This window comes from Vidua chalybeata, chromosome 9, assembly GCF_026979565.1.
Source record: "Vidua chalybeata isolate OUT-0048 chromosome 9, bVidCha1 merged haplotype, whole genome shotgun sequence".
NCBI lineage: Eukaryota > Metazoa > Chordata > Aves > Passeriformes > Viduidae > Vidua > Vidua chalybeata.
In genome coordinates, this window is record NC_071538.1 from 11,097,689 (window position 1) to 12,227,347 (window position 1,129,659).

Here is a 1,129,659-nt window from a genome sequence, read left to right on the forward strand (position 1 = left end):
TCCAAATGCCCTCAGGTACTTGTCTGCCTCTCTAATTGCCACAGTTTCCCATCTAAGAAACATTTTCAAAGTAGTTGCAGTTGCTTTCTGGCCTTATGAGTGTCTCCAGTTTCCCAAGCTGGCATCTCAGAGCTGCTTGTAATGCCATCCTACCACTACCAAGCTGTTCCTGCTCCAACCAAAGCCCCAGAGCTCCTGAACTTGATCTCTGGAATGCAACATGGAAAGGCCTCTCTTGTGTGCCACTCCAGAAGTGTGCTTAGAGCACACTGTGCCTGCTGTTCCCTGCTCCAGAAAGAGTAAGGAGAAGTCATGAATAAATACAGAGGTGGGATAAGAGGGGGTTTTTGTGTGCTAAGTCATGGCCACCTGCAGCAGCTGACCCGGCCTGGTGTTGAGTTTGAGGGTGGGTGCTGAGTGCATGATCCCAAGGAAGGGGTAAGGGGAGCAGGACTGTTTAAAACCCCACAGTGTGAAATACCAAATCACATGCTGGAGCACTTCATCTCCTCTCCTCTCCTCTCCTCTCCTCTCCTCTCCTCTCCTCTCCTCTCCTCTCCTCTCCTCTCCTCTCCTCTCCTCTCCTCTCCTCTCCTCTCCTCTCCTCTCCTCTCCTCTCCTCTCTCTCCTCTCCTCTCCTCTCCTCTCCTCTCCTCTCCTCTCCTCTCCTCTCCTCTCCTCTCCTCTCCTCTCCTCTCCTCTCCTCTCCTCTCCTCTCCTCTCCTCTCCTCTCCTCTCCTCTCCTCTCCTCTCCTCTCCTCTCCTCCACCCCTTTCCCAAATCTTTGGCACCCCAGGCATTGCAGGAGAGCTGGAGCGCCCAGTGTGGCACTGGATTGCCTGAGCAGCAGCCCCAAGGTCCAGAAATACAGCCCTGGGTGGGAGCTGGGTCTCTTCTGAGAAGTGGGAGGATGAGGATGTTAATCCTGTGTTGCATCAGATTTGCAGAATTGCTTGTGGATTTTCAGCACAAAATGTGAGGGTTTTGTGTTTTACTGGGTGGAGCAGCCTCATACGACAGCCAAATGCTCCCTGTGGTTTTCAAGCTCAAAAAATTGTTGGTGCCTAGCAGATATAATTCTAGACATTCATGTCTGCTAGGAAGCATAGAGAGGAGATGAACTGCCAAATGGGAGAGAATGGGTTTATTTCTGCTTATTTCAAGAGAATTGCCTTTTCTGCCATCAACCGAGAAAGAAGTCAGAGCCATTAGATTTTATTTGAAAGGAAAAACTGTAATTTGAGTATTTTCTAATTTGAACCAGTAGATGTCAGCAATTCCTTTTGAAATGAACCTGGAAATGCAGCAGTAAATGAACTGACTTGTTCACATCCAAACTTCTGTGTGATATAAAAACATTTGCCAAAAAAATCAGGAGCTGTATAAAATACAGCCAACAGATGAGAATGGACAGTGTCCCCCAAGTTCTTGGCGAGAGTGGCATGAAGAAAAGCCAAACACCATGATTTTGGTATTAATAATAAAATATTACATTTGGTCTATTTTAAATGTGTAATCTTGTATTATTGGGCCACTCCATGACATGGCTTTCACATTTGTGGAAGCCTGCTACAACCTTGAAAATGTGAGGGATGTAAATAATGTGGTTTTTTTTCCTTTTTTGGCTTAGGTGGTACAGGAATACAGATATTACAGTTGTTCAAAGAGGTTTCTGGTGTCTGACTGTAGCTGGGCATATATTGCTTCAAGTGCTCATGTCTAAGGTGAAAGATAGCACGTGCTCTCCTACCAATTAGATTTTTAATCTGTTACTTGGTGCATGTTTTTTAGAGGCATAAAGATTGCATCAAATGGTTTTAATCTATTAGTCTGCCAATTCAGCAGTATCACTGCCCAATTGTAATCTGAATTGGTAGCCACTGCATAAGTCCCCAGTGGGATCAAAATAAAACACATAATGTCCTTATTGCTAGTTTTTGTTCTGTGATGCTAGTGAGGCTAAAATTCATGTCTTTATAGCAGTCCACTCCTTTGACCTTGAGCCAATATCAAAAGTGTTTGCAAAAGCATCTGAAGACGATTCATTTATTTGAGCTCGAGAGTCAGCAGGGGGAGCTCACAGCCGTGTGCTTCAACCCGGCAAATTCTGGCTATTAAAGACATTTTAAACTAGGCCATTTTATTTACACACATGCACACACTCAGCCTCTTAGAAATGTATATGAGATTCCTAGAGTTTATGATCTATACCTTATCAGGCTCTCTGAAAAGTCTCACTCTCATATCCTTGTGCTAGACACTCCATAAACAGAGGGGTGAAATGAAAAAATGTTTAGAAACAATCCCAAAATATGATTTTCTTTTGCTTCTCATCTCAAAGCAAGGGCAGGGGACTAATGTGCCCCTACATCCTGTGGTCAGGAACTGATGCTCACTTGAAGAGATGCAGTGTGTTAGCCTGGACCTCTAAGGAAGCTGGATGCTTTGGAAGTCTGGTCATTAAGAAAGACATTTAAATCAGGCTGTTGTCAATATTTTAGCATGAGATTAGTGAATTTAATTTCATTCTTAATTTGGTTGTGGAAAGGTACATTCTGATTCATCTGATTGCATGCATGCTAAGCTGCTTCCTTTTTGTTTCATGTGAATAAAAATTAGACTTTTACTGCAGGTCCACAATATTTTCTGGAAGGTCATTTGGGTGAGTTAAGTGCAAGTCAGACACAGAGTCTGTGTAAGATCCTTTCCTCTGCTACAGCCTTGTGTCAAATGGCTGTGTGTTATTATATTGTGCATATACATCTGATGTTTAGAGGATTGCTAGCAGAAATACAATTTCTTCACAGAGATTTGAGCCACTTTAGGTAAAGAAGCATTTTTACTTCATTCTGGCAGGGGACAGCTAAGTGACTTGCCCAAGGTCACAAAGCAGGCATTGCTGGGAATAGACACCCCATCTCCTCAAGTTTCTCTGTGGGGCTCATCCATAGTTCCATGTCATTGCCTTGGGCAAACGAAGAGGTTTTCTATTTTCTTATGGTCTTTAAGCTTTCAGATGTTTCTTAAAGTATCATGTACTGTTTCCTCAGATACAGTTTCATTGTAACTGAGAATGGTTTAACCTGTTGAGTGTATTGATTTTTGATGTGGAAATAGGAGGCCGCTCCATTTCAAACTAAATTTCAAGGGCACAAAGATTGTTAGAATGGAAAAGTCACTTAGCTCAACAGAGTTGTTTCTTTTATTTTTATCTTAGTCAGGTATAGAAAGAGTCAGAGAGGTCCTAGCCCTATTTTCTCTGTGCTGGGTGGAATCACAATTGCTTTAGATGCTGGAAGAATTGGGATGAGAAAGAGAAGCTCCTCTGCTGTACGGGGAGACGTGTGTGCTGTGCTTGTGCTGGGGATATCTCAGGACATGGCACGTGCCTGCAGTGTCCCTCCCTTTGTGCTGTCCTGCCTGGGTGCTGCTGCTGCTGTGAGAGGCTCCTCTCTGGGCCAGTGCCAGATGGGGTCTGTCCACCTGAGGGGCCAGCTGCTAGCTTGTAAAGCAGCAGCATCCTTACGTGATTTGTATTCTACTCTCTGAATGCATTTCTGTCTCCTGTCTCCCAACACACTTTTCTTTTCATTTTTTTTTTCTTATTTAATTGCATCCCCAAGCTAGGATTATGGCTTTTAGGAATTGTCCATAAGTCCTTTCCTTTGGCTGCATGCTGCATAATTTTTCCATTTAATATGGATTTCTCGCTTTGGTCAATTGCTCCTAGTCCCATTACTTCATAGCAATCTGCATTTGATGCACATTTCCTTTTACAGGCCCAGCCATCTCTCTCAGAAAGTCATTCCCTGTGCACGGTGGGCCTGAGCCAGCACACACTGGACTCTGTGGCAATATTCCCATTGTTCAGAGTGAATCTGGAAGCTGAAGCTAAGGGTGAAACCCCTAGTCAGCAGCACAGGTTACTGAAATGGATTCCTGCAGAACGTGGGGATGTGGGTGGAGGAAAGAACACTTTGTTTCTGGGCATTTCTGTATCAGAGTTTGTAATTTCTGAAAGAAGCTGCAACTCTTTTATTCCCTGCCCCCTCACCAGTCCCGAGGCTTTTGCAGTTGCCTGTCTATACATCCCTTTTTGGAACACATAGGGAGAGCCAATGAAACAGAGGTGTTTCCTGTATTCTCCCTGGTTATTGTGCATGGCAGAGCTGTGGCATTTTGCTGTGCCTCAGGAGTTCTCCACCTGTGGAGTGCAGCTCCAAGTTGGTGAGGACAGGAACCCTTGAGGCAGAGGGTTTCAAGTTGGTAACTGGCAGCAGGTCCTGTCCATCTCCAGCTGCTTCCAGTGACCTGTGAGAAGGGCAAAACCTTATTTTATGATTATAGAGTATTGAGAGTAAAGGAGAGATGGGAGAAGGAGCAACGTAGCTAGTGTAGGCATATCTCCCAATATTTGAAAACAAATTTTCTGTAATTTTAATGTTTACCCTGTGGCATTTTGAAATACAGACTAAGCCCCCCATGTTCTGTATGTACTGTCCCCCCTCTGCCTCCCCATCAGCAAGTTTTTAAACCCCTGAGTCATTGGCAGCTGCAGCCTGACAAAATGAGGCTGTTTAGGGTAGCTCCCTCTTTGGCACAGGCTGGAATGAAGTTGGGGAAGGCATCAAATTAAAAAAGGCTCGTTCAAAACCGAGTGCTGATTACCCACTTCCATAAATACACTGGAGCACAAGAAATTAACTGCACTTGGACATATATGCAAGCTGCTTTTTGGAAATGGATACAAATACACCCTGATTAATACACTTCTGTGCCTTGACTGGTGGACAATCTGTCCATAGCTCTCCTGAAAAGCAACTTATGATGGATTTTTCCTTAGGATGGATGTCCAAGCTTAGTTTGCATTCTTTCCATGGTGGTTAAGAAAATTCAGAAAGTACAAGAGAGCTTGACAGAGGGAATCTACTGTAAAATGCAGAATCATAGTGCTCTTCAACAAATGAAAAGTATAAAAGTCATTAGTCTGGGTGCTAAATCACAGAGCAAACTAAATTTTCATAAACAGTATGAGTCAAAAAAATATAGCAATGCAGAACTGAAATACTTGACATAAAAATTTCTTATTGACTGTAGTACTGTTATACCAAGGGAATAGGTATCTATTAAATAAAGACATTTCAAACCTGTTTATAGAAAACTGCTTCTAGTGCTAGGACTGATGACATGGGGGCAGCCCAGAGTTCTAAGCAAAGATACCAAGATCTTGGCAAGACAAAAACACAGTGGGAGAAGTCTGTGCACTTTGTGTGTGTGCAGTTTTTTAATTTTCCCCAAAAGTGACACTGCTTTTTATGAATGTACCAAACAGAATTTGACAACAGCAGGAAATTAAAGAAGTTATCTCTGAATAGTCCATATGAAATATTCTAAAAGAAAGGAAGCAAACAGAAGCAAAATTACAATGTGACATTGAACTTTCTAATATCACAGAGAAGACATTATTTAAAAAACCCACTAAAACCCAACAAAATCTTACATGAGTCTATGAAAGACCCCATTGTAGTCTGAAAATTTGTGATTTAATTGCCTCCAGAGCAGGACTAAAATCCCCAAACTTAGACTTACCCATACCATATTTTTATCTGGTTAGCTGATGGAAAGAACACTAAAATCTGTTTTCTAAGTAACACACTGCATTTCTTTTCATACTTAAAAATTTGTATGGAAAGTATCAAGATAGGAATTATAATTTATATTGTGTCTGAAAATTTTGTGTAATGTGTATGAGCTTGCTGGACATTGCTAACAAGGATCTGTGAATGAGGGCAAAAATGGCTGAATATTAAGGACAAAGTCACCAAGCCAGGACAGAACTGGGAACAGAACAAGGGGAATGGCCAAGTCCTTTCACACTTGGAACAAACTGTTCTGCTTGGAGGCAAGGGAAGAATAAGCCACTTAAGTGAATTACTGGGTGTGTTATAGGTTCTTTAGGGCAACTTGGTAACAGCAGAAAAAGTTGTTTTGCCTATTCCCTGTGTGAAGAGGTTTTACCTAGGTAGGATCCTCTTTGATTTAATCTCTCTTTCACTGGGAAGCAAGGGTGGGAATGATAAAATGATTTGTCTGATAGCTGCCGTAACCATGAAGTAAAATTCACTTATTCAGAGGAGCAGGTACATTTGGAAAGTTCTGTTGAAGTACAGAAGCAGAAAAAATACATTTCTACCTGATTCAAAGATATTAGCTGATATTTATTAATGGCTTACAAATTTCCTTCTTCCTCTGAGTGATTTAAAATATTTGCACAACTGAAGTTTTAAAATTTGTTCTCAATCTTCTGCAAATTATGACTCCATCAGCAAATTTGTTTTCATTTTGACCTGTAATGTCAAGTATCACTGCACTAATTCATGTTCTGCATCCAAGCAAGAAGACAAACTCTGGCTCCTTATTTTTCATTGACATTGTTTAAATATAATAATTTCCAGCAGTCTGATGCTGCTGTTTGAAATACTGAATGATATTTGAAAGATAATTCAGCTGAGTATCTCACATCCTGCTAGATCCCACGTGAATTAAACAGTTTCACACTGTAGCCTAAAGAAACGTAATATTGACATGATGTTCTATACAAAAAATCCAAGACAAAACAGCAGTTTCACCAGCTTCCTATGGAGGTAGATATCCATGTTATGCAGAATGAGAAACCATGGCAAATAGTGGTTATTTGTTGATGATCACATAAAACTAGTCCCAAGGGCCAGAAAAGAGCCCCAATCTCTTAATGCTTCCTCAAAAAATTAAGACATGTAGATTTTTTAAGTTTGGGTTGGCAAATGACCATTCCCAATCTCACCATGGATTAATCACCGATCTTGGAGACTGGAATTTAGTGTTTTATTCCTCATTATGCCTTTGGCAGCCTGTTTGGCATGTAACAGAGCACTTTAGTTCTCTAGCAGTCATTTTTTTCCTGTCTGTAACAAACTGCAGTTAATAATGGTTACTCAGTGTCTTGACGTGTTTGAATTACATGGAAAAAAAATCTGAAATACCAGTTGGTATTACTAATTGTTAAGCTTTTATTTTAATTATTGTTTGGATATTGATAGAAAGTACTTCAAGCTAGAGGAAAAAACCCTTCTGTTAGCAGAATGAAGCAAATGGAAAATGTGACAGATTAAAAGGTGCATTGCTAACGAGGTGTGGTAGCTTGAGGATAACACACTAGTACTGCTCAGAAGGGATTTAAAGGTATGTCTATATAGGAGACAACAGCACAGAAACATTTGATTTCATATGATCTACATACAATCTTCCATTCAACAATAATGAGAATAAAGTAGGAAAAAATACACATTTCCTGGATTTCCTTGTATCTACAAGGAAACCTGGGCAATGGTAAGAGCTACAAGCTACAAAAACTGTTGTGTAGTATCAGTTATATCATATAATATTCAAGAGATTAGAGAACAGAGAAAAATGATTCCTTGCTGAAGGGTAAATAGACTTTTGATCTGCCAGAGAGTGCTTGAGCAGCTTTCTAGCCTTAGGAAATGACCCCTGATAGGTGAAATAATTTTTTTTTTGAAACCCATTCCCACATGATGGACTGTGCCCTGTGTATGATCTATTGTATTAGTGATTAAACTCATCAGCATTCTGACACTTCTGGAAGAAGTAGGAGAATAGGACCTGGGAATTGAACAGGAATATTCAAGTCACTTCAACAGCATGCTAGGACCTACACAGTGAGGCTGCTATTTATGAGTACTTGTTTGTGTTGCTATTTATGGGTATTTCTTTTCTGACTTCTGGTACAGGTAGTGATTTCACTGCATGAAAGAAAAATAATGTGTAAAAATTTGTTAATCCAGGGAAATTTGCATGCCCAAATCTCATTTGAATGTAGATCATTGGTACATAGTCTTTTTTTAAGGCACTGCATAGATCAAGTGACACAGGACTTTGAAAAATTGAAAAATATATTCACTCATATGCAGGAACCAATGTGTTGCAATGATGTTGCAGCTTGTAGTGTCTTTTGCCAAAGTAGTCTCTGGGTGAAAAAGAAGGCTTTTCCCACCTTTATAGAGAAATTTGCCTTTTTCTTCCTTGCTTGATGGTGATGCCTGTACCACTGGAGAGGATGCTGAGGACACTGGGGAAGTTTTACCAGAGGAAGTTGTTCAGTCAGAGGGCAGATCACTAGTGGACATACTGATTTCTGCAGTGAGCATAAACAGAAATGAACCCCTGACAGTAATTTGAGAGTGATGTTTAATGTTTCTGGTGATGATGTGAGACTGGACTCTCCAATGTTTTAATTGTGTGACTCTGACTTGTTTCTGTATTATTTTCCAAATGTTCTTAAAGGATAACTGGGGTAACTTGCCACATCCCTGTTCTGCTGGAGCTTCTGTGAAATACTATCTTGGTGAAAATTTGAAGTTCCTTATCTATTCTGCCATTGTCTAGAGTGCTGACTGTATCTGGGACAGTGCACAGATCTAAAAGTAAAACCTCAGAAAAGAGGAAGATTCAAAGCTTCAGTGAGAGCAGCCTTTCTTAGCGAGGAGAGAGAGAGATAGCCAAAAAGAGAAGTAGAAAAGAGCAGGCAGGCAAAATAGTCAGATGGAACATTTGAGTAGAAAAGTCTCAGTCTGAACTTTGAAGATGGTCAAGGAAGGGGCATTGCTGAACGCATGGAATTTCATAGACAGGGCCCTCAGCTGAAAAGTCCCTGCTCTCAGCTTTGCCTTAACCAACCTGAATTTCCTTTTAGACAATTAGCAAGATAGAAACACATCTGAAGAGATGACAGCGGTGGCCTGTGTCTGGTATTTGATGCTTGGGTCCAGTGCTAGGATGAATGTCTGCCTGAGTTATCAGTCCCACAAGTTTGGAATTTCTGGAAGCAGCTTTAACTGGCCTTTTGGTCCTTTATCTACATATGTATGTGTGCATATATGTATTTAGGTATGGATGCATACTAGTTCACCAAAATATGCATCCATCCAATGTGGGCATTGTGCTTTCCTTGTGGTTGTGGATTTCCCTCTCCACCTCTTTGCACCATTTAATGTAGAAAGCTCCTTTGACACTGAATTTACCTTGCTCATGAAAGATTCCTCTTCTTGCCCTTTGTGCTCAGAGGGGAGTTCACTGGACAGGTTTTACTTGATCTACTTCCCATGACAATTAGTGTATGTTATAAATGACACATTGTAATGCTAGTTTAAGAAAATTTATATTAAATTATACCAGTGGGGGGAAAAATGGGGAAAATGATCCATGTGCTGTACAATCCAATGTGAACGCCCCTCTATTTGAAATGCCTTTGATGTGTTTGATGGTAGTGTTTCAAAGGCAATAGTTAGCAAATGGGAAGAAAAGCAACAGTGAATTAAAGATTTGAAGAGATAAAAATGGTAATTTATAGGTGAGAAAGACTGATTAGAGATGTTGTTACTTTTTAGTTAATGAAATGACCTATCTAGTCAAATTGGATAATTCCCGTAGTGAGATATTTTTTTCCTTATTGTCAGTTTAGCAGAATCTCTCTCTTTCCTTAGTGAAAACGAAATGGCAATTTTAGCATTCTTAATTGGTTTGGTTCTTTTCCATGGTAGCAAGTGAACTGAAAAAATACTGCTTATGAACAGGTTATGAACTTCAGTCTAAAGCCTGTGCAATGTCGACATCAAATAAAAAGGTGGCTAATGAAACAGTCTTCAGTTTCTAATTTCACAGAGGGCTGAGGTTGCTTTAAGCTGTAGCTCCTGCATGGAATTCATGCAGTGAATGAACATTAGTAATGAGAAGCAGAGATAATTTGTGGTTGAATGGTGTGTCTGTACTCAGAGTAGCACAATGTATAGCCAAAACTATATATTATACGAAATACCATTGAAAGCAATAGTAGAAGTGTAGAGAAATGTTAAAATTACTTCTTTTAAATAATCTTTTTGTTCCCAGATAAATCTGCAGGTGAATTAAAGCTAAAGTATAGCACACTTTCAGTGATTCATAAGAAAGGTATGCATTTGAGGGGAACAGAAAATATTAACAGCAAGTTTTTAATACAGCGACTTTACCTGTGATCAGAGAAGTGAATTAAGTAAATTTTGCTGTAGATGTCCAAGAGGATATAATTGAAGAACAGATAAGTCTGTCTAAAATAAAAGCTAAGACTTTTGCAGCCCAACTGTTCATCTTGGTAACAAGTACTGGTGTCTTTGGTCAGACTTCTGTGAGTTTTTTTGTGGCTGTTTTGGCACATAGCTCATTTCTCTCTGATGTATTAAAAAATTCATAGCAGAAATGATCTCCTCCATCATCTGGAATACTTTGCTCCTGATGGGCTTTTCCTCTCTGCATGTGGTACTGAAGTTTAAACCTTTTATTTTTCTTGTCACACCTGGTATCTCTGCCTCTGTGCATTATGCCATTCTTTTAAATTCATATAATGGTCTCATAGCTTTGTATTCCGATTTTCTTCTGTGTCCCCTCCCCACACTTCATTTATTACAACCCTTTCAGTGGATTTCTCATCTCAACCAGGTTGCTCCATAGACTTCCTTTTCTTAGGAGTTTTACAAAGGTAAACAAAGGATTAAACAATTGCATTAAAATACTGAATTTGGTTCTGGAAACTCAGAAGGGCAACAAATTTTTTTGGTGCACATATGTAACTGATTTTCTCTGGGTCATGATTTTTTTTTTTGGAAGATTTTTTTCGTAAGATTTTTTTCTTTCTCTGGAAAAAGCACATTTGAATTTGAGGTGCTTTTGTCACATAATGTCTTCTCCCAATGGTTTGTTCTCAAAACTGCTCAATTCACTGTAATTGAGAGTTCTCCACAGCTCATTTTGTAGGGAGCTATCTTGTGGATTCTGAAAAATGAATTGAGTTTCTGTCAACAGAAGGAATAAATGTGCATCTGTGCAGGTAGTCCTGCATTGCTGCATTGTCATAAGCCATTATGGCAATGCTGATCTGGTAAACTTGAGAGAAAGAGCTGTCACAGGAGCTGCAGAAAATCAGACAGAGAGCAAGTAGTCACCAGCCTACTGTCTGTAGTGCTGTGACAGGCTGGCACATTTAGATTGTGGAAGGAAACTACACTTTTCTAAACTTCACTTTTCTAACCTGCATTTATCTAACCTCCAAGTGCAGGTAGGCCAGCTAAAAAGGCAGATTGTTTCTTTCCCAGAAGGTGTCAGCTACAAATGCCTGGCTCTGCCAGTCTCTCACTATAAGGCTCAGCGATGCTGTTTCTTTATCCTTTTTGTTTTGATAAAAAAGGAATAGATTGATAATACTGTTTATTTTGAAATGTGTTCCTTACAGTATTAAAGAAGATTAATTCTACCTTCTTGTTACCTCAAATACTCATATAGCCACGGGAACTGAAAAGAAAATACCATTTGTATCAATCGGATTTTTTGTAAATGGATTTGCTTTTCATGTTATGATTTGGCAGAGAGGTGTTGTCAAGATATCTGATTTATGTGTTTTAGTAACCTAGGGAAGGCTCATCACTTCCCTAATTTAACCAGCTGAGAAAAAGTTAATCTGCTTGCTGAAGAGTAGGGGGTTATTTGCAGGTTTTTTTTTTTTTTTTTTTTTTTTTTTTTGGCATGAATATCCGAAAGCACTGCAGCTTTTATAGGGACTGGGTGATAAAGTGTTCTGTACAGTGTAGTATTAACAGAGAAGAAAGGAACTCACACATCCTTTAAAATACAATTGTTCTTGCTCTTCATTCTGAGTCTCTCTTGGCTGTACATATGAGTGAGGGCAGCTCAGGACCTTTCCTATAAAAGGGTTTTAACTGATGGATGTTAAAAATATCCTTTTTGAAGATACTGTGCTGAAATTCTTACAGATAATTATTTTATTTTTATTGTTTTTTTTTAAACATGAGAAATCAGGTTAAAATCTATTAAAATGTGTTCAAGGGTCTTTTTGTGTTGTCTGATACTACAGCAGCCCCTACCTCAGATACAGAATCAAGAGTTTTTTTTTGGTCTGCAAATCATACAAGGCAAGACAGACTTGGAGCACAAAAAAAAAAAAAAAAAAAAAAAAAATTCTCTTTTTGTCTGTTCAGTGTAACTCCTGACTTCAGGTTCCACTGTGGATCCTAGTAAATAATCCCAGTATTTTTTCATTGCTTAACTTGCCAGAAGAGTAAAAGTATTTGAAAAGAAATATTTGAAAATGTGTGTTTTTTCATGTCTGAGAACTTCAGTTTTTAAAAGCCTTGAGGAAATAATGCAAATCTGCATAATATGTGTAAAAATGTCTTCTATCTCAGGGCCAAACTGAGACCCACAAAATAAATGACTTTCAGAGTCATGTTGTGACTGGCAAATAAAGTTTGTGGAAAGCCTTGATTACTACTTAGTTGTTTGGTTGGGATTTTTTAATGAAAAAACCTAGTAAATGGAGTTCAGCATATTAAGAACTGAGCACCTTGGGCTGCTCTAATCAAAAAATATTTCCTCTGTCTCTTCAGTGTATAACTCTCTGGCATGTTTCTTCCTCCTTCTTTTACTTGTGTTCTTTTAGATTAGCTGTTCATTTGGGAAATGCTGCTTCTCCCTGTGTTTGAACAGCAGCTAAAACACAGAGCCAGGATCCTGCATGTGGCATTGACGGGTTGGTGGAACAGAAAATCTTACAAAGGTGATGACAACAGCTGAGGGATTTCTCCTGTGATATTCTTGCAGACTTCTATCTAATTGTGATTTACAGGGACAAACTATTGCCTGATTCCAGCTTGGTAGGTTTGGAGACTCAGTGCTGGGACCAGCAGGGGTTGTGGTGTCAGGGAAGGGGGCACCAGCGCTGTCCCTGGGCACCATTTGCCTGCACTAAATTTGCTGCAGAAAGAATGAACCCTTTATTGATCTGTGTGGATCTTCTCTGCATCCTACACATGAATGTCTCTTGCAGCCTCCTCACCGTGGTGATGATTGGTGGCGAGGGGCAAAGAGAGAACAGTGTGAAGGATGCCCGAGCCTCAGAAGAACCCAACTGCATCAACATTAGTTTTCCTCCTGTTGTCTTGCCTGACCTGCAGGCCCATTATGGAAGTGACTGATGTCTGTGAACTTGGATTTTTAGCTAAGTCATGGTGTCTGTTCAGTGTGAAGGATTAAGTCACGACCTTCACAGGTAGCAGGGTCTCTGGTTTACACTGCTTCTCTACCCTGGCTGTAATGTGCATTGTCAGGCACCCCAGCCAGGCAGGGCTCACTTCAAAACACAATAAATAATAGCTTTATGATATTTGTATTGAATAATATGATATAAAATGTTTTGTTTCTTATGATGTTTTTCAGGAAAAAACCCCACCAAATCCGAAACAAACCCCCAAATCTCAGCAACACACAGCAATTGGTCAAGAAAAATAATGATTAAAACTTCATGGGGAAAAAAGCAGTCAGGATGTGACCTTGTTGCCTTTGACATTTCTGTTGAGAACAGAAAGAATCTGTGAGCACTCTGTCATTTATACAGAGAGATGACAATTACCCTGACTTAAATAGGCATGGATGCTACTGTGAGGAGATTTGGTCAGTCATGTTCCAGACTATAGAAAATACTCTTTTTTTTTTTAAATTTACAACTTTCTTCTTGAATATATATATATTTTTTTTTTGGCTTGGATGAGAAGAGGATTGCTATGAATATTTATAACAAATCACTCCTATCAGAGGACACATTAAGTCTTGCAGCATAACAAAACTGAATTACCATGAAATAAACTTTCTTAATTAAACCAATTAAATTTCTTCCCAGCATGTAATTTAGAAACTCTGATAAACCCTGGTTGAAAAGGTTTGTTCTAGCCTTAAGCTGGCCTAAGAAAGAGTGAACATCTGGCCTGTATATGAAAGGCCTATTTAGGCCTTAGGCAGTGTGCAAAACATGAGCTGCTGTCCACGGCACTGAACACTTTGCGTGGCCCCAGGGCTTTGCTAAAGGACAGTGGTATCATTAGGGCACAATCACTTTTATGGAATATGCTGTAACTCAGATAAGTGAGCCCTCAGACTTCTACCACAGCTCTTGTAGCTGAAGGAGAAGTATTTCTGCTTCGTCACATTTTTGTTGTAATTCTACCAAAACAGATGTGCCTTTTTTTTTTTTTTAATTGAATTTACACTTTCTAAATGTTGATATGGGCAAGCAGCCTGAGTTATTATGAAGGAAGGAAAAGACAATCAGAGAAAGCAAAGCCCTTTAGAAAGGAAGTATCACCCCCTAGTTCACAATTTCTTGCTTGTTTGGGAGCAACTTTTTGTCAAGAGAGAGGAAACTTTGAGGTAAATGCAGGGACACTTGAAAAATATGCTGTCATCTAAGACTGAAACATAATGTGACAACCAGTATCCTGCTGCCTTAGGAAGAAGCTGAATGTCTTCAATGAGGAGATGCAGTGCCTCAAAAAAGGAATACTTGTGCATGGAAAACACAGTGTTCACAAATTATTCTCTGAAGAGTCACATACATGTGCACAAAACCTTGTGGTAAGAGAGAGAAGCAGCTCTTACAGCAGGCTGGAGCCTTGCTCATTAGGATGCAATAGTGCTGGGAAAAAAGTCTGTCAGCATGCCAGGAACATTTCAGAGGAGAACTGCTACAATGGTCGGTTCTTCCCTAATCACGAGATGGAAGGGGTGAAAATCCTTCTCCCGGTAAATCCGTGATACATTTGATGAGGAAATAGGCTGGTTTCTATAAACTTACCTTCTGCTGTTCTTAGAGCCATGGAAGTATTGAAATGCAAAATGCCTGGCACTGCCAAGGCTGATGAATGATTTACAAGTATCTTTCATTAATTTCCATCTCCCAGCTTACACTGAAAAATACTGTCTCTTTCACTGTTTCTCAGGATGGGAAAATCATCCTCTTGCTCAGAAACAAACACAGGCGTTTTGAAGAAAATAAGAAATAAACCTTAACAACCCTACTGTTGTCTATTTCAGCTTGTTAAGTTTAGCAAATGCCTGAGACAAAATACAGTTGCATAGTCCAAAACTATTCCTGATGTAACTTGACATGTCTTAATATAAAAAGATTTTAATACTCTGTCTTTTCCCCATGAAATGTTGTCAATGATTTTATTCAGCAAAACCAAGGTCAGTTTTTGTTGTGTTTTTTTTCCCCTTATTTAAGAAAGGCTAGTCCTGCTTTGAAGCAAGCTGAAGTAAATACATCACAAACCATTCTGTAGTTTATGGATTCCTGTGCAGCTGTATTTGAAAGCCTTGTATTTATTACTGGTTGAGTCATAATGCTGTTTAAACATTATGGAAGAGATGGTTTCTCATGGAAAGAAAAAATCTAACATGTACTTTGTTTCACTGACCAAATTATTGCAGGAAACCTCATGGATCATAAAATAATTCTATACTGTCTAATTAAGTAAGCTTTATTAGTTATGGTGGCTTTTGATTCCCACTTCTGATCTCTTGCTTTTTCCTTAAGGCTGTTGTGAAACACCTTTGATAGAGGAGCTAAGGTGCATGCAGACATCTTGAAATAGAGGCAGATACCTGAAATTATAGCAATTATAATTTCTATGAAAGATATCTTGAAGAGCACAGGCAATACATATAAAAAGGGAGGAATGGTGAAAGGGGGCTACATAAGTAAAACTAACATGGCCTAAGCCTCCAGTGATCCTTGTCCATATTGGATGCTCCTGACAATTCTCTCTAGCACTTCTGCCCACTGCCTTGGGTGTGTCTTTCCTTCCCCTCCCTTCTCATTTCTGGCTGCTGCTGACTTCTGTGCTGATCATCAAGAAATGTGTCCTTAACCATTCTCTTGAAAGTCTTTCACACATCTCAGACCTTTCTATGGCTCCAGTACTGTCTCCCCTCCTGATCTGTACAGAACTACCATGAAGGAAACAATTATTATTTCAGTCATGTGATAATGGGGGAGTTCAGACAGAGAGAGCAGGTGAATCCTCTGATATACCCAGTAACCTAAGTCCCACCAAGGTGTGTTTTGAGAAGGCCACAGCACGGTCAGGAACTGTTGTGAATTTTTCTCCCACAGTTACATTCTGGCTCAGGGTTGAGTTCTGGTGGGCTTTTACCAAGTCTCAAGCAATGGTTTATTGGCCAGATTGCCATATCCAGCCTTCTTGATCTTTCTGCTTAGTTCTTAAGTCTTCTCAACATTCCAGATTCCCTTGGTGCTTACTCCATGCTTTCCGCATCTGTACTTAGCAACCCTTTTCTTCCTTAGTTCCCTCTTTTCCCTGTTTTTCTGTTTTATTTATTTTACCATTTTAAATTTTTGCCTGCTTTCTCTCTGGATGATGTTGTCCAGTTGTATAATTTCACCTGCTATCCTTACCCAACTGAGACACAGCTCTGTTTCTCTGCTCCTGACTGCTCTGCATCCAGTTCCATCTCCTTGTTTCTCTCTCTGACAATTGCTTCTGGGTATCATGCCATCAGCTTAGACTTAATTGTGTGCCTTTCTTTCTCCATCTTCTCCTTGCACGTCATTGTTGACAATGACAATATTGGCACCATCACGGTGACTTACAACCTGAGGCAGGTTGTTTTTTTAGATTGTTTTCTTCCTTGCTGCAGTAGACAAGTCCTGTATAAAAACATTTACAATTAACAATTAAATAAATGAAACTATGTGAAAAGGGGAGTGAACTGACATGGTGTAGCAGACGATAGTGCTGTCATGCCACTTAAATTCAGGAGATTATGCCTATGGCAGCAGTGGTCAAAGAGAGAATTGAAAATGTGTTAAGTATGAGGACTTTAGACACTGATATTATTTAATATAAGACTTTGGGAGGATGAAGTTAAGTGGTTTGATGTTGCACACAGTGTTGCTCTAAATTAAGCAACATGTGAAAATAGAAGAACAGGTATGAATTTGATTCCAGTAGTTCTTGTCCTTGCTAATTAATTCCGAGCATTATGTTAGAAGGGTTAGGGTGTTGTTTTGTTTGTTTTTTCTAGACTTGATCCTCATTTTATGAACACAAGCTAAGTTCTAAGCTGTCCCTCTGAACACACTACTTCAGCCTCAACGAGCTGGGTGTGTGTTGATAACAAGAGCTGAATGTGTCTTGACATCTTGTTTGGAATATTTCTAATCAAATATTAACATTAGCACTGCTACATGTCTCTGTTATTTCCTTTATCTTTTCACTTAGTCCCACAAGCCTTCTCTAGATAAGAATAACACTAATGCATTGCTTAAGAGGGTTTTTTTCTTTTATTTTTTTCCTGGAAAGCTTAAATAATATAGAGCCCAGTCTGAACATAACTCCTGCAGAAGAAACATCCTTAAAATGCTCCCAAAAGAGATAGACCCCATGGAGGCTGACTTTGCTGGTTTACGTATTTGTGTGTCAGCAGTGATACAGGAAGGACTCAGCACTGACAAATAACTTTAACACACACAGCTAAATCACTGTTTTATTGGGATTATGTGACAAAATTGAAAGTAAAGCAGAATGTTTGATGTTGCCATAAATCTTTAATGACTGTTCCACGTTTTTCTGATGTGTCAGACAGTCAAATGCAGGCCTTCTTTCCTTATACTAATATAAGGAAGCAGAGATGAATCTTGCATTTTAACTGTGGACAAAAAAAGAGAAAAAAAAATCAGAGTTAAATTTGCTTTCCATGGATAGGGAGAGGGCTACAGTGCAGATGGAGGCTGTGAAGGTAACAAGGCTGCAGAGCTGCCTGGGAGCCTGTGGCTGTAGCCTGAGCCCAAGGTGTGTTTACTGAGCACACGGGGCTGCCTGCGAGGCTGCGCCTTCACCGCTGCCCGCGCCTCCATGGGAAGTTGGTGTGCGAGACAGGAGAGCAAAACATTTCTGTGTCCTCAGACTCTCCCTTCGTCCTCATTTGAATCGATGTAGTAGTTAATTATTTACTGTTTGCCTGCCTGCACTTGGAGTGTGCAGGCCTGTGTCTGTTTTCCGTCGGTGCCGTGCCCGATCCCATTTTCTGCCTCCTGCAGGAGCTCTGCTCAGAGCTCCGTGGCATCCTGGGGGCTCAGCTGATAAATCCGACCCGGTGCTGGTGGCTGTGCTGCAACACAACGTGGAACAGGAGCCTGCAGCCCGCAGCCTGGCGTGGTCTGTGTAATTTATGGCTGAAATGTCTCAGATATTTATGCTGACAAGGGAAATGCTCAATGTTTCCTGCTAATGTGCTGGCCCACTCCTCTGGTCTACTAATTCTAGATGTGCTTTTGGCCTGCTGGGAGTTGAACTCAATGATCTTTATGGGTCCCTTTCAATTTGAGGTGTTCTGTGATCTCTCTCCATTCCCATTTCTGCCATCCACCCTGTCACTCACAGCTGCCAAAGCTCTTTTACCTCTGCTGCCCCATTTATTTAACAGTGAGAGTAACTGGATGACTGCAAGAGTTTGCCCGGAAATAAAATAGAGTCTCTAATTAGAAGGACTGGTGCCCTTCTGAAAGTGATGAGATCATCCAACCTCACATGACCAGGTATGGCTCAGAAGCCACTAAGTGGAATCCTCTGGCCCACATTATGTAGGAAACTGGACTGAGGAGTGGATGTGGTCCTTGCATCCTCTAAAAATGTGTCAGTCTTCTCCTCAGATGCAACAATTTTTGTTCTCTGGATCTGTTTTTAGAAGCTGCATATTTCTCCTGCCTTGCATGTTTCCAATTATTTAATTAATGCATTAATCTCAAACACCCTTTGTAAAAATATTGATTTGAAACATCTTTCCAATATAGACTGTAATTATTTAAAAAAAAATTTTGGTCATACAAAAGATGTTTTCTTGCATTGTTCTAGCAACATATAAAAGGAGTGGGTTGAATTGACGAGGCAGTGGTTTTCACTAGATATTTTTTTATTCTTTCAAACAGTGCCTAGCAATATGTAACTTCAAAAAAATGAAAATATTACATGATTTTAACCTTTTAAAGATATTTCTCTAAGAATGAATATGCCACAATAGATGGAGCAAACCAGGCAAGCATTATACAAATATTTGATAGTCTTTTCTAAGTAAATTTTATTTGTCTTTTAAACTAAGATAAAGAATACTCTGTGTAAGGCTTGGCTGTGCAGACACCTTAATCTCCTTTTCTTTCAAATTGCATATTACTAATAAGTCCCAATTTTTTTACTGGTAGATTTTTTTTTTTAAATTTTGCTTGTACTTTCCAATGCTTTAATGGATTCATAAAATACAAATCCTTATTGCAGTTTAACCATCAGTCATGTGTACAAAAATCCTTTAATGTTACCCTGCCTAGATGCTAAAATAAGGAGGAAATTATATATTTAAAACCAAAACAAGCCAACAGGATTCAAAATTGCATCAGCCTCCATTTGTTTATATGAGCATGAAAGAGAAGATGGGGAGACTTATCCTTTGGGACTGTAAATGGCACCTCCTGCTGTGGTATTAAATTTACCATTTTCAACCTCCTGTGCTTCTCTGAGGGTAGAGGGTGGTGCCTGACTTCGTGGCGCCAGCGAGTCAGCAAAGGTGTCTGATAGCTGCAGACACGAGGTGGGGGTGCTTACCTAACCTTGCTCCAGCTCAGCCCCACCAGGGACAGCCAGCTGATCCCCCCAGCCCCACCCAGGAGCCTCCACAAGCAGTTTATGGCTTTAATAATTTACATATCCTCAGTTAATCTCCCTTACCAGCAGCCAATTCGTTGGGGAATATTCATACTCTTTTGAGATATATATATATATATATTTTATATACTGATCAATTAGCAGGGAAGTAAAGGGGTCATAGGATAGCAGGTGTGACTATTAGTCTTTCTTCTTGAGCTGGATACTTCTGTAAATATTTCTCAGGACAAAAAAAAAATACAAAACAAAAAGTGGGTTGTTTTTTTTTTTTTCTTCTGATGCTGTTTTGTATTTCCATAAGCTTTTAGCCAAACACCTGATATTTTGATCATCAAGACTCTGAGCCTACAAGCATGTGTTTAAGAGGGTTGAAACAGGATTGCTCATGTGAGTAAACTTATTCACAGACATAAATCTTTGCAGGATTGGGGTCCTTAATGATTTAGGACAAAGCACCAGTGAGAAAAAAATATTTATTCTGTTGCACCTGCATGATGCAGCAGATATTGTGAGAGCACCATTAGCTACTTAACGTACCAGCTAATGACTGACAGCCTCGAAGGAATGTCCCTGAGTTCTGGGCAGCCTGCTCCATGCGGGTTAATGATTCCAAATGGCTTAGACAGTCTATGGGAGCACTGGAGACAGCTTTGCAGCCAAGCAGAGCTTAAATAGCCCCATATCACAACACCAGAGACACTGGAATGACATGAGGAGAATTGTTGGCTTACCCTTGAATTGATATTAATGCAAGGAAAGGAAAAAAATCTTGTCGAGCACATGAAGGGCTTTCCCCCCCCCCCCCCCAAGCACATAACCACAGTGAATCTGCATGTGTTCTGGTGGGTTAATAGTGATATATTCCTACTGTCCATCTAACCCTCCTTTGCATAATTATATTCTTTCTCCCAAATGAGAAGAGAAAACCTATGAAATCTATCACCATGTCACCCACCAGTATGAAGCAGAAATCTAGATAAGAGTGTCTGTAAGAAACTGCCACTGTGCCAGATTTCTCTTTAGGGTGTAAGCCATGGAAAAATAGGGTGAGAGGAGAAAAACAAAGGAATAGAAAACAAAAATGATCCTGGAATACATCAAAAATACAGCAGAGAAACAAAGACTAGAAGGAAATACTTAAAAAAATTAAGATCAAATGCCAAGTCTAGTTTTTACCACAAAGCACCAAGCTGATTTTTCATAAAATAAAAGAAGTCCCTGAATTGAGAAATATGTGTCTCTCTTAGATTGGATTGTGCAGTGAACAGTATCAAGAACTAAGCAATAATAAATCATCAGGCTGTATGTCAGAGTGAGCACTACAAGATAAACCCCTGTTGGAATTGTCATGAAGGTGACCTTATGAGCAACTACAGAAATACTAAAAAAATAAAACAAAACAAATAAAAAAAAAAAACCCAAACAAACAATCTTTTTCTTTAAAACTCTGAAGCAAATCTCTTCATGCTTTGTCTTTCACTACATTTGCTATTTTAATTTGCTGTTTATTAAATGAAATATTGGTCTATCTAGGGAACACTGCATGATAAAATTATTGAAGATGCTGCTGGTGCAAAGCTATTTGTAGCAAATGAAACCCTGCTGTGTGCAATTCAGAAGATCATATTGAACAGTCCAGATAGGAGCGTCTGTGGATAGCTCTTAAGACTTTAGACTTGCCTTAGTTAGCTTGTTTGTTTTTATCCTGTGCTATTGATCTGGGCTTCATCATATGTGTGTGTGGGGAATGGCTTTTCTGATGCCAGGAACATATTTGGAGGCAGGTCAAGTGAATTGAACAGAGGCATAAAATCTGCTGATTCCTAGAAGATGTCAACACATGACAGAAAGAGCCTAGAGAGTGGGAGACCTCTTAAACAGGTATTGACATTGCCCAGAAATTTGCAGCATAAAAGGGGGAAGAGCAGTTCTGTCTGAGGAACAAAGCTTGCACTCTCAGCAATGCCTTTGTGAGCTTTGACAAATAACAGGCTACCCTTGCATGTGCTCTGAAAGGTGCAGTCACTGGGAGTTTTTGAACACGGCAGTTAAGGCTGGAGGATAAATAATGCTACAAGTACAGAATGTTTTACTCATTACACATGTCAAAACTATAGCAAAAAATAAATCCCCACTCTGCCAGATAACATGTCATTCAGACTGATTCAGTACCCTCTGGACTGTGCTGAAAAAGGGATGTAAAAAAAAAAGGAAAATAAAGAAAGAACCATTTTAGCTGTTGAGAAGAAACAGGAATCCTGAGCAATACCCTATTTCTCTGCTACAGGTCTCTTGTGTGACCTTGGGCAAATCATTTATCTCCCTGTACCTCAGTCACTCATCTATGATAAAACAGAAGTAGCAGTCACTTCTCCTCTAATAGGGATTTGGATCCCCAGGATAAATGGACAACCCTGGATAGTACAGTCATCATGGGACACTGTAAAGAGGATATTTCAGATGCCAAAGTGGCTCCCATCCACTCAGGAGAGCCTCATCTGGCTCTGTCTTTGGGTATTTCTGCATTTGTGCCATGCCTTATCTATAAAGTGGATAAACTGTGTATGGTTTAATTGATCATTGGCTGCAGTATTTTACCATCTCCTGGGCTGCTTAGAGGCTTGATTAATATTTAAAAAGCTCTTTAGGATCTTGAGATGGAAAGCTTTTATTGAAATAGAAAGAACTCATTGCTCCCACTCCTTGAAGGTATTGTTTTCAAGGTTTGTTTTAATATAGTCTGCAACTAAAATGTCTTATCAGGAGCCTTGCATCATTGCAGGATAGACTGCAGTCTAAAACCCTTGTACTGTGACATTTTTTTCATCCTTATATTCAATAATAAATGGTTACATGACAAAAATGTCCTAATCAGGACAAAACAAGCTTTGTAGTCTTAATAGAGACACTGTTAAGAGTGAGCTGCTCTTGCACAAATAGGAATTCAGTTTATACATGTGGGATCTGAAGGAAACCTGTGCTACTGCAGTGTGCTCTGTGCCACATCTGAGGTAACGTCGTGGTATTGTCAAGGACTGATTTAAGACCTCCCATGGATTCCTCTATTCACCTCTCCAAAAAGCCTTGTTAAATGGCTGTCACAGGGTAGGTTGCATGAATCCTACTGTAGCACTTATCTAGTGGCTTTAAACTGTAAGAGGGCAGGTTTAGATGGAATGCTGGGGAGAAATTCTTCCCTGTGAGTGTGGTGAGACGCTGGAATAGGATTCCCTGAGAAGCTGTGGCTGCCCCATCCGTGGAAGTGTTCAAAGCCAGGTTGGATGGGGCCCTGAGTAGTCTGGTCTTGTGGAAGGTGGCCCTGAGCATGACAGGGGGGTCGCAATGAGATGATCTTTAAGGTGCCTTCCAACCCAAACCATTCTATGATTTTTTTCAGTGGATCCACAAGATAAGTCTGCTGTTTGACAGGAACCAGGGAATTTTATGTATTTGTCAAATCCTGTGCATTTTAAAATAAAAATAAGTGCTCTCACAGTGTTTAAATAAATTACTTAGACAGTGCATTTGTTGGTATAAATCAATGCAACTGTGACTTTGCAGGCTTTACAAATATAGTTAATATATTATGAGATTTTTCTGCTCAAATAGTAAATGAGTGACGATTTTTGTAAGTGAAATGCCCTTTTCTTCAGTCCAACTGCAGAATAGACATATCTTCTGCTGGGTTTCTTCCCCACTTGCTACTGATCTAATTTCTAATAAATACTGTCAGGATAGGGGTTTTTGTTTTAGTTTAGCAAAATAGGTTCTCTTCAAGACCAACTCATTTAGCACTGGACCCACAGAAAATGAATAGAGCAGAACAACTGATTTAGATTTATTGTAGCTAAATGCTGAGACCTGGAGTGTGGAGAACCAATGCATCAAGGTAATGGCAACAAAAAGGTACATCAGAAAAACAATCCCAGAGTCTTCTGAAAAAACATCATAATCTGATCCTGGTGAGTGATCTGAGTTTGAAAAGCCAGGCACTGTTTGTTATATATTGGCTATCTACAGGATTAGCCTTGTGCAAAGATGGCAAGCCAATTTCTCCCTGGCTTGCTCACCTGTATTCCTTCCCCATGGAGACTAACAACCAGAAGGTGAGGGACAGCATTTGCCATCTGGTTTGTATTGAGTCAGGAGGTGAATGAAACATTGAATGGACTGAAGAACTTGGAAGGGCTCCCAGGTCCCAGAGTTTGTGCATAGCCATGTAGCTACAAGCATTGATCCTGTCCATTTTTGTCATGATCTCATTGATAATGTAGCTGGAATTGCTGACTCAGTCTGAAATTCCAATGGAAAAACACGTTTTCCAATTCAGGTAGGCAGAAGTTTGCAAGTGTCCATACAAGGCTGGGAGAGACCACTAATATTTCATAAAAATCTGCACAGTCATCTTTCCACTGCTGGGCAGAGATAACTCTTGCATGGGTGTGTGTGTGTTTATCCTGCCTGCAGAACATCTGGCTGAGATGCAGCTGTGCAGCTCAGAGCAACTGGGGTGTCTGAGATGGGCTCAGTGCACCCCTCAGCCCCTCCTATCACTGCTGGCAGTGTTCTGCAAGCCTCTTCTCAAGGGTCTCTAGTGAGGGGAGCCTCAGAGCCTGCCCTAAGGACCATACTCCAGTGATGCATTGTCCTTTTCTCCAGGCTGTGTTTTCCCTTGGTCTAACTTGACTCCTGCTTGCTGCATTGCCTGTGTACGTCTTGTTCCCAAGGACAGGGGGCATAAATCAGTCTTTTCCTGCATGCATGATTTATAAACTTATTTATTTACACAGGAATAGTGCTTGCACCCCCTTCTCAGGTATCTCTTCTATAGAAACAATTGGAATTCTTTCTGTCTTTTCTAACTCTGGTCCCATTTTTGAGTTTGCCCTCTGACACTGTGATGCAGTGGGCTCTGCTATGGGTTCCTGTCTGCATCTTTCTGAAGCAGATGGTGACAGTGTAGCAAAGAGAGCAGAATCATTGTGGAATAGTCTTTACAGGCCTGACTCTCCGTGTTCCTGTGCCATGACTGTCTTTCGTGAAGCAGCACGTTACTATTAATTAATATTCAGCTCAAATAATTTGAAATCCTATTTTTTTTTTCCAATTAGGGTTTAAGTTCTTAACTACTTAGTGATTTTACACTGTATGCATCTACAGCTGGTTATTCACAGCTACCATATCTCACATTGCTTACCCCATTTTTCTGAGCAGTTTTCCAGGTTGCCACAATCACTATGAAATCTGTTTCTGTTTTCTTGATAACCTGTCAGTCTTTCCAAGTTTCTTGTCATCTGAAGGTGACAGCTGCATACCCTGTGATGGTACCATTACAGAAAGTATTGAGCCTAAAAACATTTAGGACAAGTCCTTTGCAGAAGCCATGCAGTGATCTTGCCTAAGTATGGCAAAATGACAGAGGCAATTTCTCTTTGAGCATGACAATCCAAAGAGTTGTGTACCTAACCTGCAGCAGTTTAATTCATGCCATTGTTAGGCTATCATGTAAGATCACATGGCACATGTTATTAGATTCAAGGTACAATATTAACTGTTCCTCCCTTATCCACAGAGCCCATTATCTTGTTAACAAATAAATGATGGTTTCTTGGCAAGATGACTTCCTGACAGAATCTTTGTTGGGTGTAACCCATTTCCTTATTATCTTGCAGGCACTTATAATATGGTTGATTATTTAATTTGAGAACTTTTCCAGGAAATGAAGCTAATTAATAATATTCCAACTCATTTTAAAAGTATGGAAAATATAATAAAAATCTAATCCCTTCTTCTACTGCAAGTCTACCGTTAATTTCCAAGGCTAACCTTTAATCTGAGATCTCCTCTCTGGGAGATCTGAGCTCTGAGATCACTTCTAACACGGGTTTAAGCAGCCTAGGATAACAGGAGACCCAAATTTATAAACTCTTAACTTACCAGAAACCAAATCAGTGGTTGATATGATGTATGATTATATGGCTATCCCAAATTACTTTTAAATACTAATTAGCTCCTGAGTACAACTGGCAGTCAGGCCAGCTGGAAGAGCTTTGCCAGGCTGGTAAGCCTTTCTAATTCTCTTCAACTCCCTTTTTTATAGAAGTGATCAAAGTTTTTCCCTTGTTTATTCCAAACTAGTTGCTCATGGTGTACTAACTTGGTAGATCAAGGAAAAAAATATTATCTAGTAATACTTCAAAGCTACTACTACCCAGATCAAGAATTTACTAGGGAAAGGAAGGGAGCTGACCAAATAACAGATTTTCCAGGCTTCATGTATCAGCCTTTTCCCCATGACACACATGCTGGAAAGGCACTGTGCTGGGCACAGATTCTTCTGGGAAAATGTGGCAGTGCTGGAGCCAGACTCTGTGCTTTAGGAGCTGAATACAGTGGGTATCCTTACTCATGTCTGACTTGACTGCTATCAGAAACTTACTTTTTTCTGGTAACTTTTTTTTTTTCAGTGAATTTTATCTTCAGAAAAACAATGCAGGGACCTGTCGTGCATTGGATGCTGCTAACAGTATTTTCTCTGTATTTTAATAACTTTCTTCTGCTATCTCTCCTCCAATAACTGAGCATCTTCTGATCTATTTCTATTCACTTGGTATAAACATAGTAATGATGCCCATGTATCTTCTTAGTCAAGAGCATTATATACCTTTTACATACATAGAAAACAAATTTTCCAGAAAGGCAGTGATAAGGGTCGTTTTGTGCTGTATGCTATTTAATCTTCCCCGTGTCAGCTCTGACCCTTGCCGAGGAATTGAAAAGATGTAAAACAGCAAAAAGTAATTTACCTTCCATTGTTTAGTCCATTCAGCTTTCAGAATCAGATCTAAATGGTTTGCATTAATTACTGTGAAACCTCATGAGGTTTGGAGATCTATCTTTACAGGGTTGCAAAAGATAGAGGCTGCCTCAGCAGAATAAGGGTAGGTTTATTATTTGCCTTTTGGTTACAAACCTTTTCTATTCAAATATTATAAGTAAAACTTTTTTTTCCCCAATCAGCAAAAATTGTTTGAAGTTGCCATAGAGAGAGAGAAAAAAAGAAGTGTTTGTTTGAAGCTGTAGCCTAATTCTGGTGAACTTTGCAAGGGTTAGTGGTTAAAATATGAAATTTCTCTCTATGTATCTGCATAGAGTAATTTTATTGCAAGAGAAGTCATGGATTGAACACTGATTTCTGTTTCTAAGCTATACTCAATGTATTTACAGCTCCATATTTTGGGAAAGTTTTCTGAAGACTAATAAAACTGGCAAGCAGTTCAGCATTGGCAAAGTGATTACATTTTAAATGAAATGGACTTTCAGTGACGTACTGCTCAAAGTTAGTGGAGACAACTGGCAAATTGAGGGTGGGAGAAGATCAATACATAGAATCTACAGAACTTTGAATCTGTTATCCGAATTATTGATTGAGTGGGGAATTAAAGCAGAGATGCAGTGAGTTTAATTCTGCTGTGTGACAGGTGGAAAATGGGTACATTAATTAGGGAGCCCCAGCAGGAACGTTCTCAGCAGGACTTGTGGTTGCTCCAGGGAATCCTTTAGTAATTCTGCCTCATTTTGTGTTGTGTTTGATGATGTCATTCTTAAGTCTCATTTTTCTGTGCACTGCACTTTTTAATCTTTAAACATTCTGTCTTGCAGAGCTAGACAATAATCGTGTATAGTGGACATAAGCAGGGAATCTGGGCAGACCACTTCTGGGTGTTTTAGGATGGTTCTGTCAGATTTCATTCTTCAAAAATCACGTATTTTGATAAAAGCAAACTGTTACCATTTGCTGTGCTTAACAAGCAACAGACAATCTCTTCTGTAAGTCCTTTTTATTACAATTCAGAGTTGTTTGGCTTTCCCTCTTACATGGCAATTCACTTTGTGTTCACTTATAAAACCTTTGCCACTCTCTTGATTTATTGCTTTCTTAATCTGAAATAAATATAACAACTTAAAATAGCCTGTTGCTTTTTTTGGGTAAGGTAAAATATAGCACATTGCATGAATGACTACAGGACTCAGGAATGGGAAGTGACAGAACAAGTGCAGCCCATTACCCAAATGCATCTCAAAGATCCACGTGCTATATTGTGATTTCTCTCCTCCCTGGCACAGATTACCCAGAGGTTCTGGCGTGAAGCACACCCTCTGGGCCTGTGGCAAGAGCTGTGGCTCTTCATGGAGGACAGAAATACTCTGTCCAGCACCAATTCCCACTGGTTTCCAACAGATAAGAGTCAAGCTGCTAAGGCAGCTATGGCTTAGGGAGAATTTAGTCCTAACTGTGACAAGAAATGCAAACAAAAATAAAAATTTACACCTAATGCTGTCATGTAATACAAAACTGTCAGAACCAATCCTAAACCCATCAGAATTTACATTCATTTGGACTATTTTTGAGCATTTTGTGGACATTTTTCCCTTGACTACATTCTTGGTTTCAGTCAGTAAGATTGGTGTCCCAGTTAGGAGACAGGGAGAGGTAAACATAGAGGCCTTTGAAGTAAATTACTCCCCTGATTTATTTCTGTCTCACCTCTGCAGGAAGTAACGTTGCTTCAATTTTTCATCATGATGTTTGAAACATTAAAGCCTTAACGTAGGCATTTAGTTCCCTATTTTCAAAACATTTACTCACAGAGGACTGGGGATTCATGTTTGTTGCCTGAACAACGAGGTGCCTTTCATGAGCTGCAACAAGAGAGGGGCTGAAAATTCCCTGCCATTCTCAGTGCAGCCCTCAGGTGGGGTGTCCCAGTGTCCATGGCTAATGGAAATACTCTGTATTTGCTACAGGAAGAGTGGGCTGCCCACATCCAGAGGTGCTTTCACGACCTGCAGCTCCAGGCTGGCTGCTCTGAAGCTGTGAATGAAGTGGCAGCTGCTGCTCAAACCTTGTCTCTTAAAGTTCAAGGAGCCCTTTGTCCAGAACAAGTTTTCCAAGGCTACACACCTGTGCTTTAATTTTAAACTTGTCCTAGAGCCACACACTCTGGAAATACTATGTGGGGTTGAGCTGAGCAATCCACACTGGGGCTGATCCAGGCAGTCTCCAAACAATGGGGCTGCTGTAAAGTTGGGGTGCTCTCAGGGTTTCCAGCTCTAGCACAGCCTTCCAGAGCTTCCAGGGGCCCTCCTGCAGCATCATCTGAAACAGGGAGTATGAAAGCATCATCTGAAACAGGGAGTATGAAAACTTTGCTTAGGAAGGCAGACTGAGGTGAGGTGTGACCTGCAGCTTGGGGTCTGGAGTCCTTTGAGATGCTCCCAGTCTGCAGTTGCAGAGCAGCTTTTTCAGCTTTTTGATAATGATCAGTTCACCTTGAATTTCACTTTGGGGCCAAGTGAAGTCAGCCCAGGAAACCTTTCCCAAAGCAGAGGGCTGTGAACACCCTGAGTAAAATGAGACTGAACAGGACCAAGGCCCATTCTTTCCCCCTTCATGTTGTTGGTTCCTATGGTTGTTTCCCACTCAATCTGAGAAATGGCATGTTTCAGTCTTTTCAAGATGCAATTTTTTTGAAAGTCTCAAATCTTCATTTCAATTCAGTTTGGGGCAAAACCTTAAAAGATATTTTTTTCCCAAGTGCCCTTTCTTTATATTGGCTAGCTCTATTAATTGTAACAAATGATCCATAGCACTGCAGGATATCCAGGTAGGTGCCATATGCCGCCTAAAAGGAAACCACTCTGGTGTGTCTCTATTATTTCAAGTTCATAAACAACATGCTCCTACAGACTTGGAGTAGGTGCAGGAGATCTTTAACAAAAGCTTTGTGAAGTGTGGCTGAAAATATCAAATGCTAAGTAAAGAGAGTAACTGTTTTCAGATTTCAATGCAAACCTTTGAAAGACAGGCACAAACGAAATTTGTAACAGCAATGTCTCCAAATAGAAAAAAAAAATTGGAAGAAAAAGCCCGCAAGTAAGGAGAGGAGAATGATTAGTACTAAATCCTGTTATTAATATTAGTCTTGTTCATTCAGACTAATGCATTCCTAGAAATCCCTGCTGATTTGTACAACATAGGCTGGTATTTATTGCATTGAAATGGTGAAGAAGATACTTTAACTGATCACAAATTAGCATGAGTGATCACCTGAGTACACACAGGGCAATGACATTCCATCAGCAAGGTACAGCAAAAGTCAACAACAAACTCAGAGTTACTTCAGCTTCCAAGGCTTTTCTTATATGGCTATTGTAGTAGGCCAAGGACATGTTTTCACATGTATTTCAGTAAAAAGAATTAATTAATTTTGAAAAAAGGCTTATGCCTCCAGTATTGCCATCAGAGTGATGTGATTTTGTCATGCATGCTACAAGCTAGTTCTACAAAATGTCAATATTTCTGTGTCCAATTAGGTAACGTGGTATTGCGATAGGATTAGTGACCATACCCATTTTGTTTAAATATTCTGGTTGAAAAGCTGCTGTTTCTTTGGACAGAAATTTTTTTGTCTATGTTTTATATTTTTGTGTAGCAGTTCTGTATATGAATCACTTTAAGAAGAGAGTAAAACTGAATTACATTACATGTGACCCAAGTACAAAGGTTCAAATCAGATTTTCCTTAAACATTGCATTTATGACTATGTTCATGATTATAGAGTCTTTTAATAAAATGAAATGACAGGGATATGACATATTTGAAGCAAGGGTCAGATAATTAATTCACACATCAGACTGTTTTCTCTTGCACCTTTCTAAAATTCTTCTGAGTCTGGTATGTCTCTCTAATTCAGTGTAACCTGTACATTTGTGAAATGGCATTCATTATGTCTGAATTCTTGTATCCTGTCACAGAGATTATCTTCCTGACTATATGCACTATAGATTATGCATTTAGCCATGTCTGTCTCCATTCATAATCTGTGGATTGATTCTTCTTTGTGATATATGTGAATGAACCTCAGGACATGTGATAGACACTAAAATTTTGCTTATAAATTATCCACAGTATTTATTACAGTTTTTGTCATGTGGTCAGTTGAAGAAACTTCTCCTGAGGAAAGAGCAAGTAGAAAATTGACATGATTAAATTTAAAAGATCTGTGGCTGAAAAATTAAGAAAAGGTGTCAAGGAACAATGGATTCAACTTTCCTCTACATTTCAGAGCATCTACAGAGCCCCTTACTTAAAAAGGTGGGCAATTGAAACTTCAGGTAGCCAACAAAGGACAACAATAAATCCAATTCCAAACAGAGTTCTGCTTGTCACAGTGGATGACTAGGGCCATCATGAACAGGGCCCCAAGGCAATATTGTATGAGGCATGATATATAAATAATAAGGTGATATATTCTAGCCAGAGAGATAAGTTTTTATTAGGAGAAAAAATTGCTTCCTTCAAGTGATGTGACTATAAGAAGTAGAGAGATCATGTGGTCTTTGGTGATCAGTTCTGCTCTGAATATTGAAAATATTAAGAAATAATTTTATAAGAAATTGTGGGTCAATGCAGTTTTGAGATAATTTTAGAAGTGGTCTTCTGTGTAGTTTGGTGCTCAAAACAATTCAAAAAGGGAAAGCAAACCATACAAACATCTGAAGAACTAAAGTGTGCAAAGAATTCGCTGACTTTTGACCTTCTTTCTTCTGTAGATGAATACTTTCACTTGCATTTGAAAACCTGCCAGTGTAGCCTGCTCTATGATTAGCAATGCATTCTGCTGTCAGGGAACTGGCAGCTTTCACCCTCCAAACAAGGGCTTGTAACAACAGAGTAAGTGCACATGCTCATGTTGTTTTGATGGTACTTCTATTTTTTCTCTGGTGTGTATTATATCAGTCTCTTTCATCCTTGTCTTACTAATATCATCCTGGTAGTGTCTGTACATTTCTGCAATTGCCTATCCATGCTTACTCTTTTTATGGTGGTTAAAATCCTGGCAGAACCCTATTCATAATAACCCACTTGAGCTGTTCTTGATGGGTACATCAAGGTCTTCTGTTCTTCTACCACGTTTTTGATTTTTTGTTACCTTGGATGAGATTCATACAAAAATTTTTAAAGGCATTTCTTTGCCTGTGTTAAAACTCAATGAAATATTCCCTTCTGGTCCATTGACCATGTTGCTATGAGTGGACACAATGCCACCAATGAATACTGAATCCTTTATCTCTAATGCTTCAGCATTAAACTTTCTCTGTGTGGAAAGGTGCTGTCTTCCTTTCTGCTAATTGTTCACCAGCCATTAGTTTTTCTAATACATTAGGCACAGTTTGGGGGAGGTTTGGACTCCCTCCTTCTCTTGTTCTGTTGCTGCATATTCATTTCATAATGTTCTCTGCAGAAATCATGGCCTAAATGAACTTTACTTAAACCCCAGCTCTCTTGTAGCCCCCCTGTATATGAATAAATTTTTTTTCCAATACCATCACCAAGTCTTCTCCTTCCTTCTCTCCACCCATTTATTGGTTTGATTTTGCTCTCTTTCAGCTAAATGTAATTTTCAGAAGAGAATTACTTTAATTATAAGTGCAAAAATAACACTACCAATATGTTACAGGAGCTTAGGATGAAAAGAGACCTTCTCATAAGACATAAACTTTTTTTCTTAAATTTTTTTTAGTTGAGATGGTGCCTTTAAAATGATTTCAATTTTAATTCCTATGACTCTCTGCACTTCATTCTACCTGCAGATAATAACATGAATCAGAGTATTCTCTAGGGCAATTGATAATCACTATTTTCCATCTACCAAAGATGTGCTCATCAACTTTGTAAGGCCTAAATTAAAGCAAAAATCTTTTCTGATAGAGCTATCGGGCCAAGCACTCCTGGTAGACACCTGGCCCAAAATATAATTAGCAAAACTACAAGTGTACCAATATAAGATAAGATTATAGTAGAAGTTTACGTTAATAAAAATATAAAAAAAAAATTAAAATACCCATGGACTTTGCTGGAATTACAAATGGTACAGCACAGGTAAAAGTTTCTGTCTTGAGGGAGAATGGAGGCTTCACCACTGGCTGTGGGTAACTGCAGTAGAAACAGAAATTCCTCTTTGTATTTCTCAAAAAACTGACCAGGAGCTCCCTATGTCTCCTCCCTTAGTCCTGTCCTTATCAGATCAGTTCTTTCCTACCTCCCCTTCCAACGTTTTGCCTTCTTCATTTCACCCAAATGAATGAAGAATAAATTGTCCCATAATTGTCCATTCCATGGTTACACTTTCTTCCTTCACACCTGCAAATCCCCATTGTCTTTGATGGTGCTGAGGAGGGACTGAATCTGACCCTGCCTTTTCATACTTACCTTTTCCAGCATTTTCTTCCTTTTTGGTTATGTAGAGAACTCAGTTGGAAATCTCTGCACAATTTAGTCTTTCTTGAATTTGTAGTGATATCACAGTTAGCTTCTTCAATTTTTTTTGTCATGTACATCCTATCAAATCCTGTCAGGGAGTCTGAAATATCTATTCCCAACCTCCTTCCTCAGCCCTAGAAAGCCAACAGCAGTTAGGTTTTCAGGGATAAAAAAAGTAACTTAGAGACCTGTCCTCATTCAGGTCTGTTCTGCTGCAGGCCCCATGATCATGGGCAAATAAATTGGACACTTAGTGACATTTCTCATCTCCAAGGGGTACAGATCTGTTAAAGACGCTCTGAGTCTGTAGGATGGCAAAAGTATAAGGTGCAGTGAAGATATGAGTTTCAAGGAGTATTATGAAGAAAAAAAACCATTATCAGAGCTTTGCAGTACATCTGCAGTCAGCAAGAAACAGTTAATACATTTCCTGAATCCTGACATTATGAACTTTAAACTTTTATCTTTAGGCAACGAAATATCCAGCTTTTTCTTTTTTTTACCCCTATCACTTTAGGTTTATGACAGTGTGTGGGTGAAAATAAAAAAAACTTGCAGAGATTATGAGGAAAAGTAAACAATGTTTGGTAATTTCTTGGATTAATGTTCCTGTTACAGGCATGACTTGTGTACAGGATTTTTTAAAAAAGCAGAAGTCACAACATGTACTAAGCATCCATGCAATTAAAGAGTATTCTGTGCCATGAGATAGACTTTTCTTTGTGATATTTTTATATAGCTGGAGTTAATGCTGAATATAATCTACATCCAATCAATGGTATTGTGCATCATCAGATGAAAAACATATTCAACATAACTGCTGTTAGTTCCTGTTTAAAGCTCTAATCAGAGTCTATGCCAACATGTAATCATATTGCAGAATAAATTGTTATAATATAAAGTATGTGGAATAGATAGTAAGACATAGTAAAAGACTGCTTTCCATCTCCAGAAATAATTGCTGAGAGGTTTCCTTGGAAATGCCTCAAACCACATGACCAGATGACTACAGCAGCTGTTACAGCACAGAGTGCAGGGTAAGGACCTGTCCAGCTCAGGAGCCAAGAAATACAGGGAGGGAGAAGGTGCCCAGGAGGTTGGTCCCACCGAATTCCTCTCTGAGCAGAGTCCACCATAAAGTTCAGGTACCTCGATACATTTAAGGAAGACTAAAGGGTACAGAGATTCCCATCTGAGTTTTCTGCAGGTACCTAAACATCTGGACAAGAAAAACATTTTCAGTGATGTTAATTTGTGCTGTTTAGGCACCTCCTTGATCGTGAATGGTTTATCCCAGGAAATCTGTGTCATCAGAAAAGACCCTTTTGATGCACAATAATGCTCTCCTTGCTTCACTCTCATTCTGCACACAAATGTCCTGGTGATGAATCAGGCAGCCACCCTTGGCTCAGTGCAGTGTTTTTCCCCTCACCCCCAGCCATAGCTAGGCAGCACAGCAGCCTTTTTATGGCATTTGGTTCCTCCATTTGGTTCGTCCTCCAGTCCAGGTTCTGAGCTGTCCATCCAGGTGTACAAGAATCCCACTGCCCTCACATGTGTTGCACTACAACACAAAATAACTCACGCACTCACTCTAAGATGTAAAAGAACAAAAGGTGTAAAAGGAAGAAATTTTATTTCTGACCTTGCAATATATAGAATTCTAAAACTGACAGTGGATTGGAGGATGAAATTGTCACCTCTCCAATCACACTGGTCAAACCAATAGCCCATCAATTCTCTCCTCCCACAAAGAAGAATGCAAAACAATCATTATTTACATGAACAGTGCATGAGAAACTCCAGTAGAAATATGTAAACATTAGAAGGCATAGAAAACTTTTAAAAGAACTTTAAAACTTCTAAAAGAGCAGGGCACGACACACATGTGCTCTTCTCATTGAAGGTGTGCCAGTCTCAGAAGTTTCTCTTTGCCACACAGCCCAGCTTGTCTGCAGTGGGGTGATTAACACATCTCTGCTGGTCTGGCTCTCTTTTGGGCTGAAATATTAGCCAAGCTGACAATCTAGAGAAGGCAGTAATGTGTGGCAGGGGGTGTGGAGGGCCTGTGAACAAAGCCAGGTAGGTGTGCAGCCAGCTGGGGATGCACCTCGTGGTATGGAGCAGGAGATGGAATGCTGTGCAGCTCCTGTGGCACTAATGCGGGAAGAGAGGTTTCATTCTAGTGCACAGCTTTGTGAGCTCCAGTGACAGCTGCGGGACAAGGAGGTGATTTACAAAAAAGCTGAGTTAATTTTATGTGTTTCTAATCTGTTCCCTTTCTCTTGTGCCTCTCCTAAATCTCCACTGCTCCAAAAGCTCATTCTGGGTAGACCTTTGTAAGAACCCAGAAGGCATTAAGCCTGGGAGGCAGTCAAGACAATGGGTGTCACAAACTCTTTCTTAAGCCTGACTGTTCATACATGCAAACATCTGCGTCCTGCACTTAAAGGGTCTGTGAATGATACTGCTAAATAGAACTATTGCGTGGTAATTCTTTAAAAGAGATTAAAAGAGGCAATTTTCCTCTTTACTGTTGCTGTTACCTAATTGCCAGGGCCTTGCTGCTCAGTGGGTCACAGGGTGGCTCTCTGCTGGGCTGTCCTGCCTCGGGCCCGTGGTTCTGGAGCCACGTACCACGGTCAGGCAGGGATTTCTCCCCATTGCATCCAAGAGGCTGGGGATTTCTCCCCATTCCATCCTTAAGGCCAGCACTGCAGGTGACCTGATAAGGCACAATGTGTCCTAGGACTGTTGTCCCCTGCTGTGCAGAGGATCTTTTCCTCGCCATCTACTTGTCCTTTCCTATCATGCTCTGGTTGGCTCAGCTGTACGAAATTGGAGATGTATGGATCTGTCTTGCTTTTCCCAGAAAGTCTCTGCCCTGCTTTAGAGAGAGCTATCAAGCATGTCCAGTGACTGTCACTCTCCCTTGTCTGCCAGAGCCTCTGGACCCATCTAATTAAGATGCTGTGCTTTGCTCTTGGTGTGTGTGCACACAGAGCACTCAACACAAAAGAAATCTGTCTTCCCTTCACTGCCTCTCTCCTGTTTGGACAAAATGAAAATCAAACTCTGCAGTATAAAAATGAGGGTTACAAAAGTGTTTCTGGCTTCTTTGGGTGTTGCTACTATGGAACATATAGACCGATAACAGAATTATGATTTAAACACTCTCCCCACCATGAATCTGCTATTGCACAGTTTTTAATAAAATAATTTGCAGCTGCTCCCAATCAGTTGTGTCAGCAGATTTAGTTCATCTTTGAGGCCCAGCAGGGATGACAGTCTATTTGTTATTAGAGTAATAAATAAACAAGGAACTTGTCAGAGGCAAAACTGCTATGTGTGCCTTTGTAAAATAAATGCTGCCTTTGAATAGACAAATATTTACAGTTTTACAGACCAAAATTGTCATCCTAGCTGAAGGCCTTGTATTATGAAATTAAAGAAAAAAGGATTATGATTTCTAGATCTTTCCAGTGAAGGCAAAGATAGCTCTACCTAATGAAAATGGATCAATAGATTTCATGATAATGAGCAGGCCATTTTAGTAAAGCTGTAGCCCTGTATCTTTCTACAGAGAAATTTATGTTGGGTATTCATGTCAGCATGCTATTGATATAGCAAATATAAACATTTTTTAACATCACCTTCCATTTCATGTCCCTGAGACTGCACTACATATGTTTTCTGAGGCTTTTTGCAGGAGGTTTTCTGAAATGCTTTAGAGGAATTAGGAGAAAGGATTTACTGAAAATCAATGTGATTCCTGATTCGAGTGCTGTAGAGCCTTTGAAAATCTTCAGAGGAGAATGCAGGAGGCTGGTTTGTTTATTCCAGCCTAGCCTATATGAAGTTGAATGTTTGGGGAATTACTGTATTCTATACAGAACTGGAAAGAAATGTTAAGTTTGAAGTTTATTATACAGCAAGTGATCTTCTATATGACTATTCTTCCGTGGTGGTAAACCAGTCACTGCATCAACAGACAGAAAGAAATACAGAGTTGAGGGGTCAAAACAAGATTGGCAAGGCTCTTAAGAATGAAAAGATGTGAAGCGTGAAAGCAAAAGGATGCCAGCTGTTATCAACTTTTAGGAGTTAAAGTTCCTGCATTTCATTAAAAATCAGGGAGGAAATAAAAGATTCATCAAAGTGAAGTGAAAATTCTGCTTCTCCTAAAATAATTCCCAGGAGTTCTCAGAAACTCCCAAGATGAGTTAACACCTCTCAGACCAGGCATTATTGTACATTTAATTCAGTCTCAGACAGAACACATTATGTGCAGGCTGCTCCTTGTGGTGTTCAGATCCATCACTGTGTTTATTTGCTTCAGTAAAATATATCAACCGTGGGCAGAAACACTGAAATTTGGACAGTTCCAGTGTAAAGTGTAGCCACAGCTCCCAATTCCTTGATACAAATGCATGGTTTTGTTGAAAGCAGGAGTCTAAATGAAAAATGGCATTGCTAGTCATGATTGGTGCTGCTTTTTTGGGGTGATGTGTGTTAGACAGGAGATGCTGAGGAATGAAGTGGTACCAGTGTTACCTGTCCTTGTGCTTTGATATAAGAAATCTCTAACTCTAGCCAGCAAGTTCCTTTAGAAAATTATGATTCTCTTAACTTATGCTGCCTCTAATGATCTTCATGCTACAATTATATATTTAAAAAAGTGTTCAGAGGGAAGTCACAGCTGGGGGTTGACTTTAAGTCACTTCGTGAGCTGCATCAAATCTCATTTAGAAGCAGGTGAGGCTTACTAAGGGCTCCCTCAGAGTTTCTCTTCAGGCAAAATTTGATTCCTGTCCTGTGTTGTTGCAGTGTGAGGACAGCCTAAATCTAAGTCCAGGGCTGATCTCACTTGCCTTAATTTGTCAGTGTGACTATCACATTTACCTTGTTTATAAGCATGTAACTGAAATAAAAATTTTTCCTTCTGCATCTCACAGGAATTAAAATGCAGAACTTACTGCTATTACTTTAGTAGTATTTTTATAAGCTGGATCCATCTTCTGATGCTGTCATTATAACAGAGTTTATTATGATCTGCAAGCTAAATAGCCTAAGCAGCAATAAGAAGCAAATTAAAAACCCCAGAGCAGTATGATTTCATTCTTCTTCACTGTGATCTAACTGTAATGTAAAGCTTGCTGGTTTTTTTTTAAGGGGAAATAAAATTTGCTCTTCTGTCACCTCGTTTCTCTTTTAAGAGACTACCTCATTGCCCAATTCACCAAAAATAATTTCCCAAGCCCATTCTTTGTGCTGTATCCTGATGTATACACAATTTGCTGAGATCATTTTTTTCTCACTGTCATCCAGCAAGCCACACTACAACTGTGCTTGTGCCCCACATGGGACACAGAGAAGCAAGATTAACCACCATCTAATTTCTACTTTTGTCATAAATGTTGCCTATAACACATGGCAGACAAAGTGTGCTCTCTGAGGAGTTTGACACAGCCACTGTCTGGCAGTCTGGGTGGTAGAGAATATATTATTTATCATACTCAATGGGATGAGGCGGGCACTGAAGCTACTTATTGGAGCAGCTGTGAACCCCCAATCTCCTTAATTTTCAAAACAGGTAATTAACTGGAAAGTCATTTATAATAACTACTGACATCTCCAGAAACCACAGAATGGGTTGTTAACTTTGTAGCTTTGTTGTACTGATGTTTTTGTTGACAGTTCTGTACTGAAGTCTGTCAGGAAAGCACATATTCTTTATACTGAAGGAGAAATATATCTGAACATTTCTGACATGTCAATATTAGCCTTGGACTCACCAGAAGAAATGGTTGCAAGCTGGGTGATTTGGAGAACAGAGCAGAGGGATGTTCTCAGCTGTGCTTGTTTTTCAACCACTCTGTGGATAAATGACAAGAATTTGAGCAACTAGCATTTCATGTAGTCAGAATTTTTCCATGTGCTCTATTTGGATACTGAATTGAACCCTAAAATAAAAATATGCATTTGTGTTAAGGCTGACATGCTGGGAAGGGCAGAAGACCAGAAGGCATAAGGCTGCTGCAAATAAAAATCTGCTCTGCTTCGCTCCAGCTTAAGGAGAGGGCCAAGGTCCAGGACACTGGGAAGAATGAATTGGTTCTAACAGGGCTGTCATCCCAGATAAGCAATCAGATATTTAAAGTGGTAATGTGGAGAATCATCTTATGAGTCCGTGTATCAAAACTGACTGGTAAATGGAGTCAGTTGTGGCATCCAGGTGCAGAGATAAGGGTCTGGCAAATGCATTAGACAGATGAGAGGCATCAGATCTGTGTCCTTACTTTATACTCTGCTTGACTGTGATAAAAACTTCCATCTTCAGATGGCTATCAGGGAGACTTAGGCAGAATTTTCTGCTCTTCTCAGGAAGGTTGCTCAGGGTGAAAGACATCTGATTTAAGCAAATGGTTCTGTTGAACATTTCTGAACTGTGAGGTGTCTTTATTTTACTGTTTGATTCCTGTGAACAGAAAGCAGAATTCAGCAGAAACCTGTTCTCTGCTAACCGAGCATCATTTGTCAAAATACACTTGATATTAATAAATAAACCCCCAACATGTGGCAGTGAGCAGCAATGTGGGCTATCTATCAGGGGATGCTTTTCTTCTAAACTGGGTAGCATTGTTCTGGAGTTTGGGTTTATCTTAGAAAACTACTGTCTGTGGCTGTTAGAAAGCAGGGGAAGTTCTTTGTAACCTCACAAACCAGAGACTTACGACACCTCTAGTAATAGCAGCAGCTTGTTGGTAAGAGTGATAACAGAAACCAGGACTGTGCAGAAATTTAAAAACCACTCAGAATACATTATTCTGTGTCCATTTAAATGTGTCCTGGGAACAGGATTAGGCAAAGGGGGAGTAATTGGAAAAATCCATCCCATTGCAGAGGGCATACGTACGGAGCATGCATGTTGAGGTGGTTTGTGAGCAGTACTCTCCAAATGCTGGTTTTGTGCTCTTAATTCAAAGACATTCAAAGCTGAAATAGAGGAACTGAAATAATAAGTTGGGAAAAAGAAAATAAATAGTTTTAATGAAAAATCTGTCTGAGAAGTTGAATCTTTGAGGCAGATTCTCCTGCCAACTTCCCCCATTCTTAATATGCAATAAATGCTGTTCCCCAGAATCTCTGACTCATTCTGTGGGGGCTGTGAACATGGAGTGGACAACAGAATTCAACTCTGAGATTTTATTCACTAAGTGAAATTCTGTTTCTGTGTTTCTAAGTTTGCCTAATCTAATTGGGTTTTGTCTGTTGTAGAGGGAAGCACATCTTCCTTCTTTGCTGAACATAAAATTAACTTTCATTGGCGATTTGGGTTTGTTTGTATCTATATAAGCTTTTTCTCTAAATGAGTTTGTTCTTTCTAAAGCAAATATCACTCTCATATTTTGGAGGTGCAGAAAATTCATAAACTTGTTTCTTCATTTTCCTTATTATGTTGTGTTAATTTATGTATACATTAACATGTATTTGCATGATTTATTCATTTATAGTTGAACATGTTTATTTGAAAAGGAACTCAAAGAACTTTATCACAAAAATGCTAAATTCAGCACCATTGACAGAGCGTGTGTTTTTGGACTTTAGCCACGAGAGTAAAACATGGATCTATCATTTCATTTGATTAAGAAAACTTTCTGAAGAGGGATTTTCCATTATTTTAGTTACCGAGGGTGAAATTCTGCAAGAAAGATGAGGATTAAGGAGAAGGTGTTGAGTTTGCAGGCTCTGCTGCATAAGACATTGGAGCATTTTCCTCTGGTCCTCTGTAGGTCTGGCAGATTTAGGGGAGGCAACAGTAGATTAGGGAAGACCTAATGATTGTAAAGTGTAAGGAAGCACTAACTGCTGTGAAGCAGAATTCACAAAATCCATCTGCAGCAAACCAGGAAAATAGGTTTCTTCTCTAAAAAAGTTGATTAAAAAAAAAGAAAATATATTCATTAAGTTAAAAGCTAAGATTTGTTAATGTTCAAAACCCTGAAGTTCCTTCCCATTACTTGTAATAAAGGAATCAATTTCATAGGAAAAAGTAAACTTTCAGGAAATTGTCAGATGGTGCTGGTCCTTCTTCAACCTTGAGCATGTTAGACCAGAGCTAAGGCAAAGGAAAGCATTAACTCTTTCTGGGATCACTCCTCGGATCCAATCTCCACTGCTCATCAGAGCTCTGACCTTGGCCTGGCAATCAAGAAATCTTCAAGATGTAGCACTTGCTACCATCAAGAGAGAAAGCAGTGCTGGGCTCTCAAATTTGCCACCTTGTTACAGGAACAGAACCATGTAAAAAACTTTTATTTGTAACAAAAAAGGCACCCCATCCATTGCAGTACAACACATCACTGCCTTGGATTTTCTGTTGTGAATATCAACATTCCCTAAGTTAAAGTCAGCAAGAAATGGTGCATCTTTATTTTTCTTTTTTTTTTAATATAAGACTCCCATTGCTGCAATAGTTTGGCCTTTTCAATTTTTTTTTGCCAAAAAAGATTAAATCACCACTTCAGCCTCTTGTTTCAAATAGTTGAAAAATAAACTGAACTAAAATAATAAAAAATTATGTAGAGAAGCTGAGTGGAAAATTGAAAAATCTGTAGCAGTTCATGGTGCTGTGTAAAATAATTGGCATTAATTGCTGTTCGGAGCAGGAAATAAATGATTTTTAGTTGATATTACATAGAAAATAACTTAATGACAGTTGCTATTAAATGGGTAAAATTGTAAAAAGGTAGTCAATGAAAAATATTGAGCGTGGAAAATTTTTCTATTCGGAAAATTTTTCATTAAATGCCTTGGTATTCAGCATGTGGACCATTTATCCACAGCCATCTCCCATTTTCTGATGGGTCATCTCAACGTGGTTAGAGAGCACCGCTGGAGCACTCCTGCACTTCAGGACTGGATTAAGGTGCTCTGCTGAGACAGAGCCCCTGGGGCACTCAGCTGGCTGTGCTCAGGGTCCTCTCCCCAGCCTCACCCCCTGGCCACGCTGCCAGTCTTTGCCCTTCCCTGCAGATCCTGCCCCAGCCCCGCTCCAGGGAGGTGTGGGAGCAGCCTGGCCTCGTTGGTGGCTCTGTGGCACAGGGCTCACCCCTTGTCCCCAGAGTGGGGCCCTGGGACCCCTGAGCTTCGGGGCTCAGCTGATGCTGCTGTTTGCTGGCACAGTTCTGCAGCTCTGCCTCCACAGCAGCTTCTGCCTCGCCTCAGGATAGGAGATGCTCAGAGCTTTCCTCCTGTGCCCAGGGGGCTCTCCATGCTGTTCCACCTGACAGGGGGGGTGAAGCCTACTGAGGCTGGTCAGGACTTCTTATCCAAAAATGCCCTCTTATTTCAGTTTTGAGATTCTTGGCCTGTAATTGTTCTGAGATACCATAATAATTATTCACTGCGAAGCTAATACAGGCCTTGCTGGGAAGAAAGAGCATCTAACATCTTTATGTTTTTCTCTCCAAGCCACAGTGCTTCTCTGACCACACATTATTCTAGGCAAGCATTAGAAGGGAGGCTTTCAAATCCCTGGATTTGCAGAAGCCAGCAGAACCAGACAGGATCAGCTGCTGAGATATTTCTCTGTACAGTCCTTAGCACAACTTCTGAAATAGGGTGGGCAAGATGTGTAGGCAGTGGTGATCAGCCTGATTGCAGAGAGTGCAGATACAAAGGTTACCCCAACAGCTATAGGGCTGCAGAGCAGAATGATGTTTCTTGTGTCCTTTGCCTTGGGAGAGAACAACCTGCGTCTATAAATAGAATCTGCTCCTTTTTTCAAATAGTTGAAGATCCCATCCTTTTCAAATTCAGTTTTCTCTGCTTTACCTTGAGGTCAGGATTCAGTCCTGAACAATTTTGAACAGGAAAAGAGTGTTTTTTGCTCAAGCAATCCAATTTTAAGCTGCTCAGTCTGCAGTTCTTTTCACACATACCCACTCTTCACATGCTCTTGATGATCTGCAAATAAACAAACAAAAAAATCAACAGCCACCAGTTGTGAGTTGGCCAGCCCACTCTGTTGGATTGCACTGGAATTGTGTAGGCACAGGGATATTAAAAGAACTGTGTTGAAAAGGTTTTGTGTATAAGGCTGAACCTCGTACAGAAAACGTATGTGATTGTTATTGCACAGAACTGGATTACACAATTCGCTGGGACAGAAATAACAGAGCCTTTAAAAAATTCACTTCAGTCTCATTTACTTTATTCTATGAATCAGAGAGATCCAAGGCCAAATAATGAAATTAGGAAAGAAATATCTGAATCCTGTGATGAGCACTAGACAGCTCAAATTCCTGTCACCAGACAGAACTCCTCACTGGCTCAGAGGCAAAACAGACCTGTAACCTGAAGGTTTGAAATTCAAGGAACAAATTAGAGGCCACATCTCAGTTCCTGCTGTGATCTTGGCTTACCCTTATTGCTTTTCAAAATCTTTTGGGTTCTTCTTACAGCATTATGGCATGAAGCTCCAGCAAAAATTGCAGCACAGATGTTGATGTGTAGAGGTGAATTCAGATTAGCTTTGGACTGGGATGAGAACTCAAACTTTGTGGGGCTGAAATATGTAAGGCACCTGTGTTGTGGTTTTGGCCTTCTCTGCTCATTAAAGTCATATTTTTGAATTGTAGCTTTCCTGGATAGGCATCCAGATCAATGTGTACATGAATGATGTACAAAACATGAAAGGCAGCTTTTCTAAAGAGCTCCACAGCCACATTTTGAATGGTGTTGGTGTCAGTAGCTGCCTAAGCAGAATTACAGAAGTGTTTGGCCACTGTCTTCTGATTTCCACTGAGCTTTTGGAATTTCTTTAAGTGTTTGCTGTCTTGTTCAGGTTGCTAGAGGACTTCAAAAACAGGCCCTGACTTGAGCTGGGAGAGCAAGTCTCACCCATCTGTATTGGGCATAAATCTGTGAGTCAGATCTTTCTGCAAATCCTATGCGTGGGATTTCCTGGGGGAGATCTCTGCACAGTGTTTGTAGCAACTCTGGAGCTGCTTCACTGCAAGGGAGGGTGAAGCTGGAAACAGCAGAGTTTAGTGAATGAGTCTCTGCTGTGTGGGTCACACACAGGCTTGGGGCAAGGTTAACCTTGGAATTGGAATTGCTGGTGCAAATTCTGATGATGAGCAGTGTGCAGTGTATCTCTTTAGGAGAGTGATGGTATCAGTAATCTGATAGAAAAGCCCCCAAGAAGGCTGGTGCTTGCTGCACTTTGAGCAGGGCAGAGATTCTGAGAAATAAACCTTGTGATCTTCCTGCTTTCCAGCTGCTCCTTTCAAGTATATGGTGGAAGGCTGGGCAGTTTCTGTTTTACTGGGGGCCATTCACCTGTCCTTGGGAGCTGTTGCTGATTAATTTGAATGTGGCTAAGATAGCTAGCAGACTGCTTCCTTTTCTTTTCTGTTCTATTTAATTTTTTCTGCATTTTCATGGGGTGCAGTATCACTGTAATTCACATATGAATGTTAGTTTGAATGGTATTATTGTTGCAAAAAAAGTTTAAGAGGAGCCCGAGGGTGTAGAATGAAATGAAAGTTTTTTTGAAACTCATATTTCAGAGCTCATTAACTTACACAGTTCTGTGTGGGGTAGGGATCAGTAAATGAACAGTGATTATCTATAATCTCTTTGCTGGTGTCTGCCTTAGCTTCCTGTCTAGCTCTGTATCTAGATAGAAAACCATTTATATAATTGTACATATGGTACAGGGAGAGAATTAATCTTTGGAGCTCATTGTTTCACACTGGGCAAAAATGCAAGGTCAAAAGATGGCTGCACATGTAATCTTTGACTTGAACTCAAAGTCAAGTCAGAGTGGGAACCAAGAGAGTCAAAACTTATGAGTTGGGCTCCATGGGGAACCAGCAAAGTCAATTTTCAGTTCAGAATTCGTCTTTCTTTGGTGGTTAGTTTGGTTCCACATCTGTTTAAAGAACCCCTAAAGGCTGGATTTCTTTTTTCTTCTTGTAGATACATACGTTTCTTTCTGCCTTTTCTTAGAAGAACTTGGATAATTTTTCCTGAAGTTTTCCAACCTTAGAAAACAGCAACTCTAAAGAGTAAAGTTTGAGAAAATTGGTTAGATGAAAAATGGGAATTTTTCCTGCTCTTGTTCCAGGGGTAGCTGCTCAGTTTAGCTCTAACTTGTGGTGGACACAGTACAAGAACCTGTTCAATATTATACAAAGACACTGAAGGATACCTAGATAGAGTGTGACTCTCAACACCATGAGCAGTATCTCAAGTGATTTGTGGCTTTTCTTCTGCTCTGACATATGGAAAAGGCTGTCTTAGAAAGTGTTCCTGATTGTAAACTTCATTTTGTAATTTATTAGATATAACCTGCCCTCCAACTCACTGCATTTATATTATTCTCCTTTTCCTGCAATTTTGGTTCCAGTATTCCAAAAGCTATCTGCAGATTTGGCCCTGTGGCTCTGCCACTCTGTGCTCTCCTCTGCTATGCCTCACCTCTCTTGCTACTGTTTTCCCATAAGGCTTTTCCCTCCACTGCTGTTCTGCTTCCTTAACCCAGAATCTCTTCCTCTGATGTTTTGCTCTCCTTGCTCCCTTGGAATTCATCATCTTTTTGTCCTACAGGACCTCTGCTCCCGTTATTTTACCCTGAAGATTTCCTTGTCCCCACTCCAACTCCTGGCAGGATTAGGGAGCACTGTCTGCAAGAGTGACTTCCATCTGCAAGGTTCAGCACTGTATGCCCAGGGCAGAATGGAAGGGATTGGTTTTTATTTTAAAACACTATTTGGGAGTAATAAGAATTCCTGATTAAGTTTTTCAAATGAAAACTCAAGAGTTGTTACAGGGATAACCCTAGGCTTTCATTATTTCTCTTTTTTTAGCATACAGTATTACACAGTGAAGATATTAGGTCCATTTACACTTCACATTCCCACTTCATGATTCCCAGACTATGCAATTCCACCCAGTCCTGCAGGCATCTGCAGTGCCCAGCACAGATCACTCCCACTGCTGGAGAGCCACTGCCAGGACAAAGCAGGGCTGACTTCGGAGATGGGGCTGGAATCTTTTCTTTTATCTGACATCCCAATGGCAAGGCTGTTTCTGTGGATTTCTCGTGGAATTGGGACAATTCATTGAAGACATTGGAGGGTGCAAGGGCTGGCAGAATTTGAGTGCACTGATGTCAGCAGTACTGCTGTACATACAAGTGGCACTCAACGTGCTGGTAACTGTGTCTGTCCTCTAACAACAACAAACTGAACTGGTCCCTCTCTTTTTCTTCTTGACGCTTTGACCACTCCAGGCTTTCTGGGTTTTTTTCCTTCCCTTTTCTCATTTTCTTTCCACTGCTGCTGGAAATATAACAAGAAAATTTCCTTTCTCCAGATTCGTAGCCAACCCTAGCTCTTTCAATTGCTTTTACTCAGGGCTACCACAACTCTTCACTTTGAATTTTTATTAAAAATGCTTAAGCATTTTTAAGTGGGATGGGGAGTTTATACTCCCGATCTAACTTTTGAAAATAAACCAGTTACAGTTCAAAGCCAGGACAGCTGCTGGTAGCTGCCATTTAGAGCTCTGGCTGTCAGTCTGATTTTTAAAATGACTTCTTCCCTCTTCCCCTCCCACTGTAATAGCTTCACATTCCACATTGAACCTCAAAGCTGTGATGTCACCCGGGGGCTGTATGTATAGCAAGAGCCAACTTAAACATTACTAGGCTTTTAAAACAAAAAAACAAACAAAAAAACCCCACAAAAAAAACAAAAAAAAAATTTGAAAAATAAGTTCCTTCTTACTTCTCTGCCAGCAACACCAGAGCTAAAAAAGACCTGCCTGTTGTCAAATCAATGCCAAGGATGTGAAAATAGGGCTTCCTGGGTTTTTTTGTTTGTTTGTTTTGCTCTAGTTTCTGGTCTGCTTAAAACCAGGGGAATAAATTCAGATCCAGACTGAGTCAGGTGTTGGAGCTGGTGCCAGCTCACCAATTGCTGTAGAATGGGCACTCAGATCTGGGGCTGGGAAGGGAAAAACCTCTCCAGCCTTTGTGTATTATTTGCATGCTTCTGTACATACATATCAAGTGCCAAAAATTGCCAAAGGTTACAAACTCCAGGCTTGCTCTCTTACTGGTGAGCTTAGCAGTGCTGCAGTATTTTGAATAATCTCCTTGATATATAGTTTGCTTAATAGATTTGGTCAGGAATGCAAGCCTCAGATCAGGCTCAGATTTCCTCAGACGTGATGTTGGAGCTGACAGTGATTAAAAGTAATACTGGAAGTTTCCTTTGAAGTTTTGGTCTGTAGCAGCCTGCAATGCTCATGACCTTGGGCAGCCCTGAAACTTCCATCTTCACAGGGTCAGCCCTTGCCTAGAGGTAATGGCATTGCTGTCCTTGCACATGCAGTGATGAATGAACAGGACTTTGGTGATATTTAAAGCGAGTTTCTCACCCAAGTTCTTGAAGGGAAAAGGGAGTTGCCTTCCTCTGAGATAGTCATAGAATGGTTTGGGTTGGAAGGGACCTTAAAGATTGTCTGATGAAAGGGTAAATAATATTTTTTGTTTGTTTTGTGAGTCCCTGAACATAGCTGCTGCTGCAATTATAAAACCAAATAGTCTCCTTTTGGAGAACTATTAACATTGACAATGACATAAAGAACCAATTCATCAGGAGCTACAGTGTCAACTTGAGTTTGGTAGTGCAAAACAAACAGAAAACTGAGATGTTGTTTTGGGAAGAGGAAGAACTGCTGTGGGGAAGGCATTACATTATGGGCACCTTTTTCTTTTAACAATAACATTTAATAGCCTTTAAAAGAGCATTTTCCCCATTCCCCCAAGTAATTTCTTGGCAGGGAGTTAAGTGAAAGGAAGAAGGTTTTTTTTTTCCTAAGGGCTTTTATATGATACTAAATAAATCTAGCGGCCTTCTGAACAACAAACCCCTCCCCTGTGCTGCCCAGACTGTCTCTTACCACCAGCCCTGGAGTGGCCTGATGGTGTCTGACTGGTAAGTGCTGAAAGCATTTCCAAGCCACACTGAGGGCTGAGCTCTCTGGTGGATGCCAGATGGAACCGGCATCAAGTAATTATTATTATTATTTATTAATTATCCACCTCACTAATGTGCAGAGCAATTTAACGCTGTTAAAAGGCACATTATGAGTGGAAAACAGGAGGCCTTGTCTTGAAGACTGTGTGTATTCTCCAGGGGCAGACACTTTCTTCTAAAGAGAGGAGTTTTTCCTAAGTCAAGGCAGAAAGTGAAGGACTCCTGGTCACATCAAGAGTGCCTCTTCTGCTCCCCCTCTTTCTACACCGACCTTACAAGCCCTGCTGTCACTTGTCACATGGTGCAGGGATGGTCTGCTGAGTCTGCCCTGTTTTTTTTTTAATCATGTCCCACACGTACAAGGGTCCCTCACTTGCATTTCTCTCTGGATTCCCTTGGTGCCCTCGGTGGAGCAGGCATAATTTCTCCCTGAATATGGAATCTGGTTCTACAGCTGAAAGGAGGTGGTAAATGCTGGAGCTGCAGGTCAACATCGTGCATTTTTAGGAAAGAAGGAAAGAAGAAATATAAGCAGCTGTTCATAGAGTGACTGAAAGGTGACACAAAGAGAAAAGACCTTTTCTGGCAGCCAAAGGTAGCATAATCTCACAGGGGTCACGGCTAAGATGTGGGTCCTTCCTCTGTCATATTGTGGCTTGTGTAGTTGTATAATTTGGGATTTTTCAGAGTGTGAGGCTTAATATTGTTTGCCTCCAATGTCAGCTTTCCCTGCAAGCTGGAAGTGTTCTTGTGAGCATGGAATTAGTAATGGTTATAGGGAGAGCTGGGATGAGGAACAATCCATGCTGGGAATTGGAAGGAATCAGATCAGAGAAACAAGTGACAGCAAAAATGTGGAACCTCTTCTAACCCCTTCTCACACATTTTTTTTCCTGAACATTTCCACTCTGATGTTTATTCCCCCTGCCCCCACTCAGGCCCTTATGTGGGCAGGAGTGCAGGTGCTGAGGGATTTGTAGGATCTCCCAGTGTCTGGTTTGTAGCAGAAAAGCCAGTGCTGAGATTTGAGGAGCTGTTAGCTGCAGCTTTGGGAAACAGGAGGAAGGAGTCAGAAAGAAAGAAGTAAATCTACTTGTCTGCTCAACACCAGTCTTGGTGAGACAGAGGGCATTATACCAGAGCCAGGGCTCCCTGACCCACCTGACACTGACCCTGGTTTGGCTCCTGAGGTAGGGGGCATTTCTTACTATTTTGGCCTAAACTGTTAGCTTGTCTGAGGGACATTTTTGACTGAGTTTAAAAAATAAACAAGAGCACCTAATAGTATATTCAGCCTGTGAACTGGACTGAATATTGTGCTGACGATCCAGTTCTTGACATTTGCATGCCAAGGAGCTATGTAGTGCAATGTGATATATATTATTCATGCTCTCATGTACCTCATTTTCACTCTGTGTGACAGCACTTCTAGGATCAAGGTTCAGCACACTTCAGTGGACCTGGAGGCTTTATGGTTCTGATGCCTGGAAGCAAAACAGAGAAGAAACATTCGGGATGTGAGGTGTCTTTTGCCCAATGGGTTTTCTGTGGATCGTGCCAGTTAACCAGGTCTTTGGTCAGCATGCAAATAGGCACTATCTTGGGCTCAAGCATGCACCTTAATTAAAAGGATTCAATTAATGCAGACTAATTTAAGATTCAATTTAAAAAGACCTTAGTTAAAGCAATGTGGATAGCTGTGTAGACACTTTGATCTTTCTAAACTAGAGTTTTTTAGCTGAGTTTAAGACATTTAGGCCAATGTGAAACAAGATGCTCACCAATTAGTAACAGGGGCTTAGCTCATCCTGGATAAACTGCTTTAAGTAAATCAGAATAAGCTTGTGGGCAGATAAGGACTAAATAGGTCAGAGACAACTGGTGTTGACTTAATAGATTTGCATTTCCCTCTGAGTTAGTTTAGAGCTGATGCCCTCACACTGTAGGGTGTCTTTGCTGATAGTGCTCTTTTTCAGAGGAGCTATAAAGATGAGTTCCTGACCAGCTATAAACCCCCACAAAATAATCTTTCCTCTTTATATTGGTCTGCTTCTACTTTGAAGTAGAATACAAATATAATTTGTGTTTAGGATGTCTAAATTTTAACCAGTGAATCTCCCTTGTGCTTGTGGCTCTGATCCCAGGTGCTGATCAACAAGTGCACATGAACATCCTCATCCTCCTTAGGAGGAGAAATCTGCTTTAAGGGAGGAGCTGTTCCATTCTCCTTTACAATCCTCCTCTAGCAAATGATGTATCTTTATCCTGGCTGTGGGGCTGGCCCCACCCACTGTAATTGCAGAATATACCCAGGAAAGGCCTGGACTGACAGTCACTAGGAGAATTGCATGGTATTGAAACCCATGAGCTGGAGATATTTTTGTGGGGTAGGATCACAGTGGGCGACAGAGATTCAAATCACATATTTTTTATTTTCTTTTGATATCGAGTAGGCATTTTGGTGCTCTCTTTTAAGCAGACTCTGGAATGGCTGTTTCAGTGGTGAGATGGACCACATTGTCACACTGCTGCCCAAATATCAGCTAATCTCATAAGACTTCTCCAAAGCAATGGTATATCCTTATCCTTGTTATACACACAAGAAAATGGAGGCAGAGAGAATCTATATAATTTGTCTAAATCTGTACATTAAGAATTTGTCAGGGGTGTAAACTTAGATCTGCCAGAGCAGGAGACCATGACCTTCCTCAGATCATTTTATTTCTGTTGAAAAGGTTATTTGACATTTGCATTCAGCTTGCAAAATGCTTTGGTTTAGGCAGTATGTAAAACATTGGGCTGAGATGTAAGCAAGAGGAATTAAAACCACACACCCAGGGCCAAAATGGGCTAATCTGTGTGGGCAAAATTAGATGCTGCAAGCAATCAAAACAAACCCTTGGTTTTTGGAGATACTGACTTCTTACATAAGAGAAGAGCATCCAGGTCTGTAGAGTTTAGACAGATTTGGGCTTACTCCTTTCTGTCACTGTGATCCCTGTAGTGTGATTCTTTGTAGATGGCCATGAAGATGGAGAGCTACACCCAGAGATCATTTTTAATTAAGAATAGTTGCTGTTATTTAGCTTAGTGACATGGGCAGCCTATCAAGGGAATTTCTAACTTTGTAAGATAGACAGAATTGATGACAAAAGCCTTTCCTGAAAGCTAATTGTTTTGAGTGTATCCAAAGTTGTGCTTGCTTTGCCTGTGCTATTAATCAGAGGGTGGAAGCCAGGGAAGCAGGAAGCACTGGGTGCAGCATGCAGGGTTCCAGGGACACACTGCTCTGCCCACACTGGATTTGCTGGGGTTTTGGGCAGGAACTGAAGTACCACAAGATTTCACTCTGCTCAGAAGCATCAGTATCCAGGGTTAAGGGAGCAGTCCCAAGACATGGGCTCTGCCAGATCCCTTTCCTGTTTGTCCCAGAGTCGTTCCCTGAGGGTCCCTGACATCCCCCATGGGGTGCTTCAATAGTGGGGCACACTGCCTGGCATTTGTTAATGGGGTGCCTTTGTGCAGAAGGCAGCATTTCTGTAGGTCACTTTGTTTTGATGATGATTTACAGAGGAGACACTGTTGGGTGCAGGAGACACTGTCCTTGTTATGAATTTTCAGTCCTACCATGGCCAGAGGTGGGGCTATGGGTTGCTTGTGTCTGATCCCAGTGAACCTCTGGGATTTCACACTGAGATGTAACTCTTAATTGCAATGTAACTCTTAATTTTCTCCTGTTTATTATAATTTTTTGTATGTAAGTTTTAAGTTCTGTGAAAGTCCCTTGTCTTTATCACGCTTAGGAAGAAAGTCTAGATATTTATGAATAAGATTATAGAATGCAAAATAATAATAGTAAAAAACCACAACAGTAAAAAATTTTTTGTGAGACTCTGAGCCATGCTGATAGTCCTGTCACAGGATGCAGTTTTTTTTTTTTTTTTTGGCCTTTCATAAGGAGTATTGGAGCATTTCTAGGGATAAAGAAAAAAAACCCATGTCAATGAGGGGTTAAAAATATTGACTTTTGGTTCTTATAATAGGAAGACTTTCCTTAGTTCTGCAGGCAGGCTCGTATCAACTTTGAATTCAATTTAGGGATTGAATTTAACATGCGTAACCCACTGGGTTTGAAACTATAAAGGGACTTAAAAATGTACAACAGATAGGACCTTAGAAGTCTAAAGGATCCTTCACAAGATGAAAAGTATTTTATGTTGTTTGAGATACAGTAGTCTCTGAATTACACTTCAAAAAGCTTAACACATCCTTAAAATACATTCACAAGGGAAGATAATAATGTACAGTTTTAAATTTAGGCAGTGCATGTTCACCAATAAAGTTTCATCATCTTGAATAATTTAAGCTAGTGTGGATATTATCATTGAACTTACAGAGAAAACTGAAAAATGTGGAGACCCCTGCTTAGAGCTGATGACTGTGTAATGCTGTGAATGGCTGTAAATTCTTTGGGGAATCCACTGATGCATTCTTCTTGTATATTTATAACAAAACTCTGGTATTAAAGTTTCATTTTCTTCTGTTTTAAACCTAAGCTAAAACAGGAGTATAAAAGCCATTGAGGAATGCAGAAGGATTACTAATGTTTCAGAAAATGGAATTATTAACCATAACACAATAATGCTCAAGGCCTGCTAGATGTTGCCTACTGATCAGCCTGCCTTGAAATTATGTTTATTTGCTTAAGTGAGTTTTTGGTTTATATTCTGTGAAAACATTTTTTTTCCCCCCCTATGCATGAACCCAAAATTGCTTAGTCTGTGTCCTTTTCCCTTGGATGTGATACCATAGCAGCAGCAGCAGCAGCAGCAGACGCAGTTGCTAGCTAGGTAGCTTATTATTATGGTCACACTCCAGCACACAGCATACTTGTTGGAAGTTTCCAGAAATATTGCACTGCAGTCATTTTCCTTGCCGTTATGCTAATGGAATCAGGAAAATCAATTGTCCTTAAGGAACAGGGGAATGAGATGTGCTGTAAATGCCACAGGATGAGTGATTGGTTGATTGCAGGGATGGTGATTCAAACACGCCTCATCTCTACATTATCCTGATGAATTTTTATGGCCCTGCCTTTTTTTCTTCTATAGCTGTGGAGGAAGGTTTATGGCTTGCAGCTTTTTAGTTGATTGAATGCAGCTGGCATTGTTGCAGTGCAGAACAAATAGGTACTTTTTCTTTACAGCTTTAAAAGTAGATTGAAGAAATTGCACACCAACATTTTTGCAACAAAAGCATTCTTAAAAATGCAGATATTTTATGAAATTACTTTGCTCTCCTTCTCTACTGTCAGTAATCTTTCTATCAGAATAAAGGACAAAAATTGCTTCAGATTCTAGAGGAACATAGCTCCAATTTTTTATTCTTATCACAAAGAAAGCTAACTAAGGAGTTTCATTAGTATTCATTTTAGCCCAATGTAATTTTCTCCTTCCTAGTAACAAAAAAAGAAAAAAAATGTATGCCTGTAACACCACTGAACCAAAGAAGGTCATCCTAAGTATATCAGTATTTTCTGTAACTCTTTCAGATTGTATTCACAAGGTAGTAAAGATAACTGCTTCAGCTCAAATTATAATAGTTCTAGTTACAGAGTATAAAACACTGTAATATAAAGGGTCTTATTTGATTGAATAAAACAACACCCATGATCAGCTCTGAGTGCCGAGCTGCTGACAGCTAAAGCCAAACACATAACAGCATTCTATTTATGTCCAATTAATTTGCTGATAATTTATTCTCCCACTATACAATTTCCACATTACAGACAATGTTGATGTGACATAGGGAATCTTTTTTGGAGGGTATTTTTCAAAGATGGAAACTCAGCTTTTTTTTTCCCCTTTGAATTAGGAATCCTTAAGAGGCAGTAAAATTTGGGTTACAGTATTTCCTTATGGAGTTATGTTGTTATGTTATCATGACATTTTGACTATTTTGCCTTTACATTTTGCATGTATTCTATATTTTGAAACCCAAGAGGTCTGTATCAGCTATGCACTGTGACATCTTACTGACACAGCCATGCCTGTGCATTTTGAGCCAGATTCATAAAAATTCGTCCTTCTTGGGCTACTCCTGAGCGGTGCCTTTCAGCCACAGGAGTACCTGGTGATAGTTACAGGAATCCATGAGAATTTAAGATGAACTCAAAACATTATTTCCCCCCTGCCTAGATCTGGCGATGGTATCTATAGGTGAAAATATGGGCTGTTGTTTTAAATACAAAAGGCCTGATTCACCACTGTGTTTAATCTCATATAATAAATTGCATCTGTGCCAAGCGGGTGCAAAATACCACTGCTGATGTGATTGGGGAATTGTGATTTGATCGCCTTTTACACTCAGTTTGCACAGGTGTTAATATCAGCATGAGCGTAAGGAAATGAGGAACACTAAAATGAAAAGAAAAAAAAGTCCTTCTGTATGGAAAATTAAATCCAAACTCGTGGTATTGTAAGGTTTTGCTTTTACACATGCATCACTGAAAAGATAAAATGCCTCTGATATTTGGATCAAAATAATTTTAAACCAACTATCAATGATCAAAAAAAGCGTTTGGGTGTAACAGATTACAGTACACACCCTGAGTAAATGTAGGCTTAAGTAGGACATAAGTAACACACAGCCCTTGTCCTGTGAATTTCACCTACTGACAGCATTATAACGAGAAACAGAGGTGCCAGATCGCAGGGCTAACCTGAACAGAGGAAATGAAATATGATTTTTTTAGCATTGTGATGGCTCTGTTCACAGATGTCATGGATATTGATGACACTGTGCTTTAGTTTTTGCCGCCAGGTTACTGGAAGCAATTTTATTTTTATTCTTTTCATCCTGTTACCTCTGTTGTCAACACTTCCCATTTCAGATACATACACAGATAAAATTATTGTGAATTGCAAATGACCATTATTGGAAATATATACCTTCCATGCCTATTGTCTGTCAGATAGATTTGCTAGAAGTTAATTTTATATACACAATATTGTTCTTTCCAGTGTCCTGGTTTCACAATGAAGCAATTTCCTCAAAATAATTTATTGGTAATTGACTAATGTGAAATTATAATGACCTTCTCAAGTTATTTGTTAGCGTTGATTCTTTTTTAATCCGAAATACGTAAACATAGTCCTGTTAACGCGTTTATAGTTAAAATTGCAGAAGTTATTAATCTTCCCTTTGGTCATAATGGCTTTGATGTGATCTGTGTCAGCCATGGGGAAGCAGAAGAGCAGTAGCTGCGTCACGAGGGTTCACCAGGACAGATTCATGTTTTCCAAAGCGTATGTGGATTTTAAGACATTGATAACGCTTTAAGAATGCCTTATTATCATAGTTACACAGGCAGCGAGCCAGAGTCAGCCTTCCCTGCCTAATATGAATGGTCTTTCTTGTTTATGTTCTGGTCAGCCATCTAAGGGGCTGCAAGGAAGCAGAAAGAAACCATTTTGAATGTTAATGAATGAGAGAAAATCACGGCTCATCAGATTACAAAGCCTGTGCTCGTTCTGGTGGGCAGCAAGCAGGAGATGTTCCCACGTCTGCCTAGGCAGTGGATGGATATCTCTGGTGGAAGTAAGAGGGCTCTAACAGTCCTGCCTCCTGTGGATGTTTGCATTCTTGGTGCATTTATTTACATTAGGGTTGTTTGTGCTGTATTATGCCTGATTGAACCAAAGTCTCTTGGAGAGCAAAGTGCTTTTATTTTGACATTTTCACATGGAAGTCAGCCATCACCTCTATAAGGAGAGTAAGCAAGATTTATGATGGGAATATTGATTTCCTTTTATATGCTGGTATAAAATACATCTAAGCACAAAAGATAAGCTAGATCTCTTTGTTTGCTCCTTCTTGCCATCTGATGTCAGGACTTGTTGGAAGTGCCTTGAAATTTAAATCATAATGCATTGAGGAAGGCAATTTGGGATCGTCTGTACATCTTTATATGTGTAGTTAAAGCCCTTACAGGATGAGAGCTTCAGCAAGACTGGACAGCCCTGCCAGCCTGGGGGAAGGGGGAAATGCCTTCCAGCAGCCCAGTGGCACCTGTCCCTACACCAGCTCTTTAGTCTGCCCTTAATGTGCTGTGCAGGCCAGGACAGGCACCTCCAGAGAGGGAAAATTGTCTGTGCCCCTCTGCTCCGCTTCAGCAATGGCCAGATTGGGGTTTTGAGGACAGGTTTATGCCTCTCTCCTTCTGTGTCTGCCATGAGGAAGCTGGAGCAAGGATGGAGCTCCCAGCTGTTGTTACCCTGTGTCCTATCCCGGTGTCGCTGGTTCGAACACAACATTTGGGCCCGATTTTCCAAAAGCTTCCTGTACATGGTTTGTGTGCAGTTTTAGCCCTGGCCATGCTGAATCTGTGAGCTGTGGCTGGCTCCTGCTAATGTGCCTGACAAACAGCTCTTTGCAATGAGAGCACGATCAGCCCAACAGCAAAAAATGATTTCCAGGATTTGAGTCCTGGTAATTTGGTTTCTTTACCCTTTGCTTCATTTATTATGGGTCTGATTTTTTTGCAGGTAAGTTCACTGAGGTAGGAACAACACGGACACAATGTCAAATAATGATGTTAACAATACAGTAACTTTTTGCCATTTGCCAATTTGCAAAACCTTATTGAACATATTGGAGGTAGCTGGCATTAATAATTCACCAACTCCACATTTTCTCCTCCTCTCTTTGGATCTCTCCTTCTTACATGTATTGCTTGACCTTAAAAAGAGAATGAGTAATTTTTCCCTAGAATAGAAAGTCTTTCTACTCTGGATTTAAACTGAAAATAGAGCCCAGCTCACAAACCAGAAATTCGTGCTTATATCAAACGTTTATGTATTACAGGGTGCTATGTGCCTTACTATTCTTTATTGGAAACCACCAACAAAAGAGAAAAATATCAGTTAACCTTGAAGTAAATTAATTTGGGAACCTAAGTACATCCTTTTGTGACTGTCCTTAGTTAACGTGTACTATGAATAGAAAAATAACAAAACCGTGAGGATCTGATTACGCTAAACAATCCCACTAGGGGGTGCAACAGAGTAAATTATTTCTTTCATGCAAATGTGTTAAACTTGCTGAGAATCAGAATTATTCCTTGTAACTGAGCCAGCTCCAGGAGTGACTGAAGCTCGAAATGTGAAGTACTGTCTGCCTGCTACTCCTCGGTCATCTAGGCTAAGGCATCAAGGCAATTCTGTTGGTAACCAGGCACTACCTGAAGTAGGGAGCTTTATGCTGAATTGTTCACTTGAGAAGTCTCTGCTCTGTGTGACAAGGGGAGGACAGAATGATCCCTGCTTGCTCTGGAATTAGATATGTATATAGTTTTCATATGCAAATACCTGATATGTCTATTTTTCTCAAACAGACATGGCTCTTCAAGTATTTTTTTTTTTTTTTAATTTGGAGATGCTATGAATGGCAGAAATATCAAGTAAGAGCCATTTGATGTTTCAGTTTTCCTGCCGCTTTGTTTTTATCATGCTTAATTTCCATGCTATGCTTTGATGCTGTGCACCCATTTTTTGGCTGTAAATGCAGATTTCACATATTGTGAGTGTTCCAATAGGGAAAGAAAGATTTACTGGTATCCCATTAAAAAAAAAAAAAAATCCAGATACAATTATGCAGTGGCATTCTATTTTAATGAAAGTTACAGATGGATACAGCTTCTGCTATCCAATAACAGCTGATGTGCAGCCAAGGTGTACACTGTACCAACAGGCTAACAGTGCTGAACGATTTCTGTAAAAATTGTCATTTTTTCCTGCAGCATTTATCTGTAAAGGAAGTCTTTCTGTTTTTCCTTTTGTTGCCGAAAAAAAAAATCCCTCAAAGGCCTGTTTATAAGTGAAGTGACTTGCAATTTCTTGCTGCATTGATGAAATTATTGACTCATTTTAATGGTGCAGCATGAGTCAAATTCAGGCGCTTTGGCTGGATGTTTGCTTCCAGGATTCCTTGGTCAAGGGCTGCAGAGGGGTGGTGCATGAAAAAGAGCAGTTCTTGCAGGTCTTTCTGAAGACAAATATTTAATGAGAGATTGTGCAGATAATTTTGCAATGCAATAATTGCTTGGTGTGTGTGTGTGCCTGTTTGTGTGTGTGTGTGAGTGCCACTCTCTGAACCCCTGGCTTTGTATGCCATCAGAGAAAAGATAAGTTGAAATAATGTAAGGGTCTGGCGTAAATTGAAGAAATGTAGGAAATTCAGTTAAAGGCTGAAATGTCATCTCCAATTCACCCCTGCTGTATTTAGTTATTGCAGCACACTTGGTACAGAAGGTCACCCACTGCTCAGAGAAGGCACTATTAGCTCTGATGAGCAGGTAAGAGAAGATAAGTGAAAGATGATGTTTTGACTCAACTTTGGAGTTTTCCTGATTTTTTTCCCCTTCAAAACAGTCTTTTAATGAAACTTTGACAGGTTTGTCCTATAATTGAGTCTCTCCCTTCTGGACTTTTTTTTGTTTGTTTGTTTACATTAGTTTGCAAGCTTTTTATTTTGCATGTTTATTACTTCCATGTATTTACAAGTCTGGGTTATCAGGGCCATTCTGATGACTAACACTAAGTGCTACAGAGGTGCTGTTTTTTCCCTGAAGTACTTTAACAAAGATTTGGAATAACCATGGGCCAGTGTTAAACATGGAGCTGGGGTTCCACTGTCATTTGAATGTGTTTTTGCTACATTTTTAGAAGGATTCTTTTATTGTGCAGAGCTTCATTCAGGTAATATTTGCTTCTCTGGTGTTCACTTTGTGAAAATGCCTTGCAGCTCACTCTGTTCAGGGGCTCCAAAGCCAAGCAGTCTAAAGGGAGAACTTTCATCCACCACTGCAAAACATCTGGCTGGGCCAAAGCTCTCTGATCAGTTATGGTGCTTGGAGATCCTAATTTCATCCCAAATCCTCCCATATGCAAATTCCCTCCTAACTGTTTTAGAGAAGACTTTGAATAACCTTTGTCCTCTGATTCTGGAGGCTCTGAGTGATGGGCAGTTCTGCTTTAAAGGCCAGATTGGGGTGGCTGACCTTGCTTCCCTCAATCGATGAGAAAGGAAAGGCCAGGAGCTGGGATAAATGCCTTGCCCTTGCTCAGGGCAGAAATGAGAAGCCAGGAGCAGCAGTAGAAAGCCCAGCAGCAGCACTTCATACATGGATACAGAACATCTGTGCTCAACACTAGGACTGTTAAATGATGTCTGCTTTATCATTTATCAATTTCACACTTGGTAATTAGTTTATCTTTTCATTGCTGTTTTAAGAAAGCCTGGCCTCCCACGTTCCTGGCAGCCTTTGTTCACTCCTGTCCTTCCCTGCCCTCTCCCCATCACCTTCAGTCGGGGCAGGGTCAGGGAGGCAGGCTTGGTGTCTGAGTAGCTACAAGAGTGTAACATCAGGAGTGGAGTGGGAAGGTCCTAAAATAGATCTGCTGCCAGTTAAACACAACCTTTTTTCCTTTGTGACGTTCACTTTGGGGCTCTTACTCCCTCTTAAGCTTTGCTAGTTCAGCTGCATGTGGGCTGTACAAAACAGGGACAGAAGCAAAACAAACCCAAACAAAATAATATAATTGCCACTTTCCCAGGCTGGTCACAGGTTATGCTTACAACACGAAATTAATACCTCTGCTCTCTAGTATAAAAAGGGATCTCGTAGGCTTGTCATTTTTGCTTGTTGGGGTAGAGCCAAAGAGTCATTTTTCAGAGGAAGTCACAGAAATCTGTGATTTTGAACTACCTGATATTCTAAGTTTTCAAACATCTATTGCTTCAGATGGCATATTGCTGTGCAGCTATCGTGGTCAGGGCTAAAAAAAATAATCTTGAAAGCTCTTCCAGCTTTTGGCACCTAAATCCTTTGGCATGTGGATTTATTCAGAATAAATTGACAGTCAGATCAGCAGCCCCAATATGTGCTTCATTAAGTTTGACAAAGACACGTTAGGCACTAATCATTGCATGAGGCTGTTGATGTTTCCTTAGTAGTAAGCTGTGCAGTGTGGTACTGGGCACCCCAAAAGGTTGACATCTGCCATGAGAATGAGTGTGCAGAATAACCTGCTGGAGAAGTTGGAGAGGCAGCTGCACCATCTCAGCTGTGGCTGTGCAGTAACCAAGGGCATAAGCTTAATTTTCAGTAGAGACCTTTGGAACACAATGGTCTCTACAAGGCAAGGAGTCAGCGTGATTTTTGTGGAACTGTATTCCAGTTATAAGAATGGCACTCTGTCCTTATGTAGAAGATGGATACAAATGTCCTGGCACATATTTCAAATTGCTTTGCTTGTCCATAGGAGGATTTTTCTTTATGCAAATAGCCATGGAGGTGACTGGGAGCCTGCTTGCACGTGGTCTGGTTATGTACCCTGGGCATTTGACCTTTCCACATCAGTCTCACCTGGGAAGAGCTCACTTCCCAGTGGAAATGCAGGATCCAAAACATCTTTTAGTGGGTAAGCAAATCCCACCCTACCCAGGGACAGATAATGATTATACATCTTTGCCAGTAACTAAAACCACCCATATTTGAAGGCAATGCCTGGGCAAGTGTTTTCTCAATATCTTTTAATAAAATAAAAAAATGGGCAGAGACTGAATGCTGTCAATGTGTGAGCTGCACAGGCTGCATTGTAGATCTGCTGGGACATTCTCTGTGCAGGATGCTCACTTGCAGCTGTGACCTTGGCTGTAACTCCTAGGCAGTGTGTTCACCTCCTAAGGAAGGAAATCTGAACTAGATGTTGAGTGAAGTATTCTGTAAACACCAAATACATGTCAGCTAAGTGGGTGCATTGATAGGCCACTGTTTGGATAGTGTCCTCTGAGATCCATGTCTGTGCTGAAACTGCACATGGTATCACTGAAGGACAGGGGAGGGCTATTTATTAGATGTGTAGCATCTAAATAAGAAAACATTGACATTTTGAAGATCAGTGCCTTGTGCTGCTATGATTTGTAGGACAAAGCCAAGGCACAGATGGAAGATAGACTTGCAGAAAAATTTTCAGGGAGAAGCCAGCTTTGTCTTGAACAAGCTGCATGAAATTCTGTTTCCTTTGAGATTACGTCTGGGACCAAACCTGCTTTGCACATCTGAGAAAGCCTGGTTTACTTACATCACAAATTTCTGATACTATTTAGGATTATTATTAATAGATTTTTTAAAATAAAAAAAACTAGAAGATTTTTGTAGGTGAAGAACTCAGCTGTAGTAACTGGCAGTGGAAACTCTTCATTAATTAGTGGATTTTTTTTTTTTTTATTATTATGTTCCTAAGTATAGTATCAATTTTCAGGGAACACATGGCAATCACTTCTATGTTGACATTTCCTAGAAAAATCGGTTGGATACAGTGTAAAAGGAACATTGTTTAATATGCAGAAAATTATTTGTGATTCTCTAAAATTCTAGCTGATTCTCCTAATGCCCAATCTTTTGTCACACTTTTTCATTTTTCTTAAAAACACTGTTTAAAATAGTTGTATGGTACAGAGCTTATAGGGTCTGTGACAGTACAAAAGATACAAATCTTCCCATTGTGTCCATCTTTTGTAGTCCCTCCTGGGAAAGTGGCAGAATTGTTATCTCCACTGTGCAAATGTTCTGGATAAGATGTGTGGCTTAGGTTCCTGACATGTTTGCAACAAGTGATGGGAACCTCATGGCACACCTGTGTGCAAACAATTGTGTGAATTGGTGCTCAATAGTATCTAAATATCAGTTTGGTCTGCCAGAAGTGCAGCATGAATTGGCAGGTTGAGAGAAGCAGAGGATGATTAAATATCTGAATGGGAACACACTGATTGACTTAGAAAAGCTGGCTTGGTTCAGGGAAATAATTGGCAGGTGTTTTGCCCTGTTTGCTGACTTCAGAAATTTAAGAAATACTGAGAATTTGTGAGATACCTGTAAAAAAAATCTGTATGTCACAGACTACACCACGAGTGCTCAATTCAAAGGCCAATATGAAAATGGTTTAGGTAGAAGAGTCTGTACAAATTAACGGGCTTGTTAAGGAATAAAAGTAACTCATGGTGGGAGGAAAAAATGGAAAAAGAAAATGTGAGTGTGTGCTTGAATACAGAAAGATGAAATCAGATGAAACGCCATGTGAACATTTGCAGGGTGACTGAAGCCCCATTCAGTCAGGGGTGGCAAGGAGGCTTTGTTCAGTGCCAAGCTCACTTGTTGAAAACCGTGCTGTGGGGAAATGAAAATGAAGAAGAGATGAAGAGATGTTTTGGCCTTGTGATGACAATATGCACATTTTAATTGTTTGACAAATCGCATGTAAATCAAGAGCAGTGAAAGGGGTATAGGCTCAGTTTCAAAAATAATCTGCCTCTGAAAATTAGATCTTCACACCCAGAAATAGAAATCTAAGGCAGAGCCCATCGAAGCCAGTGCACAGGCTGTCAGCCCCGTCGTTCCATTTGGAACGTTCCATTTTGAAAACAGGAAAATTATGGTAGAGAAGCAATAAAGAGCTCAGTTATCTGCTGCCTTTCACTTTGTCTTGTTGCCTACACAGATGCAGAATGCCAAATTTCTGCTGTTTCTCTGGCAGTGGCTTGCGTGGGTGCTCCCAGAGCTTCCTTTTCCTTAGGAGACCGCGGGACAGAGGAGAATTAGGTCCATGGCCACTTCTGGGGTGTGCTGTGCACAGAGGATGCCATGTAGCAAACAGAGAGGTGAGTTCCTGACAGGCAGTGCCTGGGGGTCTGTAGAGCTGGGTGTTGTAGCAGAGAAGACCTCGTCAAATCAAGGATTTTGTTAAGCGGGAGTGTTAAGTGAGCCAAAAGCTACAAGAACGTTGCTGTGGGCCCCATCTGGGAAAATGCCACAGATGAGATATTGTGGGAGTATGTAAGAGGATAAGTGGTAGGAAAAATGATATCTCAACATATATAAATCCTCAAAAATACATGAGGGTATAAAGTCTTAATATTAATTTCAGTGATATTCAGGGGATTTTTTTAAAGTGGTACCTCTAGGGGCTGAAGTAAATAGTCCCCCTTAGTATAAACATTAGATTGAATTCCCAGTGTGTCAAAGTCATTGGGTATCACTAGTAGTCTGGAGTTACATGAACTGAAATAATGATTTCAGTGTAATCTAATCCAGCTCAGTGCTTCAAGGCAGAAACTGATAATTTGTGGAGATTGGGAAGGAAATTTCCATCCCTGTGCAGGGATGTGGACATTGGGAAGGAAATTTTCCATCCCTGTGCTTAGTGGGTGAGGGGCACCATGGAAAGTGCTTGTTTGGTTTAGTTTTAATTTCTTCCACAGATCACCCAGTGGTGATTACCAAGTCCTGGACTCATCTGTTGAGGGGAGTCATTACAAACAATACTCTGGAGATCTCACTAACAAAATATTAGTGAAACAAGGTGAGAAAATCTCACCTCTGTTAGTTTTCTAAAAACTAACAGCAATGCTGTGGGTCAGACTTTATCCCTGGTCAAACGAACAGGTATGAACCAGAACCTATCTCACACCTCTGCATGGAGTATGGGTACACCAAAATCTGGGAATGACACGGGCTGTTCACACACCTGGGAGGACTAGAGGGGACCGGGGTGGAAACTTCTTCCCAGCTGAGGCCCCTGGCCAGAGATCAGGAGCTCAGACTGCTACAGACCAACGATAGAGAAACATTCAGTGGAAATTGTGAAAGGGGAACTATACTTCTGAGGGACTGAAATTTTAAATTAATACTATAATTGCATTAATTTGTTCAGGGGAGCTAGACTGTAGTGCATCACTCACCGTGTAGTGAGTTTTCCTGTTGCTCAGGAAGGGCAGCTCCACTGGAGCCACTCAGTGCATTAAGAGCAGCCATAGAGGGAGATTGTGGCCAGCTAATGTATGATCACATCATGCCTTCCTTTTTACTGATTTTCTCAGAGGGCAAAACCTCGGAAGCTAGTCTTGGAAATGCTGTAGACAGCTCAAGATGCTGACCCAACATGAGAGGTATTTCCTCAGGGTATCATAAACAAAAAAATAAAACCCCACTCTGAAAGCCTTGGCAAAGAGAGGGAGAAAGATCTGAGAGAAATGTAGTTCGAATAGTCCCTAATTTTAACACTGGAGTGTCACATGCATAATCCAGAAGGACATCTCTTCTACCCAAAAGGGTTTCACATTCCTCCTTTTTTAAAGTGACATTCTTAGGTGGGTTATTTACAGCATTTGCTTCCGTGAGTGACAATATTCATAAATTCCATAGCCGCTGTATGTAAGGAATGTGCAAATTAAGAGGAACATTTTACACTGAGCAATGGAAAAAATATGAAACCTTTCCCCCCCTACACACTTCTTTTAAGCCAGAGGTACAGAATTCCTCAGGCACAGGCCTTCACTAGAAATTTTCCAGCCTGGGCCTCTTTATATGGACCATTACTGCATTACTGTAAAATCTCCCATTGATTTCAGCCATTGAGATCTGCTGGGAAAAATACCCTGCTCAAGGTTTTAAGCAGCTGTAACCTCCAAGAGCTGGTGAAGAAAACAAATAATTCACCTGAAATGATCCCATGAGTGCTCTGTTCCCATGTGGGGCTGCCTTTGGGCCAGGGCAGAAGGGGTTGGATGGTGTGTGTTCCCAAGCCAGCTGGAGATCCACGTTCCAGGAGAGCCACAGATTGCTAACACAAGAGGATTGCTGTCCTGGCTCTTCTGAAAGCAGTCTCAGGAAGTGGCTACATTTTAGAAAGCTACTTGTGCTCTTCCCTGAGCCTGTAATGAGAGCAATCAGAAAGCAAGATGACTCGTCAAAAAACATGTACTGCTGGATACTGAAGGAACAAATCTAAGCCTTGCATTTATTAATCTCAGTTACATGAGACAGACTAATGGATTAAATGTATTTGTAATGTAGTTGCCAGTTAAATTTTTCACTGACTCTGAAGATAACACGCAATTTTCCAAATCTCCCTTGTTTAAACGTATCTTTAAATCAAATATGTTGTTTCAGAGGGTGAGACACAATGAACTGGAGACAGATGTGTGTTTATATCATTGCCCAATATGCAGATGCTGAAGAGTTTTGCAGCAGTGAAACCTTTGAGATGGAGGGTAGCAAACAGTACCCTCACCACTGTAAAGTGTGGTGTGAAGGAGAGGGGTGCTACGTGTGATTAGCCTCAGCTCTCAGCAAGTGCTTTTCTCAAGGAGTTTTGGTGTGTGGTTCACAGATTGTAGCTGTCATGGAGCACACATCACAAAGCCATGCATTATGAATGTGTCTGTCTTCTGACTCGAGGTGCAGGAGAAGTACAAAGATAAATTAGGTCCTCCCTAAATGAAGGAATGGATGAGTTTCTGAAGTCATACCAGACAAACCTCAGGCATGCAAAGCACAGGAAAAACCTCTGGTGAAAGGCGTGTGGCCTTGGACTCTACATGGGCGCATCTGGAAATTCATGGAGTTTCACTGCAGACCTTTCTGCAGCCTTGATTGCTAAGTTTATATCGTGGGTAGAAGTTGGGCTCTTGCCCTTTTGATTAATGAAAGACACCCAGAACACACTAATGCTCTGGGATGAGTCCAGAACTCAAGATCCAGCTGCAAGTTGCCTTTGGCTAATGCAGCCTTAGTGTGAGCACACTGATGATTGAAACTACCAACAGGAGCAGATCTGGGAGCAAAGGTGTGAGGAGCACTAATATATCCACACAAAGCAGCAGTTAATTAGCTGACTGTGGTTTCTGCAACTTCTGCTGTACTTAACCTGTAGCAGTCTTATGAGCCTTTCTCTTGAGAGGTGACAAGGCCATCACCCCTGTAGGTATTTCAGTGCCTTGATTCCTGTGGGAGTCAGGTGGCTCAAAACTTTTGAGGCTCTGAGTCATAGTTCCTTCAGTTATTGGATTTCAGCTGCAGAACCTCTAGCCAGTTCTGAATCAGATGATTGTGTTGGTATTGGTTATGAACAAAATGCCTCGTATTGGTCAGAACCAAAGCTTTTCTTCATGTGTAATATCTCTAAAATCTACTTGTTCCTCATTTCAGTTCTCTTACAATAACAGAAGTTATTTCTTCTTTATTGCAGGTCCTGTCACATGGAGAAACATCCCCATTTCTATTAATGGTGATGAGAAGTAATTAGGTTTACAAGGTGACACCATTTTTGTGTAATTTTCTTGCAAGCCTAGGAAAATGGTGAAATATATTTTCCTCTCTAGGCTCAGAACAGGGCCTAGAAATCAGGTAAATGCTCAGATTTCAAAAGCGTTCACCTTTTCTTAAACTCCAGATACTACATCAGTTTCAATAAGGTGTACAGGCCTAAAATTAAAGTAATATTAGTGTGATTGCTGGCTTTTGTTTAAATCTTTGTGGAATCCCTCAGATGTAGAAAGATTCCCTTGTAGCAAAGGACATGTCAGACATCATGTTGGAAGTGGTACTGACTGGAGCCGAACCTCTCTAATGAGCTCTGTTTTGAAGCTAAAGGAAAAACAAAAAGAAGACAGATAATATGTTAGTATTTTATTTTTATGATCAAAATTTTATCCGTAATGATTTGATGTAAAAATAAATACATCGCTCTTAACTTGCTGCCTTTGTTTTTTATGGCTTTTCTACCATTTGTAGGATAGAGAGAATTTTTTTCCTGTGCATGTGTGGCAAAATCACAATGTGATGCTGTGATTAAAGCTGTTGTATGTGATGATAATTTAAATAATAACATTAATCTATTTCTCACAATGTACACAAGTGGATCACTACATGCTCTATCATGTTAGCAAAGTAAGGTGACAACTTTTCATTCCCAAATTTTAGTGAGGATGCCTTTAAAGTAGAAGTAAACAAAGATGTAATATTTCCTGTGTAGCTACAAGCTTTATTTTTACACCAGGAAACTTGTTGATGTTTAATATTTGCTCAAAAGCCTTCAGTCCTAATTTCTACCAGCTCAAGCCACACAACTAACAAGGAGTAAAACTGAGCTCAGCCAACAGGCAATTTCTGACTTTGTTCTGTGTTGCTTCTTTCTATGGGTAACAGCAAATGTCAGCTTGGATACACTCAGGAAACTCATCTCTTGACCTCAGAAAGAAGGCTGACCTGTCCCTTAAAGGAAACCCTCTCCTTGCTGCTGAGAAGTGATTCAAGAAGTCTCTGGACTTCATCTTGGCATTTCAAATGCATTTACCTTGGCTCAAATGGTCAGGCTGGGGGGAGGGAGGTGGCTGCCACGAGCCACCACACAGTGCTGCACCCAGCATGTTAGAAGGGGGTGGTGTGGGGGCTCTTTGGGTGAGGCAGAATAAAACTCCTCTGGCAGCAGAGGAGTTGAGGCTGGACAGTCTTATGAAAAACTTAAGAGGGCACAAGGTAGGATAAAAATAATGTGGCTTCACTGAAGTGAGACTGCTCCTGATAGCTCCTGCTGCCAGCTGATGCTGCCAGGCCCCAGGCAAGGAGTAAATTCATAAAATAATGTAAATTGGATCTCTCAGAATATTCAAGTATTTAACTCGCTGCCTGTGCTGGTCAAAGTCACAGGCTTAGGCAAGGACTGCTGAACTGCTGCTTGAAAACACTTTTATATAAAACCAGTGTAACAAGAGATTGCTCTTGTTGAGAACCTGAGTCTTGGCTGTGATTTTGGTATGCATGGATCTGTTCAGAATCAGGACTGGCTTTAAGCATCCTTCCAGGGGCAAGAGATAAAAGCTAGAGTTGAGTTTTAAGTGAGGTAGGCAGTGGTATTTATGAATAGAAGTTGTAAGCTGTTTTGAGGAGTTGCAGGGAGTTCAAGGGTGCAGCTGTTTGCATACACGTTGATAGAGACAGCATTATGTAGTTCTTGAGTGACTGGTTTGATCAGCAGTGCTTTCCTCTCATGTTCTTTTGCTTGTATTTTCAGGGAACAGAAAAAATTAGCCTAATATTTCTTACAACATTTTTTAACTTGGGCTTTTTTCAGTATTTGAACTTCAAAAGCAGTGCACTGAACTATCATTTGGTTATAAACTTCACTGTATCACTTCAGTACTATAAGAAATACTCCCAACACATGAATACCAATTAGTCCACAGCTGTTTATGAAGTGCATAATGGCTGGAACAGATCAATACATTTAACAAATAAATGAACCACAAGGCAACCTGGCAAATATGGGATAAAGAAAATATGACAGCTTAGATTCTTTATAGAGGCATAAACCCCAATTCCCACCAAGAGAATAATAAATAACAAACTTTTCATTTGAATACAAGTATGGGTTTGGAGAGATAAGAAAATATATGAATTTATGTTAATGCTGCTTGTACCAGATATCACTATGAATATTGAGAAAGTGCAGCTTATATTTTAATCACAGTTATAATTTACATTCACAAAGTATTTGGTTCCCTATGGTCAATTAGGAGAGTAAACATTTTACTTTATTTTTTCTAAATAGATATCTGTAATGAAATATGTTTGTAAATTGCTGTGCTGTTTGTAAATTACTGCAAGGCTACACCTCTCACTCAAATCCTGCTTTTGAAGAGAGCATTGCCCCTTCAGGAAGGGCAGGAGGGAGATGAAAACCTTATAAAACCTGATCTCTGAATCTTCACTGGATCTGCACTGAAATTTTCTTGACAGTCAGTTTGGCATTGACTGGCTGTCAGCAGGAGCAGCACATCTGAAAATGTGAGAGTCCAGCTCCTCACAAGGGGTGGAGGGAATTGTACTGAGGCATCTCTCATGAAACTTTATACAAAACGTTATGAATTCATTCTAAACCTGTTTTTAGCCAAAATCTGCTTTGCATTGTAGCAGGATGAACACAAAGATCCAGTTCAACAAAGTACAGGGCAGTACATGATGTCTGCTAAGTCCTTGCTGACCAAGTAATTGCTCATTCTTGCAAGGAAATCCTAGTGAAGTTGGTTGCTGGTCCAGAAGATGAAAGCCCATGCTCTCCTTCTCTTCATGCCTATGAATCTAGAATCTTAGTTTGATTTTTACTTGGGTGAGAAAAAAAAAGGTAACTGCCAAAAGATAACTGCCAATCTACTGTGCACTGCATCCTTTTAGGTTCTTTTCACCTCCTGTGTTTCTGACCCGCTAAAACAAACTATTGCCAAGTATTACAAAATATTCAACACTAGAAAAGAACGTGTGCATCACACTGATTGTATAGTCTGTGTGATTTAAACATACGCTTCAGCACTGCTGAATTTTGACTTAAACATTTACTCATGCACTAATTGAAATAATTTTTATAAATGGATGCTTTAATCACTATATTGCAGCACAATTCCCTGCCCATGCCAAACAATATGTCATTATTATGTTATGATGGATTAGGATTTTGCCTTGCCCTATTTAAATGTCCCCTCAATAGGCTCTTAGGAGGAAGGAGATAGGGTTACTTAATTACCGTTTTAAAGGAAAGATGTATTTTTTTTTTCCTGGCTTTTGTGAAAGAAAAATTCATAACACTAGTCTGCCAGTTTTTTTCTAGAGGTCAAGCTGTCCCCAGGTGAGCCTGGCAGGGACATGCTTCTTTGGGAGTAGAGGTATGTCTGGGGTAGGAAATAGATGGTTCTTATGCTGCAGATTCAGGAATCCAGGACAAAACCATGCCAGACTTATGGGATAGATTCCAAAAAGAGCCAGGGCTCTTGGTGCTTAGTGTTGGGCTAAAAACTGGGTTCTTAGTTGTGGGATTAGAGTTAAAAAGTAAAGGTCATGTGCTTGAGATTTCTGTACATGGGCTAAAGAGAGTTAAGCCAACAAACATAGCAATGGGAGGGAACTTAAACTAGGCAATAGGCAGTGCAAGTGGAAACATCCAAAACTCTGGCTCTTTTGTATTTAAGGAGTTCTTTGAGGTCTGTAGTCAGTGAACTCTCTGAACAAGGTACAAAGACAGTAATACTTCCTATGCTTAAAATGCACAAGGGGCAGGAGAAAGAACAGGACAAAGCGGCAAAAGCTTGTGATGAGAATGTTCTCAGAATGAAGAAATTTAGGTTAAATTTTGCTCCAGCTGAGGAGATTCAAACATCCACCTCCAACCTTCAATGAGAACATTCTTCCTACCCACAAATTGGCTATTTTACAGTGCCAGCAAGAGATACCTTCTACACCTCCGACTGAAAGTGGGCCAATGTAAAACCAATTATGCAAGAGTCATGGGGACAGAGAGGGAACAAGCAAGGGGAAGTCTGTGACCTAATGGATAGAACTGAAAAACAAGAGTGTGAGGAAAATACCAGAGTTTGAAAATGTGGCCACAGACATACAACTCATTTGCCACTTGGCAAGCAGAGGCCTAAAACTTTGCATTATTATAGTCAAATAAAATTCAGAAAGTATCAGGGTTTGAGGATACAGTAAATGAAGTCATCCAGGCATAGCAGAGTTATATTATTTTAATGATTATTTTCTGGACATCAAAAGAGACAACGGTGGAGCACAACCAAGGGGACTTTATTAACACAAATCTGCAAACATCTCCATAGGAGCACTATGCTCCAGAGTTCTCAACAACCCTAAATATGTATCAAGTAAGTCAAACCCATGCTTTCTCTGTGCCAGGGGAAGTCCAAAAGTTCCTGACCTCATTGCTGGAAGCAAGAACAAATAGGCACTGATTAGACCCAAGTTAAGTGTATTTCACCTGAGGGCTCATTAACTATAGGAGAAAGGGAATTCATATGTCTTTTGAATGTAATAAAACACTCTGCTTGTGCTGTGAAAAAATACTGCCTTGGTGGCAAAAAATGTATATAATGAGTTTTGTGCTAAAATTATAAAGATACAGTTTAAGAAACAAATTTCCAACAAATAACAAGTAACAACTACAAGACCTAACATTACGAAAGTTTGCCATTGCTAATATGGATACCAGAAGACATAGAACAAAGCAAAAATGTAGCATAGGGCTAACCTATAGTTTAAAGTTATGCTATAATTTGGTACAATGTTCAATATATTCAGAAGTCTGATTAGGAGACATGGAGATAGAAAGAAAAAAACCCCTATGAGCGTAATGAAGAGATACTACTAAGTAAAGATAAAGCTTAATATTGCTATTAAATATGGGAAAAGTAAAAAACAGAAAGCAGCACACCAGATTTTAAAAATGGAGCAAAAGCAAGCAATTAAAAATACCTCTTTTTAAAAAGAAAAAAATCCAAACAAAATCAAACCTCAGTAAAGCACAAATCAAAGACAGTAAAATGGGGAGATGTGGGTAGGAAGCTCACCTGAAGGAAAAAATTGATGGCACCAAAAGGCCATTGGGAGCTCGCTATAGAAATGTTTTGCTGCTGTTAAAAACTGTGGTTTTATTAATGTCTGTACAAATAGTGTTGGACTGTAAGATTTTTAAACCAGATGCAGAAGGAAGATGACTTTGTCACTGATGTTTACCCATATCAAATTTTAGTGTTTGATTAGTGCTTGCAGCAGCTCTGGATTCACAGATAATTGTTGCTGCATCAGCCCAGCCCAGGATACATAAACAAGTCTTCCAGCAGCTTCACTGAAGAAGCTTAAATGTTGGAATCAGTTCATAAACCCCAGAGCTGATGGACTTTGGAAGATTTCTATGACTTAACAGGATATATTTATTTCTCTGAATCTCTCAAAATACATACTCCAGGTGATTTAATTTTGATATCAAAATCTATTATGTGAGATTCTCAGTATTAGAATAAGAACAGCAGTATCTCTGACTGTGCATTGGTATTCATAAAAATAAAATCCATGTCAGAGGAAAAGAGGGAGATTAAGTAGCACTGAAAGTGTGAACAAACCAGAAAATCACACAATAATTATATGCTGGGCAATGTCTTACAGAATTTATCTTCAGAAGCCTAGGAAGGGGCCTTTAAAGCAATTATAATGGGATATATGTTTGCTTGCATAGTGGATTTAGGAAAAACATGAGATAGACACAAACATGTAGACTTAGGGCAATAAGTTTGTGCTTTGCAGGAGCCATAATTAGATAGACTTGCATGAGAGGAGAAAAGTGAAACATCCATTCTCAGACAGAACCACTACTGACATAAACAAGAGCCAAAACCCAGAAAAAACTTCTTTTTGCAAACTAGTGGCCTTTGGCATTTTTTCTTCTCCATAGGGAAGAAGTTAGACACATTAGCAGCCAGATTTAATTTTAATAGATGATCTAAGACAGCTACAAGGACAAGGAGTGCTCAGAAACAAGGTCAAGCAAAATGAAGAGATTTGTAAAATGCAGGTGTCATAACTCTGCACAAATGCATATTAATAAATATGGAAACATGGAGGGTTAGCTGATATATTGCAGGGTTTCAAAACATCTGAAAAAATGTGATATAGGTACATTAAAAATAGGGAAGAGTCATGATCTACTGGATGCCTCTGTGAAATATTTGGGGCATGAGTACCTTCCTTCTTACAGAAGACTCTTCTCAATGGAAATTGAATACTTAGCTGACAACTTTTCCCCCTTACAAATAGTTTAGAAACTCCTTCCAAACAGGATGAACCTGATCAGCCTCCCTCCTGAACCAAAGGTTTTCCACTAAGTATTGGTGGAGATAGAGACAAGAAAGCTTCTGCTGGTGCAAACCAATCTGTCTTTTAGGAAAAGAATTCCCTTAGATAAGTGCAAGAAATTCTTGTGCAACATTTAGCACATCACAGATTCTGAAAATGAGGTTTTTCACAATATATAGGTCCAGAGAAAGTGTTCTGTTTTTCTTGGTAGGATCTCTGTGTTTAATTGGGATATTGGAGAAACATGAAAAATGCTTTCAGAATTGAATTAGCATGTGAAACGACTTTCCTTGTGCATTGGGTTCAAGTGCTTCAAAAACAAGGAACAAGAGAAGACTGTTCATTATAATTTGTTTAATTATTGAACCATTAGTGCCAAAGATTAGGGACACTGAAGAAGTTTAGTAAATAAATGTACTGGGAATAGATATCATATGCTGATTACTTCATGCTGGCTATAGAAAATACCAATTTAATGTAATGGAAACCTTCACATGGGAACCAGTTTACAGGCAATGCCTAAGTTTCAAGTGCCCCTGAAAGCAATGACAAAAGGGATGGATATGGAAGTACAAATAGCAAAATGGAAGAGCTGTGTAAGTTATCATATAAGGTTAAAGTTCTCAAATTTATCTGTAATGATGTAAACAGATGAAATTGCCATAGATAGAATTAATATATTTTAACTTAAGACTAGCATCCTTTTTTAGTAAAAAAAAAAATTAAAAATTAAGATGTTAATAATTTTTTTCTATGCTCAACATGAAAAACAACAGGGACATTGGAATTGCATAGACCATTCATAGATCAATCTGGAGCTATAATGGATTTTTACTGAAAAGACTCTATTACAGATAAAAGCAGAATAAAGATGATCATATATTTCAGACTAGAACTATGTATCAGGCTTTATCCCAAAATTATGGTCCCAAGGAATTGCATTTAATAATTAGGCCATCATAAGGTATAATGAAAAAAGAATCCTTTGCTGAAAAAAAAGAACATTTAGACTACTAAAATAAATAGAAAAATCTCTTCAGGGATGAATGATGCTGAAAATAATGTATATCACATTAAAATGTGTACACAATAAGTTAATACAGATTACTTGCTTAATTGAAATGCTTCTGGAAGAAAATAGCAACAGTAACTGCATAAAAAGCACTTCAGACAGGGGATAGCATTTTTGTAATTAAGATTATGTCTAGATCATCTAGTTGCAACTGTTTTTTCAGAGGTAAACCACATTAAGATAGTTAGTTATGAAGTGCAGATTGTAAATATGAAACAACAGGGAAAGAATAAAATGCAAAAACTGAAATGAGCAGAAGTAGGTGATAAATATTGGCTTTGCTACTAATCAGGTAGTGTAAGTTCTGTGCTGCCTGGTTCACAGAATATTTTTCTCTCTGTATAATAAAGTACATTTTGTTGTGTTGAATGTCTGTCTAAAATGCCAAACAAACTGTCTTTCAGAAAAATTATATGGCACTGTTGCATTTCAATGTGTTCTGGAAATCTGACAGGAATAATAAAAAAACCCTGAGACAGGGAACTCAGCTAGGTCTTAAAAGTATGCAGTGGGAATTGGAGTGCTAACAAGATTTCATCTGCTCTTTGTAAATGACCTCTTTTAAGCCTGAACCTGTGTCTTTTATTAATATTTTTTACAATCCACTTAGAGAAAAAAATAAAGTACCTAATAAGAGGCACTTCCAATTGTTTGGGTATTAAAAAGAAGAATAAAAGGAATAATATATCTTGCCCAGGAAAACATGGCATCATCAGAGGAAGGAATTAAGAAGCTGCTAAGGGCTGGTACTTAGAAGAAAAATGGTAAGAAGAAATGCCTTTGTAAGGGAAGATCATTTACATGTCCATCTGTAGCTGTCTGTACTTCTGTTCTAAATGTCCTGCTCTCTGTCTTGCTGAAAATGTCCATCTTTTCCTTGAAATCTAAATTCTCATTATACTATGAAAAGATTAACTGTACAATTAAGCCGTATTCTTTTAATTTATAAAAACCTTAATGGATTTTCTCTGACCATAAAAGATCAATATATAACATTTTTCTGGAGAAGTCCCAGTCACAGGAGGCTCCATCATAGTTTCTGCCAAAGAGGCAGCACTAGAGACCATCTGAACTTGCCGACACAGGGAAAGGAAAGGGTAAACAAAAGTTCCATGGAATCAAGTGTTCATTCAGACCATGGATTTACTGATTCTGGGGAGGTCAAAATTTGACTTCTGCCTACATTGGCAGTATCTTTTTAATATCCAGCTGTAAGCGTCTTTCCAGCACTAAAATTATCTTTAATGTAATGTTTCCTACCCTGCATGAAAATAGTTTTTATAATCTAAAGTGGGACTTGAGCCCAGTATCCCAATATATAAAGCCATTACATTAACCAGCTGAGATGCTCCGTCATAAAAAGATAACTACCTTTACATAAATAACTCCTGACTATGCAAGCAGGGCTCGTCTTTGAAGGTGAGAGAGAACATTGTGGTTTATTATATTATACAAATGATAAAAATGGTATTTATAGACCAGACTACAATGACCCTCGTGATGAGCATTGAGAGATTTACACTTTAAGGGGAAAAAACTTTTTTAAGAACTGACATCATCATCAAACAGTTTGTGTTTCTCGGTGAATCCACAAGCTGAGAGTGGTGTTTTAATGACTAAAAATCATGAATATTAAACTGGAGAAAAGTTGACAGTATTTAAATGAGCATCATTAAGAGACACATAAATTAACAGGATTTTTAGTTCTTGTGGAACTGCCGTTTCAATGTTAATTAAACAACTGGAGTGCTCTTGTGCATTCCCAGCAAACTGTCCCTAATGTGTTCTGCTGAATATCATTATGGGTGGCTGCCTTGCTGTTTAATTATTTTCAAGCTGAATTTTTTTTCCCCGTTGCTGCAGTGGTTTTATGCTTGTCTTGCATTCAGAAGGCGATGGGGCTTAATCCCAAAGGAGTCTGTCAGTTTGATCTACATGTGGTGCTTATACTGAAATACCCATTTTTGTAACTAATAAAACATGCACATATAGTGTTGCTGCCTAACCCTGCTGAAAAAGCCTCACTATTGACTGCATTATCTTTGTACGTAACAACCATTTGATGACTTACTGGGATTTTAGCAGTAGTTCTCTATCACAGTGGTAATCATTATTTATTCCATTCTGCACACGCAGGTGGTAAAGAATATGAATTTAGCTATAGAGAAGGGAAGCAAAATAAGCATGAGATCTAGTTATTTTCTAAATGTGAGGAGGAACGTTACACAGAGCACTGTGTGCTGTATCTGTTCGGCAAATCCACTCCTTTCCTGCTACCTGCATTGTGTACGTGTACAGCAGGAATTAAAGCAGGGTTTCTTTTCTGCCTTGGACATTCACCTGCCCCTCTTGGTACCAGATCTGCAGGGAGAACAGGCTCTGTTTGATTGTCCTTCAGCAGACCTTGCCTTGTCAATCTCCTCGAAGTGGCTCTGCATCCTTCCCCTCCCAAGCAGCTGGACTCCACCTGGCTCGCAGGCGTCCCCGCTCCATGTGGGAAGGAGACACTCCCCAGATTTCCACATGGATCCAGGCTCCATGTTGGGCTGCCTGCTCACCCAGAGCCTGGCCACAAGGCTGGAGGGACTCTTGGGATCCATGACCACCTCTGCTGCTTAGGTGCTTGTCCATGTCGCCTCTGCTCTTGCCAGGTGATGCTCATCCTGTCTGCTCTCTCCAGACCCAGCAGGTTCCTGCACCCAGCACACACAGGCAAACATCCCAGGTAAGCTCAGTGGGGATTAAATTCCAGCTGTGCACTCCAGCTGTGGTATTAATGCCATGCTAGGTGTCTACATAGGCTCCACACAAAGGGCCCACTGAGGATTGCTCCAGCCTACACAGTGAACAGGATGTGGCTGTTTTCTGCCCTTTCTGGACTGCCCAGGCAGAACAGCACAAAATCTCCAAATATTCAATGAATGTGTACCAAGTCATCTGCTACTGCCCTGCTTCCCTCCCTGCTGCTCTGTGGCATCATTAGAAACAGAGTGCACTATCTTCAAGTTATGGCCATGCATTTCTGAAACCCACCCAATCTGAATCTTTCCTCGGAGGCTGTTGATGCATTCCTGCACCATTGAACCTCAGCTGACCAACAGCCCTCAGATGGCAGCATGGCCAATTGCTGGCTGGCCAGCCTGAGTACCACAAAAGGTCTGTGTAAATTTTTTAGTCAAGGGAAGAAAAAAAAAAAGATCTGAGCTTTCTGTCTGGGAGGAGCCAGACTCAGCAGTTGGTGGTACTTCCACTACTATTAATCTGTAACTATGTAAGGCCAAGGAGTGCAAGTGTTAAAAAAGTTCTACACATCATACACCCTTCTTCTTCATAAGTTTAACTAGTATTTTATAATTAAACAAAGATGTCCTTATTGCGGACCTTGAATAATTAATTGTTAAATTAAAAATAAAAATAATTTAAGTGTCATTTTTAATTAAATAGTTTAACCTTAAAAAATCTTATAACAAAAATAGTTAAACATTTTATACCTTATTTATAAAAAACTACAAAACTCAGTACTGTAAAACGATAACATAAATAAATAAAAAATATAAACATCTATACCTAAAGACAAACTATCATCTCAGATACCTTGAATCCCAACCTCAACCAAAAAAAACCCCAAAGAAACCCCAAAAACAACAACAACAACAGAACAAAAACAAAACCAAAAGCCAAACCAAACCAAACCAAACCAAACCAAAAAAAAACAACCAAAAAAAAGAACCAAACCCCAACAAAATCCCACATTAACTGGTGAATGCACAACTCTTGGTACTGGTGACAGTGGATTTCTCTGTGGAGCTTAGCAAGCCATAGAGATAATATACTTGGTGTTACTATGTTGAAGTTTGTGAGAAACAAAGTAGATGGAAATCAAAATTCTGACAGGTTCCTCAGATTTAGGATTATTTTTCACACCAATTTTCTAAGAAATGAGACTGAACATTTGTTGATGGGGGAAAAGTATTTTGCATCCAGACCTCAATTTAATTAACTAAAAGTTGGTTTTGAATGTTTTTCCATCCTACCTACTTACTCACAGTTGCCTGTATTAATAGAAACCGTTGATAGATGTCTTTAGGGGAACTTCCTATCTAATTAGTGGGTTTTTTTATGCTGCATCTTGCCAATAAAAACAAAATTAAAATAACTAAACAAAGCTAATTATGTGGCACTTTGAAATACCTGTCACATAGTTGAGTATACATTTCCTCCTTCCCCTACTGTACATTACATCAGCTAATAGGTATTTATATATCATGCATTTCACTTTTTGCTGGATTGCTGTTTTGACGTATTTGTTTAGAAGGTGATACCCAGGTCCTCTGTGAAATGGTCCTGACTGAAGCAACAAGAAATGAGGTAGTTGCAGTTCACAGAATAAGCAATTGTGTGATGCAAACAAGTTCTTGGCATTATTTGTTTAGACTTTTATATTTGGAGATCCTCCCCCTGCCCCAAATCTCCAAATAGTTGATGATGAGAGATGTGAGTATTGAATGTTGGTGTGAAACAGCACAGAGGTCTGGCTGTGAGATCTAACCTGGGCTACATTTGGTGCCTGATTTAGCCTTATTTTGGTTTGAGACACTGAGAAATGGTGCTTTTCACATGCCTTCTCTTCCACAAAAAACAGTCCTTGGTTTGGGACTTTGGTACAAATTTAATTAGATTTCCTATATTATCTCCATATTTGTTTCAGATGTAATTCTAAATTTAAGACAATGTGATACTGTTCCAATTTGGCTCAACTTAGTAGCAGCATTTATTTGGAGGTGGATCAGCTCTTCACTGAGTCACCTACTTAAAGAGCTTGTACCAACTGACCATTCTGTGAGGATTTCCAGACTGCAGGGAGGTGGTCAGAGGCCCAAGTGTGTGTGCACGGATCCTCCACTGCATTGGATATGACAAAACTCGTGGAATATGTACTGGGTATAGCTGCCAGAGCAGGTAACTTAATTTAAGCAGTCTGCATATTTTCAGATTATATACCACAGGAAGCTGGCAGAAATGCAAACAGTTTTGCATTTTACTCATTGGAAATACTTGGGTGTGTTGATTCCTAGGACTACTTGCACCAGTGGAAAGTTGTAAGTGCCAGCAGGCTGGTGCTGGTGCAAAGGCAAACACAACTGCACTGGATCAAAATCTTGGCTACAGATTTCACAGAGGAGAATGATAAACTTAACCAAAAACCAAAACTCCCATCAGGTCAGCCAGACAGCAAAACCCAAAATAATTTAGTATGTCAAAATAGGAGGCAGACTTTCCTTTACACAGAAATCTGTAGGAGGAAAAATAAAGTCCATAAATGGAAAATAATATCTCAAAGGTCATGACACAAGCACAGATTTGTACCACTGTTGAAGGCTGCACCTTGTGTTGAATGATCTGATTCATTTATGTGTTACAATGGTTACACTGATGACTCGGAGTAATTTATTCAGTTTTTTACCTTTGCCTCATTTTCTGAATTTCTTGGAAATACCTAATACAGTCTATAAGTTCCTGCCTTTTTTTTTTTTTTATGAATGAAGAAATACGGACTTTCAAGAAGCCATTCATAATGAAGGCAACTGTGTCATCTTATTCTTTTCTGTGTTTAACTTCCCTAGTAAACACCATGGAGCACAAACTGTTATTTCAACACAAGGCTGTATAAAAAGCAGCTATTTCATGTTGCTGGATCCATAGCATGGGATCAAGTACTGTTGTTTCGTTGCTAAGTATTTTGGAGTGTTTCTGTGTCATTTAAGTACTGCAAATTGCAACCATTTTCTTGTCAATAGGGCCTTATACAGGTGAGTGGCCTTGTATAAGTCACCACAGTGACAAAAACATTTACATGCCTATGTCTCCCTGTTTTGGATTTTCTTCTTTGCTGTCTTTGAATCTTCAATTTACCACCTGCACCCTAAGATGGTTCTGAAGATGTCTGAAGGTTTTCCAGTGCAATCCCATATCCTAATTCTTTCATTTGCAAACTAAGCCCACATACTTTTCTATAATTTTTTTTCATTCAGTCAATGATATCTTTGCTATCAGTAATCTCCAGACATTAAAAACTAATTTTAAAATATATTTTCTTTGTACACAGGAAGTCTACTGAGCTTTCTGGCTCTGTGAGTGAAATGGAGGTGTAATGGGTCCTGTGTTCAAAATCTAAGTGCTGTTAGATGTCATTCAATGGATGTGATCAGTAGATGAATCCCCTGAGCAGCATCTAAGACTGGCCTGCTTGCTTGCCCCAGCTGCTGATGCAAGTTTTTGGTTACTGAATAGGGGAAATTTGGGTTAGATTATCAGCCCAGTGCATGTGTTCATTTATAACAATATAAATTCTGTACTGGGTCCCATTTTAAACTCCCCATTGAGGTTTCAGGGTTGCAACAAGCAGGGAATACCCCAAAGAAAGAAGCCAGCTAACGATACAAGGGCTTGAAGACAGGCTGAGGAATAGGGAATGTTCTATGGACAGATAGGAAGGCAGAAGCTGAGCCCTTGCTTTAGTGCTTGGTTTTGCTGATCTTTACTTTTGGGCATGAAGATTCCGGGACTAGATGCAAGTCCAACTTAACTGAAATAAAATCAAACCAAACCTGTCTGAGAAAAAAGCTTCTGAGTAGGAGGGTATAGCCAGCTCCCTATCCATTGAAATTCAGGATTTCAACAGGCAGTAATCTGATACTTTCTGCTTCTGCAACTCTGAGCTGCTCCAGCACAAACATCAGATCTGTACACACAAAATCAGATATAAACCAACTTTTCAAAAATCTTTCTTTGTTCAGAGCTTTTTATGTTTCTTTTTCTTGTATACAATGACAATTTTAGTTAAAATAACACTGCATCATTTGGCTTAGGTTGCTAGATAATTGGGGAGTCTTTAAAGCAGATTTTCAAGTTGAGAGTAATGGAGACAATTTATAGTAGAACAGATGGTTGGCCTTCATTTGCCTGTTGACAGGTAGCGTGTTGTCAGCACTTCAGGTTGTTATCATACAGAGAACAGCAGTTCAGAATCTTAATTGGGACCCAAAAGGATATACTCTACAGTTTTTCTGGGCATTTACAGGCACAGAAAGATATACAAAAGAAAATGGGGGGGGAGGAAAAAAGCTGATGTCTACGTATGATTCAAAAACTTTGAGTTTGTGCACATTGATTTCAGCATACAAATCTTTTGATGAGAATACAAAAATGGAGAGGCTGCAAGAGGTCCGAATGAACTCCCATGCCAGGGAGTTCATATCCTCACACCAGTGCTTCCTGTTGTAGCAACAACAAACAGTTCATTAGAGCATGCAGAATACACTGTGTGAGCAGCTATGCAGAGCACCTGGAAGAAATTTATGAAAATTGAGAGATTTCTGATTAAAATTTTTTCCACTGTGATTCAGATATTCATTATATTAAGCAGGAAGCAGCTGAAATCACGTTCTCTGAGGCAGCAAAATTGTGATTACTTACAAAGTACCTGCCCTAGCTGGAAGAATGTACAACAAAATCTGTAGCACTTTTCAAATAGCAAGGTTTGTGTAGGTATTGCTAATCAGTCTCTGGCTTTGTTACCTTCATATTTTATTTTATTATATTTAATTCCTTTATTTTATTTGGTGAGCTAAACTCCTCCTGGGAGCATATGTTTTCAAAAGGTCTATGGCTCCAAAGGGTTTGAAGAAGAAATGCTGTTTTGATAATGGCTGGGAAACTAAAGTAGGTGCAAGCTGGCACTGTGGTCTGTGGGGGACAAATTCCTCTCAGACATGCTGCTTAGAGAGATTCCCTGAAATAATGCCATTATCCCTGAGAATATTGTCCACCTTTGCTCTTCAAATATTCTTTATCTCACACAACCAGTTATGAACTCCTTTCACAAGTCATTATTATTATTGAGGGCTAACACTGTGCTTGGCCTGAGCGAATAATGCGTAAATCCTGCTCTAAGGGCTAACAAACTGAGGTGGACTGCTTTCTTGCAGAAATGAAATCAAAGTCTAGAAGCAGGTCACATCCCAGCTGTGATATTTTCCCAAGGAAAGCAGCTCGGTTAAGCATGCAGCCAAACTGTGATCTCCATCTGAGAGGCACATGGTGCTGTATTATTTAGGAGTGGAGTATTTTAAAAACTGAAAATCGATCTCTAGCGGCTGCCTTTTAAAATCTTGAAACAAAAAGGAAAGAAAGCAAACACTTCTAACACAACATTTTCTTTAGGAGTAATGAGTAATGAGGAGTAATCTGAGGAGATGCTGTCATAAAGCTATTTGAAATTCCATACAGGAGTACAACAAACACCTATTGCCACAGAAATTTCAGGAACATGTGGGAGATGCACACAAGCTGGATTAGAAATAGAATGTCCTCTAATGCCACCTTCATCCTCAAAAAGAGAAGAGGGAGAGAACTTTGGCTGAGAAAATGTGAGAAATTCACCCCACTGTACCTTCCCTTGTGGATAACCAGCTGACCTCTGCCTTCAGCACCCACTGCTGCCTCAGCTGGGCATTCAGCTGCACTTCTGACATATTCATTCTGCAGCAAGGCTTGGAAAGTCACTCTTTCACCCTTGCTGTAGATTATTTTGGCCAAACCATGATTGAAAAGATATTTTTTAGCTGGCTTCTGCAGACTAAATGTCAGAGGATTTGTTTCTGAGTCAGAGAACTTTTGTTTAGAGAGTTTCTGGAGCACTCCCTGCAATATTACAGTGTGGAGTTGCTGAGTTTGCTGGTTTTGGCTGATGATTAGGTGGGTGTGAATACTGGATTGAGAGCCACAGCATCCATGCATGGGATCAGTGACACTCAGCTTTGGGCAGAGGAGATGCACCATGAAATTAGCAGGCTTGCTCCTGCTGGAAGCTGTGCTTGCTTGGAAAGATTGGAACCAAAGCTGGGTTTTGATGCCCTGTACAGGTGTAACACAGGTAACAACACTAACAACTGGTCTGCTTCTCTCCACTGCTGCATTTGTGTGTGCACCTGGAAGGTCATGAGTAGGATAAAAATACCATTTATTGGCTCTCTTTGCTCATTCAGATCTTGGAGACTTTGCTGACCCTGAACTACAGAAATTAGCTGAGCTCAGGTGATACGAACAGCTTCTCATGAGGAAGCAAACGAAAGCCTCCTGACCATGTCTGTGAAAAATTGGGTTGAAATGAATTGCAAAAGTGCTGTTGATTTTAGGGCTTTTATTGGCCTCTGTGCCATGACTGCTCTCATTGGGTGTGCCTGATATTATTAACCTCCTACACAGTCCTCCCCATCTGACAGAAAACTGCCTACCTTGCAATCTTTGCCAAAAACTAGTTTAATCTTCAGCAGCTCTAACAACTCTGTGCACAATGTGATGAGGTGAACAGCTGTAGAAGTGAGAGATATGGGAAATAGACTAATTTCTCTTTTATGGCCAAGAATAGGATGAAGGATCTGTGCTAATTCTAAACATAGTTATACTGAAGCTCTGTCTGCTTTGGCTGCTCTTAAGCAATTATTCTCTATCTGATGTTTTATCCTTTGAATTAATCTGCCTCAGCTGCAGAGGTGTGAGCAGGTGCTTGAAGAATACCTTGCTGAGAGGGTTGAAAACACAGAGATGGAGATATTTGACAGATATTTCACATTTAGCTTGCCAGGAGTGTAGCATACTCATTTGCAGCTGAACTTTAGGGAGATGGTGGAGCTCACAAGTCTTTCTGAGGGGTGGGATCACAATATCCCATCTGTGACCTGCCAACCCCTCCTGACCAGTGCACAAGCCCCCTGGCTCCCCACTTCCTTGGGGAGCAATGTATGGCATCTGCCAGGGATGAATGGGGTCAGAGAGCCAAAGGCAATGCTTCCTCTATGCCCTTGTTTCCCATTCTGCACTCCAGGAGAAGCAGGAACGCTCTGCCCCTAATTATCCCCAGATAATAATTAAATGTTTTGTTAGCTTCTTTTCATTTTTTTTTTTTTTTCCCTTTCTTTAAAGGTTTCTCTTTCGCTTCCATTTTCTTTCCTTACTGTAACATTTTCTTGTAGTACTGGAAAGCATTTCTTCATTGTTTGGATTAATTTCCAAACAGATTAAAAACTGTTGTAGCAGTCAAGCTTCAGTTCCTTCGTTTATTAGATTCAGAAGACAGCAAATTCCTTAAAACACAGATATAAACAATTATGGTAATGCATTCTGATTTTATAATTAGCTTTCATCACAGGAAACATATAAGTTTGGGCTTCAAATTTTTTAGGACACTCTTCTCCTCCCATCTTTGACTTTGAAGTTCATGCATTTCTGTTCCCAGCCTTGCTCCCAGCCCTTGGTGAGCCATATAGCAAGGGACAAGAAAAGAAACTTAACTCTCAGAGGCACCAGAATATGAGAGAAGGTCACAGAAGGACATGGACCTGCTGGAGTGAGTCCAGAGGAGGCCACAAAGATCACCAGAGGGCTGGAGCACCTCTCCTATGGAGACAGGCTGAGTTGGGATTGCTCAGTCTGGAGAAGAGAAAGCTCCAGGGAGATCTTAGAGCACCTTCCTGTGCCTAAAGTGGCTACAAGAGACCTGGAGAGGGGCTTTGGACAAAGCTCTGGAGAGACAAGTGGTAATGGTTTTAAATTGAAAACAGTAGGCTTACATTAGATATTGGGAAGAAATTCTTCCCTGTGAGGGTGGGGAGGCCCTGGCACAGGTTGTCCAGGGAAGCTGTGGATTTCCCATCCCTGGAAATGTTCACTGCCAGGTTGGATGGGGCTTTCAGCAACCTGGTCTAGTGGAATGTGTCCCTACCTGGGCCAGAGGGGTTGGAACCAAATGACCTTTAAGGTCCCTTCCAACCCAAACCATTCTGTGATTCTATGACATTTTTGGGGACAGAATCAAGCTGTTGGAGCTCTACTGAAAACTGAATTTGGACCCTTGTTGTTATTATATACAACAAGAGCTTCTTAATTTTTGTTTTAATTACTTTTGTCTTGCATATCCAGAAGGATAGCAAATGAGTTTTATTAATACATAGAGAGTGTAATGGTCATTAAAGAATAAAGAAAGGATTACAGTATTCTGGTACAGTCCTCCCACACGGAACCCTGAAACCTAATTGTAGCCCTTGAGGGTTTGAGCATTGCCCTGCTTAATGATAATTTGTGTCGCTGCTCCAAAAAAAGAAGTGGCTCTTAGGGTAGGAAAAAAGCTCTGATGAACAATGGGAGAGATTAAATTAACATGAATGGGCAGAAGCCCCATATGTGGTCAAAGGATCCATTAAGACAGGTATTTCCAGGAGAAAGAGGGAATTATTAGGACCATTGTACAAAACACTGATGAGTTCAGAACAATCTCACCCTTATAATTCTCATAATTTTCCTTCAAGGAAAACAAAGTCAAGCTGAAACAGGTGCTGGAAAGGACAGTGGGTGACAAGGGTGAACTGGAGAGCCTGCCTGCCAAGTGGGGATGTGTCTATTCTGTGTATTGAAGTACAGCAAAGAAAGCCTTGAGCTAGCACCTGCCCAAGCTCCTACACCCAGATGGTGCACTCAAATCTGGAAATAGCAGCCTCAGTGTAGCCCTGAAGCTCCACTGAAGCACCCTGTAATGCATAAATACTTTGCTCAGGTGGAATGATGTGCTGAAGCACCTTTACAGCTTTCTAGAACTGGAGTTGGCTTGCACAGCTCTTCTCCTTGGGCCATAACACCCAGCCTAAAATCTTGCTGAGCCTGCTCAAGTCAAGTCAGATGAGTATTATTTTTCACTTCATAAGGATAGACACTGAATTGTGTGCATGCTTACTGTGGGAAGGAAGAGTAAAGGAGGAAAAGAACTAGTTAAACCCAAGGCAAGAAAAGATGTACTTAAACTGGTTATGAAAACAGTAGGAGCTCCAACTGGCAGAGGAGCAGTTTTGCAGTGGCTTTTCTTTAGGAATATTGAACCTGGTTCATAGGAGGTGTTTGTTGCCTTGACTAGCAAGTTAAAGGACACCACAGTATTACCAGCTGAAGTTCAGCCCCTTGTGGATGAGAATTTAGGTGGCAACAGATTTACAGCACATGGCAACCTCAGCAAAGCCTGGACATGGGAAGTGAAGATTTGCCTGAACCTACAGAGTGTTTTGGACACCAAATTCTAGTCAGCAGGTTGGGGTTCCGTGGTACAGAGGTTGCTTCACAGTCAATGCCAATGGCAAAAAGTACAGTGTGAAGTTCTCTGTTGGACTACCCAGTGCATGATGCTGCCACTGGCTGATGTCTGCTGATGCCCTGAGATCTGTGCTGGAGCACTGGTTTGGTATGAACTAAATAACTCCTGCATGGATGTGAGCTGGCCTCCCACCTCCCAGGCTCTCATCGGTCCTGCATGTGATCCTGATTTGTTTGTGATGGGTCCAAATAAAACTCCTACAGCACAGAACATGATGGTTCCTTGCCTGTGGCAGGAGACAGCCCTGCACAGGAGGCTGCTAGCATTGCACAGAAGAGAAGCTCAGCGGGTAGGAAGAATTCTCTTGTGCTGGTGTGTGTGGGGCAGTGAGGGGCTGTGGGGCAGCACCCACCCGAGCACAGGTGCAGGTGTGCTGAATCTCTGCTCTGTGTGCTTAAGCACTGCACCAAAGGCAGCACAGATGCATTTATTTATTTGCCTCTTCAAGGCAATTTATACAGACCAGAAGAGACAGAGATGATGCAGGTCAAATATTCAGGGTGGGGATTTAGCTGTGTGGATCCTATCAAGGTTAATGGAAGTTGTACCACTAAGTCCCTTCACTCTGTGAATAGTCAGGAACCCTTGTACCATGAGCCTTAACAAGAGTTAGTCACAAGCAGGAGCAGCACTAGAAATAAAACTCATTTGATGAACTAAATGAGAGTATTAATTTAAGAACAGCAAGTATTATTGTAGTTGCTGCTGTGTTCAGAAGCTGAGGAAAACAAAGAGTTAAGGAAGAGATTAAGATTTTTGTAAGAGGTGATTTCTATTTTGCTATCTGACATCCTTTTCTGAGGCTTATGATGCAACAGTTTTCAGTATTATCCCCGTGAAGATGTCACCAAATTCTCTCTTTATCTACGTAAGCATGTTGAGCTGTTGGTGCAAACTGGGTGCAGTCAAAATGCAGCCAAGACACGATTTTAACCTTGGCTGTAGCATTCCCATATCTTCCACCTGAAATGCTGTTTCTGTATTTTCCGGGTGCACGATTCCTACATGCTGGAGCATTGCAGGCTGGATTGTTGGATTTCTTTGTGGTGCACCACAATAGAAACAGGAGGGCAGGGGAAAGCTCTTTTATGCAAAAAAATCATATCTCACTGGTACGTAATGAAGTTGCAGACACCTCAGTTGGGTAAATTTGGATCCCCCAAACCTGGAGGATCCTCCAGGAGTGCCTGTAATTGTCCTGAAAATGTTTTGCGTGATAAAACCTTTGACTCTTTGAGAGTGGCTTTTGAAGTCAACTTTTCCAACAACTCTCTTCTCCTGTGGTAAGATAAAGGTTAAAAAGCCTTTCTACCTCTAGGAGAAAACAGTAGTTATCAGCCTTATCCTCCTCAGAAACATCCAGATAGAGGTCAGCTGAACCCTTATGTGAGTCAGGACTCATTTTCTCTAATATAATCATATGTTTGGTGATGGATTCAAAGAAAATTGCCCAGTACTTGCAGGGTTAAATCGCTAATAATGATGTTAGTAGTGATCTGGCTGGCAAAGCATAATTCCCTTGAGATCACTTTCTCAAAAAATGGCAGCAGTGTGCTGTGGTGGTTTTTGAGCAGGCATTATACCCTGGGTTCTATGTGGATTAGGTGACCACTTTCTCATCTAACCCTTTTCTGACACTTAAAGTTCATGTGGCTTATCAGGGAGGTGATAAGAGGGTGACATTCACTGTAGTCTGACCATCTTTTGTCTTTATTTGTCTTCATTACCTGTTTTTGGTAACCTTGGAGAAAGAAGTTACAGGAACTATCAGCCCAGGTGACAAATTTGCCAGCAGGCCAGGGTGAGAGCTGAAGAATCTGATCCGAGGTGAGTCCCTGTTCCTCTTGAGTAATGCACCTTTGCAGGCGTCACTCTTCAGGATGATTCGGTGTAGCAAAAAGGTGCGAAACGGGGGAATCCAGACCCAGGTAATTCAGCTCACGTTTAAAAGGAGGTTTTGCTTGTTGATTAGGTAATCCTTCTCTAGGAAATGCACGGCACCAACTGCTTTTCATGCTAGATTAGTGCTCCTGTGGTCAATTTGCTTTTACTAATGTCAGGGCCCCACGGAGCAGGTTCATCTGTCGCATAGCAACTGCTTCAGCAGCAGTGGAGGTAGCCATGCATAAAAGATTACACATGATGGCAGGGCACAAGTGTGAAGATTTTCAAAATTAGATACAATCTCAGCATGAATATGAACTGCAGAATTGACATGGAAGGATTTTTTCAACTCATCATGTTTCCATATTTATCAGAAAAAGTGATTTAACAGGAGAGCATGTAAAATGAAGGAAATGCAGAGGGCAGTAATTTAGAAAAAAGCAGCAAACAAGCCAGTGTCTGTACACAAATAAATGTAAACAGAAAGCCCCGCACACTTTCTGCCAACTGTGAGGCCACCTTCAGTTTCATGCTACAGATGCCCTCAGGAGAGGAGACGATCTACAGTATTTTATGTACATTTCAAAAGGTCACACTCTGAAATGTCCCACAGTCACTGGTAGGGGCAGCTGAGATACTTTATGTGGCTTCATTTGCAGTGCACCTTGACAGCCCGTGGAGCTCCCACACCCTGCCCCAGGACTCTGCCTCTTTTCCTACGTTTTCCAGAGGAGCAGAGACATTTTCAGCTTTTCCTGTTTGCTTTAGGTCTGGCTTTTGCTTTGTCACACAGATGAGATTTCTTGGACATTTCTTTTCAAACTACATTCAATCTTCTCTCTTAAAAGAAGGACAGAGGAAGGGAGAGATTGATCGATTAGGTATTTTAAAAGCTGTGTGTCTCAAGGACTGTGTTTTGTTGCTAAATAAGGCTTTTCTCCTCTGTCTCTAAAATAGAGCAGAAGTGAGGATTTGAAGATCTTTGTATTTGAAATGCCCTGCTAATTTGACAGGTTACTTTTGCAGGGAAGGTTTGTTTTTGTTTTGTACTTTATTCCCTCTTACTGGGAGGACAAAAGGCTCAGCTCGTGCTGCAGAGTTCTGTGGCTGATCCTTTTGTATGCAAGACTAGCAGACTTGCCTGAAACAGGAACCTTGGAGGTAAATCAGGCTAATGAAGCAGCTCAGAGAGGCAATGTGCATTATTTTGTATCCCACAATGATTTTAAAGTCAACACACATACAGTATTTTGTAGCCTAAGACACCTGTAGGAGATCCAAGGGAAAGCTGTTCATCCAGCTTCCTCCATGCTTTCATTTAACTGATAGCAATTAACTCTCTTTTTTTTTTTTTTTTTTTTTTTTTTTTTTTTTTTTTTTTTTTCATAGCGAGGAATGTAGGAACCATTTTATTCTCTGGATAAATTTTATCTAGGCAAGAAATTGTATTATGACAGTTGCTATCCATGATACTCAAATGCTTTTATTAGGACAATTACAGCTCTTTTTACTCTAGGCTGAAAGAGAAAGTGAAGAGCTAGCTTTGCTAGAGAGAAAGCAGTTTGTTAGGAATGGTCTTTTGCTGCAAAGAGATCAGGGTCTTCCGGATTAATCTTTGGATTATATAGATTTTCCAGGGATAAGACAGCTAAGTCATCCTCTGTCTCTAAGGAAGACAGCATTGTAGCTGCTTTGGCTAATCCAAGACAACAGCTTTTCCCTTAGAGGGTGTCAGTAATCCAGAAGATTGGTAGATAAAATAATTGAAGTTCTCAGGGGTTAAGTTTTGAGACTGCAGCCATTTTTGCAAGAGCAGCAGCTTATTAAACTGACAAAGCCACACTTCAGTACCCACTGGCCCTTCCTTAGCTGCCATCACAGCGTTATGTCCTCGCCATGTGTTTGGGGCATTCTGAGTGGAGAGCAAAGTGGGAGAAAAAGGCTAAGGCCTTGCAACAGCCTAAGTTCTTCTTTGCCATTTTAAGACTGATAATGCTGTGGGATTCATCTGTGTTTAAATACTTGAGATATCAGAACATGCTGTAATTACAAGCTCTAATGGTGAGGGTTATCATACACTACACGACAGAAATTCTTTGCTGTCCTCATTTGTAAGTGGGAAACATAGGCACAGTGTTTAGCTGGCATCTTTCCCATCATGCTTTAGGTTAATGGCATAGGAGGGTGGAGAATCTCCAAAACTCTGCCCAAGGGCCTCCATCCCTCCCTGCACCACTGTCTGTGTGAATGAGCTGCAGAGCCTTGCAGGACACAGCAGCATTTCAGGCGATTTCATCCCCTCACACGCTCCTCCTGAAGGCACAGAGCAAATGGGCTGAGCAACAAAAAACTGTTGCTACACCAACACCTTGTTCACATTGTCCTGTGAAAGATGAAAGAGAGAGACTGTCCCCGGGGCCATGCAGCCATGAGTCTGTGTTTTTGAAGCACCCTGTTATTGGCCTCCACTCTTTGCAGACACCTAACATATTCAGAGTTCTGTTTTGATAAAATATATGAAATAATTTTCAGCCTCTCCTTACATGATATTGCCAAGGCTTCATTTCCTATATTGCACTTGGAGTGGCAGTTTTATCAGACCAACCCTAGTTTTACTCAGAGCACAGCTGGCAACCACTATTTTTTCAAGCAGTCAAGTCCTTCCCTGTCAGTGTGTGAGCAGAAACATGCTGCCATTTTTCTGGAGCTATTAAAAGGAGCCAGTTCATCATCCTTCTTCTCTGATAGGAAGGTAAAAGTAAGGATAGGAGTCATATATTTCTGTCTAGATGTTTTTAAGTTCATAATAATTATGTTTCCACAGCAAAACCCATGGGTTTCTTAAATGTGCATGCATTGTACAAACACACGCATATGTGCAATTTCAGTGTTCGAAATATGGATGGATTCTTTCACTCTTCTCTAAGATGTCCTTTACTCTGTTCTAAAATACACACAAAGAAGAAGATTTGACTGCCCAATTTGACTCACAAGGATTTGCATTGTCCTTTAACAACAACCTATGACAGTTCCTGCATGCAAAGGTGCAATTATGGGATAACTGTGGCCATCATCCTTTCCTACCAGTCCTGATAGGTGAAGAATGGTGCAGATTCTAAAGTGCTCAAAGCCATTTAAAAGAAGAAAAAAAGATAATTATCTTGTGCATACTGCCTATTTGCTGCAGTTTGCCTTCAGAGTCTTGGTGAGGTAGCAGTACCAGAGTTATCAAGTTAATGTTTTTGAATTTGCAACTGTTCAGTCTCATTGTGTTTTCCTTGTACTTCTGGAAGGACAAAACCAATCAAAAGGAGCTGAGCAGGGCTGTTAAACTGCTTTTTTGACTTTTATCATAACCTCTCAGTCTTTTTTTAGTGTAAATAGTCCCAATATCTGCAATTTCTCTTCACATTCAGTTTATGTTTCCACTCCGTAAAATAAAACCATTTTATGTTACCTTAAAAAAATCAATAGATTTGGTATGGTGCAGGCACTAATGTTAATGTTCTTTCCCAGTATTTGTGACTACTCCTGTTTATCTGTGATTTTATGCTTCAGCAAAACTGTATGCAGCTTCCAAACTCTTCAGCTGCAATCTGATGGGCTCTGATGGAATTAATTTTGATTTTATCATCTTTACCTATTCTTAAATATTTACCAGTACACTGTAATCTCTTTTCTGTCCAACACTTTGTTCAAGATATTTTAAAAATTTATTCTATGTTCTTTTAGAGTCTGACTGTAATAACAGCATTACATGATGTCACTGCCTGTTCCTTTCAAATATTTCAGGTCTAATGGTATGATCACTGAATTTTAATTCTGTGTTTTATTGCTCAGCTTTGTTCATTTTTGGAAACAAAGTCCAGGGCAATTATGATCCTCTTGCATCCCATGCAGGTGGGGTATAAACCCAACAGAGTCTGAAATAGAGAGAATTAGAAATCAGAAATTATGGTTTTGCTACTGTTTTTTTCCCTCCCAATTATTGCTAACATAGTTTTCAAATGGTGAAAATTGGTAATCCTGCTTGATATATTTTTTTGTTCTCTTTAAATCTATCTACACATTTATGTTCTGTTTTGAAGATATACATATAACTCACTTTCTAGCTCTTCCTTCTTATGCTCCCCTTCTCCTGCTTGTACCACTGCTGTGAAATCTACAGAAGTTTTTTTCTGTATTACTGGATTTCCATGATTTACTCAAGTCTATATTATTTTGGAAATTAATATTATCAATTTTTAGGCTTCTTAATGCAAAAAATATAATTCAAGCATTATACATACTGTATAAAATTTATTCCAATACAGAAAAAATAGGCTTCACTTAATTTTTTTATTGATAATAACATTTTCTTGCTGGAAGGAACAATCAGCCTTTCCATTTTCTCTTACTTTGTTTTTCTCATTATCCCTTTTCAGATTAATGGTATTTTCCTATCACCTACTTCCACCTGAGATTCAATGTTTCCATTCCACTGTATATCCAGTCCTACAATTAGCATTTGCTAATTAAAACCACCATATTTCACTGTTAATAGCCATGGTGTCCTCTTCATTTCTTTGTTCATGTGCAGTTTATTTTTCTTAGTCTGCATTGTTTAAGTACCATGTCAGGCCTGCCTCAATGCAGATCTAGAGCCTTCATCCATCAGTGACAAACTGAACCGTTTGTTCATCAAAAATTTTTGCTTAACTCCCAGATTCCTGAATGACTATAAGTGAGCTTGAACTCTTTACCTCTCCTCATCATCTCCCTCACTTCTCCCTGGGGACTTAAATCTTGTTTTCAATGGCATCTACCTGGTCTAAATTCTGGCTCCCATTTCTCAGTAGTCTCTGTTTTTTTCTGTGTGCTCATGGACTCTCCTCTTCATGTCAGCTCAGAGGCATCATGGCAATGGTTGCCAAAAAGGTACCTAGCACTGGGATTCCAGCCTGGTTCCATGAGAGGCTGACAGCAGAGACAATGGAAAGAGAAAAGAGACCTCCAGAGAGCAATTAATGTTACCTATTTTAGGCACCTGCCTTAGGACAGGCAGGAAGATCTGCATTGGCAGTTCACAGAATTCACAGAATCACAGAATCACAAGGTTGGAAGAGACCTTCAAGATCGAGTCCAACCCATCCCCAAGACGTCAACTAAACCCTGGCACCCAGTGCCACATCCAGTCTTCTCCTAAACACATCCAGGGATGGTGACTTCACCACCTCCCCGGGCAGACCATTCCAGTATTTTATCACTCTTTCAGTGAAAAACTTTTTCCTAATATCCAACCTATATTTCCCTTGGTACAGTTTAAGACTGTGTCTTCTTGTTCTGTCAGTTGCTACTTGAAGAAAGAAACCACCTGGCTACAACCACCTTTCAGGAGCTGTAGAGAGTGATGAGGTCACCCCTGAGTCCCCTTTTCTCCAGGTTAAACAGCTCCAGCTCCCTCAGTGGTTCCTCACAGGGCTTGTGTTCCAAGCCCCTCAGTTGCTCTTCCTCTCTCCGGTGCCTGCAGTGGGAACTCAGGTGACCAGCTCAAAGTCAGTGCCTTGCCTTACCTTGGGTGGCCAAAGGTAGCTGGGATGAATCCTCCCCTCAGGTTCAGAGCACGGCATTCAATGATGCAGAATGTGTTACCCCATAAACCAGTCCTGCTGGCAGGGAACTGGCTGCTCCATTTGGGATCCAGGCTTTTAGCCACTATGCAGGTGTGGAAAGGAGCAGGCAGCCCCATTCCACATGGACATGGCCTGGACTCAGCAGTCTCACTGCCCAGAAGGGATTTTGCTGCTGATGCTGTCACTGACTGAGCCTTCAGCTCCTACCAGTAATGCCAGGTTGTTCAAAGACCCCGTGTGCCACATGTCAGAGCACAAAGCCTGGACTGCAATTTCCACATGTTGGCATCTCATGCAGCCAATGTGTGTACCCCAGTGGCCTGTGAGGACATTAATTTAATGTATATTTAATCCTGCCTCCCTTATTTCTGGTCTGTCAAAAAATTTCAAATTCACCTTCAAGCTTAATTTTATAATAACCCATAGGTAGTTTAAATATTTCAGTCAGTTCACCTCCTAATCACCTTTCCTTGAGGCTAAATAATTCCCATTTCATCATTCTCTCAGCTACTCTGCCAGCATTCTCCAGTACATTAATCATGTTGGTTGCCCTCTGCTGTACTTTCTCCGTTTTATTTACATCTGTCTTCCACTCTCATGACCAAAATCGGACATTATATTCCAGATTTGGTCTACCACCACAGGGTCTTACATAGTAAAAATGTAATTTTACTGGCTTTGTTACAGATATACCTCTTTCTTAATGTGTGCTAGCATCTTACCAACCTTCACTGCTGCTGCTTGTTGAACTGAGAGCATGAGCTGGATCAGCCAAATACACCCAGGGCTTTTTCCTCTTCATGTTAACTACTTCATTACCGATTAATCCTTTTTTAAATTTAGTGCATCTCTGTTAATACCAACATTGTTTACTGTGTCTGCACTAGTTTTCTGTGAAGAGAAAAGAAGAGGACATTGTAATAGGAAGTGAGATATTGAAACTAATCGGTGAATTTTTTTTTAAAACCTGGATGATTTAATTGGAATTTGTCTTCTCTTCTGCTTTATATTTTGTGCTTCCTTTATGCCCTTTGCATTTACATTAGTGCTAGCAAAGCTATTCTATAAACATAAATATCTCAGAGTTTCAATGACCAGCCCTATTTTAGTATCATTTATATTATTCAATAAATACAGAGAAAATTATTGAAAGGGACAGTCTGAGGACTGCAGAGTAGGGATATAGGGAATGTTAAAAATCCTGACTAAATTGCTGGCCTGATTTTCTCAGAGGTACAAGCTCTTATTTTTCCTAAAATACCCAAAGAAAATACTACCATAACAAACCAACCAAGCAACAACCCACACAATTCATGTGTAATGTGGACAAAGTTTCTGTCCAGGTAAATATGGATGATCCTGTTTTCTGGACAAAGCCAAGCCTAATTTTCTTCCCTCAAACATTTTGTCATGTAATCTTCCTAGGATTTCATGGAACCTTGTATTTAGACAGAATCAGAATTATGAACCTTATCATAAATCGAGACACTTTGTTCTTAAAATTTTATAAGATACTGATCCAGAGTAAAGAAACAGAACCAAACACCATACCAGATAAGTAGAGAGGAGGATGGGTAGAGCATACCATTTTCTTCTAAATTTCTCATTATTTTAGTGACAGATATTTCCAGTAGTTGTCAGGTTGGGACTTAGGAAATTTGAGTTCAGTTTGAGTTCAATTGAGTTCAGTTTCAGGGCAAGTCATGTAATTTATCTTTGCCTCAGTTTCTCCCTGATGACAGGTTCCCTGTAAATGCTGAGTGCACTGGATACCATGGTCATAGAGACCATGTAACAAAATAAAGGGCTCAGATGACAAGCTCGTTGTAATCCCATTTTACTGGAAGCAAGGGCAATGCTTTTATGCAGCAATTAGACTTAAGTTGCTGATGACCAAATCCTGAGACATGGCCAGGAGACCTGCCTGGGTTTAAATAAGCTGGAGGGAAGGACAGAGGTGATTTCGAGAGCATTAAACCAGTTTGCCTCCTGCACTTACTGGTAAAAAATGTGACTTCCACATTTCTCATGAATCCTTGTAAACAAGTGCAGCCAGAAAGGTATGAAAAGGATTTATAAGGGCTAAAAACATGGCCCAGAATTCCCTGGAGATTTTCTATTGTAGCTAGACATTATATTCTGAAAAAATATTCTGTGTCCTCTGAGAACAAAACTACTATGAAGACTTTCAGGAGAAAGTATGCCTTTTGACTGGAAATATTCCAGATTGTTTGGATAACTTGGTCACTTAGAAAAATAGAGAAGATATACATATGAAGTTTTTCAGTAACCATCTAGAGTCTTCCTCTACTCCTGTCTGCTGATCAGACTTCACATTCTGTCTTTATTTAAACCTGGGTACCAACAGGGTGCCATTGAGAGCTATTTTTAATGTACATTTAATAGTTACAGATTTTTAAGTGTTATAGATATTTAATAGTTGAACAAATTGTTGAAATATGATGCTTAACTACATTCAGGTGGTAAAGAAAATATCTGAGGAGTCCTGAATTTCTCTCTGCCTACAATAGGACCCAATATTTCAATAGCTGTAAACAAATAAAGTAGATGTAGCTTGCTATACATCTGACAAAGCTCTGCTAATTTAGCTCACACAAGGACTTGACTCGAGTTTAGACTGAATACAGTCTAAATATGATGGTATTTATTTCTGCCCAGAAGGCAATCAGAGGTAGGATTTCGAAACACAAATTGTACTGGCATAATCCATTTAGCTGGGATTTAAGGATTAAAAAAGAGAGAAAGAGAATGACTTGGATGCTCATGATGTAAATAAGATTAGATAATGAATCATTTCCTCATGTGTTGAGAAAATAAGATTAGATTGTTGGTGGTCATGTGAACAGTTTTTCACTGATGACCAAATCCAAACCTCTGAAAATAATCCTTTGCTCGTCCTCATCTCTCACATTGTATCATATTCCTGTTGCTGATAATTGTAAACATCAGGAGTGAATACTGCAGTTGTGTGTGACTTTAGGATATGAGATAACAGAGAATTGGCAGTCCACAGTTTGCCACTATTTTTGTTGCTCCATTTTTGCCATTATAGTGAATTTATGAAGATTGGAAGCAAGCTGAGAACATGGGAAATAATGGAGCTCTGCCACCACTTCCATCACAGCCAGAGTTTATTTGGGGGTTTTTATGTAGTTTTTCTTTCCACCATATGAGGAGCTGAACTCAACCAATTTGTTATGGGATAAATCTAATAGTCCTGGAAAACAGCACTTGTTTAGCCATCAGCTAAACCTGGAAAGCAGAAGGAGCAAATGCTCTATTCATTGAACCTCCATCTTTTATACTTTTCAGTTTTCAGCTGTCATTAAACTTTTTTTAACAAAGTAGTTTTAAATTACTACATTAATTTCAAAATCAAGCTAAGTTCCTTGGTAAGTAAACCATCAGTATCTGAAAGAATTAATTATAAAGTTGATTCACTAAGAGCTCTCAACTTACTACATCAAAAGAACATCACAGTTTTCACTATTCATTATATTCTTACAGTAGAGATTCAAAACATTTATTGAGCTGCCTACATTAGGGATTCATGTAAAACATTATAAAAGTATTGCTGATTTTTTTTTCCTTTTCTTTTGTAGCTTTTTTCTTCCCATACACACATATGGGGCCACTATGCCATGGCACATGCATATTCAGCTGCTGTAAATCAGTACAACTCTATTGACCTCCTCCAAGCTACTCCAGTTCATAGAGATCTGACCTATTAAAAATCTTTATTTCTGCTTTTGCATTTTTATATCCTAGTCAATTTTCGGTGATGGGAAAGGTTGAAATGAAGGAGTAGATCAATGTGAGACCAATTGTTAAAATTTTAACTGTGTTCATTTGTAGAAATAATGTGTTACTGTGAGGTTTATATAACATAAAACAGTGGGGGCCATTTATGAGATGAGCTCTTATGTGCCACCACAACACAAATAAAACCCTTGCTTTTCTCATCTAGCAGTGGCAGGTAATAAAGGTGAAAGAATAACTGTACAGGAGAGAAGGCAAGCAAAAGGTTTGGAGAATTGTTTACCCAAATCCTCAGTACTGTGGTGATGTGCTTGCATCAGTCCTTTTTTGTTGATTACTTTGTGTTTGTAATGGAGTTTTGATGTAGTTGGAAGGAACTGTATTTGCCAAAATCAAAAGTATATTCTACTGAGTAAACAGCAGGAAAATCTTAGTATAGTCTTGTTTTGTAAATGAAATGAAACAATTCCCTTCAAAATGGTGTTTCCTATTGCGTTGAGCCTCCTGTTAAACTGAAAGTTAGAAAATTGTGCTCAGATCTAGTGAGCAGTTTTCAGAGAAATCTGATTTTATGTTTGACATGGCGAAGTGACTTCACCAAAATAACACAATCACTGTACTGCCTGTCACACCTCTACTCTAATAGAGCCTTCCTGTCAGAGAGCAGATGGGAGATACCAGTCCCAGAGATAGCCTAGAGGCTCCAGGCTGTGAAGATATTGGTTTAGAACTCTGTATATCCATTTTCATAGCATGTCATAGTGAGCAACTATGGCTTGTTCCAGTCTTTATTGGTAGCCTGTTCCATATGAATCATTCCTGTGCTTCTGAAAACCAGGGCTTATAGGGAGTTTGTCAGAGAATAGTTTTGGAGTTTATCATTCCTGAAGAAATTCTTCTCTTGGACATTTTCATGAAAAGAGATTTTTGGTTCCAGCATTTCCAAAAGCAGATCAATATCTACAAAAGCAATAAAACATCTCAGCAGAAGGACAGCAGAGCAATTCAAGAGCAATTTGTCCCTGCCAGAAGAGCTTTGGGCAGCAGGAAGCTTGGGGAGGAGCAGTGGATCACAACACCACAGCGTCCCACACCCAGCACTGACTGAGCAGGAACAGGACACAGGGAAGGGTAAGAGGCCTGATTGCAAGAGAAGACAGGTCCAGAGCAATTAATACCTTGCCAAAAGAGTTGTTAAACCAGGAGTTAATGAATGACACGAGCTGTATGTTTTCTGTAGGGTAATCATTGCTCGTGTTCTCCAGGGCAGCACCTCATGCTGGCAAAGGAAAGGCTTGGAAATCAAGGGCTCGTGGACACAGTGGACAGTCCTTCACCCAGCTGGCCCCTGGATCACCAGAATGACCTAGAGTGTATTCCACCTTCTAGAAGAACTTTCCTAATTGTCCCCAGCAGTGCTGTACAACAACTACTCCCAGGTGGTAACCAGTTCTTCCTAAAATCAGGGATGTACAGGAGTCCAGAATGTTGGGATCTTTTTACAGAAATGTGCCACTGCACTTTCAGATAGGATATCTATATGCAGGCAGTGTATCCATGTGTTAATATTCTCTGGAAGAGAAGGCTCTGGGGGATTTGTTTAACTACTTGATGCCTCTGGGTGCATCACGTACCATTTGTGTTCTGGCAGTGGGATATAAACTCAGAGAAACTTTCAGCTGTGACAGCAGCATTTGCTACTTTGCCCCCATGAATAACTGAAAGGAAATATGCCAAGGTTGTCAGAACCTGCTTTTAGAGAAATTATCAAAGAGCTTTTTGGGGTGTTCAGGCTATGGAGAGGAGTTGTTCTGTCACAGCACTTTCTGTGGGGAAGACACATTGTGCAGCAGGTGTGTTGCTATTGTTATATGATACTTTTCTGATTATCCAGAGTTAGATTAGCAGGGCTGATTTAGGAATCCATAGAAATGAGCTTGTACCTTCCATAAAGGTTAACTTTGACTTGTAAAAATGCATTAAAGATGAACAGTCTTCAGTACTATGCTCCTCAGAATTTTATAGTGAACGAGCTACATGTCATTGATTATTTACAGAGCACTCCACACCATAGTAATTGCAAAGTAATATCAAGATATATGTATCCTGAAGCTTGTTGGAATGGAAAAAACGTTACCAGTGGTATTTTGTAAAATAAGTGCAGTATAAAGGTCATTGTGGGAAGGTGTAAAATTACTGGATATCCTGACCATGAAATTCAGTTGAAATAAGTTCAGAAATTATTAATCTGTCCTTAGAGTGAAATGATGCATTGGCAAATCTGCAGTGAACTGAATTTCACTTAGGTTTTTGTTTTAAGTGGAAAACTGAAGGGAAGAGAAACCCCAGCTGCACAAAGATTTTCGATTTCACCATGTTCCCACAGAAGAGCTGCAGTTTTGACAGGGCTTCAGCTTCAACTGGCAGCACGTCCCACAAGAGATTTTTTCCTTTCCTTTCTTATACAAAGAAAGTGTTTAGTATTGTATCTCTGTGTGTTTGCCTGGAGCAATCTAAGGTACTATGGCTTTTCTAATAGCAATTCACATTTGATTTTCATACTGTGGCTGTTCAAGGTTTGCAGTAGTGTTTTAGTTTTAATTTGACAGAAATTAATAAGTTTAAGGAGAAAGATATCATACATCAGTGCTGTACAGCAATATTGTCACACTTCCTAATTCGTTAGACAATAAGAATAATCTACCACTTCCAATTTAGACTCAGTAAAATAAACACATGTATATTAATGATTTTAAAATATTTCTGTTCAGTCAAGCATGTCTTCTTTATTCAGAATAGCATCAGATCAATAATTAGTTGCCATGCATTTTAATAACAAGAGTTTTTGGTTAGGATTTTTTTTCATAATTTTGCATTTATGTTTGACAAGTTCAGGAACTTGTCTTATTTGAAAGAAAAATATTAATGCAAAAATTATTTCTCATTGTATTATTGCTTGCCAAATCTAATATGTAAATACCCAGTAGAACTCATGCTTATGTTAATGGAGAGAGGATCATAGAAATCTTGTAGACAGGGTCTATTTGTCCCACTTTGTTCCACACATCAGTATTCTCTATGGTACTTAATTATTCAGCGTTTTAATTTTAAATTAAAAATAAATACTGTACACGAATGATAATTTGAGTGAAATGATAGGAAAACATTGTCACAGTGAAATGCAAGATAAGTTTCCTTATGGTGTTCTTCTGGTCAAAAAAAGTGCCATGAAGAACCACTCCTTATATTTCCTGAATTTAACTCTTTGCCATCATTATGGATCTAAAGAACACCTATCAGTGACTGGTTATAATGTGGGAAAAAAAAAAGCAGTTATAAGTATTGTATAGCCAAAGTCATAGTGAAATTATTACTTAATGCTGGATTTATTACCTCTGTGCACATTTTTGTGAAGTATGAGGATTGCCACTTTTAGTTATATTTCACACCTCACATAAGATGATATGGATTCTAATTTTTCCTAATAAACTTTCTCAAAATAATTAATTACCAACAAGCTTATAGCTGGAAATTTTGCCAATATTTGACTGACCTAGAAGGTTTCTCTGGCTGTAGTTGTTAGGTGGGCTGCAATACCTGTCTGAAACAAGAGGAAACTTTTAATTCCTGCATGGACATGTCTACAGAAGTGACCTTCCTCTAGAAAATGGCTTTTCATTTACACTAAATGCAGAGATTGACATCAGACACAGTTTTCTAGGGAAATCAAAATGCTATGGATATGTGAAAGACCTAAAAACTGACTCCTTTAATTTGATACCAGGATGGATATGAAGCTTGATTGCAGGAATAAGGAGCCAGAAGCATCTGGCAGCCTTATTGGCTGAATTTGAATTCACTTTTGAATTTTTGGTGTGATCAGCAATGGCAGGTGATGGTGATCACTACCATGAGGCTGCCACAACAATACAGCCCTCCTAATCATCCTGCTACCACGTTGCAGTGGCTGAAATACAACGTGATCCCAGTGACAAACTTCCTTCTTTTCCATACCTATATAATAAGAGAAGCAGTGTCTTTTCCATGGATTTAGGTAGCTGTAGCCTTCTGTGTAACACTGAAAAAATATTGATTTGTGTCACCTTTCACTTAGAAATTATGTTTTTAAAAGTGTTGAAATTTATTATTTAAAATAATAAGTATGCTATAGGTGGGAATGTAGATTAATGCAACCAGGTGTTAAATTGTATGGAAATATATTTAGTCACTTGCCTCTAGGTTTCAGAACATGTCAAAAGAATCTTATCATAGAAATAAGGCTAGAACTAGAAGGATCTTAATGGGTCACTTTCAGGATTTCAAAATATTCAGCAGTAAATGCTGAAGGTAAATACAGGTGCTGACTCCTTATCAGCTTATTCTGCAAAGCCTCACTTGTGTTTACGTGACTGTGCTGCTACCCAAGATACAGAGCCACCAGCAATGATCTAGATATTAAAACTCTTGCTCCCATTCTCCCTCAGCCTTCAAACCTATACTAATTTGTAGAAGCAAACCTAATTTCAGAATTCCTTTACCTCCCTTTCTCCCTCTCAGGTACCTGATTTTAATTGTGGGCTTCACGTACAGATGAGTGTTTTGTGACCAGGGACTTCCCTCCTTCTCAGCCCAGTTCTGGGACAGTTCCTCTGCAGGGTTCTCTGTCTTCCTTCTTGATTATGTGTGAGGACAGTTTTCTTTGCTCTCTTTGCATCTCAGATTTTGCTTTGCTGTGGTTTGCCACCTTTGCTTTTCCAGACAAGTTTGGATCCAGACCTGGACCTGGACTAAGCTGTGATCCAGTCACTTTCCACCTCATTCCTTTTTAACACATTCCACTTCAACCACATTTTCAAACTCACCATCTCGTTAGCTGCTTTTGCACTCATTGCATTTCCTTTGGGGAGTTTGGAAGATGATCTGAGCTCCAGCAATACACAAACCATAAAATTACACATTGTTATCGATAATACAATTTCAAGCAAAAGTCTGATTGTTGCATTGTTAATTCACAATAGAAACAAGCAGGAAGTCAAGGCCCAGTTGTATTGGTGCTCAAATCACATAATCCTGTACATTTATATTGAGTTCCATCTTGCAGGTTGTTGGGCTTTCTTTTGTTGCACTACTCTTATGGAAGTCTCTTCTAGAACAACTTCACTCTTATGAAACTTAGGAACCTTCTTAAGTTATCCCATTTATACTTTTTGCTTTAGTGCCAACAACCATCTGTAGCAGAGATATTTTTTTTTCTTCTGTCTAAGGCTTTTTTCCATGTTAAACTGTTCATTCCTCTTTCTCTTCCTTTCACCCTTTCACCTGCAATCATGGGGGATTCTGGGCTGGTAAATCCAGCAGCTACTGTGAGCAAGCTGGGCAAATGCTGCTTGTGCATGAAGGATGTGAATATTTTCTTGCAATAAATCAACACTTAAATCTTCACTTTGAAAAAAGTATCTGTCAGTTCTAATTGGTAAATTTTAATAGTTTGTAGGCTATAATTTAATAATGAAGGGCTGGGAATTCTAAATGAAACAGAAGACAAGTATCAAAGCAAAATTCATGATAGAAAAAAGTTACTGCTAAAAGTCACATTATCCATTTATTATATATGGCCTTGTGGTTATCTGAATAAATATTCTTCTTTGTGTGCCAGTGAACAAAATGGAAAGGTTTACTTGAAATGTTGAAGCATGAAATAATATATTATTTTTTGCCATCTTGTTAATGGAAGCAAGATAATTTTCAGTATAGGGGAACCAGCTTTCTTCACTTAGAGGACAATTCAATAAAGAAAGGGATAGAAATAAGTCACTTACCTTAGCAACATATTCCTGTTAAGTGGGGCAGCAAATCAATACCACAGCATCAGAGGTATAGGACATGAATAATCTTTTTTAGATGTTAAGACAAGAATAGCCTTTTCAGTGGTACCAAGTCCAGGATATAGCTGTGTACTAATAGGAGATACTTAAAATTAAGATTGGAGCCGTGTTTAATAATTAATTCCTACTTCACAGAGAAACTATAATCTGATTTATGAAGCAGGGTAGGATTTCAGTTAGTTTTGAAATGAGTTACAGACATATCTCACATTAAAGTGAGCTGACCATGTGCATGAGGCTGAAATGTTGAATTCAGTTTTGACTTGGCAGCTATATCTCAGTCCTGTCATTAGATAAATCATTGATCTGTATGTTTCCATTCCTGAACATGAAACCTGCCAGAAGGTACTTACAGTTACAATCAAGCATTCCTGAGCATATCTGATATACCAAATACTAGGAATATTACAAAAAAAGGTATTTGAAATACATCTGCTTCTCTATGAAACAAGATCACTACTGTGGCAAAGAGCACTCGAAACTTTTTATTCTAGCTTTTGATTTGATAGAAATAAGCTATGGATTCATGGGATTGCTTTGGAGAATAAACTGTGTGGTGGGAACAGCAGCATGGTTCTTTGTGCATTGCAGAGACATTTCCACTCCCCAAACCTGCAAAGCTCCAGAGCTGTGCACCTTGCTAGGGGTGCTTATGCCCAGAGAAAGGGCTCTGCAAATGTGGAGCCTTGTGTTTAACCTGGAAGTCTGACAAGTGCATATTCTAGAGAGCCATTTTTCCCTCTGTCAACACAACCTCCATTAGATACCACAATACAGTTTTAAGCTCAAAGCCCTACAAGTCAAAATCACCATGGAGAAGTGGATGGATTGCCATATCCCTTGTGCTGTTCCAATTAAAGGGCCTGATCCTCAAACGAGCTCACACTCTGAGCTTTGCAGTGGGTCCTGAGCTGTCATTCCTTTGCTAATCATGCAGCCTGGTGCTGGTGATTAGGGAGGAGGAAATAAAGGCAGGGTTTGACTGCAGACCTGAAAGTGAGATTTCAAAGGTGACATTAGAGAAACCCTGTTTTGATTTGCAGACTTAACACAGAATCAGAGAAAGATGAAATCCAGGAGCTTTGTTCTGATGGGGGGACATTTCCAGCTGCAATGACACTTTGCATGGGTGGGTTTAGCTTAATGGATGGGCCATATATATAGAACCCTGGTCCAACTGCTCACAGCACCAGAAGCTTGCTTTCCAATCAGACATTCAGCTTCAGTGAATCTGCTCTTCTGAATGTGTGGAGCAATGCTTTCATATATGACATTATTGAAGTCAATAAATATAAAGAAATGGTGTTACACTGTAAAAAGGATAATAACAAATTTTGGCAATGCCTTAGAATATAAGGCATTATCTGATATTGTTCCATTGCAAGTATTTTTACTGAGAGGAAATGATGAAATTTCAAAGTGGTAAAGTCTCCCAGGAATGAAAAGAGTGATCAATAGGAAGTGTAAGATCCAGAATCACAGAGGTAAAATGAGAATTGAAGTAAACTCAAAAGTAGCGAAAGAAATTAAAAAAAAAAAAAGGGGTTTTCAGCCATCAAAATTAGATGACAGTAAGGAAAGTAACAGTGAGGTTGGCTCGAGGGAGGATGGGTTTAAGATTGGCATAATTGCTTTCCAGAACTGGAATGGTTTTGTGACTCTGTGTTCAATTTGGACAAAGGCTCTGAGCTTGGATGGGAGAAAACTGGCTTCATGGGATGAGTTTGGAAGCGTGAAAATGATGCCTTTGAGGTAGAAGTAAAATTCAAGGAGTGGTTTCCAAGCATCTGTGTCCCAGCTGTCTGAAGGAGCTGGCATTCAAAACTGCACTTCTGCTTGAAGGGTATTTAGAACTGTGTTAAAGTAGGAGTGGCAAAAGAAATTTCAAATATGATTCCTGTATTCCAAATGGGAAAAAAAACTGTGTTCTAGTTAAATGTAGGCGTATTAACATGACATCAGTAGTACACAAGGCATTAGAGTGCTTTTGGAAAGCAGAGGAATAGAGAGCATGGCAAATGGCAGAAGTAGGATAACACACAGAATAGGTTTACTGAAAGCAGATTTACGAGATTAACTTGATAATCTTTAGATTATCCTGATCTTTTTAGACAAAGAAAACGGCAATAGATGTGATGTGTATACACTGTGAGAGAAACATCTGACACAGAGCTACATGGAGAATTGTTTGATTGGGAATGATGAAGATTAGGCCCAGGATTGTAAAATAAATAGAAACTGGCTAAAGGAGATAATAACAGATGATGCTGAAAGAGGAAATACCAAGCTGGAGAGAGCTAAAAGTGGAGTTTCTGAAGGCACAGTCTGGGGACCAATATCACTTAATATTTTCATTAATCAACTAGGCACAAAAAGAACCTGCTAGAGAATTGTGCTGATGGCTGGAGGTGGGAGGGTTTGTCAATAGCAAAGAGGCTGACAGCATACAGAAAAACAGAATATCCTCAGGGACCAGGAAGATATAAATGGGATTACACTGAACGGTTCAAATGGCAAGGTCAGGTAGCTGGGAACTAATGACAATTTCTAATATAAGGTAAGGCTTGTTGGTTGGACAGATACAGAAGAACGGGGCATATATTTGACACTATATCAAAAGAAGCATTTCCAGTCAAGCTGGGAAAAATGAATACCCTTTAGAAGGCCATAGTGAGACGTTTTCAGGAATGTAGTGACCAGTTGTAACCACCTGTGTTCAAAAGAAAGAAATTCAACCTAGGGGAGGAACAGAGAATGGTGAATAGTTCAATGGGAGAAGAGGGATTGTGCCTTAGCAGATTAAAGCCTGCAGAGAATCATCTATAAACATGATAGGAATGAAGGGGATTGTTTTAAGATTAAAAAATATTGATACATAAATAACTCTAAGCTAGTCATCAGTAAGTCACCCTGTATTTTAGCAGAAGGTTTCTAATGAAAGATGGGAGTTTCTGGAAAAGCCTTCCACAGCAGCAGTGGGGAGAAGCCCTGTTGGTATTTCTGTGAGGGAAATGGGTGCGTGTCTGAGGGATGCAGCAGATGTCTGTCTGCTGCAGCAGCACACTGGGCTCTGTGACCACTGGACTCTGTCCCATTCTCCTGTTCTCACTCATGCTGGTCCCATAGTCACAGAAATCCAACTCAGCTTTTACCCCTGAATTCCCTCAGGTGAGTCCCAGCACTTCTGATACAGAGCAGGGTTACAACAGTTCTGCAGCTTTGGCACACAGGGGTAGCAAGGAGATTCTACAGCCTCAGGAAATTGGGAAAAGGTAAATGTTTTGCCTGTATCCACCTCTTTGGCAGAGAGAAATGTGGGAGTTGGGAGGGTGGGAAGCAGTCAACTTTACTGCATAAATGTCTGAAATAGAGCTCCTCATAAATAAGAGGTGGGTTTGTTTGGTTATTATTTTGCCTAGTCAGGCCATCACTATTTTAATCAAAAATATTCAGCTGGAAATATCAGCTTCTCATTGACAAAATACTGTCCCTTTTCCCAGCCATCAGGGTTTCTGGGTTTCTGCTAATATATTTTCCATTGTCCATATTTAATTTGTCTAGCAGAATGAAATAAAAACATGCTGACATTTTCAAGGAAATCAGATACTTCCCCTGAAAGTTTTGATGGAAAATTTTCAAAGAGCCCCGAGGCTCAGGAGCTGCTTGCATCGGGGTGTGGCCAGCTAAAATCTGCTGCCTGAATCAGTGGGGGCAACGCCTGAGCATCTCTCTCAGCCCCTGCGGACCTGCAGGTGATTAGGAGGAAATTTTTTAGGTGATTTTCTCGGAGGAAAAGCTCTTTTCTAGCACACCACGTGCTCTGGGTGGCTCCGGCTCTGCTCTCGCAGCAGTTCTGCCTGACCTTGATGCGAGTGGTGCAGAACGCGGAGCCTCCCCTCCCCTTCCTCCCCCTCGCACTGCGGAGGCACAGGAAAACTGACCACGGCCCAGCCCTAAATGTTTTATTTTTAACTTTTGCCAGACAACACGTGTATGTGAGGCCAAACAAAAAGAGCCCGAGAATGGGGTGTAAGTGCTTGTCAGTGTCAGCCGCAATCATTGTCAAAGAGGGGCTGGATCCTGCAGCTCGCTGCGCGCACAGCTCGGGATGCTCGGTGCTGCTCCGGAGCCACAGCCATGGATGCCTAGAGAGATGGATAAAGGCAGACAGACATAGATACAGCCTGACAGAATCAACCCCCAGATGGATGTTGCTTGAATTTACCCGAAATTAAGATGCTGAACTGCTTAAGAAAGAGTTCCATGATCTAATTAAGTCTCTTTAATGTCTCCCTTTCTGGCTTATCCTCCACCCTCTTACAAAAAAAGTACTTTTTGTTATTTGCAGATTGAATTAGAGGGAAATTGTCTATGCATTAAATAAAATGTTTGCATTCTTTTGTGCTAACATTGAAGGCTTGTGTTTTTTAAAGAAGAAGAAAAAGCAGTAGGACATAATAATGTCATACATTCTAACTTGCTCTTGCAAATCAGGACTTCATCATATTTTCCTTTTCAATAAAAATGCTATTTATCATTATCAAATGAAGTGTTAATGGAATCAACTCAAACACAAACTCATGCATATATATCTATATAAATAAATATAATATATACATTAAAAAGTCCTCGCTGCTGAGTATGATCAAGCACCTTGTCAGCAATCCGTATTATATTCGTTAATTTGATTCCTTCCAAAAAACCACTTAAGTGAGACCTTCTGATTTCTTTCTTTAACACTTGAAGCTCCTTTTGTCTAAGGAATGTTTATTAACCTATTTCTGAAAATCAGCGTAAGCACAAGCTATTTTTAATTTGTTCTTTTCTTGTGGTTTGGGTTTGATTGTCTTTTGTTTGTTTGTTTTTTTTTTCTCCCAACGTGTCTTTTTTTTTTTTATTCTGGTGTAAGAATTAGAAATTGAGCATTGGTCAGTGTTACAATAACCCACTGGTTCAGAGTGTAACAGCCGAGAGGACAAAAAGTAAGGCTTATCATATTTTATATTCTTTAGGGGAGACTGACTTTAGTTGAATTCCAGGACTAAGAGTAGTGACAGCAAGAAAAGTCACCTGAAGGATAACACTGTGACCTGATGACTGCAGTGTGGGGCACTGCTTCACACTCTCTGCTCTCTCCCTGTCTTGCCAGTGTCCCCCTTCTGCTATCCTGAACAGCAGCTCTGACTGGGTCCCCATCAGAAAGGTGGGTGCAAATTTGCTGAACTCCTCAGTTAATTTGAAAGATGCATATTAAAAGTGATATAAGGCTAGATAATCTTGTTCATACTTTCACACCAAAAAAATGACTTAAACACCCAGCAATCAATAAACTCTGCAGTGAATCCAGAACAAGTTTGGAGACAAACAGCCATCATAATTGTTACAGACCTGGCAGACCTTCCATCCCTGCATGGAAGAAGTCCTGGTCCCATTCCTATGGGGTTTTGCCACTGAGGTGAATGTGTCATGAATTCTGCAGCACCCAGGCTTCAACAAGACAGACTGGAACAAGGCAAACTTGCCCCTGTGTTCAGCAGGGCTTCTCCTTCTCCCAGCTCTGCAGCCAAGGGAAAAAAACTTGCCAAAATAAAACTATCTCTTGTAGAATTTACCTGAGGTGGCTACAGATTGATATAGGAAGGATCTGCCCTGTCTGGACACCCCCAATATTCCTGCCAGGAAGGTAAATATGTTTTCCAAGTTGCTGGAAGAAGATGATTGTGGTAGTGAGATAGTCCTTATAAAAATGATTGTGATCTGAGAGCTGGAGCAGAGAGATATCAAGTAGGAGCAGGTAAGAAAAAGTTTTTATATTTTTTGACCCTGTTTATTTAAAGAAGTGGATGGCCCTTAGTCAGGACATTGCACCCCTTAGAGGAAGTCCTTCACCTTCCTCATCAAGCAGGCATGGAAATCAAGGGGATAACTTGAAGAAATTCAGAGAGTGAATCAACCTCAAATTTTCTGAGAACACAAAATAAATAAGCTTTGTTCCAGCTACTTAGTTCAAACACATGCCCAAAAGATGTTATACCTCACAAGTATCACTTGCATTTGTATACATTGGGAAAGAGAGTGGGTAATAAATCATCTCACTATTTATTGCTCTGCCAATATGTATCTTGGCAATATTAAAATATATGCATGCATGCTTCTGAATTTTATTTCTCTTCAAAGGAACCAGCTCCTTGTACTAACAACCACAGCTCTGACTTGATAGACTCCTCTTTACCTGGCATGCCTATAGAAATCTCTAGAGAATAAGAATTCTCATTAAGTGCACTGGAAAGCAGAATTTAATCAAATGTACGCTGAAGCTCGCTGTTAAAAATATGCAACTATAAATTGCATTTCTGTAGAAGTTGTTGCAGTCCTACAGTGACCACTGAAGTATTTTTATTTATTGTACCATGAATACAGAATAGATAAAATTAAATTCCCTATAATCAATGGCTCCAATTTACATGTGTTGCTTGTCAAAGTGACATTCTCCAGTCCCCACAAAATGCTATATAATGTGACATCTCACAAGTCTTCAGGAATATCCTAAGATGAATCTGAAAGATAAATATTGCAGTTGTGAGTCTTTCTGTCATGACTGAAATAATTTTAAAATTGCAGAGATATATTCTTCTAACAATGTTAAAATTGTTCTAATGCAGGAGGATAAAATTGTAGTTTTAGTCTCTGTAATTTTTATAGCAGCTTGTAATTTCCATGCACTTGTTACAATTCTCAGATCGGGAAAAATTACAGAAGAAAATGTTTTCAACGTAAAATATGGTCTGCTGCTCATCTTCCCTGTGAAGAATGTACCCAATATTTAGAATCCAGGAAGTCTTTTATGAGTTGCTTGATGCTGTGTCAAAGACAGACCATTTGATTTGGATTAGCTTCATTCCTGGAGTTGGTTAAAGGGATAACTATGAGTCCACCTCCTGGTTTCTCCCCAAAACCTACTTGTCCAAGTACTGATGAACTCATTCAATCTCTTCTGTTTGGGCCGCTCGCCAGCAGGCTTTGAGAACCATAAAAACTCAAAAAAAATTTGTGTCCTTTGGTTCTGCTCTGAATTGGTTTTAAGTTCCCCAAATTAGATGACTATGCTATGATTACCCCAGAAGAGGATTTAGAATAAGCACTTGTGCAGTTAAACCCCTCGAAAGGCAGGTACCTGAGGTCTGCTGGAGAGCTGCTGATGTGTCACTATCCCTAAACAGACTGCACTGGGATGTGGGGCTGGTGTGGGGATTTGTACCTCAGTGACCCTTTCAGGTGCCCATGAAGGTTAATGCTGTCCCAGCTGCACAGACACGCTCAGATCCATGCTTTCCTTTGGACTGAACTGCTGGGGACACACTCTGGAGGGGTACAAGGCAGCCCAGGGGCTGCACGGCTGGTTTGGGACATATGGAGGGTGGTATTACCCCAGGTAGAATTTAGGGGAGGGTTTGTGCAGCTGAGGAAGGAAGATCCCCTTAGGAGATGTGACAACATACAAGGGGACATTCTGATTTTATGGGGGGACAAAAAAGAAAATCATCTGCTTGCTATGTGTCTAGGCCAGCATGCCTGTGCCTTTCTGTGTACATTTGGGAATAGTCTGAATTTCCTAGCTGGTGAAGGGTCAGTTATTCTTTATGCCAGTGGTTGGTAGAGAACTGCCTGCATCCCTGCCCCATCCCCACAGCAGCTGGGAAAATAACCCTGCACTTAGGACAAAGAAGTTGTCCACAAAGCAAAGAGAGCAGACTCCCCAGGGTAGGATAAGGGACCGAAATGGCACATCCTGTCCTAAATCCATCAGGCTGGAATTAAGGGGAGGTGCAATATCACTGGCAGTACCTGGCTGGAGGGAATTGGAACTGGGGAGTGAGATGTTTTAAGGGGATGAATAAATAACACTAATTGCTTGTGTTTGACATCGAGAAACATTTTGTAACTCTGAAGCAGATTTTGAGAGACCTTTTTTTGAGACCTGTTTTTTTCCTTTTACAGTTAGTGCACAGCCCGTGTGCTAAACCCTGTTCTGGTGCCTCGAGGCTGGTGGGAGACAGGGTCAAGACCAGACTCTCTGTGCAGTCTTTGGTCCTTTCTCATTCTCTGGCTGCCAGGACTGTCTCTGAGACATGGCCCTAAATCACAAACCTAGAGAGGAACAAACCTGGCCTAACACTGCCTATGCTTTTACATCCTCGACCTTATTTGAATCAGAACTCAAATAAACACCTTAATTTTTCAATGGGAAACTGCTGGAACAGCAGTGCTGTAGCACCTCAGAAGGCAGAGCCCTGAGTGCTCTGTGCTAAACCCAACCTTTCTGTATCAAGTATCATCTTTTATCTCATTCTCCTCATTCGTAATGTCTGAAATTCTATAATTACAAATTAAGACAAGTGCGCAATACTGACTTTCAGCTAGAATCTGATAAACCTCCTTCTTCTCTTAAAATATATTTTGTTCTCATAAAGAGCTGTTGGATACAGCATCACCTCAGTTATAATGAAACAGCAAAGAAATTCCACATTGGGAAAGGTTTTCTGAGGGTATATTCTGTTACTGCTGAAGATTAAAAATAGCCTTCTCAAGCAATAAATTGGTTGAGACAGTAATAGGACCAAAATCATAGTGAAATCTAGTAATGAAATATTAATGCTAGCATGTTAAGCCGGGAAAATAATAAAAATTCCTTTTGCAGAGCTGTGTGGATCATATTGTGGTGTTCTGAGCAAGCTTGATTTCAATGTGCAGGGCTTTCTACCTGTGTGCTCTTCCTATGTACAATTCCTCAATTCCTATTAGCAGGAAAGATGACCAAACTCTTAAGTCATGTAACTGCTTCAGGAAAGCAAAGAAACCCTGTTGGAGTACATGGCAGTAGCTCTCTGGAATTAGAAGGCATGGTGCGAGTGACACAAAAAGAGCTGTCAAGTGCCTGGTGCTTTGCTTTACTGCTCCACTAAATGGCCATTGTAGAGCTGTGCCAGACATAGGGGGAAATTTCATTTCTAGGGCAACATTATTTTGCGTGAAACTGAAATAAGATAAAAACTAAGCGTAAAGGTATGTTTGAATTTCAGATTGTGCTTGATCTTTGTATGCCAAGAGGACCTCCCTTGGATACTCAGCCTAGCTGCAGGCTTTCTTTCAGGTCCTGGAACCTGCAGCTTTCAGAAGTCAGGCCAATTTAAATTGTGTAGACTGTGCTGCTTTACATAACCCATTTGAATTTAAAAACCTGCAAGGTAAATAGGTACATTCTGCACACGCCTGTCCTACTGGCTCAGGGGCAGCTTTAATGTCACACAATTAAACAAAGTGGGGAGAGGAAGCCCAGCAAGGTCCAGCCATGTGCACAGTGCTCTCTGGAGCAGGAGTGGTGGCTGCTGCAGCGCCCAGCTGAGGTGTCATTTCATCAGTGTCCCTCATCACCCAGCTCCAGGGCCTCTGGACCCCACAGGACCCCTCAGGTGTTGTTAGCACTGGCTCTATCCCAGCTGCAGGTGGCTGAATTAAGCTCATGGGTGTAACAGGACTGCATTTGTTACTCTGTACAGAAGGATCTCCAGAAAGCCAATGCTGGGAGCAAGGTGCTGAGCCTGAGCTGGTCTTCAGAGGGGCAACGAAACCCACAGGGACAGACATAAAGGCCTTGTAACAAATCCACTCTCAGGGGAAGGGATGTAAATATGGATTGAGGCTTTTCACAAGGGGGAATGGCTTTAAACTGGTAGAGAGCAGGGATAGATTAGTTGTTAGGAAGGAATTGTTCCCTGTGAGGGTGGTGAGGGCCTGGCACAGGCTCCCCAGAGAAGTTGTGGCTGTGCCATCCCTGGAAGTGTCCAAGGCCAGGATGGATGTGGCTCTGAGTGGAACAGTGGAAGGTGTCCCTGCCCATGGCAGGGGGGTAGAACGAGGTGATTTCTAAGGCCCCTTCTGACCCAAACTGTTCTGTGAGTTTATCATTTTGTGAAATACCACAGGCTTGTTCCAAAGGCCTTCAGAAACCCTGCTCCTCCCTCCAGGCCGGGGTATCTCCTGATGCCAGGCAGCCACTGAGTTTCAAGGCTGAATTGGCTCCAGGACATCACTACTGTGCATTTTTTTTTTTGCCTCCCTAGGGCCTGAATACTGTAGGGGTTTGCTCCCTTTGAAGCTTCAGTCAAACCAAATTCAGAGCTGCTTTGCTGCCTGTGTGTCAAGGATAAGAAAGCTAAAAAACCATCGCAGCAGCCTCCTGGACAGCTTCCTGGCCCTGAGCATTCCTGGAGAGCCTGCCTGTTAACATCACCTGGCAGCCAGGTCCCTCGGGGACAGACCCCCGGCCTGCATTTGGCCTGTCCCTTTGAGATGAGCCTCGCAGCCCTTCGAAGGGACACTCCAGGGTGACTTTGCAGAGCGTGGGTGTGCCCTGGGGCTGAGCCCAGGCAGGGTGATCCCGGAGGATGAGGACAGAAATGGAGCACAGAGCATAATCTGTTTTAATGTATCCTTCTGCTGCTGCTGAATAACTCCCCAGTTTGGATTACTTTTACTGCAGGCACGATTAGTTAGCAATTGACAGGGCAGGGGGTATCAGTGGGGAGTCCGCAGCTAGCTAAGAATATGAGCCAAACAAACATTATTTTCCAGCTTATTGGGGGAAAAGCCTGCAGAGAGCAGAAAGTTTGTCCCTCACTGTTTTCCTGGGTAGGGGTGCAGTCTTGAAAGTGATGAGACAAACACTTGAGGATGGCTGATAGCACTGGAGTGCAGAAAAAACAAGGAAATTATACTGGATCCAAAGGTGTAGGAAAAAAAAAAAAAAACACCTGCAAAAGGCAGCTCAATATTAGAAGAAAAGCTTCCTGAAACCACATGAAGTCACTAAAACAAGTGTCTGAAATGCTTCAACACAAATGGTTCTCACCTCCTTCCACCTGAAAGAACCAGGCATGTTCACAACATGTTTCTTCAGTGTTTGCCTTTGAATAATGAAACAAAATATACTGGTCAGTGAAGTTAAGCCACTAAGAGTAAATCAGTTCTGTTTCCATCAGAACAGGCTGGAATAGCCTGTACCACTGAAGCCAGCTGTAGTTCCCACATCGATTTTCCTCTCTGCGGCACCGAACATACAAAATCAGCAGGTGCCTTTGAGTGCTCTCTCAGCCACATGGAGAAAATAGATAAAAGCCCTCTGGGCCTCCTGTATGTCTGTGTGCAACCTCACCTGTGTGACACCTGGCTGTGCCCTGCACGGAAATAAGCACAGGCAGGCTTGGCAGCCTGCTGAATCTGCATGTTTGTGCTGGAGGAGAAAGTGCTGCCAGGAAGCAGTGACCTGCCTCTCTGCAATGATGATGTGCAGTGTCCCAACAGGAGCAGCCTTGTCGTGTGCCAAGCACCTCTGAGACAGAGGAGGCTGTGCCCAGTTTGGTAGAAATAAAGCTCAACCTCCTCCTTCTGTTATTTGCTGTTCTTGTGGAAACTGCTTCCCCTGATCCACTGCAAAATGCTGTTTTGCTGGTTTCACTTTTCCAATTTCACAACGACAGTTGTGGCCTTTTCAAGAGAAAATGCCTTTTTAAATGTGTCTGAGGGCATGGCAGCTTCTTCACTGCCCCTAATGTTCCATTCACCTGCCCCTGCCTTGCCCAGGCAATGGCACAGTGCTGGTTCCATCTGAGGCAGTTCCTGGCATGTTCAGTGCCTGGAAAACCCACTGGCTCCATTTTGTCAGTGGCTGGGCACTGGCAGTTCCCATGTCTCTCCTTTAATTAGACACTCTAAAAACTGAGAACACCATCAAACAAGGTGAGGTCCCACTATTACTAACTAGCAAGTGACTGTATATTTAGATACTAAGAAAAATCCAAGTAAAAACCCGTGAGCTTAAGATCAGAGACAAAAAAACCCCTTTTATCTTTCTGAGCTCATTTGAGCTCTCAAGTCAGAGAATGAGCCCACATCCCAAGACCTCAGAGCCAGAGCTGTCTCTAACCTCTGCATTCAGCATTGCTGCCACTGGTCACAGCACAAGCAGCAGAGACACCCTGCAGTGCAAGGGTGTCCCCTAGAAATTTGCTTTTGCTGAGCACCCAGGACACGGCACCAAACCCTTGGGAAGCCAGGGTGCCTGCAAAGAGGAAGTAGAGGAGCAGGTGCCCCCTCTTTCCCAGGGTGTTTGCCGTGCTGGTTGGCATGGGGGGCAGGGCAGCACTGAGCCCTGTGTCCTGCAGAAAGCCACAAATGCCAGAGGAAGATGATGAAGTATGAATTCAAAGGTTAGGCTATTTTTTGCCCCTAAGCTCTAAAGGAGGGAATCACTACCTTCTGAGATAGATAGCATCATTAATCAGGCACTGAGAGTTCAGTCCCTTGTAGGATGCCAAATCACCTGGACTTTTATCTCCCTAGTCCTGCACAGAAGACAAATCCAGGCCTGCTAGTGATTGGGAAGGGGGTTGAGGAAGATGCTATTAGGAGAAGAATTTTTGAAGCATAAACAAAATTTCAGCGAAAGGTTGTTCCCGCCATGACATGATTATAAATGAGATGATCAGACACAGAGAGCACGTTATTTTGTGGCTTTAGCAAAATTCTATTTCTGTTCTAATGGTAGGAGTAAAATATTTAAAGGGAGAAGGAGAGGGATCCTTTAAAAATTCCAGATATTTTAATTAATGCCAATAGCATTAAAATATTATGGCTTGAGATTCTTATGAAAAGTCTCTTTTATTCATTAAATTTTCCAGACCAAACATAATTAGAATTCTTAACATTCATGATCTCTCAGCATTTGCTTCCAAAATTAATGGTCTGAGTAATTTCTTACAGCAGATGAACTGATTTTCAAAATAAATATATTGCAGTAGTAAACATCAGCTTTCTGTAAAGGGAGGATGTGCCAGTCAAAGACAACTCTTAAGAAAGAAAGCACCCTCCATTTTCTCTCTCCTGAATTTCCATATTCAAAGGGCATAATGAAGGATTGTATTCCTGGAGTAAAAATTTAGGGAATCCACAAACAGAAGCCGCCTGCACCACTTCTGTGTGGTTTTGGTGTCACATGTTCCCTCTGCCATCCTGGCTGCAGGAGATGCTGCTGCCCAGGATGGCTTTGGGAGCACAGGTGAGTCAGGGATGCTTTTCCCACAGGTGCCTGCTTTGTGTGCTGTGGAGGTTGGGAGGGCTGTGGGAATGCAGCTGAGCACGGGTGGTTGTCCTGCTTCAGCTGCCTGGATGGACCTGCCAAAAGCTCTGTGGGCCTGGGAAGGGTGTTTAACCCACACTTGGCATGGGGTTGCTAAATGTTTGCTGCTCATTTTGGCACCTGATTTCCAGAGTGTGGAGCACTTCCAGCTGCAGTTCCTGCTGGTGAGCTGTGAACCCAGGAAAAGCCACGCCGAGCTCAGAGCTGTAAAAGCTGCCGCTTCCGAGCGGGCACAGTGGGATCTCACAGCACCTCCTGGCAGCCTCCTGATGGTGAGACTCAGGATCCTGGATCCCATTCCCAGCCCTGGAAAGCCAGCAGCTCTGGTGGGTGCAAATCACTCTGCCTGCTCCCCTCCATCTCCTCCTTGTTCCAGTTCTGCCTTTTCTCTCCCCATCTCTTTGCCTTTGGGATGAGGCTACTCCCTTCTGCACAAGCTGGAGGGCAAGGTGAGTCCGGCAGAACAGGATCCTCAGAGCTTTTAGGATTCTCAATGAAAGAAAAGTGTTTGCTGAAGAAGTCAGGTTGGAATTTTTCCAAATGCTTTCACTTGGCCACACTTGCATAGATTTTCATGGCAGTACCAAAAAGGCACATCCTTAATACAAAGGTCACAGATGGACTAAATTTCTACTCCTCTATCCAAACTGTGAGGTGACGTGGTGCATCTTAAAGAAGAGGATGTCAGTTCTTTTTCTCTTTTACCATTACAAAACAGTGCATTGTTCCCTGGCCTTGCCCTTGGGAGTAGCTATATTGTTTTGGCTGAAGCTTTCCAAAAAAATTCAGCCTGCGGCAGATGCCCAGGATGGAAAAATGACAAGTTACTGGTCAAAATATGACAGTTATAAGCAGCTGAAAATAGAGTCTTGTAATTGGAAATGTCAGACGGTCTTGACAGTAGGCAGAGCTACCAGCCCTCCAACCTCGGGACGTTTGCTCAGGATTTCATGTGTAGGTAGAGGCAGCGTGTGCACCTCCCAGTAGTCTTGGTAATAATAGAAGTGGCACAAAAAGGAGTATAAAAGTTTTCTGGGTGTCAAAGCATGGCATGAACGGCATTCCTGATGCTGGCAGCTTTGTCATCTATTTGGACTGAAGCTGGAGAACTGCTGTGCCAGCTTAGCTCAACCCCACTGCTATCTCCTGCCTCTGGGGCCAGGGGTGGCACCCATCCATGCCTCAGCTTCCCTGAAGGTGTTGCTTTGAGAGCAGAGCTGGATTCCCTGGCATTTGAGTTGCTAAACCGAAGGCTTCTGGGGCAGTTTTGCAGGGAGTGAGGGCAGGCCTCTGTCCCCCAGCCCCTGTGAGCAGAGATCCTGCCCCCAGCAACCTTGTGTGGTGTGTGGGGAGTATTGGACCTGCTCTGTGTTTCCAGTCAATTCTTGGTCTGCTGTGTGTGCAGAGACTGGGTTTGATTCTCACAGCTTTCCAACTTTAGCCACTAATTAGGCTTCAGAAAGCCATTTGACTTCTGTGAAGTTTAGAGGGCTCCAGCCAGAGCTTGCACTTGAGCCAGACGGTCACTGCCTGCCTTTCAGACACCTTCCCAGGAGGGAAATTCACCTTTCCCTGGTGCAGGGGCAACCAGCCAGCCCTGTAGTCAGTCACAGCAGTTTCATTAAGTTTTATATTTAACTTCCCCTCAGCACCTGGGACCAGAAGGAGTGTGTTAGTGTCTTGGAGCTGGAACACTACATTGAATTACCTTGTTGGTTTATCTGGTCATAATAGAAAGAGAGATCCCAGTGCTCCAGTTGAGTCTGTCAGCATTTCCATTATAAACCTCTTAGTCTCAAGAGGTTTTAACTTAGCTTTAAAAATCTGTTCCATTGCACAAACTTAGTTTATAACATGGCAAAGAGCAGTGTTTTATCTCTTAATATTGAAAATACACACAGAGTCAGTTCATATTAAAATATATATGTGTGTAGCCAAAGATTCACTGGGTTTAGGCAGTGATCAACCTGACTGATGTCTTCTCTGCTTTTTAATCTAGCTGACATGATATTATTGCTCTGGCTATTTTAATAGATAAGGTACTGTGGTTTCACAATCTCTTCCATTACTGGCACACAACGCCTCTAATATATGTTAATATGATTATTCACAAGTGCGGCAGAGTCACACTGGAGGAAACATAAGAGGTTTGGCACAAAGGGTGCTTGCCCTCCTTTTCCTTTCATTCCAGACACTCATTCAAGGACACTTAACTTACCCTCTGAAAAAGCAAAGCAAAAGCCTCGACCAGCTGCCTGGCAGTAAAGATTTGGCAAATGCATTTCTTTAAACAAAAAGTTTCTTGATTTCCTAGCAGAGAGCAGCTGGGGCAGGGTCCTTCAGAGGCGCAGTAGCTGTTTGTCTCACCTGAAGATCCAACGAAAGGATAATGTCTTTGGATGGGAGTGTTTGAGCTCCAAGACAAAAAGCACTATTCCCATCTGAGGCACATGGCCAGACAGCAGGGCTGCTGCACATGGTCCCTGTGGGGCTTAGTGAATTGTTTCCAAGGTTTATTGGTTTTTTTTTTTCTTTTTCCCAGACAGAGGCTGGCACAGAAAGGAACTTCCTTCTCCCAAAGCCTCCAGCCATCCTGAGAGCAGGTGAAGCTTGCTAGACACTGGGCAGGGTATGCCTTGCAAGGAGCCTCCACAAGGAGTGTCAAATAAAACACATCCCCTAGACATTTATCTTTTTTACTTCTGGACAAATTGCTCTTTATGTGTTAAGGAAAAATTTCTTTTTCCCCAGCCTCTCTGACTTCTGAAAGCCCAAGGCAAGGTAGCTCATGCCCAGGAGACCCAGAAGTGCTCCCATTTTCCTGGTATAGTTGCACTGGTGCTACAGCCTGGCTGCCTTTGCTTTCCATCCCCACTCATATCACATGTCCCTCACTTTTACCTGCTCTTCCCTTGGTGGGGCTGCTGAATTTCAGACAGGGTTTGCTCGGGCTGGGATACACCTGCAGCTGCTGCCTCTGGCTGTGCTACCAGGTGGAGTCAGGTTTTTCTTGCTCACAGCTTTCCTCTCTCCTCTCCTGAGCTCCGCTTCCTTTTTGCCACTTGCGGTTGGCGTCTCTTCTCGTACACACACTCCCACCCCTTTGACACGGCTATTTTTCTGGCCTGAAATGTTTAGGATCCTATTTCTCATAAAAATGCTGGCAAAGGGCCACACAGGTCTGTGGACCAGCTGATAGGGATTAATCCCAGTCCCAGGCTGGCAGTTTCCCATCGATAGCCAGGGCTAGGCAGGCACGGCTGCAAGCCCATGATTCAGCAACTTCCCCTGATTAATCGAGTCACTTGATTTTTTATGCATGCGAGTGTGCCCAAGGCAGCTGCGATAAGTCGGCTTCCAGGCAGAGTGTTAGCAGTGCTGGGGATGTCAAAGGGTTGGTGATATTGATATAAATATATAGAGAGGCGTAGTATTCTGATTAGGCTGTGGTTTTAAATAGTCTTCGGCAGCATTCGTTCTGTTGATAGAATCCTTTCCGCAAATTTCCCCGCACGTTGTACCTCTGATGCCGCATTTCTTAATTACGGATACACTTTATCTGAGTTAAACATGTAGCAGGCCCCTCAGCATAAATTATACTCGGGTGTGTGTGTACTGAGAGCACTTCCCAGGTGTGTGAGAGGATAAGTGCGTGTTAAAGCAGCACATGCATCTCAGAAAAGGTTTAGGAAATCTTTTCATTTTCAAAAAAACCCACCCTGCTAACATCCCTGAGAACACCAACCCAGAGCAATTTTTTTTTCTGTGGCAGGGGAATGCTGTATCTTGTATTTCCTACCCCGTGGTTTGGGGATGTGCAGGTAGAACTCCAGATGCTGATGGGCTTGGTGGCATAAGCGTGTGCTTTGAGACAGCGTTGATAGCTCTTTTATTGGTACAATCAAGGAGTAACAGGGAAAATGCCAGTGCGTTTTCCTGGCATCCCATTAAAAAATAAAAAAGAAAGGCACCTGCATTTCAGAGATCACTGGCACAGCTTTGGTCATCCAAATGCTGCAAAAGACAACTTTTTTGAGGTGCACAGCTGGTGAGAGTGAGAGGAGCAGGTCCTAGGCTCATTTACAGCCCGTGGCTGCCAGCGAGTGCCCAGCAGACCTGGGGGTCAAAGCCAAACACGGAAAAGGCAGAGGTGCAAAGAGTTTGGCTTCCAGGCTGCTCCAGCCTCCTCCTCACACCCAGTCCTGTGTTTTAGTGGTGTGTCCAGGTCCAGAGGCTTCACTGCCTTTCTTGGCAAGCAAGGCTTCATAGCCACTTCCTCAGTGCAGATCAGGAAACGTGGCTTAGTCTCAGGTGGTTCTGCCAGGTGTAAAAAAAAATTAAGAGCAGTGTGTTAGAAGAACATGGGAGGCAAAATCAGAGAATGAAGGCTTAGCTCCAGGGGAGTCAAAAGGATGCAGATATTTGTACTTGTCAGAATTTTTTCATGGCAGCAGTAATTGTTGATATTTATTTTTCCTCACTTCAGTGGAGCAGTGTTTGTTAATAAATCTAATAATAAAACATCCACAACAATTGCCAGATTTGCCAATTTTTTTTTTTTCTTCAATAAACTGGGTATGAAAAAAAGGAATTTTGTTTTCTGGTTTGTTTTGTTTTTTTCTTCCCTGTAAGAATAGAAGACCTGGGGTAAAGTTCTGGAACCTGTAAGGAACACCTCCAAGAGTGATTCTTCCTGGCCAGGAGAGCTCAAATATAGTTTATACAACTTGCATTGTGAGCTGCAACATTTATTGCAAATGCACCAATATAAAAAACAAAACAAAACCCCAACCCTGCTAGAACTGACTCACAGACGGACAAATTTGTTATTGTTTTCATGATCTTTTGCAATGTGTTTGCAGGTTTCCACAGCCTTGTTTAAATTCAAGGCAAGGACCTTTTTGCACCAACTTTGCAGGATTTAATTTGTGAGTTGTACATTTAATTCTCCACAGCAGATGGTGATGTGTGGGTGTACTGCTGTATATTTGCAACAGATTCCTTATCTTACAAAATTAATTGTCTCATGTGCTGATTTAAAATCAGAATTGTATTGTTCGTAAAAAGCTAATTCTTGCATATCAATTTGCTGGGACCTGTGCAATTCCAACAAAATGCAAGGAAAAGTCTAAGTGCTGCTTTAAAACAAATGGATTGTGGCAACTCTAGTCAGTCTTGATGTTCAGACTGGGGAGGTAATGACTGTGTGCGTTCAAAAGTAACTAAATAAAATTTAGTATTTTGAGACTTCCAGGTTGCCTCGGTGTTGCTTGGGAAGGTTTCTGGGGCAGTTCAGCCACACTCAGTGACACACACAGTGATACCCCAGCACAGCCAAGGCTCCAAACTGAACCCCTTTTCCTTTGGCAGGGTTTTTTTCCTTAGCAGGGATTTATTTGTAAATGATTGCTCTTTCAATGGCATTGCTTATGTTCATTTTTAGAATTTAGGGGATTTTTGTTTCCTCTAATTTGATAAACTCTTGTGTCATTATGAAACACCTGTTCTCTGGCCATGCAGCATCTCAGGCTCCTGTCTGGGTCTTGGAGGAGAAAGAGAACTTGGGAGCATATCAGTGGAGGTCAGGCACTCACCAGCCCCATGGCACCACGTGCTCGGGCAACCTTGGGTGGCACCAAAAATGTGGCTTTGTCTAGGACAGGGTCACACTGGTGGCCTTGGAAAGGAGGGAACACAGGGCCTGAATGACTGTGGTGTTAAGCAGGTGTTCAGGATGGACAAAATAAGGCCAGAGGTGGTTGTTCACCTGTTCCTCCTCCTGAGTGATGGCTACTGGGCCACTGTGGCTGGCTTATCAGAAATGGAATTTAGGGAATTTGGTTAAGTGATGCAGTGGGTGCTGTGGGCCAGAAAAGAGAATGGCCTGCAGGGAGAGTCTCCAGTGCGGGGTACCCTGTGCCATGGGGTGGATTGACAGAGAAGTAAATCCTGTCCCCTTTGTCCTTCAGACTCCAGAGCAAGGCTGGGCTCACCCCAAGGATCACCCAGAGCAGGATGAGGATGTCACACCTGACAAGGGCCCGGGGGTCTCAGCAGCACGAGGCTGGTGGCTTGGCTGGAGGGCTTGGGGACAAGACACGTGGTTTTGGCGATGAAAATAAGCTTCTGGACTTCCTGGCAGAGCAATGCTCCACTCAGCACATGGGTTTGCTTGCTCTCAGGGACAGGGAAATGAGCCTGCTTCAGATTGTGTTTGACTGTAAGCAGCAGTAGCTGGATCTCGCTTGCTGACAGCTCCAAACCCCAATGATGTGAGACAGGAGATTTATTGTGGAATGAATAGAATAGAGGTTTTAGGATTTTATTTTTTGCTACTGCACAAGAAAAAATTTGCAGCTCTGCAATATTTAAAATCTCAAAGAAATTTTAGATGAAATATTTTAAAATATGCTGGACTGGCATTTAAAAATATCACTGATACCTTAGGAGTGTGGCAAGCAAAACTTCCAGCTGTGTCTGAAAAGCAGCTGTTGCGTGCGTGTGTGTGTGTATCCATCTTCCCAGTTATTTCTACTGTGAATAGAAAGAGTATTTCAGAAAATTGTTAATTTGGAAGAACCAGTCTGATTTCTTGTCTTTAACTGTGGGTGAGTTAAATCACCCTTTGTATGAGCCCTCCTTTTGGGCACTTTTATTTTTACTGCCCTTTCTAATGCTTAGCTCTGGAAGATTTACAGGAACAGGCTTTTTAAAACACAGGTTTTGTGTTTATGGGAGGTAGAAACAATTCAAGCTTGGTGACTCTTCAGAGTTTCTGTTCTCCTGATCACCCCGGTGCCGTACTGCACGTGATCCCACTGGAATTTCTCAAGCACACCAGTGGCACAGTGTTTCTTAGAGAGGCCTCAGAAGTGCCTCTTGTACCAGCACCACCACTCCCCTGGGCGCTGAAGGTACCCCCAAAGCAGCTGGGACGAAGGCACCGTGCTGAGCATGGAGCTGCACTGCAGCAATGCCCTGGTGCAGCATCCCACAGGATCTGTGCTCCTGGTGCCTCGTGTTTCCCTCCTGCAGCAGTCCCTGTTTGTGCCCAGGTGATGTGTCCCTTGTGAGCTACTGAGGCTCAGCTGGAGTGGCTCCATCCCATCTCCTGGGTTTAGGAAGTCAGGTATTTTTAGAAGAGAGATACTGTATTAGTCTGAGATGTCAGAGCTTTTGCAAAGTTATGCTGGATTTTATCTCCTTTCATTTTGCTCTGTATGCACAATGAATTACTTCTGTGCAGGGAGCTCAGTCTGCAAGATCTCCAGGGCAGGGAGCAAATCTTTGCTGTCACCACGCTCTGATCTCATCTCTCTCTAGCCATGCAAGTGAGACGTGCAAGGCAACAACCTTGCCTGGCTTCTGGTGATGGAGAAAGGCTTCCCTGGAACAGCCCTGGGTGTACCTCTCCCCTCAGTGATTCTGAAGCTGATCCAAGTACCCAGGCAGCTGCCTCTGCCTGATGCAGTGCATCCAGACCCCCCCTACCCACCCTTCCCACTGGAAAGGAGGAGCACCAGAGCACTTGTGTGTTTGGCTACTACAAGCTCAGGGGCTCCAAGAAAGCTGAATGGCCTCAGTATGAATTTAAGGGTAGCTCACTGCTCCCTTGGAGCTGTCAGCTGTTATTTCCCAACACAACTCCCCTCAGTGCATTCCAAGCCAAGCTCCGTGTCTAAGGTAAGCTGAAGTGGAACACAAAGTGAATGCACTTCCAACACCCTCCCCCAGGTGGTTTTCCATTTATGCAGCAGGCTCACTAATTGCAGAAAGAGTGATTACCCTTTCAAGAAGGAAATATAAACCTTGATTACTTTGAATGTGTGTTAGTGAAATGTGGTTCTGATCCCAGCTGGGCAGAAACTGTGTTTCAGTAAAAGTTTCTGAAAATGCTCCCATAGGAGCAGCATGGGGAACCTGTCTGAAACGGTTTTTATCCTGTTCCCATTTGTGATACCCTCAAAAGGGGACTGAACTTTGCATCCCAGGTCCCTAAAGCTAGCACAGTCCTTTCTCTCATGTTATTGGTGTGCTTCAGCTCACAGGAGCTCACCAAGCTGCTGAATGGAGAAACAGGATCTGTATGAGATGTAAAGACAAAGAGCCAACCCATAAGTGAAGTGTGGAGATAATAAAAACTGGCCCCAGTGCCATTTGTGTTCTGTCTTAAGAGCATCCAGACCATGCAGTGATTTTGGTCTCACTACTTTCTGAAGAAAGGATAGCAGAAAAATTAGGTGACAACCCTAACAAAAGCTATGAAGCAGCTAGAACCATAGCAAATAGTGCTGGTTATAAAATATCACTTTCTTAAATGGAAAGTGCAATTTTTTTTTTTTTTTAATGGGCTGATGTATGTTGTAAAGTGTATATATGTATATGATCAAAATATGTGTATATACATATATAGGTAGATGGAAGGATGATGTTTTTCAGAGGCAAGTCTTTAAAAAGACCAAATTAACCATTTCTGCTTTTTACTATGGCATGGTGTGGTGGATTTAAGGATGAATTAAGCAAGCTGTAAATTTAAGAACAAACTCATTCTGTGGCTTGAAATTAATTATTATAATCAACATGGTAACTTAATCTCACAAAAACACGAGTTTATTAATAGGTGAAGGAGCTGAAGAACCACACAGTCCATCCAGCCCTCTGATAGAGTTTCCTAATCTCAGTTACGAAATTCAATGCTGCAGTTTTACAAGGTACATATTCTCAATCAGTGAATGTTACAGAACATAAACATGAAGTGAATATTTGTATTAATGAGATTCAAACAAGTCAACTGAAAGAAGTATCAACTCTAGTTATAACACATGGTGAAAAGAATCAAATTTGGAATGTGATCATATATACTGTTGTACATCAGACAATATGTACACTGTTTCATATTGCATGACATTCATAGCATATTCATAGAAAAGTCAAACTAAATGATGGCTTAAAAACTGTTATCACTGAAATTTGCTCACTATAATTTAAAGTGTTGATATTGACTGAGTTAATATTTTCATTGTGTAAAAATACTGTATATAGTAGAAACCCTTCAGCATCTTCCACATTCAAATAAATGAAAGTTACAGTTTGGTATTTGGTGTTCAACATCTTAAATTAAATGGCCGATTCTTTCTGGCCTTCGGAAGGAAAAACAAATCATGAATATGCTCAATCTGGTTTGACTAGAACGTTTCTCTCTTGAAGACCTTGCTTCTGGAATCAGAGACTAAACCTCGACCTCGGCTGAGGTGCGGCTGGGAACACTAAAACATCTGAACACACTTAAAAAGGTGGAAAGTCCATAGCCATTCTACACACTTTCATTTATTGTCTGGACAATTAAAGTACAAATAATTCAAACACAACAAGGTTATGAAAAAAACATTTACAATACTTTCCCTCAGAAATGATCTAAACTAGCAAGGTTAACATGAAGTCATTCATTATAACTAAAGTATACAACTGCCTGGTCCTAAGAAAGATTTTTTAAATTATTATTATTATTCAGATAGTAAAACACATCGTAGAGAAAAGATTCTGACATGCCTTCCCCACTAATGCTTAGCAAATGCATCAAAACTTTCCCAGCAAACTGCGCTCATTCATAGCAGATGATGTATAAAGGTTTCCCTGAACATTGAATGAGTGTTCCTTTAAACTAAAATCTAACATTGTTAAAGTAAAAAACTGATAAAATTATGATGCAGCCTTTGCTTTTAGTTATTTGTCTACTACAAAAGTTTGCCTCTTCAGTGTGAAAAAACAATACTTAGTCTACATGCAGTTAGTGGGTATAGCATGGAAAAAATGCACAAAATAAGCACAAGTTATAAATAACCATAACGTTTTATTACCATTAAGACTAAACTTGTATTGAAAAGATTTTATATAACAAGACAAGAAAAGCAATAGCAAATTTAACTATCAACTAGATTATGCATAGCGAGTAACTGTTTCTAGTACTCAGGGAAGAGCATGACCCTTTTTTGTTTTAAATATATAACCGTACAAAGCACAAACATACTAAAATGATCAGTGCACTGGACATGGGAGAGCACCCCCTCAGTCATTTTGTTCCCTTAGCTCTGTTTTCCCCAATCTGAATTACATTAAAATAAAGACCCAGTTGTTTTCTTTTCTACTGTGCAGTAAGAAAAAATATTCACAACAAACATGACAATATATCAAACAATATTTCTACACAAGTTACCTTGATACCTCTGTCACTTAAGTATCATAAGAAAACATTTTAAGACATATACAAACAAAACTAGCAAAGTGTTACAACTTATAATAAATTAACCAAAAGAAAAAATAACTTTATATATATATATATTTATATTATATATACACATACACACACAACAAAATGACACAATAATATGCTTCTTCCCATAGTTTAAGTAAACAAATAAGTAGACTAGCCAAACTAGCTATATTTGATTTTGGCCATATGCATCACATCGGCAATTAAATAAATAAGTGTTTCAAGCAACATAAACAGTGTTCCAAATGTGCCAACACAGCCCAATTATATTAGCTTGGGCTATAAAGTGAATTTGAAAATTCTTAACAAATTTAAAGCAAATGTATTTTTTTCTAAACACATTACATTTAACTATGATACTAAGATATGTAAATAATTTTGTAGCACCTACTGCTCAAACCAAGGAAGTTTTTGATCAAAAAATTAATTTTTTTAACTTTTGTTCTGCTGATATCCCATACTGATGACTTAAAGAAAAACCGTCTTGCAACTCATCTCCTTGCTTTTGGGTTTTGACTGTGGGTAACTGCGTGCCTGGGAAGAACACTCTCCCGTACTGTATTTAATATTTTTATTACATGCTATGAAAAGATACGAAGATCATCTGTTTGTAGCCCATCCTTCAAAAAACAATCTACTAATCCAGTTTAAAACACACATCTTGATCTCTAAAAAGTTACCAGTGCAGTATGAACATGACAAAGTTGTCAATTTCCCCTAAATTAGCCAGTCAAAATATTTTTTCTCAAATCCAGATTCTCTTGTAAAAATTCTTTATATTTTATAAAAATAGATTTTTCTTGAAACCCATTTTCAGCAAAGAGACCACCTCTTTGGCAACATTGTTAATGTTATTTAAATTGTTATGTCATCAGGTATCCCCCGTTACCCCATTCCCTAACAGAAGACTGTTTAGTTCACATGATACAAAAGAAAAAAGGAAAAATAAAAAAAGTTGCAAAATTATGTTCTTCTTTTTGCAATTTTTATTGTTCCTCTTTAATTTGTGTGGGGGGTTTACCAATCTGATTCAATCAATGTTTTGAAAAAACAGAAAAGAAAACAAAAATCTTTTTTTTTTCTCGCTTTTAATCCCATTAGTTCGTAAAAATTGTTTTTTGTTTTATTATTTTTTCAAATGAGTGAATGGTCATCTTAAAAAGACCCACCTTCAAGGAAGGTAGTAAAACTAGCTGGCCGGGTAAAAATCCCTGCACATTGTTATCTATGTATATTATATTCAACAACGACAGCTATGAAAGAACATTCAATGCATCAAAGGTTTTTTTTTTTTTTTCTAAGCATTATAAAATCCTTTCCTGTTCCTCACAGGATATCCAATGTTTTAATACTTAGGCAACACTGGCTTATAAAGTCCATGGTTGAATATAAGCCTTGAAGAGTTTTTTTTTGTTTTGTTTTGTTCGTATATATATTTATATATATATATTTTAGTAAGTAAGGATATGAAATTCAGGATTTGTGGGTTTTATTGGTTTTAAAGGAAACTTGCAATACTCTGTCTCCTAAACGGTATCCATTAAGGCTGGCAATCGCCATGGCAGCTTCGTCGTAGTTGGTCATGGTGACAAAGCCAAATCCCTTGCACTTGTTGGTGTTGAAATCACGGATCACCTTGACATTATTGACCGCTCCGAAGGGACCAAACAACTGCCACAGCACGCTCTCATCCGAGTCGGGAGACAAGTTGTAGACGAAGATGCACCATCCAGTCCCGGTGTGACCAGGGATATTCATTCCCACAAGGCTCGTCATACCATCAATTGTGATCGGAGAAAACCTACCGAGCAAAAAGAGGGGTCTATTCTAAATATATCTCTTGGCACGAGCTACAGGGATCCAAGACTTTAAAGTAGATAAGCCAATGGTACTGAAGGTTCTGGATCCTGTCCCTGGAAGATGACCACAGGGCCACCCTTCCTCTCTAACTCCTGCTGAAGCGGAGGGGAGCTGTTCTAAATAAAATCGCCAAATCTGGGCATAAATGCATCTCCCTCCAAGGATGAGCCCTGCTTAGATGTGTACAAAGACCTCAGAAAAGAAATGCTTGAGGACAATCTGAGTCAGAGAGGGCCTGCACACACTGTGATAAACAACAGCTCATGTAAAAAGGGCCTGTAAAAATTTGCCACTTATTTCCAGCACTGGTAAGTTTCAGGACAACAGAGATCTAATGCTTCATCTCCTACTAGTCTGCAGTGAAAAAACCCAAGCAAACTTCAAGACCTATTTTAAAGATTAATAAGAAATGCCTTTGTCAGGATTCAGCTGTAACAGTAGCTTCTTCAGCTAAAAATACTATTAGAGAGATGTCTCTAAGAGGTAGATTTTATTTGTCCTCCTAACACAGTCCTTAATTGACATACACTGGGGAAAAATCCAGGTAATAAAGAGTCCTAAAGCCAGCCACATATAAAAGAAGGTTTATGCAGCAATTGTAGGGTAAGTAGAACATAAATACAATTAATGAGCACATCAACTGATACCTTCATACTGCGAGGCTTCATTTCCATGACAGGCTTTAGGTCCTTCAAAAAGTCAATGCAGGGACTAACTCCCAGAATTCAATAGAGCACCCTACTGTTTTCTCCCTCGCTGTCCTTTGGGACTTTACCTTGAATATCCAAAGAGAGCAGATAAAGCCAGGTGTTTACAGACACAGATCCACCATGAGATAACAAAAGCTGGGCAGGATCTATGGTGATCATCTGATTAGCCTCCTGCTCCCAGCAAGGCAAACTTCTCACATGAGATCTGCTGCTCATGGCCCTGCAGAGGGAAGCTTAGGAAATCTCCAAGGACAGGAACTCCACTCCTGCAGCCACTGCTACAGGGCTCCATCCTCACTGCGAATGAGTTCCCCTTATCCTCAAGTGAATTTCCCCTGCTGCAGCCTGTCACTGCTGATTCTTGTCCTCCTGCGTCTGACCTCTGCAAGAAACTTGGCTTCACCTTCTTTCTAAAGCCCCTTGTAGGCAGCTGAAGGCAGCAGTCAGGGGCTAAACTCTGCATTTGCCTTTCCCAAATCTCAGCGTGTTCCTGCAGCTTTCCAAGGGTCTCCCCAGTGGCAGCCATGGCCAGCAGCAGTGACAGCCCCTGCTCCTCACCAATTTAATGTCACCCGCTAATGTGAGGAGGGCGCATGACTCAGGTTATTAATGAAGATGTTAAGCAGTATCAGCCCTCAGGATCAACATAATTTTCCTTTCATCACTGTGGAAAAAAAAATTGACATGCTTTCTGAAACTACACTTTGGGATATGTTTTAAAATAACAACTGCACAGAGGAAACGTCTTAAAAATCCAGTTTCACGTGTACCTTCAATATGATGAGTTTCAATACCAGAATGGAATAATAATTCCTCATGATTTTCTGAGCGATGATTGAGGGAGCAGAGGGAGAGACTCTGTTGCTGAGCGAGTTCTTGTGCTCTCTAAAACTTTTTACACTTGTAATAGTTTCCACATTTTGCAATCTGCACAATATTATGCAGTGTATATTAAATAACCATAAAGGGAACTACACACTTGATGGTTGCTCACTGTTCTGTTGACGCCTGACGGCACTTTTTATGTATATTCAGGGAAAAAGAAGACGCTTGGAATATACATCTTAAGCTGAGGATCATCACTGGGGTGTAGCTGTGCTGTAAATGAGCAGTTCACAAATGCTCACAGCATCAGATCCTCAGGAAGGTTTGCAGACAGTTTATTAAAAATCCATGGCAATTTTCCAACTCAACTTCACTTTTGCAAATCCTTATCTGAACGCATTTTAGTTTCTCTCCTGCACAGTGAAACCAGTGACATTATCAAAACAGTTCAGCACAGAAAGGCTGGACAAGGCCAATTTCTACTGCTCCTTCCACTGCAGGTGGAAATAAGGATTGGAAATAAGGAACAGCCAGGGCTTGTACAAGCCAACAGCTTCAGCTCGTTTTGAAATCTGGAAGATGGGACTTCAAGCCCATCGCTGGCCAGTGCTGACTGTGCCAGTAACATACAGAAGCCAGCAGACACTGCTTTTCTGGAATGTTTAATGTGAAATACAACACTGAGGGATACACCATGCTCTAAGTAAGGATGATGTAAAACCTGTACAATGCAAAGCTGTGCATGTCACAATGCATTATAAGGCTTTGCATTTTAAAGAAATGCTGCACTGATGCAAAGGGTTAAAGTTTCCTACAGTTCACTGGAGAACAGCTTTTCCCTGGAAACCTTTAGGAGCTATGCAGCTTTCAACTATTTATGTGCCATGAGCACAGCAGCTGCTGTAAATCCAACAAAACATGCACGAAACTGGTGCAAGTGTATGACACAAATACAAGATCACCTATCACATAAGGAGCTTTGCTTCTAGCAAGTGATCTGAAATCAGCCTCAATAAAACCTTTTTTCCACATCAGCATGTCTCATTTTCCATCAGTACCACACAGTTAGAATGGAGAGAACCAATCTCCTGTTTCTGAAGCAGCTTCGGAAATTACCAGTGTGGTATTTTTTGTGACCCTGCACCTATAAATTCAGGTTTTGCTAGTGCAGGTACAATTGCCAAGGTTTGCTGAGAGGAGATAAGAACTAATTTAAGATGGCTGCAAAATGATTTGAACACTGCTGTGTTTTTAGAGTAACACTGCAGACAATGTTGAGAAAGCAGATGTATAACCTATAAAGGCAGGTAATTGCTCTTTTCCTCTGTTCAGGCTAAGCCTATCCTGCTGCACCACACACCAGCCCAATTCCAGCAAAGGAGAAGCAGCAGCAAAAACCCAGAGAAACCTCTCAGAACAAACCCATCCTTCTGACACTGACTTGCACCTGGACAGACACTCAACTGGGAGTGTTTCCATGTTTCTGACAAGATATCAAGGAACAAATAAGGTGGGAGAACACAGGAGAAGGGGTGTGTGATAAAATCAGGCAGGGGGGTCTGACTCACCGTATCCCCATCAGCACTAAGGACATCCCGACACAACCAACGTGCCCATGAGCACCGGCACTGGTGCTGCTGGGGAGAAGCTCTAGTTTGGACTTTCCTCTTGTGAGTACTCAAGAGTTCAGATCTGTACTGAGTTAGTGAGGGGTTAAACACCACCTTGCTGTCTGCTACTAGCTACTGTAAAGATATACTTACCATACCTTTTTAGAGGATGAGCTTCAAACAAAAGCTCAAGTAATTTTCGAGTGTGGTGAGTAGACCATTTCAGAAGATTAAGTAGTACTTTCTCATCTTAATCTGGACATCTTAGGGTAACATCAGGAATAAGACTACACCCTTGTTTTGCTGCAAGGATCACTTATGCTGATGTTGCCGTTAAAAGAAACACTAACAACACATCATCTCATTTTAGCTACCAAACAGACTCATGGAACAGCAGAAATGTTGACAGATCAGCTGAGCTTTCATACATGCGTGCACAAACAAACACACAGCTATTTTAAACAAACAAAAAAATAAATTTCAAGGACTGAAAAAAATTTCAAAGTATTAAACCTGTAACAAAAGAAACTTTGGGCTGATTGAGGTGCACACAGCTGTATTTTCAAGTCAAACTTATAATGTCAGATGTGGGAGAAAGGTCGTCGTAATTGTGACAGACAACAGTAGCCTAATTCTGAATTTTTGACTTAAATTTTCCTTTATCAGATCAGAGATTTGTTAAAAACTCAAGTTAATAGTTTTGATTCTGGAAAAAGCACCGCTTAGCAGAGCAACTGCAATTTCAACGCTTGTAGCTGTGGCACCTAAACCATTTGAGAAGCCCACCTGTAAATAAAAAAAGATTGGAAAAACCCCACAGAACTTGCGCGTGAGGCCTTTAAAGTAACAAAACCAACTGAAGTCCAAACTTAAAAAGAATTTGACATGCTGGTGGAAGAAAAGAAGGGATAAAAAAAATAAAGTTAGTGAATTAAAAAAAAATAAATTGTAGCACCAATCTGTGCCAACACGGACATCTGGCAATCTGTGGAATTCTAATTACCTCTTTACGCCATAGGCCATATTAAGCAAATTGTCCAGCCTGAAAAGAGAAGGAGGGTCTTTGGGTTAATGTCTCACAGATGGCAAGATCGCTCAATGGAACTATTATTAATAGTGTTCCATTTTCAAAGAAGAAACGTTCAACAAGTTTCCCACACATCTAAGGAGCCTAACAACTCCCGGCCTGCTTTGTTAAGTCTGAGGTTGTGCTTAAATTTCCACCAGAGCATTTAAAAGCCTTTTTTAAACTTGTCTACAGTCTAGAGAAAAGCTTAACCTACAGAGCTTGGTTTTAAAAAATGCACTTAGGATTTGTCTTTTTTTTTTTATTTATAATTTAACTTTTTTTTGGTAATTCAACTGCTCGCCTTATATTTGCAGTTAACTTTAAAATAAAATATTAAGTTCCAAACTGCTGGAATGGGAAAACTTCTTGATAATCTGCTATAATATAATACATTATCCCCATTTTATTACATATTATTTAGCATTAATCCTTCATGACATGTCAATCTAAGTTGACCATCAAATTTTGCAGAATATAATCATCTGCTTTCCATGGCAGCACAATAAAGTCCTTCTGTCCATGGATTGATTCAGTGATAACCTCAATGGACACAGCTGCATGCCAAAGACACAAAAACAAGTGTAAATTTAATGTATCCAATGACTGACTTTTTATGATCTTTAATTCATTAGCACTTTTCATCACTGACAAACTAAAATTACTTCTGAATAATTCTCTAAAGCCAGTGTGCAACTCAGTTATGCAAATATGTCCAAGCTTTCTTTCTTGAAGGCAGACTTTTTTTATTTGAAAGCTGGGTTGCCTGAGAACTATTAAGTATGAAAGTAATAAGAACATCACATATTGCTAACTCTGCCTGATGCATCAGATGGAAACAGTATATTCAGAATGCAAAGCATAAAACATCCCCAAAAGCATCTGAAGACTCACACCAAAGACTAATACAAGGGCTCTTTATACTAAGAGCAGATATCTCAGGCTAATAAATTTAATGATACTCCTGCTGACTGGGACAGACTCAGCTTTTTTCCTGCCACCAATCCACTGTCATTAACATCAAAGTCTAAGCTGCATCAAAACTGTAGCAATATAGCAGAAAATAAAAGCATTACCCAAAAAGAGAGAAAGAACAGGACAGTCACTGCTCATTTGATTACCAGAGTAACTCTATTCTGTCCTCCCTTTTTCTGTGAGCCTTCATGAGATCTGATTGTACAGAACTTCAGCTGTTTTAGTAAATACAACATGACTACTGCTGTCAGCAGATTTTCCTCCTCATTCTCCAGGAAAGAATATTTAATTTTACAAACAAAATCAGGTCAGCCTACGCAACTAAAGCATATTTTCCTGCACAGCACCTGCCCCACATTGTTGTCGCTGGTGGAACTCAGTTCTTTTCCAGGTAATTACCTGAATCTCTGAGCCTGGTGGTGAAGTGGTCCAGGGTAGCGTCTGTTGGGAGACTGATACAGCTGTGAAAGGAGTGCCTGGCTTGTTTTCTGGCTGGGGTTATTGGCAAACTTCACAGTAATTGGTTCTGTAGCACCACTAGGCTTCTGGCCATTTAGTCCCTTTATGGCTTCTTCTGCCTCTATTCTCTTATCAAAACGGATAAATCCCACACCTCGAGAAACCCCTGGGAAGTAAAAACATGTGAAGAGATGAATATTCGTAGGAACAGCCTCATTTATGCAACGAACAAACTGAATGTTGGGTTCGACTTCACACAATAGGTGGTTTGCAAATTAAGAAAAGTCCTGTAAAGAAAAATCATCTTCCCAATCCCAATGATTTTAAGTAAACAATGTTCTGCTATTTTGATAGTCCCTCATTAAAGAGGCAGCAGTGTAACTCTAGTTACACTTGTAAGGAAACAGGCACTGCATTTTACACTAAAAGTCAAAAAAACCCAGCTGCAGACATTTGCAATTTTGCCACTTCGAAAAAAGACCATGCACGTAACAAGAAAAGTTTTCTTTTAACCTGTGACTTGATCAACCAGAATCCGTGAGGTGATGATGCGCCCATATTGTGAGAATAACTGCTCTAATTCTTTCTGGGTCATGGTTTTGGGAAGGCCGCTGACATACAAGTTTGCATCCCGGATGGATGCTGAACTTGGACGGGCATATGACACCTACAGAGAGAAAAGGAGAGCAGTGTTAGTGAGCTACAGCCACCCTTGGCATTTTGGACAGATAATGTTCTGTTCTTTCACAAGACATAACCCTGCAGCTCAGACAGGACCTGTTCTGCGAAACCAGCAGAGCCAGGAAAGGCTGGAGGAACAAAGGAAGAGCTGCAGAGACCTTAAAACAGACACAAGGGTTCTGAAGCACAGTGATAAAATAACCATTGTTCAGAGGTGGATTAATGTGCACCTTCCCACGCACGGCTTTGTAAATTTGCCCCCACGGGTGTGGGTGTGTGGATGATTTGCCGTAGCCAGCCCTGCACGCTGAAGTTCCTGCACGTTTTTCTTTTTCCCCTCCAAGTGTCTGAAACAGATCAGGTTATTTGCAGAGTGATCTTTTGTGCTCTCTCTCTTTGTGTTTGCATCCTGAGCTGGCAAGATCTGTTCTGGATGAACAGTAAAGTACTGGTGAAATTAGACTAAATGAACATCTGCTCAGGGAGCTGTAGACTGACACTCATTGTCGGATCTGCAATTTATCATGAGAAGTTCCCTTGCATTATAAAGCCCAGAACCAGACCATAAAATATTATGACCAAGCAAACAAGAAAATCTAGCTGTGGCACTGCATGTGTGCTGTTGGAAAATTACTAATTCAAGCCCCTTAACTGCTCTTCTACCTATGAATCAGATTTATAATTATAATAGGGGCATAAAAAGCCTTCTGCACTTTTAAAATAATATATACATTTAGAATAAACACATTTAACATAATAAAAACACTTCCTGGATAAAGCCTAATGGCAAATATTCAGCACAGATCATGAATTACTTTGCAGTACATCTGAAAAAGCATTGGAACCCAAGCTGAACATTCTGCACTTCATTTTGATTTATTTCAATATAAACAGATCAGTACTCTCCTGCATTGTATCTTAAAATGTGTCTAGGAAGGAAGTGGGGGGGTTCCCATCTCAAATACAATACATTCAGCAATTGTCTTCCCCTCTTCCTGAGCCTCAGCCTTAACACAGATGATGTCAAATCTGTTTTATGTGTCAAAGAGTTGTCTTTATGCGCTCCACACCTAAAAATAGATGTTGACTCAACACAGAAAATTATGTTAATGACTAATATTTGCTTCCACAATCTTCTCTGCATAATAGCAGACAAACTATAAGGATTCTAGATTTTAAGGTTTTTGGCAATTTCTTTGTAACTTACATGTTTGTCCATAACCTTTTAAATCTAACATTTACAGAGAAGGCTGGGGAGAGGAGGTGGAAAATTCAGGGAAAGAAATATGAAACAGAGGTTAGATAAAACATTTGCATCAATAGAGGCAAGCTCAGGCACACAGCACAAAGGCTCAAGCAAGACATGAGGAGCAGAGAAACCTTCAGGCGCTGAAAGGAAGAAGGATATTGGGGTAGAAATTATTTTGTGCCATAGCCCACAAGCTTCTGATGGGGTGCAGCATTTCCATCACTTCCCTGCTGGTCCTGAATGCCCCTCTGATGGATCCAGGACCAGAACACACATGGATGGCACCACTTGGCTTTTATGTAACAAGGCTCAATCCAGACCCTAGGGGACACCAGGGATAATCATATGATGCTTTCACCTACAGCTTGGTTTGGTGCTGGGGCACTTGGAAAAGCAGACTCTCCCTCCCCACTCTGCAAATGCCTCATCTTGAGAGGGCACTGTAAGAATTCAGGCACCTACAGTTTAACCTACTTTAGGAATAACAGCTTAAAAAACATTTAAGAGCCTCTCTGGAGTGAGGGTAGGGATCTTACCTATTCCTCAAAACTGAGAGCAGCAAAATGAATAAAGTTCCCGGGCAAACAGCCAGGGGTTTCCTTTGGGTTTCTCACTCTGGCACATTCATTAGCCAAATGCCACGTTACAGGGAAGATGAAAAGTATTGGGATATGCAAAAAACACTGCTTCCCAGAGCAATGAGTGCCTGACATTTTATATATATACACTTCTACTTAGAGAAGGCTCTCTGCTCTCGTGGGTCTTGCAGGCAGGCAGAGGAAGGAGAGACTGCTCACACTCCCAACCCTCCACTCACAGCACATGTGAACACCTATTGCTGCTCAGGTCTAGTTTTTATTTCCTCCTGCAATCAAACATTCAGGCTGCAGGGGAGCCTGAGCCAAAGAAAGAAGCTGCCAAAAGCAACTCAGCTGTCTTTAATATCAAGGAGAAAAGGTTGTGGAGCTGAATGGACTCAAGGCTAGTAATGTCAATTATTTATCTGCTTTTGAATCTTTTTCATCTTCCCTCTGAGGTCAGCCAATGACAAATCGATCGGTTAGAGTGTGCCATCCTGCTTTCAAGCTATTATTCACTTAGTGCTGAGGACGGGATGTCTTCCTGTGTGTGAGCTATCAAAGGAAGAAATCGCCCACCCTGACCCTCCATCACACCAGAAGCTCCTTATGCTGTGTGAGTTAAAATGGGAGCAAAAACCAGCTCCCATTTTATCCCTGCAAACTGCAAAGCGCTGCGTGAGGATGCTGCATTAATTCTTTATATTCACATTCAAAAATTATTTTTTTTCCCCCCTTCCTTTGCTCACAGCAGTGTTAGCACCCTGTAATGAAACAGAGCGTTGAAATAGAAAAGAGTATGGAATCCTAGCCACCACAAGGAATTCAAATAATGAGCTAGAGAACACCAAGCTACTGTTTGACCCAGGCATTTCTCAGCATTAAAATGTTTGTCCGCTTGTACAACGGTTGAAGGTCGAACCATGGCGCTGGATTTCACTGCATAAGAGAAATAGTTGTGGAGTTCTGCAGTCAAATTTGCAAGGAAGATAATAAAATATTGTACAATTCATTTAATGGCTTGCTGGCCTCAGATGTTTGTTTCTATAAATACATATATAATAACTATGAAAAACATTTAATAGGACATTTCTCATCTGACATTGAGCATTAGCCTGTGTAAGGGCTTCTCTTCACAATAAACAGCCATCTCCAGAGGCTGCACCACTGTTTCCTAACACCACTGCAGCATCAGAAGGTCCAGCATTTCATATCTTCCATGGCAAAGCACATTTTTCTTCAGGTGCACAGAAAGTATCTTAAAGTAATTATCTTCCCTATTGATTTCCTACCTGCTTTCCCATATAGAAAACTTTTTGAAGAATTACTAACCTCGAGACTCTTCAGAACAAATTGAAGCGGTCTGGCCTTCCCAAGCCAGAGCCCACAGCAAAGGAACCCAGAGGCATGAACACATCCCATTTGTCTTATGGAACAAGCAACAGCAGCCATTTGAACTCTGACACTTAACCACTTTGCTGCTGCTCCCTGTGCAACTCCTGTGATAGTTCTGGACTTCTCAAACATATAAGTCCATTTCTAGAAGCCTCCTTGTAAAATTTAACTCTGGTCTGCTCTGAAGAGGAACTACATCATCCTTTCCTGGAATGATATATGCACTGCCAGCACAGCCACGCTGCCCTGGACACATCTGAGCAGCAATCAAGCAGCTAATTTTGCAGATACCAACCTTCTCCGAGATGGGTCTTGCTCTGCATCTACCATTCCTCACCTGGAGAACGGGAAGGCAAGCAGGAGCCTTGAATCAGGGTGCAGCAAAGGCACCCGAGGACCACCAAGTCACCCACCCAGGGCACCTGCAGTCCCTGGGACACCTCTCCAGCCACAAGCAGCTAAGGGACAGTGAGTGTTAAGTAACTCCCTGGGCAGCTTTCAGAAAGTTTGTGCAACATTAAAAGATACCAGACTTCTTGGTGACCTTAATACAGAGACTTTGCTTTGTCCTTTTGTGACTCTCTGATACAGGATTTCTTGTATAATTCTTGGAGTGAGTCACTTGGCTTTTTTATGCCTGAAGTCCAGTTTAAAATGGGGACAACCCTTCCCTCACTTGCTGCCCCTTACCCCACTGGTACAAACTGGAAGAGCCTTAACACAACCACTCAAAAGCCTCACACACATAAAGCACAGTCTCACTTGTTTGATGCACATCCAGAACTAGAAGTAAAATCTGCTTAGCACCAGTGAATGGGCTATGGCAGAAAGAGACATTTCCCCACAGCCACTTCCAAACCCTCAACTGTGTCCTAATTTTGTGCAAAACCAGATTTGAGACACCCTCCTGTGAAAGCTCTGTTCTTTGTCAGAACAAGCAAACACAAAAGCCCTCTGGTCCAGAGGCTGATGACCAGGATCTGGAATACTTTCACATCAGATGCTTGCTCTGCTCTGTCCTTTCTCTTCCCTAAGCCCTTGGCTGGAGGATGGAGGGGAGTGACGATGCACTTTACTGTTGAGCAATTCAATGCCATTTTACAGAGATTAATAGTAATTGCAGGTACAATGGTCTATCCCATCATTTCAGGAAAGACATCCATAGATAATAACCTAGGAATACTCTTGGCTGTATCAAGAGCAAGGCTAAGAGAAATAATTGCTTTGGCTCTGTGGAGTGAAAAGGACTCACTGGCAAAACCAGAGGCAGTAAAAAGAGAAATTGTAATTAAGAGAAGATACATGAAATTAAGAGGCAGAGATCCTCTGGTGCCTGCTGAAAGCAGCAGAACCAAAGCTGAACCTTCAAATGCAGCACTGAAAGGTCCTCTGAGCACCAGTATCATTGCAGGCACAAAGAGTAGAGGAGGGTTTGTTAACAAGCACTACAAAGTCCAAAGGGTTACAATGACAGAGGCTCCTGAAAAGCAAAACAGGAGTCAACTTAGTTGAGGCTTGCCAAGTCTGCAGCATCTTTCAAGTTTCTGGTCCAAGACTTCATCTTGGGGAGCAGCAGCCACAGCAGATGACCCCTCTTTGACAACTGTGAGCTACCATAAAAGAGAACAAGCAGTTAATTTTAGATTAGAGCTATAAAATAGCTACACCCCAAATCTACAGTTTGTGCCTGTAATGTGAATTTTCAGGAAAGGGGGAAAAAAGGGGGTCCAATGCAACTGCACACAAGACACTCAAAAATGCAAATCCCTCCTTGCTGCAGTCCAACATACTCAGCTACTCCCAGCACTTTCCCATCTCTTCCTCCTTGCAGAGCATCCAAGCTTCTCCTGTGCCTTGCTGTGATCTCTCTGTACACCCTCTCCTTACCACCCAGCCTTGCACAACATCCCACTTTTTCAGAGGGACAGGAGGCTGCAGGCAGTGCCCAGCAGGCTCCGTGGCTCTGGGGAGACTGTGGAAGAACACGGTTGGAAAACACTGGGGTTTGGCCAAGGGCACCCAACACCACAGCTCTGCTACCATCCCTGTCAGCAACCCTGCACTTTTTGGCTGCCACCCAAACTGTGTTGAGCTCCCCCCACACCTCCCAAGGAGTCTAGGATGGGGTGCAGGAGATGCAGTCTCTTCCCCAGCGCTCCCTGCTGCAATTCCTGCTCTGCCGAGCACGGCTGGAAGGCAATCTTTTTGACAAATGACTTTGTAGGACAGAGAAGTCTGAGGCTGCTGTTATTTGGTTACCCTACAGTGACAGGATGGTTTGTAGTTTTGTGGACAATTACAAGAATTAACAAGGACAGATTTAGAGCCCGAGTTCTGTGGAAATAGCTGGCATTTTGAAAAATGCCACAGAAACCAAGATAAATAGGAAGATCTTTCAGCAGTAATGTTACTACTTTATTTTCAGAAAAAGCAGCATTACCTTCTCCCGCAGCCTTATTTGCTGTATTTTAAACTAGGACCATCCAGACCTACTGATCAAAACAGGAGAGTAAAGCAGAAATACAAAATTCCATGCTATTCATTAAATTTAACTGAAAATTAAAATAACTAGAAAAAGCCTCTGAGCACAGAGGAATCATCTTATCTGTTTGGTATTTTACCATTGGATAGATATGATGGATTTAAAAACTGGAGGTTATCATGGGCTCAGAGAACCCAGATTCCCTCTCCCCTCTCTGGGGACATCTCCCTTTGCTCCAGCAGTGTCACAGCATGTACCTGCTCCTGTGAGGGAAGGAAGAAGCAAACCTATTTCTCAGGCAACAGAGAAAAAGGAAGAGAGGGGTGCAAAAGACTGCACTTTAGGGGGTCACTGGCTCTTTTTAGATTTCAAACTTCTTTTCAAAACTGTTCTGCCCTTGTTCCAATGAAGCCAGGTCACCTGAATCCCCAAGTAAATGGTAAAACACTTCCTTCGCATCCTTTCAGGCGTTGTCCTTTTTTCAGGGCAAAGCAGCAGTTTAAACAATCTGTACCCCATGCATCACACATCTTATTTTCCTTCTGATATTTGATGCAACTGAATTGCCAGGCAATCTTCAACAGCAGCAGTGACCTTTCATATGCTTTTATGGATGGGCAAATTTAATTTCTAAAAATAGATTCAATTTTTGGAATATATATTTATTTCAACACACACTGTCTCTTCCCTCACTCTAAACTGTTCTGCAGAATTATGTCAAGCTTTAGCTGTAAAAATAAAGTGAAGCTTTTCTCTCACAAGAAGATGATGCTGCTATGAAATGGCGTAAATAAAATATGCACTATGATCAGTTGAGGAGGAACAAAATGTGTATAACCTATTACCACCAAACACAACACTCCCTCCAATGCTTTTTCCCAACAGATATTCTGTAAATCGTCACCTCTCAACTTTGACTTGAAAGGGCATCATTGACTTAAATAAAATGCACATAAATATTTTAGCTGCTAGAGTGAAAAGGGATTATTTATCATAACAATGACAGAATAAAAAGAACATTTCTTCAGTTATTTTAGGCCACACATCAGAGCTGACTGTGCCTGGCTGTTCTGCTGATCCTGCTATTAAGCCAGTTCCTCCTGTGACTGCATGGCTGTTTTGCAAGGCATCAGGAGAGAGAGAACATTAAGCTGCCACAAAAATGTTACTGAAGTGAAAAGGACAGCGTCTCAGGCCACATACATAAAATACATATATTATTTTTAAACAGGAATTAAGCCTTGTGGGGTCAAAAATGAGTGCAAATACAACTCCCCAGAACCACCTCATGTTCAGTCTAGGTGCAAGGAACAGCAGAGCCCACGACACAGATGGGACAAAGCCAGCAGGACCACAGTGACCTTGGCAAGCAGAAGTAATTTGCCACTGCAAAAGGGCTTTCACAAGCCCTCATTTCAACTTTCTTTCCATCAAAACAGCTTCCAAAAGACAGCCAGAGAAATTCTACCTGGAGGACTGCAGCTACCTAACATACATGGACAGGGGCCAAGGTTCAGCCCATCCATCAATAAGGTATTTACAGATTATTCTGAAGCAAAAAACCCAGCCACATTCATGAAGAAAGCAAAACAAAGTAATGCTCAGTACTTTTCCAGCTCAGATTTGTTCTACTAAATAATTTTTAGTCTACAAAACTATATGCCACCAAATTCCTTTCTAGATGTTCTCTTGAGAGAGGTTTTTTAATGCACCAATGGTGCATTTTTAGTAACTGTAAAGGGCATCTTGTAGCTAAAGTAATTGGGTCTGATAATTAAATATAGTATTTCCAACAAGTTTAAATACTTCAGCCTTACAAAGAACGTCAGTGAGATGCTTTAAATCAGTATGTGGGGGCAATGGGTAAGGGAGAAGGTTCAGCAGTGCTGTGTACTGTTCCTCATCACCTTGAAACCCTTGGGAAAACAGATCTCTCCAGCAACACAAATGCCACTGGCAGCACTGAATACACCTGATTTATCCCTCAGCACGGACACTGGGAAAGCTCCATCCCCACTGCACAGTACTAGTGAAAGCAGACCTAATTGATCAGAATTTCCAGAAGTGCCACATAATTAAAAATATAAAAAAAACACAAGGGGGTAAAGGTAAGGTAATCACATGCAATTCTGCAATGAAAAATTGGGTTGGAAGCTGATGGAATGTCCCTGAGGCCAAAACTTTGGCTGTTGGGATCAAAGGCTCCCTTGGGTTGGTTTTAGGCAACTGCATAAACCCAACTTTATTTTAAAAAACCCCAAACCCTATGCTTCCGCCCAGTCATAGAAGAACTTATGCAGCTCCTGTGCATGTAGATTAGATCAATCTCTTTGCTTATTATTAAATTTTAACAGCTTTCAAGAACCCTCCCAAAATGTCCTTTTATTCTATGCTAGTCTATGAGCTATTAATAAACATGAAAACCCCAAAACAAACAAATCACTGAATTTCTAAAATTTATACTGAATTAAAGAAACATACCATGAGTAAGATTCTACATAGGAAGTTCCCAGATAACACAAGTCTTACTACAGATGATAAAAAAGGCATAATGGTTTAATTTTGCAGGTGAGAAATGTATAATAATCATTGGTGTGGGTTCCAGTTTCTGGAGGCCTTTTACCACACGAGTTTCCTGTAACCTTGACATATTATGAATGTAATAGCATTACTCTGGTTCACAAAAAAGAAAAACAGAGGCAAAGCAACAGAGGTGCTTAGAGACAAGAAATGCAGTTCTTTCCCACAGCTGAATAATGTTCAAAATATACATTTGCTGCATGAAAAACTGATCTAGATTCTTCAAGTTCTACTGAGTTTTTAAAAAGCATTTTCAAAATATTTTTCCCCAATAATGTGCCTTTAAAAGCAATTTGGAGAGCAACTTTTCACTGTAAGTGGAAACTGCTGAGTCCAAGCCTGCATTTCCACCTGCAGCAGTTGATAAGATGGTAGATTTTGCTGCCTTGCCTTACATATTCCTGTAAGTGTTTCCATTAGCTCTCCAAAACCATGCTGTGAGCATTTTGATGTATGGCCCACATGCCTATCTGTGGGATGGAATCTGGATGGTCTGAGGGAGGTTTGGAAGCAGCCTTTTCTATGAAATCCATGCAGCTGCTCCACCACTTTCATAACCCTCAGCTCAGCACTTCTGCTCTTCACTGATCAAACATCAGGGGAAAAACTTGCTTAACACTATCCTTAGAAATACACCAGAATCCAAGAAATATTTTTGCTTCAGGGAATACCACTTTGTCTAAACCATAATCTTCAGCCAGACTGCCAAAACCTACAGTATTGGCCACATCACATTGTACTTTTTGTAAGATACATCACTGACATTGCTTCTACCAATATTCAGTACAGTAAAAATTCTATTTTTATATTAACACTTTTAGCTTTGAAATACAAATTAACTACAGAAGAAAAATTAAGAAAATGGTGCAAATCAAAAGCCAGCATTCAAAAAAAAAAAAAAAAAATCAAAGCCGTTTCAGATAATTTGAATCTGATCTGTTTGCTCCTTTTCAATTTTTTGATTCACATCCCTTAAGCTGTATTATTTGTCAGAATTTGGGATGTGGAAATCTTCTGTAAGCTGTTCCAGAACAGCTTTATCAGCCATGCAGCAAAAAACTGTGACAGTGTAGAAGCTTGCTTTTCTTGTGAGACCACTTAAGAAGGTCACTGAATAACTAATGGTCTATTACAAACACTGAAATAAAGAGACTTCGGTGGGAAGCCACCAGCTTTTAAAAGAATAAATCAAATTAAGGATGTGGAAATCGAGATTTTTTTTTTTGAGAACAACATATTCTAACTTTTGAGAAACATGCTTTCAACACCTGATAATGACAGGAATGTCAATAAAGGTGAACTCTGTGACAAAGTATTTCCCATGAAAACATAAGGTAACATGTAACTTGTGACTACACCATCAGGTACTTCACCTGCTTATGGATAATGGTATCACTCTGACAGTTCTATTCTACATTTAAGCCTCACTGTCATGCTTTAAAGAGCTTCCTGTTACTCTCCCCTCTCTTTAACAATAGCAGCAATTTTGGAGAAGAGAGATTTCATCTTCTGCATGTCCGCTCATTGTTCCAAGGAGGAGCTCGTTAACCCCCTTACAATGGAGAGTAAAATAGTGATGAAATTGCCAGAAACAGTTCCAACTACTTTCTCCTGTTCCTGAATTGAGCAAAAGGCATTTTATATTGTCTTACCTTTATGGTTTTGGTCTGGAGTCTGAGTCCATTTAAAGTGTTAATGGCTTTCTCTGCATCCTTTGGATCAATGTAGTTAACGAATCCATACCCTAAACTCTGCCCTGTTGAAACACAAAAAATAAAGAAAAAAAAGACTCAGTATTTTTCAGCACAGGAAGGACTTCAAGGAGTGGAAGCACAATTTTCTTACACTGTTCATTTCATCCTTGCTTCCCCTTACAGTCCCTGTGCTGTTTTTCACCATTTCTTTATCTCCATAATACAGGGGGAGCCATCATAACTTTAAACTGCTGCTCTGAAGATCCTTCTGTAAGGAGAAGCAGCAACCCCTCACCCTGCCTTCCCCAGGAGTTTACTGCAAAGCATGTATGAGGCTTGACAGCAACAGAACTGTGTAATAGTTTTGTGCTGAGCTCCTAATAAATATAACTGCCTGACCTGCCAGTAACAAGGCCACCTCTTAAAATGAAATAAACACACACATATAATTTTGCTGCTGTTTATAAACAAGTCTTGAAGTATTTAAACCGCAAAATAAGGAAACCGCATTTTTACACTAACCTTGAAGGAGCTGAGGAACAGAAAACCACCTTTACATCTCTTTTTACTGCTCAGTGAGCAGCCAGTAAATAGGAAAAGGGGCAGCCCAAATTGCAGCCAGGCAAGGGACTGCGTTTGAGCTTGCCTCGGAGCATTTGAGATGACAGCAAACCCAAACAGTGCAACAACTGCTGCTGTGCACGGGATGGCAGGAGCCCACTGCAGCAGCCAAAAGCCTTTCAACAGCTTCTGCTTGCCCAGCCAGACCCGTGTGCGTGTCTGCAGCAGGAACAGAGCCGGTTAATAACCGGGGTAAGTGACACAGGGCTGGAGAGGCACTGCAGGGATCATGGACACGCACGGGGCTGTGGGGCTGCACAGGGCTGGGAGAACACGCTCCACAGGGATCTTCTCCCAGCTCCCAAGCAGCAGCTTTGCAGCAGCAATTCTATTAATGCAACGCAACAGACAGCCTCTTCCAGATCCCTTCCTTTGAGCATCCTACAGAACTTATTTTGCATGTTTGGAAAACACAGGTTTTTTTTTTTTTTTTTTTTTTTTTGTTGTTGTTGTTTTTTTTTTTTTTTAAGGCACATGAACTCAAGCACACAGATAATCACATTTCAAGAATCAGTAAGCCCAAGCAGGCAAGTGAACCATCCTGTCAGGCTCCCTCTCATACACCCTTCTGTGTATCTGGAGCACAGCAAGCCACAAAACCACCTGTCCCTCGGCACTGATGTGCAGGGGGGGATCAAAATGCTCCTGCTCACAGGCAGTGAGAATGGAAACATGTGAAAATCCCTCCCAAGGAGAGGAGCAGCATTTGTGGAGATTTCTAGCCACGGGAGCAGCAAGCAGCGACCCAGCTCCTGCTCACCAGGAGGAAGGGGAGGTTGGGAAGGCAGCTGCACACCAAGTGCCTTGATGTCCCCTGGAGGCACAGATCCTGCCTCCCAGCACAAAGCTTTGTTTCTTTGTCTCCTGGACTACAAAAAAGCATCTGTGTGTTTCTCAAAGTCAGACGCCACCAAAAATACAGCATTTGCTGTAACACAAATACAGGGAGTGCTTCTGTCTTACGAAATCAGATCAAAGCCCTAAAAGCTGCTAACTATGCAATGGAAGACTTTAAAAATCCATGGAAACACTGCCGTTCATGCCTGAAATGCCCACATGCAGGCGAAGGAGAAGAAATGGCTGTTTTAACATACAATACAGCCAGGGAGCAATTCCATCCCATCTATTTAACTTCAGAAAAAAAGTATTAAAACATACTCAGTCTTCCTGGAGAGCTGAACTAATCTCAACAAAAATATTCTTACCCAAGTTACATGACATTAACCAAAAATGACCTGAAGTCTGGCTGAGCACAAAGCCTGGAGCAAAAATAAAGATACTTTCCCTGCCATGCCTTCTTCTGCTTGCCTACCTGAGGTATTTTATACAGCCCCAATCCCTGTGCCTCTGAACACATCAAATCTTTGATACATTTAATCCTAAACAATCCTAGGGAGAGGAAAGCCATTCTCTAGGAAACAAACATCTTTTTAAGGGGGGGAAGGAGACACAAGGATCAAAGCTTGGATAACCTGTGTTTGTATCCTTTCCCTGTTAATCATCTCTGCACTTGAGAGGTACACGGAGAGCAGGAGTAGCTGATGTGAGATTGGGATTTATGTCCAATGTCTGATCCTGGGCTTCCATGTCCAGCCACTACTATTCTCAAGGCACATGGACTGACCAACCTCTACAACGTATACGCTACTTTTCAACAATCTCCCACAGAGACATGCTCACTTCTGTAAGTACTTACACAAGAGAGACCATGGACAGCAAACCCACTGCACTAGCAGTAGGAAAGGGAAATCAATGGCAATACAAGAAAATGATATCACAACTGCACATCCTTATTTTTGAGTCCCTCAGCAACATTTAAGTTATTTGGATATCATCATCTCATTCTCACTACCAAGTGGCAATGGAAAACTATATTTTCTCCAAGGTGAAGGATAACAAATACCAATATGAATAAAGTTGGTCTTGTCTGCATGCAGAACTGCAAAACCTGGCTTAATGAAAACTATTACACTGTCATACCAGTCTTCTTTCAAATAACAGGTCTGAAGAAACATGACTTCTTGTTAGTGTATATACTCCTGGACATCAAGAAATACATGAGATTTGTAACAGGATTGCAGGCCTGTTACAGAAGCATTTGGTTATGAATTCATATTCCATTGATTGCTATATTAGCTGTACTCTACTCTCACAAAACGGGTGAATGCTCAGAATTTTGAGCACTGAATTTCTGTTAATTCAATGAATACCCCTTTTATCTTAAAAACTCTCAAACTCCACACCCTTCACAGCCCATTGAAAGCTCGGTGCAGTTGTTTCCATCAGCAAATTCCTTCTGCTGCATCCTGGCATAGACCTCACTGTACCAGTGAAGCTGAAGGGAAAAAAAATAACTCCCCATTAAGAGCTTTTCACTTCAGGGGTGTATTTTGTTTGGTTACTTTGCATTTTCAACCATCTCGCCCAAATATAATCATGTGTTTGAAAATTGACACAAATGCCCCAGTCTCAAAAAATTGAAAATAAAAACTCAGATTAGTTTTTTGTCTGTGAAGAGCTTTATGATGACTGTGGAAAACATCATAAAGTTTTACTGTGTTAAACATTTACAGTTAAGAAGCCAAAAAAATTTATACATGCAGCTAAAAACTTGAGTTTCAAATTCCTCTCAAGAGCAATGTACCTTATGTCAGACAAAACAGACTCCAGATACGAAAGAACTAAAAACTGTTACAGGTGAAGAAAGGAAAGGATTTGTTCCAGAATACAGTAAGCAGTATGAACTTCCCTGTTTTCTTCATCATGTGCTCTTCCTGCATGTACTCCAAAAGGGTAACACTTCTTTGGACACAATCTGGCAGCACAAAGCAAGCAGCTGGACCTCTCAGTGGGATCCCACACAGACACTGTAGTTCATTCCCATGCTACACTTCCCAGGAACAGCACCGTAAATAGTAAATATTTGCTGTGATTTGGAATCCAATAGTTCATCACATGCTGTGATTCAGTAGGTCAGGCAAGAGATATTTCTAGATGATCCTAAAACAACACCTTGTTATCTTGCTATTCCCACTGCTCTTTCTGAATGCTTTCTCTAGCAGCAGAAAATGTAAAGTGGACCTCCCAGAATTTGGTAAGGAATAGGTCTAAAAATGAGCAGTAACAGGGTTAGAAGCTATCAAGGATTTGACAGTCTTAAAAAAAACCCAAACAAAACAGGCAAAGCCAAGCCCAAGCTGGAAATGTACATGATTCGCATTTGAGAAAGTTCCATTTCAGAGCTGAAAATTACACTTAAAACAAGTAATGAGAAAGAAGATAGGGGGAAAAAAAAAAAATCAATTCACCCTGTACCGTTTTTATCCATACATCCAAAAACCTCCAACTGTGAAAAAGGCAGTGTCAAAGACCTGCACCTTCCTTTACTTCCTCTGTAAGCCAGTCTGCATTGGCCAATTCCATATTTATATTACGAGGTAAAGGGAATACACATAGAAAAACCCCAGTAAGTTAGAACAGAAATGTCATAGAAAACCAATAAAAAAGGGCATAAAACCCCTGTGGCTAGTAAAGGTTGAAATAACAGAATAATTTTTTTTTAGGTTACAGAAAAAAGATCCCTTAACACTCATCCTGACTCACCAGGAGATACTATTAGTAACAGTACAGAGACAAGAGGCATTATGTACACCTGAAGAAGTACGTGAAGATATACCCAGGTGAATGCTAAACAGGAGCTCCTGAAGTTATATATGTTTAAATGAAATTATCTGGATTACTTACAGAGAACAGACTCAAAAAAAAAAAAAAAAAAAAAAAGGGGCTAATGTCTCTCTTTTGTGATCAACGAATTCCAGGAGCCTGGAGGAAAAATGTTTGCACTGGAATTCAAAGAGGGAGGACTGGACAGCCCAAATACAGGTCCAGCAGTCTAATGCTGAGCAAGGCAAATTTACAGAATATTCAATACTGGACTTTAATAATAAAGAATTAGTGAGGGGTAATAAAATCAATGTCAATCAAATTAAGTCTATGGAAAATAGATTGTCAAACTGAATTGACAACCTTCTTGATGAGATTACAAGTTGACCTATAAATTTTAAGAATGCCATTAAATCAACATTTATATACTTGGTCTTCTCTAAAGGACTTGATTTGGTACTGTATTAATTGACTAAAACAAAATTAACAGGGCACACATTAAATAGATAAAAAAAGCCAACAGATCTCTTACTGGGAATTGTGAACAGGAAGTCACGAGAAAGATGCTTTCCTAGAGGTCTATCTCAGGAAACAGATCTTGGCCCTAAATTGTTTATTTCCACCAGTAAGTGGAAAAAACCCAAACTCCTCGCTTGAGAAAACTGACTACAGAAAGACAGGAGGAGGAAAGGATGAGTACAAACAGGACAGAGGGAAAGCACCAAGCAATTTAAGTTCCTCAGTAAACCACAAATACACACATTTGCACAGCACAAAGATTATATCCTGACAAACCAAATTAACTGTGCCATGCTTTAGGCATGCTGAAAGACTGACATGGGCTACATCAAGCTTGCAACACTGACACAGGAGTTAAAACTATTCTTGCCACAAGACTCACAGAATCAGAAATGGAAAGAAAAAATGCTGCTTCTGATCTGCCCATGCTTTGCTGAGGAAGAGCCTTGTCCTTGTGCATGTGCTCCAAGCAAGACATTGATGCCTTGGTGATGGGGCCATGAGAATTGACTACAGCACAAGAACTCCTTCAGCTGAGATAAGGGGGTCACTCTGCCTACCTGATCAAAAAAGTAGCAATAGTAATTTGAATGAAGCTGAACCTGAACACTACTACATTCATATTCACCTGAAGTACAATTTTTTTTTTCTTACTAATGTCTGCCCATGGAGTTATGTATCTCAAGTCCCACTGCTTGGCAAGTGAAACAAGACTAGAAACAATACAGCAAATGCTGTTTTCCTGTGGAAGCCATTTGCTCTGTGTTTTTGACACTGAAGGTAACATGAATTTAAGTATCTACCAACAATTTTGTCAGTTCTGCCACTGGAAATTCTGAAGGCTTTTTTTTTTTCTGAAAGCTATGCCCTAGCTCAAGCAGAAATTAATCCAGGGAACATTTTGGCAGGATGTGTTAAGTGCTCTATAATCTCTTCTACTCTGAAGCTGTACAGATACGCTGTTCCTGCTGGTTCTATGAAGAACAATCATTGCCACAAGCAAAGCAGAAGCAAACTACTTTCTCCAAGTCTATTGCAGGAAACTATTCTAACAGCAACTTAGAGATGAGCACAACTTTTAATTGCCCACCTGTGACCAGGTAAGTTAAAAATGGTTAGAACCATCCTTTTTATTTGGAAATGAATTACTGTGGAATATAACACCACATTAAAGAACTACGGTCCCCACTATAAGCAGTCAGTCATGAGAACAAGCACAGAATGGGACAGCAGCGATCTGAACCGCCTCAAATTGTGGTTTTGTTGTCCCCTGCCCAAATGTAAAACCTAATTAAAGCTGCCCTCCTGACAGCCGTACCGCGAGCGCCGACACAATCCCTCCCTTCGGAAGTAGGGCACGTCTGACAGCTCATCGCGCATCAGCCAGGCAGGAGCCGTCAGACAGTAACAGCCTTCAGTCACTCTGCCTTTGGGACCAGAAGATAAATAATGCTCACCACGAATTCTCTGCGTGTCCCCAGATCCATTTTTGCCTGTTCAAACCTCGGTGAAATTTAGGGAAGGAACTCGTTACGGGGTGAGCTTCTGTTGCAAAAGCTCAGTGCAACTTGCTGTCCACCTGTGGCTCTTCCAAGCAAACCTGCACATACTCTTCCACTTTTCCCAGCATTCCTCAAGATTGAGATGTTTGCAATAAATAGAACCTATGGATGGATGGCAGGGAGATTGCTGTCTGTCTTTTAAGCAAGAGTAACCAAAGAGAATTCTGACATTCAAGGCAGTCCCTGCTCCAGCAGGTAGGCCTATTTCAGAACATCACCCTGTGAGCCTTCAGAAGTCTTTTAAAACACACTCCTGGGATGAAAAGGAATGACTGCAACTCATATGAAAAGCTGTATGAAGTAGAGGATTTTGGAGAAGGCTACATAAATATCGTTGAGATGATATATTCATAATGTACAAAGAGGGTCAAGTGAAATGACTTGCATTTTTTTTCTTGCTGTTGTTTCCACAACAGTTACCAACAAATAGAGCTGTTCACCATAAAAAGGAGGTAAGCTATAGAGAGAAAATTCAGATCAAGGGAAAATGAAATCTGATCATGAGACCAGTTTAAAAACTGCTCCTTGTCTGACACTTGGATACCAGTAATGTCAGTCTCATTCATCCTCTACCTCTTTACCAAGGAGAATCACCTGCTGTCACCCCAGCAATGCACACTGCAGTCTCAGGAGAACCAAACCAGAAGGGAAGCATCTTCTGCACACAGTGCTCCTAGGACCAAACAATTAAGCTAAGGCTGTCACTGTCACAATTCACTGCAACCCATCTATGAAGGGTAACTTGTTCTGTGCTTAGTGCAGCTCTATCACAGCACCCATTTAGTCTATAGCTTATTTACAATACAGACTCCTTATGTTTGTACAAACTAGGATTCATTTAATACATGTTGTCCATGAACAGCAAGAAGTCATTCTCCCCCTATTAATTCTCACTTTTGCAAGAATTTAGGGAAAAATACACAATCTTAGGGAAAAATACACAATCTTTCTCAAAGCAAAAACCAGACAAGCATAAGTGATAAATCGCTTGTTTTTGCAGGAAGGTGTCTGGGTACAAGCTTTGTTCTGGAACCTTCCATCGAATTACTATAGTTGGATTATCCTCAGTTTTTTTGAGAAGGTCCCACCCCTCTACATTAGGAAAGGTCAGATTTAAATGCAATCCAATCTAGAGCCCCAGATATGTTGTGATGCTACAGTGCACCTACAATTAAGAAGCCTGACTTATCCTCAGTTAAAAACAGCCACCAGCATTATCTGAGTTCAGTTGATCCTTCTTAAAATACTACTGGAGAGCAAAGCCATGTTGCCAACTAACAGTGAAACACGCTTTTAACAGATGCCCTCCCAAGAAACATGCCTATAGTTTCACAAAAAATGAAAAAGTCAAGCTAAGCCCAAACCTCTGGGGAAAATCCTCTATGTTCCACAGCTAGAGCACCTACAAAAGCTACACAATGACACAAAGATCCTCAGATGGGACAAGATCCTTCAAGCAAACTCCCCTCCTAAGGCATCAGAACCCTGATACCCAAACAGCTATGGCACTCCCCATCAGGTATCTGCACAGAGAAAATTCCTATCACTGCCTTAATGCTAGAGAGACTCAGCTAAAAGCTCATTCATGCAGGAGAGGCCATTTTTGGGGAGCTCGAGGGGAGACATGAGTTGCACAATGAGGTCCCACGGGAGCACTGTGCACACAGGATTTAATAAACTCCAGCCCAAGTGGAAGGGGCTTCTCTGCACCAGGCCTTCCCCAACAGAGACGCTGCTACATGATTAAAAAATCCCCCAAAGGAAGCCCTTCCAAACAGTGTGCTACATCCCACGTAAAACTCTCCCTCGGGGAGAGGATGAGAGGGAAAATGAACCAGACATACACCACTCACTCAATTTTAATATCTGAATGGGAAGTGCCAGATACCATGACAACAAGCCTAGAAAAATAAAAGGGGAATAGAAAGAGCATTGCCCCAAATGTGAAACAAATCCTATAAATGCAGCTAAAGCAAATTATTAGTGCTGGTGAGGTAACTGCAAGCCCTAGACCTTCACGTGTCACTGGAAGGGAGCCACAAGGACCTGGACACAGTGACCTCAAAATCAAAGCAAGACTCCCCAAACCCATCTGCAAGCTCCCCACAACAGAAAAATATCACTGATCCATCACCTTGAGTTAGAAAGCTTAACTTTGCCAAGCAGTGCCAGAGGAGATTACACAAGTTTTGTCTTCTTCTGTAGTTCTGACATCTCTTAATGCAAGATGGTGTAATTTAATGTCTTGATTTTCAGAGATGCTGAGGCAGTAGCAGTTCTTGTCTAAATTAAATACCAATTGACAGCAACTGCCATTTTGCAAAATTAGATACAGTAATTATTTTCACTTTTGAATGGCCCCACATATATCCAACTCCCAACACAGAACAAGATGGAGCACCCTTTGACAGCCTGCTGCTGCACAGCACCACCAGATCCTTCCAAAAATCCTACCCCCACAGAAACTTCAAGAGGGCTTCCAAAACCATGCAACTACTCCATTTTTTACGTGACCACACCAGCAAGGTAAGACAACCTGCTCTTGAAAATTGTGCCTTACAGTCTCCTAAAGGCTTCTATAATTTCAGATGTTCTACATCTCACCTGAAATAAGGTTTTGCTGTTACCAGCAGACTACGGAGTCCAACCAAGTCAGCTGTGCCACTGCTGTGCTTGAGGACATGGACTAATCTGCCTGAAAGGTTTAAGTGGCAGTTTGAGACAGATGCTGCTGACTTGGCTGGAGTCTTCTGTGGTTCCCATTACCATAGCATGGAAGCATTTTACCTCTGAAACACACCTTTCTTCACAACACCACTGAGGAAAGCACTTTTATTCCTGTTATGGAGAAGAAAAACTGAAAGGCACCACAATTTCCAGGGTGAACTTGGACAGAGTAACACAGCCACTAAAACAGGGAGCTAAAACTGCAGCTCCCCCCCTCTAAGACTGGAACCTTATCATTGGCCCATTGAGAGCTGTGCTGGGCTAGAGATATCTTGTAAACAACACACACATTTCATGTTCTGTAGAATATATTATCCTCCTTTTTCTTTTTTGTTTGCTTGCTTTTATCAAGTTTCTTTAAATGCAAAACTGGATTTTCAGCATGGGTGTGTTCATACTACTGCAAGCAACTGATTAAATAGGTTTTGAAAAGCTACTGCTCCTGACATACACAAGACAAGTGAGTTCCATTTCTGAACAAATATTTGGATTTTGCTCCCCTCAGTTGACATCTCTTGCTTCCCCTTCTTTTCATCTTCTCCTCCCCCTTCCTTCAAGGAGAACACAGCCTCTGAATTAGCAGCTGTTCTGAGAAGAGCAAGGCTGCACTCCTCCCTGCTTTGTCCCAGAACAGAACAGGGACTGTACTATAAAAATCCCGCATTCTGGGGACAGGCATGAATGGACAAGAAACAGCCATGACTTGTCTATCCTGAACTGTAAATTCAATGCTGAAGAGACGACTTAAACACAAGAATGCAGACATTAGAAACAAACAGGCTAAGTGAAAACAAGATTCAGTGAGAAAAAGTGAAAACAAATAGAACCAGAAAAAAAAAAACACAACCCTGGAAGATGCAGCAGCACATAAAAATGGTTATCAGCAGTGTGGAAAAAAAAAATCTGCAAAAGGAATTAAAGAAGTCACTACATTATACTAAGCATGCACTGCGCTGTGGGCAGCAGTTCTCATCCTAAATAGGGGATGTCACATCAGGGAGAAAGGACACAGCATCACTGGACAAGCAGTACAGGAAGAATGGTAAAGACCACACAACTCCAACAAGGAACGTATGTACCAGAGAAAAGAAAGGCAACAAACTGAAGGCAAATTTCTGCAGTCGTGACATTTTAAAAATAAGACCTAAGGCTCCAGAATGACTTAAGCTACAAGCTTAGTGGTGTTCAGTGTTAAAACACTAAAATATGGTATCCTCTGATGAAATTTGACCAAAGTGAGATACAAAAGCCTATCGATATTTCAAATGTGTAAAGACTATGAGTGGAGATGAAATATTAGAAGTGTGCTGCTTTTAATATTGTTACTCAAAAAAAGATGAAATTACAAGAGAGAGGGTAGAAAGAATCATTCATTGTCTGGAGCCAAAGAGAAAAGGCACTCCAAGAGCACGAGCCAGCAGGTCACAGAAGAGGCACATGCTTCATTACAGCAGATGTATCTTCCCTCCTGCATATCATCCCAAATGCTGGCACTTCTGAAATTTAGATGAAAGTAGAATGCAACTAAAAATTTAATACTGAACAATGGCCCAGAAGCCAAAGGCACACCAAAAGAAACAGTGATTATTCACTGGTCCAGCTCCAACCAAAGGCACAGTAAGTTCAGAGTACAGTGACCCCATACCATACCGCATACACAGTTTTGGTGCAAATCTGCCAAACTTGTACATTTTGGTGCAAAAGGTACCAAACTTGTATGAAAAAGGGCAATGGCAGACACCCAGAGTCAAAGCTTATGAGAAGCTCCACTAGAAAGTGATGGCAGTGAGTGGTAGAAGAAAGGCAAAAGGACAGAACCAGGACAGAGCCTGCACACAGACCAAGGCTCCTACTTTCACGTAGAAATGGTGGCAGTAATGCTTCCAGTCTAAAGGAAATGGCAGAGGAACATAAAACTGGAGAAAAACAAGAGTATGTTTTGCAAAACAAGCATATTAAGTAGGACATATTATACTGCAGCATCAATATCTGAAACCTGTTTGACTGCAAACTCAAAAAGCCCTGGTAATTTTGTCATTAAATGATTTAATTCAGCAACATTTAAGGTTTTGTACCTCAGCCTCTGTCAGACAGCAAAAAACAAAAGCCACAACAATACTAACAAATTTCACAGTAATTCAGAACAATGACTCTCAATACCTGTTCTGTCTCATCAACAGCCTACTAATTAAACTCTGAGCTCTACTAACCAGTTTTTCCAATGCATGGAGGAAAATAATTTATTACAGTCTGAAATACAGAATTTAATATTAACAACACAACTCGTGACTGCAGCATTTTTAATCTGATCAGCAGAAACATAAATAAAAGCTGCAACCTGACAGCTAAGAAGGTTAATCTGTAATAGTTAGATTTACGTAGATGACTTTACACAGCATCTGGAAAGATGCTGAGAAAGGTAAAGCTACTTCATCATATTCCAAAACATGCTACCTATAAAAATTTTGCTATGTACTGATATACAGACTGCAGGGAGCCTCACCATAAATTTGTTTCAGCTTTAAGACAGAACTTGCAGGAATTTTAACGCAAGAGCAGGAATTTAAGTTGAGTTTCAAATGTTTGTAACATTCCTTTTATGTACCTGCAGGTATCAAAAGTAATGAAAACTACTTCAAGGAGAAAATATTACGACTTTGTGTGCACACACTACTTAGTTCTATCACTTAAATTTGGTAATTTTTTTTGAGAATATTAGCATGAATATGCTGTGCAGTAAATTTTCTGCAGCATAAAAATTCTGTTCTTTTCAAGATGGCAGATTTCTGCCATTGTTGGCTGATCACCACTAAAAACAGTGCAATTTCTGTAATACACAAGTCTTAAAGGCTTTTCACAGTATTAAACAAGGAGATGGCAAATAAACTTGTTCCTTTTGTTTCCAGTTTGGCAAAATACCTAACCTGGAGCAAGTGAGTACCACAATACTACCAACAACCAAAAGGAAGGTACCAGAGCAGCTATTCCAACCCAGCAGAAAGCATAAGGGAAAAATATGTTACCAGTCAAGCTCCCAAGCTGTTCATGTTTGGGGCTGGGTATTTGGTTGTTTTTTTTTTTTTGGTTAACACAAAGTGGCTTCCAGAGCAGGAAAATGTTTAAAGAAACAGAACTGGGCAAAGATATGCACTGGTAAATAGAAATGACACAGATACAGCAAGTAGGAGAACAGAGGAGTCTAAAAAAGGAACTGCTGGAGAATACTTGTTGTTACATGTCCTATCTTCCCATGCCCTACCTACCATCCTCAGCCAGGAAAGTCAATACACCCCCTCCATCCAGCCAACAGCTTCCCAGGGAAGGAGGAGGCAGCCTCATTTTTTGGGTCCTAGGATTCTGCAGCAAGAGGAAGGAAGCCTGTTGATACCCAACTTAAGGTGCTTCCCAGTGTGTGTGAGCACAATTATCTGAATAGGGCAGCAGGGAGATTAGAGCTTGTACTGCAGGAACAGCAGCCCCTCTAGTACAGCAACAATTAATCACACTGGCAATGCTGCCATTTGTTTGCTTGCAGGTGAGTATGACGCAGCTTTTTGTCCATCTGCTTTTGCAACACCCCTTGAAAACCATCTAACTGGAAAAAAAAAAAGGCTGTTTAGGCTCTTGTGAATAAAAGTAATAAGTGTTCAATCTTTTCCCCCCTCATGCTGATATATTCCACTGATTAAACAGATGCTGAGAGCCATAAGAACAGCAGTCCTGTGTCAGAGCAGAGGTCTGCCTGGTCCAATATCCTGCCCCCAGCAGCACCTGCAAGTCAGTTACTTGCACTGAAATTCCTAGCAGGGACAAGCAGCAACATCTGCAAAGTCAGTGATGGATCCTGCTCAGAAATCCAACAACATGCAGCAGTGAGTCAGACAAAGCAGTGCCAGTGAGCAAAGCCAAATAAATGAACTGGCCATGATGCTTTCTTTCTCTCTTCTCTTTTCATAGAACGAGAATTTCACAGGAGAGTGGAGAGTGACCACAAGATTGCAGCATCACAGAAATGGGAAACATGAGCAAAACCTTTCTTAACAGATGTGGAGAGATTCGGAAGAGCCCAAACAAAACTCAGGCTGTATCACAAATGGTTTGAAAAGTCAGAGGCTGCAGTACCCTGTCAATGACTATTCCAGGAATGAAGCACAGGACATGAAGAGAATGCTGATGAAATCCAGAGATTTGCTGGCAAAGACTGTGCATCAATACTTCCAATAGCCCAGATTCCCGAGATGGTTATCTGTGCTGACTCTAAGCACAGGACTGCCAACGAGCTGCACACAAAGGCTGCTGGACTCCCAGTTCAGGCAGCAAGAGAAACCGTGCTTTAAGCAGGAGAAAAGAGGTGGTGAGCAGTGTTAAGGGTGTAGAAAACACCCTCTCCATATATCCTTGCGTGTGACAGCAAAATTAGAAGTTAAGAAGTTTTAACTGTAAGTGTAAATTTAAAGTGATTGCCTAAGTTTCCAAGCAGTGAGACAGAACTTTTGAAGTTTTCTGAAAGGAGAAAAAAAATTATTTAAGGCCAGGCACGACCTCCATGCAGTAAATATCCCAAAAGTAACTTTGCTCTTGACAAATTGCATCTCACTTGACAAACAGAGGTTGGCTTGATCATTTAAATGGATCTTTCCTCAAGTCACAGAGTAACTCCAAAAGCAAAAATCTGAAGGACATACTCTGAGGGGATGGAAACTGAATGATGACTTTGATCAGTTTAGGGACTGCACATGAATTGAGGCAGCAGAAAACAGAGGAGAGGCAGGAGTGCTGAGGACATTCACACTCCTAGGAGCAGCGGATCCCAAAACTGGTCCGAAGGTCTCACGTAGACTACTCCCAGAAGCCAAGGTGAAGATCACCTTGGCAGAACTCTTTTGGCTGAAGAGAAAGCAAACAACTTGCTAGGGGTAAGTCAACTGATGATGGATCAGCTCTGTAAGACAGAAGGGACAAGGACTCCCTGGCTCACTGATTCAGAGAATCAGCTACCGCAGACAGGTCAAGTAACCCCGGTCACGAGTTTACTGAACACCATCTGAAAGTCAAGAAGAAACTCCAAATTGGCAGTGTTGGTGAAAATTAGCCTTCTGACAAGGGAGAGCAGGAAGCAGATGACTTTCCAAAGCATTTGGACTGGTTTTACACAGGTCACTTCTGTTCCTAGACAAGTTGTACAGCAAAAGCACAGGGGAACCAGGCAGAGGTGACAGCCACAGAACTGCTCATAGGTGTGGCTGAAGGGCAGAGCTCCTTGAGCAGCAGGGAATGGAGAAATGCTGGGAAAGTCAGCCTTGGAGCCCTGACAGGTACCTGGATATGCTGTCTGCTGCTGCCCCACAGGACCCTGCCTCAGCTGGGAGTGCGTGCCTTGCCAGTGGCTGACAGTCTCCCAGAGCTTTCCAGGCACTCACATTCCTTTCCTCCCCTTTCTCCTTGGGCTAAAAGGAAAGGAAAGGTAAAGTTACGGAGAGAAGCAGCTGCGCACAAGTGCTGAAGCACAGGGTCTGGGCTTCTTGAGGAGAGAGCAGAATGATCCAAAAAGGAAAGAGAACACTAGAAGTGAAGGGCGGAGTGCCACCAACAGAGGGTTGCACCAGAGCCGTTTCACTGGCTGTTCCCTGGCAGACAGCTATCTTCAACACAGGTGATATGAGGGATGGAAAAAAAGGGCTCAGAGTAGAAGGTCAGCAGACACACCAGAAAGCCTCATAGGTAACCCTGTATCCAGAGGTCATGAGCTCAGAAGTGTAGGCGTGCTTGCGCTGTTGAGGAAAATTGCCCTGGTAGTCCTTCCACACTGGGCTTGATGGGAAGGTGATGGTATTTACTCAAACCAAGCAGCAAAAACTGAAGAATATGCATTAGAGGCATTTAATACACTTCAGAAGCAGCTCAGAATTGAAACCAGTGAAGTTAATTAGAAAGCTCTTTTGCAGCACAAGGGCCGTGCCTGCTTGCTTTCTGCCTATTTGCCCCAACACTCATTTCAATTGCTTCTTTCCAATAATCAAGAAATCAAAATTCTTTTGTTCGCCGGCACAGAGTCTGCACCAGGCGACTGCAGGGAAGAGATAAAGAAAATGATGGATGCTAATTTGACCATTTTCCTCAGCATTCAGCGTAGACATCAAACCACACCAAAAACATTTTAGAGATCCAGCACTGAGACACTCGCTACCATTTCTGCATCTCCTCCCCCACAGTGCTAAGTTCAGATACTTAATGCAAATGTTCACTAAAATAATCAATATTTGGGGATTGTCTCGATTCTGCAGCCCTTAAAATAGGATATGCAACATGGAAATTACGTTTATCTCTGCTCCAGAACAGAATATACTTCAGGAAATAAGCTATAAAAATAACTAGGCTATGAAATTAAGATCAATTTATCAAAGGTCTTTAATAACATTCAGAGCCATATATTTAGTCCTTTAAAAATAATTCTAGATTTCAAATTTATAAGACTCTGAAACATGTCTGGTTGTTCATATCTTTTAATATTTCATTCTCTTCATAAAATGAAAAAATAAAGCATACTCTGTATTCCATCTGATGAGAAGAATTTTTTCTTTTCAGTTCCAAACTACATTATCTTAGATGTCTGCTTCTCTGTGCACTTGACTTTCAGCTGCTCTGACCCCTCTTTCCTCACTGCATTTGTCTATGCATTCAACACAAAGAAGTAACTTCCATACCAATCTCCTTTACCTAACAAATACAGTGAGGCCGATGCACAGTCACTTCCTGAAAAACCTAAGGCAATTCACTTAATTTGGTATTATTTTTTCAGACAAAAGAACCCTAGCTGAGTACTTCGCTGTATAAATATTTTTCCTATTTCAGCAAATACCAAGTCTTTTGCTTTCAAGGAAGTCAAATGCAAGAACTCCATTGCTTCTTACAGAGATTCCCTATACAGTCAATTTGAGGAGCACTACTAAATATGGCCTTTAAATGCAATCAAGCCAAATGCCAGAAATATATATTCAATTTATGGTGAACACCACTGCATGAAAGCTTTTCTTTCTCCCGTTCTGAAGGACTCTATTAATTCTCCTCTTCTATCAGAGCAATAGAATTGCTGCTAACACTCAGTCCAGGGCAACAAGATCTGTGCCAAATAAACGATCAGAGATCAGTTGACTAGTTACCACTGCTTTACAGAGAATTACTAAAAACCCCCTTCCAAGTCAGCAAGGGAATAAACTACCTCTACAAGGTATTTTTCTCTTAAACCCTGTTATTAGGTGGGCTTATGCTATGAGGCATGAGTGTTTACATACTTTCTAAAGAGTTTATAAGTCTTATCTAACATAATCCTTGCATTCTATAATCCTATCTGTTTAATGTATTTTACGTGGGGAAAACCGCCAGAACCAGTAGTATCTCAAAATGGAAGGCACTTCCAAGGCACAATCAGTGAATTGGACATCAAATGCAGAAGTAGTTTATGTTTAGGTTAAACTTTCAGTCATCTCAGATCAGGTACCCTAATGCTGGGTTTCACTGTAAGCTATATTTATCTGCATATGGATCTTTTTTTTTCCACAGGACACTTCTGGCACACCACTTTACAAAATTCTTACAGAAAAGATGGATGAAACACTGCCGGCCTTTGTATGTGAATTTTTCAGCGAATACAGGTTCTATCTGCAGCTTCTAAGCATAAATAGCTGTGAACTATTTCCCTTAAATAAAAATAAATCTTTTCTGCCCTTGACAAAGCAGCCCAATTTTACTAATATCTCTGCAATTTCCAGCTTAAGCATTTCACCTGCAGCCTTAACCATGCAATAGTTACCTATTGTCATGAACTGCCTTACCAAAGGCTGTTCCCTATAACTAAATTTAGCCATTAGTCCCATTTTTGCTTTGTGCCTTTACATTATGATGAGATTCCAGAGTCCTCCTTTGACTCCAACCCAGATGGACCCACTGGGACCTCCTGGTTATCTACTCTATCATGCCTCAAAACCTCCAATTAAAATACATAAAACTTGGCTGCTGCCAACACTGGGCCAATACTAGGTGATGTCTGCTTACCAGGGAAACCTTCAGCAGTGTTTTCCTGCCACTGCACATCTGCCATTAGACCCCAGAAATCCCCTCCTGAAGGCATTCCTGCCTGCATTCTCTCCTGCCTCCCTGGGCATCACCAGTGTGCAATTAATAGCTTCTGCTCCTGAGGATACAGACCTTCTCCATTCCTTGCTTTTCAAATGCAGATGCTGAAATTAAGGCTGCTTAATTAAGCCCCAAATTTCAGCAAACTGCAAACATGCAGCTCTGAACAGCGTGTTCTAGATAGAAACACACTAGTTCCCCATCACTTGGTTAAATAAAATCTGGGTCTTTGCTTTTTACAGCAGCAGCTTTTCAGTAGGGGTTTCTCATTTTACAGGAAATTTGGAAAAAATATTTTTTCCTAGAGGGCACATGATACCAACTTAGTGTGGACAAACTTCTGGACTGAAGGAGCAGAACAGCCTTCCCAGGCCAACAATTTATTGGTTTCCACAGAGGAATGCACACTGCACACTTCTCAAGTGAAAAATACCCTCCTGCATTCTCTTAATACTGCATGATTTCTGATACTGCCATTTTGGCAGGTTTCGGTTCTTGGATCCTATCCTTGAACATCCAAGGAGTAAGGAGTGGACAATCCACACTTTCCAAAGAAGACTACAGGTAAAGCAGTCAGTATTTCCTTCTCTCCTTTTCATTCACTGATATTTAAATTATACTTAAAATGTCATGATTATTTCTGAACTGCAGTTTTAATCTAAACCTGCATCAGTACTATTATAAATACCTGAAACTAAAGTGAAAGGCTTCGGTCTTGGTACATAATCTTAAAGGAATTGCAAATTCAAAAAGGAACAATTAAAAAAACCCAAAACCAGAGTTACATTCTGGGCAGATGAACAACAAAGTTCCTGATTATACATGCAAAGAACATCAAATTGTACCACACAGTAGAATTATGCAAACCCTGCCATAACTTAAGGGATGCACAGAAATCTGGTATCAATAAATATTCTGCTTTACAGTGTTCCTGGATCATCTGAAGATGCGAAAGATTTGCAAGCCAAAGATTTTTGGATACCAGTCATCTGAAGATTCAAAGATGTGTCTAGTTAAGTTACAAAGAAACAAACAAAAAAAAATAGCTACCAAATGAATTAAAAAATTAGTAACAAACATCCCCTTCTCCCACACACAAACTATGTCAACAAGGACAACTCAGAGGGCCAGCAGCACTTACAGTGTCTGACGGATGCTACACTGACTGGATCTTTTGTTTGCAAACACAGGACAAAACAAGTTCAGCATTTCTTCTCTGAAAAGTCTCATGAATTCAAGCCCTCTCTCCTCAAACGATGAAGATATTTGCCACCGGTTTTCTTCAGTCAAAATAAGAAATAAACAGCATCTACAACACTCTCTAGCTTAGCATTTCTGGTTCGTGCTGAGCCTCACTCACATCCATCTGAAGCCATAGGTTTCCTCCCCGAAGTCACCTCCTCTCATCTAATGCTGTTCTAAAATGTTATGCCACTTAGCTGGGTTTTTTTTAACCCAAGTTCCTTCTCATTTTTTTGAGCACAGCTGATTAAACCTGAACAACTGGGTTGTTGGACGAAATATGCTGTAGCTATGAAATGGTACAGCAGGGACCAGTTTCACTGTTAATTTAAAATGCTAGAATTAATTAGGTAGTGTAAATGAAGAATTTAATAAGCACACTTTACAACCACAAGTTCTGCTTTTATTAAACACCCCTGCCAAATGAAGGCAACCATCTTCAGTCTGTTTTTCCTTGTCTCATTCCCTTAAAATCTCTGCAGTGAAAAAAACCCCAAACCATCTTTCCTATTGCATCCCCTCCCCCATAATTAAAATGTATGCCCGACTTCCATCTCCTCTCTCAAGTCATTATCTTTAAAAAATGCTACTGTATATCCTGCCTGTTCTGAGAAGCTACCAAACAAAACCCAAGTTTACGATTTTGGTTTTGAATACCAAATTAAAGGCTGTCTTAGAAGCTGTCATTCCTATTCAACTCAGTGCGGTGTACTACCAAATTAGCATAGTTTTTTAGTAAAGGAATATGCTTGTTTTAACATGTGCCTTTCCAAAGCGAGGGGGCAACTTCATAAACCAATTTTATTAAAAACTCCTACTACTGTTCTAAGACTGCAAAAAGACTTGGAGCAGATGAGTGTTCCTGTCACTGTTTAACCAAATTTAAAATTAATGAAAGAGTTCAGGTCATGAATTTTACTGGAGAGATCCAGTATGTTTAAAAAGGCTTTCTATACCTTTTAACTCCTTGAAAAAAACATTTCAGAAGACTCAACATTATTCAAAAAAAAAAAAAAAAAACCCAAAAAAAAAAAACCACACCCAACTTTGCAGCTCCTTGACAAGGGAAATAGAGTCTTTTACATGAGCCAATTCAATGCTACCTAGCTTCAGAAATATATTTGAGATTTTCTACTATGGTTTTGCCAGGGTAACTATTTAATCATGATTTGGTTTATGACCTTTTTATTTTTCTTGAAGCAAGCTCTCTCTACAGCTTTTTATTCTGACTTTTTTTTATTTGCCTGGTAATTCAGCCCAGCAAGAAGGAAGCAAACTTACAATATATGAAGACAAACTAGACTTTTAACAGAAAGAACAGCACATTCATTTAAAGGCATAACAAAACAGAGCATGCTTAGCTTAGATTTGTTAAAGCCATAAAATTTTCAACAGAAACAATGAAAAATCCAAAAGCAGGCAAAATCTGAACTGTTTCACATCTTCACTGCTTCAGCAATAGCTTAAGAATTCACTGGGTTTGTTTGCAATACAGCTTTCACTGTCAGAAAAACATTCCTATTGGTTTTTAATAAGGAAAAAGCAAAGAACCCCTGAAAAGCCAATCATTCCTCTTGCAGCCTACTGGCATACCTCCACCCCTCCCAAAAAACCAGTCCAGGGGCCTAATGAAGAACATGCTTACATGATGATCCAGAAAGATGAGTTGGGTATGACCGCAGTGCATTTCCATTTTGTTACTCTCCATGTTCTAAGAACCTCAAAAACATGAACTGCTTCTGGCAGAGGACTGTATTTGATTTACTAACTCTGAATTCAATGTGAGGAATGAATATGCATCCTCAAGTTTAGTAATGTTGCACAATGCCTTGATAACAGGCCTAAAAACCTTGGCAGATAAAATTCTGTTTTCAAAAACAGCACAGATAATTTGGAGAATAGTTTTTTCTGCAAATGTGGCTCTTTTGTACTTGTATCACCTCTTAAAACAACATGTAGGGGTGATGTCCTCAAGGCATCCGTGCCAGTTTTTTTAAAGAATGGTTCCTTTAAAGTATTTTAGTGATCAAAGATTTATGCACTTTGTATGGAAAGAAAAAGCATAGGCAAAAAAACTACCCAAGAATATGTCAGAAGATCATATAGCAAATTCCTCATATCTTCAAACAGAAAGACAAAAGCCTGGAGATGGAATGAAACAAAAAGAATACTGTTCCTTGCTGATGAAGTAACAGCTCTCTGTCCAAAGACAACCCACTCCCTCCGAAAACAACACTGAATATCTAAAGTCTTGAAAATATATTGTAAGAACATCATCATGACTTTGAGGGATAGAGTAAGTAGTAAAAGCTCATGAAACAATTCATCAAAATTCAAGCTAGGCACCCTAGACTCCTGTAGAAGAGGGTTTCACTTCTGCCTGAAATAACTGAACTAACCTGCAGTTAAATTTTTCAGATTATTTTCAGCCTAGAAGAAAAACAAAGGCCTGTAGAAAAAAAACAAAGTAAATAAAGTCAATTCCATTTTTCGATCTTCTTTTTAGGACACCCAAAGCTGTGGCCAAATCAGAAGATTTACTGCAATAGATACATCATGGTCAACATGCTAAAGAAAGCTCTGCTGGACTACACTTGGGAGGACTCAAGCTGCCCTGCAGCTACTGCCATTTGTTACGTGCCTTGTGTTCAATCAGAGCATTGCTGTGTGTCGGGAAGTAAACAAAAAAGAAGCATTGCATGCTGAAAAGCACTAAGCAGATCATGCTAACACAGCCAATACAATGGCTGCCAGGATGTTACAGAAGCAGGTATGAAGATTTGCATTTTAATTCCTCATCTTCCCATGGTGCCTCTTCCCACAGAGCACACACCCAAGTAGCCAGGAGAGCCGAGTCCTTTTTTGGAACCCTTTCCCTCCCAAGGCTGCTGCTCTCTGTGCTAAACATAACAGCACTGGTGATGCACTGAACAGCAGTGAAATTTCAGCTGCTCCCACCTACAGTGCGAGTAGACACACAACCTAGAAAACTAACCTATAAAACAACCTATAAAAGCTGATTGTTCATCCCATCTTGTGCACCAGCGGATTCCTGGCTGCAGCAGCAAGGATGTGGATTAGGCCAGGTGCATCTGCACCCATCCACACCTCCTCTAGTGACAGTGCAGACCTCTCCTTGTTGAGGCAAGCATCTGCCATGGGAGGCTCTTATCCTGAAGGCACCTACCAACGGGTGCTACCTCGTGTGAAAAAGGATCACTGCAAACTAAAATGTTTTTGGGGACCAGAGTTAATTAACTATTATCTACAGATGTCTGAATGAAGTCCAGAGCAGCGTGTCTCAACTACAGCCCACTGCTGTTCCAGAACGCCAGGGTCAATAAGCTGTGATGAACATACAGAACCACCTCACTTAATGGTGTTCTTAAACAGGCTGAAATTTAATGAGGGTTTGGTGAAGCTCTAATGGCAGAGTCAGAACTCGGAACCGTCAGTTGGCTCAAGCCATTCAGATAAGTCCATGTTCAATAAAAATGAGAATGAACAGAAAAGCAAGGCCTCTGTCTAAGCTCTCCTGCAAGAAGATGCACAGTGTGTAACACACATGCACACTGGCAATGTTCAGACTTCTCCCCCAGATCTGCAGAGGCTGAGGGACAAGGGGCATCTCAGCTGTTCTAGATCCAGTGTGCAGCACTAAAACTAAAGGCTTGCCCCTGAAGCTTAGCGCTGCATCTGCTGCATTCCCCGTGTTAGCACTTGAAATACAAAAGCACCAAGGTTCTGCTGACCCCGAACACAAGCTGACCCTTACGCAGGCAAAACCCACAACACGAAGCGCTTACCTGTGATTTTGTCTCTCACGAGCTTGCAGGATTCAATTTCACCAATGCTCCCAAAGAGACTCCTGAACTCCTCCTGGGTCATGTTCTGGGGTAAATAGTTGACTATGAGGTTGGTTTTGCTGTCATCTGTAGCAGCCCCTGTCTGCATGGGGGAAGGGCAGTTTCTACTGTTGCTGGAGGGTCCATTGGTTGTATTGGAAGTAGGGCCATTCGACACCTGAGGCTCCATGGTGCTAATTATCTATAGCAAAATAAGAGAAAGGGGAAAAAAACCACCCTTAAGTTTCATAGATACAATAGCTATTTTTAAAGATACTCACAAACGAATGAGTAGGTAGCATTCATGGCCAATTTAGATACTTCAACAAAAAAACCCGGCTTGATTCCTCTGTTATTGTTGCAAAGTAGGTCATGCTAGTCTTTAGCTGTGAGCATATACTAAGATGCAGTTAAAAAAACCTTTTTTTGTTAATGCAAAGCTGATTTCTGCTTTCATCACGCAGCCATTTTCACAAATGTAAATTTAAACCACATAAATTTAATTATAATTTAAGGTAATAATCATAATTAAAATTATAGTTCCATTAAATCAGATGAAGTAAGTGTATGGCTCTATATGAAAAGGTAAAATATTTTACCTATTTAATAACTGTATCACAGAGTGCAATGACAACAACATTAACCAGGCACAGTCAATCTGCACCGTGTCATCACTCAGCTTGCCTTCAATTAATAAATTTGGTGTCCCAAGACATGCCATTGACTGGTTCCAGTGATGACCTATATTCCCCACCTATATTTTCCACTAATGAACTGACACCTCTTTAAATAATAAAGCCCTGGATTTACAGTCTTCACAGATACAAAGGTCTTCAGATGTTTACTAGAATCAAAAAGGTTTAATCAAAGAAAGGCTTATCAGGCACAGGTGAAGGCTGCAATTATAACAAGCACACCTATCTTGAAACACAAATCTCCAGTTTTCATGGAAGAGACTTAAATAGACCTTTCCAAAAAATGACAAATAAAAATCCAGCTTAGCAAAGTGTGCTGCATGACAGTATGCCCATTGTCACCACTGCCACCCATCATGTGAGCAAAGCTGCCTGCATGTTTATCTGCAGAACACAAGTTTTCATCCCAAAACTGCACAGACAAAGGAAGCAGAAGAACCTGGGTACTTAGAGATTTTTCTATGTAATTTGCCTCTACTACAGCTTCTAGCCCATCTTCACTGCCACCACTGCTGCCAAAGGAAGGGCATCATCTTAGTCTTAATTCTGGATAAATTAAAGCAATACAAATGGTGGCTTTTGCTGCCTGCTATGAAGTTTGTGATGTGCAGCTTCACTGGAATCGAAGATCATCCCTCAGATGGGCTCAGCTTCCCTCCACCAGAGAGTCAGTGATGCAAACTGCTGCCCCAGGCAGGAGATTCCACTGCCCAGGGACAGTGACAAACACGGGACAAGAGAGGGCTAAGGCACCACACACTCTGAACCTGGTATTCTGCCGATCCTGTAATTACTATAATTACTCAAAACTTAATTTGCTTTCTTTTTTAAATCCAGGGAGGTACATGTTGCAACAAATTAGGCCTGTAATTCAGGAGGATGGGGACACACATCCCCCCAAAAAGGGTGTCTATTCTAAAATTAACTACATGAGGGTGGCTCAGAGTCTAAACAGGTTATATTCTGGTCATGTCTTTTTTTTTTTAATTGAAATGTTTCCATGTTAGTTTAATGCCTCATTTAGGAAATAACCCTCTTTTTTATCAATGGAAATAAGTTTTGAATTCCCATTATTTTTATTATCAAGCCCAGGAATAGCTACTTGGTTTAACAGCTTTTAAATAAAAAGAAGTCTTGCCACATTGTGCTTAACAGAAATGCCTTAAAACCACACAGCAGAATCATTTTGAAAATAAACTGCACAAAAATAGTCACTTCTCGAAAGACATGGGCACATCCAAACCAGAATCCCCCTGCCAATTTTACCAGCCACGTGGCACCAAGCACTGCTGGCATCCTTGGCCAAGCTGTGCCAGCCCCACACACTCTTCCTTCAAGATTCCCCCTTCCACCCGGCATCGGCCATACTTCCTTCCCTTCTCCAAGCTAATTCCATCCATGTATTTACTCACACGTACTACTTAAAACACTTCAGATGCTGCTAAATCTGTTTAGCTCGGGATTCCAGCTGGAAGATCATCCTTTGATCTCCGCACCTCCGCGACCCCACGGCTCTGAGCTCCGCCAGCAGCTGCTGCAGGGCCGGGGTTCGCACCCCAAGGCGGCCGCGCTCCAGCTCAGCACAGCCTGCTCCTACAGGCTGCACCCGCAGCCACTCGACTGAAATTTGGGGAGAAAAAAAATCCCAGTTCTGATGCTAAGGCACAGTCAGAGGATAAGCGAAGCAGCTGACATGGTTAACAGCAGCTTCCCGCACGCCTTTGCATCACTGGACCACATTCTTCCCAACACAAAACCCCACAAGATAAGCTGCAGTTTTAGGGACTGATCCTGCCCCTCTGGAGCCGGCAGGGATGCCACACCTCTGGGTTCAGTTTCAGCAGAAGCAGGACTTCAGCACAACACACCGAGGAAGGTACATCCTCTATTATTAGTAACAGACTCAAAAGCTATCTATAGTTTCCCACGGTAGACAATAACCCTGGATCTTTTAAAATCTGTGAAAGAAAACAAAATTCCAAACTGGTTGGTGTCCTACTTAGGCATTTTGCAAATGCTTTTTAGTTAAATTTTCAGCATTCATACCTTCCCCACCAAGCAAAGGAACAGAATTCAACCCAAGACATTTAACACATTCAGAACATTAAGAGTAAGCTGCTCAGTAAAAATCTGTTCCTGAACAAGTACATTTCCTCATATACTTCAAAGTATCTTGGCATTAACTAATTTTGCACCAGGTGCCAGGTTTTCTTCCTAGTTACTCGCAACTCCAATTAGGTTTTCCTGATTTTTTAATAGTAGAAAGGAAAACCAAGGCACTTACTTGCCCTTCAAATTATTGCCAAGTCATAGGTTACTGAAAATCCATTTGACTATACACATATTAAAAAAGAGATAATGGATATAGAGAAATGTTGAATAATTATTAAAAGCATTTCTGATAAAGGACTTCAGATTTTTTTTTTCCCCGCATAATTTTTAGCCTCCATTTACAGAGTGATTTCTGTGCAAAAGCAGGTCTGCAGCAGAGCTTGCATTCGAAGTTCTCACTGGCACAAAGGAATAACACTTCCCTTAGGTGTGCATACTGACTCCTGCCATGAGTAGAAACTTACATTATTTAATGGTAACCAAAAGGTAAGCCCTGGTTCTCCTTCCCAGACATTTGGTCCCATTCTTGACATGCCTGAAGCTCAAACCTCGGGCAGAGTTCAGTGTGCATGCACTGGGATGTTTGTTGTCAAGCATTGTTTTTAATATTAAGTAGCTGTTGATTCCACATCAGTCAGCACGTTACATAAGAGGAACATTATTTGTTCAAATAGATTTCAACATGACAGTTACTGTATGTTTTTTTCCCCCCCTCTATCCACAACACTAAGATTTAAATTTTTAATTCAATACCCATATCACAATATGAATATTTTTAAAATCAATACTTCAGTTTCCAGGGCACACAGTTAACTTACTGTGTTTTAATTACTGGTAATTACTTTTTTTAAATACAGAGAAGTATTGGGCTGCAATTAAATCCTACCAAAATATCAAAGAAAGCTCTAAGTCTGCCTAACTCATCAAGGGCTTATCTGGATATAGGCAAAACAAATGTTGAAAATTCAAGAGTGACTTAACACCTATGTTAATTTTTAAAAAACAAAATATACTGTTATCCCTGAAGGTGTTCTTAAACCTCCATAAGCACGTAAATTTAGCAATATCTGTGCTCTGAGCAAAATCTTTTTGCAGACCTTTTCTGACCCAATTTAGGCAGTTACTACTGGTCCTGAAATATTACAGTGCAAATGTCATGTGTGCTGACATTCACATGCTACTGGTATAAAGAGGCATTTTATTTTTTTGGGAGTAATAACTTGCCAAACTCCCAATACTGCAGTATGATATTCTGTATATAGGGTAATAGCATCTTTGAGGCATAAACTGCAGTTACTGCTAATAAGACATTTGATCATTTAGCCACCAATAATCTGAATATTTTAACCCTGGCAAATACTATCTGATAGAATTTCAACACTGATTTTGTAAGTTACATGTTTCAAATTGTGCATGTATTTGATCAGACTACTGCTTTTAAAAAAAATGACCATTTCCTGGTGTACTACTTTACTCACTATGGTAATGTATCAGCAAAGTACGAGGTATTTTAGTTTGACAGATTTCACAAATAAATGCTTTGAGGAAGACAACATAAGCTTTGCCAGTGTTTTGCAAAACACTGCTTACCAAAAGGCTTAGTATAAACCTCTCCTACAGAGTATCTGCCACAAATACCCATTAGAGCTACTCCTACATTAGTAATGTTTCAGAAATACTTCCATCACATCTTCATTGTTTTTTCAATTAATTCAACTAGTTTCAATTTATTCCTGCTAAAATATTAGCTCCAACAATAAAGCCAAAATACCTGTATGTATAAACAGAACTATTACAATTACCAACTATTACAAGCTGGAGTAACTGACACTAATCTTCACTTGTTACAGTAAATGTATGACATCCATCTACCATTACAAAGCACAGTTAATGAATCATTTGGAAAACTACCCACAGACTAAGACAGCCTTATCTCCCTATTGCATGCATAAGCAATAGCCAATGGCTCGATAAATGTAAATATACACTTTTTATATTTACAAAATCTGTTCTCAGCAGTCTAAAGGAAGGTCTGCATGTTGAACTGAGGCTGCCACATATGTACAGCGAAAGGAGCTTGCATTTAGCAAATAATCAGCACCCATTCCTGCTATCTGAATGATATATATTCCACTGACCATAGTCCACAATAAACAGAAACTAATTTGGTATGCATTAAAAAAAATCACAATTAAGAATCTTAAGAATAAGTGCTATTTATAGGCACAAAAGGGAAGTGTTTTTAAACATACTAGAAACAATCCTCTCCTAAAATCAAAATCTGAAAAAAATTCTAAACCCTAGAAAAATTCATGCAGTCATATCCATTTTGAGGACTCAGAAGTCAAAAAAGTTAGCTATGAATAATGAACTGTTCACAGCACCTAAATGCCAAGAAAAAAGATCATGGCAAATTACACCTCATGAAGAATTCATGAGGTCTAATTTTATATTATTTCTAAGTGTTCATTAATGAACAAACTCAGAACATTCTCCCATAAAAAAGAGTTTAGATAAATAATGCAAAGCTCTTACTTTATCTAAAAAAGCTCTTTAATTAGCATTGCAAGTTGTTTGCTTTTACCAGTGAAAACAAATGGTGCCATGGCAGAGGTCCCACAGCCATCTCGTGAAAAACGATGACAAAAGAAACAAACAAAACATCTCAATGAAAATAAATGTAGATTCACAAAGGTTTCCCTCATACAATGAGGAACAGGCTTTAACTCCCTGCATATCTGCTCTTTTGAGCGGAAGGCAGCACAGTACAAGTCTCTGTTCCCCTAGAACTTCTTTGCAGGTGAGAAAACCCCCGTTTACAGGGGCTGCCTGACCTGTCCATCCCCAGCCCTGCCATCTGCTGAGCCATCAGTAGCCATGGCAAAGCCAGGTTGGTCCATGGGCAGGGAGCAGAACATACAAGCACGTCCAGGTCCCTGAGCCCTGCTCCAGCCCAGGAACCCCAGCCCAGTTTAAAATGTACCCACTGCTACTCGCTCCATGGGATTTAGCACATTTTTGCAGATTGAGGCAACGGATCACAGAACGTTCAGGACACATCATGCCACCTTCCCCTTGGAGCGTTAAAGGAAGAGAACATAAAGTGATTTGAAGCCTTCCTTGGTTCAAAACCACAACTGTAGCCAGAGCAAGAAGCAGGTGTACCCGGACCACACATGGGCTTTTGTAAAGTGACCTCAGGAGCAGCAAATGATGCTCTGTGTGCAGCTCCAGTACAGATTCTCTGAACTGCAACAGCTGTCAAATTTCACTGTCAATTACGTTTTTATTAAAGCTTACGCACTGCACAACTAGACTTTGCTATTGTTTACCTAATAAATACATCATGAACATGAAATAAAGGAGGAAAATGAAGCTTTTTAGTCTATCTGCCTGGAGGCAAATCCAATACCCCAGAAACAAATCATTATCTAACCCTCCATATTTTGACATGTTCCCCACTTACACACACTTCTACGTGCCACATCTTTACCTCCCTTGGAATAAAATTCACATTTAATATTTTAAATATAGATATAGCTGAAAGTCTCAGCTCAGAAAACTGGCAATCTCTGGCTCTCATGGCACAGATACAGCTGTCTTAACTTGCTTTCAGAGTGTCCTGCACTCAGGTTGAAATGGCATTCAAACATTTCTAGCAAATTCACATTTATGGGTGCCACAATAATTGTGCAGAGCACACAAATGATCCAAATGGAGAAGACAACAAATGTGTTCATTTTAAGATGCAAGCCTCAGTTTAAATAAAGGAGAAAATTATTTTCTTTAATAGCTAAATTTATCCTGAACCAGTCCATTATATGCTTTTGCATGAATATGCTAAAGCAAAATATTCTGTCCCTGGTCTAGCAGTGAAATGGATGCAAAGTTTATTGGCAATATTACTTGTTATCACAGCAGTGCCTGAAAGACATAACCCATGGCAGCACCAACTTGTGCTGTACAAATGGGCAGTAAAGCAGGGACTGCTGCTCTACCAACACAGCAACAAAAAGCAGGCAAAACCTGCTACTTTTTATTCCAGATTTCACAGAAGTGAAATTAAAAAGTCAAACCAGATCAAAGTATCTAGGCAAACTGCTGAAGTTACAGAGGAAGCTGTGACAGCCCTGTAACACACCCCCCTACCCTCAAACCTGGCCCACTGAAAAGGTACAACTCCTAACCACTTTACCAAAAAGAAAACCAATATAATAATGATGCACCGAACTGCAGGTTTTTTGAGAGTTTCAGATAAATGTCTTCTGTTCCCACAAAGTATGGGCTCTACAGCTTTACATTTGATTTTAAGGACAAAAGGGAATAAGTGGGGGAAAGAAGCAGACACCAAAAGAAGTTGCAACTATTTCAACATCAATAGCTACTAGTCGAGCAGTAGGGGAAAACACTCTTGGAACTACACATCCAATAACTACACTAAAGATAGGAACAAAGGCACCATATCGCATGCTTTGCATAATCTCTTACTCTTCCTGCAGGTACTCTGGGGGTAAGAAATTGGAGGAGGAGAACTACAATTATCATTCATACAGCTCAGCACTCTGCAAAGCTCAGAGGAAGCACACAGGACTGGGGAGCAGGTGCACAGACAAGCACTCCATGCACAGCAGTTTCTGGAAGCGTGGCACATTTGTGAGGATAACAATGTTTGTCCAGAAGCAGAATATAGTTATAGTTCTGTGTTATGTATTACCTCAGCTCACAAAATGTGAGATGCTTTAGCAACTTCTACTGAGCTTTACTTTCAACCATTTCCAGCTTTTCCTTTGCCTCTTGCGAAGATTATCAAGTAACTATGCCTGTTGGAAACCTCAGAGGTGTTTGGCTCTATTCTTCAGTGTCCTCCTGGTATCTTAATGAAGTCTACAGCAACAGCACTTGAGAAATGGTAAGGAAGAAAGTGGTGTAATAGGTGATCAGGGTTGTCCTTTTCATTAAGACAAACTGACTTCTGGACTGCCAGCCAGTTATCCCCTACTTTATTTAGAGTGGTTTCAGCAGAATTTATGATAATTTCTACCATTAAATGCAATTCATCAAGAGATGGGAAAACACAGCTTTGATTTCACAGCATTCAAACACCACACTGGAACACAGCTTTGGAAAAACACCAAAAACACCAGGAAAGGAAAATGGATGTGTCCTGTCTATTAGATGGGGGACCCAACCAGCTTGGGTTAAAAACCCTTCCAACCACTTGGATCCCACAGACCACAGACTGCACCAGAGGCTGGTGGCAGGGACATGTCCTACTTTCTGTCCTGGGACACGGCCATCAATGGCTTCTGCCCACCTGCATCTCTGGGGGTCACCCGCCGCCTCTGCTCAAAGGTCTGCACTATTTTTGAACTGAAATAAAGACAACACGGTCAGACTTTCAGTTCTGAAGGAACATCTATTTCTTCTTCAATCACACTTCTACTTCTGCCAAATTCATACCAGGCAACCCTGTGCCTAAAATTTTACAAGGGCTTTATTTTAGTAATTTCATCATTCCAGACTGCTTCTTATTCCCGCCTGTCTTTTCACCGAGGCTACTACCTGCTTTCTCAAGACACATACGAAGGCTAAAAGAGCTCTTTGATTGACATTCCAAGCCAAAATTTGATGGAACCATCTTCTTTCTCCATGGGCTGCAGCTTATTAGATACCACAAAGGCAAGAGGTCTCCCAGTGACTGCATTGTCCCTCTTGGAAAAAGAGACTGACTAACAGAAACAGTATTTGAAATCTGTCTTAACAGGGTGATAAAAAAATCAGGTATATGACCAAAAACATTAAGTACATGACGAAAACTCTGAAAGACTGAAGAGGTTCTCTCAAAAGCCTACATATTAGACAGTAAGAACACGGTAGAGATCAACATTTAAGACAGATTCTCAGTCTAAAGGACATGCAGCCTAAAAATACACTGAAATGAAAGCAAAGGAAATTGAGAGCCTTTTTATATTTCTGGTTACTTTCTGAATTTTATTTTTAGCTCAGTTTTGTTTCCTAATCACTACTTACTTGTTTGGTTTACTGACTCTATTACTGAGTTATATATTGCTAATCTGTAACTGAATTCTATTACCGACTTGGGAATATGTATGTAGCACTGTGTACTGACGCACAGATTCCCACGGGGATGTACATGTTCATGAAAGAAGCAGACAGCTGCAAGTCTTCAGCTGCTGTAGACCTGTCACAATTCCACTTTATGGTTTTTTTTTTTTTCCCCCTTTAAGAAAATAATCTAGAATCATCTGCAACCCCAGAGTTTAGACAGTGAAACCTGTGTTACAAGCCATACTGAAACCTAAAAACATCTACTTGCCAGAAGGCAAGGCAAAGCAAAGCAAGGCCAGTGCAGGCTCTCTGTGAAGCCTAGGAACATCCAACCCCCCACTACTGTTATTTCTACTGAAGTTCTAGAAACAAAAAGCTACAATTTTTAGAAGCCCTTAAGCAATTTAATATTTATTAAAGTTCACTGCAATAGGATTTCAGCTCCCAAGCCATAAACTCTTCTGAAAACATCGCCCATGTATTTTTCATGCAAAGCCAGGCTTGTATTAGGCAGGAATGGATGGCTTAGTGAAACACACGACCCAACCAAGATGTTTTAAGGCTCTGTCCTCAACAGGATGTTAATGAAGACACACTGCTAAATGCAATTAGGAAACACTAATCAACATGTGTACATCTCAACTGCTGGCAGCAGCATCTCTATGGATACTGCAGCTTGCAGGTCTGAACGAGACAGACCCCAAAATAGAAACTATGATGTTCAGCTAAGTCCTATCTCCATCATTAGAAATGTTTGCCTGCTGCAAGCTATCAGTATTTCTCTTAAAACTTAACTAGATTAAAATTAAAAAGAAGTTTACATCTTTTCCACAATTCACCTGCTAGTTTATAACTCTGTACCACACTAACACTGCTTATGGAAATAACCTTCTCATAAAACATAAGCATTCTTACTTCTGTAGCATACCCATGGTAGACAAAGTTAAATTAATTACTGAAAATAATATGCCATTACCATCTTAAAGATAGCAAGCAGATAATAGAAATTGTAAACTTGAGAAGCTTCTGGGAGCAAAATAATCAGAAATCACCTTTGAGAGAACAGAGGTAGCTGTTTACTCTGATGATCTCACAAAACTACCTACAAAAAGGCTTAAATGAGGCTAAGTTTTAAAGTACTGCATGGGATAAATATCTCAGTAATGCTTACATTCAAACAATCTCATGCATGAAATCACCTATGCTAAACTCAAACACATATTGGAGATTAGGAATAAATTATCCATCAATAAAGGACAAAATATCAAGTACATATCAGTCATAGGTCAGGCTAACAGATCCTTATGTTTTATCCTAGACAAACTATTAATCTCTGTACTACAGAAGAGAAGCATGCCACGGGCCAACCCAAACACCTTCCTTAAAAATGTAAATTAACAAACATACCCTGAACAGCAAGAAATTAAGAATGTACCAAAACTCCTCTTAAAAAGGTGAACAGACCTCATGGATAACAATCCTCTGGTTAAAACAATTCTGCTCAATCACTCAATGGGAGCTCTGCCAAGCTCAGTCCCTGTTCAGGTGCTTGGGGACAGGGGGGAACACAGACCACCCCAGCTGTCCTGACTCCAAGCCCCACAAATGACATTTCACTTAGATGTCAAAAGGCAAATGGAAATAGAACAGCCACTACTAGACATCAGCAGGGAGAAATGTCCTAAGAGCCTAAACACAAACTAATGCTTTAAGTATTAAAAAAGTCAAACCAACCAAGTTACTGTCCTCCGTTGGCTACGCCTTCTTTAAAATGCACAGCAGCCACAGGCAGGTGCTTTAAACCTGGAGCTGGATCCACTTCCATCCATTTCACCTCAAACAGGTGGGTGACAGAAGTGACACTGTCTCTATTAAAACTACTACATCACCTAAGCACCCTGGCCATGGAGGCACTCAGCCCAAGTGTCCTGATCCAGCCTGGTGCTGGAATGCTGGAGGAGAACGTGGCTCCTCCAGCAGCCACATTGGCTACGTACAGCTGCAAAGCTCCTTGATCACCACAAAGAACATCACACAAGCAATATTCACTTTTGCACTTAGCAAATATTAACAATGGAAATTAAACTCCATTTCTATCCGAGCATTTACATTTGCGAGCACTTCTTTCAGTAGTTGGGTGATGACAAGCACAGACAATAAAAAAAGGATTCTAAAAATATACTACTCTTTTCCCCTGGATTAGTATGTCTACAGTTAAATATAAACTGTGCTCTATAAATTATCAAACACAATGTCAAATTCTGAAGTGCTCTCCGGAATCTCTCACAGAGCACACGAAATACAGAATGATAATTCTGTCCTGGCCCAGTTAGCCTAAAGAACAATATGCTACTGTGCTGGATCACAGAGTTAGTTCCTATCAACGGCCACACTAAAAATGGCCACAGCCACCACTGTAGCAGCACACTGAATTTTTCAGGACCCTCTGCATCAAGCAAAGAGTTTAATTCCCTGAACAGCTGCTCTCACAGGAAGGGAATCGACAGCAACATTGTCACAGTATAGCTGGCACAGGCATATTAGGAAGAATTTCCAGCATTCATGCTTTCTGCTAAAAATCAACTTCCCCCTACTCATCTACTGCCAGTAACTTCATTTGGAACAAAGATATATTAGAACTATTTTTATTTAAGAAGCATTTATTTACATACATTATTACTTCTACAGAGTCGTGACTGTGCCTTCTGCTTTACAGAAATAACGTCTTTGCCCACAAGATCTTCTGCACATAGTAAAGCAAAAAGTCACCGATCACCATTCAAAGATCAAGAAGGACCAACAGATGATTAATACAAGTACTGCAATTAACAGTCACATTTATAAACCCTTCAAGCAGGCAGAAAAGCCAAACACCCCAAATACCTCTGATCCCCAAAGCAGAATGCTTTAACACTCCACCACAGTGTAGTGACTGAAATATGGGTTATTTCATGCCGTTGAGTCATGAATTTCACATTATCTAACATTAAACTGCTGCTGACTACGGGCATCTACATATCAACTGAAGGGGACTGAAAAAAGGCCTGGCGTCCCCTCCAGATTAGCATTCAACTCTTTAAAAAGGTTTGTTAGTATTTTGCCCATGTAGTTTTTTATGACCCTCTCTAATCAGAACTACAAGAATCAGGTCGACTTTCACACACACCAAGCACTTAATCAACATCAAGAATCTTAATCCATGTATTAAACAAAAAAAAAAAATCCTCAATGTCAAACCTTCCAGTGACAATCAGTCTAGCAATAATAATTTTCAAACTCACAAATATCAGTTTTGCTGTTAAGAACAGTAGGGAAACAAGGACTTCTGGCACCTGTCGTGACCAGGAGTAGCAGAAATTCCATGTCCTTGCTAGGCAATTAAACATAACATTAAAAGAGAAGGCAGTTCTGCCTTCAGTTATAAATGGTGAGTAAATAGTTGTCTTTGCTAGTTTTCTAGAACGCAACCATGAGAGATTCTTCAAAGGAAGAAAAGCAAGAAGGACACGCGTCCTTCATCCCTCACATCTCTACAAAGGCTTTTCAACAGCACTCAGCCTGGGAGAAAATACTTGGAAGTGCTCAGGAAACCACTCAGCCTCTCCAAAGGGGAGTGCATGCAACTGCAGGCCAACAGGTGGGACCGGGGCACAGTTACCTGCTCCAGCAGCAACCTTTTGGGGCCTCTACATGGAGATCAGGTGGGACCTTCTCACCAAGCGTCCCTGAGGAAATGAAAACCCGGGGAAGCGGTTTGGGTTGCCTTCCGCGGCTCGGCGAGCGCCGCCAGGTGCGTGGCGGAGCGGCTGGATCTGAAGGACTGGCGCTACTGGAAAGGCTCCAGTGGCGTTGCTGCCCTCTGCCAACACCAACATCACTGACGTGGGCACAGACGTGTTACGTGTGGAACCTTCTCGAAGCACTGCAAGCGAGAGCCACCTCCCATAGTCACGGGCGTCTGCTTTGAAACAAACACACATTACTGCGCCGCCTTCACCTCCAAGGGCTCCCAATGCTTCAAAGTCACCAATGTCACCGCCCTGACACCGAAAAATGCTGGCACATGTCTCCAGACTGGGAAAACTACCAGCAGCAACGTATACAGAATTTTATAGCAATTAGAGAAGTTTAATTTTTAAATGAATAAAATAAATGAACGCTTATTTTTCCCCCAGAATTCAAGGACAAATAATTTCCCATCACAACAGCACTGCTGACGCAACTGCGCGTGCCTTAGCAACGAAGGCGTACTACAGCATTTTCTATACATCATGCCTCTAAATACTGTCAAAACCAGGTTTGTATCTTACACTGTGCAACTACATCTCATTTCCAGAGGACACACAAAGGTTTAGCTATGTTTCATTTTAATTATTTTCTTAATATTCTGTCTTTTCTCCCCATTTAATGAATGATTCCTAACTGGTTCCCAGCATTTCCTAACTTTACAGATTTTCTTAGCCATTGAGGTGAAAGTCTTCGTGTACAATACTATCAAGGGTAGAACAATAGCTAAGATGGGCTCTCTGCTTCCTCCCTACTTTTTGGGGCTCTAAAGAAGCAATAACGCAGCAGGAGCTCCATTAGGGAGCACAGATTTTCACTACAGAAAATAAAGCGCAACCTAACATTGCTGAGCTAATTCTTAATGAATTCATGCAAGCAATGTAAATGCTACAAATAAGACAATGTTAGGCAGTTCCAAGAATTAACTGCATTCTTATTATAATCTCATCTGAGAGTATTTAATTTCTAACACTGATGTTCCAATGCTATTACAAACTCTGAATATTTAAATGAGTAAACAACAAACAAAAGGTCTCATCTTCAGTGCCCCAAGCTATCATCCAAAACTAGTTATAATTAAAGGTGTGAACAACAGAGTAACAAACCTGCAAAGTCAAGGTTCTGAGAAATTAATGGGCATCACACCACTGCACCAGTTCAAATTTATCACTCATTATCTCCCCGACTAGCACAGTGCTGTTTCACATATTAGTGCCTCCTTTCCTCCAAGCCTTTCCTGCCTTTTCTAGATGGCTAATTTTATACAATTACTGCCTCTGACACATTGAGACCTTTTCTCTCCCCTTTATTCTTCTTGCTGTAAAGCTAGTGACCTACAAAAGCCCCTTGCGCCTAAAATATTCTAGTATTTAAAAAGTAAAGACTGATAATTTAAGGGAAAAAGCAAGCAAGCAGTCTCTAAGTATCTGTTTCTCTAACATCTTTCCTTTACATTATCTCAAATGGCTAAATGTACCCAAAGGCTAAGGCAAGGTACAGGTACCCTTTAAACATGTTTTATTAGGATTTATTCTATCATACTTGTTGAATTCCAACTGCCCTACTCTTCACAAAGTTCCTTAGAAAATTAAAAATGGCCCTTCTTTTAAAGTTGCTCCAAGTCCTACACAGCTGGTAACTGGACATTTACAGAAACAGTTGGGAACTGTTATATTACACAAACACCCTGTCCCTCCTCATCCAAATCCCAGCCTTTTCCTTAACATCCATTCAAATGGGAAGGGAAGATACACATGCACAAACACATGCATACCCATCTCTTCCTCCACTCCACACAGAAAGGAAAAGAGCAAGAGACAGAGAGGAGTGCAAGGGGGAGGGGTGACTTTTTATCACAGATTAGCAAATTTTGCAAAAATCTGGCCAATCCTTTACAGAGGTACCATGCTTTTTAACATCACCTCACTTGCAAGAAAACTGTTTGTGCCCACTTCTCCCCCAAAACCCCAATGACATTGAAAAAATACTGCATTGCAGTATTTGCCAGTGCATCGGAGTGTATCCACTTAGCTGTCCCACAGACAAACAAATGTACATTTTAACGTGTCCAGGCACGTAAATGAGGTGTCCAGAGAACACAGATTGCCAAAACGGACAAGTGGATTTGTCAAGTTATCTGCATCTCTCTCCCTCTCACCATAATATTCTCTGCCACTGTCCATTTCTTGCCTGGGCTGCTTGCTGAAATTATTTTCAAAGTCCAAGCTCCCAAAGAAGACAACAAATTCCCCTGTCAGAACATGGGACACAATCATACCTTATTTCTTTTGAAAAACCTCAGGGTGTTGAGTGGCTCTAGGTTATGTACCAACAGTATGACAATTACTCACAGAAAATAACCTGCATTTAATTAGTACACTCCCAGCATACCAAGTAGGAAGGCTGAGAAAAAAAAAAACATTCCCTGTAAGTTAGAAGATATTATTAAAAAAAAATTAATCCATTAAATATATGTAAGATTAATGCAACTAGATTTTCTTTCAATAGAGTCACAATATTTAACAGGACCAAATAAAGATGATGAAGACTATTTCGTACCCATTCAAATGGGATTTTTAAGTATACCCCTTCCAGCTCATTGTAACCATCCTTTGTCACAACAGCTCGGGCTCACTTTGAGAGAACTCAAAAAGGTAAAATTAATAAAGAGGAAGAAAGCAAAGGAGGCAACCAAGCCAGTCACCAGTGCAGAGGCATCCCTGTATCTAACATGGGAACTTGATTAGCAGAGTACATGGGGACGGGATTTTAAACTGATGGCTGGTATTCACATTGCATCAATATCCAGTTTTAAGATTGCCTCCTTTCTGACTAGTACACACCAGGAGAACAGTTTTTAAAAAAAGAAAAATGTCATGTCTAAGGACAACGACATTTTCTGTATCTTTTTGTCTCCACAGAAAGGTTTTACCTTTTCATCATTTAGTATCACTAGCAATCTTAATTCTATTTCACTAACTTAATAGCTATTTTTCTATAGGAAGATTTACAATGCAATCTTTTACACGCAGAAAGAAAATGTCACTATGTACATGCAGGCTGTATTCATTAATATAATCTTAAAACAAAGAAGAAGATCAGGGCAGGAACACGTGCACCGTAAAACAAGGATTTCATTATTTTTAAATCTTTGTAGAAACACGAAATTGAACAGAAAATGAAAATGTAACTACTAGCTGATGACTCTTAAAACAAACAATGCAGCTGTGTATAATAAAAGGCACCCTTATTTATTGTCATGACTAAGTTAACAGATTTAGAACACAGTATCTCTGTTTTGGACAGAAGAAAAATTATTTTACTCTCACGTACAACTACAATGCATGTCAGAATGCATCTCTGCACATGCACAGACTGTAAAATACGAATTTTACACACGCACACACCCCCTCAGGATTTTTTTTCTCCCCCTCTACATTGTAAAGCAGTGCAGTTTTCAGAGGGTCATTCAATCACTTTTTCACAGAAAGGACTGCAGCAGAAGCAATACTTAAAGCAAATTAAAAGGGTATTTAATTTTTTATTCCTATTTCAACCAAGCACTACTATCCCTGCTTGAATTCACATTCAAAGTAACCCTGCACCAGAGAAAGGAATAAAGTAAAAATATCTGCAAATCCAAAGACAGAAAGAAAGGCGTGTTCTATATTCTTGCTTTGCTTCTTATGCCTCCTGATGTGTGATAGATGAACATTTTCTGGGCAACCACATTTTTATATATTTTACGCTACCGTCTATCACTTACTAGTCTACTACGCTTTTTTAACACTTCTAGCACCACCATTTCCCATTATTGTTTGCCACTACAAATAAGATACCATCACAATTAACAAAATATTCAGCTGTGGTTTAAAAAGTAGAGTTGCCACAAAGAGCCCGAGACACTGGAAGTGGATATTGCTCCAGCAGATATAGAACAGACTGTGGCTAAAGGTGGGGCTGGAGATGAAGAGGAGAATAATTTCAGTATTTTTGTAAATTCCTCTCAGTGCCTAAACCCTAAAATATGGTGAACTCCCCTGAACTGATTATTCTGCCATATAACCATCTGATTTTGTAAAAATACCAATATCACTTAACACAAAATCACTGCTTAGGGTAAATTCATTCTACCTACTGTTCTCATAGGGACATTTGCTGGAAAATTCTAAGAAATGATTTGCAGAAGCTATCAGCTGTGGGAGTTCACTATTATACCTCTGTCAACTTCATTCAATATAATTTACATTTTTTTTATACTGCCTCACAGGATTCCTTGCAATTTTTTGCACGTACAATTTCACAGCAGGGAGGGGGAAGGAAAAAAAAAAGATAACCCTCTTTTGCAAAGGAAAAAGAACAGATGCTTAAAACCAGATTTCTAGAAATCACTGTAAGCCTGAGCCAGAAATGTAATTAACACCTATTTATAAAGAATAATTAAAGTTGTGACTGCCACAAAGAAGAGCAGAGATAATCGAGGTAGCCCCTGTTTCTTTTTTTTTTTTTAGTTTTTTTTTTTTTTACACTGTTTGCAGTATTCCCACATGATTGCCACCTGCTCCCCCACTCAGCTTCCCCTATGCTCGTTTCCCCGGCAACCTTTCATTGGCTTTTCCTCCCAGCTATCGCTTTCAGTTCGGCTGCTCAGTCTAATCTTATTTGTTTTACACCCATCAAAACAAGCAGCTAGACAAAGACAATCCTGTAAGAATGGGAAAAGACCGTCGCTTTGTTTCCCCGGTTATAATAAATATCTGCGGCAAAAGTCTGCAAAACGTTAAATTAGGGGGAAGGGGGGGTCCCCGGCGCCCCCCCATCCCGGGGCTGGCAGGAGGGCCGGGTATTGTGCGGGCGGCCCCAGCCCCCACCCGGGTCGCCCCGCTCGGCGCAGCCCCGGTGCCCGCAGTTGTGTGTCTGATCATGCCATTTTGCACAATCTGTAAGGAAAAGCACAAAAGAGGGGACGAGATGAGCACGTCCGGGCTCCTCCGCCAGGAGAATACGGGCTAAAAATAGAAATACTATTTTTCACATAAATGGCTTTGACTTCTCCCGGCATTTAAAAAAGCACAAAACAACGCGGCTCTCCCCCAACCCCCCCAACCCCAGCCCCCACCCCGACACAAAAAAAACACACCCTTGCTTCCATCCATCCATCCATCCACCCATCCATCCTCGACAGCACCGGCTCCATGGGAAACGCGATACCTGGATTTTTAGAGGCGATTATTAGGTTTGTATTTAAGGCTGGTGTAATAGGAACGGAGATTAAAAGGCATCATCGGCCGCCCGCTCCGCCAGGCACACGCGGTACCATGACACCGTGACTGTCAGCAGAGACCATCCGCGCTCAACTGAAACGCGACGTTCAATGGAAACGCTGTGGAGTGCCATCGCAGCTAGGCACGGTAAATGGATGTACGGATACATATGCACACACACAGGCAGACATATCCCACCGAAAAAAAAAGAAAATAAACAAGGCTCTCTAATTTTATTTTATGGCTCACGATCCGCCGCCCTGAACAAAAGAAATTCGCGAGGCACACGAGAAACGAGACAAAACCCCACGAGCAGGCTCTCCCCGTTCACTTACCATTTTCAAGCCATTCCACTCCATCTGTGATCACAAAGATGGACCCTTACAGCCCCTCACAGAGTCAAAAGCAAAAAGAGCGTTATGTAAAAGCTGACATTCCTTCTTACAGCGCTGCTGCCCAACGATGCAACAAAATCGACATATACTAGGCACTGCAACACATACAAGCCTCCTCCTCTTTTTATGAGGTCACGACAGGAAACTCTTTGAAATACAATATGCAGCATTTACTGAAGCTCATATAAATCACCCTCTTTTAAAATTACCATACCTATTGCGCAGTCCACCAAAAACAAAATTACCAATCTCGAGGCTTTTTTTTTTTTAAACATTTCACCCCCCCCCCCAAGGATTTTGCTCTGCATTTGTATTTCCAAAATGTCAATGTGGAAATTAACTCTCCCCCACCCTTAAAAAAAAAAAAAGCCTCTTCTTCCTTTTGCATTTCAGTTAGCCACATACCAGCCTTGCATTAGAAATGAGCTTTTCTCTTTATTCTGAGAGAAATCGCAATTACCTTAAAATGACAAAGTACATCCTTTATTAAAGGATACGCAGACATTAAATATGAAAGAGAGAGAGCGAGAGAGAGGGGGAAAGAGAAAGGGGGGGGGAAAGGGAGAAATCATGTACAAACAGATCAGTAGCAGAAAACTAAATTCATGGGAAAACACAGACTGAGAATGATGCAGATTCGGGGAAAACCTGTATGTTAGCTTCTATATCTACCTCTATATAAACCCGCTACGATCAGATTTTAAAACTACTAATACCTACCATAACCATTCTTAATGGCAAATATTGGGTGTCTTGAAAGGCTTCAACTCTTCTAACGGTTTTGCTAAGGTTTCAGGGAATTATTTTATTATTATTATTCTCTCTCTCTTTTTTTTTTTTGAAGAGCCACAAAGCACACTGCTAGACGTTTGTGCGGCGAGAAATTATTATCGATAATAATAATAATAATAGCGGCAGCGATAATAATAATAATAAATAATAATAATAATAGCTAAGTATATTATCTCGTTGTCTCAGTGTGGTGCTGCGGCGGGAGGGCGGCGGCGCCGGCGGCGGGCGGAGCGCGGAGCGGCGCGGGGCGGGACGCGCGGAGCGGAGCGCGCGGAGCGGCGCGGGCCCTGCTGCGACTGGCGGCCGCCGTCGCCCCTTTACCGCCATTTATGGGACCATCTGTCAGCGGCGCCGCGCGTTGATTGGCCGAGCGCGCCGCGCGCGCGGGGGGTGGGGGGGGGCGGGAGGGGGGGAGGGAGGGTGTGTGTGGTGTGTGGGGGGGGAGGCGTTGCGACATCAGGTGCTATTGAAATTAGCCGCTGCCAGATTGACAATGTTAATGATGCGGTGACCTCTACAACAACAGAGACCAGATTTCTGAACTGCTGCTTGTGTCTAGTAATTAAGGCCCGGTTGAAGAAACAACACGCAGCCCCGTATTTTTTTTTTAATTTTTTTTTTTTTTTTTTTTTTTTTTTTTTTTTTGGTTCCCCCTGTTCCCACCCCTGGGCCCGGCGGTGCCATACCTCGGCCATGCTCCAGTGCCTACATCTCCTTACCTCCTGCGCGCCCCGCTCCCAGGTCCGGCGTATTTTAACCACCTTATCTTTTTCGACAGTTGCTTTCCGGAGAAATGCATATTTAATGATCTGCCTCTAGGCTTAAAGGCACAACAAAAGCACTTTGACGTGCATTTAAAGCTGCATTTATTTTCAGGTACTATTGATTTTAATAATCAACCCATCTCTCCTTCCTTCCGCCCGGTGAGGTTTTTTAAAATATGTATTTTTAAAGGAGTGGATTTGATGTTGCTGCCACTTGACAATGTCTAAGGCACAGCAGACACCTCTTTATCGGGCGCTCCCCTGAACAACAGTACTATTTCAGAATTATTTTGCCACCTCGCTTCATTATTCTTCAGCTCGACAGGAAATAAAACAACAGCGAACTTTGGGCATTTAAAAGAATTTTCTTTTCCAGCCTTAGAGAAACGTGCTTAACTTAACAATGCACACTCATTAATCCTCTGCTTGCTGCCACTGACAAACTAACAAAACTTCACTTCCAAACAGCAATATTTTACCCCCTTCTGACCACAGCACGTTTTGTAAGAATTCTCACAAGTTACGAAGCATTCATTCATTTCTTCCTCTTTACTTGAGAGGTATTTTCCTAAAGCATGTTCTGTACTAAGTAACAAGGCACAGCACTCTATAATTACAACAAACCTTGAATTTACATTTATCTCAACTAAAGCAATGGAGTATTACTCTATTAATACACATAGAATCATTTAGTTTTACCATCCACAGATTCATTTCGACAACTAAATACTTTTTTTTTTTTTTTACAAGAAAAATCAGTATCGTTGCAAGCATTTTTAAATGTAAGAGCTGAAAACCGAGAAAGCTAGGATGGGCCACATTATAAGCTCACTTAGCTCTTTCCTAGAGAAAGAAAACCTGACTACAAACCACCAAAACCATTTTCAAAACATGTAAATCAAATACTCATTGTTCTACAAGTTTCATCTTTTAAAGAGTATAAATATTCCCTCCACACTGCTAAGCTGGGGACAGACATTCAGTACGTTTTAAATTTCTTTAGATCATAGACACGCTCAAACACACACAGAGACTAAACACACCAATAAAACGTAGGAAATGTAGTAAAGCTCATAAAATCCAGCTATACACAAACCAAGCAAGGAGAAAAATCACATTTAAAAAACATTATACAATCTATTTGTGGAATGAGCACTGAATTCAATTAAAATATGAACAATGTGAAAGGCTGCAGAGGATTTCTCTCACCATGCATCTTTCTGAGCACATTTGTAGCTTAGTAAAAACTAGCATAGATTAAAGTAGCCTGTAAGATACATTTCCTAACTCAAATTTAGGTGGCCCATTAGACTGAACACACAGCCATCAAAATGCTACAACAGCTAGTATATTACCACGGATTCTTGTGCAAGCATACATCTAATATTAAAGTTAGATCTGTAATGTATATTTTTTACTTAAGGTCTCTTCAGGGGTTAATAACACCAGATAAGGCATCCAGAAATTATTTCTAAGTCTTTTCAACTTCAGCCTACTTTGTTACTATAAATTCGTTATGCATATCAAGATTCAGCCATTTTTCTGAAACAATAATCGCAGGCTGCTCCTCTCAAAAATTATCTAATCTTATCCATCTATAAATCCAGGTACTCTGCACACTGACCGCTTTCCCAAAAAGCGCCCCACACACGCAGCCTTTCCGAGAAACACTAAAACAAATGCTCAAACATCCTCAGAGGCCTCTCTCTGGAAAGACAAAGGCAGAATCCTATTGTTGAAAAAGTCAACCTTATTCTCGTGTTTCCAATAGTACCATTTATCTTTCAGGGAAAGGGACTGACCACCGCATCACGGTGGTGACATTTGTAAAGCATCAGATTCTCTATAGTCTCTCCAGCATCAGCCAGCAAGCCCCTGAGCAAAGCATATTTTTAGTGCAATCTTCCATCCCCACAAAAAGAAACTTGTCTTAAACAGCTAATCCAATATCAAAATGAAATCACAGGGTTGTTTCCCAGCCCCCCCCCCTCCCTCTCCTTACCATAAATGAGCAGTTTCTTGACTCATTAATGACAGTTTCCCTTAAAAGAAGTGATCTCATATCACTGAGCCCCTCTCCACCACGCATACATCCCAAAGGTTGCGGGTATCTTAGCATCAGTAGCCGCTAGCAAGCTCTCTCATACAGAGCCCAGATGGACTATACCAGAAGCCAATTCAGCGTTAATAACTACCTACTCTGTGCAGTTTAGAAGCCTTACGTGGCATAATGTCCTAGGCAACAGCAGCCGATTGAAACCGCAAATAAAAGACAACCCAATTCTCCAAAAGCATCAAAAGGAAAAAAATAATAAATTGAAGAATGATTTTTTTTTTAAAAAAAATCTTACTTATATAAGATTAAACTGAATCCTTCACCAACATATGAAAAAAGAGAAAAAACAGATGCTGCCCAGAAAAAGTGACAAAATATTACCTCATTATTTAACAAAGCAGCATTAAGCGTCCTGCTGATTTCAAACATCTTGCCACAGATTTTGGTTAAGAGAAACAGAAAGAATCCTTTGCAAGCCCTCTGTCTGCAAAGGGTTCTTCAATTTTCTTGCGCACAACAGAATAGTCAATATGTTATTTCCCTAGAGTTCGCACATTAAAACATCTAGTCAGTGAGCTGAATTTTCCCCTTATCACACTGTAGACTCCTGTTATATGTACTGCTCTCTTTGCAAGATTAGCCTGCCCCAAACATGGCTGTTGTTTAAACTATTCTTTAAAGTAACAGTTCACTCCATAACCACCAGGTGGGCAGTGTACACAGATCCAAGTAACCATCTTAAAGATTTTTCTTGGAATAGCTGCTGGTTGTGATATACAACGTAAATCCCCCCTACACTTATCAAGAAGGAGGAAAAAAAAACTGTCACTGTTTTATGCCCTTTCCTCCTGAGCAGCAAGTCCATGAACAAAACCCTAAAATCCCTTAGCTTTTAACACAGATTTTTTTTTTTTTTTTAAGGGACCTTAAAATTTATACAGGAGCTTTCCATTCAGGAAAAGTGGTAAAATCCAATCAGTTTTGAGAAAAAAAGTATAATTAAAAGGGAAAGCACACCCAACTAAGTGGTTTGTGCTACAGAAGAACAAAAATCAGGATTATGTTCACAAGAGAGTTCTTTCATGGAAAGACAATTCAGCATGTAAGTAATTCTGCTAGAAATTATGAACTATACCTTCAAGCAAATTGAAGACAACTCGATAAGATACTGCTATGACTTACTGTGGCTTAAATTCATTTATGAAACCACTGTTGCACGCATCAGAGCACAAGATTGAAATACATGGAAAGGGTCCAGTGTTCAATAGCACCTAAGTCTCCCAAGGTACCAAACAGTCCCTATTCCATCACGTCTGCAAGCTATTTAAGTATTTTTTTCTCCACTTTATTTAAGGTCAAATACCTCAAGAAATACTTCTATTACTATAAAAAAATACCAATTCACTCAATGCTCTACAGCAACACCCAGAGGCATGAATGAGATTGGGATCTTTGTGTTAGGTGCTGTACAAACACATTTGAAAAGTCATTTCATACCGAAGGACTTACAAACAACATTTACAAGACTGAAAGCACAAAGCAGAGGTGTGAGAAAGAACAATAAAAGAGCTTCACAAAATGTCTTTACCAGGTGGGACAAATCGCTGGAGGAACCAGGGCATCTCTGCCAACTACCTGTGCTAAGGCAGAACCCAAAAGGTTTTTTATTGAGAATAAATGCATTAGATGGACAAGGGCTTCTTTAGATTTACCACCATCACCTATTTCCTTTCATTTATAGCAATCCATGCTGAGTAAGTTTATGCAGAGTAGTGATTTTCTTTGCTGGCCTTTAACTAATATTAAAGTGATGCAGTAATGACTTAACCTTCTTGAATATGTATTGAGTTTCAAGTCATCCCTTTTTATATGAGAAAGGTTATTTGCATCGATTTCTGTTTGCATGAAATAAGCTTATTTTCTCATTCACCATATGCCTTGAACACTAATTAAAAGTGTCACTTTCTTCTAATGTAAAAACGTAATCACTTAGTAAATAAGTATTCTTGGCTTTTTGGTCTTTGTGATAATCTATTTAAGGACTTTTTATTTCCACGTAACTCCAGTGCTTTGATTACCACACACTCTGCTCATGTAAAGAGAAGCGTTTTACAAATGTACATTTTCCTGGATTTTTTTTTTTCAAATAAACAGAAAAATCTATTTAGAATTACATCTTTAAGGACCCATACTCCTATTACCCCGAGGCAAATCCATCCAATCAATATGAAACCATTCACATGCCACCATCTGCCAAGCTGTAGAGCAATGTGGCTGGAACAGACCTCTTAAAAAGCAGCAGTGGTCTCATTTTCAGTCTATCAGGGAAGCATCAGAGCTCTCATGTGCAAGGACACAACACTCCAAGTCAGACCTCCTCACACCACTGTCTCCCTGCACTGCTGCAGAACTCCCGTAATTTTTGCTGCTTGAATTTTCACACTAATCATCAAAGCAAGAGGGAGGAGAAAATGATCAGTAACAGTCCTATTTGACTGCAGCACAAAATAAAGAACTCAATTTAATTCTATCCTAATATGATTATAGCAAACCATTTAAATGCTGCTGCCTGTGAACTACAACCTGGCATTTTCCATCACCTCATTTTCGACTCTTCTGGAGAACTAAGTATTTATCTCTGGAACAGTTTTACTCTTTTCCAAGACATTCCTCTCAAAATTAATATTTAATTCTCATCAAAGAGTTACTTTGTTGTTTGACAGATGAGAGGGTGCAGGTGGATGAGGAACCAAGGAGAGGCATGTGTGAGCAAGAGATGGATCTCATGTACAAAATGATTTAATAAAGATAACGGGCAGGGAAAGGACATCACACAATGCAAGCACCCGGTTTTGTCCTATGCAGTAATTCAAGAACCTCTGTGGAAACAGCCTCCAGTTCAAGATACCACATCAACACTGTCTTCAGCAACACTGAGCTCACACAGTGTTTTCATCAGATCTCATAATAATTTAAAATATCCTCCACCACCTATAACCCCATGCAAATGCACTGCATGACTAACTAAAAAAGAGCACTAGGAGAAAACAGGAACACAAAGGTGTGCAAACCCCTTATAAATATACAGAGAGAAGAAATTAACTAATTAAAAACTAATTTAAAACCATCCATGAAGTTACAAGAAACTGAAAAGCTAAATGTGTAATTCATGTGATGCCGACAGTCACAAACTCAGATGAGAACGCCAGAGCTGAATTGTTCATGGCATCTAACCCAAAGCCAGATTTCAGCAAAGAGAACAGGAAAGAAAAAAAGAAACCAGCCCAATTAAGCTGACTGCCCTTTGCTGTACATGTGTGCAGGAGGTGGCAGGGACTGGGGGGTAGAGGGAAAAACAATGGCTAAAGAGGTTATTTACTCACTCAACAAGGGTTTTTTTTTCCCCACTGTTACTTGAACAGCTTACAATTAAGTGTATATGTACATAAATTTGTTTACCTACTGAGTAATTTAAAAAAGAACCAGCAAAATAAAACACCTTACCAACTGCCCAGTGGAAATCAAGCAGGAGTGGTAACTGAGACTAACCTTGCATGACATTGAAAATGTTTTTCAGACTCTTAAAGGTTAGTGAATTAATGTATTTCATGAAACAGTCAAATTTCTAAGGTTTCACTGCAAAATATCTAAGTCATGATAAACTGAACACTACCCATATAAAAAAGAAACACCATACAATTTCTGAAAAAACACTAGTTGAAGAAGATGACTGACATGGTCCTGAGCTTTTATTAATTTCTTTTATTTGATGATCCACTCAGAAACACAGGAACCTGTCTCTGCCTCCTACCCTGCCCCTGCTGTGGAACCCACTGACAAGCTGTACAAGCTCTGCTGCCGATGCAATGTTCTGTGTGGTGCAATGATTCCTCCTGATGCCAAGGAGATGAAATATAACACACGGCTACCTGGAAAAACTATCACCTTTTGGATCTGAACCCAGAAAAGAGAGAAGGAAAAAAACCTCAAAACAACCCATAAGAAGAATCAAGAGCAGTCAGAACTCTAGCTTCTTAAAGAGCTAGACACTAGATACAAAACAAGACAGAAAGCCTTCCTAAATACTTACAACCCTAAATGAGGAATTTATATGCACAAAGCTTAGGCAAGTAGTCACAGTTCCCACAGAAATCACACTTCAGCCGGTTTTGCACAAATATGCTATTTAATGTTGCTTGCCCACTTTCTTTTTCATGCCTTATGAGATGTGTAATTTGGATGCTGCATAGCCGCTCTAAGTATCACATGCCAATTTTCCAAAGATGTGTGTATTTGCAAACCCCACTGTGGATACTTATGTTTGAACGCCAGGAGACTGGAACAGAACTCTCCAGGGCACAGCAGAGCACAGAGGTAACAAAATGAAGAGATGTAAATAGCTCTGATGGTGAGAGAAGCCTTAGTAGTGATAGGAACCACATCCTCAATGCCACAACTGGAAGCTGGGCAGCCACACAGATTTAGGCATGCATGGGTGCCACTGAGTAACCTCAGCAAAGGATTCCTTTGACTGTCAGGGCACAGGCCAGACAGGGAAGGGGGCCAGCAGCTCTGCTGCAGTGCAAGAAGGGTTTGGAGAAGATGATTCAGCACCTTTCGAGCAAGTCTGAAGGCCAGCAACGTCCTTGGCCCTACATTCCTCTCTCCCTACCTCTGACCTGCTGCTCTGCAACACAGAGCATCCACTTGGTCCCAGTGTGTCCTGCCTGGCCAATTTTCAACACATTTTAAAGAACCCACTGTCAGCACTGCAAGACTGGAAAACAAAAGGCAGCATACACTGCAGGTAAACATGTTAGCACAGCAATGAAGTACCAGTAATTCTTTCTCCCCTTTCCAGTTCTTTTACTTTTGGCTCAGGGATAGAGATTTTAATACCTTCAGTCCCCTGATTTTGTTTTCCTCCTTTAAATTCAGAGATACTAAAAGTTGCATATGACAGACATCTTAAATCCTACAGCTTGCTTTCCTATCACTACAAGCAGAACTCAATCCTACCTACAGGGAGAGTTAAAACATTTCTACATTGCTGTCAATTTTGTATAATACAGTTAGCAAAGTTTCAACTGAGCACAAATGAAGATGTTTTCAAAGATTTATGACTGCATTTTTAAAATGTATTTACTTGTAAATAATGAAAGGACCTAGACACTGAAGAAGTCCAGACTTACCAGGGAGATTTACATGAGTTCAGCCATTTTTAATGTGCCTATGTATAAGCACAAAAACCTTCATAAAAAATGTGAACAGGGTCTTTCAACCAGCATTGCCTAATTTTAGAACAGTTGATGGATTTGCTTTAAGCCCATCTGTAATACAGTGTGCTATACACCTTGCACTCAGGCCAAATAATATCAATAACAAGAACAAAGATAAAAACCTGAAAGAGGATTAATGTGCTGATGTTTCCAAGCTTTGAGACAGTGATCAGAAAGAGATCTGGGGATGAGTGTGAGGTGGCTGGATCAGAACAGAGGTACAGGAGGAATCAAAGGAGACCTGTGAGCAGCATGCAGAAGGGTTATGTCTCCTGCAACTTGCAATTACACAGGAAGGATGCAGAACCAGGGAAGATACAAAAGAGAATGAAGACAACAAAAGCATCAAGAGCTATTAATTGTCCAAATTACTTCTTGTTAGAGCAGCTGGCATTTACACACAGTATTTTAGCAGCAGAAGGCAGAAGGTAAATAAGTATTACAATTTGTACATTAAAAAAGAAAAAAACAATCCTCAGTAATTTCTGGGTAAACCCTTTCATGCAACTTATCCCCAAACCAAGGATGCTGGAAAGGAGAAGTTTAAAATGGCTTTACTACAGAAACCAAGCTTACCTCATGCTCCAAAGCTTACACCTGTATGTAAAAGTGCCAGGACTTTCAAGAAGCTTCCTGTGTACATCTGTTTTATTTTACCCTTTAAGAAATAAAGGTTAGGTAAGCTGCCTAAATAAGGTACCCAAATCTCAGGGATAAACAGCTCCCTTGTGAATATGGCTCACACAAGTCTTTAGTGTATAATTTAGACTACAGAAATGACGATTTTATTATAAGACAAGGTAAAATACAGAGAAGGTAATGGGTATAAAAACCAGAACTGATGCAGTATTTAAGAGAAGAGCAATGCCAACACTGAACTTTCCACACTGACACAAAAACAAGGAGAGGCTAAAGAAAGACAACTGAAAGAAATCTGAAGCTCCTCTTGCCTCTTGAGTTCCTGGAGCTCGTCTCTTGGGCTCGGGATGACTCTAGCTTATCTACCTGGTTCTCAGATTGTCATGCAGATTTATGGTTTTCTTTGAACTTCTCTTTGCAAAGTGCAACATACCTCAGCAGATGATTTTCAGCTTCCTTTAAAGTAGGGCAGATGAACAATGGGTATTTTTAATACTGTCCTTTTAAAAAAAATTTAAATATGCTAGTAGGTATAAGAGTTGCTCTGCAGCCTAGCCTTCCTAATAAATAACTTTATGTGACAATTACCTAGCAATACTGAGTGCTTGGGCTTCAAGGAATTTCTCCAGCCCAGCTGGAGAAGCTGGCAGGTTGGCACCCAAGAGCAAGTTCACTTCTGTGCTGAACTGCCTCTTCCACAGCCACAGTTGATTTGTTTTTTTCACTGAACGGGCAGGTAAAAGGTGAGACAGCAGCCAGGCTGCTTGTGGTTCCTCCAGTCTGTGGAGAAAAGCTGCATGTGAGAGGATGAGCTTTACCAGTCCTAGAGGCCAGTGTGGATGAGTTGACCTCACCTGAGGTTACCCATCTGCTGGGCAGCGACTCTCTCCAGCCCTTTGTACAGGAAGTTCTAGGAAATGGGCACTTCCAAGGCACAGTTCATCAGTCCTGCTCAACAAATCTCTGAGAGGAAGATAAATCATGCTCTTCTTCACTGGCTGCACACTAAGGAGGTCTCCAGTGATCACCGGGGAAGTCCAAGCAGAAAGACCACCTTTGGTCAGCCCAATCCCACCATGGGTTTACCAGGTGACCAAAGCAGATGGTCTCCAGCTGATCCTCACCTAAATGAACTTTGGCCACACTAGGGTCTCTTAACACCACAGTGCAATCCTTGATTTAACTCAGATAGCTGTTCATAAGGACAAATAAGTACTTCAGTGAGTAGCGATTCAAGCAAGGCAAGTTTATCACAGACACAGACCACAGACCCACACCCAAGGCCAACACTCAGTACACCCATAACAGCTACACAAAGCAGATCCTGCAAGACTACATTGGTCTGTACAGAGAAAAAGCCTAACATCTTTGGAAGCATGTAAACAACTGATCAAAAGGAAAAAAAACCCCAAAGTTTATTTTATGAACTCTAGGCTAGATAATCTCACTTTCATAACGGAAGCTTTGATTCTGGACCTCCAAACAGCAAAGCCTTAGGAAAAAAAAAAGGGTTCTAGTACATCCAATTTATGACTGTTCAGAAAAGCAACAATCTCATCAAAACAGCTGCTCTGAAAACCCATTCAGCTACAGGCCATCACCCTGCAGTTTAAGAATATTTAACTCCATTGCCTGAACACATTTATATTCTTCCAGGCAGTTTTCCTGATGTTTTATAAGGATTCCCCAATGCAATAACAAACGATCTTTCTTTTAATAGTATCACTGTATGTGTTGTAACCTGCACCTAGGGACACCCTGCTCTGCTCAGATAAAACTTAATTGTTCTTCTGACATCGTACAATGAAGGAACTTTAAACTCACATAATAAACGAAGCAGTCCTCTACTTTTTAACATTTTCCATAGCCCCAATGCCTACAAAAATTCACTTTAAAAAATGTTCCAAGCAAGCAGAGATAACCAACATAGACCTAGTGTGAAAAAAAAATACTTTTTTTTTAAAGGTGTCAAATAAAGGACAAGATTTTATTCTGCTGTGGTAGAGAGTCCTACTTCTGTGGGTAAAGGAAAGCAAGATATCAGTAATGCTGCGGAACATTTGACAAAGAATTTCAACTGCTGGCAACAAATGGCAAAATCCCTCCAGCATTGGTGCTGTGTCTTTCTCCAGACTACTTCCATCATTTTTTGTGCTTTCTGCCAAAGTAACAGGGCAGTATAGGTGCACACCATAAAATTCTGTGGTTTGGTAGTGGAAATTTCAGCTCATGACCTTTGAGGTTAATGGTGCTATTTAAATTTAAGACACAATGAAGCTATTAGCCAATTACTCCCACTGACCTCACTGTTAACTGGAAGACTGTCAACATAGAAAATGAGGCCAATTATTTAGGAGCGATCATCTGTTCAGGAAGCCACCCTCTTCAGCTGGTTGGGAGACTATCCCAGCCTGGTGGATGATGACATGGCTCTATCCATTTCTGCTGTTGTCACTTCTCAGCTGCCACATGGGCACAAAGACATGGATGCTTAGGAAACTCCTACTAGCACAGAACATTCCTCAGCAACCTGGATGACTTGACACACACAAAGGTTTTCTCTTTTCACTGACATCAGTCAGGTCTCAGTATGTTCAAGACTCCCCCATACACAGGGCTTGTGCCCACAGCACCAGGTATGAACACTGCCATGATAAGGACTGCAGCTCTGCACATGCTGCTGACAGATGCAGAATTCCCTCCAGTAATGAACTCCCTGAATTTCATCACTTGCTGTTCCATGTGGAAAGCAGAGCCAACCTCTCCTTCTGTATCATTAGGATCATAACAGTAATTTATTAAAAAAAATCTGTCAAAACTAGATGCTATTGCACATTTCATAAGCTTTTAAGTAATGAATGAAGGAAAAAAAAAAAAACCATCTCACAGATACAGTCACATCAACTATGCAAACCAAAATAAGACCAGATACTAAAAATGAATGTTGGGAAAAAAACAACATGTAAGTGTATACAGTAAAATCTTGCTCCAAATGCTTCCACAAGACCCAGATAGAAATAATTTTAAAAACACTGCAATCAAGCTTAATGGAGGCTTCACTTGATTCATCTATTTAAGAAACTAGAAAAAAAACCCTCACAATTTCTACACAAGAGACTGCTTGTAAGATTCAGATTAAGATGAACAGGCCAGATGCTCCAGTGTACCAAATTTGCTCCTCAGCATTTTCCTATCCTGCCCACCAACTCAGCCTCACCATTCTGTGAAAGGACTGCAACTGCTGAGCATCAGAGCTGACAGGTTAACAGGATGGAGGAAAAGAAAAAGCACATCAGCCAATGACATTCCCATACTGCAAGATCCCAAATGTGTTGTTCAACACTACAAAAAGCAACATAACCTGGCAAAATTTCAAACAGGTTTCCAGTAGAGTGACCTGCAGAGAGCAACATGAGATTCTGGGGGTCAGGCAAGGAAGAAGAGCTGGGAGCATGGCACTGCCATGTACTCCCAGGGTTGAGTACCCTGACGGGTTCCACCTGCAGCCTCCACCACCACCCCAGTCCAGGTGCTCCATTTAAGCTCAGGGCTGGGGCACAGAGGGCAAAACTCTGGCTTTTCAGTTTCTAAGTAGACCATTGTACCATTGAGAAAGTGGATGGAAAAACAGACAACAGGCAGTATAGCTCCAGCTCTTATCTCCAATACTGTATCTCGGGTTGGGATTTTCATCAGTCAGACATTTGCAGGGTAAGACTAGTAAGATGCATGGAGAGGCACACAAGAAATGAGTGTCTGTACCACACAGAGCATCCCAGTACTACAGATGATTTAACTCCATGGTTCCATGAAGTGTAGTTAGTTCTGGGTGTTAATAACCCTGATTCAGAACTGTTCAGCTATGTACTCTCATTAGCCAGACCATCTGTGTAAAGGGAACAACCTACGCTGTCACAGCACACAGAGCCTGGGGCTGACCTTAATATCTTCCCCCACATACCAGCAGAGGACAAGTGGAAAGGAATCTGGCATCAGTTTGTCTTTACTGCTGCCAGAGGAAGATATCTGGGCTGGAGAGGAAGTTTCTTACCTCTCCAGTCACTCTGCCAGCTGTGGCAAACGCAAAGTGGCAACTGCTCTTCCTCCTAAGCTCCCACTGGTGAAGTGGGAAGTTTGGTTGTCCTATTATGACAGGATAAGCCCAGTTTAGATATCACAGGACTCTGACTTATTGGGAAAGAGAGGCTTCACAGATCATGTGAAACAGTAAAACCTCCTGACATTATTCAGTCAGTGTAAATTATCTCATGGACTGAAAAGCACCCACCATTACATGGAATTGCACTCCAAATATAAAGTATTTGTTGCTTCTTGCTCCTTCCTCTGTATCACATATCTGCTAAGACAAGCTGCCTGGTGGACATTCCTAGAGGTTCTTCCTACCTGCACAAAAGTCTGAGATCCTTGAGCTGACCGCTACAGGAGCAACCTACACAGAAAATTGATGCAGACCAGAGGGAGTACAGGACAGTAAGGATACATCCCAGCCCTGAGTGAAACATGCAGCAGCCATCTTTAAGCATGCTGAGGTTTAATCCTCTCTTTCTAGGCACATTGTTCTTCCAGAATCTTCTTTTCTGGCCAACAAATATCATGCTTCCTCCTCAGAACAGAAAAAAAGCAAAACAAACCAACCAGACCCAATCTACTTATTGTGCTACTTACTTCCGGAAATGCCATTTTTTCCTTCTCTACCAATCTCTTTTCATCTTTGACTCCTTCCTTGCTTTCATCTGTTGTGTTTATTAACTTCCTCTGGCTGGTGCCACATCCAAGGAGAGCTGCAGAGAGCAATCCTGGTGCTATTGCATGCTCTCTGCTGCTGAGAGAGCCCAAGAAGAGCTTCAGAGAGCCCAGTAAGAGCTCCAGAGCAAACCACTGTGTGCAGCCCTGAGTGACAGGAATTTGAACAACTCTTCCAAGACATAATTAAAGCTGATTTCTTTAGAGCAGTGGAATTCAGCAATGAGTACATTAGCAGAAAGCTTGGTATTGTGAACACAAACAAGCATCTCAATTCAAGCAAAAGTAAATTGTCTGGATTATGAGATGTTACCTAGGATGCCAGGAAGGGTATACAAAGTGCTTTTATCTCTTATCATGGCATGGCAGAAATAATCTCACACATTAAGGCTGCGAGCAGGAACCTTGTCCTGTGGAAACAATGCTTTTCTAAGGCTTCAACATCCAGTTTTGCTGTGCAATTCCTTAAGACATGAGAGCATGTTTGACTTTGCAAAACCTGTGGTAGTTTAGCATCTTTGGAAATTCCACCTTTCTGCCATCTATTGAAGACTTGCCAGTGGGTTAGAAATCTATTAAGCAGGGAATACATGAACAACAGACAAGCAGGGTAGAGAAAGAATTTCTCTTGAAAAACTAGGAGCTTAACAAAACAGAAGTTATTCAAAACCAGAAATACTTGAATGAGGAAGAACAATTAAAACTGTTGGCAAGTGACAGACTTAGATACAGGAGCCTGTATCAGATCACCTTTGTATCACATCAACTTAATAGAAAAGCTTCTCTTTTGACATACAAGGCTCCTCCAATAAAAGTTATTTCTCTTAAACAATAGCCATTTTTCTATACCTTTGACAATTTGAAGTTCTGCATAAGCAATGAGCAACAGCTTGGCAAAAGGTGACTTTACATGGGCTACTGCAACTAAAGACCCTGGCAAGGATGTCAAAAATGCATTAATTGAGATATCACAACTCATTAAAAGACATTTAGAATTATGCATTTGTAAGAAGTAAATACAAAAGGATATATAGTAGACATGGTAGTTGAGAAGCTCAAAAAATCCACTGTTATATACTGGACATTAAGAAAACATTGCCATGTAGGTATTTTATGGCAAGTGACTGTGCCTAACTGAAAAAGGCCTAAAAAAAACAAAGGAAAACAAACTAAGAGCAAGATGCAATGACTTCAGCTATACATTGCATGAAAATATGGAGGACAATGGTTCAAATAAAGTCAACTGTCTTGGAAATAGTGCATGAAATCCCAGAAGTGATAGAACTACTAGTCAGTGAAGAAAATGAAAGGAACCAAGTGGAAGAAATCAATCAAGAAGAAAAAATAAGTTTTTTTCATAAAGGCAGGCAAGGGGCCAGGTAACATAGATGGACACACATGAAAAAAAAAAACCCACAGAAAAGTAGCTCTATCTCTAAGTACAGCAAGTGATAAATTTGATGATAAACTAGGAAGCTCCAAACTAAGGAATGACAGCAAGCAGTGAGGGGTGAAAACCATTTTTCTTGTGCTGGAAAAAAAACCCACCGTCTAATGCAAATGGATGAGCTGATTAACAAAGCTTGCAGAGCCTGTTGTGAAAGACGGGTGAATGGAGAGAACCCGAGGGAGACACTAAGAGCATGTAAACCAAATCAGGGAGCAGCTGACTGCATTCAGAGGGAAGAGGCTACAGGAGCACTCAGAAACAAGAAAACAAGAATATGACCTAGGCTGCATGAAGCACCAGTAAACACACTGAAGTGGAGGGCAACAGGAGGCATCTGTTCAATGTGTTCTTCAACTGCTGAAGTGTCAGCAGTTTTACAAATACCACCATTTATTAGTAGTAGTTTTTATAACCAGGGGGAAGCACCAGAATGCTTTTTTTTAATGAAGTCAGAAAAAACCCACAGAGAAACTACACTTGTTTTTCAGTCCTAAAAACCCAACTGTTGAAAGGTGAGAACTCCCCTTAATTTATGGAAATCCCAAACACAATCTTCCATGCATTAACTTTAAATCTTTATGGAAACAAAGGCTGCACATTTTGTTTGTTGTAAGGATACTGAAATACTTTTTTCCTAAAATAGTTTACTATGTCAATGAAATTGCAGATGCTTCTGTGCACTTCAGGGACTTCAAACATTGCATCAATTATCTGAATAAGTAATGAAAAGACATTGTGAATAAAATGGTTCACCAAGCCTGGTTCACAAGTCAATTGCTTTCTGAATCCAGTTATATACTGTAATATTTGACATGTTATTTCTTTTTGCAAGAGGTTAAGAGTTTTCTGTGCTTCTATGCTACACTTACTGCAGAGTTTGGAGAGGAAACAACCCAACAGAATACAAAAGACTGCAGGAAGGAAAGCACTTTTAGATTCTCCACTACAACCCTCTTTTGATACAAAACAGAACAAAGAAGGTCACTGAAACCAGAACTTTGAAGTCCAACCAAGGCAGAAACATGAAAATCCACTAGCAGATTGCTTATCATTATAGCCCAATCTAATACTTTAAAATTCCACCTTCAACAAACTGGACTAGGTGATGGTACAACACAAAATGCCTGTTTGTTGAGCTCCTGTTTCCAGAGAGTCTTTCTGGCACCTGGAAACAGAGCAAGCATAAGGCTGATTATCATTTCCATAACCCCCAAGGAAAACTATCGTGCAAGATGTTTGAGTAAGAGCAGTGCTGTTCGAAGGCAGCATTCATAAACAGAACAAAGACTAAACAAAAGGCTAAACAAGTACATCATAATTAACAACTACCACCAAACTTTTAATTAAGATATGTAAGAAAAATCAAGGAGAGCTAATTAAAAAAACACCAGCGTATATACTTTTTTAGAAAAATGTGAATTGGTACCACGAAGTAAACAGGCTAATTAGAAGTGACCACAATTATTTTGCCACTGTTACTGAGTTTAGTCATGATTTTTCAGTTTGCTCTTTAATCCTACACCTTGTTTGAACTCCGCTGTTGCTTGAATGCAGGATTCTTCCATCAATTTATTCAAAAACTAAGCAAAAGTGACAAAAATACCACAGAGTTTTAACTCTGTATGGCAGGCATGTTTTGTCATTAGTTTTAAGACACACACTTCTCTGCCTAGATAGTATCATTCTTGCAGGGCCAGAATTATAATTATTATACACTCCACCCATTAATCCTGAACAAATCCACAGTTACTACAAATGGATCCTGATAAAACTGCCACATCAATAATGCTACACTCCACATGTTTTCCTTTTATCCAGGCAGCCAGACCAGTATAAGAATATGATGCTGTTTCACACAGATTTTACTGTTAGAGGTATCTACTTCCCTTAGGGCCAGAAAGCAGTTACAGATAATAGGAATCTAACTGGCAATATTAAGGTTTTACTTCTCTCCTCTTATATACTACCCTTTCATGAAATATATCCATTCTCATTACTTTTGCCATTCTTCAAAATTGTTACTAGGCTGATTTGAACAGTAACAGTTAATGCTGATAGAAACAAGCAAAGAAAAATGCTGACAAAACCTGGAGTTATTTAAGAACTTATTTGCTACACATCTATTTCCAGAAAATTAATAAAAAGTTGCTGACTCCCAGCTGTAAAAACCCCAAGTATACGTAGGCAAAAAAAAAGCCCTGGGCAAAAAAGGAATTCCCACCCCCAGCCCAAATGCAAACAGTGAAGTGACTTGCAATTAACAACTCCTGCCTGTCCCCTACAGTGCTGGCACAAAACCCAGCACTCCATTGGGATACATGTTAACTCTTTGTGATTACCATCTCCCAGGTTATTTCTGCACCCACAGAGAAGTCAAATTTCACTTTTTTAAAAATATACCCTTACATTTAAGAGAAGTCTATAGCCTCCTAAAATACACTACTAAGGTAATCAAACTATCCAGGAAGAATTGGCTGCCCACAAGAGCACCTTTCTCATTCCACATGTAAAGTTCCAGACAATTGCTGTCCTGCCTGTAGCTTTCTGACTTATGGCTTCATAAGGGGCATCACCTTTTCCCCCTTTCAGAAAACCAGTAAACACATAATGCAGTCTTCTCTTAACTAATGACACAGTACACATCTTCCTTGAAAGTCATTCATTTTAAACTTGAAAATTTCAGGTGTTACCTCCATATTGAGACAAAAATAACAAGCCCTTACTGCATATGGAAAAAAAAAGTCAACTGTGTGTCAAAACCCCTTTAAAACTTAGATAAAAATACACATGCCTGTGCCAGGTAACTCACCAGCAGTGCTGAAATGGAATGCAATCTCCATTTCCTCAGACTATTTCCAGGTTTCTCTACTGCCAAAGCTAGACTAGCACTTTCTCCCTAGTCTACACTTTTCTGTTCAATAGGTGGAATAAAGTAAAAGGCTTATTTCTGTGCAAAGGCTTCTTCCTCTGCATAGCAATAAGCCTCACACTGTAATTGATTTTTTTAAAGTGTCATTTAAATTATTTTGGTATGATTTATCTTTCCTTACTTTTTCCTAAAACATCTCAGAATATTAACAAGGAAATAAATGTAGTAATACTCCAACATCTTCAAACATTATCTAATTTAAAAATCTAATTTACTTTCCATCATTTGGGCTTCCTTACTCTTTCAGATGTCACTCAGGGTGGATAGTAAAATTAGACTATCAATTTCATTTTTGCTTTGAATGTGTTGCAGGCTCCACTTCTCAACCACTAGAACTTTCTTGTTTAAGGTTTCCAAAACTGTTCTAGAATTTTTGAATTAAAAAACAGGGGGAACTACTGCTTTGTTTTTATTAAAATAATTCTCAACTGCTCTCCCTGGCCCTTCTTACAAGAAAAGGCTGAGTGCTGGCACAAAACCAAACCTCCAATATACCCGTTAAATAATATTCTGTGGTCCTCTATTAATACAAGAAGATAATAAAAATCTTAAATAGCACTGAGGGTGCCACTGGATACAACGACCTTCCAATGACGCCAGCGGGAGATCTACTTAAGAACCAATAAACAAATTGAGCAAGTGATGCAATATGAGCTGTCCTGCTCTTGCTTTGGTGAAATTTAAAGGATGATTTATCACCGTAGGCAGCCTTACTGCCAGCCAGCCTCCACAACCAGTGAGTCTTACTCAAAGCGTGCCATCACACTGAAAAAGAACTCAGAGAAAATATTTAGGGAAATCTATATTCTTTAACACAAATATTCATTGATAGAATTTCCTTTCGGATTTTTTTTTTTTTTTTTATACATGGCATAAGAAGTGAACAGAAGTCTAAACTCTATCCATGCCAACCTTTTAACACCTGGAAATACTTCATACACCATCAGCCTGCTGCAGGGGAAGAAAAAAAAAAAGCTATCAGCATAAAAACATCACTAACTTCCAGAATAACTATTAGGCAATTAAAACTACAGTCATGGGTAATGACTTTAATTAAAAACACCTTAATTGTACTCATCACAGTAAACGGGACTGAGCCTAGAACTCGCATATGCGTCACACAGTAACACAGGTAGAGAAACAAGGAGAAGCCACTGGAAGGTGAGCAGGCGCGGACACCGGGAGCAGCCAGCCCCAGGCGCGGACACCGGGAGCAGCCAGCCCCAGGCGCGGACACCGGGAGCAGCCAGCGGCAGCGCCCGGCCATGGCCACCGGCCCGGTGCCCCCGGTCCCGCTGCCCGGAAGCCGCACCCCGCAAGCCCCCGATGGATAAACTGTCATTCTAAAACCCCTAATTTAGGAAACACAGCGCAAAATTACTTTTTTGTTGTTTTTTACAAAAAACAAGCCTTTTGTTTAGGGCTGAATGAACGCAGGCAGCATCACCCAAACCGGCCCGAGCGAGGCCTCGCTCCCAGCGGCACTCAACGCCATGGGGGCGGATTCACCCCCATGAACTGAAGGGGGAAGAAAAGGAGAGGGTTTAACCTCCGCGCCCCGGGAGCGCTCGCCGACAGGAAAAGGGAGAAGGCGGCGAGGCCCCCGCGCCCCGTGCCCGCCGCCCGCCCCGGGCCCCGCTCACCGCGCTCCGGCCGCGCATCTTCCGCCGCCGCGGGACCGCCACGAGGGGGGCGCGCGGCCGCACGTGGCGCCGGTGCCGACGGGGTCTCCCGCGCAGGCGGGCGGGGCGCTACGCAGCGGCGTGAGGGGGCACCGCCGCCATGCTCCGCTGGCAGCGCTCGGGGGCCGCGGGGGGCGGCGCGGCGAGGGCTCTTATGGCGCACGGAACCCGCGGCAGCTGTGCGGGGTGCGGCCGCGGAGAGGGAACACCTGTGGGGGGCCGGGAGGGAAGAGCCGGAGTAACGCAGCCAGGAGGGGCCGCAGAGCTCCGCTCCCTCCCAGGTGGCTCCCGGTGTGGGAATGGAAATTAATGAAGTGCGGCGGGCAGGGTGAGGTTTGTGCTGATCTCCACCGTGCAGGTGCTTCCCCCTGTTTCTGACTGGGTCCGTGACCCTCGGCCGTAAAGATGTATGAGGAAGAATTTTCAGTAGGTTAAAAAGCCTCTTTTTCAATCAAGGAGAGGCTAAGATGATGTGACACAAATGTATGATCGTGTGCCACAAATAGAACATTGTGGGAAGCTTTTCCTTAGACATAAGCTTTGTCCTATATTTTTTCAAACAGTTTATTTTCTTGCTGTGTAGGTCATTCTTAACATTAGGCTAAATTTAGATGAAGATGCAGCAGCAGTGAAGACAGACTGTCTGAGGAAGCTGAGTTAGACCCACAGCCTCAGCTGTGGCCTGGTCAGGAACCTGGCTGTGAAATTATTTACCTTTTTACTGACTTCTTTTGTTTCAGGTAGCTTGGTTAAAAGTAACAGAATCTCAGATATTTAAATAAAATACCTGGAGTCTAAAAGAATTAGAAGCTTCTAGCTTCCAGCTTGCCTGGTTTACTTCAGTGCTGCAAGCCATGTATAACTAGCATTAATTTCAAGGGTATTTCTACCACAAAGTGAGGCAAGACTGAACATCTCGGGCCTTTTGAAGATCTGTACCTGAAACTTCAAAACAGGGTCCAATCTCAGCTTCCAGTAAGGACGGCAGAATTTGTATTTGTTTATGCACTCTGATTTTCAGTTCTTTGTGTATAAATTTAGCTGTGGGTGGAGTATCCTGAGCCAGATTCCTGCCTATATGCTATACGTAAAGGATTACAGAAAGGCAGACATGATTCTGTGTTAGATTGACAAGGAATTGCATTTCCCAGCAAATGCTGGATCAGAGCCATCTGTTTCAGAAATTAGCATAGCAGCAATTTGTTTGTTTGGCTTCATCTGTCTATTAGTTTGGTCCAAATTCTCTTGTTTTGGAGACATGCTATCACATAGGGAAAAGATCTGTGATACACTCTGTGCAGGCAACCCCTAAAATACATGAATTATTCTAAACAGAGGAGATATGAAATGTCGTTGTCAGAAATCCAGACAAAGCTAAAGTAAGATTATTTGTTTTCCTGTAAACAAGTTTGACTTTCTCACAGCACTCTTATATTAAATCATCTGCCCCCCTTCCCAGTGTCCTAGTCTCGGAGTGCTTCTTTCCTACCCAAAGCCCAAAGTAGTGTTGCTGTACTTTTAGGTGCACTGGATATTTTCCTGGTGTTTATTTTGACAGCATGATGGAAAATCCTTCCTGACTTACAGCCTCTACAACTTCTGAAGAGGTACTGATACTCTTAAAAACTGAGAAGTCCAGCTGCAAACAACAGTCAGGAAAAGAGCATCAATCCATTAAATGATAAGGTATCACCACATTAGACAACAGCTTTTCTATAAGCATTTCACTTTGAGCTCTGTATACCCAAGAAAATGACATCTCTTACACAGCTTTTTTATTTGTGGCATACCCAGACTGCACTATTCAGGATTTCAGTTATTTGCCTAGAATTTTTAGGTCTCAGGAAAAAAAATTCTTACTTAATACTCCAGAAACATGCACCTACCATTTTATAGTTCCTACTGGATCTGGTTACAGTGCAAATATTTCTCCACAGGTGTAGAGAAAGATCTGTTGTACAGCTAATGATCATTACGTGGCATTGGATTGATGATGCAAGTTTGGATTCAGAGGATATTCCTACCAACTCTTTAAAAATGTAACCAAAAATAGTCATAGGAAAGCCTTCTGTACCCTTGAGAAGTGTAAAGACCAATGTAGATATTATGAAAAGAGAAGTAATAGTGAATGTTTCTTATAACTGAAGACTGCTAATGCATGATTTAGAGACTACACAAAATAAAAGATGTAGTTCATTATCATGTTACTTCATTTCTTAGTTACATGGTAAAACCACCAACAAAAACACCTTCTAAAATAAGAACTTACTTTTCTCCTTTAGAAAAATGAGTCGTGTGTTGAAGGCAGTGAAAGTGAGGCGAAGTCTCAGCTCAGAGGACGTGAGTGCTCATTCTACACCTGCGCTAGAGATCACCTGTGTTCTCTGTGTCTCTACCTGAGCACCCTGCTCACCACTCTCCTCCCACCGCCCGCCCCGTTCCTTTGTCTCCTCGGAGCCACCAACAATGGGATCTGCTTGTTTGGATTCAGTTTGGAAACCTGGGCTGAATGGAGGGCGGGAGCTGCCAATGAGAAGCGCTTACCCAGGTCACTGCTAAAATCTCAACACCCAGGGCAGAGCTGTGCTCGCATCACCTGATGATGAAACGGCGGCAGCAGCCGAAGTCAGACAGTGACAACATCTGGTGGCTTCTCTGTGCTGTCAGAGCAGGACGAGGAAATTGCCCGCTCAGAGGATGCTTTGTGAATCGATACACGGGTAATGCACACCACGGTGTTTGGAACAAATAGCAAGTGTCAGAAGTAAATAGTTCTGTATTTTAAGCAATGGAAAGAGAGTGTAAGTGCTTTTCCAGGGTAAGTGTAGAAAGCCATTACAAAGCTTATCTTTGCAACTGACCTATAAAAGTTATAAACACATCAAAGGCTTTGAGGACATCAGATACAAACTTTAATTCTTCCCACAGTCAAAACTCCCATGAAGTCAATGTCCCAGGATCACTACTGAGGAGTATGTTCAGTAATGCTAATGGAACTCAGACTTCCATGGACACCTTCATTCACAACTGGAATTTAATTCAAGTTGCAATTTATTAAATAGTGATTTCTTGTGATGATTTTCTCTCTAAATCCTTGGATGTAAGGCAACACAATTTTTTAGAATATAATTTCTTGGAGGTTTTATTATTACGGAATAAAGAACTTAAAAATGTAGCTGAAGTACTTTTTATTCAAGACAACAGCTTTTTGTTTCCATTTAGTAGGTTAAGAGGTTATATTTGTGTCACAAGTAAAGGCAGGCAAAATTTCTTCCAGGTAAAGAGTCTAGATTGTCATAGCAATCTTGGATATTAGCAGCAAACAGCTTTTCTTATATTTTTGTCCATCTCTAACCATAATGCATTTAGTCATAGAACCATGACTTTCAGTAACTGTGGCTTTTTGATTTTCTAAAATGGTGTGCAAAGGTGTCCTTTACTGTAAATACTTAACGAGTTAACCTGATATCATAAGCTACCAAATACAGAGGGGATGAAAATGCCAGTGGATCCCTCTGAATGTTTTAGCCTTAAGGCTCCTGCAGGTTTTATTCGGATTCACAATAGCAGGAGTGGGAAGGAGGAGATAAATAAAACATTTGTTTCAGAAAGTAGGTGACTTTGACAGAACACTGATGTAAACCATGAAGCCTCACAGATCAGAGGAATACTGTTAAGAAGGGAGGCTGGTGAAGAACACTCAACACCAGCCCCCGAGTGGTGCTGATCAGAACAGTTCTGCTTTGCTTTTAAGTATTATTGCACCTTCTCTGCTATTCTGTAAAGAATTCAGTCGGTGACTCCCACTGATGTATCACAGTCACTCAAACATGTTTTTACACCACTCATTGGGTATTTTGGTAAAGGTCTAATCTCATTTGGATTTATTACGATTTATCTCGGATTAAGCATTTATCTGCTAAGGATTATGACCCATACTATGAGGTACTGATGAACCATCAGAGTTCAGGAATGTCTAAGCACATTAGAATGAATCAGCAATATTATTTTTTGACAGTCTTCACACATTATCTTTTTTCAATCAACTTTGCAACATTCATACAGGTAAGTATCTAATTTTCCTTTAATATGGGCAGTAACCTGGAAAGCTCTTAACATCCAGTAAGAGCAAAGCTGCATTTAATTAGGAGCAGCTTAAAAGATCAGGCCTCAGAGCCAGCCACATGACTTCGTATTCACTCTGCCTTCAACTGTCAGTATAACTATTGATTTTTTTTAATACCAATTTAAATATTTTTTCTTAGTTTTGAAATGTATTTTGGTGAGTCTTCCACTGCTATCACAACCTTCTACTTTTTTCTAATTTGCATAGCCAGGAGTGAAAAAAGGAACAAGAATAAAGAAGAAGACTATGTTGTTTATATCTTTCTGGACTTCTAAGATTTTTTTTTCCTGTTTGAAAACATTTAAACTGCTTCCACTATTGATATACATGGTACTGCACCTCAAGAAAAGTGTTGGATTTCTCATGGGTTTAAAAGAAGTTGTTTTGGTTTCAGTTTGTGGCAAAGCCACTGATGTATGCTATAGTTGCTCCAAAAAGGCTTCTGGCTATTTTCATGCTTAATCATTTTGTACATATCTCATATCTTAGAAATTCCATTTTATGTTGTTTTAAATGCACAAATTTGGAGAATTCCAGTTGTCACTTTAAATGTGTATGTTTGGAAGTTTTCCTTACAATTCAGATTTTTTCTTTATGATGATACACACAAAGAAGGTTTAAATACTTCTGGCAGTGTTTTATCATGCTGGAAATAAGACCTTGGATATGAAACTGCACAACTTAATGTGTTTAACCACTCTTAATAAATGAATTAGGGAGAAAATATATGGTTCATTTCCAGTATACGTTTCTACTATTTGCTAAATAGTGTCACATTTAGAATGTGCAGTTCTGTGACGAATGACTACACTGCAGTGTTATTGTTCATTTTGAAGATTGCCTGCAATGCCTGTTTTGCTAAGCAGGGAGTTTGCAGTATGAATGTAGCTGTGAAGAGATGAAGCCTCTGAAAGGTTGTAAGGGACACCAGATTCAGTGTGTTTGACTTCACTCATGGAGTAATGGAATTAAATTTTGGGTTTCACAAGAACAGTGCAAAACTCACATTTCTTTACAGTGTTTGTTGGGATACAAAATGCCCTTTTACCAATTTGTATCATAGTTTCTTATCCAATTAATGTTTAGAGCTATGGATACAGTGATGTGTGTGAAACCTTAGCTCTCATTTCAGTTAAACAAGGAAAAGACTCAGCTGATGAAAAATTAGATGAAACAAAAGAGAAATGGATGAGCATAGAAAAGAATTGATCTGCCATAACTAAAAACATTGATGAATAAGCTGTAAAGAGACATAATCAAAGGCAAAATTATTTTCCAGTACCTTTTCTGAAAAACATTGAATAGAAAATCATCTGGATTCAGAAAAGAAAGGTTCTTTACCCACTTTCATATGAACATGTGTGCAAGGAGAGAAAAATAGTGAGCGAGAAGGGTATTTTCTGCTAATGGGATACATTAACGTTGCCATGGAATTTGGGATCAGCATGCACAGGGTATTGATCTTAAACCTGCTTCTGAGCTACAAGGATGAGGAGGACATGTTAATTTACTTACTTTTGACATCAGCCTAGAACTACACATGTATGGGGAAAACCTAAGGGTAGGATGGATGGCAAAGGCGAACTTTGAAAAGCCTCTTTCTCAGAATCATAGAATCATTGAGTTGGAACAGACTATAGGAGGTTTTCTAGTGCAAACTGCTCAGATCAGGGTCAACACTGAAATCACATCAGTTTGTTGAGGATGTGATGCAACAAAGTTTTGAAAACCTGCAAGGATCGAGATTCTCTCTGGGCAACCTGTTTCAGTGCTTAAATATCCTAAAAAAAATAAAAAGGAATAAATAATCCGTGCTCTGTGTTCTTCTCCAGGACAGTGACAGATATTCCATGGCTTAGGTCTCAGGGTAGATGCCCAAGGAATGCCAAGGTAAGCAGCTGCCAGGAGGAGTAGGACTTGTTAGGCCTTGGGCCTGGCAGGAGACCTTCACCCCTGCTGCAGTGTGCCCATCCACACTGTAACATTCCAGCTTGGATACGAGTCTGCTGTGGAGACCATGCTGAAAGCCTTGCTGAAGGCAAGGTAGGCAACATCCATGGCTCTGCCTTTGTCTGCACATCTTCCATGGCATCACAGAGGTCAGGTTGGGCAAACCTTGGAAAAGCCATGCTGGATATGACTTCTAATCACTTTTTTTTCTTCAGGAATGGCTCCTGCAGACTTGCAGCATTATTGTCCCAATGGACAAGCAGTAGTTCCCTGGATCATCATTCTTGCCTTTCTTTAGCATGATGGGTTTTTGGATAGATTTAAGTGAAACCAGGCTTTAACTTCACAGTTAAAAGATTTGACATAGTCCACACTGATACCCTCCTTATAAACTGGGACTAAAAAGTCTGTAAACAATTATTGATCTCCACATGCTACTGGGGAAATTTTCCAAGATCAGTGACAGCTGGGAAATCACTGGCATTTTAAAATTATATATCAGTGATTCACTTTTTTGGCATTTACAGTATTGCATTATGGCAATGAACATACTAGATGTGAATTTAAAAAACCAAAGTGCCTTTACCATTTCAGTATTTTTTGTTTGAGCCGTATTACAGATGAAAATTTCTTGATACAATTCAAAATAATGGGTTTGTTTATTAAAGATATATACCCATTAAGATGAAGTTAGAATGAGGAAAATGCTTCTTTGTGTGAAAATAATCCTGCTTTCTTAACAACAGTATCTTCTGAGTTTCTTTGATTCATACCTGATTAATGACTAAACTAGATTTTAACTCCTGTAAACACTGTAGAATGCAGAGAGCTATAGAAAAGTAAAATGTATTTTGCCCTCCTAAGTCATTGTTTACACAGCCCTCAGTTACATTTTATTATGGAATTATTTGCAAGAGAGAGGTTTGGTTTCAAGTCATTATCCCATATAAGACTGCCAAAGCCTCTAGTCAGTCACTGAGCTGTCATAATTTGAGAGGAGGAGCTGGGTGCTTGCCCACGAAAGGGCACAGATACATGAAAGGAAAATGTTTATTAGGTAACACAATGCTAAAATCACCTTTTTGCTGGAGAATAAAAAAATGTGTGGTGATCCCAAGCTTGTTCTCTGCGGCTGGGCAGGAAGGACTTCATATTAACACAGTGATTCCTCTGGCTGATGAGGGATCTGCTCTGACGCATTCTGAAGGATGCTGCATATGCCTTGGCTGGGAAAATGATGTTTTCTTTGTACTGGTCGAGGGTAGAAAAGAAGGGGAAATGGTGGGAGTGGTGATTCGGGTGATCTTTAGAGAAAAAAATAATGCAAATAATTGAAGATGAGCTCTGCATACTTCCAGGTTTGAAAATAATTAGTCACAGAGTTCGTAGTCCACTGTCTCAGGTTTCTGCACTGCAAAAATACATTTTAATATAGATTTAAAAACTGGCTAATGAGATTAGCTGGCTAATGTTTTAATGTAAAAGGTATGTCATAGAAAATGACAATCTGAATTGGGAGAAAAAAACCCAAACATAACAAACAGTAAGCTGATTTGAGCTAGGAACTTTGAACACAGATTAAATTGTTCAAGATATAATTGATTTTATTTTAATTCCATGACAGCATCATTTCATCCACTGTCTGTCTTGACATGAGTCTTGTAAAGGTTTGTATTTTGCCTTCTCAGCATCTTTTAGAGAATTATTTGTGATTAGGAGTACAGAGACTATTTCAAATGTCTCTTAAAATATGTGGTATTGCAAACAACGGATATAAAATGAGATTCACACACATAGCTTTGCTGGTGGCCAAGAACTGCGTTGCAATATGCCGGAAATCCAAACATCCTCCTACTCCCAGAGCCTTGCTGACAGATCTACAACAACTTCTTTCTCTTGAAAAAGCTACTTACAGAATCAGAATAAGAAAGAGAGAAGCCTGCTTATTCTGAGAAACTAATGTAATGCATAAAATGGGAGGTTAAAGATTCCTCATCAATACGAAAATCACATTTCTTCTTGAAAATTTTACAGTTTCAAGTAACATCTAGACTATCTAAAATCCTCACAAAAAGCAGAAAGTGAAATATCATCTCTGAAAAAGCAACAACAGCAAACCTTTAGACTGGTATCATTGTTGTCTTGTCTAGCCTTTTAGAGCTAAAAATCATTGGGCTTCTGCCTTAGTACAGGGTTGTGTATCAATGGAACTTGGTACAAAAATAGAACCTCAGCTCAGCAGATCCTCCTTTCTTGAAAAACCATTTAAAAAGGTAAACACAAGGGAATAGAAAAACAAGTAACTTTTCCAGGAAAGGCTGTTGTTAGATGCTGCATATTTTAATTAGCTGTTTAGAAAATCAGGTTGACAATGTCCTTTAATTAGTAGACATTGACTTATTCCACGTGTATTATGGCACAGTGAATCTTATTAAGATAAATGTTTCTCTCTGAAGAGATGAAAAAAAAATCCACTATCATTTGTTTGCTTACCAGATTGCTCACCATCAATACGGCTGCTATTTAAAATGATGAATTTTAGTCACATATTTAATTAGCTAATAGCTGATCTCACTGTTGGGTCTTGATCCTCCTTACATGTGTTCTTTCATCCTTAAAAAGTCTTTGGTTATATCTTGTTTTTGAAGTTTTCGTTTGAAATTGTCCTTGCTACTTTCAAACCTAAAATGCAATAAATTAAATTATTAAAAGTAAAAATTATTGTGAAACCATTTAAGGTTTTGAGTATAGTTTTATACCTACTGCTCAGTTTAATATATTGCTAGAAGGTATGAACTTAAAAAAAATTACAAGCTTTTAACTTTAGATTTTCCACTTGCTGCAGGTGTTTAGTTTGTGAGAAAATTATGTGCACTTTAAAAGGCTATAAACTACCTTAAGATGTCAGTGCATTTGTCTGTCACTGCTCAGCCTGCAGCCTTCTCACAGAATTCATACTGTTTGAGGGCCACAGTTTGAAAGTGCAGCAAATGCTGTGTAGCCTATACTGTGTCATGGTAACTATTAAAAAGAAAGCCTTAATGGTGTTTGCATAAAAGACATAAAGCTCCTGTGGGTGTTACTGGTTTGGACAAGGGCTCTTCATGGCAGATGCTCTACTTCAGTTGTTCATCGTATGTGACAAGTGGTGCTTCTTAACCCCACAGATTATTTTAGTGCCTAGAATGCCATTCAAGGGCAAACATCCCTCCCTCTTCACGGAAGATGACATTCAGAGTCACATGGATTGGGAGTCATGCAAAGAGCAGGGAGCTGGCCTTGATGATGCTTATGGTACCTTCCAGCTTAAGATGTTCTATGGTTCTGGATGATTGCCCTCTAAACCTCTCATTTTCTTCCCATTTGCAGCATTAGGTCATTCCATCAGTACAAGGAAGATAAGCAAGAAGAACGTTAATAAATCAGAATTTTCTTTGTTATAGAGACTGTCTTTGAAGGGATTGCTATGGCAGGTATTGTGCTGCCAAGGAGAAAGGAAGCTGGAGATGCTGTAGAAGGTCCAGGCTTGCCTGTGAATAACCTGGAGGCAGGCTGGGAGGGGTGAGGTACCCATTGCAGAAGGTCTGAAGAAGTTCAGACCTTGCAGTCTGGGTTTGCAATATGAATTTGTAGCTACACGGACATGTACCTGCCATGGAATTTGCATTAGTTCAAACTTTATATATTAAACTATCACCAAAACTTGTGAGTGAACTTTCTTTGAAAGGACATTTTGAAATAATATGTTGTTAATGATATGAGTTCCTAGAGGAACAGTTATGGGCCACGCAGGTCAAAATCAAGAGAATTTGTTTGCTGAAACCAAAGGGCATGAGGGTGCCTAGATCTTGGTGGTGGTGGGTCACATAAGACACCACCAGATAGGCTGGGATATCCTTCAGGCTTGTTTTGCCACTGCCACTCTCCTCACAAACACTGAACAGCAATTAAGTGTCAATATCTATCAAAAACTGGTTATGTTACTTAAAGACAAAGTATTCTCTGACCTCTGGAGCCTGTCATTGCAAAAAGAAGAGCATAATTGACTTTTTGGATATGCATTTACTTGTTCTCGCAGTTGTCCCATAACAGCGTGGATTATAAACCTTACATCTTAGGCAGGCAGGCAAAACTCAGTTGCCTTAGCCCTGCTGTTTAATTAGTGTTTGCAACTGGACATTGTTTATATCCCAATAAATGTTGCCTGAGTGAAGTCTTCCCCTCAACCAATTATACCAGATGCTTTTCTGTGAAGGTCCTAATTAAACAGCATCTATTCTTACATTTCCTTTAGTCATGCCTCTTTTGTGGATCTCTGTCAGAGTGCCATGCCACACTGGGACATTGTACCCAAATTTCTGTCACTTTCAGGTTCATTGGCTGGCTGCAGCTGCTCCCCTTAAAATCTCTTGCTTTCTGTATGGTAGGAAGGTCCTGATGGGCAAGGCTGGTACTTAGGAATCCAAATCAGTTTCTTGTGCTGTAGCAGAATCCTTTAGTGATTGCCAAGTCACACATGACCCCATCAGGATGGTATAACTTCAGGTGGCTGATGGGGTCACTGCTGTAGTGTCCAATCCTGCAGACTCCAGCACAGAATTTTAAGCAAAGCTGGAATTTACGTAGAAGCCCTCCTCTACAGAAATTGTCAAGGTGCAGATACTGTGCCTGGCTTGTGAGCAGCTCTGCCCCTCATTACAATTGTGGCACAGTTTCAGAAATGGTCAAGATTAGCTGTCCTGGACAGTGCTGTGCCCTCTCCTTAATCAGACCCTTAGTATTGAGCTTCCCTTCTCCTGTATAATGGAACATTTTTTTTCTGGCAGGTAAGATTTTAAGAGCTTTTCTATTTTAGGTCCTTTTTCTAAGAGCTGATTCCTAAGTTGCTACCACTTTTATGTGTGCTCAAAATATGAAAAGGAAATCAGCTTCCTTTCTCTGGTACAGCAGCCGCCCTCCTAAGTGAGTCAATGAGTTCCCAAATGTAGTATTTCAATGCCACGTGAAAAAGTATGGAGTGAGAGATGTATTAATGGGAACACTGTCTCAGTGCCAATCCTTATGGGTCAGAGGATTACAAAATAATGTAGCCCATCTGTGCTTCACCAAAGATCTTCATTTAGAAGATAAACATGGTAATGTAACCACATTTTTTACTGTGTACTTCCTTCATCCAAACTTCAAGTGATTCTAATTTCATACTAATGCCTTAATTTTTAAATTGTCCTTGATTTCAAGATGGATTAGTTAGTAATTACATTAAATTGTTTCTGCAGATTCTGATCAGATACATATATACCCATTCATTTCCTTAAGATCTTAATTTGAGGAGTTTTTTATCATCTGTAGGGTCAGGTTGCAGTGAGGAGCAGAAAGTTTGCAGGCTGGAAGGGTCACTGAAGCTTTAGAATGCAGAAAATATTATGGATACAAACCTTAAAAAGTTCATGTGATTTTTTTCTACAGACTCTAGGTTCAAGGTTGGGGACAGATAATTGGTTGTGATTATGTCTTACTGGATATTCACTTCTCAGCACTGCTGTTATAACAAGGAAGACAATTTTGGTAATCATGGTGTTCAGGAATATCTAGAATTTTGTATTACTTGGACAAAATAAAGAGATTAAAGAAAAGATGCTGTGTGTTTCATGTCTCCAAACACATAAAGTAGTGATTTTAAAATGTTACGGTGAATGTGGCCTTGGCGTACTGATTCTCTAGCACCACTAAAGCCAGGTCTCTGCCTATCTCACCACAGTCAGGCTGGAGTTTGCGTGGGCAGCGCTAGTCCCTGATCATCTCGTGGACCATCATCAGAAATTACATTTTCCTTAGGGGCATAATGATCTTTTTCTCTTGAGTTCTCCTTGTTTTGCCATAGCAGGTAGTATTTAGGACTAGATTCACTGAACAACTCTTTGTTTTTGTATTCTTGAAGGAATGTTGTTGTCCTCAGTCGGTCCAATATTTTGCTTTACTCTGTACCCTGGATTCCACAGAGAATGGGTTTAACATGTCCTTATCCCTTTCCTAAGCTGATGGAGTGCTGCTATGGACTTGAGTTTTCCTTACTGTACTATTGTTAAAGGCAAATGCTGCAAGGACTTGTTTTGGTGGCATGGAAGGGCTTATGGAGTAACTGGGAGTGCAGCAATGTTCCAGTGAAGGTGAAAGGTGAACCAGGACCTCAAAGGCTGAAAGTCTTGAGCCCTCACAACAACTTAGCAACCAAAGGCAATCACCTGCAGCCCCTGAGTTCATTCCTTGGATTCCTAAAAGGAATAAACCCATCATTGTTCATTTGTGTGGCTGACATTGGCATAGATCTCCTCCACTCCGATCTGAGTACTTGTAGGACTTGTGTATGATAGGAGCAAAAGAGAGTTCCTTGCCACTTAGTGTGAGAAAAAAATGCTAGGGAAGACAAGTGCATACTAGGGTGAGCCAACTGTTTACCATGATCTGCTAACAAATGTGAAAACTAAAAATGGCCTTTCTGCACTGGGATTTTATCGTGTATTAGTTGCCATGTGTTAGCGAACATAAGCTTATTGCAGTCTCAAGTAAATTCCTGCCATTTCAGTTTACCTCCTCTCTCCCAGCTGCTACATGTAGTGATTGTCTCTCAGAGATTTGCTGCTCCTTTTTCTATGCCACTGGAACCTTGAGAAACCATGAATTTATTTTATAAGTATGGAATTTAACATGGTTCCTAAATTCATTATGAATTCTTCTTTTCTCTAAAGAATTAAATTTCAGTTGAGGGCCAAATAATCAGTTTCAAGACAACAAACAACTGTTAATCCAAAATTAAGTTCTCATTGTACCTCTCTCATTTTTCCAGATGTTCATTGGCTACATTAAAGGAATTTTATCAGAGTAGATACTGAAAAGGATTAAAAGACAGCAGAGAACTGTAAAGTTTATAGATGATTAAAATGCAATGCATAAAATGTGTCTGTAAATACAGACACAGGACTGAGTCTGGACAATGTCCATAATAATATTGAAATATTAATGAAAAACTAATACTTAGATATTAAATATTTCCAGTAAGTATATTAAAATATCACACAAGCATGTATTTTAATTTCTAAGTATAGGTGTAGTAATCTTTGCCACCAGGACTGGACCAGGATCCTATAGACCCTTTGGGAACACCTGTCAAGTTACAGACCGTGTTTAGCAGCTCCACAGTTAGAACCCCCTGGAAAGCACTTTCCCCACTGAGGGCTTCCAGGGAATTCCAGGGTTTCAGTGTAGAAGAATTCTTTGGGCTCCTCCTCTGCGTGGCACAGAATTCTAGCTTAGCACTATTCTTTGGGTTTGAAATTCTAAATCATCTTGATCCACATGCTCAAATCCCAGGAGAACTGACTTAGCCCTTCACCTTTCCCAGATAAAGTGTGCTTTTATCACGTATGTGTGTATAACTTTCTGATGGGAACTTAAAAATGAAGGTTATTTCCTGAAAAGAATTTCAAAGTCTCATTTTTGTAATAGCAAGGGTTTATTCGTGGCCTTGGGTAACATCTCTTTTTCCATTCTGCACCCAGGTGGCTGGCACTGACCTTCCTTCCCTTTCCTAGTCAAACGCAGGGCAGAAGTGCACGCTGGCAGCCAAACCCTTGTCAGCCTGGCTGGCTTATAGGGACACTGAAAGAGCAAGGATGTGCACCTGAGAGAGCTCTACACCTTGGTGATCCCTGGCTTTAACAAGCTCAGAAGTGCTTGTGGAAAAGCAAGGTACCATTCCATATCCTGGAGGCACAAGTTTTCACCTTCCCTACAGCACAGTTGTCATTTGCAGCCTGGGTTCCTTTGGGCTGACAGTGTCTGTGTGTAATTACACAATATTGATGCACATCTGTGAGAACAAACTGTTAGGAACAAACAGTTCAAAATATCTATAAAACATAGAATTAAAAAAAAAATTCAGGTGTGAAATGAGATGATGCTTTGCCTGCATGGGCACAAATTGATCCAAGTTTTGTGATGATAGCCTCACTGGTTTCATATCAGTTATCTCAGCATAACTTTCTGATTATTTCTGAAATCATGCACAGAATGAGGGGAGATTCAGTTTGACCTTTCCAGACTTGCTGCATTTTAGTTTTTCCTTTGCTTAGAAATAATACAGAAAAAAACCCAGCAGGTAATATTATTTTTGTATAAAGCTCTCTAATTATACTAGGCATGTGCAGAATACATTAAAGATACTGTCCCAATACAAAAAAACTTACAGTGTGCTTTTAGATATTACATAACTAATGAGAGCAATAAATGCTGGGAGAACGAATGGATCAAGGTTACAATAATAAGATTATAGGATTCCTCCACTATGTGTGCATAGTTTAAAATTCACTTCAATTTTGCTACCTCGGTCTGGGCTTTGGTTTTCATTCTGGCTTTTTCTTTCTTTATTAGATTTAATTTTATCTCTGAATCCACCAGACCATAACAACCTGGCTAAAAACTTTGACCAGACTTTTGATTTTCTTTCTTTTTTTTCCTTCTTTTTGAAATTGGGTTGTGGCTGCTCTGCTTGCACAGCCACCATTGATGGCTGTGTGTTTGCATCAGAACCATTTTTATGGCCTTTTCTCTGACAGTAGTCACAGTTGAAATATACTTGAATGCCTGCACTACTTTATTTTACATGGGGAAAGGGATATAAAAAGGGATTTTTCTACACAATTACACCAGGATTCTTAAATCGCCACCTTGAAGACCCACAACATGCGCCATGCATGTGGCATGTGAAAAGGATGCAAAACTTGTGCTAATGCTCCATCTTCTCCTCATCCAGCCTTAACAGTTACTTACAAACGATTTGTGAAAAATCAATAATGGACCTTACTGGCTTTTTTGTAATGTATAAGAAAGGGCATTTTTTTGCCAATTTTTTAAACAATGAAAATATCAGGATTGTAAAATTGGATTTTTACTGATTTTCTTTGGGGTTTCGACAGACATATATTGACAGCAGCCACTTCTAGCTGAATCAGAAGTATTGAATGTATAACACAAATCATTCGATCTTCAACGTATTTGAATTATCCTCATGTTAAAAAAGAAGTGATCAGGAATCTTTTTTCCTTTCAAGTCTTTGCTCTTCTGTTATTATTCTTTCTTATGTTCTCTAATCACCACAGCCTTGCAGGCTGCAAACGAAAGATAAACAAACAATGAAATATGTAATGTTTCAAATACAAGCACAGATAGAAAAAGTAAAGCATACTCCTCAAGTCCTTATAGATTAAAAATAAGTAGAGAAATGGCACAAATCTGTATTTAGAAAAATAATTTATTTCTCAATATTTGTAATGAAGGGAGTTGTCAGTCACATTAATTTTTATGTAAATTTACCTAAGCTGATGAATCATAACTGAAATATTGTCTAATCTTCCTGGTTTTGGCCAGCATTTCCATTTCTATTTCAATTACCTCCATTTATTTTTGTTTGCTTATATAAGGAGTTTTAAGGGCCCATCCCAGGACCCATAATGAGCAGAGTGAAAAGAGGGGCTGCTTCCAGGCACTGCCAGTCCCACACAAGCAGTGGCTGCCCAACACATCAGACCAGTCCCCATGACAGACACTCAGCTTGGCACACAGCTGACGATTCATCATCATTCCTTCGGTAGACATCACAGCAGAGGAGATTTTTAGGGAGGGATTTGAAGGAGGAAAATTAAGTGAGTGGGAGTGCGAAGCAGCAGCGAGGGAAAGCATGAAGGTGCTGGTTTGAAAATGTAACAAGTAGAGAGTTATTACTGAATGAAATGTGTGGGGGGAAGCCGTTGGTTTCTCCATAGGCTATTAAAAGATGGTGGGGTGGGAATAAGCTGCAAAGAGCCACAGAACTGAGGCAGCTTTTGCTTGCCAAGATGCAGAAGGGGGAGGGGAGATGCGCTGGAACAAGGAATAGGGCTGAAGCAGCAAATGTGAGGATAACCAGGGCACCAGTGTCTTGCAACAGTGTTCTGTTATTCTTTATTGTTTTGTAATGTCCAAACTCCAACTGTTAGGGCCAAAGGCCTCTTTGTACTAATGACAACCCCAACATGTTCTCAGGTGCTCTAAAAATGCACAAATAAAAATATGCAACTGCTTCTCCTGAAAACCATTTCCCTCATTCTTCAGCCCTGATTTGAATTACACCATTCAGTTATCTTTCTATTTCCAAAAGAACTTTCTATATGAACTTTCCAGTTCTCATTTGTCAAATTATCTTACTGTTTTTGGAAAGACTGCATATCATCTATATTTAACACCACTTCAGCTTGTTGAGGTGACTATAACATAGCATTAAACTCAGACTAAAAAAAATGAGTGTGGCATTTCTAGGTTTTTCAAGTGTGTTAACTCAGAAGAGATAATTTGAATGGAAAAAGTGCTTTCCCCCATATGTCTCTGATTTCAATAGAACTTCTTACAGGTATTTCAGTTGAGTTAATCGGCTGGCAATTAGATGCAAAAGGCCTTTGGATTAGTATTTGTGGTCACCATAGAAGCGAGTCTCAGAGAAATGTGAATAAAGAGGTCACCCGAAGAACAGATATGGAAAGTCTCTCCACAGGCACTTAATTCTTAGAAATTTACAGATGAAAAATGCTATAGGGATAATAATAGATAGAAATGAAATATGGATGAGAGGACACTAAAGCTGGAATAGCAAGTAGAACAAAGGGAATAAGGGGATGTGGGGACATGGTAAGAAACCAGACTAGACTAGAGCTACAAACTTGGACAGAACTGTTTAAGACTTAAAAAAGAAAAAAAAAAGAAATATCAAATAAAGGAATGAAGAAAAGATCACTACTATGAGAAATTATTTGAAGGAGAGTTGGGATGGGACATGGCTATCAGGGAACATAAAAGAAAGAAGAGAAAGATCAGAGTATATGTGGGATATTCTGAAGAGGGAAGTCCCAGGATCATTTACCCAGCAATAGATAAGGAAGAGCAGAAGGCCTGGGTGATTTGCTGGCCTGGAGCAAGGCTGTAAGGGAAAGAATGTGTCTGTGGGGATGTGTGCACTTAGTGTAGCTCACTGTCAGCAGCGAGACAGATCCACCTTTTTAGTATGCAAGTGACCATCTCTAGTTTATAAAGACTGCAGAGGGGAAAGTCTAGAAAATATTTTTGCAGAGCTTGGATCTATATGGCCTTCAACATTCTTCTGTGAAAGGATGTATCTTCTAAGCCCATCACAAAGCCGCCTTGGTACACCACTTCAGACAGGTATTTCATCATGGAACAGGAATGTGGCTGAAGTAACATTTGATTAGCTTATATAATACTAAAGTAAGATACTGAGAGGGAAGAGGAATAGATAAAGGAAAGAGGCCTAAGTGCTACTGAAAAAGAAAGGAAACAGTAAAGGAAGTGAAACCACAAAAATAAATGCTGCAAAAATAACCAGAGAACTATGAACTGAAAGAAGAATGAACAAGGCTGCAAAAAGGAGCAGGCTTTCTCTTTTCCAAGGAGAAAGAAAGCAGGTGACCCACAGGAAAATCTTAAGTATGTAGAACCTGTAGGTATTATCCACCTGAGTGTCGTTAAGAGGAGCTGAACTGGAGCAGAAAAGGCACATACTAGGTAGGAAGACAAAAAGGTAAAATGATGTTTAAATAACAGAACTTAGATGGAGAAAGATACAACTTTACATGCCTTAATTTTTAATCTTGGATTTTTTCCCTGACTAGTCACTGGTCACTAGGAATGGTTACATTAATTTACTAAGATCTAAGGAAGCAAACACCTGAGTGTGTGCATAACCATAACACAGTCCTGCCTCTTTCCATTGCTTAGCATTGCTTGTTTACTCCGTGTTTCAAAGTTTTAACAACCACCTGGTTCGGGGTGCATTCAGCCCCAGGTCTGCCTGTCGAGTCTTGATGCTTGTGCTTGTAACCCTGCCCTCGTCCTGCGGCCAGCCTCGCTCCGAGAGGCTGGAGCTGTCTGCGTAGAGGATGCACAATGGAGCTTGCGCCTCAGCATTAGTGAGACACGCATGATCACACCCAGCCTGCCGGGTCCCCCGGGGCTCACACACGTAATTAGCCCCTGTACACCAGAGCCTTGATCGCCGTGTTTGCCACATGGTGAGTGTCACCCAGCGGGCCCGCGAACACGCGCACACAGAAGCCCTCCCGTCCCCAGCACTGCATTTGCCATATGGTCAGGCTCACCTGCTGGGGCTGGGGCAAGGAGACAGACGGGCAACACTCACACACATAATGAAGCTCCCCACTGGGCTGCCTTAAGAAATTAAAAAAAGAAATAAAAGTTGACACAACTGCCACATGACCAGACTCACCTGCTGAGTCTTGGGGCAGGGTGGGGCGGTCACACACACACATGCATTGGCCATCTCTGCCCGTGCTGCACCTCAGTGCGTGAGGCCGGAATCCGAGCAGGAGGGATGTGCTCGCTTCCCCTGGGGAGACAGAGACCCTGAACCCACACAGGCCGCCGGCCCCTCTGCCCCCGCTGCCCTGAGCTGTGTGGAGTGGGACGTGTAACAACAGAACATCGGGCAATAGGAAGATTTCTTCACAAAAAGGGTGATTAGACGTGGGAGTGGACCGCACAGGGAGGCGATGGAGTCGCCGTCTCTGAACGTGTTAAAAGAAGGACTGGACGTGGCACTTGGAGCCATGGTCTAGTTGACATAGTGGTGTTCGGTCTTACATTGGACTCGATGACCTCAGAGGGCTTTTCCAACCTAACCGATATTCTGTGATAACAAGCCTCTCCTCCTCAGCGCCCTAGGCGCACCTCAGGCCCACACCGACTCCCACGGGCAGGCAGGAGCCCCGGGAGGAGCTCCGGTACCGGCACAGCTCCGTCCTCCGGGGCGCAGTGACGGCAGTTGCCGAGGTGGCGGGCAGCCACCAGGGAGCGGAAAACGCGCCCTCCTTTCCCGTCCGAGCAGCGCCGGTAAACAGCGGCCGCGGGAGGCGGGGCGGGGCGGGGCGGGCGCGGCCGTGCGGGAGGGAGCCGTGCTGCGTGAGGGGCGGGCGGCCGCCGGTGCTCCCCTCACGCCCCGCCCGCCACCACCGCGGCGGCCGCCGGGCTGGGCGAGGATGGAGGCGGACGCTGCTTCCCGCTCAGGCTATTCCCGGCCAGGCGCTCCCGGGAAAGGCTCTCTCCGGGCAGGATGAGCCCGGGCAGGCTGTCCCCGGGGAGGGCCGTCAGCCCCGCCGCCATGTCGGGGGGGCGCGGGGCTCCCCCATGGCGGTGACGCGCGTTGCCATGGCGACGGCCGGGCGGCGTTGGGGGGGTGGCGGGATGACAACAAATATGGCGGAGAGGAGCAGGACGGCAGAGACGGGTCAGTGCCAGCCGCAGTCGCCTGGGCGGGGGGAGAGGGGGAGCCCCCCCTTCTCCAGGGGCTTCTGGCGGTAGAGGGGGCCTGGCTCGCAGCGGAGTGCGGAGACGGAGCCCTTGTCCTGGGGGAGACGGGGGGGAGCACCTCTGGCCGCGGGCACTGAGGTGGTGAAGGGACCGCGGCAGGGGCTCCTGCCTGAGCAGCTGTAACGAAGGGCAAAGCCCCTTCCCTTGGGGGATGAGGAGAGTCTTCCCAGGGACAAGGTGGTCGTGGGGAAAGCTCCTTCAGGCAGGGAGAGAGGGAAGAGCCCCCCTCATTCCAGGCCTGCCTGAGCGGGACTGACCCGCTGTGGCGTGGAAGGTGTGAGGGCCAGAGGCCGGCTCACCCGGCCGGTGCTGCGGGGCCGAGCCCCGGTGGGGCAGAGGAGGAGGCTGATGGTGGGGCAGCCCGCACCCTGCTCCATCCTCCCGCACCCTGCTCCATCCTCCCGCACCCTGCTCCGTCCTCCCGCACCCTGCTCCATCTTCCCGCGCAGGGGCAAAGGTGGCGGTGGCGAAGAGCAGAGCAAACCGGCGGTGCAGAGGAGCTCCCCTTACACAAGAAACGACCGCCTGCGTGAATTAGCATGAAAAAATAATACATGAAGACACAGGTCTGGGACTGAAACTGCAGCACAAGGCTGGTAGCTTGCGGGTTGACCTGCAGGTGTTGCTTGACCTGTCTGGGAGGCGTAAAGTACCCGGAGGCTGCAGAGAGACAGCGACCAAGCAGCACATCTGACAGCTCCCATCCCTTACACTGAGGATTACTTTAAGGAAGGTGCCAGATGTTATTCTTCCTATTCAGGATGTATTAACAATGGCTTTAACTGTGTATGTAAGATAAGTTTGTCTGTGAAACTGAAGTTTTGTGTCTCCTCATAAATGGTGAGGACTCTCTAGGTACAGGGGTCTTTCCTGTTGTGACAAAATCCAGTTAAGGTCTTTTCCAATCTACATGAAAGCCCTCAAAATATATTACAAAAATTAGAGATACTAACATTTGGAAGATGGAACAAAGATGACATTATTCCTGAATATTTAATCTCCTGCAGTACCATACATAAATTATCTGTGTTCCTGCACCAGGAGTTCATTTTCCCAGCCTGCTGTGTTAGCTGCTGCACCTCCGCTTTTCAGCCTCAAAAGTGTCTCCAAATAAATATGCATTACCCATAGAACTGATCTTGGATTTTTAGCCCATTTAAGGTGAACAAAAGGGATAAGTATGTCAAGGGATAAATGTGTTCTAGGAAATGAGAGTACAGACTCTACATCTAAATGGATTGTCCATATGGTTCTTGAGCTCCCTGTGTTCAGCCATACTGTTTATGAACCCATGTGAAAAAAAAACTGTGAAGTTTATTGTATGTTGAACATGTCCACGAGGACATGTTATTTTCATCCTCTGCACTCTGCACCACTGGTAACACAGGTGATCAGCTCTGCCTGAGCTCTGAATTGGGGAACAGATCTCTGGTGGCCATTGGACTTTGTCAGCTTTCCTGCCTACCCCCTGTACCTGTGCCCTTGTCAGTAACTTCAACATGGACTGTAACTTTCATACTATTTCCACATTAACTTACATTGTGTTCTCTGCTGTATTGCTTAAACCTGCAGTGTCACAGGATTTGCCTTTTAATTTTAGCCTTGCCCAGAACTTTTCCCACTTCTGACCATTGCAGCTGACTAATCAATGATTTTCTCATAAATGTTGTGTTCCAGCTTGTACTGAAATCATGTTTAGGTGCATGTCCTGGTCCATGTCTGCTTGAGTTACACAATGCTTGTCTGGCCACTTGCAAGTTTAATTTGCAAGTCCTTCTGTTTTGGAGAAACCAGATAAGGAATTAAAAATGCAAAGAACCACAAAGATAGGGAAAAGACACAAAACCCTCTGAGAAAAGGAAGCAAGCTTGTGATCTTGGCCCACTTTTAAGAAAGGTCATGGAAACTAGGCTGTGATAAAAAAAGGTGGGGTGTTTTGGATTTTTTCTGACTGTCAGCTGACACTAAGTCGACAGGCAGGTTCTCTCCATGGCAAATCCCTCAAAGAATCTCTTTTTTCCTTCTGTTTACTGCTGGGTGACACTGACACTGTTGTTGAACACATAATTGAGGAATGTTCCTGCTGCATCCTCACTGCTTAGTGTGTCTTCATCATGTGTGAGATCTTGAGCAGTCTTTAGGAGATACAGGAATATAGCTCTGGAACCTGCATTTTGCACAAATGCAAGGAGAATAAAGCCATTACAGAAGGACTGAACATTGTTCAAACCGTATAAATCAATTTAGCCAGTATGAGAGTGTGAGTATGTTATACTTGCTGGATTTTTTTTTTTTTAACAGCAACATCATGTTTTTAGTCAAGGATCAGAAAACACAAGTAATAACTCTCATCATCTCATCTTCTTATCTTGAAATACTGATTGTTATTTGCAATTTTTGCATGAGGAAACTGTGTTACAGATAATTTGAAGGTAACTTATTCATGGTTTATAGCAGCACAGATTGTTGTGATGGACCATTCTTTACTGATTTAGTTCAGAATCCAGGTTTGACAAGAGTCAGAAAAAATATAGTGTGTACTTAGAGATAAGGGATTATAAAAATTAGGTTTCTTCCTAAAGGTTATCTGACAGTGAATTATGCACATCTAGGATGCTTATGACCCCTCTAAACTCTTAGATTTGAAAATACACTGTGTCAAGACATTTTGTAAATTAATTATACTTTATGGAAAATACATCTTTTTCTAAATCAAGAATTTTTTGTTTCAGTTTTATTAGTATCTCTCTCTGTTATAGGGAAGTAAATATCTTAATCTGTTTTATTCTTACTCTTTCCCGATATGCAAACATTTTCATATTCTATTCCTTTTCCCAATAGAAAATTTTTGTTTCTGTTTTTGTGGTTTTTTTTTTTTTTTTTTTTTGCAAATTTTTAACCTTTTTAATTTTTTTTTTTAATTGAGGATGGGGATTAGGACACACAGAATTGCACAAAGCATTTCAGAAGAGGCATTTCCATCAGTTTTTTGTCCACTGTTTGGCTCAGCATTGTTCTCTACATCATTGTTTCAGTGCAATTTCAAGTAAAATTGAGACTTAATATGGAAGGTAGATTATCTCACACCTGTCTAGTACAGAGTTCATATTCTGCTGCTGTCCTCACCGGACTAGGCAGACATCTGCTCTAATCCATTAAAATAGTTTCTGTGTTCTGATGTTTGGTTAGAGTGCTGCAAATCAGCTCACTTTACTCTGAATTAATAATTTTACCATCGTAGTTGGCTCCTCAGTCCTACCTGCATTCTTGAAATAGTTTAAATCAGCTTTTTGCAGTAAACTCTGAATCCAACTTAAAAGCAATGTAAATCTTCACAAATGAAGCCTGCAGGAGGATGAAAATGATTGTCTTGTTAGTTACTCTCTTGGTTTGACTTCCAGTTGCTCTGCTCAGCTGACCTTGCTGTCACAAACCTATGGAAGATACAAGATACAGGAAAACCACCAGTTTAGTTAAGTTTCATCAAAGCCAGATGAATGTTATTTTTCCAGTTCTGCAGCAAAGAGGACATTTTAGCTTCTCTAAGGAAGGTTTAGGAGTAGGTCATAGTGAGTACAGAGTGCCTGTATTTGCTAAAGTTTTTGACCCATGAACCAGATGAAAGTGTTTTCCAATTTAGAATTTCAGTGGTTATCTCATTCTCCCCAGGTTTCTGTTCAAGGCATCTGTATTACCTTCAGAGGACTTGCATCTGGAGACCTGAATGATCAAAGGGTGCAGGTTATCTCTGAGTTCTGTAATAGTTTTCTATCTGAGGCAACTGCATATTAGCCTGGATTGACAGTTCTAATATGTGTTATTCCACAATTGCTAGTCATTTTGTGGATATTAGTATTTCTGGTATTTCATTGTGTCATCATCACTGAAATCATACTGAAAGCAAGAAAAGGCATTTACTCACAGTATTGGACAGGATATAAATAAATGTCTTTAGACCAAAAATCCTGGTTATCAGAATGAGCAGGCTTCTCAGCTGAATGTGGAGTTTTTAATGTTTATTTACATGTCACAGTCGGTACCTTGCAGAGTGGTGTTGAGTCACATTTCATGTTAAGAATGGTTGGAATTTTCAAAGTGTTCACAGCAGTGCTGTGACCTGGCCTCAGGGAGGAAATCTGCAAACCTCTGTTGAATGTTCAAGTCCCACCCAAAGTTTGTGTAGTAATTAGTGTTCCTAAAACGCTTGGTGTTCAGCTCATTATTTCAGAGATCTGCACATGAACGGGCCAATAGAACAGCTGGTTAAATTCTGCAGTGTTTTCTAATTGATTTCAATAGGATTATGCTGAGCTGGATTGTTTTGAAGATAGCTTTTCATTATTCTTTCAATAAAGAATAGTTACTCTTGTAAAAAATATTTAATCACATATGGTATGACAACATTCTAGTATCAGGAATATAACTGCTTTCTTTTCAGTGGCCTTAATTATTAAATAAAAAGCCAAACTAAATAAGAAAATAATTTATTTGTCTTTAAATATAGGCTTTTTTGATAACTAATTCACTAGCTTTATCATAAGGAATTTTAAAATAGGAGAGATCAGCTAATTACTTTAACAATATTACTTAATCTTGGTCATTAAAATAACAGTGTACATCCGTGATACTTCTGATTCTCCAGGTAAACTGAATTTCTTCAACTGAACTAACTTTTCTTAAATTATTTCTGAATTTTAAAGTGCATAGAAACAACAGAGCTTATTTTGTAATATACACGACTAAGCAGAATGAAAGTGTTTGGGTAAAGACATTGCAGCTTTCGTGCTGAAAGGGATCTGCCCACCGTATCCTCCTATCAACACGAGGAGGCTTCAAACGTCAGTGGGAAACTGTGTGGGGACTGGGCCCAGCCTTGCAGATGTTCACACAGCAGAAAGAGCTGTTTGCAGTTGTTTATAAAATGCTGCAGGATTGATTTGTAAACAAATCTGAAATGGGTTTTGTTCAATAAAGACATTTGCCAGAACTTACTGATTGCATTGGTACATTTCAGCCAGAGCAATTGGAAGTCCAGGGGACATTAGAGAAAGGTTTCTTAGTAAATCTGAGGCTCTTTGTAAGACTATTAACTATTTCAGTTTTGGCTGCATAAGTTGAAATATTTGTTGAAGTTCAGTTCTGTACAGAAATTAACTCTAGTTGCTGCAGAAAGGTACTGTAGTGATCATTAGACTCTGTTGCCAGTAGGCTGCTATTCAAGTAATTTCCAATGGTTTTCAGTTATCCAGTGGAAAAAAAATCCCCACTAGAAAAATTCATTGAAGAAGAGCTGCTAATGTATATTTGGTACTTAAAGCTTTGATCGTATTTTTGTTACATAATTTGCCATATAAGGAGACTTGAGAAATACTAATGAAGGCTCTATACAGCCAGAAGATATAATTTCAGAAAAAGAAAGAAACAGGAATGTCTTGGGTGTTCCAGTTGCCATTTTTGAATGGTTTACCATTTCCTAGCCATATTTCATACATTTTTTTTTCTTTGACGAATAATCAAAGCTTTGAAAAGTTACTTACCTCAAGCCTCTCAACATTTTTTCTTTCAGTGAAGTTCAAAGCACCCTATTAATTACTAGCACTTGTGAGAGGAGGCTTTTGAATTTGTAAAAAGTAAAATGAGACATATTGAGAATTTTAATAGGTTTTATACTGAAATTTGTAAAACAAGTTTCTGCAAGTTTCTTTAGTGTGGCTCTTACTGCTTTTAGTAGGCAAAAGTCTCATGCAAAAGACCAGATCAACCTCAGAATGCATTTATGTGGCCTACATAGCTTTTCTGGTTTTGGAAGTGGAGCTGTATAGATTTAATGCTGAATAAAATAGGTTTTTAAAGTCATGTCCCTGTGTTACAATGGAACCAGCTTGATCTCCACATGGGGCCACTAACAGGACTGGGACACAGATCTGCAGCACCAGCCCAGCCTCCAGGTGGGACACCTGACACGATAGCTGTCAGCTGCCACAGGAGAGATGAACAACTTGTCTACGCTGGGAAATTTGCGTTCCTCCTCTTCCTCTTCCTCCACAACACCTGCTTAGGGACAGAAGGAAATGGCTGAATGGTCGTCATTACCTTTTTTAAATCTTTTTAATGAAGATGTCTGATAACTTGGTAACAGAAAGCAGCAGCCCCTGGAAAAGGAGGTGCTGGAGGGCATGGAGGGGAGTTTGTGCAGCTGTTTCCTGCTGATGTCATTGAGATGCAGCCATGCTCCTTTGCTCACAGCAGTGCTGCTGATGCAGAGCAGCTCCAGCACAGCCACCTGGGTGTGTGCATTGGGCTACATCATTCTTGTTTCTGGAGGATTGATCGTGTTGCCCTTTTCCAGAATGATGGGAATCTATAGAAGCCAGCTTAGATTTCTCAAGTGATCCCCCAAGGTAGTTGGCATGCAGAGCCTTGATGCAGAATTGCCATGTTTAGGCTGCACTGTACCTGAGATAATGAGTTCTTCTGAGCTCAAGGTGTGTCTGCCATTAATCTATAATAGAGGTAAACCAATTTACAATTACTTGAAGTTGGTTATGGGTACACATCAATGTATCCCATATCCCAGCTTCCTTGTCACATTGTCCCCAGAACTAATTTCCTTGACTTTGCCAGAGAGGCCCAGCCTGCCATTTAAAAAATGCTGTATTTATTTACTTTGGATTTTTAAATAAGTTTCTTGAAGTAACTTTACGATTTGTATGTTGAAATGGTTTGGAAAACTGCTCTACCAAAATAATAATGATTTCCATTTCATTTTGTCACCAACTCTCAAACTCGGAATGTGGACTTCAGTATTAAATCTAGGACTCTCGTCCTGCAAATGTTTGGCAATGAATTTGATGTATTTCTGTATAGTAAATGCTTTTTGTGATTGGTTCTATTTTAGGATAAGTAATGTATAAAGGTTAGAGACTAAAATTTACATGTTCTGATACATATATTTTCTACTATACATATCCCTATAGTATTCCCTATACTATACATATCCCTATACTATACGTATCCCTATTCTCTCAGTATGGTAAACTAGCTGATTTCATAGTTTCATTATGTCAAAATTTGAGCATAGAAAAGGGGATGGAGGAAAAAGTAGTTGTCTTAAATTATTATTAGATGAATAAGCTCTCTAATGATTCCATTTACCTACTAATTCACAGAGCTGTTTACTTAGCAGTGGATCTCACAATCATGAGTGAAAACTGGCAAGATTTACCTTTTACATTTTATTTCATAAGCACCTTGAAAAATGTGTTGAATTTCAATCTCCACTAAAGCAAGTGGAACATCAGTTCCCGTGAATCACCAGAGCAGAGCAGCAGGAATCCATCGCAAAGGGAGCCCGTTTGGATTCATTGCAGCTCTGCTGAGGTGTTTTCATTTGCAATAAGCAGCAGAGGCACTTTGCCATTACAGACAACTTCAGTGCTGGGAAGCCTGGCAAGTGACTATCAGGTTTTCATGCATATAAAATGCAGATGAGGTAGTATGGTGTGTTTGATTAATGAAAAATTCCTCAAATAACCTATACAAATCCAAAAGCAGCAGCATTATTTCATGGGAGCTGTCCATGTGAAATAGGATTGTGAGATAAACTTGGCTCTGTACTACTTACCTACACCCAAAGCCTGTGGTGCTCCAGAACAGCAGATGTTTTGTAGCTAGGCACAATACCACTATATCTGCTGGTTATTTTATTTCTGAATGGTACAAATAAACAGTAATTTGATCTCAGAGCTTTCTCTGTGTAAGCCTTCTTGAAGGTGGAATTTTTGGCTTGTGTTCTGAATATTTGAAATATTTTGTATGCATTTCATATTCCCATAAATATTGTATCAACTTAGTATTTGCTTAGTTAAAAAAACTGCTGAATATGCTGTATTAGTTAGTAGTGTTCTCTGTAGTTTTATTCCTGTTATGTTGCTGATGCAAGACAGTTAATAGATCGTTTGTTTTTGCTGACATTTTTCCATGTTAGAAAATGGGAATTTTGAAAGAATATTTAATTTTTTTTTGCTACACGGTGCTTTGTGAATAAAATAAAACTGCAATGATCTAATTGTTTGAAATTAAATACTAGATTGTGTTCTTAAATAAAGGGAATGTGAGTGGGCAATACTTGAATCAAAGAAATTCTCAATAGTTTAAAATATTACTTTTCAGAATGGACTTTTGGAAAGTAGGGAGAAATACTGTTCTAAACGAAGAAGTTAAAGGAGTTGTTTCAATGAGTAATTATAACTATGGAAGTAATTAATAGTGTAATTGATTTCAGCAACCTGGGGCAACAAATTATTTCAGAAGTAGTACTAAAATCCCCAAATTATTTTACATATGCAATAGTGAAGAAGAGTGTAACTCAAAAGTGAAGAAACTGTGGCTGAAACTACTGCTGGCTTAAGTTAACTGGTAGAAGACATCCCTAAATAACAGGTGAATAGGAAGCAAGAGCCGAGGAAAATAGCAATGTAACTCAAAGAAGAATACAAGGATGGTGTGTAATAACCAGGATGGAAATTGTCCATGCACTGAGATTGCCCAGGTTTCAGTTACCGCACTCAGGATGGAAGCCCAAGCAGCTGCAGTGACCACCTTTCTTCAGTCACTCGGGAAATACAAGGTCTTGAACAGAGAGATGGTGCTGTGCAAAGCTGCTGATGCGTTTCCCCAGAGGATTTTGTGTCTGCCCTGGAGCCCTCATGGAAGGCCCAGTTTCCCATGGATAAAGATTCATTACCACCATAATGATGTTAGTGGTTGAGTCAGAAATTGAATTGAAGTCTTCTGAACACTTGAATTAGTGATAATCAAATATTTTTTTAAAAAATTTGGGCAGGTACATCTGCAAGAAATTTACAGTAGTTGCACTTTTAGGTATGAAAAAATTTAAATAGCTGTTAATAGTGGGTTTGGTGTAGTGCCACAGCTGACCTATGTTGAGGCTCACCAGGCTGCTTGTGAAGAATAGCTGAGAATGAGATAAAAGCCCTATCCAAAAAATCACAGCTGTATTCCCTCAGTGCTAACCCTGGAATAATGTCCATGATCCAGCTTGCTAGCACAGCACCACAGCCATGCTATCTCCCTTTGGCCTTCCTGGGGTTCAGCAGGTAACCTCATGCTTCCACACTATGGCATAGACATCTCTTTAAATATAAATTTGGAAAGTTCCTGTTCAATCAGCAGACATAGTAAGGCATGAAAAGTGCTTGGAATGTGACATGAGCAGGCTAATTTTAATAAACAGAAAAAGTGCTGTTTTTATGTTCCATACTTGACCTTGCTGATATTCTTGAAAGACTTCCATAGTACTTCATATTTGGTACTTTTATGTGATGTCTTTGGTGGACAAACATTTTGGATGTGATAGTCAGGGCTGAGGAGTCTGAAAACTAGGACAAGAAATAAAGCCTTGGCCTTTTTCAAAAGCTGAAATCAACTTACTTCTCTGTTATATCAAGAATATTTATTACCTATTGAGTCTTTTTCAGTTTCCCAGCTGCAAATCAGTTGGTCCCCAAGAAAGGAGACACACAAAGTTGTTAACTTGGAGAAATTAAATTTTGTTAGCCTCTAAAGGCTATATAATCTTGGGTCAGGGTCACTGCATTGGTGGCTACATCTAAGATAGTTTATTTACATTTAGCTTGGCTCAATGTGAGTTATCTTTAGTTTAGAAATTTATTTTGCTATGACTTCTTCCAGTTATGCTGTCAAGTTTAAGCAAGATAACGTGCTTTTGTTAAATCAGTGCCTCACACCCAGGGCAGCTGAAACATGGGTACATACATATTGTCCAGGAGTATATATGGATTTATACACAATGTATATCCATTAATCTCTCCCTTTCCTCCCACTTCTTTTATGTTCCCTCCCTCACATATAACACAAACCCAGGTATATAAAAGTTGATTTGCTTCAGTATTAATAACATGGGAAATATTTACAGCATTTTAGGATGGCACCAGCAAATACTAGTGAGTTACTTCAACCACTACCATCTTTTTCCAGTTTTATGAGTAATACCAGGTTTTGCCCTTACCTGAAATTTCCTCCACTACAATTCCAAACCCTGCAATTGCCTGCCTGCTTGACTCAGTATTTTTTGCAGGTCACACTCCCTCCTTGTCTTTGGGAAATGAATTGCATACAAATTTCAGAAAGATATGGGATGCTATGGAGGAGTTTCACTTCTCGAAGTTCTGTGGTACCACAAAAGGGATTGGTTTTAGCTCTTCAGTTCTTTTTCTGCGTCAGAACCCCTAGACACAGATTTTCCCCTGGAATGGTAGGAACATCCCCACATTTTTTTTTTCTTGACCCCGAACTTGAATTCCTGTGTACTCTTTGACTAGTATTTCAGCATCTCCCCTCATTCACATGCTGACCTAATTCTCTGAGCCATCCCTTATTTCCCAGAAAAGGTGGACTTACTGATACTTTTTTGTGGATGCAACTCTGAGGACTAGTTCAAGTCAATAGCTATTTTCTTCTCTTTTCTCTGCTAGCTGAGGTTGCATATTATGTACTACAATTTTGTTTACTGTTTATATGTTTTATGCTATTGTTTGATGTGTTTTTTTTACTTAAGTATTGCTACTATAGCAACTGTTGGATCATGTGATACCTTTGATGTTATCAAGATACCAAATACTTGTTAAAAATAAATCTATATATCATGGAATTCACTGATCCTTACAGTGTTTTAAAATAAACATGTTTTTAGTTAATGTATTTAATACAACTGTATTTTCCATTCTTTTTATTATTCGTTTGTGGTAGAATTTTAGTTTAGAGCTTCTAAGTGCAGCAGAAAGAGTAATGGATTTTTTTTTTCTTGCTTGCTGAGTTCAAAGCATTAATTGCTTTTTAAAATTTTCATTAGAAAAATCTGCTTATACCTTCTTGCACACTTTGGATTTCACTAAAGTGATACAAAAAATTTCATTGCCATTTGTCTTTAACAGAAAGGTATATCCTTGGGGATAGCCCACACTGAGATAATAAATGAGTAGTCTTGAAGTGAAGCTTTTAGGCTGAAGATTGGAAACAAATAACACATATGAAATAAGTGCAACTCCACACAAGCTGACTTTTCTTCTTTTTCTATAAACTCATAAGACAATGCCAGCCCCTGGGAGTGAGGAGTCATTGTGCAGAGCAGTATTTGTCTGCCAAATATCTCCAGCTGAATGTTCCTCATAGGATTTTAGACAGGAGCTATAATTGACCTTGGATTGATACTTGTGTCTCTGCATGGGTCTGGTCTTTTTGAAAGAACCATGTAGTGGAGATTTCTCATCACCTTTTCACACTCAACCAGCCTGGTGCTCAATGCTTTGTTTTGGGCTAAGCACCTCATCTGCCCTTTTGTCCCTACTTGCCCTCCTCAGTATGTTGCAGGCAAAGTCCTCTTTGTGGTGCCACTGAGCCTTTCATAGGCACCCCACATGTCACCAGCTTTAGTGATAATTTTCTTTGCATATTTGCATATATGAACAAGGTTTTCCACCCTGAGCTTTGACTCAGACACCTATTCCACACCTTCTGCTAGAGTAAAGGAGTCTGGGTACATGCATCTAAAGAGGCATGAGGTATTTAGATCTACTTATGCTTCTAACCCAAAATAAAAATTAATGGTGGATTAGCTAAGGAGTCATGTTAGGAAATTTGAAAGGTAATATTGTCTGGTAGCCTCTGAAGAAAGAGTAACTTGTGCAATAAATGAAAGGCCCAAACCATAAATTTTGTTTTCTTCCTATTATGCAACCAACCACAAGCTTTTTCAAGTCCCTGGCAGTAAGATGGCAGTTTATTTCTCCTAACTACTTTCAGAACCTGTGAATCTGTACAAATCTCAGAATTTGCATGAAAATCTCCGCTAAACTACAGTTCATCTTTACTTTGCTTGCTTTCTTGAATATGAATATCATCTCACAGTTTGGAGACAGACTTGACAAGCAGTCTGTTGGTCAAACCGTAGGAGGAAAGTAATTGAAGAGACAATTGCTGCAAAGCTGCTTTATTTCAAATTTGGCTTTTAAATGACAACACAATGTTACTATTTTTTAGAACTAGTCCAAGCCATATGACAAATGCCTTCTTGTGGTAACCAATGTTTTCCTTGCTGGACTTTTGAAATAGGTAATGGTGACAGAATGGGCACAGTACTCCAATGTGAGGCAGCAGATGTGGTTGCTACCATGCCGAGTATTGTCTCAAACCCTGGGATTTGTAGTCTAAATACATTTTTTGCCCTTTCTTTTCAGATCACAGTGCCTGTGATTTAAGTACATTTCAGATTGACAGCACTCTGCAGTATGCTTAGATTCTCTGGGTCATGCCCAAGCCTTGCTTCGGGATATGTGGCTGTGAAGATCAAAATGACAGTTGTGTTTTCTTCTTTTTCTTAGCATTTTTAAGTCAATGGGGCTGGAATTCCAAGTTCCTGACTGCTGCTGCTGCCTGTAGGATTTTTAGAGTGGCTACAGAGCATTCAGAAGTCATAGCAGAAATAGCTTGTCTGCCTGAATGTCAGTGTTTCTGAAGCCCAGGAACAATGATATAAAAGCTTTTATTAAAAAAAAAAGTCAAAGAATAAGAGAACATAATAATCTATTGAGACTATAGACCTGTACTAAATGCTATCATTTAAAATAATTTTGCTAAAATGACATTGTTTTCAGGTTTGTGGAGCAGACTGTTATTGGCATAACTTCCATAAGTGGTGCTTAGCCAAAGTGTGAGTTGAGCGGTGTTCATCTGGAGACTTGGAATGTTTTGGAGCTAATAGGAATTGCTGTTGGTCATCTGAATTAATTTTTTTTTTGTTGCAAACTGTACTGAGAGTTCAGATTCAGTTCTTTGTGTGTGTTTCTATTAACAGTATGCTCAAGGCTGGTGGAGCTTTTCTGGGATACCTGGAAACTTTTCCTGACCCCTGGATGATAGGGATCTGGCTTTTAGATCTTTATACCATAGATGTTTCCAGCAGCAAAACGTATTCTAATTTTATTCTAAAATAAGGATCTCATAAGAGAATGCAGGGTATCTTGATGACATCTGTGATTACAGAAAGACTTCTACAAGGTTTCCTTGCAGTTGTTGTAGGTTTTTGTGTTGCCTCACCTTTCTAATTGGCTGTCATTGTTAGGCAGTGTGATTAGAAGGAAGATACAGGTTTTCCAGGCAAATTCCCGCTATATTTTTCCATGTCTGTTTTAATGTAGCTGTGCTCTCCTGCCTAATGTAGCATGAGGGTAGCTGCTGGCTGCTTACTCCATGGGTTTTCATGTTTGGCACTTCTGGAAGCTGGGCTCATTGTTTACCCAATTCAAGGAGTCACTGTTACTTTCTGAAGAGGTACCTTCCTCTAGAAACTACAGTGTTTAAAGAAAACGTAATTAAATTTGCATGATGTTTATTGTAGCAAATACTGATTTCATCTTTTCATAAATGAAAAAAAAAAAAAGTTGGCTTTACCCTTTGAATTTAAGAAGGGCAAAGAAACTCTGGAAATTTCCAAGCTCTCCCTCCCACGAATCCCAGTCTCCTGGAGCTGATTCTATTCATTTTCACTAGTTTGATGTGAAATATATCCACAATGACAATAGTGATGAATGCAGATACCAGAAGACTCTGCCCAGGTTTTATTTTAAAGCCTTATATGCTTACAGAGATTTCAGGCACCCACAGATTTTATACTTGATAGAAAATTACTATTAAAGTTTAATACTGCAGTAAAAGTAAATCCTAGGGATTTGCTGAAGCCTCCTGGAGTTTAAGCTATGAAGAATTAGAATAAAATAGCTATGTGTCTTACAACCCATAAGAAAAATAATTGACAAAATAAGAACTACATTCTGAGACAATTTCTTTGCTAGGTTTTGCCTTTGCTTGTCTTATCTAACCTTTTTTTCAAAGGAGAATCTGGTCTCTTTAAGTGGACTGTACAGGATGTACTTCAGTTAATTCTCTTCTTTCCCTTTCAGTTTGTTTCAGACTGAAGAGCTATTTCCCTTCCCCACAACGTTCCGTCATACATCTTTGCCTCCAGCCAGGAAAATCTGCTTAGGGCTCCCCAGTTGTGAGGACAGGATCTCTGTATTGGCCAGAGGACTGGAGCCCAGGGTAGCTGTTCTCTCCATCTGAGGGTGGTAATGTGTTCCCAGCACTGCTCTCTGCATCTGCTGAACACACAGGCGTGAAGCCATGGTTTATAATGGCCTCATACAGGCTCCTTTTTGGGCAGTGCTCTGGCCTTTTCTTTATCACCCAAGGACAACATGCCAGAAGGGACATGGTGCTGTTGTGCCATTTAATAATGTGAAGTTCAAAGATAGCAGTTTTGCATGTTTAGAGATTAAAGATAATATAACTCAAAATATAGCAACATTGCATTCTGAATATTCTAATTACTGTGGAATAAAGAACATGCTAGGAGAGTAATATTGTTAAATGACTATGAATTGCAGGCTATTTGATGATTTTATTCTCATTCCTGAAGGGCTACATTAGGTCAGGAGGAGCAGATGGAAACTTTTTGCTGGGACACAGTTACTTGACAGCTTCCTTCTGCATTGTGTAAAGACTCCATTGGCAGATTTTCTAAATTGCCAGGGAGATGTAAATCTCTCTTCTGCCTGCTTTTCTTCTACTGTCTTATGTTGGCAATGCTATGAATGTAATCCTTTCTAGTTTCTTCATCTTTAAGTGGTGTTTCCCATTTATATTTTACAATTCCTAAGAGGTCTGTTACTTTTAGCTGAGACTTAAAAGGGAACATTTACCAAGAGGAGTTCAGTCTTCACACAACTCTACTCAGGTGACTCCCTCACTTTGGTCCCTGGCAGCTCAAGCACTCATGGTGATTTGCAGGTTTTCCACTAATTTTTCCCTGTATCCTTAATTTCACAATGTTTGATTGCAAATGACCAATTTGACTAATCTTAACTGCAAGAGGTATGTATTAATCCAACTCAGGTGAAACTGAGGAAGTGGTTTTCCTCTGGCTGCTGCTCTACACTGCAGCTTGCACAATGCAGAGGGGTGAATTTTATCAAGGGACAGGATCACAGCCATGCAGATGCACAGATGCCCCATCCAGGCCTCAGTTTGCCTCTGGTGTCCCCAGGCTTTAAGCAAATTGTATCAGCATGCTGGTAAAACCCATCCAGTTAAAATATCCTAAGTATCAATTATACACTTAAAGAAAACAATTTAAATGCCACAGATTGCTGTCTGTGGGTAATTATTCAGTCTAAAACAAATAACCCGGAGGTTACAAATAATTTTGCTAAAAAATACTATCATGCATTATTAAATATCTACATTTTTAGATTATGATAAAATAAGAAAAGGTCTAAATTCTGTTTGTTCTGTTGTAGTATTTCCCAAAGACAGTAAGTTCCAAATTTCTTCCTGGGGAAGACTGGGGATTCATATGCCAAATATTGACCTGGATTTGCATATTTTTGAATGTGGGATTTATGTACCTGTGAAAATATGGGTATATGATAGAAAGCCTTACAGACCCTTTAACTATGGTGTCACTAATACATTGATATAATTTGTTACCTCAGCTAAGGTGTTTTGCCTCAAGAGGTGGAATACCTTTATGTATGGAAAGGTCACTTTTAATTAATAAGCTGTTTTCCTCATTCAGGGACAATATGAATTGCTTGTAACATTTGTGTGAAATAGTTTTCAATATAAAAATAAAACAAATTGAGCTTTATGTCACATTTATCATCCCCCATAACCCATTTAAATGTCAAAAAAATCAGTACAGACCAAAAGTCTATTTCTAGAAGCCTTAGTAGCCGTATTTATCAGAGTGAAATAAGATATTATCATCCCATTATCCCATCACACGCCTTCTGCACTTGAAGCCATAGCATTTCTTCATTTTCTCTAATACAGAAGATAGTTTTTCTATTGTTAAATATTTCTTGTTCAAGCTGTAAGTAGTGAAGAAAGTGCTGAGTGTTTCTCACACAATAATATAAACGTATGATATAATATACAATTATTTGATTGCTTTCTTGTACATATCTCAAATGGAAAAAAAAATTAGTGCTCTTCTATCCCTATTTGGAAACAAATATTTTGCAGACTGCAATTTGTAATTGTAATTTTACAGTAAGGATAAAGCTTTCAGTGTATTCATTACTGATGTATTTTGACAAAAATTATGCCATTGTGTGGAAACTTTATATCCTTATATATTTTACCATGAAATAATGCCGCATTAAAAAAATAATTATTCAAGTTCTTTTTCTGAGTTTTGTTTCCTAACAATGAGGGCTCAGGTAGTCACATGGCTCTATGGGTGTATGTCTCTTCCTTCTAATAATTCTAAAATTTCAAATATGAGTGGGACTGAAGTCTCAAAGGTTCTAAGTTCATTTAAGATGCATGAAAATAAGTAGCAGGATAGAGGAAGAAGATCCCATTAATGCTGATAGAGAGGAAGATGCTTCTGAGGGCTGTGATAAAGAACCTGATGAGGAGTTCAATTCCAGGGAATCCAGCAGGATCTAGAGCTAGAGAGTTCCTGTTGAAAGAAGTAGATCCAGCTGAATATCAGACTAATGCATATGAGAGGGCACAGCCACAGGTTATAAACATGCAAGAAAACAGGTTTGTTCCTTAGAGAGGCTTTAACAGATTATGCCATTATTATATCAAAATTCTTATATACACTTTGAAAAGAGAATTAATTTACTGGTGCAGATGATAAATGGTGCAAATTTTATTTTATGTGGAAATGTGTGGGGAAGTAGCCTTCTACTGTTTTTTATATATTAAATATATTTTGTTTTATGCTCATGGGTTTTTCACTTTTACTGCAACAGGCAGTGCCATGGGAAGTGATGATATCATAGCAGGGAACGTGAGCAAGTACATTGTTCTCCCAGCTGGTTACTGTGGACAGCCTAAAAAAGGACATCTGATATTTGATGCCTGTTTTGAAAGTGGTGAGTATTTTCAACATTATTTTACCTAGTTGTCAATATATTAACACTTTTAACTTTATCACTCATCTTTTTATGAAGTGTCTTAATTATAAAGAAGACTTACATTAAATACTACTTAACAAATTCAGCTGATTTTCTTCAGTCACAGTATGACTTCAAATCAAACTTCAAATGTCAAAAAGGTTGTGAAGTTTGCTGTTGCCTACAATAAAATTTTCATCAGGTCCATCTTTAACCACATGTGGATACATAACTGGATTTTATACTGTCATTATTTATGTGGTAGTGTTTATGTATTTATGGTGTAGTATTTAAAATATGCTATTTAAAAATTTAATTTAGAAGTTTACTGGGGCAGTTAACCCAGTAAAGACCCAAGCCCATCCTGGCATAATTAGAGAATTTTAAAAATGTGTATGTGCTGTCTTTAAATATATTACTTCGGGTTTCCTATGGCCTGATCCTATATTGCCGAGGTTAATGGAAGTTCTGCCTCTGATGTCAATAGGAGATGGAAGTTCTGCCTCTGATGTCAATAGGAGATGGAAGTTCTGCCTCTGATGTCAATAGGAGAACTTTAGGAAGCTACTGGAAACTGAAAGAGAAAGTATTTTTACTGGAGTTGTAGTTAGCACATTAATTTAAAGAGTAATTTTAATTGCTTATATGCATGTGGGCTATGTAGGTGAATATATCCATGAAAATGTAGCATTGTTTAAATTGTTGTGTTACATACATGTGTGCTACCAGAGTTTTAGCTTAAATCTATTATTACTGGATTTCAGACCTACAGAGCACTGTTAAACACCATATGAAGAAAAGGCATTTGGCAGGATAAACTATAGTTTTCAGCATGGTTTATGTGAGAGGTGCTGGTAATGCCAAAACTGCTCAAGTGTCTTGTAAAATGAGCTTTTTATAAAGACTTATGTCCCTTAGGGTACAATACTGGCTGCCAGTTCCTGGATAAATATTAAATTGAGTTATTTAAATCCTGTGATTACATTATGTAAAAAGTGCAAATAATGCAGTGAATAATAAAGAGTATCTTTTTTTTAAGGTGCATCTCTGAAGGTTCAGACAATAGTTCTTTATTTTTAAAAATACTTTGGGTGCTATTTCACAATAGTTATGTGGGTTTTTTGCATTTTTGTATCAGAAAATGGCTTAAGAAATTAATCATGGTCAAGCTGGGAAATTTACTTTATTGTGCTAAACTTCTCTGCAATGAAAAAGATCAGTAGCAGTCATCAAATTATTTGTGAAGTATTGTGAGTCATTGCGTGATGGTTTAATTCCAGTTTTTGAACAATGGAATTAATTATATTTTTAAATTAAAACATTCAGTTCAAAGGTAATGTTCATACTTTACATACTTTGGTAATAATAGAATATGATAGAAGCAGGTACTATTTGAAATACTGTATTTATTTACATTGTAGTATGATGAAGCTGTGATGTTGCTTTGCATATTCAGACACTTCCAAAACACAAATATGAATGAAATGAATACCTTCATTTACTTTCTCATGATGACAATGTATTAGCAAGAGTGAGAGTAATATTGTGTACACTTCATATGTAAATTCACTTCATCTTTTGTTCTATGTCAGCCAAGTAATTGCTTAGAGTACCTTTACTGGTCAAAGCAAATTAACTGATATTGGATAACTTATGAAATTGTTGTTCATAATGAAATCTATCCCACCCTATTGTCCAAACAGTAGGACTCAACATTTATAAGATTGTTTTGATGCTCTTTGAGTACCACCTTAAATATAATATCTTATTGAAATTGCCTTTTTCAAAGAACAGATGGTAAAACTGAGCCCACCTGCAGTACTGCCCCCAGCTCTGGGGCCCCCACAACAAGAAATACAAGAACCTGCTGGAGGGGCCCAGGGGAGGCCACGAAGATGCTCCAAGGACTGGGACACCTTTCCTATGGAAACAGGCTGGGAATACCAGGCTTGTCTGGCCTGGAGAAGAGAAGGGTCTGAGGAGACTTTTGTGGCCTCTCAGTAGGTAAAGAGGGCCTATAAAAAAGGTGGAGAAATAATTTTTCCCAAATTCCCTGTCTGTGGGGACAGGGCAGGGAGAAAGGGGTTTAAATTGAGAGAGGGTAGATTTAGGTTGGCTATGAGGAAGAAATTGTTTACAATGAGGCTGGTGAGGCACAGGTTGCCCAGAAAAGCTGTGGCTGCCCCATCCCTGGAAGTGTTCAAGGCCAGGTTGGATGGGGCTCTGAGCACCCTGGTCTAGTGGAAGGTGGCTCTGCCCCAGGCAGGAAGGGGTTGGAACAAAATGATATCTATGATCCCTTCCAACCCAAGCCATTCTATGATTGGCGATAAAATAGAAGTTGTGTTAAATGTAATTCTGTAAGTGGCTTTTCTTTCTTTGGCTGCATTCTCTGTTTTCTTGAAAGGTCTGGTTGATAGAAAGAAAATACCTATTTTTCAATGACTGTTTTATATTGTAGAAATGTAAGTAAACAGATTTCAGAATAGAGAAGGGGTATTAAACTTGTAGAAATCAGGAAAAATATTAATACATGCAGAAGAAATGCTATTTAATGTGGTTTCATTTTTGTAATTGCTATCATTATTGTATTAAATAGCATTGAAAAGTATGAATTTCTTTGAGACAGAGGTGTGTTTTTATGTAGTCTGAAAACTAATGTCCAGCTTGCTGTTTTGACGTGCTGTGCTTTCAAAAAATAGAATTGGGCACTGGGATTTCCTTTTAGTCCATTCTGTTGTTGAGAGGCAAAATAAACCATTTTTACCATTCCTGACAGATGTTTATCTTTTTCAGACACTTTCAGTGAGTTTCAATGAGAAAGCAGAAATCCATTCTAACACTGCAATTTGCTCAATATAAGAAACATTTTCTTTCTATGTAGAAATGTTCTTGCCAAAAATGTATTAATTCTTGTCCAGTCTTATAGGCACAAAAAGCAGATTATTACTTTCTTTTTTGACTTAATGGAAAGCTGCTATCATATCTTTCCTTGGCCTTTCCCTCCTCAGGTTAAATAACTGCTATTTTTTCAATGGTTCCTTAGTGCTCACATTTTCCAAATTTTCTCTCATTCTTTATTTCCTCTGGCCTATCTCCAGCTGTTTTTATTTCCTCTGGCCTATCTCCAGCTGTTTTCTGCCTTTCTTGATTGGCAGTGGTCCAAGGTGAGCATGATACTCAGATAAGCTGGTGCCAATCCTATGTAGAGTTTTTTACATGACATGCCTTGCAATCTATTTACTTCTGCAATGTGACAGTCCAATCTTTTTCACAATAGCATGGTACTGTTGACTTCTATAAAACTTGTGAACCCTTATACTGTCCAGGTCCTTTTCTGAAGGAGCTAAAGCAGCTGGTGCCTTGCACTTTACATACTCTTAATGAATCTATTACTAGGAAAAAAATCATTGCTGTAAAATAAATGCAATTACTGAAAATGAAGAAAGGTGCCTCAGCCCTTTATCTTATTAATAACTGACAGAGGAGTAGAGAAGATGGAGAATTATCAACTTGCAAGTATGTGAGGAATTTGTGTTTCCCATAGTTCAAGCTAGTGTTGTGCCTGGAACCTTCGTTCTTATCTTTATTAATATTTAAGAATATATACAGCCAAAATAAACTTTTTACATTGATTTATCATTAGCATGAAAGAAACTGATAAAAAATCAGATTCCTTGCATACCACACCATACTTTTTGGATAATTTTAGTTTTCACAAGAAACATGAGTTAGCTTCAGGGAAAAATGAAAGCATAGCTACCTATGCACAGTACAAATTTAAAGGGAATGCCACATCTTAAATGTGTACATTTGGTCAGTTGTAATTCTGTTTCCTAATGTTCATTAATGCATTAAATTATTAACACAGTTTCAGTTTAGCAGCAATGCACATCTGTACAAATGTTTACCTCTCATCACACCTACTGTTCTGTCAAAACGGGAATTTTGCACAATATAGTGGGTAAAAGGATGTATTCATTTCTGCTGTACAAAGAAGTCCTTCCTTATTGAGGCAGTCGCAGATTTTGATATGAACATGTTCTTCAGGGAATCTGGCATTTCATACTCAAGGTGCGTTGGTATTTCAGACATTTTATCTAAAGGACTTCAAAGTTTAGTTTAGCCAGCTGCCCCTACTGTCTTGTATTGCCTTAGTGCTTGTGATTTCTGATGGCATCCATTAAGCCAGCAGCCTATTCTGTATTGTGACTAAGAGCTGTTTTATCTGCTTAGTCATTTTAACTGTAAGAGATGTTTTTGGAGATGATACCTCCAGTGCTGGAAGCCAGTTGTTTTTCTGGGAGCTTACATATCTGCAGTATCTTTGCTTCTGCATGAGGTCACAAATTTTTAGTGAATTTAACATGATGCATGGGAAGCTTTTTATATGTATTTTGCAAAGTGAACAAAGAAAATATAAACCAAATTACTCAGCCCTTAAAAAACCCCACCTTTTTTCTCCTTGTACAAAGGCTGTTTGCTGGGTGTAGCCACCAGTTGCCTTTCTGGCTCCATCGCAGAGTGATTCTGAGGTGGGCTCCGGTTGTTCTCCAGCTTTTGCCTCCCTGGGCTCTCCATGGAGAGAACTGGCAGATGAAAAACTTGGGCTGACACTGCCAGGTGTGGCTTTGCTGCAGAAAAATGCTGAGGAGCTTTAAATGTTCCTTTTGCCTGGTGTCACTGGGTTGCCAGTCCCCAGGGTGGGTTGGTTGGTGGCTCTGGCTCGGGAATGCAGCCCAGTCCTGCCTGGCCTGGGATGGCACAGGGAATATGGGAGGGAGCCGGAGTCAGGCTGCAGACTGTGATGTGTTGTGAGCGTGGTTAAAAACCCCAAGCCCGACAGATTCTGCTGCTTGTGGCTCAAATTGCTTGTTTTATAATTACTTTTGAGAATTGAAGGAGCAGTGTTGGCTCACAGAGGTTCGTAAATCTCAGCATTCACACTGTTAAATACAGGGGCTTTTAATAAGGCTTTGAAAATATATATTTTAGCTTGTTAATCAAATATAATGCTGTTTAACTGTTAAAGAAAAACTGTGTTTCTTGAAATTAGAAATGAAGCTGCTGTCTGCTTTTATTTTCATTTCAACCAAAAAGTGGAACTCCGCCAAGAGTCATTAAATCTTCTATCCTTTGGATGAATTCTTATTTTTTTATGAAAAAATGTTATGATTGGGTAATTTCTGTATTGTGGTTTATGTTCAAAAGATTGTAATTAAAGTTTTGTAAAATTTTAGATCCAATCTCAATTACTGTAAGCCTCAAATTATGTAAACTGCTGTACCACCACCTTGCAATGAAAATGATTTACAAACATTAGTTTGTCTTTTCCTACAGCAGGTTTGTAAAATATTTTGCATTAGAAACCTGATAAAAAATTCAGTGCTGACGAATTTTAAATGATATTAATCAGTTGGAGAAAGTTAAAACTTACAATGTATTAAGAGATCTCATATGACTGAGAAGTACCCTCGTATCATTTTTGTTAAGGTTTTAAATATCCTTCTATATTTCAAAAATAGGATAATGTACTTATAAAGCACTTTGCACAACACTCAAAATTGCAATAAGTGATTGTAATTCCGCTGATCTCATTGCAACCACTTAGAGGCGTGAAATAGGCCATTGAGCTTTACCATGAAAGATATCTTCTGAACAAAAGCAGAGATAATATAGGATGGATTGCCCTTTGGGGTTGCTGCTGTCCCAGTTGTTAAGACTTGACATGTAACTTTAGACAGCTAAAATTAAGGGTGATTAATCTTAGTTGTGATTAGTAAAATATTGTAAAATTTGATTTGCAAAGCATTTTCTGAAATGGACATTTTTGTTCATAAAAATTTAAAAATGAAAACTAAGACAACACAGATGATGATACTGTTAGGTATCATACTCAAAGAAAAACTGAAATCCAACCTAGGAAATAGTTGTATTTTTTGCCATCTAACAGAATTGTAATGTGCTTCCAAAATTATTAAACAATCTGACCCTCTCTGTGTTTATGTTTAAATGAACAGAAAAACCCTTTTCCCCCCTGATTTCAGTAGCACTGCAATGATATCCTAGAGCAGGAATAAAGCAATACAGGCAAGTGTCATAATTGCACATCAGTAGAAATAGAAAGTGCAAAAGCTGTGTAAGGATACTTTCTTCCAGTGCAAACACTTTTAGTAGTAGGCTAAACTGTGTTTTGGAGCAAATACTAGTCGATATTCCAAATTTCCTGTATTATAATCTCTCATTTATATCTAGAATCACTAGGTCAGGTGGAATTGTTCTGGCTTTCACTTCTACAAGGATGCTCATCTGTAAAGTAGAAACAAAGAAATGAAAGTTTCTGTGTTATTTCAGTAATGATGTCTGTTTTCAGCCTGCTTTTGGGGCTTCAAGGTGTGTCTGATTAATGAAACATTTTAGTTATTTCCTTATTTTTTGACAGTAATTTATGCCACATTTCACAGGGAGGCATGAAGTGGTTATTACTGCCAGTAGGGATAATTTAGCAAATGTTACCCATTTCTGAACATGTCTGTTCCCAGTTCAGAGCAGTGTTACTCTATCAGAGTATCAATACCTTTGGACTACTGCAAGTTAAAAGTCAGAAAAAAAAAATAAGAGCAAAAGATTGATTTTAATTTTTTTGTGTGTTTTAATGATTACACTAGGCATAGATTAATGGATGTAGCATGCACAGAGTGCTATCAGTTAACATATATGACATTACTCAGATGTCTCAAACTCCGGAAAAAGCACGTGAATGATTTATGGAATTGATATTAATCTCTTTCCAGTAAATGCATTACTAAAGTTACATGGGAAATTGATGTTACTGCTGTAATGCCAAATTAATTTCTTTCTTGCTAGGTCAGCATTGCAAATGGAACTAAATATTAACCTTTTAAATATCTAAACAGATATAGTATAGAAGGCATTTTTACAAATGGGGAATACTTGATGTCAGTGTGATACCAGCCAACACATACGGCATTAGTCAGATAGTGTAACTTGTGGGAAATAGATATTAATTAATGAAAATGCAGGAAGCATTACTGTAACAATGAGAGTAAAGAATTAGGATGTTAATTGCAGTTGTTGTGACAATTATGATTTTCTCAGTCAGTTTACCATCTGATTCTCACACTACCTTCTTCAGGACCAATCCTTTCCTCCCTCTTCCCATGTGTTTGCATCTCCTCAGCTGGTATTAAAGCACAAGTGTGGATTTGCTCTTTGGCTGACCCAAAAGGACCAGAATAAGCAACTAGAAACAAAAGCAGAAATGTCTGTGACCAGATATTGTAAGCTCACAGAATATTTTCTCGGTATAAGAAACAACTAAATACAGTATGGATCCCTAGTCTGCAAAAAAAGGTAACTGAGCAATAAAGGTCTGTAAATTCATGATTTCTAGTTAAAATATCAGTGTTTTCATGTCTGTTCTCTTTGTACAAAAACTAAGGGCCATCAAATGAACCTAGCAGTTAATATGTTGAAAGCAAACAAAGGAGAATGATTCCTTACATGTTGTTTAATTAAGCTGTGGAACTTCTTCCTGCAGAACATTGTGGATGCTAAAACTTGACATGTGTCATGCTTTCAATAAAAAATACAACTGGCAAGCCCAGGAAAGAAAAATCAGTTGAGAGCTAAACACTGACACCATTTCTGGCTCAGGAGGTTCATAAACTGTGCCTTGTAAATTAGGGAATTATACTGGGAGGTGTCTTCCAATACTTGTTTTTTTCCTTATGTTCTCCTGTAGGGATCCATTTCTGGCAGTTACTGGGCTGGACCTTGATCTCACTTGATAGATACATCTGATTAAATGGTTAATCTCTGTTAAGACATTTAATAATGTTGTGTTGTTTTCTAAAAACAGATTACAGGTTATAGTTGCAAGCCAAAATTAACATCATGCAAAACTATACGTGATCAAATAACAGGAAGGAAAATCTTACAGTTCTTGTTTCCATTCAAACTATTTTCTTAGGAGGATGGTGGCAGAAGGTGGTGTTGTCCAGAAACAGACCTGATGCAGATCCATTCTTAATATTTTGCACATTCCTGATACTTACATTTCCATCAGATTTAAAAGTTTTCATGGGATTTTTGTAAGCTTCTTCTCTGACAGAGAAGGAATTAAAAAGGACCCTCAACAACAAAGATGTTTTATATAAAGATGGCTAAGTACTTTTTGAGAATAAGCAAAAGGATTTTCCTACGTATTCTGAGGTAAAGGTTCTGAGTTAAGTTAAGTTTCCAGTTTCCATTTTTCTGTCTCTGTTCAAAATTTTCCATCTGGAAAAATGATAGAGGGAAATACAAGAAAGAATAGCAATGTCCCTGCCAGTGAGAAGGAACATTACATTACACTGAACAAATATCCTTATCTGAATGTACAATCACTGAAATAAATGCAGCTGTGTTTATTTCAGCATAATCAGATATATTTGAATATAAAATCATTGACATAAATGCAGCTGTGTTTATTTCAAACTGCACATGTTAATATGAACATGAATGTGATATCAGGAATCAGGAATGTATAGAGGTATGTATATATAGTGACACAATAGAAGCCTGGGACAGTGAAAAGTATGAAGGAAAAATGTCTAGATGACATTTGTGCTGTACCTAAAGATTTTTTAACACCATTGGAAGTCACTAATGAGGAGATGCAAAATTCTTCTCATATGCAATCCCTGGATTTGAATAAATCTGTGGTTACTCTATAGAATAACAGGTGACCTCTGCCTCAGTTACTTACTAAGGAAATAATTACTTTGAATAATTGCTTCTTAAAATAGAGAATTGTGTTAGTTTTGAGTGATTGGTAGGTCCAGGTCAATCTCTTCTGATGGGTGCAGTGGAGACCTTAACTGTACCTCAGGTTTTTATCTGATTTTGAGCCTTTAAAAGAGCTGCCAACCACCCTTCCCAAATTTCATCTTGCCAGGTTCTCAAACCCAGGGAAAATACAGTGTAGAGCCACTGCACAATGAAAAAAAAATTGGAATTGTTTATTTTGCCAGGAATGCTGCTCCTTGCTATTTCCTGAAAGTACTACTCTGCCTTCACTGTCCTGTTTATATGCTTAACCTCTGTCTTTTGAAATCAGAGCCCTTCAGAACTAGAAGAAATTGAAGTATTCTTTACTCTGCTTATGCAGATGGTGCTATATAGACTATCACAAGGAGTGGCTTTACTCAGAATAAAAGAGAAAGTGGCATCAGAACAGTAAATATTTGGGAGCCAAGAGGTATTGTAAAGGCTTTATTTTCATCTTGGGAGAACTTTGAAATATTCTGCTTGACTAAATAGTGGTATTTTGTTCAGTTAGTTCAGTAACCTGTAATATTATCCCTGTTTTGCAGAAGACAGGAACACAAAAGCCCTGGTTCTTGACTGCCTAGTGCCTTTTGTAGTGAATTTCAGCTGTGTGAAATGAGTGCAAAATGGCTGGGAAACATTGAGAGTGCTTTGCATCAGATATATGTGAGCCAAATTCAGACTGAAATCTAGGAAATTTCATATCTTGTACTATGTCTACTAGATTTGATCAAACAGGTATGCTACAAAGAACGGGGAAACAGAAGGAAAGGGACTAAAGCAGAGAAGAACCATTTGAAATGTTCATGGCAGCCCCCACTGGCCGTGGACACAGCGATGCTGAGCTGCTGCTTCTCTGTCACTGTGTGACCACAACATGTGGTGCTGCTCTCGGCTCGGGACAGGGGTCAGGCAGCACCAGATGGGAGAACAATGTTCCTTGTACTTCCTTCCCAGTACAGGAATACCTTTCACAGAATCACAGGATGGTGAGAAGGGACCACAGTGGGTCACCTTGTCCTACCTTTCTGTTCAAGCACATGGCACAGGGTTGTGTGCACACAGTTCTGGAATATTTCCAGTGAAGGAGATTCCACACCCTGTCTGGGCATCCTGTTCCAGCGCTCAGTCACCACACAGGAAAATTCTTCCTGATGTCCAGGTGAAATTTCCTGTGTATCGGTTTCTGCCTGCTCCTCTTGTGCCATTGCTGGGCACCACTGAGCAGAGCCTGGTCCTTGCTCTGATCCCTCCCTGCAAGCACTGACAGACAGGGATGAGGGCCCCTCTCAGTCATGTCTTCTCAGGGGTGAACAGGCCCAGCTCCCTCACCCTTTCCTTGTAAATCCTATCCTGTGTGTGGTTATGTTTGATTTTGTTCCCAGTGGGCTGAAGATACTGGCACAGGCTGCCCAGAGGGGCTGTTGAGTCTCCATCTACAGAGGCGTTCAAAACCTGGGCAGATGCAGTTCAGAGCAGCCTCCTCATGCTGACCCTCTTCCAGGACTAGACAATCTCCAGAAATCCCTAAGAGATCACTTACAAGACGAACACTTTCTCTTTTTTTGCCCTGAAATCAGAATACACTTCAGATAGATTCTGTTCTTGTTGTTCTTTAAATCACTTAAAAATTCTCAACTGCCTGCTGTTCCAAAGTTAACAAGCCAAATTAAGATCTTTGCTTGTTTGAGCTGCCACTCTAATGCAAGAAGATACAAAACGCTGTGAAATAAACAGTGGTCTGTACTTTTGAAAGAATACTGGCTAGAAAACATACTTCAGAAGAGGTGTTTCATAAACAAAAAGTATTTTTATTCTTGGATGGATACTATCTGATTTCAGGAGAAAATATTTTGGAATTTTTTGCTCAGCCTAACAGGAATTTGGATACAAGTTATTAGGTGGGAAACACATTATTTTGCAAACATGCAGAGCTTCATTTTGCATTTATCAATGCTATTTAGTAACCTAATTGCCTTCTAGGTTCAGCCTTTAGCATGCTAATTTTGATTTAGTGTTTGTATTTCTGAAAACAATCTGGGAACGAACCATAAATTATTGCTGTGTGTTCTTTAGACAGCTACTGGAATTCCAGTATCTACTACAATAACATAATGTGAAGGTAAATTACCATAATATATTAAGGGTTATTATTATGTTCTAACAGTTTCTGGTGGAATCACATCTCTTTTTTCTCATCTGAAACTGTAGCTTTTTCATAAGAAGGATAATTTATTCTGTTTTAAAAAAAATTGGTTTGAATGTTTATTGTTACTACTGTACTATGTTATGAATAATTCATTTTTAGTAGCCTTTTTTAAGATTGTAAGTGAATGTCATATTTCTGATGTGAAAAACTTTTAAGCCTTTATGATGAATGCAATATAAAATATGGAGAGCTAAGGAATAATACATCTAGGGTTTTTTCCTTTTCCTTTTAGAATTTTGGTGGTCAGGTTAAGAAATTATGTTCACAGTGAGTTTTTTGAATGATTGACTAAGAATTCTTTTTGATACTTGTGTTCCATTTTGGTCTTTCTTCTTACTTGCAGTTTTTATTATATTAGGATCCAATTATATAAGGCTTTACATATATATTTCATATTACTGTTAAGTTGTATAATGGAACCCCTTCAATGCAACATAAAACTGCCCACATACTGCACTGGGCTGATGGCCTCTTGTGTAGGCACAGTTAAATTAGATTGTTTAGCAGTGTTAGCACAGCCCAAAATGTCTTGAAATTGGATGAATACTGAGAAGGTGAGTTCACTCTGGAGTTTTGTGCTGTTACAGATCCATTGCTGTCAAAATAGCAGAGCTTTGTGCCTGAGCTCGCTGGCGTGATGGATGGTAGCTGTGCTCCTTACTAAAAGTAAAGTTAAGACGAGGAATGGGGCAGCAATGTTATAATTAATTTATGCTTTTGTCTGGGAAATAAAAGCTGATAGCAAGTTGGAACTTGACTTCTGGTTATTACTGCGTGTATTTTCAGTGTCTCTTCTGTTTGAGTAGCTTCAGGGCGATTCTCACTCATCCCAGACACTTCTCATCCTCTTACTTGATTATCTCTATGCTGTCCTGCCTGTTATTTCTCTTTACTCTCTGCATTTGTGTAAATGTTATTGCTAAAGTATCTTCTTTTATATGTTGAGAGAATGTTGAGCCTCACTCCTCGAGCCTGTACATTAACTGCTGTATCAAATTAAATCTTGCTGTTATCACCTCTAGGACTCCATGTTATCAGTCTGCCATTAGCATTTGTTTTGTTTTTCCGTTCCATTCCCATCTGTGTGCTCTTCTTTATCCTTTGGGATTTAGTGATCAATTTATTTCCTTCCCTCATATTTGCATTTCATTTTCATCAGTAAACATTTTGTCTATTTTATTTTAGTCAAGGTTTCCCGTTTTCAGAATTTCCTCTACCAGTATCCCTCCTTGAAAGACTTTTGTAAATCTGCCTTTCCAAAAAGCTTCCTATTTTTTTTTTCTTCCTAAATGTCATAATTTATATTGATATATATTTAACATTCAAAGGAACTGGGATCCAGAGCTATTGTCCTGATATTTGTCCTTATTCAGTCTGTATGCTCTTTTGAACATGAAATGTTTCTTGCTCAAAACTCCAGCTTCAGCTGTGCACTCTAAATATTTTCTCTAGCATGGGGGATCTATGTTGACAGATGCCAAATCTTCAGTACCTGGTCCAGATCAGAAATCAGAGGAAAAATTTCTGCATAACTACAGTTTCAGTTGGTTTTGGGTCAGACCATAAGCTTGTGAAACTTTCTATGGATGAGTAGTTGTGTGGCAAGTGGGCAAATTCTCTGTGACTGAAGGTCAGTGAGAGTGCACGCCAGAGGAGTCAGAACTGATTAGATGGTAGGAAAAGGAGAACTGAGAATCACTGAGAGGAATCACTGAGAATTCTCAGTGACTACGAGGAGTTCAATTAAAAGTGTCTGTCCCATATATCTGCAGTGTCACAATGACATCTAGATGCTTCTTAGGATGTGAATACGTGGCTTCCAAGACCTCTGATTTTATTTTTTATTTAGAATGTTAGCCCAGTTAATAACAACTTATGCTTATAGTCCTTTGCAGCAGGACATCGCTGTGTGCTTTACAAGGTACTTTTGTTTTCATTTTATAGTTCCAGGAATTCGAGGCTCCCAGAAGTTCAGAGCTTCAGTGTTACAAGGCAGAATCACCATTTGAAGCATTTTGACATTATCTTCTTTGAAGCACACTAATTGGATTTAAGCCCACACCTTTGATTACTCTTTAAAACTGAACAAAGTATGTGTCATCTTGAATCACGGTGGATAAGACGGACTTTCCTTTGTAGGGATGCTATTTTATAGTCTGCCATGCTTCAACAGATATTAGGAATAATAGATACTATTTCAGATAGAATATAACAATAACTGATATTATTTCAGCAGCACGGGAAACTTAAATACTGTTGGAAAAATTGTGTTAGGTTATCTTCTCTGAGTCAGACTAATGAAGAATGAACCAGCTGAGTAAAGAAAGAGGAGGGAGAACAAGCATTATCTTCTGCAACCTATTCAGTTTTGGCTGATTTAACCTAGATGAGGAGAAAAGCAATATTGTGTTCTTTGACAGTACTGTAACAAGCTTTGCTAACTGATAATAATAACTGGAAGACATATGTTAAATTGTTGGTTCTTCTGAGAAAGGAAGAATGCTGAAATCAGAAAGTTGTATTATTGTAATTTGATAATTGTGATTTGGTCTTTTTTACCTACACAACTTCATAGTGAGAGCAAATACAGGCTACTATATTTTAACAACATAAAATTCCACAGGGTATGAACTAGAAAATGTGGAGAAAATTCCGTTTTGGCTAATTAATATGCAATCCAATGTCATTTTACTGTGGATGTTACATTGGAAAGATAATGTTTGTGAATTATTTCCAATCTTGCAGAAATATTTCAACACCAAGAAAATCTAACCAAAGAAAATAAACTTTTTTATTAGTAGTATTCTTAATTAACCTGTCTAGTCCTATAAAATTATCTTGCCCCCTAAAAATTGTTAGCCAAACATTCCTCCATGATTATTGTTTGTTGGATGATGTTGGAAGAATGTGCTGGTGTGGTTTGGTGTCAGATGCCTTGCAGAGGAAGGTGGACGCTCAGTTCAGCGTGACACTCATGGGTGGGGCCACCTTGGACCACACCCTTGCCATGCAGCGTGCTCGGGGTGAGGCCTGGGGGTGTGGGTTCCATTCCAGGCTGTTCTAGGCCTTGATGAGCAGCAAAATGCAGCAGCAAATGCAAAAATAATGAGAGAAAGGGGAAAAAAGACACAAATATCCATGTGACTCTGGAATACCTTGTTCTGTACACTGAGGCCAAATCCCTCAACGTTTCTAGAACTGATTTTTGCAGGTGAAGTTTTATGTGAACTTAAAAAAAATAACTTTGCTGACAACAAAAGCATAGTTTTTTTTTTTTTTTCTTTAAATGAAAATATATCTGCTAGCCCTTTAGGTTTCCTGATATTCCCTGTTTTTATACTTATTTGTAAAAAAGGTTTTTTATTGATATTTATAACACTTCTGCCATCCTAGTAATTGTAAGAAGTTGCATCCCTGTTCAGAATTGGAAGTTTTTAAAATTCTAGTTATAATTCCCAAAGTATCAACTATTTCCTTCTTTAGAGGGGACAGTGGGACTGCCGTGTTTCCTGTGAGCCTGGGATGTTCTAAAGCCAAAGGTCCCTCTGTTGCTGACTGCCTTCACATCAGCAGTGTGACAGAAAGTCATCTTTCAATCACAGAGATAATGTTTTCCCATCAGTGTGGTAAAAATATGAACATGAATAGACAGACTTTTCAAAGGTTCCTGGTTTTGAAGACTGGCTTTTGAAATAGCAGGTCTATTTGGTTAAAGCTAGTGACATTTGTTAACTTCTTAATTTGAAAGTTTTTCAGTATGGATAGAAACGTGTAAAAATTTTTTACTAACGTATTAAATAACTCATGCTGATTTTTTACTTCCAAGTAAATAAACTAAAGAAATACAGGTTATTGAGGTTAAACTACTAGAATATTATTAAAATCAGGAACCAGAAATAATTACTTGCTTCTTAAGGTGGTAATTGTTTTGTTATATAAGTCCTTGTCCAGTGTTTCATAATGTATTAAAACTTTCCAATGCATTTAATAAGACAAAGCTTTTTGTATATCATAAGGAATGAATGTGTTGTAAAGCACATACATATAGATTCAAATGGAAAATTGGAATTAACCGTGGATATATTTAAAGAAGTAATTTTAATTAAACCTTTTATCTCATAGTTAATTATGTTCTAAAGAGCTCATATTATATCAGCTTCCTATATTGTCAGGGTATACTATTAGAAGTGTAATATAATATGTAATAAAAGTAGCATGTTTTGTTGTTATTTTTAACTGAAAAGTTTTGATATTTCTTTAAATGCATATGTGGAGGTAAATTGGCACCTCTCTTAAGAATTCAGCCTAAATTTGAATAGAAATAGTACTGCAAAGTGTGTGTAAGTCCCTGCCTTTGAAGAGTCAAAAGCAACATTGGATCTGTATAATTGATCAAGGTCACTTCATGCCCATGAGACACAATAATACAGCTCTACAATCACTGTAAGGTTATTGAAATACTAATTACTTTAGAAATACTGTTTTGCTTTCTGAGTTCATAAAATAATTTATGAGAAAATTTTGTCTGTTTTAAAAATCTACATATTTCTTTTTTTTTTTAGATTTTTTTTCTTTTTGGAAAAATATGTTCCTACCAAACTCAAACCCAGTGAGAAAAAACTTGGAGATACAGTCAAATAAAAAAAAAATTCTCCACTTAATTGGAATCCTAAATCAAGCTTAAGTGGGCGTCTTGGTAGGCTAGAAACTTCTGGATATCAAAGAATTAACAGAAGAACAGAAAAAGTGAATATGTGATGTGATTGGCTTTAAAATCATAGTTTCCTCCATATTTTGTGAGATTCAGATAAAGGTGAAAAATAACAGCACAGTGGGCAAGGGAGTTCTGTGTTGATTTTTGTTCCTTCATACTTTTTCATTTTGAGTTTTCTGTATTTAAAAGCCAATTAATCTAGTTTATTATATGGCAAAAAAAGCCTGCTTTTTGTTTAAAAGCTTTATTGGCTTTTTGGAATACTCACTTATAAGAAAAAGATCTAGGCAGTTCAATTTCAATAATATGTCTGACTCACATTCTCATCCCATCCATCTTAAATCCATTTTCTTTCTCTAATCACCTGCATGCCCTCGTCACAGTTCCCAGGCTTGCTTTGCTTGTATGAGAGTTTGTAAATGGCACTTTTTAGATACCTGTATGTCTGAGAGACAAGGGAAATGACACTTCTTTTGTACCTCAAGCATGGGGGGACTGTGTCCTGGAGGAAACTTGGGTGCTCCCTGCCTGAGCCAATGTGAGAAGCTCAGTGTTAGCGAACTGAAATGTGAGATTGTAGGAGGATGGAGAAAGGCAGTGCTCTCTTTTTGTCACACTGATCTCTTAAGTCTGTTGCTTAGCAGACCAATCCCACATGTCGCCAAATATGTGGAACTGAATTATGTGTGATCATTATATAATTATTGTAACATGGAATTTCAGGAACATGTGACAGATGTGCAAGCAACCACGCCCTCCAGGCAAGCCATTCCTTTGAAAGTAGTTTGGTGTTTGCATGGTTAGAGACAAGACATTAATAGCTTGGTTCTGCAAAGAATTGCAGAAATAGCTTGGTTCTGCAGAGAAAATATTGTTAAAACCCAAAATCTCATAAAGGAGATTTGCACAATTTTAATGGACTTAGCAGTGTGTTTGAAGGTAGAGCTATACAAATACAAATGTCTTCACATATATGTATACTTTATAGATGTGAATGTGAATTTTCATGAAAGTTCCTGTTTGTATGAATGTAGCTACTTTAAAAGTACTCTCATCGGATTAAAATTTAAGATCAGCATTTAATGTTAGCATATTAAATGGAATTACAAGAGGTGTACCTATTGTTGAGTACAAGTTTTCATTGCTGGCTGCCACTCTATAGCAGTCTTCCCTTCAACTTCCTACCTTGCCCTCTCCTTGCCCTTCTCTCTCCCTATGTTTTAGGCATCATTTTCTGATGAAATCCTCATTTTGTGTTAACATGAGGAATAAAATAATATGTTGATGGCTTGGATATCTATTGGTGTTCTTATGATCCCTGAGTAGAGAGAGTGATGTGCTGTCACTCTCTCCATAACTCTCCAAGGTTGAGAATTCCATTACATCTTTCAAAATGTCTTTTTACTTTCATCTGAAAATGAAAATAAGTTGAATAAAATCCAGTTTACATTTGAGCTGGGCTGCATACTCACTGCTGTGTATAAAATCAAACTTCCTAAGGAGTTTTTTTCTGTTAATATAACTTTTTTCCTACTTTATGTCAATTATCATATATAGTGTTTTTTGTTGGTTTTTTCTTTTTTTTTTTTTTTTGCCACAGTTTGAAGTGAGAGCATTAAGTTAAATTAATTTGACTTTGCTTGGCAAATGGCAATAGTAGCACTTTAACAGCTGTTTGCTTTCCTGGATTGTCCTTGGTGCTGAAATTGCTTTTGTATCTAAACAGCAAAATGTGTTTATAGGGCTACAGAATATGGAGATAAATTTAGCCTGTCAAACAGATATTATTGGGGCTTTTTTTGTGCTGTGGTTTCTGGGAGTGGATCCTGACTGCAGTGCTTTAATTCCAAGCTGTGTGTGCCTTTGGACATCTTACAGGACTGTTGTGGAGCTTTTCTCTTTGATTTATGACCTTGCCTGTATGGACTTCTGATCAGATTTTATTCTCATTTAGTGCAAGAGGGGCTAATTATGAAAGTGACAAAGATTCTTTCGTTGTGCTAAAGCTTTTTGAATGACAAAAGGGGGCTTTAAATTAAAATGAACTTTAACAAGGCATTTTCACATTGAAGTGATACACACTCTACCACTGATAGAGTAATTCATTTTCAACCCTTTCTGATTCTATAAACACATTGTCTCACAAGATCAGTAATTTTTTACCTCTCAGGCTAATGAAGAGTGGATGGTAGACCAATGAATTCTCTTTTTGCAGAACTATTTTGACATTCTTAATTTTTTCTTAAATATCAAAGAAAGGACAAAGAGCTGTGATTTTATTGCATTAATATTAATAATCATTTATCTGCCAGAAAAACATTTAAATATCACTTGACATTTGCAGAGAAAGATTAATGTTTAATTTACTACAAACATAGAAATACTTTGAAATAAAAGGAAACGCTTCTGGATTCAGCAAAATATTAAAAAAATCCAACAAAACACCAAAACCCCAACAAAATTAAGACAGACATTCAGATATAAAAAACCATTGTAACCATAGCAGAAATCAAAAGCATGTTGGTGCCATCTAAAATGTCAATATTTAAATTATCACTTCTGATTGAAAAAATAACATCAACTAGATAGTTCTTTAAGGTCTAATTTAAGCTTTAGCTAAACAAAGATAAATGAGGGGAAGCAGTTTGCTGTTACATCCATGTGAGTACAGTTACAAAGACCTGTATAAATTCTAGCAGCATCATAAAAACAAACCAATATAATGTAGTTATGTTTTGAGCAGTATTGGCATTTAATAAATATTGGTAAATCTGAAAGTCTAGGGGGACTTCCAGAACAGGCTGGTGTCTGGAGGAAAGGAAAATAGCAAGACACAGGAGTCAGAAAATTGTAGAAGTGAAAATACAGGAGCAAGTTCCATTACCTACAGAAGGATCAAAATGCTGTATAATAAAGAGAAGAGTAGAGAAATCACCTCGTTCTACAGAAGAATGTTAGAGCAGGAGCTACAGAGGAGGAGGAGGAGATGAGCAGAAAAGTTGTGTATCAGTCTAATCTGATGAAATGGCTAAAAATGTACCCAGACTGCAGGAAAGTCTATCTGTAAATTTTATCATGGAGATTATATGGTAAGATACCACTTTTAGGCAATGAAATGATGGGATTAATGTATTGAATGAGAATAACATTTCTAGCCCCCAAACTGTTTTTGTGACTAGATTGATAATGGCATAGAGAATCAAATTCAGTTTTATAATAAACTAAAATAAGACTGTTTCTTCCACAAAAGCTGTATGTAGGGCAGATGCTATTCACATTCAGTATTAGTGTGGAAAGTCTATCCTTGCAGTACCTTTTTCCAAGGATTTTTAAAATAAGATAAAGTTTCAGCTATAAACCCAGTAATTTATTAGTTAAAGAAGGTTCTTATCCAGGATCCATCTCAAAAAGCAAGATTCTTTTATAAGGCAATACCTGGAACCTTTCCATTAATACTCTTTAATAAAAAAATCTGATTTTATTTACAGCTCTGGTGACTTTTGAGAGGTCCTTGAAAATATAATATAACTGTAGGTCTCTGATTAAGGTCTCCATGTATTAATTTTTATTCAAGTGTCAGTGTGTAGTTATACTTCGGAAGGATTCCCTTGGCAAAATGGTGATTCTGTGTATAAGGTACCAAAGTAGGCCAAATGCAGAATTACAGCATTACTGTGCAGTAAGAAATCAACAGGAATATCCTCTCTTGTAGGATGAAAGAACTTCCTTGTCTTTTGCATTACAAGAATTCTCAGGGTCTTTGCAAAATGATGAATATATTGAGTAGGAAGCATTACATAAGTAGCACTGCTGTGATATACGAAAGAATAATGAATATGCAGTTTTAAATTTTTTTAAACCATTTTTAGTACTTTTTTTTGCACACTTGTGCTGTTAGGCAGCAGGTACATATGAGAATGTTTTACACCAGAGGCTGTAGAGAGCAACAGATTTCAGTAGTGTGCACTGAGCATCAGGCCCTAAGGAGTCAGTATTTGGAACATGTTTCTGTCTGTGACACACCAGTGATGGTACATCCCACTGAGGTACTGCAGTTCCTACTCCCTCATCTGCCCTGGCTGGTGGTTGCTTCCGTGGTTAAGGCTGCAGACGTTGTTATAATTTATTTATTAACTCATTAATTATTTATTTAGGATAGCACCCATTATATGCTAAGTGACTTCCAAACAGAAATTTCCCCAAATGCTTTTCCTTTAAGAGCTGTGCTCTGAAAGATGTGGTACAAGCACAGCCGTGAGAGATTCATTTTGGGAGCGCACGCTTTGTTAAAGAAAGCTGAGTTTCGTGACTCTAATGCAAAACCTCTTTGTATTCTGATTTTCCTTTAACAAAGGTTCACTGCTGTGGATAAAGAACTGCCCATCTGTCATTGGAGGCCTTTGGGGAGTTGATAAAGAGGGAGCCGAGAAATCTGTTTTTCTGGGGATTTGGTGGATTTGGTGTAGTGGGTGTGTGATGGCCATCTTAGGGCACAGGCCTCTGATTTTTAAGCACTCTTGACACTCCCTACTAAGTTGCTGCTTTACCACTGCCAGTTGGTGTGTTTACATGATTTTGTGGCTTTTTGGAGCATTTTTCCTGCAGTCTTGGGCTCTGATGATATTTCTGTAATTTGTAAGACTCTCACAGATGTAGGAGAAGGAGTCAAGAGCCTGACTCCATTTTATTAATCCTTTACAATTTCCCTACTCGGTGAACATTGACATTTTATTCTTTGCAGCACCAGGTTTTTTAGGTCCTTTAACTGAAAGCATTAGTTTTTATTGAAAAGGGCAATTTTGAAATAAGGCTCCTTGGCTGCAAATGATTAAATATCAATCTCATTTGATCAAAACTATTGAGTTCTTTCAGCAAGATTGTATTGTATAATTTCTTAATACTTATGTGAGCCTGCTGTTTACACAATGGTCTTTGCAATATTTTGGGATATCTGTTACTTGTATATTATGCTATTTTGTTCATAGTAGTTGTTGAGCAATCATGATCACTAAATATTCAGGAATACTTGTTGCTGTTTTTACTGTGCTCTAAACTGGCATCACCAATAAGACTGCTCTACTTAATGAACATAAAAAGACAGAAAATATTCCAGTTCTAGCTGCTTGTGTTGTCTTTCTAAATTGCATTGTTTATTCTTCTGGACTATAAAAGAAAGTTGCAAGTGATGTCAGTAGGTGGCCTTTGGGATTAACACATGCTAGAACTTTACAGTTATTTATAATGTGAAATCTCTGTAACTGTATCCTCATTGCAGGAGGAACCTCAAGCCTACTTAATATATTTTAATCCCTCTAGTCCCCCTTCCCATTTGCCCAGACATCATTCAAACACCTGTGACCAAGAAAAGTATTTTTCTGAAAGGAAGAACTCATCCTAAATTGGCAGCACTGTCTGGACTCCTAGAATATGAGAATCTTTTTGTAACTGTTTTTAGTAAAATAAATCATGGCACTGGCCACCTCACCCTTCCTTCTTTTATATTCAATGAATATATTTAAGATTGATTTTGATTGTCTCCTTTTTCAACCAGTCCTTCTTTCTTAAAGGTTTTAAATTCCCTTAATTTTCTGTGTGGAAGACAATTCTGCCTCCTACTCTAATTCAGATAAAAGTTTTAATTTATAAAACTCCTGTGGGTGTTTTAGTCTAGGCCACACATCATTAATATTTCTGCAATTTAATTCAATACAAAGGAATTAAAGATTTATTCATTACACTTGTTTGGGACCACTGAGAAGCAGTAACTGCGTTACCAGGGCCTATGGGCCGAACGCCCCCAGGAAATGGATCCAGTGCACCTTACTTGTGTCACTTGGGAGGAGAAGTATTGGAGAGAGTGGAACTCTGACTGTGATCCTGAAAAGGTGTGGAAAATCAGCTCAGGCTCTCACTGTTATGAATTAAGATCAACACCAAGAGAAACAAATAAACCAGTAGAGATCCATAACTTATATACTCCCCCCAAACCAAATCAATACATTTTATTTTAATGCAGTTTACATAGATAAACAAGAAAAGTGTGAAGCTAGAATTTTCCTGTGCTCTCAGTCAGAATTAGATTTTATCACATGGTCTGCTTACAATAAAAGCTCAATCAGCGTTTCTCAGCCTCTGTGAGCTCTACATCCTGATCTACCCTTTGCAGAGATGGAACTTGGCCTTTTACCTTAGCTGCTGCTAAAACCTAAGTCATTGTTCCCATGCAATCTTTTTCACAAAAACTACTGATCTACCGCTATTTGGATGTCACTATTGATAAAAACTTAAAACATTACAGAAACAACAATTTCAACTTACTTAACTGAGGAGGGAAGATAGAAAAGCGACTTCAAGTTTGAAGCATCCAGCTTTTCAAGCCACGTACTTTTGAAATGCTTTGCATATCTGATATTCTTGACCATTTTTCAAAGGAAATCTGGATTTTGACCAAAAGTGGAGTCACGAGCATTGCTTTGGTTTCAACTGAAACATCAGGTTTTTAAAAGAATGCTATATTGGTGAAGAGTACCGAGAGATTTTCTGCAGAACATTGAATTAACTGTGGTAGTGAAGATAGTATTTTGTGTTGCAGAGCTTGATATGTGCAATTTTAATAATTTAAACTATAATTTACAGGTGTTGTATATGTGGTTTTTATGATATTGTCTTATTTTTTCAAATCATGCTTTGTGGTTTCAGGTATCTTGAGCTGACATATGCTCTGGGCACGAATCTAGGAGATGATGCAAAAACTGTCAGGGGTTTTCAGAGATCACCCCAATTTCATTAGATTTTTTTTTCCTATTTAGAAATCAAATACTATTTAGAAGTTCTTTAGGACTTATTGCCAAACTATTTTTTATGAACTCTTTTCACAGGCAAAGACCATAAAGCAAGTGGGAATTTCCATCTGATATTCTTAGATGCACTCCTTTCAGAAGATACCTAATCTTTCACTAGAGAGTTTTTACAGATCTCAGTCCCTGTAGTTCCTGTTCCATTTAGAACATATCAATAAAATTTCTTTGGATTATCATCTCAATGTGTTTTATGATCTGTAAGGATGAATTTCATACACTTATTCCATATTCAACATTTTACCTTATTTTGGGAAATATGGAGTTGCATGAAATATAGATTAATACTGTATGGCTATCTTGGACTTGATCCCAGGTTCAGCTGGTGAAAATGATGTATATTCCAATCTGTTCCTTGGTTGTTTTTGTTTAAAGAATTTGTATAGATTGAAATGCAGCTGCAAGTGTATTAGTGATTTTCTATTGCTTACTTGTCAAGATTTTTATTGTGTGCATGAAAAATAGCATTTCAAAACCTGGCAGCATATTGACAAAAGCAGAAGAGCACTTTGTGTAATTCTCTTTTGAAAAACTACCTCTTTTAGAGACAGAGATTGCCTCAGCTACTTCCATTCATATGTATCTTGATCAATAGATTTATTGATAGCTTTTAGCCAAGATTTAATTCTTTTTTTCTCCTCAGTTCACCATGGTGCTCACTTTTCTGAATTAAGAAACTAGAATTAGGCTCCTATAAGCAAGACATACAATATGCAAGTGCTCTAGGTGTAAAAGGAGGCATTTGACCTTTTGTTGCTAATCTGTGACAGGTGCAGGCTATTTTCTTCCAAATGGTGTTAATTTTCATGTGCAAATCCACCCCCTGAAACCTGCATTCTATATAACCACCACAGGGGAATTGGTGGTCATCATGAGTACTGTAATGGACAGCTGAGAGGGATAATCACTGATATTTCAGCACATTTATGCTCGCGACTCAGTCGGGTTTAGTGCGCTTCTGTTTTCACTGCTTATTAGGGAGGCTGAAGTTAGTTATTCATGGCTGGACAAAAAAAAAGTGTCTGAGAAAGTTCATGTGCCGGGAACAGCACATTGTTACAAATTAGTTTCCTTTACCATTTCTGGCAAACTCATTACAAAGTAATCGCGCCCTGCGCTGAAGTGCACTTCCTCTGGGACCAATAACTGTAAATAAGCAGGGCTGCAAGCTGGCTGATAAGTTGTTGTTCTGAAGATAACAGTCCTTTTTAGCAGAGTGTTTGACCTTTTTCTTTATATTGCCTCAGGCTTGTCTAAGACCCTCAAGGTCTATTTTTCATCTTAAAAATTCTCTGTAGGCAAGCACAATGTGCGGTTTAAGAAGATTTTAGGATTGCTTAACATATCTATATTTTCTTTTCTAGCATTTTTATGATAATTGTTAGAATGTTTAGTAACTTTAGCTAGCACTTTCTTCAGCAGGTTTTCTTTCTTTGTGTAAAGTACACTTTTTATTGATGTAGGAAGCAATAACATTAATATTTTATGAGGACTAAGTGTGTGTTGCATGATTAATAAAATAGTATCATTCGGCTTTTTTCTGACTTTTAAAGAAACTTGAAACATGCTATTGACCCCTTTCACTATTCACATTTTGAGAGCATTGCACTAAACATTACTCTGTGAAGTAATTTAAGCAAATATAATTAAGAATTTCAGCTTGAATGATTAAAGGAAAGTATGTCTCCTCTTTTCTCAGTATGCTAAGAGTATTGAACAGAACTGTGACTGAAAATTGAGCGTGTCTTAAAAACAAACCCCAAGGCTAAGTGAAAGTCAGTTTATAGGCATTTGGAAATTTGATTTGTTCACGTGTTCCCATCAGTTTAAAAAGATCTGTGCTAATATTTCTGTAAAGTAAAATAATAATAGAAAAAAATCCCCGCAACTAATTTCAGAATGCATATGAGAGAAAATCCCAAATGTTTTGCAAAATTCTGGCTACCCTAATAAATTACTTGTTTTCCTTTTAAGATATACTCAGAAAGTAATTTGACATACAGATGTGCACCCAAATTATTAAAAAAAAGTTAAACAAGAATTGTCTTAGAATGTCAAGCAGTTCAGATTTTATTGCTCATAATGTTGTTGGTTTTTTTTTTCCCTTGCAGGTCACATTACTCAAATCAGTTCATTAATCATACATGTACCTTAAATAATATTAGTATCTTGTGTTTTATAATGTTAGCCCCCAAATATAGTGCTAATCACAAGATATGGAGTGATGAGGCTTTGGAGAATGCTGTATACTCTCATATATACAACTTCTGTAGTTATGGAATGGAGTGGTGATGAGTTCACATGGGCATGAACTCAAAGTGAAGCAAAGCAAAGCTGGTGTTTCAGTAGTGTGAGACTTTTTCTCTGATTTTAGAAGAATATACTTAACCAATGAGGTTGTGAACAGACTCTTACTGATATCACAAGTGACCAAACTAGCAATGTACACAGAATAAGAACCATGCACATGAAGGGTCATACAGTAGTTGTATCATGACTGAAAACTGTTGGTAGGTATATTACACAAAATTGGTGCTATCTGGCTTTCTCTTACATTTGTCACAATTTCAGCACAGAAACTGTTGGCTGCAGGTACTGCAAAGTACATTGTATGCATTGTGGAATTGCACAGAAATTCCTGGGGCACAGGAGGAACTTACTGTCTACTCACTTATTAAATTGTTTTCTCTCTTGCTATATATTTAGCAAAAAGGCAAGGAAAAAAATATGGAATTAAAATTTATTTTAAAAAAATCAGTTTAGAGATGGTTTGCACTTAAGAAAAAAATTGTTTATTTTCAGCATTAAAATGTTAAAATGGCTTAATATCTAAATGGAATGCTGTAAACGATGTTTTAATTCCTGTTCCATAGTTTCTAATGCATGCCACTATGGGACCTGTTGTATCGGAATATAATTCTCATCCATTAGTATAAATGCATTTCCTATGATTGCAGCACTCTGAAGGCAGGACAAAAAACTGTGCAGTTTTTTTATGAGATTAACATTAGGAAGTTTAAATCCTTGCTTGGACACCAAGAAATGTTTTTCAGTGGCATTATCAGTTTTCCACAAAGCATCTCTTAAAGTGAGGAGGTGTTTTGTTCCTACAGTTCTTGGCTTCTTTGTACCAAAACTGCTGTCTTGTTTAATGACATTGCTATGTGGGCTGAAATTAGGCTGACAGATTGTGAGCAAAGGCTGTGATATTACAAACAATAGTCTATTGAGCACGAGGAACTTGTTGAATTAGTTACCGGAGGCATTAGTGCTCAGTCCAGCCTCTATAGCATCTGGAAGACAGAGAAGAAATAGTGGGCTAATGAAATGTCCAAATGACACCAAACTGCAGAGGGCTGCAGGTGACAATGGCAGCTGATGCGTGCCTGGCAAGAGGCAAAAACTAATAATAAAACAATAAACTCACAAAAGGAAAAAAATAGTGCATTGGGAGGGAAGGGAGTATTCAAATCAAGAGAGAAAACCATGTTGGGGTTCCTGAGGAATCAAACGCACAGATGATTACCTTTTAAGGGCTCTGCTGGATTTGAGATAGGTTTTCCAGAGCAGACTGGATGGCAGTAGCTTCAGCACACCAGCTCTTCACCATCCATGATTTCCCTGACATCAGTACAATTCTCCAGTGCTAGTTTAGGGATCCTGAGCACCCTGTAAAGCAGTTCTGAGTGGGTCATCTGTTCCCCATCCAGTTCAGGTTAGCTTGATGTTGAAAAAGAAATTGAAATGTGCAAAAGGTCAAAATCAAGGTCTCATTTTGCTCTGTTTTAATTATTCACTTAATAATCTTTTAGTTTCTTATGCCTTGCAGTACAAGTTTTTAATGGTCTTTGAACTTTAAGCATGGATTTAATTGCTTCTGTGTCCTTCTTTGGGAGTAATTCCATCAAAATTTGCACCTCTGCTCTGTGCTGCAGATAACTTAATCCATATCTGGAACTGCTGGGATTGCTGGGAGGCATGTATATTAGTTTATTAGTTGACAAGATGGACCTAGCCCACCATCTGTGTTCATGCAGCCTGCTGCCTTAACCCTAGAGAATCTGCCAAGATCACATGCACAGCTCAGGCTGAAGTGAATTCACAAACCAAACTTTGTACAGAAAGATCTAAATCTGTGGCCTGTGATGCAACTGGAATCTAAACTTTCGGGATGAATACCTTGGACTACCTAAATCCTGAAATATCCAAGGACTATTATCCCAGCTATGTCATTTATGCATGACATTTAATGAAAAATAAAGCAAAACAAAGTCACTTAATTAAAAGTATTACAATGGAATAGCTTGGCTTTACCATTCTTATTTATTTTGGATAATAATCTATAGGAAATTGTCATTTATGTTCAGATTTGAGTTCAGTTGTCAATAAGGGATGGGTCTGACCCCTGTGGCAGAATATGCACTTAGATGTGTCAGGGACTTCAGCTGAAGCCAAGAGCTGTGGTGGGTTGGCTTTGCTCACCCAGTGCTCTCTCACCCCCACTCCTTACCAGGACAGAGGTGAAAATGAGGTGAAAAAGCTCCTGGGTTGAGGTGCAGACAGGGAGGGCACTCACCAATGGCCTGCACAGGCAAAACGCTCTGCTCTGGGGAGACTCATTTATTGCCAGTTAAAATAGGTTTGCATAGTAAAGATCAAAGAGAAATTAAACCAATGCCTTCTCCCTGCCATTCCCTGTTTCCCAGGATCATCTTCCCCTCACAAAGAGCTGTGCTCACACAAAGGAGTGAGAGCCAAACCTTCCTTGCTCCCCTGCTCTACCCTGGGCCTTCTCCCTTCCCAGGGCTGCAGTCCTGTCAGGAGCACCTGCTCCAGCCTGGGTCCTTTGTGGGCCACTGCTCCTCCAGGAGACACCAGCCTGCTCCAGCCTGGGTCCTCTGTGGGCCATTGCTCCTCCAGGAGACACCAGCCTGCTCCAGCCTGGGTCCTTTGTGGGCCACTGCTCCTCCAGGAGACACCAGCCTGCTCCAGCCTGGGTCCTCTGTGGGCCATTGCTCCTCCAGGAGACACCAGCCTGCTCCAGCCTGGGTCCTCTGTGGGCCATTGCTCCTCCAGGAGACACCAGCCTGCTCCAGCCTGAGTCCTTTGTGGGCCACTGCTCCTCCAGGAGACACCAGCCTGCTCCAGCCTGAGTCCTTTGTGGGCCACTGCTCCTCCAGGAGACACCAGCCTGCTCCAGCCTGGGTCCTCTGTGGGTCAGTGCTCCTCCAGGAGACACCAGCCTGCTCCAGCCTGAGTCCTCTGTGGGTCAGTGCTCCTCCAGGAGACACCAGCCTGCTCCAGCCTGGGTCCTCTGTGGGTCAGTGCTCCTCCAGGAGACACCAGCCTGCTCCAGCCTCTCCCCACAGGACACAGGGCTCTCTGTCCTGGCCTACAGAGCACCCCCTTCCCTGCTCCTCCTCACTCCCCGCTTCTCCTCAGGCTCCCTCGCCCCTCTGCCTGTGCAGGATTTTGCCCTTCCCTGGACACATTTTCACTGCCTGGGCTGAGGGGCTGGGCTGTGCCATGGGTGAGGCCATTCTGGAGCCATCTGGGAGTGTCAGAACAGGCTGGAAGGGGCAGGGGCAGCGCAGCCTCTCCAAGAGCCAGGCCTGCAGCCCCACTGCCGGCACCTGGGCACAGACACCCACCATGGCAAGTGACATTATTTGTGTTTGGCAGAGGCATTCTGGCTTTGCAATAGAGCTGTTTTTTCAAATATTTCTAATGCCAAGTGTCTCCTTGAGGCGAGCCCTCAGGAACAGATTGAGAGCATGGAGCAGGTCTCTGCAGAGGGAAGCAGTGGAGAGAATTTTCTTCTGAAAAAAAGGATGTCGGTAGGAAAGTAGAGGATAACATTAAAAACAGAGAAGATTAAACATGTTCCATTAGTAAAGCCAGAAACAATTTAGGATAAGGTAGAAATCCTGGAACTGTATTGATAAACAGAATTAAAAATGTCTTTTCCCCTCTTCTTTTCCAGCCTAGGGTAGCAGATCATCTGAATTTTGCTGCTCATGCTGGTATTGAGCAATGTGTTGCCAGAGAACAGTCCTATTGACTGCAGTGGGACTTGCTGAAGAGGGAATAATTTAGCTCAAATAACCTTATAAATACACATTAGAACCCAACAGTATATTTCCAACCCAAAAAGATATATCTAACCCCTGAAATATATTTGAAACCATAAACCCAGGTTTTCAGTGCTCCTTTTTAACAAGGAATGTAATTTAGCATGTGAGCTAAAACATGGCCCTGTCTTAGAAGATGAGATGAGTTTTGGATTGGATCAGGAAAATGTAAAGTCTTATTTTTGTAGTATATAAATGAAATGGACAGTCTAAACCCTGTCTCTAAAAATCTTGGCACACTTCAAAGGAAAAATGCCATTTTAGCAATTTAAAAGCACTTAGTGGATTTTTCCAGTGCTGAACTTCATTTCTATAGCTGGTGTGGTTGCCTGCTGAATAATGCCATAGGGGACAATGTAGCTCTGACTATATTTAAAAATACTGTTCCATGAAATTCACTGGGAACAAGCTGAAGCAAAATCTCATTTGTGTCTTTGGAAGGAGGTGATAGTGGCTGTAAATGGTGAAGGAAAAGGATTGAGATGGTTTTTGAATCATGGAAGAGATGAAGGCTGGACCATCTGTGGGGAGAGAGGAATGCTTAGAGCAACAACCAGAGGGGCCAGGCAGAAATCTGGGGCCTCTTTAATGTTACAGGGACTTGAACATGAGCAACAGTTGGAAAGAAAAAAAAATCCTAACAGGTGGGGACTAAAAGACATGCAGAGACATCATTAGAAAAGTGAAACAATAAAAAAGGAAACAATTAAAAGGATGTTAGAACACATAATTAGAATATTCAGATAAGAGGAGACAAAAGGTCAATTTGATTGAATAATAAAAATCTGTGATGTCTTCTTTTTGGTGTATTCCTGTGCATATAGCTTACTGCTACATATTTTATTTTATGACCACAAGGAAGCCTTTAAAAATAATTCTGAACTGTTGTAAGGCCTATTTTACTTGTGAATTTTAACCAATGGAGGTAGAAGTTTTAAAAACTTTTCTCAGTGTTGTTCCTGGAGAGTTGATCAGGCATTCATTAAAACACATCCTGTTTCCTCTGTTCTTGTAGGGAACCTTGGCCGGGTGGACCACATCACAGAGTTTGAGTATGACCTCTTCATCAGGCCAGACACCTGCAACCCACGCTTCCGAGTCTGGTTCAACTTCACTGTGGAAAACGTGAAGGAATCCCAGGTAAGTGATAATAAATTACATGGCATGATAGCTTCAAAAATTGCTTACTCCAGTATATGTTTTCTTTAACAAAAAATATGACACCCCAGGTTTGCAACTAAAAGTTTTTTTAAAATGTCTCTTTGTTCTTTGACTTTTTTATAAACAAAAGCAGGTATCAGCAGGAGTGAGTATGACCACGTCTTTCAGCTATCCAAGACAGGAGGTAATTGCAAAGGCAGTATAATTTTTGCCAACTAGCAGAACTGGAATTAATAGTGGCTGTCATGTATTTGTGCTTTTGCATTCTAACTAAATGTGTGTGTTAGTATAGGAAAAAGAAACCCATCATAGCTGTTCAAATATTATCACTTAAGCCTTCATTTAATACCTGTAGAACAATGGGGTAGCTTTGCAAACAGGTATTTCCCTAGTGCCTTGTAGCAGAGGAGTTGCTTGCCAACATGTCCCTTGTGAAAGAGGAGGTTTAAATGTGAAGCAAATTGATAGGCAACAGTTTCACTTACTTTTAAATAATGTTTTTTTGCAGTAAAGATGCCCCTTGAGAAAGTTCTGTGCTCTATTTTTCACTTACTAAAGTTATATACTAATTTTCACATTGAAAAATAATAATAAAAAAATTCATTTCACTTTTCACATGCGCTGTGGATTTTGTTCTGGTGGCCTGCCTTAGTTTATCATAATCAGTCGTCATTTTTACTTAATGGAAATAAAGCATATTTAGTAAGAGCAAAAACTGCAGAAACTTGATAGTTGTATTCCTACGAGACTAATATCTTAATATCCAGCACTGTATCATTCCTGTTACAACTGGAAATCGTGAAATTGTTTATCTATCGTCCTGGAACCCGATACTTTATCAGCAGACCCTTTCCCCTGCTGTGCCATACTCAACTATGATCAAATTATATAGTCATGAGATGAATGGGAATGTGTCTCAAGGAGGCAAAGAGATCGGGTAGAAAGATACAATATATATATAGTGCTTACAGGATATTTGTTTTCATGGTTGTCTACATGAAAGAGAATGGTTCCACTATTAAGTTTGACTTGTGAGGTCTGTTTTTATAATGTGTGCTCCTATAATCTTTTTCTCATCTCTCCAATTTCCGTTAAAATGAGACCTGCCTGGACGTAATCTAGTCTGGAACCTTTTTTAGGTCTTTGTACTACAGGCCATGGGCAGCATTAGTCATTGCAGCTCAGCTATATTAAATGAAAGTTAGAAGTTGCTACATCAAACACACTGTGTAATGTAATTTGTTTTCTGCATTTTGACTATTTTATGTTTTACTAGAAAACAGTAACAAGGAAGCCCAAACTATTCAGGATTGCTTCAAAATGTTGCACTAATACAAATACAGAGGACCTTTGATCACATTATGTGTAAAAGTAGATATTTTAATAGCTCTCTATAAATCATTACCTGGATAATATTGTATTTATTTTTGATATATCATTTAAGTAATGTGTGAAGAAGGCACATCTATACATTTATATATATTAGGTCTGGTTTCAGCCTTTTGGATAAGGACTCACAAAGAGTAGCTACTTTTGTTTTTATATTACCTATTAGTGCAGTATTTTGTGTTATTAATCTACTGATAAATGAAAAGAAAGACCAATTATATATTCCAGCTAATCTTACCATCCATGCATTATTCTATAAGAAAACAGGTTCTTTGCATTCTTCTGGTTTTAATTTTCCTAAGTCATGGATCTTCCATTTCCTATGTCTCAAAACTGTTTTATAGACTCCTCTCACTTACAGTGTTGCTTGATTTTTAGCCTAAAGCTTTCCTTTATTTAATCCCACAATTCCCAGTAGCCATTCTGCTTAGTAATAACTCCTCTTGGTACAAATAAATCATCATCATCCCTGAATAACATTTATATTTCTGTGAATTATAACATTCCTCATCATTTGTGTGTCAACCTAGCTATCATGTTTGGGTCTTTCAGCTCTATATCCAATAGACCACTTTACCTTTTGAGTAATTTTCCGCTTTATGGCCTTTGGACTTTCATCATAAGTGAATCTTTCAGTCCTTTGATAATTAGCCCAGTTTCCCAAGGAAGTAAAGCTTATATGATCACACTGTCTACTTGCTAGCCTAGGTGTTTGTATGGCTGCTGATCCCTCTCCTCTCTTTTCTCCTTCAATAGCTTCTTAACTCTTGGCCAGTTTCAGCACCACTGGACAGGAATTCCTGTAAGTTTTGGGAAAACAGGCTGCCAGATGGGCAAGAGACCCATTAGTGTTCCCACTGGCAGACAGGCTATAGTATGAGATCATTTCTTATTAAACATCAGAGAATCCACAGAGGAGATGAATAGGAGAAAGTACTCATTGGAATTTGCATTTTTAAGATACCAGAGAATCCAACCATGAAATCCAAATCCATAGCATTTAGTAATTTTGCTTCTTACAGAACTTCTTTTTTTTTATTATTATTATTCCTTTTCCAGTTCCTTCAATGTTTTCTTTATAGTGCGGAACTAAAATTTAATGGATAATTCTGAATATGCTAATCCAAATTTACAGAGAAGGGGCTTGAGTCCCTTTGCTCTGTTGCTGCCTCACTGTAGACAGCTGGAAATTGCAGCAGCCTTTTGTTGCTGTATCACTATGGAAACTCAGGCCTAATTTGTTTTTCCGTATCATACAGAAGTCTTTTTTAGAGTGATTGCTTCCTTGCTTCTGTTACGTATGTTTGAGGTTACTGTTGTGCTTCATAGGTAATAGAGCTAAGCTCTGTGCCATGCCAGTGACAGCCCTAATATTTCCAGAATTATTTTTAGAATTTTATTTTAAACTTGGTTTATTTGATGTTCGCTTCCTGACGTTGAAGTAGAACCAACAGACTTTTTTTTAAAATTTGGAAGTTGGTAAATTAATTTCTTCCTCCTTTTGATTTGGACTTCTACATCAGACATTTTTTGTTGTCAGTTTTATTTATACCTTTTTAACAAGGAAAAAAGATTAAAAAAAAAACCAAAAAAACTAATGCCTTATATTTACAGGGGGAAATGAGCCATCATGTAAGATACCTGCAAGATGTAAAATTGGTCTTTTGGTCTCCTTACATGGTTTCTGACTTGCAGCTCAGTTGCTCTGAAAAGATGTGAGCTATGATTCTTTTTTGTTACCTATTTGGTGAATTCAATTAACACCAATATTGGAAAAGAAAAAAAGAAACTGATACGTTATATGTAAGGAAAACACACAGACTTTTATGATTTACACATATCCATGAAAGGGAGAGTGAAGGAAATAGGATTTGCTGGGGAACACATGGTCTCATGGGCAAAGCCTCCAATTTCTCTAATTATATACGTGTCACAGGCTGCTCTCTATTCCTGATAATGCTCTTTACTGGGCAGGGTTTGCTTCCTATTCACTTCAGCCATGGCCCTTCAAACACCATCTACGATTTTGCTAAATTTCTTCCCTGCGCAGTCGGAAATTGGATGAACAAATTTCATCTCCCAATTGCATTTCAAGTATTTTAAATACACAGTGCTTCAGGTGCACGATTACCTCTGAGCTAGAATGGTTTTAATGCTATTACTAGCAACAGTGATTCATTTGAGCTTTTTGGGAAAAAAAGGAATGTGTGTGCGTGTGTTAAATTATAAAAAATATGTGGCTATACTGATATTGGAGAATTTTACAGATAAAAAGAATGATTATTGTTTTTCAGGGCCATAGCCAGAAATTTTTCTCAAGTGCTTAACACTCACTGTTCCAGATACTGTAACCACGCTGGAATAAGATGATCTTTGTCCTAGAAAATTTACTTTTGAGCAATTTGAGAAGAGTTAAGAGTTAAATACAAGAAAGCGATAAAAGGATTAAAATTATTTGAGGATTTTTGATTTAACACACAGCAGCCATATTATACCACTAAGTAATGCACATGTAGGCCTCATGACAAATTCTCTGTGTGTGTGTACCCTGAGGAGCTCTGCTGTCTGATGAATCATGTTGAGAAATGGTATTTTCACTGAGATTAAAAAAAGAATTTCCAACAGAAGGGGTTCCCTAATAGTGCCAAATTTTGTTCTGTAAGTGTTGATAAACACATTTGGAGTTCTTCGTCACAAAGGTACTGACAAAATATACCAAGAAGGATAGAGGACAAGAATGGATATTTGGCAGCTAGGACTTGATCATTACTTACAGTTAATAAATCAATCCAGATTGAGGTTAAAATCAAAGATCCAAATGTTATTTACTTCAAAGGCATTCTTTCTGTTACTTCAGTTGCTGTTGGATTGAAACTAAAATTTTGACTCATGAATTTTTTTTGGGTTTTTTATGTGTGAGTATGGACCAGGAAAAAGGATAGCCTGTTCTTCAGAAATTTAAACAGGATGCCCAGGTAAGACAGAGATTATCATAACTGGACATTATTATGAATGCATGGAACTGTCATTGTAGAATTTTATGGTTTTTTGGTCCTACAGTGTTTTGTAAAATATAAAAGGCTGTAAGATCTCTGTTGTCTTTAATTGATTAGATGTTCAGGCCTCTTTTTACTGTCCTAAAAGAACTCAATGATCCTTAGCAGAAAACTGCTTCTTGATGATGTTGCAGCTGTGATTGTTTAAAGATATGAGTGATACATGTATAGGGAGATATAATGTCTCTCTTTGTACCAACTGACACGTTTTGGTGAAGCAGAGAGGAAAAAAAGAAAAGCAGGCATAATTTAAGGTACTCAACCTTTTTTTCTGACCTAAGAACTCATTCTGTGCAGTTAATTCCTGCAGAAGCTGCATCCAAAGTAAGATGGAGTGAATATGACATCAAAAGCAGGCTAAAGTTGGAAACAGTCTACCTTTTTACTTTCCTCTTCTTAAGCAGACATGCTCTACTGTCATTTGGGGATTTAAGTTACTGGTATCAAGATGCTTTATAACGTCTTATATTCTCTCCAGCTTCTCATTTGAGAAGACAGATATTTTCTTTACTGTGCATTAAAGGCTATATTGCATTTACCTAGCTTTGGAAAATGCATATGTAAAAGGGCATGTTTTTATGAAAGAGTAGAGATCTGAAATTTTGAAGTGAATACATTTGAAATGAATGAATAAAGCATTTTTTTGCAACAATTCCTAACCAACCTTAAATGCATAATTTCTTCAGTGTGTCTCATTGCCTATACCTTCTTAATAAATTAGGTATACATCACTCATTTATTAATAATTTACATTAATAATTTAATAATCTGGTCAGCTCCTGTATTCTCTCTAAATAGCTGTTTATAATAATTTGCAAGGACAATCACTAGATTATTTGAATTTTTTCCTGTTTAGGAAGCCCCCAGATATTGCCCATCTTTATGTACTCTTATGTGAATTTTTAGCACTCTAGAAAGAGATGGCCAGCTCTTCCTGTAATTTTGGTGTTTTAGTCACCATTTACAGGTAGGCAAAACCTGATCTTTTTCACATTCCAGTTTTGTTTTGTCATATGAATTAATTTTGTTTCATTGGTTCTGATACATTCCTTGAAAACCATCTATATTTAAGAGGTTAAATGGGTATCAGTAACCCAGCTAACACTACCAGCTCACATTCCCATTTTTACTTCAAGATGTAACTGTGAGTAGCATCACTGCTATAACTTTTCATTTCCTGCTTACTCTAGTGTTAGTATTGATTTAGTTAGAGCAGTATCAAATTTTTATTTGTTTCATATGTGAGTGAAGTTTTTCCTTTTCTCTTAGCTATCAAATAGTGGATTTCAGTTCTTGTGGCTGAACTTGGTCAAGATTTAAACTTTGACGTGCATCTAAGGCTGCTGGGTTTGTCAGTCATTATCATTCATCATTTTCATGTCATATCATATCATGATTTATTTTCCCTTGGAGAAGAGGAAGTACTGCATAAAGGTTGAAGTTACAATCATTTTTCTAAGAATAAAAAGGAGACAAGGATGTCTTGAAACATTTTCATCAGGAAAATTCAAGTAAAAAAATTAATCTGAATTAGAGAATGGTTTCAGTGAAAATTCTTTGGTTTTCACTAGCAAATATGACAACAGTTGAGCAAAATCAGTTATGTGTTTGTATCCTGTGTGATTCCTTTTGGAATTTAGAAGCAGCAAAAGTCTGGATTTTAAGTTGGTTTTGGTTTAATCTGATGGCATCCCTGTGTATGACAATGTTGCATTGCATATCCTGCACTAGCCAAGCTCCTTAAAGCTGTATTTGTGTGCATATGTATATTTTACATATAAACACGTGCATAAATCTGTGTCTGTCTGCCAAGAAAGCACGAGAGGCTGAGGTGTCTGCATTTGGATAATATCTTTTTAGTAACAGCTTTACTACAGGGTAAGCAGATTATTTCTTTGAGTAGCACATGCCCTTCAACTTGAAAGAAAATGGGAAAAGAAGGGTGGAGGCAGAATCATAATGCAAATTTTGTAAGACCTTGTGGTACCTTAGCACCTGGTAATATGAGTCTGTTACTTTTTGTTAGGGAAGGGCTTGAATGATCTTTAATTTGTATTAAAAATTTAAATGGATTATTTCAAAGGAGCCTTTGTATTTTTAAAAGCAGTTTTACTGATCCCTGTGTTGGCAAGTGGTACAATTTTATCATAAGTCAAAAGTGCATGGGGTTAGATGATACCTATAGCAGTTGAGGTAATAATTTACTTACTGAGGAAGCCATATGAAATTATAGTTAAAGAAGAAACAAAGTGATGACATTTAAAATAGATTGCATGATAGATTGCATGTGTGTCTCAACATTTAAAAAAATGTATTGAACATACTGCAGTTTTGAAGAAAAATAATGTTACTGTTTTGGAAACTTGTGCCTATATTGGTCATGTATAAAATTAGATTTATAAATGATGATTCTTCCAAGTTGGAATCCTTTCAAGTATGTATAATTTTATTTTGGATCAATAATTCAGTTGTGCTTGGAATAGATTGAGGGTGCATGTGAAACTTTGGTAAGTGCAATATAGTGGGCATGTCCATGAAATTATCCAAAGCTGTCATGACATGTATCGTCCTTTAAAAGTAATGAATGCAGGTAGGTTGATAAGCAGGGGAAATAATCAGCATTACCAGAACAACATCTGTCCTGGTGAAATATTCTCTTGGCAAGGCAGTGTTAAATTCATAAACTTTTTCTGTTCCAGGTGTCTGTAAGAACATTTCAGATTCCAGTGTTCAGTAATTATTGCACAGGTACTGTACTCTTCAGATTTAACACTGCATTTTGCCTACAGGAAACTGATGGCCAGGTGTGTTTAATTTCCTATGATGGTGGCATCTGTCACTCAAAATGTCAAAAATACATTATAGATGTCATCAACAAAATCAGCACTGTGATGATCTTGATGTCAGTGATGTGACATGATTACTTTTCTTTCAATTTAAAACCTTTTTGATTTCTGATTAAATACTCCCTTTTTTAGTTCCAGAGTGAATTGTCTTCCATGCAAATTTGGTTTCATTTTCCTTTTATTACTGAAAAGTCTTTATATCAGAATGTAGAAGCATACATTGAAGAAGTGAAGATGAAATGTTCTGAACTTTCCTGCATTTAGATTTTTTTATCTTTTAAATTCTGAATAATTTTTAATTTTTTAAAATTCAGAATAATCTATCTCCCATTGATTTCCTAGGGAGCAAAGTTCCTACAATGTTAAATGCCGCTGAAAAATTCCATCCTGATCTCAAGTAAATATTTTGTTCCTTTGCTATACTGCTTATAAGTATATGCTTAGTTTATGAAACTTTGGAGCTATCACACATTAAGATATGCACTTTCAGTTTCTTTAGGGAGCAAATAAAATTAAAATGCCATTATTTGTAGCTATTCTTCTTTTTGTTTGTTTGTTTGTTTTTAATGTTAATTGAGATTGGAAAAATGTCTAGGTTGCCTGACATATTACATTATATATAGTTAAATTATTATGTTTCTTCCAGCACAATGTATTTCAATTTGTCTATTGAAGAAGCTGTGAAATACTCTGTAAAATGACTGTGCAATTTTTTTTTTGCTTTTGAAAAATTAAGGAAAACGTATTTATAAACTGACTCAACATAGAGCTGCTGCAGAATAATCAGCTGACTGGTTCTGATGATTGAGTACAGTTCCCCCAGTTTAGGATCTGACCTGTACACCCGGGATAGGCAACATCTGCTGATACACCGCAGCTCAGGGTGGCTCTGCTAATTTTATTTGTGATTTGAGAAGCTCCATGGAAGCTTCTAATTTTCATAGTAGCACTACCATGATGAACTGTGGCTCATTACTGTAAACTGATGGCAGCTGTTAATGCTAATACAGGCAGAGACTTTTTATTTAAGGGAAACATTAGCCAGTAACTGGTAGATTTCTGACACAGTATTACATAAGGCTTCCTGTTAGGAAGGAGAGCAAAGAGAAATGGATTTGAACCCATTAGTATCAGAATTACGTGTCAAAAAGCTAGAGCAGAGTTCAATTTATTTCTGCAATAAAGTGTAAGCTAGAGATTGACTTGACAATTATTTTACCTTACATTGCTCTGGTTGTTCTGAGATGACTATTCCAACATCAAATCATCTTGTTTGGACATCTTTTACGGAATAACATGATAGTCTAAATATGCATTATGTTATGTAGAACTAAAACTCGGCAGGTTTTTTCAAGTAGAAATGAGTTTTTTATGACTCCTTTTACTAGAGGATGTATATACAGTGGAACACATTCAGCATAGATTTAAAACAACTGCATGTATTTTCTGCTAAATCTCGTGCATGTTGTTGAATGGCGTTTACATTGTAATAGAAAGGATAATCTTTCCGAAGCTTTTAGTGGCTTGGTATAAGGAATACAAATAATCTGCCCCAAAATATTTGTTTTCTCTAAGCCAGTTGCTGAGCAGGGTTCTGGCTCCTCTTTACCCGTCTTTTTTTTCCTTAATAATTTTTCAAGATAAGAGACAGAAAATTGGACAACCACTTCCTTACTACAATTTTCAACTTTGAGAAGAGCAATGTTTCCAAAATTTTTGCCCACTTAATTTATGTATTGTCCTACTAAACACCAAAGTCCATGAATTCAGATCCTTAACCTTGAACATTGTAACAAGCTTTTACTGGAATAGCAGTTTTTCCTGTCTTGAACTGGTGGTTCTGTACAGAACACCTATTTAATTTTCTAATTGTGTAGCATAATTTTTGGAATGTGTCGTGTTCATTGTCCCTCTGAAAATTCTCATGAAACTTCACAGAAGATGTTTATTAAAACTTTAATAGAAGTAACATATTACACCAATGTGCACACTCTCCTAGCAGGTTTTCCTTTCTCTTTACATGGTTTCATGCAGGACCATGTCATACTCAGGGGTGATGCAAGGAAGCAGAATTGCAGCTTTGTAGCTTGTTGTGTGTTCATGTTCTGATCTTCTGTGAACTCTGTGGGCAAAACTAATCCCACAACCAGAGCACTGCAGTCTTGTGGGGTCTATGGCAGGGCATTTCCTGGCCCTGCAAATTTGACAGTGATGCTGAGTACCGCCAGTGTTAGGTTTAGAATCACCTCAATAGCCAGATTAAACTGAATATCCTTCCTGGCAGGCATGTGGAATGGCAATTCCATGGCTTTGGAATATCCAGGATGAAACTACAATAGCTGTTCCTTATGGGTTGTCTCTTCCCTATGGCTGCAAAAGGATTTCTTTGAACCAGAGGTTAATATAGCTACCTACCTAGGTCAGTTGTTATTTCATATGGAGTTACATATATTTATTTTATTGATTTAAAGCCTGTTCATTATAAAAATCAGCCTATAAAAAGAGATGGCGTGTATGCAGGGAGGTATTTTTTTTTTTCCCAGGAATTTCTCATGCATAGATACAAATGAATTTTCTAAATGTAAATGTTTGGCTAGATTATTCTTCAGAGACACATATTGATTTCTGTTGTCACCCTTCAGTGAGATTTAGTGTAGGTTACTGGGAAATCCTTTCCAAGCACATACTGAAAAAAAAGTAAAATATGATTTCCTTGACAGTTAGTGAAAAGAGACAGAGTAGATGTTAACAAATTAAGTGTGTTTATTCCATCCTCACCAGTTTAAGAGTCTTTCAGCTTCTAAAAATTCAGCTCGTTTGGTGCTTGGAGAATACGGCTCCATATTGCACTGGGTGAGCTCGAAAACACGTTTTGAAATTCATAGCTTAGCAAAAGGGAAGCTTTGCATTTCCTGATTTTCCTTTGCAGATCTAAATGTGGAGTTGTGGCTCTCTCGCCAGAGTGGGAAGTACTGTATAATTTTGCAGTTTAGGCTAGTCTATAATGCAAGTAGTATGAGTCCCATGGAAAACTATGTGTGATGGCCAAGCTTAATCCTAAAATCTGTTTCATTTAGCTTTCTAATAAACCTGAAATTCATAAATTTCTGTGTCTTATAGTGAGTTTGATAATTATGGATTATAATAATTTTACACTTCAGTGCTTAAACCTATATATTGTTCTACAAATACTTTTTCTTTTCCTTTTTTCTTTGTTACTTAGAGAGTACAAAATGCCTTCATGAATACCAGAGTGCAAACTATGAAGAATTTGTTTTTTTTAACAACATAATTTTATGTCTATCTAAACAAGTTATTTTAAAACTTAGATAATATTTTTATGTCTTACAAGGACTGTTAGATATAAGTGTTGAACAGCTTGTTATGTTTTAGTCATGATAAACATCAAGTTTACCTAAAAATTAATAAAAAATTATTATTTCAACAGCTACAAAATCTGATCAATTTTTGCTTTCTTGGCATTGTGGTATTGTTAACCTCTAGTAATTTGCTTTGTAAATGGTTTAAAAATTATTAGTGTCATGCCAGGTATAAAGTATGGTCAATAAATGTTTGGTTTAAAAAAGACATTTTAATATATAGGAGATGAGACTACAGTGTTGCAGTAAATTACTCTATTTTAATAAGATTTAAATAATAATTTCTATGCACTCCTTTGCTTGTTTTGTAGATAATAATAAATGTACAGAGTTGGATGGAAAACTCAGCTTCTGTTGTTTCAAGGGAACAGTGATGCTTGGGTTTATATGTGATTAGTAGTGAAGCTACAAATATTAAAATTATATGATGATGTAGTTGTATTTTCTCAAAACGTTTGGGAGCATTTTGAATTCAGAGGTTTTTTTATGATCTCTCTCTCTGATGTACTTCAAGGAAGAAAAGCAGAAAGAATTTTGGAAAAAAATTAATCTTTGTGGTAAAACTGGTTTTATAAAAAGCCAAACAAGCAGAGGCATTTTAACATAATTTTCTCCTGACTTAAACAATCTTAATTTTATCACTTTGCCAAACTGTGTTCCTTTGCATGAAGTATGTGCAGGAGATACTTCTGAATTTGCATTTTCATTAGATTTAGCATTCAGCACCTAATGCCATAAATTTGTTTTTGAAACTCTTTAATTCCCCTGAGTGTTCCAACATATTGAATGCTATTTGCTTTGTATTATGTTGGCAGCAAATCTGCAGTGAAAATGCTGTCAATATATATTCATAGCTAACATTGTTAACTAAAAGCAATATTGTTTTTCTATTGTAAGCTGTCACAAATGTTTGGCACCCTGTTGTGTAAGCCAAAAAAATGTCAAAGAAAGAAAAGAATATTTATGAAGAAAAGTGCAGTGATAGTGTCAAGTTTTCTGTATTAAAATACATTCCTTGTTTGTACAGACCTTTACAATTTATGAAATTGTGTCTTGTAGTAATGTAAAGTTAGAATATTGTGAGAAGATGCAGGCTGTTACAGATATTAAATGAGAGGAGCACAGTAAATGATACAGCCATTTTACTTTGTGTGTAATGCAATGCTTATCAGGCTGTAAAATGTATTCTACTATACCCAGAGATTATTTTGTTAATAGATGTGCTATATATATCTGGAAACTGAATGAAAAATATTTTGCATTTTTTCCTGGTTTTGAAGATGAAGTGTATAATTAACAAGAATAGATGCAAAGTTTTAACATTTTCCTAGGGAGTATCCTTATCTTTGTGCAAGAAATAATGATTTTGTTTATTTAAATAGTGTTTTCCCAATCATTCATTCTTTTCTAATGAAAATTATATTTTTTGTATCTGCATGCTATTATAAGAATGTCTTAGAACAGAGTATTTTAGAGAACTTCTGTGGGGAGAAATGAAAAAGAAAAATTCTCTCTGCCATGCAAATATCCATGTTACTGCTAATACATAATGCACACCCATAAGCTAAAATAAGACAAGTAGCATCTTATGTGCTACTCTTGCAAGTGTTTTAACCCAGAGAACTTGAAACCTAAGCCATGTAAATGGAAACTTCTGGATAAGGCACTTAAGGCACAACCGAGTTCCCTGGCCACAGGCTGGGTTACTCTGGAATCAGGAGAGTTCAGCTGGTGGCAGTGGAGAGTGCTGAGAAGAATCAGTGTTTCAGCCCCACACGTGGCTCTCACTGAAGCACCAGAGCTTCTCAAAGATACACATTTCCAGTACTCTCATCTTGCCAAGGTAACATTTGCTGTATTCACCTAGGTGAAAATATTAACCCATGTATAGCGAAGTACTGGCAGCCCCAGAAATGTTTGCATTCATGACACTTTGTGTCATTCTCTAGAAAACTTGTTTTCTTACTGAATCATAATGTGTTGAATTTGGGAAACTTTATTGGTAAAATTTTAATAGATTTGGACGTTGGTCAATGTAGTTAAAAAAAAACCAAAAACAACCTTAAATATTCTGATCTACTATTCAAGAGCAATCATTGGTGAATTTGTTTGAACACTCTTTTTCATACAGCAGTGTATTGGTGACACATATTAGCATGTATCATCTTCTGTGGTACTGGCCCATGGTGTGAATACATACTGCCTGATCATGCTACATGATGCCAATAATAAGTCCTTTTTTCCCTTGCAGCTGATTTCACCCATCGACTTCAAAATAACCTCTGCTTTCTGTGCTGATACTTGCTCTGCTAGGGGAATACAGGTGCCACAAGTGATTTCAAATGGTCCCTGTTATGGACTTGCTATTTTCAAATATTTTCTAAGAATTGCAAAATAACCTGAGTTTCCGTTGACTTTAGTGACATTTCAGTACTATTAGCACCTTGGAAAATTGGCCTTTATATTCCTTGGCACCAATCTCTATAAATTCTCTTATGTGCTTTCAAGTAAACCCAAGCTAAGTCTCCCACTACTGTCCAAATGAATTTTTTTCCTGCCTTTGGGCTCCCAACATTCTTTCCTAATTTTCATAAAGAAAAAGAAACCAAACAATAAATGTGAAATGCATCTGATGTATGGAATTGCTCTCTGGGTCTTTGACTGGCATTATATAACAAGTTCAGAGATGTTTATTAATGTTCTAGGTGAATGTCCAGCGCATTGAAGTCTAAGAGAGAACGTGTCTTGCCCCTCTATTCATTCTTTTCTAGATTATTCCAAGAACTTGCACATGATTGAATCTAATGTGTATCTGAAGATGCAATATACTTGGACAATTACATTCACAGATGAATAATATTTTTTAAACACAATAAAAAACCTGAACAGTTTCTTAAATGGCTCACTAGATAGGGATTGCTGTTACAGAGCAGGAGACAGTACTGCATCCTGCAGACAATTGACAAAATGGACTAGCAGTTTTCATCCTTAATTTGATTCTTTTTCCTCAGTGGCAGAGAGATGCACGCTCCTTCTTACATTGTTTATCTTATTTTGGCATAACAGATTTAATCATGACTATATCCATTTTCCACAAACTGTCTTGTGTCTTGAATCATAGAATGTTTAAATCTTTTACAGGTGTGGGATAACTGTGCAGCTCATCCTACTGGAAAGCTTTGGATTTCTGTGCATTGTGGAAGAATGTACCTTTCCCTAGTTTTCAGAAATGTTTCTGAAGCTTTAGAAAGTGCTGTGTCTTCTATCTGGTAGTTAGATTTCTATCCGTTTGTGTTATTGTTAGGATTTCTTTTTATTACTTACTTTATTGTACAGGGGGACCTGCTTTGCCATTTTACTTTTTTTACTGTTTTGTTAGGCATAAATTTGATGCTGCAGGAGGAATGAAGATGTGCAAGCCCAGTTATTAATCATGCTCAAATCTTTTCCATATGTGTGTCTTGAAACACTTCTTTTCCTTCTATTACCCTTACATGAAATAAAATTGTATTTTTCTTTTTTATGCTTGAGAGTATTGACTTGATAAAAATGAAGGCTTTTGCTTGCTACCCTTTGCAGAAGTGATGTCATAAAAAGGAGCAAGACATTTCTAACTTTTTCTCTTAGCCCGAATTAAGCTCATCCCTGCTGAGGAATTTAGGTGGAGGACTCCTCCAAGATATGTTACTTGCCTTTTCTTCTAGCAGGAGTGACTCAGAATTCTCTTGAGGGTAGCTATTGCAACAACAGTGGAGCACAAAGACAGAGAAATTAATAAAGTAAATAGGAAAGACAGTAAATATAGACCAGACCATCCTCATTTACTGTTAGAAATAAGAGAGGAACAGTATTAAGGTACATAGATGAGACAAACCAGCACTTATCCATGGTGAAATCTATAAAATGTCTTCGATTGCTCAAGGGATCTTTAGATATAGCATTATTTTCTCTATCTTATGGATGACTTGACCACCTTCACTATGAATTTTTCATGATTTTCCTGACCCAGCAGCTCTTGCCTGTGGAGAGAGTAATACAGTATTGATTTGGGTGTTAGGTTTCTGCCTTTTTTGCCATAACAGGATTTTTGTAGCCTAGAAACCTCAATCCCTGATTACTCATTAGAGACTTGAACAACTTTTCTTAGATCTGGAATGTAAAAGAATAATCACTTGGTTACTTTTGTCATAGGTAGCCTTTGTAGTGGAATTTCAGCTCATCTTGGTAATGAGTGCTGTTATTAAGCACTCATTGAATGGGCTCTACTAGGCCTTCAGATTGCAAAAATACTGCTGCCTGTTAACAATTAGTGCGTTTGCAGCAGAATTACACTGGTGAATGTGTTTATTTAGCAGCATACTGCAAAGCAGTGGAATAAGTAGGGGTCTGTCCTCCTGCATTCATCCTGGCATTGATGTCTTGGTGACTTATTTTCTGTGCCTCTTGGGCATATTAGAAAATTGAAAAGAGGCCATGATGTTTCTATTTCTCATTTAAACTGTTGTGTTTTTTTTTTTTAATAAAAAAATCCATATCTTACATCCTCAGCATTGCCATGGAAACAAGATTTTTAAAAGGGACTTAACTGAAATTTAGCAGCAGTTTTTATTTCTTTGTGATTCATACTTCATAAAAATGCAAATGTCACACTAATACATGTTTTACCTTAATATTTTATACTACCACTTTGTCTTAATTGGTCTAATGTTTTTCGTAATTAAATTTTGAGCTTCTTTGAATGATTTTAAAACTGTACTATGGACCTATCAAGCTTTAAATTTTGACTATGTGACATACAATTTAAGACACTGTCATAGAGGAAAATCAATCATTTCAACCTGTAGTCACAGGCACAACAAAAGATTTAAAAGATTTAAAAAGCCTTTTGTCCTGACTGGAAATTTCTTGGCCTCTATAATCTTCATTTCTAGTGAAGTATCACAGCAAATAGCTTTTAATCATTTATATTCCTTTGTTTTTAACTTTATTCCCTCTAACTGTGTGAAGTTGTTTAGAGGATAAATTACTGCTGTGCTAAATAGAGCTTTTATTCATAGTTCCCTCAAGAGGAGTGTTTTGTTTATGCAAAGCTACAGTGTGCCCATTGGTTTACATACATACTTGCATCAACATGTGTAAATAAACTACTTTAATTGAACATTTTATTTGTGTGTAAACATGCAGCAGTTGATAATGTTAGTTCAAAAATGAAAGGATACCTGGCATTCTCTTCTGAGTGCCTGTTTCGTTAGGCCTCACAGAACATGCAACATTTCGTCTTTTAAAATTGAAAGTTAATATGATTAGATAGGGATCCTGGTGATCAAGACTGAAATCATAGAGCTATGGAATTGTTTGGGTTGGAAAAAACCTTTAAGGTCATCAGTTCCAGCCATTAACCCATCACTGCCAAGCCCACCACTAAACCATGTCCCTGAGCACCAATCTACACCCTTTTAAATATATCTAGGGATGGCAACTCTACCAGTTCCCTGGGCAGCCAGTTCCAGGGCTTGACAACCCTTTCAGCAGAGAATTTTCTTTCTAATATCCAATCTGAATCTCCCCTGGTGCAATCAGAGTGTTCTGTCACTTGTTTTGGGGAGAAGAGACCGACCCCCATCTGGCTACAACCTCTGTCCAGGAGTTGTGGACAGTGAGAAGTGATCAGTGACAGTGATCTCCCCAGCTCCCCCAGCTGCTCCTCACCAGACTTGTGCTCCAACCCTGCCCTTCCCTGGACTCGCTCCAGCCCCTCGATGTCACTCTTGTCATGAGGGGCCCAGCACTGGACACAGCACTCGAGGTGTGGCCTCACAGTGCCCAGTGCAGATGGACAGTCACTGCCCTGGTCCTGCTGCCACACCATTGCTGGCACAGGCCAGGTGCCACTGGGCACACTGCCCACCTGGGCACAGCTGGCTCATGTTCAGCCCCTGTTGGCCAGCACCCCAAGGGCATTTTCCCAGCTGTTCTGCCCTCAGCCTGTAGTCTACCGGGCATTGTTGTGATCCAAGTGCAGGATCTGGCACTTAGTGTCATTGAACTTCATACAGTTCCCTCATCCCAATGATCCAGCCATTTCAGATCCCTCTGCAGAGCCTTCCTGCCCTCAGGCAGAACACTCCTGCCTGACTTGGTGTCACCTGTGAACTGACTGCAGGTGCACCAAATTCCCTTGTCCAGATCACCAATGAAGAGATGAAACAGAACTAACCCCAACACTGACCCTTGGGGGAAACCACTTGTAAACTGGATGTAACCCCATTCACCACCACCCTCTGGGCTTTAAACGGGGACATACAGTTAAAGCCAGTGTGTTTTTCACAATTCTCTCTTCTATGAAGCTGCTGTACCTTGTGACATTAGAAAGAAAAGAAAATGGTGTGCACTGTATACACTACTGGCCTCACTTAGAAATTGTTATTACTCACAGCTCAAGCAGTATGGATCACAGATCCCTCAGTGCTGAACTGTAAATGAACTGTATTGCCTCCTTTTATTGCATTTTAATGAATGTTTTCAACAGGTAAGCAAGCAGAAGAAGAGTCATGTGAAGTTATACTTTACTGTAGGAAAAAAAAGTGTAGTCACAGAGAAAATACAGAAACATAGGAAGGCTTCTGCCTTGATGAATTTGGTTTTTTTTTGTTAAAAAACTATTGTCAAATAATTTTATACCCTGTACCCTAAGATTTGCTTTGTACATGTTGACGATTTATTGTTGTATATACTGTCCACACTTTACGAGTATCTTATTCTGAGTAAAGGCATCATGAATGCACAATGAATGATGAAGGGTCTGAAACTGTATTTGAAGCTCAATTGTATGCAAATTTTCATTGAGATTAAACAATACTAAGTATTTATAATTAAGTTTGGGTAAGAAGTAAGTTACCTCATCAGGCAGTGGTTTCATGTATTTGACCACACAGTACAATCAGTAGAAAATTATTTTAGATATATTTGTAGTGCTTAGAGCAAGTGAAAAATAAGTATTTTTATCATTGAACTTGCCAATTATTTAAATACATTAACCTATTAAATGAATGTGTCATCATTGCCTATGGTACAAATGCATCTAAAAGCCTAGAAACATGTTGGTCAGGTTCCCAAGGCTGCCCACTCAGATTTAGCTGAGTGTGTATAAAAGCTTTCTTTTGTAAACATACCGAGTCCTGCAGTTTGAGCAGTGTGTTTGCCCATTTTTGCATGCTCAACTTCCATGCAGCCTTCTGAAGAATAATGCTTGCCATTCTGGATAGGTTGTACTTAACAGGAGAGAAGACAAAATTCTTCAAAATATTATATATTGAGGGGCACGCAGAAAAAAAAACATGCTTACAGAAATAGTGTCAAATGAATGCATTTGAAAAGTAATTACATCTGACTTTTATACTGAAACAAACAAACACAATTGTTCAACAATGTCTTCCTCCACAGACTCAATTGCCAGTGTATTAATAATCCCACCTAATTGACACCATCTCTATTTATATTATGTGTACTGTACTATTTCCAATCTTCAGTTTTTCCTTTTTTTAAGTAACTGTTGTATCTGCCTCTCTCAGAACATGAGCAATATCTTTTTCAAGTTAATGAGATTCCTATTTTACTTAAATAAGATGCATATTCACTATCTTTCTGTTGTTTTAAAGTATAATTGCTATGAATGTGTTCAACAGTTTGACTTGGTTTCTTCAAATTGAGTGAATTAATTAAAAAATGGTGTTTGCCCATAAAAGAGTGAATGAGCACACTCAGTGCTTGATGTCAGAAATCAGACTGTAAATGAACATAATTATGTTTCACCTTCCCATTTAGTCATTTGTGTGGGCATAAGCATTTAGTTGTTTGCAATGTTATTTCTTAAACAGTTTCATTTACACTTTGGTTTTTTAAGAAGAGAGGGAGGGTAAAAGAAAAGTTAATGACTAGATAATGATTTCTTTCTGAAAGGCTGAGCATCACTTCTAATCCTCAATTTGCAGAACATCAGGGTAGAAAATACTTCTCTGATGGTTTTATGCTAACTGTAGGTTATTTAGAAAGAAATTCTCACCACAGAATGTGAGAGATTATTTTGGCTTCAGGTACCAGGGTGTTATTCCTACACACATTTATGGTATGGTGTAAGCAACATGATATGCAAAGGTGTTCTCTATCTGTATTGTACAATACCCTGCTTGAAAGCAACAGACACTGATGATGGCTGCCATTTTGTTCAAAATAATCCATATTATAGAGTCAAAACAGCATGGCTTTTTTCCTTAAATTTACATACCCAACACAATAGTCTTTTTTCTATTTTGACTGCTTACTGAATGGAAAGTGAAATGCAGTTCAACCAGCACATTGCTTGTTATAATTTTGCTTTTTGTGGGATTGTTTTTCTTGTCCCTAGAGAAACCTAGAGAAATTCATAATTTGGATAGGCTTATTTAACAGTAAGCAGTTGCTTTGTCTCCATGAAGGATTCCATGACCCAACAGCACAATCAGATAGGAGAGTAATTTGGCATTTCTATACAGGAATACTGTCTTGCTACTGAATTAAAAAAACCCCGTGATTATTGTGTGTTTTTTGATATACATTAAATAAAAAAGTTCTAAGTGTGGAGTAGGATGTTATATGAGTTTCTTCTAAACTGGAAAAAAAAAATAGGATGATGAACAAAAAAATCTGCAACTGAAGATTTCAATTTTAAAAGATTAATATTGGAGAAATGAGGGAATGTAGGACATAATGAGAACTTAGTGGTTAGTGGTTGAATATCCCTCTGCCATCCTGTCTGCTGTGTGAAATATACAGAAATAATACAATGCTGGACAGGAAGAGAGTTTCTATTGTAGACAGTTGAATTCCCTACTATTATAAATTCCTAAATTTGGCCAGCTATCCTTTAAAATGAAGTATTCCTTTAACAAACCTGTTTGAGATGTTAGTCCTCTGAAAGTTTGAGGCCCTCTAATTTCTTAACTAAATGCAGTTATAACCATGTAAGACTCATTTGGTTTTTCTGATGGTATTATTCTTAAGACTAACCACCAATTCTGCCTCCCAGTTGTTCATTCCTGTTAGAACTTACTGAGAGCTGTCTTCTCCATTTCCATCTGAAAGTGAGGGAAGTTTTTGTGAGAGTACCCAAATGGTCACAAGAGTTTTCCAGTTCAAGTTCATGTTCCTGCATTTACTGGCTCATGTAAAATACCAGGTGCAAATTTTCAGTTTCTTTTAGAGCACTGGAATTCTACCTCGAGGTTGAAATAACAGTGTCAGGACTGCACAGAGAATTCTCTGTGCCAAACATGCTCTTTGATCAATACATTAATTCTCATTAATTCCATTAATATCAACTGTAATCTCAAAATCATAAATAAGAAAGTAATGACCATAAACTGTGACCTCTTATTTTCCTTGGATAGCTCCTGAGCAGTAAAGCACTGGAAGAAATATATCTGTAAGGCTGGTTACCACAGAAGTGGTTTTTCAGGTTTCAAGTTATTCCTCAGCAGGAATTTTATCAAATATGGGAAATCAGTGGAATGTTTTTCTTTCTCATAATACTGTTTCAATTGACAACACAGATGCACTTTAAGCATTAACAACTATTCTTGATTGTCTGCTAAAATTCCTGAAAGTCTCCCTTTTACACTGTAGTGCAATGCAACTAGAACCATTTTGTTCCTGCAGAAAGGTGACCTCAGGAACTTATAAAAGTTTGAGTGTGATAATTTTATAACAACCCAGAATTTTCCATTTACTGGTTAACAGCTTGTCAGGGATTAATAAGTAGAATATTGATAGTTAAAGGTAAATATGAAAAAAGATGCATTAATAATAAATATAAATAGTGCAGTGCTCATGTAGCTGCCATGAAAATGAAAACGTATTTTTTTAATGACATGAGACACAAATCACAAAATGTAAGATATCACAGCTTGAAAACTGGTATTTCTGTCCACCTTGCAATCATGAAGGCTGTATGACTTCAAGACCTTTAGTTCAAAAGATAAAGAGTTTTAAAAATAGTTACCTTCTGAATATCTGTTCTGCTGCCCAAGGATGCAATTTAATGTTCAATTTGTATATATTGTGTGCATGGGAAAGGGTGAATCAAATAGGTGCTAAAGGAAAAAACTTGACTGCTCAAAATTGTTGGCTAAATTTTACCTGTGTTCTAGTAATAAAGAAAATTTAACTTTTTTGTATAAATGTAGCTGTTATTTACATGCCCTTCAAGGCTTTATAGAAATATAATAACCAAAGATGCAAAAGTCAGAGCCGAACACAGATATAACAAAATAGATTGAAAATTGGAGAGAAAACTCCAGTATGTGCAGCAGCAGATCTATAATAATAGAGCTTGATAATAGCATTTGATAATGTTAATCACTACTTGATAATAATGAGTATCTTACACCACACTGAAATGTTACATATTTCTGGTATCATTCATCCTTTTCCCTTCAAGACTGAAATTCAATTTCTTAATGACAGTGTTCAATGATAAAGTGATGCTTATTTTGCCATATTTTGCCAGTTTTTTTTTTTTTTTTTTTGTGGTAGAGGTGAGAAATCCCACAATTTGCACTGCAAAGTAAAATACTGTTTTAGCTAGAGCTTCAGTGGTGAAAAATAGGTGTTCTGCAATAATGAATTGTTCTGAGATGGTTTGAAATCTACATTGTTGCTTATTTTAAATAATTCCTTTGATGTAATACTTAGTGAATGATTTAAATTTGAAATAAATTTCTTTTGCAACATTAATGGTGGGAACTCCCTCAAATTCACAGGATCTTCAGAATTTTAGCCCATAGAAATCAGTCAGGTCTCATTTTGTCATGTGAAAAGTGTGAGAGGTACCCTTTAATGGTTTCCTTGTAGAAGAACAGAATTTTTCAGAATCATGATTAAATCCAAAAATTTATGCTAGTTGGATACAGCATTATTAATGGCAATTAATGAATATATATTTTATTTTTTAATTTTAGTTTCTTTTTTTTTCTAAAAAAAAACCTCCCCAACTCTCAGGAAAGTAACAGAAAATATGAAAAAGCAAACTCTGTAAGTAGAGTAATTAAGAAAGGATAAGAGAATTACCTTGGAATAATCCTGGAAAGCCTTATGGAATAATGGGACAAAGTCTAAGGAGACAGTGAGGAAACAGGGACCAGTAGGTTTATGCACTTCCTCATGAACATGTGTAACTACCTTTGAGTTCCTGTTAGAATAATTAGCAGCAAAAGCAGCAACACCAACAATAACTAAAGAGAAAGAAAATGCAATAAAACACTCTGCAATAAAATATTAGGCAGCTTCCTAATCATTTCTTCAGATTTTTATATAGGCATAAAGCAATGTATGTAATGTGGTACATAGAAATACCAAAGTAAAAAGGGAAAAAAAATTGTGATTTCCACTGGGTAAAATGTAAAAGTTGATATATTTTGGGGGAAGTAGAATGAAAAATCACTGAATACACACAAACAAAAAATAATTACAACCAAGATGAAACTGCTCATTAAAGGGCTGCCAGGTTTGGTGATAAGTCTAATTTTATTTGACAATTTCATAAATGATGTGGGGGAGGAATAGACCTTGAATTACATTCTTAGATTGTACTAAATTGGAAAGTGCTGTATATTAATGAGGACAATAATACTTCAAAGGTACTGGAAGGTTTTAGAAACGTGAATATAAGGTAATAGCATTATTTCAGTTTGGGTAGAAAATGAGAGTATAAAAAGGAGAAGCCCTGAAAAGAAAATTAAACCATAAAGAAAATGTTGACCATATTTTTAAAAACGGAGAAATAGAGGCTTTAGAAACAAACAGAAAGTGATGCTTTTACTGAACTGAAGCTATTGGTGATTTAAAAGAGAGGGTTTTATTACTTTTTAAGATTGCATTCCTTTTGAAAGTCTTCTTGCAGTGTAAAAATACTGACTTAGATAACTCTCAATGTCTTTCATGGTGCAAATTGCAAATATATATATGTGTGACATCACGGAGTGATTTTTTCTCCAAATTTGAGGGGTTGTTTATATCTGCAGAAATATATTCCCAGACATGATACTATCCTGACTTACATTCTGTAGAGATTTGTACCTTGATTAATTTTACAAAGAATAAGTCCAGGTAAATAATACAAAATTATGTAGTATGTATGCCTTTGTAGGATTGTCCGCAATCTGCTGTCTGCAAAATAGACTGATAATTTGTCTGCAAATATATTAATGCAGAATTTTAAGTACTAATGCCTTCATACATGAACTTTTCTGATCTTTCTTTTAGAAAGTTAAAAAAGAGTGGGTAGACTGTGGGATGACATTGTAGAATCCTATAACACCCTTGTAATAAGAAATAAAGCAATTTTTATTATGGTATGAGCTGATTTATGAAGCTTGCATTTCAGACCTATGTCACATAAGTAACAACTTAAGAAATCATTATAAATTAAAAAAATAGAAGAAACTTAGCTAAAGGATTAAATAATAACAAATTGCATACTATATTTCAATTTACTCAATTAAAATAGAATATCACATTCTGCTTTTATTAAAGGAATACATATATTATTGGTTTACTTCTTTTATTATTCTGAACATTTACTTCTCTAAAGACATTATCTTACTAAAAATTATTCTCTTATATCTGTTTCTCATTTTCTTGTTATACTTTGCTGCTGCTGAGTTCCTATTTGCCACCTCCCAACAATGTTACATATTTTAATCCAGCTCACGTATTGCAGTGATGTTCTGAAGTCACACGAATTTTGCTTAGTGATACTGGTCCTGCAAAAAATTAGGGACGTGTTTGGCTCAGGGATGAGAGATTTCTAGTTAGTGTAATAATTGGTGCACTAGGTAACCTCAGTCAAGCTATAAAGACACCAACTTTAACTCCCAGTCTTTACTGGCTATATCCTGGTAGACTCCCTGCTTTATTTTCCCACCTCATGCCCGTGGAGACTTTTCAGTCTGTTCTCCATCTGTCCATCCCTCTGCCTCATGTAAACACAGATGTGGATCCCTTGTTTTTTGAAGGGACACAGTGGAAAAGAGCCTTGTCAGTCTACAGTAATTATATTCAGCAAACCATTTCATAGAGTCATGGAATCATATAGAATTTTAAGGATTACAATGGACCTTAAAGATCATCCAGCCCCAGCCCCTCTGCCATGGGTAGGGACACCTCTCACTAGAACAGGGTGCTCCATCCAACCTGGCCTTGAACACTGCCAGGGATGGAGCATCCACAGCTTCTCTGGGCAGCCTGTGCCAGGGCCTCACCACCCTCACAATAAAGAATTTCTTCCTAGTATGTAATGTAAATTCCTCCTCTTTCAATTTGTACTCATTACTCCTTGTTCTATCACTACAGTTTCTGACCAAGAGCCCCTCTCTGGCTTCTCTTTAGTGCCCCTTCACTCACAGCAACCATTGGAGCAACGTGTGTCGTTCAGGTCCCAGATCTGCCGATCTGTGGGTATAAATATGATGTCTGTCCTGTTTTCTTTTGTTGATTCTAGGGTATTCTAGGTTTCCTTTTATTTGCATTAGAAAGAACGTTAGACCAACGATTCAGCAGTTTCCTCAGTGGAACACGGCTTTCATCTGCTTCTTGATATCATCAGAAGGAGTTTTCTCATAATTGGATCACACCCATGGAACAATATGACAATGGGAAGTGTGGCCATTAAAGGCAAGGATCAGGCTAGATTATATTTATCCCATAGGGAACTTCAGCAGCACAACTGAAGTAAGGTAGGACAGAGTGAACTGTAAGATTTAGTGGTTAATCACATGAAACTGTCACAAAGAGAAATCCAGTAATTGCAACGCACAAAGGGTGAGAAATGGTTGAGTGTGTGTGCTGATCAGCTGTGGCTGTGAGGCATCAATATTTGTGAAAATAATCTTGAATATGCATCAAGTGAATGTAATCACCAAAGGCATCAGTAAGACCTACAGTCTCCAGTTCATGGAGTGTATGAAGGAATTTGGAAAGGGACCAGTACAGATAAAGCTCGTTACAATTACTGATTAAGTGCAAAGCCTATTGTACAAGAAATGACTGATGCTTTCTTTACCTAACATCCATAAATTGTGAAAAAATTGTCCCAGTTGTTGTTTTAGTTGATAATCGTCTTCATTAGCAGGATATTCCTTATTTCTTGTGTGTATTTGTTGAGTTTCAGCTTCAAACCAGTGGGTATCATTATGCCTTTTTCTCTTAGAGAAAATAGCTGCTTATAACTGTCTGGCATTTTCTACTAAACTTCAGCAGCATCATGCATTTGGTTTAATAGAAATGAAATTGCTTAAGTCTCTTTTTAATTCCTTTATTCCTTGTTTGATTAGTGAAGGAAGATGGATAACTTGCTGCTCATATTGTGCTGTCAAAATTGCAGAAAAATTCCAATCTCCATGCAAGAATTGTGGCTGCATAGCTACACTTCTGACTTTTGAATATAGAAATGCATGTTTGCTTTCATGCATTTGGGCATGTTTACTGAGTCCTTAAATTCTGGGCAGAGAGCATACAGTACCTTTATAACTTTATAACAAAATACTATGGTCTCAAAGTTTTGGATCATATTTACATTACATGACCTAAACTTTAAGGGAAGATGTTAAAATATAATTATATTTTCATTTGCATATTAAGCATGTTTACAGATATTTAGAATGTTTTTCCCACCAAATGGCACTAAAGTTAGCATGGCTTAGTGTATTGGGATTTTAGAATTGCAGGACTATTCATTCCAAAGTGGTTTTGTGTGAATTCTCTTATATTCCAGCTCATGTCAGTAGATCAGTAGAATGTTCTTTAATTAGTGATGCCAGGACTGCTGATGGAGATGTTATTCTCTGAAGGTGCAGATAAACTCGAGATCCTGATCTCTGGTGAACATTAAAGCTTCTGGGACCCTTTTCAAAGATAAAACTATTGACTAAATATATAGACTAGATTTCATTTTGGTTTTTGTTTTTCATCTCATGGTTTCCTACTGTTAGATAATGTAGGTTGTGTTTCATGTGCTGAGCACATGCATTGGTAATGGCGCACTATTACAGTTGGAAAGTTAGGCTCAAAATACATGTCAGTCAAACAGACTTTTTAATAAAACAGCTTAATTTTGTGAGGCTTAATTAGATTCCTGTGTTTCACATTACAGAGTTATATCCTACAGCATTTTATCCAGGACAGTGGAAGATGAAATCCCCTTCTAACCATATGTTGAATACTTCCCTAGTTGTCTGTCTTGCTTGTCTGAGTATTTTTCTACAATACTACCATCCACATTAATTTCACAGGGAAAATACTTTCCCTTTAAAAGTCCCTCTGATTCTGCTCCAACATGTTATGGAAAGCTTACACATATGAAATGCAAAATTACAGAAGCTTTAGTTCTAAAAAAGATGGGGGAAAAAGAAAAGGAATTCTAATGATGCAATTCTACAGAAAAACAAGGTTTACTTTTTGTATTAAGTACTTTAACTCCAGGTATATTTGTGCCTGTAAATATGTAGGAGCAGAGAACTGCAACTTCACCTATAATCAGAGTGTGAAATAAATCAGGAAAGTGTAGAAAATTTACTCTTCACAAAAAGTTTTATGTCTTTAACTTTCTCAGCAACAATTTCTTTTAAAATGCTGGGACACTGTGGTGATTTCACAGAATATTTTCAGGTGGTAGCAAAATTGGTGGAAAATTTCCCATGGAAAAGAAGCCCACCCAAGTGCCAGGTCTTTGCCTGGTCTCCAAGGTTGCTCTACTTAGATTAGTGAAGAAGTGCACATTAAAAAATTGTGAATAAAAATACTCAATATAAAAATTACTGGCAAAGCAAGAGCTGTTTCTATTTGTTTGTGTATAACAGTCACAGAAATATGAACTGTACAAAGATAGCTTGGGATATGGGAGCAGTCTATGTTTCAGGCAGCTGCTGTGGTTTCTCTTCAGTATAAACAGGCTCACACAGGGAAGTGAAGGAAGTCCTTTATCACTCCACTAAGTGTGTCCAACACTGAAGCTGAAAACCTTTCCTTTATGTAGCAGAAATAGCAACTCACATGGTCTTTTTAGGCCAGCATCTGTTAGAAGAAATCAAATAATGCTGTCATGGTCACAAAGCCAGTGCTAGGGTATCTAGCATTCACAGGACAGGAAATTCCATAATTCAGGACTTCAGGAGGGTTTCACCCCCACCCCAACCCTAATTTTATCCTATTTCCATGGTCATCTGGTTCCAAAGATAACTTTAAGCAAACACCAAAGAAGAAGGTGAGCAATGTTTATATTTCATATCTATGTCTTTCCTGTGCTGGGCAGGAAGTCTTACAGATACATGGATTAACCTCCTCCCTAAATGCGTAGGTGACTGGGTTTATGCAGCTTTGGATGATAGAAAACTTGAAATTGTTGAAACTTCCATCCTTCTGCATAGGTCAAAATAAAGAGTGGTAGAAACATTTAAAAACCTCCTCATGTCCAGAAAGAAAATGGATCCTTTAGCTGAATATTAGAATTTATTTGGCTGCCTCTTTGAGGAGGGTGGCTCCAAGGGGCCATTCCATCATGACAAAGGACAGCTGAGGGTCACTGCTCAGGGAAGTTACCTCCCACACTGGACATAGAAAACTGAAGAACATAAGTGGTTACACCTTACTTGCTCTTATATGACATATGAAATTCATTTTTTTGCAACCATTGCAAGAAAAGCTTTTTAAACTTTGGGTCATGATTGGGAAGTGTGTACAGTTCAGTAAGATGGGACAACACAATAGGTTACTTCTAAGGATGCTGGCTTGCTTGTAACTTGAATAACTTCTTCTTTTTTTCCCCAGTGTGGCTGTTATAACTTGATCAGACAGAATAATGCAGAAGTTACTGAGCAGAAATTCTGAACTGAGGACAAGCAGACCCACACTCAAGTCTGACAGAAAAACATAAGATCAAAATAAGTGACCCTAACAGATACTTTTCTCACTTTGCTTGAAACATCAAAAAATACTTCTTAAATTTCTTTAAGTAGAATTTGGCTGACAATATGATCAGAAGAATGAAGATTGTATATACTTGCTATGGTTACTTTGTTAAAGGAACAGAGAAGGAAAAAATATTTCTCCCAATTAACTATTTATAAGATTCCCTGGAAATGACAAACTATTAGCTTTGAATATGGAGGATGTCCATAAGACTTGCCAGGCAGAACTAACATGCCTGTGGGGTTTCTTTTGAGGTCAGACTCTGGAAAGCTGTGCTCCTGGAGAGATTTGTGCACATAACATCACATACTTTGAGTATTCCCACTGAAGTCAATATAGAGATATCCTGGTGCCAGAGGACAACAGGATAATAGGAGTTTGCATAGCCTGTAGAGATAATTAAATATCTAAACCTCTGATTGACTTCTTATTTAAGAACTTAATAAATGTAAGAAAAGAAATGAGGGGGCTGGAACATAGCATAGTTGTATAGTTCATAGTTGCTTACTCATACTTTTACCTTTCTAAAAACCTTTTGTTCTTCTTTAACATTTCCTGTTTAAATAATCCTTTTTGTTTGCTCTTTTCTGTTTGCAGTGTAATCCATTTCATTTTCACTTTTCTTCCCTCAAGCATTTGTGAGCTCTCTTCTACCTTTTCCCTCTTTGACCTGGTCTAACAACTGTGTCCTAGCCTATTTCTCAGCTAAGTGAGGCTCAAGGGTATTTGGATTCAATTTGGAGCCATCTCTACTCTGACAACAATGTTGCTCAAGTAATACCATTAGGTCGCTAAGATACTGTATGAGGCAACAGAACATGGCTAATAATTTTTTTTTTTCTAGACAAGGTAACTGTGCATTGGTGTAACTGATGTTCAAGGAAAGTACTTTGTTATTTATACATTCCAAGCACTGTGAGACGTTCTCCAAAATGCTCATTTGACTGTTCTTTTTCAAAATTGATCCCCCATAAGAGAAGAAGCATTTTTTTCCTCCATGATTCATTTAAACTTGACACATCTCGTGAATGCTGAAGCACTAGGGAGGGTATTTTTTCCCCATCTCTCTTCTTACCAGACATCTTCTGCTTGTCTCTGAAGACGAAAGATTCCCCACAGTAAACTGTAAAAGCAGTGTGATTCTTTTTGTTTAACAGAAGAGAGTTAGTGTTAGAATGTTTTTAAAGTTTTGCTTATGGTTAGGAGGCAAATAGGTGGGTTAACTTTGCCCTTTTTTAAAAACAATTCTGAAGTGAAACAGTTCCGTGAAATCAAATAGATACTGAACTATAAATTCAACAACAAAGTCTGTACAGTTTTAAACCAGGAAGATTTTGTAAGTTTTATGGTTGGAGAAGAAATGGCAGGTGCAGAGTAATCTTGGTTTAGCAGGGCTTTTGTCCTTGTTACTAATAATATTGTCATTAACAAATGATATCATTAACAAATGAGACCATTAGCAAAATGTGTGTATAGAAGAGAGTCTGTTATAGCTGATACAATATTTCTTTGAAAGCTTATCCAGAGAATGGTTTAGTGGCTCACAGTCAAAGCTGTGAAAAAACCTGTTGGGTGAGACTCTGTGGAATTCTATTCCTCATTAGTCTTAGATGATGAAATTAAATTTCTATGTGTTGACAACATTCTAGGACAGATAATTTTAAGACAAAAAATCAGAATTCAAAATGATCCTTTACTTGGAGACAGGAAAAAGCATTTTGGACTGTATAAGCAGAAACATAGCCTGAAACATAGCCTAAAACATGTGTGGAGTAATTTTTTAGCTTTTCCCAGCATGAGCAAGGACAAACTGTATTCTATTTTGCATAATTCACTTCCAGGAAACTGTGGACTGGATGAAGGCAACTGAATGAAAAGCAGAAATGATGATCAGAAGTGTTGTAGGTGATCTGCAATGAAACATGGAAGAATTTCAGCTTATTAGGAAGGAATGTTGAGATAGAGCATAACAATTTTGACTATGTGTGGTCTCTTGTGATTTGGGCAGTAAGTAACAAACTTGAACTGTTGTAGCACATTGGAAGTGCTGAAGGAGAATTCAGAGTAGTTATTAGATAGAGGCATTTTGCTGTAAAGGCAGAGAATCTTTGAAATTATATTCCTAGGGAAGTTATGGTGTCTGTCATTAAATATCTACAAAATGGATTAGACAGGAAGCTGCCCAGAGTGCCAAATTATTTTCTATGGTAGTGAGATGAAGGAAATGACATCTGAGGCCATTTGCCTAAGAACTATGCCTGGTTTGTTGGTAAATCAAACTTTAATTCATGTTACATTTGTACTAGCTGGAAAAGAGCAGAATCTAGATTAATATCTTGATAACCTCCTTTACCTTCTCATTACCTGGGGGAAATTAAATAGTTTGCATTAGAATTGGCTTGCATATAGAACAAAGTAAAATATTGACAATGAAATATGTACAAACAGGATAGTGCAACCATACTTGCATTCAAATTAGCATCCTTTCACATGCTTCTCTTGATAAATGATAATAATAGGGATTAGTTTATAAACCTTAATTCACAGGTGGAAACCTGATTTACCCAAGCAGTTGAATTAAACAACTTGCTTTTGGGATAAGTAATAAGTTCCAGGATTGGGATAGCTCGGAAGGAGTGCTGCTGAACTCTGTAAATGATACCTAGCAATAAGTATCAGCTGATATTTAACTAGGTGTGCCCATCATCAGTGTAAGTCTTGTTGGAAGGGATGAGTGTGCTTTACTGGATAAAGGCCAGGATAGGCTTCATCCTGCTTGGACTCCATTTTATTTGGTCAAAAGCTTCATTTATTACTGTCTAGGTCTGAAAATCATGATCAGCTTTGAGACTATCAAAGCAAAATTATGTCTTGAAATTAATGGTGCTAGCCATCTGAGCCCGAAAGTTGGGAATAAGGAAATTGTATACTCAGATTCCTTCTTTACCCTCTTTCCAGGGCTACCTAAAACTTTAGTCTAGTTTCACTAATTAGTAAAAGACAGTGGTACATACTGTATTCTGTAAGTACTGTAGACATGCATGTAAAATATTACATGCATCATAGATATTGCTATTAATATTTGTTAAATTACTTTTTCTTAGTTATTATTTATTTTGCACAAGCCCCTCCAATTTGGAACTGTTTGTGCTGCTTATCTCTGATTAGATTTGAGATAAAAACTGTAAAATGCCTAAATGCTGGTAGGGTTTTTAGTAAAATTAACAACTTCATGGAAGTTGGCTGCCTATAACATAAAATAAACAGAATAGCCTATAAAATCCTTACGACTGTGGGCATCTAAATTAAGGTTGTTGGCAGAAAGATGAAGTTTGAGTACATACATGTATATCTATTGATTTAAATGGGTCTTACTGCCAAGGCATTACAAATGAGACTGTCAGTATTGCAGCAGAGTAAATCAGCAGTATCAGGCAGAGCAAGGAGACTGGGACAAAATTATTAATGGATAAATCTCCAAGAGCTAATTTAACTCAGTTTTCTTTCAGTGTTAAATAAGGAAAAAATGTAACCTATAATTGTGAGTAAGCATGAATATATTACTTTTGAACTGTCACTAAAAAGAAATCAAATTTGGGGAACACTTTTCTTAGGTAAATATGTTGCTATTACACAGATTTTTTTTTAAGTGTCTTCTGGGAGGTCTCTTTGCCAAAAGTATATATCATATGTAAAGTATTCTATAAGAAATGTGTTTGTCCAACTCAGAGTAACGTCTGTGTCTTTACTTTCAGTTTCTTATGCCTATTTCCTTTTCTTTCTCGCTGTTTTCAGGACTTGTCTTCTATCAGTCCTTCTAGATTCAAACTCCTCTTTTCCTTTCTCTCTTTCGCTTTGATTTTAGATCACTTTAATTCTCTTCTCCTTTTCTTTTTCCCCACTGCTCCAGGTTATATATATATTTTAAGTAGCAGTGGCATAAAATCTAATTGCTTTCTATTTAAGGGAAAAGGGGGAAAAAAAAGCAAAAAAAGAGATAAATTATAAAACAAATCTACTAGCCTTGAAATAGTTTTCAGAAAAATGCAGCTGTTATGTTTTTAACCACACAATAATACACACACTTTCATTATGGTAAATTCTCAGGGCTGTACTTGAACTATTTTTGTGAACTGGGTTTTTATCTTTAGATTTTTTTTTCCCTTTAAAAATGGGATTTTGCTCTCAGTTGATGAGATTGGAAGTATTAAACTACAGTTGTCCTTGATTCCTTTTGCTGCTTCTTCATAGTCCAAATTGCCCTTCATGCAGAGCTGAGCTTGTAATATGTACTCTAGATGCTGAGTAAATGCTTTCCCTGACTGTCCCTGGCTTACTCACTCAGCCACTCTGAGTCACCTTCAAAACATCAAGATTATGTGTGTATACACTGTAATAAATAACCACCTGCACTGAGGTAATGCAAATTGAATTTGTTGAAATATGGTCGATTATATTAAAATTTATGTTTCTATTATAATTTTTATTGTATGAAAAAAGTTGTCCTGTGTAAAATTACTGAGAAATAAGAACTGTATCCATATATAGGAATGCTTGTCTTTTCTTGGGAACTATTTAATAATAGATTCTTACTCTACACATATCTACTACATCCTCTTAAAAACACAGAGCTGGATTTTGTCATTCCTAAAACAGGTCAAGTAACTCAGTCATGATGTACTCTTTATATATATCTAAAAGAGATAATAAGCGAGCTGGTTTCTTTTTCTACTTTAGCCATATAATATTTCTTATATTTAACCATATAATATTCTTAATATTTAACCATAATAATATCTCTTAAATATTGTCAACAGATAGAAAATACACCTAAAACATACTAATTCAAGGGATTTAAAGATAAAATCCAGCTGTAGGCTCATTTTAGTTTGGAATCTGTACAAATGGTGACATGGTGGGAATGAGGGTGAGATGTGCTGAGGACAGAAGGACTTTTTAATACACAGTTCTGAAGCTGACACAACTCTGGTGCTTTTATTGGGCTGAAACAAGTTAATGACCTGTATAACAAATAGTTATTTTCCTGAATGAAAAAAACCTGAAAACATTAAAGAAGAAAATTTGAAATCAATTGATAAGTATGCAGGCACTAAATTAGCCTTATTTCATGCTAATTCAGTTTTATTGAATTCATATCACCATCCATAAAAGCTGCCTCTGCTGTTCAAAGTAATACCCAGTATATCTCAATTAGCAATGTATTAACCTTTTATCCAAGCTGGCTAGCAGAGTGAAACTAAATAGATTAACTATCAAAAAAAAAAAAGAAATAAGAATCTAAGAACAGAAAGAGAAGTTAAAAATATTTTTATTTTTGATTGTAACTTAAAAAATGCCAGTAGAATGGACAAAATGACATTAAATCATTAGTATTCCTAAGTCTGATAGAATATAAATTTCTTTTTTAAAGGTTGAAACTAATAATGAATATTTGAAGAATTTTAAATATGTTTGGAATAACAATGGGCCATACCTGTTGCTAACCACTGAAAGGAATTAGAACATATGACCTCAGCCTTCATTCCTATAGCTGTGTAAACATTTCTTAGCCTTAGTTAAAATTCAAATTAAAATCACATTTGATTAGTTTATAAAAGGCATCATTCAGATAACATAGTTTATAAAAGAGGGCTAAAGGTAATGGTCACTTGTATTTTTGTCTTTGAATTGCAGCATTTAATCTTTTGGGATGGGACACTAACTCTGTATTTTAACTCTCTTCTGTATTTTGTAAGTTAATCAGTTCAATACTGAGACATTCTTCTTAATTAATTGATCTTGGCTCGATTTAAATATAAGAGACTATGTGGCATTATTTCTTTAATCACATGTAAAAGCACAATAAGAAAGACAGTCCTTGAGGTTTGAACAACATATGTAACAGATGCTTATTGTAGTGTGTTTAAACCTGAATTTCTTTTTTAAACATAGCCTAATATCTACACCAAGTATTGTCGAAGCTTATGGACTAAAAATGCACTGTAAGTCCTCCAGGCTGGGTGATGTTTCAGAGTTATTGTCTCCATTGATAACCTTCCTTCTTGAATCCCAAGTTTTGTTTCAGGCTTTTTCTGCTGCAGTCTAATTATGGCATTAACATTTTTTTTCTCCTTTACTCACTAATAGAAATTGTGACTATCATGAATGAAGGGACCATATGCTGCTTTGAAAAGGCAGCAGGGACCATGGAGGCAGCTTATAAATGATCTGAGTAAGAAATGAACAGAGACCAATTAAGCTGGTTAGGAGGCCGAAGGTTTTGGAAAGCGAGGATACTAAATTTGGTTCCCTTCAAAAATGATAGAAGATAGAATTAAAAATTAGTGCAATTACTCTCTGTCTTTTTCTTTAATAATTCCTTTGTCACTTGCCACAACATGGCATGGTTTCTTTTCTCTTTTTAATGTGGGACACAGATTTTAACACTGGAAGTTGTTGTGTGAGTGAAATTACCAGGATGGGACTGGTGGCCACTCGCAATATGGCTTTTATCACTGAGGAAAGTTTGTGCACTAAATAATGCATGCACAATTACCACATTAATCAGGCTGATCAAAACAGGTGATCCAGTGAATATCTTTGTGCCCACTGCCATTTAATGCTATTCACCCATGTATCTATTATAACTTTTCATTTAACACCACAGGTGTGCTCAGTGCTTTGCAGATAACATGGAGAGGAAGGATCCTTTCTTACAGAATTTAAATTCAAGATATCCAGTATTGGATGGCAATAAAATGCAGGAAAATCTGAGTATGTTTTTTTTTTAAACCACACTTTAGTTAAGTTTTTGATCTTTATTTAGCTTTGGAGGGATATTTTGGGAATATATTTTAAGCTTTTTTTTTGAGTCTCTGGAAAGTATCCAATTAGTGAGAAAAGAGGATATAGCCAAGGAAGTGTTTTCAGATGTAAAGGGTGGAATGAAAAAGTGCCACAGAAGAGAGCAAAGGGACAATTTGAATACCAAAAGTCTGCAGGTAAAGTCACAAATGGCTTATTATAATTACATTTCTTTTGTAAATGACAAAAAAGAAATAGAAAATTCAGTGTTAATAATATATAGAGACAAGAATGGGAAAGATATATGCTGACTTAAATGCAAAGGGGAAAATCATATTTACAGTTGGAAAGATATCTATTTTGAAATAAGGGAAATTCCAGAAAAGAACCAAAAAAAAAAAAAAAAAGAAGAAGATTCTCCCTTCTCCCAGGGAATATCTAGAAAATCTCACAGGTTCACACATAGAAAATATGTTTAAAAAGAAAGAAAAGTTTTGATTCCACTGACAACTGCCTCAAACTTCACACTGCAGTGCATGAGGGGTGTGAATTGGGGTCATTATTTAGTTTACTGCTCTGTGGTTACAGTCATGAAAATAATCCATTATTCTCTTTTCCTCTCTTGTAAAACTGGTTTTTCCCCCTTGGCACATGTGACCAGACTTCTGTGCATGGCCACAGTGGCTGGGGCTGACCAACACTTTTGTTGTTTCCTTGTGCTTTCCCACGTGTCTGCCTTGATCTTAATGTTTAAAACTCCTTCAGCCAACACCATTTCTTCCCTGTGATTCTGGGCACAACCCTGAAAAAAAACCAACCAAAACTGGCCAAGGCCTGAAACTCCCAAACATGAGGATAATTCCAGCAATATCAACAGTAGCAAAATTATGTGAAGAATGGAGATTTCTGCTCTGCCTGGGTAAATGAGACAACATAACATGGTGTATCTGAAGTGTTCTGCATATCTGAGTATCTCAAAACACTCAATGGATTATAGTGATTCATTGTAATTGCATCATGATATTGCCATTATGTTGCAGTCATGTTATCATTTCCGTAATAAACATTTATCTTAGGAATGCTTGTGTGCACCACATAATTAGTTCTGGAATAAAGAGTGCTAAACATGAGGTGTGATTCATTAGGAGAATGATAGAATTTGATTTTTAAATTCTAACAATTTATTTTAACTGCTACTTGTTGAAAGTGAAAACAAACTGAAGTTCTGTTAATTGCAAAACTGATACAAAACAAGCTTAATTAATGATTGAAAGCTAATACGTATTTAAATATTAGCACAATTAGTTATTATTGAGTTTTTCATTTCATGTCACTGTAAAATTTAATTGTCTGCTCTATTTATGATTTCAAGTAGAACAATTTGATCTAGAATCTTAAATAAGAAAATAGTTTATTTATCATAATATAGCCAGGGATAACAATTTTACCAACACATTATTGCCTGAATCTGACTGTATCACTCCAAAAGAAGTCTTGCTATAAAATATTAATAAAAATAATTTTAGAAAATCTATTCTGCTATTGAGACGTCAGCCATACATGAGGAAGCAGAAAACCTTCATTAAAAAAAAAAATCACTTTAGCTTAAAAGCAAAATACACTCTGTTGCAAGCTAATCACTTAATTATTCTATTCTGCACAACTTTTGCCTTCTGAGGTTTGTCTGCATAAGGCACTGATCTAACTCTAACTTAATTAGCTTGGTTAGTAGAAGAACTATGGTCATATTAGCTCCAAATATGTTTATAGAGCACTGAGTTATGTGTGAGAACAATACCCAGAGCTTCTGAGACTTGGGGTGTTGTTCACTTGGAAGGATGATATATAAACCCAAACCAAACAAACCAAAAAATCCACAAATCCCTATGAGAAGTAAATGAAAACTATTTGGCTTTCTTTGCTCCCAGCCTCTGAGAACTTCTGAAAATATCATATAATGTGATCCTTGTGATGCACAAGCATGTGATGTACAAGCATGTAGCATAAAAACTTTTGTTTCCAGACTAGAGAATTAATAATTCTCAAACATTAATCCTATAGAAATAAGAACAGTAGGATGAAAATCCACTTTCAGAGCTAAATTTTCAGGTTTACCATGCCAACCTTCAAGGAGCCTATGGCTTCAGTGGTATCCTGATAGTGGATTGGGAGAGTTGCCTCTCTAAGAACAGGAATTCAGTGGGAAATAGGCTATAGGTGACCTGTATCTGCAGAACCATGGCCAGACTTCAAACGTGACAGAGGACAAGCCTACATCACTGAGAAAAAAGTAATAATTCTGGGAGGAGCTATTGGAATTCACAGCCTGAGAAACTCACCACCAGGAGGACAATGGTTCCTACTTTGTGTATCGTGGTCTGGTTTCTGATCCTACAGTACTTGGAATAGAGCTGGTAATCCAAATGTTTGGGAAAAGCAGTCCTGGGATTTTATACCTTGGGAATATTCAGGTGCCTACACAACTTCTCAGCCAAAGAGGAGAGTTTACCAAGTTTCAGCAGCTGGTATTTCCTCTGACTTGAATTTTGGATTTAAATGTGGGCTAAGTCACTAAAGTCTGCCTAAGTACTTTGTCTCTTATTTCTGGGAATATGAACCTAAGCCACTTCTGTTTTAAACTAGCTTAAAAGAGCAACTGTTTTTACAGAAGTGTGTTGGTGATTCCCCAAAAGGTCAAAAACTTTTCAAAATAGCACAGTGTATCTAGTTTATTTTTGAAGCTTAGGTCTATTTATTTAGACCCAATTTCTTTTCAGACATATACCCGGGACAAGGAGCACCCCCAATACTACTGATAGACTACTCTGTCTAAAACAAAAAAAGGGAGCAAAATCTGTAGAATTTCTAGTGTTTCAGACCAGCTACATAATTTCATATTAATCCAGTAAAACAACTTGGTCTTAACTCACACACCAATTTCTTCTTTGGGATCTGAAACTGTTAGATGTGTCATTTTTGTGATATCAGGTGTTTGAGATCAGTGCAATTGAGTGTAGCTTGAACAAACTAATTGAAATGCCTTTTCCCCCTGCAGCCTTTGGCAGTCTATTTTTGAATAGTGTGAAAGTTGAAGTATATTTACTCTTTGGTTACCTGTGTAATGTCCTATTTGGTATGTTTTTACTGAGCTGCCTGAATTTCATATCAGCTTGCAATTGCTCACTAATTGTAATTGCATAATGTTTTCCATCAATAAGAATATTTCAGAGCAAGGAGAGAAGCAAATATTAAAATATATATCTTGTATCATATTCTGCTATTTTTTGTGGAATTATCTAAGTTTTTAATTTTGTGGTTTTTTTCCCCTAGACTATTATTTTTTCAAGTTCTAATGGTATGCAAAACAATATTTTTTTAAAAGGTAATTTGATAAGGAAATAAATTTTAAGGTTAAACCCTTAGTTCAAGGTAAGGTTATTTTGAAGAAGATATACTCTTGTTATTAGTGGGGTTTGTGTGGTTGGATTGTGTACAAATGATGAAATCCCAGGAGAGTTAATTAGACAGAAGATAGGCATAGTATAAGCACAGTATCTAGCCTGATGGAGTCTAAGAAATGCTTCAATAATGGTGTAACATTTCTACATTAGAAAGATTCCCTCAGCTCTGAATTACTGTGTATGCACTAATATACACACACTAATATATAGTGTATATGTCCATAGAACTGCTAATTGCTGATATCTATAGTAAAGAAAAATATATATGTAGCATTTAGATTAGTTTGCACTCGGGAGAAGATTTCTGTAGATGGTGAATCACAACTGAGCTTCATTCCCTTCTGCCTGATCAAAATATAACTCCTGTAATGAGTACATTTCTCAGTATGCACAGGAAAAATGTTAGCTTGTGTTTATGAAGACTTTTAAGGACAGAAAGGATCTATGGGGAATGCAAGGAAATGACCTAGTTACTTTCAGTACCTACAAAAGGCATCAAATAATGGCCAGGTTTTTGCAAAGAATGTTCTCTTCAAAATTAACACCTATCAGCAATAATATTTTTATACAGTGCTTGTACTTATTGTAGTTTTTGTCTGTAGGTTTTAAAAGTAGTCAAAATTGAGTACTCTGTGCCTTTACAGGAAAAATAACTATCAGCTTCTTACCAGTGATTACAGGTTAGTCACATTAGAACTGAATAAACATTAGAAATCTGATCAGGAAGTGACCTATCCAAGTATTTTTTGTCTGAGTGTAAGTCTACCCTGTATTCAAGTTAAAACTGTGCCCACTTTTCTGAAAAGATTGGCTCATAAATTCTTCAAAGTGATAAATGGCTGTTTACTATAGGTAACAGCAGGCTTTATTTCTTAGAGTATTTTTTGGCATAGAATGACACATGGTCATAATGCCAACTATCTACTTTTTTCAAAGCTTTTCCATGTTATTTTCTCTAAATAAATCACTAAAGCATTTAAAATGAAATGACTAGACTCTACCAGTTTATTTTAATGGTTTTCAAAGGAGTCCTACACTTAAAGCTAAACTTTAATTACTATGTAGGTGCTTAAGTACCATAGGAAACTTGGGTTTAGTTAAAAATTATTTTACACTTGTTCTAGGCATAGCCATTTGCAATTAATCTTCTGATTTGAAGTCTTGGTCCTTGATATGATAATTCAGATTGTTTCAGCATATTTTACTATAGAATATAGCTACTACCATTCCCAACTCTATGCAATTAATTAAAAAATTATTTTGTTGTTAATGCAAATGAAACCTTAGTTCCAGTCCAATCCTTGACAGAGAAGAACATTCCCAAAAGCATCTGCACTTACTTCAGCTGTGCCTCATGCACTTTGAAAACAGCAGGACAGACTGTGTGCCTTGTCCAGATGAGTATTTACATTTCCTATGGTCCATGTAAATTACATTTTCTCTATCCTTGTCTTATTTCATAATATCTGCTTTTATGGATACAGGAGAAAATAAGGGACAAGGAGATGAGAACTCTCTGTTGTGTCAGTCAAAAAAACTAGATTTGATACAAAGGCATGAAAATGCCACAATTCCTATGGAACAATTTCCAATTTGAATTTATTTAAGTTTGTGAAAACTGTGATAATAGGTGTCTGAATCATCTAGTTGGCAGGGAATAAGATATAATCATCAATGGCCAATATGTGTTTATCAAAACCTGACTGGAGAGTCCAGGGTCAGAATTATATCTTAGACCCACCAAATTGCATTATAAAAGAGAATAAAACAATGACATTAATAGAAAGTAGTCTTGGATATTATGTCAGTCTAGAAAATCTTTGGCATCTTTGAAAGACAATATTAATATAATTTTTGTAAAGCAGCAGTTATTATTACTTATTGTACCACAGTAGTCACACAGGTGATGATCAAATAAAACTTGGTAGGTTAGAAATTTGAAATCAGGTGTTACTTCTCCTGTGCAGTTTCCTCCCTTTAAAATTTTTTATGGTAAGAAGAAAACACTCTCATCTTTGGAATTGGTGTCTGAATTGGAATATTTTTTTCACCAAGGAAATTTTTACTGAGATGTGAGTGACTCACTGGAAGTAGTACTCAAATCACTGAATATACGACTTACATAATATTTTTTTTTTATTTGTGTATGTCTGCATGACTTCAGCAAAGAACAACTTTCTTCAGTGGCAGGTAGTTTTTGAGCTTTTAGATTGACAGTGCTTGACATCATTACCATTATTTGAATGAAAACATAAAACACAGGAAGATCACAGTGATGAAGAGCTGAGCAAGTAATAAATAATAGAAGGGATAGATGTTCATGTCCATCTAGATGAAAGAACTTTCGCATAGGAAAAAGGACCTTGAAAAAACCAGAGATTGAATCAAGTTGCTTTATTAATTGAATGTATAAGGTAAAGAAAATATAAGGTCTGGCTAAATTAGAAATGCTCTAGAGAAGACCCACATGATTGAGAAAAGTTATTAGGAAACAAAACTTTGATAATGGGATTTTCAATCCAGTAAATAAAAGTATAAATAGAATGACTGGAAATTGAAGCCGAGATTATTTATAACAGTTAGGTTAATTAATGTTGGAATGATTTACCATAGCCTGGTTCATTCTCCATCAATGGCAACTGATGGATATTTTCACGCTAAAATATATACTTTAATTCAAAAGAGAATTAGTACATGCCTTTATTACAAAAAGGTTAGATTAGATCATCACCATGGTCCCCTCAGGCCTTTATTCTATAAATCTGTGAAATTCTCAAGCTGCTTTGGTTGCTCTGTTGCACTGAGACCCTAAAGAAATGTATTTCAGTATGGCCACACTAATGTGAGTCTATTGAAACATATATCTAGAGCTTATCTCTATTTTAAACTCTGGAGTGAATTGTTTTCCTTCCAGTAAAATACACAGAAATGCTTATTTCAGGAACACACCCCCCACCTCCCTCTCCCCACAGATACAAATACTCTCACACACTGAAGATGAAGTAAACATCCTGGGGAGTCTGAGAAGTCATTCACCCAACCCTATGTGCCTGCCTGACATGAAGTACCTGTATGAATAGAAAGTCTATCCTAGGCAAATGCCAAAAATAAAAATGTGTCACTGTATGAATAGAATTGAAATGAAACTTTCAGGACTATAATCTTTCAAATTTAGATAGTTTGAAACTTACGTAGTTTTTACTATAGAGAATATAGTAATATTTAATCAGGTGTAAAAAGGCTGTTTCCTTCTCTTCAGTGTTCCTCTCGAGCTGCTTACTTCCACAGGAATGTTTAATATATTTTGCCTAAAATTTTCCAGACATGTTAATTTTGTTGGAGTTATAGACAACTCTGAAGCTGGTTGAAGACCATTAGAACTCAGTGATTAACAGCACTACTACCTATCCCACCCATGTATCAATGTATTAGAAAAACTTCATTCTCATTCTTGACAAAATGCTGAAACTATTCAGGAAAAAAAAGTTTTCTTTGAATTCATTACTATTTATTAGTAGTATTTAATAGTATAATATTTATTAATTACTATTATTTATTCATTACTATTAATAGTAATAATTTCTTTAGCTAACAGCTGCTCCAGTGAGGTGCTGGGTATCTGATAATGGTGGTTTGTTGTTGTTCACACTTGCATTCAGCAATGCCATATTATGCTCTCTTAGATTTGCAGTTCTTTCAAGAGCAGTGCTGCTGCAGGAGATTCCTCAGTCTTTATTTGTTGCCAGTCAGCCAGGGAATAAATCCGCCTCCTTTGCTCAGAACTGGAACTCTCCTTCCTGAAGTCTGTTCAGCTCTTTTACCTGAATTATGCTTTGCAGTTTTATTCAGCAGAGACCGAAGTGTTGGAGAGAAGTTTTCCATGAAAGGAAACAAAAGATCTTACATGGATCTTTATTTAGATGTTCACTTATATACCTTCTTACACACAAACACTTTTATGGTGTTTCAAACCACTTAGAGGAATTCCTATTACAATAAATGTTATGGGTTATGCATATCACTATGCAGATGAAGACATTTAAACAGCTGATTTTAGATTCTTTTGTGCTCTGACTTGTGACTTAATTTGAGCCTGGGTGGGAAAGTTGACGTGAGAATGCACCAGTCTGGACATAAATTCACTCATCGGCATTTGACCATAATGATTGACAATAATAGACAAGACTAATGATAATTTACTTGCCCATCCCACCCCAGGCAGTGGGCAATTAAGACTTTGCAAGGCTGATTTAAGGTTAGTTATTGTGAATTCTTTCACTTCTTAATGTTCTGTTATATTCTTTGTCTTATTTTTAAACAACTAATGTTTACAACAATTGCTGTATTTGAAAATTGCTTTTCTCTGTAGTTGTTTTTATCTTTTGAATGGAAGCTATTGACTTCTGTATTAATGTCCTACTGAACATATTAAGAATATTTTTCAGGACTGTTCAAGTTGCTAGGAAAATATCCATGGAAAATGGATAATTTCTTGTTTTTTAACACTCCCCTGAACATAAAATTTTTAAAAACCTCTATTTTTGTTTTATTAGTCATTTGATACAACAGGGTCTGGTGAAGAGAAAACTTGTTGGCTGATATAGCTGATCTCTTGGTAATGGCTGCAATATCAAATTATTACTAGTGTATTAGCAGAAAGTCACATTCTGAAAATTTGGACTTGAGTTTATTGCCATGTGATGAAATTGTGATTCATCACAGGCTCACTGGCATGAAAATGATCAAAATGTTTTCATGCCTTCTTTCTGCAAAGATTTAATTTTCAAACAGTTTTATTTCATAACTAGTGTGAAATATCCATAGTAGTGGTTGGTGGTGGCTGGACTAAAAATACGAGTTCTGACTGGGGAAATGCACCAGACAAATTTGCTTGGATCTTTTGATGAAGTGTCCTTGTTAATCCTAAAACTCATTTCACTTAAATGTCACAATCCAAAGTTTAGATCTCCAGTCTAGATTAGGTGTCTAAACTCCCTGTGTGCTTCTCACCCCACTCAAGTCACTCTGAAAGGTTTTTCATCCCATTTTAAAATGGTTTGTGAGAGGGAGTGGGGTGATGGATGGCTCTGCAGAAGTGCCTGCCTCTTTCCATTCCTCCAATCCCAGGCTTTTGTTCAGCCCATGTCCAAGCCTTGCCAGTTCCTCCCATGCATCTGTCACAGACGTTCCCTCCTCTCTAGACATGCTCCTAGAACTCTCATTCCACACTCCTTCCAACATTTGGGTGTATGGGAGATGAAGGCTGGATTTAAGAACCCACACTGTTCTCTGCACAAACCCTACACGAGTTCATTTGACCAAGAGCCTCATTAAACCAAGCCCTAGTGGATGCACTGCTCTGTGGGGATTCCCATATCCTCTGCCCTAGGAGAGACCATGTCAGTGTTCTGCTCTTCTGTCACTGGTTTGTGTTTAATCCCAGTGAGGAGTTAAACTCCTCTTCCCTGAGCCACTTTTGCGATAGGCTGCTCACATCTTAGCCAATAAGAGAAAGCTTTTATTTATAAGCCTGGTGCCAGCATCTGAACAACTTGGAAGGACTAAAATATCTCCTCAAACCCTCAGATACAAATCGTACAACAATAAAAAATTCCCCAAAGTATGAAGTTAGTCATTTTGCGATTAAGTGCTATATATGTAAAGGACAGAAGACTGACTTTCTGGAAGGACTAACATCTTCTTGACAGATACAATTGGCTGAGTTTGTCTATTCCCTACCTTAATGGATGATACCTGTAAAAAAAGTAAATCTATTTTTAATGGGATAGTCCCTAAATGACCCAATTTCAGGAAGAGTGCACTTTCATGAATATTTATTTAATATGAAAACACTAAAGTAAACAAGAAACTACATGCTATAAATAAAAAGAGCCCAGAGGGTCAAACAGTGATAGACTGTATGATATGAAAGCTAATTTTGTATTGCTTTGTGCACTGTGTTAGCAAAACAGATCCCAGTGTGTGGCTGCTGCTCACGATGGCAGTCAGGAGGTCTTTGTTACCTTTGCACAGGCAGCTTCTGTGCACTGAGAAGGGCTTGAAGCAGATACCATGTTTTAAACATATATTCTTGTGCGTTTTCTGTAAAAAAAACCCTCCAATTTTCTTCTATCCTTTAAAATCCTTAACATTCATTGTCAGTATGGGTTGCCATTCCAATTTAGAATGTGTTTATATGAGGGGTGCTTTGGAGAGGGCATGCAGAGACAGGTCCCTGGTTATCCTCCAGATTCTTGTTAGATAATTTAATTCCATCTAGGTCTTCCTACTTAGTGCAGAGTGTTGTTTTCCTGTGGCACAACAGTAGCTGGTGTTCTATAGGGTGTCCTTAGGAGGTGAAACTAATAGCACTGGACAGCATTTGGGGATATGCAATTATTATATTCCAAACACTTATAAATGTATTGACAAAATAATTGGCAGAGTGTATCTAGTCTTATTCAACTCTCGCCCCCATCCGATGAGTTACGTAGGCCCACAGTGTCATGTTTATGTTTTTTTAGGCTGGACATTTTTGTGTACAGTTTATTTCTAAATATATTGTATCACTAGGGTCTGAAGGTGAAAAGGACCTCAAAGTAGGTCACTAAGTGCTGTCATCATATGCACTAGAACTGGATATTTACTCTGTGTGAACTATGTTTACCCTGGACAGGAAGTGATCTAGGTAATGAGAAGAGCAGAATGAAAAGTCCCACTTGGATATTCATGCCTTTTTCAAAGGCAAGTTCAGAATAATTTAAAATAACAATTATTTTATTAAGCTTTATCATAAAACTGTATTGTAGCCAGAAAGCCAACATATCTAACCTCTTTATCTTTGCTTGAATTATAAGCAATTATATTTGAGAGATTGTTTTAAAATGCCATAGGTTTTAATGTAAATTTAGCTACTTTTTCTATAGCTATGTGCCAATATACCTCATACATGACCAATGTTTAATATAAAGCTTTATTCATTCAATCACATGTAGTTAATATTTCTGTGTTTTCTTAATAAGAACAATATACCTTCATTTATTAAATACTCAGCGTTTGAGGCTGGGCAACATGTGATATCACTTTCTTTTTTTTTTTTTTAAGCAACAGCAAATCATCACCCTTGTGGATTTAAAAAATACCAGTTTGAATGACAACATTTATAGGAAGTGTGTGAGAACTGCTTTCCTACACAGAGACAAGCTATAGCCAAACCATCTGGTTCCAGTGAGACAGTAACTTGTGAACCCACTAAATTCTTGTAGGTTCTCTCTTGTAGCTGCCTGTCCTGTGAGACTTCCCTTGCAGTAAACAAGATATTGCCAATCAGGGTATCATTGGTAATCTACTGCATGCCACAGTAGATCTCCACAGTGTTTGTGGGAAGCCACTCTCCACAGGGTCTGGCTGGAGCCACTCATGGGAGATGGTTTTCTCTTTGTTGAGGACCAATTCCTACTCCAGGTTATTTCAGTAACCACAGAAAGCAGCAAATCTTGTAATTTTTTTCTTACCTTGAGGATAGCGAGTGTTTTACACACTGTTCTCTACATTTTTAAAATTGCAGGAGATGCAGGAAGAAGAGACATTTTAAGAGCTGGAGAAAATGCTTTATAGTGGGAGATTTAAATAGCTCAATCTGTTTATCTTATCAAAAGAAGATTGATAGGTAACATGATTACAGTGTGCAAGTAAATTCACAGGAAGAAAATATGGGGTATTAAAAAGCTTTTTTTATTCAAGCACAGAACCTTGGTAGAAACTAATGCTGGAATCTCAAACCAGATAAAACAAGTTGGAGTGAGGTGCAAATTCTTACTGATTAGAATCATCATCTGCTGGAGCAAACTCTGAAATTGAGGCTCCATGTCCTGTGGTACCTTTGAAAAGGGACTCTATGCCCTGGGTAAAACCATGTCATTGTACTAAATAAGAGGGTGAGTGGCACATTTAATGACCTATGAGCTGCAGGAAGCTGTTCTAAACATTTTATGAATACTTCTGCCCTTCCCCTTTATTAAAACTACAAAATGCCAAGATTATCTTCTGTTGGAGACATATTGAGCCCAAATGCTGAGTTTGTAAAAAACACTTATGCACATGCTGAACCTTAATGGATTCCAAGTTGCTTAAAAAAAAAAAAAAAAAAAAGGAATTAGGGAATTTATTATTTGCCAGGACTTTAAATCTAATTTTCACATGACATTTTACAGCTAGGATTCTCATGCTGAGGTTCACTCCTAGTCTGCTCACTTCTTGCAGCTGGGCATTTGCAGAGAGCCTTGTTTCTTTGTTTTCCCCTAGCAACATGCTTTAAAAGAAAAGACAAAATACTCTTTGACTTCACTGAAGTCAAAGGCAAAACTCCAACAAGCTGTGACAAGGCTAAGATTTCACCTTAATATTTAGTTAATACTTCTGTCTTGATATGCACAATGCTTGTACTTCTCACAAAGATTTTAAGATTTTCTAGCTTTGCAGATAGAAGGCCCTGGACTGCACAGTTGTGAATGAAAGGAAGGGTAGATTATGAGATTATCTCCATGAAAACAAGATGGATTGCTATGAAAAATATTATGTGATTTTGTTTTGCAGTATCAGAGATTATACTTATTGTCATTTTATTATTGTAAGGTCAAGGTAGTACATTAAAATGTAGGACCACAGAGGAATAAACTTTACATTGGAGCATTTGCTATGTCTCCATGCACATTATGAATATTTTCATTTTTAAAAAAATCAACGAAATAAGAGAATTATTTCTTATTTTACCAGTGTACAACTTTTTCCTAGACTGCTACCATTTTTTTCATTTTCAGGTCCCTTTTCCCCATCCTTTCTGTCATACATGCTAATCCCCCTTTTTATAACACCGTCTCTGAGTGATTCATTTGTGACAGTCACAGAAGCATGCACTCCAACACCCACACGCAGGTAAATCTGCTGCGGTGATATATTTTAATTACAGATTTAGTCAGAAGTAATTAAGGTTTTATGTCACAGTGATAGCGGAGAGTTTTAAAAATTCATGTGGTTTCAGTCTTTGTGAGCGCGCAGTTTGTGACACAATGGCTTGCAAAACAGGAACGATCCCTTAGTGCTGTTAGATTAATTAATAGAAAGAGAATAAACTTAATGGGGCTAGAAAAGTGCAAAAAATTGTGGTTTTTCCACTGTATATCACACAGATGGAATGGTCGTCCTGGGATTGCGGCGGGGGACAGTAATTGCATTTTAATTACAGTGCTGATGGCTTCTGCTTCCTACCAGATGGAAGGCCCTTTTAAAATAGAGGCACAATAGCAAGCCTCTGCTTATTTTCTCTTCTGATGCTGGCTAACATATAGTGACACAAGACAAAAGCTATTATGGTATGGTTTGATCAGAAAGACTTTATTCAGTGCTATAATACTTCATAGTAGGAAGAAAATCCATTCTCTGCCAATATTAAAAAGGCTTTTCTTCTGTCTAGAAACTAAAATGGAAATATGCAGGGAACTACCTACTACTTTTATTAGTAACAATCATAGTTAATCACGTTGTTGCTAGGTTGATAATATTTATAGAAGGAAAGAGAGATAACTGAGACTTCCTTTGTTTAGAATGCTTAGCTAAGATGGTTCTCAGGATGGCACTATGCAGAACAAGGCACAGGTTAGATTGAAGGTAAAAGATGCAAAGATTACTCTGTGATGTCCTTTATTTTACAGATATTATTGGGAGTTAGCAAACATAAAAGTGCTGATTATTGAGAAACTGATGTTGCAGAGAAGGGTCAGATCTGTAAATAGTGTGAAAATTACATTCAAAGCGATTAAATTACATTAAGAAGCATACCTTTGTAGATGCACATACAGTATTCATAAGTGAATAAATGAATTATATTTAATAATATTTCACCTTTTTGTCAGAGTTTAACTGCTTCATATATTAGTTTTACTTCAGCAAGATGCCCTTCCACTGTCATTGCATCTTTGAGAGAATAGCCTCTGGGGTTTTTTTATTATAAAGATATATATCAGAATCTTTTATCTGTGCTTTGAATCTTAAATAAATGCAGGTACCAATAAATAAATTTGCTTCACAGTTAATGTATAACTGATTTATTAAGCAACTTCTTTGTGCCAAGGGTCACTCTCTATACTTTTTATGGAAGAAATGAAGTGGTTTCCATGCTTTAATGATACTATTCTTTAATACTTGTAATAATGAATAAAAACTAGCGCATTGTAGCTCAGAAAGATGTGAATTCTAGTGCTATGCTGCCAGAACTCAGCTGCCTCTCGGGCAGTTTCCAATTAACCCACTGGAGCTGTCTCTGTGTTGTCAAGGATGTGCTCAAAAAAACCTCTGAGCTGGCAGCCCAAGGTTCATCCTTGGAGAATGGGAAGATGGAGAGGACTATGGAAGGACCTTGGAAGGGCCCAGACAAAGGATTTGTATTGTCCATTCTCTGACTCTCTGGAATCTGAATACTGTTAATAGCGGGGTGTCTCCAGTTGGATTATTCTTCATTAAAATAGATTTGCATAAGCATTTATGCAAATAGTATTTTTGCAGGCCATTAACACACCCATAAATTTCTTTCATAACAAATTTAAGTCTAATTTTTTACTGCTACAGTCCAAAAGGTCACTTTGATTATTACATTAAAGGTTAAAAAAAATGAAATAAAAAACCAAAGAAGTGAAAACCCAGGTGAAATATTTAGTGCTTTCTTTGCTTGAGTGTTCATGAGATTGTAATCAGTTAATATTTTGCAATCAGTTAAAGTAGGAGGGCCTGCAAACCCACTGAAAGAAGGCCTAAGTATTCTGAGTGATCTTGACAGATCCAGTAACTGCAGGAATGATCCAGTAACAAGGAGACCAAAGTGTTACTTTTAAAAAGTAGAAGTAAATTTTGAGTACAAAATATAAAGTCACTGATTAGGGAGTTGCACTATCTGACAGTCGGAGGGTGATAGAGAAGTAAAAACTGAATTTGAATTATTGCAATTGAATGGCAAAACAGGACATATTTTTCTGTGATATGTAATTAGGAGTGTTGTGTTTAAGGCATGAGATAATTATTACAATTTCCCTCAGGCTGGTGATGTTGAAATGGATAACATCTCTTGCTTTAGGATTTACTTCAAGAAAGATACAGGTAACTTGATGAAATTTTGGAGGAGGGAAATCTAAAGATACAGAAAACAGTGGTTCTTCATATCTTCATGTTATAGAATTTTACCCACAGCAAAATATTGAAATTAGATTTTAAAAAGCTTTTCTAATGACAGAGTTAATGAATGGAACAGAGTGTCTGGGTTGTGAAGCCTCTTTTATTAGAGATTTAGATAAAAATATTCTCATAGTAAGGGATGTGTGATCAAGATGGAATCACGGGGATGTGAATGGTAAATATCTGAGTAGTTTTGGTCTTTGTCAGTGTTTATCATAATTTTCTCTTAAGGTCCTGCAATTACTCCTCATGGTTCCTTTCAGCTCTTCTTTCCTATCATTCTTGGATGTTTGGTCTTGTGGACTTCCTCTAATTACCTCAGTATTTTTGAATTTCTGTAAAAATGTAGATTAACAATAGCAAAAGCAAGTTTCATATGGCACAAACCCCATTCTTAAAATCAGATATGAAGTTTTCAAGTACTGAAAATTAGGTTTTCATTGAGAGTTTGTGAAAGTGTTATAAAGTGTGAATTTCATATTGGAGCAGCTTAAAATGTGTATGCAAATTTTTTTGTACTTCACATTCAAATCAGAAAAGCACCCATTTGATGAAGTCAAGAGAAAAACTGCAAAAGTAATAAAGAGATGGCAAATAATTATGTAAGGCCATGGTGCAGCAAGAGAAAATGCCTGCTAAAGGTATAAATAGATGTGCTGACATCAAATTTAGCGAATTGTTTGGTTAAATGCTCCCTTGGGTAAGAATTGATTAAAAAATACCTAAGATTGGGAAAGGTACATGGTGATGCCCTGTAAATATTTAAAAGTAAGGGAGAGTATTTTGAGATAGTATGGGAAACTATTCAAAACTAATGGAGGGAAATAAAATACTGCTATGGTGCAATTTCAGGAAGTTAAAATATCCAAATACACTTGAGGGTGAAGATTTGATCATGAGATCAATACACTTTACAATAGCTTTCTAAGAGTAGTGGTGCATAAAAACATAAAAGTCATAGTATGAGGTCAGAAAAAATGTCTATCACAATATCTTGTGGGCATCAGCAGATGCTTAAATTAGAAAATAAAAGTAGGTGAGACTAAATAGCAGCTACACTAATTAACATTTAAAAAACAGAAACAAACATTAGTAGAATGTACCATTATAAAAACAATGCAGCTCTAATTATTGGAATAGGGAACATGAGCTGTTTTTTCCTTCTCCAATTTCAAAACATCTGTCTTAGGAAATGTGATTTCATCATGATGAAAAATCATCAAAATTATCTAGAGTGGCTAAGAGCTTACCAGCATCAAGTATTCCCTCCTTATTTAAAGAGGTTCTTACAGGTATATTTGTTCAGGCATTAAAATTAAAAAAATTCTTTCACTCTTATTCACAGTCTAGAGAGATGAAGAAGACAGCTTTAAATCTGCAAGAATTAATACACAATTCTTTGTGTGAAATTTGCTATTGGCCAGCACTTGTAAACACTTCATACAATTAATGTCTGATGTTTTCAGTACTTCTGGGCTGAAAAAAATTACCATAATTTGGCCTCTAATTGTCAAAATATAAAATTATATTTCCTGTTACTCTAAGGTAGGGTGCTCTAGCACAAGAAATATTTTGATCCCTAAGGACCATGGCAACATTAGCAGAGGTACTGGACATTTGTATAAAATATCTATCTTAATTGTTCTATTGTGTTTCAAATAATAAATAACAGAAGATTCATCTATCTAGCATGGTAATAGGTGCTATAGAAATTAGTAAAAAAACAAATATTTGACATGTGTATATCCATATTTAGGCAAATTGATGATTTCTGGCACTGTTATAAAATTCTACACTGTAGGGAAAGTTTGCCAGCAAGGAACAGAAGGAGTATTGACTTTTTACTATAATGACATTTCTGTCAAATTAATTATAAACTTGGGAAATATTAATCTAATTGAAATAATACTGCTAAAGGAAGAATCAGTTAGGTTTTCTTTTTTTCCTGACAGTTCAGTGGTTCACAAAGCTTGAAGGACATGAATACAAGAGTATTAGAGAACATAATTGCTAGTATTATAATAATTTGCATTAATACTATTGAAAAATATTAAAATGTCTATTAATGTCTTTTAAATATCTATTCATGCCTATTAAAACTCCAACTGACAGCAATGGAAGAAATTTATCTCTTAATAAAGAATAATAAATAAAGAATTAATTAAAATAATAAAGAAAGGGAGCAAAGCAGTAATAAAGAAATATTTATAGGATCCTTATTAATTTATTGTCAAATATATATTGATCAGCAGTCTACCATATTGTAAATTTTTCATGACACACAAAATGGCAATAACCAAATTAAAATGAGATTCACATGCCTACCATGTATGTTTTTGCCAAACCAAAGAAGGTGTTGTAAAATAAATGACATCATTTAAATTAAAGAAAATATGGAATACAGGAGGATCCTATATGGTATTGCAGTGCAGGAAGGATGGACACTTTGGCAAGTTACTGAAGGCTGGAGGTAGATGCATAAACCCAACTCATGCTCTGCTGGACTGGGCTAAATCCAGGCTGGAAGCCAAAACCTGAGGGAAAGCTGGGAGTGTGCTCAGCATTTATTGAGCACAGGATTTAAGTGTAGAATGGCATAAATGAGCACCTCTATTAAAGCACAATAGACACACAGAATTTGGAGGACTTTGACAAAAAGTCTGTGACAGCACCTTGTTTGTACCTTTGTGCCTTTAGTGAAGGCAATGAGCTAAAAACTCTGAACTGGGTTCTTGATGCTGTTTTCTTTGCAGGTGTAGGAATTAAATTTGGTGCATCTGAGAAGTGTAACAATGACAGCTCTTGAACCAAAAAGGTTCCCTTGAGTATTCATGGTTTACATGTGAGCACTGACTTAGCAGGCTCCTGGAAGTGGCTAAAACAGTCTTTGCCATCTTATTTTGTGTTGGTTGTCTAAGTACTGGCCTCATAGGCACTGGGAAAAGATGTTGTTTAGACTGAGTTTAGTAAGTGGTTGATTCTTAAATCAGATATTTTACTTATTCACCACGCTTGGATCTTTCAAAGAGCTGTTAACTGGATTATATGGCATGACTCAAACATATATAACTGAATTGTTATCTGAGGGACACGATCTCCTTCTTTTGCCCAATGCTATGCACAATTTACTGGTTTCTGGGGGATAGACTGAAATCTTTCTGTGCACCACGAGAAAACCACAGAGCTCCTCAGTGACTGTCACTGCATATTCATTTCCATCCAAGCCATGCATATGTTAGGTTACACTGCTGCTAGAGGACTGCCTCGTGTGCTGCAGTGCTCAGTGTCAGCCCAGCACTGCTCCTCTTGGTTTATCTTCCTTATTGGACACTCCCAAGGAAAAGAGAGGGGCAGAGGAAGGAAACCTCTGGGAAGCCACAGGGTCAGCACAGCAGGGCTTCCAGACCTGGATCCTTCTGCATCAGAGCACCTTTGGATCCGTGGAAAGGGACATGGATTTCATTTTAAACAGATGCTGGATGTGGTAAGCGTTAGCAATTCATACTTTTCTCGACAATGGTCTGAAAATGGTTTCAAGTGTAATGTCAATGTGTAAACAATCCTGACAGGTCCTGTTGTTGGCTCGAGGCTGCTTTGGGCCTAATAAACTGGTTGGCTGACTTAAATATTAGAATGGGCTTTCTGTGTGCTGCAACTCTATTAGATTCAGGGAGGGTTGAGGTATCTAGAACCTGACTCATTTCTCTGCGAGTTCTGTATCTCAGCATGTGAAAAAAAAAATGTACCACTACTGAAACCAGCATGAAGCTTGTTTTTTGTTAGATTTACAAGATGGAAAATAATTGGTGCTGCTTTAGTATTAACATCTTTCTCATGAGAGACAGTTAGTATTCACAGGAAAAAATTGCTTTTTCTGCTTTTGAGTAGGTGGGTGATACTAAAGCAATTTAGGTCTGGTTGTTAACTAGAGAATAAGATTAACCCCACTTTAAATTCTTTGCCATATTCCAGAGTTGGATGTTGGAAGCAGAGCTCTTTTGCAGCAGTGGCACACTGTAGCTGAGATTGGCACTCACCCTTTACCCCAAGTTTTGTTAATCTGGGCTTTCTAAAAATATAAATGTGCTTGATTATCTGTCCCTGTTCAGACTTAGCTTTCTGCAGTTTTTCCTAAATTGCAGCTCTTGCTCTGGAAGGGCTTTGTCTGTGTAAAGATACAAAGTGGTTTGGAACTGAATGGTTTTAAACATTAGTGATACCTCTGGATGACACATTACAGATAGCTGTATTCCAGTTGTGTGGCAGTCTTAACTCCACACTTAGATCAAACACTTGTTTGGCATAAAATTTGGTTAGCAACTTGGTTTTCTCATTGTCTGCATAAAATGTATGGCTGTATATGTTTGTTTTTATTGTCCTCATCACATAGTTAAGATAGTGTAAGAGTTGCTCAGAAATGTCTCTCTTTTCTAGAAATGTATTTATTTAGGTGTTAATTTGCAAGTTCTCTGTATGTTGATCCATCACTGAAGCAGGCAACCCTTGTGTAAATGCAGCTTACATAAATAATCCTGTAAATATATAAACCACATTTATCAGAGAGTAGCTAAATGAGCCCTGCATAATAAGAAAATGATAAACTACTTTGTATTAATTGCTAAAAGCTGTGATTCTATTTGACAGAGCACTGAACTGAAACTTAGGAGATCATATTCACTGGCCAGAGCAAATTTGCCTATCAACTTGCTTCATTTTCCACATGTATAGAATGGGAAAAATGTTACTGACTTCCTTTTTAAAGCAGTTTCAGGATTTAATACTGAATAATGCCATATATGAGATATGTATTGTTTATAATCTACTGAACAGAGAAGTACAAAACCAAAGTGACACTTTGTCTCTTGAAACTATTTGGAGTAAGGATTTGCAAGCCTTCAGGAGAGAGAATTCCAGATTTATGGCCTTTAAAAAGCACTGATAAAATGTGATGTGTCTAAATGGGGAAATCAACAACAACAGGGACTGCACAGGAATGATGTCCATGATAGAGGACTGGAGCTCTGTACCTGAGTTGCTTTTGATTTATTTTCCAGTCCACAAAAGAAGTGTTCCATTACATAAATCGCATTTAACTTCCATACAGCTTCTGGAAGTTTTAATTGTTGACTATATTCTGATTTACGTGTGGTAGATAATTCCAGTGTGCATGTTTGTATTGCAAACACAGGGGTTATATTGCTCTTTTTGGAAACAGAGTAGTCTATTCTGCACAGATTAAGTTCCAAACCCAGGTATTTCCTGGACTGTACATCAGTTCCCTACCACTCAGGGGTGCTTGTTTAGCCATCTTCCACAGCACATCTCAACGGGCCTGATGAACACAGACAAAGTGGAAATTATGCTTATGGAAGGCCATGTAAATTTTCTTTCCTGCCCAAAACAGCTTCTTTATGCTTTGACACTTCCTGTTTGAATTCTGCTCTTCTTTAGTTTCCCAAGGCCCTTTATCCACCAATCCATCATATCAACAGTTTTCTGGTGTGATTGAATGAAAATATATTCATATAGGTCAGCTTCTTGAAATACAAAATACAAGAAATAGAAATATAATGAAGCCTGATTACAGTTCCTCTTAAACCCAAATAATGTTCTCTTTACAGTTTCTCTAGAGTATGTGCCTCTTTCAGTTTTTGTTATGGCTGATTAATCAATATTTTCTTAGAAAATTCTTAAAGCAATTTGTTTTATTAAAAACCATTATTAAGGGAAATAGTTTAATGACTCTTTATAGAGAAGCCTATATTCAGTCACACTTTTTTTGGGGCATAGAACTGTTTTTATCTCAAAGACTGCAGATGCATTTACACTTCATGGCCAGAGTGTTTCTTTATGGACTGTTTCTGTTCTTCAATATCTCATCTTCCCATTAAATGATATTTGTTACCATGAATGCTTGTAGAGGAGCTTTTCAGCTGTGAGGAGTATCTAAGGAAAAAGAAGCAAAAAAAATGCTATTATTATTACAATACAAATGACAATTATTCAATGCACATCCATTATAAAATGTGTAAAGAAAGATGACTTTTTTGTGTGTGAGGAGCAGTCTACAAACTTAGCCTTCATTACGCCATCAGGTCTACAACAATGTTGCAGTAAGATGCTCATTTAATGTTTATGCAGAAAAAAAAATAAATTACCAATTAAGTTGTAGCCAGAGTCAGTAAGAGGAAAGAAAAATGTGAGAGAAATAGTATTAAACAGAAGTTTTAAGCACAAGTATACATTTTGTCATGGTTTAGCTTGTATTTAATTTCTTCCCCTCTTAGTTTTGGAATAGTATGGAATAATTTGATGCCAGATACCTTGGTTCATGTCCTATATCCAAATATATCAACACTTCTTTCTGTCATTTGACATAGTTCTGGAATCAAAGAGTGAACCTCAGTATTTCAGCATTTATTAGGGATTACTGTGTATGTGTGATGAATTTTGTCTTGCTGGATAGAGTGATGAATATTTGAGTCAATATGCATATGAGATAAGTTATTCATATGCACTGGTTCATATGCAGAACTGTAATTTCAAGCTCATTTCTTGACTTCACTGCATTAAAATTCTCAACCACAGTGCTTCATTAATGGGTTTATTGCCCTAATAAGTTTCAGTGAACCCTAGGAAAAGAATAGAAACTGTCATAAGTAGATTTTAAAAGTTTCGGTATAAAAATATGTAGTTAAAATATCTAATTACTGTAGTATTGTGTGCCTTGGAGACACTTCAAGGAGTGTAGAGAAGTGGATTTAAGGTAGTGCTGCAGAAAAGACTGATATTCCCTTCATAGAGGTTCCAAGTGATACATCCATTATTATTAGAAATTGGCTGGGTTCAAATTTCCAGAGAAGTCTAGCTCATCAAGGGCTGAGGGAAAAAAAAAAAAAAAAAATCTATATCTTATTTCTGAGTACAATTAACACATCCTTATTCATTATTGGCAAAGTGAAGTCTGGAAGAGAGAGGACAATATGATGCAGCCTCCTGAGAGGAAGCAGAAATCTAAAATGACCTCTTAGACTTCATAAGGGCAGACTTTTGTATGTTTAGAGACCTGCCTGGAAAAATCCCATGGGTTACAGCCCTGTAGGAAAGAGGGGTCCTGGACACATGGTTGGTTTTAAAGGAATCATCTATACTGATAAGTAGGAAATCAGATAAAGTCAACAGGAGTCCTGCATTTGTGGACAAATTGGTCCTAAAAAAGCTCAAATGTGAAAAGAAAATGTACAGGAGATGGAAGAAGGGCAGGTGACCTGGAAAAAGAAGAGAGACTCTGAACATTCAGGGATAGGGTCAAGAAGGCCAAAGCCCATCTGGATTTGGATTTGTCTATAAGTACTTCATCTGTGAAAGGAAGACAAGAGAAATGGTGGGTTCACAGCCAAGTGAGAGAGGCAGTGTGGTGATACAAGACACAAGGAAAGACTAGGAATTTTGACCAATTTCTCAGTGTTTGTTGGTCAGACTGCTTTTCAAGACCCTCAGTTCCCTGAGGCCAATGTAAAGTCTGGAGCATGGAAGGCTTAACCTTGATGGAGGAGGAGAAGGTGAAGGAAAATTTAAACAAAGTAGATTGTCAGGGAAGTGGATCTAATCAGTGTGCATCAATATCTTTTGGAGCTGCACAGAAGACAGAGTTGGTGTTGAGGAGCACACCTGGTGCAGCTCAGTTTGCAGACTGAGGTTCAGACTGAGCTCTGGGTGGGAGCCCCAGACAAGAGGCCATGAGCTGCCAGCCTTTGGTTAACAAAGGGCACAAGGTGACACCACCCAGGTGAGTGAACCCTGAGAGCCGTGGCAGGAGCAGGAGATTCAGGAGGAGTGTGGGACTGCGAGGGTATAATTTTTTAAAAAATTCTTTTACTGTAAATCTGATAGAACACTGAAATGACTTGCCCTGAGAGGGTATGGAGTGTCTGTCTCTGAAGATATTAAAAACTTGTCAGGACATGGTCCTTAACAGCCTGCTTTAGTTCACACTGCTCAAGCAAGAACGTTGGACAAGGCAACCTGCAGAGATCTCTTCCAAACTCGACTTTTCTGTGATTTTGTGAATATAAAAGAAAGTACTTTTTTTGCATCAGAAAGAGCAGTATTTAAGCATTTCCCAACTAACAAATCCCTTAATCAAAGAAAATGGACTATTATTCTTTTGTAAATGCTCACCCAGAATAAGAAAAAGGACTGTTCTTAAGAACATTAACTGATGACCTCTTCTTTCTTTATTGTAATTTGTGATAATATGGGATGGTGTTAATGCCTTGAAAATGACAGTGCATTGTAAGAATGCTTTGCAAGAATGCTTTGCATAATTTTATACTTTAAGCAGTAGTGGAGATTTTGTTTCAGTTCACTCACATACAAAATTTGCATGAATGTTGTGAAATAAATACTAGTAAATACTAAATATATTCTTCCCTGCTCTTCAAAGCATGGCTTCCCTTAAGCACATGCTCTACCTAGCATGTTATCTCTTCCTAGAAACGCTATTAACATGAACAAAAATTTGATATGATCAATAATCACAATCAATTATTTGATTAGTCTTTAATATAAACTACGTAAGAGTCATGTATGGTTGCATTTCCAGTAATAAACATTTATAGCAATTATTTATATGAAATATCCATACTGTGTTCCCATACTGCATTTTTCATTAGGTTCCCCACAGAGATGAGACAGTAAACATAAAATTCAAAAATTCATAACATTTTTTATTAGAAAGCATTCAAGGACCTTCAGCATTTTGACTGTGTTAAAACACTCTGTCAGTTCTCTGTGAGGTTACTAAGATTAATTGCCTTTTCTGTGATTCAAAGAGCTTCAAATGTACTCAGTCTGAATGTGAATTTTCTGTATGTTCATGCTCGTTGCACAGCAGTAAAATATAAGCTATTTTGTCCACTGTGCATAAATTTCAAAGTTTATAATAAATCCTAATGTTTTCATATCACCTTAAATAAAAGCTGGGGACAGGGAGTAAAAGAGGGAAGCCAGTGGATGGTGTGGGAGTGGATTTCCTCTTCCTCTTCCCTTTTTCCTGAGGCGGATATAGTAGTTTCTTTCTGTAACTATGGATCTGAGAAACTGGATGTGAATAATTCTCCTAAGAGGAGCCATCTCAGATTTTTTTTTTTAGGGTCTCCATGTTGGCCCTTATGCCAATTTCACCACACAATAACTGAAGACAGGATATTTGCTTTGCTTGTATTGGTTGCAGACATTATTGGTTGCAGACATCTAACTTGCTTGTTTTACAAGCTGAAGAAATATGTGCATGAATAATAGAATTCTAGAAGATATTATTTGTTTTTAATTCATCTCACTTAAAGTTCAATTCTTTATATTTTTACAAATATTTACACATTACAAATATTTTGGCACACTGTTTCTGGGACATTTTTGGTTCTTGACTCATTGAAATAAGTGGGAATTAGGAAGTCAGCAAGTCTTTACAAAGCTAACTTTAAATCCTCAATAACTCTTGTATGGTAGGATAAAAAAAAAAACAAACTGCAGAAAGTAAAACAGCCAGGTCCAAATGCTGCTTTTATTTATCTCCTGTGCAGTAAAACTGAAGAAATTGGATAGTGGTCAAGCCTTTAATTATTTTAAGTCATAAAAAATACATGAGCTGATGAAGACCTTGCAGAAAAATTCCACTGTGTAGTTGTATTAGAATTGACTGAATCCCAGGCCTTGTACTTGAACCATTGGTCATATTGCCTCCTTCAAATTATGGAAGTACTGTGATTAATTAAATCAATTACTTGGCATCTCAGTCTGGAGGCTGGGAACAAGGAAGCCACAGCTGGGTCTCTAGATGCCATTGCTGAATTGCCAAAAATGTTTTTGCCATTTCCTTTTTTTGAGGCCTGATAAGTTAATGCTTCTACTCTCTTGAAAACCTGTAATCAGTAACAGACCAATGTTTCAGTGTATAAACAGCATGAATTGGGCTGTGCGTGTTTGTGCCCGTGTACTGTTGTACATTGCACCAGTCCCGCAGTATTTGCTGCTAAGAGTCACCAATTACTCCTGGTTGTTCCACAGTGCAATATTTTCCCTCTAGTTCATAGTTTAGGCTCTGAGAGCAAGATTACATTTCTGTCAGAAGCTGGTGGGTGATTCACTAGAGATAGAGGCAAGGGAGAAACTCCTTTTTCAGAGGCCGTACCTGTGATCATGTTAGCATCTAGGCCTGGTTTAATCTCAGACCTGGTTAGCCAAGCAGTGCGGTCTCCACAAATATGTGAAAGTGAGCCTGGCTGTATTTCTGGAAGTGCATCTTGGAGGAAAGTATTAGAAAGTTCATCTTCAAACTGTTTTTTGCTCTTCCAGATGCAGGCAGGAAGAGCCCAGCTTGTCATTCAAACACAAGGCCGTGTTTACCTGGCTAGCAGTAAGACTAATTATCACTTTAATAATAATTTAAACAACTAGATATGGACATGTCAGAAAGAAAATAAACATGGAAATCTATAGTGATATAGTGATATTTGCCACCATTTTCTACTGTGTGGGCATATCTGAAAACCAGCAGAAGATGGCTTATGGTAGTCAAGGGTTACTCTTCACATTGTAAAACACTGGAGAAAAATTTAAAGCAAAGTTATTTCTTTGAAACATAGTGGGAGTGCAAAGGAGGAAACTTCCTGTTGTGCTGAGATGCTGTGAAATGCATCACATTTCTAAACATTACCATCTTTTCTATACTTTAAACCCACCATACTTACTAAAAAAAGAATGCAAAAGTTTCAGTATCTCACATGTATAAGTTAGGCTTCCTGCAGTTTTAATTTAACTGTATGATGGGATTCTGCTTTTTCTCACCAGGGAAGAAAAGGTTAAACAGTTGGTTTTGAGAGATGATTATTTGAAAGTCATAACAGGACTGGGAGAGTAGGGATTTACAACCAAATGATACAAATAAAGGGTGGGGAAGGCAGACGATTAGAAGTGTGGGGTGTTCTGCTTTTACAGTTTTTAGAGTGAAGGTTTAGTGATTTTTTTGAGAATGTGAGGGCTTGGGGATGGTGGGAACTCTTGCAGAGATAAGGCAATATTCTGTCTTGTTAATGGTGACTCACTTGAGGATTCTGATTAAAAGCCCATAACTGATAAAAAGAAAAGATATGCAAAGTGGAGGTAGGACAAGCACTGGATACAGACTGCACCAATGAAAAGTGTGAGGATTGGTTCTGGGCTGCTGTGGAGCTGGAGGGCTGCTGTGCTGTGGGCTGCCCAAGCAGCCTGCCTTGTGAGCATGCACTGCTCTACAATCTTTAAATGTGTAATCTCACATTGCTTTCACATAAGAGATAAGAATTTAATGAGCAGTGATCCAGTATTTTGTTTTATCGTGTTCAGTGTGTGGTCCCAGGCTGCAGTATAGGCTGTTTACTATACACTATTTAAATGCTGTGCTGAAGGCAGAATAATTAACTTCCTCATGGGCTTTTCTATAGCACTCATTGTGGTGAGATTGGAGTGTCTTACAATGTGAAATAAATTGCCACCTTAATGCATGTTTGTTGAGGAGAGACTGTTTCTGCTCTCAAGCACAGACAAATGTCAGGCATATTGTATGTGCCCAGTTTGAAACATCTGAGACTTGATTTTTGTGCCTACTCACCAGTATACAATACTTCATTTGATGTACAGTTCCTATTTTCTCCAGTTGCAGCTGAGACTATTCAACCATTCCACAACTCTCCAACCGAAAAGCTGAAATAAATAGGGAACACCTGTGAGAATCTCCCCTTTGAGTTGCTTTCAATGTGTTTGAAATTTCTGGTAGAGAAAAGCATTATGTGTAGCTGTGCTTCTATATAAGTGGGATCTTGTGTGGTCCCGCTGGCAAGTTTAGACTTAGATGCAGTGGTTTAAAATGCTCCGAGGAGCCAAATGTTTGGAATTATTTATCGTCTTTACTAAGCTGGGACAGGTGAGTAAAATAATAGAAAAACTTTCAAAATTGCTCAACAATGTAGACTCCCATTTTCAAAAGCACATAACTTGTTTATGAGCTTAGGTGCTTTCAGAAAATTGCTTTCTCTTTTATTCCATAATAAAGATGATGAAATAATAACTATATCACTGTTATAGGACAAAAATTCTAATTTGAAAGTGCTCTGCATGTAACTTTTAATAATACTCCAAAATTTAGTTGAAATCTGTTAAAGAAGCGTATCTGAATTAAATAAATGCAATATATCTGCCTTATGAACAATATATGATGATAACTTATCTATTATGTAACTAAACTGAATCTTTATGGAAAAGGAATGCTTCTTGAGAAAACATCATTAACTTTATTGCTGCTAGCAGTACCAGAAATTTTCAGTCTTATATTCTCACCTAGAACATTCAAGCAAATCAGCTTTTCTAAGAGAGGAGAATACTTGACTGAAAAAAATAAGTTTATGACTTGGAAGTGAATGTTTCACACCATTTTAAGCTCTGCATTGAATATATACTACAGAGTGAAGACCTAATAATACAGGCCACCAGGAGTATAGCAACACTGTAGTGTTTAAAACTGATTATTTCTTAAATTGCTGTGTGTAATCGAGTGTATTAACATTGATTACTGCTGACAGTCTAATAGAAAGAAGATATAAAAAAGTGCTTCAAAAAGATGCATAGCAAAGGATAAAATAGTACAGGCAATACCACTTGTGAAGCTGAAGAACATTTTCATAATTAGTGACTAATTTGTATGATGCATAATGTAAAAATGCGCTTGATTTTAATTCTCTTTATATAGTTTCTTTTTTTTTTATTCCTAATTTCATGTGCTTGTCATTGCCCTTAAATACTTCTATTTGCTGTAATACTTCTCTAAGGTATTTGAAGAATATGCTAATATAAATGGTAATGTTTTATCATGAAATAAATAAATTACATTAGCATAATGCTCAGTTTGAACCAGCTTTTGACTGTGAACTGACCTGAGATCTCCAAATTCACTTTTGCAGCATCCTTTAGAGGCTGTGGTACTGATTTGACTATCCTTTGTACTTTTAGTCTCCTAAACTTTTGAAACGCAATCAGTAACTTGGCTGTACAGTGGAGTTACAATTAAAGCTATTCAGAAAAATATAATTCATCTGCTTTATTACATGATATCAGTCTTGCATTTTATCTATTAATGATAAACTGTGTTCAATCAAAATACATCTCCTGAAATATCTGATCATCATTCAAAGATCTCAATCAATGGAGAAAAGAATTGCTAAATTCAGTAATATCTCCCACCCTTTGCTTTTTAATTAAAAACTTTTAAAATTTTTTTTTAATTTCTTTTTAAATTAAAAAATATGGGTTCTTAAGAACTGTTTGGCTGGTTATATGTTTAAAAAGCACTTAGAACAAAATATGTATTGACCTCTGGAAAGGTTTAACATACTGTATTTCAGTCACTCCTCTGCCCTTGCCTGCACTGGCAAAGTTGTGAAATTTCATCATGAAGCAGCACCAACTCCTTGAGAGCTGCGTGTGAGACAGGTCCTTGTCCTTGTGCTGGTTCTGTAGTGGAAGAAGCTCCCTTGGATAAAGGCCAGAGTATAATTTAAAACTGTTTGTATACAGAGCTAATGCATTGTAATTCATACTCTGTGAAATGACTTTAGCAGTGTGGTAACTTCTTGGACTATGCTTGTGTTTAGCCTTTTTTGTTTTTAATTAAAAGCACTGAGCTCCAGCAGTTTTGCTGTAAGGTACTTTTAAATCACTTTGGGAATGCATTTTTTAACAACAACTTTAAAACAGAAGCCTTGGAACTATGTACAGCCCAAATGTCAGGCTTTCCAGTGTCTTAAGTAGAATTGATGTTGTAGGTCTTATTTTATTCTTTATTTTCTTGTTTAGGTATTCAAGAGTCTAATTTGTCCCTTTGCAGCACTCTAGGGAGTCCCAATGCTTAATTACTGATCCAGTATGATCTTGGCATTTCCTACATCTCCTGTTTCTGATATTATACTTGGCAAAAAGTTTGTTCCTTATCAATTTTTTTTACAGGTTAAGAAAATAAGTTGTAATTTAATATATGCACATAAGACAAAATAGGTGTTTCAGTTCACTTCTCTAGCTGCCTGTCCTCTGCATTATTTGCTTGCAGGTTTTATTAGCAGCCTGAATTCTTCCATTCAGATGAACATGTTCCCTGTCCAGTTGCACATTAATCCCCCCAATGCTTTCTAAAACAGCTGATGAGTTTCACAGAGTAGTTTCCAGTGGGGAATCACTACCAAGTTAGCTGGCTCCTGGTACATCTAATATGTGCTTTACTGATACTCAGTAAAGCTAATCTGTAAATTACTTGCATGCAGTATGGATTGAAATAGTTTTAAAAACTATATTACATGTGAGATTGACACGATCAGCCTCACTTTAAAATAATAAAGTAATTTTTTTTCAAGTCCCATTTTCCATAAAATCATTTTGATTGACTTTTTTTAATGTTTTCTCCTCTAATTCTTTATCAATTGAATCCCCTGTCAGCTTTTTCCTCTAACCTCCTCAGGACTGATGGGATGAACTGGGGTAATCTGCCTTGCCCTTTATTAATGTATTCATGGCCTTCTAAGACTGTAAGAACTTCTAATTTTTTCCCCCCAGTACTTAGTCAAAAGCAGCAACCAGTGGCAGATCACTCCAGCATCTCTTTAGTCTACTGCCCATAAGATTTTAAGAAGAACTGTTTAAAAAGAAAATTATCCAAAGTTACTATAGTTGAACACTAAAGCACAAAAGGTCTGAATCATTCAGATAGATTTAAGCAAAACTATACAAATCCCAAACTGATCTCAGATTGCTTGGCCATCATGGGTTGTACTGTGTTTTTTCAGCAGTGTCCTCTGTGACATTCAGGACTGGTTCCAGCCCTGAATTTCCTTACGGTTTTCTCTGCTACCGGAAAATCGAGTGCTTTCCAGAAACTCCATCCAAGATAACAAATGCCTGTCATGTGTTCTGCTATCTCTAAATCTGCATTTACAAGATTTATAAGAGGCGCAATTGTTAATTTTGTTTGCTGCAACCAGCTTGCTGAAGAGAAATGGACAAGAAAGGAAATAAATTCAGTATTTGTTGCAGAGTAAAGAAAGTGCAGGAAAGTATGTTTTCACCAGTCTTTTATCATTGGTTCTGCTGTGCTCTGGCCTCAGCATCATTTATTCCTGTACTGGCAGTGATCAGTCTTCTTTTTGGACACCATTAAATTCATTGTGTCTTTTGCTCCTTGCAGACCATTAGGAAATTGCTATAGAATTGCAGTTGATAATATTACTTACCCATGCAATCCCTGCTAAAAAGTTATCTTCATACACAGAGTGAACATCTTGACTCTGCGTTAATGGCAAAATCATAATTCCATTTAGGTAGTGAAAGGATTTTTCTATGAATCTTAATTCATTGTCAGGCCCTTGAGTTTTCAAGGAAGAGGAGAAGATGGTCCCCTAATGAAATTGCATTGCCTTTTTTTTTCTGGTTCAGATGAAAATTGTAATTGCCACTGGCCGCTCTTGAAGGTATTTGTTTTTCTGAAATTTTCACAATTACAGTGGAAAAAGGATTGCTGCAGCAGCACTGTGTTTCCCAAAGGCTGGTTTAGGGAGTCAGCCTGCAGACAAAGCTGAACAGGAATTTTAGCCCTAACTCTTGACTTTTCCCCCTTGTGACTCTTCCTTTCTTTTGTGTTTTATACCTGTGTTGAGAGATTATTGACCCAGCCCGTGAGCCCAGGGCAGGGGGCAGATTTCAGTAAGGTGTGGAATTCATTGAGAGGGGCAGGGATGTGTAGGGAAATATCACAGCAGCAGAGTTGCATTCCTAGATTTTGCCATAGAAAATTTAAATATCAGTAGGTGGCAATTCATATTTTCGCTGGAAAAAAAGTTGAATTTATTAAATTATCTCAGGTATAATCACTGATTTCTCATTAGTGCTGGCATATTACTCTCAGGGCTTGAAACACTAGTCCTTTATCTCTGTTATCTGAAAAAAAAAATTAAAAGGAAAAAAAGATGTGTATCCCATATTAAGTTCTGGACATGTATTATAGTACACTTATAATAGAACAGAATTTTATTTTAAATGTGCCTTTCTTAAAAGCGATTTTCGACCTCCTGAATGAGTCAAATGCTGTAGTTCAGTGCTATACAAAGTCTCTGAGTCACTTTGTGTATTCTTGACAAGAACCCAAGCAGAATGCTGATTGTCAGAACTGCACTGGGAAGGGGATGCTTTCCAGTGCCCAGAGTTTCCTCTCCTGCTCCCAGTCAGAAGATGCTGAGCTGTCTTTGAGCCCACCTGAGGCTGAAATGAGCCCAGGCAGTTTTTACAACACAACGTGAGGGTGCTTTTCCTGGCAGTTCTTTCCCCCCCACTTTCCCCCTCTGCATGTTTCTGTTTTATTCTGGCACTGATCCTGCAGCTCTCTGCTCAGACACGCTCCTAGGAGCCCACACAATGTGAGGTAGGTGCAGCAAATTGCGCAATCAAGTCCATTAAATAGAATTGCACTTCCATAACAAAATATGACAGCTGTCATTTAAAGCTGAGAATTCCCTTCCCCAGCAAGCATATTTTATTCTGAGGCAACAGCAAAGAAGATAGTCTCCAATCAAACAAGACAGAAAGATAGAAACTATAATGGGGGTTATTTAAATCTAGCTTAATCATCTGAGCAAATAAATGGCTTGGAGAAGAACTGATTTGTGTGGTTGGTGCCACAAAGGAAGGGCAGCAAATTCCTAACAATTGATCCACACTTCTGTGGCATTGAATTTGTAAAGTTAAATGGGCTTTAGAATTTTATTTTAATTATTCCATCTGGTTCATACAGAAACTCTTCTATACTGAAAACTCTGTGCAGCATAGGCTTAAATTTCTACTTGACCATTTCTGCTGTGTTTGGATTACTGGGACATGTTCCAGTGTCTGTTCCTGTGCCTGATTATCTGCCAGAAAATCTAAGATAATCATAGGTAGAACATAGAAAGTGAACTTTCCTCTGGGTTTTGGAATTATCATAAACTCTGTAAATAAAGAAATTCTGGTGCTCTGAAACTCCTAAGCAGACTTCTAAGAATAGTTTTCATTCCTTCGTGTGTCCTTGAATAACCATTATGAAATGCAGATTATACAGATAATTCTGCATATATGTGTATGATTTTGGTGAAAGGCAGCAGGCCAAAATTTGGTTAGCAAGAAAAATTCTTAGTAGTTAGACAATGCAAAAAAAAATTAATATGTGTATAACTGTGGCAAGTTTAGTAAGTGTGATAATACAGTAGACCAAAAGGATATATGGCTGCAAATTGCTTAAAGTATAAAAGCCTCAAGTACAACTTTTTCAAATGGAAGCAGAAAACTTGTCAGGTGCTCTGTAGACTGAAAAATATTTGCCTGTGATTTCTTAGGTCTTCAGAGCTCTTACTGGATTATGTCTTGGCTTGTGTTCTATAAAAAATGAGATTTTTTTATTCCACTCTTCAAAATTTACCTCAAAATCATCAAGTAAAACTGTTCTAATTTAATTGTATAACTTCATGGGACCTTTGCCTGAGTGAGAACTGTGCTGCACAAAGACTGCTTCTGCTGATAGAAGGAAATTACTTATTCTTATGGAAACTTACAGCATCATAATGGGCTTCAATGTGTATTTGAATCTCTCTGAACAAAAGAAAAGGTGCCTGTGTTACTGGTGCACCATAATTCATCTGTTTAAGAGCTGTGTTTTACTCTGGTCCTCTGTGCTGGGGTAATTTTTGCCTGAGTAGAGAAAAAAAGTTTTTGACAGGTGATACAAAGAACTTACTCAAAATAGGAGCTTTCATATGCTTGGAGGCCACACTCTGATATGGAAATTGGAATATGAATTGATGAGTGTTAGGAGAGAAATACCCAAGTTATAGAACTTAAGGAACCTGGAGCTTTGTTAAAAAAGAATTTATTTAATAATATAACATTGACTGTCTGAGATTAGGAAGAACCATTTTGATGTAGTTTATTTTTTAAGATACTCACTTCATGCAGCTGCAAATTTGTTCCTGTCACTCTCTCCAATATTAAATTTCATGGCTCTAAATGGTATGAGTTTGTTTTATTTTCCTCAGTCAGAGACTTTAATGCTTATTTTATTGATTCATGCTGAAAAAAGGAAACAATGAGGAGCTTCTTCAGGATACTTGAAATCTGATCAATTTTTTTTCTTTTAAATTGTAAATATAATATACCTCTTACTCCAGGATATGTGTATCTAAGTGCAAGTGGTTGCAGCATACATATTAATTTCCTGTTGTATTTGAATGTACAGGCTCAGCATCCATATTTTATAAATGCTGACACCCTAAAGTTAAGTAGGCTAACATGACAGTTTTGAAGTAGTAATTTATGTTGCAAGTAAGGCATTATTGAAGTCAAATAGGTGTTTCACAATTTGTGTTATCATGCACATATTTCAGCTACTTGGTGCAATATTTGTAAGTACAGCACCAGGACATGACAGGAGTTTTTAGAGCAGGGGCTGAATTCCTGTCACTTTCTGTCCAATACTGATTTTAACCTTGTACATAAGATTAATATGCCCATAATTAATAGATGAGTGACAAAACAAGGTTGAGAAGGCAAACAGAAAGGGATTTCCTTAGACACTGTCTTAGGACTGTTGGAACATATTTCTACCTTTGTTTTGATTTAATTTTAGTCACTAGGAGAAAGAACATTTAAAAAAGAAAAGAGATATTATGTGTCATGGGTAATAAGCTAAGGAGGAATATTTAGTCAATACAGAAGGACTCAACTCTAAATTTTTGCTTCTTACACTCATTTCTGCAAGGTGAAATGAGATATGCTTGTCTTCTGTTGCAAAGTAATTTCTATTTTATACTGAAAACATTAAAAGAAATACATAAAGGTTTTGTGAGAGTAGAAGAAGATATTTAGATTTCAGTTAATTTTTGAATAACAGACTGAATGCACAAGTAGAACTAGGAGTTACAAATGAGTAAGGGGAGAATTGGGAAGTTCATAAGTGCCAAAATTCACAGTTGTTTCTGCCTGCCTGGATGTAGAAAGTAGATGGGATTTTCCTAAAATTTTCCTAAAATCCCATCCTATAAGCAACTAAGGACTGAAAGCTGTTGGTGACTTTTGAAGGGTCCTGGTTGCCCTCATTTGGCTGCAATTTCTGGCTGATGCTCCAGGAGGGGAGGGGTGTGTGCCTATGGGGAGCCACACCAGAGAGGGTGGTCAGGCTGAGCAGGGGAAACACTGAGGTCTTCCTAAATTTAGGTGGCCCAGAAGTAGGGGAGAGGGTGTCAAGGCTGTGTCATACAAAGGAGATATTCCAGAGAAAGAGTGCCTGAAAATTTCATGTAACTTCTTAAATTTCATACAGACTCCCAAGTATCTACCATTGGGACTTTTCTACTAGGGAAATGGGATTACATAATAGGATATAGATCTATAATCTTGACTTTTAAGGACTGTTGTGCAAAAGCTGTTGTTTGATGCTTTGTTTTTTTCTTCTTGTAGGTTGCATCTTAGTTCTGAGACTCCCACGTCTTACAGATTGCTACTAAGGCTGCATTCTAAAAGGAGCATAGTTTGAGAATGTTCAAAGTATCATGTAAATGAGAAAAATAATGTGTCTCTTTTATTGTATCACGAGGCCAGGTTGCTTTTTATTGCATATTCCTACTCATTCTATAAATTCCTGCAGAACTTTTTTTTAACAGCTTCCTTTATGTGTTTCCACACAGCTGCCCACCTTCTCTCATGCTGTTCCCTGTGCTTGTTTCATACTCCTCCTCTCCTCCATTAACTCCCTTCAGACAGGTGCTCTAGGTCCTCTAAAGAAATGACACCATCCCTGCTGGTGAAATTTGTACTTGTTCCTGAGAGCTGGACAGCCACAGTGCTTCCTTTGTTAATAGGGTTTTATAACCACTTTAGTAATAAAGAGTACTTTTAATTTTCTTTTAAAATACAACAGCCATAAATAATTAAGTAAAGAAATTATTTTTAGACAGGTTCTTCATAATGCAGGACCTTGAGTTCTTTATTCATATCAATTAATGACAGTATTAGTATGTAAAAAGGAGTGTAAAGACTCTAGTGTCCTATTCTGTTTTTGGTTCTAAAATACCATCCAACTACTGCAAGATGAGCACAGAGATGAATGACTAAGAGTCACACTCTTAGAGCACTTCTCTTATTAAACTTCTAATAAGAACATCAGTAATTTGCACTAATGACTTCTATTTGTATTAGAGAAGACCAAACTATAAATTAGGAAGTAAATGAATATATGGAATAAATTTCTCATAGATACTGCATTATGTTGTCTACTTTATTCGTTAATTGAAAATGGTATTTTAATTTAATTAATACTGATGATCATGCAACAGAACGTGTTTTGGAGTATGCCTTAGAAAATAAAAGAATTTCAAACAATGGGATAGTAACTGTCCTTCAGCACAAAGGGACAGCACAAGGACCATTTTTTGACCTTTGTGCCTTTCAGCACTTGATGTCATAAGTTTGTTTCTGTAAGTGAAGAGAATTATTTCCTAGAAACACAGTAGACTTTTTTTTTCCCCAGAATAAGTGTAATTCTGTCAAACTGTTGTAAAAAATTCTTTTTGCAATCTGCAGAACTACCCAAGGACGACTTTTTTAAAGCAAATAATTTGTTCTCTTGTATTTTCTATTTTCACACTCTTTTGCATGATATTTTTTATTCTACAACATTTTGTTAGAAGACAAAATATAGTAATAGAATTGCAACTGTCAGGAATGCATTTATTGGCAGGAATAGCAAACAGTTAATTTTTTTCCAACTTTTCCTTCTGAGGAATAACATTTCTAAGTCCCACAATATTGTTTCAGCTTCTTGCCATGTGGCTGATACAATGAGCCTTACTAAGATTAAGAAAAGCTCTAAAAAACACTGGAGGGTTTTCTTTGTTTTGTGTTTGTATTTTGAATAATAGGTGGCAAGACATGTTTGACATAAGACTGCAGAATGATTAAACTAAGGATTTGGAGTGCAGCTGCGCTGATGATATTTGGCAGCTTTATTGACACATTGTATTGCCTCAGGCTCGTGATTTTTGCAGTTTTTCAGTCATTTCTTGCAGTCTGTTTAGGGAGAAACCACTTAGGCCTGCTTATGAGCTGGGTTTGTCTCCAGCCTGTGTCTCTCCCAACCTGCAGTGATGAACCAAAGCAAATGGCTCTGTTGGAGGGGAGGAACACGAGAGTCCAAACGGGGCCTCTTTTCAATGCTTTACGTAAATATAGGTTCTTATTAGATCAAATATTTCTCTATGAAATGGCCAGATTTTAATTTCAGTTAATCTGATTATTTTCCTTCACAATTCTTCTCCAGGTTTCATTGAAACTCAATTTAAATGCATATTTGAGCCATAAAAAAGGTGTTGTTCTGCCAAGATATGGTTATTGGGATCATTGCCCTAAAATTCTTGTAACATTTGCAGACCAAATTCTGGTGCAGTCCATCAGAAGTGTGACAGGACAGTGTTCTCTGCACTGCTATTCCATGGCTTTCCTCAGGTGTGACCTAACACAGTCTGTGCTGCTGCTTCCTACTGTGCCCATGGTCAGGCCCCTCTTCCTGGTCACAGCAGAAATAATATTGAAGTAATAAGGGTATTTGCTATGAAAAAAAAATGGTTTGATGTGCTGTTAATTGTTTTTCTGGCTGCCTTGTCCACACGAAAATGTTTTTCATTGAAAGAGTGATAAAGTTCTGGAATGGCCTGCCCGGGGAGGTGGTGGAGTCACCATCCCTGGATGTGTTTAAAAAAGCCTGGATGTGCACTGGGTGCCAGGGTTTAGTTGAGGTGTTGGGGCTGGGTTGGACTCGATGATCTTTTAGGTCTCTTCCAACCTTGTGATTCTGTGAATCCTGTGATCCAGGCTGTCCTTGCTACTTGAGATCCTGATGGGGTGGGAAATAGCCCTGTGTTTGCATTTCTGACACCTGTGGCTCTGCTGATCACGAGGCCATTACTGAACCATGGAGGCCACTTTTAAAAATGGTTGTTTTATGCCACGAGGCATAGGCATGTGGCGTGTCCAACAGAAATCACAACAACTTGGAAAGCTGCCGTTGCTGCAAGATATGCACCTGATTCTGAGATGAGGTTGTGTCATTAGATATATAATTCATATTAAACATCTCATAATTGCTGCTCTAGAAAATGGTTTTTACTCAGTGGTTACAAATAAAAATGTCAGCCAGGCAGGAGTTTGAAGCTGTTTTCATTCCCTTAACTTTGCACCGCTTAAATGAAATGTTCATTCTGGCGTCCTGGCTTTATGAGTAATTTTGAGGCCATTTGCTCTAATCTGAATTTTAGAAAGGAAAGCAGCTATTCACTGCTGAGTGACAGTTCTCACTGAGCTTCCCAGTCTCCCTGAAAAGTTCAGATCTTTAATGTCTATAGCTGTGCAGTCACCTGCCGCTGAACCTTTACCTTTTCCTCTTCATTGGCATGTGGGTTATCCCTCAGATGGGGAATAATTACACTGGAGGTAACTCTGTGTTCCTGCATCTAAGTCTTGCTGTTTGAAAACTCTAGGGACTTTTTACAGGCTCAGACCATGGTGATAACTTCTTGAGGTGAATCTGAGCATACTTTGCTTAATCTCAAGACTTCTTTACGTGGTAATATCAAAGTATCAAACTAACTTTCAGAAACATTTCTAATCTGGATTTCAAGATGTGGATTTATGTGTAAAGTTTCCTTAAGGATTTTTTTTTTTTTTAGTGAAAGTTTTCATTGTTATGAGTATCTTCCAGAGAGGAATGAAAAGAATATAAATTATTTTTTTGCATCTAATTTTAGCATATTAAAAAATTCACAAAATATATTGAAACTGATCACAAATGGAAGTATGTTGTCAATACCAATCAAGGTTTAAAATGTTTTAAGTTCCCCAAAACACAGATTGCATTAGGTAGTTTAAACTTGCCTGACAACTTTTAAAAATGACATCCCAAAATGTTTATTCTTCAATCAGAAGCTTTCCATATTTTCTAGATTTATTTAAGATTTTTCTTTTTTTTATATCATTGCCTACATTTAAATACTAAAGACTTGGAAGTATTTGCTGCAGAGAATTTTGTCACTTTCATAGTAATATGGCTGTTTTTAACATGCAAAGAAAAGTTGGGTAACTTTTTGACATCATTTATCCCTCAAACTGCAAAGTTCATGCTCTTAACTGCCTTATAAAAAACCCAAATAAACAAAATACCCCAGCTCAACAAAAACAAATAATCCCCCCTCTCCCCTAACCCAGAAAAAAATGCTAAAAAGGAGTATAATAGATGTAAGCTTAAAATCCATTTCCAAATCAGAAATCAACATTTTTGGTCAAATGACATTTCTTACATTCCATTATATTAAAGCATGAAAGTTCTGTCTCAGTTTCTTCCTCATCTGAAATCTGAGTTTGTGGCAATGCCCTCACCATGAACTTTCTCTGCAGTCAGTCGGTTTGGAAGAACTAGAAGTAAGATTAATTAGATTTAAGGTTAAGAAACCACCTAGTGTAAGACATTCCCAGTGCAGAAGCCTGCCATGCTATAGAACATATCAACTTAAACAATTTTACTTTATTTGGTAGAACCCCTCCTCCCTAAAATATACCCCACCTCACAACCATTATTTGGAATAAATTTATTTCAGCACTTAAAGAAATGGGAATTATCATTTGAAGAAATAATTATTAGTCCATCTCAAATCTTGAGAAGGTATAACTCATATTTCTTATGTAACAGGATTACTAGGAACTGCAATGTAATCCCTGTAATTATTTTCCTTTTAATTTCTAATATCCCTTCTTGTATTATTTAACATGTACATTTGGGCTTTTTTTCAGAACTAAAATAAAACCTCAAAACCTTGATTCACTTTAACTATAGTATGTCTTTTAATGAGTTTGGGATATTTGAACTTTTAGAAATCATGAAAATGATAGCTTCAAATAAGCAGCTAAATATTAAATCCCACTGAACAGAATGAAATTAAGTCTTTTTAATGCAACACAAAATATTGGTTAACTTGAAAATAGAGATCTGATCCAATCACAAGCTGTTGACCAAACTGAAAAGAGATATTTTTTTCCTCTACCACAGGAAAGATGGTTGTGTTACAGCCACTGTAATTGTAAACAGTAACTAAAGCTGTTCTGAGATTTGAATTTGTTTTTTTAAGATTGAGTGTGAAGAACTGTGGAAATAGTTTATACAAACTGAAACATACTTTGACAACAGTGGAAGCTTTAAGAACCTTGTACTTTGCTGACAGGAGTGAAAACCTCACACATGTAAGTTCCACAACATCCTATATTGCTGATGTTTTGACCAGTTAATTGTATTTTTTTAAATTATTTCACATGTTTAGTTAAGATAAATACTCTTCGCTTAAAATCTTCAGTCAGTTCTGTGCTCTGATCCTTCAGAGCACTGTGAGTGTTGTACCTCACAAATACCTTCCTGTGCTTCCACAGTGAAATTATTGGTAATTTCTGGTTTCATATTTCTTTCATGGGACAAAATGAGCATTACAAACATGTTTTTTCAGAGATTAATGCTTTTGCTCAATAATGTCCGTATCCTCATGAGTTCTCAGCAACTGAGACAGAAGAAAGGGAAAGGCTGAGATTTGTTTGCTGTGTGGTTGCATAATTATTGTGTGACTAATGGGAAGAATTGTGCTCAGTAGGACTAATTTCACAAAAATTGGACTTTTATACAATTTGTTTACTCAGACTGAGTTAACTTGCCCTGACTTTAATGTTTGCCTGAAAAGCTATTATTTCTCCTCTTAGTACTGCCAGTTACTGTATTACAGTTATTACAATGTGTGCCTTATGTATTTTTGTGGTGTCAGTCAATGTTTTGGGAGGTTATCTGGAGAGATTTTAAACCTAGAGCATTCTGCCTGAGGGACTGCAGGAAGACTGATGGCCATGTCTTTGGAAGGTCATTAAGAGGATTTCAAGGATTAAACCCCTTCTTTTTGTCTGCCTGGAGATTAGTGGAGGAACCTGCACCAGTGGGCATTTGGTGTAATCAAACCTGACTGTGGAGCTCCCTTTGTGCTGTGGAGGCAGCTGGACAAAAGGGAGCTTAGTGCTGAGCCTGACCCAGCCAGAACAGGCTGTGTGCAGGCAGGACTGACAAGTTCTGAGAAAAACAGAGGGCAGGCCTCAGGGAGGAAAGTCTGTGGTCAAGCAAGAGACAAAAGAAGACATTGTTATGTGCAGATATGGAATCAGTGAGGATGGGCAGAGAACATACAGAGAGAGTAAAAACAGCAGTGGTTTAGTTCATTTTCAAGTGAGATGCTCATCTGTAGCCTTCCCACTTTGCAAATCTAGATAAAATGTAAACAGGACAGAGTGTGCTGCAATTACATGAACAGCACAGGAGAAATCACAGGAGAAAATGAGATACTCTGATTTTTCTGGTTATTGCCTCAGTAAGGACTGAAGTGCAAAGGGCATCTGTAGTGCTGGGGGGAGGGAGAAGGTTTGCCAGATCAGGAGTTTCACACAGGAAATTATGGAAAGAAATGCTAGAAGGTCATAGGAAGGTCTTTAAAATAGAATAATTTGGAAATAAAGAGGTCAGCTATGGTGCTGAACACAAATGGCTGAACAAGGCTGTAGAATCACCAAGTGGTTGAGGTTGGAAGGGACCTTTAAAGATGATCTAATTCCAGCCTCCTGCCATGTGCAGGACACCTTCCAGCAGATGATGTTGCTCCTCTGCAGTGGTGATCTCCAGTGATGGGGGTTAAGCAGAGAGAAGGTCAACCTGTTTAGGATGCTCTGCAGTGCCTGTGCTCCCAGAGGTGTTTGTGGAGTGCTCTTTTGGTTCTCCTTGTGATCTCTGCCTGTTGGTGAACATATGTACAAGAAAAAAAAGGAGAAGCACCTCTCCTTTCCGAGGTAGCTTCCCCAAACTGCAGCTGTGTACAGTTTCTGAAAAAAAGTCAATTTCAGAAAAAAGGTTGAGTATCTCAAGTTTTTCTCTGGAACAAGCTAGCTTGAAATATCTTCCTCTTCAGTCGCTCAACCTTCTACAAATTGACTTGAAACAGTTTGAAAAGCTTTTATTTAACATCCTAGTAATGTGTTTCTATTTGGAGTTACTGGGTGAAACCTCTGTCACCTTGTTTTGAGATTCTTAAAGTTTATGCTGTTCATTGTGAATTTAATGCTGAAGTTCCCTCAGACTTCTATATCTGGGGAATTCTGGAATATCTGGATTGCTGGGACGGTGATGTAACCCCCAGCATATGTTGACTCCTTTGTCAACATATTTTGCATGTCAGCTCCTGCTGCACCTTTACCTAAAGCTCAGACACAGCCTGAAAAAGACAATATTTTAGTTGGAGTGTGGCTTCATTTCCTGCTGAAGCTGGACCAGGGGATTTGTGGTGCTGGGCATTTGGCTGGAGGTCACAGTGGAGAGTCTGAGGAATGCGGTTTATAGGTTTGCCTTTCTAGGCTGTCCAGAGCAGATTAACCTGGGCTTTGTGTTCTGACATGGAATGAAAGCTTTAGAAAATTTGGTGTGGAATTCTACAGAATTCATGTATGTGAAGGAATTCTTAATTATCTTCTACCTATAAATTTTTTTTTTAATATGTTTTAAAAAACCCCAACCGCCCCTCACTTTGCGAGAACTATTTTATGATAATACTGGTAACCTAACTGATACTGGTAGTAGTGCTGCTAGTACTTAAGACCATTAAAAATAAATTCATCTGTCTTTAGAATAAATCTGGTTTTTCACTTGAGCATTGTCTCTAATAATATGTGCAGTTTCAGCTCATAATGTAACAATCAAGGTTCCAGTGAAAGGTTATCAAGGGTGACAGATCTATTCACATGATTTTCTAATTGAAATCAATATAATCTGTTTGTGTGCTCTCAGTAATGTTCAATGAAAAATATCCCCAGCTTTAGGTGGGACAAGTAAATGACTAAGATTCTCAAACATTTCTCGTTTTAGAGGATGCATTTTTCCTTATTTGCTTAAGACCAAAATCTATCAGCTAAATAATCATTCCAAACAGATACTGTTTATTTATTCTTTCTTTTTCTACTGTTTTCTTATATTTATGTATAAGAAGCTTTGCAACTATCTAAAAACTCATAATCTATGAAACCAATGAGAATGGAAAAATTCTCAAGGACTAGAAAAAGCTTCTGTAACAGAAATAACATTTATCTCATTTTGGAATTCAGCATCCAAATTCACTGCCATCATATTTCAATAAAGTGAATTTATATGAGATGTGAAATAATTTATATTTTCACAATCAGAAATCAGTGAACTATTAGCCATAACTCTGATTTAAAGCAGATGAAGATATAAGAGGGTGAAATTTCTTCTTCAGAATTTTTTATATTATATATAAAAAAAATATGTAATGACTGTTTACTGAAAAGGCTTTCAATGGAACATAGGAACATTGAAGAGGGAACAATTGTTTCATCTATGCCAGTCCTGCATTGCTGCAGGTGGCTGATAGGGCAGCAAGTTTTTAAACGTCATCTTAAAACTGGTTATTTTGCTTTTCCATCAATGCTTCTACTGGGACACTTTCCCAGAGCTTGACTTGTTTGAAAATTAGAACTTTTCAAAAGTTTATTATGAATGATTTAAATTAATATATTAAATATTCTTGATAACAACCCCTGTAGCTTATGGATGAGCAGAATTATGGAAAAGGTGGGGTTCCTCTGAGAACCAGCTTCCTGCCCAAAACAGGGCCAACTTAAAAGTTGGTTCAAAGTTGGTTCATGGCCTTGTCACAGATGTTAGATGAGGCTTTAGTTTGATAGCTCCTCTGTCACTGTAATTTGTTACACTTATTTCAGCTGGAGTAATACTTGTAGGTTGTGATATAAAACTCCCTGATTATGACACACAGACTGACTGGGTTTTCAAGAAATGTTTTCTCTCCATTATATCTCTCTTAATCTAGAATTTAGACTAGACTTTCTAGAATAGCAATTGGTTTGTGTGTGTGTTGTGCTATTAAAAATCTTGAAGTATGGGGTTTTTTTTTCTGTAATTATTAAAGGTGTGGGTTTTCTTCATGCATTTGAAAGAACGAAGTTTGACTTTGTACTAGCTCACCAAATAAAAATCTATGTATGTTGCACAACCTATATTGAGGTTTGTGACACTAAGTAATTGTCTGAAACATCCATAAATTTGGTGAGAGTTTCAGGCAGAATTGGTACAGGACTATTGTTTTAAAATAGCAATGATACTTAGACAAACAGCCTAGAAAACACAATGGAGTTTATAACAACCATCATCTCTTCCATTGTCTGATGTATTGATTTTATTTATTATTATTTTCTGAGGTTTCTTAATGTATATATTGAGTGGAAATAGTGTCAATGAAATTAGTATTAATTTAGCCAGAGTATTTTACTTTAAATACCAGAGAAACAAAGGTCCTTCATACATTTGGATTGCACCAAAGTGCTTGGTGGAAGAACGATAGACTTTAAGATGCAATTGAAAAATAAAATGAAAGATACTTTCCATAGAATAGATAGGAAATAATGTTCATGACTTTGGAGTATACAAAGCAATAAAAGACTTTCACGGGTGATTAAATGCTGAAACGAAGCTAAGATGTTTGATCACTGTGCAAGTAATTTATTTCAGCACTATGAAACATGATTCCTATTATAAGACAAGATAAAAGAAGATACAACAATATTTTTCTTCTCTTGTGAAGGTCGGGTAGAACAATTAATAATGGAGGGACCAGATGGCTCAAGGGACAGGCAGTGGGCTTAAGATTGTTCTTTTAAACGTGGAACATATCAATAGTAAATAACCTTTGGTATCTTCTGTTTTCCTACCATATGCAAAGTAAGGCAGTTTTATCAGTCCCTTTCTCTTGGAAAGTGTTTGCAGCCTCAAAAGTCACTCTCATGGTTGGCACACTTGATCCTCTTTCAGCAAAAAGACTAAAAAATACATTGACAGTGTCAAATGGGAGTGAAGGAAACGAATTTATGAACTCAGATTTGTGGAATTAGGTGTGCACAGTTGCCCACATATATTTGCAGACTAACAGACCATGTGTAAACACAGATGTATTCCAGGCTTCGGTTCATCTCACTTAAAATTTTTTTGGCTCATATCCTGTTTTCTTTTGGGGATTTAACTGTTTGAAAGTAGTCTTTTATACGATTGGGTATCCAAATACCTGAGTTGTGAAATACAATAACAATGTGAAACCACCATCATAAACCATGTGGGTTGGTTGACAGAAAGATAAATAGCTTTACAAGTACACATATTTTGGGAGGGTTTGTAAATCAAACCATAGAAAAGTTACAATTTCAAAGCCTCTTGTCATTATAAATGCTGGCAATAGTTGAAGAAATATTTTAATACTGTCTATTTTATACAATTTCTACTACTAAAGAACTCTCTTGTTGAACTTCCCCAGTCATAAGAATCTCTCCCATGTCAGTAATCAGGACTGTGTGTGGAATCTTAATGGGCAGTTTTGTACACAATCATATTACTACTGTACTGTTAATTATGCTGGTATATTTGCATACATAAATATCTCAGTAAAAATGTTCATTTACAAGAAAATTAATCAGAAGACCTAACAGATTTCCTCCACCTAATACTTTAACGGGGCAAAGAAACAGTTTTGCTTGGTTTTATGTATTTATCATATTTTAGTTTGTTTTCACTTTCATTGCAGACATCCTCAGGTTATAAATATTGTGTTTCTGTGACTTTTCTTATCAGTTGAAGAGCAAATTTTGTATGTTAAAACCAACCTCTTTTATTTTAAAAAGGAGGATTTTCTCCAAAGCAACAAGCCTTGACACTGACAGTAAGAAGCATTTAACCAAGAAAATGATTGCTTAGTCCAGAAGACTTTTATTGTGTAGATTATAATGTCTTACTATAATGGGGAAGACAAGTTTTGCTTAACCCAGAGTCTGGACCAGCTTCTACTTTGTTCATCTGCCTTATCCTGGTAATTATCAGAGCTCAAACTGTAGTAAATAATTCCATGTTTCTTGTCTATTCCAAACCTTGGAGATGCTTAAAATTGATGCTGCTGCAGCATTGGCTGTTCTAGGTGAGTCATGGAGTAAAAAACTTTGAGGTGGAATAAACCCAGCTTCTGTGCACAAGATGTCAAGATCTATTCCATCTACAAAATTCCAAAGGCAAGAAAGTTCATGGTTCAGTCTTAACCTTGACAGGACAAAGTGATTTATTTTGTGCCTTTTCAGGTCTACCTGGTGCTTTTAGTTGTGTTTGTATATTTCTTAATTTTCTGTCACCTCTGACTTTGGCAAATGATCTGTACATTGTGCAGCAGTGACAGGTTCTCTTGTTAGATGACTGATGTATTTTGCCTTATTGTATCTCAGTGATTTAAATTTTTTTTTCCATGTTACATTGCTTTGAAGGATGGCAGAGTGAAATGTTGGAGTAGTGAATGTAGGCTTACCTCTGGTATGCAGCAATATTGCTAAATTCTACTGCCATTTTCTAAGTATGCATCTCTGGCATTCAGTAAAAAGCACTACCTCTGTAATTCCTATGAAATATTGAACAAACTTAGCCGTATGAAAATATTCAAAATGCCTGCAACAACTTTACTGAAAGGTTAAACCCCATCTTTAATGCAGTTCTCACTTTTCCTGAAGGCTGAGATAAAAGTAGAAAGGGCAGTTTTCTTGATTCAGTTCACATGGTAACATGTTTATAAACGTTTCTGAACAGAAACAATTATATTTGAAAAAAAAAGCATTTTATTGTTGTGTACCCTTTGGCAAAAAAAAAAAAAATGTTGCTTAATAACCAGTACCATAATTAGGAAAATGTAGGAAGAATGCAGAGTGTCTAACAATAGATGGAGGTGAATAATAATACATGTGATATAATAATACCTCAAAGGGAATCTGGATGATGGGATCCATGTTTCCTAACTGCAAGTTTTGCATGAAGGTGTTACTTGGTCATCTACCTGAAGTATCTTTCAGTGCAGCAAATTGTGGTAGGGAGATTACCATGTAGGCAGCTGGTCCTTGACTGGGAAGGTGGATTTGCATCTCCTGCACAGAGGCTTTTGCACAAAAACCTTGGAAAGAGCAGCCACTCACTCTTAGCCACTTGCATGAAATCCCTCAAGTCCAAACTTTCCTGTGGTCCTGAAGTGTCAGAGCAGAGATTGTAGGAGAAGGAAATCCTCACTGGTAAAATATTAGTGGCAAGGGGAAAATCTGGAGGCAGTGTGTAGCATTTGATGGTTTGTGTTGGATTTGCAGTTGCCAGGTTCTGATTTCACCTGGGAATCTCAGCACTGCAAAGGGTCACCACACACAGCCTGTGGCTTTCAGGGAAACAGCAAGTCCTGGAATGTTCTTTTGCAACAATTCTGATTCAGCCAGTTTGAGGTCTAATGCCACATTCAGGTTCCTGTGGTAGATGAGGATTTCAGTTAATTTTAGTGCTCAAGGACATCTCTGCTTTCAGTTCTTCCTCCCAGCCTCTAAACAAAGATGACATTCATACTTGGGGAGTTCTGACATTCAGATTTATTACAAAATTCTAATTGGAAACGACTGTTTCTCAAGGAAAAGTAAAATCCACAAAAGAAATAAGTAAAGAGGATAATAGTGCAGCACTGTGATGGTTTAATTAATGTTAGGCTAACCTTAGGATGTCGCAAATGTCATTTTCTGTTGGCTGCATTGGGACTGAGCTGGTTTTAGCCCAGAGCAATGTGTGGGCTGTGGGTGGGCAGAGCACTCAGAGTGTTCTGCCTGAGGATCATGCTGCAGTTCTCCAGTGCCTCCTTCTTCTTTTCCCAACACCCTATGGCTCAACAGACATTTTATTTTCTTCCTTTTCTATTCTTGCTGTTTCTCAGTAGTTGCCCATGGCTAATCCAGAGGCTGACACTGGCATGGAAACAAGTTTGAGAACCTGATAGAAGTAGGTGTGTTTAATTAGAATATCTTGGTTAGCTGATGTTAGTTTTTTGGTGTGGTGTTTTTTTTTTTTTTTTTTTAATTTTTTTTATTTTACAGATTTCTTTGCATATATGTTATACCTAATAATAATTCTTAGCACTTTTACAACACTTGCAATTTCCACAACACTGTACAAACATTGTTTGATTTATCCTACCTGTCTCCTGCAATGCACATATTGAAGTGGCAGCTCACATGAAAGCCTGGATCCTCTGGGCCTTCCTTTATGCTTTGCCTCTTGCCCTCAGAGATCTATATTTACCACAATCCCCCCAAAATCTATTAATTCCTCTCTTTTAAAAAAATTGCTGAGAAAGAAAAAGGAAATAATGCACAAATATTTTCATTTTCCCACCTTTATCCTGCTGTTTCACATGCTTTACAATGTGCTTTTCCTCCCGTTTCTATTTCTGATGTATTTTCTTCCCACATGAAGCCCAAACCTAGTCTCTGATACTGCAAGTTGGTATTGCACCTCTTCAAACTTCAACTCTAAATTCTGACTTAATGCAAAAACCTGCTCAATATTTCTTCTGGTGCAGTGCTGCCTCTAAGACATGGCAAGGATGACAAGGCATTCTTTTCTTTTCTTTCTTTTTTTTTTTTTTTTTTTTTTTTCTGGGGGAAGGCAAGCTGCCACAAGAATCTCTGTGGATCAATAAAGCACAATTTATGTAAATCGCAGCAGCTGTCTCCCTTAAATTAAACAAATGGAGCTGGTCCAGCCCGCAGTACTTCAGTGGCCCTTTCCATTTTGGGCTTGCTGAAAGTTTCCCTGAGCAACTGAGAACTCTACTTTCGCTTCACCTTGGGACTCTGGCGAGTTAAGAAGTGCAATTGCCTGTTTTTTTCTCATTATCTGCAGTTTAGGTCGGAGAGTACCTTCTGCACTATCATTTAGATTAATTAATTCACATTTTCCTGTGCTGTTTTGCCATTCTATCCATAAAACCAGGTCTCCAAACTACTGTAAAGATAATACAATATACATGTCATTTCACTTCCATTACTCTTAGGGTCCCTACTAGGCACTGACATCACATTTGCAGCTCTTATTCATATGTTCAGTTGGAAATCTCATATTTGATTTTAAGATAATCATATTTTCATGAAAGTGCACACAACTTCAGTTCCATCTTAGCTCAGTAAAACTATTTATCATACTGTTATTGGAGGAGAAATTATTGGAACAGCACTGGAAACTTGCCAGCTAACACACACTGAAGCTTTGAGGTATTCAGCCATTTTGCATAATATGCTGAGGTAAATTTATGTAGACTTTTCTTGCAAATTGTAGTAGTTTTCCAATTATTTTCTCCCCAACTGAAGATGTTTGAGGAAAAGATTTAAATATTTTTATGAAATGCTGAAAAAGAATTTAATGTAGAAAGAGAATAAATTTAAAGGCTCACTTTACTATTCCTTAGATAAATGAGTGGAACACAAAGGAGAATATCTGTGATATGGCTGGAGAAAATAATTTTTCTGAGCATTTCCAGGCTCCAAGTGATTGTTTTGGCTTTTCTGGATCCCAATCCTCCCCTCTTTTTTGTTTTTTTTTCCCTTCCCCCCTGCTGATGCCTTTCTGTGCCAGATTGCTTCTAAGGATGCTCTTTATGGATAAACTGAACACTGCTTTCAGTATCTCATGCATGAGGTTGATCCTGGAGTCCCTTTGAAGAGTTAATTTTTGTGTTTGAGACACTAAAGAGACTTGGAATTTGTTAGCCTGACCTTACAATCTTGAGCTGGTGATCCTCAACTCCACTTGCAAATCTCTGCAGTCTCCTGGTAACAGCTTGTTCTGAGCCCAGACCTGCAGAATGCAGGATCTGAGATAAACCTTTCCACAAGCCCATCCTTTCCTGCCCTGAGTGGGCAAGATCCCATGGTTACAAATGCCTTGGGAAGCAGGAACAGGTTTGCTGGTCCTGCCTGAGGCAGATCATTCCTAGTAAGCAGTGGGGATGGTTTTTATCTGTAGATATCAATAAATGCATAGACAAGAAGGGATGGATGGCTCATGTCTAAGAGTGACCTTCAAAGTCAGCCTTAACTGACACTGTAGGCATTGATTAAAATAACTAAGGAATATGTTACAAAACATATGAAACTTAATATGTCTTGAAAACAACATTCATAAATGCAAGAACATAGGAAAAAAACAGGAAGATGGGATACATAAGTCTTAGAATCTAGGGCCCTACTTTGGCAGAAAATATCTTAAAGGTCCTTTTCGTTTAAATTCCATCTTAAAATAAACTTGGATTTTTCCAATAGTTGCTTAGAGTGATTACATATTTCTTTTCTTTCAAAACAGAATCATGAATAATGAAATAGAAATATGTGGAAATATTATTAAAACTAACAGTAAAATTGCATTTCTGTTTAATATAAATGTATGTAGCCAACAAAGGGAAAAACATTGATTATTCTTATGCAATCTTAAGTAGTTATTTAGGTGCTGAACCTTTTTATAAAGAACTAGATTATTTTTAGAGTGAACGGAAAGTAACAAAACCCCTTTAACAAATTATCCTTAGGAGATTGTTAGAGTTTTAATCGGTTTCTTGTACTTAAACTCATTTTCCCAGCATGATGTACACTATCTGTGGGAGCTTTTCATAAGAAATTCACACTATGATTAAGGCACCAGCTATTTCAAGTGAAAACATTGTGAAATGTTACTATTGTTTGGGCAGTTGGAACTGAAATGATTGAGTGAAGGATGATAGTTATGCTGCAGGCTAATTACATGGCTAATGTCTTTGCTTTACATATGAATAGATGCTTCTAGAGATGAGCAATAACTGAGACTCCATTATCAGTCCAATACAATGCACTTAAATTAGCCACCATTTATGAATACTATTAAAATAAGAGCTGGCTAGTGCTTAGTGATGTTGCACTTGACATGTTTTTTGTTATCAGTCTCTAGATGCTGGATATGGTATACAGGGGAGTTTTGACATCGTCAGAGAAGATGTTTTTACAACATTTTGCTGTTAACTACATATTGATTAAAATCACAGGATTTTTCAATGAGATAAGAGATCAAAAAAGGCCATCAGAACAAAGGAAATATGGCATTAGAGGTAATTGTTGCCTTTGCAAATGCAGTATAAATTAAGCATCATCGGTGAGAGGTTTCATAGCCAAACAATGAAGTTCAGTGGAGCAATGCTAATGGATGGTCTGTCTCAACTTTTGATACAAAATATTTCGAGCTGCCTGAATTTTCAGCTTTAAAGTCAAAATTAAAGACATCATCCCATGTCTGAAAGTGCTTGCTGTGGGTTTTCTTGGATACTTAAGGAGTTATTGTACTTTGTGAAAGACTTAACACAGATTTTGTGTTAAGCAAGATATTGTCTCCTTGGCATTGCCTCCGAGTTCAGTGTGTGTGGGAAAAACCACAGGAATGTCGTGCAGGCAGCACATGGATTAAAAAGAATTAGGTTTTGCTGACAATATGCCTCTTCTAAGTGGCAGCTTAACTGTTTAAAAGCAAAGATTAAAAATGTGGGATTAATTATTAAATCCTACTAATCACAGAGTTCTTATTAGGCTGTTGTCCCTTCTCTGCATTTGGGCAGCACAGTGCTCCTCATATGGGACACTGCCCATCTTTTGACAGTAGTGCTGGAGCCTGGTGATATCCAGAACTGATTGATGCCTGGTGACAGCAGGCTTTTGTCACCTACTTACACAGCATCTATTCTCCAATAATGTACAGTTTATAGGCCAAACTATCCATCTTCAATACAAAAATAATTTATGCAGTGCTGTATAGCTGTGTAAGCTGGAAAGGACATGAAGTGTACAGTCAAATTTCAAAATTCTTTTTAGAGCAAATGCTCAGAAAAATATTATCTAATTAAATGGAATAAATTTATAGCAAATGCTGAAATTCAGTAGACTTCAACTCCTTGCCTTAAAAGTTAAAAAAATCCAAAAAAATGGAAGCATCTCAGATGTGTTTGAGGCATGAGGCCTGATTTTCCTTGCTGCCCCTGACACTAGGCAGAAAAAGGGGCACATAAGAAAAAACAATCAAAATGATTGCTCTGTGAAATGGCACAAAGAAGGGATAAATACATTGGTGGCATACACAAATGATAGACAAGTACTGTGAACCTTTCCTTGAGAAAAGAGCTGCTGTGCATGTAGTTTATACATTATTATTTAACTGAAATCTTCATTTAAGACTGCTGGAACAGAATGATGATTAAATTATCTTTTTCATGTTTATTTGATTAATTGTAGCATTGTGTTTTTGCTTTTTACAGCAAGGCTTAGGAATGTTAAACACTCGCTGTTACAATAATCTTGTTTCACTTATGGGAGTTGATATTAATATCAACTGATTTCATTCTGTTTTTTTTCCCATCAGTTGTTTTGTTTTTAATCAGTTTTGTGTCATACTTATAGATAAATATGGCTTGTGAATGTAAGCTTGCTTGCTGTCTAGGATGCCTAGACCACAGCAACTCCTCTTGAATACAAAATTGCAAGCACAGGATGCATCCCTTACATCATGCCTGAGTCTCAGGGAGCAGGTAAATGTGAATAACCTGTGACATAAATGTCCATGGAGGAGTAAACACAGAAATATTCCTTAACCACCTGTGTTTTGTAGGCACACAACTGCATGCATGAGTTACTTTTCTGTTTTGCCTAGAAATCTATGCAAAGGGAAAGTTTACTATTTTTATTTGACATGTCAAGAAGAACAGAGCAAATTTGACCCCCTATGACTGCATTCCTAGGAAAGATTATACATACATTTTTTCCAACAGTTCATGTAGCAGACAAACATTCCAGTTTGTGTTCGAAGTCCTCCCTTAAGTGCAGATAAGTATTTTCTCCATTTCCATGTAGCATAGTTTAAACCAAATACTAAGACCTTATTTCAGTTTGCAGATAAGTCTCACCTCACCTGAGACAATACTGAAAGATATTCCTTCTTTAATGCACGCCAAACTTGCTTTTATTTTATTTCTTTCCTTTTCACAAATGGCAATACAGCCTGTACTGATCATCTCCAAAACCTGTTTCTCTTTGCTCACAAAATTAGAATATATAAGAGTAACTGGCCTCTACAATCTTCTGGATGCAGAGGTGCCTCACACTAGTTAAATGTGATTATTGCTTCTCTTTGTTTATCCAGTAAGGTCACCAACATCTGTTAAATCAGCATCAAAAATGTTTGTGGCCACTGTTTTGTTATGTGCTTTACAACCTTTACTATCTGCATTCACTTTCTTCTCTCAGTTTTCCTAGTGAAATTAATAACTGGATGTCCTCCAGGATCTTCTCTTGAAAGGTTTAATGTTTTTACTTCGTCATGGATGCAGCAGTGAACGTGACAGTGAAACACATAATAAAGTTTCAAATAGTTTTAAAGCTGGTAGCTTTGTGCACATAGTCAGGATAATTGAGCAGAAATATATCTATTTGTCTGTCTAATGCAACTCCACACATATAGGTTTTCTTTTCCTGTGCCCATTACATTTACAATTGTGTTCCTTTGTATCTTTTCCTGCACTTAAGGAAATTGTCCCCACCAACATGTTATGCAGCTGTGAGTAAATTCCTGGCATGGACAGGCATTTTGGATTATCTGAAATATTTTTGAAAAGTAATGAATTCAATATGAGGCTAAAATTTGTCTGAATTGATTTTCTGACAGCATTACCAATGATGTGCATTATATAAGTTTTTAGTTATCATTTTGTTATTGTCATTTCCACGTGACCCATATGTGGAGAGCATTATTGTTGGTTCTCTGGTAAGCAATTGTTGGTGCTCATTTTCCTTCAGTTCTCATCTCTTTCATAGGGGATACTTTAAATTCAAGAACACATCAAATTTTGCACAGACAAAAAATTCATGTGCTGTATTATATGATTCAGATATTCCCTTCCAATCTATGAAGAACAAACATAGAAAATGATGTCTATCCTCACTCTGTGTGTGTAGGTAAAAATTCTTCATATTCATGGAAGAAGCAGTCATGGTGTTCCAGCTCAGATGTGACTGTACGTAGGTCAGTTTACCTCTGCCTGTTTATTAATCAGATAATTTGCTGGTTTTGTTAAGAGCTGCCCAGATACCAGATTTCTACTTAGTCTACCATACCTTTGAGGGTCACTTGTATTTTTTACCTCTTTTTTTTTTTTTTTTTTTTTTTTTTTTAATATTGCCACTGGACAGCAGAAGATTCCCTTAGCCAGTAGCAGAATATCCATCCCAACATACCAACCCAAGGGATGTTCCCTGGATGGCTTCGTTTGAGAAGAGGTTCAGTCTTTGCAATGCAGAAAGCTCCTGGCCACTGCTGGTTAAAGCATCCATTTAATGACAGACACCAGCCCAGCAGTGCTTTGCATGAGCAAGCAAGGAAGTGTCACATCAGCTCCTTAATGCAAAGGGGTGATTTGTCTGGGGAACTGGTGTGTTTTCCCACAGAATCACAATATCCGTGATTCATGTCCTCTGCTTTAGAAATACGTTCACAAGTCCTGTTGGCAAACATTTCTCACAAAGTCTGGAGTGGACAGGAAAAGGTTTGATCTTTGTGCCTGCACTGGATCAATGGAATTGGCTATTCAAATGCCATAAGGTCTTCCTTGCATTTCTTACATTGTAATGCTCCTGAGCAAGACAAACTATGTAGGCTTTTATGGGAATACTTCTCAGCAGAATTAAGATCTGTCAAGGCATGGCTCTTGCCAGGGTTACCTGCAATTTTTGACTGCCAGTGTTTGTACTTGCTGTTCTCAGCCCTCTAAGCTGAACAAATCCAAGACTCTCAGCATTTCTTTATATTTTAACTTCTCCAACACCTTAATCATTGTGGTGGCCTCCTGTTGTATCACTGGCAGGTTTTCAGTGTCTGTCATGACCTGGGGAGGACCAAAACTAGACATCTTATTGCTGGTGTGTCTGAGCAAGTGCTGAGCAGAATGAAGTGTTTATTTCTCATTTAATTATGCATTTTTAAGAATCTTGTTTATTGCCTAAAGCTATGTACTGTTGTTGTTGCCCAAGTATTAACTGACATGTTCTAATGTGAACACTTATTGTGAGTAGATCTGGAAGATGCTTATATGTGTCATAAGAAATATTATTGCCACCTTACAGATGGGGAGCTGAGCCATTCTGTGGCAAAGTGATTTTTGAAAGGTCATCTCACACACTGAGTCTGGGAAGCATGCAGGTATTGGTTCTCCCTTTACTGTCACACAGAAAAGGGGCTAAATCACATGAGAAATCAATCAGTCTTCTGATTCTGTATAAAAAATAAATTTTTAAAACTATCTGACAGATACACATGGTAGAATAGCCTGAGATCACAAGTTGATCCTTTTGCTTCTGGTGCAGGCGACTACATGAGTTCCTATCACACCAGATTGACTTTATCTTGTTCCTGTTCTTATAAACCAAATATTTAAAAAATCATACTATCCGAGTATAATCCTTCTCAAAACACCTTATTCTAGTATCTAAGAAATCAGCTGTGACAATTGAACAGTTGCTGCTAGCCTTGCCTGAGTCTTAAGGGTATATACAGTGTATTCCAAAAACTGCATTGGTTCAAGATTAACTCCTACTTTTATAATATACAGAGATACACAAAACATACCAAAGAGAAAGAAAGAAAGAAAGAAAACTCTCCACACAGTACTTCCTGTGACTGACTGTAAAACTTTAGTTGGAATTATCAGTGTCAGTTTGGTGAATTACTCCACTTAAAATAGAAACAGGTCACATGGATTATAATAAGATTCTAAATGCTTTGGAGACAAGTGCTGAATGGAGCTTCATCCTGCAGAAATACACTTGTCTACCAAGAAATAATTAGTTTCGGATTGACCAGAACTCCTGGACTGCAGCACTGTGCAAGTGAGCGTGGAACATGCAACCACTTTGGGTGCAACTCTACAGCACATTTAACCTTTGTAGCCTGGTTCTGTGGGTTGTAGCCACATTCTATTGCTGCCTGAACTGATGAAATGTAAGCACCAAGCCCAGTGTTAGATCTGCCTTGCCCTTTTCTCCCCACTGTACAATTCCCAGTGCAGCATAAATGATTCACATTGGTAATTTGGGGGAGAGGCTGTAGTTCACAAGACTCTTTCAGAAGTCTTTCCCTAGGTCTACTCTCTGTATTTTTTGTCTCCCCTCCAAGCTCTGATGGGCAAAAGGCATAAAATGTCCACTCAGTTCCATTTTTAATCTGAGCCACATTTTCTGATGCACACATAATTTAGTCATCATCATCAAGAGGAGCTCTTCTTCTCACAAAAGAAATTGCCATTATAGTGGAAAAAGTCCTGTAAATGTGATGAGAGACCACAACCATCATGCACAGAAGGACAAATTACTACTTACTTAAGCAAGTTGAACAGAATTTAGATTAAGGAGAGGAGAATAACAACAGGAAATTACTATTGAGAGTGATCATATGAGGAAAAATACTTGGTGAAAATTATTTTTATTAAATTTAATGTGTTCAACTCAGAAAGATGTATATAACACTTCCCAAATAAAGCCAGCTTGCAATGATTGAACCTAATAAATATATATTAGTATAGCTTTCTGATTAATCTAATTTAAATACAAACTAAGTAGCCATAAAAGTGAATACTTTTTAGAAATCTCCACTCTGAAAAAAAGTTTTATCTGACCAGACTACAGACTTAAGACGTATGGTTTCAAAATATGATAATAATTTTTACATTTCAAGTTTATTGAAACTGCTTGTTGGAGGAAAAAGTATTTTTTGGCCATTTTTTGTAGCTTCTCTCCAAACCAATCAGTTTGTTTTCTGTGCATGAAAGTCAGAGGAAACACTGAGGGAAGAATTTGAGATGTTCCTTATTCCGTTGTGTTAGTCTTATTTGTCATGGAGAATCCATTTTCTAAGCAGGTTAGGGATTGTGAGCAGTAGTTTTTCTTCTTCTTCTTCTTTTTTTTTTTTTTTTTTTTTTTTTTTTTTTTTTTTTTAACAGATGCACTGATAAAATTAGTGTAGGAGGGAATAAACAAGATATTAAACATGGAAATGTTTTGGGGGTCAAAAACTTGCCAGTGTCCCACCCAGTACCCCACTTGGCTGAATAAGAGATGCCAACTTTTTCTTCAGAATCTCTCTTACACCAGCACCACCAGAGCAACCCTAGGGATGTGCTCTTTGTGCCTGCTCCCCTAGCTGGAATCATAGAATTGTTTCAAATCATTAAGTGGGTTAATTTAGTCATTTGGAATACAGAATTCCTGTGGTAAGCCCTGACTCCCCCACTGCTGGCCCAGGGCAAAGGCTGAAGCAGCCACCTCTTATTCAAATGTAACAATATCACTTCTGTTTTGACAGCATCACCTCAAATCTCCACATTCTCTTTAGACTTATCTACAAATGTTCTCAGCACAAGCACCACGTGAATGTCCAGTGGCAGCTATTATTAGGAATCTGTTATAATAACAATCATATCAATAAATAATGGCATTCTTTAGTCACAGTCATAACATCTGAGCATGACAGTTCTGCTTACTAGATCCTGGGAAGTGAGCTGCCCTCTCAGTATTTAAGGGGAGTCCCAACCCTCTGATTTATTATATTTTGGTTGCCAGAGGCAGCCCTGAGGGCAACATCACCTCCCCAGACAGATCATATTTACCTCTAATCTCAGGCTTTATCCCGAGATTAGGGGTGTTGGTACAGCTACAAGTGCAGTTGCTTCTTCTGAAGAAGTGATGCTAAATAGATGAAAGAAGGACTATGGAGACAGGTTTTCTGTGGGCAGGTTGCAAAATGACAGAATCATTGACAGAATGTGCCAAAGGTATTATTTTCTTCATTTAGAAAAAAAAAAAGAAGGCAAAAAATCAGACCAATGCTATCTTCAAAAAGAAGTACAGAGATTAAAGGAGAAAGAATCAGTGTTTCCATTTTGCCATTACAGAGATATATGCAACAAATTGTTTTGTCAGGAAGCAGGTATTATATTTTGTGTGTTGTTACAGGTGTCTGTGTGGCTCTTTCATACTCAAAGCAGGAACATAATCATGGGCTAACAGTCATATTTCTACACTCCGAAAACTTACTAAAAACCTCTACTTTATGAATATTTTTAGACTGGATGAAATCGTAATATAATTATTGAATTGTCTCTTTGCAGCTATTTATAATATTCTGTCTTTCAGCCTGAAAAATCCATGTGTTTGAAGGGATTTAGGTCTTCAGGGATGTCAGCTGTGACTGGAGCTTAGAGAGATACCTATCTGTGTTTAATTGCTCTACTCCTAGACTTGCATAGATGAGTGCTGTGGGACAGGACACTGAGGTATTTCTTTTCATAAGAAAGAAGTGCAAGACATTTAGATATTTTTGGTTTTGTTTTCCCCAATAATAGGCAAAAAGATAAACATTTCCACAAAACAGCACAGAAGAGAGGCAGGAGGAAGGATGTAGTACTAAACATAGTACTAAACATAGTAGCAGTATTTGTCATTAGTTCTTACTTGAGTGTGCTTTAACATCACTTTAATATCAAATATACTATTTTTGTTGTTGGGCTGATGAATTTTGTATTAAGAAATTGCTTTTTATCCAGGATTTCATAGTAGTTTACAAAGTTGGGAAATATACTTTCATTCCACTGATGATGTATTTAAAGCTGGGAGTTCTGTTCACTCAAAGTTGCACAGATAATGGATAGTAAATGAGGAAGAGTGCCACTTGATTGCTGCTTATCTACTCTTTTTAAAAGAGAGATACTTAAAAAAAATATTTTTGTGTACAGTAACATGCAATAACCTACTTTTAAGGCATACTGTAACTTCAAAGCCTGCACAAGCTGATGAGAGCGCTTAAAAAGCATTCATATCTTGCTTTTTTTGGGTGGCTTTTCTAAATCTTTCCGGGAAAGTCTTGTCTTTTTGTGCTCAGAGAGGGCTTTAGGGCATAATGTTATGAAAGTTTTTCCTGATTAAAGTAGTCCTGCCTACTGTTATAGTAAACTATGAAATAAAATGTGTTCCAATTGAATGTCTTCAACTATGGAGTGCATTCCTTAGTTGCTTTTTCTCAATTTTCATCTATATGTTCAGTGGTGTTTAAAAACAAAGAGGTTACATTTATGGCACTCTGTAAGGCATGAAAAGCTTTCCTAAGAGGGAAGACAGTTCTGTAATTAGCAGCATAACTCCCAAACACTTAAAATATTCCTGTGTTTAATGTCTGATCTGACGTGCGTGTATAAAATTAATAATTGCTTGAATTTTGAACAATGAAAATACAGGGGAAATTACAACATAACAAAGGCAAACTATGCAAGTGAACGTATCAGCTGGAAGAATAATAGCTTTATTTGACAGTGTTTTGACATCATTGATGTACTGTTGTCACTGGAGACTTTCCTTTCTGTGTTTGTGATATACTATTTCAATCCATATTATCCCAATAGAATCACAAACATTGAAAAGATCTGATGTGTGATAGTCTCTTACTAATATGTGAGTTGACATGTTGATTGTTCTTTCATATCTGGGACTTGAGAATTCTGTTTAAAAACAATTCACCAATACTAATAAAAGATGCACAGTTGACAAAGGGGATACAGGTGTTTTGAAAGTGATTAGCATGTAAAAAAGCAAAGTGGCTTCTCTACTCCATTTTGTGGAAAGTAAAAGTAAAAAGTAAAAGTAAAGCAAGTGCATGATTAATGGTATTTACAGCAGTTCCTGTGTTAAGTTAATGACAAGTTTATTATCCTCATTGGATGGACCAATAATGCAAATCTGGATGCAAGAGACCTCTTGAAATCTAAATCTTTAAGGTTTCTATTTTTGGGAAAGGCACATAATGATTATAATTATTCCTAATTTTTATACAGCTCTATCAGTGGGTGTTTTTTTCCTGATGGGCAGACACTCATCAGAACAAGCAGGTCTGAGGGAAAAGGGAAAAACAAAAGCAGCGGGAAAATATTCCTTAGAAAAAGGTTAAAAATTCACACTTGCTGCAACTGTCAGCCAAAGGGACTGACCTGTCAGGAAATGCCTGTGCAAGCCCACAGGTTCAGCCTGGCAGTGTTTGGTGTCTGCAGCTCAGACAAGTGAGGAAGGAATCCTCCTCTATTGTTTTGCTGTGCCAGTTCCATTTTGCTCTCCCCTGTTGCTTGTGTGAAGCACAATTTCCCCACCACAGCAGGCAGACTGGGGCACGGTGTAACAGCTCTATCAGGCTTGTTAAGATTTCTCTAATCATAGGCAGTAAATTTGTGTGTTCAGACCTGGGTACAGTGATGTGGAGGAGGTCCCTTGGAGAAACATGGGTTGAACACAACTTCCAAGACCACGTCTGCTTCCAGTCAGGTGCCACTTATGAAAGCAGTGAGAAGAAGGAGATACTGGTGGAAGAATTTGGTGGAAGAATAGAACAGCCAGCTGAAGACAGTCTCTTATTCTTTTGCTAATCTGTCCTGCTGTCACCTGTAATCTCATCTCAGGGGCACGAAAGTGCTGTGATGTGATAAAGCAGGAAGGAAAGATGAAGTGTTCTTTCTTTCCCAAAAAGCCTGGTGAGTAAGGACTCTTGAGGCTTTTTATACAACATTGGTTGAATGTGAGAAAACATGGGTTTGAGTTTGAGAAGAACACACTGATCGGAATTTCCATATGCAGTGATAAAATTTTCAGGATTTTCTTTCTTGCAACGAATGTGTATCTCTAAGTCATAAAGAAATAGTCTTCTTAAAGCTGCTGTGTCTTGGGCTTCACTTTTTGATACTTTTGTTCATCGCTGTCAAAAGCTGCTTCTTTATCTTCCAGTAGGGTTTAGAGGTCTCAGTGTATCTATCTGAAGATGAACAAGATGATTTGGTTTGCTCTCTACATATTGTCTCTGGAAAATGGGCTCCATTTCTTCATTTAGTTCACTAGTTACTATGTTTCTGGTAAATATTTCAATCCTAGGCATAAAGCAGCAGATGGGAATAAAAATTGTGGGTGCCAGGATGTGTGGGAGAGGAAAGGACTGTTAAATTGTGAAAGGAAATGCAGTATTCAAAGAGAATAGTCTTTGTGGGAAAAGAGAGGTGGACTGGACAAAGTCAAGGGCAGGGCTTAGAATACACAGTGAGAGTGAAGAAAGAGATAAGTGTGAAGAAAGAGGGAACAGATTCCAAAAGTCATTTATATAAAGTTCTCTGTGATGCTGTGGAGGAAAGAGGAAGCACAACGCAGACGAGAAAGCAAACAGTGGGTGGAGAACTGTGCTAATGCTCCTGATCTGCTTCTCGTGTCCTTGGCTGTTCTCAGAGAGTTTGGATCTCAGACACTCTTCCATGGAGCCGTGCAGACCATGTTTTCTTCAGAGACTGAGCCTCACGGATTAGGATGGGTTAGGTTATTAACCCAGCACTCATAGTAAGACAGGTTTCTACAACTCCACTTCTCAGATGGTCAGAAATAGTCAGCAAATTCTCAGTCTAAATTTAATCATGGCTGTTTTCTTATTCTTGTTTGGGGTTTTCTTTAGTATAAATGCTTTTTTTTCCTTCCTTAAATGACAGTTTCCCTAATATATTTTATATGTACAGGTTTTAATTCTGCCTTTTTCTCATCTAAGCCACCCCCAGTGTGCCCTGAGTGGAGCAGGTTGTGCTCAGCCCCACCCTGGGGGCTGTGGTGCCTCACAATCTTGTGGCTGCCCCACAAGAGCTCCCTGATGTCCAGCAGTGTGTTCACTGCAGCATCCACCCAGTCAATCCACTGCCTTTCCATGGCTTGTCCCTTGGTAAAACTCTTCCTCTTGACAGTTCCTGACATCCTCTATATAATGGAAATAAAACAGGAGCTGACAGTTTGCAGCATTATAAATAAATACCTCATACTGTGAGTGATACACAAATGTTGTATTCCTTTCAATTGTAGAAGATGAGGCTTTTAGAGTATGTTACCACTGGCATTTTTGCCTGTAACAAGGGGTTTAGACTGCAGGCTAGGGAATGTTAAATAAATTTCTCAGGCTCTAATGCCATCTATTTTTTTAAACAATGTTGAATTGGAACTGGTGACCTTGTCATTGCAGAAATAGAAAATTTTATTTTACAGTTTCCTCTAGCTGTATTAGCAAAAAGTATGTTGTGAAAATGGGCAAAAAAAAATGCACCCATGTTAAACACATGGTTTTATGCCCAGTCTAATGAAGATACCTCCAGCAATCAGGAGCCACTTAAGTGACAATAAACAAAACAATATCTGATGCCTTTCTGTTCATTCACATCAGCAAAGTTATATCATAGTAAAGAAGTAACAAGTAGAACTACCTATGCAGAATAATTCTAGTTTGCAATCCCAAAATTTTCCTCTGCCTTTTTTTTTAATGACAACCTCTTATTCTTCTGAGTATTATTGCAAGCTGCTTCAAGCACCCTATCATTAATCCTGAAATATGTATATATCTTCCTGCATTGTTAGTCAGATGAATGTGCTGTAGCTCTTATGATCACCTGAAGAAAATTACAACTCTGTGAGAAATATTTATATTGTAAATTTTCAAAATATTACATGATCTCAAGTCCAAATATATAATTGCCTTCTATTACAGATAGAAAGGATATGATTTAAAAAGAAATATACTTCCAGGAACTGGCAAGCAAATGGTGTCTAAATTTCACCTAATTTATGGGATCTTTTAAATCCTTCAAGCCATCAGATGTCTGAAGTCTGGTAGGTACCTGAGATTTTGCCATTAGAATTGTTTCTGTTTGTTCAATCCATTGCCTGCCAGAGCTGCCAAAGTCATTCCTGGCCACCCCAAGCACAACCCATGCTCTGGAGATAAGTGCTCAGCCCATGATTCTTTAATTGAATTGATACTGGAGGGTGTCTCTCCTCTGGCCTCTTGCCTGGAGTGATCCTAGAGGAAGGAGTGTCCTTTCCACACTGCTGGTGTTCGGGGTCTGCTCTTGTTCCTGAGCCCCCCTGGTTTCAGGGGCCTCCCCAAGGGTTGTCTCCTGCTGGGAATTGCTAAAGGCCTTTTCCAAGGCTATTTTAGGGAATTTTTTCCTGCACCTGAGGTTCATGTCCCTGCTTCTTAGCTGTGACAGGGCCAAAATCTCTTGGTGGTCCCACACATTGATTGCCATTTAAATTCCAGGGGAAAATGTGGTCCCAGTTTTTCTAGGTGTCTTCCAGCATCCAGATGTCACAACAGGCACTGCTGGACAGAGGTTGCATCTAGCAGTGCTTTATGTTTGTAGCTGCTAAACTGAACTAGAAAAGACCATTGCAATTGTACTCTGTACTCTCTAAAAATCCTTTTTGTACATGGGCAGATGGTAAAATTGTTCTATTGCTCTCTTGTAAACTGCCCTTAATCTTTTCTGTAAATGATAAATAAAATTTCTATCTGAAAATTTTCCTTGGTACATGAAAAAGTTCCCAAACTTGTAAATTAAATAAGTAAATGCTCTGATATTTGTCTACAGTATATTAGAAGATGTAGTGATGATATTTTTACTAATTTGATAAAAAGAACTTAATGGAAAAAAAAAAAGAAAATTACAGCTTTAGCTTTTCTCTGATGTAATAGATCTGTTCAACTCTAGCAGGTTTTTTATACCTTTTATTGAGACAAATCCTGAAATCCTTGTTCTTTCCTTCCTTAGGACAATCTCCTTTTAACTTCAGTGAGATAATAAGGCTTATGATGCTTTGTAAAGTACTTTGAGATCTATGGTGAACAAGATTTAAATATTATTGAAAGGGAAATTTGATTGAGTTAAAATTAAACAAGGAACTTCAGGATTCAGTTTATGGAGATTGCTCTTTTTTTTTTTTTTTTCTTTTCTTTTACCCCATGGTTCTTTCTGCATCCATAACTTCAGACTTTGGTTGCAGTAGTGAAGTGCTTTGCCTTGTAGGAGGGTATAGGAGGGACACTTGTGGCTGGCCTTGGAGCAGGGCTATCTTCCTGCTCTTGTACACAATCTGGCACTTCATGGATGCATTTGCCAGCAGAATTACTTGTTTAAATAATTTACTTTGACATGTGGCTGCAGTATTACAAGGAAAATACAGATTCTTTATTTCAGCTTAAGTAAAACCTGACTCACACCAGAGTTTTTTCTATTAGCTGGGGCCAGCAGGGTCAGAACTTTAATGTAGGAGGCCAATAAGGTAGATTACAAGTAATTTTAGTTTCTGAACTTGGTCAAATTCATGAAACATGAATAATGTTGCTTATATAAATGAAATTTCATGAAGATACAGGCATGTGTTTTCAGAGAAAATGATAAATGAAGCGGAAGTAAAAATGGAAAAAGTGTAATCATATCAGTTTCCTATTGACTTTTATTGAATTAGTCATATCTGCTACTTAAGTGTTTTGTAATCCACTAAAAATGCTTTTATAGTGTAGAAATTTCATTTTATGAGTTTCACATAATGCAATCAAAACATTTAGACTAACGTCTTCATGGTAAGAAATTCCATCCACATATTATTTTGCAATTCTTTTTGATGAAAGGTAATACCTCTACTGTTATATGGAAGTATTTTGACAGAAAGTGCAAGAGTTATGTAATAGCATAGAATTCATTGTTTGCCAGTGTTCTGGGATGAGAAAATAAACTTGTGAAAGAAATGTTAAGCTTAATCTAGCATTGGAATGTACCTTGACACCAAGAGGATCTATTGCCATGTCCTTTGAAGCTCATGGAAATCCTGTCATTGACTTAAAGTAAAATCTGCTCGACACCGAAACAAACTGTGAGTTTTTCATGCTTCTCAATGCAAAAAGGAAGAGGGAGCTGGAGGAGTGAGGCCAGCCAGATCTGGATCATGCACTACAGAAATGTTGATAGTGCCAGTTATTTGGGAGAGGATGAGGAAGAGGAGGAGGAGGAGTGTGGGTGTGAGGGTGTGTTGCAGTTCGAGTGCAGTAGCCAAAGAGCTCTGTTGTAACTTGGGAGGCAAAGTTAACCCACAGGCTACCCAGTGACGTGGGACTTCTGTCCAAACCCCATCTTCTCTCACACTGGTGAGGGATTTCCTCCTCTAGGCTAAGTCAATAGAATTTCTTTTATGTCTCCTGCCATACTGGTACTGCACTGTCAGCTAATTATTGTATTGCCATGTCAGACTGAATGAAGGAGACTCACTCAAAAGGGAAAAATTTGAATTCACTTGAAAATGGTTGTCTTCAGTGTTGCCCTAATGTAAAAATAGTTAATTTTAATAAGCAATGAGACTAGTTTTCATTGGGTTACACAGACCCAAGCTGGAGGGCACTTGAAAATCAATTTGCATCTGCCCACCTCTTGGTAGAAGCCTTCCATTTCTGCTCTCTAGCACAGCCCTTTTGGGGAGTGGTGGTCTCAAGACTTGGGCTTTGAGGTACAATAATTCTTGCAAATGAATATTTGAAAATTTCCAGGCACTTAATATGTCTGAACACTTCAAGCTGTTCCTTTGCAATGTTTGTGGAGGCTGCAGCCCAGACTATGCTGGATTCCTGTAGGCTCGTGTGCCAGAATTTGGTCGAGGATTGCTGCAAAGCCTGAATTGCAGGCGGGCAAATTATATAAGACACTTTATTTCTGACTGTCACTGTATCCATCACAAACAAGGTTGGCTGGGTCAGAATTCCTCCTCTAGGCACTGACAGAGGAGGCTGCTGGGTTTGGCTGCTACTGCAGATCTCTGTGCACTGACTTCCTAAGCCACCACATCGCAGTTGTGGCTTCCATGTAGGGAAAAACATCTGGTTTCTTTTAATGCTCTGGGCCCAGTAGCTGTGTAATGACTCTTTGGAGGTCAGGTACAAGTATCAGAGATCTTTCCTCTTGTTTTTGTGGTGTTGTGGTTTGTTTTGTTTGTTATATATATATATATATATATATATATATATATATATAAAGTTTGAATGAAGCAAAAGGTGAAAGGTGTCAATATTTAATGAAAAAAAAAAAAGAACTTGTTAGTATTGTCAAAAAAAAACATTTTGCAAAAGGGAAAAATATGGTTTCATGGGATAGTCACCTCTTTTAGGTTTGCAGGATGTGGTGACAGTGGGAGCTTTGCATGGTGGTACTCAATATTTCATGAGGGAAAGCTTGGTTTGTGAAGTGTCTGTGCATGACTTGAGCCACTTGAGAGCAAAATAGGAAACAGATCATCTGAAACAGAATTAGAATGATCCTCCATCATTTTGTGAGGAGGACCAGAAGCAAAGATATTGTTCCAGAACTAAGGCTAATATAACTTCTTGAGGCTGTTCTACATTTTATTCCAAAGTAATGCTTCCCCCTATCTTTAATTAATATCTGTTTAAACACTATATTTAAATATTTAAATACTGTATTTAAATGTAATAATTAAGATATTTGAATAAATTGAAATCCAAGTATTTAATGTACTTAAATAATACCTTTATTTGCTGAAAGCAGATTTAATCTCAAATTTTAGGGAATCTATTTAGCCCACAAGAATCTAATTTCTTATTTCTCAAAGTCTTCCCTCTGGAATGAATGCAAATAGGAAGACATCTTGAAATGAGAAAAGGTTTACCTTTGTGTACCCAAAGCAATGGGTATTTTATGCTCAAATGGAATTTTTTCATCAACAAAGCAGGGAGCTGAGTGTACCCATGAGCGCTTAAACTTTTGAATAGAGTTTAAGAAACCAGCTGCTGTGTTGAATTCCTGGAGTGCAAAATTTTAACACAAACCAACTAAGCACATCTTTAAAAGTTTGGTTTAGTTTTTCAACTGATGAGGTTTGGTACAGTTGTAGTGCTAATATACAGAAAGATTCCATATGTAAAACCACATAAACTTTATTCCAGGACTTGTTCAAACTAGTAAGAGTCTTTACATTGACTTGGATGGACCCTGGATTGAACACAGAATGGATATTTTTGTTTAAATAAACAAGAAACATATGGCAGACAGCTGATTCTCTTTCTGTTGTTTGTTCAGTTAACAGCTTCTTGAGAATCACTACATTTGTTATTAGTATATAGATTAGGGATGAGATTAAATGGTCTTCAAATTGCTCACCCAAGTTTGTTCAATTCTTGGAGGCAAACTGAGTAAATGAAACCCTGAGATTTGTAACCAAGATATCTTAATTCAGAATATTTGTCCTTCTGCATCTAAGCTGCTTTCCAGAGACCGGGGCTTTTTTCCCCCCCCCGCCATTAGTTAATTCAGCTACTGAATCATTAGAGGTGTTTGAAAAGAACGGCTGAAAACTCAAAAATAAAAGTGCATATTATGTATTATTTAACAAATATTTATTTAGCTCCTGCTAATACAATTCCTTTTATTCATGTTTGCTGCAGGTGCAATACATCTCTTTTTCTTGTATCTGCAAAACATTAAAGACTTCTCCCTGTGAAGAATACTTATTTCTTTTATTCTTTTCTTGCCTTTGGCTGCTGTTACAATATGGCATTGGTGGCTGATTGTCTTCTGCAGGAATACATTGTGGTTTGCTGCCATATTTTGATGTCTCCTGGAATCTGTGATCCCCCAGCTGAGCACTGGTGGTGGCTGTAGGCAAGCGCGCACTGCGCGGTGACCGAGTGCTGTTCTAGGTGGATGTTTCAGCAGAGCAGCAGCAGCTGTTATCTCCCTCCAACCTGGTGCAGCATATTAGCTATGCCAGCAGTAAACTGAGGCCTGCCTTTAACCATTTTTATTCACTGTTTGTCCCCATTTTGCATTTGTGCTGTCGGGAGATTTTTGTTTTGTTTCTAGAACCACTTCATATCTCAGTCAGCTTTGCTTTCTTTTTTCTTGTGTTCTCCTCCGTTGATGTTTTTCATGTTGTTTATTTTTTTCCCCCCTCAATCATTTCTTTTGACTCTCCATTTCATTCCTGCAGCTCAGTGCTCTTGGGGAAGAGGCAGTACCTTTTGTCTGGCTGTATGTGTCATGCCAGCTTAACCTACTGCATCTTCAGTTTCCTGTCACGCTCCGCTCTCCCTGCAAACTTCTGTCTTCCTTCTCCTCCCGAGCAGCCTCTCGGACATGCTGTATTTCTAGCTGAGTATTCCATGTGCAGAGAGCAGGCTCTGCCTGCCACAGCTCCCAGCACCACCTGCCTCATCTTTTGTGGTGCTTCAGAGGACCAAGCCTCTTTGATGTACCAGAGGGGAGGGGGGATGTTTTACGCAGGTTTTACACACAGGCCTCCTCTCTGCCTTCCATCACTGCTATTTATCATATTGCTGACACATGGATGGAAGCATTTCCTTTTTATGTTAAGCCTGGTCTATGCAAAGGCACTGGAAAGCAATTTATACACTGCTGCAGCTTGTGGAATCAACGAGGTATTTTTACAAGGCTGAGATATTACCACAGTTAAATAAACCAGGGTAGTGATGAGGAGGAATAAAGTGAACGTGGCTGCAGCAGCTGCACATTTCTGGTAGGGAAAGAGATAACATGGGAATTATGTCTTACAGCTTACTGTAAATGTGTAAAATGTGTATAGCTGCAATACCTGAGGCCACAGCTGGGCTTGGACACCATGGTGCATTTTTTTGAAATGTATGCATTTACTGACCTGGGGAGGGTCTGTGCTTTGCCTTTGCCTTGTCCAAGTCACCTGTGACACCTGACTGCATAAAGAAGTTTTAGATGGGAATAATGCACAGGAAATTGGGGAAAACTGTTCCAAATAGTCAAGTTAAACCTGCTTAAAGTTTGGTTCTACCCTTCAGTATGGCTTCAGTGATGATATTTATGTCAGCAAGATGATTTGTGCTGATATCACTTCAGTCTGAGGCAAGATGAGGAGCATGGTCTGAAAGGAGAAACGTGAATGTATATAATTTGGTTTGCACTTTTTAGTTGGTTTGTAAATATATAAATAATTCAGCAAATCCATTGTGACTAAAAATTAAGATTTGTACACATAGATTCCTCCCGGCAGCCACAGTTTATGTTTGCATCTGTGAAGTGTACACCCCTGGCTTGGACTTTTGATAATTGTTTTTTTTTTTTTTAATTGCTTCTCAGAGTGGAATGTAAGTGCTAATTGAAATACTTATTCTACTTTTTTTTTTTCATCCTAAAATTGCATCCACTTAGAGAGGAGTTAGACTTTAATTGTTTAAAATCTGCTACATCAGGCAGTGTAAATTTTTTAAGGAAGTATGTTTTGCTTTTCACTATGCAAGGCAAGTTATTAAATTTACCAGAATGTAGATAAGCTGAAAAGATGGGGGGAGTGTATTTCTCTCCCTCCTATCCATATCAATTTGTTGGAGCTATAATCACTCTTAATTTCTTTTGTAAAAATGATAAACTGCAATTTGTCTGTGTGTAGTGTCCCTGTTACTGCTATGCTCAGAATCTCCAGCAAGAGTTCTGTGCAGACTGAGGTGAAATTTAGCCTGATGTGTTTGCATATATTACAGTAGATTAAACCTTACTGCTTGTATCATGATCATCAATTTTATTTGGTCATTTCACCATTTTTTTTCCTCTGACAGAGTGGTTTAGGTCTGAATTTCAAGCCATGTCTTTGTTAACAACAGTAAAATGGGTATAAGTCTTGCATTCAAGCAAGTACATACTCTTGTATACATCATAAAATATGCTAACACATTTATAAAGCTCCAAGAGGGTGTTTAAATGACAGTATGTGAATTTATCAGCAAGTGGAGCTTCTTCAAGTGAAGGTAGTAGTTGTACTGGTTTTCATTTTTACTACACATTTTTATTCAGAGAGAACCTGAGAGCCTGGAGAGAAGAAAAAGATAGTTCAAATTAGAAAGCAAAAATAAATGGCAAATTGCTGATCTGTTCCCGTGGCTTACGAGTTTTGTATCTCCCTAAACCCCTTCTTTTCTGTGATGCCTGTTTAAAACTGGACAAGTGTTCTTCTGCTCTGACTCCTGCCTACAGCAGTGATCACAAGCATCTTGTCACCTTCCATCCCTCTCCATCTGTCCATATTCCCCTTGTCTTGCAGATGGTGAGCTGTCTAGGGCAGGAGCTGGGGTTTTGTTCTCTGCTAACGCAGCACTTAGTGAACAGCACTTGGCACAATGGAGTCCTGGTCAATGACAAAAACTCTGAAGTTTTATGATGATGAAGCAAGTAAAATTGTCAACTTCATATCCATTAGAAACTTTAGTTATGTAAATAACTAGTTTCCCCCAGAGTTTTTTTCAAATATTTTATGTTGCTAAATTATTTACGATAAACACATTGTCTTACTACTCAGCATAAATTTAAAAGATAATTTTAGCACGGAAAGAAAATATTCATGAAGAGATACCAGAGGAAGAAAAAAAAAGTGATAAATTAATGAAAATACGCTGATAATGGCAATGGTCCAGATGAGAAATATCTCTCATCTGAGAGTTCATTTGGTATTGTAAGGATGATTTTGCACCTGTATATATTATGTGCTGCATTTGCCCACCTTTGTGTTCCATGTACAGCTTGGGAATAGCGGAGGACAAGGGCCTACTGAAATGATTTTGGGAAAAGAATTACCTTGAAGTGCAGTAGGCAGTGAGGAGCAGGAATACAGTAGTGCTGCTGGGAGGTGTTAATACCATTGAAGTTTCACTGGAAGCTGTAAGAGCACGGGGGAAGAAACCAGGGGCATTTGGGGTGTAATAACAATGAATAACCTTTAAAGAATTGCTACCAGATAGAGGTAGCAGGAGCAGACAGGAGAACCCACAGCCCTGAAGCAAGAGGCCGTTCATAGCAAGGTGTGCCATTTTTGACTGCAGAAAACTATAGGCTTGCCTCGGGGAGAGGTCCCTCATGGAACAGGGAAAGGTTGTAACAAGATCTTTCTATACTGTAAATATCACATGTCACCTCCACACTGGGTCTTTCCTCTGCTAGTTTATGTAGGCTGAAATGTCAACAACATGCTTCTACTCAGTTCCATGTCACTTGTACAAAATCAACTATTGCTAAGAAAAACTGGATTATGAGTGTTTGCCTGAAGATAATCCAGGAGATGATGGCTTTGGCCATGGTCATGGAATCTATTATTTAATGCAGACATACTTTTATTTCAACATTTTAGAAAGACAAGAAACTTCAACATTTTGGAAAAAAAAAGTCAGAAATTGTATAGTCATTATCAATTCATTATATACTCATATACATATATAATACATAATGAATATATATTCATATATAGTCATTATATATTATATACTTATTTATAATGTAATAATTTGGGAAATTTGGGAATTAATATTTATTCCTACAGGAATGGAGACAAAGACATATTGGCCAAGTAGAAGACATGGATAATGTGCTTGTACAAATCATGAGGAGTTTCCAATAAGCAGAGTTACCTGAAAAATGCTGTCAGTGTGGACACACAACAACAGCTTTGCTGTTTTGTTCTATAGAGCACCAAAACCCAATATCCTCCTGGACTCTGACAAGTGTTCTTGCATTTATATCATTATCCTGGATTCATGCATGAGTATTCTGTTTACTCTGACAGTAATTAGAACAAAGTAAGAAGTGGCAGCACTGACTGGTCATGAAGGCTTTCTGTTCCAAAGGAGGCAGGATTATCCTCAGTCTCTGTAGGGATACAGCAGCTGTTTCAGTCTTGCTCCTGGGGCATGGAAGCCTTCAGAGAATTCCCACCCTCATGGCACCATTTCCCCATGCTCTGCAAATCTGGCTGGAGCTGAGCATGTTTATATTTGTGTATGTTTGTGATTCTGTCCTCTACCTCATTTCTAAGAGTTCAAATACCCAGAGAAAACATCTGCCTCTGGAAACAAATGAAAAAGATCATCTGTGCTGTGTTAGTCATAGAAATATCTCTTTCTTTAGTTGCTGGACAATATTCTTTACTGAGCAATGCCAAGCATTGAAGTTATTGAGTTTACTGAATTTCCAATGAAATTTGCTTTTGATCTTGGTGAGGTACAGCCCAGAATACTTTTATGCAATCAAATATTCCTTAAAATGAGTTCAATGAATGCATTTTAGTTTTATAAATTAGTTTCACGAGGTTTCTGCACAATTGCACTATCAAGGCAGATACATGAATGCTAGTTGTTTGTTTGCTTGTTTTTCTCTGTATTTCCCAGTGGACTGGTAGCAGAATTTTGGCCAAGATGGAATGTCAGGAATTTTGACTGTCCAAATGTCAAACACCACATCTTTTTATCATTCTCATGTAACACCCTCTGTGCTGTAAGTGTTGCATGATGCCTTTAGAGACTGCAGAGAGCAGTTTCACCTCTGCGCACTTGAAGGCCAGGAATTTTGCTGTCCTGCAGTCATTTCATCACTGGTGACTGCAAATCCTGGTTGTGCATGGATTGTCAGTGGCAGCCACGCTTGGGAAAAAGGAATATGTGACTGGTTGAGTTGTGGTGTCAAATTTCTTGGTCTGCCACCAGCACAGTGAGGCGGTACTTCTGTTCCAGCCTTGCTCTCCAGAAAAGCACGTGGAGTTAAAACAGAGAGCTGACAATGCAACACTGAAACCTCCCAGCAAATTCTGCTGCTCAGGCAATATGTTTTACATTGTACCTTCCCAGTCTTCTTACACATCCGGGATATTTTGGACATGCTTAGGACAAACCTGACAAAAGCCTTTGCATGTACAGAGAAAGAGCAGTGAACCTTGATAAAGGTGTGTAGAAGGGAAATTTTTGATTTGTAGAGTTGCTGTCCTCTCTGTTGGGAACTACAGCCAAGGATGATCTCTTCATGCGCCTAAATGTGAAAGTAGATGTGAGACTGCATTACAGAAATGGCAGATTAAAGCCACTTCCATGAGTACAGGGGGCACACGTGGGACATATGGAGCTATCAGTGTGCTGTGAACATTTCCCTGATTTCTCAGGGAGCCTTTTATGCTGTCCCTTCATGTGCAGAAACAAAGGAATCTCCATGAGGAGATTTAATCTACAAGGAATGACTGGACCTCAACAATTTACACTAATAGGAGAGCAGAGGGGATTTTTAATATTAGCCAATGGAGGTATTTCGGTTTTAGGCGTCACTGCAGACAGCTGTGGATTTTGTTGCTGGGTCATGGGAATCTCAGTTGTTACAAGGGGCTGCTGAAGAATTCATAGGCTATTGTGTTTTTTCTCATAGGGCTTGTATATTTGCCCTTTAAATTAAAAAAATGAGAGAAGGCATTACACTCGTGCTTTGCTTTTTCCTTCAGTGAACTGTGGAAGTTCCAAAATGGAAGTGTAACTATTTTGTGTCTGGGAAGATTTGTTTTAAAACTGTGCTATAATTAATAGAAATGATCTATACCATTCCTCTCTTGGTTACAAACTGTTCACAAAATTTCGGAATCTAAGAAACTGGAAACAATAGATCAGTTAGATTACTACCTTTATTTTTGGACTATACTTACCTATCACTATTTTTCAGAATCTTTCCCAAAGTATCTCTATGGCTGGAGACGGAGATCTGGAGAAGACAAAGTTCTTTGGAACTAAAAGAGTAGGTCCTGTCCAAGATGGCCCTTAATCTGGAGTTCTTGGGGTCCTCCTGCTTTTATCTACCCTCCAAAGTAAGGAGGTTAAATTTTGTTAGATTTATGAGAAGATCTCAGCTACATATGGAGATCTCTCTTTTCCTTTAATCCTCTGCCAAGCAATGCCAAAGGGATGCATCCATCATTAGTCACTAAGAAATGTTTTTGGATCATCATCAGGTAATAGACTTGGAGAAACCTGGGAATACACAAAAGGTCAGAGCTCAAATATTTGTGTAACTTTGCAGTTGACTTGAAGATAGATTAATCCAACAGTAACAAGCAGTGCTATATGCCAAATTTATAAAGGAAAGAAAGAATATGCAGAGTCACTCTCCCTGTTGTGAAGAAGCAGCTCAGCTATGAAAGCAGAAGATTTAGCAATGTATATCTCATATTTCAACTCTGGAAGATGCATTGCTATTTTGGGATTATACGAGGAAACAGTATTTTTATCAGTTCCCAAACTGATGGTGAAAGGAATTAAGTTCAAGTGAATATTCAAGTAGTTATATGAAGCACCCAAATGGACATTAGAGGAATGGAGTCATCCATTATTAAACCATTTGCATTAGAGAAATAGAAAAATTTTCATTGTTTGGGGCCTCTTTTGCACACTCATATATCCAGAATTCTGGGTCTTTTTCTACATAGGCTGATTAATTCACCAGCTCAATTCACAGGCAGTTGCTGGCTGTGAGCCACTAATAATGGATTGCCTATGCAGTAGCCTTCAAAGAGAAAAAGAAAATAAATTTTTATTACCACAGCAATTTTGGCTCTGCTATGAAAATGCATTTTATGATCTTTTGTTCCATGCTCGAGCAGAATGCTTTGTCATCAGGAGGTTGTAGTAATAAAGACGTGGTGGGCAAGTAGGACTGCTGTGGGGTTTTAACTGCCCTGGGGGTTTACCCCCCTGGATATGACATCATCTCTCTGGATGTTGAGGGCCAAAAGACTCTGAAGTAAAAATCTGAAGTACTTATTTTACTTTATGGAAGGGAGGTAATTTACCTCTGACAAAAATTGACTGAAATTGTCCCCAAAGAGGATGACACATGGATACCTTGAATAAATCTATTCACACCCTTTCCTCCTTCTTCTCTGCCACTGATGAATATTCAATATAAAATCTACCAAGAACAGCCTGTTCACATGACATCAAAGCAACAAATCAGGAAATCAGAAAATGTTATTTCGAAGTTACTAATCCTCAGTGGTTTCTTTTTTGTTCAAACTTTGCATACAAATCAAAATAATTTGGAGTTTTTAATGTGTAATTACCTATGAGTTATCCTGAAAGTGATGGTGTGATTAAATTTCCAAAATATTTTCTTTTTCTATTCCTGACAACTGTTAATAAGAAACAACTATTAATGGGAAATATGAGTCCAGACTGGGACCACAGGTGACTATTCTCCCTCACTTGTAACACTCTGCTCACTAAGGCAAAGCTATTTAATTGGTTCCTAAGCACCTAATTTTTATGAGTGGGGCTTAAGTGCTGAAATATAGGAAAGCACATTTCCTTGTGCTTGCTATCAGCACACAGGAATATAAATGTAGTTCAAAGAAAATCCTAGAGAGCTTCCTAAATTATTCTTTCTTTGGAAAATGGAAAGCATTATCCTGTAATCTTTATTTTTATCAGAGAACAAAGGGGTTTTTTGGGGGGAAAAGCACAGTACTCATTTCTGGTTAATTTTAGCAAGAGTTTCACAGTGGTGTAAAGGAAGATGATGTGACTTCTTTTTTTTATTATTTTTTGTTGGGTGGGGAGTTTTGACATTAATGCTAAAAATCTCAGAGGTATGAGTGCTATGGTGTAAAACACAGTGATACTTCTTACTGGTGTGACAAACTGAACTTGATATTGTGTCCCTGTCATCCCCATCTTGCTGATTGGAATCCTTTTAATCAGAGATTCTGATTGAGTTGTATGCAAAGCTGTGCAATATTTCTGTAAAGTAAAGCAAAGCAGTGTTTTCCAAACACCTGGCAACAAACAAGAATATTAAGCAATAACACTGTACTTTTGTCCCCCAGGCAAGATTTATGGTCTTTACAGGTTTATTTTGATGAGTCTTTTTTTCCTCTCTTTGAATTAACATTAAAATAAAATGAATGTTTTTCTAGTTAGTTCATTGTCTTTAGGAAGCAACATAATGTAAAGTTATGTCTCTGATTATTTTCTCTTGAAATGCAAGACTTCTATAAAGTCTTTATTCTGGTCTCTCTTGTTTGCATGATATTTTCATAACAACAATTATTTGCAGTATTCTGATGGTAGGTGTTTATAAAAGTCAAATTACATCAGACTGATATGAATAAAGTCTAAAAAATACCATAAAAGATGGAAGATATCAGTTTAATGAACAGTGTCATTACAGTTTTTATTTCTGAAAAGGAAAAAAAAGTAAATTGGAATGCCTAGATAAAAAAGTATTTTAGCTCTTATATTTATTTATTATCGCTATTATATTAAAAAAAATCTATCCATGAAGATTTTATTTAATGATTATAATGGTTTAGCATAATATCCTGGCCCATGCTTCAGCGTTGGTGGCATGACTGCAGCACAGACACTTGTAGTAAAAATAATCAAAGTTGTAGAAGGCATAATTTAAAAAAAAAAATCACACTTCATAAATGAGGTGGAAAAAGTGATAGAAATAAAGTATTTCACTTACATTTCTTTTTTGTTTCTGTGTATTGATGTTTTAGAGTTCTTTTTTTATTTTTTATATACACTTGACATGCTGGTTTGTCAGTGGTAGCCTTTAAAAGATGAGGTGAGGATGCTTGCGTTAAAGGTTCAAACATGTGCTTTGTATATTGAAATCAAATGGGAGATGTTTCCATGACCAATGATGGGAGATGGTGCCTTGATGTCCTCACCCCTGGCAGTTGAGATAAAGAGGAGTTTATGGCTTGTAATAAAAGCTTATGCTAATGAATGAACTTCAGTACTCGAAGGTGCTAAATCCACTTGCCAAAAAAGCTGTCATAAAACTCTTCTTTTTCCAGCCAAGGAGAAATGATAGAACAACTGAAAAATTAACTGTAGTTTTTAAAAAGCACTTTATCTGCACACACTACACATAAAAGTTCCAGCACAAATAATTTAAATGTTTTATCTATTAAATGGATATGTATCTATGGCACAGTTTCTTTCTGAAAAGCTTGAAAAGCCCAAAACCTTTGGCAAGGTGTTTTAGCTCTTGGTTCTCTCTCTTATGCGTACGCAGTTTAATCTGCCTCAAAGGTCTTGTTCACTTCAGTGTGTGCTATGAATTATTCTCTTCCTGTGTGCTGTGTACATGCCATGTCTGACCCTCCCAGTGGAAGGGAAAAAGCATCCAGCAGCACTATTGTCTTCAAAATGGTCATTTTCATGTTTTATGCACCAAAAAATGCTATAATACCTTATGAATAATGTGATTTTTTTTCCCCTGGTAATTTTAAAAGAGAAAGCAAAGTAAACTCTGGGTGCCATCTGGTAGGATATAGGAGCTGCAGGTAAGCACACTAATAATACTTAATGCTGCTGCAACATGCTGTGTTTTCAGCACTGTAGGCATCAAGTGATGAATTCTCAGAACATTTCCTGTGCTCAAGGTAAATGTTACTAATCTCTTTAAGGAATCTTCTTGGTCTTGCTTGCCAGCCCTGGAACCCCTAAAATCGGCTTAATATTGTGTTTGCTGAAGTTTGTTCTTTCTCTGCCTAGCCCTTCTTTTTCCTGCCCTTTTCACCAGCTCAGACTCTGCTTCTTCAGAGAACTCTCAGTGAAAACAAAACCCAGACAAAATTAGTTTGGTTTCTTTTTTTCTGAGAGATCTGAGAACACAGGGAAGTGTTGACCTCCTGTCATGGTATAAAGAAAGGCAGATTTCCTTTCTACTGTCCAGACATTGCCCCACAGAAACAATAAATAATGTCTTGTGCAGATTTTTATTACAGCAAATATGCAGACATATTTGCCAAGCTGGAATCCCTGCATGTTGCTAAGTTCATATTAGCTAAAAGAGACAGGCAGCAGTAAGTGTAATATATTGTCACAATTAATGTTCTAGCCTGTGACCATGTTTAATTAATTATTTTTATCACACTAGCAGTATGTTTAGTGTATAATTAATTAGCCCAGAAGCAGAAGAGTAAGGAAGAACGACTTGAAAACTGATGGTGGAAAGGTTCCTGGCATATCATAGTTAGGCTTGTTCCATTCTGTCTTTCTTCACTGTGGAAGCCCTTGCAGTATTTTTGCTTTAAAGTAAACAAAATGGATTCCTATGCATTTGCTAAAGAAATTAATGTATCATTTGCTCTGTGTAGGACATGGCATTAGTCTCAAGTTAGTGCAAGATGTGTAAGACAAGTGCATGAATTTTTTTGGTCTCTGTGTTACCTCTCAGGCAGGAAAAGCATCAGCTCCTATTCAGTAGCTGTCAATGCTCCAAGTGGATGTGTTACATTTTTCTCACTTCCCAACATGACAGACATTGGGACTGTGGCTGTGTCTTGGTCTTTCTAGTTCTGGCAGCTGAATTCTAATACTTGCTCGGGGCTCTCTGTGACAAGTACACTCTTTGGTAAGGATGTGAGGAGCTTACTCTGCCTTGGCACTTCAAAGCACTGCAGAGGCAGCTCTGCTGCAGCTCCCCGGGGCAGGTGGGCAGTGGAGCAGGCCATGCCCTCGCCTCTGTCTCTACCCCTTGACCTTTGTGTCAGTTTGCTGGAGCTGGTGGAACTAGGGGAGCAGGCTGCACCCTTTCCAGAGACATCAGCCAGGGCTCAGTTTTAGTGACCTGAGGGGGGATCAGCACAGCACGGCACTGACGCCTCCCCCAGGAGTGCTGAACACAGACCTGGCACCTGACACAGCCTGCTGAGCTTTAGCGCTGTAATGTGGGGAAGCAGACCCTTGTGGAGAGATGTGGAATGCAAAAATACAAGCTGAAAACATAAATGCAAAGACTTGAACGTCTGTGCACAGTCTAGCACACCAGGAACACTGGAATCGAGGAAAATCACCACTGTACAATGTGCTGTGAAAGTTTTTTGCTCTGTTAACAATTGGACCCAAGAAAATGAAATGCTGATTTCACTCTTTCCATTGTGTTTCACTGGGTTTAACTGGCTTTCAAATCGGAGTCACCGCTGGATGAGCGAGTCTGTGGTGGTGCCAAATAGCTGCACAGGCATGAAATGTGACATCAGAACAATGTAATGCCTAAGATTCCCACTGTAAATGCCACCTGGATTTGTAACTTCCTCCATGCTACTGAAATCGCAACAATAGCGTTAACAATTCAAGTCAGGCAGAAGTTTTTCTGTCTCTGAATAGAGATCACTACAGTGCTTACACTCTCTAAATACAGATAATTAGAGGCTGTTGCATAATTCTCTTCTTCTTCGACCTAAAAGCAGTCACAAGTAAAGTCACTGCAGCAATTTGTTACTGTCTCAGAGAGCTAACAGAATGCATTGTGTCTACAGTGAGATCCTTGGCTTACATTAATTTGGGTGGCATGATCTTTATATTACTTTTTTTTTTTTTTTTTTTACTTAAATTGCACAGTCTCATGGCAACTGTTATTTGGAGGTGAACATCAGCAGATGTAGGGAACAGTTGTGATAATGTCTAAACAGTAGGCAGGAGTGGAACAGGAATGCCAAATTTTAAGAATTTTCTTTTTTTTTTAGTGTTTGGGGAATAAAGAAATCTATGCTATCTACTTTGCTTATAATTCACTAAAATGGGTCAATGCTTGAGCTAGCAGTTGCTCTGAAATTACAATGACTGACTGTAATTAAGAACTAATTTGTAGTCATAAAAAAGCCAGATAAGGGGCTATCCACTTCATGAGAAATGAATATAATCAGGATAACTGGCACAGCTGGTGGCCATAGTCTGTCCTCAGTGAGCACACACAATTCCCATAATTCATAATAGGACTTATGTATCTGCCTCAGAAAGTGGATACTTCAGAAAATTTCTTTTAGATTTGAAACATAAAAACTTGTGGAGACAGGGCTTGGGGAACACCGTGCAGCCATTTATTAACTATACAACATTAGCATTTTGATAGGTGTCATGTGAATGAATTGGGTAGATTTCTTTTGGTTTGTTAGAAAATGTCAGGTTTGTTTCAGATTCAGAGGAGTTGTATTGAAGCTGAATGTGCCATTTTATAAATGTGAGCAGGAATTGACTTCCACTGAAGCCATTCCTTAGTTGTGTTTGAATTTGTGGACTTTTCCTTGATATCACAGGCAGAGCTAGCAGCGCTACCCTGTAACCTTTTCATTTGTGATATTCAACTAACTTCTGTATGAAAACAATGAGCTTTAGCTTTACTGGAGAAAATATATCTATAAAACCCTGTTAACTGTTTTCTATATGCAAAACAGCAATTATGACCTCTTTGACTTAGCACTTATTCTACAGAACTAAGCAATTGCCATTTGGCTCTATTCATTTTGTACTTTGTTTCACACTTTCTTAAGATGTATCAGCAGACTTTTAATTATCCTGCAAATGATTCTATTAAGCATTCTCCTTGCATATTAAATGCAGAAGACATTGTTTTGAGCTTCCTTTTCCTCCTGTGAATAGAATGTGGGCAGACATAGAAAAATCAAATTATTTTACTAAATGAAAACAACCTGAGCAGAAGAAATCATTTTGAATAATGACAGCTTGGGTGAGAGTGTCACCATTTTCTATCAGTTTGCTCTGCATCAAATAGGAGCTCACTTGATGGAATGTTAAAAAAAATGTGTCTAGTAAAAATAAGCTGTGACAGTCTCTAAGTAAATGTAATAAATCAGGAGGATTTTCAAAGGGAATAAAAAGTGTCATTTATGATGGTTACAGCTTATACGCCCACTATGATTCCTGTACTGGTACAGTTTATACTCTCCCATGGTAGATAAAATTATTACTTGATCTGTCAAAATGGAGTGACAAAATTTTTGTGGGTAGACAGCTTATTTAAGAATAGTAAAGTTCTATTGTGTGTTTGCTATCCTAACTCAAAGTACTGTAGAAAACAAGAAATGAGGGAAAGCAATCATTGTTCAGAAAGTTGAAATAAAATTGGGGGGAAGAAAGGTTAACGGCGAAAGTCTTAATGTTTTACCCATAGGAATCTGAAGAAATAGTAAACATAATGTCATCTGAGAAGTGATTATTTCAGTACCCTGTGAGACCTAAATTGGAGCAGATTTCCTGTGCTAGAGTGAATTGATAATTCTCAGAAAAAGTCTTTGCTCTGCTGGAAGTGGACTGGATTAATCACTCAGTTCCAGGTGTTCCCTGGAACAGGATTAATTCTGAGAACTGACTGTGGTTCCATAGTGCTGGCTCAGATTTGCCAGACACCCATATGTGACCAGGAAATTCAGAGACATGGAATATTTATGCAGCCTCAAGCACTGAATCATTGTCATTTACAGAAGTTCTGTTTCTCTACTTTTTGAGCACATAATCAAGAAGCTGCCAAGTCATGGTGTGTAACTGCTCATGTAGGTAAAGGCATCTAATGCTGGAAAGCTTTTAAAACTAGCTGAAAATGTCTTATGGCCAGAATTAAAGTCAGCAAGGTATCAAAAGTAAATAAAGTGCATATGTTTTGACAGTAAGAAGGAATAATTTGCCTTTGGGATGGGCTGTGAAGGAATGTATTGAATCTGTCATTACTTAAAGCCTTTAAATTTTGATTCAGAATACTTCCAACTCCCTAAACTCACCACAAGCTCCTGCTGAAACCTGAATAAAGGCCAGGCATACTCTTCTGTACCCTTTTTTCTCTGCTTGCACATTTTGAAAGAAATGTTGTGGAGTTACACTTGCAGTGCTAAATGTGGAGTTGGAGTTCTGTGCTCTGTTAGAAATGGCATTTAGAAGATGAATGCATTTGCATATTTTCTGAAGAAGTGATCACAGTTGAAGGCAAAGGATGATTCCAACATGAGGAATAAGCCCCATACTTCAAAATTGCTACTAATTCCCAGTAACCAGATCATACCAGTTCCCACTAGGCAGCTGAAACTCCAAGTGCTCTGGAAGGAGCAGGGCTCTAAAAATTTTAGACTGATCTATACGGACTTATACTCCCTTCACTGACAGAATAACTCCTTTCTCTCTGCTATGGCTATTCTTGAAGGTATTTTCTATTCACATATCTTCCTAGAGCATTCATTAACTCTGATAAAGGAAAAGGGGACTTATGGAAGAGGAAGCAATTTAAATTGGGAAAATATTCCCTCCTCTTCAGATGAAGGACAAGCTGTAAAGTGACTGTCTGGATTTTCCAAAATGCTTAGTGAGATGCTGCTTTGGGTCTAACCTTAGTGAAGATAAGCTGGTCTTCATGGACATCAGCTTGCTCCTACTGCTTGTATAGCTGAAAGAATGTTTGTGGCAAGTAGAGTCAAACTGGACTTTCCCCCCGCCAAAAATGGGAATTTTAGGAAAATTAAAACATTCCCTTGCACCAATGGAAAAGTCAGCATTGTTTAGTCTCACTGGGTGGACAGCAAAATTCATGGCAAAAATAAGCAGGGGACATCAAACACACCACAGATTTTTTTTTTCCAAGAGCAGAGCCTTCTAAATATAGATTATAGTAATTTACTTTCAAACAACTCATTTTCAGCATCTGACATGTTCATTAACCCCAGGTAGAAAAATTATTGTGGTGCATTAATTTTTCACCAATGAAGACATTAGTCATATTTGCAAGTATCATTAGTGTCTGCCACCGAGGTGGAAAAGTCTTACTGTCTCTCTCCAAATGGAGGATGCATTAGAATGTTAACTAGGGTCTGCTGAGTTCTGTGGGTTATCAGTCCTTGCACACTTTTATGCATTGAATTTTAATTAGACTTTTCTAAAAGTACATCATTAAAAGACATGTTTTATATGTGAATGGGAGAGGTACGTAATCCTTTGGTAAAATAAGGCAAAATGTACAAGGATTTAGTGTAAGTATTCTGATAGTTCTTCTGACAATATGAAAGGTACAAGTTCGTATATTAAACTGTGTGTGTGCTCAGCAATTATAAGGAGGAAATGAGATCAGAGGTATTAGAGGCCACTGAGGGGGAAGGGAAGGTTTCAAAGGTGCCAACAACAGCAGGTAGGTGAGGTCAGAGAGACTTGGGTGTTTTTCTTCCTACTGTGCCATGATAAATCCCTTACACAGTACATTCCTAAAATAAAGGCTATGGGAAGTAAATAAAGTATGGGAAAATGTCTCTGAACGATTGGCTCCTGTCTTAGATGCTTTTCAGTACATTATTTCTACTAGATGTTCACAAAGTCTTTTATTTTATCAAATCTTTATTTAAATGGTTTTGCTTTGCACTTATCTATGACCTATTTTTTTAATCCTTCAGGGAATAGTCCTTCCAGCTTTTGCTAAAGACATGATGAAAAGGAGACCAAGTTGAAACAATGTTGCTCTAGTTAAATTTTTTCATATTTAAACAATGTTCAAATTTTATTCCCTGAAGTATAAGGCTGTATATTTGTATAGTGGATAATATTTTAGAACATTGTTTTTGTAGGTAGAAGGATGAATGTGTGTCTTACTGATGAATATGACTAAATGTTGGTCAGGAGCCAAGGGGAACTGACATTCCCTTTAGTAGTTCTTGTAAAACTTGTAATCAATTATTGCCCATTTCCCCAGTTCCATCCCCTCTTACTTTCAATGTCCAATTTCCACTTAAATGAAAGAAGGTATGAATGAGCTCTATGCAGAACCTGCTGAGAACAGTCAGCAAGTTCACTGATGGGAATAACATAATGTGGTGGAAAACATACCTGATTTTCTTCTTCCCCCAGACCACTCCAGTTTGTGCATTTTTCCTGATACCTTTTGGTATAATAAAAGCAACAGTCTGGCAAAAAAAGAGACCATTTATAATTCAAAGTTATTTTCTGACTAATCTCTCCATTATTAGTACAGCTGGGATGGGTCTTGTCTTGCATTGCTTTAAAATTAGGTGTATTGTCTAAGTGTGTCTTTCCTCCATCAGTGGAGTCAGCGGAAAGGATCAGTCACTTCCAAAGACAGTGCTCATTTTTCAGAGTCACAGAAGGCAACCAGATTCCTGGGCATAGGATTCCATCAGAAGCAGGGCCAGGGTAGGGTGTGGTGCATCTCTGGAGCTGCCCATCTTCATGTTGACAGGAACAGGAGGGAGAGCCTGCTCAGCCTGGAGCAGTGATGGGTTTTAAATGTTTGGTTTACAGTTATTGTTAGACCAGCCCATCCAGTGGAGAGTCCTTTCACTGGATCCTTTCACACATCAAAACCACAGGCATCACCAAGTGATGTATCAACATAGCTCCTTAAGTAGGAAATAATTTATTTTTCCCTGATTGGAGGATTGCCCAGTTAGAGTGTGAGAGTGAGATAGTCCATAGTTGCCTCCACTGCAGGAAAAGAGTGGAATATTACTGTCCTGGTTTAGGGCACTCCTAATTGAATTCTTAGCTTGTGAATGTTTGAATTAGCATGAGGAATGCCTAAATGTTAAATGGTGTAGCATTTAGGAATCTGATGGTGTATGAATCTGACGGCAAACTGTGACACCAGATATAAACCTTGACTTCAAGAAGAGAATAAATTGTGGATTCATCCTCTCTTAGTGAAGACCTCCATTATTAGATTTGTAACTTATTAATTTTTTACCACTCCTGTAAAGTATGTTAGATCTTTCTGATTACAAAGAAGATTCTTTTTTTTTTCCTTTTCTTGGAAGTGTAGGTGGTAGCATACAATGTGAAATTCCATGAGATTCTCCAGGGAGACAAAATATTAGAATTGGTAATGCAGTTTGAAAATGAAGGCAGGAATGCCCTTTGAGCTTCATGTATCAAAATAAAATTATACTTAGAACTTTGTTGCATTACTCATGGACTTGCCTTGATTGTAAAAACTTGGTTTAACTGGTATTTAATTTAGTCTTTCTACCTAAATTTCTTTAAATAAAGGTAGTAAGTCTCATTACTGATTATATTAGTAATGGAAACTTTGGTTCATTCACCTATAAATTATTGAAGATTTGAGTGATTATTTGATCACATCACAATATGAGTAGTTGAATAGGTACAGATGTTGCTTGCTTAATTTCAGTGTTATAATTCAGAGTTTTTGAATATAATAATGTCCATATATGAAGCCTTTGTGTAACCATTCTTTTCAGTCGAGTTTTCCTATGGAAAAAGTTTCTAGGAACTAGAAAGCTCACCGAATATTTAACCATTGTACAGTTTAATGGCACCTAATGTTACGTTTCTGGCATTTACACAATACAAAAGCTATTTGTTACATTTTCATTTGTTTGCCTTCGAGCTCAGCCATAGAACGTTATTTTCATCTCGAGATAGTTGTATTATTTAAGTACTTTTTGTTTTGATGGAAATTACTTTTGTAGGCAGAAATTTACCGCTTTGACTGCGATCAGGGCCACAGCTCAGTCCGTAACATTCACTGCTGACATGCCTATTTCCTACCTGTCAGAATGAAATACTAATGGTATGTCCTATGAATTCTGACATTGCTTTCTTATTTTTTATAACCAAGGTCACTTTGCTTCAAGTTTACATTTGGCATGCAAATAGCAGTGAAACTGTAAAAAGGTTTATTTTCTTGCAGCAAATTTTTTCTTGCAGCAAATTTGTGCTGATTGTGTCCTATTTTAATATTTTTTCATTTCAAAGAGTAAAACATTGGAAAAATTTAGGTTGATAGATAAGGCATTTACTTGTTGGAAAGCAGAAAAAGGTGGTTTTTCATCTTTATTAAATACACATGCTAAATCACACTGACTAATCAGCTGGTTCTTTTCTCAGCGTCTATATTACTGCATTCAAGTTTAAATGAAGCATTTGAAAGGTGTTTAAGGACTATTGTCTAACCCTTACAACATTTCTGTTCACAAAGAGTCTAAAGGAAGCTTTAGTCTCTGTAGGAAAGGGAAGCGATGGTCTTTTAGGGTAAAAGACATTGCATTTCCCTTGAAGGCACCAAGGCAGGCTTGCATTCCAATTCCCAGGGCTTATTTTCCACCGAATCTTTGTTCTTTAATCATAATTTTCACTATTGTCTGCCTAGAATAATTTCTTTTTTTTTCAATGCTCACGAGCAAGAAGCCTTGTTTATGGCTCTGAAGTGTGGAAGAATGGCACCCCAGGAAAGCAGAGCTCTTGTGTTTTCTGCCTGCTTGGGTGCAGGGCAGGCAAAGCCTCTGCCGTGGTTGCCTTGCACCATGCCCTGATGGACCCTCTCTGGGTAGCTCGAGAGAAGTGACTCAGCTTAAAGTTGGCCTTTTTGGGGAGGATTTTCTGGCTGTGACATATTTTCAATTGCAATTCTCATGATCTTACAATGAGATCAATCTGTTACACCGAGATAATTTTGTGTCTGTTTGGTTTTGTTTTGTTCTGGGCTTTTTTTTTTTTTTTTGGTTTCTTTAGCCAACTGGAATAAGGTTTTTTTAGCACTGTGCTTACAAAAACATACTCATAAGTTGGGACAATAGGCAGGTTTTGTGTAACAATCTTTTTATTTATTCCAAAACTATGAAACACTGTATTTCCATTGTTCAGAAATGCCAATAAAAGGAGTAGTTTTCATGGTATAAAACGAGCTGCTCTTGTGATGGAAACTCAGCAGCATGGTGCTTGGAATTAGAGTCTCTGGAGCATCAAAATATACCTCAATAAACAGACCCCTAGGTAGTTTTTGAAAGGGAAGGGTGTGATCTCTAGACTTCCTTGCAGTGCACTCAATTTTAGCTCTATTCCATTTTGCAGCACTAAATTGATGGAATGATGCAGAACACCACTCTCTTTGGGATACCCAGAAAGAAACAGGAGGCTCTGTATGCTGATGTGGGACATAAATTTTGTAATTTTATCCTTATTGGAGAAATCCCCTTATTATATTTTGAATTGTTAGATTTTATTTTGGTCAGTATCAAAGGATATTTCATGAACTGGAGGAAGCAGAGCAAGAAGATCCTGTTACTGTCATCCCTTTCCTTTTGGCAGTCGCTGGGACTTTGTGCTGCTTTACTGAATCAGCTTTGCAATATTGTACAAGTTTGGTTACTGAGCCAGGCAGGGTTTTTCAGAAGACATTTTGGTCGAGGAAATAGCTTGATTGCTTCAAAATCAAAATTTGCTTTGTTAGATTGAGATTTCCCTGCTGTTAGCAATGAGGCTAAGTATTTGTGGTGAAAGAGCACAAAGGTGAAGGACACAGACGCTGAGATTTGCCCTCAAGTTTGCAGCTGGCATTTGAACACAGATCCTGAGTGTCCCCCCTCACAAAGTGTATTTTTTAGTTATTTTTTATAATATTGGAAGACACTGAAGTCCTGCAATAGGATGTACAAATTGGTATTTTGTTTCCAAGAAAAATTTTTAAAGCCCACAGTCTTTTCTATTTCTTTGTGCACAAGGAATTTTTTTTCATCATATCTGATTTCTGTTTCCCTGAATTCAGAGTCTTCATCCAGTAAAATCTAAAAATAAGTAAGAAGGTGAAAGTAAAGCAAAAGTAAGCCTTCTGGACTGTACTTGCTTCTGTTATCTAGCCAGAAGTGTAGTTATTAGATTTGTTTCCATGTCTGTGTATGATGTGGTTAAGTATATTGCACATCTATATTTTTAGAATGCCACGTCTCCTGAAGGAAAGCTATCTTTCTTTTCTTTTTTTTTTTTTTTTTTTTTTTCCTTTTTTTTTTTTTTTTTTTCTTTTTTGAGGTATGGACAAAGTCTGAGCTCAGTGTCATTCAATGGCAGTAGCCTTGCAGGGTGATAAAATCCATGGAAGGCACATAAAGAACCACTTTCCTGGTTGTTTTTTTTTTGTTGTTTTTGTTTTGTTTTGTTTTGTTTTGTTTTGTTTTGTTTTGTTTTCTTTTTTGGTTAAAGAAAAGGTCTCTACTTATTTGACTTTTGAATAATAATGCAAAAACTTCCATTGTAATCTGTGTGCCCGCCATTGTATCTTTTCCTTCTCAGACAGAAAGAAATGGATTTATTTTTCTAATCTGCCAATCTAACCTGTGCAATTCTGATGTAGACATTTACCAGAGGTCTGAGCACTTTTTGTGCTGCTCTGATTTATAGAGAGTTCTCACTGATACATGGCCTTGATGTTCATCTTCTGTATTTTAGTTGTTGGTGGCTGTCCTTTGATTGTTATATGTTAAGTCTTGTTACTGCACTGCTCTAATTATAGCTCCCATTATTTTTAGGGAAATGCTGAAATACAAGCTCAAAAGGGGCTTTAGAAGTGCTCAGATGAGAATTGGAAATGTGATAAGCACTTGTCAATAGGCTACTGGGGCTTTTCATTTACCATCATTCAAATAATAATTAGAATATTTAGATGCTAAGTACATATCTGAGGGAGAAAATCAAATGGAAAGGGTTGGGGCTTCTAAATGTATATATATAAATAGAATATAATGCAGATCTTCACTTGTGTGGATTGACACACAATGTAGAGTTATGTGTATTTTGCCTTTGTTTTGCAGAGCTGTACTTTACAGGAAGTACTGCAGGCTTTTTATAGTAAATGAAACTGCTAAATATGGATTATGTAGGAGCAGAATTGGTAAAAGACCTGCAGAATGGCTCTGTACTTAAATGCAAAAAGAGAAAGGCACAGTCTAAATTCTCTTAGTGTGGACAGTCTAAGTCATTGCTTCAACCTGGTTTTGATCATAGACAATAGTCAGAAGAACTTTTTGAAAGGAACAGCATGAAAATGGGGGGACTATAACACTAAATAAATGGTAAATAGAGTAAAATGAAACATACTAGAAATACCTGGAGAAGTCATCATTAAGTGTATGCCAGAATCCATGTGAAAGCATTCCCAGCTTGCCATGTTTCAGGATTGGGAAGGCTGCCTGGAAGCCATACAGTTCTCTGTGGTTGCAAAATATCTAACATTGCAAGGATGACTCCAATTCCTTTGCCATTTCTTCACAAGCATTGGAAGCAGCAGAGATGGCTCTTCTACACTGGTAGTAAGACCAACGATTTGCTATGTTTTAAATGCCTATCTTACAAAACATTTTGCTTTTGTAGCTGAAGCCTTGCTCTCCCGTGACTATTGACTCTCCATGAAGCTCATTCTGCAGTAAATATTTTTTCCTTTACCAATGTAAACGTTCCTGATTTCTTATGCATCTCACCCCCTTCTCTCTATGCCTGGTGATCTTCCCTATAGATCCCTTCTGTTTGGATAACTGTGTGCATCAGATGGCAAATAGTTGACTGCTGGTTTACATGTTGCAGGGATCAATCCTTCACTGATAGGGCAATGGACTGGATGACCTAAGATATGTCTTTCATCTCTATTTTATCACTGCAAAATGCAAGTGGGCGTGCAAATCCCAGCTCTTTGCCAAAGCCATCTGCTCAAAAATATTATACAAACAGACAAGGAGGGTTTAAACTAATTACAACTTTTGTCTGGTTATGAAAATTTTTCTTTGCTACTGCAATCATATATCTGGGCTTCCTCTAGTTGTTCATCTTTTAAAATCAGAAAATCTCCTCTGAGCACAAGCTGAAGGCTTTGGGTATTTTTCAGAGCTTTTTGGATGTCCCCAGTCCACTTTCTCTGGAAGCTAGCAGTTTGTCTGATTGCCAATCAGTTCAATGCACTAATTGTACAAAGACTGCACATATTTTTCCCTACAATATCACAGACAGCAATAGGAAAGGCGTAATCTAGTATTTTTATTAAACTGTTGCCTTTTTCTGGCTTTTTCACCTTGAAAGGCCTGTCTCTTGGGAAGAACTAGGATTCACATCAATATAAATTTTGTCTTTGGCATAGAAAGCTCTTTATTTGCACGAGATGGTGTATTTTGCCTGTATTGAGAGGAACTTCATTTCATGTGGGGTGGAGAAATTGGACTGATCATAACCTACTTCTAGGGCCTCCCAGCAAACCAGAGAATGGTCCTTCTGAACTTCCATGGTCTCCTCTTTCTCTCGGAGTTCACTGCGCCCATTTCCTGATTGTATCAAGAAATGCTTCCAGAGTGATGTGGGCAGTTTCCCCAGCTGGGATGAGTTGTCCCCTGTTTTGTGTGCCCAGCTGTCCTGGGCAGCCCTTCTCCATGCTGAGCTCTGCAGCAGCCAGATGAGGAGTGAATCCTCCCCCGTGCAGCAGGTCACCGAGCTCAGCTCCGAGGCTGTGCCGTGCTACTGCCGGCTTTTTGGGTGACAGATGGAAAGCCATAAGCTTTGTCACTAAGTGTTGCCTGAGCCAGTAACAGTTGTATGTGCAGTTCAGGGTGCTGGTGTATTCAAAGTTTTATTTGTGTGTTTTGGTTGTGTTTGTGTGATATTGTAAAAAAGAAAAAAAAAAAAGGGGTTAATCTCTTGGCTGGTTAAAGAGAGCTCCCCTTAAAAATAGTATGGAGGAAAAGGAAAGCTGTTTATTTCTTAATAGGATTTTTCAGCTTGTTTGGGTTTTTTTCCCCTTCTTTTTCTTTTGGCCAACCCTTTATGGCTTTTACCTTTCCAAGTGGTAACTGTAAAAATTTTTTTTCACCCTGTATTGTTTCAGAGACATCAGCTCCAGAGAAACTCTGTATCTGAATAAAAAGCTCACTGTTTGCTCAATCTATGTAAGCTGAATTTGATCACACTTGTAACACTCTCCAAAGTAATTACATTATTTTTCTGTTCCATGAGTCTGTATTTCAGCATGAAGAGATCTTTTGCTATCAAAAGTTCTTTTGGAGTTAAATTACCTGTGGTGTTTATGTATATCCATGCTGCCATTGACTCAGTTCTTAGAGAGGCTGAAAAGTGCTAAACTCTGACCTTAGAGCAGGATATGTGGATATTTGCTTGGAATGTGTGAGGCTGGTTCATCAGAGAAAACAAGCCGACGTGTTTAGCTAATTATTGGACAATTTTTAGCATTGTATTAGTACATAATTAACAGTTTTGCAACTAGCTTAATAAACAAACAACAATTAACTTCCACATATGGCTTACTTTGCAAAGTTACACCGTCATGAACTAATGGGTTTGCCACCACATGTTAGGAACAATTCTGTTATAGTTTAATGAATCTGGTGGTTTGTCTGTTACAGGAATAGCTTTACATTCTTATCAATATCAAATAAAGTAATGGCTGCGGGTTGCATTTTATTGCCTTTTACCAGACACCTTGCATTGGGATTTGCAGAGAATTTTAGGCTCAGTGAGAACTTTTGTCTTATGTTTTATTGAGGAAAATTAACTGAATTTGAAGAGGAGTCACTGCACTCTTTGGCATCTTAGTGATAATAATGAGATATGATCCTTATCTTCTGCAGTCTCCAGGTCAGTCAAGTATTACTCAACTTGGACATCCAAAAGATCAAGGAAGCAATCTAGGTTTTCATGGCTGGAAACTGTTTGAAGAGCAGCAGGGTAGTGTGGCTGGAAGGGCACGAGGGGCAGGGCTGTTGGTACCCAAAGGGTGAACGAGGCCAGCCTTGTTCCCAGGCTCAGGGAGTGTTTTCTGCTTGCACTGCTCATAAAGCAAATTAGAATGGCCAGGTAGATGGGGCTGAGGGAGGGGCAGACCTTTCCCTCCCTAAAGCCACTGCAGGTAAAAACTAAATATTGCACAGGTTTCTCATGAGCTGCTGCTACCCCAGGAGTCCTGTCCCCATGTGGGACACATTGTAAGGCTGGACACACTGCTCTGGGACCCAGCACAGGCAGGTTTTTTTTGCATTTAATGGGTTGTTTTCCAAAGTTGCAGCTCTGGTTGGAGTTTGCAGCTGCTGAGATTGCAGGCCAGGGCCATGCCCTGCGATGCTGCAGTGTCAGCCTTGTGAAACTGTATTTGTGTGCAATTCATACCAGTGGCATTAAGGGCTGCTGCACCAAAAACCCTGAAATTCAGGATTTTCTGTGTCTTTATTCTCTTTTTAGTCATAAATAAATAAAATCAGTAATTTGTGTAGTTACACAGACTTTAATGCATTTGAAATGCATTTTGATGGGTTTTTCCTTAATAAACCAATGACAATCACTTTCTTCTCCCTTTTGCTCTTCTTAAAAAAAGATGAATTATTTTGAAAATGGAAACTTGTCATGAAGGGTGATTTGGTTTGTATTGTTTCATGTGCAAACTTCAGCTTTACCTTTACAACTTCCCTTACTGTTTTATGCCTTATGACATTGGTGTCAGAGCTATTTTTGTTTCAAAATGCAGGCTATATTCTTGTACACTTCTGACTGTATGTCATCCCTCTACATGAAAGAGAGCTGGACAGAGGTTAGGATATTATCTTTTTGAGGCTAATTAAGTTCCAGCATAATCATTACACCTAGCCTATATTTTCTTGTTGAATATAAAACTTGCTTTGAGCAGGAGCTTGGCTGAGATAACCTCCCAAGGTTGCTTCTGACCTGAATTATTCTGATTCTATAAAAACAAGGTGTCGAAGGTGTGTGTTTATTGTAGAAAGAGACATTTCATTGCCTAAAATTCTGTTTTTGAGAAGTCAGAGTTCATTGTAGAACATTCTGACTTGTGGTAATAGAAAATGAGATTTCCCAGAAGAAAACTGTAACTGTAACATAGACACAACTAAACACATGCTTAAAATTCCCATCCTCCAGCCTCTGGGACATGCATCCTGCAGAAAATACCTGCTCTTCTCAAGGCCATGTAGCTCACAGAAGGCAAACATGTTTTTCTAAAACAGAGGCCTTGCCTTTTAAGAAAAAGGATTGAAATGAAGTGGAAGACTATAATTTAAAAACAAAAGTCTCCACAGCTGCAGGTTGTGGAGAACTCATGCTGTATAAATTTTTTAGAACACCAATATTTCAGTTGCTGAGTTGATGGATGAACTTGGCAGCCTGTCCTCAAATGATCTGGGATTTTTAGAAAAACAAAAAACAACACCCTTAATGCCAGGCTTTAAACTGTATTTAATAAAAAATAGAGCTATATGCAATGTGCTTATTTTGCTTTTTTAGCTACAAGGCCAGTTGCTGCATTCAGCCATTAACTTCTACCTCATTCTGTCAATATCCAGGATTGGAGATACAATAAGCCACCCTGGCTGCCTTCAGGAGGATGCATACTGAGGAGAGAAAAACAGCCACAACTTAGCCATGGCTCTCTTAACTGTTTCTTCTCTGCGTTTGGCTGATCATGTTTATTCTCTCATTTGATCCTGAGAAACTAAAAACTAATTTAAACATGATCCAGGCTCCCTCATGGGGTAAGAGCACGGTGAGCACAGTGTTCGCATTCACTAAGGAAGACATACGAGCTTACATCTGGGGTGGGTAAAAGGTCCCTGGGTTTTGTATGCTTAAACTTCTCTGTGTGAAGTCAAAATAGATAATCCCAGAGAAGCAGGCAGGAAGGGCAAGGGAATATGAGTAGGATATGAAAAGATCACGGCCTCTGTTCTCCACAGAATCATTTCCATTTCATTTTCTAAAGCCTCCAAAGAAGCAGGTCATCTGGCCTCTACATCGGACAGAATACACAGAGGAGGGTTCTGCCTCCAAATCCAAGCCCTTGCCCAGTATTTGTTGTTTTCTGTTCATGAGATTCTACAAACCTGCTTGTAGGCAAATAATTAAAGTTCTGTCTAAAAATGTATAATGCTAATTAGGATAAGATTATAATTATAGAACTTCATGGTATCTTTTGCAGTTTCTATTGCCTTTACAAGTGGGACATGCAAGAGGAAAGTGCATCAAGCAATGCTTTAGTAAATACGCAGGAAATTTAAAATCAGTAAACTGGTCCTTGATTGTGAATCCAGCTGTGCAATAGTTTCTTTCTTTCTTAAGTTCTGAGTCACAGGCAGTTTCAGTATAAAAATATACACATCAGGCTAAAAATCCACATGCTTTCTTCTCTGCACCAAGTTCTAATATGTCACATTTTGTGCAGTCAGTCAAGCTACATAACTTTATTTACTGGAGAATACTGAAAGCTAGCTCTCCATGTCAGTACTCAGAAATAATTAAACAAAAATAGTTTCACAGAGGGTTGGGGTAAGAAGAAAGCAATTTAATTTATTTCCAGTTTAGGTTTCACGCTCAGTTAATTACAGAATTGTGGAATCACAGAATAATTGAGGTTGGAAAGAACCTCAGGAGATCTCTAGTCCAGCCTCCTTCTCAAAGCAGAGCCAGCTGTGAAATCAGACCAAGCTGCTCAGGGCTTTATCCAGTCAGATCTTGAAAACCTCCAAGGATAGCAGTGGCACAACCTCTCTGTGGTGTCCTCATGGGAAACAAGTTTCTCCTTCTGTGCCATCAGATCTGCTCTAATTTCAATTTGTGTCAGTTGTTGCTCATCCTGCTGGGATGCACCACTGTGGAGAGCCTGGTCTTCTCTGGAACCCTTTGTAGGCTCTGGGGTCTGGTGTCTCTTCTCCAGACTGAGCAAGCCCTGCCCCTCCAGCCCCAGAGCAAGTGCTTCACCCCACAGCCATCCCAGTGCTGAACTTGCTCCAGATTATCAATGCCTCTCTTGTGTCTGAAGGGGCAAAACTGGACAAGGCTGAGCAGAGAGGAATGATTGCTTCTCTGCATCCCCAGCCATACTCCTCTTCAGATATCCAAGGGTGCTGCTGTCCTTCTTTGCTGCTAGGGCACATGGTTGGCTCGTGTGAAACTTGTTCTCTCCCCAGCCAGGCAGTTCCCAGCCCTCTGTCGTGGCAAGGGGTTGCAGAACTCTGCATTTCTCCTTGTTGAGTTTCATAAGGCTCCTGCCTGCCCTTTTCTCCAGCCTCAGTGGCAGCCCTGCCCTTGGACATGCTGACTGATCCCCCAGGTCTGGTCCTCTCCATTTACAAAATATTGCCATGCATTTCTAGTAGAGCCGTATCTGCTGTATTTATTATAGTAGAAATAAAACAACACAATTTAGACTCAGTGTTTTGACAGTATGAATTTTTGTTTATATCATAGTTGTAAAGATGTGGAACAGAAAGCTTTATAAAACTTAACTAAATCATATTGACAGTTAAAATACATAAAAATACATAAAAATGCCTTTGTGTGCCAAATACCTATTTTACTTGGGTTTGACTTTAATTCATATATCATGCTGTCCACATTCAATTACATTTGGACCCTCTGGGTTGGACTTGTTCTTGGAAAAAGGTAGATGCACTCCTGTCTGTTTCCTGAGTGTGTTAATGCGTCAGTACATTGGCTGTAAAATGCATGGTGATATCCATTTGTAACAGAGATATGGAAACTCTAAAAAACAGTGGCTTGGTGCAGTGTCCCGTGGGGCTGGAGAAAGAAGCCAAATCACAAGTCCCATTCCACTGCCCAGGCGTTAGATTAATACTATTTCTGGCAGCTATTTAATTCAGAATAGATTTAGATCAGAACTTTTGTTTGAACACAGTGGCCATTTAATCATGCCAAAATGTTTCCACTGTTCCCATTTTTTCTTTCATTACATTGTGTGCTAAAGAAATTATAATCAGCAAAGCACTAGAATTATCACCTGGCTATCCTGAATCATAATGAAGTACTGTGTGGCATTTTACTGTTCCAATTCCTGACTTGTGGTTTAAATTTGATATGCAGCATACTGAATTCACATTATTGTGTAAATATTCTCATTATAAGCTATAATTTGCTTTTGATCTGAAAAGGTCATAAACATGCCATCAGTTATTTCATAGTAGTATATAAGGATTCATTGGGATTTTTCTCTACTCAGAATGGGAGGTGTCTGCAGGAACTGTATGGTAATGCCTGGCAAATGTTGACTTTTATCAATGGCTTGTGTTTGCTTCACGCCTTCAACTCCTACATATTATAGCAGTGATTGCTGTTTCTGTTTTATTCTATGGTGGTTTAGTATTATGCTGGATATACTACTTTGCATAATGTTATCAAATTCCTACTATTAGGCTTTGGAAAATATTCAGTTCATATTCCAAACTGTTCTGAAATAATGGTAAGTTTAAATCTAATTTGTAGTCAATAATTCAAGGTCCATAAATGATTGTCAACCATCAATTTAATGTATCTTTAATTCTGTTTTGAAAAACAAACATTTGAATTTTATCTTTTTCCATTCCTATCTGAAGTCTTTTTTTTTTTTTTTTTTTACTTTTTCTTGCCTTGCTATTCCTTCTGGTCCTGTCACAATCTCTCCATGAAATCAGAGTAATGACTGTGGTGCAGAAGCTATTCTGAGAAAGCACCTTAGCATCTTATGGGACTTAGGGGAGGAATTTGTACTCATACTGAGCCAGAAAGGAAAAGATGTAACAGGTGACTTCTTTCTCACATAAAGTCTTGGTGTTAGGGGAGGTGGCAAGTCAGCAAGAACAGGAGACAGAATTTTTGTTATTTCAGTTCAGGTTATTGCAAATTAGAGGTGGCTGCTGCTTGGAATTTTCCCAAATCTGAATGGGTGCTTTATAATAAAGTAGAAATGCAGTACAGGAAGAGTTATTAAATGTAGAGGATCTTTGGGGCATGGCAGAGGCATAGATCCTTTGTTTGGAATGCACAGTTCACTTCAGTTTAATTAGCCACCAACATTGCATTTCTATGCATGGAGATTAAACTGTAAGATTAAACAAAAATTAGCCACTGCCAAGGGCTGCCAAAAGCTACCAATAATTCAGGATTTGGCAAAACTGAGAAGCAATCTGTATTCTATCCTTTGGGCTCATGGAAGGGAAGGACAGGGACTGTGGGTTCTTCCCTGTCCTGTCATGGGAACAGAAATGCCAGGTGGCACAGAGCTGAATCCCATCCAGGGAATTCCTGATGGGAAATTGTGAGGAGTTCAGTGCTGGACAGTTGTGAGGAGTTCAGTGATGCCATTCCCAAGCTGGGATGAGAACCTGAGCCCCAGTGTTTGCATTAAACAATACCCCTGAGTCAAACTTCTCAGGCAGGCTCTGCAACTTGTTTACTTTTGGCTTTTTGGGGCTGCATGTTAGCTGACAACCCTTTCACTTTGGTCTTGTTGCTTGTTCTTTGTCAGAGCAATCTGCTGGAAAACTCAGAATTATCAGTAATCCAGAACTGCGAAGTTTGGTGATGCAATTTTATTTTGTGACTTTGCTGTCTGTCTGGTCAGGAACATCTTCTGTATTTTAGGAGTTTTTCTGAAGACCATTGCATAATATGGCTTTAATTAATTTCCATATAGGAACATTAATAAACCCAAATCAGAGATGAGGAATGACCATTCTGGTGTCTGAAGTCAGTGTCCCAAACTCACTTGAATTGTCAGGTTAGCTGAATACACAGCTGCTGTTTTACAAATCTTCTACTCAGACATTTCACTGCATGCCCTTCAAAATGTTCAGGGAGGTGATGAGCAAGGATTTTAGTGTCACCTGAACCCTCTTCATACATGGCAGCAATTGACTGATGCACTTTTTTCCTACCATTATATACACAAAGGAGCAACACTTCCCTTTTTCAGAGTGTGTTGAAAAGCATTTTTGGTGGCTTAAGACAGCTACTTTTATGCAAGTTTTCCCTACAGCCTCAGAATTTTGATGGAATCCTGGGGGATTTGCTGTGGATTTAATCTTACCATCACTGATTTACTCCATCCAAAGGTGTTTTAAAATCAAAAGCAAATACATACCTAAGAAAAGTGCCTCACTAACAGTTTCTTCCTCAATTAAAAAAACATATTCAGGGTTTCCTTTACTGGGATTCTCAGCTTTTGATGGTGAGGGAGTAGATGTACTTACTACAGAAGTCATAGCTGAAATTCCAAGATTGTATTTGCTGTGTGTTGTCCAGGATTTTAGTGATAATGGAGATAATCAGAGAAAGCCCAATTTTTTCTGGCAGATTTCCTTGGCATAATTTTGTCTGGAAAAATCTTCATATGGCTCATAAAAATTCATTTATCTCCACTACTGCCTCATGTGATAGAAAAAACTGACATAAAATCCTTATCCTCAGATGTTTGCTATATATGTGGGTAAGAAAATCTTATAGTTCCCCTGGCTGTTGTTCATTATTTTAACCTCAACACAGAAATCAGTTAACAAAGAACAATAACTTTATTTTCATATTTTTATTCAGAAAATGAAACAAATTATCTCCCTCATTTACATTTATATTTAATCCATGAGACATCTTGTCTTTTTTTTTCTGAGGAGCAAGGAACAGATTTGTGTCCAGATAGATGGTTTACCAGGATCTGCCTTTGAAGGCCTATTAATTAAAATGTGGATATCTGCCTTCTTGAGTCTGTTTAAATATGCCTTAAATATGTCCTAGCCTGAAGATTTACACTTTTGCTTTTACAAAAATAACATAAAAAATAATAAAATTAATCATTTGTAAGACCATTTTTGTGATAAAGGAAATTATTTTTGTATAACTAACAATGTAGGAATCATCAATTTTTGTAACTTTTTCCTGTGAATGCTTTTTAGCAATTTCATAACACTGAAGAGAAGCATATTAGTAAAATGCATTGTAGTTGGTTTTTCTCTATGTATTTTCAGTTATGGATCTGGATGTCCTTTGTATGTCAAACTCTTTCTAAACCAGGTGCATGCTTTTGCTGAAAAGACTCATGATGTCAAGAATTGAGGAGCAGGATCATTTTAAAACATCCCAAAGCCAGCAGGAAATTCTTTTCTAGAGGGCCTGCACAAAGCTCAACATTTCAGTAGTGCCTCATTTAATTCAGGATGCAAATGAAGATTAAATACTGCCTAGGACTACACATGGAGCTTGCAAAGTCCAAGAGGGGGGAGAAACTGAAAAAAGAGGTTTTATATAGGCACAGAATTGAAGCTGGGAGTAAGTTCCCTAACATTTAGGATGAAAAAAGGTGGTGAAATTTGTTACAAGCGGCCCCCTTTCTTTCTGTTTGAACATGCTGGTTAATATTCCAGCCTGACTGAAGTCAGGAACAAGATTCCACTGACATCAGTGGAGCCAGGATTTCCCTCTCTGGCTGAGGGAAGCCGTAGATCTTCTTTATTTCTCCCTTTCTTCAGAACTCAGGCTCCAAGGAGCTATTTGCTTTGCATTTGACTTTGCCCATGGGACATCTGCTTTTCCCTTCAGCAGGTGGAGATCAGTCCCTTCCTGGCAAGAAGCTTGGAGCTTCCCCTGAGTGTATGTGTGTGTGGAGGTGTACACGAGAAATAACAATTTTCCCTTCTCTCCTTTGTGATTATGTCAAGGGAAGATGTTTATAAATGTGCTATTTTTATGTGGGATTTTGTTAAGGATGTGGTGTTCTGAATCAATATATTCCTTTTAACATCAGTCTTCAAACTGCAGGTTTTTCTGTCAAGTGGCAGAGCCCTGCAGAAACCACCCATGCAGGGAGCCTGTGGTGGTCACTCTGCACAAGTCACAGAGGAAAGTGGTATGGGAGCAAAACTTGTTAGGTTTTGGTTAGTTCATTATATTAGCAATTCTTAAAAAAAATAATTTGTGAGAGTTAATTCCCTCAAACTGTAAAAGAACTCTCAGTTCCTTTAAAGGCAATACTTACCCTGTTATATATAAAAAAAAACCTCTGAGCTTTTCAAACTTACTTTTTGTTAATTTTTTGGCTTTCTTGCTCTTTCCCTTTCCACCCCTTCTTGATCTTTCTTCGTCACAATGGCAATTTTTGTCTTTTTTCTTTCTTTTTTTTTTTAATTCCTCATTTAACATTTGGGTTGTGCATGATGTTGCCTTTCTGTTTGGGAAATATGAAGCAGTCAGTATTCCACAGCTGCAAAGTTACTGCTGTCTTGAGGCTGACACAGGAACAGACACAGAGCTTTCGTCTGTTTAAATGGAGATTAAAATTTTATGTAGCAATTAATGGTTAACTGGGGGTAAATGATCCAAAATTACCCAGCAGGGTCTTTGTTGAACAGAAACACTGCTTAATGTGCCTTGTTTACTAACAATCTGATGATGAGTGAGAAGACATTTCTACTTGTGTTCTGTCAGGTCTGTATAGAAGCCGGGATGTGCTCCTGTGGAACAGCTCAATAGAGACCTGACAAAGCTGTGCCAGTTGCAATGAGATGCAGCATTCAAAAAGGTCAGCTCCCTGACTTCTGGACATGACAGGGGATGTGGGGAGAACCAGATATTTGCTTGCCAGTTTGATCACTCAGGACTTTTTTGTTCACAAAAGCAGTTTTCATTCACGTTCTGGGCACCAAAAGCAATGTGGGTGCTGGTTTAAAGCTGGAAGGTTGGGAAGGAAACTCCCAGTTTGGGGAAAAAATTTCTTTTGACACTCCCTCCTTGGCTTTGGCTGAGTAGGGTAAGTCCAGAGGCTGCATCCTGGTGCTGCAGCTGTGGGAATGAAAGAAAATATGGGAAAAGGATGGGAAGGTGTGTCAGCAGGCTGCAACCTCCTGAATGTGGAGAGAAGGTGGATTTTGAGAAATGTTCTTCCAAGCAAACTGTTTTGTTTGGGAAAGTTTGTATTAATGGACATTCATGACGAGATTATTGTAGTTACCTGACTGTATTTCAGTTCAGACACCTTTCTAAGGGCATATTTTCCTATAAAACCTATGGATATAAATAATGGTACTGTAAATATTGGAAGAGGTGAGTTTTGCCAGAAAGTGGTCCAGATCCTCTAAGTCAAATGCATACATTTAGAGATGGTGATAAGCTGGTTTTCAATTACTAATTCCTCTAAATAGGAGATATTTTCTTCCTCTGTTAAGCTAAAATACAGTTCTGTGACTTAGTACAGCATATGAACTTGTGGAATTTCCCCCCCAACACGCACTTTCCACAGCAATCCTCCAAAGTTATCCACAATGAAAGACTCCAAGCAAAGAGTAGGAGTTAAGTCATCTGCTATGCTTTAAATGTACAAATACTGAAAATTAAAATCCTATTTGCAGCATGCATCCCAAAAGGTTTAAAGATTGTTCTGTAAGGAAGAGTGGGAAGGCAAATGTCTCTCAATGCATTTTATATATGCTACCTGTGACAAATGTTTCACAGACTTGAGGAATGGAAGGGAAAAGAATCCTGGGGAGGGAAGCAAATTGCTGCTTGGTTTCCAGTACTTGTAGATCTACTTAAAAATTAAAATGGGGAATATATGATAAGCACTTTAACTTATGTGGTAATAATTACCAGAAATTTTCTGTAAAAATTAAGTGCATAATGTGCACAAGTATTCTGAAAACCCTGGTAAAAAGTTGCAAATAGCCACTGGTACAGAACCCGAGCGTGGGCAGATTAAACTGCAAGGCGACGAGCCATTTTGCATTTGCTGGCAGGAGCTGGCATCTGTTTTTAGATGTAACATCCTCAGTGTAGCTGAAGAGCCTCTCAGAAAGAATGTTGCTGGGAAGAGCTCCAAGCGAAGACAAAGCCAGGTTTGCAAGATGTGGAAGTGAGCTGGTGTTAGACTTCCACCACTCAGCAAGACCTGCTCTGTGAGCAGTGAGCTCAGCGAGGTACAGAACTGGTTCAGACTTGGCAGAAACAAGAGTCACTTGAGTTTGAGGTTGTCATGAGCTTTTCCAAATAGCTCATTACTTTTGCGGCTTCCAGGTGGGCTGGATTATAATCTTTGGTCTTTATTATTGCTTCTTGCAAGACTGGGATTTTCCCCTGATGTTCCTCAGCTTGACTGTGCATGACAGTTCTGGCATTGTCTTGGGGAAATGGAGAACTGGCAGAGAAGTGCCTGAGCTAAGGAATCAGAGCTCATTCTACATGGTGCCTTCACTGACACCACACTGTTAAATGGCTCAGAAAGACAAGATAACACTTCCTTTTTTTGGCCTCGTTGCCTTGATCCAGTACTCACATGTTGAGGTGGGACTGTCAGAGCCCTGACAGCTGGCATGATGACACACATACACACATCTCTAGAGCTTATTTTTCAAACTAACTCCTCAAAGGGCTTGAGGATGTGAATGACAGTGTCTGCCAGGCTCCACTGTACCTGAGTCAGCACCAGCTGTCTCCAGCTAGAGAGCTATCCATGATTATTTATTCTTCTACAGGCTTTTCTACATGCACTATGTGGTTCACCTTGTGCCTGTGCCCTGGCAGAGCCAGCTCATGAAAAGGCAGTTTGGAATAAAATGGGTAGCATATTTATAGTTGCTGAGTATTCAACTGGTAATAAACCTGTCTTAATCCTTGAGAGATATTTCAGTAAAGATGACTCTTTGGAACGATCTTGTTTAAACAATGCATCATTCATACAGATGCAAAAGGTGTGTAGAAGCCACTTCTCTCATCCCACTGGAGTCAGCAGCCACTTCCAGCAAGAGCAGAACACTGACAGCCACAAACAATTCTCTCATTTGGCAAATGGTCATTATTATTTTAACATGTCCAGGAAGTCATGGCCAGCTGTGTGCCAGCTGCTGAAGGCCTGGCCATGCACAAGCCAGGCCTTGAAAAGTAGGTGAGTGAAAGACCACTTGTTGTGGTGTTAAAAGACCACACGCATGCTAGGAGTTATTTTCTGCTTTTAGCATGACTACTGTTCATGGGAAACTTTTTTGGGCACCATGGCATTTAAAATCAGATTCTTCTATGTGGGAATATTTTCTGTGGGAAGGGTGATACTGAAATTCTAGTAAGCACATCACTGACCTGGAGTTCAGACATTCCACTGGAGATATTTGTGACTTCTCAGCTGGTGCAGTTTTTCTTTGGGAGAGAAGGTTTCTGATGGTGCCTGTTGTATCTAACATCCAGGGTCTTCCAGCTTTTGCAGAGCTCTCAATATGGTTGATTTGAAAGCCTGTCTATGCTGTGACCTTAATCTTTGATACTTCTATAAGCTTCCACAGATGCAGTCTCAGCTTATTTATTTTTCTGGCTGAAACACACTAACAAAATACAACATTCCTTTCAGAAATGTTAGCTTTCTGGGGGGGTTTGCAGCCATTTCTTGTAATGTAAGTAAAGTAAGGAGTCCCCCTCCCTTTTTTTTTTTTCCTCTTGGATTTTGCCTGGCAAGGTCCAAAGGGAGACATATCTCATGGAAATAAGCGTTTTGCCATTTCAGTAATTAAGAAGAGACTGTAACTAAAAAGCATTGATCAGTTGGTTCATCTCAGTGATAGGGGATTGAGACTCCTACACACTCAGACTTCAGTATCCAAATAGTAAAAACCAGTTTAGAATGCAAGGCTTTACAGAAAAAAACTGTTGGTTTTTTTTTTTTTTGGGGTCAATTGTTTTTTATATCCTTGTAAAGCATTGTTATATTTTCTTATAAAAATGACATCTTGAATGTAATATCTCCTTTTATCCTATAGCATGTGATGTAGGCAGTTTGTAATTGCTGTGTGGTGGGACTTTATTGAAGTAAATCCACTGTATCTTGTATCCCACTTACTTTTATTCTAAATGCATTTCCAAAGAGTACTTTTTAAAAAAGTCACTTAAAAGCATGTGATCAATATTTCTTTGATTCTAACTGCCAGATACTGATTTAGGTAGTTATTTTTATCTAAAACTCTTCAATCTGCCCATGCAACCTAGAAAAATGGTGTTTGTGATCAGGGAGTTTCACCTTGGAAAATAAAAAGAAGTCTACAACAATACTGGAAACACATTTGCTGAGCTGCAAGAATTCTTTCCTGGCTATAGACTGTCCATAAAGAAAGTATCTAATTGTACTAGGCACACTTTGGAAACTTTCCCAGAGGAGTAATAGATAAGTTAACGGAGCACTTTTTAATTTTGCAAAGTGCACTCTTCCTTATAATTTACTTAATATAGAAATTTAATGTACTGCAGTTTACTGAACAAATTACATTTAAAGTATTTCAGAGTTAAGTTGAAAGCTCTGCTTTGGTAGCCAGTTGGACTTTATTATTTGATTATCCAGATAAGGACAAGCAGTAACAAAGTTCTCTGTCTTAAGTGGTTCCAGGGATTATCTCTCAACCATTACCACTGTTAAATGTAGATTTTAAATTCCCAGGGAAAAAACCCCACAAAACAACAAAAAAGATACAGCAGTCCTTTCCTGCCTCTGCACTAGCTAATGCTTAGTTTTTGTTTGACCTAAGTCTGAGAGGATTTTGTATCTGTTCCATAACAGCTTTCATAAATGGACTATAACTTCATTAAATAAAACCCTAAAGTTATAGGAAAATACAAGGATGCTAGGAATTAGTATGGGCAGAACCAAATACCCTCTTTGTGTGTTACTGCAGCCCAGCTAACTGAGGTTCTTTTCCATTTATTTGCCTGAAACATGACAAAAAGCACAATCCTGGATTAGAAGTAACAGCATATATTTTCATTAAGCCATTGCCACAGACCCATGATTCATCATGAGTGATACTTCTGTCCTGCCCTCCTGTAGGGCAATCATGTAATGTAACCCCCTCCTCCTCCATTTGTTCTTCAAATTATGTTAGGGTTTTGTTATCAGACAACAGGTCAAATGAGTGTTTGTACTTGGAATGACATAGAGTGTGGTATAAATTATCCCAGGCTCCAAAGCAGCTCATTAAAAATTTTCATCTGGTACATGGTGGAGCTGTACCCATCTTCTGTGTCAGAAGTAGAATTGTGATCATAAAATCCTTTTCATGGAGTTTTTTTTTCCCTGGGATGGGCACATAGATCACTTGGAGGAGAGAATTTTTTAAACTTTAGGAGAAGCTGATGCAGAGAGTAGAATTCAGAACTGTTCTTGAAAATCTTAAACTTCACTGTTTAAATTTTCCTATGAATAGTTTCTCTGTCAGGAGGAGTTGTAAGAAAACAGGGCACCAAAGAAAAGGAAGTATCCCTGAACCTTATGGTGTGTGCTGCTGGTGTGTTCTGCAGATGGGAGTTTGAAGAACTTGATGGCCTGTGGGAGAGGGTGGGATGAGGGAAATACATGGCAGCAGACTACAGCAGCAAACATCAATGAAACCAGGCCGTCACATTAAGCATGGAACAATTTCTAGTCAAATTGCCAGGCAGTTCACAGATTCTGCAATGAGGTGGAGTCTGAGAATCATCAGACTGAAGAATGGCTCAGACATTCCCAGCTGGGAACTTCCAAAAAACCCTGCACTGCAATGGCAATGCCTCAAAGTATCACCTGCTCTCAGAGGGTCTCAGCAGTACTGTTCCTCAGTGTAGTTTCAGCAGTTCACTGATGGTTAACCTGATGATCTTAGCTTAACACAGAGCCAATCTGAATGAGAAGAATGTTTCTGCAACTGAAATGTGGACAGGTTGTGTAGTGCTTCATATCTGCCCTGTGCACGTGTCCCTCCATGCAAGACCTGGGGTCTTTGAAGGAATTTTAGTAGACATCCCTTCCTGTGGTGTATCAGAAAATTCTAGAGATGAAATCTATTGCATACTGCTGTGGTCCGGGGGTAAAAAGGTAAACAAATGCCCTCCATCAACAAAAAACTGAATGATGTTGTTAGGGCAACCTCTATTCCTAATCCTTGCTGCAATCCACAGTGTGAATAAGGGAAGATGTTCAACTCAGTTGAGCTTTTAGGCAGCCTTTGATATATTTCTTTGTGACAACAAAGCTTGGAGTTGGATGGTAATTGACTTTGTTTTATCAAGGTAGGTAGGGAAGGTGAAAGAGAATTCACTATTAGACAGCCTATTGCATTCTTGAGGAAGAAAGAAAATGTCAAATTGTGCCAAGGGAGGATTTGTCACTCCTACATCTTTTTTACCAGCTGGGAAAAGAGAGATGAAATGGCTAAGAATTGGACAATCATTAATATTTTTTGGATGAAAACCTGTCGAATTATTGAAATGAAATCACCTAGTTTCCAGGCTGGTAGAGGGATATGGCTTGTGTGTTAATGAGGATTCCAAATGATCATGGAAGCAGGTAGGCAGGATTTTCTTGGCACTTGGATCTGGACAGCTGTCTCTGGATAGACTGATGATACATCTCAGAGTTTTAATAGCTCTTTGGTGTAAGACTTGATGGCTGGAGGTGAAGAATGAAGTTTGCTTCATCTGGCATATAACCTCAAGATAATATCAGAAAAATATTTTATGCTTCTGCTTCTTTGAAAAACATGTATGTGCCGTCGGCTTTTAGTGAAAACACACAAATGGATAAATGGGTAAATGGCTTCATGAGATTAATGTTCAATTAATGGATGATTTCTGCTATACAAAGATTTTTATTAGCATTGTGATTACTGAGAGTAATTAGTCATAGAAGTCTATACTATCATCAAGTTGAAGAACATGACTGGATCTAATTAAAGCTAATGTGAAGAATTGGGTGTTGCATTTTGACTAGGATGGCAATGCAAAATCCCATGCTTCTGTGAAGTATGAGCTTCAGTGACATCCTGTGGTCAGGACTCATTTTGTTGCATTGAAAGAAGGCGTTTTCAAAACCTAGGGATGAAGACATTCTGCTTCCTGAAAATCACATGTGAGGTGTGAGCGTGTGTGGCGGTGGCACCTTGTCCACAGTGACCTCCTGGGAACCTCAGGGTGACAAACTCAGTTTCCTCCTGGGTCACGAGGTGGTTCTTCAAGGAGAAACAAAAGCTCTTCTGCAAGACCAGGGAGTAGCCAGCTGGGGAAAAGCAGCAGTCAGTGTTCTAATAGCTCCCCAGAAATGTGATTTTATTATTGGAATACTGAAAGCAATTTCTGCCTACAGTTGTGGATGGAGATAGAAACATAGTTAGATACAGCAAGTTGTTATTATTCACAGACATGAAGAAGATATTTAAGGTAAAGATCATCATTAATTTCCCTTTATATTCCCAGAGGCCTACCCCTTCTTTGATGAAATACCTGCCAAGCTTTGGCTCACACAGGGTTTTCTGCCTTCTCAATGAAACTCTGCTTGTACATCTTTCAGGAAAAAAAGATCTGGTGATGTTGATACAATGCACATGAAGTTGCTATAACAGAAGTGAGATGAGCAGGGACACACATCATTCAGACAAAATCACTATCCACAAATGAAATGAAATTATTTTTTTAGGTTAGACACACTTAAGTTAGAATTTTATTGTAATTTTTCCTCTCTTTTTTACCTCTAGCAAAATGTTGTTAAAGACAGTCTCCTGCCTGTTGGGAAGAAGTAAGATTCTTAGGGAATTATCTCACAAATAAGCCAATATGTACATTAAGTAGTCAGATTGACTTCTTGTTTAACAACTCATATTCCAAGCCATTATCCCCAATGAATTTGACTGCAAGTGAAAGAAAATTCCTATATCTTAGTTACGTTAATAGAAAAATAATAATTCTTTAAAAATGTGTTTGTTGCTTAGTGTTTGTTGCTTCATTCAATTTTTTTTCATTTGCTGTGCACATAGTGATAAAAACAAACTATCAATTGTTTTGAAGGTGAATAGTGGAAATCATTTAATGAAACCAGTTTTAATAATCTTCCAAAGATAATCCAAAGACGGTTGACTTCTACCTTGAACATTTACATGAACATTTTTCTTTACATTTTGAGAATACAATGTTGGGACTGGCAATTTGAAAGAATTTTCTATCATTTTGTGTAGGTTGTTACTGCTGCTGGGTGTTAGCAAGTGCATCTCTAATATGCATTTAGAAGTTTTGAGAAAGAAAATTTCTAAACATTTTGTCTCTTTTCTAAACAATTGTTGCCATCAGCTATTTTTTCTCCCATGCTTTTCTCACAGATCTCCAAGAAAAAAAAATTCAACTTCTGTGTATGAAGACAGAAGGGTCTGAAAGACAGACTTGGATATCTAGAAATACCACTCATCTCATGACTATTTGGTATTAAAATCTACGTGAAAGTGGTGGAATGCAGGGTGAACAGATTTGAAAGCTCACAACCCAGCAAATACTAAAAATCTGCTTGCTCTTTGTTTAGATGGAAATTTCAGAGACTTGATAACACATCAACTACGAGATAGGCTGGAGGTGTGAAACAGCTCAGTCTCTCTACCTCCTTTTCTTTTTTTGTTACAACTCTTCCTTATTTTATTCAGGTGCATTTGCAGAAGACTCTTATCATATGTGTGCTTATAGTTGAAAATGACACACCTGCCCAGTATCTATGGTAACAAAGGCTCTCTTCAATCTCAGACTTCTTGGTTCTCTTTTCTGCCTTTTTATCCTCTGCAAGAATAGATAATAAAAAAATATTTGTGACAGTTTGTTTTAATTTCTATTACTGTTCATAAATTTTCTGTAATAATCCAAGCATCTTGTCACTATGAGCTTTTCTCCATGATTACAGAGGATTTGTCTTTTGTGGTAATGCATGGTTTTTGTTTTTCTCCTTGGGAATATGATTAAAAATGCAAGAAGTGGTAAAATGAACATTGTCTTTTTAGAAATGACGATGACAGAGTCATGTATAACAAGGAGAATACCTATAACTGCGTCAAAAAATTCTGTTTCTAACATAAGAAACTGCAGATCTACAGGGAAATTACTTTAATCAAAATGATAAATAAACTCTAGTCCATTTTTATTATGGAGAACTGATCCAATGTACTAAGCTCTTTTCTGCTGTTGATGAAAAGGCAACTCACAGTATCAGTTAGCTTGGATCACTCTGCAGTGAATCAATACTGCACAGAAAATAATTGGATTAATAACTTTCTCTTTATTTATAAGCCCTGACAATTAAAAAAGAAAACATAAGGTCTGTTTTCCTTCTTAAACCTCTCGCTCTTTCCAGACTTATAAGTACAGCCAGTATTAGCTAAAGGAAAGGGCTTCAGTGCCATCTGTTTTGCCTTGTTCTGAGATTCTTTCAGTGAAATCAGAAGACAGCCTGAGCATATTTTAAGTGGTATTGTTTGTACGTTCTTTTAAATCAAGGTGAAGAGACAAGTCCCCCTGTGGAGTTCAAGAATCACTTAGCAAACCAGATCCTTGTCAGGAAACATAACAATATTCTTTCTTTATAGTGCACTCTATTCAAGGCTGCCTTTCATAGACTACCCATGACATAAGGCTGCTATTCTTCAGTTCCTCCTGCTCTCCTATTTCTCATTTGACAAGCACCTTCCAACAAGTGCAAAACCCTTCACTTCTAAGAAAAGGCTTTCTATTAAAATGTGATGTAATCCTTGCTGTGCCCTACTTACAAAACCTCACAGACCTAATATACTTCCCAAAGGTCTGTGGGTCAGATTTTGTCCCCAGGAACATCCGTGTAAATCTCGGTGAGTTCACTGGAGTTACTATAGATTTACACTCGTGTAGCAGAGCAGTGCTCTGTTCTATTCAGTACATAATTCCTTAACCACTGCATCATTTTAATATGATGGTTAGGAACGTGATAATTTACTATTTTGTTTTCATTACAGCTCATCAAATTTGGATATACAGTATGCTGGGATTTGTGTGAAGGCTTAAGGAGAGAAACAAAATTACTGAAATGCATGTTTTGATCCGAGCCTGTAAAGAGTTTTGCAAATGAAGGTGAATAACTTGGATACAGCTGTGAAAACAAATGTGTACAGGGGTTTAAAGACTAATATGGTCAAAGCAACTGACTTGGGAGAATAAACTTTTTGCAGCAGTTTCTTGAACAGTTTTGATCAAAGCAAGGGCACAAACATTCAGAAATGACCTGATAAGGGATGTTGTGACATTATAAATGAAAAATCACGTTGAGAAGAATCAAATCTGCAGAAACCCTTTAACCTAGAAGCTGAAACACTCAGTTCAGTGGTGGAAGGAAAATTTGGAGTCCCTTGCCTGTTTGACAACAAGGCAGTGGCCATATCCAGTGGGCATCTTCTTGAGATTTCCAGGTTCTAGGACCAAGTTTCAATGGATTTCAGTTAGTTAGTTTCTTAAGGCTAAAGAAAACTACTTTGAAAACATGAGACCTGCTAACTTGGTTAAGCTGATAACATTTTTGTTCAGCTGTCTGGCTGGGAAATCAGTTATTTTCACATCTTTGTTGCACAAATTATGTCTTTTATTTCTCTCCCACCAGCTAAATAATCTTTCCCCACTGAAGTTTGTTTTCCAGGTGTGTGCAGTGACTCTGGGGGAAAGGGTTAGGGCTGCACTGTGCCTCTGTGGGGTTGGGTGTGCTTGGACACCTCTCAGTTTGAGCTGCTGGAGGGAATTCATTGCTGACAGGCAGAAGTGAGAGTTGACAATGTCAAGGCTGGAGCACTGTCTCAGGTGATGCTGCTCCTCTCTCCCTGGTGAGAAATTTACCTCACACAGAGGCTGTTGAAGGCAGAATGGGTGAGGCAGGGCAGCATGAAGTTTTGTTTGCCACCTAGGAGGAAATCACCACTTGATGCTCAATGTCTGGAATTCGCTGACCTTTAAATGGTCAGCCTTCACTTGGAGGTTGACCTTCAGGGCTGAAGAGCAGAGGTTTGTGCATTTATTTAGTTGTTTGTGAGTTGTGGGTATATATCTACATATATACAAATATAGAGAAAATAGAGAGTGCATATTATCACTCTCCTTTAATTTCTACTTTTGTACTACAGAGCCCATAGAGGGTGGTGATAGCAGGGAGCAGAGGTTGAAAATATTAATAGGATCATTTAATGTTCTAAAAGAATTCTGTTTTTCAAGGTTATTCTAATATCCTAGTCAATAGTAATATCATCACAGTGTCTTCACATAATCAAGTTATGCTTAATAAAATATAGTGCTGAATTCTCAAATTTAAAATGAAGATGGAATAGGAGGGGAAGATTGTGATAAAGAAAGTTGTCATCATCATTTTATCAAATAACTTCTACTGAACAATAGTAAGGCTCCACATAGGTTCAGTGGCCTTGTTGCACAGAGGTCACCCAGAGATAACATGTCCTTCCCTGTCACTATTTCAATTGTGCCAATTGTTTCCATTTTCTTACAGAGCTGGCGAGCATTTTAGAATCCATGGGACTTGCTGCTCAGAGGGAGAAAACTTCTCTTTATTCAAAATAAAATATATAAAATCATAGAATAGCCCAGTTTGGAAGGGAGCTTGGTGGGAACAATTTTGTGAGCAATGAGCTTAGATGAGATTATTTAGCACCCTGAACAATTGTATCTCAAAAACTTCCGGAGCGGGGGACTCTGCCATGTCCTGGGGAGGAAATGAAACATGAAGAGCTCTCCAGTTTTCCCCAGCTCTGAAATTTGGGTGTAAATACTCTCTCTTAGAAAAGCTGTTTGAGAGAAACTCCTCCTTTCTTACAAGGAAATTTGTATAGAAGAGGAAGAGGAGTGGGGAAGAACCCAAAGGCTGGGAGAACAAAGGAAATAATTATTTCTAAGGGGAAGAGAATGTGATTGCTCAGGAAATAATTACACTTGTTACTTAATAAATAGTGTTTCTTCTATTTATTATGTAGCTAGAACTTGTTTGGTGTCTATGAGGAAATAATTGATTTGACTTTTAACACACACTTAATGAGTTATAGAATAGCTCAGAAATCTTCACACTGTGAATGGAATTGTTTTCACAGCTGATTCATGAAGACAGGCCCAGAGTTCAAACCCAAAAGTGAACTCCTCCCACACTGAAGGTTTATTTGGATCATTCCTCATGCTCAGCCCACTTGTAGCAATTGGATTAAACCTCCAAGATGAAATTTTTCTTTCTAAGCATAGGGATGTTTGAGACTGATGTTCCTTTTGAAATTTCATTTTACAAGTGGTTTCATGGTGCTTGGCAATATCACATCCTATCACAAAGGAGGAAACGAGGGCACTCCAACTGCAGTTTGGTTCACACTAAATTTCTGATGGTTGCACTCAGAATCATGAATTTAAGCATCACTCTATGATTTTATCTTGGTTTATTAACATGCAAAAGCATATAGAGTGGGGTTTTTTTGTTGTTTTGTTTTGTTGTTTTTTTTTTGTGGGTTCTTTTTTTGGGGGGGTGGGGTTTGATTGCTTGGAAACCACAACATGCGCTGAGTACCTTTGCTGCATTTCTACTCCACTTTCAGCCTTGTCACCTTAAAAAGAAGGGGTAAAAAAAGTCTCTTTTGCAGTCTCAAGGGCTTTAAACTTACTGGAGAGAAATGTGACTGTGGTCAGTTACCAGATTGTGAGTAAATGCTGATTCATTTAAAAGCAAAAGAAAATAATCTTTTCTCCTTAACTTCAAATAGGAGGGAAAAACTGGATATGGAGACTTTAAAGTAAAAGGTGCTTTTTTTATTCTCCCCCCACCCCCTAGCTGATCAAGGCTGATTTGTAACTGATAGTCTGCAAATTTTGGGAAATATCTATAAAGACTGAGGTTGCTTTTGCAGCATTTGATAAGAGCCTCTGTGGGAAACAGATAAACAAGAAAATTATTCTTTCTATCTTGATCAAGTATTAATATGCTGCACAGTTTCAGAGATGTAACACATCTCTGTAAGTAAATACTTTCAGCCACAAGACCAGATTGTGCCAATAACAGGAAACCTCATTTTAATGGAACTAATAGATTGAGATGCTGGGGGTTTTGTTCCCTTCGTTTTAAATGAAGCCAAATATAATCCACGTGGGGGATACAGAGAGCTGAGGAGACTCACTGAAGGAACCAGTGTCTTCAGCATCTGGCTGCTATAAATACCATCAATGCCATTTTTACCTGCTTCCTGTGATTTTCCTTTATTGTTGGAGGACCTGGAGACCATTGAACCCACACTGCTCAGACACAGGGTAGGGACAGCTCATATTTCCTGCCCCCAAAGGTGTGGGATTTTCCAGTTAGTGGGAACAAATCCAGGCCATAGAAAGGCATCACACATTTGCAGCGGTGGGGGACATTCAACATTTTCAACCACCTTAGGAGATACTGGACTTGTCCATCATTTGAAATCTTTAATCAGCCTGATATCTTCTGTAAAAATATATTATTGCATCAAAAATTTTAGGTTTGATGAGAGTTATGGGGTGGTGATATATGCACTGTGGAGGCTAGGCAACAATTTAAAATGCAAAAGCAAAGTTACTACTTGTGTTCACAATCACAATATATTACCCTTCCGTAACTGTTTTTTTCTTCAGAACAACCAAAATATTCTTTTGGGTAGGATGAGGGCCAGAAAGGAATGCAGTAGTCCAGCTGGTGGGTAACAGATAACAAGATCATAAAAATTAAAGTTATACTTTGGGTAATTAGGAAGTTTGCTTATTCTATCATTAATTGTGCAGCTGTTTAATTTAAATATAATCTGATTCAAAGTGTTAAAGTTTACTCCAAGCTGAATGTTACTGTTTTCCCTGCAGTCTTCAGCATTTTGCCAGGGAAATATAAAATCTGTGAATAAAAGGAAAACAGTATTTTTGTTTGCAAAATTACATGTTATGCCTATCTATATATTTTTTTTTAATAAAAGGAACTTGAAGTAATGCAATTATTTCTACTGGGAAAAACTCTCAGGAGCAAGTTGTACACAGTAATTATGATTTTAGACTGAGCTGACATCTTTACTAAGTTCTGTGTTATCTTACCCTATATTAAGTATGTTCATTTTTTGAAGTGGGTGTTTCAAATGTCTACTCTTAATTATCACTGTAACTGAAGAAAAGTACAAACTCACAGCCCCATAAATGTGAAGACTGTTTTGATTTGGTTTGTTTTGATATTGTTTTTCACATATAAATCATATGGGCACATCTGCGACTGAAATGGAGATAAGCCTCCTGGTGTTATCTTATTTCTTAATTGTAGGCTCTCATTTTCCAGGGAGAGTGTTGACTTGGTCCTTCCCTTATCATGCCCTCCTCTACTGTTTACTTGCTTATTTGCTGGCAAAGCTGCTTATATTTTAAACCTATCTAGGCAGAGCAAGGTTTAAAAATACATGTCAGATTCGTTTTAATTCAGAGACCATTTTGTTTAGCAGCACATGTAGGCTTGCTCCAATTTTCTATTTCCTTTTTTCCTATTTCACACTAGAGTCATAGAAATGCCTCCTCCAGATAACAGAAGGAGGCAGGTGTTATTGAGAATAGTTTTTTTTTGTGGAAAAGTGGAACCATTATTAAAAATACTTTCAGATAAATGTCAGTCTTTATACTTCCTGATATTTAACACACATTTCAACTTTTCCTACTTGCGTATCTCTGGTGTGAGATACTCTTTGAAATGAGGCAGTCAGATACAAACCAAAGCTGCTTCTTCTGGGATGCTGCTAGTGAAGTCCCAGGCTGAGAAGGACTCGCAGGATTTTGGATCTAAGCTCATATTTTTCATCTGGCTGCAATATTATTAGGGATAAAATCCTGTTGCACTGTCTGTGGTCAGATGCTCTTTCACCTTGGCACTTCGTAGTTATTCGGAGCTTCCCACTTGATCATTGCACAGTGGCCTGGGCCACTTCATTTGCAAATATACTTCCAACCTTATGAAGTAGGTACAGCTTTTTTTCCACTGGTGGAAAAGCTGAAAATTGGAGTGTTTGAAGCAGGAAGGGCTGTTGAGATAGGATAGCAATAGGGGAAAGCTGCATTAGCAATCAAGGTTCTCTTTCCTCTCTTTTTCTATCTTTGTCCATTATCAGGCCTATGCAAGTAACTGTCCTTATAAATAGTGCTTCCTTTGGGGTTGCAGCTTTCAGATATTAATTAGTTAGGACTAATTAACTAAGGGAAGACAGGTTAGTGCTGCCATTTTAGTCCTGCTGATGGAAAAGTGGGGTCCACAGATGTCTTATGATTTACATTGAGGTTAAAAATGTGCCAGTGTCAGACTCAGGGCTGTGAGATGGGGTCGGGCAGCACTCCTGTGAAAGTTCTCAGTGCCCAACCAGCCACAAATTGTCTCAAATTTGAGAAAAAATTGTCTCAAATTTGAGAAAACATTTTCCTTGCCATAGTATTCACTGAGTCCTGCTTAGCATTACATGTGGGAGCAGTGTCCCAGAGTCCTGCACCCCTATTTCTGACCATTTTGAAGGTTGTCTTCTCCATTTTCCACAGCTGTTATATTCTGTCACAGTTATTTCATGTGTGAGTAGAAAGCATATTTTGCATCTCATTTAAATGTGCCAGATAAAATGAGGAAATGAGAAATACAGGTGGATTAAAAAGTAAAGGTTTAACCTTGCAGACAGTGCTGAAGAGAATCTTCCAGATATGATAAATCCGTGTCTTTAGATGATTTATGTTGCAGTTAGCTGTTCATCCAGGCAGAGAAAAATTAATAGAACAGAACCTGAAAGTTTTGGAAAACAAACAGGAGATAAAAGTATTTGGAAACATAGAAACTGTTTTTTACAACAGTAATTTTAAACAATTCAGTCCTGCTAATCAAAAGTGTTCTGAGAAGAAAAAGCAAATTCAGAAGACTCCAGACCTACAGAAGCAGCAGGAATTTTCAGAGGTTTAAAAGGACCACTTTCCTCAAATATTGCTGAATACATTTCCAGATAAATTTATAGTAAATTATGCATTTTGCTGAAATTTCTCTCAACTTATATATAGGACAAGTGGAAGAGTCAAATAAGAATAATCTCATCTGTGAGTTACTGAAGAACCTAAAAATATGTGCTTAGAGGATAAATAGAAATTTCAGAAATAGAAGTCAGAGTACAGTGCCTTCCATTTTTAAGGCAGATGTCTGTGACACAGACACTAAATTCAGAAATCCATTCTGTCTGATTTCAGAAACACTTAGGAGCATCTTGTGGCTGTGTATCTGCTAGACCAACTGCAGCAAATAAGTAACAAAGAATTCTGTGTTATGTTGGATACTGTGATTTTTTTTTCCATTTCTCCTTGCAACCGTAAAGTTATTTAGTGTTTGTTTTTATCCAATCTTCTGTTACATTTAGACACCCCAAATTATTTAAATTTACTCTGATCTGATTCTTTACAAGTTTTGATTTATCAAATGTTTAGGGAATTAAAAAAAAAAAGACTGGACAATGTGCAAAGAATTTTCTAGTTTACTGATGTTTTGTTCTCCCTAGTAACATTTTCTTCCTTCATTTATTTATATTTTATATTTGTCTTTCTAATTAAAGTAGATAAAAAAGTAAAGCAAACATTTCCCTAATGGATAGAAATAATAGACTGGCATAATTAATTTTAAGCATTTAGATACATTCTTTGCATACAGCAAAGAATATATGTAGTCAGTAGCTCTGGCCACTCCATATGGTTTGCATTGTGAAGACCACAGTTTAAAACTCATCTAATACAACCCCATTTCAATTGCAAGTTATTTTCATTGTCTGATATTTTTAATGTGCTCTCCAGTAGGCCAGTTTGCCTGAAATTTTAGTCCTGTTTTAAAGTTTGTATGAAAAAAGAGACACTGTCCCAGGGGAAACAGGATGTCTAAAGTAAGATTTAATAAGAATTAACAAAGAATTACCTGTCAGAGCTTTCTTGTGCAAGGCAGAAGCCTGCAGGCAGAAAACTCCATGCAGAGTGGGGTTACTCTTCCCCTCCTCTTGAACCCCAAATTCTGTGACTCAAACTGCCTCACTTCTCTTGTCTAGACAGAGTTTTACCTGGGTTTATTCAAGGAATTATTCCTCAAACCTCCTGGTGCTTACAGCAATGATGCTCTGGAGCCTGCAGCCATACAGAATTTGTAAAAAAGGAATGAGACAGTAGGTATGGCCCTGGGAATTTCCCACACTCTAAAGCACACAGGCAGCTAGGTGTAAACCCTGGAGAAAACTCTTGTGGAGGCTTCTGCAAATGAATCCTACAGGCTTTGTGCCACTGCACTTAAAATGCCTTTCCAGTGGGATTAACACTGCAACTGGTATTTTCACCCAGACTGGAAGCCACTGTTTAAAGTGTTATTGTGCATCCTTTTTCTTAGTAGTACCTTGAGCTATTTATATTTCATTGAATTTAATAGTTTGTTTTCATGCTGCAGCAGATTTGCCAAATAGTTCATTAAAAAAAGTATTTAAAAAAGTTGCTGGGGTTGAGGAAGCATTGTGGAAGATGGATTCTTCATGGTTTGAAGAAATGAAATGTTGTTTTTTGACTATAAGGTAGAATTGCTGTATGTTTGTGCTAAAATTATCCACAGTGAAACAGTTAATAGTAACATCAGAGAGATGAAAAGTGCAGTTCACACAGTTGAGAGTTATCACCTCTACCTGTTTGTAGGAGGATATAACACTGTGTTGGATTATATTCTCTTGTTGTTAAGTTGCTAAAAGTCACAAAGGAGGAATACCTTTATGTGATCATTTGAGTTTTTTAGTGAAGTGAAAGAATCACAACGTGCTTAAATGCCAAGATTAGGGAAAAACAACAGACTGAGATAACTGGATTAAACCAGTTAGAGACAGCTCTAACCTCTTCCTTTAACATTTCTCTTCTCCCTCCTTCTTTCTGGATGGCTTTAGAAGAATAATTTTAAGGTAACTTAGAAACGTGCCCAAGTCCTGCCTTTTTGGACTCAAAGTTTTGCAGCACCTCATGCAGTACTGGACCACCCACCATGGGACTCCCATTTATATCTTTGCATTGCTTTACACATAGGACTAAACCTGTTTTTTTCATTAATTAGCTTGTAAGCTTTTGTGGCAGGGACCAACTCATTGTTCTGTCTCTGTGCAGCGCTGAGTCCAGTGGGATCATTGCTTATTATTCATATCAGAGGCAGCTTAAGGCTTGTCAGCAGTGTAGGCAAAATTGAATTTTGCTGCCCCTGGGAGGGCTGGCATGGGCAGTAAGGTTTTTCCAGGGGATATGGCAGAGGGGACATGGAGGGCTTTCAGTGTTGGGACTATCACTATATTTGAAATGACTGTGAGATGTGTGGGGATACTGCAGAATGAACAATGCTAGCTCCTTTCTCCAGCTGGGGGAAAAATAATTGAAAGCTCGGTTGAAAAGGTATATTCTTCTCCATGGCTCCTGAGATTTCAAAACTACAATGTCAATTTTTAAAAATAGTTTTTCAGCCCCATATGTCTATTTGATTACTTTGAAGAAGGAAGTGAGTGTCTCAGAAATACCAGGTCATATGAAAGGTAGGGTGTGACCAAGCATTTTGAACTTTGAGAGGGTGTTATCTTTTGCAGCTGCTACTGTTCACTTACAGAGGCACTAGACTGGCTGCAGACTAAATATGAATAACTATGGAAAATATGAATAAATATTTTATTTTAGTTATTTCCCCTATTAGGCATAATATAAAAATATAATTTTTACTTGCAGGCATATAACAGGAGTCCTGATAATTTCTTCTTGAAATTTTACTGATACTTCAGTTGATCAGCCTTTCAAACATGAAAAGAGTGAGATGTGGCCATGAGATAAATATCTTTATATCCTGTAGGAGTAAAGGTCTTAAAAATGTTCTATCTACAAAATTTTTTAGTTGAATATCCAGTGAAGATTGCTCAATTTTTATATTATAATTCTGTGAGAATAAAAAGATGGTCATGACTCAGAGTTGGTTGAATGTTACTTAGGTTTCTCTCACAGTGCTTCAAAACTTTTTCCATCTCTGGTGCTGTCTGAAATCTGATCATTCCTCAGCTTTGAAATAATTCCTTGGTTAATGGATAGGTTATACCATTACATTTTCAGCAAGTTCTGTCAAAAATGCAACTCACCTGAAAACAAATCATGACAGAACTGAAAGGAAGGAAAAGGATTTATTCAGTAAAATGTATTTAATTTCTGAGAACTACCAAGGCCTGTAGATCTCCATGCATACTTCTGGAGTCTTCAGCTAGGAAATGGCCAATGTTCTTCTCCATTACCCAAATTTTGCAGAATTTTTATCTGTTTTCATTTTCAAATACATCAAGGGAAAAGACAGTTCACTGAGGAATGTACAAAAAGGGCTTTATGGCTTTATTAAAGAGAAGATGGATGTGAGAGTTTAAAAAAATCTTGTAAATCTGATCTAAGTAACAAATTCAAGCTTCAAGAAACTAAATTTGACACCTGATAACAGTAGAATTGCATGTCTTAGAGAAAAACATGATGTGCCAAGTAAAATGCTGTGTATCTGAATTATGTATTACATAATTCAGTTTTCTTCTTGTGTCTGCCCCAAGGTGCCACCCAAGAGGGTGGGGGTGACCTCTCCCTACATAGAAACCTCACCAGTTCTGTGCAGCCCAAACTGGGACCTCCCTTTGTGGCGTTGCTCTCCACAAACTGGGATTCCAGCTGGTCTCATTATTTCAGTTCTCACTCCTTGTTTGCTTTTATGAGCATGAGACAACCTGTCCCAAGCCACGCCCTTGTGCAAAATGGTGCCAGAGAGCCCCATGTGGAGTCGTGTAGGAGAGCAACTCAGCTTCCATGGTGCTATAGTTTATTTTGGGGTGCTAAAGGCTATTTAACATAGAAAGTGTTCTCTTTCTGATTAAAAAAAAAGAATTTGGAGAGGGGTGGAGAATGACAGAGAAAAATATGACCTTTTCCAAAGGCACCCACTCTCATCTTGCAAATTTGAGAATACATTAAAGTGTATTCAAATGATTTCTGGTTCATAAACTTGGGAGGGAGAAGCATTTTAATTTCTATTTAATACATGGGGTATGTATGTTACGCAGAATATAATCAAGGAAAATCAGTAGATGTCAGCCTCTTGCCTGCCTGGAGCATAATAATGGGTTAGAGGGAAAATGTGCTGTACTTGAAATTTTGGGGAAATGGATATTAATTTGGCTTTAGTTTCATATGGTTTCCTTGAAAGACTGTTCATACAGTGCTTTGTGCATAAATGTCTTGTAGGGTTGTAAGGGGTTTGCTTTTCTTTTTGGAAATTCCTTTCAAACTCATTCTTGCTGCAGATATTAATTATCAGTATTTAATAGATTACATGCATGAAGAAGAATATACTTCTTTTACTCTCTCATTCCCTCTTAGGTTTTTATATAATATGGGCAGGTATCCATACATAATTCTTTTTCACACCACTACCAATGAAAGTTCTGCATTCTTACAAGCTGGAAGATAGCAATATTAGAATCATGTTATAAAATTATATAAAGGGGTTCATGCCACATCTATTTATACACATATCTGGATACTCTTGGTGTAAGAAAAATAAATGAATGCACTGAAGGTAAAGTAATATTTAATTTAATATGGTTCCAACTTTTCTGTTGATAAGGTGATTCTCTTGATAGTGAGATTTAAACTCTTATCTCTGTTCTATGGCTTTGGACATTGCCTTCTATTTGGCAGCAAATGAGAAATTTCAGAGTAAACAGCTACAAGCAAGCAAATATTGTAGACAAACTCAGTTGCTACTGCAGTTCTGTGTAAAAGCTTCTGAGATATGATTAAAGTTGAAGTCTAAATGGAGATAAAACAAATAGGCCTAAACTAAGTCCAAAAGGTAAAGCAGAAGAGGTTTATTTATTTTTAGATAATGAGATTACAGTTTAAATTGCATTTCATCTCATTAAGGGACTGTTAATGTCTGTTACCTCTTTTTCTGACATTAAGTTACCATATACCACTGATTCCAGCTAATGACTTTTTGAGGGAGACATTTAGGACATTTCCTAGGAGAGGTTATATCCATTTTTCTACTCCAGGAAAAGATTGAAATTTTTTTTAAACATACCAGTGAGTTAATTTATCTGATTAAGGATTAATTGTGATAATACAGTCCCACTGATTAGGTACCTTCAATGTAAAATTTGACTTCATGTATTACAGATTTCTAGATTAAAGATCCTGATAGTCTTTGACCTGGTAGTGACCCCTGTTTGAAAGTAATTGTTTTGAGTAAGGTGGGGACAATTCTATTCATCAGGTTCTGAAACTTCAGTTTGGGCTAATTTGATTTTTGTTTCAATCTTTTTTTTTTTTTTTTTTCCATAAAATTAATATAACTTCTGGTTCACCGTAATAGTGATCAAATCCCTGTATGCAAGTGTTGTGCTGAAAAGCACATTCTGCTCACAGGTCAAAGCTGCTTGGTTTTTTAAAACCTAGGAGAAGTCAACTTTTATATATTGAAGTTCAGAAAAATTAAACTGACCTTCTGATATTTTTTGTGGGAGTGAACCATGCAGTTTAAACACTTATTAATGCCTTTGAAAGTGCTCTGACAGAATTCTGTCACAACAGGCCAAAGCATGAAGGTAATTTACTGTTAATACCAGCTGAAACTATCTCTGGTTTCCTGGTGAGTACTTCTGTACAGTGAACATAAAATAAAAATACATAACAAGTGATAGGACCTTCAATATAGTCTGGTGAATCCAGGGGTGGTAGCAGGATGTCATGCAAAGGCTCTGGGCTGAATTTTGCCATTATTCCTCAGATTTTGTTTTTTCTAGGTAGCAGAGTTTCTATTTTTCTGTAGTCTGTATATTTCCGTTTGGATTTGCTCATTGAGAATTATCCCATAATAAAATGGTTATCCATTAGTGAAGCTGAGGGAAAGGAGAGAATGCTGAGACAATAGCAAATTAGTTCATAACCCCACCAAACCTGTATTAAATATCTGTGAGTGCAACACTTGCTACTTAAAAGAAACAGAACACAACTACTCAACATAAAAAGTGAATTTGAAATAAAAAGAGGTAAAGGAGGAAATCTCTATGTGACTATTACCCCATTTGTATGCATCCACTTTCATATTTTGTAAATTCCAAACTACAAAAATGTTTACTGCCTCATAATAGGAACTTATGAGGGACAAACTTTTATTTCTACTTCCCATGTGTTTCATATGATGAAATAGATCAATAGAAGCCTTTGGCCTGGCTGCGGCATATTTAGGGAAAATCTTTCTGCATTTTTTAGGATTTTTGGAAAGTGTTCTGGTTTTGTTTGAATCTGATGTTAAAGGCAATGATGATGATATCTGATAACGGTTTCCTTGGGGGTGCTGAATCTGTTTTTCGGGATTGTCCATGCTCTGAGATGGAACAGGCTCTGTTTCACTGTGTGTGTGCAGCCCTGTGTGGTGAGCTGAGCAGATCTGATGTGTAATTGAAAGGAACAGCTTTGTGACTGAGAGTAATGGAGATTAATTAATGTATTGTTATTGCTAGAGAGCTGCTTGTGAGAAATTTTGCAGTTATTTTGAATACAATAGAAATATGGGAGACTGGATTATAATTGGCATGGATTTGAAGGATGTTCCAGTTTATTTTCTCTCACTGTTGCATTTTTCCTCCCAAAATTGTTCATTTTCTGAGCTGGATGTTTCTTTCTGTATTTAGTTTTAGCGCATGGTTTAAATTCTTGACATCAAATTCTGTCAGTAATTTTTCAGTAATTTTCCCCCTGTATATGCCAGGACTGCAATGGCTGGCAAACAGGATTTGTTCAAGCAAGGATTTCAACCTGGACAAGTAATGCAGCTTTAGCATATTCCCCAACAAAATCCCATTATCCTTAAATTATTCTCTTTAGTCAGCTTTGATTATGTTACAAACACTACACAGTTTGAAATACTACTATGGTAGTAATAATGCCCTAGATTAATATTAGTATTAGAATTTTTCAGTGATTAGTTCAATTTTTAATTGAAAATATTAAGAGAAAAAAACAGTGGAGGATTTTATTTTGAACAAATTGCATATAAAGGATGACTGCAGCAATAGTAGTAAAAGACAGGAAGCTATATCATTGCTAATCAATTTAGAGAGCACTGTCTCTTACACATGTCAATACAAAGTTAAGTGCTAAAATAATTGTAGTGTAGGCTTTCTCATAATTACTGTTGTTCATTTGGTGTGTTACGCAAAAAAAGAGAAAAGAGGAATTTGCTTTGCAGTCAGCAGCCTCAAATCTCTAAGGAGAAAGAAAAAGATAGCAGAAGGCTGATAGTCATCCATCATTCCTGACAATTTCACAGCCTAGAATAACTTGACAGAGACCCAGAACAAAATGTTGTTGAGAATTGAATGCTGCTAAGCTGAGTGAATTGACTTTCTGATGTCAAAGCAGGACCTGCTTGAAGTGGCTGATGATTTTCCTTTTCTGACTTCAGAAACACTGACACTTAAAATGCCTGGTGGTACAAATGGGCAGATTTGGAACCTGAGGAACTGTTTGAAAACTTTCTAGGTCCTTTTAAAGAATTTATGAGGTGATTCTGGTCAGCAAGTGTGTGAGTGAGTAGCACACCTACTGTTAAAGAGTATTTGATCATTACATTCCTCAGAAAGCAGGAATAAGGAGTCAGAATTTTTCCCAATTGTCTTGAAACACAAAATTTTTCAAAACCTGACTCATTTCGTCTAAATTTGTCTTTGGTGCAGTGACAGCATTTCTTTTACAAGCCTTGGGAAGGTAGGCTTAGTTTGTCTCTGTGCAGGACATGGGGTTAAATTTGCAAAATTTGAATCCACATATTTTTTTCTTATTTTTAAGTTTAAAAAATCTTGTATTTTGTGTAGAATAGGTGAAAAAATTCTTCATGATAACATTAAAATGATATAAGTTGTTACACAGTCTTTATTTAAATATTATTGTTATAGGAAGGAGATAATTTTTGCAGCTATTTATTTAGAAAAAAAACCATGATATTGGAAATGTTCCTAAATTATTATAATTAGGCATTTATTTACCAATAAATATTGCCAGTTTTATCTACTATTCAAAGACTAACCTTCTAAATTGCTTACAGCCATTAAATTATATGAAGAACACAAACTGCAGGGTTTAAATGGAAAGAGCTCTTGTGTTGTAAAAGACACATTATATCTTAGAAGTGGAAAAGAAATGGAATGTAAATAGGACACGTGGGCTAAGCATGCCATCCCTGATCAATAATGCAAAAGGTTTAGCAGGTTTATTTGCAAACCTTACAGCACAGATTTAGTCAGAATTGGGCCTTGTACAGTACACACAAGTATTTAAAGGTTAGGAACAAGGAATTTCATTAGTCTGGCAAATCCTCTGCTGTCATTCCCCAATCTCTTTGAATTATTTCCAAATGTATTCTCACCTTTTTTTTTTAATTTTTTTTTTACTAATGGCTGTGTTACTACTACAGAGCTTTATTGCTAATTTAACTCCACCACAAACTGGCACAAGGAGCAAAAATTTTCAGAGTGCCTTGATTCCCAGTAATGATATTATAGCAACTGTCTTTATGTTAATGTAGTTATAGCTGGTATAAAAAGGTTACAGTATCAAGCCTGCTAGTCTACAACATTTTATCCGTGTTTTCAGTTTGCTTAAGAAAAGGTAAAGCATAATGTCTAATAGACTGAGGCGTAGATCTGGTATTTTACAGCACCCACTGCAACCTGAAAGCAGCACTGAAGGACATAAACCTGAAAATTGGTTGAAAAAACTACATTTACTGTATCTTTGTGCTAAAATAAAAAACCAAACAAACATCCCCCACAGCTTTTGTAGCAGAGCATGGTGCCTTCCATCTCCTTCCTCTCTGCCTTCCCTTTTCCATCATCACAATGAAAAAAAGAAAACTTTAAGCTTTGTTAAGATTTAAAGAATAACATATTAATAGAGCAAAAAGCCAGATATTCCCATTTGAAATGTACAATTGTTTTCTGCATTTATCTAGAGGTCTTACCTAAAATATAGACTATCCAGGTAGAGGTTTCTAGGAATAAAATAGCTCTCATTGTCACATAGTCCTCAAAAGTTATTTCTTCAAATGATATAAAATATTTTGCCTCTCATTTATTCTGCTCCTTTTCAAAAATTCAGATATGAGAGCTTTGTAAGACAGTGTTCAGTGGAGCTCTTGTATCCTTTTTCTGACAGCTATGTTGTGACTGGGTAGTTATGTACATTTCTGTGGTGTAGAAACATGCAGGGATCTTTTTTTACATGGACTAAATGTTTAAAAGAATGGAGATATTTGAATTTCTATATGAATGTCAAAAGAAGAATATTTGTGGTTTTAAAAATTCATTGTTTTTGTGTACTTTTTAGTTTTAGGTTGTAAAACAGAAGTTTGTTTGCAGATTGCAGAGTTTCTACAAATACTTTTCAAGTGATCTGAGGTTGTCATCTGTCTGACAAAGACATTTTGTTTGAGATATTCATCATTTTGTGACGTTTGTGTTTTGTTTACATTGCTTCAGTAATTCACTTCTGGGACTAAAACTTGCTTTTGAGGTTTAGGCACACTGCAGGATGCCAAAAAAGCATCAGATTCTTCTGTATTTGAAAGCTTTTGGGCCATCAAGAGATCAAAAGCTGCCAGAATCAAACCTGAGATCTGCCATTATAAATAAGGCACTGACAATTCTTATTGTGAGAGGTCCTCCCAGGGGTGAAAGAAGCAAAGAGAAATGAATTGCCCTGACTTTTTCCTAAGAAAAATCTGGCTATGCAAAGATATCTTTCTTTGGGAAACTTATGCATATATTAGAAAATGGAGTCTGCCATAACATGTTCTGGTGCTGAAATAACGATTTTAGCTCAATTAAAAATCTATTAAGATTAAAATAAACCTTAAAATCCTTTTGTGGTCAGCAATACCAAATTCCGGGGACCAGAGCTGTCCTGGTTTCAAACTATAATTTACTCTGCTAACCTTGTATTTATATACAGAAATTTATAAGATGCAAAGAAAACATTTTTATAAACATCAAAACAGATATTTTCAATTTACCAGACCATTTCTCTGGTTTACATTTCATGCATATATAAAGGATCATAATTCTTTACCAATTCTATTCTAGAACACAGGTCTTAGCAGAAGTAACTAACTAGAGTAATTCAACATATTTACCAGGGGTTGTGTTTGTAATTAAACTCTTTCTTTTCCCAGCTGTGTTTTAGCAATTTTTTTTAATAATAACCAAGCTGTTAATGTGATTAAACCCTTGAAGCTATTTACAAGATATTTCATATATGTTTATATCTGAATGTCTTTCCATTCTTCTGCTTGTTTGCTGTTGGTAAGGACATAATGCAGAACTGCTATAGTTATCACGTTGAAACTCAGCAATAAGATCATCCAAGCAAATGTCTAGAACAACGTTATTTCAAAGCGATCTATAAGAATTGTTCAATAAAGAAAATGTTCCTTATATGTATAATTCAGCTTTATCTTTATTGATTTGTTAATATTTTTAATAGGTTTTAGATTTGTCAGTGTTCTAGTAAAATATCCTATAATCTGGTTTATTGTTAGAGTAATAGAGTTACAAACTTCGACAAAATTTTAATCTATCCTGCAAGGCAGTTGTTGTTTTTTTTTTTTTTCCTATTGGCACGCTTTTAAAAGTCAATTCCTTGAGGAGGAAAAGCCTCAAAGCATGTGCTGTGAGAAACAATATGAGAAGAGAAATTGTTCTTCCCAAAAGAGGGAATGTGACTCAATTTTTGACCAAACTCATTTTTGGAAGACGGGAATCTTTTAATACGGACAGTCTTCATGGTCATAGTTTTATGTCAGCATTCCGTAAGAGCTGGCATGGTACAGAAAAATAAACAGCACTGTTAGAACTGCCTTCAGACACAGGGAAAGCACAAGGGCTTGAAGGAAGTGAAGTAAAAAGCACAAGGGAGTAAAGTAAAAATTTCCCCTTTTTTATGTCTATGTTCTTCTTTCTTAACAGGGTTTTGGTTCATGATGAGCTGTAACCTTGTATATTTACAGAAATAAAACACTTGTATATTTAAAGAAATGAACTCCAGGAAAGGATTTAGTGGCTTTTCCCTTCCCAAACCACAGACTCTTACAACAACTCTGTTTGCTTTTCTCTGCTTTTCCTATTTTTTTTTTACCCCTCTTAGACTTGATAAGTGAGTCTTTCGACAGTCTGAGTTGCAGTGATTAATTCTGAAGCTTCTCTTTTTTCTCTTGTATAATTTGTTACTTGTGTATGACTTTCTCATGTACACTTTATTATTTTTTTAATTATTATTTTTTTTTAGCGGCGAGGTTTTTATATGGTGATGTGGGACCTCATTCTGCAAGTTTATTTGTACAGGAGTCACAGACATAAGGAGAGGATATTTGAAATGTTGATGTGAGAGGTCTGTTTATCTCCAGACTCTGCTGCGAGGCTGTGCTGTGACAGGTTACCAGTGCAGTGCTGCCATTGTCACCCGTGGAAGGGAAGGGAAGGGAAGGGAAGGGAAGGGAAGGAAGGGAAGGGAAGGGAAGGGAAGGGAAGGGAAGGGAAGGGAAGGGAAGGGAAGGGAAGGGAAGGGAAGGGAAGGGAAGGGAAGGGAAGGGAAGGGAAGGGAAGGGAAGGGAAGGGAAGGAAGGGAAGGAAGGAAGGAAGGAAGGAGGAAGGAAGGAAGGAAGGAAGGAAGGAAGGAAGGAAGGAAGGAAGGAAGGAAGGAAGGAAGGAAGGAAGGAAGGAGGAAGGAAGGAAGGAAGGAAGGAAGGAAGGAAGGAAGGAAGGAAGGAAGGAAGGAAGGAAGGAAGGAAGGAAGGAAGGAAGGAAGGAAGGAAGGAAGGAAGGAAGGAAGGAAGGAAGGAAGGAAGGAAGGAAGGAAGGTCCCACCTGGGGGAGCCTTGGGTGGCAGAGTTTGCAGTCACTGCTGCCGTGCAGCGTGGATGACTCAGCTCTCCCACCCCGGGGATCTCAGCAGCTGGGCTGAGGCTGGACTGTTTAGATTTCTTTGATTTATGCCGAGGAAATCCCTAATGATCCAGAACTAGGGCTGTGCTAAGCCATGGATTTCACCCTCTTGAGACACCCAGTGTGCTGCTCTTGCAGCTGACATCCCAAATCTGAATCACCATTTTATTTCTCACAGTCACGTTTGCAGCTTCAATCTTTATTCCTGGCATAACTAAAATTCCTGTTGAATCCAGTGTCAAGCACACAAGGACCACAGAAACGCATTCTCCCATGCAATGGGAATTTGTGCTTTGGTGACAGAACACTGTTTCAATTTTGCGGGAAACTCCTCATTATTTTTAAGGTCATATTAGCATTTTTTGTTTATTGAAAGTCTTCTGCTACATGCACTTTTTTTGTTTGTATTTTCCTGCCTCCCTAGTGATAAGTGGGCTCCTTCCCCTCCCCAGGCATGGCCACCAAGAGTGTTTGCAGAGTTTTGCCTCTGTGATACATGGTTATAGGCTGGCTGTCAGAGCAGTGTTCATGAGGTGATGTAACTATAGATATAAGTAAAATCAAGGGAAAACTTATCAAATGCATTGCAGTGAAAATAAATGTAAACTGCATTAGTGTTCTGGAAAGCTCAGGGCTTAAATGATACTCTGGGAAATGAGAGATGATCAACTGTGATTACTTTGTAAGGGAACTGAGGAATGTCTTGGATCTTTGATGACAATTTTTTTTTGCTAATAATTTGTATCTTCTGCTGTTACAATTTTAAAGTTCTAGGAAATCTGAAAGGAATTATATTTACATATGGTTTCCAAAAAAACTTGAGTCTTTTCCAAAATGAAAAAATTGAACAACATAAAGTGTGAAAGATCTTTTTGCAGCATTACAGTTAATATTGAGATGTTGTATTAAAACACTGAGTTATGAGAAGCAATGTTATCAATTTTCACATTTCCCCAGAAGGGTTTTCAGCAACTTTGAATATTCCATCAACCTGGCATATTAAAGAGTGCAGAATTTACCTGTTAAAATGCACAGAGCATTCATAGTAGCCTCATAGCAGCCTGCTGTTACTTGTTACTATTGCTTTGCAGAAGAATAAGCAACCATTTAACGATGATGTTTTCTCTACCAGGAGGGCACTTCACAGCAGGTTTCTACTCTACCTTTTGGAAGGGATCTGAAGGAAAATCAAATCTGTATCATATTGAAAGGGGCTTTGGCTGTACATTATACAATTTTTTTTTTAGAAAGATACCATATTTATATCTTTTTGGAGCCTTGCTTTTGATGGAAAATTACCAGAATTTGTGCTGAGACTTGCTTAGTATCTGAGCAATATTTCTTATAACTCAATATAATATGATAGTTTCAGCAAAGTACCAAATACTCAGTACTTCAAAGCCAATGAAGATGAGCGATCCATTTCCAAATTCCTTTTATTCATACAGCAGATTGATTTACATAAACTAACAAAACAATATTACACTTAAAGTTGATCTGTAACAGTAATAAAAATGTTGCTGCATCCCAAAGCTGCAGAAACGTCACTTCCAATCTACAGTGATCACTTACTAAGGACAAATGGTGCCTATGGGATTTTTGGCAAACCTAGCATCTTTCTCCCATAATTCTAGGCTGTCTTAAATCCTGAATCAGAAATCCACCCCTGTTCAGCAAGAAAGTTTGAATGTTTGCTTAACTTTAAGCCTCTAGGAACATTTAAAGTGGAGCTAAATATTTATGTGCTTTCTGAACACAGATTTTTTTTATCCATATTTTAAGCTCCAGCAGGGCAAAATGAAGTTTTACCTCTGGCATTTGAATGCAAAAGGACCTGACTGACTGGACTGCAGTTATACTGCTCACCCCAGTAAGGAGAATTTGCCATTGCTAGGCTTATTTTTCCCCTTTCCAGTGCCAGGGAAGAATGCCAGAGTGGAATGACACCTGTGTTACACAAATACAGCACAGGGCACCTTGCTTTAAGACACTTAACTTTCCTATTGAAATCCTCCCTGTTCCTTTGTTTAGCTGTTCTGTTCATGACACTGCCAAAACATGTTTATTCCACATGCTGTGAATCACCTTTGCAAACAGACAGAGATCAGCATTTGAATCTAACATTCAGCATTTCAGCTTCAGAATGGGATTTTTAAAGCTTTGAGTACAATTCATATATCCCCTTACTATTAGGGTTGGTTAAGGCAGTTCTGAGGTCTTATTCGACATGTCAAATAGGTACACAAAAATAGAAGGAATTACATCAGATTTCCTTCTACTTACCCTTGGGTTTTCCTTTGAAGCACAAAACTTTGAATAGTCTGTTAGTACATGAGTTAGACTCTTGGAGTAGAATTCTAAGCAGTGAAAACTGAAAATAAAAGAAATAATGCTGAAGAACTGTAGAAATCATGAGCATTTTTTTTCAAATCAATACTTCAAGCTCCTGGTTGTCAATGCTAAGATTCCAATGTACACTAACACATTGATTACATTTTCATATAGAAATCGGTGGATTATGTGAATGTTGCAGTATTGCAAAAGGATTCAGCTAGAAAGAGCAGAAAAAAATCCCAGTATTTTAAGTCTGCTATATAGAAATAGAATGGACTATTAATTTTGCAGAGGAAAACTAGAGAGTACATGCTATAACAATATCCCTTATTTTCATGAAATTGATAGCATATAGTTTATATTTTCCCTCAAAAATAGGTTTTTTTTCATCAGCGCTGCAGCTACTCCAGTAAGGATCCAATTCAAATTCTGTCTAAATATAGAGGAGCTGTACAATATGGGAAACCTTTATTCTATTACTATTCAGAGCTATGCATGGAAGAACATAGAAGGTTCAAAGGTTTCATTGTAATAGCTACTAAAATGCTTGAATTAAAGAAAATAAAGGGAAAACCAAGGACCTTCATGAATAACCTGGACACAAAGCCCATCTGTGCTTAGTTACTGGAGAAGTAAATAGAGAGGGTTTATGTTTGCAAGGCTATGATCATAGTAACATGACCAAGACCACTGGCAGTAATAACCAGGGGCTGTACACATCAAAATATCATTGTTTTCAAACTCATCAGAGAACACTGAGGCAAATACATTGGTGCTGGTTTTTGAACTCTCCCATATATACTGTCTTGCCTTCTATGTGTTATCATCTCCTTCTTTTCCCCCACAGAATTTTCCCACAAGCTCCAGACAAACATTAGCTTTTAACTGTGAAAAATGCCAGCTGCAAAAATACAAAGTAAACAATTGCTGGAAAAGCTTCATCCAAATATCTCCCTTAACAGAGCTTTCTTTATCTTCCTCACAAGGACCTACACTTGAAAAGGCTTTTTCATTCTCATCTTCCAGCCCGGGTATCAGATGGATTTCTGCCTTTCTGTTTGCATGCTATTTAAATTGTGATTGTTACCTTCTGTGTGTTTAGGGATTGAGCAAAGTCATGATCCATACAAATATCAGTGCCACTCTGTCACTGTTAGTGCCACTGTCACCTGCTGCCTTGCAGTATTTTGGATGAGAGTGTTCAGCACTCCACCTGCATGCTTTAAGCTCTGCATCACTTTGGTGTCCATCACCAGGGTCTAATTTATTTGGAATTACATCCCTTGTTGGTAAGGGAGGCTTTGACTCTGGATCATGGGCTGATTTGCATTTGATGAGGGGCCCAGAAAAGCAGTCTGTGCAGAGTGTGCAGAATGCTCCCATATGAACTGAGTGCCATTCCATGCTCTGCTTTTCAGGACACACTTTATGGCAGTGCTCATAAACATGGGCTTTTGGTTCTTACCATAGCTCCTATATGTGCTGACTTTTTCTGGCCCTTTCCCTTTTCCGGCCTGATCTCATTGTTTTGAAGCCTCCTGCGGACCTGCACCACGAAGGGGATTTGGACTAGAAAACATTTCATTGGTAGCCTTATCTTTTTGTACCACCAAGAAGATGTTACTATTATGACTATTTCAAATCCTACAAAACCTTGTAGCATTTCTTCTCACTGGCTAAATAATTTCTATTAGGAAAAGGAAAATGTAAGTCTTTTCAGCTGCTTCCTCTTGAGGGATGTAAGATATCCGCAAATTTTGCTAACACGTTCCAGAACAGCCAGCTGTTACTATCCACCTGCAGCCATAATATTGATTGAAAAGAATATAGAACCTAAACATGGATAGCTTCTGTAATTATGCAGAATGAGTTTAATACATGATGCTACTTCAAATGTCATCTGGCAGTGGCTGCAATGTGGCATGGAATCTATTAGGAAATAATTTAGCTGGTTGAGAAAGTCTCAGAGAAAGACTATGCACTGTTTTCTTGCATTACTGGTTCCTGAAAATATTGATGGATGTGGAAAAAGGCAATGAGAAGACCAACAGGGCTCAGACACCTGTCAGTTAGCAAATAAAAAGTTGCTCTCACATCCCTGTAACTCTGCAATGGAATTAGAAGTGTCTCTTTTGCCAAAGTCTGGATATATATTAAGAGATAGGAAATAATAAAAGCATTTGTTTTTTCCCCCCAAGCTGATTAAATAAAGATGCCTTTGTTATTTTTGCAAAAATTTTGACCTTTTGCTACAAAGAATGGAAAAAAATGGCAAGAAGGTTTCAGCTTCAAACCTGTTTTAAATAACTCTGTAGCCTGGTTATATGCCCTGTCAGGACTTGTGCTATTTTCTTTTTGATGAATCAACACAATTCAATATATGTCTTATGACACATTTGCAATTCTATTGGAGATTTTGGCCCAAGGGAGCAAGGAACAGGAGTCAGTCTAATTACACAACTGCTGGCTTTCCAAATGGACATTTCTGAGTTTTCAATTGAAAGTGTCAGATTATTGATGTTCAGATGAAAAGTTAGAACAGAAAGCTGACTTATGATTGCAAGAGAACAATACTGTTATTCTGTTCATTGAAAAAGTTTCTGTTTAAAAAAAAAAAAAGTTGAGTTGTGAAAACTCGGAGTGACTCTTGCTCTCATAATTTTCAAGTCCAACAGGTCACACAGAGAAGCCAGGTTAGTAGTCAGTCCACATCATGGGATTACACGGGGGGTAGCAATTCCTCTGTAAATCCTTTTGAAAGCTTTCTGCTGGAAGAGGGTCTTCTCCACGGTTTCCTCCTGCCATAGAACCTAGTGAGGTAAAAGTGAAATTCCAAATGGGGAAGGAACACTGGCTTGCACAGATCTTAAACCTCCTGTGGGTCTATGCCTCAGCATATTAGTTTGAGGGCAAAGAAAGAACTGCCAGAAAGGACAGATAACTGGGCAAATGCCTAAACTAGTAATTATTTGTAAAAGTATTTTTTACTATTGACACACAGTTAAACCCCATTACCTGAAATACACTCATACAGCTTAAGGGTGCTGGGCTGGCATCAAACCCAAGAATATCTCCCACACACAGACAAATGCCACAATAAAGGCTAAACTAATTTAATAGTTAGCAAAGCATTATATCAGAGGTGTTGCTGTATTAAGATCCTTTGGGTCTCTTTTTAATGTTGCTCTTTGCAACATCCCAGACTTCAGCATTCCTCTCTTTCAAGTAACTAAATGAAGATCTCTACCAAGGGAAAAACACTAATAATTCACAATCTGTAATACATTTGCTGCGTCACTTTCCTAAAATTTTGTTGTGTTGTAAAGACTCGACATTTTCCAGTTAACAAGCCACAGGTGCAGCTGATGACAGTGGTCCCCAGCATCCTCCTCCCTCTGAAAGTGAGAATTTATATTCCCCTCCTGAGCATCAGCAGGTTTTGAAAGCTCCTTAGCTGAAGAGAAAAAGGCTAAATGCTGTCAATATTAAAAACTTTTCCATTTGAAAGGACAAGTGTTCCTACAAAGGGAAAAGAAAAGCATGGCTTATTTTAAAATGTTAGCAGTAATGAATGATTTAAATTTGAAAAGGTCAGAAAAACGCTATTTGTAAGTTCTCATTGGGGATTTTGCACAGACCTGACTGTTATATTTCTTGTTTTCTTCAGCATTGATAACAGTTGCAGGTGACACTTTTTTCTTGCCATTTGGAAGTCCCTCCAGTGTAATTTATTTTTGTACAGCTTTGTATAAGGTGCTTTGTCAGAAAAGATCCTAAAGACCATCTGACTCAAATACCAAAATGCAGCACTTTTTTTTTGGTGAGCAGGCAGCAATCCCATGTTGCCACTTTCTCACATTCATAAATGGTGTCTCAAAATCTCACAAGTCATGAGTTTGGTTCATTTTTCTTTCTTTGTGGTATTTTTTTTCTCTTTCTCTCCTTCTGAAGTAGATCTGCCCTTTAAAGGGATTAAAACTTACATCTTTACCATTTTTTTAAAAAAAAAGAAGGAAAGGATAACCAAGAATCTTGCCAAGGCAAGAACCCAACTCAAAAAAAAAAAGGTGCAGGTTTCAGGAATTCACAAAACACTGTAATATCTACAGGAGAGGGAAGCAAGATCAATCAGCGTAAGTGAGGCAAACCCCCATGGTATCCACCACCTTTGGATCTTTAATGTTCATTCAAAGCACAAAAGCTCAGACTTAATTTCAGCTGAAAGGTCTTAATAGTAATACTTAGTGCCCAGTTGTCTTATTTTGGCTGGTTAAATGAAGAAATTGTTCATGACTGACTTCAAGCAATTAGTCCCCAGGTACTTTGATAGCTCATACTGGTAGCATTCAGCATTGTCCATTGAATTGAAATTGTTATGCTATTAATATTAAGTATATTATATAATTTAAAATGTTGAATATATGTATGTCACATCAATATTAAGAAGGCCTGACACTTCCTACTGCAAACCCTATTTTCAGTTAGTTAAAACTTCTTATACTTGTAATGATTTGACACAAAATTTTCTGTGCCAGGTGTCTGCCTCAGGCAGAATTTTGTGGTGTTCTATGGTGTGTTTGTTTTTTTTTCTTCCCTTTTAATGTCAGCCAGAGCTGCACATTTATTTCTGTGAGCAGCCAGCCAGGGAAAACCGTGCAAAATAAACCTGGGAGCCTTTTTGAAGGGACCTAATGTGTCCTTATCCTGGAGGAAGGCACTGAACCTTTGTCAAAGATGTGACTTTCTTTTGGAAACCTGCTTCAGTTGGAAAACCTACTGGGAGCTGGGTGAACCCTGTGCTCCCACCAGCTTGTTGGAATACGAAGCTCAATACAACCATCCACTCTCAGTGCCTTCAGCTCCAAACCAAAACCACCCTGCTGTGTGCTTGCCCCCCAAATAACCAGCAGCTCCTTCCAGCTCCAGTCAGGAAAACTGCTGGCAATAAGAAAAAATGTGACCTATTTCAGCCACCTTTCTTCCTTTTGTTCATGGTTCATCTTTATCTTGTTCGTGTTAAATACACTAAGCATCCCTTAATACCTGTTTGTGCTTTTGATTCCTGAAGTAAGTCTGCAAAGGACTATAAGGAAAACTAGACATAAATTCAATTTCTATGTAAATTTTAAGGCTAAAGGAGGTACCAAGCTTTTCCTTTGTTTTCTGTCCCAATGGTTTTATCAGCAAGATACCTTCAAATTCAAACTTACTGCCCATGTTATGGAAAGAGGTCCTCCTCCTCCTCTCAGTGGGCAGAACTTGCCTGCCTTGTCTCATGTTCTCCAACGTCTGTCTCAGCTTTGGCAGCCCAAGCACAGAGCCTGAGACTGCAGCAGTTGTCTGCCCTCATGCTGTGAAGCCACAACACATCCTGGTGCATCCCCAGGAGCGTGGTTTGACTTGGTGCTGTCCTGAGAGGCTTTTCTGCACCATGCCTCTTCCACCTACCCAGAAATTGGAGATCAGTTTGTCAAAACAATGCAATAGATTTAAGATTTTGTCCAAAATCTGAAGTGAAAGCACCAAATTATAATTTCTGGTACAGCATCAATTTGAATATTTCTTCTTTTAGTGGTATTCATACACTCCCAAATACCCAACAAGTATTTTCATTGTAAAAATTTCTTTGTAAAAAGAAACACACTCCCAAATATCCAAAAAGTATTTTCATTGTAAAAATTTTTCTCTGTATTGACTCTGTGGAGACCAGAACAATTTCTAGGGAATTTCAAGTACATTTAATCTAGTTTTATTTTCTTATCTTGACATTTCTTGAATTCTTGAATACTCGTTTTGGAGTATCTCAATTATATTGCTTATAAGATGACAATCTGGTACATCTCTACAAATCATAATAATTCAGAACGGTGATACTTTCAAAAAAATGTTTTAACGTGCTCTGTTTCTACTCCTTTTGCTCTTTACACTGCATAACTGGTGTGTTAAAGGATATAAGTATAGACAGAAATTAGACTAAAAATTAGATTTGTTCAGCAAAACTTTGGTTGCTGTATCACAGCCTTTTATGACAGCATTCAGCTCAAAGCTGTTTGCATACCTTATTGAGCAAGCTGCATATTTTTCCAGCGTGTGTTTCCAGTGTGTATCCTGTAGTCATTACATTTTTGCACACTCCACTGCCTGAGCTGCATGGACTATTTTAACCATCACCAGGAATACTTGACGGAGTTCAGCTGCTCATTTGAGTGCCTCGGTTTGTGTGCTTTATTACTTCAGTGGTGTGTGTTGATAAAGTTCTGCTCTGTGCTGTTAAATTTTTGGTTCTGCCAATCTAGCTCGGTGCCATGCTGGGGGAATTGCACGCATTGCTGAGCGCTCGAAACGCTATAATCGGCAGTGTTTTGTTAAATGAGCTGCATATTTTTGTTTTTATATACATTGCTTACCCAGTTGTGTACATTTGCCCAACTCATTATACAAAATAAGCTTGATTGGAATAAGAACATTCTCTACCAGCTGTCTGCTCTGAGTCAGTATGTAACAAAATTAGCAACTTTCCCTTTCCAACAGTGACATGATTGCATCCAAAGTTTAAGGCAATTGGTTTGGAGATCTTGTTTGTTTCATTCACTCCATGCAAACATCAAGATTAACAAACCAATTTGTTGCAACTTAATTTGTTTTCAAAAATGTGAACAGAGTTAAGTAACAGAGGAAAATCTGAGCATTCTAATAGAGGGAAATGTTTCCATGTAGAGCATAAAGTGTGTAGAGACCTGAATACCATTCTCTAACTTAAAGCCATCCATTATAAACATAAGATGGAAAATAACTAGAGACCTCCCAAAGTTGATATTTCATCAGATAAGCAATATCCTAAATACCTAAAATTACAAACATAACATTTTGTAAATTTAAGTGCATTCTTTTATCCAGAGTTATAAAAATAAGTTCATCTCATGGCCATTAGAATATCTCAAAATACATAAAAACTCTTGTACAGGGATATGTAGTTTCCCTACTGCCTTTGGTGCAAAATTGAATTGCCACCTTCAAAAAAGTGATTTTCTCAACTTGCTAGTTTTTCATGTCAGTTCTAGTCAAACCTAGAGGTTATTTTTAGATTTTGCTTTTACTGATTGGCAGAATTTGCAGCATAGAAGTATGTGCTCCCATTCACAAAATCTTCAGCACTACCTTACCTCAAAAAAACTTGCTTAATTTTTCTTGAGTACAGAGCCACTTAGGGCTATGCAGTTACCTGGCTTCCTACCTGCCCCATATGAAAGGATAAATGTGCCTGATTCCTTTTTGTGTTTCACTGCTGATTCCTTTCACTTTAATCTTCTCACTCCCTGTTGCCTGAGCAGACTGCCTGGAAGGTCCAGATTTGTTTTTGCAAAGTTTTACATCTGAAAGCTGATTGTTTTAGTCAAAAATTGTTTGATTTTTAAACAGTGATCAATCAGTTTTTAGGCTTCTCATGGATCATTATGAAGGGTGCCAACATTACAATAGTTTGTTCTTAAAGAAAAGAATGAATATAATTTTTAGTGGTTTGTCTTCACTTCTACCTTTAAAAAACAAATGTAAAGAGATTCACAGAAATTGAATTTATCACTATATTGTGGACTGTTTCATAAAAACTAATTTAGACTTCATATTTTGTTTTCTTTGAGTACATCAACACTGGGTATCAAAAGAGTACAACAAATGAGGGATACTGCATTTGCCATCTGAAAAGGCAATGTACTCCATGAGACGAGCTAGATCCAATTTAGACTTTCTTAACAGAGACAGAATAAGTAATTTTGTATGAAATGACTTGAAGCAGACAGATGGTAAAGAAAAAGGTTTTGTCTCTGTTTACTCTTGTCTTTCCCCTGCATTAATTTGCTTTTAGTATCAGTCCATTACCCTTAAAGATCTAAATTCTACTCTTCCCTTGACCTATTAAATATCATCTTCAGTTTTCCCAAACTTTTAGTTTAAACTAAGATCAGATTTAGAATATTTTCTTCTTATCTATCATATTCAAACAACTGATGGCTATGTGCAATTTCTGTGTAGGTATCCTGTACACTTTTTGCAAAGGAAAATTCTTCCTTTTGCCAGGGGAAAGGAAAAGAAATATTCCTATCTTTGGGGGGGAAAAAAGTCAGAAAACTTTTTTTTTTTTCTGCTGCTGCTGCTTCTATGTGAAGGCTAAGAAGGGTGAGGGATCAAGTGCACCCTTGGTGAGTTTGCAGATGACACTAACTTGGATTGGAAGTTGATCTGTTGGAAAGCAGGAAGGCTCTGCAGAGGCATCTGCACAGATGTTTTGATCAGCCAAGGCAAATTGTATGAAGTTCAACAAGGCCAAGTGCCAGGTCCAGCCTTTGGGCCACAGCAACTCCTGCAGTGCAGCGGGCTGGGGCAGAGTGGCTGGAAAACTGCCTGGGGAAAATGCCCTTGGGGTTCTGGCCAACAGGGGCTGAACATGAGCCAGCTGTGCCCAGGTGGGCAGTGTGCCCAGTGGCACCTGGCCTGTGCCAGCAATGGTGTGGCAGCAGGACCAGGGCAGTGACTGTCCATCTGCACTGGGCACTGGGAGGCCACACCTCAAGTGCTGTGTCCAGTGCTGGGCCCCTCATGACAAGAGTGACATCGAGGGGCTGGAGCGAGTCCAGGGAAGGGCAGCGGAGCTGGGGAAGGGTCTGGAGCACAAGTCTGGTGAGGAGCAGCTGGGGGAGCTGGGGGGGCTCAGCCTGGAGAACAGGGGGGTCAGGGGGAGACCTTACAACTACCTGGAAGGAGGTTGTAGCAGGGTGGAAGTCAGTCTCTTCTCCCTGATAACAAACAATATGACAAGAGGTTTTACCAGAGGTTTTAGTTTGCATATTATGAAAAAATTCTGCACTGAAAGGGTTGTTAAGGATTGGAACTGTCTACTAAGGGAAGTAATCGCCTTCTCCAGAGGGATGTGGATGTGGTGCTCAGGGACATGGTTTAGCCATAGACTTGGCAGTGCTGGATTAATGGCTGGACTTGATCTTGGAAGTCTTTTCCAGCTTCAGCAATTCTATGTTTCTATCCTATGGTTCTGTGAAGCAGTTAGAAGGTTTTGACAAGGAATGTTACCCCATCTCCCAGCTTTCCATCCACCTCTGTAATGTTAACTGCAGCACACTGGACTATATCTTTTTTCATCCGGCTTGGATTCCTACTGAAAAATCAGTGTGCTACATTTAAAAATATATTTCATATGTATCAATGCAGTGTTAAACAGCATGGACATTTTAAATACTTGGAACAGACAGGATATCCATTATCTGAGTCTATGGAGAATAACAATAATTTGTAAGGTACATATCTATTGCATATGTTATGTGTGTATATTTTTATGCATCTGGTATAGACATCACATGTAGAAAGTCTTTCAGAATTTATACCTGATGTCTTTTCTTTTCCTTTTTTTTCCCCTCCAGAGAGTAATTTTCAATGTTGTCAACTTCAGTAAAACAAAAAGCCTCTACAGAGATGGGATGGCTCCAATGGTGAAATCCACAAGCAGACCAAAATGGTGAGTTATTCTCTCAAAGCATTAATGAAGTCTTGTACCAAAGACTCCATGACTGAGGAGCACCTTTACCTCAGAGTATGAGAACCTTGATACAGCACTGTTGTGAGGACAGGTTCTCTTTGGAGCAGATGTGAATGTGAATTCTGGAGGCCCCTCGTAGTGCCTTGTTTCAAGTGTCATGACTGAAGGGATGTCCATTTGAGCAAACTGAGCAGTCAGGGCTTGGGGCAAATTTTGTTTTTCAGTGACTGTCCAGTTCTTAGGACAGTAATTGTACCATTTTTGGCCTACATTAATTAAAAAAAAAAGAAAAAACAAACAAAAAAACCCCTGCAAACATTATGAAATATTACGGGATATGGACTGGGGTTGGTCTGGTTTTTAAAAGCTGCTTGGTATTATTCTGCCTATTTTGGGGTGGCTGGAGTTTGGTGGAGGAATGTGAGCTCTGCCACGTGAGTTTGACCTCACGTGAATGATCAGTGCCTGGTCTAAGGCAGAGGGAGGCCAACCAACCTCATCATCAGCTACATAAGATGTACAAAATGGGAACTCATGTGCATATTAAACATGTGAATACCCATATAGATTGTACATTTTCTCAAAGCAAATGTAATGAAACATCTACTGTGAATAATAATATGTAAATCTAGTGAGTCTGAATGCATGCAAGACTCACAAGAATTATTTGATTTGCCTTTGCCAGGAGACTTGTTTGAATATGGATAGTGAGGTTAGGCCAGAGGTGTACAGTAAGTTATTCTCGTCAGCCTTCCCAGCTGCTACTTTTTATTGGTTAATTAGTAATACATTTGATCAAGCTGGACATTATCTGGGCCTTATGAATATATCTTTCTTAAATGCTTCAACTGTCACAAATTTTCCACTCACAAGATGGAAATGGTGGTCACGAGATTGTTCTCATTTGTCTGGCTTCCTCTTCATATGACCAACAGAATGGATATTTGGCTTTTTGTCTAGATGATAAGGTCATATGGACAAAAGGACTGTCTCACAGTACAGTTAGTGGATTGAGTCAATTCCAGCTCAATAGGAACATGTAATAACATTGAAAATTAATTTAAAAAATCCATTGCATTTAGTGTTTTTGTAGCAAAAGCCATGTTAATTGTGTTTACTATTTAACTTCAGAAAAATCTTTTGGGACATTTCAGGGCCACATTTATCAAGCATATTTTAATCATCTTTCAAAACCTTTTGCTTCTCTCACTGGGGTCTGGTATTTGCAGCTAAGTGAATTGTGTTTTAAGTTTATCTATAAATCAGATATTGCTTTCATACAAATTTTATGCCTTACGTTGGTTTCAAATTAAAGTGTAAATCTTACAAAACAATGCAAAATGGACTTATTTTTTTAAAACATATAGGCTACTTCACTATTTTTAAAACAAATTTCTCTTCAATTTCCCCAGAGATCTATTTATTTTTGTGTTTTATATTTTTAGAAGATGTATTTTGCTCCCATGAAAGTGAGGAATGAATAACATTGCCTGAAGCCAGGCACAGTGTAGGCAGCAGGTGCTGAGCAGCTTCCTTTTACAGGGCTACTACCACACTTTAATCCTGTTTCAAAAATTCAAGATGTAATTTTTTTCTTTAAAAAGATGATTATTCTATTAAGATATTTTTATTTTTTTCTAATAGTCTGCATATGAAAACATCTTGCTCTGCTTTGAAGGTGCACATTAATTCATACTGTTATCAGGGACCTTAGTGATATTGGGGTCTACTCAGTATAATTTTCTGTCTTGATGTTAATAGGATTTATGCATGTGTTTGCCAAGTGGGAAAACATATATATTATTTTTGGATATATGAGCTCTATCAGGGCTGTCTTCCATTTGGATTACGCCTTTTCACAGTTACCTCTGTATCTGTTTCCATGGCATTCTAGTGCAACCTGTAAACAAAATTTTCTCTTTCTCTGTTTGCTGAAATAGGATTTACCAGTACTTGCAGCTGCTATTGCAGCACACAGGTGGCTGTGGTCCTTGAACACGAGCAGGGCAATATCCAGCTGCATTGATTGGATCCTGTTTGATGTTTTGTATGTATTCGTCTTGTAAGCAATACTGGATCATTCAATGCTGCAAAAGTGCTGAGCTCTACACGAGGGGAGGAAGGTGTGTAAGGAAACTATTGGAACTCTCCACCTCATATTAGGGTTTATGTCAGCATAGCAGTTTAGTGGACAAAATGTAATTAAATTAGAAAATGATATATTAACTACAAAAAGCTGAAGAAACTCTAAAGGTTTTTAAATCCAGTTAAAAGGAAGATTACCAGTAGCCATGGGCTACAAATACTCTGTAGCTCAGACTTCATCTCTGAATTCCTCTAAATGAAATATTTGGGGAATTAATTTTATTGTGCCTGCCTGTGGAGGCATTTGTTCTGTACCAAAATTCACCCAACTTCCTCTGGCCACACTGATAGGCACAACTCTGTGTCACACATAACTATTCCACTCCCTTTTTTAGATAATCAGTTCTGACTTTTAGATGATAAAGTGCCTGTTTCCCTTTTTGCATTTGAGAGATATAGGTACATTATCCCTTTTAATAACAGATGTTCAAGCCCAAGTTATGGCTTTTTGATTTAAACGAAAACTCCTCCTGTATTCAGGCTAGAATTTTACTGTATTGCTCACAAACCCCTGCATATCAAAAGTAGATTGGCCTCCAGAGACTGTGAATTTTAATATTTGTTTTGAATGTGGTTATGCAAACATGGCTCCGAGCTTTGCAACACTTTGTGAGTTTGATTCTTGACTCTGGAACAAATTGCTGCCAAGTGCTCTTGAAGTAGAGAGTGTGTCAGACAGAGATCAACGTTTTTGACCTGTATTCTCTTGCCCTGTGGGGTAAGATCTTTAAATGCAGACAGCATCAAGGTTCAGCTCAGTGTTACTGATGTAAATGGAGTATATCACTGTCATCAAAGCACTCTATGTGGACACAGATGTTCTGGTGTTGACATATTCTTCTCTTTTGAAGCAAGGCCAAACATTTCCAGTAATGAGCTACTGGAAAAGAGGAAGCAGTAGGGATATCCTTGAGGGATAAGGAGAAATATAAGTTTCACTGTAAAGAAAAAGATTTCTTTAGAAAAAAAAAATAAAGCCTGGAAAAAAAATTCTGATTAAAATTATATAGATGTTTTCCCCACATGTGGTCATGGACATCAAATAGTAAGGGATTGTATCAGTTGTATGAAATTGCACTGCATTGAAGCTGAGCTCACATATAGAAATACAGCAATGTGTCACACCTTGTGACATCAGTTGCTTTCCATAGCAGAATGGACAAGATAAAACTCAAGATTTTTTTTACAAACCAAGGAAATGGGCCATGCCAATTTAACATTTTGCTTAAAATTAACTGTTTTTTTCAGCTATATTGCACCAAGACTTTAGAGAATCGGAGGGTATTTTTAAAATCAAAAATTACTATATATAAATTTTTAGTATAAAACCTCAGTATCATAGAGACCTGTCCTGATTTGCCTGTGTCTATTTTTCCTGTTTAGTGGATGTGAAGAATTTGAAGGGAGATAGATTTGAGGAAATTGAATTTTTGCTGTGTTTATGGACTTTATACTGTAATCCTATTTTTCTTTGCTGCTTGATTTAAGTACAACATTATTTTGTTGCAGTTTCTTAATCATGATTTCACACTAAGAGCTCTGTCTTTAGAAGTAAAGGTAGTAAAAAAGGCTGCCATGTGGACACAGCAGTGGAAGACCATCTAAGCACATATACTGTACTAATTTATTGATTGCACAAAGTTTTAGAAGTTTCTCAAAGTTAAATAGAAGAGTGAATTGTTCGAGAGGCAGCAGATTTTCCAAATGATGAAGTGAGCAAATATTCCCTTTGGGCAGAGAACAGCTATAACTCTTGATTATTCAGTGTGAGCATTGCCTCATTGGGGACATTAGTTTTTCAAATTGTGCTAATCTTTTAAAAGTAACAACTGGCCACTCATCACCTTAGGTATTTCAGCAAGATCATGTGCAAAACTCTAATTAGTATTTATAGAACAGCAACTCCTCCCAGTAGAATAGTAGCAGTAGCTGGCAAATATCTGGTTGACACCTGTTAAGTCTTTAGACATCCATTGTATTTTATTCTGCATTTCAAATGAGCAGAGAGCAGTAGGTGAAGTTCCCATAATTAAGGGATAAAGGATAATAAATAACATGGCTCTTGAGTGGATGAACACAAGGTTAAAGGCTGTTCTGCAGTTTTGATGCTGTATTTCAGGAACTGTTTGTAAGTAATAATGCTAGCTAAAATATTATTGAGCCTTCAGCATAAGGAGGATTTATGTCTAGATCTAAATGTGTTTTGTTTACAGTGTCAGATTCCAAACTGCTTCTTGGCAAAGCAGTTTCTTTCTTCCCTGTCTTTTATCTCACTCAGCAGTGATGGCTTTTAACCGGGTAGCTCCCTTCCCCAGCAAGCACTCTGCTACCTCTGCTGCTAAAACATCCACTGCTAAATGCTCACAACACATTGCTTCTGAAGTGTTTTTCTTTTCCAGCAAACCTGGAAGCACAGAAAAACTTCTGGGTAATTAATTCAAATTTGAATCTGTATGTATCTTGGTAAATATTGTCACGATGAGGAGTTTTGGTAGACATCAAGAAAAGCAATGTAAGTTTTATGAACAATACTCCCATATGTTCCATTCATCAGAAGAGGACAACTCTGAGAAAATCTGAATTTTGAGTAGCTAAAATGTGTTGCTTCTTGCCAAGTTTCTTTAACATTTGTGTCTACAATGCAGTGTTACAATCACTACCATGTCTACCAGGCTGCATTATACATTCTGAGACTTTCAGCAGCATTTTTAGTATGTATTTATATATCTTTAGCCATAAGATAAGCTGTTTGTGAAATGAGCTGTCATTTGTGGTGAAACAGTTTGAGAATAAAGCACTAAATATATATATAGCTTGCTAATCTGAAAGACTAAATTTGCTTACTATAAAATATGTAGCAGGCTGGGGTTAGTGATAAGATCACCTGAATTTAGGTGAAGAAGATGAACAAGCTGTTACCTGATTCCTTCCTTGGCCTATTTTACAACTTTGGCTGCTCTTGGAGGTTTGTTCTTTTGCCAGCTCTGTAATGTCATGTGTGCTTGCTCCTGCTTTCCTGAGAGATGTGGTGAGAATGCTTTTGAAGGTTCAGGAATGTGTCCCGTGGCACAGGGGGGTGTTGATGCAGTCCCTGCCAGGTGCAGCTCCAGCTCCTCAGAGCTGCCCCCTCCCTCATCCTGGTGCAGTTCTGCACAGGAGCACCAGGATGGGAATGGGCCCAGGGTAAAACCAAACTTTAAAGGAAGAGAAAGAGGACTTAATCTTGGTCTGGGTCATCGCAGAGATCCAAAATCAGCTGTACCGCTCCAAACACAGGAGCAGTAAGGGAACTGGGAATAAGTGACTGAAGCAGGGACAAGGGAATGGGGGTAGCAGCTCCCACAAAAACGCCTTGAGAATTGCCTGTGGAACCACAGCCTTCATTTCAATAACTTGTAGCATTTTATTTGGAGAAAATAGGGAGAAAGACATTTCAGTATCGACCTTTTGAAATCCCATATTGAGTGAAAAACAGTTTTGTTTGGTCTTAGTGCAGCTCTTTGGAAGAAAATAGGATCTTTTTAGACAGGTTTCAGGTTGGCATGTATATGAAAGTGAAATAACTGCCAATCCCTGGGTAAATTAATGTTTGTGCGCATCTTGCAAAATAACAAAATAAACACTTCTAAGCACTCTACAAACCTATAAAAAAACACACTCCCTTCCTCTTTCCCAGCTCAGCAAAGGTGGTTATTCCTGGAAGTGGAGAGGAGACTCCATATCACAGTTATTAACAACAGCTTTTGCGGAAATAGAAGAGAGATTATATTCTGCTGAAACAATGTACGAATCAGATCCCAAAATTAATGTGTTTATTGTGTAGATTAAATGGGATTTGTGTCAAGAAAGTAAGTTACACTTTATTGGAGGGATACTTCACTGCAAATTTAAGATGGAATTATATTGGAGAAAACTAATAACAAAGAAATTAATATAAAGAAAGGCAAATGAGTTTTAGGATTCAAAGAGAAAATGATGAAAAAGTTCCAAAGCTGCTATGCCATCATGAAAAACCCCAGCTGTTTTATATGTATGTGTGTGTTTCCTTATCATTTATCTAACTGATCTCCTATAAATCAATTTATTTAGATTACAGCAGAGTCAAAAGGCCCCAGCCAGGATCAAGACTTATTGTGCTTAGTGCTGTGGAAACATATAAACAGACAAAGTCCTTTTCTAAAGTTGTGAAAATTTTATGATTGATTTCAGTAAGAGCAAAGTTAGGCCAATACTGAGCACTTCTGAAAATTCCATCCTTAAAGATTTATTCCATGCAGTAACTGTTTAAAAAATGACATGCTGCTTACATAAGAGTCTAAATATTTGATGGTTATAGTATTTACATCTAAAACACCAGAGGCTATGTGCTTTAATACCGCAATCTGTTTCCCATATACTCTGTCAACATGAGTTCCCTGCATTGATTGAGGGCACTCTGTGATCCCTAAGGTTGTATTCATGAAAGGTTACCCTTGGTACTACTTTATTAATGAAAGGTTTGAAGCACATAGGAAACAAATGGGTTTGTTCCTGTTAGGGGCATTTTTGTCATCTATAAATACTTAATTACTGGGGTTCTGATGAGAAATTAAAAAAATCTTAAAAGCATACAGTTGTGTGAAAAGAGCTCCCCATCACTGGTGCAAGCCACAATGAAATTTGCAGTTGGGAGATTTTGTGGCAGTTTAAAACAACTGAATTGTAGGTTTTTCCCACTACAGTCCATGGTATTGAGTTTAATAGCTGCAAAATATGACCAGAGCTGTGCATTATATCCCATCCCGAAACAGGTCATTCTCTCTCCTCAGGTGATGGGCATTTGGTGGAACTGATTGCATGAAAAGTGTTCACAGAACTGGGTCCCTAACCTTGGCAGGTTTAACAAAAAGTACGTAAAATTGAAGCTTTTTTTTTTCCCTGAAATGAGTCTGCAAGTTAGATAAATATGGGCAGCACTGAGCTCAAAGTAGAGTCAAACTACCAAGAGGACATTGCAGCATTTCATTGCAATTTTATACTTTGGACTAATGGAGTGAAGCAGAATGAAAATCACCTCTGTTAAGAATGGCATTTATCAGCTGTAAGTACTTAGTAGTAAGAGCTCTACACAGACAAAGCTGAGTGTCACCAAGAAATGTACTTGAAAATCAGACTGTTAACACAAGACTACACAAATAAGAGCCAAAAACTGTAATCAGAAAATGTAACATCTCTTTAAGAATCTTTTAATGGTCTGAAGAGTACTAGACAAGTTGAATTTAACAAGATGTAATAACCTATGACATAATATAATTGAGAATGCACCAGGACGCAGCACAGTCAGGTTAAATTTTGGCTTTCCTTCACTTAGCCTTGCAACTTTAAAGATCTTTCAACACAGGGTTTTAAAAATACATAGTCCTGTTTAAATTTACATATGACATAAAAGCATAGAATGTGCAATACATCAGAAATACAATTCTAAGCAAAGTTAGGGCTGAAACATCCAGCCTAATATTTTTAAATGTTTGTTCGAATCATTAACAACAAAGTTTTTTATTCATTTGCTGTGAAGAAACAATGTTGAGTGCAGAGGAAAAGGTGTGAACTTCTGATAAAAGTGAGACCGTTATCAGGCGCTTGCCTTATATTCGAGGTGCCATGGTAAAAGTCAAAGCAATGAGTTCAATTTCTCTTTTAATAGAAAATAAAATAGAAGACAAAAACATTTTGCTGTACTGTGGAAATTGAGAACTGTAGAGAAAATAAGCAGTAAATAAGTATGGCAAGTGATAATGCAGGATCAGAACATTAAAATAATAGTTGCTGTATATTGAACTTGGACTCATGGGATTCAACAGTTGTGTACAAACCCAAAAGATAAAAACCTGGTTTTTATGCTGTGATTACTAGGGATAAGTTATGAATTAACTTCTGTATGATATGGCACAGGTTTCAGAGAATTAAAATTTAATGATAATACAATAGGGATAAGATCTTTCCTGTATCTCTAGATGCTGAGGCAGTGGTTAAAGTTTGTTTTTAAAACTGCTTCAAGTAGGATTATTGAATTCCAGCTTGAAAGTGAAACTTCGTCTTCCTGCTTCACTATACTAAGCATCTCTGAGATTGAAATCCTAGCAAGAGCTCTCCTAGAGTGATTAGAAAGTATCCAATATTTTTTGGCAGCAAATACTAATTCCAATCATTCTGTCTAGTACTGCTCAGGCAGCACGAGGATAACTGGCTGTCAGATGTTTTGGGTAATGGAAAGGTGAGGCTCCAGGCTCTCAGTGGAAAGCTGGCAGCCTTGCTGACGGTTCCCTGCCTCTGGAAAATCAGAGTGCTGCTGGGGAGGGCATGGGCTGCGCTGGGTGAGCGATCTGGGCAGCGCTGGTTCTCGGCTGGAACAGCATCCCTTTGGAAACCAGGGATCTTTGGTAGAGGTCTGAACACAGTGCCTTCATTACCACCCTCAGGTTTCCTTGCAGGTTTCCCTGCCTTCTGCCGAGCAGCTCTGGGTGGGATGCAGGGCCGGTTTATCTTTATGGGCTCCCATCTTTATTGGGCAGCTGGTCTGGGGCATTTCCCGGTACCTGTGGTGGCATTCCCAGGCTGGACATGCCCACAGCACGGCCGTGCAGGTGGGTGGGGGGAGAGCAGTGCAGGTGCCCACCCTCAGGGTGAACCCACCCTCAGGGTGAACCCATCCCCACCTGCAGCCCCTCGGGGCAGCCGGGGGCACTGAGGCAGGAGGGCAGCCTCGCACGTCCCGGCCAGGGAGGGATTCTGCAGCTCCTACACCGCAGCAGCATGTGAGTCCCTGCCTGATTTTGTCTTTTAACCATGATGGGTGTGTGGGAACAGTTAAAAATGTTGACAAAGAAGCCACAAAGTGTTTATTTTTGCTGGACTGATTTGTTGGAAAGAAAGTGCCCCGTGTGTGCCCGGGCTGTGCCCTGCCCTGGGAGCACCTCCCTTAGGGGCTGCATTGTGCCCTTTTCTAGGCTTATTCTCTGTTTTTTTCCCCATTCTGTGCTTTTGCACAGACGCTGCCAAGCCCCATGAGAGGTTGACATCCCTGGTGAGAGGATGTGGGACTTGCTGGCACACCCTGTCCTGTCAGAGGTACCTGTCAGTGTGTGAGCAAGGTGTGCGTGCTCACTCCGCTGTCCCCTCAGCAGCTCGAGGATTAGACTTTTATTAAGGTTTGGTTGTTAATTTATTAGGGACTTGTACCAGCTAACTGGACTTGTAGTAAAACGTCATGAAATGGTAAAATTAGTAACTTCCCTGACAGGGAATGTTAAGGCTAATGAGATTGAGAAACAAAATGGTGTTTTCTGTTTGCTTTTTGTTTGAAAGCATCACTGTTTTTAAGCCTTTCTGAGGTGCTGCTGTAAAAAATGCTGAATTCATTCTGTGGAGAATTATTGAAAATATGTGATACCACTTACAAAATTTATAGGCAGGGATATTTCAGCTCAAGATAAAGAGATTCAACTTAAAAGGATAGATTTACCATAGAAAGAAATTGAGAAATATCCAAGTTAAAATAACTTACTGTGCCTTTTAAGATGTGATAAAATCCTCTCCTGTTTTCCTAGTGGAGTTAAAAAACACCAGTACCTCATGACTTCATAATCAGAAGTGATATAATAATTTAGCTTTGATAAGAAAAAGAATTTTTTTTTCATCTCCTATGGTACTGGAATCTTTAATGTTCTTATGGTTGTTTTTTCAAATGTCATTCAGTCAATGAAGGGGAGGCATGTGTGTTTTTCTGTGTAGGTTTTATTAAATGGAATTCCCTGAGCTCTCCTGAGGGACTGTCTCTATCCTGGGGGTACTGGTGGAAAGGATTGTGATGCCAATCCTGCCCAGGAAGTGTTTGGCTTGTTTCAACTCTGTGAACTTGAGGAATGACTCAGCTAGGGGAAAAGTGCTGCTGCATGTGCAGTTGAAAGGGCTTTACCTTCAAGAGCAGCTTCTGTAGCTAAAAGCAAAGTAAGTCAAGATAAGTAGGGAAGGAAACGCATAACACATTCAGATTCACTGACTGTTAACCCCTGCAGGGAAAAAGCTGATTCTTACTTTGAAAGGAGGAAAAAAAAAGGACAAATACTATGTGTGTACCTGGTGAAATGAAGGGGAATTGATTTAGGTGGGAATGATGGATATAGAGTTTGCTGTATAAGTTAAAAAACAAACAAACAACAAACCCTGTGCTGTCACACTCTTCAAGATGACATGTTCATGTTAACTGCTACATTCCTGCCTGAAATTTGGGGTTTTTAAAACCAGATAATTATTTACAATTGGAGAATGTTCACCTGGAGGAAATTTCCACAAGAGTGGAAATCTCCCAGCTGATGTGAGGTACCTGTAAATCAGAAGTTAACATCTGTGATCTATGTGGCTGCAGTCTTTGACAAGAGTCTCAGAGTACAGGAAAGTGAACAGAGCATTCTGGAATTGTCATTTCTAATACTCATCAACTTGTTTCTGTCTGCTGTGAAAGTACAGAAGCCAATAACCTAGATGAATCATAAATGCCTGCAGTGGGTGTGTTGGTATTTTCGTATGGGGATGCTCCTTCAGTTTGTTTCCCTTTCCTTTTCTTTTGGCAAAGAATTCCAAGTTTGCACTAAGGACCTGTGCTTTACAAACATTTCCGAGTAGAGGAAATGAAGGAGTGGATACAAATGGCAAGAAAATAGTAGCCTGGAGTAAAATGAATGACTGTGTCTGGGGCCTCTGGATACTAAGATTAAAAAAGGAAATAAATTACATGTTGACTGCATGTTCTTCTATACAAAAAAGAAACAGCCAACTTAACCATAAGTAAGGATGGAAAACTGTATTTTAGTTCTTAGCAGCTGCTGCACAACAGAACAGTGTTTGTGTTCACAGTACTGCCACTGTGTGGTTTCCCCTGAAATTCTGCAGGTAAGGAAAGCTCTTCTCTAGCAAATTATCAAGACACTCAAAGCAGCACACAGGTGTGGGAAGGAGAGTGATGGCAGTGAAAATGGCACGGTGCATTTCCAAAGGTTTGCTTTTTTAGTTTTGGTTTTGGTTTTAGTTTGCCTTCCTTGAAGGAGGGATTTCATGCTTGAAAAGTTTCTGCCCTCCAAATATATGTTTTAAGCACAAGCTGACATTTCAATACACTAATATTTACAGTTGAAACTGAAGGCTTCCTTTTGTTCTTTGTTTCAAGGGTAGGTACGCAATTTTAGGTCCAAACCAAACTTGTTATTAGAGTTTCTCTTGAAGGTTTTAGTTATTGGAAAGTACACTGCAATGAAATAAAGATATCCACTGACAGAGTCTTGTGCTAACAGAAATAAAGGCTGTTTGTAGCTTTAATTTAACATGTAATTAATAAACGTGATCTCTCTTGAAGCCACCAAAAATGTGAATTAATGTTTAGAAAACCTTCTGGTAAGTGAAGCTGAGATACTTTCTAGCAGATGCACAACATTTACAAGTATCACTAATATGATCTGCCTGACAGCATAAGCCACATGCATGAGAGCTTAATGATCACTAATGCTTCAATAAAAGCTATTTATTGGAGTATATTTTTTAAGATATACCTTTAAGTACAGATACTTGATATTTTGAGTTCCAGTTTCAAAATATTCTTTTGTACTCATTTCTCATGTTGATATCCTACCATTTTTTCATTGGGAGGGGATTATGAACACTTTAAAATATCAAAAAACACTCTGTCCCTAAGTGATGTAATACAGGTTTTGTAGTCAAGCTTAAAAAAAATATAATTTAGGTCAATTTTATTGAAATGTAGATACATAAAGATGTTTTGTTACTATTCTAGTGGTAAATGAGAATCTTGAATCTGGACAGTTTTTGAACAGTACTAATTGTTTACCTTCACTTTATGCAAGATTCTGCTGGATTTCTTCCATCTTAGCTTCAAATGAAACAGTTGTAGTTTTAAAATGCTGGTCAACTACTCTTCTTTTCCTATCCATAGGACTGCAACATTGTAAATTGTCTCTTCATTTTTCCTGTAATATCTAAATGCGACTGCATATGCTAGAAACAGAAAATCTGGAAGCTAATAATGAACTGCAGTGTCTCTGAGATTGTTTGACCTCTCCTCCCCTCCTCCTGTTTAATACTGGATTTCCTTGAATGTCAGATGTGAACTTCAGAAAGCTGTGCCCTGGAAACAAGTGTGTTACAGCTGTGAAAATCCAGTAGGGTTCAGAAGCTGGTCATGGATTCAGTTACACCATAGTAACAATAAAATAATTGTGAAGCTTTTTTTTTGGTTTTGCAAAGGAGCAAAGTTTTTTATTGAGTAAGGATGACATCTGTAAGAAATAGGGAATGGAAAAAACCCATGGTTCTTTAAATGATGGCGCCAGACATGGACTGCACAACAGAGCTGAACCTGCTCCCCAGCCCAGTAGCTGAGCTGCCTTGGATGTGGGTAGAGATGAAAACAATTGACTTGGATGGATAAAATGAAAGTCAGCTGAGGTGGAAGGAGAACTTTAAATGTAACTCGTAGTGACTTGATAGGTTTGGAAGAGTTAGGCTGATTCTGGTTAAGTTTTTGGCGTTATAGAGTGTGAGGCTGACTTTGGAAACTCAGCCAGCAAAAGCAAAGTGGTTGTCATGTTTTGCTGTTTTCTGCTCAGAGTCCCATCCCAAGATAGAAGATCTAACTAATATTTATTATCACATTTTACAGGAGGAGAGGTAAAGGCAAAAGATAATAGATTTTTTTTTTCAAGGTCATTGTAAGGAGCAGCTTAGGTCCAACCTCAGATTTTTTTTATTTTATTTGTTTCTCAGTTCAGTGATCTGCAAGCAGTAAAAATCTAGTACCAAATTTACTACATTATACTATTACATTATTACCTTAAAATTTCATGCCATACATAGATGGCTGTAAGCAGGTCCAACTTGGGTCCTGGGGCTTATTTATTTTGATTTTTTTCTGGCAATTTGTTTGTTTAAAATCCTGGGGAAAGCTTGAAAGTTTCTAGGATTTCAGACTTCAGAAAGTGGTTTGCTCTTTTTTTCAGAAGCATGCTACTGATCCTAGCAGATTTATCACACTTTATTAGTTATAAAGGAATATTTATACTCATTTATTATAATCTGAGAGCTAGAATTTTCCTCTCACAATATTTACATACAAGTTATCTCTTGCTAGATTACTGAAAAAGAAATCGCCCTTCATCACCTCAGAAAGCTTGCAATTTTTTTTAATGTTTCAAAGCTGTCTAAAAATACATCCAGACACTACAAGCTAAGCAACAGAAAGGCTGCCCATAAGTTCCAGAACAATTAAACTTAGTGCTCCCTTCTAAATAAACCATGTGCAGGTCAGGAGAGGCAGCCTCTTTAGCCCCACTGTTTGCAAAATGTTCTGCTGAAGCCCTGCACAGGTTTGAAGTTTTTCTCAGGTCTAACTGCCAAAAAAAAAAAAAAAACAACAACCCTGCACATGGTTTTAAATTTAGCTTTCAGAAGTTTTTCCAACTAAGTTTGAACTGCTGAAATGAAGGTTCATAACACAAAGGTTGTCATACCCTTTGTGCAAATGGTGCCCTTATAATGTGGCATATTAAATATTTAACATAGTTTGCAGCAGATAAAAAGCAATTTTGTTTAATTTTTCCTAAATATTAATGCTATCAGGCATCTTAATCCTTTCATTATAACAAAAATTTGTTCAAGCTCATTCTTATTAAACATTTTCTAATTTATAATGATATGGATGTTTTTCTTCTGATCCTAATAATTAAGGCCAAAATGCCACTGTAAAGAAAAAAATGTGAGAGCAGGGAGGGGAAATCTTCACTGGTATATTGGGAAGATTTGCAGGCTAGAAAAATAGCTTTATTTTACCCAAGGATACCAAAGACAATGCCTATCTCTCAAGTAATCCAGCTCAAAGTTTTGGGTCAGTTGCCAAGGAATGAAATGGAATACCTGCAAAACACTCAGTGAAATGACCTGGAAAATAATGTATAAAGAGGTTGCCAGTCACTTCTGAGTGAGGACCATTCTTCCATCTCTATCTCTGAACTGCAGGAAAAGAAATAAAAATTTGTGAATTGGAATTAGTTTCAAATCAACTTTTCTCTGCATCCCAGAACAAAAATGTAGTCAGCAATTATTTATAATGCTAATTAAAGACCTGTTCTAACAGGGTTACTGGAGGCTGAAAGCCCTTGATATGACAACAAATGATTTCCATAACCACCCACTGGCATTCAAAGACAGTATAAATGTAGGGAAAGGGTAGGAACAATGAGAAAGAAACAACGTAATGAAATATTGTTTAGAAATGGAATATATTTAGGTGATTTTATACTTACTCTAAGCAGTGTGATGTGGCTTCACTAATTGCAGTAAAACTACAGCTGAAAAAAAGGGGGACTGTGGCCCATTTTTGTAGTGGGTACAATATCTCTGGGTTGTTTTAAAATGATGATATGTTTATACTTATTTTCATTCTTTCTCCTATCTAATTCTCATTTATGCACTCTCACAAAAGGACACTCACACATTTGCTTTATAACCTTTTTTTTTTTTTTTTTTGTTATGCAGCTCTTCTCTTCTCATGGAATGACTGTTTTTAATTTTCAATGTCCACAGCTTTTCAGTTGAACTGAAGAAATATTGCTAATTTGGTCGTATGCAAAGAACTTTATTGCTTTTTTTTGGTAGATGCACTTTTTTTTTAAAAAAATCTTTCTTTTAAATAGTAAGCTGCTTAAAACAGTCCTTGCATAATTCTTGGGTCTGCTGAATCCCATGTTAGTTGATTTTCTGAGCCAATATTACTCATGGATAGAATAATTATATAGATATTTCTGTTGCGAAAGTAAAGAATGAACTCACAAGATAAAGAACTGAGTGTGGTGGCTGTGGGGTATGTGAATACTTGGTCAGTATTTATTTTCATATCAGGGAAAATCTGGAGAAACCTCTGGATTTAGCTGGAGTAATTTTTAGATTTAAATCAGTGTAAGGTAGGCTTCTGTTCCTAAGGACTGTCCCAAACATCCTTTGCCTGGGTGGGATCTGTGTGACTAGCAGCTGGCTGAGATCAACCTAAAGGCAGATAGAGATGGGGTTGTAGCTAAAGTCAAACTCTCCAAGGATGGGAAAGCTCTTTTATTTTAGAAAATTTTTCTGGATCATGTGCTACCTGTGGGAAATTGTGGCAGCGTGTAAAAATCCCCCTCAATTCACTTCCCTCAGTGGACAGCTGGAACCCTATTCTCTTCCACACTTGCATTCCTGCCAAGATGTGTTGTGAATACACCTGCAGCTTCTCTTCAGCTGTACCAGCTACTGAGGATTCTGTTGCGCTGCCTTTCTGGTGTCCTCAGAAAACACTGGGAAGTTCCAGGTTTAGTCTCACATGTTGATATTTGTCTTAGAGGCTGCCATGTGTCTTGGCTTAGGATAACAAACAGAGACAGGCTTGGTCATGAGTACTGAAGTTCAAGGTGAAAGAAGACAGCTCCTCAGCAGGGTTTGCATTTCAATCTCTTTTACCAGAACACATTGGAGGAGTGAGGAGTTTTGTTGTCCTCCATAAAGCAATGGAAAACTTCTCTCATCAATTGTAATAAACAAGAGGAGAGAAAGAACAGAAAGTAAAAGGAAGAGATTTGTAATAGTAGGGGAAGCTCTAGGAGAAAGAAGGAAATATGTTAACAAATCACATGAAACATGATGCAAACCAGAACAACTGCCTCTGCAGAACTGCATCTGTATTGTACAGGATCCAGACCATGTTCTGTGTAGTCACGGTAGAGACACACAAGTGAACAGACATTCATATTTTCTTCAAGTGAAGATTTAAGTCTAAAGGTGAAATAAGGTTTTGTTTTTTTTTTAATGGCTTAACTAAATAATTATGGTACATTCTTTTTTTTTTTGGCACTAATAGACGGACCTCTATACAAGAGGTTGAATCTGGTAAATCTCAGTGGCTTCCAACTGTCAGAGTGTACCTGGCAAGTTTAGAGGAGAAAAATGATAGTAAAGGGGAAGGAATAAGTCGACATTAATGTTACATGCCCACATACTAACTTGGCTTAAAGTAGATATGGAAATTGGGGTCTAAAATATCTTTCAATATCGTTAGAGGAGACAGATTTTTTCATGTTTTTCCAATAAAAAAGGTTCTTTCAGTTCATGAAGATCTATAAAAGTGTAACCGTACTCTTCATGTAATTGAAACGTTAATTTCACCAACCTTTCCATGGAGTGCTTGAATGTCTCTTATATGCGTGTCTCTCTTCGCAAATACCAAGTTTAAAGGAATTTTTCTTCAACCTGTGAAGATTTCTTCAGTTGCAGAAAAATATGCAGGTTGTTACGAAACCCACAGCTCAGTACATGAAAAATATTGAAGTTCTATTTTAAGTATTACTTGGCATATCAAAAACTTTACACTGGTAATTGCATTGTCAATCATGTAGTGTCCCATTACTAAAGAAATAGGTATAAATCCAGCCATTCTTTATTTTCCAATGGCTAAAAAAAAATGAGCTTTATAATGAGAAAATAATACAAATTATTCCCTTCAAGAATTACCCGGTGTATATTGCACAACAAAATTATCATAAGCAACAGTTAGATCATGAATTATGCTTGAAATATCTGCATTTTCCAGCTTCCTACAGTCTTTTTTTAAAAACCCTTTGAGCTACTCTAATGCCCACTGCGTATCGCTCGAAACCTGCAGAAGGTTTGTAGCCAGTATGAGCTGATGTGCTGTTGATCTCTGTTTGCAAGCTGTTTAATGTTAAAAGTTCTGCTGAAACTGTCAGCAGAAAGACTATGAATAATTTCAAAGACCCTCCCAGGCTTATCTGTTCACTTGCTTCCAGCATGCTGCTTTTAGTAACGAAACTCTAGGTGCCGCCTGGCTGCTGGAAAAGTGACTTTGAAGCAGTTTCACCACAGCTGTGCAAGACTGAGATGGTGCCTGCACTTCTGGATCAATTACCACTCATTCCTTGTAGCAGTGATGGTTTTCACCACACAGTGGTGGAAAAAATATCTGTATGAATGAAAAATATGAATATTGTTGTATGTATGAACACTGATGTTGTCCAACTTTTCTTCCTGGAGCCTACAGGACTTGTAGGGTTGGTAGCTTCTGCAGGGTGTGTTTGCACGTGCTTCTATGTATGATGCCTATGGGCTCTGTTTCAAAAAGTCTGATTCTGTTTAGAGCATGTAAAAGCCATTATTTGATGGAAATTTTGAAATACTGGTTGATCTCGTAAGATATTTGCCATTATCTTGCAAAAACCCTTCTGCTTTTAATAATCTGGTATCTTCTAAGTTTGAAATAGAAGATAGATTTGTTCTGTTGTTGATGAGAGTCTAGCAAGAAACAGGAGTGTGGTGATTAGGAGTCTGTATTTCCCATAAGCACCCATTACATATCTGATATTCAAATCTGTGAGGGTTTTCTTGTCATTTTGGTTGGTGGTTTCTCTTTGTGTGTGGTTTTTTTTTTTTTTTTTTTTTTTTTTTTTTTTTTTTTTTGTGGGTGGGGTTTTTTTGTATTTTTGGAGGTTTTTATATTTTTTTTTCCTTTCTGAGATAACTTTGTTGGGAATTGTCTTACTCAGTGGAAGACTTCAAATAAGGAAAAAAAGTTTAAACTGTGAAGAGCAAATATTTTAGAAAGCTCTTGGGGGTTTTAAGTAATAGTTCAGTAAAAAAAAAGAAAAAAAAAGAAGTAGTACTGAAGTGGATTGCTTCCTTTTCAGTGAAAGGGTAATGCAGTAAAAGGTGATCTACTGTTGGAGAGTCTCTACTTCTCGTACTTATTATGGTACCATGGTAACATCTGAATAAGCCACGGAAAATGGGGTAAGCAGCCTGGTAGAAAGTAATCAAGAGCACACAAACAATGTGTTACAGGGAATCTATAGGAGAAATTATTGACAAATATTGTAGGGTTCTGGGAAGGAACATTGTAGAGCTCTTTGGGAAACAGCTCGAGTAGGGATTCTGTCTGTCTGTAGGAAATGTGGAATCTAATGAAAGAACACATTGTCTGGGCTGGTGAGAGGCGTGGGGAACATGACACTGCTGCTACAAAGGGGTGGTGGCATTCTAGGTTGGGAAGAAGTAGAGACCAGTTAGTTTTTGGAATCTGTGAAAGGTGTGATTTCTTCTAGACATAACGAAACAATAATTCACTACTGCTCTGCCTGTGTGCTCAACCAGCAGGGTCACAATTAGGTCCTTTCAATGATTTTTGTGTCTGTCTGAAAGCAGAGTGTAGGACTGTGTGTTGTAAGGGTTTTTTAGGGTAATCATCTGTCCAAACTGACTCTGCAGTTCCCGCAGAAGGCAGAGGCAGTCACAAGCATTGTTGGCAGTGCAGTAAGGCACAGGTAGTGTGGCTTTGAGTCTGTAATTGTGAGGGATGGGACTACAATACAGGGAATGTATAATCCCAAATCAAAAACATCTGACAGGTCAATATTCCTGCCTGAGAATTCAGCAGTCTCACATTATAAACCTGGGATCATGAGAAATGAAATTAATGCAAAATCATAGGCATGACTGCATGTGAGACATTAAATAGTGTAGATCACAGCAGACTGTTGTATTTTCATTTTTGACTGCTTTTGTTTCTCACAGGAGGTGTTTATGCACATTGTTTCAAAGGGTTTGTGTACACATTGTGAATTTACTACAACAATGTTGTTGATTTTTGTTCCCCAGCTGCTATGGGTAACATGGGTATCTTTGTACCACCTGTGCAGCAGGAGGTCCTTCCTTTCCTTCAGCTGATTGCAGATTACAGGTTTGGATGTTATCAAATTAACCTTATGAACTGCTTTGGTTATTCTCAAATCAACCTTTTGACCCACATGTCAAAATTGTTGCAGCTGAACGTGTATGAGCATGTGAGGATTAAGGTGTTGGCAATGTTATCCTACCATTTAGTATCCAAGCCAGCCTGGAAGGCATTGCTTATGAAATTGATTGATCTTTCTGTTGTGAGGAAATGATAAGGTTGTGAGACACAGGGAGGATAAAAAATGTTTTGTGCAGAGCAAATACGTTAAGTGCAGTGCCCACTCTTACACTGGTTACTGCATTGCTGGTGTGACAGATTGAGGGACAAGACTGCAGGAGCTCAGTCCCTCCAGGGCCATGGAGGAAGATCCAAGGTGCTGTGGGGGCTGGCTGATGTCCTCTACCACTGTCCATTGCCTTGGAATGGAAATGGAAACAGGGAGAGTTTCTTGTTGACTGGAGAAAGGCAAATGTTGTCCTCATCTTCAAAATGGCCAAGAGGTCTGCTTGGGGAGGCACAGGGCAGATGAACTCACTTTGGGCCCTGTATGGAGCAGGTTCTCTTGGAAAATATCTCTGGGCCTGTGAAGGGGAAGGCATTTGGATGCTTAATCAACTTGATTGCCTTCTATATTGCCTTTGTGGATGACGCATGGGAAAGTGGTTATTTACCTCAACTTTAACAAGGCTTTTTATAAGGCCCTTGAGGATATTTTTGTGAGTTGTGTTGGTCTGAGTGCATGGACAATTAAACAGTCCTCAGGTATCAACTCAGGTATCTAAATGTAAAAAGAAACTCCCAAAATATCTAAGGGAATTCAGTTAGTAGTCTTCAGAGAATGATTCAAAATTATTCAGAATGTTTTCAAGTGATAAAGTCAACTACTGTTTGCAAGGCTGCAAAGCATAAACAGTACTTGAATTTTATTTATTAGGAAGGCCATACAATTTCTTTTTTTACACATAGAACTCAAGCCAACACAAGATAATGAATATACATTAAAACTACAGTAATTCTGTTTGTTTAATAGCAAAATTGTAACATTAAACCTCTTACTTGTCATCTCTCTTTATTAATAAATAATTACTGCTTTTGTTGTTCATTGTTGGTAGTACCAGGCTGTGAACTGGGAGGGCTGGACAGGAAGGAACATGTGATGTCCTCCTCAAGGAAGTGGGCAGTGGCCACTGGGAAGGTGACAGGCACAGGTGATCTGGATGGGTTTCCTCCCTCCCTGTGCAATAGCTCATCAAAGATGCCAAGAATTCACTTTCTGCATGAGATTTCTGCCACGTCAGTCTGCTGCAACCAGATGTTTCAGATAAACTGTGTAGTTTGGGGATGAGGATAAGTCAAACACCAAAACAGCTTCTTTGTCACCTTTTCTTGGAGTTGTGGGTGCAGCTCATCATTAAACGGAGTTAACAGCACTCTAAAGCTGACATTCCAGCATGTTTACAGCAAGGATCTACAGCACATATAGGTTTGGCAAAAGCTTAGAAGCAGTTACGGGTTTGGAATGTGGGAATTTGTAATATTGTGTTTAGTTTTTCCTTCCATTTTTCCTCATACTTATGGGAGCACTGGTGATGAGAGAAACTTGGGATGGGTTTACAGTGTGAAACAGTGATGTACTTGTGCTTTGCAAGTCGTTGCACTTGTGTAATAGAAGATGTAATAGTAAGCAGAATGTGGCCTTTCTTAAGACAATACTTCCTGGAGAGCTGCACTGAAAACAGTTTCATTTAAATGCAGACATGGGTGGATCCAGTTAAAAAGTAACTGGTAACTGATTTAGCCTTATTAGATGAATAAAATAACACCTGGTTCTGTGGACTTGAGAAAAAAAAAAAAAAAGATTGGTGAATATTGGAATATCTTTTCTTAAAAAGCAAAAGCAGGGAGATGCAATGGTGAAAAGAGCAGGCAGTGATTAAAAGGATTTAAAGTCTACAGGAGATTACACTGAACCATTCTGGAATGTGTGTGTATGTGCTGAGTCACTGGCAGAGGAGCTGATGAACGCTCCTGCCCACCCCAGGGGCTACTCCTGCCACTGCCAGAGCTGTCCCCAGCCCTGGGGCTGTCAGTCACCCAAGGCACCAAACCCTGCCCTGCTCACTCTGTTGGTGGCTCACAGCTGCTCAGCGCAGCGTGGAACCGGCCCCTGACAAGTGCAAACATCCATGCTCGGATGGCAGGGCCTAGGGATGTGGTGGGAGATTGTATCCTCATTATGTAAACTGTGTTTTCTCTTGCACATACCCAGGGTTGCTTCTTAGCTTCCTGTCAGGTTTTCTGTGTTTTTTTTTTTTTTTTTTCCTTTTTTTTTTTTTTTTCTTAAAAGTTTAAGTTTGGATGTATTTTGAGATGTTTTGGCATGAAAGACCCAGCATAAACACAGAACTTAAATGAAAATCTGCATGATTATTATTATACTATTACAATACTATAAATGATTTATCTTGAATTAGACCCAGAAAAAAAGATGTGATAGAGCCAAAGCATACAATATCAATGAAAAGGCAATCCCTACCTCTGCATCTCTCTGAGCTGTTACAATTTGATTTTTCTCTTTTTTTCCTTTAAATTGCATTAGCAACTCTGGATAGACACTCAATCTCTAAAAGAAAGGCCCTTGACATTAAGTGTACTGAAAGGTCGTTGAACAGTCATAGCTTTTTTTTAATTTTAAATACATTTATCCAAGAAAACGCAGCTCTCATACAACATCTGCTTTTCAGAGGGACTCTGTCTTTTAGCTGAGCTGACTGAGGCTTACAGAGGTCAGTTGAAATGCCTAAGGTCACTCAGAGTGTCAGTAAGGGATGGGTATTTGGAAAACACACTGAAACAGCAACCTGCTTTTTTTTTTCCCCCCAGAAATTACAGGATTCTCCTTTAAACTTCTGGGTAAAAAGCAGTATGGTTCTGAAAAAAAAAAAAGATAGGAATGTTAAAGATGGTGACTCCTGCTGTGTTGATTACTATTGATACTGTGAGTTATTTGTAGAGGATTCTAAAAATTCCTGTCTTGAAAAATGATCAAGTTACATATTGCAGAAGCAACAAATACTCTGAAGGCAGAAGGCTGTGAGAGGGTTTACTGCATTGTTGCCACATACACGCTGCTCTTTCAAACTTGTTTTTTAATAATTTTTCTGTGATTGACTTCAATTAGATGGCACTGTCTAAACTGGCTGATGAGCACACTTATAAGATCAGAGCTATTTTGGGAATGAAAGATCCTTCCCCCCCGTCATTGAGCAGTGAAGTAGGATGCAGTGATGACTGTGATTAGCAGAATACATGCACTTGCACGAGGGAAAAACGCTACGCTTTGGATGAAGTACAATTTTAGCTTTGGAAATCTGCACAAAACTGTCTGCAATGTTGTAGTGATATCTTTCACTTTCGTGGCTTTTAACCTTCTGACTGTAGAAATTTTGTAAAGTTTCACCAATTTAGTAAATGCTGCTGTAACTAAAGGGAAGAAAATACAAGGATTTGGTTTAGATGGGTGTTTTGCAGAAGTAAATTCTGTTGAGGAAATGCATAGCCTGTCAACACATTTGTGTAAAGAATGCTGAAGATTTGCTATTAATTAAAAATAATTTATGGACAGTGATTGTAGTTCTGCCTTCTGTACATGCCTCAGTCTCCCATTGACTTACATTAGCAAGGATGTTTGAGATGTACAAGGAAAGCAAGTTTAAAACTCAGTGTCAAAAAGAAAGGCAGCTGTGGGATAAGTTATAGGAAGCAATCTTAATGATTAACAAATTTATTTAAAGATTGCTAGGGGCAAAAGCAAGGAACTATCTTCGAAATAGTACAGTTCAAAGATAGCATGACTATCTTTCACCTTCATTGCTGACAAAAAGAGCATTACTATACTGTGATGGCAAAATAGGGATTCATAGAGGCTGTCTTAGTAAGGTCGGCTGGGAAGGGAGAACACGAAGAGGAATACATGGGAAGTACAGCTATGCTTCTATTATTGCAGCATACTGAAGAATGATCAAAAGAAATGTGACCTTTTCTGAAGGTGACTGATGCATTCATTGCTGGCTTTAACTTCTTCTGCCAATATTCTGATGTTTCATTTGCCATTTGATCCCCAAAGGGTTTATTTTTCACAGGAAATAGAGTGGATGTTAAAAATCTTGTTTGGAGTTCATCACCCATCCCACCCTCCCAACCACTCAGGAAACAACCTGGGTACTGAGTAAGAAAAACTCAAATCATTATTTCTCAGAAGGATTCTAATGTTATTTGGTGGGACACTTTGTAATCTTGTTGAACATTGCAGTTCTCTGTATTGACTTTACATTGTCCAGCAAAAGCTCTGGCTGGAATATTTTTCTTCTGCTTCCAAACTGCATGTACTGTGTGTGAAAAATTATTTTGCTGAAGTAAAATACAAACTGATCAATCACACAAACAAGACAAAACTCCCACAGAGCACATGGGAAAAAGAACAAAGATTATTTTTGTCTGTCTAGTTAGAATTTTGCATATACTTGAATATATCTGACAGGTTGTTTGTGCCTTTTAGAAGATTAAAAAAAAAAAATATATAGAGAGAGTTCTGATAAGTACAATAGCAGTGTTGTTTTTCAGACATTTGGGGTGCTGAAACAAATCACAAGAGGTAAAGCAGACCAAGTTGTCTTATGTTGTTCCCTGCAAATGAAGATAAATGCTTTGTTCTTTAGCACTCTGGGCTAGATTCCTGAGAGAAGGATTTTCAAAATGGATTTTTAGCTTTCTATTCCTTTTTTCCTTAGTTATATATGTATTTAAATTATAAAGGAAGTATTTGAGGGGTGCTGTTAAAGCTGGGCTCCAGCTATGTTAGGCCCTGAAATATTGTGGCTATCCTGAAAAAGGCAAAAAAGAGAAAAAATTGTGCTAATCCTCCTAGAATACGTAGACCTATTGGGACTGTAAAATTTCAGAATGTGATTGTAACATGTTTATTGGAGCAAAAACCATAAAAAAGATTTATCCCTTTTTGCTGTAATTAAGAATTGTAAGAAAATAGAAAATAAGTTTCAGTACCTTATTCACCATATGGACCTGCAGTGCTGTTTTTCTCTTGTCTCCACTGAAATGATGCCTCTTTAACACAGCTTATGTAGTGAACTTCCTTGTGTTTGATTCCTGTGTTTTCTTATAAACATTTCAAGACATCTATGTCTTTGCTTGAAGGGGCATCCATTAAAAGCAGTGGCAACTCCAAATTCTAAGCAAGTCCAAAAAAATATTGAGTGGGGCTCTAGGGACAGCTAAAATACATGAATCTGCCTGAGGAGCTATGAAAATCCATCCTGAATGATTATGCAAAGTTCAAACCATCTCTATAAAAAAACCCAACCAACCTCAACAACTGTCTAGACAAGGATCTGCTTCTCTGCCCTTCCACCTCTGCCTGGACCTGTGAAACACTTCACACTGGATTTGAACCCTTGTAGTAAATATAGTTTAAAGAACAGAAGAACCCTAAAGAAGGAAAGTAGGAATGAATTGAGAGATGTGTCCTCTCCACTGAGAGGTGTCCACGGTGTGGACTCTGAGTGAGGCTTCACGACGGGAATAGATTCAGAGAGCTCCAAACCAGAGACCTGGCTGGGTGGTCTTTGGAGAAGGGAGAGCAGATCCACTCAGCTTACAGAGAGTGGGATGGAAGAGATGTCAGGCCCTGGTCTCAGATATGGAAGGATGGCGTGAAGAGAGCTGTGTGGAAGCACAAAAGTGTTTTGTAGTGGAGGGCATTTACTAGACAACTTGCATGTGTGTTTGAGCTCTTGTGGGTGTTAACTCCAAACCTCAAATGTGTTCAGGAGTGCCTAACAAAATGAATTTCAGATTTAAAAAATTGCTCAGACTTGTTAATATTTGATGGTAGAAATTCATCTGTGTCTCCATTCATGTGTGACCCACTTTGTATTCTTTTGGGAAATACATATGGAAAGGCCAAGAAATTGCACATGTTTCTTCTTATTGGTGTATGCACTGAAAATCTGCAGCTTGGGAAAATATGGTATTTTTCTTCCCTGTAGACCCCAGGGACATAGCCTTTAAAACTTTCAGTTTCTCTGAGATTTGTGTAGATCTAAACATCCAACAAGGTCAGTAAGTGTCACTAAGTGTCCCTGTGCCCTCGCTGTAACTGCACAAGTTCTGCCTCTCCCCGCCCCAGGGGAGACTTGCAGCACCAGGTGCTTCCAGCCAGTTTGTGTTTCCAGGGTGCTCTTCAGAGAATTTGCCAGTGAAGATAAAAAAACCAAATACTACTTGTGGAAGTGTTCATCCTCCTCTGGCTGGAGGAGGGAATGTTTGGCAGCCTACCTGTCCTGTGCCTGTGGCCAAACTCCTCCCAGCTGCAAATCTCCAGCCCTGCAGAGAACCTTCTGCAGAGCCCAGCTGGCTGAGCCACAGGGCAGCTCCCTTCTGTTCCCAAGCAGAGATGGAGAGGGCTGGTGCAGAGGCTTCTGCAGATCAGTGTGATTTACAACCAGCACAGCAAAGAAGTGACTCTCTATACAATAACCTTTGGTTTTGAAGAGCTGGCTAAAACACAGTCAATTGAATGTGAAAGAAGCTAATTAAGAAACAGTAGACCAAAGTGGTCATCACTGTAATTTCTTTGGCTTCGGTGAGCTTATTGCATGGATGAGTTTTATTGGAGATGTTATTGCTAATACAGAAAGTATGTGCAAAGTTAGGAGTTATGAAGTCAAAGCTGTAATTCACCTGGGAATACTGTTCTTGATTTTCAAAGAAGGCTGAAAATACTTAAACATAAGACTTCTACTTTATTTCTCTTGCATTTGGGCACTTAATCTTCTTGAACTTTTAAACATCTCCTACCTAGTGAGGCAGTTGCTTAGCTTCTGTCAAGAGGAGTTCCCAGAATGCTAGGTGACATGCCACGGAAGCTCTTGCATTAGTATTTCTCTGAATGTAAGTAGTCTGAATTTGTAGCATACTTGCTCAGTCAGAAAGGGATGGAAGAAGCTGCTTTGTGCAACTGTTTCAATTCCTGCACTTTCCATTTAAGTGGCACAGGAGATTTTGTACCCTTTTCACACTGAGAAGGCAGAGTTCCTCATTCCTGGTTTTGCCTTTCTTTTGGTTTTCTAACTAAATTCATTTATGGTATTCCAGAAATGTATTTTATGAGTGCCTCAAACAGAGCATTGAACTCTGCCCATGAGCTGCTGTTCTGTGCTGTGAGCCTGAAGGGCATGTTGGCTTCTCAGAGTTTTTGCTTAATTGAGAGGAGCCTCAAATGCACTGAGGTGATGCATCCCTGCAATAATCTTCACCAAAAGTAGTCTCCTATAATGACATATTCCGGGATAGAAAGAATAGTCTTGGTGTTCACAGCTTTGGCTCAGATCAGACCTGGAAATTCTAATTAGGGTTTAGATCTGTTTAGGTTTGGAAACTGAAACAACTTTTAAATCTTTGGAAATTTGGTGTCTAATTACCTCTTGGGGTTCTGGGACTGAGTGATTTACTTAAGGTCACAAATGGAGAAGAAACAGAAACTGAGCAGAGAATTCCCAAATCCCAGTGCTTTGCCATTTATCCTTGACTAGTCTGGTATCTTGTGATCTAGGTTTTGCTTCAGCCAGCTGCCTTCATCAAGTCGTTGGTGTCATCCTACCCTGGGACAGCTGGCCGGAGTTTAATGCAGGAAGAAGTGTCATCTGCAGGTTCTTGTTTATAGCCGTGGCATTATGGGATGCCCACTGGCAGCTCGGCACAGTCGTGGACTATAAAATGGGAAAGAACAATGTCTGTGGATCTCGAAGGAAAACAAAGTTTCTGATCAGAGATGTCAGAGTCTGAAACATAGAATCAAAACTGCCAGAGTTAAGTGCTGTTTATTTAGATAATAAATGTAGGAGCCAGGAAATGTAATCTCACAAAAAGCATCTGCATTTCAGTGGTCTATATGCAATGGAGATATCTAGGAGAATGAATTAGGAGTATGTCCACAGATTTTTGTGCCATTCCTCACCATTTTTTTTTTCCTGCATGGCTAGGGAAGACTTGGAATAATTTACAAGGAAATACTTTGCAAGAAATATTATAAGTAATGAAATGTAAAAAAAAAATCCAAAGTATTGAAAGAATGACTTTTAAGTATTTAAAATCCAACCCTGATATTTGAAAAGAAAATGCTAAGTAATAAAGGGGATGAATTTCCACACAGCATACTGCACAGGAAATTTGCACATGCAACCTTTTATTTGTTTAATGGATTTTCTGTGAACATCTCCCATTTAATGTTTGTAAAACTTCAGCCCAAGAATTTAGTTATGGAAGTGAAAGCATTTATATTCATTAAATGAGCGCAGACTTTTTGCTCATGATTTGGGTGGAATTTAAAATGATTAATGCAGCTTAAAGTAGTTAGGTGATAGGAATTTTCTAAAACATTTTATCTGTATCTAATAAGCCCTCTTGGGGACACAAGAGCTTATGATGCATATAAGGAAATTTAGAATCAGTTTATTAAAAACACATTTCCAGTTACTTTATTGGTGTTCTTCCATTGTACCTAAAGGCTTCCAGGTGTTTTACTATCTAGTGAAGCCAGTCCATAGAGAACAGAATCATATAAACACCTATATGTGAGAGACCCAGCCTTTTATTGTAGACATGGGAGTTGCAGCTCACAAAGGGTGAAAAGAATCCAGGAATATGTTATAGCTGAAGTTCAGAAGATCCTTCACAGAAACTGAAAATATCTTTAAGTGAATTTGTCTAGTGAGGAGCTCTTAAGCAGTATTCTGTAAAATCTTTAATGTAAATAAAAGCATCCGAGTCAGACTGTAGTCTCAAATTAATCCTTTTAAGTGGCTTTGTGATAAGGTAATACTAAAAATACTGAATACTGTTTATTCAAATATTCTAGAGGAGGGAAATTCAGATTTGCCTAAAATTCAATTAAGGACTTTTCCAAGTTTTTGACTGACTTTGTAGCGATAGAGAAATCAGTGTGGATGACAGTAATAAATCATTTGCTGCGTTCATGGTGCAAATTAAAAGTGGTACACTTGGTGCTTTAGATGCCTGGTATAAATCAGCCTCTGCAAAGTCTCCCCTGGCAGCATTCAAAGCCAAGCCCCTCTTGGATGGAAAATCAGTGCAGTGGTGTCTCAGTTATCCCAGGGCAGACTCTGCAGGTGATGGATGGGAACCAGGCTGCAGGTGCTGAGACGCTCAGTCCTGCCTGGGATGAGTCAGTCTGGCGCTGCTGTGAGCAGTGATGAGACCAGCTCTGCTGATGGCTGGGGAGCTCTGATTCAGCATTGTCACTGACCTCTCTGTGCACCATTTTTTCCTGCTGTGTCCTCCTGCAGACTGATTTACAGGGGAAGAAGTACTATAGGCAGTAAGGTGGCAAGTTAAGCATTTTTTAATCCAGTTTGTTGAATATCTCTCATGTTTGTTGTGCATTTCTGATCTGCCAGGTATCATTTCTCTGAACTTCTTTGAAGAATAGATTTTACTGAGTTAGAGAAGCCAAAATTTTAGAGTTGGAGGGTAAAAAGCATGAATGAAATGAATAGCTATTCCACAGAAGTTGAGACATGTATCAGTCTCTGGTTTCATGTATGAAGTCTATGCCTATGGTAGAAACTCTTTCCCAGGATAACATTATGATGGAGTTGCTGCACTTTATTCTGGTCACACTTATGAGTATTCCAGTGAACTCTTCCAATAACAGGGATTTAACTGCTACTTATCCACAGCCATTGCAGTGATGCTGGCAGAAATCTGTAGCCTTGACACAGCCTGAAACTCTGTTTACCTCAGTTCTTCCTGCCAGTCTCCTTCTCCTCACAAGGACTCACTTTAATGAGGCTATAAATTTTTTAAAGGAACATTCTGAACTGAATGCCACAGCAAATAAACCATTGTGATAGCACACAGTGATGCTTCATTTCTCAAGGAATGATGAAAAAATAGAATAATTTGTTCTTTGTTAATATGTGCTCTATGCTCAAAACAGGAAAAAACCAACTGATATGTTTAGCTCTCCAGTTTTACTGCCGGGTACATTAGGAGAGAACAGGACAGAATTGGCAAGGTGGCAGGATTATTGTTGTTGATCCTCCTTGTTTCAGGCCTTGCTGACTCAGGGAAGCAGCAAAGTGCTGCCCACCTGGCTGTTTGAGGTGGTGTTCAGCCTCTGCTGTGTTGGCTGCCCAGATGGCAGAGCAGGATGTTTGCAGAATCAGTCATGCAGGCCGATTTTGGGATGTGACAGTGAAGTCTCAAATTCTTCTGGACTTGTCATGACATGGATAAATGTTTATAGATAGGCTAAACAGAAAATTTAAACTCCTGGAGGCAGGGCAGGAGAGACAGGCTCTGAATACTTACTAGAGGAAGAACTCTTTTGATTATTCAGTCAAAACATAGAAATAACAAATTTCAGGTAATTCCTTCTTAGTTGCTATTTGTTTGGTATTCAGTGGCCTACTTTAGGCATAGCATATGTTTAACAGATAATCCTATGCAGAACAGAATGTTTCTACACTTAAATTCAAGGTCACGAATTTTTTTACACTTAAATTCAAGGTCATGGAGGTGTTTGTTTCTAAAGATTTATTGAAAGGCCATCCGCTCTTTGGGCAGAGAAATTTCTATCCCATTTTCTGCTGTCAAACTGTGTGATTCTAAATGTCTCCTTGAAATACACACTGCCTATTTCTTTGTAGGTACAGATACTTTTAAAAGATGTCTTAAAATAGGTGCAGGGTGAAGAAATTGTCTGCCATCAGATGAGTAAGACTTGGCGGGGCTTCTCTCTTCCTTTCATCTACATATGCACACCTCTACAATGATAAAAATATCCTCTTTAAAACCTGCAAGGATCTACTGCTACTCTCGAAAATGCCTGGCTGTTATGGGGCAGTTGTGACTCTTCATAGCAGTGTAAGGTATAATGTGTGTAGTTCTGCTTCTGGTGGGAATGTCTCTGCAGGCAGGCTAAAGAGTGAAGGCCGAACCAAAATTAATCCATGTTAATCTCCTGACATGCTGGACGCAAGGACATTGTTGAGGTTTGATTGATGAATTCTGATCCTTGCTTATGAAGTTACAGGAAGTAGAATATGCTGGCTTGAAGAAGAGTGATGAATCCATAGGAGTAGAAACAATATGCCCCGTACTAGACTCATATTCTTAACTCCAAATGCTCCTTTTCTTTGCATTCCAACATCCCAGATGGCAGATCTCCTTAGCACAGTTCAAAATTTTCAGCTTACTGAAACTGTTTTGTTTTTTTTTTTGTCTTCTTTTCACCGTCTTGTCACTTAAGACCCCTTCATTTAATGAGGATCTCCAGGGTCACGTTGGGAAATGAGCTGACAGGATGAATGACAGTGTACAAGGACAGGGTGAGAGATTCTATCAGTTTGCAACCTTGTTGGCACACAGTCCATAGCATCTCTAATAAAAAGGAGTCATAGCTCTCCAGATTTTTTCAATTATTGTTTTAATTTCTTTGCTCTCTTTGCTACTTCATCACAGCATGGGATGTAACTCTGATTATCTTTGTTGTAGCATTTTAATAACAAACAACGCCCTAAATTCTGTTCTGTAGAACAGTTAAGCAGCCAAAGGGAGAAAGTTTACCCATCATGGACTTTGACTTTTTCCTGGTCATCTGGATTCCAATAGAACAGGCAGCCAGTCATTTCAGGTGTTCTAATACCCACCAATCTATGACTATTTTCCTCAGATAAAAGGATTGTAATTTTTTTAGTCTAGAGACATTATTAATGATTTCATCAAATCTAATGAAAAGCAGGCATTTATTTTAACTGAGTAGTGATTTAGCTGAACCTTATAAACACAGGCATACCTGCTGCAATTTACTTTCAGGAAGACTTGAGGCTGAGGTCAATGGTATCCTGCATTATTTCTTGGAAAGTCAGCAATGTGTGCAACCTCTTTTACTAAAAAGCCTCCAAGGTTCTTTTCGCACAAGTAAGAATTATATAGTCTTAGTATTTTTTTATATCCTTCCAAAAATTTCCCTCAAAGTTCCAGTTATCATCTTCCCTTCCTCTTCTGAAGAGCTGTCACGTCATGGTGTTTCTGTGAAATGCCCGATAGCCACTTCAGATGTAGGACTCTGTGTTTTGCTTAGGGAGGAAGCCTTGCTGTGGGTAAAGGGTCAGATCCACACCAGCATGTGTCAGCGTGATGTGCTGATTATAGGGAAGGTACTTTAAATATAGCAATGATGAAACTGAGTCTAAATATTCATGCTTAGGGTATGAAATGAGGTGTGAGTTTTGCTTCCTTTCACTATATTATCTGTGGTATTCTGCACTCTGAAAGCTCTGTTCTTATACCTTAATCACTGTGCCCAGTGTCTTTCCTTACTAGCAGGAGGGAAAAGCAGGGAAAAACCTTCTATGGTAAGGTAATGATACCAGTATGTGTATTGCTCACAGAATTAAAAAAGGGGGTTGGATACACCACTAAAATGCATGTCTGCAATTGAGATGTACTGATGTTGCCAAGATTCCTGTTGTTGGCTGCTGTTGAAATGGAAACTTTAAAAAAAGTCAATAAGAAGAGTGCTTTCATTTTTCTTTAGAGAAATGGGTGAAACACTTCTGTTTAAAAAAAATAAATCAGAAGTTTGGTATTCTAGCTATTTAAAAATCCTTCAAAATGGGGCTTTGTAAAAGATATTAGATTCTTCCAAAGGATTACAAAATATGAGTGACGGAGATGATCAAAATACCTGGATGCGGGAAATTCTGTGTAGCTTTAGGAAATTACTTCACAGAATCAATATTGTATTGTGTTGATAATGTGCTGGAAAGTGAGTCACCATCTTGAATTTCAAAAGTAGGAAGAGTAAATTATAAAATCAAGCTATATTACAGATGTATCATTTTTTTCCACAAACCACAACTCGAGGTGGAGATCCTTTCAAGATGCTGATATATTAAATAGGTATCATTTCTTTTCATATTAGTGCTTTCCTGAGCAATGTTTTGTGACATGAGAATACATTTAGTTGAAGGAAAGAGTGGAGAAGAGAGGTTGTAGTGGGAGATACTCTCTTCTCTTTCACCTGCATATTGATAAGCTGGCTTTGAGGTATGTTTCCTGTTTGTTTGCAATTGCAAATTCTTACTAAATTGCAGTAGAACATCTTGTCTGCATTTTATAAATTCACAGCCACTCTACTTAAATACAGTTCTCACCCACACAGAGTTTCATTTGCACAAAAGTCATAGCAGCAGAATATCAGCAATTCCCACAGAAATGACAGCCTAAGCCTTTAGTTCATAATATTGAAAAATTTCCCTAACTTGCAACGTTTCCTGAGGGAATGTCAGAGTTGGCATACATTTCTGCTGCTTTTCTCTAATTTTTAACCTCTTATTACAAATGAAAGCTTGTAGGGCTTTTTAACAGGTGGTTTTTGCCTGGGAGTACATGACAGAAGTAGAAAGCCAGAGAAATGTGATAAAAATTAAACTCAGCAAATCTAACTAGTTCTAGTGAGAATGCAGTAGGGAGTTACAAATCCTCAGTGAAAAGAGCTAAAGATTTCTTAATTAAACAGGGTTGCAGAATTAGATTTAACTTTAAACTTGAAATTTAAATGAATTTCTTTGGTGAGGAAACAGTGACTTCTTGAATGTCTTCCTAGAATTTAAATCAGAGTAGTCACTTATTTCACATAGAAGATTTCAAAATCCTGGAGAATAGGCTTTTATCACTATATTTATAAATCATCTATAAAGAAATATTAAGTGATGATCAGAGACTATAACCCAGGATAAAAACCCAAATGAAAAGGAATTAACATCTTTGTGGGCTGTGAGTACTCAGTCACTGCACTGACTTGAACAGGAAATATTTAACATACATCAAGTTTTAAAAACCTCATGTAACAGGAGAGTTCACAGAAGGTCTTGAAGGCCCTTGGAATCTGTGCACAAGGATTTGTAAACACCAGTTAAAAGCAGTGGAAATACTGTTAGGAAAGCAGGTAGAGATAAATTACTCTTGATGAAAGGTTTTGGGCAAGTATCTGAAAATAAATTTGGTGTTGCCTGTCCAACGGGTTGCATTTATGATTTGTTGTTTCCTTTGCAATTCAGAAGCTATAGATTCCCCTACAAATGATATTTCTACCTGTTCTACCTTTTAGCTTATCTGGTAGACTTCTGAAATGGATCAAATGGCATTAATTGAATTTTGAGGAATAACCATTGACTTTATGGTTAATCCTCAGAAGCTGTGTTGTGGGTACAGGGTAAGCAGGACTGATTCAGCTTTGAGTATCTTGCCACTGTCACCTGAGCATCTTTGACAATTTTCACCTGTCCAGATTTTTATTAATGTAAATCTCTGCCTTGTTTCCATCAAAGACTGTGACAAAAAGTTTTAAGGCATTGGGCTTCATGGTTTCAGAGGTCCTTGGCATAGATCTTCCAGCAAAGGGCCCTGAGGCACTTTATCTGAAAATGCAAAAGTGATGCTGACTGGGGATGTGGCAAGGCCAAGGTGCCTTAGGGAAATGAAGGTTCAGTGCTTCTGCAGGACAGCTTCCCTTGGATGATGCCAATTAAGCTGTAGCTGTCATTTAAAGTTGCTGTCTTTGGGATCGCGCCTCCTGTGCACAAGCAGGAATCAATCAGTCTCTGGTGCTGTGTTATAAATAAAAATGAAGGTTCATGGTTTTGTAAATGCAAAAAATAGTCCCCAAAAACGACATGTGCCCAAATGTTGCTCATTTCCAGTAGTGGCAATTATTTCTTGGGCTCTTTCAGGAGGTACTGGAGTCTGTCATCTCAGAAGTTTCATATACCAGATGAATTAAACTAAAGCCACCACTTAAACACCTTTATAAGGCTGTGAATTATTTTTAAATTCAGGCAGTGTTATATCAATAAACAAGCATTTAAAAAGCTATAGTGTAATCAGGTTTATTGTTTCATAATAGGTTTATACAAATTATGAATACCAGAGTTTTATTAATTGGACTTTCAATTATCTACTATAGTGAAGAGTGATGTAAAATTACTAATAGCTCTGCTAATTAATATGGGGATTCAATGGTTGTTAATTAAGGGCAAATGGGACAGGGCTAACACAATCCCCTTTTGACTATGATGAATAAAAAGTCAAACCAATAGCTTATTTCCAAATTAACATGATTGATAAAAAGTCAACTCTGAGCACAAGTCATTCATCCTAAGGGAGCTGCAATTTTGATGTTTAGATGGTACAAAAAAGAGAACATGTCTACAGGCCTTGAAATAAAGGGAAGAGCTGCGAAAAGCTTCAAAGGGCTTTTGAACAGATTTTTAAACTTCCTTTTAAATATGTAACTTTGTGCACAGTGAGGCTTTTCAGATCACTTTCATTCCTCACAGATTTAAATAAAGCTGACACATGAATGATTAGCCATCTGTAATATATTCCAGGAAAATTATCATTATTTGACTTCCTTTTCTGTTTATCAGATATTCTGAACAGCACTTTACACACTTAAAAAAAGAAGGTGGTGGTGTGGAGGGAAGAGAAGCACCTTGCCAGCAGCTGGTTTATCATCCTGTCTCTGTGATCATTGCAGTCTGTCTCCTGATTGCTGCCTGCTCATTACTTGCTTTCCTGCGTGTGGCTAAACATTTGAAACTTGTGTGTAAAATATTCATGAAGTCAAATCTGGGTGTGTATGTCTAGAACAACCTCCAAGACAGAATCCAGAGCGTTTGGTGTTGTGCTTATGTGACACAGATACTGTGGGATGTATTGAGAGTTTTCATTTAGTATGTGAGGTCTCGAGTTTGGCTTCCCCTTTGCTGAAGGGGGGTAAAACTTGCATTTCCCATGATGAATGAGTACCAAGGTAAAGACTGCTTTGTTTTGGGATTGTTTCTGCTTGTTCTGCTACAGAAATGTTGTGTAACAGGAGCAGCAAGTATCTAGGACATGAAGTCAGATGTATAAATGTGGTTTCAGAGCAAATATTTAAGTTAAGTTTGAGCCTATTAGGAAAAACAAAAATTCAAAACATTGAAAGCTATAATTGAGACATGCTGAAACTAGAGGAAAAACAGGAAAACATTTTGATCTTTATGAGAGAGAGATGTATGTGTGCTGTTTGACACAGAGTGAGCATAATTTGCATAGTTGAATATGAATTTAAGAATTTAGGATTGGAAGGAATCTCCTGAAACCATATTGCTTGGTCTTCTTCTATCACAGGCAATTATTTCACATAAAATTTTCACAATCTATCACATTCTAAGTTAAAAGAAGCATCTTTTTCTACCTTTGGATGCTGAGTCTGTGCTTTGGTTCTCTGATGGGTAGAAGACTCCTAATCCCTAGGCTAAGTTTATTCATACCTGATTTTGTTCATGACCATTTGTTTCTGTTCCAGCTCTGTTTTTTAGCTTGATTTTCCCCCTTGAACAAATATTTCTATCTACAGGCTTTTTTGACTTCCCAAATGAGGCAATTCATATTGGACTCCTTTTATTTGATAGTTTGACCCTTCCTAATTCCTGTATTATACTTCCCTGCATCTTTTGCAACTCCCTCCTGTACACAGGAACCCAGGCAGGGCCTTGTCAGTGCTTTAAGCAGTTCTGGGAGGATTTTTTTAAGCTCTTTGGAAAATGAACTCATTGATGTATTCTATCTGTGATCATATTTGCCATTTTTTAAAACTCTATATGTATCATCCTATATATCTTTTTCTCCCTCCCCTTGTCAGTGTCCTAGTTGCAGCCCAGGTTCATAATTTTTAGTCTCCACTTACATACCCTTCACTGCACTGAATCTCATCCTACCTCTATTACTATACTCCTCAAGGTTTTTTTTTAATATGTGATATCCCAATCTTTTATGTTGACATTGTCTTCTTTTTTTTTTATTAGGAAATTTCATTTTATTCTTACATTTTTGATTAATATTATTATGAAAATATTGATCTACTAACTTTCATTTTGATAAGGATAGAGCTTCTTTTTTAATTTAAGAATTTGGTAAAAAATATCTGTGGGGAGTGGCCTTCCCCCTGCTTTGTATTTCAGTAATATCATAATAAGTTACATTTCTAGAGTCAATATGTGCCATGTTATTGTGAAAAGTTATTTTTCATGAAACAGGGCAGGAACTATGTCATGTGCAGTTTGGATTTTTGAATGTTTAGCTTTTATTACTGCCAATACATAACAGCACATATATGAAAAGCTATATTAGCAATAACATTTTCTTTAATTAATTTTTCCATGAATGAATTCCTATTAGAAATTCATTCTTACTACACTGTATTATGTTGTGATGCACTTTGGTGAAATTAACTCAAAGAGCTGCTCTTTGCAATTTTAATATTCCACTGGGTTTTCCATTCTAGAAAACTCATTATTATACATGTACAAAGCTGAAAAGAAACAAGAGAGAGGCATATTGTGTGAATAACAGTCAGGGAAAAGAGACAGCTGGCATGATAATTTTCTAATAAAGCTTAGAAAAGGCTGCTGTGTCTTGAAAAAATGAGAGTTTTAATTTGAGTATTCCTTTTGTTTGGATTTGCTTTGTACTAAAAAGTTCTGAATCCTATTCACACCTTTTATGAATATTAACTGAAAAACAAATATATCTTGTCAAGCCCTTCTACTTGGTAGGTGCAAAAGAATCAGTGGTGTGTATCCAGCGGGGGATGGTATTTCTTGTTCTTCTTATCCACTTATTCTCCCCCAACCAGACTGTGCAGTTTGGATCTTGGTAAATAGAGATTTTTCTGAATCATGGACAACTTATTAACACATGGAGCCTTTAACTATCTGTGTGCCAAACTGCAGCCTCTAAGAAATGTTTGTACCTTTCTTAATTCCTATCACATTTAAGATCCTGACCTTTGGAGGCTGTGCCTAAAAGCCCACTAGTGGGAGGCTAGGAAGATTCTAGACAACAGTCATAGAAATTAAACGTTTCACTTCTGACCTTTGAAGTCTTGTTATTTGTAAGTAAAGCTTTAGGTTTTTTTTCAGATATGACATTTTTAAAGACTACGTGCTACTTTCTTACAGAATTTAAACCACATTATTTTAAAAAAATGTACTAAGTATTTACATTTAATTAGAAAACTCAAACACACAGCTTAGAGAGGCAAATTAAGGTGAAATTTAAATTAGTATGAGGGAGAAAAGTTAATCCCTTAAAGCTGAAAATGGAAACATCAAATTCTGTGCTTGCTACTATTTTTCAGCAGAGGATAGCCAAGACATCAGGTAGTCTTCCCTAATCTGCATTTTTGACTGCTTCCTTGCATTTTGTAAGGCTTTTAGAAATGCAACAAATGCAGTTTTGAACACATTATCATAACAGTGTTTCAAAAATGTATTAGTCCTTTAAAATATTTTCTGTTATTACTTGGCTTGATGTATTGTTCTAATGTGTTGTCCTGATATTGGATTATCCTAACTCGTTTCTATTTTCATCCATTCATCCTTTTTATACAATATAATGTTATTTGCATTAATGAAGTTACTGCTAATTTATGTCACAGTGAGAAAGGAATCAGGCTTGTTATATCTGGTATCACAGTTCATGAGAGAATCAGTTAATTGCATTCCATTAGTAATTAACATAGAGGAATATGAAATACTAATGTTTTGTAAACTGCACATGTAATAGCCCTTATTTTCAGTAACCACAGGGCTGCAGGTGGCAGAGGAACAAAGGTCTCCACCTATAGGTGGGACCTCTGCTGCTCTTAAATGAAAACCACTGACAGTGGTTTTCTGAAACCACAGTATATAGTCATGGACCATGTGCCACTGCTACCAAACTGGAGGCATTTATCTGACATTTGGTTTAATTATTAAACAAATTATTAATTGGTCCCTTTTTTCTATGTAGGTTGAGGTTAGTTAATTTCATATTTTTAAATTGTTGTCAGCTTTTTTGGTACTTGAAACATTTTAACTAATTTACTTGTTCAACCTTGTCTCGTGAACTGTGTGTATCACAGTGGGCTGCTGTCACTGGGTTCAGGTTCTCAGAACCCTACCTGTACCCAGGGTTGTTTCAACAGGTGCAGTGCTGCAGGTGGGAGGTTACAGCAAAAGGGTCCATTTAAACCATGCTCCTGCTCCACTGGAGACAGAGATTGAGTGACCCAGAAGGAAGAAATCCTCATGATAAAGTCAGGGGAGTTCAGGTTAAGAAATCTTTCAATTTAAATTAAACAGTGTGGGCTCTGTTCTGTTAGGAGTGTTTGAAAGCTCCCTGCTAAGAGCCAAAGCCACAGGTACATGAGATAAACACTGAGGCCTCTTTCCCACTTCTTGGTCTGTAGAATCGATGCGTACAGCTTCCACATGTAGACAAAGATCTTTTCTTTAAATTTCTAAATGCCATTCACATGTATTTTGAATTTATTTAGCCTCATCTATTCCTTCATTTCATTCAGTCTACTAGAACAAAGATTTTAACTGGGCTCTGATGATGCCAGGTTTTATGGCATTGTGAAAGACTTGAGTTTTATGTGGAAGAGCACTGGGAGTTTGAACATGAGTCTGCTAATGGAGTGGCTTTGCTGTTTAGAAAGCCATGCCTAGATTTCTTCAAGAGATTTTTTTTTTTTTTTTTTGCATCCTCATTGTTTCAGTAGTGTTTATCTGTGAACCTACTTTGTGGCTGGTCTTGGATAGGTATTTCTTCCATTCACTGGGTGTTGAGATGTCTCTCTCAGCCCTAGGTCCATCCCCATATCCATCCTTTTTCTTGGTCTTTCATTCTCAGCTATTTCCTCATTGCTGCACAAAACAAATCCCCAGACATTTTGTGTGCATTGCAAACTGATTCACTTAATAGATGATACTGTTTTAAAATACAGTGTATACAGTCTAGCTGGGAAATGGGAAGTGTTTTTGCAAAAGCAGCGAGCAATTAAATTTCAGTTCATTCCTGGTAGGGACTATGTAGAAATCCTTTGAATGTCAGAACACATTAAAAAATATCAACAGCCTCTAGAATTACCCAGTCCACTCGATCAAGATGTAACAAATGAAATCAGTCTCAGTTTCATTTCCTGTTGTTGCAAGTGGCATTGTGTCATCTCCCATTGATAGGTCTGATGACCTCCATACACGGGAAGGCTGAGACCACAGTAGGTATCAAAGTTTGCTGCCAGAGCTGGTTCTGGAATCAGTTGAGTTTTTACTGCCATTTTCATGACCAGAGCAGTGAGGGACTCTGGCTGTTGCATGTTTGAAATATGGAGGACTCAGACCTTTCCTCTTCAGGATTTCTCATCTGGGAAGCTTCTTTATGTAAAAAAAAGTATAAGGTCTTCTCCTATATCCTCCTTCAGTGACAGTGGGTGAGGTTGGACCAAAAATGCAAAGTCCTGGTTGAATATTGAATTGTGCTTAACACTTCAGAGAAAGCACTACTGTAGCTGCAGTAATGGTGCACCCAGTGTATTTCCTCACCACTTCATGGCTTCACTGTTTGCTGCTACTGTAAAATCTGGGTGTGAAGTGTGTATTTAAACAGTGTTTCTTTATTTTCCCCAACTAATTTTAGTATTTGACTTTGAATGACAGTTTATTTGTAAATTAGGAATAAGTGTGAGCAGGAAGGAATGGATAGCCCAGGTGATAGGTAACAGATAGAGAGCCTTTCATTTGTAGCTTGCCAGTTCAAATTTGGCTCGGGTCTGTATTGACAGAAATTCATTATCATCTGATGGTTGTTTGGGAGTCTGTGTGAAAGGAACTGATGGTATTCACATTCAAAAAAACAACAACAAAAAACAAAACCTGTCACAATTACATTCTTTTTGGCAGCTTCTGTGAGCATGAGGATGAACTTCCCTCTGACATCTTAAAGCAGTCTTTCCAGATAAGGCTTCAGGCAAATTGGCAGGACGATGTGAAATTTGCAGACACTGTCCAAGTTTTATCTATCCTTTGTCTAATCAAGTGATCCTAAGCCTGTAAATGATGAGAAACAAAAGTGGCTTCTATGTGGCCTCTATCTTTTGCTCTTTCAGGTGCCCAATAAGAAATTGCTGCCCTCTGATTACCAGAGAATATCAAGCATCCCCAGCAGCTGAAAAGAGATAATTTGGATGAGCCACTCTAGCTTTAAAAATATTCATCTGAGAGATTTGCCCTTGGTCAAATGTAAATCTGCCAGACAGTCAGAAATATAATGGAGGCATTTTTGTCCTAGTCTTGTCTGCTGTTTGGCAAAATTAACTGCTAAATGCCAACACACTGCCAAAATCTTGTAGCAAAGGTAGAGACCAAATCTCTCAGCAGAGCATTTTCTGAGTGTGGTGATATTTAACTTAATTGGGAAAGTGCAGTATGTCAATATGAACTTTTCCCACCCCCCTATCTGTCTCGCTCTGAGGCAGTCATACAATTTCATTTTAGCAATACAGGAACCTTCAACCACCAAAGGATGTGCCAGCCAAAAAACATCACTGCCAACAATTATATGCTGGATGTGTGTGGGCAATAACATATGCACTTAAAAGGACTGAAAAAGAAGGTATGCATGGCTCTTAGCATTTTATCTTATCTTGAGTTTCAGTGTCTCCCTAAAATTAGAATTAATTTCAAACAGCAAAAAGTCTCTGGAAACAGAACATGTAGGAGCCCTGTGATGAGACAGGAGATTTTCAGACCACAGTTTTCTTACTTTCACAAGGGAAAGCATAAGCAGAACTGTCTTCATTACTCTTTTAAAGAATTAATGCTTTCAGTATATTTCAGCATTGATTATCTGACCAGTTAGAGTACCTTATGGTATTTTAATTTTTTTTTAAATTTCTGCTTGAAATCTCTAATAACCCAAGCATATGTTGATACCCACGTAGGTACAAGAAGTAGGATTTTAGTGGTGACTGGAGTGTGACATGACTCATCTCCAATATAAAAAAAAATAGGCAAGATGTATTATAAAAGCAGACTTAATGCAAAAAACAAAAAATAGCAAGTGTGCAGGATACTTCTATGCATGTGTAAGAAAGAAAACGAGGAGATTCAAAAGGTCCTTGTTCGACTGGGGCATTTTCTCTTGCATTTCTAAATATATTTCACTGTTGATCCAGCATTAACTGGATTCCCTTCTGTCTGTTGAAAGTCAAACTCGGGCCAATTTATATTTTTGGTCATTCAAGTTCTAGTTAAAATATATTTTTAATACCTCCCACTTCAGCCTTCTTAGACAATTAGACAGTCACCCTATAAATTAGTGCTGGGGCCAGGATAGGAGGAATGAAATAACATAGGCCCAGTTATTGCTTTATGCAAATACAAATACTTATCATCTACACCTGTGCACTTCTTAGTGTGGCTTTTGTGGATCAGATGACTGTCTCATTTTATGGAACTATTAATACTATACCCAGTGAAGAAGGTGGACTGATGGCTTGGAATTACTCATACAGAGAATGTAAATTTGTCCATTTATGCCTTGTCTTTCTCTTCTGAGTACTCAAAACTTTATTCTCTGGGCTGAGCTGGGATATACTACATATTTATTAAAGCCAAAGGATACTCTGTAGGGTACTGTGTATGTTTTTTACCATCTATTTTCATAAAAGGTGACTACCCTTGGCACAGGTGCAGACAAGATCAGGGAAGGAAAGAGCAATCAAACAGAACTTTTTTGTCTATTCCAGTAAAGTGAAGTCAGAGAAAGGGTAAAATATGCCCTAGTAATATAATTTAGGAGTGATATCTAAGAGGAAAATTTGCCATTAAACTAAAACCACATGGGTAACACTGTCAATGAATAAATTTAGACTGGAAATTAGAAGATTTCTGAATACTGGAGGAGAGAGGTTTTGAAACAGCTGTCCAATAACAGGAGAAATAATTCTACCTTATATTTTGAGACAGTTATGAAATGACATAAATAATGTGTCACCTTTAGTCATTAGAAAATTAATGAGTCAAAGCTATTTCTAGTCTAGGCCCAAGACAGGAGAAACAGAAGTTCTTATTCCTGAATTCTTACCCCTATCTTCTGGACGAACAGTTTAATCAACAGGTGGATATTTTTTTTTTTTTTCCTCTATAGGTCTTTCACAGTAGAATAAGAATTATCCAGGAAAAATGTTTGAGATCTTGTCACCAGAAAGGTTCCTGACAGCCTCAGTTGTTCTGTGGGCAGAGACAGCATTTGCTATCTTCTTCTGGCTGTGCCTGTGCTTGAATTCCCCAACTGCAGAGCCTGGGAGCAGCTTTCCTTCAGGAGCACCAGGGATTCTGGCACCTGAGCATCAGAAGCACTGGAGGAACTATTGGCCACCTTTTTGTTGTTGTGTAAGAGGTGTAGGCATGGCCATTCTGTCTGTATTTCCTTCTCCCTCTGGTATTGTAATCAAACATAGATGTTCTGTAAAAATAACACACTGTTTGCCTGGGTTTAGCTCTGGTTTTAATGCCAGAGTAATTTTTAGCTGCAAGCATAGTACAGAATCCAAATTAATAATCAGCGTTCAAATGCTATGCAATTATCTATCATGTTTAAAGGTTTAGCTTGTGCTGTCAATGATTTTACATTTTTAAATGTGGTGTTTTTTGTGCTCAGTTATTTCTGCTTCCCCAGTTTTTTTTTTTTTTTTGGATGCTGCTAGTATATACAAAATGGAGATTTTACATTTTAAATTTGCTTTTATTCTACAGTTGATTCATGCTTTCAAAAGAAAAGTTTACCTTTCTAACTTAAAGAACTATGGCAGAGATTAATAGACTTCATATAGTGCTTACTATCACAGTTATAATTAAAGCCAAATTATATTCAGGTTGTGTCTATGTATTGTGGTTTGAGAGAATCACTATGCCAAAGACTTTACAAATTATGCAATTTTTTATATTACTAGTAAATACTGCAGCTACAAATATATTCCTTCAGCATTTGACTTTTAATCCTAGTCTATTAAGAGGTTTGTTAGCCTCATGCCTGAGTAACACTGAACATCAGTCACATAACTGAGAGTTATTGATAAACGTCTAAAGCTGTAAATAAAATGTGCCTGCTGTTCTACTCTGCTGGCTTTGATTGCAGATGCAGCATTTCCCCAGATGTTTTGCACACTCACAAGCTCACCAGTATTCTTTTGTGGTGAGCAAATCATAAATGTTTGAAATTAGCTCTAGCAAAATGTCAGTGCTATCACAGTCACGGTATTCATCTGAAAACTAATGTTTACATGTGTGTCATTGTATGCAAAACTCATTTTAAATGATGGATCTAAATGATGGATGATCAGGGATCCTTTTATTACCTCAGTCTTCATCATCAGGGTTGCATATGGTGCTTAACTGGAAAACAGTGAGTTCTGGTTTGCTTCACCTGGTTCCTGATCAACACAAGCCCTGCTGCAAGTGCTGATGACATGGACATGTCTCAGCCCTCTTGTCCCTGGAAAACAGAGCTCTGCCAGCTGAGTAGGGCAGGGTTTGCCCAGTGCCCAGCCCTGTGAGAGGAGAGGGGCAGCGATGTCAGGCTGTGCTGCAGGTTTTTTTCCCTCCTGGGACCTTGCCCAGCTGACACATCCCCAGCTGCAAGAGGAGAGCCCTGGGCCTCCCTCTGGCTCTGTGGCTTTCTGTGCTGCCAAAGGTGAGCAGTTGTCTTGGTGCCAGTGCAGATGGCTGAAGAATCAGCTTGGCTGTCTGTGGTTTGAGCACTTGATTGTACATTCCAGCTTGATGAAGTTCTGTGATTCTTGTATTGGAATGTAGTTAGCCAAAAGTATTGAACTCAATTTGTTTAGTTTTATACTGATCACAAGGTCACGAACAGCAAGACAGACAAGTTAGCTAAGCTGATTCCTCCCAGTCATGGCCAAATATGTTAGAATTTTGTAGTTAAACAAATCTGAGTAGAGTGAAAGGGAAGATCATTCCTACACTTCCACTCCATGGGGACCCTTTAGTCCTTTGTCCTGCTGGTTTCTATTTTGAAAATAAATTGGAAAAATCTTTTAGAGGAAAGACTTTAGAATATAAAGCCTTTGGGACTTTCCAGTTTGAGAGAGAAGCATGGCTTTATTTGCCTTTAAATAATAAAGTTTATTTTTTTTGTGTTTAAGTATTTATAACAAGTGAGACTGGGGTTTACAGTATACAGTGAGGAATTCCATTTTCCAGAATGCCCTATTACATGTTAATTGCTTTATGTTTTTAAAAAGTCATAATATAAAGTGCTTAATCATTCAGACTAATGAAACAATCTATGTAGAACAGGTCACTACTTTCTATGAAGTTTGGTTTATATGTTATATATCTGAGTAGCAGCTGTACATCCCATGACCAGCCCTTTATTCTGAAAACTGAAGAGGAAAATAAAATTGTTTAATCTAAAGAAATGCCCTATACTTGCCCTGAATTTTTACAATGGTGCTTTCTTCCTTGTCTGTTAATGTTTCTGAATTCTTCAGTATCGAAAACACTCTTTCATTGACTGTATTTTTTTGTATTAATCTGGCAGTCCCAAAGCAATTCATTAACTTTAATTAAAATTTTATATTACTTAAAAAGTGACTTTTGGAAAATGGTATTGCGGGAATACAGGAACCAAGAGGTCATTTCACAAGATTATTACTACCCTGAAGTGCTGCTGAGATTTAGCTTTTGGTTCCTCTACCTTTGGTTTAAATTTAACAGATGAAAAGAACCAGTTTGAAATGTCAGAAATCAAAATATGTCACCAGAGCTAGCAGAGTTCAGAAATACAATAATATATTTGCAACCTCAAAGAGCATTGCAGTGATTTGATTTTTAAAGAAGTTTTATACTGAAATGCCCAAAACAATTAAGATTTTCCAGGATCAGTACCTGAAGTTGCTTTGCTTATAAATGGATATGTAAATCTGTTTGGCGAGTGGGCAATTGTTGATAAAAATAAGCCCCAAAATATTGGAAATAACATGGGTGAATAGTGGGTTCAAGTGATTTCCTCACATAATAGTGGTGTATAATCACTGGATAGGAAAAAAAAAATTGGAGAGAGGTTGCATAGAATGAACAGCATTCTGGATACAGAGTACTTCAGCTTTTTTTGTTAGTCTGGCTCAGATTCCTTTCCTCTGTTGTTTCTCTAGTAGTGAAACTGGAATTACAGCTCCAGTTTCTCTCTAAAGCCAGTGTCTGTGCAGTCTGGATAATCACAGAGTATTGCTCATGACTCATCAGTGTTTTAATGCAAAGGTGATTATTGATGAGATCTTGGTGCTCTTGGCTAGTAATTTCCTTACAGCTTACGTGTTATGCACATTACCATCTTCGTGACTAGACCCCAAAAATATTTTTACTGGCAGCTTAAGCCAGGCTGTGATTTAATATTGCACTGGTGCTATGTGTGTGGGGTTAAATTTAAAACCATATCTCTGATGGATGATACACAGGAAAACCAAATCAATGTCAGTATGAATGTTGATTTAACTCACCAAGTCACCTGATTTCCACCCTGGACTCCAGAGCAAATTGATGGGCATTGCCTTTCTGAGCTGATAAATAATTTTGTGACCATTTAAATGCAGATTTCCCATTTTTAAAGGGAGGTGATGCTTACCAGTGTTGCTTTTTTTTTTTTAATGCCATGAGAAAGTGAAGTGTGCCAGGAGGCACTAGGTGTGGGGTTGTCCCAAGTCCGATGATCGGCATCTGTTTAACTCCTTGCCCTTGCTGAACTCAGGTTTTGGTGGCAGTCATGAGGTGGGCACTGTTAACTCCCAGACATGCTACATGTCCCTGCTGCTGTTCAGTGTCTGACACAGCTGTGTGGGCCAGGGGCCGCTCACCCCTCATCTAAAACCCGCTGCGCTCATCATCAGTGCTTTTCAGGCAGAGCATCCTGAACGTTTCCAAACCTCAACCCGCAGGTCGCAAATGAAACGCCTCTCTCCAATCCTCATTTTGTTAATGTTTGTCCTTTATTAAAAAAAAAAAAAAAAAATAAAAACCACCTCCTTGATTAGCATTCAGTTCCAAAGGGACCCAGGCCCCGAGCAGAACGGGAACAGAGTGATTCAGCCGGCGCAGAGCGAGCGCGGCGTGGGGAGGCTTTCGCAGCGCCTGCCTGCAGTAGGGAGAGGAGCCTCGCTGCAGAGAGAACAGATGCATTTCACAGTCGCCCGCCAAAGGGAGTATATTATGCTCCCTTTTTAAACTTTCCCAAACACACACCATCTGTTTCACACTAGATACTTACAGGGTTTGATCAAATTAGAAGTCATACTGAAAGGAAAAACTAAGGTTAGCATGGACAGCTTTCTTAAAGCTACAGAAGTAGCAGCTCTGTTCCATTAAAACCTGAGTATTAAACTCTGTAAGCTGGATGAAACATTGCTGCTTAATGGCACTGCTGATTGCATTTGTTCACTTATCTAGTCTCAATCAGAGTAATATTTGTAAAAGCAAAATTGAGAAAATATCCTATAAAATGACAGCAGGAGAAAACGAGAATGGTGGACACAGAGTGGCTGATAAAATTGAGTTAAAAGTACTGAAACAGATGTTGGCTGTTTCAGAATAGCTACCATTAGCTATGCCTGACTGCAGAAGCAACCTCTGCAAACACTGGAGTTCAAAAACCTTCTGGCACAGGATGGAAGGATCTAGTCCCTAAATCTGGGCTGGGGATGTCACCAAGTATGTACAGTAATTGTATGACAGTGATACAAATGAAATTGAGACAAGCGGCGGAACCAACACATTGTGATAGGATGAGAATAGTTTTAGTGGTCAGAAAGGAAGGCTAAAAAAAAAAAAAAGGATGGAGGCTCATAGATCTCACAGATTTTTGTCCCTGTTTCAGTTCTGAGGTTGTGATTTGCAAAGGTATTTAGTTCTTATTTCAGCACGGCAAAAAGTGGCTTGTATAGCTAAGGCACTGAGGCTCCAGGAAAATCCATCACATCTGAACACAAAGTTTAGGCTATTTGTATTTTGTCTCTTTTTAAGAGCTGTGCTTGAGGTTTGGTTTAAGATCTTGTTGCTAAGTGGCTTGAGCCAAATCCAAAGGAATTTCCCCGCCTGTCCTTAACCCCTGCTCTGTGCTCCCTGGCAGGGCTGGGTGCCACTTTTACCTCTACTGCAATTTTTATACAAAAACTGCTGTGATGCCATAGACAGAGGATAAATCAGGTGGGCACTGCTAAGCTGGGGGAGCCCTGCCCAGACCCTGGGCCTCAGCTGCTGTTTGTGAAATGTTGTACAGGTCATCTCCTTGTCCAGAGACAAAACAGTGAGAAACCTGAGACATGAATGTGAAGAAATCCTTATAAAAAAAAACTTGGGTTTAGCTGTGTCAAAATTGTTGTAGTCAAATCTGAGACATAGTCACAAAGAACATATGTCACAAATTATCTTGTTTTGTTAAGTGTTGTTTGGCTTATTTGAGACAATTCTAAAATAGAACTATAGACATGTAAAACACTTCTAAAATAATGCCAGAATGCCATGGAAAAGGCTGTGTTGAAGACATTTCTAAGACATTTTGCAGCCTGAAGTAGAGGACGATTTTTTTTTTTTTTTTAACATCCAAGATCCAGTTATTTCAAAGGTGTTCCTCTTCAAAGTAAAATCTTTTGGTGGTGCTGTATTAACTGCCAGATGTGGATAATTATTTAAGCCAAACATCCAAACTCTGTAAAGTTCATTCATAACTTCTCATTGCAACCATTCATTTAATGTCTATCTTAGTAATAGGAGCCCTAGTTTAAGGCGTGCTTTTAAGTCATAAATATTTGTAAAGGCCCCTCGGGCATGAGTGGGACAGATTTGGTGGGCAAATTTGAAATAATGTCTTGATTTGTTACTCTGTAAGAATATTACCTATTTCTTTCTCTTTCCTCCAAAAATAGACAGGCACAAGACATCTTACTAGTTTGGGGTTTCCTTTTAATTACATATGCAGAACTTGACATAAAACTGACAGATACAAAGGAGATTGTTCTCTTCACTACCCTTCTGAAACCAGGAGGCATTGCAATTTCCCATGTGACATCTTGATTACATTCCTTTGGAAGATAGCATTTTTCTAAAAATTAATTTGCTTTTTAAAGATCATTTCACAAGCCTACACTGACATTCCACATGAGCGGAATGTGACACTGCCAAACCAGATAATCTATACCACGAAGTCTTGACAATATCTGCTCAGAGGACTTTGAAAGCACAGAGCTGTGGGGGTTACTCTTGGCCTGTGGGCTAAGGGAATTTGGACCAGCAATGTTGCCAGGATACTCTTTGCTGATTAGGAATTAATTTCAGATCCTCGCTCCCATGATAAATTTTGTACACTTCCACATAGGTATGATCTAGAATATATAAATACTACAGTGACACCGTGGAAAAAGGGATTGGCGAAAGAACCGCGCACATCTGTCAAATTTTTATCTTTACCTTGAATTATTTTTGAATTAACCTTTCTTTTAATCTACAAGCTTCTTGCTTGAGGCAAAACAGTCTTTACTTCACAAAACCATCTGCCTGGATTCAAGACTTTAATGTCAATGGACAGACCTAGAATAAGGCACCATGTAGTGGTAGGCAATTTGACAGGAGCTTTGACAAATTGGAGATAAATTACATGAACATAAAGAACATACCATTGAGTGCTGAGTGATATACTAATTATATTTTTGTGCTTTATGAGTGAGAGACAGCTAAAACTGAAGGCAAAGTCACCAGTCCCACTAGTTGGGAGGTGCATTGAGAGCATTTCATACTTCATCGGACAATCTGGAAGTTTGAGTTTAAGGCTTTCAGAAAATGGAACAGACATTTATCAAGGTAAAAATTTGTCTTCAATTTTTGCATATCACAAACCAAGGAAATGAATTGAGAGTAAAGCAGGTTCTCTATCCGGCAATGGTATCTACATAACAAGTAGTCTACTCCCATTGTTGATAGTACCACTTTTTAATGCCATTAAAACTAAAATCAGTTACCTTGTGCAGCAGTGAAACCCAACCTTAAATCTAGTGCAAAAAATGTCAATTATTCTAACATTTTTCATGGAATCATGGAATATCCTGAGTTGGAAAGAGCCCACAAGGATCACTGAAGTCCATCTCCCGGCCCTGCACACGTCAGCCCCGAGAACCCCACCATGTGTCTGAGAGTGTTGTTCAAACACTGAATGTCTTGGGAGAGTGTGCTCTAGAATTTCTGGAGGTTAGGAAAGAAAACACAATGTATGCAATGTTCATGGATTTTTATCAGAGCTAAATAGCAGACAACCCCTCCTACTCTTTTTCCAGAACAAATGTGGCATTGGTGAGATCAAACCCAGTGTGAGATGTCATGGTAGTGCTTGGGAATTCAGTGGGACATCAGAAACAACTGGTAATGGACAGGAGGTGTCTGAACTGAAAAATAAAGGTTGCAGTACAACTGTAAACAGAACATATCTGTATTATTCACATCATGCATCCTTTCCAGCTGGGCAAGTTTCTGTTATATTTGTACTGCGCCTTGCACAGTGAGGCCTTAGTCTGTAATAGGAGCTTCTAAGCACACATAAATATCAGTGTTTCTGTTGCTCACTGAGCAAATTTAACTAAGAATGCTTTCTTCAGAAATGCAATATGGGGTGAACAGACCATGAAAACTGTCACTGGGCTTTTTTTCTATAATCTATCAGGTTTTATGTGCTGTTCCTGTAGTACTGGGTTTAGCTGTAACGTCTCACAGGGGCACTTTTCAAAGATACACCCTGTTTTTATTTGCAATTAGAGCTGTTATCACTCTCCTTAAATAATGCATTTCATAATTTAAAGCAGACAGGGAAAGCTACACAAACATGAACTTAAGTGTATCTCTACAACACTCCTGCAAGGAAGTTCAAAATTATGATATTGTTGTTACTTTCATTGCTAAATCAATGTACCAAATACAGTAATCAAATTTTAGACAGGGGTTGCTAAAGGAGTTTTCACTGAAAATTGCTTGCAGTGTTTGGCATTATGAGTTTGTTTATTATCTAGAAAGCAGTTGGCAAACATTAAAGATACACCTATTTTTACGATGTCTTCCAAGTAGAACATTTCTACCAGATCTTTAAATTTCACAAGCCACTGCTATTAATTTATGGGAAAAGGTAACGATGGAGTAAAATGAAAAGAAAATGAAGACTCACTCCTAAGTATACCTGCAGTTAACATGGCATACAGGTCTTTTTCCAAAGGTTGCTAGGGACAAGGAGGATTCTTTCACTGTTTTCACAGATATTTGGATTTTATCTACTGAGAAAAGTTAGAAACTCTGTGTTTAGAAATGTTGCGAGGTCCTGCAAAGGATCAAAGGAGAAAATAATTAGTCAGGATGCTATCTTGTCTCCTGGACACAATGAGGACCTTTAAAAAAAATCATTATATTCAAGTGCCAAAAACTTCTGAGAAAGTGCAAATCTGGATGAAAATACTTTGAAGTGCTTCTTACCTATCTTGACGATAATTCCAGGTATAACCTTCACTTAGAGAGGAGAGAATACAAACATCAGAATTATTAAAACATTAATAAAATATCAAAGACTAGACTCCTCATCTGTTCACAAGTGTCTCATCTTTGTTTTAAAGAATTTACATTTATTTAAATATATATTTTATACTATATTGATTCAGGGTCAAATTTTGTAATTCTTACCTGAACCTCATTTTAACACTTAATGTTAAGCAGGTTATTTATTTATTTATTTACTTTAAAAATATTTGGTGTTTGGCTTGGAACTTTCTTCTTAGGGTTATATGAAATGCATTGAACTGGTCAGTGTTCCCTTAAGGCAATATTTCAAATACTATTTTAGAAAGTATCCATAGCAGCAGACAGACCACACACATTTCAGTTCACTTAATTTATTGGTTTCCTTCCTTAGTAATTGCCCTTTGGATCTTACAGCTTCAGTGTAAAATCCTAAGGCCCTCTAATAGAGGTCACTCAGTGATTTCCATAGACTTCAGCTGAGATAGCTTAAGCTATGTGTACCTATTTTGCAAACAAATTATATACTGCTCCATGCACATTTATCTGCACTCACAGAAATGGATCAATTAATAGAATACAACTTCCCAGAATTCCTGTTCTCAGGAAAATGCATCCTGACTTGAGATATTCCTGGATTCTCAGCAACCAAAGCAGTTTAATCAGACAAATGAGCAAAACTCCTTTCAAGAGCAGGACAAAAGGAGTTGAAACAGAATTTGGGCAAAATTCATACTGAAGTCAGTGAACTTTATTTTAGTAACTTCTAAATAACAAGGGTGTGGGCAAAGGAGCCTAGGAGTCAATTCCATATGTGACAGAAAAGTTTGTGTTTAATTATCCTATTCAAATATTGCATTGCTATCAAATCTAGATTGCAGTGTATGGGAGTGGTAAACACCTGTCTTTTTAAAATTGCTTCCCTTTCACCCTTTTAGTGATCACAGTGTTCTTTGCTGTGGCAGCAGCATTGCCATGCAGATCTGCATTTTGCTGCTGTGGGTTGTAGTAGGGAGTGAGTATCTTTCCACTGCCCTTCATCCTGTCACAGAGCTGGGAGCTGCCGTGGCCCCTCATTAGGCAAACCTGGCATCTGCCGGCCCCAGATGCCGATCACTGGGAGGATTTTTCTTCCTCGAGGTAACATATGGACTTTAGCATCCCTGTGTGCTTTACTTGCTCCTTTCTGTGTCTTGCTACTTCTCCACAAGGAGCTGAGACAGTACTAATGTTATTTTCTCAGTGGCTTCCTGTCCTGTTTTTGTCTTGTTTTATGTGTACCCATCCACGCTTTGTTTACATTGCTGTTTATGAATATATGGAGAGTTTTTTAGGAGTTGGAAAGGTTCTAGCAAAAATGTACAGGATCTTCATAGCAAACCACGCCTGGTAAAGCATGTTACTCCTCTCTTACAGCATCCTGGGATATTGAATATGGCGAAATAGAGCGGCCTCTTCTTTTTGGCATAGCGCTGCATCAGTTTATGCTGGGTATGAATGTGCCCTGGAGAGGGTAGATACAAGCAACAGCTGAGAATAGCTAGGTGGGCATGCAGGCAAGGCAAATCACAAAGAACTGATGTAAAGGCTGCCCTACTGATCTAAGAATAGTCCACCTAATATGCTGCTACATTTGTGGAGTCATAGTAGAAGGGTGTGGGACGTATGTGAAAAGGTATCATTGATTTATACTGAAATACATTAGAGGGAATTTTTTCTGGAATTATTTGTTTGTTGGAAAGTTTTGCTGAGTGCAGACTAATTCCTTTGGAACTGCCATCACTGCCACTACAGTGCTGTATTTTAACAATTCTCACTTTTGTTACAGCTGTGAACCTTTCATAGTTTCTTTGTCCTTAGGATGTCAGACATGAAAGGGAGGCAGTGTCATGCTGTTCATGAATTCTAGGTGCCTTGATCCTTGATCACTTTGTTAAATCATTAGAGAGAGGTCCCTCTGGGAATTATCAAAAGTCTCTGAAGAGTCACTTATGAAAATGAATGTACCTCTCACATAACACATATCACTTCCAATCCTGTCTTGAGCCTGGCTTCTCTCTGAAATGTTTCTGAATGTTAATCAGTAATCAGGGCACAGATTGGCACATGCTGCTGGGCTTTGAAGCTACTCCTATTGTATGATTTGTCACATCCTTAGTAGTACTTTGCATGATTTACATACATATCCTATTAGACTTTCTTGCTTTTAAGGACTGTAGATTTCAGCAAAATACTTGACAGCACCCAACTGTTGGACATTCTTGAGAGTCTCACATTAGCCAAGTACAAGGTGCCACTTGACAGCTCCAATTGACTAGAGGATTGAGAAGTGGGTTATATTGCTCATCTCTGTTGTAGCATCACTGCTGGATAGCTTTTCTGAATGTCAGGGCATATCTGTGCTTCCCAGACTGGATGCTGTGAGATTGCACCCCAGCTATCCTTCCCATTTGCTTGACAGGAGACATCCCAATATTATTTGCTGTGGAGAGTTCAGCACAGCTGCTCCCCCAGGGTGGGCAACTAGTTTTATTATAATGTAAATTTTCTTCTCTCAGAGAAAGGGTGCAAATCACAGGGATGGTTTATTGTTAGTTGATGTTTCTGTGTAAGCACTGCTTGGCAATAGCTAAAACATACCTGTGCTATCAAAACTGTTTTCAGCAAAATCCAAAATATAGCTCCATACTGGCTGCTATGAAAAAACCTACTCAAAACGAGCACAGTATATTTAAATCTCCTTAAGGGAATGTTTAAATACCTTTAAAATTAGAAAAATCCCTTTCTCTGGTCTAGTTATTGCCATTCATCCAGGGCAGAATCTCTGCAGGTGATTTTCCTTTCTTTGTTTTGGTTGGGGTTTGGTTTTTTTGGGGGGAGGGGGTTTGTTGCTTTTTTTGTTGTTGGGATTTGTTGGTTGGTTGGGGCTTTTTTTGTGTGTGTGTGGTTTTTTGTTTGTTTGTTTGTTTTGGTTTTTGGGGGGATTTGTTGTTTTTGTGATTTTTTTTTTGTTGTTTTGGTTTTTGTGTGTTTTTGTTGTTTTTTTTGTTTGTTTGAGTTTGTTGGTGGTTTTCTGGATTTTTTTTTATGACTTTAAACTGACAAATGGTAGATTTAGACTACATAGTAGGAAGAAATTCTTCAGAGGGCAGGCTCTGAGCAACCTGGTTTAGTGCAAGGAGTCACTGCCCATGGCAAGGTGTTTGGTGATGATCTTTAAGGTCTTTTCCAACATAAAACATTCTGTGATGTAAGAAATAAGCTGTAATTCAGACATATTTAAGGAAGGAAAAAAAAATTCTTGTCCTATTTTCAGCAGTGTATTTTTGAAATTTCAATTTTAATTTTCCCATTTGTTTTAGACTTTTATACCCATCTTTAATCACTATGAGTGAAGGAACAGTTGAGACTACCAGCTGTAGATTAGTGTTTGTGATGATTCTAACATAACTGAGAACTCAAATTAGTTTTTAGCAAAGTCCAAATTTTAGCAGTTTTTCATTATGTTTATAGCAACTATTTACTCTCACTTCCTGTGTGTATGTATGTATAGGGTTTCAAAATATTTCTAGAACAGAAACTGAACTTTTTGTTATTAATATGACTGCCTGAAGGGAATAAAAATATCTTTATGAAGCGATGGGGAAAATATTAAGTGTTGATTAGATAGTGTTTGATTCTTTATAAGATTGGGATGGTGGGGGGGAGAGTCAAAGTGTGAAAATTATTTTGAATTAATTACTGTATCTGTTCTAATATCAATCATGTCACTTGTTTATGCCTACTGTTAAAACATCTGGAGAATTTCTTAACATTTTAAATCAGTTTTTATTGTGGACTACATTTACTGACCACTAAACAGATCAGACCTAGCATATCCTACATAATTCTGCTCCTTTTGCTGGGAAAACCCTCTGGTAGGTGCCCCTCTAGCCATCCCCCGCAGGAATGTGAACAAATAATACAGAAAGAAGAAATACAGAAACGCTCGCAGTGGGGTTAGCTGAGCTCCTACTGAGGAGCACAGTTGCTTTATTTTGTGCTGGGCTAGCCAGAAACTGAAAAGGGAATGTGTGGTACCATTTCCTATCACAGTTGGATAAGGATAATGCCTTCCACAGTTGGGTAAGAGACATTTACTGAAGAAGTTATTCTGTAAGGAAATAACTAATGGGAAACAGACCTGCAGTGGACATAAGAAATATCTAAAGAGGCTCTTGGGAGGAACTTTCAGCTATGCAATGTTAGCAGATACAATTATAGAGGATTGTGAAACCACATCTGCCAACTGAAATAACTGGCAGTGAACAAAAGATGATGAGTGAAAGAAAATAACCATTGGCATGGTTGTGAAATGCATTTATCTAGGCATTTCAGCATCTGTAACAGAAAGCACATTCCTGTTTTATTTGTGGAAGCACAAGGAAGGTTCAAATCTGATGGTACAGCAGTGAATGAATTTGTAAAATTTGATATTATGACTACAATATTGTAAGGGATTTGAAAATCAGGTGTATTTGTGTAGTGTCTAGAGTTGTAAAGAAAGATTTGTACTCTGGAACAGGTTTTCATTTCTCTTTCATTCTCTGAAGTATATATTGAAGAATGATGACTGGTGCATAATTTTATGTCACTGGCTAAGTCTGACATGACCCTGTCAAACTGTCAGGGTCACTTTCTCCACTTGAAGAACCAGTTTCCTCACAAATAAATAAAACAGCACACAAACCTTCCAATAAGACCTTACCTTTGAGCACAGTAGTTTTCTTTCTGTCATAAATGACATACAGTAGTCTCAGATGAACAGGAGCACTGGTAATACAGGTCTTCAAGAAGTATTTATGGAGAGAGAGAGACCATCCAGAGGTGTGAATGATGGCAAGGCCAACTTAATTTGCTTGCAAATGCAGTGACCTCCCTGAGCAGCTATACTGAAGCAGCACATGTAGAACAATAAGAACTGAGGAAGGTCAAATTAGTTCATGAACCAGGCAGTATCTCCAAGAATGGGACAACTTCCCTGATTATGCTACCTGCAAATGAGCCACCTTCTGTGAACTACTTGCCACCAACAGGCTGGATAAGTCAGGATTTAAACATAATTTATGACATCAGAAGCAAATATGTGCTAGGAAAAACAGGTTCTCTGCCAGGCCAGAGCTTAATCTCATGAGCGTGTCTCTTTCACAGAGAAGTGAAACACATGAGCAAGCTTTCCTAAATTACACACTAATCTACTTTTCAGTGACTTTAAAATTTATTACTGAAAGTACAAATAGCTGTCAGCTTGGAACTAATTAAAATGTTAGGATTAACCTAAGGTGTACTGTTGCCCAGGCTTTCAGCAAATGAGAAAGGCATAGAAAAAAAATAAATGGATGTTTAACTGGTACTGTCATAGAATAGAGTTCTCAATGTAAGTGAAATATCTGATGACTTCAGTGAAGGAATGGATTTCTTAGCAACAACTAGAAGTTTGCAGAAGTTAGGTGAGTCATGTAATGTACCACATTACCGGAAGTAATGATGTTTGCAAGAGGACTGGGCTGGGAATCTGATTATTCTGATTTACAAAAGCAAATGTAATTTATCATGTACCATTTCTTATCAGCTGCAGTAGCCAAGGATCCCTTCACCCCTACCTGACAGACATGGAATAATTATTTAATCTAATGGACTATATGTAAAAATATAACTACACACCAGTCTATAAAACCAGAGGAATTATTAGGCCAGCCCAGTTACCTCCATGTAGACACAGAGGTGTGGATGTTGTACAGCCTTGATTTGCACACAGGCAAAACTCCAGAGTTTGTATTTGTGCATGGCTCATGGTAGAGGCACTTTGAGCTGGCTGCAGCACAGTGCTCCTGGGGCAGGGTTTGTGGGGTCTGGGAATACCCTCCTTGAGACAAGGGTGTGCAGGGGCTGAAATTGCAGAGCCATTCTGGTATCTGGCTGCAAACTCAGCTCTGGTATTTCCAGTGGAGTGGATAAGCCGCTAGGAACAAATCCCATCTTCAAAAAGTTTCTTGGACACTTGGTCTGGTTTTATTTTTCATTCTTTAATTTCTTTGGTCTAGATCTTCTGCTTTCAAAAGACTTCCTCCACAGAGCTTCATCATGGGTAAGACAGAAATGAGGAGTTTGGGAGGAAAACCTTAAGTCTGCTGCTTATTTTCCAGACCAGCAACTGAACCTAAGAGGAAAACATGGTGACTGCTACAAATCAGAAGATGAATCTTGGGGGGATTTAGTTGAGATTTTACAAACTTGTACAGAGTGGAGCAAATTGTGATGACAGCGTTCATACAACAGTCAAAGGAACATCTAAGTCCAAACATTCAGTGTGGGAAGCTTTGGCTTAAATCATGAGCTTCATCATAATTTTAACAACTGAAAACCATTCTTATTGAGTTATGATTCAGAAAGCTTGAAAAGAAGAAGCTGTCAATCATATTTTTAATTCAGCTAGTTTTGCATCTAGGGGAAAATTAGCACAGTACCTTTTAAATCAATTATTGCTTTCATTTGATGATTTGGCCCCATTGGCAGCTCATTGCTTTTACCTCTGCACATGTAGCTTTCACATTTTGCTTATGTTAAACCAATAATTTTATATTTTAATTTTGCAAACATTAAATGTTTATTTTCTGTTTCTGCCTTGAAGTCATTATGCTTCATTGGTGACATAATTTCTATGGACAAAAATGAGTAAAACATAATGGTTTCAGATGAACGCAAAAACAGAGGAACAAATGAAATTCCTAAAATCAAAGGACTTGCAGAAAATTTACCCAAGAAAATTTACCCAAGAAAATAGAAAAATCTGGGGTTTATATAGAGAAGCGTTCTAACTAAAATCCTTCTCAAAGTTTTCCATTAAGTGTGAGTCTTAAATTTCATGTACTAACTGCCCGGATGCATGTGGCAAAAAAGTAATTGGGTAATAACTTATGAGCATCTGCAATGCATTTGAGAAAACAAGTCAGTCCTTGTTGGTCTGAGGGCACTGTGAACAAAGTGAAAGTTCTACCATTTTGTCTAGAAAGACGGGCAGTTGAACTTCACTTTCTGCTATTGTATTATTGCCACAATGGAACTATCAGTCAGCCAGCCAGACATATTAACCAAGCAAGCCATAAATTCCACAAGATCTTGCAATTGTACTTTTCAGCTTTTTTACTTCTTTTAGCATGCCTAAAAGTTATTGCTCTTTCCCTGGCATCTTCCCACATATATAAAGGTTCTGGCAGCTTTGACCTTCACCGTGGACTTTTACCAGGTGCTTTCTATCACTTTCTGAAGTTGCTCTGCATATGAACTGTGCAGCCATCATCGATCAAATTGTGTCACCCTGCACTGTTCCCATCTACTGCCTGGTGTCATCCTGGCACTGAAGATTTCAAAAAATACATATTTGACTTCTACTGACCTGAGTTTTAAACCCACACTTAGAAAAGTGACCTCCTGGTATAAATTACCATTGTGATAGTTGGCACCTCTGTGACAGGACTTTGTCACTCCCAGCCACTCCCCCTTCTCTGCTTTTGGGAAGTGATGAGCCTCTTGACCAAATGGACCCTACAGCCTAGTGGGGAAACAGCCAGTACTTAGCGCTTCATTATGTTCCCACATCTGCTGCCTTGCCACTTCTGTGAACTCTGTCACATGGCTGGGGAAGGAGGGTTGTTGGGGGCCTTCAGTAAATGTGAAACAATTGATTCCCTTTACTGTGTTACATGACTATGTCTTCTAAGCAGTTTCCTAAAAGGGCAACGTAAGAGATATTAATATTAAAGCAGGCAAATGTGCTCTGCCCTTATTGCCAGTCCTGGTGTGCATGGGTCAGGAGTCAGTCCATCAAAAAAATCACAATATCAACTGAAAAGTAATGAGATTGAAACACTAATAATTCTATGAAGAAAAAGACTCGCTCTTAGGGGAAAGTGGGAATATGGAGAGCCTCGAAGGGAGATACAACTTCCAGAAAGACAGGGTGCCATCACCACCATGCCTTCCCACTGGATCCCAAACACTCAAGAAGTTGAGAACAACTCAAGTTCTGTGGGTCTCTTCTCAAAACCCCATCACCTCTCTTTTTTCTTCCTTACTCTTTGCAAATTTAAAATCAGCTTAACACACTTAGTACCTGCCTCAGTGCCCTGGGAGCATGTCCTTTCATTGTAACCTTGCAATGAGAAGCTGTGCTGAATTTGGGTTCTGAATACCTGTTTCCACCCCCAAAAACTACTGTTGTCCTTCCTTCTGCACAGCTCTTATGCAGTCATGTAGCGTTAGAGCCTTTCTCAAGTGTGGGAGACCTGGCTTCAGCTCCCATTTTTATGTGATCAAAATCAGTGTCTCATTCCTTAATTGGGTGTCCAATCTAGAGGTTGCTTGGAAGGGAAGGGAAGGGGGAATAATCTCACCTATCAGAGCTTCTCACACAGTGAGACTGAATGTCTGATGGTAACCTTGTTGCTTTGTGCTGTCACAGAGCACCAGAATAGCTTGGTTCCAAATGATTTTGTTCTAATTTAGTCATACTGCAGTATGACAAGTAAATAAGCTACTTTTTGGGAGCATATAGGGAGATGAAGACTCCTGCCACAGGTGAATGTTTTCTGAGGATTTGGGCTGACAAATTTTGGTTCTCTTTCCTTTCCTCCCTCTTGTAGCCAAATCAACAGAGAGAGCTGAAAGCCTCTTGTCTCTTTTCCCAGTTCTGTTACCCTTTAGCATAAGTGGCTAAAGTGCTTTGAGGGCTTTGCAGCTGAAGTGAACAACTTGTGCAGCTGTGTTCTGCTACCCAGACACTCATCGGAGCCCTTCTGGAGCAGAGTGTGAGTTTGGAACACATGCACAAGCAATAATGCATTAACTATTGCTTAATAACTTATTAGAGCCTGGCTTCTGTTGAGACACCAGGGAAAAGCTACAGCCAATTAGTTGTAAGTGGGCGGTGGAACAAAGTTAAACTTTAAATTACTGCTGGAAAGGTGAGTTGATAAAGTTGAGACTAAACTAGTGTATCAGCACTACAATGGAACTATCAGCTTTGTATAAAACATTAGTATAACAAATTAGTGCTTTGATCGTGCTAGATATAACCATATTCATTTATTTAATTAAACAATCTAGGCTTCTCTTGGTGTGGGTCATTTAAAAAAATGTTAAAAATAAAATTAAACACATAATTAAGCTGACAACAGATAAAGACCCTTGTGCAGCAAGCTGAAGGCAGTTAATTTATAAGGAGCCTGGTCCCTAAAGGCTGTGTAGTTTATTAAAGTTACTGAGGCAGAGATGTGATAAAATATTTTATGTAGTGCTTTAAAGGCTAAATTGCTCTGACACTTTTAAAGTCCATGGGATATAGTCAATTAGGATGTCTTGTTATCATGTTTTTTACTCATAAAATACTCTAAACAAAAGCCACGGTTATACTAATAATTTCTTAAAGTTCCTAGGTTGACCTTTTCTCAAGTACTTCACTGTGGTGTGTAATAGCCCTCACTGGTCACTCTGGTCATAATGAAACTCATCTGAAACATTGTGTCTCTCCCAAAATGCCAAGGTAGAGATTGCAAGAGATTTTGGTTGGAAACTTGGTCAAAATCTAAAAGAAAAACCACCTGGTCCTGCAGGTCTCCAGGAACAAGGTCTGTAAAGTTCCTGTATGAAGGGAAAATATTGGTATTGCCTTCGGTTTGAGCTGGAAGAATTCTGGTTAGGTATTTTCCAATACCTTCATCTGGATTTGAAAATAAAGCACACCAAAATGCCTATAACAAATGTGCATTAGATAATTAACTAAGCACTTGCATTTACAACCTGCTCTCTTGAAAGATTAGAAATATGTTTGAAAAGGTAGTTACAGTACTCAAACTGTTGTTTTCCATGTTTGGGAGTATGCAAATGCGTCAGCTTTATCTCTGATATTTCTGAGGACTGAAGGAGTTATTTCTCTTGTATTTTCTAATGGTATATTTCCTTTTTTTTTTTTTTTTTTTTTTTTTTTTGCTACTGCCTTTTAGCAGTGTTAAGTCAAGTCTATCCTTGATCTTTATCAAGGTCACAAGGGCAGCTACTAAATTTCTGTTGGACTTCAGAGAGTTTTTTATGTAACCCTCAGGCTTCTAAAACAAACAGGAAGAGGGGGGAAAAAACCAAAGGATAACAAGCCCTATTCAGGAGAAAGCTAAGGAAAGGCACAATAGGATGAAGAAAAAGGGACTTAAACCAAAACTTATAAAATCTCCTTGTTTTAAATGGACAAGGATTTTGAAAAGGATGTGTTACTTTGTAAAAGAGGCTGGGTGAGGTGAACCCCTAGCTTTCATACTGCTGGTCATCTCCCCTCAAAATATTCCTTTTCATCTAACAAACTTTCTCTAAGCCCTGTATTTGTCATGCAGTGCTGTGTGGTGGAGTTGGAATGTGGTCCCCACTTAAAATTTACTGAGGCATGGGACATGCTTACTTTTACCCATCTTCACAGATAGCCAACCCCCCCCGCCCAGTATGCTTTTAATCACCTTCATAGAAAATATCTGATCAAACAGGTATTTTTCTCTGGATTTTGCACTGTCATGCGTTTCAGAAGCATGATTTAAATTGAAGTTGTATATTTCTGGGGGTTTAAAGAGTTTTCTGTAGCACTGAGGTTTGCATCTGTCAAAGCCATGTTGAAGAACTGCAGCCAAATTCTCCCTTACAAGAGAGAAATAGTGACAGGGGTTGGCTGCTCAGGGACTGTTTGTTCTGCAAGCAACCTATAGCTTTACATATTTTTTCTTTCTTTTTCCTGAAACTTTTCATGCTTCATATTTTAAAATTAATATCAAGTCAACTGTGCCTAAAACTCCAGTACTACACAGAGTTTAAATATTTGCTTCTTACACATGTTTTAGGGCAGGCCTATCCCACACTGAAAAGAGAATGGGAGACACAAATTCTGTGCTGATCTTTTAAGGGAAACAAGATGACATGTGAATGCATTGACAATATTAATGTAGATCTCCTGCCAGGCCTTGTAGCCTGTCTCCTTCCAGATTTTGGAGATCTGCATTGCAGATCTAAGGGCCAGCCTCAGATCATAGAAAAATAGCTAGCAATAAGTGATTCCCAAATGAATTTTTGCTGTGTCTGCACATTATTCAGCTTTCTAAACTTCTATTACTTTTGACTGTAGGTCAGTTTTGATTTATCATTTAAACTATAGTTACTATATGAATATAAAAAGAATAAGAAATTTTCCTCTTTGTTATTTCAGTGTGATCAAGAAAAGCTCCTTTTAACTGAAACTTTTTCACAAGTTAATTATATTCAAATATTCTGTGAGGTTGTATCTACTAACCCATAAACACAGTATTTGAGAAAAAAGATTAATATATCATGATTTAAAATTTTGTATGCAGGACAAACAAATTATTATAAGCACATTTCCTTTTGTTTAGCACAGAGATTTTGGAAGCATTGGAAGTTCATGCTTGACTGCTTTTGTATTTTTTCACTAAAATTACTTTTGCAGATGAAAGTAAATATTCAGTGTCTGAAAGTAAAGGGAGAAATTTGGTTCACTGTGGGATAATGAAAACTGAAAAACAATTATGTTGCTGCAATCAAGATCTCAGCTACAAATAACTAATTTCAGTTCTCTTCCACTGCTCCAAAATATACTGCTTATTGTTCTTAAAATATTTATATGTCTTTGAATTATTTACTGAGCAAAGGACGCTTGCACTCTTTTAACATAGAAGGAGATGGAAGATTATTTCGTGTCAACATAACAGGGACAATAATAAATCCATAATGTGAATAATATGCCTGGGAAAAGAGATGTGTGTTATTAGTGTGTGTGTGACTAGATTGCACCTGGGCTTTACTTATGGAAATACTTTTTCTAGCAGTGTGGAAACACTTGGTTTGAGTGAACAAAGTAATCAGGAAAAACTCTTCTGCGGTTGGCTTCTTTTAGAAAGACACTTGAGTAGTCACCTTGTACTAGTTTGAGATTTGATTGCTCAGAAGATTCGAGGATATGGAAACCAGCAAACAATGAATTAATTTCAATTTGTTTCCCATTTCTGTAGAGGTGGATTTGCAATATTAATGTGAGCAGTGTGAATTCTGACCTTTTCTGTCGCTGTGTTTAGGAATGAGATATTAGGGAGAAATTCTTTACTGTGAGAGTGGAGAGATGTTGACACAGGTTTCCCAGAAAAGCTGTGGCTGCCCCATCCCTGGAAAAGTTCCAGGCCAGGTTGGATGGGGCTCTGAGCGATCTGGGATAGAGGGTGGTGTCCCTGCCCATGGCAGGGGGTTGGGAATAGATGGTGTTTAAGGTCTCTTCCAACCCAGCCCATTCCAGGAATAGTGTCTTAGCTTTTCCATTCCTGTCTGGCCATGGGCCCTTGTCTGCTTTATTTCAATTATACTGTAAAAAACCCCACCCAATCAACAATGAAAAGTATCCCTATAGGAAAAAAAAAATAGATGGAAGCAGGATATTTTTATGTTTTTCACTTGTACCTAAAACATTTTTGCCTTTTCCATATTTTTCCTACCCTTGTTTCATATTCATGAAAATATGACCCAGTTAATCTAACACTTTGCATCTTCAGGCTCATGTATAAAAAAATTAGCTATATTTTTAATGCAAAGCACAAGTATAATTCTGTACATCTTTCCAAAAAATGGACAATATCCAACATAGAATTTGACACTGTGGAACAGAGCAGGAGTCTTGCCAGTCAGCAATCTCTGAGAGGTGACAGTTTAAAAAAATTCAAAGGTGCCCAAGAAATACATTTCCCACATGGTAGTTTCTTTCTAGCCCCAGCAATTATGTCTGACTATTAAAATTTTGAAGTGTGTGGCAAAAGGAAAAGAAAGGATAAATGATAAAAGAGGGAGGGGATAATGGTCACAAATGTGCTCCTTGTGTTTCCTTCAGAAAGGCACATGAATGGAGCCTCAGAACGTTTCCTGCTGCCATTGAAACCAATTAGATTTTTTGCATTAACTTCAGTAAGAGCAAATGCAGGCCCCTGAAGATAAATATTTCTGTCAATATTGCAAAAAATCTGTTTCATTTCAGGTCATAATGTAGACAGAGATATGATTTTGTCTTCTAATCTGGTATAGGATTTATATAATTGAAGGAGAAAGGCACTTTAATCCTTGGGTTAAAATGATTATATTTTGTCTTCTAAAAAAAAAAAAAAATCGCACGGGAATTGTTCTGTTATAAAACTATTGAGATTCTTTCCTGTACTAAAAGAACAATCATTTGATCTTTGCAATTACTGATTTGTGTAGTCAAAGAGTCACTGAAGTGTATTCTGTTATTTCTATTTTAGGAGGAGCAGATACTTTCATGATGCTGCCAAAAATTTTTCGCTTTTTTTGGGGATCTAAAATTTGAAATGCAATAGACCTCTACTGCAATGCTCCATCATTCAAGTTGCCCTTTTAGATCAGTGAGAGTAAAGATCATCTCCATGAATTAGAGTACAAGACATAGATCTGTGAGAAAAGGTATCAATAAAAATTGAGAAGTTTAGTAGTTTGGGGTTTTCTGCTCTGAAAACAGATGTTTTGAATTTCCAATATAGCTGAAGCTTTTTCATCAATAAATGTACTTGGTTTTAAATGAAAATATGTTCTAGAAATCTTTACATTTGGGAATTTTTTTTGTTTGTTTCATTTTTCTGCCACCCCCCTGCATGGGAATTTAAACCATGCTTGATTTGTTGATTTATTTATTTTTAATGGTAAGCCATCAAACAGCTGATTATTGAAGTGTAAAAGTTTTCATATGGCAATGGAAGAATTCATTAGGGAATTGGAAGGTGTATATGGATAGCAATTATTTTCCTCTGGAGAAACAGTTGCCAGTATGAACATACAAATAAATAATTTCCCTGCTGAAATAAATCTGAAGTCTTAATTCTGTCTATTGATAATTTAATAGATTTGATTTTAGATATCCTCCTAATGATGTGATATATTAAATAAAGATATACATCTTTAACTTCTGTAAAATTAAACAAAAAAGTCATCGGAAGATGGCAGAAATCTAAACAAATGTATTGTTTTTTCACTTCCAATGAGCAAACTGTTCTTGGTTGATGTTTTGAAAAAATTATCTGTGAAAAAGTTCTTCTCAAATGGGTGCAAAATGAGAAAATATGAAAACAAGACCCAAACCACGGTATAATTATGCAAATATTTTCTTGTAAGAATCCTACATTGTTTTCCTTATCAAAGACAATCCAGATTTTTTCCAAGGGGAAATAGGTAATATGCAGCAAAACCTTGGAAATTCCTTGTAACTCTGGGCAGAAGGTAACACAATTCCCATTGGTTGTGTTTGCCCAATAATAAATAACACCAGGGCAAGTGATCAGCCTGTTAAAACAATTCCTTAAATTATAAAAATAGCTGGAAACATTTGGCAGCTTTTTTGTTCGGCTGCCAGAGTTTCCAAGACCCAAAGAGGCTGCCACAAGACCTTTATCTAGAAACTAGCTCCAGAGAGACTGGGAGCTGGGAAGTCTAGGGAATACCACAGTCCTGTTGACCTGGGAGCAACCAGGAGCTTAAAACCAGACTGGTCTTTGAGCTGGGAGGCACAGGCAAGAGTCCTCCAGGATTATGCCTGAGTTTTGCTGAACGTAGAAATAGAACTATTTCTACAAAGTGTCTTTATTTCAATATTCAGCTAAAAACATGTCTGAGATTTTCTGAGCAGCTTTGCATAGATGTATTCAGAGGTCTAAGAAGAGGGGATGTAGCACAGTGAACCCTCCATGAAGATATTATTTTTATGAAGTAAACTGGAATTAATCCATGCTGTGACCCCTTTGGACAGATGGGGCAAATACCTTAACAAATGCAGGAGCAATTTGTATCATTCAAAGCTGATGGGACAAATAGCCCACTCAAAAAATGTGTCTAGAGGATGGTGATGGACACACAGATAATCTGCCTTGTTTTGCTTGACAAATGAAAAACAGATAGTGTGAGTGTCTGCAGAATAAAATAGCAGATAAATTTAGTGTAGGTAAATGTCGGGTGATGCACATGAGAAAAAAAAAATTCCTTACTGTCTAGATCTATGATGATGTCTTGTGATGTTATCTTCTGTATTCTGGGGCAAGATATTCCACTGGCAGTAGGTAAGTCCCTGAGGGTGTCAGTTCAGTGCTCAGTAATGGTTAGATAACAAATCAAACGTTAGAAATCATTAGAAAATTAAAAAAAAAAAAAAAAGAAATGGAGAATATCATTATTGTGTTGTATGAAAATCCATGATCTGCCTCCAACTAGACACTGAGAAGTTTTTGCCACCCCTCCAGACCTCCCTCCTCCCCAGTCTCCAGAAGGCTGCAGTAGAACTGAGGAGGGCTCCATGAAAGGTCTAAAAGATAAGCAAAGAATGGAAGAGCTTCTGTATTAGGAATGATTAAGTAAATGAGGATCTTTCAGTCTGGAAAAGAGAGGGCTGATGGAGACTGTGATAGCAGTCTGCAAAATCATAAAGTGCTGATAAAGCTCAGTTCACATTCTCTTCACAGTATCTTGTCCAAGAGCCAGGGGAAATCAAATGAAGGTAGCAGGAGCCAGATTTAAAAGAAATAAAAAGACAGAGATCTCATGTGTTGGGTAGGTGATCTTGCCAAAAGATTGATGGGTGCTCAAATTCTCTATTGGTCTAAGGGGAGAATGGTCAAGTTCATGGAGGAGAAATTCACTGAGGTTTAGCTGAACACATGGTTATCGTGTCTGGTTCAGGGAGTCCCTAAGTTGAGAATAAGTGGAACCTGGGTGAATATTAGGGGAAATAATGATTTATACTTTTCCCTACTTATCCACTTATGGCCATTGCTGGAGACAGAATATAGTGCAAGAGGGGTTTCTGGGCTAAGTATGGCTATTTTAATGTTCTCAACTGCTTTTCAAATTTACCTGAATTTGAGGAATTGTGTACTCTGTGTGTGCTAAAAAAAAAACAGGTCAGACTTGGAATTTGAAGTTTGAGTCTAAAATGCAATTTCTGACCTTGATTTGAACTTTTAAATCTGGATGGGAACAGAAATTCCCCAGTGGTAAATATATCATTATAATTAAATAAACACTGTGCCTGAAGGTGCAAAATACAAGAATATAACCCCAAACAGCTCAACCCTGATTTCCCTTTGCAGTTCCTGCTTGTTTGCAATGCTTTTTCAAGAACTCTATATAGAATGAAGTAAAGGGACAAGCATTTAGTTCAAAATTATTGTGCAAAGAAGTAAGAAAAATGCACTGTAGATTAATGAGCATATATGCATCAATTTATGCCAATAATCTGCCAAGTCTCCATCAATAGGTACATGTAAGCAAACAAATTTCACCCTATCAGATGGGCCAGGTGCCCATAGGAAAATTTGATTGAAACTTTTGAATGGGGCACTGCTCCCTTTAACTTTACTGCTTCCTGCTCTGGCACATTTATTTTCATTTTTCTATTAAAAAGCTTCAGGAGAAATGCATTCAGAAATGCTTAAAAAAGTAAATCCAGAACTCAACCTTATGATTTAATACAGACAAAAAGTCTGTGGGAGCAGAAATATTGGTAATAATCTTTGTGGCGTGTTTTATGAACTGATTATGCTTATTTTGTAATTGCGTTGTATGAAGTTCAGAAATGATTCTTATAACTATTTGAGAACTTGAAAATTACAGTGAGGACCGTGTGAACGTTAAGCAACATATGTAACTGGGAACAGGAAAGTGAAAATTCCAAATAAATCTTCTTTCCGAAAGCTGCTTTACTACTGAAACAAAGGATGTGGAAGGCACAGCATTTCTCTTTCATTGTCACCATGTGCAGTGCGTTAGTGGTACACTGGCTGTAACCAGTGTGTGAGAGCAGAGCTGGTCGTGCAGCCACGGAACTCCTGCTGAGCTCTTCCAGGAGTGTGCCCAGCTGGAGATTCCTGGTGTGATTCTCAGCAGTAGCTGCAAGAGGTGTTTAGGGAGCTGGTCATGGCCCTTCTCTATCTGCCCATCTCTTCTGGCCACTAAATGCTCTTAAGCACAGTTTTAAAAACGAGCGCAGGGAGAGAGCTGTTTTTCTCTGAAAGCGACTGCAACATATTCTGCAAGAATAATATGGGCTACTAAGAGGAGAAAGGGAAAATATGTGTTCATGAATGGAACTGGCTGTGAAACAACCTCTCCTAGCAACATAACTTCCCTTTCTTAAGGCACCAGGCTTCAATTCATGGAACAACCACTGGCACTTGGCAGAACATCGGGGCAGATACCACACAGGCTGTCTGCTCCTGCTTGGCCACTCGGGTGAGACCAGGTTCTCTGATAAGACAGACCTGTGTGGGAGCCTTCATACTAAATCTGGGAGTGTTTTGTGGAGGAAAAGGTGGCACAGTCTAGAGTTCATGTTGCAGGTTTTTGTAGAAACCGCTATGCCAGGAAATACAACTATAAATATTTCCAGCGCCTTTAATCCATAGCCTGCTACTTATTTCTCTATTATCCTATGATGCTGGATGATCATAAGGTAAAGAATCACTATATAATCCTATTATATCCACACTCTCTTTCAACATGCACTGCTTTAGACAATTGTGTAATTACTTTTCATTCATTTCCACCACTTATTATGGAAACCTTTTCTTTCTACATCCTTGAAGCATTGCATCCCATAGGTATGATGGGATATCTTGTGCTAAGAATAATTTTCCCCTGTAAAGCTTTTGAAGCATTATAGAATCTCATTTTTTCTAATCAGCACTCTAGTTTCTTGTGGGCTAAAATTAGGCTTCCTGTCTCTGGCATGCGAGGCGTCAGCGTGTGTGACCTTCAAGCTGCCATCCGGCCTTGAAGTGCAATTTTTGCATCGGGAAATCTAGAGGCAGCAGCTTTACCCTTTTTTGCAGCAGCAGCAAGATCATCAGAAACAGTCAACTGAGCAGCAAGTGCAGGGATATCACTCCCGGGAAGCCATGTTATGGTGAGGCACAGAGAGCTCTCTCCAGAGCTGAGGCACTGCCGGGAAACGGGGCTGATCCTCCGCCGCTCTGTGCCTTCCTGCAAGGTGACCAGCCCGGAGGGTTTGCATGAATATTAATGGCTGAGCTATGGAATGATGAAGAATCAATACTTTAATCTGCATAAGGATAATGTGCGTTCCTTATGCATTGTAAAGCTGCTGCACTACAGTGTCTGAATTTCACTTGTACGCTGAACTCATCTGCAAGCTCTCTCTCCTTCTGAATTATGCATACATTCCATAGCCTGTTGCCTACAACAGATTTATGACAATCTCGTTGCACCTATGCAAATCTTTTTTGGTTTTAAGCATCAAGCACTTAATGTCTTTACCGAGGGAGAAAAAATCATTGTGCAGGAGTGGATGCAAAAAGGTTTTTATTGCCCACACTGTGTGCTGCTCTTCCTAACTTTTGTATTAGTTCCACATTGTATCTGGTCAGTTAAATGACCATTTTTGCCATGCTCTCAGCACTTTGTTCATTGCAGCTACAGCACAATATTCTTTGTCCTCTTTTTCTCTCACGTACTGAGCACAGCAGCTGATAATAATAGAACCAAAGTTACAGCTTGGAAATCACCATTTTAGGTGATTTTAATTATGATGGATGAAGGAGAAAAATGGCAAAAACATGCTTTCAGTAGTACTGAGCAAATATGACACGGAACTGATACACAGGGCTTATATTACAGATCTGTCAAATTACCCAAGGATAATTTGGGTGGCTGGCGGATTCCCAGCTCATCAGTTCAGTAACTCAGGCAACACATGCTGGTTAGTTTTGCTTGGGCTTGACATATAAATTTCTGACCATCACCAGAGCAGCTTTAATTGATAATGGACATCTAATTCAAAAATAGGTGTGTTCCCCTTTAAATGGTAGCTGTCACATCACATCACGTCACATCACATATGTCACGTCATGTCCCATTAAATCACATTATATGCTGGCATGATGCAAGATAGCATGATGAGGGGCTAATGGAACGTGACAGCTAATACCTGCTAACAATTTGAGTGGTGGGTATCAGGTCTGAGTGGGTGCCAGACTTCAGCTGGGTGTTTGTGAGACAGAGCGCAGTCTTTGCCCAAAGATCGAGCTTTTCCTCCAAGGGTAACTTTAGCAGCTGCCCAGCTCCAAATTTAAAACCAGTAGTAGTGTATTTTATTTTTTTATACAGTTGACTTATGACACCTTAAGGGACATGCTAAGGGAGAGATTAAGAAAACATGAAAAAATTTGACATACATAGCTTTCATTTCTCAGCTCCTGGCTGATTTTAGGTGCCAAAGTACTGTGGGGATTTGCTTAATATGAAAAATTAATTTATGAATTGGACGAAGCCCTACTTAACTCAAGAAAGTTCAGCTGAGTGATCTACTGGAAAATGCTCAATAATCTGCAAAATCTGTGATACTGTTTTAATGATGGGGTTAAGTTTCCACACGGTGTTTGTACAGCCCCCTCTGGGATCTCCACAGGTTAAATTACAGTATATGCAAGAGTGAGTTATGACTTGAGTAAAGGCAACAGGGAAAGCACAGTATGTGCAGCTTCCATTTTTCATTGCTTGCACTACATTTGCAGCAATGTCAGTAACACAGACCTTGGGGAATCGGAGTCATTGCCAAATCACAGGGGAAATTTCTCATGTAGCTCTTCCCAAATATTGATTGTTAGGCAATCTTTGAAACCTGCTATGTAAAGAATTTCTTTGCTTGTAGACTGCAGGGATGCAAAGGTTTCTAAGCTAAACATAAAGCAAGATAAAAAGTCTCCTAATTGGTGAGGTTTTGCCTCAGGATTTTTGTTGTTGCTTTCTGCACTAAGTCTCATTAAAACCCTGAATAATTCCTGTGTCCTGTGTTATCTATTTAAAGAACTGATTGAGCTGTGGGATGGCTTTCTCCCCAGTATATTCTCTTTGAATCTTAATTTAATGGGAAGAGAAGACCCGTCCTTTTCTGAAATTTCTATTGCATAATCATTTACACTATAATTTTAAAATCTGGAAAATCTGCATCAATCGCGCATGTGTAGTAGCAGCTGGGATAACTGTTTCAGGGTGCTTAATTATTATGAAACATTAGGATTGTGTGTCTGTTTGTAATCCTTCTGATAGTCTTTTATTCCCTGCACCATATCTGTCATATCCTCCACTTCATGGAGTGCATCAGTCTCTCAACAGGTAAGTCCTTCTGAATGCTCTTAAATCCTGGTATCCTCGGGACTTTGGGAGCAGTTAGAGTAGTCATTATACTGAGAATAACCATTTTTCAACTAATTAAATTGATTATGATAACTCTCAAAATGTCAAGACTTCAGCTTTCTGGAATCGCTCATGGGAGATGCTAAATTGACAGTGATCATTAATTATAGATTTTCACCTCTTGCTGGGGTTTACTGTAATGGGTTCTGTTTAAGATTACCTTTGGAGAGTTACTTGGATCTGCAGCATGTGCAGGGAGCAGCAGGACCAGCTTCCTGCTGTAGGGTAGATGTGTTTCAGTCTTGAGTAAACTCTCTGTGAAATTTCAGAGACACTATTTATGTGTTCTTTTCCTTGTAGGCTGTGTAGGATTGGGCTCACAATTTGCTGATTTTAGATTTACTGAACTCCAGGCTTTCTTATAGTCAATGTGACTTGAAGGGACAGTGGGAGGAGGGGTAATTCAGATGCTGTCTGGGCACAGGACGGGAATGGCATCGATGTTTTGGGACATTGGTGTGCCAGAAACCAAGGCTTCCTTCCTCTGTCTTTGAAAAGATGGACATCAGTGCAAGGGTTACCTTGGTGCTCTATTTAGATGGGTAAATTCCACTTCAGCCTCTGGATCTTGTGTTTCCATTTGACTTACCCTCCTTGGCAGCTGGAACCAGCCAAGATAAAATTCCAGGTGCAGTGGCTGGGATGGAGTTTGGCCTACCTGCAGAGAGCACCAGATGTAGGTGCCCGAGAAGGTTGAGTATTTTTGGTAAAACCTGTACACCTCTCACCTTTTGGTGACCTGCCAAGGTCTGTTCACTGTACAAAGGTACCTGGTTTGGATTGGGCACTTTATCATTGGTTCATCACTTCAGAGGTTTTTCTTCTATTGAGCATGACTTCTCTAATTTGTTAATTTAATCCAGTTATTTATTTATTTTCATTTTTAATTTGTTGTGTTCCTAGAGACTGTGGTTTGTGGATGCATCAGATAACTGAAAATATGTTATCACAGCTGTTGTGTTACAGCATAAACAAAGAATGAGAGAACAGTGACTTGTTATTTTTAATATATAATAATTTTTAATATATTTGAATTAAAATATTTGATTAACATAAATACTGATAAATTCTTTCCAGACTGTAATGCAGATGTGGAGGCTGTGTAATATTTGAGTTTACCAGTGGTAATACTGACATACTGTTCTGGTTTATATCACCAGCTATATTTTATCTGTCCAGTCCCTGGTACATATTTTTTCTTAGTCACCACAACTCTACGAAAGCTTGCCATCCCTCATCTCCACTCTTATCTGCTACTGTACAACTAAATCCTGCTCCTTGCTGTGAATCAGATTTGTCTGTCCCATCACCCTTCACTGCAGACACTGAAACAACTGGTTTAGGATTGCCACTTCAGTTCTGGCTTGTATGCTTTTCGTATTTGAACGGTCTTCTTCTCCCTGATCTGCACATTCTAATTCTGCTATTAAAATAGGGGGAGCCATCTGAATTTGTTATTTTCTTTCAATCCTTACCAGGCCCTCCACAATTCATTGCTAGTTTTTCTTATTCTACAAATGAGTTTACATTGAATATAGATAAAGGCACAAGATATACTTTAATATATGGAACTTAACCACTGAATGAGTAATTTTTAGGGAGCTATTTCTATTGTATGGTGATTTAAAGACTTGTAAGTGATTTACCAGGCAAATCCTCCTGCCCCTGGCACTCATGGAAAATAATAAGGCAAAATAATTATCTTAATTTCAGTGGCATTACTCTGTTGGTAAGGAGAGCTCAAGTTGGCCTGCTGAATAATTTTAATTGAATTGTTTTATAGATGGTTTTGTCTACCTCAAAGTCAGCAGTCTGTGAGAGGCCCTATTTCCCCTTTTACCTGGCTTCCCTGTGGCATCTGGTTTGTTATTTTGTCTTGTTTTGTGTCCCTTCAGCAGCTTGGGATCCAGTTCAAAAAGGAGGGTTTTTTTTTTGTTTGGTTTTTTTTTTTTTTTTTTTTTTTTTTTTTTTTGTCAGTTTCTATGCTGAGATAAGTACTTGGAAAGTGAGGATTTGGGGCCAAATGGCCTTTTTCTGTTCTGATGCAAATTCATGTTCTTCATCTAAATTATGGTGGGTCCTATGGCGATAACTGTGTGCAAAGGATCGCAGTAGCAGTGGGATGGTGATGAATGCCAAGGCTGCCAGTAGTAAAAGCCCTGGGTGATGGGGATTTGTGCAGCATGCAAGGGTTTTGTTTCTACATTTATGCCAGTGATCACCAGGAGCTCATGTGCTTTTGCTGTGGCTGGCTATAATGGCAAAATTATTAGCAAAAAAGTGGGATATGTAAGCTGCATTATCATTTTAACTACTTTTGTACTTCAGTTTTAAACCACAAAATATTGGTGTTTTCTTTAATAGTTTGCTACGCTGTAGTTTGTGATGTTTTTTTTCCCTACTTCAGATATATGAGGTCGTAAATGAGATACAAAACTGCTGTTCCAAAATTGAAGGGATTGATGCGTCTGTTTGGCAACTTAGGGGGTTCTGTTCCAGCAGCATCAGTGTGATTTCAGGTTTTATCATGAGGTGTATCATTTCATCATAAAGGACCTAATTCCTAAGTGTGAAACAGCTTCCAGTATTGGTTTCAATTTACTCTACAGAAGCATTTTCAGAGTTGGCTGAAGGCTCAGTAAGAGGGTGGAAATAACCCCGGAATGATGCATCAAATTACAATATAATTAACTGAAAAAGGAGTTGTGCAATGTGCTTTATATTTTATATATCTTCCAGCAGTGCCACTGGTTTTAACTATGGAAAACCTCAACATAAGTGCTATTATTTTTCCCTTAAAACAAGGCTTTTATTTGAACAGCATTGAAAAATATAAGTGACCTATGAGTGTCCTAGAACTTCAGATTTTTTGGTGTAAATTCCCCACAGAATGCATAGGATTTGTGTTTTGCCATTTTGACAGAAAGGGACAATTTACTTATTTATTTTACTTAAAAAAACTGGTGGTTCTGCATTTTCTACATGTCCCAGACAGTGCCACTGTCTTGTTTGCCTCCTACCCCTGGGGGAATGTTTGCCATCACTGCACTGAGATCAAGGAACGTCCTCCACCACTCTTGGTGGGTGTGGCAAAGGACCAACTGGGAACAGTGGTTCTTTTAAAGGACTAACTATGAGCTGTGGTTCCACCTGCTCTGGAGCTATGGATTCAGGGCACACTCAGCTTTGCCCTCCTAGCCCAAGGTAGGGAAGTTGCCCTTCTCCAGGCAGGAGGAACAGCTCTGTTTTACCTCTGCTTCTCCTCACAGAATGCAGTGAGGCTGCTCTGAATGTAATACTGGAAAGGCATGGGAACCCGGGAATACAACCCAAATGACTGCCTTTGATGAGCCCATGCACTGATTTGCTGGTTGCCCCTTCTGCAGAGTGCGCAGTAAGTCAGGAGGCCATGTATTGAGCACTAAAGAGAAAGCAAAGTACAGAGCTTTTTGTTGCCTCAATGTTGCTTGGATTCCATGGGAAATACAAGCAATGAAGATTTCACTGTGCAATGAAAAATTCATTATTTTGCATATGCAGAAAGGGTATAGGTCAAGATTTAAAAATTAATCTATTTAATTTGGCAGACTTGCTACTATTTTGACATGGCCTTTATTTTTCTACCCATTGTGCTTGCCCATGCTTTCCTATGTGCTATGTATGGTACAAGAGCTGACCAGAATGTTACTGGGCATCTGTGCAAAACTGCAGACACTTAAACACAGCTGCTGGAGTTTTTCCAACTTCTCTTATTGGTCACATGCAGAGAATGACAGTAGGAGGCAAAGCACCTCATGCAATCTTGTGTTGATTCACACATTTGTGCATTAAAAATTTGTCTTTAAATGCTGAGGTTTTGTTGACTGGAACAGAATTGTCCTCCTAGAATTATGTATCTGTAGTCACAAACAAGAACATCCTGAAAATTAGTGATTTATTCCTGTGTTCCTTTTTATGTTTCAGCTGTAACACTCCAGCTATGATGCTAATGCTTGTACACGTGTCATGGTGCAACATGAAATTGCTGTAAGATGTTCTGTCAGTTTAAGTTGTTTAAATTAGCTGGTAGTAGTGACTGCACAGTCAGCTGATCCCAGAAAAACTGAAAGTATAAACACAGTCAAGTTTAAGAATATTTCTTACGTTGCCTACTTGGCAATATAGTGCAGTATATATATGAACATGTGTTCTTACATGCATGAAACTTGTAAGAACAAGTGATTAAAAATCCAAGTTTATAATGAGACTTGAGAACTGTTCCTCTGTAGGGAATGTCAAGAAAATGGTCTGCTTCTAGAATGAAGTACACAAAAATTATGTCTAGAGAGGAATACTTGACAATTCTGCTGCCACCTCTTGATCACATCCTGTAGTTACAAGTAGTGGTTGAAAATTTCATCCAAAATATCAAAGCTGAAAAAGGTGTAGATATATATGCATCTACAGAGGAATAATTATTTAATGTATTGATGCTATAATTTTAGTTAAGCAGGTGGCCATCTTAGGCTCCACAGTTGATGTGCGGTTTTATTAAGCAGTTTTGTTCAAACTGTATAATAACTTATTCATTTAAAATGAGAGGAATGATAAAAATGATAAATAACTAATGAATTGAAGCTATGTTCTATTCATTTTCTCAGCTTATCAGGTCTTTACTGCAACGCATTTTTATTAAATGTAGCTTAAATCAGGGCTGCTGACCTTCTCTGTCATTAAACTGACCTGGCTGTCTTGTTCTCTGCTATTCCTTTCCAAGGGGTTGCTTGGAGATTCCTCAAGTGTCTGCAGGTCATCTCTAGGGACTGAAATGTCAGCATCTCCTCTGGATGTGAGCATCTTGTGAATGTCTCCTATATCAAGGTTGTATGTGTGTGTCAGGTTATGTGATGGGGCTCCTTTTTGGCTGAACACACCTCCTGGTAGGAGAGTAATGCCTCATTTTTAAGCAGATGTCGTGCACTTCCAAGCATATGATAGTGTGTGGTACTCATATGCTGTGCTAACGCTTTGGATAGCTCACCCACACCAGAAATTTGAGCAGTGGCCTGCTTGGCTTGTGAGAGCATCCTGTGAGGGTGGACATAGCGCCCACTGGAGTGTGGGTTGGTTTTTTGGGTTGTTTTGGCATCTAAATAGCAGATTCTGGACTTGAACTGGGGTGGAAAGTATGATTGCCAGGTCTTGTGCTCATTCCTTGTTTAATCTTCAGTATCTACCTAAATTTCCAATCCATAAAGCATAGCCTGCTGTGCCAAAACCATGTTTTAGAATTAGTTCTTCAGGGACCAAATAGTCTAATACTATGCTGTGGCAGCCACATAAATAGCTATAATAAAAAAACATTACTTAAAAAATGTTGATTCTAAGAATAACCTGAATATTTGGATCTGTTGCCAGTAGGGAGATATTAAATTATTATATTATGAAGATAACTTTGTAACAAATGAACAATCTTCTTCACAGTGAAATTTCTTATTATGAGAATAAGAATCTATGCTTTACTGAATCACAGGACAAACTTGCTGCTGTCATGGGAGAGTGTTATCCTGGCAATAAGATGTTTAAAGTTGCTAGAGAGCTACTATGTATTTTTCAAGTTTACATTGATGTAGGATTGAATCAGTGAAGGGGTTAACTTTGAGATTAATAATTTCCTCTGGTTTAATTGGTGTTTGGAGGGGAGGGTGGCTGGGAGCCACAGCTGGTTCAGAGCAGTGTGGTTACAGGAAAGGGGGACAATGTTTGAGTCAATGATGCACACTTGGGATGTTTGTTGGCATGTCAACAGGCAGAAATGTATATTTTCCAATTTTTGCTAAGAATGGGAAGTAAGAAGCTTAGAGTGCTGGAAGTTATTGGTCAGGAGTGATCAGCAAGAGCCATGACTTTATGGGAAAATCATTTGAGAGGGAAGACATGGTCCCTATGGAGGCAGGCCAATTCTGGAGCACTGCAGCAGCAGGGACACTGGAGTGGTTGTGCAGAGCCCAGAACTCCTCACTGTGGTCAGCATTATGGACAAGGAGCATTATTATTAACAAACATTAAACTCTTGTCAAAGCCAAGGGCTGAAAGCAGGGGTGAAATGCAGGGAAGGGAGTTCTAGAACAAGCTGGAGCAATCTGAGAACAAGAGCTGGAATCTGGTTTAGATGGCCTTTTGTTTTCAGAGCAAATTTTACCACAGTTCATGAGAAATCAGGTTTGTAATTTGCAATAATGGCTGATGCACCTAACTGGTAATAGTCCAAGCAAAAACATAATGCACAGAAGCGCTCAATTATTTCATAAGATTGCCTTGTGAACAGATTTTGCTCATTTGCAGCTGAGTTGTTTGTGCTTCTGTTTATCTCAGATAACCATTACACTTCCATTTATAGTGTGACAGTGTTTGGCTGTATCTGATTCTCACCAAGTCAAGGCAATTAAAACTGCTGGCCCAGTGTCACTTGTCTCAAAACATGCTCAAGTATAGTACTAGAGCTTTCCTCTAAGACTGAAATGTGTGCATTTAATAGCTTCAGCATCAGTGTGGAATAGACTGATTAATAAAAGCGTTGGGTAAGTGGGATTGTTGGAAAGAAGATGAAAAATTAACCATGGTTTTATCACCTTTGTGTGATGATACCTGCATGGGGTGAAACAACGGAGCTCATTATGGCAGAGAGTTGACCCAAGTGATGTATGTGCACCAGTTTCACCACAAATATTCCCCCCGGTAGTTGTCCCCTGTAACAGACCAAACACCTTAAAAGACAGAAAGGTAAACTGCTAAAATTCACAGCTACCAGCTACTAGTCTGTAAATGCACAGAGATTTGTTATTTATCACAGAGTTGGAATGTGAGTGATGAAGCTGAGACATAAATGTATAAAGCTTGGATTATTTTTTTTTTTATTGAAGAATAGTGTGTTTCTGCGTGAGAAATGAATTACACAGCCCAGAAATGTTGGCTGCTTCAAGGTGAAGTAGGTCAGCAGGGAGAAACCCTGATCATGAGCAAATCTGTCAACTCTGGGAAGGCACCTATTACCACATCCTTCTGTTCTTTTTTTTAATGTCTTATGTCCTTCTGACCATTTCCTGTTATTGACCCTTTTCTCACACACTAATTTAGCTGTGGCAGGTCTGAAGAGCTCAAACCAGTTGTGAGGGGGAGATGGAACAGGCTCCCCAAGGAAGTGATGGAGTCACTGAAGTGTTCAAAAAATGAGCAGATGTGGCACTTTGCAATATGGTTTAGTGGGCACAGTGGTATTTTATTGAAGGCTGGACTTGATGATCTTGGAGGTCTTTTGCATCTTTGGTGCCTCCATGATCCTGTCACAGTGTGCCTGGGCCCTGTGACAGAGCATAACTGTGAGACCTACCAGCAGGGTAATCCCCAAAAGTTTGTCTGCAGCAGTTGAATTGAGTAGTAATATGTATGTAATCTCCAGAAGAACGTGAAAAGCAAGGTTTGTCTTATCTACTTCAAAATGACAGCTGCCTGCACGCAAGAAACAAATAGTGTTATTCATTAAGTGTGGTGGTAGTGAACCTTGTTGGTATCTGGTGCCAAAAATATTTTGCTTTTTAACTGATTATCATTGGTGCTGGCCCAACTTGGCACCTACTCCAAATGCTTTCCTACTGCTTGGAAAGGTAAAAGTAAATAACTTAATAAAGCAAGAGTTAGAAGTGTGACATAAGTGTTGACATCTCCTAATTTTATAGCCACAACTACGAATAAATTATACGTTTCAGAATATTTCCTTGAAGCTCCTGTACAGCAAAACCTGTAGGAATATGGTTAACTTTATCAATTTCAATGTGCTTTAGGGGCTTGTGTGTTCTGTTGTTCAGAGTTGGATTGAATGGGGTTGTGTCTTTGGTTATGAAGGCTCAACGTAGCCAAACACCCACATGTGGCAAAGAGCAAGTGCCTGGCCTGTGCTTGCACTTTATAACAGCTGCCCAAAATTAATGATTTGGGACATTCCAGCCTCTAGCATTTGATACAAACTTCAGATACCAATGAGACCAGACTGGACTGATGACAAAACAGCCTGGCCTAAAATTTTCTAGCTTTAATGGAACAATCAGAACTCTTATTTATGGCAAAGATTCAGGTTTTGTCTAATGGGTAAATGCATCCAGTAAAATATCTCATTTTGGTAGTTCTCAGTTGCAATCTTTCATTCTTTCAATATATGAAGATGAACTAGACAGGGGGTAAATGCACTGCCTGAACAAATGTTTTACTCTCTTTGGAACTTTTTTCCCTCCAGATCTGTATTTAATACCAAAATCTTCTTTCTTGTTATTTAATATTATTACATACAATTTGAGTTTTTTCTGAAGCCAATTTTTTGCCCCACCTTTCTTTATGGACTAACATTAGGCATGTTTTTCCCACATGTTCATTAATGAAAGGTCTCAGAGCCTTCATATTCAAATAATTTAGCTCAGTAGATGATGACTCAGATGCATAAACAACTTGTTTCTTTTCTCGCAGTTACCCAGCTGCCAGGCCATAATAGGATTATTCTCTTGGATGTTTCATCTGAGCTTGCACCCCATTCTGGCAAAGCAGTCATATCATTTACATTATACTTAATTTCTGAGAATGCAGTTGCTACATGAGTCATTATAAACTGAAACTCTTGCTTTAGGACATCTATTACTGTTGCCATATCTTTTTTTGGGGATGTGAGTGTGTGTGTGTGATCCAGTGAGGCAATATGTCAGCTGCTTCAGATGATGAAACCACCTCAAGGTTAAGGCTGAGCTTTTGATTCCTTTTTTCAGCATGGAATTTCTTTTTATTATGAAGCATTAGAAAAGGCTCAGAGTAAAATTCTCCTCTGACAGCATTGTTGTTGAGAGGAGGGCAGTGCAGCCTGGGTCACATCTGATGTTCCCAATCACATCTGTCACACTTGTCATTAGTCACCTCCGCCAGCTCCTTCTTAGAAGTAATAATGAAGTCTGCAATTTTGGTAACAGAGACATCTTTCTCAACTTGGAGAAGAGTGGAAAGGAGCCTCTCTCTCCACTTTGTCGCCCTCTAAGAAACTTCTCCCAAATTCAGCCCTGCCCTGTCTGCCTGCTCCATTACCAAGCGAGCAGGAGGTCTCAGCTGTCTTCTGCAAATTGCATGCTTATTCCCAAGGGCCCAGTGTTCTCTTACAAAGCTTCATTTCGAAGTGCCAAAGACAAAAGTGGGTATTCTGAGACAACTGTGCCCCAAAGCCCACTGGCTAATTAGGCAGTGGCAGATGCTTTTAATGGAAGCTGCCTCTCCAATATCCCTGAGCAGAGTAATATGATTCTGCTGAAGCTTTGAGCTTTTTCAGGAGGAGATCAGATTTTCTTGCTGGATGAGATGTGATCAAAATATTTTGTTTCTCTTACTCTAGTAATCTAATTCTTGAAATGTAACGTGATCCCTTTTTGTGGAATATCACATCCAAATTGGCATAATCTGTCTGAATAGAAACTACCAGTTATTTCACAAAAAGCGCAAAGAACTTATGACTCCACTTTTATTGATTAGAGAGATAAATATCTAGTTTAACTTGAAAATTTTGTTTGAATTATATGCTTGGCAAGCCAGCATTGTGTTTTTACCATGTTAAACTACTCCTTAACCCATAGAGAAATGCAGAGGTATTTGGACATTCTCAAATGTCCCTGCAAATTTTCACATGTAATAAAGGCCAGAGATTTGTGATTTCCAAATCTATATGCCTTATCTGGTACTTGTATATGAAAAAAAATTAAGATAAATTAAGAATTTAATTATTCATTTTCTGTTGTAGATTACATGACGAATATATTTAAATAAGAACTATAAGGGGAAAAGATGAAATATTTTAATACCCTGTTATCCCCCTCCCAGGCTCAGGGAGCAGCAGTGAAGTGTCCCCTGGTTTAGGCAAAGCAGAATGCCAGTGCAGGGAACTACCCCCCAGGAGACTGGGCCTTACAAAAGCCTGACTCAATACAGTGAGATGGGTTTTACTGGGAATGGCTTGAGGTTTTTGTTGTGGTTCCAGAGTGCTGAACTGGAAAAGGAGCATACCCTCTGCTTAACACAAAGAATTAACAGTGGCTATGGGTGATGGAGAACATATCAGTCTCTAAAAGGAGGCAACTGGAACCTGATGTATCCCAGATTTATTGCCCATGATTTTGGTATTGTGGCATTAACAAGTGAATTGTCATTGCTGTGCTGATAGAAGTGTGTGAGCAGTCAGCATCACTGATGAGCTGCATTTTCAGGACACAAATTCATGCCTGAAATAAAAATTGGCACCCATAGAGTTGGATACTTGAAATTATATTGGGCTTCAGCATCATCATTTGTAGTTTGCTCACAGCAAGCAGTGGAGAAAACCAGGACTACCTATATCTTGGCAAAAGATGAACTCCTGACCAGCTGTATCTCCATTTGCAGGGGTGACTTTTGAATAAGGAGTGATTGGGAAAATCAGCAGCTACTAGGGCTGGACACGTGGCTGAAATGGCTGTGGGGATGCACGGGAGAAGTCAGTGTGGATGGGTCGCACAGGTGTGAGAACACATTCTCGAGTTGTTACCACACACTCAAGGTGCACCATATGCTGTCTGTAGGTGCTCAGCCAAGAGTGCTGGCACAGCTCTCAGAAGAACATGGGTACATGGGCAGGGGTTCACGTGTAGGTTGTAGAGGGAAGCACAGCCAGCAGCTCCTGTGGCATCCTGCAGCTCGTGTGCATGTCAGGCATGTGAGGAGTCACTGAAGTGGAGACATACCCCAGGAAGAAGATGTGGATGCCCCTGTGCAACAAATTAGTTTGACCTCACCCTTGCTGTTTGCTGACCAGCTCCAGTGCAGGGGTTTGAGCACTGGTTAGGCATCCTGGGTGGACTTCCTTTCCAATTTCGGGTCATTTTATGTTTTGTTAAAACAAAACCTTAAAGCACCAGCTTTAACCAGAAGGTTACTTCTGAAACAGTAAAAATATGCCCTGCAAGAATCTTTGTTGTAAAAGAAACTCAGTATTTCTTCCTCTTTAGTGTCATGGTTTAGCCCCAACAACTAAGAACCCTCCAGCTGCTTGTTCATATTCCCCAGTGGGATGGGGAAAGATGAAGTAAGAAAACTTGTGGGTTGAGGCAAGAACAGTTTAATAATTTAAATAATAATGATATCATTGATGTACCAAAAATAAAATACAAAAAGCAGAGAAGCTTAAAAGTCCTTGACAAATACTGCTCAGCAACAACTGAAACATCAGTGTTAGCAGTATTGTTCTCATCCTAAATCCAAACCACAGCACTATAGTAGCTACTAGGAATAAAATTAACTCCATCCCACCCAAACCCAGCACAAACACTAATGATTGTTGCTGTAATTAAGAAAGTGGTATAGACTGTTGTTATACAATAGCAATCTCCTGCTGCTGCATAAGTGTTGAAGAATTTATTTTCCAAGCAGGAGACATCGATCGTGTGGCAGTGTTCTGTTGCCTTAATATTGTTTACATAAAAAAGGAAAAATGATTGATGTAATAATTTAATTTATGGTGCTAAAAAGTGTCAGTTGCTCACTCCACCAGTATTGATTTAAGGCGTTCTGACTGGCTTATGCATCAGGCCTTTCAAAGTTTTGGATAATTGGAGACTGAAGTAAAAGTACAGTTTGATAAGCATGATGTTTCCCAATTACTGTTGTGCCATTGATTGCACTTTCCCATAAAATGGCATGAGCAGTGAGTGACTACTTGTTATGAAATTACAGTTTTTAAGAGGCATCACAAGGTGCAAGAGAGCAGTTTTTAATATATATATATAATGTAATACCAGGGTTTTTGAGTATGGTTCTTCCTGACAATTCTTTTAAATTGGTTGTGCTTGCTTTCACTTTAGTTGCAAATATCCACCTCGGAAGATTAATGTTCAGAAATAGGATCTTAGAGCAGCAAAGCCGGGGAAGGGTCTGGGGCACAAGCCCTGTGAGGAGCAGCTGAGGGAGCTGGGGATGTTTATCCTGGAGGAAAGGAGGCTCAGGAGGGACCTCATCACCCTCCACAGCTCCCCCAAAGGAGGTTGTAGTGAGGTGAGGGTTGGTCTCTTCTCCCAGTTAAGAAGTGACAGGACGAGAGGAAATGGCCTCAAGTTGCACCAGGGGAAGTGTGGATCAGACATTAGGAAAAAAAAAATCTCAGAAAGGGCTGCCAAGCATTAGAACAGGTTACCCAGAAAAATGGTGGAGTTGCAATCCCTGTAAGTGTTAAAAAAATGTGTGGATATGGAACTTGAGGACGTGGTTTAATGGTGAACATGGTGACTATTGGACCTGATGATCTTAAAGGCCTTCTCCAAACTTAACAATTCTATTACTCCGAGTCAGTTAATTTCCTTGTTTTTTTTTTTATCTTTTAGTTCATACATATGTTTTTGTAAATATAAAGAAGATCTTTTCTTGAGTCTATATGGATATCTATAAAATATCAAGAAGGAAAAATAATTAATATTAAGAGAAAATGCAATATTATAATAAGGGAGAGTTTTAAAACATAAAAAAGAAAGTGTAAACCTTTTTAAGGGTTTCAAAGTGGTCTTTAGTATTTGTAAATTTAAATTAGTGGGATCTAAAATTATTGAAAACACCATTCAGATAAAGTTTGTGCTTGAATACAGATGTGTGGGAGCATTAACCTTCACAAAGTTTTAAATATATTTGAAAAGAAAACCCACCAAAACTAATTATACACCATTTTACTTCCCACCAGTTTCACTGAAGAATGAAGAAATTGCCCTCTTTAGGTCCTTTTCTACAGTTTATACCATTAAAAATAGATCTTTCTTCTGCACAACAGGAAACACTGGAAGCCTGGTTTAAATTTTCAGGAAACTCCTTTTATTTTTGATCCTTTGAAATTGTAATGTTAATACATTTTCAATTAAATAGGAACAACTCTCCATGCATCTCAGCATGAAACACAAAGGGATTTTGGGACCCTTCCAATTACTAGGGCTTGAAGATTTTTCTTAATTATTTAACTTTTACAGTATTTCTTTTTATTTAAAATAGAAGTTGTGCTGTGGGCTCCTTCTAACATGGAAAGGAATATGACAGCATTCTGTTTGCCCTTTCAAGTAATTTGTTATATAAAGTCTGAATTTTAAGACAGATCTTTTTCTGTAATGTTCTTTTGCTTTTACCATCTGCATTGCTGTCCAAGATGAAAGCTTTTGTTTGTTCCTGCAGGAAAGACGAGGACTGAATCAAAACTACGATAAATCTATGTTCAGTTATTTCATCTGTGAATAAATATGTTCATTTGATTGCCACAAAATGGCTTTGACATCTCACCCACCAATTTGGGTAGTCAGGGTCCTTTGTGCAATATCCTCTCTCTGACACTGTAATACAAAGTGTTGATGAGTGAGAAGAAGGTGGTTTGCGTGTTGCCATGTCTAAATATGCCTTCAGGTGACAAAAGTTCAGAGATAACCTCGGGCTGACAGCCATGGGCTGAGTGCTCCCTGGCTGTGAACAGCAGAGCATGGGGAGAGCAGCGAACGCTCGAGTGCAGGTGACAGCGTCAGTAACAAATCGTTATATTTGACTGATACCATTTAGCAGCTCCTGCTTTCCATCACTCTCATGGAGGACACAATGCACTAATAACACCCACTATGGAGTTTTCACTTGCTGCTCTTAAAATGCTGTTTCATTAAATAGCTGCCACCTACTCAGCTGAGTAAAGCTGGAGGTTCAGGGTGCTGGACTCACCTGACTCCTCAGGTTGTGGCAGGAGTTGCAAAGTGGTGGATTGTGCATATTCCTTCCTCCCATTTTTTTGAATTATTTTCCCACAAATGGGAAAATGAAATGTTTTAACTCTCCTTGTTTTGTTCCCTCATCTTGAGCATATTCTGTTGTGTTACAGAGATAACGAGAATTCAGTTGTAGTCATCATGGTGACAAGTGTGTCCCTGTCTCTGAAAATGGTATCTGTTGCTGCAACCTCAAAGCAAGACAGCATGCAAATTAGTTTTATGTCTCATAAAAAATGTCTGAGAGATTTTATTTATCATCTTCTCATATGTTAATCTTACAAAAATCCCCAAAACTGAAGAAAACCAGATGCATAAAGCAGTGATATCTACTGTTGCTCACAATAACATTCGTCCCCACTTTGTTTTACATAGCAATGTGTCCCAGGGGCTCCTGGGTCTGTGTCATCTTCTTAACCACTTCTTAATTAAGAATATAGATAACTTGTCTCCAAACTTGGGTTTCTAAACTGTTACTTTTAATCTACATGTACAGCCAGTAGCAAGGAGTTTGATTTTCAATCACAGAGCTGCACTACCTGCAGCAAAATCAGTATTCAAAAACCTGTAGGTGCTCTATAATGGATTTATCCCTCTGGCCTTAGACAACTTGGAGTGAAAATCACGATAGTCGTTTGGAGCTTTGACATTTTTCAGGATGTGTAATTGATATCGGTGGTTTTAGGGATTCTCAATATGGAAGTTAATGTTTATCACATTTAGTAGTGAAGTTTATCATGGTGCATATCCCATTCTCCACTCAGAGTAAGGAAAATACCATAGATACACTTCACAAAAACAAATGTTCCTGATATTTTAAAACAGCCCTACTTTCTTTCATGGAATGAAAAATGCTGGCGAAATCTGGAATTCAGGGCTTTCTTTTTTCTATGTTTAGCAGCATGATTCACATATTCTTTCAAATAAATGAAAGTGGCAGCATCTGAATTATGGGGTGGCAGATTGTGGAGTGTGTGGATTTTGTGGTCAGATATTCTGTCTTGACCAGATCTGTATCCTGCTCCCATCATTGAGCATTTCAGGTTCCATCCAAGTATAAAAGCTTGTTAAGTGTGATAGGCAGCTCAAGTAAAATTTCTTTCACATCTGTTTTCTTCCTCTGTTTCAATTTATGGGAATAAAAATCAGTTTCTTCCCTTCCTTCATAACGGTGGTTTTGTGTTAAGGATTGGATGCCTTTATTCCTTACTCAAATGTAGCATTCATGCATCATTTGTGCAATGTGTTTTTATTGCCCTCATAGAAATATATGAAAACATATAAGTGTCTGGGCATTATAATATATGGAAATGCAATCTATGGTATTTTATATTTGTTTTTATGTTTAACTCAACAACAATAATAAGTTTATATTATTTTGTGGTTTGGGTTTGTTTTTGTTTTGTTTTTTTTTTTTGGCCAACGAAGCTAAACTTCAAATAAGAAAGATTGAGGTCATTTGGAATATGAGAATAGACAAAAGTAATTGTTAAATACGAATGTCCTGTGAAGACTTTGGTCTTTAATAAAAATTTCTACCCTAAACAGTTTTTTTAAAGATGCATTATTGTACCCTTATAGATCATATATACTGAATATCCTTGAGCTACTCCTGAGAGCTTTCACTGATGACAGTTTGGTTTAATTTAGCTACTACTACAAAGAGATTAGGTTGTCAAGAAGATTCTATTGGAGGTTTAGGGATTGCTGAAATCCTTCTGAAATGAAAAGTAATATACACTGTAACTTTCTTTGATAGTTCTTTCATGAAGAAACTGGATGAAAATCAACCACAAGGGAACTTTTTTATTTTCTGGACAAAAGAGAGAAAAAAATATTCTCATGTTTAGCAGTTAACAAAAATTAGAAAATAAAAAGACCCTCAGACCTTCCAACTTAAAAGAAAAAAGGGACTTTTATTTATTTCTTTCACTATAATAGGCCATCTAAACTGCTGACACTGATAGTTGAAGCTATCCTCCTATCTAAATATCATTTTGCTTTTTGTTCTGTCTACACATATGGGATCCCTCAGGTCTTTGCTCAGTTTATTTCAATACAGTCATAGATATAAAGTCAAGCCTGAACCACAGAAGCATATTTTTTAAGAAAAAAGTGTTTGTCAAATGTTAATGGAAAAGCTTGTTGGATTTAAAACTTTCTCTAACTTTAGATTATCAGTGCTATATAGTTCTATAGTTTAATGCTTTCACAGAATCACAAGGTTGGAAGAGACCTTCAAGATCATGGAGTCCAACCCAGCCGAAGACGTCAACTAAACCCTGGCACCCAGTGCCACATCCAGTCTTCTCCTAAACACATCCAGGGATGGTGACTCCACCACCTCCCCGGGCAGACCATTCCAGTATTTTATCACTCTTTCAGTGAAAAACTTTTTCCTAATATCCAACCTATATTTCCCTTGGTGCAGCTTGAGACTGTGTCCTCTGGTTCTTGTCAGTGCTGCCTGGAGAAAGAGCTCAACCCCACCTGAGCACAGCCACCTTTCAGGAGCTGTAGAGAGTGATGAGGTCACCCCTGAGTCCCCTTTTCTCCAGGTTAAACACCCCCAGCTCCCTCAGTGGTTCCTCACAGGGCTTGTGTTCCAAGCCCCTCACCAGCCTCGTTGCCCTCTTCTGGATGCACTCATTACTATAAAATCACTTAAAAAAACATTAATGTCATATTTCTGAGGCAAAATGCTTTATTTTTTTGCTATTTCTAGGCACAATAATAGTAAATAATGAGTATGGCTGAATTTTACCTTTCAGTTTTATTTTTGCTGCTTAAATTTGTGTGAAGAAATCTGAGTCATTGTCCCAGTGCTAAAATAAGCATAATCCATGATCTCCCATAAGGAGACTTTGATTCAGAGTAATCTATTATACTTTGTTCGCAATTAACTAATCCTCCACGAAATAGTTTATTCTGTTCTTTTACTTCAAATGACATTTTATTGTGCTGGATATGAATTTAGATTAGCTGCAATTTTCCAATATGCAAACCTTTACAAGAGACAGTTGTAATTAATTTGACCTCCCAGGTTGGCCTTGCACTCGAACTGTCTTTGGAAGTTGCAAATATGGAAACCAAGCTCATTGCCCATGTAAATAGAATTTATTTTCTTTTAATGCAATTGTAGAAAGACACTGCCAAGTTGGAGGGTTATTGAAAGCATGAACTTGCAATTTCTGGCAATTTTTTATAGCCACTAGTGTTTTATCTGGTTTGGGCAGTGTTTTGAAAGCTATTTCATAGAAAATTGTTTACAGCACTTTGTCTCTTTTCCCCTGAATAGCTGTGAATCTTTAGCTGTATGTGCTGTTAGCCATCTTGTGCACTGAGTTGCGTTACCTTGTAAACATTTTGCTTTATCCTGTGAATTTTGGCAGATTGGTCTCAAACAGCTATAATTCAGTTGGCACATTTTCAAGAAAACTGAATCGTAAATGGCTACAGAGAGTTTTCATTTTATGTAAGGATGAGTGGAATTTGTCCACATAATCCCCAATAACCTAATCTCCTTGTGCCATGGTTCTCCTGCTCCCTTGTCTCAAATGGAGCTCATATGCTGATATAAGGCAACAAAAAAGGACAGCAACTCTAGGCAATCATAGTAGAGGGGAAGTTCTCTGTGTCTTTTGGTGCATATTTCTTCCTCCACTTTTTAAAAATTATTTTCCCACAAACGGGAAAGCAAAATGTTTTAACTCTCCTTGTTTTGTTCCCTCATCTTGAGCATATTCTGTTGTGTTACAGAGATAACGAGAATTCAGTTGTAGTCATCATGGTGACAAGTGTGTCCCTGTCTCTGAAAATGGTATCTGTTGCTGCAACCTCAAAGCAAGACAGCATGCAAATTAGTTTTATGTCTCGTGTGCCATGGTTCTCCTTCTCCCTTGTCTCAAATGGAGCTCATATGCTGATATAAGGCAACAAAAAAAGACAGCAGCTCTAGGCAATCATGGTAGAGGGGAAGTTCTCTGTGTCTTTCAGTTTGACAATTATTTTCCTGTGATTAGTTCTGAGATTATTGTGTTTTGGTCATATTCAGAAACTAGTTTAGATTGGGGATTTATTTATGCTTTCCAGAGTAAGAACAGCCAAATGCTGGACTTCCAGTCTGTACCCAACATTCCTCCAGGTAAGAAACTGCACTTCATGTGTGTTTACAGATCAAAGACAAGCATCAGAATGTTGGTTAATTTTAAAGTAGCAGCAGCATCATCAAGCCTGAAAGAGTAAACTCAATCATAGAGCTAAATTTCTGCTTTTCTCACTGGCTATTTACTGTAAAGTGGAACAGTCTGTAAATTTCCTAACCTGTAAAATGGCATGGGGTACTTTAAGCCCATGTTTTCTGGCACAATATTTGACCTTGATCTGTTCAGTCTGAGCAGCAGCATTTAAAGCCTTTGTAGGTTGCAGTTTGGAGGACTGGAGGAAGCATTGTAGTATTCAGTAGCTGATGCAAGAGCTGTCTCTGATTTAAACCCCTAAATGACACAGGAGATGCTTGAGAAATTCTTTATTGTAACCGGAACATAAAATGAGCTTTCTTCCTACACAGGGCAAATCCCAAATCTCTCTGGAACTGTAATTGACTCAGAATGTGATTAATGTAACTTAATTGTCTTGACTGTACATACATCAAGCACATCACCACCATCTGAGTCCAGGGTGCATTGAATCGCTGTCTAATTTCCAAAGGCACTTTAAAGGATGTCATCCTCTTTGTCTAGACATTGACACCTTTTAAGATGAGGAATACCATGTTCTGAAGTCCGTGTTGCACCTTGTTTATACCAAAGATCTGATTGCTGCCTACAATACATTAGGCACATCAGAATGGCATTTTCATTCATCAGCTCCTATCTGAACTGTCACTTGCAGAAAAATTGAGGAGACTGACAAAACCTTCTTCCTCTTCAACATGAAATGAAAAAATATATTAAAAATATTGTCTGTTAATGGACAGCAGCACATGACAATAAATTGCAAAACTGCTCTCTGATACAATCTCAAAGAATAAGGCAGAAGTGCAGTCGATTCACTTAGTATGTCTGTGTGTAAGCTCAGTCAGAAAGTTTGAAACTAAAAAGCCATTTTTATATAACTGGTGATTTAGCTGCCTGTCCCTCCCTCTTTCAGGTCATTAAGTAGGTGGTGCTGTGTTTTTGTTTGGTTTTAATATGTCTGTGCAATAAAAATATAATAGATTTCAATTTTTTTATCCATTTGCTCCCAAAATGGAGTATAAATGAATGGCACCATGAGGTGCAGAACAGTATAGGGATTCAAAGAGGTGACAATATCAGCATATGAATTCAAATGTATACACATGTATACATTTAAAAGGACATCTCAATTTTGACAGAAAGCATTAAAGACATGAAATTCATGGCTACAGCTGAAATGTACCATATGTCCTCCAGCACTTAGACACAAAGAGCACATTAGCAGAGTAATTAAAGGGCACCCTGTTGTGGCTAGGTGGTGGAAGACATATGGTGTAGCATGAGTAACCATGAATTTTTAAGTTCTTATTGTTTTCAATCATAACCTTGTTCTTTGTATTTAATATATTGTATTTTCTATGCATTACTGTATGCTTCACTTGTGTTGGAAGTCTCCATTTCAGCACAGAGGTCTAAATCTGCCAACCTAACTAATGTTTTTTTGTGATTTTTTTTTTTGTGAATTTCATATTTTAACATAAAATGACTTAAAATGTTGAAGCCAACACTGACTTAATGATAAAGGGGGCAGCACATGTGTTCATAGCTTTCTTCTCTTTCACACTTGCACTTCCTTCTCACGAGTGCAAAGGACCCCATGAGACATGGAAAACACTTGAAAAACGTAGATTGTTGCAGCCAGATTCTGCAGATTCCACCTCCTCTTGAAAACAGAGCAATTCTTTTGCCTCTTCCTCTTTGTCACTCATAGCAAATGTGATGCTGCCAAAATTCAAGCTGAGAGTTTTTGCTGGTGATGTACAAAGTAAGATAGGATCCACTTTGCATGGCTTCAGGTGAAATATTTCCAACTAGAACAGAGCAAACTCATTGATTTATCTGTAAATGCACTATTCAGGGATCCAGAGCTGTGTAAGTCACTTTATTTACATTGATGAATTTCTAAACATAGTCATCCTCTGGAAATGCAAGTATCTGATAGGGATATAAAATCAGAGTATAAATAAGCTTTTTGTCTTTAGGCAAACAGAACATCTCTGAAAGTTTTGTTCTAAGACAGCGAAATTAAATAGCTGCCTCAGCACGAGCTGTTAGTTGAAACCAGGCTTTGGCCGTATTTTTTCACTGGGATGTAGCTGATCAATGTGAAACTTGAGGCTGACCTTGGGGAAACAGCAATGAGGTGATGAGTACCTGTCTGCATTTGGGTCTACCAAGATGCAAATCTAAGGACGGTCTTTGCGGCTGAGATTGTTGAAACTCCAAGGTATGGTGGGGGCACTAATCCAGTTCAACAGCGACATTCCCTGGCAGCCCAAGCTGTTGATGTACGTGCATGAACACTGAGCCAGATCTGTGCCACTTGCAGATCAAATTTGGCAGATATCCTCAAACCACTTCTAGCACTATTTTTCTCCCCCTTATTCTCAGGAATTAAAGCTTTCACTTGGAATGCAGGGTCCTTCATAGATCTTTGAAGTCCAAGACAGTAATATATTTTTAAAACTGTTCAACTTTTCATCAAATCCTTAAAGATTCATAGTATCATTTTCATCAGGTGACCCACAATATTTCTTTTTTATCCAGTGAAGATCTCTTGTAAAAATATATGTACATTGCAGGGAGTAGAGTGTGGAAACTCACTTAGCATCATCAAGCTGGAGGCAGGGATTTAGTCATTCTCCCAGGACATGGAAAATACAAATTTGGTTCCATCAGACTGTTCAGAGATTTAAATCTACTGCCTCCTACTCCCAGTGTGAGTAATCCAACCATCACGTTGCTACAAAAAAAGTGAGGCATCAGCACCAAAGAGTCCTGACCAAATTTGACTGTTCAAGTGCCTCTGGGAGGCCTTAGGGAGGTTGTTGTATGCTAAAATCAGATCGTGGGGGCTCAGCTCAGGAAATTAAGGCCTGACTCCAGAGCTTTTGAGTTCTTACACAGTTTTTTGTGTCTTCAAGGTTAGGTTGCCCAAGAAAATCAGTGGGTTGGTGGGCTTCAGATGCATCAAGGGACCAGGTTCAAGTTTCATGGGCCAATTTCTTCCTGCTCCATTTGGGCAGAGCTCTTAGCATTCATTGCAGCAGGGAATGAGAGCAGCTCACCCCAAAAAAAAAGATAGTCTGCATCTTGAAAAGTAGACAATTTTAGCTGAGATGCACTTGGGTAAAGGAGCTAATTGAACAAGTGTTTGGCACTCCACAGTAGTGCTCAGCCCTATGCTCCAGGGAAGGTGGGACTTGGTTCTTCACTTTAATTTCATTTCAGTCTTGACTATTCTTGTGTTAGGTGCCAATTCCAGACTGTGCCTAACCAGCGCTGCATTAATTGTTCAGAAACAAAAGAGGAGAGAGAGATTTCCTGTATTTCTCAGACAATAAACCAATTTTCTCTGTGCAACATCCTTCTGCATGTGGTAGTGCTGTGAGCTTCACACTGAGTATTGTAATGGAAGTGGAACTAGCAAAAGTTTTCTGTTATGTTGCTATTCATTCAGTTACCCTTTCTGACTTTTTTTTTTTCTTTTGAGTGGGTGTTTAGCTCACTATCTCAAATAGATAAATGTTTAATTTAACTGTGAGGTATTTTTTTTGTAGAAATTAAACACTCACATGGTCCTAGAACAATTACAGTCTGTAATGTCTGGGTAATGCAATGTAGCCAACTGTAACCTTTAATTAGGTTTGCCTTCAGAACATTGCCAAGTGAGAATGTGAATTCAAACAAATGTCCAGATCTCCTTCTTGGCATCTCCTTTTAATATCTGGGAGAGCTTATTTTTAGCTTGTTATGCTGCTAGTCCTACACGCTCCATTACTGTTAGAAGAAGTTGTACAGGAAGAGTTTCATTTCAAAAGGGTCGTTTTACAAACTGACTTTTCTGGAATCAGAATTCCGTCTTTTGTCAATTTCTATTCATTTAATCTTCAATGCTAATAAGAGAAATGTGCATATTAACAAAAGAAAAGTTATGATCATTTAGCCTTCTAAATGAGAAGAGACTTTTCTTGGGTTTTTTTGTCTCATTCTTCTTGGATTCTCAGATACAAAGATTTAAATGTAAGCTCTTCTGGGCTGGAGTTTTCTTTCTCTCTGTGCAGCACTTCACTGTGTTTGTCTCTGGTCAGAGTGTGTCTTGAAGAGAAAAGAACTATCATGAAGTGTTTTAACTAAATGAAGTGTGTGAAAAATGGAAGAGAAAAGAATGGATGTTTTTTCTTTAGTATTTTTTCAGGTTTCACTGGCTAAAAATTTCCTAGGTTCAGGGTAGAGTTTTGATGAGATTCATGAAATTATTGAAGATGTGTAAGACCCTGGCTCAAGTAGTTTTTTGGCTTTGCCACAGATAAAACCTTGATCCAGAGCCTGTTTTACACATGCAGGAGCACCCAGTGCCAGGTTCTTGGCTCCTATGAGAATGCCTTGTGCTCATTTTCTGGACTGGATTTAATTACATAAGTATTAATTTGGGGAAAGTGTCACTTTAGTCTCTGCATTTTCTAGCCATTGATCAATGATCTTCTTTTGTGGGTTTGTTGATTGCAACTTTATTTTCTGTAAAAAAGTAGTTTTGAAATACTTTGACCCATGCATAGATTTAATGGAAAGTGCAGCATTTCAAGTCAAAGAAACAGTTTTTCATAATTCATCATAGGAAACAACCTCTTAAGATGTTTGTCTTTATGTCAAACTCCCTGCCTTTTACTCCTTAGTGATTCATAGCTCTCCTCTGCAGTGAAATTTTTTTTTTCCTACTATTTTTATATTACATTGAGCTTGATTTGTGGACAGGAATATATTCTTGATAATCAATATTCTTCTGATCCAGGAATTGCCTGGGATATATCTCTGTTTTGTACCTTCCATCGTAAGCTGCTCTTGAACAGAAACCCTCTGGCTTCAGCTGTTGTCCTGTTCTCTTGCTCCTTTTGGTTGGTTGGTTGTTCCCCATCTCCTGCTTACTCAAGACTCTGTACTGAGTTTTTGGAAAGATCTTTTTGCTGATTTTCTTTTTTTTTTTTTTTTTTTTTTAATGATGAAAATTAGTCACTGCAAACCAGCAGTTTGTAAATAATTTGTGTCTAAACACATAAAATTAGAAAAACTAAAATAGATAACTCCAGGGATAATGCTATGTAAAACCCAGGTCCCTGTTGATTGTAAGGCAATGGTCAAGGTTATATTAGTTGCATATTTTGCTGATCCCGTGGTATAGCCAGGCAGAAATAAAGCACAAGGATATCTTCAGGATGTCCCTTTGGTTTAATGAAGAAATATGCTGATGCTCTGCAATGTTTCATCTTTAATATTTAATCAAGGACATGAAATCTGAAAAACAAGAAATGTTTTGTTCAGGGAAGTTTATTTTAGAAGCTACGTTTTTTCTTTAAAAAGTCAATTTTGTCTCTTACTTTTTTTTTTGTTGAAAATTATTGTGGGAGTGAGTCAGAATCTTATGGGAAAAATAATCATGCTGAAATGACAACAAAGCCTACTTTGTCTTGTAGTGGTGGCAAATTTCAGCACTGCTGAATTCCAATGCTGACTTTACTGTTTTCCCGATCTCCATTTAAAGAAGTATAAAAGCTTACTTTCATTTAGTAATGAGATGTGATTGCAAAATGTATCCTTGTTAGATTATCATCACTGGGAGATAAAAAAAAAATAGTGCAAGTATTCATATCTTTCATTTCTTTTGATGCAATTATTCAATTGCAGTGTAAAACCTACTTGCAAATGTGAGGAAATGTATGTCAGAAGATTCAAACCTTTCACACACAAGTTCATTTTCCTCCACTGCTGTTTGATTTAAATCAATGCCTGAAAGGTACTTTTAAGTCCTTTGTATCCTTTGGAGTAATGATGTAAGCTGTCAGGGACCCACCAACATTAAAGAAGCAAAGTAACTCTTGCTTTAAACAGAATCCTAGAAATCCAACAGAAACTTTACAATTGGCATTAAGGATTCAAATGCAATTGTTTAATGAAGATGTTAGCAGGTGATATTTTTTAAAGCAACATGTCGCTTTAGCGTTCTTCTTAGGGCAGCTGTTTTTACAAAAAAAGGGGGGAAAGGAGTATTGTAAATGAAAGTCTATTTGGTAATTTGTGGGTCACTGGGAATTGAGGACACACAGGTCAAAAGTTTGCAGCTCAGGTGCCTGAACTCTTTCTTAGGGCTGTATTCTTTAAAAAGGATGGATCTATTCCCAAAGATACAAAAGTTGCCTCAGGAGTGCTCTGGAAGGTGTCCAGTCTCATCTGCTGTCCAGTGCCCACCATATTTGCCTTCGTTTTTTGCAGTTCAGACAGTTCCCAGAGAGGAAGAATAGCTGAACACAGCTATAATTTTACTTTAGGCTTCTGATTTTTTTTTTCTGCCTTTCTGAAAGTGCAAGGGGGGAAGTGGTGATGAACGAATAGTTTTAATTATCCTGTAGAACAGAACTGCTGTATTTAATTTTTTAGACATCAAAATATGAAGCATTGTTGAGGAGACACCTGAGGCAATATGTTTAACACCAGAGGGGATATAGAATCATCTGCTAGGTTTACACTAATGCAGGGTGGTTTACCCAAATCTGTGTTTGTGTTTGCTCTTTGAAGGTGCAAATGGTGTATCCAGCTCCTCCCCCTCTCAGGGTTTTCCATGTAGGCACCAAACCACACCTTTGTGAAAGTGGGGCTGTGCGGCCAGACCCCTGCACATCACACTGGCATTGCCAGAGTGGGGCACAAGGAGTGACAGCAATGTCCTCTCATTTCTTCCTCTCCCATCCTGACACCCCTGGCTCAGCTTAAACCTTCATTTGTGTGCCCCCACCATCTATCTCAGATGCTTATCTCAGCAAATGAAACTCAAATTCAGGTTATGTTATCAATAGGATTCTGATAAGGTTTGCAGAGAAAGGACTTGGAAGTGGTTTTCATTGAGTATTGAAGACCTGGGCAGCATTTAAGAAAGCTCTGACTGAGCCCAGGCAGTGTTCAACTTTAATTTAAATATAAGATTGAAATTTTGCCCTCCAAGGCAGCTCTAAATATTAATTTCCTTACATGTATTTACAAAGCAAGTCAGATACTGTAAGTGAGCAGTAACGGTAAAATATTGGAACAACAGCAATGTACTGTGGTTTTTTTAAAACATCTATTTATAGAATGCTTTCTGCTCTAAGGATTAGGGGAATAGAAACTGGGATTTTTCTGCTCCTTGATGAGTGTTAGTGAAGCATATTTGCTAACACGGTTTGACATACAATATATTTCAGTGCTTATGGTACCTTATGGTATGGTACTCCTGGTACAGTACCTTATGGCATTTTATTTAGTGTTTGTGAGGTTTTCTGATTGCTTCCCAGATAATTTATTTTTATTGGCAGCTAGCTTTGTGCCCTTGTATGGAAATAAAGCTGAAGCAGGGTGGTTTTTAACATCTACAGGATTTCTGAAGCGTTTAAAAATAATAATACCTTGTTTAGCAGCTACGGCTAACAGATTGCCTCTAATCACTTGAAAAGTAGAGAAATTCTTACCTTGAATTCTTATGTGCTATGAAATTAAGATATAACCAATCATACCATAGAAATTTTCTTAGCTTGGAATTTAAAGAATCTAATGTTCCCACAGTCATTTTCAGTCTGTCTGCATGGATCCAAGAAACCATTTTTTTCTGTTTAAGCCATGAGGGATGGACTCATCTCTCAGCTCAAGATATGGATGTTCTTTCTTGCTGAGCATTGATAAAATGTTTCATAGTTATCTTCCTGCCTTTTGTTTATATGCTGTAGCATACACTTCTCCCCTATAGCTCCCATTTGTTTGCTGCCAAGTATAATTGCAAATCCCAGAGACTTCAGCAGCTCTGGCTTTATAGAACCCTATTTTAATCACGGTTAAAATCTAATATAAAAGAACATCCATACTGTATGTTCTTTATGTAGCATTATGTCTTACTTGATGATGAAAGAGAGATGACTTCTCAGATAAAGACAATATAGAAGGTCATTTCCCACATAAAAATACATCACAGTTATCCCTATTTTAGTCTTGCAGCATCACAAATAGTACTATTAAGATTTTCCTTTAACTGAAAACATATTATAAATTTGTAAAGCCAAATAAAGACCTTTTCTTCAGCAGATGTTTTGCTGTTTAATCACTGATTTTAATTAAAAAGCATGTGCCTACTATTGTGTTTTGTATGGTCCAGTCACGTATCCGGGTCACTTTTTAAACTCCTTCACGCCTGAGGAGCAGATGGTTTGAAAAGCAAGCAACAAAATCTAACATGTCCCTGCTTTCATTGTTCAGAGCCCTGCTCTTGTTTCTTGTGCTGTGCTCCCTAGTGCTCCTCCCAGACAACTTTTAATTTGCTCAAATGGGCTAATTTCTTTTGCTTGTCTTGGAGAAACTGTATGGGAAACCATATCAGAAACCATATCAAACCAGCTTAGCTCTGTTCTATAATATTGCTTCGTTTTTATTTCCCCCCCCCCTGTTTTTCTTTTGCTATGCACAAAGCAAAAAATTCTCTAGTAATTCTCAGTATTACTCACTGCATCCCAAATTACTGGCCTGATTCAAAATGAGTCTGAAGAGAGATGAAAGTAGGTAAATACAGGTGAACAGACAGGAAAAACAAAATTGTGAAACTTAAATTATTAATCCCCAAAGTAATAAAATGTGTATCTTGGAGACAATGGGTTAAATGTTGGAACAAAAAGAGGTATCTTATGTTTCCCTCATTCTAAATATACTTCAAATGCCAAAATAATCTTCTGTTCTGTCCTTACAAATTGATTCCAATTTGTTAGTCAAAGACTGTAATGAAATGACTCAAACTGTAGTCTTGTTCCACTAAGCAGTTTGCTACAGCTTTTTTTTATTAATTATATTCAGACTGCAAGAACCGTCAGAATGTTAAAATTCCTAAGGATAGTTTGCCAACATCTATCACTAGATTAGAAACAGCTCTGCAAAACCTTCAACAAAGCAAATAATATTCCATCATAAAATCAATACAGCTAAGCATTGTCAGCATAGTGCTGACAGTTCCAGCTAAAACAATTTATAATTTTTGAAGAAGATATGTTGTAAATAGAAGCTAAGAGGTCTGTGAAAGATGTGGCCAGTAAACAGAACCCAGATGTAAACATTTTACTGCTGATATGTCTGTGTCAGCTCTGCTCGGCCTCCCTTTACCCAAATTATCCCTACCACAAATTCTGAGTTGCATGAATTGAGTTTGTCTTTCATGAAAGTTCAGCACCCTGCACTCATCACTTTGCCAATTCCATTGGCTGTGCACTAGGAAGAGTCCAAGGGCCTCTTTCCTCTCCCTTGCTAGAATACCTGCTTCTAGGAACACTGAAACAGCCCAGGGGAATAAACCAATATCTGCACTCATAAGAAAGCAGAGAGCACTACTCTCCTGGCTGCTAAGAAGATCACGTACCACCATGGTGATCTGGTGCTGCTTCTCACAGAGAACAGATTTGAGAGTAATACTCATAAATTCTGCAGTGAGTTAAAAAATGTTATTCTGAGTTACAGTGTATCTCCCAGAAAGTCTTCTACTTTTGATTTATGGGTGTCAGTAATAGAGGGTGATTAACAGACTCTTTTAAGATTTTTATTTTTTTTTTTCTTTTTGGTGATCATGTTTGAAAATGCGCATGCTGTTCTTAGTTTGAATTACTTTAGCCTCAGCTTTCAGTCTCAGGCCTTCACTGGCCCTTATTCAGCTGAGGTTACAAATGTTTCTGCCTTCTAAATGTCACCCACAAACCTGGGCAGCTTTTTGGGCTGTTGCAGCTGCCCGAGCATGACTGTGCCATCTCCCAGCCTGCACTGCCCCTGTGAGTGTAACTACACTCTGCAGCATCAGCAGAGACTCTGCTGCAGACATGCCCTTTCAGTGAGCCACAGATGAAATATGATTCTCTTCCAAACTTTTCCATTATTAAAACTTTTTTTTTCTTACAGTGTTGCTGTCAAAACTTTATTCTGTCTGATGGTGCAGACCTGAACTCCTTGAATGTATGTGGTCTGTATTTGTTTTTGCTGTTCCGTGTTTGTCCATTGAATGTCTAATAACCACGGTGTTTCATCCTACCCAATGTCTCCTTATTCTAAAGTAAAATCGTTGCTGAGTGATTTGCTGTCTCTTTTTAGGTTGTGTCCTGCAGAACTTGTATTTGCCAAATGCAGAGACAGTTTTGAGTTAGATGGACCACTGACCTAACCCAAAATGACATTCCTTATATTAAAATATATCACCCCAATGATTTCTCTATGTCATTAGTCTCAAAGTGTATTCTGCATATGTCACCCACCATATCACCATGGTTTTTTTGTATTCATAAAGCTGCCAGAAAAGGGTAAATTTACAAGGGGCCCACACTAGAAATATTTCATGGAGTGATTCCTCATGTTCAGAAGCTTTTCTGGCTCCATCAATGTAGTCAATTTAATTAAAGAAAATGGAGGTCCATGACATTTGGATAGTGCTGTTTTCATTCCAAATATTATGAGAGAGGAAGCCAAATACTTTGTGAAGCCTGAAGCAGGGGATGTTGATAGAGTGCCTGTCATTGCCCTGCAAAGGAGAGATCCTCACCCCAGGGTGTACTCAGCTTGCCACAGAAGTGAGAACAGTACAGTTGCTTCCCTGTGATCCTCTCCCTCACCTCTAGCCTTCCTGAGAAGTGGGAAATATTCTGTTGGAGGTGTCAGTAGTGTGATAAGGCACATTTCCAGGACCCAAGTTAGGATCTCTGTAGCCTTATTATTTCCTTAGCAATCTCTTAGATGGGATAACTTTGTATTGTGTAGATGCCCTGTTATCTTTATGGAACTGTAATCTTATTTCTTTGAAATTACCTATGCTCTGCAAATCCTATTGTTTGCTAGTATTTATCATCTGGTGCTTTAATTCTTTTCATAATACCTACACTGGTGTTGTTATATTTATCCTCAGAACCTATTTGTGTTCTTTATTAGTCATTGGACATCAGTTTGGATGAATCTTTGATGTGTCCTAATGCAGCACTTTTTACACAAACACACCTACTCTGTGTGGCTTTTTTTCCCCCTGGTAATTCATGCCATTGGGCATGAATCCTCTTCTGGAAGACTAAATATTTGCAAAGGTGCTACAACTTGAAAGTTCATCCAGATTCTAGAAAGAAGTGTGATGAGTTCCTCAGTGAGAAATCCATGCTCCTGTTTGGATTTTGAGCGTAACTGTGTGCAGTTGTAATAATTTTCTTCTTAAACTTAAAGGCTTGTTTTTCAAAGTGTCTTTGAACAAACAGTTGGGAGCAATGATTTGCCAAACTGTAATTAAAAGGAAATAGACTAATTCTGAGAAGTGTAAACAATGTGCTGAAGATAACAAAAATAGGGTCCTTAAACTGATCCATCATGAGCCCAGAACAGGACTTGAGTTTGCGGAGGATTTAATTGCTGGGGTGAGACCCAGCATCTTGCAGGACTATGCATTTAGTGTCCTGCAGGAACATGTGCAGTTTCTATGGGTTTGCCAACAAATTCATGGAATTTTTTTTGTCCTCAGCTGCACCAGCTCCCTGTTGCTCGTTAACATACTTTGCCAGGAAATTCATGGCATTTTTAGGTCTTCAGCTGTGCATTAATCAACTCCCTGTTGCTAGCTATCATACCTTCTTTTTTCTCTCTCTGATAACAGTTTTTTGCTTTACAAATAAAATCTGAAAGTAAAAGCTTGACCTACCTAAAACTAATGTCAAAACATCCTTTTTCCTAGAAGCAAAGCATGTGGATTTCTTACAACACTGTTCTCAGAACTACTCTGCTTTATATAGAAGCTGTGACATAGAATCTGAGAACTTTGAGGCCATATTTCCATACTGAGGCCTCATCTCATTTTTTAAGCTGTTGTCTTAGATCTTAATATTTTTTGTTAACAGCTTCCTGTTAATGTGTTTTCATTAATCTGAGAACACTGATGAGATGCCAGAAGTGGAAGTGGGGAAGCTTTAGTGGAAGGATGAGGGACAGGATCCTCCTTTTCCCTTCAGCACTGGTGGGACACAACTGGAATGCTGTGCCCAGTTCTGGGCTCTCCAGTAGCAGACAGTCATGGAGAGCTCATTCTCACAAAGGGGGTTCAAGGACTGGAGCATCTCTCCCATGGGAAGATGCTGACACAGCTGACTCTTTAGCATGGAGGAGAGAAGGCTCAGGGGGAACGTTATCAATGTCTGTAAATATCTGATGTCCCAGAACAGACAAGGCAGAGCCAGTTCTATTCCCACTGGTGCCCAGTGACAGGATGAGGCAAAGGACTCAAATGGAAATGTAGGAAATTCCATTTAAGTGTAGAAAAAAAGCTTTTTTAATGATAAGGGTATTCAAACACTGAAACAGGTTGCTCAGGGAGGTTGTAGAGTCCATTCATGGAGTTATTTAAGTCCCACTGCGAACATTCCTGAAGAACCTGCAGGAGCTGACCCTGCTCCAAGGCATGGCTTGGACTAAACAATCTCCAGAGGTCCCTTCCAACCTCAAGGATTCTGTGTTTCTTTAAAATCTGTGAAGAAAAATGAATGAGAAGCATAAGATTTTCTTGGTTAGACTAACAGCTTGCTATTTAACTTAAAATATGTAGAGTCACTTTTGTCTGAATCACTTTTATAATTATTTTGATATATTTTGTCATGTATTATCATTTTGAAATATTGGCTCATTCAGAGACAATTTTTTTGTTTCAAAAATGTGTCTTTTTGTTATATTTCTACGATGTGTAATGAAAACATGAAAGAGAAAATTTGCCTGTGCCATTTCTAAATATCTTTTATATTTCTTTACACTATGAAAAAAATCTAATTATCTTATAAAGAAATACCTATCAATAAGTTATTTTTTTCTGAGTAAAACAGTCAGATACCTATAAAATGTTTCTCTCATAATTTATCTCAGGGTTTAATTTTCTTTTTATACATTTGTTAAATGTGAATGCTGGGCTTTACAGGATTTTTAAAAATTCAACTTAATTAATGTAGTAATATAAAAAATTGAGACTTTTTTTAGGCACACTTTTGGCATAAAGGTAGTAGGGATTTATAATAAGAATTTCTGCAGGTTATTCCAAAACCTGTATAATTTTGCCTGGAAATTTTTTTGTGGTCAATTGCTGGATAGGCACAGACATAGTTTGACACTGGATTTCTGTTTGTGAGGGGTTCTTTTAGCCATTTCCCATCTTCCTGTTTCCTTCTTGCATCTATTTCTATTTCTGCATCTGTTTTACAGCTCAAGTTATAAACTGACAAGTGAGGTGGTTTTAAGGCTGTGGGGTATTTTTAAGTCTTTTTTTTAAAGCCTTTAGATTTGACTGGTTAGTTTAGTATCCAATCCTACAAACCCATGGAGTAAAGGTGTCCTTGGAACACCTAATTTGATCATGTAGGCTGATAACTTAAGTCATGGATCACACTTCTGTGTAATTTTTTTCTATTTCCCTCTAAACTGTGTGGCTCTGTGTACATGTGAGCCTGTACAGATCTCTCAGTAATCTGATCTGAAGAAGAAAAAAATGTATTCCAATTATTCATTTTCTATTAATGTGCAGAAATCCATCATTCATGTTCAAGTCTGCAATTTGTTAGCCATGTTGAGTCCAAGTGACCATGGAAAGTGCTAGGACATGGTCAAGCCTCATTAAAGGGAAGAAGTTTAGCACCCTTTATTCAGTGAATGGCTTTTCCCATTTATTTCTATATTCTTGTTTCTGTCTGTCAGTGGTAGTAAAACTACTTGAAATTCCTTCTGTAGCACAGTTCTTTTTTGCTTCAGTAAAAATTGGATATTTTTTCTGCAGTCGAAATGAAAAATTTGCACACTTGCTGACTGGGAAACATGTAAAGCAAGGTATGCTCATAGTTTGGTATCCACTCAAGATAAAATTTTCTTTTCCTACATCATCATATTTTGAGGGAACATACTACTTGTTTTACTTCTGACATTTCTGATTTAGAATTTGTGTGGGCCTTTTTTTTTTTATATATCTTAATCTGAAATTTTGTTTCAACTTTCTAAAAAAGAAGAGGAATCCAAGTCAAGATATTAACCTTTTTAGTTAATAGTGATGTTCTCACAGAGTTATTACTGACTGTATAATCGAAACAGTGTCAAAACCTGACAAGAAAAATGATCTGACCAACAAAGAGTTCCCCTTGTAAAGCCTTTTGTCTCATGAAGAAGAAAGGCCAGGGCATTTTTTTTCCTCTTTTTGTATTCATCCATTTAGAAATTCTAAATGGCACTGCTTGCAGGCCAGCCTTCGGATTTGGTGGATTTGGTTTATTAACTTGCTGTATCAAGGTTTGCAGCACTTTGGTGGGGGGAAAAATGCATCTTTGGCAAGACTGATGATACCAATTTACCAATCACAGTGTTACAGAAATCACAGGGTTTAAGTTTCTTTTGCTTATAATGCAGTAATTGCTTATCTTGCTCTGAAGCACTGCGTGCCATATGTGTCTGCAGCACACAAAACTGTACCAGGGAAGAAATCCTTGGAGAGGGAGAGATCCAGCTAGAGGGAGGACTTGTTTTCTGCCTTAGTCCGTGTAGCATTTTGTTCTGTAACAGAATAGTGTTGGTGTGAAGATGGGATTTCTGAAAGTATTGGCTAGACTGTTTTATCATCTTATCTCAGGCTTTTGGAAATGCATAAAGTAACAAATATTACGTCTTTGATATAAGTATATCCTAACTCCTTGGAGCGACATTCTCCTCCAGCACAACCATGAGGTCCATAATCCCCATTTCCAGGGAAATTACTGACAAAAGAGAAATTATAATGTCTGCCATTATTTCTGATTATTGTTATTCACACCTGCAAGTCTTCTGGGGTTGTGAAGGTGACCTAAGGGGGAGTGTAGTAATTTTCGGAGCGTAATAATGGGGAGTATTGCTACCTCTATTCTTTTTCCAGGTCACTGTCTAAGCTATTCCAAATACCTTCAGAATGTCTGGATTTGCGTACTAATTAGTCTGAATCAAATATTCATCACATCCATGTTGATGGGATTGGTTGGAGATCTGATTAACCTTCAAGAGGCTCAGTGACTAAACACAGGTTCTTGTCTAGCTGGTGGGATAATTTCCCTGCTACATATATTTCTTGCTCCTCCAACATGAAATTATTGCAAAGAGATGCCCAACCTGAGCCTTCTTTGACCTTAGTTAGGCACAATACAAAAATCTAAAAGAGAGCAAAGCTATCATTTTATTAATAGAAGAAAGAATAAGCCCTATTATTAAATGAAAGGAAGACTTCTTTTGAGGGAAAAGATGAGGCTGTGAAAATGCTGGACGTGTTTTCATGTCTTATTCTTATAAACCCATTACTATGGTTCACCAAGATTCATCTTTGAAGGTTATGATCAGGTTATAATAGAAAGAAAGCTGTGTGGAAATAAAAGTGAGTTTGCACATGCTGTGTGGGGGGAGCAGGTTGCTCCCATTAACCCTTCTGAGACCATCCTGAGACAGCCACTGCACTGCAGTCAGGCCTTTCCCTAAAATCCATGACCCAGGTTGCTGCAGAGCTCTCTTCAAATATCCAGGATTGGAAAAACGCTCAGTGTAAAGTTGTGCATAAAATCTCTTGTATGTTACTGAGCAAATTCGAATTCTATAAAGCTTAGCAAAACCCAAGCAGCAATGCACAGTCTGTTCAATAAAATCATTACAAATACTGTAGTAGTGTAGCAGCAACATGCACTTACCAAAAAGATGTCCCTAAAACAATAAGTTGCTTTCAATAAACGAGTCTTTAATATGTCTAAGCATTAGAATATATAATTTCAATTTTGGTGTTGTGATGGGGAAGGTAAATTAACTTGTAAAATTAATCATTTTATTTTTAATGAAAAAATACAAATACAGAAGCAATTTTCTATCTATAATATGACTTGAGGGGATGAGGATTTATATTTAAAATAGTATTCTCCTGGAATTTCTGCTACTATTTGAGATAATTTAATTTGTGTCATTTGCATATGAAAATATGCATTGAACTAGCAGCAAAATAACCTTTACACAATTCTATAATAGCATAAAATACAGTACATTACACTTTCAGTTATTTAGAATAAAAATACTCCATCCAATTTTGTAAAGAAAATACTTCACATAGTTAAAAACCGACACAGAACTTGTATCAGATCTTTGCAATTTGTCTTGCTTTGTTATCAGCCAAAGATCTGAATTAGCTAAAGGTATTTCCACATATTTTATCTTGCTTTTTCTTTTTAATTAGCTTCCTGAGGCAGAGATGCATCCTGTATTTTGCATGCTTCCCAGTAAGGTCATCTTCACAATAGCTCACAGAGCCGGCCAGAGATGGGCAGGACAGAAGGGCTTGAACCTTTGTGAAATGCTCCTATTACCTGTTATTATTCTCCCACTGAATAGGCATTTTCTCCAACAACAGTTCTTCCCTGTCATAGGAATATCTTACTAATAAATCAACAGTAAGCATTCCTCATTAATGCTTGGTCTATTACTGACATTGAAGACTCATCAATAGCTGATTAGTGCCATTAGCTGCAGGAGGGCTGGGCTCTCTTTCCCATCTTTATTTTGTCTCTACTAGAGGTACATCCATTGTGGTAAATGGACTAAGAGCAGTAAGATTTCCCCTGGAATGGGCCAAGATGAGGAGATTATCCAAAATATATTGCTGAAAATACTGAGGAATATCCTTTCCTGCCTGACTCTTGTATGATTAGGGAATGTTGTGTAGATTTCTAAATACCATTAAGAATTGTTCCATAACTCCTCCCAAATTCATCCCTACTTTAATGTATTACATAAAGTGTGGGGGTTTTTAAATGTATTCCACTCTGCCCTTTCATCTCTGGTGGGTTAAGCCAACCGTCCCAGGTCCCCTGAAGTGCACTTTGGCATTCTGTCCAAAGTGCCATTTTTCCTCTTACTCCTTCCATTTATTACTATTTTAAATTATTTCTGCATTCTGATAGCCAGTTTCTCTAATCATTCCTTATCATACTCCTTGTTTTCTCTAGCTGCTGCCCTGATAACAAAAGCCAGGCCTGGCCTGTTGACTCTGATCCTACCATGGCTGGATCTTCCCCCTCCATCCCCAGAAAGCAGCTGCAGGTTTCTGACTCCCCTCAGCAGTCTGCCATGCAGCCCTTCTCCATCATTTTTATTAAAAACACCCACTTTCCAAAGAGCTGGCACACTCCACCTGTGTTTACAGAAATTTTCCCTGAGCATTTGGCCTACATTTTAATTGGCTTCTGGAAGGTTATTTTTTTTATACATCTTTCTGAGGTACTCTAGCAGCATCTCTTCCTTAGTGACAGCAGGGATATTTTGGTGAAGGCCAAGAAGCAGCAGTGTGAGACGAGGAATTACTTCCTGCTCCTCTGGCTCCGAGTGAGACAGGCTCCAGACACGCAGCCCAAAGCAGCAGAGGAGAACTTCCTCCTTATTGAACCCCACTGCCTGTGGGGGCTGGCACAGGGTGAGGTTTGGCTGCTGTTGATTTCCTGAGATGGCTCTGAGTTCCCATGGAATGCTGGAGCTACCCTCGATCACTGCCTGTGCTCCTTGCAGAAACTTCTTTATGCTATTTAAATATACCAAACAGAATGTTTTTCCTTTAAAGTTTGCTTTTCCCCCTCTACACACTTTATAAACCTGAACTGGCTTCATTCTTCCTTTTGAACCTTCCTCTGGAGGTGCTGAGGGTTCACATGCAATATTTGTGATCTCTCACAGTGCCAAGCTGTGTCTTCTCAGAGGGCCACTGGTCTTTAGTGTCCTCTAAGGCTGCCCAGAGCTGTGTTTGGAAATAGAGCTTTGTGCTTAACTTCATTCATGTTGCTTACTTTTAAAATTCTTATGTTTTCTTTTTATGTACTGATATCTTTTGCAAATTAAATCTCAGTGCATTTCAAAACGAGTTTGGGTTTTTTTTAGGAAATTTTATTCTGACTAAGTCAAGACAAGGTGTTTCTTCTGTGGTAATTTGTCTTTTTTTTTTTTTTCCTTCTGGATCAAATATGCTTTGAATAATTGCAGTCATTCTGAAGTTGCACTTTTACATATGCACTCTTGCAGTCCAACTGTAAATAAAAATTGTAAGATTCTAGTTGAGTGCCTCGTAACTGTTAATAAACACACCTGTTCTCTCTATTCTGTAAGTTCTTCTACACAGTAGAATGAAAAATAACATTCAAGAAGGAAGCAGCACAGACTCAAGAGTTTATTTAAAAGAGTAATCTTGAAAGACTGAGCAGACACATGCAGATCAGTATAATTACAATAAAAAGTACTACTTATTTTCCCCACTATCAATATAAAATGCAAAAGGATATGCTAACTCTATCCCGGTGTTGATTTTATCTCACTGAAGTGTTTAATTTTGTGGCACAGTTGAGCTCTGCAAAGAAAAATGGATCAAGCAACCTTCTTCTTTCCCAGCTTTGGACAAAAAAGCCCACCAAAACAGAAGGATCTATTAAAAGACTAATTAGCTTGATTTTCCTCTCTTTTATGGAAATTAAATTGCACATCTCAAGAAATGCATTATCTCTTTTAAAATTATTTTTCAAAGGGATGTTAGTTTTCAAGAATAAGAATTCAAGTATTGTCTTCTATACTTTATAGAAAGAGCTAGACTTTCCCTACACATGTAATGCAGGACTGTGTGGGATCTATGCTGTCACTGTAGATAGTAAAGGAAATCTTATGTTATGGAATAAAGATTTTCTACAGCAAAAAATGTCTTTAATGGATCAGCAATCCCATAGTAACTGAGATTCCCCCTCTCAGTGACTTGTATCAATTTTACAGGTTAATTGGGGGTGGAGGTCAGAAAATTCCCATTGAAAGGGCCTAGCTAAGACAAAAACCTCTTTCCATTTTTATGTGGTGTGCCTTTAGTGAAACCTGAACTAGCTTGAATAGTTTAGAAATCAGAAAATCCTGCCAAGAAAAATGAGTAGTTTTACAACCAGTCACAAATTTGCCACCACTTGAGAAAACTCTCAGAGCCAGCTGCCCCTTGTATCCCTGTCATCTCCTGGTTTTAGACAGGTTTTGGGTCAAAGACTTTTTTTCCATCTTGGGCAGGTGGCCTTTGCAGGGCCCATGATGTCCACAAGCCTCATCTCTAAAGAGATTAGAAATCAAAATGATTTGTTTTTCTCTGAGTTGTCCCACTTTGATGTTCATTGCCTCATAGGCCAGGACTGCAGTTTCATAGATTTATTGGTCAGAGTGTAGAAAACTGTATATGATTGCCAAATCCAGCATCTGAGAATTCTCTGTTTTTATCAAAAAGGCTTACCTGTTCTTTCTTCTTCGTGCCTCAGGTATAAAATTTCCTTCTCATCTAAGTCTTATGGATTGCTGTAAGATATGTGTTTTGTTTTAATACCTATTGTGAATCTCTTTTGTGCATTGATCTTTATATCTTTATGTGTATGGTTTGGAATTATTGTGACTAGCAAATTTCCTGAGGACAAAAACTGAAATCCAGGTTTATGTAGCAGCATCATAGTCTTGGCCTCCAGAGTGTAAGCACACTTTAATGTGAACTGCATCAGGGCCCAGGGATCTCACTGTAATGCAGCTTTAGAAAGACCCTACACAGTCAGATGAAGGAGAGTGGGCCCTTTTTGATAAATGTACAAAAAACCCGCCGGTAGCTTCTTGAGTGAGAATGTCAGCAAACCAAGGCATTTTATTTTCTCCCTTGTTTCCTTCAAGAATGGCATCAGGCAGAATGATTCAACAAAGTTGCCAATAGTTCTGGAATAATTTCCATCTGTGGCCCTTCTTTAGTGGCCAGATGTTGATGGCCGGAGCAGCGTGGTGGGGAATACAGAATGTTCTCTGTGTTTTTAGTGACAGTGAAGCTGTTTGAGAAGAGATGACAAAACAGAACTGGTGCATACTGAAAGACTTGCATCAGACAGATACTTTCAGTGTCACATATCTGGCATTTCCTGGAATACCTATTCTAATGGATGGCACTCACCAGCCAGTGCATGCTGGTGCATCACTGTGCATGACTCTTGATGCCAGTTCTGTTCCAAAAGCTGCTGCCTGCTGCTCTATTCTGGGTGATGATAGGAGAGAGAACATTTTAATGCTACTGAAAAGTACAATTATATTTTCCATGGGATGGTATTTATTGCTATAGAAATTCCAGGTAGATTAAATCCTTCAAAATCCTGATGGCTGGCCAAATCTGTTGCTTGTCTACTGTTCAGATACAGGTTATGTAGGAACTTTGTGCTCTCTGAGGCCACCAAGTTATCCTTTGTTTTCTCATGAACTCTGGTGGCATGAACAGGCCAGATGAAGGTATCATGGTGAGTCAGTTTACCAAACAGCTTGGACTCAAAGAGCAGAAACTGAGAGTGTGAGTATCCTTCCTCACAGACAGAGTATGCTATTGCTTGAATTTTCTGCATAAAAACATTACACGTGCTCCTCATCAGTGCAGGCAAGCACAGATCAGAAGATAAAAAGGAGTTTTTCCACTCCTGCATTTATTGTCTGAGGCTCTTGAGGAGAGTCACCAAAGCAGTAATTCCAGCCCTGCCCATGTCCCTGCTGGCAATGCCACCTTTGTGCAGCCTCAGTCCTTCCAGCCAAATAAATGAATCTGGCCATCTGTATTTACACTCATTGTCTCACCAGCTCCCAGAAAGCTCCTTTATTGCTTATGTATACAGTACTTTAATGATATGGAAATTCACTAGTCACAACTTTAATGAACAACTTTTCTTGTATTCAAATGAATAAGATGCTGATGGCTGTTTCTTTGTACACAGCAAATGGTACTTCTATAAAAGCCACAGTAAATCAACAGCATAAGCTGATTTAATTACTAATTTGTTGCAATGGCTATTCCCATACCTATCATAACACTGTGTATTCAATTATCTTTCACCCTAATGCAGGTATGCTTTTGGGTTACATCTCTAAATAGCAAAACAGTTTTTGAATTTTTCTGTTTGGTTTTTCTTTCGTTGGATTTTTTTTCTTGTTGTTTCTGTTGTTTGTGGGGGGACTGTAGTTCTTTTACTTTTCTTTTTTTTTTTTTTTTTTTTTTTCTTTGCAGCTGGTAAAACTAGCAGCAACTAGCATGTGTCTAGTGATTAAGACTTTTTCTCTTTGTAATTGTCAGATTGATTGGGACAATTGAATGATAATGAAAAACAGCTTGTTCCCTCATTTCCAGAGGTGACACTTTCTGCATAATACTGCAAAATATAACAAAAGGGTTTTCTTGGACGCTGCTTAAAGTTAATTGACAGCATCTGTTGTTTGGAACAACGGAGAGAAATAGCATTCCCCTGGCTCTTGGTCACGTTACTCAGGATTAGGCACTGTCACGCCAGCTGATATCTGAATACACTGTATCTATCCACGGGGTCTTAGCTGGGCTTTCTGGTACATCAAGGTTCCCCTTTGTACATAGCTGAGTAAAAAAAAAATAGTTATAGCTCATTAAATTAATGAGAAATTTCCTGAAAAATTTGTGGTCTTTATTAAAAAAAAAAGAGTCAAATTACAATAAACAGTGGGATATGGAACTAATGGAATAGTTATGAACTTCTAATGTTTTTTTTAAAGGATCTTTTACTTTAAAAATCTAACAACAGCTTTCCACTGCTATTTTTGATCTTCTAGGGGTCTATATATTTATAACAGCAGTAAACACTGCAGGCACAGGGATTGTTTATTTTGTCAAATAAAATTCTAAATAGTTTTGAGAGCATGTCAAAGAAATTTTTTTTCTACAACTCTCACAAAAAATTTAAAAAAGGATATAGCTTAATTTTGCTCTTAGAGTGGCTGTGTTCTGAGAGCCTGACTACCATTAAATATGCATATCCTTTTATCTTTTGGCAAACTTTTGCTTTCATTGCTGCTCTTTAGTCAGATGTGCATTTTTCTTTATGAGATTTAATATTTCTCTTTTAGAACATTGATCAGTGTCCAAAGTCACTTAAGACCAACAGAAAAATCAATACTGAGTGTGGATTGGCTGACTTGGAGCTGCTGCTGCAGCTGATCACCAAGAAAGCAGGGATTTGTTTTGATTTTGCATTTTCTAGTCATTCTCTTGCTCTGTGCTGTCTGTCAGTAAACTTCAAAATTGCTGATTTGAAAATAAATGAACACATGTTACTGTTTGAATCCATTTCTTTTACTTTGCTTTTTTTGGTCCTTAACACAAAATGGCAAACACAAATATTAGCATTATTGTTGCTTACATGGCTGCAGGTGTGTGGCGAGCTCCAAGCTGAACTCAAGGTCAGATACTTTATGATGTAAACTCTTGAAGTTAAGATTTGTATTTACATGGAGGGTTCATCAAGCAGCATATGTTAATGAGCCAGTTTTGTCATGTTATTCTGGCAAGTAATTTGACATTTTGCTGTAATACTCTTATATTGAGCTCAGTATCATTGACAGTCAGATATTGAACTGATTGTAATCAGGACCAAGAAAATATTTCGTATTCTGTGCTGTAATGTACAATATGTTATAATGTAAGATTTTGTCTATAGTGTAAAATGTAAAAAATTGCCTTATTTCTTATTCTGAACTCTTTAGATATTGGTACAATTACTGAATTGAAACAGAACTAGATTTTTTCTGGAGTTTATTCTTTTATTTAAGTTTGATAATGCTCTGTATTATATTGTTTGTGTTTATAAATAATGCTTTGGAGAGGAAAGGCACTAAAAATTCTCCATGTTATAATAAAATACAGAATAGTCATACTGTGTTAAATTAGCTGGTTTTCAATTATACTTATGCCTTTAAAATATTTCTGGGTTTATATATCTATATATGTATATATGTGGCTATTGCTGTGTGGTATTTTTAATTATTCTTATATTAATGCTTCTTTCATATTTATTACTGAGTAGATATACCTAACCTCTGTTTGAGAGCTGAGTAAAGGAACACATGTAAGGATTATGTTCTTTTTAATATCAACTGAGTTTTAACACTTGTCATAATATAGCTGATGCAATATCCACTTTTCTGTGCTCAGACCTCAGCAACAGATTTAAATTATGTTTTAAAGAGAAACTGTAAAGATTTTAAATAGTCATACTATGTTGGTGATGCTACTACAATACTGAGAAACCTAGATTCAGAATTATATAATTAGAAAGTCCTTAATGTAATTGAAAAATATCTCAATGCCATAAATACCGGTATGAAAGTTCAGGAAATGTGTTTCTCTCCTACTTTCTCTTCTCTTTTGGACTGGTTAGGGCTGATCTCAGCAGTGTCAGTAATTATTATTCTGATGACTTGCCCCTGAAAGGCACTCGCTTGTACCTGTGGGGACAGAGAATCCATTTGCCTGGCGCCGGGGAGTCGGAGGCGCAGGCTGGCGCCAGCCAAGAGAAGGGAAAGATGATTAATATGTCTTATAGATTCACTGTCTCTTCACTTGTCCTAGACCTGCCAGTAATTCCACTCCCCTGTGGTTCCACCTTGATCACAGATAATGGAGGCAGATTGAAAGTTTGAAGACACAAGCCTTTCTCTCCTCCTGATCTGACATTACTCACCCAGGCTAAATGAGCTGTACAACCACCGGCACCTGCCTATGGGAAGGCATCTCAGTGCACTTAGCAGTAATGCTGCAATAAGGCAGCAACTGTACTCTAATTAACCAGGTTCCTTTCTTCTCTTTTTTTCCTTTCTTCCTTTTTTTTTTCCTTTTTACCTGCGCAGCAGGCTGCCATTAGCAAAGCTATGATATTGCAATGGAAACAGTAACATAAGTATTTCTTCACCTCTGAAATATATTATAACTTACCTTTCCCTTTTTATTTCTTTGCAGAAATAGTATAATGCAAGGTTATTTTGTACCAGCAAGGTAGCTGTTGCATTCTAAGAAGTGGAATCATGAATGGAAAAATAACCCTGTGAAGAACATCTGTTAAAATTTTTCTTACATAGGTGTATCTTTTTAAAGTTAAACCTCTGTTATTTACCCATTTTTTTTCCAAGCTAAACTGGACTTTGTAGTACAAATGTCAAAATCTCACAAGACCATCTTTGAAAAACTTCTAGCAGAAGTATGTACATGTGTATTGGTCTGAAGATTTATTTCACAGACAATACAGCAAAAGCAGAAAACAGAGTAGTCACTTTCAAGGGATGTTTTAGGTGATGTCACAGCAAACAGTAAATTAAGGCATGCATCTGCATATGCCCAGTTTGCATCTTCCTTTTAGATAAATGCCTTGTTCTGAATCGGACTGTTAGAGACGAAATGTCCTTTTTTTCTTTCCAAAATCAGACAGAGCAGAACATATAAAAAGGTTTTACAGTGGGATAAGACAGTCTTATACAGCCTCCAGAGAGATAAGTCATAACAAGAGCCTCTGAACATGAGCTTTTTTCTGTGTGCCCATAAAGTATTTTGCCCTGTAGTTTTCTGTGAGGGATTGAGCATTTACAAAAAAAAAAAAAGTTATCTGGTATTTTTAAGTGTCTTTGATTTCTTGGGAGAAAGCCTGACAGTCCTTGGTGGACTCAGTAAGTTTTATATACCTTTGGCTTATTTTGATTTCGAAGGTTTCTAAAAGCAGATCTATATTTTTTGGGCAGTGCATAACTAACTCTTTAAATTAAGTTAAGCCCTGTGTTGTGTATAATTGCACTTCTAATGGAGATACTCCAAGAATCTGTACATAGTGAAATGTATTCTGGTTAAATAACAGATCTGTATCTTCTGAATATTAAAGAAGACTAGGTCTAGCTAGAGAGCTAAATTCCAGAAATTGGCAGACAGCCCATTTTCATATAAGATTTTTAGGTATCTAGGGTATTATTATGAGTAAGGAAGAGAAGAGGAATAAATAAAAAGAGTAGCCCAAAATATTTTCAAATGCAATATGACCAGGACTATAAATCTTAAGAGTCATGTTCCTTTAGCAGAAAAACTCTACGTACTGTATAAAATAGGAAATGTTTACATGCTACGAGGTCATAGGGAGTAATTTTGTCAGCAGCAAAGGGTGCTAGATCTATTAAAAAAAAAAAAGAAAAAAGAAATTCTCTGTGTCATTGCTCACCTCATGCTGCCACTGGGGAGATATTGGGGGTGACCTTTGAACTTCCAATTCCTGGTCCTGCTGGCTGGCTTCTTGAAGGGATTAGCTAATGCAGCACCAGGGGCAACCATGTTAACAAGGAGAGAGAATTGGGGTTATTGTGGGAAAAAAACATTACTCATTCAAATGGAAATTCTGGGCTCAGAAGTTGTAAAGGTCTCCAAGCTGGTTATGGGTAAAGGCTGATTTCTCATAACAAATAATGGGGGAAAGTTTTAATCATCTTTCAAGGAAAAAATCCTAATTTTAGGGTAAAGAAAAAAAAGCCATAGCATAGTAGAATTTCATAATTCAGTCCATGATCCATTAAAACCTTCATAGTCATGATATGTAAGGAACTGTCAGACAGGTTTACGACAACTTTCACTGGTCTCCTAGGATCAAGGATTTTTTGTCCTAAAGATTCACACTAGGTTTACAATAAATTACAGAACCTGTGAAAAAGGCTGTTATCTTTAAAAAAAAATAGAAAAAAGAAAAAAAAAAGGTACCTGAATGTTTCAAATTTTTTTTGGTGGGGTATTTGGTTTTGTTTTTTGAGGTTGGTTTTTTTTTTTTTGCTTGTTTTAGTTTTTTTGTTTTTTGTTTTTTTTTTTTTTTTTAATACAGTTACTTCTAAAATGTCATAAAGCAGCAGATGAGTAGATCTCACGGCAGAAAGCAGGTCTTCTACAGCCCATTCCATCATTCCATACTTGAGCTGTGGAAGTGCCCTGTGTTTCCAGCAGGATCAGCTGGTGACAGGTGTGTTCACAAGGGCAGACACTGATCTGCAAGAGCCCCCGTGCAAACCCTTGTGGGCTATTAAGAAACAACTTGTACTTTGCTTGTCCTGTTGGGTGTAGAGCCTTGTGTGAAGATGTTTTCTTTTTGACAAAGGATTGTAAGCCCTAGAAAGTATGTAGACGAGTAGGCTACATGTCTGCATGCTGCTTAAAAATCATTTACTAGTAGTCAAAAAAATCTGCAGGATGGAACAATAAACTGCAGTACAGATAATTTATTTCTTACAGCATTGGAGTAACAGACTTCCATTTCCTCTTTGAATCTGTATAGACCATGTGTAGAAAAAAGAAAAGCCAAATATGTTTTCAGCATCTACGTAATTTTTCACTGTATAGTTTGGCATCTTATTACTGCTACAGCTAGAAAAATCACAGAATGACATTTGTTGGGCTGGCAACTATAAACTCTTACTTGTGGGCATAATGCTTACTGCCATGAGTAGTCTCTCTGATTTACTATTTACCACTGATTTAGGGCAGTGCTGCTAATGATAGCAAGCATTACGCCTGCCGGTAAATGATTTCAGATTTGGCATTTTTAATACTGGGTGTTGGAAGACTAGATGTTGAGTTTAGATGTATAATTTTGTACACAGTGCCACCTGGAGAATTTGGGAATAAGGTTTTGAATATTGATTTTTTTTTCTTTAGTTTTGCATCATATTTATTTTAGCTCCGTGGGACTATTAATGGGCTTTCATGAGGTCTGCTGTGTTTTGGTACTGTTACTATTTGGTATTGTAACAGTCTGCCAGTTGCCTAGTCTAGAGGATGGATCTTCACAAGAACTTGGCTAGAATTGAGCCTGATTCCAGTTATTGAAACCCAAGTATAGATGTGAAGTTGTTAAAGCCCCTTCAGAGCAGCTGTCTAGCTTTGTAAGTTCACAAATATTTTTGGTCTCTGAGTTCCTATGTTTTGACTTCTGGATTTCTTGGATGCTTAAAGACCTATCTCTGGATGCATCCATACATTTGTCTGCTGTAATAATGTCAGGAGCCATGTCCTAATCTTTGGCTTCTGCCAAGACTTGTAAATTGGGACCTCTTCAACCTGTTTTGAGCTTGATCTGATGAGTGGGATCAAGACACAGAGAACTTTCCAGGTTTTGAATCAACAAGTATATATAAGGTAGGTGGAGAAAGTATCTTTGCTGGGCTGCTGAAAGTTTTCTTTCCAACAAATCTTCAAATTCCCTGCATCTAAAATGGACCATGTGTGTAAGAACAGATGTATTTCCTGTCCAAGCCAAGCCAGCAGCAGACTGGTTAGTCCCTGCCCTGAGGGGACAACTCTTAGGCAGAGGTGAGAGTCATGGCAGGTCTCCTTCAAGCTGGGTAGGTGTCCTGAGCACTGTTAACTGCTGATATAGTGTCTAGCAAATGGCACTGCCACTGTCACCAGGGTCTGCATGACCTGACTGGATAAACCTCTTGAAAAACCTGGTCTGATCTCATAGCTGACCCTGACTTGAGAAGAAAGTTGGATTTGACGATCTCTTGAGGTCCCTTCCAACCTGAATTATCCTGTGATCACAGAGCAGATGAAATTGTCCCGGTCCTGGGCATTTCCTGCTGCCTCACATTCAGAGGTGTCTGACTCTGCTGGTATTGGACAGGCAGCAGCTAGACTTTATTTAGAGTTGAGAACCTGTTGAAGATTTAGCTCTAAACTACCAGTCAGCGTTCTAAGGCAGAGTCTCCCCTCCAAAAACCCTTTGGTCTTTCAGCTGTACAAAGCACAGTGGAAGATGAAGTAATGGTTAGATTTCCTGCCTCGTTTCCACTCTTATGGAAGCTTTCAAGTAAATCTGTCCCTGCACTGAGCCAACATAGGCCTGGATTATAAGGAAGTCTTGTTCAGTTTATGATTTACATCAAGGTCATAAGAAATTTTTAGGCTATGCATATTTTCATAGTGAATCATCATGGTTTTGAACAAGTGTTGTTTTAAGAGCTTGACTTTATAGTTTTACAAATGCTTTGTAGTGGTGAGAGTCCCAGGATAAAATCTCTAATTTCAGAAGAATATTATGGCAAACATAAAACCGCAATAAACAAATACAAAGCAGTATGAAAAATTAATGGGTTTCGTATTTTTGATCATTTTCACCCCTAATTTAAAATACAATTTTCAAAGGTTCTGCAGGAGATTGACTCTCACTCTGTAAACAAGGTACTCAAATAGAGAATTTTCATATTCTTAGCATGTATCATCTTGATATTCAACTTTGTCCAAAGATCTTATCATTCCTCAAGAGCACTCTACAACTGAGCTAAGTTGGTGAAGCTTTTATAACACAGTACTATCATCAGATGATCCTATTTTTAAACACAATTGAAATCAAAGAGCTGGTAGATGACCTGGTGTTTAAAAAACATGAATCTTAGTCAGTATAATGCATACTTTCAAAGATGATCAAATGCACCAAAAGCTATTTTCATTCATCACTGGAGCAAGTTTGGGCATATTTTTTTTTGGGTCTCTAGAATCCCAGCACAATAGGATTCCATAATCATGGATCAGTAGGTTTCAAAATAATTATATGGGAGCTAAATTACCTTTTGTGAATTTTCATGTCTAGCAGAAATGTCGAGCTGGTATGAGGGTTTTAAAATTGCCTTTTTTTTTTTTTTTTAATGTTTTGTCTCCAAAGAAATAAAAGGTTTAATTCACTTACAGGTTTTCCAAGGTGTAGTAAGAGACAGAGATTTTTGTCCAGAGTTTCTCCAGCCCTACTATCCCTTCCTATCTGTGTCCTCACAGAGGAACTGGACTGATAAGCACTGCTCAGTTTAAGGCTCAGTTGTTACCTCAGAAATGATCTTCCTTCATCTTCCAGTGTTGCCAACTTCTATTATGCCGACATAATTTCTCTTGGAAGAACATTCTGCTTGTTGGATCCTCTCACAAAGAGATTTGTCCTCGTCATTTCTGTGATGTGTGGCAAGAAGAGGAAGAGTGGTCAGAAATTAGCATTTCCTCTTTCTCACCCTGCAGGTGATTATGGGACAAGGTAGAATTTACCTGAATTTATAGTCACTGTGTGGTTCTAGGACTCATTCATTTCTGTCCATTATTTTTTTATGCAGAAGGGGAACATATGGTCCTAACTCCCTCACTTGTTCTGAGGAGAATGGCAAAGCAGAAAATCTAAACTGCTTCAAGTCAAAGTCTTTCATAAATTAAGGCTTTTATATTCTACCTCTTCTCTGAATGGCTCAGAATTTGCCTTTCTGTGTGATGTTTTGGTATGTTCAGTGGCTACATGTGAGCACGATGACATTTATGTGAAGTGCATCTATTAAATTCTTTATAATAAATAGCATGTAACTGTAAAACATGTACAGTTTTCTCATTTTGCCCTCCTCTGGGAGACTATGACAACATTTTGGCAAGTAGGAGTAAACAGCTTTGTGTTGGCATGCAGTAAATTAAACTGAGTAATTAAAATCAATAGCAAAACACTAGCTAGGCAGAAAGGTCATATAACACAACAGAAAACTGTTGGGTAGCATATTGCAGGAAATCAAAATAAATTTCTGAACTTTTCATTATTCTTTACATGCCTAAAACTGGTCTTAAAAGGCTGGTGAGATACAGTGAGATATTGATAGAGACAGGATCATCCTCTGAGATGGAATAAAATGTTTTAATGCTAATATATGGGATTTTGCAGGGTAAAAGCCTGCAAGACACAGTGGAAAATAGAAGATGGGACTTACATTTAACTACTGTAATATAAACTTTTGTTTATTTAGATTGGCTTAATGTATTACATGGTAATGCCTGCAAGTGCTGAAGTCAGGTATGCCAGTCGCTCATCTCTGTCAGTGAAGGTGTCATTTGTAAGTTTAATGTTAATGTTTCCCTGGTCAGCTCGAATGTGGCCTAGATATTTAGAGGATAGTCCAGGTTTTAAGCTACACATAAAGTCTTTACTCCGATGATCAGGTTCGGCTGACAGATAACAATTCTGATTTTTGAATACTGCTATAAATCATTGTACTTCTCTTATGACCATGGCTTCCCAAAGGAAGTCTGTAGTGGGTTTTTGCATTTTTTTGCTGATGAAATGTGTTACAGTGGTGGAAGGAGGTGGGAGGAAATCATGAGACACGATTCCAGGAAAAGTGGAGATGTAGGATGAGTCACTTAGAGTGTTTGTTTGGGAGAGACCGAAAAGGAATCAAAGGCACAACTAACCTGTACCAAGTATGCTCAGTCATGAAGTGGATAGGAGCTAAAGGTAGAATATTTTATGAAATGAACTGGCTGAGTTGAGAAAAGGAGAAAGCTTTAAGGCCCATGAACTCTTCTGGCTGGATGTGTTTGCTTTTCCTGGTTCAATCTGTTGTTTTAATAGGTAATGCTGCTGTGCCTTTCTTATCTCTCTTGAATTTGCCAGCTCCATTAGCTCTCTCTCAGACAACTGTCAGAGAGATCTTGTGTCATCATTCAGGAGGTATGAAATGTTGCATTTACAATCCTTCCTTTAGGTCTTCATTTTTGGATTTGCAGCATTTCCCTTGCACAGTTTTGAAGAGCTTTTCCTGACTGTGCAAATCCTGGGGCACTGTGTGGCTGTTCAGGGGGTTTTGGGGGGTAAATGATGAGTTACAGCATGTTTATATGGCAGAGTAGAGGCTTCAGCCAGTCAGGCACTGGAGGGACAGTTGTGAAACAAAAACACTGAGTTATATAATAGTTGGTGTGTGCTGTTCCTATTTATTCTTGAGGTCATTTAATTTCCCTTCTGATATTTGTAATTTCAACTTAAGACAATACTTCTATTTTTTTTTTTATGTTTCCATTTATATTGTCTGTTTTGAATTTAATAGTAGCAATTTTAAAATAATAACAGTGATAGGAATTTTTTCTGCTGGTTATCTGCAGTTGCTGTGTCTTGTCACTTAAATCCACACTGCATTCTAACCATCGAGTGCTAGGAACTGGCTGAGAGCAGCAACAGTGCAAGCTGATCTGTCATGGAGAGTTGGGCTCAGATTTGGTTTGTTTGAGTTATGAAAATGCCTCGGCCTTTTAGCCTGTTCCCCTGGGAGTTTGATGTGTCACACGCTGCAGCAGCATGGGACAAACACAAGCCAGGCATCTCCCGAAGGGAGACCCCAGCGATCCGTGCAGCAGGAGCGCTGCAGGCCCACATGATCTGCATCAGCACTGCTGTGTGGGACATGGATTATGTCTGGGGTAAGTGCTTTAAGCAGCCAGGCCCTCACCGCTAATGGACATCAAGTTTAATGATTCTGAGACAGATTCATAAAGGAATATGAGCATGATCACATCCAGTTGAAAATGCTATAAGCCATGATATCTTTTTTTCTCCCAGTTCCAATCCAGGTAAATAAAGCTAAAGAACTTTTAGAGGTTTTATATTTTCATTTTTAGTGCTGTGGGACTTAAACTAATACATACCTATGTTTTTAAATATACAAAAGGTGAACAAAACTACACAGAAGTAGATTTTGTTCTTCTGTTTTCATGTTTTAATGTAGTATATGGGCTTCCTTTTTTAAAGTCAGCTGTTAACTTTTAAGACCTTTCAGCATATATTTTTCCCGTGCTTGAATTTTTATAGTCATTAATGGAATAGGAAATGGCATCTACCTTCCTGCCTCTTAATGCTAAACCCTAATTTATGAATCCTACTTAAAACGGTGGTTCATGTTCAGCAGGACTGTGCATCTGCTCAAAGCTAAGCTAATGTACAACTGTGAGAAAATGAGACTGATGCAAAGTCTTCTGCAAAGATTTCAAACCAGTGACCTACGGAATAGCTTGATGTATTTTTAAAAAAATTAATTGTATATGTATTGAATTTTCCCCACTATGTCAGTGAAAGCACCATACATTTTATCTTTAGTATTACTTGGCTAAATTTCCTAAGATGCTGGCCATAATAGTTAACACACACCTGTGTTTGGATAAACAACACCTCTGTGCCTTCTGGTCCCATTTAAAGACCAAAGGGACAATGTTTAATACATGGTATTGCCTGGAAAAGCAACAGATAAGAAAATTGTGACTCCTTCTTGAAAGCCTTTAAGTATTTAAGGTTATTACAAGCTAAATTTTCACCATTTGTGTGTTTAAACTGAGAGCTGTGTGTTATTTTTCAAGACCTCTTACAAAAATTTCCTACAAGTATTTTCACAAATGTCCTGTCATTCTCCTGGAAATACACAATATATATGGAGCATTTTGAAGATGTTTTGCTTATAAAAGTTTTTGTATCCCATATGTTGCTTTCTCTTGTTTTCTCTTATTTAAGCATAAATATTACAGCTTCTTGACACTGTTTGGGAGATTTTTAGATGCTTTGTTTCAATACCTCATCCATATTGCAGTAAAGACTGCTGTTTTTAAGAAAAGTGCCGGTCCTATAAAGCCTTACTTGTCCAAAATGGAAGTTAATACTTGGATCAAGCCTTTAGAAATGTGAAACAGATGCATTCCTGGGAGAAATGTAAAATAATCCCCAGAAAACCTTACACCAAATATAAATAAAATGCAGTGACAGTCCTACTGGCTTTTCTGTAGGTGCTAATGTTTTTATGCAGGGTGGTCTAACATGGTGAAGGTAAGGGTAACTCATCATGGTGATGCAGGGTAAAGACCTGAAAGACACTGAGGAGCATTACTGCTACTTGCTAATATTGTATTAGGAAAACAGAAAGACAAAGCGGATGAAATTGATTGTATTTCGCTTTACATAAAGTTTTCACATCCTTCCATGCATGACTTCATGTTTAAATTGTATTTTACAGTTGTTGCTGCTGATCAGCTCAGGAAATATTGAGAAACATAGAAGGCAACCCCATCATCTTTGGTTCTTTTCTGTTTTCCCTTTTTTAATTTTATCATTGGAGTCTGTGACCTAAGACCTTCTTTTAGGGTTTCCTCTGTCCACTTTTTCCTCATCTGGAATCTACAGGCACCACATATATTTCACTAGGAATATGTGGTGATTGGTCTGGACTAGCAACTAGTGCAACATCTGCTTCTATTATCTCACTGATTAGGCCCTGGAAGTACAAACATTTGAACAATGACTTTAAGAGAAACCTCTCTGGAGCCTCACAGTGTGTGCCTAGAAATCATGGGAGGCATAGTTTTTACAGGTACATATCTGTCATCTGGAACTCAAACTGTCTCTTATAAACCTCCATACCTCTTCCCAGAGCTTCCTAAAGATTTAGCTCAGAGAATCTTTGAGGGGTGAAGAGCGAGGAGGGTCTCCTCTCTTTTGATTGCATTTCCTGAAAGCACAGAAAAAAATGCTTTTGTTGACCAGATATCAAGTTCTGCACTGTGTTGGTGATCACTGGCTTGTAGACAACTACCTGATATACAACTCATCCCATCCTCTCACAGGGTATCAGCCTCCCTGCTGACCTGGGAGCAGAGTGTGTGTTCTCTGTCTTTAGACTGTTTTATAACAGTCTAAAGAGGAAGGAAAAGTGTCTAGAACTTTGTCAGCTGCAGGAGAATGTGAAGAGTCTTTCAAGGCTAAATAAAACTTGGTGTAATTTAACAAAATCTATCTTACATTTCCTTTCCCTTCGCCATCATGTCTAGTTATATTGCAGAAGAGGGTAAAGGAGGTAATGATCCTGTAGTCTAAACAAACTCAGCATGGTGAAATGGGGCAGTACTTTTAAATATGCATAGGGATTGCAGTTGCTCCATTTTGTGACACTGACTGTTCAGGTAGAGGCAAAAAAAAGCAAAGCAACAAACCACAGAGTTTTCCCAAAATTAATATTTTTTAAAGGGCTATCAAGAAAAATGATGCTGTAACTATTATTGTGAAAAATTGGAGTGGCCTGGGTGATATCACACATACAGTTTGGAAAAACAAGATTAGTGTAACACACCATTTTTCAATTTCTCCTGTCTTCAACAGCTCCAACCACTGCAGCATCTCATTTTTTTAACTTTGTGTCTGGGATGAGAAACCCCATGTGTGTACAATGGTTTCTGACTGCCCCCCGCTCCCAGCTTTTTCCCTCTGTTTCTGTGTGTACTGTAAATAAGGAGAGACCGAGAGAGCAGGATACTTACAGGACTCAATACTACTCTGGGGGTCAGCAGCTAGAAATGTTGGAAAAGAGGGAAGGAGGGAATTGTCTTTTATTTCCCCTGCAGGCTGAGGCCAGCACCCTTGCATTGGGTTCATCTCTGTTACCTGGGGAGGAAAGCCTGCTTAGGTTATTTCTGAACCAGCATCAGTGGGCAAAAAGACCAATGTGAATAAGATGGCAAAGGATTTGAGTTGCAAGAAAATATTAGAACTTTTTTCCCCTCAGTAAAATAAAGATTTTGTTCTCTAGATGGCCATCTAGATGGTGTTTTTTCTTAGAGCTGGGCTCAGTGGGGAGAGGGAACGAGGTCAGCATGTGTTGGAGTTGGGAGGCCCAGGGTGTTTGCAAAGCAGTAGCCCCTGGTCTGTGAGCCAGAGTATTGAATCCTGTTTCATTCACTTTCATCTTTCAAGGAAAAGGCTTGCCATGTTTGTTGCTCCCTTCTGACTGGGAAAACCAGTTTTTCCTTCCAGGCTTCTTTTTTCTTTCACTGCTGTGTGTTTAATGCGATAGCTCTGAGTGCTGTCTCCAGAAGGGATAACTATAGGACACAAAAGGCAGGGCTTCCCCTAAACAATGCACGTTTAGCCCTGAAAATGCAGTATTGCCATTGCTAACAGGCCACATGCTGGCACAGGGGATAAATGGGAGGCCTACAGCCTCTCCTTGTAGTAGAGAAATGCAAGCACTCTTGGAGATGGGTCCTCTGCAACACTCTCAAGAGTAGGAGGATGTTATAAAGTAGTTTTTCAATGGAGAGAGGTGAAAGGAGGCAATTTGAAGGAACTTGCAGAGGAGCATGGAGAATAAAATTTGTGTATGTGCAAGATGTGTAGCCTGGGGAAGAAATAAAATTTTTCGATACTGAATTTAAATTATTTTGCTCTCACATTGTCATGTCTTGTACATGTTTTAAAATTATGTGCTTTCACGCAAAGAAATCAGGAGGTTCCTACAGCATCAGTCAGTCTTTATAGCAAACAAGGAGGTACCTATCTTAGACCTGCTCTTTTCTGGGAATAAAGATGAGGCACTATCAGAGATTGAGAAGATGGAGCAAATTGATTAATTAAAAAGTAGTAAATCATCAGTCCCACATGATTTATGTATAAAAGAATTCTGAGGAAGATTAGGAATGAATTAGCTGAACTGCTAACAAAGATATGCACTCTCATTAAAACCAAGCTCTTTTCCAGAGGGTTGGCAAGTATCTGGGGTTTATCCTATATTTAGACCAGTAAGCATTGCATCTGCACATTGCAAATGGTCGAAACAGGAATTTAAAAGGGAATAATAAAACACCTGGAAGATCGTGATGTGAGAGACTTTAATGAGAACAGCTTCAGCAAAGGAAAACCATGTCTCACTACATTGCTTAGAACTCTGTGAATGCGCCCATAAAAAGGAATTAGAATGATCATCCTGGATCAGACCAAAATTCCCTCTAGCCCAGAATCCTGCCTCTGTCAGTGCCCCACAGAAAAGAGAAAGGAGTAAAAAGAGTTTGATAACCCTTTTTCCCCTGGACTTGATTGACAGCAACAAAGGCCATGTCTGAATTTAAGGGGGTCATCTGCTGATATGCTGACATTATCCCTTTCCCAGAAACCAGTCCTGAACTCATGGGTGCTCAGAGACAGAATTTCCCCCACTCACAAAAAGGAATTGGGTGGCAAAATAAACAATGTTAGACCACTTTCAGTTTTCCTGAAAAGGGACTCCAACAGGTTGGATGTTCAGATCAGCAATAACCAGCTCCTGAGGTATAACTGTACCAGTAGTGTTTTCATCTAGTGAGGCTACTGTGTTGTTTTGTTGGCTCTTCACTCCCCCAGCCAAACATTTCCTGGCAGACCACACCTAGAGCTTCTGCTGGCCACAGCTCTGGATACTCTACAGTCCACGGTGCTCTCACCCACTGTTCCTATTAGCTCCTATCCCTCTGCTGACTTTCGTTGTTTCAATTTCAACCCTTGGAAAAGTAAGCACAGTGCTGAGAACCAGGCACAGACTCCCAGTTCTTAAGAGAGGCTTAAACAGCTTCTCAGACTACCATGACTTGCAGAAGGCTTTAAGACAAGTCTCCTTTTTACCCATACCCCCCCCCCCACATTTTTTAAAGATTTTTTTTAAATGTAACCTTTGTATTTTGCTGCTTTATACTCTTCCTAGATTGACTCACTTGGACAATTGGTTGACAAGGTCTTTTTCACATTTTCTTCTTGTGATGAAGTAAGTCCCTTTGTAACAGAAAAATACAATTATACCTACATGTATAGTTGCAATATGTGCCAAAGAAAGGTGCTTCTGGCTTCCTCACCAACCTTTCCAATTTATCTCCCTTCAATTGCATTGGATACCAAGGTACACTTTTCCCCCTGGGAATTCTTGGGAATGTTTCCTCACCTTTGGGTTTCAGCTCCCAGGCTTAGTGAGATGAGCTGCCTGACATAATGTATTTTGACTTTTTAAAAGCATGTGACAAAGTCTGTCACAAGACACTGCTGCAAAGGCTAAGTAGTCACATATGGTGACAGGGCAAGTATCCCCATAGATCAAAACCCGACAAGGAAACAAAAAGGCAGAGGGCTAAGTGGTCAGTTTTCATCCCACTAAAAGGCCAGCAGCTGTGTTTCATAAAGTTAACTATCAAGTCACATGCTAAATATCTTTATTAATGATCCTGGGAGAGAGAGGTGAAGGATTAGGTGGTAACATTTACAAATGACGTGTAATTACTTAAGTAATTTAAGCCTGTAGCACACTGTTGCAAACTTCTGGCTGATCTAGCAAGAAGGTTCATTCCTGATAAATGAGATGTTAGTCTGTGGAGGAAACCACACAAAAATGTTATCCTCTGACTAAAGGGAAAAGCCCTGAACACTGCTGTTGGCAGTTCCACAGCAGAATCATTTGAGATGCTGTTATGGTGGAAAAAGTGAACAAGGTGCTGGAAGGCGTATGAAATGGGGCATTAAAAATGAATTACTGAACTCAGTCTTCATTGTGTGCAGACGGATGAGAGGATAAAGCAAAATATTATGGAGAAGTTTCCCCAGCTAACAAAGTCTGATCCATGATGACAATTTCCTGTTTTCTTTTGTCTTTATCCTGCTCATACATCATCTGCTATCAGAGATGCACTGATCTTTATCAGGAACAATATACTTTGGGAAGGCAAAGGCTTCCAGAACATTTGAGATCTTGCTAAGGACAGTTCAGGATCAACCAAGCTACAATTGGCAAAAACCTCTTTCCTATCTGTTCTTCCTTCCTTTGGTAGTTTCTTAAAATTCACATCTAAATGACATAAATTAAAAATCTCAACTTTGTATTTAGACTGTTGAGATAATCAACATTTTAAACATGGATTTCAGAATTCATATGTTACCGAAAAGCTTCTTGAAGTTGGGGCTCTTATGAGACTTATAAATTATTCTTGCATAGAGAAGTCACCTGAGACTAACCTAAATGAAGTTAACATAGATTTTAAAAATTATTCTTGCAGAAGAACAGGGAGTGGTGGGAATATATGAACAGATGGGAAAGGGAGAAGAGGAGACTGAAGAAAAGGCTAATTAGGTAATTGAGGCTAAGAGGCTATTAGAGCTGACCCAGTGGTCTACTGGTAATGCAGTTCAGGGACTTGAATTTGGGATTGAGGTTGGTCCCTCATTCCCAGGCCAACACATGCTCCAAACATCATAAGGACTCAGTTTCACAGCCCGTATCATCCTGTAAGAATGTGTTTTCCAGTCAACATAATCTGGAGGGATTATATATCAGATTATAGTGGAGACAGGAAAGAATTACTGAGTAAAATGCTGAATTTGGTCATAAAGATGTTAAATTATTATGCTAATGGATAAATGGTTTGGTGAAATTCTTTGGAATTCGTCTGAATTTTCTATTGAAAAAAAAATTGAAATAAGTGTGTTTTGAAGAGATTCTCAGTAAGAATTAACTATTTCTCACCAAGCAGCCTTTCCTAAAATTTATCCTCAAGCATGGCTTTTCTTTCCAGAGATCATAGACAAAGCAATGACCTAAAAAGGCATTTATTTTAAGTCATTCCATTATCTTGTTCCTGCCAGTTTGTAGCTGGTGTAGTCGTGGTGTGCCAGTCTTGTTCCCTTCTCTCTGTCTCCTGACCTACCTTATTTTCCAATGCAGTCAGTGATGCACATTCTTCTGGATTTTATTTGCTTATTTGCTCCCTGATGTCAGTATATGCAAACTGTCTTCTGAAGTTGTCAGGAGCTTTGCTCTTTTGTGGCCAGAGAATCTGGTACAGGTCAAAGACAGGACAAGAATTGTGCTGAGGTGGAACATTTCTTGTCCTCACCTTTTTCTGGTGCAACATTATTTATGCTGAGTTTATTCTTTTAAATTTTTCCACTTATTTACAGCATTTGTGGCTGCTCTTTCTCAGTTTCTCCAAAATCCTTTTGTTTTTCTTTTCTACACTGCAAACTTTGGAACTACAGTGGCGTGTCACTCCTTTATTTCCCTTGTTCCTTACCTTACTCAGTGATTCTTATCACAAATTCTCATGTGCCAATTTAAGCATTTCTAAATTTTATTTTTAATCTGTTTTGGTTGGGTTTTTTTTTTTTTTTTTTTTGGTTTTTTTTTTTTTTTTTTTTTTTTGGTTTTTTTTTTTTTTTTTTTTTTTTTTTGTTTGTTTCTTCTGCATTTCAGGACATAAATGCTGGCCCCCGAATCCTACTTTTGCACTCATGATATCTTCAGAGAATCACAACACATGCATGGCTAACTAGTGGAAAGTTGACTTTTCTCCTTCTCTTTCTTTTTTGTCATTTACAAACACTGCATAGAGATATTTCTATTGAAACAATCCATGGCTGGAATACCTGTGGTCAGTAGGCAAATAATATTTTGACTGAAGAAAAAACCAGCACCATTCATTATCCCTGCAGTTTAAAAGAGAGTTTCTGTAGAATAATTGCTGTGTTGGAACTGCTGCTTCAGAGAAAAGTCACTGCAGTTTGAGATTTAGCAACTGGACAGAATAAACAAAAGATGGAGGGGGGAGTATGGCTTTGGCTCTGGAGGTAGGCAGGGGGGAGGAAAAAGGGGAATTGGCTGCTTGTCCACTGGAAATCCCACTTGTACCTGCTGCTGGCAGAAGATTTTAGATTTTGCTATCAGCTGACAGCTGCTCTCAGACATACTGAAGTGTTTTGTCGAAAGAGTGATAAATTTTGACATTTGTGGACAAATTTCTTGTTTAGGAGACATAGACAAGTGAGAAGTAATAGAAGGCATTGAATGAAACCTCCTTCCACAAAACCAGATTGAGGTTTGGAGAAGCTGAAACACCACTTTTCTCCATTTGAGGGATGGAGTGTTGCCCTACCTCATATGAGGAACTAGGGCAACACTCAATCCTTCAAAGATCCCTCGAAGATCCCTCAGAGATTTTAATTGCTTAAAATTAATTCAGTCATTTCAAAAATTATTTCTTGCCAGTTTACACTTTATCAGCCCTCCCTTTCATTCTCCTAGTTCTGGCAAACTGAAGGAAACTTCATTTCTGCAAACCTGGGGAAAGGTTTTCAGCATTGCTTCATATCTCATAATCATGACCCTTCCCTGCTTCTCCCCGTGCTTCCCACATGGTACACTCTTTCCTCCCTATTTCTGGTCACTCTTAAGAGTAATGACTTCCACTGATTCCCTCTGGTTTTAGGCAGAAAAGGTTTCTTTATGTTTAATAGTTAAAAATGCCGTGTTTTCTCCTTGAAGTTGTAAAGAATGAAGAGACTTTACAAGCAATCTTTTTGCAGATCATTATTATTTGAATTCCCTAACAGTTTTGATAGATGTTGCTTAATTATTTCAATTAAAATGAAAGCGGCATGCTTAACGTGTAGAGTTTCTGATTTTTATTAAATTGAATTACACAATATTTTGATTTTTGTACTTAAGAAGAAGAAACCAGGTACTGTTAGAGGTGGAAAACCTTGAGGTCTTAAATTATGAAAATATTTGGGGAACATTGTAATACACAGTAGGAAGAAAAAAAGCAGGACTTGTTTTGCAGTGTCTGAAACTGAGTTAGCTGTGCCAAAACCCATTCAGTTGTCTGCAAAAAATATTTAACACCATCTGACATATCCACTGTCACTCCATGCTCTGTGAATCAAATCTAAAATTATGTGCAAGAAAAAAACCCTACAAACTTATTTTGTCACAAGTAAGCTAAGAATTTTGAAGATGGTCAGCTCCACTTGTCAACAAGAATAAGCAAGAAGAAAAATAATGGCTTATACTAACAGAGAAAGAAGTCAGGAAGAAAAGGGCTGCCTTCCAGAAGAGGAGTTTGCAGCACAAGATTTACATCCTTAGATTTTGTACAGAGTTTGTTGGATTTCTTGCAGTGAATAACTGGGGACATCCAGCTCTAGGACTAAAATTTAAACTCTCAGAAAGAGTAGCCAAATCTAGTATTTAGGACAATGTCTGTAAATACCTGGAGATCATTTTTCAAAATTGAATCAGAATCAAGTTTTGGGTCAGTAGGCTTAATTTTGTCTGAGATTGTGACTCAGGCCCACCCCTTTGAGTTCTATAGGCAGGCTTGGAAATTTGTGAATTTGTTGATTAGTGTCCCTCCCCATGCAAAATGATGGCAATTGAAAATGCTCACCACAGTGTGTCACCACAGCTAACACTGCACCACAACTTGAGCATTTCTCTACAAGTCAGATCCAGTAATTTTTCTTTTGGCCATTGATTTTTTACAGCACCTGCAGTTTTTTGTTTTTGCTCCAAAGATCATCATCTCACTTTGAAGTCTCCTGACTGGGTTATGTCTAACCTGATCCTGTGGAGGCAAGGGACTGAATAATCACTTTATGAGTGCCATATTAAAAGCTGTCCAAAGACTATTTATGCTGCTCATTAAAGTCATTGGGAATTTGGCTGGGCCAGAGCTCCCTGCTTTGGTCATGCGATAGGGAGAGGAAAGCGTTCCAAAAATCGTTATTTTGTAATTACTTGTGCTGTGGTGCCACAAGAGGATTTGATTATCACCCTTCTATGTTTAAAACTTAGATACCACAAAGCAGTACGATCAGTACCCCCAGTGTTTGTCCTCCAAAGCATTGATTAACTGCCAATTTTCAAATGGAAATAAGCAGAATGTAGCAGGAAAAAGAAAAGAAAAAAAAAAAGCAGGACAAGTTTGATTTAAAAGTCAAAATTCTTAGAGCTGAAGTTAAAACTGTGTTCAAATTAGAAGTATAATTAGGATGAAGTTTTTGAAGTTCTGAATTATACCACTTACTGCCTCTTGTAGTAGCAAGGAGTAAAATCATGGGGCCTCTAAAATCATCAGGTTTTTGATACTGGGTAAGGACAGCAATTTTAATTTTTATTTTTTGTACACTGACAAATTTGATCCTAATGCACATTACCAAAACAGAGCAAATGTTCTGACTGCAGATGACGCTGCTGCAAACACAGGGACAGGAAAGCTCGTGCACACTCACATTTGGAGCAACAAATCCACTGGGTTGGGTGTCAGACAGGAGAAGACACTCAAAGGCTCAAGCTTTTGGCACTGGATTGTTAGCATCAAAATAGAAAGAAACTCTCCACTTCTGTGCCTCTTTCTTCCTTGGACAGAAAGAGTTTTGTGTTTATCTTTAAGACTAGGCATTCTGAATTTGTGACAAACTGATGTGTGATCTCAAGCTTCATTTCTTTAAACACATCTAGAAAACAGACTAGGAAGGAGTTGTTTGCACGTTATTCTCTGTGACTGTGCTTGGAATGGAGGTGGTTCTCCTTTAAATAACCACTCAGGAGCTCAGAGATCCGGGCAGTTGTGTATCAATTAGCAGGATGCATTGCTGAGTGTGAACTGCCTGGAAATGCAAAGGGACAAATCAGAGCATTGAGGTTTCCATTGCCTTCCTGCCTCTAACTACAAATCAGCTTCATTGTGACTCACGGCATAAGAAGTTGGTGCATTTCTGCAGATCCATGATAAGATATTTTTCTTTAGTAAGAAATGCAGTTAGACTCTGCATTCTGAATCTGTTCCTGCCAGGCCTTAGATGCATTAGTATTCCACTGGCAGCTGCCTGTAGGTAGGAATATTGTTTTTGTCCATAACCAGAGGGAACAATCAGACTAAGCCGTTCCCCAGCTATAAACCAGCCAAAGTAATTGGGTTTAATTTTAATTTTTGTAATAGCTTTAAATTAATAGGAGCAGCTGCTGCCACAGTGTGTGGGTGTCCTTTTCCAGAAGGCATAGAACAAAAAAGGGAAAGAGTAAACAATAGTGTGTCTAGGACACAAAGGTTAATTCAAGAACTGAGCAATGTCTTTTCGTTATCAAAAACTCAGTTGGTGATATCTAGCACTTTGTCTCTTTTCTTTCCTTTTCTTTCCCTTTTTTTCTTTTCTTCTTTAATTCCCTGATAAGATCTCAATCTGATTAAGCTCCTGTGTGTAAAGATGTGTTGTTGGTATCTAAATGCTAACTCTCTTTCTCTGTATGACTCACAAATAGATTAGCAGTGACAAAGTGCTAGGAGAGATAAAAATAGATTAGCAGTGACAGGAGTACTATTATAATTATTTTTGGAAGATATGGTTTGAATTAAGAGTTCGGGCACTTTTTGCCCTGAGAGGGTGAATTTAAACCTAGGAACTGAGGATGGTTTCTGCTGTTGTGTCAGACACCAGATAGTGAAATGTCAATACCAGATGTCCTAGACATCAAGATTAGCCATAATAGCCAAATGCAGCCATAAAGTGATGTGTCAAAGTGGATAATAAAACAGATGCTTAGCTTTTATAATGAAGGGGAAAGGGAATGAAATATCAAAAGTGCCTTTAATACATTAACAAAGTTGTCTTCAACTTGCTTAAAAGTAGAAAGTTATTGAACCAAGGAGATCTATGTGTCATTTAAACATTAACTATCAGCAGATGAATTTCAATTAGCATTAGCCTTTCTAAAATCCTGAATTTCCTCCTATTGCTCTCATATTACATGAAATTTTTATAGCACAAAGTGAGTCTTGTCCTTTATTATTTTCCCCATGCTAATTTGGAAACAAATAAAGTTCAACAACTCAGCAACACACTGTTTAAACTTGCATTATGGTTTGAGGACTGGGAGCTGGAATGCATTTACCCACTGCCATATCATCTGCTTGATTTGAGATCAAATGAGGGATGTCCTATAGCACTCCAGAGTAAGGGCAAATGATAGAAATATGTTAAGATACTGAAGAAAACCATTAGGTAAGAGGGCTGCATGCAGATGGCTGGTGGCATTTTTTCCCTACTGATACTTTTTTAAAAAGAATAAAAGTTTTGGTTTTCTGTCTTTTATATTCATGTGTTAAATAGAATTTCCAGATCTTAGTGGTGAGAAAATGTCTTATTTAACAAAAAAAAAAATCTTTAAATCACAGATTTCATTAGGTTTGGAAAAGTCCTTTAATATCATTGAGTCCAACTTTTATCCTGGCACTGCCAATGCTGCCCCTAAAACACGTCCCCAGGTGCCACATCTACACATCCTTTAAACACCTCCAGGAATGGTGACTCCACCACGTGCCCAGACAGCCTCTTCCAATGTTTGACAATCCTGCCATTGAAGAAATATTTCCTAATATCCAATCTAAATTCGAGGTGTGGCCTCACAGTGCCCAGTACAGATGGACAGTCACTGCCCTGGCCCTGCTGGCCACACCATTGCTGGCACAGGCCAGGTGCCACTGGGCACACTGCCCACCTGGGCACAGCTGGCTCATGTTCACTCATGATGGTGAAGTAAGTTATTGAGGTCCTGAATGTTCAAGAAGGAGGGCATTAAAAAGGGCAGATAAATTCTTTTTCTGAGTGTAATTAACTGCGTCACTGGTTCTTTCTTTTGCTTTCTCAAGAAGGTCTCAATTCCTTTCTGTTTCACTTTGTAGGTCCTGAGTCTTGCTGGTCAGACTCGTTAACTGCTGGTAATTGACAAACACATACCTGTGTATAATGAGAGGGTTTTGTCCTCTAATTCATATTAGCAATGAGAGGCCAAAACTGAGGCTCTACAGCAGACCAGCTTCCCGGAATGATTACAAAGACACACATTACTGGTGCTATGTCTGTAAATCTTGTTATGCTTTCCCTCACCATGATCCCAGTTTAGCTGAGATCTGCTTCAATCATTAGATGAGACCTGTTTTTAAGGTTGTGTAATTGAATCAGGTAAAGTCTGCAGGACCACAGCATTTTGTTGCCAAACATGACTGGTAAGTTACTTACATCAAATTACAAGTGCATGGCATGATTGGACACTATTCCTGTCTGAATAAAGCTGGAAATTCCACCTAAGAAATGAACAAAGCACATGAACAGAAACAGTGAACATCTCTCATCCATAGAATGAGTTTTTGCCTCACCTCTCAAACATTACTTATTTCTCTTGAAAAGTAAAAGAATAATTGGAGTTGTGTGAGAGATTGCGGGCAGATATTTGTTATTCCTCAAAGAGATAGCACCTTGATAACAATGACATAAATATCTTTATTATAATTATTTACCATCATGTATATTCATTTCTATCCTGCCAGATAAACCAGAAAGGAGAGCAGCAGTCCAATTTGGAATGGGAACAAACACTCTTTTCTCCTGTACTTTCTGTTTTAAGGCCTGGCCATTTTCTATACCTGAAGTTTTCTTTGTATGATTTTTAGATTGTTTGTTTGTTTTTTAACCTCAAGAATTTATCTTTTGTTCCATTCATTGGCTAGATGTTGATATGTATCCTGACTATTAAGGAGATATACATATATGTAAAGATGTTCTGAATTTCAGTAATACTTTTGTCAGTGTTGCCTTATGCTGACATTCCTTCATTAGCTGTGCCTCCTCTCCGTGCTGGTGAATTGAACCTGTAAGAAAGGGTGTAGCTTTGGCTGAAGCCTGTCTATGAGTTGAGAGTGGTGTGAGGTTGCAGCAGCCTGGTAGTGAAGTAGAGGTCACTTGACAGCCTGTACATCCTTTTCACTTTGTGGGAATGGATTTCCCTGGTTGTATGATGCTCTCCCTGCTGTGGTGACTCTGCCAGCCTGGGCACCCGGGCAGAGCTGCAGTCCCTGTGGTGACAGTGGCACTGGAGCTGTCACAGCTCCCAAACACAAGCTCCCAAACACAAGCTCCCAAACACAAGCTCTGGGATCTCCTGGCCAACTCCTGAGCTGTTCAAGCTGCTCCACTTCCTTTACTTTGGAGGGAATCTGAATCTCACACAGATCAGATCTCTTACATCCATGTCGATACGCATCAATTAATGCATATTGAGATTCCTATGGTGGCATAAAACTTAAACAAAAAAGTTACCAAAGTTAACAAAAAATTAACTTACAGATGTGTTTTTGTTTGTTTTTTGTTTTTCAGGCAAAGAATCCCCTCCAAAAACGTGTATTACTATCGCTGCCCAGACCACAGGAAGAACTATGTCATGTCCTTTGCTTTTTGCTTCGACCGAGAGGACGACACTTACCAGTTTGCCTACTGCTACCCCTACACCTACACTCGCCTTCAGCACTACCTGGACAACCTCCAGAGGAGGAACATGGACTACTTCTGCAGGGAATTGCTGGGGCTCAGCGTGGTAAGTACCAGCAAACTTCATTATGGATGTCTATCTACCCTTAAATGCTTCCAGAGTATCATTCATCATCCTTGCTAAAGCACCCACATACACATATTTGTTTTCTTGTTATCAATGACACAGGAGGAAGTGTACCTGCATGGTGAAATATAGGCAAATGCTAATTTAATTTCACATAAAATATTTCCTTTGTGATAGTCAAGGCAATGCTAGATTCCTGTGTAGGATCAGTTCGCCTCTAAAGACATTAAAAGATGAAACTGAAACAGCTTTATTGAAGAAATGTGATTTTTAGAGTACTCTGACCATTTGTCTCTCTGGAAGTGCTTTTCTGTTCAGAAAGAAATATGGGGTTTTTGACCCAGAAGATAACTTTTCTTGATAAAATAATGCAAAACATGCACAAAACAGCTCTTTTCTTTTCTCTTAAAAATTCGTGCTTTGGTCATTTGCAATTAGAAGGGATTTAGTGGTCTCTGTGTAGATCCTAATGGCCACATAAAATGAAGTGTCATAGTTCTTCTGGAGCAGGAAGGAGAGTTAATGGTAAGGCTGAACTTCTGTTCACTTTGCTATAATCTTCCTCTGAAATGTTCCCTGTCCAGGGGATTTGGAAAGCATGACTCAGCCACTCCCATGTCAACTCAGAAATCATCAGATTAAAAAATAATAGCTCAAATCTCTTTTCTCTTTTTTTTTTTAAACTTTTGCTTTCTCAGACTTTATAATGCACTTGTACCACACTTAATCTTTTCTCTGAGATTTGATTTGGTCTAAACTTGTAGTGTGTGTTTCTGAATCAGAAAGCTGTGAAGGCTGCTGATCCCAGCAGCAGGGGCTTTGAAAAGAAACCCAGAATATATTGTGAACATCAAAATGAAATCATATGTATACCCTGCACTGAAACAAATGAAAGGCTTCCACCATTAAAGCAGGCCATTGAGATTCCTATGGTGGCATAAAGCTTGGAGGAAAAAATTAACTTACAGGCAAGAGTAAAAACAGAAATAACAAAAGAAGTAGTTTTGTAACCCTTTTTGTAGGTTAAGTACAGTTCTTGTTCTAAAGATGACTATTGCATATCCATGAACTGGCATTAATTATTAATCATTCCAATTAGGGGGACAAACAATTATAAGGGAAAGGGGTATTAAAAAATAGAAAAGTAAAATCTGCAAAGGCTGGGCGGAAAGAGCACTATCATCTTAATGTGTGTAGGGCTTTAATTATTAATCTTAGAGGACAGAGCTGTCATTAATTCTATAATGAAACAGAATTTGTTTCCTTTCACTCTGAAACTAGTGTATAAACAGTCTCATTTGCATATTCATCAAACCTCTGATCTGACTGATTAAAACACAGAGATTGAAGGATTTGTCTTTTATCTGCATTTTGACAGACAGAGCTATACTCTTAAATCTTGTTAACATTGTGTTACCAGTAGTTGCTAAATATTATTTTTCATATTTCAGCACACTAAACAAACAGATGCCACTCAAAATGTGGCAGGAAATGTGCTGTGTATAAGTCCTGCTTTTATATCTATATGTACACACACAGTATGTTTTGCAGAAATTGATATGGTAACATTTTTCAGCTCACCAAGCTGTATAAAAAAGCTTCTGAATCAGGCTCATGCTGTAATCTTTGTGAGCAACATTACAATCTCAGAGCATTTCTGGCTTTTCTCCACACACAACTGTCCTAGAACAGCTTGGTAATTTAATGTCTTTGCTGAGCTTGAATAGACAATTTCCATAAGTTCTCTGCAAGTTAAATATTTTAACATAGAGCTTTGTTGCTATCATACATCTTTAAATGGTGAAAAACAGGATCCTTCATTCTTCACTGCACAGTGCTCCATAAAAGCAGAAGCTGGCTGTACTTTGGAGAATTGCGTGCCATATAGGATAGATTTAGAGCTGAGAAAGAGAGCTCTGTCCCTGCCCTGGCCCCTTATGTAAGATAAGAGGAATCAGATTGGCATAAAGAGGCCCTCAGAAGCTCTATTCCTGGCCAAGGGACGATACCCCTGGCAGCACATGGTGAAAGGTATTTTAAAGATGCCGTCTGAGGACAAACTCTGGAGTCCTCATGCAGGGCACGGGGCTGAGGAGGGAGAGCATGGAAAGGAAAGGCTGCAGCACATCTGTCGAACTGCCACGCAGCTGCTGGTCCCCTCGGGTTCATTCCAGGGGAATTGCACAGCCCCCTGCTGCAGTCTGTGGTTAGGAGGCTGGGGAAGTGTTTGAAACAATTTCGCTTCTGTTGGATTATGTGATTTTAAGCTGTGTCTCTTGGAGATGGCAGAATCTCACCACAGATCTTTGGAACTGTTTTGGTTTGGGGTTTTTTTTTTCTTTGTTGTGGAAAAGTAAAACTCAAGTCACAAGAAGCCATGCCTAGAGGATTACTCCTGGAGGCTTTCTGAGTGCACATTTTGCTGCATATAATGGCTTCAAGGCAATCTAATTTCTAATCTAATTTCATATCTTCTCTAAAGAAAGTCCTCTGCCTCTGTTAACTCCTGAAATACTATCAGTAATTCTATGAAAATTGAAAGTGAAATATCAGTATGGGACATGTAATTGTCATTAGGATGGAGAATGACAAAATGGTTCAGAGCCAAATGGCAAAGTTTCCCATTCCTATTTAAATTGATAACTTAGCAGTACTATTTCTGACCTTTTAATGTTTATATTCTTTACTTCAGAGAGCTATCCCATTTGGCACATTCTAGATGTGCCAAATGTTCTTGAAAACAGTCTCTCCTGCAAGTGAGCTGAGATGGTCACCCAGGTACCATTTAAACTGCTATTTTCATTCTGCTGTTATTGGCCTTGGATAACTTCAGATTTTCTTTGGTTTGCCCCAACAGATCAGAAGTCCAAATCTGTGAGCACTTTTTCAAATTGTGGAATTATTTTTTTGTATATTATTGATGTGTTTCTCCTCTCAGCAAATACTATGCAATATTTCACAGCACAACATAATTTAAAACTATTTTTATATTTCTGTGAAAATATAATAAGCCCAGGCACATTTTACATTACAGTACCTATTTTATGATACTTATTCAGTATCACATGCACTAGCTATGTGTGTAGCATTACAGCCAATTCTTAAGAGTTGGCAAAATTTTGGAGTGTGTTGTCATTTGAAGCTGGTAATTCAAATTGCCTGTGTGTGATTGAACTTTGTGGACAATTGATGAGACCTGTACCTCCACCAGTATTCCACGGACATGCATAATAAATTAAATGAGTTTTGGACAGCCTGGCTCAACTCCTACAGCCCACTTTACAAATTGACACTGTCTGGGCATTATTTTCATTACTCACTCCAAAGAGAACCAGGATTAATCAGAGCCAGATACTTCCTTTCACTCCATTAGGCAATGGTGCTTCCAAATTACACTTGAGGAGAATTGTGACTGCACATACAAACCACGAGCCTCAAAGGGACTCGCAGAGTACACAGAGACTGGAATATGGAATTCTGTTAAATTAAATATTAAACACACGTATTTTAAAACAAGAAGGCAATATGTCTAATGTAGGGCTCTGTAAATGAGCCGATCTCTTAAGTCAGGTATGGAACACTGAAAGACACAGGCTGCAACACAGAGTGCTTCCTCCTGACTCCACACCACTTTGGGGTGTGCTTTTAATTTACATGAGTTACTCCTGATTCATGCTGGTACCAGAGAGAAGCAGAATGATGCCCTAAGACTGTGAAACTGCACACCAGATGTCACATTGCCGCTTCATTGCCCAAATTTCCTTTATTTACTGACTAAATGGCTTCGTACCCCAGTAAAAATACTTGATCGGTTCTACCATTTTCTACTGGTCCATTTTTAACTGCTCAGTTATGAATGTTTTAAAGCATGAAGCAAAGAAAATAGGCAGTTTTTCTAAGGTTGAAATACCCATTTCTGCATTCAACTCTGGGTTATGTAATAACAGCTCTGTAGAAGAAAAGTATACTCTTGGTCTGTGGAAAAAAATAGAAGTTGCAGGCTTCTGTGTAATGTAATGTACCTCTGAAATCCTGTTGGTGTCAGATACTGTATTTTCCAATGGATTTGAATGTAACTAGGTTGAAATGTCATGTAAATGTAATTTGTGGCAATTTACTTGGCCTGAAAAAGGCCACAGAAATAGTGCTTAGGAAAAGTAAATCCCCTTTCTCATTTCTCAGTAGTTTAAAAGTGCAGCTATGTACATGTTCAGGACACATTATCTTTATGCAGTCGTGTATTTTTTACTCCTATAGTGCTGCTGTTCCCAAAACATTCGTAATATGGATGTCATCCCAACACTGTATGTGAGATTTTAAATGTTCCTACAGCTATTTTCTTAGCTGGATTGGATATCAGCAGAAGTAGAGTTAGACCTAAAAATAACACCACCAGCAGTTCTTTCCAAAATAAAATATGATTTATGGCATATAATAGCACAGTGTGTTACCAGGGAAATTATATAAATAACATGAAAAATTACAGGGGACTATTCTATATCATCAGTTTAAAGGAAAATTTCTTTGTTACAATTTAAAGGGAGTTCTGGGAGATAACCTGGCCTGTGGGACCAGAGTAGGAAGGATAGGTGAAATGATGTTACTACTGAATGTTGCCATCTGTCTGTGGGATATATACAAGGGTTCATGGTAAAACCAAGAAATATTTTGGTGTAAGTTGGCAGCAATATATAGTTTTTGAAAAAAAAAACAAACCATAAAATCATCATTTGCAGTTAATATCATGCAAGGTTACTAAATGCATAAAGTGGTCATTTCTTAAATTACAGAAAGAACACTATTAGATAAAGTAAAATATTTTCTAGAAGGATTTGCATTAACTGCTCTTTATTTAATTATGAGTAAAAATGTTTAAATTGTGAAGAAGGATTCAAATCTTAAGTCCTTTTTGCAGCTCCCATTTTATAACTACCATTCTCCATTAAAAAAAACCCAAAAAAACTCTTGGAAAAAGCACTACACTAAAAAAAGAAGCTTTGAGCACAAAAGTCCCACTGAGGTAAGAAATCATCTGAAGGAAAAAAAAAGTTATGATCTATTTTATTAAGAAAAAACTTCCTGAAAGGAATGACAGTAAATGAATTATGTGGCAAAGTTAGTCTAAGCAAACTGTTTTCATGCACAGGTCCTACCCTTTCATCTTGTAGCCACTCAGGGAAACCTTTGGAAAGTCAGTGACTTTTCTGAAGTTTTCACTGGACTTTTTGTAGCTGTTCAGGTTGGCCTTTTGCTTCATGGCTCTTCCCATTTCCAAATCAGACTCTTCATCTCACCTTTACTCCACACTTGTCCTTCATCTGGCTTGCCCTTTCTCTGCCTCAAATCTAACCTTCCCTTTTCTTTCCATTTAGTTTATACTCTCCTAAGCTAGCTAAAAGAAAGAAGCTGTGATATTTGTTTTCTGCTCTTCTGTTACTTATCCTGCTTTGTTCTTTCCTATTCATTCCCCTCATCTCTTTGAGTTGTGAAGGGCAAATCCAAAATAGCTGTGAGGTCTTTTAAATACCAGGACTGCACAAGGTAGTCATGTTCTCCTCTATGCGCTCGATATCCCCACCTCAGTGCCATTTCACATGACTTAATATCCTGTTCTAGGACTTGTCTTCCTTGTCCTTCTGTCTTTTGTGTTCCCTATTTGCTCCATCCTTTAGTATGTACTCCTGCATTTCCAGAAATGCTGGAATAATATGTTGCTTGTCCAATGATCCAGTCAGATGCCTGAAATGGCTGAACTCACAGACAGGAGCAGGAAGGCATTTCAGGGTCTGGCTCCTTTTCTCGTGGCAATGGCAAATTTCAAGTAAAAGGCAGGTTTTACTCATTCCCATCCTCAGCACTTTCTCCTACTTGGTTGAACGCCACAGAGCTCCATGGGGTAACTTTAATCCCAGTGGGAAACCTACTGGTTTTGTCTACATAGAGAGTTCAACCTCAGATCTAGGCAGTTGCCTTTAGTTACTGCACCCTAAGCTTCTGGGGACATGAAGAACCTATTTTTACTTTCCATGTTCAGTGCTGACTAGAATCCCTGTTTTTTAGTTGGTGCTTGGGAAATAACATGGCACAAGCAATTAATATAATCCCATAAAAAACCCTCAGTCTGAGGTCCTGTGTGTACACCAACATAAAGCTTTTTCATGGTTTTAAAATCTATTTAGTTGCCCTGCAGGCCACGAGCGTATTTTGAGGGTATGTAGGGCCCTGAGAAAACCCTAGAATGCCTTCAGTCTTCTTGCACTTCCATTTCCAGAAATTTGTTTTCCCTGCTTTGTAGCAGAGCACTAAGCAATAATTACCATGTTGATAGTGATGCTGGATGTACTCACACGGAGGGGAAATCGTGCTATGTGGAGCTATTAACTACATTTGCCCCGTAGCACTTCACTGCACTGACTCTGCTGGGATTTTGGCTGTGTTTGAGCTGGTTTCTGTTTAGATCTCCTGAGTGGTGACTGTGTAATGCATCTGTGGGGTTGGAGTAATATTTTAATCTTTATTCTTTTACTGTAGACCCAGAAGATGATTAGCCTGGCTCACATTACCTGTAGGGCTGAAACCTTGGGATTGAAGGCTTATTTAACAATTTCAAAGTCTTCTCAGTCCTAATGATTTGGATTTATGCCTTTTAATTTAACCAAAAAAAGAACTATTTATTGATTAAACTTTACACCAGCTCTAGAATGTAAGTATAATATATTAAAATCTCTAAATACCTCAGGCAAAATCTTGTTCACATAATTTATGTGAACTGAGCATTGTGGCTCTGATCCAGCAAAACACTTAAGTGTAGATTTAAACTTAAGCATGTTAAATAGACATGTTGAAGTCACTGGCACAGTTCATGACATCAAGTTTAATGTGTGTAAAATGTCCTTAAGCTCCAAGATCAAAACAATCAGCACTTAGGCCAGGTGCCCTAATGTTTTGTCGTGAACTTGTACTACCACTATAACAACATGCCTACAGGCAAAAAATAATAATAAAATCCCCCTTTTTGCACTTCCCTATAAATATGCGAAATGTCTGTGTGTAAAGTGAATCCCACCATTGCTCAGCAATCTTTATTTTTTTTTAGCAGGAAGGTGTGCATTCGAGGCCTTCTGCATAAGAGATTTGTGCTAATCCTGGAGTTCTTTGTCCTTGCCAGACACATGTTCAGTAAGACTTTATCTCTTTTGTCTTAAGCCTTGAAAGCTAAAAGCTGGCTCTAAGAAGACTTCTGCCTGTATGTCAGAAGGGATTTGGGGAGGTATCATATAGAAATGAGAAAATAAAGACATAAGAACATATTTTGATGCAGATTATAAAATAGTAGAGACAAAGGCAGTGTAGCTCATGTGGCCCCAGCTGGCTGAGTGCATCCTTACTGTTGACCCAAGTATTTGAAGATACGTACTTGAAGAGAGGAAGTAAGGCTCATGAAAATATAATACATACAAGGAAACACAGCTGAGAGATATTATGTGTAGCCTGTGATCTGTGGTTGATTTCAGTGTGATTTTAATGACCCTCACTTTTCTGCACTGTTAGCAAAGTATTTTTGAATCAAAGAATAGTGCAATGATGAAGCACATCAAACTTACATGTAAGGGAGGCTAGTACCATCCTTATTTTAAGACATCATGTTGCATTCAACCATATTTTATTTTAGAAGACTATGATATTCCTGGAAAAGACAAAAAAAGAGTGTTTTCTAGAAAATGTTGCTGCTGTTGAAGTGCTGTTATTATCCACAAATACTGAAAGCAATATTTATCTTTTTTTGAAGACAAAATTACATACAAATAACATGGGGAGACAGAAGCTTTTTAATGTAAAGCAGTAGGTACTTAATTGAAAACTGTTATTTTCACTTCTTAGGAAATATAAGATACAGCTTAAAGCCTTTTTAATACTCTTTAAAAGAGATCTTACATGGCAACCAGTCATATTGGTACATGAAAAGAACTGCAGTCTCTGATAAAGATCCTCTTTTTCATGTTTTCAAACAGCAGCTGAGCACCATACTGTGGCAGCAGAGAACAATCTGAGAAAATGAACACGGATTGAAAAGGCCCCAGTTACATGACATTTCCAGTGGAAAAAAAAAAAAGAGCCAGTCTTAGGCCCACAGTCAAATATTTTCACTCAGAATTCCCTAGAATTGTGGACATACCTTTCCACAGAAAGTGTGTTTTTTCTGAACCACCTTTTTCTGATGTTCTAATAAATATGTGACATGGAGGAAGACAAAGGAGAGGTACCATCCATTTCAGGAGTTTTCATGAGTATACATGAAAGAAAAATCTGTTTTAGAAATAATTTTCCTCCCATTTATTTTTAATTTCTCATTAATTGCATCTAATTTCGCACTTAGTCTTAATTAGTTAAAATTTAAGATGACTATTACTTTCTCAAAATCTGACAACTTCAGGATTTTATAATACATACTTTTTTTCCTCCTGCATTATGGTGGTTTATAATAATGCATTAATATCCATAATTCTATTTTTAATCAGCCTCTTAATTCATTAGTAACAGCTGCATATTGTTAAATGTTGTTTGTTTTTCCTTCCCCCCCCCCCTTTTTAAAAACATCTATGTTGCTTAGAATTAAAATATTAACTAGTCTTTCCATATTTATGAATGCTGCGCTGTTCTCAGCATGGAATAAGGGAAAATCTCACGCCTGTCTTTAAAGAAAACCCACTTTTTTTTTAAACTTTTGCTCTGACAACCTCCAAAATATTGCATAAATATCAGTGAGTTAAGGTTCATAGCATTCCTCTGACTGCAGTGTCCTTTTATGGGAAAGGAGACTATTGCAGAAACCTGGACTGCTTGGGAGCAGCCTGTGGGAAAGCCTTTGGTGTTCATTTGGAGAGATCAGCCACAGCACCCAGATAATTTGGATGGAGCTCAGGGCAGGATCGAGTCCTCCAATCCTTGTCAGGACCCTGGACAGCGCAGCCCATCGGGCTTTCCGAGGCGCTCCCAGCGCCTTTTCACGTTCACTTCCGTAGAAGCTGAGCACACAAACTTCTCTTTTCAGAGCTCCTGATGCACAAAATTGAGCCCCACCTCCTGGCATTTACACCCCAAAAATAAGTTTAGCGGTTTGGAAACCAGGCCCTATTTTTGTAGCTGCTGAACTCCTCAAATTATGGCCGTGGTTTTCAGGAAAAGAGCTAGAAGTGCAGTCTGCTATTTTGCACAGTTTATGTGATTCAAAACCTCAAGTCTGTTTTTCTTATTTTCCTTCTGAGAATGAAAAATAGCCTGTAATGTGTTATGTCTGATGGGAAATTTATAGGAATGTCAGAGATGACTGATTAAGGGCACTTTGTAGATTAACAGATGATGACTAAAACAGAGGTTGATGGTACTCTGGTGAAAAAAAAGAGGAGATATTTTGGCAATACAGTGAGATCCATCAAGACTTGTCTGAGACCTAGACACAGATATTAATCCAAACAATGAATATTTCAAAATCTGAAAGATACTATGTAGAACAAGAATAGTGTTGCTGCACACAACAGGGTGCTCAGCAGCATTGAATCTTCTTTGTCTCCTGTGAGTGGATATAATATACTCTCCTTCTTGCCTTAGTCTGTCTTTCTCTTTAAAGCTTAAGGAAATGGTCCAAATCTTTGGCAAGGTCTAGGTAATCAAGTTATCACCATAAATTACTTTGCTATCTCCTGTGTGGGGACCATCTATCTCTTATGGGAATTATTGATATAGAGGTTCCTGCAGAATTTATAAAAGGTTTTGGGGTGGGTTGTTACTTGTTTTGGTTTTTCCTTTTAATTTTAGTGGCCTCTTAATGGAGAGTCCAGACAATTTATGTCCTTGCTCTCAAGGGAACAAACTGCTCAGAATGTGAACTCAGGACAACAGAATCTGTGTTCCAAAGGTGTACCTTACTGCTGTTGTAATCATCCTTACAAGATACTGTGGCAGCACCAGATTTGCCTTCAGCTCCAGCTGATTTTGAAATCCTTCAGAGCTTTAGGAATAAAACTGCACATATCCTCTAGATTTCTTTTATCGAAATAGATAAGGTTTTGTAACAGCAAATAACACTGTAGAGCTGAACAAAATTGTCCTCCTATAAGTGAGACTTGGATGCACTCAGACCAAATAAGATTGTAGACTCATACTACACAGACTCATAGGAAAACAGAGGAAAAGGTATTATATTCCCCATGGTCAAACAGAATTCTTGTCCATCGTGGCTGAAACTCCCATTAGCCATGGCAACCAAGGAGGGAAATACACAGCAACAGATAACATCTAATTTAATGCTGACAAAGAGGTGGGATGCATTGATCTGTTTGGAAGAAAACTTCATTCTTTTTCATTCCTATAATTCAGATTTTCTCATTACTGGACACAGATGGCAAAATATAATTTTATTAACTATGACCATTTGTTTTGTGGTTCATCAATTAAATTGGAGAGATTACAGAGGCTGGTTCATGCCAGCCATTAACAGAAACAAGTTAGTAGCTAGAGCTATACTGCAAATGGCTATAGATGTTGCATACAGTGCTTCAAGATCATTTGTTGCTATGACAATAATGGAGCAAAATGACTGTGGTCTCTGAAATCTCAGATTTTTCATCTTCCCAGAGAAATATAGGCAAATACAAACTCTTAGAAATCTGGACTTCCTATAGAACTACAATGAATTTATGTATATTACAGTACAATGAATTTATGTATGCCGTTCTCTCTCTGCTTATTAGAAAGTCAAATCAGAGAAAAAAAAAAGGAAAATCGATTTATTGCAAAGCTCCTGGACAACAACCATTTCCCCTTCTATGTACTGCAAAGTCAGTATGAACCATCAGGTAGTACCAAGGAAAGTAAACTGATGGTTCCTGTAGCAGCCATCTACAGAATCTCCTGTACTAGCCAAGCAAATTTTTGGTAGAAGTGAATGAGAACTGCATGCCAAAACCTTTCTTGTTCTCATCTGTCTTTACTTGTTTGATAAGAACTGCACCTGTGTTCATTTTTTTGACGAACTGGATTCTAGAAATTATTTCCACACCAGTTTCATGTGTTTACATGTAATAGCACAAATTTCCTGACATGCTCAATCTGAAAACTTGGAAAGAAAGAAGTTCTCTCCTGCAAATGGGAACCACAGAGTAATTGCTCCTTAATCCCTTTTTTTAAGATAACTGAGGGGTGTGACCCTTTTTTATGTCTATGTATTTTTTTGAAATGCAGATAAACTCTCTTTTCTTTCATAGAGTCACAAATTATTATCTTTACATGCAATAGTGCTTGATCACAACAAGAGGTTTAGAAAGACCTTGGACTGATGATGATTAGCATCCCTAAAATACTAATTCACAAAAGACACCTTCTTTGATTAGCTTCAGAAATTGCTCCATGTGGTAGAAAGTAGGATAGCCTGTACTCTGGCAGCAGCACACACTACATGATTTATTGAAAAACGTCAACAGGAGATGTGTCTTTAACTCAATAGGGAGCCCGTGTGCACAGACAGTTCAGAATATTGGGCTTTTCTGGGAATTGTATTGCACAGAAATTTATTAGAAATCACTAAGGTGTTTCAACATATTCTTTCTTTGATTCAAAAAACCCCAAAATGACGATAAGGCAAGGATAACAGCTCACTGCATAGCAGTAATGTGTCATGATAGTAAACCTCTGGAGCTGATCACACATGATCAGATCTCCCTGGCTGCACTTAGCACTGGTGGCAGATGTATTTCAGCAATGATCATGGATAGAATTCCTTACAGCAGCTTCATACCACATTCTGTGTGCTGGGAATACCCATCTGCACCCCTGGCTGCAGCCAACATGAGCACATTTTACAGTTTTTGTTCCAGGGATAGTCCACGTTTAATCTCTCTGGGAGACACCTTCACCCTATTGGAGTTGTGTAAACTGATTGTTGCTCAAATGATCCCAAATTCTGAAAGCCTGGAACAATTCTGTTAATAGCTAACATATAGCCAAGAATGGCTGTTTTCAGAAGTCCATTGCATCTCAAAGCATTATGGGTGGATATATCCTGATTTCAAAAGGTCATATTCATTACAAGTAAAAACATCATAACTAGCAATAAACTGGAATCTATCTGAATGGCATTAATTTCTATAAGGAAACATGATAATTCTCACATTTCCTGTCTTCTGATCAATACAATTTGAAATATTTAATGTTTTAATATTGCTAATTTTGGACAGCCTCTCCTTTCCAATTTTTCTTTTTTTTTTTCCTTTTTCATTTTTAATCAACAGAGCATCTGAAAGTGCCACAGTCAAGCTGAGTATTTCATAATGCTCCATTCAGTTTCTATATAATTGGGTAAAGGCCTTTTTTTTTTTTTTTTTTTTTTTTTTTTTACTATTATCAAAACCACTTCCATTGTTCCTCTCATTTTTCATGACACGTGCACTGGAGCATTGGTCACAACCTCCTTACCCTTCCCCTGTCCAAGCTGCCTTCCTTTGGAGAGCAATGTCAGTGACAGAGGCAGCAGGAGAAGATCTGAAATCTGACTTCTCCTGAGCTGTGCCTCATTACAGTAAAGGTTCTTCTAGATTACATCTAGATGGTTTGTTTGTTGTTTCAGAATTAACCAAATTATTATCTCTGCCTTTTCCCAAGTTTCCTGCTTTGAAGATGTAATTAATTTCTAAGATTCCAGGAGATCTTTAGAGATCTACTTTCACACAGCTAAATTATTCAGGAATCATCTTGATTCATTGGCTGTTTAGGTGGTTTTAACACAGGTCTCCACTCTCAACACAATCAAAGAAGCCACAAAAGAAACACAGACATGAAGTTACTCACTAGTACCTTGTAGATACATTCTGACTATTGGGTAAATCAGTGAGGGACCTATTGGAGTATTTAACATCCTTTATGTGATGAGGATTGTCTTGTGGTTTGAATTTCTTTGCATAGAACAGTTCTGACATAGTTTCTTCTTCAGCAGAGCAAGGATTAATTTGTTTAATTTACTGTTTGGGTGTTTCTCACAGTGGCATGCACACAGAGGTAACCATGCATAAGAAATACTCAAGTTGTGTACAAAGAAATGTCTTTTTCCTGTAAAATCACCTTGCACCTTCCTGCACCACGTGTTTATATAATTTAAGATGGCAGAGAAGACAGGATCTCCAGAGCCATGGCCAGCAGTGAAAGCAGGGAAAAATGAGACAATTCTTAGAGAAAAACAGATGAGATCATGCAGTTACCATGAGATCCATGTGGATGTTTTCAGTGGCTGTTTGTCTTTGTGTCACGGCTGAGCCCATGGTGACACACAGCCTTTGTGCTTGTTTAACGTTCAGAAGACACTTATGACAAATAGGGTCATGTAATGATGATGCCTTACCAGATTTGGGAATATGTATTGCTGTCATTACTTCAGGGGTCAATTTTAGCTTTTTTCTAATTAGGGTGCAGTCATGTTCAATCACACTGTAAATTTTGGGAAAATGTTTGTGATGAAATTTGGGAAATGTCTGTGAAAAATGTGCAGAACCATTTGCTGGGTTTTTTTTTCCATATATTGGTTTGAGGTAAGGTTGTTTCTTTTCTTTGTCTATTACAAATTAATGTGAAATGCAAGAGCCTTGGAGGGACTGCAAATCAAAGGACTTGGATGTGTCCATGTTTGTGTTAAACAGGATAGAAATGCACAATACTTTCCTTGATTCTGAGAATAGATGCTAATGTGGGTCATGGCAACAGTTACAAAGGCAATTTTTAATATTTTAGTGTCTATAATCCTCTGCAAGTGAGCCAAGAAATGCACTCAGGAGTGTGATCATTCTGCTGGAAGTCATCCTCAAGTTCTTACTACACCCAGCGAGCTTTCACAAGAAAGGTGGTGCTTCAGAATTCGTAAAATTTATATATAGTGTTGCATTTTCAGAAGGGATATCCAGCCCCTACTTATCTGCAGTTTATTAATTTAAGACATCTATTTTAATAAGTCTCTAAATAGGATTATTTCCCTTATCTGTTTTGGAGACCTCTGCGCATTTCTTGGAAGAAATGAAACGGTAAAGAGCAGCTGTTGGAATTCGGTGATGCTAGAAAGGGGATAAATCTTATAGTCACACAATCCAAATATCTAAAAAGAACTTGCTTAAATCTATCTGCCATTGTTAAAATTCTGTGTTCCTTCTAAGTGCCTACTTGTTCAGGAAAGAGAAGTGTGTGCATTTGGTTTTGTCCATCAGAGAGCTCAGAGACAGAATAATGTTCAATCATGATGTTAATCCCAGCACAACAGTTTCTACTGAAGTGACTCTATAGAGGATTTATTCTCCCATCTATGCAGGTGAACAAAGAATTCTTTTAATGGGTGGTGCATATACTGTTGTAGAAGAATAGACCCCTTTGTATTAAAAGTACATGCCTGGGATTTTAACATAAAAACTGAAAAATCCCACTGTGTAAAACTGACTTAAACTCAATTTCCCTCTCCTCCTTTTACAATGTCAAGATGCCTGAGTGCTCAAGTGACTGAATAAGTACTAAATATTTAATGCATGGAGGTTACATTAACTGAGTCTTTGATCTGAAACTTCTTAAAAACATCTTAAAAGCCCTTCAAAAACCGGTTAGTATTTCATTACAGTCACTTAAAATAGATTTATTTTATCAAAACATCCTGTCAGAAACCCCAGAGCTGTGATTAATAACCTGCAGCATTTTGACTAAAGCATCTCCTAATACTGGTTTCATAGTGTATCAACAGATTGCCTGTTGTGGGTAAGAAATCACCAGCCCGATTGCCTCTGTCAAGGCTCTTGCAGGTGTTCAGTGTGTCTGCTGAGAGTTTGAGCAGGTATGCACAATGGAATCCACGCTGGGATTCTGCATGCTTGCTGCTACTCAAACAGAATGTCTCTCATGTAATTCTGAGATTAAATTAACTTTGTTTTTTTTCTTTGTGGAATAAATTTATTAGGGCAGTTTTGTACAGATGTTTTTGTATAGTAACATTTACAGGCATTTGGGCAACATGAGGAATGGGATAGATCAATAATTTATATCATCCTGGGAAACTCCTGCACGTTTTTAATCTGTGCAGCATAATTTGAGAGCATCTCTGGCTGTGTGAAGGCTCTGCCCTTTACATTGTTTTTATTGTTGAAGGGTAACAGACTGCAGAGTGAGACTGTGTTAGTATCTGCTGGGTCTGTAGAAGATGGAAGCAAGCACAGCAGCAGATTTCTATATAATTCATTTCTACTGCATCCAGCAGACCTTCTGTGCAAGAGCTTGTCCCACCCAAATCCATCCTTACCCTTTGTTGTAGATTTCCTTCTCATTGGCTTTGTGCACCTCCAGATCCCACTCTGAAATTCCCACTGTTGTTTTCATAACACAAGATGTTGTGTCCTAACACAACATGAACATGAAACTTGGGATCTTAAATGATTAATCACAGACCACCTGGTCACTCTGGTGCTGAATTTTGAAATGTGCTTCTGGTTCAGGAGGTTTTACCTTGCGCCCATCATTTCTGCTTCTTAACTTTTACGTGCTTAACCAGTGGAAAGAAACTGAAACAAGCAATTTGGTAATTGTTCTGTTTCCTTCTCCTCAGTAATCAGTAGATTAAAGCAAACTATTGAATGTATCCTAAGATAATAAAGAAAACTAACCACTAGGTTCTGAGCTCACTGTATTTGCACATGGAGTCACTTGCCATTATTTTCTCAAAACAAGAGTTAAGGATTTCTTCTTGAGTATCCCATAATATTAGCAAAAGGCACATGGCTGAAGGCTCATGAACCACTTTGAAAACACATTCCTTGTTTCTTCAGGGAAATGTGCTTTTGTCAGTGTCTACCTTGTGAGGAAGATGTTTTGCATATAAAAACCACGTGGAGATTGAATCCTGTTATATAAAGCAAAGCTGGCTTTCTGTGGAGTTCTTTGTAGTACTAACATTAAAAGGGTTGTTATAAATAAGAGTGGAATATAATTATAAATGCCCTTCTGAGGAAAAAAAATCCTTGATTACCTTTGAATTCTTTTGCCCTTTAAAAAGGTTATATTTAACTGGTTCAGTTTCTTACTTGATGTTTCAGTTTCCCAAGGGAAATCAACCTCCAGAACGAACTGTTTCAATTGGGTTACATGACTTTACTTTGTGTCTTGCATTTGTTAACAGACAGGTTATATAACACTGCAGGCTAAATATACATTGCTCTGTTTTCAGCTACCTCTGGTACTCCTGTGTTCAGAGGGATGACCAGAGAAGTGGGAAGTGGCTTTCAAAAGTTCTGCTGGAATTATCCCCTCCTGCTAATAGCATAAACTGCTTGGGAGTAGAGGCTTCTCGAGCAGTGTGAAGCTATAAATTTTAAACTATAAAATCATATTAAATATTTTGATGTGCTACCTATCATCCTTGATGGCTTTTTGTGGCCAAAAAGAAGTGGGTCAAATTCTGCCCTTTTTCCCAATGGCATGTAATCTCTGGAAGCATTATGGACTGGAACAGAATTTCTTGAGTTACTGATGTTGTAACTGAGAAAGTAATTGGAGTGCATGTGTGCTGCTTCACTGGAAAGCAGGAGGCTCAATTCTAGGGGGATGTTTTCCATTTCTAGGTAGTTTGGTGTTGAACAGCTTTAGATTCATTATTCTTGTATTTCCATCAAGTAATGCTTTCCTGGTAGAGGAGGAGATGAAAGGACCTTTTAAAAAAATATCAATAACAAAAAAAGAAAGGAAGGAAAAAGGAGTTTCATCTTGCCTTTTCTTCTTCAGTCACTGATCAATAGCAGCACGAGAGAGCCGTATTTAGAGAAGAAAGGCAAGCAAGCAAGAATCTTAACTAACTAGCAGGAAGTTGATTGTAGCATGCTGGTGCTCAGGCAACTGATAAGAGGGGAGGAAACATTTATGCTGAGAATCAGCAAAAACAGGAACATGTTTTACCACATGCCTATTTCATTTCACAAGTCCAACATGCTGCACATAAGCTTTGGAGATAAATTTAGAGTAGTTTTGTTAATTGCATGGCATTAAATTTGGAATGAGATGAACAATGAGCTATGGCAAACGATGTTTTGATTCACAATACAAGAGTGTTTGTATTTGAGATTTATGGCAGAAGTAAGGATCAATTACTGTACAGATTGGCCCCAATCCTCTGTTCCTTGTGGTGTAGGATGGCACACTGGGGGTGTCCCCTGGTCCTTGTCCTGGCAGCCAATTCCTTGCAGTAGGAATGATGTATACAGTGCCATCATTACCTACAGAAATTCAGAGAGCTCAGTTCAAGCTTGCTGGGTTTCATTGTTGTGCTGTCCATATATGACTGAAAAAGGAGCTGGGCTAAGACAATGCTTGCATTTTAGAGATGGAAAAAACTTTATGACCTTTTTTCCCTGTGCTGAATTGATTTTTTTCCCATTTTTGTTGGTATTTATTAAAAATGCATATTCTACCCGGAATGATTCCTAGAGTTTTTTGGAGCACTGCTGAGTAAGCCAAACTAAATATATATTTCTTTAGAGGCATCAGTGCTCCTGGCAGACACCATTATTTTTGCAGTCACTCACTGATTGGATTTTTTAAATAAAGCTTTTGTGTTCCTTTTAGTGTTAGGTTAAAAAACAATTACTTTGAATTTCAATATGTAATAAAAGAACATAACTTAAAAAGAATTTTTATGGAACACTTTTTTTCTGTCCTCCCCTCTCCAACTTTATTCCTTTTATTCACTCTGAGCATGTCTTGCCTTGCCTTAAGTTTATTTAAAGTTGTTTAAGAGGCAGAAATAAATCCACCCCTACCTTCTCCATTCTGGTTTCTTCTGTGCCTGAATTTATTCTGTGTTCAGTGAAGTCAGACTTCTAAGAGAGTTGGGAATTTTGAATTATATTTGCAGTTCTGGAGTGGTTGTATGTATTTTTAGCAAAATGCTGGCATGCTTTATAGGATTTTTCTTTTCCTGTGGTTCTGTTAATATTTGCACAGGAAGTTTGAATTAGAATGATGAAATATTCACTCTGATGCATAATGATTTGATCCCCTTCACTGCCACATTCTTCACAGCTGGGTTTTTTTGCTCATGCTATTTTGCATATGAACATTTATCATGCAATAAATTGATTTTCCTGTCTACTATTCTCATCTCCTTAAACCTGCACATTCCTGCAGTGTTGATTCTGCTATTCCTTACTTGTCCTATGCATAATTTCTTTGTCACGACTAACTTCAGTTATGACACATTTTGTAATTCTTACAAAATTATTGTAACATTTTAAAATGTGCTTGCACAATGCCCCTTCTTAGATAAGCTGTTGATTGCTTTTTATCATTGGGAAGTTATTTTAGCTCTTTAGGTTCTGAGCAATTTTTTTTTTTTTTAATTCAACAAACTGTTGTAACAACTGTGGCTTTGCCCAAGAAACGTTTCAGTACTTACAAGACTGACCTGTAATCTTTTATACAGGAAAAAGATTTACTGAAGTATGGTAAGACTGTGACCACAAAACCTTATCTGGCAATTAATTCCTTGCATGTGCCATCTATGTGGGGCTGATGCTCTGGACTGCATTGGAAACTTGATCCCGTTTCCTTCTCAGCTGAGGAGGGGTGAGTGGGAACCTGCCTTGACAAAAATGTTCCCCTGCCTTGCTTTTTTGCATAGCTGTTATTTTAATCAATATCAGAGCAGTAAAAGTTCAGTGTGATTAAGGCTTTCTCTCTTTGCATCAAAGCCTCTAAAGACAATTACCTAAGTTCAGCAGGTGCCCTGAAGGTCTGCAGCAGCACTGTGTCTTTATTGCCTTCAGCTTCTCCCCCAGCCCTTCCTGCTGTGTCAGCCCAAGCATTTACAACTTCCCCTCTCTACTGTTCAGCATCACCCAAAATCAATCTTGGCTTCCCCTTTCCCTCTTTGATTTGCTGTCTTAGCACACCCTGTACCCTGGTATGCAAATTGCTTCTTCAGTTTTCATCAGGCTTTTTTGCTGTTTGGAAGCAAAATTCTCTAATTTATTTCAGACATAACTAGTATGATTTGCTTTTGTTTGACTTTGTCTAAAATTATTGGATGTCACAAATAATTCAGGGCAATAACTTGAGAGTAGGAGCTCTTAACCATTTTTATTCTTCATCATCATTAATATTGCTCTAACATTCAGCCTGCAGCCAGAGCAATAGCATGTATACTCTGTGGTTTTAGTGCACTTTGCACCAATGTTATCTCTGTGTGTGTGCAGAAAAGATCCCCTAAACCTCCTAATGCAAAATAATTCTATTTGTGGGCATATGGGAGTTAAACTTTCTTTTCCTTACAATTTTCATTAGGCAGAGGCTTACTGGTACCATGGCAGAATGCTCAAATAAGCATTTTAATGTTGAATAAAGGTCAACACACTGGAATTTGAAACCATTAATCCTTTTGCTCTTAAAGCAGACAGAAATTTTACAGACTAAATAAGGCATTAAATAGTAGATTCTTGAAGTTCTGAAAAGAAGAAACATATCTCAAATTACCCCTTCAGATTTCTAGAACTTTTTATTTTCTGTTTGAGCAAAACATGGTTTGAGGGTTTGAGGGAAGGTGGGGGATGTGTTTTTTAAATATAATTTTTTCATTTCCCAACTTTGTGTTGGGAAAGGATATTTCTGAGTTCATAGGGCTATGGAAAAGAAGCCCAGTCTATGAAAATATCATATGGCAGTGGGGACAATGCCATTTCAGGTTGTAATACCAGTCTCTGGGTTTAGGGACCCTCCTGATCAGATGAAAATAAGTTCAGGCTCACTTTAAATTAATGCCTGGACTTTGAACAATTGTGGGATCCCTCCAGGACATCACAGACTGTTAAATTAAACCTATATTGCCTTGGGTTGAACTTTTAACCTACGTATGACTGAAGTCTGTCTTTTGGGAAAGCATCCAGTCTTGATTTCAAGGCATCAGGAAGCAGAGTATCTACTGCTTCCTTTGGTAATTTGTTCCAGTGTCTGATTACTTTCACTGTTAAAAACATAAATCTAATTTTTGAGTTGAATTAATCTTAGATTATATATTTTTTTCCCTCTGGTAGCTAATTTTTTTGCTACAAGATTAAGAAATCATTTGCTTTGATGGGGGGATAGAGATGGGAAATTAATGGCAATGGTAATGCAACACATTGTAGTACTTGAGTCTCATGTCAAGATATATTCAGCCCTTAAGTATTTTCTGTGGCTTCTTGCTGTGTCTGTTTCAGTTTCTCAACATCTTTTTTTTTTAAATATAGATTCTAAATTTCCATAATTTCGTTCAGCTTTATAAAATACTTTATTTGGAAAAATGTAGATATTTAATTCTGCTCACTGCTCCCAAAAATCATGTGCAAGGATCTGATTTTCGACAGCTTTTTCCAGGAGTATTCCAGAACTTCCACAGGCAATCTGTCTTCTGTACTGCTTATTGCTTCTTATTGCCTGACAGTTTTTTTCCTAAAATCTAGCCTCAGTCTCCCTGACTGCTCTTTAAGTCATTTATGCCTTGCCCTATCTAACATCAGCTCAAAGAGCCATTTACCAGTTTTGTGGTTTGGGGCTTTTTTCCTTTTTTTTTCCTTTCTTTTTTTTTTTTCCTTTCTTTTTTTTTTCCCTTTTTTTTTTTTTTTTTTTTTTTTTGTTTGCTTTTTTTTTTTTTTAGATTTTTAGCAGCATTTTATTTATATCTGTACTTGTTTTTCTTTTTTTTTTAACAACTTCAATTCTTATGTTTTCTAAATCATAAATTTCTTCTGGGTTATCACAAGCTGGTCCTCACTTTTTGGAGGTGCAGTTCTTCAGACTGGATCAAATAAAATGCAGCTGCAGCTTTCCTGGTGCTGAGTAGAAAGATTCTTTGTTAAGCAAAGTAGAACTAATTTATCCATTGCAGTAGGACATTCATCTTTACCGGAGCAGCATGATATTGTTGATGGATTATCCAGCTTGTGATCCACAGTAAGTTTTAATTTTCTACAGAATGGCTACCAATGTCAGTGGTTCTCCATCCCAAGTAGTTAATTTTTCTTGGCTCGGTGAAGTACTTTGCATTTGTCCCTGCTAAACAAGCACCGTGGCTTCCAAATCAGACCTTTAAATTGGTCAAGTTTGCTCTGAATTCTGGCCATTTTAAATCCGTGTATCAACATCCTCTGAGAAGGATATTGCCACAGCAAGTATGTATGTGATACTATTTTCCAGGTCATTAATCAAAATCCAAAATGTTACCAAAATGTTACTTAGGAGGGCCTCATCCAGAGGCCCTGTCACTTAAGGTAACTTTTCATGTCAATAGCTAATCACATTGCTAATCACACCCCAAGAATGTTTTTTTCTGAATCAGTGTTGCAGCCACTTTGTACTATTTTCATCTGAATCATGCTCCCATGGTTTGCTTAGAAGATTGATACGTGGAAGGGGATCAAAAAGAGTCCAAAGTACAAATGACATCTGATGCTTTTCCTCTGTCCACAAGGCCTGTTACCTTATCAGGGAAGAAAATTAGATTGCTCTGACATGATTGTTCTTGACAAATCCATGTTGGATGTTATACATGTTCTCATTACCTTCCAGGCACTTACAGAGTTGGGCTGTTTGTTTCAGTATTTTTCCATGAATTGAAGATAAGCTGATTGGCTTACAATTGTCAGGCTTGCCTTTTTCTTTAAAATACTTTTTAAAGGTAGACATTACGCTGGTCCTTTTCTAGGACTTCCAGTTTATCCACTGTTCTTTTTAAGTTCTCAGAAATAAGACCTGATGACTTTGAGATTCCCATTTAGCTCTGTAAGTACTGGTGGATGAAGTTCATTAGACTCACCCTGTTTAAAAACATCCACCTTATCTAAGTACTCTGAATATTTTACCTTCCCTGTTTGAGGCTCAAGTCTGGCCCTTTGTCAGTGAAATTAACTGTGATAGATACATGATTGTGATTGACCTTATAGTAAAGACTAAGGTGAAAAAAATAGATATTCATTAGTCTTTTGGCATAATCCATCATGTTTCACTTCTTCCTTAAGGAGCAGAGTAGCCTTTTCCTTGATATCCCTCTTACCGGAGTATCTATAAACTGGTTTTTGTTACCCTTGATGTCTCTTCATGCATGTGTCTCATCTACACACTTGGATTTTTTACTTTTATCCCTACCAGAAGAGTAGTTCCTTTGTTCTGTAGGTATTTTTATTCATAAATGCATACTTCCATATTTCCTTGCATCTAGTTTGAAGTGGTCCAAATAACACAGCGACCATTTTTCTATTATTAACCTGCTCCTCATCATCTGTCACCTCTCCAGCTGTCTGTTGGCCACAGATGACAGCTGTAGTACATCCACCTTTTCTTTTAGATCCTCAATTCAGAGATTAGACAGTGTTAGGTAATACCTATTTTTTGGGGATTTCCATCAAAAACATCTGCATCACACGTTAATTCTTTAATTACTACTTCTAGGGAATTTTCTTCAATTAGCACTTCATGCACAGAAAATATACTTTATTGAATTCATGGAATTCTCCATTTTTAAATCCTAGTGACAATTGGAAGTAAGTCAAAAGCTTAATGAAATTATTGCTGCAGACATCAGTTACATTTCTTGTCTGTACTGAGATTTTTAATTTTATAGAAATGGAAGTCACCTTTCCAGAAGTGGAAGTTGGGAAAAGGAAAAGTAGGTTGGAAAGGGTGGATTAGGATGAGTAAATGGCTAATATTGAGATACAAAAAACCATGCATCTTATCCATAACAAACAGGTTACAGAACTTTGTGACATGGGGGAAACCCAAAGCAGGACAAGAAAATGCCCATCTCTGTGCAGCTTCCTTCCAGCAGTAGAAGTCCTCAATGTCTGCTCTGCTGGTTTTCCTGTGCCTCTAAGCTGCTCCGATACAGGGGTGCAAAGTTCCACCAAATTAATATTGCTGCACTTATACCCACAGTTTGCCACAGGGAGATCCCTGGGCTTGTTCCTAGCCTTGGATCTGCTCAGTGCTTTGGAAGGAAGCTCCATTGTTTTGGTGATCAAACTTTATAACACAGTGCTATTGCTTCTGACATTTATATTGACTGAGGGGCAGCTTCACCCAGGTCTGGGATTGCTCATAGATCAAAGACAGATTTGCCAGATGTCACCAGCCCTGCCCAGTGTAATGAGATGCATTGACAATTATGATACTAAATGCACTGTGATTGTTTATAGATCATTTTTTGATTTAACCAATTGAAGAAGCTATAGTATCACTGTGATACAGCAAATATAAAGAGGGAATAAAAGATTTGATTAATATTGCAAACTAATGAGATAGGCTATTTGCTCACAAGGAAACCTGAAGGTTAGTCATTCATACTCCAACAAAAATCAGACTTTGTGAGCTCATATTATAGTTAATTGAAGAAGGCAAATTCTAAGGATGATGCCATGTGTAGCCCTGTTTATTATATGAGTAGAGCTAATTTGACAGTTTGGATTTCCTTGTGTAGAAATGTATTTCTCCCTGTATTTGGAGGACGGCGGTGAATGTGGCTCTGTCACATTTCATTACTTTAGACTTTACTCTGTTTCATTTCAGTCTGCAGCAGAACTGCTTCTGAAATGGGATTATTGACCCCTGCCATTGATCACGCTGCCCCGGTGTGTGCGTGTGTGTGTGCACAGTTAGCACTACTATCAAAATATGTACATCTGAAGGTAAAAATAATACATGATCTGCAGGGTAAACAATATCTGTGGATCTTCCCATTCTCCTTCTTTTTTATGCCCCTCTTTTTTTCTGAGGCTAGCTTAGTCCATCAGTAGGATGAAAGGAAAAATTGCTACACTTGTGTTAAATTTCCCCTGGGAAAGTAAATTATGGACAAGCCTCCAAGGACAACCCAGAAAGAAAGGGATAAGATATTGATGCGCACTGTACCTCTCACTCTTTCTTCCTTGTCCCACAATTGAGCACTCCTTCAATGAAAAGTTACGAGTTCCTTGTTAAATTGAATTTCTCTTCTCCTTGTCTCACAATTTATTGTGACGCTGAAAATTTTATAACTTGGTGAAAACTGGCAGCAGCCCCATTTGTCCCCACAAAAGGCTATCCAGGTTTGAATAGGTTTTGAAACAGAGCTATGAATGCTCACACTTAAAGACAGATAGTCATGCCAGTTCCCAGCTTATTATAGGAACCATTTTTAGTTACTGTATTTTTTCATCCAGTTTAAGCGTTATATTTTTGGGGGTGTTCAGGGAAAGGAGGGAGGGGGATGGATGGAATATCAGCGTGGAAGAGGAAAATTTTGAATGGTGAGTGAGTATCCTTGTGCCAGCATCATTGCAAGCATCACCTGCTGGTTTCTTTAAAGAAGTACTGATAAACCCTGTCTCCTAAATTTCATGCTGTAACAATTTGGCGGTCACCAAAACCTCAGGGGTCAGTTTTAAAGTGAGACTTCAAAGACTCATTTCTAAGCCTGTTCATGGATGCTTTGGGTTTGATTCCCAGGTTGATAAGAATTCTGCTTGGTTTTACTCCACAAAGTAAAACTGTGTTTTTTTCTCAATATGTATTTTAATAGAGGACAGGAAATAGAATACTTTGGATTTATACTTTGTTGGATTTGATCGTGATGTCTCTTTTCCTGGTTACACAATGTATGGCACCTCTTGAATCAAACCTAAATGTTGAAAAGAAATTGCCTTTTCCCCCAGCAGCTTTCTCTGCAGTCATGCAGGGTGCTTAATTCTGGTGAAAGGGAAAGCAGGAAGACTGACATGCTACATGACATTCCAGTTATGGAAGAAAAAAAAAAAAGTTAGCAGATTGACAGGCCAATAAAAATACACAGAAGGTTTTTCTCCTTTCCAAGAATGCATGTGTGGGAATGTGAGAGAGGAAAAGGCTGGGGAGGGTGAAATGTAATTACATATAGGCACACACATATAAGCCTATATGTACAGGCAAACATTAATTCAACAGGTAACAATGTCAGTTCAAAATACCTTTGTCTTTATATTGGCCAAAATGGTGCAATTTTCAGTGCTCATTGTCATACCTTAAACTGAGCCTGCCATTGGTGTGACAAATTGGGAAGAGCTTCTTTTGTGTGAGCTGCTGCAAAGCAGTTAAATGATAGAATATTTACATGGTATTTCAGGTTTGACGTGTTGTTTTGAGCTTATCACATCAAAAAGGCAGGGGTGGTTTGGATGAGCTGGCCTTCCTGAGCATGACTGCTAGTCTGAAGGTGCAGAGATTTAAGAAAATTATTCCAGTCTCAAGTTAAGCTGTGGTTTCCTTTCATATGGGAGAAGATTAAGGATTGGGTTATTTTTTCCCCACAAATGTATTTCCTTCATTTGCAAAATCCTGAAGGCCCGTTTGATATTTTTCTAAGAACACCATGCTGTCTGGCCTATAACAAACTACTTCTGCACATACAAATCAGGCAGTTTAGGTATTTTCTGAGAGCACTTTTTAAATGACTTCTCTTAAGCTGTTGGTTTTCTAAGCAGAAGAAAAGAACAAGGAGGAATCCCATAAACTCTGACACCCTTTGGCATAAATAGCACGAGAAGGCAGCTCTGCCTTTGGTATGTAGCATGATTTACAGCTTTACCAGAAATCAGTCATTTGCACAGGGTGCCTTGTGAGGTCTAAGACATGGAATGGAGGCACCAAGGGAAATGTCACCCCACTGCTGTGTATCCCCTCCCTTCCATGCACTCTTTTACATCCTCTTCTCCTGAGGAAGGTGTTTCATTGCCTGTTTTCATGGTTTAACCCCAACCAGTAGGTAAGCACCACATGTTTACTCTCTCTCTCTCCCCCACAGTGGGATGAGGAAAGAGAACAGAGTGAGAAAATAAAGACATAAAGACAGTTTAACAGGTAAATCAAAAACCACACACACAAGCAAAGCAAAACAAGGAGTTACTCCTCACTGCCCGTCGGCAGTTCTGAACTGAATGGAAGTTCAGCCATGCACAGAGAAGCAGGGCTCCATCACATCTCATGGTTACTGGGCAAAAGAAACCCTATCACTCTGAAATTTCCCCTCTTCTTCCTTCTTTGCCCAACTTTATATGCTGAGCATGATGCCATATAATCTGGAATATCCTGGTGTCCCATCCTAACTCCTTGTGCACCCCCAGCCCGCTCACTGGTGATGGGGGGTGAGCAGTAGAAAAGGCCTTGGCTCTGTAAGCTCTGTCCAGCAATAGGTAAAACATCTCTGTATTATCAACAGTGTTTCCAGCACAAATCCTAAACATAGCCCCAAAACAGCTACTACGAAGAAAAATTAACTCTGCCCCAGCCCAAGCCAGCACACCAGTAATCCTGGGAGTAATGTGATATTTACCTGTAGACAAGGGACAGAAAATGAGGAGGGGTGAATAGCAGAGTGCTGCTGTTGGCATTTGGGGTGCCAGAGGCATTTTTGAAACTAGTAAACGTGGAGTGGGTGGTGGGATAAGGATTGGAATAACCAGGTTTCAGAGAGGTAAAATTGGGTACATGTGTGCGTTGTGAGAGAGACAAGGCACAACTGTTAGATAGGAGAATTTTGAGAACAGTGCCCTAAATTATTAGAAATAACACTTCTGCTTGGAGTCTGTAAATAATACCAGGACAATCTTTAAAATTGCTGAATACACTGCCCAAATATTTCTTCCAAACATGCTTGGAAATGTTGGACTGCCAATAACAAATAGTGAATAGCCCTAGTGATGCATTCCTTATGATTGCTTCTTCCTGTTAAAGAGTACATTCATCTTTACATGATGAAGATGAAAGTTTTAGCTATTACAGTATAACACTATATATTGCATATTAGGTACATTAGACAGTGACATTTGTAGCTTGTATGTCTGTATAAGTATTTTGCTGTGAATAAAGAGAAAATAAGTATTTGAATTCTACTGCCATATGTTAAGGTTTGTCTCTGGGGTTTTTGTTTGTTTGTTTTGTAGGGTTTTTTGTTTGTTTGTGGTTTTGTTCTGTTTTGTTTTATTGTTCAGTTTGCAATACTGTAGTTCATTCTTTTACTACAACTGTTTCATTGAAATGTTGGTAGTTTATCAAGGAACTCTTTGAAGATGGTGTATTTTATGTTCATATATACTTGTATGTATGAAACCAAAAACTTGGGAATGAACAATTCCCTGCTTAGAACCCGCAAAGTCCCCATGACCAGGTGGAGCAAGGATCACCTGAGTCTGCTGCCACCTCAGTTTCTTACCTGGGTGCGGAAGAACTTCTGTTTACTCCCTCTTCTTTGGAACTTTTGGGAGAGCAATTCCTCCTGGCTTTATTCAGCTTGTGTGGTTAGTCAAGGAATGACATTTAGTCTATAGTAGTGTTTAACATTCCCTGCTCTGTGAGGGATCTACATGCAAAAGCTTAAAGGAGAAAGAAATCTAACAGCTCTTGCACAAACTGTGATGCTCCTACCTGCCTTGTCAGCCCTTTTTCCTCATGCCTCTCCCTCAGAAGGCTTGGTGGATTTCCAGGGAGGTGGAGGTTGAGAGGAGGTGATGCTGTACCATGTGCAATTTTCCTTTATGGTGATAGGACTTGCTTATTTCGAGGTATTTCTGCACCTTGTCAAAGATCTCAGTGGCTGCTTTTCAGGTTTTGACTGTGTGCACACTTCCAGAATCGTGTCTATCTGAATGCTACAGCTCAGAGAGAAACAGTTAAAGAACCTTTTTGTGTGCGCTCTCCTGCACTGTTAAAGTGAATAAATTTTGTCATTGATTTCAAAAGCATTTCCAGGTGTCAGCTTCCAGACTTGCCTATGGGTGATGACTATGAGATTTATTTTTCTTTACAGATACTGCTCTGTGACAAAGTTCTAAGGAAATACCAAATGTTATTTTTTTACATATTATTCTGTTGGCATCAAGTATAAAATTGCTGTGAGTGTTTGTCAAATTATCAGGCATTCTCAGTTCTACTGAACTTTCCCAGGAACTGCAGGTATTTAGCACCACCAGACCTGGAGACAATTGTCACCAGTAAGCTCCTGAAAGATGAGAAAATAGTGATAAAGTTTGAGTACTTTGTGATTACAGTTTTGGTCTTGGTTTCTAAGTTCCTATATCTGAAAAAATCTATGTAGGCACAAAGTTAGATTTTGTGCATTGCACCAGTGTGTTCCAGGAAGTGACTGGAGATCCATCATAGTACAGATGGAATGTCATCCAGGGCTACTTTAGCAGAAGAGTTAATGTGCTGTACCATTGTGTGCATAGAAAAACCAAGGTCTTAAATGCAATGGTCAGGCCATTCTGTACTTCTGCTAATGATTAGAATTACTCTATTTCACCAAATTGAAAAAATGTATTTAATTCTCCAAAAACTATTTTCTTTGTCATCAGCAATGCCAAGTCTCCTTTTGCCTGACTGGGTTAAGAGCCAAACTGCTCAGCTCTGTCAAAACTCAGGCAATCCTGAGTGGGTGCCAAAGCAGAACTTGCTAGTCTCTAGTCAGCTTTACAGCCACAAAATGCTGAATGAATGGGATACAAGTGGCAGCTGAGGTTCACAACTCAGGATAGCAGCTCTGGGTTTCTCTACCAAAATTCCTCCTGATTTCAATTTTATGTCTTCAAGTCCTTTTTTTAGACAGAGTCCCCAGCGATGTAGCTGATATTCCTGTCAGAATATAAGCCCTATAGAGGCAAGATTGTTTCTTTCCTCACTTAAAATGGCATACACATATCTGACTGAAAAGTCTGAACAGATTATTTCTGTGAGGGCATTCTTGAGGGCCAATATGATCATTCATCTTTTAAACAATAACAGTGTGCATATTTATTCTCAAAGGATTTCTTCACTGTACAGCAATCACACAGTTCTGTTTTCTGATCAAATCTGAAGTAGATGTACAATAGACTTCCATAAAGTAATTTACATTCAGTATCCAACTGTGATCTTAGAGCCAGCTTCTGAGCATCTCTGTGCTTCATTGTCCCATGGCACACACTCTTTGTGACAAATACTTTGTTGGCTTGCAGTCTCTTAGGCTGCACAATTTGGCAGCCTGGGTATACACGGTAGGAGAGGAATATCTGGGTGAATTACCAGGCTTGTGTCTGCATTCCCTGCTGCACTAAATATTCTCAGTGCAGTGGCTTGAGAGTCTGCCAGGAGCTGGACCAGACCAAAGGTGAGTCCCAGGATTGTTCTAAGAGTAACAGAGAACCCAGAAGGTGCTGTCTTCTTCTCTCATTGCCAGGTGAATTGTACGTGCCACTATCAGCATCTTGAAAATATCCATTTACATCTTAGTTGCCAAATCAAGTGGATGTGGCTGTAATCAGCTCTGTGTTTACCCTAAACAATGTGTGTCCTTATTAGTGCCTTTCCAGTCCCCTCAGACATGTGATATTGATTGAATAAACACGGACAATAATCTCCATTAGCAATAAGCCATGATATGCACACATCCTGTATCCATGCTGCTACTGTCAAAAATGCTGCAAGATTCCATTTGCATTCATTGCTTGGGTAGAAACCTCACGGGGTGGTTCCCTCAATCTGTCTCTAAATCTCCTTGAGTGCCATGCATATTCTGATCTGGTTCCTTCAGGCTGGAGTCGAGAACCTGTCCTTTGTATTTCTGTTGTGCTTTTCACAGAAGTATCTCTAAGTGGTGTTATCATAAACATCAACCAAGACAGCAGCCATTTAGTCACACACAGCCTCAGCTCCCTGGTCAGGGCAGAACAGACTGAGTTCTGTATCCAAATGAAATTGCAGGAGCAAGTTGAGGCAGGGAGAAAGTACCAGACTGGGAATTTGGTGGGGACACATTCCATTACAACAGCCCTGGATTACTTCATTACAAGAATGTCAGGACAGTGATTCTTGCACTGCAGATGAAGGATCAAGTCTTGTAGTTCCTAACACCATTTCACAGGCTTAGTTCTGACTCACCTAGTGATTGGAAAATCGTGACCTGCTGAGTCATAAATGTCTTAAAAGAAAGGTTTGTTTACTTGTATTTTCAGTTCCATGATGTTCATATTACTCTATCAGTAGGCAGTGTGTGAACAAATAAGAAGATTTCAGGTTTGGCCAAAGATGATGTTGGAAATAGCTCAAATAAAGTGCCTCCATACAATTTTTCTTTTTTTTCTTTTTTTTTTCTTTTTTTTTCTTTTTTTTCTTTTTTTTTTTTTTTTTTTTTTCTGGAATAGCACACAAAATACTCACCCATTAAATTCTGAACTGAGCATGTGAGCTCTGTTAACTTCTTCCTCATGTGGGAGGCCCTCACATCCATAAATGACCACTTAGATGGTTAAGGAAGAATGACAGAGCAAACATGATCTGTTTTCTTTGACTTCACTGTTTGCTATCTGCCTGCCTTTCACAGTTTCTTCATGCAAGTAAAATATTTTGTGAAGCATAAAGCCCTGTGGCAAATCCTAATCTAACCAACAATCAAGAGAATAATTGTATTGCAGGGAATATTCTCATTCTGTATTAGAGAACAAAAGCCTGGCAATTAAGACAACGGTGTATTAATAACACACATTTATCATTCTATATGAGCTTATTATTTCCATTCCTTTGCAAATGGTTCTAATTTATATATATTCCTTACAAAGCTGTATGTTAATGTGATCTGCATTGCTGTGTTAGTATCTAGAAATATTTTTAGCATCTTGCACTATAAACCTCTCTGGATTCTTTGAAGGAGGGTGAACAACCTTGAAATTCATGAAACACACCCTTAACTTAGCCTTCCTAGCCTGATACCCTCTTCCTTCAAGTCCAAGAGCTGGATTATAGTTTCCTTCTAAACCAAACCAAATCCCTTAATTTTCACTCAATGTCTCTTCTTCCTCCTACCCAGCTCATTTTGCCCTTCATTCACAGACATTCCTTGCTCTCAGCTGGCTGTTTATGCTTAGCTGTTCTGGCACTCCCATGCTCCTATAGGAGAATCTGTGCCTTTTCCTACACCACCCCATATGTCTGGACTATTTTTCCTTTCTTGGTCAATCCAGATAAGGTTCCATGGTTGGTTCTCATGCATAATTCCAATGTTATGTTCTCCTTTGCTCCCTGAGACAGATGAATTTACTGGGAATGAAGCCATGGCTTCATGCTGGTGTCTGTTGGTTAAAGAACCACTGGCTGAATTCAGAGGGGAGAATAACTTGCATGTGTGAAAGGGCCATCACTGTTAGTCTGCAGATGTGAGCACTTTACACAGAATTCTTACCAAAAATGTGGCTTTGCTCCATTTTAGCCACAGTCCATATTTTTTCCATATGCACCATTTCCCAATATGTATTTTGTGTGTAGAAAGCTGAGTGGGAGTTGAATGGTTCAAATACTAGTGGAATTTACTCTTAATCTCTTTAGAAATGTATAGTTTTTGTTTTGTAAATACTGAGGACTTGAGAGTCAAAAGAGTATTTTAAAATATTATAAAATCATATATAAGAATGTGGCTTATTTATAAATAATTTTTTGTCTTTCTGTGGCTGTTGCAGTCTAATGCAATTCTCTGGCTAAGATTAAGGGAGTGAGCATGTGAATAAATTAGTGATATTTAAACAGAGGTGTTAATTTGCAATGCATAAGCTGCTCCATTGTAACTGCTTATATGTGTGTTCTGACCTGGTGATAAATGGAAGATGCTGTCAACTTACACAAGTTAAAGTTAGTCCAAAGAGAACAACTCTTTTTCAGAATGACTTGTCTTTTTCCCTCAGAGGGTATTTTCAGAGAGCTGATCATGAGAGAGTGCTGCTACTGACAATGTAGAAGATAATCAAAGATAGAAAATGGAGTTGGAAGCGTGAGAAAAATATTTCCTTATTGGATGTAGAATACCATTCATCATGAATTAAATGAGAGAATTTTCCCAGCATGGTTATCGGTTTTGGAGAGTAGAAAGTGTGTAACATCTTTGAGATCGAGCCCTTTTATTTGATCTTCCTTCCAGTGGTTTAATTCCAGTTTGCTGGCGTTGTTTGAGATAAGACTGAGTTGTTCAGAAATCTTTCTAGGACTGCTTTAGATACCCTTGAGTAGCTGAGGCATTCACACTGGTATAGCAAATAGGGCAGAGATCCCCAGGAGACAACACCATTCCAAAATGGCAGAGGGAGGCTCTTGAAGTGACACTAAGTAGTATACAAAATTTATGGACTTGTATCAGAAAGTTCTATTGGAAAATTTTCATTGCAAAGTTTGTTTTGTTCAGTTACTGGTGTATCAGAAGAATTCATTACTTTTCTTAAGCAACATTTGTCAGCCACTCTGGACTGAAGATACAGGCAACCTTCTATTAGAAGCAGTTATTAAAGTAAAAAGGACATTTTAGCAATCACTAATAATTATGTTTTAAATATTTATTGCTCTAACTTGGATCCCCAGACCAGCTTTATCTGACTTCAGCCCCTGTGTAAACCTCTCTGTCTTTACCAGGGTGCAGGGTGAATTACAGGTGGGTCATTAGATTTTCCTTCACAATTAGAATTATTTATGCAGCTGTCCTGTCCTGGTTTTCATCACTTATCACTAACTATGCAAATATTCATTATTTCCTACATTCCTACAGTAAAAGAATGTGGAGGTTAGATATGGGGCCACAACAGAAATGGCAAAGAATGAAGATGTGCAAGGAAAAGTCAAAGACTTCAGAATATGATATTAAATTTTTATCAATAAAACCACTTGGAGGAAAAAAATTAACTCAAAGAATAAAGGGTTATGCCTCTAGAGACATAAGTTCTGTATCAATATAGACAATGAAGGAGAAGGACAGAAGTAAGGGGTATATATGTTTTTGTTTCATTTCTTGGGAGTTTTTTGTACCTTGGAAGACTGAGTTCAAATTTGGGTTTGACTGAGATAAATATAGCAAATATATTTTTGACTTTTCCTTTCCCAAACCAAAACAAATGTTTTGCTCCAGGGTATTTTTGGAATGTACAATAAATCAGTAGAAAAAGGAAAAAAAAATTAAACACTATCAAAGTGTTCTTAAACATCCATTTCCAGAGAATAATGATATTCTAATGCTGCCACATAATGTAAAAGGAAAACAGGACACTTAGGGAAAGTAGCTTTTGAGATAAATTTGATGTATTTATTTTGGAGGGAAGAGAAGATCATATGAGATTGTTTTATTTTATTAATTTGAATTTATGACAGCTAATAATTTCTGCATCATTATAGGAATGTGACACGACAGTTATTTTTTGTGCCCCTCGGAAGTAGATGGTGAAACTTGGGTGGAGTCAGATCCTTCCTCCGCTGAACCAAGGGCAGGGGTTTGCAAGTGAGGCAATGAGATTTTGACCCCTTTTTTTGGTTGGTTGGGTTTTTGTTTAGAGCAGCTCCAAGAGCTGATTAGACAACTGTGTGTCCTTCCATTCAGCCCCATGCTAGTCTAAACAAAATGTGTGATAAATGTGTGTTTTTCCGTTCATCTTTTGTCTGAGGGGGTGACACATTTTTTTACATTGCAGGGACATTGCTGATTTAGTCTTTTGCTATAACCATCACATTTCTGGTTAAAGGAAACAGAACAGGCTTCAGTAGGAGCTCTCACACTGTTGGGATCTGGAATCATTGCAAATTAAATGGCATTATGTAAGTTTGCCCTTCAGAAATTTGCTTTGGGAATTTCTAAATCCAAATAAAAAAGTCCTTTGTTGCCAGTTAATGGAAAAGTTGCCACCAAATGATATAAAGTACATGCTGTTAGGTATTAGTGCACAGGCTCCACAATGTTACTAGGGGGCTAGAAAAGCTGGATTAGCTATCTTTTGGGAATTAATTTGTTTATATCACTAAGTACGTGGTCAGCCATACAGCAGTGTGATTAGCTGCCATGGATTTCTGTTGGCACAGGATCACTTTTACTCTATCGTGTAATTATTGTATTTTAGACAGGTTAGCAAAGGAGAATTCTTAGCCTGTAGTTACTTACTCTCCAGTATCTTTTAGGGGAAAGAAAAAAAAAAAAAGTAATACCTCTTTCCACTTTTATAATCTCCCATTACAGCAAGTGTTCTCTATCTCAGAAAATATATAAAGACCAGATTTTGCCCTCTGGACACCTGCAACTTAGTGGTCAATCTGTAAAGCTCCTCTTAAGTAACAGAGAGTTCTCAGTATTTTTTTGTCCTTCATCTCTGTTCCATTTTAAGGATAAGGATCTAAGTATCTGAGTAGAAGCAAAATGAACTATAAAATGAGCCATAGCTGATACTTTTGTTCTCTGAAGTCTGGATTAGTATAACTTTGTTTGGTTTCCTCACGTATTATGGGCAATTTGTCAAGTAGATAACATTAGTAGAATTGTAGTTTTAAAACACTTCTGATCACAATCTATTTGTCTGCAATAGGAATGTGAAAAAAGTTGTAAATTGGTTATTACCCTGGGTGCAATTTCAATATAAAAAATTTTCTCTTAAAGGGAGACAGAAAAACGAGAACTTAAATCAATGAGAAGGTGTGTGCTGACTGTTACAAACATAAGGTCTTGTTGGTTTCTATGTTATTTTCTGTGGAGGATAAGAAGGATCACAGCCCATTCTCTTGCTAAATAATAGGTCCTGAATTACTGAGCCTGCTCTGTCCAGTGTATGAACTGCCTGCAGTAGCCTGGGGCTTGTTTCCTGCAGCAGGAAGAGGAAAAGCGAGGACAAAATTGTTATTGATGGTTGGCCAAACTCTCATCCCTAACAACATAGTGTCAGGGACACCATGTTGGAGACTAAAGCTTTATATATGTCTAATTTGACCTTGCCATGTGTTGTGCACAGAACCAGGTCCTCTTGGGTGTGAATTGTAATCCTCTTTAAAAGGACAAGGATCACCTTGTCTGAAGAACAAAGATATGGATGTTAATGTGGGACCTACACATTGAATCATTTGTTTATTACTGAGCACAGCAGAGAATCCTGAATATATGGTGTCCAGGGCTGCCTGAATTCTATAGCATATTGTGTGTACAGTATTCTGCACAGCCTGGCAAATGTTAGTGAATTCAGTAGCACTTCTGTGGCAGTAATGACATGTAACCATCTGTGATTTCACACCTGCAGAAGCCAGTGTCAGCTGTTGAAGTTCAGCAGCCCTGGCTTTGCATGAATTTATTGCCAAAAAACTCGCTCATTTACTAGCCATGGAATTCAGATAACCCTTTCAGTGATCTTAAAGCTCTTGCACATTATGTGGCAAAACAACAGTTCAGAGAGAAAGTCTCTACCAGGGAGCCTTTCTCAGTGCATACTGTTTGCACACTGCAGTGCTTTTATGGAGTAAATAAGAAGTTTGCATAAAACTGGTAGCAATGCTGGTCCTGGGACACTGCTCAGTGCTCTCACTGGTACTGTGGCCTTTTCATGCAGGCACTGGATGAATGCACCCAGGGAGAAAAGCTCCCCTCAGAAATGTAGAAAGGGAAAAGGTAAACAGAGGCACAGAACGGTGAGCTGGCATCACAGGCTGTACTGCAGCACCATGGGGAATTCAAGATGAAAATCTCTCTCACCATTTTCCCACCAGTGCCTTAAACACTACTTTACACCATCTGTCATGAAAATGAACAGGATTGGCTGCTTTCTTCAGATTCTGCTAGCAGGCACTCATATGAAATGATTTTATATAACTAACTGCAGAATAAATAAAAACTTTGTTTATTCTACTAGCAAGAGTAGTTCTATTAAACGGGAACAGATATCAGCTGTTTCTTACCAGAATGTGTGCTGAGCTTGGTATTTTTCACATGACTACCCAGATTCATCACAGATGTCATTGTATTGCTTTCTATATCCTTTTACAAAAGATTTTTGTGGAGATGTGCAGACTTTATGGCTGGCAAAAACACCATCATCCTTTTTACTTGAGTCCTACTGCATAAGCAAAATATGCAATGAGGGGATGAAAAGGACTGTGGGATGATGAAACATGACACATGGCAAATAATTCAGTCTCTATGCCACACCTATGGGGCAAGTGCTTTAGATTTTAAGGTGAATTAAAAAAGAAAAAGTATTTTAATGTCTTGCTAACATTTTCCATCTTCAAAACCTGTTTGTTTTGTCTAGAAAAGTTTTTTGCTATGAAGAACATGAAGAGGTTGTTTTAAACCAAAATTTTCTTTTAAGTCACATCAGATACAGTCCAAAGTATTCTTCTTTCCAGTGGGACAATTTAAAAGGTTCAAAGACAATTATAATTTTTGAGTACTGAATGAATCAAAAAATATTAGTTGCAAAAATTTGCCTAATGTAATGGCAGTTTCCTACATGATGACAAATGTAATAGCTTTGCCCAACTTACTGACATCAGATAAATGATCATTTTTCCTAATTCTTGTTATTATGTGATTTAAAGAAGAAACATAGATTTCCAAGAACACACAAAATGAATGAATGATTTTCTTTATCATGAAGACTGGGGAGAAATCAATTTGTTTAATAACAGTTGGGTAAAAAATGATAATGGTTTAAATGATGTTAGTCACAGCCTTTGAAGCTGTGCTATTTCAGCTGCAGAACAGGAAATGATCTATGCCTTTGGAGGAGCAGACAATGTAGAAGAGAAGAGCCAAGAGAAAGCCACATCATGCTGGGAAAACACCAGGAGAACTCATGGAAAGTTAATTATAAAGAATCCACACTAACTTATTTAAATCTATATCTGTTCCTTTAGCCCTAATTAGGTTGTTTGCAGTGCAAGATCTTACATGTAGAACTATTAAAAATATGAGGAGTTTTGTAAACCTGTCAAAAGGGGAACAGCCCCTTAGCTTTTAGAATTAGGAAAATAAATCCCTTATCTTATGTGCTAGAGTATCAATGCATTTAGAGAGTATGCTAATAGAGCATGAGCTTGGAGGCTTAATTAGTAGCTAACTCTGTTGATGAAAAGACTCATTACTAACACCTAAGAATTGGATCCTATTGACAATTTGTTTCTAGTACTGTAAGTTATAACTAGAACTTTGTTCTGTACTTATTACAGAGCTTCCTCTTCACTTCTCAAGTAGAGATACTAATGGATGTAATGAGTATTTACAGCTTAAACAATAACAGTGCATAACCTCTAGAATCAATGTAATTAAGGGAAATCAATAAAATAGCAAAATCTCAATGTGTCAGCATTTAACCAGGAGTTGGTAGGGCCAGTACCATGCAACATATCTTCAAATTGGATTTTTTCTGTGCTTGTGGTGCGGTGGCCATTGTTTTGCAAGTGGCTGTAAGGTAAAATGAAAACCATGCTATGGTACTGTAAATGTATTTATTTGGTAGAAATAACATTATGACTTTCCATACTGCATTTATTGTATTAAAACTGTGCAAGAGCCAAAGATCTCTGCTGAGGGAAGTCAAAGGTCTATGTAGCTTGCATTCTGAACACAACTTTCTTATAATAATTTATCATTTTAAGGAAGGCTGGAACAATATGGTTTTAAATACTTCAGCAATCTTAATGTTTGCTGCTAGTTTTTCTTCTGTATGTAATAGTGAGCAATTTGTTGTGGATATAGTTCTTCTGTTATTGAATTTAGAAAATGTTCCTGTAGGGAATTTTCTGGACCTCCTTGCTGCATCTCACTTCGTGTCCTGGCCTTTTTGTTTCTTTTCATTCTCCAAAGTCTACTTCTTAACTTTTGTAATGCATTGTCTTCATGTTCTGTGCTGTTTCTTACTGTGTTTTAGGTCACTGAAGAGCTTGGGATTTCCCCAAGTTTGTCTCTCACTAACATGGGCACACTTCTTGCACACTGCCATAAATTGTTCTTGTGTCATTAACACTTGCTACCTGTGCTATCTAACCCTGCAGCTCACTGAGGTTATTGGTCTTGAAAGCAGGCCTTTATTTGTCTTTATTTTACTCTTCTCTGCCTTTCCCTTCTCAAAAGATGTCATCTGATCAATGCCTCCTTTCGCTGCCCTATTCCTTTCTGTAGAGTTTAATCAGAACCCAAACACTTTACATAATTTCTCCAAGTCTTGCTGCTTAAAAAATCTGTGGTGAGGTTTTTATTAGTTGTTTAACACTTCCTATTCCTCCTGCTTATTTCCTACAAGCCTTGCATTAGCAGACACATTCATCTCACACCTGCTGTTTTTTGACTTGGACATGAGAGTCCTGCAAAGAAAACCACCATCTGAGCGCTCCGCTCCTTTCTGGTAGTTCCTAGAATTTCATGTCAATCTACATGATTACACAATTGGAGAAGGCCAGGCAAAAAGGATAGACTTGGAAGTTATTATTTTTCATGACTAATATACACAATAATTGGAGTAATCTAATTGAGATGGATAAAAAACAAATTACATGGTGCTATTTTTTCTGGAGGCAGAAAAAAAAGGATCTTAGTTGCTGGTGCCTGTGTAGGAATTGACTTTTAGAAGTAACTAAGTAGTAATGTTATTCCTTCTTCCTCTTGTGTCTTGAACAATGGCTTTTGTGTAACAAGATCAAGGGTTAAGTTGAATCAATTATCACCCATTTTTTGTCCTTTCCTTGAATACTTCTTAGTCACTTGCTCTGAAAAGGAAGTCAAGAGGCAAACAGCTGAATTTATTCCTAGGTGCCATGAAACAATTGGAGGGTAAATCCTTTCCTCATATTTTAAGCTCTACCAGAAGAGAGCATTGTGCTTGTTCTCTAGTCATAGTTATTTGAGATGAATAGTGCTCAAACAGGATATAAAAATAACACTCTGCGAGAAAATGAGGTAATCGGAAAAAGTTAATGCAATGCAGTTGAAACAAGTGATCCAAGAAAATTGGACAAAATTGTTTCTTGATATGACTTGTGTAACTCATCAGACTGCTAAATATCCAGATTTTCTTTTAAGCATCTTCAGTATTTACAGAAATAAAATTAATATACTTTTAACTAACACATAAGCATCATTAATATCAAACAGATCTTGCACAATAAATTCAGTGGACCAATTGCAGGGCAGAATCACAATCACCTTGTATTTATTACCTACACAAGTATTTAACATATCTTCTAAGTAAGATTATCTCAAGTTTTCAACAAGGTACAATGAGAGATACAACCCAAAAAAAGACTTTCTTCATAACACTGTCAACATGCACTCCAAATGAACACCAAAATAAATAGTTTCACGAAACCTTTCAATATTTTAATAAGTCAAAATACATTTTTCTGACAGTATAATTGCTTTTCATACCGGGCCTTAAATCTCCACTACTATAAAAGAATAATGCTACAGTAGATCATTTGTGAAAACTTAATGAAAACTGAGTTAGTGAACCTCGGAGCCAGTAGACCTTGAAATTCACTTTCAAAAACTAATTTGCAGTAAATGTATGAGAAACATATTTAGACATGATAAACTTTCAGTCCTCTGTTAGCTAGGTGTAGAAGTTTATCTTGATTAACTATTTTTTCTTTTAATTAATCATTCGTGGAGGTAACCAAAATGCTGGTTACGTGTCCACTAGTGACACTCATCCAACAAGTGCAAATTTATTTATTTTTTCTTAGCTTGCATAAATAATGTAATACACCAAATTGTGGTGTTTCAGTAGCCTCTGATTTCTGCATCTCATTGATTACTGAAGATCCATAGGTTATCTTGATTATAGCTTCTACAAGTCAAAAAATATAAACTGTGTTGGAAAACAATAAGATTTTAGAAGCGCTAAGCACTAATTTTATGTGGACATTAATGCTTCACACTGCCATCAGTCTGTATAAGAAATTGTAACAAACAGAGTCAAGAGATCTTTAACAGTCTTGCTTCAACATTCTGTTTCCTCTGGAGGCATTGTCTTAGAGGGAAATGAGAAGGGAGTTTCCATGGGATCCATGGATAAAGTATAAGGATCCATATTCATGGATCCATGGATAAATGCACATGATTGCATTACACCAATCCATTCTCCATTAAACAAGAACAGGTTAGCTCAGAAATATGTGTGCTCATGAATTCTGCAGTAATGCACCCTCTTAAATGAGCTATCTACCTCTGAAAATGAACTGCACTTTATTTAAAAAAAAAATCATGAAATGTGCAATTTCAACCCTTATCTCAATTTTCTGGTGCTCAAGGTGAAATAACTCTAGCCTGGAGATATCTGACTCTCTGACTGGCAACTGGGCACAAGTTTTCTTTGTTTCCTTCTAACTGCTAATTCCTCAGGTCCTTCCAGGACTTGCCTCAGCTGCCCCTGCAAATTGCAAAGCACGGAGTGAAGGCTTTGCTGGTGTCAGAGGGATTAATCTCTGATTCACTGGGAATGGGTTGCAGATGGGTTATATGGGGTTTAACACAGTAAAATTCCTTTTCTTGGAATAAAAAATGATGCTTAGAAGATGCCACTGTGATTAACTACTTACGTCAGATTTCAAAATCTCTTTTGTAGTATATGAGAAAAAATTAAAGTCAAAAGACCCTGGAAGTCCAGGTTTACAGTCCAATAGGTTTCCATGGCAAACTTTCTGCACATTTGCTTTCTCAATAGCTTTTCTAAATGTAGGAGGATGCAATCATTGGATTACCAGAGGAAGAGAAGGAAAGCACAGATATGTTAGTTTTGTTACAAGAAAATCAAGTTCTGTTTAGCTCAGCTCACTGATAAACAGAAATTATTAGATTTTATTGTCTGATCCATTGCAAAGCTTTCAGTTCTGATAATAATAAATAATGGTGAACAGTTACACAGCCATTGCCATCAATAACTCAGCCCTGCCTAAAGATGAATAATATATATTTAGCCAGATTTTAAAGAGGGGGTAAACAATATGAATGCTTTTCCCATGGTCACAAAGGAAGATAATATAAAGAGTAAGTTGTTTCTCAGATCCATTCATCATCCACAAAGTTTTCATTAGTTTCTTGTTTAAAGCTGAAATATGCTCTAAGGTACTTTGGCATATCCAGGTGCAATAGGTGATTTCTTGTTTTCCTGTAACTCATTGCATCTGTATCAGTTAACTTGAAATCCACTGGTAACACCTAAACTTTTATAACCATCTACTTAGTATTGTGGCTTAAATTTCTACTGAGAAATTTCTTTTTGAATGACAGCTGGCAGCTCTTCTGATAGTCAGTGCAGGAGCACACTGAGAGTCTTGTGTCCCTGTTTCATCTCAGTGCTGGGGTGGGGTGGTTTATAGCCCAGTGATCCACTCCTGTTCCCACTGAAGTCAGTGAAAAAATTCCATTGTACTGAGAGGCAGCAAGACCTGACCCCTGGGTCCAGGCCAAAAATGTATGAATATATTTACCTTCATCATAAAGTTCCTCCTTCCTACCCCTGCACACCTTTAAGGAGGTGAATAGAAGCTGGTTTAGTGAAATGAAGCTGAACCATCTCTGAGTAAAGTGCTTAATATTTACAACAATAAAGCATTGTGGGTCCAAGTCATTACTTTGTAATAATAAAGAAAAAAAAAGTTCACACAAATGCATTACTTGCCAAAGCATCCAAGGCTGGAGTGTTCCTTTCTCTTTCTTAATTGGATAGATAATGCCCTAATCTGTTTGGCATTGTTTCACTTCTATCTATCAGTTGCTTAAAAATACTGAAACAAGGTTATCACAAAACTCCAGATTTGCCCAGCTTTGTAGTCCAAATGGAAATAATTTACAGAGGATGCTTTTCCAATCACTGTTCTTTAATTGGCTCAAGTGGAAATAAATGACACAGATCAGTTGCAGTTTTTGTAAAACTTTCCAGTGTGGGTTATGCCAGGGTGATAAAGTGGGTATGATTGAGTAGGATGTGTTTTAAATAAGGTATCAGCAGGATGCTATGGTGGCCTCCCTTCTCAGGCCACCATGGAACTCTCCTGTCAGCCTTTGCCCACTGCTGCTCACAATTACCAGTGTGAACCAAACTTATTTGTCCTGTGAACTTCTCTGGGTGAACATTAGAGTTTCCTTATATTTTTAGTGGTTTATAAAAGTATATGTAAAATAGGTTCGATAGAAAACTTTCCTTACTTTTGAAAAGTCTAAAACAGAAGAACTTCTTTCTCACAAATCAGAGTTAAGTACATGGAAAAATAAAAAGTGTAGCTAAGTTCCTTATAGAAGACTGATTTATCTAAAAATACTTAAAAAATGCTTCCCTATTATAAGCATTTCTCAAGTGAAAAAAAAAACAAAACAAAACAAAAGGAGGAGGTTGTCATTAATGTACTTTTATCTACTAATATTGAGATAGCACACAATAAATTTATGTATCAATCAATCAAGCATCTAGAACCATTTGAGTTTTACAAAGTTGAAGACATTCCAGTGGCTTTTTATTTCCCATCACTTGCACTGGGGTGGTTGCAGCTGCACTCAGCAGGAATCCTGGGTCTCAATCCAAGCAAAGAACCAGGCTTTGACCTCATTGTTCCTGGTTTCTGGAAGCATGTGGAAAAAAGACCTTCTCAGCATGCACAAAGTAAAGCAAATTAAAACCACAATGGGATTAAAGTAATGCCTCTTATTGATTTCACCTATTTAAGTACAGATCCAAAATAAAAAATAGAAATAGTTTAATTATTTGGTCAGCAATCCATCACAACAAAGAAATGGGATTATATGCTTAATCATAGAGATATTTGCTGTCAAGAGTAGGTGTAAACTGCAAAAGGTGAGGTGAAGAATGGGGGCTTTTCTATGACGAATATTGGTTGGCACATTCCTTGGTGGCACAGGAGAGGGATAATGCAATATATATTGCTTTTTAATCTTTTCATTTCTAAAAGAGCAACAATCCTGGCATTTGTACAGAGCCATTAAATTGCATTTTCAGAGCTTATCAAACAGTTGAATATGCAAAGCGTCATTTTATGGTTATCTGCTTCTCCTGCTCTCAGGTTTAGAGTTATTGACAAGCCTCCTGACATGCAGGGCATTTCTCCTCGGTTCTTTGACACGTATAATACTGACACATCCTGGAAATCCTTCCGGACAGCATCAGCCATGACATGCAAAGCTGGCCTTTAGCTGGTTTCTCTTGCTATTTGACCTGGGATTTAAAGCCTTGAGACGTGGCACATCTCAGATTTAGAATAAGAGACCAGGGTAGGACTCAGTGTGACTGGCAACAGGGAGGAAAGCAGTGCCTGCACTTGGATCCAAACTGTGTCAGTGTGGTTCTGGATACAAAAAAAACTTTCATTCCTTACTTAAGCTGTCTGAATCATCCTTCCAGATCCAGGAGCATAGTTTGCAGGTGTGGAAATTAGGCAGCTTGGTTCTTAAAATAAGATGTGTGAATATGGCCTAAGTGCCTTTAAGGCAACTCATTTTTGTTCATCACTGCTAATTGCTAAGTGAATTTCAAGGTTCTTCATTGTGCTAATTACAGGATAGCAAGAAATCCCAGAATGAATCTCTGTGAATTCAGAGAGCAGTGCTGTCACTGTACGCCTCAGTCTTTAATTATGGTAAAATTACAATGGAATTGCCTAATTTTGAAAGTTCTGATTTTAAGGGGGAAGAAATTAGACCCAGTTCCTGTCCCTTATGTAGCAGTAAGGAAAACTACTGTTGTGTGCCAGCCTTGTACCAGGCTGACTCATCCTTCAGATGATCAGCTTCATTACAGATGAGGACAGATGAATCCAATGTGGAGGTGGTGTTTGGCTCACATAAGAGTTCCACACCTCTGCAAATCTTCTCTCTGTGGCCTACATACACTGATGTACATAAATAGATGGGTAACTCTTATTCCAGGATTAGTTCTACTGAAGCTGGGAAACACAAAGCATTTTGTTTTCTCTGCTGTAAGAAGCACACACTGAAGAACAGTTTTGGAAAATAACCTGCTTTGCATTAGAATGGAGGAATAATAAATTTTGATTGCTGGAGAGGAGACATTTCCAAGAATTCAAAAAAATGGTCTGTGGCCATCAGTTCCTTTGGGCACATGTGCAAACGCAATTGAGTAAGGTAAATAAAATACTGACCACAAATATTACTGACATCACAAATTATTTTTTCCAATTTGTTCAGGGATCTTTTATTTATAAGAAGTCTCAGCTACATTTCTCAGTAAGTCAGTAGCCTGTGGGTCAATTAAAATTATGCCATTAGGTTAATGTGGCAAAGAGAAATAAACACTGCAAAAATAAAGTAGATTCTAACATATTCTGTGATAATAATGAGGCCTGATCTATATTCCCTGTTTTGAGCAGCTGAGTAATAAATCTTGTTGAGACTTTGCTTGATTGATAGATGGCTTCTATCCAGTGACTCCAGATAAGACAGTCGGGAAAAAGCAGCACAAAAACAAAAGGGAAAAAAATAAAACTGATCTCAGACTGTTATGGTCTGATGGCTCAACGCGCTACTGGTGTCTGCCAGCATATTGATTCTTCACATTTGATAGCACTATAAACTGGCACTTTTACCAGCTGAAAGGATGGGATCAGGAATGACAGAGCAGAGGGAGTCAGTGCCTAGTTTCTGTAGCTTCAGGGCAAACAAATTGCATGGCAACGATTTACTTTTGATAGGGATAAAGGAACCCAGTGAAGCTGACCATTAGTTACTAACCTCATGTTTTACAGGAAAACCTTTGAATGATTTTCTGCTTGCTGTTGTTACTCAGATTTACAGAGATATTATAATTCAGAATGAACTCACAGGGTTCTCTGTGTGAGTGTTATCAGCAAGTTTACCAGATGTGTGTGTTCATGTGGTATTGCTTGGGCAGAGGAAAGTGTTGTAAAGCAGTATTTTCATATATACATGAAGCACAATCAGCAGTATGTTCTACACAAAGTACTGGCTGTGTTTGAAAGAACTGTACGACAAAAATGGTTAATGGTTTACCAAGCAGGCCTCACAAATAATTTCCAGGATGAATTTTGTTCAAATTTCTACTAGATTAATTTGTATTCCATCTCCCTATACATATAAACTCCTCTTCATAGCATTGGGTGTCCTATGAATGGAGAGAGAACAAAATATTACTAAGAGTATTTGCTGGGTAAATGGCACATTGGTTTATGTTCAGGTGCTGTAGTAGATATGAATGAAACTCTTAAATCACATTCATTTCTGTTGGGGTTTTTTTGTGTGATATTAATTGGGTTGCTTGGAAAATGTGCTTAGATATCTTGTACTAGAAACTGTGCTGTGTTATTGACCAGGGGTCATCCTTGTTCCTGGATTTTAAAAGGAAATATCTTTGTCCTCCAATTATACATCATAATTAGCATTCACACTGAAGATCTTTGAATTCTTCCCAGCTTTCCCCATAGTTTGCTGCTTAGGAATGTATTATACTCTTGGGTGTGTAGTTGAGGAAGATGTAATCAGGTCAGAGATACATACACATAGGTGAAAAAAAAGCCATTTGGACAACATTCCTCAGATCTTGCAAAGAGTCAGATTTTACTATAAATGAGCAGTATCTAGCAGTGTGCAGGGAGTAATATGGAATGTTACAGAAGGCTGTATTTCCTGTGTGTGGGTTAAAGATTTAATCCTTTATGTAAGATGAAAGGCACGGTAGGTTTCTGAAAGGGTATATGCATTCACTGAGCCAGAGAATAATTATAGCAGAGTGAGTTATAAAATTGATGTTTCTATGTTCAGTTTCATTGTCTTGTTGTAGCCTGTGTCTTAATGGAATAATTATCCCTCCATTAGTGTGTTTACTCTGGGAGGTGGAGTAGTACCTGCTTTCATTTATCTGACTTGTTTTTTAACTCTTTTATGAAACTTGCTTTTTATGAAATCATTTGATTGTGAAATTTGCATTTCCTAGATGAATAAAAGGTGAGGGGAAGAAGGAATAGGTACTTCAGATTATATTTGCATCCAGTTTTTATTTGATCTGTTCAGGATTCAGATTTTTGGAGTGTTGCCAATGTGGGTACTTAAGGGTAAAATTTTAATTTATAATAGGGAAACTATATATTTAAATTGGCCTACATTTTGTTATAAACACTAGCTTGTTTGTCTTGCCACATGCATTCTTTCACTGATTCAGTCACCCAGTGTTCCTTGGCCAGGTGCTGGGTTGCATGGTGTCAATCTCAGCAACTGATATCTGATGTTTCAGTCTCCTTCTGCCTTGGAAACCTTTGAGGGCTGGGACCTTGTTGAGATGATTGCCCTCTCCCCTTTGTCCATCCTTCCAGGAGAAAAACCATAAGAGTGAGATTGTCAAAACAACTGCCTGAGTATTGATTCAAGGAACAGAGGCAAGGCTTTAAATGAGCTGTAAGAACAGCAGATCTAAAAGGAGTGGAGCATTGGTCTGCTTATCCAGCAGCACCAGCTCCACTCCTTTTTCCCTATAAGTATGCATGATGAAAAGATGCAAAGAATTCTAACCTCATTCCAGCTTCTCACAGATTTCTTCCATTTCTTTGTACCTGCTCTTTCTGTTCCTTATTTCTGCCTGGTTATATTTAGTGTTGGTGTCACAGGCAGTCTGTGAATCCTACAGGAATGAAAATTTCCTTTCCTACATGGAATGAAATAAAGACTCACAATAAGCTTATGCTGTACCAGTTGCTCTAAACCAATTCTAGGTTTTTTGTAGACAGTTCTAACACACTGCACTGACAACTTTATTAATATTTACATTATTTTTGCAGATTTCAGTTGCATGCTAAGATGAGGGGTTTGATGTGAGACTAGATCATGTAAGGGAAGGTTACACAAGGGGAAACACTGATTGCTTTTACAAGCATTCATTTCTGCCAGAAGTGAGTTTTTGGTACCTGGTATACATCAGAAGTAGCATTCCTTGCCCTGTTGATAGAAAATGTCCACAGCATGGTTTATTGTGGGACTGGAAGAGCATGGATGAGTGATGCCTCTCACTCTTTTCAAGGCACTCTTTGGAGGAGCACAGAGGTGAGCTGGGCTCCCTCCTGGGACTTTTCCCTTCTTTGCACATCCACCATTTTGCAGATACAACAGTGCACAGTGTGAAGGAGGCTTAAATACAGTATTTGATTTAATTATATATCATTATACTTCCTTTAAAATAGGCAGGGTGTTGATAAAGAAAGAAGCATACATTCCATTATTTCTTTAAATAACAAGAATGAACTCTTTAGCACAAGTGAAAGCAGACCATATGCCTTCCCTTTGGGTATCCCTTGGCACTGAGGTTCTGGCATCACAGTCCTTCGTGTAGAAGCCAGCAAAAGATGTTTAATGGTTTTCAGACTCTGAAATGAGTTCTGCGGCCATGTGTGTCCCTCTCCAGTTGTCTGAGGAGATGAGCTTGAATTACAGCTCAGCCACTGCTGCCAAGTACTTTCCATTATTCCAGCAGACCAGGTTGCCAAGCAGGATTTATGGTCCTTTTAACTCAATATCAGGCGATGGAGCAGCATTGTGTGATACAGGCTGTATACCAGATATTCTTATCAATGGAACAGGACTCTCTAGAATCAGGGAGATAATCAAGTCTGTAACTCTCACATTGGTAATTGGCACCACTCAGAACACAGTTAAATATAAAAATACAAACTAGGAGCGCAGAAGAAATGACTTTGTTTTTGCTGTTGATTAAGTTACTATGCAGATCATACTAATTGCTTTCACATTAATATTTTCTAACCTCCTTTTTGCCCTCTGTCCATGAAGTTCTGAATATGCCTGCAATACAGCAGCTCTTTTGATTGGGTATAATTTTGATAATTACAATTGAATATTATTTTTAATCAGTTGTGATCTGAGACAAAGCTAGGTTTTGTGTTGCTAATAGTGATGAAACTCTGAATATATTAAGCTTTATTTTTCATTCCTATGAACAAAGAAATAGTTATGATATAGAAGTAAACATTTACATTCAGATGTAAAAGAACATTTTTTTTTCTGTGGTATTCATAGCTTAAGACACAGTTTTAGCACAAACCAGAAACCTAACTTTCCAGTTATTTATAGCCAGGGAAAAAAAGAGGCAAATAATTTTAGAGTGGTCTACATATATTTGCAGAAAAGATAAGCTATATAACTGCCTGTGCTCTTGTATCTCTACTAATTTGAATATAATGAGCAAACTCTCACCTCACAAAAATTGGGTCCTGGGGGTTAACATATTAGCTTTTTATCTCCAGTGCTATAAAAAATGTCATTGCCTTGCAGCTAATTATATTAAATAGTTACAGATATAAAATACATTGGAATAGTAGTTTAATAAGTAGACAAAAATAAATGGCATTGCAGCTATAATTTCCTTGATTCTGTTTTTCCCAAATATTACTGATTTATAAGATGTTTTGAACGTCCTTGACAGGGATACAAGCAGCCCTGCTGACCTTTAGAGTAAGCTTGAAAACAACAGCTGTAAACCACAGGTAAATTAGAACATGGCTCATGTCAGTGTGATTTCAGTACCTTTGATTAGCCAAATAAAAATAAGAAACAATAAAACAAAGAGCAACATTTGCTCTTTACTGTTCACCATGAAGTATTCAAGTATTGGAGCAAATTATTGTGTGATAAATAACTGCCGGTGGATTTTACTGAGTGTTGGACTTGGCTTCCAAAAACAGTTTATGCAGTGAATCCCTTAAAAATCTATTTCTTTTCCTATGTCTGTGCTAGACAAAAGCTTCAATATCCTTTATGCTATATATAAACCTTCTCAGATTCCAAAAAATCCCTTTAATGGCATATCTGGTGCTCACTATCACGAATCCATGTATGTTTTTCTCCTCTATTTCATCCTATTGCTTGAGAAGAAAGGCATTGCATTTGTGTTACGAGGCAATCTAACTAATGGCTAAAGTAGTGGCATTCAGAGGATACCAACTAAAGCTAAATTTGTATTGATGTTTACAGTTTCCATTAGATTTCTTGATGACTAAAGAAACCAATTATTAAGCTGATATAATCAGACCTGATATCCTTATGTTATTCTACCGTCTAGGATTGTGCTGAGAGAAGCCATCTCAAGTTCTGAAAAAAAATATACACAGAAAATACACTCCCAACTGTACTAAACTCTTAGATAAATAAAACATGACTTGAGCAAACCTGTACTGGAAGCTCAACTGCTTTCTCACAGCGGTGTCAGTCTTAGTGTGTTCATGGTTTGCTAGTGACTCCATTTTCAAATCTGTTCCTTTGCTTAGCTTTAGCTGTGTTTGAACTTAAAGAAACCCTAAAACAACCCACAAAGAAAGAATATTTTTTCTTCACTTTATTAGGAAGGGCCCCAGAGCTGCTGCTTTCTCTCTGCCCCTTTCTCTGCGCCAGTGTTGAGCTGCATCTGTAAGGTTCCATTAGATGTTTGCCACCATGGCTGTGGGGAATGAATGCCTCAGACATTTTCTGTGGAGTGTCTTTGTCCTAAATTGCATCAATTTGACTTATTTGCTGGTATTTTTATTTGATGTAGTAGAAAAAACAAGGTTCTGGTAATGTCCACTGAAAAGGGCTGAGAAGGACAGTTTTCAGTGAGGATTTGTGCCTCTATGGCAGCTCTCCTCAGAAATGTAGGACTTCATTTCTCAGTTCCATGAAGCCATTTTGGTCTTTTATGTCAGCTTCAATTTCCCTTCTAGAGAAGTTTTAGTGGTTAAAGAATGTCCTATTAAAGGTGATCAGGTGGAGGTTATATGACCTGCCTGTAGATTTTGGAAAGTGTTATAAATTTCTCCCTGGTGGTTTTCTTCTTTTGCCTCCTCTGCCTTCCAGCACATGGGTTGCAACTTCCTGGAGCACCTGTGAATGCCTGGAGGACAGGCATTCATGCTGGGCACTGCAGGGATGGGATCGTTTCCATCCTGGTGCCCATTCACAGGCAGGTCTCCTTATGTGAATGGATTCCCATCCCCACCAAGGGCAGGTCTGTGGGAAGACTGAGCCTGTGGAGATCTGTGACTTTGTGCACCCTATTCATTTTGCTCCTTTGACACAAGGGCTGCTTTGGTTTGTGTAATTTTACAAGCTACTGAAGCAGGACCTATTGATATTTAAAAAATAATTAAAGCAGTCAGAGTATTGAGTATTAAAATGCTGCCTTTATGCAGTATCTACTTTTTATATTACAGCATAAGATTTTCACTATACTTTTGCTATTATGAATCCATTACATGTAAATGAATGAATACTATTGTTAATAACCATTTACAGCACACAGTGTTAAAGCTCCAAAGGAGCTATTAGAGTTTACTCTATGCTGTGAATATATATGAAGAACAATACACAGACCTCTGCTAAACCATAATGAGTGCATTGACATATCAGCTCTGAAAAGAATCTCAGACTCCATAGCATGTGAATGGCAAAACAAAGAAATTTAAGGTCCAGAGTCCTCTTCTTTAATCACCCAGCTCCAGTGTTGTGTGATGGGCATCATTAGTGGTAGCAGTTGTGCAGTGCTGCTAGTAATGGAGTGTGCCATGATCACCTCCTGTAGGGTTCAGTTCACTGTGTCACCTCCTGTGGTGCTGGGATGGCCCCCACATTTAAGTTTTGTGTACATGGGTGCATTTTTGTCACAAGACTGTGATGTGGCTCTGTAGCAGAGTTAGAGGTTTGGTAACACTTTCAGTACAGATGCAGATCTAAGTAAGTCCAAACACACAATAGGCTTTCTTCAAACCACTGCAATATGAATTCCTTCTGCTTCTAAGACAAATCTGGAGACAATTTCTTGAGAGGTGAGATACATTTTGACTCTTTGTTGGTTTGTTCTAACACTCCAGTGACAAACTTTGCCATACTGTCTCATTACCAGAGTGGTAGGGAACAGCTCAGAGGGAGGAACAAGAGCTCACAAATTGCTTCACTTCTTATATCTATTAGCCTTACCAAGGACTTCTAGTTCCATTTTTTCAATTATATTTTGTGTTTTAGTTTATTGCTTTTGATTGCAGCATTAATCTGTTCTGGAGGAAATGGACTGAAATTCTTCATGTTCTTTGACCACAATTAGGAATTACTGGAAATGGAAACTTAAATGGCAGTCCAAATTTGGTGCTAATTTCAATACCCGTGGCTTTTTACATTCATTTTTAAAACTCTTCTCCTTGGTGGTGTTTTACTGACTTCCCAAAATATGAACCAGATTATTGCTAGCTGGCACAGACTTTCATGATGAAGGTCACTAAGGTCATCCTTTAATTTTAGATTCCTCTGAGCCAGCTGAAGTTTCTGAAAGTTTCCCAAGAGCCAGGAGCACCATCTAACAAGCAATCCTTGTGAAGTTAGAATTCTTTTTTTTTTTTTTTTTTTTCAGAAATGCAGGTGGAAGGCAAGCAGAAAGCAAAGTTTTGATCTTTGCAATCCAGAGACAATTCTCAAAACACAAACAGCTCCAGAGGGTAATGTTGCCTAGAATTTTCTGACTGTCCACGGTTGTGTCCTGCAGAACTCAGTCCTGAGCTCCAGTGGTTTGGTAAAGGCAATGGTGACACTGTATTTGAAGTTTTAAGAACTGATATTCTGTCACTTGGAAAAAGTGAAATTCTTCCTCCCATGATGTCAGAACATGAATTAAACTGCTTAAGCCAAAGAAAGGATAATAAAATGCCCATATGAATAATAATAAAAAAAAAGGAATATCCCTCTGATGTCAGATATAAACTTCTTCAGGCCAGAACATAAATGAAATGAAGGGAACCTGCAGCAAAGCTACTTTCTGTTTGAGCATTAGTTGAAATCAAAAGGTAACAAATGTGCAGACAGAGACTTGCCATATTGGCCATTTATTTTTAATCAATAAAACATCTAAATAGTAAATTCAAGGTAAGTCTGTTCTGTGCATTTTTCCTCAGCTGTATTGAAGGCAATCAATTAAAACCTCTCCTCTCTGTAGTGCATATTTCTGGTGGAGCAGGGTCTGCTCAGTCCTCCATGAAGAGTTTGTAAAGAGAAACTTTCTGAAACACACAGAGCAATCGAGGGCACTGTCAGAGACCAGCAGCTATACCAGCCCTGGTACCCACAGAGTTCTAACAAGTAGCCTGCCTGATGACCTCAAAAAATAAACACCCTGAAATTCATACTCTGTCTTCATGGTTCATCTCTAGTCCAAAAGTAGTCGTCTGTCATTGTGGTATCTGTTTTCTAAGCACGTCTCCTTTAATTAGGTCCTGTGCTCTTCTCAGATTTGTTTCTTTGCCAATATTAACCAGTTTTCTGTATAGTGAGCAGATTCCAAGGCAGATGTCCAATCTTTTTGGATTTTGCTCACTGATTGTAATAAATTTATTGCTTCTTCCATGCAAACATAAAGCAAAATTCTTTTGTTGAACAACAGACCTACACTGAGTATGTGTAAAACCACATCAACGCAGCAGGAGCTCGGAAGCATTAGTTGTAATAACTTCTTCTGTGGCATTTCCATGTATTTCATTCCAGCTTTTTGGGTTTTTTCTCTCTTCCATTTCTTTGGCCAAGAATTTGGCTCAAGCTTAAACTTTGTGTTATATGCACTCCATTCAAAAATGTTCAAGGAAACTTGTTCAGGAGACTCCTCCAAAAACTCAACACCCAAGCTACTCACAGTTTAGAGTGTAAATAAAGTATATATCAATAAAAGGTTTGAACTAGCAAAGGGCAGACTTAGTTGGATTAAGTCTGGTTTATTGGGGAGTAGTTTTTCAACATATTCATTATTAGATAACAGACATTAGACACAGAACCAGATTTTGTTTGTTTCGGATACCAAAAACCTCAAACATGCTCAGGGAAAGACCATAATGAGGTTAGGCAGGAAGGAGCAGGCTCTTGACTGTTATTCTGCTCTCTTTAAGAACTTCAAAAAGGAATAAGCAGGGAATAAGGGCCTGATTCTATTTGAAGTTGGTGTCATCTGAAGAGGTGGGTTCCCAGAGGTGCAGGCTGCACATCTGTACCTTGAAGGAGTCTGTGCAGACCCATCAGCCAGTGCTGTACCTGTCAGCTCTCTGTATTATACCTGATTTTTACATATTCTAAGGTCACATTCTATGTTCTTTATAAAAGATGTGTGAGAAAAAAATCCTGAACTATTATTGGAGGAATCTATTTTTCTAAATAGATAGAACCATTGTGAAAATCAGCTTCAATTTATGCCTCATTTATACATCATAGGTCCTTTCTCATGCATCATGAAATTATACCGAGTCCATCAGACTACTGGCCATACATGGGGTCATTCCCAATGTATGTGCAGTGGTTTGACTGGCTTTGTTTCCAGGCTGAAGAGCCTTTGGAGCACCACCATTCCCAGGGCCGCCACTCTCCTTAGCACTGACCAGGCTCAAAGGCTCCATTGTGCAAACCCACAGATTCAATGAGCCTGCCTGAATGGACAAAGTTACACATGGGGTGAGCTTTCGGGACCCCACTGAGCCCAACCAGGCTGTGTTGCTGTCAGGCAATTAACTTCCCAAAAGAAAGTAAATGGAAATGTGTCATTTAGGCCATTCTGTGCATTGTTTGTCCATACTGGAAAGGAGAACAAAGTACATGCTCTTAACACCTAACAGGAAGAGTATTTGTTTGTTTTCTTTTTGTCCCTGTTAAGGCACTCTCAACATGCCAGAGCTGAGAACCTTTAATTTATCACCTTCCTGTGCTCGGGGCTTTATTGCACTCATTGCTTCAGCTAATGCAGGTGGCCGTGCCCTGCTTTGCAGCTGCTTTTGCTGTTCCTGGTGGTTGCAGTTCAGGTTTTTTTGCTCTGCTCCTGTTTCTTAGACAGAAATTGATGCTTCAGTTTATTCCATTTACATTAATCAGTCTTTTATCATTTTATTGCCACTTCTCTGCTGTGACTCTAAAGGAAGAACAATGTTTATTCCCTCTGCCCAGCAAGGTTTAACACTGATTCTCTGTGCTACAATTGTTCTTTGTTTCTTTATAATGAGGCTTCATCTATTGTTTACAGTGTATTTATGAGCAGCAGAGACTTGATGCCTTTTAGAACGATATGCCTTCATTCTTTCTAAAAGTCTCCTTGTGTTTCTGTAAAGCACTAAGTATCCTGCTGGTGTTCAAAAAATGGTTCCTCTTACTCAGCAAATCCCCTCTCTCTGGATTCTGAGCTGTTGGATGGTAGTAACACAGAACGCTTCAGGTAATCTTTATTGTCCCTGTTCACACTGCAAAGTCAATATAACTCTGAGGGCTTAGGCTGGATTGCACTTTGATCACACATGTTAGTATCTATAGCTCCAATCTGGAAAGGAACTGCTGCATGTAGAGTACAATATTAATTATCAGTTAAGTAATCTAGGGGCTCAGTTCTATTTTCAGACATTATTTAGGTACCTTGGGAATCAAAATCTCTTGGCAATTCCACAGCAGTGGGATTTTACAGAGATTTTTTTGAAGGTAGTGATTGCAGTCATGTGGCGAAAGCATTTTGTTTACAAATAACTCAGAGGGTTGGGGCTGGATACCCCCATAACAGAAACTGTGCAGTAGTCATTAACAGGAAGGACTATGATTATACTTGTGTTAAATTACACTGAAGAAAGTAATACCAAATTCCAGCCATTCCCATACAAATAGATGAAGGGTGAAATTAAAATTTTGCTGAAAATAATATGCTAATATGGAAATTAAGGTCATTAAATGAAAGGGAGTATGAAGAAACAAAACAATCAACTTGATAATAATTTTTTTTAATACTAAAAGTTACAGCTTGAACACTCAAAGCGCTTTTCAGACATGGAATGTGAGCTGCTTTCATTTTCATGAGGCCAACTTTAAAATAATGTCCTTCCTGATTAGCACAGTGAGCATCATTGCATTTAATTGGGTAATGACCTCTGCTTAGTGAATGTTATAAACTAGAGTGAAATTTGAAAAGAGGTACAATAGTAAGCTGCAATAATCATGTTTCTATTGGTATTGCCAATTGAAGATCATGAATGATAAACATTAAACCACAACATGTAAACAGTTTTTTCCCTGCAGAATTTAGGCTCAGACTGATCACTTGTCTCTCTTAATATGATTTGTCCTGGCTATTGAAAACAAGGACTCCTCCCTCCCCCGATATCTCTTCTAATGTAATTAGCATCTAGTCAATAATGTTCAGCATTTCATTTTACCGCTTTAATTAACAAATTCAATTTGTTCAAACCGCTGTGAAAACAAATTAAAAGCCCAGTGAATAAAAACCTTAGTGCCAGAGATGTGTCTAAGGTGTTCACCAACCCTTCCTCTGCTAAAAGATCACCTTCTGTGGTTTCTTTCACCCTATGAAGATGATGGGGATTTTCAAAACTTGGTCTGATTTTTTTTCCACTGGAGCAAGTTCAGATTCATTGTGACAGGGTTTATCTGGATTTTTAATTCTGACAGAGATGGTTTCACACCAAAATGCCAAGTCCAAGGAACACAGCAAGGCTGTCTGGTCATGGTGTAAATGTCAAACATTTAAGCATTTCCAAAGGTTCATCACCTTGGCTCTTGCTGAGCCTCTCCCAGTCTGCACCAAGTACAAGACAGATTTTTGGTGCAAATGCAGCAGATTCTGTACAGCCACTTACAGCTGCCTCCATAACAGCGGTGTGTGGCCAGGACAGAGCTGCTGCTTTCTGCTTCAGCTTTGAGGAAGTGGAGTCTCCTGAGTCTGCAGCACTGGCTACCCATGTTGGTCTCAGCCTCTCCTGTCACCACCTGGGAAGCCACCAAAGCTGTGACAGCCTCTCTGTCCCATATTATCATGCTTTCCTTTCAGTTTTTTTCCCCCAGTTTCTTTTGTAGATGACAGCATTTGTTGTACAAACAATGTCAGAGCTCTGGAAAGGTTGAAACAATACAGACTGAGTTTAATAACTACTGTAAATGTCCCACCAACTTGGTCAACAGACCAGTGTGTATTTATATGCACAATAAACACAAACACAGGCAACCCCCATACGGCTGTTTGGAGGTCGGCCTTCCCTTCCCAAAGAAGGTCACTGGCAACTGTGGGCTTTCTGCCAACATGTAGCATTTAGCTTTGCAATATTCATGCAATGGCTTTTTAATATTTACAGCTTTAGATTTGACACAGCTCTCCGTACGTATTTTGATTGCTTTGGCTTTTTCCAAGACCTTCCCGAGGTGGCTGTTTGAGAAACACATTTAAGAGAGTAAATGTTAGCCACTGAGCAGAGCTGGGGTTGAGAACTGAGGCTGCTGAGGTAAGTGTCACACCTCCACCAGCCAGAGGGGCTCAGGAAAATTTGTTGGTTTGGATTTATTTTGCAGATCAACATGGAAGCAGTGGACAGCGTGCACAGGCTCTGCTTTGTATGGCAGCTGCGCTCTGTAACACACCATGAAGTGAGTTTTTCCTCAGTTGTGGATCTAGTTTGAGTGTCTCGCCTTTATTTACCCTTGTATAACCTGTCTAACTGCAATATCATAGAATCAAAGTCACAGAGTGGTTTGGATTGGAAGGGATCTTAGAGATCAGCTCATCTCACACCCTTTCATGGGCAGGGGCACCTTCCACTAGAGCAGTTTCCTCAAAGCCCCATCCAGCCTGGTCTTGGACATTTCCAGGGATGCAGCATCCCCAGTTTCACTGGGCAACCCATTCCTGTGCCTAAACCACCCAATATCCATATATCAATCTGATGTCTTTGAGAGATTTAGTGAAAATTGGCTAGTGGGTGCAGTGATGGTAGAGAAGACTGAAAAATTAATAGAGATTTTTACATAAACTTAATTCTTCAGGAAGTCAGGCTGAAAAAGACCTTCAATTTGCTGTGCTTCCCTTTGCAGTGCCCTGTAGATGATTTGTTATTTCTCAGTATGGGAATGTGTAGCATTTACTACTCCATTGAGTTAATCTCCACTTTTATGTGCTCTGAAGTTCATTACACTGCAATTGACCATCATATTTGAATTTTTTTTAATATGATCACTCCTAAAATTGATCTAGTTTTAGCTAGAGCTTTACCTATTCGTTGCTGTACAAGAAAAATGGTGGTATTTGCTGCAAGATGAAGTCTGGAAGAAGTGAACCACTGAACCCAGATACCTTGTGATGAGTAAGAATATGAAGTGAAAAGCATGATCATGTATTAATGTAAACAAACAGATGCAAGAGCTTTCTGAGATCTTCAGATGGGGATGTTTAGAAAATAAATGTTCATATTGTCCACTCTAATTTCTCCTCGGTGGAGTCACCAATCCCTATCTTTCATTTAAAATTGCCATTATAATATTTAGCGACACATACTGGTGGTGTTGCCTGAGCAAATCTGTGTCTAGTGATTGCCTCTCTGCTCAGTTATGTATAGCTCATGCCTCTCTGTCTCTCTCGGTTTCCTTTATTTTCTCTTCCCTTTTTTTTCAAATGTAACCTCATGCCAAATGGTATAAATTATCCAACCATCTGTCCCCCTTCTTCAAAACCCTGAGGGAAAATAGATCTGAAGTGTAGCTCATTTTCGCCAAAAATGCCAGTTGTAATAGATCCTGACTTTTGTGTCCACTCGTCTTGTAACTGGTGGGAAATCCCATAGTTTTTGGTAGCTATGTCAGACCCTTTAATTAGCAGGTGGCCAGTATTGCCCCAGCTCAGCGATGGCAGCAGCTCCTGGACCTTCTGGTTTTAATCTCACCTGTGACCAGTAGAGGAGCTCCCCCTGCCTGTTACTTCTACAGAATTTTTAAGTGGATGAACTATTCACATTTTCCAGATATTTTCTTCGAGGTTTAAATAATTTCATGTAGTTATATATCTCCCCCCGCCCTTAATTTTCTGTCTTGTAAAATAATAATAAGGAAACTGATTTTGCTGCATGAGTCAATTTGCAAATCAAGCAGCCTTTACATTATTTCCCTGTCTGCTGAGTTTCTGTGCCGTGTTTCGCTGTCTCGCGTTCAGCTTTCCCCTACTCTGTCTTTCTGACTTGTCAGCTGAAGCTGAAATGCTAATTGAAATCGGATGGGCCTGTCAACTGCGCTGCTCTCCCCCGGTGTGCTGAGCTGGTCTGCTCACTAACTGGGAGGATCCAGAGCTCAGGGAAAATGCTCTTCCTCCCCACGGCATCACATCCTGCAGTGAGCCTAACTTGTGGTCATCTGTAAACTTCCTCTACTGGAGGCATCCTCCAAAGCCATGTCTATAAAACAATCTTCCCCTTCCGAAACGAGCGTGAGTGAAGGCAGCTGACCTTGGGACAGTTCTGAAGTCCTGGAAATGTCTTCTTTTTAAGCCTGAGTCGTTGTTAAATGGGGAACTCATCAGCTATGCTTCCACTTTGCTCTCTAATATATTGCCTCATCTTCTGATTGAAGAGATAAAGAAAATCAGATCTGAGATTAGGAGAGCTTCAAAAGTAGACATCCTTCAAAGATACCTAGCCCTGGTGGCACGATAATTTATATATTATCACTAGAGCTCTGCAGCTGAGGTGAACTGAACTACGTGGTCTTCCATACCTCATACATAAAAACCTTTTATCTTGAAAAGAGATCCATATGAGTCTTACACCAGTCTTCAAAATCTATACAAGGTGTAAAAGAGCCCATGTTACATTGGGGAACTTGAAGGAAGAGGTGAAGCACATAATTTATTTCTCCTCATTAATAATGGCCCTCGTATTAGGTGAGAGCTTTATTGCTGGGACTGTAGCCAATATTTCCTCACCGTTGTGTTAATTTTATGTAGTGCTACATGAATAATACACCATCAACAGTACACTCCCAAAATTTGCTGTGGTCAGTCAGATCTGTCCTGGCTGAACCCAAGGGTCTTAATAATAAACCATGTAATTCTGGCCCATCCTCAGGATATGCATCTCAAAACCAGTTTTCATCAGTTTGAACCTCACCTATTTGCATTGCTGTGCCAATGCATTTATGCCTTCTGTTGTCCAGTGAAGTATTATTACACTTGTGCATGGGAGCACATACTTAGATGTTTTTTGACTTTCACTTCTGTTAAGCTGACACTGTGAGAGGTGCCCAGTCATGATAAACACAAGTATACAACAAGCACAGAGAAATTCGTATGTGTATTGGTATGTGAACCTCTGGTATCCTTTGAAAATATTTCCTTTGACTCTGTAGAAAGTAGGAACTGTTTACCTTGCTACAGAAAGAATTTCCAGATAGGAATTTTTAGTAAAACAAATTTTTAGTCCTTGAGCTTATCTCAGTGTGACAGCTCTTCCATTTCAGGCAGATTAAGATCTTTTCCAAAGTACTCTGGATTGGTGGCTATCCAGGCATATGTCATTAGGCAAAAATGAAGGACAGATATTGAAAGATGTGTTTTATCACTCAGGTGTTTGATGGGTTTTTTTTCTAAAGGGACTGATTTCTGAAATAAATTTTATTTTTTAACTAAGCACACATAGGTATTCTTTTAGCAGAACTGTTTAAACCTGGTGTCCCACAGATCCGTTTGCCCTAGTCTCAACATAACCCCACCTCTTCCCCTTTTCACAAGATGAGCTCCAGGAGATCCTCTGGGTGGAAGGAAACAAACCATGGCTTGTCTTGAGTTTTATGTTCACGTTGGCTATCAGGTATTGTTGCCAAATAAAAGGTCTGGAAAATGTAGACCTTGATGCCAGAGGGACACTCTGTTGGATCATTGCCTTTGTTTGCCTCCAGACTTCAGGAGGAAATTACCAATTATTGAGACTTCAGTTCTTTCAAATGTCACTGACCATCAGGTTCAAAAGCAATTTCATATGATCTGGATTATACCACCAGATGAACTGATAATTCTGCCTTGCTTCCAGAGAAGGCCAGCATTTCCTGCAAAGACTGTATTTAATGCTTGCTCCAAGTGTTAATCTAGCAAGATGTGTAGAATCTGTTTGCCTTTAGTTTAATAGCTGTAAAACAAAGATAATGGTTCACCTCAAAGCTGAAGTGTCAAGATTAATCCATTAATTTTTATAAAGTTACTTTCAGCTTCTGAGATAGATGGCTCTAAAACAATGCAAAGTATTATTCATACTATTATCATTTTATGAGTCATAACAAGACGTCTTTTCCTCTTCATAAGAATTCCAATAAGATCACCTTTCTTTATCGAACTGAGACAATGTTTTAAGTTCTCCTATTTCCTCAGAAACAAACTACAGTTGCTGGAATTGTCAGTACATTTTGAAGAAAATGGCTCAATGTCCAATTCCTTCTTTGTTCTTAACTGTGTTGATTTATAACCCTAATCTGACAGACACCCAAAGATTGATACCTTCCAATTACCTGTGGTTTGTAATGTCAACTTAATAATGGAATTCCTACAAGCTCAGGTTGATAACCACCATGCTGAAGCTGGATAATTTGTTGATTTTTTTTGGTCTTCCAGCTTTGGAGAGATCCATAATAATGGAAAAAAAAGAAAAAAACAACAAAACAAAACAAAACAAAAAAAAAAGGGAAAAAAAAGGAGAGAGAATTGATTGCATCTAATTGATGTTTTATGAAGGTATCTGTTCTAATAACTTCAACCTGGGTAGGAAACTACACCAGTGTGTTAAATGCATTAAAAAGTACAGATGCGGAGCTCCACACGCAAGATGATCATTCCAAATCAAATGCATTAGCATACATGCAGAAATCTTAGCTTGCTGCTTGCCTAACCAGTGCCAGATTGGAGTGACTTATAGCTATCACTCAGAGGCAGAGGAAGGTGTTAAGAACATGTTTAAATGAGAAGATGATGGCAGCTCTACAAATTTTGACAGTCAGTTTATCTGAGGCACAAGTTCCTTGCTCTTTGTTCTTCATCAGTTCCCGAGGGGCTTGATTTTGAGTAGTGCTGAGCACTTGCAGCTTCTATTGACTTCAAGTGGAGTTTTAAGTGTTCTGCACTTGTGAAAATCATGCCCAACTGGATTAACACAAAGAGGTTTTTCTTTCAACATCGGCCAGAAATCTCTTTTCTTTCTAACTGACGTTTTCAGCAAAACACAGTTACCATTTCCTAGCAGGCAAAATTGTGTTATTTTGTTATGTATTTCAGTTCCTCGGTGCCTTAGTGAATATGTGTTAGACTCTATTATGCATTTGTACCATTTCTCACAGAGTCAAAGATGTAAGAGATGGAAAAGACCTGCTAGGTCAGCTGCTCCATGTCTGCAGTAGTACAGCATTGTTCCTTTCAATAAGTTTTCTTGTGTTTTGTCCCTTCTAAATACAGGACACATCTTTGGGGGTTTTTTACAGTGACAAAGGCTGCACAAGAGTTTCTTTTCCTTTCAAAAATAATACCTTTATTTGTAAAGAAAAGCAAGAAGAGTATTTTTAATCTTCCCTGCAAATTGAGAAAGGTATTTATTTTGATTTGACAGGCAGAGGCAGTTGCTGTCATTATAAATAGGGGTGTTAATTCAGGATGCCTTGCAGATTATATTTTGATTAAAAAAAACCCCAAACCCATGACTGCATAACAAGGGAGATCTTGTCTTTCTTAATTTCTGCTCTTTTGCTGTTTCATGGCCTCTGTCTGTCATGATTTCTGGATGTTTCTCCACTTTGGCTTGTGACCAGGGAGGCAAAATACCCCAAAGAATACATTCAACAATGTGTTTTAGTTCCACATTCAAATATATATCTTTGGTCACCCTTTTCCGGAGAAGTCATTGCAATAGACATAATGGGCCATAATTCTGCCATTAAATCCAGCCTGATGATAGGAAGAAGTGTAGTCATTCCAGTAATAAAACTGATTGCCCCGTACAATATGGGCTTTCTCCCTCCCCATCAGCATTAAATATAATTATTGGAAGAACAATCTCTGGATGCATTTCAATAAAATACTTTCTCATACTACTGTTTTCTAGGGCAAAATAATTTGTTGTCTCTGCTAAATGCCCTTATGAGAAAAACTGTCCTGTGAATTTTCTATTTAGAGGATGAATCTCTCTAAAATTTTCTGATATGAAGATGATATTCATGTTCTTTAAATTTTCATTGTTATATCTATTAAGATATACTACCTGAAGATTTCTGCTTTTATTATTGTTATTATTAAAATGACTGACTAAAAACTGAAGGAGTAAGATAACCTTTAATTTATACTCCTTCTCAAGAAGAGGTCTTTTTATAGTTACATTCAGGTCATTTTTTTTTCCTGTGGATCATCTATACTATTAAATGGGGTTTTATTCCAATTCAGAAGACACTTCATCTTTAAACCTGTACTTACATTAACTTTTGTACATGGTTGCCCAGGCAACAATGTAATTGCATGAAACAATGGCATTCTCCTATGTACCATTTATGGCAAGTTTGCATTTGAAAAAACTTCTTGTCTTACCATCTGAGCAGAATTTGTAGCCTTCTGACAGCTGAAGGAATGTTCAGGGGCCTTGATTCATATTCATTTTCCCTTGTAATTTTAATGGGTACCATCACCTTTTGTTTTCAGGGTGTTTCTTTCCCTCCCCCCCCCCTGCCCCATGATAGTCAGTGTTTAAAATGAAAATTCTAGAGCAAGCAAAAGAGACTGGTTAAAAAATAGCTCCCAGAAAAGGCTGGGTACCATTCTTCCAGCTTGTAGCCTATGAAATTGCCACTGTTTAATTGATCTTCTATAAGCTTATCTTTCCAGTGAGATGTACCATTATTGTGCATTAATCAGTGCCTCCAGACATTATCACTGAGGTAACCAAGACCTAATCAAGCAAGAATGGAGCTGGCAGACGCCAGGATGTCACAGGTGCCTTGCTGTGCACAAAGTCTGTCAGAGTTGCAGCTTCCAGAGGAACCTGTTTTCACAGAGCTGCAGACTTTGTGTAACCTTGCCATAGCAATGGAAGAAGGGGCAAAGCATCCTGAATATCAAATAGCTGGGCCATGCACGGAGCCAGAGCTCCTGGAATCCTCTGGATGGCAAAAAACAAAGTTACCCTCCACTAATAACAACAACAACAACAATGATGCTATTTAAGAACAAACAAAATGTTGACAAGTTGATTCATTTTTAAATAGTTTCCTAGGGAAGAGAATCAAGCTGAGCAGATTTATGGTGGAAAAATATTCAGAAGATATTAATCAGTCATTGCAAAGTGCCACTAGAAATTGCATTCCCGCTTTTTAATTGATTTTATTTTATACTTGCTCATCTAGAAAAAAGGACCCAAAACAAACACAAGCCACTGAATTTTCTTGATCATAATTCCTGGCAGCTAAATACCATATTATGAAAATAACAGAACAGAAAAACAATGTAGAAGTGTACCAGATTCATTTAATCAATTAACTAAAACTATGCTCATTCTTGCTGAAATATCTGTGTGATGCTTTTTTGTCAGTTGACAAAATCTGCAATTTGGGATAGGATGGAGCCTAAATTGCATAGGGAAGCAGCTGAGTCTTTGTGGCATAGGTTCTGTCGTGTGAGACAAGTTCCAACTGATGGCATGTCAGTGCTGCTTCCTTCTTGCTGGCACATGAATGCCTCCGTGGCATCCTTTAAAAATTTCCTCCTTCCTTCTTGCTGGGGGTAGTAGAGAAGCCACTCCAGAGCTGCATTGGCACTGGTGCAGGGCTGACAATAATTTCTGGGATTAACCCCAAAGATATCCAAGGGCTTGGGACCAACAAGTGCACCTTGATTGTATGTCTTCCCAGATTCACTAGAAACCAGAAAATAGAGTGAGAACAAGGCTTTTCCCTTAAACAGAGAGTGAAAGCCAGAGCCTGCAGTTTGTTACCTGGAACTTCCAAGCTTGGTGTTTCTGATGCCCTTTTCTGCAGCCTGCAGCAGCAGCCAGGTTTCCTCCCCACACTTTTGTAACTCACTGATTTTCATGCGACTTCCAGTTGCATTGGAAGAAGAGAACTATTTTTGGCAGACAAAGCAAAGTCACTGCCATACAGTTTGACTTCTGCAGCTTTTTTCCTTCAGATTTCGATAAGTCACTGTATTTTGCATGCTCTATTTTCTCCCCAGTTCCCAAGAAATTGCAAATTAAAGAAATACAGTGTGAAAGCATTAATAAACAGATTTTGCATAGTTTTCACTTTGTAATTCCACTGACTTTTGTTGATGTGTTCCAAATATAAACAGGTAACAGATCAAAACTTGCCCACTGAATACATATACAGTAAATGTAAAACACTGAACCAAATTGCCTGCTGGCATACATCCATTGACAAAAAGGAGTTTTGCCAGAAGGTAGTTTGGCTCATTATAGCTAGTAATTTGAGTATTAATAAGTGGAAAAATATTACTAATCGTTGCTAAGCTTTATTGATGACATTCTCAAAAGTCTATTACCTCCCTAAGGTGAACCTGTCAGTGCTGCCTTCCACCTCTCTTGGATTTCAGTTAGGATTGTACACTGCTGATGGTTTGCAAGGCCAAGGTCATTAATGAAGATATTTTCTGTTGTGTGGGAGGGAAGGATTGGTTTTGTTTAATTAAAAAACCCCATGAAATACAAATACTGCAGAGGGATAAATGTTTCCCTTCCTGAATATAAACATCTTGGCATCACCTCACTGTTTATTTTCAAAAACTGCCTAAGTTTTGCTTCCATATTTATCTAACAGCAGGGGATCATTATCCTGTGACAAAGTTCTATTCCACTGACATTATCTCTTAATTAGAATTCATCCTTTTCTAGTTCTACGTAGTCAGCCTGTAGTTCCCACAAGTCCCATAAAGCAACGTACATTTTTGGAGGCAGAGGGAAGAGGGAAGGTCTCACAGACCATTAAGAGCTGTTTAATAAGCAGCCTGGTGTGGAGAAGGCTGCTTTTATTCTACATGGGCATAACTATGCAGAATTGCTGATGAGGGCCAGTCTCTGCCCGCCCTTACATCACACCAAGTGACTTGGAGTGATGTGCCAGGCCAGGAAGGAGGGCACTGCTACAGAGGAGAAAATAAATTGCTTGTCTTCCTTAGCAGACAAGGAGAGGAATGGGCTCAGGGCTGTAATCTCGCCACTCTTGGAAGGTTGTGGTGCTGATGGAGGTAGAGAGCAGTGCTGTAAGGTGCTCTGCAGAGCATAGGGAATGTGCTCCAGGATCACAGTTGTGAATGGCATCATTCCTATTGCCAGGGAAGGTCACTCTGCTGTCCCACCACTCCTTTTAGAGAGATGAAGGCACTTGCAGTCCTAAGACATCTGTCCCTCCTCTTAGGAAGCGTGAGCAGCATTTTTCTATAAGTCCCTTCACAGCAGCAGATAAGCAACCTGACACCAGAACTATGTGTTTGGGTGTGTAAAACAAAAAAAACCAAAAAACCCAAAAAACAAAACAAACAAACAAACAAACAAAAACCCAAAAAAACCCCAGAAAAAAAAAAAAAAAAAAAAACCAAAAAACTGACAACAACAACAAAACCAAACCACAAAACAACCAAAAAAAACCCCCCAAAAAATACCATGAAAATATTAAGGTGGAGATGTTAAGGCCCCTGCTCCAGCATCGTGACCTCTGGTAATCTATTGCAGTTACTTACAGCATCACTGAGAACATTTTCATGTTTGAGCAGAAAGCACTGAGTGAGAATACTAAAGCAGAAATTGCAAATAGAAATTCACAGCTCTATTTCCATGTCCTCTGTTTTGGTGGCTAGAGATGTGAGTAGTCCTTCCTACTGCATCTCCTGAAGTAATTAGCCTCTCATATCCTGGGTGTGCCTGTATGAGTGAGAGCTGCAAAGCTTGGCAAAGGTGATGGAACACTCTGCAGCTGCTATATTGTGTCTTTACATAGTGTATTGCAACAAAAATCACAACAAACAGACAAAAATCTATGAAAAACAATGGTTATCCACAGGGTGGCAAGAATTGTGCCTGCTACTGGAGTAGTACCATGAAAAAATCCACTGTGAAACTGTCAGACACCAGGTGTAACAGAAACCAAAAATACAGAAACATTCCCCTAAGATCAGCTCCTTGAATGCTTATAAAGAAAAGCTGGAGCTCTAATTGCCTAACAAGTTTCCCATAATATTAAAGCATATGCTTCAGCATTAAATTATTTCATTTTAGCAATTGTGAAGAGACCAAAGGGAGTAACCTTACAGCTGCGTGCAGCAAGGCTGTGGGGCTTTTTCACATTTTCTTCCAAAATACAAGCTATTAGACATTGTTAAGGAAAGAACAATGGGGAAGACTGGTCCATGAGATTCATTAATTGTGGCAATTCCTAAGCTGGCATGATTTTTTGAAATGGTTTCCTGATAATGTTTTGCTATGAAGTAGCTCAGGAGGATAAAAGAAATTTCCCTTAAGAGTCCCTAGTCTGTAAATTAGCCCATGTACAATTTCACTTAATGTTTTAAAGTGATTTTCCCAGTTCTGCTTTTCACATTATTGTCATCTTCACTTAGACCCTGTAAACTTGCTCAGATGTTCAAATTCCCTCCCTGTCCAGAAGTGCAAAAAAGAAAAACCAGAAAAGATACAAAAGCAAACTCTCCACAAGTTTATTACATCCAGGACGTGGCATCTAATTGAAAAGTTTGCTAAATTTATTTAATGATGGGGTGCTACTCAGAGCTGTTATAACTTCACTGCATTGAATTTTGCAGTATGATACTCCATTGTCAAATATTTCCTTTATCCTTATTAAGGCTATGATTCATGATAACATTACATCATTTAGACAAGTTTCTGAAGCAGTGTTTTATTATTATTTGTTAATTTATGAAGCATAGTTTCACTGCATCATCATACTTTATAACAATGAGGAAGGATAGAATATTAAACAACAAAATGCATCAGATACTTAGGGATAAGTCAGTTTATAGGAGACAGCATGTGTAAGGAGACAAAGGAGATGGATTACATGCTGTTCAGGAACATCTGACAGTTCCTAAATGGAGCCTCTCCTTTTACACAGGCTCACATTCCTTTCAGCTCTTTGTCAGTGTGTTGCTAGGTATTCAATGTGAGGGTTTGCATTTCTTGCAGAATCCTTTGATTCTGCAAACTTCAAGAAGTCTTCAGCCATCCTGGGTCTTTTCTATGGTTTATAGAATCATAGAATAACGGAATGGTTTGGGTAGAAAAGCCCTTAAAGCTCAGCTGGCCCCAAACCCCCTGCCATGGGCAGGGGTGGCACTCACTGGATCAGGTTTTTAGGGTCTGATCCAGCCTGGCCCTGAAGCCTGAACTCAGCATCTGCTCCCTAGAGAATCTGTGCTGGACCATCCAAATTAACCAAGTGTGGATGTGGCCAGGGCATTTCTCTGTTCGCAGAATGGGGACACAGCAGTGCAGGGTGGGCCTGGACCCAGTTTGGAAGGGTGAAAATGCTGCGTGGGGAGAGAAAGAGCAGTGAGATTTGCGGCAGAGGAATGTGCTGCTCCTCCTCTGGTGGGACTGACCTGCCTGAGAAAGGCAAGGCCCTCCAAGCTCCTCCTGGAGTTACTCTTGGGGAGCCTAAATCTCCTCTGCCAATTCTTTATTCTGTGGATGAGGAAGCAATTTGGAGTGCAAAACTATTTAGTTAAAGTTTGGTGCCTTCCCTGTGATTCCTGAAGAAAGGTATGAATTTCCTGACTGCAAATAGAGAGGAAGTCACTTGCCCTCCTCTGCATATGTCTTTCTCTATTTTCTCACTGAATTTAAATCAAGATATATTTTTGAAGAAACACAATTACAGAACAATATGCAATTTGGTCTTTTTTTTTTTTTATGAAAATGAAAATCTTACGGATAGAAGGAACCAACTGATTTGAACCTGAACACCTCAGAGTCATAGAAATCTTCATACTAATTTCAGAAATTTAAAATGTTTATTAAAATAATATATAAAGTAGAACAAAAATAATTTTCACATATATAAACTTAATGGATCTTCCAAGGAAAGAGCTGTACTGCTTCGATCTTGTATAATGCATTTTGCTTTTAGTTAGGGGAGGGAAATCTAAGTTTCTCAGCAAGTATTGAGGTCTGTGACTGTGTATTTATCACACAATGCCAAACAGCAAAGTGCTTACAAAAAGTAAGCTGCACTGATATTTGTCTCCTTTCAAACACTGGCTGTTCCTAAATTTTTCCAATTCCATTTGTTATGAAAGAGAAGTATTAAAAGCCCAGATTTTGTTTTTTTCTGTTTTCAAGTTCCCCATTAATGGTCATTACTTTCCTGCTTTTGTCCTTTTTTTCCCCCTTGCAATTTTGCCGTGAGTGATTCTCTCTGTCATCTTGCCGTAAATTGATTAATACTGCCCACTGATGCAGTGCACCACATGGCTAATATATCAGTTAAATGGAAACAGCAAACACCACCTGCTCCTTCAGGCAAATGGCACTTTGGAAAATGGAATGTGTAATCAATAGAATTAAACCTTAAGCAAAGCACTGCAAACAAATCCAGGGGCAAGGTCTTTGTAACTCTGTGGTATGAAAGGTTTCTCCTTTTTTTTTTTTTTTTTTTTTTTTTTTTTAATTATCTCTTTGGCTTCCTTTCAGTTCATCAATTATTCTCCATGTGATATACAGTATTATCACTATAACTGTACAGTTTGATACTGCTTGGATCAAAGGTGATTTTTCTTATATGAGAAGTTTTAGATGGGTCTGCTTCCCATTGTATGTTGGAGATACACAGGACCTATTCTTGTCAATGGCAGTAATAAGTAATAGGATAAATCCTTCCCATTGATGGTGAGATAAATGCTGCTTGAATTTAACTTTCAAATCTGCTAGAGACTGCTTAGCATTAAGGCATTTTCCTCGTTGTGAGCACTTTAAAGATTAAGGATTTGAAGAGCAGTTACAAAAGACACACAGAAGCTTTCAGCTGATGTTAGAATGATCTTTCCCCTAATAAATATTTTTTAGAAACAGCAACGTTGCTCAGCTTTACTTCCCCAATGAAAGAGTGAAATTTTAAGATTTTTTACAGGGAAGGGCAATAAATACAGAGGACGAAATAAGAACTTGTGCAATTTGCACACAAGGAGAGAAAAGGATAATCTGTGCCTGAGATCATTTAAAAGTAACATTCAGCTCCTTTGGGAGGGCAATCATCACTTGGGAGACTTTAGGCTGCCTAACAGTGTCTAATAACTGTTTTAGTTCAGCGAAGAAATAAGGAAAACGAACTCTGCCCTTATGCGTAGCCTCCCACAGATCAGAGAAAGCTCCCAGCACACCTTCCACATCCAAGCAGTGCCCATGGCTGCAGACACTTCATAAATCCGTAGATGAAAGCTCAGGCAGAGCTCCTCTCATACCATATTCCACACCTGTAAATTGCTACCCTTGACGGAGCTGTGTTTGTTTAGAGATGCGTTTTGTCTCAGATAAAGCCTGTCAAAACCGCGACTCAGGCCAATCATTAGCGTGCACACCGCCTGGCAAACAAGGAGCCAGCTCCAGCCGCATGAAAATAGCCCAGGTCCATCTCACTCCTGCTTCTAACAACTCACAGCAGCCTCCACCCTCTGTTTGGGGTGCAGCAGTAATTACGTTCTCGCTGGCAGCGCGTCGGGTTCGGTTGCCAGGGCCCAAGCACCGCGTAGCAAGTGTTTTGGTAATGAATAAAGACGGCAATCAGCAGCAACCTGAGAGCTCGCTGAATGAGACAATCTGGCGGGCACTGAGGGGGTCCTGCTGGCTTGCTCAGATGGGCAGCAGGCAGGGATGAGATAATTGATAGGAAAGGGTAATGAAAGGAAAGGAAGTGGGAGGCGGGGGGAGAGGAGAGAACAGATTTAGAAAATAGACAAAGACTTTGACCTTAAAGCTAATAGGCTACTTAGGATATTATTTTATAAAGACCAGGATAAAATGAGCTGGCAGCTGAATGTCAGCATAAAATAATCTTTTGTGTGTGTGCTTGTGTGTGTGTGCACATGTGGTGGGCTGGGGAGGCAGGAATCCCCGTGTGCAGATCTCAGATGATTTCTAGGAAATAATAGAAGCGACAGGAATGGTGATCCATAGGATCCATAGGATTGCAATGTCCTCTTACCTACACAGCCCTGCTGGGGCATTTTGAAGCTAGGGAAAAATCCAAGGCAAAGGAGAGATACGACCTGGACAAATGCATGAATATGGAAGGGTTTCATATTTCAGAAAATCGAGTCCTCATTTGCGACATATCATGTTCAATAAAAGAGTTTCACAGATTTTTAAAGACTTTGAACTATCCTTACTTTGAAAAAACATGTGAATATTTGTTTTGCCATCGTCAAAATTATGGAAACCATATTTAAAAACCCAGTGCATTTTCAATTATATGATCTGGAAAAGGAGAGGTTTTGAGATTAACAAATGAAGCTGTATATACCTTTCTTTGCAAATAAATATTTTTCTTAGGCTGAATTGTTGCAATATAATTATTCATTTAGCCTTCACAGGCAAGTGGAAAAATAATAATACCCAGAAAAAATCCATAGTCACAGAAATCAAACTCCTCCCAAGACACAAGAGACAGATTTGTTTTTTTGAGAGCTCTTTCTCTGTAATTTTGCATCCTTATGACATCAGGCATGCTTCCTCCCAGCCTTGTGGGCATAGGAAAAAAAATCACATTTTTGCATTGTTTCACTGAAGGTAGGCAGATAGATAGATAGATAGATAGGTATTTTAAGAATGGACGCAGGGTTGAAGGAAGACAAGGTAAGAAGATGGCAATCTGAACCAAAAGAAAATATTTTATACTTGGTAATAGGCCTTTGTTTTCATCCTCTCCTTACTTTAGGCACATATTTTTGCTTAATATTGAGAAGCCTGTCAAATCCAGGCCCTTGAAGATTTCCTCTTCAGCAATCTATCTATTTGTTTATTTTTTTTAATTGTTGAAACATATGAGTTTTAACACAGGCCATCTTTCCTAGATACTCAGGTAAGATTCCAGGGAGGTTTTGGATATTTTACTGACTGTTAAATAGCACAGGAGTGTGGGATTTGCTGTGTCACATGGACTGGAATCTCTTAAATTATGATAATTCAGATTATCTTGATCTGAGGTAGTGCTTTGATAGGAAACCTTGGTATTGGACATGGATTTCGAAGGGCACATCCCTGGTGATTCAGTAACTAATGCTCCTCTTCTGAACTTACTCTAAAAAAGTTGTTACAAACTGCACAGGTGGTGCTGGATGTTGGCTTTGGACAGAAGGAAGCTGCACTTCAGGATGTTTGCTATTGAAAATGTACTGTGCTAGTGAGAACTTACCCCTAAATGCAGATTTCCCTGCCCAAATTTCAAACAGAAATGGTATTCTTCATTTTCTGGGATTATGAAAAATTTCATGCTGTGCTGCTGTGTAGAGTTCATCAGTGCACTGCTTTCTCAGAAATATGGGAATGTGTTAGTGATAAAAGAAATTAGTTCATGTGCTCTGGGATCCTTCTGATAAAAGATATTATATCAGACGTTATGATAGGTAGTACTTATTAATACCTGTCATATTGTGACTTTCTCAATCACTTTTATTCTGCTTGGAGTAGTCTCAGGAAACTGTCTTTTACCCAATTTACCATAATTGTGATGTGACCCATATTGTACCCTTCTCCTTCCCAAGACCTTTGGAAATATGTAATAGATGCTCTTCATGACCTTTCCTAAAAGCTTTTTAATTGAAATGTTGTCATGCAGCTTCCATATTTAAGGTAATTTCATATTTTGATGGCCTTCAAACACAAGCTGAAGGAATATTGCAAAGAGGGAGGAGGAGTAATGGAATTTGTTTTTATGTGGGTCCCATTTAGGGCTTTGCTGATCCTGCCAGAATGCTGCACAGTCTAAGACACAAGCCAGATTTATCTTTTAGTTTTACCAAATAAATACCAAAGTGCAGACTTCCTGCAAACCCAAATTGTGCACAGAGAGAAGATGACTTGTTGCAGTACAGTATCATAAAGTGTATTTGCTTTTACTGCTCCATCTTTTGCTCCCTGGAGTGCAGGAGAGGTTGTGACAGGACTTCTGTATTATTATTTTTGTAACTCTTACCTTGGCTGGCATTCGTGCAGTGCTTAGCTTAAAATAGTCCTGTTTTCTTGTTAGGACATTTATGGTACTATAAATTATTATTGTTAAAAAGGGTAATATTTTAGCTTGGTGAAGTGAGTTCTATGACTTGATTAAAATTATTGTCCAAATGTTTGTATCTGGTTGACTGAATGCATGTGTGGAGGCTTTTGATCTCTACAAACACTTATGTTGCAGACTTGTAACCTGTAAGGTAGTTCAAATATATTTTCTTAGGAATGTGGATCCAAAAATATTGGCCAGGGCTCTAGACTGGGTAAGTCATATTCAGACAAGAGGAGAGAAAACTACATATTTAGCAGAGGCTTCATTTTACAATAAACATTTGAGCCTATTTCCTTTTTTACATAACCCAGAGGTCTATAAAAATCAGCACAGTAAGCAGGCAAAAGAGAACTTCCCCCCTTTCCTGTAGGCAGGGATTTGTTGGATAGTAAATTATGCTATTGTTCTATCTCAAGAAAAGTCAGACCATCACAAAATTCAGAAAAGAATGTTATTTATTATAGTAGGGCAAAATGCTGTTTTACAGTCCAGAACTGAATTTATTCATGGTACAGCCTTTGTTGTATTGGGCTTTCCAGCAGTTTCATCTAATGACCTTCCACAGGTGAAGAACCACAGAATATGCAAAGAAGATCAGTCACTGCAGATAAAAAAATTCTGCAGTGTTGCTTGGACTAAAGAATTATTCATTGGGCCAGATTCTCTGTTGTGTAATTTTCCTTAGCTGTATTGAGTTCATTGACTGATTTTTATTGACCTTATTTCTTTGACTTCATTGTGGATATTCTGATTTACATCATCTCAGGATCTGGCTCTTGGTACTTAATGTGAACAGAAAATTTCAGAAAGTCTTTTGAAACGGAATTTGCAGTGTAGTTAATGAGAGCTGATGCTTAAGGCTGGATCCTTTCCCAATAGCCTTTTATGTGGCACTAAACATTATGGGCCAAGTACTGATTTCACATTTTTATGCCAAATTCCTATTGACCCCAACAGGAGTTTCATGTGAGAAATGATAGCAGGATATATCCTATTATTTCCTGAGAAGGTCAGTGTTCTGATAAAAGTGGATGAAGCTGTCTTTTTCATAGCTGTCAAGCAACTTGGCTTAATGCAGTGATGGAATCTCACCATGATAATAGAAAGCTGGCATGCCTGCCTTGGTGCACCACATTGTAGCTGACCGTGAGTCCTTGTCCTTGCTTTATGGGATGGCTGAAATTCAGCTCTTCTGAATGAGATATTAGTTACTGGAAGTGCGAGCAGCTCCAGTCAGAGGAAAATGTACGCCTCCACACCAATGTTTGTTAACCATTTATATTTATAGTTGTATTAATTCTTTGCTGAGTTTTTATTCCTGTGTTTCCTGTTCTGTGCATGATGAAGGATACCCTTGAGTAGATTTTTGGATCTCAGGTAACAGTAGCATAATAATTACAATTCAGACTCTGAACAGCATTACCTGACAGAGAAAAATCAATCCATTGCTGGCCACTCAACATTTGTTCTACCTCTGGCAAAGAATAAACAAAATATCCTCTGAATTTGCTGCAGCTGTTATTTATCATATTACAGTTCTGTGGCACCTCCAGTTTCAGTCTGTGAGTTTTGTCTCCCTCTTGATCTCCCAATTTGCTTGAAGTGTGTTTGGACAATTCTGCTTTGACTATTCTGTGTTACCATGCAAGGAGATTGCTTGTCCACATAAACCACCAGAGGAGGGTAGAAGAGTATAAAATCAGAGCCATTAAAGGTTTTCGTGCCACTTTCTCCCCTGCAGAGTGGCTCAGTGTGCTGCTCCAAGCTGGAAGAGCATTACCCCTGTGAACTCTTTGGATGTCTCTCTCCTTTCTTCTCTCCCAGGCTTCCCATTTTCCCTTCCAGCTGCCAGGCTCTCAGTCCCTGGGCCTGCTCTCATTGCTGCTTCCCTGCTGCTGTGCATCTGCAGCTTGGCCCCTTGCCTCAGTGGGTAAAGGCTCAGGCACGTTTGTCCCCATTTGGTGTCTTTTTGGCCCAGTCTTTATCATGTATAATAGCCTGCTTGTTTTTCCAAGTCACCTTTTCAAGGACTTTGATGCACTTCAGATTTTCCTTCTAAAGGGGTAGAAGATTCGGATGTTTTTGTCCGGATGGTTCTTCCTCTCCTTTAGTTTGTATTTCAGCTTCTAAAATTCTGTGTCAAGAGAACCCTTCACATGGGCTCTTAGAAGAATGACACACATGTGGGGAAAAGGCTGTGGAGTGCCTTCTGTTGCATTTAAAATTCTTTCCTTTCCTTAGCAAAACTCAAAAGGAGCTTGCTGGACTCTGTCTTGTTACCCAGAAAGCCAGGAAAGGTCAGTAATTATTATTTAACTTTTTTTTTTTTTTTTTTTTAAGTGTGTATTTTGGGATGCCACATATCACTTCTGGGTGAGTGAAAATTTCATTAATCTTGGTATCTCAGTTTGAGAACTGAAGAAGTGATGGCCACTTTTGTATTATTTTCTCCTGAAGAGAATTGACACTATTTGCTGTTATGTGTGTGAACAGCTGGCACATGTGAGGAGATCAACTTCCCTAACATAAGTGGTGGATGAGGAGCACCATCCTCATCATCATGGCCTTGGATCAGGCTCATCTTGTCCCCTTCACCAACACTACAGTGAGGCCAGAACACTGTATGATATATTTCCCTATTTACATATATGAATAGAAAATATACATGTGAAATATGTGAATATTTCACATAAAATGTGAAATATATATAAGTATATATATTAATAGAATATATATGAATAGAAATGGCTAAAGGGGACCCTTCCCCTTGTGCCATTGGGCAATGGAAGAAGGCAAGTGAGTTTAGGTCAGTTTTATCCCTCATTTTTACTGATGATCCAAAGTTCTTTGCATGCTTTGGCTTTCTTTACAGAACAAGCACTTTTCTTTAGAGAACGCTGGTGTAAAATGGGAGTAGATGTTTTTAGTGAGCTGTGATAGCTCCTGGCTGTCTGGTTTGGATTAAGGTATTTGCCTGCCTCTGCAGATGTCTACAGCCCTAACTGATCCTTTTTTTAGCATTTTGCTGAGATTTGCTCTAAGCTAGGAGCTTGATCTGGGGCTTTCTTGGTAATCAGTGAAGAAAAAGGCACTTCCATAGTGAATTTGATCTTAGGTTGGCTCAAGTGCTTTCTGGAGGTGTCTGTCTCTCTCCCTTAGCTGTTTAGGTTGCTTAGGGTGACTTAACTCCTAAATAAGGTGTATCAATTTGGTTACAAGGAGTGTGACCTCCTTAACCTAATCCAGGGATGAATGGATCTAAAGCAGTGTAAAAGAGAGGGTGCCGGGTTTTCTTTCCTGGAAAGGAACCCTGATTTTGGGAAATACTTCTGAAGTACTCTGGATTTTTTTTTTCCCCATTTTTGATGTGTGCTCTAAGGCTGTAGTGTGCCCCCAGGCTTTCTTAGGAAGAGGAGAATGGCAGGGGTGTTTGAGGAGTGGTCCTGTCTGGGTAAGACCCAATTTCTGACAAGCCTTGTATTGATTTATTATTTTAAAAGAAGGCTGGTGAAGTGAATAGCACAAAGGTTTCTGTATAAGCTTCCTTTCTGGAAACAATGATCCCATCAGATTGCCAGTATGACTCATGCTGGGTGTTTGAATCATTTTTATTGCACTGCTGATGATGGCTTGGAAAAGTCAAGTTTTGGTCATCAATTCATTCTACATCTTTTATATTGACTGACTCTTGTATATCAGAAACATGGTCAGTTAGACACTTTTATGAGTCCAAGGAAAGATGTTCTGTGTAAATAACACATAGTCAAGAGTAAAAAGCCAAATGTGCACATAGGACCTGATAATGGGAAAGTATGAAGGCTTTAAAGCTGTATTTTGTTTGTAGTATACTAAATCAGAGAACTAGATAAAGAGGTTACTCAGCTGACAGAAATAAACATTATGTTAAAGGATTGAAAAGTTTGAATATTACACAGAACCACCTAGGTTCTGAAACAGCTGAGGGCAGACCATTTCAGGAGAAAAAAGCATTAAAAAGCTCACAAAAAAACCCCAAACCCAAGTACTAAAGCTCTCTTTTCCCCTTCTTTGTTTCTTTTCTGTCCTGAATTGTTTTCCAAATATTTCTACCCCGGTTGTAGAGAAGGTTGGGGTGGAGAGGTTGGGAATCAATTATATTATTTTAAAGTAGGTTTTTAATAGCCTAACAATGGTTATACTGCTTAGGCAGCAGCATAGGTTTGCTGTAGTTTTTCCCAGGATTTATTTTTCACTTTATAGCTCTTTCTTTGCCCATAATGCAACTATTTAACACTTCTCTCTACAAGTCTCCCACCTGATTTCTTTTATAAGTCAGCTACCCTTTACAACTTACATTTTCTTTACCTTGAAGCCTCTTCTGAGAAGGTTTGAGAATATCACGTAAGAATGGCTTTGGGAGCTGAGAGAAAACAAAAGTGTGAGTGATTTCCCCCCCCCAATTCTGCAGATGCTGTGTGACCTGGCAGGGATGCAGGGCAAAGGGACCTGCATGTGGGATGAGCACGAGAAGAACTAATGGGGGAACTGAGGAAGTGTCCTTTTCCCCATCACCACTCTGATTTACAACTAATTCTGTTCAGAAGCAGAAAGAAGTTAAATTTGTGGGTTTAGACCTGAAAGATCACATGGCTTCTTTTGCAAAAGGATTCTAAAATATATTCTATTTAAACACCTCAAATGCCTATATATAAATACTATGTTTGAGGCTTTTTATCTCAACATTAGCTAAATATCAGAATGCTTCCACTTTGCAATGAAGAAGACTGTTTTTTCCACTTTGGTGGTACTTTAGCCACTACATTAGACTGTGTTTTAAAATCTCAGTAACAAGCCTTGAGAAATGCTCCAAGAAAAACCCTGCAGTCGAGTCTGAGTGTGTTTATCTCATTTCACATTAGTTAAGGGTAAAGGCTTGATGTAGTCCCATTATAATCAGTGGGACTACTCCCATTAGTATGGTAAGCAGGATTTGGCCCTTTGTTTGTGATTGCACATTCTCTGCCTGGTCTGTTAGACTGAAGGGTATAATAAAATTAAACTATTGGATTAGAATGGTAATTTCAAAACACAAATCAGCAAGGGAACATGATTACATTTGCTTTTGGAGGATAAAGGGAAACATTCCTATTTCTCTCTTGGTGTATCTAGGCTGCCTAATGGAAGTAATTGTGTGTATCCAGAACAAGAATGTGAAAAACTGCAAAAATATGGAGAAAGAAATGTGCTCCTAAAAAGAAGCAGAAAACCCCCCACAAATTCTTCTGGTTCTACTTGATGTGTAGATCAGCAAACATTTCTAAAAGCTACCAAAATCATTAAGGGCTGCTCCTGAACAGATTTTATTTGTACAGGACTAAGAATAGTTTTTCAGTTTAAATAGCTCTCTTTATCCTAAAAAGAAGTCACCTTTTTGTTTTCTTGATGGTCTAAGCTGGTAATACAACATGGTGTGCTCTGGAAGGGGAAATTACTTCTAGTTTCATTTGGTGTTAGAAACTTAAAAGTTCGTCCATCCCTGTTTTCCTCCAGAAGATGACGAGAGCATGGTTTGCAAAACAAATGCCCTCATTGAGAAGTTTGCTGCTAAACCTGGTGTGCAGTGCTAAGAGCTGGCTTCCACAGGGCATCTTGGAAATTATTGAAAATTGCCTTATTGAATTATGCACATTTTGGATCCATCTCCAGGCAATTTGCATTTGAGCTTCTACAAAATTCTTTGAAACATAACAAATTAAGCTTCTGTGTTTTCTGTCAGGATAAATAGCATAAACCTCATTTAACAGACAAGCAGAACTAAGGTCACAAATGATTCATGCTCTCCCATCTGCACTTGGGTATCCACCACCCTTTCAGCCCTAAGAAAACAATTTTTCCATTGCATTTCTGGTTTCCATTCCTCTCATCACTGGTCCCTGACACTTCAGATTCTTTTGCACTACAATAGACTCCAGTATCCTTCCTCTGTAACCCCCTAAAAACATGTCATATTACATTTTTTGCTCAACTTATCTCTTTTTATTTTCAAACCTACCATGTAAAGGTGCAATCTGCACATCTTTCAGAGAACATTCGCTTTTGCAGAGCAATATAGGAACATCAGAAAGGCCCTGCTGAGGCAGGCAGGGGTCTGTCTAACTCAGGGCACTGTTTCCCACAGCGGCAGCAAGAGATGCTCAATAAAGAGGGTGGATCAGGCTGGCCACTGCTTGCAGTGCCTTCCCTTCTCAACCTCTCAGCAGCCACCAGCATTGGATTAGGGATATTAAAAATACATCCTCACCTATTCACTTTAGGATCTGTTTGTGGACCTGATGTCCCCGGAGTTCTTTTTAAACTTGCCATGCTATCTGTCTCCGTGGCCTCCTATGGCTACAAATTCCAGAAGTTCAGTCCCTGCTATTTAAATGCTATAATTTTGTCTGGTTTAACCCTGTGTTTCACTAGTTTCAGTAAGAATAATGGCACCTGCTTGTAATTGGGAGATTTGATGAGTAACAACTCTGTTTTCTGATTTCATATTATCCACAAGCTCCAGGATTTTGTAACGCTCTATCTCATCTTACAGACTTCTCTACAAGCTGAAAAAACCCAGCATTTTCAAAATCTCCTCATTAGGCAGCTTCTTCATGATCTCACTCATTTGTAATCCTTCTCTGCACCCTCCCTCCTTCTGCTATGTCATAGATTCATAGAAATCTAGAATCACAGAATGATTTGGGTTGGAAGGGACCTTTAAAGGCCATCTAGTCCAAACCCCTGAAATGAACAGGGGGATCTTCAACTAGATCAGGCTGTTTAGAGCCCTGTCCAACCTCACCCTGATGATTCCAGGGATGGGGCATCCATCACCTCTGTGGGCAACTTGTGCCGGTGTTTTACCACCCTCACTGTAAAAAAAGCCATCCTTATATCTAGTTTGAATTGATTCTTTTTTAGTTACAATCTTTTCCCTTTTGGTTTCCCCCTTGTCCTACTGTTACAGGCCCTGCCAAACAGTCTGTCCCCATCTTCCTTACAGGCCCCCAGTAAGTAATGAAAGGACAAGAGCTTTCACTTCTCCAGGCTGACCAACATCAACTCTCTCAGCCTTTCTTCACAGGAGAGGCGAATCCACTCTCCTGATCATCTTTGTGTTCTTCTCAGACTGGTCCATGTCCTCCTCATGTCCCAGAGCTGGATGCAGTACTCCACATGTCCTTCCTAGAATGCAGGAGCCAAACACAAGGTTCAAAACATTCATGTTCACAAGGGTGAACAGCAGTAAAATCGTGCTGGCTTGTATGCAACAGCTTTCCTGGTGGTTCCCAACATCCTGTCGGGGATTTTTTGGCTGCCATTGTAGCAAATACAAGTGGGCAAAGAATATTTGACATGTTTTTTCTTAACACAGAGGGGAAGGAACGGAAAGAAGTAGTTTACTTAAGCTTTAAATTTTTCAGGATGGAGTCTTTAAATAATAATTTGAACACAAGCTACAAACTGAGCCATTTGACATTTTTCTAGTTTTTTTACAGGTCAGGGATTATCTCTGCTTGCAGTTTAGGAAAGCTACAGAAATGTAGTTCCAATGGTGATTTGGGATGGTTTATGGTTAATGCCAGAGGTTTACGGGTAGGAATGTCTAATACAGTAGGTTATCTTTAGTCTGCCTAAAGCAGCTTCTGTGTGGTTTATTCTTGTTGTTTTTCAAATTAACTGGTACTGAAATGGGACCAAGATTTAAGAAAGCGAACAGAGAACAGATAGAAAATGTCTACTCCATTAAAATGATACTCAAATATTTTAAAGGCTCTGTCATTCTAGTGGCCTATGGAAGGCATATCAAACTCTTTGCAGGCCAAATAAAAAGATAAATACCTTCCCTTTGCCTGATCTGCTTGAAGCTGTTGCAGCCTTTTGGTGTGGTTTACTTACAACACAAGGCATTTTGTTAGGGCAGAGAGACAGAGTAAGGATTGTAGGATTAACCAGAGATGTGGGTGGAGCAAAGGGGACCCTGCACCAGCCCCTCCCCAGACCCAAAGTGTCCAGGATGTGCCCCTGAGACTTGCCTGGAGAGGCAAGAAGAGATCTGAGCTCCTTTGCAGGGAGCTGGCCTTCCCACAGCAATTGAAAATCATGTTTTGCTTCACCCTACTGGGAGTCCTGAATAATTTGCTCATGGTTCTTGCCTGACCTAAGCAAGCAGGACTAAGTGCAGAACAAACACAGACCAAAAAGACTAAATGTTGTCTCTCAGTAGTTTACTGGGCATGTTAAATGGGATGAACATATTTTTCTGCCTCTCAGATGACCAAAATCAGAGTTGCCCAGAGAACCACATTCTACCCTAATGGAGCTGTACATATACTAAGGAGGACAGGGAGTTGGGTTGAAAAGAATACTCCAATCTCTGTTCAAAATTGAGTAAAATAAATTTTATGACAAATTTTTTTAATATAAAGAATGCTGAAAGTACGTTTTAATAATCTAATATGTTGCTGAGAAAATAAAAGAGGACTAGTCAAAAATATATTTATTCTCATGGCAACCCCTTTGAGACTGTCAAGTGTCCTCAAGTGAAGCTGTATAACAAAGACATACAATTGTTTCCCCTACTTGCTAACGACTCCCAGTGATATCCATCCTTCAATTTCTTTGTCACCAAGAGAACTAGGTAGTTGGTAATTAAACACATTGAAAAAAGAAAATTAACAGAAAATATTAATTAAGGATTAGGTACAGCTTGCTTAACTGAACAGTGCAAATACTGTAGGAAGGAAACATGGAGCTGCTATACAGAAAACGACCTACAGAGTTTGCTCTGCTAAAGATTCACAAGGAATCATCATGAAGGAAATGAACGCAGCCTTTTGAAACTGGTGGGGCTTGTTCCCATTAGGTCTCTGGAATTTGTAGTAGTATCTTTTTAAACACAGAATGGTGAAATTTACATTTCCATGCCCTGTGTCAGGTTGGAAAGATGTGTCATTATTTTCAGAAAATGGAAGAGAGAGCTTGAAAGTCTTTTAAAACCATATTGGGACAACATTTTTGTGTTGTATAAAACAGCAATTCAAGCAAAGGCAACTGATTCAAACGAGATACAAACCAATCTTACCTTGCTATTACCCACAGCATTCCTTAAGTCCTTCTGGAAAGAGAGCCAATAGTAAAGGAAATAATTTTCTTTTTATGATACCTGATATAGACAAATTTAGAAAGCTCACAGTAAAAGCCTATCTGCAAAATCCTCAAATTTCATGAAGTTTCAAGGAAGGCAATGCCCTCTGAGCCAGGAGTGGGTGGTTAGTGGCAGGATGAAGCACTACCCTATGCTCAGCTACAAAAAACAATAATTGCTCAGCTCTATCTGACAAACGGACCAGAATATGAAAATTGCCACAACACTTCAGTCCAGTGAGGCATCAGTGGAGTTAATGCATTTCAGCTGCATGAACTGCAAATATATATAACATGGCATGTATAGAAAGGCCACTGAATCTTTAAAGGGAAACAGGCAGAGCTAATAGGTTTCTTTGAATATAAACATCAGTATATATTTTCGTGACTCAACTCAGCATATTCTATATGGGTTGTAATTTTAAAATTAGTGGTTGAAGGGAGAGATAAGCACCATCAATAAATTAAACTGTAACCCAGCGGTTTAGTCATGAAAGGTTAAAATAAACTTGCTTGATTGATTATGAATTTTAAACAGTTTTTCTTCAATGTAATCAGTGCTCTACCAATGTCATTGCTCATTAAAGAAAAGATTTTCATTCCAACATTTGATTGAGGATGTTTTTTCTCATTTGCATTTTGCTTTCTACCGAGTAAGCATCTTGCCTTCAGAATTATTAGATTTTCCCCCCCTTGTCTGTCCATAAAAGCTGTAAAGTGGGATGGAGCAGTGATTTAGAGGGATACTACATAAAGATTGAATGAAGATATTGACTACAGGCCCTAATGCAAACAGGACTGTCTGATGGACTGCCTTTGACAGGATGATGGAAGGGAGCCTTGTGGCCTACTTAGCTGCCCTTCTAATTGGCCTTTATGAATATTTAATGAAATCAAGATGAAATTCAATCAGAGCTTTTACCTGCTGAATCTTAGGGAAAAAAGCAGGATATTATTAGATTTTCCTAGCCCTTATATACAATAAAACTGTACTGAAATGTCTGTGTGTTAGTCAGGTGGCTGAGATACGCTTTTTATCCAGAGACTTGGTTTCTTCCAAAGGAATTAACCTTTTTACCACAAAAAAGCAGCACGATTTTCCATTTGCATGCATCACTGGTATTTTATTACTGGCATAGTATAATGTTTAAGCCATGAACAAGCAACAGCTATTCCCTTTGAAAACACACCCTTAGCAAATTCTTAGTCTATGCCAATTTGAAGCCTTTTAGGGAACTTTGAGGTCATATAATAGTTTCAGAACTACATAATGCTGTAGCCTAATATTTTGTGCCACATCAGTTGATTTATGAGAGAGAATTTGCACGATCTCATTTCTCAAACATAATCTAGGTTGCATCAATAACATTAAATTATAGCAATGAGGTATAAAACAGTCTGACAGGCTCCTGCTGTAGTACACTCTTACACTCATTTAAATGTAGATTTTGTTTTTCTGAGTAGAATGCCAGAAAAGCTTTTCATAGAAACACAATGGACAGATTAATCTATAAATGGTAAATTGAACAGTGAAGGAGGTTTCCCCCATTTTTAGTTTTGTGAATTTTATCTTTCTCCCCCAAGATAAGCTGTTTATTCACAGTATGTTGCTTTTATGCATTTTCAGTATCATTTTTTTGGACAGAAAGGAGTTTGGTACTTAGAGATAAACACAGCATGTTAATACCAAGCAATGCGTGAGTAAAACCTTACAGATGCAACTAAATAGGAACATTTCAGTATGGTTATTTAAGGGCTTGCTTTCTCTAAATAAAATTAGTTTTGTGGGCATCAGGGATGCTCCCTTGGGTCACTAATGCTGATGTCACCACATATGGAACACATACTTGAAAAACAGACAGATGCAGGTGCATGAATGAATGGACACCTCAGTTTGTAGGTATTTTTAACTCTTCCCGAACACATATACAAATGGTGAAGTTTTTAGGATTATTTTTACAGGGCTGTGCATGAGGACAGCGTGGTCAGCTCACAGGTTCTGTGAGAAGCTTCTAGCATGGTGCTTTTCATCCATGTGACTGGGCAAATATCAGGAATAATAGTAAATAATGAAAGAACATTAATTCTGGGGATACCACAGGCCTGTGCAGTCCAGTTTCTTGCTCCAGCAGTGCCCAGTGGGCAATACTCAGAGGGAAGTTGCCAGAGGGGATCCCTGATCTGCCTGATCTTCCACCACTGACCACTGTTCCAGTGGGCCCCCACAGGGACTCTGTGGGCTGCTGTAGGAACTATAAATAGTCAGAACATTAAAAAACAAACAAACAAACAAACAAAAACAACAAAAAAAACCTCCCAAAAAACTAGGAAAAAAGAGAGTGATAAATGTTCCAAGGAAACTAAAGAGAGGGGCAGCACTGGTGTTTCTGTTGGCATCTCCCTGAGCTGCCCCTGGATGTGCAAACACCTGACTCTGGCTTTACTCTATGACCTGGGCTGACACCAGACACGCCTGGCCACGAGGAAGCAGCTACAAAAGCATGAGGTTAACAGAGATGTGCCAGCACTTCCCTGTTCAGCTCTCACACTGATACATACTTTATCTTCTAATTGCATTTTTTCTTCTCCCCTTCAGTGGTGTATGAGCTGGGAATTCATAAGTAGGATGTGAATTCACAGAGAAAAAGCAGTTCTTCCCAAAGCCCCATTCCTTCAGGTAGCTCTTTACCCAGGGGATAGTCATCTAGTGTAAACAGCAGCCTACACCCTGATGACTAAAACCATCTTAGAAGAAAACTAAATGAAGTTATACCAGCATATTTTGCTTTCTGAGTCTTCTCAGTGTATACAAGAAATGGAAGGATGGATAAGAGGGTGAATGCTTATGCAGGTATCTGCATGCATGAATGCTGAGCTAAGGAAAATAAACTTGACAGTCTTTCAGAGGCTAAAGACTTTGTATAAAGGCAAGTATGGAACTGGCAATCAGAGCATAAGGCTCTCCACATCAGCCTTAATTTGGATTTATGTCAACTGTACACATGGATGAGATATTTCAGCCCACTGGTAAGAGTAGTGGCGTGTTCTTTGCATTTTATTGTCCAAAGCCTTTTTAAAATCTCTCCATATAGAAGGTGTGGGCAGCAATTATCTTTTCAAACATCTGAGAAGAGAGAATTCACCAGACACAGTACCTTCTGCAGTGTTTCTCAGTCACCACTCAAATTATTTTGTGAAGCTTTGTTTAAATGGACTGTGAATATTCATGTCACAGATTTACTTTCAGTAGATTGAACACATCAGTTTGTCTTCAGATCAAACAGACATGCAGTGGATTACCACACAGAGATTGGATTGCTTATTTAAACACAAGTTTTAGTGGTGATAATTAAAGAGAAAACAGGGTTTTGCATAAAGATGGTCAAAACAAAGTAAATTTTGATGCATACACAGAGCAGTGCTTAGAAAGAGGACTCTACTTGCTTTCTCAGAAACAAGATACCAGTAACCTTTGGACCATGAAAGCCATGACAATGAATGGTAATTTTTTGAATGTTTTAGAACTCCCTCTGTTAAATTCAGAATGCACATCCCTTTGTAACATCTCACTAGTCTGCACTTGAAGTATTGGACTTTCATCCAACTTTCACTCTTTTTTGATCCCTGGCAGTGACCTCAGCAGGCCTAAGGCAGGATAGAGTTTACCAAGTGAATTATATGGTCTGAGGCTGATAATTAATTTTATGCTCAAGTCAAACTCAGCTCTTCACAGGGGATGCATTCCTTCCTGATGTTGATCAGAAATAAAACCAGATGCTTTATATTTGGGGAGGATTGCTGGCAGTAGTGGAAGTGACATGAAGGTACTGAAGTACATCAATACATCCCAAAAAGTCTGAGATGAGTGAAGTGTGTCCTGCTTTAGGCTTAACAGAGTTCACGTAGAAAATTAATTTGTGACATATCTCTATGTATTTCTTTTCTCGTTACTTCCTGGCAGAAACTTCAGTTACTTGAGAAACCACTGGTATCTAGAAATGATGGATTTGAACTGAATCTTTTCACCCAGGGCAGAACTTCAAGTTGCTAATTATTTTGTGGCTAGTTACCAGCGTATGAACAGGCAATAGAAATCATTATTTCTATAGGGGTATTAACTGGTGTTATAGAAAAATTATTATTTGCTAACACTTCTGAAATCCTACAGATTTACAAAGGCATTGGTATGACTTGCATCTTCAGCTATAGATTTAGAGACTGAGTGGCATTGGGGAGTTACTTTAGAGGCCTTGGCAAGCTGCTTGCAACTACAGCATCGTTTATGGTCCTTTCCAACCCAAAACATTCTGTGATTCTGTGGTTCCTCCTCCTCTCTGCCCATCATGGACTTGGGCAAGAGGTTTTAGGGGTCAGGCGAGGTGCAGATGGAGTCACCAGACAGCCAAGGGTGATGCATTTCCCAGGACAGGAGCAGCAGCAGCAGTGCAGAGGTTGCAGAAGTTAAATTTCAGTGTGCCTTAACACATTTCAGTGTGCACGTTTCAGTAGCCACTGCAGGAACCAGATGTGCACTGAATGAGCCTAAACCAATTCCAGCACTGCTCCATATGCAAAATGAATAGAATATTACTTTGTCTCAGGGTTTAAAATATGATAAATTTAGGTATGTGTATGCTGATAATCAATGCCTCATCCTTCCAAAGTTAATGTGCCTTTTTTCTCTGTTGAAGAGGTCTTTGTTCCTTTATTTACAAAATTGAGAAGTGAGCAGTGTCAACTTCATAGCTATTGGAGCTGAGGTACAGCCTCCTGGGATCTGCTCCCAGTTGTGTCACTGATTCTCTCTGTCACCTCAGGTAAATCACTCTTACCTCACCCCAAGCATTTGTAAAAGAGTAACCACACCAAATCAGATCAAAGAGCAACTTCATCCTGTAACCAGTAATGAGCTGTAACAAACACATCACTGAGAGTTCCTAAAGTGGGCAGCCATGGAATTACATATTATGGCCTGATTTCTTCTTAAGATACCAGAAAATGGTTAAAGTCTTACTCTAAGCAAATAACTAATTCCTTTACTTTCTACCCAAAAGTACCCATGAATATTCTCATTAGATGTACCGAAATCAAATAATTCTTAAATCATACTAAATCTTTCTTTACTGGTTTGTGCTAGAGTGATTCAGAGATTAGCTATGCATATTTTAAGAATTATTCATATAATGTTTCAGATGTTCAGCCCTTCTGTTTCATTAAACTGTCCTTGTCTCCTGCCACTTAATAGTGGCAAGTGTCAGTCAGATTAATTCTTTTGCACCATTACTTGCTGTCTGTGTCCTTTTTTCCCCCTAAATGATGAGGCCCCAGCCTTTGCTGTGTGCTCTGATCTGTATGCCCACAACACTTATTTCATCTGTTTCCAAGAGTTAACACTCTTTGAGATGCAGTGACCAGGATTTAATGCAGCAGGTAAAGAAATATTTTTAAGGTCTGTAGTACTAATGCTGTCTGATAATCAACTCCAATCTTTATGCTTTACTGAACTGCTGTGCAGTTCACTCCATGTAATACATTTTCAGATCATTTGAGGATAGATACTACCCAGGAGCAAAGGACTGCGAGAGTATTATCTGGTGCTTTGTATGTCCAAGAAGCGAATTCCATTTCCTGGATCAGACAGAAATGAAACCAATATCCAAGCCACTGTATTATCTATATACAAATTCAGAATGCTCTGATCTCTCACCCTAAGAACATGACACAAGATCTTTCCTTAACTGTTGTGGTATTAAGTTGATTAAAGATATTTTATCTAAGACTATCTCTGGACTCCAAAGCTCAGCAGTTAGAGCTTTTGCCCAATTTAATTTACTTTAATCCTGCTGTTCCAACAGAACTTCAGCAGAGGGTCTTCTCTTTCTCGCATTATGTAGAAAATAGAGCTGAGCTGTAAAACAGCATTTTATCCCAGGAATTCAAGCCCAGTCCAATTAGTTTGATTCCAGTCAGAATTGTATTGAACAGTGGTCAGCAAACATTTCTAAAAACCAAGCAGTAAGCAGCAAACACAGCATGAAGCCAATAAAGAGGATGTTTTCCCTGTGCATTGGGTCAGAGATTTTTACAGAATTTAACTTTGTGGCTAGGTTCTTCACCTACACCTTTCTTTACATACCCCTTTATTCAGCAAAGAAGGAGTGAAAAAAAGGGTATGACAACTGCACAAACAGAGCCGATCACATTGAAGAATTATCACAACAGTCTGAGAACTGAAGTGAAACACAGTTTGAAATGAGATATGAGACCTTCAGCTGGTATAAATCAGCTGAAGAGTATAAAACACCTGAAGAGTTGGCCAAACATCCTTGGACTAGGATAGGATAAAAATTTTTTGTGCAGAATTTCTAGCAAACTGGATTTCCTCACAGAGGCTATTATTATGGAAAGAAAAGGACAATGAAAGGGGAGGAGTGGCATGTTCATATTAATAATGTAATATAATACAATAAATATAAATTTATCCCAGAATATAGGCTATAAATGTTTCATTGCCATGAATCTAAGAAGTAGGATGCATTTCAACTAGAATGCATAGGAAAAACAATTACACAGATGCATGTACATTATTGCATTGCAAGGCAGTAAATGAAAACCTTAAATTGTTACTAAATAGCTACAATTCTTTCCCCCCTTTTTTTTTTTGTTTTGTCAGGAATAATGACTATGTTTATGTCCCATAGGAAGGCAAATATGTATTAGTCAGACTGGTGGTTCAGGACTGAAGCCTATGACAGTATTTTTAATAAAATACAGAGTATGTAATATCCGCTTTTTTGTGTCTGCACAACTTATAATTATTGCCAGCAGGCAAAAAAAAAAAAAAAAAAAAAAAAAAAAAAAAAAAAAAAGGAACAGTAGGGTAAAAGAAAACAGTGAAAAAATCTTTCCTGATCACTAAAAAATGGTATGAAAATATAGGCAGGACATATTAGAGACAGTGCTTGCATGCAAGGGACCTGAATGAATTGCACATGTACTGTGAGACAATTAAACCTCGAAAAAGCCTTACAAAACCAGCATTACCTCACAGGAGATGGAGCATTTGTAAACCAAAACCAGTTTCAGCCTGCAGGCCCCTTTGGAGCCTGGACTGTGCAATTACAGGTGCTGCAGATGGTGGAAAGCTGAAGGCACTATTTATTTTTTGGTGGCAGACCAAAAGTACTAACATGGATTAAAAAAAAAGCCTCTTACTTGCTTTGGTCTCTGTGTGCCCTCCACAGCACATTCTGTGGTTGCTTGGAAATGGACAGGTTTTCAGAAAACTGACTCCAAGCTCAAGGGCCAAATTCTCTGTTGGCACAACTCCACCAACACTAATGGTGTTAAGCCAGCAGAAAATCTGGCTCCAAATGCTGTCTGATGAACTGGTCTGTCCATAGACTCCAAGAAGCCCAGAAATTTTCAGCATGGTTTAACTCAGGTTAGCTAGAATTGAGTATGGGCTGTGGTTTTCATTGTATAATCAAGATTAGAGATGTTGCAGGGTATGGAGTAGAAACACATTTATCTGTGTTAGTAGCCATTCCCTGTTGGAGAACTTGGCCCAAATTTGTAGGAGCTATGGAGTCAGGAGTTTAGTAGCCAAATGATATTTCTATTCCCTTAAAATAGAACCCAGAAAATCCCAGTCCCAGGAGATCCTTATTGCACTGTGGAAGTCTCCTCACATGACATTCCCAGTTAGTCAAAACCAAGGCACACTGAGAACTGTGGCAGGGTGGGCAATATGTAGGAGTGCCTTTTCCATTTCAGGCTATATTGCCAGACTCATTTATTTCAGAAATACTGCTTCACTTTTTTCAGGGTTTTTAAGGAAAATGCTTGTTGGCTCTCAATACTGATAGATGAGTCAACAATTGGTATTTGTCACTTCAGTGTGCATTTTGTTTCCTTTCAGATAGGTTTAATGAGATGGGTTAGTGTCTATTTTAATTTGATGATCATAAAATGTACTTCTTACATAATTAAAATAAGAATTGACAAATATATTAAAAATGGCCATTTACAGATTTATAGACAGTAACTGAAACCAGTTTAATTGGCTGGCAGTGCCTGCTTTATTTTGCTGGATACAAATGGATGTGAACCTCCTTAATGTAGAGTAAACAAGTCCTCCAATATTACTGACATTAGGTATTTACTTGGAGAGACATTCTGATTTCAAATTATTCTCAACAAATACAGTTGTATCCAGATAATTGAGACTGCAACTTGCCACCCATATTGTTTATTTTATTCTACCTACAAGTTCCTCACTAAAGAATGTTGCCTATCTAGATTGATAACCTTGTCCCAGACCTTTCAGAGAAATCCTGATTCCTTTTCTGGCTTCAGTGCTGTCCAGCTTTTCAGTTCTATCTACCATTTCTATGAAATCTCTGAGCTCAGTTTTCATAGAAGCAAAAGATTTTTTTAGTGGTTTAGTTTTTTTTTTTTTTTTTTTAGAGTTTTTTTGAGTTTTTTGAGTATTTTTACTGCTACAGCCACAGGCTTAGAACAGAATTTATGGAAGCATTGGTACCCTCTCTCCAACTAAAAGCAGGCACTGCTTCCCTCACAGTGCTCATACTGATGTGGGCATAAACTCCAAAGGCCTCTTTACTAGAAGGACTGATGTGAGAAAAGAAAACTCAGTGGTTTTCACAAGCAAGCCAGAGCTGGCACGTTCCCAACAAATGCTTTCACTGGCACTGGTGCCCCATAAACACTGAATTCGTTTTCTCATACCAGGCTATTTATGATCCTCATGTGAGGCATGACAGCCATTCATCTTTCTCACAAGACAAGCAAACAGGGCAAGACCAGTCCTAACACTGAGCATGTTGTTACCATCACTCAGAAGTAGATTTATTGGCATTGTATCTTTCAAAGTAACAGGAGGTAGCTCAAAGCCTTCCTCTAGAGCAGCTGTTTAATAAAACTACTCTGCTCTAGTTGCTTTCATATTTTAATCCCAAATCAACTATAGTAGGGTGAAAGAGGAGAAGCAGCACTACAGGGAATCCAGAGTTGCATGGACAGCACTGAGATGGAGAGCTGATTTCATAGCTTTCAGCTACAGCCAATTTTGTTGACACTCTGTCTAGCTCTGTAGGGATCCAATTCTGCATTCCCTCTCTCAGCCAAGGCTGCTCTTTATTTCTGAAACATATCTGTGACTCCAGGAGAACATGCTAATGTCTTGTCTTACTGGGGAGAATTATTCTTGTCTGGCCTTATCAATTAGAGTTGGATTTCTTCATGGAAGAGATGAAGACAAAAAAAAACCTCACATCTACAGGGCACTGTACTCCATCCTGAGCTTGTTGTTTACAATAGGTAAGACTAACAGCCCTTTGGAGGGGCCTATTTCTCTTATTTTAAGAAAATCCCAGTTGACCTGTTCAGCTTTGATGCATATCCTGTAAAGATAAGTGAGATGGATCCCACACAGTGTGACTTGACAGACTGCCATTTTCAAAATATGTCTATACAGAGAAAGTTCTTCTGCAAACTTGATGTTTGAGAGAATATAGATGGTCCAGAAATACGAAAATCCTACTGACTTTAGGAGACCAAAATCGTCCATTTTTATGTTTTCCCTTCAGATGTTTATCTACCTTCACTTCCAGCTACACAAATTACAATTAGTTTTGTGCTAGCATTTGTGTTTTACTGATATCTAGTATCTCCAAGCTTATTTTCCTAAAATTTCTTCTTTTTGGTTTAATAACACAGCAGAAGTTAATATCAGTTTCTGCACTAGAACTCCATGATGGAAGTACAGAACTTTTGGGTGAAAATGAGCAAATGCTTTTGCCCAAAATTAGCTGAAGCTCCTGTTCAGTACAACAAAGTCACTTCATCCCTGGATTTCTTGCAGGGGCTTAATTTGCAAAGAAGCTTTCCCACCCCAGCCATTATATGGAAAAAAAAAATCAACATTGTGCCTGTCATTGCTCACGAGCTGCTTCCAAGCAGGTTGTTTTCTTCATATACAAGTGCAAGCATGACTGACATCAGGCACACCTGGTTCTACTGGCTGAGTCATGGTCTGGGTTTTATCAGTTGCTGGAAGTTGGATATATACCTGTGTATATGCATTTGTTTGGTTTCATGGTGTACCTCTCTCCTGGGTCAGTCCTGATTGTTCAGTGTGATGGAGTTTTCTTTTACCTCCTTTGTACTTGTTCTTGTGAAAGCAGAGCAACTTGTGAGGCTCGTGTTGAGCAGCATGGACCTGATGACTGGAAGGTTACAGCTCATCCTGTCAGAGTTTACTCCTGTCTCTTGTTCTCCACTGTGACTGAGTGTTTTTCCCTCAAAGCTGCAGAAGCACCATGACAGATCCACCTTCATACATCTTTGTCAAAAGTTTTGCTGGTTACTGAGCTCACAAACTTATGCTGTGTTTGTAGCGCACCGATATTCCAGAACAGTAGCTTGGGTTTTCCTTTCTTTTAGGGGGAAATTTTTCTTTTTTTTTTAAACACTAACAAATTGTTTGTGCAAGATCTGCTTATGCATCTCAACTCTTCTTCTTGCCTGTGCATCCAAGGAGCACAAATGAGCCCCTAACCCCAGTGCTGAGCAGGTGCCACACAGCAATTGTTAGATGCTGGTGCTAATGAATACAGGTATCTGGCACAGGCAGCAGTGCTGGATTTCAAGCTGCTGGAGGTGATGACTTTAGAGGCACAGACAGAAGATCAGAAATTACAAAAATACCTCCATTCCGGACTGTTGGGAAGAGCTCTTGTTTCTTTCATGCCTAATTCAAAGAATTTACCCTGTTGGATGTGTGGCAATGTTTGTATCAAGAGTTCTTCCTGTTCCTTCAGGAGTCTCAATCCCTTACATTTCTTCAGATGTCTTCTTCAAGCTTTGTCTTCTCAAATACCTGAAGTTAATTGGATTTCAGAGAATAAACAGAACAAAATGTTCAACCCTTAACCTCCTTTCGTTTTGTTATCTTGCACAGAAGTTACATCCATTAATGCTAACTGGCTTTCTGATTCAGAAATCAGCCTTCTAGAATGGTATTATTTACAAGGTTATATTTAGTACCATTTGAAATTCATCTGACTTGTTTGGCTTGTTAGTTCTGCTTATGTAATGTGGTTTAAGTATTTCAAAACTCCTTTCCCTATTTTTAGATTTTTCTTGTTCTATAGCATCTCTTGCTAAAGGGACTTAAACTAGAAATGGAAATTTCTGCCTCCTTTCTTTACAACTGTGTTGAGAATCTTCCTACAAAGATTAAGTTTAAAAAACCTAATCCAGAAAGAAGCATCAGCAGCTGGATGGCTCAGGGAAATAGCTGTCCTCATGTGCCTTCCAGGTTTTACAAACTTTAGGGTGAAATTAATTTCATCTGATGAGAAACCTTAGTTAAGACCTTGTTTGAGCTGCCAATTTGGGCTCTTTCTAAATCGCTGGTGTTTGCAAGGAAAGTCTAAAAGATGATTCACTCTCCCCTAAGACATTTATCCAAGAGAGGTAAAAAGATTCATCCTATAGAAGGGATTTTATCTATCCATTGATATTAAAGAGAGACAAGATAACTAACGTACATTCAATGATTGGCTTCTAAATATCCAAGGCTGTGAACTTCAGTCAGTTTATGACACATGGAACATCCCCATACAATATTACAAAAGTTGCTCACAATGCAAATGTGTGCACCATTATGCAAATCAGTGCACCAAATTGTTTCTGAGCAAGAAATACAGCTCAGCTTCACTTGGGCTGCCTCAATCACAGCGAGTTGCAGTGGCTTTGGCATGGCAGCAACTTTTGAGGGAGAAGTCCAAGATGTACCCTTATCCCAATCTCAGGAGCTTTGTCTCCAGTGGACGTTTATCATTTGCTGAGCATGTTTTTCCACTTGTGTAGAAATCACTGTAAAGATGAACACAAAAAAGAAATATTGATTCCTGAACAATGCTGAAAAATCTTGGCACTTAAACTTGCTTGTAGTTTACAATGTAGGGGTACAAATTTTGAGACTTTGTGGGTCTTGCTCCAAGATACTTTCTGAAGATGCAGGTCTAGAACCATTTATGTCAAGTGAGTATTTCTCCTGCAGTCTTTAAACTATAAGGACAATTTATAAAATGTTTATTAAAAGTAGGTGCTTTTTTTTTCCTTTTCATGCCCATGAAAATTCTTATTGTTCAATCTCTTTGAGTAAGTATTTTAAAAATAGCCTGGTTGTAATATATTCTATGTGTACTTGGGATCAAATGCAATTTCTTCTTGGAGATTTATATGTAATTATTTTATCCAGCCTACTTCCCCCTTTAGCAATCTTAACGGTGCCCAAGGTTACTTTAGACCAACATTGATAAAATTCATTCTCTGATTAAAAAATAGTCTGATATCAAAACTCTATATGCACTGTAGAGTTCCATTGTTATAGAGTCCTTATTGTCTTGGGTTCATAGGCTGCAGTCTTTGGAATATTGTATTACTGTACAGCTTTCTGTGTTCTCTTTCCCTCTCTGCATTTTAAAGAGCGTTCATAAACCATCAGTTTATTGATGCCATTTGAATACCAAAAAATGTGCAAATTCTTCTAACAGCAGCAGATACCAGGAATACAGCTATTGCTCAAAGACTTCCTTTAAGGTTCCTGGGTTGTTAGCAAAGAAAAAAGCATACAAACAAACAAATGAAAAAACCCAAAACAAACAAACAAACCCCTAGTATTTTAGAATCGTCTCTCCTTTAAAACATTTAAAAATATGCTCCTATCTTTTCTTGCTATTATATTTATTAAGGAAACCATATAATGTCTAGAACAGGTAGAGCACAGTGTGAAGTTAATTCCTTTAGATGGTAAACTAATAACTAGCTGAAGATTACACAAGAAGTTTATGGCAAACCCAATAAAAGATAACTGATATTTTAGACATGGTATCATCTACTACTGATATAATGAGCCCGAAGTGTCCTGTGAGAGAAGAAGGGTATTGTTCTACAGTGAGAAGAAAGAAAAAGCAAGGACTGTTTCTGTTATTTTCTGTCACTAAATCAGGATTCTATTCAAGCTGCATTGTTATTAAATTTGAATGAAACTAATTATTAAAAACTGCAAGATATTTTTTTCTTGGAATTTAATGAATCATCACTTAACCAACCCAACCCACAAAAGAACAACCACTGTTTTCATTGGGAAGGGGGCAGTCAAATGATATTTCAGATTTAAATTTAAAGGATTGAAAGTGCAGGTCTGGAATTGTAGCAGACTTCAGCATCACTAATACATTTACTGGGATTTAATGTGTGGGCACACTAGAGACAGAAGGTACAAAATAAGAATTCTGTCCCAGGGAAAATGACTAAACAGAAATTATCAAAAAGTTGTTGAATTTCTTAAAGGGCCAGTGTGTGCTGAGCTCCCGGTTGAATGGATGAAGGTCATAAAAAATTCCCTTCCTGCAATAGTGCTCATACCCAGGCATCTGAAAACTTGTGTTAAAGTGTTTTGTTGCCACTGAACAGATCCATGAAGGGGGAATTAAATGTTGAATGCATTGAGAAAGGGACTGGATGCTCCCAGAGCAGTGCAATGCTGCCAGCTGGGCCAGTCACAGCATCTCTGCTTGTGCAGTAGAGTCTTCCCAGGCCCTCGGGACCAAAGCTCTTTCTAGGAAATGAGGGGGGTGGCAGGAAGAAGGGGGTGCTGGAAAGTCACTGACAGCAATTTCTAGCAGGCAGAAGGGCTGAGGAAAGCAAGCAGCTATTGTTAGAGAAAGGAGCAGCGACAGCCAGCAGGAGACTGAGCAGCACTAATCACTGCTAAATCACTGGAAGATGTCCCCACTAAGCAGAATTGCCACCCCTGCTAACCAGCAGCCATTGACATTAAATATTGTGGAGCTGAGCTCGGCTCTCTCAGAGGCATGCTGATTAAAAATGCCCTGATGAAATGGTGTGTACAGTAAGAAGTGCTACTTAGTGTTTTGTCTTCATAATGCTTTAAATTGCTGTGTATCCCCACAAGGTATTTTGCCATTCTCCATTAAAAATGGGCAACTGAGTATCAGAAGCACAGAGCTACTGCAGGACTCCACCAACTTAATTTTAGATTTGAGGATGCTCAGATAGTTTTTGAAAGGGCCTGAGTTTACATAGTTTGATAGGCAATAGTGATTTTTTTTTGCTTTATCATACCTGTTTTCAAACTCTGACAGTATCTCTAAGTTAGTCTTAATACTTCTTGCTTTACATAGATTAGAAGTTATATAAAAGACCAGAAACTGTTCCTGCCACATCCATGCAAAATATTGTGGTTCATTGTTTTGCCCATGCTGATTTATGATTTCACAGCAGTAGCTCCATAAAGCTCTAGAATGGATTTTCACATCATAAAAGCACACTGTTTTGAAATTCTTTGTATTTTAGGAAAACTTAATGAAGTAGTTAAATTTTTTTCCAGACTGAAAATGTTTTCTGCAATCCACAAAAAAAAACCAAATAAAAAAACCAACAACAAAAAAAAATCTGGTACAATATAGGAAAGCAATTAAAAAAAAAAAAAAAAACAAAGAAAGAAATCAAAACAGCTCACTCCTGATCACAGAATGATGCTTCTGAAAAAGAGGAGCTCAGTGGGAGAGTTTTCCTTTTTCTTTCCTACTCTCCCAAATGCTTGTGATATGCCCTGCAGTAATGCCACTTCCTTTGTACATTGGGGAACTTTCAGGGGAAATTGAAAAATAAATAAATAATGCTCTTTTTATTACTGAAGAAGGTCACATTTTGATTTTGCCTGGCAAATATTTTGAAATCATGTGGGCCAGGGACAGTCCTTTATCCCAGATATTTCAGGGCTTTTATCTAACATTTCAGTATCCAGAAATCTTTCATGTGAAGTGAATGTCTGCAGCAATAGCCATAACTTATTTGATAGAAATGGAAATTTTCCCTTTTAAGCAACAAGAATTCTGCCTGGTCTAAGATTCCGGGGAATGGTCTTGTTTGTTTGTTCCTTTTATTTTTATTAATATCTTAGATTTGGAGAAGCTTGTGGAGTCCACATGGTGAAGGGGACATCCAGAGCCTGGTCCAAAACTTCTCCTTTGAATGGTCCAAGAAAAACCCCTCAGACCCAAAGCAGTATTGACAATCCTAAGAAGGAGCTGTCTCTCTTCAAAGCCACATGTGTTTTGTTTCTCTTGAATGTGTAGAGAACTCCCTGAGGCTTCAAAAGAGAGGCAGGGTAGGGGAAAACATCCCTCATCCTCCCCATCACTTGACTCCTCACAATGTTACAGAGAAGCTGCCTCGGGAAGAGCAGTGCTGGAAATCAATATTTGATCAGATCTGCTTGTGTTTATTGACATAAAAGAATATTTCATAGAATCATTGAGGTTGGAAGGGACCTTGGGAGATCATCTAATGGATGCTTAATGTCAATAAGTGTTTTCTAATCTGATTGGTCCTTCTCCATAGACAGGAAGGGTAACTGTGGCTGCAGGCAGTGCAGGGCTGCTGAGCAGCCTGTGACAGCTGCTCCCAGTGCTGCTGGGTGACAAGCACTGGTTGGCAAGCCCAGCACCCACACTGCCACTGGAACTGGGTTTAGAGCTCAGTTTCCTGGATTTTACATGATATTCATGTGAGGTGCACAGCAAAATTCTTCTGCTCCAATACTGGGGTTTGTCCTAATGATTGGCAATGCAGAGAACAATTCCATAATCAAGGTGAAACATGTCATTGCAGCCATGATGAGTTAAATCCTGGTAAAATGGGCACTCATCTTCAAGGTGGTTATTATCACATTACCTTAGTCAGGCCTCTCTCCAGCTCTGGAATTCTTGTGCAGCTGTTGTCAAATTTCACAGCTTACAAGCACCCAGTTCAGTACCTGGGCATTTGAAAAACATATTTTACTCTTGCATAAAACCCTCTTTTCATTATTTATTTATTATTACTAACTGGAGATCCTGCTCCAAGAAAGAGATGCATATGCCCACCCCCCACCACGATTTTGCTATTTTGAGAGCTTGCTGATAGGCAGTTTGCAGGTGGCTCAGAAGGTGACTCATGTAGAGTGTTTCTTCTATCTCTAGAAAAGGCCAGTGGCTTCTAACCAGGTATTGGCTGCATCCCTCACACAGCTGCTCAACCCCATTGCTGCTGCAATATGACCCAAATTCCAGAGTAACCTTTTTTTTTTTTTTTTTTTTTGGTCTTGCAAACCCAGTCATTATTACTGTGCTTCTACTTGGAGTAATGTTCTGTGTTTTGAGACAATACTTGAGACCATTTGTAAACAATGAAGATACATAATTAGATTTTTTGTTGTTGTTTTTAGGGATTCATAGTGTTTCTTTTGACTGTGTTTATATTTGCTTACAAGTAATTATTATAGTAGATTGTAACAGTGTTCCTGTAGTACTTAGTCATATTCTAGGTATATTTCTATAAGTACATTACACATTATTGTCTGAATATTTCTTCTCTGCAGCCAAAGCTGCATTGCCAACTTGAGTAGAAATATCCAGTCTGGCTTCAAACTTTCTTGAGTACATCGAGGGAGTAGCTGGAGCAGAATGGGCTGGAAAACTCTCTAATACCAGGATAGCATTTCCTCCAACAGGTTACAAATTATACTGTTCTGATGCTGTTGAGAATGGGGAATAATTCATCTCTCAGAGCTATCACTGCATATTTGTTATCATGTATTGCTATAGATAGGTGATTTCCATAACCCTATTCATACCCCATGGAGTGGAAACGAGTTTATCAAGGCATCTGTAATGAATATGTGAATGCTGTGGGGAGGGGTGAGACAGGACAGTGCTGAAAACAAAGGGGAAAAAAGACAAATACTCTAAGCTTTGGATGGTAAAATGCCAAATGATAACAGAATATTACATGTTTTGTTACCAGAGGTTTTCTATGAGTTGCTTAATATTGGGGAAGGGAATAGATAAGCACATGTGAGGGAGCTAGGATGACGAGCAATAAAGCAGAAAATAAAAAAGGTTTGAAAAAGCAGAAAGTTGCCTGAAACCTTAAGAGATCAAAATGGCTGTTGAAAGTGAAGCTGTAAACAGGAACCTTTCAGGGAGCTTTTCCTACATGCCCAGATTCTCGTGGCTGCTTTCTCATTGCTGTGCCATTGCTCAGGAAAAGGCTGCTGGGTGTCGGGACACTCAGACAGGGCTGCTGTGCCTGCACAGTAAATCCAAAATGTCTGACGTGCACTGCTCAGGCTGCAGGGAAATAACTGTACATTACAGCCTGCTTTGGAGGATGGGATTGCTTTTTTTCCAATTCATTGAACAAATGCGTTAAAAGAACTAAAATGTGATGCTTTTGTGTTTTACCAAAACTGCAGGGAAATCACTTTTTTTTTTTTTCCTTTCTTGTCATCAACATATTTTCTTTATTCATGTAACAGTAGGTGTCATTTTTTCTTTAATTATGCCCAGCTATCATATGTTGCTTTTATTTGTTGAGGATGTTCGTTTCAGGGAAAATAATTTAGACAGTTCCATTTTTTAGGCAACAATACACTAAATCCTGTGCTTACAAATTGCAATTAGATAAGAATTCTTCTTTCCACAATCAAATGTGGCAGTTTCTTACTGGAAAGTAATGATGAATCAAACTTAAAGTGTAAAATGGGAAGATCAAAGCATTCAACGAAAATGTAATGAAGAAAATACACTTTTATGGCTTGGCATTTTAAATGTCCTCTGTTATATATCACCGTGGCAGCACACAATGGTATAAGTCTTTCTTTAGGAATGAATACAGATTAACACAGCCCCATTTTCTCTGCCAGAATTTCCTTCCTCTGATGATGATATTTCTCTTCCCCACACCTCCCCCCACATACACACCCCTCTCTTCCCACCCTCAGACCTAAAAGTATTTTAAACATGTTTAGCCTGTCAACAAGCCTTTGCTAAAGGTTTTTGTAGCCTTTGGTAATGACTTCTAATTTATGTGACTAATTATCCCGGGATAAATAGAGATGAGGTGCTTTAGGATAAGGCTAATCTGCATGTCTGCTGGAAGCTTGAATGGTGCATCTTATAAAGATACAAAACTCAGCAACTCAGTGAAATTAAGGTTGTGACAAAAGGCAGGCAAATTCAAAATGAAGGCAAACACTTCTCTTCCTGAGCTGCTGCATTGGGTGCAAGAAAGGCACTGATGGCTTATAATGAAAAGCAGTATCACTCCAGATTCTGGAGGTTATTCAGGTAGCCTGGACAGATTTTGCCTATACTGTTTGCACAGATATATTTTCATACAGAATTGCATCAGCATTTAGTGGTCTTCACCATCCACCTCTTTGCATTTGTGTTGCCTTTATTCTGTAAATCCTTGTGGTTACCCATCTATGGCCACCTATGGTTCACACCACACCATAACCAGGCAGTGATGTATGTAATTGTGTGTATACATACAGCAAAGGACAATCTGCACAAAAAAACTGAGTCTAACACCTCAACACTGCATGATGTTCTCCCAGATAGGGCAAACTGATGCTGGTAAAAGAGGGAAAGAACAAAAGAAAGGAAATACAGCAGCCTTTTTGCTTAGCTGAGCAGTTCGGTTTCCCAAAGAGTTCTTGAATTTAGAGTTTGACCTCCACAACACCATGTAGAGTAATGCATAGGTACTTTAGGTGGTTTAGTCTCATTTTTAGAAGTGATTTGAGGGTCAGACTTCTTAGGATGCTTTTCAAAGCCAGTTTCAGGCAGGTCCAGTGCTGGGTTCTGCACATCTCAGAGCTCTCAGCAGCTCCTTCCCAGCCTCACATTTTACAGCCACGGTCAGTTCTCACCTGCCAGGTTAGAGATGGACAAGGCTTGATTGTCTTGGATCATGTGTCCATGCCTTCCATCCTTACTTGTTGAGCTCCTTGAACCTCTTAGTGCAGGATGTTAGAAAAGGCCACAATTCCAGGGTGTGCAAAATGTAAAACACAACTTTTATTTAGAAATGTACCCAAATGTTGCCTTGCTTGTTGAAATTGCTTTTGGAAACATGATGTCTAACTCTTTTAAGAGCCTACAATGCTGTGCTTAAGACATCCAGAGCTAAGTTGCCCAGAGCAGGGAGAATGACAGATTACTCAATTCCCTTTTCAATTACTTAACCACAGGATCATCATTCTACTTCACTCAAATTGTGGTATATTGATTTCTGTTGTGACTCAAAAGATTTTAATTTTTAATAAAAAGTTAGCATGATATTCTCTTTATGTGTATAAATCCAGAATAATCTGCCTTTTGCAGACAGGGTATTTAAACTGAAAGACCCCATAATATCTGTCATGTTTATAAGGAGCTCTCCCTGAGTTCACATAACCAGCACCCTGTTGCTCAATTCCCCACAGGACAGCAGTAACACAAAAGCCTTTGAGGCCTAGATGAGACAATTATAACATAATGAACTTTTAAATTTCAATAACCCTTACTAAAAGTTGCTAAAAAGCTCCCATTGTAAAAAATCGTAGTTTCAGAATATCAGGTGATGTAGATTATAGAGAAGCAAAAGGAAAAAGTTATCCAAAGCCTTTTCTATCTTTATATATATATATATATATATATATATATATATATATATATGTGCCTATAAGCCAAATTAATATGAACGGGTCTGGGTTTTTACTACAATACTAAAGAACTTGCCTTAAATTGCCTGTAGGTTGTGCATACTGACCCCAAACTCCATTTTACTGAGGAATGTGGTAACAACTCAGGTGAACAGATTTTCATTCCTGGGACATCCCAGCCCACAGGTAACTACAAATTCAGGTGTAGCACCTTGCCAGTGCAGCCCACACTCAGGGCAGGGCCCCTTCCCAAGCCATCAGCAACTCTTAGAAACCCTGTGTCCAGGTAAAACTCTTCTACACCAGAAATCCCAATAGTGATAAAAAATTTCTAGACATTTTTCCATTTGACAGCTTCTGTGGAAAAGCTTCACAGTGAAACTTAGCCTGAGGAAATTTCTTGGGGACCTTCTGTACTTTTTGGCACACTTCCCAGGAAAGGACTAATCAGAAAAAGTCATTTTTCACACTTGTTCTTTGGCCTGTCCTCTGTGACCTATTTTCTTGACTAATCCTGTGATTTTTATCCCAGCCGATGCCAAATTGCTTTTGTTTCTGCCTGGTCCTGGCCAGTCCTATAACTCTTAGCTCCCAGCAAGTTTTTGCTCCCAGCAAAATGTGGAATTTTGAGTGGTTCCTCTTGCTGCAAGTAATCTTCAGAATCAAGGGACAGTGTAAGTAACTCCAAAATTCAAGAACAGCAGCATTTTTTTGTATGGCTAAATGAAGACTTTTGGACAGCTGAGGTCTTCCCTGGAAGATAAAATACAGTCAGGCCAGGCCATGTATGATGTGAGGTTTGTACTCCTGGAAGCAAAGGACCCCTTGTGAAAAGCTTTTCATGATGATCTGTGAAGCTTTTTTTTTGTTGCCAAAAGAGGGAGCCCTGACAGAATTCTCTCTGCTCTAGCAATAGTTTTGCTTTTGGGATCTGCTCTTTAAAAACGCTCTGAATTTTGTTTTACTTACAAAGTTTGAGGCCTTTTAGGTTTAGAATAAGTTTATGGCACAGATAATGTGAGCTGTGAGTTTTGCCCTCTTAGGTTTCAATGACTTCAGGGTACAAAGAGAGAAAATAAGCTTTTAATTTTCAGAATTATTCAGCTGGCTATCATTAAGTACACAATGCAGCTTCATGAAATACCATATTTTAGTATTCCAATGTAAGAAACAGTAATCCTGCTAAACTGGACAATGCTTGCTAGGCACAGAACTTGTTTTAAATGGTACCTGATTTTGTGTGCTGCAATTTGGGTTCCATGTTGCCTTTTGTTTATGTGAGGTGGAATTGCCAAAACTGGTACCTGATTCACCTCTTGACCACCACAGAATGATATTTTTATTCTGAAATACTGAATTAATTCTGAAATTCTGAATACTTGAGGCGGGTGAATCGGATATCTCCGGTTGCCTGAAGATATAAAGGGTAAATTAGTGCTGGGTATTTTCTGTAATCACTTGTAGAACATAATCCAATAAATTTTGGAGGGGTTTTAAGAAATATGCAACTTGCTGCTGATTTTTACGCATAGATTAGGTTTGAAGCAGAAAGAGAAAATACAGGCACTTTTATTAGTGTTTATCTGCAGAGGGAAAGCCTTTGTCTTGAGTTCTGCAAGAGACTGCAACAACAAATAATAAGTTTACCAGAGAGACTCGGTGAGTGTTGATTCATGGTTCACCCTTACCTCTTTCTGAGCTTGAACTGGTTAAAGGAAACTCTGGCATGAGAAATTGCAAGTATTTTAGCTGATCTCTGCCATCTTTTCTGAACCTGTACTGTTCCCTAGACTCGTTCCCATTTGAAGAATTTATTTTCAATGCAATGGTTCCTCTGGCTCTGTGGCTCCAATGCCCCATTTGGTATTTTCTGTTTTGCACAGCAGCTCTCTCTTCCTTTGGGATGTGGTCTGAGTGGTTGTGACAGTCCAGCTTTTCTTATCTTCCCCTAGATCAAAGCCTAACTTGCAAAGCAAAGCGAATAATTGGCCAGTAGAATTTTAAAAAATACTTTTATTTGATGATTTGAGATGTTTTGCCTTGATATTTATTTCTTTTTTTAATGCAAAATCAGAGGCTCCAATCTGACCTGTTTTAGTGAGATTTTGATGCTTAGAATCATTCTCAAAAATACATTACTGCCTAAAAATTATTTGGGTGTCTAATTCACTCTGAGGTTAGTTGTTGAAAAATGTCACAATCTTTCTCTTGGCAAGACCTGAGTGCGATATAGCAGGATTGCTAAATCAGAGCAAAATCCCTTTTTAAATGCATATTTCTGATTTGTTGTTAATCAATACCGTGTTAGGGTTGCTGTGAGATTATTGTAGCCTAATGGTGGTGAGATTCGGAATAAGTGCAAGGAGTAGATTGGTTGAGATAGGAAGGATAACATTTAGATGATCACTTCTTTTTCTCTTTTCCGTTATGCTCTTGCTGATGTTTTGAACACTATTAACATTCCCAGTGTACAGAAACACAGGGGAGACTTAGGGGAGGAGATAAGTTGATTGCAATCAAATTACATGATAAAACATAAAAATAAACCCAGAAATAATTTAATGTGTTTTATTTAAAAAAAAAGAACATTCAGAGTTAAGATTGAGATAGCCAAAATGGGCGTTTCTGACATTTTATGGATGTTCTGCATAGGTAGTGTGCCTCCAAATATTGGATGCTCTGAAATACCATATGGGCTGCAATTCCTAAGCAATACAGCAGATGTTTTAGGTGATCAATTCAGAACTCACTGGCTTTGTTTAGCTCTCTTCATTCCCAATTTTATATGATGTGAATGTGCCTGTCATCATAAGTAGAGGAACAGATCCATATTTAAAAATCTGTGCATAATTCAAAGTTGACACAGTAGCAATACTAAAACACTCTCCAACCTAGAAAATCTCATGTTCCTCAGAGTCCAAAGCACCTAGTTAGGGAAAGCCATGGCAGCAAAAATTAGCTTTGTGTGGCTTGAATCAAAACTTAACCATTCTTTTGAGTTTAGGTTTATTGTGCAAGGCAGATGAAAGCTGACAGTTCTGATTTCTTTGCTGATCAGAGGGCTGGGGGAGCTGGTTTTCTTTGCTTATTTGTTTTTAAGAAAAATTTCATCTTATTTCTATGTAATTTGCTCCAAAGCCATCTTGCTAATGGCACCTTTTTATCTTCAGTTCTCTTAACACTTTCTTCTCTGCTGCCCCTTGCTTTGCCAGTTCCTTGTATGCAAAGTGCCTTTTCTGCCCTAAGATCAATTTCTCTTTCTTTTTCTTTTTTCCTTTTTCTTTTTTTTTTTTTTTTTTTTTTTCAAGGAGCTTTTTAACAGTAATCTCCAATGATTTTACTTAGTTTTCTGCTCATGTGGGCTGGAAATCTATTCAGGCTTCATTAAAAAGCTCATTTGAAAATACTGATTCTATTGTATTGTCTGAACAGTTTATTTTATTTGTTTGGGGATATAAAAGACGAGAACTCTCATATTTTTTTCCAGCTGTAAATTAGCACAGATATATTTCTAGTGGCTGAAATAGCAGAGAGACTTTCTTCTGGAGTGGTCTGTGGGGAATAAACTTTTCTCTGGGAGGCTGGCAGTGGAGAGGGCAAAGCTGAGCTGGGTTCCTGCATCTCCTCCATAATCCAAACCACAGGACCATGGCGAGGGGAGCCACATTTCAGAAGGAGAAATGTTCTCTGTCTTCAGTGCCCAAAAGAAAAATCTAAGCTCACTGAAAACAAGAATGAATCTGACACCTAATTTTGCCACTATAAATTAGAACATTTACATTTGTGTTGGTCTTTCAAAAAAATATTTTTTTAAAACCCCTGAAATATTGCTGTCTGACACAATGGTGTTCAGGCTAAGAACAAGGATAAATTTTCCTGGCATTTTCACCTGTGGAAACTCTGTTCACCTTTCCTGCAACTGTGAAATTGATTTGAAATGATGGACTGATGCTTCCTCCTGAGTTATTCTTGACATACCACAGCTTTTTTGCTAACTGAAAAATAGGTACTCTTTGGGGAAGCAAATTGCTTTTCCTAACACAGTATGTAAATGTTGTTGCAAACATCTAGATAATTAATTTTTAAGGTTAATGCTCAATGGATGTTTGGAAACCTCTTGGATTTCTTCTAAAAAATGAAGGATGTAAATAAGGGCAATAGTAGCAATTAAAATACAGAATTATCTATTTCTAAAAAAAAAAAATGGAAACTTCAGAGTGACTCACAAATCATAACTAACATCCACATTTCAAATTACCCAGAGAAACATATCTTTTGTGCAGCCCAAAGGACAACTGCTTTGTCTCATGACAGAATTACCATGTCCTTGGTTAAATGTTTGTTACATGTGAGCAAATCTCAGCTCCTTTCTTGTGGGCATCTGGTTCTGAGGGGCACAATCTGCCCCCAGTGACCTTCTCACCAGGGGGAGCTGGGGAAATTCAGCCTTTGGCTGGGCTGGACCCCGAAGCATCTGCACATTTGTGATGTAAAAAAAGAGCTGTTTCATGTTAAGATTGGTTAATAGGGCATTTGGTCCTCTCCTCTCTCCCAGTAGGTCCTCATGTTCAATGCAGTGCCCAGTTTGCCAGTCACCAGATTTTTCACAAGTGTGTGCTCTGCGTTTTTAAGCACCATTAGATGTACATCAGGTAGCAGGTCCCCAGTGAATTGCTTATAGAACAACTGTAAAAGAGAGATAATTTGAACCAGTTAGCAATGAGGCTAATGAAATGAGGGTTTCAGACCTCTTATCTCTCTTCAGCTGACAGGACAAATGTTGTCCCCTATTTTATTAGTCAGAATTACCTGACATGGACTGAGGAGAGGAGCAAACTTGTAATATCTGTCATTTTCCTACACAGGTCTCCATTCAAGGCTGCTCTCAGGGAAACTAACTCAGCTCAGTGATTTTGATGAACCAAACTTTTATTTTCTCCTTTAATATAGCATAACATATTATTTACAACACATATAACTCTCTTCAACTGCTGTGAATAAAAATTCCCCTGGAATGGCTTTCACAGTTTAAAGCACCTGGTTGAAGGATTTGGGTTTAAAACGCCAAATGTAAAAACTAAAATAAAATTGTCCCAATTGAGATGTATAGAGTGAAATGCTGCCTTGGCTCCAGTAGCCTCCATTTGGCTTTTTTATTAACAATTCTAGAGACACCACCCATTGATTAAGCATGAATTACAGTAGATAGTGTACAAAGGCAGAGTGACCCTGGGAGTGGCTGTAGGTAGTCCCAGAGCTGCCCTGGTAGTCCTTAGGAATTTTGATAGCAGTTGTGGCCTGACTGTACCTTGTTCCACAAGTTTGGTGTCTCAAGATACTCAGCTGCAGGAATTAGTGATGATTTTAGCACATTTCATGGGAAAGCACAACGACGTTACTTCAGAAACAAATGAGAACATGATGGGAAAGTCAGATTATTCCTTTTACCTTCAGAAAAGCCCACGCTCATTTGTGCCATTTGACTTCTCCAGACAGTGCTGTCATGGGCTGTAATTAAATAGGCAGGTTTTGGAAGAATAAAGATTGGGATGCTCTGAATCATTTGTTGAAGTGAATACGACAAGCAGCGGTCTGGTTTGGAAAAAAAAATAATTTTGAGCAATAGGAAAAAAAACTCACTGCCATGGATTGTGAAAAGAAACAGACTCAAACTGAAATTAGATGAAAAGCTTGAAATTAGATGAGACCAAAATAGTTGGGCATATTAATTTATATATTTATCCATACATAACATATTCTAATTTAACTTTTGGATGCAATTTTTATCATGTTGCCTTGACTTCTATACAGTTATTAAGAGACATTACACAATATGTGGGGGTTGGGGTGGGATTTTCAACAATCCTCCTAGTTTGAATGTGAAAACACAGAGTTATCCCCACTTCCTTCCTGCCTGTTCCTATTGCAGAAAAGTCTGTGGCTGTAGTGGTGCTGTGACAGCCTGAGCAGAGCTTGGAGGGCTGGAGTCAGTCACTCTTCCAGTGAAAAATTCTCATGTTTCAGAAATGTTCCCAACATCTTCAGAATCCTAGGCGGATTGTTTTGGTTTTTTTTTTTTCCTCTTCTCCTATAGTTCCCTTTTTTTTCAAACCAGTAATGCCTTTGAACCCAAGCCAGTCCCAACAGTATCCTGGCTATTGTTGCATGATGACAGCTTACTGAACTTAGTATTAGTTGACATGGAGAGAATAGAAAACTGCTACTAGCTGGTAGCTAAGCTGCTTAGGTCAGACATGAATTTTGGAACTTAAAGTCCCAGTTTGAATAAATATTTATTTAGGTATAGCAAAAGAATGTTTGGGAGAAACGATCTGTGGATTCAGAGCTCAATTTCTAGGTCCAGATGGGGACCAGAGCAGGGACAAGAACCCCTGAATTTGTGTCTCCCTTATGATGTAATCACAGGCTCCTACAATTGCATGTTTAGTTTAAAGATTGCCTATGTTGGGGATTAATCTGTCCCGTTATCTAAACCAGCCCATAAACACTGGCTGGTCAGTCAATATCCCATTACTGGTATAGGTAGATATGCTTTGTTTCTAATTAAACATTCATTGAACACTGTTGCTTCTCTCCCCCTGCCCCCCAACAAATGGTGAACTTTCAAAGTTCATAATTGCTTTCAGAAATGCTGCCACTTTCCTTGGTAAAACTTTAAGACAGGAATCACAGCTAAAGAATGGCAAGGCAGTGCCTAGAGGGATGTGTGTCATGGATAGATTTTGCTTGTTAATGGCACTGTGTGGGGTCTGTGCAGTTTTTCCTGCCCCTGTTTACTCTATTTTTCAAAATAAATACATCTTAAATAGAAGAGTTTATTAGCTCCTGCTGCTTACTATGTACTTTAAAACATAATCTGTTGTTTGTGGCATAACAATAATCTCTATAGGCATTAAGTAATTGATGTCACAAGCACAGGATTATAACCACAGCTCTGCAATTTACATAGTAATACAAGAAACTATAAAAAACCTGCATGGCAGTGTTTCACCAAAACAAACCCCTTAGAGTGCTGAGTTAAACTGTGGAATGAGTAGATCCTGAACCCTTGCTATGTAAGTACATTTAAAACATGCACAAGCCACCTTTTTTTTAGTGCAGCTAAAAAAATCTTGATGCCAATCTGGATGTGGGGCCAGACCATGGAGAATGGGTCTCTTCTCTTCTCTTCCTTTATTTCTTGCAGGCCCAGAGCTTTTGTAAAGAGCAGAACAAAGGTATTGGCTATATCATCCTTTCTTTTCCCTCAGTCAAGAGGCTTTCTGCTGTCATAGCTTTTATTGGCAAAGTTAAGGACCAGTTCATGCCAAAGCAGTTCCTTCCTCCTGCCTTACTTCCCAGAGATGAGATGGCCCGAACAACTTTTTGTTGTGATTGCTAATATTACAGTGAACAAAGCTGCCTTTTTTTGGATTCCTAGTGGCTCACTATGAATCTGGTTACTACTTTATGAGAGCTGCATATGTAAATAAGGCAACCTACAGATGAAGCACGAGTAGATGTCGCTCAAGAGTAAGTGGAAGAGACCCTGAATTTGTGGGGCCCATAAAGCTGAGAGTGGCTCCCATGGCTTGGGCGATGATCTACAGCTTTTGGTAGGAACCTGCTCACCAAGGGGCTGCAACCTTCTCCTACTGCCATAGGTTTTACTGACTGTGTGCTAAAAAATGGCTTTTCCACCTTTTCTTAACCTTTGTTGTATTAATGTTCATTCTGTACAGCTTTGGAGCACAACAGGGCTGTAAGAACATTATGTGTGGCTCTTCTGTTCAAGGGGGAAGAAGGAGAAGTCTCAGCTACTTGTTTGGCAGTGCTTTGGGAAAGTAGGAAGGCACCATGTATTACTTGTTTTGGGAAAGAAATAGGCAAGTGTCAGACATTAAGTAGGAGAGTATGTGCACTGGAAGAATGACTGAAGTAGCTCAAAGGTTTGGCACTGTCTTTCATTATTTGGGCTTGGTTTTGATTCTAAACCAGAATCGAGTTACCACATATTGCAGCGATCAAATACCTGCAGAGGTCACTGTCAAAATGGTTTAAAATGCTCATTATAGCTCTTAGCATGAGCAATAACATATCCCAAACCACTATATAAATGTTCTTCCACACCTATATTATCAATAATTGATTCCACAGGGTAGGCTACAGCAGATGCAATTTGCTAAAATCCCAGTCAAGTGTCAACAAGCTGACTGGTTCATTTTATCATTTTACCAGGAAACTTTAGCAGCTAGTCATAAACGAAGTACAAAATGTGAGATCTTGTTTCATTATGTGAACAAAAGTCTGTGATTTTTGGATGGAAAGAAAAGATTATCGCTCAGAATCATGTGGGGGAAAAAAAGACAGCTTTAAATCATTGAATTATCAATTTTTATAGGATCTGAATTAGTACTTTTTAGTATCATTACTTAAATAGAGAGTTTCTCTTTGGAGGTAACTCTTGCACTCTGAAGGGAAGGAGGTGCAAGTAGTGAAACTTGCATTTGAGGAACTAGGAACCAGGCAGATACGAATGCTCACTTTTTTCCCAACACCTTTGTTCATCTAAGCCTTCCTTAAAATATTTATCCAGATGTTGATCAACCCTGAATATTTCTTAACCTGCCCAACAGCAGGTGGCATCAAGGAAGGATGGGATACAGCCTTTAATCTCCCCCTCCTGCACATTTTCCCTCCAGTGCAACCCATGGTGGTGCCTGTGGGCAGTCACGTTGTGCCACCCAACTGTGCCAAGCTGCACATTTGGGATCTCTTTGATCCTTTTCTGAACTCCTGGGTTCCTTCATGCCATAATGTGAAAGGACAGATTTCCAAAGCATTGATGTTACAGAGTGTGGCAATCATAAAGACCACAGAAATGTGAAATGCACCCTTCAGTACATCCTCAGCTTTATTTGTGATAAGATACACTGGTTTCAATTACTCTTGTGTCAACACAGTTTACAGAAACGAAACACTAGTTTTGAAGTCAAAAAGAAAAGGTGCTATTAGTGACAACTTGTGGCAAAGTTTCCAGGAAAAAAAAATAACACTGTGCAATTCATTTCAATCTTAAATCCTCTGCACAGAAGGTGGTGAGGGACAGACACATGTTCAAAACACACTCAAACTAGGGGGAAGAAATCAATAGCATAGACCAGGCTGGGTAAAATACATTTTGGAAGACAAAGCCCTTTGTCCTTTGGAAGACAAAGTGATGTCCCAGAGAGTCAATTCCAGCTTCCTGTCAGGGGGTGGTGGCAGGAGCTGTTAGTGAATGGGCAGCCTGGTTTTGGGTTCACAGCTGCAGCAAAAACTGCCCACAGAGTGAAGGCAGAGAAAGGCACAAAGCCAACAGGAGCTTTCTAGAGCTGAAGTTGAAGTTTCTGGGCTGAAGCCCCAGCTCCGGGCTTAGGAATTTTATCGGGAGACTCAGAGCAAGGCAGGAATAGATGGCCTTGCTGTTTAGAAAAACCTCTGCTGGTTCCTGGGATGTGGGTGGCTGGGAAGCTGAAGGAGCTTCCACCATCATGTGTGGAATAGATCCCTGAGTAGCTGCTGCCAGCTCCATCCCCACTTACCTGCACTGCTGGGTGTAGGGGCCCTGGAGATGATGTGCTGGGACAGAAGGCAGGGATAAGGATATTTTTTGGATCATGGCTGGAGGAGGAGTAGGAAGATGACTTTATAATTGCTTTTTTATCACTCTTTCTGACTATATTGACTTGATACTTGACACAGCTTTGGCTGGCAAGTAAGGCCCAGATACATTCAGAATTAGATATGACGAGGCTCATTCTTACATGAGAAGAAAATCATCGGTTGCTACAGAAACAGCTCCATATCAGTCTCGTGGGGCATCTTTGCATCTGGCTTTTTTTCCCTTCTCTTTTGCTAATCTGTAGATAAGAGTCAAAGCAAGTGCAGCACATCCCACATCTATATAAAAGGTTGGAGGAACTCTGCAGAGAGCAAAGTGTGAAAGAACATCTTATAGATAAGCTAAACTTAAATGAATGAGTTAATTTACACTCCCCCTGCAATTTTTTTTCCTAGTTTTGCAACTCTTGCTAAGTTAATTGAGGTGAAAATTAAATTACACCAGTCAGCAAATATTTTAAAGACCTCTAAAACCAAGGAAGAGAAAGGAGGTTCTTGGAAAAGGAGTTACTAAGAAACAGGAAAAAATCTGAGGGGTGAGTTAGAATCTGTGTTGAGAAAATTGCATCTTGCAATGGAATAATAATCCAGACTCACTTTCAGGCAAGTTGTTTGACTTGATTAATTCAGGAATTAGTTAAAAGTAAGTGTATATTATGGGTGAACCGGGACCATTCTGCACACTGCAGACCAGCTCACCAACAACGCTCTTCAACTGGTTTCCTAAAACGTAATGAATACTTGATGCTTAGTAGATTAATATTTATTGAGTGAATCAATGCTTAATTTATTAAAAAATTGCCTTCCTTGTATTTTAATATGATTTATTACTCATCAGTGCTTATTGCATTAATTAAGGATTGTGTTAATTTTGTGGAAGTGAACATGATCTGCTGCAGGTTTGCTCTGGGCCCTGGTGCACTGTGCCTCTGGGTAGTGCCAGCGATGGAAACTGCTCCAGGTGGGAAGAGAATGAATCACCAGAGGCCTCTTCCTGCCCTTGGGATCCCAAACAGCCAGCAGAGTGGAAAAGAGGATGCTGCCCTTTAAGGGCAGGACAGGATTACAGCAGCAGTGATACAGCGATGATGCAGGGAATATTTCTGTTTGCCTCTTATAAATTATGGCTGATGCTGTGGGGATCGTTTTTGTGTCTCTTGTGGAATGCCCTTTTGTCAACGTGGGTGAAATCCAGCCTTAGAGCCATGGGAAGCTGTCACCACTTTCCCGACCAGGGACGACGCTCATCACATTTCAGTGCTCAGATTGTAAGAAATTCTTGGGACAGTGGGTTGCCTGAAGATTGGGATGGTCCCAGGCATCTCAGCAGGGGCAGGTGTTTGAGAAGTGGAAAATTCCTAAAGGCAGAACAAAAAAAGCCAGACATCTTGTGAGCTGAGTCTTTCAAGAAATCTGTCAAAACAGGGAGAGGGTGATCATGCTGGAGGGGGGCCACAGCTGCAATTTGCATCTTTCAACACTAAAGAAAGAAGCAAATACATAAAGCCCCACAGCCACAATTCTTCTGATGAAATTATTTTATTAATGGGTGTGACATTTGTAATGTCTCTCTCTTTAAATTCAAATACTGCTGTTTTTATAGCTGCTCATAAGTGAGTCTGTCTGGGTTTTTTCTTTTTTTTTTTTTTTTTAATCCATCTAGTTACTAGGCTGCTTGCATCCAGCTGAGCCCTGGAAACAGCAGAGCTAGCCCTGAGATCTGAGAGCAGGCAGGAATTTCTGGAAAGTGATTGTGTCCATAATTAGGGCATTTTTGCATGTTTGAATGCACAATTCTGGAATGCACTTTGCTGTTTGCTTCTCTCCAGGGCTGGGGTGAGTGTACACAAACTTCCCTTGACGAGCTAAATCAGAGAAACCTCTTCAAGGTCCAGTGAAGGTCAGAGCTGAGAATTTTTTCCTCCCTCTGTCACCAGGCAGGCAGGAACCACCGAGTTCCAGCCTGGAGCACTTGGGTGGAGCCAGTGCCAAGAACCTGGTGGCATTTCAAATCCCTTGCAGCAGTTAGGTGTTAGATGCAAAGATCAGTGCTGCTCCACTTGAAGTCAGAGAAATAACTTCAGCATAAAGTTCAACATATACTCAAAGATTTCCTCGATCTGGAGTTAATTTGTTTTTTTCCAAGATCAGCTTGAAGGCAGTATTCAAACTGGAAAAAAATACAAACTGAATATTTGACTTGTAATAATTTCATTTTATTTCCCATTTGTTTGACCTGTCCTATATGCTTTTGTTTTCCTGGCACATCAAGCTAAGCTATTTTGGTTTTTCATTTAATGTTTATTTTTACCCCATCTAACAGACTCAAGTCAGGACTGGGGGCCAGTTGGGCTGCATGCCTTTCTCTCTATTCCATATCTTTACATTTTCCAACTTTCTTTGATGCAGGATATTTATATTCCACCTTTTTTCCTGGTAGAGAGGGTTTCACGGACTATAGGCTTCAGATATATATTTTCTGCTCTAGCTGTTTGTTAGATATACAGCATTTAGAGTTCCAGTTGTGCTGAGAAATGTAAGCAAAGCTTTTGGCCCAGTGGGGGCTAAGCTCTGGCATTTCACAGCTTTGTACATATGAATCAGGATTAAGGTGCAGGATCTATATAAAATTTAGCTCATAAGGAGATGTTTTGTCTCACAGTTCCCATTGGGAAGGTGGGTCCTGTGCTCACACACAGAATTTCTTACTCTGCTTTACTGCTCCCAGAAAAGGAGGGGGTGAGCAGCTGACACAAGGAGGCAGCAGCAGGGTTTTCTGTTCCCTTTTACCCTGGCACACCTGGAAAAAGGTTTGGCATATGCTGGCCCCAGTATTTTAAATGAAAACAAATATGCTCAAGCAAACTGCTAAGGTCATGCTCGGAATGACTTAGCAGAGTTAAGAGAACAAGGAGTACCTCTGGAAAAAGACAGATAAGAGTTTTCTCTCAAATATATTTTGTGTTGTGCCAGAGGTAAGGAACTGAAGGCCAAGAAGGTTTCAGAAAATATGTTTTTTTCCAGCCTGACACCCCACTTGGCTTTCCAGAAGGCCAAATTTGCTGTTGTGCCCAACACAGCTCAAGTGTATTCAGTGGATGACCAACTGTGTCCATGCACTTCAGCCAGTGAAGCTTTACCACAGAGAAATGATGGGTTTGGAAAGGAGTTTCATCAGTCGTGATTTCCAAGGAAGAGCACTCAGGGTAGGGAATACCAAGTCAATGTTTCCTCCTCAAGGACTTTCAGCTGTCACATAGGGAATACAGTGAGTGCAGTGATGAGAATTAGATTGGAAGATCAATAGGGCTGACAATAAATGAAAGTAACACAGACATTATTGAGCAAATTAGGAGAGAGAAATTAAAGTGGACAGTATAATCTTCAATACCTGCTAGACACACTGATGTTGGGCAAAGTTAGGAAGAAGACAGTAAGTTGGAAAGTGCTATGATGAAGGGGCAGTAACAGTCTGTCCGTGAGATGGGGAAAGCCCTGCTTGTGACAGAAAGCTCTCAGCCCACAGAAAAGTGGAAAAAGATTATAATGGTCTAGGAGCACCTGGATTTAAGTGGCAAGCTACAGAGAGACAGTGGTGGAGAGATCACCTAAGACTGGGAACATGGAGTAGGCAACAGCGCTGGCTACATGTTTTGGGAAAAGGGAACCTCAGATGCACCCCACCATCACAAAGGCTTTGGTGGGATTTTTGGCTTGTTCCAGGCCAAATATTTTCCTAACTTCCTCATAGTATGGGTTTGTTCACCCTGTGAAGGTTTGCACCCATTCCAGAAACCAGTCCTCTGTGTAAACTTGATTATTTGCCATAATAATTGCCTGCATTTTGCTGTCTGTACACACATGCAGTGATGATCAAATCTGGCAAGCTTTTGGGATGAGGGATATCCGGTGGCAACAAGATCCATGGGCTGACTGTGCTCAGCATGTAAAGGAGCTTTCCTTTTATCAGTCCCGAGTTTGTCTAGATCCTCTTGCATGTCTTTGAAAGGTTCACCCCAAGGCAATATAATTGTGTTTGATCACATACAGGCATTGAGTCAATGATTGATATGAATAAAGAATTTACAGTTGCTTGTCCTGGTTCCATGTCTTCTTCCCTGTGGAATCAGAAATCACTTTTATAAATATATCGGTCCATCTGTGCTTCCAGCTATTCATTTCAAGTATATGTTCCAAAAAAGAAATAGTGACACTTTATAAGTGCAAATAAAAACACATTAAAAGGACTGAGGAAGGGTTTTTTTCTCCCTCATAAAGTACATGTGGATCCCTTCCAAAAGAGTTACCGTGAGCCATGTAACTTGTAATTAATCCTGCTGTAAATGTCAGAACACTTACTTTGCAGGTCTAAGCTGACCCACTAAAATTAGTCCCCTTTTAACAATTCCTTTATAATTTGTTTTTCAGCAGAAACGGCGGCTTGACCTCCTGACAATAACCAGCCCGGGTAAGTGAGCTCTGCCGTGCCGCTCTCTTCTCTTTTCTTAAAGAGATGGTTGTCTAAATGTGTTTTTTCCCCCGTCTCTGACATGCAAAATGAAAAACACTGTTCCCCAGAAAATCTTTCACCTAATAACAAGTGACAGCTATATTGTGCTTGGCAAAGCCCCGGGCAGTTATCCGTTCACAGAGCTGCCTCTTCAGACCTTTACTCTATGAATTGGAGTGCTGATATTTCTTTTAGCCTCCTGGGGTTACAGTTAGTGGTATATCTGCAGGGCAGATGCCCTCAAATTCACAAAGTGTGTTCAAGTATCGCAGAAATGCAAGCTTGACTTTCCTTGGTGGCAAATGGGAGCAATCTGGGGAGTCAGGAGATGGTGGCACTCTGCGTGTGTGGAAGGAGACACAAGGTCCAGGCTCAGGGCTGAGAACCCCAAAGTGGGTCAGGAAATATTCAGGTGGAATCAAAATGCCTGGAACTATCTGCTTCATGATGGCTTTTGTCGTTTGCCTGTCAAGGAGATACACCAAAATTTGTACTTATTGGGAAAGTGTGGAGCTCTGGCAAGAGTGAGTTTTGAAGGTCTCAGCACCGTGGTGGAAATGCAGGTTGGCTCAGTTGTGTTCCTCTGTGAGCTCAGCCCTTAAGGATGGGTGGCTTTTAATTTATTCCTATTTGCCAGGCTCACTTTCTTTCCATTAGCTGCTACAGAAGTTTGCTGCCCACCAGCTTCAGATGAAGCCCTGCTCAAATAGTGCCACATTTTGGTTAACTTTGTTCATTTTTCAGATGTGTGTATGAATTATGCTTTCAGGTGGGCTTTAGCTGGGACTAATGAATTCTGGCCTTAACTGGTAATAATGTGCTAACAGAGTGAACAGGTGTTATGGGAAGTGAACAAAATGTGACACACATTTGCTTGGATAACAATTTTGCATCAATAATTGTTCTGACACTCTAAATGTAGATATAATCTGTGACATGGTTTCTCCTTCACTAACCTTGTTAAAATAATAAGAATTAAAATAAGGAGGAGGAACACTTTGTTGGGACAGATGTTTGAGGCTATTGGCAATTGCATCACATTTTTGCATGTTCACTTTTCACGCAGTGTGCAATTATGTTAATGTATGCTCAGGGCACTTGCTGATAAAAGCAACAATACAGTGTGATACAGCTATTGTCACTATTCTAACTGTAACTTCAAGGACAAACATGGCACATTTTTCATTTTCCATATCTTCAGCATTCCCTGTTTCTAGAGGAAAAAGAAAAAAACAAAAAAAGATCTCTGAAGGTCTTAATCATAGCACACACTCAGATCTTGGATAAGGGCACCGAAATCCACGGGTGCTTTTTCAATAAGAGAAAAGAGGGTTGGGGACCAGAATGACTTAATGTGAGACTTTTCTGTAAAACTAACTTATGATACCTTTCTCATAATTTCTGATATAGTATTCACTGTAAAAGGGTTGATTGAGTTGAGTTTGTGCATAGATGTGATCAGTAAGTAGTTGATCAGAGCTCTGTTTAATAAAGCAATCTACTAAATGAACACAGCAATTACTTAGAAGGATGTTCAATAACTGTGTAGGTAGGCATACCGCACTAAAAGTGGGGGGGAAGCTTCCTATAACACATACCTTTTCTGAAATGCAAGTTTTACTCTTTGATATTTAACCAGAAATCTACCATAACTGGATACACAGGGGAAAAAAATAATACTTGTTCATGATTACATAATAAAGTGCCTCTAGTTTTGCCTTCAGTAGAGGCATTTTCAAAAGAAGCTTGGTGCTGGATCAGGCCAAACTTACCAAAGAGCCTAAAGCTGAGATTTTTCAAAGGGGTTGAAACAGTTAGGCACTCAATTCCTAGTAGGATTGGAAAATGTCAGCCTGTGGATTAAAGGGCCTAGTTTCAGCCCTACAAATACAAAAGTAAAATAAAATAAATCATAGCCTTGGGGCTTTTATCTGTCTTTGGAGACTGCTACTTTAAAATATTTAATTCTTTGAGTCCTAGTTCTAAGATCTGACATTGACAGTCTGCTTTTACAAAGTCGTGATATCAGTTATGATGGCTGAGATCAACCATAATCACTGTCAACCCTTAATTTATTGATTCAAATGAGAGGCTGAGCTGTTTAGTTGCACCTGCCAATCCTCTGGGACTTGTTTCTGTTCTCCACCTTGCCGCAGGCAGGCAGCCTTTGCTTTTGGCAGAGGTCACACAGCTTTAGTTCGAGTTGTGAAAGTCCTCTGTGTCCCACAAGGGGTGTCGGCCACCAAAACCCTATTGCTTAATTGTAAGAATAGACAAAGGGCTTCAAAAGAAAAGGTGACCTCTGAGATTTGCACTTCTGTCACAATGAATATCATCTCTCTTTCTTGTGTGTGTGTGTGAAGCTCTTGTACCAGCTTTTCTACCTTTAGTCAAGAACTGATGGTGATCACTTGCAGATAGTACAGCAGCTCTTCTCCATGTGCTGCTAAAACAATTTCAAAAAACTGATCATCCAATTAATGAGATTAATTGCAAGGTTAAAAATGCCATTAATGGAAGTTAAGTGTTATTGAGACTCAGGCACCAAAACATTTAAAGAGAGTTTGTGGGATCACAGAAACCTTAATGTTATCTCATGGCAGTCACACTGCTCCCCATGGACACAGATGTTGCATGATGCCCCAGAAATCACCCCCAAAAGGGTCAGAATCTGTGCCTGCTTCTTGTTCACTGAACCTCACCCCTGCCCGTGCTGGGTTGAACCCACACTGAGAGTGACCCCGCGCTGCCTCTTGCCCTGCTCCACAGGGCTTCCAACCCCCAAGCAATGTGAGCTTGCCTTCCTGAAACCTGCCTGAACAGGTTCTGTCTGGGCTTAAAAGCACATCATCTGTATGTTAAACTGAACAGGTATAGACCATTAATCTATACCCTGGACTGAGAGAAGTCTGGGCAAAAGTGAAAAAAAAATTAAAGAAACAGGAATACAGATGGCTGGAGCTGCAGCTCCAACTACACCGTTTGTATGCAACATGCAGGGCTCACCTCTTCCAGCACCCTAATAAAGCAGGTATGGAAAGCTTCACACTGTGCCCCAAACTGGAGGAAGTCTTTGCTTTGCTGTGGATCTCCAGAAACAGCCAGACACAAATGATGCATAAGCTGGAAGCAAGCCAGACTCCCTCGTGCTCAAATATATTCCTTTGAAGTAACTGGCACCCCTGTAAAATGTGGAGGGGAGTTCACTGCTCTGCCTTGCTGCTGAGTAGCTGGAGGAATGTTAAGTTAAATTTATCAATGCTCTCACCACACTCCTTTCTTCTTGCCCCTTGACATGTGAGGTACAATTAGAGTGCTGCTGTACAGTTCAGGGTGCCCGAGTCAGAGCTGGTGTGCGCAGTGGGGTGGGGGAAGGATGTTAAAAATTCATTAGGAGCTGGCAGGGACATGCTGGCAGGGAGTGGGACATAATGAGATTTAAGTTTTGGTAATTTAAATTTTCTTTAAATCCAGCTTTACCTCTGAATTGGATCCAAAATATTTTCTTAACGCTATTCTAGTTGTCTTTGAGGTTTAGGACCAAAGCTTGAGGTAGTTTAATTTGGCCTTGTTACACAAAGGAGATGAGGATCTGCCCTTTATTTCTCTGTGATCATGTTCTAGTAGCACTTTGAACATGCACATGCAATCACATCACATTTTGTGGTAACCACTCAATAGCTGCAAATAAGATACCCCTGTTTCCATAGCTTTTCCATGGAGACACAGCTTTTTGCATCTCCTGTGTTTATGATAATAACACAGTTTTCCAATTTCTCTTCTCAGTAAGGTAAGTTCCTCTCACACTGAAGTATTTTTTAATTATTGATACCATAAATGGAAGTGTGTTGGAAACTATTGGCTTTGAAAATAGCTAACATGTGATATTATCCAAGAACCATCAGGAAAATTCTTTTGAAATTCTCTTTGATTCAGTCATCCTCAGGGCTTTATCCTTCTCTACCAGTCTCTCTACTGCCAATTTAAAATAACATTCTCTTGAAATCAGTGCAATGTCAGGAGAAATTCATCAGCACCGTAGGTGCATGTTTCCCAGATGTATATAAACCTACTACATTTGGCAGCAGTAAATTGATTGCATTTAAAAAACCTGGGGTAGTTGAATATTCTGTAGTGTCCAGCTTGGCTACAGCACGGAATATAAAGTAATTTTTTTAAGTTTCTTTCAGCTCTCTTTTAGATGAAAAAATGTAAGTGCTGACTCCGTAATTCCTGGCTTTTGATTTACTCAGATTTTCCTCATGTGTAAATGACATCAGAGCTTTACAGGCAGGGACAGAGTAAGATAATCCTAATCTCTATTGAGATTTGATCGGAAATGTTAATGGTTTGTACATGCTTCCTCCTAACATTCAAGATCTTACACTTTTAAACAGGGAAAAAAAGCTTGATTTTAAAAGTATTTATCAGTCTGATCTATGTGGTGAAATATTCTCCCCCCTTTAATATCATCAATGCTGCATGCTCTAAAAATGTCTCCATTTCATTAATTTGTGATATACTGCTACCCTGAATTCTTTTAAGGTGGCTTTAGCTTCTGCCATACATATTTTACAGCTTTAAATTATAGATATAGGACTGTTGCCTAGTTAATTTCCTCTGGTTAGGAAAATATATTTCTGCTCTCCTGGCATTGCATAAAGTGATATGTGGGATTTGCTATATTTTTTAGCTGATTAAGTTTTGCATTTCTACATATTACTGTTTATGAGACCTCAAGTAAAAGTGCGTAAAGGAAGGAGAAGTTTTATAGTATATTTCAAAGTTTCATTTAACTATAAATTCCACCACTAAGCCCTGCTACAAGACTTTTCCATTACCTTCCTGGATAGTCTGGCTATCAACTTCTTTCTAATTGAAGCATGAAAATAATATGAACTCAAAGTCATGAAGCTATAAGACAGGTATTAGTAAAAATGATACCAACTAATAAAATGTGACAGAAAGTTGTTTGCTGCTAAAACTCAGGGACATTTCTTTTTTGCAAGTCCTTATTAATTAATAGCACATTGATTTTGGTCTAAGTATGTGTCAAACGATGGCATTGAAGATTTTAAACAGCCTAACATAACCACTGCTTATGTTTGTTAGTGAAGCTTCACACGCCCTTTTACTTGCAAAGCTGGTGGAGAAAAGAAATTAGAATTCCAGTAATAATTGAGTCTTTTAATGCTCAGTGAATTATTTCCCATATCACTGGGTATTAATCCACCCATTTGCCCACAATAATATGAGATAACTGAGGGAGTCAGAATCTCACTGCTCAGCAAGACAATAGACCCCAAATGGTTTCTCTGAACCCACAGTACAAGAATTTCCCTACCATAAAAATAAAATGTAAATGCTAAAATCTCTGCTCAAAGTGAAAGTCTCATGTTGTCTGTCTTAGCTGAACCATAAAGCTACAGGAAGAAGTTTGTTCCAGACTTGATGAAACTTTAGCAAGATAATGGTACTAACAGAGAGCAGAAGGAAGACGTGGACTCTTTTTCCTTTTTTTTTTTTTTGTGGCATTAGGTTGGCTTCAGCTGTCCTGAGGCTAATTAGGAAATTCTACTATATCCAATTTCTCATCTTTACAGTATCTGAAGAGCTGTAAGAATTTCCATTTGCTGTGATAAGGAGAAGTAATATTGTTGCTTGTAATTACTCATTCATGCAGATCAGTACCTTCCTAATTCTCAGTTATACCTCTGCATTTGCCAGAATAATAATTGCAGAGATGCCTCCTACTCCACTGTCTCTTCCCTTCCCTCACACCATGTCCCAAGAGAACAAGTCCTCCCTGATCTTTCTGCCTGTCCCCCAACCTATTTCCACCTGTGTCCCCAAACTTCACGCACATCCATCTCAAATATCCCAATTTTGAGTTCTACTGAAATGACACTTTTTTGATTCAATAATGAAACCAGAACTTTATCCCCATTTGGTTGTAGCATGTTTACTTTTAGTAAGGCTGTTTCATCCCCACCTTTGCATTTAAAAAAGTGACCTTTTTTTGGATACATGTAGAAGAAGTGATATTTGCAAAGTCAAAATAAGACTGCAGAGAAGATAGTCTAAAGGCTAATCCATTACTTTTGAAGAAAAATATCAAGCTTTACCACAATTCCTTATTATTCTGGGTCACCATGGTGTTTCCATGCACCTTGGCATGTCCCTTTAATTGGTTCCTTACATGGGAAGGTCCGGCACAGTTGCATTGAAAGCTGACATTTCTAACTAACTGACCTTTTCAGGCCCAGTGACACTCCTATAATGATTATCCTCTAGCATTGTTTGGACACAATACCACATACTTCACAGCACATAAAGAATATGTTCTTTGAGAACTATTCAAAATGCCCAATCTCAAGTTAGCAAAATGAGAAAATTGGGTGCAAACATTCATCAGAGTGTTATTGTGCAGGTATCGATTTGAATGCCCTTTCATTTCTCTGGGAAAAAGTGTTGTATTATAGAGCTCCAAATTAACTTCTGTTCTGTTTTTTTCCCCCAGTAAGTATAAAAAGGTCAAATTCATTCATAAGGCTGAATAGATTTGCAGGATATAAGCAATAAGATAGCAATCAACCTTCAAATAACCTTTAAAGAGACAGTACCTTTTCTTATGAACAGTAATTGATCTGCTCATTAAGTCACTGGGTACTCTTTGGGGCTCACCTGGGCAAAAATGTGTAAGACCTGTGACGAAAGGATGTCGGCTACAGTAAAACAGGAACAAATGCTCACATGGAAATATAAATATTTTACAGGTTTTGAGGGGTGTAAAGCTGATGAGAGGATTGATATTGCAACATGAGTTCCTTGATTTTACTGTTATAAGGGTGAGCGGAAAAGACGTAGAAAAGACCTCAAAGTGTGAATTTGGTATTTGTGAGGACAACAACTGGAGCATGTTCATACCTGCCTGAAACCTGGACACATCTTCAACTTGCCTTTTGGTTTTAGTGGCCAATGTGGGAGGGTGACCACTGCCTCTGGTCAGTCCACGTATAGGGGGTGCACATATGGGGGCCCTGTGCTACACATGGGATGTGGCCAGGCATTGTTCCTCTGTTAAATTCAGTCAGATAGTCAAATGAAGGCTTTCCATGCACCATGAGGGCTTTGGGGATGTGTGTGGGGGTTCATCATCTCTGCCTGCACGGACATAAAGCCCATGTCCAGGTTGCTGCAGCGCTGACTCCCTGGGTGCTGCCTCCTGTCTCCTCCAGTCCTGGGCTGTGGAGCTGCAGCTCCTCTTGTGTAAGCAGGAGCTGCTGAAGGACTGCTGGAATTCAAGGGAACAGTATCTAGCCAAAGACTAGTTCAAAGTGCCAGGATTGCCAGTTTAAGATAGCAATCAGAAGATTAGTGTTCTGACCATGTTCATATTTCATTTCTGCATGTAAATCCACATTATGTTTTTAGTATTATTTTTATGAATTGCACATAGGCTGAGGACTATCTTTGCATAATTGATTACAGTAAGTTGTCTTGGTTCTTATCTTTGATCAGAATTTCAGAAGCAGCAAGTATCCCAGGTGATGAGGCTTTTTATGCTGTAAATGTTTGCACATAATGCTTTCTGTTTTACTTCACAATGTGCAGAATGAGCATCTCACTCATTTAGAGGGACTGAAAATCATCAAGTCTGTGCACAGGTGTATTGTGATCCTCTTGTGTAAGCTCGGGGAAAACTTAAAATAGAAACTTTTTTTTCTCAAAAACCCCTTATTTCTTCAGTATCAGATGGAAAGGGTGAAAAACATTCTTCCTTTTTAATGAAATTTTAATTCTCAAGGTCACCTGTCACTCTTCACTTAGGCACATTTCTCCTCGCTGAGTGACCTGAACAAGACTAAGTGGAAATCATTGTATTAAACATCTAGAAGGCAGCAGAGGATTATATTGACACTACAAAATAGAACACAGTGCAGAAATGCATGAGCCAGCAGAGCCCTGAAGAGCAGAGCTGTGCTGCAGCCTCACCAGTGTGGGGACAGCTGTCTCCAAGCCCTGTTATATGGGTGCTGTGCCAGAGACAGATAAGCCCTAAGTCCTTTTTTCACTGGTATAGGGGGCTGTTATTCCAGTGCTGCTGAATTGCACCTGGGCCTGAATCTTAGCTTGTGTCTTTTTTTTTTTTTTTTTTTTTTTTTAACCTAGCCAGGCACATGCAGTAACCTGTTTCATTTCTAGTTTAGCAGCATCCATGTACCCCAGTCCACAGGGGTGTCATCCTGCTGGATGCAGTGACACCAGCGTGCTCCTGAATAATTGGAACTTAAGTAGACAAAGCTCAGGGCAGTGGATGGGAAACATGGAAAGAGAATGTCAAAAATAAAACGTTCTTTTCACAGAACTGTGTCTCTTTGCTCCCCCTTTCCTCCCCCTTTCCTCCAATCTCTGATGTAACAGAGAAGAAAATGGCAAAAACAGTGATGATTATACAGCAACAAGGAGTGGGACTGAGGAAGAGGGGAGCATGAACTGCACAAAGCACTTTTCCTAAGCTCATTTGTTTCTCAGGATTGCCAGTGGGCTCATTTCTTTTGTATGCAGAACACTTCTGTTAAAGCAGTCAGCCAAGGTCACAGGGAAACCCACAAGAAAGGATAACCCAGAGCCCTTATTATTATTTTGAGCTTGTAACAAAGGAATTTTTAGTGGAGATTTGAATGGGGAAGGTGTGCTGGTTCTGTGAATTCAGACTGTAGGTGCAGCATAAGCCATGGTAGAAAAGAGACTTGTTCATCACACAGCTCAGTGCAGTTTTGGAGGGAGTCATTTCAGCTGCTGCTAAATGAAATAACGTGAGGACTGTTAGGCAGTAGCAGCACTGCAGTGTCCTTAGGAAGCAGTTAAAGGAAGGTGAAATACTGTTTGAACACCATGCTCTGCTCCTGACATTGCACAAGACCCTGCTGTGTGTGCCAGGACAGAGAGTGCTGCCAGAGGAGCCAGGCAGAGGAGAAGGGGCACAAGGCAGAGGGGATAAGCAGGGAGGCAACATAAAAACCAGAGTCACATTTCTGGGCCATATGAATCAAAATGAAAATAACTGTTCTCAAAATACCTAGGAGATAGCAGGAGATTGTGTTATTCATGATGCTTTATTTTATTACCTGCCCTGTTGCACAGCTGCATCCCTTGTCCTTATCCTCTGGGGACTACTGGAGGGAAGGAGGGAAGGAAAGGGGGAGGAAGGAAGGAGAGAGGGAAGGAAGGAAGGAAGGAAGGAAGGAAGGAAGGAAGGAAGGGAAGGAAGGAAGGAAGGAAGGAAGGAAGGAAGGAAGGAAGGAAGGAAGGAAGGAAGGAAGGAAGGAAGGAAGGAAGGAAGGAAGGAAGGAAGGAAGGAAGGAAGGAAGGAAGGAAGGAAGGAAGGAAGGAAGGAAGGAAGGAAGGAAGGAAGGAAGGAAGGAAGGAAGGAAGGAAGGAAGGAAGGAAGGAAGGAAGGAAGGAAGGAAGGAAGGAAGGAAGGAAGGAAGGAAGGAAGGAAGGAAGGAAGGAAGGAAGGAAGGAAGGAAGGAAGGAAGGAAGGAAGGAAGGAAGGAAGGAAGGAAGGAAGGAAGGAAGGAAGGAAGGAAGGAAGGAAGGAAGGAAGAAGGAAGGAAGGAAGGAAGGAAGGAAGGAAGGAAGGAAGGAAGGAAGGAAGGAAGGAAGGAAGGAAGGAAGGAAGGAAGGAAGGAAGGAAGGAAGGAAGGAAGGAAGGAAGGAAGGAAGGAAGGAAGGAAGGAAGGAAGGAAGGAAGGAAGGAAGGAAGGAAGGAAGGAAGGAAGGAAGGAAGGAAGGAAGGAAGGAAGGAAGGAAGGAAGGAGCAAAATTCTGTTGTGCTGCTGCCTATCCCCTCTGCTGAACCCACCTTCCTTCCAGGGTGTGAGGGTGTAGGGCTGGATGCAAAAGGAACCCTCATTTAGACCTGCTGCACATTTGCTCTGGGATCTGATCCAGAGCACTTAAATTGCAGCTGACTTGGACCAAACCCCTAATTCTTGTCAAAGGTTGGACAAACTCAGCAGCGAGAGCGACTTCACGCTGATCCCGAGCTGAGCCCCCTCACTCCGGGAGATGGGCTCGAGTTTTGTTATCCAAGCACTCAAATCTCTTTCCATGTAATGGGAAATTTTCCTAAATGGCCTCGTTTGGGCTCTGGGCTGGATCACCAGCAGCAGCACAGCCAAGCAAGGCGTTCCCAGCCCTGGGGGACACCTCTGCCAGGGCACTGGTTTTCACACTGGCTGCGTGGCCACTTGTGGCATCCCAAAAATGCCTCTGGAAGCACCCAGCATGAGCAGAGCTGGCAGGCAGCAGTGCTGCTGCTCATAAATAAAAAAAAAACCCTGGGATGTCAGGCTGGCCTGGGAGTGAGCTCTCCCTGCAGCCCGGGCAGCTCGGCCGTGGAGCTCAGGAGCTGACTGCGGGGTATTACTCTCTTAAGGCTTCGCGTTATAGTTCTGTTTTCTTCACCTTCAACCCCACAATGGATTATGGCCATACTTTCTCCTATAACTAAATGCTCTTCTGTCCTTTGACAAAACAGATTTGTGTCTTTTCATAGCTTTCTGTAGAGGGCTAATAATACATGGGAAAGCTTTACTGCCCACAGGAGACTTTGCCTGGCCGTAATAATAAGAAATGCTGTTGAAAAGTCATGATCAATGTTAATTCAGTTATTTTTCATTTTCTCTTTTTTTATAATGAAATCTTCTACTTTATGCATTTTATCCAGTGCTACCCTATGAATTGCTTGTTCGAGAGAGGGGTCATTGGTTATAAAAATGACTTCTTGCTGTTCGTCCTCATACGAAAATAACAGCAATATTTTGAAATGATGAATTTAAGAGAGAAAAAAAACCCCGGTGGAATCTTGGATGTACAAAAGATGTAAATATTGTTTTCCAGGCTTTATGGTTCCCCGATGCCTCCTCTAATTGCATAGCTAACCCTGAGTTTATTAAGTTATTTTCCAGAGTCAAACTCATTTGTAAACATGTCAGAATAAAAACCAAATTTAAAAAACAAAACCTTTGGATTGGAATTCTGGAGTGATAAACAAACTAATTTAGAATGTATTTGCATGTAATTTACATGTGCCAAAATAGGATTGCATGTGGTTTGTAAATACAGTTCTTGAATTTATTTAACATTACAGAATAGCACAGAGGAAATTAATAGTAACTCCAAAAAAAAAAAAAAAAGGTTAAAATAATAAAAAGATGGCTTCAAATGGCCCATGTTTGAATGTGATTCAATGAGCAGAAACTGGTGAGGAGAGATAAGCACGCAGGGAAAACTGTAAATTCTAGCAGCAACATCTGTAGTAGTTAGAATACCATGTTTTATAGCAATTCCTTACCTCCCCCCACAGACATTACTATGGCACACAGCATATTTATTATTCACTTTCTGCAAGAGATGTTTGCCTAGCACAGCCTTAAAGATAAAACCTGTTTCCTTTCTTTTAATGTTCACTCACTCAAAGATGATGCGAGCTTCCATTTGAAGCCTCTGGGCCAGTTTGACCTGTAGGCTTTGGCTCAAGATAACAATTTGTAATTATCTGGGTTATTGCAGTGGTGCCAAAGGATCCATCAGCAGGTAAATCCTTTGCTGGGCGCAGTCTCCATCTGGAAATCCTGAATCCTTCATGTTTTTTCCACCTGAAATACATCATAGACTCATAGAATGGCTTGCACTGGAAGGGACAGTAAAAATCATCATGTTCCACCCCTTGCCATGTGCAGGGAGGATTCCCCTCCCCTAAATCAGGTTCCTCGGGGCCCCATATGTGTCAAAAGGCAGGGTGGAGCACATGGTACCACCCCACCTCTGCCTGCTGTTTCCAAAATATGCAGGCTGGAGGGAAATATCACCTGTGGAGACCTGGGGCAGAGGGAGTGACAGCAGCCTTGAGACTAAGCAGGTCTGGCTTTGGCTCCTTGGCCTCTGCTCCTGCTGCCAGTGCTGAAATGTGTCTGTACTCTGGGCCTTGGGATTAAAGCAGCTGTGTTTGGAGGGAAGAGGAAATGTTCTCTGGGTAGAAAGGGATTGAGTAAATGCAAATGTAAGCACTGAGTTTAATAGTACTGGATTGCATTGCTGGAGGTATGGGTTATGCTTTATTTACTACAACAAATACATGTTGTATATACAAATATATGTAATGCATGTTTTCAGGCTTGTCTTCAAATGCCATGGAATATCCCTTCCTATATTCACAGCACAGCAGCCTGGAGCTTAAAAGTGGCAGCAAAGTGCTCCTGCAATGTTTGCTGTAAGAGGGTCTGTAAAGCTGGTCAGTGTTCAATCTCACTTTTTTCCAGACTTTGCTAAGAATAAGTAGAAATGTAAGGATTTTCCTCTGAATCCTGGGATATTTTTTCTTCACTAGATTAATTTCATATATTTTATTTAATTTTTAGACAAAGGGGAGGAAAAAAAAGAGTAAGGAAAAACAGACTTTATGGAATAGGAGGCAGAGCTTTGTGGTGTATTTGTTATTCAGCATTTTGTTTGAGCACCATGGAAGAATATTATCAAGGAGGACCAGATGTCAGGAACCTTTCCATACATTTTTCAGGTCATAATACTTCTATTTCAATGTGCAGATAAATGTTGCTAAATATTTTCTTATAATATTACTTATAATTTCATCTCTGGAAGAAATTAATTGTAGCTTGAAGAAAAGGGTCTGTTTCCCACTTGGCTGTGAGCCATTTTGTATATCTGCTTTAAATGTTAATTATTAATTAGGATATAATCTATTTAAATCTATTTAGCTGTCCATTTCTTCCAAAGAAGGCAGCTGGATGAAACAAGAAACATGCATCATTATGGAGATGATAAATTAGGCTCTTATCCCAGGAGAAGACAGTTCCTCAACACCAAGGTTGAGAAGTACCAGGGAGGGGAGGAGCCTCCCAGCCGTGTCCACTTGGTGCTGGATGCAGAAAGTGAGGGTACCAAGATGGATTTTATAATTCAGTTATTGGTAGTGAGGGACCATCATTCCTATAACATTCATTCTAACAGAGTTACTGTTGCTGGGGAATGGACTTAGTGGGAGGTTGAGTGTTTTTAAATTGTATTGGGAAGTGAGGAGCTGGAAAAACAATAGCAGGTGATAAAAAAAAAAGAAAAAAAAATTCCAACAAGTAATATAATAACTCTTTTGCATGTATCCCAAGTGAGGCACATCCCTTCCATGAGCATCAGTGAAGCTGCAGCATTTGTATGTCTTACAAAATCTGAATGATTTTGCTATTTTAGGAGAGAGAAGTTGGGACATATATCTTTATAGACATGAATGGTTTCTTGACAGAAAATATGTCATGGCTACCTTAATCAACTGAGTCCTGAAGATGAAATGTGAGGCTGGCAATTGGCACCAATGACCAGCTGTGAAAACAGGAGTTTCTCTCATTTCTTTTAGTTATATTCTTGTTCAAATATTTACATATTTTATCTCTTATTTATTGCAAACTTTATATCAACAGAAAAGGAAACGCTTTGGATTAAATTTTGTATATTTGTGTGTTTAGGTCTTTATTTGCCAAGTTAAATGCAAAACAGAGCCCTTGTTTATATGACCAGTATCTATATGGACTTATCTATAGGAACAGTTGAAAAGCTGGGCCCTAGATTGCACAGCTCATCAGTGTAGCTTCAAAGCTTTCCCAGCAAACAGCTGAGGGACTTTGGAAACGTGCAGCGTGTTCCTGAAACTTTAAACGACACCATTGTGTTACCTGAGGCAGCTCTGTGGGTCACAGATCAGTGCCTGGGAAAGCCAGAACATTTTCTCCCATGTTTTATCTGTATCCATTGTTGATAGACGATCAGCTCCAGAAATAAACACCCTGTCCATGCTGGTATTACCTTCAAAAAATTGCCCCACTGGAGCACAGACACACAGCTCAGCTCAGATGCACATGCAGATGCTGTGGAGTTACAAATATGTTTGTGGCACTGACAATAATATGGCTTTTACCTTTTTTTTATTTTATTGTAACTGAAGCTGTCGTGTGCTTTTGTGACATGAAGAGACAGACACAAGTGAACTTTTGTTCTGTCCAGAACTTGGGCAGGCAGCTCAAGCAGATGGTCCATTTAGGATCCAGAGCCAGAATACTGGCATATTCCTGATTTCCTTCAAATGTGGCTGCCAAGAGTAACATTCAGCTGTGATGGACTTACCTTGGACAAGGAAATCCAGAAAGGCACTCCCTGCTCACGGGATTGCATTTCATGACACAGAAGCTGAAAGCTCCTTAAGATAAAATGGATGCTGTGCCCCAAATTTCTGTGCAGTTGTCTTGACCTGAGGAGTTTTTGATATCAGCAAAACTAAAGAATAAATTGGATGTAACAATGCACGGCTCACAAAATAGGTGGCAGAGCCAGCAGAGGTACTCTGAAAGACAATGAAGATGATCAGCAAAATGACTTCATCTGGAAAGAAATCAAGTAGAACTGTGATTTTTTTTTTCCTGTAGGATCTGCCACTATGGAATGGAGCTTGAACTGAGCTTCTAAAGTTTATGTTTTTTTTTTTTAATAGTTAAAGATGCGGCATCCTGTATTTTGAGCCACATGATTGTGGATAAATACCACAATAAATACAAGTTACTACTGGCCCAATCATCACAGCAAGTTTATATCCATTAAGGGAGAAGGCTGTACTATGGTGTATTTGAGAAGGACTAAATTCCCAGAGCTGTAGAAATTTCTTAGCAAATATTTGAACAGAAAATACTTTTCTGTTCCTTTTCTGCGTGGGTTTTTGTTGTTTTCTTTTTTTTTTTTTTTTTTTTTTTTTTTTGTAGGAAAATACACTAATTATATATCTCCAAAGCCACATCCCTTGACATGAAAGAAAACAAATTTAGCTAAAAAATCTGTTATGGTTCAGTGATACAATGAAGAAAGCATTTAAAATTAATAGCGAATGTTTAGCCTTAGTGGGAATAGGGGATATAAATAGCTTTCAAGTACAAATAGGAGAAGGGGAAGAAAAGAAGGGGGAAAAAAAGAAAATAAAAGTCATGAAGGAAAAATCCATGTGGGCAAAACAAAAAATTCTAGTTTAGTTTATTTTCTGGGATTTCTTTAATTCTAAATAAACTGAAACTTTTATTTCAAAATTATTATTTTCAAAAGGCCGATGTGCCTGGTAAGAGTTTCCTTTAGTTTCTGTCACCTTGGGGTAAAAATGCTTTCAAGTCCAGCAATAACAGAGAGGGATTTTGTTGGGGATAAACACACTTAAATGAGGAGTACAGGAGTCCTAGAGGAGCTGGGATCACCTCAGACCCAATGCTCTGCTGAATGAGCATGTCTTGGAGATGAGGGGTTGCCATTTTATTGTGCAAATACTCAGAAAGGCAGCTCGTGTGACTCAGGTTAGCACAGACTGGTATTTTGACAACAACCCCCAGGAAACTAATTAAAAGGCTGATGAAGGTTTAGTTAGCAAAAGTTAAATACTAATGAAAGGCAGTCAGTGATTCGAGAGAAAAAGGATTTGTCGAACAATTCTTTTTGGCCTTTGAGTATATCACATATATGGTTGATGAAGCTGCATAAACTTATTAAGGTGTTTGATTTAGTGCCTTACAACCTTTTTAAAATATAGAATGCATCAAACAGGTTAAAGTTCAGTCAACTGACACATCTCACACATCACTCATCATGGGGGAGCCTCACTTGAATGGGGCTCTCTTTAATGGGTTCCTTTCACGGTAGTGGGCCCAATGAGACCTCTAATGATGATTTGTCAGTGATTAAAACATCACTGTTGAGTGGTAAAGAAAGATGTAGAAAGGTTTGTCACACAGTGCAGCCTTGATCTCCTAACTGGCTGGATCCTTCACACAATATAATGCATTTCAGCATAGAAAAAAAAAAAAACCCTAGATTTCTGCTTCTTAAAGCCAGAGATGCAGCCAAAGCCTCTTTGATGGAGCAGTATTGACCAAAAGAATTTGGGATTGTGTTTGTCTAATAATTAAGTTGGATGAAGCCTGAAAAAAATATATATATTCAAACAATCTTTTTTCTTTTTTTACATTATATACACAGGTACACAGAATGGATCAGAATGTCAAAACTGTTTCTTGAAATATTTTATACCTCATCACATGTTATTCTGGTTTCCACTTACAAAGAAAAGGCACTGAATTATCAGTTTAAATTATAATACTTTAAACTCAGTTTAGGTCATAAAAGTGAGACGGGGAGATGCTGTAATACACATTTGAAGGTAGGCTCTGAGCCTACTTGCTTTTAAAAAAAAAAAAATTCCAAATCACAACTGTAATTTGCCTTTTGTAGAGCAGTCTTTTGTGCACGTGCCTGTTTGTGCTACACAAATGGGAGAGCTATAATCCAAAGTTTAAATGGGAATTACATCCCTGGGCACACACAAAATAAGAGGTCAATTTACAATAAGAACATATTTACAGCAAAGAACTGTCAAAAGGTATTTTGTCTATCTCTTACAATCAGGACCAGAATCCCATGGCAACAGGCAAAGAAAGGTCTTTTGTACAGCCTGGTATGAAATTTAAAGCAGAATATTTACAGTAATATTAACTGAACTGGGTGGGGCATGAGCTGGACTGGTGTTCTCCAAGGCTGCCTGAATTTATATGGACTTGCTGTGGAGGGATGAAATCATTGCTTGCCTGGGTTTAGAATCAAGTAGGTAAATAATTTACAGCTTTGTTTTGCTCAGAATCTCTCTGTGCTGCTCAGACAGTGTCGAAATGGGCAGAGCATCAGAGATGGATTTCTGGGAAGATCTGCCCTTTAGTCAGAGGAAATAAACATATCCAAGTGCTACCAGGGTGTGATCACAGCCAAGAGTTATGCCAGTGGAAAGCACTAGAGTTAGAAAAGCTACCAAGGAGAAGTGGTAACAGTCAGAGTTTAATAGAAAATGTAAAGTTTTAGAATAGAGTCTACGTAGTTCCAACACAAGAGCAGAGCTCACAGATCAGCTCTCAAACACTTGGTGCATTTTCTCCTGACTTCAAGGTGACCAATTATACCATGCAAACCAGTTAAAATATTTCATGCTGTGCTAAGCAAGAAACAGAGACAAGAGAACAAGGGAGTAAAGCACAATAATTCATCTGCTGAAGTACTCTGAAATTAATAGAGCTACATGGACAAATGAGACAATGCTTAAACCCCCCCCCAAAATGGCTGGATCAGACACAGCATTGAGCAGTCTACCAAAAGTGACATTTCTGCTGTACTTCCCTCCTCTTCCACTTTGAGTGTCCAGTGTGATGAACTACCCCTGGAAATCTTTGGGCTAATTTGCGATGTCTCAGAAAAGCAAAAGCTGTTGGAAGCATGGAGAACAAGGAGTGAACAGAGGAGTTCTGCTTCAAAAAAAACCCCCATATTACTCTTATTTCGTATGTGAAACTCTGACAGTCTCACAAAAGTTAAAGATCAAACTGGAAGTGGGGAGCTCACATTGCTAAAATAATAATATGGAAGAGAACCACTTGCATGGGGTTGAACATTACTTTTCCACTTACCTTTCTATTTGGGTGGTTGGAAGTTTGTGTTTCCCCTTAACAAGGCAAAAGAATTTAATGGCTTTATATTGTTTGGAGTGGACTGAGTGCCTGCAGGCTTGCTTGATGAGCAAAGTGACATCCTGAGGAAACGTACAGCAAATTGCAAACAAAATCCTTATTAGTAGTGGCAGTTACCTCCTGGAGTAGGATTGATTTAAAATCCCTGTAAGGATAGTGCTCTCCTCGCTCAGCCAACTTGACAAATAAGAGCATTTCTTCAGAGTTCATATTCAAGTTGTGGTGGAGATAATAGAATTTAACTTTCAGATTCTAAACAATTAAAGCAATGTACTGAACATCACTGTGCCTGAGAGATTTATTTTTAAAGTTACACATACAGCCCTTTTCAATTCCAAATGCAATTAAAATCTGCTTTTTTTCCTGCACATCTTTACGTTCATAACGTTGTTATGAAGAGCAACTGGAATTCAAAAATTGGGGATGCTCCCAAAGAACAAGAGCATTCATTGTGGGAATCTACATTTTTTCTCAGCTCAGAAACCCAGAAAATAATTTTGATCATTCCTCTGCCATACTCTGGAACATGACAGGAAGAATGTTGAGATAGTCTGGACTATTTGACAACAGCAATGTGAAGCAGCAGACATGTTATTTTGCAAAGTGGTTTAAAAAAAAAAAAAAAGTCATATGTGAACAGTGTAATAACAGCCTTGACAGGAATCAAAACAATCTGCAGTATTTGTTTTATTTCCTATCAGCCACTACTTATGTCACCACAACAAGAAGTGAAAAGCACCAAAATGTTCATTCCTCTTTGTCCCATGCAACTGAAATAGCTGAAAACATTTACATTGAACATTACAAAATGCAAAGAAACTCTGGAGTGGAGACAATTGACATAAATACTCAGAGTTAATCCCAACTCTTGTTGCTCAGGCTGTGTTTAGATTAACCAATTGCACGGACTGACAGAACTGGATTTTTGGAGCAGAACATTTGGCACTGTGCACATGACCATACCTAGTGTGCATCCCTGAGGTTTTCCCATTGGATCAGCTCTAGTCTGCTCCTGTGGCTAGAATGCCTGTTGGTGATTGAAGCACATCTTCTAATTAAATTTCATCCAAAGGGAATCCATTTTGTGTGCTTCAGGATTGCTCTGTGATGTGAACCAAAGCATGAGACGCACAGATATGCAGGCTTCAAAACTTAAAATGCTTAGGACATCATATGGAGGAAATAAATGTTTCATTAACTTACTAGTTGTCAAACATGTTTATCCCAAATTATTTTTAACTCAGGGTACCACCAAAATGCACTCAAATTGGTTTGGGTATTGTTTAATTTAGTGAGAGAAAAATCGCTGTTAACAAAGTAAAATAGCAGCTGTTATTGTAATGCATCATGTGGAAAGGCAGGGCAAACATCTAAGTATTTGCTGGTTTATGTTTTGAACAATATTTAGTAGTTGTTATCTTTACTGCTGGAAGATTGGACTTCTGCATTCGATAAGCAAAATGATGTTGCCATTGAATGTGAAACCATTCAGAAATGCTAATTAATACTCCTCTGAATTAAATGTGTGCTCATTTCCTGAGTTCTTTTGCCTGGAAGTATATTTTACTGTTTTACCATTTTAAAAAGACCAATAATAATCAGAATGGACAAATGAGAATAACAGGCTCACTAGTCTTCTAAGAATTTACATATTGCTACCCTGCAATTTGGCTTCAAACCTTGAAAGTTGCATGCAATATTTAAGGCTTCAGCCTGCTGTGAGAAAAAAAAAGCCTGTGGTGGGTGGATCCTTGAGCAGGTAAAAGCCTGTTGTGGGTGGATCCTTGATCATCCAGAAGCAGTCTCTCCTCTTAAAACTGGCAAAACAAGATTCTAAGTTGTTGGGGTTTTTTCAGTTTTCTGTTTTGAATTAATATCACACTTTTATATGCTGTATTTGCTATAGCCTGGTATGAAAACCTTGAAGAATTGTCATATTTCATCCACCAGGGCTTGATACACAGTGGCTCAAGACATTACAACTCTCCTTTGCCAAATGCGTTTTTTCTCTTGGGAAAGGATTGACATGGTTTGGTGCTGGAAAGGAGTCAGGAGGTGGAGTCTGTTCTCAAATATTAATGCTTTGTTTTTGTGGAACTCACAGTAATCAACTGATCTCACTTCAAGAACGATTTTATAAGTATCATTGATACTATCTTGGCTTCTTCTCTGTGAATTACTTTTAGAGGTTTCCCTTTTATGAAGCTCTTTCTTCTCTTCTCCCCTTAAACTTGCAGGAATTCTTACTAAACAGTGGGAAGGTATTTTTTGTTTTGCCTGCAATGGGGGAAATGGTCAAAAATTTGACCAGGGAGTGGATTGCATATAATGAAAAGTGGGGGGTTTTACTCTGTGATATTCATTTGTCTGTTTAGTTTTGATTCCCTAAATGGTCTGTAAGGAGAGCATCTAGTTGACAGAAGCCTGAAGTGAAGCCAAATTTGAGATGGATTTACCCCAGAAATACTGCTCTGTTTAGCAGATTTGTTTGTATGACTTTTCACTTGGTAGCAGTCTTTTGCTAGTTGATATAAACAAGGTCCAACTTCCAGGGTTACTCTGTGTTTGTATAAGGGCTCTAGACTTTTACACACTGGATATCAGCTTTTAGAGTGTGAAGACTTCATTCAATGACACACCAAAGTCACTGTCTTCTGGAAAAGCTGGTACATTAAAAATCTCTGAGAACATTTCTTCAGTTTTATCACAGCATTGGTCTCTTCTTCTCAGTGGCAGACTTGAAAAATTTGACAGGGTAACCTAACACTTCCAGCACGGTGTTAGAAGAAAGATGCTCCTGTGCATATGAAATAGAAATAACATTACATAAAACATACTTCTTATCACTAATTCTTGTGGGGTCTGGGTTATTCTTAGAATTTTAATGGAGACTATACTGAATGCTGACAAACAATTAAATTATGGCTACCTTCGTAATGTCTCTTCTAAGCTCTGTTTGTAAAATATGCCCCCTGGTTCTTCTCTTATTATTGAATGGATTTGCAGAAAGCCAGGCAGTCCAGAAATTTCCAGCAGTGGAGTTTGGTGTGTTCATGCCCAGAGCAGACACTACGAGGTCCTGGCAGGCCAAGCATGTCCCAGTGTGCCTCCACTCCTCCCCTCAAGGAGACAAGCTGGAGGAGGAAGAGGCCAATCCAGCCTTTGTGCCCATTCAGCCCCTGGCCTTTTCCCCCAAGGCTGTCAGCAAGGGTGTTAATTAGTGTCAATTGTGACAGCCAGGAATAGGACCTGTGCCACAAAAACATTTGCTAAACTACTCTGCCAGCAAACAGCCCACAGATGGACATGACTTTCATTCACCACCAGCCTGGGCTCTGAAGTCATGGCAGACCTGAAAAAGTTGTTTAATTTATGGCTATTCCCCATGGAATGTGCACCCCTCCTATATTCCTTTGTTTTAGAAGAAATACAGGAAGGCTGAAGTTCAAATGTTTAATTTTCTGGTCTCAGTCCTTTCTCTCCCTGTGGCAGATTGCTCTGTAAGTGCTTCAGTATTGATGAGGATATTTTCTCAAAGGCATCTGAGGCTTCTCTTTTCAGGGATCAAAGGAAGCAATAATCTGGATTTTTGCAAATGGATACATGACAACATTGATGTCATATCATCAGTGAATTGCGGAGTTAATATGCTTCATCTGCTTCAGAAGCTATTCTAATACTAATGTGCTTTTACACCTTAAAAAAGTCCATGACCTAAATACAAATAGAAAATACAGTATGATTTTGCTATTTTGTTATTGAGAGAAGCAAGATTTTCTGGTCTATCCTGGATTTTCATGTCCTAGTTTAGCTTCACTCTTGTCCATTTTTTTCTCTGTACTGTTTTCTGCAATCTCGGGCACTATCATTTCAATCCATTGATTCTTTGGGATCACCAGATACTGAGGTCTCATTTGTACTCCTCTCCACCTGTTTGAATGGCAATCAGAGACCCCAGCTGCCAAGCTCTGCAATATTCTGCTCAGTTGAGGATTGTGGTTGGCATCAATGCAGATTTCATTTAGTTATGCTGGCAGCTTTCACACTACCACTGGGCTTGCTATAGGTGCAGACACAAGTGTTTTGGTCATTTATTCCTTTTACATAGTCTAAAAACATGTAAAAAATGTACCCAGGCAAGTTGTTCCTCCATCCAAATTTCCTTTATTAAAAAGGCATGCCATTTCAAGGTGGAGGCATGCAATCCTGCTCCTCACTTGGCATCATGTCCCCATGCTGGCGGGGAGGTTTGTGCTGCCCTTGGCATTCCTCAGCTCTGTTTTTCTCTATCACTCTTGGGGTGGCTTTGGCAGCTGCACGGGCCAGATGCAAAGCTCTCGCCTCTTTTCCAGCAGAGGCATGTGAGGTCTGTGTAAAAAGCTTTCTGGCAGAGGCTCTGCATTTTGCCTGGCTCTGCTTTGCTTCCCCAAGATTTGCTCCTCACCCTCTCTTCGTGTACCATCTTCTGATCCACAAACAAGTGTGAGGAATTCAACTGCATGGGCTGGGGCTTGGAGAGAAAGCAGCTCACCTAAGGCACACAAAGAGCCCTGTTAGTGCCCGTGTCTGCTCAATTTCTGATGTATAAACAGTTACTTTGACATTTAATGAATTTGTCATCTTATATCTTGGAAGCACAGCAGCACCATGCACTTCCTTAGAATAAGCAGTTCTCTTAGCAGAAAGATTAATAATGCCTGCTTGCAAGTATGGGTTTCCTGGTCTTTAATAAGCAGTGAGTTCATACTACAAATTTTCCCCTGATGAAGACACTTTAATAGTCTCTTTCTCCTTGAATGGTCTGCCTGTTTTCATTAAAAGTGAAGGAGCCTCTGATTTTGCAGGCTACTACCCTTTGTCTAAGAGCTTGAAATTGTTCAACAGGTACAAGAGTTACTGTAAGCATGCATACTCTGAGCACAAAAAACCCTCAAAAATCTATTAAGAAATACAGTTTTCTTTAATCTGTCAAAATAGTCAGGAAAGATTCAAACAGGAATGCTATTTCTGACCTCTGCCAAGCTGACACTGTCCTGGAGCATTTGTGCTAGCAAAGAGCAATACCCTTCATGATTTCTCTCCAATGCTAGTTATTGCTAAATGTAACTCTTGTTAACAAACAGTAAAGATCCACCTTCAGAAGATTTTGACAAAGTTATTGAATTTGGCAGCCTAACGCTTTATTTTAGGATATTTTACTTAAATAACCATGAAAAGTGCTGTCTTCCCTTACTGTACCTGTGAAACTTCATGTTCCCACTGGAATTCAGGACTCAAAAGTTCAGTTATAAAGCCATACAGTAGTGGCAAAGGAGATGTAGCTGGCCAGCAGGTCCCCTATCCTTGCATGGGGAGAGCATTTGGAAAAGTGGGGAATTTTCGGCGACCTGATGGTTGTTTCTCTCTTGAGCATAAGAAAGATTTTATGGTTGTTCTTTTCTGTCTGTAAAATGACTTCTTGTTTTGACACTTGGGATTTGGGTTGTTGGAAATATTTTCATGTTTAAGTTGGTTATTCACAAATGCTAATGGTGGTGATATTAGCAGTATAGTTTGTAGCTTGTCACTTCATTATCTCAGTCTTTATGTAAGAATTGGGGATTTTTCCTCTCTTATGATTACCTGGCAGAGATGCACAGATCCCATGATGTCACTCAGTGTCACATTCAGGAGTCATGGCTCTGTCCCAGACCTCTACCCAGCAAACTGTGTCACAGGAGTACATTTCTGCTCTTTCCACTTCCATTTTTGTAAAGATTTTTGCTTCACCTTACCTGCTTTGTTTTTGGAGTTGGAGACATTTATAAGCCCATCACAGAAGCATTCAAGTGTCACAGCATTAAATGAAAGGCAAAACCTTAACTCTAAATAAATAGTGCATACTCATCACCATCTGCTTTACAGTTAGAATTGTTGTGCATGCGGAAGTTTTTATGAAAAACTGTTTGGTTTTTATCAAGAAGATTCCTGATGGGATCAAAACTGCTGTCACAAAAAGGTCAGATCCAGGATGCCTCACCCGAGGATGCTGGCCATAAAGATGATCTGGGGGACCATTAGGTACAACAGTGCTTCCAGAGTGTCCAGACACCTTTTCCAGTTGCATCAGCAGATTGCCACAGGGAATGCCGGGCAGTTGGATTGGAGGGTGATCAAGAACCATTTCACTTAGGACAGTACTTTTACTACTCATAAAGATCACAGGAAAATCGAGCCATGGTGTTTGACGTTCTAGGGTCGCTGAGTTGCTACATCACCAAGGACTTCATAGTTAATAACCAGCACTTCAGCTTGCACCTGGAATGAGACTGGCAGCCAGCAGGAGCCCAAGAGCAGGTGCAACATTCTCTTGTCCATTTATTCATCCTCTGTGGCAGGCAGCCACCTCCTGCAGCAGCTGAAGCTGCCAGATGTCCTTGGGGTCAGTCCCACATCACACACATTGCAGCAGTCAAGAGTTTTACTTGCTGCTTGCTTTTGTTGACTGTTCCTGCCAGGGTCACTACCTGAGCCTGTCAGTAAAAAACTCCCTGTATAATTCCTTGTGCCTCCTAGGGAATGCCCTCAGGATAAAGGGGACTTGTTTTGAGGTTGAAGTCTCCTATTGCATGTTAAATTTTTCTTTTTCTCCATCTGATGAGATAGTACATTAACTATCATCAGTGTCTTTTTAGATTATTCTCTTTAGTGAATCATTTGCTCATCCTGCATTTTATCCATAGGAACAGTAAACTTCTCTTTATCAAGAAGGGAATTTCCCTTAAGTCCCTTCAAAATTATATGTTACATTCTGTAATTATTAACTTCTTCTGTTTGTCTTAACCACCAAGCCCAGCAGTGCTCCCTTCCCAGCTGAATTGGCAGAACTTGCAGTGTGACACTCTGTTGTCATTCAGCTCAGGTGTTTTCCCTAATGGCAGCAGTAAGCTCAGGTAACATTCCAGCCCCAGCTGCCTGTACTCACAGGTTATAACTTCCTGAGATGACCTCAGATGTTTGCCTGCTTCAGGAAATGGTGAAGAACATCAAACATGTCTTCATAGACATCATAAATGTTTATTTACAATTCTAAATGAGGTACATGTTTAAATGTTTTGTAGGCAGGAAGCAGTATTGATCACTGGTTGACCTTTTAAGAAAAACTATTACTGCAAGTTGAAATTGGCCACTCTTCTTACACCAAGCAAATTGGAATAATGTCTGTTTATAAGAAACAAAGGAAAGAATGGAGATTCTTGAGTGACCAATTTTGTATTAATATTTTATGGTGTTTGCAGTATTTTTCGCAGTAATCCCAAATATCCTGATTTCTAACAATTTTCCTCTTTTATTTTGACTCTATTTCAAATTGTTGCTGAAAGGGTAGAGTTAAGGTTGCCTTGTATGCTGTGTAATTCTCTACTAGCTCCCTGCCTTAATTTGTGTTTTTCTAGCCTTTTAGTGCATGATTTTTGCAGTGAAGTTTGGTTTTGTTTGGTTTTTGTTTGTTTCCTTTAATTGTTTGGAGGTTTGTTTTGTTTTTTCTTTTAATAGATGTGCAAATTGTTGCAGGGTTTATTTGCCCTCAAACTCTCAAACTCTACTTTTTTTTTTTCTCTGTGATAATATGAAGTGTTTTCTCTGATGGCAACAATGCCCCTTTTCGTGTAGTCTCAGGTTTAAAGTGTATCAGGCTTGAGTGTATTTGTTTGTACTTTAATAATATGCACATCCCCTCTGTGGCAGTGCTGCTGTTTCCCTGATGGCAACCAAGAGTGCCGTGAATCCTCATTCACCAATCCTTCTCTCCTCTTAAATGTCACAGCTGTCAGCAAAGGAGTGATGTAAAAAAATATTAGAACAACATTTTCTAGATTCTTCTGTGATCTGCTGCTACTTTCTCTCACGCAGCAAGTGATGGGAATCATTCAGCAGGGACAGCTTAGAAAATGAAAGCAGCTGAGTAAATCTGACTCGTAGAACTAAATATCATGGATCAAATGGGCTTGTGCCAAACTTTCCCACTGGATTTACTGTAAGACTCTGACCCCTGTAGTATTACAAAAGTGGGTCAAATTTTCTGTGCTTGTACAGTAGGTCTTTTGACATATTACCAATGCCAGTATGCACTATCAAAGGTTTTATCATCAGTTGCCAAAGAGATAACTACAAGTTTTGAATTCCAATAAAGAGTGTAATTGGATGCCCTGCACCTCAAGAAAATAACAGGGGAATGGATCACAGTGCATGTTACACCTTTCTGCTGCCACGAGGAAGTTTGGCGCTGAGACTCGGCTGGAATCCAGATGGAAAAAGTGAAAACATCCAAGACAAGAATTTTATCCTTGTGGATTAGGAGACATTTCAGTGCCCTCTCAGACCTCTGTACCACTAGTCTGAGGCCATGCTGTTTTGTCCAGGAGGTGCAGGTGGGCTGCACTGGAAACATGGGATGTGACTCAAAATGGAGCTTTTCTTCTCTCTTTTCTCCTCTCAAGAATTAGTAGCCTGGTCCTGATCTTGGCCATTCACCTCTCACCCTTACTCCCCTAATTTTAATTACAGAGATTTTGCGATCCTTCTGTTTCTTTCCTTTTTGTTGGTTGGTTGCAGTCCCCAGCCCTAAAGATCCAATGCCCATTTTTCTCAAAGGAATAATGGTTCTCTTCTCCTCAGCCCCTCTAGTGAGGCACAGCTGATGAAATCTGTATTGCTGCAGACTATGAGCCTGACCATGAGCCTGCATCTTTCCATCTTCCCCATCTTGTCTGCTTTGTCTCAGAGGTTCCACAAGTTTGAGAACCTGGAGTTCTCAGCACAGTCACTTTTCCCCCCTTCCCACATTAGTGGCATGACAGCTTGTCATCAGAGAAGTATTTATAGGGTTGTGAACTGCTTCACAGCCTCAGATAAGGGACAGGAAAACCAAGTGCTAAGGACAGACCACTGCTGGGTGTCCATCACCCACTGCAGGTCTCAGTTCATCCAAGGCAATGGTCAAGTGATGCCAGAGCTACAGGGCAGCTCAATGGTGTGGCAGCCAATGTTGCAATTGTAGAAGCTTGACTTTTTTCCAAAATGAAACAAAATCGAGTCTTCTAAAATGGCGATAATCCTCCTTACATTACCAGGGTGATACTGGAGGGATCATTTGTCTGCAGGTGTGCAGTGTAACCTCAGACTGGTTGCACGCCAGACCCAGCCTCTCTTCCAGTTCTTATAACTCTTAATTCTGGCAGCACAGAAGTTAATAGTTTAGGAAAATTTTGCTTTTTTAATAATTAAGTCTGTAGAAGGTAGAAATCAACAGTACAGTGCATTTTCCCAGCAGAGACCGTAAATTAATTAGGAGCAATTTGCTGTCAGAAACAATTTCCATAATTTTAAGTAAAAAAGCAGAAAACCCGTTTTTATCCTGAAGTGATTTAACTCCTGTGATGATGAATTATGTGAAATTGCAATTTACCTGCTCCTGGCTCCTGGTACCCAGAATGAAGTGGGTGAGAATCAGGTAGTGGTTTCTACTGCTGGGGCAGAATTTCTGAGAGTGATGTTCCCTCTCCCCACCGTTCAGATCTTGACCTTTTCATAACAGAATTGTCTTTGACACTTGCAAATTCCTGTCAGGAGATAATGAACAAATTGCAGTGCTAATCGAACACAGGCCTTTTGTAGGCTTTTGCCTGATAGTCACGCACCAAAGGTCACAGTCTAACTAATGAGGGCTTTGGGTGATACCTATACAATATGTGGGCCTTTCTGAAAGGCCAAAATTTATGGGTGCCACTTGGGGACAATTCAGCTATCACAAGCATCTTAGAAGTACAGGAAAGGATGATCCATTCATCACTAAAACCCCATTATTGGACTTAAACACTCAGCCTAATATGCATAATTGCCAGACCTTGGGCTCCTCAAAAAGGCCCCAGTGTCATTATGATAGATCCTCCTCCCTGTTTACCAGGAAGAATGAACAGGAGATGGTCCATGGTGGCATTTAGAATTTCAGGCCATCAGGATTTTAGGGTGATTTGCAGATATAAAGTCACTGGGATGCTGATTTAAATGAAGGGAACATTTGCAGAATCATAAATTTGTCCTGTGAAGTCTATTATGTGGATACATTTCTGCAGCTGATAAGCATTAAAAAATTTACTGCTTCACACTTGCATTTTCTCATCCCCCCCCCTTTTTTTTTTTTTTTTGTGGCCTTTTCAGGTGTGAATGCATTTACTAGTCCTTCCATTCTTTGCTGTTGTACAATTAAAGCAGTCTGACCTCTAGCTGCCAAAGGTTTCACCAAAATACATAATGGAAACTGTGCCTTACAGAGCAATGAAATCTGCTTTATCATTAGTCCTTGCTTTAAAGTGACATGTGCACTTGATTACAACTGCTCCAAAATATATAGGAATTGAAAAGGCACTGGAAGATAAATTAGGGTACTATCCTCAAAATCTGCAAGTTACCTGCAGAATTTTAAGCCAGCCTGGAGCATGTTAACACAGCAATGCTGCTCAGCCCTTTCCCTGGGGTGCTGGCACCAGATCTCAGCCCCAGCAATGGCATTTGGGCTGGTCTCCCTGCATTCCCATTGCACACAGCTTGCATGGTGCCATTCCCTGTCACACAAAGGTCTGGGGCATTGCCATCTGCAGCTCCACAGCTGCTGCATTTCAGCGCTGGGTGAAGCCATCCCCGCATGGAGTTGATCTCTGTTTGGCTCGCACTCCGGGATTCTGTGGGATGGAAGGTGCTACAGAAATGGATGCTATATAAATATTTTTGAGTTCTAGAAATACAGGCTACAGAAAAAGCTCAGCTCAGAACTGACAGCGTAATCAGAATCTGCATTTCACACCCCAGCGACGGCGCCTGTGTGACACAGTCTGCTTAGCACTCCCCAGCACCACTGTACCCTTCCAGATCTTCAAAGGAACCATGAGATGTGAGGTTTGTTAGTCTGCGTGTTCCTGTTCTTTCATATGTGCTAAAAAATAGCTTTTCTTTTTTTTTTTTTTCCCATTGAATGATTACCTTGAAATTGTTTACCTACTGATTCAAACTCCCACCAGATGAGAATTTCTGTTTCCGCACTGCAATTCTTGCTAGATGTCTGGGTAGCTCATAGAACTGCTGAAAGGCATTGAAGACACCCTCTCCTGGTCATCCACTGAATGCACTAATTTATTTTTAAATGAGCTTGCAAGTCCTATTTGTGTTATGTGTGTGCTTATTTAAGGATACATTTGGAAATTAGTGCTCATTTGAAGTTAGAGTCCGAGACAGTGATCTGAGACATCTCTTTCAAATTATCTCAGCATGTGCATCAGATGCCAGGTCCAGGTAAGTTGTGCTGGGTATGATAAGTTTGGACACATTGGTCCATGCAGTGAGAAACATCTTGTATAACAGGCTTTGCACATTGCCACCAAGATCAAAAGCTGAATGACTCCAGGGTCTGTCTGTACTTAAAGCTTTGTTTTGGGTTGGGATTTTTTGTCAGCCAGTCTATCAGTGAGTTTTTGTTCTGAATCACTTTGCAATCTCCCCTTCAAGTAAATCCTGCAGCCACTGCTTGTCCTACTCACAGTGACAGCACCTGAAAGACCAGATGTGAGATGTGTTGAACGACAGGCATGACTCAGTTCCAGCAGGAGGCATGAGAAAAAATCAGAGATATCTTTACACTTTGCTTCACATCTTCTACTTTGTGAAACCTTGCACTTTTGAGGGAAATTGCCTGCTATGAACTATACAGCCCATTTCAAAACATACAGTCAGCTCCTTCACATATAATATCCAGCATAAACCCTCAGAATTCCCCTTGTGTGTATAACTTGAGTCAAAGAGAATCAACTGCTATTTTGGCAAGGTATGCACTGGCCAGGGTGTGGTCTTATTTCAAAATAAATATATAAAATCAACATGAAATCAGGAAGAATCTGTGCATCTGTCACACAGAGCATAGGTTCATTAGGTATTACAAAACCTCTCAGAGAATATATACATTATTTAAAAATAAATGTACAAAGTGTTGGGCATTGATGATTATAGTTTGGACCACTTGGGTTTAGATATAATCTCTCTATGTCTTGAAAGCATTGAGCTGGTCTGACTCCTTATGGTATTCTTTGCTATTGAAAGTCATGAAAAAAAAAAAGTTTAACAGGAAAATCTGTCTCTTCTGCATCCATCCTCCCCTTCCACGTCTTCCTTTCAGTCTTCCAGTGTATGTGCTACACCAGAGCCATTGTTAGATTAACAGCTTCTGGGTTTAATCTAACTTTCCAGTTAGAGGTTTCTTTAGGGAGAATGGGTTGAGCTTCTAGATCAGTAGGTGACTTGGGATGAAAAGTTTGATTGCTTTTTGCCAGAATTAGGCCAGGATTTGGAGAGTTCCTTGTGGCTCAGACCTGCCCTCTGCAAATTGCTGTTTCCTCCTCCTTGTCATACTCCTGGTCCTGGACATAAGGATGGCTGCACCACTGGGCTTCTCTGGGCTGCTCTTCCTTGGGTTGAGTGCAACACATCAGAGCTACACCTCATCTGCTCTCCCCAAATGATTCTCTTACCTGTAAGCATGGATTCCTATATTTACTCCATGTGAGCAATGACTTCTTTGTGGGGGATGTTTTGATTTGATGCATCATAATCTGGATATAGTCTTGACTTAATGTTCCTGCAGCCTTTTAGTACAAACTGATAAAGAATTTCAGAAGAAACCTTTAGGAAGTTTGTCAAGGCACAGTCCTGAGACTGCTGATGAACAGCTTGGGTAAATCAGTCCTAAAACTCCTCATTGACAAGCCAAGATAATAATAAAAACATTGTCTTCACAGTTGTTAATTCTCTTCCTGGAAGGTGGGGGTTTTGTTGGGATTTTTCTTTTGTTTGTTGCCTTCTTCTACAGAAGTCTTACTAGCTATTAAACATCTGAAAATATTGTTGCCATGGGATAGGAGACAGCTTCACACCTGAGGCCACCAGGAACACACTGATCTCTGATGCAGAGGTACAGGAGGAAATGTGTGAACTCCTGTCACGTGAAGTGTTATCAAATGGACTCTCCTGTAACCTCTTGGAGACAGAAATAATCATTACAGAAAATATTTTCCATCTGAATTTTCAAGTGGTTGCTGCAGTGGGATTTAAGCAGTAGGGCCCTGTGATGGTTCCACCTGAATTTGCCTGGAAACATCAGGTGGGTATTGGTTTCCTATGTGGACTGTGCATTTATGCATAATAATGTTAAATATAATGTGTTCTTTGCCTTGTCATATAACCAAGAATGGAATTCAGTTAAAATAATTCCCAGACTGGGACGATCATTTGACTTAGCACTTCTGTGGCCAGGAGAGAGACTCAGAGAAGGCAAATCATGGACTTAGCAGTGTCCTATATATTAAATGTTTTGTAAAAGATTGGAGCTAGGGGAACAAATAATCCAACTAAATGAGTAAAATTCCTTGTGCTGCTTGGTGGGGGGGGGGGGGGGGAAGAGGAGAGGAGATATTGTTTGGCTTGGATCCAAGAAAGTGTTTAAAAGCATGTTAAACTTTAATGAGGTAAATAGTCTCATCTCTGTGGTGCAGAACGTTTAGGCTTAATTCTAGGCACATGCTTAAATTCTTTGCCAAATTGGGGTCTAAAAAAGAGTTATGCTTTTGCATCTGAGAAGCAGGGATGATATCACATGACTTCTATATTTAATCACAACTACTGAAGGCAGCTGGGATTTTGAATACAGAATACTTAAAGCAAACTGTTCTTGATCAATCCATAGAGAAATACTCAGAGGGAGAAAAAATATATACAGTAAATTTGAATAATGAACAGTTTTGAGGAAATTGCAATCTGCTTGCAGACATTTGGAGAGCAGAAAAGAAGCTAAATTTGTTGAGTAAGTTACTTGCTGTGATCTATTCTCTTGGCTCTAATTAGAGAGAAGTGAGCAGTAAGGGAACTCAGAAAATGAGACTGCTGTGGACTGAAGTGCCCAAAGAGAAGAGTTTAAGTTGGAAGGGTTTATTAAGTGGATTATTTTCCCCCAAGTATTCTTTAAATAGGAGGGGAGAACGTATAAAAAATCAGCTTTGATGCTTGACAAATATGACAGAAAACATTTGTGTTTTCTTTGGAATTCAAACCTTTAAGTTTACTATAGGAGTTAACTATGTCAGTTAACAGCTGACAACTTTGTAATTTTTTTTAGTCTTACTGTCCATTATGATATCACCAAAGTCTCTTCACTGACTGCTTCAGATCAGACTTGCTCATTAGCAGCATTTAGGTCACAATGCAGCAAATCATTCTATCTTTGAAGACCTTCCATGACTGATGGCTGCCCTGTGAAAGACTAAAATATAATAACTGTCACTATTGTTTCTTCCAAACAAAGCTTCCAGACATCAGATGGAAGGTCATATCCGGAAACTTTGAATTTAAACACTTCCCTGATCAGGCTGCCCCTTACTTTGTAACAGGTCCTCAGTGACAGTCACTCCACACAATGAAACTCACTCTTTGTAGTAATAGGAAAACTCATTTGTGGAGGACAGAACTTTCTCAGGCTGGTGGTGAAGCAAATCCACAGGAATGCAAGATGATCACTTCTTAGGTCGCATTTCTTTAGCCCTAATTTCTGTAGTACATAATATAGAGTGGCAGAGATTTTGATTAAAAACAAAAACAAAACAAATAACAAAAATCTAAAACCCCCAAACCAATCACTTTGAAAAAAGGGGAGTAAATGGAACTTCTTCTTTCTTATCACTAATATTGTGGGAGTTAGAACTAGATGTTCAGTTAGGTCCCTTCCACTCTAAGATTCTATGATTAGCAACCTATTGAACCCATGGAAAATCAGCTTTTGTATCATTTTGCATTGTCTCTTGTACTAGGGAGGAGAGTTAGGAGCTCCTACTTTGAAAATGGGATGTGCTTGTTACATTTCACTTCTTAAAAAGCAAAAATATTTTTACCATGTATTTTACCAATCTTTCCTGTGCACTTGAAGCATGCATGGCGGGCTGAGGGCTGTTTGTTTCTATATCTGCTTTTAAACATAGCTTCCATTCCAAGTTTCCATAGTTTGTAGTCTTTTTGTGATTACTGCATCACCATTTGGAATTCTCACACAGAAATTCTTATAAACAATTCTTTTGGACATGATTGCAGTACATGTGTCTTTGTACTGCAGCTGGGTAAAAATGCAGCTGAAACAGTTTCTCCCCCATGCATTTATAACACAAAAATCCTCTGCCTGGAATTCCTAGAGTTCCTTCAGATTTGTCACAAGCAGAACAGATAGACTTTAGTTCAATAGTTTGCTGTTAGTCAGCTTCTAGCAGAGGCAGTGGTGACCACTCTAGATTGAACAGTCTTAGGCAGTGAATGGCAGAACCTCATTCCTTCCTATTTTCTCTCTCTACCAATGACATCCTTGCTCGTGCCACTCAGATCCATGTTTTTTCTCCTTGATTTCATTCATTCTATTGTAGCCTTGCAGGATTGTTCTCAGGGTACAACAGCTTGTTGAAAGGTGTTTATAATAACAATTACACCTACTCCAATCACTAAAGTGTAATCTTTATCTTAATCAAAAAAAAAAAAAAAAAGGAAAAAAAAAGGAAAAAGAAAAGGACAGGGGAGGGCAGAATAAAAAATATACATCACAAACTACTCCAAAGTTCTGCTTGACTTATTTTTCAATTACAGCAGGTGAAGCAGAATGAAATTGTTACAGCCATTTATTGATTGTGTTACTATCCATTAAGGTACAACAGAAGAAGTCCATCATATTGTGTAACAACTTAACTATTTAAAATAACAAAGGCTTCCTATTGTTTCCCTTTTTGGCCATTATCCTGACAAATACATTCCACTTCCATGCTGGAAATCAAATTCAGGAATCATAATGAAGAAATTCTGTATTCAAGGTGACATTATTTCTTCTCCTAGCTATTGAAATTCTTCAGCTTTTCTGCTGAAAAATAACTGAAGCAGAACAAAGGTAATGAAATATATTAATTATATTAATGGTGTTTTACTGAAACTGGCTTCTTCCTAAAGCAGGGCATATATAACTGTAAGGAGAGATTCTATCAGTGGGTAGACGATTAACAGGTAATGCTGTCACAGGAGCAATTTTAGCTGCTATGAACTATTCAGTCACCTGAATGCCAAACCCTTTTGAAGTTTTGTGGTGAAGAGCAAAGTTTACCATCTCTTCTAAGGTGGGTGGCTGCTCTGTGCTGGGGAGGGAGCCAGTGGAGTGGTACAATGAAGGGCTGATTTTTTAGTGAGTGATGTTGTAGATGTTGGTGAGAGCAGGCTGGACGTGGGCTCTCTGTTGGTGTCACTGCAGCTAAAAAGCAGTAGCTGATGTCCAGTGTCTGATGAAGAACCATATGGTCTTGAGCTGCTAAAATTTCCCTCGAAAGAGTTTCTGTGTGTGTTTAATAATCTCTGCCTCTTACTGGCTGCCCAGTGGGAAAGGTTTTCTGGACTTCTTTGGGATTGTGGTAAAAATGGAGCTGCACCAAGAAGGGAAGTTATTCCTGTGCCAAGGAGAAATCCTGCCCCTGGCAATGCTGAGTGGCACTGCTCAGGGAGAGGCATGGGAGAGCAGGGCTGAGCAGTGTCACTTCTCCTTGTGGGCTCTAGCAGCGTGTGCTGCACAGGATCAAACCACAGACATGTGGGGTGTTCAGTTTGTTTCATGTTTATTTTCATGAGTTCTTGCTTTCACCCACGTACCAGCTTAAATTTCCTATTCATAAGAGAAACAAAATCTTAGGAAAATGAAGATGACAGAAAAGATCCCTATTCTACTTCCACCAATGCTAGCAAAGAAATAACTGATACAGGAGCCAGAGCCCTTTTCTCCATAGTATTGTCCATGCCTTAACCTTGCTGCACTTCTCTTCCTATTTTCAGTTGTCAGATCACTCTTCCCCAGCACTGATAATTTTGTGGCGTTGCAGCAACTGCTAACATGAAATATCCACTGTCTGTTGCTGTAACCATAACTTCTCTCTTTGAACCTATTCACTACACATAAGCTTCAAGTTTCTTGCAGCTTCCTTCAAGTAAATTAGACTTTATATTTTGAATACCTATTTAAAGACAAAGCAAGGCTGGCATTCATGGCTTCCTTGCACAGTTATTTCTATCCTAAAATCCTTAATGACCATTTCTGGGGTTTCAAATAGTTGTAAAGTTTTGTTGCCAATTCCTGTGTCCTGCCCCACTGTCACTGCAGGTTTTGGGCTCTTGCATCTCTCAGATCTCTTTTATTTGACTTGTACAGTAAATACCTGTCAAACCCCTGAAGTTGTTTCATCAAACAAACCCCTTGATCTCCATAATTGATGCTGAAATGCTCAATATGAATAGCAGTTGTGTGTGTCAGTGTGTTTTAGGATCATCTGGAGCAGTGTTTTTGTAGGGTAGTGCTCCCGCCCTTGTGCAGTCTGGTCAAGGGTGCACTGGCCAAAAAAGGAGCTGCACATCACGACTGGGTTAACATTCACTGCCCTTTGTACTTTCAGATGTCTGGGGTATTTCCTTTATGAGCATATAAAGAGGTTGAAAATAAATATGAAACACCTTAAAACATTACCGTGCACATATGTTATTTCTTACTATACCTCTAGAGGTATAGTATGGGCACCTGAGGCAAAAAGGGCACCTGTCCAGCCCTCTTTGGGTCTCCCATAAGTGCAGTGCAGGTATTTCTGAGTCACCTGGTGATGAAGAGTGTGCATGGATTTCCTTGTTTCACTGAACAAGCAGCTACCGCACGCCTGTGCTGTGTGCTTGCACGTCAGGGGTTAATCTTGTTCTCCAAGCACATTTGGGAGTGTGTTCAGGCAGCACACAAAGTGAAGGCTGGGAATCAAAGCAAGCAGGCTATCTCCTCCCACAGATCTCGCAGCAGAATTTAGGAGCTGAACGATGCAACATGTGCATAAAAGCTTGATAATGTTTTTAAAACATATCACTTGAAATATGTTAACGCATATGTTCCGTCATTTAGAACTCTTTCATAATACATAATTTGGCCCTTTAGTTTTACACCCAGCTCATTATGGCTCATGTGCAAAGAGAAACATTCTCAAAAATTTCTCCTGGTCTTTCCCCAACACTAGCATGACCTTTCTTTCCCACCTTGTGCAGTCCCTTTTTTCTCTTGGCATCTCACTTTCCAGCTCCTTCTGAGCCACTTCCAGTCTGGTGGCAGTTTATCCCATCAGTGTTTTAAGTGTGGTTGAAAGCTGCAGCCTGCCTAAAGGAGGATTCAGCTTGCTCTCATTTCAAAAGTTTAAAGGTTTCCCACAGTTCACATTTGCCTGATTGTCTGTCTGTGAATAATTGGCTCTTTTGAAGCATCAGGGTTTTCTTTTTGTTTTTTTTTTTTTTTAATTCTTTGCATCAAGATTAGATAAACAGGATAACAGAACTCTATTGTTACAGGAGTTGTTGTGAAACAGGCAAATTTCATGTTAGTTTTACAAAAAGGTTTAAATTCAGGTAAGAGTTTACAGGCACATGCACAAGACCTATGTGTCATTTTAATTTCTCAGTCCTGGTAAGATAATAAGCCAATAGGCAGAATGGCATTTTCATTTAAAAACTACAGGAGAATCAGACAAATCATTGCACAGAAGTTCCTTGGATAAGGCAAGGTAATGCTTTTAGTGCCATATTTTCAGTTAAATCAAATATGTCCCTTACACAGGGCTGTAAACTGGCCTTGAGCACAGCTCCAGGTGGAATTTTCCCCTCTTCCCAAGGTTCACACACTGCAGGTTGCCACCCAGCCCTTCGTGTGGGCACACATATTACAATGCTGATTTTGTAAAGTTGCCAGTTACTCAGATGTATGGATTCCTCAAATCAGGCTCTTTCCTGACTTCTGAATTTCATACAATTTTGCTCTCAATAGTTCCCTTTCAAGGTCAAAAGCAATTTCTACACTTCTAGGAATGTTCTACTTGCAGGGATTTTTGATGTTCCTACAGTTCATGATTTTTACTAGAAATTCATTTGTCTCAGCAGATAGGGGGTGATCAGATGATGCTGAGCAATACCCACAGGGAGCTGCCTTCCTGATCTGTCTCATTTTGTGTAAAGCAGGGTAGAAACTTCTGCTTTAATTATGACTGACTTCCCTCTGCACAAGGGTCCTGAAGTCTGAGTCAGGAGATTTTAAAATATCAGCTGCTGATCACGGGCAGAAGGACTGAGGTGCTCAGTTACTCTCTTGAACATCTGAGAGTTGCCTGTTGTTGTTACCTGGTACAGAAATATGAGAATCTAGGGAAGAGAGAACAGTGGTACCCCATGGAATTAACTGGTAGCATTGAAAAGCTGAAAACTGGATTGAAATGGGAAAGAAGCTTCCACATGCAACCTTTATTTTCTTGTGGTTAGCAGTCAGTTTTCAGAGTCTGGGCCTTTCTGGGTTTGCCTTTCATTTTGTTTCCAGATCAACAATATCGATGTGTTGGATTTTTAAACATTTATTTACATTTCCCTTTCCCCACTTTCCATTCTTGCTCCCCACCTTTAGTTGCTGCATATTGTAAGGGTATGTGAACAGCCAGAAAATGCAAATGGAACTCAGAATGGTGGACCTAAAATTTTTTAGAAGATTTATGTTTAAATAGCTCAAAAAATCTGCCTCACAGTACCTTCTCTGTTCTGTTTAAGGTAAAATAAAGAAAACATCTCAATTCTTGAAGTAAATTAAGTCTGTATTTTGGTAAGCCAGTAAGTACCTCAGCTTATTCTTTTTTTCTTTTTTCCCCACAACATATGGGTCTTTCTGTTTATTATCTTTCCCTAATTTTCAGTATTTTTCTTTGAGCTTTTGTCAGCAAAGGCACACGCTCCCCTCTGCGGTTTGTACTCCTTCAGAAAAACAGTAGGTGAATTTGAGTAATTTCCCCTTGCGAGAATGTATTCGGTTTGAGAGTTTAGGTGAATTATATTCTGCTGATTAGCGAGGCAAGCGCTGTGCTCCATCTGCTAGAGAATGGGAATGGGATATTTATAACGTGATGGATGTTCCTGTTGGGTGGGTTTGCAGGGCTCCGGTGTGACTGAGCGATTGGCCCGGGCTCTGGGCTGCTCCCTCTGGTTTCTGTCAAACAGGGGACAGGGAGTGCTGCTGCAGGGCTTTGTGCAAGGACCACAGTTCATGTACAACAGCAGCAAAGTCAAGGGACACCACCCTTTTCCACCAGAAATTCAGGAAAAGAAATGATTCCTCAGTTATAACGTAACTATTCAGTGTTAGGTTATTATTCTTCTCCCCTCTCAGAACAATTAGAGAATGTGCATATGAAATTTCTTCTGAGTTCATTGTGCACTGCCTAACAGGATGTTTCTATTGTCCTAGTTTGCTCTGAATTGCACATCTATATTTGTATAAATCCTCTAGATTTTACACCTTTCCCCATCCCAGGAATGGGTGGGTGTTTCAGTGCTGCAGAAATGCTGGGTGCCGCTGTTATGCATTCCTTTATTTCAGCGTGTGGAATGAACACTTGAAAACACTGCTGTTCACTGCTTAACACACTTCCCAATATGACCAGAGCAGCTACTTCTTAGCTCCCAGAGATGACATAGTTAAAATAAAATAAGAAGCCTCAAAAAGCCCCCAAAACTCAGAATTAATTACAGTGGAATTGTAGTCTTAGTGCTGAACCATGTTGAAATCTGCTGCTCTTTACAAGTCAAAGGGACGTATCCTGCTCTGAAGTAAGGCACTTGTTTTTCTTAAGGTCATACAAAACAAAGCATATTATTTGAACAAATGTCAGAATAATGTGTGTAATGAAATATACTATTTACTCGCTTTCAGCATTTGAACTGTGACAAATCTGGAAAGGAAATCAACACTTACTGCTCTTGTTAAATAGTCCTTTTAATATTACAAGTAAGTTTACATTGCTGGGCTCATGTGTACTTTAATGATTCCTGGAAGTACAATGACTTGGCCCAGAGGAAAGCACAAACCTAATACTTTATTTTGTGTGAATTAAATGCAGCTAATTAAAGCGTAGGAAAATTAAAAAGAATTAGGCAAAAGAAAAGCACTACTGTAAAGCTTTTATTAAACACTTATACAGTGCATGAAGAATGTGCAGGAAAAAATGAGCCACTGATTCATTTCTGAGAGCTGCTGACTGCAGCCTCCTGGCTGGGGAGTAAGGTACCATCTTTCATGTCTTTCCTATCCCTGAGTCAGAACTCACACAGGTTTGGCCCCCTGGGCATTCACAAAGGTGTTGTGTATGAAATGATCCAATCTGAAAGTGGGATTCCACTTGTCACAAAACAGAATGACCCCCTGCACAGGTAGAACAAGTTACCTACTGACAGTGTTATGGATGACACACGTGCTCTGCCACTTTGGCTGATGTAAATGAACATTTGCTTTCTTCTCAGTGCAAGTTAAGATCTCATAACCCACCCAAATGCCACTGAGATGAGGGGAAACAGGAATAGATCCTACATGGAAATAATAAATAAAGATACACAATGCCAGAGAATTTCATGGTGATTAAATTTCCTAGCAGAGGAGGTTACACTTCACTCACTCTGAATTTTCAAAACATGTTTGCCTCCGTCATTTATGTCTCTGGACTTACACTGATGTGCTTTCTTGGAAAAGTATTTCTATGAAGTTATTTGCATGAAGGATGTGTGGGTGGAGTTATGCTCAGATTAAGGCCTGGCAAGGATCTGAGGGACAGATGTGCCTGGGAAGACCAAGAAGAGAGTGACCTCCTGGATTAGAGCAGCACATTGGGTGCTGCTGCTGCTGCTGGGAGTCAAACATCCCTGTTCGATTTGGATGTCAAAGAACTTCATTCAGAAGTCAGGTGTTACCTAAAATCCAGGAAAGGCTTTTTATTTTCATGGAGGTGTGAGACTACAAGCTCAGAGAAGGCAATACCTGGGTAACCTCAAGGCAAAGAACATTGACGTTGAAGGCTTTCTGGCATTTCAGATGGACAGTTGATTTCAGAGTAGTTACTAGGAAAGACAGAGAGAAAAATGTATTAAAACTTTCTACCATCTGTTCCTCTGAGAAATGGGAAAAGTGAGAGAGGACACAGCAGGATCTCAGGAAACTGTAAAAATAAGCAAATAAATAGGGGAAGAGGAGTTAAAGCACATGAAGCTGAAGTTGACTGGATGAAGTTGAGAGAAAATATGGAATGATGCTGAGTTTGATTTTTTTTTATGATATAAGACCTAAATATTTCAGTTTTTCAAAACAAAATCTGGTATTATTGTCTTCAGGACACCTCACTTTTATCTTTTTATTTTTTTTCCTTCCTTTGTTTGTTGCAACTCAGAAATAAAATTTCTGCAATGCCAATGTTTCAAATGCTATGGGAATCCTGGATGGCATCCAGCTTTTGCTGCTTTTATTATACCATGGGTCCCACAGAAGGGCTATATTGCTCTTCCAACACAGTATGGGTTTTATGAACAAAAATTCCATCTCCTGGCTTTGTTAGTGAGTCAGGAGTTTCCCCTAAGTGTTTGGCTGTTGTGTACACACCCAGCAGAGCTCTGGGTTGCCTGTGATGAGGATGACCACTCCAAAGAGGGCTAATGCCAGGGATAACAATGTCCAAGAGTGGGCTTGGTATTCACAGTGAAATACACACCAAGAAATATCACACAATGCACTAGTTTTATATATTTAGGTTCATTTTCTGTTCTTGCTTATTCCTTCATATCTCTTATTTTCAGGTCATTTAAATAAGAGACATGTGGTGGGACTCTATCATTTAAGAAAAATTGGTATTCTGCCATCCATGAAATTGCATGGACACCTTCAACTTATCCCAAAATGCAAATTATGTGTATTTCTCTCCCTTAAAAAGTCAATGTGAATAAATGCTTAAAAATATGGGTCACAAAAAAAACCCAACACATTAAAAGGGTTATTTTTTCTTCCCCCTTCAGATTTCATTTTGGTTTTGCTAGCTTTTCTCTCCCTCCTTCAGAGCAAATATGCTGAGTTGGATAGTTGTTGACTAAATAAAAGGAATAGTTGACATATGTGACAGCAATTCATTGTTTCAGTCCACATGGTTAAATTCCTCCTGTTTGTCCCTGCTGAAGTAGCCTCTCTTTCATGAGGTGCACCTGCACTTCCCAGGGGAGCAAGCCTGGGATGCATTTCCAGGCTGTGACTGGTGTGACCACATTGCTGAGTAGTCTTTAACTGCACTGCCTGCAGTCCAGAGGAGCCTGTTTAACCCCTCTGCCTGATGGTTGTGTGACAATTCCCTCCCCTGCTGCAGGATGTGCAGGGCCACGTGGCACTGCCATGTATTTGGGTTTGCTGCAGGCAGAAGGCAGGAGCAAACATCTCTCTGTCATGCTTTTGGTCTTCCCTGAAATGCCAGGTGTCTGGGCTCAGGAATACACAGTGTAATTCTGGAATTTTGCAAGAGTGGAGCTGGAAGTTGTTTCCTTTGGGTTAGCACCTAACCAGAGATCGTGCCACAAAGTCTTGGGCTGTTGTCCCAGGAGATTCCTGGGGTGTAATCTGGCCCAACCCAAGCCAAGGAAACACAGACCATGCCTGGGGGATGTTTCTGTCACCTCGAGGGACAGAGACTCCCCATCCCCAACCCGCAGTCTCAGGTCAGAACACTCTGCTGATGTCTGAACTAAATGGACCCTGCTGAACTAAAAAGTCCATTGCTTCTACCCCTTCCACAGTACAGACTAAATCATTCCTTTCCTTTTCCACAACAGACTTTCAAATACCTCAAATTTGTTTTTTTTTAAGACCAAACAACCTCACTCCTTCCAGCCATTTCCCGTGTGTCGTTTCTGTTCAAGTCCTTGCTCTGCCCAGGACTCCCTGCACAACAATTGCTCCACTGCTCCAGCTCAGGCTGTATAAAAGCTGAACAGAGCAGGCAGATCAAATCCTATATTTCATATATGCCTCATTTGTAAAGTCTGATGCTGTTGACTTGGGTTGAGTTTCTGATTTAAGATATGTCACAGTTTCTTGCAAAATCTCTCTCTCAGGTCGTCTTCTAGCTTGTATTTGTTCAGTTATGTATTCCTTATGTATAACCTTGTCCTTATTGATCTGTCACCATTTTTTCATCAGGTTCTTTCTTCAATTTGTCATGCTCATTCTGAATTTTAATCCTGTCCTATAATATTTTTTGTGGTAATTTCAAATCAATACCAGTGAAAGAATCCCTGAAAATGATGAAGGGGGAGGAACAGGACACTCAGTCTGGATAACTTATTTCCTAATTCTGTAATTTATTATGAATTGTTTGGTCTCTATGAAAGGCTGTTAGCAAGCTGATGCCTATACTATCAGTAAGATGTATGTATACCTATTATTTCCTAAGGAACATTGTTTATGAAGTATTGAACTGTTATGAAAAATTACAAAACATTGAGGCTGAAGATGGCAAAAGTTGGCAAAATACCAGTATGGATAGACATTCAGGGTTCAGCAGTGTGAGCAATCAGAATAACACTGTCTGTTTGCAAGGCTGGAGAGAAGAGAGAGCAGTTGAAGCTTACAGCAAGGCCAGTCCCCAACTTCAAATTCACATTACTGATTGAAAGATGGTGAACATTTGCATTTTAATCTGGAGTAACAGCAGCTTGGCTCCCCAAGATAAGAAGATAGTGATTCAATTAGTTAATGTGTGTGCCTCCACTTAGAAATACTAGCCTGGCTTTTAATGATGTAACACCTTCCTTCATTTCTTCATGTAAGGTGACTTGCAGACTTGTTTCTGCCTGCAGGGTTAAGATGTAAAATGGGATCTTTTAATAATCCCAAAAGGCAGGACCTGCCTGCTCTATGTCATCGAGGAAAGCTTGATTTGCTCTTCTGGGCCTGCTCCAGGTCTTGAAGATGGTGCAAGTTGGATTAGATTTTAACAAGGTAGAATAAGATGAATACATAACCAGACCTGATCCCGTCCTTATGTCGATTGAATGTGCTGTAGTTGTTCCAAACCTCCTTGCTTCACCAGCTTTTCAAACTGCTGTTCACATACTGTTGGCTAAAAATGAATGAGGAAAAATACATTTCCTTACTGCTTGTGCCTGAATTTATGACTGTTGAGCCTCCAACTTCCAGTTATGATCTGTCTCATATATGTAATAACACATTTTCTGCAGGTGATGAGGTTGCTGTAACTTGTGATGAAGTGCAGGCAGCAGTTTGGTTTATTTTGTAATGCTTCTTTGTGTGTACCTGAAAATGGGTCATTTTTCTCCTGCAAGAATCACAACAGGTATCTCTGCAGGGGGACAGGCAGCAGCTGAACCACACAGGGAAGGAGGGATGCTGCCGTTAGCTTCACTCCGATTAAACTATTGCTGCAGCTGGAACAAAACTACCCAGATGCAGGCTCCAGGCTCACCAGGTGGAAATTGTTCCCAAGAATAAATAAAAATGGTGATGATGAAGATTGCCTCTTTAACACACACAGAGGGGGAATGGAAATTTGTCACTTATGGGTTCTGCTTTGGGGACGGCAGAGATTGTTTCCTTGCGTGACCTTTATAACAAGAAGTGTCAGACTTCATCCTGTATGTATCAGACTAGCGTGACATTGGATATTAATCCTGATGGAAAAGGATTATGTGATTTTCACAGGCACTCAGATAGATTATCCTTTCTGGCCTGGCTGGAAGGTAACAAGCAGATGCTGGCTGGGAGCAGTGTTCCCCAGAGAGCGGTACCAGAATGACCAAGCATGGGCAGCAGCTCTGGCTACTGAACTTTCTTTTCACTTTCCATTTCTTTCTGTTGTTCAAACGTGTTGCTTTGAGGACTTGCCCCTTTGAGCAGGGGCAGTGGCATGGATGGAAATGGTGTAGACTTTGAGAAGTCTTTCTGTTGACAAGCTCTTTGAAACACTGAGTAAAAATACCTGAAGGAACTTTTGGAGTAACATCACATTTTAAAAGATGTCATTTTGTTTCTGGATGCCCATTCTTACATTGAAGTTCTGGTCAATATTTTGACAAATAATATTTTGTCGTTAGGTCTGGGCACAACTGATAATTTTGATGTTTCACAGTATCATGTTAAGTCCTGAAATCTCTGCTTGGTTTCACACTGCATGTTTTGTCTGGTTTGGTACTCACTTCCCACTGCATCTCTCCCAGGGACCACGTCCCTGCCTTTCACCCCTCCAAGCCACTTCGCTGAACTTCCCTGTGTTGTCCCACAGAAAATATTCCTTCCAGGAAGGTGGTGGAATGTCTGCTCTTGCTTGCAAGAAAAAAATCAGGTTGCTGCTGCTATAAGGTTTTATGGCACTATTGCTTCTGGGGCTTAGGGGTCCTGCCCACCTGTGTGAAAGATGTGTGCTGAAGGAGAGCTGTTCCCCAGCTTCTCCAGGGAAAAAGCAGGGGTTTGTGTAAGGGATTCAAGGGCTGGGCCCAGCTCGCCAGCTGCACCAGGCTGTACTGGAACAGTGATGTGGGACACAACTGCATGGGTGTCACTTCAGGTCCTTCCTGGGGTGTCAATTTACAGCACCTGAATCATCTGAAATACAAATATATTGGGGTTGTTTTCTTGTTTTGTTTTAAATTACAATGAAAGCTGCAGTTGTACAAAAAGCCTTTTGGGGAAGTGGCTAAATCCATAGGCTTACACTGGGACACTGCAGCCTGCAACCACTTGCTGAAGCCTTTATAATTTACATCACTTTTTTTTTCTTCTTTGGTGTTTATAGACTCAAGCATTAAAAAAATACATGAGCAAATTTATATTTTAAGCTCTTCTATATTTGCATCCTGACTGCTGAGAAATTTCATACAGAGAGTATTTTCCCAGAATCATACTCTTACTCTTTCCTGAAGTAGGTAAGGTCAGCTCCTGCTCAGAAACACACATTTTTCCCTGGTGTCTTGGCAGGAACCTCACAGACTGGACACCTGGCTTTCAGACAAGCCAAGGAAAGAAAAATGAGAAAAAAATCCCTCTCCTGTGATGTGAAAGCAGAACCATTTGCACACTGTGTCAGTAGCTTCTGCTCGTTAGACCTGCAAACTTTCCAGTGAAAAATGATCTGAAAATAAATGTGCAGTGAGTCATTTTTTTTCCTTCCCTGAGTTATACCTTTAATTAATCTCAATCAGTTTACAAAATCCATTTTTACTCAGATTTAAAAAGCATGCACTCTGACAAATAAATCTTGTACCGAGTGCACAGTGTTTGTGATTGTTCCTGCTCAAGACCTGTCAGCAAATGTATCATTACTAATTGCCCGAGTTCCAACAAATCAAAACACTCTAGTTTTATGTTAAGAAAGGAGTTGAGCCCTTAAATTTCTGTATCAGATTTAAACTGCTTTAGTGCATCACATGGGGGCATGTCAACTTCAATTCAGAAGTAATAATCCAAAGAGTTGTCAATAATTGAGGACAGGATATATAGGCTTATTTCTTTTAATCCAGTTAGGCTTGTTCTTTTGATTTGGTTTGGTTTTATATTTTCCTTTATCCTCAAATCCCTTTTGGACCTATGAGACCAGTATATAAGCAGCAGGTGAAGGTCATTAAAAAAAAATAGTCTATTTACTTCAGTGAAATCCAGACTCAACTCAGGATATTTAATGCAAATTACAAATGAAACCAAAAAACAACCTGATGATAGAAATGTGAATCAGATGATGTGTTTTATTACAAAACGTGCAGCTATTCCAACTGCCTTGTCTCTGCAGGAGAGCTCTCTATTTCATGATCCAGTCTTGCTTTGAGCACTCCCCATTGTAGCCTTGTTGTGTTCTGACCTATTGCCAGTCCTGGGTTTGTACCTGTCATCCCATGTTTATGGAAGTCCATGTTGCTGCAAAGTGAAGAGTAATAACCCTTTAGCTGCAGTGTTACCATTATTCTGAACTACCTTGAGATCTCAATCCCTTTCTCATTTGGTTTATTCTTTAAAAAGCAAAATAGAAGACAAGTGTTCATTCCTTCTCTTAAAAGGGACATGTTTGTGGCTTCAAGTTGTATTTTGAAGTAATTTTAAAATCTTCTCTTTGTTTTTTTTGCATCTTTGTCAGACATACTTCTCTTTGGCATGTCATCCCAGAGTTGCTGTACATAGATAATGTAATCCCAAAGACCCTCAACTTTCAAGTACTAATAACCTTTAAAAATCACTTTGGGAAGTATAAGATTTTCAGAATAATGTCATCAATATTTGCATAGTCTGTGATTGAAGTTATATCTTTAATATTCAACAGGAAGGAATTTATCATGGAAAACTAAGGTAAAGCCAGCCCTGTGTGGTGTCACGCTGTTGGGAAAGCTCTCATCCCCACTGGGCATACCAAGAGCCTTAACACAAACCTGAGAATAGTCAGCAGCCCCTTTCTCAGTTACACTGCGCTGTAAAAATAGACCAGCAACCAGAAATTTGACCTTATAATGCTCTACACTAAAGCTAATCATTGTTACACTAATCTTGCTTTCTTGCTTTATTCTGTCCCTGGATCATTGCATGCTAATGGTGATTTTTTAGGGGCATTTTTGGGAGAATATGAGTTGCCCAAGACGAGGCACTGTAGCAAGAACTCTCCCTAAACTCAGGCTTTACTAATACAGGGGCATAGGAGGAGAGAGAATTGCTTTGTTTTGGGTGGGGATGAAAAGAGATTGATTTTAACATTGTGGATGTTTATCAGTGAAAATGATTTTTAACGTGTCTTAGAATTCTTACCTGTCCATGATATAGAATACACATAAAGTAAATAAAAGGTAATAAATATTCAGGCCATGCTATTGCTGAGTGACAGTTGATGCCTTCAGTGGATTTTATGTATCCATCAGTGATAACCTGCAAATAATTCATTACAGTGTGCCTTCTGAAATGATGAGGCTTTGTTAAGTAACACTCAGCTAATGAAATAGCACACCTTAGGCAAAACACCTCCAACATGTGCCACTCTCGCTGCCAAAGACTAAAATCACTCTCTACAAATGAGACAAGTGAAAGGCAGTTACATGTTGTGCCAAGGAACAACATATTCCTTTCAATTCAAGGGCATTCCATCTCAGGGTGCTCTCTAGATGAGCTACTTTCACATGGTATTTGTAAGGTTGCTCCATTGCATGACTCACCCCACAGACTCGCCTGCCAGACCGGCACAGGATCAGGAACCCGACTCTGTGCTGTAATCGGGGATTTTATGAGACTTTTGTGTGGACGTCACCTTCTGTATGCTGCCTTTGAGCAACAGCTACTACCAAAGTGCAATGGATTGGCTAAGAATCACTTCTCCTGCTGCTCACAACTAAGCCTCTTACTCTTTGAATCCTTTTATTGCTTCCCATCTTCTTGATATTAGTGCTGAGCCTTCTGTCCCTGCTTGCTAAATCCCACCTAATCCAAATCTTGTCTTTAGTACATCTCTGCTATTATCTCCTGTATCCCTTCCACGTTGTGTACCCCTCCCATCTCAACTTCATCATCATTACAACATAAATACCTGATGCCTTCCTGACACAGCTTCTCAAATTTTGTCTTCCTTCTCTAAGCTTATTTCTGGGGGCACCCACTACCTCTTCTTGCACCTCTTACCTGCGTCATCTCACAGACAGCCTGCTGTCCTAGACTGATTCTCAAGTCTGAAAGCATCAGCCCCCTAAATCTCAGTCTGCAAAAGCATAGTCAGATAGAAAATGTTGTGGTCTAAACACCTCTGTTAGTCATATGTGTGAATCAGAGCTTTTTGTCTGGCCATGTGAGTTTCTGGTAGCTTCAGTGGGCTTACTCATGATAGCAAATGCTCCATTCAATAGTAGGCATTTGCAGGATCATCCTCTGTGATTGTAATCCCTTTTAGATGGGGAATGTGTCAGCATTTTATAAAGGGATGTAAAGATGCATGTGGCCTGTACAAAGTCTCCATAATTAATGTTGCTCCATCAGTTGATTACAGGAATTTACAGGCTGCACTATTATAATACAATAGCCTGTTGGAGTTTGATGTTTATAAAGAAAGGATAGAAGGAAAAAAGGGGGAAATTTGTGCAAATGTTCCTTGATGTGGTAGCTGTTTCTGTGGATATAATATCTATCTGTTCAGGGGTGCTGTTAGCAATAGACAGGTATCTCTGTGGAGTTTTTTTTTCCCTAAATTCCAGCTTGTGAAGCCTTAGACAGGCTTGCATTTTCCCCAGTCTGTGTGTATGATATTTGGGATTTATAAGCTGTTTCTCTGTGAACTTTGTGTGAGCATCACATTGTTGAACTGTTTGACGTATTGAAAGAAACTGAGAACGAAGCTCAAAGGACAACAATTCTCCCTTACGCAATCTAGAAAACAATTCTCTAAAATATTACATCAGCTGCTGGCAGCTGTAGGTTTGCCTGCCTGCTAATTTACTATCACAAGTGTTCCAGAATCCTTTGTAATCCAGCCATTGCTATTTATAATCGTAATGATTTATTTAAGGTCTCTGTACATGTCAGCATAAAGTCATCAAAAAAAGCAAAATGAAGATTAGTTGGCTGGAAGCACACAGAATGGAGAAGAATAACCCAACAATGGAATTGAGATAAAGCTTAGACACAGTAAATAACTAAAAAAAAAAAATAAAGGGCAATCGCTTTATTTTCAACTCATCATACAGGAGCCAGAGCCTGTGATTTTGGCACCAGGCAGTTCCCATCACAGGCTATTAAGAGCAGGGAAACAGGTGTCTGGTGGCCAGGGAAGGAAATGAGAAGCCGTGACACCTGAATTGAGATCATAGACCTGCTCCTGCCTTTGTGTCTAGGGAAAAGGCATTAACTGCTTGATGGCTCAGCTCCTCAGCAGGCTGTAGTGGCACCCAGTTCTCAGCCGTTAAAAACTTTTTACTTATTTATGAGATTTTTTTTTTTTTCTGTAGAGAACTGTAATGATGCAAGGCAACTTTATTATGTTCAGTGGAAAATGCAAAGTTGAGAAAAAACGCTGAAGGATTGTGTAGTGGAGCGCAACACTTTTTAGAGCTGAGTCTCTAGGTCATTCTGAGGCAGGGATTTGAGTGGTGTCCCTTAGGATTTGCTGTTATATATGCTGAAATGATCAATCAAGGATAAAAAATGGACTGTTCTCATCTCATAGATCATTTCACAGTGAAACAGTTAAACTCCTGGCTGCTTTCTGAAAAACAGAGATCTGCATTAATAAGGTGACCTTATCAGAGCCACCCCTGGGGGGAAGGGGGGGAGAAAAAAAGGTTGTAGAAAGAAAGCGAATCCTATTGTTAATCTTTTTTTCAGGGAGACTTGGATACCTGAATGCAAATTACTTTATATTTAAATTGTGTGAAAGCACAAAAGGTTTGTGTCTACAATTGACAGTTATTTCATTAGCTGACTTGTGCAGCCTTGCAAATGGTTTCTAATGTTAACTTTCCTTGGATTTGTTTTCTTTGTTCTTTGCAGATCTTGCAACAGTGATCATTTTGATTAATGTATTCAGCCCTCTGTTTTACTCCTGATTCATGTTTTTTGCAGCAGTCAGTGTTCTGGCCTGGGTAAGGTGAGACTGTGAGGTGGCTTTAGTTTTCCTCCAGCAGTGCTGATCTGATGGGCTATTCTCCAGCTGGAGAGGAGCATGGAGGCTGCTGTGATGCATTTTGCATGGTAGTGACCCCAAACACACGTTAAAACAGGTTTTAATCATCAGATATAGGATTTTTGCAGCCACATCCTGCTGTGACAGCAGATGGGTGCTGTGCATGGGCTCTGTGGGGCTGGAATATCATCCTTGTATCTCTGTGAACTTCTCAGGATTAGATATGCTGAGGCTTTGGGCCTCTGTTCACACAGGTTTGTGGTTCAGAGTGTGGTTCGCTACATCCCAAAATCAGGCGTTTCTGTTCTTGTCTGTTTAAAAAATCTACCACACAAACTGAAGTATTAATCTGTGGGGAAAGGAGAAGGTGTAGTTTATAACTTACCCTATATTGCTTCAGCCACACCAACACCATGTGTCCAGTCTGTTTTCCATATCTGAGGAACCAATAATCACTTCAGGAGAGAATGGTCCTTCCTACCCTAAATTGATGGGCGATCTCTCATCTGGAGGTTCTGGCCTTCCATTGATCCAAAAGATGAGCTTCATCAAGCCACTCAAATTTTAGTAAAGTTGATTTTCAGGGTAGATCCTGTCAATCCAACCTGCTGATCTGGACTGAACAGCATCATCAAAGTTTACACACCAATGTAAAAAGCCAGTCATAAGAATTGCTTGATTAATTGTCCCCGATGCACATCGATCTGCAGGCAAGTTGCCGGAGGCGTGCAAGCTCTTACTATCCTTTCCCTCCTTTCTTCTTTATTTCTTTTACTCAGACTACATTTTTCTTCTTTCCAGAACTTTTTGGCATTAGATGTTGCAATCAATCTGCCATTCCCCGCTGACGCCTCTTATTGCATTGGTTTTTCAAACTTTCAGCGGTGCCTGAAGCATTACATCACTCTTCAATCTGCACCAGGCTCCGAGTCCTAAAATACAAACACCTCGGGGACCTGGGCCTGAGTTTCCTCACAAGCCACTTGTCTCCATTACCCTCTCTGAGAGTCACAGCTTCAGGAATTATGGTGAGAACCCAGGACAAAACACTTGAGATACAAAGGCAAGGCTTGAACAGTAAAATCAGAAAACATTCAGGCCCAGCCACCTCCATAAAACATCACTTTGAAACTGCTCTTCAGACACAGGGGAAGTGAACTCATCAGAACAATTTTTACTTCCTCATTAATATTTTCAAGCTATTTCCCATTTTTACAAGAAATCCAACATACAAAGGATTTTCTGAGAACTCTTTGTGAAAATAGGAAACTTGGGTTTTTTTGGGTTCAGAGCCTTGAATTTTTTTATCTTGATTTTACATGGTCTTCTACAGTAAAAAGAAAGAAAAGGATTTTATGGGTCTATAAGGGAAGCTCTGAGAGAAACCAGTGGAAAGGTAGATTATTTTTTGCTTCACAAGTCTAAGTATTTTCCCTGCATTCTCTTCTGCTTCACAGCAATAAATATAATAGGATTTTTTCAGGCTTTATTCTTGGACTTACTTCTTAGTAGATGTTTAATTTTAAAAAGTGAAAGACAAAAGCAGGGATAGATGGGAATGAGTATCAGGGAAGAACAGGGACACTTGACACTCAAGGGAAAGTGAAAAACAGAATAACTCAAGTTAGGTCAAGACGTGTTCATTTTCTTTTAAACTGTACTTGGAAGAAAAAATCTTTAGACAAATATTTGTAGATAAAATTCCATCTAAATGCTTCTCCACACAAGATTCTCACAAATCATTTGTCTGGTCCATAACTGGACAGCTCTTCCAGCTGTTCAGGCAAAAAATAGTCTGATCTCTTTGTCCATGATAACACTGAAATCAAATAGGTGCTCAACATGCAAAATATTAGAGAAATAAATATCTTCTTCTGCCTAATTTTGCTTTTCATAGTTTTTATGCTAAATAGTAGACTTTCTGAACACTGTGACAGAGAGCTGTTCCTTGTGAACACCAATTTTAATGTTTTGGGTTGAAACTTAGCTTAATGTATGAAACCCACGTCCTTGCTGTCACGAAATCTCCATTTTCCCACTTTTACAATATTGTTGGCATATGTCTCCAGCTGTCTGTTGCTGACACGGAATTGCTTGTGATTATCTGATGCTGAGCTGTTCCGCTCTGTTTTTGTGGTTTTAATCTCTCCAACAATACCTGAACACGCTGTGCAGATCGTGATTATTGGGGCTGAATACAGTCGTCTTTGAAATTTATTGTCCCACACAGAAAATTGGAAATCCTTAGGATCTTTATATCTGGATTGAATGCCAACTGCACTTCTTTCTGATTTCATAATTTAACATTGCAGACTGTTGACTTATTGACTACAGCGTTAGCATTTTCCAGATTGGCAGACAAATTGCCTTGTAGGAGTGTCTATGCATATTTATACATCATCCAAAGGTTAAATGATAGAATATATTTTAATTGCCTAGAGATAACTTTGTAAATTATATCGCTGGTACCAAAACTTCTAAACTTAAAAGATGAAAGTTAAGCACTGCAACCCATATTTTTTTCCAAGTAAATAAACCACTCAGCAGTACTGATTACTGACAGTCTTCCTCTGATGTTAATTAAATAGCATCTCAAAGACATAGCTGCCATTTTAGGCAAAATTTTAAGACAGAGAGAATTCTAGTTTTCTTCTTAATCTTCCTAAGCATGGCATTTATATTGGTCTTGCTATTTGAGAAAGGACCACAATCAAATGTAAAACAATTAAAGCAAGACATTCATATGTAAACTTTTTTTTCCCACTTCCATTTGCCTTAAAATCTGAAGGTACAAAAAACTAAATCCTAAATCCCCAAAGAAGCTGAAACATGCCATGTGCTGCAAGAGCACCAAATACACTCACTGAGAATATTTTTCAGAGAAAACAAAACCTTGGAGCTATTTGAGTATTTAAGAGAAAATCTAATTGCTACTTACATTTTTTACTTCCCACTTCAGCAATACTTTTCTCTCTAGAATACAGACCCCTAAAGAAATTACTGGGAATAATAAGTGTTCTGCAAATTTGCTGATTTACAGTGACTGTTCTTATATATGAGCTCTTAAAATAAGGTTCTGCACATGGATTGGGGCAATACAAGGCACAAATACAGGCTGGGCAGAGAATGGATTAAGAGCAGCCCTGAGGAGAAGGACTTGAGGATGCTGGTTAAGGAGAAGCTCAACATGACCTAGCCATGTGTGCCTGCAGCCCAGAAAGCCAAACCTACCAAAAGCAGTGCAGTTAGCAGGTCAAGGGAGGTGATTTTAGATAATCTTTAAGGTCCCTTCAAACCCAAACCATTTTATGATTCTATGAATGTGAGTAAATTCAAAGCAGTTTGCTCTCAGTGGAAGAAACACATGACCCTGCAGTAGCTTAGTCACTTGCTGTGCTTTTACCTTTACAAGTGATCAGTAAGAACTCATCTGGAGTGTAATGCATTGAGCAGGAGACAGGGAGACAGATGCATCCCTCTCCTGGGGGTTTTGACTAGAGGAAATTATGTGTGTCTAGGTGACGAAAAGGATTTTACAAGTGGAGGTGCGGAGCGGGAGGGCTGAACCCCTTCAGTCAGATGGGGGCACCAAAGCCAGGCACCTCACTTGCCAGGCAAGGGTCCCAGCAAGGAGCTTATCAATTAAAAATGGGAGACATCTCCTGGTCTTGTTGGTAGATTTTGAAACAAATCTCCCTTAGCCTAGTTTTGAAAAGAACTTTGTATCTGCACCTGCCAGGGGTAAGAATTTCAGGCTGTTTAAGTAAGAGGATGGAGGTGTCTTTTTTCAATCTTTGCTCCAGAGCAAGATGAGAGTTACAACACTGTGTGCTCCATGGTTTCTGTGGATGGGGTTTTGGCAGCTTCCACACTGAGCACAGATGGTATTTGAGATCTTGTACTCAGACAGCCCTGCAGGGTAAGCAATAACTCTGTCAGTTTTCCTGGATTATAAAGCTGCATATAGATATCTGAGGTCCACCGGAGTCCTTGCTACATCCAACCTCTGAGTTCATTTTGCTACGTGGTGTGAGGGCAAGAACAGCTACTATCCTTGTTCTTATGGTTAACAGAGTCAAAAAAAACCCCGAAACAAATGAAACCTGTGAGAGCTGTCAGGAGTGATTTTAGTGAGTTTTGGAGGCACTGCGAAAATGCCCTTGGGGTGCTGGCCAACAGGGGCTGAACATGAGCCAGCTGTGCCCAGGTGGGCAGTGTGCCCAGTGGCACCTGGCCTGTGCCAGCAATGGTGTGGCAGCAGGACCAGGGCAGTGACTGTCCATCTGCACTGGGCACTGGGAGGCCACACCTCGAGTGCTGTGTCCAGTGCTGGGCCCCTCAGGACAAGAGTGACATCGAGGGGCTGGAGCGAGTCCAGGGAAGGGCAGCGGAGCTGGGGCAGGGTCTGGAGCACAAGTCTGGTGAGGAGCAGCTGGGGGAGCTGGGGGGGCTCAGCCTGGAGAGAAAGAGGCTCAGGGGTCACCTTGACAATCTCTAAAACTACCATAAGGGAGCTTGTAGCCGGGGTGGTCACTCCTCCCAAGTAACAAGCAATAGGACAAGACAAAACAGTCTCAAGCTGCACCAGGGAAGGCTTGGATTGGATACTAGGAAAAATTTCTGCCCTGAAAGGGTTGTCAAGCCCTGGAACTGGCTGCCAAGGGAAGTGGTAGAGTTGCCATCCCTAGATATATTTAAAAGGGTGTAGATTGGTGCTCAGGGACATGGTTTAGTGGTGGGCTTGGCAGTGATGGGTTAATGGCTGGAACTGATGACCTTAAAGGCCTTTTCCAACCTAAATGATTCCATGATTCTGTGATTCTAGATAGTGCCTCCATGTCAGAGGCAGGACAGATAAGGTGTCTACTGAACTGTCATTACTTCTTAAGAAATGTGTCAGTTCATCACTTCTCATCACTGAAAATTTATCTAAAGCATTATTAGCTTACTTCCCAATCAGTTAACTATTGAAGCAGAATCCTGAGCTACTGCACTGGGCTGATTCCTTTTAGCCCTAAAACAAAATTCAGACTTCCTTTGCTTTGTGGTCTTTTCTCTTGCATTTTTGTATAAAACCTGAAGGTATGCCTTATATTTATGTTTCCTAAATACTGTGATATATTCCCAGTAGTGCCTCCTTTTGCTTCTAATTAAATCCCCACCTATCTTATCTTTTCTATATTATTACCTCTTACATGTACTGGTAAATAATAAGACAGGGAATTTGGAAAATATAGGCCATTTGGAAGAAATTCTGTGTGTATCATATCAGAGAATTTGAAAGATTAGAGAAATATTTACAGCTCCCAAAGAGTCAGTCCAAGATTTAATAAAGGGATGGACACGAGCCCTGTTTGCTCTTGTTGTTCTGGAAGAACTGGGATTGCAATATTTTCTGTCTTCAGAACAGTAAAACTACTTCTGATGAATTTAGCAAAGTTTGTATGCAGGAGTGCCCCAGACACTTTCTTATTTTCCTTGACATTATTTTTTCATCATTTTGGATGGTGTAGTATCTGCAGACAGTGCATGTTCCAAATATTGGATTGCTGTGTTTTTGCACACAAACCTGGTACAGGAAAAGAAATACCACACTATGTGTACAAGCATCAAAATCTGATTATATGCAGGATTCTAATCTTAATATCACACCATCCTCACTGAAAAGCATTGCAAGAATATTCCAATTCATATTCTGAATGGTGTGTTTCTCTGCAGTCATCTTGCAGAATTCTTATTCCTATCAGGAGAAAATCAGTATACTGAACTGAATAAAAATATATACATTAAATTGCTATTCAAATGTCCACCTTTGATGTTTGCAGAGAATTCAAGCAGGAAGCAGTATAACATGAGCTTTGTTCTATTGATACAAGAGGCTAATGTGAGTTACAAAACAGGAAAGAATGAGAAGTTGCTTAATACACTGGAAATGTGGAAAAAATGCAGATTTCAGTTATTAGCTTTCACAGCTGTATTTGCATAGAAATATACTAACGGCTGGGTGACATTTCATGCATGAACTTGATAGAGCATCCTTAAAAATATTCATGTTAGAAGAGTACTTAAAGGGAACCGCGAATCCGAACATTCCCGTCTTTGTTTAAAAAAAACCCCAAATCCTGGTTTCCCTAGGGTATTTCAGTGCAAGGTATTTCTTTATGAAACAAAGCTTTCTTTGTTATGAGGAATTCTGGGACAGCCTAGGAAGGGCCCTTTTTTCTGATCCCACTTTAAAAAATATCCAGATTCCCCTGAATGTTAAATATTATTGAACAATAGATGTTGCTCAGGCTTTTGTGGAAAATACCAGCAAAGGAAGAAGACCCTTGAGGTTTCAAACACCTCTTGGATTATCAGTTTCCTATGCCATTTTCTATTTTGAGGGAACACCTTCCTTGTAAGTGGGACAAAGATGAATGCCAATCATCTACATCATGTGAGATAAAAGGAGTTACTCTGCTTTGAAAAACTGCAACAATTCTTGGAGGGGTCTATCACAGTTACCCCCTTGTATGAATTTTTGGGAGCTGGGTCACAGCAATTCCTTCCAAATCACATTGGCTTGTTGTGTGTTGTTGTTTTTTATTTTTTAATTCACCTACTTGAGCAGACCAGGTGCAGCTTCACTTGTAACTCATAAATGATAAAGATGTCTGGTTTTATTTAAAGTGGAGAGGTTCAGAGAGCATAGTGAAGGATTTTAGATCAGGGAGTACTTTCATTTGCCAGAAGTTTCAGCTTTCATTTTCTGCTCTTTTAATTTAAACATGATTATTAACAATGCACAGCTGAGGAAGGCACTTTTCTGAAATATTCCAAGGATTATTCTTGCTCTGTTATCTCCCTTTCGCCTTCCACAACAGGATTTTATGTGCTCACATTAGTTGATGTTCTTCAGAAGAGCAGCTGGTCCATCTCTGATTGTGACTTTCATTAGAAGTAGAAAACTCTACCTTCTGAAGTAGTGAGATGTGAGCACTAAGTCCTGGGAACATTTTCTAAAAACTCACTTTATAATGAAATATAAAACCAGTCTTGAAAGGGATTAGAAGGAATATGACAGGAGTATAAATTAAAAAGCACTGCGTTGTGAAAACATCTATTTAAGCAGTTTTGACTCTGCCTTCACTCAATCCAATTCCTGCAGCTGCTGATTGTCCAGAACCTTCCAAAACAGCAAGAACCATCTCTGGAGCCTGTCCACACTTTTGCTAAAATTAGATTTCTAAAGGAAAGTGGGAGCATGTGGAGGTACCTTTTTGGAAAAAAAATGAGATTCTGCATTTTTAGTAGCTGACCTCCTTTCCTTCTGTGTCTATCCTACACTACTTGTATGAACCTCTGAAGCAGAACAGGTCTCTGCAGAAAAGGGCTGTAGGAACATTTTCCCTGTCAGAATGAGACATAAATGTTTGTTCAAGACAGAGCAGTGCTGTAGAGACATGAAAATAGAAAACCAAAATGAAAATATTATGAAAATGGGTCATTAATATCATCTTAGAGGATCTGTCTAAACCATAACATAATCACAGGCAGTGTCTAGTAATGATATTTTACACTGAAGCCCAAAGGTTACAAAAAGAGTTTAGTCTTTGCCAAAAGAAAGTCACTTTTTCATCAGAAGTACAGAAGGAATCAAATTCTTGCGGTGGTGCAAAATCTATGTATGTAAAGCTATTTTTAGAGTCATATTAGTAAAATGCCTGTCAAAAGTCAGGGAAAAGTCTGGTTGATAATAGGAAAGGGCAAATCTCAAATAAAATCTCCAGTTAGAGTGAAAATATATAGGCTGAAGCCATCAGTGGATGGTAGTAGCAATAAAGATCATTTGGGCTGCAAGAGCAGTATCGTCTCCAGAGCAGTTTCTGCAGACGGTGGCAATGGCACCTGAAGGACGCGTTTTACAGGTGAGTCCACGCACGAGTCAGCTCACACAGAGCCCTCCCTGCCTTCCTCACAGGAAAGGACTTTATCACGTGGAAAACAGCATTTTACCTGAGTGCAAAAGATGGCAATTTAGCAAGATTTGGAATGGTGAACATGAGGGTAGGAGCTGAAAGCCACGAAGTTTGAGAGTCATTTGTAGCTCCCAGGCAGGGCTGGGTGAGGGTGGGGGAATTGCTGCTCTCACCAAGGAGAGATGGTGCCGACTGGCAGCGTCTCCTGGTTCCTGTTGTCTTTCTGTGGGCACATTTAACCTGTAATTTGGAAGAGGAAAATACAGTCTGGCACACATTCCTGAAGGGTTGCCAGTCCCAGATCTATCCATTGCATAGCCTGCCAGAATGGGAAAGATAAGTACCTTACAGACCAGTATCCACAGCAACAGACACCGGAATTTTATTTTTTTAATACATATAAAAACCCAAAGAAAATAATTACTTTTTCATTTTCCAATTTTATAATAGTAATAATGACCTTTAGGTCAGGAATTTTCAGCAGTTAATGACTGTCTGGCTTTTTCTTTGGTCCTTGGTTTTTCCAGCCAGTCATTAACAGTGAGAAAAGTGCCTTCTCCTGTGGACACTTTGGCTTAATTGTTACCTTTTCATGCTACAGAATGCACCAGCTGGGAAATAAGTGTCTCCTATGTGAATGGATCCATGAAATGTGCCTTGGGTTTCATTTCTTTGAAAGAATATTCTGTGAGGGTGTGAGAATTTACTGTAAAAGATGATTGACTAGTATCCACAGCCCTGAGAAAAGTTAGATCACTCTGAGGAATTGGGACTGAGGATGGTTTAAGGCCATAGATCTGAAAAGATTAAATCTTCAGAATTTATCTGTGTAATCTAGGTTCCTTTACTCTTGGTAATGGAGTGCTTTGGAATTATATATGGACACAAATGTTTTCTTATCCATCTTCTAGTATCACGGCAGAATAGGACCTGTTTTTTTTTTATATTTGTTTGTATTTTTATATGTAATCACTGTGATGCTGAAAGCACAGAGCAGCAACAGTGTCTCATGAGTTACAATTTATTTAAAATATAAAGGGGAACAACCCTCTGGAATGCTTACCCTGCTCCATCTGGATAGTAGATTCCTTCCTTCCAACCACCCTCTCTCTCAAAACACCTAGAAACTGTACGTGAGACTTTGTATGGAAGAAAATTCATTTATACATGGAAATGACTTTGTCTTGCACTTCATTGTATGATAGAAAATGCAAACCATGGAATGGAGGTATCTTCTGACCACTCTACCGATCATATTCTTCATAAAAATTAGCCAGATTGTGAGTATATTGTGTGTCTGAACATATATAAACCTTTGAACAGTCTTCAGTTCTTGTCCCTGTTAGCTGAGTCCTTCTTTAACCTGTATGACTTCTAATGCCATTGTTCCAATACAGTGTTACCCAAAAAATTGTGAATATATCTTTCCTTCAAGGTGTATTTGAGCTAGAAAACAATTGTGTAAGAAATGCACTACTTGTAGAACAAATAAATCCATAAGAAAACAATAGTTTTCTAAACCACATATTCAATGTGTAGGGATTCCTAGTAGTAGTCCAATGTATGGTTACTGCTGAAGAGTCAGGTAGCAGTGAAGCACCTCCACTGGAACAGTAAAAGAAAATGGGAATTTCTTCTTTAGCAGATTTAAAGTCAATATGTCCTTTGAGAATTTGGTACTAAATATGGAATAATGTGAATGATGAGCCTAATTTAAATGTTTTGCTGTGAAAAGAGATTTGGCACCTGCATAACTTTTACTGGAACTATTAGCTTTTCATTTTGTATCTTTAAGTGAAAACACAGAGTGCACACGAAAGCTGTGGACATCCGCTTTTGCTTGAACGCTTATTTTATTTTTCAAGAAAAATAACACCAGCAAAATATAAGTAGTGTTCCAAGAAAGAGCCACTCAGGAGTCCCACAAGGGCTGGGACTGTGCTTTGTGGTTTCTCCACTCTTGGAGTGACAGTATTACCTTCTAAGCTAAGGCTTCATTTGCATTTTGAAAGTACAACAATTTACTTCTCAGCAGGGCTGTGCTGTTTCTAAAAGGCTGGACTGGTTCGAGGATTTAAATTGAGTAAGGTTCCAGTAATTCCCTTTACAATGAGTTTTAAAAACTACACCTTTAAAATAGCTCTGCACCTTTAAACTTCAAGCTCAACTCCGTGTTAAAGCAGCTGGCTAGCCATTAGGAGAAATGGGAAAGGTCCAAAAGACAGGCGTGACAAGTGACTTGTGTTTCATTCACTGCTTTAATGGATATTTCCTCAGCTTCACAGTGCAGATTATTTATAGATTTTAAAGCCAGAAATTAACACGGTTCCTTGTAGGCAGAAGAAAAAATGTATGCGATCATTATTAATTCTTTAGCATCATAATGCCTTCTGGCTCAATATGTGTGCAAGGGACCAAGAGTAAACATGCATTTATCATCCCGACCCTTATCTGTTCCCAAAAACGTCCTTCAGTGGAGAACTGTGAAACAGCCTGCCTAAAGGATTTGAGACCTTTTTTCTTTTGCTGCTGATGCAAAGATCTTTACAGTCTTTGCTGTAAAGATTTGAATTGAACATTCAAATGTAAAATATTGCAAACACCAGTTTAGAGTGTTCCTTTTCCCCAAAAGCCCCACCCAACCAACCAACAAATCCACTATGGTGCTAGCTGCCTTCACATGAAGCCTTTTGGTTTCCTTTCATTGGGATGAATTACCCAGGTGTCCTTGGTACCCAAAGAGATCTCTCCCCTTCCAACTCAAACTAATTTTTGAATCCTGACCGTCTTCTTGTTTCCTTTTATTTCCAATTTTACCATTGCTCTGAGTTCCTTTCCCTGGACAGCAGCCTTACACACCCCTAATAGAATTCAGCTGTGGAGGGAATACAATCCTGGCAGGAGACACTCTACCCAATCCCTCACTGGCCACTGAACTTAGTAGAACAAAATTGTCCTTCACATAGTTTTAGCAGTGTTCATGGAGTAATTCCAGCAATCAGCCTGTCCTGTCATCTCTCTGCAGCTCCCTGTACCCTACTGTAACACGAGGTAGAGGAGACAGCAGTGATGCAGCAGCTGGTATTGTTTGATCAGCAACACAACCCTTGCTGGAACTTCACTTCCCTTGCAGACTCGCTACTAGAATACATTTGTCATCCATACTTTGTAGCAGAGTTATATTTGCCTCTAATTACACACGAGTCTGGCAAAACTTTATTGTTAAAGTGCTGCCATTTAAATCCCCAATCTTAAACTGGAGTATTTGCAAAACTCTGTAATTGCTAAAATAATAAAGCTGCCATTACTGTATGGGAAGTTTACAGCTTGGTGAAATACTTACATTGGCTTAACTACACCTGTATAGATTCCTTATGTTTTCATGTGCTGTTTAAGACAGACAGATTTCTGCTGGGCACAACCAAAAGTTCCTGGCACTGCCACAGAATGGCTGAGGTTGGAAGAGGCCTCAGGAGCTCACCTAATCCAGCCCCTGCTCAAAGGGTTGCCCAGATGCTTTTGAGTTACCTCCAGTGATGGAAACTCCACCAGCTCTCTGGGAACCTGTGCCAGTGCTCAGTCAAAGCTGAACTCCATGTTTTCCAGCTTGTGGTCTGACCCCATGTAGGAGGAAGTCTATAAAAGATAACCAGGAAAAAACAAGTTCAGTGTGGTTTACTCAGTGCAATGGGCACAGATAGTACTGCAAATGCCCAGGGATATGAAAACCCACAAAGACAAAATATTTTGGTTTCATTTTGTGTAAGTGTTTTGCAAACAAAAGAACTAGTGATGCCCCTCTCTCGTACTCATTCTGTGATTTCTTTTTTTTTTTTTTTTTTTATATTTTTACATTACATAGTTCTCCCCATGTGATTGTTCTGTTCCTAAGTCTGGTTGGGTAAAACAGACCTCAGGGCTAGAAACAGCAGTATGAGTTTGCTCTGAACCATAAGCAATTTTGCCACATAACCCTCTTCATACGTGAACCTCAAGACATCCACTTGTATCCAAGAGTCTCCAAAAGTTTGGGAATTCATGATAAAACCTGTGCCGTCTCTAACCCTTGCTCTGGCACACCTGCACAGCATTTCTCAGCTCTCTGTGCTCTTTTGGGAGAGGACAGGGGAGCATTGTGCTCCTCCAGCAACCCCCAGGGCACGGAATGATGGAGCACAGGCAGCTCTGCATTACCATGAGGACCTTCATGTAAAAGCTGATGCTCCAGTGCTGTTGCCAAGTGGCAGATGAGTGTGGGGTTCCGTGTCGTGTTCTCTGGCCAGGAAAGATCCACTCTCCTTGCACAGGTCCCTCCTGTCCCTTTTCCCCGCACTCGCTGGCTCTGCCCCGGCCCTCAAAACAAATCCCGCTGTGTCACCCCTCTGTTTCCCCTCCAAAGGTGATCAGAGCCATGGAACACCTCTCCAAGGAGGAAAGACTGAGAGAATCGGGATTGTTCAGCCTGGAGAAGGCTTCATAGTGACCTTGCTATGGCCTGAAAGGGACTTAAGAGGAAAGAGGAGGAGAGACTCATTACAAGAGCGTGCAGTGACAGGCCAAGGGGGAACAGCTTCAAACTGGAAGAGTGCAGGTTTACATTGGCTATCAGGAAAAAATTCTTCAGGGTGGTCAGGGTGGTGAGGCCCTGGTACAGGCTGTCCAGGGAAGTCACGGATGCCCAGTCCCTGGAAGTGTTAAGGCCAGGTTGGATGGGGCTTGGAGCAACCCGGTCCAGTGGAAGCTGTCCCTGCCCGGGGCAGCAGGGCTGGAAGGAGATGATCTTTAAGGTCTCTTCCAGCACAAACCACTCCATGATTCTCTGGAACAAAGCCCGTTTCTGCGGCACACGTGCACGGAGTTCTCAACCTGGGGGCAAACAGACCTTCCCGAGGCCCCTCCTGGGGCCGAGCCCGAGCGCGGGCGCCCGCCGGGTTCGGGTTCGGGCCGCGGCCGACCGTCGGGACGTGGGAGGCGGGGTCCGTGCCCTCGGCGCAGGTGCCGGGGCAGCGCGGGCCGTGTGCCCGGCAGGGTAGCGGCAGGCAGGACGGGGGGCCGAGCGGAGCCGTGCGGGGCCGCGGGCGGGGCGCTGCGTGCGGCGGGCACCGAGCGGGGCCGGGGCCGCTCCCGCTGCCCCCGCCCGGGCCCGCCCCGCTCGCGTCGCTCCGCGCTGGATTGCTCGCGCCTGGCCGGCGCCGTCTGGGGCCCGGCGGGCGGCGCGGCCAGGCCCGCTCAGCCGAGCGCAGAGGCGGCCGCAGGAACAATACGGCGGCGGGCGCGGAGCCGCGCGGCCGCCCCGCACCATGTACGCGTTCGTGCGGTTCCTGGAGGACAACGTGTGCTACGCGCTGCCCGTGTCCCGCGTGCGGGACTTCAGCCCCACCTCCCAGCAGGACTTCGACAACCAGAAGGTCTACACCGTGTACCGCAACCCCGAGGAGGCGGCGGACGAGGACGACGAGAGCCCCGGCGAGTGGGGCGACCGCCTGCTGCTGCACAAGGCCCAGATCCTGGCGCTGGCAGGTGAGGGCGGGCCGGGCCGCGGGCGGGGGGGGCGATGCCGCCCCCTCCCCGCTGAGGGAGGGCGGGGGGCGCGGGCCGGGGCTGGGGAGGGGCAGCTCCGAGCGGCCCCGGGCCCGGGGAGGGGGCCCAAGGGTCGGTTTCCAGAATAGCCGCGACCCCCGCGGTACCCCGGGAGGGGGGCGGTGGAAACTTACAAAAAAAAAAGGGGGAAAAAAAAAGGAAAAAAAAAAAGTTTAGGTTTTTGTCTACGGCTTATTTATAGTGCATTGAGTCATTTGTGTACGTTTGCAGTTGTTGCCAGTTTTGAGGGGTGCTGTTTTATGTCCGCTTTGTTAGTTTAAGTGACTTCACCAATTGGAAGGCAATAGTGGAGCCAGACCTCCAGGTACTGCTCTTGTTAAGCGTGGGCTTGCTGCGTTTGGTTTGTTTCATGTTTGAAGATAACAAATGTCTCCAAGCTAAGAGGTCCAATTAAAGCGCATACCAGGAAATAACCCCGTGTTTTGGCTATTTGAAGGTGTTCAGCCCTGGTGAGATAGTGCTGTTAGTACATTGATAGTGACCCCAGATAGTGACTCTGGCAGTATTTCCTTGAAGACTTTGTGTAAGTTTCCTCGCTGCCATAGTCATAGTTGACATGGAAAGGAAGTTTGGTGGTTGTAGCAAATTGCTGGTTAGTGTGGGCTTGCCCAATAGGCTTTTCAAAGACTTCAATGACCATTTGAAATGCCAGTCTGGGCAGCAAAGAGGACACTGGGTTCTTATCCTGACTTTTTCAGTTTGGGCAAAGTATTGGTTATGTCTATTTCCCCAAATATGGAATGGACTTAAAAAACTCTTTTGTTTAGTCTTGAGCTCTTAGAAGGCAATGCTGAGCTCTGATGTCTAAACAGAGAGACTTGGTGTTAAAGCCACCTAAAACTGGTAATTTTCTAATTTTATTTTTGAAAGTTAACAGTTCCTGAGCCAGTTTAGACTGGTGGTGACCCAGTTTGTCCCTGGCTCAACCAGTGACTTTTGCCATTATCCTGGCATTTGTTTACTATTTACTATTCTAGTATTGGCCATAAACAAATACCTCAAAAGAACCAGGAACAGCCAAACATGAGTTTCCTGCAAAGCTTTTCCAGTTTCTGAGTATTTGCAGCTCCAGAAGTTCAGGAGAACTAGTTAGGCCATCTAGCAGAGGAGTGGATTCTCCTGGTAAGTTTTTGTTGTCCTGTGCCAGCCCATGCTTTGGCTGCCCTGTCTGTGGCTGAGGAGTGTGTGTGAAGTGTTTCTTGCAGGTTCCTTGTCAGATCCATGGAAAACAGCAATCTCAGTGTCCAGGGTTTGCATGGCCTCTTCCCACAGGCAGCATCCCACTGCACTTCACCTTCCTCTGTCCTGCTGGGGACCTGCAGCAGCAGTGCCCTTTCAGTTCCTCCTCTCTGTCTCAGCACAGAGAGAAATACTTAGAAATGATATTTAGATGTATTAGACCTTTGCTCACATGTTGAGCCCACCAGGTTGCCTCAGTTTTCCAGCAGCAAGTGATTATTTTTTGCCAGTACCCTTGTTGCAGGCAGAACCTGGTGTCAGCCCAAGATGCGCTCTCCTGAATTTTTCTGTACAGTTTCTCTTTGTTTCATGTATCTTGAACCAGAACAAACCAATATATGCTGTTTCCTCCAGAGAATAGGACTTGTTACCTGTATTAGTGATTTGCACTAATTGCTTTCCAGAGATTCTTATTTCTACAGGAAATTCTCCTGTTGAGCCAGGTACACTAGGAAACACACAGGTATCTTTATTACAGCTCTCACATCTCAATATATTCTGACTAGATCTGTGTTCTGCATTCTTGGAAAACTTTCACCTGAACACCAAACGAGTCTTCTTTCCACCATGTACCATGAAAAATACCTTAGGTGAATTCAAGAGTAGTCCTATACCAAGGGTCACTTCTAAAGTTGTCATTTCTCCCCAGAATGTTTTCATGTTTGTTTTTATTGTAGTTAAAAAACTTGTAGAGAAAACTTGGTCTTCCATGAAGACATCATAGCACATTGTTGATTTATAGTGACCAGCTCAGATTATGGCACATTTTTATGGATGGCAAACATTACAAGTGTAATGTTATACAAACTGTTTATTTAGTTAAAAATAATTTTGCAAGTCTACAGTAATCTTCCACATACCATTACAGAACTTTTAATTCCAAAGGTTTCCAGCTTATCTTAATAATAAGGTAAATAATGTGTATGAAGTTGCTTTTATATTTAAAATACACATATTTGATTTTGAAATTTTTGGAAGGAACCCTTAACTGCTCAAACCATACATCAATGACTTTAAGGGTTTACTTCTTTGGCCCAAGAATTCCCCATTAGGAAGAGGTTTCAGGATCAAAGTTATGCTTCAGATATTAAATTAAACAGACAACAAAAAAGAATAAGAGGGGAAAATGGGTTTTTTTTTGAGTCTGCAAAGTGTTCTTTTACAATTTGAATGGTGACCAATTTTCTTGCATGTAAAGCTGCTCAAATAAGCAAAGTTCTATCTTTTTATATGTTTTCCTGATCAAACACTGTCCATGCAGTGGAAATTAGTCATAGTTTGATAAACAGATCAATTTGTTTTTCCTTTCTAGCAACTTGAAGAAAAGAAGGAAAGAAAGAACACAGATACAAAACATATATTAATGTTTGTTTTCTTTTGAAAAGAGTTTTCCTTTCCTATTATGTCTAAAGAAATTTAGATACCTTTCAAACTTCTACCCTTGTAATGTAGGAGTTCACACAGGCCTAAATACAGGTTTATGCCCATAATACAAAACTTTATTGAAGCACTGCTTGTGTGAAGAGTTTATAAAACAATTGTCCTCTTTTGAGAGAGTCTAGAAGCAATTCTTTGATCCTTTGTGCTGAGATTGGATGGTTGGAAGCCAATGCAGCTGTGAGGGATATTGTTTCTGCAGAGCAGAGAGCGCTGCTGTAAAGGCATCATAAGTTTAAAAATGAAAAATAAAAGCGGTCATCAGGTAATTGTGAGAGACTTGGTATGTTGTGGAGATAAATGCTGTTGTCTTTTATTCCGTGGTGAGTAGTGTGATAGTGTTGGAGAAGAGCTGTAGAAGAGCTCTGAGCAGCTGTGCCTTCCCTTGTGTCCCTGTCTGCATGGCTGGGAGCTGCTGGGCTGTGTTGGCCTGGGAACCTTCCACTTTATCAAAAATTAGCCAAAGACTGGGGCTCAAACTGGAAAGGTTGACCTGACTCAGATAGTTCTAGGCTTTCCAGCCATAAAAGGCATATTAAAGTCCATGTCCCTTGCCTTAACAAGTTCACCATTTGGCTACCAGCAGCTGATACTATGTACTAATAAAGGAATAATTTTCCTTGCCTCTTGAATGGAAAATGGAGTTCAGCAGAATGGAGTTTGACTACAGAGCAGTCTTGAGGTGACGTTAGCTGGTCTGTCTTGTTGAGAAAAGAAAAATAGCAGACAGCTTTTCAGGAAGAGCTTGAGTCTGTCTTCCTGATCATCCACACCCTTCCTTTTTCTTCTTTACTGTCCTCTCCTCAAAATGCTCCAAAGCTGTTTTTTTCTGGTCCCTCTCCTTGACACACATACGCCACTTGCAGCTTTTCCACACTTGTCTAATAGCTCACTAGCAGAATGTTATTTATGAGCATGTGCATCTTATAGCAGCGTGATCTTTAGATGACTCAATTGGAGCTTTTTCTTTCTTTTCTAGGTGATGAATATTAGGTGAAATGAATTGAGTTTCAGGGACTTCTAGAAGTTCCCTACTTCAGGCTGTGTTTGTTAACAAGTTAATAATGACTGTCTTCTCCTAGGAGGTGTTCTTTCCTGACTACAGTAAATAATTGTGCTCTCTAGCTGCTGCCCTCAACATTTCCCACCCACATTTTCATAGCAAACATATCTCCATCAGATTCTCACAGCAATTCCTTAGCTGCCCCAGCAAGTGTGTTAATACCTGGTGCATCCCTATGCTTTCTTGCCCCTTTATAAAATGTTGTGCTCCACTTTTTATTGGAGTAGGTTATGTGGGTTTTTTTTTTTTTTTTTTTTGTTTGAGCCTGTGCAGCTCATGGTGAGATCTTACTATGTATTTTAGAGGGATGTAAAATCTCTGTTCATAGAAAGATTTTACATTAAATGATTCTACAACTGAGTTTTGAGTAAGGTTGAGAGTGTTTCAATTTCTTAGTGTGTATCCAAGCTTCTTTGCTGTGGAAAGTTCATGGATGAAAGACCCTGTGTCAAATTCTGGAACATGTGAAAAATTTGCAATAAGAGATTTTAGATTATATTAAGAATATACAAAATTTAGGTCAGGAAGTTGTCTTGGTGTGTAGTATTTACATCCAAGCTTTATTGGTATGTCTGTAGTCTTGGACTTCTCCGTGGATTTTCCCCCTTGCATCATTCCGACAGCTTAGGGAGTACCTAAAGCAGGTGCTGGCTGTGGCCACTGTCCCCATGCTCCATCCCATGTTCCTGGGTGAATGAACCATTGTGGTAGGGACAGCTGACTCTTTGTTCCCAGGAATCTCTGGGCCTGTCCCCTGCTGGGATGCATTGCTTGGATGGTGTGTGACAGAGACCTGGGGAGAAAGGGCACCAGGAAAAACATCAAAGCACCTGCAGGTGCTTCTCGGATGATCCCAAAGGTTGTCCCGAGTAAAGAAGTGTCAGGAAGAGGTTGTAAGAAACCTCCCAGTACTGGTAGTGGTGCCTCACAGGCTCTTTCTAATTTGTTTGATTTTTCCTGGGCTGGTTTGGGAGTACTTGGGATGAGCTTTTGTGTCACTGCCCTTGAGCAGCGAGTCCAGCTGTCCGTAACGGTGGTGTCACCTCCTGTGCCTCTGCAGGTCTTGCCATGCCAAGGGCCCATTCCAGTCATTGAGGGAAACTGAGCCCAGCAGTTCAGGCAGTGCTAAAGTAACAGCATTTGTTCAGAAGAGCATTTTTGTTTTTAATTTTTTTAATTTTTTCTGTGATATTTGACGTGCATAGCCTACATTGTCACCCTTAGCTGACGTGCTACTGCTGTGGTTTTGCCTTTTGAGCAGGTAAAAGCTGGCTGTACACAGAGGTTCAGCAAATCATTTTCTATAACAGAGTAACCAACTACTTCACACTCCTAAATATAGTCCTGAACGCAAGTGTGGCAGTATCCATGAAAAATATTTAAAGCTAAATTTCACACTCATTTTGTATTTGATCCATTTCTGGCTTATTTTTAACTCATGTAAGATGAAGAGTGGAGGATTTTTTTCCCTTCTTCTAAATTCTAGTGAAGGACCATATCTGAGATATGAAGGACTTCCACAAAGGCACAATTTTGTGAGGTCTTTTTGGTGTCACTTCTGTTTGTTCAGTGTTGAAGCCTTATTATGGCACATTGACACAAAACTAAATGGCAGCAGCAAAAAAATCTTGGAACTTTTAAAATTGTAATTGCTAAGTAGTGGTTTGGAGTAACCCTAATGACAGTGGTGATGTCATCAGCAGGATAAATTGCCAGTAAAGATTAATTAAAAATCTGGGATTTATCTGTGCAACCAGATTTTGCACTTATATTTAATTTCCTCATTTCCTGTGTTACCCTGCTTATTCTGAATATACATTTTTTGTTTGTTTGTCTATAACCCTTCTCAACTGACCAGCTTGTTCCTCAGTCACATTTTCTTTTTGCTTTACCTGAACAGTCAGAAATAATCTAATTTATTTTTGTAACATAAAGACATACAGGTGACCTACACTATTGTTGTTTTTCGTGGTCTTAGTACTTACGTTGCACCACTTAACATCAGTTATGCTTGTAAATGTTTTATAAGCTCAGCTAGCATACAGTAAAAACATGAAATTCAGGATTTTAATAAAATTGACTTCAAAGATAGTATGCTTATGGTAGCTATGGTAACTAAAACTAATTAAAATATGCTAAAATTTGCAGGGGAGCGAAAAGGGAGAAAATGTAACTTAATGTTTTTGTTTTCATAATTTAACAGTAAAACATTTTTTCCAGTGTATTGCCTAAGTGCTAGTCAGTCAATTATTTGTGTTTTTTAAATAATTTCTTTAAAAATAGTAGAGGCTTAACCACATTGTCATTTTTGTATGCCAACTGAACAAATGCATGAATCCACCCTCTATTTCCATAGTGAGCTTATTCCTTGGGCAGGGATGTTGTGGAGGCTTCCTGGAGTGTTCTCTGTAGGCTGCTGCTTTACCTGCTGGACAGCTCGTGGGCAGCATCTCCATGGTTTTGTGTGATCATCAAACCATCACAGGGTTTGGTCCCAATGTAGTTGTACAGTCTAATACAGATGGACTGGTGTGGGCAGCCAGATTGACAAATTATAGCTGTCATTGGGATTGATGATCTCTTTAAATGAGGTTCTGAACTTCTAAAGAAATACATAGCCTTTGTTATAAATATTTTTTGTAAAATATTTATCATGTTCCAATTTTTGAAAAGTAATACTCATAGTTGAGTTTCATGTGTAGGTGCAGAGGAAAGATTTAAAGGATGAAATTTTCACATCCTGCTTCTTTTCAGGGTTTCTTTTAAATGTAGTGGTAATGCTGTATTTGTGTAGTTGTTTCAGAAAGGATTAAGAGAGTTGTTCCATAATAGCTGTAATCCTTTGTGTTTGACATGTGCAGAGTATTGTACAAATATTAACAAATCTGTACAACACTTCAGTGGGCTAGATGGGGACAGTAAGATGAAAAGTTTGAATTATTCAAGTCAGTATTTAAGTAAATATTGGATCCAGGATTAAAACCATCCTCAGTGTTGTAGAGAGCATGATTTCCTGTTTCCCAGCATAGTCTTTTCATAACTTAATTGTCCAGCTCCATGTGTTTGTGCTGCAGCCAAGTTCTAGTATCACTGAAAGTTAAATGAAAGGGAGAGTTCTTCTGACAAAGAATAATGACTGTTTTTAGTTGTATTAGTTTGAGCCGTGTTGCCTTTGGTTAATTATTTTTGATGATACTTTGTAGTCACCTGAACTGAAAAATAGATTTTATATTTATAATGGAAATTGAGGAAGAAAATACACGTAGGTTTTTCTTACAGCAAAGTATCTGGGCTGATACTCAAGACTGTAGATCAGAACAATCTGCTGATAAGTGAGCACTTGCAAAAGGAGAATGTTACAAAATACTTGAGTGTCCTCATGTGCATTAGAAATTTGACTACAGATAGGTGGCCATATCAATAACTGTCACTCCTACCAGAATTAGACTGGGTATCTCAGTTGTTCCACTGGAAGAAAAATTGCATTGAGACCTCAACATTATTTGCTTCAGTAGCTGGCATGGTAGGTTGTTTTTTTAGTTTTAGTTTGTTTTGGGTTTTGTGAGAGCAGCAGCAGGTCCATGCTCTGTGCATTTACTTGTGTTACTGTATTAAATATTAATGAGCAAGAGCCAGTCTTGATGTAGGACTTCAGAGAGGACTTAAGAGGTTTATATAATCTGTGCTCTGCTTCTGTAGAATTTTGGCTTCTTAATCTTTCTCTCCCTTCTTTGGTGCCTTTGTACAAAGCAGGTGTGGCTTTCTCTCCGTCATCAGTGAGCAGTCCTGGTTCAGGCTCCTGGCACATCATCCTTCTTACCCATCATCTCTAAACCTGTCAAGCAGTGGTTTAAGACCTTTCTATCTTGCCTTCCCCCAGTTTGATTAAGAATTATTTTCACCCTGTTTCCTATTCTTCAGACTTTATTGAAATTCACTTCACAAGATTTAGCAGCCTTTTGGGCCAGTTCCTCAAGTGCATGTCTTCACCTTACTGTGCTTATCAGCCCTGCCTGTCACAGTGCTGCTTGATGTGTTGTTCTTCCCTGACTTCTTTGCTCACTCTTCTTTGTGCTCTGAAGACAACCTTCCAGTCACTCATTTGTGTGTTGCTGTCATTTTCTCTTTCTGATGAAGTGCTGCAGAACTACTCAGTTCTTAAAATTTTGGGAGTGATACAAGCCCAGATGATGGCATCTCTCAGCTCTGCCTTTTTATTGCTAACTTTTCTCACATTTTCTGTCAGCTTCCCTTTCTGACACCCTTAGCAGAAATCTTTTTCAGCTTATGCTTAGGATGTCCCAATGTATTTTCCTACAAGTTTTGTCCATTTGTCTTGAATTTGGAGTCAAGAGGAGGAATAACCTTGTTTGTCATTCCCTACCCAAAACTTTGCTGTCTCTTACATACTCCTCATCTGCTTTGTTGCTTACACTTAGCTCTACCTTTATGTCCAACTAAATATACTTCTGAAGTGCTTTCACTGTGCCCAGTGTTTATGTCTGAAATCTTTTTCTCTGTCCATCCAACAAAACTCGCCTCTAGTCTGCAAAAAAAAGGAGGAAAATGGTACAGTAAATTTTACTATCCAAATCCTGAATTGACTGTGCCAGCACCTGACCCCACTTTTGCACACTCCTCCCTTTTTTAGCTGCATTCATTTTGATGGCACCTGTCCTCTTCAAATAACTTCTGCATTTCTGCTGCTGTCTGTTGGCCTGTGTTTGTTACTGTCATTCTCAGTGTCTTCTTTGGTAGTGCTTGTAATCTCTGTGTACTCCTAGCTCAGAGATGTTTTATATGAGGCACATTTCTTTTTGCTTTGTATCCTGAATATCTTCTGAGCCTGCAGGACCATTACATTTCCTGAAATCTCATCTCTTCTTCCTCTTCAAGTCCTCCTTTAATGTTTGTATTAAATTAGCTAAGAAAGTAATTTATAGTTCTTTTTTTTTTTCCAGCTTTAAATAAGCTAGGTGGCTTTTTTATAATTATTATTATTATCATGCTGTTTTCCTTCTCAGTCACAGCAGTAGTGAATATTGTTTATTTGTGTGTAAGTGGCACTTAGGAATCCATGATCTGTAACCAGTGCACAGGCTGCCCAGGCAGGTGATCTTACCTTCTCTGTAGAAGTGACCTGGCTGAGTCAGTACCAAAGCAGTTCAGTGCAGCAGCGTGTGGAGAATCTTACGCAGGTGTTGTCCATATGTGCTGGGTACATGCCTGGAAGTGGGAAGGCTGATGGTAAGTTTTTTCATCTGTCAGCATATCGTTTTTCACAAGGAGTGGAATTTTTTGAAGGCTTAGGGGAAGGATGAATTCTCTTCAAGGTTCTTTCATTTTATTACTGTAAGATTTATGGCATTGCCAAGCCCCTTCTTTGGACTGATACCAGACCTGCCATCCCTCATCCATTTGGAGTGCAGAACTCTCTTCCTTTATTTTTTCAGCTTTCATTCCAAAGATGGAAAAAAATCAGCATTTGAACTCTTTTTTGAAGGGATTAGTTTGTTCAGTCCTTATTTCTAAATTGGAAAGTAAAGAACCCTTTAAGGGGACTTTGAGATTTTCATAGTTTTATTTTACATCCCACAGCAGGATTTTCAGTTTTAGAGCACTAGCATATTTCTCCTTGGATTTAACCAACTCCCTGCCCTGTTAAAACTTTTCTCTGCCTCAGTTCCCTTCCCCTCTAGACTTGAAGCTGTTACCTTTAGACCTGGATCCACCCATCCTGACACTGAAATGAGGGCCTCATTGAAGAAAGCATTCCAGGAACAATTTATCCTTTGCTAGTTGATTTTTCTAGATTTGCTAGAGATTTTTCTAATGCAGGGTTGCTTTTTTGGCTTTGCTTTCTTTGAGCACTGCTGAGGCCAAATGTGTTACCAGGCACTCTGGAATTTCTCAGCAGGTGACTTTTTCCTGACTGCCCGTTCGGCTTTGGGAGAAACCTGGATGGGGAGAGACACTGTCATGTGCCCTGGCTCTTGAGCCCTGTGCCTCAGTACCACGAGGAGTTGACTGCCAAGATCTCTCCAAGTCTGACCTTTTCTTGGAGTATGGTTATTTCAGCATACTTTACTCTTTATCTTGAATCACAGAGTACCAGGTTCTCTGTGAACAAAAGCAATTTTTCCTAATTTACATGTGTCTTTCAGAATGTCCCTTCCTAAAGAACAGAGGGAATCCATTCTTACAGCGTGCATTCCACCCTGCATATTTTGTTATGAGTTCCTAATTAAGTATGTTAAGTGCTAGTTCTCAGTAATTGATATCACTGAACCACTCAATGCATATCTAGGGAAAACAATAGACACAACTTTATAACAAGCTGATCATAGCCACCTAGGGGAAGGTGTAATTTTTAACTTCTAGCTAGGTTTAAATGACTGGGAACAAAGTCCAGACAAATGATTTAGGTCGTTACAAAATGAGGCTCTGAGCTACAATGCTTTTAGTCTGCCCTTCTCTCTCTTCTGTAGCCTCAGGCACTGAATTGCAGCTTGTACATATATTTGGTTCCTATCCTGGTTTTCTTCTGGCTCAAAATCACAGGTGTGTTGGTTTTTGCTGGATTCTGCTTTTGTACCTGTCTTTTGTTTGCTGCCACAACAACAGACAGAGCTAAGGAGAGCTGCTATAAATGCATGTTCGTGTTTCTCCTACCCTTCCCCCAGTCTCCACTCTCTCCCTCCCACCCCTTCCCAAATTCCATTAATATTTACAGAACAAGAGACAGAACTCCAACATTAATCTCAAATTCAGAATGAGATTTTTCTGGCTCTATCTGCAGCTAATGCAGAAGACAACAGAGGTTAGAAATGCACTTAAAAAAAAAAGAAAAAGAACAAAAGGCCTTTTCATATTCAACACACTGGATGGATTGTGTTAGGTTTAAATAAGCTTTCAAAGACCAGAGCATATGTAAAAAAATATTATATGTATTGTTGTTGGAAGGCAGAGGAACATTTATTTGCTTACTGAATGCATTGAAAGTTCCTGAGCTTTAACTTATATAAACTCATTGTTTCTTCAAATTTTGTGTGTGGACAAAACAGTTCCTTTTTTCATCTTACTGGTTCATGTACAGATAAGCAGTAAAACCAAAAAGTCAAATGAACAGAAAGAGAACTGTGTTGACAGTTACATGACAGTAATGTACAAACTAAGCATTCGTAAGGAGATGTATAAACAAACTTCAAAACCAGTGAAGTTTTGCAAACATAAATTTCATAGGCAAACTGAAATTGAGTGGAGAGTGAAGAGAATGAAAAATTCTGATAATTTGCGTTTGTTCTCTTTGACCCTAAACTAAGTATTTTCTTTCATTTTCATTGTTAAGTGCATAGAATGTGTTATTAACCATTATGAATTGACTTAAAAAGCCAAAATCAAAGAGAAATATTACTGTTCTTATTACTTTTCTTCCAAATTGTTTTTGTTTTAATGTTGGTTTATTCACTGGAGAGAATTTGCCGACTTCTGTAGTCTGCACAGGCGCTCACTCCTCTGTGACCCCTGTCCTTGATTGTTTCAAGAGTCACTTTTCCCTGCCATGGGGAGGATGGCTTGTGTCCCTGTCCAGTTGGTGTGTGGTTCTGGCTTCTGGTGACCTCAGTGAGTTGTCAGCAGACAAATTTGTTAACTGTGTCAAGTAAGGGATTGTGTCCATTTGGTTGTGAGGCCAAGGGTTATTTCAGAGGACAGAAACTGATCTGAATTCTTTAAATGGAGAAGGAGGTCATCTGCATGTCCTATGGAAGATGGTTTGGCAAAGCAGTCTGGAGAAGCTGGCTCTGCAGTATCCATGTGCTGTTCTTCCTCCAAGGAATTGAGAGAACATATTTTAGTAAAGGATTCCTCAATCTATCCAATACCCCAAAATACATAAACATAGAAAATGTTGGTGGTTTTCTTTTTTTGCCCTTTTCAATATGGATTAATTTATTCTTAAATTCCAAGAAAATACCAATACCCATCAGTCCACCCTTTAGTCTAGAAGTTTGTATTATTTGTTTTTTTGGGAAGGGCTCCCATATTTTCTTCTCATCTCTCTGGCATTTGAATTGGCTTATCTCACTTTTCTGATGAACCTACATTTTCCAGATAAATGAAAACATAGGGGTTTATTTTTCAAAACTGAAACAGTTGGATTGCCTTTTTGTTTTACTGGGATAAGCATCCACGATGCTCTGGGGAATGGAGAATGATCTAAAATAAGCCTAGCTGTTTTTTGTTGTTTATCTGTTTCTTTTTGCATCTGTCTTAGTATTTATTGCTACCATCTGCGTTTCATTTCAGGTTGTCTAATGTCTCATTCTGCATGTTCTTTGCCTATTCTTTTTACATAGCCTTGGGCTGTAATATCACCATTTGCCTACAAGAGATCCATTTCTATCTGTAACAAAATGAATTGCATTCATCTGTGTAATTCATTTCTAATGAATGCCTTGCTCCTCATTAAACAGTGATTTACCTTTGTTTCCCTTTCCTACACTGTCAACATGAACCATTTTGAGGTCCTGTGGAGAGATGCTAATTTGAGAAAGCAAAAGTCAGTGCAACTAAGCACTCATGGGGGCCATCCTCCTTGGCACTTTCAAAAATATTCACGGGACATGTTGCAGAATAAAATTTGCAGGTGGATAAGAAGACTCAAAATATTTTCCTGTTCATAAGCTCTCAGTGTACGAAGGCAATGCTTGACAGTTTAAATGCAATTCTCCTTGACACTGCCAGGAGCAAATGAATCTTTTCAGACCTGGTCTGTTCTGCAAGAATTTTACCTATCACAGGCACATTTGGGAGACTGTACTCTTGGTTCACTGTGCCCTCTCTACCTTTTCGGCATTATTAAAATATTTTGAATGTATTTCCAGATTAATGTTTTTAAATACCTAATTTTGAGATATGTCAAAATGTTACAGACTTGAAATTATTTTATTTCAAATTTTTAATGAGATGCAAAGATTCATATAAATATTTATTGCCTTTGCCAATAGTATCTAAAGGAAAAGGATGGATACCATTAATTACTGAAATAGGGTTGTGGAGTAATTTTGTTACAGATTTGGTTCTTATGCAACGTTTGTATAATGCACTTTGAAGCTCTCCAGCAACATTCCCTTTTCCAGCCCTGCACTTTGCAGAACAGCAGAATCTGCCATGTGTGCAAATAGATCTGTGCTGCTGATAGATAATGGTTAGAGTATGGGATGAATTACCAAGTTTATTTTCACTTGAACCCTAAGCATAGTTTGAACTGCAGCAATGGATTATGAATATGAAAATACCATTGGTAAACATAATTTAGAACAGGAAGTTTTATTTACAGCCTCTTCAACTCTTACTTTGCTGATAGCACAAGTCACTCATCAACACTTTTGATCGCTTGAATTTAGCTTGGCATTTTTCTGTATTTATTTGTGTGTTGGGCCAGACTGATCCCCAGTTGAAACTCTAGAATTGCCAGTGGGCATCCGTGGATTTACACCATGGACTAATTTGATCATGGTATTATGAGGGGATTGGAGGATGGGAGGTTGGGTTTTTGTAACTGGTCTTGCCTAAGTCATGTAGTATTTGGAAGTAAGAACACTGATTAATGTAACAAAACCTTATTTTTAATATACATTTTAGAGGACAAAACTGACCTTGAGAACAGTGTGATGCAGAAGAAAATTAAAATCCCCAAACTCTCTCTCAATCACATAGAAGAAGCTGGGGAAGTTACAGATTACGGGGAAGAAGATGTGGAGCTTAGACACAGTAAGGTACTGAAGTCTTTCTGGTATATTTTCCCTCCTCTCCTTTTTTTATCTTTTTTGTAAGTGCTTGGGGCATGTATGAACGTCCTAGCTTAAGAATTCCAGGCTTGCTTTTGATCCCCTTAAAACAGTGTCTTTGGTGAAATTGGGTCACATTGTGTGTGGGGGTGGGGTATGGGTTTTCAAAACCTGATTTAAGTGCAATCAAACGTTTTCCTGGGTATACTGTCTGCATAGTGTAACTGCCACCTGAGACTGATGCAACAATGCTCTTCCACTTTGGCTCAGAATGCCTTAAAAGTCACCAGTACCCGACTGTACCAGCTGTTCTTGGTGGCACTTGTGACATATTGCTCACTGCTTGTTTGGAATTAGGAGGGGAGCTCTGAGACTGCCCAACTACAGCTGTGACTGAGAAGAAGAATTGACAGGACTGTACCCCTCCATTATAACTCCCAGTTGCCTTTTTAGGTTCAAATGCCAGAAACTCACTATGGAAATATATTTATTTTTTGATATCAAATTATTTCTTTAAAAGTCTGCCAACCTTCAGAATAAGATACTGCTCTATGGCTTCATGTGTTTTGCAGCTGCAGGAGTGATATTAGTTCATTTTGTTGTGGTGGGTGGGCCAGCTTTTTTTTTTAATTGTTAATTTTGGTTTTTTTAAGAGCACAAATGCAACAGATGTAACATCAAATAATTTTGTTTTCTGTCACATTACTCATGGATATTGTGGTATGGGAATTTGATAGTGTCAGCTTCTCACCTCTACTCTATGAGCTGCATTTGCTTTCCTTGCAGTTGCTTGGAAATTCAAATGCCTTTTCCTATTTGACCAGTAAAACTTAGTGACTTTACCTGTACATATTAATCCCATTATCCAGGCCCCAGGAAAGTGGTGTGATTTAATTTGTAGGGTTTGTGCAGATGACTGAAGGTAAAATTCCACTGAGAGTTCCCAGGTCCTGAAGCCTCTGCAATGCAGTACTAATATAGAAGGAATCAGTTGATAAGGAAGATGAGACTGGATGATATATTCTGTCTCCAGCTTCAGTGTTTTCAAATCCCTTTCAGTGTTTGCTGATAGTGTTAACTCAGTCACTTGCATCAGGCAGTTGGGTGAACGTGCTGTAAGGGATGGATAGTGAAGGTTTTGTCTCCCAAAGTGTGGGAAGGACAAGCCCTCAGTTCACAGAACAGCTTTGTGCCTGTGCTGCTTTCACCTCTGATGTCGTCACAGGTGACAAATGGAGCACACAGTTTGTTCTTTCTCTTGCTTATCAGAAAATCAATTGCTGTCAGAAATCTGAATGTTAAGGGTAAACTTTAAAGAAAAAGAGATCTAAATCAACTTTTTCAAAAAGAAATTAATGATACGGAATCAAGTGACCTATATACACTGCCTTTGTAAGTGTTGCACAAATGCAGGAAGGCCTTTAACTGCCTCAGAAGTTTGTATGTGCATTTAGCCGAGTTACAACTGCATGTTAAGTTATGCTGCATATTATATCCATAAGAACCTGTTAGGCAAAATATTTTTGCAGACTGGCTTTGTCTTAGTCTTTTGGAAGACAAGAATATTAACAGTTCCCAAGACTCTCCTAATTTATTTGTTTTTTATTGTAATGTGCAGAGACAAGATGGGAGGAAACAAAGTGAAGGTACACACAAAAGCATTGAAGCAGTTGTTGCTCGCCTTGAAAAACAGAACGGGATGAGTCTCAGTAATACTTCCAGCCCTGAGGAGGCTTTTATGGAGGCTACAGAAGGCATGAACAATATGGACGATGCTGTAGTTCCTCGGATTCTCTATGAGGAATTGCTGAGGAGTTACCAGCAGCAACAGGAAGAAATGAGACACATTCAACAGGAGCTTGAGAGAACGCGGAGACAGCTTGTGCAACAGGCAAAGAAGCTAAAGGAGTATGGGGCACTCGTGTCAGAAATGAAAGAGCTCAGAGACTTGAACAGGAGGCTCCAGGATGTACTGCTCCTAAGACTAGGTAGTGGTAAGTGCCGGACTTAAGTGGGACTAGTTTGAATGAATTTTGCAGGTGTGATCAATAGTAATGGAAATGTATTTGAAGAATAGCAGTGGTTGTTAAACCGGACATTGAATGTTAAAAGGGTTTTCTGCTGTGGCTGTACAATATGTGTCGAATCTGTATGCTATGTACGTCTGGGTTTTCTTTAAGAACTAGAGGTCTTTGTGCTGGTATGGCTGAATCAGAGTTCCATTTTAAGCAGCTGTATTATAAAGAGTCTCTGACCTTCCAATATATGCTGAAAAAGTTAATAAAGCATCATCTGCAAAATATACCAATATGTTCCAGTTAAAAAAAAAAGAAAAGAAAAGGTGCTGGAATGAATAGTTGGGCTTAAACTAATTTATCCTTTGCAGTTAGGGGTTTTGTTTGTTGTTATGTGACTATGTTACCTTCCATTTTCTGACCCCTTTTCCCATTAGTAGCTTATTAGAATGTGATATATTCCTGAAGTTTTAGCAGTGGCTTTAAAAAGCCATGCTATTTGAAAAGCAATGGATTGTTAAAAGCATAATTAAAAAGACTTTATATTAGTGTCCCATTTATCAACACTTGTTGCAAAATGCAGGTTTTTGTAATTTGGATTTCAGTTTTAAATATCTTGGGTCAATTGCTCCTTTGTCTGGGTTCATAACAATTATTTAAGCATTATGTTGGAATAAATGGGAAAAAAGACAAAATAAAAAGTTCATCCTTTTCATTGAAGATGGTACCCTTGGAATACCTTCAAAAATTTGGCGAATTACATTTATTTGCGATTAGAATGTGGTACTGTGCTGATGATTTGCTCGGTGACTGAAACTTGGTTGAAATCTATGCATCCAAACTTAGCATGCCATTCTTACGTCTGCCTTTGTGTATCTGGAAACTTAATTTTTGCATGTCAGTTGGATATTGGCTCTTCTCCTGGACTGGAACGAGTGCATGCAGTTTGCATGTGGGTCTGAGTTACCCTCACATACAGAGGTGGACCTGGGAGAGCATGTGCCTGTGCTGTAGCATGTGTTCAGGTGTGCCCACACCCTTGGAGCCAGGTTCTTGGAGTGTCCCACAGCCTAAACCGGGTGTCTGATTGTGAATGCTCATCATTGTTACATTGTGCACAATTAAAACGTCGTTACTTACCATAAACATTCTAGTTAACTTTCTAAATAAAACCAAATAGGCAAGGTTGCCGCAGCCTGAAAAAGACGATGTGGTTGGCAGGAAATTCCACTGAGCTTTCTAAAATTTTCCTTGGATGGAAAGATGTTTCTTCATCTGCAAGTAGTTAGCTGGAATTTATGGGAATGGAGCACGAGCCAGATGTTGGTAGGCAATGGGGCTGAACAGCGTAAAGTACCAATTTAGTTGGTAGAGTTGACAGCAGTTGGAGTGGTGAGACCAGCAGTGAAATGAAGACAGCTACTGAATTCTGCCTCTTTCACTTTAAGAAAAAGAAGATGCACTTTTTTGCTTCAGCCAAATAAAGAAACCTTAGGAGAAAAAGGGAAAAAAAGAGGAAAAAAGGAAATAGGAAGAGAAACCCTGGGGAAAAAAAATACTGAATCTTCTCTAAATATTGGGCATGAATTTCTATTGTGTGTATCAGAGTGACAACTGAAAACAAATCCCAATTACATTGAAGGCAATTTCTTTAAATTTAATCACATATATGGAAAAATATCAGCTATACAACACTTCCAAAAAAAAATCGTTGTTACTATTACTTGTAAGGAACATTGGATGGTAAAGGTGGAATTTGGCCATGCCGGCTTTGTCCTCCACGGGGTTTGTATTTCCTAAGACTCAGTGTATTAACTGTTTCTTACTCTGTTGTTTTTCCTTTTAGCCTCATTCACAGCAGAGAAACAACCATGTTCTAGAAAGATCAATACAAAACTTATGAATAATTAGCAAGGGAGACATCTTCAGCATGTTCTAAATTAGAGAGTCTGATGACAGTATGGAAAAGTACTACTTTTAATCAAGAATAGATATGTAAAGACTCTTTTAGTCTTCCTTACTTTTCCAGCTTATAAATGAGGTATGTTTGGGTATGTGAATAATCTCTGAAAATTGTTCTGAAAATAAATTACATCCTGAATTCATCTGCAGTTGCAGTGATCTCTTAAACCTAGAGTTTCAAATTACATGTAATTTATGTTACACTGCACTTCTAGCAGGCTGGACTTAATGCAAACTAATTGCATTTCTGTTTCACCTTAGAGACTTGTGATTTCTTTGCATGAGATGACAGCTGGTTTGTGCTGATGAATTGCAGCTGTGGGAAATGCTTGCCTGTTGCCATTTTAAACTTGCAGATCAAATATAGAACAGCCTCTTGAGCTAACATGCAGTCAAGTAGTCAGTCTCCTAATTTCCCATCAACGTGTTGAATTCAGTGAGGAGCTGGAAGTCAATGTATTGTGCTTGAGACTTAGGCCTTCAGCTCTGCTACTGAACTGGAGCCACTTTTGTGGCAGGAGTGAGGAGGTTCATCTTCCTCATGGTGACACCGAATTGCTCTTTGTCACAAAAGAGCCTTGGAGGCAGCTGTGGCAGATGACAGTAGTGAAATCAGTACTGATCCATGGAGAAATGCTTAACATTATCTTTATGATTTTAGTCTGTTATTTCCTGGCACATCCCTTCACGGAGGAGGCGGGCATTTCACCAGGGTTCTAGGGACCAGAGCAGTGGAAAAATGGGGTGACTTGTGGAAAAGGTTATGGTGTCCCTCTTGAGCTCCTGGAATAATGTGTGCAGCCTCTTGCCTTGCCCACGGGGGAACTGGAAGCCCTGCAGCTGTAGGCCTTTGCAGTTTGTTTTGTTGTACCTGAAAACACACCTAATTTGCCCTCTTTTTATCAATAGAGAGTAAGATAATTTAAAGAATCAAATAACTGACTCTCCCCTGTAGGGACTTTAAATAGCCCTTGGATTGCAAAAGAAGAATTTCAATAACTTCTTTAAAAAAAATAGCTGTCTCCTGGGCAAGATCTGTGCCATTTCCTGTGGCTGGAAATATGGTCAGAAGTACTGAAGTTCTATAGGGATAATGCTTGGATGTTTTTAGCTCCCTGATAATTTCTTCATTTTCATTTTATATTGTTGAGAATTAGTGTTGCTCCAAAGTCAGGAAGTATATTCAAAATCATTCAGAAACATTGATGCATCAGCATGTGCACACAGACCCCCAAGGTTTTATTTTTAATCCCAGTTTAATTTCAGTGATCCAGTTTACAGTGTCTTGGGACTGACACCAGAGTAGGGAGAATGAAATGGGATTTTTGTCTTACCACATTTCAGGAATTACTGGTTTTCAGCTTTTCTGCATTTGTTTGGCTTTTTGATGTTAAAAAAAAAAAGAAAAAAAAAGTCCCAAGGTTTCTATCAAGTACAGAAAGTAACAATATTACCACTTCTCTGACTTGTGTTGTTTTGTTTCAAATTCTGGTAGACCATGTGCGAAAACTTACTGCTTACAACTGTATGCTGACACTTTATCACTCAATTTGTTTTTACTTTCTTACTAATTTTAGGATTAGCATGTAGCATAAGATGAATTTTTGAGGAAAAGGGATGGTAAAGGGAAGCCTTCTACCTCTTCATCCTGATCTGAATTTGCTGGCCTCTCGGATATGATAAAAAACTGCAGTCAGAAGGAGAAAGATTTTGCAATAAAACATTTGTTTACTTCTTACATTCTGAAAATTGTCTTTTTTTTTTTTTTTTTTCCTGATCTGTATTACATAAGTGCTGTCATTGTTAAGCCTTTAGATGGAGGTATAGATTTTTATATGTTCCATTCATCATCTTTAAAATAAGATGCAGAGAGGGGGAATTTGGAGTGTGGTGAATGGGACACACCGCTCTGTTGGCAGGCAGGAGTGCAGGTTGCATGTGCAATTCACAGCATGCAGGGTTGAAAATGCAGAGTTTAGTGGTTGTGGAAGTGGCTGTGGAGACCACCTGGTTAGAGGCAGGTTTCTGTTTGGGAATCAAAAATCAGGATATAAAGAAGAGATTTTAAAGGCTTTCTTTTGGTGACTTCTAAGCAAGTAGTTAAAGCATGAATTGGAGCAGAGGTATTCTGGCCTGTGAGAGCTGTGGTTGTTGTGGACTTTAATCAGCTTTTTCCTTGGGGAAGCTCTGGAAACCACATTCCAGCTGTGTCAATATATGACTAAAAACAGTAAAAGACTTCTAAATAGGGAGTAGTAAAAGTGTTTAAAGGGAAATAAATGTTTCCTGCTAGGAAGAAGGTGGTTATACTTAGGTGTCTCCCTCAAAGTGACTTTCAAAGTATAAGAAAATAGCCCTTTGTTGAAAAATGTAAGTAACAGCTTCAGAGATGACTTCTTAAGGTCACACTGGCAATTACATCCCTGCATCTGCTTGTTCAGCTGTGCCCTTGCTGTGGGCAAGCTTTGAGTGCTTTAACCAGTCCAGGTCTTCCCCCAGTCTGAATCAGCTTTACAGTCTCAAGTTTAGGAAGTTCAGTTTGTCTTGGCTGTACTGTTGTATATTTGTGGTACTAGAGGTGCTTACTAAGATCACTACGAAATTATAATGCAAATGGGATGTTTTGTGATTTCTCTGTTTGTGCCATGCTTGCACTGGGCCTGGCTCTTAAGACCCTCTTGTTGGTGGCACTGCAGTGTAGGATTATCTGAGTTGCCAAGACAACTTTTAGTCATTGGTGAGCATGGAGTGGCAGCCAGCTGAGAACATTTAGCTGGCTATGTAGGTGTAGGATAAGCTATAGGATAAATGTCAAACGCTGACAACGGAGGAAGCACTGCTATTGCTGTATAATAATCTCTAAATGAAACTGCACAAAGTAGGAGGGATGAATGCTGTGCTTGTTCCAGGCACAGGAACTATTTAAGATGAAGTGACTAAGACCTGAGTTGTGGTGCCAGCGTGACTTGCAGAGTTGGATCAGTTCAGGGCTGGGTCTGTGTGCACAAACACTGAGCAGGCAGCTGAGGGGTGACCTGACTGATGATTGGGTTGTCACGGGCTGAAGATGTCAGGGTTGGGCTGCAGGGTGGTGCAGTGCTCTCAGCACCAGCCTGGGACAATCTAGCACTGACAAGTGGTTTAGACAAGAGTTAATCCTTAGAGTTCTGGACATGGGGTATTTCCATGGTGTCCAGAGTTGTCCAAGCTGGCAGCCTTGCTGTGCTGTGGAGCCACCGGCCCTGCATGGAACTTCAGTGCCTGCTGGAGCTTCTTGGGATCCTAGAGCCACACATCAAGGGACACTGATAGGCTCGGGGCCATAGCCTTGACTTCTGGTGGAACCCCTACAATGAATGGAGTCATGAAATCCAGTTCACAAATTATTTTTAGTTTGTTTTTCTGTCATTTTAGGAACATTTTATAACTTTGATCTGGAAAAGTTGATGACTAACAAAATAATTATCCCCCTTTTAAGTCTCAAACATATGCTTAGTAGTATTCCATTGTTTACTTTGTGCATAATTTTTGTTGATTAAAAACAAAAATCAATGTTGAATGAATTGGACAATCAAAATTCTAATTTATGTGGAGTTTTTTAACCTTTGATATTCTTTCTTTGCATGGTACTTCAGCATAAAGAGCCTAAGTCTGTTTCCTTCATAGCATTTCTGCAGACCCTCCCTATTTTTATACACTTCTATCTAAAGAGATTTTGGATTTCTATAATATTTGTAATTCTGTGTGGATAATTTATGTAATTATCACAGTAAATTATGCAGGTTCCTATGCAACTATATAGCAATTCTTATTTGAAGAATTACTATTGTTGCTTTTGGTTTATAATTTCAGTGTCATTTTAACATAATTTTCTTAGTGTGCATTGAGGAAATCTTACCCATATCTGTAATTGTCCTTATGCTTTAGGAATAAAATTAAACACTTAAATTAAAATTAAGCATTTTAATGTTTATAAAGCAGGAATACTTATCCTGCTTTTAGTTACTGATGTTCAGAAATAGGATTTTGGTTTCAATTACTTCTAACATTAAAATGAACATGACTAATATGTTATTTTATGCTAATCATGGGTGATGAAGGGATTGATTTCATGTTCTCTGGGATAGCAGACAGCTCTCTTTTCTTAACTGTCTAGGACCTGCCATTGAGGTTGAAAAAGTAAAACCTGAATCAATTGAGCCTGAACCTGAGGTACAGAAGACCTTCAGTGAGGAAGCAAATACATCAACGTACTTCCCTGCCCCTGTTCCAGTAATGGACAAGTATATTCTCGAGAATGGAAAGGTATTTTATACTAAATATAGCATGAGTCATTTTTAAATGTCCATCTGGTGATGTTCTTGTGGAGTTTTCATTGATTGTGGGGGTTTTGCATGGTAGCAGCTTGTAGAAGCTTCCTCAGTTTTCATGAAGGTGTGCTGTTGTGCTGAGAATTGTGAAGTTACACAGATATGAAGAGCATAGAAAAATATCCTCAGTGCTGAGAGCATTGAGTGCTGTGCAACATGAGGAATATAGTTATTAAATACATATTCATGCACAGGCAAATTGACATAGTCTTCAGTTGGTGGCATCCATAAATAGACCGAATATTGACCAAAGTCAGTAACCCGCATTATGAAGTTACATGAGTCTACTTAACCAAAATACTTCTTCCTAAAAGGTTTTTAATGTTTATAATGTGCTGTAGTCCTATTGCAGAGAAGCCCTCATGTTTGGCTAGGAGTGCAGGAGGTAGTTATGAACCCTGGAAGGAAAATGGGCTCCCTTGCTGCTGGTAGGAGCATTGCCATCGAATTGAGCTGATGTAGTGCTACTTTCCAGAGACTTTGTGAAGTTGCTGAAATATCATCTAGCTCTAGTTTGCCAGAACCTGACTGAGAGCTTTTTAGATTTCAGTGTGTTTAACACATTAACTGCTCATCTACCTAGGCCTGCTTTTTCAGCTGTTTTCATTATCATTAAATAAATGTGATGTTTCTTATAGAAAACTGTAATTCCTTCAGAATTGACTGTGCAGATCCTGTTTCTTGTATATAGGTGCATTTGGTACCCTAATCTGAGAATCTTAAGGGAGGAAACATCCATTCCAGCTTTGCTGTGCAGTGGAATTACTGATAGAATATAGCATGAAACTGCTTTTTCAGATTTGTGTTAAAAGATTGACTGCACCATGTCTGTGCCTCTTGAAGAAGAATTCAACATAATCATTGAGGACAGAATGTAGTGAAAAATAGTAGAATCTTAACAGTTTGACAGGTATTTGGTTCAGATAGCTGTTCTTGCCTAATATATTTATATATGTCATTTGCTTGATTATTTTGTGTAAATCTGTGCAATGAGTACTTAGAGTGTATTACTGTGTGAGTTTCCTTTATCTCCTTCTCTTCCACTTAAGGTCTATGGGATAGGGCAGATCCTTTAGTATTTCTATGCAGCTTTTCCTGCACCCTGTTTTCATCTGTCAGCTTCTTGGCACTTCTTTTGCTGAAGTTTTCTGTCTTAACACATATTAGTATCTCTGTAATTTTCTTTCTGTAATTTTGGTTCTTGGTTTGCCTGTTTACTGGGTCTACAGCCAGCTCAGATGCCAAAAATGTGAACTAATAATGTATTTGGAGTGTTGGAGGGTAGTTTTCTTCAGTTTTCCTTATTTATGGCTTTATTTCAGTATTCCTTTATTGATATGCACCACTAGAGTAGTTGAAATACTTTTTTTACAAATCTTACCCTTTGTGGCACCAGATTTGATCTTAGTAGGATTCTTTCAGAGCAGATAAATCTCTTCCCTCCAGAGGGAAAACCAAGTCACTGAAAAAGAGCCTATGGCATTCATTTAGAGAAAAGAAAGAAGAAGAAAGAAAGAAAAAAAAAGAGTTCATCTTCTGAGACACGTTTTAGATCTGTTGCAGATGTTAGCACAGCCACGCTGGTGAGCGTTGCTTTGGATTCGCTGCCGTCTCTGTTGCCTTGTGCTTGAAGGTTGATCCCGCAGTTGCTGAAATTGGGAGTAAATTTCCCATTATTTCATCAAGACAAGAGTCTGGCTCATGGGGCAGCTCTTCCAGCAAGAAGGGAATGTCTTGTGAGTGTGAAGTACAGTAAACTTCCCGGAGCTTTGGGACTGATAGGAAGCAGTACCGGGCCTGTTGTAGAGAGGTAAACTGAGACACAGGCAGATTGAATTCCTCACCGTAACAGTGCTAGAAATAGAAAAAGGGAGATGTAAGATTGCTGTGGCTGTGGCTGTCTGTCACATAGTTGCTGTTGCCATAGGTGTTTCATACCAGCAATTGTTTTTTTAGTAAATGAAGCATGTTAAAAGAAGAGATGATCTGTCTGAAGCATAAATATTAAAAATACTTCCTGTATCTTTTTCTTTTATTTTGAGTAACTTCAAGCTAATGAATAATGTAGTAGCTTTAGAGACTAAATAATCTTTGGCAAAGAGGAATTGGATTTTTGATGAAATACAACAATCTCTACAGCTAATGTAATACAGACACCCAAAATTTGCTATGTCACAACATTTCTAATCTTACTTATTTTCTAGGTAACTTTCAGATATTTTCCCAGAGAATTTTTCCAAGATCTAACCAGAAATAACTGAATTAAAAAAATGTACTGAGATTATTTTCTGAGCACAGACTGCTCACTCCTCATTGAAGTTGCCTTACAAAACATGTAGAGAGCACCAAAAAGAGTGTACCTTTAAAAAATCATTTATGAAGAGGCTCAACAACAGAGAAAAAGGAAAAAAAAAAAAGAGTATTTGTGTTGTGGTTATTACTAGTTTAATTTTTGTCCATGCAGACTTATGAAAAGCTTCTTAGAATCCCTTTAGTGTAAAAGATTCTGCAGGCGAGGCAGCTTGCTGCATGGTTTTATGCTTTAAGGAAGATAGAGTTTTCTTCTTTTAATATAACATAGCTTGTAGTCAAACCAGTCATATTGCTCTATTTAAGTTTTTAAACATCTAGTTGCTTTTGAAGGATGCTGTTGTAATAAAAAATTTCTTGAGGTTATAGTCCTCATTAATAATTAAAGCAGGTTTCCATTTAAAGGAAAAATGGCATTCAGTTGAATACAAGCAGTAAAATGTTGGGTATATAAAATTTTACAGTAGCTTTGTCCAATTTTCATTGCATTTAATGGGACTTCCATGAGCAGGCACAGTTTATTTAAAGCCAGATGAAATGCGTAAAACCGCAGAAAACTAACAGCAGAGCAGTTAAGGCAAGCAGTCTTCTGATGGAGTTTTGCTGTGGGATTTTGTTGATGGTATTTTTTTAATCATAAGAAGGTCGAAAGTTAGTTCTAAGTGTTAATGTTACAGAAAGAACCCCCATTGGACCACATCTCATCAAAGCTAGATTTTGGCTATGTAGCAGTCCAGTTGCTTGGTATGTTGCACTCGTCCAGATTGTCTGAATGTAAGAGCAGTGAGCTCTGATCAGCAGCTGGGAGGTGTAGGTCACACCTTAGCTTGTTATGATGAGAGCAAGTGTGTGTCCCAGCGAGTGAAGTCCATCACCATGTGAACAAAGCTTGCTGCCTGCAGAGGTAGTTCAGGAGTCTGCACTGTTCTCCAGGAACTGCAGCATGGACATACAGGGTACAAAGTATTTGTGGTTCCATGCAGGCCCAACGTGTGTGTCCTCATTGCACTTGTGTCAGACTTGTGCTGCTTACTCGTAGAATTACCTCTGTGCTGGTGCTGGAAGGTGTCCTGAGCGTCAGGGCTGTCAGCTCAAACACGTAGTGGCAGCCTAAGGATGGTGCTCAGATTCTTGTCTGGTATTTGTCTTAAGACTGGAGCACTGGGAATCTTGGGGTAGAGACACAGGGTTGCCCTGTGGGAGACAATCAAGCACAGTCAGTGCTGAGCAAGACTAATAAGCAACACCAAACTTGAGCATCTTCCTTTTGGACACTCTCCGGTGGCTTCACACTGCATTTCCCAGTACCCATAATATCCTGCTTTAGCACTTCAGTGAAATACCTCGACTTCCCATTGTTTCGATAATACAAAGTTTATGATGTTGCTGCAATGGGTCATTGCCTAACCACAAAACAGTATTCATGTGGTGCATTCACATTGATCGTACATGATAGACACACTTTGTGTTAGAACTGGAAGCTTTACAAAGCTTCCAAACTCTTGTGGCTTATATTGAAATTGGAGTTCTTAAAATCCTTTCTCCCCTTCCAGTTACTTCAAACAATCAGGCTGGGTCTTGCCAACAGGTACAGAATACAACTTAGGAAGTAATTCTGTCTCTACTGCCTCTGGAATGTGCTTTGGGTAAAGTCTGTTTTAGCCGAAGGGAAGTGTTTCATCTTGCTCCTGAATTAGGCTGGTGCAACTGCTTGGTTTATATGCTGTGCATAATTATATAATACTGGATGTGTTCACTGTTTCCTTCTTTGATCTCTGTTCCTGACCACAGTCTTTCAGGAGAGAGGTTATATGGGGGGGAAAAGTAGGGATTACTAAAAGGAGCTATATTATATATTGAAGTTGACTTGAACTCCCTGACCCACAAAGCTGGAAAAGTTTCAGAGTTAGGCAAAATGGATTTGTTCAGCCCTAATTACTGTTATTTTAGTTCCTAATATTAATGTTCCTACAGCACTTGGATACTGTTGTGTGCAACATACCATAGATAAGTTGTTATTATTACTACCTTCTAGGTCCATCTTGGCAGTGGAATTTGGGTAGATGAGGAGAAATGGCACCAGCTGCAAGTAACACAAGGAGATTCAAAGTATACAAAAAATCTAGCGGTTATGATTTGGGGAACAGATGTTCTCAAGAACAGAAGTGTCACAGGAGTTGCAACCAAAAAAAAGAAAGATGCCGTTCCCAAGCCACCTCTCTCACCTCACAAATTAAGCATTGTCAGAGGTAGGTTATTTGAAAACTTTTGCTTCCTGCTTTGGAGTTTAACCATTAATCACCGAGTTGAAAGATGCTTCTTTTCAGCTCATTTAAAATTAACTGATTAAAAACTGTAATTCAGATTGCTATTGCATTGTGAAGTGCATACGTACCCAGGAACAATAAAACACATTGCAATAGCTGTGCACAGTGCAGGCCTCCACAGCTGAAGAGTTGTACATTGACTTCAGTAAGGTTTGAAAAGATCATCACTTTAGACCACTTGCAGGGCAGGACTCTGAGCCTGGAGAACAACATGTTGTTCTAGAATTCATCTGTATCATGCTGATTTTTTGAAGTGCATATATTCCTTTAAACAAGACTGAGAGTAGCTTTACAACATTCTTTTATCCAGAACATAACCAGCTCTGGCATGAGGCACAGAAACCATTATAGCTGTGACTATAAAAATACACATACCTTCAAAGGCAAGAAAGACTAGTTCTACCCTTTTAAGTGAAGAAAATGGAAATAGTAAAAATTAATTGTTGCACTTGAATTGGAATTTGGACAGGAAGTGTAAATCGCTGACCACATCTGGTAGGGAAAATTGCAATGACACTTTCAGTAACTGCAAGCCTGAGTCCATGTGTGTAGTACTTTGAGAGGGAGGAATTTATTTATTTAATCTTCTTTATTTAAACTGAATGGTGAATTTCAGTCCCTTTGTATCATCATGCCTGTGTTGCATCATTTCTGTCTCTCTTGGTATTTCAGGCTTCTTTTTAAGTCAGAACTGAGTTGTTTCCTCATGGAGTACATACTGAAATTGGATTTTTAGGTTTTGTGTCTGTACTAAATTGCAGTAGGGCTGAAAGAAACCTCCCCATTTGGTAGAGCTTCATTATTCCGCATTTCCTGTTATTAGTTGCTATGTGCTCTTAACTGTGAACTCATTAAGAGGTGGTGTAATTGGCCATGAAAGTACCATGTTTTGGAGTAAGAAATACGGTTCCTCTCTGAGTGTGTGCGTGTGTCTGCGTCTGTGTTGTGTGGGGAGAAGTTGGAAACTTATCTCCGTGCTGTCATCTTTCTTAGTTTGTAAGAACAGAGTAAAGGACGTGGGTTTTTTTTGTCACTAATCTGCTTCAAGATTATATGTGGAAGTGGAAGCTGTTCCATGCTGATTTTCTAGTTCTGTCTGGGGTCTTTAGGTACAATCCGTACACCTGTAGCTGAGCAGTGACCTACTGGCCACATAAGGAATCCACTCTGTGGCGGTGGCTCCCCTTGGCAGCTCCAGATGGGAAGCAGAATTGGTTGCCCTGGTGTGCGTTTACAAGCACGCAGCACAAGGGGGTTATTTTCCACTGGCCCATTGCAATGTGGTTTCCAGTTTCCCTGCTGGAGGCTTTTGCTCCTCAGTGCTGCTGGCAAGGTTGTTTCTTCGAGAATTTCCTCTTCTACTTTTGTCAGGGCTACTCGATATTGCTTGAGCCATTTAAATGACAGCTTTCTTCTAACTCCCCTTGTTTTGGCTACAGTGAATTTGGGAGTCTGCTCCAACAGGTACATGATGAGAGGCAGATGGGGCCCTTCCCTTTCTTCTCTTCCATACCTTTACACTCACCAGCAGTTCAGCTCTTCCCTATTTCCTCGTTTTTCTGTGTTTTCTGTCATACTTCTGCTTCAAGCCTCAACCCTCATTTGAATTCTACTGTTACATGCCCTGGTTTTCCATGTTCCTCTTTTTAGTGTTTCTTTCACCTTGTCTCTGATTTCCCTTTTGTTAGACTCCAGCCTGTACAGTCTCCTCTTGAACCAGTTAAACTGCATGGCCAGTGTTGTAGGTGTCAGGCTGCCTGTATCAGTGGGACTGGGTAGCTCATAACCATGATTTTCCATGTTGTCGTGTCCTTTGCGTCAGTGTTAGCAGGTCTTGCCCCACCATGGAGAAGAAAGCAAAACAAAACAAAGAAATGACCAGCAAGGGGACAAATAGTTGAGATTTGAGGGAGTTCTCCATAGCCATTGATTTGGATCAGGCATCACAAAAAGTAGTGAAGTTCCTGGTTAGCCTTTGAGGTCTATTTGAATTTTTGGTATTCAGCAGTACAAAGGGGTGTCTCTGTGCTCCTGTAAAGCCAAAAGACAAGGGAGCAAAACCTCCAAATTACTCTTTGAAGCCCTAAGCCAGTATCCTTATGCAAGTACTAAACTACTATTTCTGCACCCCCTCACAAAAATGGAAGAGATAGAGAGGAAAAACTGTGATCGATGATCTGTCTGGTTCACACCAACTTTTAAAATTACAGCTTTTGAATGAGTTCTGTCAAGTGATTCTGTGCTTGGCTTTGTGGCTAAATGAACAACACAGCCTGACTTTCACTGGGAGTTCACCTTACTGGGTGTATCTGCCTGGGAGTGTTCCTGACACTCCTGTAGGGCCAGCTTATGCCCTGCAAACAGACTGCCTTTCTTCAGGCTCCCAGTGATGTGCCTCTTCTTAGGTGTCATATTTCCAATCATAGTTTACGGATGATCAGCATTTCAGCTATCAGGCTGCATGCTGGTTAATTTCATTTATTTTATATTCAGTACATCTTACAACATAAAATTCACATTGCTTTAGATGTTCTCATCATTCTGTGGACACAGACAAACTTATTTAAAATAGATTTTTGAATGACAACATTAGCTCTTAATGTGTCTGATATCTCTATAGCTTCTTAAAAATCCCCACTGTGTAGTATGTAATAAAGAAATGATAAAAAGTATGATGGATGTGCACTGTTATAAACCTTGTTAATGCAAAATAACCTTTTATAAAACTTCTCAGAGGTTTCCAAATGAACTACAAAGCATGCATAGTACTTAATTTTCATAACTTTTTAATATGGTGCATTAGAAATGTTGTAAAGCACATTAATTAAGCAATAATCTCTATGGCTTTCTGTATATGAAGCAATAAACAGTTAATGGAATAGATCACTAGGCAAAGCAGAACAGTTTGTTTAACCAGTCTGGGAAGCCTACACAACAAAATAAATTGGTCTGCTTATGAAAACCAAAAAACCCCAAACCTGCCTGTCACTAAGGACTTGTGTGTGTTGCACCACTTCAGATTTCAGTAACTTCTGCAGGCTTCTGGCACCAAACTTCCAAATCCGGGAAGAAAAATTGTCTCAACTTTCACTGCCCACATTGCTTTTGCAGTTATTGCTATTGCTTGCTTTTTGTATTGCAGATAATGTGTATTTCAGAAAGTGCATTGATCAAACATGTAAGGAGATGGCACTTGTCCTGGATAATCCACCAGTAGATGTGAAATAAGCCCAGGGACAGGGCAGCTGATAAAGACATGGGCATCAATGTATGTGGAAGAGATACAAAAAATGAAATAAATGAGTTAGTGTTCTCCTGCTGGTTACTGCTTCTCTTCCTAAGCGTTGTCATTTCCATATCCCCCTGAAGGGGTGAAGGAGTGACTCCCTGGATACAGCTCTGGTGGGACACTTCACCTGGGAAGAGTCTAAATCTGTTGTGGAGATTCAGGCAAATGCAGGAGTCAGGCAGGCAAGGCTGGCACTGTAAAAGGTTGGGTTTAGCCTTGTTTCTGTATGGAAAGCCTGTTAATGTAGTCACAGCATAACTGGAAGTTGGTCATGCCACTGATTCAAGCTTGGTGACAAATCTTGACTTTAACAAGATAGTGAATCAAGGAAAGCTTCTCTTGTCTTGCAACAAATATACACAATGTTTACTCACTGCTGTCTCTTGAGCAGTCAGCCCAACTCAGGGCTATTGTGTTTTCTAAAAATATCCTAATGACTCTTTCCTTTTTTTTTTTCTCCCCAGAATGTTTGTATGATAGAATAGCACAAGAAACTGTGGATGAAACTGAAATTGCACAGAGACTCTCCAAAGTCAACAAGTACATCTGTGAAAAAATCATGGATATCAATAAATCATGTAAAAATGAAGAAAGGAGGGAAATTGCAAAGTACAATTTGCAATAAATTTTGGATTTTTAATAAAGTCTTAGTGTTTTACTTAAGTGTTGGTTTTTGATTTGTGTGGCATTTTTGCTGATGGGAGAAGCTGAATTGAAGCGTTGCTCTCTTCCTATAACTGATTCATTTTTTGAGCGGTTCTGTCATGGTGTAAACTGCTTTTAACTAATGTAAGATATATTGTAAGTTCACTCACAATGAAAACTGAAGTTTCCAAGGTTTCTCCAGCGAGTTGCAGTTTGTTACCTGCGGTTGTACGTTGGTTGTGGTTCTGCGGACACCGACCCATTTGCCCTGCGTTGAGTTTTACTGGAGTTAGTGGATCTCAGCTGCAGTAAAACATCTGCTTAGAAGGAAGAACTGTACAAAATTCACTTTGCTATTGAAAAGGATTTTACTGTATTTTACAAAGTGTTTTTTTTCTGAAATGAAGTTTCAATCGTTTGTTTTTATAAATCTTTGTTTTGATCTCTAACAATATATTTGATCAAAAATACACAAAGAACGTTTCTTTTTCAATTATCTTGTAGGTAGATCACTATTACCATCACAGTTTAAAAAACCGAAAACTAAACAATAAACAACAAGGAACAGAAAGCTGTAAGTTGTAAAATCATGATAATTCATTTTAATAAATAAATCTAAAACCAGTTCTTTTTCAGGGACCAAGACACTTCAGATTTCTGGTTGTGGTATAAAGTTCCTCAGTGTGTCCATACTATTGTTCTTGAAATATTACCTTTTTCGTGTATTTGTACTTTCAAACAATTTAAAAATTGCCACACTATGGCAAGAGTATGTACAGTAGAAAATTTAGTACAATTTTGTTTGGGTCCATAATTTAACAATGGACACTTTTAGCACAAATTTTAATTACAAATAAAAATAATTTTCTACATTGAAGTTAGACTTGCGATGCAAAGTTTTTAGAAATAATTTGTCATCTGAACTATATGTTATTGTCTGTAAGTGAAACAAAATATTCTCTTTTCATGAAGGGCTTAGAGATAACTTGAGGTCTGGATTGATGAATTTTGAGGGTTTGTGATCTCGATTAACCTTCCATTTATTCTGTGTTCACAGATGTGATTATCTGCCTTTCAGCCTGCCTGTTCCTGAGTGTCAGGATTTGTTTATTTTTTACTACCACTACAGTTCTGTTTCCTGTAGTTTTAAAAAAATTCCCATATCTTATCACCTTCCTGTAGCACTGGTTCACCCTGAGGTGAAGCCTTTTTCAGTGTCCTGTAAAAGTAGATAATTTGGAAAGGAGCAGGCTGCTGGGTTGGATTTGCCTTGCCTGGAAGTATTTAAATGGTGAAAGGTGTAGATGTGGCACTTGGGGACATGGTTTAGTGGTAGGATTGGCAGCGCTGGGTGAATGTCTGGACTTGATGATCTTAAAGGTATTGTCCAACCTAAATGATTCCATAATTCTTTAAAGGGCTGGGTGGGTGGAAGAAAAAGAGGAGGGGAGAGGAGGAGTGCTAGAATTGTCCTGCCTCTCTTGGAAGAGACAAACAACAGGCTGTTTCTTCCTGTACTTCACCTGTATGTAATTAATGTCTTAACTCGTAACTAAGTGTTTGCTTTTTGCTTTCTAAAGTCCACTTTCAGGGTTGCCTTGCACCAACCTCAAGCTGTGCTGCCAAACAGGAGCACCAAATTTTCAGAGTGGTGCACCTGCATTCCTGCCCCTTCCCTTAGGGGTGGTTGAACAGGTGTGTCAGATCCCACTGATTTCCAGGGTTCATTTCTCAGGAGCCGGAGCTTTTGTGGTGAGGAGTGGAAAGAGCAGGAGTGTGTTTTTCCAGTGTCTTATGTGTGCCCTGAAGTTTCTTTGAACAGCCTCCCTTGTCTCCTGCTAATATCAAAAGTGTTCTTAGGTAGTGTTTAATGAAGTGCATAAATGTTTATGTTTCCTAATTTGGGATGCTAAATAGCAAATTAGTGTTTAAAATGTCAGTGCATGTATCCTTTTATTAATTAAAAAGAACAAATAGAGCACTGAAAAAAACATTTAAACAGCAATTTTCCCCTTTTCAAGCAGGGTTGTGAATATACAGGGGAGGGTTTTGACTGATATTAAGGCAACCCAGTATTTTGGAGAAAATGTCCATAATTTCCTCAGTCTTTTATGGCTTTAGTACTAATGTGTTTCCATTGTAACACATTCTTTAATGAGAAGATCAAGCTGTACTTCTTAGAAGATAAGCCTATTTGAGACAGCATTTTATGAAACCTGGAAAAAGCAGCTTAGAATTTAATTAGAGTTAGGACTCCAGCCTGGCCTCAAAAATCAGAGGTGTTAATTCCTTCTGGAAAACCAGCATCACCTTTCTAAGGCTTCTCCTTGACATGCTCATCCCATCAGATGTTAATACTGCGTTTTGCTGAAGAATTTAAATGTTCTCCTTGGGCACAGTATCGTGGAAGGCTTCATTAAGATTTTCCTGGGGATTTCATCAGCCCAGGTTAATTTACATTTTAGTTCAACAGGGGTATTTGGGTGGCACAAAAAAGTTCAGTTCCCTTTGAAACATAGTGTCAATGGGGGCTAAGAAATGTGTCCATTGGACTGGGCAAGTGGTGGTTAATGTGTCACTGGAAGCTTTGTGAGTCTTGTCAAAGGAATCGGACATATTAAAGGTAGAACACCTCTTCATTATATTACAACTTGAACTAAATTTTTGGATACTGGAAATAAGTTTTTTGCTAATAATAAGCCATTTTTGCACGCTGCAGTTGTATGGCAGCATGCTGGGGGCTCTGCAGGAGGTAATGGGTGTGTGAATAACATTTTATACTTGCTTTTGGTCATTACTCTTGTCTTTCCCTCCCCATGAGCCAGCATCAAGGTTGTACAATTGTTTCCCAGTGTGTCGGTTTGAAGTAGGGAAATAGGCTGCAGTTCCGTGTTCCAGAAATAGCCAAGAAAAATAGGAACTTTAATGGTGTGTGCTTTTCTGCATTGCAAAACTGATGTATAAATTAACTGTGAGTTTCATTTCATTTTCCTACACTGCGTTTATGGCCAGGGCTGTTCTTGTTGGTACATTAATTTTTCCATAATTGTGCCTGCCTGTACATAGTTTGCTTTGTTCATATTGCGTCTGCTGTGAATCTACCATAGGAAACTTTATGGAAAATAGTCCCTACTAACTTTTTCCTGCTCTAGGGTAACTTCATACCTGTACATCACAAGAAACAGGAGAGAGTTTTGACAGAAAATGAAGTAGGTTTTATTACACCCTGTAATACCCCTCATTCATCATTCTAAGGTTTGTGCTGTGCCATTACCTCATACTGTAAACTTGGATTTGTAAGGATCAGAAAGACATGGCTTTAAGAGGAAGTGACAGTTTACTCTTTTTTTTAATCAAAGCAGGAAGGAGGTATGGTTGTTATATGAATAATCTGATCTTCTGTTGCCACACATTGCTGCAGTAATTTGTGATATTCATGATCTGATCCATATTAAAGTGCCTCTGGCACACTTGCAAGGAAGCAAGATTAGAATTAACAAAAAGGGCTTTATTTTCTATTAGTGATTTTATAAGGGATATGAGCTATTGTGTTAAAGGAGAGAATCCTACCAGGGACTTTAATACCTGAGTCAGGAAATCTAGCCACTCAATTAAAAAAAGAAAGCTAGTATTTATTAGAGAGGGAAAAAAAAATGTTAGTTTCTGCTGTTCCAGAACAGGTTTGGATTTACTGGTGCTTTATAGAGATGGGAGGGTTTTTTAAAAAACAGTAAAATACTTACATCAAAGTTGAACTCTAAGTAGGAATTCAAGGTTGCATTAGTTAGCTGTTGTTGCCTGTCAAAAGCAGGTGCATTCTCCCTGTGTGAGGCCACTTCTTTGCACCTTACCTTTGATGTTGTATCTGAGAGATTACTGTGATGGCTGCTTTGTTGTCTTAAGCAGAGATTATTATCCTCTTGGAAGATTTAAGTAGCAATAAATTGAACTTTTTGGGATTTAGTGAAATTGTAAAGATAATTCTACTTCATACTTCTAAAATCTATAGACTTTTAAAAATTAAAGCTAAGTGCAGTTCATTGTTAAAATGATACAATCTTGAAGCAGTGTGAATTGGGAACGTTGTGTATTAGCTGTAGCTTCACTGTGTATTAGCTGTGTTCGTAGCTCTTGAGAACACCAAATCTGGCTGGTTTCAGAAAGGGAAAGCAAGGTTGTGTCACATGGAGCTGTTCTGAGGATTATTTCAATATTCCATCTTTCTGACATGAGAATTCTCTTCTGAAGGAGACAAAGACACAACTTGTGCCTGCTCAGAATGAGGTGGTAGCTTTCTCCATACTCTTGAAAATATTTGTCATTCTGTGCGTGCCTTTAGTCTCGGATTGATGAAGTCATAACATCAATTGCTCAGACTTTATTGGTGTCATTTTTTTCATCATAACAGTGTGGAACTCTGAAGTGATTCATACGACACCGAGGCAATAAAAGCGTTATGAAGTGCAATCATTGCACGTTTCATGCTCAATAGCTAATTTTTAATTTCACCATCTTGGATATTTTTTCATCCCCTCAGGGTTCCTAAATAGGAAAAGAGAATCATTTGGACTTGGACAACAAGAGCAGTGATTCAAGAAGGAATTAATTTATGTGGTTGTTCATCTGTTTTACTTTTGCAATTATTTCTCCTGTTTATGTTTGAATGAAAACTTTCATTCCGTGCGTCAGATACCCTCTTGTTGTGCAGTGAAATCATGGTCCTGTGGTTATGAGATCATTTGTTTACCATGAAGAGGAAAATACCTCACTTACAGCATCAGATGAAGTTGCATTATGGCTGGATCAGAACAAAGGTGAAAGTGAGTCTGGGAGGGGAAGAAGAAGCTGAGCCTAAAGGATTTTTTTTCTGTGTTGCCTTCTGACTAGAAAACTTCTTCCTACAAAAGAAATTGTTTCCTCCACATTTAGCAGAATATCAACTTTATGTTCCTTGTTTATTGATAGTAAAGCCTTAATGGAACTGAAGTCTTTATGAATATATATGTTTATTGCATCAGGCTACCTACTGTCATGCTGAATTTTGGTCTTTGGTGGTTTGAAATTAAAGAGTCACAGAAAATTTCCTGAACAACCCAAGAGAGGCATAGGCTGGGGGTGATATAGCTTTTATTGTAATATAACAATTGCTAAAAGTTCTGCGAAATAGAAGATAAGAAATGATGTGTGTTGGTGCTTGTGTATCCTTCATAGCTGGCCTGAGCTTTCATGCTTTTGGAGTGGAGATGGGTGCAGGTTTCATGGGATAGGCTGGTCATCAGAGGAATGGGCTGTGAACACCCTTCGGTGTTCACCCTGCTGAATGTGAGTGATGTCCTGGGACAGCAGCAGAGGGAAAGTCCTTGATAGTGCCATATCACACTGGTACCAGCCCCTTCTGCAGGAGACTCAGATGAAAAAACTTTTATGGGAGCTTCATATCCTTTATACTCAAATATATCTTTAATGTCAGCCCAAATGTTTAATTAAATCTTACAGAATTGTAGTTTAGTTTTTAAAAAAAATGTACTTTTATGTGTTTCTCATTTTTTTTCTTGTAATTAACTGAGTGTTGGTGTTCTGGGAGATGTCTTTCTCCATGTTTAATTTGGGGTGTTAAGTCACTGATACTTGAAAATAGTCCATTTGGACATTCTGGTTTTGTGAGCCAGATGAACTATGATTTTACCTTTCCTTACGGAGTCCTCTGCAGGATTTCTGGAAGTACCTTTAGAGAATAATTCTCAAAATGTGTAGGATGGAAGGTGGATGGGTCAAAGCATTGCCTCCAAGTTAATGTTCTGTGTTTTCATTTCTTTAAGAGTCTTAGCTTATGAAAAACTAAAACTCTGTAAAGTAGGATTTTGCTTTATTTTCCTGCACTGTGTATTAAAATTCTTTGACACTCATTGGTTTCTTTGCGTTTGCAAGGACACTTTCATCTTTCAGGACCAACTTCTTTTTGCTGTAGATCCTTACAGGAACAAACAATCAAGTGTGTGCCTTTTGGGGTTAAACAAGGCTGAAGGTGCTGTTGTAGGATCTTCTCTCCTTTGTAGGACCATGCACGGAGCCACCCTCCTTGCTGGGATTGGGAAGAACACCCTTGAGGGTTGGCTTCTCTTTAGCTATTGTCCTCTAATGCAGCTCATCCAAGAAAGGTTGTTTATTGCCACACTGGTGGATATGGGCATCTTCCACTCTGTGGCTTTCCTGAACTTACAGATTCACTCACCCAGCCTGATGTGGAGGAGTATCCTTGGTCTGGTGGTGCAGGAAGGCAAAGAAGAGCTGGTAAAAGGGTCACACAGGCCTTTGCCCCTTTCCCACAGAGTTAGTATGTGCAATTGAGGTGAAGTCAGTAGCCAAACAGCAGAATCCCAGGCAGTTCAACTGGCATTTAAGGTTTCAATCAGTGAAAAGTTTTATTAATTAAAAAAAATCCAATCACTCTTAAAGCTCCCAGAATTTAACCTTTAAGAAGCGGCAAAATCAGTGTTTTCTTCTGCAGCCAGGGGCCTCTATGTATTGCACATACACAGCTGTAAGTGTACAGGTGTGATGTGCCATTATTCTGTAAATCTGTCTGTGCCATGTAAATGCACACCTTGATAATGTTCCTGATGGTGCCCAGCCCCCTGCCTGTTTTCCTGGTGTTCCTTTTTCCGTGCTGTTCCTTCTGCAAATGGGAGTCTGTCCTCTGTGCTTGCCTCAGAGGGACAAGACGAGAGCGTTTCATGATTCCTGCCTTGCAAATTGTCAGCAGGGCTCTGAAGTGAAATACCTGCTTGTTATTCCTGGGGGTGACTGACACAGAACTAGAGCATTTCCCTGGGAGATCTGGTAGTGCTGCTGTCGCTGTAAGGCAGACTGCCATTCAGGGACTTCACACAGCAGCATTTTCTTGTGTTTTTTGTTTGTTTGTTTGTTTGTTTTTGTTTTGTTTTGTTTTTGGTTTTGTTTTTGTTTTTTGCCCTGCCCTGCCAATAGATTGTAGCAAAGAAAATTCCATTCTCACATGAAGGTCTTTAAGTGATAACATGGAATAAGTAAATCTTTCAGCAGTATCTCTTAAAAACATTCATTTCTCAGAGGTTCCCCTGCTTTTGCAGAGGGTCAGTGGCCTGGAAGTTTCACACCAAATGGCAGTGCCCAGGTGAGTGCTGGAAAATATTGGGCACCTTGACAGATTTATTCTGATCTATGGCTTTAATCTGCCCTCTGTTACTTCCTTTCCCAGCTGCTGTGTGAAAACAGCCACCTGGTGAACTGGGGAAGAAAGAGAATTTCCAATTCTATGATCTAAATGTGGTTCTTGATAAGGATGTTTTTAGCTGTGCCTAAAGGTGTGCAGGCTGTGGTGGCTGCTGGGCCATTCCATGAGCTGGTGTGGCTCCCTGCAGAACACATCATAAAACTTCACTCAGCTGCTCCCTTGAAAAGAAACCTTGGCTGGACCACAGCAATGCTGTTGAGAAAATCAAGCATTCTTGAGAATCCATCAGTGTGAAATCCATCTTTTCCTTGAGTGGTTTATTCCGGTGCTTAGTGCCACCCTTGCTGCTCAAGCTGTGCCTTATTTCTCTGTGAGTCTTTCTGGCTTAACATCTTATTCCTAGTTCTTGATTTGCCTGTCTTAATATCTTCCCCCAGTATTTCTGCAGCTCATGAACACCTCAGTAGACTGAGTGCCTTCACTTTCCTTCCACCACAGATTTTCTAGGTCATGACTGACTCATTTTTGAAATGCTTTTCCTTTATGCCTACCCAAACTCATTTTATGTATTTTATGGAAATACTTTCTGTAGGAGTGTTTGGTTTAGTTAGTGTGATACAATCTGGTGGTTTAGGACATGTTGCTTTGTATTAGAATGTGATATACAATACTAATTTCATTTTGTGGGTCAACCTTAATTTAATTTCTTATAAAAAAACCTGAATAATTTGATACTTAACCAATTGATGTCCCAGTATATTTTCCTTTTTACTCTAAGTATAGCTCTGTCCTGGAAATGTTGTTCTTCAAATGAGTTTTTATCTCTGTTCCACTTTCCTCTTTGATTCTGTGCCACTCACGTGCCAGTGAGGAGACAGAGCACATTCTTCCTGCTTTCCAGCTGCTTGTTCCTGTACTCACAGCTGGGCCAGGCAGGTGGGTGACAGGGCCCAACAGGGCTGTGAAGGGCAGCAGGTGAACAGTTTCACAGAAAATAGGACACTGAAGAAGTAAAACTTAGAAGAAAGGGAAGCCAGAGCCATTTTACTCCTGTGGAAGGTGTCTTCAGGATAGGTGCAGGGTTTCCTTGGTTGAAGATGCCTTTGAATTGCCAAAGGATGGGGAAGAGTTATCACCATTATGTTGTGACACGTTCTCAGAACTGGGTAGGGTATCCTTAGGGAGAAACTTCAACTTTGTGGAATAACTTCACTCTGGAGCCTCCAGCCAAGTCCCAAGAAGGAATGAGACCTGACAGAAGAGCTTGCTGTGCATCAGCCCTTGCTGTGTCTGCTATGATAAATTAAAGACTGCTTTGGGTAGGACTTAGACACATTTTGTTTGACCATTCCTGCTAAATGCTCAATATCCCCTCCTAACCTCAGAGGTGAGATGAGGAACTGCCAAGTTCCTCCAGTGAGATGGTTTAATGAAAATTGTTCTTTGCCAGAATTTTGAAGGTCAAAACCAGCTTAAATATGTAAACATATTCTATCAAGGTAAAGTAAAAAAAAACTTACAATTAATCTCTTCTAAGAAGTTCCTTCCTTTGAGAATTTTGAATAGTGCTAGACAAGGTTCTTCTAAGTTTCCTTCATCGTCTCTCTGAAGATTCCCTATTAATTAACGTAGTCATTTATAAATGTTATGAAATCATGTTATTGACTTACTTCTATTTGTAAAGACACCAGGAAATTTGTGTACTGCACCCTTTGGAAAGTAATTAATGGTTCACTCCTAAATGCCTATTGATATTTTTGTGGTTCCTATTGATTTAAAATTAATATCTCTGCTAATTTAAAGCTCACATGCTGGTTTGTCCAGCTTCCAAAGAATGGACAGGACATCATCGCTGAGCTGATCTAGTTAAAATGATGACCCTCATCTGGTGACCTCAAGAAAAAAAGTACTGGCAAAGTTCTGCCTACTCTGTGCTTCCTCCTTCTCTGGGGCTGGTGGAAGGTGGCCCTTTCCCACGTGATTTGGGAGGGGTTGGGTCGGTTTCAACTAACTAGTGGCTTAATGCTGGGAGGAGTTAGATCAGAGCACTTTAAGTGCGTGTTGTAATACCAAGGGCAGAAACCAGTTGATGCCCTTACCCCAGTGCTGCAGGATTATTAAACACTCTGGGCAAGGCCTTGGTGATGTTTTGCAGGGTTATGGGTGGTGCAGAAGTTGCTCTCGAGGTCTCCTTGCTTACCTGACTAACCCGATTTCCTGTTCGGGAGCTCAGGTAGAACCTGTACCTGAGAGGTTTCACCTTTGTGGTGCAAGATGTTGCTGTATTTTCATCCTCTGTGTGTGATAGATTTGCTTCTCATCAATACCTGTCCTGTTGTGAGATCCAGAGAGTCCCACTGGCTCCACTCCCGAGGGCAGCTCAGCTGCAGCAGCTGCTCGGGCTGCAGAGTTTGCTGAATGCATTCAGGGTGGGTGGCACTTTGTGTGCAGCCCCTCTGGCCCACTGCTCAGGGAACCTGTATGGCATTCTCTTCCTTGAGCAAGAACTATACAGATAACAAACTCTTTTCTGGTCTGGGAAACCAACTTTAGTGGAGCTTTTTTTTAGCAGAGGGATGGTTTGTTGGCCAGTGTTGCCTCTGCTCTGCATGTGAGAATCTGCCATTTGTACTGTCATGTACCCCAAATGGAATTACTGGAAGAATCAGATATGGTATGATTAAAGGAATTCATATTTGTTATTCAAGGGTTTTCTCTGTATTAAATATTTCAGCAAAATTTCAGTAACCAGTGACCTCTTTTGAGAAGTGACTCATGGCAAAATTTCAGTGACCTCTTTTGAGAAGTGACTCATTGCATTTTAAAGGCTTTATAACCAAGTCATCCCTTCTTGTCAGGGACATGGAAGATGAATAGATCGTTCCTGCCTGCGATTTCCAGTCTCAGGGGAAGTCCCTTTTCACTGCCTGTGGTGATGCTCAGCTGCATCACAGCTTTTAATTGCCTGCAGGCTCCTGCAGGACTGCCTGTGTCCCCTCTGGCATGACCTACATCCTTGCAGAGCCACGAATCCCTTGGCACTGGTTAGTGGGGCCTGAGCACAGGACAGAAAGTCCTGTTGTTGCTAATCCCTCGCTGACTCCCAGGGCTGGAATGTGACACTCTCTTTGCCTAAATTCATCTGGCATTATCTTGCCTGTAGAAGGATGCAAATGAATTTTCTCTGTTAAAGATGATGGTAGAAAATGTGGGTGATGTCTTGAGCATTCTGGATACTGGGTGTATCCACAGTGAAACCCAGGAAGGATGTATCAAAAAGAGCACAGCACCTTATCAAGCCAGGAATTCATACATCATGATATATATGTGGTTTTTCTTGAAAGAGGGAATAAATAGTGAAATAATCATTCCAGATGTAGCCTGAACTGCCTTGCTGCTGGTCACATCAAACTGTATGAATGTGTCAGATCAGTTTAATTTGAAGGCTTGGGCTACTGGAGGAATAAGATGATATTTCGGGTGAATTAAAGGAAACATTACAGTCTGCTGTGGAAGGGAAGAATTTAGAAGATGTAAGGGTCTTCTTGCTCATTTTGGAAAGTTCTCCAAGAATATCTGTTCCACTATTCTGTAGCCCTGGAAGTGTCTGAATCTGCTGGTGGACTTGTAACACAGGATTGAAGTTACTGGTCCTGTGCTGTTGAAGTTCCAGTGTTCCACAGGTTCATCTGTTCCAGTTTTGCTTTTTCTATGCTAATGGCAGATAAGTTGAGAACATTGTTCTCCAGGACTTGATTATTTTGTTTCTCCCTACCCAGCTTCCAGCTTGAATTTACTCATGAGCAGCAGTCTATTTATTTGTTCTTGAGTTGCTGCCAAGTTTGAGCAGCTTTTTTTCCCCTGTCTCTGAAGAGTTTATGAGAGATCATATCCACTTTACCTTTGCTAGGCTGACCTGTCTCTCAAATTTGTCTTGGAGATAGACTCACCAATTCATCTGCTGTAATCCTACTCAGTGTCTCCTGCACTTGCCTGATCTTTCTCCATCAGTGATGCTTTTGTGCTGGGTTTTATCTTGGGTGGTAACAGTACATTTTACAGAGACATTATCTTTCCAGAATTGCCTTTCTCTAGAAATATCTTCATGGCTTTGTCATGCTGAAGGCTCATAATTCAGCTGCAATCAATGCCTCTGCTGAGGTTGTTATCCTTCCTTTGAGTTAATGTATAGCAGACTTCCTATCACTGTAGGAACTTGCTGTCAAACTTAATCTCACCTCCATTATTCCACTTCTGAAAGTCATCTGGAGGGATCTCCACTTCCCATCTGATATTTCTCTGTTGCTGCATCATACTGATATTACCTCTCAGTATGGTGCCATTAGTTTGTCTCTCTAGAGTCTGTCCTTAACCAGTGCACAAATGAGAACTGGCTTTGCTTTTCTGTAGATTTTTACCCATTCTAAAACTGTTTGTAAACATTTAATGAAGCCTCAAATTGTCCCAGTAGAGCAAGTATTTTCCTTCCACTAAATGACTGATAGTTCTCAGAAATAGGGAGCTGGTGACTTGTTCAGCATCACACCTTGAGTCAGAAATGAGCACTGAGGACACAATCCCAAGTCCTCTGTTCTAAAAGTCATAAAATAACACTGTATGCTCTTTATCAGAAAACCATCCAAAGGCTTTTATAAAATAGGGAATGTCAGTGCAAACTTGAGGCTGGGATCTGGAAAGCCATCTGGAAGATAAATTTAATGGGAACTGCGTTTTCAAGGTTCTTGAGTAGCTTCAAATAGTGATGCTTGGATATTTTAGCCATTTTTTTGATATTTTGATGGATCTGATTTCTGGGGTACTGTACATGCACTTCCCCTGGTCCTGTTGCAATATCAGGCTGAGCTTCACCATTGTTTTTCTTTACATATTTATTATACATGAATAGCTCAGGTGAGCTGATGGTATGTAATGCCACACTCATCTGTATTTGCTTGCCTTGAGGACTTGTGGCAAGATTAATTTTGAACTTTCCAACTCTTGAGCTGCATGCGTAATATCTCTGAAAAAAACCACCCCGAATGTTCACGTTGCTCCCTGATGCCCCCAATTCTAGTTGCTGCTGTTGTGTTTATTGTGCAGATTAATCTCGAAGCACGGAGTGATTGTGAGCTTAAGCAATAATGTGGAGTGAAATCTCCTCAGTAACCGAGTTACGAGGGAGTGCATTCCTGAGAAAGCGAACGCTAAGCTTCGCATCCGCCTGTGTAACCTGGCACCTCCCTTGGAGCTGGGATTAGTCTAATTCCCTCTGCTGCCTCAGCACCGCCTGGCCTTGCTTCACTTCCCCGGCATCCCAAACACCATACGTGTTCCCACAGAAGTTGCCACTTTGGGATTTGCATGGTTTTACCTGCCCATCCTCTGCAGCCGCCCTCCTGCCTCTGAGCCAGGGAGGAAACTCCAGCTGAAAGCTTCTTAAGGTAAAAAAAACAAACAAACAAAAGAGAAAAAAGAAAAAAAACCCCGCAAAACCAAACCAACCAAAAAATCCCTCAAAAAAAAAAAAAAAAACCACCAAAAAACCCAGCAAAAAAAAAAACCCATCAAATAACCTGAGCAAATTACCTTTTGTTGTTTGTTTTGGGTACAGGGTAAGAGTATACCAGCTGTGTACAAAGGTTGAGAAGAGCATGTAGCCCCATGCTAGGAGAGGATAATCTTTTGATGACAAAGGTTCAAATTTGCAATTAAGTTGCTGCAGTTTAGCAAACCATAGCTTTGTGTTTGTGTGTGACAGCAGTTGCTCTACAGTGGCTGCAAACCTAAACCCTCTCTCTGTGAGCCAAAAGAAGTCAAACTGCTTCAGTGTTTTGCTGTGGAAGTGCACAAAAGGGGAGTCACTGTGGTTCTCACATGGCCAGAACAGGAGTCTGAGTGCTGCTGTGGCTGAGCTGGATGCCAAGGTTTAGAGTGAATCGTTTTGCAGGTTTTCTGCTGTCAAAAGTGGCTTTTTTCCCCTAATTTCCCATTGTTTCACTTGCAACCAGAAAAACCCCAAATTAGCTTTGTTTGTGGGAATACACAGGATCACATACCTGTGCTGGTTCACAGGTCTGAGGGCAACAAAAGTCTAGGCATCAAGAGGGTGCATCTTTTGGTTTTTTTTAACTCTGTGGATCACTTATTCCAAAGGCATAATTGAATCCTGAGGTCCCAGTCTGAGATCTTGTTGCAGGCACTGATCTGTGCGTGCTCTCTGTGGCCCTGGCCAGCCCTGGCCAGCCCTCGGCGTGGGACGTGCTGCAGAGCGGCTCTGAGCTGCTATTAGAGGCAACGGGAACCTTTCCAATGGGTCACAAACCAAGCCCACGGGGAAGGAATCTGCCCTCTGCACAGTAGCAGCCCTATTGCTCAAGCTCAGGGCGGATACAGCCAGCGCGGGGTGGCCTTGAGAGGAAGTTTCTTTGGTGAGATGTCCTAGTATGGGCTGTTTGCATAGCTGGGCATTGTGAAGAGGATTTCTTAGGAGCAGCCGACGTGGAGTTGTGCAAACACCGTTCTGACATCAGTCATGCTGATGGCACGTGTACACAGAGTAGCAGTCACTCCTTATATATGGGAATCACAAATACGTGTTGACAGAAAAATATATTTAAGCAGTTTCCAGTGCGTGCTGTAATGAGGAAACCAGCCATTGTGTTCCACAGAGCTGCATGCTTTAAATGCCTAACAGCAGAGAACAACCCAAAGTGAATCACAGTAATAGAAAAGGAAGTGTTTACATCTCTCAAGACATTCTGTACAACAATCATTCCTCCTTTATAAACTCGATTTTGGCAAATTCGAATCCGAATGAGACGAAGTTTGAAACACAGGCTTGCACGGCGAGGTACAGCTCGGTGTGTAGTCTTTTGCAGGTGGCTGTTATTCCTTTATTGTTTGTATTTCCATATTGCTTAGCAACCCCTGTCCTGGACCAGGACCTCGCTGCTGCGAGTGCTCAGCTAACACTGATGGAATGGGTGGCTGCTGCCTGGGAGAACGCACTGTTTTGTAGGGAAGCCAAAAGTAAACGAATGGTTTCTCTTCTGTCCTCTGTGAATGAGAAGTGATGAGGGCCAGCTGATATTTAGCCATGGGATTATAACTCTTGAGTCAACACAAATATCTGGGGGCCCTGTCAAGCATGTGGGCTCAAGTGGGTGTAGTTTTCCCAGGTTTTGTGTCCTGATGGCCAAAGCAGGGAGCTCAGGCTGTGAGTGTGGGGCAGGCTGGATTTCTGCTCCCTGGATCACCATTTGCTGACCGAGCAAATAACCACTCACGCTTTGTGCGTCCCTGCAATTAAAGAGGAGCAGCCTACCCCGCATTGCTGAGCACTTACTGATCCCTCCCCTGCCAGTGGCACAGCACCTGGATCCCTCAGACAGCCACTGCACACCACGCTCCGTGCTCTCGCACGGGAAGTTATGTAAGTCAACATTTGCGGAGCTGTGCCCAAGTCCTCGTCTCACCTCTGAAGCAGAGATGTCCTGATGTTTCAAGGGTTTGTAGAAAGCAGTAATATCTCTGTTTAAGAGCTGGAAAGTTGGAAAAAGTAGACTAACTTTTAGTCTCAAAGTCCTTTCATCAGCAAATTCCACACGGCTCCAGCACAGATGTGCCTGAGCACTTTGGAGTAGGGATTTGCTGCTGCAGAGCAGAACAGCCACTGATCACTGGCAGCTTGTGTTTGATAATCATGGCCAAGCTCTTAAATAGTGACGTTCATGCCTGTGCTCCAAACCCTCTCCTTGCCCTGCAGCAGCCCTGCCTGCCTTGGACAGTGGACAGGATGCAGTGCAGTCCCCCTTTAGACAGGAAACCTGATTGTCTGGCAGTGGAAGGGAGTTTGGGTGCTAAACACTAACACTTGAATGGTATTTAAATACTCGCAGATCCTTTGGAGCTGTTTCTGGTGCTGTACTAGGGTGTGTTTGGCTCAGAAGTGGTGAGAATAATATTCTGCTCCGTGACAGTGCCCAGATGCCACCCAGGGCCAGGCCATAGCCAAGGCTCTGCACAGCTGTCTCAGGGCGTTGGTGGTTTGCACGTGGTGGTGTGTTTTAATAGCAAATCCTTGTGCCCAGAGGTCACACAGGGGAACCATGTGAAAGGCCTCTGCATCGAGAGGTTAAAAACAACTTATGTTAATTCTGGACACCAGCCAAAGCTACCCAGCTGTTTAGCTGAGACTGGGAGCTGACAGACCAAAAAAATGGCACACACAATTAAAATGTCACTCTCTGGAGAGACAGAGAGAGAGAGGAAGGGTTAGCTGTCAATGAAACCAAAGTGATGCAGGCCTGACTGCAGGAAATGGTTTGGGAGGAGTGGCCCAAGTGTGAACACTGTGGGTATGTGCTCAGTTTCCCACCAGGTGCCCTGGGAGATGAGACAAACCTTCCTGTGATGTACTGGTGGGTGGTGGGATGCTTGTGGTAGCAAAGGACAGCCTAAGCTTTAGTTGCTGGAGTTGTGTGGCTGCAGTGTCACAAACTGAACTTTACATTGGTGACTAAGCATGACAAATACCTCATGTAGAATTCACCTTTGTTGCAGGGAAGCAGTGGCAAGCAAAACATTTTTTTTTAATGTTCCCTTTATGTTGGTTTCCAAAGCCATGAACTTCTCACAATATGGTACTGGCTGACTCCTCTGTGACTGACATTTTGTACACAGCACTTCTGAATTTCTAAATAGAGTCCTATTCACAGGTCAATTATTGCTCTGTACATGCCAAATATTTGGACTCTGAATGCAATGGCCCACGCTTCTACTTTGAATCTTCTCCAACGTTATCCTCCTTTCCTCTTTTCTGCCCACAAAACTCACATTGCTGCATGGGAGCATGTTCTGTTGTGCACTTCCCCTCTCAGTGCTTTAACAAGTTCAGCAAACTTGCTGAGCAAACTCTCTAGCCAAATACAAAGAAATTCATCTTTAAACTTTCCCAGCAGAAAGATGGAAACTGGTGAAACATCCTTTTGGATCAGCCTCCTCTGTCAATAGATGGTTCTGCTGAGAGGATCCCAATGCTCGGCTCCTTCAGCAGTTTTGTTCACGGTAGCTGTGACACAAGTGCTGTCCTATAAAAATGACATCTTCTTAACCTTGACGTCATTGCCAGTGGTTGAAAATCCAAACCACCTATTTTTTGAGTTTGTCTGACTTTGTTCTACCTGACATGACACTGACAGTGTTATGTTTGGCTGGAATGCAAGTGAAATGGTGTCATGTGCAAGCCAGTCCAAAAGGTGAAAGGAAGGAAAGTTTAACATCAGTTTAGGGAAAAAAAAACCAACAAACATAATTTCATTTTCTATGTTTATAGGCCTCCAAATCATCTATGATAGTGATGTAAACCAGCAGACATCAATCTTTTCCCTAATAAAAAGAAGCATAGGTTGTCAAAAGTAATTTACCTTTTAAGGGATCCTGAAGTGTGAAAACATAAGTACTTTACACAGGAATAGAGACGAACAAAAGGTAGGAAATACTTTTCAGAGATGCCTGGTGAAGTCTGATTATTTGTGGCCTCATCAGATTTTTTTAATAAGGAAAGAAGGGTAATTTCAATTTCAAATCCAGCTTAGCTGTGAAATGAAGGGAAAAAAAAAGTTATATCTATCTTTCTGAATGAAGGGGGAAATTATCTTTCTGTAAAATAATCTAAAAGTCATGCTTATTCTGTGCTTGTGTGCTTACAGCTCACAAAATTCTTTCCCAGAAGAACTTGTCTTCCTTTCACCAGTGACCTGGAAACCGAGAAGTTGTGTGGCAAAGGTTTCTTAAACTCGTTGCCTTGGTTGCCTCCAGAGCTATGAATCCTATTCCTCATTCCTCCCGATGTAGTTTTCTGTCCTTTGGAAAAATCTGTTTTGTTATATACATCACTCTTCTACCCTACCTGAAATGCTAAGTTAAAGCAAGTTTGTTGCCAGTTTGGTTTTTGGTTTGTTTTTTTTTTTTTTTTTTTTCAGGAGTATTATTTTTATTATTATAAATGAAAGCATTAGCCCCAGGTTTAAAGTTTTTTTCCCCAACAAACTTCCATTCTGCCGAAAGCTTTCCCCTTTTGTAAGACTAAAAAAAATCACCATGAACCTTCAGTTCAATTTGTGGAGATCTCTGTTTTTCTGCACGTTTGGAATTGTCAGGGACAGACATTTGTGCCTTTGTATGTATAAGAGCAAATGACAGGAGTAGGAAGCTGATCTGTCTAATGCCATCTGACAATGGGTGTGTGGGTTTTACAGCACCGAAATCAGTGAACTATTCAAAGTTGCTGCACCACGTTAGAGCTTACAAAGCCAAAAGAGATTTCTGTCTCCCAAAGAGGGGAGATCTGCCCAGCTTTCCCTCCCTGGGTTTGGCACCTCTCTGCTGCAGCCAGGTTGGGAGTGGAGGAGGAAGGGAACTGTGGCTCTGGCTGCTCTGTGGCTGCCAGCTTTGCCCTGCTGCTGGTCACATCTTCCAGGGTGGGACTTTACACTCTGGTGCTGTCAGTTGGGGTAGATTTGCCTGATGTGGGGAGCAGGGGCTCCCCTGGTTTTCAGCTGGGATTGAACATGACTTTCCTCAGCACGGTGCTGGCTCTGGTGTCACTTTTCCCAGACATCAGCTGAGGTAACACCTCTGTCCTGCACAGCTCTGTAGGAATAGCTGTGCCCTCATGTGCTGCTTGGAAACACAGTAACGTGGTTTACACATGTACACAAAAACTTTTTTGCCTTTCATTCTCTGTGTGGCCTTTTGATATTAATAGCTGTCAGATTTTCACTTCTTCACATTTTTTATCTGCTTTGTATATGCCATTCGGTATCTCTTTTGTATATGACAACAGCGTAAGGCTTTTGTTGTACAAATTTTTAATAAAAAAATCCAAAATATCTGAAAGCTAAAGCGGATATTACTTTTCCCATGGAGTATGCAACCTTTGATAGCCCAGACCTTTGATAAAGTGCATTGTAAGCCAGGCACTGTATTCAGAAAGTATTTAAATGTTTGGTGGTGGGTCTGTTTTTTTGTAACAGATGAGCATTTTACTCTCAGAAGAGTAAACAGTTAGTAAATGTAGTGAGAAACAGTTATAACTACAGACAGTGCTGGCACATGACCTTCAGCCTTTGAATCAGTCCTGAGCTCTTTCAGAACCCCACTGCCTGGGTCTGGTGTCTGGCTTCCTTCTGTCAGAAGGGTTGGGGGGCAGATGAGGCATGGGAGGGGTGAAGCTGTGGCTGTGGGGTGGAGCACTGTGACAGAAGGGAACCCCATCCTTTATCCCAGATCCCGATGGGCTAGGGGCTGAGAAAACACCTCCTGCCAGAGGTTCTGCATCTGCTTGTGAGGTAGGGCCTGAGAGGCAGAGGAAGGAAGCTCCTCCACCAGGAAGGGACAGGGTTATCTGGGATCAAAGCCCTCAGTGGCAGCCAAAGCCCTGGCACCGTTCTCAGAGGTCTCCTGACACTTTGGAGAGGCTTTGAAGGTGAAGGCACGACCCTGGTGTTGGATGCTGTGGGGAAGGGCAGGCCCCACCGCGCTGGCTGAGCCCTGAACTCTGGTGAACTCATCGTTCTCACTCTGATGTTTGTCTTAGAGGCCCTGGGCTAGAACATTGCTGTGGCATTTCACCTCCTGGCCCGCAGCCCATCGCGATGCCGCTGCCTTCCCTTGCATCACTGAGCCTTGTTATGAGTGACTGGAGAAAGTGCCATTGCAGATCTGCTGCTGGGGGCACTCCCCAAAACAGCTCACAACAACACCCCGTGTCTAAAAAAAACCAGGCACTGCATGAATTCACAGAGCCCTTGGTGTGCTGATGTTACAGCAAGATTTGGTGCTGCACATGACCCACTTACAGCCTGGGAATGTTTTCAACCTTGCTTTTTTTCACCTAGAGATCCTTGCTTTCCGCTGTGCTGTCCATTTTTAAAAAAAGAAAGAAAATAAAAAGACATAAAAAGAAGGTTTCTCTATAGCTGTGGCTTACATCCTTGCGTAAATCCCTCTGTCACTGTGATTTTCACATTGGCCTGCTCTTGCATGTTTTTGTTACTTTGCCTTTCTGTGGGGTATTCCCAGTTCTCACACTCCCTGCCGTTAGCAGCTGAGGTGAATCTAATGCACACCCATCTTTGTGCACCCCTTTCCCTGTGTCCTTACTGATGATCTTCAGGAAAGTGCCTTTATTTTATAGACAGAAAATAACGAACAGGAAGGAAATCATGAGCTTGAGAGGAGAAGTGTTGAAACTGCTCGCAGAGAAAGTTTCTCCAGCGGCATGGCTCAGGTTGAGCCACGGCGACAGGAAGGACCTGCCAGTGGGAGAGCTAGAAAGTGATCTTGCTTTGTAAACAAACTGCTGAAACTCCTCGCTGCAGTGTGTTTATGCCCTCTGTGACAGACAGGCATCTGCCCACACAGCCCTTGGCACTGATCAGAAGATCTGGATCTGCTGATCAGCTGTGCTGTGGAAGGCTGGGAGGGAGCAGAGCTGGGTGCGCTGAGAGGCACTCGCTGAGCACATCCAGAGCTTCACCAGGGTGTGCTGAGCTTCACCTGGGTGTGCTGAACACATCCAGAGCTTCACCAGGGTGTGCTGAGCTTCACTTGGATGTGCTGAGCACATCCAGAGCTTCACCAGGGTGTGCTGAGCACATCCAGAGCTTCACCAGGGTGTGCTGAGTGCATCCAGAGCTTCACCAGGGTGTGCTGAGCACATCCAGAGCTTCACTTGGGTATGCTGAGCTTCACCTGGGTGTGCTGCCCGAGCCCCGTGCTCAGGCCCTTCCCAGACGAGGTGTGGCAGCCGGGTGTGGACAGCTCCAAGGAGCTGACAGCAGCGCCGTGCAGATGCTGGATCCAGTGTAAGAGCTGCATTTAGGCCCCACTTAGTGGCAGTCTGTCTTATCTCATGGCACTGCTCCTGAGCAAAATGATGCACTGCTGAAACGCTCCCCCCAATGCACATTTTTTTTCTACAGGATGCCCATTTTTTGCATTTTTAAGCTTCAAGTAGTGCAGCCTTACCAAGATTTAGCACACACACCACCTGTGCTGAATGACTTAGAGCAAGGGCTGTAATCTAATACTGCACCTCAAGTTACAAATTTGCTAATCAGCACCTCTCCTTGGCATAGGCTTCTGGTTAGTGAGGAAATCCCATAACCTCTCTGCCTGGAATTGCTCTTTAAACAGGGATGCTAATCTTTATGGACCCTGATGGTTGTGCTGTGCTGATTCACTAGTTAATATTTTCAAAGCACTTTGAAGATGAAAAATGCTGAGTATTATTGGCCTTTTATCTAAAAAAGACATTTTAAAACATGGAGCTAGGGAAAGATCTGCATAAATTAGCACGTGTTGATTATGCTCTATCTATCCTTTTCATCTGAATGTATTAAGTAGCAAGAGAACTGTGAGAATTTGTATCTTTCCTTTTCATCTGAATTTATTAAACAGTAAAAGGACTCTGTGAATTAGTAATCTAATTTGAACATCAAACCAAAAGCAAAATTCTTCCTAATCCATCTTGCAGATCTCTCACCAGCAGCAGAGTTTTCTTCCATATCTCAGGTTAAGAATGAAGTTTCAGGCTCAGGTCTCGATACTTTCTGGACTGACAAGACTGCAATACAGAATTATTTTTCCAGTTCAGCCTGGAGGGTCAGTAACAATTCCACTTTGCAGTGAAAAAAATGATGAGCATCAGTCAAGCCCAACTTGCTCACCCAAATCAGTAATGTTGAACTAGGCAGTTTTCACTGATTTTGGGAGCGAGCTCTGCTTTAGAAACTGCTGTGATTTCCTTGGCATTTAACAGAGTAACATTAGTTCAGTCATTTGAATGTTTTTCTTCAGTAAATGTACACGATAATTATAACTTCTTGTACTTCATGAAATTTTATTCACTCTTGTAAGATCTTTTCAATTGTGAAGTGTAAGATAGTATTACATTGTGATCTGTTAATTTTTTTGCTTCCAAAATCAGGTATTGCTAATTATAATAGAGGGTATGTAGCACAAAAGCTAGTGAAGGATCCTGTCTAGGCTTCATTATTTGGGACAAGTTGCAGCTGAAAATTTTATTTTTTCCCTCTCCAATTTCCAATCGCAGGGTGAAGGGAGTTACAGATATTTGGTGAAAATCTTTGAGGAATTTTAAACCTCCTCAGTGATAAACTACAGCAAGATGTGGGGAAAGGAGACAGGACCCTGATGAGCTGGGAGAGGAAAGGCAAAATCCCAGCTACTTAGGGAGAAGTTTCAGAAGTCAGGATCTCTCTAGCTTGATGCTGATTTCAGCTGCAGATAGATATTTAATTTTATGCAGCCACCAGATAAAATGAGAAAAAAATCAAAATGTTGTAGTTTGCTGCTTTTGTTTTGAAGTGTTGCAGATCTTTAAAAAAGAAACAAAAACAGGGGGAAAAACCCAACCCACCAACACAGAATAAAAATTTAACCTTTGAAATGGTAGAACCTTCATTTAGCACTAACATTTTACCCAGACTTCATTGCCACTGGTATCCCCAGAGCCAGGAACAGTGGCTGCAGACGTGGTGCCCATGATGGTCCCTTAGGATGAGTGGCTGGAACAAGCAGCCAGAACATCATTCCAGAGTCCCCATCCCAGTTTCCTGCATCTGAGACCTTGAGGTGGCAACACAACCCCTAATCTCCTGTTAGCAATGAGACATTTCTCTGGCAGTGACACTTAGAAGGGTATATTGTGTATATGTGTACATTTGCTGTGCTGTGAAGTTCTATTTTTTTTTTTTTCAGTTTTAAAATAATTTCCTCTTTGTGCTGTGGTGAATTGTTCTGGATGAAGGTACCGCTGTACTGTGGAATAAAAATTAAACCTCCTCTTTTTAACAGAAATGAAAGTCCTTGGTAGTCACTGGAGTAGCTCTGAAGCTCATCTGCCAGTCAGCTTGGTGTTGAAGTAATTAAAGAGGTCAGGCACAAAAATATCGTGTACCTGGAGCTTTGCCAGCCTCTTTCTCCCATCTCTTATCATGCCCGTCCATTTGGGATTCTTCCACAAGCTTTGTTATATTCATCGTGTAGATTAGTGGTCTGCAACTATTAACAACAAACTTTAATGCTACAGAGTGGGAATTGCTTGAATAAACAATTTCACAAGTAAATGGAGTCACAGCTCTGAACCAAGAGAGCTCCAAACTTGTTTTAATTTACAGAGGTCAAAAAGTAAATGGGATTGTTGCTTGGGGAGGTAACTTGAGGAGAACACATAGTGTTCCCTCACAACAAAGGGATGAAGGGCAAAAAATTTGATTGACTTCTGGAGTTTGGCTTTAATTGGCTTTATTTCTACCATCGCCAGCACAGCAAGCAACCTGTGTGAGCAGAGCGATGCTGGTTGTAAAGATGCAATTTTTTTTTTTGCTTTTTTTGGCATTTTTTTACCTTTTCAGAGCGGTTCAGTATAAATTTTCCACAAGGGATAAGCAGGAGAGTTTGCTCCAGAAAACAGGAGACAGTGGGGCAGGAACTGCCAAAGGAGCAAGTCTGGGTCACTGTTTCTGCTTGGGTTTCCTGAACATCTTTTTTCCAGATGCCCCGCAGCTGCTTCTGAGAAAGCAATTTTATTTTGTTTATTTGCTTGTAGTCTGGATTATTTGTGCAGAGGAGTGGAGAGCCATTCCCAGGCACTTTTAATTGCAGAAGACTGTCACTTCCAGTGTGCAGGCAGTAGGGTTTACTGAGCATTTCCTGAGAGATTTAGCAGGATATTGGGAGATCAGCTAAGTGTCTGTGAAACATCTGACTGTTCACTCTGGATTTACCCACAGCCGTCCTCGGCTGCCAGTGGTGACTGCCAAGGTATTTCTGCCTGTTTGCCAGCCCCTTCCCTGCTGCTCCAGCTGCCCCAGGGTGGTGGGATGGGGTGGGCAGACACTGCTGCTCCTCTGCCAGGTGGAGGGACTGGGCAATAATGTGGAAGTTTGACGGAAGTGTCACAGAGCAGTTGGGATTGCTGGAGAGACACAGGGAGGTACAGCAAGCACAGACCAAGCTTTCTTAGAGCTCAGCTGCTGGTGGAATCATTTAATCCCAGGATTATTTTTGCTCAGAGCTGTTGGGAATGACGGAGAAGTCAGTCACTAACTTTCCTCCTAACCCAGCCAGCTTCCCACTAGTTCATCCAACCTCAACGTGAGTCAGCGCTCAGAAACTTTTCTCCAGTAGAATTCCTGACAGTATTGCAGAAAGCTGCTCCTGATCTGCATCCTCCCCTCTTTATCCTCTCATAGCTCTGCCTTCAGCAGCTGAGCAGGAGCCAACTCCTGACCCAGGGTGTTAATAGGAGCCACCCTCAGCAGCCAGCAGCTCCTGGGGCAGGTGCAGAGGTCAGGCACGGAGCCTCAGCCGCCCCTGCCCAAGGAGAGGCCGTGCCTGTCCCTGCCGTGCAGCCCGACCCCTCCTGCTGTGCTTCCTGGGGACCTGGCCCTGACCCCGGGCACATGGCCTGCCCTGGTGGCACCTCCTGAAGGAGCTGTGGGATATGGTGTGTGCAGCTCCCACGGATAATTAAAGGCGACACAGATGGCGGCGCCCGCGACGTTCCCCGTAAGTCACAGCACGTAACAGAAAATGAAGTGATAGTTTGAGGTGGTGGCACATGTAGCTTCAGGTGTTTGTTTAATATTCAGCGTTTATGCTCGGTGAGAGCTGGGATGTGAGCTTTCAAATGTTACTCCATGGCTGTGCATCACTGCACTTTTTTTTTTTTTTTTTTTTTTTCTTGTTTTTCCTTTTCAGGGCCTGACAGATGGTGATGTTTAGATTAAAAGTAATTTCTTTATTAAGCAAACACCCGTGTTGTCAGTGATTTTTAACAGGAGCTTCATTTGTTGAAACAAGGCTGTTGTGCAGCTAAAGTGTCTGAAAAGGATGGAGGGCTTTAGAAAGACACCAAAAGAGAAATTCGGTGTCTGAAGAGCAAGCAGTGATAGTCGCACCTGGGGCTGGCAGATCCAGATTCTGTGTCTTTGCTGTTGTGAGGGAGACCTCAAGGGCACCATGAAGCCTTCCCTTCCAAAGTGCTCTGATTTTTGCATTCCTAAACGAGGGAAATGATCCAGAAATTAGCAATGGGAATTCTGGACAGGCTAAAAGTGGGTTGTTTTTCCTATATTGCTTTCCAGCCAGGTGTTCCACTGTACTGACCATGGATGTGAGATAGGTGCTAGGGGCAGCCTGTGCGAGGAGAAAAGACCAGACCACTCAAGTACCCAAATTCCATCGAAGAGTTGGACCAGCTTCTGACCTGTGGGTCTCCCGAGGAAGGACTTTGCCTTAAATCATGCCCCCAGCAAACAGGGGATCCTGGTGAGGTGGGCAGGAGGTAGAGAATCAGAGGCAGGAATAGGGGTTTGCTCCTGGTTAGAGTGCAATCCAAAGCCTGTGGAGGAAGTGCCAGCCTGCATGGAGCTGTGGATGCGGTCCTGTGGGTCACTTCTGCCACTGGTTGGTTTCCTGCATTCCCATGTTCCTGTCTAGTAGTTCTCAGGTAGTTTCTGGAGGAAATCAAAATTCCCTGCAGGTCCCACGGCAGTGGCCAGTGTGGGTCCCTGTCACAGGCAGTCTCTGCCACAGCCTGGTCTGATGGCACAGGCTGTGGCTCAGGGCTGCCTTTGGGTTTCTGTACAAGGGAGATGGATACTGGGACCATTTGTAACATCAGACCGATGTTCAGACCCATTTTATGGGCTAAAAACATAGTAACTAGTTAGTTAGCTTGAAGTTTCCCAACTCAGCACTGTGCTGTAACGTGGTCTTCTTGGGAATAAAAAATGTCAATCAAAGGAAACCAAATTTTAATTCTGCCATTGAAAGCCATATTTTTTTTTTATTCTAAGTTCCTATGGGAAGGTAGATAAACCTTCAAAAAATGAAAATGCACTCTCACTAAAATTATTCAGCTTTTGGGGTCACATTTTAATCAAAAACATACCTGCCTTCAGGAAAAAAAAAGTAAAACTGATTGAATTTAATAACTAAAGGAACATAAACTGTCTGCTTTGAAATGTATAATCTCACATGACATTTATTTCATAATGTGATCAAATCATATATGTTGTTATGGGGACAGTCTTTATTAAAAATGCCATTTATTTTAACAAGTGCAATAAAAAGAAACCCATATTTTTTATTGTGGTAGAGGAAAAAATTGCTATTAGTCTTCTTTCAGCTAAATGAAAACATCTTTCAAGATTTGTTCAAAAATATTTAAATAAAGTGCTGTGGAATTTATTCATTTGCTGCCTTCCAGCATGAATTAAATTATCTTAAATACAATAAATGATATAGAATAATTTGTTTTGGTTAGGGATATCCTCTGCTGATGAAGAATGAGATCATTTAAATATAACATTTTAATATAGGGCTGTAATTATGTCATTGAAAGCCCAGTTTGCTCCTAGTGAAGCACAGACTGAGCTCTGCAGCTGCAGCCAGAGCTTCCAAAAGGCACCAGAGGGGAGCTGCTGGGACATGTCCTCATTAAACAGGGAGGGACTGGGACACCACAGAGCACATCTGGTTCCAGTGAGGTCAAATTCATGGCCTGACCCCGTGCAGGGCGTCAGGGCAGGGCTGGGTTCCTCACCCCGTGGGATGGAGGGGGAGGAGGAGGATGAGCACAGCTCCTGCTCTTCACAGGAGCTCATGGAGCAGGAGCCTGTTGTGCAGTGGCAGCCAGATGTGCCCAAAGCATGGGGATGCTCTGCTTGCTCCCCTCCACACTGCCCTGCAGCAGAGCCTTTCCACCATGGCTCCAGCCTGCTGGCTCTGTGCCACGGCCTCCCTGCAGCCTCAATCCCCTCATTTCCCACTCCCTTGCTCCAAAACCCACATCACAGTGTCTGGAACATCTGCTCTGGAATGTGAGGAAGGATGGCACTGGGTTAGCCCTCAGCTGTGGCAGCACTGGGGCTGAGCTGCCTCCCCCTTGTCCTGTCCAGCTGGCAGCCCTCGGTCTCTGCCCTACAGACTGGCTCTTCTCTCCTCTCACCCAGCCTGAATAACACCAGAACCAGGGGAAATGTACAGTACTGCTTTATTACAGCCGTCAGATTTGCAGATAAAAGTTAGGTGAAGATGGTATTCTATTAATTAAAATTCTGGAAGCCAGGCTAAAAGATAATAAATGCAACTTGGTTCAGTGTGGGAGCAATGCTCATCTGAAAACATTGAAGATACTCCTGTTCCCAACCTTGCTGGACTTTATTAGGAAGTAGGGCAGGACCATAAAGGAGTTAGACTTCATTCACCACCTCACAAGTAAGACTTGGGGCCCTAACGAGTGGATAATTAGCCTAATGCCATGAGAAGCACTGAGAAGCTAAAATGTCTGTAGCCACTTAAAGGGAAGAAGGGCCTTTGTTACAAGCTGGACAATGCAATCTAATGGCTCCTTCTGCTTTTCAAATTCTGTGGGGAAAAAAGCCCACCTCTATTAGTCATTATTTCTGCAGCTTTTTTGTGCTTTTCCCTTAAAAAGCCATGGAAAAGACCTGGGAAAAGACAGTCAGTTTAGTTTCAAACATAATTCCATTTATGGTATATGGAAAGTGGAAGATAATCTGTGGATGTGCTTTGTCTGTGATGTTTCCTTGCAGTGGTTTTTGAAGTTTCTAGCCGTGTAACTTGTAGCTATACAGCTTGTAGCCATATAGCTGTTAAAGAAAGGATCTCTCTACCCTTCCTGCTAATCCCTTCTAGGTCATGTTATTTGACCATTATTAACTTAAAGTACCCACAACAGCAGGCTGTTTCCCTCCCCCGAGGTTTCCCTGGAAGTATATGTTCATGTTTTGTTTGCTTGTGTGGTTTTTTTTTCTTGTGTTTTTTTTTTTTTTTTTTTTTTTTTTTTTTTTTTAAGTTGTTTTGTGGCTGTTTTATCCTGTGGTGTTTATACTGTCCCAAAAGCAATAGAGCTCAGCTTGGCTTTCCACTGACTTCCTGGGGTTTCTCCAGCAGTGTCCTGTGAGGTTTGCTCTGACAGTCCCTGCAATCTGCTGGAGCACAGAGGGACATGGACTGACTTGATTCTTGGCAAAGAAATAAATGGTGGGTGGCATTAGAGACTTCAGGATGAAATGCTACAACCCAGCTTCTTTCTGAAGTACCTAAGAAAATGCTGAACTGTTGTTTGGGTCTGAAAGTCAATGAATACTTAATGCAGTTCCATGACAGCAAATGATGTTTAGGTCAACAGTGTTCAACCAAACAAAAATGTGACTCTCATCTGAAAATCCAGAGGTTTAAGGATAAGTCTTAGTTAAGTATAGCTCCCGGTGTTGTTTACCCCATACCTAACTAGCATAGATCTCTTATAGGTGGAGAGCTAGGTCTAGATATGATAAACAAGTTGGTGGTTACATCCATACCAGAAGTTTTCCTGTTTCCCATAAGGAAATAAGATTATTAGTCATCAAAGGGGCTGCATTTGCCACATTTTATCTTGAAAAAGTCTGTTTCAAGAAATAAAAAGCATAGTAGAAATACTCTTTGAAAGTATAGAAGTACCAGCAACGCAGAGTGATGCCCTGGAGTGGAAGTGTTTTAAAGTGAATCATGCTTGTGGAGCTGGTTTACCTAAACTCATTTGAAATCAGCAGAGTGACAGGCCCAGCACATTAAGTGATGAAGGATTGCTCCGTGACGCCGTTCGAGGCACCGGGTTGGACTCTGTGCAATCATTTCCTTCTAAATTGGTTGTAGTCCCTTTTCAAATTGTCAGAGTAGTTTTCTTCTGCTTGGTTGCACTTGAGAAGCAGGTGGACAGCAAGGTGCTCGGGCTTGTTTGATCCACACGCTGCTGTTCATTGGAGAGAGGAAATCAAGCTGGAAGAGATTTCTGGTGTGGCTGGATTAACAACGGGGAGCTGCTGCAACCTGGGCAGGAGGACATCTCTAATTCTGTCTTTCCTAGGGCATATTAAAGAACACAGTGATAAATTTAGCTCCTCAGTGTCAAGAATGGCAAGTGTCAGTGTGACACTTAAATGTATAAAGTCAGCCATCTCTGCATGAAACATCAATTTGTTGGTTTTGGAGCACAGAGTGGTCTAATTCTTGAAGTACAAGAGATTTAATTTGATCTAGCTCCCAAATCACTTGGGAGTGATAGCCTTCTTTCCCATCAGCCATCCCTCAGGTTCCCCCATCTGAGAAAGGGAGGGAAAGAACAACTTGGCAAGGCTGTGTGGCACAATTCACAGAAATCTGCAAAGCAGTTTTGGTTTCTTGCGTGCAGAATGAGGGGCACACATCACTTTTGTCAAGGTGTTCCTGTGCTCTCTTGCTGCACTGGGCAATAACACAAAAGATGCCAACTTTGTGCTCTCTGTGTTTGTTTCCTTCAGGGCTTCCTTTGCAAGGACGAACTCTGGCTTATTTGAAAATTCACCTGAGGTTTAGGCCATAGGTTGTGAAACAAAATGAGAGTGGAAAGAGAACATTTCTCGTCAAATGGATTTGTGTTCTCTCATAATGAGAAATCAGCATCCTGCAAAATGAATTTGCAGAGAAATTCCTTGGAGCTACTCCCTACAGCTGTTTTCCTAGTGAAAGCTTAGCCTGATTTAAGGACAGGGCACCCAGGCAGTAATTTGAGTAGCACCTCTGCAAAGCTTCTTTCATCACTGACTCTTACAGGGCACCTCAAAGTTATGGCATGAGCTGTACAAAGCATCCAGGCACAAAAAGAGTGGTCACACAGAGTGAGTGCTGATATCTTTGAGGCTTTTCACTTGTCTCAGTGACAGTAAACTCCCCTGCCTTTGAAGGAACCTCACAGAAGCCATGGCTCCTGATGCAGGCAGATTCTAGAAAAGATGTGCACATCACTGATGGACCACTTTATCTCCCCTATCTGTGTAGCAACTTGGCACAAACTGTTTCTTGAGCATCTTTGTCCTTCCTGAGACCAGAAAACTGGGTTAACTTAAATGCATATACATAATATTTGTATTTTTTTTTTTTTTTGTAAATTGCATGGCAGTGCCAGGTTAGGAAGCCTTCCACTGCTCTGCAGCACCAGGATTTTCTTATGGTGTTCCCTGCTAGTAGACTTCCCTGGTGAGGCTTCCTTTCTATCACACTTTATACAAATATAAAATGTGGGAAAGAAACAAAATGACACATAATTCTTGACAAAGAATGAAATAGGGTTGGATTTTCCTTTAAAATCCCTCTACCCACAGATCTTGTGAATTGCAATGGCGCAAAATTGTTAAATTGCTTTACATTTGGGAAAACTCAGTTCATAAAAAATTGCTAACAATTTATTTTTTTACTACATGGTTGACATCCTTCTCTCTCTCTTTCTCTCTTTCTCTCTCTTTTTTTCTCTTCTCCTCTCACTCTCTCTGCTGGCAATATGTTTTTTTCTCTGCATGTCTGCTGAGATTCCAAGAAAAACCCAAGTGTGTCATACAACATTGCTTTCTGATTTGCAAGTTAAATAGTTTACATAGGCAAAAATGTGGAGCAATTGGAATATTCCCTACCCAAACACTTAGGGACTCAAACTGCACATTTTAGCCTGGCAGGCCTCCACTGATATTTTTAGCTAGGAAAAAAAAAAAAAAACAACATTCTGAAGTAACAAGGAAAGACAGATCAGATCTAAGGAAAGGAAAAAAAAAAGTAAAAGCACTATTGGACATGTTTTGTGAATGTTGCAGTTTTGGTGTTAGTTTACACCTTGCCCTGTGTGTTCAGGAGTGCAGCACATGTAGTCTCTGAAAGTTGAGGCCCTTCTGAAATGCCTGTTCCCAAGATGGGGTTAGCCTTCTTGCTGATTGATTTGGTCTTTTGGAAACAGGCAAACCATCAGGAGCTTTCTGCTCAGAGAGATTAGCATTCATAGCCTGCTGTTTTTTAATTAAAAAAGCCATTTAAATACAAGGGTTGGGGCTTCTGCCAGCAACCATTAAAAATACTTGTTTTGTAATTATCCCCCAACCCCTTTTTCTATTTCATTCTTTTTTTTTTTTTTTTTTTTTTTTTTTCCTCTAAAGTCCTTGACAGATTTTTCCTGTTCCATCTACCTGCTCCTGTGGCACTGCACCTCCCACCAAGGTTAGCAGCAAGTCTCATGCCAGCCCTGCTGCAAGCAGCTGGCAGGAGGTGTGGGAAGGATGTGTGCAACATCCGTTTTCTAGTGACTGAGTTCATCCTCTGCCTCCTGCTTGGAGGATTAGAGGCACAAAGCCCAGCTTTGTCACCACGGCAGGACCTCGGGGGCAATGTCCCACCGGGGATTCCCGGTGAACCTGGCTCTGCTTGCACACACAGGGGACCTGCTGGGGCTGGGACAGGCCCTGGCTGGAAACTCCAGTAGGTCTTAGCTGGTCTGCCAGGTGGTAAACATGGTGTAGCTGTGCTGTGTGTACCTCTGCTTATCTCTGCTGTGGAGATTGGCGTGTGGGAGCTGGCCAGACAACCCTAGCAGTGCTCTCTTCATGGGGGTTCTCAGTCAAAGGTTGGAGTTGATGATCTTGGAGGTCTTTTCCAAACTTAATGATTTTCCGTAGGGCTTGGCTGAATGTTCTATATCACTGGGTTCTGCAGCCTCTCTGGGTTTCTCCAGGTGTTATGCCTGTGCTAGATTTGTAGCTGTAGATGTATAATATATATGTATTCAGGCACGTGTATGCTCAGTAAAAATGTGGTAACCAACCTGAGCCATGGCTACCTTTTTATTGCTTCGGAGGATTTTTGTTTTCCCAAGTCTTCTTGGACTATGGCCTTGGGCTAGTGCAGAAAACCTGACCCAAAACATGAGCATCATAATTCAGCAGCACTGTTTGCATACTAAACCTCTAATATTTTTACTGCTTTGGGGCCATATAATTTTATGGGGGAAAGAGATAATTCCTGTTTTGGCATCTGACAGTGATGCCAAGTTTTCAGTTCATTTTCATTTAATGTAAGAGTCTCACTTGTGAAGTTTCAGCCTGTCTCGATCCTGTTTTGTCCCTTCTGCTCCCTCAGCCCATTGCCATCTTCAGCTCCATCTCCTCCCCCTGCACCTGCAACCTCCTTAGAGGGTGTTTCATTGCTGACACCCCCATGCAAATCCTTCAAGCTGCTCAAACCATGGAAGCAAGAGTGTGTGTGGCTGGCTTGCCTTGGTGCTGCAAAATGGAGAGGGAAAGTTCAGGTTTGGGGTTTGGTCACCCCTGATATAAACAAAAGCTGCTCTCTTGGCTGCTGCCTTGGTCTCCTGGCTGGTGCAAGCTCCCTTTTCCTTCTGTTTTTTTGCTGCCCTTTCACTGCCTTTTCCTTTTCTTCAGCTGCAGTCCTCTGGTTTAGTGTTACTGGTTTGAAAATAGCATGTGATGATAGTGCTTTTGACAAAATATTCTGCAGTTAGGAATAATTCCTTGGGGCAGCCTGCTGGTATTAGGTTGAAGGCCTAACCTCCTCCAGCAAATATTTAACACCAGAATGGTCTCGATTTCATCTGGCTGAAAACATCCCACTGTGGTCCTCGAATCTCAAGAAATTTTTCCCCCAACAAATTCAGACAGTTGTATTCCACACAAATTGAGGACCAGACCCTCATCTGCTTCTATATGCACATTTCTAGATTTTCCCTTAATTTCTGATGGCAGTTTTCAGTTATATTCTCCAGATAAAAATGATCCACGTGCTATTTTACCAATATGCAAATACCACTCTCATCTGACTTACAGACTGCACAAAATCTTAGTGGAAAGTGTTGGAGAAAAATTGAGGCTTGTAAATGTCTCTATTCAAATCAGTGCTTAAAATTACCTTCAGTTTGGGGTGGAAATGCAATAAGACTAGACAGAATACTTTTGAAATCCCACTTGAGGTGATTATGTAAGTTATGACATATCTACTGTCCAGTGTAAATCCCATGGAGATGTTTTCATTCTGGGGACTTTTTTTGAACCAGTATTTCCCCTGCCGTGGTAGGCCAGTGATAACAAACACCATCTTGCACTTGCAGTATAAATGCCAGTAAAATAACTTGTTAAAAAAAAAACCAAACATTGATTTTCTTGTTTGCATTTTCATTTTCTTTGACAGACACCAAGTGAATGAGTGCAAACTCTTAGCCTGAGGGCTACAGAGGCCTTTGAGCAGTGGCAGGGAGGACCAAGCAAGGCAGGTGGCATTTACTTGGTCCCTGTGTGGTGCCAGGCTGGCAGGGAGCACTGGGGGGGAGCAGTGTGAGCACCAGCTCTGCCTCCAGTGACTTCTTACAGGAGAAGCTGCAGGGGAAGGGGTTCACCTCATCCTGGGAGTGACTGGACACATACTGGGAGTGTCTGAGAGAGACTGGGAAGACACTCTGTACATCGTCCCCCATACTGGGGGTAACTGGGAGCATGCTGGGAGCAAATGGCATCATACTGGGATGGACTGGGTTGATCTAGGAAACAACTGGAACCATTCTGGAGGCAGCTGGGACCATAGTGGGAGATATCGAAAGCAACTGGGATTATACTGGGAACATACTGGGAGTGCTGGCATGTGACTAGGATCAAACTGGAGCTTACTGGGATCATATTGGGATTGAAAGGGAGTGAGTGGGCTCATACTTTGGGCTACTTGGAGCAACTGAGAGAAACTGGGATCATGCTGCAAGCCAATTGCAGGATCTGGGAATGACTGGATGCATGCTGGAGACAACTGAGATATTCTGGGCATGACTGGGGGATCATACTGGGATAACTAACACCTTACTGGGGCCACTGGTAGTGCCTGGATATGATTACAGACATGCTGGGGGCAACTGGGGTCTACTGGGAGTGTGTGTAACCATACTGGGGTGACTGGAGCCACATTGGGAATGACAGAATTGGGCTTGGCTGGTGGGATCCAAACCGCCTAACTATGACACACGGGGAACTCCAGCAGTGGCCTGCTCCCATTCACAGGGAGTGGCCATTCCCACACTCACCCAAAAGGCCACGTGCTGCTCGTGGACCTGCAGAATGCCATGCAAACATGTACAGCACTTGCTTCTTCGATACCCAGCGAGCAGATTTTCCAAGTGACTCGCTCCCTGTGCCAGGCCAAGCTTTCTGATGCCAAAGAGAGAGCAAAAGTTTACTCCTGTCCTAGTAGAGGCCAGTGCTGCTCTTGGTGTTATTGCAACAAGGAATAAGATCTGCATTCGGACAACAAAGGCTAGAAGCAACCAGACCGTGAAGGGGAGATTTTGCCTCACGATTCAGAGTTTACAGAAGTAGCTGTGTCTGCCAGATCACACCTGTTTAAAGCAGCTGGATTGGTCTTAAGGTTCTTTATTCTTAGTACTATTTTGCTGTCAGGAAACAGCCATGAAAGCCAATAGCAAAGCATGTGTCTGATCTCATCTCCTTTCAGAGCTGATTCTCAGATAGGATGAAGGCTTTTTGCTGCTTTTGGTTACTAGATAAGCTCACATGCTGAGAGCTCTAGGTGGATCTGAAGGATCAAACCCTGTTTATAATTCATCTGTGCTCAAGGTGAAGCTATGTGATAGAATTTCCATTTTTATAAGTTTTCTTTCTTAAAAAAAAAAAAAAAGAAAGAAAGAAAAGAAGAAATGGAAATACACCAAAGAGATTTGTTCAAAGAGCCCCACCTTAGGAAATGGCAGAATGAAGTTGGTTTTGGTCTCTTTTCTGAACTCTGGCAGGATGGTGTTAATAACCTTCTTTTAATGTAGATTTTGAGCGTGCAATACATGCAGAGAGGGGAGTGTACTGTGTTTAACATGCCTGTAAATGCCTGATCTTACAAAGCACAAAAGTCAGACTTATGTGGGCTGACAATGGCTAAAATCCTCTTTCTTTGTGTCAATTGTATTTTGAGTTCAGGGGGTTTGTACAGAATTTCAGATGTTGGTTGAAGATGCTCATTGGAGGGGGCTGGACCAGATGACCTTCAAAGGTCCCTTCCAACCCAAACTAGTCTGTGATCCTGTGAATCCATGTTTACAGAAGTGCTTTATTAATTTTGTCATGCTAAAGGCAAAGTTGATCATTATATGAAAAGTGCCATTTGAAGGGGACTTCTAGCTGGACCAAGAGAAGGAGAAGTTTGTGAGGGGTTGCCAATGTTCTCTCTTAGTCTGGGATACCCCAGACCCCAAAACATTGTGGGATTTCCATTTAGGCCTGGAGAAACACCCCCTGGCCTATAAAAGGAGTGAGAGGTAGTGCAGCCTCATGTTTTACTACGAAGAACAGAAGATGCTCATGAAAAATAATGCACTGGTGCCAGATCTTAGCACCTTGTGGAAGATGCTGTCACCACCCAAGTGATTTTCCTGTACAACAAAAGTCTGGGGAAAGTTGCCAGTGCCTGTTACATTGAGCAATGTGATATATGCAGGTTTTTTTTCTCACTGCAAACATTTTTGTGGAACGCGAGATGCCGATCTGTCTGAAAGCCATTGATGGTTTCTGTGCCATCTCATGGGAAGAGTGAAGCAGTATTTTAAGTGATATAGTCATATAATATCTTTGTTTAAAAACATAAGAATCTAACTGCCTTAACACTCCACCACATAATTCCGCAGGACATGTGAAACACGGCACGCTGCAGCACTTAGTCTGTGAAGGATTCCCTTGTCACTGTCAAAATTGTTTTAGAAGTCTAAATTAATGCATAGCACTGCATTTATTAAAATGTGAAATAATCATAAATTTTTCATTCTTTGTACACTTAAGCTAATTTTCACATAAATGAAGCACTTGGCAGTTGAAATTCCACATATGGTTGACAGTGATGTTTGATGTCAGAACAATGCCCTGAGCTCCATGCAAATTAAACATATTTTAATTATTTGGGATATCCATTCTTCTTTTACAGTGTGTCTAAGCAGAATATTAAAAGGAATTTTAAGTGTAATGTATTGTCAGCAGCTGACTCCATCTGCCAGGGTGAATCCTATTGCCTCTTCTGCTGCTGAAAGGGAAGTGACCCAAAGTGAAAATCAGAAAAAGCACAAGAGAAAGTAAAACTTTTCTTAAGCTTCAGACCCTGTCTGGCTAAAGGGGAACAGACTGGGACTCCCCCTTCAGCAGTGACCTCTGTGGCCACAGGACAGAGCGGAGGAGGATCTCCAGGGCAGGGAGCTGAGCCAGAGGCACATGTTGCTTTTGGAATGGGAACTCTGGAATGGGAACTTGAGCTCTCACTGTTTCTTCCCGGGGAGGGGAGGAGAGGGAGAGGAGAGGAGAGATCCAGCCTGGAATCTCTTGGGCACAGTTTGAAGGGTACCCCAGCCCTTCTGTTCCCTTGAAACAGAAGGTTTCAAGGGTGTTGGCTTGAGCTCCCAGTAAAATATCAGATTTCGAAGCAACAGAGGCACTTTTAACAGACAAAAATAAACAAAGCCCACTAGGTTCCAGTTTAGGCAAGTGAGAAGTTTTTCTTAACTTTGGCTAAGTGCTACCACACAACCTGGAGTGGAGAGAATTTCTGAAAAGTGGGATCATGCATACCCCAGGGTCTTGTGCAGAGGATTTGGGTCAACTCTCTGAAGTGATCTGAAGGTCTCAGTCAGTACAAGCAATAGTTAATTCTTTATCACATCTGTTGTCGTGGGATTGCTTATAAACACTGACTATTGTTTAGGAGCATTGCTTTGCTAGGCTGCTTAGAATTTATTTGCACTTTTAGTAGCACTTGTGATTATTTTTAGACGTAAGTACATTGGTCTAAAGAAGCTGAAAGCAAGTAAACATGTAGTAAGTGAGGAATTATGGTCTTTGATTATCAATTCTTCAAAAGAATAAAAAATTTAGTTTGAAAGAGAAAAAAATCACCCCCAGTGGAAATTAAAAGGGAAGTTCCAAAATGCCAAGGATGTTTTGCTGAATTTCAGCAGAAGCCATTGATTCTGTCCTGTATTTATTTAATAAAGTGGATGACTTGAAGAATTAATCAGGCTTCTACTTTCCTTAGGATTACTTTCCCTTTTGCATAAAAGAAAGACCATTTTGCTAACTATCACCTGTGTAAAACATTACCATTGTGTTCAGATGCTTTGTTTTTCTGAAGGTGGGAGAATCCCGTGGTCACGATCACGGGCATTTGACTCAGTTCTTGTTCTTGAAACAAAGACAAAGCCTTGAATCTCACTTGTTGTTTCTGGGTGGTTGGTTTTTTTTTTTTTTTGGTTTTTTTTTTTTTTTAATCCTGTCCTCTGGGTAAATTTAAATCTCTGACCCCCTCTAGCTGCTGTATCAAAGAGCTTCTTGACTCCTTGCCTTCCTCCCCTCCACTGCAGAGGTGAAGGGTGAAGTTCTGAAAAGGCTGGGGCAGGAAAACTAAGGAAGATTTTTTGGCCCAGAGGAAGAGGAGATGAGAATGAAGGCATGGAGCCAGCAAACCTTAATGGCTCAAGAGTCAAAAAGTAGCTAATAAGCTGCTACATTTTATGGGACAGACACCTCATGCAGTTTTCAATCATCTTTTCAGTGGAAAGGCTTTGGGTTTTGAAATGGGGATGTAAGCACTCCAGTAAGTTCTGGCTCCCTCACCTTGCTCCCGAGGGTTTCATGTGGAGGATCAGCTATTAAAAATGTACAGAAGCACCATTAAAGATGAGAAGTAAAAAATTCTGACACTTTAAAAGTATTTTTTCCCCCTCCTAACTTTTTCTGTTTCAGCTTGAGGAATGAAAGCTTCAGTGCACTTATTAGCTTCCCAGTTAATGAGATCTTGAAACAGGAGTGTTTTTGCCTTCCCCTGGCTCATCACACTGCCTTCTCTTTGGAGAGTGGCCACAGAGTGAAGATGAGGAAAGAAGAGTGCAAGACTCATTTATGTGCTTGTTGGTTGTTGTGAGCAGATAGATACTGAACTGGCTTTTTTTCAACTCAGTCCTTCCCCTGTGTGTGTTCCAAGTTTTGCTTTTTTGGCACCTTCAGACGTGGTGGGTAGTGTGCTGTTCACAGGCAAAATGTGCTTGCAAACTTTTGTCAGGCACCTCAAAATGCAGATATAAACCTCTCAGAGATTGTCACTGTTCCCTTTCTTGTTCTAAGAACCTCTACCACCTTCTCTATTCGTGCTCCTACAATAAGGCAGAGCTAGGAAATAATGTGGGCCATCAGGTCAGGTTCCAGCAAGAAGTTTGCAGTTAAATAATGTTGACAAGTACCATATATAGGCCATGAAAACTATGGCTAAAGGAGAAGACTTATTTCTTGTTTCTCCCTGTGGCGTTTGCAATAGGTGATGAGACTGGACTAGAAGGCTTGGGAAAAACAGGCCTCTGTTTTGGGAGGAAGGTGAGAGTTAAAGGTATTCAGAGAAACTGGTCTTGCTTAAACTGTCAAAAGATAAAAATACTTCAGAATACCTGAGCATTGCACAAAGCTGCAGAAATACTGAGTAGCCCTCTCTTCTCAGTAGGGTATTTCATATATTCTCATTTATAAAGAGCCATTCCTCAAGTAGCCATTAGCTCCTTAGAATTAGATGTGGATTAGGTTAGTTTGTGTGTGTGTGCATGTGTATTCTTCTTTTTAAGCTGCTGAGTATGAATATGGTTTCAGAGACAAGTTGATCCAAGGTAGTGTGGGAAAACAGAGACAGCTTCATAAAAGAGGTGTCAGAAATTGCAATCAAAGGATTGTGAATTTGTCTAAGTTTTAGGAGAAATTAAAGACATGGGCTGGATTTGGCCACAGTGTTAACCCTGGGTGCACATAAATACAGAACTCTGAAGGAGAGGGAGGTGAGTTGGCTTATTTGTAGGTAAAAGGGCAAAGTGAAGCCAAACAGAACATCTGCACAGAGCAGCAGGACCCATGAAAATAGAACTCCTCCAACCATCTCCTCTGAAAAAAGCCCAGCTAGACCTGGCACTTGCTCAGGTGATGAGACAGAGCCCCCTTGGGCTGTTCTCCCAGGGCTGATGGAGCTGAGCCCTGCCAGCAGCCTGGCACAGGCCAGGCCAGCACTGCTGAGGGACTCCCTCCCTCTTCCACACGTTCCCACCACACTCCTCATCGCTTCAATCCAAAGCAGATGTTCCAGCAAATGAGCAGCCCTTTTGCTGTGCCTAGAGGTTAATAAGGTTAGTGCTGGGAAACAATGAGGGCTGAGCAAATTGGTTCTGCACTGACTTGTGAGGCTTTAACAAGCTGCTCAGGGGGGACAGGCTGGGGCTGTTATTGAAGAGATTGCACCAGTCTAATGAATTGGTGCTCACAGCAGATATTGGTGGGGATGTGGCATCTAAAGATGGATGGGATTGCATCCCTAGGCTTTCCTGGCTTGATTTGTGTTCCTCCTCTTGCTGCTGCTGCTACACATCACTAATCATTCCATTAAAGCTCAAGAACAGTGTTCTGAAATTAAAGACCTGTAAGTGTGGCAGGATAACTCATAGTTCCTCACTTACAGTAACAACTAGTCAAGCAGTTTGGAGAAGGCTAGGGGATAGATTTCAAGTGTTGATGGGGGAATGCCTCTTTTTCTGCTGCTTTTCTTACATCTAGAAGGGGTGAGAAGGAATAAGAGGGAGGTCAGGTTATGTAGGAATAGCACACACAAGTTTTCATAGCATATTTTCATCAGCTGAAATGTGACCTCCTGTACTAACTGGTTGAAAAGCTGTGTGAAAAAGAACCTTTAACTGTTCCCTTGTGAACATTGCACAGGAAGGGAGGGATTTTTTTTCTTACCTAGGAGAAAAAAAGAAAAGGGAATAGAAAAAAAAGAAAAAAGGAACCATCAGGAGCCAAAAGGACCATTTATCATCTTTAGAAATAAATTTTCTTTTTTACACAAAACTTAGCAAAGCACATTTGTTGCCTTAATAGGAAAACAAGCAAGGCCCTGGATGTTGCATTCTTGGGAGAAGGCTGTGGCAGCAACAGGAACTGCTGCAGAGACAGTTACCTGCCAAAAAACAGGCAAAAGGCCTTCAAAAAAGGCAAAAGGCATGTCTTTTGGTTTTGTCAAACCCACCACTGTTTGGCCGTTTTGCTAAAATGAGTGGAATTCCTCCCTTGGTGGGCTTCTGACTGCTGCTCAATAGGATTAAATTAGAACTGGGATTCTTCTAAGAAAAGGCCTGGAATCAATTGCGGTATTGATGCTATTCTAGAAAAGAGAGAGAGCCAGCATGAATTCAATAAGCTTTAAATAATGCCCAGTGCCTTTCACTGCTAAATGGTTTCTGAAAAAAAAAGGGTTTTTTTCCTTGTCTAGGTCTTTAATTAATCTTTCTTTTCATAGTCTTCTATCATCTCCAGAACAGTTAAATGTATTGCATAACTGACTCATCCTGTCCTGTGTACCTGGATTAAGAGTTTGGCATATGCTGACAATGCTTGAAAATATGGGGGCTGGAGGACTGAGCCAGGTAAAGCAATTCAACTGTCTAAAAATGCTTGTGAGGGCTTTGTCAAACTTTCAAAAGCTCTAACATGGCTGAGTTAATTAATAGGAATTAGATGACTTAAAAAAATCTCCCTTGGTCCCTTGTCTGTACCCTTAGGTCTGTGAGAAGTAATAAATGTTTCAAGATCTGGACCAAAAGGTCTGTGGAAGTCTAAAGAAAATACCCATTGACTTCTGTGTCTTGGACCAGACTTAGGTAACTGGAGGAGGAGCTGGGAAGCACATGTGTGCTGGAAAGGATGTGCTGCAGGCCCTGTACATCCATCATCTGGGTGAGTGAATATTGCACCAGAATATAGGTCAAAACCAGAACTTGATTCCAGCACATGGAAGAAAAAAAATCATGTTTGGTCTACAAGGTTAGGATGAGTTGGCTGAGAGAGGGGATTCCAAGACCTTGTTGTTTCCCCCCTGTATTCCTGAAATTCCTTGCACCACTCTGGTTTTCTTACCATCACTAATGTTGATGTAGGATAATTTACAGTGCCTTTCAGGATGGCAATTAAAGAAGCCAACAACCACACAGTCAATTAGTGGGGAAACAACAATCAATAGAACATACAATGAGCCCTAACTAGCAGGAAGACAATTAAGACACTGGAGATAAAACAGTGACCAGTGACAAGTGCTAAATCTCTTGCCAGGCGTGTAGGTGAGAGGAATAAACTTGGTCCCTGGGGACAGCTAGGTTCTTCCCTCAGCCTTGCTACTGACACACCCCATCGCCTTTGCCATATCTATTAAGTCCTCAATTATTTGTGCCATAGTACAAGTCTTCATTTCCATCAGGAACCGAAGTAGCAGTGGGAATTTGAGCCTTCACATTTCTGCGAGCTCTGTTTTGATGTTTGTAGGTGCTGCCTGGTCAGCCATAACCTCCTGGTGCCAGTGGTTGTTCTCACCTGCCCTCAGGGCCACTCAGAACCTTGGAGGTAAACTTCAAAAACCATGGAGCTGATTTTTCAGGGCGTGAAGCTCTTTGGATTCTTTGCTTTGGCCCAGTTTATCAGCATCAGTTTGCTGTGGGTTGTAGTGTGGAACTTTTAAGGAAGGCCATTGCTCCGAATTCCATTGGGTTTGCAAAGAGCAAGAGAAATGGCTGGCACATGGCCATGGAGAGAGGTGCTGCCTGTTGAATCTGACAAGGCTCGTAAGGGTTTGCTGAGACAAGAATCATACGGCAAATTACGCAAGTATTGCCAAGACAAAAAGATTTAATGCGTTGTGCATCTGCCAAAGGCATCCCAGACCCAGCGGGGGTGGGGATGCTCTGAGGGCTGATCTTTTAACAGCAGTATCCATGTCTGCTTGACTGATCTGCTGTGGTCTCGAAGAGCAATAGATGGGTTTAATGTGCAACAGCAGCAGAACTGTGTTTCCTTTCTCTTTGGTGCATTAGTAGTGTCATTCATAAGTGTTCCTGAGTTAGCCTGCCATACTGTACGAGTGAAAAGTGCACAAGTTCATGAATAAGTTATAACCTGAACCCTATTAATAGTCCCACTGATTATATGTTATGGCAATCCTCTGGCTTCTCCCCCACCCTCCAGCTTAACTCTTACCCTGCCTGTCAGGAACAGGGCTGTGAAAATCCTTCCCAGCAGTGCTGTGAGACCTGATTGCCCTTCTGTGGATGTCAGTGAGCTGCAGATCCTGCATGAGACTGCTTTGTTCCCCTTCAAAGGAAAGTATCCCTAGATGTTGTCAGAGCCACTGGTCTTCATTCAGAGTCGCCGAAGGTGGGTTTTCCAGGGCAGAACCTCCATGTTTCATTCCTGTTACTGCTGAAAGGCAGCTGGTGCCAGGTTTGCTTCCTCTCAGCCAGGGTGGCAGTGGAGTTTGCTAAGGTTAGTGCTTAAAACCATTCGGATAAATGGGAGGTGACAGGGGGTGTTGGTGGAGCATGGCTGAGTCAACTTCATTCAAGAGACAGTAGAATATGTCACTTCCACAAAACCATTAATCTTCAGGCTTCAAAATATTTGTTATTAAGGACAAGATAAGTTGGAAAAATGCTACCTGGACTCATAGAAGTGCTTTCCTTAAGATTACAGGGGGGCTTTCATTCTATGATGCCAGTGACATGTACAAGCTATTCTTTGCTGCTGACTTGAGCTCCTGAGCTGAGCTGAGCAAGTCTCTGCCTTTCCCCAGACCATAACAAATACATCCCCACTCCTATTCCAGCAAAAAGTCTTTCCTCGTTCCCTCTGCAGGCACAGGCTTTACTCCTCCATCCCTGTTCCATCTGCACCATTTATTTCTTCCATTCCATCTCCAAGAGCAAACTCTTGACACGAGCCAAGAATAAGGCTTTTTAAATTATTGCAAATTGGATCTTTATATTCACTCACATCAGGGTAATTCCATGGAGCTGGAGTGTAAATTTGTCAGGTGCTATTTCATCTTTGCCAACCTCAGCCTAAATGCATGACCAGGCCAGCAGGACTATGCTTAAATTGGTTACAACCATGATGTAACTCAGCAAAATAAGTACATATTGGTATTACTGGTTTTGAGCTTGAAGAGCTTTGCAAACTTTTAGAAAATATATTTTTGAAGACTACTCTCAGAGGTGGGGACTAAAAATTTCCATATGCCACGTGCACCTGTGCAACTCAGAAATCTTCAGCAGCTGAAAAATGATCCTTTATGCCACTACTGAAGAGAACACCTGCACTGAGGTGAGCCCGTGCCATGCTGGAACCTGCTGAGAAGAACAGATAGATTTGCAAACAGGCAACCAGTGAACTGATATATAATAAGAAATTGTTCATGGAAGAGTTTATGAAAGTCTGATGATCCCAAACTATAAACACCCTCTAAAAAACCAGGTTAGAATAACTTTCTAAGTACTTTCTATATGTAACCTCAGACTTCCTAACTGTACGTGTTGTGTGAACAAAATTGAACTTTGTTCCTTCCTTATTAACCTAAAAAAGGATTAATTCTAATTTTATGGGAGAACAAGAGATTGTTCATTACTGATAAAGGGTGCATTAAAGCTCTATCTAGACTTACAGAAGGGAAAGTGGGGAATTTATCCAATATTTTAAAACACATGCCCCACAGATTTTCCAGTACCATGGAGAAAAGCTTTATAAACCAGCTCAGATAGATGGAAGGCTGTGATAGGTCTTCAGCTGAAGGCATTGCTGAGATATTGCAGTGATAGTCATGTTAGAAAAGATGATAGATTAGATGCAGCCCCACTGGAGGGGGCATGTGTGCACTGACTGCTGAATGCTCTGTGCACATAGAGATACAGCTCTGGAGCCATCACTTAGCAGCTCTGAAATGTCTGTACAATTTTTTATGCTGTAATTTTGTATTGTTCATAAATATTCATAGGTACTGCTGCTTTTCTTGATCTCATTTTAGTGAAGCAGCACAGTCTGTTGGTTAGGGAAGGAAGCTTGGAGGCAGTCAGAGCTCCAGACTTCTGCCCAAATGCCACTGGATTCCTGGGTGGCTGTAAACCAGGCACTTAACCTCATCATGCTCCAGTCTTCCTATCTGTAGATTAGCTATCACACAAATAAGTGTCCTCCTTGCAGGGGAGTGGGAGGCATTAATTAATGCCTGCAGAATGACTGGAGCCCCTCCACTGAAACGTGCTCCAGAAGTGCAAATGGATTATGGCTATTACAATGCTTATCCATACTGAGCCATACTGAGGGGAAATGTTCTACTTTTATTACCTATCCTGGGGCTGGATCAGCATCAGTGGAGACACATGTCTGCATTTGGGAAGAGTTGCTCCCATTCACTGCATTTTGGGCAGGTCCCACCTTGTTAAGCCCAGCAAAGGTGGGGATCAGAGCATCAACTGGTTAAAGTGATGGGGGGAAGGGCAGGAAGAGTGAAAGTCTCATGCTTTTGAGGAAAATCGGCATTGAAGTCCTGGGGACATTATGTTAATGGCATTACTCAATTTCTGGAAGCAATGCTGATTAAATATTCATTGACTTTGATTATACTGAAATTAGGACTAAAGCGTGAACTCAAATTGAGTGGAATAATGGCAGTGTAAATAATGCATACTTTCTAAATTGAAAACACCAGCTTGTGCTCTGCTCCCCCTCTCCCCGCCCCCTCGGTTTGTCATTGTGCCATTTGTTTAGGAGACGATTATACTGATGTGTGCATATCCAGCTATCATTTTTACCAGCTGGGAAAAAATGTGAAATTAAAGGTTTTCTACATTGTTTGCTTTTCCCTACTCTTGGAAAACAGAAGTAAATACAGTGCAACAAAGACTAAGCTTGTTTCAGGAGAAGGGGTTAGAGGATGCTGCTCAGCCTTAGTCCTCTGCATCTCTCCTAAAGGATGAGAAATGCTGATGGCAATTGGGCCTTGGAGAAAGAGACCAGGAAGAAATCACTGTGGGAGATGCAGGGCACAAGGGGAATAGGGTTGGTCTGGCTGCCGAGGTGACAGATGGTGACTTGGATCAGTACTCTGGTCCACTGGAGACTCCACGTGTGACCTGGGGGACAGCATCTGTCCTGTCCTAGGTGTGTGCTGGAGCCCAAATCATGACTGCTCATGGAGAGCAGGCTCTGAGGGGGCTTTGGGCAGGGGTGGCAGGCAGTGAGAAGTCTCCTCCCTGCACATCCCACCCAGCTGCTGCCCTTTTCTTTGGCTGAAGCTGGGTCTTGCAGAGCCCCCCAGTTCCTGGTGCAGTGTGTGCATTGCACTGGAGAACATTCAGCACTGCCTTGCTAGCAGCTGTGCAAGGTCTCCCTCAGGAACTCCCATCCCTCCCGTCCTCTCTCTAGAGAGGGGTAAGAACAAAGCCAGGCCTGATCCTCCACTCTCACTGGCTCTGAAGGATCCTTTACTCCCACCCTGAATCCCTCTGGCTCCTGAGGATCCTGTCTGACTCTGGGTCTGCAGTGCTTATCTGGGCCAAACTGCCCTGTTCCAGACTTTGGTCTTTTCTCACATTTCTGCTACTAAAGATGCATCTTTTTCAGCTTTTAGCAAGGTGATGTTCCAGTGGCATACTTTTGAAAACTCTTTTTAAAATCAGAAGCATATTATTTTTAATACAATACATGCTGCAGAAATTGCAGGGAGGCTCTTTTGGCAGGGTTGCCAATCAGGCGGCTCGAGCGCAGGGGAGCAGCGAGCTGCGTGGGTTCCGTGGGCTCAGGACTGCACACTCTGGAAACCAAACCAGTAGTTTTTCAAAGTTCACATGCTGATTGCAAAGAAAAAGCCCATTAAAGAGCAAATCGTTTAAGGCACAGCCTTCCTTCAAGCCCCAGGGAACTTGCTTTCTGTGACAGCGTGATGGAAGGGTTTCTCAGTCACACTCAGCTTTTCCCTGCGCAGCAGGGCTCATTGCTACCTGAGATTTACTCTATTGTGAAGTCCTCACCAGAAAATAGCGGGGGCAGGAGTTCTGTCTAGATCTGCCTTTGCTCCTTGCAGGCAGAGAGGTGCCTGCTCCCAGCCCAACCTGCTCCAGGAGAGCAGGCTGAGGGAGCAGGGCTGCCCAGCACAAGGAAGATGCTGCTGCGGTGCTCACGGGGCTGCAGCACGACTGCAAACACCACGGGCACTTGGGCCCATTCAAGAGTGGTTCTGCTTTCCATCCATGAGTATTTCTGCTTTCCCTCTGGTGTGTGTCACCTTCCCCAGCACCCAAGGCTGTGGAGGTACCGAGACTGTTGCAGTTCCCAGATACACGAATCTGCCCCATTCTTGCTGCTTTCCCAGAGTGTCTGATTTCCTTTTAGGTCTTGGAGAAGATGAGGTTTATCCATGTTTCTTCCACCTTTGATCTAGGCTCTTTCAGTGCCTATGGAATAACTCCACTGCTAAGCCGTGACCTTTATGAGCTGTGTGATACATGTACATTTCTGTTCCCAAATCTCCTCCTCTTCTGGAGCTGTCCATGCAGACATGGGCTGTCACCCCTGGTTCCTGTCTGGGAGCTGCAAGGATGGCACATCTGTATTCCAGCAGCAGGGATTAGGAGGGGTCTCTTGTATCTCTCCATCCTCCAGCGCACTTCCCTGCGCTGCCACTGCACAGCCCATGGTCCAGCAGGCTGCTGGATTAGTTCAGCTGCCTGGTCCTGCTGGGGGAAGGAGAAATGCCCTCCATCTTTTATGGTAAATTTATGCCTGAAGTGATTTACTTAATCCACCTGCGATACCATGAAACCTGATGTGAGAAGGAACTGCGTGTCCCGCTAAGGCTCATGGACTCCAGCTTTTGTTCCCTCCTATGAGGGGCAGTGGGATTTCAGAGTCACTCTAATTAGATTTTATCTTTTCCAGCCCTTTTTTTCCAAGGACTCACTTTTTTTCCCTTCTCCTCTGACTTCTCACTCACATTTTCATAGCTGCAGATGAGGTAAGTAGTGATAGCTCTGCTTTGGCTTTTGTTAATGACCAGAAATTCCCAGTCAGAAGAGGAGACTGTGGGGCATTTTGCACTAGAGATTCTTCTGTTCTGTGAAATATCTTTTATTAAAACTGTTATTCACAAATCAAAGGAAAGTCACCACCTGATTAAAACTTGATAGGATTAATTTCTTTCCAGGCTGAATTAATTTAATGACATAAGCATAAAGATTTGTCTTTTTCCTCCTAAGGAGATTCCTCTCATTAATTTTACCACCGCACCACAACACCATTTCATAGAAATATCTGGATTTGCAGAAAGTTAGCAAAGTGCTTTTTGGTAGGCAGAATGATAAACAAATGGGGAGGAATTTGCACAGGTGTTAAACAGAGATTTGTGTTTCAAGCAGAATGGTTGTGCAGTGGCTGTGGTTTTCATTTTTCTGTAAAGGGCAGAATTTTATCTGTAGCCTTAAGAGTGTCTTAAGCTAATTTGAACTTTTTTTTCCATGAAATATTTAAAATGAGATCATCCCACCTGAATAGCTGGCCAGGCTCAATGTTGCCATTTAGCAATAATTATCTGACATGTCTGTTAAAGTATATTGGGGCAAATCTCCAAGAATTACTTGATCTTAGGAAAATACGATACATTTTAGACAGGAGGATTTTTAACTAAAAAGAGGGGAAATGTGTGCTTCCACCAGAGTACAGTCTACTTGAGGAACTCATGGCCATGCTTTGAAATGGGTTGGGTAGATGGTAGATGTCTGTCTCTGAAGTCTTGGTTGTTCCTAAATTTTCTCCTGATTCCAGTTAGCACTTTTGGGACACGTTACATGGGGAACAGGTGAACAGCCACTGCAAAACAACCAAAATTTCATGGTGTTTCCCAGTGCCATGCATTCCTCTGAGGTATTTGGTAAGGCTTATGGATGAACACAGCTTTCCTGGATGGATGTGTTGATATCAGTGTTTTGTCTCCCCACTGCAGCTTGCTACCAAACTGGGAAGTCACAACATTACCTGTAGTGTCCTGGATCAAATCTGTGCTCTGAACCAATGTCCCAGGAGCCTAAATGCAAATTGCTGGATCACAGGATATCAAAGCACTTGGATGATTGTTTCCAAAAAAGTTTAGAGTCTCTTTCTTCCCTTTTCTTTTTAAAAAATCTCTTTGCAGCCTGGCACAGCGTACACGTACTTAATAATCTATGCTTGTCTCTATGTAAATAATTAATCAGAAAAGGAAAATAATATAAATCCTAGCTATCATATTGCTATTAAAATTGCAGAAGCATTAGTGCATCCAATAAGTATTGTTTCTGTAATTAGATAACCTTTCTGGGCTGTATCAGCACTCAGAATAGGGAACATAGGAACATCTGCTTGGAGGCACCATGGAAGGAAGGAGGAAGCTGTGTTTTATTTGGAGATGTGGATTTCCTTGCAGAGGGAAGAAATTAGCCCAGCACAGGAGATAATTTATGCCTCTTTCATTTCCCTGAGAGCTGCCTGAGCACAGTGGTTGAAGTCTGCCTTTGCTAATCCAAGGTCAGGATCACCAGGATCCATGTCAGCCCTGGTCACACACTCTGGGTGTGACATCCCCCAGGCTTGTGCTTGGTCTGGAACAGCCATTTCCACAGCCTGATGAGGTGGGACAGAGGGGATGAACAGCTGAGCTGAACAGCTGGGGACCTGCCAAATCTCTTCCCTGTATTTCTGGGGGTTTTTGCCTTGCTGGCAGGGCTTTCAGTCTGCGAGGAGATGGGCAGGAGGACTGGACTCGTGCCTGTGACTTAAACCCAAGTTCTGTTGGGCAAAGGTGGGCAAATATTTACTCTGTCCCCACTGTGCCACCTGCATCACTGCTGTCAGACCAAAGGTGCCTATTAGCAGCATCTTAACATTGGAAGGACACAAATTCAAAACCGTGAAGTGTTTTTTTTCACCTAAATAATACATTCCTTTTTTTCTGAGATGCTGATGAAACCCCATCAAGACACTGCTGAATTTCTGTAAGAGTGGCATTCTCAGTAATACCAAATAATCAGGGTTTTGCTTGCAGTTTGAAGTCTTAGTGCTCATGGCAGGCAACCAAGTTTTTGTATTTGGGTACAACTATAAAATAATTATGCAGATAATTCATCCTTTTGAAGACTCTGTGAGAGTTTTTTCGGTGTGTTTGCTAGGCAACTTGGGCTCTCTCTGCAGGACATACACGGGCTGTACCTGGTTTTTTCTCCTCTGGAGAGACTGTCATACTCTAGATTACATATGGGAAAAAATCTGGCTCTGTCACCACTCTCATCACTGCGTATTCTTTCCCATATGGCAAAGCTGACATATGGTTAGTGGAAATTAGGGGATTTCTATTGCCCAAGTCCAGAACTGGATTAGAATGGATGGTGTTGTCCAGGGCAGAGACATATGGACAGATGCTTTAGGAGCATCTTATTTAGCACTCATCAGATTTATGCAGTGCAAGAGTAAATTCTACTAGCTCAAAAGTACAAAGCTTCTCCACCGGTTAATTTAAACTGGATTTTTCCAAGGAGCCTGAATAGATTAGGTATCAATCCCATTACATTTTAATGGGAACTGGACACTTTTCATTAATAGGTCCTTTTGAAAATCTATCACTTAGAGATCAATCAGTGGAATAATTGAAATTGGACCATACCTTAGTTAACAATTAGTTGAGGTTTGGGGCTTTTTTCCCAGTATCTAAATCACCCTTAAGTGATTTGGGAAACCCCTCTGTGTGTGCTGGCACAGTGGGCGAGTTACACAGCCTCTGTTCTCATTACACATTACTGCTGGACACAATTAAAATCCCAGATTAAACTAAACCCCAGCAGGACAATGATTGCAAAATTCTGCAATGCTCTGAAGGATATTTCTAAACCAGCCAAACCCCCAATGCTGGTGGAGAGGATCCATATCTCCCCTCTTCCTTCACTGCTGTGTCAAAGTCTGGGACCTGTGGTTCTGTAGGGCTGCTGGGCAGATGTCTTGTGTCCATGCCCAGCCCTTTGCAAGGTCTCATCCATGTGCATTCACTGTTTCAAATGAAGACTGAAAAATATTTTTCCTTTCCTGAAGGCAAAAAAAAACCAAAAAACAAACAAACAAACAAACAAACAACAACAAAAAAACCCCAAAAAACAAAGGGGAAGAAAATCTGCCTATAGTGATGTTTCCAGAGTGGCTTCATTTTCCTTTGAAACATCTGATGGACGAAGCTGGTCAATCATCAAGAAGCTAGTTAATGTTATTATACAGGATGAGGACTCCAAATCAAAAATAAATTATCCTGCAGCTGCTCCTGAGTTCTCCAGCATGTCCTATCACAAGGATGCTCCTCGTATAAATGTTTCTATGGGTACATGTGCTGTTCTCATAGCACTCATTAGCTCTCTGCACTGCAAACTCAGAGCTTCTGCTGTCAGGTTAATGATGAATTATGGAGAATTTCCTTTCTTGCAGTGCTACCCAGGCACTGCACTGGGTAGCCTGGCCCATGGAGATGCAGATTTCCCACTTGTACATCCCTTCATCTCTGCCACATTAGGAGCAGTTACATGTGCATTTTGTAGGAATATGTGCTGGATTTGAACCATTGGAATTATTTACTCATCCGTTCATATTAGCTGATGAGCTGATTTGCAGCACAGAAATCCATGTATGTGTGGGATTTTATTTGCTGTTGGTAAATGTTTCCTCTATACTGATGTTTAAAATAAAATTAATACTAATATTGGATGGAGGTGATAATGATTTAATTGCTCCTTGATTGAATTGTTACAAGAGGAAATGAACTGTGGTGTGTAATGTGTTGAAGTTAAAATAGAGTAGTATGAGTTAATTTTATATTGCTATCAGTTTTGTAACTGTAATGCACCTTTCCAAATTGCTCTTTCCAATGACTCTTGATCCCTAACCTGAAAAATGTCATTTCTTCATTTCTTGATCTTGTGTCTATTGTCTTCTTGCCTTCTGAGTTCCACACTTTTCCTTATTTTCCCCAGTCCTAATCCAGAAGTGAATGTTTTTTATCTGATTAGAAGAAGCTAATTATAAAATACACATTTAAAATATTCTTAAGATTTATAATTCATATATCTCAGGAGTAAAGGGAGCAGTGAGCAAAAACTATTCTGCAAAGAAGGTGCTGCTTTGCCACACCTGTGACTCAGCAGCACGCGTTGCCAATTTCCATTCTGCGGCTTTGCCCATTCACTATTGAGTGAACCTCAACCTGTAGCTGGAGGTTCAAGAGGGGTAGGAAGAGGGTAAAGGGCTCGGTTAGGGTGCGTGGGATGTGTTTGCAGTAGGGATACAATGTTATCTATACGCTCCTTCCCAGTGTGAAGCTGTAGTTAAGAGGAACACTCGAGGCTTGGCTGCTGAGGAGTTGTGACGTTGGGACCGTGCCCTGTAACCTGAGACATTCTCAAAGCCCCGCTGCCAGCGACGAGTTCTGGCTCTGATCCTGCCCCTGGAAAGTCTTCTGGTGGCAGAAAAGCTCCCCTGTTCAGGGCTGGTGTATTTGTGCCATCCTGGTTTAAGCAGAGAGAGCAGTGCATCCTCCAGGTAGGTGCGGACTCAGCGCCGCACAGAGCTGTCGCACCGTGAGCCGGGCTGTTGCTGATGAGCAAATCTGCATTTTCCTAACTCCAATTCCCTGATAAGTCTATTAGCCTCGAACCTCTCTCTCCCTCATCTCTCCCCTTTCCTGCTGTACAATGCAGGCAGTCCTTCCTCGTGGCACTGAGAATTATTTTCTTGTTTTAAATCTCAGTTTGAAAATGTCAAAGTTCAAGTTTTGGAGAGAGGAGTCTGGGTGCTAAAAGCAAGAATGTTCTTTTTAATTAGAGTTATGCCCTCGAGCAGTGAGAAACCATTATGTTTTTATTCTTCCTCTGTACTTGTTCCAAAACCTCTTACATGATCAGACTAAAAGGTAAGTGCAAATGAGTAAGCAGCTAAAGGAGTAAAGCAGATTCATAAAAAAACCCCAGCCAGCACTGCAGGTCTTGCTGGTTTGTATTTATGAAATAGCTCACACTTTAGATTATGCTGTTTCTGGAGACAAGATATTGGAAAAGACCATTTCCCTACCAAAACATTGTACTTTGGGTGTGTGTGGAGCTAAGCTCTGTTTGTAGGACATTTTAAAGCATTATCAGGTACTTGGCAAGAGAGGTGACCTGATGCTTCAGCCAGGGAGGCTGAGGAAGATGCAGCTGTGCTTTTCCAGGGTTGGTACAAACGTGTGTGCATCTGTGGGTATCCAGGGCTACTCCCCTCCCCCTTGCAGCATGACCAGAGAGAGGAATCATTTACTCCTTGTCTCGGTTTACTGCTGAGTGGGCTTAAAACCTTAATGATCGTAATGAATTTTGGGAATGAGGACATTATATTATTGGTTAAGTTACTGGAATTCAAAAGAAAAATGAGGTGTTTGGGAGGGGGAGAAATGGATATTGAAAATAATAAATAATAAACAAACCAACCCCAAACTTTGAGGCTTTTCTCTCTTTTTTTTTTTTTTTTTTTTTTTTTTTTTTTTTTTGGGTTTTTTGTTTGGTTTTTTTTTTTTTTTCCCTTTCTTCTTTTTTCCTTTTTCCTTCTGGTGAGTGGATAAAAAGAATGTATTTGTGTTTATGGTTTTTGCCACGGGTCTGTGTCCCCTTTGGCACATGCCTGACCTGGAGGTGCCAGGATTATCTCACGCTTGGAGCTCCTGAGCTGCAGCTGAGGGTGGCAGTCACCACTTGTGAGCTCCTGCCCCAAAGCCCAGCTCATGTCACAGAGTCCTGTGGTTCCTTCCCAAACTGCCTGTGCTCTGCCTGAGGACCAAGAGCTTGGCTCTGCAGAAGTGTCAGTCTGGAAAACTAACTGAGCTTTTCCCCATAATCACCTAACCCAGCTATTCACACAGGCTCTGTGTAAGCTGTTCACTCACAGAGGTGCCCCTATGCACAAACTAGAGAGATTCCCCTAACACATGCACTTGCAGATACATTCCTGCATAAATTATATCCATGTATTACATGAAAGACACATCAGCCAACGTGTGAAACCCTGACAGGCAGGAAACTTTGAGATAAGAGAGGGGAAAAAGAAATCTCACCTTTTCTGTCTTATGTTTTTCCTGTTAAATTTTCTTGCTGCGAGTGTTATAAAGGAGGATGTTATTTAATACAAGATGCAAAAATAGGAAGGTGTTATCGTGGAGAGGAAGGCACTTTGTTTACCCTGTTCTGCCTTTGCCACAAGGTTGTTCTCTGTCTGGAAGAGTGTGGGGGAAAAGGCCTGATTTTCAGAGGTATCTGGGGCTTTATTTTCCTTCTAAGGTATGTGTTTTAACATGGAACAGTGCAAGGCTCTAAATGGAGCTGCCTTGTGGGGCTGTAACCCTGAGGCTGGGAGTGGTGCCCACCGTTAAATTATTCTGCAAATCCCGAAATAGAGGAGGAGGTGGAAGCTGCAGCTGTGTGTTTATCTCTCAGTGCACTGGGTGGTGAGAATCCAAGTCCAGGGCTGATATCCTTGAACATGGTTTAAATGCATGGCAGAGCCTGTTGACCCAAGAGCCAAGCAGGCAGCACAAATGCTGGGACACCCGAGGGCAGCAGGAGTGTGTGCCTGGCCCTGGCACCTGAAGGCAACTGGGACAGGTGCCTGTGGACACACTGTGGGTGCAGTGTGATGGGAACAGGGGGAACTCTTGCTGGAATACCTGTTTGCAGAGCCAAACTGACCAGAGGCTGCCAGCATAGTCCAGCCATAAAGCAAAATACTGCTTTAGGGGATTCCCCCTGACATTAAGGGCACCTGCAGGCGGTCCCTGCTGAACAGAAGCTGCATTTCCAGTGACCCTTAGGCTCCCTCTGTGCCCGTGGGGGGGTGGTGGTGGTGCTGGAGGGGATGGACCCAGCCCTGGCAGTACCTCTGGCTCCCTGGCTTGGGCAGCCAACAGCTGAGATGAGGCTTCTGGGTTATAGTAGCTGCTTTTCCAGCATCCACTCAACTAAATCATCTCATTAGAGGGATGCCTGGAAAAGAAGCATCATGGCTGTAGTTCTGCTTTGGGCCTGAGGTCTGAACAACAGATGTGCCTTGTATCCAGAAACCTGCATGTGTCCAAGAGCAGATTTTCTCTTATGGGTGAGAACTCAGGAGGATGAAAGGGACCAGGAGGAGAGTGATTTAATGGAGCACTGATAAAGTCTGACTAAAGAAAACAGACTTCTGTTTAGTTTTGTTTTTCCTCTTGCTTTTGCTGGTTCATTAAAAAGTGTTTTATTTACTTTAAAGGTTTTATATTTATTCCCACCACAGAGGATGGAACGAGGGAGGGCAGAGAAACCAAAAAGAAACATTTTGATAGCAGTTGCTGTCTGTCTAGATGCCAGCTTTCTTCAGGGAAAATCTTAACTGGCATGCTAGCTTGTTGAGTATTGAATAATAAATAATGAGGTGCAAGGTGGACAGATGGGTGATGGATGAGTTGTGCAAGGCTTAAAGAGAGGATAGTTTCCTTTTACTTTTTTTTTAAGCCTGATTAAAACAAAACAGAAATAGATTATCAGCTGAGAAAAAAATCTACGCTCTCCCATTTTAATGCAGTTTCATTTCAAATATGTTGAGGAAAACAGAGTTTGTTTTATTTAATATGATTATGGCTCTTCATGCACAGGATGCCAGGGATCCTTGAGCTACTCTAGTGGGCCAGGTTTGTGTTATTCTCCCAGGTGTTCAAACACGAAGCAGAGGATGTTCACTCAAGGTGCTCTCCCTTAGTGACTCTGTCTTCATTTCCTTTTTTTATTCTCCTCAATAATGAAGCATTTGATTCTGGAAATAAGTCCTGGGCTGTGTATGGCAGTGCAATAATAAGTGGGAATGTGTATCTGTTTATTTTGACAGGGACCATTTCTCTTGAAGGTGTTTATTGCAGGTTCCTGTTTCCCAGGGTGCTGCCAGATGCCTCTGGTATCCGTGATGCATGTAGACACCAGGATTTTATGGCCTGGATTTTTGCATACCCCATCTTGGAAGTGATTGAAAATTGACTCCAAATCGGTCTATGAAGGGCTGTTGGTGTTTTCTATGACATAGAAGACTGGGAAGATGTGTTGTACCTGTGTTGGGCTGGGTGGGTGTCCCTGCATCCCACTCCCAGGTGTTTCCCTGTTGTTCCCAGCCAGCTGTGGTGTGCCAGGAGCAGCTGGACTGACAGGGGGATGCAGCAGCTCCTCTGCCTTTCTTGTTCTGCTGGGAGATGTCTCCTGGCTCTTTTCCACTGGGCAGCAGTGCTGGAGTGTTTGCTGTTTCCCTGGGGGGGTTACAGGAGTCAGAGATAAGTTAAATGAATGAAATGTGATGGCCTAAATAGGAGCTCAAGGTGCATGATCAAAATGCCCCGGATGATGCTACCAAGCTGTCCTCTCCACTGTCTCCCAGGGGAAGTCTCTCCCCTCCCTGGGCAGGAGCTGCAGCTCTCAGCAGGAGATGCAGCTGCTGCCTCCCTGGAGAGCCTCCCTGGAGGCATCAGGTCTGGGCTCAGTCCCAGGCTGGGCTGCTTTAATCTGTGCTCTCTGCACACATTTGTGAGCTGGTCCCACTGCACTGACCCCGGGGAGCCCGAGGTGCTGGGGGATGAAAGGGAAGAACTCTGTTTTGGGGTGTTTTGTGCAGCCCAACAACCCCTGAGCCTGAGGGGCACTGAATTGAGATGGGGGTGCTTGATCAAACTCCTTACTGGGGGAGTTGGCCTGCTGGGGACAGCCCTGAGCTTGTCCTCTGCCCTTGCTGCTGGCACCTGCCAGTTCCACCCCTGGAGTTATCAGGACACGGACCTTGGGTGACCCCTCTGAAATGCTGTGTTTCGTGCAAACTGCATAAGAGAACTTCTAATCTTTCAATTAAAAATCCAACTATAGAAGAGGCTGTCTCAGCTGCTCTGCCTTGATAAGAAGGGAAAGCTTTACAACTTGCTGTCAAGTCATAACTCCTTCGTGCACACACAGGTCTGCTCTGCCAAAAGCAGGCAGAAATGCAGAAAGAAAACCTCCCATCAGTTTCATCTCTTTATTGAAAACTATCGTGTCTGACAGTGAGTCTTTTGAAGATAGATGTTTTCCACCTGTAGAACTCATCTAGGACTGTCAGCATCCCATCCCTGTTGCCTGAGGACTTTCCTGCATTCCCTCATTGAGTCTTGCAGCCTGAGATTCCCTCTCTGCTTCTGTCTATCGAAGTATGAAAAATAAAATAAAAGCCAGGCCTTAAGAGCACAGGTCTGGCTGTTAATCACAAACTTATTGGTGCTTAGGCATCAACACCTTAATCAGCCACTATTTAGCCATTGCTGGGAGAATACAGTGTTTAAGTTGGTGGCAACAGAAGAATTCCTACAAGTGTTTCTCCACTTGGTGAGGAGAAGTAACTGCCTTAGGCTACAATAAAAAACTTGCCTTGGACTTGTGATTGGGTTACTGATCAGGAATTTCTATTATTTGAACAATTCTAATCAGCTGAAATAGCAAGTGCTGTGTCAGAGGATTATTCTAGGAAATGAGTATTATGTTTGATTATAACATTGATTTCACACTTATTAAATCCTAGCCAAAGAAGGTGTTAAAGAATATTATTTCTGCCCAAAAGTGTTTTGTTGCAGGCAGCATTTGTGCCTGCTAAGCCTTCTCTTAAGCTGGTGGTTATGCATTAAGAACAGTGCTCATTGCCTGAAGGGGGGACACTGGTGTGTTTTGCTGAAAAAAAAGGGAAGCCCAGACATTTAAAACAGCTTTTCTGTGCTTCCTCGAGGTGCCTGTGTAGAGGTACACAGAATCATAGGATCAGTTAGGTTGGGAAAGATCTTTAAGTCCAACTGCTAACTCAGCACTGCCATGTCTACCACTAAACCATCACCCTTGACTAAACCATAAACCTAGCACCACATCTACATGTCTCTTAAATCTCCCCAGTGATGGTGACTCCACCACTTTCCTGAGAAGCCTATTCCAGTGCTTGGCAACCCTTTCACTGAAGATATTTTCCTGTTCTCCAGCCTAAACCTTCCCTGGCACAACTTGCGGCCATCTCCTCTTGTCCTGTTACTTGTCACTTGAGAGAGGACATTGAGCCCCACCTTTCAGGGAGCTGTAGAGAGTGATAAGGTCCTCCCTGAGCCTCTCCTTTTCCAAGCTGAGCACCCCCAGCTCCCTCAGCTGCTCCTCACAGGATGTGTGCTCTGCACCTCACTGGCTTTGTTGCTCTTCGTGTGCAAATCTGCCTGTGATGGGGATGGTGCTCCTGCCTGCCCAGTGCCAAGGGACACTTTTTTTTTCAGTGGTTTGGAGCTTTGGAGCTTTTCTGTAATTATTTACTGGGGGAGTTTGGCCTTTTGATGTGTTTGGGCCTGGGGGTCTGAGCCAGGCTCAGGGGATGGGAGCGGAATCGTGCTCCCAAAGGAACAGGGAAAAGAAATTAGTAATCCTAGGTCAAATAAGCACCTAGACACAGTTTCTTTGATATTGTTTGTAGAAATGCAGTATAATACTGAGGTTATTTAAGTTGTGAGTCTCCTTTTATCACTCCTGTGAATGTCACTTGGTACCTTCTAATTCCCTGTATCACCAAACCTGTGAAATCCCAGACACTAAGAGGTTAACTAGCTCCTTCCTATCCACCAGCTAAAGGCTATGTACTGCAAAAAAAGGGACACCAGGAACCTGGAGTGTGGTGGTCTCCTTCTGAGTCAGCTAATCAATAAGCATTAATCTATTATGCCAATTAAATGCTTAGAGAAGGTGAAGCACTATGTAAGTGCCAGGTGTTGTGGGGAGCCTGGGGTCACTGCAATGCCAAAGGTGCTGTCTGATGGATGGGAGATTAAACAGAAGTCTCCACTACAACTGCTCATTAATGATTCTGTAGCATTTTTCATGACAGAAATCTTCCCTGGGAATTAAAGGTGAACTGATCAAAATCTGAACTTTTTTTTTTTTTTAGCTTCTGGTCAGTTAAAATTGGATGCAATGCTGAAAATCAGTATGAGCTATGAGAAACACTAACCTGAAGGTAACAGATGGTAAAAGAATAATGATGGATCCAGTCAACAATAATTTCCTGTCCTATAATTTTTTCTGGCTGGGGCACCACACTGCATGCTGAAAGGCTGAGCTAATTTCCGGACTGCACCAAGGGGCTTTCTGTATGATGAGATCAGATTGTGAAGGCCCACACTCCTCATTTGGGATGCCTGGATTGACTCCCCTGGGAAGATTTTGAGCTGCTTGTTCTTCCAGCACGTGCACTGACTGTGCTTGGGGCTGGACCTGGTTCCCAGGCCTCGCAGAGACCTCGCAGCTCCGTGTGCCAGCAGCCTGCTGAGCAGTGCTGAGCAGCCCCCAAGTGCTCTGGAGGTTGGATCCTGTGTGGTTTGGCCATCACAGAGAGGGGAGCCTGAGCCAAATCCTCCTCTAGGTCTAATCTAGTCCTTAGCCAGAGAGGAATACTTCCAACCAAACCAGTGCTGAGCCCCTGAAAGTGAAGTCATCCAGAGTTAATGCTCTTTGTAAGGGGGAGAAGGAATGAAAACTCCACCTCCTTTGCAGCTGCAGAATATGGCCAAGTTCATTAGCATTTATTAGGTAATGATGAGCTGTGCTACTGAAAGGCCTGCAAATAAGCAAACCATCTACAGATGGCCACTTAATAGGCTCTGCTTCCAGGTTGTCTACCTGACCCCACGCACAGATGTTGCTCTCCTCGAGCAGCTGTGCCGTGCAGTTCTGCCTCCTGCCAAGGAAACCTTCCCTGCCTGCTCCAGTTCCATTTCAGGCTCTCCAAACCTGCGTGCTCCCTCCTCCCCACCTCAGCCCTGTTCCCAAGGCATTCTCACTTGCCCGGTTTGCTGTTTGGAGGAGCAGGCTGTGGTGCCTGTCATCCTTTGTGTGTGCTTTGTCTGTGTGCCAGCTCGCATCCCGAGGAGCTGCAAAGTGGCACCCGAGCTCCCTGTCTCACAGCAGGCATGTTTTGCATTTCCTGACACATGGGGAGTGACTGACTAATACTAACATGAAAACAATTCTGACAGAACAAGGGCTTGCTGCAGGGGGGGGAAAGAAAAGTATATCCAGAAAAACAGAGCGTGTTCAGCATATGCTATTGCCTTCACCAGTGCAATAAATATTTATTGTATTTCTTATAATTGAGTTTCTCCACTGAAAACCTAAATGGGAGAAAGTGTAAGAAGTTTAGGCAGATGGCCTTTATAAAAAAAAAAAAAAAAAAAGGAAAAAAATGAACCAAGATTCCCTACCCAAGCACAGCAGCAGAGGTTTCTTACAATATAAATGAGAAAATATTCCAAAAGAAATTTCTCCCAGGAGTGAAGAGAAGGTGAGGGAGAAAAACAACAATAGAAAAAGCAGAGGAAATGCAATCCCCCAGCCTTTTCTCTGCCTTGGCTTGGGACTTGGGATGTGCATGTACATGGGAGCCTTCATCCCTTCATCCAGCAAATCTTGATAGCAGATGAAGCCTTTCATCAGCAGAGCTTTTAAACACTTACGAAAAAATAAATCTGTGGTTAGGAAAAGGCAGCAACCAGGGTCATAGTAATAGATGGTCTGAATCCATTAAAGATGAGATGGTAGAAAAACTACTTGATCTGGTGGGAATAAATCTGAAAATCCATAGGTCTCATGTTGGCTCATTGTTCTGCTGGATAGCTTTTCCCTGGTCACCTCTCCTTCATTTCCACAGCTGACTGTTGGATGTGAATTTTTTTTTTTTCTTTTTGTCTACCCACTCTGCTTGCCTTGGTTGAGCTGTTAAAGCCTTGGATTTAACAAGAATGTTCAGGCTGTTTGGAATTTGTCATTTTTAATGCTACTTTTTGGCAGAAGCATCCATGTTCTGTGACATTTCCCTTTAATTTAGAGCCACTTTGGAGCATCTGTAAATGGTCATGAGATAGGAATTTTAATTGTTTTAATTATATTTCTATCTTCCCCAGCCCCCTCTTTCCAGTGGACCTTTTTTACATTGCATCAGGGAGAATTTTCTTTCCCCCCCAATACATTTTTCAGATACTGACATCTGGCAACATTCATCAAAGAATAACTTCTACTAGAAACCAAAAATCCATTAATGAAGCTGGAACTATTTGCATAGTAGAAATTATACTTAATAACCTTTAAGGGGAGAACTCCTGTGATTGATGTAGAATACAATTATAGTTAATGGTCAGGGTGCAGGGGTGTTCAAGGCTGTTGTTTTTCATATCTGCTCTCCATCTGTGGCACGCTGGGGCCAGTGCCCCTTTGCAGGGCAGGGGGACTGGAGGAGAGGGCTGTTCCCAGTGACCCCACTGAAGGGCATCCTCTGGGGTGCACATTCCACCTCAAAGCTCTCCTGACGAGAAGGAGAGGCACTGAATGTGCAGCAGAGGGGAAAAGCCATCAGTAAGGACTGCTGTGCTAGGAAAGGACAAAAGTAAAGTTTGTCTCAGGTGTGAGGGTCTAAAACCAGCTGCTTTTCCTTCCTTCTATGCGCAGGATGCAGGGAAACTCCAGGAGGAAAATGTTGCCTTAGTGGCCACAGATATGAGAGGCTTCTTGGAAAGGTCAGGTATTTTGTGTGTTCTGCAAAGATGGGTTAATAGAGCTGGCAGACAAAGAGCCCAGGAGGTCCCTGGAGGGAACAGGGATGCACAAAGGTGACACAGATGCTGAGGGGGCCCAGAGCAGCTCATGGCAGCTCTGTGGAAAGATTTTGCACCAGTGCAGAGGAGGTAGCTGGGAATGGGACCTGTGTGCCCTCCTCCTACCCTGTGCCTCAGAAAGGAGCTTGGCTTGCTCCCCTTCAGCCAGGCTGCTGCCCCATCCCACCCGGAGGAGGTGAGCTCAGCTCCCTGCTGGGGAAGGGCAGTGTCCAGCACGGAGCTGAGTGATGAGGGGATGACTTGGAAAGTCTCCAGTGGCATTGGTGTGCCTGAGCGATCAAGTGAACACTTTGCACCCTGGATTTGTGGCAGATTTGTGATGAAGTCGGTGATATTTCTGCAATTTGGAGTTTATTGCATCCAGTGCAAAGCGTTACTGCTGGGGCTGTTGTTCCCATATCCAAGCAGGGTTAGTGCTGAGGTCTTTCAGCCCTTTAAAGAACTATCTCAGGACATCTCATTATGCTGCTACTGAGCTGCCCCTTTGAATCTCTGCTCTTTCTGCTCTTCAGTACTGCTCATTGTGTTTTCATTCTCCAGCACTTGGGTCTTGGCCTTTGGCCAGAGAAACAAAAAAAAATTAATTCTAATTCAACATAAAGGTAAAGATATACTGTTATCTCCTGTGTTCGAGGTGAAGGCAAAGGGCTGAGCTCTGGGGAAGCAGATGGATATTTCAGAGTCTGTGTCTACTAAGAGCAAAACAGAGCGTGCAGAAAAACAAGCCTGTACAGAGGAATCTGAGCTATTTAGGGGACCTCCTGTTTGGTACAGCTGGCCACTCAACCATCTCCATTTCTGCCTGAGAAATATCAGTCCTAAATTCTGCTTTTGTTAAAATGCGCAAAATGGCGAGCAAGCCATGACGGTGGGTGTGCTCTGTGAGCAGCTCTGGAGAACAAATTCTGATGTGCTCCCTGGCACATCAGGCCCAGAAGGGAGCAGAGACATCTGGGCTGGACCCTGGGCTGCCTGGGCCAAGGCACAGTCCTGCCCAGGCAGGTGTGGAGGCCAGACCCCTTCTCCCCACACTTGCAGCAAATGTGCTGCGTAGGGGCATGCTACAGTTCCATATTCCTCTAAGGATTTCCGGATTACAGAGTTTGTTTTTCTGTTTTTAAAGGGATCAAAGTTTCTAAGCTGATTTTTCATTCAGATGTCTAACTGATAGCAGTGACAGTAGAGGAAATCAAAGGAGGGAATTATTGTCTGTGCATCTCAGTTAGTCATTCTCGTGGCTGCCTTTATCTGCCAGAACATTTCTGTTCCTTAAAGCCACACTTAACATAAACATAAAACCTTTTTGGCAGGTGGGCTCTGTGCTGGTACTTGGATTTTTGGATTTCTCTGTGACAGATGGAGTCTTTGTCCCTTTCAGATCTGGGGCTTTGCACTTACATTCTGTTTTCAACTGCTTCTTTATTTATTACTCATCAAAGGGAAACAGCATAGTGGAAGCAGGGAAAAAAAGAATGTTTAGTGTTTTTTGAGGGGAAAAAATACATTAAGACCTTCCATCAATACTTCATGAGCTTGGAGCAGTATTAGTATGTTTTTTAAGCTGATTTCCTTGAACCAAAACATGATTCACTACCACAGGTAGGCTTGCAGTTTAGAGCTGCAGGATTCTGTATACTGAAGAATTTGCCCTGAGAAACTACTGGTGATGATAGAGGAAAATGGCTCTGCATCCTCGTAGGTGATGACCACCATATTTAAAATTTTAGCTCTGCCAATCCTTATCTATCCATAATATAACCTGGTAAGATGTCCTGGTACAGACTTGCCCAAGCTGAAGACTGTTTCAAAGAGGAAGGGCTTCTTGCTGTACAGTTTGTTTGCCAGTGCCTGCTCATGCCCATAACTGAACTGTGAGCACTCTCTGTGCTGGTCTTGCCAACCTGAGATGAATGTGAGGCCTGGAGGGGCCACTTGACATCCAGACTCTTCATAACTATGGAAATTCAGGCTTGACATTTAGGGCATGGCCTGGGCTTCTGTGGGAGGCAGCTGCAAAGAGCCAGGCGATGCCTGTAGCTCTGGCTGAATCAAAAGGTGTGAAAAAGGCAGGGCACAGATCTTCCTTCTGCTCTCCCTCCTACCCTCTCTGCTTCAGATCTGATTCCATATTCCAGACATCCCTGCACCTGGTGCCTCCACAGTGTGGGTGGGAGTTCAGTGGGGAGGTTTTCCAGGAGGCAGAGCGAGCCCAGCGAGCCCAGCTTGGACAGGAGAGCAGCCCCTCCCTCCCCAGGCACCTGCTGTGCTGTTTTCATTAGCCACCCCCACAGAAAATAAGCACAGCTTAGGTTGCTGGCCAGTGCAGCCAGATCTCCCCATCAGCTCACCTGCTGAAAGCTGATGGAAGATAGGAAACAAGATGCCAAAATCAAATCCTATTCAAAGCTGAGGCTGTGCATGATTATTCTTTGTCTTACTGCTCCTGGAGGATGTTTAGAGGACGTTAATGACTTGTCTTTCACTCAGAGAGATCCCAGAGCAAATTGTACATTGCACACAGTGTGATAAACCTATTCTGCAGTCAAAGGCATGCCTGGGCCAGTCTGAGGCGTGTTTCATTTGTACTACAGTGACATTAGGTGGCATGAAAAATAATAATTTGCCAAGCTCCCACTTTAGCACTGTGCCTGAGCTAACCCATGAGCCCAGGACAGCTGCTGGCCTTCTCCTTTTCAGCTGAGGCTGGGAGCTTGTGTAGAGCCCCCATATCCAATTGTGGGTCTGTGCCAGTGAGAATGAAGTCTGGATTTGTGATGCTGGGGTGCAGTTGTTCCACCCAATGCTGAAAGGCAGCCTATCTCCAGGGAAAATGTGTTTGCTTTTAACCAAACTGCTCAGGATTAATATTTGCTTAGGAAAATAAATTGAGATTTGGTAGACATTAGCAAAGATAAATTAGAATTTCTCAGCAGTTATTCTCCAGAGTTAGATTCTTCCTGGAAATAACTGATTAAGGCTGTGGTCTTGAATTTTCTCTAAAATCTTATTATTTCTTCTCTCCCTTTCCACTTCCAATCTGACCAGAGGAGTGGGCTGTGAAGTGGTGCTGGTGAAGAGAACCAGCAGAACTCTTTTACCTGAGTCCAAGTCTGAATTTCATTGACTGTCTCCAGTCGTAAGACTGACCCAGCCAGTGGGCCCAGCCTGGGAGCTCTGGTGGGATCACAGGCAGCGACTATGAGAGGAGCCAGTGGATTGAGTATTAAGGATTTCCTCAAAACAAACCTCACTACTACAGATAATTGAATAGGTCTTCTCAGTGCACATTGCAGTTTTGTGAACTCAAGAGATACACTTTAAGGTGCTTTATTTTGCCACCAATTAGCTTTAATGCATCTTTTCTTGAGCTCTCGAGAATGGAACCCATGCCAGATTGGTTGTCTTATTTTCTTAAAAAAGAAAAAAAAGAGGGAGAAAATGTGAGGTTCACACTGATTGCACCAAATTTTTTTAAAATAAGAGCATTCAAGTGAACTATTAAATGTTCACCTCTATGGAAATAAGGCTCTATGTGTGAAGTGGAGAGCCTGACAAGTGATTATTACTTTCTGTGCAATGTAATTGCTTTGCAGTAATTTAGGAAAAGAAAATCCAAAACTCTTTCAGTTTAAGTCATTCATTTGGAAGGGTCTAATGAGTAATATTAGATGATCCTACCAGAAAAACACATTTTGGGGTTAAGCCACTGCCATTCCATTTTACACTGAGACTAGGATGCATTAGATATGACTGCAGTTGTTTTTGTCCACAGAAGCATAAACTCGCTTTGGAGTGAGAAGAGTGGAAGGAAATAGTGATTTCTGTGGGTCTGAAGTTGGCTTGAGTGATGACATTTTGCACGGACACTCCATTTCATAGAAGGGGGTAGTTTGCATTACAGCAATTTTTTTTCCTTGCTCCCCCCACTTTTCAAGACACAGGGATGCCCATTTGCTCTGAGCTTTGAGTGCTGCACGGAGCTTCGGTGGGCAGGGGAGGCTGAGACATAAGATAAAGGAATAATGCTGAATAAAAACAAGAAACAAGGTGCTGCAGGTAGAGAGCTTCTCAGGGATGCAGTTAAAATAGACAGAAAAACCTGTTGGACTTGGATTCTTCCAACATGAGAACATTGAAGTGTAATCAGCTGAGCAGTTTTGCAGTCTGGGAGTGCAAGTGTGGCAAAAGTGAGCAAAAGCAAGGTGGAAACTGGAGAACCAGTAGCAGAAGTCTCCCTTGTCTTTGGCTGAAGTTGTTTTGCCAGCAAAAAGTTATTCTTATTGCTTTGTAACTCTTTAACCTGGCAATAAAGTCTCCCATCTAACAAGAACACTTATTATTACTGCCTGATCACCTAAAATTGCTGTGCAACAGGAGAACACCTAATAGCCAGTGTTATCCCCATGGAAGGAAATGATCCATTAGCAAAATGCTATAAACTGGCAGGCAGGAGGGCAGCTAAGCATTTTGACCCTATTAGCCTGGAGATAGCAAACCTAGTAATCCTAAATGTGATTGCCTCAGAGATAAGTTTAATTACTGAAAATGCTAGAACTGCAGAAAGCCTGCAAAAATCTGTCTTTCTTTGGGAGCAAAAGGAAGCAATGATTTAGTCTAGCAGCTAGAAAAGGGGACAAAGAGCCCAATAGTTAGTCCATTTCATCCTCATGTAATGCTAACACATAAAATACGCCAACTCTCTCCCAGGGGTCATGGGATGCCCTCTTGAATAAGTTATTTCTGCTGCATTTTTTTTTTTCCTCCATCATCTGGGTGAGGCCCTGAGCTCTGAATCTGTGAGATACGTTGTGTCCCATCCTACCAGTTAGAGGGTGCAGAGAAAGTGTGGTCACAGAGCCATGGGCCAGGAAAGTGAATTCCATGAGCAAAAGTCCACAGTGCTATTAATTGTGGCTGTGACAGGAGATCATGGCAGGTACATTGTGTGACGTAGGAAACTTCTCAGAAACCAAAGTATTGTTGTCGCACTACGACACGAAATAACTCAGGCATTCACTCAAGGCGTAAAAGAAGGAAAAGAGGAAGTTTTATTTCTGACCTTGCAATATATAGAATTCCAAAAGTGACAGTGGATTGGAGGGTGAAATTGCCACCTCTCCAACCACACTGGTCAAACCAATAGTCCATCAATTCTCTTCTCCCACAAAGAATACAAAACAATCATTATTTACATTAACAGTGCGTGAGAACTCCAGTAGAAATATGTAAACATCAGAAGGTATAGAAAACTTTTAAAAGAACTTTAAAAGTTTTAAAAGAACAGTGTGATATATTTGTACTTCAGAAAGTCTTAGTACCAAGCATAATAATTATTAATTTAATCAAGCATCCAAGTGGGGATGTAAAATATGATATGGGTGGTTTGTGACATTCCTCTGACAGCTGATCCTTCTGGGAATGAAGGCCAAAGAAGGCAATTCATGCTGCAGCTGAGGTCTGCAGGCAGCAGTTTTGAGGGACGGGCAGTTTGCTGTCCAAGTCTTGTGTCCTCAGATCTGGTTCAATGCTTCAGGGGCAGTGAAGAGTAGTTCATGCATTTGACTACACAAACCATAAATAACTATACCTATAGCCAGTTGTAGACTTACAGAATTTTTTTTTTCACAGCACTGTCTCTCTTTCTGTGAAAGCAGAAATAATAGTATTCCAGGTTATCATCCATTTAGATTGTTGCAGACTGGTAGCTGATGGCTACTTTAAATAAAAAGGCTATTTACATTGCATGAACTTGTTATAGAAAATTACGTTATCAACAGCTCAGAGAAATGCCAGGAAAGCCAAAAGCTTTGCTCGGTGGCAGTCCAAGCAGTGACACGTCTTGTATTTATGGTGACAATACACCTTTGCATGACTGCCTGCTTTTAGCGTGTGGCTGAAGAAGTGACTCTGCTGTAGAACAGTCAGAGTTATCTCAGTGAAGTCTTAATAATCTCCACCAAGTCTCCAAAGTCTCATTCTAGTCTCATAGCCATGGACAGAGGTAGAAAGAAACTGCTGGCATCAAGCAGAGCTGAAGTTTAAGGTAGTGATTACTGCCTTTATTTCTCATCTTTCTCAGGTATAAAATTAAGACATAAAATTCAGAAGTCAGGTGCATCAAATACTGTCCTGTTCAGTGCCAGCTGCACTGTGTTGTGCTCTGGGAAATAATAATCTCTTTCCTGGAAGGGTTTGGCACATTCTGTGTGGGCCCCATGTGTTCACCTGCTGGTATGAAGAGAGCTGGATATCAGCTTTCTGAGAGTACCTGTTGTGTGAGATGGTGAGAGCCCTGAGTGCAGATGTTTGTAACTATTATGGGATGTCAGAGTGTCGATCCAGGGAAGCAGCTCAGCAGAAGTTCCACAGGTGGGTCCTTGGAGCCTTGTTAGCTTAATGCTTAAAACCTTTCCAGCCAATCTAGGGGAAACAAAGCACAACTGAATCTACAGGTGAGGACTCAGGTAGCCCAAGCCAGGAAAAGACAATGTTCCCTTCCTGGGGGAAGATGTAGGGAGATCTTCAAAGCCACCTCTCCGATCTCAGGGTCTGGAAACAAACCCAGGTCTCCTGCTTAGCCGAGCGCCACTGAGGACCTTGCAGCTCTTACTTCAAACGTGATCAGACAGGCAGGAAAAGTTAAACTTCAGGCCACTGTTGAGCATGATATCTGACCCGAGTGGTTTGCAAAACACTCTCGATGACTGAGGAGAAATAATTGTGCTCTTTAGCAGCTCAATAGCAGAGTATATCAATCATGTGGAAAAGCCCCCTACCCTACCCACTAATTGAAGCAGGAGTTGATTAGCAGCGGGCGCAGCACCCGCTGTCGTGGCAGGGAAACGAAAGGGCTGTTAAGGAATCACTTGGAAAGGACTGGCATTGCTGATGAGCTGAAGGAAGAGCCATGCCCTGATGTCACTGCAGGAGATGGGCTGATGAACTGAGACTAAAAGGGGTGACCCCCACTGCTGGTGGAGAGGCAGCAGCCTCCACCAGCGGTTTGCTTTCCCCTTCCCAGGCTTTGGAGTGCTCTTGCATGGGGCTGCTTGGGAAAAGCCTCCAGCAAGTCTGAGATTTCAAAAGACCAGATGTGAGAATTTTGTTTTTAATGCACTGACACTAAGCTCAGGGTCATTGGTAATATCTTGAAGAAATAACAAGTGATTGTGTAAATATGTGTCCCCCAGCCGTCTGCTTCTGTTAGACAGTGCTGGGTATTTTATCACAGATTAATCATGCATTCTGACAGTAGCTGGAGTGGCATTTTCTGCTAAACTTATCCCTTTAATTAAATGTAGATGCTCCATCTTCAGGCTGACTGTCTCAGGACACCTGTTTAATTTTTTTAATTGGGGCCAGTGCTTTGCCTTTTCGTTGCTTTTTCCTTTTTGCATCTCCTCATCCCAACATGCTCACAAAAGGTACCAGGCAGAGCTACAGATATTGAACAGGACAGGCTGGGCTGACAGCTAAGGTCACTCCAGCAAAGAACCAGAGTGCTTGTGTGCTTGAACTGAGAGGGCTGCTGTGTCTCTTAAATGCAGATTGACAGAAGTGTCCAAGGGACAACCTTTCTTTTCCATAGGAAGCATTTAATTACTCCTTTGCATTCTGTGGAAATGCTCACAGGTTTCTGCACTCAGATCTCCCTGAATCATGATGTGTCTGATCACAGTTTTCTTTCTTTTCCATCCAACCTGCCCGAAATGTGTTTGAGAGAGATTTTTGTGAGGGATTTGGAGAATTAAAATGACCTTTTTGATCCTCTTAGAATCCCAAGACCACAAGTGGGTGAGCTGCTCTTTTCTTGTGAGAATCTAGATACGTGTGCCTTTGCTCTGTGCCGTTTCAAAAGGCTGCTTTGGAAATATTGTCTTGTTTAGTGATTATGGCCTGAAGTGCTTTATGCCTCATTCCTCCAAATGGAGGATTTGGCATTTTCTTTACTTTTCTTTGGATTCATAGAGCTTTTCTGAAGTCTAGAAAGATATAGATATTATTATTGTTTTAAAGAATACACTTTGCATTTTTAGCACCTTTGCAGCTATGGATCTCTGAAGACTTCACAAAAGAGCAATTTGGTAGTGGGTGACCATGATGGGGTGAGAGTTTGGAACAAGATGATCTTTAGGACCCCTTTCCAACCCAAACCATTCTATTAATCCATGATTGTAATTAAACTATACATCACTTCAGGTCTGGTTTGCTACAGGGCTGCCTTGCTTTGTAGAAGAAACTGAAGGGTCTTCCAACCTTTCCTGCCCTCTGAAAACATCATTCTTAGTAAACATCTTTTCTGGGTGCTCCAGTTCAGTAAGGAAGGGAAGCGTAGCTCTTTCTGCTCATTTTGCACCTGTTTTTACAGAGCAATTTGCGAGGTAGCAGCTGTCAGATGGCTTCTTGTGGAAATGAGGCCTGGAATAATACACCACTTATTCAATTGACTTGGGTCAGGGTACACCAGGGCTGCTTGTACAGCTAATTCCCATTGCAGTACCTTGCACCCCTCTTGTGTCGCTGATGTTTGAGGCTTTGGCAGGAAATCCTTTCTGGAACAAAGGAGCTTCACAGTGCTGGTGTTCTGTATGATAGAAGAGGTGCTCAGAATCCTTCCCCATTACCTCATTTGTGGCAGTCTGCCAGCCTGCACTCCCATCCTGTCTGGTTCCCCTGCTCTTGTGCTCCTGGGCTGCCCCACAGGCACCTTCCTGATGACACTTTTCTGTCCTGGGGCTGGCAGTAAGATAGAGGTGTCACTGTACTTCTTGTTTGTGACAAATAGCTGTGAACTGCAGGAACACCTGTATTTTACAAGTCTCTGATGTAGGCTTACTCTCTTGAAGCACTTTGACTTACCTGGGCTGGGCTCACTGGTACAGCAGGATTTCTCCGAAGTCAGAAATCTGTTCCTAAAATTGTGCACAAAAGGTGCATTCCAGGCACATACAGCCCTAACTCAGGCTGGAGGGATGGGAAATCTCTCAGTGCCTGTCAGAGGAGAGGACTGGGGAGGGCTGTTGCAGAGGAGATCTATCAAGCTGCAGGGAGGGAGAGACTTCCAGGCACTTTATGGTTAGATGGAGGTTGGGAGGTGGGGGGTGCTAAGGGCATGCTTGGGGTTATTTTCAATTTTGGGAAACATTCTGCTTCCTAAATACAGCAATAGGTGAAGGGTTGACAGTGAGCTTTCCCTCACTGCTCCTCTCGTGTCCCCATGGTCTTTTAACTGGCACACCCAGGAGCAAACGGTTGCTATTGGCACAGCAGCACAGTGCCTGGAGACAGTTTTCCCAGATTCACTTAAGCTCTGTTTGCTTCCTGGGGGGAGCAGACTTTGTGATCAGTGCCCTATCATGTTCAGGAACCCATTTATTTACAGCAAGATTATTATTACTATTACTATTATTATTTTGCTGGTTTAGATAGTTTTGAAACAGCTATACTCAAAGACATTTGAGCTTTTTCTCTTCGTATTAATGTCCTCCCTTCCAGAAGAAGGCTTGACAAGAAAGAGAAATTTGGCTTCTTTCACAGAAACATACCTTAACAAATAGCAGTGGGACACTAATCCTGTCTTTGGTTCCTTTCTGGAGTGTTTTTGTAGCTTTATTTTTTCCTGGAACATGCAGCACACAGAGCAAACTCGGTGGGGACTTAGAGAGGGGACCAAGAGAGGCAGTAGGTGCTGCATACTGACTGAGCAAGGCTCAGAGCATGCACTGAGGATCTGAATGTGAAGAGTTAGAAACCAGAATGAAGTCCTGAAGGTGAAATACAAAACCTGACAAATGGTGATTCTTGTTTAAAGCACTGACAGCCTCCTCCAGGTGCTGTGCTGACAGGGCTCCAAAGCAAAGCAAACTCGTTAGGTATGGTTGTCTGGGTCTTGCTCATGCACCTTCCTCTCCAGGGCTGGACTCTTTGCTGGTGTAGACACATCACAGCAATTAAAAGGAGTCTTGCTCTGGCTCTTTCTACCCTGATTCAGACCACTGAACCAGTGCAGAGCACTGGTGAACATGGCACGGGGCTGCTCCCCAGTAGGGTGCTCGTGGCAGGATTTGCTGCGGAAGTTCATACTAAAACCCTGCTGTTTAAGAAATACTTTACCTTTTACCCCTCTCCTCTGGGATTTGCCCAGAAATAGCTGGTGTCTGATAGCCTGATAGCATGTGTGAATGAGTTGGTCACAGTCCAATCCTTAATAGCCATCTGTATTTCCCTGCATCAGACCACGATCCAGCTTGGTTGGTCTGATTAGCAAAGCCCCAGAGAGGCCCCTGGCTAAATATCACAGTGAGCAAACCTCAGCCTGCAGCTCTGGGCTGGGTCTGTCACACCAAGGGGCAAAGGCATGCTTTTTTTTTTTTAATCCACTGATGATGCTGCTTTGTCAGAGTCTCTGTTTCTCATCCAAACTGTTTTGGGCCAGTTTCCGATTCTCTTAAGTCTGGCTTCAGTGTGGCTTAGTTTGCCTGTAGCCATACTAGTGAAAATAATTAAAGAGTAAAGGGTTACTTGGTGTGAAGAAAGGTGGAAGAATTGGGCCCTTGATTAAAGCACTAAAAATAGCAAAATAGAGTTTCAAAGAAGATGTAATTACTTCTTTTATCTGCCCAGCTCTTATCATTTGTGACAGCTACTGGATGTTTCTTGGTGTGTTTTCAGACCTGTGACTTGATTGCATATTGCAGAGTCTTTTATGCAGCTCCTGAACATTGCAGCAATCTCTGCTTAAACAAATGTAACAATGGCAGTCAGGTACCCATTGCATTTGCTATTTTTGCCCTGTCAACTCATCCTTTCAAAAGACACAATCTGAAATCAGTTTCTTCCATATTTATTCTCCATCAGTGAACTCCCAGATCAGATTTGCTCAGGTTTAAAGCCAAAACAAGGTTTCTGTGCTGAATGCTCAGCCTGGCATCTAAAACTCAAGCTGTGTTCTTCCTGCCGTGCATGTCACCGTGTCAGCAGTCACGGAGCTGGAACCAGCCCTTCACTGGCAAATTTGCTGGAGGTGCAGGACGTGGGGAAAGAAAAAATTGCTTTCTGGTCTACGCAAATTTTGTTATCAGAAAACTGAATATGTATGAAGCCAAACTTCTTTTTCCTTTGCAATGGGCGAACTCCGATGTTTTCGGAGATGCTTCAGGATTGTGCAGGTGCTGTAGAGGGGAGCAGGGGACCATGGACATGGGAAAGGCTTTGAAGGCAGCAGTGGATGGTACCACAGCATCCTTTAACTGAAGTTGCCCTTCTGTTTAAGAGCAAACATAGAAACACCTCCTTCAGTGTTTAGTCTGTATTGTTACCTGGTGCAGCCTATTACAGAGACAAATGGGTGTACAGTAGCCCCCAGTACTGTCCCCTGTGCTGTGACTGAGAGACAAATGGCAGCTTGACAATTTCCTGTGTGTTTTCTCAGCAAGGCTCTTTTTAATTGTTAGAAGGTTTTCTCTTCTTCCATTAGTGTGATGTCATTAGACTGCAGCTCATGGGATTTATGGGATTTTACACTAAATTTTTCATGCCGGGAAGCAGAAGTGGTTCTGGGTTTTTTTTTTTTTTGGTTGATTTTTTTTTTCCCCCTGCTTGTCATGGTTTTGATTAGGAATTCAACTGATCTCTGTCCAGAAGAGCCTTTATCAAAATGCAGCTAGGGAATTAATAAGTAAAAAGTACATGAAAACTTTTTGTCAGAGTTAGAACAATAAGCATTCCTAAAGCTTCTTAGTCTTCTGTCTGTCTCTCAGCCCTCTTAGCTTGAACAGGGAGATAAATTAATATTCTATTAAGAAAGTTTTGCTTTCTTCTTGTTGAGTTGATTTTGGCTTGAATGACCTGCTGTGTGCATGGGAAGTTGTCAGGCATCTTGTGAGGAATAAACTGTGCTTTCGTACTCGGGAATGTTCTCTGTTCATTACAGTACCTTTGTTTCTCTCCAAGTTTCAGTATTTTGGATCTAGTTGGAAGACCTTTGGCAGAGGCAGGATGACAGTTAGTTAGAAAGTCAGTTTGATTTTCTGAAAATATAAAAAGTCCAAATGTCAGCGTAGTTTCTGTGTCTTCTTACAATTGAGCCAGTTGAGTAATATGATTTCCCCCCCCCTAAGGTTAAATCAAACTGTGCTTATTTATTTCGAAGGACAAACATTCCCCCCAGTTCCTTTCTCTGGGGCTAGACTTGAAGTGTGCAATCTATGGGAGGCCATCTGCCAGTGCAAGGAACGTGAGCAGCAATCTCTTTCCCTTAATGAAGGAGTTTCCTTGCCATTAATATTGTTGATTGGTTTCCTGACAAAATATTGCCGTGCTCAACAGAGAGCTGCCTTGTCTTCCATCCAGGAGCTGCTTATCAGCACTGACAAAACAAGCTACTTCTTTGTAAGTTTTCAGAGGATTGTGAAATTTCTTAAAGCAAGTGGCAAAAGGTGATTTCCTTTTTTTTTTTCCTTTGTTTCTTCAAGTCTGTGCATGCCAAAGTCTTGACAAGGTGAAGCCCTGTGCAGTGTATTTGTTGGCATATTTCCTTGCCCTTCTGAAAGTCTGTTTTGATTGTGTTGGTTTTCTGCTTTGTACCTTCGAGCAACAACTCAACTTTAACAATGCATGTGAGAAACTCCACAAAGAGTTACTTTTACGTGATGGCTGGCTTGGAAACAAGTCTTTTCTGTGACTTACATCCCTATTCCAGCTGCCAGCTGAGATATATAGTGCTTACTCCACTGGATAGCAGCTATACAGGTTGTACTTGTGTGGGCAGCACCTGTCAAATCCTAAACCTAAGTGCTTGACTTGGAGCCTTTAAGACTTTATTCCCATGATTTGTTTTTATTCCTCCTTTCTATAGTGTGTCATCATAACTTCTGGAGCCACTGATTGCTATCAGGTAACCAAATCTGACAGGAAAATGGTAGCCTCAAAGGTGAACCTCTAAAATCTTTGTGTAAGATGGCTGATGGGGCACTTCTATTACAGTGTCCTCTGCCCAGATTAAAAATATCAGGGTGGACTTAGCTGCTCTTAGATAAAGAACAGCTTTCTCTTAGAGAAAAGACCTGCATGGGAGAGCTTTGGGGCAGGCTAGGCTGCAGGAGGGATTTTGGAGAAAGGTTATGCCATCTTGGCTGGCTGCTTCAGGCAGTGATGAGGTGGGAGTCTGCTGGGAAGGAGCCTTCATCCTGTGCCTGCAGAGGTCCTTTCATGGGACATTGACTTGGCTCTTCTCTCTTCAAGTGCCTCAGGCAAAGTTTCCCATGCAGGAATTTTTGGGAGCAGCAGGCAAAGTCTGACAGCCTTGGAAGGTCCATTCAGCTGGCACTCAGTCCTAATTCAATCCACACTCAACTCTTCCATGAGCGGAATTGGGCTGGGAGCTGTCAGGTTGACAGGCTCTTTGGTGTGTGTTTCCCAGCCCCTAAAGCTGTACCCTAAACCAGGGAGCAAGGACTGCTGAGCCAAGGACTTGAGAAGGGCAAGAGGAGAGCGGAGATTTTCCCAAATCCCTAAAGTTTCCTTTCAGGGTTGGTTCTTAACTGTTTGCCTGTCTTTCTTCTTGCATTTAAGATTTAAAATGTTGGGAAATGGTGTTGTTTTGCTTTTGGAATGGCAGTTTAACTCTCCTGTAATCCTCAGCTGTTATGTCTCAGTGACAGTAACAGGAATCTGGAAGAAGCTGTGGTTTGATGACAGGGTGAGAGGTGTTTGTCTTGCCTTCCCAAGGAATTTAGGAATTGCTGTACTACATCATCCCTCCTGATTACAAAAGCTATTACTGTCCTTCAAAATAAGCCTTGTTCTCTTCTCCCTGTCACCCCAATCTGCGTCTTCTCTGTGCTGGACTATACCCAGATCAATATTCTCCAAACCCTTTGATTCTCACATGTGCTACAAAATCTGTAGCCTCTGCCCTGTTTGGGTGTAATTAGAGAGACCTCATGTGATGGCTCACCTGCTTGTGGCTATTACAGAGCACATTTCCTTGCTATCTGTTTTGGCATGCCCCCATACTTTGTTGGATACTCAGAGATGAAATCCGGTTTTCACTTCATTAAGTGACTCTGAAACATGGACACAAACCAAAGCCCAGGCAGATGACAGGCTTGATTGTGCTATGCATATTTTTTCACTTCTTTGAGTGGATGAGTTTGTAGCTTTCATAATGATGTTTGGCTGGTGTCTGAATGGAGCTGAGATGGCAGATTGCCCAAAGCGTTGTGACTGATCTAGAATGAGCTGGGAGCCTCCACATCCTGGGGAAAGAGGGACTTGGCAGGCACCATGTCCCATCTCCTAATGTCCTTGGCTTCAGGAATTTCTCATTTCTTTAGCAGAGAAGCCCAGTCAGACCCAGCATGTCGTGAAACAAATCTGCTGCAGATGAAAATGACATTCTTGTTTCTTAGCAGATCCCATTTAAATGGCAGCATGAGCCTAGAGATCATCTGCTGTGTGCACTCTTTGTTCTGAGCTCATATAGACGGGTCATTTGTGTGGCCATCATTTCCAAAAGTGTCATCTGCCTCAGACCAGATGTTCACCCTTCCTCCACTGAGACTCTGCACTTTTCTTCTTGTTCCTTACTCTTGAAATAAAACTCTTGTAGACATTATCATCCAGACTGAAACTAGACGTTCTCCCTTTGAGTGACACGCATCCAGCTAATACCAGGGTAGTTAATCTTGCTGAACCCTCCCCAAACCAACTTCTGCTGTTCTGGCCTCCAGTCCCTCCCAACATCCATTTTTCAGGCCTTTGCACACCCAGGTATAAGGGCCACCACAACCTTTTGACCCCCAGCTTCAGGAGCATTTAAAGGCTCAATGTGGAGGTTGGTATCCTGCAGGAATTATTCTTTCCCATTGTCAAATCATCATGGATGCTTGCAAAGGTCAGCTGCAGATTGACTAGGGGGGCTGGGGACAGCAGCAGCCCCCACAAAGGGTATGGGTGTGGTGTTATGGGATCATGTAAACACTTGTACGACATCCTCCATGAGGCTGAGACTAGGATATGGTCTGTTTTATATCATAACATGCAAAAAAAAGTTCCTGGCTATATAATAGCTTTTTACCTGGTACCATGAAAGCATCTCCAGTTTGTTTTGTTGCTTATGTTTCTTTCCTTGCATTTAAGTCTGACTCTAAAGTTCCTAATTCTTCCTGAAAAAAAGTGAAACCAGCAATCACACACTGGGAAAAGACTCTGAGATCTTGAGTTGCTAAAAATGTACAACGTGTTGCACAGTAAAAGGAAAACTTCCTGTCCTTTCCGTTCCCCTCTCTTTCCTCCCCCTATGCCCAGCAAACATTTCTATAATGTAAAGATAATGTGGACAGAAATTTCTATTCTAAATTCCCTTTTTCTGAGTGAATAGGGCACGTAATCCCTACAGTAGGATTACTTTCACTTATGATACTGTCTTTGAAGATTTATTGTTCTTTAAATTTTTTAAATGTTACATTTGAATTTGATCCATTTTTTTTTTCCCAAATAGCATGAATCCTGTGCATTGTTTTTGTGCCTTTCTTTCTGTAACATGAGTCAAATGATGCAACTAATTATAAGGAAATGAAAGGTTACCTGGTGTTTATTAGGCCCTGACAGTGTGGTCTGTACCTTGTAGAACAGGAAATCACAGTCCCTGCTTCAGTGCTCTCATGAGCTGAGCAGGGCAGTGAGTATTACATCCATGACAAGCAAGGTCTGGTGAATCAGACCACAAAAGCTTGGTCTTCAAGCTGTTTGTTACACTTTGTTGGTGAGTTTGTTTGAAAGGTCTCACCAAAGCGATGTTTCTGCAGGGACGCAAATGGAAAGAGTGTGGTCAGGCACGTAAGAAATAGCAGATTTTATGCATGGATGAAAGGTGAGACTTCCACAAGAGTGAGCAAAAGAGAGAAGCTGGTTAAGAGACTGGAAGGGAGCACAGGGAGTAAAGGGGGAGGATGAGTTGTTGGGGAGATGTGAGTGGGAGGCAGAAAGCTTGGATTTAGAGTGGTAGGTGAAATTAAGCCAGTGGTGTGATTGAAAAATGGGATTGGGCACAAGTGAATGCAGGAAAAAGCAGAATTGCAGGGGAAGTGCATTGGGCAGACAGAAAGCAAGTGAAAAGCAAAAAGCACCAAGGCTGGACTGTGGATGGACATGAGTTAGATCAGTCCTGGATTCCTGAAAACAAAGCTTGAGGTTTCACTGAGCAAATAAGAAGTGAGCAAAAGCAGATGGCAGAGTGGTTTGAGTCCCTGAAGATAAACAGGAGAGTTCAGTGCTTAGCAACTTCAGTATTCCTGACAAAACATGAAATAAGTCCTTCAAACTGTTTTGTTGGGGTTTTTTTTGTTTGTTTGTTTGGTTTTTTTTTTTCCCTCTTTATTTTCGTTATTTTGGAGTGCAAAGCATAGTTGAGTTTAGCAGCTAAGGTGGACTTGGACCTGACCTGGGAGGTGGAGCTGGGCCAGGATGGTTGGCCCAATTTAAGGTGCTGGGCAGGGTGTGCTCTTCCAAAGCATGGATTTGGATTCTCCCTTAGATCCCCTTCCCTCAGTCCTCAGGGACCTGCCCTTAATGCAGAGTAAATGAAACAGCAGTAGAGGCACAGGGAGAGCCAGTGCAAAGCCTGCAGCCTGCTTTGAGGCACTTGGATGTAACTCCTGCATGGAGCTGGCAGCTGGGGCTGCACTTGTCAGAGCAGGGCCTGCCAACATTACAGTTTCTTCTTTCCTAGCTGTATTTTTCTCAGAGGTTGATTTGCATAATGTAATGCAGCAATGGGGTGCTGACATGTGGCATGGTTGTGTTCAACTCTGGGATGGCTTATTTGCATTAATGTCCATCAGCTGGTGCTGGCAACTGCCTTTTTTATTTAAAAAGGGACTCTCCCATGTCTCCTTGCTATACCTGCCAGCCAATCAGCAGGAGATGGGACATCAGATCCCTGACTCTCCTCATAGTGTCTCTGGATTAAGACTTGGAGATGACAATGCTCAGGAGAGACAGACGCTGCAACCCAGCTGGATAATGTCCCTGATCTGCTGGTTGATGTTTTTTCCAAATGGCTGCAGTGTCAATGAAGTGAGCTGATGCATGTGCCAAATTCCTATTGAACTTGTCCTGCTCTTGCTTCCTAGCACAAATTCCCACCCCTCATCCTGTGTGTAATGAGTCCCTTTGCTAACACAGTTCCCTGCAGTGCTTACACACTGCTGCTGGCTGAGATGGTTTCATGGGTTTCCCAAACCCCTCACAGCTGAAGAAGTTGGTGGCCTGGCCCTTCTGGTCCCTGCAGGGAGGGTGTCCAGAGGCTGAGCGCACGGTGGCATTCCCTGGATGAACAATGGTGAGTGGCACGTTCAGCTGCAGCTCTGAAATCGGGGAGCAGTGCTGACTGCCAAGCCTGGAGAGGTTTTATTTGAAAAACTGGAGTGTAGAGCTTAGACTTGCAGAGCTGGGAGTGCCAGGTGAACTATGAATTAATGTGTAAAAAGCCCTGGGAAAGTTCACAATTGTGTACGTTGTTACAAAGTCGATACCCAAGTTATGTTGGGTCTGTTGAGCTGGATACATTTTGTGATCTTTGGTTGCCCTTCAAGCTTTCCTTCCCCTCTAGCATGACTTTCTGGTTTTTCTCCACCCCCTCATCCTCCAGCACAGTAACAACACCTTGGTGTATTTCTTTACTCACTGCAAGCTAAACAGGGAGAAGTTTTACAGATGCTGAGATTAAATGGGGTCTTCTGGAGCATTTCAAGAGGTACCAGGCCCCTTGAGCAGCCTGGAAAGGGTCCAGGATTGCATATGGGCAGCAGACTCGATGCGAGGGGTGAGCAGTTCCCCCACGTGTTAGCTGCCTGCAAGTGGTTGTAAAACAATCCACCACAGAATGGGAAAAGGTTGCAAACATATGGAACAATTTATTTGGCTTCCTTTGAGCTAGAAAAGAAAACACAGCTGTGTAATTTACCCAAAGTATGTGCAGGATACAGTGTCATTTTCTGGAGAGGTCTTTTAGTGTTTGGTGCTAAGGAAGGATGTGTTTGCTAAGGGCCTTTTCAGAGCAGGCAGGAGGCACTGCCCGGTGAAGCTCCAGCTAGTTTCTGTACCCCCAAGGTGACTGGGATGAGGTAAATAATCTGCTGCTTGGGACTCAAATATTGTGGGTTGTTTGGCTTTGCTCTGAGAAGGAAGGACAGCAAAAAAAATTAGAAGCTGCAGTAGGTTATTATAGGCAAACAGTCACACTTCGATCATGTGCTGGCCGAGTACTGTCTTAAATCCTGGCTGCATCAGGTTGGGATTGTCCACGGTGAATCTGCTGGGCTTTATTGCCTAAAAGTGGCAGTCTGTGTCTCTGAGGGTGGTGCTGAGGGTGGTCTCCTTCCTGCTGGGCTGCATTGCCCAGAGTCAAGACCATGGGTGAGGGCTTTCTCTTTCTGTTCTGGAGCTGGAAGATGAAGCATCCTTTGGGAAGGTCAAAAGAAGGGCTAGAGAGGAAAGTGGGAAAGCAGACATCATTAAGTGCCTCTTTGATCCTGGCTTTTCTTACATGACTGTCTGGAGTGGGGAGGGAGCTGATCCAAGCAATCCTTTCCAGCCCTTGACCACTGCTTGCTAACTTGGAATTGCTTTTTACAATCGCCACTTTAAAATGAATATTTGCATAAACAGGCATGAGCTGGACCAAAACAGTCACAAAAGAAAAGCTGGTTGGAAGCTGTTTCCAGTAGCACTGTCTGCAAACAAAGCAAGATGTGCAGCACAAAACCTATTAACTCGATTTGCTATATTTATGCTTTGTGTGTTCAGGAACAGCATGTTGCTATGGGCCATCGTGTAATCCAAATTGCCTTGCAGGGGCTCAGAGGTTTAAACCATTCCAGAAGTTTCACAGCACTTTCTTCCCTCCAGAGGCCACCTGGCAGCACTGCAGATTTTCACATGTGATTTTCATCTAAGGTCTTCCCTAGCTATATATAAATCATGGCAGGGAAATCATCTGAGGATGCTAGGAACTCTGAGAAAAGCCCTTTGGGGCTGGGATGTAAACAGACCTTTCCTGATGGGATTTCATTTATGTTTCATTGATGCTAAATTCTTCCCTTGGCTACACTAGGCTGTTCTTAAAATAAATGGCTTAAAACTGGGTTTGGGTCTGGTTTATTTTTGTATAAATGCTCTTTCATGTCAGAGCTACACTGGGTCAGCTCTGCCTGAAAGGTTGAGGCTCTATTTCAGCTATTACTCAGAAAGTATCTATTAGTGTTTTGTCCATGACAGGAGTGCCTGGGAAGCCTTCATGTGGTTACTCTGAGAAGGGGGAAATGGTGGCTTGTCTGGCTAAACACACAAAAGGGGGAGCTTTTTCTTCATAACAGGACTTTGGAGTCACCCAGCACACTGGTAAGTGTCCAGCAGTACATTTGGATTAGCAGAAAATATAATGGAGTGTGGTGTTGCTTTTATTTATTTTTTTTTTAGCTGGAAGTTACAGTCAGCAATTTCTGCTGCCATGGCAAACCATGTGTTGCTACCCCAGCTGACAGAATAGGTGCATGTGCAATTAGTCCTGAGCTAAAACATGAGAGAAGTGTTTTGTTAGCATTGGCTCAGCTGTTGTAGACCAGAAACTCACACACATTCAGCAGAATTTGGCATAACTGCATGGGTTTGGCCCAAACCTTGACATCCATTACCTCAGGGCTCTGGAGAAATCTCTCAGTAGTCACCTATTCCTAATACCCAGTACCAAAGACTGGTTGCTGATCAAAGGTGTGGGGTGTTTTGTTTTTCCTTCAAATACTAAAAACGAGTTTTATTTTTGGTGCCTGATATCAGTGGTGGGGAGAAGGAATTAATTCCTTCTGAACTAAGTGGGCTTTAAAAAAAAAAATGCAGCAGGTGGATGATGTAGTGCTGCTGCAGCTCTCCTTTAATGTAGGAGAGTGGAATGTAATTGCATCAAGTAGTGGTTTTGAAATATCAGATGTCCATTAGTGCATAATTAGGGAGTTAATGATGTGTTGCCAAACATGTGGTGACCTCTTTTTCTCCGCCAGACTTGGAGACACTGTTGCTTATTGCATTAGTTTCTTGGAAAATGTGCCCCACTGGCTGTATCTGCTGGGCCTGTCTCTGAGAGCTCCTGGAAGTGGACTGAAGGTCTTTGCAATGCTGAATGTGCCTGAAAATGTTATCCCGGGTACATCTGGGCCCAGCAAGTCTGGGCTATCTTGAAACACAAAGAGTAGAAAAGCAAAAGATCAAAATGGAAGAGCAAAAGGGAAATTTGGAGCACTCCATGGAATAGAAGTGAGTCAAATTTGTACAAAACAGTCTCCAGTGGGATGTAAGGACCTAGCACCCAGTCCCTCTAGTGCTTTTCTGGGGTACACACAGAGGACACAATTGCCTCAGGGAATAGTTACAGACCTGCCTTGATCTTTTATTCACCCAACACTGACCTGCTTAGGAAAGCCAGATTATTCACCAAAGTAAGCCTCTTGCAATAATCTTGAATCCAAATGTGGACATTATAATTGAAAATGGTTGTTGATAAGAAAAGAATGGTCCTTTGTTCATTTCTGACATAGTATATTACGTTAGGTCAAGTTCCTTTTTGGTTCGTATTAATGAGATATCTGCACTGATGATTAAAAATAATAATTAAAAGATTGTTCCCTTTAGCTACGAAATCTCTATCTGTTTGGACAGCAAGTGTTGTCCAGGGTGAGCAATTACACGTTCTGCCAGAACCAATTTGGGTGTTTGGTTATGGGCTGACAAATAGCTTTGTGCACATTGTAATGTTATTCTGGGAATGATACTGGCCTTGGAAATACTTCATGCTAAGTGGTAGATGCAGTACAGATCTCAGTGGGTAAAGTAAAACTTACCTACAAATTTTTTTTATGATTTGGCAGCTACAGTTTAGGGTGGTTTTAAGGATAGCCAGGTGAACTTTTGGATGAAAGGATTTTTGTCTCAAATCAGTCTTGGATAACCTTGACCTGTAAGTGTGTGGCATATCTTTGTGCTGCTGAGTTCCTTTTCTTTGTCATGTTCAAGTATTCTGCTTGTAACTTCTCCCTTTGTTTTCATCACAAGCTCTCATTGTCCTGTTTTCTTCCATGGCAGCTTTCACACAGATCTGCCTCCGTCTGCTGGAAGATTAAGTGGTCTATGTCTCCCTTTTCTTGTTCTTTTTGGATATAGTATGTTTTCCCCATGAAAAATGATGCTTGCTTCCTAATAAAGATGAGTTGTGTTGTGTCCTGCTCTGGATGGTCTTACAGTGTTTTAAAAAAGTTGCCTTTGCTGGAGCCGAGTTAAGGTTTACAGCTATACAAGAAATATGTCTTGCTTTGCTCAGTCTGAAAGGTCCTGAGTTATAGTGTGCTGCAAAGGCTACTGCTCATGTTAAATATCTACTGGGCACAAATCTTGGCTTGCATAATTCTGCAAATTCTGTATGTTGATGCTTGCTTGGACCATGTTCTTATTTGCTTCAGCTTATTACTCACAGCATCAAACTGTAAGTCAAGTTTTAGAGTGACTCAAAATTCTTCAGTTTGCAGAGGAAGTCAGGATTATAGCTAATTTCACCACCTCTGAAATTCACTCTTGGTGCTGAGAACAATAATAATCATAGAAAAATAGAAGATAAGCTTTGCCAGTCCTCCTTCACTTGAGGTATTAGGGGCAGGGGAAGATCTATAAAAAATGAGAGGTTATAAAACAAAATGGTGCCCCATTCCAGAGGAGCACAGAAGTACTTGGGAATTAGAAAGTGGTATCTTCTTTGCTACGGCAACAATAAATGTTTGATAAACATAAGGGGAAAGAGAAAAAAACCTTCTTGTCCCTAGAAGTTTAAGAAAATCTTGCTGGATGTTTATCTGCCAAAGAATTTATTTTAGAATTTATTTTAGAAAATTGTCATTGGTTTGTGTGGAAAAATTGGCTGCTGTGAGGTTGTCAAGGCTCTCATGACCTGTGGGGCCTTGCAGGGGGAAGTGCAAGTCCCACAGTTTAGCTCTGCCTGGGGATCAGCTGTGCTGTGCATGGGAATGGAACACCTTGACTCAACTACATTCAGTTTTGAGTTTAGTCCTTCTAGAGTGTTGGAGTAGAAAATCCAGAAGATGTTTTTCTATCTGAATTTTTTCTGTGATTCCTCTACCAGTCTGAGAAGGAAATATAAGTTTTTTTCCAAAGATGCTGGCCTGTGTGAGTTCTGTTTCGTTCTGAAGAAATGTCTTTGCTGGGAGAGCGGATTTTTTATATGTCCTCCTTTTGTTTATTTGAGGTGGTAGAGAGGACAGACGGAATGTCAGGAATTGATGAATTTAAAGGAAGCTAAAAGAATAATCATTTGAAGTAGGCAGAAAGTGGTGTCACCATTTGACAATTTAAGACCTTAAAACTCTTTCCCATTTTGCAATCATAAACAATCAAGCTTGTTTTGGTTGAGCTGGGCGAGGGAGGATTTTCTGTACCTTTGTTTGAGAACAAGTCAACTAAAACATGCCTGTTTTTATTTCTAACTCTATCTTCCTTTCCCCTCTTTAACTGTAAACCAGTGAAATAGAAAATGCAGATAAGGTAGGCATGAACAACAGGTAGGAGACTTGGGAAGATTGCCTTAACTTTGAAATTCAAATTGTGTTAAAATTAATCCTTTCCAGCAAAACACTCATTTGAATTAATTGGTGTGTTACTTTATTTTATATTCCCACATAATACAATTTATTTTAAGCTTCCTATTTGTTTAAAGATCTTATCTTTGTGATTGATGGCTGGGATATTCCATAAGTAAGCAGGGTTTTTTTCTGAGATGAAAATGTAGTAAAGGAAGTCAAGGAATTGTACGATCATACCTTTGCTGCTCTTTAAAAGACTATTTTTAATCTTGACATCCTAAATAACTGTTTAAATCATCTGCAAGAAGAAATATATCAATACCATGATCTTATATTAAAAAAACCCACCAGATGTGACTGGCAGAGTATGTGTATTTATAGCTTCTCTATTGCTGCTGTAATCTACATTCATTTCTCTGTGACTCCAGAGTTGTACAAGCAAGACTGCATCTCTTAAAAGCATTTGAATGATTACTTGTTCATGTCAGTGTGTGTAGTGATGCAAAGGAAAATTCTTTTCCTTTCCTCCATTAATATACCCTGTAAATAAATGCTTGTTTATTCTTCATCGTGCATATTAATTCTGTAGAAAATCTACGATCTCTTATGGCCTTGGATGAACTGCCTTTTTTTAATTTTTGTTTTTCCTAGATGCCTTTTTAGAAATGGAAAAAAGCACTTTAAGTTTTTCTGTAGCAAAAGATGCTGCTAAGTGTTACGAGCCGTTCAATTAGAATATGCTTATTTTAGAAGGCTGCTTAAAAGAGGCTTAACAGTAGGAAAAATTGGTGCAAACTCTGCTTTTTAGAAGTGGTGCACCTGGGTTCTGATACATTATGCTCATGTGAAGAGGACAGGACTGGGTCTTTTTGGAGCACCCATTTAGCTGTCGGCAAGTGATTAAGTGGCACTTGAATAGGTTCTGCAATATGTGGAAAAGTCTGATCTTTGGCTTCTTAAACTAGAAACTGCAAAGTAATAATGAAGGAAAGAAATATGTGGAATGCAGTTAATAATATTTTGGGTTTGCAATTTTCCCACTCGTTTTATTTTAGACTGAAAACAAACTGCGTCCGTAGTGAATTGGAATCATCAGCTACCTAGAGATATTTCCATTAAAGGTTTCTACTGCAGTATCTTTTTAGAAACTCTTTTTTAGTTTTCTTTAGAATGAAAATGTGCTGACAGTCACGGAGTTAAAAAAATAAAAATCCTTTCCCCACTATATTTTTCCCAGAGGATTATTTTTATTACTGATGTGCATGAATTACAGTAGGATGCAGTAGCTAGATCAGGCATTAATACAACCCTTCAGTGTAACATTTCAGCCCTAAGATTAATCTAAATCTACCCAGGCATCTAAAAGCAAATGAGAGGAAGTAGGAAATGAAGGCAGGGAAAAAAAGAAAAGGAAGAGGAGATCTATCTTGGGACCATGATTTATACAGTTTTCCGGGATTATTCTGCAATCTGTGAGCACTGAAATAGTCTCTGGATTCTGTAGAAATACAACCCAAAACTTTAAGTGCCAAAAAAGCCTTTCAAGCCAGCCCAGTGGGGCCTGTGTTCCACAAAGCAGGACAGTGACTTGTTTGTTCTTCATCCCCTTTTCCACAGCATGTAGATGATGTGCTAGGCAAGGCTGGGCATTGCAATTTTTCTTGGGGCAGGAAGATTTGGGGACCTCTGTTGAAATCTGCAGAGACAATGGAAAAAGACAAGATGTCAAGGTCACTAAAACTTGACTTTTCTTCTTGTCTTATTAATTGTCAGAGCCCAAATCCTTGTCTCTCAGTTTTCCCCTTCTCCTTCATCCCTGAGCCTTTTAAAACATGTGGAAAACCAGAACTAATTTTGGGGGGTTTTGGTGGTTTAGAGGACTATTATAGTCTGGGCCCTGGGAACCCTGAGGCACACTCCTCCTGCTCTGAGCTCTTTCTTTCCCCTGGAGTGCTGAGATGGCAGGGAATGCTGTCACTGCCTGTTCCCACACAACCATGCAGGGCTTAATCTGACGGTGTCCCACCCACACTGGGGGCCTCCAGACAAAAATTAATAAAGAATGAAGGTGATAACAATTTTTTTTTTTGAACAGTCACAGCTGATGAAATAAACTCCTACCATGCTTAAAAATTAACAACAACAACAAAAAATCCATCTGAAAGGCAAAATTGGGCACTCAGCACCTGGCCTGATTTTTTTTTTTCATTTTCTAAAGTAGCACATCTCTTTGCTGACGCTTGACTGCAGTGACTCATCATAGGAGGCTAAATCAGCCATGTAGAGTAATGCAGCGTGACTGATTTAGCCAGCTCCGATGCAGCATGATGAGAGTAACTTTAACCAGGAATTTCAGCTCTTTTCCCCTCCTCTCCCAGCCTAAGAACAAAGGGAAAGTTAAACATCTTTCCAGCAGTCAAGTATCTTGCTTCAGGGCAAAGCTTTTTGTTTGTTTTCTGTCAACTAAGAGTCTTGTGTGCAAGAAATAAACATTAAGATCTTGAACCAGAACTGTGTAGGGATGTGCAAGCAGAGTTTGTTAAAAAACATCTGAGTATAACAAGTCTTCAGTGCCTCCTTCACCTAGGACACTTACCCAAATGTGTGGTGAGGATTTTTGAGGGCGATTCCTTAAAATATTGCCTTGTGTAGTGTAATACACATAGAATATAGCCAGGTTTTATAAGCTCACACACTAGGAGTGCTGGCAAAATGTGCCTGACCTTATGAGACCTGACCAAATTCCATCTGCCCATCCAGTAATCCAGCACCAGCTGAGCCCTGCTGGCTGCCTCTGGCCACTTCTTGTGCCCTTCTGACCAGAAGCAGTCACATCATCCTGCCCAAGCACCTTTTGCTGAAATTTAAGCACAGGGAATTTGTTTCCCAAAGTGAGCACCTTGAACCACAGGAACTGTCCCATGTGACAGGATTCTCAGGACTGAGAAATTTGATCATGGGTCTGAGCTTTTATTCTTGGATGCTCTGCACATTTTTGCTGAGGCAAATGAAGTTGGCTTTGTAGCCCAGCCACTGAAATTCAGACCAGACCACAGTGCAGAATGTCAACCAAATGGTGCATTTTGAGATGAAATGGAGGAGGAGTAGGCTTAAAGGGGGAATGAGGGCATGTGTTCTCATTTTTAGAAAAATCAAGTGGATTCAAGTTCTGCTGAACAGGAGTGGCCATATTTTGCATATTTTGCAGAGGGGAAATAATCCTGTTCAAGAATATAATTGGCCTGTTCGAAATAACCAGCATCACTTGAAAGTGGATCCTAAAATGGAAGAACAGAAAATAGAAAGGTAGGAAGAAGGAGCTTTTCTAAACACTTGTTTCTCCAGATGTTTGGCTGAATCATGTCAGTGAAGCAAGTGTGAGTGGTTTTTACTGTTCTTTCCAAATTTAGATATTAGGGTAATGATGAGGAACTCTGCTTAGACGGTTTTTTCTCCCTTGAATATGATCCCTTGCATCTCTTCTTATTGATTATCAGTGATTCGGGAGTTTTGCAACAAAGACTTTTTGTGCAGCTAATCTTTCAATCGGCCTGAAGTGCTGGCCTGTGTATACATACACACACACACACACACACACACACATATATATATATATATATATATACTGGTATAAAAATATCTATTCTTTTACTTTTAAGACAAAAGGTGCACTGAAGAAAATGGGTTTAACTTCACAATTGTCTTAAATCCTACCTGGGATCGGCTTCTGAGCCCAGAAAAATCAGTTGTCAACCCTTAGTCCAATGGAACATCTTGAGAAACGACATCTGATTTTATGGTTTTTTTTTACTATTTCCAAGAGTTTTGATATGAAAGAAAATATTTTAGCCTTTGAATTCCATAAATAACCTCCTCCATCTGCATGTGCAATGGAAAAATTCATTGTAGCATATAGAGATACTTTTTTCTCCCTTTTTGGTGTTCTATGGGATGTAGATGAGTGGTGACACCTGTTTCTGCACAACAAATGCTGGCTCAAATCCCTCTCCTGTGCTGGTTCCCATGTGTTGGTTTTCAAATACCTACTGACTGCATCTTTTCTCAGGGTTTGCTTCACAATACCACCTCAAGATTTTTAGCTATTAATGAAATAATGATTGTGAGCTACACATTGCTCTGCAGGATGAAGAATGTCAATACAGAACCTGAAACTCTTCAATTGAACTGCATCTTGTTAGACACAGTGGTTTTCAGCACAGCTCATTGCAGAGTCTTTTGTAGGGGCCAAAATGTGTCATTTTGGTGATAATTTTTTATAAGATGTATGATTTTAGTTCCTTAAGTAACTTTGAAAAAAAAATTGAAACAGCATCAGAAATTCTGATTTTTTTTCTCTTATATGATCAAAGTAAGTGGGAAGCAGAATTGTGTAGTGAACAGTGAGGAACACAGGCATATTATCCCTTCACTTGGAGTCAGTCTTTTTTAGGCTTATTGACTAACTACCATAGAAATCTGCATTGAATCCAGAAGAAATACCTGAAACTGCCCCTTTGTGCTGAAGGGTAAAGTCCAATTACTGTGTTTAATAGCAAGGCATGAACTCCAGGCAGGAAAACAGGATGCCATAACCAGTGCAGGGGCAGGGAGGGCAGGAGAGGTGAGGGATTCGTGTGTGGGTTGGGGTTCTGCAGATGGGAGAGGGAGGCTTGTGGACACAGGATGACAAAAATGTTACATATAGCAGGGCAGAGGTTCAGGAACTGCATAAGGAGAAATTTCAAGACTTCAGCAATTTCCCTATTAAACATAATATTCGAATAAGCTGCACTGATTTTTTTTTCATTCAATTAATATTTTCTATATTTTCTTCAGTTTGTACTTTTGTGCATGCTTAAAATGTTACTCCCCTGTATAGCTGGTTTAAAATCTGGTTTCTCTCAGATTTTAAGTGTTTTACTCCTGTTTTGTTTTAAAGTTTAAACAGCACTTCATTAAGCAATTCACTTTTTATCATCACCTACAAACATTTGAAATATTTTGACATATTTATATTGTATTTCTCCCCATACCTGCTGGCCACTTTACAAGCATACTTAGTTAATGAGAAATAAGTGAAATATTGAACACAGATTTAAGAAATGGTTGCTCTGTGCAAGTTTAGTGATGGCTCTGTGCTGTTTTTTTCTAGCATTAAGCTCAGTTGTTTTGCCTCAATCAAAGACTGCAGCCCACAAATAGTGAGTTCACATTTCCACTGCAGTCCTTCCACTGCTGAGAGGTTAGTGGTGAGTGGTGCTCTTCATTGTGCTCCTCCTCAGTGGAAATCCCATTATTTATTCTTGTTCCCCGGGGCTTGGCCTTAGATCTGGGGTTTAACTCTATTGGGAGGTGATAGATGATCTGTTGTTGTCTTCAGCAAGAACCAATTTAAGCCTGCAACTCTTGTCAGGCCCACTTTTTTCAGCCTCCTCCGACACAATGTCTTTCCAGCCCGAGGCTATTTTCCTGCCCACTGCTGCTCCTGTAGGACGTATGAATTGTATTTTGAAGCCCATGATGATTTTCTTTAATAACTGAAGGTGTTTATAAAGCTATTTTGAGTGCGGGGTGATGTGCTTGTGCAGCATTGCACGGAGTATGGTGGGTTGGAGGTGTGCTCTGGAGATCACATCCCCTGCCAAGGCTGGCTGTGGTTTCCAGCTCCACAGCCCATGAACTCCGTGTCCTTGGATAAGCTGTTGAACACTCTGCGTCCTCCTGTGTCTGTGAGAACGCTTATCTCGCAGGTAGGGATTAATCAGTGTTTGAAAAGTAATTTGAGATCCTTGATGAAAAGCACTGTGCAAGAAGAAAATATGTGACCACACAGGAGCATCTTGGAGATTGTGATCACCCCCATTTCCTTTCATGAGCTTAAGGGAAAAAGTGGCGAGAGGGTTTTTACAGCAGGGGGAAACATGCTTCTGTTTGTGTGTTTCTTTGCAGCACAAAGCACCAGCTACCCCTAAACCCTGGGTGTGTTTATCTTGCTTGTGTTGCTCTGTGGTTTCAGTTATCTTTGCAGGAAAATGACTGCTCTGGCTCCCGAGACCTCTTTAAGCAATTATGACCTAAGTTAGTTCACAACCACCATCCTTTACAGGGCTTAATCAATAAGCCCTGAAAGCAAACTAATCTTCATTTACTTTTGGAGGCCACTGCAGGAAAGGAAGAATTGTCAGATAAAGCTGGGGATCAGCATTCCTACCTCAAGGCCAAGGGTCAGATATTAGTACACAGGGAGATTGTAAATACAGTTTGGTCCAACAGATGCTAAAATGAGTGTGCTGGAAAATTATACCTCCAGGGGACATCACTTTAATGCATGCAATCACTGATAAGAAGCTTCTTTATTACCAAAAGAATGAATTTAAAAACCATATATAATTTGTCTCCATGCTTAAGGGAGTGAGGGAAGAGAGTGGACTATTAGGTGGTTCACTGGAATCCTGTATTCATATTGGGCTATTTACTGAAGGAGGGGGAGGCAGGGTGTACCAGGTAAAATACAAATCTGATGGAGTTTTAGCATGGTTTTCTTCCTATTAAGGAAAGTTTTCTCTGTACAAACTTGGTTCCCAGTATGGAGCTGTTAGCTGTGGAAGGGGGAGTGGATACTTCAGAGATTCTGCATCATGGATTACTACACTGTGTGATATAAATGAACAAAACTCTGTAGGTGCCTTCCCAACTTCATTGCAGAATATGTCTCCTAGCTTTAGGAATGTGATTTTTGAAGTATACCCATCATCTCCACATGAAAAAAAAACAGGCTTGGCATGCTGGAGGGTCTGCCTTTGAAAAATAAACCTTGTACATGTTCACTATAAACAGAGGGCTAGTGGTATTGGCAGGATTTTATGTGGTAATCAGTCTTAACCCCACTGTGTTTGATGAGTCCTCTTAGACCTCAACTTTTCTTAATTTTGTTGTTCTTCTCACTTTTAAATTGTGAAGCACTTGAATGAGGATAGAACATTGTAACTGTGTCTGTTCTCATATGCCTGGCCTCTAGGATAATAAATACAAGGTTTACTATTGAAAGAAAGAAGTCCATTTAGTAGTTTCTCCCCTATTTTTATTACTTTTGGTTTTAAATCAATGAAGGTGATGGTGGATATGCATTACCTTTAGTGTTGGCAGAGAAAGGATGCTGCTCATTTGGCCAGAAATCAGGTGAATGCTGAAATGGACATTTGCTACCTATGTTTCTAAAAGTAGAATCAGAATTTCTTTGCTGTACTCAGCATGTGTGTTCTGTGTGTTTATGTTGAAGAAAGTGTCAAAATTTTCAATTATTGTGCTTGAATGTTACAATTTCTTGGCAATCTTAAGAGGCAGAACCTTCTGATTTTGTCTGAGTCAGCTGTGTACGGCCTTGCATTGTACATATTACTTTTGAAAATTGAGAATAGCCTCCTCATTAATTATGAGAAAACTTGACATAGTGAAATTGATGATTCAATAGTAATTAAATTTTGTCCGTGTATTATTTTGAATGTGCTGCCTGCAAATGTCCCATTTTGTCCACCATCTTGTTTGACTGGAGCATCACTTCATTAGGAATGCCTGCCAGGAAAAATCATTATGTGGAGGGCCTTCATGGGGCTTTTCATTGGGTGCATAATTGAGGTCCTAGAGGACCTATCTGATTTGAAGGCCAAAACTTTCTTGTAATGCAGACTGCGTAAAAGTAGTATAAATCACAGTGAGAGATTAAATGAAGCATTTAAATGTACTTCTAAGAAAGAAAGAAGCTGCAGTGTAGTCAAGTCTTTTGATTATTCACCAGACAATTACCCATGTTATTTAGGAATCATCTTGATATTAATCTTTTGAAAACCCTTTTGCACACTGATGATCTCACCTGACTTCTTAAATTCACCTTTCAAAAATATACATCTTAAAAACAGTGACTGATTTATTGGCTTTAAATGTGCTTCACCTTATCAATTTTCTTTTGCTCAGCCAACTTTATTTCCTCTTCTCATCCCAACGCTGTGGATAATTGACAATTGATGATAAGCTTTACAGAGGAGATTAGGATAACATTATGTTTCATTAGTTTGGAGTAATTCAGAAGTGCCTTACCATGGATAAAAGACAACGGTACAGCTCTTGGCCTGCAGAATGTGCCATGTGTGAGGCGAAAAAAAGGTTACACATTAAAGCAGAATCACAGCTATATTTATGTAGGATTAAAGAAATATAAATTACTTGCAACTTTTTCTCCATCAGTTTTCCCAACCTGATAAAATTTGTCTTTTGCTGATGTACAGAAACTGATCCTTGTACCCACCTTATTTTCCTTTCTTATTCCTTCCTTTCCTATCTCTTCTGCCATTAACATGTTATTCTAACAGCAGACTAGAGAATCTTGGTGTTTTATGTGCACTTATTTCAGGAAAAATTGTCTTGGAAACAAGAAGACTTTTTAAGAAATAGTGGGATGAAAAGTTGAGCAGCAAAAAATCTTCCTCAGACAGAGATTTGTTAGTAATTCTTAGAAGTCTTTGTTTCTGGATGTTTACTGTCTCTATAGGCTACCTGAACTGAATCAGATTTTAGGTTTAGATTATTAAGGGCCAGTTTTAGTCCTTGCATCCTCTAATCTCTTAAAGGCTGTTAATATAGGCCATTCTGTTTCACTAAAAACAATGCAAAGGAGAAAACAGTTAAGATGTTCACATTTAACTCTTGATTTTCTGGGGGCTGAGGCCTTGACTGCTGTTGCAAGTTCTGTAAATATTTGTTGTGACTTTTTTATGTTGCTCTTAACAGTTCACAATTGGTAATTACGTATTCTGTCATTCTGAGCCATTCAAGCAATTAATCCTTAAAAACAAACAAAGCACATCAAAAACCTCACCCAAACCCCTAAAAGCAAATCCCAACAACCTGAAAAGAAATATGAAACATAAGAGATTAAATAAGGAAAGGCTTTTTGAGTATAGCAGTTGGGGCAGTGAAAGACTGAAAACATGTCATGAACAGGCAGATGTATCTAAATACCCTCTAGTCATTGTCATGGGAACTTCAGCGGGTTTTGGCCTTAAAAGCTAAAGATGGTTTGCATTTATCTCATTTCTCTGGATGCAAATTGAGTTTCTGACAGTTTGAAATCTCTGCAAAAAGCCTTGAAGGGCTAAAGTGGTTTTATCACAGTAAAAGTTAATGTGAGAACCCTTTGGATATCTGCTGGTGCAGATCCTGAAATGGGTGTGAGTTCTCGAGTCAAGAGCCCTTTGCCTACAGGTTTTGGGTTGCAGCTGTTCATTTGGATTTTCGTAATTACTGTTTTATTTTTGAGCTGGTACCAAGGCTACAACGGGTGGTTGATCTCTTGGAGCCAATTGCTTTGGAACTCCTGCGTAACTGGAAGAATTTCTCCCTCCTGAATCTGTCCTGAAAATAAGGCTTTTTCCCTGTGACCAGCTTCAGAAGGTTGATTATCCAGGTTCTGCCACTGTGGAATCAACCTTGGGAAGAGCTTATGAAGTTATAATTAGGTTTCTGTCTGCTAAGCTTCAAAATGTACAACTTCCATGAATATTTTTGCAGTACTTTTTGCCTGGCTTCAGACTCCTGCCAAGTTCTTGCCTTGAATTTAAGACATCTGTAGGTAGAAAGAGACAGCAGAGCACTTTAGCTTAGATGGACAGAAATGTATTATGGGAGACATATTTCTGCTGTCAAAAGCTCAGCCACCAGTCATCTGTAAACAGATTCCCCTTGGTCACCACTGAGCAAGGGCAGCACACCTTACTAATGGAGATAGGCAGGGAAGGGTGGTTTTTCATTGTTGTTAGTCTTATTCTTAATGTTTTTTCCTCGTAATTTAAGTTTCTTAGAAAGACAAAATGACCCAAGAAAGCATTCACGGGAGCTCAGTGCATTGATGAACTGCATTTTCACCCGTTGAGACCTATCTTCAAATACTGGTGTGACTTTGGGATGAAAATGAGCTCTTACCTGTCTGCTCTGGTACTGGATTTTGCACCTTTGTTTAAAAAGCTGCAAGTTCTGCCTTGGCTGGCTGCTGGCAGGTTTACAAAAGGAGACTTACTGCTCCTCAGGTGTTTGCAGTGATGGATGCTGTGCCAGTTCTGCAGGAGCCAGTGGTCAGGAGAAAGGTGAAATGTCAGAATCAATCTGCTTTAAAAAAAGACACTTTCTGAGGGAGGCTGGCTTGCACTGAATTTTTAACAACACATTCTTCTTTCCTTTCCTTATATGTGTCTAAACACAACTTTATTCAGCTAGGAGAGATCCTTGTCTCCCTCCCCATTAATGCAGAGTTGGATTTCAACAGCAGGCAAACTGGTGTTTACCATGGCAGTCCTTGCCATGTTGACAGTGCTGAGTGATTCTTAAGTGTTCAGTAAATCAGTGAAATTTTCTGAACAGTGGGAAGTTTTGATGTCATTAACAAAAGATGCATGTTAACTAGCAGCTGCAAATTAATTAGAAAAATAAATTAGAAGTTGCTTCTTTTTTTTTTTTTCCTCTCCTTTCTGCTTCATGCTGTGTGAACCAGCCAGTCTAAAGCAAGGATATCCAATGAACCCAAATGTCTAGAACTTTTAGGATCTGAACATTCCAGTTTTCCAAACATTCAGTTTTACGTCCTGCACTCTCTGCTTCTAGAATATTATGGGTCAGGACACTGCCTGTCTTACAGTGGTTTTCATTGTCAGTTTTCCTAATGTGCTCATCTGGGGAATGTCTGAACTCCTGTCAGTTCTGTGCCAGCCAGGACCAGCTCATGTCCATCTGAGCAGGGTCCAGCCTTGCCAAATGGGCTTCACTGTGCTGGGGATCCCATCCAAAACCAGGCAAATGGCATCGGGGAGGGCAAGGCAAGAGCACTAAATGTGTAATGATACCAATTAATGAGTGCTTGCCTCGTGTTTTGGAATACAGGGATTCATTTCATAAAACTGTTAGTGTTGTGTTTAGAGCAATAACCTCCTACTTTCTTTTAAAGGGAAACAATCTTACTTTTTTTTCCATTTGCTGCTTCTAGCAGTGTCAGCTTCTTTAATTATTGCTATTTAATTATGTCTTAGCATTTGAACTCTCCTCATTAACCTTCATCAGACTGGGACACCTAGGATAATGCAACGGCAAAGCCAACATCTTGTGTAATTTTTTTTTCTTCCCTCCACCCCCTTCCCAAATCTCTGGAATTCATTAACTGAATGTTAGAGCATCTGGGCCACTTGAGTATTCGAATCATGCAGGAACATGGGTAGTGTTAGCCTGCTATGGCTCAATAAACCTCTCATTCTCTTGTTCACGGTTCATTTGAATTTTGCAGAAAACTCTGGGAAAAAAAAAAAAAGATGAGGCATTCAAATAAAAATGGTGCAGATAATGGTAGGAGGAGATGAGGAACTCAGACAAATGTTTACCCCAAGTACTGTGTGTATGTGGCACTGTCATCCCTTTAATTGAAAAAGAGAATGGGCTTTAGAGCAGAAACCCACAAGCCAGGCTCTATCCCTGTGTGACCTTCAGCTGTCAGTGGAGCTGTCCTCTCTATCTGAAAGCAGAGTTTTTATTTTATGCTGCTAAAGTAGCAGAGCCTAATTTCTCATTTGACAAGTGCTCTAAGATCCTGTGAGGAAAGGTATAATAAAAGTGCAAAATAAAACTATATGTGGCAATATTACTCCTGATTCTAATGGATCTTTAATCCCTTTATCTACCATGAATAGATGCATTGTCTATAAAAGAAGCTTTAAGCTCTTTCACTTCACTTTGGTAACACCTTGGCAATGCAAATATGCCTTTGGAGTGTGCCTCGTGATACTGGAAAATGAAAAGTGCAGGAATAAAGTGTAGTGGCTGTGATGGGGTTCTTTAATGTGGCTGCTGGACCTAAGCAAGACATCTGTATTCTCCCCGCCATTTCTTTGCTCTCCACACCACAAAGACAAGGCTCTTGCTGCCTTTTCTCCCAGCACAGAGTATTCCCAGGTCCTGGCTTGGATTAGGCAGTCACAGAATAGAATACAGGTGGTGTTGCACCTGACAGAGCTATATCTCAGACCTGAGGTTTTCCTCAGATCCCTCAGCTGTAGGACTCCTGTGTGAAGCAGGAGCAGGATGAAACTTTCACACTGAGAATTGCCTGTGGTAGGTATGGATGTGCTTGTGACAGGAGAGGGCTGACCTTTATTTCACAGAGGGAGAAGCGGGGAGAGACTAAATTCCAGATTTGTCCTAACTAAGTATGGGCATTTATCTGAGCTGCCCAGGCTGGAGACCCCACACTCCCCTGGCAGTCAGTGCAAGAGGACTGGAGGCTCCAAAGGGTGCCTGGTCCCACTAAGGCTTGCTTTGCTCTCTGGAGGTGCTTGGCTCATTACTTAAATACTGAAAGCCAGGTGGGATGAATCCTGGTTGAAAGCCAAGGTACAGGAAGGCAGCTAGGTGCCTGATTCGTCCTTATCATCTAAATCCCATGGATTCAAAAAGGACAGAGCTTTTTTGAATATCCTCCTGGATGTGTTCCTGCCTAATCTCTTCCCTGCAGCTTCAGTACTTCCTTTGTCAGGCTTTGCTCTCCTGTGCTTTTCCAGGGAGCCAGAGGAACTCTCCATCCCTCTGCCCGAGGCTACGAGTGACCTTTTTTCACCTTTTTTTCCACGTAACATTTGTTGCTACTGCTGGCAAAGGAGCTCTCCCACCGGCTCAGCTCTGTGCAGCCTGACTGAGGTACAAACCCTGCTACTGTCAGCACAGCAAAGGGATTCAAGGTTTCTACCTCGAGCGGGAGAGGAGAGCTCTCCTTTGAGTTCAGGACCTGAGTCACTGTGCCTGACCCAGGTATGGCTGGGGTTTGCTCAGCCAGGCAGTGAAACTTCAGGGAAAGGCTTGTGTTGTGCCTTGCAGTGGTCACATTGGGCTGTCACCACTCAAGTTGAGTGCTGCTGGCACTCCAGCAGTTCATATCTGCTGCAGAAGTAGCATCCCCACCATGGCTGTCACTGCTTCATTAGGTGGCTAGCTATTTCTTGCTGAATTAAGTAACACTTTGGATTTTCTAAGGGCTGGTTCTTCCTCTCCCAGTCCTTCATAGCTGGGAGTCTGGAATAGATACTTTTTTCCATTTCTCTTCTCTCCTCTCTCCTCTATTCTGTATTTGTTGAGCTTCAGTTACAGTCTGTCTCCATCTACAGAAAATCGAGTGAAACCACCTCCGTAAAAACCTTTGACCTTGTCTCTTTATAGAGATCTTGATTTCCCTAAACAAAGTGTCCAAAGCCAGGCTATTTTACTGCTTTCCTTTTGTTAAGAGCTTGGTAATTTTTTTGCCCTTCATGCAGAAGTAGTTTTCTTTACTTATCTTGTCCTTTTTTACCTTTTTCCTTGTCTGAAACTGAAGTGGAAAAGAGGAGTGGAAGAGCCATAAACAGTGCAGAGAAAATGACAGACTGCTCTGTGTCACTGACTCTGCAGAACAGGTCACCAGGCAGAGACATCAGCCTCCTATTGCCTGTGCTCAGTGTTTCATATTTTTTATTTGTCTTTACTGCTATGTATCTGATGTAGAGACATGCATTTTTTTGACAATGACCAGCCAATAAGTCCACATTTGTCAAAGAGAAAATGAGATAATCATCATGTGGCCTGGTATTACTGGGAGGGCAGATTAGATTTGCTCAAAAAGGGTGGCATTTTATGGTTACTTTTATGCTGTGTAAATTCGGGACGAGACAGATTGAAGAGATTACTTTACAAAACATTCCATTTCAAGTCACTGGGGAAGCAGGTAACCTTCAGATCTGAGCTTTGCATAAGAATGCAGTGGAAGAGGGGTGATTTCTATTAACAGTGCCAGCTTCATAAAAATAACCACAACACTGTCTGCTGCTCTACATCAACCTTTTCTCCCTGCTTGTTTTCTCCTTTCCACCCACCTTGTCCCCTGGCAGTGCCATTAGAGATGAGCCAGTGACTCAGGGCCATTCCTTAGCTGAGGCAAGTAGTCACAGTTCCAGGCTCCAGTGGAGCAGGAACAATTTATGCTGGCTGAAGGATGGTCCCTGGTGGCTTGAGCCTTACCCAGAAGGGTTTTTTATCAACAGTACTGGGATTTTTGTTCAGTTTCTTGAGGTGACAGAGGTCACTTGTAAAGTTTGCATCTGTATCCAAAGTTTGAGGCTGTTCATGACAGGTGTATTAACAACAACTTTCAGAATTGCTTTGAATCAAAAGTTGGGTAAGCTGGTTTAGGGAGACAGGTTGGCTTCTGATTGAAAAAAATCTGCTGATTTTTAAAATAAAGAAACAAACTAGATGGACCTTTGTGTTATCCAGATCATGTGCCATCAAATCAGGTTTTTATTCTTCTGTTTGTGCTTAGATTGTGGAAGAATGGAACTGATCTGCCAGTTTTGTGCTAGCCTTTGAAGCAGGACTGTAGTTTTATGTAGGGCACAACCCAGTGCATCTCCTGTTTCTTTAGTAAGGAAACAACACAGCCACTGTAAAAATGTTTTAATAATGTTGATTGCTTTCATGCAAAACCAAAAAGCAGTCTATTGCATAATAACTATTTGTGAATTTTTGGGTGACACTTGAGTGGAAATGGGAACTTCTGGATGCTTGTTAATCCAAGCATCAACACTGTGTCTATCTTTGCTATCTTTGCACTTGAGCTGTGCACCCACATGGGACTATTTGAGGAGCAATAAATGAAATCAGAATGTGGTCCATCATGCTACCCACAATAAAAAAACTAAAGGGAGCCAATTAGAGTAAAATAGTTGAGTGTCTAGCTCAGAGGTGTAGCTATCCAAATACGCACCAAACAATTTGTTTATTTAATAAAGATTCAAGGATGATCTCTGACCACTGTTTTAATTAGGTTTAAATGAAAATTAATTTTATGTTCCATCTGTGACTGGTGCATTTACTTTTCCAGCTACTTCAGGTGATTGCCCATATTCCCAGATTTGTCATATTTGACTTTTTAACCTTGTGAAATGAAGCATGAGGTCTTTTGGCACAAATCACAAACCTGATGCAGGAAGCTATGTGAAATCCCAACTTTGGCTTTCCCTTGGCAGTCACAGAAACCCCAAGTAGTGAAATATTCGTGGCTGTACTGGCTGAGCACACAGGGGAATCATGGACCTATTGAGGTCAGTGTCACAATTATATTTTTGTCCACAATTTCATGCTTGGAATACTACTTACCTGAAAGGGTTGAGGGTGTTGAATAGATAGCATGGGCAGCTAAACCTGGGAAAGGGAACTGAGGTTTAGCAGGCTCTTGTCTGGGCTCCAGGTCTGGTGAAACCTACAGCAACTCTGGCCACGGGTTATGAGGAATCAGTTTCATCGCAGACCTTCAGACTCTCTTTCCATTGAGGTTGTCTCACTTCAGAAGCAGGAGATGACCCTTTTTCTTGTTTGTGGCAGTGTCTGGGTACTCTGTTATCTGCACCTCCTTGCAGAAATAACCTCTCTGCAGAGCTGGCTGTCCAAATATGAGATAAGCAGGAGATCTCATGAGAAGTCAGGTATTTATATCTGCTCTACCCTCTCCTGCTGTCACAGTACTTTTTCATTTAACTCCTGGGCTCAGCTGTTGTAGTAGATGACTTGAAAGGTTTGGATTGCTGTAACTCTGTGATTGGCTTGCTTCCTAAGTAAAAAAAAAAAAAAAAAAAAAAAAAGCAGCTTTTTTTTTTTTTTTTAATGGAGGAAATTCAACTTGGTGCAGGCTATGCACACAAACAGAACAACTGCTGTTAAGCTTGTCAGCCCTGGCAGTGTCCTGTTGAGAGCCCTCCTGGTGTCAAGTGCACTTGCCTTCTCAATATGAAAAGGAATTTATACTTGTAATGAATATTCATACAAGAAAGACATGGGTGATCTGCAGATAAAACAAAGGTTTTTAGCCTCACAAAAGCAGTACTGTGAGAATTAGTATGGAGGAAATCTTAAATGACACAATTCAGCCCATCCCATCACAGGAGCCAATGGGTGCAATTCTGCCCAAATTGATGGAGTGGCTTTAATTTACCCCAACAATGAATTTGTTACCTACCCAGGCAGACCTAACACTTCTTGACTTGAACAGATGAGAGGATCAGTCTATTAATGCAGAAGACTTAGCACTATTTGGTGAGGTTTTCCCATCTTTGACATTTCAAAATGGAGCTTAATGATGCAGCAGTTTAGCACAGACAACCTGACTGCATAGGGACATTTCTTTTCCTCTCTTTCTGCTGCCTTTTCCAGGCTTGGCATTCTCAGTGTGGATGACTTGGGACAGTAGGGTCCCTTTTCAAGTGCACCTAAAGGCTTTGCCACAGCTGTTAAGCTTCCTTTGTGAAGCAGGAGTTCTACAAGGGCACAGGTTAGTCAGTTTTTCAGAGCTTAAAATAATCCTGTTTCCCTGGTTTCTCAGAAGATGTTGTGTTTAAAAAAAAATAAAATAAAAAAAATTACACACTTTAATAGAAATACTTTTCCTTCATTAAATTAAATCTCTAAAGCCCAATAGCATTTTCAGTGCTTATATGAAAATGCCAGTGGGGATTTGAGATTAAAAGCGGTATTTTTGTACAAGTCAATGAAGATCTCAATAGGAAAGACACTCTTCAAATATAAATTCCTCCAGTATCGAGAAAGACAGATTTTCTACTTGGGTCCTTGATAATACTTTTCCCAACCTTGTTATGAAACTCTGTTTTCACATATCTGATATAAGGCTGTTACATATTAGCTCCCCATTTAATGAAATCTTATTAATAGTTCCTTTTTTATTATAGAGATATGCCAAGCAACTCAGATTTAATTCATGTTTAACAGTAAACATGAGGTACTGTGACCCATTTATATGCAGCTCAGGTTCTCTTTTTTTCTATCAAAAAAAAAAAAAAAAGATTGAATGGCATATTAAAAATGGAACTAAAATATATCTACTATTGATTTATATTGGTATAATCTTGGATGTTGCCATAAAGGCCACTTACATATGTGACCCACAGCTAGAAAATAGGAAAGAAATACAACAAAAAAAATTCCAGGAAAGATTTGTTGGTTGTTTGTTTTGGAATTTTTTTCCTTCCTCTTCTGATGTCTTCTATCCATTCAAGCAAAAAAAAAAAAAAAAAAAAAAAAAAAAAACCAAACCAAAAAACACCCTAAAAACCTGAGATCTGCATTTTTGTAGATAAAATACTGCATGATCAAGGTGCAGATTTTTGGGAAAGTGCTTTCCAGCTTGTTTTACAGGGAAGAGAAGAAACAGGCATAATTTGGCTTTAGTAATAAATGCAAGGAGATGTGAAGGTTTTATTTGATTCAAGGATCTCAAAGCAATGTGTGAAACCAGATAATCATTACTAGTGCTTTCAAAATGGAGAAAAATAAAGCAAAAGTTGTGAAAACAGACATCAAAAAAAAATAGGGCAGGTATATACAGTCCCTGTACCAATTTTCTTCATAGAATGGTCTGGGTTGGAAATACCTTAAAGATCATCTCATTCCAGCCCCCTGCCATGGGCAGAGACACCTTCCACTGGGCCAGGGTGCTCAGAGCTCTGTCCAGCCTGGCCTTGAACAATTCCAGGGATGGGCCATCCACAGCTTCTCTGGGCAACTTGTGCCTCACCACTCTCAGTTTGGAAGGTACCTGATCTGCTGCTTAAAATAACCATCAGTTTTTCAGTAGTCATCTGTGCTCCCAGAAAAAGCCCAAAATAAGGTAACTCAAGGCAGTCAAGTAGAGTGTACTCAAGGACAGTCCTTGGATTCTGTCCCTGTTTTCAGTTCACATCTTCTGTCAGCACTGGGAAGGTCCTCTCACTCTGGCGTCCCTCCTGAAGTTACACAGACAAGTCAGGGGAGAGCTGGGATAGGGAAACAATATTTTAACACAATCCTGTAATTTAGGTTTTCCAAACTGTGTTATAAATTTGAACTTTCAGAGAATCCCTGTCTTCAGGCTTTGGGGATGGGAAGAGTTGCTTATGTCTTCATGCTGAAGCTACTTTTCTTTGTCACCTAAGTCAATATTCACTGGATTAGCTGTTGAGCAAGAGCAATCAGGATCCTGTAATCTTCCATTCAGGGTGTCAGTGTGGAAGGAGGGAAAACAGGTTTCTGGTTCATGTGCTATTTAATGCTATGTACTTTAAAAAATGAAAAAGTTCTCCGGTCAAATGTGTTTAGGATACTTCTGGAAGCTCAAATGTGGTTTCAGGTGTCTTCAGCCTAAAGAAGGGGTTTTGTCTGGAGACTTTCCAAATGCTGAGCAAGTCTTCTTAGCCTATGAGTGTTGAAAATTCGGAGATTGTTGCCACTATTTTTTTACCTCTGTAATTTTTGTGGTGCTCTTCTCTTAGGTACAATTTGGAAATATCTATTAAAACTAGCAGGAGAGGCAGAGGCATATGGATTTCTGGGAGACTTGGCCAAAGCAAGAGCTCGAGTTGCCTGTGGATACTGACATCTCCTGAACTAGGTGACAGCTGAATGCTGTTTTTGAAGATCTAAACTATGGACTTAAATGGGATTTAGGCTACTTTAGTGGCTAAATCTGTTTGCGGATTTATTCCTGAATGTCTTTTGAAAGGTTACTCATCAGTTTGGTGGAAGAGCAACAGAAAGAACACAGGATTTTTGACTTCTCTCCTCATATTCAGACAGTCCTATGTTATGTGTTTGATAGAGGACAATGACCTTCAGAAAGTTTTCCATCATTTTAGAAGCTGTCTCAAAACTAGGACAGTGGTCTGGGCTCAGCCCTGACAACTTCTGAAAAGCCTCTCCAGGGTTCAGTCCTAAATATCATCATTGTGGACAGGTCTGGTTTGAAAGTTTAAATTCTGCAATGATGAGAAAAATCTGCTTGAATTTAATGGCATGGAAGCTCTCTTTTTTCTTTCTGTGCCTAGGAAATGTGCAGGGCTACATTAAACCAACACTGGAAACAAAACCATTTAAATCCACTCTGGCTGTTACATGTGCTCTGTATGGTAATAACTGTGGCTAATGGGAAGATAGTTTCCACAATTATTATAATCAATAGATTGGGAATGCAAAGATAAAGCAAATTAGGACTAATCTGTTCTCTGTTTCTTTTAAATCAGTTCATAAACTGAGAAGATGGTGCAAGCACTGACTTAGCTTTTCATTCAAATCGAGCTTTTGTGTCACATACTCCTAAGGACAGCAGGGTGACATCTTGTTTTTCCACTTGTCTGGAGTATCCCTATTAGTTTTTCTTTCATCTGAAAAAGCTCCAAATCTCTCAAATATTTGCGACTGGAGAACAGTGTGGTTGAGTAACACACTGCTTTTGTCAGAGGTCTGGATAAGAGCAGGGAGCGTTCTCCCAGCCTGGTGGGGCCAGGGTGGTGTGAGGAGTTGGGGTACAGATGTTTTGTTGGTGGTTGTGCCAACCACTCAGTAGTCTGTGCTGGATGAGCTGGTTAAGCCATATTGCTTCAAGGATCCATCACTTGAATGGGCTTGAAATTGCTTTTCTCTTACTGACAAAGTGCTGCCTGAAAAATACCTCTTCTACAGCATGAGGGATATTTGGGAAGAATTTCCAACTCCTGTACAAGTGGGGGACACTTAGCACAAACTGGGATGTGCGTGGTCATGTTGTATTCACTGATTCTCAGCTCCATGAGGAGCCCCAAGGTTGACTGCTGGCTCTGAAGCCTACCTTTGATAAAGGGAAGTACAGCTGGATTCCAGCTCAGCTGAAGGTCATTAGCATTCTCCTGCTGTATTACATGCAGATTTTCTTGGCTCACAAGAATAGCATTACATGGAGTATGCATCCTATATCAGCAAAAGAAATGCATGCATGCAGAGATATAGCCAGGGTTTATAGGCTTATTAGAAGACTTATAAACAGTCCTCTCCTCCACCTCCTCTGTCCTTATTTCCCACTGACATTCCCCCTGGCTGTGTTTTCCCTTCTTCACCCTTAGACACTTTCAACAGATTGGGGTGAGAAGGTTTGTTTTTACTTTAAATAACTTAAAATCAGCCGTAGAGTCTTTGATCTATCACCACCCTGTATTGGCTGACCCTTGGGTGCACAGAGAGTGTTTGGGAGTAAATAAAAATTCAGTTATGTATCCTTGGCTCAGGAATTCAAATGCCAGGTGGCAGAATTCCTTATAGTGAGGGGATGTGGATGCAGTCCTCCCTCAAATGGGAAGGGCTGAGCAGCCAAAATTGTATTAAATGGCGTAGGCATGCGTGATGAAATTCTCCCTATACTTCAGGAATTTTTGTGCCCTACAGAATATGTAAATGGAGCCCTGTTAGCAGCAGGGTGATATGGGATAACACACAGGATGGGGGCGTTGGGAAACTTGGAAAAATGGATTAGTCTTTTCCACTCCCCCTTTAATTAGCCTGTTTTTTCTATTTAAATCAGGATGGATGTGGGGGTGGGGAAACAGCACTGATGCTGCAGATGTGGCAAGATGCCTGCAGAGGAAAGGCCTTTGGAAAAGACGAGAGAAGTTCATTTCAGCTGTAGGCCTTGGAAAGGGGTGATGGAAAAGCAGGCTCAGTGGTGGCAGCAATTGGCTGGTTGGTTGCCAGCAGCCTGCACTAAAGGGGACTGTGCTGTGTCCTGCTAAAGCTGGCTGCCTGGCAAGGCAGCCTCTGTGGTTCTGGAGACTTTTTCACTGCAGTCATTGCTCCTTTACGTGGAAAAGCTGCTGCAGGCTCAAACCAACTTGGGTGCTGCCCTTCTGTTGTTCCAAAACGCATCAAGTGAACAGAAATCAAGAGTAAGACGCTTAGAGATGCCTTGCTGAATACCAGGATGTTCTGAGGACAATGATAAGGCAACTGAAAGCAGTACTGTAAGGTCCAGGGCCATCTTCTTCCGTGGCTCATTTTCTTTGGAGTAGTGTTCAAACTCCACGTGAAAGGTAGGGAGATGCACAGGTGCTGTGATGGTTGACATGGAGTGCCAGTGGACTCAATGAGGCAGGAAGATGCTGGTAGCCAGGGAAGTTATTTATATCCATGAAGTGATTTTCTTGCTTGTTTTGCCATTTTCGTAGGTGTTGTAGGGCCTGTGTAGCATTTGCAGCTGGCACCTTTGATGTACTGGATGGAGAAACAAACCCCAACTGAATTGCAAGTGGCAAAGTCCTGGGCTTTCCTCTGGCACTGAGCAGCTCTTCAAGTTCAAGTTACTTAATTAAACTCAACTTACTTATTTAAAGTTAATTACTTAATTAAAGTCAACAACGTGTCAATGCTGATGGAAGCGATGACACCATCTCAGGCATCCCTCTGTTATGTCAACTGCTGTCTGAAAATTTTATTTGCTTGTTAATTTTTTTTTTTTTTTTTTTTGGTAAATATGCCCATTGTGCACACTGACTCACACTTTTTATTAATGAGAAATGTAAGGCTTTAAAAAAACAATTGCACTGTAGCCTCATTACTATGAAAAATCCATTACGTGGAAGCCATTTGTCAAAGACAACTGTTTAGTTGCTGTAATTTACATATTTATCAAGTTTGATTGGAATGTAATGACTTTGACTTTCTTCATTTTTTTAACCTTTCTAACCTTCTTTCCATGAAAAGGGTGTTTTGGTTTGTTTTATGAGAAAGGGCAAAACATAATTCAATTTACATTGACTATCAAATATACTTATTAATGTTTTGAATAATTGAATTTTTTTTTCTACGTTGGACATGAATTGTATTTCCAGGCTTTTACATGGAAACTAATGTGGGGCCTTATTAATCCATGAAGTTTTTGTTTCTACCAAGGGATATAGCTGGAAAATTGACAGCACAAGACACTCTAAATAAGATAATGACTGTCAAGATAGGCAGTCCATATTGGATCTCCATAATTCTTGTAGTTGAAGGCTGAGAGTGGATGGGTTTCCAGTGCAATCACATGATTTATTATGGGTGATTAATTTGCATCTGATGCTGGGGGTGTTTTGACACAGCCCCAACTACAAGTATTATATTCCCTTGGCCACAGGCTGGTAGCCAGGAGGCTGCTGAGGTCACTGATCCACACAAGCATCTTACACTCCACTGAGCTGTTATAAGAGGTGATGAGAAGTTGCTCCAGCAGCTGATACTGGGAGTTGTTAAAGTTAAGAAATGTGGCACCGCTTGTTTGCAACTGGCCCTGAGTGAAGAAATCTCTTGCCTGTGCTATGGAAAAGGCTGCAAGATATGATTTGGTGTCTGCAAAAATGACAGCTGAAGAGCAGGATGCCAGCTCTCCTCTGAGCTCTGGAACATGAGAATTGACCAGATCTGTGGTTTGCCTGCGTGTAGAAGATCCTCCAGAGGGGTCAGTCAGCTCCTGTGGAGTAGTCTATGGCCCAAGCAAAAGCTAGAATGATGCATAAAAAAATAAGTAATTTTAAAAAGATATAAACAACAAGGGAAGAAGCAAGTGACAAATATAATGAAATTCAGCAAAAGAACCTGTTGGCTAAATACCAAGAAAAATACCCTCAGGCTGAGAGAAAGGAATAATTTTCTACAGAAATTGGGTGCTGACCATATAAGGATGGTCTAGATGAGCTAAAAGGTCCTTCCCAAATCAACTGTGAAAGGGAATACAGATATTTCAGTCCCTAACTTTGAGAGCTAGTGAATATCAAGCAGCAGGTGGCCAGCCACAAGTATAACCTACGTGACAAAAAATGATCTGCTACAGAACTTGTGGCATGCAGTTCGTCAGCCCCTCTTCTGTCCTCTGCTGCTTCACAGCATCTCCCACTTGACATTCCTATCTTTGACGTGTCCCATCCTTTAAATAAATGATGACTGAGAGTGATCCCCTTGAGCTTCAACTTGGAGCGTGTTTTTATTAATTTATTTCTCGCTGTGCTAGATTTCTCCCCCTCCACTTTTAAAGGCTCCTTTGACTTTAATTAAAATTCTCCATAGGCTTATTGCCTTGAGAGAGAGAATGTGAGTGTGTATAAATTGGTTTTAACAGTTTGCTGACTAGATAGGTTTTACAAAACTCTCACAGCCTTGCAGTGTGTGTCTAGTGCAGGCAACAAAATGTGTTTTCCCTTACGCCCCGAGCGGTATTGATTGACTGTGCCTCTGGAATTTATTGCTAACTAATGATGGGACAAAAAGGACAATTAGGATCGGTGGACACTTGCATGCACGTGAAGTTAATGTGGTGCTTACAGGGAGCTCTGAGAGGGATCACGTCTGTGACAGGAGCTGTTCTCAGTTTGTTGCGAGGCAGGGAACTGAGGCAGCAGGTTGGCTGGGGAAGGAGAAGGTTTTATGTGTCCAGGTGGAATTTAAACATCTTTGCGATAATTGTTTTTGCAACGGAGGGGAAAATGTCATAAGCAGCATCTGAATAAGAATGGCAGCTTGCTTAATTGTTGGCCCTTAATGAGAATGGAAAGTGTCCTGCCTCCAGGCATGCACCTCACTGCTTTCTTTTGAAGGAAAGGATGAGGGTGTGATAGGACTTTGTCCTGCCAGACTCTGAGATTTATGATGGTCCAATATATAGGTCCAATATTCCTAGTGCACTTCTGTCTGAGGTCATGTCTGTGACACTTGCTGGTGCTGGAGTCAATTGCCAGTGAATGGAGTGCACACACCTAAGCAGAGCTGATTTAGGGCTGTTGACTCCTCCCAAGCCACAGACTCTCTGACATCATGTCCCCGTGATTAAAATCTGCGAAGACTGAATGAACAAAAGCAGGGGCCTGTGAAAAGGGGGCCTTTTCCACCCCATCTTTACCATCCTGCTTACATGAAGAACAGGTTTCTCATCCTGATTTGAAGCCAATGTCTAACATTACAGTAAAGAAGGATTTGCTCCTGGCTGCCTTAGGGGTGTGTGTACTTCAGCCTGAGGGTAGTCTGCATCCCCCACCTTGCTGAAGTATTTCAAAATTTGAATTTGGTGTGTAAGACCCTCTACTGAGCATGTTAATTTTTGGTGGTGTGTGTTCTAGGCCGAATTCTGATTTCAGGCAAGTGGGGAATATGAAAAGAGAAACATTTCACTGGTGTCTCTTTCTTGCCTGTGGGCTCAAGCCTCTCTCCAAACAGAGTGCTGGTGCTTCCCAGAGAGGTCAGTGTCACATTCTGAGGAGCATGGCTCTTCATGAATCTCATTTCAGCAGGTTGCTTTTTACTGACTGCTAGCTCAGCTACTGAAGAGCTCACAGTCATAGTTCAGTAAAGGCCAAAACCCCTTGCACATCTTGCTTGGGATCACTGCTTTCAAGGTTTTGTACACTGCAGGTTTTATTCTTCCTAACCCTGTCAGTCTTTGTCCTTCTGCCCAGGGAGGGTCTGATACAACACATAAATCAAAAAAATAATCATCTCCTGTGTCCTGTAATTGATCATGTCCCCACTTCTTTTCAATGGGTGTTTAGGAAGAAAAAGAAGGGTTCATGTTGTTCAGGTCAGTGTCAAACAGGTGGAACACAGGAGATTAATCAGTGACAGTGTTGGTTGTGTTGCTTCACTGCTCCCCTAGGTTTGAGACTTTAGCCCAGCAGGCTGAAACTTTGGTTGCTTTTCAGTTTTTTTCCTCACATAGAGAGACCTGGCTGGGTCTCCAGCTTTGTCCATTATTTCATGCTGCTCCAACTTTTTCTTTTTTCCTAATTCTCCTCCTGTCATACTTTTTGCCTGTTTCTTAAGTGAATAATATGAGACCTAGCCCCAGTGAATGGAGGTTTTCTAGTTACAGCCTCCCAGATATATCTTTCCTAATTTTTGGGTGTTGTGTTGCAGCTTGTTCATTCCCTATTTTTTTATCCATTGGCCTTGAGAGGTTAGAGTTGCTGGACTCACAGATTCTGGAGTGGTACCTCATCGCAGCTATAAATGTCATTTTCAGCGCTGCCTTTCTTGGAAAAATCCATGATGAGCACAAGGATGTGGCTGTGCATCTCCAAGAACTAGAAGAGTTTTGAGAATAGCTGTACTGGGACTCTCAATTCTGTTCTGAAGTGCACATGGTTTTGCTCAGGTTTTATATGGCAACGTCTGAGCACTAAAGTTAATCACAGACAAAGCCACAGCAAAACTGGAAAAAAAACCCAAACACATCAAAGGTGTCCTGGCTGCTCCTGTAACTGCTGGACTACTTTGTGAGGGGGTGGTAATTCCCTCTTTTCTACCTTGGCTGAAATTCTGACATAAATTATTCTCTTATCTTTAAGTCCATGCATACTTATAGCAAACAAATACAGCCGTAGCCCTCTCCACTGGGGAGAGTTGATAGAGAATTGCTTTTTAACAGGTCCTAGCATCATCTTTTGAATCCCTGGATTTTAAAGACAAACTGAAAAAGTACCCATGTAATGTAGTATTTCAGGTGGAAATGTCTTGCATCTGAATATTTTAGTTATATCCCTTTGTAAAAAGTGAAAGCTACTGCGATGGTGAGAATTGTAGAGGGATGATAGCTCTGAACAGGGAGAGCAAGAAAGATTCCAGTTAGTATTGATTCCTTCCCAAAGGATGAGGTCTGCTTGCTCTGGGGCAGCAGGCAGCTCCTGAGTGTTTCCATCTCCTCCTCACTGATGAGGGGCTGTGGAGCTCAGTCAAGAGGACCCTGTGGAGTGGCTGAAGATCATTAATGCTGTCACTGGTGGTGACTGGAGAAATGCTGCTGCACATGTAAGATACTGCATTTCTATCTGATGTAAGATTTTTGGAGAGAGATAAATAGGATGTTTGGTTTATTCAGTTTGTGATTTGTCAACTATTGCAAGGAAAAATAGAGTACTATAGATCAGAGTTCATGTATTCAAGTACAGATGGGTGAGCTCTGAGTCAATGGCATTTAAGGAAATGGCACTGAAAGACACTCAAGTAAAATGAAGACTTTAGCAAATCGTGTCTAGAATGTTTTTGTCTTGGTGGCTTTTTTTTTTCTTTCCCCTGCAGGTAAACTTTACTTTCTTGTTCTATATCATCTGAAGGACACATGCATTTTCTGGGATTTTGGGAATGATTTCTGGGGTTCTGGGATTAGACATCAAATTTAACAAGATGATGTATAGCTTTGAGGAGACACATTTGATGTACCACTTAGCCTTCCCATAATTTACTGCGTGCCGCCGGTCTCTGGAGGGCAAGGGGTTGATCTACACTCCAACCTGACTTTATAAATAGCAAAGCAGAAAAGGGAAAAAGAAAGCAGGCTGGGGACCTGCCTGCTAAACTGTTATGATATGACAGTGATGCAGGTAGGTGACATTAAATGCTACTGTCTGCATCCTTAATTGTGAGTTGTCATCACCTTGGCTGTCTGAGGACGAATAATGTGCTGTTCATATTCCAGATTTCTATTCTTATTCATAGGACTGTGTGTTCCAATGTTCAAATGCTTATGTATCATTTAAAAACAAAACCTCAGGTTTTTAGGAGTGTTTTTTTGGAGTTTATTTTTAGATGAGGAGGAAGGAAAGACATGAGTGTATCTTGACTGGTTTTGCGTGCATTTTATTTTCCTGCCTCAAAAGCGTAGTGAGCTGCCAGTATCAGAAAGCCCAAATGGAAAAATGGTTGCTTACAAGATGTAATGAAGATTAAAAACAAGCAAATGTGGCTGGGAGGTAAGGGGGCTCTTGCTCTGTAGGCATTTTCCATTTCTGATTTTGCAAATAGCTCTGCAGTGTCGTTCGATCTGTGCTTCAGCATAATTTTACCAGGAGATATTTCTGGCCTTTTGCTTCACAGTCAGATCCCTTTGCTGGGCTATTAAGTTGAAAATGCAGTCAAGTATTAACATCAAAACTGTATATGTAACCTCCCACCACATGGAACCCCTCCAAAACACCATGCAACTGAGGAAGGGAAGGGGAAGGAAGGGATGAAAACCAAGAGCTGGGTAGAAATAGTGCCTGCTCTGAGATGTAAATAGGCCAGTTCCTTTCAATAAAACGAAGTTAGGCTGTTGATATACACCTGTCTGCTTGAACTGTCATGGAAGTTCACTCAGCTGCATTCCAGCAGGGCTCCAGGCTGTGAGGGATGCACAAGGCATTGTTACAGAGGACTGAGAGGGAAGAGCGGGGAGGAACAAAACCATATGCAGGAAGAACATCACACAGCTATTGTGCTTTCAGATTCCTGGTGGCACTGACAAGTGTTGATAACTCTGTCAGCATCTGCCTTCAGAAAACTGAGTCCGACTTTCCTACCTGCCCCTGTTTGTCCCAATAGGATGTTCACACATGGCAAAAGTCTAAAGGTTCCTTTTTCCCATTTTCTGCTGAAATATATTTAATTTGCTTTGAACAAGAGAAAACCCAAATCCCAGGGCCTCTGAATAAGGGGGAGTTATGGAAGGGGAATACAATTAATGTCTTAATCCTGTGTCACCCTTTCTTTGAGACACTGTGTTACATTAAATTGATTTTGCAAATGAAAGCTAAAAGCTAAGCAAAAGCCACCAATCTATTTTGCCTAAAGATGATTTTAGTGCTCTTTATGTTCCCCTAAATGACAAACCAATTTGTTACCTGCCTACATAAACATTTGCCTATATTAGCCCCAGAAATGTTTTATTTTTATTAGCCCAAACTTTATCTTTTTATGAAGACACAGGGGCCCAATAAAATTAGTGTGCAAATATAATACTCAATTTGCATTTTTCCATGGTCAGCAGAAAAGCTGAGTAAAATCAATTTGATATTAGGTCAGCATATACATCAATAAAGCATACGCTCACACAGGACCATTGTAATGGTTCCTGTAATTTCTATGCTGCCAGAGTAAAGAGATTAAATAATATTAAATGCTCCAAAATAGCTTCCCTTTTAAGAGGAATGTAAAAAGAAAGGGAGACTTTGGCATAAAATGAGCAATAAAGGATAATAGTTGCACAATCTCCAACTTTAAAACATTGTGACAATGATCTCAGAGGCAGGCTTCCTGCGAAATGGCCCCAGTTCAGCACAGCTCTCATGCCAAAATTATGGTTAAGCACATTTTTGAGCACAATGCAAGTCCATCAAACAAATCATGTACTTAAGCACCTGACAGAGTCAAGGACAGAGCCTGAATGAAAACCCAAAACTTGGAAGGTTTTGGATGCAGTTTTGAGCATTACATGCAGGACCATTGCTGGGTCCTTGCACAAAGGAGGCTTTGCTGAAAAAACCCCAGGCAGGGCAGACTGAAGGTGTTGGGAGGTGAGGGCAGTCCATGAGCCGTGAGGGTTCCCTGTAGCAGTGCTACCCCATCACAGACCTGACAGTCCATGGCTTTTGGATGAGAGACAAAGTACTGCTGCCTCCCATTTCAGGTGAAACTACATAGGAATGGGTGTCTGACTTCCAGAACCTGTAGTCCAGTCTTTGCTCATCACTCTGTGGTACAAATGGCATCATTTTGACCTTCTGTCCCACTTAGTTTCTTTGTACTGCTCAAGCCGACTATAAGAAGGTGAGAAAGAAAATCTGACCTCACCAAGTCCAGTGGGATTCAATAGTGACCAAAAATGCTGTTCCTCTGCACCCTTGCATTGCTGAGATGCACACTCTTACCTGAAATGACATTTGTGGCCAGAAGGAGCAAAAATAAATGGGATTAGGTGCTGATCTGGTCTCTTAGGAAAAAACAGGGTACAGTAAATGCTGCTTGGATTTGATTTGCTGAGGCAGGTTAATGTGGAGGAGATGAGGCACTCGGGGCAGCACCGACACCGGCACTTGCTTTCGACACAGATGTTCCAGCTCTGTTGGACACAGAGGAGCTGGGGTGGCACGCAGGAGTGTGATGCAATAGAGCTGGTTTGATTTCCTCTGTGGAGTCTTTAACTCTCAGGGCTTTGAATAAAAAGATGCTGGCAGCAGCCCACCTCGTACTGCAAAGTACCTGAGACGGGATGGCAACATGGAATTCATTTGCAGGGGATAACTTTCCATTAAAATATATGTGGGTATTTAAATCATATCGTCATTTGGCCATGTGTTTGTAGGATGATGGATTCCCATGGATTGGAGCCTTCTGGTCTTCCAGAGATCACAAGACTTTTCTAGTACCTTTCTCAACTTTGAAGTCCTCTGCAAAGGAGTGAAATTCACTCCCAAGTTCTGATGGGCACCAGCCTCAAGGCTTTCTGAACCAGACTTCCAGGGTCAGACCTCTCATCCTTAGTGCTAATTTGTGAACTTGAATCATTAGCTACATCATGACTGCAAGACCTAAAGAAACCACAAATCTGAGTCTGATTCTGGTCTGACAAGGTAGCAGAAAACATCCTGGAGGTTGAGGAGTGATGTTCTACCTCAGTTCTGTTGTAGTACTTCATCTTGGTGCTGCAAATGGAATTCCATAAATGTAATATTTCTGCTTGAATGTTCTAGATACCTACCATTAAGCTGCTATATACAAATACTATCATTTTCATGTTTTTATTGTAGCATAGAAATGAAAATTGAATGAAAATGGCTAAGTGAATTTCTTGCCTTCCTGTGAAGGTTTAGAATTCCATCTGACTCTTTCTTTGTGAGTAGAAAATGTTTTCTTTGCGACCCTGCTTTAGTTGCAGTACCATAATAAGCAACCAGGAGAGGAAATTGCTGTTTCCTGGGTGAGAGCTTGAGGGAGTGTTGCTAGTGGGGTTAAGTGACTGGCTTGAAATGCCAAAGCTTTAGAGGGGAAGGAGCATGGGTTGAGGGCCAAACAGCACGAGTGGTATTCAGAATGAGAGATCTGAGCTGCTTGCTTGCAGCTCATTGAGCTTCTTTTCAGTATGAAATTTGCTTGGTCTTTATCACTACTGTGGTTGCTGGGGAACCAGAATAGATATTGAGGTTAGTGTTGATTGTTCTGAGTAGCATCTCAGATCTTCATAGATTTGCTCTGGGGAATTCTCCTCTGAGCAGGGGCAGGATGGCAGTGGGTGAGTAGCAGGACACCAGGGTGTAACACGCAGTGACAGATTGTTTAGTCATAAGTCAAGGCAAATATTATCCATGATGATAGTGGTAGCCTTCACATGGAAGAGAAAAATGTTCATTTAAATCTTCAAGATACTTTCCAGAACAGAAAATGAGAAAGGATCCATTCCAGACATGTCTACTTTTTTTTCCTTTCCTTCCAAAAAAAAACCTGTTTTGTCAAAGAGTTTTGTTTCTAAGATTCACTGCTATGGTGTTCAGAAGGGTAAAAGTGGTACCACAACAGATTTCTCTTCATTTCCACAAGTCTCAAAGCTGTGGCTAAATGGAGTGTGCCTTTCTGTCATTTTGCTTAAGTGCTTTTGGCATCTACTAAGCAAAGCTATACACTTCTAATCTTCTTAATTTTGATTGATCTTTTCAATCCTGAATTAGAAAATAGGATGTATTCCTAATGTAACATTTAAATTAAAAAAATGAAATGGTGTTTTGTAGTTGTTTAGTGGGTTAACCTTGGTTAGCAGCCAGATGCCCACACAGCTGCTCCCTCTTACCCAGGACAGGGGGAGAAAATAAAAAGGAAAGGCTCATGGGTCAAGAGAAAGACAAGGATATCATTTACTAATTGCCAATGGGGGCAAAGCAGACTTGACTTGTGGGGATTTTAATTTATTGCCAATTAAAATAGTCTTGCATAGTGAAAATTATTGATCATAACAATGAATCTAATAAGCATTATGAAGCATAAATAACAACAATTTCGTAATTGAAAACAAACAAAGCCAAAGCCACAAAACACCCCAAACCAATCCTCTGTCCAAAAGACTCCTGACCAGTGCTGCTCCAGATCCCAAGAGTGGCAGTCATGGTGCTGAGCATCACATCTGTGCTGAGCCACAGTCCCTCTAATGCAATGCTGGTTTTCCAAGAGGGGAGGAAAACTCATCTCCTCTTGCTAAAGTGATCCCAGCCTTCTCCTTTTGTTCCTTAAAGTTGGTTTGCTGATTTATCTCCTTCCTCCCACTCTACTTAATGTTAATGCAAATGATGTAGGATGGTCATTGACTCCTGTCTGATGGGGTTGTGCTCCTTTTTGCTGCCTCCCACTTTTCTTCTGGCAAGAGAACTGACCCCACCAGCTGCTGGGTTTGGCAGAGACTTTCTTTCTTATATTTCTTTGCCTCTGGGATTCAAAAACATCAGAGAATGGTGAAGCTGGTGTAAGAAAGAACAAATGAATGTCTGAGTTATGGGGAGAGCAGCTGCAGGATTTTGAGATGCTAAGGAAATAAAAGAAGAAACCTGCTGCAATTGTCTCCTGAGAACTGCAAAAAAATATATTGATTATTCCTATGGTTCTGTAAGGTGTGATTTGCCATGGGGAAAATGGAGCATTTCTAAGAATTGGGAAATTAAAAACAAATTAACTAAGGTATGGTCTTGAGGACTCTCACACATCTTTGAAAATAAAAGTCTGCCTTTGGATATGTGTACAATACATCTACCTAATTAAAACAGATTAAACTAAGTTAAAAAAAAAAAAAAAAAAAAAAAAAAAGCTTGGATTTAGTTTCCAGTCTATAAACTTTTTACTTCAAAACAAAGATTTAAACTGTCTCTAGCAATTGGAGCCTGCTGTGTTTAGCATTACCCCTGCTGTGTGTGTTCAGGTTGAGATAAGACATCTAACTGAGGTCCTGACCTCTTATAGTCTTTAAAATTCCCAGAACCCATTTTGCAAGAGCATAATTTTCATGTGCTGTTTATTAAATGCAGTCACAGCACAAACAAAGGAAGGATCCTGGTTGACCTGGCTGAAGCAGGTGGCCAAAGTGGTGTGGATTCAAAACTAAGGGATTAACCCATGTTAAATTCAACATAGTTGGGATCTAAATCTGCCTTCCACCTATCTGTAATTTGAAGGGGAAATGTCACATTTTCATGCCCTCTCTGGAGAAAGTTCCTGGATTTAATCTCTTGGTCTCTTTTCTATACTTTTTTTTTTTTTTTTTTTAGCTTTTCTTTCAGTTAGAGCAGATGCAGTCCCAAACACTTAACAGATTTTTTTTAAAAAAATCACCTCTAAATCCTCCAGAGCAAAGCCTAATAAATATAATTTGTAGCACTTTGCCATTGCCAGGCACTGTTCAGGTTTGGACCAAGTGTAATGCAGGGTGCAATTGGCTTTACCTTGACTGGAGCCCCAGTGCTATTCCTGTGGCCCAGGGGGACATTTATCACGAGTGAGAGCACAATTACAGTGCAGTTAAACTCGCTGCAGTAAATCTTGGGGTTTAAAAAGAGAGCTAAATTTGTTGTTGCAGGTTTGGCTGCATGTCATTAGTCTTGCAGCTCTTGTGCAGTCTGGGAAAGAGACCTGGTGACGCTGCCCCTTTGCTTAGGGATTGTTCTTGTTTATAATGTGTGACCAATTCTAATGAAAGGATGTGCTTTAAAAATTAACAGTTGTTTGCTTCTACATCTGGGGCACAGTTTAAGGATCTTAATTTCTCTTTTTTTTTCCCCCCTCTGTCCCTTGCCCCTTTCTGCTGCAGCAAACCTGAGTCCAGGGGCTGAACAGAAAGTGGTGTTCATCACGGCACGGGTCCATCCTGGGGAAACACCCTCTTCCTTCGTCTGCCAAGGTGAGTGTCTGCTCCAGAGGGGCAGATCTGGTGGGATCTGATCTCCTTCAGATGCATGTGCTTGGTGTGGATAGCTTTGGCTCTGAAATGGGATGTGACAGATTTTTCCACAATGGAAATCAGCATATCAGGATATCAGCAGAACGTCTCATCTAATACCCAGCTGTTCGTCTTCCTTGAGGCTGTAGGAATAGACTGGTTCCAAGTCTTGTGAAGGTTTGCTGAACTTGGTCAGAATTGGGCTCTGAAGCTATTTGGGAGGAATGAGACAGTCACACTCATATGCAATATATTTGTGTAAAGGTCCTTTTCTTAGAGCTTTTCCAGCCCATTTTTCTGGGGTTTAGTCTATTAACTGCTTATTTTTTTCTTGCTGTGTACCATCTCCAGCTTCTTTTCCATCACAAAGCAGTGACCCTAGCTCTCCAGCTGAATTCTAAGAGGCCTCTCTTTGTCTGAAGCTGCTGCTCTGAAGAACACAGCTCCCAGTGGCTGACAGCTGTTTCCTACACAAAGCATTCCTGCTAAAAATAGAAAGCAAATTGCCCAGCTTGTATTTATAAAGAGTTGTAAATCACAGGCTTGTGGGTACAAATAAATAAATAACCCTGGCACGCCTTCATATAACTTCATTGTATAGGTCTGAAATATTGTACTTATGCATGTGACTGTCTGCAGCAGTGAAGTGTTGATGGTGTAAATCAAAGTAGCTCCCCTGGAGCCAGGGCAATTTGGTAGTTCACTGCAGCAGCTTGGACCTGGCCCTGCTGAGCCGATGAGTTGCATCAATCCAGCATATGCAGAGTTTATTACGATGCCTGCTCATGGTGCCACAGACTCCGCTGCCATTGGCCCTGCTGGTACCCAAAGACCTCGCTGGGGAGGGTCTGGCACACGTTCATGGTCCTCCTCTCTGTGTGCTCCTCATCCTGGCAAGGCACTGTGTCTGGCATCATTGAGGCCAAAGCTCAGCAGCTGCCCCCTCTGCTGCCCCAGCCACGAGGGCTTGCAGGACGCTCTCCTTGCTGGCCTGGAGTAGCAAAGGTAAAACCCTTCCTCTCATAAAACAATGAGACTGAGAGCAGGAAAACTCAGCGAGTTTCCCATCTCCTGCCGTGCCACAGTCAATGCAGGGCATTATAGCACACATGATGTTTGTTAATGAATATGGATTTTTAATTGGCTGCTTTGATTCTGTTTGTGGCTGCTGGCATAGCCCTGTGAAATGAAAGCTGAGGCATGCTGCTGAGGTGGTGCTTTGTAAATGATGTTGTTTTATTTTGATAATGGCGAGTTTATTCAAAAGGGAAATAATAAAAAAAAAAAAAAAAGGATGTGTAAAAGCATGTGGCATGCTTAGCCTGATGAAACAGCTAGATAGAAGTCAAGCTCTGATTGTCTCATGGGAACTTTGTGCTTTGTAAGAAAAAAAGCAAAAAAAAAAAAAAAAAAGCCAAAGAAAATCCAAACAAACAGAAAGAGAAAGAAATACAAGAAAAATAACAATGAGCTATCAAGGTATCAGTTTTGGAGAAGCACATGAGAAACTTGTGGCTGCAGTTATAGCTCGTGCTTGACTCCTTTGGGAGTGCCTGGACCCACAGGCTCTGGGCTCTGCACTGAGCCCCTGCCCCGTGCAGGCAGAGCTCCTCCCGTGCAGAATTAGCATCCAGACAAGTGGAAATGTCAGACATTTCAAGGCCATTGCAGCGTTGTTTCTAGCACTGCCAAATGTGAAATTGGGGGCTTGCTCCATCTTTGGAAACTTTTGTGTGGGAGGATCAAAAGAAGGGATAAAAAAGATTCCTCTGGCAGTCAAGTTGAGGGTACACTTAGGAATTTTATTTCTGGAAGCTTTTTGGCATAGTTAGGTGTTACAGATTTTATATCCAGATGCCAGCTCAGTGCATATGGAACATGTCAGAATTATTTTTTTTCTTGGTGGAGAGATTTCTTCTTGAATGTTTGATGATGCTCACCACCTGAAATATTAAGATCTGGAAACTGATCCCAAAGATTCCCCAGGAGCAGGCAGCATCTCGTGGATGGAAGACCAGAACTGTGACTGCCCAAGCTTGGAGAATCAGTCCACAGGGGAACAGAGAATGAGCAAAAAGCTTTATATTTTTTTTTTTGTTTTCATTTTTTCCCATTGATCTTTGGTTTTATTCAGTTCAGTCACTATCTTCCTTAAAGCCTGAGGATAATATCTGACTCCTTACTCCTTTTTCTACCTGTCTTTGAGCTGGCCAGTTCCCTTCCTGCCCTTTTCGACCTGCTCTCTGCTGAGGGATATACTCCAAACAGGAGCTTCCTGGGGCCTGACAGAAGCTACCTATTACAGCCCCTGGGTTTTTTGGCTTATTTTTTTTTTTTTTTTTTTTTTTTGACTAGTCAAGGCCCCTGAGAAGCAAGTTTTCTAGCTTTAATACATCAGGAGATGCTTGTGCCTGTCTTTTGATCTTTTGTCCTCCATTTTACCCACATATTATGTATCTAAGCAAGGATTTTGTATTCCTGTGGGAAAAAAAAGCTTGTCATCTCTCTGTTCAAAATTGTTTCTCTGTCATTCTTCTTCATATTCTACTATGAAGAATCGACAGAAAACTGAGTTTTAGATACAAATGCCCTTCATTCCTGCAAATGTGCAAGTGTTTTAAACTTGGATACACATTTCTGTCACCTTCCAGCTGTGGAGTGCTTGCAGCAGTAGCCAGACCTCCTCAGAATCATCAGGCACCTCATCCAGCAGCTACAAACAAATGCTGTAATATTTCACACATGGTGCAGCTGCCACAAAACCCTGGAGGGCCTCTTCATAAAAAGATGGATTAAGAACCTTTTGTTTCTGTTGTGGTCTTTTAAGAGTTAGGACAATGTTAAGCCTTTTTAGGAAGTTTTCCTGGTTGTTCTTAACTGCTTGTAGTGGAGCTCAGGGCTGGAAATGGAAACCAAATCTTCAGAGAGTATATTCAGAATATTCACATGAGTGCCTTTCAAATCCAAAGGTAGGGTGGTATTCTCCTCCTCAGATGGTGATGGTCACCATGAGCATTGATGTTTGTACCACTTCTAGGGATGAATAAGCAGGAGTAGGGTCCAGGATTAAGAGGATTTATTTTCACTTTGCTCTTATAGACCATTTTTTAACCAACTGGAATCACTGCTGCTCCTGGAGGGCTTTTGTAGTGAGCACAAAGAAGTGCAAATCCATCTTACAGCCTGAACTCATCTCTCTTGGGCCGTTCAGATTTCTGAGAGATTTTTCTGAAGTTGTGGGTTTAGATTACTTTCCTTTCTTAGATATTTTTCCTAATTTTTCTCCCCCACAGTATTTTTCTTTAAGAAAATGTGGGCTGTTTTCTCTTCCATAATTTGCTCTAAAGGTAAATAAACTAACTCTTACAGATGTTGGGTAACAGTGTGCACTAAAGTGTAAAATCTGTGCAAGCCCCTGCCCTCTAAACACTGGCCATAAGGCAGCTTTAAAAGGCTTGGATTTTATCCAAGACCTGGCAATAAGGGTATTTTTAGCCCCCAATATTCTCAGAGTCTTATTTTCTTTCCTATGTTTGCTAGATTTTATTTTGTTTGTGGGAGAAAAGCAACTGTCCCTCACTATTCACATAGACAGAAAATTGTGGGAGACACTCCTACGTTTAAGTTTTTCCTGTATGCTCTGACTTTTGCCAGCAGTCAGTAATTCCAAGGCTAAGCATGTCTAGATGCACCAAGACATGTATTTTACTCACTGATTTAGCATGTTCTATTAGTAGGATGTCATTTGTTGATTTGCCAGTGTGGCATCCACCATGCCATCTAAATGCAGAAATGAAAATTTGTACCCTAAGCCTCTAATAGGGTTTTCCAGGCTGGGATGCCAGAATGGAAGCCCAGTGCAATACAGGAGGGAGAGGAATCCCACAGCTAGGTTTGAAGTTGCTGAGCATCTCAGGCTCAGTGTAATTTGACCTGAAGCTGACCTTGAATCTTATGGGCTGAAAAGGGAACAGCCATTAAAAAGAAAATATAGGAAAAACAGACATCTGTGACTCTTTTCCATAAGAAACTGAGAAAAAATTATTTTTAAATCAATCTTTTTTTTTCTTTATAGCTGCTTAAATGAATGCTCCCTCTTGCTTCACCTTAAATCAGATGATGTGAAATGAAGGAACAGATTACACCGGGCAAGGTCTCTTGATTTCCTGTTTGCATTCTTTGTCTGTGTTTTTAACCCTCACCCTCTCACCAGCAGAGGGCAGGGGGAAAAAAATCTGAAAACCTGTACAAATTTTGATTCTAAATTTAAAGCATGGAATAGCAGGCAACAGACTGCCTGAAAACAAGTCTCCCAGCAGCTGTCTCTCAAGTTCTGATGTTGCACTATAACTCACTGGGCTAGTGGGTAATTGAACTTGCTCTCAATGTCACCAGGATGCTCCAGGTGCTATGAAGGATTTAACTCCTGGACAGATTCCAAAGTGGCTTCTTAAAACTGTTTTCTAGTTTGTTTTGTGGAGGCAGTGCCTTCAAATTCTTTGAATTTGATCCTGCAGGAAACCTGAGAGAGTTAGTAGGAGAGTGAAGTTGCTAAAATGGAATAAATGTGACATAGGTGGGTTTTCTTCATTGTGTTACGGGGTTTGTTTTGTAATGTGTTTGGGATTTGTGGTTTTTATTTCTTGTGGGAAACACAGTCATAAGTGTGAGAAGGGTCCTTGTGAAGCCTGTTTTTTCTACTTAGAATTTTACTCAAACTCTGTCTTTTCTTATGAAAGAAAGAAAGAGGAGGAATATACTGTCAGGGTTAAAAGCTGCTTTTCTGTTTCTTTTATTAAGCATATATCTTTTTGAGCATTAGGACATAAGTGATAGTAACTGAAGGCCAGGACATGTTTTACATGCAAGCGTAAATTCAGCCTTTACCTGTGAAAAGAACCTTTCTGAAGGAGCAGAGGTGATGACCTTGCTTGGCTGCCTCCAGGGTATAAATTTCTCCTAAGGGAAAGAAACTGAGTTCTGTAGCCATTGGTATAAGATGCTTTTGGGAACAGCAGCTGTACTGGAGAAGAAAGCAGTGCACCTAGAAATTCCTGTGGTGGTAATGACTGGGTCCTCAGAAGCTTGGGGACATCATCTGTCAGATTTCCTATCAGACTGAATGTGCATCTGAATGAATGCATGGCTTGCATTTCATTTGCTCTGTTTTATTCTTCTGTCTAGCAAGCCAATTCATCTTCGTTTCCAAGCTATGTTTCCTACCAGAGGAGGAAATAAAATAGGATTCCATGGGGAATAGGAATCCTGTAATTGCATGTTTGTTGTATTACTGTCAAGTCTCACTTCTGTCTTCTCTGCCAAATGAAAGAGAATGGAGGCAAACACTTATGCTGTCCTGGCTACTTCTAGACTCCAACTGAATGCCTGCATATGTATAAAGGCTTAGTCTGCAATTCCTCTTTGGGTGTGTTTGTAAGGCATCTCTGGGTGCACGAGGGGGCTCTGCCATGGCCAAGCAACCAAGGAATGAGTGCTCTCTGGTTCAGGAATGCCTTTTTTTGGGAGCCTTTTCCAGTGTTTCTCTTTGTGGGCTGCATTGCTAAGACTGGAGAGAACTGAGCAACATGGAAGCTCCACTTTAAGGGTATTTTTTTATACTCTCTTGCCACCTCACCCTTAAAGGTATAAAGACACAAAGCTTCCATTCCCTTTCAATACTTATGGTATCCTATGAAAATCTTTTCTGTCCATAGGAAAGTGCATCCCCTAGTGCAGAGTTCCACCCTAGAGGTGACTGCTCTTGGTCAAAAGAAGACCAGAATCTTTCCATGAAGTGAGTGGTGTTCCACGTCCAGAAAATGATATGCACAAGTTGTGTCAGGAGAGGATGGGAATGGGAACACTCCTGGGCTTTCAGGAGGATGGGAACACTCCTTTGCTTTCAGGAGCAGGTCAGCCCTTAGGAGCAGTGAGGGAACGTGGTGAGCAGGAGCTGCAGTTCATGGTCTCTTTTACAGGAGTACAGGAAACCAACTGATGAGAAGCAAACAAAGGCAACAGAATTCAACAGCCCAACCATAAAATGAGCTGCAGGGCTCTCTTAAAGTTGTTAAATTGCATTCATCCTTCCCACCAAGATTTTTTTTTCTGTAGGTGCATAAGAACTTAAAGCTTTAATACAAAGGGAAACACACTCTCCCTGGCTTCTAAAGCAACATGAAAACCACTATTGTCTGTCCCTTGTAAATCTCCTGGATGAGATTTTAGTGTGAAGTATCCCAGGAGAGAGAGGTTGTTCTGAGAATAATAAAGCATCCACACTGGAATAATGGAAATAAAAGCTCCTTTTAAAGTCATGTTGATGCAAATAGACTTAGAGGAATTCCTGCTACCCAGTGTGACATTGGCTGTCACAAGGAACCGCAGGCTTTGAATCAATTCACTGTGGTGTCAGGCAGGTACGAGAGGTTATACACCTGGGTTCCTGAGCTGGAGGAGATTTACGATGAGTTTAAATTTCTCTGGCTATAGAGTCATGTGATTATGTGTGTTTTCTGGAACTCCTGCACAGAAGAGAAGGTGTGATGGTGGCAGGGTGTGGAGGTGGACAATGCATGAGTTGAGTGTTGCTGTTTGCAACTGCAACCCCAGAATTCTGGAAACCTGAGGTGCCCCCAAGGGAGGAGCTGTGTCATCTGTGGCTGTTCCGTGCCTGAGACATCTCTCCCCATCAACAGCAGAGGTTGCCGTCCCACCTCTTCTGTTCAATCTGAAGTAGCAGGGACAGAAAGTTGGTCTGGCCAGGCAGTCTCAGCCCTCTCCAACCCACCCCCATGTGCTCATCTTTCTGCTTCCAGTAACTCCTCATCCCTGGGACAGCAAGGTCAGCTTTGCCTGTGCAGCTAAGAAATGTCAAGTGGTTTTGTTTGATTCAGTTTGCCCTTTGCCCAGAGCAGGCCTTTGACTAGCTCTGCTTAACTAATCCTCTTTAGAGTAATCATAGAGCTAAAGGAGCCCTTGGTCTTCAAGGGGGAGAACTGAGAAAGACTTTCACTGTAGAACAGCAGGCAAATTTGTTTTGTCTCCATGCGAGATTGCCCAATTAATTTCTTGAACATCCTGGTTTTGCAATGCTTCTTGACTGCTCATACTTTTGGATAACATGGGCTTAAAGATCATTTCCTCCCAGCCCTACCAACCGCCCTCTAGGGCAAAGCACATCATATTTGTACACACTGGGGCACTTTGCTGATGTCTGAGGATAGGAAAAAGAGAAAATATTGATTACCTGGGCTTCATGATCATTTGGCTTTCCTTAATATGGCCTGGTTTTCCCACTAAAAATTGCAGCCTGAGTGGATTCTGAAGGTATTTATCCATGTCTGCCCAGTTATCAGGGTCCTCTTCTGTGCTTATTGCTCTGTATGGCCATGGGCAGCAAGTCCTACACTTTTAGGGAGCAGTATTACCTCCAGGTACCACATTTTCTCTGGGTCAAGCCAGGAAATAAATATGCAAAACTCAGGACAAAGATGTAAAAACCACAGGAAGTTTGGGCTTGTCTTTAGCCCTCGTTTGCATGGCTCTGTTTTTAATGACAAAGAAAGGGTTCTGATGAGTGACCATCACTGCCATCAAGGAATCAAGGCTGAGATAAGCCCTTTCAGTCAGTGCAGCAATGTGTGAGAGCTGTGCTGATCAAGCTGCAGGTCAGGATTCACAATTAGGAATCTCTTCTAGTTTTTATAATTTAAGCCCTTTCCATTCTCCTTCAGCAGTGCCCCAGCTCTTCCTCGCAACTGATACTAATCTTGCTGGTCTATTGTTCCCAGCTTTGTCTTCTGACCCTTTGTTCTTTGCCTGCCCTGGCTGGGTTCAGCTGAATTGATTTTTTTGTTTTGTTTTGTTTTCATTTTGTTTTCAGTCCTTTTTTCTCCGAAGTGCCCTGCACTTACCTTCCTGCTCCTTCTGCTTTGCTCTGAGGAGCCAGCATTCATGAGTGACTGGGACTTGGCCGCTGCAAACTTTTCTTTGACCCAAGGGCACTGGGATTAAATTTTCCCTCTGCCCCTGCACAGATTGCTCACAAGCTCCTCGGGTGCCTGTTGCATTGTGTACGTGTTTATGAGAGCCGTGTCACCCTGACTTCTCCAGCTTATAGAGAAGAGGGTGCAAAGCTTGTTTGGAGGGCAAGAAGAAGGGATTTGAGATGAAAGCAGGCTTCTGTCCCAGCCAGCAGCCCTGTAGAGCTTGGCTTAGCTCTTTCAGTGCAGTCTGGCTTCTCTGCACTCTGAGGATGGAAGGAAAGGGTAACGGGGCGCATTCATTACCAGTTCTGCTTAATTTTACCTAAGAAGAAATGTAGACACAAATTGCTTTGCTGGGACCCTAATGCAGGGGCAAACTTCTGTTAAACATTTTGTAGGCAGGAAGGGTAAATTTAGGGCAGTTTTGAACAATGGCAAAGAGCTCTCTAAAAAATCACTCTGGCCAGGAAGGTTGGTTCCTTAGTGACTGATGTCACCCCTAAGTGGCAATTTCTAGATGTGCCCCATAGTGTTAGTTCAAGGGTCAAATTATTTATTACATGTTCCACAAATGGTGGAACACACTCCTGGTATCTGTGCTCTCACTTGGAGGTTTTGGTTTTAGTCTTTGCTGCTGCTAAATGTAAAAGATAATTGGAGGCAGATGAAAAATAATTAATTTGTATATTTTTTTTCTAATCCCACAGGTTTTCAAAGAGTGCTTTATTATAAATTTCATACAAGCTTACTTATTTTTCTCCTATTTTCCCTTTCTCTCCTTTTTTTTTGTTTCTCTATTTTTTGTCACTTTATCACTGGTGGAGAAAAAATATGGTGGGGAAGAGAAAGAACAAAGAAAGGCAAAGATCTGTGGTCATTTAAAAGATGAGGAAAGGTGAAGTCTGTAGGTCTCCTCAAGTAAAACTTTGTTCGAAATTATCAAAGTTTATTTCAAAATTTTCAGGCAATGCTACAGTGTGTAGGCAAAACGTTAAAAGATGGATAAGCTTTTTATTATTGGCAAGCATCAGCCAAATCTTTGGGTGACTACAGAACGGGTGTGACACAGTGACAACAGGGCAAGTTCTGGGTCACCACAGCCTCCACCTACCCAAAAGGAGCATCACTGAGAGTCTTCAATTTTTGTAGTGATTAAGGTTTGACTGCTGTGATGATTTTAGTACAACACTGATCATTTTCATGTCCTGTTCCCTTAGAAACACTTGTGCTTGGTGTCATAACAGCAAAGAGAGAACAGGAGGGTGCCTGATTCCCAGGTACAGGAGAAGCCATTCAGCCTCACTGAGCTTCACCTGCCTTCCATCAAATGGGACATGATCTGTCAGAGTCAAGAGTAGAACTGAAAAATGCTGTGACCCAGCCTTGGCCCAGGTGCCATCTGTGAAAAGCTGGGTGTGTCTCTCATTCCTTGGGAGAATCAGGGAACAGAGCTGGAAACCTGTTGGAACTGCACCCCTAATTCCCTGCAGGAGGGTTGCCTGCCCTGGGGGCAGCAGATCACTGGGATCTCACCCAGTGAGGTGGGAGGCACCTCTCCTTTCTGAAGTCTGCCTCCTTCATGCAGCAAAAGGGGCTGTTTATTAAAGTTAAGTTTACCTTTAAGATCTTAAAATTCAATCTGACTGATTGAGGTAGAAAGTTAGACAGTCCTCAACTCTGGTTACACATGAACTCTGATTTTTCTTCCTGGCAATGTTCCTAATGGCCAAGGATATGAGAGAAACAGCACCTTGACATCAGCTGGTGTGGTCACAGTGCTGCCAGAGTTTAAACCCATCATTGCAAAGTGCTTGGGGAGAGCTTCTGTCTGGAGCTTGCTGGCACTTGAGATTTCATTTGCATCTGAGGCAGACTGTGAATGTAGAGTGCATTAGAACATTTCCACAGCAATTCTTATTCTGGAATGAGAGCATCTTATGCCTTCTTAGTTTAATATGCTTCAAAGTTGATTTTGCAGTAAGACTGTCTCCAAACAGAATTCTTTAGGAAATAGTGGGGTTTTTTTAGCTGCTTCTTCCTAAAACTGCAACAACAAACTCTCTTAATCCTTGGAGGCCTCCTGAAATTTATATTCTTCTGAATTGTCTCCCTCACGCTCCTCAGATGGAAACATGTACTTTTATAACCTCTGGGAGAATTTCACTTCTTCACAAGGAGAGGTGCTTGTGGTGGTCCTACTCATGTGAGGAAATGTTGCTGATTATTCCCTTTCCAGTGGTAATTACCATCACCTTTAAGATCTGCAATGCATCTTCATTTTCACAGCAAAATTTTCTCTGGAGTGGAGGTAGGGGCTTATGCCATATTCTGTTGCTTAACAGCCAGGAGCACATCTGCACTGACAGACAGTGACCCTAATTTATTTCTGTGGAGCTTTTTCTTGCCTGGATGTCATGCAGTGTAAATAAAAGAACAGATCCATCTCCAGTGACGAGGGCCAGAGCAGAGCTTTTGCAATTTCTTTCTTCATGTAGAGACATGGCTGGGTTTTTTTTATTCTTCTATAAGACAAAAAAATAAACCACAGGGAAAAAAGCTTTTTCCTGCTGGAGCCTAGTGCAAGCAGCTATCCAACAAGTCCCCTCCAGTACCACTGAAAGCAACTTGCAGATACACAACTTTCATCTGAGTCAAGGGGAGGAAGTTCAGATGCAGCCAGCATTTTCTTGGCCATTATATTTTCCCTGAGGATTAGGTTTTTGTTTAATAAATCACTCCTTTTTTTTTTTCTTTTTTTCTTTTCCCCAGAAATAGTTCAGGTGTTACATACAGTCCCTGCTTTATTTGCCTGTCAAAACTGAAGCTACAGACTTTGCTGTGCGAGTGGACTTCCATGTTTCATTTCAGTTTTAACTGTCCTTTGACACTGATTAGAGCAGCTCAGCCTCTACTACCTTGATGCAATCTGGTAGGGAGGAGATGGACACAGATCTACTTTAGTCTGGTTTTGCTTATGTGGTACTTTTGGATGTCTTTGAGGGGCAAACCCAGAGCAGGCAGGAAGCTCCCACCGGCTTCAGGGGGACAGGTAGCCACCTCTGAGGAAGCTGATGCCACTCTTGCCTTTCTCATGCCCAGAAGGTAACCACAGGAGAGTGCAAAACAGCTCTTCATTAACAGGATTCTCTCTCTCTGATTCTGAAATCTGATGGTTAGATTTCTACAATCTGTTTTAGAGCTGCTGCCTTACTGGTGGCACCCGCCTTGCTCGGTGCCTGCAGACTGTGCCCTGTTTGCCACTGGAGCCTCGCAGGTGCCTTTGCCTCACTGGGAAGAGAAGAAGCTGCCTTGTGCCTTTGCAGTCGATCTGAGCGGAAGGACAGGAAAATCCTATAAAATGAAGCAGTATAACCTGCAAACCCAGTAAAGTGGAAATCAATGAAGCAGCCAAAAGGTGCCATTGCGGCTGGCTTAGTGTAAGTTCTCGTGTATGAGGAGCTACAAAGCGATCTCGGCGTTCGTCCCCGCAGGGGAAATGAGGGAAATGGCTGTGCAGGTCCTGCCAGGCCAAGCTGCCAGCTGCCATTGTTTGGATCTGGGGAGTGTGTGGATGTGCCACATATGAATGGCAAAGCCACATCTCCAGCAGAAGTGAACAGCTGGGGCTCAGTCCTGAGCGGGGCACACCCCAGCTCTTCTCTTTAGCTGAGCAGATTAAAGCTCTGAGCTGAAGCACAAGAAAGAGTTCCTTTCCCACATTTCAATTTTCTTCTGAGTCCTGTACCTGTGTCCTCTTGTGATCCAGAGCATTAGGGCACCACATCACGCATGGGGGTACCCAGTGTGCTCTTGCTCCTTCCCAGCAATGTGTTCCACTTCGATCCCGCCAGTGGTGGCACCAGGAGTCTGTCTAGCTGAGGAGCCCACTTGTGATGTGGCCAGTAGCAAATGTCTATAGGTTGTTGAAGATAAAGGCAAATTAAAAAGAGATGCCCTCAATACACTCTCCCAACACCCAACAGGTGAAGGGAACTGGAAAGGATAGGTGTGAATGAGTGATGTTCTGCAGGGGCCCTCTGGTCTGTGTGTGTGCCTGCCTGACTCAAGCCTGTTGCCTCTGGGTCTTTGCTTGGCTGAGCAACATGTTTGCAGATGCTGGAAACCGTTTTTAGAATGTGTTTAAAAATACATATTTTTCATTTCTTCCCTCTCATTATTTATGTAATGCCCTTTCCCTTTTTCACTGTGTATTAGATTTTCATATGTAAATGTATTCTCCGTCTGCCTCCAGAGAAATCCACCTTTTGCCTTCTCAGCTTACAGCACATTCTTTGCTTGGGCTAATCTATCCATCTTCAGGTTTCTGCAGTTCTTGTGACCACAGTTAATTCTGTAAGAGCTCAGTGTGGCTGCTGCTTTGTTCCCTGGGCCTGCAGAGCAGCACTTTGTGACAGGCCCAGGGGAAAAACTGGGTAAAGCTAGTCCAGCCCCTGCTCCCAGTGCCCACCTTTGTTCAACCAAACAACACTGAAATCCCAAAGGTTCCTGATTCCCAAAGAAAAGCACCCGCTGACAGGTTATGAAAAGGTAACTCTGGCCATATAGAAAGTGCTCTGACTCTGGGGACACAATTCAACAAAAGGCTTGAAAGGAGAATGTTCATCCTCTTTGTCTATTCCTTGCAACTTCTGGTGGTTTCCCAAGTAGAACTAAGTCTGCTTAGTCCTCCTTGTGTCCATCAAATTTTATTTTTATCACTTTTATAGCTCTACTGGGAATCTTTTCCCTAGTGCAGGTAACTTTGGGAAATTTACACTTGTGGTGCAGTCTTCTTGCCGGCCCTGGAAAGGTTTCTGACCTCCACGTCTGCAGTTGTCATGACGGGGAAGAAAGCAGCCATCTTCCAGGCTCTGGGGAGCTCAGCCTGCTCCTGGGTAAAGCAGCAACACTGTAATAATGATGCAGTTTCTCTATTTCCCCTGCACGACCCTTACAGCTCTAAATAGCAAACTGGAGAATGAAGTGAGTGATTTTCTGTTTCTGTTGTTTTTTACCTCCTTGCTGGTGCTGTGTGAGCTGTTGGTGGACGGCTGAAACTCCCGTTCAGGGCCATGGTGGAAAGTCTGGTGTTTTGTGAGTTGATAAGGATAGCAGGAAACAGTGCAGTGCTGCCTGAGTTAATTCTGCCAGGGTACATGCCTGCTTGACTCTGCTTCATGCATTCTGGATTTTACTCTCCTTATGTTTATTTTTCCCCTCTTTGCAATCAAGCCTCTATTCTGGTTTGTCCCTTGTTTTGCACATCAGGGAAGGTGGAATCTTCTGCACATTTCTGTTCAACTCTAGCTGTATTTAACATTGGTTAATTCTGTAAAAATTGAGGGCCATAATGCAGTGAATATTTTTTGAGCTGACTGGGGAACTCACACTCATGGGAAGGACATACTTTGAATAATAATGACCAAGCACATCATATTCTGAGGTAACATCTTGAGAACTATTCTGATAAATCCCAAGTAACTCATTAATGAAACAAGATCATCTGATCCTTGCAGTGTTTCTCCAGGAACCCTTTTGTTTTTCCCCAGGAGGAAAAGAGGCATTATCCAGGGGGTATTGGTAGGCTCATTTTGATGCAAAGAGAACTCCAAGCTCCTTACAGCACATTAAGAAAATTAAAGAAAGGAAAGCCAGCCAACGAAGCCACCCACTCAGTCTGTGCTGTGCACTGAATTTAGGAACCCTTCAGGCAATCTTGAAGCAGGAGCTGTGTGCTCCTGCCAATACCTCCTCTCTTTGTCAGCCTGACAGGTTCTTTCAAGTCAATTCCACAGGTCTTTGCTGTTGCATCAGTTCTACTGGAGAACTGCACAACTGGCCCTGGGCCTGGGGAGATTAGTTTGTGGTTAAGCAAGCAACATCAGCCATCAGGGTAATTAAGGGGCTGAGATATGGGCTCATCACTGTGGAGGGCACACAGTCTGCTTCCCTCTGTGCAGGTTTGCACTTCTTACCAGACAAATCCAGCCCTGGCCTCATTCTGCTCTTCTAAATTAGTCTATTCCTTTGAAGCTTGTGGGTATCCCATTGCTGCAAGGAAGAGAAAAGGGAGATACCATGAAATAGTGGGAGGGATTAACCCAGTGTTCCACTTGGGCTCCTGGTGCTGCTGCAGAGACCACGAGTCTCCTGCACTGAGAGCTGCAGTGGAATGAAGGAAATTGTGCCACCAACACCCTACTGCTGCTCTGATCAAGTGTTCAAGCACCCAAGCTTCAATCTAGTGGGTTTTTTCCTTGTTTTATGTCTTTTCTTAAAGTCTGAAAAGACACACAATCCAATTCAATGGCATCAAAATAAGTCCTGAGGCCATAAATTGCTGCGTCCAGCAAATAAGAGAAAGGGTCAAACTGTTTAGTCCTTGGGGTTTCCAGCTGCCAAACCATCAGAGCAAGTCTTAAGGCATGTCAGAAGACAATTTTATCAGAACAAGATTATATGAATGTGCATCCTTTGTAACAAGATTATTTGTGAGGTCTCATCATCTACTCAAGTCTGTTTGGTAATGGTTGTCCTCACAAAATGCTTGTCTTTTCTTTTTTTTGGCTCACAATTTTAACAGACAAAATTAAATGCCACATTTTACCCTCTCCAGGTAATCCTGTGAGGTTCTGAGAACCAGTTTTAGTTTGTGGAACACTTTGTGTGCTCCTTTCTGTGCTTACTTGTTGGGAAGAAAAGAGCAGAATTGAGAGTACTCAGGGCTGCAATTTTGAACTGACCAGCAACACTGGTTGTCTCTGTGACCAAAAGTCTTTCCATCTTGACCTCTACAGGACTGATTTTCAGAAAGTGCTTATCTTTAGGGAAGACTGGGCTTGGAATGGACTGTCAGTGGCTCAGATCTCACTAGTGGCAGCTGAGTAAGAGCGGAAAAATTTCAGAATTTTGCTCAACACCTAGCCTTTTGTGGCCACCTGCCATGTTTCCAACTACAGTCGGCTCCAATGAGCTTTCATGAGTTTGTTTGGAAAATCCATCTGCTGGTTTTGGCCCCAGAGATGCCAGTTTTGCTGCCCTGCAAATCTGGCCATTGCTACCAAGTTGAACACGCTAAGATAGCAGACTCTGGTAGCAACTTGCCAAAAATCAGCAGTGCTAGAGACTAAGATCTGGCATTCTGGCTCCTGATCCCACATCCCAGTCACTGGGAATGCCAACTTTAATTATGTTTTACTGGCAATGTATATCTATATCCTTTCAGCTCTGAATTGGGATGTTGTGCTCCAGCCAAGCACCAGCAGCCGCATATCCTTCAAAGCAGATGTGAATCTTTTTATGAGGAAAGAGCAACAGCTCATAAAAATACATAGGAAATCCCAAACACTCATCACTTAGCAACTTTCTACACTGAACTGATTGTACTTCTAGACTGCTGATTCGTGACTGACTATTCCAGTCACATCCATTTCACTGTGTATTCTCCCTGTTTGAAATGCATCTGGAGTGTCAGGGTCTGGAGCTCTTTGGTGTTCTGAGGCCTTGTTTGCATGGTCTAAATGTAGAAGTCGCTCAAAAATAGTAGCATAGTGCACATGAAAGGCAGTGGTGTAAATGTGCCACCTCTATGTGGAATATCCATAATAAATTTAAAGATTTCCATCCCAGTCAGTCCTGTCCAATCAGCAGACACATTAAAATGGGAAACAAAGTCTACCTCATGGTATTGTATGGTCCATTTCCTTACCCAGGAGTCCCAGAATGTTTTCCCAAATCTTCATTGAAGTTGCAATCCTAATAGATGCCAAATGTCATTTGAGGCTGTGATGGCAGAAATGTCTCCTGTATCCTTACAATGATGTGAACAGGATTTTTATGACTGTATAATTCTGGAAAACAGTTGAAATGTTTGGGTACCAGAATGGTCAGAATAATTTCATCATAGAGCTAGGATGCAGTAGCACAACGGGCACTCACTGTCCCCAAACACTGATGTGTTTGGAGAGGGCTGTCACACACTTGTGGTCTTCCACCAGAGACTTCAGTCCCCTCAGTTAGATCATTACATGCATAAGAAAATATCTGGGAAACCTGGAAGGATGGAGGTGTTGGGATGCCCTGACTTGGGTCAACAACTGACAGAGCAGTTTCTCTCTCATACTGACAGAACCCAGCTGGGAGGTTCCAGACTGCTGTTCCCATTGTTTCCCATGGATTTGTGTTCCAGCCACTCCAGATTCCAGATTAATTATTTGTGAAACCCTGGGCTAACTGGAGAAGGGAGGGAGGGAGGGAATGGTCAGGAATGATGGGTTTTTAAAATCTTCTTTAAATCAATTACTGTCTGTGCTTACCATGCACATTAAAATTGGAGAAAATCCACAGTGCCTTGCTCTACAATTTGAAGTATTTGTTACCAGTCATTCTCAATTCCTTTGCAGGCAGCCCCTCCAGCAGAAGCATGGTTTTCTCTGGAGCTGACATTAGCTCTGTTCCACTAGGTTGGCAAAATGCAGTGAGGATTGTGTTCCCTGGGAGACTGGCTGTTTTCCATTTATTTCACTGCTCTGGAAACAGGCCTAGCTGTAATGGCCTAACATATCTTAGAACAGGAAAATTACTAATTCAAGTCAGTGAGCATATTTTCATTTTAAAAGAGTAACAAATTAAATAAACTCCCTGCATTTTGCATTTCAGACCTCAGTGTTTCATCTGCTGTAATCTAATTCACCCATTCATTTCCTGCACATTCATTTTATCCTATTATTTGAGATTTCCTTTGCTTTTAATCCTGTGTTTTGAAGAGACCAAGAGTTACAGCAGAGAATAGATGAGAGACTAAACGGTAAATAAAAGAACAAACATGCTGTAATATAGCTTGATGTGTTTCTAATCAATCTGCTTATTGCAGCTGGATTCTTAGTTAGGTGTGCAACTTTTCTGTCTCAGGTTGATTAAAATTTCTTTAAAAATAGGTGAAGTGGGGCTCTGTGCACAGTTCACCAGGTACTAACTGTTGGTTTGGTTTTTAGGGTTTTTTTTACAATAGCAATTATAGTTGCAGGTTTAAAAAAAACCCAAAATGACCATGGGAACCTACAAACTTTTTTCTGGGGTGCTTTTAACCAACCAAACTCATGCAACAAGATCTTAGCACTGAAATGTTTACCTGTCTAGCTGGGGAAAAATTGCTGTGTGATCAAAAGGTTTTATACTGCAAGAGAATCAATGAGCCTTTTTCTTTCTGTACCCTTCAGAAATAATGTAACCAGGGATGTTCTTCCTAGAGCTGTCTCATCTGCCTTGGTTGGCTCTGATGTGTTTGCCATGGGCAATTGTTGTTTAGTTGCTGTCTCCCTTGAGACCTTCCTGTCCACAGGAACCACTGGGGAAAACTGTTCACTTCTCTGCATTTTCAAAACCCTTGACTGTTTTTCGTCATGTGCCACCCACAGGCCTGTGCAGGTCCCCTCTGAGCCTTTCCTGAGGGAAGTCTAAATGAAGTCTGAACATCAGCAGAGAAAGCAGGAGAAGAGTCTGACCTGAAAAGTGGGGTCTGAGGGATGCTCACTCAGGTTTTGTGCAAGGTGCTGCATCCCTCTTTCCCTCACCTGCCTTGCTGGGTGTGCTGAGGATGGCCAGAGAGGGGGCTCAGGGAAAACAGACACTGTTCTGGATCTTCCCAGTCTCAACTGCAGAAACTACTGAGAGAGAGGCATATGCATGCAGATGTACACCAGTTTGGGCATGTGGAAACTGGTGACATAATTCAGACATCAAATTTCCCTTCATCTAACACCATAAACAGGTGCCTGTTTTAGTTCTGCAGTGCTTCTTTACCAGCAGTATTAGCTTTTATAATTTTGATGAAATAAACCTTGATTTTGCCATGGATTCCAAAGGGACCTTTGGAAAGATAAAGCAACCTATTAATAACACATTCAAAATCTATGGATTCTTTCTCAATTGATGTTAGCATCACCTTTCTTCTCTCCTTCCCCTGCCCAAGAAACATGTTTCTAAAAAAGTGTGAAATACTACAAACAAAACACGTTGGAATTTGTCAATCTGTTTTTCCACATTAGGAGGAGGAGCAGAACTGTAAGAAGGGGCAGAGTCAGCATCTGTGATGATCTTGTGCATATGGACCCCTCTCTGATGATCTTTTGTAGGCATAATTTTGGTGACAGCATGATGTTAGATTATGTCAGTAACCTCACTATGAGTCAGCTCTGCTCATTTATCACCCTTCACATGCTTTTATTTTTGTTCTTGTGTTGTGCTGAATATTGAGGCACTTCAGAATAAGGCATTTTTGGACCATTTCTGCCTGTTGGGCTCTGCTGGGGGCTGCACTGAAGGAGCAGGTTTGTGTTCTCTGGAGCCCACTCTGGCACAGCATTGCTGTGGCCTGTGCTGGGCAGGGTTCAGTGAGAGTGTAACACCTTTCCCACCATGCTGGGGTGGAGAAGAGGGTCCATCTGTCTTTTCCATGTTTTGTTGTTTTGTTTTGGTTGATGGTTTTTTTTTCCTGCAGTGCCATGAAACAGGGCAAAGGCTGAACAGATGAGGGCCCTGTTGCTGAAGAAGAAACACTTCTCAGGCAAATGGTGGCACAGTGGTGGCTTGCTGTCATTTATTCTGTGTATTGTACTTGGAGACAGGATATTATAACTGCTTGGCCATTATCACCTGTTTTTTTTTCATTATCAGATTAAAAAAAACACTCTGAAAAACCTAACCCCGTATTTTTCCTTTCTTACTCTCCACTGAAACATAACTATAGTGTCATTCACATTGGCTGCAGTCTCCTTTAACAGTCCATTTCAATAGTTTCAAATGAGCAAAAGCATTTGGGACTCCTTTACTGTTAGAGCCCAATTGTCACATTCTCTTCAGCCTGCAGGCTGTGGTGAGCAGACTGAAGGATACCAGCAGCTACTCAGCATTAGGAAATGGGTTTGAAAACATAAATTACTTCTTTCTTGGCATATACTAGATACAGTGCAGGGTACGTTTGCATTAGCAGTTGCCATATTGCATTAGGATCTGTGCTGATTAGATTTTCACTAATAGGAGCAGGGCAAATGTATTATATAGTTGCACAATTAAATATATTGTCAGACTGAGGGTGAAAGGATGGAGTAATGAAAGAAGCAGGGGATAAGGCTGGCTTTTCTTTGGAAGGAGCAAATGTGGAGAGGTCATGGTAGAGCCAGCAGGAAGTTTAAACAGAGTTTAAGGAGGTTGGTTGAGGAAATGTCTTGACAGAACAGTGGAAATGACATGGAGGAGTGAATGATTAACTTGCTTGAGAAGAACGAGCAGATAATTTGGGCTGGGCAGAAAGATGCCATAGGACCTAACATTGGAGCAGATGAGAGGTGCTGAGGTGCAGAAGGCAGGAGAAATTTGAAAAAGTGCATTCAGCCTTGAGAAAGAATAATGATAAGGAAGTGACTCAGAGTAGAAGGGGTTTGGTCCAGATTTAGTACAGTTTCAATGAAACTGGGTTTATCAAGAAATCAGTTTTTTAACAGTCTGACATTTTTAAGTGTCAATGTGGCTGTGTCTCTAATACTTGCATTGTGAGTAGTGTTTTCCCTTTCCTTTGTTTTCAATTCTTTCTTCCCTTTTGCTTGCAACTAGGAAAAGCTCATTGAAGTTAATGCAAAGACTTTGGTGGATTTTTAGTGGAGTATGAATAAGCCTCTTCTTGTGTCATGGCTGAATGCTGATTTCTGAGCTGTTCTGGTTCCAGGCAGCATCTATAATTGCACATTATTATTTGAAATATAAAGATTTTAACTGCTTTCCAGAAAGCTTGAGAGGAAAATAATCCATATTGTTTTGCTTCTTCTAATTGGAGAACTTTTCCACACTGTAATGTGTCTCGGTAGGCCCATTCCATCACATTCTCTATTTCATTTTGAAGTCCCTTGAAGAGTTAATACTTTGTTATTTGGCTATTTTCCTTGATCTCCAGACACAGAGGTTTTTGTTTTTAAATACTGCTTGTCTTATTTTCCATAGCTGATGTGACTGGTTCAGATTGGATTATTTCCTTTGACCCAAACTGGGGCTACAGTTCGGAGATCCAACCAATCTGTGGGCAGCCCTTTTTTTTTCTTTAATAGCAGACTAATTGGCAGACCAATTAATCTGCTCATCTGTGAAAAGAAAATTTATGGCAATAAGTAGTTCTATTTCCAGAAGTCATTCTCTAAAGTAACATTACAGTGGCCTTGTTTACTTCATGCCCTGCAACACGATCCAGTGCTTCAACAGTACCACAGGTCAATTAGTGGACAATTTAAGCAATTATTAGCCACTAACAAGGGTGACTGGCATCATTACCCTTCCTGTTTACCAGCAAACTGTTATTTTAATACAAAGATCAACAAATAAATTAGGGCATCTGTTGTATTGCCATGTCTGCCTTGAAGTAAATGATATTAAATGGGCTTTGGTTGCTGCCAAATTCTTAACCCTGGCCTAATGAGATACACTGATATGTCTCTTGCTGATTACAGGAGCTGTAAAATTTAGTTTGTATTGATTTATTAACAGGAGGATCAAGTTCTCGGCAATGGTATTTTTTGTTTAATACTCTGATATCTATCTTTTTATTTTAAATATTATTGATCTGGACTACTTCAGACAGTCCAGAACTCTTGGGTTCCTCTGAAAGACAAAGCTATTTCTTAGTTGTATTGATTATTTGGATACTTACAATCATTTTAGGGTGAGGTTTGTATATGTAAATGAATGCTTTTGTCTCATGCTTTTCTCATGCTCCTTAGAACTGCCTCTACTTCCAGGTTAGAATTCTGAGAATTATTTTTAACCCTTCCTTGGTATATGTACAATGGGATAAGGCTTCTTCAGGCTGAACTGACTGTCTGCTAAGTATGAAAATCAAGTAAATCTCCTTTTGGTGGGTAATTTGGCTGCAGCAGCCCAAGCAGATTGGGGTGCCTGGGGAGATGCTGGGTCATGTTTGACACCAAGATCAGGCTCCTTTAGTTGGGTGCAGCAGTGAATCAGGCACAGCAGACCCTCACCCACTGCATGTTTATGTGCAGCCTTCCACATCATTGCATGTTCTTTCTCAGGGAATAGTAATTGCCTGCTGAAGCTGAGAACTGCAGCTTCCAGTTGCCAAGATGCTCCTGCCAAGCTCTGTGAGTGAGGCTGCATCAGTACCAGGGGGAAATGAGCAGGAGGTGGACAAGCCTCTCCACTGGCACCGTGACAGCCGCAGCAAAGCCCTGAGAGCTTGGGCTCTTGTGTCACCTCCTGAAAGAAAAGCAGTCCTGTTACCCCTGAGGTGTTCCCAGTCCTCCCAGCTGCCTGAGGAGCTGTGGCATGTGCCTGCCTGGTGTGCTGCCAAGGCCTTTGCTGAAGCAATGATCCACAATGCACACGATGCAGTATTTGTGCTGGTTTTGTTTCCACGTGAAGGGTCTTATATAACCTGTGAAAAAAAACTTGTTCTGGACACACTGATTTCTGAATAGCTAACTCCTCCAAGTGTTTTAGAAAACAGGAACTGATGTGATGTTTGAGTCTAGTTGAGTCAAGTTGCAAGCTCTTTAAAACTAAAACCAGCACAGGGTCTTGAGAAACCAAGGACTGAGTGAGGGGTTGTTTCCCTTTAAATGATTTTGAGCCCTCCAGGTGTGAGTACTGTGGATTATGTTTCAGACACTGCCAGGAAACAGTCAGAGCAGCAGTTTAACATAGCTAAGCTTTTTGTGTTTGCATACAGTTAGGAAATCTGGTTATTCAGGATCCAACTGTGTCCCCGTCGTTCCTTCGTGTTCTTGCTGTTGGATAATGAACAAAAGTCACAACACCAGCCAAAAAGCAGATCGATGTTCGGTTTCCTCCATCGAGAGGAGGTAATTGCAGGAACATTTCCTGAGCAATGTAATTATGTATATGCTAATTTGACTCAGAAGTTCAGGTTTAGTTTCTTCTCGAGTGGAAGATCTGGTTACAGAAAGTTCCTCTCTCCTCTTCAGGATTAGTCACTGAGACATGAAAAAATTGCTGATGTTTAGAGTCAACTATACCTTGATCATCTCAGACATTTCAGAAGCCTCATTTTTCTCCATGTGCCTCAGAAAATTAGAATTCATTCCAACAGCAGCCTAGGTTCAGACTTTCTGGTATTTCAAATACAAAGCGGGCCTTAAGAAATTAGCTAAATGAAGGAGTCATGCAGAATGTGAGATTTTGGTCTCATCTTTAATGCATGTTTCAGCCAAGCTGTAAACAACTGCGTTTAACCTGGCATGAATGGGGTTTAGGGGCTCTTTTAAATACTTTGAATCACAAAAAATCAGGTCTGAAGTCAGCTAGATAACCCAGGCCATCCCTTCTATGCTGAATTATTGCTTGTTATAGCTATTCCCTGAGGCTTTACCCTGTCCAGTGTTAAATGTTTCTGATGATGGGATTCTACTCTTACCCTGGAGAGACAATTCCACACTCTAATAGAGCTTACCATTACTGAAATTTTACTGATGAGCAGCCTTAATTTTTCTCTGCTTAATTTTATCCTGTTACTAGACCGTAGTGATTGATTTATTCTGGGGAAATTCAGTAAATGGTTCCTGCTTCACAGGATGGACCTTACAATAAATAGCAAATTGTCATGACCTATCTGTGGGTGTCCTGAGATTACACAGGAACTCAATTTATCTCAACATTAATTCCCTGGAAGCTATTTCTGTCAGTACCAACTCAGTGGAGGGATGAGCAGTGAATTTAACTGCCAGATTCCTGCCTCCTGCCCCAGCACCAGCCCTGGGCTGAGGCAATGTTCAGTGGCTCCCCGAGCACGAGGCCAAGAGGAAGGAGCTCCTGCAGGCTCTGGTGCTGTGATGAGCCCAAAGGAAGGGCATTTAGGATCTGCTTCCCCATCACTTGCCTGGGTTCCTAAAGGAGCTGATCAGGTGGAGTTACTCCTGGTTTTTATGAGTGTAAAAGAAGTGAGGAATATGACCTCATAAATTCCAGTCCACCAGTGGCACGATATTCCTATGCCAAGTGCACATATTATGCAACTCTCCCATTTTTTGGGAGGCATTTTGCACCTCTTCATACATGCAGACGATATGAAATCCCTGTTCATATGTCTTGGCTAGGTCTGGGTGTATGATGAAATGAATTTGAGATGGCTCATCTCAACAAATTTCCACTCACAAGGTGAGCTGCAGTGTGAGCCCTGTGCAGGCTGGGTGTGAGGGGTATCTTCATTTCTCCTTTAGGAGCAGAAAGGTTTTGTTATGGTGGCTTAGCTGGTGAGTAACTTCTCCCTCTGTGCAAACTCGACAGTGTCTGGTAATGCAGCCGTGGTGTGCTTGAATTATGAGGACAGATTCAGGTTTTTCTCTTTAAAGTTCTTGGAGTTTAAAGCAGGTGGCAGGTACTACGTGATTGCAAGTGGTTTTTTCTGTTGAAAGTAGGAGCAGTGCCAGGAACTAGGAGGAATCATCATTCTAATCTTTTGTATATGAAATTTCAAGTAGATATCTGGAAATCATTGATGTCACAGACATCCCTCTTCAAACTCCTTTTTAATTTTTTTTTCTCAGGTATAATTGATTTCCTCGTGAGCCACCATCCAATTGCAAAAGTACTGAGAGACCACTTGGTCTTCAAGATTGCTCCCATGCTCAATCCTGATGGAGTTTACCTAGGAAATTACAGGTATGGTGTGGGGAATGAACCCATGTATTGTTATATTTGCCTTTTACACCTTGCACTGTTTTGGCATTGAATTTTATATGGCTTGTTTCAATTCATTCCTCTTAAACTGGAGATTCTCACGTGGTCATGTGCTTCCTGAAATTTCCACCTAGGAAAGGGGCAAATAGGGATTTTTTTTTTTTTTTTTTTTTTTTTTTTTTTTTTTTTTTTGCTTCAGGAGGTAGAGAGCAAGTCTCCAAGACAGCAGGGTATCTGCTCTACAGGCCTCCTCTAGATGTGGGAGTTAATGTCAGCTTAGAGTTAGACCTTAGCAGTGTTTTATAAATGCACTCATTATGCTGCTCATCAGCCTCTATGTAAATGTGTCAGTCAATCACAGCTCCCTTAAACTACCCAGATCATCCATTAAAGTCACAGATTTCACTCTGTTATTGTACTGTAATAGATAGGGATACATGGAATGGAATAATCATTCCAGCCTATGCTAATTTTGCTCCATTTTAGTATTTGAATTACTACTTTACCACCTCCTCTGTTGAGATCGTATTCAGATAATCTTTTGTTTTCCCTAAAATTGTTTGCTCTTAATGCATTTATTTACAAAATAAATGTGCTGCTGGAGGTGATAATGAAAAGCAGTTGATTAGCTGATGATTTGTTTGTGGGGGCAATTACATGTACCACACAGTTCTCTGGAGAAGCCCCTGAGAAATGAAATATACTGCATGTACTTTTGCTTACAGTGCAAGACTAAATAACACAATTCACTTTGTAGCCAGGCTACCTTGAGCTTTGATCTAATTAAGTATTGCATTGCTAAGCAGAATAAGGCTGGGTTATTGTGTGGGTGAGGAGACCACTGAGGAGGAAGATAGACTGTACAGAAAATGGGGCTGCTGGCCGTTCTTTGTTGAAGAAACAGCCTCAAGTTGTGCCAGGGGAGTTTTAGATTAAGTATTAGGAAAAAAAAAAATCTTTACTGAAAGGGTGATCAGGCACTGGAATAGGCTGCCCAAGGCAGTGGTGGAATCACTGTCCCTGGAAGTGATAAAAAAATGTGTGGATGTGGTGCCTAGGGACATGGCTTAGCAGTGCTGGGCTAATGGCTGGCTGGACTCAGTGGTTTTAGAGGTTGTTTCCAGCATTTATGATCCTGTGATCTGTGCTCCTTATCCCTCCTTTTCTTTGCTCGTTGTTGAGCTGAAACAGCAGGGAGTTGTGGGGGTGATTTCAACAGTGGGGTGCTCTGAGTGTTTCTGGGTGTTGTGAGTGAATCTTCCGAGAACAGGTGCTGTCCTTCCAGCTGCAGCGATACTCACTCAGCTCTTGGCAAATCCCAAATCAGCCAGTGATACTGCAGGGGTGGCGTCAGACAGTGCCAGGAATTTTTCAGAATGTGTCACCATACAGGAATAAAGCCCCAAAATGGCTCTAGAATCTCATACTACATCACTTTCCTTTCTTCCAGGTGCCGTGTATATAAGCAAACTCCAGCTGCAATTAAGCAGCTTTTGTTTTCCCCCTAAGTTCACTTACCCTGTAGGATTTTTCCCCTGCTCTGTTATTTATAGTTTTTGAGAGACATGCAGCTTTTTATAGGCATTCATATGGCTCAGAACTTGAAAAGCCTTTTGGGAACCCAGGTAGTGGGAAAGGGCATGTGAATTAATTTGGAATTGCTGAGCTTGATGGTGTACTCTTGGTTTAACTTTCCATAATATGCAGGATTTTCAACCCTCCTGAAATAAAGAGAATTTTAATGAGCTAGTTGAAAAAAAAAACCATTTGATTTTCTTGCAATTCTTCGCTGTATTTACAAATGGCCTAATGTAACTAATAACTTAAAAATGAGGATAATAAGCAAAATGCTACCTGTTATCTTGAGAAGAATATTAAAAAGTCTAGTAATGTGCCAGCATTGCAGTTAACTAGTGCTGAGTGAATAATTTGCAGCCAACACTTTATTTCCTGCTCATACAAAATCCACAAGCACATCACAATTTATTTACTTGAATTTACTGGATGAATGTCTAAAAAATCTCTAAGGATCACTTGCTTGTATTTGAAAATTTAACTCTGAGGCTTCTCAGCGATTGGCTAGATAACTCTGCTTCATCTCTTTTGGTCTTTGTTCAGATTAGCACATAAATAGGACTTTCAGAAGTCTTCCATGTACTGAGGTCTAACACAGATCTATTGGCTGGGGATACCCCCCTGCTTTTGCAAACAGGGGTGCCACATGCACCAAGAGCAGTTTCAGGCATTTGAACTTCTTCCTGTTATCTCCCTCTTTCTCAAAGCAGCAGCTGGTGACTATTTCTTTGGTTCATTGAAGGTTCACATGCAGACTATGCAAGCTAAGATAATGAAATGGGTAATTAAACCTCATGCTTGAGTTTGTAAATTGATCTCCTGCCAGTGTGAGAGGGGATTTTTTTTTTACCCCACCAGTGCACAGCCCTGCACAACTGGCAAAGTGCACTGTTGGATGCACTTGGCTGTCCTCTGGAATCCCAGGCACAGTGGGCACCATGAGGAGCCTGAGAGTGTCAGCAACTCTGGGAGAAGGAATGGGATGGACTCGTTCTCCTGGCATCAGGATAGGAACCACTCACTAAGCCAGGGTGATATGGTAACAGAAGGCTGGGGAGATTTTCTTCATTGTCTTTTTTTTGGGGGATGCAGGACTGACCGAGGGCCTGAGTCCTGTGCTCTCATCCAAAATCCCCCTTCCTTTGTTGTTGTGAACTGAGGTTTAGGAGTATGAGCCAAATCTGCAAGGATGCCACCAAGATTTCCTGTTTTCCACAAACTGTTGCACATTCTCAAGAGAACAGACAAAATGGGTTGTGACTATGACTTGGATGTGGTGAAATTTTCATCACCAGCAAAAGTGAGTTTGGGACTGCAACTATAAAGCACAGACTCACCTGTGAGGAAAGTTGTTTATATGTTCCACGTATATTCAGATGGCTCTAAAAGAAATGGTCATGGAAATGAATGTCAGAGCTCAGTGCTCAGTGCTCATCAGGATGCATGGAAATGGGATGCTAGACTTGACTGATTTATTCAAGTTTATGCAAGAGTTTAAGAATTTTTATTCCTATACAATTAGGAATGAAAAGACAAGGTGCCTTGTGGGATGTACGGGGGACATTAAGCAGCTCCTATAATTCAGAATGTTTAGAAAGTCTATACTCAATTTGAACAAAAGTTTTTGGAAGACAGGCTTCTCCCTTTTCTTGAAGTCTTTAAAGCCTGGTATCATCACACTTCTAAGTGTAACTGCCTTTGCAGTTACAGTGTATAGGTGATGTTATGCTGCATGGGCTTGCTAATTAAATTGCCCAGGAAGAGGCCATTGTTTGACCCAGCTAAAAGAGAGAGTCTTCAGCATAATTTTCCTTCATTTCTAGCTGGCAACTTGTCCTCAGCTCTCACCTGAATAGAAACACCCCTTTTGCTGGAGGTAGTGCACAACTTGATATTTAGCTTTAGTTTAAAAGAACGTGGCACAAAAATAAAAAAAATTTGTGAGTTTCTCCATAACACTAATCTCACCCTCTCTGATGGATTAAACTGTGAAACAGCTTTAGGAAATAAAGGAAAACTAGTGCAGTGAAGAGAGATTTCTCAACTTTTCTCCCTCTGTTTGCAGTACAGCATTATCATATTGCCATCCCCAGGGAGGAGGGGGTAGACTAAGAGGAGAAAAAAAAAAAAAAATGTTCTTGATTTAAAAGTCGTGCATCCCCAGGCTTGGCCTGAACTTTCCTTTATCAAGAGCTTGTTCTTAAGCTGGCATTCTGCAGCTGAATGCTGAAATGTGTCCCTGCAGGCGAGATGACTGTACCACACCGTCTTAGATTAGTTCCAATTTGTCAGCCTCACCTTTCAGAGACAAAATCCTACATTGGCACCAAAAGGGATGTGTTGCTTAGTGTGGGAAGCTCTTCACTGAGGTACCCCAGAAATGCCATGACAAAGCAGATGAAGTATCCTGACCGTTCTCTAAAGGCTCTGTCGCATGCCCCAGTGAGTGTTCCCATTCCTTGGCTTTTCTGTGTTCCTTCTCTGGGGGAGCTGTGACAGTATCAGCCTTCAGTAAATTAAAGCCATGAATTAGCTGGAATGTTCTGAAATCCCACCACTGCTGTATCCTTCCAGCCTGATTGTAGGGACTGCAAGAATTTGTGTGAATGGGGAGGAGAGGGCACACACCGATTCCAATCCTTTCTCATTTCATTGTCGGCGACAATATTTTTGAACTCAACACAGTCCTTACCTCTTGTCTGTGTAATAGGTTAACAGATTAATTTGTTGGACAGAAAGGAGGCCAGCCCTAGCCAGACTGGAAAACCAAATTCACCGTAAGCAGTGTTGGTGTCCATATGAAAGCTGTGTTGGGATTTCTTGTTTTGAGCAAATGGTATATTTTTGTCTCAGAAATGTAGTTTTGTAAAGACTTAAATAGTTTGTAGAAGGGAGTCAAATCTAGCAAACTGTTTCAAATAAAATAAAAGGGAAGGCTTGAGAAATATTTTAAATCATTCATACCAGCATTTTATAATGGACAATCTTATTTCTTTTTTGTTTGTTAATGGCAAGATTTGTTTAAAAACTGACCTGTTCTAAACATTGCTTTTGAAAGATCTGAAACACATCAGAACTGATCTGAAGCAGATCAGAAAACTAGGATTTGGATCAGGTGAAATATTTCAGATTTATCCCGAACATGTTTTTCTGGACTTTATTTCTGTAACTCAAAAATTGATCAAAAAGTCACGTTCACTTGTAATTCATAAGGGTTTTTTAATAGTAAAGGCACATGTAGACTTTATCCAAATTATCTTATTATTTATGTCCCTTTTGGGGGGACTGGATATGTCAGGTGGTTCTTACTATCACTTATTCAGTTGTAAGACACAGCTCCACACATGCAGACCATTATTTGTTTGCCTCTTCATTATTTTTCACCTATTTTTCTGGCAGAGAAGGTTTTCTCCCCCTCCCCCCGCCCTTAACTTCATTTAATACATGTGAAATTCATGCATTTCCTTAAATTGAAAAACAGAGTATCCATCTAAGATGACAAGATGAAGCTCTCAATGGAGTTTATTTTTCCTAATTAGGTGTTTGTCATTGTGTATTCTATATAGCAATGTATAAGTAAACAATCGTGGACCTTTTGAATAAATTTATTGGTTTTATTTATGTTACTGGGCATAAAAAATCTATAATTACCAGGTACAGCAGCAATATAACTGGTATTTAATGACAATTACTTTTTGTTACCATAGAAATGAGTCCAAAGTAGTTACCTATAATTTCTCATTTCCAAACCTCACACATGTTGTATTGCAGTATTACCATAGTAATTGCCTATTAGTCATCATAAAATAAGCAGTTACCCAGAAGATATCAGGATAGTGTGAAATTTCTCATCTTACTCAAAACTTGCAGCACATGCCACTTCTCGTCTTCCTTTAGTGGGATTTCTGCCTGAATGACAAGAATGTCCCTTGCACTTTAACCCAAGGGAAGGAGGGATGTGCTGGGAGAGGATTGGACTCTACAGACACACTGAGTCAGGAAAGGTGTGCTCCCTCCTTGGCAAACACAGAACTGTTTCTCATTATTGAAAACCAGGGATTTCTCAAGCCCATGAAATGGAGGTTCATTCCTTGCCATGCATTTCCTATTTATATTTTTTTTTTTCCAATTCAGTCATGACCAAAGCAGAGGCTGCATGCCTTGGGGAGGTCTGGGAGCCCAGCTATGTGTGCCAGACCCCACAAACCCAGGATGCACTAATGCAGCCACAGTGCAGGATGTTTCCTGCACTTCTCCTCACCTTGCTTGACTTTGTAATTTAGATTGCATGTTACTGAGGCCGGTGAGTCTCTCTCTGAGCCCGCCTAGATCTGATATCAGCTGGGAATGGCCATTGCCATGATTCACTTTCTCCCAGGAGCCTGGAGGAGAGGCAGGGCAGAAGCTTTCTCCTCCCCCAGTTCTTGCTTGGCATTGAGGATGGGTAAGGAATCTTCTGTCCCTCTCACATCCAGCATGCCCCAGCTCGTGTGTTGTGCCAGGCTGGGGTTCTGGGAAGCAAATTCAGGGCTGGATGCACAGCTGTGACCCAGGTGTGCTCTGGGCAGCAGCAATGGAAAAGCCCAGGGAGCAGCAAAGTTATCTCTGGCCCTTACATCCACCTGGCTTGTGGCATTGCCATTCCTTTCTGCCTGTAGTGTTCTGTCCATCGTGGCTTTTATTGCCCAGAGAGTGCTGTCACCACAGGACAGCCTACAGGGCTTGCTGCTTTGCTCACCATTATTTAAAAAAATCTCCCTTGTTAAAAAAAAAAAAAAAAAAAAGTTGTCAACCTTTATCTTAAAACAAATGCTAGGTTTGCAAAAGGGTTCCTATCTATTGCTGTTGAAATGCTCTTTATATTGATGTGGTAACTGCTCATTTAAACCATATTACAGCTCCTGAGTATTTTTCAGTTGCTATTGATGTGACAAATTCTCTTGCACAGAGGACTGCACCAATCAATAGAGTCAGTGTATATGCTTTAACAACAAAGCCACATGCCTTGGGGTTCCAGTTGAATCTGAACGTTTTAGTAGCATTAAATAAAGCTATATTTATTTTGCTTTTGGTGCAATGGAAAAAAATCCCAACCCAACCTAATTTAATACAACTTGTTGGAAAGGTTTGAAGGCAGCATTATGGGCCATTTCCACATGTGATGAATACCTAACTAGTGTCAGAGCTGCTATTTTGTTTTTGTAAGCGAATTCTTCTCTTTTAGTTAGATTGATCTGGAGCTACAGAGTAGCCTTTTTATTTTTAGACGAGCAGAGAGAGAAGTCATAACAAGAAATACTGAAATCATAGCTTTTTTTTTATAGCTGCCACTATTCCACTGAGAATGAGACATGATGTCCTTAAAGAGACAGGGCTATTTATTTTCCATTTAAATAGCACCATTTGCGATTATTACCTTTGAGCCATTATGCAGAGAATAAGCACCCAGCTCATGAATCCCAGCCAAGTGAATCAAAGTTTTGTACCTAAGTGCCATTTATGTCTGTAAGCTGCTGTAGGAGCCTATTCTTGACCTTCACTGACTTTATTTCTTTTGCATACCTTTATCTTACAGGATGAATTTGTAATTAACAGGGATGTTAAAGTCAGTTTGGTTGGAATATTTGTTTTTCTTTTTTTCTCTCCTGAATAGCTGATCTTAGGCCTGAATAATCCCATCTGGGTTTCTTAGATTTACTTTCAGTTAAGTAACTAAACATATTTGGCTTTCTTCTCTTTTTTTAATTTCCTCTATAAATCTGGCTTGTATCTCTGGTGGTTGGAGTTCTTAGTTCTGTTCATAGCAGCAAACAAAGGACTGAATTCTCCAGTGATTTTTTTCTTTGGGTTGACTGCCTTGCTTTTGTGTTTTATTTGGGGTTATATTATTATTTTTTTAATTTTGTGAACGGCTTAGTAAACTTCTGCCAACATGCTGTGAATCTTTGCTTTGGTTTACCCTTGAGAGAGGGGAGTGTCAGTGCAGGGGCAAAGGGCAGAAGAGATGTCCTTTGGGTGCTTCTCCCAAGAGGAGATGGTCTGTGATAGGGTCTAGGTGCCACCGGTGGGGACAATCCCCATTCCAATTCCTGTTTGTCTCCTCCCTTCCCCCAAACAAGGTTTGTGCTGCTCTTGCTTTGCTGAAGGTTCCCTGGTTCAGGGAGGTGCCCAGAGGTGGCACTTGCACTGAGCACTGTGACTCAGGAGCATGTGTTGGTTCTCTCTGGGTTTTCTCCCGCTCCTGCCCTTGCCCTTGTTTGGTTTCCCCTCTCTAACACAGTTATTGGCCCAAAACAAAGGCGTGGCTCCTTGCAGACAGGGAGAGCAGCTGGGGAGCTCAGTGGGAGCCCTGCTGGCTTTGAGCTGTATTTGCCTTGCCAGTGGCATCAGGAGTTCTCAACACGCCTGGGAGCAAATGCCAGGCCCTGAAGTGTTGATGAGGTTGAGCTCCATTCCAGCCCTGTGTTCTCCTGTCCTGGTAAGAAGGAGCTGCATCCATCCCTGAGGACAGGTGAGGCTCTTATCAGGGACTCAAGATGTCCTTGTGCTCCAGTTATTGAGTTGGGCTCTTCCCTAGGTAGACTCCTCCCTTCTACCCCATCTTCAGGAGTTACTTTGGAAGAGATCTCTCTGTCCTGACTCCTGGTGAGGAGTACAGGGTCTCTGTAGTACTTGGCAGTACTTCCTGAATTCCTGGAGAAGGCTCCGGGGAGACCTTTTTGCTGCCTTTCAATAGTTCAAGGGGGCTTATAAAAAGATGGGGACAGGCTTTTTAGCAGGGCCTGTAGCAACAAAGCAAGACAACTGCTAATGGTTTTAAAATAAAGTAGATTCAGACTAGATATAATGAAAAAAAAAATAGGATGAGGGTAGTGAAACACAGGCACAGGTTGCCCAAAGAGGTGGTGAAAGCCTTGTCTCTGAAAACTTTCAAAGCGAAGTTGGATGGGGGTCAGAGCATGATCTAGTTAAAGCTCTTCCTGCTCTTTGCAGGGCAGTTGGACTAGGTAGCCTTTAAAGGTCCCTTCCAACCTGAACTATTCTATGATTCTGTGACTCTCAAAGAACTGAGACCCCTCTCTCAGCTGGTGCACGGAGCAGAACCAGGCTACTTCTTTATTTTAGCTTTACAGGTTACACTCCAGTGCTTGTTTGTGCCAGCAGAGATTGTCTTGGCAACAATTAAGTGAAGAATGGAAACTGCAAGTCAAGAGGGGAAATTTTTTTCCTTAACTCTAGAAATTACCAATTAGAGGTCAAATTCTGCCTTCATGAGAGCACCTACTGTTCCTTTTGGGCGAACAGCCTAAGGAGGAAGAATGAGGAAGGTGTTTTGCCTGTTGTCTGTGAACACAGGAAGGCCCAGCTTGTGATTAGTGTGTATCCTGGTTTCAGACTCTTCCACCCAAGCAGCATCTCAGAATCTTTTTCAAACTTTTCTCACTTCCACTCTCCCATTTCAGCCACATCTGTTCACCTACACAGATTCACCAGCTGCCAGGGCAGGCAGTAGAGGGATTATCTTTTCCTGAAGACATTCTGGACAGATATCCTGGAATTTTTTTAAGTTGTAGCCATTCACACGAGATCACCAGCAACTACTGATCACTCCCATGATCTCTGCTAGAGCCTCTTTCCTTGTGGTCATAGTTATATATATTGCAATTATAATGCTATACAAGGGAGGGGTTCAGTACTCTAAATTGGGAAAGAATTTATCAACTGGCAATAGAAAAGTCCAGTCTTCCTATTCCAACTGCTGCTGTGTGGGTGGGGAGGGGGAAATATCATCCAAGCTATTAGGAAAACAATAGCAGCCTAAGGGAATGTTTATTTAGGTTCCACTTTTGTTGTTTTCTTTTCCTGGGTGACAGCTGTTCTTTTATTTTTTTATTTTTAAAATTGCAGCACTTAAAATGATGGCAGCTTGCTGTTTAATTTATAATATCGGTCCTAAGGGCAGTGTCATGTAATGTCAAAACAATCCTGAGACAAAGCTAAATAATAAGCATTTGTTATCTAAACCAATATTGTATTAATAAAACAAGATTAAAGAATTTGAAGATGTGCATCACTTCTGAGGAGTGTAAAGGCAGACACCTGTCCAAAGCTCCCACTCACATGTCTTGGTCAGCCCATTAACTCCCAGACACTGTAATCTCTTTGTGATTTGAAAGTGCCTTGTGAAGCATCTCTAAGTGGTTCAAAGTTGTGATGCTTCATTTTCTGTTTGAAGGAAAAACCAGTTTGCTTGGCTTAATTCTCAGAGGGGAAGTGTCCAAAAGAAACATATAAATATTGAGTTTAAGGAGCTTGCAAGGCGTTGAGCTGATGAAAACAAGTCCTGGTGCTCATTTGAAAATTTAGGTTGTGGTTGTAAAGGAAACTTTATTTAGCTACTAGTACACATCCCTTTTCTGCTGAAGCACAGAGAGATGGGAGACTGCTGTTCCACAGCTGCTTTAAGCTCAGGAAAATGTGTTCTGGGTACCCAGAGGGGATGTTCAGCTCTGTTTTCCCTCCTGGCTGTGCATCTCTGCCTTCTCCTCTTTGCTAGGATGGGTGCTTTTGTGGCAGTGCTGTGAGCTAGAAAAATACTGATCCCACAGAAAACCAACCTTGCAAAACACTTCTCACTTGTCTTCCAGTGCAGCCAGAATAGTGGGACCCAGACAGAAGAGAGGAATGAGCAGAGAGGGATTCCTTTTTCATGGCAGCTTGGGTGGCTTGGACATAAAGCAACTCTGAATCCAGAGCATAAATTGTAGGTGGCTGTTCTGCAATGATTCTGGGGGTCTTAGAAATGAAATACAGGGGCAGCCAGTGATTTCTTGGATGGGTTTTGGTGTGTTCAAAAGCAGCCATGCCTATGATCTCTTTTTTAGGATTATTATTTCCTAACAGCAACAAACTATTATTTATACTATTTGGTAATAAATTGGGTGACTTGGCATGTCCACTTAAGAAAACAGGGGCTTTTTGGTGTCAGAAGCTGGAAACGAGCTGTTTCCACACAACTGTTATACCCCATTATGTAAACATGGCAAAAAAACTGCCCACAAACACAAACCCCTTTTCTCTCTGCTCCCTATAAATACAGAAGCCATCATAGCTGTGCTGACATGGCAGAGGGATGAATCTTATAGCAGATTACTTCTCTGCCACCCCTGGTGCCAGGCAGAGGGGGGATGTCAGGGTAGGCTGGGAGGAGGGAGATGTGACAGCTGATGGCTTTGCCTGGCTGGTGCCCAGGAGCTGGGGGAAGAGCTCTCTGCCAGCATGGACGAGTTGGGATCAGAAAGGGGATGTGGAATTTCTGGACATGCAGTTTCTGGCCACAAAAGCGTTGTGTGTCTCTGCCTGTGTGAGTGGGGCAGGGATTGTGGCTCCTTGCCCCCTCCCAGGCTGGGAAGGATGGACGTTCCCGAGGGTGTAGGTGACTTCACGTGCAGCTCCTCGGTGTTACCCAGCTGCTGATCTCGGGCTGCACAGATCACAAACCTGCTGCCTCGTGTGCTGCCTGTGCCTGGAATGCTAATGCTGCCTCTCCTCACTGCCACAGCCACAGAGCTGACGTGCTGGAGAGATTAGACAATGATAATGGATGGGGAAGGGGAGTTTTGTCTGTCTCTTTAACCAAAATAGGAGCAGTAAATCCTGTCAGTTTGCAGAGAACAGCTGGATGTCTAACAACACGGGAATGCTGCTGTGGTGGGTGGGGGTGAGGGTGGGTTTAGCTGCCCCCTCCCTTTATCACTGCCATTTAGACATCCAAATGCTGGGAAAACGACTGGAGCTGCCCAACACCCAATGCAGCATTTATCCTGGGACTCTGCCAGCTGTGTTGGAGCTTGGAAAAGCATGACCCCTCTAAGGTGCCTCTACATCATGGCCAGGAAAGAAAAGGATGCAGGGGTCTTGCCTTTGGTTCTCCAAGTAACAGCTGAGTGAAAGAACATGTTTTTCTTGTTTACAAGACCAATCTCTGCTCATAGAGTAGGCTGAGCTGTGATTTGATTCTCTGCAAAGCTGTGAGTGAGGTGCATCTTGGAAGGGCTTACAGTAAGGTTTTATCTTTGGAACTCCAAAGAACTGAAAGAAGGATGTCACAGAAGTGGCCAAAGCCTCTCAGGCTGGTTGCATTTTGTATTATTAATAACAAATTTTGTACATTAGTTTGAATAGAAGTAGGTCAGCAAGGGAGCCTGAATGTTGAGATGGTCCATAATGCCTTGACACTGCCGTGCTGACCAGAAGCCACGATCTTGTCCTGCTAGGTGCTATGCAAGTACATCATAAATGATCCTCACTTTCCCAAAGTGCTTTCAGAGCTAAAAGAGTATGGCACAGCAGGGGGACAAGGCAATCAAGCAAGCTGTTATAGCAGGGGAAGACAGAGCACTAAATATAATAGGATGAAGAGTGGTAGGTTTTTTCCTCTTTCATGTTCCCTTTTCCCCCCTTCGGTTGGTGGAAGGGAACACAATAGCAAACTGTACAATCAGGCTGAATAACCTTCATATATCAACTGAGAGTAGGACTGCTCTAAATTTGGTGAACACAGGGAAGGAGCTTTCAGTGACAAAATATATTTAAAAAGGATGGTTGACCCAAAAGGTGTGTTTCTTCAGAATAAGATTACTTTTAGACGTTCTTCTCTTCTTTACTCCTTGGGCAAAACCGTGGAGCTCTACTGAGCTCCCAGTTCAATCATCAAGTACATTTTGGCACCAGGATTGCTGTTATTCTGCTGCAGCTGAGCAGTGTAATGGTTCCACCCATTGTTTTACATCTGGGTTAAATTGTCATTTTGTGCATCTGGAGATAGGTTTGTTCAGTAAGTTTTGAAAATCCACAGATGTTCAAGGCCCAGTCAGTCTTTTGGCAGTGCCTGCTAGTGAGGAAGCTGAACAGTGAGAATATATAACCCAGGCAAGCACTCCCAGCAAGTTTTATACCCCAGCAGTTGTCCTTGGGTCTTTTGCCTGCTCTTCCAACTCTGAAAAAAATCAATTAACAAACTGCCTGTCACCCTCCTTTACTTTCTGCTGTGCCTTTGCTAATCTTCTGTCCATTTTCAGCTAGGAAAAACCTTTGGTTTTAATTCTTCCAGCAGGATTTACTTTTGCTCCTGCTCTTGATGTGCAGGGAGAGCTGGTGCTGGCATGGGTTTGTTCCTGACATCTCCATCGTGCTGCTGCTGTGCTAACTTGTGTAGGAGAGCGACAGGCCACAAGCAGGAGATAAGGCTGTTATCAATGTGGGGGCGAGGCAAGTGCAATCCTGGCAGACAGTTCTTTCTCCTTACATTGGTCACCTTTTCAATTACAGATCTGATCTGCTAAAGTTTTGTCATTCTCATTCTAGTTTCTGTTAATGAAATGCATTTAACTGTCAGCTCTTGTTAACAGTAACAACACAGCTGAGGATTCATAAATTCCCATGGAAGTCAAATGACTGCTACCTTAGAAGAACTGAGTCAAGAACTGAGGTGTTTTTTTTTTAATCTTGAAGCTGGAGAAGGAGACAACCACAGCTTGCTTGATCAGACAAGCAAAATATTTTGAACAATGAATCTACCTCAGACTTTTATTTCTGATTCATGCATGAAAAAATACCCTGTTTCTTAGAATCCTGGGGGTTTGAGTCCATTTCATCATTCAGTTTTCCTCTGTGTTTCCTGGATCCATCTCAAATAGTTACTTACCACTCAGAATGCTCAGAAATTCAGCTTTCCAAAAGCCAGTTAGACAAGTGCATTGATGTGTAAACAGTTGTGTTTGGCACAGGTTTGACCTGTTCTAAAGACCAGCAAGAATAGTTTTGGAAAAACTGTTCTATGACAAGGCAGTCCTGGAGTTTTGTTTGTTTAGCAGAGAGCAGGCAAGGGAATGAATGATCTGGGGCCAGTCTGTGGGGACCCATTGGTCTGTGCTCTGAGTATGTACATGAGGAACATAAACATGGAGTAACAGGAAGGGTGCTTTTCACTTATAATAGGGGATGGCACGACAGAGCTGAGTGTCTTGACACAACTTCTGATAAAGGAAGATTCAAGTCTTTAAGGGGACACGGTATATTTTCCTTGATGGACTATTTTTGTTTGAAGTAAAAATATTTTCTTAAATTATCTGTTTGGGGTTTTGTTTGTTTTCTTGTTGTTTTTTATTGGTTTTGGGTTTTTTTGGTGGGGTGGTTCATTTTTTTGTGAATGAGAATGGCTTCAAAAAAGGTCTTTGTGTGTGAATGGTAGATCAGCAAAGATGATCACAGTAACCTCTTTCTGGATTGGAAATGTATGATTTTCAAACTATTGTGGAGGCTTATTGCTTTCTTTTGCAATAAGCCCATATACCAAATGATTTTTTGGTCTTTCTTAAAGGACTGCTTGTCTGGAAAAAATTGACAGTGCCTACAAACTAAGTCATTCCATCTAATTGAAGTATTCTATGAGTTCTGGAGAGAATTTCTTCCTTTCAAATGACAAATTCCATTAGAATCAATGGAAGCTAGAGGCTTTTTCTTTCAACTTTGCAATGCAGAGGGGGTTTGTGGTTTGGTATCATGTAAGCTTAATAGGGTAAGGAAGAAAAATCACAAAATAAAATGTTGTACTTCCTCAGAAAATCCATTTGACTTTGCTGATGACTCCCTGAACACTTGCCTTAAGCAGAAGCTGTCGTGCTGAAGCTGTGTAAGCCCTATAGATGTTCCAGGTCTGCAGAAGCAGGAGGAAAGTCAGCTTTGACCATTTGACCATTGCTGGCATGAGCAGAAATAGTTTGTACCTGCCTATTCCTTGGTGACAAGTTCATTACAGACATGGTGCTTTATTTAAGGTCAAACATGAATAATAGGTGGTTTTTTTTTTTCATTATTATTATAAAGATACAATCTCCAAATTGTAGAATAAAAGGCTGATACATGGAATTTGGAACAATTATTTAAGTTGGATACAGGCCATGACTGAGTGCTGTCGTGAACAAAGAACAGAATGTGGCCATATCCTTAATAATGGGTCTCTCAGATAGTCCACATCTTTTTTCTCTAGTCTTGGAAACAATTAAGTATTTTCCTATATCTGAGGGAATAAAATGTATTAAACTCTGAGATCTTAAATGGTCTCAATATGACTTTGACCAGTAGTGAAGGTGAAAGTTAGTACTAGTTAGTACTGTCAAGAACAGAATATTTTGCTTTTGGTCATCTTAACTAAAGCAACCACCAAAATTTCTCTCTATATATGTGTTTAGCTGAAGAAATTACTTTGCAAAGTAGAATTAGTGCCAATGACAAAACACAGTAAAAATTTTGATATTTGACCACCATGTGGTCATTTACATGGTTGGAACAACTTTAATATAACTGGTTGGTAGTAAGAGCTTTGTTTTATCCCAGTCCATGTCTCTTAAATCAGTACTTTCAGAACACCTCAGGGAAGATGGAGTCTGGACATCAGTTCTGTGCTCTTCCCAAGCTCCTGTGCCTTTCACACTCCATCCTGCTGGAGCTGGATGTGGCTCAGGTATCTGGCTGTACCTCCTGCTCTACTCCTGAGGAAGGCCTTAGGTCTGCCCTGGATTCGGGGGCTTGTGGTTTTCATTAGCAATTTGTAATCCTCAGGTGCTGAAGTTTAGGTTGCTGAGCCTGAGACTTGTTACAGGCTTCTGGAGTCCAGATGAAGAGTGTTTAGTAGCTTTTAATATTCCAGGTCCTTTATAGCACCTCTCAAATCAGAGAGTGAAATAGTCTTGAAATGTTTGGCTTTGGAATTTAGAGTGTGGCACCTCACTGGTGCCATGGAAAGGCTCTCTATGTCTTGCAAATGCAATTGAGGGGCAAGTGGATTTCTCGATGGATGATGTTTCCTCTTCTGATTGCAGTTTTACAGCTTGTTTCCATTCAGATGCACTTGTATTGGTGGCCTGTTTGGCATTTCTCATCTCCCACAGCCCCTGTCACTGGATTTTGTTCCTTTCATGAGTGAGCCTAAGAGGATGAGTGGGCGTAAACCAGCTGCAAATAGAATTTCCCAAGGGGTTGTCTGCAGGCATAAATGCACCAGTGTTGGGACCACAGCAGCTGCCTCTGTCCTGTTAGCTGAGGATCTGGTTTGGGGCAGGATGGGGCATCTCAGGACACACAGAATATAGGGAATGGAATTTCAAGAAGTGTGTTCAGCTGCAGGACACAATTATGCCTTACTGGACTCTCTCTTTTTTTTTTTTCTATTTTCTCTTGAGGCTGTTACAATTCTCCCAAGAATATCATGGAAACATGGGTTTCTAGAGCTGTTTGTTAAAAAAAAAAAAGAAAAAGAAAAAGATATAAATATTTGGCATATATAGTTTAAGATGGTTCCCTTAGTTTAAAACATTGTTTGCAAAATAGGACTTTTATGCAGGTTATCAATTAAAAGAATCCAAAAATTCAGCTTTCTGGTAAGGTCAGGTTTCTATAACTAGCTCTGTAATTCTTCTTCAGCACGTGGACGTAGTTCTACATGAGGTTGTATTTCTAGACACAGTTGATGCTACAGCAAGTGAGATCCAGGGTGTCTCTGCAAGAAATTCTTAGATCTGTCAGTAACAAGAACGTAACAGCTGCATGTTTTAAGGCTGCACTGGAGACTCTTTCTAGTTGTCCTAAAAGATCAGCAATCTGCGTTGTTTTTAGAACTTGCTTTACTCTGAATTAAAATAAGAAAGAAAAAGAAATACTTCAGAGGTGGTTTAATGAAATGGGCATTTGCCTGTATAACAGCCTCTATAACTACGGTGTGTGGGAGTCACAGTCTTCTAATCTCCTAAAAAAGCTGAAGAACAGGCCTTTAGAATAGAGACCTGAACAGGAGGAAGAAAGTGCTGTCATTTGCTTTTTTTTTTAATCTCTAAATACTGAATCCTCTGCCCAGAGATTAGGAATGAAGGTCTGGCTTTAGTGCTGTAATACCTAATTGAATCACGAGCCTTGGTGTAGTCCTGAGAGAGGACTTAGCACAAATTCTCATACTGATTTTGGCATTTCAATTACCTTTCAAGCAATGACACTTGCTTTAATTTGAGTACCTGGACTGCAGCTACTCTGGGACATATTTTTAAAGGTAACTTGTCCCTAATTCCCCTTTATTCCAGCAATTTTTCGTGGGACAGAATCTGCTAACAAGAAATTAAGAGTTCGGTACCCTATGACTGGGGGACAGGACGTGGTGTCTGTCACCCACACAACAAGATTGCCATTAGAGAGAACTTCTGTGGCAATCCTTGACTTGAGAGGGGACAGAGTTCAAGAGAGTTTTGGGAATGACTGTGAGGAGCAGAACCATAATGACATTTGATACTCTGGCCATAAGCAGAGCCAGAGTGTAGGAGCTGAAATCTTCTCTGAGTGTGGCTAAGGAGGAGAGGAGCCTTCTCTCTCTCTCCTTGCTCATTAGTCTGTGTTGGGGTGATTTGTGTACTGGTTTCTTGTCCCTGGCTGATGTGTCACTGCCACTGCTGTGTTTGCCACTGTTTGATGTGGAAATGCAGAGTGGAATGAACATTAGATACCTTTTATTTATGTGACACCCTCCTGAGCATTGAGGACCACACTCAGATACTGAAACAGCTTGCTTGGGCCACTGGGCTCCCACCTAGACAATAATCCTTGCTACACTGGCTCTGCTGTGGGAGGTTTAAAATTGGGATGTGAGAAAGAGATGCAAAGATCTGCCTGAGGTCTGGAAAACATACCTTGTAGAACAAGATAAAGGAGATCATTTTGTTTAATGCAGGAAGCTGACACCACCATCATGTCCACATTCAGTCAGCTAAGGCAGGGGATGACAACTTTAGCAGAGGAGGATATGGCAAAAATGTTTGACTTTCAAATAGGAAAGTAAATGTTTCAAATGGGGAAACAAGATTCCAGTGCAAATAGCAGAGTGAGGACTGCAGGTGGAGACCAAACTTTTTCCTCCCTTATCGGGGTGACTGTAGAAGTTTCTTGGTATCAAATGGTCCATTGTTTTAAAAAGTCAGTTTAGATAAAGAGAGGGTCTCTCCTGATTTTTCATAGTATTTGGATATTCTGAAGTTCATCACGATTTTCTGGGCCCCTTGAAGTCTGGTTTTCTGGTCCAGTTCTGCATAACTGTCTAAAAATCTCCTCCAGGAGTGTGCTCTACTCCCCAAAAGGTAATTTTATTGTGCAGTACTTGGCACTCTGCTGACCAGGGCTTCCTTCAGTACAAACCCACATTAAGTAGCAATAGAAAACTTCTGGGAAGAATGATACAAAGCTTCAGGTGCAATAATTATACTCACTTTTGTCAGAGAACTGTTATAACAAGAAATAAAAATGGAACAACATTTGCTTTATCCCTTTTCAGAGGCCAATAATGTGGCCATATTAAAAAATAATCTTTGATTTAATGTTCCATATTACCTTCATTAGCTTTCTTTACATTTCTTATTTTATAAACCTTTAAATTGAAGGTAGGGCAGGGGAAAAGGAAAAGAATGAAACATTTTGGAGGAAAAAGAGGAAAGGAAAGTTTTTTCCTAAGGATTATGCATTTCTCTACAACATTAAGAATGCTGCTGCCACTCCATATTGTGGCTCCTTGGATTGCATGTAAATCTTTGGTCGAAGAGCTTTTCACACAAAGCTTTTCTCTGGGAGCCTCATTTCATCCAATTAACTTTTCTGTATCTTTGAAGTTCAGCCAAGATCAGTAAGACAGTGGCTGCTTCTTCTTAGGAAGTGACATAAGTAGCACAGAAGTCATATAGGGTAACAAAGCTAATTTATTTTTTATTTAACTCTAAAAGAGGGAGGGAAGATTTGAGAACCCTCAGGTTCTGACACCTTTTGCTATTTCAGTTATTTGGGTGCTATAGGAAGGCACAAACTACTTGATTTCATTTTCAGTGGTCTTTTGCTGTGTGCATGAACTGCACCTATTAATGTGCTCTTTTAGATTTATTCACTCTGCAGCGGTGCTTTGCACGCTTGCATTTTTAAAAGAGATGAAAGGATCCTTGGATACAAATTTCTCAGATATAGAGCAGTAGGCAATGGAGAAAAGAACTGATACAAGAAAAGATGGGTCAGTGAGCCAAAGCTTCTATTGTCTTCCCCAAAGGGTAGACTCCCAAAAGTTAACCTAATTATGGAGGGCACTGAGGCCGTGGGGCTAACAGCTGTTCAGGAAGCAGCAGAGAGCTCCTCTAGGAGCTGAGGTTAGATGTTGGAAATAGTTCCTCGTGGGAGTATACAGGGAAATCGCTGTGCACATGTGCATGTGTGTGTGCAGAATTCAGAATGAAGGGTTTAGACACAGCAGCTCCAAGGATGGAAATAGGTCAGTGGTTTAGTGCTCTCTACGTGTTCCTCCTCTGTGACAGCTCCGAGTAGCAGTTGGAAGGCAGCCTGGGATTTCATTTAGAAGCGTGAACCAAAAGAAAGGGAAAAAGAGAAAGGAGGGGGTCATTTTGCTTGTTTTGATGCCCATGTGTCCCATTTTCAATTATCCCTCTCATCCACTCTCACTGGGATACAGTGAGATGCTTACAAATGAGCCATGAGAGAATTTCAAAGGTTTGCATGCTCCATTCGTAAAAACTCAGCGGAAAAAACTATGCACCTCATTGGGTTGTAAAACTTGACTTGAAATTGGTTGAGGACAAAATTTCCCTTGGGGTTTTAGTGTTTTGAAAAGCCTGAAATATTCTGTGTACCTGATTAGGGGACTGTTGTCGTCTTGTTGTCAGATCTTGCCCTATAGATTCTGGATTTTGCTTAGTAGGTATAACACCACCTACACTTTAAATACATTTTTGAATGATGCAAGTTGGATTAGTTTTGTTTAGTCTTGGCCATCTAAAAGTTAGTCATCTGTTCTGGACTGGTAACTAAGAGCTGGCTGTGGTCAGCGGGGTGTTCCCAGAAAGAGATTTGTGTCATCCACAGTCAGTGGGATAAGCTGCCATTTGAACAGATTTCTGTAACCCTGTTAACTTGGGGTTGGGGTTAGAGGGACATTTATCCTGCCTCTCTTAAGCTGTTTAACAAGAGTCAGGAGATCTGCTCTCCAGCTGCCATATATTTACTGATATCCACACGTACAATTGTCAGTACTTGTACAAATTTATACTGATTGTGGATCAGCCCTATGGATTTTTTTTTTTATTTTATAACTTATTCTTCTAAGAAAGTATAATCATACCAGATGTAGGTAGCTAGGATCTAATTCTGGCTCAGTATCCCTACATGAGTGGTCAGTCTGATTAGCAGTGAAGTGTTCAAGAACATGGGAACTGCTACAGACCAACATTCTTACATTGATTACTGATCTACTGCTCTTTTATGTCTTCCCCCTTGCCCCCTGTCCCCCTGTGATGTGAATCCAACTCTTCTGCTGTCATTTGTGGCTACAAGTGTCATTGCAAGTGTAGACACTTGCATTTTGCCCAGGGCTGTCTATTGCTCTACGTAGAACTCCTTCTAACCGCTGATGTTTTAAAAGTTTCTCAGCTTTTTGTCATCCCCTCAAACATGAGATCAGGCAGCATGGCACAGTGGAGAAAGCAGCAAACAGGGCTAAAGAGGTTTTTGTGATGTCAGATTTTGTCCCAAAGGTTAATGATCCTCCTTTGCTGAGCACTGTGGCCACAGCAAGGACTGCAGGGACTGTTTAGTGCCAATGCAGAAAGGGCCTGTGTTGGCAAAATAAAGTCCTGACTTATAATTCAGGGGTTGGGGGAAGTCAGAAGAGCTATGAACACAAATTTGGAGAGAGAGGATTTTTTTTTGTTGTTGTTGTTTGAGAATTGTCCCAGTTATTTTGCTGATCATCTCAGGTAAGCCACCTTTCAGTTTTCAGTGATATGCTTGTGTATTGTTCATTGCTGGAAAGCAGCTTCAAATTTTTCTGAAGGAGAAAAAAGTTGTTAATTGTCCTTTTTTCCTTCTTTACATCTTCTCTGGACCTCTGTCTGATAGTCATCTTGTCAAAACCGTCAGGAGAAATAAAAAGCAAACAGACTTTTTAGTCCAAATAATGTATTTCTAAGTTTTCCAGTTAAGCTTGGATGTTGCATTCTGTGGAGTGGGGAGCTGTCTGTTGTGCTTTGGACAAGCAGGGCTCTCTGGGTTTACTTATTCACCTCCACACACAGACCAGTTAAGGTCTTCTCCTACACTGGAGAGAGTATCAACACTATTTTTTTTTCCTTAGGTTGGCTAAACTTGCCTGTCCCAGCCTAGGGCAAGTTGTTTTTTTCATATATAAGGAAATTTTGCTAACCTGGCAATCTGCTTGGCCAGTGTCATTTACTGTTTAGTTCCTCCTCCATGAAGAACTTCCTCCTCTTCCTCTGAGGAAACGGGTAAATTTGGACTTGGGTTCTTTTCTGATAAGATATTTGAAATCCTTATACCAGTATCCTGGATCTTAAATATTCATATTTATTTCCTGTGAGGAAATATGGGGTTTGCACACACAGTTTATGGCTAGAGGTCTGCCTGGACTTGCTGTGGGAGTGACCTTGCTCAGAACAGTGATGTTTCCTTTCCTGGCTGTAACCCAGCAAGGATGCATGCAGTCAAAATTAACCCAATATTTTGCTGTGTATTCCAGGGAGGGAGGTTTTATTTACTTTCTGTGGAATCCTGTTTTCTATTTCTGACTCTATCAGACAAATGCAGAATGATCTTGGCTGATTCACTCAATCCCCCTCTGCTCCTTGGTCTTAGTTGCAAAGTGAAACTAATTCTGTGCACCTGCCTCACTGAACCATTGGAGGACATTCCATTAATGCCTGTGAAATGCTCCAGGAAACTCCCTGAAAAGCAAACCAGAGATGTCTGAATTTTGGGGGATTTGATTCAGCTCTTGAGGTACAAAGTCTCTGGTTCTGGAAACGAAGAAAACTGTGTAGAATTGCAATGTCTGGATGCGAAATCTCCATCCCTAGTCACAGGTTATGTGGATTTGTTCACAGTTTGACCTCTATTAACGTTGGATATCTAGAAAAAACCCAAATATCCCTGTCACAGTGTGAAACAGTCTGTCTGTTTGATCAGGTATTGCATCCTTGGGGCCTGAGGGGAGCATAACACATCAGTACATCTGCTAACTGCAGTGTGATCTCTGCAAGGGTGGGGAAAATGGGCAGCCCAAGCTGCTGGACATGATTACAGTGGCCAGGGTAGTGGGGATGGCAGGCATTTGTGCTTTCTACCTGGCTGGGATTTAGTACACAGTTAATTCCCCTAAAAGTAATTTTGACTTTTTTAGATGTATTTAATCTCTTTTTTCTTTCCCACCCCTTTCCTGCAGACAAATGTTTCTTCAGGGTTTGGGGTTTTTTGTGCTGTTTGCTTGAACATGTTCTTCTTGCCTCTGGCACTGGCATATGGAATTTCTATTTGTGTGACAAACAAGATAGCAGTTTACTTAGGAATTCTTGTTCCACCTGTTGCTCGAGATCCCCAGCTTTAAATCTCACTCCTTAGTTGGAAATGTTTTCAGGCATCCACTGTGACACTTGATGATGTTACAAGAAATGTAAGAATTCAACCCTGTGAGCTGCATAATTTCAAGTGGCTGTCCAGATAGCAGATCTTTCTTTTCTGTGGATTTTCCCATCACCTTGCATTGTGCTAAACAATAATGCTAATCCATTCAATCACCTTGAATATTTTGCTAATCTGTACTTATCCTGAGAAACTATCTTCAGTAGTTAGATAGGAAATGCAAGCTGAAACCAGGCAAATACAAAGTGATTGTGATGTTCTTTTTCTTTTGAAGGAAGCATTTGATGCCACCTCTCTTAATGCACATGCTTTCTGATTTGATCTCATGTTATTGATAATCACGGGCTATTTTTGTGCCATGCTTTTGTTTAGGAGCCATCACAAATCAATCTCATGAATCTTGCTTCCTGTCCTGTGGCATTGGCATTAGCACATTTCTCTGCTCTGTGGCAATGACATTTGCATGTTATTCTTGTATTTAATCTGCTTTGTTGGATATTTTGCTCAGAATGTTTTGTGGTGTTTTAACCTGTGGGGTTTATAGGATTTTACGGTGTTATTTATCTCGGTTCATGTATCTTTCATTCCATCATTAGCATATGTTTAGGAAGAAGGTACAATAAATGGAAGAAGGCAACTGTGTCCTTCATTTGAATAAAACATAAGTTTGCATAAGAAGTTAATAAGAAATCATGTAGGGACATGGCCTAATTTTTGAAAGGATGTTTTGGAAAAAAAGTTGTGCTATCTTCCTCCGTCTGGATTTTCATCTGCCTTCTCATAATTTCTAATCCTGTTGCCAAAGCTGCTTTCTCAACTTTAAAATCTTTCTGGAATTAAGTGGCTTCTGGATCTTGACAATGCAACATTTTGATGCATGTGTTTGTCACATCCTGATTAGATTGGTATAACTCCTGCTCTCCCAGGTCCCTCTCAAAACTCAATTCATAAACCAGAGTTTCATACAAGATGCTTCCACTAGGGTGATGAAACAGAGAAATTCAATCATACCACGCATAGGTTATCCATTTTCCGGAGACTGATGGGAGAGATTGGATTTTCAGAGCTCTTCTGGGCTGTTTTGTTTTGTTTTCTTTTGTTTTCTTTGCTTCTGTTCTTGTCTTCAAGGCTTCAATAAATTATCTTTTAAAGTGGAGAAAGTAATTTCCATCTCTTCCTGGCCATGAAACTACTCTTTCCATGAGCTTTGACTGCAGGTGAACCATTTAAATTTTGTCATCCTCAGATTTGTTTATCTCCACATTCTTTTTCAAGCCCATGCATGGACATGGACAGTGACCCATTTGTGGTTTATTAGTTCTGCCTTGTAAGTTTTGGATAGAGATACCACAACTTTCTTGGCAGGTATTTAGGTCAAGCCAGTGTAGAGGAATCATTTAATTCTGAAGGAAGGGAATTGCTTTTTTCCATACATGCTCCCACATTTTGAGAGCCTTACAAACACGGGGCCTTGCATTTTTCTGTCAGAAGGCAGCAAGAACCAATTCCTCAACAACTCCAAGGTGGGAGCACTGGCTACCAAAATCAAAGAACTAAATGTGTGCAGTGGAAGCCACAGCACTCAGATCTTACTCCCACCCTGAACATACCAGGTAACAGTTCTGCTGAACAGTTTCCTTTCTTGCCTGCCAAACACCGAAGTACTTTTGAGGGTGGAATATGACTGGAGGGGTTGATTTCTGAGCCCTGTCAGGAGGATGACATTGTGCAAGTGCTAAAACAGCCAGAACCCGCACAGTTAATCATTGTTTTATGATGTTTGTATGGTGTGGGATGCAACAAGCTAATGATAGATCTGCTGGGAAGTTGAACTTTCTTCCTTTGTCCATTTACAGCTCAAATGAATGTTTACAAGAACCTGCAACAGAAGCAAACCATCTCCCTAATCACTTCATATGCACTACCAGATCACTGCACTCCCTGTGGCTAAAAGGTAGAAATGGGGCACTATCTCAGACGAGGGTTCTGAGTTTTAGTCCCATATCAGCTTGAATGCAGGCAGAGGATGAATTTATGAAAAATAAAAGAGGGGAAAATATAAAATTTAAATAGACTTTGCAGGCTCATAAAGAGAATTAGCTCAGTGTGAGTTCTTTAGAAGCTATTTCTGCATCTTTCTCTAGAAAGTTATTAGACTTCTTATTTTTTTCAAAATCTGTTCACCCATTCCAAATTTTGATGGAGATTTTAAAAGCTCATTTTTGTTAAGAAGAAAACAACATTTGACAGATCTGGCTTATTTTTGACAATCTGGGGGCTGGCAGTGGATGAAGAGAATTGTTTTTGCAGACCCAGTGAATGAATCAGGAAAGTTTCATCTTTGCTTCAAACTTTTCCAAGGATTTAAACAGTTTTTGAAATGTTCTCTTCGCTCCAGGCTCCCTCATTCTCAGTCTCCCTGTGTGTCTTGAGGACACTGTCAGTATCCCCCTCCCATCCCTATATTTTGAGGATGAATTGTTTCATGTTTGTTTATGCTAAGCTATGAAAGCTTGAAATTGAAATTTGTTTGCTCCTCTGCTTCCCATTCATATATGTTCCCATTCATTGTACATTTTTGCTGTAGGATTTTATCCTAAGGGTGCTGAACTGCGTGAGGCTGCAAATATGCAGGGAAAAAAAAAAAAAAAAAAAGTAATTCTGTGAGCTTGTGAAGTTGCCTGTCCCACAGCAGGGTTCTCTGGTGTCCACCGAGGTATGAGCAGCAAGTGAAACTTTCCCTGTGCCTGAGACTTTCATAGAATTATAAAAAAAAATTGTTTTGTGTAGCCCTCTGGAGGTCTTCAGCCCATTCTCAAAGCAGAGCTAACTTCAGTGTTGTGTTGGTTACTTAGGGCTTTTTACAGGCAAGACTGGAAAACATCCATGGGTAAAAAGTAATAATGTGGGAGGGTTTTCCCCTCACTTGAGTTCTCTCTTGCCTTATTAAAATTGACTTTATTATATAATTTTTTCAAGGGATCTTGAAAGTGCTCAACGCTGGGCTGGATGGAGCTTTGAGGAGGAACCTGGTCCAGTGAAAGATCTCCCTGCCCCTGGCAGGGGATTGGAACTAAATGGTCTTTAAGGTCTCTTCCAACGCAAATCCCTCCATGATCAGCTTCTACCTGAACTCTTTCCTGGTCTTTCTGTACAACAATTGCCAGAAGATTTAGTTTTCCCTGGTGTTTCATCCTCACCTCTTTTCTTGAACAGTTACATGCCTTTTAGTAATTGTTGCATTCTTTTACACATCTCAGAAAAGGGTATAATAATAAATTTTTCTGACAAATTTACATCCATTTGCACCTATTTTTGAAGCATAACCAAAAAAAAAAAAAAAACAAAAACCAACAAAACCAAAAAAACTCCAAATTCCTGAAGATTTAAAATTTTCAGCTTTAACATTCTCATCAGGATTCTCAAACTAATCTATCATTGCACCATTATTCATTGCAATAAGATGTTTCAGTGCTCTGGAACCAAAATGTGTAGTTTCAGCTTGGCTTGGTATCAAATCACATTCTGCTGGTGTGTTGCAGTGATTGATGGAAGCCACACTTTGAGTGCTTTACATTCCTATTCTTCTGCATCCAGCAAGCATCCAAATCAGACAAGTGACCCATGTCCCATGGGATGGCACAAAATCCCCTCACACGTGGCTTTGAGTTAGGAAGAAGAGGTGCCATGGAGTTTGATGAGAAATGTCTCTTTGCCAGGTAGCTTCCCTTCTGGCGTGTACAGTGTGCCCAACTGCTGGGACTGTGGAAAATTTAAAGCCCAAGTGATTTGAGGTAGGAATTGGAAATGGACAGGAGACCACCATGCTGTCAAATAGTTCCTCATTCTCTGTGTTGTTTGGGATGAGGCAGCACCACACAGAGAAGCTCAGCTGGTAAAACTCTGCCCTTTAAATTAACAAGTGATTGGGAAAGATCTGAGCCTGATTTAACTCCCTTCTAAAACATCTGGGCTTTTTTATTGATTGCAATCAGAGACAGAGCAGGACTTTGCAGCTTCTTTGCCATCTTCTGAAATGTTATGTGACAAACAAAACACTGGTATTATTTCTGCTATGAAATGTTTGTTAGTATATCATAATAGGGATTCTGGGAAGAACATTTGCAACATTTTCAGTTTTTAGTGGACTTTCCAAAAATGAAATAATCTGGAGGTTTTGATGTGGTTTTGTTTTTGTTTTTGTTTTTTTGAGTTTAGATGTTTGGTTGTCAGTTTGGAGTTTTGTTAACTGATTTAGCCACATTGTGCCTTTGCTAAAGCAGAGTAGTGACCTGGCAGGTGTTAAAATAATCTAATAGAATAAGGTTAATTTTCTCTCTTTAATTAGACAGCCATATGTAACACACCCAGTGGGCCAGACAACCTTGAAATTTAAAGTGAGAATAAAGACAAAAGTATCTTTAGTTACAGGTGGTAAGGGGTAGAAGAAACAAGAGGAAATGTTCATTGATATAAAAGCACAACCCTACACAATCCCTTTTCTCCATCCAAACCCTTAGAGAATGTTTCTCAAAAACTGGAATGGGATATCTTATGCTTATCTTATATGGTCTTATAGGCATTGCAGGATCGTTTGTTAAGTACAAACTTGTGCAATCTTGTTGAAAATGAACCTCAAAAAAATTCAGGGTCTGTCAGAAAACCTTTCTTAGATTCCATAGATCACTAAATCCCCATCTGTAGAACCTAATATATCTCTGTTGCATATAGGTAAAGCCTTACAAAGGAAGGCTTTGTAAAACCCTGGCTCAGGCCTGGTACTTCAGCTAAGCAGAAAGGGACTCAGCTGAATTAGGGGTAGAAAAACAAGTTATGTAACCATTGTGTGTTCACAACATGGTGTGTGGTGCTTGGTTGAATTTTGTTTGTTATGATTTTAAACTATGTAGCTGATAACAAGGCTTTAAGAGGCTTGTTTTTGGAATAAAGGGCTCTCCTTTGCACCTGCCTGGGGACCCTGCATCACCACAGACCCTCACCTCACATATCCCCATCACTGTAGCACCAAAACACTTTCTAATCCTTCATCTGTTTCCTCTCAAAACACCAGGGAGGGTTTATAATTATTTTTACAAGTGAAGAACTGAGGCATTGCAGTTTTGACCTAGGTTAGATAAGAGGCAATGACAGGACAGTCTCATGGTGTCACCCTGAGTGAACCACTGTGTCACCTCCCCTGTATTGTGACAACTGGGATTTTGCTCAGGGCTTTGCATACAACTGTAAAACTTTCATTTAGTTGTGGTAAAGGGAGTGTTTGGCTAATGGACATGTCCCTGTCTCTAACATCTGATGACATTTATACCTGCTAGCCAATGCAGCAGAAGAAAGCTGCTTGTAGACCATGTGTATGGGAGTGCAGGGAAAGTAAAAAGGGCCGTTCCTCCCATCATCCCAAAATAAATGCGTCCTTATAAATGCAAAAAGTCACTTTCAAGCTGAACAATTTGTAGATGCAGCAAGACTGTGCAGGAATACAATTAATATTCTGGTTATGTATGGGAGTGAGAAATACCTAAGTGTGTCAGAGCCTGTTAGCAAACATTATAAAAGGGAGCCAGCAGCCGTGCTCTGGTGCTGGGGAGTTAAACTTTGCTTGTTAGGGTTCAGGCAGCAGTTTGCCAGTCCTGTGCTGCTTCCCTGTGGGCCAGCACACACCTTCTTGGCAGTCTGGGATCAGGTCAAACCCTTCCTCCGGGATATCCAAGAGGAAAAGGCCTTTCTGATGATGGGGATGGATGATTTCTGGCTGGTTTTGGCATAGCTATGAGGATATCTTGGGTGGAAGTAATTGGGTACCCTGTAATGTAGCAAAGGAATAATTTAATTCTATTCAGGAGAGTAAAAGAAATATCAGGTACAGTGCTAACCACCACATATTAGAGCAGGTTCTCACAGGCACAGCTGAATGCAGCAGTATCAGGATATAAAGCCAAGAAAAATGGCTGAATTAAGGTATAACTGAAACCCACCCAAAACCCATTTGTGATCTAGTAATACCTTAAAATTTTCTAGTAATCTCTGACAAAGTCAGATGTTTCTAATATTTTGTCCACTCATAGTGCCATTTTTTGTCAAATTTGGAGAAGCATTGAGAACAGTCAGCTTCAGCTCAAATCAGAGTTAGGTGTAAAATGCTATGTAAACGCAAGTTGTCCCAAAAAATTCCTGTCCTTGGCCTCTCAGATAGAATGGTTCAATTTAGTGGATGTCTCTTATGTAAGCCAATTTTTGTCCCAGTTGCTCTTTTATGAACTGGGGACAATGTGGTCCCCTCTTGTACCAGTGCTGTTGGGAAAATTAGTCCATCAGTGCTTATAAAGCAGTTGTCTCCTGCAGTGCTGAGCACTTTAGAAAAGCCACGAAGAACTGAATAGCTCTGTCCTTGGAGCAGACTTTGAGTAGCATGCAGTAAGCAGCAGCCTAGGGTTGCACATTGAACAGTAAGGAAAAGCCAAAATATTGAATAGTCCACTCATTAATGAACAGTGAGGATCCTGTGCGCAGAATAATGTAAGAGCCTGTGGGAAAGCACCCTGTGCTCCTGCAGTTAAAGGCTGTGTCACAACAATGACAAGCACAGGGCTGGAGGAAGGCTGTGTGGACCTGTGCAATGTCCTAACTTGTAAGAGCTCGGTGTTGTGGCATTAAGGTTGGCTCCTTTGACTGCAATTCTCTGTGTGTAATGGGTCTGGTAGTGAGAGCTGAACCATCTTCTGGGGGTGTTCCTATCATGCTGGTCTACAGGGAAGAGGATCTGTCTTTCCTCTTTCCTAGAAGCAAGCAGAATTCCAGATTTGTGTGCCAGGCAGGATAGGAGATGTGTTGTAATACGGAGGAATACCATCCTACAGCAGCTGGAGTATTCCCTAATAATTGTGAGATGTGTTGTGTGTCTGACTATTTGCACAGTCTGAGGAAGGCCAGAAGTGGCAACAAAAGCACAGTTCAAGAGCAGCCATGTCTCCAGGAATGCTTATGTGTGTATCAGCTGTTTTTTGTGAACCACTGTGATAATGAAACACTTATTTCCACCCAACCTGCCCCTCCAGGAATGTAGACAGACCAAAAAAATACAATGGTTTAAAGAATGGTTGCTTATCTGAAGGGAAAGATTTGTTAGGAAGCAGAATTAGGACATTGTGGGGAAGTGTCAAGTAGATAGGGCAGGAGGGCCTAGAGGAGTTTGGCTTGTTGACAGGATGGGAATCCAGTAAATTAAGCACACGTTAAAATTCTCTTCCTCAGTGGTTTGCAGTTTGTGATCCATGAGCAGGTGGCTTTTGAACAACATCAGAAAAGAAAGTTTATATAATATTGCATTATGGGCTACATATGTGAGAGTTCTGAAGGCCATCGTGTGCCTACAGTGGAAATATTTTGGGATCCAAAAGCTGGAAAAAAAACCCTCTGTCTCCTGTGTCATTAGTCAGTGATGTGTTTGGTTTTGAAAAGGCCAAACAATGAATCAGGCTTTAAAATGGAAGCACTGTAGGTGTTGCCAGCACCTTGTTTAAAACACCTGAGTGCCCAAGATTGGCATGGCAGTGACTCAGATCCAGCTGGGAGCAGGAGTCTGAGAAAGCCTTCCCGGGGCAGGACAGATGGCACTGGCTCCTGCAGGATCATTTGGAGAGATCCACACATGGGGACAGGCTCTTCCTAGGGGAGAGCATTGCTAAACTGGGCTTGCATCCCAGGGGAAGTGCTGGAAACCCTGTCCCACTGAAAATCGGGCTGGGCACAATGCAGGTGTGAAAATACAGAGTCCTGTGACAGCTGTAGGGGTGAGCTGCACTAGGGAGGGGATCTTACCCTCTGACACACCAGGCACACTCACAGGGTGGAGTTTTCCTTTCTGTAGGATGGGATTTTATTTCCAGCATGCTGGTTTGTGCCCAGGAATCCTTCTGGCATTACTGAGGACCTGGGCTGTGTAAGAAGAGTTAATACAAGAATTGAGACATATCCTGAAGATCACAGCGTGCCCATGTCAGGAGGGGATGTGTGTCTTCCTTGGTGCGTGTGCCTGTGACACCTATTACCAGCCCTGAGAAATGCATGTATTCATCAGAAGGAGAAAATATCCCTTTGTGTTTATTCTTATTTAACGTTGTTTACACAGAAAATGGAGAAACGCATCTTTAACCGTCATGTACGATATAAAATTATGTCAGTAGAGCCGGCAGTGCTCATTCTGCAAACATCTACTCCACCGTGTGGTCTCTGGGAGCTAATGCTGCTCTGCCCGCTCTGCCTGGAGCACACTGCAGTGGTTCTGTTAAATAGCCTTTGTGAAGGTTTCCAGAACTCTAAATTAAAAATGCAGAATGCTGGGGAGGAGGAGAGAGTTTTCAGAGCAGAGGTTCTCTGTAGCTGGAGCGTTAGGATGTCTTGCTACCTAATTGCTTTAGAATATGTGGGCTTGAATGAGTCCTTTTTAATGAATAGTAGGCAAATACATAAATCACAAACCCCAAGCACCCAGACGGTGAAACACACACTAATGAAGACCTGACTTGGCTGGCAGGCGCGGAGTTGATCTGTAAAACACCGTGAATGTATCAGTTTTGAAGCGATATTTGTGAAAAGAAGCAAGTCTTCTGCGTGCTGCCCTTGTCTTTGATCCCTGCTGCTGCACACCTGCTCCTGCTCCGTACCATCCCTGCTGCAGCCCCATGGCAGTGCCTGCTGCCACTGCCTTCGAGGGAGAGCAGCCAGAGGGACCAGCTACCCTCTGTCTGCCCTCTCACCGCAGTGGGAGTGGGGAAAACAGTGCTCCCCCTTCCCCACTGCCTTCCCAATCTCAAATCCTCACCCTGTTGGTGGTGCCATTTGTGGGTTGGAGCTCCCCGGCTTTGTGCGTGGAGATTATCTGGAGATTCACCCGGTGCTGATCCAATGAACCAATGCAGCCTTACAAAGCTGAAGGGAAGGGTGCAGAGTTCTCTTTGTAATAAATCGCATGGCGTGAAAAAGGATTTCTTTACCTCCTTTCCTCCATTATTCTCCATATCTCACCTTGTGGAAATGGGTCTGTTAGGAAGAGATTTAGACTCACATGGCAGGAAAAACAAGCAGGGTGGGGAGAACTGAAGGTAAAGTAAGGCAGAATTCCTGGAGGTTTCTATAATTTGGAGATTCCAGGAAGAAGAGACACAACCTGAAAGAACAGGAAGAAGCCCTGAAAAATAAACCCAGCATGGGCCTTGGTACTAAATCCTTCCTCAGGATGTTGTCACTAAAGCAGCTGCATAAGGAATCCTTAAAAGCAGTGATGAGTTCAGTCCCAGAGGCAAAGGGTTTCTGTCCAGAGAGCTGCCCAGCAAGCTCGGTGCTGGTCTGAACATCTTTGGTTTTACTGAGTTGAGCTGGTAACCTCTTCAGATCTGGCTGCCTCCCAAGTAGGGAGGGATGAATACTGCAAAATGTTTCAGTTTCCAGTGCAATTTTGAAACTCATTTGCTTTGACTGAATTTGCACTGTGTTTATGTAAATTTATAAACACTGTAATAAATTTATCTACTTACAGAAAACAGAAATTTTAGAAAAAGGCTGGAAAACATTGGTGAAACACAAATTCTAATTCAACAAGAATATTCACAGAACCTGATTTAAATGAACATTCAGTCACGAAGCAGAAGCACAGCATGTGGTCTGTATATCTAGCACACTATAGCAAGCATAATCCAAAATTCAAACAATAGTAATCAGCTTAAATGCTTTAAATTACATACATGTCATTTTTGTGGCTGCAGTGACTATGTGACCAAAACCTAGGTTTTTACAGTAGGAATGAAGACCAAAATCAGGTAATAGCTGCAGGATGCTACTTTGCTTGTAGCTATCTATTCTGACTGTGTGTTTTTTGCTAATCTGGGAGAGTCTGTGCCAGCACATCATTCTCATCAGGCTCTCTGGCATTGTGACCTGCCATGTTCATAAGAGCATTCACGGGCATGATCATTAATGCTCTTGGAATGGGATACCCTCCAGTGCCCTTGTTCCAACCCTCACTAACTCTGAAGCTGTTTTTGTCTTCCCTTGTACCTCTTGGAGTCTGTAATGTTTCCTGATTTTTTTGTCTTCTGTGTCCCCCTTCTAAGATCATCCTTAAAGAGTCCTTTGATATAATTTAGGTTTCCCTCCACTTGTTAATTTTATACTGAACACATTGGTTTATTTACAGGACAAAATAAATGTAATCTGTATAGGGCAGATTTGGAGGCACTTTCTAAATTAGGGGAATGCTTACAGCCATGTGAGGAACTGCAGTGAAGCAAATGACAACACTTGCACTCTGAGTAAAAAAGCTGGTCTCAAATATTGAGAGATTTTGTACTCTTTTAGGACACACTTGTTTCCCACCATGGAGCTGCTGTTCCCAGAGCATATCTGTATTTCTACTTTGCCTACCCAGTGTTTGAAGCAGCAGGCAAACAGTTAAGCAGCGGAACCAGCTTAGTGTTCCAGAAATTAGCTGGTTTAAGACTGGGAGGATGAATTAAAAAGCAGCTCAAGATGCAATTTTTAAGTTACCCTGTTCAGGCTCTTGCATTGGAGGCATTAGCCATGGGGGAGATCCCATCAGCTGGGAGCAAGATAATAAAATGAATGCAGGATCTGTAATGGGCATGTGGGAGACTCTTGCCGTATGTTTTGGTCATGTCCTGATATACGTGAGCTTTGGGAGACAGTTCTACATCTAATAGAGTCAATAATCAAATCTGAAGTACCAAGGAACACAACTTGATGTTTCCTTAGAGAGGCCACAAGTTTGCAGCAGATGAATAAAGAGAGAATGTGGTAGATACAAATTTGTCTTTAGGCAAAAAGGAAAGAAAAAAGACTTAAAAACTGGCGGTGGGGAGAAAATATTACACTGTTTCCAGTCTGGAAAGAAATAGTAATGCCTACATCAGAAAGTTAATTAATTGTTGTTACATTGATAAATATGTGATATACTACATCAAAGACTAGCTTAATGATATTTGGAAATTAATTTGGATTCCTATTAAACAGAGCTCAAAGGAGCTTCCCAAATGAATAACTTGTTTGCTAAGCATTGCTTCCTTCTGTTTATAAAGTCTTTTCAAGTAAAGACAACTATTTTCAACTGTTCTTGTTGTTTTAAATGAACTATGAGATTCATCACCAGACATTCCTGACACATCCAAATACTGCAAATTGCAATGCCTTATTTAGGGTCTTATAAAAATTAGGTATTGCTTACCTCTTTTCTCTATGGGGATGACTTCGATAAAGTTATCTAAAAAACCCCAAATTTAATATTGACAGTATGCTCATTTTCTCTAGTGTTAAATATTATTAAAAGAAAATGTAAATGTGACACATTAACTATATATATACAGGTTCAGATTCTGAGCTCTTAAGAAAGTTTTTTTACAGTAAGAGTGTTGTTTTCTTGGGAACTGTGCCAAAATACAGTAAAACTCACGGCAGTTTCTGCTTTTATTAACTGAACCACTCATTCCTCTCATTCTGCTCTTCTGCCAGTTTTATCCTGGTGTAATTCCACCTACGTCTCTGGAAATACTTCTGGTTTTTATTAATGTCTATGAGTTCAAAAGAAGATAGGATTTTTTTTTTTAGAGCTGAGTGCAGAGAGTTTACATGCAGACAAAAAGAAGAGACAGAAATCTGACACAATATGCTGTAGAGTGGGATGGCAGCAGCTTTCTGAGTTGTCTATGGTTTTGTAGTTGTTTAGAATGTCCAGGGAAAAAACCCATCTGGTTTCTATACAAGCACAGAAGTGGCCACCACGACAAAGAGGTGGCTTCTGCACCCCAGCAAGCCACCCATGGCAGCAGTGATGGAGCTGCAGAGCTGCAGTTGGGTGTTTGAGCTCCCAGAGAGCTGATGGGTGGGTTGTGTCAGCCCAAGGAGCAAAGCAGCTCCTGCTTGCTTAGATACCCAGAAGAATTTTTACAAAAGAATGTCACATTAACTTTGTATCCTCTGGTTCATAGGAAAATATTTATTCATCAGGTTTGGAAATTAATTTCATCCTCTGGTTTCATCCTCTCACTTTTTTAAGCATTTCACCTCTCTTAGTTTTATTTTCCTTTCTCTTTGCCAATTAAAACTATGGTTTGGGTCTTCAGATTCTTAGAATTTTTTTTTTTTTTTTTTTTTTTTTTTTTGTCAAAGGATAGCACTGCTGGAGTGAATCTCTTGTTTGCATAGGTGTGTTTAAAAGATTAAGGCTGAACAGACATTCTTGTAATAGACATGGGATCAATGAAAGCTCTTCTTTTCTCAAGAAGCTTTAAGGCTTAGCAGCGAGGTTGATTTTTTTGTTTGTTTGTTTTAACTATAGAAGAAGTAGCATCTCTACCTGGGCTTCTATTATTTGTATGGTCTTCTACAGAAGTCCTGAGCAAGAATTTACCCAACTCATCCCAAGCTTAGCTTGAGATGACAAAGTTCTCTTCCTGCATGTATCAGTAGCCAAAGATTTTTCTAGGTGATCTCTGCAGCAGGCAAGGGACATGATTTCCCCCTTCTCCTACTTGTGCCACTTCCAGCTTTCAAATTTCTTTTTCAAATTTCAAATTTTAGATTTTGGTGCTCACTCTATCAACAGCCTGCTGAGTTTCAGTGCGGCCTCACAAAGAATTTGGATGCTACTCTGTGGGGCTGTGAGCAGCAGAATCCAAGTCAGGACAGTGTCCTGGGAGGGATCTGAGTCAGGGCAGGAAGGAGAAGCCAAGGTGGCATCCATGCTCCAACGCCTACAGGATCTGATGGCCAATAAGCATTTTAACTTGTTGATTTGGTTGGCTAACTTTTGTGTAGGCAGTTGCAGGAGGGGAGGAGACAGAGGACTGGGGTTAGTGGAACAGTGACATTCATGCTTTAAATCCCTTAAGCACAAACCTAATGGCCATTGATTACAATGCTCTGAACAGCCTTGCTGAGTCAGAGCCTGACTGAGGACAAGCTGAAGGTCCAGTTTGGTGGTGCAGTGTGTGAATCACCCTGATAGCTGCAGACCCTCAGCCAGAGCTCCAAGAGAAGGGAACCTCCAAGGTCAGGCAAGGCTGTTCCAGGGCCAGCCTGCCAAGCTGGGGAGAGGCAATGGATAAAGTGAGCCCAGGCTGTGGAAGGGAAGAAGGCTGGATGGCCAGAGCTGTTCCAGTTGATATTCTGCTGGTCACGTTATTTCTGAAAGGTGCCGTTGCTGCAGGCTTTCCTCAGGGGAGCGTTTGCTTTGTTTCCCTCATGAGAACAACATTTAACTACGTCAGCCACAGAATATAACCCTAATTCTGCAGCTGATCCGAGGAGAGGCCACTGCCCTGCTAAGCCTTTGTGTCTGTTTTTCGTGTGTGTGTGTGTGCAGGTGCTCCCTGATGGGGTTTGATCTGAACCGGCACTGGGCAAATCCCTCTCCGTGGGCTCATCCCACCCTGCACGGAGTGAAGGAGCTCATCATCGACATGTACAACAACCCGGTGAGTGGGGACAGCAGCTGCTGAGCCCCCCTTGTGCTGCAGGACCGACCCCCCCGCTGCAGGAGATCAGGGGACAGTTGTGCTTTCGCCACAGGAAGCATCAGAAGTGGAGAAGGCGCGTGAAATGAAGTTCAGCTCAGCTTAACTATGAAATAATTCTGAAAGCAGGGCCTAAATTCTGTTGAGCTGCTCTCATGCTCTGAGCTGGATTCAAAACAGCAGGCCCCCCAAACTGAATTAGGGAATGGCAGCAATGCTTAATCTGGGGCTCTGGCAGTGGTGGCTGTGTGGCGTGCAGTGCAGGAGGGGGAGAATATTTGCAAATATTATATAAACACACACACATACTCATGCTCACTCAGAGAAGCAGAGGTGTTCTTGAAGGTGAATTCTGAGCTAATCAGAGGAGATGGATTGAGGAGAATATGGAGAAGAGGAGTGGGAGGGAGGCAGACAGCTATTGAATGTTTGACATCAAAGTGCAGAAGGATTATTGAACGTGGCACCTAAGAAAAACTGCTGGGAAAAAAATGGAGATAGGGAGGAAAAAATCACTACCAAAAATAAGAGGAGATTTTATAGATTATTATTTTTTTCATTATAGGATTCCTGGTATTTGTCTTTTGTTTTTGCTTCTCACAATGGAGAGGGAATTTGAATCTTTAAGTCCCTGAAGTTTTGCTAATTTTTCCTTTTGTTTTTTTTCTTTCTTTCCTTTTTGTTTCTGTGAAAAAGGACCTAGCTTGCTTTGCTAATAAATAAAGAGGATTCTTACCCCTGGCTACATCATATATAGGATAAGACCTCCTTTAATTTAACTCCTGGTTTTCCCAATACATCTTAATTGGACTTTTTATCTTCCAGTAATACCTGTACAGAGGAGTTTTTAGGTAAAGGAACATAGGTTAATAGATAAGAACATTACATATGGACTGCAATCCAATTGCATAAGAAATATTTTCTTAGACCACTAATTGTTTGGCACAGAATTTGCCTTTCTGTTCTGTTTCTGCAGCACCTTGCGCTGTGCATTGTGCCTCTGACCAAGGCTCCTAAGCTCTATTAAAGTGATGATGATAATGGTGGAAAGGCACAGAAAGGAGCTTTGGAGCAAGTCTGGTCTTTCCTCTGTCTTCTACCCCAAAAAGCAAGAAAATTTTCCTTCTAGACAAGGGAGTGAGCATACAGATTGCTTTAAGAAGAGGTTTCTTTCCAAGAATGAAGAGGTCTTTAGACATCACAAGAAAGTTGGGCGTAGGGAAGTGCTTGTAGTCAGTAAGGCAACAAATCCTGGCACTATTAAAAGTCACTGTCAGTAAAGTACAGCTATTCTTGGAGGTAGGGGGAAGTGCTTTTCAGCTTCATCCCATTCTAAGGAATCTTTGAAAATTCTGGTAGCTTCCAGCTGTCCTGTGTGTGAAGAATGAATTAATTTGCTTTGGTGGCTAAAATGAAAAATAAAAAAAACTGTTTGGTGAGAGCTGATCTGAAATGGAAATATTTTTTTTCCTTAATTTTTCTGTCTTCCACTCTCCCCAGTGATCAACCTGAGATGAACCAGTTCCAGTTCATTTCTTTCTGAGGGAAAGAAAAGGGAGCCTTTTAAACACAAGTGCAATATTTAATTTTCAAGGTTATTTCATTTTTTAAAAAAATACTTTATAGATTTTTTTTTGATTAAGGTACCAGCAAAGTTCAGGTTTGCTCTTCAGAATTCCATTTCTTAGTGAATTAGCTACCCACCAAAAAACCTTCTTGTCTGGCCTTGTCAACACCAGCCTTTCTGGCAGTTTCAGGGATGCTCAGCAATGCAATGCATTGTATGGAATTACTGTTATTTTCAGGAAATACCAGATTATTAGTCCCTCTGATCCCAGTAATATTGGTATGAAAAGATGATATCCAAAGTGCTGGGACAAAATGGGGAAACATGCCAGCTGCCATGGGACTGTCCATGCACCATCCTGCTTTAGCAGTGACTGCTCCTTACTAAGTTATGACAGAGTGCCAGAATAAAACCTGCTTTGAATGCCTTCAGGCAGCTAAAAATTTTAGGTGCTTTTCTGGGGTAGAGTGTTACTTTCAGATGACTAATACATGATAGATGGCTGGCTGCATGCACAGGTGACCTGCTGCAGGAGAGCTGGTGTCAAACTGTGTCACATCAGGCATTTTGCATTTGAACACATCTGTCCTGCCACCCTCTCCTCATCTAAAGTCTCCCCACACTGGGGAAAATGAAATGAAATGCAAAACCCAATTCCCTGAGAAATTATATAATAAAAAAAAATAACCTTCATCCCTCCCAACGCAGACAGGATCTGCTGCGACAGGCTGCCCACAGGAGACTGGGTTGTTTAAAGCAAGAAGTTTGGCTTCCAGTTGCCATTGCAGAACAGCTCAGTGCAGGACTTTTAGATGTATTCATTCCCTTAAATCACTTAAGGAAAATTAGCTGCCATAAGACCATAAAACCATGTTTTAAATATTGCTGCATAGGAGGATTTTTCTTCTGCTCTGCAGTATGGGAGATAAGCTCTTTTCTTTGAAAAAAAGTTTATTCTGGAGCAGGGAGGATGAGTGACACAGAAATAAGTGAAGTGGGTATGAGGCACGCGCACAATGCCACAGCTACAGTGATTCCAGCACTGAGTGTTCCAAGGCTGAGTGTTTGCTGTAGTTACTGTATAAAAATAATCCAAAGCACTTGTGGTTCACTGTTCTTCTGGGTTTTACAAAGTGTGCTTATTTTATTTTATTTTTAAAGTGTTTCATAGTCTGTAGGACTCTTTAGGAGGGAATGGATGGGTCAAGAAATGAGAGAACAATAGGAAGCTTTTGATCTCCTTGCCACTGATTTTGACACGGTAACGCCGATGATCAATGCTATTATGTTGACCTACATGGAGTGAGGGGATATTCTCAGCCGTTTCTAATGGTATCAGTGTTGCAGATGAGACTGAAGTGATAGTCTCCTCTAGATCATGTGCTGCTGGCTGGGGATATTTCTGTTCTCAAGCACCTTTGCCTGCCCATACACGAGCGGGCAATGTCTTCCCACCACTCCACCTGATGATACCTGTTGATGGTTTCCCTGTCTGTGCTGGAGCAGGTAGCAGAATTATCTCAGAACATGAATGTGTTGTTTAAACCATCTCACCTGGCTCTTGTTTGCAGTTTGTTAAAGCATGTTCATGTGAGCCATTCCAGCACCCTTTAAAAACGGATTTAGTGAGTGCACTCCGGCTGTGTGTTCGGTGTCAGCGGAGTTCCCCCAATATGAGCACTGTGATATGGCCTTTACTCACAGGTGCTGGTGTTATTCTCCCATCTAGACCTCTCCCTCACCGAGTTCTCCAAATGGAAAACTCCCACATAATAAGCAGCTACTCAGTGTTTTACCTTCAGTGTTCATTGTGCAGCCTTGTCCTGTGTTTACTGTGCCCTACGCAGATCCTGCTCTGAAGACAGGACTGTTAATCTCCTCGTAGGCTCTGTTGTTCTGCTCATTGCTATACCCTGGGAGCATTGCAGAGTGTGGAGTTTGGGGGGGTGGGGAGGGGACCCCTGTGAGAGACAAATATTTCATCCTTGTGTGGATAGGAAACAGTTATGATCACACCTACTCATTTGTGATAGATGGTTTAGGATGCCTGGAATCAGATTTGTTTCATGTCATTCAGCAAAGACTGATACCTGCACTTTGTACCTAAGCCTTGCTTCTACAAGGAAGATTGGGATAGACTATTTCTGTCATTTGGTTCTCCTAGGACCTAGGAGACAAGGAATAGGCTGTGATTGACCATTTGGGATGAATCTGTTTCAAGTAATTTGTTCCTCCCAAGTGAAATGCAGACATGAGATTCATGGCTCTCAGGCACTCTCACTGCAACGCTGAACTTTGTGTTCTTTCTTCCATGTTTCTTCTGTTCTTCCTGTTTTCCACCTCATGTTGAATTGAGGCTGGAGTCCTACAAGCAGATGATTCCTTTGCTAGATGCTGTTCACCTTGTGCCCTGAGTGAGCCAGAGACCCGTCCAAAACTAAAACAACCCACTTACCTGGGATGTGCTTCTTAACTAGAATCTCCTTTGTCATGCACACATACACTAAAATTTAAATTATTTCTGCAAAACTGACTTTTCTGTATCCATTCCTGACTTTGGAGTGCTTGATGTTGCAGTCCTTGCATACTTTTAATACTATTCTGGGTGAAAGTTTTCAATGCAAAATGAAAGCCCCAGCATGCTAAACTCTGAGTCATTTGCTGGGCTGGAACTTTTAGATCCACCACACAGACATCTGCCACAGGGGCTGATGAATTAGCTGATAGAGGATGGCAATCTGCTATTGCTGTGGACAGGAAAGAGGGAGGGAAGGAGCCTGTGGGGTTTGGGGGGTATCTGCTGACAAGAGCATTAGTAATAAGATAGGATGAGTAAACATAATACTGTAGGCATGGGGAGGGTTGCTATTTAAGGGTGAATGACACCTTTTATGTTTTTGAGGAGGTTTTTCTAAGATCCCGTGTGCAGGCTCAGATTTGAACAAAATCATTATTTTCCAATCTTCCTGTCTCTGAGGAGGCCTAGCTTTTGATCCAGGTAGGTTTGAGTGGGCAAGCAGTAAGAGTATAGGGGAATTAGCCTGGTAAGTCAATGTAACTGGATTCTTCAGCAGATGACTGCGTTCCTCTTCAGAAAGAGAATATATTTGCTTTCTTCCAAAGTTTTTGAACATACAGTTCTCTGGGTCTGTGTTATCATCTCTCCCCAGGCCCTTCTTTAGAGGCTGATGGGTGTCCTCCTAGGGCTGGCTCCCCTCAGAACATCCTGCACCTCACTACTGCAGGAAGACGGCAGAGAGAGCTTGTTTTGGGGAAAAAGGCCTGATCTCTGAGTTCCAGCTTGTGGCTTATAAGCCCTGGTAACAGAAAACAGGTGAGGGTGAAGGTTGAGTGCTGTGTGTAACAGGTGAGCTCCCAGATGAAGCTCCCTCCTCTGTAACTCATCAGAGCTGCCTGTCCTGTCCAGCCAGGTGGTTTCTCTAGGTTTCCCCATTGCCAAGGAGTACAACCCCTTTCCCCTGGCTGTGCTCACAGACTTCCTTTCCATTTCCTGTTTCTGCCATTCTGGTTCTGTGTTTTCATTGCTGTCAGAAGGTTCAGCAGGTGTTCTTACCATCCAGACCACTCCCTAGCTCTTTCCAAGATGCAATTGGGTGTTGATGCTTGATGAAGTCCTTCCATCAGTGCCCATCTTGGTGCTGCTCTGTTTCAGACACATTTAAGCCACCCACTGCCAATGCTGTTGTTCAGCCTACATCTTTTCTAGGCCTCCAGCAGCACCATTTAGAGTGTACTGTCAAGGAGAGTTGTGACTGTGCAGGAGCTGTGGTGTTGTGGGACTGCTCCACATGCAGCTCATCCACTTTCCCCATTATCCTCAACTTTTGCAGTGAAACAAATCAGGATTTTTGTTTTTTTTTCTCTTATCCCTGCCATACTTTGAGAGAGGCATTCTGTTTTTATGGAAAACTAAGTCACAAAACATAGAATCCTGGAACTGATACTTTGCAGGTTGCAACTATCCCCAGTGGCAGCATTGCTTTAGTGACCTCACATCCTCTCTGCCTTGTGCAGTGCCACATTCTTCACCAGACAACTCCACATTTAGAAAAATGCAGCTGGTCTCCAAGATGTGTGTGCTTTGCTGGAGAGTGACATAAATTTTATTTTTGTCAGTCCTGTAAAGTGTGTCAATCTTAGAGGCTCTGCTTCCACTCATCTCCTGAAATGATGTTGTTAGTATTACCATCAATGTGATACTGGATATTTGACAAGTAAAGTATAACAACAGATTTTGCAAGGTTTTCACATCAAAAGTGTACATTTAGGCTTCTTATGCTATAAGCCCTCAAGTAGCATTTTCTAATCTAACATTTGAATGACTGCAAGCAATTGTTTTCTCTTCAAAAATTCTTCTTTTCTCTCATCATGTCCCCTGTTCCTGTTATAAATTGGAGCAGCAAACTGGAAAATATTTTACTGGAAAATCATAAACTCATTCTCATTCTAGCTGAAGCCAGTTTGGATGTTAATAGATGTTTGGAAAGGCTGTGGGTTGGGGTTTGGTGTTGTTCAGAACTCACTTGGAGCCAAACAGATCAGCTGAGATCTGCATCATCTGGTGTGGGGAGTCATAGCAGATTAACACAGGGTAATGAGCTCTGTAACATCACACACTACCTGGCTCCATTTTGCTGTTAGCAGAGCTCCTACCCTTCTTTCCCCTGCTAAACAACTCAGTGAATAATCATTTTTAACTCAATATTGAATTTTAAAAACACACTAGGAAGAGATACTCAGACAGTCCTTCAGACACCCTGGGCTGTCATTTGTGCCTCATGGTTTTCACTCCAATATCAAAACAACCATTGCCAGGCACCATCTTTTGCCAACAATTCTCAGGATAATACAGTATAAATTATTCTGAGTTCTTAGGCAGAATGGCCAACATGCTGCCTCCTATTTCTCTCCTCCTGAAGCTCATGCAGTGTGTGTTCAGCTGTGGTAGCCCTGTGGCCACTTGCTATGGCAATGCTCGTGTTCGTGCCACTTTGTTGATGTTGCAGAAGTGCCCTGTACCACTTCTCTCATGCAACTCCCTGTTGAATGAAGTGTAAATTTTCAGTATTTTGAAAATATCTCTCTTATTTCAGTTCTTTGTTGAACAGTAGCAAGGACAACCTTTCTCTCAGTGCTGTAATTTAGCAATCTGATTACTCATCATTGTCTGATTCCACAGATTGTGGATTTTGACTATTTCACACCTTCCTCTTGGACCAGCATAATCAGAGTTACTAATGTTCTAGCTAACATCCTACTTCATATAGGCTGTTTAAAAGTATTCCCATTAAACTTTGGTATCTGCTGACAGAAGCAAAGGTGGTATGCATGATCAGTTCGGTAGCTACGGCATTTTCTGATTAGCAATCTTATCTGTGAGAGTTCAGAACTCCTCGGTTCCTTTCATACAATTTTAACAATTCTACTTCCTGGAGTAAACATTCTCTCTTGATCTAGTAATATGTTCTATGTTTATACCTGGTGAAGCAGCTTCTGATCTTAGCAACTTTCTTCCCACAGTCCTTTAAACACATACAGTATTCAAAGAAACTTGCAAATAGCAGAGCTGGTTTTACACTAGAACAGATTATTTGCAGGATATGCTGAATCTTTGCCACTGGTGGGTTTTATGACAGGTATTTATTGGAAAAAGGTTTAGATAGAGTTAATTCCCTTTTGAGGCAGTTGAATACACTCAATAAACTCTACAGATTTCCTTCTCATCTCCAATTAATCTATGATTTTTGTCCCTTCCCTTTGATTTGTTTTCAACAAAAACAAATGTTTTTGTTTTCTTCATAAATATAAATGTATATATAGAAGTGAATATATAATTTCTCTGGTAACTTTTAGGAATCATTAACACTGTTAGGTGAAGTTCCACCTGCAACTGTGAACTCCTTGTTAAAGTGAAAGTCATGGAAGGGATTGCTATTCAGGCCAACCAGTGCTAATAGTCTTATTTTTTGCTAAGTAACATTTATATTTTGAAATTATAAATCACATTTCATCTAAACTAGACAGGCTTTTTGGCTGGTTTTGTTTTGTTTTGATCACACTTGCGTGTTCACAGTCTAGCTCTGGATGATGCTCCACTGTATTTTTGTCAAATACTCCAGACTCTCCAGGAAACAAGTCTGAAATGTGTCTGCAGCTACCAAATTTCTCTCTGTTTGTACTCAGTCACTGTGCTAATCATTTCATAGTGGTAATCTCTGACACAGGTTGTGGTTTCTTTGGTTGTCTGAGGATTTTTTTGCTATCCCTTTTGGTAATGTTTTTATCTAGAATAGGAACAGTTTCAGGTAAAACAAATAACACAAAGAAGAATAAAATTGTGTAATCACAGTGACTAAAATTTTCTTTTTTTCAACACGATAAGGGCCAGTTTTCATTTGTACCTGACAGTTCTAAGCTGTTGTTCTCCATGATACTCAGACACCTGCATGGAGCACTGCAGGCAGATCAGTGTGTGGTTCACTATCATATCTCTAGATAAGTGTCCCTTTACTCAACTCTGATATTCTCAGAGGTTGTGTTAATTCTTGCATTCTGTGACATGGAGTGTCTGTGTGTAGTACCATCAATTACTGCTCCGAACTTCTGAACCAGTTTTGGGTTTTTTTCCAGGAGTTTGCCATTCTGAGGAATCTCTGTGCTGCTGCTTTTTGTTTGGGGCAGACATGTTAGTTATGACCTCCACTTTGCAGTGATCTACTGTACACCTTATCTTCTCTTCCAGGTGTTTTATTGCTATTACATGGAACTTATGGTGTTGCTTTCTTAGTTTTAGCTCAGCATCTCAGTCTCTTTCCATGACTCTTTAGAGCCTTTAGTCAAACTCCTCTCTTTTACCTTGGATCAAAATATTATCCATCAAAGCTTTAGTATCCTCTCTACCATCAAAACATGGTTGTATTTTCCTGGGATGTGCCTAGGGGGCTGAACACAACTCAAATATCCCTCTGAGGAAATAGTGTCTCCTAAAATAGTTTTTTGAAGATGTACAGCCATGTTCTCTATTTTTCTGGGGGCATCTGCCAGCACCCTGCTGATGAATCAGAGCTGTCTTTTCAAAGAATTTACCCCTTGCCAATGGAGGAAAACATTCCCTTTATATAATACATGTATTTTTTTTTCTTGGGCTGGGTGTACAAGAGGGGTTCAGCATGGATTCTTTTCTGCCTCTGTTGCACCTTGTTCCTGCTTATACATTCTGTAATTCTTATGGATGTGATGTTATTGAATTCCTCTTATCATCTGCACTGGGGAGAGAGGGTTTTGGATTTTTTAATTTTAAGTAACATTAATCAGGGAGTGGCTGACATGTTCAGTGCTGCATTGAGAGTTTCCTAGAGTCTGGGAGATATCATTAAGCTCCTCCTCAGTAATTCTGGTTTCATGTTTCTCCTCCCCTTCTCAGTTTCTCAGTGAGACACGGGAGTTTGAGATATTTTTTTTAGCCACTTATGAAAAACTCCCCCTTCGCATCTGCTCCTTCCCCAAGTGCTTCTATAAAGTGATTCAGAGTCAAGGTCACTGACAAGTCTGCTTCAGTGCTTGCATTTGAACTGCTGAGCACCGAGGAGAATGAGCTCCTGCACAATACAGCACTCAATTCCAGCTGCCTCTTGCCAGAGCTTCTTAGAGTCAGGGCTTCTCACAGGATGCAAGTGGAAATGCCTGGAATGAGCTGATCCATTTTATTTTTCCCACTTCAGAAGGTGTTGGGACCATGCCCTTTGTTCAGTTTTCCTGGGATTGCATTTGCCTTTTAAGACACAGGGGCAAAGTCACTGCCAGTGCTTTTTTATTTGATACAAAAGAGCTCTTAGTATTCAAAAATTATTTAGAGACAGCTGGCCAAGTGTTTGACCTAACTAAGTCTGTTCATGCTATTCTACTGGTGTGAGATAGCAGTAATAGAGCCAGTGGACAATTAGCCCAGTGTATGCAATGAAGATGGGTAAAGTGAAATGCTGATTTAAAATGAGAATATTGACATAATAGCATCTCAATCAGGCAGCACTGGAATAGCAGTGTAAAATTATACACTAATAACAGAGGAAACAAAGCCAGCAGAGGAGTGACATTACAGTTCAAAGAAAGATCAGAAGCAAAAAAGAGAATAGAAGAAGAAGAAAAAAAAAGGCAGGGAGTGGAATTGTATCAACAAGTACTGAAAAATCCCACAATCTCTGTGCATTAAAATTCCATGTGAAAATGGGATGGTAGCTCTAAGCACCTTTATTGTCATGCTCAGAATTGCCACAGAAGCAATGAGGACTCCAAGAATGTAATGGCAGAGCCTGATTAAGGGTCATGATTAAAGTTGATATAGAAATCACATTTATAGACTTTAAAAATGGCATCTTCTGGAAGCAAGAAATCAAAGAGCCTGAAAGAGAAGAGCAAATTTTTTTTTAAATTTATCACTTAGTAAGGATTAAGTGTTGATTGAAGATGCACCTGTCATAGAAACATTCCGTAATAATAAATATAAACATGCTCAAATTCATCATTCTTGGTGGAATATAAAAACCAAAAAGACCTTAGAATGGCGCATACTTCTGTAAGGGTGCCAACATAAAATGGAAAAGAAGTCTAAAAGCAGTAGCTAAAAGGGCAAACCAGAACAAAATAACACTTTGAGGTGACATGGCAGCTATATAAAATCACCATTTTAGGATGCATTTTTGCAGCTTTACCTTTAGAGAGTGTGTTATCCCTATTTGAAAAACTCCGTAACTTTATCAAAAGTTACATGAGAAGTTAGCAAAGGGGATTATTAGACTGAAGAAGGTCATTAGCATTAAAGGACACCCTTTGAAGTCTTGCCCAAATGAACTAAGGTAAAAAAATTCACAGTACACTCTGGCAAGTTAAATGCAAACCCATAATAACAGCGGACAAAAACAATTTTGAAGAATAACTTGCTAAAGGCATAAAAACTAATAATAAAAACTTTTTCAAACACATCAGAGGCAAGAAGCCTGCCTGAAGGTCTATAAGGTTGATAGATGATCAAGATGTAAAAGAAGTGCTCAAGGAAAAGAAGGTCTTTCCAGAAAAGCTAAATGAGTTATTTGCTTTGGTGTTCACAGTGAGGAGCCTAAAGGGAATTCCCAAATTAGAGCTGCTCTTTATGGGAGACAAGTCAGATAACATGGATAACAGTGGTTTAATGGGAGCTTTCATTTTTGAAAGTGGAATTTATACATCTGCTAGGCTTTTTTCGGGGGTTTGATGAGCATGAAGATAAATGCAGTCAACCTGTTGCCTATTTTGAATTTCTGAAAAGCATTGGTAAATTTCTAACCAAATTATTTTAAAGAGGTGAAGAATCCAAGTTGTCTTGGATGATCCGAGCTTTTTTAGTTGCATTGTTTCCTTAAACATCCTGTGCTGACCACATCCAGGGATCTGTGTGGCTGTTCTTTCATGAGCATGTGCATGGCAAAGAAAACACAGCTCCTGCTACTGCTCTCTGACACAGCCTCTTGTACTGTTCCCTGATTAAAGTAGGTGTGGCTGTTTGATGGCTGGATTGGCACTATCAGGTTTGTGAACAATCAGTAGTGGTTGTTCTGTCTAAAAAAGGGCTCTGTTCTGTCCTGTGTACCTCTGCATTCCTGTAATTCTGATGCTTGGGAGCATCTGAATTTTAGTGGAGTTGCTTTGCAGTGCCATACAAAAAAAAAAAAAAAAAAAAAGTGAAACTGTGTTTTGATGGGAAACGTTTACATACTATGTGATTTCCCTGGATAAAAGATCATTATCCTCAGGGGAGGCCATTATATTGTCTTTGTGACAATATGCAGAGGTATAGGATAGGCCCACTGATTTCTTGGCATATGCCATTCCAAAACAGTAATCCCAGATAATCCTGTAGACAGGATTCTCCACTGCTTATTTTCAGTTCGTGCCTGGTTTATTGTGTCAACCAGAGCCCATGCCTGACAACAGGAACCCTGTGAGAAAAACAGAGCAACTGCCTAACAGCTGAAAGGAAGGTAACTAATGGATCCAGTGGGGATATTTAGGCAGATAGGTTTTAGTTACAGAGTGAGTGACTAGAGCTGAACGAATAATACTTCTGCAAAGTATAATAGGTATCCTTTATGATTTCAAGTTGCCAGAATATTTTCCTTTTGCAAACTCATCCTATGAGGATTGTAACAAAGCAGAGCTGCTTCCAGAGTTGTTATTTTCCTTAAACCTGAAAAACTGCTCTTTTAGTTTCTTAGGCATCAGAAAATAGCTTAATGCTGGTAGCATTACTAGCTGGCTTTTGCAGGCAGCAACCCTGCAGTTCTGCATATGTTTTCTTGATCTAGAGCCCAGTTTAAGCTGTTGAATGGGGTCTGTGTCTCTAATGTTCCCTAAGTGCAATTATGAAAAGAAATTGCTTATTTGAATCATTAATCAGTCTCTGGATGGCTGCAAGTTCTTATATTTCATGGCTGGTTTCCATGATGTATATGACCTACTCCTAGCATTGCTCAAGCTGCACTGGAACAAGACTTAATTCCTACTCTTGTTAAAGCTTTTTTAGCGACTTCCTTCACTAGTTTATGCTTAGAAACTCTCCCAGACCGAAAGGACCACTATATGAAAACATTCTGGAAAGGCTCCTCAGAAAAGAAAACTGAATTAGTAGCTTAAATCTTTCAAGTTAGTGTTACACGACAGATCAATGTTTCCTATGTGGATGCATTCACTCATCTCTTCAGAATCTGATTACTATATGCCTTGTGAAAAATCTAATTAAAATTAATGTATTAATTAACAGAAGTTTAATTTTCTTCTTGTCAGGAGATACATCATGATGTTGGAATTTTACCACATCAAAGTTAGCAGTAGTCCCCATCTTAAAAGTATTTTGAAAGCTTCTGCTTGCTGTCTTCTGCAGTGCTGACACCAGTGGATCAATAGGTTTTTAAAAGCAGACAGGAATCACCGTGATAATCTAGTCTGACTTACAAAGTACTAAATATCATCCATCATGGTTTTCCTAAATGGGCTTCAAAGTCTGAGCTTCCCCAACTTCTGGTGGTTTAGCTGTTAGAGAAAATGACTGATCTAAAGGAGCTTAGAGGATTTATCTCACAAGAGCATCTGGAATATCAAATCTTTCTCCAAATATCTTCAAAACTCCATTCCTGTGCTGGTAAGGTGGTTTTCTTTAAACGAATTCTTTTCTTAAAAAAAAAAAAAATTATTTCTTTTTCTCTTCAGTACATCTACCTTCTGGGAAGTGACATATAGGAAACTGCAGTATAGAGCTGGATTACTGAGCTGGGTCATTTTGCTGGCCTGAGCTGCAGAATCTGACCATACTTTATGTGATAAATCTGCCAGAGCATGCTGAAAGCCAGGGATACTCCAACGTGTGAGCTGCCTCCTTCATTTCTGTGGGGCTTGTTTGTGTTCCAGGGTGACTCCTTTAGAGACAATGCTGATAATTATTTCATTATTTCTCAAGACATAGGAAGGATCACATTACGAAGACTGATAATCCTGGATTCACATAAATGTATATCTGAGAGACATAGAGAGTTGCTTGAGCATAAACAGCAAAATTTAAGTTAACACACACCATGAAGTGTATGAGCAGGGAGAGAAAATCAACAGTGTGTTTGATACTGCTGAAAAGGGAGCTCAGCAAAATAATGCGTGTGCCAAGTTTGTAAAAGCACTGCAGCTTTGCTCCCTCCTTCATCCTGGTGGTTGTGCCTGGTTTATAGAATCACAGGACACTTAGGTTTGGGAAGGACCTCCAGAGATCATCCAGCCCCCTCCAAGGCAGGGTCACCTGGAGCAGGTTACACAGGAACACGTCTAGGTGGGTTTGGAATGTCTCCAGAGAGGGAAATCCATAACCTCCCTGGTCAGCCTGTCCCAGTGTCCTGCTCAGTGTGCAGAATTTCTTCTTTGTGTTGAGGCTCACCCCACTGGCCCCCCTTGGCCACAAGGACACTGCCAGCTCATAGCCAAGGTTGACAACAACCCTTTATATGTGTTGATGTATAGAATCTAACAGGGGTTTTTGGTAGTTTTGGTGCTTTTTCCCAATTAACAACATGGCATAATATGTAATGCTATTAGTATTATCATGTGATTTTGTTAAATAGGTTGTTGCTTTAAATCTTTTTATTTTTGGCCTGTCCCCTGGAAGTTTCATTTTTAACTGTGAGAATATCTTGCATTTAGGTTTTGCTTTTCAATAGCACCCTCTGAAATAGGATCTTGTCCTGTCTCATTGAATCTTGAAGACAAGCCTCTGAAGTTTAAATGCAAGTTAGGAATCAGTTTATGCCCTACTGAAATGTAGTCACCTCTGGAAAAGACCCCATCAGCAGAGCACTATTTGAAGGCTGTTTACTTAGATGTGCATCAAGAAAAATCTATTTCTGTTCTGAGTCCAGCTATTCTATTGTTTTGTATTTTTTGAAAATAAACTGCCTTCATCTCAGTATTGGTCTTCTGCTAGGGAATTTGTGGTGGTTTATGACTTCCCCCAAAAAGGATATTCACTGTAGAATTAAATCTCAGCAGGAGTAGATTTAATCCTCCCTGATGACTTGTAGTCTATGGAAACATTATTGCCTGTGCTTGGTTGGTGAGTCTGCCCTTCAGGAACTGGATGTTCTCCTCTTGCTGCAGTTAACTCACGCAATAGAGACAGCTTTTTATTCTGTTTATGTCCCTTGATAATGGCTGTATTGATCTGGCCTGATGTAAGCAAAGGTTCACAGTTCGCCCAATGTTGCTAAGGGTACCAGACTATTACTGCCACCAGCAGACACATTCCATCATCCCCCAGCCACAGAGTGTGAAAGCTGGAGCAGCAGGATGCCACATGTTGGTGACTCAGGAAAATGGCACGTGTCAGAATCTGGCATATGTCACACTTGGATGCTGCTAAAATTAGAGCATATTTTTTGTCATTCTTGTTTTGACTGCCAGGCAATGCAGGAGCATTTAAAGGTTAGCCTAATTTTCACTTGTTTGGAAACATAAGTCACAATGACAACGGTGCAAAACCACCTACGAATTCTGTTTTCAAATAACTCTGCATTCCTTTCTTTGAAAAAATTATCAAAGTGGCTAAAGCTGCCCTGAGCCAGGAGTAAGAAGGGTGAGGAAGGTAGGGTGTTGTCCAGCCTGACAGCTCTGGGCAAATTACTTCATCATCTTCTTGCTTGTTCAGTTCAACAAGGAATTTTCACTAGAAAGCAAAAGCCAGGAGAAAAGGTTTTGATCCTGAGTTTTTACTTGTGGCAACTCCAAGCAGAGCTGCAGGAGTGGGAACTGCTGAATCTCCTAATACTGCTGGGGGAGTTTGGCTCTTTGTTTAGAAAAAAAAATTAAGTATGTGTACTTGATTTTCCTAGCACAAACCCCCAGTTGTCCCTGGAAATAAGAAATAATATTCCAGCTCTGCAATGATGAATATGTCTCACCATGACAGAATACTTTGACCTGTTTTAGTCTACTTTAAAAGCAAGACGCCTGACACCATAGCTGGTGGTGAGAGAACAGGATTAACTACAAGATCAGTAGGTTGGGTTTTTTCCCCCCAGAGTCCAAGGTGGAGGATAGATTAGCTGATTTAAAGTGAAAACTGTTTTCATCTTTTTTCCTTCTCCTTGAGAGCTGGAAAATGCTGGTTGCTTGATCCCATCTCATCCTGGTCGTAGTCTCTTGATTCCATTCTCCAAGTGGCATGGTTACCTTCTAACAAGATTAGAGAAAGGGAGGGAGTAAATGCTCAGTTGTCCTCCAGACACCCTTAGAAAGGGTGATTTGGAGTGGGTTGCCAGGAGAAGTGGTGCAATGAGCCCCATCCAACCCTATTTACAGTTGTCATAGCAGTGGATTGTTCTCTGCAAAACCAAATATTTAGCAGTTATTTTGTGTTAGTCAAACTGAGATATACCACTGTTGTATAAGGTGGGACTCTGGACAGAGTGTTTGCAAATGAATTTGTTGATTTCAGCAGTGTTGTAATGGGAAAGGGCAATGAAAATGGCTACCATAACAGCCATTGTGATTTTATGTTACTAGTGAAAATAACTTCAAATGCAGTTTGCTAGTTCTGAAACACAGAAATTCATCCAAGTAGAGCATTATTTTAGTTTTCAGTCTTTTTTTGAGAGTGCCAGTATATTTGACTGAAGTCAGTGGAAGCTGTAAATGATCACTGTGACTGCTTTTAGCCATGCAGATTGATTTATCACCTGAACCATTAATATCTGTGCACTGAGAGCAGTGGGGAAAGTGTATGTGTATATGTCTATACATATTTTGCACCTACAGTATATTTTATGCATTGTTTTCCTGACGATTATGCATTTTGCAAAGGAATTTATCTGCATCTCTTCCCCGTGGAGTTGAGAAGTATGATTGGATCTAGTTGTGCTGCAGTTTGGGGAGAGGCTGGAGCATCTGAAATAAAGCTTGGGAGCCATTTACCAGGCTATTACAAAAGCTGTGGTCTGCACTGGGTACCCAGGCCCAAAATGCCAGGGAGAAGCTGCCATCTGGCTTTGCAGGCTGGCCAGCATCAGAAGGGTCTGTGCTAATTGGAGCACAGCCCCTCAGTCAGCTGTGGGGAGCCATCCCGCAGGAACCTGGAGACTGACTGGAAGAGCTGATAGGAATTTTCCTTCTCTGACTTGTGTGATGCAGGGTTGGATGGAGGGCACTGCCAGCTGCCACCCTCGTTCAGGAGCCTGTAGAGAGAATAAAGCTGCTTGGGCTCACTGGCTCTATACCCCAGCTAATTTTGTTAATAACGAAGTCAATGTCCTCTTGAACCTCACTGGGACTTGATGGGGTATTTTAGGATTTTTATCCTTTGGACTGGAAATGACAGAACAGACTGCAGACAGAGCATATTGGATCATCTCCTCCTAAGTGCAGATTTCATCTCACCATGGATTTCTTCAGCTTAGTAGAGTTGTAGTAATGCACAGGTGAAGCTATTTCACTGTATGAAAGGCTGTCACTTCAATAAACAAAATAACTAGTTCTGGTAAGCAAGCAAGTGAATGCTGTTTAGATGTCTCTGAGCTTTATTATTTTACTACCAGTAGATTCCATTTATTTTAACTTTCCTCTGCTCATCTGAACTGATTATGTAGCCTAAGCTTTTCTCATGGTGCTACTCAGTCCTTTTGCATTAAAATTAAAGGAGAGGAGAAGGGTGAGATTCAAAAATTCAGAAGGCAAAGTGACTTATGTTTAAAAACTAAGAATGTGGAAAGAGCCACTTTGGCTGTAACAGTTTGACATCAGAAATTGTATTTGCAAAATGAAGATATTTTTATGATCTACTTTTTTTCTCCCCATTTTCAATACCTTTAAAAATGCATCTGGTAATGGCTTTCAGAAACAGCTCTTGGACAGGATATGTATGAAAAACCTTGCTGAAATTTTGCTGAAGGTACAAAAGGACAAATATTCAGCCAGACAAATGGAGACAGAAGGGCACAGGGAGGATGTTAGCTTTCCCCTGAACTTCTTGTAGCAGTAAGCATTTTAAAGTCATTTTGAATAACCTCATGGAATATGAGTGAAAACAGCTTTACTGTACTTTGGGCAATAACTGAGCTGGCTTGACATATTTTGTGAGTTGACATCCTTGAATGTAATAAAGTGCATGGATTGAATTTAGGAGCAAAATAAATAACACACAGGTTATTAAACTCCCTATGTTATTCATGACCATCTTGCATTTAGCAAAACTTTCCTTTCTGAAGACTGCTGCAAGCTGCCATGGGAAATCTGGTCTGTCCCAGGGGAGCAATGCAGGAGCCCAGGGAACGCCACAGCAGGCACATGGCTGATTTTAGAGCATACAGAACCTTGCTGAGGCATTAAGGTGGTGTGCTAAGAGCAAAAAACCTTCTAAGAAATAGCTCATTACACTCAAGGGGGCTGCTGATTATTCTTATGGTATTCTAGGAGGGGTGACCAGTCTTCCTCTACAATGTCCAGCCAAACGAGGAGGAATCTTGAGACAAAAAACTCCACTTGTCTATTTTTAAAGGTGCGTCAGAAAGAAAAATTAATGACAAATTTTTCTTGAGGGGCTGCCTGGTGCCAAGTGGCTTCCAGGTATTCAATCACCTGGCAGCAGCTTCAAGGGATCATAGAGGTATGTGTGAGGGATAGATAAGGGTGCTTGGGAAGAAATGGCATTTATTCTGAATAAAGATGGATCTGCAGCCTCCCTACTGGCATGTAATCCTTGCAGTTCTGAGGTTATTTTAATCAGCCTTAGGAGATCTCCTCTTAAATCTGGCTGTCATTCAAATGGATTTGGCCACTGCAGTAGTGGCAGGGCCACAGCCAGCTGTGGAGCACACTGCTGTCCCCACCACAGCACATGAGGAATCAGTTTCTGTGTTAAGCTGTGCCTGCAGAGCCCAAGGGAACAGGAAAGTGAGCCTACCTTGATGGGAGTGGAGGGGAGCAGTCCTGAATCAAATGAAGCATGTGCCTTTGTCAGAAGTATTGGGCATGTTGTGGGTGGCTGAGTCCGTGCAAGGAAAAATAATTACTGTTGTTGCCAAACCCACCTATTTTGTAATTTGGTCAGATTCTGTGCCCTTGTTAACTGTATGTAAACTTCAAACCTTATAGTGGACACATTTGGGCAGATAGAACATTCCAGCTCCCTACTTTATCCTTCCTAATCTATCAGTGCTTTAAAAGTTAGACTAAAGTTTCCTGTCCATCTCACTCTGGACCAGGTGCTGGGTTCACCCACCCGAGGGCAGCTTGTAAGCCCTGACAGCAGGGAGAGGATCTCATTTTCCTCCTTGTGAAGAGCATCCTTTGGCAAAGGAAGGAGCTGATCTCTTCTGCTCTAGGTGGTCCACAGGCTTGAAAATGTCTTTTCACTGGTGCAACAAATGTTTTGCTTTGTGCCAGGAACTGGCCTGTCCCTTTGGACATGGGATGAGCAGATGCCTAATTAGCCTATTATTTACCATGGTTGAGATTGCTGAATTTTGATGAAAGAGACTTTAATCACTGATTCATGACACAGATGCTCATATCATGCATTAGGCTGTTTAACCTTCCACAAATACAGTTGTCCCATGCACCCTTTTATAAATATCCTGGCAACTGCCCTCTCTTCCTGCATTTTCTGTGAGGGGGAAGCTTGGGAGCTCCCAAATTGGTCCTTAGTGCTGATAATGTGAATATTGAATGCAAGCAGCAGACACTGAAAGGCACCAGGGCACTGGGTGGCTCAGACATATACTGATAGCTTTTAGGGAAGGAAGAGATCCCTGTGCTGAGGTGAAAGGGGCTTGCTCTGAATCCTGCCGTGCTCTGTCAGCCTGGAAAGCTGGGCTGGGGCATCCCAGGGAACAGGTCTCTCAGGAGATCCCTGTATTTTTTGGGCAGGAGTGCAGCTGTAAACACAGGAGATCCCTTAGCTGGAGATGAGGTTGTTCCAGACGTCCTTTCTATGGCTCCCAGTGTGGTTGTGTCAGACCTCAGCACCCTGACTTGTTTATTTTCTTCTCTGGAATAAGTCCTGGAGAAGGGGCAGTGCTACTCTGGTCAGTGGCTTTGAGGAAGGTGGATCCCCACATGGAAACAGCTGCTCCCCATATTCTCTTTCTTCTTTTTGTCTCCACTTCTGGACTGACTATACTCTGCTATCAGAAAGTCTGAGAATAAAATGAGAGATTTCCATGTCAGAGAGAAATACATCTGTGGTGATGAGCAGGGCTGTGAACTTATGGTCTGGGCTGCTCCCTTCATTGCATCCATCCAGGATGGTTTCACAGCTGGGGGATCCTTCAAAGCTATTCAAATCTGATGTATGCAGGTGCCAAACTTCTGTAGAGAGTGTAGCAGAACAATTCCCTGATGCTATCTAGAGGCCTGAAACTTTCAAAGGATCCTCTTCCTCAGTAATTCCAGGCTTCCCCAGATATGATCCTGAATTCAGGAGTGGATTGTCACAAATACCCTTCAATAGTGTCAGTAGGAAAGTCGACCCTTTTTAAAAGGCCTTTCTAAATGCATTTTTAATCCACCCCTTTGCACCCATCTCCCCAAGACACATCTGTTCTCACATGCTCCCTGCTCCATCAGTTTCCTGCTGTGCATCCAGAGGTTGGAGAAGTGAGGAGCCCAAAGAGGCAGAGCTGTAAGAAGGAGCTGGATAAACATCGATTTTGTTTTAAAATCTGAATAATTGTTGGATCTGTACTGCTGGGAAGAGAAAAGGAGTTAAAGATTTGCTCTCTGTTTGGTGTGATAAATGGCAAATTCTGTGTAATACCAATGATGGATGTAGCCTGAAAGGTCAGGGGAATTCCCAGCACAGGGTCTGACCTTTATTTTACTCAGTTCTCTGCACTGAGTTTAGAATAAATTCACCGGTTAGAAAGAATCTACCACTGGAGGTTTTATCTTTGTGTTTTATTTTTGAGTGAGCTCTTTAAATTCTTCTCAGGGATTTTGTGTGTGTGTCTGTGTGTGTGTTTTGGTTTTTTTATTGTTGTTGTTTGGGGTTTGTGGTTTCTGGTTTCGATGGGTTTTTTTTTAGTTGCAGGAGGAGGTAAAGAGAAGGGAACATATTTTTAAATTATTTGGAAGATTTGATAGGCCAAACAAAGAAGAGACACTTTTTTTTTTTGGAGCTTTGAGATTAGTCATGCTGCTGCCTGTTTTGGAAAAGTGTTGATATAATAGAGAGCCCAATTTTGTGTTAATATGTATGGACTGATAGAGCTTTCTCTATGCTGCATAAATCCTTCCAACTGTAATAAATTGGAAACACTTTATTCTGAGAAGAGCAATTATCAGAATTCAGCATATTTCTCCCCCTCCCTGTCACCTAACTCTGTGCTCTCTTCCAGATCTTTTTTGACTTGCATAAGCCCCAAAGAGAAAAGGATTTATTTAGCATTGACCAAAGGTTTAGCAGTATAAGTTTACAGAAATAAGTTAGGGGGAAAACTTCCCTTAGTATGGGGTTTTTTTTTTAGACTTCTGGAGTAGTCTTCAAATTAAAAGGGAAAAAGGGACTTATTTTTCTAAATGCCTGAAAACTGGCACAGAGAACATCTTTGGTTATTTGCTGTCAGGACCATGGCCACTATTCAGTTCTGTGGGGATCACTAAGAGGGTATTTCTAGTAGAAGACCCTAAATGAGGGGCTGTGCAGTGCTGGAGGATATGTTACTGGAGCAACTCAGGTACTTCTGGGCACTGGTGGGCTACATGGCAGTGTTTGTAACTCAGCTTGGCTTGCAAACTGCTCTGGATTCTCTGGAACCGATGCACAGCAGCAGCTGAATTCACCAAGAGAGAACAGAAAGGCAGCATGAAGCTGGAAATGTTGCTTAGCCAGCAAAATGATTGTGACTGTGTGGGTGAAATTAAGAGCAGCCCTTTCCCAGGCCATTAAGGGTGCCCTGCACACTGTTGCACAGCAATGCCTGTGTGCAGCACCTGCAGGTTCTGCAGGTGAAATCACCTCACAAAAATATAGAAAAGATTTTCTGAACTGTGCAGCGAGGCCCTTGGGAGATGTTTAAGGTCTTCTTGTGGGATGAGGTATGATGTTACCGTGGCTGCCACAGTTTCAGAATAGAAAACCCCCAAGGTTTTTAGGAGAAGAGGCAATAATTTTCCTTAGCCTTAGCCCAGCTGGTGGTGTTGGAGAAGTAAGACAGGTTTGTCATTGTTTTGTGATGCAGACACTCTGCCAGGAAGTCACATCTTATGAATCACATCTGGTCCCTGGAGAGCTGGGCTGGATTTTCTCCTGGGAAATACAGATTCCGAAAATTCTATTTAAATTATGTGTACTCTGGTTTTATAACCAGATGTTCATAACAATTTGTTCCACAGGTTTGGGGACTACTGAGTGCAACTTACATCTTTCCCACATAGCTTGGTGCTTGTGAAATAGGATGAAAGGACCATTTTTCTTTTCACAAAGAGCTCCCATAGGTGGCAAAGGTGAAGAGCCCATAACATCTGCTGGACTTTATTGGCTTTTGCCCTTGGACAGATCCTTGAATCCCCTGAGAGAACTGTGGTTTCTCTGCCCCAGTCTTACCCTAAGGAGCTTCTAATAATTCAAAGCTTCTGAAAATACCCAGAAGAGCAACCCAGTCGTAGAGAACCCAACAGCCTTACCAGTTTGGAAGCAGTCATGATAAAGAACTTTCTTTTTCCTAGATTTAAATTTCAGTTTTCTGTAACTGGGTGTTAACTCTTTGCATACTCAGGAGAGTTTGTCTCTCAGGAGAAACCCCTAACATAATCTCACTGCAAAGCATCTGAAAAACAGGAAGCATTACAAAACAGCCCCTTCCCTTTTCTGTTGATCAATATCTCACTTATCTTTCAAATTACTTCAAAAATACCCATCTGAGCACTGCAGAAGATATCACTTTCAGTTGTACCTTCCAACAGAAAACACCAGCTTGGCCTGTTTCCAAGAAAACTATGTTGAAAGCACGATAGAAGAAATATTTTTAAAAAACAACAAAGCAAATGAATGAATTCCTGCCTTTTGCATATGGCAGTTCCTGGAAAGAATTAACTTTGACCAGTTAATCAGTACTAACATTTATTACTCAAAATGTTATCCCTTTTGATTTGACAGGATTGTTTTGGATAATTTGTCAAAGATGACAAAAAGGCTCGTATGTCTCTCATTTTGACCTTTCTTACTATTAGGAAATTAATTTCAGAACTGAAACAAATGTATTAGTGTTGTCATTAAAAAAAATAGAAAAAAAAAAGATGAATACCTTGTCTCCAAGCTGTTTCTTCATATTAATCCATCACACTGTAACATGATCGCTTTTTGACACATAACATCTTACCAAGATACTTTCGGCATTCACACCAGCTCCTGTTAAATGCTGCACATAAATTCCAAGTGCTGGAAGTTATTGATGAAAAAGGGTGAATAATAGAGAGCATACATATGGGAAACACAAGGAGGAGAGAAAGGTTTTCTTTAGTTAAAAGGTTTGTCTGAACATGTGGTTTTATGATTGTCAAGGGTAAAAACAAGCAAATAGACAGTTTCTCCCTTGATAGTGTTCTATTTTGAAACTCACACAGAAGAAATAAATACAAACTTCCAATCAGTAGGTTTTTTTACTTAGAAATGTTAGGTTTTCTTTTTCTTAGTGGAAGCAAGTTTTAATCCGGCCAGGTTTAAAAAAAAAACAAAACGAACCTGATTTTTCCTTGTTGTTGCTGTGGTTGCAACATTTGTTTTCCTCTATTTTATTGTAATATTTGCTGCTGTTTACCCATAATTCCCACCACATCTTCCCCCTAAATTGCCTGTAGCTCTTGGAAACGTGTTGGTAGGTGCCTTACTGAAAAACAGTCATGAGTGATTCCTTTGATCCTTTCAGTTATATATCAAAGCAAGCATTTGAGCTATATGGACAAATTAAATGAAGCACTTCTCCAAGAGATAAAGAACTACAGATTTGCTAAGCACTGGTGGCTGTCAAGCACAGTGACTGGGTAATGTTGGATTGGAGTCACACTTGTTAATGAGGGCTTAAGCCTGGCCAGGGTTGAAGTCCGGGTGAAATCTGAATAAACACTCAAACATGTGGATCCATGTTCAGAAGAAATTTTATTTAGTTGTGCTCTTTGTATTTATAAGTCCGTAAATCTGGGTTTCACAGCTTTGGAAAACTTTGGTGAGGGTCGTGATACAGGAAAGAATGGGGATCACACTAACATATTGTTGAGATGCCTTTTTATCCAACACACTTAGCATGCAATGGGCTCTGGCTTTACATTCATCATGTAACCATATTATTGAACCTTAACAGCCTCTTTGATTTGTGAATTCCAGCTTTCCAACAAATCCACTTAATGCGTGGAGTTTAAATCTATGGTTCATGGGTAGACTGGAGCAAAAGGGTCACATCAGCCACATTTTAAATACCATGTGGGTAAATCAATCAAGTATTATCACATCAGACCAGCCACATCTATTATTTTGCAGAGATGAGTTCAGCAAAGTGCCAGTTATGCTCTGTGGACAGTTATGTTTATACAGCCATCAGCAGCTGCTGCTCCCCATTTCCATAGCTTAAATGGAAGGCAGACGTCTGAAACTAAAGGACACATTTTATTACCATTGGTGCTGCTGTTTTCTTGTAGAGCGAGGTCAGAGTAAGGAAAACGTTGAGAATGATTTTTAGTGGAGGATATAAAACCTTGATAAAGGGAAGGGGGTTGCACAGGAGTAGAACTTCTATTTGCACAGGGACATTGTGGCATTAACGAGGCAAGGTGGGGGTGCCCGGCTGTTTCAGCTCCCATGGCCACTCCCTGTCATGTGTGTGTGTGTGTGTGCATGTCTCACCAACCCCAACCTCATAATTTGGCATTTGTCTTGAATCCTGATATTGTTTTGGTCATGCAGAGGAAGGAAGGACCATGTGCCATAAAGAACTGATCATTTTTCTGTCTGTGGGAATCAGTCAAAGGCATGTCTTGGATATATGTAGAGCTCTGGAGCCAGGAATTCTCTCCTAGCTGAGAACCTCTCTTCCCTGAGAATATACTGTTGGAAAATTTGCTGGTGGATTCCTGTAAGACCAAATGCATTGAGCTCTGTGTATTTTCTGGAAGACAAAGTCAGTCTGAGTTGTGGGTACACATTGCTTTCTGAAACTCAACCCCATCTCCAGTCCACATCACTGCAATCACAATGGGGAAATGCAGATAATTGAGTCACCTGGGCTGGATTTTGGGTAGATTTGTCATTTCTGTAGCAACTTGGAAGACAGAGACAGGAACACTCTGTTAGATTAGCCAGTCTACCCCCATAGCCACCCAAGTTGTTTCTACTGTGTTTTTTCTTTTTTTTTAACCTACTTTGCTCTGTTCTAACAGATATTTTCTGTATTCTCATGAAGAAATCTACTATCACATTGAAGTTGCATTTATTCAAATATTCAATGGTCACAAAGGTACAATTCTGTGCAGTATGCACAATGCTTTGTGCCACAAATACATACATGAAAATGGCCATGTTAAAACAATACAAGGAGAGTTCTGGTCTTAAAGCTTTTCTTCTTTATAAAGCCTTTGCCATACATACTTTAGTTTTTATTAAAATAAATTGTCTGTGTGATATTTAGCTTCAGCACAGGGTAAGGATTTATTTGGTAGCATATAAGAACAGAAAAAATGTATTTTTGCATAAAATATTCACTTTTAGACAAAAGATTTTTCTTTTTTTCCTGAGAAACCATATGCCTTGCCATAGCCCTTTTTAATCTGGAAAGGCTCAGGCAGTAGCATTTCACCCAGCTCTCTTGTTCTGGAGGACATGGGCTGCCTGCACCTACTCTCTCTGTCAGAGGCAGGGTTCCAGTTGATACCAGTCACAATGTGATGATCACGATTTTCTGCCAGGCTTTCCGTGATGGCTGGCTGAGGCACTCACATCCTACTGAACACACCAGGACAGCATCAGCTGGGCCTGAGTCCCCAGCCAGCTCACAGGTGAGCCACCAGTCAGGACAATGAACCAGTGGAGGAAAACCAATGGGTTTGCAATGTGATCAGTGTGACCCCGAGTTCCATGAGAAGCAGATGATTGGAACAGTGGCTGGGTTTTATGGATTGCTCTGTGCTGTTCCTTGGGGTCTCAGTTTTCTCCCATCATACTGAGAGATAGTCCATAGTTTCTTTTCTGCAGTGTGAAACCATTTAAGCCCAGCAATCTGTCCTTTTCTCATGCCACAGATCCATAGTGATAGAGAATAAGCAGGGGTTCCACTTGAAATTAATCTCTTTTTCATCAAGTCTTCTCAGAACGTTCACAATTCTTGGAGGATCTTTGATGAAAGGAATAGAAAAGGATGATGGCCCTCAGGTCATAGGAAAGAGTTTGGTAAGGAAAGGTAAAGCTGGCAGAAGAGATTTGCAAATCAAGGAAACCACTGGAGTCCAGTTCAGCTGATGGCCTGCAGATGGAATTGGTCAGCACTTCCATTCCATCTTCTCTGCTCTGCTGGGAACAAACAACACTCCAGCAGACAAATCCCACCCCGTGGGTCTGTGCTTGCCAGTGGGGTTTGCTGCATCCACAGAGACAGAAGGAATGGGAATCGTATGAAAGCCTCTGGTATTCAGGTGAGGAAGGAGAGGTGGCTCAACCCCAGATGCCTCTGGCTGGGGCTGGGGAACCTCTTCCTCCTTATCTTGGATGTCAGTGGTCCTTGTGCTGCTGGTAGCACTGTGGGCATGCAGTGAGGGACAAGGAGCAGCTGCCATGTTGATGAAGGCCTGAGATGTGCTCTCTGCAGATCTTACGTGGGGACCTCCGGCGTTTTTCATTTCTTTTTCTTAGCACGGGCTTTTCATCCAGCAGCACTCAAGGAATATGTGTGGGTGTGTGTTACTCCTTGAGAGTTCTTGGACAGGGCCTGTGACTCTCTCTCCAGTGCCTCCTCAAGTCACTTCTGACTACCCTGGAGAGGTAAAACCCCAAAATAACATCCTTCCTGCCTTCCCCAACTGCATAAAGCTGAGGAAAATTGAGGTTGGAGTCTAGACCCAAATTCCTTTCTCAGGCCCCTGTATGCTGAACAGAAATAGAAGATATTACTAAATTATTTCCCCAGCTGTGCACACATCCTTCATGCAGGTGGTTTCTCCACTTGCACCAAGCAAGCAGCTGCAATGTTCAGCCCCACAAGCCACAGAAAATGCTAACTGTTCCTTTAAAACATCTGTACAGTGACTTTCCTTTTCCCTTGATTCTGCTTCTCGCTGCCATCTTCCTAACAAGGGAGTTGTTACCCAAAGACTTGTTATCCCTCTCTTTGCTGATGACTCGCTTGACAGCTCTGTCTGTATGTAAATTAACTTTTTTTTTTTTTTTTTTTTGCTTTATTTTTTATCCAGAGGCATCTTGGTTTTGGCAGTCTCATCAAAAAAGCATATTCCGTTTTAAATTACCCCCAGTTCTCTAAAATGCCTCCCACACCACACTTAAAAATCATTCTTTCTTCTTCTGATTGGGAATTTCAGCAACACTTAAGTCTTAAAATAAATGGCTTGTTTGTGGTTGAATGCTTCCCTCATGCAACACCTTTTGTTATTAATATCTGCACATCTGTTTGTTTAATTATTTGATCTCCTGTATGAAACCAAAAGCCATAATTTTTTTAGAAGTTGATGCAAGCTGATCAAAGAAAATCTTCTCATTTGGGGTCACAGCAGCTTTCATTCCTTTGCCTTTTGGGCACTGTTCCAATGTCAGTCACTTATCATAAATAATCAGTTTCATCAGGTTGCTGCAGAGATTCAGCCCATTGCAGACAACGCAGAGGGTAAATCTGGCCTTAACTCCAGGCTGAAAGTGGCCTTTCAAAATTAATTTGGGGATTTACAAAACGACAGACAAGCTCTCCTCACCAGCCGAGTTGCTGCTCCTTGTTGTTGCTGGTTGGGTGTTTTTTTTTAATTGCCTAGTTAATATAATCTGACACACTTCTAATGGCCCTCTGGTGAGTTCAATAGGGTAGTGGTTTTCATCAGGTGCTGGTAATAGTGTAAAGGAGCTTGGTTTAAACCCTGTTAAAGATGCAGCAATCTTTTTTAAAAGCTCACTGTTAGCAGCTCTTCTGGAGCCTGTGCTAAAGGATATTAATGTCAGGAGCTGCTTTGCTACCAGAGACTCCAGCTGAGTCCTGCCTGCTCTTGTGTCCCTTCGGTAAGTAGGAAACAGCCAGCCCTTGTGACAAGTTCTAAGCTGGGGCTTTGGGATTGTCATGGTTTGACACTGGCGCAATGCCAGCACCCCCATGAAAATGCATCTTCCCCAAATAAATGCTGTGAGATGTTATCAGGAACAGAGCAGAGCAGGCCCAAGCTTAATAACAAAGGGGAAAAAACTTTATTAAACTACTACTACTACTGAAAACACATAAACTAAATCCAGGATGAAGACCTTTTAAAACACCCCTCCTCCTCCCAATTTCCAAAAACACCCGCCATGAAACATCACCCGGGATTCCTGATCAAATTACCCCCCCTTCAGATAATCAATACTCAAGCTATCAAGGGAGAGAGAAGTCTCTCTTGCGCCACAGACCCCCCAGGAAACACAGCTGCCACCCTGTGTTTCCCTGTCACACATGGCAACCGCCCGGAGAAAATCTGCCAGTGTGACACTCTCCTTTCCATGTCACAGTGCTCTCACCACCGTGCATGGACAGACTGCTCATAGGGCTCCTTTAAGGATGCTTTGCCACGGACCCAAAGATACAACAGTTCAGCTTCTCATTTTGGGACTACAGTCCCCCCCATTTTCCCCTGGGGCCAAGGGTCCAAGAACAGAAATCATCTTCTTCCCGAAGACAGAGGGCATCACCATTCCCTCCTCAGCTTTCTTCTGTTCTTTCCATTCCTGTGCTTTTAGAAGCTGAAGCAGGTCTCCTTGGGTCACCACTGCATCCCCCTAAAATGCAGTCTCTATTGCAGGAGATTTTGGTTCAGTCCATGGCTAACAAGAAAAGTCCAGACAAAAGCTACTTCATCATCTCCTCCCACCTAAATATTTCTTCTTCTAACATCTCAGGTCCCGGACTGTCTCTCTTCCACTACAAATCAAGGAGGAGTAATATTTTACAAAGCCCTCATTTCCCAGAAAGGGTTAAAAGTTCAGACTCCCTGGACGGCTGATATCTCGGTCCAGCATTCCATCTCCCACGCTGGTCTCTATCCCCCCCCGCCTTCTCCTTCTCCTCTGCCGGCAAATTTCCAGGTGCCGCCAGGCTCTCTGTCACCTTCCCTCTGTGGGGGGGGAACAAAGGCATCTCCACTTCTCTCCACCCTTCCGTCCAGGAGCTGGCTCAGTTCCAGACCCTCAGCCCCCTCGGCCTACCTGGACAAGACCGCGTGGCTTCCCCTCCCCCACCCAGCCCATGGCTGGGCAGGGGAGAGCCTGCACTCTCTCGTGACCGGAACCCAAAGTGAGAGTTCTCCTGGGAGTTCTTACTTTGAACCCCCTGTGTTCTCAGAGGCGTGTCCATACTTTCAGTGGTCACTCCAGGTGCCAATATCCAAACCTGACCACTGATTGGTTTGACCCAACTTCCTGGAAAAATTCACTTCCATGTCAAACCACGACAGGGATGTAGCATTTCCAGCTGAGTCTGGGGCAGAATAAACTGGGTTCCAGAGGAAAAGCCCCACAGAATATCATAGAAGCACTGATGGGTTTAGTGTGTGAAGACCAGCTGCCAGCCTGAGAGCAGGGATGGATGTCTTTGGGGAGAGGTTTTCCAGGGAAGAAAATCTCCAGCTGTAGAGATCATGCCTGAGGTGAGAGAACCAGTAGGTTGTATGTTTGGAAGGTCAGGAAGGAACTAATCAAGTGTACTTCAGGCTCTTGAGCACCTGGGTCCATTTTCATGAATATCACCATTTAGGGTATTGAAAAGTTTGCTGCTTCTCCTGTTGGAGAGCTATTTAAACACTAGTGCAAAGAAATTATAATTTTTGAAGTCTCCAAATACCCCCAGCAGCCACTCTTTGCTTTATTTCTGATCAAGGAAGAGCCTGTAAAGATGGGTGAAAAGTGTAAAGTCCCAGTGAAAAGAAAGGGTTTTCTTAAGCTATGGTTTCTTGTAGAAATATATCTCCAGAAGCAGACCTGGGGTAGTTTTCCATTTGTGCGCAATTTTAATTTCCTGTTCTGCATTTTGCCTCAGTTCTTATGGTGGTTTGGCTTAAGAAATTTAAGCATTAAACATGGAAATTTCTTCTGCTTGGCAGTCCTGTTTTGGAATGAAAACCTGCAATAATTCTGCCTTTCTCTATGCCGTGAACTTGCCTTCTCACATACCTGAAGGGAGGCAAACATCACGAGCTGTCAGCCTTTCTCTGCCTTTGCAAATAGGGATGGATCAAAGCTTATTTTTGGTTTATTTATTTTCAAAATTGATACAGTTTGGCTGCAGACTGGTTTGTGGACTTTGAAGCACAAGCTCATTTCTAATTGCTCTCTATATTTATTGAAGTGGTCAGCGTTTTTTCAACAGAGTCTTTTGATTTTCATGGTTTCTTGGCACAAGTACTAATAACTGAACCATCACAAGTGCCCTGACCCATGCCATGCCTTTTTTCTAAGGTCTCAGCTTTTTCTGCCTGAGGGGCATCATGAGGTAAGGGCCCCATAGCATGAGCTAGGATGTGCAGTTTAGCCCTCTGTGTTTTTATTGCAGATGGCCCACACATACTACACGTGAAGTTTTACCCACATAACAACCTTGGGGGCAAAAGAAAAAAGGAAATAGCGGGAACTTTGGTTTCCAAATGGTTAAAGGAGCGAGGACATTAGAACTGGCTGTTTCACAAATATTTCTGCATGGGTGTGGTGCTGTGTCCATCAGTCCCCCCTCTGTCACAGCAACAGGTAGCTGTGAAGGGCATCAGAGCGATGTTTTCATTTTGCCAGGAGAGTGGGCAGGGGGGAACACCCGAAGATGCTTGTGCACACAGTGAGCCGTAGGGCTGTCCTGTCTGTTCCGGGACAGTTGAGATCCAAGAACAAAGATACCAATTTTCCTCTGTATTGAGAATGCATCTCTTTCCTCTTCTGTTTTGTGCTGAGGAGGGGAAGCCTTGCTTGTGCCCTCGTATCAGATCGCTATCCCTTTTATTTTCTTTGTGATCACCGCTGGAAATTTTGTCCGATTAGAAGAAACTTTTACCTCTATTAAGCCCCCGAATCTCCATCAGGCATCTGATAGACTGGGCCCTAACGGCAGCCGCTTTACTTCTTTTCAGGCCCCATCCATCAGGCTGACAGTGACTGCCGATGGGCCAGTCATATTGTCTATATTTCATACACAAACATCAGGCCTGCTGACAGCACTTTGCACACTCGGAAATTGCTTTTGCTGTGAGCTGAATTTCAACTAGAGCTTTTTTGCTGGCTCCATCTCTCAGTGTTTATGACCCTCAGGAGCAGAGGAACTGCTGTGAATAGATAATGCTGAAAGCACTCTTGTAGCGCAGAAGGTTTCATGTCTGAAGTATTTAATGTTTACAGCAAATTTGGTGTTTGTTAATTTGCATTTTTATTCTTTCCTTAAAGAACTGTCACCTTATTCTTCTGCCTGTCCTTTGTACAGATGTGTGGCAATTTGTGCTGGGGGAGCAGCACTGATGGGGTGGGGGGGAAGAGGAGAGGAGGTGTTAAGGGCTGGGAAGAAGGCTGGGTAGAGTTACAGAATGTTCCATGGTTTAGGCAGCAGTTCTGATTAATGCTGCTTCAGAGGATGGGGAAGGAAGGGCTTACAAGCAGTGTGGAGCTACCCCTTTGCTCCACATTGAAGTAACTTTGACAGACTACCCATCATCATCTTAAAAATCAAACACATTAGCATACAGGAAAAAGACTTTAACCTGGAATGAATGGTATCTTCTCGTCCTTTCAGAGAACATAGAAATTATTTTCATTACTGGAAATGACAGATCCCTGCTAATAAAAAGCCCATCCCAGCAGCTGGATTGTATTTCTTGTGGGAATAGAAATACTTCTGCTGAAGTGCAATCATTGTGTTTGCACATTTACACGGCTTTGCACTGGGGCTGGTACACAGGGGACTGTGAGTGTTAGTGGGCAGCCTTGAGTCTTTATCTATACCACTGCAAATGTTTTCACAGGAAGAAATGTGTTTATGCTCACCTCTGTGTTTGATCCATCTATCCTTGAGAAAGTGTGTGCTGGGAGTCACTCAGACACGGAGGAGCGGATGAGGAGGAAATAAAGATGGCTCTTTAGAAAGTTGTGCAGCAGTTTCAGATGAACTATGGAGGTCACATAGATTAACCTACCCCTACCAAAAGTTCCCCATGCAAGGAGTGCTCTGGCTGGCCAGGCAGTTTTATCAGGACTGTAAAGAATGTACAGATACATCCCTATAAAACCAGCTCTTACCTGGAAGCTCAATGAGCCATCAAATTCAGGAGAAGAGCAACCATTTCTTGGGAAAATGTAATGTTAGTGTCTCAAAAATTAAACTCCAAGCCAGTATATTTTGGTGCGCAGGTAGAGTAACCTATGTTCAAGTAACATTAAGGATAAATTGTCAGAGTAAAAATCTCACATTAAAGGAAAAAAAAAAAAAATCTAGCCCTCAGATTTTCCCCAGTATCAGGAACAGCTTATTATATGTAGTTGAAACAGAAAGGTTTTTGAAGTGTTACTTCTTCTTTCAGTTGTTCTGAAAACAACTGTTCTTTCAGTTGTTTCAGTTGATTTTTTTGTTGTTTCTTTTTCCTTTGGTTATTTTTTCCAGCCTGGAGAGAGCTGGACATTTGACTGGCTAGTTTACATATGTGCAATAGATTTTGTTGTCATGCTCTAGCTCAGTGATCTTCTGTTTGGGTTGCAAACTATAAAGGGTAATATTTAATCTCTGTGTTCCTTTTTGCCAGGCCTGAATGACATTTGTGTTAGTGATTTTTGGGGCTTTTTTTTCCCCTACCCTTTTACACTCTGATTTTTAAATGGAAACTGAATGTTGTGCCTCTAACTTCCTGTCAGGGTTAAAGAATGACACTTCTATTTCAAAAATAATTTGACTATCTGAAAACTGATTTTCAAGAGACAGTATTTTATTGATGATATGTTGTATGACCTTTTGCATCATTATTGTTGAGATACAAGAATAGAAGGAGAATTTCCTGCATTGATTGAACCTTAGGTATGAAATATTAAATACAAAGTAGGGATAATTTCTTAAGTAAACAGCACCATTTCAAATAACATTTTTCTGGATGTTCCTTTTACCAATAATTCTTGCACTTCCACCCTGGAGCACAAGAGTGTTCAGGTGTGTGTAATGGCAGGCTATATATGGTACAGCATCCCATTGAATTTCCACTACTGGGCACTACAGAAAAGTGTCTTTCATGAGGAGATGGTGATTTATGGAGACTGGACAAACTGGTTTCTGCCATGCCCATTATAAGAGTGAGAGCTGAGGGGAACTGGATGATTTTTTGAAGGTCAAATGCCAAGCCCATGTCAGAACTGAGAAATCAATGCCCATGTCATTTCATAAGATGGAAGCTTCTGCCCCTTTTGTTTCTGCTGGCTTGGGAATGGTGGAGGCAGGGCCTCCTGAAGTATTCCCTGTAGCAGAAGTATTAGGAAACAACAATCTTCAATGTGTGATAAATGAGCACAGTGACTTGGGACCCAACCAGAGAAATCCAAAAAATATCAGAGTACTGGGAGCTATGTTCCCAGGCAGCTGATGCTGCATCCTTATATCCAGTCGAGTGGAACAGAGCCAAAATTATGCCTTTGTGTTGGAATGCTTCTTTATATCTCTGCCCCAAAATGAAGGAAGCAAGGTTCCTGGTGTAAAGTGCAGCAAATAGCAAGGTTGTTGAATAGTTTCCCTGAAAACCAGCTTCTTTCTGTTTCCTCTGCCTGCATTGATCAGTGGTAGAAGCTGTACTTGACTACGAAGGTCTCCTGTCTCCCCTAAATGAAATACTTACCCAGAAGAAGTAGAAGAGAAAGAGAATGAGCGACCTCCCATCTCCATGTCATTTTTGTCATTACAACCTCCACCTCCACTCTGCTTGGGAACAGGGTCTAACATGGAAAAGGTTTCAGTTCAGCACCTGGAGCCTCTCCCTAACCCTCCAAAACAAGAGCAGCAGCATAATGGACAGAAATCGAAAGCACGGGTTGGCTTTTCCTCTCATCCTGTGTGACCTTGGGCAGGTTCTTTTCCCCGTGGGCTTTGGTTGCTAGGCTGCAGCGTGACCCTGCCCACTGAGTCAATTCATGGAGTGTTTCAAGACCAGCTAGAAAGGGCCATAGGGAGCACAGGCACGTTGAACAGCAGCCACGGGTGTCTGTGGTGCCAACTGAGCCTTGCCCCACTGGGACTGGCTTGTAGCACGTGGAACAGTAAATTAACAGGTTGGAAACCCACCATGGGAGTGGCTCTGTGATTTCACTACAGGAAATCTGACAGTGTTCCTGAGCTTCCCCTAGCTGCAGTGTGATGGAAGAGGAAGGATGGAGAGTGATTACACCGTGTAAGTTATGATGGGCCTGACTGAGGAAGGCAGAGATGCAACCACCTCTCTCTCTGATAAAGCTGCACACAGCTGTTGGAATACAAGTGTTAATGAAGCAGCAAAACAAGGGCTCAATTATGGGTTTTATCAGCTTCCAAGCTCCTCGGAGAGCAATACGTGACTTTGGGGGGTCATGGGGACTTTCAGATGTGGCTTTCTACTGCACTAGGCAGCATGGTAGTCAAAGGCAAGAGAATATCCTCCAGATCCCCTTTGATGTAGAGGATGTGTGGCAGGTCCCACCTTGGCAGGGAATCTCATTAGCTGTTGCTGGGAGGAAGCAACACAGTCAAGAAGCTACTCAAGCTCCCTCTTTTCCCTCTCATCATGTTAGCCATTGCATTGGGAGGCAATTTTCTTTTGTTGTTTTATGATCCTTAGAGATGAGTCGATGATCACAGCTTTGTTTTCTGAGTAAGAAGAAAAAAAGGGTTTGGGAGGTGTGTTTCCCCCCCCCCCCCCCCTTTCCTGGTATTTGAAAACTATTTTCCCAGGCCCCATTTTGATAATACCAATATCTGTAATATTTATCTGAAATACTGTGATGCCCTAAACAAGCTGTGTTCTGTTTATGAACATTGGAACTTCATGGCTCCCCTTCCCCTTCAAACATTTCTGTGTATACAGTTTATCTTTAGCATTAAAAATAACATTTCAAATCTCCTGAGAAAATTTCAGTGATGCTTTTTATGTCATTCACTGCAACACTTCCATTTTAATTGAATCATTCCTAATCAGTTGAGATTGCTTAGCAAATAACATGTGAGAGACCTTTTTTCCCCCCATAGATAAAATAAGACTTTATTTCCATGTCAAGGGGGTTAAGTAAATTTTGGCACATCATTATTAGTCTTTATATTTTCTTGATGATTCTACAACATATGAGAATAAGTTGGTTATGGAAGGGAGATCTTAAAGGTGTGCAGTTCCCCACTTTTTTTCCCCTGGAGCATTCCTCATTATTGATACATTCATACAGTTGAGATTTACATCATTGATTAGTGTGATTTAGAGTGTCACAGCTTCGCATTCTTTCAGCCTTTCTAGCAAAGCAAGCAATTTAAAGTCATTGCATGTGATGCTGGATTTCAAAGCAGTAATTCAGCTGCAGCTTTATGTTTGATCCAGTGTTTACTGCTGTAACAACTGACCGTTTATAAACTTAGAGATTAAAATGATGAGAGATCTCTAAACTCATATAAACCCTAAAGAAGATGCAGTGTGTGAATACCTGTGACTGTTTTGTGCAGATTTTTCAGCATGCTCAGGTATTTGGGGTTGTTCATTGGTGTATGCCCAGCCCATAAAGTGTAGACCAGCTATCCAGGGAGAGTTCAGAGTTGGAGGGTTTGTTCTTGTCTGTCTCCTAGATAATTTTATGCAATCTGAGTATCTGCCTATCTACAGTACATCTCTGCTCAAAGTGTGAAAGTGAACTGCAGTTTTTATTTCCTCCAAGCCTGATAGTTATTTAGATTATCACTGGGTGTCGTATCATGTAGGGCTTAACTGTGCCACAAAACATCACCGTCAGAAACCAGACACTGCAGAGGATGGACTTTAGGTCAGACTGTGTCGAGCAATCTTTAAATCCCTAATCATGTCCATGCTCTTCAGGAGCTGGATCAGACCTTTTTGATTCTGCACTGAACTCAGATCTTTCATAGCCCCAGATTGCTATAGTAGAAGTTTTTAAAGTTTGTCTCAGCTGGCTTATCAGATATTACATTGCTGCTGTTCCCAGAGAACTAAAATTTCCCCAGGTCCTTCAGTGCAGCCTATCCGTAACATACCTGCTGACATGCAAACAGAAGTTTAAAAAATGTAATTCATAAGAAAAGTCTAATTATTTGTGACATTTCATCCATCATGTCCTAAGCTTCTCCAGAGGAAAGTAGTAACATTTTGTCTCCTTGACAGCAAACAACACACTGACGAACTGAAAAATGTTCTGCTATATTTCAAACTGTAGTAAACTGAGTAAAGAGCAAGTACAAAATAAATAGCATGAGTAAAGAGCAGGAACCCACATAAGCAGGGGGCAAAAGCTTGGTGAGCTTTCTAAAATATTTCTCTTGGGTTAAAAAACAAAACAATCCTTCAAAAATAACAGAACTTTTCAGGGTAAGCTATAGCAGCGCCACTGGGCTCACTCTGTGCTGATTTTCCTGACCACTCCTGGGAGGAAGTGCCTTGGGCTGCTGTGGCAGCACAGTGCAGTTCATGGACCTGCAGCACCTGAGTGAAGACAGCTTGGCACAGGTTTTTAGGATATCCCCCATCCCCCACCTCCAGCATTTCAGGACTGCAAAAGGAGAGCTTCTGTTATCTAAAGGGAAGAGCAAGTCTAGGAAGCCTGGCCTCCTAATTGTTTTATTTTGAAGATGATGCCTAAGCTCCTGAAGCATTTCTGCCAGGCCATACCCAAACTGACTTTGCCTCTGAAGGCTCTCTCTGGGACATGCCAGGTTCCCCACATTGCCTTTCCTTCTCTCTCCCCCATTAGGCTTCGATCAAGTTTTGGTGACCATCTGTTCATGGATTACCCATCTCTTTTTTCATGGCTCCTGTAGTCTTGCTTACACATCTAGATTTCTCTGCTCCACAACCTGCAGGTCTCTTATGCCTCAGCAAAAAGAGACTCTGTCAGTAACCCAGATTCCTACACATTTGGATATTTAACTCACACAGTTCTGTTTTCCTGGGAACTCAGAGATCTTGTGTCTGTGAAACATGCAGGTTCCACCCACTGATGGAGTAGGAAGGTGGCCTGGGCTGGCACATCCAGCTCCTCAGCTGCTTTCCAAACCCTTATTGGTGTCCTCTTGGCAGATCTCATGTTCTTTGTCATTTAAACAAAGAAACGTGCAACATCCAAAAATAGGATATCAATCAAACCTTCCATTTCAGAAGTCCAATGATGAATAATAATGAGTTAGAGAATTTGGAAATAGTTTGGATGTTATGCTTTGATCTTTTATTTTGGAAGAAATCCTTACATGCAGAATCTCCAGCACAGTACTTCTTTTAACTCTGAAAGGCTGAGATTGTTCTTTAAGGAAAAGACAAGTTTATGCATCCATTCCTAGTCTTTCACAGGGTAGAGGTCCTTTCATTTCTATTCTTCTTCTTTTTCCTTTTCTGTTACGCACACACACACAAACACACACACAAAAAAAAATCAGGAGTACATCATGAGCTGAGCTGTATTTTCTGTTTATTGCGACCAGGTTAATAACAGTAATGGTGTGAGGAGAAAATGAAGGGTTACGTAAAATCCTGCATTGCAGATTTTGGTGCTGATGCAAAGAGCTCAATAAAGTGTAACACTTTAATCATGGAGATAAAAATCACACAGCAGCTTCACAGTCTTCCAAGATGCAGAGCCTTAAGACAAAATAGAAGCAGGAGAGAAAGAGAAACTGACAATATTATTGAGTCTCAGAAAACTTAGGCAAGAAAAAAAAAGCCCACTTTCTTTCTTTTTGATGCTTTGATTCAGTCTTTGTATTCACAAGATAAAAAAACTGAAAAATGTGTGCATATTAATTTCCTGGTATTAGAGAATAAAATGCCACAGCTTTATACACAACCCAGTGTCATTTACTGGAACCTGGAGAGCCCTTGAAAACAAATCAAAAAATTCCCTCACCACAAAGAACAAAACCTATTAATCAGAAGAAGAAAAGACAAAAAGAAAAGAAAACAAACAAAACAACCAAAAAAACAGAACAAACCAAACTCATAAAAAACCAAAACAACACTCAGAACATGGTATCTTGGTATGTATTGGTTTTTCCAGGTGAGCAGCCCAGCACAGTTTTAGTTGTGGTGGTTTGAGTATGAATTCATCATGTTGGCACAGAAGAAGAATCAGGCTTGAATGGTGCTTTGCTTCTCTTCACTGGTGCTGTCCTTTATGTCTCTGCTTCCCAGCTGCAGATTAAGACTGCAATGTTGTCAAATTATTGCACATAAAGCTGTAGGTTGCTGGCTTGTGGGGTTATTTTGGGATGGGTGGAGGAAAAGGAAGTGTTATGTGAGGAAGATCTGTCCTGTGCAGGGAAATTTGTGGATGTAAAGACATGGAGTACTCTGCTAAAAAGTTGGGATAGTGTCAAGGACCTTCAGGTTGGACCACTTTCCATGAGGGACCTGACTGCAGTTGTGTGCTGAGCTTATTCTTCTTTGTATAATATTTCTAAAAGTCCTTTTCCCCACAAATTGGTTATTGAAAAGAATACGAGAATTTTTTTTTTTTTTTTTTTTTTTTTTTTTTTTTTTTTTTTTTTTTTTTTGCTGCACAAAACCACAAAAAATTGGGAATACCTAGTTTAAATAAAAGTGTTTCAGGTAACTCAGAGAAGTGTCACACAGACCCAGTGGTCACCCAGTGGTCACCCAGCCAGCCCAGAAGATGCTTCTTCAGAGCAGAGAAGCCATTCCAGAGATGTTAGGTGTTCAGCATGAGATGTAATTCTGCTTTAGTTGGTGCCTGGCTCTTTGGGCTCTGTTGCCATACCTTGCAGGAGCAGAGCAGCTGGCTGAGCCCTGTCCAGCCCTCAGCAGGACGAGCAGGAGGAAGGGGTCTGTATTTTATCTTTATTGGCCCTGTTCTGTCCCAAAGTTCACACTCTGCAGCCAGTTAGCACTGCCTGTTTCAATACATTACTCAGCTCTTCCCTTTGGTAAGATTCAGGGTTAATTCAAGAGCCTGCTAATTCTTGCTGGGGCTTGAAGGTAACACAGAAGGTTTCATGTTTCCAGCAGCTGAGATAATTATGTGCCAAGTCTGGGACCACTGATTGAAAAACTCCTAGAGAGGCAGAGTCAGGAGTATGTTTTAGTGGCCTTTGGTATCTGATAAACTCTGTCATCACTGCTTACCTATGATATGCCCATCAAACCGACCTTTGTGTAGCATTGTTAGAACAGGTCATGGTAGGAAATGGCAGCGAAAGGGGATGTTTCATTGAATCCTGTGATATTTTCACGAGAACTCAGGGTTGAATCAAGCTGATATCACTTGGAGGCTGAAATCTTATCCTAAGGGTTGTCTGAAGTAAAAACCTCCTGCTTTTTGGCTGTGGTAAGACTGTGTCCAGACACATCATTGCAGCAGCTGTAGTAATGGCATAGTGATCTCAGCAATAACTTAATGCTCTGCTTCCTGTTTGGGGTAAAGGAACCACAGGGATGGACACAGCTGTAGAGAGGTGTGTTTGGGAAAGGAGGCACTGCTCATCTATTTCTTGTGCAGACTCCTCAGACTATTTGGATTAGTACCACATGGATACCAGTCAAGTCAGTGCTCCAGACAGAACCAAATACTCCCAGATGCTCCTGGTTGTTTGAGGAGAAAACCGAGACACAGTTCTTCATATATTGTGATGTCTGTCCTGCTGGCTCAGTCAAAATCCTTTTAATCTCAGGATAAGGCTTAAATTCAGAATCAATTGCTTTAACATATTCCATTCTCTTGTATTTTTTTTTTTCATAATGCTTTTAAGTTGGGAACTGCTAGAAAATCTGGCAGCATTTGTTGCTTAAACAATGGATTCTTGTGCAGTTTGTGAGAGTAACAGAAACTCTCCAAAGGTAGAGGGACCAATGAGATGATGAGTGAACATCAGACTACATGTCCCAGTAGGAATGTGACTAGGATATCTTCTGGTCCTGGGAGTCTAGAAACACTGTTTGCAAATTTTTTAAAAGAGTGAGTCAGTAATTTCCTACTGCTGGGTATGGAGTGATAGCACATTTGCCTCCCAGGCATTTAGATTTTGTGTATGTGCCTTTTCCAAACAATTATTACTATTCTTGGGTAGTTTTATGGGGTTTTTTAAAAGTTTTTTTTCGGGGGGGGGGGGGAAGAAGTGGTTTTGGGGTTTTTTTTTCGGGGGGGGGAGGGGAAGGTGGTTGGGGATTTTTTTTGTTTGTTGGTGGGGTTTTATAGATGCATTTCACTCAGTGTAAGACATGAGAAACTGTTAAAAGCATTTAAAAATCAGACCCTACAAAGGGCTGGTTGGATCTTTGGTTAACCCTTGTTTTAAAGAACGTGAGGTTATCATTTTGATTGTGTGTCCTTTTAACACTGTGGATTATCTCTATGTTAGCAAAAGCCAGAGAGGAGAAATGCAGCCCAGAATTGAATGAGCTGCTACTGCACCTTTCCATGAACTAGGATGGCATTATCTGAGCACATTGCTTGCACTTGTCCTTGTTTGACAGACTCCTTGCTTAAAATCAGTAATTATTTTCCTGGCCAGGAAGTAAACAAGAAAAAAGAAAAGAAAAAAAAAAAATTAAAGGGAGGTAATTGGTAGCAAGCTTTAAGGGTCATCACAGTATTTGCGTCCACTTTTATATTTTACAATGGCTTTAATGCCATGCAATTATGGACTTGGTTTAAGTCTTCTCATTTTCTCTTACAAGCAGACCACCTCACATTTTAAACATCTGCAGTAGTTCTGGCAATGAAACCAGGGCTATTGTAGCACTGCAATCTCTAAAATTGCAGCGATTTTTGGTTGGATAGTGATCCGCTGTACATCTGGAAATGGAGGTGTTGCCCTCAGGGAGCTGTATATGGCATAATTTCCTCCTTGGGAACAGTACACAATGGGATCACAGCTTCTCCTGGTCTCAGCTGTTGAGCAAATCTGTGTCAGGCCTAGTAGCCAGTGCTCTTTTCCCCTTGATCAGCTGGGCTTTGGTCTTTGCTGAGTTGAACATTGTTCACTAAATGAATAGCTCTCAGAATGCAAAGTTCACCTGTTATCTGTCCATTTAGGAAAATTGAGAGTTTTTAATCTTTTGTACTCTGCATTCAAGAGATGATAGAGAGAAAAAAACCCCAGCTAAATGTCTCCATTTAAATGTAAATTTTGACTTTTCAAGTCTGACAAAATAGGGTGTTTGTTTTCATAAACAATATAGATATATATATATAAATAAAAGCCATGGAATTGAAAGAACAAAACCCTGCTCTTGTTGATATTTTCCCACATAGTAATCTTTGCTCTCATCATGCTACATACTTTTTTTTTGTTGCTGTTTCTCTTTGCTTTCAAACTAATTTTGCTGTGAGAACAAGAACAGAAGATCATTAGGAGGAAATACTCTGGCACTGGCTTGTGCAGAAAAAACATGCCATCTGCCTAATGTGCTTCATCTTGTGTCAGTCTAAGATGTGTTGTTTGGGTTTAACATGCCACTCACTAGCCTAGAAAGAAAGCAGGCAGCAGCTCTGCCACATATCCCAGCCAGGGCTCCAAATCCTTCCTGCTTTTCAGGGATATGGGGATATATCCCTGTGATATAGGCCACAAAATTTTGGACAGAAGATGCATCACCTACCATGTCCTCACATGATGTTCCAAGGGGTATTTGTGCAAGGTACAGAAGTAGTTTGGGCTGTATTTTTCAGCCTTCATCATATCACAGTATAAGAGGCAAAAGCAAAGACCTAACCTCAAAATGGTTTTTTTGGGGGGGTTTGGCTGGTGCACCATCAGTGGCCAGGTTCAGGTATAGGATAGGACCACCTTCTTTAGCAGATGTTTCCTCTTCCAGTGACAACAGTCTTTTCTGATAGATGGATGGTGCATGTCTCAGCTGGGTGAATGTAGCTGGTTGTATTTTGTTACACAGAGTGTAATAAAGACTTTAGGTTATTTTTTTTATTAAGAAAAGACATTGGCAGACAGCTTTAAATGTCTGCCTAAGGACAAAATGAACTGAGTTTTGTAGATAGCTGTTTTTTTCTCCTTAATAAATAAATAAATGGAAAGATTTTTATGTTGATAATAAAAATAACTAATGCAGAGCTTCTTCCACTAGTGCCTGGAGACATGGACAGATGTGGGATTTTGAAGGGATAAAGAATTGAAATCTGTTGGCAGGTAATTGCTATAAAAATGCCTATCCTTCCTCCTTCTTATTACAGACCAATATTCAGCAAATGAAGAGTCTCTGAGAAAGTTAATGATGACAGGATCAGGTTCCAACCATCAGAGATAGCAGCAACCTCCTTCCTTCAGAGAAATCCAAAGTTAAAGTACAGCTCTGGACTTTCTGCGACTCACAGTGTGGTGTGTGGGAGTGTGGAGAAGAGGAAACTGTCAGGGAAACTATGGAAAAACACAGCAAGTTCACCAAAAGTTTGCTTTGCCCATGAGTTGTCTGCCAAAGTTTTGTGCGAGGCTTTGCTGCTTGGAGTGGAGTTGGTTTCTGCCTTGCTGTGTGGTCTGTGGTTGGAATAAGAGAGCAAACCTTGTTTCTTCCCTTTCATCCTCCTGATTCTCTTCTCCAGTCCACTTCAGAGGGAGTGAGTGGCTCTGTGGGGCTTATCTGCCTGGGAGGGTTAAATCACAATATTGTCCACAATGCCCAACCTGAAAACCATCAGTGACAATGCAACATTTAAGAGAGCAAGGATTAAATGTTGGTCTGATTTATTTACAGTTCAGAGCAAATTGCTTTGTTGTCCATTACAGACAGCTGTTACAGCTACAGAGGAGAAAAGTTCAAAATATTTGTACTTAAAGATGCATTTTTCCACATTTACATCCTTACAAAGGTGAATATATACACATAGAGAGGGAAAAGCATGCAGGAACTGCCTAAATCTCTAAGTCAACCATTGATCATGTGGGTCAGCTGCTGCTGTCTAGGCTAGGAAATATTCTTCTTCTGAGTCCTACCATACCTTTGTTAGGTATGCCCTGGTGGGCCCTCTTGAGATTGTCACTTATTTTCTACAGCACTGTGCTGAATCTTGAGTCCCCTGATCTTCTGCAAGAACTGAATATTCTTTCTGTTTGAAACACTAAAAAATAGTAGTCCCCAGGATGTGCTTGCAGGTGTGACATTGTCTTTAAGATGTTGTGACTCTACTTATATGCACAGTTATGTGTCCTGCTCTCTGGTCTGACAGGAGGAGCACAAGGTGACATTATTGCCTGCAGTAATACCACAGAACCACAGAATGCTTTGGGTTGAAAGGAACCTTAAAAATCACCTCATTCCTGTACCCTGCCATAAGCAGGGACACCTTCCACTGGACCAGGTTGCTCAGGCCCCATCCAGCCTGGTCTTGGACACTCCCAGGGATGGAGCATCCACAGCATCTCTGGGCAACCTGTGCCGGGGCCTCGCCACCCTCACAGTAAAGAATTTTTTCCTAGTATCTAATCAAAACCTGCCCTCTAAGTCTGAGCCATTCTCCCCTGTCCTTGCACTACACATCCTTGTCAAAAGTCCCTCTCCAGCTTTCTTGTCATCCTAGGGAGGTACTGGAAGGTGCTATAAGTCCTCCCTGGAGGCTTTCCTTCTCCTGGCTGAGCAATCCCAGCTCTCTCAACCTGTTTTCATGGGAGAGGTACTCCATCCCTCTGAGCATCTTCGTGGTCTCCTCTGGACTTACTCCTGCAGTTCTGGGTCATTTTCATGTTGGGGGCCCCAGAACTGTACAGAGCACTCCAGGTGAGGTCTCAAGAGCAGGGTACAGGGGAAGAATCACCTCCCTTGCCTGCTGGCCACACTGCTTTTGGTGCAGCCCAGGACACCTCTTGGCCAAGTAGGAATAGGGGAATTTTGGAGAAAAAAGTTTCATATACAACTGATGCTGGTAAAATGCCCTGGAAAAGGTGTGATATGTTGTGCTTTCAGTTGTAATAGCAGACCCTTCCAAAATGTGCATTACATTTTAGCTTTTATAGCACTGTGTAGACCATAAATACTGCTAGATGTAAAGCTCAGAGAAAACATCTCACAGTTTGGTGCAAAATGTTATGCTGAGCTGTCTCTGAGTAGGACAAACCCAAGAAAAGCTGCTCTTCCCATTGTGGATGAATCATGGGTCAGCAAGACAACACCAGGGTCAATCCTGTTTGGTATTTGCATGCCATCCCTCCCCTCAGCATTTATGTCTGCTGTACAGTCCCTAATCTCTTTCAGTGTCGTTGTGTTCCTGTTTATCAGCTTTCACTTTTATCTCTTCCTCGATGTGCTTGCTGCTCACCCTGAGCACAAGGAAGGAAAAAAGAAAGAGTCAGCCTGCAAGGGAACAGAGTAAAACTAATGACCATGGACAGCTCCTGCCTGTGGCCAGGCTGTGCCGGGAGGGTGAACAGAAAGAGTTGGTTTGGCTTTCAGCTGTAAGTCCCCTGCTAAAGCATGTGCACAATGTCCATCCACAGCCTTCCTGTCTTCTCAAGCAAATGGAGGCCCACCTAACCTCTGAGTGACACAGGTAGTGTTGTTTCCTCCCACCTGACTGAGCAGGTTTGCAGTTGCCATCCAGGTATGGTTTTTTGCTTCTTGCTACGCGCAGATCTAAAATAAAAGTAACCCTGGAGGACCTGTAAGGTCCTCTAAAAAGTCCAACTAATCCGGTTTTCTGGATAGGTGGGAAAATTCAGGGGCCTCTTTAAAATATTTTACATCTGTAAAATGGACCTTTACCTTTGATGTCCAGCTTATAGTTCTCATTGTTTTAGAGCTTGTTGAGCTGAAAGCTTTATATAGATCAGGATCTACCTGAGAGTAATTTGTCTAATCCCTTTTTAGAGATTTAGCTTAAACTGTAGAAATACACATACTTTTCACCACCAATCAACACTTTACCTTTTTAAGAACTACAGAAGTCTCATTTTGCACTATAAATTAAGCTGTAACTGGAAAATAAGAACAGTGATGCTGCATCAAACCCAAGGTCTATTTGTCTCAGAATCTTATTACAGATGCTAAGGGATAGACTAAGAAGAGAGCAAGGCTTCTGATAATGTGTAATTTGGGATTTGATGTTCAAGGAGTTGTGTTCACTGCTTGGAGTGTAGTAACATAATTTTTCTTTGAATTTATCTAATTGATCTTTCTGTTCACCTGTATTTTGGCCAAAATCTGGTGGCAGTCAGCACTGCAGTTGTATAAGCTAATTTAAAAAACACTTCATTTTGTTTGCCTTTGGTCTTCTGCCTGATGACTTTATATTCTGCCAGCTGCTACTTATTTAGTAAGAAATAGTGAATAACGATATATATTATTTGAGAGACTAGAGAAACTGGTAGTTAAAGAGTTTGATTTGCCTACACACAATTTGTCCAACTGCAAGAGTTCCTAGGAAATTAGGGGACAGGGAGCCATAACTCCTAGCCATTGTTTTTACTCTACCACTCTTTGCCTTTGTAATTAGAGGAGAAGCAGGCAATGTCTTTGGGCGTTATTTATGTACTTGTAAAGTCTGTGCTCCTTGGTTCAAGGGTTCTGCAGAGGTATAATTAAAAGTTAGTGGTAAAACACAAAGCTATTAATACTGCTATGAAGTGAATAGTTGAACAGGAATTCTTGACCTTACTATAGTTGCAGGCATATAAGCAGCAATTAATGATGCCTGGAGATATTAAAGGACTTGTGTATTGTCACACAGCAAGCAAGTGGCTGTCTAAGGAACAGCAGCAAGGCGTGCTAAAACCTTCAGTACAGCCACTGGGAGCATTTCAGCTGAGAGAACCTTCACAACCAGACCAGAGCTAAATTTAATTATCCAGTGAAAACATGGTCATTTAGATATTTCTGTTTCATAACCTAATTTTTTTGCTTTAATTATAAGGCAATAAGTAACAGTTACTGCCTCAGCTTCTCTCTGCCTTTCCTTTACTCTCTCTTTCCCTCTTGCTTTCTTTCTTTTATTCTTTCTTTTATTCTCTTTTATAGTAGGATTTCTGCCCTCTTCTAAAAAGCTCTTGATTCTTTTGCCACTTGTCTTTTCTGAAGAGCCCTCTTTCTGTAGAGCCAATGCTGTTCAGCAGCCGAGGAGTGAGCAAGGTAGGATTTCTAAAGCTTGTTCTGTGGGTCATCTGCTGGTGGCACACGAGTGGGCAGAGATGGGCAGAGCCCAGTAAAACCAGTAAAGCTTGGGATGAGGTAATGCCCCAAGACCCTGTTCAGTCCCACTGCAGTTTTTTCTAATAATTCAGGCAAGGAAAGATTTCAGAAATTATGAAGGTCAAAAAACAATGGTGCTGAGTGTATGTGCATGTTTGCTTCATATGAGGGATACAGGAAGGAGGAGACAGAACAAGGACTGTCCTTCAGACTCACGCTTCTAGTTTTGGCTTGAGGTCAGACCCTAAATCCATAAGAGTATATTTTCTGGTCATAATCATTTAGAGTAAAAATTATACAAGAATTGTCCATGCAGCTGAGCCAAAAGTCTTGCCTAAACTTGATCTGGGTCTTAACATTGTCTCTTTGGAACCTCTCTAATTTAATATGCATTTGGACAGAAGTGGCTTCTTGATAGAGCCTTTCACCTCCAGGTCACCCTTTCAAATCCAATTCAGGCCTGTCATGACCAAATGCTGCTGCCATCTGACAGCTCTTCTGTGTCCTGTGTGAATTGCTGGCTTCAGTCCAGGGGCTGGTGAACAGGTGCCTGACTGCAAAACCTGCCAGAGCTGACATTAACTGGACGTCTCTGCAGAGGGGTCACAGCGAATCGGCCCGGCAGATGAATTAACACTTAACTCGCATGCACTGGGATGCTTTATATCTTCAAAGTGCTTTCCAAACGTCAGCTAATCCTCAGGAGGTGTTGTTATCTGCACTGGCAGGTGAGAGAAGCAAGCAGATAACAAGCCAGGATCAGAATATGCATGTTGCTGACCTCCCACTCTGAGGCCAGGACTCTGAGTTTAGCTCCTTTTGGGGCAACTGATGGGCACACCAGAGTAGGGTTCAAGTTCCTGTTCTTCCATGGAAAAAAGCATCCCTTACTTTTTAAGGCAGGCAGGAAAGCAGTACTGATGGCCTTCCATCCTTTTGCTGAACTATAGACAGAGGTCTCTTCTCCAAGCACTTGAGGCTCTAGGGAGTCATGCCAGGTTACTCCTACCATCAAGAGGTATCATTATTTATCATTATTTGCCATGAAACAGGGTTGGTAAATAGTTACTTTTGAATAGCAATTGGGTTGGAGTGGTTCATTCTGAGAGACAACAGCTCCTGGAATATCATTGAAATGTTCTGAAAAAAATGCTTGAAGTGTTATGAAGAGTTGCTAGAAGGTCATGCAGAGTTAGTGGCACATCAGTGTTGGCAAGCTGCTTCTGCAGGGACATTTAAAAGACATTGTCAGACTGTAAAGATGTCTACAGAAAAAGCAAAATTGTCTTTTGTGCTTCATATCAGTGACAACAAGAGTGGTTCTAAACTGGCATGTTCCTTTCTCTGGAAGCAAGGTGAGGAAACCTTTTTTTGCTTAAGGTTTTTAAAAATAGTAACTCCCTTTCCTACTATTAATTTCTTGTGTAAATAAATGCTGTTGTTGCCATGGTGTTTACAGAGGTGAATGAGCAGGTGGTCTGTGAGATGATGAATGGAAAGAGAAGGATGTTGTCCCTATGGTTACAAAAGGGGAGTGGCATAAATCTGAAATAATGCCTGTCATAAGGTGTGGCTTGCATTGTCTGAAAAAAATGAGGATTATTCTGTAGGACTAACTTGTCAAAATTTATATAAAGGATAGCAGAGGAAAATGTGGAAGAATTTAATGTTTTTTTAGGGTGTCAGGGGAAATATGGGGAGAAGGTAAGAAGGTGGAGCTAAGAAAAGTAATTTGGGTAAAATTCATCTTACCAGACATCCAAATGTGCAGGCATTTCAAGTTTGAAAATGTGTGTACTATATCCAGACAGTTTGAATCCCACCTCCCTTGGAAAGCCAGAAGGAGACAAGTGTCACACATCTCCAAAGAACAATTGAAAGCACCAGGCACAATTCAATTGGGCCGAAAGGGGAAGGAATGGTGCTTTGTAGCTGAATGTGGACTGCTGGCCATGTGATGCTGAATGGTCAGTTTTCCTTAATTTTCCTTAGGATCACATTGTGCTCCTGTGTTTTCTGGTGTCACCACTGCAAGCATTGCCAAAATAACTAATCCTGAGGTCACAATGTGTTTATGTCAAAAGGGATGTCTTAGAGACACGTGCAGAATTTTCTTTTGAGGGATTCTTTTGAGGAATTTTTCTTCAGAGAGATACCTGAGGAAGCGTCAAAGAAGCCATTCTACTGGGAATTTCTGAATGTCTTCTGAATGAAAAGGGGCAAACTCCATCTGCTGAGCCAGCTGTTGAATGTCCATTTACTCCAAACAGTGGTTTAGCAGCAAGAGCACAAACTCTGCCTGGAGGCTCTTCCCTTCCTTGTGACAAATGACAATCCATGGTTTTAGTAGTTTGTATAAAACATTGCAAGTAGTTTATCCCATCCCCTATATGAAATATTGGAGTGGAGAAGGCTTTTGGATGCCTCTCTCTCTAAACCAATTGCTATGCTCAAGAATTAATAAAATCCATATTGAAGTGACAGCTGGTGGACAGAGCCGGCTTCTTCCTGCATCACTTGTCTCTCTAGTGGCTCATGTTCTGGGCTCAGTGCACATTTATCCTTTTATTACAGCATTTAGTGACTTCTATCTATTTATTTATTAAACCTCTGTTTTCTTAAGAATCATAATTGCACTGTTCAAAGTCTTAGTTTGGTTACATCAGCACTAACTATTAACATAGTTCTTTCCTTTCACTCTTTAATTACTAACCTTCCAAAAGGCATTCAGTGAAGGAAATAAAAATGCAGACAAGTGAGAATATATTTTCTCAAAACCTTCTGTGCCATCATGAACCAGCTTCTGTAATACTTTATCTATTTCCTCTCTTTACAATACGAGTTCTTTTTTCTTAATTCATGATTTCTTTCATTTTCACCACCCCCTAATTTATATGTATAAATTTTATATGTATATATATCCATTTCTCTGCCAGAAACTTCAGACTGACTCAGTAGGAAAATGCATGTCACAACAATAGGGATTCAAATGAACTTTAGAGCAGAAATTCTTTTGCTTGTTTATTTATGCTAGGTTTATATAGTAAGTGGCAAGAAGAGATAAAAACCATTCTTTTCAAGGAAGAGAATATTTTCTTTCCAAAGAAGTGGGGTTCAATCATTGTCTCTGTCAGTCTAGTAAGTGATTTCTGTTTTGAGACTCAGAAAAAAGAAAGACCAAATCTGCCTTTGTTTTCTGGAGCTCTGTAACCTGGGTCATCCAGGTAATTACAGCTTTACTTAAGAAACAGTGTGAGAGAGGAAAACTCTGCCACTGCTTGTAAGCACAAAGAAAAGACACTTGAGAGAATTAAATTGCATGATGACTTTTATAAGGCATCTGAATCGTTTTGCATTCTACCTCTAAAGCAGAAAATGATGAGTTTAATATCACATTGTAGGATGTAACTGGTAAGTCTCTCAGAAGGCAGCTGTGGCATCCAAAGCCATTTGAGTCTAGTTATTCATTATTTTCTGCATAAAGGCTATAGAAAATGTGACTATGAGACTTTGAACCACACCTAAATTTATTCCCTCTCTCACTTGCAGGTGCTGCAGCAAGAGAAGCCCTGATGGGGGTGGGTTGTGGTGTGTAGATACTGGCAGATACTCCGGGGGTATGACAGCAGATAGCAGAGGGTTAAGTGTGTTTGTATGTGCTCATGTAAATGCAAACGTATGTTTATTTACTTCATTCTCCCACTAAAGTTCTCCTATCTCCAAGAGCAACAATTTCAGGAGGTCACCTCTCTGCTGACTTTGCTGAAATTGCCATCAGTAGGTGACATTATATATTTCATAAAATGTTAATTCTGTGATCCTACCTGAATTGCTGGAGATTAGTTAATTATGTCAAAATCTTCCAGAGAACCTCAACTGAAATAGAAAACTTTATTTTCCTGCTCCAGTTTGTTGTGTGGCAGTGGGGGAAACAGTTCCTACATGTAAAGCACCTACGAATATCTATGAATCTAAAGAGGAAGCAGAAATACCACTATTGTTCAGGAGCATAGCATAATTCTTGTGAAGCTTGAGTGCCAACAAATTGTCTGCTGCTTGGTCTACCACTTGAGGCACGAGGTGGCAAACTGTTAATGTCCCAGTGACTGGGCTGTTATTGTCCATTTTAAGGCCACAATAACTTTGTGTTTGGGAATAAGAGGACTTTTTCCATTAGGAACTCATGTGTTATATCAACAATGCACTGAATTATTTTGTTCTGTAATGGAGAATGCTGAACATGTTTCCCTTTGATAAAGTAATGAATGTGAGGAGAAATGGGAAACACTGAAATGCTTTTCTGCTCACACACAGCAGTGTCTGGAAGTGGTACATCTAACTAGCAATTACTCTAGCAATGTTTAAAAACATGCTGAATAGGATGGACAGTTGCAAGTTTGGACTAAATTTAGTGCACAGGAATATGTGAAATAGAGATTTTTATACGTTCATTTGGAGGCTATGGAGCAAAGACCAGAAAAAAAAAAAACCAGTTAAATAGTCATTGTGGGCTAACTTAAGAAATTACTTTTTAATTATCTTGAAATAGATGACTTGAAAAATGTTTTTGAACACTTGTTTGGGTGATGAGCTACCTGTTTAATGCCACAGCTTCCAAATAAGGGATCTGGAAGCTTAATCTTTAGGTGAAGGGGACATCTGTGAAGGACACTGTTCCCTCACAAATAACCATTGCTACCAGATTATTTGAAAATGGTTTTGGTGAACAAAAAAGATCTTCAAGGAAATTTCAGCACAGCAGGAGACTTTCTAATATTCTCTGTGACACTTATACCAACATTTTTTTTTGAGTGAAGGTCCTAGGTGAGTTTAGAAAATACTCCAGTGACACTGTGTTAGACAGGATAACTTGATAATTGAATACTGAGCTGAGGCTCAGGTCACTTGTGTTCTGCAGGTGAATTTCTTGCTGGATAGCCTGTGGAAAATTATCTTAGTAATCTGTGCCTCTGCATCTCTGTTTGTGGCCACGTTCTTTTGGAAACAACTTGAAAACTATGAATGAGTAAGTACACCATGACATACCACAAATCCTGCAGGTTACACCAGCAATTTTATTTTTCTTAAGTCACAAATTATTCTAGTCCATTGTTATATATCTCACTGTGCTTCTTGATTATTTTATGTTAGTAACTATGTTCCTATAAAGAATTCTGTCTGGTTGTTCTAAAATAAGTATGACTTAGGTCACTGACTTCTGTGTGAAGGACATTCATGCTTTACAAATACCCAGTTTAACTAGATTATCTGCTCACTTCATCAAATCACTGTTTTGAGACTCTACAACATGTTCTGTTTTATGGTGATATGCCAGCGTGCATCTGATCTCATCAAATTCTGTTTGTGATGGGGAAATTATCTCATGAAAATAGTATTACTTAATCTTGGTTTTTAATTTCTGTATGCTTGGAGAGGAAGAAAATCCTGTGTGGTGTTTCATCCTGTCAATGCTAATCTTTCTCCTCAGTGCTGTATCTCCAAATAGCAGCTGTGTGCTTTATTGCAGGGCTGGTCCTCTACAGCACAGCAGAATGTTTTGGCAGGAGCAAACAATTTATTGTATTAGAGTCAAACACAATCAAATGTTCCCTTTCCTATGAAGCATGGTCAGATATTGATATTGCATTAGCTAACATTTTAGCATAGCAGAAGCTTAATAAGATACATTATTACTCTCTCTTGGCTGTTTAATTAAACTAAGCAGTCGCTGTGTATTATACACTGGTTTTCTGCCAGGGGAAAGTAAATCTGTATTATATTAGTGTCACATACCAAATGATGTTCTCCCCCCATCAGAGGCTCTAGAAGAGCTGACCCTGCTGTCACATGAGCTGCACAACCCAACCCTGCCTTCCTGTCACACTGCACTGCCCCATAGCTCGGTGTTCTCCAGCAGCCCAGCAAGCTTTGTGTGCAGGAGAGGCTTGGGGCTGCAGAGCTTCCTGCTGTACTTCAGTGCAGGGAGAAGCACCATGAGCATCGTGCTGCCAGCAGAGCTCTTCTCCAGCCCTCTGTTGAGGCAAGGACATCTGAGATCTGGGCACCAGGACAGCCCCAATGGCCCCGTGCTGGCCAGGTGGCAGGGATGGGCTTGTCATGTCATTTGTTCAGGTCCAGAAGCTGTAAGAATTTGGGGAAACAGGGTAATGCAGTGGCATCTGCTCTGGTATCACTCTTTAGTGCTGGACAGTGCTGCTGATGGTACTGTGTGTAGGGATCCAGGTGAATATTCCCTCTTTCCCACTGAGGCCATGGGAAGGATATGGGCAGAGCAGGCACTTCTGTGCTAGGGGATCCTGCTGTCTTCTTTTAAAGCAAGAGTTTGTGCAGAATCCTGTAGGGAGCTACAAGCAGAGAGCTATTCCAGGCACTTGCTTTGGAGAGTTGTTCTGTTGAGTTACTGCCAGAAAGGAGAGGAAGACAAAATATTTTGCAGTATTTCTCCTTATACACAGAAATAAACTGCACAGGAAATACTGGAGTCTTTTTTACACAATTTTGAGCCTGTTTCACCTGGCAGAAGGGAACATCTGCATAATTCAACGCAGAACTGTGCAGAGATGGCAAAGCTATGCCCAAATAGTTGTGCTCTAGAACTGGAAGGTGCATATTTTTATCACTGGCAGTAAGCCCTGTATCACAATGAAGGATGGTTTGGCTCTATTTTGCACAGTGTCCTGTGCAAAATGTTCCAATATTCTCAAAAAAAGGTAAACAAACGTCTGTCATGGTCCTTTGTTGTATTTCACATGCCCCCACAGAGAGGTAGGAATGGTTGTGTGCATCACAGTGAGATCTTCAGCGTGGTTCCCTGATGCTGGCACCATGGATGGGTTCAAGAATGGCAGGGCTGGATTTATGGGAGGCTTCACCTGCATAACTCAGTTATGATTTATCTCGTGCTGAATGTTTTGTTGTTGTTGTTTTTCCTCAACAGAAGATTAACCTGGAGTTCTATATCGACATCCATGCCCACTCCACCATGATGAATGGCTTCATGTATGGGAACATCTTTGAAGATGAGGAAAGATTTCAGCGACAGGCTGTTTTTCCCAAGCTACTCTGTCAGAATGCTGAAGACTTCTCTTATGTAAGGCAGTTTTTCTTTATTATTTTTTCCTAGTTTTTATATTTTTTTTGTCTTTATAATAAATCTCTGGCTTTATTTGATTGAGTGAATTTTATTTCAGTATTAATAAAAGCCTACTTAAAAAATTTATTATTAGCTACCATCTTCCTTCTTATTCTTGCATTATCCAGCACTGGTAAGTTGTGATTTTATATATGTCATCAGACACATGAACAAAACCAGGTTTTTCATCTTCTGTTTAATAACCTTTGGTTCTGAATTACTGGCACACCCTGTTTTTCTCATATCTTTTGTCTTTTGATCAAGTGGATCAACTTTATTGTTCCAGTGTTTATATTAATTTGTCAAATATTTTATTTGTATACTCTAAATTACAATATGCTAGCAAATAGAAATAAAATTAATTAGGTTGAAAGAAAAGGTTAGATAACATCTGTTGAAAGTTGTGGCAAAGGGAATTTATAATTTTGAAATTCTTTGATATTACCATAGAAAACTGTTCTGCAAGAGGATTTTCAATGGCCCAATACTTACAGCTTGGAGAGTGGGAAAGGGGAAGTTGGGTTCAAGGAACAGCTTGTTCTTACCCAAGGAGACCTCAGTGATCGAGTTTCTGGTCTGCACCTGGTTGTTTCAAAAACACATGAGGGGTAAGGGGCATTCACACACAGATCATAGCAATGAAAACCTGCAATTGACAGGAGTTTAGAGATTCTGTGCTCAAGTGTGGGATTTCTCTCTGCTGCTGTGGGAGATTAAGTGTTCCTCTTAGCACAAGCCTTCGTTGACAAAGGGAAAATCTTTGAGAAGATGATGTAGGAAATAGAAGCCAATAGCTAAATAAACAGCACAGTCTCCCTTTTGACTCTTGAGCAGAGTTCTACCTAGGTGCTGCTGGCACTGGGTGCATTCAACTTCCCCCTGACATCTCACTGGTCTCTTGAGGCTGGAAGCTTTTCCCCTGCCATCCATCCAGGCCATTCTTCCCAGGGCAGCTGAGCAGACAGAAGTGTTGGAAAAAGGGACGGCCACAAGGTGTCTGACATGTGTGTAGAGATGACGTGTCCCCAGGTAGGAAGGTCTGTTTTCTTGTTTCCAGCCTCCAGACATGTGGATTATGCGACTCGTTGGAAATATCAGATGAGGAGAGGAAAGGAATCCAAAATGGGGGGGGAAATGTGCTGAAGACTTAAAATAGTGTATGTAAATATGCCCTACTGCTTGCTCAAAGGGAAGGGGGGAAGTGCATCGTTAACATTACCAGGCTGGTGTTTGAAAGTGTGGGAATGGACCACTGTTGTTACTAATGAATTTTCCAAAGCTTCAGGAGGTCTCATTTACATTGTATGCTGCTGCGGCCATTTGTTGGGATTATAATACTTCAACAGCAGCACTTCAAGTGAAAACTGGCGGCTGCATGAAGTGTTGTCCATAATTGACTAGCTCCATGTCTTCACACAGCACAGAGACAATGTTCCATTATGTTATCCATTGACAGTATCATTGAAAAGATTACTCTCCTTAAAGCATCTGTCAACCTTGATTGATTTACAAGGGACAAAGCGCTGAAAAGGTTTGAAGTGCGGGTACAATTTTTGCCACCGTTTAGCATACATAATGGTTCTCCTTTGATGTCAAAAGCTCATCTTCTATTAATAATGCAGAGGGCTTTTGAATGCAGGCTACTTGTATGGAGTTCCACACTAATAACCTACTTGCTGTGAAATGGGATTCACTTTGGAGAAGCAGTCATTTGGGTTTTACATGTTCGGAATGAATCCCAACTCAAAGGGATTTCTTTCAGTGCTCTGCATGATTGCAGCTGAGCCCAGCACGGGTTAGGGAAGGCAGGCAAATCCTCCTCTGCTCCTCCAGCCAAGAATCTGGCAGGAATCACACAGCCAGATGCAAAGGGGCATGAACAACAAGCCTAAGATGATGCGATCAAATGCCTTGTGCCGTTTCGTCTGGCAACCTTCTATTAATATACTTTAGAGTGCATTTCATGCCTGGGCTGCTTTCTTCACCTGTCATTCCCAATAGGCCTTTTTATTGAAATGACAGTATCCAAGGGATATTGGTGATTAGAGTAGGGGATGGATAGGGGATTTGTACCCACACGCCTGTTACAGGACCAAAGGAGAGTCACCCAGTGTCTCTGTGCCCTGTCTGTTGGGCAAAACACATGAACCCACAGCTCTCTGGAAGACTGACTGTGGTTCAGAGGCATAAGTTGTGAAAGGGACCAGGAATTCCTCATTTGTACGTGACTTCAGAAAGCACAGGCCTGGCTTTGGTTTAGCTGTCAGCATGTGAAAAGGAAAGTGGAAGAAGGGCTAGGATGTTTTGCTCCCAGATAAATACATGAGACATTCTTGGGCAGCTGCCTGGGCAAAAGAGACAAAATGTGTAAGGAAAACATTTTATATTTTCTATGCTTAAGAAGGATATTTTCAAACGCTGGGAAGTAAATGTAATCCATGTGAAAGCTCTAACAGTGAAAGCTGACATGCTCTCTTGAAAGGCTGACTCATTGCATTTTAGGAGCAGCTGTTGACACCATGTCTGAGTGCATTACACATCAGCCATGGCTTGGAGTAGTTGTAGTTTTTGTAGGGATGTTCTTCATTTGACCTTTCTTGTTTGGGAGAGTGGATTAGTCATAAGGACCAGACACAAGCATTTGAGCATTTCAAGAACCTGCTAGTCTTAGAAGTGGCTAATTTTGACCTTTATGACAGTATGAGAGGAGACCATCTGTTCTCTCTGGTTCATTTAAAAGAAACAACTGCAGCTGTTCTTCGGTGGCTTTACCACTTTGCAAAGATTGCTTTTCTTTTTAGTTAAAGGATAAAGACCAGCCAGAGGTACTTGGCCTGATCCAGTCAGTTTGGTTTCTTTTTTTTTTTTCCCTTTAGACTGTGAACTGGTGGAACCTGGGATATGTTTGAGTTCTCATTCAATTTTGTTGTATTCAGCCTCCCAGCAGAGAACCTTCCTTAGAAACACTGTTTGACCTTTGTGTGCCAAGGTTAGCCAAAGACCCTGATAAAAACTTGGGGTCCCATTATGCTGGGTAACTGCTGAGGAACTCCACAACCCTAAAAGCTTCCAATCATGCTTAAAAAGAGATAACAAGTGGGTGAGAAATTATTTGCTTGAAGAAATTGGAGAATAAAACTTGGATGTCCCAAGTGCCAGTCTTGTTTCTTTGTCAGCAGTTCCCTGTTTTATGTCATGCTCACACTCAAGAGTGAAGTCTCTAGACAGCAACCCACCCAGTTTCCTTTAGGGAAGCATGTTGTTAACTCCAATGCCATAACACTGTGACCTAAAATATATTTTAGAGACTGTAATTGTCTCAGCAATATGAGAAGAGGCAGATAGGGAACGATTTGCACTGGTACTTTTTGTGGTGGTGTTTTGTTCAGTTGCTTGTTTTTAGTTTGGATATCAAACACAAAGCAATGAAGAAAAGCATTTTAATATCTTTATATCTTCTGCTGTCTTTCTTTGATCCACAAACTCTAGATCTGCTGTTCTCATTTTCACAGGATCCCTCCATCCAAGCTTTCTTAGGGAAGATGTGTTCGTTCCAGCAAACCTCCTCCATTCTACCTTTGGCAGCCTCTCTGGGCTGGTATGATTTACCCTGGCTGGATACCTCCCTCTGAAGGCAGTGGTGATGCAAGTGCTTGAGGCAGTAATATGAACACTGAATGATCAAATCCCTATAATCTGTTCTGAAATAACAATAAACCCAGCTTGTATATGGCTGGACAAGGAAGGGGAACCAGTAGAAAAGTTGCCTGGAATTTATCCTGAAGTAAAATCCATACTCACTTGCATCACCACTTCCTAAGTGCCTCTCTGCTGCTTTGGTAAAAAAAGACTTTTCTCCCAGAAAGGCAAAAGCTGCCTGTGTTCAGGTAGGTTTTGTTAACATCATGCAAGCTTAACAGATCTACTCAGAAATCTCTTAAAACCTGAGCACAACAAATGATCCTGCCTCCTTTTTTGTAGTCTTGTACCAAGGTATATCCAGGAAGACAAATACAGCTATTATATGCTTTAGCACCTCTCTGGGATGCATTTCTGCTTGCTGCTTCTTGGACGTGTTGCTCCATAAATGTATTTATTTATTTATGTATTTATTTATTTATTTATTTACTTATTCTGGAGGCTGGGTGAGCCAAGACAGGAAATGTGTTTCTGGTGGCACGGGGAACAGACTGTAAAGTCTGTCCTTCTCTTGTCACAGGCTTTGGTCTCCCAAGGACTCTGCCTTTTGGAAACTCTCAGTGAAATGAAACTATTCCATTATGTTGTGCTGCACCAGTTCACCCCTCCTTGTATACGGAGGATTGAATTTGTATTGAAGAGAAAAGGAGAGGGGGGAAGTGTTGGAAGAAATGGATTTTCTTTCAGTACCTTCTTGCCTAGTTGTTTGTGCATATAGGAGTCGATAGCCCCTTCTCCATCCTCACACAGGTAGAAATTTAGAATGTACACAGAAGAAACAAGTTTTTATAGCAATTTTATGGTTTATTTTCAAAGAGCAACATTACTCTTACCTAATGTCAACCCTGGGAGCAGGTGACAGCCTCCCAGAGCAGCAGCAATGGAAGGAGCTGCTGTAGGTTCTCCTGCAAGCTGCCTCTTGTGCAGAGCACCACAAATTCCTCAGATGGGACAAACTGTGCTGGGAAGGAAGGACAGGAAGGTAGTTAAGAACTGGACACCTGTCCCCCTGGAAGGATATCTTTTTGGGTATTACCTTTCTAACCACATGATATTTTAATGCATGTAGAATACACCTCTGGCTCAGAGAACTGTCCTGGAGGCTTGAGAGAGCCAAGAAGGAGTGTGAGCACTGAGTTGCTCTGGGAGCAGCATCCTGTCTCACCTTAGGAAGGTTGTGGTCCCCTGATTTAGGCCTGCAATTGAGGAGAACTCTTTGCCACAGAGAAAACCACTTTTTCTGCAAACTATTCAAAGCAACTGGGTGCATGATGGCTGTATTTTCCTTTTTGCTTCTCATTGTCCTAGTTTTCTGTCATTTGTATAAATGATTATGAAAGCACTCCCAGGAGACCACGCTCATGCTCATAAAAGTATTGTAAAGAGAAGAATTGCAGGCTATTGCTAGAGGCTATTTTATTGTATATTTTGAGGAAATGTCTCGTTTTCTACTGACAAATGGAGAAAGTGAGAACTCCAGAGACCTGAGTTATTTTCTAAACAGTGTGGTTATTCTGTAGAGCTTAGACTAGGAAATGCCACCATTGGCATCTTTGGGGGAGGAGGTGCTCTGAGAAGCAGAGGCTGCTGCTAGTAAAAAAACCAGGGGGAGAAGGCAGGCCTTTCCTTCATTATTAACCTGATACATTTTCAGATCCCCTATTTGTGTGCACCACTGGTCACAGTTTAAAAAGGGAGAGAAGGGCTCTTAAAAGGGAGAGAAGTTTCAGCCTAACTCTGGTTAATGGGTGGCAGGATAATGTTTGAGTGGTGACCTTGTCACTTGTGGTTAAGTGAACTTGTGGTGATGGGGAGATGCAGACTCACTAAAGGAGGAGCTGAGATGACCTGAGGAAGGATGTTTTGGGATTTACACTCTGGGTGTGTGTGTTCAGGATGGCAGATCCAGTAACAAGGAGCTCTGAGGTGTGCTTTGAGGATGGGGTGGAATCTGCCTCCTCCTCTTGTTCTTTCCAGGTAGGCTGTGATGGGGTGCCAAGCTCTGTAGGGAAACCCTTGCTCTGTGAAGGTCTCAGACCATCCCCACCCTGCTTTGTTTGGCTGCAGGTGCTGTTTAAGGAGCTGTCTCTCAGGAGAGCTGCTGGTTTGATTTGGATTCCAGTCGTGTTAGCTGCTGTGCTAAAGCCAGCAAACTCAATGCACAGCTTCAGAGCTGTAGCACTGGGGGAGGTGGGAGCTGGGAGTACAACCAGTTTAACCAGTTTAGGTGCAAGAGGGGAAGGATTCTGGGGAATGGGAAATGCAGGCCAAATCTCTGCACTGGTGCTGGTTCAAGGTGCAGAGACCTCCATCAGTCCTGGAGCTGTACAGCAGAGCACAGATATTAATGAGCAGTAAAAAGTGCAGCTATTGCACTTCTGCAGGTGAACAGCTGAAACCCTGAAGCATGAAAGCCAGTTACTTGTCTAGCTGCAGAATTTCTTTTAAAAAAAAAGAACTAATTTGGTACTTTTGGTCTTTAGGCATAAAGTGAGAGCTTATAATGCTCCCTCCTTCCAGCCTCTCTCCTAATGACCATGCAAATATGTGTTTTTATCAGGCAACTTAAGCAGGCATGACTGAAGGACACTTGGGAGGGGGAAAGAGCTGGTGTTCCTTCACTGCACATTAGAGGGATAATGAAGCCCCTCAGGGAGCAGGTGTGTGTGTGGTGACAATGTACCTTTAAACTGTTATTTCTCTGAGGAGAATTGCACTTTAAAGCCTGAGAATGTGGTGCTAGGCAGGTTGTGTTCATGGTAGTCCTACAACAGTGATGCCACCTCTAAGGAAGGGTGATTGCTTTCCACTGAGCAGGAGGAAGAAGGCAAAAAGAAACAGGGAGGAGAATGATTAATAATCTTTTAGGACTCGAGGTTGTTTGGTCTTCAAGTTTCAGTTTTAGGTATTCTTACATTCTTGGTGCAGGTCAAACTGTTCCAGGTCTCCTCTGCATGCCTTTCCTCAGATTTCTGCAAATCAAACTCTAGATCAGAGAGTATTCCCCAGCTAAACCCAAACTTTTCTGCCCACCTCAGTGTTTCCTACCATGTACAGAAATTATGAAAATGCTGTCAACTGCAGAGCCTCCTGTGAGAGTGAGTGAGCCCTATTCACAGGAATATCAGTCCAGTCTGCCTGTTCCTAAGGGACCTGGAAAAGCTTCAAACAATGGAATTCCTCTTTGAAATGATCCTGAACTTTTCTAAACCACTTCTTCCCAGATTTCAGTAGTCACAATTGATTTTGAGATGAAATAAGTTTTCTTCCTGTGCATCATAAACATGGCTAAGCTGCAAGGTGAGATGAATCCTGGAGTAATTTTGAGCTCTGTTCCCATTTCATCACACCTCTGCTTCCAGAATCCTTCCTCTTTGGCTGCTCCCTCCTTCAGATCAGCTGTCTGCTTTGGGGATTGATGCTGACTGTAGCTTGTTAAATAAATTGGAGGAAGCCTGCCTGTTAGCAGCCTTCCAAATGCCATGATTTCCAAGTCTCCAGAGCCAGTTGGCATGGAGTTGATGGTAGTCGATCACAAAAAAACACCAAAACAAATATCCAAAAAACCCCAAGCCACACCAACATATCTATTTTCCAGTCTATTATAGAGTTAAGAGAGTTAAGCTGTTTTTTGAAGTGAGAAGTTTGCTCAGTGCTTCCAGAGAAGTAAGGAGGTTAAGTTTTGCTTGTAAGACAGTTTGGCAGGGTCAAAGCAGTGACAGGCGGACAGATCATGGCAGGAATCAGCTCTATCTGTGGCAAAGATTCCAAAGCCAGTGCATTTCTGTGCCCTTTCTCAAACTTTTGCAGACTTCAATAAAGCATTCTAGAAAAAGAGAGTGAGTTATAGCTGATACTGTAAAACTGCTCTCTGAGATGGATTTGACATTGCCTGGGCTCCAGTCCATCTCCCAGTGCCACGTCTATTCTTCCTTGATGACAAGTGTGCCATTCCGTTTCTTCTAGAGCAGTAACTTTTTTATTATCACTTTTTTTTTTTTTTTTTTTTTTTTTTGCCACACCAGGGCACTGAGTTGAGGGCTCATAGAGGTCAGACCTGCTTTGGGAAAAAAACCTTTCTCTTCATCTATAAGAGCAGCATCAGCAGAGAGCTCTGGTGATGTAATGGTCCTGGTTACACCTAGCCATTGCTGGTGTTGATCACTGAAGAACATGAAACAACTTGTATGCATAATCCCAGTTTACCCCAGTAGGTAAAGTGTTTGTTTCTTAACTGTAGAATGAGCAAAATGTGGTCAGTTTTACTGGGTTTGGAGTGGGGTTTTTAGGAGTAGTTAGGCTCAGTTGTGAAACACAGCTATGGAAATGGCATAGGCTGACCCAGCATATTTTTAATTGTATGTTGCAATATGAAACCATTCTCTAATTATGAATCCTCTTAGTGGTTTTGTCTCTGCTTTTCTCCAGGAAAGATTCCTAACATAATTTTATGATTTTTGAGCATGCAGTTTTACATGCTACATCCTTTTGTAGAACATTTTCTGGACCTACATTGTCTTTATATATCAGAAACTTTAGGGAAGATCCCTTTATTCTGAGTTTCATGCAGATACTTTGTGAGGAGAAGTGATCATCTGGGAATCATTCATGTGCACACCAGAGCTCGGATTTTTGAAGATATATGCAGTTTGCTACTTCCTTCCACAGGCACATCCATAATCAGTTGTGTTGCAGGAGATGTGAACAGCTGGTAAAAATCTCTCTCTTGAATTTCGGGAACCTCCCTGGACCTTGCTATGCCAGAATTTCATCTTCTGCATTCTTTCAAAGCTTGTGACCAGATTCCTGCTTGGTTGACATTTTCTGAATGTTTTGTGCTTTTTTTTTTTTTCTTTTCTTGCTGGGTTGGGGAAATACCTCAGGATTGGTCAGAAGTGATGCGCAGTCCGTACCCTGGATCCCATGTTAGGAGCCTGGCAAGGTCTGACTTACACTGTGGTCATACCTTGCTCCTTTCTTCTTAATGTGTTGAGCATTTTCAGAAGATGACAAAGATTCATTCCCCAAAAAGTTCTGGATGAGGAGGTCCCTTTGTCCTGCCATCAGTGAAAGGTAGAATGAAGCTCCCATCCATCACTGGCTGGACACAGCCTGCTTGACATTTCATCCCCTTTTGTTATCCCTTCTTCCACTCAAGAGTGGATCCACTTTTACTGGCATTTGCCTCCAATTTCTCCTTTTGTGCAACCTGAGGTTTTCAGGTGCTGAAGCAAGCCAAGTCCCCTCTGAGGTCACACTGAGGAGGAGGCCCTGCCAGCCGACGCTCCCACCATGCAGGGCCACTCAGAATCCAAGTCCATCAGGGCTGCAGAGGGTAGATGGAGCAAATTCACTCTCAGATGTGTGAGAAATGTCCTCTTTGCCTTTTGGAGCCACTCTTGTGACTGCCAGAGGCATGCAGAGGCAATCAGCACCCTGCCACAGTTGTGAACGGGACTGCCCAGTGCGTTCATTCCTGTCACTGTTAGCGGGAAGGTGGAGCGGTGCTGAGGAGCCAAGAGTATCCCCCAGCCCTGGGGGAACTGCCCAGGCTGTGGAGCTCACAAACTGCCTACCAGGGGGCTGAATTCACTGAGGAGACACACTGTGGGGCACCAGCCTTACTGGACCACTGAGTGTCCTTACCAGCCAAGGGACAGTGATTCTGGCACATCGACAGGTCTGACCAAGGGCCAAGATTCTTTTCTGCTTTGAAATCGCTCCAAAAAGAATTTTAATGGCTTTTTTTTTTTTCTTTCTTATTTCCTTCCACGCATTTTTGTCTGCTGCAATGTCTGAATAAGGTCCAGTTGGTTCAGAAATGTCCCTGTGCTGCCTGGCTGTTCACTGCTGTTCCCAGCAGGGAAACTGGTCACACAGTTTGACACTCGGCACAGCACGGGGAGGAGCAATGAAGTCTGGTAGGGAGGCCTGGGGAAACTGCCACTAATGCCTGATGTGTAGAGAGAGGGTCAGCACACCTTGAGGCTCCCAAATGTGTTTGAAATCTGTTTTTTCTGGTGAGTTTCTTTCCACCAGAAAGTAAGGGAATCCTTCATCCTTCCTTCTCTGCTCTCTTAACACTGGATTTCTTGGCAGCTTCTAGTTCTGTGGATAGCTATTTGTTCACTGAATTTCCTCACACCAGCTGGGAAGCAAAGTCCTTCTGTGAGCTTTAATGTATCTGTGTGTTTTAATAATGCATTACTGTTGATTTTATACAAATATCACTATTTAAGAACTTCAAAGTCTTTGGTGTTCCCCCCACCCTCCAGACTGTGCTTCTCACTGCTGCTGTTGTTAACACTCCCATGTGTTTCAGCCTTGGAGAAATAAATATTTGTTTAGCTGTTCTCCTGCTGTGCCTGCTCAGTGCATTTGTTTAATGATGACTTCAGTTTAGCTTTGCAAAGGGGATTAGGGAAATGGATTCTCCCAGAAAAGCAAGAGACTCATTTGCAGACAACTTTCCCTGTGTTCGTGCCCTCCTCTTGCCACCCCTACCCCTTTTTTCCCCAGCTTAGGGTTTGATTAAATAAATGTGCATGGGCAAAACTTCAAGATTGGCTGTGGTGAGGAGTCAAAGTTTTGCAAGTTGTTTTTTTCTTCCCCCCACTCCCTTTATCTTGACCTAAAACAGTGAGTAGAAGGTTAGACTCAGCAAGTACCTGCTGCTCTTTCCTGTCATTACCTAAATTTTCTTTAATCTGTAGTTTTCTTTTTCTCCTATAAAATATCAAATCATATTTTGGCTTATAACACTTGCTCTAGAGCCAGGCCCAAGCTGCTGTTTCAAAACATGTATTTGTCATATTCTACCCCAACCTTCTTGAGTCAAATGAGAGATTTTATCTTTTACTTGAGACACCAAGTTGGTCTATGCCATCAGGTTTTTTGTTCAAAATGAGGACAATGATAACCTTCAAAATCTACATCTGTGTACCTAAATGAAGGGTCAGCTTTTTATTCCTTGGAAATTCAGTACCACTTGGCAAAGAAATGAGCAGAGGATTTTATTAATGCCTTTACCATTTCAAGTAATTTTGTACAGCTGAAACTGAAACTCTTCTATTAAACAAATACCCACAAATACACACACAAAAATATGGAACACAGCCCCCCACTGCCCAAAACAAAACCCAAAGCCCCAAGCAACGTGAAATAGTATTATAAAAATTCAAACTCTGAGAAATTCTTAATTTTGGTGGGGTTTTTTTGTTTGATTGATTTTTTACCGTTTATATAACTGTCTTGATAATATTTAAACTACTTATGCTTCACTTTTGAAATACGGCAAATATAATTTTGCCAATAACTAGATTCAACCTCTGCTAGAAAGCAAAAATCACTTCAGTGAAGTAACACATCAGACTCTCTCTTCATGTATTTCCAGCTGACAAGGTTTTAGCCTATTGCAGAATTTTTTTTTTTATTATGCTTCAGTGCATGACCTGACACTTGTGTGGCTGAGTTTCATCTGACTACAATCACTCTGGCCCTCAAAGTCATCCCACTGCTTTTTTATTTGTATGATATTCAGAACCTCCTCCATAATGATGATTCATTCCACAGTGTGTCATCAGCAAATTTTGTTGGCACGGTCCTCCTTTACTGTGCCAAGAACTGTGATGAAAATATTATGTAAGATTTAGCTCAAGAATCATCTATTAGGAATTCTACTCATAACTTTCTTTTAGTCTGATTAAGATAATGGGAAATAGGAGAAGGATTTCATGTGCAAACTGTATCCCAAAACCACAAACTGTACTCAGTAGATACCTGTAAAATTTGTTTTCAATGTAGTTGATGAGATTCTATAATCTTCTCAAATGTTCCATATCAGTAACTGAGTCTCCTACTCACTGAAGTACTTCTATCCCTAATGTCTTCCCTGAGTCACCTCCTCCCACATTTTCCTTGTTTTTCCTGTGCCAAATACAGCCTCAGAATTAGCTTAGTCCCTTTGTGAGTGATGTTTCTGCACGCAAAGCCCAATATCCTGTCCTGAGCCATTTGTTGTCCTGTTGCTTTGTTTCCATCAGCAGCTGATGCTCTCATGCATTAAAAGTTCCACTGCAGGCATTTGTTTGAACGTGAAGCACCTTCCACTGAAGTTGGTGTTCACTTGGCTCAGGAAGCAATCCCCTGAGCATGATCATCTTCCTCTGATTCTGAAATTTAACTGAGGCCAAAGCTTCCCTCCATCTCAGGATCTCAGTAGCTTTTTGAAGGTTTCTTTTGCAGGAAGCCAGAGAACATTCCCTCTTGTAGCCCTCTTTATTTTATCCTATATATCAAATTAACAGTTAATTTTCCCTACACTCCTTATGAGTGCTTTACTTCCTCTCCCACAGGTATTCAGAATATCCTGCAGGCTTCTGCTATGTAATTTGGCAGGAATTATATGATATCTACATAGGAGAATGCATTCTGTGTACAAATTACCACAATGTTAAATATTATGTTACCAAAAAGACAACAAGTTGCATTTAGAAACACCTATATATAATGCTAATAAGAAACCCAATTCCATTTTATTCTAATTAATCTGAAAAGCCTTCCTTTTTACAACATGAGAGAGACTTCAAGACATTCAGAATGTTAATAAACCCACAGGTATTTCTACTTTTTATATCTCCTGGTATAGAGTATTTATCAAGAATTGTTGCTCATTTCAGTATTAACCTGATTCTCTCAGTCTAGAGAAGTTCAGCATTTTGAACCATTGCACTCCATTTCTTAAATGCAAAGGAAATTTTATTTTCCCCAGTTTTGGTAAGAGACGGATTTCATAAATATTCACATTGTGTTAGCTAGAAAAGGTAGCAGCCCTAAGGCTCCATAGGAGGACACTGGACAGCTGAAAGAATTCACCATGGGCACAATGACTGAACAATGAGCTGTGTTAAGGGTTCCTTTGTGTTTCACTGGCAACATAAAATTCTTACAGCAGGAGATATGATGACCTTTTATACAACAGATCCAAGTTGGATCTTTTTTTTTGTGGTTGTCACTAGCTTGTGCTGAGCCCAGATTGGCTCAGTCTAATGGTTATGAGGTTTCTGAATAGAGTCTGAAAATCAAAATGAAATCAGAATCCATTTTTCTGTCTAGTTGGTAGGAACAAGCTCTGAGACTTCAATCAACCTGAAGATGAGCTGCCCTTTAGTCTCCAGATGTCATGCCTTCAAAGGAGAGCTAAAACTCATTTATGGAAATGCTTGGAGTCCTCCCCTCCACCCCTCAAATGAATAGTCATAAAGCTGTAGGGTTCTTATAGCCAGATCTTCAGTAATAGCACAAAATACTGCCTTTTATACTGTGCTGCTAGTGCTGTAGAATAGTGAGGTAGATTTTTCCACCCAGAGAGCAACACCCCCTTAACATTTAAGTTAGTGAAGTGGAAATTTCTGTGACCTAATTTATGAACCAGTCAAATGTCTTAGGTGAGAAAGTTTCACCAAAACATAAATGCCCCTGTATTTCTGCTTTGATTAAGAGTCCAGGTGAAGGGATGGGGGGGAATGGTGATGATACATGGGAATAGTATGATACAGGGGACTAGTATGATACAAGGGAATGCAGTGGAGACAAAGGAATGCAATATCCAGATGATGGTACAGCTTAACTCCTGAGCAAGGGGGATCTGGAAGGCTCTCTTTCAACTCCTGCATATGACAGCCTTGCTTTGTGTTATCTGAGGGGGAAGAGGAAAATCTGATATTCATGGTGAACCCAGATGAATTTTGTGAGAGTCTGCGAGGCATCATTTATAGCCTGTGTGCCAGAATTGTGCTTCCCCTTCCAGGCCACGATCAAAAACCAGAGCAGTCCATACAGTGTAAATGAGATCTGGCAATGTGAGTGAAGCTGCTCTCTCTTCTCAGAGACTCTTTCCCTTGCTGCACTCCTGAGCTCTCATTGTGTCCCTGTGTTCTTGCTCCTGCAGTCCAGCACGTCGTTCAACAGGGATGCTGTGAAAGCTGGGACAGGCCGGCGCTTCCTTGGCGGGCTCCTAAATGACACATCCTACTGCTACACTCTGGAGGTCTCCTTCTACAGCTACATTTTGGGTGGAACTGCTTCTGCTGTGCCCTACACCGAGGAAGCCTGTATCCTTTTGAAATCCATCCTCTTGCAGCACATGTGAACCAGGCACTTAAGGTAAATACTTCTGTCTCCATAAGAGTTTGCTGAGATAGAAACACACACAAGTGGAAATGTGAGTCTGCTCTTGATGCTTTAATTTCCCTCATATTGATTCTCCATACTGTGGAAACTCAAGAAGAGAAAGACATTAGATCAAATAAGCCATTTCCCTCTTGTAGGAGATTGTCTCACACACTTGTTATAGGAGCTAGTCCAGGAGAGTCTGTGATCCATTCCCTTCCTCAGTCTTCCATTTCTTTCTTCATTTCTCTCCTTATTCCCTCATTAGCCCTGTGTTTGTGTTATTGTTTTAATAGCAAGTTGAGAGTGCATCTTTGGTACTGAGTAAAATATCTTCTCTGCCTTTGAACTGCAGCCAAAAGGATCCATTAGGTTCTGCAGCTGCCTCGAGGATGAATCTTCAATGCCAGCTGACAAAGAAATAGAAGTCAAATTGTGAAAACAAAACCATCAAAGTTGTTGGCATTTTTGAGTGCTCAAATAGAAGTGGTGTCTCATTCCTCAAAAAACACATATCCATCTGGCTATCTCAATGTATCAGCAATTTGTAGAATTGTTCTGACTGGTCTTATGATCTGCTTTTATGTTTTTCTTTTTCTTTTTGTCACCATGCTCAATCAAACAGCCAGTGCCCATACTTCAACGCTGGGTATGTTATTTCATTTTGTCATTCTATCATGGCAGCTTTTGAAATTTCCACAGGTTTAGAAACACTGCAGAGGGAGGAAGATTTGCTGTGATTGCCTATTTACCTCTCTACTGCATTTTGGAAGTTGGAGATAGCAAGGGACAAATTTTCATATGAGATCTAATTCTTCACCATCCATGTATATGGGCTCTCAATGTGGGAATAAGAGCAAGAAACAGGGAGCAGGGAAAGAAATTGTTTGTCATTTGGGCTTTTCTGGTTTGACTTCTCCACTGAAAGTGAAATTTGGGGAAGGAGGGAGATGAATATATTAAAGTGATTTACCAGGCTTGAGCATTTGGAATAGAAGCTCTTTTTTGCCCAGTAAAGTTAACTGAAGGAAAAGCTCCTTGCAACATGCACAAATGTAGTATATCTTGCCACTGTGGAAAAAAATGTTGTTACTGTTAGGTTTAGGTATTTATTTTCTTAAGTTGGTATTTTGGTGTTTCAAGAACCTGTGCCTTAGTTTTACCCTTAATTTTCTTCCTCACTGTGTGCTCATTGTGCTGAAAACTGCTTATTTCTCTTCCTTATCATGAACAGTTTTTATGGTGAGGAATGGAAAGAGCCCCTATACACATGAGATCATGATTCCCTTGGATATGTTTTCCTTCAAGACTGGTAGATCAGGCTGGCTTAGTTTCCTTTTCTGTAAAGATTTCTGCTCTGTGCTTCACATGGCAGAAGTTTCACCTGTGGGGTCCAACACCTCCATTTGCTTGGCTTGCCTTGCCTGCTGCAGGCAGAGATGCTCCATTCCCTGTCCATTCCATCAGCAGCTGGGGCACAGAAACCAGGCTCCAGAGCAGAGAACCTTCTTGGAGCTGGCTTAGGGAAAGCTCAAGCAGCAGCTTGGTTTCTGCCGTTAGGGTTTCACCCAGCTGAGTGGAAAAGGAGGAGAAGCAGATTTTGGTTGGCCTGGCAGACAGCAAGCAGGGGGAGGCTCTTTGCCCATGGAGTTTGCTCCACTGGCATTTTGCCCTGGAAGGTTTTATTATTTCCTTTTCAATGTAGGAATTCTATCCAGAGTACTGCCTCTGAGATCTTTTCCTCACGTGTGCAGTTTTCTAGTTAGTGGAAGAAATTGAGCTGCTTGAAATTGTCTCTAGACTGGTCTGATCCAACACAGGAGTAGCCACTGGATTTATGCACATCCTGTCCTGGCAGGGGAGGAAGTTTCACATCACTGAAGTGCCTATGACTGAAAGTAAAACAATTGCAGAACATTCCAATTTAGCCTGAACAGCCCTTCCAAGCTATTTGCAAGTCAGTGATTAATTAATGCTCGGATTTTTTAATGGACCTGAACCAAAGACACAGGCAGTCAGTTCATATTGGCCTCCAAGGACAGGGCTGTTTCTATTAACTGTCTACTTACATGCAGGCAGCAACTCAAGCAAATAAAGGAAGAAAACACATCGAGCCCAAGAACTGTGAATTGCTAGTGCAAGTATTCTGGAAATTTGCCTTTAAAAATGTATTTCTTAGAACCTTGTTCATCCCACTGTGATGTTATTCGGTTGTGTGAGTCTTTTTCCCTTTCCCTTTTTCCCTTTATCCCTTTCCCTTTTTCCCTTTCCCTTTTCCCATTTCCCTTTCCGTTCAATGGAAACAGTATCGGGGAGGCTAGGATTGTTCAAAGCTTCTACTGTTGGATTAAGAAGTGCAGACTGAGATTCAGCCTCAAATTCAGGTCACCCATGACCATGAAAAGAGACTACAGAGTGGATCACACATCCAGAGCTAGCCATACTGGCTCCTTTTAGAGAGCAAAACCAATCAGGATCTCCAGATTCTGCAAAATATTAATTTAGCCTAATGTTGTTCCTGTTGACAGGCAGGAGAACAGAACAAACTCTGAATAGACTTGTGTTTGCATTGGTGACAAGTAATTATACCTGTCAGCTTCTTTTCTTTACAGCATTTGTGGCAAATAAGATCACAGTACTACTCCCTTTCATGCCATTATATAAGTGGATTAGGTTTGTTGGTGGGTTTTTTATCTCTTTGTGTTCTTCAGGTTTTACATGCTAGCTCTGCGATCCATAGAAACTTCAGTGTGACAGTAATAGATATATTTTAACATTGGGTGAGATTTTCCATTTTTTCAGATTTGTGTGACTGTCTGAAATATACTTTGTAATTTTTGAGATAAGTGGATACCTTACATGCATGAAAATGGAAGACAGACTTTCAGTCTAAGTGTTTGAATTCTTACCATTAGTATGGACAGTAACTTTCTTCAGTAAGAAAAGTAAGAAAAAAAGGATAGGAAGATATCATTAGAAGCAGAAATCAGTTTCAAATTACTCCAGTTAGTATGACTGAATGTTCTAAATGAATTAGTTCAGAATTTAGAGGATGACACCTGGAATGTTCTAAAAATAAATTGGCTACTGAGGCTGCACTGTTTAAATGAAATCCAGGAGGGAAGGGTCTTCCTTCAGCCTGTGCAGGGTGTTTATGTTTATGGTGGGATAACATCATGCAGAGTGTTGAGTTTCTGGCCTTTTCTGACACAGACAATTAACATGATTGCATCAATGTCTCAGGCCTGGATTGGCATGGTGTCACTAATGGCTACAGCTGGAGTTCCTCTTGTATTTTCATCCAGCAAACAAAGCACTTAGACATTCCTGCAGAGCTGTGTGTGTGCCTGCTAGGTCTGTGTCTAACAGATACATACCTGGAGTGTGAGAAACATTAGGAATATGTTCTGTAAGCTCTGCAGAAAACCCTACGATAACACGTGCTGCAGATAACAGTGAATGGACTCTGTTTCCAAGGCATAATAAAAGGATTTTAGGCTTGTCTGTTACTTGCCTGGAAGTGGACAGAGAAACGTTTAAAACCCTTCTCACACATGCACACATTTGGTGGTAACTGATTAAAAAAGGCAGCACAACAACAGTTAGCTCAGCACCAGGTGAAGGAGCCTTAAAATGAGCTGATATGCTTCCATTAAATTCCATGTTTTACTAGGCATTTACAGGGCTTATGACATGAGGCTTGTAAACTGCTCTGTAGCACTCACCAGCAGCAGCTGAGCTGCTGAGCTGTCTCGATTCACACTAGCCTCAGAGCTGGGCAGGGAACAAGGGATAAAAAGCAGGGGAGGCAGGATGAATGCCCAGCTGCAGGGCTGAGCCCTGCTCTGACAGCACACCCAGAACTGCTGTTTTCCAGTATCCCACTACAGCTGTGAAGAGCAGCCACGGCAGCCTGACCTGAGAGCAGCCAGCAAAGGACTCTCACATCAACAGCTCTAAAATCTATTTGGTTCATTTTTTAGAGTGTTTGAACTGCATCCTTGCTGCAAAGGAGACAGCCCATAACAGAGAATAAAAGGATTTTACTCTTCCACAGCCTAGCCATAAGGCAGGAAGGCAGAAATGATGGAGACCTGGCAGGAACTGGTATGACCGTAGCTGTAGGGGAGAATAATCATCGAAATGGGTGGGCATCACAATTGTCAGCATGTGCATAGCTTTTTTTGTGTGTATTTTTATCTCAATTGCAAGTTTCCTCCAGGTGGAGAGGGACCCCATCCAAAGGTGCACTGCTGAACTCTCTCTTGTTTGTGGACATAAAGATGTTTTTATGTGGCCACAGCCACAGAATGAAGGCTTTGATTGACTAGAATCTCTTCAGACACCTAACAGGAGCTCACATCCTGGGCTCTTGACTCGGAGACCACTGGGTTCATTCTTATTCTTAACTTCAAGCGAAATATCTGCCTGCTGCTTGAATGGGGACTTGAGAAGTTAAATCCCTGGAGGAAACAGTCATTTGTTACATCCAGATTCCTTTTAAAGAGTATTTGGATCTCAGTAAATGCCTGTCCTGGGGAAAAGGAATCTGTATGCAAACTACAATTCCAGTAAAAGCATCTATAACTTTTAGAGCTTCATGTACCTGCCAGTTCCCTAGGGCAAATGTACTTGGTTATTTTGGGCTTTTTTGCATTTCTTTTTTTGGCAACTGCCTGTCCTGATCCTCCTCTCTCTTAGTGATACCCTTAAGAGAAGATCCTTATGAGACAGATTAGGGCCCTTGCAGGTTCATTCCCAGCCAGTAAAGGCAACATTATTAGCAAAAGCCAATGAGGTATGAAAAGCTGTGCTGATAAAGCTGAGGGAGCTCTGCAGAGGTTATCCAGTGTGGCTTAAGTTTGAACTTCTGTTAGAGGTTCTTGCCAAGATGATTTCAAAGTAAATCAGGCACATATTCAGGGAAAGGCATCCAGAGGTCTACTTCTTCTGCTGAGGTCCTAGAAACAGGCTCCTTTCTGTGTGTTGCAAAAGGTGGCATTAATCCTAATCCTGCAGATTTTTCTGGGTGACCTCCTTGCACGTCTTGGTTGTTTCTTAGTACCGTGTTTAGGGCTGGTTTGGAGGAGAGGAAACAAAATCCTCTTTTCAGCTCCCCAGTCTGTGTGAAAGTGTCAAGGTTTACAGCCACAATTTCAAATGCTCTTAATATTACTGGAAGCATAGAGTTAAATTATAGAGTTGTAAAGTTACTTTATAGTGATAATGCTGTCAAGCATCAATATCTCTGCCCCAGGGCACCATGGAAACTCAGTTAATGATATAAGAAGCTGATATTTTTCAGGGTTGCAGCTGTTGGCTCATACCCAGAAGGAATCTGTGTGTTTGTTCATATCGGGTATATACAGTGGGACCTGCTCAAAGAAAATTAAGAAGCAGTGAAAGTCTGTTTAATGAAGTGCAGTGGAATGAAAGTACAAGGCAGTACATGGTGTTGCAGTATGCACACCTCGTTCTCTCAAAGGGCTCAATGGAGTGGACAATGCTGCACAAAAATACTTCTCTTCTGTAAGAGAGGCTGTTTGTGGGGGAGAGTTTATATGTGTATGCAGATTTGTTTATCTGGTTGCCTGTAGCACTGACTGCATCAATCTGTCTGGGAGTGTCAGTAGAGAAATTGAAATTTAGGGAAGTGACCACAGTCAACTTAGGAATATGCATAATTTTTGTAATGGATTTCTTAGTATCTGTATCTCAGAGTGCTTTGATAGCCTTAGATGAAAGATGCTATAAAAGTGGAAAGTGTATTATAAAGGTGCTTTTTTATTTTAAAGAAAGATTTTTTTTTTTTTCTTAAATGTAGAATATCAGTCTTGGAAGATTTCTTCAAAATGATTCAATTTAACCATATGATTCCAGTTACCTTTTCTTTCCTCTTGTGTATGCATATTTCTTTCCCAAGGATACCAAGGTACAGGGGATAGAACAGATGGTGGTTGTGGGATGAGAATGTAAGCAGGATGCATATCCAGACTTACAGAAATGCCCTCAAGTCAGTTTCAGACATGAATACATGAGTTTGCCTTCTTTGAAGAGCAGGTAGCGTTGAGTAGCTGTGAGCCTGGACTAGGGAATTTAGACAGATTGATTTGAGAACCACCAAGATTTACAACTATATTCAGCAACTGGGACCTTGTGGACAGCTGGAGCATGAGCATTTTAGAGACACATGTGCAAATACCATCCCTGCATCCCAGCAGCTGTCCTCAACTCAGAGCTGGCTCGGGATGTGCTCCTCAGCCTAGGTAGGGCTGTATCCAGTGGCATGGGAAGACTGATCCTCACAAGCCCCGTTCTAAAAATGGTCTCATCCAATGCAGCCTTTGAGGTCTCTGTTGAGGCACTGAATGCTACTGGTGCCAAGCTGTCATTGAGGTTTTGCTGACTGAAAGCCTCATTGGTGCTTTCCACTCAAGCTCTCAATGATTCTCGGTCTGCAAGAACAAAACTCTCTAATTCAAAAAGGTTTTGATGGTAGTATGTAAAAAAATAATAAATTGCCAGCTAATAATAAGCATCTTAATATTATTATAATAATAAGCATAATAATAATAAGCATAACTTTTTTCTATTAGTATTTCCTTTGTACACAGGAAAAAAATAACTTAGACCAAGCACAAGTTAAGCTTTTGCTGAAAGGTTGGAAGGTGAAGTTGATCACATGACTGATTGCAGGTTTGTGGATAATGTAAAGAAGGGAAAGCTCTCTCCAGGCACTGCTGCTATCCTTCTTGGAACTGGCTTTCCTGGATTTGAATGCCTCTGTTATGAACTTTCTTTTCCTTAAACATGTATTTTTCCTTTTTCTTAGAAGCAACTTAGACAAAACTAAGCATATAGAACTGATATGAGGCTCTTGGGTGCTCAGAACTCCATACAAATGCTATTAGATCTGTAGTTAAAATAATTCTTCGGTAAATGTTAAATTCCTATTAGTAACACTTGCTAAACTTAAGTGCAAAGGAAAGGGCAAGGCTAATCTGAAAGGCAATGGGGAGCAGGGCTTAAAAGATATTAACAATTTGTTGGAAATGTCTGAGGGGAGTGGTTATTATTAGTATCTGTGGGTTGGAGACTTAGGTTGGGGAAGGGCTTTAGACAGTGTTGTGCTTTGAAGCTTTCCCAAATGTCATTGGGATTGAAGAGGAAAAAAAGCCATTCAGAACAAGGTGTTTTTCAGAAAGCAATAAACAGCCAAATTGTAGTGTCTCTGGGAGAGGTCTCCCCTTTTCTGCCAGCCTGTGGTGGTGTTTGTGTGTCTCCATGTTTGTCTTCTTTTTCCTCTTCTCTACGTCTCTTCAAATCTCTCTGAGTCTTCTCCCCTGTGCCTGTCTCGTCTGTGTTCTCATCATCTCGCTGGCATTTAGGTCATTAGCCCTATCCCAGGCCTTTCTGGCATCTCATGGGGCTTTTTCCAGGAGCTGTTTCACTAATCAGACACACCCAGCCTCGTGGTTTTGTTCACTTTTTACTGTCTTTCACCCGAACTACTCCTTCTTTCTTTCATATTTTGCTACTATCAGCTTGGTTACTGTTGATTAAAGGGAATTCTAGGGTAGGAGAAGAAGCTCTTTTTTAACAACTACTTCTTTAATCTCAAATACCAACATTCTGAAAGAGGATCAGAGATTATTTTTAGGAAACTCTGCGAAGAAACAAGTGTGTGTCTTTCTCAGCTGCTTGACCAATTGCAACGGAATTTGACAGTGATAAAGGTCTCAGAGATATTACATTCCTATGAGTTTCATGAAAAATAGCAGGCTGAATGAGCAGAGAGACCACAATTAATCTCTCTGGTAGGGACAGCTGCATGTCTATTGTTAGAAACCAGAGGAGGACAGTAGGCATGAAAGTCACAGGAAACAGATCCAACATCTCCTTTTCTTTCTGAGCATGCCCCTGGTGAGTCCAGACTTCACTTTCCTTTTCTCTCTACACTTTAACCCCTAATCCCTGTGAAAACCCTAAGAAAGGATATCTTGTGGCATTTTGGAAAGCAAATTGCACCTTCCCCATCAAACCTCTGCTGAAAGAGGCCAGAAACCTGTCAGGTTTCAGTTCACAGGTGATGAGAATACCCATCCAAGCCAAGGCCAGCACAGGCCCACCCTAAGCCAGCTGTGTTTCTTGTCACCTAGAGGTAAAACTTTGTCCACAGTTCAGAAAAACCAAGCCTTAACATGTCTCAGGCAGAAACTAAAGATAACCTGCAGCTTTGATCTAGTGCTCAGAAACCTTTGTGTTTTGATAAGAGCAAGGGTGGGTCTGATTCTCTCATGTCTCATCTCTGAAGAACAGAACAGCCAAATCAACTCAGATCAAAACCAGTCCTCTGCAGTGTCTTGTCTCTGATAGAGGTCAAAATAAGGTACCTGAGAAGAATTTGAAAACAGAATAAGCATGTAACTATTTTCCCAGAATATTCTTTGGTTTCCAGCAATTAGTGGATTGGGGATCTCAGAGCCAGAGTTATTAGAATCATGAAATAATTTAGGTTGGACAGACCTCTAAGATCATCAAGTCCAACCCAGCATTGCCAAGCCCACCACTAAACCATGTCTCCAGGTTCCACATCCATGTGTCCTTTAAATCCTTCCAGGAATAGCGACTTCATCACTTCCCTGGGCAGCCTGTTCCATGCCTTACAACCCTTTCTCTGAAGAAATGTTTCCTAATGTCCAACCTACACCTCCCCAGGCACAACTTGAGGACATTTTCTCTAGTCCTATCACTTTGTTACTTGGGAGAAGAGACCAAAACCCACACGTTGATTATATCTGAGATAACAGTCAGTGGATATGTCTCCCATGAACCCGTATACATTTTTAGCATCCACAACTTTCCTTGTTATGGATTTCCATAGCTTACTAATGACTTGTTTGTTTTAAACCTATCACCAGCAAGCTTTATTTTGTGATTCCTGCCTGTTACCCTGGGAGCAGCATTGACCATCAGCCACCTGTATTTCACATTTGAAATTTCACAGCTTGCTCAGTTATTTGCTGCGTGCTTACCCTCTACATCATAAGCAGAAAAATATTACCAGATCAGGTAACCATGTCTAGAGTTGGTTTGTCATCTTACATTTTTTCTCTGGTTATACACAACTGCTTGAGTTGCCAAGTAATGGAGAATCAACTCCAGTGACTCCAGTGCTATTTGTTGTGTGATTTTAATTTGCATTCAGGATAAATGGCACACTGATCGCACAAGCAGCAGGCATAAGAACCAAATGAAAAATGAAGCTTTCAGTTCTAGAGTACGGACTGTAAACATCAAGTGTTCAGTTCCTGATGCACTTAACACTTGCTTGCTCTCCTGTCCTCTTGGTTTTTCCCTAGTGTACTTAGGAGGGATTCAAAACTTCTTAAACTAACTGAATTCCTGTTCAGCATAAACAGGAGTTTTTGGACATCTGGTTAAAAGAATCTGGAAACCAATGCCTATTGGAGGGATTACAGTTTTGAAAACTGCAATATCCCAAATACCTTGCTTTGTGTCATTATGACTGGTGTGCAGCAAAGCAACTTCTGGATAACATGCTCCCACAGTCGGGTTGCATTCATGATTCTGTCGGGCCGGTTATTTCTAAGCAATCCTTATGAAACCAGCTATTGTCATCTGATGCCATAAAAGACCAAGTGATAAGTGACAATCCGTTCAATTTTTCTCCATCATCCAGTCCCTCAAGAAATCCAGTGTGAATGTTAGCTGCTCAAGACCTCTCATGTAGCAAAGAGGATCTGCAGGGCAGTGGAGTGTCATGTGTAGCCAAAGCTTACACTGGTCTGGTTTCTCTAGACATGTGGCTGGAGCAATATTGGGGAGACATGTGAAAAGTGAGATCTCTTCCCACCACATCAATACATGACAGATCTCAGTATTACTTCCAATAAATCCTTAAATATGTTCAAGTGGAACGCAGCCTTAATCAAGCTAGGGAATGGAAATGGCTCAGAGGCTCCAGTTGTCTTCCCGGTGTCTTTCTAGAAGAGAGGCAGCTGGGCTGCCAACCCTCTACATGGAGTCAGGACTGCATGATGCTGCCAACCCAAGGGGAGAGAGTTTCCAGTACTTCAGTCCCATTATTCCTGTTTTCAAGCCTTTTGATCACTGCCTTTCTGTGAATTTCTTCAGGGTCTGCTGAGTGCTGGTTCTGTTGGCAGAACACAACTTCGGGCTCTTTGTCCCTTCCTGTGCAGCAGTGATGCCTCCACTTGAGAAGATGCCCATGACTGTGCCTGTTAGCACTCTCACAATCTCATATTCTTGCTGGAATACTGTGAAGATGTGAGACTGGGCTATTTCTGGGCCAACAGGGTTATCATCCTGGTGTTCCTTCTTCCTTACTTAATGATTCTTCTTTGCACCACATCCCTCACGTTTCTGCCAAGCAGATTTTGTTGCATTGACTTTCTTTCCAAAGCCTGCCCAGAAGGACAGCTTTCCTTCAGCCAGGACACAGAAAGGGCCTGTGTCTCTAGAACCATCAATATTTTTCTTGAGATGATAAATGAGCTGCCAATAAACCGAGGCAGCTGCCAGATCCATCTGAGAAACAGACCTTCAGACCGATTTATCCGTGCTTGGTTTATTCATGTGTCTGGAAACTTTTGGGATGCAAACAGAGGGCTAACCACTCTGAGGCAGCCACTTAGAATTAGATGGTATGGATTGATGCAGTGGGAGTTTATGGGCTGGTTCAGATACATTAGCTCTTACTTTGTGCTTGCCTATCTCAAACAAGAAAATGGTTTCATATTTGTCATAGGGAACACCACGGAAAAAGAACTAAGCTTTCAAAACAAGACCTAAATTGTCATACTTGCTGTATCATTCAGTTTATTTTTCTTCATCTCCTCTGGCCTTTCTTGCCTTTAATTCAGGGTTTTGCATAATCTGTGAAATTTTGTTGTCAAGAGTTTTCTAAGGAGATGAGGCATGGCTGATTACATTGTGCCTGGAGGGATGGGAGCAGGTTTTGTGCTTCAATAAGTAAGGTTTGTAGGGAGACCAGTCTGGTTTTGGACCAGATGACACAGCTGGGAAAAGCAGGCAGCCTCTGTGTTTAGGATGCTTTACTGGGCAGCAGGCATTTGTGTGTTTCATATACGTTCAACCCAAAACTTCTGACCTTATTTTTTTTTGTTTCTACCAACAAGAGTATTAAGTTTGGGCAAGTTTGATGAGAACAGGCAGTTGAACAAAAGAAAGGGACTCAAGAAATGCTTCTGCTGGGGGCAAGGCTGGAGGGAGTGTAAATGTTACTGCACTCCTGAAGGTCTGTCTGGGTATGTGACCACAAAAAGCTCCAGCAAGGAGAGAATTTCAGCGGGCACACGATCCGTATTGCTGGAGGAACCCAGGTTAGGGACCTGTGTGATGCAGGAGCTCCAGCTTTGCCCGCGAGGGGACTGGAGGAAGCCCCGAGGCAGGAAAAGAGCGAGGAGAGCGCTCGGTGCCGGCTCTCGGGAGCAGCAGCCCGATGCCTGTCGCGCATCCCGGCTGCCGTGTCGCGGGCGGGGCCGGTCCTGCCCGAGCGGCGCCGCGCATCTCCCGCTTGCTGGAGCTCAAGTGCCCTCTTCTGGCACCGACCGTGCCGTCCCCCCGTGGCAGCCGGCTAAGAGCAGGGCATGTATTCTTGATGGTTGCTAAAACCAGGAACAAAGCAGGTTTTTTCTCCCTTTGCTCCCCCTGTCTGTCCGGACTGCCCCGGCGGCGGTAGCGGTTGCAGGACACGGAGCATCCCAGTTGCAGCAGCCTGGCCAGGTCCAAGCTTTCCTGTGACACAGGGCTGTGAGGAGATTGTGTTTGCATCCAAGCTGATTAAATAAGGATACTTTTATTCTCTTTTGTCTTTTTTCCCCCTGCTTTATCTGTTGTAAATTTGTAACTACCTTGATTTACGCCAGCTGAGATTGGGGTGGCCTTTTCCTGCTCATGTTCTCTGCTCTCTGTTGTATAAATCCTCTCTTGGCTATTCCTGACCTGTTGATGTCAATAGTTTTCACCATGAATCCCAATGGGATCTAGATTTGACCTCTATTGATTACCAAGAGAGAGTTGAGGGGAGAGGGGAATGTGCAGCAGCTGTCAGGGGAGTCCCCATCCTGGTTGGAAAAGGAAAGTTTGGATACACTTGTTAATGTCAGTTCAAGGTTAGCAGTACACAGCACAGCAACTGCATCTGTCTGCAGAGGCACTTAAAATCAGCCTTAAGAAAAAGGAGTTTCCTGTGCTGCTTTATCACATCAGTTACCATCAGAGGCCTTTGCATGTGCTTTGGATTTTTCACTATGTTTAAGGAACCATTTCAAGCCATAATTGATTATAGCTGAATTTGTGTTACAAAGTAGGGAACAGCAGGTCAGGACATTTATGCTATGAGACAAGACTGAGCCTGATTCCCATTTAGATGCTTTACAGCAGAAGGGTAGTGGTTTTTTTCCCCTGGTTACAACCAGTGTCTCAGCTATCGAGTGCAACGCTGTATTAATAATTCTGTACTTATCGTAAGCCCTCTGAATGCAAATCCCTCACACACGAGCTGGATTGGCATAAACCACTTTGGGAAGCACACACACAATTTATACTGCCCTCCACTGCCTTTATGTGGAGTAAAAGGAGTTGGACTCAAGATTGCCAGGTTTTGCAAAGTGCCGAGCTGAAAGTGAAAATCCGGCTTCTCCCTTCAAGGTGAAAAGGACATAGGAGATCCTGGTGGTTTTGGTCTGCCAGAGGATCTTCCTGCAGTCATCCCTGCTCTGTTATATGCACTTTTAAACTGCCATATGCTGACATTGTTTTTTTCCTGATCATTTCACCATTAGTTTAGTAAGGTCTCAGAACTGGGGCTCTGGAAATGTGACTGCTAATAATGTGATTTTATTTAAACTTTGTTCCTGTGTTTCATCTCGCTTTGCTTCTCAGTTCTGGGTGCTTAGATGGAATTAGGCAGAGATGGTCTGTGGCTGCAGATAAGTGCAGCACCCTTGCAGTGCTGTCAACCAAACCCAGGATTGCAGGGACAGGTAAGACCATGTGCCAAGAAATGAGATGAGACAAGCTAAAAGTTTCCAGCCAATACAAGCTGACATATTAAAGCAGTAAATGTGAATGGACCTAACTGAAGAACATAGACAATACTCAAAATTTACCTGATGACTTTCAAAGTGATTACCTGAAATATGATATAAGGATAAAGTGAATATAGTCATCTTCTAACATTTCACTTTAAGGCTGCTGTGCATAGGAAAATTTACAAGGGTGAGTGTATGCATACATTAGATATGCACATATAGCAGAACTTTTGTTCTTAAGTACATTCTCAAGATTCATGAAGGAAATGAATGATGACAGCAAGAAAAGCTTGCAGGCCTCTCTTTGTGTGGGGAAGCTCCAAGCCAGTGAACAAAGATGCCCCTCTATCAGGCCTCTGCAGACAGAGCTGCAACTGGAGCAGCTCACAGTAATGGTGCTGAGAAGTTGGTACAATAACCAGGCAAAGCAAAGCAGAGCCTAACAGGATGACAGCACAAGGCGCCAAAAATAGGTGGCTTTTGTATGACTATAATAGCACCACCTGCTTTCAGAACGTTAGTAATCCTGTAAATGTGTCCATTCCAGTGAATATCCTTCAGGGAGTTGACACAGAAATCCATAGAAACAAGGCACTGAGTCTGAGCAGAGAAAAGGGAGAAGAGCAGGGATGCGTGAGGAAGAGCTGCTGGCAGGGGAAAGGAGCAGCCTGGGATTTTGTGTGTGTGGGTGTGCATGGGGTAGCAGACAAGTTTGCATGCTCTTGAAGGGAAGAATTTGTTTCCTCCTCATCAAACCCCAGCCCCTGCTGCTTTCTTTGATTTTTCTCTAGCAGGGCCAATCGAGGTGCTCAGTGATGATAAATAACCCGGTATCACAAGGTGACATGCACAGTGACACGATAATATGGAGAGAAAGAGAAGAACCCAGAGGGACATTGTTCCTATCATTTATTTCCCCAGTGTGCTCTGCAGCTCAGGCAGTTTGGGAACCCCATCCCACGGCTCCATCCGCAGCCTGGCGAGGGGCCCGAGGGGAGCCAGGCAAACCTCGCTGGCATAGGCAGTCCCTGAAAATGCTGTTTTTCCTGTTTGTCTGCACTGACCTTGGTAGGATGCTTCAGCCCTGTTTTGATTGAGGGCCTTTTGGGACCTCATGCATGACCTGAGGTGAAGGGGTCGCCCTACATGTCACCATGTCACGATACCTGCGCTCCGCTGTGACTCCACCGTGTCCCCTCGCCTGGCCTGGGGGTGGTCACACCACCTCCCTCCTTCCCTCCCTCCCTGCCTTTCCCAGTTAGCAGCTCTCAGCTCTGCCATCCTGACAGGGTTTGTTTTTTGTTTTTTTTTTTTGTTTATAACATTGCATTTCTGTGCCGTTTCCAGGATTTTGTCAAAGCAAACTGAGAGCAGAAGTGGTATTGTGCTGACACGAGCAGAGCATCAGTGGGGCTGAGCCCTGGGCTCCCCGAGCAGGGTGCTGGGTTTGGGCTCACAGAACAGCAAGTTGTCATTCTCTGCTGGACCAAAATAAGGAAAGAAGAAAAAGGGGCATTTTGCCAGAGGGTTTTCTGGCCATTTACTGGTGACTAGGGATGTTGAGATGTGGGGATGTGAATCTGTTTGTGCCTCTGTAAAGTGCTTTGCAGTCTCGGTGCCTGTCCTTTCCTCTCCCAGTTTTTTCTTGGATGAAAATGCAGGACAGGAGAAATGGCGTTGTCTAGACAATGACACAGTGCTAGGACACAGTCTAGTGAGATAAAAGGAAAATGGAACAGGCATACAGAGCAAAGTGATTTGCCTAAATCTGCACAACCAGATCTCCTGACTCCTTCACTCTCCCTCCTGTGGCTTCTCCTTAGGAGATGAAGTTGATTGATTGAAATTGCCCTTTTTACTGATTACCATTTTAATAATCTAACCAGTTATGTCAGAAATCCAGCATGAGGGGTGGTTTTTTTGATGCAATCTGTTTGTTACTTGCATTTCTCACAGGTGGGCACCACAATCAGACTAGTTGGGTACTCTTTTTATTTACATTTAGGTTTGTGTCCTTGTCATTCAGGTATAGTGTGGTGTTATTGCTACAGCTGCATTCTCACATGACAGGGGAATATTCTTGTTACAAGGAAATGAAAATTAAAACCAAAAATGTCCCACTTCCCACCTATCCCAGGGGGGAAAAAACCCTGAACACAACATCAACAAAAAGTCCAACAAACCAATCTTCAAAAATAAATCTTGATCTCATAGGTCTTGGGTAAAATTTCTTTGCATATGCGTGCATGCTTCATCTCCTTGGCAATTGTCATGCTGTGTACAATTCCTGTTTTTTGAGAGTAGGATGGGAACTATTGCTGTCTTCTGCTTTGACATTTCTGTCTCCTCACCGCCCTCTTTGCCTTTTGTTAGTTGCTTCTCCTGCCACATCTGACTGGTTTTCAGTGTTGATAGAGAGCCTTTGCCTTGCAGTTTTACATGACTTAGGCTTAACTGACCACCCCATTCCTTCGAGGTTTTAAATAGGTGAATAACAACCCAGCTTCATGCCCCAGGATACTGATTCTTGATGGGTTTTCCCACATGCTGTCAACCTGAAAATAAATAATACCTGCAAGGAAAAGGGACTAAAATCATGCTAAATCTGCTCTTTTTGCTGAGAGCCAAATGGACTAGTGGCTGGAATGCAAGAAGAAAGGATATTCCTATTCCCTGCTCATTTGGCTGACAGCGTAATCACTCAGAGTAATAAATCTTCATTGGAAACTTAGATGAAAATGGAAAAGGAATGAGAGTGCTTTCAGAGAAGAAGCTGGGAGGGGGCTTTTGTCTCTGCTGAAGTGCAGCCTCGGAGGGAGAGAAAAAGGGCTACAGAGGCCCCTGCTGCTTGGTGCAGAATGGCCCTTAGTGCCTAGGGCTGTGCTCGTTGGCTTGTCCCCCTCAGCCCCAGGCATCCCCCCAGTCCTGACCTGTGCCCTCTGCTCCCCGTAGCCCCAGGTTTAAGGAGTGGGGATGTCTGTCTGCCAAATGCACCTGAGCCGCATGAAGGGGCACAAATACGGGCCAGGAATAAATGGTAGAGAGCTAGAGCAGCTGGCTACCCGCTGTGCTTGCTCTGTAACCCTTCAGGAGCCAGCACTTTCCCTCAGCCTCATGAGCAAACAAGGACAAAAAAAAGCAACCACAGAGCTGAAACATTTTATTTCCCCTGCTGGGCCTGCCAATTAACCCCGTCAGGAGCTGGAAACCCACAGTGGGCGCATCAACAGACAAGGAGCTGTAGAGGGGGAGTGCTGCAGGAAGGCAGTGCAGGGATCCAATCACCTCCCTATAGCTCTGGAAGAGCTGAGCTGTGGTGCAGGGACAGTGGGAGCCAGTTTGTAGGCACCTTCTGGCTTCAGAAACTGCTGCAGGGCAAACAGAGATGCCGAGTACCAGCTCCTGGGGGGATTCTGTCTCCTTGCTCTCTGGCTGCTGTTTGTCTGTCTCTGCAATTGCCACTGCTCTTGCTCATCCTCATCCTGCAGCTGTGTAATCTGTGCTGGCTTTGCAATATGTCTGGGGATGTTGAAGGGGCTGGAAGGAAGAAGGAGGTAGCAAACACTTTCCCATCTCCCAAAGCTCCCTGTCTGCAACTCGTACTGCTCCTGATCTGCTTTGGTGCTTGGGTCTTTGTGTTTGGGCAAGCTGATTGCCTCTTCCTTTGCTCCAGGGAGTGGAAAGTTTGAGCTGGACTTAGAGCAGTGCTAACTGTGTGAGCTGGACGAAGCACAGGTCACACAGGATGTATTTTGTTTGTTCCCTTTGTCAGCTGCACTGGGGAAGTGTGAAGAGCTGGGTCAAGATGAGAGACAGTGAGCAGAGCAGGGCATCCTTCATGGTCAGGATGATGTAGAAGTGACTGTACATGGGGGCTGTTTGGCACCTTGGTGCAAGTTTGTTGAACTTGGCTAATTTCCTCCTGCATCATCTGTTATGTTTCTACTGAAATCATCAAAGTGACACCAAAGATGAGATCTGTCCCACAGTCACCTCTGTAGCTTTTGGATCAATGCTGGCAACAAAGCAGAGAGGCAGGCTTGGTGCTAAATTAGCATTGCTTTTATTCCTTTCTGCAGAAAGCAATCTTTCTTGCCACTTGTTACTTTCTTTGGGAATAAAAATCAGGTGTTACCCCATCTGCTGTGGGATTGGCACAATAGTCGTGCATGTGGTTACAGGTGACACCAGCCCTGTGAGCCCTCTGGTCTTCCTGGCCTCACACACTTCCCAGCTCCCTAATCCTCTCCCTGCTAAGTGCCTTTCTAGTACCTTTGGGCAGTGGTGGCTGTGCAGGGGTGATGCGCAGCGCTCTCCCAGCCTCAGCAGAGAAAGGTGGCGTGGCTGTGAGGAACAGCACACGTGGAAAAAGAGGGGCTGCTTTGGAGCTGAGTGATGCACAGTTAATATTCTGACTCTCAGGCCATGAAATCGATCTTCCAGGTGAATTTGTGGTCTCTTGAATTCATTTTGGGCACGACGCACACCTCAAATGGAACAGGCTGCAGCTCTTGACGTCAGTAAATGCTTTCTGCCCTGCAAAAGAACACAGCTTGGATTTCATCTTGTTTTTACACCTTCACTTCTCCTTGTAAGGCTCATTGTCACCAACAGGTCTGGTGTCATCCAACTGTGGCAGTGAGACCAACACTCTGTGCTGCAGAAATTCCCAGAGCACAACACTCAGCAGCTGCCAAAGCTTTCTGCTGGCACCTGCTCAAGGCAAGAGAGAGAGAAATATCACTTTGTGTGCCTCTTTTCATTGCTGCTCACCAGGAGCCCGCAGGAACAGCACTTTGCTCCTCTGCTTGAGAGACACACAGGTGAGATGAGTGAGGCAGACACCTTGAGCCTTTGCAGCCTTTTCAACAACCCACATCCCCTTTCCTCCCATCCCACTTTTTCCCAGACAGATTGTGGCTGCCCCATATCACTGTTCCCTGGAAGGCTGGCATAGAATGGCATTTTGCTGTGCTTTTCTTCTGCTGTTTCTCACCTGCCAAAGTCCTTCATTTAAATGTCACAAGTCTAATTATTTTGGGGATGAGAGTTGGCGATGGCTGCATTTGGGCAAACAATAACAGGATTCTTTCAGCAAGGCAGGAAGGAAGATTAGATGTTTCTGGTAGTTACGGGGACAAATCTCCTCTCACCAACTTTCTTTATGCAGCTTCATTCCCTTCGAATTCATGGGTGTTTGCTGTCTCCTTGTCTTTCCATCTAAATTGAGATAACAAATATACTAAATCCCTTCTTTATGGAAGAAATTCTGCAAGTTGAGAATATCAGCTCTTGTGCCTCTCCTTTTCCAGCCAGCTCAGCTCTGAGCAGTGGAGCAGACAGTTTGAATGACAAGAGGAGGCATCCTTAATCCAGATACTACACAAAGTGCATGTGGGGGAAAGAGTGAATGCGGCGCTTGTCACAGCCCTGCAATGAACAGTACAAGCTGCCTGGAAGGCACAGAAACAGTGCAGGGAGCACATTGTGCTGGTCCTTGCCTTCCATGAGCTAAACAGAGCCTTTTTCTGAAATTGCTAACAAGGGGTGGTGTGTTTGTACCTGCCTGGTGCTGGTGTGGTGGGTGCTGTGCTGGCTTGGGGACCTGACATGGGCACGCAGTGTGTGTAAAGCTCCCTGCCAAACAAGGTCACCCTTTCCCTGGCTCTCCAACAAGCAGCAGGAGCAGGATTGTACCCAGCTTGCAAAGCTGGCTGTGAGGGCTTCCCCTTCCTCCCGCAGCAGCAAATTGTCAGGGTGACCTGAGAAAGGCATGGAGGCCCACGTGCTGTGAGTGAGGTGTGCAGCTTCTTGTCCATCTTCCCTTAAACCTCCTGGGTCTCTCTTCTCCTTCCCTGCTGCTCATCCCACATTCTCCCCTGGTCCACAGGCTAAACAATGTTTCTGTGCTCTGGCTCTGCCACGTCCTCTCTTTTGAATGCAGTCAAGTTCTTAATTTCCTTGATTTTTGGCAGCAAGGAGCTCCCCAGATCACCAGTGTATTGGGGAAGCAATCCCTGGGCAAGACCTCCATGAAAGGTCTAGTCCTGTCTGGTCTGGGCTCTCTGTAGCACTATATACTCTGCCAAACCTTCAGCTTAACTGAACAGATATGAAACTGAATTAAACTGGGAGGTGTATAACTTCATCACCACAAAATGGCTTTACAATGCCTAGCTATAGGATGAAGCAATATTTCGTTATATTTATTTTAATTGTGTTAGGGAAAAGATCTTTCCCTCCTAGGAGAGTGGTAGAGACAGTACAAAAACGGGAAATAAATGTTCTTTTCCAGGGCAGAGAATGTAGCCACACCAGACAGCTGGTATGCAGCAGAAAATTCAGGCAATGAAACTACCCAAACTTGTTTCCATGTCCCACTAGGATGAAATGCACAAAAACGTAATAAAAAGAATCATGATTTAGTAGTTAAGAGTGAATCAGATAAAAAGCCCTCTTTCTTCCTAGTGCTATTTGCTGCACAAGGCAGCATACATCGAGGTTAATTATATTTCTAAGTCGGTGCTCTTTAGGGATGGGCCAGTTTATTAGGAGAGGCTGGAATTGTTAAAGACAGATTTTCTATGCATCAAAACAGTTCATATGAGGCTCAAGGCTTGGCTGGTCTGACCTCAGGCAACACTATGCACTTTGATAAAGCTTTTAGTGGCAATAAAGTTTTACTGAATAGTACTAAAGATGAATCAAACTGGGAGACATAAGGCAGAGGAAATTCTGAAGTATTCACCCAGGTTTTGCAGTCAGGACATCAAGAACTTTCTGATCCAGAGGATGCATCAGGCTATCTTTAATAACCACTGATCTGTTTACGATTCCCAATTTAGTATCTAAATATTAGTTATACTGTTGACTCAAAGATTAGGAATCTCTACAAACATGAAAATGTAAGATGATACAATAGCTTAAAAGGAAATAAAAGAAAACAATTTTTTTTCGCTAGGTCGTTCCATAAGAGAGGGCAAGAAATAAACGTATAAGCAATAAAAGGAACAATATTTTTTGATCAGTATTTTCTTGACCTCATATGGAAGGTTTACTTGGTAAGATGAACACCCAGGATTTGGAGGGCAGATCTATTGTCTTCCTTCCAGTCCTGCAGTGGTACCAGCATTGCTCCTCCTCCTCTGGTTCAGAATGCCACTGGATGGCCAGTGCCTCCCAGCCTTGGACTAAATCTTTGTGGGGGCATTTTCCAGGTTCTGCATGTCCTGCAGTAGAGGAATGTGCATCCCCTTGTGACAAATGTGTGACACTGCTTCAAGAAATGTTGAGTAATTTGCAAACTGAGAAGCACCTTTTTTGAATTTACATTTGGAAATGACTGGGAGCTACTTTAATCAGGATAGTGTGGAGAGGTGGGGACTCTCTGATAGACTTGTTTCTTGTGTTGCCCTAGGAATGGTAATGTTAGGATACATTGGTTAACTAATGGCAAAATACAATGCCTGACATCCATTATTTCCCCTTTTTTTTTCTGATGTGATCTTGCTTGCTGCTTTATGATTGAATTGTTTTAGTGAGAAAAGGTTTCCATCCTCTCTGGATGTCTCCCTGGCTGTGAGACCGGTTTCTGTGCAAATCTTCTTACCTGCTTTCTAAACTTTGGGGAGTGGAAGGGGGACACTGGTACTATTCTGCAGGTCCTGTGAGCCCCCAGGCATTTAGTTTGGGGTAAGAAACATAATGGCTTGTTGGCTGTTGGGCTCAAGGAGATGACATTCATAAAAAAAACTCAAAATGGAGTTCAGCTGCACAATTATAGCACCTTGACAATGCTGCTGGCATTTAACTTAGAATAGCTAATAAAATGCTGTAACACATAGTTGCTGATTGATAGACTACCCCAAAAAGGGGCTGATAAGGAGTTCTTACCATGTACATAGCGTTCTGTTGTTCCTGGGCTGATGCAATGTGCATTGAAGTGAGGAACAAAATTACTATGAGCTGAACATTGAAAGATCAAACCTTTGTGAAGATTAGATCCTAAGTCTACACTGACTAAACCTTGCTTTTTATTGTCTCTGAAAGTTGTATAATCTCAGGGAAGAAGATAGGAATGGCTCTGAATTCCTATTTTTGTCCATTTTATGATTGCTTGCTCTGAACTGAGGGAAAAAATGAAACGTGTTTCCTTGACTACCGCACTTGTGATGTCATCTGTGTTGTATTTTTTATTCCCTCTCTTTTAGGTTCCTTTCTGAACTCACCCCCTTTATAGCCTACAGTAGTCCTATAGGTTTTCCTGCTGCTCATTTCACTATTACAGCATGGATCACTTCTCTGTATCTAGGTCAGCCATGGCTGTGTAGTATATTTGCCAAAGCATTGTGCAGTCTGCTCTTAATGTCTGAACTACAGTACTCCAAAAGGTTACTTTCTACTGCTTTTATGAAGATGGAGGACAGTCTGGGAAGTTTTGTTTTTAAAATAAGTTGATTCTGCCTCTTTTTCAGTTTTAGGCTTGATCTCTGTAGCCTGCCCTGTGCTGCAGTGTGATCACTTGGCTATGCTGGCGTGGGCAGGGTTAGAACTTGTGTGATAGCTGTCCCTCAAAACTGGCCTCTCACTGCCTTATCTCCTGACACCTCTCAAGCCCTGATCATTTGGAAAATCCATCCTTGCAACACATTTGGGTACGACTGGAATCAATCTTGTGACAGTGACAAAAACAACTTCTCTTTAAGGCTTTTGTTTTGGACATTGTCATTTCTGTACTCTAGGGCTGCTCATGTAACACAGGAGTGAAATTTCTAAGCAGACGTTGCCAGAAGTAACTCGGAAGTCACCCAGAATTAGCTGTAGCTCCTTTCCATCTGGCTCACACAAAGGTTACTGCGTTCACTTACAGCAAGGTCTTACCTGAGCTTAGGCTTTGCAGAGTATCAGCTATGCAGGTGTTTTTGCCAGCTTAAGACTTTGCTGTAGAGATGTAATAATAGATGCAAGTACATTTTGCTGATTTTGGGCAGTTATCTTTAGGCAACCTGAATGTGGCTTTTTTTTTCCCTTTCTCTTCACTTTGATTTCTTTCCTAGTTTAAAAATGTATTATATGGCTGTGTGAAAAAGGCTGCTGACTTCCTGCTGTAGCCATTTTAGCCTCCCCTTACTAAAGTTCAAGGCAATTCCCATTTTGTCCTGAGGTCTTGCAAATAAATTGTATTGCTTTTGCATTTGTCAACATTAGGAGCTATTTGCTGCACCTTGTCCAAATTATCCAGCAAAGCTAAGGACCCTGTAGAATTCCTTTGCTTGCTTGCTCCTTCCCTCTCCATGTCCACTTCCCCAATTCTGTGTTGTCAGCAGACTTAACCAGTTTGTAGTCAGCTTCTCAGAGCCATTTATATAAATTAGGCTTAGCAGGGGTTCCGAGGTTCGTGTGGCGATGAACATTACTTTGCATTTGTTGACTTTAATTTTCTTTTGCCGTATGTTGACCCAGTTCTAGAGCAGATCTAAATTGTTGGGTATTTCTTGGCGGCGTTTCTCACGTCCATTACATGGCGCCACTGGCAACCACAGGAACTCTGAAAACGACCTGGCTTGGAGTCATTTGCACAGCCTAAAACTGGAGCAGGAAGGGGCATATTCACTGACCTAATTCAGCGGGCCTCATCGTTTAGGTCTCTTAATTAACAGTGACTCTGCTTTGCTGTTCTGTAGCCTGATCACTATCTGTTCTCATTTGCCACGCTAACTCCTTGCAAAATTTCTGCTGAATTTGCAGCTTTCTGTGGAGTATTTAGCCAGACTGCCTAAATAAGCCACAATAAATTGTAGGATGTACACCTTGCTCTTTGATTTACTCCCCTCTCCTTCCCAGCCAAGGAATCTTTAAAAGTTTTTTGTCATCACTTCTCAACCTTAAAAAAGTAAAGCACTTGGATGGAGATCAAAAGCCTGTACTTGTCTTCAAGATACTTGGTAGTGACTCTGTAGTAGCCAGAAATACTTTACCCTGTGCTCTCTAGGATCTGATGTGCAGATCCATCTCTCCAGGACCAGCTCTCTGTGGTGGCAGCAGCCCATGTCACCCATGGGCACCACTGGGCCCTTTGAAACCCTCTCTGCACTGGGAGGAATCCACAACCCCTCCTTTCACCTCATCCGATTTCTGAATGGGTTCAAGAAAGCTACAGGGAGCCTGGCACAAATTGACCTCTGCCTCTCATTTCCCTGCCCAAAAGGAGAAAGATGATCATTAAAACGATTTCTTTTAGGGCTCATTTAGCCCATTGTTTGTAACACGTGCTGCGGTGCTTCTGGCTGCTCCAAGCTGTATCTAGCAGAGCTCCCAGGAGAGAGAGAAAATCATGGTTGTGCCCCCAGGCCTGCTAAATTTGACTGAGTTGATCATGTCTCTGTTTTTTACAGCTTGTCCAGGACTTTTAATGTTTTAACTTAATAGGAATGGACTGGTCCTATTCTCTCAGCTTCAGGGCCTTTACTCACTATCAGTTTGGAGCAGCTGCATTTATTTGCTTCTGGGTTTAAGGGAGAGAAAACCCCTCTTGGAGCTCTCCATGGGATTGAATATTTCCATGTAAATTGTGTCTGAGGGCATTTTTTGGCCCAGTAATTTTAAGGACAGTATGCTGAAATTAGGCTGGCGTGATGTTTTTAGAAAGGCTTTTTAGAAACTACAGCATCCTTCCATCCTGCCTGCCTGTTCCAGCTGTTGAGCAGGCAGGAGACTGAAGCAAGTGAGATCCCTGCTTTTTGACAGAGACAGCATTTTCTAGCCTATGGATGGCACAGCATCCAGCTACTGTTTGCCAGCCTGCCATGTCACCAGTACAGATTTGTAATCTGTGCACAAGCAAAGCAAGAGAGCTGCAGAACTTGTTTTGCTGCAGTGTTGGAATAAACACTGTAGAATTGTGTTTTTGTCCGTCCAGCATCTGAAAGCAAGAATCCTACCCTTATTCTTCCAAGCAAAATGGTTCATGTACGTTCACTGCCTTCTCCAAGGCGCCCCTGGATTGGCAAGGCAAGACCTCCTCCTATCCCCCAAGACTGGTTTTTCAGTGAGACAATCAGCATGTTTCATTCCTCCAGGGAAAAGACAGCCGGGGTTGTATTTCTGTACACTGGGAGCCTCTTGAAAAGGTGAGGCCCCTTCTGTTAGTGCCGTAATGGAAGTGAAGCCTAAAGAGAAGAAATGTGACCATTTCAGGGGCACAAAGTCATTGCATTTCTGCTGTTACATTCTGGGAACAAAAATAGCAGGGACAGGTCCCAGCTGCCGGCCACAGCATGTTTGAAAAGGTTATCAAGACATTATAGCATGTAAACAGCAGAGCTATTAGCTCTGGGCTGTGAAAAGTTTCTAACCTTCACCGCGAAAACCTTAAATTATTTTTGAAGTGTTAATGAAAGTCAGCTCGCCAAAGATGGATGTGGAGCATGGAATTGCATTAGACAAATGGCAGGAACATTTTAATAGTTATTGCTTTGAGAGCCCCCCTCTGAGAGAATCCAAGGGGGTTGGAGACCAGACACTTTCATGAGCCTTTTTTTCACGGGGGTAAACAATGTTTGGTTTATATCGAGCGATTTACAGAAGCACATAGACATTGTGAGTTTGTTTAGTGCATGTTTGGGAATTTTTCTTACCTCCTTCAAAATCTTGGAAGTGCCTAGCAGCTCAAGGGTGTTTAGCATGGCTTTAAATCTCCTGCTACCCTGTTCAGCAAGGGAGTCTCAGTCTGACCCTGCAGGTGAGAGTATGTAGGTGCAGGCTGCCCTGTCATGGAACTGCCTCTGGAATGGGTGGGCAACAGCCACAGGCAGATCCTGGGTACCATCCATGCAAATTAGCAAACCCCCATCCACTTCAGCAAGGGCAAAGTTCCTCCTGCGTCTTTATTTTATGTGTACATGGCACTGAACAGATTGTATATAGAGATATAGATATATATATAGCTATATCTATATATATTTACATATGCACCCTAGTGCATAGTCCTTATCTGTGTATATGCATATGTGTTTTGTGCAATTGTATATAATTCAATTACTTAATTGCTAATTAACTCTAATAGGCACTTGGAGAGCAAAGCTGCACAGAGTGTGCCCTTCATCCAGAAGTGCCTGTGTGAGCTGCCCCCTTTCAACTGCACATGCAGCCAGAGTTTGACACAGCAGCATTGCCCCCAGTCTGCCTCAAACAGCACAAAATGCAGCCTAAACCACAGGTATTCCATGGGCAATGCTTAAGCTGGGACAGATGAGCCTCTAAAGATCTGTCTTCACCTGTTACAAAGGTTCTCTTCTGCCTTTAGTCATATTGCGACTGTGTGCATATATTTTCCCAATTTAGTTTCCATTAGGAAAGCTGGGTCTTGCTGAGGCTTTTTGATTCCATGAGGAATTTTTACAAATGCTCACTTGGGCCGCAGGGGTATTGTAAGTGCATAATTCTCTGCAGGATTGGAGCCAGGGGAGCCCTGTGTTGTGTTGGCACAACTGCATTGTGCCCTGGAGTATCTGCTAATGTTTCATGTTAGAAGATCAAGAAAAGAGGTGAATGTGCAGAGTGCATCTGTATTTAAACACTGGGTTAACTGTGAGAGGCAGATTTCAGCTGAGTCTCCTGCACTGAGCAGCACCAGGCCTGGGTGAGGTTCTTATCTCATCATTTGGGCTCCTTCTCTGAGATCCATTTGATGCTTTTTGCTTCTCTTACTCAATTTTGCAGGCAGAGCCAATTTTATATGAAATACTTATCTTTCTTCCAGCCACTTTTTATTGTCAGGTCAGATATTTCCCCTCTCCTCCCCTTTTTGCAACAAGGGGGAGAAACAACCCTTTCACCAGCTCCATAACCATTTCATGCATAATAACGTTTTAGGCTTTTATTACTCTGTTGAGACAAAGCAGGCTCTGATGAATTTCAATTCAGCACAGAATCGACCATGCCACAGTATCCAGTCATACAGAGAAGAAAACCTCTCTCCAATTCTGAAACAGGTTGAAAGACCAGCAACTGTGATTGTAATACCAGAGTCAATAAAGCTTAAAGTTCTGTCTGGCTTCCCCACTAAGGAAGGTGGAACAAAATCTTCCTACCCCCTACAAATCAATTTTGAAGCCATTGCACGGTGATGACGTTCGTCGGCATTTTCATTGCATAAATGTGGACTCATTTCTGTGCTGAGTGTGCTCAGTTAAAGGGACCCCAGCAGTCCAGGCAGGCTTTGTAAATGAGTTAATTTCTGGCACTGCATCTTCTCCTAATTCTTGCTTCAATGTTTTTGAACCTTTACAGTTATGTGTTCCTCTTCATCATTTTGGGTCTTTTTAATTCTCTCCCTGGTTTCCGTGTGCTTGCAAGAAAAGCTTGAAGTGAAGGGAATGCACCAGTGAAGCTGGAAACTAGCATTGCCAGTTGTATTTGGGAGTCTTTTAAATTTTTTGAGTCTATTTTTAGGTTTGCATACAGTTGCATTATTAAGCTTTTCTCTCCAACTGTGAAGCCTACAATTGCATTTTTAAATGAATGCTGGGGAAATCTCAAGTAATCATACAGCTCCCAGAGCCTCAACTTCTACGGGAGATACCACAGACCTGAAAAAAGCTGCAATTCTTTGTAAGCCTGGCTTCATAGAGACCTGAAGAAACCTGCAATTCTTTGTAAGCCTGGCTTCATAGCCTGGGAGGAAGAGGAGCTGGATGAGGTGGCAGATCTCTTTCAGATTGTGTGCTCTGCATGAGTGGCCAAATTTCTGACCCAAGCCAGTGAGGTCCCAGCTGCACAAGTCCTCTCATGGACACTGGCACCAGCAGCTCTCACATCTCTGGTTGTCAGGACACATGGAGCGGGGACAGGACCTCTAGCCAGGTCTGGGTATTTCAGGACTCAGGAGATGAGGCAGAGGGATGGGGAAGGACAGTGATGACTTTAGGTACCTCACTCGTATTTTTAATCTGCCATTTAAGCAAAAGAAAAAGAGTGACTTTGGTTCTCAAGGCAACTCCTCTAAATGTGTGCCTGTTGGTGGCTGCAGAAGAGACATTTTACTGATTCTCTCAATGGTGCGGCTCTTTATGGAGTGTGAGGATATGGCAACCAGCTGGGAGAAGCTACCTTGGCCTTCAGGCTCTCTTTCTGCAGAGGACTTCTTCCAGCCCGTACCTGGACTTTGTCCCACCCTTCAGTGATGGATGGTTTTGCATCCTTGCTGATCCCTCATGTACTCTCACCGTTCCAGTGTATTTTCCTTCTCTCTGGAAAGCCCTGCACCAGTTTGCCAGTGTAGCTCTGTGAAGTCAGATATGTGCAGAGCCTGCTTTGATCAGCCACACATTAAATTTGCATCCAGGCTAAACAAAACCTTCCCTGTAATTATACTTGGAATTTGAAGTTAAGGTAACATCCTTCTAAATAAAGTGGCATGGAAAATCCTTTGTACAAGTGACTCAGGTAGCCAGCAGCAACAGCTTTGAGTTTGATTTGCCTGGAAAGATTCCTAAAGCTACTTGGAGTAACACACAAGCTTCCAAGGAGAAAAATTTGGAGGAAATTCAGTGGAGGCTTCATATTTTTCTTTAGACAGCAGCTGAGTAGAAACTGTTTTCTTAAAACATTTCCTTTCTTTGAGCCTTTTTCCTGTGAAATGCTACCATGGTTAGCATGGGATGAGTTCTCCTCCTCACCAATAGTTATGTAAAGAGTTTTCTGCCCCTTGGACCTCTCCTGAGAGTTGACTAATGTATTTCAGGAAATGTCATAGCACACTTCTGAGGCAAGAGATGATGCTTATTACTGTACTTAAAATAGATGAACTGAGGCAAAAGACGGGTGAAGGTTTTTAGAGGCATTTAAAATACAGATAAGTCTCTCCCAAGACTTTATAAAACACCGAGGGTTTGAACCTATTTTAATTCCAGCAGTGTCCTAGGAATTCTGATTGCTTTTTAACTGCTTGTGGAGGTTTTAGCTCTGTTTTTGCATCTGGCCCAAAGGAATCCATGGGACAACATTTCAGGTTAAAAAAACCCATGTGGGTGACCCAGACATCTGGGTCACATACCTATTGCCTTCATGTACTGTTGGATGCTAGGAAGCTTTCCCTTATTTTGTGCCATGCAAAGGTGGGGGGACAGAAGGACAATGGTCCTGAGACCAGGAATGCCCTCTGTTGCAAGGAAAAGTTGCTTTTCACAAGGCAAGTGCTTGGTTCAGCACCTCGTGCAGGCACCTTGTCAGTTCAAATTGAGCTTAGAGCATCACAGCTGAGGAGAATTTGGCACCACCATGTCTCCTTCCAGTGCATCATTTCATGGTTACTGTTTGGAGAGGGGAGAGAAAGAGATTTTAAGAAATTAAATTAAAGAAATAATAAAATTACATAAACATTTCCTGAAGAGTTTAAATGTGCTCCTCTTGGCAATATAGCTTCGTTTTCTGTATAATCCTTGCTGTACAGCTTTTGCAAGGGGCAAAATCTGCTCCGCAGGGTAAATTTTCCACCCCGCTTGTATCCAAACCTCTTGACTCTATTGACATTCATGTCTTCAATTCAAGCCCAAATTACAGTGGCATAAGCCTCCATTTAGTGATGGTGAAGCTAAAATGGCTTTAGGATTTGGCTAAGCTTAGCTGAAACATATCAAGCCTTCTCCCAAATGATTAGTTCTGGACCTACTCAGGAGAACATGGAGTGCTTATGTCACTATGTTTTTATTAATATCAGAAATGCCTTAAGTCCCACCCCATCTCTTTTTGTGGCTTCCTTTTATCTTTGTTTTCTCTCATCAGCATGGATGTGCAAAGACACTTTGCTAAATATGAAACACAACTGAATGTTTTCAGGCTTGGTAATTCTTGTGAGAAAAAAAAATAAAAAAGGAAAAAATGAGAATGAAGGAGCTGTTCTGATTATGAAGCCAAAGCATCCCTAGCAAATGATGCTCCTGAACTTGTTCTTTGGCAGAGCCAAACACTACAACTTTCAGTGTAGTGTAAAACATTCAGAGAAGAGGGGAAATGGTTTGTGGATTTGAACTGGTTTAGTGAGCTGAGTTTAGTGAGCTCTCAGAATGGCTGGTTCTCTCCTCCCTGCTGTTTGGCTGGAGTCAGACAGGTCTGTGCTGACTTGGGCCAGCCTGAGGAATCGATGCTGCTCAAAGACAGAGCTGGTCTTTCAGCATGAAGCGTTGCCATAAATCTGTTTACCAGTGTAATTTGTTCTGAAGCACTGGAGAACCCAATGAAACTGTGCTGCTGAAAGACTCACAGGGCTGGGAAGGGGCCTAAGGACAAATGTGGCTTAGCAGAGCCACGCTGTGATCGTGTCACAATGACATCACTACCAATATCATTTGGTCTCAGCCTTGACCCAGCAGCTTGTGATTTTGTGCAGTGCTAGTCCTGCTACCTACATACTTTCCTTGCCTATTTCTGCTACTACACTGCAGAATCCAAGACTTGGGAGGAACAGCCTGTGCTTGGCAGCATTCCACCATATTCCCTGATCCCCACCTCCTTCCTTGGGATCACCAGGTAATACCAGCATGCATTAGAATCATTAAGGTATTAATATTTAACAATATTAGAGCTGGAATAAAAAACACCACTGGGTGGTGGGCAATAAATCATCATCAGCCTCTTTGTTTGTGTTTCCATAGAGAGATGGGAGCATCACGAAAACAAATTCCAAAACTTTCATTAGTTTTTATTTCATATGCTAGGGACTTGCCTGCATTGATGCAGTGGGAGATCCCCAATGCAATCAGAAAGCCTCACTGAGTCCAGGAGGGGGTGTGCTTACAAGCCACCATAATCCAGAGGAAGCCTGGAGTGTTCCAGTTATTACAGCAGCACTTGATGTGTCTGTGTCTGCTGCTCTCCGTGGATAGAAGGTATGGCAGAGCAGAAATTGCTCTGGAAAGTAATTAATAAACAGTTTCTGCTGATCCATCTGAACAGCACTGTTTACTCTTAAGGCACTTGCAGTGGTGGGACTAACTCAGGGACCTCCTCTGCCAGTGGTTAACTCTCCTGTCAAGCAGAGATTCCCTGGAAGCGTGGTGTCCTGCCCACCCTTCCCATGGAGGGCACTTCTCCCTGCTCAGAGCTGCCTGTTTGCACACTGCCCATCCAGCATGGCTCTGTGTCTCAGTACAGGATGTCTCACCCCATCTTCCCAGGAGAAGGTGTGCTTCTCACACACAGGGCATGAGGGAATTTAAAATCTAGGAGGTATTCTGGAGATGAAAAGCACTTTGTGCCCTTCCCTGCTCTGTAACAATGGCAGCTGTGACTTTGCTCTAATCAGAGCAGTTTTTTTTCTGACTGGCAGTGTGAAAGCACCAAGCTGTCTGTCTAGCCATCACTCCAAGCCTGGTTAAATTAATATTAGCTCTGAGAAATAGGTAATTATTTTCCTTGTTTATTTGGTTGCACCTATAATTATTGCTTTACCTGGTGGGAGCCATAAGCTGTTGTAATTATGCTTCGTTAAAATGCTGATTAATAACGGCTTGCTTCTGAAAGGTGTGCTGTGGGACCTACTTTCCCCTGGCCACACTTATTAATTGTAATGTAGATCTATGTACCTATCTATTAACTCTGAGCTAATATGCATAGAAATGATGCTAAGATCCTATTTCAGCACCTCACTTAGACTCAGTAGCGTTAGGAAGTCCAGACCTCAAGATATTTTTCCTGGTCAAACAAAGACTCTTTATGGCTGTGAATCTATTGCACATTTCCAAACACTTCTAGAAACAGCAAGGTGAAAGAAATTGTGAAAATGTGCCCTACATAAAGAGTAGTAATTCAGAGCTCCTAAACAATAACCTTTATGCTGATGAATTTCAGCCTGCTCTAGAGAGGAAGGCAAATATTCTTTCCATTTTATACAATAGGAACGTGAGTTTTGGAAAATGAGCTACTGGAGTATATGATCCATAGATTATATGTGTTTATTTATGAGTACAGGCTTTATTGTGGTTTAATTAGCCAAACCTTACTGCTCAAGCTTCAGGCTGAGAAGCATGATTTCAGCTAAAACCTGACTTCACCAGCCACCTGGTAACTTTTGCAGTGTTATTTTAAGATACCTGCTCCTACCTTTGCATTCTCTTTTGTCCATGAGCTCTGTTATCAAGCTGGAGCAGGATGTGAAAAATCTGGAACCATCTTGATCAAAATACCACTTCCTCCTTTGAGACAGAACCAGAATGTGGCTTTAATCATTTGATAGGAACTGTTCTTTATACAACAGCAGAACAACAGTTAAAGCGACACATAATTTGAATAATTGAATTTTGTCACCTGTATGCATATGCACTGCAGAGAATGTCCTGCCTTAGTGTCAGCTAAGCTAAATGGTACAGAGATTTAGGATATGTTTGGGTGGGGGGAGAGTTAAGGATAGGTATCCCTTGTGTTCTTGAGTGATTTGGTCACTCTGAGATTCACTATTTTAAAAGAAATAATTAAATGTTTCTATGGGATCACCTTCTTTCCTAAGGAAACCTGCCCTTGAGGTTTGAATCCTGCAAGGCTGGTAAACATCCTGATTGTTGCCAACCAGAAATGAATATAGATTCTCTCTTTCTCTTTTTTAACACCTGTTCCATTGTGAAAATAATGCAGGCAGACTTTGATCTGAGAATTCCTCAGTCCCAAAACAGTGAAGGAATTCATAGATAAGGTTCCCATTTGGGCCATTTCTAATAAGATGCATTAATCAACTATAGTGTTCAGAGAAATTTTTTGCATTGTCTGGGTTTCCTAAAGGTCTTTCTCCTAATTTTTCTTGAGTGAATGGTAATAGCTCAACCCAACCAGTACAGTGTCCAGTCACAACCAAGCACCCTTTAATAATTATCCATTCTTTAGACTTCATATCAAAACCTGCAGCATATGAGGAGCCCTGTCTGTACAGAAAAAAAGGAGCTGTTGATACCAATGAGTCTGTTAAGGATGATTGAGTGGGTGAGACCAGCCAGAGCTTAATATAAGTGAGGCAAAGATACAGTCTATAAGTCCATGAGATTGAGTCTATACATCTTCATTAGTGCTTTATGCCTTAAAACATGGTCATGGTTTCAAGAGTGAGCACTGTATTTGTGCATTAACTTTTTTCACCTCTGAGCAACTCTTTTATACCTACTTTGCCTTGACCAGAACTGATACTGGGATCATTTACTGGGCTCATGTACACAGTGGTCCCAGCTTTTGTATGTTCCCTGTTCTTGACTTCAGTTAGATTTGGCCATGCACTTACCTCATTGCAGAACCTGTTCTGCTCATGGGTTGTCTCATTCAATGCAATCTTATTAACTGCAGTTGTATGGCAGGCTTGATACAGGAGCTAGAAATTAGAATTGGGGAGGGCAGAGGTTCCCTCCTGTCATAAATTATCCATTTTCCATCAGCTTGATTGTGTTTTGATTCAAGTCCATTTGCTTTCAGGATTTCTCAGACCTGAAGAAAGGATACCATGGGTAGAACCAATTGCTTTGTAATGAGTATTTTACCCTCAGCCTCTTCTAAGCATAGACTTAATTTTGTGACATGCAGAACAGAGAAGCCCTCAGGTACCTCTGCAGTAGAAATGCTGATGGTTTCGAAGTCAGCTCTGTACCCAAGAGGAAATGGAGCTGAAAGGCCCTGTGGTGAGGAGGTGTGGGGCAGTGTGTGCACATACTGGGAAGAAAAAGCTTTGATTTTAGATTTGGAACACTCTGTTCTTCCAGGTGTGAGCTGTACTGAACAGCTCAGCTCTGCATAGAGGTTCCTTAAAGTAAATCAGTGATTTACCACCATTATTATGAAATGTCATCTTTGTCATAATCCTCTCATCTTGTCAGGCTCACAGAAGATGATGGTTTGATTCCAGAGCTCAGGCACTATGTGTTGTTTTGATCAGAAAGTAAGTTTTTGCTGGTCTAGAACTTAGAAACATGGCAAATTAAGAGGAAGTTTGTGTTGAACTTGGACTTTGTTTGTTTTCCAGTGGACTTAACCTCTAAAATAAGAGCTGATGCATGATCTCAGTGAGTAGAGGGTGTGGCAGAAATACCTTCAAAGCTTAATTTGGTGAATTCTGTAGTCAAGACAAGAATCCTGATGCCAGCAGTCAAGCATTCCCACTCACTGGTAGAAGGGGGTTTTCAGAAGTGGGAAGGATGATATAAGATGCATGGTAAACTTTGGGATTGCCGGGAGGTTTTGGAGTCAAATCGCTGGATAATGTGCAAGAAACTGGTGTAAGACTCTTAAGAGTCTTGCTATTTTTGTGTTTTCTGCATAAAGGGAAGGGTGGTGAGAAAGGGAGCTTTTCATTTCCCTTTCTAAGAAAATGTTCATATCAGCCAGCACATCTAATTTCAGGCCAGCTGACGTCACTTGTGGGGCTGGCTTTACTTTTCCTATTAATCTCTTAAAAAACTAGCAAAAGCCCTTTCACCTGCTCGCTCAGTTTGGGAAGGATGTGGTGCTACTCACAATCATTTCCAGCTATGGTATAAATTATTCAGAAAAATTGATACTGCACATTCTAAGGGGCTAGCTTTTTCTGTTCCTTCTTGTCCCTCCTCCCCCCCACCCCGCCAAGTTTTTTTTTTAGGTTCTGATTATACAAATGAATCATGTAAGTGAGTGTTCCCTGCAATGCCACTAATTGATGGGATGCTATACAATTGCACTGCAATAACAAAACACTTTCAGCCTCTGAGAGATTAGTTGCATTGGCCTGGGATTAAGAAACCTTTGAAATCCTGAATCTAAATTACCATTCTTTTGACTGCTGTTTGTGACGCTAATTAGCTGTGTTAATTGGATGTTTTGATACTTGAAGAGCAGAGCAATCCAAATTTTTTCTTTTTGGGTTGGTTTTTTTTTGTTTTTTTTTTTTTTTGAAAGCCAAAATTATTAATGACTTTGGCAAGGGAGCCAGAGTTTATTTTAATGCTGTATACTTTCATATTCCCCTTTTCATTTTAGGTTGGTATTTTTGTTGGTTTTTAATGTTGCTATTATTTTTTTTAAGCACTCTGAGTGAGTAATCAGCGTAGGAGAGAATAGTAAATGTTTGAATGTGCTTTCCAACTGAGAGCTCTGATGCATTGCTGTCTCCAAATTATTGAACTGCTGGAGAGAAAACACGTCCAAGCCAAAATAATTTGTATTGTTGGAGAAGTGGGGCAATAAAGGGGGAAGAGTGTGAAACAGAAGAAGAAAATTAATGTGAAGCCATTTAGGTAGAGGAGCTTCCTTTATAATGGCATGGTAGCTGATCTAAAAGCAGCTCACATTTACTTTCTCCTGGATTGTTGTGTACTCACTTGCTGTTCTTGTGTCAGGAACCTTACAGGCTCCCCAAGCTCTGGACCCAGAAAGGAATTTGTGTAAATAATCTCATGGGTGTTCAGGAAGGGTTAGAAATCCTTCACCTCATAGGACCAAAACCCAGTATTTCCTTTCAACCACCCTTCCTCTCTACATGGCTTTATGGTCTTGATTCAATTCCCACAGAGAGAACTTGGCAATGTCCTTCTCTTGTTTATAAGTTTAAAAGAAATAAAAAAGTCAGACCCGACCAATAACAACGTATTTGAACTAGAGGAACTGTGACATGCTTTTCTTTGAACCCAGCCCATGCTGGCTTGGTATTTTGGAAGCACAGACATTTGTGGGCTGGGCCTTACAGTTCAGGTGTGGAGTGGTGGGGTCATATCCTGACCCTTGGTGCCACCAGGGCTCCAGCCACCCAGGGTCAGGTCTGAATATCTCTTATGGAGGCATTTAAGGCCTTTGGCTCTTTTCTCCTGCCCTCTCACAGCAAATTTCTTTCACAGGCACAGAATTCACTCAGTTACATTTGTTGTTGTTGTTGGGTTTTTAGTTCTAGTTTCAAAAGTGTTGTCTGAAGATTTGCATCCAGTTGGAGCACCATCTGGATGGGACAGGATGGAGAGACTCAGCTGCCTCTAAAAAAAAACCCTGGAAAACATTTCAAACCTTAATGTGTAATTACAGTGTGAAACAACAAAACCCGGGCTACACCAGCTTCTTGGCAGCTCTGTGCTTTGGCCCTAAGGAAATTCATCCTCCAGGGGAATTCAGGGAGTCAGTTCCTGCGTGAGCATGAGGAGCGAGACATGGTAGGAAGCTGATGGATTTGATCTCTAGGGCAGGACTGTTTTTTTTCATGGCTTTCAGTCTCCATCTGTCAGTGGATTCATGTGCTGACACTGACAACTGCTTTAGAGGAACCCGCACCTCCTGGCTTGGTGGCAGCCTGCTGGTGGGAGGGCAGAGGACAGGGCTGCAAGCGTGTGAGATGTCTCCAGGGGAGGCTGGAAGCCATGCAGAAGTGAAATGGAGCCAGGTTCAGATGTCTGCAGCCGAAACACTTCCAAAGCAGGATAAACAATACAACATTTCAGCTTTTCACCATGAAGAATAATCTGCATTTTGTTTCCAAACAATTTCCTAAAAACAACACGAATGCAGGAAGGGCACCAAAACCATTCTACAAATGTTGCGCTCACATTATTTATCTGCTTGAGGAACTCTTGATCTGTCTGGCCTTCCTAACCCCTTCTGCTCCCAAGGGAAGGCCCCCTAATAACATCAATATGATTTAAGGGGGTGTAATTGTCAACACCTTACAAAGACAGTCCAACTTGCTCTTTCCCCAGCATGAGTGCCGACCAGGTTTGGCCACACATGCTAAGGCTGCGTAGGAACCCAACTCTGAATGAGTTTACAGCTCAGCTTTGTTCCCCAGATGGCAGCTTGAGGGTCTGCAGTGTTCCAGAGGGCTCAGCCCCTGCAGACATTGTGGCCCTTGCTTCTGACATTTGGTATTTTGGGTGAATGCATCACCTACAATTCACAAAGGAAGAAGTGACATCATCTGAAACCCTGTCCTCCTTTGCTTGTCTGGAGAAATGTCCTGTGCAGGACTTTGAAAATGATGCCCTACAGTGCACACATTTCCAATCAGACCTTGCTTTGCAAATGGGGCTATGTCTGAAATCCATGGAATGTGCTCGATGCAAACATTTGCAAGCCTAGCTTTCTCCTGAGAAGAATATGCCTTCCTTCTAATTAAGGCTAGTCTACCCAGCTATTCCCACTGCTGGCTGCCAGCAATAATGCCCATTGTAGTGTGGGTGGAAAATATGCAGTTTTCAAATCTCATTTATTCCATATAGTATTAGATTCTCTCATGAACAGACTGCTCATTCTCTGTGAAAAAAACAAGCCAAAATGCTCTGGGAACAGTGTGGTCTCTGCCCACACTTATGGATGAGATGAGGGGACATTTACCTCAGCATCCCTTCTCCTCGTCAAGCTCTACTGCTTCTGACTCCCACAGTCTGCACCTTTTTTCCTAATAGTTTCCCTACCCCTGGTCATCCTGCCATATCAGATTTGGTGGATTATTTGACTGTGTGGGTTATCTGAGGATTTATTTTCCCAGGCTGGTACTCATAAATGGGTGTGAATTATCTGATATGGGGATTATACACATGAACATAAAGTAGAGGCTGACATGGGGCATCCCAGCCCACCCCAAAACGCTGTCTGTACACATGATGATTATTAGCAACTCATTTCACAGTAGCCCCTTCAAGCCATCACCATTGATCCAAACTAATGATCTAAGAAGGAGTGTCACTGGCATTTCCTGGGGCCAGCCAGGCCCGGCAGTGGCCGAGGTTTTCGTGTAAAACCTCTGAACATCAGTTAGCACATCCATGTATTTCACTGTTCCTTGGTGAGACTGGGATCATTTGGTGAGAAAGAAGGATCAGAACACCCAGCTTTAAAATTACAAGTGATTGATTGTTACCCTAAGTGCCTGGCTAAGCCTTGCACCTAACTGGTGTTTTGAAATGCTGCTTAATTTTTCCTCTAAGCCTTAATGTGCTAGAAGGAGTTGGCATAGATTCCTGCTCAAACAGATCCAGAGGCTGGACTGCAACTGCAGTTGATTTGACTGATAAAAGGGGCATCAGAACTGCTAAAACATGGGATTCTAATAGGACAAGATCCCTCTTCACTAAGAAGCCATTCTTTCTGGTGTTTTATACCACTGCACTGGTTGTGGATGTCATAGGGATATTGTTGTTTTCTGGGAAAGCAGATGACAAAAGCTGTGTCATAACCTTAGCTCTGATTAGAGAAGAACACACACTTCAGGAACAGCCACAGAAGCTGTAGGCTAGGAATAATCAATAATTGCTCTTTTGGCAAATAGATGACCCTGTGGACTCACAACAAAGATTTATGGAAGGCAATGTGTTTTTCTTATGAAAAAGAACAATAAGGGATTAAATGGCTGCTCCAGAACTGTCCTCAGTATATAACAGTGGCTGATTTACACTGAAATTCTGTCCTTTCCTTGTGGTCTATTCACACTGAGTATGATGAAAGGCAGGCTGAAAGTGCTGTGGGAAGAGTTTGTGTGTACCCTCTCACACAACAGGTCTGGTGATGCTGTGACAGCTGCCAGTGGATCCCATTTTACAGTATGTGCAGGCACATCGACTGGTTAATGAGGGAAAATTAACTCAGGGGCTGTAAAGAGAGGAATGGATATTAGGCATAAAGTAGCAGAGAGCCCTCGTGACAGAAGGCTGGACCTTTATTCATACCAAGAAGAGCACAGAAGGTTAAAAATAAGCAACCCTGCTCTGGAAACTCTAAGCTGGTCCCTCTACTAAAGCTGGTGTGGTCTGAGAAGAAAGGAAGTTTCCAGTTTTCATTTGGTATTGAATTCCAAAGTTGGCTGTCCTAACAGATACAGCTGAGCAGGGGGAATCATCTGGTGCTATTCCCCAGCTGAAAATGTTACACAACCTATTTGCAGTGAATACTGAAATGCTGTGACTTTTGAATCATGAAATGTGGGTGACTTGAACACACACTAAAGTTGGCTGAAAATGGCCAAAGCAAAAGCTTGTAAAATGTGAACAAATATTCATGGGCATTTGTTTGCATTACCCTCCGATCTCTGTGAAGAAGCCCTTTAAATTTCATTTTGAAATCCTCTGGCAGTGTGAATATCTGTGCTTTAATTTAGTTTGCTCTAGCTCCCAGGAAGCTCTATTTCCAATAATGATTTGAACAAATCCTAGCCCGAGTGATCTTGTCTCACCTGACAAGTCACAGTTGCTATTTTTTTAGTACCTGGCTTGGTGCCCCAAAATGTAGGTGTTTGTACAGGGGTGTGACTTGCCCTTCTACTAAATGAAGCACTACAAATAATAACAGTAATAGTTTTCACTCTGAAAGAGCTTTATAGCCATCTCTGATTCCAGCCTCATGCTGGCTCTGTGCAGTGTGAGGCCAGGATCTATTGGCCAGGATTTATTTCTTTGGTTCATGGTGAATGGCCCAGATTTCCCTGTGTGAATTGGAGTCCCACTTGTGCTAAGGACGGTGCTGGTGCTCAGGGATGGAGTCTGAGATGCAGCACAAACAAAGGGGGGACAAAAAAGGGTTTAATGCTTTGATTTACAAGGATAGGGAATAGAACACAGACAAAAAAAAAGATTTGTCTGTGGGATCATGTGCCCTTGCACAAGAGGAGCCCCATACGTCAAGCTGCAGTGGGAGCTCCTTTCAGACATGGCAAAGCCTGATGAGTACAGGACAAACTCTCCTCTTCCATGACCCCACACACTTCCTGGTGAGCGACACCACAGTGGGACTTAGCAAATAAACCACCTGTGAGCTGAACTGACCCTCATTTAGACTCCTTTTACAGAAAAGTGGTGGATTATACGTTCTCTCTGTTTCTTCCTGCATTGCCACACACACAGATACAGCAAAATGTAATATATTGTGGGGATGGCTGTGGTTAGCTGAGTGTGCTGTGAGCTGAGGTGGGCTGACCTGGGATTTTCTGCATCTCCACCCTCTGCACAGCCCCCTTTGGAAGTCAGGCCCTGTGTGACATGCCCAAGGTCACCTGGGAAGTGGATGGCAATGGCAGGAACCAAACCTGATTTACCAAAGTGTCCCAGGTTACTGACCTGCCCCAGCACTGCTTTCTGTTCTAAGGGTGATCTCCTGACCAGAAATGGAAAAGAAATATTTATTTATACCAACATAATCCAAAACATATTTAGCATGTGTATCATTTGAAATAGTAATGCTATTCCAACAGGAGTATATTGATTTGCAGGGAAGGAATGGTACTGTCAGAATATGGAGCTTTTATCCCATGGACTTATTTTCTGCAAGATGTCAGGCTGTGTAATCCTGCAAAGCTATGAGCCTGGCTGCCATTGGAGAAGGCTGACAGATTTTCAGTGGTTTTTTTTAAGATCTACCATCCCCCATGAGCATTTGTTCTCTCTGTGTGTAGGTGGATTGATTGCTAGGTAGCTCAGTAAATAGGTTGGGAAAATAATACTTAATTGACTTGATATTACAGGTGACTTGAAGGAGTTGGGAAAACAATGTCAATTAAACAGTGCAAACATATATATATATATATATATATATATATGTCTGTGGATAATGTTTTTAAGTGCTTTTGAAGGCAGAAACTCCTTTAATTTGAAATGCTATTCAGCTCTGTAATGTATTTAATTGTTTGTGTATGTGTGTGTAAGTGGCAAACGAAACTAAAGCTGTGGTTTAATCAATAGCTGTTCCATAAATCTCATCTGAAACAGAACCCATCTCAGCAGATGTTGATGGCTGAATTTCTAAGGCAGAAAGAGACTTCTGTCAGATGTTACCTGTGATTCTGGACCTCTTGTGTGCTCAGATTTCTGTGTGGAACAGCTCACAAATGAACACAGCAAAGTGTGCTCTCTAATACCAGCAGTGCTTTGGATCACTTCAGCTGGTTGAATATTGCATGAGGCAGCTCCTGGGCATCTTTATAGTATTTTCTTAGAACTGCCTGGGCTGTAGTACAACTCTGCAATCCAAATAATATGGCAGCCTGGCTGTCCACAAAACATCTATCATTTGCTCCTTACTAAATATGTATTTGTGTTAATTTAGCATTCATGACAACTCATAACAGACCAGGATCCCACTGTGCTAAGTGTTGTATGAACGCCGAGCAAAATCCGTGCCCTGCAGAGCCCGCAGCCCAAGCCCCCATTAGCACCACTGAAGATGCCTCTGCTGGTGACAGCAAACTAAGTATGCCCATTTCTTTTTAGAAGAGTTTGTGCAACAGTGTTGGCTCCCAGGTTTTGTTAGCAAATCACTCGTAAATGCATGCTCACTTGTTATTTATCAGCATTTGCTGAGTGCTCTGGACAAAAAATTACCAACATCCAGCTTGTTAGAGAACTACTCACAGTTGACTCTTTGTTGTGTAATGGAGCAAAATAGTCATATGAGGTATCTGTTCTCCCATCTGCACAGTGTTAGTTCCATTACAGACTTATTTTAGGCAGAATAATCAGGCTTTTTGCTCATCTTAATTGCCTGAGTTACAATACTGCTCAGGACTCAAGAGGAAACAGGAGCCCTATTGAGCGATGCCAGATACAAACAGTAAGAGAAAGACCATCCTTGCTGGGAAGGCTGTTCAATTTAGATGGACAAATGTATTATGGGAGAAGAAAAAGGCAGGTGCAAAGTGAGATAGGAAATAAATTGCACAGCTAAAACAGAGCTATGTTTCATGCCTGCCAAGTCAGTCCCGTTTCCTCCCAGCCACTGTCTGGAATTTGAAATCTCAGCTGCATCACTGAGGAATGCACTGTCCCTATATATTATAATAACAAATAAAAATAAATAAAGGCAAACTCCTAGTAAGCTAGCAAAAATAACCTGAAACTTTCATTTGAGAACAAAATGACCATTCAGATTTGTTGGTATGCATTTCAGTTAACTCTACCTGCTAACTCAATTAGTGATGGAAGAACTAAAAAATTAGAACTCCTTTGGTAGTTCTAGGACCAGCTACTGCCCAGAACTCATGGAGAACCTGAACCCTTCTGTGATTTTAAAAGATTTCTTGACCTCTGGTCCTGCTGCTGCCTTTTCTTTTTTGAGGTTTTCAGAAGGAGGTAAAAGGCCTAACATGAGAACAAATGCATCTCTAGGTCCCTCAGACAGTATCCATGTATAATTATGCATGTTTAGATTAAACACGCATTTTGGGGGGATGCCTACCTGATTATTCAATGTCTTTCATATCACCTGAGTTTCTGTCACCTTCAGGAACACAACACATTCTTTACAGAAGCATCAGCTCTTTTGTGGAAATCAAAATAGCAAGTAGTATTTTCCCAGCAGACCACAGAGTGATGAGTTGCATTTTCCCGTTGCTTATTAAATGGTAAAGCTTCAAGCTGGCCCAAGTTATCCCACCTGCTCCTTGGTATAAATCAACACTGCAATAAGCTACTCTCACACTGATAAAAAAAATGTCCCCGCTTCTGAGGCCCCTCTGAATGAAAGAATTGGCTCTGAAAATGGCTGGTTACAATCAGATTGAGTGAAAATTGGAGTATAATAAAATACTGAAATTACATCTTCCTTGCTTCCTTTTATGCATGTCAGGAGCAAGTCAACACACTGTATTTGCTGGGTGCTTTTCCTGTCTCTGTCAGTACAGTGATATGTTAGAGAGATGAGGGCATAGAGATTTTTAGCTTCTATGCAGTATAAAGCTACTGAAATAGCACAAGAAATGTTTCCCTGAGTGCCTACACCAAGCAGGAGAAATAAATACCAGTTAAAATTGCTCCAAGGGCCATTGACTTTGCATATCCCCAGGGTAATCCAAATGTTTTCTTGGGCTCAAAATATCTGCAGAACATCTTCTTTTTGCTCTCTTTATTTTGTATTCTGGTAGAAACCAGAAGTAAGAATGACCATAAATATCTAAAAAAACCCCACCTGTGCCCCTAGAGAAGTGAGACATGGCAGCAGTTGCTCTTTTGGGAGTTTCCATTAATCCAAACCATTGAGAAGACCATCCTTTCTTTTCCCCAGATGCCTCCACTAAGCTGTTCTGACCACACAGTATTAAGTTTATGCTTGCTGGAGTAACCATCTCTCTTTCATGAGCTCAGAGAATATTGAAATAATTAAATAATTCACTGCTTTTTTTTGTTTGTTTGGTTTTTTTTTTTTGTTTGTTTGTTTTTTTTTTTTAATTCATACACCCTTGGATTACACCATGTGTAATACCAAAAGCTGATGTTTGGTGTTCTGGCAGATACCTCTCTTAGCCAAATTTTGATCGTCTTTTTCCTTTCTGCACTTCTCATGCAGACTTATTGCTTGTCATTCTTGTCTTAAAGGGGTTTTACTTTGTGTTAATGTACACTGCTAAGTAATTACTCATGTTTTTATGCAGAGGTAGCCCCTTATTAGTCATGAGTAAAAACATTTTTGGATCACTTGAGAAAAGAAATATTAGTGCCTTTTGTAAGATTATGTCAGTTTGTCAGTTCATATGTTTTTCTTGGAGGAGAAAGGGTGTAAAATATAAGGTGTGGAATTTCAAAAAATGCTGTGAAATTTAGAGCCATCACCTGACTCAAAGGAAAACACGTCTAAATCCCTGTACCAAATCCTGTAACACTCTGTTGTCAGGCTATTGAGAGACTTGTTTAAGCCCAAAGACAGGCAACTAAATGAAGAAACTTAAAAACTAGAGAAACCTATAAGACAAAGTATTGTTGTTTTTTTTTTCCTTGCTTATTTTTGGTTTTATACTGCTCTTTTTCTAAAATCACTATTTAGGTAATGTTCTACCATTGGCATTTCTTAAAAACAATTTACTGTCTCTTTCCCTGCAAACTTTTCTTGTTTAGTGGCACATCTGTCTCTCTTGTACAAAAGAAATAATGTTTTGACCTTCTACCTAAGGGGTTAAACACCAAGATCTGGACACCAAGAGGAGCAGCTCAGGTCTGTTCACTGGTGGCCTCCCACACAGAATAGTTTTTATTTAGTCAGTAAAATACTGGATGCAGTATCACAGAGGTCTGGGCAGTGTCAGAAAGCAGGAATTGTCTTTAAGGGTTCTCCCAGCCTGTTCCAGTCTGACAGAGATGTGTCCTGAGGGTTCTGCTGACCATCCTAATTCATGCATTCACTCTGAGACATTTATTCATGCACTGTACAGAAATTTAAACAGAGCTTTACTTTGTCTCTCATTCACTCCTGATCTACTACAAGCACAAAATACCAAGCAAGAGGTGCATTTCCTCTCCCTTTTGGATTCACAGCTCTTTGTGCATTATAGCTGCAGACAGGCAGGAGCATGAGTGGGGAGTTTCTGGCTATATTTTTCCAGTGGACATTCTCTGCAGTCGTGCTTCTCTTCTCTGTGATTAGAATTAATTATTGCTGCTTCCCCTCTGCAGTGTGAAAGAGAGGAAAGCTGAAGGTATCTGTCAGTGGTGATTGAAAACAAAATGAGAAAACATGGAAAAGAGGACAGAATTGGTTTCAGAGGCCAATGGATGTTGAGTGAATAGTTGTGCTACTTGCTAAAGAAGTTTCTGTCAGTTCTGTATGTCCCTCTCCCCCTGAAATCAATAACACATCAAGCAGTCAGTCCCCTGAGCTGCACAGTGTGCACACTGCATGGAGATAAAAGCAGATAAGAAACTACTTTTGCATGGAAAGTAAATGTCTCCACATAGGACGTTTTTGATATATTTGTAAATTCAATCCCATTTGCTTACTTTATTTATTTATTTATGTATTTACTTTGTATTTTTACTTTTGGTATGTATTAGTTTTCCTTTTTTCCCAGATTGCTTCAGCATGCCATACAGCACAGTCCCACTTGTGTCCCAGTGAGCTGCTATTTCCATATAAAAAGTAGAGTGTTTTACAGTCAAGCAGATATTTTTAACACTGGGGAATTTAAACTGCACCATGTATTTGTAGAGGTTGCTCAGTACAAGCGCTTCCACTTGAGAAGATCAAACAAATTGGAGAAATGTTCTGAAAAAAAATGAAAGAGAGGAAGGATGCAATTCAGTGAAAGCAAAGCAGGAATTGATACACAAGCAGGAGGAATTGGCTCTCTGGATTGCGGCAGGAGGCAAACTAGCAATGAAAAGGATTTGGGAACTATCACCAGCATGAAATAAATTCTGTTGTGGGGGGAAACCAGCATTTTCTCGTGGAATAGGTGCTGGAATGAGCCTCTGCTTTCCTCAGCATCCGTGAGGTCACAGCCAGGGCACAGAGGTTAGTTCTGAGTGTGGATTTTTTGTTTTAACCCCACCCCCAAAAATGTGAGTCCGGAGGAGAATAACTGCAGAAACAATTGGAGATCTGGAAAACAGTATTTGAGAAGAAAGGTCATTTAGCATGGGAACAAATCAGATAGAGGGAGAGCATGATTAAGTGCCAAGTGTCCTGTGTTATGGGATCAGCTCAGGACCAGCTGGGAGGGGAGAATGCTGCTCGTTGAAATCCCAGCACCACCTTGCACAAGAGCTCACTGGTCCTGAGGTTTCCTATGCAGCTCCAAACTAGGCAAGGCTTTGCCTCATGCCTAAGAGCTGATAGATGCACAGCCCCAACTGCTGGCTGTGTTTATCTCTCTGAGTGTGGTGCAAATCCTAGTTATTAAAAATCAAGAACAGAAAATCCAATTCTAGATGTAATATCAGTCCAGGCCCAATTTTGAGTAGGTGAAATAAACTAACTTCAGACACCAACAGATAGTTGACTGCTGCACAGTAAAACAACACAATTTAGTACAATTTTCCACAGTTGACATATGTTGATCGATACAGGACTCAGAATTTAACAGGCATAGAATTTCAATTAAACTGAATTACTGAAGAGTATAGTCATCACCGTGCTGGGGAAGAAGTGTTTTTGCAAATGTGACAGACAACCACACTTTTTGCATAGAATCAGAATTATTTGGGTTGGAAGGGACCCTAAAGATCATTTTGTGCCAACCCCCTGCCATGGGCAGGGAAACCTTTAGGCTAGACCAGGCTTCTCAGAGCCCCATCCAGCCTGACCTTGCCATGCTATTCTGAATTAAAAAGTGGGTGTTAGCTTTCAAAAATAATTGTTAACAAAACCGTATCATTCATTTCTTTTTAATCTCATCTTTCTTTCTCACCTTTTCCATCCCTCTTGGGGCTTTGTAAAGGTTAAGCACTGATTGCTTCTAAACTGACGGGTGCTTTGTTCCACAAGTGGGCATGAAGCAAGATAAGCAAGCACAAGCCCAGGTGGGCAAGTTCCATTTTGCTCACCTTGGTGAGCAGCTCAGCGGAGGCAGTGGAGGGCACAGCCAGGTGGAGCACGTGGGTGAAGGGGTTTTTGGAGATGCAGAACAGCCCTGCTGCTCACTGGAATGCACTTGTGTGAACGTGCACCCCTCAGATTCCCTCCTGGTGTTGCTCTTCATGCCAGCACTGATGTCCTGAATTCAGACCTCACTTCATGGTTTTGTTTGCCCCAGTGTCCACTGACTGGGTGACGAAGTTGTCGCAAACACTGACAGAGAGAATCCCCCTCTTTTCACTTAGAGGTGCTTATATTCTTTACAGAGAACAGCAACTTGTTTCAGTGAGGCCCATGAGTGGATTTTGACTGAGGTTAAGAGGCAGGAGTAGATCAACACAGCTACAAGTGACTAAATTCTGAGCTTAGGAAACTTGCATCATCAACAGCATCCTCTAGCCATGGCAGAAGTGTTTGCCCAAGCTGAATGAGAATGCAGCACAGCAAGAGAGAGACACTGCTGTTTACCCTGCTGCAGCTGGGTGTTTCAGGAGGATTCCTCCTGGGTACCAGGAGGCAGGTTTAAGTTTCCCTGAAGGAGCAGGTGCTTTCAGCTGCCTCCAGCTTGTTTTGCTCTGCGGAGCTGCTGAGTGCAGGCTGTGTCTCTGAGAGCACAGTACTCTCAAATGTAATCGGTGTGAGACGGTTTCTGGGTTTCTGGGCTCTTCACTGAAACATCCATTACCAGCCAGGTCACCAGGGTGTGGGGAAAGGCTGTAACTGTGCATTCAGAGGTGACCCAGTGTCTCTAAGTCTCAGCAGGTCTGACTGTGCTCTGTTTGAAAGCTCCAGAGAGTGGCTGTGAGATACTGTGAATGGTGTGACATAAACACAGAATTGCTTTTATATCTTCTGATGAGAATGCTTCCCATGTGTGTGAATTTAGTGCTGAATTAACAGCCCCAAAAAACTGTATCCACGGGAGAGCTTACCCATGCCACTGTGCCTCAGCCCTCATATGGTAGAACCATATTTAGAGGTGAAAAGTAAAGACCTCTCAATAGCCCACTGAGTGCCTTTTTATTCTGTGAAAATATGCAACAAGACTGCCAACCCCTTCAGCAGGTTTTGTCTTGTGGACACATTTCCACTGGCAAATGGACCTAAGACCACCACGTTCCCTTTGGCTGCATGCTGCACACAGTGGATTTGTTTTTCCCAATAATATCTGCTCCAAGCTGGCTTTTTCCAGAATTTTGTAGTGCCCACCTGACCTTCTTTTCCCCTCTAAAGCCCAGGCCCAGTCCAGACATATTTATCAGCTTCTTATTCATCTCCATTTGGAGACAGATCATCTTCACCTGCAGCCCTGGGTGTTATATAGAAAGTAAGGTTTGAGTTTGTCTCTCTGTATGCAGGTGAGCCTTCTGCTGCTCTAGGACCTCCTCTCCATTTCCTGATGTTGGTCATCTGACAGGGAACATTGTACAGATCTGTAAGAAGGCCTTTAGCATCTCTCTGATTCCTTTGCATAAAAAGCCTCCCATACCCAAGTGATCCCGGCAGGATCTTTACTTTAAATAATTGTGCTGTCTTTTCTCTCTCAGATGCTTTCTCAGTGGGCTCCTCCTCTTTGAAAATTTAAGGTCTGATTCTTCTCATTTAGAAGTTACTTGACATTTCCATCATGCTGTAGCTCTTGTACCCAATTGTAGCTCTTCCTACTAAATATCATTAAATTCACTTCTCTGTGGCTGAGGACACCTCTTACTTACCCAAGAGTCCTCAAATCTCTGCATTTGCAAACACAGTAATTACATATTGTTTTCCTGTTACCTCTCTCAGGTTCAGAGCCTGACTACTGGCACAGGGGCTGTGCTCCATGCAGAGCAGCTCACTCCTATCTCACCTGCTCCACAAGACAAAGCCTACAGAGGCAGCACAAAATTTAACCTACATCATATACTCTCGGGTTCACTCTGAGTTTCTGTCTTCTATGGCTTTGTCAGGTATCAGGACCTACTTGCATCCTTTTCTGGGTTGAAAAATCACATTTTTAAAAAGTATCCATGACTGATCTGAGAGTGGTAAATCCTTCTGAACAGGGACCCAGTGAAATTGTTCTGGGTTCCATAGTGGTCTCGTGACTTCAAACCATATTCAGGTCACACACAGCTCAGCCAAGCTGTGGTTTCTGTCAGCTCAGGAGCAGCACAGGGTGGGCTGCAGGTTTAAATCAGGTTCTCAGGTGTGTGTTAGGTGTGTGTGGCAGTGGAGTTATGGCAGTGACTCCACCATTGCTCAAACCCAGGTCAGATCACTTGAGGGAACTGAAGCTTTGGACTATATGTAAGGATTAAGCTGGTTGCTCGTTTGAACTCTAGTTAGAGAAATATATAAAAAAAAAAAAAAATCAATATACATAAGGTATAAACCAAATCTTCAAAATTTTGGTTTTCCTGCTGGTGTATGAGGACATTTTTTAATGAGACTGGGCAGGATCAGTGAATCTCCCATGCTTCAGTGGAATATCCACTGCATTTATAGAACTGTCCCAAAGAGGACAGTTCTAGTACACATTGAATTCTGTCTGGACCAAGTTGCTCATTTTACAGACTGTCTATAAACAGTACTGTTAAGTTCTTGATGGATTTGGAATTTTTTGGTTTGGTTTGGTTTGGTTTTTTTTAATTTTTCTTTCAGGAATTAGTATTAGTTCTTTTGCTGTCACTAACATTTGTGAAATAAATCGAGAGGAAACACAGCCACTCTGTAAAGCATTGCTCTTTTCCTGCTTTCTGCAGTACCTGCTAATTAAATGGTTGGTTTGTTACATTTCCCCTGTTGTTTGAAATATATTTGTGAAAAAAAAAGAGAAAGCTTAGCCTGGCCAAAAAGATGCAAACTCTTGCTTAGAGAGTCAGAGCCATGTGGCCCATTGGAGATTTCATCTTCTGGATTTCAAATTTAAGGTTTTCCATTCCCACAGGAGTGCATACCCAGCCATACCCAGTCATACCCAGTACCTGAGTTGCAGATGCTGACCCCAAAAATGATGCTGTAAGGCAAGGAAGGAGCTGAGGTGCTGGCAGACCAGAGCAGGGTGAACACTTGTGGATGATCCTCTGCCCTGTGCTAGCTCCAAAGATTACAACAACTCTTTCTTTTCAAGTAATTACTGCCTGGGCAGAAGCCTGATCCAGGGCCTGCTGGACACAGAGGAAAGCTTCCCACTGGGCTGGGACTTGGATTTCCTCATCCTTCTGCTTGTGGGTTTCTATTAGTGGAGCACTCAGGAAAAAAGGAGGCTGATTTCCAGTTGGCAAATAGAGAAACTGCCAATTGTTAGCCTTTGGGCACCTGTGAGGATAGAGCTGTGTAGGGGCAGCAAAAGTTAACTCTTGTTGACATCCAGCAGCCCTGGAAATGGTTTTTGGTGATGCTGAGGACAGCCAAGAAGGCTGGGCAGGTCGTGACAGGTCAGCACACCAGGAATGGGTATTGTTGCTTTGGTCTGAAGACTGACAGTAAATAACAAGAAGGTTTGACTTCTAAAGGGAATGTTAAAACAGAATTGGATGGCAGTCCTGTAGAAATTTTGTGCTTGCACACATTTGGCAAAGCCAAAGGTTGAGCCCTGAGGTCACTGCACACTGATGAGAGGGGGGCCTGCCTTGGGGAGCACTTCTCCATTCTTGCATTTACAGAAATCCATGGATGAGGTGAAAGGAAAGGATAAAACATGTTTCTGCTTAAATCTGTGGTCCTTGAGTGAAGGTTATGTAAACATCTCAGAGTATAGAAGTAGAGAGTGCTCACTGAAAGAGACAAAAGGGGAAACAGTTTTGTGTGGAGAGGATGAATATTTCAGACAGACCTATATTCTGCCTAACAATATCATCCACTCTCTTCTGAATGCTATTGTTGGATAAGCTTTGCCTCAAAATCCTTCAGAAATGTGCCCCCAGGAATCTCTCCCTGGAAACCTGCCCTGCATTCCTGTAAGAACCAGGCTGTTCTTTCTGTCTTTTGCAATGGACTAAGAGAAAAGAAGGGTCCAGTATCTGCCTGACACCTTCATCCAACCTGAGGATACCCTTGGACATAACTGGGTTTTGAAACATTTTGATCATAAAAATTAAATGAAGGTGGGGGCTAAATCTTATTTCCCACTGCTGCTGCTCTGGCTCATCTCTGACACCGGTATTTGATGTATCTAATCAGCTGATCTTGCTGGAAAGGTTAGAAGTGAAGGATGTTCCTGTCTCTTACAGATTAGCAAAATGTTAGAGTAGCTTTGGCTTTATGAGACTTGAGGTAAATTGGCTTAGCCCAGCTAAGTGCAAACTCGCAGTTTGCTGAAGAGGTTACAGCCGTGGATGGAGAAGTTTCTTTGGGATCAAGTTTTGCTGTATAGACTTGAACTAAAGCACAGGGTATATTTTAAACTGCATAGTGCCAAAATATCTTTAGGTTTTGGCAAATAATCTGGCAAAATCAAGACACTTTACAGGATTTCTGTCATCTTGCACTGCAGAAATCTTATACGACTGCAAATTCTCTGCCTTTTTTTCTCAATCCTGAGCACCCAGGTATAGAATTAAGCTGAAGGCTGATTTTAGTGCTAGGATCTTGTTGGCCATGGATACAATGGAAATCAGAGGCTTGTGCCTACTTCAGATTGAATCCAGACCTTTTCCTTCCTTCTCCTCTGGAGCCCCATCTCTCTTCCTTGCACAGCTAAACCAGACTGTCAAAAAGAAATGCCCATAATCTTCCTCATACTGTGGACTGTGGCCCTTTCTTTCCCCATTTATTACTTGTTCTGTAAGATAGAAATGTGATTTTGCCCAGGGGTGTGTTCAGTTTCTCCAAGCAACCTGGATGCACAGAATTTGTCTGTCAGGATTTGAGGGTCAAATGCTTTGTGTCATTTCAGAGGTGGTTTCTCCTGTGTTGCCATCTGTCTCCAGATTGATCTTGCTGGGCCTCCAGCTGCAGATGGATCGACCCAACACACCTCAGAAACTTGTGCTTTTCCCTCAGCACATTCCTGTGGTGAGAGCCACCACTCAGCACACAGAACAATTCTTACTTACCAAGAAACAAGACCTTAAGGAGGTTGTCGCAAGCAGGAAGAATTCACCTAACCACCCTTCTAGGTTCAGCTGATTGACTTGGTTTTACCTATTCAATTTCATTCCACCTATGAAATCCATCCTTTTTCTCTCCATCCTAATTTTAGTCTCCATAATCTCCACTACACCCCCTGGAGTAAGATTTCCAGATGAGTTAGAGGATGGGAAGAGAAGCAGATTCTTCTCCTGGGATCAAATGTTCTGGTAATATCCTTTCAGCCTGAGAGACATAACAGAGCTGCCACCAGTTCCTGATGATGAAAAGCAGATTCACAATCAAACTGGCCTATCACTATTACCATGGGGAAACTGAGTCAGAGACATCACAGCCAATATATTACCTGAGAAACATGTCTGACTTTTTAAGAGCCTTCCTTTGGCTGTAGGAGCCAAGGTCAGTGCCCATATCTAAATAATTTGGTTCCTCTGTCCTCACTTGATACCAAGCTTGGCAGTCGAGGCATAAAAGCAGGGTGTTCTCTCTCCCAGTTCTGTGCTTTGGCAGTTGTAATGGGTCCCATCTCATGAGATTTCATGGGAATCACCCTTCTCCACCGTGCCTCGGTTTCCCTGTTTGTAAAAGAAGGAGCCTGCTCTGTTTAGAAAGAAGGTGCTGGAGCAGTGAGTAACTTAAGCCTTCAAAGTGAAACAGAAAAAAGTGGGGGTACCCCTAGTTACTGGTTGGGAAGCCTGTGTGACTTTGCTTTTAGCAGTGCTACAGGACACGTCCCTTTGCAAAGCCCCAGAGGGTCTCCTGCAAAGCTTTCTATCACCTGGACCCTGTGAGAGCTGATCTGTCTCCACGCAAGATCCTCATCACTCATCGAGCTTTTAATTCCTTGGAGAGGTGGGAGAGACAATATTCAGCAGCTGGTTATTTCTTCCTTTCCCTCAGTCCCTCACACTGAGTGTCAGTTTAAAAAAAAATTGCAGAGAACTGGCCATTAGCAAGGAAAACAGTTTAGGGAAGAGACGAAATAAAAATGCAATCAATTATCTCTCACCGTGCCCAGGTGTGTGGGTGCAGTCAATTTTCAAAGTCATCGAGAATTTTAGATGAGAAAAGGGAAGCTGTTCATGGCAAATTGCAAGTGTTGGGGGAAGGGGGAGGGAGAAGGAGAGAGAAAGCAGAGAGGGGAGCGAAGGAGAGATTAATTTCCCTCTTGAGTGAGAAGTGTGTTTGAGACAGACAGATGGGCTGTAAATACTCCGAACCAAGGACAGGAGCTGAGACAAGGGAAAGGCTGGTGATTGAAGTGTGACTGTGATGGAAGTAGTGTATTTCCTAGCCAAGGTGACTGGTTTTGTTCTGAGAGGGGGAGATTTCTGAGACGTGGCTGCCGCACTTCACATCAGCCTGGACCGGGACAGCGTATTTAGACTTGATAAGTGATATCCAGGTCCCAGTGGGGTTTTCCTTAAGGGTCAGCTTCAACTGCCTGCCTTGTAAGGGAAGTCTAAAAGGGGAGAAAGGAGGGGAAGGAAGAAAGAAAAGAGGGAAGGGGGAGGGGAAGGGAGGAAGGAAGAAAGGAAGGAAAAAAGGGAAAGACAGTCTTCTTTCCTCGTTAAAATTATTGAGCTGTCTACAAGTGGTGAGTGAGGGGAGCATGTGACCAGCAGTTAATCACATTGCTGTGAAATGTGACTGCTGCTGATAATAGGATCTTTCCTTCACTAGAATTTCTGTTTCAGAAGTAGTGATTTTCACAAAGAAAAGAGGTTGAGCGAGATATCATTTCAGATCTAGCAGAGCCTGTGTACATTTCCTTTAGGGAAAAAAACCTCCTTTTTCCTTTTCCGCTCAGCATCCCTGTTTGTATTACTGCTATCATCATCAAATTTTCATTTTCACAGCCCAAACTCATGGAGGACAAATGTAGCCCAGCTCCAGTTTGCCTGCTAGCAGATTAGTTCCCATTTAGTTAACCAACCTTGTTCCAATCAATTAATCCCTAGAACCCTTAATTTATTGATGCCCCAGTCTATGCTAGCTGTCGAAAAGATGAACATCTTGTTTCAAAATGAACTGGTCTCCAATTTTTCCCAGATGCAGGAATTATAAGAGGATGGTAGTAAATAAGCATTTAGAAATCCCTTCTGTACAATCAAAGGCAACAGCGGCTCAGAGGAGAATAAAGGGGATTTTAGCATCCATGAAAAACGCTGCAATAAAGGAATTAGGCTCTTGGGACAGAAATAGCAGGCTCTGGAGCCACTGTAGGCTTGGCTGAGTTGGCATCTTCCATCATAAATTCATCTCATGTTCATCAGGTTACTCCAAGAGATACAAGGAAATGAAAGGGTGGTGGATCTGGACACCTTTGCACTTTCAGAATTTGCTTGCCAGAATCTCTTCATTCCTTTTTGGGGAGCCTGAATTAATTTCACCCTTGTTCTCTGGGTTTCTGACTGAATTTACCAGTTAATCCAACATTAAGCTTCTACAAAGCACACTGAAATAAGAAGTCTCTCTGTTGGATTCCCTGGCTTGTTGATCAGGTGTTGCTAAAGCAGATGCTTTATTCAGAACTAATTAGAGTTTATCTGGTTGCATAAAAAAGACAATATTGTAGCATTGAAATCATTTAAATGCTGAAGTTGTTTCCACTGGAAAGGTCCTACTTTTTATTTTCTCTCCATATTTTAAATAGTAGTTGATACTAACATATGCTCCTTTTTGGAAACACATGGTTTGGAAAACAAAAAACACTTAAAGTCATTTTGATATTAAAAATAAAATAAACACAAAAACTGGAATTGCAGTCAGCTCAAGTGTTTCTTCTGAGCAGTCTGGCATACTCTGACAAATGAACTGCAAATAGACCCACATTTTCTCAGCTACATCAGCTCAAAATTTCTTTGCCAAGCAGTTCTTGGGTGGCTGCTCAATTGCTGGCTGTTCTTCATGAGAGCCATGCTTTGACAGGGGATCTGCTTCCAGTGGGCTCTCCTCTCCTCTCCCTTGGTTTGTTTCCTTGTGCCTGCAGTTGCTGATCCTGAGTCAGGCATCACTCCATGGCTGTGAGAGCTGAGCCAGCACTGCACTTCCTGAGAGCTGTGAGGAAGGCAGTGTACAGCAAGTACAAATGTAGCTGGGGCAAAGGGATTTTCTCCTAGAAAATCTTTGTGGAAATATTTTTGATGCTAGTCCCTGGTCTTCTCTCCAGATAATGTGTCTACACTGTCTCCTCTCATGCAAGCATCAGTTTGATCAAGGACAGGCATGTTTTTATGGACCAAGTGAGGACATGGCTCCTATTCCTGTTTGTGCTGCTGCATTTTCCTTGATGGCTGCAAACATCACATCCCCTTCTGCACTTGGGTTTTAATCTATGTCAGATGGAGGAGCTCAGCAGCCTTTGAAAGGTTTCTGCTATTGGCAGGTGTTGTTTTATTTGTTGTGGTGACCAGCTTTCTACACCTAAGTTCTAAGTAGATTAATTTTTGCTTTGGGAATACCACTTTAAAGGATGTGCTACCTGATTGATTCCTGGCTCAGGACTTGAAATTGTGCCTGTGTGGTGTTCCATGAGGTCTTGGTAGGCTTTCCAGGCAACAGAGAAGGGAAATTGGTTCTGAAAAGGGCTGAGCCATGTTTGTCCTATTCAGTGCCCAAGGAATTGGGGGCAGTTTAACTTACCTGTTCAGCTCAGGGACAGCTCCTTGCTGCAGGAGCAACACTGCTCCTCAGACAGGGAGAAGGGGCTCATCCCTTGGTGTAGATCTTACAGTTCTTCCTCTGGACACTGGCTGGTGACAAAGACAGGCTGTTGGAGTAGGTCAGGCTTGCTCTGAACAGGATTGGTATTTCTTGTGAAAGAATCTTTTATTCCTGCTCTCTGTGGATTTTTTTCCTAGACAGCCAAGAAACTCCCTGTCCTTTCTGTGCTTTCTCTGCTCTTTGTCTGCTAGAACAGCTGAGGTATATTTCTCTTTTAGCTGCTTCAGTCCCTGCAAAGCCATGTACAGAGCAAGGACTGATTTCCTGAACCATCTTACTAAATGAATGGTTGGTTATTCAACCAGAACCCAGTCCCAAAAATACCAACTCCCCCAGCCACCGCCAGGCCCTTGCAGCATGATCCAGCTGCCTTTTCTTCACATTTCCAGCGTGCTCAAGGTAGATCTGGGGGTCTATTTGAATGCAGTTCAAGACACGTAGTTCTGCCTCATTTCAGCCTCACCAGTTCCTTCCCAGCCTGTCACCCCTTGTCCCCTATCTCTACAGCCCTGCACCCCACTTGCAGATGCTCCTTGCTCCCCTTGTTTGCTGTAGGAAGTTCCTCCCTGTGCCCTACCAGCTTGTTTTCACAGGCAGTGTATTTATTGCTGGCTGGCACACGCCAGCGCTTGGACATACATTCAATTATCTTTGAACAATTTCCATTTACTCTGGTTTTGCTCTTTTCCCTTTCAGTTCCACTGAACACTGCCTGCATTTTCTCAGAGCTTTTCAACTGCAACACAGTCTGTTTGTGTTCTCCCCGCTTTCTTGCTTTCTTTCTTTTTTTTTTTTTCTTTCCACATTTTCCATGTTTTCATTAAGCTCCCTCGCTAAACTCTGGTGACCATTCCTCCACTGCTGTCCTCTCTGTACATTTGCACTGAAAAGGGTCCAAGTTTAAGTCGTCAGTGTGTTAAATGCTCCTTTCACCTGGAAGGAAATCAATGGTACAGGCAGATTGGGGTTTTACCTACTCTCCCACACCAAAATGTATTTCTTTTTGATGTACAGCTATCTCCCCCTTTCTTGTGGTTTTACTCTTACCTGGTTTTTCATTAAAACTTTTAAGCCAATTGAGTGCACTATGGGGATGACAAGGGTCATTTCTGCTTACTGTCAGGTGAAGGTGTTCTCAGGCATGGAATCCCCCCTGAGAGCATGCCTGCAACTCAGACTTGCTGCTTTCTGTTGCTTGTTCTCCCTTCCCTCTTGCTGGTAAAACATGGCTGTATTTGGACCAACTCTTTCATAAAATCTCTTATATTTTTGTAACAGAGACATTTGGATCTGCTATCCACAAAGAGATTGAATATTGCTAGAAAGGAAGGGTTCTGATTGTCCATCTCTGGAATCATCTAGACTGGGTGACTATGTTGAAAAAATGACTCTTGGTAAAAATCTTCAGGAGCAGGGAAGTATCTGCAGCAGAGAGGGATTCAAGCTATTTTTAAAGAAGCTGGTTTAGGCACAGGAGAAACAGCCAGCATGAGGTGAGCTGTGCAGGGACACATGAGGCTGGAGTTTGAATGCTTCATGATAGTTCAAGTGTCCCTGTAACATATCACAGGTACTTCTGTGACTGCAGCACAGGTATCAGCCTGTCACACAGCAAAGGGCCCCTCACTGCCAGTGGGGGCTCTCTGCACTGGCATCCCTTGATTTAGCCAAATTCTGGTCATCTGGATGAGAACCTGTGGAGATGCAATTTTGGAAAGAAGATGGCAGAGGGTGATCTACCACCATGAGAATGGGAGCCACTTGTCTGAGCTCTCTCCTTCACAGCTCCATTAGCAGTAGGTAGTGGTGTGAGCTATCACAAAGGTACCTTCTTCAAATGCTTTTCTTCCACCCACCCACCAACAGTGTGTGAGCACAGCCACAAGACAGAGACCTTTAGCCTTTCTCCTGCAAGTACCTGGGTATCGCTCACTTAGTGGGCACAGAGCTAATTGAAGGGTGGTTAATGCCATCAAGCATTGGGATGTATTTATATTTTTAACTACACGTAAGTGATTATCAACATTATAAATAATTACAGTCTGCCTCCCAGCCCCTCTGCTCCATTCCACCCTGCTAATTGCAACGCTTAGATCTCAATGAGCTCATTATGTTTTGTCGATATTCAGCTCTTTGGCCGGCTCACTTCGGAGGGACCGGGGGGACACAAATGGGAGCTAAAGATTGGAAATGCCAAGCTCCCAGGGATTTGAGTTAGTGATCATCTCTGCTTCATCTCTATGCACAATTTATTCAGCACTCCACCTTCCCTAATAAATTATAGATCCCTCAAAGGGAAGCTTTGCCAAGAGATGGGCAATTGCCTTGCTCACGGGGGAGCCCGTTCTGTGAGGTATTGAGCATCTCTGACATCTGGTCTTTGCAGGATTGGATCCCTCCTGCCCTTCCCCTCCACCCGTCTCTGCCACCCCTTTTGGGAAGCATTAACCTTTTCACTGTGATGTATGCGAAAGGGCGACAGTCAGCAGTGGCAGCTCCTAATGGATTCTGTTTGTCTGGTTGTTTGTTTGTCTGAACTGCCTGCAATGCTGTCCAGACCTCTTGGAAAAGCAAGCCCAGAGTGCAACCAATGTTTTAATTAGCAGCAAAAGGCAGAGAGGCTTTTAAAGAAGAGCAGTGTTTGAATTCAGAAGTTAAGAGCAGATGAATGTGGGACAGGGGACTTGGGATTCCATCCAGCTGAACACAGTGGTGCCCTTGAAGAGGAGCTGAATTTTCAATCTCAGGGCAGAGTGGTGAATGGTGAGCTGGTTAGAGTGGTCTCTGGGGGCTTGTGGGCTACCAAGTGGTGATTTTGTGCCCCTTACTCTTCTTCCTGGAAATGCAAAAGGAGCAGTGGCTTGTCATAATTGCCTTACTAAGGACTGAGAAAAAACCTGGTGGAGAGTGCTCCTATACAGCAAGATCTGAGCCTAAGGAACTGAGTTATAGGGCAACCCTTTGCTGACCCCTCCATCCTCAAAAAGGTCCAACTCCCCTGGCCTCATAGCTGTTTTCCCTGATCCTGTTTTAGGATGGAGATGCCACTGCCTCTCCAGGAGATATTTTTCTAGAGCTCCACTAGTCTTATCACTGGAAAGCTTCCCCCTAAATCTAATCTTAATCTGTTTTATTGTAAATTACAGCCATTGCTTCTTGTCCCATCACCAGCAGATGCTGAAAAGTGTATCCTGTTCTACAGCAGCCTTTACTTATTTGCCCATTTTCTATCACTATTCTGTGGTCCAAGGTCCAGAAATCTTTTCAGCTTTTCTTCCTTGGACTATCTGTATTCCTGATCAGCCTTTTTTTAAAGCCCTTGAAGTATCCAGACAATGAAGCTGAAATTAAACCAACTTCAGGAGCTTTGTGGCCCTACAGCAGGCAAACACTGCTTCCCACAAGAGCCTGAGATGCAGCTGGGAGCTCTCCATGCAGCTTTGCAGGGACCAGAGGTGCTGCTCACTGAAGAGACAGTCCCAGCCCTCTGCACCAGGGCCACAGCTGCAGCAGGCACCCTTTGGCATCCGTGGGTGAATATTCCCCAGTGATTCCATGTGAACACCAGAGCCAGGCGTGGCTCTGAGAGGGAGGAGCTGCTGTGTCACCTGAGCTGGGGATCAGTGAGACTCCTCCAGGATGATATTGGAACTTGGGAATAGAGGCAAACAGTGCTCTTGGAATTATTTCTTGTTAGTAATATGGAAACAGAGATAGGCAACACAAACAGAGAGTGAGACTGTGCCAATAGCAAAATAGAAGAGGTTTAATAGGGGAAGAACCACATAAAATAATTTAACCAGAAGCTGCTGATTAAGTTACAGTCACAAGCATGGTGCTATGAGGCCCCATTTCACCAAGGATGGCAGTGGCTATAAAGCTGGCCCACCAGTCAAAGCTCAATTCCCTCACAAGAACTTCCTCTGAGATGCTCCTTTTAAAATTCAAGGGCCACTCCTATGCTGACTGTACAGCAAGACCCTGCCAGCAGTTCCAGGAAAGCTGGTTGTTGTGACATTGACAGGAGATGGTGGATCTGAAGTTTGGCAATGGCTTAATCCCATCAGAGAAATGTGAGGAAGAGACAGGCAGTGGGGAAGGGGAGAGACCTTTCCAGCATCCTTCTGTGGACACAGCCCTGCTGCTGCCAGCAGCCCTTCCCCAGGGGACATGATGTAGGAAAACAACCCATCTTGAGTGAGAAGCTGTTTTAACAAGGGTTTCGTGACAGCAGTCAGAGGAGTGTTATTTGTGGCAGGGACTATATATAACTATATTTGTGTGTGTGTAGATTAAATATATACATCTATATATATGCATAGTGCCTTATCACTCCATTCCAGCTTGAATGTAAAACACAAAGGAAAAATCAAAGGGTTTAGAAAAAGCCAAATTTATCTGGGAATGGGAATTATATTAGCAAAGAGGCAATTAATTTAGGAGTGGTGGGGATTATAGTCATATTTTACTTCTTCCCTACGACGACAAAAAAAATCATTAATTTCTCTACCTACCAGTAATAGCTCTAATCCTCTTCTTCCAGCACCACCTCTCTGGAGTGATCACCTATGGAGAGGTGTGTCCAGCTGATGCAGGAGAGCTCTGGCCCAGCTCACATGTGTCCCTGCTTTGGGGAGGAAGCCCCCCTAGTGCAGATAACCTAAGTGTGGGATGGGCCCTTCAGTCTGAGGGAGCAGTGAAGGCAGAAGTGAGGTCTTGGCATTCATGGCCTGATGCCCCTTCCTTCCAACATTACTTCATTTAGCTCTGGTTTTCCTCTCACCCTTTAGTGCCACTCAGTCCAAAGCAAAACCCCCAAAGAGCCCTTCAGCATTGCCCATCCCTTGCTCTGGAGCCTCTCTGTCCCCCCAGCCCAGCCTGGCCCTTGCAGAGGGGGCAGGAGCCCTGGCTCTGGTTTGGCCAGGCATAGTTCCCATTGCAAAGCCAATCCCTGGATCTGCTTTGTGCCACTCCCAGCAGAGCCTCGGGGTGCCTGCAGCCTGCCCAACAGTGCCTTATTCTCAATCAATATTTGCAGGTACTGGAGATAACTCAGGGAGAGAAATACATTAACGTAGACAAAGGAACAAAGATAATGATATTTTTTCTCCCCACACCCCCTTTTTTTTTTTTCCTTCCTTCTCTTCTTCCACAGAATAAAATTTTCATTTCTTCTCCCCCCATCCTCATCTTTATGATCTGCACTTAGCAGAGCTCCAGACTCTTGAATTATTTCTCAGTTTTCAAAAAAACATTAAATCTTTTTAAAAAACTGCTTGTTTTAATTGAAAAAAATTCAATCAATCAGTTCACCCCTTCTCTACCCTCTTGCTTTTCTCCCCTCCCCTAAACAGACCCATTTGCAGTAAATAATCTGTAGCCAGACTTTCTGCTCTAAAGAAATAAATAATTCTGAATTTGCTGAATCCCGCCTGATCCCCCAGCTTTAAATCACTGCACTTTGTACTGAGCTCAGCTGAAATGCTGAACACACTGAAGCATGACTATTACTTGGAGACTGAAAGTGTTTTTAAAGGTACAGCCTCTGAGGCCATGGTCCTTTTTCCTCGCAGGACAGATTGAGAGAGGAGCTAAGCCAATTCCTGAGGACAAGTGGTCCCTCCCCTGCATTTGGCCCACTACAAATGCAGATCGTGCCTTGTTTTGACTTAAGACTGACTAAAAGCAGGATAAATCCAATGGGTCTCTGAGCAAGCATCTTGGCTTAGACCATCCAACAGCCACTGGACTGAGTCCTTTTTCAGCTGGGTGACCTCAGGTAGGTTTCAGGAGGTCATCTACATCTGCTCAGACATTGGAGAGCAGATGCCCATGCTCCCAAGTGCAAACAGTTCCACTTGGGCACTGCAGAACCTGTGGTATCCCAGGCAGGGAAGGAAGGTTCCCTAAAATCCCAGTGAATCCTCCAATCACTGCCAGCATTCTTCAGTTCTCTTTTTTACTCAAAAACTTTAAAGCCAGCTACACGCTGGCTTCCATCACAAGGGAACACTCATGTTTCATAGTTCCTCATATTTCTTAGTCAATCTCATTTCTTAATTTCTTCTTTGTAGGATTGCTCATGTCAAAGCTATTGACTATGCCCTGTCTGACAGTGGAAGCTGCAGCTGAAGAGGGAAAATGCAGCACACAACAGATTACTGATGCCTGGTTGTGATTTATACAACTCATGAGCTTCCAGCAATTTAGAGATGAGAAATGGTTTATCCACACTTTGGTGTGTCGAAACACTCTTTGTACCATTTATCTTGAAACTGATTTTGTTTGGGTGGTAGTAAATGTTATGCCCAAAGCGGTGGGTGGAATGTCTAATGGGAACTTCCAGACCTGGAACAACAGGGAATGTCATGTTTCTGAGCTGAGATGTGAGGGACTGAGAGGCTCTCCAAAGAGTTCAGCTTATGCTTTTCCAGTGTATTTTGGGGGGGGTTAATTACAATTGGAGAGTATTGTATTGTTCTTGCATTTCCAACCAAGCTGAAAACAACTGTTAAGGCTTTGCTTTTCGTGTGTTTTCTCCTGTGCATTTGAGAACATTCCTCAGTGATAGAAGAAGGTTGGGTTTTCACTTGGAAATTTCTTCCCCTGTCCTCATCCCTTCTCAGTACATCAGAGAGAATCAGCTCTGTAATTTTCATTGACTGTGTAAAGAGCTGAGGTCAGCTAATCCACAAGGGCTCCTTCCCAGAGCTGGCAAGTAACCAGAATTAAACAATAGCAAAGATCAGAAATGTTAAAATCACAAAAGAGACTCGTCCTATGTTTTCCTGCTACTCTTATTAAAGATCCATCAGACATTAATGTGAGATCAGTAAATTCAGGCCCAAATTAATTTTGGGACAGTTTGATAGAAGCTGTTACAATCAGGTTTTAAATGCATAATTTTAACAGTATACCGATTTATGAAGCGATGCTGATGCAATATTTTAATAAATTAAAATGTACTGATGCTGAAATTCATTCTTTGAGGGTTTTCTCTTTTTCACCTGTGAGCTTGGCTCTGACCTCTTGCCCTCAGAAAACCTCATCAGGAGTCAGCAACACCAAGATAATAAATAAACCATTTTCTTTGGTCATTTTATAGTTTAGGCCAGATTACCATTTACAGGAGGGCCCACTTCCACCTCGCACTGGTGTAGAGGGACTGTAAGATGGACAAAATGTCACCTGCATGGAGCAATGTGAAGATGGCATGAGGACAATGGAGCAGCAGTCAGAGAAATCCCTGTAAAATCATGCTCACAGCTCTGGGAAAAGCATGTGGATTCACAGGTAAAATGGGCTGTGGCCCTGTGGTGTTCCAAGTGTAACTTTGGTGGTGTCTGAGACATCTCTGTCCTCACTGTCTCTGTGCTTGTTTGGGCACCCTGAATTCCCTCTACCTGTCTGTGTCTCGAATCTTTGTTGAGTCAGGTGCTCCCTTCTCATGGCCACACATGTGGCAGCCACTCTGCAGCTCAGTGTCACAGGCAGGTTTCCATCAGCAGCAGGATGGGTTCAGTTGGGCACCTCCTCCACAGGTGCCCAGTCTCAGCAAGCTGCAGAGCTGGGGCACACTGGTGCTCCCCCACACTCTGCTCCCCTCCAGCCTCTGCTGCCCCTTGATGCAGCACCCCAGCAGGGCCAGGAGCCCTTGGCTCTGTCCAGCCACTGGCTCCTGTGCAGCACCTCCACCTCCCAGGTGTTAGGTGGGATCTGCCTGTTTCAGTTCAGTTCAGGAGGACAAAAGCCATGGCTGATATTGAAATGAGTTCCTGGGAAACACAGCGTGGTCCTTGAGCACAGTCCCTCTGGCACAGATATCTCTCCAAGATACCTGTTCTCCAATCTCCTCTTTCAGAGCAGGAGAGAAAATTACAGGCCTCTGATTACTCAGGGAGAAGAGCACACAACTCCCATCTTCGTAATTTCTTCCACCATAATCAAGCATTTCAGGAAAAGGGCCTGAAAGCCTGAAATAGTCGGTCAGGGATCTTTCCGCCTGGTTCCTTCCCTGATAACACACAAGAGGAATAAAAATGAAGGCTCGTCATTGCTGTTACCTTTTGCTTCCAAAAGTGTCTGTCCCATCTGGGATCAGGAGCTGGGGCTGATGGGAATGAAAATGCTGTCCTTGGGGAAAGTCCCTTCGCTATTTCCAGTTGGCAGTTCAGGGCTTTTACAGATTTTAAGGCTGGATGATCTGGCTTCTTGAGTTTGACCTGCCGAGTACCATAAGCATGAGTACCCAGCAATTCCCACATTGAGCCTGGTTCTTACACTGGAGCTGTGGAAAGCCCAATCTCCTCCCCACACTCTCATTTTAGAAGCTTCCTCCTTTGATAAAGATTTTGAAATACGTAACCAGCCATGCTAGGCACTGGGGACATTTTTTTCCCTGGAGTGAGTCCCAGGGAAGGATACATCATCAGCACCCAGACTTGTACCATGTTAAATGCTGGTGAAAAGCCTTGGAATAGCCGCTCTCCCCATCCTCGTTCACCACTAAGTCTCTATTTCGCCCCAGTCACACTCTGCTTGGAGTGGGCCCCCCATGAGATGAGATTGGGGCAGCACCTGTTTATCAGAGAGCAGTGTCAGCACTGTGAAGCAAAAGAGGTAAGTAACGGGTGAAAACAGCTCTGCTAAAATAGAGGACTAGCTCTGATCAGGCTTGGCATGATATAACATGGTGGTTTAAAGCCCTGTAATGCCATTTTCCATTCGAGATCTTGTTCGAGTCAGGAAAGGGTTTGATCCATTGATGGAAGCTGTTATAAATAGATGAGAAAACCTCATCCATATTTCTCTTGAGATTGTATGAAGCTGACAGTATGCTCACTGACCACAGTCATCTGGGACTCTCCCAAACAAAATAACCCTCTTTTCATAAATAACAGGATCGTTGTTGTGGTGGACTGAGATTTGCTGTAAAATTCAGTTGTGTCAAACAAAGAGCTTCTTCTGGTTTTTAATTTGAGCTATTAAAAAGATTCATTTTTCTCTTTGTTCTCATTTTCCTTACCCTCCTTCTCCCTTTCCATTTTTTTTTCTTCCTCTCTGTCTGTCTTTAGCATAACTTAAAGCTGTTTGTCTGAAACAAAAGACTTGCGTGGGTCTGGTCAGTGGTGCCTCTGGACTGAATGGTCACATTTCAAATCCTACTTAGGATTAAACTTGGATGAATTCCATAAGCTAATAACCCAGTGCAGTGTTTCAAATTGATGGAGGTGCCGTCCTCTAGATGAGACATAAAACCAGAGATCCAATCTACTTGGCAGAGACCCCACAGGACTTATCAAAGATGAGTGGGGGCTGCTAACTGTTTTGCCCTTGTCAAATCCTTACCACCATCACGGTTTCTCTTCCTGTTCCAAAGCAATGACACTGGACCTTATGAAAATGAGAATGGTGAATTTGAAGGAGCCATCCTTTTTTCTAATTATTTAAAGCAGTTTGCAGTGTCTGGCAGAAGGAGGAAAGAGAGATAATCCACTCACTTGAAAGTGGAATGACCCTGAATTTCAAAAAGCAAAACAAAAGCGAGCAAATGGTGCCACCATGCTCTGCAGCAGTGACATTATTAAAGGATCAGTGAGCTATTAAAGCAGCAACATTTAGTACCTCCCCTAATGACTTGTACTGCTAACTGGTTTCCAAATTGAGATTTTTATTGCCTCCATGCACAGACAGAGCAAGGCTCTGTCTGCGCTTCCAGAGGCTGGAGCTTAAGCAGACTGTTCACAATAGGCTCAATGAATCGTGTCAGCTGAAAACTAGTAATGGCTTGTGAGAGTCCCCACTCCTCTGTCCTCCTTTCTTACCAGGGCTGGAAGCTTTGGGCTGTGGGGCATGGTAGGCATCATAAACGTGCAGGATTTTGCAGAGAGCCCAGCACGATTCTTGAACCTCAGAACATCTGCGAAATTTGGCAGAGTTGTGCATAAACAGACTATCCTGAAAGCTCCCCAGATCTGCTGATGCCATGCACAGAGTGAATGCTGTGAGAAGGGCGTTTGCAGGAGGGACACTGGTTTCCACTTCCAAGTAGAAATACGGAGCATGCAGGAATGAGTCTGTGGAGGAGGAAGAGAGAGGAGAGGGAGCTGCAGACGCTAGAGAAGGTGAGGACACACCCAGCTGTTTCCAACATGACTCTCCCAAATACATTTTGACTGTCTTGTCAAAGAGCTGAGCTCCCATGATGGGAATAGCTGGGAAATGGCCTTCTGTCAAGTGCAGTTCAGGCTAGGAAGAGAGCTCCTGTGGGCACACAGCACGTGTGATTGCAGAAAGGAAGCTGGTTAAAAACCAACCAGCTGACCAAACCACCCAGTAGAAGTGGGTTTGGCTTGCAGTAGCTGTTGTTTATGTGCTCAGGATACACTATAAGCCAAAGTGGAGTTTGAGCCTTCCGTGCACCAGAGATAAATGCAAATGTTATTGCTTTAATTTGTTTTCCTCTACCGGTTCTGCACACACGTGCTGCTGGCGCTTGCTGAGGGAGTCACGCCAGCTCTTGCCCAGGCTGGACACTCACAGGGAGAGACCGATGCTCTGCCCCTGGTTTTATGTATCAGGTGCCTGATTTCCATGACAGAAACCGCTCATCCCTTGCAGAAGTGACAGGCAGAGCAGAGGGGGCAGGATGGCTGGAGAGGCTAGAACATGCACATTTTTTATCCCATGCTGGTTTGAGTCTCTTTTCATCATTGCTGACTACAAGTTATTCCCATTTTGTGACTTCTCAGTTGATGCATGTGGCACTGAATTTCACTGAGTTTCTTCATGCTCTCCATCTGTGTCCATGTTCTGCAAAATACCCTTACCTTTCTTAGCAATCTTAGCAAACAGGTCTCTATGTGGGTTGCAAAATATGTTCAGAACTGTAGGAAAATGGGGTGAAGTGGCCTGAGAGGCCCTTTTATGTTTCCTTACCCAAATTTCATGCAGCGCCAGTTACACCTCAGCCATTCATGTCTGCTGTGGGCTTAGCCTGTTCTTGAAGACCTTTGGTCTGGAGATTTCCCAGCATGCTAAGGCTGGTTATCCCAGTGATTATCTGTCCTTAGCTTCAAAAAGCTGTTCCTAAGACCTGAGCTCAGCAGTGGAAATGGATTCCTGCAGGTCAGGGTTAAAGCAGGATGGTAAGGCAGGAGCTTGTGGAGCCACTTCCTGGGCTGTACCCACTGCCATCCAAGGGCTTCCTCCCCAAGGACAGCAGGTCAGGTGCTTCCCACTGTGCAAACAAAAGCAATGCAGAGAGACAAAGAAAAGGGCAGCAGGGCCACTTCTGGCAGAGGAGCTTTCTGAGATTGCCACTGACAAAATGTCCTAGAGACTTTACTGAGTCCAATTACACTTTATGTCTTTAAAGTGATGAGTAAATGAAAGAAACTACAAGATCAAGCCATGTTAGTCTTCTCAATCCCTTAAGTGTCTGACAGCCCTCTCCCCTTCTTTCTCACTTCCTCAGACTACTCTGAACTCTTAACCTTTGCCACCGCTTTGAGTCCACATCCGCAGCAACCAAACTACCCCCAGCCAAATTCCAGAAACAATCACAAAACACTTTCAGAGCAGCACTTCCCTCCCTCGAATTGCTAAAGTTTAGGCTGTCTCCAACTTTCTCAGCCTCCCTGCATGCAGGGCTTTGCAACAGTGCTGGAAGGCTGTGAGGGGAGCTCACTGGGCACTGCCACAGCTGGGGAACAGCTGGTGCTGATCCGCACAGCCCATGCTGATCCACAGAGCTGCCTCTCCCTGTCCGTGCAGACAACAGCTGGGAGCAGCAGCTGCTCTGGCTCTGCCCTGCTGCTGGCCAGGAGAACAGAGGTGCCCGCAGCACACGCGGTATTAGGATCACAACGAGTGTGTCAGGATAGACCCTCAGGAGGGACAGATCCATGGAACCATCCCCAGGCACAGCAGTGGGAGCTGGAAAAGCAGGACAAGATTGTTGGAGAGAAAAGCAGTGTCAGGAGTCCTCCTCAGACCTGACTGCAGCACTAGCAGAGCTGGTGGCTGGATTTTTGCAGAAATAAAGGCTGTCACGTTGGTTTGACCTTCCTTATAAATAAATAAATAAATGATAAAGAGATCTCACAGTGCTGTGTGAACCTGATGTCTCATGCTCACTTGTTTTGATGTGTCTAATGTAAGTGGGCGGGTAATAACAGCTTCATTTAGAAGGCAGTGTCTTCAGTGGCACTGCTGGAAGCCCCTGGGATGCCGCACTTCTGGAATTTTCCTCTAATGGAAACATCAGCAGATAACTACTGAAAAAGCAGAACATGCATACATGCACACAAAACAACCCAGCAATGGTTTATCTTCCTGGGCTGCTGGGTGTTGGTTGCAGACATCCTTCAGACTCCCCAGGTTCTGTACCCACCTCAGCTGCTGCAGCAGCCCTGCTGAAAGGCTCCTCACCACAACCCTCTGGGGCAGTGCCCTGGACCACCCTGTGGTTATTGCAGCCTGCGTAGGCATCAGTTCAAAATAGGCAAATAAAGGAGCATTCGGCCCCCACAACACAGCTGTGGATAATGGACTCCACTGGATATCTCCCAGCTGGACATCACCTTGTGGATGATAAGGAGATGCTGCTCTGTAACAGGCAGACTTAATGCTGACTTTTCACATGAGCAGCAGATTCACCCCATGGATGTGTTTTCTGGGATATTGTTTTTCAATGCAATCCACAGGTTATTCAACTTCTTTGTAAGCAGCTGAGTCTTCAGGAAGGTCTGGTTCCTGTGCCCCTGAGGTCTCCATGGCAGTTTTGATGTGCAGCACCTGCCTTATGCTGGGTTTAGGGGTCAGCTGAAGGAGAAATCGTAGCTAGTGAGAAGACACACCAGAGTTGCTGCTGAACTTGTTAAGGTAACCTATTGTCCTTCCAGGTCAGTGCTAAAATCACCATTTCAGGTCCTGAATACAACACAGGGAAAGAACAGTGAATTCTCCCACGACACTCTGCGGGTCAGAGCTAAAGGTGTGGAGGGCTTCAGCATTAATCCCAACCTTCAGTACACTGGTCCATGGCAGGTTCACACCATGGTATAGCTGACCTTGTATCCTGGATACAGAAATACTGCCTGCATCCAAGCATTTTAAGGTAATTATTCTCCCTGAATGTGGAAATTGGAGGGCCCCTTTTGTCTAGTGTATTATTTCATGAGAACCACAGGGATCTGCAGCCAGGCGTGGGGGGAAAGGGAGATTGTTTCCTCCTGTGTTTTTATGCAGCATCTGCCTGTGAAAACAAGAAGTAAACAAGATGACCCCCACCTTATCTGCCTGTGTAAGTAATTTTTGCCTGATGCCTAAGCTTTGTGGGATGGTTGATGTAAAACTTGCTCTTGCATTAAATAGCAATGACTTACCTTTAGACTCTGCTCTTTATTGTTATTATTATTAATTTTAATTATTAAGAAAATGCTCCTTAATTAAAAACTCACAGATATGAAGCTTGGAAGAAATGTGGCCAGGACATTCTTGGATTACTACAGGCTGAACTCCTTGGTGGAGAGACCACTAGCACCTACTCCTAAAACTCGGTAGGTCAGAAAGCAATTTCTCTTGCTTTAGCTGGGCTGCTCTTTTAATACCTTTCATGACTAAACTTCAGTGCTACTGCATTATGGCTTTATAACAAGTGCTAGTCTAACTGTGCTTATTTTATTGAAATTCCATTTGGAAATAAAGCATTTATGATCAGGAAAGATACCTGGTTTATGTCTGAAAAAATATTCAGAGGATTTTGGAGATATTGGTATCTTTCCTGAATTCTGTCTGCTGTACACCAATCTCACACTAGTATCTTTAATGGACTTACCCTTTATTTATCTTCTGAGAGCGAATCAAACCCGCTTTTATTTGGCAAAGTTTTAATTCTGGACGTGAAAACTTTGTTAGTGCTTCAGGAAGTTACTGGCAAGCCTGTGCTGAGGCAGAGTTCTCCACCTCCCCTTGGAGCTGCTGCAGTGCTGGCAGCCAGTGGCAGGTTCCTTCTGCCAGCCCAGCTGGACACTTTGCCCGGGGATCCCCTCTCGCTCTGAGCCCTTACTCCAGTTTCACAACCAGCTCAGTGGGTGTTAGTCCAAGAAGTGGGAAGGTAGTTCCAGTAAGTGGGATGTGAAGTCAGGCACTGGTGAGCAAGGCACAAAGGCATGAAATGCCCAAGCTTGGCTCCCTGCAGCACTGCTGGTCCTTCTCTGGTGTTGTCCAACTGCGTCCTTTCAGTATCCCTGGGCTTGTGTAAGGAGCAGGGGAGATACCACTGAGCTGTTTATGGAGAACCAGCATGCCTTGAGCTGGAAAAGCTGTGTAACAACATGAAGAGGGGAGCAGAGCATGAACCTGAGCACCTGTTTCATGGGAAACATCATATTCAGTATTTGCCTCTGTTTTGAGAAAACAGCAATAATGCCTCCAAACTGAAAAATTTCAATTAAATGCATTTGGACCAATTGGAATGTTTCATTTGGGTTTCAACTCTGAACAGTACAACCAATATATATAGTTTATATTTTCCAATGGAAAAGGCAATTCCAAATTGGCAAGGGAGGCAGCTCAGCCTAGAGATTCTCCTGCTTTTTTCCTCCCTTAAAAGAGTAGCTGTGGGAATGTTCCTTGTTTGCAAAGGAACACTTTCCTACTGAAGATTTTCTAGTGATGTGTAAGATGGATGTTACAAATATCAGCCCAGACCAGACAGCGATTGCTGGAGTTCCTTCTGCAGCCTTTAAAAATCCTCTCATTGCAGCCATTCTGGCAGTTCCTTACATATGTGGTCAGAGCCAGGCCGCCTGTGTTGGGCCTGCTTTGAGCCCATCTCCCTTTTCTGCTTGTGATCTTGACACCACAGTTTAGGCTGGCTCAAGGAGGATTGTCAGCACTGCATGTCTGAATGCTCTTATCTGCAGAGACCTGCAGGGTTAGCAGAGAACAGCATACAGCATCTTCCTCTCCCCCGGAAATTGAATGTATCATTTCTCTCAGACTCCCAGGGGCCACAGCCTCCAAGGCTAAAAACCCACAACTATTACTGAACCTAATTACCACCTGACAGCAAAGTGCTTTTCCATAGCATCATCCAGTTACCTCATCAAAAGGAATGGTTGTTTGCTTTCTTCATTTTAAATTAAAGAACCACTGACAGTGGTAACTGAAGCATTTTAATCTCATCAAATATCCATGTCCATCTCTATAGAGACAGCCATGCCAGCAGGGAAAGATACACATCTCTAATCAGGTTGCACAGAGCAAATTCTTCTTGTCCCCCCACCAGAGCCTAATGCAGTGAGGGATCTTTTGTTTGGGGGGTGCCACCTCACAGTAAAACCCTAAATATGGTCAATGTTCAGCCCTAAGCCAACAGATGTTTAAGGAATAGATTTTTAAAGATTCATGTTGTTAATTTCCTGATGGATTTCAAATACCGGCTTTTCCCTGTAAGTAGATAAATGCCTTCTATTTGTATCCTGGGCTTTGTCACCTGACATTTGATCAGAGCCTTTACATATATATATATATATATATATATATATATATATATATATACACACCTAAAATGTACACCAGTAAAATGAAATTGTTCTTTAGCTGCTGTGTTAACTGCAATCCTCTCCAAAAGGAACTGTTGCAGGCTGCTGGGAAACAGAAGGGAGATGGCTGTAGCTTTAAATATGCCTTGGCTAGGCAGTGGCAATAGGAAAGGACTGGAATATGTAAAATGATACTAAATATCTGTGTAATCAGGACTAATTATATGGCACGGTTATTAGTGGAAACAGGACATGTTGTGCCCACAGTTTATGAAAATATATTTAAACATTACTGGATTTCACATAGTCATTGAAAGAAAGCTGCAGAGTTAATAAACGTGTAAGGGACAGCTAATTGCCTGCTTTGTCCCAGACTAGGACAGGCAGAACAATTTCTGTTTGAGGAAATTAGTGCAGCCAAAATGTGTTAGAATGACAGGCCTGGAAATAGCAACAACCTGCAACACTTCCAGAGCACGTCTGACTGTAAGGAAGGAAATGTTTGTGTTGGAATCACCGTGTTTTGGAGAAGGAAATTGAGGCACATAAAGGGAGAGGTGGACCTGAGGGTCAGAAATAGGGCTGGTACCCAAATTCAGGCACCTTTCCAAGAGCTTTGTCCATGCAGTCAGGCTGTCAGAGAACAGCCATCCTACAGCAGAGGCAATGCAGGCAGCTCAGTGGGAATGGCATCGGGATCACCTGGAGTAAGAGGCAACAAGCGATGCAACAGCTCTGGTTACAGAACAAGATGGAGGCTGAGGTGGGGCCACCAAAAATGCAGCTTATTTCAAGGGTCACAAGAAATAACTGTATCTGTATTCTGTGTATGATGTCATTATGTGCCTGTAAGTGAATCCAACTGGCTGGCTGGACCTGGGGTTAAATTCCACTTGTCCTTGCCTACAGGAGCCCAAATGCCATCTGTAGATCCACATATCACAGAATCACAGATTGATCTGGGTTGGAAGGAACTTTAATCATCCAGTTCCATCCCCTAGATGGTGGACCTTCCACTAGACCAGGTTGCTCCAAGCCCCATCCAACTTGGCCTTGAACACTTCTAGGGATGGGGAATCCACAGCTTTTCTGGGCAACCTCTTCCAGTGATGGAGCCCAGCACAACTCATCCAGCTCCTCCCAGAACCCTTCAGCCCCTTCCCTCTGACTGAGCTTCCTCAAGCATCCCCCCAGTTCCCCTTGGAGTGAGCCCAGAGACCACAGAGTTTCCACAGCCTGTAAAGGAAGGTCAGGTTTGAAGCAGTAACCCCAGTGTGTTCTGCAGTCCTCGTGGCAGGGAGACCCTGTGATCCCAAACAAACACCCAGTTCACAAAGATAATGTCTGCTGTTACTGCATGCTAAGTAATTATTTTCCTGAAGGTGATGTGTCTGCAGCAAGGTAGGAAAGCATCAGTGACTCAGCTGAGGAGGGCAAGAAGGTTAGAATATTTTCCTCTGTGAGCTAATGAATTAAAAGCCTTGCTGAAAATGCTGGATGCTCTTTGGAGTGACAAGCCAGCAGGCCCATGAATTTCTAGCAGGGCAAGAGAGAGCTCTGTGCTGCCTGCAGAAGCTGCTGGAGAAGAGAGCACTGCCACTTAGCTGTGCTTCAGAGAGGCTCAGAGAGCCTGTCCTGGACACTAAGACAGCTCTTTAAGGATGGGTTAAGTGGGCACAGAGCAGGAGAGGCCAGTGCAGAAAGGGGCTGTTGGACAGCAATGAAGGTTCATGCCCTTCCACTCCTCTTGTTCCTTTTCTAAGCTGTTCAGTGATCAGAGAGTTCCACTCCCAGTGCACTCCCTGGAAACCATTTGAGTGGGGCTCCTTTTGATGCTGCCAGTGGCACAGGGTGCTCTTCCTCTTACAGGGTCTCTGTCCTCCTCTCACCTCTTTCTACTTGTGCCAGAGGAAAGGTAAAGATTTCTTGGGTTAAAAGTGTGAAACGTCCTCCTCTGAAAGGAGGTTGGTAAAAGGTGAAAAATTTGTAAGAGATTAAGAGACAGCAGGGTACAGCTGTTACAGAGAATGACTAAGGTGGAAAAGCAGAACTTTTGATGAAAAAATAACAAATGCCAGTCAGCTTGCACTGCCTGAAGCTCATCCCTTTGCCCATATCAGCATTTCTCTGTTCTTTCACTCTGGTTCCCTGGCTGTGACAGAGCCCTTCTCCAGCACAGCACCAGCAGAGGAGATCTTCCCTCTTTAGACCATTGACATTTTCTCTCTGAGAGCCACCAACTCTGTGTTACTCATATTCTGGACACACTGAATTTAAAATTCTAGATGTCCTGAGTGTTTAAACAGCTCTGGCAGAGGTTAGGGAGGATGGGCTTTGAACAAAAGTGTGGGAATCCTGAGAAATCCCACGTGGGCCTTGCTGGTGGAGCATTCTGCAGCTCATGTCTGCCCCATATTTTCCTGTAGGTAAAACCCAGGTGCTCTGCCCACAGAAGTGCTGGAAAAGAAATTCCTTCCTATGTGGGAATCTCACAATTTCTGCACTGATGAGAAAAAAGCCCAGGAGAAGATGAATAATTCTAGGAGAAGGGATTTGATGGCACGTGGCAAATAATGCCTGGGGCCACACACTGAATGAAAAAAGGACAGAACAAAATATTGACTGGCCCTTCATTAATTGCCGTCTGTCCATCGTGCCCTGAATAAAGCAGCAGCCTTGTTGAAGAAAAAGTAGGCTGTGATGAGGTAATTAAAGACCCCATCAGAAGGCATATCTACCAGGAGGTTGAATTAAAATTGCTCTGACAGCCTTTATTCCGGCAATTCCTCCTTTTGCTGCTTGACTTTGCAGCTCTAATGATGATGTATGAGAGCACAGCTGCATCTCCAACAGGCTGGATCTGCCCTCAGGACGGTCCCATCATCCTCAGAGGCCATGGGCACTGTCTTCTGCACCACACTGGCTGGGCATAGGGAAAGGCTTTGTGTGTGGGCACAGTCTGACCAAAGGTAGGTCCTTCTGCCTGGACAGCTCATTTTGAGCCCCATCTCAACACTAAACAGCTGTGCCCAGAGGTTGTGTGGGCAGACAGGCTCTGATACCATCCCAGGGCTGTGCTGCTCTCTGGCATGTGCTGAGTGCAGGTCCTTCTGCCCCTCTGGGTCTGGAATGTTCTCTTGAGTTCACCTCTATCTGTGTTTCAGAAAAAACTCCTCTCTACATTTTCAAGCTCAGGATTTTTGAGGTTTCACCTACATCTGGTTGTGCTTTCTTTGACCTGGCCATGACTGACATGAGAGCTGGGAGTGAAGCCACCTCCCTGCTTTATTCCCGAGAGGCTCTGTTTCCATCCCCAGCTCACTTGTCCCAAACTTAAATTATTGTCTTGTTGTCTTTTCTCCCACCATTTTCAGTGGCTAAGAGGGGAGCAGAGTGTAATAAACAGAAAAAATGTTCTAGACCAAATGAATGAAAGGTCAGCAAAACATCTTACAATTTGCAGAGGAGGGAGGAAATGGAATGAGGGCAGCAAAATAGAACAGCTTCAATTTGATTTCCAAGTCTGTAAATTGTGTTAGTAATGGGAGCACTACTAAGGTTTAAAGGCAAATTATATGTTTTACCTAAAAAATAATTTTGGGGGGGGTTTCCCCCTTCTTTATTGGTAATTATAATCTGTCAGCTCGCTCCCACACATATCTGCACATTTTATGCAACTCTTGATACTTGTAGCTGTCACTAAAGAGCACCTTCCAGGTTTTGAATGGTGACATTTGTGTGGGTACAGTGAAAAGGATTCATTTACAGAGTTTAGAGATGTGCAGTGCTTGGCCAGATCCCAGCAGAAGCTTCACCAAAATTCCTCATTATAACAATTAGCTTCTCAAACACTTGGGAACGAGGCTGCCAGCTGCAGGGATTTTACCCTGGATTTAAGCACGTGCACACTAAAGCACATGCAAATACCCAAATATGTGTCCAGCTTGGTCCTGCTCTTGGAGACTCCCTGAACAGAGGGAGTGTAAAAATACTTCAGGATGGGGAGCTGGTGTGCCTGACAGGGGGCCTAGCAGGGAAAAATCATCTGCATTACTGTATGAAGTAGTCTGGGTCCATGTTAACAATCCCTTTCAAAATGAAGGTGCTGTCGGCTGTTTTAATCTAATTTACTACACTTTAATTTACTTTTTGGAAATGAGCTAAATGAATAAATTGAATTATGGCTACTTTAACTCTGAAGGAGCATATCACATAAGAACTTGCTGTGGTTTCACTAATCAGCTTTGCATTTAAACCCTAAATGTATTTAGATTAGCTCTCACAGGCATCCTCACATAGGTATGCCTGCAGGTACCCACCTGCTTTCCTTCTCCTTCCCTGGTCTTGTTGCTCTGAGGCAGCCAGAGCTCAATAAGCAGATTTACAGCGTTTGTGTTACTTCATGCATCACCCTGGCCTGGGTTTTCCTGCTCTGAAAGCAGAGACAGGGACCTATGTGAGGGGTGGGTTGATGTGGATAATGTCTGATATACACAGCATGTTAATCCCAGTATCATGCTGGTAGCTTGAACGAGCTCAAGAGACTGCCATTTTCTGCTACATCTCATCAGATGAGTGCAATCCATTATTGTCCTGCTGCTCCTTAGGAAATGGGAGGACAGGAGCCAAGACAAAACCCATTCCTGTGCTGTTTGCAGCTTCCAGCTCCATGGTCAGCAGAGGTACACAAGGGTGGCTGCATGTGAGCCACGTGAGTTGCTTGTCATTGTGGCTCCTTCTCTTATGTGATAGTGTGGCTCCAGCTATAAACTAATTACTCCTGCCTCTGGGCACTGTCTCCTGGATAAAGCAGGTGTGTCTTGCTGCACTGAGCTGGGGAGGGAGGCCAAAAAGTGAGGGATGGATGGCAAGCAGCAGGATCCCTTCTGTGGTGGAGTAAGAGACAATGCACACCCTCTAACATCTGCCTTCTCTATTAGCAGTATGGGGCAGCCCCTGCACTCAGGCAGTGCAGAGCCATAGGATATGGACCTGATGAGATTTCCAGGTAGTGCTGGGATTCTCCACACACCACTTCAGTGGGGTCTGTATGGCCCAGAAGTCGCAATGTGCTGTAATGCATGGGTGGGCACCAGGCAAACATGACTACATGCTCACTTACTGGAAATAGGGGCTGGTGACTGCTTGAGAAAAAGAAAAATCAAGCCTGTGGTAATAGCTGAGAATTTCTGACCTTTGCTCTAACATTTCAAATTTGTTTTTATTGCTTCTAATTGGCCTTGCTTTGGAGCATGCACATTATTTAACTGTCAGGGCACTGGCTGTCATTATCTGCTGGGTCATTTGGTTTGTGTTCTTTATGATTGAAACTTGTCAGGCATTCCCAGAAAATACTGTGCTCCCCTAGCAGTGTCCAACATGGAGCTGGTTAATTGTGCATCCCTGAGAGTGAAGCATTGGGACTGATCAGGCATTGATTGTTTAGCTGTGATGGACGCAATGGAAACGTGTCTCCTCTGTATGGGGGGAAAAGTGTAAAAATTAGATCAGCAGCAGCACAACAGCAGCAAGATTTCTTAGTTTCAGGGATCAGAGGTTACCCATTTTCCAGCCTTGATTACTCATTTTTGATCCCACTCACATGTCTTAGTTAACCTTATTTTTACCTCCCTTTGCAATTTAAACACCAATTCTCTTCTGTTTTGACTTTCTTTAATACACCAGCTGCAAAGTCACTAGTTCAAATCTCCCCACCTCGCCTTGCTTCACAAGATCAAAATGAAAGTCAAGAAATGTGTGTGTGCAAGAGCCCAAAATGCCACAGCAGCACAAATGTGCCTCCACTGGTGGCTCTGTAAACCTCAACTCATCCAAACATCAGCCCAGTTTGTAAGTCTGCTAATTCATTTTAAGGCCTTTAAGATTTGGTAGCAATTAGAAATCCAGGTACTGTTATTTTGGATGTGAACACTACGTTCAGAGCAGGTGGATCTAGGGCTTGTCCTGTGGATGGGCTGGGAGAGCTACAGGCAGCAATAGCAACGTCTCCAGTTTTGCAGAGTAAAAATGAGCTCTGCTGGGAACACCAGGCTGTTAGACCTCAGTGTGAATTATGCATCTGCTGTATTTAGAAAGAAGCAATTTTCCTGTTGAAATCAGAGGTTGGCATTTTTTCCCATGGGGTTCTGTAACTCAAAATTGTGTTGAGATCAAGCATGTAGCAAAGGCTTTTTTAGCTGTAAAGGTGAATGTATTCAGATTATTCAAGTGGTGATTTTTTGGATGTACAATTAGTTGAGTGAGAGATGTGGTATAAATTTGGTATTGTAATTGCTATGCCTCTGAGATTTCAATTTGCAAAACAGTTTGCATGGCTGCACGATTAACTGTTGTCTGTGCAATGAACATGTAGCAGAGCTGTGGTTTGATTGTGACTGTCAATTGGCTATATGTCCAAAAAAAACACTTTGTCACAAGTACCTGATGTGAACTGAGTGGTTGATTCTCATGATGCTTCAGTTCAGTGGATGGCTGAAAAAAGCCAGTGTCTAAAAATCTCACCTGTAAGTGCTGTTCGCATGACAGGATTTCCTTTTCCTGTGTTAACCAAATCAGGAAAAAGGAAGTTTAAACCCCATTTCTTTCCTCTTTTCATATTTTGCATTATATTGTTTCCTTCACTTGCATAGAGGAGCATGGGAATGACTGGAGTGGGTTGTTGTGGTTTGACATGGAAGTGAATTTTTTCTAGGAAGTTGGGTCAAACCAATCAGTGGTCAGGTTTGGATATTGGCACCTGGAGTGACCACTGAAAGTATGGACACGCCTCTGAGAACACAGGGGGTTCAAAGCAAGAACTCCCAGGAGAACTGTCTCTTTTGGTTCCGGTCGTCAGAGAGTGCAGACTCCCCCCCTGCCCAGCCTTAGGCTGGGTGGGGGAGGGGAAGCCACGCGGCCTTGTCCAGGTAGGCCGAGGGGGCTGAGGGTCTGGAACCGAGCCAGCTCCTGTGGACGGAAGGGTGGAGAGAAGCGGAGATGCCTTTGCCCCCCCCATGTGGGAAAAAGAGACGGAGAGCCTGGCGGCACCTGGAAATCTGCCGGCAGAGGAGAAGGAGAAGCGGGGGGAAAATGCCCAGCGTGGGAGGCGGAATGCCGGACTGAGATATCGGCCGTCCAGGGAGTCTGAACTTTTAACCCTTTCGAGGGAATGAGGGCTTTTTGAAAGTATTACTCCTCCTTGATTTGTAGTGGAAGAGAGATAGTCCGGGACCTGAGATGTTAGAAGAAGAAATATTTAGGTAGGAGGAGATGATGAAGTAGCTTTTTAGCTGGACTTTTCTTGTTAGCCATGGACTGAACCAAAATCTCCTGCAATAGAGACTGCATTTTAGGAGGATGCAGTGGTGACCCAGGGAGACCTGTTTCAGCTTCGAACAGCACAAGAATGGCGAGAAACGAAGAGAGCTGAAGAGGGAATGGTGATACCCTCTGTCTTCGGGAAGAAGATGAGTCCTGTTTTTAGACCCCTTGGCCCCAGGGGAAAATGGGGGGGACTGTAGTCCCAGGATGAGAAACTAAACTGTTATATCTTTGGGTCCGTGGCAAAGCATCCTTAAAGGAGCCCTATGAGCAGTCTGTCCATGCACGGTGGTGAGAGCACTGTGACCTGGAAAGGAGAGTGTCACACTGGCAGATTTTTCTTCCGGGCGGTTGCCATGTGTGACAGGGAAACACAGGGGGGCAGCTGTGTTTCCTGGGGGGCCTGTGGTGCAAGAGAGACTTCTCTCTCCCTTGATAGTTTAAGCATAGATTACCTGAAGGGTGGTAATTTGATCAAGAATCCCGGGTGATGTTTCATGGCTAGGTGTGTTTAGAATTGGGAAGAGGAAGGGTGGTTTTAAAAAGTCTTCATCCTAGATTTAGTTTATGTGTTTTCTGTATTAGTAGTAGTTTAATAAAGTTTTTTTCCTCTGTTATTAAGCTTGTGCCTGCTCTGCTCTGTCCCTGATAACATCTCACAGCATTTATTTAGAAAAGGTACATTTTCATGGGAGTGCTAGCATTGCGCCAGTGTCAAACCATGACATTTTTTGGTTCCCTGACCGGGACATTTGTGCAGAGAAATGGGGGTCTGCATGGACCAGGAGCTGAGCCCTGCCTGCCCATGCAATGCTGGCTGTGCCCTGGGAGCAGGCAGAAAGGCTGTTCAGCAGTGACATGGACAGTGCTGATGCAGCCCCAGGGCAAGGGATGGGCTGCCTGGCTGGCTTTCTGATGTTTTTCATGAGTCTCCAATTGGTTCACAGCTGCTGCTGTGTTTGGGTCTCCAGTGTTGTCTAGGAACATGTCAATGTAATTAGACACAGAACCAGAGAAACTGCTTGTTCTCACTTAATTCTGCCTTTCAGGTCTCCCTCCCAGGGTCCTAATTTATTTATTTTTGTCTCAATGTTTATCTCTTCAAAATACCACTATGCCTTAGTGATGAGGCACTGATGAGGCACTGAGGTTGGTGATTGAACTGCAGAGATGCAGTAAATGCTGAACTGGTGGCAGCTGTGACAGTGGAGAGGGGAGGCTGGTGGAGGAAAATCCCTCTAAGCCCTGGGCCCTATCAGCAACTACATTATTACAATTTTTTAAAAATATATATTAAAACATCTTCTGCAAATAAAAGCAGAGGTACTGAAAAGCACACACTTGTGTGGTGAGGAAGGCAGGTTTCTCTTTGTCACTACAGAGGGGCCCAATTCCTTGGGGTGAATCAGAGTGCAGGGATCAAGAAAACTGGGGTTCCATCAGCTCTTTTCAGTTCTTTCCAGGTCTGCTGCATGCCCTTTGGCAGATGACTTCACTTCTGACCTGTGACATGGATGTGTGACAGAGCTCCTCTCCCTCCCAGTGTTTGAGGCTCAGGAGGGTTTGGTACATCACCAGCACCAGCCTGCCCAGGGTCAGCAGCTGCCGTGGGGAATACAAATAACTGACCTCAGAGGGAGCAGACTAAAGAGAGCTCAAAGAGCATATCAGGCACAAGTAGAGGACCTTCTCATTTGTGTCCTGCCACAGCAGTGGGGGAAAATGAACAAAATTGGCAAGGCATGGCTGAGGGGGCCAAGAGCTGCCTGAGGGAGCATCCTAAAGGGTCCCTGGAGCCCCTTGGCTGGTGTGAGCAACACTGACAGCACAGTTTGATTGCCTTCCTTGGGACAGGAATGGATAGTTGGGTTTTGCTGCTTGTACAAAGGAGAAGCTGTGTGAAGGTGTATCTGCAGGATGGCTGCTCAGAGATGGTGCTGCTCTGGGGTGGGTGTGGATGGACCCCAGTCTCCACTGGAATTCCACAGGTAGGCTTATAGGGTAGCCAAAGATGGTCCCTCTGGCTCCTGGTCCCAGTGTTTGTCTCAGAGACAGCTTTTCAGTCCCACTGAGAGCCACCAGTGCTGGCAGGGGCTGTGAAGGAAAGGTCCCTACTCTGGGACAGCCCAGTGCTGGCTGAGCCTCCCTGAAAGAGGGATGGTGCTGCAGGACCCACACCCTCTGAAATTCAGCCTCTCATCAAGCAAGGCCTCTGGACACAATGGGGTGAGTTGTGACCCTTTTTCCCCAGGCCTGGCTCTGCCCAGATAGACAGACCAGGGCTGAGGCTGACTGGTCACTTGTGCTCATCTTGCTGTGACCAGTGTGTCAGGACCTGGAGGGAGGAGGGGCAGTGAGAGTGGTGGGCTGTGAGATGGAGGATTTTAATTACAACCTCCAAGCAAAAAGGCTCTGTAAGTAAACAGAACAGAAATGTTACAGAATTAACTGATAATAGAGATTTACTTTTTCTTAAAGTAGCAAAAATTCATCATGCACACTGTAAACACATACACAGAGGAGTGTTTTGTCTGGGAAACAAGTAATGAGACTTACTCAGTTCCTTATCAGGAACTGAAGTGTTACAAAGCAAATCTTTCCACCAGATAAGCTGTGGGAAGCTGTGGAGCTGGTTCTGTGGTGCTGGGTTGTGAAAAGCTCAGTTCTTACCCTTTGAACTCCTGGGGCATCACTGCAAAAAGCACTTTGTATTTATCACAACCCTGCTCCTTTGGAGGCCAGTTATAAAACTCCCACAGCTCTGCTGGGGCTGCAGCCTGAAAGGGGGACTGGAAACTCCAGACTGTACTGACAACTGAAATTTGGCATGAAATTTGGCTAGATAATTAGAGTTAGATAATTGGAGTTAGAAAATTGGAATTATGGGCACAGTGAAATAGCAGTGTCACATATCTGTGGGTTCTCTGAAGGCACTGCTCTGGATGCTGGAAGTGCTGGCATCATGTGCTGGGTCCTCCCTGGCCACACAGTCATAGACTGCCCCCAAAGACTCTGACCCAGCTGTGAACACCCCTGGCAGTGGGGGCAATCCAGCTGTGAGCAGATGTGCAAACCCAGCCATCCTGTGAATGGTACAAGCCCCAGAAGGAAATATTCATGATGAGAGGAGGGCTGTTCATGAGCAGTAATGAAGGGGCCTCAGTAGGAGAAAACAGTGGGAAGTGCTTCACCCAAAGAGAAGCAAAGGGACCCTTCTCTTGGAGAGCTCAGAGCTAGCTCAAAGCCCTTGAAGCCTCCTGGAAGGACTAACCCTGCTCTGGCCAGAGAGGGATGGGACCAGCTGGTCTTCAACCACCTCTAATTTGTCTCGAGCTGCCAAAGCCTTCCTTACAGATGCACTTCGCTGCGAGACGTCACACACGGCTTCTCCTCAGAGCGCACCCCACACACGCTTACCTGCTGCTGGAGTGTGGCTGACAGCACCTGTCCTCTCTCTCTTCCTTTGGCAGGAAGGACAACGTGCCACTCCATAAATGCACTGCCCAGCGGGGCCCAGGGAACAGCCACGCTGGAGGCAAACCCGGGAAGAGGAGCCAGGCGCATCTGAAGGACTCGTCTCTTTCCACGCGCTGAGGAGAGGAGAGGAGAGGAGAGGAGAGGAGAGGAGAGGAGAGGAGAGGAGAGGAGAGAGGAGAGGAGAGGAGAGGAGAGGAGAGGAGAGGAGAGGAGAGGAGAGGAGAGGAGAGGAGAGCTGTAGGGCAAGGTGGAGGAACACATCACAGTCAGGAATCGATGATGTTTCTCTTTTTTTTTCCCCAGACAAATATTTCTAAGATAACAAATGGTCCAAAGAACAAAGAGGGAGAGGGAAATTAGCTAGAAATTTTACTATTGATTCTTTTTTATTTATAGATGGTGAATCAATTTCAGAGCTTTTTTTTTTTTTTTTTTTTTTTTTTTATCTGTGGGGGGAAAAAAAGACTGAACTGATAAATTTGCAGAAATCATTTGTGGTGGCTGAAAAGCTATTTGTTAAAATGAGAAAGCCTCTCCTTCCTCCACCAGTCCCCTTCTCTCTCTTTAAAGGGGTAATCCATACAATGAGCTAATGAGGGAGTCCTGGCTCCTCTACTGCACCATGTGATGTCTCCCCTTTTAGTGTCGGGCTCAGAAGCCCTTATGCCTACTGCATGTGCTAGTCCTGTTAGCTTGCATTAGGAGAGCCTGATAAATAGCTTCTGGGAGCCAGGCAGGTGCTCCTCAGTGTGCAGTTTATCACCCACTGCATGGCTGGGTTTTTTGCTCTTCTATCAGATCATTTGAGGAGAGGGGTCATATGAGAAATGGGACTGCCGGGCTGCTGGCATGAAACTTGCTGCAACACCTGTCCAACAGGCAGGGACAGTGGTCCTCCATCAAAAACTGCTTGGAGTCTAGAAAGACCAGACTTGCCAACAGATGTATGACTGAGGCAGTGTGAGTGAGGAGTAGTGCTGAAGGGGGTGAACAAACAGTGTAGTGTAAGAAACCCAAAGTACAACCTCAGCACCTCCCCATTGCATGGAAAGCGTGCAAAATCTCTGCCCAAAGCCACTGTCACTCGGCAGTCTTGTCTCCTGCAATGTGTGACACTCTGAAACATCTGACCTTCGTTCTCAATCTGGAGATAAAAAGAGGATGTCCCAGAGTGGAGTCTGAATGTCTCCTAGGGGATGGAAAGGGAGAATGCACTTAGAAGTGCTTCTGCTCAACCCATCAGAAGCCTTGGGAAGCAGCTTCTCTTCAGCCTTCTGCCACGAGCTGGGCTGGAATGGTGGCTTGAGGGAGAGAAGGTGCCAAGACCCAGCAGGAAAGAGAGGGAAAAGATGAATGAGACTGAGGGCAAAAAAAGATGAGTGAAACATGACTGAATGAGCTCCTCTTGGTTTGGTATGGCCCTGAAGAAGTACTAACCCCAGACACTGTTCTCTAGTGAAAGAAATGTGTTGGTTGTGGCTCTCCTCTTTCCCAGGACAGGAATGCCATCATCTAGGAACAGAGTCAGGCTGAGCTGGGTCCCACATCCCAGTGGACCTCCTGGGAGCCACTGGCACATAGTTTCCATCCAGTTTGTATTACTGCAGCCAGAACGAGTGAGCAGGTATGAGTAAGGACAAAAGCTTGGTTCTGCATGCCTCTGAAGAAGGACAAGCTACTCAGGATCTGCCAAATCTTGAGCTGAACGCATCTGTGCATTAGCCACCCATTAGCTGGGCTTTCCTTAGTTGCTCTCTGACAAGAGGAACTCACTTGAAAGCAAGAAGGTGATATCCCACTGTAAGGAAAATGATTTGAAACACCAAGCAAACCTGCTACCGTCAGTATTTCAAGGTGAGAGGGTTAAACTGTGTACATTTTTGGGGAGAATAAAATGCCTTCGTATGATGAATTCCAAGGCATCCAAAAGGCACAGTGCTGGCTCTCTGTCTCCAAAAGCAGAGTAATGAATAGCAGTGACAGTGTGATAATTAAAATGACCTCTTGGAGATATGGATTAGAAGGTATGCAGGGGGGGGATAAGTTCTCCTTTGAATTAATCTAGTGCTAATTTATGACTATCATTGGGTTTTATAGGGTTTTAGTGGAAGACTTTCAAAGTTGGTTTACTAGAGTTAAAATGTTCTTTCCCATGTTCATTGCAAAAACACTTGGAGAATTCCTCATTATTTATTTTTGGATGTTTCTATATATACATACATACATACATACATATATATAATGAGAGAGTTTCAATATTTGCTTAGCTGCTAAAAAGACTACTTTAGAAATATGAATAAAGTGATAAAAGCAGCTGTGGAATGAGTGTGTTGTTTCATTTCCCTTTCTTCCTCCTCACAGGCTCCCAGATCACTTCAAAACCAAGACAGCTGGATTCTGGGAAGCCCTTGTGCTCCCTCTGTCAGACTTGTAAAAGTCAGCCTTTTAAGTTTAGTTTTAATAACTGGATTTTCTTGAAAATCACTGTCTTCACTTCTTACTTGTCTTGTGCACAGGTATCTGCCCCACAGCCTGAAATCTGTAGGTCTTAGGACTTAAACTAGATTGCTGATCTCTGCCAGAGATGCTGCCTTTCTCCTGAGATATTCCAGCCTTTCAGTGGCACAGGAAGCACAGATTGGAGACAGTTACCCATATGGGGAATGATGACATCCCATTTGTCAAGTCCCATGGTGCTAACCTTCCCATCCTCCCCACCTGCCTAGCAATGCTGTAACATCCAAACATAAGGTTATCTGCCAAGAGCATCTGCCTTGCTCTTCAGCCAGGCAGCACGCCCATCCTGGAACCCATCCTCCCCATCCTCGTTCCAGAATGTCTTGTTCAAGCTTTTTGCTCTTTCCTCCCATTTCATTCCTCTTTCAGTTTGTCTCTTGCACCTTCTGGCTGAGCCACAGTTGCCAGTACCCAATTCTTCCATGCTGAGATCCCAATCACATCTCCCCTGAACTCCATAGGCAGAGCTGACTTCATGGTGCTTTCCTCAGAGACCCACAGCTGCTTTCAGGGGTCTCCAATAAACTGTGTTTCTTGAAAGCTCTTCCTGACCATCTGGGGATGGGAGTCTGAGCCTTTCTTTCACTGAGGGGTCTCTGCTAGTTTGCCTGAGGGTTTACACATCCCATTTTTTGGGGGAGACTAGCGTGGGAGCCCAAAATAGGAGACCTTTTGTTCTCAGCCTCTAGTTCCCTTTCCTCCCATGTGAGTGCTGAAGTTCTCCTCCTCCAGCTGAGCAGGCAGATCCTGCTTCAGAACCTACTTCTGGCCTGCCATTAGCCTCTTCTTCCTGGAGATGATCTGTGTCTCAGATGTAAGTAATGCCTGTTGAACTCCCAACAGTAATTCCTTATTAGTCACTTGTGTCAGGACCAAGGTAAGGTGACTCCAGGGATGCTGACAGGTTCAGAAGCCAATATGGGTCCAAAACTAGGCTTTTATTTGGACAGAATGGTATTTGCTCTTAAGAATAAGGGCACATGTTTATCTGAACATGAGTGGAGGGCTTTTCTTGTGAGGAGACCAGTGGCCCATTGCAAAGCCTGCCTCTTCACATTCTCTGCTCTGGGGAGCTGCAGGGCTCCCCCTTGGAGCAGTAGCAATGTCTTTGCCTCCCTTTGTACAGGACGGGATGATGAATATTAAAATGCTGAAATTAACTTGTTTTCCATGCATTCTGCTCTCCTGACAAGAAAATCCCACTACAAACCCCTGCACGGGCAGTCTAACTGCACCAAATTAGACCCTCACTGTGAGGGGATTATATATTCTGATTGGGACTGAGTTTGCAATTACTCTCTCTGCCACACCAAAGACCTTTACTGCAGAGCTGCAAACCAGTTATGGTAACATGAAATGCTTTGACTTCTTCACTAGGGAAACATTAATCCAATCACAGGTTATGTCCATTACAGACTATGGCAATATTGTATACAGGAATTCCCAGGAGAAGGTTCTACAAAAATTGGAATCTCTCTATAACCATGTTATGAGATTTACTGGTGTGGATAAAATGGGCAGAGTTAAAATTACCAGGCTGGCTATCTCTAAAAGACAGGTGAAGTCTGCTGGCTATCATTGCTTCGTAATATTACAAATGGAAAAGCCCTGAAGTAATTGAATAACACATCTGCTGAAAAAACCTTGTGAACTGCTACAACCTAAAGATAGACTGCGAGGAAACAATGTAGGTACAGCACCCACTTAAAAGGAAAAAGATGCTTTCCTTACCTGGTGCAGGAAGATATCGAAAATGCAGGTACAGATTCTCTCTTTGCCTTCTAGATTATGTGTGTCTATGTGTGTGTGCTCTATATATTTTTGTATGTTTGTGTCTACCTACCTCTTTCTTTGCACATAAAAATGAGTTAAACCACGTTCCTCAGCAGCCAGAAGAATGATGCTGGATGGCAATGATACATAAGCAGAGCTCACTCTGTTTCTTTTTCCACTGGAGGCTGCTGAAAACAATTGGCATGGCTGGCTAAGGAGCTGGTTTCCAGCCCCTAAAGTCTCTGTCCTTGTGCAGAAAAAAGATTTCAAAGCACTGTGCCATAATTGATGGAGGTTTTCCCTGTACTTTAGTGTCAGTATTCAGTGATCTACAACCACAGTTTAGCAGCAAAGATCAAGTTCCCAGCTCCCTGCAAACCCAGGGCTCCAAGGATGGAGCTGCTGTGGCCGGGGCAGCGCACAGCCCCCTCAGGGGGAGGACGGGCACAGCCTGGCCACATCGCCCTGCCAGTGCAGCCACGTCACCTCCAGGCATGGACAGCACAGCCAGACCAGCAGAGTGACTCTCACCTGCAGAGTGACCCACCACGGCCTCGTCCCTTCCCTGGAGGTGAGTGCTCTGTGGACCGGGCGTTCGTGGCGTGAGAGGGGATTTCAGGACAGGCCAGCGCCTCTCCTGTGGTTCTGCCTGGCATGGAGGAGCTCCTCTCATTACTCATGTTCCTCCCCATCTGGTGGCTCTGAGCAGAGATCCAAGGGCAGCTGACACGGATGCACTGCAGCAGCATGGCTGTCAGGGGCTGTCACAGCTGCTCAGTATGGGGAGGTGTGATTTATTTCGCATCTCATGCACCTCTCCATGGCAGAGCAGCACACATGGAAGGATGAAATGCTTTTGAGTGCATCTGGAGGGCTTTGAATCCTCCTGTGGGAGGAACACAGGGGAAACTGGGAGCATCAGTACTGATGGGCGTGGATATAACAGATATTTTTATTTTTCATTAAGTCTTTCATCAAAAAGTTGTCTATTTTCAAAAAATGTTTTAAAGAATCCAAATTTGTGAAGTATAAAAATGCTGCTTTTCCAGTAAGGCTTGACATTTACTATCTGAAAGCAATGGGAACAGAAACCAGCCAATTCAAACTGCACTACCAATAGCCTGTGTATCTGAAGGAAGGTTTTATTACCAGCTAGTGTTTGGAAGAAAAAGAGTACTAGAGCAAGTTATGCCATTGGGGATGAAGTTTTTCTCACAGCCATAGGGGAGTCAATATTCTACTGTGATTCCCTGTTATGTACACAAAATTACCCTGGGTATAAAGAGCCCCCTGTTCATTTTGCACTTTTAGGGTTGTTACCCCTGATACTTTCAACCAAAGCAGCCTGAACAAATGCTGAGGATTCGTACTCTTTTCCCTTTGGTGCCAGGTGAAGGCAGGGAGGTTTTGGGGTTGCTCCATACATGTACTGCTAAGATTGATGAGGATTGTTTCTACAGCATTTAGGGCCCACTTTAAGGCTGGATTAATAAATTTCTAGAGATGTGATTATTTTAGGCCCTGAGCATTATCCTTGTTGTGTGATGCCCCTTCCAGAGCTGCCACGAGCACTAAATCTGCTCGCTGGTGTTTGCAAGTCTGAAGGCTGAGCACAGCCCTGCAGGGAGACAGCAGGCTCTTGGTGGGGATGTTGTTTTCTGGCAAATTCATGTTGTACTTAGCACTTAATCATTTCTGTGTCCCCTAAGGCAGATTTCTTTTCCCTCTCAGTCGGTCACAGCCCTGTCACGCTCCCAAAGAGTTTGAACAGCTGATGCTGAGTCACCAAGTGAAAACACCATGTCTGAGGAGGCATGACTAAGAAGTAGGAAGAAGAGGGTAGAAAAAAGGGGGAGAAGCACAGCCTAACTTTAGCTGAGGAAACTGGTTAGAGCATAGAGGTGCTCTTCAGCATGGGAGTCTTGAGTCCCCACTCTTCTCCCTTTTTGGTATGGGAACATGGGTCTCACAGAGCTTGTGATTCAGCCTCCAGGGGATGAACTTTTGATCTTCTTAGGTGAAGAAACATTTTGCTATTTTTAATAAAGCCAGGACTTCACCCTGGAAATCTTGACTGCAACTTTTAGCTCTTCTATAGATCATATATTGCAAGATTTAGGATAAGGTGAGGAATATTTATCTCTATGATTCATGTCTGCCATCCAAACCCCCATGATTTTTACCTCATACTAATGTTGCTTTATATATCATTTTTTCCATGTGAGGAAACACCCATTTCTCACATGGTGGCCCAAGACTCAGACAGATGAAGTGAGCTGAAGCAGGACAGAAGTGGGTCCCAGAGCCAGTGAATGAGGCTCCATGGCTGAGTCACAGCAGCCAGTTGAGTGATGGCCATGGGTGCTTGGCTAAATCACCACAGATACTCCCAAGGCAGTGCTGGTAGAGAGTAAACAGTAATTAATAATAACTGGTAAATACACACATTTCATTTCAATACACACCTCTCAACCTTGAAACAGGAGAAGGATTTTTGCAAAATTCTTCCTTTTTACTCACTCTCACACTTCATGTTCAGTACACCCCGTTCCTGAACCAAGCTGTCATTCAGCCGTCCTGAGACTTCCCAAGCCATTTATCTGAGGATTTCTGCCTGAAATGGCAGTAAGAATCAGAGTCCCCAGGTTATCATTTAGTTCTAAGTCCATGATATAATCGGGAAATCTCTGAGATGAGAGCTTGTATGGAAAGCCACACAGAGAAATACTCTAGAAACCCCCATGCCACTTCCTACAGTCAGTGCAGGTGCCACCTTTTGGGGTTAATTTTTCTTGCCCAGGATATATTTGATAAAAAAATCAAGACTTCCTAAGCATCCTCACTCAACTTCATCATAGTTTCACTCTTATTACATGCATGTAGCCCAGAATAAGACCCAAAGACTAAAAAAAAAAAAAAAAAAAAAAAAAAAAGCTACTTCATTTAGGTATTGCAGATAGGTCCCAAAATGGTGACCTGGAGTAGTTTTGCCATGAATGGCCAGTTTTGCTATGTCCTGCCTCATGATGCAGGGAGGCACAAGGCATAAGAGGGACAGAACGATGGTGCAAAAACAATGGTCATAATCAAATTCTCCCTTTCCAAGCTCAATCTAGTGCACCTGGTATTTGAATGAAAATATTTACTGGTGCAATAATGACATTTTTAAGCAACTTACACTATACTTTTCAAATTTGTATTTGGATTTAAAACAGCTCATATGTGGGTTGAAGTAAAAAAAAAAAAAAAAAAAAAAAAGATGTTTTCATTGATTTAGAAAAATGGTGACAAGCTGATCTGCACAGTCTGGGGGCAGAGGTGGAAAGCCAGCCCTGTTCTGAGCAAGGTTCCATGCAGCATGGGACACTCCAGGTCAAAAGGAGGGCATGTTCTGGGAAGGGGAACATGGATTTGGAAATCACCAAGGGCCATCAGAACAACTAGTGCTGTCCAGGGTAAATCTGCCTGAATTTTGTTCCAACCTCCTCACCATTTCAGAAGCATCTTTTCCTGCCCCTGGGAAGATGGGAGTGCTGTGTGCTCCTGGGCAGGGCATTAACCAGAGCAGCTAAACACCACTAACCCCTTGTTACTGCCTGCCACAAACTTAACCAAACCCACAGGAAGAGGAATGGTGGTCTGGTGAAACCCACATATGGACAGAGCCAGGGCTGCTCATCATGATTTGGGAATTTCTCCACCCCACCTGGACCAGTTGTGGCATCAGAAAAGTAGTTCAGTCACAAACCAAGCCACAAGGCCATCACTCATCAGCACGCAGCACTGATGCTACTGCAGAATAGCAGGAAAGGCTCTATCCCCATCTACTTTTAAATCATCAAGCTAATAAGTACCCTGGATGATAAGATGTAATCTTTTAAATGCAGTATGGATTTCTTCCCTGAATTATGCATGATAACATCTTTAGGCAAGAGAGGTTTTTTTTCTCCTAGAAGAGAAATCTTGTGGTGGTGGTAATCACTGTTTTACAACAGGCTCACCTGGGAAGGCTCCCTATTGCTGGGCAATCTCTGCTAACTTCCTAGGGGTGTGGAGCCCTTGGATGGTGCTAGAGCATCTCCAGGCGATGTGAGGCTGTTAAACCCACTGGTTCAACAAGCTGCTACTGGGCTCCAAGCAAAAGTAGCCTGTTGAGAAAAATCAAGAGGGGGAAAAAAAGAATGAACACTGGGATTTCAAAGGTGACTGGGCACAATGAAATCACATCTGGTCACATCTGAGCCCCTCTCTGGGCCTCACTGGTTCCTCAGGGGGGCAGTGGGGACCACATGCTACACAAGAGGCAAAGGGCACAACTTAAAACAAATATATGAAATTCCAACTGAACACAAGAAAATTCTTTTTAACTATGAATGCTGGAGCAGGCTGTGGAGTCTCTATCCCTGCAGATATTCAAAACCCAGACAGATACAGCCCTGGGCAACTCCACGTAGGTAACTCAGCCTGAGCGGAGGGGATGGACAAGGTGATCTCAAGACCCTTTCCAACATCATCCATTCTGTGATTCTGTTTCCTGTTTCTTATACATGATTTTGACAATTTTACTGGCCATTTCTCAGCAATTACACCACTCTGCAGAATAATAATATCAATATTTAGCTCTCGTGCAGCATTTTCACCTCCTCGATCTCCAGTGCCTTTAATGAGGATTGTAGTTCACAATCCCCACTGATCAGCTGGGGCGCCCAGAAACCAAAGGATTTGCTTAGAGACATTCAGGAAAGTGAGGGCAAAGGGCCCAAACCTCCAAAGTGTCACCTCCCCTTCCCAGACCAGCACTGCTACTTGCAATGCCTGTGCCAGTGGTATTTCCAGGGAAATGCCTGGTGTACCAAGCACCCAGTGACAGCAGAGGATGAAGGCTCTGGAGGCAGCACTCTGTTCACAGATGCAGCCCTTGGACTGCAAATCCCAGTGAAGGAAAGATGTTTCTGCATTTTGCCAGGGAGCAGTGGTGCAGGCAGCCCTGCTCCACTGAGCTCAGCTGAACCACAAGCAGACAAGCTGGTGCTCCAATGGAACTGTGTCCACAACTGGTAAAAACAGGCTTTACCCACCAGTGCTTCAAGCTACAGGTCAGGTTTCTGTGCATGACGTGATTTTTTAAATTATTTTTTCCCAGGGTCCTGGTATCAGATTTGGCCAAGCTGCAACGCATACAAACCAAAATATTTTTTCTTAATAATACAATTATTGCCAATCCTTAGAGATTGATGTTTGCAATATCATAAAAATCACTTTACTAAAACGGACATTGCTGTGATTTTGCATCTCAATGTATTTTGATCTATAGGCAAATACACCTTTAAAAAAAATCTGATTTATCTTATGGATAGTGAAAACCAGACAGAAGAGCAGATGTGTGTGCATATCTACAGACACACAAGAACTGAGCTCCCCTTTAAGTACTTGCTTAAATCTCAGGTCCTAACAAATAGGAATGATCTTGTTACTCCTTTGGTGAGCTGAATAAATATGTGGCCTGTGTTTGTATGGAGTAGAGGAAGCAGGCAGTGGCCATTTATGGACGATTAATCACAGCCATGTATTCTTTATTTCCTATTTAGAGGTGATACAGTGGGCTGAATTCTAATCAGCTCTCTCTATTGCAGGGTTTCATGTTTCTGCTTTCAGCAGTTAACACTTTAACGATAGCTTAAGTTAAAAGAGCAGAATGGCTACGGATTGGGATCACACTCTGGTCCTAGCAATGACCTTGCCTATTGCTTTTGGAGAAGGAATGAAATACTATCTCCTGTGTGGGCTCCTGGGAAGTTACACTGGAAACGGATTCAGGTAATAACACCTCCTAACAGTGAGCTGAGCCCAACTAAAACCAGTTCTGAACCCAGATATTCACTCTCACTACCTAAAAAAGTAATGAGCATCAATGCAAAACAGAACAAAATGCTATGACTGGCATGCAGGGAACACTCCTATTTGGAGGTGCTTTACAGCTGTTCAAGTGGGATAGTGGTAATCAAGTGGAAAAAGGAAGTTCAGCCTTGTGCCCCACTCATCAGCAATTCCTCCAACAGCAAGAATGCCTACAAATGAACACAGGGTTTTAATGTTTTCTGAATATGTTATTTGGTAGGTAAAGCTGGCTTTTCTTAATGGTCAGGACTGGGAACTACCCCTGCTTGGAGGGGCAATGAGGCCCTCCCTGGCCTCTGACTCTGGTGTAGTTGTAGTTCAAAGGACTGGCAGACCGAGTGCTCCAAGGTCTCAGGCAAAGCTCAGGAAGGCTCAATTAGGGATTGCTGCATGAATGATTCCTCCATTCTGCCTTGTTTTTATTTTAAATATGCAGTGTGTCAGAACGCTCTTCAGCAGAGACACAACCTTCACCCCTTTGTTCAAGGAGTGGAGAGAAGAATAATTTTACCAGAACCAGCACCTCTTCTCCTTGCACGATGCTCTGTTTGACCTTTCCAGTACTACAATGGTATTAAGATAAGAATCATGTACTGTACCCTGACCTCAGTTACACCACAGCACATCTGAATTTGGAGTCAGTCCACTCAAGTAATTAGAATTGACTGGGACTAAGACTGGTGCATGCAGTATTTGATATTCCTGGCATTTGCAGTGCAGGCAGTCGGTGGGATCCATTACCTCACCCACACCTGCCCTCGGCATGCGCTCACAATGTGTTTATTACGCGTGGCACTAATCGCACAGCAGGAGATTAAATTGGAGAGCTTTTAAAAGGCAAATTGGCCTTTTACATCACCTAATTTGGAATGGGGGCCAGATTGCTCTGGATGATTTAGATACCTCACTCAATGAATGAGTATGAGACATTGAAATACCTTTGGAAAAAAAATAAAAAAAACCCCCAAAACCCAAAAAAACCCCTGCAGTCCCTAATCTTTAAATTTCATCTTTAATTTTGGAGTGAAATTGGTGCTTAGAAAATATATCTCAGGGAGGGCACAGAAAGAAGAGTCCATTGAGCAAAAGTGAAATCTCACTGAGCCAGGGACTGTCATCAACCAAAGAGGAGATGGGAAATTAGCACACAGCTCAGGCTGGCTCACTCGCAGGAATATACTGACAAAATCCATGCAAGCAGATGACGCCATCCAGCCCCTAAAAATCTAAAGTCCTTTAAAATTAGGGCCCTAGGTGAGAGATACTTTTCCAGGCATTAGACTCTGGCAGCCTAACCAAAGTACAAGATCAAGAAAATAAATTTGAAGGAGTTACTTTATTACAGATAACAGTCCCTTTTTCTGATAGGCACGCTTCAGTTAAACTCACTGAACCAAAGGCCACGTTGCAATTCACTTGGGAAAAACAGCTTGGCCTAAGATATGATACAGGACAAGAAAAATTAATAAATTTGAGACGTATCATCATAGGAAGAATGTGAGGAAAGTTTTTGATCTTCTTTTTATTGCGACTCTTGAGATCTCCTCCTGGGCTACTATTTGAGGCCCAACTTTCTTTGTGCTGTTTGGATCCAGTTTCCATAACCTAGCACAGAAACAGGCCTGTGAAATGAAAGCAGCACCATATTCTGCCATATGCAGTGTACCAAGTGGAGAAGAGCCACCTCAACAATGTGTGTTACCCAGCAGTGGGAAGAATTTAAGTGATTTTCAAGAAATGACGATTTAGTCCACAAAGGGGACTGGGGACATGGAGGCCTGAAAGATTTGGAGGCAAAATAATAGAGCTTTGCTTTAAAGTCAGCTTGAGACTGCAGAAAACCACTCTGAAATTACCTGGTGGCTTCAGGTTATCCTTGTGTTGAGAAGGAGATACTTCAGCTGTCTGTTCTGGGGCTACTGAAAGATCTCAGCCTTCAGAACTGCCCATATTCAGCACTGCAGGTAAGTTGTGACAAATAAGATGGGATTTACAGAGGGAGAAGTGCCGTTGAAGTGCAGTAATGGAGGTAATAAAGACTTTCCTCCTGGACACACAAACAGGATTTTTACTCATTTGACCAGCCTGAGAAGAGAAATGCTGCTCATTTGGACACATTTGTCTGAGTCTTAAGGAAGAACACACCGTGTGTGCATGGGCAGTCTGGGGTTAACAAAAGGTTTTTGTCAATTTCCAAGCACTGCCAGTTTGTCCTCTGCTACACCTAGGAAATGTGAACAGCATGGAAATTAAGATCTACTCAGGAGCAGTAACTTACCTCTTTTATGTAACATGCTGTAATGAAGATTACTAAAACTACCTTCACAATTTCCAAGTCCAATTCTTTTTCATTTTGTCAGGAATTAAACTTTCAGATCCCAAATGCAGCCTTAAAATCTGAGTTTGCAGGTCAAAAACATCAGAGAGGTTTGTACCAACTTCCTCCTTGCCACAGGCTTTGTCCACAGACACAGCTCAATGAAATGTGACTCCAGTGATGGATGCAGACCAGTGACCAACACTTTGATCCTTCCAAGCCCTGGGACCACAATCCAATGGATGTGAGAACCCACAGCAGGGGGAACCAGCTGGAGGAACATGCACAGGCCAGTCTTAATGCAGGAGAGCTTCACCCAGTTGCTCTTGTTACTCCATTCTACCTTATTAGAGCAGTTACTTGATCTCCAAGAGCTGGACCATGCAAGATTCAAAGCAAGCCAGCAAAATTCCTGTCCAACACTCAGGCAAATGAATATTAAATTCAGGTGAGTATTTGACTGCCCAGTGTGGCAGGCAGAGGGCTCAAACAACAGGGAAGGTTGGAGTTAGTCACTGCAGCAAGAGCTGCGCTTGGGAGGATCGTTATATTAATTCCCTTCTTGACCTCTAAAGTATTTTTTTTCTTTTTTTTTATATTGTTTCTACCTACATCAATGTTCACAGACATCAAAACTAGTTAAGAATAGACTAAAAACTGAGCTAGTCCAAGCCACCAGGTCAATGAAGACACAGTTCAAGATGGCAGCATCATGGCCTGTCCCCACGTGTCGACTGGACAGAAGTCAGAGAAGGAACTGTAGCTCCAGTCTGCTGGGGTTTGTGCTCCATCAGGCCTTTGCAAGTCATGACAGCGTAAGTGTGGTCCCCAAACCCCAACTTTTTGGAAGAGAAAGGTATTACCAGTGCAACTTTTTGGAAGCAGCAAAATTGCAGATTTAGATTGATGTTCCGTTTTATTTTGTGATCATAGCTAATTAAAAAAAAAAATAGAAACATATACAGATCCAAAAGTTTATTAGAAAAGAAACATTTTAGTTTAATTATGCCACTATGTTGTGTATGACACAAAGCCCACTGAAATCTGAATATTTGATGATCTCTGGAATTTGACTAAGAGTTCTTCAGCCTTAGGGAGAAACTTGACAATTACTAATCTACATATGCTGACAATATCAGGGGCCCCATGAGGGTATTTAATTGCTCTGTAAACTTCAAACTGGAGTGTTCTTCAGTAGGACAAAACAAGATGCTGCATTCAAGCTAAAGAAGAGTGGTAGTTGACATGTTTATTAAATACCCCAGGCCCCAAAGGATTGCAGGGTTGAAGGTTCTCTGGATAGAAGAAGTTATAAACGCAGCATCTAATTTATTCCAGACAGAATAATTAAGCATTAATGCTCAGGTGCAGCTACAGCACGATGGATCCAGGAAAACTTCTGGATTTCCACAACTCCAAACTGTTTTTCCATTCTCTTGCTTCCACAGCCCTTTTTGTTGCATTCACTTAAGCTTTGTGACTCAGCACATGGAATGTCTGCAGGATGTGAACAGAGGTGGGCGGTGAGTTCTATAAGGTGCTGACCTGCGATTTTTTTGAAAGCAAAATATGTGACATTTGCCTTACTGTTGCTTAATTTGAGGCAGTGAGTTTTGTCCAGGTATCTGGCAGGAGAGGGACTTTTGTCCTCCAAGATACCTTCAATACAGGGCCTGAATATTTGCCAGAAATTTTAGTAGGTCTGGCTCAAATGGCAGCTGCAGGAAAATGGATTGTTTCACAGGAGAACTGATAGTATCCTATTCTTTCCCTTTAATTTACAGCTTGACACAAGCCCACGCTTTAATGCTGAAGGTTATGTGTGTGTTACGGCCAGCACAGAAGGTTATTCTAACTCATTCTCCTGTTGCTGTATTGACTTTGATGTTTACCTTGTATGTTGTCAACATAATCACCAAGCAAATTCTGATTGCTTAATTTCTCATTTTATTTCTATTCCAGGAACATGTAGAGTTATCCTCCCACTGCTGTGAGGGTTCATTACCTCTGCTGAACTGCCCATAGCTAGTGGAGAAAGAAATAACATTAACCCCTCCAGAAGCCACCTAAAACAGCAGCATGGATCTTGGAGAGGGCTTTTACAAAGTGTTTTGTCATTTCTGGGGAGCAGAAGGAACAGACAGATCTTGGATCACAACCCAATGGGATGCGCACCACTTCCCATTAAGGGAGCACCTTGCCTTGAAATGAAGTTGATAAGGAAATAATAGGATGGAGTAAATCCTGAAGGTCCCATTGCCACCTTCATTCTGGTCTCTAGCAACACAATCCAAACCTTCCAGTTTGGGATGGGAGAATGTTATCGACACAACACGTTAAACAACCTTAACTCCAGTGAGCAATGGCACCAGTACAACACTTGTTTATTAGCAGAATGCATCTGATCTCAAAGGCCTGCATGACAAGTTCATTACATATCAATTTAATTAGCTGATTTACATTTAATTTACATTTCAATTAATGTCTTTAGCAACAAAACGTTGCCTTAATAGGGTAATTGCCTATTAGGCAATATGTAAAAGAATAAATAGTTGCATTCTGAGGAAGAATTCCTATTTTCAATTTTTTATTACCATAAATAACCTAAATAATTATTGCTCTTAAGGGGCCACATCCTAGCTCCCTTCTGGGCCTAATTATAAAGACTTAGTACCTCATTAGGCAAAAATGGTTTCAGAGTCACAGAAAAGCATTACTCTAATCGTGACTCATTAGTTTCGACAAAAGAGGAGAAAACTGCAAAAGTCGGCAAATTTTGCCGTATTAGTCTTGTGGTTCATAAGCAGAGGAACATTTGAGAAGTGGCTCTTAAAGCTGCGTAGGCGTTTCTGTCATGAAGTCCTCTTTTCAGAGGAGTTTTTTTTGTTAACTTTGGTCATTAGGAGAGAGTCACATCTATCTGGAAAACCTGGCACATGCACCCCTGGTGTGGAGCAAGAACTTGAGCAGACTTCTGGGTTTCTGTTCCCTGGGAGCTCATCTTTTCCCCTCAGGGCCATGAGCACAAGTGGCTTGGTTTGAAGCTGTAATGTAGGGTTCACCTTCCACCATGCCAGGAGAATTGCTTTCATCACCATACTATATTCCAATGCATTGGAAATGGACAAACGACTTACAGGTTTTATTTGAATTCAATGGTGTTTTATCACAGTGTAAAATTTCCTGCAGGCTTGGGTGTGACCAACCTGCAACTTTACGGCTCTCAGTGTTGGATCTCATCTCACTGATCTCATATATGCTCACTCTGGTGGTTTAAATTTGTTAAAAAAACACATGGAAGGTTTGGTGTAATGCTGATGGGGTTTATGCTACGTTAGGCATCACCTCTCTGTGCTAAGCTAACATGACACTGGATCCAGAATCCTCTGCTCCTCTGGCAGCCAGTGTAAAGCCAACACTAGAGCACCAAGCTGGCACCAGGTGTGTGTCAGAAGCTCTGGCTGATTTGATGGACATGTCTGTGCTTTGTTTGGATGAAGTTTGTTCTGCTGGAGACTCAGCAGTGCAGAGATTCAGAACTGATGAGTGGAACTAAGGGCACTGATTGCAGTTGCTTAAAATTATGCCATATGAGGAAATAAAAAGGGACTAGTTAAGATATTGTTTAGCAAATAATAAATTAATAATATTCTAGGAATACATAGGGCTTTTAAAATGAAAATGTTTAAATAATGAGAAAACAACATTTTCATATAGTGTTAGTTTTCTCATTAATCTTTAATGATGATTCATATGTAAAAGAAACACAAACAGCTAGAAATAGGATTGTTAATTATAGCACAGCCTCTAAGAACAGATAATCAGTAGGGGTTCTCCTCTTTTCTCTTTTTTTAAATTTTTCCCTTCTTTTTTTTTTTTTTTTTTTTTTTTCCCTTTGTTTAGTGACTAGGGGTTAGTGTCCTCATTTTACAGGGAGTTAAATTGGCAGCATAGAAATGTTAAGGGATGTTTCATATCTCAGAACTGTAAGGAGACCCCCTACCCTTACATTCCAGCCATCCTGCCCTAATGTTTACTGAAGTCAACAATGTCTCTAGTGGATTTTGGAACTCATCTTGAACCCTAAGATCTTCAGACCACTCATGACTGTCCCATACTGAGCCAGCTTCTTACCTGGTATAACTCACCAGGAAAGAACTCTGGAGGCAATTCATCTGCACTCTGTGTTTGGGCAAATTTATTGCCAGAGATTGGGAAGTTCTAGCTCCTGAGTACTTAACTTTCCTTTAACAAGGTGCTGTGTGTATATAACATTAAGACACCGAAAAAGAAAACAGGTAGGAGTCACTTTCTTATAATACTAACTGCACTCTTTTATTAGATAACAGTGCTAGAGAAAAAGAGAGAGAGAGACTTCTACTTCCAAAAAATGTCTTATTACCTTCAAAAGTTAATTACTCAGGATTCAGATGTATTTTCTGCTATTCTGAATTATATTTTTTCCCCTACACCTGATGGATCTGGAATTCTCTTTTGAGCTGCTAACCCAAAAGCTCATTTAAAACCTTCCCTACTTTCCCATGTCTCTGATTAACACTAATCCACTCTACCATTTCTTTTGCTACAGCTTCTTATGCTCACTCCTTGCTACAGCCTGGAAGAATTCTAATTGGCATCTGCTCTTCTTTGTGGGTTTCCATTTTTTTTTCTTTCTTTTTGCTCCATTTTCTCTCTGTCACTATCTGGGCTGCTCTATACCATCCTGTTATACTTTTTAGCCCAGATCTGCCTAGTGCTGAAAAGGATTTGATGGTTTTCTTTAGGAAGAACTCTAATAATAGCCACAATCCTGCCCCTTTACAAATCTTCTTACAATGAAAATGTTCTGCCCTCCAAAGTGAATTCCATTGAAAACCAAAAGTTTTTGTCATAAAATTTAAAAAAAAATTTAAAGTGTATATATATATATAAAATATCTCTCTCTGTTCCTGATGGATTGGAGACATTTTAAAGGAGCAATGTTATAATTTATGGGGAATTTGAGCATAAATCTCAGAGCTTCCTATTAGAAACTAACTTCACTTTTTATTTCAAAACAGCATTTCAGTTTTTTTTTTCTCTAATATAAAATGCTACGATTTGTAACAGGAAAATAAGCCAGCGAGAAAGTCCTTGAGGTTCTCTAGTGACTTTGCTGTTGTCAATCAAAATAACAGGGAAGATGCTCAAATGCTGCTACTTTAAAGGGCAGAGGGACAAAACTCCTGACACACTGCAGAGGCTTTTGGAAAACAAGTGCCTGATGCCATCTGAGCTTGGTGAGGCTGGCACAAGCCAGAGCCTTTATCTGGATGTGATGGATTTTGAGCTTTAACTGCCATTCCAGGTGGCCTGTGCCAAATCTGTGACTTCTCAGCCCCTACTCAGCTGCTGCCTCGGCCTGGCTGCCCAGAGGTGAAGCTTTTCCCCCTGTAGCTTCAGAAGCCTCAGAAGCTGGCATTCCCTGCTGCCTCCCAGCAGCTCCCTGGGCAGTGCCAGGTGCTGCAGGGCACAGGCTCCAAGGCAAATCCTTCATAGCCCTCTCCTCTGATCTCTGTTCAGTAAGCAGTACTTTACCATTTTTGGTTAAAATGCTGTACAGAGTCACAACGTTCACACACAGAACATACTGTCAGGGCAGCCTCCTGTACATCACAGGCCATTAAATACTGTTGTCAATCTTCTTTTTGTTTGGCTAAAATATGTTTTGTTTCAACAAAAGCATTTATTTTGTCAGCTTCTCATTTTCCTTTACTATTGTCAGGAAATGGAGAATTCACTTTCTCTTTGATAGCCTGTTCCAGTGGTTACTCCCTTTCTCTGTTACAATAGAATGCCAAATATCTAATTCAATTTTTTTCTAGCTTCAGCCTCCAGTAACTGATTCTTGCTATGCCTTTCCCAGTTAAATTAAATATCCATATAGTATTCTGTGTTTTCACAAAGGTACTATCTGCTGTAATCAAGCCACAGCTTTTGGCTTTCTGCTCAGGCCACTGGGTTCTTGCTGTTGCAGCCAGAGTCATTGTGGCTGACTTTCCGTCAGCAGAGAATCTTCCCTACAGAGTACTTTTGGACACTACCAAGCTGCTCAGAACTATTGCAAGACAAGAGTCATTGTCTCTGGGGTGGAAGAAAAACATTCAAGAATAGTGAGTAATTTTTGCTTCCTCCATGACCGTTGTCTTGAGTTGCTTTGCCAAGCCAACAACGTTCTTTTCTTTGCTTTTTAAATACAAAGCTGTACATACATAAGGAATAAAAAGCTCTAATTTATTCTGTGAAAGTGTTCATCAAGTGAGAGACAGGACTCTGGGAAAAGATTAAGAGCTTACATTTTTCATTTGACTTATTTCACATAAAATTTCATAGAGGATAAAATGATGGGAGGCAAAGAAGCAATGATATTTCTGTTTTATCTCTTTCTAAGGACCATAAATCTTTCTGAAGTATCATTAATTATAGCAGCGCCATTCACAATGCTATTGTTAAGGGCCTATCAGCACTCCCATTATAAAGCCCTATTTTCAGGGGTTTATAACTTGGTTAGAAGAATTTTGTTTCTGGCAAAAACTTTGTTGGGGCAATGTCTCCATCTAAGACAATTTATTTTAAATGTAAAGCACAAAGAAAAATGCTACCTCTTCTGAACTGAGTAAGGGACAGACTAAGAACTTTCTGGGGTACAAAGCTAATACTGTCTTGGCTGATTGAATTTGTGCCATCTGTGAATTCCTAAGACCGTATTCAAAGAAGTTATCTCTTAGACGAATTTAGATGATTCCTTTGCAACACAAGTTTCCAATTACTACAACTGAATTCAAGATCTGGAATAGTCCTCTAGTGGCTGTAATCAAATCAGGTTTGATTTCTTTAGCTGCAGCCAGTCAAGAAAGAATTTAGCAGACAGCATGGAAAACAGCTTACATGTTAAGAAAACTTCAGTGTCTTCAGATAGTTTGCCTATTTTTTTTTTTTTGTTGCAGGCAGGATACACATCAAGAATGAGTGAAGCTAATGCTCACACACACCAAAGTGAGTATTGACTTAGCAGCAACATGGGGGGATTGCTCTGTCACGGCCGAGCCACAGTGAAATGTTAAAGAGGCGCTGAGTTTCTCCAGATGTGCAGTAAATATGCCGTGCAAAAGACACTGGTGAGACTGGGAGGGCATGGCGAAGAAAAATCACTGCTTCACCTACACAAAAACATGAGCAGGTGGCCTTTTGCCTGTAGCAACTAACTCAAAGATACATCAAGAAAGCCATGAGCTCTGCCCAGTCGTGTCTTTGCATGTTGGGAAAGAGCAAGATGCTCAATAAGACAGATCAACAAAATCATTGTGGCCTTTTTCGAAAGCAATAGATATTAATGAATGGGAACTTCTGGGCAACTTTTTTTTTTCCTGCTTTAAAATAGAAAGATTAGATGAAAATGTATTTTGTGAGGAGTGTGCTGGCACCCTCAGGTAATCTCCATCCTCTGTCCTCATCAATAATCTAGCACTCTACCTTTCCCTGTTACATTACTGTCTGCAGTAATCCAATTCACTTCAGTCCCCTTAGATCCTATTAGAATCTCTCACAAAATTCTTCTAGCTCTGCTCTATAGTGTTCTGGGATTATTTAGTCTTAACTTCTGCTGCCTGTTTTCCTCAACTACAATTCTTTGCACAGGGACCAACTTTTGTGGATTGCACATTTAACCTCACAGTGAATCAGAAGATCAAAATTAATGCAAGAGAGTATTGTCCAGTGGGGTCCCCTGAGCACCCTAATTCTGTTTGGAAAAATGTTGAATATACCTTGTGATAACAAGTTCCACTATCTAAAGTACTTTCTTCTATCAGTTTTGATTTTGTCATTTTTAATTTCACTGCACGTGTCCTTTGAAAGGATAAATAGGCATGTGCAAAGAGAAGAACTTATTTCTACACATTATTCAGTCCCTTAGGTACCTCCTTTGTATTACATCTTATTTTTCTCCTCTCTAAAGTAACACAGTCTAATGTTTTGTTTGTTTGCCTTTCTAATGTGGAAATCTTACCATATCCTGTAATTTACTGCTGTTATTTGAGCAAATGCCTTCCTGGAATTCTCCTCAGTTATTAAGGGTAAGTCAGTCATGCTCGGTGATGATATCTAAATAACAGGCTCGACATGCAGGAACAGAGATGTCTCCTCTGGCTGCCTGGGCAACATCAGGGGCTCAAATTAGGCAGAAATGGACCTTTGACAATATTCCTAAGAACTGTAGCAGAGGGTGGCAAAATGTGGAAAGCTCCTTTATTCCCTTCACTCTGATTGCCAGGATGACTGTGAAATACCACTTTGCACCCAGTGTTCTGCTTCCTAAGAAATGGTGAAAACCATCCTGGCTTCTTAGCTGAAAGTGAGCCTCTGACAAACTTAGTGATGTTAGGCTTGCTCTCTGATCTCCAGCCTGATCTGATCTAATTCTGTTTAATCCCTAGTATTTTTTAGATTCTGAACTGTACAATACCCACCGTTTGCAAACCTGACTCTTCCTATTTTTCCCACTTTACCTATTTTGTAGCATATTTCAATGCACTGAATCTCCTGATGCCTGACCATCACAAGAACTACAACAATATGATATAAATCTTGAGGAAATTATCTTAAGTGAGTGTAACGTCAATCTTTTGACAGTTACTTCTAGTTTGCAGTGGTAGAAATAAGAGCAACACTGAGTATTTTGATGGCATCACAACTTTTCTGTAGCAGCCATGTGTGAGGGCCCACAAGACAGGAAAAGCTGAAGCCCATAACTGGAGTAGATTGTAAAAAAAATAACACGATGCAGACAAGTCATTCAGAGTTTTTTAATACATGGAACTAAGTATAAGTAGTATTAGAAGAAGATTTACTGCTGTAAAAGCAAAGGAATTCATGAGCTTTCACAGCAAGGAAATTTTACA

The 1,129,659-nt window shown here is 40.1% G+C and overlaps 3 protein-coding genes and 1 long non-coding RNA gene across 16 annotated transcripts; 3 read left to right on the plus strand and 1 right to left on the minus strand.

Annotated features, from left to right (window-relative positions):
• Positions 1–124,746: 124,746 nt before the first annotated feature.
• ELAVL4 (ELAV like RNA binding protein 4) lies at positions 124,747–205,607 on the minus strand. 7 transcript variants are annotated; one of them, XM_053950816.1, is made up of 7 exons: positions 205,542–205,607; positions 166,866–167,106; positions 144,551–144,654; positions 134,447–134,600; positions 133,874–134,099; positions 132,437–132,475; positions 124,747–128,229 (listed from the first exon to the last, which is right to left on the minus strand). In XM_053950816.1, the coding sequence occupies exons 1-7, from the start codon at positions 205,557–205,559 to the stop codon at positions 127,902–127,904; spliced, it is 1,110 nt and encodes a 369-aa protein (XP_053806791.1). In that variant the 5' UTR covers positions 205,560–205,607; the 3' UTR covers positions 124,747–127,901. The 7 variants fall into 7 exon arrangements, with proteins under 7 accessions (XP_053806791.1, XP_053806794.1, XP_053806792.1 ...); XM_053950819.1 differs by lacking the exon at positions 205,542–205,607 and adding an exon at positions 204,811–204,829; XM_053950817.1 differs by lacking the exon at positions 205,542–205,607 and adding an exon at positions 185,946–186,222.
• Positions 205,608–205,658: 51 nt separating this feature from the next.
• On the plus strand, positions 205,659–208,755 carry LOC128792414 (uncharacterized). 4 transcript variants are annotated; one of them, XR_008432406.1, is made up of 3 exons: positions 205,659–205,766; positions 207,139–207,266; positions 207,863–208,755. It is a non-coding gene; the product is annotated as an uncharacterized LOC128792414 (long non-coding RNA). The 4 variants fall into 4 exon arrangements; XR_008432405.1 differs by having other exon boundaries at positions 207,168–207,266; XR_008432407.1 differs by lacking the exon at positions 205,659–205,766 and adding an exon at positions 206,013–206,555 and having other exon boundaries at positions 207,168–207,266.
• Positions 208,756–224,670: 15,915 nt separating this feature from the next.
• LOC128792411 (BEN domain-containing protein 5) lies at positions 224,671–786,752 on the plus strand. Of its 4 annotated transcripts, XM_053950814.1 has the most exons (11): positions 224,671–225,001; positions 241,950–242,072; positions 271,852–271,976; positions 443,971–444,065; positions 578,454–578,670; positions 693,432–693,471; positions 769,676–769,809; positions 771,440–771,815; positions 777,955–778,103; positions 782,514–782,727; positions 786,559–786,752. In XM_053950814.1, the coding sequence occupies exons 1-11, from the start codon at positions 224,902–224,904 to the stop codon at positions 786,717–786,719; spliced, it is 1,734 nt and encodes a 577-aa protein (XP_053806789.1). In that variant the 5' UTR covers positions 224,671–224,901; the 3' UTR covers positions 786,720–786,752. The 4 variants fall into 4 exon arrangements, with proteins under 4 accessions (XP_053806789.1, XP_053806786.1, XP_053806788.1 ...); XM_053950812.1 differs by lacking the exons at positions 224,671–225,001; positions 241,950–242,072; positions 271,852–271,976; ... (1 more) ...; positions 578,454–578,670; positions 693,432–693,471 and adding exons at positions 756,133–756,210; positions 766,519–766,591; XM_053950811.1 differs by lacking the exons at positions 224,671–225,001; positions 241,950–242,072; positions 271,852–271,976; ... (1 more) ...; positions 578,454–578,670; positions 693,432–693,471 and adding an exon at positions 755,906–756,210.
• Positions 786,753–925,317: 138,565 nt separating this feature from the next.
• LOC128792413 (cytosolic carboxypeptidase 6-like) lies at positions 925,318–1,088,789 on the plus strand. The gene is made up of 8 exons (XM_053950822.1): positions 925,318–925,396; positions 949,369–949,466; positions 960,903–961,014; positions 1,013,655–1,013,807; positions 1,027,498–1,027,660; positions 1,057,206–1,057,345; positions 1,057,534–1,057,704; positions 1,087,942–1,088,789. The coding sequence occupies exons 2-7, from the start codon at positions 949,429–949,431 to the stop codon at positions 1,057,699–1,057,701; spliced, it is 774 nt and encodes a 257-aa protein (XP_053806797.1). The 5' UTR covers positions 925,318–925,396; positions 949,369–949,428; the 3' UTR covers positions 1,057,702–1,057,704; positions 1,087,942–1,088,789.
• The last annotated feature ends 40,870 nt before the right edge of the window (positions 1,088,790–1,129,659 follow it).

Coding starts and splice junctions, on each gene's coding strand:
- ELAVL4 (XM_053950815.1), bottom strand. CDS start 185,189: ATGGAGTGGAATGGCTTGAAAATG. Junction 144,655..166,865: donor CGTGAGAGACAAAATCACAG/GTAAGCGCTTCG, acceptor GTGTTTCAACAG/GGCAGAGTTTAGGGTATGGA. Junction 134,100..134,446: donor TCTGGTTGATCAAGTCACAG/GTTAAAAGAAAA, acceptor TTTACTTCCCAG/GGGTTTCTCGAGGTGTGGGA.
- LOC128792413 (XM_053950822.1), top strand. CDS start 949,429: ATGCACTACCAGATCACTGCACTCCCTGTGGCTAAAAG. Junction 961,015..1,013,654: donor TCGACATGTACAACAACCCG/GTGAGTGGGGAC, acceptor TTTCCTCAACAG/AAGATTAACCTGGAGTTCTA. Junction 1,027,661..1,057,205: donor GCCCTACACCGAGGAAGCCT/GTATCCTTTTGA, acceptor GATTTTGTGCAG/TGCTAGTCCTGCTACCTACA.
- LOC128792411 (XM_053950814.1), top strand. CDS start 224,902: ATGGCGGTGACGCGCGTTGCCATGGCGACGGCCGGGCGGCGTTGGGGG. Junction 444,066..578,453: donor TCCACAAGCAGACCAAAATG/GTGAGTTATTCT, acceptor TTTGTTTTTCAG/GCAAAGAATCCCCTCCAAAA. Junction 778,104..782,513: donor ATATTCTCGAGAATGGAAAG/GTATTTTATACT, acceptor ACTACCTTCTAG/GTCCATCTTGGCAGTGGAAT.